The sequence below is a fragment of the Cygnus olor genome, chromosome 13 (assembly GCF_009769625.2).
Source record: "Cygnus olor isolate bCygOlo1 chromosome 13, bCygOlo1.pri.v2, whole genome shotgun sequence".
In the NCBI taxonomy this organism is placed as follows: domain Eukaryota; kingdom Metazoa; phylum Chordata; class Aves; order Anseriformes; family Anatidae; genus Cygnus; species Cygnus olor.
The window spans coordinates 19,621,204-20,588,309 of record NC_049181.1 but is presented as its reverse complement, the minus strand read 5'-3'; the positions used below and the strand labels follow the sequence as shown (position 1 = coordinate 20,588,309).

Genomic DNA, 967,106 nt, shown 5'->3' with positions numbered 1-967,106 from the left:
AAGACCTCTAAGATCATCTGGTCCAACTATCCCCCTACCACAAATGCTACCCACTAAATCATGTCTGTAAAGCACCATGTCCAACTTTTCCTTAAACACCCCAAGGGATGGTAACTCTACTATCTCCCTGGGCAACCCATTCCAATGCCTGACTACTCTTTCTGAGAAGAAATGTCTCCTAATTTGCAACCTAAATCTTCCCTAGTGCAACCTGAGGCCATTCCCTCTAGTCCTATCGCTAGTTATCTGCAAGAAGAGGCTGACCCCCAGCTCCCCACAGCTTCCTTTCAGGTAGTTGTAGAAAGCAATAAAGTCTCCCCTGAGCCTCCTCTTCTCCAGATTAAACAAACCCAGTTCCCTCAGCTGGTCCTCATAGGACTTGTGTTCCAGGCCCTTCACCAGCTTCATAGCCCTTCTCTGGACACAATCCAGCCAGAGCCTTGATGTCCTTCTTGTAGTGAGGGGCCCAAAACTGAACCCAGCACTCCAGGTGCAGCCTCACCAGAGCAGGGTATAGGGGGACGATCACCTCCCTGGTCCTGCTGGCTACACTATTTCTGATACAAGCCAGGATGCCGTCGGCCTTCTTGGCCACCTGGGCACACTGCCTGTTCGTGTTCAGGCAAGCATCAACCAGCACCCCCAGATACTTTTCCTCTACGCAGCTTTTAAGCCACTCTTCCCCAAGCCTGTAGCACTGCATGGGGTTGTTGTGGCCAAATTGCAGGACCCGGCGCTGGGCCATGTTGAACCTCATCCCATTGGCCTCTGCCCATCAACCCATCCTGTCCAGGTCCCTCAGCAGGGCCTTCCTACCCTCTGGCAGATTGACACTTCCCCCCAACTTGGTGTCATCTCCAAACTTACTGAGGATGCACTCAATTCCTTCATCCAAGTCATCAATAAAGATATTAAAGAGGATGGGCCCCAACATCAGCCCCTGGGGAACACCACTGGTGACCAGTCGCCGTCTGGATTTCACACCATGCACCACCACGCTCTGGGCCCAGCTCTCCAGCCAGCTGTTAACCCAGCAAAAAGTGCACATGTCCAAGCCATGGGCTGCCAGCTTCTCCAGAATACAGTGTGAGACCGTGTCAAAGGCCTTGGTGAAGTTTAGGTAGACTACATCAACAGCCTTTCCCTCATCTACCAGGCAATATATCTATCTATACAGATATAACTTACATATAGTTATATGTCTATATAGATACATATATATGTAGAGAGAGAGATTTATAACTACACCATCAAGGAGTGAAAAGCATATATAAAAGTATACTTGTGTTTTAGAGAGATATTTGTTCTAGACTCAATCTGCTTTCCATTACTTCCATTAACTTTACGAAAGCTATTGTTTTTTTTTTTTCCAGTTTAAAATAGATATGAGGAAAAAATCAAACAAAAAAAGATCTAAGCTGTTTCACAGTTGGCTAAAATATATTTTAGATATATTTTAGAAATTCTCTTGTGAACAGGTTAGCTATTGCATATTTTCTAGTATCTATTATATATAAATACGTATACATTTATATCAGCCATTTACATTTTTACAGTTTTTATAGTCACAGAATCATTAAATACTTCATGCTGGAAGGGACATTTGATGGCAATCTGCTCCAAGGCCCTGCTCTAAGTTAGGCCTAAAAGTTCAAGCAGGGTGCTCAAAGCCTTATCTGACAGAGTTTTTAATTATTCCAAGGAGGTGATTTCACAGCTCTTCTGGGACCCCATCCCAGCTTTTGAGCATCAAAGAGTTTTTTCCTTCAGTCAAACTGGAATATCCCTTGCTGCAACTTGTGTCTGTTCCCTCCTGTCCTTTTGCAGTACCTCTCTGAGACTGGCCTGGTTCCATAGTATTTCTGAAGTACTAAAGAAAGCACCTTGTGATAGAATTTTATATAAAATATGTTCTACTTATCAAAGATGCATGACGTATAACCCCTAAAACATAATCATTCATACATTATAATAAGTTAATGGAGGCAAAGCAAGATACTTAGGAATACTAAGATGATTAGGGAACTGGAGCATCTGTCATACGAGGAGAGGCAGCGAGAGCTGGGCCTGTTTAGTCTGGAGAAGAGAAGACTAAGAGGGGATCTGATCAATCTGTATAAATATCTGAAGGGAGGGTGTCAAGAGGATGGGGCCAGACTCTTCTCAGTGGTGTCCAGCAACAGGACTAGAGGCAATGGGCACAAACTTAGATGCAATCCTGTGCAACATGCTCTGTGTGACCTTGCTCGGCAGGGGGAGTTGGAGCAGATGATCTCCAGGGGTCCCTTCCAATCCCAACCATTCTGTGATTCTGAGGTTTTAAAAATAAACATGCACATTTTCCTCTTCAGATTAATATATTATCAACAAAGAATAGTCCTCAATCATAGGCTATAAAGTCATATTTAATTTTGCCTTATCCTTGCTTATATGGTGCACACCTTTGTTTGTAATACCTGGTATTAGCTGAAGTGTGACCAATTCCTGGGCTGAAAAGTAATATCTATATTGCAGTCCTACACAACTTCTTTTAAAGTTTATTGTCCATCCTTTCATGAGGCTTTTGTGTGCTTGAAAAAGTGTCACGAGCATCCTACAATTCCTATAAATGAGTCAGAGACCCTTTTAAAAGCTAGGATGTTTCTCTCATTTCCAAAAATTACAGAGAGATTTCCATCTCAATCAGAATAGCTATATTCACAGAGTTTTCCTTTGGCATTTTGTTTCCTTCTGTTATTTTTAGAAGTTGGCATTTACCTTTCTAAGTATTCAAATAAAGTAAAATTAAAGGAAGAAAGGAAGAAAGGAAGAAAGGAAGAAAGGAAGAAAGGAAGAAAGGAAGAAAGGAAGAAAGGAAGAAAGGAAGAAGGAAAAATAATTATGACTGCAAAGCCGTGGTATGTCAAACTGCAGTCTTAAGTCACCTACTGCGCCTCGTGCCTGAATAAAGAAGCAATCAGAATGTTTTGTCCCAATTTCATTAAAGAAAATGCCTCAGCTGGGCACTATGGTAACAGCTGGATAGCAGTAGGTTATTATTTAGCTTAACTACAACTATAAGGTTTTCAAAGGTGTAGTGTATTATGCAGCAAATACATAGTTAGGAGAAAATTAGTGTTAATTTAATCTTATAAAAATGTGTATGTTCTTGGTTTTCTAAATAAATACTACAGATGCCAATTAGGAGAGCTGTAAAATGTACAAAAGCATAAGAAAGAAAATGTCTGAACAGCTTATTTCTTCTGTATGAACCTACTGCATGAATCTGTGTGACAAGGCACAACTTTATTAACTGCTCTAAGGGGTAAACAGCTGAATGTTTTACTTTTCTTGCACAGCCATTTAAGAGTGACTGGAATGAAATTGCCTTTAATGCTTGGGTTTTGTATCATGTACGTGTAAGAATTAATTACTCTAAATTCCTGAAATATATGCTTTTTTATTATTATTTATTTATCAGTCATAGTTCAATGATTGTTCCTGTTCTTTTTCTGAGAACATTTCCTAATTTCTCACACAGAAGAAAAAGGGTACAAAGAAGGCATGTTTCCACATTTTCCAGATGATTTCCATTCAGTAAACGCTGTTTAGACAAGATTCCTAAACATTATCTAGTACTGTCTGTTTCTATTCAGCTGGGCAATTGAAAGGAGAAACATTCTCACATAGGTGACTGCCAAATAGATGTTGTAACTTCTGGTTTTTTTCATAGCTAAACTCAGTATCAGTTAGCCATAGATTTGGGTTCGACATCCAAACCCTGTCAGCCTGGAAGCGTTCTGGTCCAGGTTTTGGAATGGTTTTGTTCCACTTAACTTTTTTGTTCATGCACCTGCTGATGGAGAATGGAGGGCAAAAATACTATTTAAGCTCTGTTCTACATAATGCCTGTGAAAAAGTGGTTTAGTTTATTAAAAAGGATGCTGTGCACAATCCCTAGAGCAATTAATCATCCAAACTGTGATTGAGACTGTGTTTGGTAGGCATTAGAACAGTTATTTACTTGACAATATACTTCACTCTACCTCAAAATGCATTTCTTTCTGATCAGAGTGCATAACTCTGCTTTGAAGAATGTTGCTTCTTGGGGCGTTGTTCTTTTTCTAATCAGCTGTTTCAGCATCGGCTTTGAACAGCTGAGAAATCTACAAATACAGGAAAAAAGAGAACTGTCCCTTTAATCACAGTCTCACCAAATGGTAAAATGTTAGTGGCAAAGTGGAGATCTGCAAGGCAGTAACTGCTGTGGTTTCTCTGAAGGATGGAGATGAGCTGTTCTGATGGGCTGTGCTCACAGCCTGTGCTGGAACAATTGAGAGAATAGATGCCTGCCTGCCTGCTTTGAGGAAAGAAGGCACAATGGAAAAATTGTAAATGCTTTAAGATACATTCTGTCTTCTAGTACATACATCTGCCTAGCAATGGCTGTATCTAAGTCTATTAATAGAGTCTCAGATATTAGTATTGGGAGTATGGAAATATGAAAAATCTGGGCGTTTTGCAAATTTAGTAAGCTGAGCAGTGACAGCATCAAGCAAGGCAGTTGAGGGTCTTGCAGCATTACCTAGCTCCACTGCGGCAGAAAGGCAGTGTAAACTTGCAGAACTGCTATTCCTGACCTTACAGCTCCTCATTACTCACTGGGTTGTCTCATAGCAGGGTATTCTTCGGGATGGCCCTGCATCATTACACTTTTTAGGTAACATACATCCCACAGAATATTGCATTTGATTTAATGCACTTTCGTTTACTGACAGTACCTGTTTGCTAACTTCAGCACATGATTAGCCTGCAATCCCATATGTGAGGCTTCTGGCATGGCAGTGGCTGTGCTGGTCTGAGCAAATCTGGGGCAGCAGTGCTTACAGCTTGTGCTCCTGTCCCTCATCTGGGATGTGTCCAGAGAAGACTCCAGATGACTGGAGCATCTGGGGAGGGTTGGCTGCGTGCTGCAGGAAGCGTGGGGGGCCAAAGACTGTAAACAACAGGCTCAGCTTGCCATTGGGTGGGCAGCAACTGCAGCTTGCAAGAGCTGATTGGCGTGGCTATTGCTGAAGTTCACAGGCACTTACGCCCTGGCATACTTGATTAGGTAAAAGTCTGAACACTGTAGTTACCTCATGCTGGTTTACTGTGAGAGCTAAGGGTCTTAGTGCATTGAGAGAATGTGAAGGTTTGAAGGTCAGCCCTAAATTTGGTAAGTCAAACTCTTATCAACGTGGTCCACACACTCATTTGGGTTGTGTACCCCAGATATCAGGTATGTTAAAATGGAAGTGTGTCTGTGCCTAATGATAATCATGTAAGAGAGAACCTGAATTTCTAAACGTGGTGTTTGCAGACTGTTAGGCAAAGAAGCTATTTCTGAAACTGTCGGTCCTGATTCCTTTTTCTCAGTCCCACACTGGAAAACAGTTTCCATTGCTTCTCTGTTCTGCTCCACTACTTCTTTTCCTTCTGCTGCTTTGATTCTGACCAGAGTCCAAAGGCAGCATATACTTATTAAATACCACTGCCTTTGATATGTGAATAATATATTTTTAACTACCTACTTAAGCAGCAATATAAAGCATTTAAGGACTAGAAAAAAAAATTGCTCTGCTAAGATCTGGACAGTCATCTTGAGTTTCCCTCATATACAAAAATTATCAGACATCCACAATAGGATGTGGGGAAAACTGAATGACCAGACTGATAACTGAAAGGGACATGTTTGTTAACTGTAGCATTCCTCTTCACTCCTCTCTCCCTCTTTTCTCCCATCAGGATAGTACGTGCTGCCTTGAATGTGTCAATTTTCTAGGTATTGTAGCACTGAATTATACAGTACCCGTAAGCCAGCACTAATATTCCAGCATGAAGGAATTATGAGTAGAAAACCAAGTATGTGGCCATGTACCACATGCTTGCTAAGTCCAAAGTCCCAGCTCTAGATAATTATTTCTTGCATTAATCAGTTCAAACAGAACTAAAATAAATCACTAGTTGCATGTTTACCATTTTTTCCTCTCTGCTTGGCATTTATCTGTGCTCACCTGCTCAGTGAATTGTGAAAGAAAGTAAATACTCTGTGTTTCTTCCTGAGTTGACACCAGATGCAAGTGAATTTGAAAGTAGTTCCAGCTAGCAGTATATCAAAACATTAAAAGATGTTTGTTTGTTTTTCCTTGCTTAAATGCTAGCTTTTCCATAGAGCATATATTAACAGATTAAGTACCACCACCTTTATTTCATACTTTTAATTTTAATTAGAAGGACATTTTATTGCACTGTGTGATCAGCAGTGGGTTTGGGAGTTACAGGAAAGTTTGTCTAGCTTAAGACTTTATTCCTGAAATTGAAAAGGCTCATCATGTTTTTCAATTTTTCCTACTTTAGTATGATGATACCCCTGATTACCTCTAGTCCTTTGGACTTTTCTACTACCTTAATTAAAATGTAATGAGAATGATGTTTATCATTTGCTGATGAAAGGAAATAAAGAAGTGCTGTGGATGTTACACACTTCTGGAAGAGAGAAGCAGATTTCATTTTCTGTGGACCAACAAAAAAAAGCGTAAGACTTTCATATTCCCATCAAATGACCGTATCTCCTCCTCCAAGGGCTGCAAGCACATTGGATGAATTTCAGAGGAAAAACATAGCTTTCAGGCATCTGTTATTTATCAGTTATTCAATTTATTATTGCCATATTCATGAAAAAAAACATTCCTTGTTAGGCCACTGTTCTGTCATATTTTTGCATTTGATTTTCTTTCTCTGCTGCATCTCTGAAATTTCAGCTCTGCAGTGCATAGCTTTTTTCACTCTATTCATTAACCTGATAATAATGGGCCAATTAATGCTAGCATTTGAAGGTAATGAATGAGTTTTAAAATTCCTATGTAAATGAGATTAGTAGGAAATAGGAAGTTACCTTAATTTATTAGAGAATATATCAACAAGAATGGATTCCCATATTAACCTCTGTGACTCGTGACCCATTATTGATTAAACAGTTCATGTCAGTGAACTGTTTGCTAAGGCCAGTTTATATTTATCTGACTCAAACAGCCTGAATCTGATTGAAATATGTAATATGATTGTGTAAAAAAAAAAAAAAAAAAAATGTTTCAAAGAGGTTAGCATTTTTTATGATCTGATTTTTCAGTTTGATATAATTTATTATGTTTTTGAGTCATAGTCTCATAGAATAATTCAGGTTGGAGGAGATCTCAGGAGCCAATCTAATCCAACCTCCTGCAGGGTCAGCCATGAGATCAGATCAGGTTGCCCAGGGCTTTACCCAGTTTGGTCATGAAACCCTCCAAGGGTAGAGACCGCTTGACTGTCTTCATGGTTGAAAAGTCTTTGCTTACACCCAGTCAGAACCTCTTGTTTCTGTTTATGTACATTGTCCCTTGCCCTTCCAGCATGTCCCACTGTGAAGAGCCTGCCTCCATCTCCTTGGTAGCTCCCTTGCAAGCAGTGGAAGGCTGCTGTTAGTTCACCCAAAACCATATTTTGTCCACACTGAACAGGTCCTCTCTGTTCCTTTGCCCAATCTTGACTATCCTGGTGGTTGCGGAGTGATGACCTCTACCTGGTTGATCAGGTTTGATTTTTTTTTAGATATTTTTTTTCAGGGGTCCCTAGTACTGGATGGAGCATTCTAGACTTGGTCTAATGAGCACTGAGTGGAGGGGAATAATGACTCCCCTCAATGAGTAGATCCTGCACTGTTGTTTATACCTTCTATGATACTTTTTATCTGCTTTTCAACATGACTTGTTTCTTAACTTACCCATAGTATAAATTACATGATCTGAAAAAAATACTACACAGTAGTACAGAAGATTCAAACTGGGGGAAATGCCAACCCCCTGAGAAATTAGCCCACACATTACCAATAAGGACTGGAAAAAATATTTATTTTCATGAAGGAGTGAGGGCCATAGTAGCCTCACCAGATGCCACAAGTATAGAAACATGTTGAATTATACCAGTTTTCAGAGTCGCTGTAAAACATTTTTTTATTTTTGCAGAACAAGAGGTTCTTCAATATTAGAACCACAGGACTTTAATTAGATTGTAAGGCAAGTAGATGACTTTGCCTAAAGTTAATCATCTGCATAATCACATACTTGCAGTAATGAATTACAAAATGTTTATAATACTGCAGTCAAATCTGTACTAACAGCCTATCTGATTTTTTTTTTCATGAGAACAGTCTCAGACCATTTGAGCCATTTTTTCCTTTATTTCAGGGAAATCTTTTGTTTCTTGTAGGCTTAGCATCACCATTAGGCTGCCATCACTAAATGTAAAATTTTAGGTTTCAGGGCACTCTCTTTTTTTGGACCAGAAGTCCTATCAGAGCAAATATGATGTGTGGTAGCATCCTAAATACTGAGTATTGTTGCTGACTGCTGTTGCTGATTTCATTATGACTTTTTTCTAACTGGCCAAAGGGCACCTGTTATTTTTTCATTACTTATAGTAATGGAAGTTAATATAGTTATTTATAGTGACTAGAAGCTTTGAACCAAGTTGGGGTCTCTGTAAATTCTGGACAACAGAAATTGAGAGATAATCCCTATCCAAAGGGCTTTCAATCTAAGCCCTGGAATCTGCAGACATTCTGGCATGTCATATAATTAGGTTGCTTCTCTTGAATTTGTCCCAGATTCTCTGCGATAAGCTTTGGTAATTGGCCTATTACTCTGGGTTTGTTACTTCTGGAGTAGGCCCCGGGGAGGCCTCATGGTGGCCTTCCAGTACCCACAGGGGGTCTACTGGAAAGCTGGGGAGGGAGTCTGTCAGGGGTTGTAGTGACAGGACAAGGGGGAATGGTTTTACACTAGAAGAGGGGAGATTTAGATGAGATGTTAGGAGGGAATTCTTCACTCAGAGGGTGGTGAGACACTGGACAGGCTGCCCAGAGAAGCTGTGGATGCCCCAGCCCTGGAGGCCAGGTTGGACGAGGCCCTGGGCAACCTGATCTAGTGGGTGGCATCCCTGCCCATGGCAGGGTTTGGAGCTGGATGGGCTTTAAGGTCCCTGCCAACCCAAACCATTCTGTGATTCTATCATTGGCTACTTTAAAATTTGTTGGATTAATCATAAGGGCACCTGAGTTTCTATAAAAAAAGAAAGGTTAATGAAATATTTTAATATTGCAAAAGAACTGTCTTAGTCATGAAACTGGACAAATGATTTTGGCTACAACTACCAAAGAAAATAGCTTGAGGCTTCTGTCTGACTTGGGATATTTGAGTCCAAACGTGTGAAATTTAACAGGTTTAATAGCTAGTGAAAACACAGTCTGAAGGGGGGGGGAGGGGGGTGAAGGCATACTCCTGGCAAACTTAGTAAGGACTTTTTAAATAGCGAAGATTAAGATGCAGTTGTAACACAGTGCACTCTGCAGTGTGAAGTATGGTCAGCAGGCACCTCTCATCTTCAGTGGATACCAAAACGACCAGCATCTGGCAGATGATTTCTCAGCGCCCTTACGCAGCTGGTTGAGAAAGGCCTACGGATTGCGGGGTGAATAACCGGTACTTTGAGCCGAGGTCTGTGCAGAACCATGTCAGCACCTCACCGCAAAGTCCTGCTGCCCGTCCTGCGGGCTGGCGACCCCCGCCCGCTTCGCTCCCGTGTGTTTAAAGGCTGTAGCTCGAGCAGGGAGTGAAGAGAGCCGGGGGAACCGCTGAGGAGCGGGGTTCATGCGCTGCCCGCCCACCTGCCACCACTGGGTGCCGCCATCCGCCGGCGGGCGCCGCTCCCCTCCGGCCCCGAGCTGCTGAGCGGAGCCCGGGGGCTGCTGGGAGCCGCCATTTTGTCGGCGTGCGCCGGGCGCTTGCCGCAGCCGGGGCGGGCGAGGAGGGGCCGGGGCTCGGTGAGTCGGCGGCGGTGGTACCCCCGCGGCGCTGGGGCGGGGGCGCTCGGTCCCCGGGTGGCCGGGGGGCTTGAGGGGTTAGCGGGGGCGGCTGCCGGGCCGGGGAGGCGTTGCCACGGGAACGGGCGCGCCCCCATCGCCCTGAGCACGGAGCCGAGCCGGGCCGGGAGCTCCCGTCCCTGGTGCCGCCGGCCTCCGCGCGGGGCTCCCTGCGGAGGTTCCGTGGTAGAGTCGCAGCGGGTGCCTAGGGGGCATCGCCTTTGCAGTGGTGTTTGGTGGAAATTCAGTGTTAGCAGCGCCCGAGGGGACTGTACCCGAGGCTGTTCCCTTTGTGCTGGAAGCTCTGGGTTTGTCAGAGTGCTCAGCCGCCGGGACCTTGTGGGCACACGGAGCCTGCTGGCCCCGGGTTGTGTTTTCGCAGAAATAAGGGAGCCCTTGTGTTAACAGAGCAGGGGCAGGGCAGCCTGTCACACCGCTGCCTGATCCTAGTACCTCTTGGCCAGAATGAATGATAAGGTGCGATGTCCGCAAGTGACTTCTCTCTGGATAGAACAGAATACTGTGTTTTCTTCACATAATTAACTAAAATAAACATTTCTTATGCTAGCATACACTTCCAAACTTTATGGGTTCTTTTGAACTTTGTCTCTCCTTCCCTATTTTTTTTTTTTTTTAATATCCATTTCAAGAACGTTCTTTCTGCTTCTTGTAAATAAAAATGCAGCCTTATTAAAGGTTTCTACAGTAAGAGTATTTGTTCTCTCAGGTCACTTTTTTCAGCTGTAATTCAAACCACTTCAAGCAGTTCTCTTTTGCCTAATAGTTATGTATTTATGCTGATAAATTTCTTTTTAATATTTGGTGTACTTCTGTTTCTGTACTGTTGTCTATCTGAGGCTCCTGTCTTCCTGATAGGAGCTGCATCATTGGGTGTAAGACCTAATTTTGGTCTTGATAATTTCTGTACTTTTAAACTATATTGTTAGGCTGCATTTGCTAAAAGCTGCATTTGCTCTTGAAGCTGCTTTTAGATAATTTTGCAGATCCGCATTGATGAGGTTTTCATTATTGCAATCTCACATGATTTTTGTACTTCATACAGTTACATGAAAGTGTTATTTCTTAAGTGAACAACCAGAAACTATAAGATCTTACACTAAGCCAGTTTGGAATGAAAAGCAGACAACCAAAGGAAAAAAAAATCGATTTTTTTTAATCAAACAAAATGTTAAATCCTTTTTATCTAAAACCTTAACGAAGTCATGTAGGATATACATTAACTTAATGACTCTGTATAATGAAGTCACTGCATAACAGAGAAGACAAACTCAGTTTTCAAAAGGTGAGTTTTCATGTGGTGGATTTGTTAATTAAGTTCTTATTTGGATATTTTTCATTTTCTTAAGCCCTTTTGCTACCTTGCAGTTTTCTTTGGGGCCCTTTAAAGAACACCTGACTTCTTTTGTCCTTAGAAAACTGGGCAGCTACTTGTTGGCCAAGAAGGGCCAGGAAATGAGTTAATGATAATCCTGTACCTCCTCTGACCTTGCCCTTTGTAACCAGCAGCAAAAGTGAAAGAATTCCGATGTGGGCGTAGGGTTTTCTTGGTTTCTTTTTGGCTGCTCCAGCTGATATGAGGCAGACTTATGTTTGTTATCAGAACAGTTAGAAAATGCATGTTCATATCTAAGTTTCTGAATTACAAAGACGGATTTTGTTGCAGGCCTCTTTGTACCCATGATAGCAATTCTACACCTGAAGCAGTCCTGCCTGGGTGGGAGAGGCAGCTGCAGGGAGCTGAAGAGTTTCAGAAAATCCAGTTTATAGTCTGATGCAGAACTCTCTGAGGGAGAAGAGAAGGCTGGATCATTGGATCTTTTTCTGCCTGCTTACAGGCTTTCTTCTTTTTGCTATCCTCTAATTTTTATTTCCAGGATTTTGTTTTATCCTCTTTGCATCTTTTGGAGTTTCCCCAGTCTTAAAACCCTCGAACTTTCAACAAAAACATCTGAATTTCAGACTTTCCCTGACCTTTGATTTTTCTCAAATTTAAAACATATTTTAGCTTGGATTTCTTGTCCAAAAGATGTAATTGTGAAATGCTTTATTTGAATCGTAGCCTTCTTAAACTATGCTGAAGGTTATATAGAAAGGAAATTTTTAACCTTTGTATTTCTAGCAGCAAGAATGTAAATATTGGAATTTGTTGTAGAGATTGGTACATAGTACAGGTGCAACTAGTATCTGCTTTGATTAATGTATTGCTAAACTTGGTTGATGATTGGGTACTAATTTCATAGGGGGAAGCTATTGTAAATACCCTTTTCATTTTACTTTTTGTATCAGGAGTTAACAGTCTCTCACAGCTTTTTATTTTGTCTAACAAGTGGTCTGTCCTGGAGAGGTCTAAGCCAAAATACTCCAAACGTGACTGTTGAAAGTCAGGCTCTGGAAGCAGATTTTTGAACCAGAGGGGGAGAAATATGTGGTTGTGCAGGAAGGTTGAAGGTATGTGAAGACTGAAGGAGACATCACAAAGCCTGAACTTGGTTGTCCTTCAGGACTAGGAATCCTTAGGACTAGTTGCTGATGATTCCGAACAACCCAAACTATGCTACAGAATATTTATTATTGCCTTTTCTATCCTTGATTGGTTATCGAGTTGATACCAGCAATCAGAAGTTTGCCCCCATCCATGTGCTGCTGTGCTTTTGAGTGGGAGAGGAAGGGAGAGAAGCTCAGTTCATGGGATGAGTTTCTGCACAGCTAATTTTGGGAGCACTTCCTTTTATAGAAATGGGAATTGTAATACTGTACGAGTACAAGTGAAAATTGTTACAAGAGAACTTGTGTGCCTCCTGTGTTAATTTTGGACTTGATGACTATCCAAAAATCTTCTTTACTAGAGAGCAGGTTCTATTTTAAAACTTGCTTGATGGGATCTTCCCAAAGTTGAGAAGCCATCCTCAGTGAGCGGCATTACTTCTGTTACATAAAGCGTAAAATGAAGCGGCATGTATCTTGTAGTCCACAGTCCTTCCCCCTGTGTGTTATGAACAGTTTCTTGTTAAATACAATGGTAAGCTGAGTGTTTTCAACAGGTGCAATTTTCATATTTCACTTTTGGTATGGTATTAGAATGAATCCCCAAGTCATCCCACTTTCCTAACAAACCTCACATGAAAGTACAGAGGATAGTCCGAGAGAGATTCCAACTTACACGATGAGGGCTGTGTGAGTGTATGCACATGTGCATGTACGGCCCCGCATGCAATAATGGTGAAGCGTTCCCACTGGTGATGCCAGGAAGAACTGTGTTGCTGTCGGTCCGTGAGCCTAAGCCCGAGCTGCCTGCCCTCCTGTGCTGTAGGAGGTCCCAGGCTCACTGCACTTCCCTCCTACTACACTTTCTTTCCTTACGATCTGGAAGATTCAGCAGGTTTGCTGTGGCATTAATCACTTTATTGTAGCTAAAGTCACATCTTAATACGTCTCCTTGATGAAAGCTGCTCTCTTTTTTCAGTCTTTTCCTTCAATTATGAGTTTAAATGATTTGTAGCGAAGCAGTAAAAGCTTGTGATGCTGCAACCTGGAGCACAGCTCACGCTCAAGAAGGGAGCTGCATCCATCCCAGGGCACTGCGGTTTTTGCTTAGCAGTTTATGCTCTTCCATATTTATTTAATGTATTTCTGTTGACTGGATAATTTGGTTTCTTAACCAAAAGAGCAGTAGCTCAGCTTTCAGAGGTTACATTTCTATAGTAGCACACTTCATAATCCCAGATTAATATTTTTTTTTTGTATTTAACTCAGCTGCTTTAAAGTTGACAAAAGCAGCTCGTCATTTCCAGTCTTAAGAAGGCTGGAACTGCATGGGGATGAAACTGCACAGCTTGCTTATTTGCTTCCTAAAGTTGCTCTGTTGTGGCTCAGGTATGTGTATCCTTTTCCTTGAGGACTCTTAGGGTAGCTTTGAAAAGGACTGCGCCTTTTCTGACGCAACTTGGAGGCTGCTAATGGTCATTGGATTGATTTAGGGAAGATTCATTAAAAAAACAAGCCAGCCCCCAAATTGTTGGTGTTGGTTTCATGGATTAAAGTATGTTTCAGTTTGTATCAAATACAACTGCCAAGCTCTTTGCTATTAAAGGGGAAGATTCTGGAAGTTTAGTTGCAATTTCCTGGTGTAGAACTTGTAGCTAAATCAAATTTCTATGAATAATACAGCAGTGAATGAGTTAAATGTTCTGAAATTAAAAAAAAAAAAATTATATAAAATGTAGATTTTCTATCCCATCAACTTTACTTCCAAAGTGTATGTACAATATAAAAAGTAATATTTTGGAAAAAAAAATTTTTTTTGTTTTCTCTATGTAACAGTTTTGTCCTATTACAAAATCTGAAATTGTTGTCACGTTGATTTGTGGAAGAAGCCTTTTATAAGAGGGGGAATGGTAAAATATTTAGGAAAATGAAGTTGTCAGTAGGGTTTGTGGAAACAAGATAGAAAGACTAATAGACTAGTTTTCCAGTAGGGATAAAAAAAAAAATCCGAAAATGCTGACTTTATTATTTCCCTGTGGTTTGTCTGTAAAGAACACTTACAGAATATCATTAAGCTGAAATGGTACAATTCTAAGTGACCTTGTAATTAAAATTGATAGCTGAATCATGTATAGACTTTGGTAGGATTTACAAGAGCCTTTCTTGAACAGTATTTCATAATGTTCCTGCTTATGCCACGTATAAAATGTTCATCCAACTGGAATTGCCAGAGAAATTTGAGGCTGCCAGGATTGCTGCTTCCTTTTTAATGTTCTTTTGTTTTGCTGGGGGGTTATATGGAGTTTTTTGCTCTTGGTGTTAGCGCTTCTCTTCTTATACCCATAGTCTCTTTGTCTCACTCTCAGTATGCTTGAGGTTTGGGTTTTGGTGGGAGGTTTTTTCCTGTGAATTTTTTCCCTTCTCCTAACCTATCTTATTTTTAGGTACTGTCATCTGTAGGCAATGCATTTCAGGGGCAGCAAATGTCAGATCTAAATTTCTGCTTTGGATAGGTTTCCCAAACTAAAGATGCCAGCATCTCTCTTGCACTTTACTGTGTAGTAAGCACTAGTAAGGTGTGGCACAGCTAAAATAGTTTTCTCCAGACCTTCATTCCTTCCTCTTCCTTGGTACAATCATTAACAGCTCTAGGTGGTTATGTTTGACTGATGCCTCTGTAGGACCTCATACTTAGGCTGCAACATGCCAGTATTTTCTACAGCGGCTGATATTTATTCTTTTCTTATACATAGAGCTAAAACTCTTCTCAAGACGTTATTTTGCAAGTTGGCAGACGTGATTTTTTTCTGTGCCCTTGGCAGATACAAATTTGTCTCACTCATCTACTGAAAGTACTGCCATGAATCCATTCTTCTTGTTTATTGTACTGCTCTGTACCCATGCGACTTCTTCATGAAGAAAAATACCTGGTAAAAATCCTTCTCGGAACGGTGTGCTTCTATTGGCCTGGTTATATTTGTTTCTAAGATTGATGGAGAGCATAAAAATCCTCGTGACTGAAGTCCAGACTTAGGAGGATCTAATCGCCTCCTGTAATCTTGAGCGGCTGACTGACTTCTTACGGTGTTAAACCTTGACAGGAAGCTAAGTAGGACCAGTTTGAAAAACAGACACAGTAAGCTGAGCTGATGCATTTACGTAGGATTTGGTGCCAGATCAAAGAGCATAGTGTAGATATATGCCCTCTTTATTTAAAAACAAAAAAACCCACAACCTTCTCCAGGCAATATTTTTTTTTAATGGTTATTGATACTTAGATATAAATGTGCTGAGGTTTGTAAACGCTTTTAAAATTTCTGTTGTTATTAGTCCTTGTAGGTATAAGTAAGTTAGTAGCATGTGTCTTCCTTGATCTAATTGCAGCTGAGCAGGCACAAAATGAAATTCAGTGAAGTGACACATGGACAGTCTGTGTGTCAGCTGGGACGGCGTGTCCTGTCTGGTATTTACTTGGTGCACCACTCTCACATTTCAGCTTTCAGTCAACAATAAACACTAACATTGCTGTCATAGTGAGCGTGTCAAGTAGTAGGAGCTGGGTGTTGAATGTACCCTCTGGTCAGGAGCACCAGGCTGTGCAAGTGTATTTCTGACCTGAAGGTTACAGCCACGCTTGCCATGTGGAAGGAGAGGACTTAAAAATAACTCCTTGTAATGTCAATCTGTTGCAGGATTAAGGGTGGAAGTCATGGCTGGTAAAACACAGTGAAAGAGAAAAGCAGGTTCTGTGCTTCCCTGAAGTATTGCAGTCCTGGGTGGTGTGGTGGTGTCATATTGTTGCATAAAATCATACCTGTTCATGTTCTTAAACTTGAATTGAAAATCTTTGACTTGCAAAGCCCAAGTGTGCAGTTTTTATTTTGAATAAGGTAATATCTTCGTTTTAAACTTTTGTCTGCGTTTTTTCATCTGAAGCTTAATCAATGGACTGTATTAATTGGTACTTTAGCTTGAAAGTGGGAGGTGTCTTGTGACGAATACCTGCAGATATTAAACTTGGCTCAGCTACTTGAAGGCTTTCAGGCTAAAATAGGCTTTGTTTACACACTGCACATGTAAGATACTTAATGCTTCAATAATAGTTTATATATATATATATATAAATAAAATCTCCTGGGCTTTGTAAGTGAAAACTAAGTTTAAAACTTCTGGACCTTCTACTTACGATTAATATGTGATAAATTAAATATGTGTCAAAAGGCTTAAATAACTTCCTCTTTGAACTTCAATCTACAGCTGGTATATGTTGTAAAGTTTTATGTATGCATGGTAGTTGGCTGCTTGTTATTAATCTACGTTTCTCAGCCATAAACTGTTTGAAAACTTTTTTTTTCCTTTTGCAGTTAATAATTTTGAGTTGTATGTAGCAAGTTATTGTTTATAATCATTGTTCCATGTAATATGTAAGGCAGCTGTTACAAGACCTGTGTAGAAATATTATTCTTAAGCAACAGTCTAGTTGTAACTTTACACTTTGAGCAGTTGATTTTAACAGCTGTCTGAAATAGAAGTAATTAAACTCAATGTTGTATTTCAAGTAGTACTGATGTATTTAAAGCAGTACATCCACAGAATAATATGTTAATGTAGTTTTCTGTTAGTTAAAACTGTCCTGAGAGATGTCAAATGGTGATGTTTAGAGGGGATGTCAAATGGAAAGGGCTCCATGATGTGGATGGAGCACTGTTCAGGCTAGCCGATACCTGCAGAGGGCTTGTCCTGCTTCTGGCCTTGCTGAGTTGAGATGCCCTTTGGGAGGCTTTGAGCACGGTGGCTGCCTCTTTTTACTCCAGGAGCTCAAAATGGTGCAATGCGGCTGATAGGATTTGAAGCAACTGTTTTATATATGACAACTGGACCTTATCTGAGTGCTAACTGTTCTTTCAGCATGTGCTTTTCACACTATTTGGGTCATGGGGATCAAGAGAGGTTGCTTATCCCTAGAGAACCCAAATGTGGTGGACAAATATTTTGATTCTCCCCATGTTGAGGACATGACTTTACTTCTTTCCTTAAAAAAAGTAAATAAATATTGAAGTACTCACAGCACTCTGGAAAACAGTGTTTGAAAGAATAAAGTCATTAATTTCAACATTCTAAATAATGAATTAATTATATATACGTTTATTGGTTTTGCCCTAATGTTTATTTCCAGTCATTTTCCCTTGATTGTTATAACCTTCAGCACAGTACATAGAGGGGTTTTTCTGCTTCAGATGGTGGTGTTACCAGCCTGAAAGGCATTGTCCTGTGATTTCCACGGCGGTAGAGGGTGGTGCAGAATTTGAGGTAGTTCTGTTTGTTTGGTTTTGCTTAGCATTCACAGTTAATTAAATGTAATCACAGCTGAAGTGATAAAGCTGGAAAAGAACATCTCAGTTAAGTGAATATAATCTCCATCATAACATCTACTATTTCAGTTTAGTCTTTGATCTTCTTGCTCCTCTCTTTGCATGTTTCCTTCTCAATTCCTTAAGTATAATTCAAACACACAGCTTTCCAGGAAGCACCAAGAGGATCAACAGAGTAAGTGAAATAAAACAAATAGAAGCCAATTTATATAATAGTTCAAAGCTCATGCTGTTATTTCTGCAAGGAGAGTCCGTCACATATGAGATGTACCACCTACGTGATGTTTCAAGTTCTGTAGCCCATATTTTTTGAAGGTGGTAAGTTATTTCAGGAGAAGAGGAGAAAATGTACAATTGAACTTGATATGCCTATAAGCACCCTGAAAAAGAAATCTTCCTTAAAAGAAGTTCTCTAAAACATAAATGTTTGCCAATTACTTGAAATCAAAATTTTCAGAACTTCCGTCTTATTAAATATATATATATATATATAAAATATAAGAAAATGAGGTGTCTTTAATTTTCCGTTGGGGTTGAGGGCAGGGGGTTGAGGTTCATTGAAAGAGTCCAGAGATGGACTGCAGGACCCGGGCTCGCCCATGAAGCATAAGCATGAATCAGAGGGTACTGGAGAAGTCGGGCCTCACTCAAGATACAGTGTTTGCTCTGATTGCTTTGGTAAAGTACCACATTTAGCTAATGAAAAATAATAACTTAGTGTGAGCAGTGTATGCATGTTATAATAAAGTTCAAACCTAGCGCACGTTGATGTATTTTTTTTATTTTTATCCATGCATATGAATAATACTGCTATATTAGACTTTTTTATTTTTTTAAGAATGGAAAATTTTCAGATGAGTTGTGATAAAGCATCAGTTCTTCAAGTTCTGCCTGTTCAAGTTCTGCTTCTTGAAGTGCTGCTTAAAACATGTTGGTAGCTTAAGAGAAATGGAGGCATAGGAAATTGTGTCTCTTAACTATTTTTTGACTTCCCACGTCCTACTCATCATTGCAGTGTGAGGTCACCCATCTGACATAAGGAACAAAGAAGGAGGAACCAAGAGGGATCTTTGTTTCTCTAGTAAATTCTTCGGATGTCAGACTTGAGCCTCTGTCTGTTTCCTCCCGTTTTGCTGAAGTGAGGGAGGGCGAATGACAGAGGGTGGCTGAGCACATTGTGATTTGCCTCAGTTAGTTTGTATCAACAGATCCAAAAGGGATGGAGAAGCTCTGTTCTGGTTTTAAAGTATATATACAATTTATTATGTAAAAATTTTTATAGGGTAAGAGTCGTGTTTTATGTTTTACATTGTTTCTGAGCTGGTTTCTATGTAAGTAAAGTAAAAAGAAAGATACTCTGCTATTCATACATTGAAAGCATGTGTATTTGTTTTTTCAAGATTGATTTTGAGAAGGAATCTCTGAAGGGTGTGAGTAAGCTTTGTTTGCTGCCTTCTGGGAAGTCTTGTAGACATGAAGATAAGAAAAAGAGTGTGCAGCTCAGGCTATTTGGGTACTACAAATCGTTATATGAACACAGCGTAGTAATAACGATGAGAGTCCATTAAGGTCATTTGAGATCTTTACAGAAACAGTCCTGGAAGATTTCAAAATAAGGCTTTTAAAAGGAAATAAACATGAACCTTTAAACTTGTTGTTATAAAAGCGGGTTTCTTTATTAGTAGTATGTATCATGACAGTTCTTGTATTACTACATGTAATTACTGTTTTTTGCCCTTTGAAAGTCCAAACAAACATATAGGTCAGATTTCTAGGTCAGTCAATGCAATTTGTTCAGTACCTACTTCTGAATTTGCTAAGCTAAAGCAGAGAAGCACAGTATGATTCAGTGTAACATCAGGTGTTACTACACTAGTTACAAACTGCCTTACAGAAATAATTTGGGTCGGTGCTCAGAACTAGTCACGTCTCTGTGGCTGCACGAAGTGAGCATGCCGGCTCTCCAACGTCATGTTTTCTCACCCTGCTTAGTGGTTAATGAGCTTTGTCATTTTGGCAAGCGAGGCGGTGATCCTGCAATGCACAGTAATTTTCCCCACCCGTGTCAGAAATTTGAATAAGTTTTTGCCTCTTCTTGCTAAATCTGGTATTATACAAACAGATATAATTGCAACATCTGCACTGACCGTACAGCAAGTATAGTCGGTGTTACTGCAGGTGTTGGGGAATGAGAACTGAGAACAAAGCTTTTGGGCAGATAAAGGCCTCCTGGTTTTTAGATGTTTTCAGCATTGTTCTAGTTCAAGTTTCTCTTTTTTTAGACTGTCTCAAGCAAATGCTTTTCTTTGAGCAAATGTAGCTCTCAAGAAGGGTGTCGCATTGAACTAAAGTCTTTGATGGCAGTAACTGCTGACAGCACAGAGGGTCTTCCTGGCAAATTTTTCTAAGGACAGATAATAACTGCTTGCCCGTTTCTGATTTGCTTTACATACCTTACTGGTGTAAAGCATGTTCTTGCCTAACACAAGGAGCAGAGAGCTGTGGAGGTACTGCGGGCAAGGGGCAGTCTGGACCTGCTGTGGGCTGGTCCCAGCTTATCCCAGGCAGCCCTGGAACTGATGGAAATAATGGGGAACCCCGGTGCTTTATGTCAGGCTGCAGAACAACGTTCAGACCAAGAGACGTAGCACCCTTTCCTAAACTTGGCTACCTGGGGCTGGATTCACCTGCCTGGGGGTAGGCTGCTCCCTGCCAGTAGGGGCACGGGTACCCATAGGCGGCTGTCACCTGCAGGCAAGCCACACCAGAGAAGGAACCCCTAATTTTGCAACACCAACTCATCCTATTGCTTTGTATTAATGAAGTCCTACCAGTAATGAGTTAGGTGGGTGCTTACTTGGAGTAGTTTGTCTCGAATGGAGGGAGTGGAGTGCACCAGGTGTGCAAGAGGAACTGATTCAGGGACAGGACCACTTCTAGTGCGAATTGCCAGGGCTGGACGCTAGCTTGGCTTTTGCTCCTGTGCTCACATGTGAGCTCTCAGTGCTGTTTCAAATCACAGGTGGCTTTTTGGCCATTTGAGGAAGAGAAGTGTCCTTTGACCACTGAATGTGACTTGGTGTGTCCTGTGTTTATTTTTGTGGAACTGCTAAAAGAGGAATTGGCCTCAGAATTTGTGGTTGGTTTATTGCAAAGATTATTGGTAGGAAATTTTTGGAATATTTAAAATAAATGTGGTACTATTTTATCCATAATATGTGTCATTTTTTGTTGTAGAGTAATGAGAGGTTTTTTTCCTCGTGGAGTTCAATGGATGCTGCTAGCAAAGCAGTGTGTTTGTTTGGCAGTACAAATATTAGTACATCCTCTGAGAGAGGAACTAAAGCTGTGACTTGTTTCCTGGCCGTGCTGTAAGTCCAGGAATAAAAATAAGCATAGATAGAAGGCATCTCTTGGCTTTGGCATGGCTGGTAGTAAATAAACATATCCTTAAGCATTTTTAGGATTAGCATCTAGCTTTGTAAAATTATATTTTTCCTAAATATTTTGCAGACTTCATATTGTGTAAGTTGAGGGACTACAACTCACCAAGTTTGCATCTGACTTGGACTGAAAAGGGTTGTTCTGTCTTGCTCTGCTCTGCACCTGGCAGCACTCATTGAAATGAGGATAAAACCGCTTACATGACCTTGAAGATTTACCACTTCCTTGAACTTAAGGGTCTTACAGAGGAAAACCAGCTAAATTAATGTAGTACCTGAATTTTTCATTACAGTTGGTAGGTTTCGGAGTCCTCTACAGAGTAAGTGGTATCTTTCCCTGTGGAAGATGAAGCTGTTTGGCAGCGCGTACCAGGAAACTTCTAACGTGGAATGCTTACGTGGAATGCCTCCCTGTACTCGTGTAATGCTTACCTGTACTCTAACTTCTTTGTCTCTCTGGGGAATGTACTTGTGTCCTCTGGAGTGTGGTTGGGCTGGCTGGTTTCTTTCTCAAGTCCTTGTCATCTGTTCTTAAGGTCTACCCAGTTCTGCGAACTAGGCCTTTGGTGTGGCGGGTCGCATGCTCTCTCTCTGTAACCTCAGAGTAGTATTTTCTCTCATCCCCTTACTACTTTATTGATCCCCTATGCAATCACTTTGGCATGAGTAAGGTTGAACAAGCCTCTTCCATCTACTCCACCTTTTCTTTTGTGCTTCTCCCTGAGCAGGATTGACCAGTCAAGCACATGCTGAAGTGTCTCTGTCTAAAGGATTTACATCCTGTCAAAATTTGATAGATATTTTGTTCTGTTACGTGGCTTTCGCAGTGAAGCTCATTATTATTTGAAGTAATAGACTTAAGTAATAGTTCTCAAACAGAATGTGATTTTCTATATATTGGCTTTGTCTTGCTGCTGATGGTATCTTTTCCCTTTCCTGGTCACCAGTTTTCATGATGCTGAACTTTAAGGACTTCATCGCAATACCAAAATGGGTATCAGCTTGTCCAACACACATGAGCTCAAATATTCCCAGCAGAATAGAAAAGGGCAGCACAGATGACCTGGCTGTTAGATACATCTTGTATCTTTTTACCTACAAGATAATGTCATGAACTTAGCTATGTTATTGCTATGAATGGTGTAGTTAATTAAGAACCATGGAAAATGTATGCTTTTTTTTGTATGTGAGCTGTTTACATTAGTGCAAGCTCTTAGCCTTGAGGCTCAGACAGAAGAGGCTTTTTTGCCCACAAGCCTAAAGATCCCAAATCCAGAAGGTTTTATGTAATTTTTTCCTCATGATTTACACTTTTTGAGTTCTTTATATGAGCAGTACTGCTTCTAATTGCCATATATACGTTTTTTTTATCAGAAATAAGTGAAATTTCCTTCCATTCAATGAAACATCTTTTCAGAATAATAAATGCAGTCTAGTTCTGTTTTCCAAGCACTGCTGATGAACTGATTGAGATTGACCATGAAAATAAGAACATACCTGTGCTCCATAGCCAGCACTATGAGTGCTAAATTCTTGCCTGATGGCCTGCCTTGTAAAGTTGCAGGTGGGAAATAGGATATATTACAGGACTCTTATGTAGAGAATGGCACTTGTTTAAATAAATACATTTTGTTCTTCCATTTCTTTTTGCTAATCGCTGAATTACTGCCTTGTGCTATGAAGTTTGTTCGAGCACTCTTGTAGTAATTCAATTTACCGCTTAGCGAAGGAGTAAACTTGAGAAGTCTGTCAACAGTAGCCTGTGTTTTACATGAGGTTTTCTAAATAATCATATCACTGCACTTTTTAGGACAAGGGATGCATTTTTACTGTACTCCTACTTAATCTGTTTTGGGATGAAGGTTGTGATTGCTTGGGCTTTGTACACCAAGTTGCTTTCTCTCATCCTTATGGCAGAAGGGGCTCGTTTGAGCGCTTTTAGCAGCCACCTGCTACAGAGGGGCCCAGGGTGCTCACACAGGAAAAGCATAGGCAGAGGTAGGAGTGGGACCGGTGGTAGGGAGAGAGGCTGGCTCCCTTGGGGAGGGCAGGGAAGGCAAAAGCTGGGGTGGTGGCAGAAATACAGGAACCTCTTGTGCTTCTGCTGGCCAGGCACGAAAAGAAGCAGTGTGCTGGGCACCAGCACTAATCCTGTGTAGGGCAAGAAACTGAGCTGAAAGGAGAGCACAGCATCTTAATAAATGGACAGTGAAACATCTGAATTAATTTACTCAGATATTTTGCTAAAAGGAAAACTGAGAAGTATGTCTTGAAAATATAAACACAAATCCGAAGGCTATTTTTTTCTTTCTGATGATGGATTTACCAGTTGATGCCAATCTGTAATGGACAGGTGGTTGTGGCATTAGTACGGGGGAAACAAAGATAGTTGTGCTGCGAAACTGGACTGTAAAATCTTGCACATGTAAATCAAAGCCAGACTACATCACATTCAGTAACTTCATATTTTGGGTTTGGAAGTTTTTTGGCAGAGTTTTTGCCCAGAGCTTTTGTTAAATACTTAATTTCATTCTTGAAATTTTTTTCTTTTTTTTTTTAAAAAGAACATTGTTTTAAATTTATAAATGCATAAACTTGTATACATTCCAGACAAATTTTTATTGGTCAGGTTTTATGATTCGTTGCTGTAAAACATTATGATCTTCCAGGCTTTATTTTATTTTTGGTTTAGCAGGCGAGGGTGAGATGGGAGGAACAGGAGGAGGCATTCTTTGTATATTTAAAGGATAGCTAGTTTAGTTTAGCCTCTTTCCAGGCTTGCAAATGTGTACCATGGATTCTTCTGTCTGAAATTAACATCTATGTGCTTCATTTAGGAAATCTGAAAGAAGAGCCCTGCACATGAAGAGATGACGTGTAATGGCCCAGGTAAATTTGAGCCTCGTGCCACTCCAGGCACTGACTGCGACCAGGACTGGGCCCAAGAACACCACCGACTAGGAAGCTTTGTTGAATTTCCACTTGATTGTCCGGTTTCAGCATCAGCTCTGGCACAAGCTGGCTTTGTTTATACCGGCGAAGGCGATAAAGTGAAGTGCTTCAGTTGCCACGTGACTATTGAAGGATGGCAGCCTGGGGATTCTGCAGTTGAGAGACACAAAAACCTTTCCCCAAACTGCAAATTTATTACCGAGTCTACTTTTTTGGAGAACGATCTGCATCCTCTTGCCCAGAGCTACCAGCATAGAGCTGAAAATGGCAGCAGCAATTCGGCGTTCTCGCCTGCTCTGGATGACTTGCCTGAACTGGAGGCAGACTACCTGTTGAGAACTAGGCAGGTTGTGGATATGTCAGATATTTTGTATCCTAAAAACCCTGCTATGTGCAGTGAAGAAGCAAGGTTAAAGTCTTTTCACAACTGGCCCTCCTATGGTCTGTTGACGCCAAAGGAATTGGCTAGTGCTGGACTCTATTACACGGGTGTTGGTGATCAAGTGGCATGTTTTTGTTGCGGTGGAAAACTGAAAAACTGGGAACCTAGTGACAGAGCGTGGTCAGAACACAAGAGGCACTATCCCAGATGCTTTTTCGTCCTGGGCCGGGATGTTGGAAATGTTCCAAGTGAATCTATTCCTGCTGAGCTTGGAAGAAATGGCCTAAACAATGAACAGCATCCGAGGAATCCGTCCATGGCAGAATATGAAAGACGGATACAAACCTTTTTAAATTGGATATACCCTGTTAACAAGGAACAACTTGCTGAAGCTGGGTTCTATAGCATAGGTAAGACGGACCTTAAAATGGCTAATATCTCTTACAAATACATTTTAATTGAAAAAGTACTTTATCATGAAAAAATAACCATTTTGTTATTCTAATATAGAATGATTTGCTGGAATTTTAGTTGAGTTTTTAATTCATTCCACTCTGCTCTGTAAACTAATTTTTGTAGTTCTTATATAAAATATCCATAACATCAAGTTTTTTTTTGTTTGTTTTTTTTAGCAAAATATAAACTTATCATAACTTTATTTTTCTAGCAGTAAAATGCCAAAATGAATTCTCCTTGCTGGCTAAAACTTTGTTAATCTATCTTTCACAATGACAATTATTGAAGTTAATATTTTTTTTAAAATACGAAGTGCTGTCTTTCAGGTAGTGACCTCAGGTTTAACGAGTAGGCTTGTGGCTCATACACAAGCCTATGAACAAGGCAATCCAAGTTGTCTGCCATTTTAATTAGGTAATGTGTTCCCATTATCATAGCATCTGGACACCCAAAACAAGCCAATGCCATTATGACCTACAGTAAAAGCTTTTTGAAGACAATGACTCTACTGGCAGAGTTTTTACTCTTAGAAATGTAGTGTATAACTTGGATAAGGCTCTGATATCTTTGTGCATTGGTTTCCCAAGTTGGAGAAGGCAAATAATTCCTTATTAGATTGAATTCCACAGTGCAGATAAAGCTCTTTGAAATTCTTCACTGAGAGATGCTGTGCAAAGTATGGCTATTATTAGGTCACAAAGAAAAGGGGGATTATCCAGGATAACTTCATCTGATCTTAATTGGCTTCTATCTTGGTAGCTCCCGGAAGAGCTGTTTAATCTGATACCATTTGTTTTACTTGTGGCCATAAATGAAACTGTTGATATATTCTTATATGGGTGATACATGGGCAATATTTGTACCCATTAGAATTGTTTTATTAATTTCATCTTGAATTCCTAAATATAACTAGCTTACCACAGCCAAGAGAAATATGTACTGCGGAGGTACGCTAAAAGGGCAGTTTGGCAGACCAGAGAGCTTTTAAAGTGACTTCCCTGGAAACTGTTTCTGGGGGGCTGAGAAGGGTTTAATGCTGCAGAAAACAAGTATCCCTACTTTCTCTCATTTCAATCACCACACTACCTAAGCAGTTTCTGTTGCAGTCTTTAATTGTAGCAGGCCCAATGCTAGAACTGAGAGATGCAATTTCTTCTAACACCTGAGCCAGTTATGCTACAGCTGTGTAGAGCCCATTAATTTTAATGGTGAAGTGGAGGAGCAAAAAGGCACATAAGCATCCTTTTGAATTAAGTTTCTATTAATAATTTTCACTCTTGCTTGCTTAGCTGTGACTTAAATAGAAAACAGATCTCTGGTCATGAGGACAGATAAAGTTGTGTCAATTACTTTCCAAATAAATTCTTTGTGGTAGTCACATAATGGTGTGCTTATCAGTGGAATGTGCTATCTGATAATAGATTATTTTTAGCATTTGCTTTTTATCTGTATAATTACATGCTAAAACGGAATTCAGAAACATTTTATATGACTCATGTTTTGTATTTTTTTTTAAGCTCAAGTTTTTTCCTGAATGTTTGTTTCAGATCATATTTACTATGTCCTCCTTTAAATTTGATTTTTTTCTTCCAGTTGCAATTGCTAATCAGTATTACAAATACTTTTTTTTTGTTTCTGGTTTTTCTTCCTTAATAACAGAGTTTTATTTGAGAACTCACTTTTTTTGTAAGCCTAATACTGACTTTATCCTCATGCGTTTCCTAAGGTAACGGTGATCATGTTGTGTGCTTCCACTGTGGTGGAGGATTGCAAGAATGGAAGGAAAATGAAGACCCATGGGATCAACATGCCAAATGGTTTCCTGGGTAAGTTATATTTTGCTGTTTTCTTGTGGCATGTCTAAGTCTTATTTATAGTATATTATGTCTTTATGACAGAGCATATGAATAAATATTTCAGAAATTTGGCTATGGCTTGACGTATTTATGAAAGTAATTTCATTTTCTAGTTGCTCTCCTCCTCTTCCTTCATTTCTGTCATGTAGGCACCAACGTATTGTTATCTTCCATGTTTTATACTTTGTGGTCGTCATTTTTGTTATTCCATCTGTTTTATCTTCTATAATCTTGCTGTTATGTGTATAATGATCCAGATATACTTTAATGTTGTATTGCAGGCCTCAGAAGAGGATATTAACACAATGTCGTCATTGAGAGGTAGAAGGGACTTATTCTAAAGCGGGTGGGGAAAGAACTAAATTCAAGAGGTTGAGGGCACAGCTAAGTCATTAGAAGTGATCAGACTGAAAGTCTGCCATGAAATTTTACTTTCTGAAACTAAGTCAGTATTATATGTATGTCAGCTTGATTGTAGGGATTATTAAAGGGAAGAGAAGACTTGTGTCTGGAGTTACTGACATCTCAGCTAGCATAATTGTGAAGTTTTGTGAATACATATCTGATTATTTCCTCATTATTCAAGCAGTATATTCTAATTGTTATTTTAAGAGCTTGATACCTGCCAAAGTTTTTAATTTAAGTCAGGATACAAAATGGCTAGTTTACTCATGGTGCAAACAAACCTGAAGAAATCAGTTATGGTGTTGAATTCAAAATAGACTTCTGCATAATTTTCAAGGATTGAGGATTCTAAACCTGTAAGTGGTTTTTAGAAGGTTGCCTATTTTCTAAAATCCCTTTTGAGTCATTCCTTCTTTCCTCATTGTCTCTTACAGGTGGGTAAAACCTGTCTAAGTACAAAGTGTAAGCTACTTGTATAAAAAGGTGAAAGATATCTATCTTTTGTGTGTTAGCTGCCAAAGTCGTCATCTGCAGTGAAAGATTCTCTGGAAAGTTTAAGTTAATGTTTATGCATTAGCTGATCTTTTTTTTTCCAGTAGTGATACAAGCATCTCTTAAATATTAGTCTCTCCCAGTTAAAAGCATACAATTCCTAGTTTTGGGCTTGCTGTAGTAAATGATTAAAAGATATATTTTCTTGCTGCTACATTTCACTCCTCATATGGGTTTGTCTTTGTTTTAATTTTCTTTGTTGTGAAAATTGTTTCCTTAAATTATACCTAATCTGATTACCTTCTCTCAGATAACAAAAACTCCATATATAACTTTTAATTTACACATCCACTTCAGTGGCAGTGTTTGAGTCTCACAACATGCTATGTATGTCTGTGAACTGCTGAAGGTAGAGAACTACTAGGGAGAAGTTACAGCGTTCCCTACATCTTCTCATAAATAAAAGCCGTGCCCAGTGGCTAGGACTGGTTGGAAAACACAAGGCACCTGCCTTACCAGGCAGGTTACGTGGGCTTTTCTTTGCTTACTAAAGACCAAAAGAAACAGCATTTTAATATAATGTTAGTTACTCATTGGAGTCCTATCTTTTATAAATTTGTGGTGTCGGATGGCCTGGCCAACAACTCTTTAGCTTTCTGTTTCACCAAAAACATGCAACAGTAAGTATTGCTGAAATGATTAAGATGTTTTTAGAAATGCTAAGGTGCTACTGATGTTGATTAAACATTTAGAGATTCAAGAAGCAAGCATTCTGTATGATGTAGGAATTCTGTTGAACCTTTCCAATGCCACATAATCAACTGTTGTTTGCTGCTTGTGTAGTTATATTAAAACAAAATATTTTTGTTTATAGATGCAGGTTCGTGAGAGAGGAAAAGGGACTAGAATTTATAAATAATGTTCACTTAGGAGGTGGATGTAGGGATTCAACAGTAAGTGCCTTGCTTATTAATCAAATACCATTTTGTTAAAATAAAAAAAGAATATTAACATAATTTTCTTATGGTTGCTCTTCTCATCTGTGTAATTTATAGTCTTCCTGCTGCTTCATTCATTAGCAAAAAAGTGAAAAACATTGAGGTATATTTTGGGTTCTGTTATTTGGGGTTTATAGATCTCACAGTTCTTCCTAATTACGTTATGGATCAGAGGTAGGGTACCTTTTATGTGTTGTATATTTGATACTAAACTAATGCTATTTTTTTGTAGCCTAGGAATCAATGGTTTATGAATAATTTCATTATTGAAGTGTAGTAGATATCTTTTTTTCTTGTTAGTAGGGCATTGGTAAATTGTATAGTTACCAAAAAGTAAATCTGATGTTATTTTAGAATTCTTTGGTAGACTAAGAACTATATAAATCTTATCATTGCAAAGAAGTGTTAAAATGAAAATTTAAAACAATATAAAAAGCATAACAAAATAAGGATCCCTTTTTAATCTGTTCTCAACAATGACAATAAAATAACCAAGATCAAATAGATATTTCATGTCTTGTAACTATGTAGGTTTCCCTCTGCCAATTTCAGAAGTGTAATTTTGTCATCTTTATATTACTTTTTTTAGATAGAAGCTGCTGAAGTGACAGTACTTCCTAAAGGTATCTATTTATTAAAACAATCATTTTATGATTAGGTATAAAAATAATAAAAACTATTTTGGACTATCCATATTTTCAGGGATAGTAAAGGAAATGGTTAATTTCAAAGTTGATTATTATATTTTTCAATAACAAATGGCAGGCAAAATGTTGGGTGATATTCTTCCACTGCTCCATTGCTTCTAAGCAACTGCACAGTGAGGTTTATTTTCCCTGGAAGAATTTGAATCATGATAGGATAAATATTGTAAAGAAGAGGTAGTAAACCATGAAAGTACTGATAGGGTGCAGTCTTATTTTTGTATCTAGGAAGTATGCGTCAAGTATTTAATTAGTAGTGTTATGGGATAAATTAAAGAATACTGAAATGAAACAGTTGTTGCTTTTCAGTGAGGCAGGGAGAGTTCGACTGTTGAATGGCAAGGAATAGGAAGCTAAGAAAGCTTAAATAGCTTGTTACATTTTCGATTATTAGACATTCCTGCAATGTTTCTCACAAATATGAAGGAATAAAAACACAAGATAGTTAAAGGAATAGTAGGAAGACAGCATCGTGACAGGGAATGATAGCTGTTGCTATTAAGAGTGTTTACACAAAACCTATTTTAGAAATCTCTCAAATGCTGCTCTTTTATGAGAGGAAATTAAGAATTTTGCTCTTTGAATAATCTTGTGAAGTAAAGAAGAAATTAGTCTTACATTTAAAAGAGGAGTTGGAAATAAGTTACACTGCTAACAAACCTATTCAAACAGTAACATTGAAAAAGAGGAAGGAGGAGGTCCAATAGACTGAAGTCTGGTTTCCTACAGCTGTATTTTTATTTTTTTTTTTACTGTGGAGAGGCTTACTTCAGAAATAGGACAAAAATCATGCTTGTGTTTTGGTTTTGTAAATTCATATTTTTTGGTTTCTATCACCGCATACATGATTTTTTTTCTTCCCCGAACTGAATTACAATTAATGTAATGTTAACAAATACTTATGTGTTTATTGTGCCTTGGGATTTCTGATGAATTTCAGCTAACGTTCAGTTATGGAATTTGTGATATTAATTATATAAGACATTTGATTTTAGAAATTACATTGACACTGTTGAAGTAGTAGATTTGAATAGTAAACCCAGGAGTAATGTTGTTATAAGTAGATGAAGAGAGTCTAGGAAGTCTAGGAAAGCTAGGGTTGAAGAACTCAACTCTGAAATTTTCAGTGTTTTACAAAGCAATTCCTAGAACTAGCAAAATTTCCTAGTTGTTTTTTTTTGCTAAGTATTTGCAAAGGTGTCTTAGAGAACTATTGTGAATACTGTCAGAAACTCAGTCTCACTCTTGTTATTTTTTTTTCCTTGTTTTAGATGATGACTTACAGAATCATTTGGTACAAAATGCCATACACATGGGTTTCAGTTTGTCTGAGATTAAAAGCATTATGCAAAAGAAATTGCAGATGTCTGGAGCAAGCTATACATCTGTTGAGGATCTGGTAGCAGACTTAATAAGTGCTCAAAAAGAAAATCTAAAGGAAGAAACACCAAATGAAAACCCACTTGAGCAAGGTGAACTTATTAAATTGTAAAACCTATGTGTGTATTTTCATATCAGCTCTTTAGCCTATGAAATAGATCCTATTATTATCTATCTATCCTCAGACCTAAGTCTTACTTAATTTAAAGATAGAGTATTATAACTTAAAATTCAAGACATTATTTTTGGACATTAAAAAAGATGAACAAGGGGGTAATAAAAATATTTGAGGTTAGTAGCATTTAGAAATATCATCTACAAAATAAATAGTGTTGTATTAATACCACAAAGCTGTATAATATTGAAATAGTCTAGCGTCCTGCTGGAAAAATTGATACGTTAACTAAAAAGACAAAATTACTGTGACCAAAAAAAAAAAGGCAAGGATAACTATAGATGCGGGGACTCTAGTGGCAAACTGAAATAGACACAACAATGTTCTGTCAAATATTAGGTATACACAAAATTAAAATAAATACTCCACTGTTAAGACTTTTCAAATATAAAGTTAGCATTAGTACTAACAGCACTGGATAGAAGCATTTTCCTTCTTGGCAAGTAAGAAAAAGTGTACTTCTAGGTGGTGTTTCTTTTCAATTATTTGTGTTCCAGCTGTGCTGGGACGTGCAGGTCATGGTCAGAAAGCCGTTGTGGTACATTCCACAAATAGACCAGAAATGAGATTTCTGACTCAAGAGACTTGTAGTTTGAAGACAAGCATATGGGTGAATTCACAGGGAGGGAAAAGACCATCTGGTTGGCATGATAGGCAGGGATGTTATTAGCCCACTCTTTTTGATAAGATTTTTCGTAGATATTATTTGGATAAAGAATTTGCAATGAAGATAGGCATAATTTTTTTTGTGACTGATTGTGGGGAATTTTTACCAAGTGGTAGGGGAAGGCCTTTGAATTGTGCATTTTCAAATGGGGCATTCTATAAAATCCAGAGCTAATGGAAAATGGATTCATTCTAGATTACAATTCTTTAAGCTTTTGAAGTATAGGCATTTTTGTAAACAGAGATAGGGAAGGAAATTATATCCTCATTCTTCTAATTGAGGAAACTTGCTAAGAAAAGAAAATCCAAATTACGTAACCAGTATCAGTGAACCTTTCTTTCACATTCTTTATAGATTTTGAGAAAGCTATTCATGGGAAATCTTTGGAAAGAAAAGTTCCTAATTGAAATATGCATAGTCTAGATTCCATGTATATTTCAAACTCAAAATATAGCAAATATAGATACTTTCCCTGCATTGGCCCTGGAGGTGGTGTGTGTGTGTGTGTGTGTGTGTGTGTGTGAGTGACAGGAGGATTCCATGTTACAGTGTGGCTTCCTGTCATGTGTAAATTTATTTTTTGCTTTTTAAAGGTGTGACCTTTAAATCATATGAAGAGAACCTTGTCCCTCTGTGAAGAGCGGAAAAATTAGATGTAGATGCTATTAAAGTATGTTAACTTTTTTTCTATGTGTTTATTTTCCTTAGATCTCAGTATGGAAGAGAAGTTAAGGCGCTTGCAGGAAGAAAAGCTTTGTAAAATCTGTATGGCTAAAAACATATCAGTAGTCCTCATTCCCTGTGGCCACCTAGTTGCTTGTAAGGAATGTGCTGAAGCAGTTAACGTATGTCCTTTGTGTTGTACAAATATTCTAAAAAGACAGAAAATTTTTATGTATTAGCATACAGTACTGTAGATGCAACTGTTTCCTGCTTTATTTCTTTAAATGTGTATAATGTGCTAACAGACGGTTGGTTTTTCAGCAGTCTAGCACACCTATTTATGGAGCATCTCACTTTAGGGATAATGTAAACAATAAAGCTTTAATCAACACTCAGAAATAGGAGTTGACTGTCAGAAGCTGCTAATTTTTGTTTATAACACTCATGTTCAACTGCCTCCTCATTGCACTACTTACTTCTTTTGTTTTTACTTCAAAGTCGTAACCTCAGATAACTTCCTGTATTTTCAGATCTTCTATTTGAGTGTTCACACTTCTATTAATGTAACAAATACATGAGTTAAATATACATATTCTTTCATGAAATGGAATAGGAAAACTGAGTGTTCTGATGGAGCAGTAGTGATGCTGCATTTTCCCCCACTAACAAATCAGCCAAGTCATACTGAGTGAAAAGTGTATATATATATTTTTTTGCTATTTATTTGTAGTCTGTTTCTGCTAATTGTCATTTGCTCAGCTCTCATTTATCAAAAATAGAGCTGGTTAACTTCTTCGGAATCAAGGATAAAAACAGTCTAATCAGAGGAAACAAATTGCTTTAGAATAGTTTTTATGTTGTTACTTTGAATATTCAAATGTCTGAATTTATTTTCTGGGGGTTACAATACTTTCTGATTCGTTAGATGCTACCATATATCTTATACCCTACTAATCCAGTGTTACTGGTTTTAAAAAAATATCAGCTAAAATATCATGTCTGCTAATTTTATTCTTGTCACTTGCTCATCTAAAGAGTTAGATTCCCATAACATCAGTAAGAACAGGTTTGCTATACTGAATTGTCATTTTTTTTTCTAGCTACAATTGCCTCTGAAGGATGTCTGTCTTCTTGTCATTCATGTTTATGCTTCTAAGCTTCTGTAACCAGCCTCCAAATAATCATTAACAGGCTAAACAAACATATGCAACACATACAAAGAAATAGCTCTGAATATTTCTGATTTTCTTCTCTTTTCTTTCTTGATTGACAAGTTAGCAGCATCCTCACAATTAATGGACCCTTTTGAAACTACTTTAAACTTTAAAAATATCGTAATTGCCTCTGTATAGCTGTGACTAACAAAAGACAAATTTTAACTGATGTTAATCATGATGTTAATCAGAACATTCATTCTTAAGTTCATTTTATATGCTACTTACAAACATAAAAAAGTGCAATTAATCCCAGGATGTAATCATATGGCAGTATTTAGATTTTTCTGCTGACAAACTACGTGTATTTAAAATTTTTTAAAATTATTTTCTTAATTGATTTTTTTTCTGTAAACTCCAATACTGAAAGGTAAATAAATCTTCTGTAAGTTCAGTTCATAGACCTAGCTTGGCAAAGCCTAAGGAACACAAAGCTTTATTTATGTGATCATTCCTTTGCTTCATTTTGGTAGGACTCTGTAACTGAAGTTTATGCCAATACAGCTGTATGAAGAATCAGGCATTTGATAAAAATTGGTGTATACTAATTTTTGAAATTCAGATATTATGTGTATCATCTCAGGTTTTAGCTTCTTGAAAACATAACGTGTGATTGAAAATATTGTCTTATTTCTGTAAGTATGGTTGTGACATAATTCAGAGACTGTAAACCAGCTGCTCAAAGATTTCACCTTATGTTTGGTACTGCTACTCTGTAACTTTGTCTGTTCTGATAAAACAGTTCCTGTCTCCCCATTTATTTTTTCTGTTTTAGCTGTATATAAGTGGCCTCAGTAAACTGCTGGTAGCCTTCTGTTTTTCTCAAAAATTCTTCTGTATACCGAGTTCATTCCTCACAAGAGATCTCAACAGAAATGAAGGAGATTTTATATACCTCAAGCCCTTCATTATGACAGTAGCTGTCTTACTGTAAAATTGCCCCATGTACACAAAGATGTTCAATGTTCTTTTTTCTCATATTTGTAATATTTAGCATTATCCTAACTCACTTTACTGCTGATACTTTAAGTACAGCTGGCTTACAGTCACTCCAGTTATGTGACTTCCTTATTTTGTGGATGTACTAATATGTTCTGTGTACATAGAAATTTTATCTTGGAGTTGTACGCACTGAGTAATATATTCAATTAATGATACTTTATACAGAATATAGTTTTTTAAATATGATACAAGTTTTAAATCCAAGACACAGAAACATAATGTCTCTATTTTTTGTTAGATATTTGTTATGATTATATGAGATTTCACAGAACTGACATGTTGTTCTGGTGCAATTTTGTGAATATTTTAAATAAAGTGCAATCCAGTTGTTCCCGGAGTAGCATATTTGATTCTTACATCAAAAGATGTCATAATAGAAGGTTGCTTTCTGCTGCATTTTTGGTTTGTAACTCAACTGTTCCTAATTAACATGTGTTAGTAAGGATGATATTTTGAGAGGAAATAATCCATGTTTTGTATGAGTTAAAAACTGTTGATTTTAAAACAAGTTCAATTAGCTAATTTTTGCAATAAATTAGAATTTAATTCTTAGGAATATACGACTAGAACTTAATAAAGAATTCAGCACTTGGATTCATATTCCTCTTCTGGGAAAAAATAGATATGTCGTTCTGGTAAGAAAGGTTTTATTTTTGCTTTGTGTCTTTTTTGAAGAGCTTAGCGTTTGAGAACTCATACGTACAGGGCTTTCTGAGGCAAATAAAGGTTGGCTGTTCTGGCAGGCTTGTTTATAGCTCCCATATTCACTTACAGGGAAGGTTTTTTTTAACTTGTATAGGAAACTAAAGAGAGGTAAGTGCATGTGAGCTGGTGTATCTTGCCTGAAATAGCTTGTTTAGTTAATGTTGCAAACTATGTTAGGTTTGTTACTTAACCTTGACCTAAGTCATGTGAGAGAGACTATCTGGATGAGCCGGATCTAGCTTACGGGCTGCAAAATTTGGCATGAAGACTAGCCAAAACCATACCTGGGAAAGAGATTGACCAAATGTTATTTAGAATCCTCATAAATTTTTATCATAATAAGGAGGTGAATTGGGATGTTAGTATGTAAACTGTTCAAGAAAAAAATAGAAATAAGGCACAATATCTTCAAAAGTGAAATGGATATTGCTTAATTTGTTTGCTTTCGTAGTAAATAATACAAAATGCTCGATATTAAAACTTAATACTAATCTTTAAAAGATATACTGTACCATTTCCTTTTTTTAATAAATATTATAAAAGATACAGTACTATAGTAATACTTCAAATTTTAATCATTTGGGAACATTAAAGGGTTAAGATCCTGTTAGCAAGATGACAAAACTGCTCTGTAGGTTTAGTTTTTTTATTAAAAAAAAAAAAAAAAAATTATAATTAGAGTTCTATTCAGACTAAATGTGAGAAAATAATTAGCATACTCATCAAATTTTGACAGCTTGAATTGGGAAGATTTTTTTTTTCAAATTACTTTTATTTTCAGTATCTTAAAGAAACAGAAGAAATTACATGGACACTGATAAGGAGTATTTAAAGTGAGAGAAATGAAAGATGCAAATAAATGCAATAGAAGCACAGGTCCTTTGAAAAGGAGGTTAGTAGCAGGATAAAGATGCCTGGAATTTGGCTTTTACAAAAGATTTTTTGGAATGAAGAGCTATGGAGTAAAATAAAGTATCGTTTATTTGGTAGCTGTTTTTCTGCTGATTACTAAGTAAAATCTTTCTTATTTCCATTTAACAGACAGTGGTAGAACTATTTGCTGCTCTAGGTATGTGGGAGATTTACATGGGTTTTTAATAATGTATTCAGGATTTTTTTGTTTAGAAAATGTGGAAATTACATGCCTAGTTTAGCATGCAAAGTAAGGAAAAAACAGATTAAATTCTTACATGTTTAGCTGTTTCTCAGTGTTTTGAAACATGATACTGATTTATTCTACAGGTTGCTGTAACTTTTATCTCCACAGATACTTAGCTGTCCATACTTTTTTTCTTGTTTTGTTTTTGGCTTGTTCTAAAGCCCATAGCACAATAAAAAGATTTTCGCTGATTATGGAATTTTTTGGATCATCTTTCCTTTTCAAGTAGAGTATATTAAAACTTCTTTTAGTGTTGCATGGTTAATTTTGACCACAATGAATGCCCAAATATTTATTTTGGTTAGTGGTACGTGCTGCCTGAAGCTGCAGGACAAATAGTTTGAAGTTTTCAAAGTTTTCATTTTTGTTAACCTAAGACATGTTAATTTTACTATAAAAGCTAACTTTAAAAATGTATAAAGATAATGGGCCATTAGAAATAAAAATATAACTGGGTGAGAAGTTAATGCAAGCACTTGATTACCGTATTCATAGTAAACTTCAGGCTTAAGTGTTGTATACTAGGATTAAACTTCAGAAGGTGTAGTAAATTTTGCTGCCATGATACTTAGTGGCAGAAGAGAATCTGTCCTGCCTTTCAAAGCATGCAAGTTCTAGTGTACTGTGTGTAAGGCCTACCCAAAAATGTCATAGACTGAAGAAGGATTTGGAGGTATTTCTGGCCTTTGCAATATTCTGTGGAGGTAAGTATATGAAGGAGTTGTTGAGCAGTGTTCTTTTTTACCCTCCATTTTGTGTGAGATTTACTCCTACCAGCAAGAGGGCTGGTTGCCAAAGAGGGGGAAGAAGCACTTCCATTCATTGCAAGTCTCATGCAGGATGGCTGTGTTGGTCTTACCTCCTGAACCTGCTTTGTGAAGGGTGATGACAGTCTTCTCCAGTGAGATCACCTTCATTCCTCCTGCAATTGAGCTATGAGTGAATACTCACCCTGTCCCCATACTGTTTGTGTTTCATGTGAGTAAATTTTGCTGAGTAGCTTGGAAATTTGATCAAGAATATTTTTCCTTTGCTGTGACCCTGCCCTGCCTTTGCACTGATTCAGGTTGTTGAAAGTATGTCACCAGCTTCGTGAGTCACTGTATTACATTGCTTCAAGAGACGTGCTGATGCTGCTGTACAGAAATTATTGTGCCATAATTGTAAAATGGCTTTTTGTGGGGAGGCCAAAGAGCTGTGATAATAAATAAAAACTGGATTCCAGCAGTTTATCTTCAATTTGTTTAACCAGGGTTAAAGTAAGCTTACTTAAGCAATACTGACATCAATGTTACGGTAAAATTATTAATGTTAATTCAGAGAATACAGCTCTGTGACTGACATAGCAGACGAATTTGCTTTTTCCTATGATAGGGGAGACGACAGTACACTTTCAGTTATAAATTGCTTGGATAAACAAAATTCTCTGGAAAATCTGGGAGAAAAGTGTGTTAATTTTACTGTAAATGTGTGATGTTGCATGATAGGTGAAAACTATTTAGTTGCCTTTGGATAATTACTAATTTACAATTTTATAGCGTGGGCAGCTATTGACGGCAGCAAAGTTAAATGCTTGATAATTGAAAAATGGAGTTTACTATCAAATGAAAAAGTCCTTTGCAGAGTGCCTTTGTGAAAACTACTAGGAAAATCATTATAGTAAGTACTGAAAAGCCAAGTTTAGTAAAAATGCATGAACATCTTGGGGAATGAATTACTCTAACTTTGAGAAATTACCAAGGCAGAGAGCACTTACATTTATTTACTCATAATATGTCTTTTTAACCTTATGAAGTTGGATCTTGCTGCAGAACTCTGACACGATTTCTCTTACCTTTCAACAGTGTGATGAGGTTTGTCACTTAAAGCAAATGGTTAATCTTCAAAATGCATGCTTCTCAAAAGTGGGTATCAAGATGTAGTGAGTCTCTTCCTTTTAAGTCTTGCCTAAGAGAACTAAATTTCTGAATCTAAGATTGACTTTGCTTCCTTTTTCTGTATACCCAACCCTTGCGGAGTTACTGGAGTCAGTAGGGGAGCTATTTGTAGGGTACAGGCCACCAAAAAAAAGTAAGAATCGATGCAAATGTCTAACGGCATTTTGCAAAATACAGTGTACCAAAAGTAACATTAATTCAACATCTATTCCTATGTCATAATTTAGCCCTTTTATATAGCACTGTTAGAATTTGCTTAGTAAATGCTTTATCAGCAATGGCAAGTCTTTGTAACAAAGACCTGTGCTTGGGGTTGGAAGCTTCGCTTCTGCAAATGGCGATTCAAGAGGATGGGAGAGGCGCACTGGGAACCGCTGTCCTCGGTGCTTAGAGCGAGCTCCTGGGAGCGCCTTCTGCCCTGGAGCACACAGGGAAAAGTGCTTTGGTTGCAGTTGCTGTTGCTGAGGCTTTGCAGTACTTCTAAAAGCATGCTGAAGGAAGTTAGGTTATAAAAATGGTATTTTTATCTTAACGGTTTTCAACATCTGTGCAAACCGCCAAGATGTCATAATCTGTTGTATTACTTGCCACTTGTTATGCTTTGCTTCATTAAGAGAAAATGTCAATCACAGCTTAATGACAAGATCACGCTTTGCTTTGCTTTCATGTTACACTGTGTTAGAGAGTTCAGGCAGCAGGAATGGCCTTGGGCCCCCCCATGCATGATTGGAGGGAGGGGACTTTCTGAGAAGCACTGCCTGAACGAAACCTTGAAGCTGGTTGATGAAGAAAACTAAATCCAAGGAAACAGCAATGAAGATACAGGTAGGATCTTGGGAATGTGATAAGTCAGCCACATAAAACCTTGCAGGCTTATTATCTGAAAGAGCAATCAGTTCTGTAGCCAATAACTTAGGCTCAGGCGAGGATCTCAGTGAAGTAGTAATTTATTCGCGATTGCAATGGCGGGCACCCCACAAGCAGGTGCGCACCTACTAGTCACACAGTACTGTTTATATACTTTATTTCTCGATGACCAGGACCCTCCCCTGTTTCCCCATTGACTGGGTAATCCAGGTTCACAACCTATCTGATGCTTCACAGACAATACATGGCCTTCAGTTGCCAGCCTGTTAAATTTCAAACTTCTTTTGACTTTTTTACTGTTTGAAGTGGTAATGTTTCTTCACTTACCTGACTTGACTTGACACCGTGATTTTCACCTAATTGTTCTAAGGAGTCTGGTTGTCTGCATTTTACAAGGTCACCTGCTGAGTTTTCTCATCACTGCAAGTATATCTCAATACCCCATTCCTTACCTTTAAACAATGCAACTCTGCAAAAACAACATTTTTATTCCCACAATTCCCCCCTTTTCTTTTTTTATAAATTGTTGATTTTTGCAAAACTTTTCTGTAAGGTGTAATTTGGTAGATATCTTCCTCTTCTTCACCTTCTTTGCTTTCCATCTCCTCTAATATCATCACCTTATCTGAGTTAGGTGGTGGCTCCATGGTCATTTGTTTCAATAGTGCAGTTTCAGTTAACCACTGTACTAGTCCCTTTTACACAGGGGATAATGCAACAACCAATGGCTGTCAAAACTCCTGCAACTACGATCAAGGATGTAAATATGCCTAATTTTTCTGCCAATTCACTGGCAAGGGTGGTAAACCCTTGCAATGCTCTAGTTACTATGCCATCCGGGGCAGTATTGTTGGGTATAAAAGTGCAACAATGGTTGCTCAGTATCACACACACACACACCTCCTTTCTCTGCAAGCATCATATCTAATGCTATTCTGTTTTCCTGAGCCATTTTGCTGGTGGCATCTAGTTGTTCAACGATTCCTCTTATCGGATCCCTGGTATAATTTGTGAATCTCTGCTGATTATAATAAATATAATTAATCCGATCCACATTCTTATTGATTGTTACCCACCGGAACAGTGACTCAAACCCTGCAGCAATTTGATTCCTGGCTTTGTGTTCATTGGGAACTCCTCTAGGCACCCCAATAGAATCTATGTACACTCTGTCATCAAATGATACTTCTAAGCTTCTTTTACTACTTCTGGGTATTTGTGATGTTTCTCTTTCAAATGCCAGGGTGAAGGGTATAGCTAATTGAACAAGTGCACAAGTGCCTCCCCAGTTAGATGGTAGTGTGGACCGTAAGATCTTCCCTCCACAGTACCACCAGAGATCTGCCCTGGGGATCTCAAGTCTTGAGCAGTTTCCCATCAAGTCGTTGGTAGCATTCAAGGTCCTCGTGCACAAGGCAAATTCTCCCAGATGCCGGGTAGCACTCACACCCTGATGTGAGAGGCAAGCTGTATGGTTACCTATAGCTGTAGAGAATGCAGGGGGAACCCTGATATTGCTATCACGCAAGGAAGGGAACAGCAAAGAGAGAATTACAGGCCTCATTGCCCCAGGCAGTCTTTTCTTGGTACAATGCAATCATACATCACATCCCCTTGGAATTATTGGTCCACCCCAATGGACAGGGCACTATCTGGGCAATCGGTCATCCCGAGGCACAAGCATAGCAATTGCTATGGTTGAGATTCTGGACAGTATATTTGACCCATTCTATCCAGGCATTCACATCCCCATACCCTGTTTCAATCTCAAATGTTTGAACTGCCGCATTTCAGAGGGCCTCCTGTTTTCTCTCCTGTTTTCTCCTTGAGTTTCTCCCTTTCTCTGATGGCAATAGAGGATCGTTTCCATACAGCTATTCTCAATCTGGCTGTTGGGTCTCTCCCAGTTATTTGTTCTCTCTGCTCAATTGTCCTTGGGCATTTAAATCTCCACAAGCTAACACCTCACAAGCATCAAACATGACAGACTGTGGTACATACCCCTCTGTCACATTCACCCATATTTTTACGTGGTATCCCGTCTTACTATTATCTGGTCATGCCTTTTCCAAGTTGCCAATTGACCAAGGCCTTCTCTGAGGCCTACAATCGCTAGAAACAAAATTAATAATTGATTTTTCCCTGTCATTATTTTTAACCCTTAGGTTTCCAAATAATTATCAATACAAAGAATAAGATGAACACTACTACTACAACACACCCCCCTTGGGAGCACTTCAATTCGCTATAGGTCTGTCCTTTCTCTCAATCACAAGTCACACTCATTAGTTACCTGTGAAAATAAAAGGTTAGTTTACAATTGCAAGCTTTTATCCTGCTCAGATTCTATTATGCGATTTTTCTCTTCGATTTCAACTTCCAACCAGTCTTCTGTAGGAACAGCTTCCCAGGTACTAGGGTCGACGGATGCCTTCACTCGAGTATAGTGAGTCCAACCTTTTTCCACAGTCCTTACGGCTGTTTCTGAGGTTAGTAATGGTCCTTCCCATTCAGGCCAGAGTTGATTCTTTCCAGGTCTGAATCAGGACCCAATTTCCTGGGTGATGGTGGTGAATGGGGAATTCCAAAGGTGGGGTTTGAGCCAACAACCCACGGGTCCTGAGAGATGACAAAGAAGAGGACAACCCCAGAATACAGTTCTTAAGAAACCACAATTCGGAACAAGAGAGTTATCTCATCCCTTCTGCCCAGATAGGGTAATCCGAACAGCATCTCATATGGTGAAATTCCTATATCCTTTCTTGGTGCTGTTTGAACCTGTAGGAGTAAGCATTTTACCCAAGGAAGTTGGGTTTCTAACACTAATTTAGTTAATTGCTTCTTTAATGTCTGGTTCATTTGCTCCACCTTCCCAGAAGAGGAGGGGTGCCAGGGGGTGTGAAAATCCCACTCAATCTCTAAGGCCTGCATTAACCCTTGCAGTACTTGTGAAGTGAAATGACTTCCTTGATCTGAATCAATGTTTTCAGCTATCCCCTTTCTAGGGACTATTTGCTCCAGTGACACCTTAGCCACCGTGTTCGCAGTGGCAGATATGGAGGGGAAGGCTTACACCCATCCAGTCACGTGGTCAATTAGGACAAACAAGTACTTAAGCCTCCCTGCTTTAGGTAACTCAGTAAAGTCTACCTGTATGCTTTGGAAAGGTTGAATCTCTGGCTCCCGTCCCCCTCTAGGTGGGTTACGGATGACCTTTTTATTTATCTTTTGACATATGGTACATCCTCTGCATATTTGCTTCACTAAAGTGTATATTCCTACACAGACATACTTTTTTTAGCACAACATCACACATTGCTTGCGCCTCCCAATGACTGTCTTGATGTAAAACATCATATTTGCCTCATTGGTGCTTTATTCAGTATTTCTCTCCCATCAGGGAGTATCTATTTTCCCTCAGACTTTGTGGCTCCTGATTCCTTAAAAAAAAAAGAAATCTTAAAACTTTTTAGTTCTTTCTTAGTTTTCAACAATTCCCTGAATCCTCTCTGGATTTATTCTCCGTTTTCCCTCAGACATTAGATGCCTTAAATACCTGACTTCTCTTTCTACATATTGTAATTTATTTTTCAATACTCCCAAGCCCTGCTTTCCCAGAAAGTTGAATAGCTTGTTAGTAGCTTCCTTCACAACTGTTCTCCTGTCCTGACAATAAATGATCATCCACATTTTTGTAACAGTAATACTTCCTCAGGAGGTTGGAATTGCTCCAAAATTTGTTCCAGAACTTGCCCAAATACATTGGTGGCCCGGTAAAACTGTCCATCTGTATTGTTGCTTCTGCCCCCATTTCAGGGTCTTTCCAGTCAGAGGTGAATATATCTTTGCTCTCAGGGCCTGAGAGCACTCCGTTAATAACACTGTTATTCCAGTCTAATGATTTACTATTTGAATGCCCAATTTCATCATCAAACCCCTTCCCAACAAGTTAGTCCCTGCGTTGGGCACATACAATAATTGCCCAGTGATCATTTCATCCCCTAGTCTCAGCTTGGTATCCCCCAAAGGTGGCACTGTTATCCCGACCCCTTCTACCCCCATCACTTTTTAGGGTTTCATTAGTTAATTTAATCCCTGATACTTTACAGGCCAGTAACGACCTAGCTGCCCCAGTGTATTGGGTTCGATGGCAAGGTTCGGGGGCTGCAGTGGCAGCCCCCGCGAGAAGAATCCAGAAGCCTCCCCGTGGCAGATAAGGGACAATTTCATCCGGCCCCAAAGGGGCCCACCGCTGCCCAGAGCCAAGCCATGAGCAACACAGTCCGTACCTCTGTGAGAGCACATCCACGAAAACAAACAAACAAACAAAAACCTGCTGCTCAACAGCAGCTGGGAGAGCGAGGAGCAAGAAACCTCCCCGCAGACACCAAAGTCAGCGCAGAAGGACGGGGAGGAGGCGCTCCAGGCGCCGGAGCAGAACCCCCCTGCGGCCTGTGGAGAGGCCCCTGGTGGAGCAGGCTGCCCCCCCGTCCCTCCCCCTTCCCGATACTTGGGAAACTGACCAAACACCACAGCAAATATACCAAAACTTCTAGATTGTTACTTAGATAATGCCTACATCCTCTTTCCCTGCTCATTCAACTTTCCCAACTCATTCAAAAAAACAGCTCTGTCAAACATTACATACCACACCTTTAACACCTTCAATAACCCTTTTTAACACTTCTTTTTATGTTTCTCCAGCCTGTACTTTCCCATTTTCCTTCTCTCCTCCTGTTCCTACTTGAAGTGGCCAGCCTGGCCACGCTTCAAAGCCTGTCCCTGAGCTTTCCTTGCCTGCCGTTCCTCCACCTCTCTTCCTCTCCTTTCCATCCTGGCCCTGACTCTTCCTGAAAATTTTCTTCCTCTTTCTCCAACTCTCTGCCTCACTACCTGCTACGCTGTCAATACCATTAGTTTCTCTCTCTGCTTTTCCTTCTCACCTCCCCTCCTGACATACGCCTCCAGGGCCTCCTGCAGGAGGGCCCCCCACAGTGACTGTTCACTACATCCCCCCACCTTCTGGAGCTTTTTCTGTGTATCTTGCTCAGGCTTTAATCACAAAATGAACTTTCAAGAGCCCCCAGGACACCGGACCCCTGGGACTCACCCCGAGCACTCCCCCACCCCGACCCCAAGTCTCCCACATGACCCCTGTGCTGCGCACTATCACCACTCCAGCCAGGATCGGCAAGTGGGCACCCCTGCTCTGCAGGTATTACCCCCGGTCCCGGAGGATGAGCTCCTTCCCATTCTTGTATAGCAGCTCTCCTCCTGATCATTCTCATTTCTTTCCCTGTAAACAGCATACTTAGTATAGACATCATTTCCCCCTAAGAGTATAAGTTAGGTCCTAGGATCTGGTCTAATTGTTCAGCTAGCCTGGTGGGGTCCTCAATTAAAAAGACTTCATCTCCTTCTTAAAACTCCTAACCTCTCTGCCGGTAAGGAGAGGGGGGAGGATACACAGAGAACCTAAGAGGATACACAGTTAGTGTTAGTACTGTTAGTATCAGGGAAGGCAAAATTCTCAGTATATTTTCTACCTTGTTCCAGTTCTTGCCAGAGCCTAGAGTACGCTCTTCTCTAGGGACAGTGTTAATTGCAGTCCCTGTCTCCCTTCCTGGAGTGACTGCTGCTGCCACCGGTGCAATATTAGGATTATAGGGACCATAACTTGGCTCCTTCTCCAAAAAAGGAATCTTACTGTTTACATATAAATTTAAAGCCTGAATTTTCATCAGACCCGTATTTTGGCCAAAATACTGCTGTTTCCTTAATTGGTTCTTTTGTCCAGACTAATACACAATATTTAACCTTTTTTTTTCTTTTATAATCTCCTCTAATTTTGAGATTATTTTTCCAATTTCTTATCATTCTTCAGGAAGAACTGTCGGTAGGCACTCCCCCAGGGATATCTCCCTGTGCCCTGGAACTCACATTTCCCATTTTTCCTAGCCCTTGTTAGTGTGCTGCTACAGAAATTTCCCTCCTGCAGGGTACCACACACTAACGTTCCGATTCTGGAAAATGGGGGTGTACTGCCAAGCACTTCCCCGTGCAAGGGCTACCACACACCTATGAGTTTACCAGATTCCCTGGTGTACTGCCAAGCACTTCCCCGTGCAAGGACTACCGTACACCAAGTGTACTGCCAAGCACTTCCCCATGCAAGGGCTCACTGTACACCAAATTTCCCGAGACGCTTCCTTTCTCTCCCTTATCTCACGCTTCATCCGTCTCCGCCTGCGCCCCTCGCGGAGCTACGGATCCGCGGATCAGGACTCCACACTCACTTCGTACAAAAGTACGTCTCAATCACACGTCACACAGAGTCTCACCCGGCCCCCAAGGCAATACTTAATATTTCTTACCTTGGTATGTGCACAGAGTTACCAGATCAATTCTTAAACCTGGAGTGCCTACCTTCTTCCCTTCCCCACTACTTCATGGATCCTGCCTCTTTAATCAGTCTCGGGCCCTCTGTCAGCTCTCCGCAGAACCGCCACCGTCGATGCACAGGACCGCTGAAATCAGTGGGGCATGCCTTCCTGCTGCTGCGGCGGTGGGGCTCCCCGGTAGGTGACTGGATCCTGGACGAGCCCCCAAATTGTGAGAAACACTCCGTAGCCAATAACTTAGGTTCAGGCGAGGATCTCAGTGAAGTAGTAATTTATTCGCGATTGCAATGGCGGGCACCCCACAAGCAGGTGCGCACCTACTAGTCACACAGTACTGTTTATATACTTTATTTCTCGATGACCAGGACCCTCCCCTGTTTCCCCATTGACTGGGTAATCCAGGTTCACAACCTATCTGATGCTTCACAGACAATACATGGCCTTCAGTTGCCAGCCTGTTAAATTTCAAACTTCTTTTGACTTTTTTACTGTTTGAAGTGGTAATGTTTCTTCACTTACCTGACTTGACTTGACACCGTGATTTTCACCTAATTGTTCTAAGGAGTCTGGTTGTCTGCATTTTACAAGGTCACCTGCTGAGTTTTCTCATCACTGCAAGTATATCTCAATACCCCATTCCTTACCTTTAAACAATGCAACTCTGCAAAAACAACATTTTTATTCCCACAGTTCCTTATCCTTAGCTGTTGTGTCAGCAACAAGCCTTCATTGCACCTACTGCCACTCCAACCTCCTAAGCTCCAGCCTCGGTAGTTTCTGAGGAAAAGACCAAGATAAACCAATCCACTGTCAACATCCCTAACTGGTGTTTGCCTGAAAATGCAGGAGTGAGCTGACTCATTTGTTTGATGGATCATTTTCTTCAAAGCTCATTGATGACAATTTAAACAAATACATTTGACTTGTTTGTAATCTTTTTGCTCTACGATCTTGGGCAGTTTAAGCTGACTAACAGCGTTTCTGTACCAGTTCCACTCTAATCTCATCTAACCACAAGCCAGCCTTCTTCCCCCCATTTTCAGGCAAGAAGCTGGCTCCGTGTCAGTCTTTGAGGGACTTGGGGCTTGGGGAAGCCCGACCAGCTGAGAACTGCATGCTCCTCACAGGTGAGCAGCCCTGGGCATCCGGGGCATGGTGTAGTCTCAGTATCTTTTTTTTTTTTTCAAAGCTGTTTCTTAGCTAAAGCTGCTTCCCTGTTCACGACCAGAAGATGCCTCATTGCAGCTTGTCTGCTTCTTGACCCAGCCCTATTTTTGTTGTTTTAACACCTGTTGTTTCCTGCCTCTGACTGTGCCCTTTGACTGAACCAACTCACCCGATTTGAAACATGCTTCTCTCGTACCTGTGCTTCATCCACAGACTTCATCACAGGTGCTACCATGACTCATAAAAAGGTCCGTGATGCACTGCCCCTCTGCCTGGATGGATGTCTTGGCCGTGTCCTCTGAAACCTCCCTATGTCTGGGAGCTGGAACAGATCCTGTGCTCGATTCAGGAGAGGCAGCCTGAACGGTAATGCTTCCTCCTTCCTGTCTGTAAGGCTGAGGTCGTGCCTCAACTGAAAGCAACTACTCCTGACTGAACCTAGGAGAAGGGCTTTTTGTTATTTCCTACTAATAACAGGCATGGCTTTTACACAGTTCAGTGATGAAAGCTCTAAAATGTGGCTACGGGATTTTTACCTTGAACTAGGGATAGCAAGAGCCCCTCACCTCAAATATGGGAATGAGGGTGGGGGCTTTGGGGAGCAAGCAGCAAGCAGATGGCTGAGGGAAGCTGCTGATAAATGCCTTCCTGCTATGTCCTTTTAATTCATTTCTAGAGCCATCACTGAAGCAGAGTTAAAACTTCCTTCTTTTTTAGTAATAAGGGTATGTACGGGCTGTGACTCTGTACTCCTTTGCAGGTCTGAGAGCATGGTAGGCAGAAACTTACTGAATCCACGAAAAATCAGACTTGAGTGAGGTGTTCTGGAACGGACTGGTGAGAAATAGGGGCATGCAAGGGTGATTTATGTAAACCACAAAAGGAAGAAATTATTCACAGAACAGGGAAAGGCCTAAGGAGCTACTGATGTGAAATCTCCTGTGGATTATGGGAAAGTAACCCATTTTTGGGTCTTTATTTTTGTTTCTTATGTAATATCTCATCTCCAGAAGGACTTAGAGCAAATTTCCCTAGAGTGACTAAGCCAGTATCAGAAATTTGGGAAACAAAATTGGACTGGGAAGACTGCTTTTCCCCTCTGTCCCCAACTAGACAGATAAAAGTGGCTTACTTAATACAGGTGATTCAAGGTCATCACCTCACCTTGGAGTGAATCCAGTGTGCAAATTTTCTTTTGTTCCAACTCCTATAAGCAAATAAAATATAATGAAGTAAAAGGTTTTGTCTTTTTTCTTTTTAATAGAAAACAAGAAATAGAATTGCAGGGGGAGTTCCTATTCTACTGTCCTAAAAGAAAAGGAAGCAGCATGAGCATGAGCCTCCTGCCTGGAAGAATGAATCAGCCATCTGGCAGCTTGAGGGTATTCTTTTCTAGTGATGAACCTTTAGCCATTGATTGAGGCGTGGAATTGGTTTGGTATCTCTTCACTCTGAACACTGTTTCTTAAATGTGTGACTCTCTGATCAAGACTGACTCTAATCTCTGACTCTTTGGATCAAACATCATAAAAAATCCCTGTTGTAAAAGCCATTGTTAAACAATCTCTGAAGTGGGCTCACTATCAGTAACAGTGGACTTTGAAGTCTTAAGAGTAGCTATTGTAAGAAAGTTGATGTAGTCCTGTAAAGTACTTTCTCCTACCATTTTTTCTCACAACTTCTTTTCTATCAGGTACAGATCCTTTCTAGAAAGCTGAGAGTTTTAAAATGTCTCTATTTCCTTATTGTCTTATTTCCTTCCCTGTTGTAGCTACTGGAAGGTTCAGTCTCAGAAGCATGATCAGTTTTGGGAGAAAATGCAGAAGTTAGGCTCTTCATAGAGCCATTTTTATCTTCCACAAGACAACAAATGTAGCGGTTGAGGACTTACTCAGCTTTTCTATCTCCTGTATTCCTATCCACAGGTTGAGAGATTGTTATGGTTGCATCTTAGATGTGTGCTATAAATAACCATCAGAAACCAGTTTATGTATCTTCTGAGTGTCGTTCTGCATTGTGGAAATGGGCTGAACTATCTGCCACGGCATTGTCAGTGCTTGTACACCCATTCCTTCAAAGGGCACTGCTGGGTTAAGAAACCCTGTCTTCTGTTCCCTGGAACAGAGCAGGCACATTCCAGACCTCTAGGAGTTCCCCGCACCTTCTGTTGTGCTGTGTGAATTGTTTATGTAGTTGTACTCTAAATAGCATCTGAGAAGGGATATGTTGGGGGGAAAAAAAAATCGTAGGAAAGAAATGGCCCTCCCTCTTCTCTGACGATGCAAGTTTTGAAGTTTTGCTTAGACAGCATTTACAGATGAATGGAACAAGTGGGAGGGAGGAAGTGAACCAGAGTGCAAAATCCTCTTAAACAGCCTCTGTGCCCAGTGATTCTTGATGGCTGCTGCACCTGGAGTCTGGTCTCTAGAGGGCTTCCATGATTTGTTGTCACAAGCTTAGAAAACAAACTCTGTCACGTGAATCAGGACGTACAGAAGTTTTATAAATCTTGGCTTTTAAGGTCTGAGCCAGCTTTGGAAATGGGCTGAACTATCTGCCACGGCATTGTCAGTGCTTGTACACCCATTCCTTCAAAACCACACCCTAAAAACTGTGTCATGTTTTCTTTGTTAAACACATTTTTCTTGTTAAACACATTTACCAAAAAAAACCCTCCCTCAGCTATGAGGTCAAGTGTGTTGAGAAAACACTGTGGTTCAATATAGCAAATATTGGATACACATCTTCATGCCTGACTCCGAGGCAGCTTGGTGCTTCTCCCAGCTGTTGCAGTAGATTATAACAATCTTAAAAAGTTTGGGATTTGAGTTTTAGTATGAGTAGCCCTACTGTACCTCAAGTAGAGGATATGTTACTGAAATTCTGTGTGCAGGCAAAATATTAGTTTTGGAAGTGTGCAGTTTATTTTCATGGAAAAGCTATCCGGCAGCTGTCAGAAGCTGACTGTACAGGGAAGACACAAATAGATCCAGTTCTTTTTGATCTTTTTCTGTGTGTAATTTAGCATCCATATATATCACAGCAAGTTTAAAACTTTTTTTTTTTTTTTTTTTTTTGAACAGACTATGTTTTATTCACAGTTCTTTTGCAATTTCCAGATAGTCATTAGCAGGTTCCCGTTAAAGATCAGCAACTGCCCCTGTAGCTGTGACTGAAACCTTGAACACAGATTTATGACTAGGCACTCAAGATGCTATTTTCAAGCGTTGCCTAAAAGGGAATCTTTCTCTTGATTTTCTTCCCTTATGTTTTCTTTCCAGCCTTTTCTACAGAAGTAACACAATGAATGTGTGGTTTACACACAACTATCCAGCATGAGTAATGTGCTTAGCATATAACTAGACAGGAAAAAAAAAATTAAAACTTTTTATTTCTAAATGTCTAAACCTGCTCTCCCTTGAGTCCTTGGTGTTGACAGGAAGTGAAAAAATGTTCTTAAAGTTGAATATAATTTATTTCAGGTCTGCCACACGTACCCAGCACCATTACGTCTAGCATTGTCACGTGCCATCAACCCATCTTTACTAGTTTATTTCAGCCACTCCTCATCTGATCACAATTTCCATTGTAGGTGTCGTTTGCGCTGTGAGGCCTCACCTTAGCTTTGAAAAGACAGGAACTGCTGGCTGCTCTTCCCTTAAGTGTCCCGCCTTTGTTAGGCGGGTGCACAGAGCTCCTCAGCTGAGCGCCGGCTTAGTTATGCTAACACTCCCCCGAAAATTAAAAGTAGATAAACACAAGAGGACGATGAGAGGCTAATTACCAGGACAAAAAAATGTTCCTGTGCTGACTAATCTAACTATAAGCTTACGTGCAACTATCCAGCATGAGTAATGTGCTTAGCATTACACAAGAGAGGGGAAGGAAAAAAAAAAAGCACACCACCCTGCTGCGTTGTGAAATGGAATAACCACACACAAGTTCTACGTTCATCTCCGCGAGGTGAAAACTCTGCTTATGGGCGACCCTCGGAAGTTTGTACGAGGCTTCGTGGGGGGGGACACAGAGGGACGGAGGCCCGAGGCGGCGGGGAAGGGCTGGGCTTGAGGCTGAGGCGGCCACGGTGCTGCTGCCGCCGCCGCCGCCGCTCTCCTCGCCTCCGCTACCGACACGGGGCTTATCGGGTGGGAAGACCGAGCACCCTCCGTTCCGCCCTCCTCCTCTTCCTCCGTGCAGGGGCGCCGTTCCCGTCTGCGCAGGGGGAGGAACGGAGCAGGGAGCGGCGCGGACATGCGCGGGGCCTTGTTTACCCCGCTCGGCGCGGCCCGGCCCCGCGGCCGGCCGCCGGCAGATGTCGCCCCACGCCCAGGAGAGCGACCCGCGCCCGGTGGCCGCCAGGTGGCGCCTGCGCCCTCCATTCGCTCGCCAGCCGCCGAGCAGCGAACACCCCAAACAATCCCCAGCGCCGCCGCCAAATTAAATAACCTGCCCGCTCCCAGCGCCCTGCCCCGAGCCCCCCGCCGAGCCCCCCCTCCCCGCGGCCGAGTCTTCGGGGCCGGGCCGGGGACAGAGGAGCGGAGCTCCGGGCCCGGGCCTTCCTCGCCGCCTCCGCTGACGGCTCGGGCAAGGTAAGTTAGAAAATGGCGGCGAAGCTTCTGGAAGTTTGGAGGGGGGGATCGGGGAGCGCGGCGGCCGAGCGGGGCCGGCCGGGGGCCCGCGGTCCCCGGGGAACTGCGGGGTCGGCGCGGGGCGGCAGGCCGGCCGGCCGCGGGGCCTTGGCGCAGCCAAGATGGAGGACGGCGGGGCCGAGCCGCGAAAACACTCCCGGCCCCCCGCTTCCCCACCCCCGCTTCCCTCGGCGGGGAGCGGGGGGGACGCGGGCGGGCGGCGGCGGCGGCGCTGTTTGGGAGCCCCGGAGGGTCCCGAAAGCGCCCCCCTCCCCCCCCCCTCCGCTGCCCCCTTTCCTCCCGCCGCGAACAGGCCCGGCGCTCGGCGAGCTAAAATGGAGAACCTCCTTCTCCGCCTCCTCCTCCCCCTTCTCCCGAGCCGAGCAGGGGCTGCTGGCAAGATGGAGGACCGGGGCATTGTGTCTGCGCGTGTGGCGGCGGCGGGTCGGGGCCCGGAGGGAAGGTGGCGGGGCCGGAGGAGCCGCGGCTCGGCGAGGAGGGCGCTGGGCCGCGCGGCCCAAAATGGTGGGCCCCGGGCTGGGCGGCCGGGGGAGGCCGGCCCGGGGGGGCTCCGGCCCCGGGTAGCGCCCGCTCTCCGTCCCGCTGTGGACTCCGGCTTCTCGCTCCCGTGCCTCGGTTCTCCGGCCGTCGAGCCGGGACAGCTCCGGCCGCCCCTTCCCGGGCGCTCCAGCGGGGCTGTGGCGGCAGCGGCTACCCCCGGCCGCAGCCAGGACGCGGTCCCGCCGCGCCTCCGCTCGCCGCCCCGTCCCGAAGAGTTGTGTCCCCCTTCCCCGAATTAAAAACAAAAAATAAAAATCGATGGGGAAGCCTTTGTGGGACTCGCTTTTCCCCTCCGAGCGACTCTTTTCGGCGGCTGCCCGCTGCGGGAAGGAGTTGTGGCGGCTTCCCTTTGGGCGCGATTTATCACTAATCCTTATTATCACCATTTGTCGGGACTTTTCTTAGCCCCGCGCAGGGCAGCGGGCGGCTGGCGCCGGGGGCCGCGTGTTGCAGGGACCCCGCTGGGCGGCCGGGGGGGAGGGAAGGGGAGGAGGAGGAGGAAGGAGCCGCTCCGTGCCGGGGGGTTTTGGCGCCACTTTTGTTTTCGATAGCGCTCCTCGGGCCCGGGCCGGGCCGTGCCAGGTAGGCGGCCGGGGCTCGCCGCCCGCTCCCCCCACGGGAAGGGGCTGGGGGGACGCGGCCGCCCCCCCTCTCACTACCCTCTCTCTTTTTCTCTGCACTTTTTGTTTTTATTATTTACGCGCGTTTGAGTGTTTTTCGTCTTCCCCATGAACGCGGGGTGCCCCCTGGGTCAACCGGCCGTGCTTCGCCCCTCAATTCCTCCTTTTATTTATCGCTCCGAGCGAACACCGCGGGCAGCGCCGGGCTTTTACCTCGGGGCACCCCGGCGGAACCCCCCCCCCGCTCCCCCTGCGCCCCACACCCGGCACCCCCATAACAGCCCCCGAGCCCTTCCCCGGCCCCTCGGCCCCTTCCCGGGCCGGCCGGAGCCGCGGAGGGCTGGGCCCAGCGCCGGGGCGGGCTCCGGGCCTCCCGAAGTGCGTCACGGCGGGGCCCGCGCCGCCGCCTCCGCCCGCCGCTCGTTGGCCGGCCCCGGGCGGGAGGCGGCGGCTCCGTGCCCTCAGGGGCTTCGGGGTCGGGCGCTGAGCGGGGCTGGGGGCTCCGGGGGGAGCTCTGCCCCACTCCTGACTCGTTCATACCAGAAATAGGCCCTTGGGAACAACTTTTCCCCCTTTTCGTACTCTTCCCCCGCCCCCCCCCAATCCCTTTTCCAGTCACTTAGTGCGCCTCCCGGAGTATTTGTCTGCTGTTGAGCTGCCTGGGACTCAACCAGCCAGCCTGCACGTGGATATTTTGCTCTCCACAGGTAAATAAATACCAGGAGTGGTTGTGCAATTGGTGGACCTTAATCTTTGCCTTCCTGGCCTTGCCTGCTCATTAGCCCCAACTCTCATCAGCTTTGCGGTGATGAGTCACGGAATCGCAATGCCCACCGCGGCTGGGTACCCCTGCCCCGTTCCCCTACAGCCCCAAAAGCCCTTCCCATAAAAGCAGGGCCAGGAGGCAGCCACCATGTTGGTGGCGTCAGCTGCCTTCTTGCCTTGGAGCTAGATGGGCTGGAATCCCCACACTGTTCTGAGGAATTAAAAAGTAAGAAAGCTTCAAAACTACAGGAGAAAAATAAGAATTATTTCCCATTTCTAACAGATCCTGTTTTCTGACCAGGGAGGTTCTTGTGGGTGATTTTTAGCAAAACCAATCATGTTTTGCTTTATTACCTACAGGTGGTCTTTAAGCAATCTGTGAGGGAAACCTATGCCCTTATATTACTTTTTTTTTGCTGTTGTTTGAATTAAGATAACTGTGGTGAACTTATCGTTGGGTAAACAAACAAAAAGTAGCCATGGAGATGGGGGATGGGAGATTCTGTAATTTTCCCGTGAAATTTCCTAGCACTCAGGTATCTCTCATGTTACATGCTTGTGCCAAAGTTGTGTATTTGGAGTTTTTTCGTCCATTTACAGTTTCTGGAATATGATGTGAAGTCAAGTCAGTAAGCAACATTAGGGCTCAGTAGTCTTGTATTTAGAAGACTAGTTAAAATTTATCTAGAGGTCTTTTCTTTTAGACATAAAGTCTTGATGTTTCACAACTGAAAGTGGAAATTATTGGTTTGAATAAGTTGGTTCAAATTAATATTTGGATATTTTAATATATAGAAAATATTTATTTGAGATCTGCGTAGTGACAAAAAGTTGGTTGCTTCCTAGCTTATTAAAATACCTTGTTTAAAGCAGTTGCTGTGTTACTTGATTAAAGAGAATTCCATTTTAAATATAGAAGTATTCAATTAGCTGGCCATTAATCTAACTCAAATTCCTTAAATATGTCACATTCCTGCGTTACATCTTAAAGTATTTAAATCATAAATGTAAGGAATGAAATAATTTCCACTTGGAAGCAGTGTAAATAATGAGCAGTCTCCTTAGGTTTACCTTGTTTCAGTCCAATATATCAGTGGCAACTAAATTCTTTTGTTTTGTTTTTAAAGTAATCTAGACATATTCTCTTGAATGTTACATGCTCTTGCAGTCTTGTGGAAAATAGCTGCAGGCTACAAACCACTTGAAAGTGAGTGCTCTTGTTGGTGGAAGCAACTACATTAGACTTAGTCAAATCATGGAATGATGTTAGCAAGTCAGAGTGTTACGAACTTTATTAGATTGCTCTTTGTCATTCAGAGTTGAAATTTAGGATGATTTGTCATTTGTCATTTTCATTTGTGGTGATGTTGTCTCAGTTGTGTTGCTGCAGGCAAATATAAGAGAGATTAGGGTGTTTTTTTCTTTTTTGGCATTTGTGTGCCAGCATAAGCAGGCTGGATGTTTTACAGAAACCCTAAACACTTCAGTTGCTCGTTCTTGTCAAGCGAATCCCCAAAAGTAAGCAAATATTTGTGCTGGTTACTTTTGTTTCTTGGTTGTGTTCCTGGAGTGTTGCGTGTTGTCAAATGAGATGAGGTTTGTAACTCGGCATGATCTCTGCCTACGGTGTGACCATTTCTCCCCTGAGTAATTTTAAAACCTTGGAGTATATTGTAGGTGTGAATTTCCAGAATGGTACCGTCCGTCTATTTTTGGGTGAGGAATCAAGAAAACATATTGGGAAAGGGATGTGTTGTGGATTGTGTCTCTGTCAGCTAGATGCTGTTATTTCTAAGAGCTTCATCTGCTTCAGTAATTGTCTTGTAATGGGAAGAAGTGATTGATGGCAGCCATCAATGTAACAGCTTAATATTCTTAAATAAGCCCTGCTCATTTTCCCAGTATCACTTAATGTATCTATGTTCTGAAAACTTCAGCTTCCTTATTTGAGGGTCATTGACAAAGGAGGGGAGAATTTATTCATAACCTAGCCCTTGGGAAACTGGTAACTGGAGCTTTGGCTTGGGAAATGGGAAGCTTCTGGAGCAAGCCCTGGAGTGCCGCAGGGCTGCGCTTTGGCCGCAGCACTTGCCGTGGTCTGGGAAGGGTCTCCGGGGGGGAGGCCGTGCTGGGGGGGCTCTCTGAAGGTAGGCAGTCCTGAGCTTTTGCTTTGGCCAAGTACATTTGGGAGGGAGGACCTTCGGTAAGCTTTGCGGTATTACATCAGTGTAGCTGAAGCTCTTGTGCTAGCGTGTTTTTTTTTTTTTTCTATAAAGGTTCTTTCCGGAGCAAACTGGTTGGGCTCTTCCACCATTCTTTGAGCAGTTTTTGTGTTTGAAGACCAGTCCAGTGACTTCGATTGGGTTTCTTTTTGAGAAAAATCTGTTTTCAACAAGGCTGGTGTCTGTGGTTTCAGGGTGAGCCTTGAAATCTGACGTGACTTTTAAGAAGGTCAGATTCCTACTTCAGAGTGGAACAGGGAGATCTGTTTTGAGAGTTGGAGATTCAAAATGTGCTTTTAGTCGTATGTTATTTTAATTAGGAGTTGTTTCCTTTCAATTCAGTTTTCTCATGTTGCAGTTCATGAGAGTCTGGTGAAGGTGGATTTTTTGGAGAGTAAATATGAAGCTTCTGAAGAAGGAAGGCCCTCATGTAACATGGACTGATTTAGGTTTGATGCCGACATGGGCAAGCTGGGAAGCTTGAGGGGCTCTTGTGTGACTGGGGTCTGTCTTGTGGAAAATGTTCTACTATTTGGGTATCAATGCAAAAACTGTGTTGTCCTTCTGTGTTTCTTTTAGTTTGATGTCCAGGATCACTAAGACTAAATCCAAGCCTCTAAGTTTAATGGGTTATGCCGTTGAAGTGTTTCACAGTATATACTCTGTCCCTTTTTAGTATTTGTGCGTCTCCAAGTTGCAACACTTTCTATTAAGAAAATCACATACTAGTGACATATTGGGTAGAAAAACAGACAAAGTGAAAAAGTTCTCTTCTTTCATCTTACTAACTTATTTCCTTGAACTGATCAGAGCTGAGGAGAGATCTGGCACCCAGTTTTTGAAAAGGGGATGCAAAAAATTTGATCCTACGTTTTTCACAGGTAACCCCTTGGCTTTCATGTGGCCATTAGCTCTTTTCTAATCCTTACTGGCTACAGAGCTGCATGGAGGAGCGTGGTCTATTTTTAAACTTATTTATCCCAATCTGAGTCAGAACCAAAGTGCGTATAGAACTGCATTTGTATGCAGTTACTTCTCCTCTTATTATGACTTCAGAGGGAAATCAAAAGTTAGCTGCCGTGTAGCTGCTTTATCCGTGTATGTATTTTATTGTCTACTTGGTACGTTTTTTATTCTTTGACTGTGTAGTTAGCTATAACTTTTCCTGTGGGAGGTGTGTGTTTTTTTTGTTTTTTTTTTTTTAAGAATATGATTACAGTAAGTAGACGTGAGAAAACTGGCATATATCAGAGGGTTGGTTGTGGTCTGTGAGAAATTAACCACAATACCCACCCAAAACCAAGTATGTAGAGGAGAGCATGCCTGGTTTTGGTGGATTGGTCCTGTGTGTTCTTACAGCTTTGATTCTGATGGTTTATCTGTCCTGCACTTACACACCCTCGTTCATTTCACTTTCCTATGCATCTGTTTCACTAAAGGTTAGTTACTGGGTAGGAGAAGGGAGCTGTGTATGACAGGAGAAGTTCGGTGGAAGATCTGTTCCTTACAGCAGCTTTTCGTAAGCGCTTCTGTGCGGCTTCTGACAATGGGAGTATTTTTGTGTTGGCTCCCATTGTTTCAGGGTTGATAGGGCAAGCAAAATTTCACACGCTTGCTTATGATGACTCTTGCTCGTATTGTGAAGTCTCAACTGATGTATTTTACCATGTAATATGTACCTCTGCAGTGGTTTAGATTGACGCGAACAATTAGAGCCGGAGTCCGAACTTCGGGGTTTTTTATTGGCAAATCATGAAAAGAGATCAAACATGCATTTCAAAAAAGCCCTAAACCTTTCCAAAAGTAGTGGCTACTTTAAAAAAGAAACAACAGACCTTAGGAATGTGTGCTTTGTACTGCTGGGATTGTACTCCAGAGCAGGCTTGGAGGTTTTGCCAAGGTTTGGGGAGATGTTGCTCAGCCTGCGGGCAGTGAGGGAGCTGCTGCGGGGTGGGCGTCCTTCCCGGGTGTGCCTGTCCCTGCTGTGCCCCTTTTCAAGGGGTGCTGATCTACCTGTCATCACACAGCAGACAGGCCTTTATATGGTTGTTTTCCTACTGCTTAACAGGAGCCATATGCCTGGAAAGACGTGTGGATCTTGGGTTTGGAGGTAACATTACAGCTCTTGGTTATGGCTGAATTGCATTTTTTTTTTTTTTTTTTTTGTGTAACGTAGGATTTCAGCCTGAGCTTTATGAGACAACACCTCTCATTCAGCATCTCATCTGGGAAAAAAGGCTGACTTTTGCTCTGTTTGCAAATAAGAATAAGAGGTTTAAGATGAAGCTTTTCATTCGTGCGGTTACCTGTAGGTAAAAATCCCAGTTTATCCCTTAAGAAAGATGAACTCTGGAAGTTTGGACCCGTATCAAGTCTTAGTAAGCAGATAATGTGCAAGTAATATAATTGGCTTGTTTTTATTTGGGAGAGTGTTCAGCATGAGGGGAGCTTACGTGGAGTAGGGGTGTGATTTGAGAGGGAATATTCAATATCCATATTTTTATGCTATTTTTATTACCTTACTATGGGCAGTTAAGTATATAGATAGCCAAAGGGTCCTAAAAAATTGTGTGAGTAGTAAATGTCAGAAAAGCAGTTTTCTAGTTCGTGCAGCATGTGTCTGAGGTGTATAGTTTTTAATTTTAAGGTGATTTTATGTGACATGAGTCCTGGAACAAGGTATTTTGGATAGTTATGGATACAGTGGCCAAATAATTTAATTTGTTTGAGTAATAAGACTCTACATCCTGACCCCTGGCAGTAATTTTCATTTCACTTTTGATCTTCCTAGAAGCAGGCAGCCAAGTAATTATGATGTTTTCTCCAAGGAAAAAAAAAAATGGAGAAACTTGATAAAAACTCTAAAGCAAGGATGACAAGTGGCTGCAGCCTAAATATGGCCGTGCTATGCTCATGACAGGCAAATGGGAAGGAAAGTTGATACCGAGTGGCTGCTTCCATTTAAGTCAAGTTGAAAAGGAAGGAGTATGATCTTCGTAAGTTAAGATCAGCAACGTAAGTCATTTAAAATTTTGTTATTTTGAACTCTTTAGGTATGAGAACCACATTCTTGCAGGAAAGTTCCAGTCTGGCACGCTGCCACGCGCTTTTCTATTTTTATCATTGCTCTAGGTACCTTTCTGAAAACTAGATCCAAAATACTGTACTTTTATCCCCCCATAAAACCAAGCTTTGCATTGCGAATCGGCAGTCGCTTTCTGGAAGCATTGGCACAGTGGAATACTGATGTGTTTTAGGTGAGGGGACACAGGCTGAGGGAAGGGCCCTGTGGAGGGCTTGGCCAGCCTCCTGCTTAAACCTGTCCTCCTCATGTGGGACTTGGGCTGCTTGGGTTCTGAGCTCCTCAGAAAGTAAAGCTTCCCCTGTCTCTTACAAATCATACTATTCTTATTTGGAAAGCCCAAAGTTGTCTTGCAATACCTGCAAGATTAATTCCCTGCCTATGCTCTATTCCCTGCTGTATGTTTGGCGAGTATTCCGTGATGATGGAGGCTTGGGGAGCTAACAACTTTTTTTAGAGCCGATTGTGTTTTTTATTGGTGATTATTTAGAGAAAAGGAGAGAAATAACTTCCAGTGCCCATCTTCCTCTTCCCTTTGGTCGCTTTTTCTATCTTTATTTTTTCCCCTGCTGTCCACCCTTAGGCTTCAGTACTGTGCTGTGACAAGGTCTTGCAAATAAAACTTCCTCTAACCGAGTTGCCCGTTCACTAAAGCATCATTCATACACCAATCAAAATGATTCTTTAATACTGTTTATTGCAGTTTTAATATTTACGCAGTGATATTTTTATTCCTTCTTGTAAGTATTATTTCTAGAAATCTACAGTTCATTGGAAACTATGGTAACCAGAAAGGAAAGCTACACAAGTAGCTGTTGCATCTGTGGTATAGGTCTGTCATTACTTCCCTAATAAACTAATGGCCAAAAAAGGTGAAACTGGGTTTTTGCATATTGATTTACCAAACATGGAAAGGGTTTATTAAAGCAAGTGCTTCAATGATGGAGGGAAAAAATGCTTTTTTTTTTCTTTCCCCCTAGTATGGGCTGCTGGTTTACATTTGTCTTCAATGTTGCATGTTTAAACTACTCTTGTTTTATTAATTGGGCTTCCATTCAGCATTGATAAACATTATTTCTGGACTGATGTGTTTATATCAGAACTTGTAACTGATAAACTTTTTTAAAATTAAACAATGTACTGCTGATGTAGCGACATGCATGTGCCATATTACTGCGCTACTATGAAATAGAACAGATTTTGTAAACTAGAAACCTGTGGCTTGACAGTTTGAAAATAATCAGAAAAAATCAGCCTTTAGGCATTTTATTCCTCTCGCTGCACTGCATCGTCTTTCTGGTTATACTGCTCACTTTCTACTCACCAATGTGATAGTTTTATGAAAGTTAATAAAGCTCTGTACTTAGAAGAGAGTCTGTGCCTCAGAGCAGTATTGTTGCTGCAAAGCAAAAATTTACTAATCTGGCAAGACAGACAAAAAAAATGACAAAATGACAAAAACATTAAAAATTTTCAGTTCAGTAACAGTGGATGGAAGAGAATACAGTAAGTCATTCTGTTCCTATACAGTAGGTCAGACATTAAGATTCTTCAAATACAATAACAATCTCTGCGAAACTTAATTCTTGGTTTTTCTTCACTTTGTGCCAAGGGGATGCAAACTACATTAAGCATACCTTGATTTCAGAACTGGTTGGGGAAGTTCTGTTTACAGAGTGGATTAATGTGTTCTTGCATAATCCTGCAAGTGGGCTTAGTCTTCCTCAGTCTCCACTGAAGAGGAGTGTGGAAAACGATTTTTTTTTTTCTGGGTGCAAGATTGCATCTGTGTTCTTAGTAGTTTGGAGATCTAGGAGATTTAATGGAGTTTATTAGTTCTTTTTCAGTAAGCATAATTTGAGAATATGTAAGGAATTAACATGTAAGCATCCTAGAAGGTGAAATAGGATTACCAGGTCAATACCAAGGAAATGGGGAAGATAGAAAAGTGTAGAAATGTGTTGATGCTTGCTGTAGGACCATTTGATAAGTGTGTTCTGTGTCCAGATGCATCACCTTCACCCTTCTGTTTCTGTTGTGGCATATGTTGGCATTGAGCTACTAGCTTCATCGAGTATAACTAACTGCTTTTACGTAAAGACTGAACCATGTCCTATCAGGTGTGGAAGGTGCAAATGTTCATCTTAAATGTGTAAGAAAGTTAAGATTTGAAAAATTAAAACCTTCTGGTGGGATCTGGTGGAGGAGAGAGAAACCAAGCTAGCAATCGGTTGAAAGCAGAGCTGTTCTTTAATGTAAGGAGGGTGTTGATGGGTGGTTGCTGGAACTGACGTGGTAAGTGGGAGCCATTTCAGAAGAGAGCCCCGCCTGCGGAGTTTCCTCCCTCCTCTTCCCCTCGAGTAGAGCTTCCCCTCCAGCAGTAGAAGATGCAGGCAGGTCAGTTTGGTGGCCAGGTGCCACTAGCACAGTGATCCCAGTCCTGTGCTGTGGCCACGTGTGTCTGTGCTTCCTGCGTGAGCCCATCAGGCGTGCTGGCTAAAGGAGCTCCGCTGAACAACAAGAGAGGAGTTTCCTGCCTGATTAAATCCCTCTGGAGTTGCGAGGTGCTGCCCCTGTGTGAAAGGGCACGGTAACTTGGGCCAGCAGGAGTAGGGATTGAGCGGGGCCGTCCCTTTCAGCACCTGGAAGCGGTGTCTCGGCTCTCTGCTCAAACCGTAGTGGGAATGCTTTCAGTAACTGTAGGGCTGCACAAATAAAACTTGGCTCCTACTGTCATCTACTTTTCTACCTGCTCATACTCTTGAAAACCATTTGGGCTGTATGCCAGTTGCAAAAGTAATCCTATAATCTTTGCTGTGATCTTCCTTTTATCTTTTTTTGTCTGAAATGTTACACAGTCTTTAATAGATCAGTTAGAGCTCTGCAAGGATATTCAGGACCACTGTTGATTTGCATTAATTTATGCAGGCAGGAAGATCACGTACGTTTTACTTTGCTTTCAGTCTGCACACTGATGAGAAGTTGTGCAGGTGCTGCTTGGAATGAGGCAGAGGGGAGAAGAGAAGATGATTTAGGAACATGGAGGCATTGGGAACATGGAGGCAGGAACCTCCTCTCTACAAGGTTTTCTTCCGGCCTTGGCGTGGTTAATCAGATGCAGTTGTGAGAACCCTGTTAGACCTCCTGCTTCAGTTGGATGCTTACCAGCCTCTTGTGGTTAGATCTTATTAGGAGCGTTTGCACTCTTGAGTTTTCTGTGGTTTATGGAAGCTGCGGTGCCAGCTCTGTACTTGAGGTCTGTCGTAGGTCCACGTTTTGTAAAGAGGCCATAAGGGATCACCCTTTGTGGACTGTCCTGTGCATTGATCTTACGTCCTGTTCCTCCCAGATCATCTTCCCAGCTTCGGAGTTTTGGGGGCATGCTGAGGCTACATGTGTCGTCTCCAGGAACATCTGACAATTAAACCAGATATGTTTTTATAAAAAAAAATAAAAAAATCTTGTTTGTCAGAGATGCTGAGAAGTAGGCAAAATAATGCCTGAACATACTTCCTTGTCTCTCCTCTACCCCTCTTTAGGTTCAGTTCAGAGCAACTTGTTCTCTTCCTGCTGTTGGAAGAAAATTTGCAGAGCATTTTTTTTTTTTTGACTAGGTGGGATCATACTAGCTAGAATATTATGCTTTTCTTTATGTGTCCAGGAAGAGCTTCACTGTTAATTGATCAAGAGCTATTGCACAGCAATTGCTTAATTCCTCAGCACTTCAGATACGAGGAAACTGGTCTGCTTTAGGCAGGAGCTGTGATTTGTTGAAAATAAGCTTCTTTATGAATAATCAAACTGACAGCTACGCTGTAGGCGGTGTGTTTTGCTTGGTGAAGTTGTAGTCTGGTCAGAAATAGACAATAGAAAAACCACATGTACAAACTATTGGGAGTTTTGTAGGTCATTTTAGATTGTACAGAGGGTTATCAAGGTTCAGGTGGTTCACTACCTGTTAAAATCGTGTAACCGGTTGGAGTAGGAGTTCCTTTTTTGGTGTTGAATCTGTAGAAGCAAGTGAGCATGGCTGGTGGGCACCGGTTTCCCCCAGTTCTGTAGGTGCTCCTTGGGAAGACGGCTGTGAATATAGCTGCGATTGCCTGATCTATGTCAGGTTCTCTTTATTGCTTTTAAAATGTTTCTGTGGGACTTCCCTGCTTGGAGGCATGCCAAAGTGAGTGTGTGGGAAGACTTAATACTTGCTGCTTACATAGCATTTTGTATGTTCAAAGTCATCTGCAAATATTAACTGATCTTCATTTAACACTTGAGCCCAATTCCTGTCACTATAAATCAGTAGCAGCCAGTTATGACCCCTGTTTTTTATGTCAAAAGAACGAAATGCCGTAACCAGGGCAGTTAAGAATAATCTCTGCCATCTTATTAACATACTGTTTTTGTCACTACTGTTCTGGCGTAGTGTGATGGAGAAAAAAGTTATGAATAGGATGTAGTGCTACTCCTCGGGAGGTCCGTGCCTTTAGGATGCTGGCTGCTGCAAAGGATGGCGTTGTGTTCGTGTAGTGTGTGCAATTTCAATCTTTCAGGGCTAGTTTTTGTTTCTGCTCTATTAAGGTTTATTTTTTTTTTTCCAGTGTGAGGAGCCATAGCATATTCAAAACAAATAATGCTGGGAGAATATTGCTCTTTCTGTGCTTGCTTCTTAAGAGCTGTCATTCATTCGTCTTGAAGCATAGTCTTAAGTTGTAATTGATTTTAGTTATTTACTTTATACTTACTGAAAAGTCACTAAGGTTTTCTCTATCGGTGTTGTGGCATCGGATAACTGATACACATTATATGGAACCAGTAGGACAAATTCATTAAGCTGCTAGTGTTTAGATCACAGTCAAGTGCTCACAACACCGGAAGCAAAGTGGCTGCAGACATCCTCACTAGGATCTTGTACTCTACTTTGAACATTACTAGTAAGTTGGCTTTTTGTTTATGCTGTTTACCATCTGTTAATAACTAATGTTTTCAGTTGTATTTGTGGAAGTAGTTTGCAGCACCAGGGTTTGAAAAAAACAGCATATGTATTTAAAGCAAGCAGATTTATAGCTCATAAAAGTGCCCCTTTCAAGTGGCAGTCTTTACAGGAAGTTAGGCAGTTCTAGCTTCTATTAGCTAGATTTCCTACTGCTGCTTTTTCTCATAAAGAAGTTTAAAAATACATTTTTTTTTTCAAGTTGTTTACAACTGTACGATGTGTTTACAAATGTGTGTCTTCGCATGGCAGTTGGATTGGCCGTATTGAGCATCGTTTTAGAGAGGCTTCAGCAGTTCTCATTCAAGCTTCAAGATGTTGTCGTTCCAACTTCTCCATGGAGAGATAAAAGGGAAAAATTGCAGGAACGTGTCTACGCAGTAACCTGCCTGTCCAAAGCAGTGTGAGGAAGGAATCCTGAGATGGGGGCAGTCCCGGGGCAGTCAGGGCGCTGTGCTGAAGCAGCCTTTGCTATCCACGTCAGGACTGGTGCTGCCTTGGGTCTTGGAGACACCTGCAGAGTGCCTGGGGAAACGGAGCGGAGCGAAATCAGCCTGGCAGAGATGTATGGTCTCTGGGGACGTAGAGAAGAGTTGGCTGTATTTTGAGAACAAACTACTAGTCTCTAAGCAAGTTTGAATTGTAAAGCAAGTTTGAATTGTAACTTTAAAAGTCAACTGCAAATTTCAGGGGGAAAAGTCTATAGAAGCAGGTCAAATCCTTTACTTCCTGTAACTTTTCGTCTTTGGCCAAGTAGTTCATTAGTGTCAGTTGTTAGGTACTAATTTGTTGTAGGGTTTTGGTTCGTGAGTGTTTTTTTTTTTTTTGTTGGTTGTAAGACTCAGTACCTTCAGAAATTGAATGACTCAGAACTTTTGACCTTCGCTAAATGTCTAAAATATAGGTATCCTTTTAAGAAAAATAGCGTTGAGTACAAAAATAATAATAAGAATACATAAGTAAACCATACGGAAGCCTGGTACCGTTTGAAGAGTTTTAATCTTCTGATCTTAGGTAAAACAAACAATAAATGTGTATTTCTATTTGGTTATTGTCTGACAAAATGTTAGTCAAAACAGCTCAGGTATGAGCACAGTCTATAAAAATTTTCTTTGTTTTCTGGTAATAATGTGATTTTTAGAAGATGCACAGATCAATGAAGAAAATCATTAGAAATAGAACTAGTTCTCATTACTTACTTGTACGGTTTTAAACTACTCGGGGTGGGTGCTGCCTGTAATTGAATAAAGCTGGTCCCAGCTTTCTGTGGAGTAATGGCAGATTCTAATCGTGTCTGATACGCTGCAGAAACATTGTAAATAGTAATGGATTGGAGAACCTGAGTGAGACCAATCTTAGCTGTACTTGGTAAAATGAGCTAGAGCTTCTTTGTTCAGCAGGGATGTAACATGTTTCTATTTCTGTCACATCTCTGCTGCTTCCCTTGCCATTTTATATAGGGTTTAGGTAAAGGTGAATACCTGTTGGTTGTCACAATGCTTGTTCAGAGACCACAAAACAAGCCCGTTAAGAGGTTTTGTTATTGTAGGAAAAGCAGCACTGGGGCCAGGTTGCTCTGATAACTGGCGGGATAACACTTGGTATTTGGGTGCTGTACTGACTGCATCCCAGTGCCCTAGCTGGGGGGGTAAGCTAGGTTTGGGGCACCCTATGGCAACATTTAAAGCAGCTATAGTCTACCAAAACGATATGGACAACTCTTTTTCTTCTACATCATTTGACAGTCAATTGCGCCTGCTGCAGTGTCTCACTGATTTGAAAAGAGGGGGTCCTTGCACCAGCCACAGGACTCTTGTTGAGCCAGCTCGACTTGCTGATCTGCTAGAAAGCAAATTAATTGCAAAAGATTAATAGGCTGTTGCTCAGCAGGCACAAGGAAGGGTCTGACAAGTGCCCTTAACCATGAGGTTTTGGCCAGAAGTAATGCAGGGCAAAAGAAGGGGCCATGGAACTGTTCCTTTTACCCGTAGCAGCTCATCTGTTTTGTTTTATTATCAAACTACTGTTTGTGTTTGGTTATTGTTTCTAGTGTCATTCATGATTTAGGAAAAAAGAAAAGGATAGATATATTTAATGCAATTCATTCAAATTGGTATAAAATGCGCTTTGAGTTGATAATCGAAAGAAATATTGGAAAAAAATAAATAGAAATCACTGGTACTTGGCCAGGTTGTTTATACTGAACAGCTCCTTTTTCTAAAGGTGAAAGGCATTTTGAGGAGACAGAGATAAGCAGACAGAAATAGGGAAGTAAGTGGAACTAATGGAAACGCTTAAGTTTTAAAATGGTGTTTTGTGCAATGTATGTGTATTCTAACCAAGCTTTCAATAATAACGTGAGGGTAAAACGTGCAAGTTCTGGGGAGAGTGTGATGATTTCCAATATCCACTGCGCTTTCAGGATTAGGGAGCTCATACACAAATGACTTTACACGTTTAGAGTTGGACGGGGCATGTTGCGGGCTGTACGGTGGCACTTGTGTATTGTGATATTGTAGAATTTTTGTCTAGAGTGATAGAAATGGGGGATATCTGTATTCTCAGACAGGTAAAATATCACCACGTTGCTGGATCTATTTAAGTGGTTCTCTGGAGACACTAATCTGGGAGGAGATTATACTCCAAATAAAATGGAGGATGGCTATGCAGTTTATTCAGAGAAACTCATAGGTGAAGGAGTTAATCAGTTGAGTAGACTTCAAACAGCATAGCTGGCGTTTTGCTGCAAAAAATATTGCTATTTTGGGCACTGTACAAAAGCTCAGCTATTGCAATTGTTATGCTCACAATCGATATTTTATAGCAAATGAGTTAGAGCAATTAATATATTTTTATGATTGTGAAGAACAAGCAAAAAATGTTCTTAATTGTACGCAAAAAAACGTTACTTGAAAAACATTTTGCAGGTGTTGAACTAGGTCTTTAAATATTGAGAAAACAATGCTAGGAAATGGCTCGGTATGGAATACGTATGTGGAATGAGATTGAAAGGAGGGGAAAATAAGGGATTTATTTCGAGGGGAACAAATCACCAGGAAGCAGAGTTGTCAAAAAATGGTAAATTTAGATAAGAAAATATTTGTTAAGAATATTTTCATGATACAGGATGAAGGCATATCAGCATTGAAGGAAAAGCCAAGTTAAGATAGTAAGCAGTCTTTTAAGAAAAGGGGGTAGGAGGTTTTAGGTAACATGATTGCAAATGCTATCTTTCCTTGCTGTTGGGTATATGCTGTGGCGTTTCAGTTTGTTACTTGAAACATGTTGCATTTACTGGACAAATAACATCTTTATTTTTATTCTTGGGGATACTTTGTCCTGCTACATTGGCTAGGCTTGACATTCTTTCAAGAATTCTACTGTATTTAGCTTTGCTACCTTTGAGTAGCGGTGCCATTTGAAGTTGTCTATGTGCTCTGTGCCTTCTTTTTCCATTCCCCCCTTCCTTTTTCTCCCTTCTTGGCTTTTTTTCCTCCCGCAGTTCAGGTATTCTTTCAAAGAGCACTAAATTCAACAGATGAATCATAGAGGGTGGCCTTGTTTGTCTGTAATAGTGGTTTTAATATTATGTCAGTTAGTTCGTGTTGTTATAATTCACAAAACGATCGTGTTTTGGTGCCCATCCTTTGTGAAAAAAGCCTGGCAGCATTCCAGTTGTCAATAAATCAGAAACGCCGCGGCTACGTGTTAGAAAGGTGCTAACCTATTTTGCCTGCTTGAGAATTTCTAGGTTAAAACCGGATTTAATGTTGAATGATGTATCTCCTGTGTCTGGGCCAGGCCTGGGGTTGTGTATTCCTGCCTGGCTACCAGAAACACAGCTGTGTGCCTCAGTCTAAGCTGCATCAGGTTTTTGTGACTGCGTGACCGGGTGCTGCTTTGTCCAAGGGGTTAACAATCGGTGTGCCAGCATTTGTGCCCTCTTGGCACTGAAGGCAGGTTATGGAGAAACCTGAAACTGTGATTTGAGCATGTTGCTGCAGTTTTTGACTGTCTGTAAATTAGATGTTCCTGTGCTTAGACTGTTCATCTGGTGACTTAGTTCCAGAATTAGACGGTTATTTATTCTGGAAAACCTACACAGTGATTTGGAAGACACTGGATTATTCTTGCCCTGAGCATTGTTCCTTGAGGGCTGCATGTGATGACAGTACAGATGCAAGGCTGTTGCTGTGTTACCTACCTGTATTGCCTTATGGGCTACAAAATGAAATTTCATGTGTTTTATTTTTTGTTGAAGTTTCTACTAAATGTGAATCATTACTAAAAGACTAAATTCTTCTTCGTTAAGAACCTGATTAAAATAAGGGCGGATAATGCAGAAGAGTCAGTGCTACTAATTTTGCTTAATAAAGACCAAATGATTTGATAGGTAAATACTGTCCATTTAATTCGGGCTGAATATTAATCTTCTTATTCTAATTTGGTAGCACTTACCTTCCTGAAGTAATTCTTTATCCATGCCGTTTCCATTTGTCTCCTCCCTAACCCTTGTTCCTGCCCTCACATGTTTAGATTTATGAGCAGCATCTGTCTTAACACTGTTAATTCCTCTGTCCTTAGGAATTCTCCGAGAGGCACAGTGGAACCTTTTAACATTTAATAATGTTAAAAAGTCTCTTTCTGGCCTTGATGTTTTCTAATTCTTCTCGTGCGGTAAGCTGACTGCAGTGTGGCAAGCAGAAACGGGGCAGTTGACAATAACGGAGATGTGGGCTAATTGGGTCTACATTAGCAGCTACCACTGACAAGGTATAGGGACCTTAGTCCAGACCTCTTCAAAAAATCCGTTAAGATGAAGAAGGAGAAAGCTCAGGGCTTACACTGTTTCTTAAGGATGGTTCATATCTGTGGAAGTAGACTTGGTCTCCTAGTACGAGTTTGGGAAACAAGGCTACAATGGGAAAAATATTTTCTCCCTTGTTTCTGTCAATCCCTGTTGTTTGGTTAGAGGTGCAATTTTGTGTTTATTAATGTAAAGGTTGTATTTATTTGGGATACATTGTTATCCTTAGCCCTCTGTTTCTCTCCCTACAGAAATATGAAGTCAGAAAATGAACTTTGTCCTAAATTCAGGCTTTGGAAGCAGTTGTTGGACCAAAATTTCATTTCGCTCATGTATATATTGATAGAGCGGGGGAAAAACCACAAACAAATGTTATTCACTATCTCAGGAAAGGTTTTCACAGTAGACCAGTCAACTTTAATTGAACTAATTAATTACTTTGGAGAGCAAAACAGTATTGCACTCAAAGTTTCTAAGAAATCTTCTGTTAACACAATTCTATGGCTGGTCTATTTTGAAACTAATATCCATACAAGAAGTTCTATAATTTGTTGTCATTAGCATTGCTGGCATTTTTCTGAAGAGTATGCTAGTGTCCAGTCCTGGTGGGGAGAAGAGTATAAATTTGGATCCTTGATGGTTTTTTACGTGACCAAAACACATGAGATTCAGGTAGATAGCCTCTAGGAAAAAAAAAAAATGTGGGTTCCATGGTATTCTTAGTGACAGTGGCGTAAACTTCAAAACTCATTTTTCTTGTCTGGTACCATTGATTGAGAACAGGATGGCTTTTTCAGGGAACAGGACAAAGCTTGCCTTGTCTGGAGGGTAACTGGTAGGTTAATAGCCTATTTTCAGGCATAAGTTTGGTATAATTAAAGTGCTGTGATTTGTAATGAATAATGGCTTAATATTTGCATCTGATAGTTTTTTGAACATATACACTGTACATGAGATACTGTATATGTATACACAAGTATACGTGTGTTCTGCAGATGGATTTCTCTGAATATCATTTTGCCTGTAGCATTAGAACTACAGCAGAGCTTTTCTTACTAACCATTGATAATTCAGCTGATGAGTTATTGCCTGGATTTGTCCTCTGACTGCCCCTACTTCATGCGCTTGTATGATTTAGGGTTCATTGGAGAAGGGTTGTGGAAGCCTTCCAGAAGCTCCAAACAATTGTCATGCATTACAGTGAGATTTCCAGAATGTAGAAATGGGTAGCTCGTGCCTTTCTTCGGATCAGTAGGGGATCCTAAAGGGTGCCAGGAGCCTGTGCTACAAGGGCAGCCAAGAGATTGGAGAGAAGCAGGTGTGAGCGCCATGTGTACATTAATACTCAAGCAGTTTGGGGAGCTAATGCCTGTTACCGTGCATTGTCCTCACTTTTTCTCCCCAAATGTGACAGTACAGGCACCACTGGGGCTGACACACTGGAAATTTTGTCTTCTGTAAAACGTCTGGGGGGAGTCCAGGAAGGTGACCGCTTTCTCTTCCAGCTCTGCAGTTTTCTTTGGGGTTTGGGTCATGGGTGGTCATTATTCGTTCTGTTTTCAAGCCGTTTTATTGGCAAATAGGTAACTTGTATCCACTGTGTGAGAAATTATTTCATGTTTAAAAGTTTGTGGAAAATTTGTTTCAAATGGCTAGAAATTAGGATGAGAAATTATATTTTCAATATTTCTTAGGGTGCTGCTCATTCTGAGGGATTTTTTCATTATTAAAAATACTGAAATACCAATATTTCCTGTGTAAGAAGGGAGACCTGCTAATTGTGGATTAACAACTGTTTTTCATGTTGGGTTCTCTTCACTCTTTACAAAATGCACGTGCACCCCTTCTCTGACATGGCGGTGGGACTGCAATATTGCCATATCACTGCTTTGGTTTTTGTTGTTGTTTCCTTTGAGCTGCAGAGATTAACACAAGTCGTGTTGTCTTCCACTTCTTTCCTCTCTCATGAGAAGTGTGGGGTGTTCGTTAGCTACCTATGCATAGCTGGATGTGTGTTATTGATGCTGCTTTAATCAACCATAAGCAGTTTCCAGAGAACATCTTGGAGGCATATTGTTTCCTTGGGGATTTATTGCATTTGCAACATCACACCTCTGTTCCTGCTGCTTACAGAATATGATTATCAGCCATTAGTACTGAATACTTAAACGTGGTCACTACATAGTGTTTCCTCTCTCATCTGTGATTTCTATCGTGCTCGCTATTATGGATCCCTCTCTAGTGTGTTTGTTTTTTGCTCACCCCTTTCATGCTCTTTGTTTATCCCTGTGCTCACTGTTCCGATATAAATCCTTCCTAGTCAATCTTGCTGAGAGAACTGTAGGTAGGTTGTTGGGTTTATTTTCTCCTACCAAGTGATGTTGTCTTCATTTTCCTATGTAAGATAAAAATTCCTTCCATTTTACTAGTGGTCAGTCAGTGTCTTGGAAAAGATGCTAGATATTTAGGATATTATATCATTTGATTTCTCACCCCCACCGCACCCCCATTTAATCTTGAATGCGTGCTCTAGAAAACTGAAAAATCACATGCAGAGTTTTGGGCTTTTGCCTTCATGTTGTTTAGATTAGCGCCGTTAACAAGTAATACGTCATGTTGCACATTCGTATGTGATATATGAGCACACAAAACGGTATTTCAACCACGATGGTTTAAATCTTTTTTGTACATATAGTCATCCGTGTTTTGCATTTTCCTGCCTTACTGGAGGTGGACATGTTTTAAACCATTGCTTCTTATGCAAAATGAGATTGTGAAATCAGAATTGCGATGCTTTAATAACCATGTGTAGTCTGTTAGTTTAATTGAAATTTTGGTAATGGTAAGTACCAAAACGAAAAAAATTGTTCTTTCCATTTCAGTGTAGGGGTTCATGGCGGTGCATGAACCTTGATGTGTTTGTTGGTAAGAGATTTGGTTTAAGTAGGCAGCCATGGTGCTCCTTTGTCTTCTCTCCCTTGAAATACTAGCTTCCATTCCGAACGAGAATATTGTTTTGGTAAAGGGGAACCAACTAATGGCATTGTTTTATGCTAACACTGGAAGACTTAGAAGTATTTTGATCTAGCACATACCTGGAGATGTCTTGAGCTAGAAATGGTTGCTTGTGTTGCTCCAAGGAATCACCCCACATGTGAAGTGAATTGCTCTATGAGTTACTTCACTTTCCTCAGGGTTACTGGAGGAAGAAAAAATGTTTTGATATCTGCTTCTACAAATAATGCTGGACGATTGTCTTCCTTTTCTCTGCAAAATTATTTTTACCTTCCATTTAAACTTAAGGAAACTGATTTTTGGGGAACTCAGATGCTGACATCATTAAATTATGTCAGGGTCAAGACAACTTTAATTTTCTCCCTGATGTGTGCTTTTGGAGTATGCTTAGTTGTGCTGTAATACAGAAATACTGTAATGTGAAGAATGATTAATCACCATACACTTACCATGTCATTATATGGTCTAGTAGAGAATGGTATAAAATGATTTTGCTTGGGAAGAAGAGATCAGTATTCGTATGTGCTACAGAGGGACCTGATGACATTCTCTTAGGGCTGGGCTGGTAACGTGTCCTGTCTGGATTGGCTTTTCTGTCGACACTGCTTTGAATTATTTTCTTAACCACATCTCAGGTGGTCAGACTGTTATGCATTTATTTGTGAGGAAGCTGTGAACGGCAGTTTTGATGGAGTACTTCCTCAGTATCACTACTACAGGTAGTGGTAAAGGCTGTTTTAGAGCTTGTTGCTGGCTGTATGTGTTTACTGTGTGTAAATTGAATGCTAAGGTTTGATACCCAATTTTTAACACTTGGTGTGCTTTCTTATTCTTACTAATATATGTGGAAGTTAATTGGAATCAGTTCCCTGGGGGACTGTAAAGCAAGCACTGTCCTCGGTTCTTGTTGGAGCTCTTTACTCTCGCAGAAGGTGTTTGTATTTCTGCCATTTCATTCTGCTGTTGAACAGCTGTCTTCGCCGGTCTTGTGCTGTAGTCCTTCAACTGCTCCAGCTGCATTGGTGGAGCATCGCTTGCCACGTAAGCGAATTTGCTGGTGGCTGCTGGTTCTGTGGTCAGCATCAGGCTTCTCCGACCTTCCCAAGGGCTCCTTCCATAGTGCTGCTCACCCCAGTTCTTCCCTGTCCCTGCAGAAGAAGAATGTCACTTGTAGCTCCACATCGGGTCTTGCTAGCATCAGCCGCAGGAAGAGCTGGTACACCTCCCTGGGTTTTATTCTGCCTTGTTTTCTTCATGGGCTGTGTATTATACAATATTCTGCGGTTCTAGAGTAGTTCTTGCACTTAGCATATAAAGTCTTAAGTTAATTCACATAGTAATAAAATTTATGTTCTGTAATTAATTTTTTTGGCAGGCATCTCTTTCACAGTAATGAATTGGTAGCAGTTCCTAAAATGTCTGTTGACTGTCTAGAGAATTGTAGGAAAGCTGGCATTTTAGAAATGTTTCTTATAACAGAAAGAAGTGGGCCGCTTCATATTAGTTCATCTTTTCTCAGAACTTCCAACTGAACTGAAAATAATTTTATTTTGGTGGATTGTTTTTCCCTTTACCCCTGAACTTAAGGGGTAATTGCTCTCTCTTCTTCTCAAATACATCTTTGAATTAGACAATAGTATTCTAAAGGTGCAGATAGTAGTTACGGTTCTTTAAAACACAAAATCAAAAAAAAAAAATTGGCATGGTGTTACCTATTATCACAATTGTCTGTTCAGCTCTTTTAACAGCAGTTAAAAACCATGGCTCTGGTTGCAGGTTCATTTTAGGTTGCTTGCAAGACTAAATTCGTAGCATTTAATGATCTAGGATTTTCATACCCTAGGGCAAGATTACAGTAAGTGGAGGTCAAGCTGAACAACTGCCAGACCTAATTTACACTAGGATAAAAATGTTCTTGTCTAACAATTAGATTGAATGCTATTACCTCTTTCCCTAACTTCTGCTAAAATTTGGTTTATATTGTTTAAAGACTAAGGCAGTCTGATGCTAAGGAAGTATCCTCTGAGTGGAATATTAGTTTATGAAATTGCCCAGGATCAGGTATCCATGTTAATGGCCCCTTGTGTGCTTGTTCTGGAGGGGATGGGAGACTTAATCCAAATAGGATGTTTTCTTAACATAAACTCTTCCTAATATGCCATCTTCAAGCAAGTAGCAATGAATGATGTTGAAACAAGGGAAGAAAAAATCTGGAGAAGATGTAGCCCCTTGAATGTAAATATTTGAACCTTCCCTGCGAGATCTGAATCATTTGTTTCAATAGAATTATTATAGTTCCTTCCCCCTATCAATTGATTTACGAGTAACCTGTGTTTTGCCACCAATGTCACAGGTCCTGACCAAACTCCTAAAGAGGTTTTCCCATATAGATTACCTGAAGAGTGAAATCTGGTGGGTTACCCTGAAACGGTGAAACTGATTCCGCTCAAAGTTGTGTTTGGGCTAACTAAAGTAAAGGTGGTAAATATATTTTAGTCAAAGTACTGCATTATAGTAACTAAACGTTAAGTTCAGCTATACAGTCAGCTGACATTAACTTCTGGTGACATGTATATAGAAATTTAAACAAAATTCTAGAAAACTTGAAGAGCAAACCTATTTGAAACAAGATATTCGACTTGTAATCCTGATTAGTGCTACCACAGGATGATAATTCTATACTGTTGATTTATTGTAAGAGCAATAGTAAAAAATAAATGGCTTTTTGAGTAAGCAAAACACAAAGGCAGCAGTTTGCATGACTAACATACAGAGATCAGCGTAATGTAAGTGCACCAAACGGGCAGTAAGCTCTGAAATCTGTGTCTGGGGCATTAAAATCGTGCTGTGGGGAAAAAAAAAAAAAAATGCTACTTCATGATACTTCAGTACGCTAGTTTCATTTTTGTACGAAGGTATCTTAAACATTCATGAATCTTAATCATTTTTACTTTATTTTTATCCCTTTCCATTTTCCTGTGATGAATAGTTAGCTCCTTGATAACAAACTATGTCATCTTTTTAAATATCTTTTTAAAGTAGATCTTGGTTTCAGGAGCTGGGAAGTTGCTATAAGTAGCAAATAATTTGGCAGAATCCCAACCAGGTTAAAGCCTTTTATTTGCATTAAATGTTATGATTTGATGTTAGAGTCTGAGCAGTGATCACAAGCTATTATTGGTAGAAATACATCGCCAAGAACATCTGTTAGCCATAAGTAGGAGCAAAGTCTGCTGAGTTCAACACAGGACTAACAAATATATAATTGATGGCTAATTAATTAAGTTAAACAATACTCTTGAATAAGTCGCTAGAACACTATGGGGAATTCAACTAGATAAATTTTGTAGTTCAGAAACTTAAATATGTGGTTTGGAGAAAGTGTATTGACTCTTATTTAAGCATTGCGTAATTTTAAGTGTTCAACGTAAAAAAAAAAAGAGATCAAAGCAATTGAAAAGAAGTATTGTCTGTACAACTGTTTTAAATACTTGGAATTATTATTTACTGAAAAAAGTTAGAGAAACCAAAGTAGAACTGAAAAAGTCCTGTATGCTTAATGGCATGTTGGGTTTTCAGCTGCTGGGTTACCCATTTCAGAGCTGAGTGTGAGGGGATGGAGAGAAGTATTTCAGACAAAACAGGAAGAGAAATGTGTGCTAAGGGTAGGAATGCAGTTAATTAGAAAAAAAAATGGTTGGCAAAGATGAGGTGACTGATACAGCACTTGAAATCTAACAAATTCTTCTGACAATAATTACAAATAATTTCAAACTTGTAAGTCAAACATGGTCACCAGCTGAAAACCACAAGCTGATGATACATTCCAGATAATAAACAATAATGAGCTCTGGTGTGTGATGGAAGCATTTTGTCATGCCATTGCTAGGCAGCTCTAGGTTTTGACAGTTGTCCTCTGGTGACTCCTGCCATGGCGGCTGTGTTTTCCATCCATCTCTTAGAGGTTACTGCGTTTGGGATGAAAGTTGGCAAAATGGGATTTGTCAGCTCTTTAGCTCTCCGTATTTGTGGTTCAGCATGTTAGCTTTAATTGTCAATGGAGATGGTCTGTCGTTGATAGATCTGACTGTAAACAAACCAGAGCATATGAAATGTGCAACCTTGTTCTCTTTTTTTAATGGTATGTTAAAATTTGGTCTAGTTGTTTTTTCCCCAGGGTGATAAAAACGACAGTTCAAATTCTTTGCTTACACCAAAACTGCATTCTTGTTATAGCTGTAAGACAGGAAAAACAAACAAAAAACTCCAACAACCCAAGCTTTTGCATTTGAGACTTCTGTCATCAGTGGAGGTGAGGGGTTAGTTTGCACGGGACCAGTACCTGTGAGTCCTCCCTGGGAAGTCGCTGCAGGTGCTGCACCATTCCCAGAGCATGGGGCAGTTCCCTCATACTACGGGGTACTGTGTTGCTGGGGGAGAGGGGGAATCACAGCACACGTAGCTTGTTTAAGAGATATCTAGCACTACTGCTCCTTTTTTTATTCCCTTTTTAAAAGCAAAAAGCAGGGAGAAAGAGGGCATAGCCACCTTATCTCAATAGCTTCTACTATGTTGCTGAGCTAGTAAGTGCAACAGTTGTGGCTTTAAAAACATTTTCTATGTATTTAACATTGCTCAAGTAAAATACTTGCTACAGAACATGATTCTTTCATAATGTAACCAGTAAATTTTCAACGAAATGTAAATCTGTAGGCTATAACTGCCTTTTGGAGGAGGAGGGAGCTACTGCCTTTATTTACATATTGAATTTACTAGAGAACAGATGTGTAAGGATATAGCTTTTTGAAGAAACCTGAGGTTTAATTTTGGTTGATTTAACAAGCTGTATGTTTTTGTATTTTAGATCTGTGTGAAATGGATGTCCCTGTATCCCTAAGGTGCCTAATGCACAGTATTTGAGAGATTTATGGGAAGATAATTTCAAAAGGACAAGTCTCACTGACCTTTGCTTGAGATTATTTTATACACATCAAGAGTTTCTCATTATTTGTCAGCTTACTTATTAAAATGAGTTTAGTCTGTAAGAAATGTTTCTGATATTTCTTCATTTTAGCTTTTATAATGCAGGCGTAGTATGTTATAGCTCTCCTAGTTAGTGTAATTTGTTACCTGCCACAAGTAAGCAATTACAGAGTTGAAAGAACTTATTGATTTGAATAATGCCAATATTTTTGCAATGTTTTTAGGATAGAGGCAAGTGGCCAAGCTGGTTTCCGATGGATGTTTAATGGATTTCAATAGCGAATGGATTTCAATAGCGAATAGGTCTCCATAAATGAGATTTCAGCACCAGACATCTCTCTTTCAGGATTCTTTTAAGAGGGCTTTGGTTTTAGGATAAATAAAGGAAGAGAGGGTGCTTTTTAGGCCAGGCAATAATAGGTATTTTTTCATCTAGTAATGACTTTGTTAATGGATTATTGTCTTTCTGCATTGTGGATATATTCAGTTGTCTAAGTTGTGTGGGGGAAAGCCATGAATATCACAACTGCTGTTTCATATAAAATTAGTATTCAGTGCTGCAAATCTCCAAACAAACCAATTGGGATTTTAGCTCAGATGTTGCAAAGGAGAACAGGAACAAAATATTGGGTATTAAAAATCTTCAAGTTATGACTGGGGATGTATGGAGCACAGATGTTCTGAGGCTGGCAGACTGCAGGGATAAGTATCTAATGGAAGTTACAAGATTTTTATCTTTATTTCTTCTGTTTTAGAGGTGAAATCAACTTCTGCATACTTGAATGGTTGTTTGAATTTTTATTTTTACTTTTTAAAGGATGATTACTTAGATTGATCCTTGAAAGAGCCATAATCCACTTAAGAAAGGCTTAGGTTTTAGCTGTCGTGCTGCCTGGTTTGGATATGGCACAATATTTATTCCTTGTTTGCTAAATACTTCTTTTTCCTTTCTTATGGCATAGATTTAATTGTGCCACTTAGTTGTCTTCTGCACTAGTTGGCTTGTCACTTGAGCTAGGGAGGGATGGGACACTGCTCGTTTGTTCACATTGGTGTTTGTGTAATGGCAGTTTTCAGAGCTTTACTATAAACAGTTTTATACTACCGTTGTGAGACTGATGATGCCAGTAGTGACCAGTGGAGACGGCAGCAGGAGAACAAGCACGTGGGCTTTTAGAGCAAGTAGAGACCTGTAAAACTATGGGATCTGCTACTGGTGAATATTGGTGGTGAAAAAGAGCTACAACTACACCTGAATAGGGTGCAGATTAGCTCACCTATAGACCCAGAAATATCAGTTCGTTCTGCACAGATGGTTCTTTTTCCTTTTTTTTCCCTCATATTTTTTTTATTTAGATCCAGTCAGCCAAATGCAGTTTGACTTCTGCTTACTCTTTTGTGTTTGCTTCTGTGCTGGACTTGATCTTTTTAGTTATCATCTGGAAACAGTTCAACCATTTTTATGTAGTGTTGAAGCTTCAGTTAATAAACTCTGGTGGATTTGAGTTGACAAAACACAGAACCAAACTGCTCTTTCCTTCTCTCTTATTTCAGAAGGCTTGGGATTGCAGCGCAGAGAAATACAGTGGGCTCTTCAAAGGGCTAGCCAAAGTGCGTTGTGACCTGGGCTGGTAGGAGCTCACTCTGAGATGTGCTTGAGAGGTTTTACTTTCTGCTCTTCAGTAGTTTTATTTTAAGGGGTTTTCCCATATTTGAGTTATCTAATATCGAGTGTGTTATAGCAGCAGCTGATGCTATGTAGTGTGTACCATATGGTCCCCTGCCAGAGTTTATAATCGAATGCAGTTGCTCATAGAAAGGCCCAAACAAAGTCGTGGGCGCAAAGCCCCAGTGACCTGGACTTCTCAAAGAGGAAAACCTGTGTGGTAGGAGGGGAAGCTGAGGCTGCTACAAAGTGAGGCAACTTGCAGGCTCGCATCGATCAGTGGGAGAACAAAAAATAGAACTTGCCAGATGGAATATCTTGTCTGTTGGAAAACCCTACCTCTGCAGAGGGTACTGAAGTTGTTCATCACTGTGGGCTGCTTGTTTGAACAATGCTAGTTCTGTTCTCATCTTTTCTTACGTAGCTGGTTACCTGCTTGCTGTGGACAGTAACTTTTGCAAGAGCCAAGGTTTTGAAGGGTTATGCGATTTGGAAAAGTCAGTGTGTGAGGGGGCATGTGTTCTATAGTTCAGTTTGGAAACTTGGGGCATTTAGGCAGATGAGGTGTGCTGGCCTTGTATCATAAATCAACTAGTACTTCTTTTGGCTTTTTTAAAGTAGGCGTGTGTGGCTTTTTTTTTGAATTTTGGTTGTCATCCGACTTGGCTTTTATTCATCCTAAGAGCCTCATTTTCGACGCAGTCAGACTACAACATCTGGAAGCCATTTCTTCTTTGGCAGGGGAAGATGTGACAGACAAAACGAGGTGTAACTTTTACTTTTGTTATCTTACCTTTTACCTTTTTGTAAAAGACATCTGAAATCAAAACGTTTTAAAGACGTCTGGGATTTTCAGATGTGTTTTAGAGATGCTCAGGAATACTGTTGGGCGGAATAATTAAAAAGTATTACAGGTACATTTTTTTTTCCTATAATAGTAACAGTTGCTCTTGTTGTACAGTTAACTCATTTTACAGTATTTTGTGTAATGCCTATATCTTTTGTTTCAAACAATTTACTTGACAGTATAAATTACTAAGTACAGATATAGAAACTTCATGTGGTTCAAACCGAACTATATTTACACCATGAAATAGTATTTCACTTAGTGTATTAAGGATATTGATGTTATTAATGGTATTTCCATGAGTAATCGTATGACCCATGAAGCACCATGGCAAACTCTCTTCCTTCCAGAATAGATGATCCACCAACTTATGTAATAAAACAAGCAGAAGTCCAAAAAAAATCACTTGTAATGAGGGGGGTGGACTATTTGATGGTGAAGCTGGGGTTGGCAGTTATTAGGATGGTATGGAGGTCGTGGTCTGTAATTCTCTTTTAAATTTCTAGACTTATGGTAAAGTCTAAACCTTTATTTTAAGTTTTAGCCTTTTTCATGTCTTTTATATTCCCACCCCCCCAAATAAAACCTGTTTAAAGACGTTAAGCTGTGAAAAAAACTTGCTCTAGTGTTTAGTGGTGTGCACATTGTCTCTGGGGACTGGTGTTCTCCCAGCGCCTGGCTTTCTCCTGGCCAGCAGCAGGCCTGGCAGCTGCCTTCACCTCATGGCTGCGCTCCTCTGCCGCAGGAGCGAGGTGCCCCGCAGTCGCAGCACGGCCTGCTGCCGATAGAAATGCAGGAACCGTGTGTGGAAAAAGGCAGGGAGAACGCCTTGAGAAGGTGTCATGGGTATGGGTGGGCCCCAGAGCATGGTGGCTAGCGGGTGGGTGCCGCCTGGCGGGGACCTGGCCCTTCCTGCAGGCTTTGGCACCCAGAGCTGCAAGCAGGCGGCTTGCCGTGGGCCCTCCCGGGGTTAGGTAGGAGAATTAGCAGTAGCTGTCGCAAGGACTTCAGCTAGGCATTACTCCTCTTGGTGCTGCCGCTGCAAGGGAGGCAGTGAGGGAGCTCTGTCAGGTGGGTCTGAGCTGCTACTGGTACATGGCTGGTGAGTGCCTCATGTGGCTGCAGGGTGGCTTGGTTCTGTTGTCCAGTCCAGTGGAGAGCTGACCATGCCAAGAAGAAAAGACAGTTTTGTTTTCAGACCTTTCTTGCTGCTGCCTCAGTTGAGTGCTAGAAGAGAGGAGGGAGCGGGAACTTGCTGTGTTTGGTGAGTGGAGTGGGAAGGAAGGCTACTGCTTCCAGCAGCAGCCCATGGTTACAATATCATAGGTGTGTCACAAAAGCATCTTCTGGGATGGCAATTTATCACTTTACCAGCGAACCATTTGCATCAGCTAAAGAGCAAATATTATAAAAATTGAATAAACAGCAGGCCGGGGAATAAAAGTGGTAGTGTGACAGCATAATGTAAGTGGCCACTGTAAGATCGCTTCTTCGGTTTTTGAAAGATGAAGAGGAACTGAGAGATGTTGACAAAGTGGTGTAGAGGCGGTGTAGGAGCTGGAAGATCAGAAAAAAAAAGTGAAGAAATAGGTTGAAAATACTAGACTAGTACAAATGAGGTCGTTTAGGTTCTTTGTTGGCTTGTTAACTGTTCACTGCCTTTGGCACCATGGGCAGTTTCTGTGTAGGTACACCATGTCTGCTGGTGAGCATGGAGGAGCATAGATTGATGATGGCTATTCCAGGTGGTCTTGTAAAGGAAGCTTGAGACTTACTTGTTAAGCAAAAAGTACAAAAATAACCACACATCTAAAGGTTTTAATTGCATTATTGTTCAGTTTAGTCTTGATTATGTTATGATAATATGATCAAACTGCTGATACAGTTATAACTAAATCATGTTGAAGTACAGTTTTTACAATATAGAATGCTACTTGAAGTATGTTTTCTGTATTTTACTCAAATTACAGGATTGCTTTAAAGCTTGTTGGCCGTTGAAATACTAGGTTGTGTAACATTAGTACAAATAGCACTCTTGCAAGCCTGTAGGGAATGTCATGGAGTTGCTTAAAATCCACTGTTTAGTCTTGCTTGTGGAGATGACTGCAACAGCAGTATGGAGAAGCATACTTATTTGGAAATAAACAAACTGTATTTTATAAAAGCAAAAGTTGAAGCATATTCTGATTTCTCAGAAAAAGAGTGAGGGGAACACTAATTTATACCAGCTTTCTCTTCTGAAATAGTTGAAGGAAAATATTGGGAATACTTTTGGTCCTTGATTTAAACTTTGATCTGACTAGCATTTTAACTGTTGCTGCTGCATAATTGGTTCTGAAGCATCAGCACCTCTCATTCATGGGTAAATAAATAATTCAGGGATGAACTTCTTCAACCATTATCATTTCTACAGCTGAGTGCATTGCAGTTTTACAAGTTCTAATTTTCTGAATAAAGAAAGTGGTTTTTTTTACAGATGATTAACTGAATTACAGTGAAAAATCAATACACCTCTGAACAGTCATTCTGCATTTACTAAATCTTTGTCCCGTTCAAGTAGCTGTTTTCCTCTGGGGATCCAGGAGTTGGACTCAATCCTTGTGGGTCCCTTCCAATTTGGGATATACTGCGATTCTATGATCTCTGTGTTCACCCCAAAAAAGAAAGCCTCCAAATAATAGACTGGGGGAGGGGGGTGGGAATCATGTGTGTGTATTTTTGGGGAATCCATCTCAAACCAAAAACCACCTACCTGAACTGTTCTGCCATGAGTTCGTGCAATAACACTCAAGTTAGTGCTTTTACACAAGAGCATGAAACACAGGTTTCATGGACAGGTCTTGTAATTTTTTGTTTGTGTATATACACATACACTTAACAAAGGCTTCTGGCTGGGTTATGTTCGTGTTTGTTTAGCCTGTGCATGTAATGAAGTTGTTTTTCAGTAAAGACACATTCTAATTGTAGTTGTTCACACTTAGTTCTTTTAAGAGTAAAATTAATTTAAATGGAAACTATTACATTTAGAGTTAGCAACGTTATATATGATTAGTGTTCCTGGACTCCTTTTCTTGTTCCAATGTTTTTTAGTTTGTTGACATTCTGTTAGCAAAAATCTAAGTAGCAAGATACAGTAAGGGCTTACGTTATTTCTGCTATTAAAGTGTATTTTGAAATTGCTCTGCTTGCTTTCGAAAGCTACTTATGGAGACTGGTTGTACTACAGCAGCGAGATGCATTTCCGTCTTTGGAAGAGTCACTGAATCAAACATGTTATGTGCATTAATTTCAGGAAAGATGTGGGAGTCTTCCAGTGTCCTTATGCAATTTAAATATAAATCTTAAGGAAATGTGCTACAATATTACTGCTGTTTTAGCAATCTATTATAAAGTTTATTGCACAGAAATAACTAGGTCAACCTCTGGATGACCTGTCTTTTGGAGTTTCTTCAGTTAGCTTTAGGCTAGAGCTCCACCTTGTGATCTTTCAGCAGGATACATTTTCTTTTTATAGTTAATAATTTAATTATGACTTCACAAAGTTGAGTGACTTTTGAAACTTCTCATAGAGTGAGAGATTTCAGTATATGCTTAAGAAAATTAAAGTTAGAATGCTGTGAACATGCAAATATGCAAAACAAACAAAAAAAAGTCCAAAGAACTGCATTTTATGATGCACTTAAGTTTAGGTGTATTGAAAATACTGAAAAAATATGCTTATTAGAGCACATTAACAGCTAATGTAGACTTGCACTGCTTGGAATGGCACCTGCATGAATTTTACTTTCCTCCTTTCAGACTGCACTATGAAGAATTTGATGTTTTAAAAGTTCTGACAGAATGCTTATATGGACAGTTTTCCTCTTTCTCATCAACTTCCCAAACAGCGTGCTTTGAATGAGTCATCAGATCCGTGTGTAAAGAAGACATGTTGGCAGGCATCCTGAATTTCCAAAAGGCATTTGCTGAGATCAAGCATAATGGGGGAATGGCCAATACCAGTCTTTCCCAATACTAAAACCCATGGACACCAAATAAAATGGGAAAATGTTGAGCTCAAGGATAAGAACATGCCTCTTTATACTATACAGTTCGGTTTTGGAAGCTCTTGTGTGAATATCATGACAGCTAAATATTGGGTTAAAAAAGTAATGGAATATTCATGGAAAAATGCTGATTACGTGCTATGAAATGCAGAAATAATATGTTTGGCTGAAAAAATTCCTGACTTATTTGTGGATGTTGGGGGGAGAAGTCAAGGAGAACATCACCAGTAAGAACAAAGCAAATGGATTCTTCCCTGGGCAGCTTCTGCCGGCATCTGCCCATGAGGAAGTGCTGGGTTAGCTTGACCCTACTTGGCAAGACTCATAGGTCCTTCTTGTAATCTTTATGTATGTAAAACTTTAAAAATGAGCCCTTACTGGAACTAATGCAAGGGTTTTTTTTTTTTAATCATTCCTGGGGCCTGAGCTTGATACTGGAGATCCCTTACAGCCTTAGCTCTTGTGTTCTTGCAGGGCAGTCACCTGAAACTACTGTCTTCCATTAATACCAGTATGTAGTTGTGCTCATGAGGGCCAAGTTTCTTCTACTTCCTTCAAGAAAAACAATTCTTGAAACTTAAATCTTAGTAGCTAAACTCTACAGCATCTTGAATTACTAGATATTTATTTCCTATATTCATGAAGTGATTATGCCCAAACAATGACACACTTTTTTTCTTCATCTGTTGCTTGGCCTAAGATGAGTGTTTTTTCCAAGTGCAAGTGGATATAAACTCCAGCCAGCTGTTTTTATCAGGTGATTTAAATTTTTCATTCAGAAAATATATATTTAATCATTTTCCTGTCATTTTACATGGTTTTTATCTTTTTTCTTCAAAATATTCTTGTGTGATTGTATTATACTGCTTTTTGAGAAATACTTTGCGAGAATTGGTAGGAGGGTAATTTCCTTTTTATATAGGAGACTGAAAAAGTTTTAATTGTGTAAACAAATGGTTAACTTGCTTTCTGTCTCAGTACCATCAAATTTTATGGAATAGGTAACTATTACTGTAAATAGGTAGTATTAATGAGACATAATATGAAATTTGCATCTGAGCTTCTTGATCATGTCTTCAGTACTCGTGGTGCTTCTCACCATTGAAAAACTCAAACTAGAAAAGTCAAATAACACGTTGATGGACAGGTTGAACTTGAAACAGAACCGTGTGCCTTTTGAAGTTTGTGCCTTTACTTTGTGCTGGCTTAGAATCACATGTGTGCCTGGAATGGGACTTGGGTGGCTGGCTGGCTGCTCGCCTCTCGCTTCCCCTTGCCCCGCTCCTCGCTGAGGTACATTCCCAGCGGGCACCGGCCTGATTCTCCAAGTTACAATTGCTGACAGGAATCAGAGCAAATCTTTGTATTTTTTTAGATTATTGTTATTTTTTATACCTGATACACTTGGAATGATGATATTGCAGCACAGCACGAGTGGAGCCGGTAGCCATGCAGGCCGCCTGGCCGTTGTCATAGCTCTGCGCTGCCAAGGTAGGAGCACTGCTCGGCCCTCCCCTGCGCCTGGCTGCGCCGTCACATGTTCCCAATGCGTTGGCTCTGGGTACCCACTGGTGAACCAGTTTAACTTGATAACCCAGGAATAAAGTTCTTGAGGTATATTTTTGCCCATTTTATTGGGGAATTAAATTGGGTGATTCTGAATGGCAGAGCCTACAAAAGATGAATGGATGTTGCACTGCCTGCAAGTAGCTATTTGCAAAAAATTCCATATAAACCAAGCAGGGGAGGCTGTGATGCACCAGTAATGTGCCTTTGTGGTTTTAAGGAAGGGAGAAACGAGTGACGAAGGTTTTCGCTGTTCTGCAGCGACAAAGTTTGTGAAGCTTTTGATCTTATACTGTGCTCTGGATGGCGCATACAGTAGTAGATGTGGACTGTCTTGAGATGCACCTACCTATCTTGAACCTCTCTTTTCGGCACTGCTTATTTCCACTCTGGTTTCTCTGCGTTTACATAATTGTGTGAAATGTGAAGAAACAGCAACTTAAGTTCAGGGTTTGTGGTTTTTCTCAGCTCACCAAATTCTGGAAGCTACAGTGGCCCCTAGCATTCAGAAGAAGCACTTGCAGGAAAGAAATGTACAGCCTGTATGTGCTCAATTGAAATGCAGGCTCTGAAGCGTTGCTACCAGACATTGGCATGCTAAGCACATGGAGCTTAAAATTGTATCTTTTGCTCAAATACTTAATTACTCTGACAAGCCTTAGAGTCAGCAGAGTTCCCAGTTCTGAAGGTTCTTCTCTGTGCTATTACATCTTTAAAATACCCGAACCTCATGCTTTCTTAATTTCTTCACTGTGTAAAATTTAGTTTGAGACAGAAAATTGACACAGAAAGCTTTAGCATGCATGGTCGAATTTCACATTTGAAGCATTCATTGTCTGCCCTGCCCCCAAACATAGGAAAATTTTATATGTAATTAACTTGAAAAGAAAATATTTTGCAATCTTACATTTTCTTGATAAGATGCTAACACTGTTTCTGATACTTTTCTTTATAATACATAGATAATACTATCTTCATTGATATTCCTAGAGACATGTTGAGTGCTTTAAACGTTAAAACTTGTAAGCCTTGTGCTAAGTATCAGCAGCATTTACGCATCAGATTCAAAATTGGTATACATAATGTTCTTAAATGGGCACACACTATGCGTTAAGTTTAACATCAAATCTGTTTTTTGGTTTGGTTAACCACAATATCATAGTGTTGGTAGTAGAGTCTGGACTTTACAGTACAAGGTCTTACAGTTCAAATTTTAGTCTAGTATAGATTTAGAAGAAGAAAATTATTTGCAAGGTGTTTATGAAAACCATTCAATTTCCTCATGCTATTCAGAAGAGCATTTATTTTCCAAGCACTTTTTTATTTCCTTTTATTTCGATGCTTTTAACATTTGTGGAGATACTTTTTTTCATAAGATAATGGGAGGAGTCAAAGATACAAAGTCTTTATTTAAACAGGAAAAAGCTTGGCTGGAAACAGAAGGTGGTGTGATCTAACATTTTCTATGTTTCCAACTTTTTTTATCCCTTATGTGGAAATGTTTCTAATGTGGTTTTTTTATTATTATTTCAGAAGCTGTCCACTACAAAGGAAGAAAGGAAAGTAAGCTCGTACTTCAGACTGGTTTTTGAATATCTTTCTAATACAGTGGTGTTCCAGAAGATGATAAAGAAATGATAGCAGCTCCAGAAATACCAACTGATTTTACTCTCCTTCAGTAAGTGCTTTAAGAATTTCTGGTTTCATTTAAATGTACTGGTGATTCGTAGTGGTAATAGATGTGGTTGGTTTTTCTCTTGGAAACAAGGAAACAAAATGATTAAATACGGTTATAGATTGTTTTTCCAGTTTAAAATAAAGCACTGCTTGAATTCTTTCTTGAGTATTCAGTGATAATTAAATATTTTAAAAGTCCTTTTTATAAAGTATTTTTAAATCAATTTTTAAGCTTTGCTAATAGGAAGCCATCATGAGACTTCTTTGTTTACATGGTGTATTTGTCAAGGTTTTATGTCTTTCAGAATCAAAGTATTGAAAAAGAAGCTTTGGTTAGAAATACAGAAATTCTAAGTTTCCTTCCTTCCTTTATAGAGAGAGGTGAAGTTGTTGAGGTATTTACTCTTAATAACTGGGGCAGGTTGCCTAATGTCTGAAACACCCAATGCCAAATGCTTTAGTTAAAGCTGAAGTCTTAGCTTCCCTTCAGGTGTTGTTTCCTGGGGTGTTTATTTGACTAGACTGCTGATCTAGTTTTAAGAATAGGTATCTGAATTTTGAAAATTTAAATTTAGCAATAGCTTACATTTTGAACAGAGAAATGAAATGATTAGTTAAAGTAGACCAGAAGAATGCAGTTCCTCACCTTTTAGTTGCCAAGAAATCAGCACGAATCCATTTCAATGGTCTGGAGTATATTAAGCTGGTCCAAAATAATCCAAAAAGATGCAAAGATACAGTTTTGTGTTAAGGAGGTTGGTGGTGGTGATGGTGGGGTGGCTTTTAATGAGAAATAAAGTTGTTTATAATGTGTTTTTTTTTGTTGATACAGTTATTTATCAAAATATTTGGAATTTTGTATTCCGTTCTGTAAAATTAAGAACACCTAAGTAATATTGAAGAGTAAAGATTTCTCAAAGTTTTTTGCAAGGTTGGAGACTTGTTCAACCTATAGCAGAATACATGGATGGCAAAATACATGTTACAAGGCAGAAACTTCCTTTCAGACAGTTCCACAACAGTGAGAAACCTTAAGTTTCTAGATTGTTTTAGAAGGTTATGAATAAATAAATTGGAATGGCTCCTTCTCCCCCCTGTTCAGGTCATCTTTATGATTACATTGTTAAATTGAATCAGGAAATGTGTATCAGAAATTTGTGATAGCAGCTGGAATTCTGGAATTCATAGTACTGCCTCTATGTGTTAAAATAAGCTCTAATAGCATCATTTAAGATGTCTTCTATAGGAAATGTAGAAATAAAAAATTTAAACTAAGGATTACTTAGTAATAATTTAGGCGAATTTTTTTCCCCTGACTTTGTCATAGGCAATAAAGGGTTTGTATTTTGATGCAGCATGTATTAATAACGTAGGAAAACAAATTTGAAAATCTTTTATTTTACTTATCTTTTTACCTTACATAAGCCTCCAGGTTATCTTTTTGGTGGAGAAATCTTGCTTAAAATATCTTTTCTCCCTATACGTTTCAACATAACTACTTGGTTCTTTGACAGCAGGAAGACATCTGCTGAGACACTTTGGTTGTGAGGGAAGGTAGTGGCATTGTTGTACACTGCCATATTTGTGGCAGACATTTACAGTGTTTGATGGTTGAAATTTTGTAATGTTTGTCACATGCCAAAAATGAAGTTCCCAACCTGTTGCTATTTCTGCTGACCTTCATGCTTTTTAGTCCCACTATATGGCTTTCACAGGTAAAAAGGAAATTTTTTTCTTTGGCTGAGGCAAGGTGTGAGCATGGGGATTTGCTCCGATATGTTCCTTGACAGTAGACTTAAACAGGAGATAAAAACAATTTTTCTGTTGGAGTTGACTTACTGGACTGAGGACATAATGTGGCTTTATGTAGTTTAGTTACGAATGTTTCTGGTGAGATGTATAAATGGTTTGTCTTTTATCCTTACAGGGAGTCTGAAACACACTTCTCTTCTGATACAGACTTTGAGGATATTGAAGGAAAAAACCAAAAACAAGGCAAAGGAAAAGTACGTTCAGTTTATAGGGACAGTGAAATACTTGTACTGTTAAAGCATGAAGAGTTGAGCACTTGTTTTGGAGCTGAATTGTCTTATTCTTATTTCCTTATTATACTTTTTTTTTTTTAAATGCAACTGTTCTGTGAATAGAGTTTATATTTGTATTTTTATTGAAATACTTAGTCTTGAGTATTTACGTGATATTTCCTTTGTGTTGTGAAGGCACAAGGGAGGGCTTTGATTTGACTAGTCTGCATGTGTGCCCTCTTATACTTAAACCTGGTATTAATACAGTCTCTTTTGGTTGATGTCATTAATTCCGGCTCTTTTCATTTGAAAAGTGAATAGAAACCAACATTTCAATTAAAAATTCATTATTTTGTTTTACAGTTTAAACGCAAGGAAAACCTTTTGTGTCATTGTCACTAATCACATTTTTAATTGCCAAAAGATTTTAAACCAGAGAAGGAAATACAAAACCTGTAGAGTTTGTTAGTCTTCTCTATCAGTGAGAATCAGCTATTCTGCCCTATCTAATTTTATCTCACCTTCTGATTTTAAGTTTGGTTCTTGGAAACATAAGGTCCTGTGTATAGTTTTTGTGGTATGAATAATAATTTATTCTAATTACTATGTAATAACTATTTAAAACTTGTGTGTGTGTATGATTACAGACCTGTAAAAAAGGTAAAAAAGGACCAGCAGAAAAAGGGAAAAGTGGAAACGGAGGAGGGAAACCTGGTGGTCCAAATCGGATGAATGGACATCACCAACAGAATGGTGTGGAAAACATGATGCTGTTTGAGGTAGTTAAAATGGGCAAGAGTGCTATGCAGGTAAGACTTGAGATGTCTTTCAGACTTGGATGAATATACAAGTTAAATATAACAATATTGTACATATAGTTTAAGAAAATAAAGCCTAGAGTAATTTTTCATTGTAGCTTTTAGTTATGGATTAGAATAAGAATTCTTGCGTTGTTAAGATTTGAATTTGAAATAATTGACTTCTTATTGCTAAATGCAAGGCATGAATAATCAGGTATATAATAAAGAAATACAAAATACTATTCAAAGTGAATCCCAGTATTCTGAATGAAGAAAGATTGGAGTTTAGGCTAGGAAATTTCAACCTGGTAGAAATTACTGCATTAGGCACTGCGTTTACTAATCGGACTGAAGTCAGCCTATTAAGAGCATTAGCTTTTTATATGGAAAATTATCTTAAATCACCAGATTTTGTTTGACTCTGTGAATCTTCAGTGAAGAGAGGGTTAAAATGTAAGCCTGCCAGCCATGAAGAGTTCATGCTGACTCACTCGTGACTCCTCAGCAGCCTAGCAGAAAGACTATCTTTGGGATTAAAAATCTGGAGTTTACAGCTTCTCTGATATGTGTGCAGGAAGCTGGGTCTATGTGCAGTCCTCTTGAGATTTGCAGGCTCCTGCTTCAAGCTGGGAACCTTGAAGCCTGAATTCCTTGGGAGAAATTTAGTTCAGATTTATACATACTACTTATACTACTTCAGTACTTACTACTTATACATACTGCTTTAATATATTTACTCAGAGAAATTCTGATATTCTGTTTTATTCTGACATATTTCAATGTAAGTGAAAAACTATACTGTTCTAACTGCTGCTCTGATTGCTACATTTCCAGCCAATTACCATGGGTTATATTTTCATGACGTTAACTCTATAAACAGTCAAATCTTTGGCTTTCCAAGAGAAAAATAGACCTTTGCCTGCAATGCCTCTGTTTAGTGGGGAAATTGATACCTAGGTAACAGCATGAATCTTAGTCCATATTTTAATTATCAAGAAGTATCTATAAAGTAAAATAAAGTCTTTAGTTCAGCACTTGGTGTAAAAATTTTTCTCTGTAGCCATCAGCACTTGCTTACCTCAAAAGATTTTGATAATCAAAATCTTTAATTCTGTTCCATACCTTCTTCCAAGTTTGTGTCAGTTCTCCCTGGGAGAAAGATTGTTCATCCACAGAGACAAAAAGTTTCAGGACACTTACTTTTCTGCTGGAGGTTCTTTAAAATAAATGAATTCTGAAAACAAGGCTGCCTGACTGAAATATTTGTCCCCTTCCTAGAGTTATCCTGGTTTTGCACAGTGACCTTTGTAAGCCTAATTTAAGACTTTTCCTAGGTTTCTTTTCCTTTCTTCCCCCATGATTAATCAAATCAGTACTAGTTTGTAGGTTCTGCTCCTACCGGGAAGACAACGACAGTTTCACTTGCATTTTTAATTCTTCTCATCTTGCTGACAAAAGTTGTATCATACTATAAACAGTCTTTCATTGAGGGAAGAGGGATTTAGCTGTATTTCTGTTCAGATTTTTTTTCTTATGGTAGTATATTTTATTTGTCCTTGCACCATTATTGCTTTTAAGAGTAAGCACTGAGAAGAGTTGACAGGAAACACGGGATGCTGTGGAGTCTGATTTTCTTATGGAAGTCCTGAACTATTTCGTCATCTCTTGTTATTGAAAATTACCCTACTTTTTAGGGCAGGATACCAACATAATAAACTACTCAAAACTGAGAGCTTGACACTAAAGCGATTCTCTTGTGCTTGTGTTAAATGTATGCTTTCATATGATTTCTGCAGTAGACAGTTTGTGCTATACACATGGATGGTTTGTAGATAATCGCATGTGAATTCTTTCTTAAAACCACAGTCACAGATTTCCTGTTAATTTGCTACCCTTTAACATTCTGTAGTAAAATTGTCTTATTGCTATTCCATTTTACTAGCCATTATGTTTTAGTTTAGTTAACACAGCAATTAATGTCAATACAGTGTAGGGCAATGCTGTTCATCCTGTTATAGCTCATGTACATGCAACACAGTTCATCATAAGGGCAGAATTTAGGAAGAGTATACGGAGTTGCAGCTGTTGGAACTAAAAGCCTAAATAGTATTTTTGAGAAGTTTCACTAGTTAAAAACAAACAAAGCCCCCTGCTGTTATAAAATCTGCTAATTGTGTTTTGTACTCTTCCTCAAAAAATGTTACTGTGTGACTCTATGGTATTCCTGTGCTTCATGTCTAAGCATCTGTTTTGTGCCTGTATATGTTTATAGAATGGAAATGAGTTCTTTTCCTGAAAATGCTATTATGACAGTAAAGGATCATTCAAACGTTTTGTTCTGTATCAGTCAAAACATCCAGAGTTCCAGTTACTTACAGAAAGAGCAAGAATCACTTACTAGAAAGCAGTTTAAATAACACTAATTCTTCAGTTTATTAAAAACTAAAAATTGCCTTTATATTGTTTCTTTTCAGTCTGTGGTGGATGACTGGATAGAGTCATACAAACATGACAGAGATATAGCACTTCTTGATCTCATTAACTTCTTTATTCAGTGTTCAGGCTGCAAAGGTAAGATACGGAAATATTTGCTCATCTCTTCATATAATTTTACAGCATGTTTCTCATTCTTTGCTTTTATACTGCATATGCTGAAGGACTGCTCCGTCCCTGGGGTTAGTCTGTATTATAAGGTTCTTGTAGTCAAACAAGTATTTTTGAAGATGGGAGCAAGAGGTTTAGAAATTTTACAGAAACACTTCAAAATGTACGTTAAGCCTTTTGCATTCACACTGAAGAAAATGCAGTACTGGTACTTAATTACTTCTCATATCTTCCTCAGTTGCCAATATTATGTTAGAAAAACATCTGTCTTCAGTATTGATAGCTTAACTTGCTTGGTCTTGGAATCAAAGTTTGGATTTATCTACTTCACATCAGTGAGTGTTCCATGGTCATTTAATAGCCTTCTAGAGTTGTTTCATGTAAAAGAAATGGGCAGTTCCATGGTAGCCTGTCTACAGTAAGACTGTATTTCTATATTTTATGTTCTATTTTGGGGAGCTTCTGGTTTTCCAGAATCTTTTCTCTAATCCACATCCTCCATTCTTTTTCCTCTCATCTTGTTTTGAAGAGGAGGAGAAGGTAGCTTACTCTACAGTATCAGTGCATTTGATAGTGTCTCTCATTCCAGATAAATTTTTAACATGTATAAATCTTCAGAAAGCTAATAGCATTCCCCAGTAGATGTTAGTCATGCTTTCAAGAGCAGTGACCTTTTCATTATTGTTACCAGACAAAATCTTTTAATGCTTTCTGAGATGATGCTTGTCATGAATTTTCCAGTGCAGTTGTAGTAAGCTTTAGGAGGTCTCTTTTATTTTTATATCACCCTTTGCACACGAAAAATTTGAGGCTAAGAGAAATAGAAATTGCATGAAATCATTGAGTTTTATCATAGCGAAGTAGATGATAAATAGCAATAGAACTGTTCAAAATAGTCTTACACCATTTAGTATCTTGAATACTAGAAGGTCACTTCAGATTAGTATGGTCTCTCAGCTGATGACGTCTGGAACAAATATCATTGACTTCTGGATTTGAACGAATGAGTAAATTTTAGATGGTGTGAGCACACGCTTTATATAATAGGAAAAACTGTAGTGCCCCACACTTGTTAAAAAGGGTAAAATGAAGAGTATAACAACTTGAAAAATAAGCAAACAACAACAGAGCCACCCAGCACCACCAAAAAAACCCATGTATAATCTGTAGGTTAGGTGTAAATTGACCATTTTTACATGGTAGCAGGAGATACGACATCTGCCTTCCACCTCTCTCATTTGAGTGTTAATAATAATTTAATCTAAATTGTAGGAGTTGTCACAGCAGAGATGTTCCGACACATGCAGAACTCTGAAATAATCCGAAAAATGACTGAAGAATTCGATGAGGTAATTTAATGAAAGTGCTGAGAATGTATTGATATTAGAATGTTTTTCCATTTTACCTGTCCTAATCCTACTGCAGATATCTTCAAGTGTAAGAACAACTGTAAAAATGACAAGACTTTGATGAATGAAAACCTTAAACTCTCTAATTTTGAACTTATAAGACTAGTAAATAAAATTCTGTGTGTATGTAAGTGATTTCTTAAATTATTAATAAAACAAATGTCCGCTTTCAGTTTTTGAACAGTGGGAACTTCTACTGCAGGGCCTATGTGGCATACTTCCTCCAATGTCCCCCACACCCCTCCGTGTACATGAGGTCCTTAAGTCTTTTTTGAGAAACGTGTGAAATGTTTGTTGAATTTATTTCAACATGTCCATTAATCTACAAACTGTGGAGATTTGAATTTGATTATTCTTTAGTTGAAGACTAATGCTTTCCATTTCATTGGAAATGTAGTCTTTCTGCCTTCAAGTTGTCATTTATTCTCGTTCCATTGAGTGTGGGGTAAACGAGGTGGACTCTTATTTGTTCATTTTTTTTGGTATTGTTTTCCTTTCACCCTATGTTCCGAAGAATGTGAAGATAACTAGATCTTCCTCCCCAAATTTGTCTAGTAAGGATTTTTTTCCTCTTAAGTTAAAATCCAAAGAAAATTAGTAACTTTAACAGATAAAGGTTTAAAGGTATTTTATTATTCTTTAGCTTTAATTCATAAATGGATTTGATTACTGTCATGTCACCTGAAATTTAAAAAGCTTCAGTTAGGATTATTTGTTCAGATTTGTTTATCACTGTGTTACGCTTACTCTTTCTTGTAACAATTCTAATGAACATCTCAGCTCCTAGATTTCTAATCCCTTTTCATGGATATGTTTTTTGTTTCTGAGTTGTAATGTAATTTGGCATCTTATTTGATCGCAGCTGATCGCTTATCTGATTGCTGCTGATCGCAGAAACACTAAGAGAAATGATCATCAATTGTTTTTGTCATTTTATCATTATTTATAAGGGTACCCAGAGCAGGAGAGGAGTACACATTTCTTATTTTCACAGTGTAATTTCTTATTTTCAAGAAGTAGTTTGTCATTTGACTTAAGGAATTTTCAGTCTAACATGTAAGCATCTCCCTAGAAACTTCATTAAGGTCCTGATCTGAGTGTTCGTGAATGTTAACTAACGCTGCATGTGATGTTTTTTTGTTCTAGTGTAACCTGAAGCAGATTTTAGGCAGTAGAAATTAATTGCTAATTTGGTATATCTGATTTTGTGCAGCTTCTGTTGTAGGACTTTTGTAGTATGTTGTGTCTGCATATAACAAACCTGAGCTGTAAATTAGAGTAGATGTGTATTTGTGCAATAAGGTTATTCTGATGGATTGTTTTTTGAGATCTTTTTGGTTCTGAGGTCTTATTCCTCTTTTTATTCTTAACTTAAATAATTCTAAAGACATTTGAAAGAGTTTCCTGTTTGTATCTCTCTCTCTCTTTCTCTTTTTTAAAATAGGATAGTGGAGATTATCCGCTAACTATGGCTGGTCCCCAGTGGAAGAAGTTCAAATCCAGTTTTTGTGAGTTCATTGGAGTACTCGTCCGACAATGTCAATATAGCATCATATATGATGAATATATGATGGATACTGTCATTTCACTGCTTACGGGATTGTCAGACTCACAAGTCAGAGCATTTCGGCACACTAGCACGCTGGCAGGTCAGTGAATTTTTCTTTACCTGTTTATTGCTTCTGTGTTATGTTTTGTGTTGCACAGCAAGTAGTTGTTCTGACAGAATGGCTTGATGTTGATTGTTTAGCTCATGTTTCTTTGTGTGATATGCTTTTCTAATGCAGCTAGTTTTGGTCCAGCTTACAGTACGTTACTCAGAGTTACTTTAAAGCTTTCCTTACCAGCTGTCTAGTACTTCATTTGTTAGCTTTAAGCCTACTAAGAAAAGCAAATAGAAAAAAACTTTACAAAAATAGAGTCAAACTTCTGTATGCTCTGTATTAAGTCAAACCAGAGTCATATTTTAAATTGGATGCAATTTTTACTACACATTTAAACTGTGCTTTATATAGAGGCCATGGCATAATGTAATTGAAAGTAGCATATCTATTCATTGCATTAGAAATAATTTTAAAGAAATCATCGGTGATACAGTCACTAAATTACTGTATGGTTTTAAATTTTCATTTTACTCGATATTTTCAAGTCTGTCAAGCTATCTAGATATCCGTTATGAGCTAAATATGACATTTATTTAAAACTCCTTGTGATAATGGACAACGATTAGGCTTACTGGATAAGCAACCTGTTAGTCTGCAGAGGTTAATGAAGAAGGGTCTTGGATGGCATCGGGCAGCAGTCCACTTATGTCAGGCTTATTGTAGCAATTTTAATCTGAGCAAGGTGAATTTAAACTGCACATGAAACTGAGTTTATGCCACACTAGAAATAGTTCTTGTTAGTTCACTGGAGCTGTCAGATTTACAGCAAATTTCAGCTCTGGGTGTCTGGTCAGCTGCTAAATTTCAATGGCCATTTTCTTTGAATATACATTAAAACATTACAAATTAGGCTGCTGCTCTGAGATTCCCACTAGTCAAAGCATTTACTGTGGAGGGAGGAACAAAATTGCTTTTTATTTCAAGTGAATATACTGATTCTGCTGTATCATCAACTTGATTGTTGCACAGTACTGCAAATATAAACTTCAGCTCTTCAAAACCACAGTTTGAGTACCTTTTTAAATTTGAGTTGTGCCTGAATGGAAGTTGCTGAAATTGCTCTGTTGCATGTTAATTTCTGTCACACAACGTTTTTTTTAGTAGTCTTGTTTGCATTTGTTCACATCAGTAGTCAATTCTGTTGATTCTGTGTAGTTATTTCTGCATTTCACATGATCACAGCTTGTATTCTTGATGATTGGGTTTTATATAGGATAGAAAAAGCCAACAAAATCCTTGTATTCCTATTTACTGTTATTTGCAGTAATTTGGCTTCTAAGATTAGCTCAGACTACTTCTTTTCATCTTGATATCCTTAGAGATCACAGCATGTGACAATATTTAGATATATCTGCATGTCTTTATGCCTTACTCATCAACTTTATGCTAGTGATACACACTTAACAGTGTTCTGCATATGTCCTGTTGGCCGCCTCCTTGTTTACGGGGTAGGCATATTTGTCTGTGCCCTTTTTAAAAGGGGTGATTAAAAAGTAAAGTCACACACAAAGAAACAAAACCAAGTATTTTTACATTTCGGTTGGTTGTCTTTTAGTTGGCTAATATTGCTTTTCTGCTTTTGCATGTAAAGGAGTAGTTAAGTTGCCTAATTAAAATGAAATTGATGGGCAAAGAGTGGTTCAGTATGGTGGGCGGTAGTTGTCTAAAACATTTCCTTTTGAAGAAAAAAAAGCTTGTGTGTTTTAGGTTGAATGATTGGGCAATATGACTCTTAACTGATTCTCATAATGGAATCCTTTCAATGTTTCCTGGGCTACATTTATAAATCTTACATTCCACATATTTTTGGGGGGGGAAGCATGTCCTATATATCCATTCAACAATAATGTTGATAGTATTAAAAAATAACAAAGAAACAAAAGGTCAGTGTGTTATCTACTGTGTTGTTAAGTAATCGCGCAGAACAATTTCAGTAAAGGAGTAGCACTACATAAAACAGTGCTGAAGACCTGAAGCTTGCGAATCAAGAAATCTACAGTGAATATATTTTCATAAATACAAAAAATGGTGACAGGAGGGGAAGTATCAGGATGTTTATCTATCATCCTTCTTCATATATAGGTAACTGATAAATAATCTTTACTATTTTTACTGTTTTGTAGCCATGAAGCTGATGACTGCTTTAGTGAATGTGGCATTAAATCTTAGTATTAACATGGACAATACGCAACGGCAGTATGAAGCAGAAAGAAATAAAATAATTGGGAAACGGGCTAATGATAGGCTGGAACTCTTACTACAGAAAAGAAAGGAGGTTAGTGCTTTTGTCTTCTCGTGTGCTTTATGACTGCTGGAGGATGAACGTTGATATATGACAAACAATAATTATTTTTGCCCTGTAAGGTTTTTTTTGTTGTCCTTTTTGTAAAGGTAGTTAAAAGTCCCTCTGTTTCATTCTTTAATTTCTTCATATTTTTAATGTTTGAAAAACTTAATCACTTTGAAAGTGTTTCTTTCTGTTTTTCTGTAAAAAGAGTTAAATTTCAGATAGTGCCATTAAAATTAAGAGAGACTGGAATTGGTAATAGATAACATTTTGTTGTATTTCCTGACTAGTTTTCTGAACAGCTGAAATATTCAACAACAATTTCCATGCCTTGACTGTTTTTGGCTTCTAGAGAACCTGTCAATCGTGGTGCAAAATGCTGCTGTTACGATGTCAGTATCAATCTCAGAATAAACTGTTTTAGGGCTTCTGATAGGGTCCTTTTTTCTACAGAAATCACTAAACAAATTGAAAATGCTATCTGCTTCTATTTTCTTTATTTCTGTGTGTAAGGGATTTGCTGATTCATTGCTGACAGTGCGGTCTTGTTGAAAGCTCTAGCTCATTCAGGTTTTGGTTTTTATTTTCTGGGGAACGGGAGAGTTTTTTGCTTTTTAGACATGAGAAATAACTTTCTGATGATTAAAGGGGGAACATCTCTCCTTTGGTATTCAACTTTTTGCATTGTTACTTGTTGCATTTTTACTGCCTCGAAAATTTAGTTTTTTATGTCCCAAAGATCTTGCGGTTTGAGACTGATCTCTTAAATACCCAAGCAGTACCATTAAATGCAATTGTGCTAGATGTGTGTGCAGGACTAGTTCTGTTATAGGTAATACATGAATACAGAGAGAAATGCAGTGATGTTAAAGTGGAGACTTATTCCCAATCTCAATTGTTCATACGTATATTGGCCTTTAGGATTTCTTACAAGCTTTTCTAGCTTTGGTTGTGATTTTCAGTTTTTCTTGTACTAAGTGAAAGTAAGCTTCAAAGTAACATTCAATCAAATGTTTAATTTCAGGGTTTGTTTCATTTATAACAGCCTTCTCTAGTACAGAAATTTATTCTATTTGTTGATTATTTTTTTTGCAAGTCTCTCATTTTAATATTTTTTTTTCCCTCTCACTCCACTTCAGAAGACAGGTCTTGTTAGATTAGATAAGTGTTAGATATTTTGTCTTGTTAGTCTTTTTATTCTTGCTGTATTTCTTTATACTTTTTCTTTTGCTTCTAATTCCAAGATCTTGTGATGCTATGGAAACTGTTGGTTCTTATTCTTTGTTTAAAATTGTGTAGGGAGAGGTCTCTATCTTTTGTAACACACACCCACTCCAGTATTCTGTCTGAATAATGTCTCTTTAGGGTTTATTTGGTTGTTGTTTTTTGTCTGATTTTTGTTTTTTATATATATGTTAATTTGGTTTACTGGAAAGCCTATATTTGCGGTCATTGGCTATTCTCATTAACATTGGCTTATTCTGTCCCACCTTAATAGTTCAAATTGCAAAAAGAATGTGCTTCTCTTCTGACAATATTTACTTAACTTCAGATCTTTCAACTGATTTTCTTGCACTTTCAAAGCAAATGCAACTTTCTGTGTTTTAAAAGATTATGGATCATTTTTCAAATCCTTCGCGTGTTGTCTCCTACGTTACTTTTCAGTTCCATATTCATAAATTCTTTTTTCCTGCCATTACTTTGTTTCTGGATTTTTTTTTTCCTCTCTGATGTTATGGCCGAGGTGGAAAGAAGCGTGCAAAATGGTATATACTCTGCTCATGCAGCCACTTGCAAAGTGCTTGATCTATATTTTCTCTATATAGATCCTATACTTTTTAGGACAAAGAACAGTCTGTCTCTGTTATTTCACGTTTTTCATATGTTATTTCACATGATTTAGATATTGACCTAGTGTAATACAGGTTCATAAAGAACATAGCATATATATTAAAAATTGGGCTAAACGTTAGGCTTAATAAGTCACTCACTAGAAAATTAAATCAAGTTTCCTTACAAATAATTTCTGAAGGGGCCTGCAGAAACCTTAGCTATCTTTGCCACAGTTGAAGAATTTCAGTGGTCAGAATTACCAAAACTTACATGCTGTAGTAGATGAAATTTATTATAGTGTATTGTACTGAGAAACACATTTGTAGATATTTCAGGAAGGGATTTAACACCCATACTTGTGAAGTAAACGTTCATTTAGTTTAGTTTCTCTAGCATCAACACCATGTGATCTGACTGCAGAAGTGGTGATGCGTATTTATGTACTCTGTTCATTCTTTCAGCTCCAGGAAAATCAAGATGAAATAGAAAACATGATGAATGCAATATTCAAAGGTGTTTTTGTGCATAGATACCGGTAAGCTTTATTTATTAATTTATTTTGGAAGCTTGTGACTTGTTACTTGTAATTATTCATCTCCTTGCTCCTATTGTTCTGCTTCTCTCCACAGAGATGCAATTGCTGAAATAAGAGCTATCTGTATTGAAGAAATTGGAATATGGATGAAGATGTACAGTGATGCCTTTCTCAATGACAGCTACTTAAAATATGTAGGGTGGACTATGCATGATAAGGTAAGCTGCGCTGAAGGTAAGGAATGGAATATCAAGCATAAGTCCACGTTTTTGGATGTTGATCTTGCCAAATCGGGTTCTGACCTCTTAGCTGTTCTAATCAGTCACTACTTTTCTTATCACTTACAAGCACTAGTGTTTAACATATGTATAAAATACTGATAAGGTTTGAATGGTTTTAGAGAGCATGTACAGATTTTTAAGGAAATGTTACTTGTAAGGAAATGGCCTTTTCTGTTTATCTAGTTACTTATTTTTTGTTGATGCAGATTTTTATTCTGTAATACTTAACTATTTAAATTGAATGCATTTCATATGGAATAATCCAATCATGTGTAGCTAGACAGTTTCTCTGTTTTGCCAAGTTAAGAATCTATTCTAATATTACCAGGTAACTTAAAAAGCACGTGAAAAGAAATCCCCTTTGGTGATGAGTGCCCCGAGCTGTTACTTAAAAGCTAAAGATTCCTATCTGCTTGGAGTGGTCAAAAGACAGATTATGAATGATCCTTGATTCATTGTAGACTCAGCAGATTGTCTCAGCTCTTGTGTTGGAGATTTCTTTCAAGCTACTGAACTTTAAGTAAAAACAAATAAGGGATTTTTGCTCATGCTTTTTATGGGTTTGGCATCACAAAACAATAACCACTGGCAGTGGTGTGATAAGAAACTGTGAAGTCTAAACACTAAACTTCTGCAAAGTGTTTGTATCTGTATCTTACAACATGTTCTCTGCTACAGGAAAAAAACGTATTTCAGAAGGAATACTTATTTGTCCCTGTATCTACTTGGTAATTCTGATCCAATAAGAGATAGTTATTAATGATATACGTGTTGCCAGCTTTAATTAAGTGAAAGGAAATATGTTGAATTCTACTTCAAAAATGTCTTGAGATTTAAAATACACTTGTTTCAGTCTTTAAAGATGTATCTTGACCTAGAGATACTAACTGCAGTAAGACAGATTTTTCTTCACTTGTTACAAATGGACATATTCTTATGTCATTAACATGATATTGATAGTATATCTTGACATTTCATCTTTGAATTAATTCAGACTGCAAAAGAATCTTGTCATGTCTGATTTGAAGATAACATCTATATTCTATACTTGACTTTTAATCCAGTTCTTAATTTTATTTTAGCAAGGGGAAGTAAGGCTGAAATGCCTAACTGCTCTGCAAGGGCTTTACTATAATAAAGAGCTTAATTCCAAATTGGAACTCTTCACTAGTCGGTTCAAGGTTAGTGTGGCTTCATATTTTTAAGAACATTAAAAATATATGTATTTTTATTTATATTTCCTTTCTTTGCTCTTTGAAAATAATCGTCTTTTGTGTTCTTAGGATAGAATTGTGTCTATGACTCTTGACAAAGAATATGATGTTGCAGTCCAAGCAATAAAATTACTCACTCTTGTTTTACAGTAAGTATATCTCCTTACATGACCTATAACAAACACTAAAACACAGAAGTATTTCTGACATGTGTGGGCATGGACAGTAGCCTGACAGAATTCAGATAATCTGTAGTCTAGAGAAGTGTCTCTGTTTCTTACACTAGAATAAACTAGAATTGTGGAAGTAATCTGGCTAAAACAGTGTTGTTACTTACCCACCACAGTTAAATAAAGAGATGTAGAATTGAGTCGCTCAAATCTGAAGCTATTGTGGAAGATTTGAACTAGAGAAAATAAATATGGGGTCTCCTGAGCAGTAGTTGAACTTCTGAGCCTAACCTTTTACCAAATGCTCATGCTGTATAGGTAACTGCTGTTCAGCAAGATTTTGGAACCAAGATACTTTGGTTTTATTTTTAGGATGCACATTTTGAAGGAAAAGCTTTAGCTTCTCCTTCATTTCTATCTCCCATCACTGGAGTTCATGTTTCTTTTTTGAGTCAGCCTCTTTTTCTTTCCTTCATCCCATCCCCACCCCTAGGAGTAGTGAAGAAGTTCTGACTGCAGAAGACTGTGAAAACGTCTACCATCTGGTTTATTCAGCTCATCGGCCAGTAGCAGTTGCCGCAGGGGAATTTCTTTATAAAAAGTAAGAGGGGAAATTAGTTTTTTACTTTTCTTGTAGATTTTAATGTATGCATTAATACTATGATTCTGATCAGCTTTAATTAAGAAAAATTGAATAATGAAGTGGCCTTAAGAAATAACTTCTAGAAAATACTAATGTAGTTTTTCTGAATAGAAAATCAGAAGTAATTTTGAAGCCTACATTTTAAAAGCTTCTATGTACAGAATAGATAGTACAAGCATTCATCTGTCGTCTTCTTCCCCTTCCTTACTATGTTTTTTGAGACATTTAAAAATGCTCATGTAGTAGATAAAGTTTGTACTTCTGTCATAATAAGTATTTTTTTCCCCAAAAAAGTTGGATCAGATGACCATTTCATGAAGTATTTTTCTGTAAAACAAACAAAATTTGTTCAACACCCATCAAATGTTTAGGAAAACAAGATAGTTTCCATCTAATACTTTTTAGACCTTTTCTTAGTATTTCTTTGCTGCTTTAAAGTCTCATATGGGGATGTTCAATAAATGCTAGTATTTGCAATTATTGCTGATTTTGTACAGTATTTTTTTTTATAATTACATGTTCCACTGGATGCTGTCAGTAAACGACCAACTCAGCAAATACAAAATTGTTCAAATAACATTTGTTCCAAATTACTTCAATTCAAAATAAAACGTAGAGCTGTGCACTAAGATATTAAGTGTCCATCTGTAAAAACAGTACATAGATATAAAATGACTGTGGCAAAAGCAATGAAGAAGAAATTTGTCCTGAAATTTTTCTTCGTTTAGACTTTTTAGCCGCAGAGATCCTGAAGATGATGGAATACTTAAAAGGAGGGGAAGACAAAGTCCGAATGCTAATCTTGTGAAGACATTAGTGTTTTTCTTCTTGGAAAGTGAAGTAAGTTGGTTTCATGGGTGTTTTTTCAGTTTGCTTTTTGTTTTTATTCCCCCCACCAATCTGTTAATAACTATGAACCTGTCCTAGTTTTTCTCCATTACTTGAACAGTCCAGAGGACATAAGGGACAGTTTTGTGTGGTTGTATTTATTTGTAGGACCTGTTTTGGTAGGTACATAATGTTGAGACAGGCTGTAAGCTCTCTGACAAATATTTTTCCCCCATTCTTCATGGTAACATACAGGTGAAAAGAGATTCTGATTTAGGAACTCTGTAAGGAGGTTAAAAAAAAAAAAAAGCATACGAAAATAAGAAGTTACCAAATATGCTCAAGATCCTATCAAGTGCTGAGAACCTCCTTTAGGTGAAAGAATTTAGGATTTTTGCTATTTCTTAGGATCACTGTTAGGGCTAGGCTTGCAGTTTTTGAAAGTTGGTCACATAACTAATGGTGTTAACCCTGTTCCAGAAACTACAGACAGGTGTTTTTGTATTCTACTGTTTCATGCTCCTAGAAACTAAAAGTAACTCTGTAAAGGTCAAATAGGGGAAGAAAACACAACCAGACAAGGAAGCAAAACAAAACAGTGAAACAAACAAAGAAACACGCACAAAGCCCCTCCAGATTCTGATGGATCTTGCAGCACTTAATACTCTGTAATAGTTGAGATGGATTTATCTGTTACATTACTTGGGGAAGAGGGATTTCTGTTGAATCAGAGAGCTCACAGCGTTTCTATGTTGTGTTTTTTTTCTTTTTTTGCCATGGACAAGAGCCAGCAAGGAAAATGCCCTGTATTGTAGCAACTTCTGGAATGAACTTTATTACTAATGAAGAAGAATACTTATTTTCTTACTTATGTTCTTATTTTAGTTGCACGAACATGCTGCTTATCTTGTGGACAGCATGTGGGACTGTGCAACAGATCTCTTGAAGGACTGGGAATGTATGAACAGTCTTCTGTTGGAGGAACCTCTCAATGGAGAAGAGCGTAAGAGATTTCAGTAGCTCTTCTGTATATTGCTAAGCAGCTTCTATTGGGTGTGACTTATAAGGAAGCAAGATGCTTACATTTATGAGTACCTGTACATTCTCTATTTTTGAATGACTATAATCACTAATTATGAAACGTGAGGAAGAGAAGAAAGAGATCACTTCTGGTATGGAAGCGAGGTGCTGAAGAAGAGAGGCAGGGAGTATGGGAGAAAAAAGAGGGAATAACCATGCAGTGTCCAATTGTCTTGTTGTTCAACAGGTTCTGGCTGCACTTTTGGGCTTAAAGAAACTAATTGCTTGTGAAACTGGTTCTTTTACTCAATGTTAAAACTATCATATGGAAAAACACTGTCATTTTCTTAACTGTAAAAACAAAAAAAGCTGAGATAATTCTGTAATTTATGGGTACTAGTAAATGGACCTCAGAATAATGAGAAAGATCTAAAATGATTATAAAACTTGATAGTCTTTTCATCTTGCCCCATGACTCGTCCATTGATATCCCCTCAATTGTAAACATTTTCCTGTGCTGTTTTAAAAGGTGCTTGTATTCTCCATCTCCTCACCCCGTTATTTATTTACTTACTTATCATTCAAAAAAAAACGTTTTGCTTCTTGGTTATTTGTATTTGTGGAAACTCACAAATAAATTCAGCTGTATTATAACATCTGTTTCTTGAAATTTCAGCTCTAACAGATAGACAGGAAAGCGCACTGATTGAAATAATGCTTTGTACAATTCGGCAAGCAGCTGAATGTCATCCTCCAGTGGGAAGAGGAACAGGGAAAAGGGTAGGAACCAAAAACCTGCTTATGTAGACATGTGGAAGTGGCTTTGTGGGGACAGTGTGGGGAGAAGGAGACAGTCATAGGCTGTTGCTGCTGAAGGGACTGAGTTCAGAAATTGTGTGTTACCACAGCCTCCAGTGTCTGACAGCCTTGGTTTGTTCACTTGTTCATGACTTTGGCACATAATTAATATTGTTTGGTCTACTGTCTTCGGTTTTGCTATTAAAAGTACTACAAAATTGATTTTAAAAGAAGGTTGGAAAGAAGACCAAATTCAGTATGTGAAAAAACTATAAGGCTATTTTCAATTTTAAAGAGCACAATAAGAGAGAATTAGGTATATTCCATAGGCTCTTTGGAAGGACCACAGTCCAACCAATTGGCTTTTTTTCTGATTATATGAAGTTTAGGCAGCCTTCTTTTACTGAGACATTAAGCTGGGAAGGGAACTGCTTTCAAGACTTGTGCAGCTGTTGGTGGAAAACCTATGTAGGTACAGACTGAACATTTACTCAGATATGAAGATCAGATTGGCATATGAATTGAATAAATATTAATCATTAAAATTGTAAGCAAGTTGGAAAAATTGCTGTTCTTTCATTATCAAGAAAAACATTCTGATCACAGTGTTTTGTTGCAAGGAAGGTAAACTTTTTGTCTAGATTGTCAGTTCTGTTTTGAGCATAATCTCAGTAGTTTTAGGTGCAACTCTTAATTGCATTTTCTGAGTGCTGAAAATTTTTATATTGACTTTTTTCATTGATATTTTATAGTGATGCTAGAAGGTTGTAGTTGTAAAATTCTTGCAATACCAATGATTTAGGTGCTGACAGCGAAGGAAAAGAAAACCCAGTTGGATGACAGGACAAAAATTACAGAACTTTTTGCAGTGGCACTTCCACAGTTGTTAGCAAAGGTAAGTTTAATTCCGTTTCTTGCTGATGAGATGCTGTTAAAATGTTCAACGAGAAGTATAATTTCTGTAATTAACTGTATGGCTTACACAAGTTTTCATTTTTTCTTACGAGTCTTTATTAATGTTTGATTGTTCTGTGATGAATTGTGTGATATCATATCCAAGATTATTTTCATTTGAACTCTTTATTTTTTCCTTGTCAATTTTACAGTATTCTGTAGATGCTGAAAAAGTCACCAACTTGTTGCAGTTGCCACAGTACTTTGATCTGGAAATTTATACAACAGGGCGACTAGAAAAGGTAAGGTAACATCCCTTAACACTTAACAGAAAAGGCGGGGTGGGGTGGATGGGGAAAGGGACACATGACAACAGAATTTAGACTTCCTCATTGGAATTTCAGTCACCATTGTAAGTGCCATGTTTTTCATTAAGTGTGACTTGCTCTATCAAAACCCTCGTTGAGGATAAGACCTGAACATAGGTGTCCGGCTGCTGTTCTTAGCTTTAGAAGGCCTGTTTTGGCCAGTTGTAACAGAGAATCTCGTCAGGTAGATTAACTTAATGTAGAAGCGTTTATTGTTGTGTTAGGGTCGTGTTTGAGGTATGCTGTTTGAGAGAGAAAGCTTATAGAAATGGCTTGCTAAATTTTCTTTTTCTGATCACTGAAGCTAGTAAACCACAATCTTCATTGCATGAGAAAGTGGAAAACTACCAGATCGCAAATTACGTAGTTACTGCTCTGTTTATTAGCTGTGGTAATGAAGCTGGTGTAAGCTGTTCTTGTCTGTTTTCTCCTTCTAAGACGCACCAACTTGCTGCATTGTGAAACAAGTAGCTGGAAACGATTAGGGTCAAATAGTAATAAAATATTTAGTTGACAGCATAGCCTAGAGGGCAGTGAGTGACTTGGGGTGAGGAGAGGCAACAACTGAAGTTGGTTTCAGTGCTAACACTTCACATGAAACTAATTCTCCATTTACGCAGCTTTTAATACCATGTATAAATGTTTTCGTGGGTGGGAGATAAATGCTTCTGTGTCATTTATCTGTCATTTCAAATTTAAGTGTTAGATAAACCCATGCCGACAACTGCGAATTTTTAATAACTTTTTAAAAAAAATAGATTGAATTTTCAGTCTTTGACAAGCTCCTACTTAATTTTAACTCACTGTTAATTTACCCCAAAGTATCACCTGTTTCCTAGAACTGTTTTGTATTCTGTATCAAGCTTTAAAAAAAAAAAAGTAACAAATTGAATTTTAAAACTCTAAGTTTTATCAATTAAGTTGTTTTTTTTTTGCCTTGTTGTTCTTGTAGCATTTGGATGCCTTACTGCGACAAATCCGGGATATTGTGGAGAAGCACACAGACATAGATGTTTTGGAAGCCTGTTCAAAAACATACCATGCTCTCTGTAACGAAGAATTCACAATCTTTAACAGGGTTGATATTGCAAGAAGTCAGTTAATAGATGAATTGGCAGACAAGTTTAATCGACTTCTTGAAGACTTCCTGCAAGAGGTATTTTAATGTGCAAGATCAACTTTTCCTGCCCTTGTAAATATTTCCAGCATGTTTTTCTGACTTGCGAAATTTTGAGGTCAAGCATAATAATACAGCAGTATCATTGCTGTGATTATGTGACTGTTTCTTTACATCAGGACAGTGATTCTTTAGCCTCTTTTTGGACAAGTATTTTTGGGGAATTTGAGATAAATTTCAGATAAACTATGAAATTGTTTGAATTTTCCACCTTTGCTATAAAGATTGTAATTTTGAGAGATGTAGCATTGTAGTTCTGCTAGGATTCTCAGATGTACTAGTGTTGCCAGTCTTGCCTGTGATTGATCTTTTATCAACAACAATGTGCAAAATTTCTGGAAAACGCTTTCCATCCTTGAATCTATTTAGTAGGTTAAAAATAATTTTATTCCTATTCTTTGCTGCTTAAGAGAGAGAACTTCCTAGTATGTTATTTAACGTCATTAAGTTCCTCTGATATTGAGACATTCATACGGGACATTTAGACAAAACTTGTTTCTCTTCCTCCTTATCTGTGAAAAGGAGCACGGGAAGCATCTTGTTGATAACTTCTTTGTTCACACCTCTCGGCAGCAGACTTATTTGGTCATGCTTTGCTCCTCTTCCTCTTGCTCATTGGCCTGAAATCACTAGATGTATGTGGGCCAAGTAGGAAACGTGCCTAGTAATCATTTAGTTCCCTGTTCGTGAGGAAGAAGAAGAAAAAAGAATGAGGGGTAAAGCAAGGAAATGAAATGTCAAACAGCTGACTAGAAGGAAAATGACAAATAACTCTGGTAGAATTGTTGAAATCCATAGTGCTTTGGTCATGTGCCACCACAGAACAGGAAAATACGCAGCAGTTGCAGTGTGACTGATACACCAATACTTGCGTTATAGCTGGTGTACTGAGGGGGGTTTTCTGTGACCTCAGATGGCTTATCCTGTGTACCTAAATAGATACCGTTTTGCACCTTTTCTTTGTACTGCTTTTCTCTTTCCAAGTACAAATTTGTCAGGCCTTGTGGGACCATCAGAACTTCCTTTACCCCTCTTAGAGGCTTAGTTCTGCGATTAAAGATTGAGGTACTGACCCGTGGCCCGTCTAGTCCAGTATCTATTGTCTGACAGTGGCCTCTGCTGGATTCTTCAGAGAAAATTGAAATACCTACATAATACACAGAAATCTAGGCTGCCTGAATACGTTCTTCCTTCCCCCTGCACTCCTCACCATATTTTTCCTTGTGCTGCTGTGTTACTTCTAAACATGAAAGCTGATTGCCTTTTCAGCAGTTTGGGGCATGCAATGCATTACTTTCTCCCCCAACCCTTTCAAATCTTCTAAAAACGAGTATGTCATTGATAAATAATTTAGATAAAGTTATTTTTGCCTTTTTTCGCCCCTCTTCTTTGTGACCTATTACAATGTGGTTTTTAAATAGGGGGAGGAACCTGATGAAGATGATGCTTATCAGGTCTTGTCAACATTGAAGAGAATCACTGCTTTCCACAAGTAAGTAGGCTTCTGCACATAACTGTCAGGGTTTGTGTTGTATGATTTGTTTTTGTAGTAGTTTGTGTTTTGTTTTTAAAATTCTAGACCTATAAAATTTTATGGAACTTTTTGTTTGTTTTAGTGTGAATGGTGGAGTGTTGTGCAGAACATGGCACATCTCTTGAATATATAAGGAGAGAGAGACGCAAAACTGAAATCTTCTGTTTTGGTTTGGGGGAGGTTGTATATGTGTATATACATATACGAATGTATTTTTTTTTTAAGTGAAGCTTTTAGTGGTGTTTCTTTTACATCTCTGTTTCATTTCTAATGCTTCTAGTGCTCACGACCTATCAAGATGGGACTTGTTTGGCTGCAACTACAAGTTATTGAAAACTGGCATTGAAAATGGAGACATGCCAGAACAGGTTTGTAGCTAAAATGTGTTCTTTAGGTACAACAGTAAATTGAGAGTAAAATAAGACTTCTATTGGCCTCTTTTTAAATTAATTTTTTTTTTCTTTTTGATTTCAGATTGTTATTCATGCACTGCAGTGCACTCATTATGTAATCCTTTGGCAGCTAGCAAAAATTACTGAAAGCAGTTCCACAAAGGTATGCCTTGTTCCAGTTGTGTTAGTAAACAAATGTTTGTACGTACCTGCAGTGTCATCAAACAGGAAATGTGATGGAATCAATTAAAACTCAGAATTTTTTTATACATACACCTGTTGAAAGCTGCATTCCTAAGAAATTCTTCAGAATTCATCATTTTAACAATGAAATACTTGGCTTTTAAATCATATTTCTCTAAATTGTTATGTTTATTATTGACACACAAACACTAAGTTGAAAGAATCTTAAGTAACTGAATATATCTATTGTAATCATGGAAGACAAACCTCTGGCAAATGTCATTTTTCTAGTTTTACTTCTTTAAAAATCTCAGAGAAGGGATTGCAGTTTCTTGTGTCCATGGAATTAACATGTTGTAGGCGTCTGTCATAGTTTACTGGAGGGAAAAGGACTCAATTTGCAATCAACGAATTGTATTATTTTTTTAAATTAATATATTAGCAATTAATTATTACAATGAGTTTGTTTTAATGTGAGGATATATACATTTTTGCCTTTTTTCTTTTGTTTCTGGGTATGGTAGTGTGGGTATCCAATATATCATAGGAGTAGAGAAGCATGATATGTAACTTGAGCTATTTTTTTTAATAACAGAGAACACCTATGTGAGACCATAGTGTCTTCTCTTTATATTTTTAATCGTTATGACTTCATTAATCCATTGAGTAATTGCGGCCTTTCTGACTCAGTCATTAGAGTCTGAAGTTCTGCTAAATGCAGAATTCTTCAACACGTGCTGGCCAACTAGTTCATCATCTTGCTTTTAACAATTACTAAAAACAGAATATCAGATACAAATTCATACATAGATTGTTGAGAACTATTTATGTGAGTGAAGGATTTGGAAAATTTATTAGCTTATTCTTTTAAGGGGAAGCAGCAGTCTGAGTTTTTGGTAGCAATGATTAAGACTTTATCACAAACCTCACTGCAGAAGCTGAACTAAATATTGAAAAGTTAGGTTAGAAATGAAGATTAACTTAGCTATTGTGCAGTAAAATGTAATTTGTAATACTTTTCAGCAGGAATGAAAAGAACTTACTTGGAAAAAAAATAGTCCTTTATTAAGACTATTTCTGCTCCAATATAATAAGATTTGGTAAATTAAAGCTTTTACAGTTGTGGTTGAGAAGTTAAACCTGTTTTATTATATTTAACTGTTTGACTGCTGCCAAATATATACCAGGTATGTACAGAAGTTCCATTGACTTAGGTTCAATGTCAATGGAACATAACAGCAAAGAATTTGACACGCAGAACCAGAAGTGACAGGAATGTACTGTGCCTAAAGATTTTTGTTCCATAACAAAATTTAAATTCTCGCCCTGTGCTGTCTGTGAACAGGTTGACTAAGTATGAGAAGTAGCTTCATGATGCAGGCTGTTGAAAATAATAAATATCAAATTAATTATATATTTTTTTTAAATTTAAAAGAATAATTCTCTATAAAAGGAAGAATATATTCTTGTGTGTAATTCTCTTAAGATTGGTATAGCAATCTGAATGGTAAATGTTGAGAGAGAACCTTGTATGTAGTGAAAGCGTTCTAAAAACTTAACTATATTTAAACTCTTTACGGTCATAGTCAATAAGTGGAGGTTGCTTTTGTGACTCCTGTTGAGATTCAATGACACATTGTACCAATGTGCTACCTGTTTCCTTGAAGGGAGAGACTTGTTTTGTTTTAGATTGCTTGGATAGCTTTTAAATTTCTCAGGGGTATTTCTTCTTTGTCTGGCCTGACGATAACTTGTAATTGGACTTCCCCAGTTCTACACGAGCTAGAATCTTTGCATGTTTAATTGAGTAACTAGAAGTTAGGACACCAAATATGCTATGCAGATGGTATTTGTATCAGTTTGGTAATTTATTTGCTCAGTAATCTACTTTTCTGGAAGTCATCGCAAATTTTTGAAGCTACTTTTAAAATCACTTATTTTTTAGAGAAGAGGGAAAGAAAACCCCAACTCCTATCTGACACTTAGCTTTATCCCCAAGCAGTGAAATAAAAGTATACTATGTAGCTGTGTCTGGTTTAGCTGCACAGCTACCTAAAATCTGTACTTAGGGCTGAAAATACAGATATTTTAAAAAGAAAATGCTTTGTGAACTGTTTTTTGTTGTTAGTATTTATTTTTTAAATAGTTTTGCCAATTTCATCCCAACTTCCATTTCTATTGTAGTACACAGGATGACAAAATTGAGGAAATTGCTCCTTGCTAATTTTGTTTGTAATAGTGAATTTAACTTATGCAGTGGACTTTGATTCGCATCTACGTATGAGGTCCGTGGTGGATAGCTCTGAAAATGCATGCACTATATATGAATATGAAATTGAAAAAGCTGAACAGTTACATGAAATCTTTCTCTTTAAAGGAGGATCTTCTACGTCTGAAGAAGCAGATGAGAGTGTTCTGTCAAATCTGTCAACACTACCTGACCAATGTAAACACTGCAGTTAAGGAACAGGTTAGTGATTGTTGTTTATCCTGATAGTCTTCTAATATTATACTTCTAAAGAAGTGTCAAATACTAGCAAAAGGAACTATTCAAGTTTATGTGAGGATGTGGGATAAGTGTCTTGGATGCTTAGGCTTAATGCCCTTTGAGTCTTCTGTGTACACTGCACTTTTGTATATTTGCCCTCTTTTAAGTAATTTAGGTGGGATTTCAAAACCAATTTAAACTTGATTCTTTCTAGTAACTTTAGGCAGCATAAACTTTATTTGAAGGGTGTTTTTTTTAATTGTTCTTGTTATTTTATATAAACAATGGGCAGGTGCACTGTAGAAGCATTACAGCTTGTGTTTTAGGTGGGATAGTTCAATCTCAATCTCTTGGTTGTCATGTCACACACCTCCAGCGGAGGTGCTTGTGGATTTGTAGACAGAGTTGGAAGGGATGGGAACAGCTATATAGAAGATGCAAGTTATTTATTTCTTAGAGTGCTTTTACATTGCCATGTTTCCACTATTATATATATGTAAGGAAGCACTCAAGACCCATGAAGAAAACAACCTTCCTCTCCCCTTCTTGTAAACACATGGGAACATACACGGTCAATTTCGCTCTTTCTCTTCAGTATGTTGCTGCATACAGAGTATATTCCTCACTTCAGAACCCTAGGATTTTGTGCATCTATGAATCAAGAGAAAAAGGATGAGTAGTTTGTGTGTTAATGAAAACACATATATGCACTGTAACCTGAGGGATTTCATTGTTGAGAAGAGGCATTCATTTTTCTTGGTCGCCCTTCAGTACACATACACACTGGTGAATTGTTAACAGCATTGGTTCGAGGTGCTTGGAGACCATTCCAGCAAGTGCTTAAAAGCCTCAGCAGTGATGTACTGCTCAGGCTGTGATGATAGGAGCTTCAGATCTAAGGAGTTAGGGCACTGAGAAAAGCTTCAGATTTTGCTTGAGTTCCAGGGAGCTGCATTCTGATGATTTGTCTTACCAATTTTGTAGTCAGTCCCTCATGTAGTTGTTCCCTGTGGCCGAGAGTTTTAGCTGAAACCAAGTCCTTAGATAATTGAGACGTAAAATATGTAGGTATTTAGTCCACGTCAGGAGTGCCTGGTATCTCAGGTAGGAGACGCAAGTCCTGGCTTTTTGAAGCATACAGGCATGAAGGTTTGGGGATTTTTTTTCTTCAGTTTTGAACTGAGATATCTTGGGAAATGCTTGCCTTGAGTTCTGAGGGTAACTGGGTCAGCTGTAGGGGCTGGGTCTCTTCCAGTCTGTGTTCAAATAGTCCTTCAGCCAGGACATTTGTATGGATTTCAGGATCCACTGAAGAGCACAGGTAACTGATAGCAGGATTAATTCGAAGTAAATGCCATAACAACCTTTAGAAAGCTAAAACAAGAGTAAAAAAAAAAAAAAAACTATCTTCTATAGATGTACTTTTAATTTAAACAAATAGGAAGCCCAGGAGCGTTTTGCTATAAAAGGTGATTTTAAAAAAAAAAATATATCCTTGTGCTTGTATTTGAATATCTAGTCCACTTAGTCGTACAATTGCAGTTTTTGCAACTCTTGCTATAACAAGAATCTTGTTATAAGTTCTTCCTGGAACTGCTTAGGCATGTTTTAAGTCTGAGAGTTAACTAGTATCAAAGTCATAAGGTGTAGGGTGTGAAAGTATGACAAAAATCACTGAAGCTCTGAGTAGGTTTCTTTAAAAATCTACTCTTATTTTAGGGCGCATGCCCTAGAAACAAATTGCCTCAGTCACGTAGGGCATGTAGGTGTTTTCCCTTTCTAATCTTCTGGAAGGGAACTTCAAGAGGAGCGTATATATTTCCATGACCACGAAAATGATAGCATTTCCTTTGAGGAGTTTGAGAACTGATCTTTACGCTAAAATGGTAGTATTTAAGAGATTATGGTGAAAACGATGAGGTGCAGCATTAAGCAACGTATTGTCCAGTTAGTTTAAAGAATGTCAGTCTAGGTACTGATGTATTCAGACTTCGTGGGGTTGTAGTACAGACGTTGAAATCTGATGTCAGGTGGACAAGTTTGCCAGCAAAATGAAGAGGCGGTTGGTTTTTTGGGAGCAAGACAGACCTTAGGATCTGAAGGGATTGAATGTCCTCAGCCATGCTATGTGTTTTCCAGATGTGATCAAAACAATTAGAAAAGTGGAATGTTTTATGGTTGGTGACTGCAGAGTTCTCTAGTATCCTCATGTGGCATCCTTCAAGCAGAATTTGAGAGTTTCAGGCTCTTCATATTTCATTCTTAAAATATTTTGATATTTAGTTGGATACGTTTGTGCAGCATTTTTATTTAGAGAGAGTCATACAGCAACTTCATGTAGCAAGCTATTCACATTTTAAGTTCCAGTTGGCCTGTTGAGTTGATTAGGACTTGAGGCACCATCATATACCATTGGGCTTTAAATACTTAGCTCAGTGAAAATATGTTATTCTGTATTTAAATAAATTAAAATCCAGTTTCCAAGCAAATATTTATTAAGGCTTCTTTTTAATAGGCTTTCACAATTCTGTGTGACGTGTTGATGATCTTCAGCCATCAGATTATGACAGGAGGACGTGATATGTTGGAACCACTTGTTTACACTCCTGATTCTTCATTACAATCTGAACTACTCAGTTTTATTTTAGATCATGTCTTCATTGATCAGGATGATGATAATAATAGTGCAGGTTGGTGCAAAACTTATGTTTCTTTTATGTTGTTTGCCTTCTAACTAATACATTTGTTTGCCTGTGGTATTTTGTGCCTTTATTTTTTTCCCCTTCTAGCAATGAGAAATGTGCATGAGCAAAGAGGTAGGTTTGTGTTTTTTTTTTTTTTTTTTTAATGTCAGCAGCCGTTTAAAGCCCTTTATGTTTTGGGGACATGTAGGGTAATCATGATGGTTTGTTTTCATAGGCACAAATATTATATATCTCAGGAAGAGACTTGTCAGTGGGCAATGAAGTGCATTGCTGTCAGAATTGAGATTTGATTTTCCTAAACCCTGACCACTAGTCCGCATCATTGTATACAATACTTAAACTTGAAGTGTTTAAACCCGACAGTTTTCATCTTCCAAACTCTTTGCAGATGGACAGCAGGATGATGAAGCTAGCAAAATTGAAGCATTGCACAAAAGAAGAAATCTGCTTGCAGCTTTCTGTAAACTCATTGTATATACTGTGGTGGAAATGAATACTGCTGCAGACATTTTCAAGCAATATATGAAGGTAAATCGGAAGGCTAGTGGTTATACTTAGTAGAAGCATTAGAATACAGTAGCTGTGGATTTTTTATTGTTATTTAATTTGTTCCTTGTGAGATAACTGATTTGAAATACGAAGCCTACAAAACCCTGTATCAGTAGCAGGCCTGTTGAAGTTCTCGCTCCATAAGAGGGGGGAAAATAGCTGAGATGGTTTCATAGTTCCTATATAGTGGGGGAGCAGGAAGAAAACCTGATAATTGTTTTTACTTTGTTTCTAATAAATTTATTTTCTTAAGGATATCTGGTTGATGGTGTATTTTTACCTCAGCTTTAAGTTTATCAGTCTTTTTAAGAATCTTCTCACACAGGTTGACTGGATATCTAGCCTTATCAAATAATTTCAGCTTAAATTTTGTAGAAGAGAAGAAGATTGTTTTGCAAGTTTCCTTACATGTTCCTTGTATCTGCTGCTATTTTTGTTAAATATGAAATCCCTTCTTGCCACCTGGGATTCACAGCTGCACAGTAATAGGAGTTCATTTTGTGAACATGTTAAAAACTTGCTTCTTGATGATTACATTTTAAAAACAAAAATAAAAATTCAGGCAGCCAGCTTATGTATGATTGCCCTTTATTTATATTCTGAATCGCAAAATAACTACTTGGGACTGTATTAAACTTCAAATACTTTAGAAACTGAACTGGCAGCTGTCTCTATTGGAAAAATTATGATTATGAAGTTGTCCATAAGAGCCTAGTTTAAACAGAGAAAATAGAAAACTCCCCATCAGAGTTATAGTAGTTCCAAAAAAGATTAGATTCTAATCTTGTACCCGGAAGGGGTGAATATGTGCTATTAATAAGTGTGTCATGGCCTTCAAGATAAATAGCTCATTCTGCCTCTAAAGTAATATTGATGAAATTAAACAAGAATGAAAATAAATGTAAATACTGTTTGATTTTTTGTGAGGTATTTTAGGATACAATTTTGATGGTGTAAGCATAAACATGTCAGTTTTTTTTTCTTTTCAGAGTGTCTGAATTTTTCTTTTAAATAGCGTAACATATGTCATTTTCTGAAGAATTCGGTAGTTATGTTTTCAACTAAAATGGAAAGTTAACCTATTTTGTTTGGATTTTTCCTAGTACTACAATGACTATGGTGATATTATTAAAGAAACAATGAGTAAAACAAGACAGATAGACAAAATCCAGTGTGCTAAAACACTTATTCTTAGCTTGCAACAGGTAAGAATGATTTACAATCTTCTAAGCGTGAAATTCCATGCAGTATATCATGTGCTGTTGTTTAATAGCTAGTGTGAGGTATTAATGAAGAAGCTCTTATGGAAGGTAGATTTGAAAACAAACAAACAACTATTAAGACCAGTTGTGAGTTTGTTTTTTCAGTATTTCTGAATGTTTGGTAGGTGCCTAACATTAACTAGCTGATGGAACTGCAGCACAAAATATGCAGCTGAAGGCTAGGGTCTCCTTTTACCGATTTTGCTTACTTTTCACCAGAGTTTGCAAGTATTTGTGATGTCAGGAAAATTCTGTCCTTGTTAATCTTTTCTGTCTCATGAACAGCCTGCCCCATATATTTTAAAGGGCAGACAGAAAATGGGTGTAATATGTGAAATTGCGCACATAATAGGAAGGCAGTTACATAAGCCTAATACAACTACAAGAATAGTAACACAAGGGGACCCGAATATTGTTAAATATCCAAAAACAAACAAACCACAACCAATGGGGGGAGAGGGGGACACATGAAAACACAATCTCCTTAAATTTAAACATGTGAACTAGCATGTTTCTATGAAAACTCAAAACAGAAACCAAGCAGAGAAGGAATACTAGAAGTGACGAGAGATGAAGGGAATAACTAAGTTGGAGTAAGCTGCACCAGCTTAAAAGGAAGCATGCAGCTGTGGGCCAGAGTGTGTCTATAAATGCAAGTTAATGTGCATAGCCTGACTAAACCTGGTTTTGGTTTATTCTCTGTTACATAGGTGGGGAAAGGATGCGTGTATTGCACAAAATTAGAAGATAATAGAAAAATCATCTGTTGAAGAGAATTACAGAGAAATTCAGTAGGGTGTTGAAATAACTGATCTAAAAAAAAAAGATTATAAAGTTCAGAGCATTCAAGTTTGCTGGCTGTTGATGAAGAGTTGAGTTTGATCCTCAGTGGCAGAGCTTCTGGTGGCTTTGGCAACTTCCCTGAAGACATGTTTCCATTTTAGAATTTCTTTGCTGTATTTGTATTTGGAAAATACACAAAAATGAGTTATATAGGAGTAGTAGTTTACTGCATTTATTTTTTCTCTGTTAGTGTACACATCAGGGAATCTTACTAATTTTCAGTATTCTCAACTCTGGGATGTCCCACTTAAGGAAGTGCTGAAATCTGTAGTCCAACATAGTTTGTTTGATGCATTCCTTGAAGTGCTCATACTGTCCAAGCTTAACTCAAACTTACAAACTCTTCAAGAGTAGCTTTGACTTACTGATCATAAACTTGTATCTTTACAGATTGTTGATTTAAGAAATAAAGCTGTAAGACACATTTTACTGAAACAGAACTCTGTGCTGTTTGGTCCAAAATTTGTCGTGATCTTTTAATAAATGAAAATCTCCTTTTTCATTTCATACAGCTTTTCAATGAAATGATTCAAGAAAATGGTTATAATTTTGACAGATCATCGCCGACATTCAGTGGCATAAAGGAACTTGCTCGACGTTTTGCTTTAACGTTTGGACTGGATCAGTTGAAAACAAGAGAAGCTATTGCTATGTTACACAAGTAATTGTGTGCTTTGTATTACTGCCGTTTTTGTAGCACTTCTCGACTAACATCATTAAAGTGTCTTTTCAGTCTTTCAAAACTAGTTTAATATAAACTGCATCAGCACTAAAGAAATTCATTTTAGTTATAACCCTTTTATAAGTTAGGAGGTGACTGTGTCTTTGTTCCTGAATTAAACCCAAATGTTAAATCATGTTTTTCTTTAGCATCATTGTATAAGCCTGTAAATGATAAGCAGTGTTGATGCTGTCACAAAAAAAGCATTTTAATGTACGTAACAGTAAGAACAGATCCATTTAATTATCAGTGGTGATGATCTTTGCCACCTGCAGAAAACTTGAAACGTGAGTTAGAAACATTAGGACAAAAAGTGTGTCCGTGTTCAAATTACGAATTGTGTTCACTTTTTTGCTAGAACATGGAAACACTGAATGGTTGCTCCCTTGAAATAGTGGAAGGTGTTTAGTTTTGATAGCTCCCAGTGCTGATAACTTTTTCTTTAGTTTATGCCTTATGTAAATAAATTTTTAACTTTTTCTTAGGGATGGCATAGAATTTGCCTTTAAGGAGCCTAATCCACAAGGTGAGAGCCACCCACCATTGAATTTGGCATTTCTTGATATTCTGAGTGAGTTTTCCTCCAAACTTCTCAGACAAGACAAAAGAACAGTGTAAGTATTTTCTTAATATCATTAATATTTGTAATGATAACAATAAGATATCTATTTGAATATGTATGTATGTGTATTGCATTCACCTAGAAAGGAATCTCTGGCACTAAAATACAACTTTACAGTGATGCAGGCAAGCGTAGTCATAAAGGGTAAACTGTATTCACCCTTGTTTTCTCATTCTGTGGTGGATGAACAGAAATCATATTCTGAATTTATTATTGGTTGGTTTTGTTAACTAGGTGGGGAGCCTTGGGTGTTAAATTGAGTAGTTACTTATCTTGACATGTTAACATCATGTTACAGATGTCTTGCATCTTTCTAATTTTTTTCTTCCATTTAAAGGTATGTTTACTTGGAGAAGTTTATGACCTTTCAGATGTCTCTACGAAGAGAAGATGTGTGGCTTCCTCTCATGTCCTACCGAAACTCTTTATTAGCTGGTGGGGATGATGATACAATGTCAGTAATTAGTGGAATCAGCAGTCGAGGATCTACAGTAAGAAATAAGAAAACAAAGCCAGCAACAGGGAAACGGAAAGTACCTGAAGGTAGAACTTCTCTCATTTTAAAACTTACTAGAGTAGATACTCAGAAGCTACATTTGTTGATCCCTGTTTCTTAGCTTGAGAGAATTTGCATGCTTTAATGTATATCTTTGGATAGGATAACTTTGTGTGCATGCCTGCGTTTAGTGGAAAAACTGTTCATCCGAGGAGTCTGAATAACGTAACACTGAGGCACAAAAGGAAGTAATGGGCACTACACTGTGCTAACTTACAGAAAATAAAAGCATTTTAAATAGTATAGCCAGTAGTTATGAATTAAGGCTTTTTGGGGTCACATGTAAGAATTTGTGGTGAAAAGTAAAGAAACTGATTCTCAGGAAGTACATTTGTTTAAACTGTTTAAACATTCAATTTTAGACTAGCTTGAAAAAGTTTCTTAATACCCGGTGTTTTCTTCTAGCTGAAGAAAGCAGCAGTAGTGACAGTATGTGGATGAACAGGGAGCAGACAATGCACACACCAGTCATGATGCAGACACCTCAACTTACTTCCACAATAATGAGGGAGCCCAAGAGATTGCGACCTGAAGAGAGTTATATGGGTGTCTATCCTATGCAGCCTGAACACCACCAAGCTCCACTCGATTACAAGTACGTAAATGAGTAGGTCTGCATTGTGCTAGTTCATACACAAAAACAGTTCATGTTTAAAATAGAATAATGGTCTTTTTAAGCACGCAAGTAACGTGGATGTTGGCTCAAAGGCAACAGGAAGAAGCCGCACGACAACAACAGGAGAGGGCAGCGATGAACTACGTCAAGCTGAGAACCAACTTGCAACATGCTATGTGAGTGAGAGTGAAATGTTACTACGGGGGGTTGGGAAGCGTATATTAAATGCAATATTATTCCTGTATTTTTTAAGAGGGATACATGTTCTAATTCTTCAGTAGTATTTTTTTGTCAAAGTGCATGGTGATGCATTTAGCATAATATATTCATCTGATCTGATTTCTGTCTTATTTTTTAACTTAAGAAAAATTAACAGTAGTGAACTTTGTAATAAAGGGAACTGGGTGTGTTGTTGAACTGACTGCTGTCTGTGGCAGATACATATAATCAGTGCAACATGCAAAGCACCTTCATTATGTATTCTCAACTGCAGAATCCTTTTTAGAAAAGAACAATAAAAATTACTTTTAAAAGTAGGTTTTCAATGTGTGAAGCGAAGTTTAAGCTCAGAAGTTTATTTCTACTGTTTCATTCTCCTTTTACTTCTGAGTTTAGAGTTCAGGATCTTTTTTATTTAAAAAAATATATATTTCTTTTAAAGAAACTGCTGTCTTCAGCATTTTTGTGATCAATAAGGGTTTTGTCTGACCCAAAATTAACATGAAAATTGAGAGGAATCCTGTAGTACTAGATGTCTAGTTGTGTATGTTGATTGTCATCAAAATCTTATGTAGAACTTCCCAACCCAAACAGACGTTCCTATTTGCCTTGTCATAAGGCAGGGAAGAAAAAATAAAAAACATATTTTATTTAGGTGGCAAATCTATGACCTTTCTATGTAGGGCATTAATATATTCGTGGAAATCTTTGAATTGGGTGTAGTTTTGATCTGCGTATCAGTTCCTACAGCACCTCAGAATACCAATTAGAAGTCCCACAAAGTTCCTTAAGTTGATTAAGTCATTCTCACCTACTCTCTTAGAGTCTTCTAGCTCATCGAATACTTCTTTTAATAGTAGTTAACACATTTATTGAATTATTTAATTTCTGTGTAATGGAAGTATCATTTGTTGACAGTTCATTAGTGAACATAAACTTGTTAAATATTCAGATAAAATGCAACTTGATCTAGTGCTAAATAATACGCTGCTTTTTTTCAAATTCAGTCGGCGTGGCACAAGTCTAATGGAAGATGATGAAGAGCCAATCGTTGAAGACGTGATGATGTCATCAGAAGGGCGAATTGAAGATCTCAATGAAGGCATGGATTTTGACACCATGGACATAGACCTAGTAAGAAACTTCCTTGTCCTTGTAGTCAATTTTGGGTTTGTATTGCTGCTTTCAAGTAAGATATTTGAATCAATTTGTCCTTTCGGTGAAACAGAAAACGATTCATGTTGATCTCTACATTCTTAAATGGCTGTGCCACTACCTATATACATATACCTTTTTTTTTTCCAAACTGACATACTAAAGGCAAACACGCTTCTTCAATGAGGATGTATGAAAATCTGTGTCCCATAAATTCTTATCCCTTGAGACTTCAGCTTCACTTATTACAGTTTAAAAACTCTATGTTCTGAAATTACTATTAATGTGTTTATTTGATTGCTTTTTGTAGCCACCATCAAAGAACAGGAGAGAAAGAACAGAACTAAAACCAGATTTCTTTGACCCCGCTTCAATCATGGATGAATCGGTAGGTTAACGTACGTAAGAGGAAAATAGTGTAAAATCAGTCTTAAGATTACAATACTCTCTTACTTCAAATTTTAAATGGAAAGAATGCAATCTTTAGGCTGTCTTGAGTAGCTCATTTTGGCAGACTGAGTCAATGAAATGCTTTACGCTGTAATTCAGCTTTATAAATTCTAAGATAGTTAATATTCTTTGCAAATTTACAGGGTTTTTGTTCTTAATACTTTACATGTAGCTATGTAAAAATCAAAAGCCTTTAAATCTGAGAAGGTACACTTCTAGTATGGAAAAGAGCATCGCAGAGGTTGGTAGCAAAGAACATAAAAATAAAATAAAAATCTGTGCATACGCTATTTTAAATCAAGTTTCCTGTTGTGATGAACTCAGTTGATTCTAGTGACATTGCCAATTGTCAGTGTTGGATGATATGTTTTTTTTAATAAATTGCCATATTAACTTTTATTCATAAGTAAGATAATAGAGAATATAGATCATAGAGACAATACAGATATGTTTATAGAGATGAGAGGTATTTTTTCTTTCCATATATAGTTTTAGGTCCAAAACATCCGAAGTCTGTAGTTTCTGCTTGCAGTTGCCCTTTTTTCCGACTTCATAAATCTGCAGTCTCTATTCTCTTTTAAAAAACTGCATGAGGGATTCCTTCTGTCTTGAACCACTTGTAATGTATGCAGCCATTTTTGACCTTGTGTAGCTGGTACAAAATAACACTGGAAATAACAAGTTGCAGCAACCCAGCAGAGGACAGTACAACAAGGCTTCCTGGGAATCTTGGACAGCTTGGTGGAATTTGGAAGACTATTACATATTTTTACAGTATTGTTGCAGCGTGAATCTGTTCTTGTTACGAGAGAGAAAAAGTCTTAATACTGTTTTAAATGCAAATCCATATATTTTGTGCCAGTAGGCCTTTGTTTCTAGTACTAATGAATCAGATTAGGTTGTGCATCTGGCTGTTGTGTGTTCTGTTCTTGAAGTAACACCTAGAAAGTATATCACCAGTTTTCTGACTTTGTTTTAAAATAGTTTTTCCCTTCCTCTTCTTGATTTTAGTTAATTGATCTGTGAAATACCAGTCATTTTTATTCTGACAGCACTGAAAATTTGGTTCTGTACAGGTGCATCTCACAGATTTTCAGAAACCTTTCAGCTTTTCAGTTTCAAAAAGTTAGTTATGAATCGTTTCACTCTGTTTACTGTTAGCTAGTTTTCTTTCCTATTACTTTATTTCTCATTCTTTTTACCATCCTTGCCACGTGAGCCCAGGATTTGCTAGGCACTCCTTAGCTGCAGTTTGGGAGTATCACCACATGATGGCAGCTGGTTACAGTCGCGGTGCTCTGCAAGATTTTGGAGCCAATTCTGAGAGACTATCAGTATCCTGCCTCCATGTGCCAGGAGAAGAAGCTATAGTCTGTTTCTCTGCAAGGAGGGAGCAGTGGCACACTTTAAATAAGTTGGTATGGTGAAGGGGGCGTTATCTAGCAAACCTTTCTCCCAGTAAGGACACAGCAAGGGTGATTTCTGCAGGAATACAGAAAACAGCTGCATCACAGAGAGCTGCTCCTTAGCGTAAACTCCACCTAAATGAATTTAACTGTCTAAGTGGGAAAGTTCTATTAATAATTTAAGAGACAGCATTAAATTGTCTTAAAGCAGAGCTAAGGATCACTGGGTATTTAAAATGTTTATAAACCAACCAACCAAAAACACACAAAAAAACCATAAATGCAAAAAAAACCTCCTCTGAGTAAAGTTACTTTATTTTATTCATATAATTTGTTCGAGGTCCATCATTCTTGGAGTTGTGGCACTTGTTTCTAATACACCTAGACAAAATGCATTGAATTTATTCAGATGCACATAGTTTATGGTCAGAATTTTAGCCCACCCTTTATTTTGGTGTGTCCGTTACTGGTGCCAGAGGCAGCTGTGCTGGGCACAACTTTGTAGTGCACTAACTGTCAGAGGCAGGCAGTGCACTACATTTGTATGATGCATCTGAAGTGAATTTAATGCCAAGAGCAGTAAAAATTGGTTTGGAAACAAACAAATGTGAACAGTAGTGTTAAGATTCAGGAGAATTAAGTCTCTCATGTCTCTATGGCTCTTTCTGATTTAGGGAGTACTATAAAAGGTAGGACAGTCACAAGATCTGGAATCTTCCTTTTTGGCCTGTCAGTGATGATACATGCTTTCATTGGCATAGAAAATCATATGGCTTGTCCCCACATGGGAATGGAAACTGATTCTTCATTTCAGGAAAGCTTTTTCTTCACTTAATCACATAGTCTCCTGAAGGACAGTACTTTATTTTTTTTCTGCTTACTGTTTGATTTGTTTTCTATTCTCTTTCTGATAGAAATTATGTATTCTATACAAAATATTAAGTTTGTGTCCTGGCTTGCTGCTGCAAGATGACCTGTTGTTTTTATGAGCACAGGCATGGCAGCAGCCAGTCTACGTATAGAGTATTTTATCTCAGGCTTAGTTGCTAGAAACTGCCCGCTTGATTACAGGTTAAGGCCTATAGAATCATCATTGTCAAAGAATTCTAGGTTAGGCAACTAATTTTAAATGATTTTGCAATTATTGTCTAAAATAATTAAAGCACAGTCTTTAACACATTCCTTTTGGATCTAGTTAATTTCAAGTGTGGAAAAACATTTTCTAATGAATGAGGAGCCCTTTTCATATTATTACGTGAATCAGAAGTGTGGTGAATTTGGTTTGGAGGAAAAATAAACTTACAATGCCTTAACATATTTTGAAGTGTCTTAATCTTAAATCATATATTAATTGCTTTGTTTTTGTTAAATGTGTAGTAGACTACAAATTGACACCATTTCTAACTTTTTTTTTAGGTTCTTGGGGTGTCAATGTTTTAATACCAGAGCAGCAAATAAATCAGTGGTGAAGTCATTTTCTAAGTGGAAGAGGAAGTTTTTCAATACAAAATTGTGGTAGATACAGTGAAATTCTGAACAGATTTTTCTCTAAGGAGAATGAAATGCTTTCAAGATCAAGTGCATTGAAGGGGCAGTTTTGTTTGCCTAAAAAAAAAAAGAAATGTAAAGGACAAGTAAACAATTTGAGGATAAGCTACACTTTTTGTTGGAAAAATCAATATTTTATTTATGTGCTATCAGTTTATTTCCAGATCATAAGAAGTATTCCCTCTTAGTTTTAATCTAACAGTCTGAGAGGTGTTTGGTACAGATTTGGGCCCCTCTCTTTACACATTTGCTGGCTATACTAAATAATCATGAGCTCTGCTGGATTGCTGTGTACATCCATGAAGTGAATTGATAGATGGATTGATTTTCTTACAGTGATAGAACCAGAAGAGTGTCAGTATTTTCAATTAAATGCAAACTTCAGCAACAGAAGGTTTGTATTAATTAATCATGAAAAAAATATGTAAAGCAGAATTATAACAGCTTTTTTAACTAAAACACTTTTATTCCAAAAGCTTCATGCTAGACGTGTCAGAAAGGTTCAGAAACTATGAAGTACCAGAAAGTAACAGATCTCAGTCATGCTTGCCCATTTCCAACCCTGAAAGTTTGCTTGTCCTTTAAGAAAAATGTAATGTTGTGAAATTCCTTCCAGTAGTGCCACTGTATTTTGTCTCCAAATAAAAGAAGCTTATTGTAGTATGTTTGCAGAAAAATTCTAAACAAAAATTATACAGCTTATTAGAGTGTGGGAATAGGGATCTAAATTTTAAATAAAATTATATATATATATAAATTGGTGCTGATTTTATAATTGCGCAGTTTGTTTAGTTTTTTCTTACTTTTAAATTCCAACTTAAAATTATGAGGTTTCAGAAATATATTGAAAGTTTAACAATGTTTAAAAATAGAAGAGCATGAGAATTCATGCTTTAAAAATGATTTTTAAATTTGTATTTTATATTGTTTTATCTATCTGTCTTTGCAAGCAGTCTTCAGGTTAAAGATACTTCTAACAGGTTACAGTACATTTCCTCTGTATGTAAATTAGATTGGATAATAGAAATTCATAAACAACCCATAATATTCTTTGAAAGCTAAGCTTTAAACTTCATTTTGTGTCCATTCACAAATAAATTTGGTCTAAAACAGAAAGTGGATCTATGCCATTTTGACATCGACTCATTTTGCAAGGCTTAGGCAGCTAGACATCATTTTAAAGGAAATATTAACTTATATTACATATGTATATTTTTTGTCAGTTGTCTCTCAGTTCTTGAGGTATATTATTTTAATCATTCCATGCCTTAATATGCTTGCAATACAAGAATCTCCCCAAATGGGTGACAAAAAGGCTTCCTGTTTTTAGACTCAGAAATTAAACATTCGGCTGTGGTAGCCAAAAACCATAGATTATCTAAAGGATCATGATAAAATATAATTATTTTACTAAGTCATGGGGTAACAACAAACTCAAAACTAGATCTGCCTAACTCATTTTACATAAATAAATACTCATGTCTAAAAGTACTGCCTATATTGTTTTTCACACCACTGCATTTAATAGAACTGCTGAGAGGACTGTATATATGATTTTAAACTTAAGTTGATTTTCTTACTCTTGAAGGAGTGTTTCTTTGTGAAAGCAGTTCTTACAGCTTTGTTTTCAACCAGCTAAAAATGTTTTATATATTTACCTTAACCTGTTGTCCTCCACATTCTATTGTCCTAATTGTACTGTTTTCTGATTTGTATTTATGTCTTGAGACAGTAACTTTTTGAATAAAAATAAACCTACAGTATGTTGTATGTTTGATCTTTTTAAATCGGGGATGGGGAGGACAGTGAAGAAAGGGGTATGAGTAATGCAAATGTTATGTTTATAGAAATCAAAATCTTTTTCCATGTCTTTTAAGTGTTTGTCTCAGAGTTGGGATAATGTATGGAAAACTGCACTGTTTTATATTTGTAATAAATTGTACAAGTTTTTAAAATGTGAATAAAGCACTAATTGGGTTAATAATTTAAAGTAGAAAAGTTATGCAATCATGATTGTTTTAAATATGCTTTGAGTTAAACCTGTTAAAAGAATTAGCAGTGTAAATACAGAGTGAGCTTTTCAAGAGGTTAGTACCTGCAAATAAAATTTTTAAAATTTGTATAGAACTTTTACATGCCAAGAAATCAATGGTTAATTATTTTTGTGTTACATTTTTTAAAGGTGTATCAATAGCCCTTCTGCTTGTTTCTTTTTCCTCTTAACTTTTATCAGAAATTATGCAGACTGCTTTTGATTCTGATATTGGAGGTATTGTATGTAGTCAAATCAGGCTGTTTGGTAACATCAGTTGCAATCATTGAATGTGTACACTACTTTCCATTCCTTTATCGTACATCTGATAAGCATTCTAAGCTTAATTGGCAAAACAGCAAAGTAATGGGGGGGGGGGGTCTTGACATGTTTCTTTGCCTCCCACCCTACATCCCCACAGCTGCTGTGCAGCTCTGGCTGTATGTTGAAAACTCCTTTCTGTTACAAGCCTTTAAAGGAGTCATGTAAAAATCTTACAGGTAGTTTTTCTAATTCTTGCTAGTGTAAATCTGGATGGGGTTTTCCATTTCCTCACTACAAATGTTCATTCCTGTCTCTAAATTTTGTTGTAAGATCAATAATATAGTGTGGAAAATGGTTTTAGTATGTCTAATTTTTATCACAAGAAAAATACCTTCACTATTCAATGTAAAATCTGTTCTAGTTGGACCCCTTGGTACAGATTGCCTGTAAATGAAAGAAATATGATTTTTGAAAGGATATGTGAGAAAAATGTAAAAAACAAAACCACTTAAACAGAAATAAAGGCTGTCCTCTAGTTTACCAGAGAGGCCACAGAGAAGGTATTGACACAATGAAATTCAAAGGAATAGTCTTCAGATGTTCTGTTAAAAAAATAAAAATAAAGTATTTCCTGATATTAAACAACCAAAGACAATATGTAAGAGGCTAATGATTGCAGCTGTTCTTTTTTTTTTCCCCCTTTGAATGGTGTGTTGCTGATTCATACAGCTTGTTAGAGCCGGTAAATCCCTTTCTTCTCTAAGCTCTGTTTAACTAGATAATAGCCAATTTAAATATATACTCTTCTCTGTTTTCCAGATTGCTTACATGTATATTCATCCTAGCACAAAACTTCAGGGTACCAGTACTGTTAACTTCCCACTCATAAAATATTTACTGCTGTTTTTGAGATGGTTCAATTGATGATAGTTTTTTTGCTGCTTTTCAACCTATAGCTACTTGACTTCTTTTTTTTGGGCCTGCATAATGTCATGGGCTACTTTCTTTGAAGCATTTGTCAAGCCTGTCATTTTTTCAGAATTATTTGGCTAAAATACAAATTGGTTGGTTCCTTAAAAAATATACTAATTCCTGCTTAAATGTTTTGACTGCTTTAGTTTAACTTTCTTTAATCAATTTATGATACTGAAATACAACTTACACTATTCCCTCATTGTATGTAACTGTAAGTGGTCTATAGTACTGAGATTGTTTAATTTCTGGTATTTATTGGCATTTGAAAGGGGTCCTATCTTTAGAGGAGAAAGATGATACATTCTTGGAAAACAAGGTAATGTAGGACAATATCAATAACGAATTTTCTATTAAAAAAAAACAACACACACACACACAAAACAATACAAGTCAATAGTGTCTGTCATTTTCCTTGCCTGTCTTTTGTACTGCTCGGCTTTCCTGAATTTCTTAGAGTAATCAATAAATAAAAATAAATAAGATTTATTTTTTTTAACAGTTGGACTGTTTGCCATACCAAAATTGTAGGTGCGTGCCTTCCAATTAGAGATTCAACTGCTTTATTGTTCTGGTTTTTGTTGCTACTGCCAGATTTTATAGATGGAAATCATAGTAGCAATACAGTGATAAGTTATAAACTGTGCACCCAAAATGATCCGAAGCTTGTTAAAGAGTTTTGGTAGTTGTCTGACAGAACCCCACATTAAAGCTTTTTTATTATTTTAGAGAATATGTACACTTCTTTATAATATAATCATGCTTCCCAAAAGTGTGTAGTTCCTACTAAAGAATTTCAGAGTGTATTTTATCTGGAAAAGAAGAGGAAAGCCCGTGATATTTTGCTAATATTAATTATTTCTGTCTTTACAAAAAAAAAAAAAAAAGCACTTGAAATTTTAAGAGTGAAATAATAAATCCTCTGAGGGTACCCTCAAATACAGAAGGGGATGTGATGTCAGTAGTAGCTTCATTAAAGCATTCAAGTTACAAAACAAGAGTTTGGAGGAAATGCTTACTTAGCCAGATGAAATTGTTTTCTGGCAGGGCTGTCCTGTCAGCAGCCGCTTGTTTCAAGTTTGATAGACACACGTGGAGTGCTCTTGAAGAAGCAGCAAATGTCCCACTTCCATTCTGTAAGAGTGTCTCTGAGAAAGCTTTGTGCTAGGTGCTGTTAGCGTTACAATGCCTTTGTCAGAATTTTAGCTGGGATGATGTGCTTGTGCTTAGCCCTTCTCTAGACTGCTCATTCAATCCCTTTGACCTCAACATCAGCGCCTTTCCTTGTGCCTTTCTCTGTGTTGCGTGCAACGGCTGCCAGCGGTGTGGACTCTGTATCATCATTACTGCAGCTTCTGGCTGGGTCGGTTGGCTCAGAGCTGTGGTACGGGTGCTGGGGCTCCATCTCAGCTTTCTGATCTTGCTGCTCAGCCCGAGTATTCGATAGAGCACCTTAGAGTTCGAGGATGATGTCAGCAACTCCATGTGAAAGCTCTTGTTATTTTACTACACCATATGGCCATTCCAGGAAGCCATGCAATTTGCTGCTGCTTTTTAAATAGCAGTTAAACCACAGTTCTTGAGTGACTTACAGATCTCTTATTTTAACACGCTCTTCACAGGTTTATATTCATTTTTCTTCTTAGACTGTTGAGCTCCACCGAAAGGGAAAAAAAAAAAAAACCACATCCACTTGTTTTTCATATCACGAACAAAAGCACATAAAGATGTGGCACATCTTATATTTAGTCTGCTCTTTGTATTTTTCATCTTAAAATACTGAACTTTTACACAACTGTTCTTACATACCAACTGACAAAGCCTGTCTATTCATTATTTCTGTTGCTGGCTTAAAATCTTCTGCATCTTGAAAAGCAGATTCTCTTTTCTTCCTTTTTTTTTTTCCCCCTGATCTGTTCCATTACAGCCAGGAATTGCAGTACTTTATGAAGGCCAGTATGGATTAGGGCAGTGGCTTTGACGCTGAAACACCGTCTTGTCATTTTCATCTTGTTGGAGGTACTGATGGGGTTACAGTTGGAGGGCGTACTATGTAAATACTCATAGCTGGAGACTACATAAATACTCATAGCTGGAGAAGCCTACATGCATGTTTGGACTATCAGTAGCTTTCCTTGTTTAGGATTTTTTTTTTCTTGCTCATTTCAATAGTGTGTACTTGGTGAAAGCAGCTTGTTTGAAGTGCCACGAAGCTAAAAGGAACAGATGTTCTATTTAAAGTTGCTTTCATTACAGATTCTTTTTTTCTTCTACCCTTGCAACACTTCATCTCCCACTTCAGAATGACTTTTAACTTGCATAGCTCCCTAGTTCACCTTGGCTGGATTTGTAGATCTGACAAGCAGCGGCACTGTGTAGAACAGTGAGACTCCTGAGGAGAGAATTTCAGCAGTTTGCGTTGCCTTCCTTTTTCTGGGTTTTGTGCTGCATTTACCAAAGAGAACATCTTGTTAATGTTTGCTGTGGTGCGATACTCTTTTGTCACAGATTGTGACAGATCCACAGGTACTGTGGATTTACAGTTCAGATGCATCATTTCTTCATATGCTGTTCTTTTTGTCTGCAGTATTAGGTTTTTAGGTTAAAATCTATTATTAAAGTTCAAAAGACATCATTTAGACATTCGTTAAATCCCTGCCTACAGGGAAAGTTAGATTTTATATTATTTTTTAAAATTAATTAGATTGCTGTTCATCTCTTATTCATTAACAAAGGGGTGGTGTGTGGAGTGATCGATATAACGAAACCACACCACTCAATAGTGTATAATCAAAAATGTGTTGGCAGGATGGATCTTGCAGGTGGGTAATGATTCCTGTTCTACAAAACACAAACATATGTATGCACAAATCCCAGCATCACATCTAGCTTAACCAGCGCTATGTGGATCCAGAGAACAAAATACTCTGAGCAGCCACCATGCTGGGGCCTGGCTGACAGTGTAGTGATTTCTACTCAGGCTCTGCCTTGTACATGGTATCAGATGTGTGTGTGGTGCCCACCCCCTCTCTGAAGGGGCAATTAATTTATTATTCCTACATTAGTTTGGCACCAAGATGCCAGTGGCCTTGCCAATCACATTACCCTGGGTCAGCCACCTTCTGACTCCCAGCGAAATGATTACCGATAAAGTTGCCTCTGCTGTCCAGCTCATTCTAAATTGATACGGGTGGTCAGCTTAGGTGGGCAAATGCAGGCAGGTCTTACGTGCCTGCACAGTGAGAGAATTCATTTTTCATCATGAAAGTGTATTATGGAGAAATAACGCTGGTTCTGGGCCAAGACTTTCAGAGTATTATATTTGAGGAATAAAAAGACAAAGTTTGCTGCATCAGCACAAGATCCACCTCTTACCCATGCAGAGGGAGAGGAGTGAGGACACTTCCAGTAGCGACATTTTACTTGAGGTATGTTTTCCAAAAAGCTCATAAGAGTAAAGTCGCCCTAGCTCATTCCAACTTAATTTTTAAAGAGGTCCTCCAGCTTTAAGTGTCACTGCTTTCATTCTACCCTCCCAGCGTGAATTTAGAAGGGCCCTCTTACTCCACTTGTAAGGCGGTGCTGTAGGTAATGGAAAGTGCACAAAAGTGTTTGTCCTGGGGTATTCAAGAGAGGCATTCAGGGGAATCTGCTTTACCAAGTCACCCTCTTTAACCTGCATACATTCTACAAAATGATTATTTTCTGAATTTAAGAACAGTGATGCTTTTAATGATAGGCTTTTTCCTTACAATTTTAAGGTACAAAGGAGAGTGCACCAGGAATGTGGACTGAATAATTTTGGGATTTGGACAGAATAATTTGGAGAACTCAGCCTTTCAAGGCAGATGTGTGTTATTAGGTAAACTGATGTTCATGGTACAGCTGATTACAAAGAATTCTGCTTTCAAAAGATGATGCTGAAAATATTTGAGGAAGTCAAATGGAAGTCTTAATTCTGTTTCCATTCTAGTACGGTTTAAGGGTGAGATTCACATGGCTCTGAGCATCGGATATGGATCAATAATTTGTGATAACTTATTCATTGAACTTGGCCTCTTTAGACTTTTTCAAACATTGGGTGGTTTTCCAATTATTTTATTTCCAGTGCATCTGTCCCTTGCTGAGCTTAAGGAGTTTTTGCCACTCTTCTGAAATTCAGGGAGTTATTTATATATATATCTCCTGTTTGGAGAGTCGAGGCTTTCTAATGATGTTTTGGTATAGCTTGTAATACCTAACACAGTAATGAGTGAAGATAACCTTCATATTAGCATCTCCAACCAGACTCAGTAAAGCTGCAAGTATTTGTTTACAACATCCACAGTGTTGTTGCAACAAAATGTTATACAATAACAAGATTTTTTTGTTACAACATCCAGCCTGCTTATAATTTTTAATAAGATCATAGAAACATTGGTTTGAAAGGATCTCTAGAAGTCATCTTGTCCAGCACCCCTCTGAAAGTTGGGCTGTCACATGCACCAGTTTAAGCTAGCCTACATGTAGTGACTTTTTCATAGCTGAGCCTTAAAAACTGCCAAGGTTGGCAGCTGCACCTGCTCTCTAAGCGCAGGGCCATGCTGTTCTCCTGGTTGTCTTCTAATATCCTTGCTGAGCCTCCTCAGCCTCAGCTTGTCTCTCTAGCCCTGTTGATATTGCTTGCCACAGCTGGGAGGAACTTGACTGCATTGTGTTTGGCTAGCTGAGCTGCTGTAGGCTTGACCAGTGTGCTGGGCCCAGTTATGTTCATCCTCCCCCCATGGCGCCCTCCCCATGCCCTGCATGTGCCCTTGGTCTGCTCCGATGAGAGCCCAGAATCTGATGCTCCCTTCTAGGCTCATGAGACCTCACCAGAGCAGGCAGGCCACTGCGAAGAAATGGAGGATCATATTTAATCTACTCAAACCAGGATCAAGCAATTTTTATATCCAGCTGACTCTCAGCAGGCACTTCCAGAATTATGAGGCAAATATGCCTTATTGTATGTCGTGTTAATACATGACTGCTTTAGGGAGTATTTAATATGCCGTCTGTGCTTGTTTAGTCACTTAAGAGTAGTCACTTAGAGAGTTGCTGTGGTGGGATGAGAGGCTCTCCCCAGGAGCTGGAGCAGAAAGGCGTGCTGCTTCCCCAGCCTGCCAGCCCTCAGAGGGAGCTTCTGTCAGGCTGACAAGTGCGTGGAGGCTTATATACCCAAATTGCCTTCCAAATATTTCCTGTTAATTCTGGTACTTACGCGTAAACTCCAAGTATAGCACCTTAAGATAGCGGAGTGTAAAAGATGTGGTGTATTCCCTTAAAACAAGCTGATAGTTGGAAAAGGAGAACTGAAATCAGGAGATTTTCCAGCACAAAAGTGGCACGCAGCACAGGAACTTCACTGGGAATTCCCTAGTAAGTAAACTAAGGTATAGATGTAATCCTGCTGCAACTTTATCATGGTGGGGCAACTGTTTTTTCAGTGGTAGTGGTGGTTTTAACTTTTGGTTTCATGTGGGAAGAACGTACTCATGGTAAAGGTATATCTGAGACCGGGTATGGAGTCAAGATGCAGAATGCATTTCTTCTGTCTCTACTGTTGTGGGGTTCTCACTGTTGCTGTTCCTCACTTCATGTCCTTCTCAGCCTTTTCTTAATGTGCTGCTTCCCGCAAGCTACACCTGGTGATCGATCCCATGCAGTTGTTGTGGGCTGGTAAACCCAGGCAGCTAGTGCAGAGCCCCTACACCTCCACGCAGGTGGTTCGGGTCTCTGGGCAAGAATTGCTCCAGTCCTCCTGGAGCAACTATTGCTGCTGCATGTGGTTCATAGCTATCATAGCCTCGGGCAAGCTCTCCTTCTCTGTCACGTTGTGCCTGCAAGTCTCCACAAATCTCCACAAGAACATACAAATAAGCAGAGCTTTCCATGTTGCTTTCTGGTTAAAAATAATAATAATAATATTTTTTTGAAGAAAGGTCATCATAAGCCACTTCAGGGTGAAGGTAAAATTGATTAACATGGCTCTTTATATAGAAGAGTAATAGAGATGAAGAACATACCCTTCTCAAGGTATACGTCAGGGTCTGCACAGTGAGAGCAGAGCTGAGGCTTTTCATCTGTTTTGCAGACTGTGTGCATGGACTTTCAGTCCAGGGAATTGTCCTGGCCAGAGGACAACAGGAGGATGTGTGTGTAGGTTTCTGCCCAGTTCTGGAAGGGCTGGTTTCAGCACAGTGCTCGATGCCCTTCTCCTCCCAGAACAGAGCTGTGGTGTGCTGCAGCAGCCTGAACCTCTGCCAGAGGCTCTTGCCCTTCAGCTAGTGGAGGATTACTTCTGTGTTAGTGAACAAAACGGCAAGTGCTTGCAGAGCCAAAAGGAATTAATCGGTCAATTAAAGTGGGCCAAATTCTGTGTATTAGGAAAATATTAAATTACAGAGCCTCTAATGGAAATAAAGAGTGAGCAGAGTATAAAGATAAATGTTTACATAATTCTAGTGGCTAAGAAATTTCAGAACAGGTTGTACTTTTCAATACTGTCAGGATGTGATTTACAGATGTTCTGGTTTAGATGTGTAATGGAAAATGTTTTAAGTGCTGGACTGTCACTGAGGTGAAGGCTTACTTACAGCTGGAGATAAGGCCAGGTAAGTGATGTTTGGTTTCTGGGAAGACAGGACTTCAAAGTTCTCACATTTAGCCAGAAGTCTGGGGAAGAGAGAAGTTTTTTGTTCAGGCAGAAGTGCAACATAAGTGCAGCTTAATTTATTCTAGGGCCAACAATAGCACAGAAGTGTGAGTGGTGATGCATTACACTGTGCAGATATTCTTTATCTCCCCTTGTAGATCCTCCAATTGCCTGATAGACAGACGCCTGTGCTCCTGCAACATAAAATGATCTACTTCAGTATTGTGGTCATCTTGCTGGCTTTCAAGAGACCCATGGGCACCAGAATGATTCCTTTAAGAGACCTGAACCAAACTATTAATTCCGTGCTCTTACTGTAATGCCTTCTGGGGAAGTATTTGGACTCATTTCAGTTCCTTATGAACACACATTGTTATGGATCAGTGGGTTTTGAATGCTTCCACTTCCATCATAGGGAGCACTCTCACTGTTTCTTCTACATGTTCAGCAGGAATTTAGGACAAAAGTTCTCCAGAAGCCAGCCAAATCCAACTTCTAATGTCTTACTCAAATTTCCTTCTTTCTGAGGTGTCTCATCATGGCTGTGTAATTTTTCAACCTGGAAGATACTGATTTTTTTATTATTATTATTATTTTTCCTTCTGTGTCACTGACTGGGACATCTCTGGGCAGCAGGCACTGCAAGGTGGGGAGCATTTTGGTAAGAAAGAACCTGCAAACCATAAAAGCAATAACATGAGAAACCAGGTGGCTAGTGCTATATATTAGATGATGAAATAAGATATACAGGTGTATTGTTTCATTAATAACAGTCACTCAGTTCTTTTGAGCATGTGGATGAAATTAGCAACCTATCCAAAGAAGTGTTCTCCACTCTTACTGCCTTACTTGGACATTTCTTTCCTTAAAACTGTTATAATTTCTTAACTCATTGGCATGTTGTCAAAAATGTTCTTGTGTTCATAATTTGAATACTTTTAAGCTGGAATTCGGCTTAACATTCAGCTCCTGTGCTGTTGTCAGGATCTACCTGATGCCACCTCCTGCCCCAACTCCCAACTAGTCACAATTGATCAGTAGCATATAAAAGAAGCATTTGGCTTCTATCAAATTTGGTATGCTTTGCACTAAATAATAAATGTTTCTGTCTCCATCCCCTCTCAACTGTAGTTAAAGTCTATTTGGTGCTATAGGTGGATTTGTTCTAAGCCAGAAAAAAACTAGGCTGCTCTTCCTATCAGTGAGGCATTGTTGCAGCAATTAAAAGAAATGTTAGGGGAAGCCAGAGCAAAACCATTTCTTTCTGGGCTGGCAGCATCCCTGTGTACACAGGGAAGTGCTGAGGAGGTGGGTTTGGGCTGAGGAGACAGAGATCACTGTGCTGGATGTGGACCAGGAGCAGCTGATGAGCCGTGATGGGGCAGAAGTGGGCATCCTCAGGGGCAGCAGGGAGCCTGAGGCCCAGGAGAGCCCTGGGAGGACATCTCTGGTGGAGGTTGTCACTCTTGGGGTGTGTTCAAAGAGCTCCTCTTGGTGTCCATCCTATGCAAGATGGTGGGGAGTGCGCTAGGAAAGGCTCCTACTAATAGTTCACTAAGGATGAGCTTTCAACCACCCCACTACAAGGAAGAATTTTATCAAAAATGGGCTCCTCTGTGGTTGAAGTTGCTTAACAGAAGGCTGAGCTGTGAGAAGCACAGGGCAGATGTCCGACTTCCAGGCATCTCTGGTGACAGGATGGTGTCTGAGCAGTTTGACAGATTTGCCTGAATTGTTACAGTGTGCTGCAGTGTTAGTCAAGTCTGTGATTCTCAGCAAGGCTGATGGAAACCACATGAAGCATCTCACCTAAATTGTGGTTTCCTAATCACCTCTTTCAGTGTATCACAAAAGACCACTTTCTGCAGCTTTTAAAAGTTTACGTGTAAATTAAAGTCAAACTTCATCTTTAACAAGTGCCACATGTGTGCATCTGAGTAACAACACCATGTCTCACAGCCAAGCTCTAAATTTGGGTTTTGCTTCCCAACATATGGGCACATGCTTATAAAAGCAGTGAGTGGGCGGGCTTGGAGTAGATGGTTTTTAGAGGTTCCTTCCCACCCAAACCATTCTGTGATGCTGTGGTGCCTGTGGTCCCCCAGCCACTGCTGGCATTGCCCCAGCCTCCAGCAGCCCCCCTGGCTGGAGATGTACAACCTGAGGACAGAGGGGCTGAGGGCAGAGGGAAAGCAGAAAGTTCACCTGGCAAGCTTCATTTATGAGCCTTTGGAATCCTCATTGCTGTTTTCCAGTGGGGCTCTGTGAATAGCCTCCATAAATAAAAGAAGGGGGTAGCCTCATGGGTTGTAGACCTGTACAACCAACAGGTTGTACGCCTGTAGACAACATGGTGTGAAGTGCGGGACTGCAGGGTGAGCTGTGGCCTCGGCTGTGTGTGCGAAGGTCTGGTGTGGGCTGGGGTCTTCTGCAGGGTGTCTGGGGGGAGCTGGAAGTGGAGAAAAGGAGAGATGGGAGCCAATCAGGGGGAGACAGTAAGGTATGGCTTAGAAAATAACATCATGGAGCAGAGGGAGACAAGGGGGATGTGTCAGTGCCAGTCAAGCTGTTTGTCTGGCCATGGGGTGGAGCTGCACAGGTCCGGGGACAAGAAGCTGTAAGAAAAATGAACCTGCCAGCAAGCGGAGAGAAGCGACTGAGGCAGAAGCCGCTGATGCCGCTTATAGTCTGGGCTTTGGAGGAAGCTGCAGTGCCAGGTAGAGAACCTGAGGTGGTGAGGAGGAGGAAGTGGCAGAGCTCCATGGACACCTGTGCCATGAGGCAGCGGGAGCTGCAGGTGGGACCTGCAGCTCCTGCCAGCGCCAGAGGGTCCGCACTTGTCACGGTGTTGTGGTTTAGCCCGGCTGGCAGTCAAACACCACACAGCCGTTCGCTCACCCTCCCCCCTCCCTCTCCGGGATGGGGGAGAGAAACGGGAAAGTGAAGTCTGTGAGTTGAGATAAAGACAGTTTATTAAGACAGGGAAAAGAATAACAATAGTAATAATAATAATAATAGTATTAATAGTAATAATGTGTACGAAATAAGTGATGCACAATGCAATTGCTCACCACCCGTTGACCGATGCCCAGCCTATCCCCGAGCAGCCGCCCCCCCCCCTCCACCCCGGCTAGCCACCCCTATATATTGTTCAGCATGACGTCAGATGGTATGGAATACCCCTTTGGCCAGTTTGGGTCAGCTGTCCTGGGTCTGTCCCCTCCCAGCTCCTGCTGCACCCCTAGCCTGCTCGATAGCAGGACAGAGAGAAGCTGAAAAGTCCTTGGCTTGGTGTAAGCACTGCTCTACAACAATTAAAACATCAGCATGTTATCAGCGCTCTTCTCATTCTAATCCAAAACATAGCACCCTGCCAGCTACTAGGAGGAAAATTAACTCTGTCCTAACTGAAACCAGGACAGATATCCACCCCTTATTCCATACCATTTATGTCATGCTCAGGTTACACTCTTTCCAATACCTTCTAATTAATCACCATTTTCATCTATGATATATAGCAACCATGGTAGCGATGACATAAAGTGTTATATGATAATTAACATACTATAATTCAACTCATGGGCTATTCTCACCCAGTATTAGATCCCCTTGAGGTACACACCGGACCTCCCCATTCTCTTGCATTACCCACCAAGTGCATCCAGGTCCCTGAGCAAAAGCAATCCCACGAATGGGCTTGCCTTTTCCTGAGGCAGGAGTAGCCCAGACTGTCTTACCCAGCATGTTTCTTACGTGCACTACAGGAACTTTATCCCCTTCTACAGTGCGTAACAGGTTTGATTGGGCAGGTCCAGCTCGGTTGGCAGATCCTCTAGTATTGACTAACCAGGTGGCCTTTGCCAAATGTGTTTCCCAATTTTTGAATTTCCCAGCACCCATTGCTTTCAGTGTAGTCTTTAACAGTCCATTGTATCGTTCAACTTTCCCGGAGGCTGGTGCATGATAAGGAATGTGATACACCCACTCAATACCATGTTCTTTGGCCCAAGTGTCTATAAGGTTGTTTCGGAAATGAGTCCCATTGTCTGACTCAATTCTTTCTGGGGTGCAATGTCGCCATAGGACTTGCTTTTCAAGGCCCAGGATAGTGTTCCGGGCGGTGGCATGGGGCACAGGATATGTTTCCAGCCATCTGGTGGTTGCTTCCACCATTGTAAGTACGTGGCGCTTGCCGTTGCGGGTTTGGGGGAGTGTGATGTAATCAATCTGCCAGGCCTCTCCATATTTGTATTTCAGCCATCGTCCTCCATACCAGAGAGGCTTTGACCGTTTGGCTTGTTTAATTGCAGCACATGTTTCACAATCATGAATAACCTGTGCTATAGTGTCCATGGTCAGGTCCACCCCTCGGTCACGAGCCCATCTGTATGTTGCATCTCTACCTTGATGGCCTGAGGTGTCATGGGCTCATCGGGCTATAAATAATTCACCTTTATGTTGCCAGTCCAGGTCCACCTGAGCCACTTCAATCTTAGCAGCCTGATCCACCTGCTGGTTGTTTTGATGTTCTTCAGTAGCCCGATTCTTGGGCACATGAGCATCTACATGGCATATCTTTACAACCAGGTTCTCTACCCGGGCAGCAATATCTTGCCACAATGCAGCAGCCCAGATGGGTTTGCCCCGGCGTTCCCAATTGTTCTGCTTCCATTGCTGTAGCCACCCCCACAGGGCATTTGCTACCATCCATGAATCAGTATAGAGATAGAGAACTGGCCACTTTTCTCATTCAGCAATATCTAAGGCCAGCTGAACGGCTTTCACTTCTGCAAACTGACTCGATTCACTTTCTCCCTCAGCAGCTTCTGCAACTCGTCGTGTAGGACTCCATACAGCAGCTTTCCATCTCCGATGCTTTCCCACAATACGACAGGACCCATCAGTGAACAGGGCATATTTCTTCTCATTTTCTGGTAGCTTGTTGTACAGTGGGGCTTCTTCAGCACGGACCACCTCCTCCTCTGATGATATCCCAAAGTACTTGCCTTCTGGCCAGTCCATAATCACTTCCAGGATTCCTGGGCGACTGGGGTTTCCTATTCGAGCCCGCTGAGTAATCAGTGCAACCCACTTGCTCCATGTAGCATCAGTTGCATGATGTGTAGAGGGGACCCTTCCTTTGAACATCCAACCCAGTACTGGCAGTCGGGGTGCCAGGAGGAGCTACGCTTCAGTACCGACCACTTCCGAAGCAGATCGAACTCCCTCATATGCTGCCAATATCTCCTTTTCGGTTGGAGTATAGCGGGCCTCAGATCCTCTGTATCCCCAACTCCAAAACCCCAGGGGTCGACCTCGAGTTTCCCCAGGTTCTTTCTGGCAGAGGCTCCAGGTGGGACCATTCTCCCCGGCTGCGGTGTAGAGCACATTCTTTACATCTGGTCCTGTTCGGACTGGCCCAAGGGCTACTGCATGAACTATTTCCTGTTTAATTTGTTCAAAGGCTTGTCGTTGCTCAGGGCCCCATTCAAAAGCATTCTTCTTACGAGTTACTTGGTAGAGCGGGTTTACAATCAGACTGTAATTTGGAATATGCATTCTCCAAAACCCCACGACACCTAGGAAAGTTTGTGTTTCCTTCTTGCTAGTTGGCGGAGACATAGCTGTTATTTTGTTGATCACATCCATTGGGATTTGACGACGTCCATCTTGCCATTTTATTCCTAAAAACTGGATCTCTCGTGCAGGTCCTTTAACTTTATTTTGTTTTATGGCAAAACCGGCCTTCAGAAGGATTTGGACTATTTTCTTCCCTTTCTCGAAAACTTCCTCTGCAGTGTCACCCCACACAATGATGTCATCGATGTACTGCAGGTGTTCAGGAGCCTCCCCCTGCTCCAGCGCAGACTGGATCAGTCCATGGCAAATGGTAGGGCTATGTTTCCACCCCTGGGGCAGCCGATTCCAAGTATATTGGACTCCCCTCCAAGTGAAAACAAACTGTGGCCTGCACTCTGCTGCTAGAGGGATGGAGAAAAATGCATTAGCAATATCAATTGTGGCATACCACTTGGCTGCCTTTGATTCCAGTTCGTACTGGAGTTCTAGCATGTCCGGCACTGCAGCACTCAGTGGTGGCGTGACTTCGTTCAGGCCACGATAGTCCACTGTTAGTCTCCACTCACCATTACACTTTCGCACTGGCCATATGGGACTATTAAAAGGTGAATGGGTCTTGCTGATCACTCCTTGGCTCTCCAGTTGACGAATTAGCTCGTGGATGGGAATCAGGGAGTCTCGGTTGGTGCGATATTGCTGCCGGTGCACAGTTGTGGTAGCGATTGGCACTTGCTGTTCTTCAACCCTCAGCAACCCCACAACAGAAGGGTCCTCTGAGAGACCGGGCAAGGTAGACAACTGTTTAATGTCCTCTGTCTCTAAGGCAGCTATGCCAAAAGCCCAGCGGAACCCTTTTGGGTCCTTGAAATATCCTCTTCTAAGATAGTCTATGCCAAGGATGCACGGAGCATCCGTGCCAGTCACAATACGGTGCTTTTGCCACTCATTTCCGGTTAGACTCACTTCAGCTTCCAATACAGTTAACTGCTGGGATCCCCCTGTCACGCCATAAATACAGATGGGCTCTGGCCCTTTACAGCTTGATGGCATTAGAGTACATTGTGCACCGCTGTCTACTAGAGCCTTATACTTCTGTGCGTCAGACGTGCCAGGCCATCGAATCCACACAGTCCAATAAACTCGGTTGTCCCTTTCCTCCCCCTGGCTGGAGGCAGGGCCCCTCTAGTCCTGGTCAGAATCTTCATTTCTGTGTTTAAAAGACTGCCTGCTAGAAGTTGGAGCAGCAAACTTTTCAGAGAACCCCTTTCTCCCGATTGTTTTCTTTTGCAACTCACGTACCCGTGCCTCTAGGGTCTCAGTAGATTTTCCATCCCATTTTCTCATGTCCTCTCCATGGTCACGTAGGTAAAACCACAGGGTGGTGCGGGGTGTGTACCCACCATATTGTCTTCTTTGCACGGATGCACGTTTACCCCTAATAGCCGAGACGCTGGTTTGTACAGGTGGGGAAGAAAATACACTCTCTTTAAGTTGGTGGACCTCTTCAAAAAGTTTCTCCAAAGTATTCTCTTTTAGTTGGTGGCCACTGGTTCGTTCAGGTGGGGGGGAACATAAATTCTCTTTAAGTTGGTGGACCTCTTCAAAAAGTTTCTCCAAAGTATTCTCTTTTAGTTGGTGGCCACTGGTTTGTTCAGGTGGGGGGGAAGATAAATTCTCTTTAAATTGGTGGAACTCTTCAGAGAGTTTCTCCACAGCCGAGACACAGGCCTGTAGGGAAGAGGAGAGATTTCCTTCGTACTCCCGGAGTTGTTTAGCCATGTCACCCACTGTGGGATCTTCACCGTTTTTCCAGGTTATTATTGCCAATGTGCTGGCCCATGTTGATGGTGCATTCCGTACAAACTTCCGCCATATGGGTCGAGTACACTGGACTTCATCTGGATCTGTGGATGTTTGTGCATCGTCTAAGTCCTTATAAATTACTTCCCGTACGGCTAATTCCCTCAGGTACTGAATTCCCTTCTCCATGGTGGTCCACTTGACTGGTAGACATACAAGTTCTTCCTTGTAGGGATACCTTCCCTTCACAGCTAACAGGAGACGCCTCCAGAGGCTGTGAGATCGTGCTCCATCTCCAATTGCTTTGTCAATGCTTGCATCTCTAGCAAGGGATCCCAACCGCTTGGCTTCCCTGCCCTCTAATTTCACACCATTGGCTCCAGTGTCCCAGCACCGGAGCAGCCAGGTGACAAGCTGTTCACCTATACAGCGACCAAAATCTTTTCGCACATCTCGTAGCTCACGCTGGTATAGGGTTCGGGTAGTTACTGTTGATTTTTCGACATCCTCATCCTCATCTTCATCCTCCTGCACACTTGATGGCCCAGCCTCGTCTTCTCCACACCCAGACTTAGCAGAAGACTTTCTGCGTTCTAAACGACCTGAGTCTCTATACCATTTTTTCACCTTTTCTACAGAGGCAACTTGCACTGCTACAGCTCGCCTCTCCAACCCAGCCACAGGGTCTGCCACAGGGGTTGGAATACCCTCTGCAGGGGCAACTTGCACTGCTACAGTTCGTTTCTCCGACCCAGCCACAGGGTCTGCCACAGGGGTTGGAGTACCCTCTGCAGGGGCAACTTGCACTGCTACAGTTCGTTTCTCCAACCCAGCCACAGGGTCTGCCACAGGGGTTGGAGTACCCTCTGCAGGGGCAACTTGCACTGCTACAGTTCGTTTCTCTGACCCAGCCACAGGAGTGGGAACGGCTGCGGGAGCTGGAACGGCTGCGGGAGCTGGAACGGTTGCGGGAGCTGGAGCCGGGACGGCTGCAGGAGCTGGAACGGCTGTGGGAGCCGGAACGGCTGCGGGAGCTGGAACGGCTGCGGGAGCTGGAGCCGGGACGGCTGCGGGAGCCGGGACTGGAACGGCCGCAGGAGCTGGAACGGCTGTGGGAGCTGGAGCCGGAACGGCTGCGGGAGCTGGAGCCGGAATGGCTGCGGGAGCTGGAGCCGGGACGGCTGCGGGAGCTGGAACGGCTGCGGGAGCTGGAGCCGGGACAGCTGCGGGAGCTGGAGCTGGAACGGCTGCGGGAGCTGGAGCCAGAACGGCTGCAGGAGCCGGGACTGGAACGGCCGCAGGGTCTGTCACTAGGTTGATAGTAGCATCAATTGCAGCTCGATAGGCACAAGCCAGACCCCAGCACGCCACAGTGATTTGTGTCACTTTGGAACTGCCAGAGTCATGACACCTTTTTTTCAAGCATTCTACCAGTTTTTTAGGATTTTGCAGTTGTTCAGGGGTGAATGTCCAAAACACTGGAGGTGCCCACTGCCCTAGAAACCTGCCCATATCCTCCCACACTCCCTGCCACTCGCAAATATCCCGCCTCAAGACAGATCTCCGGATGAGATTCCTAAGTAGTTGTTTAACCTTAAACAAAACCTGAAGCGCATTCAGGAGACATAACAACAAGAACATGCTGGTCTGAGTATCCCAAGGATATTCAACATCTTGGAGAGCTACCGTAACTAGCTCGGGGGATAAGAGGGTGGTGAAGGAGGAGGGAGAGTGAACAGGTAGGAAAAAATATCTTCCCCTGTCCCCTCCAGAGACTGACTCCCTGATGAAAAAAGGCAATAGGTGTAATTGCTAATAGTTTCTGAGATATGGTTTCCGAAGTATAGAGTCGACGACAGTGCTGAGTACAAATACCAGGTTAGAGTCATGACCAGATACCTCATCATTTCATAAGCCATCGTTACACCACACAGTACCATAACAATCTTAAACCAGGGCCCGGAAAGGATAAACAGCACGACAGGGAGCACATACAGAAAGTAACTTGCTATAAAACTCAATTTGGGAAACAGGCACAGCAGACTTGAGATTAAGGCAATCAACATTGTGACTAGCAACTATTAAGCAGGTCGAATACTTATACCAATTTTAGTTTAACACACTCTGGTCAAATCTGTCGATATCTCAACCCTTCGTGCCCCACGTTGGGCGCCAAATGGACTGTTGTGGTTTAGCCCGGCTGGCAGTCAAACACCACACAGCCGTTCGCTCACCCTCCCCCCTCCCTCTCCGGGATGGGGGAGAGAAACGGGAAAGTGAAGTCTGTGAGTTGAGATAAAGACAGTTTATTAAGACAGGGAAAAGAATAACAATAGTAATAATAATAATAATAGTATTAATAGTAATAATGTGTACGAAATAAGTGATGCACAATGCAATTGCTCACCACCCGTTGACCGATGCCCAGCCTATCCCCGAGCAGCCGCCCCCCCCCCCCTCCACCCCGGCTAGCCACCCCTATATATTGTTCAGCATGACGTCAGATGGTATGGAATACCCCTTTGGCCAGTTTGGGTCAGCTGTCCTGGGTCTGTCCCCTCCCAGCTCCTGCTGCACCCCTAGCCTGCTCGATAGCAGGACAGAGAGAGGCTGAAAAGTCCTTGGCTTGGTGTAAGCACTGCTCTACAACAATTAAAACATCAGCATGTTATCAGCGCTCTTCTCATTCTAATCCAAAACATAGCACCCTGCCAGCTACTAGGAGGAAAATTAACTCTGTCCTAACTGAAACCAGGACACACGGCCCATCAAATGCAGCTTTTGGAAGCTGCCCCGCCACAAAATGCTGGCTCTGCAGGGCCCTTGGTGTCGGCATGGTGGTGGCTGAAGGCCCTGATCCTTCCAGCAGCAGGCAAATGTGGGGGGGTGGCCTAGGGTCATGGACAGCTGAGGAGGCTGTGTTGTTGTGGGCCTGGCAGGGCCTTATCAGTCTGCGCGTGGCAGTGAGGCGGTGGTGGGAGCCCCTTGGTAGGGTGGAGGTGGACAGGTCAGCCCCTGCCTACTACCAAGCAGGCCAGTACACCACCCTTCACCCCACAGGTGTCCATCTGTCCATCCCATGTGATCCTCTGCAGGCGTCTGTCCTGCTTCTTGTGCCCCAGTGTGTGAGAACATATAGCCTTCTCAGCGCAGGGTCCTACTCACCTCTGTGGGCACTGCCCCGGGAGGAAAACCGCTGTCCTCTTGGGCTGTCACAGAAATCTGCTCAAGGGCTTCATGGCCCTTCCAGATGGGGCTGGGAGGAGGGGGAAAAAAAAAAAAGCTTTAGGGGAAAAGCATTTCCTTCTTGGTACGGAATACTCCATCCTTCTCAGGTGCTTGCATAAATGACATTTTTTCTGTTGCAATAAACCTGCTGTATCTCTGAGATCTAACTGAAGTGGTCTGAGCTGGGTCACTCATTTAAAATATATATGTATATATATATGTATTTATATATGTATATATATGTTTGAACTTCTGTTTCAAACTGTGTTCAAAGCAGCAGGCTATAGTGATGGTAATTTGTGTGCGATTACTGTTTCATCACTCAGAGCTGTCTTGTGCTTTTATACCAGGTTTTCAAAAGGACCCAGAACCCACCTGAGGATGGGTTTTTAGAAGTGTATCCTCTAATTCAAGTAAAAAGCAGAGGAGCCGTTGTATAAAGATTATCAGTTCAGTCATGTGCTTACGCCAAAGAACCATCTCTTTGAAAACCCAAATACCTGTTCATCTTCAGTCAAAGCTGGTACTTGCTGATTTTTTTAACTTTTAATTATTTTAGTATCTAGATGAATATTTTAATAATTATTTCCTGCCTTTAAATGCTGGGAGAGAAAACACGCACAACACTGCTGGTGGGAACATATTGGGAAAGAAATGTGACTTGTGTCTGTGTGCATGGAGAGGCCAAATTGCAGTGTGAGTAAGGGTTTGGGGCATGTGAACCTGTCCCTACACTCAGGGCTCTTCCTGGTGGGTCTGAATTTCTGCCTCCAAGGTGGGCCACGGTGAGGCTACATGCATGGGGGCCTTTCTCTAGTTTAACCAGTTTCTCCTTGCAGTAATGCCCCACGCTGCTATTCTGGAAGGAGCAGAGGTGTCCTTAACGGGCACTCACCTTGATGAGTATGACCATCACTCCAAGATCTGGTGTCACAGGGGTTTTGCCCCATTGTGCTTGTGGTGGTGTTTCTCTTTTCATGCTCTTGGGAGAGGCAAATGCTAAAAGTAGGAAACAAACCTTAAAGCTAATCTTTAAAAATGAAGTGAAGAATAGATGGTCCTGACCCAAAGGAGTGCTGCACAATGTCACCCTGGGCACATCCCTCAGTCCGAGCCAGGCCTCTGGCAGCTGACCTCTCTGCCCCTTTACTCCACAGACAGCAACAAATGAGAACCCAAATGTGGGGACCACTGCTTCAGCCCCTTTCACCCTGACCGATGCCCTGGGGGTTACCACCCCTGGTCTCGGTGCTGTTGTGATGCCACAGTCACAGAGTGAGCAGTGCTGGGCTCCACAGGAGTGCTGAGCACGAGCCACTCCCTGCCGCCAGCACCCATCGTGGGGCTGGAGCACGCAGCGGGACGCAGGGTGTTTCACAGCACTCCTGCTCTGACTGATGGCTGCTGATGTGCGCAAGGGTAAGATCAGCAGCTCAGCTGTCTGATTAATATGTAAATGTACCCAGCTATGTGTGAGTGCTCTTAATGAAGTAACTCACGCTTCTGCCTCCATATATCAAAGGTGATTGATGGAAAAAGCACTTTAGGTGCCTGCTGGAAAGCATGAAAGTTGGTTTTGTCGACATCTTTCCTTTAGAAAAAAAAATCTGTAGACCTAAGGCTGAGATTTCCTTAGGGAGAAAAAACAACCCAGCCTGGGTTTAATCTAAACTAATCCAAATTGTTGGCCGCGCTCCTGCCGTATCTGTAAATTCTCAGATAGGGATAATCCATCAGGATCTCATACAACAATCCACATGGTATCTTAAATAAACCTTCTCTTTGGCTGTGGCTTGCAGCTGACACCTCCCGTAAGTTACGTGGTGGTGTTTTATGAGGAGGGCTGCAGGCTGAGGCAGGTGCAGTGGGGAGGATGGGAGGCCCAAGCCTCGCGGAGGACATTTTTTCTGCATGGCTTTCCCAACCCATTGCACATTGCACGGCAGTTGCTTGCAGCAGGCCAGCCTTGCATCCTGCTGGGCAGTGCAAGGGCTCTGTGAAGTCCAAACCTAGCAGCAGCGAGGGGTTTAGAGCAAAGAGCCTCCAGGCAGGGGGGGAAATGCTACCGCAAGGATGTCACCTCAATGTGTGCCCTGTTCCTGGCCAAGAAGGTGCTGCTGGAGCGCAGGGCAGCAGGGCTCTCCTGCGGCAGCCCCAGTGACAACATGTCCTGGTGAGGACACCCCAGGGACATCCTGCCAGCAGCACTCTGAGACAGAACACCCTTTCGTCCTGCCCCTAAAAAATGCTGCCTGCATTTCACAATCGCTTTCTGCAAAATAGAGACCATTAGGCTGGAACTAGCTGCAGGGCCAGGGGGAGACTTTGCAGTGGCAGTAAAATTTGGCGAGATGCTGCAAGCTGAGAACTGCATAACATCTGCTCCCCAGGACAGAGCTGTAGAGCTCTCGATTGCTGCAAGATCTCACAAAGATAAAATGCACTATGTTGTGCTGCCATCAAAGGAATTTCAAATGCACTCATCGTGCTGTAGCTCTGCGTGGCTTCCTCCCTGCCGCCGTGGCAGGGGCTGGGGGCTGGAGCTGCTATGCTGCACCCTTGGCTGGGCGGGGCTGGAGCCCTGCTGGTGGTGCTGGGTAACTGAGCACCATCGCTCGCTCAGGTCTCAGTCCTATGACTATCTGTGCTGGTCGTTTTACCTCTGTCCAAAAGCAGCAGCCTAGATGCACGCTCCAGCATTTCAGGTATTTCTGTTTTGTTTTCTTCCAGTTCCTCCGACATGGGAGAGTCAGCTCCTCGTGAGCTGACAAATAATAGTTTATTGTATTCTGGATGACAAATTAGTTTAAGATAACTATTAGGCAGATGTTTAAAACTTTCAATGCAAATCAGTGCAACTAAACATGAAATAACACTTCATAATTCACACAGAGAAATATCTTCTTGTGAGGCTAATGTTTTTGAACAAAGCTCCCCGTGAGGATCACTTACTCCATGCTACAGCAGTGCACGGTGGTTGTGTGCTGTCCTGGGACTGCTTGGGCTGGTTTCTCTCCCTCAAAGCCTGGAGGGTTTTCCTGGTCTTTCCCCTGTGCTTTCCCTGATTTTTCATGCAGTGCTTCCCCAGGCCTTCCTCCTCTCTGTCAGCTTTTCAGCACTTGCCACTGGTGCCATTCATGTTGTGTCCGGAGGGCATCTTGGACCAGGCTGCCCCAGGGGAGACGCTGGTGGTACAGCCACTGTGTGAGCGGGTCCCCGACACTGAGACAAGGGGTCAGGATCCTTCTTCTGCTTCTCTGTAACAGCAGGAGGAGCTGGCAGCTTCAGTGCCTTGATCCAGACCTGCATCCTCCCTCTGCATGGTCCCGTACTGCCTGCTCCCTCCCAGGACAGGTGAGCAGAAAAACCAGCCTGTGCTCCTTTGGGCTGCGTTTCCTGCATGCAGGGCTGCTCTTCAGTTTGGAGAGGAAAAAAGGCGGGGAAAAAAAGTCAAAAATCATTCATCTCCCAGACAAATTGGTTAAAATACAGTGAAGGATACAGCTTGTGCTGGACAGACGGAGGAGGCTGGCCCACCACAACATGCTTTTGTCTGCCCCAGCTGGGAGACACCTGCATGCAGTGCCCCCATCCTGCCCAAGGAGTAGGAAGGCTGGTGAGGTGGGAAGGAAGGCTCATGGGGTCAGGAGGGAACGGCCACAGCTGGGGGGCTCGGGCTGGCCTGGAGGAAAGGCAGGCTGGGCCCCAGCCTCTGTGTCAGAGCTCCTCACTCATTTTCTTCCAGTGGCTATTCAGTGTTTCTGTGCAGACTGAACTTGAAGAATTTCAGAAAAAATGCTGTTATTTAAGGTTATTGTAGCTCTCAGACCTAAAAATATATATATATGCATATAAATATATACATGTATATGTATTCACTTTGCTGTCATGTAACAGGCTATTTGTGTAATAATAATAATTAACCAAATTTAGACTCTCTCTGCCATTGGCATTCAGCCTTTTACAGCCATACCCAGATCTTTTATGGTGTGTTTTGTTTTTTTTTTTTTCATTTTCCAACCTTAACCAATTTTAAAGCCTTTTAATGGCAGCAAACATGCACCTCATGTGCTGTTTTCAAGCTGCAATTTATGTTGTCTCTCAGCAGCATTAATTCCAGCACCCGAGGTGGGAGAAGGGCTTACTGCTGCCAGGCTGATGAGCAGGATGGATCCGCGCTGTTTAATTAGGAGCAGCAGCTGCTCCCCACAGAGCCACTCGCGCAGCGCCGGGAGGCAGCCTGAGTATTTTCCTTTTCCACTCTCTCCATCCCTGGTATTGGGGGTGGGACAAACACTTCTCATTGGTTTCTGGTAGACTCCCGAGGAAGGGGAAAAGAAGACAAGGAAGAAGATGGATGGAGCTCGAAACAGGAGGACGTGGCAGATAATTTGCATATCATTTAGCATTTGTGAGAGCAATCATAAACCACTTACAGGAAGATGACATGCAAGGTCTGCCTTGTCAGCACAGCACTTTTAAAACACTTCTCTCCCTTCCAAAATAAGTTCTCCACAGTTATTTTCCTTTGTAATCTAGGCACATCCAATCTCCTTCCTAGGCTTTATGAACTAGAATTTGGCATAGCTCTGTTTCATCTGTTCTGCTAAAAGACGGATAAATAAATACAGCCTTATGAGGTGGGACTGGAAACTCTGGAGTAACAGGCTGCTGATGAGAAATGAGTCTAAATGGGGATGGAGGCAGCAGTCAGGTGTGGGCTGGATCCAGCTCGCCTGCCTGCAGAGACTGCTGCTGGCAGAAATCCACCTAGCCCTCCTCTTGGACATCTCCATATCCCAAACTCTCCTATATTTGAGAAACCAAGTTTTTCTTTCTTATAGAGAGGAAAAGGATGCAAGCAGAGCTTAGTGCTTTTCAGAATGTATTGGGAAGAAAAGACATTTTTGGCCAATTACCAGCTAAGCACTGCAGAAAAGCCGTTGTTAATGCAGGAAAAGTATTCAATAAATGCAGAAATATGCCATAGACGTGTCGTGTTTGGGGAAATGTGTTTTGGCCATGGTCATACCATGGGATGGAGATTCCCACAGTGACTCCAGGCATATGGCATGGCACAGTGTGGCCACCACTGCCCCCTGTATGGGGCACCAGCACCGGGACTGGTGCAGCTGCTCCCCAAACCAGTCCTGCTGATTGTCAGTGGTGCTTGGGTCATGGCTGGGTGGCGAGGAAAGCACACTGCTGCTGTGCTGGGATCTGGAAATCGGCTGGGGACATCCCAGCTTGACACCACTGCTAGACAAATGTGCGGCAGCGCGTGCCAGGGTATGGCTAATGAAGGATGGAGAGTTATTCCATCACTGTAGAGTTACAGAAAAGAGCTTGATATCTTTTTAATGAGATTGCAAATTAGACTGCTAAAGGTAATAATGTTGTTGTAATTTACAGAGATATTTGGTTCTTCGAAGTTATTGATTAAGGATTTAGAATTATATGAAATTAATACAGTATGGGCTGAGCAGATTTCAAGGTGGCTGGCTTACAATCCTCGCAACACAGCTGCAAACAGGGGAGCAGGAGGGCTTGTTTCCTCCTGGTCCTGAGGGGGCTCAGGCCTTGCTCTTTCATGATTTAACATGTCTGTTGGTGGTTTGGGGGAGAAAATGGAACGTTCACAGATGTCATTAAGCCAGAAGAAAGGTGGAGAACGAGGTAGTAAGTCACCAAGGCTGAGCATCAACGGGTTGCATCTTGGCACAAATAAACAAGGTTTGTTTTTTAATAAGGTCAAACATCAAGTCCCTCATCCTGGAAAGCAGCCGCAGGCTGGTTTGCAGGGCAGGGATTTCTGCCCAGACAAGCAGGGATCAAGGGAACAACTGAGAGATTATGGAGAATTAAAGCTCTTCGTCCAATGTCGTAGCCTAAAGGTATACGAATAATTTTGTCTGGATAAAGAGGGTAATTGCCACGTTAGGAAAGAAACACAGTGAAAACATGACATGTGAACATTCCTGGAACACGTCCACTGCTGGATGTGCTTCAGCCTCGCAGGGGAGGCAGTGCTGGGAGCAGGGGAAATCACAGACACCCAGGGGCTGTGCCCCTCTGTCCCAGCCTTTTCCTCTTCTGTGGTTGCTCTGTGAGAGCCTGCTGCAACTTTCAAGCATCAGAAATATTTTAAAACCATCCCCTTTCCTTGGGGGAAAGGGGGCATCGCAAACAGCCACCACGTTCCCTGTGAGATCAATAACGCCCTGCAGGAAGCTAAATCGTCCTTTATTAATCTGATGAATTAGCCTGATACAGGGAGGAACAGACCAACAGCATGGAAAATAAATGCATGCCCTGCAGCAAAGCTTGTCAGCTACAGAAATGGAAGCATCTTTCCTTTTATCCATAACAAATAATCTTGAAAGTTGGGCTGGGAGACCAGAGTGACTACTGAGGTTTATCAGTGCTACGTGGACAGAGAAACTTGCTTCTCTTCAAAAAGCAATTACACAATCATGCAGAGACAAGCAGTTCCCCACTGTGCTGCTGGATTAGGGAGCTTGAATGTCTTCCTCCTCTTGTTTTAAGAGGGCCTGATTCAGCAAAGTACTTAATACTTGTTTTAGTATCAGAGTCCAAGGGAGCTTGGCTTTAGCCTTGCAGAATCAGGATCCTGGAAAAAGAGGAAATGAAGCGGCACCCCCTTTCCATCTGGGATTGAAGAAAGCACAAGCAAGGAGCAACCAGCAGCAGCTCTGAGCAGGGGGGTGCAGCCTTGGCTTTCTGTGAACATGCTGCACACCAACACAAATTACTGTGTCTCTCTCTGAAAACGGCATGATTGAGCTGTCCCTTGCAACATGTGGACAGCTGTGAGAAAGTCTCTGCCTTGCTTTCAGTTGCATCGATTTAGCCAAATCAGGGCTGGCTATTCTGCAAGCACAGGCTTAGTCTAGAGTTTAGGAAGGTATTTTTGAAGGAAAATATTCAGTTTGCCAATGTGGAGAGACTCTCACTGTGAATCGTGCCCCAGTTTTCTTTTTCTTTTGGGAAGGACAGAAGGCTTCTCCACCCAGCTTATTTTGGCTGCTTCCTCACTTACTGCTTTTAACACCTCACATTGATGTGCTGGCTATAATCTCCGTAGCCCCTAAAAACAGACCAGGTCTGCAGCCAGCATCAGGGCAGGTTTGTGCGGACAAAGGGGAGTTTTGCTCCTGCCACCGTGTCGCCTCTGCGGTGCTCACGTTTGCACACCTATGGTTCCCTGGTAAAATAAGGATCAGCTCTCGTGCCAGAGCCAGGACTGCTGAGATGGCAATTCTTCCATCATTTACTGTTTTCTTAGAAATAAGAATTTCAGATTTTATTTAAAATGACAAAATTTCTCAGTTAAAATTTCAGAAAATACTTCAAAATTTTGATTAGGGTTGGAGGGTGTGTCCAAATTTGGAAATGGTTGGACATGGCAGCCTGGATTGATGGATTTGTATTTAAAACTGCCACCAAGGGTGTGTGTTTGAATGCCTAAAGGTGCCCTGGGAGATTTCCAGGCAGGGAGAAGTGCCTGGATCATGGTGCATTTCCTCAGGAGAGCTAGGGGCTTCATTTGGCCCACTGAGTTTCAGAGCCCGAGTCACGGACTGAAATACCAGGGTCTCTATTTCAGCCTTTCCAACTCGCTTTTAACTTCTGTTTGGTAGAAGATACAAATACACAAATGGTCCCCTACAGTCACTGGGTCTGCAGATGCCCATAGATGTTACTGCATTGGAGGAAGGCACTTTTGCATGTTCAAAACCCAATTCAAATGATTAACCTCCTGCAAGGGTGATGCTTTGTTCATTTCCCAACCCTGTGGGCAAATATGACTTTTTTCAAACCTTTAATCCAAACTGCCTGATAAAATTATGTAAATCTGGTGCGATTAGGGAGGTTTTTAAGCTGTGATGGGGATATCACGGTCCTCTCCCATTCTGTGAAATTGCTTTACAGCCAGGCCATAATAGCAATGACAGACATGCTTGATTGAGATTTGTCTCTCAGTTAATATATGGAGTCATTTGCAGGTGAAAATGAAGAGCTGTGTGTATCTGTTAAACTTGGGGTGCACTGAAAAATTATCCTTTTAATACTGAGCGTGGAGATCCCAAGATGTTGCTATAGGAGTGTACTTCAGGGTTAGAGTCTCTGGAAGATTCTCATTATAACTGTGATTTATTTTTTATTCCCCACCCCCGAAGTAATATTAGAGATTTAGGAGCATTTATTTCAGGTGATAGTGAAAAATGGAAGATTAAGGCAGGGTACTGAGAAGGGGAGTGCATCAGAGATGGGGAAGATGACTCATTTCTCTGATGCACGGGGTGAAAGCTTAACTGAAATGGTGAAGCTGGAGTTTTATTGTCCGATCCTGAAAAATGACATTTCAGCCTCTCAGGGGAATTCTGCCTGGGCTCTGCCATGCCAAGAACCATCTGCATGTGCAAGAGCAGTGAGGCAGGGATGGTGGCCCCCACAACGGGACGGGGAGGAAAGCAGTACGATGCATGTCCTAGAGGAGCTGGATGTTCCCTCACAGGTGGGGATGAGCCAAGAAGTGGTGTGGAAGCACAGGGAAGGGTTGTTGTGCCTCCCTGCCAGGTCCCAGTGCCATGTGTGAGGCCAGATCCATCGCTGCAGTGCTGTCGGGGATTTTCTCCATGCAGGCTGCGTGTGAGGGCTCACAAGGCCTCGGTGCAGCAGGGGGAGCAGCCCTCCTGCCTGCCAGGCCACTCACAGGCAGCGCGGTGCTTACGTGGGCCCCAGCACCGCTCGATATCGATGACGACAACTGGGGGTGATGACTCAAAGCGGAATATCACAACATGAGGCGAGGCTGTGACTCCACCACCAACCTTGCTGCCCCTGCCAGGAGCGCGGATCTTGCCCGTGGGTGCTGGGGATGCCTGGTGGGCAGGCCGTGCCTTGTCACGGGGCGATGAGGGCTCACTGTGGGGCCTGCCCTCTCAGGGCACACCCAGCCTGACTTCGTCTTGAGAAAGAAGAGGAAGAGGAGGCCAAGTAAAAGAAGATGCATCGTGATATATCGACTCATTTTCATGCCCAAAGCCCGTGTCCTCAGGCTCCTCGCTCTCTCTCCTCATACTGTACTCAGTTACGTGCTGAGTGAGACAGTGACTAATGGAAGATCTGATCACTGCTCTGTGAAAATCAATGGTGAGCCCTCCCCGGTGCAGGACCAAGCTTTCATGAGGAAACAGCTGCTTGTGAACTAGCAAAGTGCATGGGAGAAAAAAGAAAAAAAAAAAAGCTTCTTAAAAGTACTTTGCGGTAATCATTTTTTAAATTCAGAGGCTTGTGATCCAATCGAAGTGGAAAACCATAACCTTTGCTGAGGAGCAGGCGGTGGAGGGTGCTCGGTCCCGGGTGAAGGTTTGTGAGGTCTAGTGCTGGCCACGTTCCCCTCATGAAGGGAGAGCGGCGCTCCTGTGAGGGATGGTCTTTGGATGATTGCTGCCTGGGGCTCTTCAGAAAATCACCACATTCTGCATTAAGGGCAGCCTTCCTCATATAGTACATTGCTGCAATTAATTGCCTTGACACATGATTAGTACCTGGGGGCAAGGACAGATCGCTCTGTTGATGGGGCTGGGATGCGTTATTAATTGCATAAACTGGCTTGGCATCAAAGGACACGAAGCAGCGGCTGTGGTGGGTGCTGTGGTATTTGTGACAGCTCACGAGATTTGTGGCTGTGCCGTGCTCCTTTGCCATCCCAGCATTATTAAGATTCCCTCACTTCAACTGTTAAGAAATTACTCTTTAAACCTGCCCCCCAGCATGTCAAGTCGCTATGTTTCTGTGCAGTAGGTCTTTGATCTGTTCTCCTTTGCACAGAGAAGGTATTCAGCAGCAGGCACAGCATGGGGAGCATCTCCCGGGTAAGCAGGTAGCAGAGGAGGGGTTAGGACATGAAACCTGAACTGGCTGACCCGGGCTCGTGCTGACGGGACCTGATGTCCTGCTTTGAGGCTTGGTTCTATTTTCTGCTGAGAAGTCATTCTGAAATGAACTAAGTTTGTGAAGGGTGTTACAGGATTTAGCAGAGGAAAAGTTAAAAATAATAATAATAATAATGCTCATATGGTATCATTTATTCTCTCCGCATTCCATGTAGATGAAACAATTTTATAGCTATTGTTACACTATGCTGGATCCCTTTGTAGTATTAATTACCAGACAATATAATACAATTCAAGCCTCACATCCTTCACTAAAATGAATCCTAAAGTATTTCACTGCTGATTATCACCCGTACATACCAATAAGGCTGCTCTGGAGGGCACTCAGGAGGCAGCCGTAGGCGGGGAGGGACGGCAGCATTACGGGGAGGGATCACAGCACCTGTAGGATCCTGATCTCCTGTGGGTGGGGGCCAAAGAAAAGTCAAAAGAGGCAGGTGGGTATGTGCACTGTAATACAGCGTGAAGATGGGGCCAAATCTTAAAGTTTTTTTCAGACAGCTGTTATTTGTGCTATGGGGCACCTGCAGCATCTCTGCTAACCAGGAGGCAGCCCCATGACCTGCAATTTATTAATGACTTCTCCTTTTGTCTCCAGACTGCACCAGCTCTGTTGGCAGCGGTTGAGGCTTGCACACCTGTCTTGTGTGAGTAGCTTACCCACCCTTTCCTAACCCCGTCTCGCACATCTCAGCTGCTGGTGGTGGGGTCCAGCACTGCCCTTGGCCTCAACACAGTGATGGGAGGCTGGCCTCACCCCTGGCCAAGCGGCACAGCCTGCTAAAATTCCAATTCCTCATTTTGACAGCATCGCCCTCTGCTCTTATTACATTAGCACTAAAGATTGTGCGTACAACTTTTTAGAGTGACACCTAAAGGGAAACATGGGTTATGCTACACACTGTTATTAAGTGCCTGAGGCTCCAGCAATCTTTTTTCCTGTCAGAATTGATTCATTAAGCAGCATATGGAAGTATAGAAGTGGCTTGTATTAGGTTATATTCCCCTTGCTAACTAGATTCTAATTTTTCTTCTTTGTTTTTACTTCCAGTGTTTTGCATTGTCATAATAAAGAACAAATTGTACAGGAGAAAAAACACCAACTGAATTTTAGCTTCTTGGCTCATGCATTTCTAGGGACCTGTGCATTACACTGGACTGACTTCTATATATTTGAAATTTAACAAGAAAAACTTCTGTCTGAAATTTATCTTGAGTTATTCCAAATTTCAAATGGAGAACAAGCACCACAAATTTAAGCACATTAAAGAGGGGCAGGCCAGTGTATTGTGGAAGGTGTACAGATGTCCAGAGACTAGAAAACTTGCATGGAAGATTAGGAAGGAAAAGTAGAAAGATAAGCCAGATATAGAAAGAAAATGGAAGGAAAAAAAGCATCATAGGAAATACTGAACCATTTACTCCCTCCCTGCTCCAGCGAAACCGTGCTGCAAATGTCCAGAGCAGCCCTGCGTTGGTTTAGCTGGTTTAGTTGGTTTATGCTGGGTGTGTTTGGAGGTGTTCACATGTTCTCTTCCACCCAAAGTGCTAAAAGGTTGCAACACCCTGGTTTTCACGGGGCCAAGCTCTGCGTGCTGTCATGTGGATGTGCAGAACTCTGTTTTTTCGGTTGAACATCTCCATGTTTGTGTCAAACCTCATAGCACCAGAATTAAAAACAAACCAATATAAACCACACCACATAAGAACAAGGTGTGCGAGCTGCTGCTGCGGGTGGCCAGGGGCATGCAGTGAGAGGAGTGCACGGGTGGTCACAGCACGTAGCCAGAATGTCATCTGGCCCTGTGGTCTTGGGGTTTTTACATCTCACTGAGTTTCACTCAGCAGAATTTTGTGCAAAATTCACTAGGTTTCTCATTTCTGCTCTCCATTGTACCCTTGGTGACAGTGCAAGGGGAGAAATGACCAAAAACCTCATCCTACCAAGCAGTTCCTTGGGGCCCCACCGCATGAGCTCTATCATGAAAGTCTTTTTTTGTTATTTTGTTTTAAAGCCAGGGCTCGGGGAGCTCTGCATAGTTGGGGTTTGGCTGGTCACTGTGGGCAGGTCATTGCTCCGGCTGCTTGAGGTGCTGCAGGTGTGCCGTGCTGCATGCAGCAAAGGGTGGCCTGCTGGTGGTGATGGTCCCTCTGCTCTCAGGTGCCTGTGTGAGGCCATCTGTGTGCAGGTGGGTGCCTCGGCCTCCCGTGGCAGTGTGGGGGCTCCAGGTTTGGGACTCAGTGGGGAGGGAGGGCAGCAAGGCCGGAGGGAAGGAGCCAGGTGGGGTTCTCCTGCCCACATTGACTACGTGTGGTCTTCCTTCCAGCAGAAGACTTGCTCTACAGCTATCGCAGATGAGTTCTTCCTTCAGCTGAAGCCCCACGTCAGACCATGCGGTGCATCTTGCTGGAGCGGTGAGTGGCTCAGAGGGAAAGGCACGCACAGTGTGTGCCAGAGCCTCGCTAGTGAAAAACAGCAGCCCCAGGGGGGGTCACTGGTGCAGGGCACCCCATGACACTTCATCACCTCCCCCTGCTTTTACTCACATCCTGAATTTTAAACACCCCCAAGTACTAACGACTTCAGGTCTGCTCCTAAAAGAAACCTGAGAAGATTAAAACTGCAATAGCAATGATAGACTCATCTGTAATAAAAGTCAAGAGCCCTGTTAACCAAATACTTCATTTCTTAATTCAATTTAAACCCTGCTATGACAAATTCAGTCTTTTGAAGCGGACAAAAAATATTTTCAACTGATGATGTATATTTTAATTTCATTTTAAAAATATTATGTAAAGATACAGTAATGACAAAGAAAAGACGTGTGTGGGTGCTTGGGGCAAGCCTAGTGCAGGCACATTCTTCAAAGCGAATTTATTACCATTTTCACCTGTTATGTTAATCATCAGTCATGTATTTTATTCTTGTTAATAGTTAATTTGCATATTAATATTTATAGTTGCTCTGGCCCTCAGAAGCGTGCTGGGGCTCTGGAGAGCAGAGGAAGCTGCCCGCACACCCACTGCAGCCACGATGTTCCTGGCTCCATGCGGGCAGGGGTGAGCTCTGTATGCGGGTGGCAAATTCTGCTGACATCAAAACGGGAGAGTCCTGAGGGCTGGCAGAATTCCCTGTGTCAGAATTTCCTGTACCATTGCTGGTGCTCTGGGTGCAGATGACCCCTACTTTATTAACTTGTTGTAGGCATTAATTGGTGAGCAGTTTTCTGGTTAAAATAGAGGTTGAACCTTTGAAGCAAATGTATGGGACGTGACCTTTATATCTCCTAGTCACTGTCAGGATGTGCTGAGTGCTCTGCACCTTGACATTCAATAAAGTAATAAAGAAATGAAATGTACTAATGTAACCTTTACAAAATAGTTAAAATGATAGTTTAATATTTAATCTCCCAATATAGTGTTAAAGTAAGCTCAATAAACCTTGGCAGTAAATTACATTCAGAAGGAACTCAATTTAAATAACATTATGGTTATGATAGTTGGCAAATTATGTCCTAAACTGCTGCTTCAGGGAAAAAAAAAAATCCAACCAGGTTTAGGGTGGGGCTGTTGACTTTATTCAGTTTTTGTATAATAATGGAGTCACTAATCAACATTTGATAGTTGATCTGGAACCTTAGGTCCTTTCTCCCCATATCTCCTGCCTGGACAATCAAGAGGATGTTGTAGACGAACATCTCTTAGCAGCCAGAGCAGATGAATCTTCCGTATTTGAGGCAAAATTTGGGTTTCAATTTGTCTTTACAAAAGATGTGCACACAAAAAGGACCAAAAAACCACTGTATTAGGGGAAGGTGAACAAATGAAACAAATGAATGGGTTCAGCAAGATCATACGTTTGCTTGAGAGTTGAAATAATTTCTTGTTCTTCATGTAAAACAGCACGGGTTACTGGATGGGCATCATGGCTCGGGCTGTAAAATCAGGCTAAGCTTGTACTTGTTGCAAACTGAAAGTGCTGCAGACTCACATGTATAAGTGCATGCTAGGTGCTGGAAATATGGAGTGACAGTGCTATGGGATGATTGAAATCTGTATATGAGCTTTAAGTTCTTTAGAAATGTATATACAAGGCTACATGTTGCATCTCACATGGAGGGATCTTAAACTATTTCACAACACATTTTTTAGAATTGTTTTACCGGAAGTGTGTTTCTTCTGCATTTAGTGGTGATATAGCAGTCTTTATCCATTGGGCTGGATGCAGTTTTGATCTTGGTTTTACCTAACTAGACAAAACGTGCTCATGAAAGTGAGGGACAAGCCCCCAGCATTGACTGGGCTGGTTGCTTCAGTCCATGGATGATATCAGCTTTCTACTCGTTCTCCTGCAAAATTAAACCCTTCTCTGCTTGAGCTAGCCTTTGATTGCTTGTAGTGCTGAGATAGTGTTTGGACAGGGACCATAAAAGTACTCTGATAAACAGGCAGGGGTAGAGAAAACACTCGTGCCTCCGCTCTACTCATCTGGCTGCAGGGTGTCGTGGTGGAAAGGGACGTGTTGTTTGTGGCAGGGAAGTGCCAGGGTTGCTAAACATCAGGAAAAGATGCACTGGTGCCATCATCTCAGGTATTGCCGGAGGACTGGCGTTGTTTCTTACAGCTGTCTGGAGGTTTCTGTTTCTTTGAAGCTGAGGACAGCACAGCGAAGGCGTGGGAGGTAATGTTCAGTGAGGGGAAGAGACAGAGGAAAATCAGGGCTGATGCTGAAAGGGAAAATGGGCTGAAGGGAAGGAAACAGATCTTAACTTTGGGCAATGAAAAGTGGATGCACATTGCATACTGGTGGGTGCCATTTTCCAGAGAAATGGTGCTCGCTACGAGCAGTTGATCTGGATTGCACTACTAAAGGTTCGTTGTGTTGTTCCTGATGCTGCGCTAGGCTTAGGTAGTTTTGTATTTTCTATGGAAAGAAATAGCCTGCTGAATGAGTTTTACTGTATAATTTTCACTGAATGTAATTTAAAAAGGTTTCAGTATAACAGCTTTTTATGCCTTAAAGCGAACTGAGAACCAAGACGTCAACAATTAGTGGTCTAGTTTCATGTTATTAGATATCCACCCATCAAGGCAGCAGCGGTTATACTGCACTAACAGAGCACCAACTGTATAGAACAAAGCAAAGATAATACCTTTTTTATGGTGGTACCATAAATGCTTTGTCTCTGCATACCTTTACCATTGGAAGTGAAGAATGACATTTAAACACGTGTGAAGAGAGCATAATCTTACCTCCACAAGAGTTAATTTCACCTCCTCGTGACTGAATAGGAAGATGGAGACTTTTGTCAAGCATCTGTACTTTCTTCTTGATTAAGGCAGATTACAGACGCTTAATTGGAAGGGGTTTCACACCTATGGTGATACTGTTATTACTGTAAAATTAGCCAAGTGTAAGGCATGCCTGCATTCCTACAGAAGTAAGACAAACTTGCTCTTTCAAGGGGGCACAACTAATAAGAAAGGGGTGGGCTAAAAATGTGATTTACCAGGAAACTCTCTGGCCCCAAATTCCTAGAGGTTCACTGGTTTGTAATCCAGACACGGCTCAATCAAGGGACAAGTACAAATCTTGATTTTCTTTTCTTTTCCATGGGCTTGCCCCTTTTTCTGTTAAGTGAAACATGCTGAGTGGTATCTAGAGTTATCTAATTTCTGTTACTTTTATTTGCTTTTCCTTTTTTCACTCAGTAATTTTTCAGCTTTTCAGTTAAAGTATATACATGCTATCACAGAGTAAAGAAGTTAGTTTGACATCTCTGTAATTTTAGTAAAAAATGGCGACAATTTGAAAAATGCATTAAAAAAATATGATGACCTAAAATCTGCCAGGAACATCCCAGTGTTTTTTAGAACTGCTGGGTGAAAATATTGCAGCAAGAATGGTGAAGAATGAGTTTCAGCAAAAGAAAAGGCAAATATTTAATGAAATATTTATGCAAAAATAAACTACATGAAGATAAAATCAGAATATATTTTGCTTAAAAATTTGCTCTAAAACACCTTGGTGGGGGAAAAAAAATCTTATTTGATGAAGAGCTCTCTAGGGTTGGAAAAAAATAATAAAAAAAAAAAAACGGGAGTTTTCTGCTGGTTTTAGCTGTCAGATAAGAGCAGGAAATTGAAGTCAAACACCTACATTTAGCAGCAAAAGAACAATGTGCTGAGTCCATCTGTAAAGGACCACCTGACACGGTCTGAGCGACAAAGGACTGGCACCCTGTCCTCACCATGTGCCAGCATAGGTTCTGGCTGCCCTGCTGCTGCTGCGTTGCTCCTCCCGGTGGGCCGGGGTCTCTCTGGTGGGCTGAGGTCTCTTCAGCAGGCAGGTGACTGCAGCCTGATGCCTGAAAATATTCCAGAACACATTCCTCTGTAAGCAAGGCCCTAAGGTGTTTTTTCAGACAGCCCTAAGTGTGCTTATGAATAGTTCGTAGTAAAAGCTTCCATGGAGAAAAAGCAATTAAATCTTACTGGCCCGGTGTTTACATTTTTTGGACTACAGGTTGGAAAGCCTGAGTGCAAATCATTCAGACACAGCTAACATCCTTGCAATAAGGGAATTTTTGATAAGCACTGGGCAAAAAAAAACATTTTTTTTCCTGTACTGCCAGAAGTGAGGGGATTCAATTGTGTTTTAGAGGGCAGTTCCCTTGGAAAAAGGCATGAGGTCCCAGGGAGCAGGGAGTCCGACCTCATCCAAGTGAGGAGCTCAGGATGAGGCTGATGCCCCCAAACACCATCAGGGTGCGTGGCCACCATCCCCACGGGAGTCATGATGACTACACACAAGTGAAACAGGACTCAGGTGTAAGGTACTTCATACCTTGCTTTTAGGAGCCGGTCCCACAGGGACAGTGGCCTTGCAGGTGCTCTTTACCTCAGTGGGAACTTGGTACCTATGTCAGGTAGGCCTGCTAGCAACTTCTCATGGGTGTTATGCCAAGTCAGGCAGCAGGTTTCATCTCCAGGTTCCACTTCTGCTTTGACACTAAGGAGGATGACACCTTTGGTGCCTTGAGCCTTTTCCTACTCCTCCTGGCCATTGCCACTCCAGCTTGGGTGTGAGCTGTGGGCCACGAGACCCGTAAGAGAGGCAAAGGCTTTCCTTTCAGACTCTGCATCTTGGTGCCAGAGGCATTTTTATTTATCTTAAAATAGAGTAGCAACCCACCACACGCAATCTTCTGCATCTTGTCCTGCTTGTTTACCTCAGCCCTGGCATGGGGGGGGTTCAGCCATGCTTTTCGGCCACAGCTTCCCAACCAACGAGGCTGCCAAAGCATGCCAGTCAAGGGGGAGCAGCTTTCTGCGTGTGTGTCTTTCTACACTTGTGTGACAGTGCTGGCTCTCATCTGGTACTGATCGAACGCAGTGACCTGGATGTATGTGCCTCCTCTGCATCATCTGGCCTCCATCCTGTTAGTGTCCAGCCTTTGGAAAACCCACTTGTGCCTTAGAGAAAGGCCTTAAAGAAAGGCCTTAAATGCACAGAGCCATGATAGGAGGAGGAAGAGCCTCTCTTGGCTTGGCCAGCTCAATTCCATTTGCTCTTTTCTCTCGCTGTATTTGATTTAGCCTGCAATCAATAGAGAAATGAAAAGGACGTGGGTTTAGTCCACCCACAGACTTTCACTGTGCCTCTTGGAGCCGCTGGCTCTGCAGGGCTCTGCTAACCTTCGCCACAGCATGCAGCATGGGACGGGGCTAACCAGCAGGCAAATGCTGGGTAGTCCTTGCCTAAAGATCGCTGTTCTCCAAAAACACTCGCTTCCTGTTATCTGCCGAGAAAAGTTTCACCTGCACAAGCTCTCACTACGAGCAGGACAGTTCTGTTGGTTTCAGTCAGAATGGGATTAGCCCTACAAATCATTTCACTAACAGTGTGGCTTGTGATATGATGATGCAACCTGGCAGTGAGTCCAAGACAGGTTTTCTTTCCTGGGCTGAAGTAAAGTAACTCTACTGCAGTCCTTCATTGGTGTGAAAAGATACAGATTAATGAGGGAGTTTTTCAGTATCTGTTAGAAAAAAGAAATTTTATACATGCAGGTATTTTAAAATACATAAGCACCATGTATGTGTGTATATACTCATGCCATCAGTTCTGTTTTTTTAAAAGTAATTTTTTTTTTTAGGACAGAAATGTTGTTGTTAATTGTTCTTGTTGCTGCAGTCAGTGATGTAGGCCAGAAAAGCAATCTGTGCCCAAAATACTAAGGTAAAACTTTCAAAGAGTAGTTAGTATAACCAGAATTTGTTTTTTTTTTTTTTTTTTCTTTTCGTTGAGATTGTGTCTGCTTTGCTGTCAGCCTGGCTCGTACCATAAGCATGCAGTGAGATGCACGGCTCGTGTGCTCTATGCAAAGTGCTTGGAGTGGACGTGTGCATGTGTTTTTCTGTACTGAGAGCAATACAACATCACTGCTATGGATTCTGAATGATTTATGAAATGAAAAATCTCTCAGTGCAAGGGGGAACAAATGCAGGGTTGAACTGGACTATTTGCTTTAACATTTAGTTTAAAACTGGTTAATAAAGCACCTAGAACCAAAAAATTTAAGAGAAAAATATCTATTTGTATATTTTCCCTTTGTGCTGTTATAAGTGGACTTATCACTTGAATTTCGAAATACTATACACTCCAGCTAGAAACAGGAATGTGCACACAGCAGTTTTATTTTGCCATGAGCAATGTTTGGTTTCAGGTGAAACAGTTTGCAAGTCACCAAAATTGGTACTAGCGTATGAGGAGGTGAGCACAGTCGTAAAAGAAATGTGGATTATACAATAAACCGGCCCCACTGGGATCAAAGGCTATGTCCTGAATTCTGTATTTATGAAACTTCAGCACGGTGTCATTTCCCTCACCCTGTGCGTGGGGAGTGGTGCACTGGAAAGCAGAGGCTTCATTATAGACCAGAGGTTTATCCAAGGAGAGCAATTCAGTGTGTGCCTGCAGCTCCCATGTTCCTCGTTGGCATCACGAGAAGCGGCTGGGCACTGCTGAAACAGATACCAGACAAAATAAAAATACACAGACAAGATGGGCAGAAGACTCTTTACCCTGTGACTTTTAAGAGTTCAGCAAAGCCTATCAAAAAAAAAAAAAAAGTGAATATTTGGGAAGTGACGTGACTCCAGAGAATAAACACTTACAGAGGGGAAAGAATTATGGGTACCAAAGGGCTTTTTAACTTAACTCTGAAAAGTATAATGAGAACCAGCGGATAGAATCTGGAGCCAGACAAATTCAAATTGGAAACATGACCTACATTTTTAATAGTGAGTGTGATTAACCATTGGAACAAAGTACCCACAAAGTAGTGGATTTGCTCCTCCTGATGGCTTCAAATCAAGACTAGATGCCTTTTTGGGAGATAAGCTTTAGTCAAAAATAGTTATGCTTTAGTCAAACACATGTTAGGGGGCTCAGTATAGAAGTAATTGGAGAAATGTAATGGCCTGTGATATCCAGGAGGTCAGGCCAGATGGTATAATGATCCCTTCTGGTCTCAAACTCAGTGAATCTCAGAATGAATATAAATGCTATCATCTGGATGTGCATTTGAAATAATTGCAGGGAGAGATTAGACACGCAATTGCATATGGTTTGGAATTGATAAACTTTCCTCCCCTCCAGAACAAAAGCCCTTATTTATGCCTAATTACATGGTGCTGTTGTAATTCAGATAAATATCCATTAGGAACTAGGGTAGGATGTCAGCAAATCAATTTTAACTACTGTGCATGTGTGTCATGTGGAAATTTAGTTTTTAAAGCTTATATTCAACTCCAGACTTGCTCGCATAGGAATATATCCAGGAAGAGCTCCAGAGTGGACATTTAGTCCACCCAGAGAGTGTCATTATGTGATTTAGCCCTGTCGACTTTGAAGTTGGTTCAGCTAAATCATAAAGACGTGGAGGTCCTGGTCCCCAAAGCAGCTGGGTGCCTCATCCTCATGACTACCCGTGCATTGCCGAATTTTACGGGAAAGGGTTGTTGATAGAGTAATAGCGGAAAATAAAAAAGTGCAAGCTTCTATGAGTAGTGCTGTTCATGCTGACATTATCGTAAATGGCATCTCTGCTTGGGTAAGGCACATGCACCTGCAAAATAGCCAGCTGTTTCACTGCTTCTGGAGAAAGAAGTACAAAATAGTGACTGGTAAGAGAAACCGCATTAAAACACAGATAACTTTTAATATGAATTTCATCATGTTATGTAGCTTTCAATTTTAGTGTTATCTTGCTCAAAAAACATTCAGAACAACTTCACAGGTAAGCTGTGAGGCCATGCAGAGGAAATAGCATTGTTAAAGTTCACTGAAATGTCATCATTTATGGTATGTGTGTGTTTACCTGTGCTCAGAGGACAAAAATTGATGAGTATAAAGAATTTCATTCATAAAGGTCCATAATCTTTCGGATTCTCAGTCTCCCCCATAACCAACTCCCACCAACAGCACCAAACATGCACTTCCCAAGTGATGAGAAAAATCATTTTTTCAAATTCTGAGCCCTGTACAGAACTCTACACAGCACCTAATGTTCCACTGCAGGAATTAATATTGCCAGGTGAGGAATACTCCCCTGGGCTATCTATTTATTTTGAAGGGGTCAAAAGCCTGGATCTGCAACCTCCCTCACACTTACCCAAACATTTGGGTAGTTCTGTGACAATTCAGTTTTATAGGCTGGCCTTCCTCTAAAGTGAGTGAGATGTGTCCAATTTATGCATCCTGGAGTATAAAGCTTGGAACCTGCACCTGAATCCAAACTTTATTTATTATAACTCTCTAACTTTTTTGTTTGTTTGTTTGTATGTTTTTGTTTTGTTTTTTGTCCTCCAAGCAACACATATAGAATATCACAAGTAACATGAAGGCTGCAGAAATGTATGCTAATGTGTAAACCTTAAGTCAAACTTTCCTTGGATTCTCCTTCTGTATCGATGCTCAGAGACCTGCAACACATTAGTTAACTGTAGCCTGCTTTTTTCAATCTCTCTTATTTCAGCTCAAAAAGGTAACATGATAATGGTGACTCTGCAGGTACTCTGTAGTATAACCTATGTTTTACTGAATCTCAGTATTACTTTCTTATTTGAATAGCAAGACTGCCTGCAAGTGCTATTCTATACAGTCGTTCTGAATATTTTGTTAGATTACACTAAAAATGAAAGTGACACGAAATAATGAAAATCATATTTAAAGTTAGATGTGTTTTAATGTGGCTTTTTGCCAGTTAATTCTTTTTAAAAAAACATTGCAATAGCTAGTGATTCTGCAGGTGCTTTTTCAGTACTTCTACAGAGATGGCATTTATGATAATACTGCTGTATCAGCAAAACTACCAATATAGATATTTTACTTTTTAATCTTGATTTAAAGGTCTTTATACAAGGCTTTCCTATGACAGTACTGCAGCAGCATTAATTTTGTAAAGGTCCTGAAGGTCATTCTTATTTTCAGGCAATTAACAACATCCAAGAATTTTAATGATGCTTTGCATTAGTGTTATTATATCCAGAACTGTTACAAAATTCAACAATCTATGAAAATGTCACTGCTAGGTATAAAAGAAGCAGCTCATCTGAAAATGAAAACCAGCTCCAGTCTTTGCAGGTGTTCAACAAACTTGAAGTGATTTAATTTTGTCTTCTCTACCTCCACTTCTCAGGCACTTCTACAAGTTCCAGCACCTGAAATACCATCATATTTGATTTTTCTAGACAAAAGAAGTGGTTAGATCTAATTATTTAAACTTAAGTACAGCATTTGGTACTGTGCCATACGGAAAATTATTAGCTAAAATAGGAGATGAGTACAAAAATTGAAAAGTGGATAACAAAGTGAGTAGTAGGAGGAGAAGATCAGTTCTGAGGGAAGTAGTGAGTTTCCCAATCATCAGTCTTGGGACTGATACTATTTAACATTTTTTTATTAATGATGATGGCATAAAAAATAAGTGTGTGCTACTGGAATTTACTGATGGCATAAGGAAGGGAGGTACTGTCACTGCAGAGACAAATAAATCTCTCATTTAGGAAGAACTGAGTGACCTTGAGGACTGGGATAAGATAAATTGGATGAGATTCAGAAGGATTGAGTGCAGGATCATGCAGCTGGATCTTATTAACCAGGTTTCTACTACACCTGGGTGCTCAGGGGAAAGAAATGACTAAGGTGGGGAAAGACACAGACCACACAAAGCAAAGGATTTTCCCTGGGGTAATGAAATGCACCAGTAACACTGTATTAAGCACAGGTTAGATTGCAGCCTGGATAGTGTACACTGTTCGCAAATGATTCACTTCACACCTGGGAAGCTACCAGAAAAGACGATTAGAGTGCCCACAGGAAGGGAGAGCCTTAAGTGTGAGAGGAGGTTGGCAAAATGAAGTCTGATGGAGGCCACTCTAAATACTGCATAGGCATAAGCTCCAGGCAGAGAAAACATCTATTTAAACTAAAGGACAACATTGGCACAAGAACAAATGAGTATAAATTGGTCATGAATAAATTTAGGATGGAAATTGGAAGCAGGTTTCCAAACAACAGAATAGTGATGTTCTGCAATTGCTTTCCAATGAGAACAGTGGGAAAAACAACAACAAAAAACCCTGAACTACTTTTAAGACAGAGTATAATGAATTTCTGAAAGGGATTATATGATGTGTTTGGCTAAGATAGCAGGGAACTGGACTTGATGGCCCTAGAGGTCTGTTGCAGTCCTGTCTTTCTAAGCCTGTTTTTCATGGCCAAGTAATTCAGAGCACTGTTAAGTGCTTCCTTTCCTTCATGTATTTTTTAGATAATTTTTCACAGTATGCTGCAAGCACTGCTGGACTTATTTAGTCAAGGACCAAAACTCTGTTGTCCAGCATATGCTGAATACTCTACAAACCAAGCAAGAAAAGGGAGTGTCCAGCATCCTACAGGGCCAGGCCTGGGGTGCTTAAAGAAATCATCAGTACCTTGTCCCAGAATCCAGCATTTCATTACATCTTAAAGCTGCATATCCCCGTAGACAATATAGCTATAAATGGATTTGTACAGAAACCCTGGCTTCAGGGTTTGGCCCGTGGACTTCTGTGGGTTCCTTACCCACAAAAGCAAAGTTGGGTGTTTACAGCTCTTTATTTTCAGTAATAGCTTCATCAAGCAGCTGGGAGGATGTAAGCTGGCCTGGTAGTACAGTGACTCCCTTATTAAGAGAGTTTCTCGTAGTCAAAAGTTTTATGATTTTCTACATATGCTTCAGTTGAAATCTCATGAGTGGGAAAATGAGACCTGCAGCACTGGGTGACTCTGGCTGTTTTTCCTTTCCAGCTAACTACACACAAACTTTTTATGAAATCAGCAATTAATAACAAAAATAGGTTAAGAAATTGAAAAGTTATATGAAATCCCCAAGAGTACAGGTAACTTAGAAAATGAGAAAAAATAGGCAGTAGATTCACAAGGGAACAAGTTCTTTGCTTACACCTTGTCACTATCCACGTTAATCACATTTGCAGTAGGCAGCAGCTCTACTTTGTTGTGCAAATACTTTAACAACAGATTTTAAAAAATGAGCAGGATAGCTGAATCCCTAGGTTCACATCAATGGGGTAATGAGCACTTGTGTTACCAGCCCAAAGAGCCATAAACATGGCAGTGGAAGTTTTCAGTCCCTCTTAAGCTGGGTTTTTCCAAAGCTGTCTCAGTCCTTTGGTATCAGGCAGGGAGGCTCACTGGGGTGTCCCTGCAGGGGACACGGTGACACTGGAGCTTGGCTGTAGGTGACTGGGGTGCAGCACCCACCCACAAGCTGCCCAGTGACACAATGGCTGCAAATGCCCATCCCTCGGGGGGGGAAAGCTAAAAGTAATTTGAAAAAGGTATTTTTAAGGGAAAACAGTATCAAAGGTCAGAAATGAAAGACATGAACTTCGAAATGGTCAAAGAGAAAATATTTAGATTGATTCAAACTTAAAAGGAGCAACCCTTATTTTATTCTTTAACTATTGTTTCTTGTTCCTGAAGTGTGTGCGGCTACAGAGAGTTTTTTTTTTACCTATCCTAAACTTCAACCAGTACACACTGTTTGGTGAACACCTCAGTAAGATGATCTTATTTTACCCGGTCCCGTCAGCAAGCTCAATTCAGAATGAATCAGTCACAAGCAGCAATCACTAAATCATTGTATTTTTAGTTTGGTCATCCTCATATGCCCAGCTGTGAGGACATGGCCAAACCAGGGATGAATTCAGCCCTAAGTATGTGGCAGCCTGGTGGGGCTGGCCTGGTGCAGGGGCAGGGCCACCTCAGCACTGCTCAGCTCCAGCAACACACTCAGTTGGGTGGAAATTGCTTTGGAATAAAAACTCACGTTTTCAGCCTGTTTGCAAACAGACCTGTGTGCAAGCCCAAGAGTACAGGGGCTCTCAGGTGACAAGCACGCTGAGGAATATATGTGTGACCACAGCAACTGAGATAAATAGCTTTTGCTCAGAGGTGTCTGGATTTCGGCTGCCTGCATGTGCAGGTGACAGCAGTGCCGATGGCATCAGGAAGGATGTGTGGGGCCTCCCTGCCCACGCTCAGGCTGCCTGCCTCCGAGCAAAACCAATGAGCATTAGCAGTGGTTAAACACCACCAAAGCCTACGAAAATAACTCTTCATTAGGTAAATCAGTCAGGGTCAGCCTTTCTGGACACCAGGCCGGCCGCTGTGGAGCAGCGTACCTGAGGACTGAGGTGAGTGGCCTGGTGGGGCTGTGAGGCCAGCTTGCCGTCTTTGGTTTCTTACCCCTGTGGATTTCACAAATAAGAGGTTAAAAAACACATCCCTGGTTTGCAGAGGGCCTTCAGGGTCCTGCCTCACTCCTCTTTGCCCCTGCTTTTGTTCATGCTGGTCACTGCATCCCATCTTGGCTGAGCAGGGAGCCGCCTGGGGAGAGCAGGCCTTGAGATGGTCCCTCAGCATGTGGGCTGCGATGCTGCAAGGATGTCACAGCCTGTGAAACAGCAAAATAAAATAGGGGCAAAGGAAAGAAAAAAAAAAAGCCATACAACAACACGCCGACAGAAAGCAAAGACAATGTGTTCGTTCCTCACTCTTCCCTCAGAGCTATCTCGCCCTGTGCAGAGGCTGCAGAAGTGTGAACACATCCTGTTTACATCTGCCGCCCGGCTGGCGCGACGGAGGGGAGCGTGCGGCGGAGGAGCCAGCTGAGGTGCAGGGAGAGCCGGCCCTGCCATGGAGGCACTGCCCATCTACCACGGGAGCATCAGCCGTGAGGCCGGGGAGAAGCTGCTTCTGGCGGCGGGCACTGACGGCAGCTACCTGCTGCGGGACAGTGAGAGCATCCCGGGGGTCTACTGCCTCTGCGTGCTGTGAGTGCGGGTGGACGGGCAGCGGTAGGGGTGCTGGGGACACTGCGGATCCCAACCTGGGCATCCTTGGCATGGCGTGGTCCCGTGTAGTGAGTCAGAACAGTGTCTGAACATGGAAGGGCGGGTGAGGTGCCATGAACGGCTGAGCAGCTCGCCTTTGTGCCTGCTACCTTCTGCTCCTCCAGTGCGCTCATGGGTGCACCCACAGCATCGCCAGCATCACCACTTATCGGGGAGGGCAGCGCAAAGCATTTTGTCACACAGAGTGTGCCTTTGCTTTGGGATCCTCTTGGTCAGGTTGGGTGTCCCGTGAGCCATTGGGCTTGGAGTGAACTACCTTTAAAGTACGCAAAATACGAAGTGGTAATGTTTCATCATATAGGGTGAAAGGTAAAATATTTAATGGGATAGTCTGTCAGAGTGGGGATAGAGAGGTTTGCTCAAGAGAACTGGGGTCTGTAAAGTCATAGAACCTCATTTTAATGAGGCATTTTAATTACCCTACTTTTGGCATAGGCAGAGGAATGAGAAGTCCTGAGAGAGACCACTGTAAAACAAAGTACCATAGCACCAACAGAACAAAGATGTGTCTGCCAGGGCTGCGCGGACTGATGAGTGTCGCGTTAGTAGGAGAAGAAAAGCAAGAGAAAACTGTGTTAAGGCCAGAAAGAAAATAGCTAATGGCGAGCAAAGAGAGAGGGCGCTTTGGTACTTCGAGAAAAAAAAAAAAGGCAGAGGAAGAGTCCTAAGTCAGGTTTTCCCCAAAGGTCTTGAATACATTTCCAACAATATGCAATTAAGCCCTGGGTGAGCATTATTATTCCCCTGTTGTAGAGCAGTAAATGGAGAGATGCAAGAAGGTAATAGGCAATCCAAAAATACACCACCTTCTTTTAGTGAAAAGTCTTCACGGCAGAAGATGTATTCTTTCTTCTCTCATGAAATCAGGTGAACCAAGAGAGGTGCCTCTGCTAACAAATACCTCAGCCCTTAACAGCTAGCTGAAAAATGGGACATAAGAAGCATCTTGAGTTAAATGAAAATGCAATAGACATAGCAACAGGTAAGGAGTGCTATGATTCCAGTGATGGCAATAGGCAATAAAAGCAGAATCTGTTTTAAATAACCATCAGAGGAAATGGTGATATATCTCCTTTAACACTCAGAAGTCAGTCAGCGCAGGTAAAACACCAAGGCATTAGTGAAAGGGTCAGGCAGAATGTTACAATGCTGCATAAAATAGAGAATCCTAAAATTAAATCCACCATTAGTCTAAATCAGGCTGTAAGTATATAACAAGGTTTTTCATTTGTGTGCAACAGTTAGGATTTTTTGCCATGTTAATGGTAATTTATATCTTTAGGAAGAAATTTCATGAATGAAATAATATATATATATATAATGAAAATAGGAAGAACAGAAAGGATTGCTAACTACAGCAAGCTTTGGAGAAAAAGAAAAAAGACCAACCTAACTGTTTCTGGAAATTATGGACCACTCATGTCTTCATGTTATGTCACATTCAAACATATATATGCTAAGCAAAGGGGAAAAGCAAAAAATATTACTGATGAATGCTATGCAGGTTTCTTCTGGAATGTAAAGCTTTTTAATTTTTTTTATATAAGCCACAACATATGAGGGAAATTGTCAATATCATCTTGGACAAATCCAGATTAAAAAAGAATAAATGAAAAATATTACAATGAATATGGTCCAATATAGACAGTAAGGTGGCTGAAAAATGGTAGAGTTAAGCCTTGGCTTGAACGCTTCCTAGTGTTTCAGTTTAGAGTATTATGTAAGAAATAGCGGATACAGTAAGCAACGTATCACACAATAACTTTGAAGACAGGTATCATAAAAATATCAGGAAATGGTCTCACACTGGAGATAGCAATGACATCTTAGAGAAATGTGTGCCATATACTACAGAAGTGCTTTAACAGGCAAATTTACTAAAGCAAAGCACTTTGGTAGAGAGTCTGGAGGAGCAAGTACGGAAGGCATTAGAGATGTAGATACGTATTCAGTGGAGGATGCTAAGCCTGGTGTTGGCAATGGACCAAATCCTCCAAATTCAAGTCTGAACAGCATGCACAGAGATGAAACAGGTGACGAGCACATATGTGCATGAGAGCTTTGGTAAAAACCAAGAAGGAAACGAGCAGCTGCTGTATTCGCTCTTTATTAAAAAGAAAAGAAAACAGAAGAAAGCGTAAGTACCTCTCTGCTTTTTCATACTTCCTAATAGATAACAGAAATTACAAGGAATAACAAAATTGTTCAGCAATTTACATTTCTGTTCAGAATCTATGCTGATGATCACTCTAGAAATACCTAGGTATATCAAGTCTTGGCAAAATGTGTTTACTGGAAGTACTGAAGCAATTTTTGAAACCTGAGAAACAAACCTGGTGAACCACTAGATGTATTGCAAAAAGTATCACAGCTAAACAAAAAAAATATCTTCCCAGTGAAAATTTCTAACAGCAGTGAAAATGTTTCATACTGACGGTGATGTTTCTATTGTTCGTAGAACAGAAAAAGAGAAAACTGTTCCCACTTTCCAAAACCAAAATGCTTTCAGTCTGTCTTCTTTCACCTCTCCCTGCACTTCCCTGGAGAAGTAAGACAAAACAAATCTAAGAAGCCCCAGCTCCCCAGACCCCAACCATCTTAGGGATTTTATTTTATTTTATTTTATTTTATTTTATTTTATTTTACTTATTTATTTTTTATTTTATTTATTATTTGATTTTTACCATGGGGAAGGGAGAAGGGACTTGAGAAAACTGAAATCACAGTTCCAATAATGAGAAAAGAAATTTTGGATGACAATACTTGATCAGCTTGAACGACACAGGTGGTTGCCCTGCATGTCCAGCTCCAGGTACAGCATTTAGAAAGTCCTGTGATTGCCTCTACATTGCTGTGGCTCAAGCAATGCCTCCCCTTTCCGAAAGATGGTGTAAGTTTGTGATGCCAGCCCCCACTGGGCACTCCCAGAAAGCCCTAATGTATTTTGGAGTCTTTGAGCCTCCTAACACATGTAATAAGGGCAGCGGTGTTCACAGTCAGGTTCACTCGCCTTTTGCTTTTTCAATTAAAAAGTGGAGCCCTGACCTTTAAAAGGGAGAAGAGTCAAAGACTTCAGGAATGCCTTGCGACTGACACTGATTTTACAGGGCAAGCATAAAAGGGACAGGTGGTAGCATAAAACCTGACCTATAGAGATGGGTAACTGCAGCAGCCAGGCCCCTGTTGTCAGCGCATTTATCTAGAAAACTCTGCTTTCTCTCTTCTTTGTTTCTCCTGAAGTATTCTTTATCTTCCTTGAGTGCTGCTTTCTGCTGCCCCAAGTCACGGTGTGCCTGATAGTCTTCAAAGAGAGAACAGTTTTTGGTGTGGCTGTGGCAAAACACAAAGAACCCACTTTCAGAAATATTTTAAGACCACAGTTAAACTATGCATGGAAGAACAGAAGGGTTTTGATTTGGACTAGGGTCCCCTGGGGCTCTTGCAAACAAAAATGCTGCCTGCAGCCTTTGGCAATGCTTTTTTGGCAAGACGCTTCCAAGATCTTTGTGGTATGGATACCATTATTAAATTGATAATACATACTTTAAGGATGTCATTCATTAGTGTTTGAAAGTGTCAACAGAGGAGCAGGATCATTTCCTGAAATTTGTTTAGAGTTGAATAGAAAGAAGATTTTTGCTGTTCCTGACAACAGGGATAGAAGAAATGTGTATTCTTTAAAAAAACAATGTACACATTTTACCTGTAAACATGCTATATTCAGCACTCTGAGGTTTTAATAACAGCATACAATTGTTACGGGAAGCTTTCTTTACTGGTACAGTTTCCTTGTTGCTCAATATCCCCCTTGATGTTTTCAGCACCCTCAGAAATCCCCTGTGCATGTTGCTCCTAATGAAGTCAATGGGGGACACAGGACACGATAACAGGGGCTAGGTTGGGAAGCAGCCTCTTAAGCTGTGCCTGAAAAATGCATGAATAAAATGCCTGAGAGTGCCAAAAGCGCCACTTTCCTTTACAGATATATGAGAGCACATGCAGAAACAAGCAGCTCATGCCTGAATTGGCAAAGATAAAGCAGTTGTAGTTTGGGTCTTAAGATTCATATACTTGAGCACGCTTAGCATGTTAGTAGTTGTTTCAGACCCTTAAATATTTCTCAGTGAACGTTCAGCTAAACATGACATACTTGTCAAACTGTATGTTCAGATCGTTTGTTTGAAATCAGCCATTCATGTGCTGTGCTGCATTCAATTTGCAGGGAATAATCAAAAGCTGGAATTGAAAACTGTTTAGAGCTCTTGAAGCAACGGTAATGGCAGTGGGGATAGGCTGCAGTCCCATCAGACTTTTACATAAGCTATTTTTTCTGTCACCATAACCACAGTGCACAAGTTCAGGCAACGTGCTGAAACTTTCTGATGCGGCAGATGTATCAGGTGTACAGCACGAAGGTGTGATACAGGATCACGAGTCAGCTTCGGCTTAGCATTTCTTTTGTTTCCCATGTAATATGTTTGATAGAAATGGCAGAATAATTGCATTTATTATAACACTGCACATAATAATCATCATCATTTAAAATGTAATTTGGAACAAAAGCTTCTATCCAAGGAGGAGCCTCTCAATTCAAGGTTGCTGGTGTAAATACCATGCACTATTTTCAGCTTTGAAAAAAAATCTTTTACAGCACAGTGGAGGTATTTCAGCTCCCTGCTCATCAGAGTGAGCATCATCTTTGCTGAGAAAAACCTGTCTAATGGCCTTCAGGTATTCCACTGATTTTCCTGGAAAGATTTTAGAAAGGTAGACAGCCTGAAGGGTGGGTAGTCACTATGCTAACCAATCAGTAAATGACAGAGTGAGTTAAATTGTTAGACGACAAAACCTAGATTAGCTCTACCTTGATTTTCCAGGCCTGAGTTTTGAAGATTTAGTTCAAGCAGTGATTTCAGGTCCAGGGATTTTATGGTCAGAACTGTGCCTACCTTGCTCGGAGAGAAACAGGAAATCTAATAATGAGCTACACTGAATCACTCCCAAGCAAACCCAGAAATGTTTTGTAGAAATATGAAACCGTCATTTGCAGTGCTATCGACAGTGTTTTATCTATTGCAGTTCTTGTGAGTTTGGTCTAAAATGAAAGAATTTTCACCAGATAACCTTTTATCATAATTTTTTTTTTTTTTGCCTTGTGAGGTACTGTTCTGGAGGACATAATTATTCACGAAGCTTAGCTACTGGCTCACCATAAAATAAGCTCCTTCCTTTTACTGTCTCAGATTTGAATCAATTCTTATTTTATTTCCAAATTTCAAGAAGCTCCTGTTTGAGGCATTGCTTTTGGCTGGACCACCTTCTACCAGAGCATCATACCTGCTCAGCAAGGCTGCACACTCTCCCAGTAGGTAAATCAGCAGCTCTTCTGCCGATTGTCAGGAGTGCTCGAAAGGTGAGGATGCAGACAATCTTCCACAGGAAACTGCGTATACATAAACTCGCAGGCATTTCACAAGACTTGACATGTCCGTTCAGGCTGTTAATTTCAGAAGAGAAAATCAAAAGAATGTGTTTCTTTATCATGCCCTAGCATCATGGTAGCTCACCCTAGTAGCAGATTCAGTATCATGGGTAAATACCAGAAAAGCATTGGTAGGGGAATCAGAAGTGTAAACTTAGGGGTGTGTGTATAGAGTGCTACTGTGAGTTAAGCTACAGTAACTCTGTCAGACTTTTTGGACCGTGTAAACACTGATTTAAGCTATTTCATTCACTCTTGCTGACATAGAGCTTGTGTCTTGCATATCAGCTCAATGCGAGTGCTATTTCTTCAGCTTGGGTTAGCTGATGGGTGGTAATTGCTAAGTTGCTGTACCTTGATTGTGTGTCTGAAACCTAAATAAGGCAGGAACCAGGCCGCTTGTCAACCAGAAAATTCAAATTCCAGGACAGACTGAGGAGCTACAAGTTTAAACAGGATTTTCCCCTACATTAACTAACAAGACTCTTTGGCCTTTCCATGATTCATAAACCAAGCAGAAACATAACAATTAAAAGAGGAAAAAGAAAGCACTTTAAGCGGACGGCTGGCTTCAACTGTTTTGTCTTCTCAGTGGCTGCCGCCACCACCACAGCAGGGAGGCCGTGCAGCTCGGGGGGAGCATGGGCTGGGGGTCCCCAATGAGTACATGGGGGATACGCACAGGCTCCTGACACTGACGCAGGGCTCCCCTGCTCTCAGAGGTTGGGTGCTCTGGCAGCCATCTCCCACCTCCGCAGCTACTCCCATCGCCCATGTGCCCACACCAGGGTCACCCCCTGGGATGGGGCCACCTGCCTGGGCTTGGTCCCTCCAAGCAGGAATTCAGGAGCAGATCTGCAGCCCAAATACTCTGGGTGAGGCAGAAGCAGCCGTAGCCAGACCCTCTCAGGCTCTTGCATGCTGTTTGCTATGTGCCGCTGAAATCCTGCTCTGAATTACAGGAGTAGTGATTTCCCCATGGGCTTTCTTGCAGCACTCATCTCCATAGTATGATGTGGTGTGTAAATATTATCTCAATTTGTGAAATGAAGAGTTTGTTAACTCTGTTTCACACATGAGAAACTGTGACACAGGATGCTAAGGGCTGCAGTACCCTTTGGGTTCTCAGTGCGAAGGTGACAGGAAAGCATTTTGATAATACCAGGAGTTCAGCTGTATGGCCTGCAGACTTTGCTTGCATTGCTGAGGGCTGTTCCCTTGTTTCTTCTTTTGCTTCCAAATCACCCATCTTCACCCCTCCTCACCTCTGGCTTTTCATGCGGCTCCCAGTTGAAGTCCCCTGAGGCTTCACCTCCCTTCACCCTCTTCCTTACTCAGACCGACTCACCCATGACTTCAGTTTTCATTGCTGTTTCCCTGTCCAGCTTGCACAGAGGCAGCTCCCCATCTTTCCTTCCATAAAGCATTGCTTCTCCTACCATGTCGCCTTTCCTGGCACTTCCCCATTCTCCATACCTTAGAGAAGTCTGAGGCAAACACCCCAGAGACAAAATTTCAGCCTGAAGGGCTGAGATGTGACAAAGTTATAAGCTGAGTTTGGGCAGTATGTAATGCTCTGGACCTCTGTTCATAAACCACACCACTGGCTTGTCCCTAACCAATTTCATAAGGGGAAATTCTCAGGTAAGTCCAAGACGCAAATGCGCCAGGTAAGAGGAGTTGACTAGTACAGTGCAAAGACATCAGAATAAGTTATGTGAAGAGGAAGAAATTGATGCCATTTATTGCTGACATGGCTTTCCCCCTGTCTCTCTGTCTTTCTCCCTTTATATTTGTTCCATTTTGGAACCAGAAATGAATACAAATTAGTTTAATAAAATTTCCCAACTGAGATACAAAACATTTGGAAATGATTTTAAAATACACGATGCAGCTCAAATGTCATGGTTAATTTTAAGCTGCAGCATGCAGCTAATAACCTCTGGCTATTTCAATGGTGCAGAAAATTGTAATTATTCACCTGTTAAAGCAAATGCTGCTTTAACAAGTCTGATCACAGTTGAAAAGGAGGAGTGGAGAGGACAGTTAGACAGATGCTGTCTCAGTATGTCATCTGTGAATGATGCCTTTGTAGCTCTTTGGGAGGAATTATCTAGCTATGAAGAAAAAAGCTATCATACAAAATGGACTGTTTCCTGTAATAGCAACTTTTTTGAGAATTTCCTTTGACAAAGTTTTCCCAGTTATGGTATTGCAATGGGGACAGTGCTAGAAGAGTTCCCAGGTGGTATAACACATCCTTTCACATGGGGAAAGAAAAAAAATGTTAAACGAGGTCAAAAAAGTCATTAATGGTAACCAAAGCACTGTTTCCTCAGTGCTATCCAATATTATTTTCATAGCAATGGATGTTTTCTTCTTGCCCTCATCACCATTTTGGCATTTTTTGCCTTTGATCAAGAATCTATGGGGCACCATTCATCATGCTGTTAATTCATGATTGCTTCCATCCCTTGTGCTTCACTGGCGCATAGGAGGAGCTTTGCAATTGTGAGTGAGGCTTGTGGCAGTCCTTGGGCGGAGTGAAGGGATGTGGGGAGCCTTCTGCTGGATCTTTCCTGGCTGTAAGGAGATGCTCATCGTCCAAGAAATGCCGGGAAGCAAGTGTCACTGTGAGAGTGCTCTCTGAAATCCTTTTCTCAATTACATCTGTCCACCTCCTGTTGATTTTCTCCAGCAAGGAGACAAGTTTAGGTCACTAAACTCAGGTTGAGGTGGACCTGGCCTGCATCTGACCAGGCAATGACCTCAAAGCAGGTCTGTGTGAGAGGCTCCAGGTGACTAGTGCCACCCAATGCCTGGCTTTTGGTTATAGCTATGTCCCCACACCACATACAGGAATATTGTGTCACACTAGAAGCCTTTATTTCTGTCATGAATTGACTGAAATAAAGAAAACAGAGCTGTCCCCTAATGGTGGCTGGGGATTTTCTTGTGTCTAAGCTCCAGTAAATGCTTTTTCCTGATGTATTTTGCTATTTGGAGGCAGTGTTCTACACAACCTCAATTTTAATATTTAATTTTTGTTTTTAAGAAAAACAGCTTGATCTGCCTTCATCCCACACTGATCTCAGTAAATGTTGGGTAATTTAAATCATAAAAAGCTTTCTTGCAGGAGGCTGTGCCCATGTAGCACTGAAAAGAACTTGGTATACCAAAATCATGACGCTCGAGCGTGGAAGGTAGAAAGCACCTTGAAGTGGTAATGAAGTAAGTTCCTGCTGTTTAACAGAAAGTTTTGATAAGATCACATTCGTTAGGAGAGTACTTACCAGAAGAGCTGCAACTTATTTTGTGGAAAGAAAGACACCAATAGAAAGTAGCAAAATGGGAAAATCTAGCTGTTCATGTTCTTTACAAAACGCATCCTTTGTGCATTTCCTTAGAGAAAGCAGGCGTGGTGGGTGGTGGGCCTGGGCCATCACTGTCCTATTCTGTTCTGGCTTTGTTTGCTGATGGCTTCAGAGCCAACAGATGATACCATTGTGTTTTTCAGCTTAAGTGCAGTAAACCCCCTTCATGCCTCACATTCTTTCCTCTTCTGGGAAAAAATGTAGATTTGTCAGATGAGTGCAGAGCTCCCACTTGTGCTTGCAAGCCTGTGATAGGAATGTCATACCCCTCCCATACTCCATGCGGTGCTCAATAATTCCATGTTCCCAAAGTCTTGCTCCTTTCTCTGTATCTAAGGGGCTTTTATCTGAGATATCCTTTGAGTTTTCTCTAGGCTTAGTTGAGTTATTTTATAGTTGGAACTCTTTTTATATGTGATAGGTATCTACTGCATATCTCACCTGTCTTTGTCCTGAATATTACTTAATCTGGCCTTTATTTTTCAGCTTGTCTGGCTTACTAAACCCATTTGGCAGAGTGCTAAAAGCCATCAGACATTTCAGAGTCAGGGCAGCACCCCAACCCCTCAACCAATTCAAGTTATGCAATCTCGTAGAAAGAGAAAATAATGAAAGAAACAACAGATGGCAGCTTTCTGGACAACTGAGCCATTTCTGGAAAAAAACGGATTTTAAAGAGATTGAAGCAGTTAGCAGGCTTCAGGACAACCAAGAACAAGGCCTGGTAATATGCAGGGTATTATCAAAAACAGGAGGCAAGAGAGTGAGGTTTAGATTTTTTACAAACTGATCCTGTTTGTTTTGAGGCTTGAAAGAAAATGATTGTGGAGCTGGTCAGATAGCTGCTTCAGAGAGAAGGGACAAAATGCCAAGGTGCCTCTGGTATTTCCCAGCACACTGTGGGCTGTAAAATCCTAGTTCCAGTAACCACGGCTTAGCTGGTGATCTACGTGCCCAGATGAAGGAAAGACCCTTGTCATTTTCAGATAGATAGGGCTGCTCTTGAAACACTGACTACATAGGCTCCCAGAGGTTTTAAGAAAGGACATGATAGTACAAGGTTGTCTAAAATGGGAGACTGAAATCCCAGAATTGTAGGGGTTGGAAGGGACCTCAAGAGATCATCGTGTCCAACCCCCCTGCCAAAGCAGGTTCCTTAGAGCAGGTTGCCCAGGTAGGCGTCCAGACAGGCCTTGAATATCTCCAGAGAAGGAGACTCCACAACCTGCCTGGGCAGCCTGTTCCAGTGCTCCGTCACCCTCACATGAATTTCTTTCTCATGTTGGTGCGGAACTTCCTGTGCTCCATTTTGTGGCCATTGCCCCTTGTCCTGTCCGCACAAACCACCGAAATGAGGTTGACCATATCCTTTTGTCTCCCACACTTCAGGTATTTATAAACATTGATAAGATCCCCCCTCAGTCTTCTTTTCTCAAGGCTGAACAGACCCAGGTCTCTCAGCCTCTCCTCATAGCAGAGATGCTCCAGGCCCCGTATCATCTTCGTTGCCCTCCACTGGACTCTCCAGGAGATCCCTGTCTTTTTTGTGCTGGGAAGCCCAGAACTGGACACATTACTTCAGGTGAGGCCTGACCAGGGTGGCTGCAGTGCCATGGGACAGATGGGAGAGCAGTGCCGTCCTTCTGTATCCTTCCCTCATTCTGCAACCCCAGTGGGTTTTTCACACCAAGGGCTCTTTTTGGGCCCCTCCAAAAGTCCCCAAAGGGCTGCAGCAGCTGGGCTTGCTGGGGGAAGCAGAGGCAGCTGCTTTCTTCTATAGGTTCCCAACAGGTGAGCACAGCCAGCCAACTTTCAGGTCCACATGGCAGCAGGCAGAAAGCCATGTCTGTGGGGACACAAGATGATTTGGTGCGTGAGGTGGTGATGTGGTTGCACCCAGAGGAGGCCGGCGCCTCCGCTGCTGCACGGGGAGCTTGCCCCCGCAGCAGCCCCGACGGGAGGGAGAGGTGGCACGTCGCATGCCTCTGAATGTCATCATGCTGGGAGTTGAGCGGTGGTGGGGAGAGCTCACAGATCATGACAGGGATTTTCGCTCCTGCTTTGTGGGGTTATAGCAGTGTGACAACTGTTAACAGCTTCCTGCTCAGGTAAATTATACCAGAGACCGCTTTGCAGAGGTTGCTTTAATGACTTTTTAACAAGAATTTATCCAGGAGCCGTGACATGGAGCATAAGTAATTACAATCATACAGTATCTGTGTCATTGATGGTTTCTGCTATTTTGTAATAACTACTACAATACTGTGTATAATTGGAAAGAAATGTATTTTTTTTGTTGTTGTTTTGTTTGTTTGTTTGTTTGTTTTCTAAAGAATAAGAATTGATCCTGAAATAGTGAACGGTCCCTAAAATCCTGCTGTGTATTCATGTAAATCTATGTAGAATAATACATGGTCTTTTTTATCTGATACCATCTAAACTAATGTTGCACCCATGGAACTACCGTCAGTTCTCTCTGCTTCTGAGTTAAAATTTGGATATTGGTATAATAATCTACCATGTAAATTATTCACTGTATTGGGTTCTTAAAAGAAGCAGGACTGAGTCTGGATGTCGGTATGCCTTATGCTGTTAATGTACGACTCCTTATTCTTGAAGGAGTCAAATTAGATTTGAAAAGATAGAAGATTTCACACTCTTATAAAACTCTTTTGTCAGTGTTTGAGAATTAGGAATGTACTCATAAGGCAAAAAGTAATTTACCTGGATTTTGTGGTTCTAGCCTTCCAAATAAGTTACAGTCATGTTATTGCTTCTGGGAACATCTGCATTTAAATAAATCATAGACCAGCAAGATTATATGCCAATAATTCACATTTTCTTTTTCCAGGCAAAGTATGCCTGGTGTTTGTCCGTAAAAGGAGGTCACTGAAAAAAATAAAATAAATAAAAACACTGAGGCAGGAATCAGAGCATTGTCACTTAACCTGCAATAACTGAATATTGCTAAAATAGATCTGAGTCAGACCAATTCCCTGATCCAAAAACCAAAAAAAAACAAAAAACACCAAAACCCACCAGTGCGCTGAAGGTCGCTTGTGGTCTGTGTCTCAGTTTTCTATTGGCCTAGAATGTTTATGGGCGAGTTTATTGTTAAGGAAAGGTTAGCAGATGAACCGATTCCCCCTAACAGAGTGAAACCTAGCAGTAGAAACGAGTAATAAATATCTGTTTTTTGTTTGTTTTCCACAGGCATCAGGGTTACGTTTATACCTACAGAGTGTCCAAGACAGAAACTGGGTCCTGGAGTGCTGAGGTGTGTACTTCTCTTTTTCTCTTCCAAAAACTTCTCTATCCTGTTTAGTATTAGTATTGATTGAATGAAATATATTCAAATTATTCATGTTTCTGCAAAGTCTGATTTTCATTGAAGGTAATGATCTTGAATGAGCCCATCACTAAGATGTCTTGGTGCCGCTTCTGACAATTTTGAACTCATAAATTAATTCCCTGTTACATTTCAGCTATTGCATAATGCATTAGTGCATTATTTTGCATCATTTTAAATTACAAAAATATTGTGTTTTTATAATTTGACAAGCACAATCAGTATTCAATTCCCTTCTATCTCACATACCATGAACACCAGCATATTTAAAGAAATATTTTTCAATGTACAGTGTTTTAAACTTAATTTCTCTTCAGATTAATTTATCAAAGGCGCAATATGGTATATATGGTAGCCAAAACTTGTTACAAAAATCTATTTTCACACATATGATAAGAAACTGGTAGTGCAGGTGCAGCGTGACACTATTTGCGATAGAGAGAACAATTGAGGTTGTTGGAATCTAGATGCTGGCCTTATTTCTTTTATGAAAGTCTTGTTCTTTGTATGTAGTCAGCGTATTACTCCATAATTATATTTCTGTTTGCACCTTAATGAACACCAATATACAAACATAAAAAGTTGCTAGACAGGCATAATGCCTTGGCCATTGTGATAACAGAAATGGCTGTAGTGCTCTGGTGTTACACAGAATCAGGTCAGGGAATAAAACCAACTCACATTACTGCAGAGTACCTAATGATCCGCTTTGCCCTTGGGAGCGGCGAGGAAGATTTCACTCATTTATTCCTGTAAGGCCTTGGGAGCAAACCCTGAGGGTTTGTGCTGCCCAGGAGGGCTGGGACAAGCAGTGGTGTGCAGACAGGTGCTGGGACCCCCAGGGCCCTCTGACTGCCCAGGGAGTTCCGTGAGCAGGGCTGTGGCCTGGCCCTGTCACTGCAGTGTCTGGTGTTAGGCCTGCTACAGCTCCTCCCATGACCTCTACTGGCTTTCTGCACATGAGTCTTAGGCTTTTCCTCGATGTGTTGAGGAGAACTTTATCTGTGTTTCACAACACAGGTGTCCAGAAATGTGCCTAACAAGCACCACGGGCTCTGGGTTTCTCTTGTTGTGGTGATTAGAAAATTATCCCTCTTCCAGCCTCCTACCTCCATGGCGTGAAACCTCTCCTGGTGTGGGGAGGCCGCTGTGCACTGGGGTGGGAGGAGAGCACCCATTGCTCATTAGCTTGCTTTAAGCTGGCAGGCAGAGGGGGCTGAGGGAAGGGCTGGCTCCGTCCCTGGATGTAGTTGCATTTCTGAGGACAAAGCTTCTGCATCAGGACCCTGAGCACCGCCGTCCCCTCATCTCTTGCCTTTGGCTTCACAGACGGCGCCTGGGGTCCACCGGCGGCTCTTTCGGAAAGTGCACAACCTCATTTCAGCCTTCCAGAAGCCTGACCAAGGCATCATCACACCCCTGCAGCACCCAGTCGTCAACCACGCAAAAGTTGCGTGTCCCCCAGGTACCCACAGGGAGACTCAGCTGAGCAGGGCCCTCTATGGTGGGGATGGAGGTCTTGGGCCTGTTTGCATCATTGGCCTAAACGGGCCAGCACCAGGGCACTGACAAAAATGTGACTTATTAGGGGCTGTCAGTGTGATGAGAAAATTGTTTTTGAATTCATATTCCTGAGTGATACTCTGGCGTATGTATTCCTGAGTGATACTGAGGAGGTGGCTACCTGCCCTCCCCACCACTGTGGCTCTTGTAGGGGTGGTTCATCTGATCTGTCCTTTCTCTTGCAGTGTTCATCCTTCTGTATTTTTGTGATTATTTTTCTTTAGGGAGAAATGACAGCCGTGACTTCTACCTGCAGCCAGCACGAAGCCATTTCCCAGAGTGACATGACTGTACCTTCCAGTACTGCCTCTAGTCTACGCTCTAGAACAGAACAAGCTATACGATAGTAAATACAACTCCGTGAGTTTTCCTGTAACATTTGCAGAAATGTGTTTCATAGTTTTTCTATCTCAAGGTTTAGAAGTTTTTAGTTTCAGAATGTTTTGATTTTTTTTTTTTATGAGCGAGAAGACAAAAAAATCAACTACTAAATGGTGTCATATCTTTTTTTTTTTTTCTCTTTGTAATCCTAAGTGCAAAATATTTTCTCACCTCAAGACTATTTCCTATGTTTTACATGACTTGACTTTGGACTCTTCTGTGCTTTGTTCTGGTTGAAATTTATGCAAAACTGGGCAACGCCCCTTCTGTAGTCTTAGAAAAATGGCTTATATTGAGGTGTCCTTGCCTTGAACACAGACTTGCTGTCTGTGTGACTATCATTCATACAGGGCCAAAAATATTCTGGATGTGGCCCCAGGAGGATCCCCACTTCTCCCATCATACCGGGCATTCTGTAACTCACCAGAACCAGCCAGCACTGCCTCCATATACAAAATTTATAGTTTGTGCAGACACTTGAAAGCTTTAGCAATGTGCTGAGTAGATGAGAACAAGTAGTGAAGGACATAATTCTTTGGTTTTTAGATATTCTCTGTACTTGAAAAAAAAACACCCACTGCATATAATTTTTAAAAAATAAATTATTTTTGCATGATATTTTCTTTTCTTTCCATATTGTGTGTGTTTGTATGCTGCTGCTGCTGAACTCCTGTGGGAAAGGTTTACATCCATAGCACTTGTCAGCTTGCAGAATTGGAGCACTTGCCTTTTAAACTCAGTGTCCTGCCTGAACTGTCAGACAGTAGGCAACATTTGTGAACAGACTTGATGTGCTACAACCCTCTTGGTTTGTGTCATTGTTAGTCATGCTTTAACTAGCTCAAATGGTCCTAACTATCAAAAAGTGTGATTCTCCTGCACTTCTTTCCAAAGCACAAGACTACAGTGAATGCAAATGGATGACAAAAATATATACTAAAAAAAAAAAAAAAAAGAACCACAACCAAACAACATCTGTAAACATTGTATAACCACTCATAGGGTGCTTTGGATAAATGTTTCATGCGTATACTTCCAAGTTCTTCTGTGCAGCTTAGAAGACTGGAACCTTGTGCTAATAGGTAAAAACCTTTAAAAAGAGCTAAACGGGCTACCGGCATGGGCATTCAGCAAGGTTTGGCTGCTCCATGCAGCATTTATGTTTGGATTTGAGAAGGTTGGAAGTTTTTTTTGTTTGTTTGTTTTTTCTTTTTATTTTCCCCTTCCTATAAGTGGCTGCGTATGAGAGAGAGAGAGAAGTGCAAGCAATAGAACATTCATTTGAAGGACAAAATGCTCCTTGTAAACCCTCAATGGGAATAAATGCAATAAATAAACAGTCCTGTGATAACAGGAAGCAGTGGACAATGCTGTTGCAAATTTGTGATGCTTGTAGTTCATTACTCAATGTCTGTCTAAATTAAGGCCACATTTCGTTTGTAGTGAAATGTCCTGCCTCCCCTCCCCTTCAAATCATATTTTACAGTGTGTGTATATGTTTTGCACTGTGCCTCCTTCTTACATATGCTGGCTGGTTGAAGCAAGGGCTTTGTCTTAATACAGGGGCAGATCCAGAATTCCAGAATGATTTACTCTTTAATAAAATATTTAAAAGCTTTTTTTTTTTTTTTTTTTTAATTTGTTACATAATTCAGCAGATGTCAGCCATGGAGATTCTGAACTGAACATTACTAGCACTGAGCGCAACATCCAGCACCAGCTGGTTTTCTGTCGGGTGTGCTGATTGAATGTTTTACTCCTTTTCTGTGCCTTGAAGGTTTCCGGGCTTGCTGTACACCTGCGGCGGATGGTCTGTGGCTGCTCCTGGTTCTGTGCTCCTGCAAACCTGGTGCAAACTGACCTGCTGGTGTGTAAGCAGAGTGCGTGCCCCTTGGGCTTCCTGGCAGAGCCCCTTTGCTTTCCAAGTGCTGTGTCTGGACACAACCTAGTTTAGGCTGGCCTCTCTTGGGACAGAGGAGCCAAGAAAAGTGTGCTTGGAAGTGGCAGATGATTGTGCCATGGTGATAAATGCGGTGGGGAGCACCATGCCCAAGGGCTGTTTCCTGTAGAAATGTCACAAGCCAAGACTGTCAGTGCTGTGTGGTGCAAATCCTGCAGTGCAACAGCAGCTCTGTGGTGCAGTGAGCTAAGGCTAACTGGCTTGACTATGGGTGAATCCAGAAGTGCATTGTTATTTTTAAAAAACTACATAAAATAGGCCAGAAGATGCCATTTTTTTCTTTAAAGCTGAGAATGATGTTTCAGTTTCTGATGTGAATTATTAAGACAGAGGCTTGTTTGTATTGTTTCTTTTGGGTTTCCAGGAGTCTGGAATTGCTGTAGGCTTAATCAAGGTGCAAACAGTCAGAGAAGTTCATGCTACCCATGGGACAAGGAGTTGGCATTTGGTTATAGGAACAGTAATATGGAAATTACTGAGATTTCATGCACTGACTTTAGTATGAAAATCTACAGGTCCTTTAAAAAGCAGTGCCCCATTTTGTGGACATGATTTAGTCGGGAAACATCTGTAGCACCTTTTTGCTTCCTGCCAGCCCCTCTGGGCTCCGCGACACTGGGACGTGGCCTCCTTGCTCTGCCCTGTCCTCCTCCAGCCCTTGTGCTCCTGCCTCTGCCACTGGTTTGGTGGCTTCAGTGGGGGCTCTGTGTCCTGGCCTGCCCTGGCACAGGTGATGCTGCTGCTACCTGCAGGTTGCTGCTGATCCTCCTGCTTCAGCCTCTACCAGAACCTCCCCTGCTCCCTGGCTGGGGCAGGGACAGGCTGCCTGCAGCACTAAACCAATACCATTACCCAGGGTATTATTTTTTTTTTCCATTTCTACTACAGCAGCCCTTCAGCCTTGCTTCTTCCCCATCCAACACTGCCCTCACACTGGGTTAGCGCCCAGGCCAGCTGCTCCATTCTGATTTTCACCATGTACCTTTTCCTTTAGCCTTAAACACTCCTCCTGCCCCTCCAGTTCGATCTCTCCTCCTCTGGGCTGCATGTGTTATTTAATTTTTAATTTATTTTTTTCTTATGTGCATACACACAGTCATTCATCACCACCTATTTGAAGGAGGCCAGGAAATCAGAGCTACTGAATTTGCAGATGCTTCAACTGTGCTGCTCGTCCCCTACCACCACTGCCACCTTCACCCACGCAGTTCTGGGGAGCGCAGAGGCATTGAGCAGCATTTTTTCAATGCTCACATTTACTCTGATCAAGTTTAGGAACCTGTATGCAGAAACAGGCTGTGATTCTGCAGGCAGTGCTATCAGAGTTATATGCATGAACTTTGGTGAATCAGAAGTATAATTAGATATTGCTGGCAACACCCTTGCAGCTTTTACATCAAGCAATGCTGTTTGAAGCCCTTATTTTACTGTATGCTTTTTAATGACACACTCAGAATATCCCAAATACACAGTGTCAACAGAGACAATGTCACACGTTATCAGTTTGCACCTTTATTTTTTAAAAATGAAATAGTCAAAGTACTTTCTTTTTCAAATATCGACACATAATATATTAACTTTCAATATTTACAGCGTGTTGCTGGGATGTTCTTGTAGAAAATGCATGCTTCTGGCCTGAAACCCAGAGCAAAATGCATCAGACCATTTAACTGCAGCCATGTAACATAAACCTGTACAGTATCCAGTCACTATTCGGCACAGGAGTTAGAGCAGGAATAAAAAAATTGGGACCTATTGTTTCCTAGCAACAAGGCTGAGGCTGTTATAACACAATTTCTGTAAGATTAGAACCTCTAACTGGTGTCAGACAGAAACTGAAGATCTTGGCATACATTGTAAACATTTTACTGTTCATGAGAAAGCGAAAAAGGAACATTACTTTGACATATATCGTATGCTATGCTTCTCTTTCTCTTTTATTGACACTTCTGCCTGAAGAATATGAAGACTTTAATGTGTTATCATGGTTCATACAAGTAAAATACTGTCAAGGACACAATCTGATATACTAACATTTATTAAAAGGCTAAAGTCCACCACGAGATCTAAGGAAAAACCAGTAACTGTCGAACACGTTTCCTTAGACAAAGAATGGCAGGCGATGAATGCCCGGACACATCCACATGCGTCGGACGCCACCGTTCCCCGTTTCTGCTGAGAAGCGATTCTCCTTACGGTTGGGACGCGTCTGACCTGGTAATGGTTTGTGTCAAGGACAGGTTTGAGTAACAGTCAGCATTTGCCGGGGAAACCCTTACGGCCGGCTGCGGCAGCCCGAGCCGAGCACCACTGCCTTGGGCAGCTCCCCAGAGCAAACTAATGCCTCGACAGGACTCTGCCCATCTTGTTTTCCTTCCGCTGAAATAGCGGCTCCTTTGCCTAAATGCTTTTCGCCTTGGGATCTGTGCCTTGGCTTCCAACACCACCAACCACCCGAGACAGGGTGGGACTGCAGGGCAGAGAGCAGCCGCCACTGAGAGGACCTTGAGGAGCCCAAACTAAACGGCTAGAATGGGTATACCCAGTTGCACATTGACCAGTTCATATACAGTTATTTGGCTATGCTCTACATATATATCTATATATATATTTATACCTTTGAAATGTTATAGACTTGCTAAATAAATATGAAAGCAAAGGAAACATTACTTGTACACACAGTTTGGCTGTCATAAAAAATATAGCATGTATTTCTCATGGTAGGTACTTTGCTACAGGATAGTGTGCAATAGTGGTTATTTTATTATTTTAATTTAATTTAATTTTATTTATTTCGTTTCATTATTTTATTTTTTTCCACTTTCAGAACCTTGTTTGCAGTGCAGAATGCTAGCATCAAATTATCTGATCTAAAGAACAATACAAATTTGCATGCCATTATTTTTCTTTTTTGCTTTTTCTCACTTGGGTCTCTAGGCTATAGTGCAAAATAATAATAATAAAAAATGCAAACAAAAAAGGAAAACAACAAAAAAGGGAAACTACAAAACAACAACACAGAAATTATTCTAACTACTAGAAAAAGAAAATGGAGACTGAAATATTGCCTGCCTCCATCTGAGGTTGTTCATGAACAAGATGGTCCAAAGCTGTTTGCTATAGTTACAGTTCTCACAACTCACTGCTGGCTGGCCCACGTGGAGCTACAACTTCAGTCTCCAGTGCTCGTTTATCAATATAATTTCTTTAGCACTGTCATCTCAACACAACATTATTTTTAGCTTCCTAAATTACTGACACTGTTATGATGAAAGCCCTTTTTTCTTTTGTAACAGGGCCACGTAATATCATGTAATTCTTTAGACATCCATATTCTTGTAAGAAATATTGTTCAAAAATGTCCACCCAGGAACTGGAAAAATGCCAAATTGACTTTCAGAGACAAACACGTTTCACTCTTTGACCTTTTGGCATAATATGAGAACAACAGTAATCAAGGCAGTATTAAAAAACACAGCTGTAGGTAATACAAAGTGCATTTCCTGCATATAATACAAATATAACTTTAAGAAACTAAAGGCACAAGCTAACTAAATATGTATTACATACTAGAAATGCACAGTTCAAGGTAAATCTAATAGCTTCAAATATTTGTTTATAATGGATATTTAAAGCAGTTTGAAAATGATACGTCATTAGTGAATTGCAAAAAAGTATAATTGCTTAAAATATAAGTAAAATAGACTCTAATATTTGACATCTTGGATCAGTGATAAAATACATCATCACATTTATGAATGCACTCTCTATATACAATTCATAAATTATTCTTCCATTGATTAAAAGCATATTAGAGGCTCAAGGATTTGAAGGTCCATTTTTAGGCTGGTGTGGAGGTATTCAAATTCTCCATGATTTTTATGGAAAATTGTGGCAATCAGAGCTGTCAAAACTGGATGTCATCAGCTCCAAATTCTGTACAATAGTTAATGATGAGCCTGAGCAAGGTGTGTACGTGCAGGTTTTGGTCCGCAGGCCCCCCTGGCTGGGGGCAGAAGGTGGTTTTGGGTCTGGCTCTCGCCCAGCCGCATCCTGCACCCCCCAAAGCTGCTCTGGCTCCCCAGGGGAACAGAGGGAGTCGGGGAAGAGATGCTGGAGGCACAAGGCTGAGACCTGAGGCCAAGCCCTGGAGGATCCAGGTCTCAGGTTCCAGTTCAGGCTCATCCCTAACTTTGGTACAGTCTGCTCCACCTGCCCAAAAACAAGGAAAAAAAAAAAAAAGAAAAGAGGAAAGAAAGGAGGAGAGAGAAAGAAAGCACTTTGTTGGCTTCAGGAAATCTGAGCAGAAATTGTTTCAATATATTTACTATGTCTGTTTTGATAGAAATGTGCAATAACATCACTGTTACGGATACACAGGCTCTATAACAAGACTTCTAGCTTCCTTGGAAAGTCAGTAAAGGGAATGTGGTTACCCATCCCTCCCGTGTGCCCACCCCCCACCCAAGCTAATCAGGTCTTTTAAAAATGACAAGCGAAAAGAAGGATCACCTACTCTGCTATGAAATAACTGTGCCAGCAGCACATGATACCTTGGGAAATAAAAATTTCTGCCCATGCAATATAATGCTTTTCTATGTGCTCTAGATATTGAGCTGAAAAGTGAAGAGTTATCCCCGAAATGTTCTACGTTTATCAACATATGTACTATCCACACTTAGGTTCATCAACTCCCAACCCACCAATCTTCTTCAGACTCCGAAAAATGAGTAATACAACGGGATTATCAATTTGAGATGAAAATAACATGATGCCTAAACCCAACACCACTACAACTTCCAAGTGATCTGTGAGAAGAAGAGTCCTGGCCCAATGACTACAGGCAGGACTGATCCTGCACGGCTGCATATTGCTGCACCACGCGGACCCTCCCAGCTGAATAACAGAGGTTGTCCCAAAAGCACCGAGATGAAGCCCAATCCAGAGCATGCTGACATCAGGAGGGAGACCCCTGTTGACTACAGTGCTCTCAGGGCTGTTTTGGCCATCTCTGGTACCTGGCTGAATCCCAGCAGTGCAGTGTGACCCCACACCCCTCCGCCAGGAGGATCTGCAGCTCCACTGTGTTGCTGGACTCCAGCACAACCCCCACACCAAGGGAACCAGGAGAGAAGCCCCCGCGTGTGAATGGAGACGCAATGTGGTGTTCTTCACTGACTGAATGAGAGGTGGCCATGGCCCAGCAAAGGCAAAGCTCATATGGTACTGCCTTTATGTTCTGTATCCATAAAAATACTTACAAACTGTCTAATAAAAGTTGGGTTTTCCAGGTTAGAAAATCCCTTAGATCACAGCTGTGACAAATGACATGCGCAGGGTTGGTGAGCAATCACAAAGTTTCCGTACACAGTCTGGGTTTTGTACGCAATCCCTTGAACCTATGGGAGATCTCAATGGGATAAAACTACCCAGTAAATACAGGCTGCAGAATCGGGCTCTGTAACCTTTTAAATAATTGGTGAGTTACTAAATCAACAACAACGGAAAAGAAGTGGTGTTTCTTTAGAAGAAGGCAGAGCACGCTGCGCTCTCACCTGCCCCGCTTGGATGCGTGCTCTCACCCCGGGCTGTTCGTGCTCTCATGCAGCTATTAGCTCTGCTTCTGAAAAGTTTGAATACTGCCACACAAGAACTAAAAATCTCCACTGTCATCTCTCAAATAGTTAAACGAACAATATTAAAATACCATCTTCTGTCACATTTAAAGGCAGTTGGATATGTTTTTTTCCTCTATATTTATATATACAGAGTTCTGATCTAGAAAAACCAATACAATAAACCATTTTACGTTTAAAAACAGGCAGTCTTTGGTGACGCAAAGGCAGAGATTTTCTTTGTTACCTTCTGCCTATTTCACTCTGTCTCATAAAGTGAATATTATTGGCACTGTCAGAAAGTTCAAGATACTGCTCCACTGACAAAACAAAATATCCATCGTAGCCTTGTACCCGCCCAGTGCTTAGAAGCTGCTGTTTCTCTCCGTCTGTCCATGCTCTAATCCCTTCTTCCCCTTCCTGTAGCCGTCTCTGCTCCTTAGTCCAGGCCTGAGCCACGGCTCTCTGCCTGGCTATCTCTAAGACATGGTTCTTTTCTTCTTCTACGGTTGTTCCATACCGAACGTTAAAGCACAGCGCACCATGCTGGAGCTGTATGTCAGCGAAGCGTCTAGTCCTCCCATTGATCACAGAAGTCATCTGCGACACTGTGACATTGACGCCGTTCTCCAGGATGCGTCGTCCTCCGGTGTTGCCAATTAGGGCCAAATCTTCCTCCAGAGACCCCAGCTTGATGAAGTAGTGTGTGTCTCGGCCCTCTATGGTGAAGTGCAGGTTCTCCAGATAGTGAGCGTTGTTGAGGATGGCAGCGATGCGCCGGCTGTCCTCGTTAGCCACACCGATAATGTCCGCTGTCACTATACCATCCTTGATAGCAAATTTGATGCCTTTTCCAAACACTGAAGGAATAGCTGCAAACCTCAGTTGCTTCATGCTCTCATAGCACTTGCCATCACCATACCTGGGTGTCATAGGAAGTTGATCCAAGGATATAAAGTTTCGGAGTTGCTTTTGTAGCTCACACTGAATACCAAGGATAGTCTGGAAAAGAAAATACAAACAAAGTTTGCAGGAGAGGAATCTTGTAGTTCTTCATGGTGTGTCACAGTTCCTACCAATATCTTAGCTGCTTAAAATGGATCTCCAATTATTTCACAGAACATCTTGCGCATCTACAGAGCCTGGGTATTTGCACAGGCTTTCTAATCACCTATGGTACCACTTTCTGTCTCTTGGACTCTTTAGTTTCTCGAAAACAAGTGGAAAACGTGTTTATCACAAATGCTGTTCTCACACTTATCCTTCCTTTTTTCTTCCTCCCCTTCTTGAATTGTCACTCTAATGGCTGGTCTTTCAACTTATAGGCAAGGGGAAACCTGAATTCAAATCTGTACTCTTACATGATTCTAGGCAAATCACTAGGTCTCTGTGTGTTTCATTATGTCTTCTGTAAAACAGCAGTAACAGTTTTATAGCCCATTCTTTAAGGAAAGCAAGCTGTGAAGGTCTCAAGACACTAGAACAACAGGAACAAGGGAAGTTCATCAGATCTGTACATCTTCCTCTCCACTGTGGCTAAAAAAAATCTCCCTCCAACTGTCTATTTGTCTTTTAACACTATACCTATCACAATAATCTTCCTGTGTCTTTGTAATAGCTCCTTTAATATCTCAGTGATAATTTTGCCTGGACATGCTCCTAAATCTGGAACCAGCTCTGACTCCCCAACCTTCTGCACACTGCGCAGTCATCTCTGCATGGGAAAAGAAGCGCACTATATGCTGCTGATGTGACTCACAACTCTTTATACTTCCTTTTCCTGACTACATTAGAAGAAGGCATCTTTTCTCTCTCTCTGTAAAATTATAGTTCTTTGTTAACAGATGTTCTTATGGTTAAATGCAAAACACGAACACCTGCTCAGAACATCCGTAGTTGGTCCTGTTGCAGTTACATTGATTGCTAGACCCTGTGAGCTGCTGCATGTCTCGTCTTAGTGAAAACAAGCTCTGGGGTTTGAGTTTTACAGACTCCTCCACAAATCCACAGCAAGGTTTCTGTTTTCCTGCAAAGACTATGCAGAGAAACAGGCTTGTGAAGCTGTTTCTACTCTTGGTGATTTTGGCTTCTTTGCTATCTACGGCTTCTTTGCTATCAAAGACAAAAACCTGGTGTTTTAATTCTTTAATTCCATAAAATTTTTGCAGTTCAATTTGTGCACAAATGTTTTATCATTTTGCTGTGAAGTTTCTTCACTGTGTTCCTAAAAGCTTCTCTTTAAAACTCTAATCTGATGCCAGTAAATAATGCTTAGTTAGACTATTATTTGCCTTGTCTATCATGTTGAAAATAGTCACATTGTTTCCTTGTTAATCAGCATTTTCTACTCAAATTGCTTACTTCAGAAATAGAAGCAGTTGAACAGAGTTTATGCTAACCTTTCCAGGATCCCACTCTTGGGTTTTTGTTTGAAGCTGCAGAAGTTCATATGTTGTCCCCAAAGCTTCTATCTCTGGTTTTGGGAACCCAGGTAGTACATTGTGCAACTGGAAACCGAACAGCTCTAGCCAACTTCCAATGTCTACAAAATAAATAAATAAATAAATAAATAAATAAAGATTCAGGCAATGAGACATGTAAATCCTAGAAAAAGTGAATGTAGTCTACAGAAATTCAAGCTATGCAGAAATAATGATTTCACATCAATTTATGTTTTTAGTACTGGTTACAGCATTTATTTCAGAAAACAAATTATCCGATTACAAAGCATAGCAATACTCTAATCGATTGTGTACCCACTTTCTACTTATAATGGAAAAAAAAAATAGAATTATGCTGCCTCCATTCTTCCCCTAATTTTAGCATCTAGAGAAGAAGCAGATGCAGCTATTAATTATTTTATTGATTACTAAAAGACTATAAAAACAGACGAAGCTCTGTAAGTTGTTAGCTACCAAAGAAATAACTTTAATATATCTAAGACTAGAGCCAAATACTAACTTTGGATGTATATAAAGGATTTCTGGAGTATTAAATCCATACCAGAATCTGACCAAAACCTGTATTTTTGTAAGAAATGTGTTACTTTTACCTGTTGTATACTTAGCGACATCTTGGATCCTGCCAACTGGGTAGTTATTTTCAAATGAGTAGAGGTTAAATGGTTGTGGGACAGCATTCAGGTGTTTCCATATGTGATGGTTTGGAGTTGTCCACCGACCAGCAATGACATCATAGTCCCGCTGGCCCAGATGAACCAATTTAGTGAGTGAATCATAGAGCCCTCCATGAAAACCAATGATAACCTGGAAATCTGGATTAGTGTCCTGGTAGATCTCTCCATATGGCGTGTACAGAATTTCTTTTATAACTTGGCCCCGACTGCTAAACACTGCTAGAGGTGTTCCAGTGTTATCACAAGCAACATAATATTCTTCCCCACTGCTTAATTCCATTGCAATGAGATGACCTTGAAGATCATAATATAGGGATGTTATTTCTGAGCTAGTATGATTGTACAAGTGAGTAACTCTTATTGGGTTGGAGAGATCAGCATAAAAGAACTGTAGGTGTTGTCCCAGGCTTGATTTGCTTGCAACTCGTCTTCCAAGACCATCATAGCAGTACTGCACAGTCCAGCCAGACACTTTGTTGTATGCTTTGTTCAACAGACCATTAGAGTTGTACTCAAAGATCTCATTGCCTCTTTGCCTGAGAAAACCATCTTCATCCATTTTATATTGAATTTCTCCAAGTCTGGTAATGCGATCTCTAAGATCATATCTCAGAGGAGTGAGGCGTGCGCTGTTTCCATGGCTCAGCAAGTTGATGTTGCCGTTAAGGTCATAGCTGTAGCGCCACTGGGTTTTATCATTCACAGACACAGTCTGAAGTTGACCATCAGCATCATACTCGTAAAAATATCTTGTTATATTGGCATCCACACCTACGCGTATATCGCAGATCACCATACGACCCATATTATCATACTGAATGGTCATCCAGTAGGCAATAGACTTGAGAATTTCATATTGTACTTCAATCACCTGACCGTTGGCACTAAAAATTTTGGTATGCTTCATCACAGTGGTGGTTATAACTTGGTTTAAATCATAATTAATCACACTGAATTTCCCAAATTGTTCTGTCCTGCCAGAGACATCAACATAACGGTACAGATCAATGGGCAGAGGCGTCTCGTTTATCATGGCCTGCATACTTGTGACACGGAAATTGTTGTAGCTGTAGTCAAATCTGGCATTTACAAGCCCTTCTTCACTAAACCTGAAGATCTGTCGACTGATAAGTGGACCTGTCCACAAGAAACAGAGGAAAGAGGAAAAGCAAGAAAAGAAATGAACTATGTCCATAGTACACTTTACAGAACTAGCATAGAGAAGCTATGAACTTAAATATACCCTTCTCTTATTGCTACTTGACCATCTCAGACAGTACATTAACTAAGAGTATGTTAGATTATTCTCTCACAAACGTTTATTAATATTTGCTCTACAAAATATTTGTATTTTATTAACATTTGTTTAAATGAATGCTATTTTATTCATAATTATGATTCCTTTTTACTTACAAGATAATTCTAAACTGAATTTATTTTACATGGTGATTTCCTTCCTCATATAAATAGTCCTTTTGAATTTATGTTACATTATGGTATAAACAGGGAAACTTGCAAACATAAACAATAAACCAACTTGATTTAGTATTTAGCAAATATCCACACAGTGGAATAAAAACAATCAAACATTGTAAGCGCTATTCCAAACCAAGCAATAAAAAGAAAACTGTATTTCAAATGGGACAGCTATATATGCCTGTGGACACAGACACAGACATATACACACATTTTTTTCTATTGAAACATAAAAAATAAGAACTTGTAGACATAAAAATAATGGAATTTCATGCCAGGTAAGTGCAGGATCAGGACCAAAAATTTTAGCAAAGTAGTTACAGTTACACAAACCTGTTTGCCTGTATCTGATGGTACAGATGAACCCATCATGCATTAAGTGTATGGTTTTAATAACCCCAGAAGATTCCTCATAGGTAAATGTGACTTGAGTAGTATCATAAAGGATCTCGGAAAGCCGGGACTGCTTGGTGTACTTGTAAAGGACTCTGCGACCTGTCCCGGGATACAATGTTTGCAGGAGCTGTCCGTCTCTGGTGATATCCTGGATGAAAGCCGCGGTGCTGTCCGGCGGGGTGTAGATGTTGCGGTAGTACCCAACAGACAGCATGGTCTGCAAGGTATGGCGCACCATGCTAGGCATGGTGACCGAGAGCAGGTAGTCTGACTGGTCGTACTCGAAGATGTAGCGGCGCTGGCTGTGCAACAGGAGCATCACAGACTGCAATCAAACAGGAAGGGCAGTGTAAGTGGCTGATCAAGCAAATTATTATTCATTCATCTGGTGAGTGCCTGAAGATTAAGGAAATGCTGAAACAACCATCCGCTCTTGTAGGTTGCTCTTACTGTCTGTGTAGCTCTGGGTAAAGCTTTCAGCTTCAGCAGACCTGGCCAGCAAGGTGGCATAAAGCAGAAGGAGAATGATAATAAGGCTAGAGGTAAGGACCCCCAAACTGGAAGGCAGATGTGGCTCTCAGTGCCATTTCAGCCTCATGCTGACTTGCCATGTTGCTTTGAAATATTTAGGTCATCCTCCCAGGAAGCTAAAACAGAGGGAACCTCTTCTTCAATCACAGGTAGAGCATCTGTACCAACAGATGTTTCTACAGGAGGTGGAAAGGCGAACCATTCAGTGGTGTGTACATGGTGTTTAGCTTTTATTGGTATTCTGCATAGCTCTAGCACAGACCTACCCCTTCTTCTGTATGTCTTCTATGAAATGTACACCACCCCAGAGGCCCCAGTATCCCTGTGCTTACAGAAGGATGAAAATGGTCTGCAGGTTCTTTGGTGTGACTACTTCTCTCTCTGTTTTTGAATGTTTAAAAAGAATAAAATTTCTACACAGGTACTTGATATTTTGCCCTGGGTTGGTTAATTGTGGCTGGTCAATGAAATATGTTTTTCTTTCCTTTTTTTTTTTTTTTTTTTTTTGGCAGATGAGTATGCAAGCATGGCAGATATTTTTCTTTGCAAATGTTTCTGTTTGGGTTCTGTAAACCTCTCCACCACTCCCGTGCAAGGTCACAGCATGCAGCATACAACCCTGCTGGTGAACAGTCACTGTTGAAGCAAGCATAATGAGAGCACAGAGTGAAAATGTATGGGAGAGCTTTGTGGCCTTCCTGCAGCCCTGGTGAGTGGCCTGGATGTTTCAGAGCGCTGTGCATCCTTACCCCAGTGCCTGAGCTCAAATGGAGAGTACATCCTGAGCAGTTCTGAGCTCACGGCCCTGTAAGCAAATTTGTTGGGCTTTTCTAAACTGAGACACCATGCAAAACAAAGTTTTACAAGGAATGTGTGATTGTGCTTTTTCATAGAGCATTGGGAAAAGAAATCAGGAAAAAGGCTTTTTTTAAATTTTATTTTTATTTTTTACTTTTACCTCCAAACTCCTCTGCGGGAAGAAAATACCGAGAGCTCAGCCCTGTGATGTGTTAAGCAACTTTGTTTGTAAGGCACTGTGCTCTGACAAATAACCAGAATGCTCATTCAGAGGAGAGAAGACAGGCTAAGCCCGGACCAGCCTCTCTTGCCCCCTGACCTGTAAGGTGTGTGCCCTCCTGCCCTTGCTGATGGGCACCCACCACCTGCACGCCAGCCCAGGAGCCCCAACACATCCCAATGTGTGCCAACAGACCTAGACACCAAGCTTTTTTCTGATCACTTTACTGCTGGTCTGCCAAGCACTTCTAACACACATGGAGTTTATTTTAGCTTCACTTTCAGTCTACAGTCCCCAGCCTGCAGTAAACCACGGGCTGAACTCTCTCCTAGCACTGATGTGACGCTGCTCTCTATATACTGCTCCCGGGCCTATTTTTAAACTGTCTGCCATTGACAGAGTATGAATAACAAGATCAGAAACATCTCTATTATAATTTTAGTGCCCCTGTGTGCCATTTTACAGCACTTTGTGGCTTTTCCACTTTTGTCCAGGATAGTAAAAGGCTAGACAGTAGAAGGGTTGGAGACTTACTGTCCTATCTAGCCTATTAGGGACACTATAGAGAGAAAACAAAATTAATTCCCTATTCATCCTAATAATATTACGATAGGTTTTTGCACTATCTGCACAAATTGGATCCTAATCGTTTTAAAGGATTTCAGATGGGAGCTGGTAAAACATCCAAAGAGCTGTCATGTTATAAGAGCAGCCAAAGCCTGGTCAGCCACGTAATGACTGATGCAACGACACCAAAGCCAGTGGCAAGAACTGGGGGCTCTGCTGGAAACAGGCAAGTGCTGGGCACGGCCACTAGATGTCATTTCTGTCCAACACACGCACACAGCTGCTCAGCGAGTTTGTCTGGAGGTAGACAGCGGGATTTGGGATGTAAACTGGAAGTATTCAGGTTTTATAATGCCATCAGCTAATTGAGGAGAGCGACCAAATCAAGAGAAGCCCAATGTCATCAGTGAGAATTAATTCCAGTACTACCATCACAGGGCTCTTGAAAACTTACTGGGACTAACCCTGGAAGGAGGAGAGCTTTTAGAAGACATACAATTAACTCATCAAGTGGTAATAAATGGAAAAGTAAATAACTAGGAGTTGGAAGTGAACTATATAATTGATTTTTTGATAAAAGGAATTATTGAGTCTTATGAGGTTTCAGACAACATTTAGCAATCATTACATACTTAACACAACGAGCTATTGACTTTAATGGGCCACAAAATGATATCTCAATGTCTAATTTGGACAGTGAATTTATCTTTCTTTGGCACAAGTAACAAATTGTGAGGAAAGCACATTAAATAGCTGGGAGATTATGTCCACGGTGTGTATGGCTTTCAATAATTTAGTGACAAGTTACAGTATAAATCAAGCCTGACTCTACCTGAGTCAGTAGGCTTTTGTCATTTGCTCCTACAAGATCAGGATTTGTCCACTTGTGCAGAATTCCAGAACGACAGGTTCAAATCATATGGCTTTATTTATAAGCTCATCATAAGCTATGAGCAAACAAAGTGGTTGGAAAGATAAAAAGCATACATCTTTCCAAAATTACGGTCCATTAGGCCCAAAGAAAAAAATAAAAGATTCCAAAAGGCTCGTTGCCCAAATATTTGAAAGCTGTACTAAATGCCTGTTTACTTGCAATTTGAAGAAGAGCATACAGACAAAAGGAGCCCTGACAAATTTATCTGAACCAAACTTCTGAAGCTTTCAGGGTTTGCCAATCTTGTTAACAAGTGCAAGAACCATACTGCATGCAGACAAGGAAGGAATCACATTTTTATGCATCTTTTTTTTTTTTCCTCTGGGTTAGATTTAAGTTGTTTTGAGGATCAGGCTTACAAACATTCAAAATAAGTATAGCAAAGTTTATCTTAAAAGTACACATTTGGAACTTTTAAATATATAACTAACTTCAAAGTCACTGAATTTCTTGTGTGTAACACCCCCTATCAGTTTTACCTCACCTGCCCCCTCCTATCCTTTCCCTGTGGTTAACAGGTTTAGAAAAATGTTCTGCAAACTCAGGGTATAATGGATAGTCACAGATGTTGCTATTTAAAAAAAAAAAAAGTTTTGAAGGACACTGTTTGAATATAATTTCACACTGAGTTCTGGAAGCTTTAAAAATACAGATTGGCTTTTTGGATTTGAGAGACGAAATAACAAATGAGATGCTTGCACAGACAAATGAGATGCTGTTCCTGAGACAGTACAGCATTTATGCCATCATTTCATGACCACACACATGAATGAAAATTAGAACGCTCAGGTAATTTAGACATGAAGTCACTATAAAAGCAGGGCAATAACTCATTTCATATTACTTTATGGTTTTTCCCCTAAATGGGCATCATAAATACTAAAGTAATCTGTCTCCTCAAAGGATCAGTTCATTTTTTACAGCACAGCACCAAACAGGTGCTAGCTTGCACTCACTGGTGCATAATTTTGGCTTAAAAGAAGTGTGTTGTCGGGAATGAAACAGTTCCGTTTTGATGACTTATTTCTTTGACTACTTTATACAGAATGGCAAAACGTTTTTCAGTAGTTGGGAGTGTCCTTTGTTTACTTGCACTTGGAGTGAGATGAAGTCATTTTACCTACCGATTAAACAGATCTGAGCTGCTAATAACTTTCTTCAGAATTAAATTATGACAGGTTTGAAGTGATGACTATAGGTCTAAGCACCTCCAGACACATTTTTCTCTGGTTATTGTAATTGCATGCATTTTTCTATAAATCTTATATACTATTGCATAAGATAGCATCATAACATAGCTCACAATATAGTATCTCTTAGTAATTGCATAAAGAACAAATATTCTTGCCTTGGTAAAATGATCCACTTCTAAAATGACTTACCTTTTCTAAATACGTGTAACTCCATATTTTGCCATCTGCCCATGTTCTGGAAATTATGTTCCCACTTGGATCATACTCCATTTTCTCAGTCCAGGTTCCTCTTTGGATAAAGGTCACTAATCCAGAGTGTGAATAAGTGATATTGACCTCATTGTATTTGCTGATGGGCGACCACAAAACTGGGCGGCCTGTCTGGTCATACATAATCCGAAGAGTGAATTTTCGATGATCATCATAAATCTTTCCTGTTCTGGTTACATGATCGAAATCAATGGAGAGCAGATTTCTATTGTGGGCCTAAACACAAAGATACAGGAAGGTAAGAAGACAACGTACCTTAATTACATATGACAGAAACATTTCTGTGTCAGCTCTAATCAAGATGTGCAATGGCTTAACAGTAGGACTGAGAATTTAGGGCATACTAAAGGCAGAAAAATAGAAAAACATTCAGATGAGAAACAAGACCAAGAAACAAAATGCTGTTTGCGTTCAGTGTTACATCATATAGCTGGATGCTCTCTATATCCACACACTAAACTTTCATCGCCACTCCTCTTTTCCTAAGCTTTTCTTCTTTTTTCTCAAAATTCATCTATAGACAGACTTTGATTCCAGCCAAAGACGTGTAGTTAAACCCCAAAATTAACAAAATTAATCCTAACTCACCTTCTCTCTCTTAAGCTCCATTAATATCAATAGGTCAGCTGCTGCTGTGGGATAGCCCATGCTAGGTCGCATACTGATGCCGAAGAGGGAAGAGCTGTGCTTGCAGCTCCCCAAACCCCTACTCACCAGTGTCCTCACACTTCTTCCCAAAAGCAGCCTACTCCCAGAGCTTGTGAAAGGCAGTGGCAGAAGTGCCTGCTGCCAGCTGTACTCCTTGCTGCAGCTCTCGGAGCACATTTGGGACCTGCAACATTTGCTAACCTTATTGTGTCCTCTGGCAGGGGAACAGGCTGACTGTTTGACCTGCTAGTGCTTGTGGTCCAAAATTCTCGATTAGAAATGAAGCTCAAAGCTGAGCCATATTTCTGAAGACAAAATATGTTTATCCAGTGCTTTCATCATTCAGTCACTGGGCAGTCACTCTTAAACTCCATCTAAATCCAAGTTATAATTTAGAAAACCATATAACATTGTTCACTGACTTGTCATTTTCAGATCAATGCCCAATGTGCTCATTGTATTAATGGACTGCATTTTATCTAATCACTTGTATTAGTCTATTCCAATTAATACATTCCTTACAGCAGAGATGATGTTAGTTCAGGTGTTAGCACTGCACAGCACAGCGCTTGCTCCTTCCTGAGACCTGGAGGCATAGCAGTAAAATAAATGGTTAAGAATACCTGTTTAATAATTCAAGCTGTGATCATATGGTGGTTGTGATTAGAAAGAACTTTTTTTTTCTTTCCTCTTTCTGTTTTTAGATACAAAATAATTTGAAAATCTAGAAGAAGCAGGTGTTCTTTCTTCAACTACCATTCCTGTGGTTTTATATACATACATGTCTAACTCTAATACTGTTCATTTACAATAGCTGTAAAATACCTATATACCCCTGTAGACTGCTGTAACTATTACAATTTATGCTCTAATGATAGCTAAGGAGCCCAAGTAAAATGTGATGTTCAGCTCAACTATATTTGCTTGTATACAGTCTGATGGATTAGTTTATGATAATGTATTTCTTTGCAAACTTATTGCAATTTCTGAAAAAAAAACAACAACAAACCATCAGCCCTCTTGGTGGTAAAATAACTGAGAAGCAAGCAGAAGATATACCCTGGCTCATATTCATTTACTGTCTATGTACATATTTAATGTTCTTATTGCTATTATTATTATTGCCATAGTATGCAGCTAGGGGAAAGGAAAGTCTTGAATACAAATTGCTTGCAATCTAATTTTCAGGAATGATATAACGAATATGAATGAAAATCACACAGAGGCAGAATTAGCAGTAAAGAGGATAGCAGCAGTATTTAAAGGCTCACACAGTTAAAATAAGGTTTTTGGGGACACCATTACTTCCTTTATATTCCATATTTTATGTCTCATTTGTTTACTTTCTTATATTAGATTTAAGTTCAATTTAACACCCTTCTCAAGGCAAGATGCAATGACACATGGGTAGCAGGCTGCATTTCAATGCTGTCATTGAAATGCTGATTTCAAATCCCAGTGGCTTCCTAGAGATGGCTCCTCCAATGTACATGCAAGTCAGTAAGGAGCCCCTGTGACAGACTGGAGCTCGTGCTCAGTTACAAGCCAGCAAAAACTGGTTCTGAAAGCAATATTGGGTCAAAATTTCAGCTGACAAAAATAGGGAGAAAATTCAGCTGAATTCAATAATAATGTTAGTAGTTCATAAAAATATATATCTATTATTTATTTTTAAACATCCTTTGGCTCTACTTCCATTGATTTTATGGCCAGAAATTTTGCAGATGTAAATAAACACATAAATGTGCACTTCTCTTGACTTTCATTCTCAAACGTAAACTGTCTAAAATGTGAAATCAGACGATCTGATTGTATATTTCCGTCTGTGTTTTCACTTGAGTCAACGTAAACTGATACATAGTGGCTGAGGATTTGACCCTATCATTAGAACTTGCTGCAAGGCTGGTAAATAAAGGGAGATAATTTACTAAATATGATAATAAACAAAGCTGTCAAAGCCTATATCTACAGGACTTCTGACTTGAATTGAGGCCAATGAGTTACTTCCATTTTTGTTATTAAAAAAAAAAAAAAGGTAAAAACAAGTAAGACTGGCCAAGCATTCAAGCTTTCAATTTTGTAGATACTCAGTTATGAAACCTGGATGGCATCCAACACCAAGTTCCTCTAAGTTATGCAAAAGACAGGAGGGAGCAGAGCTGAATTCCAATCAGTATATTACTATGCATCATGCTCATTGATTTTAACAACAGCTTTGCTTCATTTTTAGAATTCAATTAAAATAGCAGTTCAATTGATAAAAAAGAAGTCTTGCTAGATTAAGATTGATGTTAAAATGCCTGATTGTACATAGATTTATTATTAATATAAAATGCATACATGCCTACAGACTGTTTTATGTACTTTCAGGAAGCGCCAGGGCTGGCAGTTCTGCACTTCAAGGAAAACTCTGATTAATTCCTGTTTCCCACATTGATTTAGATACTGAGATAAAGTTAGATGTCTTTTCTAGCATTTCCGTTAACTTACTCATTTCTGTTCTATTTAAAGAGTAGGGAATTCACACCATGCAAAATTTCCACTCTTTAAAACACAACATTTACAGCACTATTCAGAACACGCTACCAGTGGCTTCTGTCCAAAAATTTTATACATTTTATACTAATACAGTGACATGACTTTAAAATGGTTGTTAATTGCAATTAAGAATTAAAAATGTTAGGAACTGGCAGAGAAAGAAAAGCTTTCATCTTTTCAACTAGGTCATCCTTCATCTCATCCCCAGTTACCTGCCTTCTAATTTATACCTCTTAGCATTCAAAGCCATTTTATTTCAGTGACGGTATCAGGACTGATCTTTAAGCGACATCTTTAAACTAGATTTCTATTTTTTTCCCCAGAAAACTCTTCCATTGTGATTTTTTTTCCTTTTTTTTTTTTTCCCTTTAACTAAGGGCTCCTAAAAGTCTGCTCATTTCCACTGAGAACTGGTCCAATCCCCGGAGCTTTCCTTTACATACATTTTCAAAGTTCAGCATAATTCTTTTTGCTCTACATTGCAAGCTTTCTAACACACATCCTATTGGGCCAATCATGGCATATTAAGTGCTTAACAATTTTATTTCTAAAATATAACTCGCTAGAAGTTTTCAGAAGGTATCACCAGAACCTTATCCAGGATAAGGGCTGCTATTGACGCTTCATTTTTTTTTCCAGCAGTACTCAAGGATTTGTCAACAGCAAGCATTAAATCCCCTTCACTATTGGCTTACTAATTCAAACAGAGTATAAGATGGTATTTTTGCTCCTGATGCCCTGCATATTTATTTTAATAACCAAGTCACCAAGGAAAGACGGTGTCTCTGGGTACATCCTGCTGCTCCTTTGTCTTCCTCCCCAGCTACACTGCCACAGCTCCTTACACCTCCACCAGCTCCCCACTCCATTAGCATCCCATGCAAACATCTCATTCCTAAAGCTGAACTCCAGGACCCACATATCTCACCTATCCTCCAAGGTCCTTTTTATTGGCAACAGCAGCCTCAAAAGTCCATTTGTCCCTTTCTCTTGTGCTTATTTGCATGGTGTATCCCATGCACAGAATACTTATCCTCCTTTCCACTCTGAAATCCTCACATAATGTTATCCCACCAGGTTCCCTCCATCCTTTGTCCCGGGGATTTGAAAACACTGTAATGTGGGCAAGCTGACATCCTTCTGGGTAGGCTGGTACACTCCATAAAGCTCCTTTGATCGTGGTAGGCATGAAAGTTGGTTTCTTTCTGGTAGGTACCAAAAGAAACTTATACAGAGAATATAGGACAAAGGCACACCAAAGTCATTCCTACACTGCATACCCTCACTGGATGGAAGGTGAAGAGGGAGGAGGAGGAGTACACAAGTGCTTTTATGCACCAGCAGGCTGACCCAGAGGCAGGTCAATCAGCAGAGCTCTGCATAGCTTCAGGTTTGCAATATTTCACTGAACATTTTATGCCTTCAGACAGAGTCCATCTAATCCTGACCAACTTGTGAATTTCCTCCCTATTTTTTTTTTGGCAGGCAATATTAAGGATCGTGCAGAAGCAAGTGAAAATGAGTTAAAAGATCTGGCAATCAATTTCAACAACAGAAAATATAAAGTGCATAACAGGAAAACTGCAGGATGAAGTACTTTAAAATGTAACTGTGATGAACAACTTGGCCCTGGCAAGGTAAGCAGAATAGATGACTGACTATGACCTTTCCGTTTAAGACTTTTATTCTGCAAAACCCTTAAAAAAGTATGCACCGTACAGTTACTTAACCATAAAATCATACAGAAGTCAATCGATTAGGTAAAGTGAACCATGGAGGTCACAGCTTGAATCCTGCCATTTTAACAGCACATCTTTGCCATTGTAATAAGTTCAGCAACCTCTCTGGACAGGGCTAAATGTGTGTGAACTAGGATAGAAAGGAGGCAGTCAGAGGATGGGAAAGAAAAAACACACAGAGCTTTTTCGCACTTGCAAGATCCTCGTAAAGTAATTGTGACTGCCAAGTCTGAAAGATGTCCTTTCAAATGGTTTCTTTACACACGGTAATCAGTCTGGCCATATCATCCAAGCCTTGGGTTTCTGATTGATAAGCACAGTTGAAAACCAAACCGACACACTTTTAAAATAAAAAATACATGAGATATGATAACCAAAAAGAAATCCAGAGATTTAAATAAGTATCTCTGTATTTTCACAGCTAACAGATGTACCTTCATAGATAATACTTATCCAGACCTGCTGTAGTTAATAATGCAATATTTTAAAGGCCAAAATTCGCATCTGTACTACTGGTACAGACATTTTATGGAGTATTCATGTGAAAAACAGAATGGATTTCATAAAAAACTGTTCTGCAAGGTAGCAGTCTCTTTGAGACTTAGTGTTACCTAATTAAATGCTGAATGTTGACCATCTGTCATTGTAATCTGTGAGTTCTCCTGAAAATAAATATACACCACGTATGCACTGTTAAAATCATTCTTATTAGAGCCATACGGTAACCCAGCCAGAGGGAGTGAGGGTGTCTGAACATGTGCGGTGCAGGGCAGAATCCACAGCCTGTCTGGATACATGCAGAGGCTCTAAAATACCATGGCTTGCAGGAGATGCCCTGGCCCAACCACCCAAGGTGTGCCCCAAGAGATCCTCTGCACTGGGCAGAGGCTGGCACCTGTTATTTTCCCCAGTGCAAAGAGGGTAGTTAGATCTGAGAGGCAGAACCCGGCTGTGCTGCAGTAACTACGCACTGTCCTTTGCTCACAGCTTCTTCCAAAGACATAATTAAGTTCTTAGTTGAAAAAGAAGAGGAAGAAAAAAAGTAATTATGTCTTGAGGTCAAGTCTAACAACCAAAATCAAACAGAGATCAAACATCCTGTCAAGTGTTGGAGGGGTTTGGTTTTGAAATTCATGGCTGGGGCCCACCATTGATACAAACTTTCCATCACACTTCTTACAAAGTAGAACATTTCAACCCAATTTTAGTTCAATGGCTTTCAAAGAGAACACTGCACTTTACACAAGAGGAAGCCTTACCCTTAGCCTTCTCTCAAACGTGGAGATATTGCCTTTGGTCTGCTCCCTCCTTTGCCTCCATTCAATGAGGTTTGAGTTATGCTCTCCAGGAAGGGAGATATTGCACTTCCCCAGAGTGGGGCTGACGACTCCTGCTAGGATATGAGGCTCCGTGTTAAGTGTGATTTCCATTCCGCTGGCAAAGGTGACTCTCAGAGACCCATCTGGGCTGACCCGGTAGATATTCTGCGTGTTATCTGTCAGAAAAACAACAACCCGAAACAGGGAACAGAAAATTTCAGATCTCCAGCTTTATGAAGCAAACGTCAGGTGCAATGTCAAGCCTTGTTTGCCCCGAGTATACAGATCACTGACCAAACACCAACAGCGGTGTGATTTTTGGAACCTGGAGGTCTTCACGTGTCTTAAGAGCTTTTTATTACATTTGTCCTGATGATTTCCATTGTGAAAGTTCCCTGCAGGAGGAATGAAGAGTTTTTGCTTTTAGCCTAACAGTACATAAACTCACGGGCTGGGTTTTGATCACCAATATTCTGATGATTTTAACATGTTAGGATCTGTTAACAGAATAGCTCACTGCTTGAATGAACGTAAGGGGTATCTTGAGATCAAACAGGAAAGCTGTTTTCAAAATGTCTTAAGATGATGGCCAGGCTGCTGTTCTGCCCCTTTTCCCTGTATCACTGTACTAAAACCTTCTCCCATTCCCTGTTAGCAGCAAGACCCTGAGGCAGAGGCTCAGTGACAGCCAGCCACGAGCCCGTGGGCTGGTGTGAGAGACCCTCTGGGAGAGACCCAGTTGTTGGCAGAAAATTGAATGGCCCAGCAAGGGTGGCACAGCAGGCAGCTCCAGAGGCTCAGCACTGTGCTGCAGAGGGCAGCTGGGATGACAGCTTATTCCTCCTCCAAACACTGCCAGAATCACACTGAGGGTCCACAGCAGGTCTCCAGTGAAATGATGCAAAGCCACACAGCCACCATACGCTTCCTGTCTCTTGCCTGTGCACTGTAATGCCTTCACTGCAGGCACAGCTCTGCCACACCACCTTGCATTTGGCACAGGGAAGGGACATGCACACAGGAGGCTACTGTGGCTCAGCTGCCAGGGGGGCACTTTTTTATGAATATGTATGTTTAGGGTTAAGGGACAAAGCCAGTCTCACCTTTAAAATGTAACTGAACACCTACCAGCTAGCGACTTTTTTTTAGTGATGCTAAGAAAAAGCATCTTTTTCTTAGCTGTTGCACACCAGCTGAAGTAATTGAGCCAGACCTTCAGGCGCGAATATATGGACAACAGTTGGGTATGTCAGAAAGTGAAGATAATAGATATTGCATTAAAAGAGACTTTTTGACTCAGAGGTAAGGATACAATGCCTGTTGTTTATTCACAGATTGCTTCACAGTAGTTTTACAGAGATATGGAAATATGCAAACTATATGAATTCATAAATAGGATAGGTATAATAACAACTATAGCTGTTCATTTCTTGTGCTGCTGGTAGTGTGCTAGCTCACTGTTCTGAGACACAAAGCAGTAATATACCCTTCTTTGAGAAGCTTCGCATTTAAGACAAACACAATTGGGCAGTCAGCAGATGATGCAGAGAGCAGGTGGGATCACTTGGACAAAGACTAACAAGTGATGCTGCAATATAATATAACATAATTCTTTCCATATATTAAGTGTTGTCTCTGCAATGCAGTAGTGAAGAGGGATGAGTGAGTATCTTGTGAGTTCTTCCTATTTTTTCCTCATACAACTAAAGCTGAGAATGAAAAACATTCGTAAATTGCTCCGAATTACAAAGCAGACATTCTCTATAACAGGCCTGCAAGAAATGCAGACCTATTTCCCAGCACCAGCTCCCAAAGCTTCTCCCCTTCTTGCTGAACAACCCACTTGCTACAGAAAAATTAACACAGAGGAAAAAACAGATCGATTAAACTATGTAAACCCAAAACTTAGGGGATGAATCTGCACAATCTGAAGGAGGACACCGTGGCACTTCCATTAGGCAGAGAGCAAGTTCTTCTCAAAAGATCCAATATACCAGCAGACTGAAGCTGCCAGGGAAATACATGTGCACAGGGGTTGAGTTAAAATCTCAGTGCCGAGGCAGCCACCAGCGGACATGGGTCATGCCTTCCTCCTTCCTAAGAGCACTGCCACCAGGTCACAGCACTACCAGAAAGAATGGGAGAGGGTGCATAGTGAGGGAGGAAGGCAGGCCAGTTTCTTCTGTGCTGGGAACAATAAGAAGCAGCTGTCTGCTGAAACAAGAATGGTGTCCACCTGCTGCAGCTGCCTGGCTGAGGCTGAAACCCAGACAGAGGGGCAACAACCTCCCCACGCAGACACCTACACCCAGAAAGACCTCCTGAGGACTGAAAGAGCTGCCCAGACCTTCAGTTGCAGGGAACTCCAGAATCTGGAAGTTCCTCTAGGGCCTGAAGACAGAGGTGGGTGTCATGGGTGACAGTGTGCCCAGCTGGACAAATTTTTTGAGCAAGTTCCCATGCTGCAAGAGGAACTCACCAGGCAGCATAGGATCCAGGAATCCAGGTGACAGACTGATGCATGGCATTGTACTAAAAGAGGGGAGATTTACATTAGATGTTTGGAGGAAAGTCTTTAGTCAGAGGGTGGTGAGGCACTGGAACAGGCTGCCCAGGGAAGCTGTGGATGCCCCATCCCTGGAGGTGTTCAAGGCCAGGCTGGATGGGGCTCCGGGCAGCCTGGGCTGGTGGGAAGTGTCCCTGCCCATGGCAGGGGGTTGGAGCTGGATGGGCTTTAAGGTCCCTGCCAACCCAAACCATTCTGTGATTCTGTGAATTCATGGCATTGGCCAAACAAAGCATTTCAGTGCTAAAACAACAGCGGAGCAGGGCACTTTTTGGTCAGTATTTCTCAGAATAACAAAGCTCAGTGTATTACGGGTCGGTCCAATTCCCCTGAATACTGATGTGGGAAATAGCACATAAAGCATGGAGCCTTCAGTGATTTTAGTAACTGGAATCTACCAACGGGACTTTTCTAGGAGGAAAAGCATTCACTGGTGGTTTGTTCCTAAAAGGAACCCCAGGAGAAATGTAAGCAGTATCAAGCTATTTGAACTGAAGCAAGGAAGAAACAAATGAACTAATTTTAGTGTCTTTTTGTCAAACAATTAAGAATGCAATAATGTTCAGAGTTTTAAATGTAATTGTAAGGGAAGAAATAACAGAAACGCCTTAATTACCTTGTTTTAAGGTATATATTGTAGAGGTAGCTGAGAAGTTTGTGGCTGTGATCACGTTCTCTCGGTTTGAAGTATCAAGTTCCACTCTTGTCAGTTTTTCAACATCACTGTGGAAACTGCTGACTTCCCCAGTTGGGAATGTCGCATTGGTCAGGTGTCCATCGGAGTCGTACCTGCAACACATGATGTTAAAGTGAGCCACGAAAATACATCACTGTTGTCTTGTATATGCTACTACAATTAAAAAAAGAAAAAGAAAAAAAAAGGTGGGGGGGAAAGTATCGTCAACACGTTATGAAAAGGTCAGTAAGTAATTCAAAACCTCTGGAGCACTGTTTCTAACGTGTCTCTTCAGTTCCACAGATAAACAGTTCGTTCTTTCTGATGGTTCACAGAGAAAACAATGCAGAACAATGGTTGGTGCTTGATACTGTTCCATATTAATGCCTCCCATCTTCAAAATCTTATTGATCCAAACACATCTTTACTCATCCAAGAGAGCTCACTGATACTGCAGACGTATTTGCATGAGTAAAACCAATCCATGTTCATAAAATATAAGCCTACTCATGCAGGTAGGAAAGCATAATTAAGTTTTCAGGTTTTATTAACTGTCTCCCCTCACTCACAAAGCATTCCTCAGCTGGTGTATCAACTGGCAAAGCCCCACTGCCTCCAATGGGGAGCTCTTCCAATTCACATCAGCAGATGAGCTGGCCATGTCTTTCACTTTCATGTGCTGGCATCCTTTCTTTAGGACCCTTATTTACCCCTAATTACTCATACAAAATCTGTATGTCACAAAAAGTATTGGTGAACAAAATCAGGAATTTTCTTTTCCACCCGATATAAAAAAGAAAAATAGAGCAGCTGTTCTTTTCAAATGAAACACTGGAGAATGAACGTATCGAACATCTTGCATTTTTTTTTGACAAATAAATTCATTAAATGTTAAATACAATATAATTCCTCTCTCTTTCACCTCTTCCTGCCCTCATATATCACACGATTTCCTTGCATTCCTCCCTCGTGCCACTCTGTGCCAATTGACTGGGTGCCACACCCAGTGATTAAAACTGATTCAGAGCACTACTTTTCATCGTTAGAAAACTCTGTGAATGTTGGGCAATTATATTTCATTTACAGCTTGATCAAACAGATATGACAGCTTGCTAAGTTATGTGAGTTTTCTACCATAGCACAGAAAAATCCTCAAATCATGCATTTTTAAGGTGTAAGTGCAGACAGTTTATTGGGATGTAGCTGTGCTTATGAGTCAGGATGCACCTCTGCTAAGGACCCACTTTTGCTGCTGGATGCTGCTAATAATGAGATACACAACTCCCCATGTAGCTGAAAATGGGAATCATAAGAATCACACAATATCCTGAGTTGGAACAGACCCACAAGGATCATCGAGTCCAACTCCTGGCTCTGCACAGGAGCACCTAGAAATACAGAATCATAGACTAGATAAGGTGCTGAACAATTAAAATGAGGCTGCAGAGCACATGCCAAGATGGTCCCACTAACTTCAGGGAGAACACTCAGCTAAGTGTCTCAGTAACAGTGTGACCATCTAAAGGGCTTTTTTATTCCAGATTGCTCCAAGAAACCAGCCCTCTGAGGACAGAGTCTGCCACCTTTCACATGATGAATAGTAGCACACTTGGACTCTGTTCTTGTAGGGAAATGTCCTACCCATACTAATAGGGGCAGGATCACGACATATTTCTTAATGTTAATTTGGTGCCCAGTTATGCCACTGTTAATCATGCCGGTGACTGTTTAATCATGCAAATAATTGCATTGATTTCAGTACTCACATGAGGAAGTGCTCACCAATATCAGAAATGCACGTTTGGGGATAGAGCTTCACAATCTATTTGCATTTCTGTGTGTAGAACAGTTAAGAGTTGTATCATTTCAAAGGGAAAGCGGTCTAATTAATTTTTTCAGAGAGGGTTGTTTCTTGCAGGTGTTTTCTTGTCCTTGATTTAATAGAGGCCCTGTGCCCCCCCTCCCCTTTTATGGCTTTAATGATATAATATTAAAAAAAAAACAACCTAGATGACCGAAATTGTACATTAGCTATAATTTTATGCAAGAGCTCTTTCAGTACTTCCATTCCATCAGATTAGAGTAGATGGATGACAAGTACTTTTGTAGGTGATTTTCTACCTCTTAATAATCTCCCTCTGTGAGTGAATCTGACATCTAGGTAGATGTTCTGAACAATTCATTATCTTTGCTCATATTCCCAAGTACATGTGATATGTGTTGTTAAACAAACTCATCCCTATTTCAGCTTGACAGTGCTATGGGTTGAACTTTTGGATGTGAATGCAAAACTTGTTTAAACAGAAAAGGTGATTCTAAGCAATCGGAAAGTTGCTCATACGTTAATCCTCTTGGCTCCAATACTATGTTTATACATGACTTGAAGCAATTCACATCTAAGTTACCCTTACCAAAAAAATCTAATTTTTAAAGTGAAATCAGGTGTCAGTTCAGAATGCAACCTGTCTGGAAAGAAATGTTTGCTTAAAGGATGACTAAGAACCATCATCCCCTATGACCTATTAATAGCAAAAAGGGAAAACCAAGTCCTGAAAACCCATCTATTCAGCACAGCATTTGTTATAGTCAATTGTCCCTCTGACTGCAGCAGCTTGGGTGACACCGGTATCTCAACCACTCAGGAAGTTGTAATATATTATGAAGATGACTTGAAATATCGGCCTGAACAATAAATATTAATAATATGACTTCACTATTTAATCTTGCTGTTATTTTTGTAATGTTAACAGCTGTAATTCTGTTAATTCTACCGACTGATCTAGATTGGTAGAAGTACACGGTCACGCAGTCGGTACAACTGAAAGGACAGTGTCTTTCCAAGTATCTCTGCATGAAAAAATCAGTATTACATACAATGGCGGGCACCTGCAAGCAGGCAAAATCCTTTAAAAGAAAATCTCACTAAGCATGAGTCCTACTTTAACAAACTACTTGCCAGAAGACAACAGACATGAGCAATAATTGTCTGAAAAGGTCTACACTCAGGGTCTGTTGGACAGAGTAAGAGTACTGATATTAAACCCACTGAGAAGCACATGACTGCACATAATCTGCTCTAACATGCTCAAACAATCAAGGCCCTGCAACGATGCATGTTGTTCAGCATTTTAAGAAGTAATAGATGTGACTTGGAGCTACTGTGAAAGCTTTTTGAAAGTGTCATTGGTCCATGGTCGGGATTGATCCCATCCTCAGGTAGGGATTTAAATGGATCAGTCCTGGTGCTGTAGTTATTCCAAGGAAGCACATATTTGAATTAAGTTCTGCATGTAATAGGTACCACTCTTCAGTCAATGTTTAAACAGCACCAGCACAACAGTGAGCTTTGTATTTTTGCACAATGCTTTTAACTTCTAACAGTAGGTGCCTGATAATGAGAACGGAACCAGGAAGGCCCTGTATGGTTTTGTTTTCCTGCTTATTGTCAAAAATGGCCCTAATTGCTTATACTTAGATCAACTCTGTCAATTCAGCCTGGTTTCGGCAGAATAATGGAAGGCAGAATAGAAAAACATCCCCTTGAATAACAAATCCCATACTCTAGGCAGCAGTTTTCTCTGCTTTTATCCTACTTGCAGTTTAATAAAAAGTAATTCTAAAATAAATGTAATGATGGTGACTCAACTGCCTCTCCAGGTGACTTATTCAGTAACTTAATTCTCCTCAATGTGTGTTCTGTTCATATCTCACCTGGACATCTTTTCACTTTTGTTTTTGACCATAAACTCCCATGCCCTACAGAAAGCAAGCATAATTCTCCTGGAACTGTGATCTGATGTGCAATGTGCAATGTTAACATATGACTTCCATCAATCACTTGTCACATCCTCTAACAGGGATTATGACAATTAATTATAAATAATGAGAAATCCTGATACTTCACACCTCTTTACGAATCAAACATGAATTTTCTCTTGGGTTGCTCTCTCTCTGGGACCAGTCTGTGATGTTCTGACTGTATCTTTACTGTCTTGTCTTGCTCTTAAGGAGTCCTGTCAAATGTCTCAACCTCTTGCTTGTAAGGCCACTCCTGATACATATCCTTTTGCTATTACATACTTTTTTTTTTTTCTTTTCATTATATATTCTCTTCCCCTGCTGACAGGACAAGTCCACTCTTGTGTTTGAACATTCCTTCCACTGAGATTCTAAGTTTCTTTTGTAACACTCCCTTCTCCTATGAGTATAGTAATTTTCCCTTTTTTGCCTTCCTCAAGAATTTTGCAAATCTGTGATTCATATCACAACTTGCCTCTACTTCTTTAGATACCAAAAATTCCAAAACCACATTTGCATTTAGAGAAACAGAGATTCACAGTAATGAAATATGAATGACGTATAATTTCAGGCAGTTTTTTGCTACTTATAATGGGCACTATGCACAGAGCTTTTACATATGACAAGCACTTAAGAAATGATAGTGTTTCATATTGTAAAAGCTTGTAGAACAGCACTGCTTGTCCTTTCTCGTACAGTGTTAGTAGCAGGGTGTCTTCTGAAATTACTAGAACTGACTCAAAAAAATTCAATGTTTGTTTAAAACAGTGTTCCTTACACCAGGCACTTAACGTCATGGACTTACTCATACACAGTTGTCCATCCATTTTCATTGCTTTTGGTTGCTAGAAGTCCTGTGTTTCCGGGATATGTCATCAGAGCCAGGTTGTAGCCTTGGGCATAAACCCTTTTCAGAACCCCATTGCTGCTTATGGTCAGCCAGTACACCTGGCCGCCTGGCACCACGACCCACAGGGGTAAGCCGCTCGTGTCTCTGCGGATGTGCACTGAATTCCCATTGCTGCTGGTGATCGTGCCAATATCCCCTTCACTGCTGTAGGTGAAATTGTAAATATAGTCCCTCGTGATGAGGTTCAGTGTGTGCAGGTGGGTGCCGTTGATGGTGAACTGATACAGTTCTTGATCTGCCGGTGAGGCAATCTCGTACATGTTTGTGTCACTGAGGTGAGCCTTGTTCCGGCTGACTGTGCGGATGCGAACATTTCCAAGGTCTGCTACATACAGCGTGTCATCAGGAGAGACTGCTAGGGAAGAAGGTGCTTTCAGCTTTGCATCTTTGGCATATCCACCATCACCTGTGGGAAAAAAATGGCAGTTTTAGTAATCTGTAATGTCTGTATTTAAGCTGAACCTTGAAGCCTGCCACACTGCTTCTTCTCAGGATCATTTACTTGTCAATAAAATAGTATCTTCTTCCCATTAACTAAACCCCCATTATCTAAAGTTGGTACAATTCTAGATCAGTCTCAATAAAGACAAACAAACTATAAATTATCTAATTTACATCATTTCTGCTAACTCCAAAACCCTGTTGCTCAGGGAAGTATTGCATGGCAAAATGTGAAGGAAAAAAAATTATGACAGGTAAGTTTTGCTTCCTGTTTCTTGTCTGCTGGTATGTAGTCCGAATAGAATTGTGATATAAATAAAACAGAAAATAAAAATCAGTAATTCAGTTAAAATGACAGTGAACCAAAGATTAGTTTGTACTTATTAAAAGCTCACACTACAGGAAAATAAATTATAATAGCCAAAAAGGGCCTTCAAAATCACCCCTTCTGATATTACTCGATAATTTACTTGGTATATATAAATACTGTGTATTTCAAGGTTCAGGGAGGATATTTGCATGATTGTGGGCTGTATATGCATATCTAAATGACTTTACATGGCCAGGATTTTGTGTAACTAACAAGAAAGCATATTAAGCCTCACTCTTGGAGAACAACATGTTACTGTTTCTATTGCTCCCCTTCTCCTGACTGAAAAATGCAATTTGATGGAGATTTTCAGCATACCCTTTGCTGCCTTAGAAACAGACAAATTAGCTGGTCTCTCTGCCAGCCTGACCCTGCCTTTCACCAACCCAACACTGGCACAATCATTAGATTTGCCACAGGTTTTATTTTTTGAACTGAGGGGAGATTCCCTCAATAGGAGCCCTGGACAGCATCCTATTCAGCCCCGGTCAAACAGAGCCATAACTGAAGCTGGCAGCATGTGGCAAAGCTCATGAGACTGATTAGCAACTCTGGGTCAGGAACTCACCTCCCGTGGAAGACCACTGACATTTTTTTTCTCTCATTTCTTGACATACTTAATGTTTTCTTGTCAGTAATTAACCTTTTGCTTGAAACAGGAGGCTTAAGAATTATGACGGTATTACGAAACTGAACAAAGTGGTTCTTGGAGATGACAAGATGACAACATACCGCATTCCTCTGTAGATGGGAACACTCTCCTTTGTTCCATCATTAAATAGGTTTGTATGAAAAAAAAGTCAAAATTAGTTTTCTTGCATTTAGGGGAGAGCTGTGCTGCTGAGAACGCCCAGGGGCGTGGTGTGTCTGAGACTGGTGGGCCCAGTTTGAAAAGCACAAGGAAGCAGACATTTTGAATAACATGTGTTTGTATCATTTAGCTAGGTGTGCCGTGGGACATGAACAATGGGAAGGTGTGAGCCAGTGCTTTTCACTGGATGTGGAACATTCTGGTACTCTCTGTGGTGAAGAAGGCTGCCTGATCCAGTAGCATTTAGGTGCGATCTGCACTGGGGCTCATACCATCTTCAGCATGAGTAAAGCTGACACAAAAAAACATACTTGGAGATCATTTTGAATTGTGTGTAATCTCTGTATTCAAACAGGAAAATCTAAACCCACCCAGAGGTTCCAGTGCCAACTGAAAGACTCACATCTCTGCACCCAATGGATTAAACAAAGAGCTGCTGATAAGCTTTTCAGTTTTCCAAGAAAACCGAACTATTGCTCAGTTCTTCTTCCTTCTGTCACTTTGCTGGTCTGCAGCTGTGCTGGAAGGTCTCAACAGACCAGGGACAGGAAAAAAAAAAAAAAGTGTTGTCTTACCTGAAAAACAGTCACAATTAGGATCAATCTTGCAGTCACAATCTGATGGGGCTCCAGCGATTATGGAGATCTCACCGTTGGTTGTGACCTGTTGTATACGGTTGATCTTTCTTTCATCTGTCTCTGCAATGTAGAGGATCCCACTGTGAGACACAGCGATGGCTCTGGCTGACTCCAGGGTGGAATGGATGGCCACCTTGTTGACGATGAAGTGGTCGATGCCCGGCACCTGGCAGTGAATGGGGCGCCCTGCAATGATGCGCACGCGCCTGTTCTCAGAGATCTGCAGGACGATGTTGTTGTCCAGGACATACAGTGAGTTGTCTAGGGGGTTCACTGTGAGGTCTGTTGGCCACTCTAGCCGCACCTGGGAAAACAAATCGAGGGGAAGGCAGGGAAAAGAAGACAAGAAAAAAAATGATTACAACAATAAGACAATTGTGTTCAACCATCTCTGATGACCATGTCATCAAGGCACTCAGTGGATTTGCCCACTGCTGCTATGCTACTATGGGCTACTAATTGTGTTTGGCAGAAGTTTCTACAAGTATACTCTTTTCTGAGATCCAGCACCAATATGGAACTAAACTTGATTTCAAAAGTAATTTTGCACCCTCTGAAACGTATTTGCACAAGTCCATTAAGGACGGAACTTTATTATACCTTGTGCACTCAAGCAAATAAAAGCATACACTTCATGTCACGCCATATCAGCCAGAAAATTCTCCAGGTCTGAGTGTTATTGTTCCAAGGCTGCAGTCAACACTGGCAGAGTGGAAAACAGTTAGAGGTTGTCAATGCCCTAACACTTTAATTGACCGTTAGCACAAAAGGAAAATGACATAGTAAGAGAGTACGACACATTGCCACAATTTAGTTACCAGGCCAGAAATGTTAATAAGACTGATGTGCCATAAGAAATACAAGCTCATTAATTCTTTGTAACACAGTAATACACCAATACATCAGACTTCACATAATACAGTAGCTGAGCCATAATTACTTATAAATGGTTTTGGTTTGTCAATTCAATATTTCAGTCATGGATTAAGGAAATTCTTCATACTTAAGGTGAGCTTTTTGCCTTTTTCCATGCAAGTGAGAGTACCAACCAAGCAAAGTTTCCAAACCGCGTTGGACGAGATGCTAGAAGAATGACCTCACTCGCCTGATGCTTGTTGCACCAGGATCTGGAGGAATATAGCATGTTCCCAGTTAGAGGTGGGGCAGTCTGTCACCCTGAAAGACAACTGGTATGGAGGCTGCTGTCTGCAGTGCATGCTTGCCACAGCTTCAAACTCCTCCTATTGAGAAAGCTCAGTAAGTGGTGGACTGGGAAACAGCAACGGAGGACACTGGTCCCGCTCCCCAGCTAATGGCTGATGGAGGATTTGGGTTGCAGCTTGTCTGCGGAAAGGTCAGAGAATAAGTGAGTTGCAGAGATTGCAAGACAGTCTATTTTTGTCTGTCTTAGGGTGCTTTGCTTGTTATCCTTTGTGAAGAGATGGCTGCTTTTATCTGAGTGGAATTTTTCTGGACTAAATATTTCAGCTATCAGAAGAGAATAAATGCCAGGCTAAAATGCAATGGATTTATATGCAGTTGTCACAGACGCTTCCACTATTTCATTTACTGATTTGGTTGCTTTTTTTTGTTAATTTTTCCACTGCACTAATTAAAAGATCTATGAACATAGAGACCGCAGATGCTAATACAATGCTCAGTGCTGCGGAATAACGTATGGTGGAGTGTGTGGCCACTGCAAGCCACCTGCTCGCCTGGGGTCAGCTCAAGCACCAGGCTGAAGGCCAAGTCTTTGCCTTTCGCGAGCATTGGTATTTCCTGAACAACCTCATTTCCACGAGTACATTGCTGGTTTGATAATTGATGCTTTAATAAAGCGAGGGCACTGTGGCTACTGTGTCTCGCCCTGCGTGGTTACATGGTGCACCACATAATTACGAAGGCTCACAGAGTAATCGAACTCCTCCTCGTGCCCAGTCCATTTTACTAGACAGCATAATAACTGGCATTAAGACTAATGCTGTTGAGTTCAAGATCTCTTCTGAACCAGGTGGTAGAGTCATTCCAAATGATGATAAATGTGGTGAAACGGTTGGAAACAGATTCCTCCCATAAAGGTGCTGAATTCTGGGCATGTGAGATTGCCTGGATTTCACCCAGTGTGTTAAGGCTGCTGTACACAGAGCTGCTAGTTAGTGTTTTCCTCACTTCAGCTGAGAGCTCACTAGGAAGCTGAACCCTCTGCAAGGCTATTTGCAGGAAATTTGGAAGAAACGTATCTGCAATGTACCTTTAATGCTGAACATTTGATTGCTCTATCAAAGCAAATGGATTATTTTTAATAGCAAACAGACATCCTTAACCAGTGCAACCTTAAGCAGTGCCTCCTTCACAGATCACTTTGCTGTAAAAATAATCTTTGATTAACCATAACTAGATTAGTAGTGAGAAAAACTTCGGGCTGAAACTACCTATTTTTACCATAATGACTCCGCATAACACCTGCCATGTCTTAATACCCGGTTTTCCTTCATGGACCAGGCACGTTGTCTTTGCCCCAGTGACTAAATTGAATTCCTCCCACTGTGAAGGTATGTCTGGTGTCTTGCAGATAAACAGAGACTGATTTGGACCAAAACAACTTTTTCTCTGGTTGATTTGAGGCTGGTTTTGTTTATTGAGGTAGAATAAGCTTTTATGGAAATGTCCATTTCACCTGCAGCGCGGTGCCTACAACCCACGAAGAGGTTGAGCCTTAACAGCTGTCATTATCTGCAAGCACATTTGCTTTCATACTGATCACTTCTGTAAATCTAGCTGCATTATGATAAAAATAGATAAAATTTGAGCTGGGGACATGTAAATAATTCTGGTTACTACACCTGACCTGTCACCTAGCTTTTTGCAAAGCTTGCAGAAGGATGGCTACAGCTTCTCATTCCTAGGTTTAAAGCAGTCATGGATGTATTAATGGTCTAATCCCAGGTGAAATATTAAAGCTAGCGTGTACCCGTCTGGAGGCTGCAGCATAAAAACAGCTGCTGCTCACTGCAAGCTCATGCTAGTGCAACCGGAGGGAAAAAGAGGCCAAGTAAAACAATCAAACATAGAAACAAATACAAAATGCTGAGCATTCTCAATCTGAGAAAGAATTTCAAAGATTTAGAAAACCATCTGTATTGCTTTTGTCGGGATGTAGCTTCATGGCATCTTAAGCCTGTGTGAGCTGGGGCTGCTGCCATCCCACCTAGCCCTTCTCCCCCTGCAGCCCCCGCAGCAGGACTGCTCTTTAAGTGCTCCTGCCGTCTGTGGTCACAAGTTGCTGGCTAAAAACTAATCACCTCAATCAGCTTAAGCTGAAGTGTAAGTGCACCCTTAGGTTCACTGTTACCTTAGAAAGTCACTGGTTGTTTCTTTTCTTTGCAAGCAAACTGCCCTCTGGCAGATTTCTGTGACCAAACCATCAGTTGTATTTCATTCAAAGCCAATAAACATATTACAGAGGAGCACTTAAATTCTCATCTGATATGACTGTGCCTATTAAAAAGTTTTTCCAGACAAAAAACTCAGTTAGGGTTAGAATATTAAATCAGTTAATATACGTTTAATCTGAAGCAGAACTTCACAAGCACCCGCAGAGAGCCGTCTCCCATATATGTATATTTTTTTATAACTAAAAATTGTGCCAACCACGAGTGTTTTTTCTGATACATGATGGCTTCTTTTTTTAAGCAGTGTACAGAAATGGCATTGCGGATTACCCCGTTATAAACAAAGAGACAAGATTTGTTCAGTAGCAGTCAGCACGTTACTTCACAGATCGAAATTTTCAGGTGACAATCCCATTTTAGTTCACCGGAGATTGAGCATATGCAATGGAAATCACTGCGGAAACAAGTAAACCCTTGAGCAATGAGACCTTTTGCATATAAGTATTAACATGTCAACTTTTCTGGGAATTCAGCATTTAACTGTCAACATAAAGGTTCCCGCTATATCTAATAATCAATGTCTGGTTTGAGAAGTGCAAAATTAACACCTACTGGTCTGGCTTTCTAATACATTTTTTCATGTCAAGTGTTCTGGAAAACACAAAGTGCACTAAGATGATTTCAATTTAAATGAATTCCCTCTGGGAGATCTACATTTAGGGAGATAAATAGCTCTCAGACCTGATTGATATTTTTTCCTTTCTTGCAAATACATACATGTGTTTGTATAACTATCTACCTACCTATCTATCTGGTTTTGAAAACTTGAAATATTCCTCCCATAGTAAAGGATTAAAATTAAATAAATAATGTGAGTTTTTTTTGCAAAGCAGCATTCACTAATATACTTCTTGTACATACACAAACGGGCAAACATTTCAGTGTTAGTTCGTGAAGAATACCATTTTGCTTTTGGTTTTGACCATATGGCTAAAACTTGTGCACGTTTTTCACAATAATTTACAACTGTGGCATTTTTGGTGTTATTTGAAAGAAATCAGACCAAACACACTCTACAGTTCATATCAAAGTAAGAAAAGTAATGAGGGAAAAATTTATCCTTGTACACAGATGCAGATTTCAAGAGTTTAACTGTTTGAGGTGCTGGGGTAAATTTCACTAGGATAAACTTCATTTATCGTGGATTAAAAGAAGCTGCACAAATCCATAAAAAGGCTCCACCATTGCTTTGATTTCTTGCCATGCATTGCTTGTATGTTTTGATTCAACGTCATGTAGTAGCATGAAATTCATGCCAAAATTTTTCTGATAGTCCTGACTGATGGATTACTTCCTATCTGTACTGCTCAGCATCAAGCACTTTTATTTATGCTAACTTTGTGTGCGTTCAGCTGTACGATATGCATTCACAGACCTGATCACCACCTCCTCCATATTTCTCTGTTGCTGCTAAATTCGTTTTCTCATCTCCTCCTATGTATACTCACTTCAGCTGCTGTTTCCAGTCCTACCCGTGTTTCACACCACAATGTTATTCTAAATGGTGTTTTACTGTTTTTCACTTTTCTGTCTAACCCCTTCACTTTTCTTCTCCTTCCCTACGTGAGAAAAGGCTTGGAGGAAGGACTTGCCCAGGTGGTCCATCAGGGATGAGCATGTAGTTTGCAAGGCTGAAGGAGACTGGTTCTGCTTCCCTGAATGTTTTACAGGATGTCTCACTACATATATTTCTCTCTATTTTCTCACAGTTGACAACCACAGATATTTTTTCATCATCTTCTGTCAGTTTGATCTCACTTCTGGGCTCTTCCTTTTGTTGACACTGACACTGTCAGCTCCTCTCAGCAGCTTAGCTTCTTCCTTAATGGCACACAGAGCCACAATTCAGCTCATGCAGTCTGACACGGGGGAACACTTCCCCGTGGTGGGATTACAGCTTCCTCCCACGCTGAATGAGCCTTTGTTTCTCATGCTCCTGATGCTGCATATTATAAAATTTGGAATTATACAGTTCAGTTGTAGCAGCCCCTGCTCTAAACTTTACAAATGTTGCTTTCTCTGCGTTCATCGTTCCCCAGTGCAAAACCCAAATAAATGAGTTTTGCAGCCCAACGACCGCTTTTTTCTACCCTAGGCTGGGAAAGCAGCTGTGGCACATTTACAGATGCAGCTCAGAGGTTTAAGGCCACCAACGCCCCGGGATCATGGCCTGGGTACTCTGCCTGCCAGCCTACCTCTGCCGTTAATTATTTCCAGTGGATGAGGGAGCAGCGGAGGAGCGCAAAGGCAAGGACCACACCACCGGTTTTCACTGCTCGTCTTCCTTTGCTTGCTGCAAGCTTCGCTGTGCTCTCTGTTTCCAGCTCTCTTGTTGTTTCATAATTTCTTTTTTTATGATTTTTTTTTCTGTTTCACAACTTCAAAGACTGTATGAGGAATCTTGGGTCTACTAAATTGATAGAAGAGTTGATTTCTATGGGGACAGGTTTCACGCTGCCTTTATTTAGTAATAGAAGATTATCCAGAAACACATAAGCCCATTGACTATGAAAATCAATGGGACTTAGATTCCTAAGCCATTTAAGTCTGTTTAAACATGGTATCCATAGTTTATACAGGTTATGAAAAAAATACTTTCTTAAACACCCAGAAGGAATTTAAGAAGTATTTCTAGCAGGCTGGTACCTCTGAGAGGAGGAATCTGAGACTCTTCAATTAAAATGTCTGAAAATAGACCATGAATTTGAATCTAACCCAAATGTGTCCTCAGTGCTGGAGTGGGAATAGATGTCCTCCAAGCATACCTCTACAGTTAATTTGCATGACCAAAAGGAGGGAGGGGGAGTAGCTGGAAATCCAGCTAACAGGACTATCGCTGGTGTCCCTCACTTTCTAACTTGCACTACTAGGTACTGTGCTGGGAAGATGAGATGGCACAGAAGTAAGATTGCATAAATCTCAATACATCTCTCACTAGTTTTGGCCTCATCTTTCCATTCTGGGTCCAGAATTTATGGATGCAGAAAGCCATTGTGCTGCCAATACAGAAAAGGTGGGAGAAAGATCTTGAAAAGCTTAAATTGAGACAGTAATTAAAAGCTGTTTGAGAATAGTGAGAGGTGGGAGCTAGTATATTGCAATGTCTTTTGCTTTCAATAACTCCTGAGGTTTATGAAAGCATCTAGCCTGAAAACTGAGAGGAAGAGAGGATACACCGAAATGAAATTTCCAAAACTGAAAAAAACTCCAGCTCACAAAGAAAGCAAAAACCCTCCCTGAGAGCAAAACCAGCTGCTGTGAACACATCGCCCAAATATTCTGGCTCTGCCCTGAACACTCAGTCAAACTCAAGACTTTTTTTTTTTTAAATTAAACCTTCCTACAGGCTTGTGCCCAGAATTCTGTGATTCTGTCTCTGCAGAATCGTGAGCTGTGACGGTGGTGCTACTCCTTGGGCAGCTCTCCCCTGGCCCTGGGCTGGGCAGGAGGTGACACCGATGGAAGAACAAACTAGTTCTTCACCAAACTGGAGCAGAGAGTTAATGCAAAACCAATACAGACAAGTTTTGATTTTTTTTCCCTGCAAATTATACAGATTTTTTTTTCATGGATAAAAAAATTCTAGGCATGAAAAGCAATTGAAATAATTTGAGTCCTTACTTTTTCAGAAATTATCACCAAGATTAATTGTTATCATAACATGATTTTCTGCCATCGATTTTTCACAAGTACTTACACAATAGATACTGAAACTGAGCAGAATCAGTGTAATCCAACTAGCTGTCATCTTGCGTTGAAAGCAAATGCATACTGCTCTTAGGCTTCAAACAGCTAATAAAAGTACTTAGGCACCCTGCATTTTGCAGAACAAACAAGAAAACTGTACGCCTTGCAGAAATTCTACGTAACTATCATTTATATCGAGTAGATACTTGCATGAAAACTCTCTGGAGAGTATTTGATCCTTGTCTGAGACTATAAGCAGGCACTCTGTTTTAAATTTTTGTCAGCTAAGGGCATTGGTTATTGCTGTGATGCATATTTGGATTTGCATTATCAGATTGTGCCAGAAAAGCATACAACGATAAAGTTTAGGACTAATGTTCTCAAGAAAAATTCAAGATGTATTCAGAAAGGCTCTCAACTTCTCTAGCAGATCCTGGATCTCAGGTTCTCAGTATTTTCTAGATCTAGAAAGCAACAGGAGTCTCTCTACACAGTGCTAGATTTAGATATTTCTAGAAACTGTTTTATAAAACTTCTATTTTCCTTTATTCCTTAAAACCCCAAAACAGTGAAACAAATAGTATATGTTATGAATCCTCCTGGATGGAAGCATGCAAAAATCATTTCACAATGAAATGACTGGCTTACGACTAGGCTACTTATACCAAGTTTCAATCATTTGACCTCTCCTGATTCCCTGAATTTTTGACGTACCCTTCATGAACCATTCAACGTGCTTATTATAGTTCATACTAGGAGCAGCAAAAAACGTTGGCTTTGTTGTTACCGTTGATATGGACACAGAAATCTAACTCTGAACTGGCAAGAAAAATTTAAGAAGAAACACATATGGATGGAGGACGTAGGGGGTTTTACATCATATCGTGACTTTCTCCAGTTTTCACCAGAGATATCTACATGCTGTTCAGTTTTCCATTTTGCTTTGAGCAGTTGATTGAATGGCTATTGAGTGATATTCAGATGCTTATGATTTTCCTGCAGTGTGACCTACATTGCTAAACTTCATGAATTTATCCTCCAAGGCAGTGCATCATTTTGCATGCGGTTCCCGTCCCAGTGGAATCTATCAGCAGGAGATGAGGCCCAGTTTGTAAAAGCTGCATGTCCTTCAGACAGTTTTAGCTAATTTTTTTGCAAATATGAGCGCTATTGTCAGAGTAACATACTGCATAAAGTGCTGCTCTCTATCATTCTGTTTGCGTCTCTCTGTGCCCAAACTTGAGAATGCACAGCTATAAATGCAACCTCTGTATGGCATGCTACAAATGGATACAACCAATTTCTGTCTTGACATTTGCTTTTTTTTCACCCTCCACTAACACAGTGCCTATTCATTCATTTTTACTTGGCAGAAACAATGGTAGAAAAGATGCTGAAGCCAAGCCAGCATCATGAAGAGGAGAAATCAGGCGTTCCTCACTGCCATCTCCCAGGCACAGCCCCTTACTTCTGTGGTTGCCACAGCTTGCTTATGTTTGACTTCAGCAGCTTGTAAGGATAAATCAGTCCTAACAGTAATACTGGAGATATCGCTAATACCTCCAAAGCAACACTTCCCGGTACTAAAACCTTTTTAGCCTTTGTTTATAACTAGCTTTGAGACCCAACAAGTACCCAGACAGCAAGGGAACACCACCCTCTAGAGTTCCCTCATGCTGCCATGCTTCAATTTCCTGCCCTTTGTAAGCAGTTATTATTACAGGGTTGTTTTGACAGGATCTACAGACTTTCAGGTTCCCCTTAGCACCTGGAGCAATTTGCAGGCCAGACTGATCGCCATGCTGGCTTTTCTGAACCCCCTCCCAGCAGCTGCTGTGGTGCAATGCTTTCAGTCATGCAACCATTCCCACACTTGCTTTTATAGTTTCAAATGCAGCAGTTTGCAGCTATGTAAAATTTCAATGACCTGACAATAGAATTAAATGCCTACGTGTTTTTATTTTTCACTTACACTGGTTTTATGTGTTTAATTTCAGTAAGCTTTCACCTGACCTGCCATGGAGAGACCAAGAGTACAAAGACCAGCTCTTACTCTGGTAGGACAATCTAACTCTGACTTAGTGCAATAATTTCTTTCCCTGCAGCACAAAACATCTCTGAAGGAAACACACCATCACCTTTGGTGACTGTGGGCCTCAAAGCTCTCCTGTATTCAAGCTCCAGACTTATTTGGTCTCCCTCACTCTAGTTCTGTGCAACATCTCCAAATGCCCAAAGCAGAACACACTGGGCAACCTGAAAGATTTGGAATAGAGGCAATAAAGCCAGCTCCAAGTGAAGTTATTCACTTTATAACACACAAAACCTGCTGCATCTGTGCCTTTTACTCCACAGATTGTGTTGGGTTGATTGGTGAGAGGACGAGAGATACACACACTCAGTACCAGCCCTGACAATCTTAGAAAAATGGCTTAAGTAGTAATCACCTTCATCAAAGCACATATTTCTTAAATTACAGGTAGGCATTATTACTAGTGGATGTGGATGAACAACTGGATTGAAAGAAAAGGAGGGACACTGCCTACTTGGCTTGCCCCCACATGCTTCCATTGATACCTACATTCCCTTCTCATCAGTGGGCTTAGAATCCTGGAAGACAGGGACTGGGCTTTCATTATCTGACTACTTATGGTAGCTCTGCAGGACATGTAAAAACACATATACATACATGTATGTATATAGACAGTTATATGTGCATATATAGGTATCTATTAAGTATAAATATATTCTTCATGCATACATTTTGTCCACTACGTCTCCTCAACAGATGAAAAAATCAGATATAGTCATGGATGTATCTCAACCTACTGCAGATTCTCACCAGCCTGGCAAAAATTTACAGCAGTGTAATTCAGCAATGCAGATACAGGACATCTGCCATAAATAACTCATCACCAGACTCCATCATGCTGAAACCATATTTAACCAGAAGATATAATCAAAGGCTACTTGTGCATACAAACTAAAATGTGAAGCAGCCAGAGGAACTGGGTGCATGAGAAAGTGACGGGAGAACCTCAGAACTAGCCAGCCCTGGTTGCACCCAAGAACACTGACACAGGGCTGAGCTGTTACCTTCTTGCCAGTCATCTACTTCTTGCAGGCATTTCTTCTTGCAGTTTGTCATTAGAAAAAAAATCAACAAAAAAACCCGTCTGTGAATAGCAAAAAGTCAGATAAAAATCATGAGCAGCAGTCTGTCAGGTCTCCTCTTCACCTTGGATCACATGAAGTGTACAATGCTCCATTTCTCAACAGTCAAGAAAAAGAATGCGATTGCTGCAAGAGCTGATTAAAATGTACATAGTATTTTTACTCAGTAGTAATGCATTATTTATGGCAGATAATTGAAATAAATTGCTGTTCTACAGGTGACCAATAGAAGAACAGCACTTGGGACTTTAAGGAAGAAATTGCAGCATGACTTCATCGCATGGTATCTCGCTTCTATAACTAACATTTCAAATTCAGTGATAGAATAATTTGATTAGAATATAAATTAGCCGTGATGAAACCATCCTGCTTTCTGTTTGATATTCTAAAAATCACATTATACACCTACAAGTTTGATTCACGAGCTCTCGCAGGTTCTTTTCCACCTTAGGTCCTAATCCTATGAGCCTCCTTTCTCTCAGTTCCTGTTAAAGGGAGGGTACTTAACCTCTCCTCCATCCCTGGGAAAAGATTATTTCATCTTCTACCTGAAGATCCTTTTTTAAAAAGGTTTTCAGCTTGTTTTTTTCTTCAAAGTATGGATACTAGTGACTGCTTTTTCCTGCATATGCTATTATCACTGGAATTATTTTGTACAGGTTTCTGGTTACCAAAGACTAACTTCAATTATTCAAGGGGGGCTCATTTCAGAAAAGGTTTGAAAATGCCTCCATAGAGGCTCTGGCCCTGACCTGCTTTGGTCTGTCCTTCAGAAGCACATACATCCTCTTAGGATAGTTGCTCCTTGCTACTCACTTGCCACCCACTACCCTTTCAATTAAGCTTGGCAAAGCACCCAAAGAGAAGCCCTGGTTCCACTGAAGTCAGTGGCAAAACAGCTGCTGATTTTGCTGGGGCCACGACTTCCACTCTTGTTAGTTCCTTTGGTACTCCAGCAAGGGCAGAGAAGAAAGGACAAGAAATCAAGCAGCGGAGTAAAAAGAACCAGAGGATAGGACAACTTTATACTGGAAAAAAAATAACAGCTTTTCTGGACTACTTGATACATCAAGAATTAGAAAAAATAACAATAAAGCTCTGGAAGTCTCCTGTGAGGAAGACCACAAATAAAGGGCTAATAAATCATCGTTTGTGCTTTGTGTACTTTCTGTTTGGTGATTTCAAGCATACATATAAAACATGCTTCTGGAAAGCACTGAGATACACAGCGCAAGGATTCTGAATATTTGAGATGCATTAATTATGCTTAACTAGAAGAGCGTGGCAAAAAGCCTCACCCAGGTAGAGGACTAAAAGCAAATGAAGAGCAGTAGTTTTGCAATGCTTTGGTACAGTGAGAACCAAGCTGCTGCTTTTTGATGGCATGTACCTCTCTAACACAATGACAATACTAAATACCTGGTGTTAAAACAAGACAAGAAGAAAGCGTTTTTTGCTTTCCACTTTTACAAGAATGCAGTTTAAACTGTCAAGTTTGTAGAGAAACACCTAAAAAGACAGTGTGTGGTCCTCCAGCCTGTAATACTAATGAATTAATTGGCTCTCTGTAATCCTGCAGTTGCTTTGTGCTATCCTGCTCTCACCCTGGCTTGAAAGTACTTCAGCCTAGAATCATTTGGGTTTTCTGCCGGCAGCTCACTCCCCCTTCTTCTACCCACTCATCAAATCATGTTTTTGTCTTCACATTTACCTTTCCTGTCTTCAAACGCATCCAGGGAAAGTCCTGTTCAGGCTGCTTGCTCCAATGAGCAGCCCCTCATCACTGCTCTCAAGTGAGGTCACCGTGTCCTGGCAGCTTTTTGTTCTGCTCAAAAGGCTTCCACAATGCCACTGAAGCATATTGTGCCCGTGCAGACGCTGGTGGGTAATGCCTGCAGCTCTTGTGACTGCGGAAGCAATGTCAGTGTTTGCTTTGTTGAGAAATAAACTACATTTTAAAGCGATTCTGCTCATCTTAACTCCCATTTTGCAGCATTCTGTTCCTCACTTCACTATTTCATGGAGGTCTTCGACAGAACTACTTACTGCTCTCTCCTCCGCACCAGTCATTCAAGGCAGGCTGCCCAGGACATGGCATTCTTGCCATGGGTAGGTCCCTGTCCAGTCACTCCCCTTAAACCCTACTCTAGAAATGTGCCTTTTAATTTGACCTATGTAAGCAAATTGCCCACATAAGTAACGCTGTCACATTTTTACGAGGGAGCAAAACATTTTGCAGTGTCACTGAAGTTTATGTGAAGCAACACGATATAGATGGTTCCCTCACATGGCGAACTGCTGAACAAAGGCTGATGAAGTGCAAATGTCAAGAAAAAGTCTTCAAACCAGACCTTTCATTTTGGAACACAGCAGTGACAGTTATTAACACCATCAATCAGGCTGGAGCTATTGCTTTGGCACAGACTCATGCCTAGTGGGACTGACATCAGCTTGAGAACAAGGCTGTGGTTACAGGCTAAGAGAAAGCTCTTGGGATTCATTTTCTGTTGCCTTGCAAATGTTTAGTCTCTCCATTTGCAGGGAATGTGCTCGAGATTGGTTTAAACTATTCCCAAACACTAACTGCGCAGATATAAATGACTTGAGGTTCACAGTGGTGGAAATTCAGCCCACATATTTCTCAGGGGAGGAAAGATAGGGGACGAAATTGCAAGATGGTCGAAATAGCTCCTGATTCCCTCCTCAGCTCTCACCACAGCAATGGAGGCAGAAGAGAAACGAAGCTTATCGCTCAAGCTGAGGTGAAGTGTTTTTTCCTTTCACACAAAGACTCCCACAATGTCAATATAACTTCTATGATCACTGGATCTAATGAAGTCCGTTTTCCTAAGGACTTCTGTCTCATGGCTGACTGACTTGGGAGTTTAATAAGATCCAAGCACCAAATGAAGCTTCTCCTCTGAATGGGGCATTTATTAGATCCCGAGTGGAATCTCTGGAGTTTAATAAAAGAAAGCTCATGCTGCAATATTTCCTTTTGAAAGGGCAGTTTAGGTCTTTCTCCTGCAACTGGCTAATATTTTTTATGGAACTTGTAGGAATGTAATTGCTGTGAAGGCTGGTATTCCTCTACAAATTTGTTGGAAATCAGCCAAAGATTTTGATTTACTGGGAGGAAAAGAATACTGAGAGATGGACAGACAGACATTCCCACACAAGCAATGCATTCTCATTTGCTATCAATAACTAGGCTAAAAATCGTTATACACCCTAGGGATGCAGCAAACACTATGAGAGTGGGCACATCTGTGGAAAAAAGCAACCCCTTTGCCTTTGATCTAGACCAGAACTGAATCCAGATTCATCAGGCAGTGAAACAGACTGAGGATCCCCTCTCTTCTCCTTCTTTCACTCTCCACCCCAGTCTCCTCCCTTAGTACGTCTGTCATGGCTCGCGCCCAGGAGGCCCCAGCACAGGTCCTGCTGTGGGGTGACCACCCCCAGCCTGCCCATCGCTGGTGCATGTTCAGAGACCAGCCAGCAGGGCAGCAATGTGAGAAGTCAGTACGAGTATTTCAGACCAAAACTTATGTCTGCGATTTAGAGTACCTCTAATAGTCGTTCTATCCAAAGGGAAGTGGTAAATTAGGTGCTGTAGCAGGTAACTTTGTTCTCTTTGGTTGGGCTTCTCAAGGAAATTTTTGGTAGAACATAAAGCTATGAGATGAATCAATCCATGGAACCTCCAGATTAGATGTAAATATATAAGGTTCAACATGGGCTTACTGTTCACTTAACTATTCACTTAACCTACAACAAAACAGCTTTCAAAGAACTTAATTTGTTCTTTGGGAGAATGGGAGCCAGTCCTAGAAGAAGCCAAGGACCAAGCTGCAGAGGCACTCATGTGAAAAGTCCAGCATTCAGATTCTGGGTATAGATAAGTGAGGTGAATATTTAAATTCACAAATCAAATGAATACCAACATCCCCTTTTGATATTCTTGAAAAATGTTTTGCCTTTAAAGTTTAGCTCTTGCTCATGTGATGGTATTCAGGGTTTTGTGGACAGCATTTACACATAATATGACCAGCTCTACCACAAAGGAAGCTACTGGATAGCTGATCCTAATGTAAGTGACTGCCAAAATCCTGGCACCTATGGTGAGTGCTTACACGTGTAAGGCATATTCACAGATCTGGTTCTGAAAAGCCATATTCTTTCCATTTTCTCCTTATTAACTAACTGAAGAACACTAAAATAATTGGACTTGCATGGCGCTGAGAAGAAAAGTCATCCAAGTTTTGTACATGCAGAAATAGCACTGAGAACACTAGCATGCCATATAAATACCTCAACCTAATGTCCTTTTCCTTCTAAATTCAGATTAACACCCTCACAGTGAAGTATGAGATCAAAGTAATTAGTCAGAGTTTGGTGCTTTATTTGCCACAACACATAATCTTTTCAACCCCAGCTGTCCTTACCCCCACCCCTCTCCTTTATGAATGCAGAATACTATGCTTAAGAATGAGAAGGCAGTGAATAACAAACACAGAATGATTAATAATAAGTGTTTCTGTCAAAACTGATATTGGAATAAATGATTAAACCCGTCATAATCAACTCATATATTAAACTGAATGCCTTAAAGTGAAAGCTTGTCATTTATAGTAGTTTTCGCAATGGGCAGTTATTCTATGTGTTTACTTCAAGAGTACATTTTTGTATTTCAGTAAATCAAGAAATATTGATTTTGAGCAAGTCATTGATTTTATTGTCAGAGCAAATTTAGCTTTGAGAATTGATTTTATTAACCTATTTCATAAGTCCCTCTCAACACACAATTTGTGAGCAACCCACATTCTCTTGATGTAAATGCCACTTGTAATTTAGCCAAAAAACAATTTAAGTGGAGATGGCCAAATTCATTTTTCATTTATGTTTATGCCATTCTGGAAGAAACTCAGCAGTCTTGCAAGGATATACAATTGTTTCTAAGTGAAAATATCATTCCCTTATTTTCAATGATATAATTTCAGATTAACAAACTTGACTTCAATGGGATGTGGTTATTTCATAGAGTTTTCTGGTTATCAGCAACAATTTTGGAAAAAAACACTACCAAGTGAATTTGATATACCTACTTTTCAGAACATGCATTCTGGACATTTATTTAGAATCTGTGTTTTACTGGGTACGTGTAAGTAGTCAAAATTCTGTATTTTGTGAAAAATTTCAATACAAAGAATCACTAAAGAACCCACAAAAGACCCTATCCCAGCTGAATGCTGATGTCCTAAGAGCAATATGAAGAATTTGTTTTATGACATGCTTTTTCTTATCTATGATTTTGCAAAAGTTCTTTCTCCATGGCATTGGAACTATGTTGTAGAGTAAGGTAAACTAAATCTTTTTCTGGCAAGTAGCCAGCCCACCATAAAACAGGATTTTAGGGGACAGAGAGATTTAAAACTTTGGTATGTTTGATTTCAGCCCCAAAAGTTTACCTTTTTAATTTCATTTTCATTTTAAAAATAAAACCATTTTATTTCCACATTTGCCAGACCCCCTGTTGTAAGTTATTTGCTAAAGGGTGTTTGCATTTTTTAAAAGGCATTGAAAACCATCAAAATGAAGCATCACATTTGAGATTTAGTGAGACATTTTGTTGCTGCACAAAATGAGGAAAATGAGCAACATTTGCACATAAATAGAGAGTCACACGTTATATGACCAGGAAAAAAATTACATGTACAACCCTAGATACAGATCACAAGGAGAAGGCAGGGAGCAGACATTGCACCTGGCACTACTTCTTGCACCTCAGAGATCTCTCATCTGGTTACTGATGCCCCTGGCAGATGTTATGTGTATCCAAGAAGCGAGTAAATACGCTTCAGGCATCTCTAAGTTCCATGAAGCATCACTCCTGCCAGCAGGTCTGTAGCAATGGAGCTGAGAGTCGCAGTGCCTCCAGCTGCGGAGCACGAGTTGCTTCACTGGGTTCCTGCTTATGATCTGCAGGACTGACTATCCTGCAAGAAGAGGTGCCAGAGCAGAAGCCAAGGTGCCCAGAAACAATATCACCTTAAGACAATTAGTAGGCTAGTGTGAGATTGGGTTTAGCACAGCTAATCCACTTGACCCTGTTCTGCTTTACATGGAAAAATTATATATCTACTGGACCAGAGAGAATAAGGAGGCCTGTGTATCAGTTCCACTCCCTGCATTTCCAAATACTTAGTGACATGTGAAGTGGAACAAGGACATGATTTTCAATTTTGACTCTAGCAATACAATCTCCAAGTGCTGCTGTGATGGTAGCATCATATTCCATTGTTTGTCCCTGTGAAATTTGATAAAAACTACTCAAAACATTGACCCTGTATTCCACATGTATGTGATTACATGATCACAGTAAGCTGCTATTATTCAAACACTACTCAGAAACTAGGAACAAGATCTTGCAATTGTTATACAGCATATTTTAAGTGATTTTGCAATTGTGAAGGATTGAAAAAAGGGCAGGGAGAAAATGAAATGTAAAATAACTGGATCCTGGTTATTAGCTTACACAGTCCATAATATATCTTTTGTATGCTACATGAATGCTTAAAGTTTTCTTCAAGTACAGCTTTTCCCTTATTTTGAGTCTGATCGTTATTGGCAAAGGCCAATCCCTTCCTTGTGCTATCTACAAGCATGGCTCACTGACTAGTCAGGAGTTCCATTTATGTTTCTTCATGTTTATCTATATATCTTTTTTAGTATAAACTAGAGAGGTGGTAAGTGTGTTTTAGTCCAATTTCTTTTACACTGCTTTTGAAATAAGAACTGAAAAGCACTTTGAGAAATGTATTGAAATGCAGTAGCTTCAGTACAGTACTGCTATTTTGTAATTACTTACTGTAATGCTCTTCCATGATTTAGAATAGACTTAGATGTCAACAGAATATATATTTTTTCCATTTAGTAGTTCAAGCAAATAAGTCTGAATGCTGGACTAAAGGAAAGCACTCTAAACTTCTCATAAACTCCTTGGAAGCTGTATCTCAAAGTAGCAAGCAACTTTCTAAAGCAGTATATATTCATTATATAAGCACCTCTACAAATTCACATGCAACCTCCTGGATAAAATCAAGTGTGTAGTTTTGCATTTATATAATACACCTTATAATAATAGTGTGAATGGAAGATCCACTCCATACTCCGCGGTTCAGAATAATCTGATTCATCTGGCATATTCTGATATATAACTGTTGTATGAGAAACCAATCCATCTGTCTCCACAATGCAGAAAAGTGACAACACATGAAAACCAGGTGTCTACCTGAGTGATGTCCATTCCAGAGTCACAGCTCAATGGCTGGGTTGATGTGAGGCCGTTCGAACCTATTATTGTTGTGATCACACCGTTCTCATCAATTTTCCGAATCATGGTACCGTCAACGAAATAAATAAATCCATGCTTATCTACAGTGATACCTGGATGAAAGGAAAGGGTAAAAAAAAAAAAAAAGCGTGTTAACATCGACATTTGCTGGATTAAAAAAAATGTTTCTTCTCCTCTTAAGTCTCTGAAAATGTGATGATTAAAAAAGTATAAGTCAATTTTTTTCTACCTATTACTTATCTGAGGCTTATACAAATTGTATATGGGAAGATCCTATCTTTCCAAAGATCAGACTCTCTGACTCACGTAGAAAGAGTGAAGATGCAAGGAAGAAACAGAACAAAGCAGCAGATGCTTTTCTTGTAATGTATATACATAAAATTATGCTCTTCAACAACTTCATGGCCATCATCACAGAGTGGGAAAAGATTAGCTTTTCTAAAAGCTTATCTTCCACTTGATTTTTCTTCATTTTAACTTTCTTTGTTCTCAAGCAGAAGCAATTTTTTCGTATTACTGTATTGTGTGACTTACCGGAGCATCTGAGCAAGCAGGAAGCACCCACAGAAAGCGAGAACAACTTTTGCAGTCTGGGGGTTATACATACCAGTGGTACAAAACAGGCTCTGCTTACCAGGCGGAAGGAGTACCTGTGCTGCAGAATGAATTGCAGTGCAGTGTTGCCCAAGACACAGTCACGTACTGGAAACAGTCTCATGGCAACACCAGGCTTCAGCAGGAGCTAGTGCTGCTCTGCCACTGCTGGGTCTGCTATAGCTTTAGCACCACTGCATGGCAAAGGAGAGGTGGCCCCTGAAACAAACATGAGGGCTCTGCAAGGGAAAGTTATTGGTCTTCTGTATTTCAGTGGGGAAACTAAGGCACAGAGTGCTTGCTGTCTCCCACTGGCAGTGCATGGTACCCGCTGTGTCACAACCTGTGCCTGACCCTGGTCTGTCCTAGTCTAGCACTTTCTCCCTGGTTCTTCCTGCATTCAATATTTGTCAGACTTTTCTATATTGCATGAAATGTAAGATCTTTTTTCCCTGAAACATTGAAAATAGCTAGAAAAGCACTTCTATTCATGTTAGGTTTGTGAAATCTTTTCTACTGAACCCGTTCCATTTCTTGCTTTAAACTACTTCATAATTTCCCATTTAAAGTTGCATAACTTTGCAATTATAGCAGCTGCTGTGCACAGCCAAGCTATTTTAATAATAAATTTATGTTCTGCTACACAGAAATGAAAGGCAAAGGACTTGAACAGATGGTTTGGACAGTGGCTTATACGGTTCTTGATTTTTGTCCCCTGCATTTACCACAACTGAAGGCTGCATGTTCTCTGAATTTACAAAACACTTGTCTGCACGCCAGTTTAGGATATCACACAGCAATTCCATATGACATTATATAAGAGAAGAAAAATAAATAAATAAATAAAAAAGAATTCCCCCACCTCCCAGTCCCATTTCCTTATATTTAATTTAATTTCTTTAAATACATAGGAGCAGCTGTACCTCAGGATGAGGGGGAATAAGCAGTGCAGGGGACAGGGGCAGGACCAGGTAGCCCTGATGGGCAATACATATCCTCTTGGGGCTGAGAGGGGGACAGTGCCCCCAGACCCTTGTGTACATCTATACCCAGCAGCTGGAAATGCGTTTGAGTCTATGGGCTGTCTCTTAGAGTGTTAACACCCAGTGGCAGGGCCCCAAAATAAATTGCCCATGGCCACTTTTCTAACAGAGTGGGAATAATGTCAACACCAGGTTCTACAGAGAGGCCAGTAGGATAGCGAGGGCTTGCCTCTCCCCCATGACAGACGGTTTCCCTCCCTTGCTCTGGACGAGGGGGCTGAAGGTCTTGTGGGGCAAGGCCTCAGGTGCTCCCCACCACAGCACCCCGCTCAGGCCCTGCTGTGCTTGGCATGATGTTGAGGCAGCATGCAAAGGCCTCCTCACGAAAATATCCAAAGGCGACTGCTGTTAAGTTTTTAGTGCCTAGCACTCCTACTAGGTCCAGTTTTCAGGCTATCAGCCTAGCGCTGGTAGTTGAAAGTAATTGTTTGAAACTGGGGATACAGTGTATTCATCTGGCTGCAAACTGCTGTGAGAAGACAGATACTCATTGCCCTATCTCCTTCTCCTCCCTGGACAAAAAACACCTATGGACTGCTGAAGCGCCACAGGATACAGAGTAAGGCTACATCGGTCTGTTATGTTAAACTGCTGATCAGTGAAACATCAAATTCTTCAGGAACAGAGATCACCTGGGGGACTGAAATCACCTGGGGCCATTCAGTTGGAAGGTTATAAAAAGGAGGAAGCAAGCCCTCCCATTTTAGGGGCTGGTTTCCTGTGAGCTTCTGAAGTGTGTCTCTCTGGTGGTGGTGCCCTCAGAGGATTTTTGCTTTTTCATCAGAAAACTAGGGTGTGTTTAGAAACTTCTGGGTGACCGGCAAACTTGTCTGCCATGTGTTTCTAAAAAGTTAAATCATAGCCTAAAAGGCTGAAGGTTTGAAGGTGAGTTGAGGGAAAGGGTGTGTCTGAAAACCAAAGGGGTTTGTTCTTGTGTGTGGGATGCACCATGTGTCCTAGTTGCTGGGAAGGGCTGCACCCCATCTGTCTCTCCCTTGTGCTTAAGAGACCCATGTATACAAAAGGCCAGGCTATGAGGTGCCAGTGGGTCGGGGCCTAGGAGCCAGGTCAGACACAAAGTCTAGATATGCAAAATAAACTGTAAAATCTCTTGATGCAAATGAGTTGCAAAAACTTCCAAGCTAAAACTCCGACTGAAGCAAGAAGAAATCCAGTCTGGTTATTAATGACTGTGTAAATAAGGAATTGGTTTTACAAATCAACCACGCTAAAGTGACTGTAACTTCAGAGGTGGTCTGTAGAGGTTTTCCTGATGATAATTCCTGAGGGCTCAAATTATGACTTGCAGTTTAGCTTGTACATGTGTAAATTTTCTCTTTAAAAAATGGGAAGGGTTATGTTGACACCCCCAATGCAGCGTGGGGTCACAGAACAAGCAGAGCCGGGGCTCTTGGGCACCTTCTGTGGGGACACTACAGGTCCTTGCCATCCTGCCTGGACTCTGCACTGCTCTCAGCAGCTCTAAATGGTGAGGCTAAAGCACGCTAACGGATGAAATGAAAGAAAATGCAAAAGGTGCTAGTAAGCCATGCTAGGGCTTCTTGGATGTGAGGAGGTTGGTGACAAAAATCTCTTCAGATTCAGCCTCCTAACTCTTAGTACTTTCTTGGTAGTCTCTTTAAGGCTCCTTCTGAGGGAAGAAAGAAGTAGTCATGCTGGATTACTGTGATGTGGATGGTGCAAGGAGCAAGGAATGCCTTATGTGAATGGAGCTATGATTGTTGGGGGTGTTTTTAACCTTAGCGATAATGCATTGTGGAGCTATATCAGATGGGGTATATCAGACATAGCAATACTAGATGGGATTTGATTTGCTTCCCAGTGTAGCTCACAAGTTCAAGTGAGAAAGCTGATGTGTGTGGGACCTACAGCACAGGTGTTGTCTTGGGGCCTTCCCATGCAAGGGGAGGGAGCTGCATGGGCAACAAGGAGCTATGCTTCTCACCTGGGCAGCACAGCCAGATCCATGCCACACATAACACAAGGCAAGTGCATCTTGTTGTATGCAACTTCCCTGTGAACAGATGGCTATATTGGCTTCAGACCAGCCATTATATAAAAGTCAAAAATTAAGCAGCACTGAAAGATGCTTGGTTGTGTTGCTGAATGGATTTCAAATACTGACTGTATAAGAAAACCACAGATCTAGCAATAAGAGTATGTATTTGCCTCTCCAGCCATGGCAGAAAGGCAATCTATCTGCAGGGGAAGTATATATGCCAGTGGGGCATTAAACAACTCCAGGTCTTTAGTGTTTGAACTAAAGGCAATAAATATCTGGTACTTCCTAATTAGCTAAGTTTCTTCAAGTACCAGAGTATATATGTTCAGCAATGAACTAGTGCTTTCTCCTGTATACTAAAATAATTTCACCCATTTGAAAAAAATTACTTATGTATTTAAGTCCTGTTGACAAATGCCAAATATGTCATCTGTTAGAAAACAAAACAGATTAGTGGCTGAACTGTCCCAATTTATTCATTATTACAGCTGGGTACATTAATGTTCCTGTCACATCTTGCATGATGCCTCATATAATCTGTACTCCAAGAGCTTATTTTAATCCTTTTCTGATGTACAGTGTAATACAGAATTGAATCACATGCAGCACTTCATTGTGTTTAATCACTGAGGAACTTGGAGAGGAATCATGCACATGCCAAGTGTAATGAATAGCTCTGAGTGCAAGTTTCAACACTGCTCACTCACTGAGTGGAAATGGTCTTTTTTTAGTTATTGCTTTTGTTTGCACTGAGAATGAAATGTAGTTTATATTAGGTTCTCAGTCTGGGTTCAGTTTTCTAAGGAACTGTAGCACCAAACTATGTCCACCTGCCACTGTCTCTGGGCACAGATGTGGCCTACTGCACAAATGATAATTAGGTTGCTTGGATGTAAGATTCCTCCTCAAACACTGATACCTGAGTCATGGCAAAGTTAACAGGTGCAAATATTTAGTCTTGCTCTTTGATTCAGAGCTGAGCACAACCTGTTTTTGAGTAATGTGCTTGTACTGAAGTACAAGTTTTAGTTGTGTTTAGTCACTGGGACTGTATTACATTGGACCATAATTTGTCCGTGAATTTAAAACAGTAGCTCTTATGATTGTTATAATCATTGATTACAAATCATAGCTCATTGTAGATTTGTAATTAAATTAGAAAATATGGATTAAAATTAATACAGCAAGTTCCCCATTAAAACAGATTATTTTTGCCCCACATTATAGCCCACACTTGCATTTTAAGAGACTTTTTGGGAACAAATCCTTTTTTTGAACATGTTAATGAATAGCAGAGCTATATGATGCCCACTTGTGAAAATTTACACTTTCTTCTCAGATAAAAACTGCAAATGAGTATTTTACATTAAATTCTTCAGAAGTTTATTTAGAAGTTTTCATATATGAACATCTAAAACTACTGTTGAAGATGGATAAAAGAGAATGCCACCTTCTGCTGAAGAAAGACTGTATTAAGAAAAGTTGTGATTCTCATAAAACTTTTAATAGGAAGAAGTGAATCAAATTGGTTAATTACCATTTTATGGTTGGTAAAAGGGCAAATTACATGACATCTATTTCTAAACTTCTAAATGTCTCCGGTGCTTTTAATTAAAGCTGCCATCTAGAAACTACTAAAGCAATTTTATGCAATTAGTTATTTATAGGTTACCATAATACACCACTCAAAATATGATTCAAGTGATTTGCAGTCTGGTGCTTTGTGATCTTTGTCATCTTTACTTCGTTACTGTCTCAGTACTAGCAGCAAAATGTTTAACAATTCTTTGTCGGCTGGAACATGATTTCAGTACTAGTGCTTCAGTGTTGTTCTGTTTGGAGATGCCTAACAGCAGAGCTGGAGCAAACAGCATTTTAACTACTGACTGAAAACATCCTGCTTCTGGTCTGAGATGTGATGACTAGGGTCATACTTATTGCTGACAACAGTTAGCAGAAAAGCAAATAATGTATGCATTCAGATGAAGGTTGGAGGATGTTTAGGAAAACCTACTTTCCAAAGAAAGTTCACTTACGTTTTACAGGCCTCTGAAATCACAGGTAACTAAGGCAACTGGGGAAAAAAAAAAGGGGAATATATTTTGCTGAATCCAAAATCACGAGATGAATTTTTTGTTGCTTCTGATGCACAAATGACAATCATTTGAGGCTGAAAGTTGGTTTATTCTTTTTACTTTACATGGTACTACTGAAACATCTCACCACATTCTGCTTTCCTTTTTGAATTGTATAGGAGGATTCAAAAGCTCATGAATTTGTAAAATGGCAAAGATTGCTGAGTGAATAGTGGTTTCATTACATGTGGCAAGGGTGTCTTGTTTTCATGAAAGGCTATATTAAGAATTTGGTGTGCATCCTATTGAAGCCAACAGGAATCTTTTAGCTGAGTAGGATCAGGCTGTAAGTGGCCTACTGTCATTTGAAAAATGTAAAGGTTTAGTCTGAGCAGTTGTTCTTGCAGCTTTATTTACTTTAGCAAGAAGCGTTGCAGATGGTGAACAAGAAGACTGATTATTTCAGGATGTAAGCTGCTTGGGTGAACGTGTTTTTAAAACCATGATTTTTTTGTAGTAGTGTTTCTTTAGTAGAATAATTTCAAGCAAAATGAATAAAGCTATGTTGCAGAACTGATTTTTAGTTTAAGCTTGTATTTGTGTTGCTAGTTCATGGTCATACATCTGAGTGGAAAAAGCATTTTATGCATGGGATTTAGAACTTACTCCAGCCTTTTACATTTCCCTTGTGCTTGCTTAAAGGTCACTGCAACTATAGTGAGGTCACTGCACTGTATTCAGGTAGTCTGTACTCAGTGTGCAGTTCTTAATTTCTTCTGCAGCAGTGGCTCTCCACATAGCTTGCACATATGTGTGAGCATCTATCTTCCATGTCTAGAGTCTGGTTTGGACCCAGGAGTCAAAAAGCAGACACTGCAGGGCTTTAGATGTTTAAATCTTCAGATTTAGTGCTTGGGCTTCCAAATGTTCTAAGTCACTTCTGTACCTTGAGGTTCAATCATTGGAGGGACTTGGTGGTTTAAGAAAAGTTACTTAGCTTGTTCTTCCACACTAGCTTTCCTGTGTGCATGTTCTAAGGCTGCCTCAAAATAGAGTAATTTAAATCAGATGTTAATCTAAGTCACTTTTCTTGGTGTACTGACTCGGAAATACTATCTCAGCAAAAATCTGGTAACTTGTCTGTCTCAGCCTCTCTCTGCCTCTGTCAGTTAAGCCTGGAAAGTTACAACTATTTACATGTCTAAAAGCCCACTGGTTTCAGAAAGGCAGGGTAAGTGTTTAATGCCTTTGATCCAGGTATTGGCTTTTCATTGTTAAGCAGAACAACTCCCAGGTATTTCTATTAATTGTAGTGCTTAATGCTCCAATATTCAGTGACTAATCTAGTAAAATCAGGACACTATCCCTTAGTGCCTTATTATAAATATTAACGCAGACTGTTCAAATGATAATGTTGGTGACTAGATATGCCACAAATACTTTTTAATCAAAAAAATTCCCCTACCCACCATAATTCCCCACCCCAAAATTAAAATCTGTTGCTTAGTAAAGTTCAAGATATTAGAATTCAGTCAGTGATTAATATCTTGTGTAGTTACTTCTTCATTTTCAATATCTTCTTGTGTAATAAATGTGTTCAGCTTGTCACAGTTCTTATTTTATGTTCCCACCTTGTACCATTTCACATTTTGCTTAAGTACTTGGTCATCTATTACATGACTCATTAGTCTGAGTTCTATACAGAATTAAAGGAAGTTGCAGTAAAAATAATATATTGAAGTTCAAGTTTCAACTACATCACCCATGCAAGTTTAAAAGCATCTTTCAAAGTCAGCTCAAACACACAATTGTGCAAGATGGATGCTCGCGAAGCCCCACCTCTAGTCCTTCACAGAGAAGTGGGAACAGACCGAACAAAGCCCCACACATTTGTTAACTGCAAAATGAAAACTGGGGTAAGATCAAATCTTAATTGACCAGTGTGACTTCACGATGTTTTACTGTCTGACGTTCAATTCCTGGTCACTTGGCAAAGACAGTCTTCTCAAATAATGAGAGATGAAAGCAGCTGAAAGCCTTAAATAGTCAAAAATCTATGAGACACTAAAAACAATACTCCAAATAACAAAAAAACTACCTACCTACCAAAATAGAAAAATCCAAGTTCAAAAAAGTTAAAACAGTATTTGAAGCAACTTTCATTCAGAAAAATAAATATATGAATTTCCAGTTGCAGACTTCTGAGGACTTTACCAAACAGGATTAAGTTTCACAACAGTGTTACACAGTAGGTATTTCTTATCGATTTTACAAATGGATAAACCGAGTCATATAGATAAGCCTCCATTCAAAGTCACAAGCAGCCAGGAGCAAAAGTAAGAATACAACTTCTCAGGAGTAACTAACCAAGGTGAGACAGCCACTAAGCAGTTCCTTCTCAGATACCAACATTTCTACCACATAACACAATTGTTATTTATTGCAGAAAAAGGGAACGTTTGGAAAAAAAATGAGGCAGATGGAAAAAATGGAGCCAAAAGTAAGTTCTACATCAGCTTAAAAATAAATGTTAATGTTGCATGGTCGCTGAAGAATGCATTTGAATATATTAAATATTTTGACAATTACTTTGTCTTTATCTGCATTATGAGGTATACACTTTTGGATCATAAAAATCTCAGATGAAAAGTTACATTAATTCATTTAGACCTGTGATCAAATACTACATAACACTGTGTTGCTTTGTGTTCAAATATCTTTAGATGTGGATAAGATGTTGCTGAATCTCTGGACTCACCAGGGATTCTTTGTCAGTTTTTCCTGTCTTCTAGAAAAAAATATTTGCATGTACATTTTGAATGCATTTTCAGTAGAAGTGTGACATCTTCTAAATTAATAATTACTCCATTAACAAACAAAAGTGATGCAAAATAATCACCAAATTATATTTAAGTATATATGAGTTTTTATTTTTTTAATAAATACCTAAATCGATAGGTAGCAGGCAAGTACTTCCTACTGCTTTCAAGGTTATCCAGTGTTTTAGTGTATAGGCAAACAAGGATGTGCATTTGTAAGGCCATCATGATAATGCACAATTAATAGTTTGTGCTCTGCTGGTGGCAGAGTTGGTGTTGCATTATGCTAGGCCCTGCACAAAAAGGGAATGTGCCAGTCCACAATTCCTTGAAATTAAGATCTAAAACCCAGAGCACAGAAAATGACAAACAATTTCAATTTAAACTGATATAATTTAGATTCTTAAATCAGCTGGGAGCCATTACCCGAATTTGCCAATGTATGAGCCATTGTCAGCTTACAGTTAATTTTTTAATTTTTGCTGGCTGCCCCAGCACTCATGAATTGTACTTTTTATTCCTATTAATGTCTCTATGATTAGCACCTGTTGAAGAAGCCAGCTATGCATGAATATTTTAAAAGTAGATAGCATATTACAAATTTTCAAAGATATTTCCCCAGTAAGAAAGATGAAACCACTGATTATATTGTAATTTGATATGATCAATTGTAATAATACATTGATTATTTTCCTGATAAAGGATCTGAAAATCTTTTTCATCTATTTTTATAATTGATTCATAACATTAATAAGCTTCCTGAAGATCAACATTTATTTGCACTTACCTCACACATAACTTCCATCATTAAAGACATGTTGAGGTCGCTCTACCAATAATTGTGTCACTTGCTAAGCCTTAAAACAGTATTATTTGCTTGTCCTAGAAATGTTTGTTTGTATATATACATTCGAACTTCCTACTGCTACACAGCCTTTCTTCATTAGCTCAGGAGAAACAATCAAAACTTCCTTAGAGCCAGTCTTTAGGAGTGAGCAGTGTGCTAGAGGGGGGACATGTTAAAAGCCCACTTAGGCCTCTGCCACTGGAGCTGTTGTTTACCCTTTGTTCCAGGGATATTACTGGGAGCTGATCAGCTGCTTTAGAGGACCAAATCCAGACATTTTATCTCAGTTCTAATTCAAACTGCAGTTCTAATGCACACTGCAAGGAGATTAATTGTGCTGCTAGTGAGGATTCAGGCTTCACGTGCATTTTGCATGTGACAATATAGGATGTACTCAAAGGCTTCAGCAAAATGCTTACTTCAAATGGAGCAGGTGAGATGCTCGTATTTTAGAAAGCGAACTTAATGAGGAAGGACAAACGAGATTTCTCAATATACTTGATCTTACTAGCTGTTTGATTTGAAGAGCCCTGACTTAAAATGTGTAAGCCCCACTAACATTACCACAGTCATCCAAATACAGAAATATAAAACGGACTTTACAACAACACTATTTGCTTAGAAGTTAAATATAATTAAATGCTGACACCTTGCAACAGAAAGCTAATTAAATAGGAGTGCTGCCATACAAGAAAAGAATATTTATAATCACAGAACGGTGTGGGTTGGAAGGGACCTTAAAAACCATCTAGTTCCAACCCCCTGCTATGGGCAGGGACATCCTCCACTAGATCAGGTGGCCCAAAGCCCATTCAACCTAGTCTTGAACACTTTTAGGGATGGGGAAACAAAAATATCTGGAAAATCTGTTCCGCTGCCTACCACCCCATAGCAAGGAATATCGTTCAGTTAGAATCCCACCTAGCCCTCCCAGAAAAAGGGGCCAGGACAGAATCGTTTGGGCAGCCCTAACCTTATTTTGGCAGCATCTTTGCGGCATCACTCAGGCTGGGTGTCTGTGCTTTTTCTTGCTCTGAACCCTAACCTTACACACTGCCCAGGTCCAACACAATCCCACGTAGGGCTCCCAAAAAATTGGCCAGGACTGAAAGGTTTGGGCAGCCCTAACCTCGTTTCAGCAGCCCCTGTCACACTGGTGCTCTGCTCTTTTCCTCTTTCCAAAACCTAACTGCAGCTCTAAACCGAACCCTAGACGGTACTCAGGTCGAACTCAAACTCCACTTAGGACTCTCACAAAAAGGGAGTGAAAGAATTTGCATCTCACTTCAGCCAATTATAGTCAGAGTGTTCTTCATATTCAAAAGACGAATGAGCTTTATAATATTATTTAGCTTTACTATGGTTAATCACATCATATCACCTGAGACCAGTTTTTGCATATCCAGTTGCATCTGAATTTCTAAGTAATGTAGGAGGATGAAAGTTGATTCCCCAAGTAGTTCAAATACTTTTCTTACCTCTTGGACTGTTGAGAGATGCCTCTGATGCCTTCCCACCATCTCCACAGTGACTCTGGTCAAACGGAAGGCACTGATCACCTGTTCCTGCCACCACTTCAGCATTTTTGGCCAGATCTTTCGTTTCAACGAGTGATTTTGCTTTGTAAACTTTTCTGGTGTTGGTATCTGACAAGTAAAGGGATTCTGACACTGGGTCAACAGCCAAGTAATATTTATGTGCAGGACTCGTACTAAAAGAGAACAGAAGAACATCAAAGTTAAATTGTTTTTCTTACTCATCTTTGGTCATGCTAGCCTGGCACTTGTATTCTCCTACTTATCTCCAGGTGTCTTTTCAATGATTTGGGGATGGGAAGGTGTAAGTGACACCAGCTATCACGGTGCTCATCCACGCACCACTGTTGAGGAAGAAGGAATCAGCAGTGGCTGTAGGGCTTGCTCAGCCAGCTTGGTGTCAGGTAGAGAGTTTATGCAGGGAGTGGTATTGTTGGTGTTGGTCTGGCCAGTATAAAGCTAACTGGATTGACTTCAGCATATTTAATAATTACTACTTCCAAAAGCAATGTCATTTTTTCTATATTAAGTCTTAGTAGTCTTGGCACTGAAAACAAATCTATGACTTGCAGCAAAGTGAATCACTGACTGTTCTGCATGGGTACTAATACCCACTCTTGGTTATTTTTATCTGTTTCTAAACCTTAGGAAATATGAAGGTATGAAATATGGTGCCTTAATTCATGCCGACTGTATTGTCAGGAGCGAGGCAGAAGGCCAAGCACTGTCAGTGCAACTAGGCATGAATTAATGCACCATAATTCATGCACTGAAGTGCCTTATTGAGCTTATAAAATGTTATTTAAAAAAATATTTACATACGTTAATTAAATGGTGAGGATCATAAATTCTAATCAGAGCACTGGGCTGCATCTTATTAGCAAGTAAGACTTCTTGTTTCTTTTAGAGTACAGAGTTAATTTCCATTTTGAGGAAATCACCTAGGCATGTGGCACACCATACCAGTGCCCCAAAACTGATGAGCCTGTGCTGCAGTCCTGGTTATAAAATAGAATCAAACCCTATCCAGGTGTAGATCCTTCAAATCACTCAGTCTCTTACTGAAAATGGAGGAGATGGGCAGAGGTAGAGATGTGCTCGCTGCTTGGCAGAGCATCCAGGTCTCAGGCAGTACTTTTACCACTGCCGAGTTTCTTCTGGGGAAGGAGATGATTTCTGACTGTTGGCTGTGTGTGATGACCTTCCTGTAACTCAATACTCAGGTATTGCTATGCAGATTTGTAAGACTGATAAATTGCTATCTTTTTGTTACTGAATTGTGCAAATGTTAATACCTTAACACTTAAGATTGCTGCAACAAAGTTAAGAAATTAGATTTACTTCTCTCAGATTTGTCAGTCTTGTTGTATGCTAGGTTTGGCAATGATCTTCTGCAGACCCAGGTTTTTGTGCCACCACAAATCAAGAAAGGAAGAATTCAGACAGTACAGTGCTGAAGAACTGGTAGAGGCTCCAGGACAGATGTGTAATGCCTGAAGTGACACTGACTTATTCTGCTGACTAGATTCCAGGTTGATGTAGTCTCATTAAATATGAAGCTTTTGCTCGTTTGAAGCAGATACTAAGCTTTATTAATCATCTATTAGACAGCTCTACCTTGCTAAGCAATGTTGCAAGCAAATGTAAAATACTCAACATATCTTTTTATTTCATCAATCTGAGTACTCTCTCTACATAGCTAAGAAACCTCTAACAGACAATCAGTTGAAATCTTTATTTGATTTCTTAGCAATCAGGCCAATGTTGTACCATGGTAAATGTGACAGAGCTTGGGCCTATTTCATTGGTCATTCTCCATTCAAAAATGGACAAACTACTCAGCACTTCTGAGGAGTGGGTCACAAGCTAGACTAGCTTAAAACTGACCTTAGTCATAAGCTTCTACAAAAGATGGGGATATATAAGCAATGAGATATTTCTACACTTGGGGAACAGATGTGAAACCCAGTCCAAGGAAATTCAGGGAATGAGAGAGGACCACAGTATGATGCAAAATGAATAAGTGGATGAGCTAAAGGCAATTGATGCTGAATTGCGTATTGTTAAAAACATTGAAAATCATTTATTCTCTCTGGAGTGATCTCTGAAGAGACTGACCAGCTAAAAGATTACTCTTTAATAAAATACTCCCATGGAAAAGGTTGCAAGGAGAATTCACAATGTTAAACATTTTCTCTGTCATGCAGAAACTGTAGAGAAGCAGGGGTCATTATATACCCTCCTTGTAGACACATTTTCTGTCACACTTGTCATTACATTTAATAGACTGTTAAAAAAACCTGTTATCTATGCTTAAAAGCCTTGAATACTGAAATGTTTACAGAATTTTAGTAAAAACGGAAAAAAATCAAATGCTCCTCATCTTTGCAGAAGTTTGCAATCAAATCTAAATCAGAGCCTATTTAAATTATCCTATTAAAAACTACAGGAAGTAGCCTAGGATTTATGATGAATCTTTCCAGAAAAAATGGTAACAGGCCTGTAGTACAATTTATCCCTGTAACCTCAAAGTCTAGTTTCTATTTGACCAGTTATCAGATGCCTTTCAATGCCCCTAGATCTTATTAAATTCTTGAAGGTAATAAAATTTAGAAAACCACATAGGATGAGTTGTTTTTTAAACAGTCAAAAAACCAAGATCAGTGTCTTCTGTATCCCACTCTCCAAACTACACTTTTTTTTTTTTTACAATGTTTTCTTTTTCCTGGCAAAACCTTTTTTCCTGCTGTTTTGGAGACTAAAGATTGTGTTGAGGATTTGGATTTTGAGCCTTTTCTTTCTTGGCCTGTTACATGACAACATCCAGTTGTTGCTTCCATGTGTTTATGTGAGCACCCTAGAAATCTCCAAGACATGCATAACCCAGTATTTATCCTTGCTGTGGCCTTTACAGAACAGCACAGATTGGGACTAATGAGTGCTCCTCCGTACCCTCAAAGACTGCAATAACTTCAAGTTATTTCCTCAGGTCTTCCATGGATTTCACTTGGGTAGGATATGGATAGAGGCAACGATGATTTTCTGGTAAATAGGACTGGGACACTTGTATATTTTCACAAATAGAATTAACTAAGGCTTAAGTTTAACTCAAAAAAAACCCCTACAATTATAATGAGTAGTTATTTAAAAAAAAATCTACTTTACAAAAGAAACGCCCAAATTAAAAACCTGACTGAAGTTCTGAATGCATTACAGAGTAAGTACATTCAATTTGCTTCTTTTCATTAGTGTACAAAGATACTGATCAGGTTAGTATAAAGGCAAAAGGAAATGATCCTTCAGTTAAAATATAAAACCTTGCACTAGGAATTATTCCATTTTTATTAACCTTTCATTGTAAAACATATGAAATACATCTTCTATAAGAAGGCTGGCAAATAACCTATAGTATTCAATAGCATTCTAGTGGTTACACCAAGTAATTCTGACCAGTAATCTCAGCCTGCAGAACGCATGCTCAGTCCGTGCAGCACTTCCTGCTATGCCATGCAGTCATTAGCTTAGCTCATGTATCTCATTTATGTACTTAGATGCCAAGAAGTTTGTTGCTAAGGGTACACAGTGTCTTGGTGCCTCGCTGTCTCTTCCTAGCCAGCAACGTCATTTCTGCAGGTGGACTGTTACAAATCCCACAGTCTATTGCAGAAGCCTCATGTCCAACACTAATTCTTACTTTTTTTTTTTTAACAGCTTGCATTGTAATGTCAAAATGTTTAATAGAAATGGGAAAAGTAACTTGCTTATGCTGTAGCTGGAGGAAGCAAGGACCAAGCTGCGATGTGCTGCCCTCAGCTTTGGGACTGTTGTACTCTTAGTGCACCCCCCCATAATTAAGGCAGATTTTAAAGTTCAAGTATGCTAGAACCACTAAAGCACAGGCTCTTGGGGGATTCAGAAGCCTTTTTCTTATTCCTTAGTTGCCAGACCCCAGTTTGCTTGGCTGGCTATATCTATGATCATATGAGCATAACATGAAAAGCATAGGACAGCTATGAATAGCATTCTCAGCTTGCAGGTTCAAACCTCTCCATTGCTGCTTGGTGATCAGCAAACAGGTTTTTAGATCAATCAGTTGATCAACTGATTTGATTCCTTCAAAGGGAACAAACCAGATCACCTTAAAGGTGAATTTGATTTACATTTTTATTTATGAAATTCAAAGTGTTTTCCTAAATAAGAACTTCTACTAGTCAGGTCTTTTGTAAGACATGTTCAACATGTTTCACTTATTACTGTTAGCGTTTTTTACTCACCTGTGTCTTGTGTCTCTATTCCTAGTAAGACAGACCGGTTCAGGTTTAAAAAAAAAAAAAAGACAAGAAATATTAGTACTCCACAACACTATGTTCTTTGTCTAACTGCTGTATACAAATAAAACATTGTTTTTCCTGGCATTTGCTTCTTTCTCTCAAAATCTGTTTCCTTTTCACCACCCACCACCTTCACATTTTCAAGTTCATTCTGAACAATCAACCCACAATTTCATTGCCTGCAATGTTAGCTAGTTAGAAATTCATGGGTGCTAAGTAAAAGAAATTTAGTGCATTGGTGTCCAAAATCTTTCCTGCCTTTCCCTATGCCCTGAAAGGGAATCCAAAGCAGGAGTCAGTTGCAGGGGAGTTGTTAAGAGTGGCACTGGCCCAGTCTGGGACACATCAGTCTGCAATGCCAGGTTTGCTCATCTGCTTAAACCCAGCCAGATCCTGTTACAGATAAAGAACAATTTAATTGTATTAATTTCAAACACGGTAAGTCTGTCTGCAGCCGCAGTGCTGTGATCTGATGTGACACTGTGAATATTTGCTATTGAATAGGGGTGGGGTGTTTTTCTAAAAGCTTCATGGAATTTGAAACCTTTTTGGGGAAAATTGCATGAAAAGCCCATATGAGAAGGGGATTTTCAACTTTTTTGGGGGATTGCATGAAAATCCCAACAAGAAGAATAATTAGCTCTATTAATTCTGTATTCTGTAGAAATTCATTATGCAAAATCTGTTCTAAGCGCCTCTTAGGATGCCTTTTTAAACTGATGACTTGAAACAATGCATATGTTTTCTGATGACCAGGTTTGACAGTCAGTGAGACACGTGTTCAGGAGGCAACCAAATGTGGATGCCTCTTTAAAGCACAAAGAAAAAATGTAGTTTTCATAGGTGTATCACAGCCAGGATAGGGAACACTAGCCAAAGCTAACCATATTTTTTTACCTTAATTCTAATATGCCAATAGAGTTTCCAGAGGGAAAGATCCGTCTGACAAAATTGAAGTCTCCAATGTACAAACTCCCGTCAGGCCCAGAAGCAAGAGCAACTGGGGCAAAGAGTTTATTGTTGAGTGCAAGACCGTTGCAGTTGGAGCAGGAGACACTCCTCTGGTGCCCATTGCCCATCACAGTGGAGATGACTGGTGGCTGCTGGGAAATGAACATGTTTTCACCATTTCCTTTGTGTACAATTCCTAAGGGGGAGGAAGGGGGAGAAAACAGGAGACAAAAAAAAAAAGCAGATGTATAGTGCTTAAACTATTCTGCAATTTGGGCTTTTGAAATCCTACAGAACAGCAGATTGGCAAAATAGCAACGGCCATCAGATCTGTTGAAGGCTGCGTCACAGGGCTCCACTAATCTCTTCCGATTTTGTTCAGTCCCAAGTTTCACCATCGCTGCTTTGTCGATTAGTGGTGAGTGGCTATTTTAAAAGCCAACATCATGAGAACTCATGGTTACTTAATGCTCTAACAAATTGACTGTTAATTGCAGTGCTGTCTGATTTCTCAGGGATTACTACTTTAATATTCATTTTATTCATAAATTTTTATTAGTTAGCAGAGGAATTTCTGAGGCAGTTTGAATATTTAATTAAAGGAGATTAATAGCAGGACTACTATGCATTTTTCACAAAGAGCACTGAGTGGCAGTACAAAATCAATATTCAAATGTAAATGTGAGTCCTTCATGATACATAAAAATGGTGCAGACTGCAGCAAAGCCAAGCTAGAAGTAACTCTGAGGTACAAGCGAATTTCTTACCAATAGGAATATATTATGTGCTGCCATAAAGTTTAAAACAACTTTCCAACATGTCAGTTATTTCAGTACTGCTCTGGGGCATACATTATTGACTCTTCCCAGCTATTAGGTTGTTAGCACCAGACCCAGTGCAAACATGCATTTTCTCAGGTAGATATCTGCAGTGTTTATTTTAAACAGCAATGTAATAATATGTTTAAGAAGTACCTTTTCAATGGCATATTATTGTAAAATTTTGACTTTTTCTGAGTGAAAGTTGAGCATTAAAATTTTCATATTTCCCTTAGAAATCCCAGCATTTCATCAGGAAAAAAGTGGCATAATTAAAGGAATAAACACAAGGGAATGTACTTGGAGGACTCTTCCTGATACTCTGAGAATTGGGGTGCTGCAGTAAGGATACATTGAGACACTTCAGTGTTTTCCTGAAGTACAGTGGATGTATGTGTGTGTGTGCTGTCTCTCTCCACTTATGTAAAACTCTTTTTGTGGCTCTCAGGTAAGCCAAATTAAAATTCTCAGTGGAATTATTTAAGTGTTGCCACAGCTGTTTTCAAGAGAATTCTATTAAAAAAAAATCTGAACAATAAAGGACAGAATACTTGTATTTGGTTGAACATTGGCTTAAAAAAAAGGGCATCTTAGAAATATGCCAGCAAAATTAATGGCAATATCCTCCCTTACGCGCCAGATAAAAAATACAGCTAAATGAAGATGCTGCCCTTTGTCTGAGATTAACAATGTAAAGGTAATCGTTCAACTGCCTCATACAAATGCCAGTAAATAATTAGGGCTCTGGAGAGTATCTTTTGCTGTCAATAAATGTAAGCATGTACTTAATTTCAGGCTCTCGAGCTGCTGCTTTAATTTTAGCCAGTGCTGTGTTGCACTGGGGCTAGAATTACTGTAAAGCATAAAGTCCCTTTAAAAGTACTCCTCCTTCCTCCAGATAAATAAAAATGAAATCAATACACTTGCCCATCAGAAGAAAAATTTAATTCAGAGAATACTCTGAAAAATCGGTTAATAGTGCATTTGCTTGTATTCAGCTGCGTTTTTACAAGGACTTCATACAGGAACTAGCATTTATGGTATGTGTTCTCCTCTGGATTATGAGAAATACCCTGAAGATCTTCCAAACTGACTGACGCCTTTCTGTTAGAAAACATTCAACTCAGATCATGTCATGAATTGTAAGGGATCGACCCTCTGGACTGAAGGAAAAGTAGAAAAGGAGTTCAGTATAGCTGATCCTCTGTCAATGTGAGCTTCATATTGATGCAAAAAAGTATACATTTAAAATCTTTAGCTTGTGGTGACAGCCATGCATCGGAATACATATTTTTCACATCTAAACTGCAAGAATCAGATTTTTTTTTAGATAATTAACATGTGGCACCAGAGCATTGTTTTTAATTGGTACGGTTTCTGCACGTCAGTTCTTGTCCCTCTAAAGCTTAGACTGTGCTATGAAGTCCAACTCTGTATAATTGTTATCTATTTATTCCACAACTTTTCTATTCTATTTATTTTGTAACCTCTCTAAGAGGAATAGCTGTTATGGAGAGGGAGATAAACATAGCCACCTCGTCCCTGAGCAGGAACAGCGCGCACATCAGCAGAGCTGCTGGAAGCAAGGCTTAGTGGCTGAAGTTAAATATAAGTTCTTCAGGACTAGTTAACTCAGCAAGCAAAGTGGTTTTAGTCTGAAAACAAAATAGCAATTTGCAACAGAGAATTTTTAGAAAGACATTTATGTTATCGTCCGATGCTATTTCTGTAGTTAATCCAGTGACAGTGTTTCAAAACTGGATAAATTTCATGCTTCTCAGAAGTGCAGCCCTCCATATGTACAGAGAAATGCTTTAATTAAAAATGAAAATCTCAATATATTCATACTTGAGAAGGCTCTTCACGCTTTTCATTTCACTCACAGCTGTATGGAGATAAGTCTGAATTGTATAATTCTAGGTTTGAATCATATTCTTCTCCTCATTATAAGTATGGTTTATTTATCTGAAATCAACAAGCAGTTCACTAGTTTCAAGATCAAAAGTGCACTAGTTATTTTTATCTTTTTTTGGTGATAAAGTTGACTATTTAGTTTTGCTGATTTACTATGGGCCTGCAGGCTGCTCTGTTAGGTGTGTACTAGCTATGATACAGTCGTCATTTGTCTGTTCCTAACTGCTTTTCTAATTCATATATGTCTGAGCGAGGTGTGCACTATTATGCATAATAAAGTCTATTATGGTCATGAGAAACAGGCAAGACACTGCTCTGCTTTGTGCTCCTCGCTGGAGATGTCTTCACACGCAACCTGCGCACAAAGGAGACTCGCTGACTGCAAATCAAGCGTGTGCTTACACCCTGCCCGGCTGCGTCTCTGTGCATAATGGATGAAGATCTGAACACCTTCCCTCCGATTTCAGCCTTGACCGTGCCCAGCGCACTGGGAACACATGAGGAAGAGGAGCGTGTATGAGAGGCCGCACGTTCGCCATTCTCGCTGTTGGGCTGGGGAAGAGGGCACAGGCTGCAGATTTTAGAGGAGGCGCTGTGTGGCTGACAGGTCACTGCTCGCCAGATTTCCTGAGAGGCTGTGCCACACAGCTGCGATGGGCCAGTAAGCAATTTGTCACCACACACCCCGTACTCTGGAAGGCAATGGTTTAGCCTCACTCGCATTATAATTGTCCGTTTTACAGCATCTGAGAACATGCTAGTGCCTATAGGGTGAATGATATAGTAACCACTGCAGTTAGCAGATAGTCATATAAACTGGACTTAGTGCCAGCAATTTAGACTTGAAATTAAACTATGCAAGTGGTAAATTGGCACTAAGGAGGAGGCTATAGGGCACACAGTTGGGGGCTGAGCTGACTGAGGTCAGATTTCTCTTTGTGTTAAATGTCAATAGCTGGCATTTAAAAGAGACAATCTATACAAACCAATAAGACAGAGCATGAAAGAACTGCTATTTAAAATGTCAAACTATTTTAAATCAAAACAGAAATCCAGATAATTTACAAACTAAATCTGACCTTTTGTATTTGGAATATTTATACTGTAGCTGTGCATTCAACAACAGAACTTGTAAAAACCTGGCAGACATACATCTGTACATGAATCTTCATTACAGAAGTTTGTAGATGGAAACAGATTTCAGTGGACAGACTCCCAGTAGGAAAAAATTGAGAGAACTTCACTGAATCCAGCACTAAAATGATTTCTGTGATCTGAAGTCTGACCCCAAGTATCACAAGCAAAGTGAGTTACCTGTTTATCTGCAAAAATCATATTTTTTTTCTAGTTAGCATCATTTATAAGTATTGTTTTAATAGTTTAATCTCACTAAGACTTAATTCCTGATTAAAGAAGTTAGGGGAAGAAAAAAAAAAAACACAACAAACAAACCAGGAATAAAACAAAAGCAATGAAAAAACAGATTCAAGTCTCCATGCTTGAAGAATCTGTATGCAGCGTTAATGGTGTGACGTAAAAAGCATTTGCAGTTTTTTTTCTAATGCTTTGATTGGATTTGAATGGATTGCTTGTCCCAAAGAGTAACTGTGCTTCTCCGAAAAGTGGGCAGCAACGAAAGCTTCTGCACAGTGGACTGGCAAGGTGGTTTTAGAAGTGCCACCTCTCACTCAGCTGTTCCATTTCCATGCATGTTTTGTCTCCCTAGAGCTGTGACCACCAACACTGCTACTAACCAAGGTTAGTCATAGGATGAATTAGGAATGTAGGCACTTCACTGAGAATATAACACACCATAAACTGACCTAAAATGTAGTACTTCCATACCAGCAGTGTGAAAACAAACCTAAACGAGCATGCCCTTTTTCCATCCAAATGACCAAACTGTGCTAGCGATCACAACAGTTAGGGATATTAGTGTTTAATACCTGGGAGCCAGAACATTAAAAATATGCTTTCAGATGGCATTTACAGTTCATTTCTCAATAAAGGATGGTGCACATTCAAAGAAAGAGGATTAAACGTTAGAAATAGTAATACTGAAAATCTGAACAATTAATTCCTTTAAAATTTGTATTCTTCTTCTGCATGGCCAGTTAATAAAGGAAGGACTTACCACTTTGTGGATTTAATACATGATGTTTGTTTATGGACCAGCCTCCCAGATTTGAAGCATCCATTTCAAAGCCTTGAAGGATTACTGTTCTTTTCTCCCACAGAATAAAATCAGGACATGTTTCATATTCATAACCCACGGACACTGTAAACAAATAATTAAAGATCTATCAGTTTAGTTTTTTCTCTGTGAACTACTAGGTAATTTTCATTCTAGGTTTTGATATTCACCTTTCAAGTAATGATGTCATTAATTACCTCTGCCTGATTGCTACTGTCAAATGGTTATTACAGCTATGGTTACTACAGTTTCTAAGCAGAGAACTTTGTGTTATCAGTTATAGATTGTCTTAAGAACATAAATCTCCTCCAATGACTTCTGATTCGATAGTTTATTGTATTTCTGTGAATTATCTGAGCAGTAGCCTAAATAGAAAAACAAAATCCAGGTTAAAACAATCTGGCTTTCTTTTTTGCTAAGTGTGAGCATATTGATATTAAATTTTCATAAAATGGATATTTTTGAAATGTAGCAATCCTACAAAAACCTAAAGATCGTGCTGTAATTATAAGGGCTGTAGTTGGGCAGAAGTGGATTGCCAAATTGAAAGTTATGTTTTGACATCAGATCCCAGAAGTTTGATCTAGGAAATATTAACACATTTTAGCCTTTCCAAAATAAAAATACCTTCAAAAATATTTTAAGATGAAATACAAAAATATTTTAAGAAACACTCTTTTCCAACATTTTCAATATTTTCATCTCATTTTTTCTACCTAGCAGTTCTAGGTATGTTTTACCTGAACCACAAATAGTTTTAATATCATCAAAATTCTCTTACTGGATTCAATCAAAATATTTTGACCAGCTCAATAGTAGGGAGCATTTTTTTTTTTAAGATAAATCTTTTACGCAAAACTGAAAGCTGTTCCTTACATCAATTTTACTAGCAGAGCTGCTTCATCAATTCAGCAGAAAGAACCTGCTTTTGCAGCTAAACTTTGATGTGTAACAATCATATCTCAAGTACTGTACATACTGTACATTTAAAACTTATAGGTTTCAGTCTGGATGCTCTGTTCAACTTTTCACTTACAGGAGCGCTTTTGACTAAAATCTGCAATCTTTCTAGGTGACTCCCTGGTCTGAGTGCCCAGCTGCGGGCATGGAGCCTCCTCCAGAACAGCCACTGACCTCCTGTGCTGGGATGAGCCATCAAGGTTCAGTAACTGAACATGCTATTTTCTAGGTGTTAATGCAGGGAGAAGATAAAGGGCAGATTTTTCCTACGAAGCAACCTCATGCTCACCTACACGTTAGCATCTTTACTCCATTCACGCACTTAACACGTTCAATCCTGGGTCAGATGTATATACTTGAGTAGAGTAAAGACCTATAATACAGTGTCACTCAGCCTTGCTAAGTGAACCATCACAGACCCACGGGACAGACCTTCAGCTGCTGTAAGGTACCATGCTGATATCTAGGTCAAGGTAGGCATAACAATTTTCACCAACTGAGAATCTGTGCCAATGGATCCACAGTGGCACACTTACCAGCACTGTAGCTAACGCAGTAAAGTGCCTGCTATTCCCTGCCTATAGCTGCTGTTTCTGAGCTGACAAATACCCTCTAGAGATTAAAGTCCCCTTTCTTAAAAGTTCCTTCTTCCATGCTCGCAGTTAGTGTAGCTGCCTTTTTGTCCCTTCCCATCAGTAAGTGACACTTAGACAAACATTCACTTCGTATTTACAAATATGTTTCTACACATACTTATATTTAAGAACAAAATCTATTCTGCACACTAAGAATTTTTGACAATTTAGGCTCCAAAAAGGAATTTTTGAGTAATTTTAACACCGGATGTCCCAAACCATCTAAAGGGAGGCACTGGTCTGCCATCCATGAAAATTTCCTATCAATTGTTTTGCATGCAAAATAGTCAAGGTGAAGTGTAACAATTATAAAGTCAGCTAAGCAACTACAATGCTACTTGAAAAATAAATATTTTGTGTCTGGCAGGTTTTGAAAAACACTGTGATTTTGTAAGTGAAACGACAATCTTTACTTAACCTCATTGTGTGGTGTTACTTTCTGGTTAAATTCATTTATAGCCCTTTTTTTAGTTGACTGAGATTTCACTGCATGAAGGAGAAGAACTGTACTAGTTATCTCTTTGGACGTTAACAGCCAACAAGTGCAGTTGCAGCCTTAAAATGGATTTCAGAAGATTTACTGAAATCATCTATACCAAAAATCTACACTTTTCACACAATTTTTAGAAGAATTAAGAATAATCTGTTAGTAGAGCCAGCATATCATGGTTTAAGGGCTGTTGCTGGTTCTCCTGCTGCTCTTCCAAAATACAGGTTAAAAATAAAAGACACGATTAAACACGACAGTGACCTCTACTTCAACTTCTCCTGAAGTATTTGTACTTATCAGCATCTTACTCTGAACAATGAATATAAGGAACTCATCTAAAGTAATAAGTAGAATAATAAACTGAGAGGACCTAAGACTATTCTTCTCAAGAGTTTATATTTGCATCCGGAAGGGGAAATCCTTGCATTCCACTTCCTCCTGCTGTGGGGAATTCAAGGACTTTCAGGAGAAAGATTGAACATGTAGGGAGTTATACAGGAGCATTTACTGAGGTTTCTATTGAAATCTCTCCTTTTTCTACGTTAGGTTACAACAGCATGCAAACTATACCATGAAGATTTTGTGGCAACATTCACATGGCCTTATTTTTACTTAGAACAAAAAATTGCTACTTTATCATTTCTGCTGTTACTTTGAGAAAAGAAAATGGCCATGTGTTACACTTCTGGAATAGATTAAACACCGGCTAACATTTTCTATACAAATTTAAACAAAACCATTTTTGTGTTGAAATATGCTCAAAGTCTCCTTTTCTGTAACTGGTTACACGATCATTTCTGTCAATAATCCTGAAGAAGAATAAGGATGTTTATAGTTATAAAACCAGAGGCAGATGGTTGTATTCCTGAGTTCCAAGACTTCAACCTGCTGCTATTTAATTTAATTAAAATGAAAATTTGAACAGAATGCATTATTAAATATTGGTAATATACTGGAAGAGAAAATTATTTTGACAAAATTTATATAATGGATGCCAATAAAGGTCTCTGAGTACTACAGTGTGTCTAATTAAAGCTTTATTAGAATCTAACAAAGCATGCTAAAAATGCACTTAAAATATAATGATTTTTGTCTCTATTTTGCAAGAAGCGTGGTTAAACTAAACTAAGCAAAAGAAAAAAAAAAGCACCAATTAAATAATTAAAAAGTTGTTACCCAGCACCATTGTGTAAGCTTTATTCATATTTAAACATATAACTCATCTGCTTCTAATTTGGGAATCTACAAACATCTACAGTCTACTATAACTACAGTATCATTTAGAAGATGTTATGTATTTGATTTGAGTTGTTTTGAATTCCAGGCACATACTGGACCTGATGATCATAAGAAGACTCTTAAATGATGGAGAGGGAGCTGGCACACCTAATTTTTCCATCTCAAACAGGTTAGTGTTAACATGTGTTGACAGACCCTGAATACAGGGCTTGTGTAAATGAGACAAAGAAAGCTGCAAGTGGCTCCTGTGACATCGCTGGTCCTGCCTGATCACCAGTGGGTGTCCCAAAAGGCATGCTGGAATTTTGCTGTATTTCTGGATTTGCAGAAATATGTGTATGTGAAGGCAACAACTCATTTAATACCTTCCGTCACTGCAAAGTACAAGCAGGAAGCTGTATCTGTAATGAGCTAGGGCTGGATTTGCCCCCGAACAATGAGGTTCCATGAGATGAGCTGAAAAGGATGCTCCTGTTCCCTGCCACATACCAAACCCAGGGGTCCAGAGCGCTGTGTCAGTGCCAGCACCTACTGTCCCCTTCGTAAAGCTGTCCACCCTTCCGCAGATGTGAACTGGATGTGGTAGATTGGAAGCAGGTGGGATAATGCAGCAACTCAGGATGCCTCATGCTAAAGGTGGATTTGATCTCTCTAGGCCAATTGTAATGTGTGAGCTACAGCTGAAATGAGAAGACCCATGCTGCTCTGCTAGCATTCAAAGCAGATCAGGAAACTAAAGAAGCTGAAAATTTATCAATTATTTTCTGTTTGCTTCAGTTTTCAGCTGAATTTGTTCCTGATCTGGCTCATTTCATGATCAAATGTATGTGAATGGTGGCCCATGGGAGAAGGAGGGAACACAGGAACATCCCCTCTGGCAGCAGCCTGCGCTTCTGTCTATTTAAATAGGCTGTGGGACCACAGCCCTAAATTAAGCTCCTTGTTTTCTGGTATATTCCTGTGTGCAACTCATGATGTAAATCATACTCTATTTTTGATTCTAACATTATCCTTTGCTGACAGCAATGGCTACATCTGCACCATTCTCTAGGTAGGAAAGAAAGTACTATCCTCCTCCTTTCTCCCATCTCCTCTACGCACAGCTGCTTCACAGCCTACCTGTCTGGGAGCACATGATAACAGGCAAGTACAGATGTGCTGGGAGCTGCCAGAGCTAGCACAGCCTGGATGGCACCTTTTGTCTTTGCATGGGCCAATTTGTAGGCACACTAACTGCAAGGATGACACAACAGGTCCTTAACAAAGCTTCTGGCTGCCCCTCAGCACTTAGATCTCTCGAATGAGGTGCATTCCTTGTGAGGATGGTTGGCTTCATGTAGCCCTTGCTATTCTTATTTTACAGCCTGATCCTGCCAATGCTTCTTGCTATAATCCCTCTGATTTAAAAAGTAAACCAGAACTGCTAAAGAAGTGGATAAGGCTTATTCACAGTACTAAGCTCCACTGATAAAATAAGTAACCTTGATAGAAAGTATCTGTAGAATTAGTCCATTAAGGAACATAACCCCAGAATCAATTAAAAGAAATAGCAGGTCTTTTAGAAACCAAATAATGAAATTCATGACAACAATGGCTGGCTAAATCGTATTTTCACAGACAGCTTTTCTGTTGCAATTCTCAAAATTGCTGCTTGTGCTGCTTGCTAAAAAAGATGATGAAACGTGGTATTTTTCTTAGAAATACTTTTAAACAACAAATCAAGAAGTCTTAACTGTTGGGGATATGAAATGTAGAAAGAAAGGATGCCTAAAAGTTAGAATTTTGTAAACCCTAAGTGGAAATGACATTTTAAATGTCACAGCCAAAAAATGACAGAACCAATGACACACCAAAGGTCATATTCAAAGTAACATTCAAAAACAAAGACAGCTGAATATAATGCTGTTAGTACATAACCATTCTCAGAGGGAAATGGGGATTTTCAAATTGATTAAATTGGAAAGACGACATCAGAGGAACAAGAAAATAAATGTTCCTAGGAAATCACATGGGTCACCTTAGCTAAACAGGCATTCGATGTAAAAACAATGCAAGTGTGGTAACAAAATTTATAAGCTCTATTTTCCTGGCTTCGTGCATGTTAGTGCTTCTGCTTATATTAAGGTAATTCTACATACCCATAGCTTCTGCCAGACCAGAAACCTTCTGTCCATATATATCTGTCTTATTCCAGGCAAATGTGTATACCAAATTGGCTGCAGCAGGAAACCATTTCTGAAGCAGACGTCCTTCAACAGCAACTATCAGATGTACTTTTGTCATTCCAGAAGGGATGGTTGCATGTGTCAGAATAATGCGCAGCAAAGTTTTATATCCCGGTGTTCGACTGCTCAGATAACTCAGCTTCACAAAACTCGAAGGGATTGGGATTTCCTCCTGGACCACCTTGGGAAAAAAAACAACAACAACAGGAAAACATCATTATATCTATAGCCAGGAAAAAAGCACAATTATGTTTATTTGTAATAACAACAGATGCTTACTTTAGTTTTCACAATCACGATGTGAACACAGTACCACTTACAATGCTGATCTCTTTTGTGTTTATTTGAGCAATGCAGTAGCCAGGCATATTACAAAATGTCCAACAATGAAAACTTACTGGATGGCAGTCCATCTATTTCAATAAAGAACCTCTTCCTCTAATTCTTTATGTTTATCTACTGAGGAACAAATACTACCTCTGTGGTCATATAAGCATTACAGCTCTTAATGCTCTCTATTATTTGGTTTATTTGATGAGCGTTGTAAACCCAAATGCAATCAAAAACAATTATATATATATATATTTTAAATATGCACACACTTCATACGTTACTTTGTGATTTGAAGACACTATCCTGCTTTGGAAGCAATAACTCTAACCTGGGGAGAGCTAAGAAAGAAAACAAACCTTCCTGCTACAGCAGTTTCTGCACAGAAGTGCTGGCAATAAGGCTAAACTCCAGCCAGAAGGGGCATGGCCTAAGAAGGCACAGCATTGGAAACCTAACGAGATAACTGATGACGCACAGCAGCGAAGATGAAGCAGCATGGGCATCTGTCATCTCGCTAACAGGTGAGTGCCCAGGGTGTGCAACGGAGTTCACATCCCACAGCACTGCTGTCAGTGCCATTGTCTGAATCACTTGGATTCAAGCTGGCGTGGCTCAGCCCACGGTGGGGTAGTATCAGTTCCTGGCTGCAATGAAGATAAGCCCTTGGCAATGAAAGGCACTGCAAGACTGTGAACTTGTGTGGGAAAAAGAGAAGCTCGGCCTTGACCTTTTGAATGATGGACCTCGGAGCTACAAAAAGGGAGCTAGCTCTTGCGATCTCGAGAGAAAGGAGCTTTTATGGGGATGACTGTGATGTGGAACAGACAGGAGAAGAGAGCGGCTTCTTGGAGGATGCCAGCACAGTCACTCAAAACCCACTGAAAACCTTAATAAGGTTAATGATTTTAGTCTATTTCAGTAATAACAAGCCAACCTGTCACAATGTTACATTAGTCAAGCTTGGAAAAACACGAACTGTTTTGTTTATATTCCCGTTTTCCTATCATTCTTGTTTAACAATATATTTCTTCACTTTCCAAACACTCTTATTTACATACTGCAACAGTATCACTGTCATAGGATTGCTGCAGTACAGCTGGAGGCCTGCCAGCGCTTGTCGTTTCAACATATGAAATGTAGTGTTGCCAGGGAAATCCTGCTCCCTTTATTGTTCCTGATTTGCAGTGTTCCCCTTCTTTCCTGCTGACATCCCAGCTGCCCCCTCTGTCATGCATTTGACATCTCTTCTCATTTTTAATAGAAAAGCAGGAAGAAATATTCATGCATTAATACATGTTAATATGTCTCCTTCTCCTATTATTCTGGGTTATTTTTCATTCTTTTCCCAGTACTGTACAACACGAGCTGACACTCTAAGGACCCTCCAAAGCCAAAAAAAGGACTGGGATCAATTTCTCTCTGAGTAGACTGCATCTCTGGGTACCTCACTTTTCAAAAAAACAACAACCAACCAACCAAAAAAAAACCACAAGATGACCTCATGTGAAGGAATGTAACCCAGTTTTTTCTTACTGATGCACATCAGTTATTCTTAACTAACATTCTTAGTGCCACTCAGTATGTTCTGTGAAGCAACCCTGTGGCCATCAGCTGGCTGAACCATGATAATGTTTTTACAGGTACACAGATGTTTAAACATCATGGAGTTCAATCAGAGGTCTCTTACATGTAGAATAAAGACCGTTCATTGTTTTCTCTTCAACACTTTGAAGAGAAAAAAGTAACAAGGATGGAAATATTCATATCTGTAGATAGCCTAAAAAATACTCTCCATACTTGCTTAGTGAAATTAAAAGAGAAATCAAAAGAGGTCTTATTGCTTGAACTCTAACTGTTCAAACAACATATAAAAAACTGTTGGGACTCACATGATCTGAAACAGGTATAGTTGTATTGTGTTGGGCATACCACTTACATAACCTCTTTTAAGTCCCATATAAAAGACCAGTTAAATGCAAGGTTAATTACAAAGTGGTTCTAAACACTCAAGGGAGTCTCAAGAAAAAAAAGACATTTAAATATATACAACCCAAAAGATCATGTTCAAATTGCTTTGTGTTGGTGTGTAGAAAGTAGTAAAGACAAGCAGCTAACATGTAGCTGGAGATGCTGTTGTAAAGAACTAGCTGTGAATGGATGAAAAATCTCTTGGAGTCTTCACAGGATATTGGGTCATGTCTCACACTGATGTATGGTGAAGTTGCACTGTTTATCTATAACTTAGGAATGGTTTTGTGCACCACTATAAATGAATCATGATTTCAATAATAAATCATGATAGGATTCCCCACCTCCTCCTTCTATTTCGAGGTAAGGTATAACGTATCTTAAAATATTAACAAAATATAAACTAAGTGAAAAACGTCTTGCGTAACAGTACTAAAGAGATCTACATTGGTGTCATTGTGATAAGTGAGTAACATCACAGCAGTTAATTGCTCAGTATTTGCTACCATCTTTTTCACAGCAGCGCTTTCAGAACTTTCTAGGAACAAGGGGAAGACAAAGGGATACATCACATCTACAGTGAATACTCATCATACACCAACTCTACAATTTAAAGTCTGAGACTGCAAATTTTGAATTCAAATTGTAACCACTGATTTCAGTGATTTTTTTTTATTTTTTAGCATGTGTGCATTTGGTGTCTACGTGTTTTTGTGTTCACGCGTATGGAATAGAAGTCTACATGCCTTGGGCAGAAATGATGAGCAAAACTGTAATGATACCACAAGGATATGAATAATTGGGGGATATGAATAATGGGGGGCAAATTTAACATAAATGCATTTGTTTGACTTTCAGTGTCAAAATTCATTGTTACTTGCATTATAACCAAATGTTTCCATGCTAGAGATGTTTTGTCACCATTACCAAATAATTTTGTAGGTTTCATTAATTAAGTCAATGGTAACTTTTAACATTGTCTAGAACTTGTTCAGCAAACAAACAAATTGTTAATTTGAAAGTAATTTCATTACCTGTAGCTCTGGAATAACGGTTCCTCTTTCTGGACAGGATCCTCCAAATGCTGTCAAGGGTGAAGGGAGTACAATCGGATTTGGGCTGATAAAACCACTGATGTCACAAGATGGTATGTCTGACTCTGTTCTTTGCATCACAACTTTGTCTACAATGATAAATCTATTCCAAGGCAACCAAAGTGTCCTTTTTTCAGATATGAAAGGAGATCTGTCAAAAACTAGAGTGACAGAGATGCCTCCAACAGCCACAAGGTCAAAACTGGAAAAGACAAAACAAAATGCTTTGTTTCTTCTTGTTTTATCATCACATTTCCACAACTTTCAGTGCATCACAAACAAAAACATTATATTGCTCATTATGGCCCTTAATTTACCATGTAAAATCATTCAAGTATATCTTCCTGATGTCCCCTTAGTATTCAATGAAGAAGATTTACCTCTCTGTGCTTTCTCCCTGTATGCATCAATAGCAAGGTATAGTACTTCACTGTTATTTTTCCCCTCTCTCCTCTATTTATGAACCAGAACTGATATTAACAAGTCATCTGTAACAAAAAAAGTGTGGACCCAGTCACTTTGGATTATACAAAAAATTCCTGGCCAGGAAAGAGATGTTTATAATCTATGAAGGTACAATACACAGGATAAGTCTAACATCCTGGTAGGACTTTTCTTTCTTAACATATTCTTTTTCCTTTTTCTAAAAGTTGCAGGAGAAAAAGGTTGAGTACACCGAGCAGGTGACCCCTCTGTGCAGGACATGAAGATTTTGGGAAAGATGCCGATTAACTGCAGTGAGCACTGAATCACCTCTTGTGAGTAAGGCAGGTGATCTGGGAGCTACCATGAAGAACCTTTGGCAAATATGGGCTGCAAAGCAGTGAGACATAGAAGGCAAGATATACATGGTCTCAATTTTCTGAGCTTCTGACATCCACAGTCAAGCAACAGAAGGTAATATGTAAATAGATACTTCACCGTCTGTATTATTGAATGCATCTATTATGGAGACTTTTGACGGTAACAATCTGTGATAAGAAGTCAGACCTAATTATGCATATCTCATCGCATTTCCCAAATGACGCCGATTATATTCACAGCAAAATACAGGTAGCATATTTTAATGGAACAACTATTTCCAGACTAGAGTAAATAGGAAATGGTAATTATTAACTTTCAGTAGTGCGATTTGAAAGACAAGAAACTAAGGTAAAATAAATATGCATGCTCTTTACGATTATAAACTAAGGCAAACTAATAAACAACAACAACAAAAAAGCCTGTAGAAACAGTGACAAATTATACTCTTTCCCTGCTGGAAGATAGCTTCTGACTTCTTGTCATTCACAACACAGCCAAGAGAGATGAAGTCTTATGCAGCCTTTAGCAGCTTAATCCAACTGAAGTTCAGGAGCAAATCATGACCCTACTGCCAATGGATGATGAACCCTGGAGTGCAGTACAGAACATATAGGAACTTCTCTCTCTGAGAACTCATCTCAGTCCTGCAAGGTTGGGGAAGAGAAAGGAAGATGGAATTGTGCAGGACTAGCTGCAGAGCAGCAATTTAACCATTCTGGCTCTGGGAGGAGTCTGTTCCCACTTTTACTTGTATGGCTTGGGTGATCAGCTAAAGGAGTTAACTTTGTTGACACCTCAATAAACTACTTGCAAGATTTACATCTGAAGACAGAAAAAAAGAGGGAAGACAGGGAGTTCTCTGGAAAACTCAACTACTGAAAATGTCAAGGAAGTGCTGGTACAGCAGTACTGTCGGAATTTGACTCCAGGTGTTTGAATGTCACTAATCTTGTTGCTGTACATTTTTTTCTCTCTTCCCTTTCTTCTGTGGTTCCTTTACCACACCAAGCTCTAAATAAGTGTGCTCCCAGAGCAGAGGGTCAGATGCCATCCTGAGTCCATGCTATGAACAGTGATCTCCATGAGAATTTGGCACATGCACATGTGGTGGTAGATGGCCCTAACTATAAAAACATTACACAGTGACAAAAACAGCTCACCTTCCATCTTGTCGACTGATGGTGTATCCATACTCATTGTGGTGTAGGAAACTGACATTCACTCCAACCAAAGGTGTTCCATCTATTGCTACCACCTGGCCTCGAATGACGCATGCACGCCTGTAACAAAAAGAGTAGGGGGCAACATGTTAGACACATCAAGAGGGTGAGAAGGGTACTGGCTTCAAAAACAGTGCTACACTTTCCCAAACAGACAGAACTACTGTGATTTCATCATGACTTGATTTTGAAAGAAAATTCAAACAAGCCCAAAAGATTGATTTGGAAAACCATTATCTCATGAAGAAGACACACAGGCTGTCCTATGAATCGCTGGTGTATCAAGAATATATTTCCATTTCTAGCCATATTTCAGGACACCATTTGTTCTGCCATTGAATACCAATGCAAAGGTTTCGCTGATAGCATGATTTAGCTTGCTGCAGCTCTAGTGGTGATGATTTGTGAAAGAAGAGAATAAAACCTCATTCTCTGCTGCTAAGAATAGGGCATTGCTGTCTGTTAGAAAAAAAGCTGAACTAATGAGATAAGGCAGCAGTGAGACACATGGTCTTTGTTGAACTTCAGAAAGTTATATAGGTAAATCTAAAGAGCGCCTAAACAGGCGTAGCATATTTTCTGAATCCCCCATCACAGGTTGTGTCCTTTTAAACTTCCTCTAGGACATATCAGACTTGTACACGCTTTCCAGCATAAAAATCTTCCCATTCTAGTATAGAGGTTGGAACATGGCAGCACAACAGAATGCATCAAAATCAAGAGGCAGGAAAGTGAACTCATTACTAAGTGGGTCTAATTGAAGGCTGACAGAATCATAGAAAATAAGAGCTGAAAGGAAGTACAGGACTTTATCTTGTCCATTCCTTTGCCTCAGGTAAGATCAGCTATACCTACATAACTCCAGACAGATGCTCGTCTAACTCTGTATCTTCACCAAGTAACCCATTCCAACGCTTTTGTGTGAGTGCTTTACTCATGGCAACTTTTTCATACTGTCTAAATCTGAACTGTTGTCCTTCAAAACTGTTACTTTCACCCTAGAATGGACGTGGTGAAGAAATTACTCTCTCTTTCGCAGCTTTGGCCTTTTATGTATTTGAAGACTGAAACATAAAGGAGACAAATCTCACCAAGGATGAAGAATAATAAGTGAAATACTCTCATGGTGCAGATTAGGACCTAGGGGGATTTTCTAAGGGCTTACTTACACAGCTACATTCCACTAAAATACCTTTCAGCATTTTGCCCCATGCCCTCAGGTACTCTACATTAGTACACTTCTGCTGGCTGCAAGGATTCAGGTTTTGGGAACTAATGATACAATCGTATCATTTCCTGGAAATATGGTTTCAAATAATGAAGTGAGCAATGTAGTCAGAAGCCTTTTGATAATGTTAAGATGTGTAGGGTCGAAAACATTAGGATGCCTATAGCAGCAACTGTTATTAGTTACTATAAACAACACATTTAAACATTGTTATGTTGCCCTCTCAAGTTGAAAGTTCACATTAGACCTCCATAGACACACCCTACCTTTGTGGAGTGAATATGTATCCTAAAGAAAAAACTTAACAGCTCCTCAAATGAAAATTATTTAAGAGTCTGTATGTAAACTTAAGAAATATCCCTTGAGAGACTAACTGATCATGAAATCATGTACACAAGTTGGAGACCATAAATTTCTGAAAGTTTTGACTTGTTTCCTAAGATCCAGACCCACTTGACAGAACATTAATTTATCACTATGATATCACCAAACGCAACTGATGGTGACAAATTGTAACCAGTACAAATTAACCCCTTTGTGAGTACATCATTCACCACAGTCGCTAGTAGGAATTCCGTGCTCCCAAGACATCAGCAAAGGTGCTGAGAATTCCCAGAGGAATGGGAGAAGCTGCATGAACACAAATATGCAAAACAGAGCTCCGATGTACCACCTTTTCGTCTTCCGCATTAACTAAGTTGGTTGTGGCTCTCTTTGTGGGCAAAACTTGCTGCTCCAGTGGAGGCAATCAAGCTCTTGTGCGTCTCAACAGACTCACAAGACTCACTGAAACAGAACAGCCAGGTTCAATTACTCCTTGATTTATTAGAATAGAAACTACTGATTTCTATTTTTTTCTCATGCTTCTGTCATCAACAGACCTGCCTTTCCCTTTCTAATCCCTTTAATTAGTGCACTCCATTTGTTTAAAAAGCATATTGGTCTGAGAGAGCCCTTAGAGTCATAATTATTTAGTATATTATTCTAGAACTCCTGTTTGTTCATTCACTGATTCTTATTCCACACAAACCTGTCTTCTGGCTCTACTCCTTCCTCATATTTTATCAAGCACACAGATTTGTGTGGTAACAACTCATCAAAGTCTTCATTATTTCATACACAGTCTCTTTTCTCTACTTACTCACTTCTTGTTATTCATAAATAATATTAAGAGACTTATCTTTCAACTTTCTTGCTCTTTTTTTTATTCGTCATATTTTACAAGCCACACATATTTACAACATGTGATAAAGACTCATAAACCTCATTATTCTACATTTATCTGTATAGAATTCTTTCAAATCATTTAGATTTCAAATGTTCCAAGCCTTCCTATGTGTTGCTACATTTGTCCTCATTATTTACTGTCTTTTTACTACCCACTCAAGTCGAAGAGTCTTTACTCTTTGGCCTCTTCTTGAATTACCAGCACCTACTAAGTCTCCAGCTAGGCATTTGATCAGAATTACTTTTATTTTTTGCATTTACTGCAGGCATTAAAACCTTTTTCGGTTACTTTATGGCTGGCACTAAGCCCAAGGGCTCTGGGAAGTAACAAACCACCCGCAGGTTGCAGCAGGCTGCCTCTCCTTTCCCACTGCCCTGACAGCTCACAGAGTGGACAGCCGGGCTCTGAAGGGGAGGCACACTGGCTTGCGGAGTCCCTGCAGCTTTGCTGCTTGCAGAAGACTTCACTTCATTCCTTTTCTTGCTAGAGCTTTTAGAGCCCTTTCCCTGCAGTGATGTCACTTTCAACTCAACCTCCATTTTACAGTTTCCTTGCTACATCTTTCACCCATTTTCTAGATGAGCCTTGGACCTTTGCTACTGCTCACTGCTTTTCTTAATTTTAACAGAGAAACCTCTAAAGATCATTATGTCTCCTTGATGTGCTGTTTTTTCCTCTTTTATTCTCAGCCTCTAGGACTTACTCTACACACTTGTGACTGGCCTGCTTTTACTTCTCATGTGTGATAACAGCTCATGCTATCTGTCCAACAGTCACTTAACTTGCATAGATAGCATAATCTTGGACTAAGGCTGCCCAAATGTTTTAACTTTATAGTGAGTGCAAAAATGTCTTTTCCAATTTAGAGCATCTGGGAAGGAATATGTCGCTTATAAACTGCCTTGGTGTTTTCAAATGTATTAAAAATGTTTCTAGTCCCCTGGTACATTGTACTAAGCCTGCAGCTCCAGAGGGAGCAGTCAGCTTTTTGAGAGAAAGCAGAAATTCCTCTGGGTTGCAGGTGGCCTAAAAAAAGTAGGATTTCTCTGTAAACACTTCATGGGTCATTCCACGTGTAACTGAGGAGCTCAGCTCTGTGAATGTCTGATCTCTGCCATCAGGCAGTTTGTTTGACATCTCTAATTTAAAACATAAATAGGAGTTTAAAATTCTAGATGCATTCTTTCACTGCTTGTAAAGCATTTTATTATTCCGCCACCATCCTGTCTTGCTCTACTACTTCTTATTTGTTATTTTTCTGCTTTTGTTTTGTGTTCTGAGTTTCTAATATTCTCTGAACACCTCAGGCTGACACATTAGGCTCAGATGTGGAACTCTGTCAAGCAACTTGTGAATTCGCAAGTGTCACATTACCAGAAGATGTCATTTACTGTATTACATTTCTGATTAAAACCTTCAATCAGAGAAATTAAGCTAAAGGCTAGTAAGGTACATTCATTTCTTCCTGCTGACAATGTTGCTGAAAGCAGCCTTTGAAGGGTAATTAATTCAGTACCATGCACTGGACCCCTTTTGTAGGCAATTTGCAGTGAGTCAAATAGCTTGCCAGCAGCATGCATTAAAAACACTTGGCAAAGAAACAAGCTGAAAACCTTCCTGAGAAGGGAAGTTGATAAAAACATTTTAATCCGCTACACTGTGCTACATGCAGTGGGTCAAAATTATTCCTAATAATTCCTAACAATTAACAATATTAACAATTCCTAACAATATTAAATGTTTCCATTTATTCAGAATTTGTCTAATCTGCCTTTAAGCATGTTACTGTTTAGGTTGGGAGCAAGTCAAAAACCCTGTACAAATGACAGTTTTGACATAAAAAAAAGCAAAATACATTTTGAAAACATTCAGTTCCTTAACATTAATTTTGGTCTATGCATTGAGCCAACACACTGACTCTGTTGTAGAAGCCAAGTGTTTAAAAATTATATCTAATCTAAAGTCTAAGATGCAAATGCAAAAGGATAGATATCCCAGCAGTTGTCAGAACAACTGATTTCAGTATGTCAGGTGATGTTGAAAATGCCAGCATATGGCAGAGACCAAACATGGTCTGTCTGAAGGACAGAGATAATCTTCAGTGTTTTTTTGATAGCTTTCCCAAAGCCATTCAATATCAAATTGGCTTTATCTACAGTGAGATTCATGCAAACATCACCCATATTGGAGTTCTACTGACATACGCTACAGTAAAACGCTGCACAATGTCATTTGAGTCAGAAGACTGAAAACATCAGATAGATGTTTCTTCTTTAATCCTCCTAATGATCTCAGAGACTTGCAAAGGAGCTTTGCAAAATTCTGTAATTGAGCACCAGTGGGAATGGATGCCAATGCTCCAAAATAAATGAATGGTACTATTTCATCTGATTTTTCCAGTGCTTCTTGTTGAATCACCAGTGTTATAAGTGGCATTGCAGGCAGCCAAGAGTTAATATTATCTGCATGGAGATGACTTCTTCAGCAGTAGCCAAAAGGAGATTAAAAAACCCAAGCATTCTTTGGTCTTTACCAGATCAGCGGGATCACAGATTTCTGATGTATTTACTGTAGTAACTGTTGTCTTCCTATGTTTTTTTTTTTCAATAATCTTAATTCCCAGGAGATGAACAGACACTAGATGACAGCCAGATTGACTATGTCAGAGTAAGATTTCTGAACAGAGACAGCGCAGCTAAGCATTGCCTCCTTCTGAGACTCTGCCTATCTGTCATCCTTAAGGAAAATTCTGGCAGTTTTTAATAATGTTTGACTTATGGATGAGCAATTTTTCAACACCCTGGAAGGCTTGAGGATCAAGCGAAGTGTGGACCAATGAACTCCTTAGGGTGCCCAGTACATTGCAGATTACTGTTGACAAAACCCAGGAGACATGGCACAGTGCGAGTCTCAAGGCACTGTCCTCATTCTGAAGATACAGACAGCCTCATGTGAATCACAAGGATCTTTTCAGCAAACCAACTAATTTCTTTACTGTGGGAGGAAATAATACCTGGGGTGTGAACAATGCACCAACCCAACTATAAATTGTATTCCTTTGTATTATAAAGTCTGAAGTATCAAACCATGGCGAAGATGGGCTGCTGCTCACACCCAAGCCTTCAATGCTCTTGATTCTCCAAAAGCATGCTGCTCACACCCAAGCCTTCAATGCTCTTGATTCTCAAAAAGCATGCCAGACATAAGGGTAAAGAAACGAAATACTCAGAAAAAGCTTTTAAATCCAAGTTAAATCCCATCAATGATAGCTTTAAAAGATCAGTTCCTTATATCTATAAAAGCACGCTGATGGGATTACTTGCAATCTGGCTGCTAACATTTGCAGTGTCACAGAACACTGTACAGGTGACTTGAGTGCTCACCTCCTTTGCGAAAACACCTCACTGGAAGGCATTTTGATGAGGGAAATCTTTCACTGGTGACTTGTATTTTAAACTGCAGTCTGCCATGCAGCGTGTACAGCCAACCAAGGATCTTGTACCAGGTGCAGTGGCACCATTCCATTAGCAATGTACACTCCGAGAGACCCAGCATTGTCAGGTGGGTGCTTTTTGTGTAGTTCATTTTCATGCCCTATTGTTCTACATATTTATAATATCCTGTTCCATTTTTAATAGTGATTAAATGGTTAGGTATTTTAGATCAATAAGGACTGTTTACATATTTACTTTATTAAAAATGAATAAGTTACGAAGACAGAGTGCACTGAATTTGTGCACAGCTATGGAATGAAGTCGAGGTTGCAACCTAAGTGCTATCTACTGTGCTGTGAAAAAAAAAATCTTATGCTCTTATTACTGGAACATGGTTTATCTAATGTATAGGCCTAGTTGACAGGGTAATAGGTGATGTGGATGATTTGTAGATCTCTTTGTCAGCATGTAAGTTATAGCTTCCCAGGTGAACTACAGCATAAAAACTTATATGTCCCTATATTTCAAATGTTCAAGAAAATAGGTGTTTCCAGGTTTTCGAGCAAGTAAATGCTCCTTTCCTATTGCAGTCTTTTCCTGTTAAAGGGCACGCCAATTACACACTCAACAATCACACACTACTGTTTGCATGACAGTTTAAGAATAATTTGCAGCACAAAATGGTAAACTTCACACTGTTCTATCCATATACAGTTAAAAAAAAAAGTTTGTTAATTAGATAACCAGATTATATGTAAATAACACGTTAAATAACACAAACTCTGTTGGGCAGAAAGGTGACTAAATACAGCACGTATGAATCTAACTCATCTTTCTGCTTCCTGCCCTTACACACATCTACAGCACAAATACCTGAACTTCCCCCCACTTATTTTTCAAGTACAAGATGGATTACCTTCCACAGCAGTCAAAGTCTTGTTAATGAGTAGTAGTGTTTGTTACTGTGACACTTTTATAAACTAGATAGGTGATAATGGGAATATGATATGTAAGACTCTCAGTAGTTGACTTCAATATTTCATTGCTTTTATGTCTAGAACAAACCTTACCTGCTCTCAAATGAGACATCTCCTGGGATCACATGAGTGCTTTCCTTCCCAATAAGGAATCTGATTCGATCATAAAAGAGCCTTGGAGGATGCTGAGAGAAAGGCGGTTGGCTGTGTTGTATAAGGTCAAGGGGATCAGGCGAACCCTGGCAGAGAGGACTTGCATAACAATTGTTTTGCTGACAACAGTCAGGGTCTACACAGTCTGTCAAGCCATCTAAAACAGAGAGAATAGAAACTTCAGGAAATTGAGTGATTCTGAGAACAAAGCACAGTGTTTGCTACTGGAAAGCACAGGAAGTATTTAATCAATTGGAAGGCATGCTGATTATGACACATTCAAATTCAATAAGGCATGTATGTACATGCTTAATTCTGGGTGGGTGTTTCTCTCTAGTCATTAACACTGTATCACCTCATAAAGTCCCCACAGAACAATGCCAAAACAGAAGCTCCGAACTAAGAGACTATGGAAGAGCAGGACTGCACTACACACTTGTTAGTCCACCAAGTGCATGACCCACCCTGTGCAGCTGATCTCTCTAATAGACCTTCACTACCCCTACTGTCTGTTCACACCTGTGAAGAATATTCGCTAACCAGTCTGCAATAACACAGTCTGAAATGTTATCCAAGTCTCACAAGCATCCTTACTGTAGTAATAATGATAATAAAAAAGATCCTTGTTGCAGTTTTCTGACTTTTATTTTAAGAACTACAATAGTTTTATATGTGCTTTAAGATGTTTATTTTCATTTATTGGTCGCGATACTAGAATGATCCAAAAAGGCAGAATCATGACTATAGTCCTTTTGCAGCTGGTGATAAACAAATCCCCACCCTGATGCAGGCTTTGTCCCAGTGACCTGACAGGTACAGTCTTCTCCATGGATGTTTGCCCAAGGAAAACAAATATGAGAAATGAAAACAAACCTATTCCTCCTCCCTCCATTCTTCAAGCATGAAAAACAGGAGAAATAATTGATTTTTCAAAAATCTACATTTCTTCAGGGACAAACTTACAGCTCTGTTTGGGGGTGAAAGTAATTTACTTAAACATCCAAATTTTGTGATTAGAAGAACAGTGAAGCACTGAAGTAAATCTAAATTAAGCACCTAAATAAAACTTAAAATTGGACTATCGGCATTTAATTCCATCTATCGGCAGCTTAGATGTCCAAATTGCCTAAATTACACACTCTACCAGAAACAGTCAGACTTAATAAGGTACGTTGAAATGCCCAACTGTCTCCTTAAACATCCATTTTATGACTTACCAGTTGCTAACTTCCTTGGACTGACAAGCACACTAATGCATATAAAGCAAGATTAAGGCATCATATCCTTTAACCTTCAAAAAAAGACATCTCTTCTTCGTATTTTTAACAAGGTCAGTCTGTATTAATGTGGAGTCATCATATCACTGTATGGATTTCCCTTGTGTTAAAATTGGAATGCTACAGCATCAACATACTGTCAGACATTTTCACTTCAAACTTTTGACTTTTCCTGCTCTGTTCATACCAATGCTTTGTGTCTATAAAACCCTACCTCCTCAGGGCAAACTGCATTATCAAAGAAGCTTCTGTAGCTTTGTCATTGACTTTTATGGGTGCAAGACCAACCCTCAGACAGCTCTGCTCTTTTCTCAACATGTGCACACTGCACTGTGTGAGTACTCAGTAAATAACAGCATAAAATATTCACTTCGAAAGGAAAGAAAAAGCCCTTCAACTGAACAAACAAGTATAATGAAATGGGCTTTCCTGGAATCTGAAAATCCTTGCCTGACCTTGAACAAGGTGATTGTTTGGATAAGCAAAAAATATTAACAGATCTGTCCTACTGCAGCTGGGAAATCAGATAGAGCAGGCTAGTTTGTGTAATGATGAGCCAAGGCAACCGTAGATAGCTAACAGCAATAATCTGAGCCCCTCAGGTCTAGCAAAGCTGGCATAGCTACAGGTCAGTGCTTCTGCATTCCCCCAGTCCTGGAAGACAAAAGGCATATGCCAGCACTGGGAGAAGAGCTTCACAGGGCAATGTTGAGTTTATTGACTTTGAGTGTAGTAGTCACTTTATATTCAAGAAAACCTAAAATGCTATTGAAATCTGTATGAAATCAGGAAGCTGAAACAATAAGGGACCTCCCATTTAAACAAAGCCATCCATGAAGCAGATGGAGGACTTAGCAATATAAACCAGGGGGCTTTCATTGTGTCCTGACAGGAAAAAAAAAGTAAAAAAAAAATTTTGGGGGGGTTGAAACCTCAAAAGCAAGCTTGGAACTGCAAGGAAAAAAAAAGTCCTCTTATTGTTTTCTCCTTTTTTTTTTTTTTATCCAAGGAATGAGACACAATATTCTTAACAAGTGAACTGAAAAACATCAAATTACTACTATGTTCTCCAAGTCTGTAAATATTAAAGATTTCTACCAGACTTGAAAAGACAATGAAGGAAATAAAATCCTTTGCTTTTACTCTGTACTGACGAAGATCCCCGTGGAGGCTCTGATGTGGTTAGGTGTAGCCACTCAGGATAGATCTCTGCTGGTGGAATGGCTACAGCAGTGGCAAGTCTTCTTCAAGGAGCCCAGGTACTTTCTGGAAGGAACTAACTTCTAAAAGCTGACTGCTGTCTACCTGGGAAATTTGAAAAACATTGGTCGGGCAGAATAAGTACTAATCATGAAAAAGACATACTTATTCCAGAATAACAGCATCCGTGGGGAAGCTATTTTGGAGTAATTTATTCTGCTGTAGCTACTCTGATTAATTTTTTCCTTGTCAACAAGCTATTAGATGTGGGAACTTAGCTGACCTGATTCTCTCATTTATGTAAGAAGCAGAAGTGAAAATTCACAGAAGTATTAGAATCTGAAGATTTCCTTAGAAAAGAAATAGATATTGAAATGACAATTAAATACTTTACAATAGCTTCCTCTAATGGAATCCTCATTGTCTTTTGCATTGGTCAACAGCTTACATGCTTGGCAACAAGCACTGCATACATGCTGTATACATAAAGAAACCAGGCAAAGGGGAAGCAGTTTTCCATTTTCCAGCCAGGCTCTATTTTCATCTTTTCTTTGCAAAATGACTATCTTACAAACTCATACAGATTCTGCTAATGGAGTTATTTTGGCTTCAATTACTTGCACCTGGTTTCATCTGCCTCTCCAGGCTCTCAGGGCTATGAAAGGGTGTTTCCCTCTAGTGAGGGTGTGAAGTCCCAGAAGCCTTTCTGAATAACCCACGGTGGTATTTGTCCTAACAGCACCATGAATTTATGTACTTCAGCTATTTAAGAATTTTTAACTAGAATTGTCACAATAGCGCAACTTTAGCTTTTTTCCCAACAATCAAACAGAATTCAGAAAAAGAAAACAGGTCACGTAAAACTGAAAAATATTTTTCACACTTTGCTGAAGTAAAAGAATAAAACACCTACTTTGGGGCCAACGTGGAACCCTTAATCCAATATAAATTGTTTGTTCCACTTTAGGCTCATTGAAGCCCTGTTTTAACTTAGAGGAATTAAAAAAATCTAAACACCCCAAACAAACATTTCACCTTGAACACATACACATGAACTGTTCTGAGATTTCTGAACAGAACTATTCCAATACAAATTATTGAGGGCATCTTGTTCCAGCCTTCACACATACATAGCTTGTCTTATTTGGATTGAGTAACACAGAAAAGTGAAGATATACAGGTTTAAGCCTCCAGTTGCAGAATATTTCCTAAATCAGATATTCCTGCCTCCTATAAATGTTTTCTTTAGCCATTATTGGGCTGTTTACTACCATAATTCAGCATGATGCCCACTAAAAGAAACTTGGTAAACAAACTGGTACAGAATCACAAGTTACATATGGAGGCAGTTTATGACAACACAAATCATGCTAATAAGTGCACGTGAGGATACCATTTCCAACAAGCCAATCATATTTAAAATGAGATTTTTAATCCAGTAGAATAACCCAGAAAAAAAAAATCTTGTTTATAAGCTATAGAATCAAACTCATTCACTTGAAAATGCTACAAATGCCTTATTTTCAATTCTCAACCAATGGTCACATTTTCTTTTAGTTAAGTTTTCATATCAGGAACCAACTATTAAAAGCTCAGTGTGTTAAGAAAACAGAAGGGTTTCTATTAAATCTCAGGAGACAACAGTGAGGAGTATGAACAAACCACTACAAACAGCAAAAACTGTAATTCATACAGCAGGGGAGCCTGCATGCTGAAGTTTTTACTGACAATTACAGACAGTGCATCACAGCATAGGTGTAGGCTAAAATGCATTACAGGGGTGTAAATGACTTAGGTTTGTTATTACTGTTTTTAAAATTTATTTTATATAAAAGGCAGTCAGGGACCTTCACAGTGATTATATAATAAAGTGATTCAGATTTTGGTGAGAAAAATTTCAATTCATGGGACAGCAAGTGTTACAGTTTCACAACTTCCAGGTACCTTGTTCTGTATGCAAGAGGTAATGACAGACCTTTTTCTTTTTTTTTTTTTTTTTTTAAAGTAAACTAGACAATCAAAATATTTTTAATATTACTGCTAAAATCAAATCCACAAAGACCAACTTGAGGATAAAAAGCACTTCATAGAACTCTTAAATGATTTAAACAACTTCAAAGAGAAGGCAGAGCATGCCAAAACAAGCTGCTCTCTTTTCAGTCACAGCACTCCTCCCTGCACTGCTGTAGCAGTGTTAGGAAAAGATTTTCCCATTTCCTTGCTGGTGAAGAGATCCTTTTGGGAAACTTTCAATAAGGAATTATATTATTTACCGTGTCAGGAATTTGTGTCAATGTAATCACACAATGTTATTCAACAAACAATATAAACTTTCTTGGTTACACAGGTTTTTTGGTATTTAATGTGGTGGGAAGAAGACACAAATGTGATGAAATGAACTGTATGGAGTTCTATGGATCCACTTCTTCCTTGGTTACTCTCCAAGAGCCTAACTATTTGCTGACCAGATTTGGGCAAATCACAGAGTCACAGAGTCACAGAATCACCTAGGTTGGAAGAGACCTCCAAGATCACCCATTCCAACCTCTGACCTAACACTAACAAGTCCTCCACTAAACCATATCGCTAAGCTCTAAATCTAAATGTCTTTTAAAGACCTCCAGGGATGGTGATTCAACCACTTCCCTGGGCAGCCCATTCCAATGCCTAACAACCCTTTCGGTAAAGAAGTTCTTAATATCCAACCTCAACCTCCCCTGGTGCAACTTTAGCCCATCCCCCCCTGAAAAAGAAGCACTCACACAACCCCTGAGAATTGGCAAGAGCTGTTTATTGCCGGGACATCTTGCAGGCAAGCCTGCGGGATGTCCGTGGTGTTTGGTGGCTCCAAGCTAATGTTTGTGATGGAGCCTGAGCAGCGAGTAGGGGGCTCGCTGGGCACTCCTGCGATGCTGTTGGTGCTCTTGGATGGCAGTGCACAAAGACATGCCGCAGTAGTCCCAGGTCTCTTCTGGCCAAGGTGGATCCAATTCCATCCGTTCCTCCACATCTGGTGGATCCAGCTCCATGGGCTCCACGGTGTTGGGCAGAAGGCTAAGCCAGTCCTTGCCCGGGACTGCCCAAATGGGATGTCTTCCATCAGGAATGTTCTCAAGCCAGGGTGCCGAACCAGGGGGTCATCCAGTTCCACGCCTCGGTCCCATGCCACTGTCGGCTTGACAGTGCTGCCATTTGGCTTATGGCCATTACTGGGTCCTGCACTGTGTCCTGGACTATAGGCACGCCTCTGCTCCCTGCAGCTGTCTGCCTGATGTTCCTGACTTCGCCCCACATCACCGGTGCTCCTATGGTAAGGCCCAGGCTCCCCAGGCTCCCCCAGGCCATTTGGCTTGCCAGGGAGAAAGGCTGCCCCTCGGCCACAGAGACTGCCCTGCACCTCCCATCCTGTTCCCTGGGTTTATTTTTAACACTGTTTTTTAGGTAATTTCATTCTATTCTTTACGGAAAAGAACAGAAGCAAGGTGCATCACAGTAACAGTATTTCGTATTAGAGCTTTCCATGCACTGCACAATACTTATATTAAGTCCTCAAGAAATTAAAATAACAGTTGGAAAAGGAAAAGGTATTTTGTTAGCTGTGGAGTCATCCTATTTGCTAACAAAAAAAACACACTAAGAGAAAGACCATGGAACAAGTCAAATATTTGGGGCCTGGTATGAATATCTCTATGCCACCTACTTCTCAAATCCTGGCTTTCCTAGTCTGCTCATCTACCCTTGAATTACTTGCAATTCAGGGCTGCAAATACAGGGAATGTCACAGTAACGCACTGCTGAAAACAAGTCGGTGTTCACAGTCAGTACAGGTTTTCTAGGTGGTGGAACACCATAAGGACATTGGAGAGGCACCAGGGAGATCACCAAGAAGGAAGCAAAGAACAAAGCAGTTCCCATTGCAGCAGCATTACCTCCCCCAGCTCACCAGTGCAGCCTGCAGCAACTTTCACCACAGCTTTTCTACTAAACCACTGAGAAGCTTTATTGACTGGATAAGGAAATGATAAATTCAATTGAACTCTACTTCCCACATTACTGGCTTACTTCATTTAATAAACTACCCCTATCATCAAATGCTGGCGAGCAAAACGTACATAGGAGTAATATTTAAAATTGCCATTTTTCTACTGTAAAGTTCAAAGAACACAGTTCTCATCTCTTCAGGCTTTGTCATATGTGGAGAAGGCACTGCTAACTAACCTACTATTAACTACAGTAGGTTTGAAGTTCTGTGGTTAACACCAAACCCAGAATGCTACAAGTAGCAGCCTATATGCTTATGCTTTACTTGCATATACATGTATGCAGACATACAAACACACGTTACTAAGAAACACACATGCTCACTCACATGATAATTAGGACCATCCCCAAGCAATATATTGTATTTAGTATTAATAATACCAATGCCCTTCGCTTTCACTGCTTCAGAGCGACCCAGCAGTGCCTGTGTCAGTGCTGTATCTCTCCATACAGATCCCAATGAATGCAAGGTAGGGATGGAGCTGTGAGAATGAATATCTAGAACATTTTCACAGAAAGCAAAATGAGCTGTAAGTTTCTCCCTTTGGTAAGCAGATTTTTTTCTCTGAACTCCTTATGCAGGACAACATAAAAAACTCAATACCAGAACTCTGAGCTCTTGAGGGATTTGGGCTTTTCAGTAGTTATACTCACACAGTCAATTGCTGAACACTACTGTGATTTGTGAAAAAAAAATCCACAGGAATCTTCAACTTATATTTGCTTGCTTGCTTTTACAGTTTTCAAATAAGCATTAAACAATGCCTGTGCCAACTTGTTTCACTGCAGGCTCAGTTAAGCCCAATTAGGGTTGCCAGGAATCTGAGCAAACTGAATCAAAGAGGAACTTCGGAAGAGACTAAGCAACGGCAACATTAATGAGACTCTACTGCTTATTTGTATGCATTAATCCAAGCGGCTTCTCAAATTTTAGCCATAATACACAACATGCACCAAACAGTGAAGCTGTTAGTGGAGAACGCTGGTGTTGTCTAAGGACAAACCCACTGTTGGGTCTGTGGAAAGGCTGCACAGTTTTTTGTTCAATGGGCACTGGTGGTGTTTGGCCTTCCATACACAGGAGACTGCAAATATATCAGGGTATGATTTTCAGAAACTAAGCATCCCTGGGGAGCTCTCGCTGCTCAGCAACAATGAAAACCATTCCCATCAGTATTATTTATATTGTGTAATAATAGCATATTACTTATATATGGACTCAATATCCCTGTGATGGATAGGTTATTAAAATGCCAATGGATAGGTCAGAAATACATCAATATTTTAGCAGCGCTGGCTATCTACCAAGGCTATGCTGAATCATATGTTTTCTTGTGCTTGGAAAAGCCTGGAGAAAGCTGCAATAACTGTCTGAAGTGACTGAAGGGATATTTGGAAGGGAATTGAAAGCCTGCAGTAAATAGTATTTTCCTTAAAAACAAACAGTCAATATTGATTCATGAAAGAAAAAGAAGATGAAAAGTGATCCAAGTAAACTTAAAACAGAGACCAATACCAAAGAAATTAAAGGGAATGACAGGCTGCACCTTTGAGCTTAAGACAACAACCTGTACGTGCAAGAACAATGTAGGAAGAGTATCTGCAGGGGGGTTGACAGGGTGGTGGGCTCAGCTGCACGCTGGTGCCCAGCACCCTGCATGTCCCAGTGCTCAGCCTCTGCAGCCATGGGACATGGATGCTCACGTGCACAGAGCTCAGCAGAGCATTTCCAAAAAGTCTCCTGCAGCTACTGAAGCTTCCGAAGAGAGTCTAAATAATGGCAGGACAGGAGAAATGAGCTGCTCAAATGAGCTGAATGCTCATCTTATAAACTGAAAATGAAATCATGTCAGTCATGACAATGAAAGACTGAGAATAAGAAATGGGGAATCCTGCAAAGCTGAGGAAAGCCATGGCAAGGGAAACGCATACCCCACTGCAAAGGACATCTGCTCGACATCATGGCATTATTTAATGGACATCACCCTGCTAACAGACTGCAGATGTACTCCACAAGAGCAAGTACAAACCATGTCGTCGTACATCTGTTATAATGCTAAGACCTTTCCAATGATATTTGTAGTGATATTTGAGCAGGTAAACATGCCCTTAAGTCTGCAAGAAGGAAAAAGCTAACAGAGAGTTATGAGAGGGAATGGCAAAGACAGCTCTGGTACAGTCAGGGCACGAGTACTGTGCATACTAACAGGGCTCTGAAAGAAACAGTGCTCTCTCTCCCTGCTCAGGAAGGTGTTTCTGCATGTGTTTAACCTCACCACCACGGATAACTCAGTGCTTCAGCGTCTGCAGAGCTGGGACCCGTGAATACGCTTGTGGCTGATCTTTATAGTAGTGCAGCAGTCCTTGAAAGAAGACATCAAGACTTCCTCCTTCCCAGAGCTTTTGTGCTGTTGCTACAGACCACACAGTAATGCTAACACTTCCTCATGCCAAATAAACGACACTAGTTGATCCCTGCAGTTGGAACTGCTAGAACGAGTGTTCTTCTGTGTTTCTATATTAAAGTTACACATTTTTTTCTACCATGTATTTGAATGTATTTTTAAATAGTAAAAATGTTAGGGTTCCAGTCTCTGAAAGTAGCATAAAGTAAATCAACTGGAAGCAACAGAAAATTATCATGCTGCCTAACTCCTGGAAGTATAGTTTGTTTGAAGTTATATTTGTTCAACATTACCACAACTTTGTTCTTTGGTTATGACTTCCTCCAAACGAACTCAAAGCACAAAACACCTCCTAAGGACTGATACACAAAAGCTTGATTTAAACATGATTGGAATAAATAAGACCTTTCCTAGGCAAGAATACCACGAGATGGACTGTACGTGGTGCTGAATTAGGTCTGGAGCATGACCTTTCGGGCTACATGCTGCTGACTGACTGTGATCACATCGTAACAGCTTCAGCAGCGACTACCTGTCAGCGGAGTTTCGGTAACTCAGCTAAGTGCATGCTGTTAGTTCACCACAACTGCAGGCAAAAACTTAATAGCTTCCATCTTTATAAGCCTAAATGAGTTATGGAGCTTGATGGATGGGAACTCGTTATGCCCCCATAATATTCTCCTAGTCTAAGGCACAACCTCCCGGCAAGTAGGGCTTAACAGATAATGTCATGTCTCCTTCCTAATTTCTGTTTTTATGTATGTATACAAACTCTGAAACACTAGGAATCAGCTTCTGATTTCACATTAACTTAAAACTGGTATAACTCCAATGACTTTAGGGGAATTTTTCTAATTTACACTTATGCCAAATCAGGTCCTATGAACTTCATATATAAAGAGAAGTGGTTTTAATATGTAGATATAATTTCCTTTTCTTACATAAAATTGATTGCGACGGAAACTTAATTACATTTAGCCCATCTGTAGTTGTCAGATTAATTAAATATTTCTCTCTGCACTTATATCTAATTGTAATGTCAACAGAGCTGTCCTAGTACGTTATGTTGCCATTAAAAAAGAAAAAGAATATTACTTTAAAAACCTGCAGTGAAATGATGTTGTGTCTGCCTTAAACTGACAAATTCAAGGAGATTCAGAGTTAAGACTGCCAGCTCTTTCAGTAACTCACTGTTACTGAAGAATATAAAGCATAGAAAATCACAATACAGAGCTGTTTATATACAGCCGGTTCAGAGAGTGTATCAGAAAATGGTTTACACACATTACAGAGAAAACAGAATTTTTGTGGGCAGGTTTAAGAACGTACGCAATTGAGTCACTGGCTCAGACAGCAGGGGAGAGCACGAGACAGATGGAAAAGCAGGCAGGGGGGCAGCAATCCCAGCTGTGGGACCTTGTGTGAAAGGGATACACAGCGGCGTAGAGGAGCCGGGAGAGTGGGCAGAGACATGGCTGTCAGCGGCCTTGGAAATAAGGTGAAAAAGGAAGGATGAGAGAGGAATAAGGCAATTTTGAATGGGATTCAGAAAAGAGGACGCTTTTGCCAAAGGACAGCGTGGTATTAGAGCCCACAGGATACAAAATCACAAGGTCTCAAAATATATCTGTAAATGAGGAATCATCACTGAGTCAGAGTGTTTCTATTGAGGTCCCATAGTGACCTCAGCTCTTGGCCCTCAATCAAGCTTAGTTTATCAATGACCTAGAAGAAAATAGACAATCATTGTATTAACTTTTGACACGATGTTGGGGCATGAGATCTCACCCAAGACACTGAGATGGTCTGTAAGCATGACATAGTAAAATAGCATACATTTCAACACATTCCAGTGTACAGTCTAAGGAAAAAAAACATAAGCATGTTTGGGGCAGATGCATTTATACACTGAATGAGAAACCTGCACAGCTCCAGGTAAGGGGGCAAAAGCCCGCTGTAAAGGATGGTAACAAGTAAAGGACAGGAAAGCAATAGCCCTTCTTGACTGTCCAGTAAGTCAAGTGTTCTTAAAAAAGATTGGAAGACTACTTAATCTAAGAAGATCCAGCGAGGAATATTGTGGCTTTTCTGCCACTGGAAAGTTTGAAATAAAGACTGGATGTTTCTCCTGAAAAAACGCATTAGAATGTACTAGAATGAACTGCTGGAAACGAGGCAGAAACTAATTCATGAATGAAATGTGTTTTTCCCACTAATCCTAAAATTTACACAGCTCTGGAATGAATCAAGGCTACAGAGATCTGAGGTAGGGAGCACCTAGCAGCAAATGACCTGGTTCAATTGGTGGAAAAGAGTGAGCGATTATTTTAGCACAGGGCTCTCTTTATAGTGCTTTCAAAAAATTACTTTGCATTATCTTCTGCACTAGCTTATTCATTGGTCATTCAAATATAGGTCCGGATAATTGCAAGAACTGTGCTGTGTCTCAAAGGTAACATTAAGAAACAGATTAACAATAACAAAAATAATCTCTGAATGTATGCTTTATGTTTGCAAATATATTCACTTATATTAACATAAGAGTAAATTGCGGATGCATTTTGACAGGCATGGAGTATTAAGATAGAGTGTTTTACATTTGTGTATCCACTGGATATCTCTGTACATGAGGTATAGTGGGTATAGTGGAAAGGAGGTGAAAGAAATGACTTGTTAAAAGGGGTGTTTTTTGTTTGTTTGTTTGGTTTTTTTTTTTCCCCCAGAAAACATTCAAGTGCTAGAATGATGGGTATGGCATATACATAAATTCTGCCTTGAAGAACACCTAACACACAGGTATATTCCCTCACTGCACTGGTTCAGATCAAGTCAGTGGAGCAACCGTCTTGTGTAAACAAACACAACATTGTTATTCTGTGATAAAAAGGAAAACATACACCAAAACTACAGATTCAGGTGGGAATTGAGGATGTGACAAATAAACAGAGACATGAATTATGTATCATACCTCCATCATTGTCCAGGTTATCTCCACACACCATTTCCATGACAACGTTACATCCTGAGCCACTCCAGCCCACTTGACAAACACAGTGCCATCCGTTCTGATCAAGAGTGCACCTGCCATTTCCATAACAGAGACCTGGGCAGCCATCTATAAGAAGTAAAAAAAGCAAAAAGCAAAAAGCAAAAAAAAAGCTCCTTCATCATGGAGGAGTTTTCTTCTCATTTTCTTCTCTTCTTTTAAAGTTGCAATTATTCAGTAACACTCTTTAATGTAGGATTACACTTGCTGCCTTCCAACAACAGCAACACAGATCCTTTGCAAGCCATTCATACTCTTGGCTAAATATGGAAAAATCCCCATCCTGGTTGCTCTTTTTGTTTGCCCAGAAATCACTTCTCATTGAGAAATGAGGATTTTTTTTAGCATGTGCACATGAAAAAAAGTATGTAAATGGCTAAGAAGTTACTTAACAGCCTGCTGTGTCCATCCCTTTCTCTGTGTATGGAAAGATGTTGTATAACACAAGAGAATGTATATACATACTATACTCAATGTTGCTATCAAAGGTATACATGGAAAATATTATTTAAATGACAAACTGGTATTTTGGAACATAAACCTATACACTGCACGGAGTGGAGGTGATCTTTTTATTCTCATCATAAAGACTGAGCTGAATGAGAAAAAGGCAACTAGATTTATTCTACAATGCAGTAACTCTTCCTACAGAAGGAAAACAAGGGAGCATTTCCTTTCAAAGTCCATTTCTACCTCCTTCACGTTACAGCTGATTCAAATATGACAAACACTTGCCCTTTAGTGGCTCTGGTTCTAGATCAAAACTGGAGCAGCGACTGCAGCATCCCCTGGATTGTATGCCTTTAAACTCTGAATTAATAGTAATTTGGATGTTTTCAGCTAGATCTCTTGCCTTCTCACTGAGGAATTGTCTCTTGGATGTGTACACTCATGTCCTGCTTTCATAGATTAATGCCAACACAGACATTTGTCAAATCCTCGCCATATCACACATGGAGCCAAAGGACAATGGATAAAGCCCAGAAATAAGCTTAACAATGCAAGCAGCATCCCTCCTAAGTGTCCTCCTCTCTCTTTGGTAGCATGGATTTACAGGACTCGAATGCTCTCCTGTACTTGAGAATGAATATTGACACTTCGGTGTTACCAGAGGGAATTTGTTTTGAGGAAGAAAGAAAAGGCCTCAGAGATGCTCCCACAGGACTTGGAAGAAGCTGACCGGAGAGTCAGAAAATATCTGCAAGTGATCTGGTGGGTTGCAGCTTAAACACCAGAATGTAGCACATTTCTTAGCAACTTCACACCAGACACATCATCTCTCTCCTCCTCTGGACAGTTTATCTACCACATCTGCAAAGAAGGAGAGAGGGGAGTCTGAGCCTCCTGCTAGGAGGAGCTGGAGACAGGTGGCATCATTTTGTCACGCTGGAACTCTGGAACTCACTGCTTTAAAACAGCATGAGGTCGGCAACCACCTGATATACCATAAAACCCTATTATTTGCCTCTTTTGCGGAGCTGGGAGAAAGGATGGGATTTGAAAACTGTTCTGGGTAAAGAGGATGTTTTTCCACTTCAGTTTACTGTCCTGCTGAGTTAATTCATTTCTTGTACACAACTATATTTTGCTGCTGTGTGGTTGTCATCTAAGCCTATAAATGTAATCAAATGAATGCCTACATGATTTTATTATCATCCTCTAATTCTGAAGAAATGAATTAATAAATACATAACAAACACTCAGCTCTTTTTGGAATATTGGCTAGTTTGATATTTCAGCTCGGAGCACTTTGGTAAGGGGTCAGTGTGCATCATTGCTCTGCACAGCATGGCTAGGACGGAGGGATTGCTGCCAGGCTTGGGGAAGGTACTCGCACTGACATGACCAAGCAGGACCTGAGGCAAGGCACAGAAATCAAATGAACATCACCAGGCACAAAACAACATAAAATTTAACTCTTGTATCAAATGATTCGAAGAGAACTATATCACATCTAGCCCAGATAGCTTTAAAAAATGTGTCCTTCTCTATCTGTGGAAACTTCAAACACCACTGACAAAAAATATATATTTTTTTTCTTCTCACAGAAGACAGAATCAACATATTTTTTTCTAGCAAGTCCTCAGCTCTGTCATTACTTTGGAATGGCAAGTAAGAGCAAAAACCTGATTTACCTACCATCAGATGGCCACATGAAACATGCTTATATTGCAAATATGAGTGTGCTTATACTTTGCAAATGAGTTGAGCACTTTATTTGTTAAAAACTACACATTTTTCTGTAAGTCTCTCTCTGTATATACACATATATATCTCCATGGACAAACATTTGATCTATTTTGGCAAGTTAATAGTACAGAAGCTTGGACAAAACAGATAACACAAAACACTCCATTCCCAACACTTTTGTAGCTTTTCATTATTCTTTTGCAATGCTGATACGAAAAACTTACCTCGAACAGCATCTAAGTAGTGAGCTTAAAAAAGAAAAGAACAGAACTGAGATGGATTGAACTTCTGTATCAAAATGAAAATACAGAAACTGTTTGCTTATGGCTTGCCACCTGTTGGTTAGACATAAAGTGTCTCCCTCGTACTGCAGTCATACCTATTCCTACTACTGTGATCAAAACACACTGCGTGCAATGTGATTGTTCTCCATTTGATGACAAGCACGCAGAGGACAGCTTGGGCCCCTCATGGCAGAGCCTACAATGTGAGTAATAGGGACAGAGCTCTTTTTCTCTTATTATAGATTTGTTCTTTCTGGATCTGCTCTACACAACCTCTACAAAATTATGCCGTTTCTTCTTCACAGATCTAAATCTAGATTTAGCAAATCTGATTTTGTTAATTCTAGAGCCTGAATGGCAAATTAATTATCTTAATTATTAATTATCTTAAAATGATAAAGATTAAACAATCTACTTTATTCAAGAAGCAAGCCTGAAAGCTTACGCTGCTTATTTCTGAAAATTATATACCCTATGCGTAGAAACGTTTAAAATATTAACAAATAATATTGCTGTGGGTCACTTTAGAGAGGAACACTGTTAGATTTTTGCAAAAAAAAACCTGTTGCATTTCATTAGAAATATAACTATTACATTTGTACAGTAGAGAAATTACTTTTGAAAAGATTTGAAAGTTTTACCTTATTAAGAGTATTGTTAGAAGCCAGCTATAGAAAAACCACCTCTAGTAATATGCAAAATATGTAAATCCTCAGACATGAAGGCAAGAGATTTAATGCAAGACTTACTTAAGCTGAATAACAGCTTCATCCCCTCACACCTTCTATTTCTTAAACATTTTTCCCTTTTTCATCCATGACTCAAGCTTCCTATATGAGCACAACCCAGTGATAGGTTACACACCTAAACTTTGAGTGCTTTAAAAAAAAATATTAATTCTTCAATGTTAACTCCTCTAAATAGAATGCTGCACTGAGTTGCCACTCCGTTCCCGATTCTGGCTCTCTGTTTTTGCAGAATGTGACTTAAATCACACTGGTGGCTCTTGCAGATCTTTGTATAACTGGTTAAGGCTTTATTAATTTTATTTCTAGAGGTAAAAGGAAACCCTTACCGATGGTGCAGTGGTCCCCTTCCCATCCAGGGCTGCACTCACACTTCCCGTCTTTGCACTGGCCGTGCTCAGCACAGTGTGAGTGGCAGGTACGCTCCTCGCAGGTGGGTCCCACCCAGCCCTCTTCACACTGGCATATCCCTCTTGAGCAGACCCCATGGCTGCCACAGTCCAGGGTACACAGCTCTGCAGAGGATTACAAAATACATAATGTGAAACAAGCAATTTCATACTGCAAATATGCTTTGCACCGACACAAAATACAATCACTTCTATATTAACACCAATCATCAGCTGGATCAAACAGGGGATTTTGTTACCTGGTAGAGACCTTACACAATCTGGCTGCATCCTTCTTTAGCAGTTACTTGTCAGGCCATTTATTTGCTTGGGCTGGGGACTGCAAATGATGGTTTTGCACATAGGAGGGCAGTGGTTCTCAAACGGACCATCAGTGACACATTCCCAGGACCCACTGGCTCATTTCTGAAATCTCTTATAAACTCAAACACCGCCAGTAGGATGAGTTAAAGGACAGAGTGGCCTGCTAAATACATAAAAGCAAAACAGTCTTTGAGATATTCAAATGTCTATAATGATGGTAAAATGGAGTTCTCTTTCAGTAGAAAGAGCTACCAGGAAGGTGCCAGCACCCACAACCACGGCAGCATACAGCATCACATGACTTGCAGGCCACCCACAGCTCTGCCTAGTTCTGAGACAGCTCTCAAGGTCTTTTTCTGTCTTTTTTTTCCTTCCTGACTGTCACCAGTCACCTGCTAGGAAGGCCGAGAGGCTGTTTCAGGGAGCCAGGAGCACCTCCTGCACTGTGCTCTGAGCAATTCCCCTACCTGGGCAGAGCGGAACGGCGCCTACAGTGAAGTGGAAAAAAGTCCTGAATTGTTTCAATACATCACCATATGCCAATTGCGATTCTACTTCCACTTAGACTAACGTTGTTCTGCAAAAAGAATGGCTTCATTATAAAAGGGTTCTGTGCAGTTTGAATTTATTTAGAATAATTAGTGTCAGGAGACAGAATTTGCTTGTTATTCTGCAATTAACCTGCCACAGAAACGTTTCCTCCTTCTTCCTCTTGCAGAGCAGCTGATAGTACAACAAGTGTGAGCCAAATAACTGTGTCTGCTCTGATTTCAAATGTCAGCATTACATATTTAGTTGTGGAAAGATTTTTCCCTTGACAGATCTTAAACAATGATCATTTATATCCTGGAACTATTGTATATAAACATTCTTAAAAGCATTTGTAGTGACAAATGCTGTCACTGAACATACCAAGCCAAGTTTTTAAAGTTGAAATTGAAATCCGATCAATTCTAATCATTTCAACATAAAGAGGAAAGCAGCACAGAAACTGAACCACACCATGACAGCGCAAATGTGCCTGGGCTCTGTCTCGAGTTAGGTCCTGGCCCCTCTTTTTGTTACCAGCCTGGGCGATGCACGGAGTGCAATTGAAAGATTTGTGAGGGACAAACTGGCAGAGCGAGGTCAAACTCAAAATCACTTTCAGAAGCTCCAGACGTGGTAAAGAACCTGAGATAAAATACAATGAAAGCAATTGCAAAGTAGTGTGCCTGAGGAAGTCATAATCAACTACATAAAAATAATTAATTTTACTATTCAGACAGGGACCTGAGTTATATGGGAGTGCCAGATAAACACAATTATCTGTTGCTATTCCCACAAAAGAGTAAATTATATGCCCTTTTGTATGTAAGACAAGGAAAGAGACTGCTCTGCTACACTCCGCTACAAAGATGCCTCAAACGAAAAATCTCTGCCGAGGCTGGGGAATTATACTCTAGAAAGACTTGATTGCTACCTGCTGATCATGTATTAATCTAATCCTTCCTGTCTTGGGCCATGTGCCTTCAGGTACTGGGCAGGATTTCTTACCCCTTGCTGCATAATTTGGCTTGATTTTTTTATTTTGTTACTTGTTTGGTCCGTGGAAAGCTGGGAACGTGCTCAGAGGGCAAAGGACTGCAGAGGAGGACTTGCTTTGGTACTTTCTTGGTATTAAATTCACTCAAACACTTCTTGGTCCTAGGATCAGGAAATAAACTGATCCCATGAGATCTGGGATCACAAAAACATCTGCCCCTCGATCCCTGCCCCTTGGCTAGCCTGGCAGAGGACCACTGGCATTACTTCGACTTACCTTTACAGCACAGGGCAGAGGCAAACTCCTGAGAATTAAATCTAACAAATTACCAGCTGCATCAAGGATTTAGACTGCTAGAGGGATGCCTTTGATCTCTCCTCATCTCCCTGTAGTTCATTATAATTATAGCTTTTGGTATTTTACTCTAAGTGGCATAGATTGTTAAGAGGATTTTAAGATATGTTCTGTGGCTTACACTGTAAGTGGAGTAGTGGGGTTTTTTCTGACCCTTCTGGATTGAGTGCCTACTAGTGTTGTGCAGTTGTGGGACTGGCTTAGTTCAACCAATGCCAAAACTCCAGGGAACACTCTAGGCATCAGCGCACACACGTGTATTCATGGCAGTGTAGGCTGGAAAGGTTGAAGTGGAGCAACTAAGTGATACACAGAGCTTCTGATCTTGTCAGCAGCTCGAGCAGCTACCTCCACTTCTCTAACTGTACATAAATCAAAGAACCAGCTGCAGAAAACCCTGAACACGTTCCCATACCTGGCACGCACACCTGCCTTCCCTTTGTCTGTCTACCCAGCAGTCTGATCATGACATCTGCATCGTCCAAAGGAACCAAAGAAATAGCAGCGGGAGGAGATGAAGGCACATCCCTACTATGGGGATGTAGACCTTGAGCACATTTCCATTTTATAATCCAAGGAAATGGACTTTACATTTTCTTTACACTTTTCCATTGTTTTCCCCATGTTTTCAGCCTAATTTATCTACTTCACACAAGGAATAAAATGTTTACACACTACTTAAGCCCATGAATTCAATTAGATTAATAAAGTGGAGATGAAAGACTTCCTCTCTCTTCAAAGAACATCCTAGACCACTCAGTACATACTGTAAGCACCAGATTAGAAAAAAAAAAAAAAAGAAGAAAAGAAGTGTTTAGTTTCTTAGTTTGGAGCAGACACTTTTCTCAGTCCCCCTAGTCATCCAGCTGCTCAGCCCACTCATCCTTTATGGTCACCGAGGCCAATTTTGAGACTTGTTTCAATGATTTAATACAAGGTTTTAGAAATGCTGTTTACTGTGATAATGCTGTCTTCTGCCAAGCAAATCCCAGATTCTCCCCAGACTTCCCATGCAAAGCAAGGAAACCAAGCCTAACATCATTCTATTTATGCCATGGTAGTACACACAGCTTTAATTCACAACTGATACAAATAACTAAGATTAAAAAAAAAAAAGCGTTATTAGTTCAGGTTGTCCTGTTTTTAAATGCAAAAGAATTCCTGTAGATAAACAAGTACAAAAATATCTGCATAGTAGGGAGTCACGTTAGCATCTGTGTTTGTACCGAGAGACTGGGTTTCCACAGTAAACTAGACACAATGAGACACTGAGTGGATGTTTACCATGTAGGAAACAAAACAACAACTTGAAATAGGTACATGGCTTCAACACAAGCTGATGAGGTAAAAATTCAGACAGCATTGAAATCAGACAGTAAGTCAGACATCATGCAGCTGCTCTGCTTGTTGGAGCATCTTCCTCTTTGCGTAGCAGTTGGCCCTATAGGATTCAGAAGCACCCCAAAATGCAGTGGGTGCTCAGCAAGGAGTCAGATCAGCAAGGCAATGGCTTTGAGCTATGGGTAGGTGCAGCAGCTGAGCCACTCAAAGATTTTACCTCTGCTGGAAACAGTCATTGCACTCCCCCTCCTCTCCACCCATCTTCTGGCTCCGTGGGCTCTGTCTGGAACTTATTATCTGAAACTGTGGTGAGCTGATTCATATCATCGTACTGGCAGATAATTATTCACTTTATTTTTATGGGTTAATACCTGACAGCTTGCTGAGCTGAATCAGCCCACTGAGGGATCAGAGGAGCAGCACAGGTAGGGGAAGGGAAGAGATGCAGATCCCAGCCTGGATGGGGACTGCCCTGCTGAGAGCCACAGCTATGCCCCCAGACAAGACTGCAACGGACAAGAGCAAGGGGGAGGTGACTTATTTAAGGTAATGAAGGAGGCAGATGACAAGAGATTACAATTCGGATTAGTAAAGGGGACTCCGGGGAATATTGTATCGCAAGCCTTTACTTACGCTTTTAGATCAATTGTCAATCATTCTCACAGTGCATGGTGCAACACACAATTCGCAAGTCCCTCAATTGATGGTCAGGTTTGTGGACTTGTGTAAAAGCCTTCTCTCTTCTCTCCTGCTCTTTACCACAGTTAGTGGGACATACTCCTGCCCGATGCCTGCCTGAGCTCCAGGCAGATCTTGAGCGCTTGCAGAGAGCTGGAGGCTGCTCTGTGGCCTGGAGACCAGCTCCGCCGTAGCTGTGAATTTTCTCTGCTCTCATGAAACCAACAGAGTCACCCTAATTCACACTAATTAAGGGCCATGTTTCAGTTTTTGTACCTGTACACTTGGCAATCAAACCCAGGTTCTCTAAGTGTAGAGCTGGAAAGTTAATTTCCTTATTTAAATAAACCTCAGCTGTGCAGACTGACTGCGAGCAACGTGCTGGCAAATTGCTGGAAGCTGGCCTCAGCTGACCCCTGCAGTTTCTTATAGACTTTCATGAAATACAGTATTTATCAAATCTAAAATTCAGATTCCTCAGACTTAAACCAATTAATGAATAAGACACTTTAAAAATGTTCAACTCAAGCAGTCTGGAATCTTTACTGACATGTCCCTAATTCTGAACGTTCATTAATTTTCTCGGAAGAAGGCAAATGTGAGCTGTGAAGCATTATTTGTACATAGTCTTGAGAATGAGACAAATATGTTGATCATTCCTGAGCTAATCGAAAAAGCATTAAAAATTCACTCCACACTCATCATTTTAATTATGTAAGTCAACAATGAGTTCTTTTAAATGTGTTTTATAATAAGTTTCTACTTATGTGATATGAAAAGGGAAATTAAAGCTAAATATTTTATAATTTGCAATGATAAGGGAAGATTTTAATGTTAATTCAACATGTTTCAGGAATAACTCAGAAAATCATGCTACAAATACCAAAATATATGTAAACAAAAGGGGTCAAATAATATGAAAACACTTTCATTTTACTTTTTTTCACATTCAATAGTGAGTCCTGTCTAAACCCTTAAGTATCATATTCATAACCTTGCTATCCATTTTTTAATAAGTGGATTTCCATAAAGATTAGAAATTAATCTAACATGACTTTCACCCAATATGCTTGGCTGCTGGAGGCAGCAAAAATCACCTATCCAGACCTAATAAAGAAAGTTTTTTCAATTTAAATATACATTGCATTTAATAAGCTTGCATGATAATTTCAACAATGATCCTGAGCTTTTTAAATTACCTTCCCACTGTGTCCTGGAGACAACTCTGTTCCAGCTTTCATTTTCAGCAACTGACTTTATTAATATAAATTTTTACACCATAAAAAAGTCCCAAATTTTCAAGTTTTGAAAGTTTCAGAAGCACTCGAGCTATTTTTTTCCAGTGAAACCTAATGGAAAGCTGTCCCCACTGGTTACCTGGCGGAGTGCAGTACAGAGGTTTAATGTGGATACCAAGTTTCACAAACCTGTGATACGAAAACATGCTATTTTTATGGCACAGAAGGTGCTTCCTCCAGCGAACAGAAATGGGGTTTCTGCGTGCAGGAGGCAGCAAACATGCATTCCTGAGCAACTTCTGCTACATGTTCTCCCTGTCCTTCACACTGCCGATCAACACTTCACAGGAACTCGTGTGAAATTTGGTATAATCGAAAAAAATCAGCATGACAGGTCATCGCTGAATGATGGACAACTGTTTGTAACAAAAAATAAAGCCTCTACTGTCAGAATACTAAACTAACACGCACAGTCCCGACTTGTATCTATGCACGCAGCACAGTTTACCTATTTTAATGTAAATTTAAAGATGATAGTGCTGCAAAGGACTTCATGTGATAATCTCTAGCCCATCCTTTTTCCAAATTCAGTCATAACTGGCATCCCTTAAAAAGCTCCCATCAACAGAGGACCTACAACAGCACCGAGTAATCCATACCACCACCAGACTGCCCTGACAAATATTTTCTCTATCTAAATTTCACTTTTTTGCTGCAATACTTCTTGTCCTTTTGTCCATGGATCATATGCTTACTTCTGATAATGGAATTAAATATTAAAGGTCATCTCATAATATCCCAGCAATTTGTCCATTTTGAATTTATTTTATTTGAATGACTTCAAAGCAATACATTAATATTAATTATAAGAACACTAAAACTATTGCATGGAATTTATTTTCACACACACCTCCAAAAGCATTTCCACAACCATTTCCAAGGATTCTGCTCTTGGGCTAAGTTGGACATGTGCCCACCCCAGTAAAAGGCACAAAGATGCAGATTCACCTTACCCAACTTGCGACATCTGTATCTGAAATAGTTTTCTATGGAAAATCCAGATCAAGTTCAAAACAGCAAAAATATATCTTGCCGGTAGTTTTATTAACACATTAACACACAACAATGACATATTTCTACCAAAGGTTAAACTTCTCCACACATTGTTTCATCTTAAACCTTTTTACTTTAAGCTTTATGCAGTGAACCTTTTTGGCATGTTGCTTCACAGATATCCAACTCCCCTTCTTATCTTCTTAGCACAGCCCACAACACACAAAATTAAACCACTGGAACTAAAATGCCATACCCTCGCTGTTTGTTACTCAGGATGTTTTGCCATCAATCTAGTGCTGGTTTTAATTGCTTTCTGGAAATAATCCTACTATCATCTCACTGAACTTGGGTCTAATGCATTAAGTACTCTATAAATAGCGATTCTGGCTTTGAGTATGAATGTTGCCATTAACATTATTGTGTACCTCCAAATATATGAATGTAATTTGATTAAAAAAAGCCCCGTAATGTAACTTCTGATAATACTACACCTATTCTGAAAGTATCTTTTCCGCACTGGGGATCCTCAATGTGCTTGAAAATTTACTTCTGCAAAAAGTAATCAGCGAGCAGATAGAAAGGTCCAAGAGGCAGATACAGCAGAGGCAGGGGGGAAATGGCAGAAAACCTTTTTCCCTTTCTTGGATCTCTTATCACACTTCTTTTTTTCAGCTTTATTTTTCATCTGATGAAGAATATTTTCTTCCTGATCCAAATCCAATTTGTATATATAAAAAACCTCACCCTTTATCGATTTCACTGTGGTTAAAAATGGTATTTTTACAGTGCAAAAATCTAATCAATACAATCTTATGAATCTGGATTGGTAATGGTAAACACACTAACAGATATTTCATTTCAGGGAGCCAAAGCTCTGCAAATTGATACCACTGAAAAGAATTACTCATTTGCCACTGGGTATATCTCTGTTTACCCAGCCATAGTATTGGTGTAAAGCAGAATACAATTACGCTGTGCTTGACACACAGGGGACTTGAGCTGCAGAACCTGTCTGCTCCTTAGAGATGACACAGGTTGGCAGGTCAGATAAGGCCTTTGTGGGAAATGTTTAAAATAAATGAAGAGAAGTGCAACTTAATAGCAAGGCAGATTAGACTGACACAAGGGTGAGGAGAACCACACAGCACTCTGACCAGCGCTCTTTTTTTTTAATACCCTGTTTCCCAAGTAAATGTTTCCTTGTCAATTTTGGTCCTGTTTTATAATTTGTCTCCACTATTTGACGTCAACTTGTACATGTTGTAAAGCAGCGAAATTACAGTCATCACTGGAGAATCATACTCTGACTAATAAGCTCTGAGATCCTTTGCAACATACTCAGAACCACAAAAGGAAATGCCTCGCAACATCACCTTGTCTGATATTTTATTTGTAAGAAAAAGCAGTCCAGAACAATCTATCCTGAGCAATAATGAATGAGATGAAGGCTATGAAAGCTGTGCCTTTGTGTCCACTCACAGAGGAAAATGCAATCCCCAGTTCCTTGGGCTATAAAGCAGTTGTACAGGGAAATGGGAAACCTGTAGAGTAAGTAACAGACTGACAAGAAACAGGATGGGCACAAGGCAATATATGATAATGATGAGAAATATGGAGAGCAACCAAATGGTTTTGTAGGGAAAAAGGAAATGAGCGAAGAGATGGCTCAGTAGGTACACTTAATAAAGCTTCTTCATAGGCACAGCCTGAACTAGTACAGCACCAAATGAAAACACAGATTTGGAGACAGCTATTTTCAGCAAAGGTTTGTAAGATTGCGCGCGTGGATCAGGGTACATCTTTATACAAGCACCAAGTCTTTCATGATACACAGAAGTATTAACACAAAATATGGCTCTGCTCATGGCATAAAGTTTTCACAATTATTTAATTAGTAAATTTGATTAGTAATATTCGGTGAAGTAGTAATGATTTATTTAAGCACTGTTTGCAAAGAGAAGGCACCATCTTTAATTCACTGGCTTACAGGCCGACCTTTGAATATGAGTCAACTCACAAAAATTGCCCCAGTGAGTGCTTGCCTCGCCCAGGCCATGTGTTCTGTATGGTAGATGTATCTGCTGACTTCAGTAATGAAGATATATTTTACTTATAATACCTCCAAAAGGTTTAAAACACTGAAAAGTTGGGCACTGATCCTATTTCTCAATATATTGCAGGAACATCTATCTTGATACACCTGTGTAAAGGCAATGGCAGCTCAAGAGCAGCACAGATGCCCTTGTTGACCAAACCAGACACAGAGCTGGCCACATGAAGGAAAGGGGACAATGATTTGCAGAACTGAAATCAACATGTCAGAATGGGTGCTTTCAAAAGGACATGCATTCATTTTTACAACTTTTTTTGCAGTGAAGAGCCAGATTTTATCAACAGACAGAAATAATAGATTGAGTAAAATAAGCCTTAGGAATATTGTGTTCCCAACAAACAATTTGTACCACAGTAAAAGATTAAGAGGAGAAATCAAAGGCCATTACCAGCTTCTGAGCAGCACCTCAGTTTCACAATCACAAATAAAAATCAGCTGAAGAGGCTGGAATTGCCTCCTCTCTTTTTAGCACAAATGAAGAGTTTCTTGGGCATATTCAACAGCCAAGTGTACCAAGTCCTTCCAACAGAAGCCAGGAATGCAGCATCGATTAGCACAAGTCATACAGTGCTCGACAACTTACTATGAACCCTGCTTACATGGGCAAAGAGGAGACAATTCTACGTTCATTGCCGTGTTTGTGAAGATGAGTACAGAGATGAAGCAGCTCCCAGCAAATAAACCGTAACTTTCTCTGTGTCAGCAGCACAAACAGAAATAGCAACATGCATCTGGCAGCTGCTGTTCTGCTTTGTTGCTGCTAAAGCGAAGATGCAGCTCATGACTTGCATTTTTCTGGCACCAGGGAGAAGCAGCACGCTGTGCGTGCAACCCTGGATTTTAAGGGAGAGCTGCCATCCTACTCAGCATCCCTGGCACAACTGCAGTAGTGCTTTGTAGATTTTAAGAAGTGAAAGAGTGGCCTCCATTATTTAGCTCTCCCCTCTGTGCTGCACGTAATTTTCACTAACTCATCACTTCTCCCCCTTTCCTCTTCGCCCATGCAAACACAGCTTTGCTGAGGCAGCCCCGTCATCCCCAGGCACGAGGAGCTCCAAGGGAAGCGGCCCCTCCACTGCTGCTCCTCGCTCAGCGCAGCTGCCGGCCGCACAGCCCGGCTGTTTGGTAGTGAGGAGCACAGGTGACCAGAGATGGAGCTGAAAATAAAATGTGTCCTGTTAACAATCTGCTTTCTGCAGTCCATCAGAAAATGATTTTGGATCACAAGGTCACAGATAACATTTTAATAATCTGTTTGTAAAATGGCCAGAGCTTCCTAAATTGAAGAGCAACGTACCTGAAGGTATGCTGCAGCTACAATACACAAGGATTTTTTGCTCTATCAGCCCTAAAAGGATCTTGCATAATTACAGCAAGCCTAATTTTATTTAAAAAGTGTTACTCGAGCCTAAACATTTAAGCAAAAATCCTTGCTTAAAGAGGGCAGAGACCAGGAATTCCTTAGACGTCTACATATATTAACCTTGCAACAACCTACACAATCAGAAAGTTTAAAAATGCAACATGCAGGAGAAAAGGTTTCCATGATTTTGACTTTTATCAATAGCAATTTCTTATTTTCAAAGGTAAGTTAAACTTACAGAAAGACTGCTGGATAAGTGTATTGAAATGCAGCATCTATTTTTGTAGAACTCTTACCATGACAATAAAAAAACATTTTAAATATCTGCTTTTCAGGGACCTATGCAATACATTTTGCATAATAAACGTTCTGAAATTCACTGAAGGACAAATCTCTAGCTGTCCTAGTGCATTTTTGTGCTCTCACTCTAGTAAATCCCATCTGTGCTTTTCCAGCTGTGAGGAAGAGAAGCTGTCTCCTGCTATGAGCTCCTTTCTTTCAATGCTAGTGGCATGGCTAACTTGTCAGAGTTTAATCACTGGACTTAGCTTAGCAAGTTGAAGATTTTGTAAGAGATTAGTGCTCTCTTGTCCACCTAGGCCTTTTTTATTTTCCCTCCGCTATAGCATCTACAGCACCAGCAGAAGCTTCCCACAACTTCCCTACTTTATAAAAGGGTTTTTGTGGAGCATGATTCTTTCATATTCATAATCTCCATCTTGATATTTTCTTGCATAAAGTGTTCTCATAAGTCCTTCCCATATGATATCCTGTTAGTTGTTTTACCACAAAATAGATTTTTGTATTAGATGGACTACCATGTAGGTGATAAAGGTGAGATGCACAAAAGGATGCAGGCACCTAACTACAACTTTAAGTGTCTAAATCCAAAATTTAGATTATTAAACCCCTTGCTCAGTTTACCTCAATCTGGATGTGCTTAAAACACTTTGGCACTTGAACTGCTACTAAAATCCCACATATTTTCCATGTTTTCCTACTAGATGAACACCTAACTGAGATCATACAGCCTTGTTTCAATCTCTCTAGTTTCACAGTCCACAAGATCCTTACAAAGTTGTTGTCTGTATCTCCTAATCAGCGTTACCCTCAAAACAGATCTACTGGATTAGGCCTAGCACAAAACATACTGAGGTTGAAATTTCCTGCACACAATGGACTCCCTATACAGATGCTATGTTAAACACAGAGAGGAAAAGCTCTGCCAACTACCTAAAAGGGAGGACAGACAGGGCCATATTGTTGTTGCCACAACTGTTCACGTACCTTGCTCCTGGATAAGGGAAGAGCTCCTGGGATAAGAGAATCCAGACTAAGGTCTGGGGATGCTACCCAGGGGAATAAGTAATACCTGCCTGTGGACAGACCAGGATTCACAAACCTGATTTAAGTAAATTATGTTTACATTTGAATGAGGAATATTTCTAGTAATTGCTGTACAAGGTGCAGACAGCAATAGATTAAGGATCTTAATTTTCAAGAAGGAAAAGGGAAGGAAAGAGCCATTATTTCTGGCATATCCGCAAAATAAGCAGCAATCAGTTGAAAAACAACCCAGGCTTCCTCACTGTATCTCTCATACCCTTGACTTATCCTATTTCTTAAATCAATACATGACTACATCAGGTCTTTCTGGTTCCCACTGGACTGATTTCAACATGTAGGAGAATTAATTTTTATTGGAGTGCTTCTTCACTGCCTTAAATTTCTCATGTTTTAAATTCTCCAGTAACACATATTAGATGTTCCAATCACTAACTACTAAGTTTTTAATAGAAATCTTGCTCACCAGACATCTTTTTGCAAACTCTTGCAACTCTACAGGAGATACAAATCAAACTAGTCACACATTGCTTTTTTTGTTTTAAATGAAATATACAGTAGTAAGAAGAGTCTTTCTACAATGTCAGACAACATACAGCAGAGGAAACTTCAATCATCCTTTTAATTCGCTGAGCAGTAATAATCAAAGCTCCTCACAAAGAAAGAGGACAGTTAGATGAAATCAAGTAAGTCCATCATTTCTTCAGAACACAACAACAAAGGATGGTTATAGCGTAATTTAAAAGTTCTTGAGATTTGTCAGAAATAAGGAGTAAAAGTGCCAAGATGGAAAAAAACAGTCTACAGAAAATGTAGGATAGGTTACCTCACATATGGAAGAAATTTCAAGGATACTTTCACTACTGTGAGTTGTTTGTAGTGAATACCCTTGTCCTTGGCAAATCAGAATGACTGACACCCATAATTTGCAATTTCCTAAACCTGAAGAGCTTTCTGATTGCGAAGAAATGGTTTTACCTAATTATTTTTTCAAGTTGCAGTTTTTGATGTTTAATTTTGAAATCAATTTGAGATGTCTTGAACTATATTAATACACTGTATTATGCCTTCATTTCTTTTTGAAGCACTTCACTTTCAAAAATGCATACTTCTAATGATTTTTAAATTACTCTACTCTGCACATATCAATTTACAACAATTACAACATTTTGCATTTTTCAAAGCACTTTAAAACTTCAGTTTTAAAGAGGTTTTATGCTTTGCAAGACACTGAGGGAAGAGGCTGCTGATCCATTTTTACCCTTTGTAAAATTACCACCAATCTTGCTAGAGAGCTTAACCAAAAATAGATATGCTAAATATATACCATCTACATATAATCATTTTAATGTTTTTGTGACTAAGAACTGCCAGTATTCTTTTCCTGATCATAATTAGGTTGCTTCAGCGGTATAAATGGATTCAGTGGAATTATGACAAATGTCCTAGAGTAACGAGGACAGAAACTGGCCTACTTTGGCTGAAGAGTCCAGAGAAATGAATACAGGATAGGATGTCAGAGGCATCAGCTCTGTCACAGATCTGAGAACAGAGGGTGAGTTTTTTCCTTCCGTTTGTTGATGATGCTCCTTCAGTTTGCCAGTCTCCCCCTTCCACCTGACAATGAGTAGTCAGTATTCACAAGCTTAATTTTGTCTTTCTGAAACATACTGCCTATTTTCCTCAAAGGGAAATGACTCATTAACATCAAGGGATTTTGGATGACAGTCTATAAATAAAGCAACAAAGACCCACAGACAGTAAGTAGTAAGTTGACTATACTGATATGCTGGTGAGATTAAAATCGTGTACTATCAGTCTTCCATCCTACTATATTATTTTGCCCTGAAGTCTCTTTTGATCACCCTCTGACTTCTTGTCCCAGCTTCATCACTGCCTACATGAAAAAACAATAATGGGTAAGAATGTGGGGGCAGTACCAGGCTAGGAAGTTTTCTTGTAACATTTTTTATCAGGGTCCCAAGGAGGCAGCAAAATTCCCTATACAAGGTGGGTCTGGTTGGCATATCAGGCCCTCTGCTTCCCTCAGAAGAGTCACTGATTACAGTAACTCACCTTTTTTTTCTCAACAGAAGTGGTTGTGATGTGAGGGTTAGGCCGACCACACTTTTTTGATGCCTCCAACATAGATAGATCATCATCTACGTCACTGTTTGACTGTCCACAGTCACGTATCTATTGTATAAAGGCACCTGGGAAGGTGAGGTAAGCTGGGAGGTGTTAGGCCTGCTGCTCTGAGCACAAACCTGTCTCCATTTCCCACCAACTCTTCAGTCACTGCCTTCTGCCTGGTGGCGAGAGGGCAGGGGACCCTCTGTGTTGTGTGTCGTGACTGGCTGACACCCTGTCCCAGGGATGGCAGAGTACAACTCCACCAGCTCATCTTCTCAGGTTCCCTGACACACCTGAACCAACTCGCATCTGCATGGAGCTCTGCCACGAGGCTGAACAGCTCTTTTGCCTGGGTGCACCTTCTCCAGGTGTGTTCACTGCTGCCCTCAGACACTGACAGAAAACTCGGGCACGCCCTGACCCGAGGCCTAGATGGCCACCTGTCCCCTCAGGAACTCTGTCTGGGCAGCTGCATTGGCTCCTGTGGGCACCGGGGACGCAGAGGACACTTTCTGCTGGGTGGACACCATGACTGGAGCTCCTTGAGAGCATATGGCAATGGCTGTCTGAATTGGCCATGCGAGGCTGCCCTGCTCTGCACCTCCTGGACTGACACCCCACGGTCCCTAGGGCTGCCTGTGGAGGTGCAGGGGTGGCTGCGTGTCCCCCAGAGGGGCTCTGTGCTCCCCAGGGGCTCCTGACTCCAGAAGTCCTGGTAGGCTGTGATCCCCACGTGAACATGCCCGCCCCAGGGCTTGTTGTGTGAGTTGCCATAGGACACCTAAAGTAGGAATAAACTAAAACTGTGTGAGGAAACTGATGAACAAGATAGTATGAGAGACATCAACATGCCTGCCAGTGGTCACGAAACCCCACTTCTCTGATAACGCAGAAGACAGTAGGCATGCAGAGGGGTATTTTCCCCACTGGTTGATGCAGGTAAGAAAAAATAAGTCACTTTTCTTCAAGGACTTCATCAAAACAGGTTTGAAAGTAAGACAAACATGAGAACTGTGATCCCAGCACACAAGATAAAAGCTTCTTTACCACAGTTATTTATTTTAGCTTTGTTCCCTTACTTAGTATATAATTGCCCCACGCAGCTGACTCGACAGAACTGTTGGAGTTTAACAGCTCTCTTTGAGCTACAGTAACTTCATACTAGAACAGAATTAATTTCCATATTTTTTGAGGGAAAAACAACTAGTAAATTGCTATTACCTTTCCTAATTATTTGCTTCATCAATGGAAGTACTACAGTACTACTGTCCTTTAGGGAATATTTTTAACAAATGATAAAATACACGATAAAAATGCAAGTGAGGTTCTGCTGAAAGCCAGTACAAAGTCAGTTCTTATTAGAGCAGTACCATATCTAACAGTTGCAGACTGAAATTACAGGTTTTAATTTTGGAGTAGGGAATGAATGCAGGGTCTTTGTAATAAACACTCAAAATTATCAGCAGGTCAATATTTTGTTGCTTAAAATGTTGTCATGAGGTGATTATAATTATGGATTTTAAATATCTGAAAGGAAATTTATACTGGTACAAGTGTTGCTTTGAATGATGATTTCTGAGAAAAACTGGTGACTTGGACCACTAATTGTATTTCACAGTATTCAGCAAATCTGTCACTCGGATCTACTCTGTACTGGGATGCGTTACTCATCATCTGAGATTCTCATTTTGTGAGCTTCAGAAGAAAAAAAGTAGTACGTACTTTAGTAATGATATGCTCCATTACAGAGTAAAATGTCCTGAGTGCACTCATTTTAAGAAAACAAAATGTAAACGTACAAAGCACATAAAAAATCCATTTCAACTCTTAATCAAATTCAGTGGGATTAAACTTTGATGGTCCTCTAAGAAACAACAGAGTTTTTATCTCAGCATGAGAGAATGGTTGGCCATTCCTGTTTAAATATTTTTGACACAGGTTTCTTACTCATGAGTCACTGGATTTTTTTATATCCTCCCAGTCTCTCTCAGAGTTGTGGACTCCCTCAATGCATGATCCTGATAAATGCTCAACATCTCATGAGAGAATCCTGCTTAACTCCAATCGAAGCTAGGAGATACTTGCACACTTGCAGGACTACCATTCTTGCTGTCACACATCAGGCAGTCGGCATTCTTGTCGCAAAGAAAAAGCCATTTTACCCTTGTCAACAGAAAACCAGTTGCTGCCAAACCCATAGGTATACCTCTGAAGAAATGGGAGTGCAATGCCATAGCACCCCTGCTTCATCCCTGTGTTGTTTTTCAAATTAACACCAGCACAGCAATAGTAACTACTTTCACAAGCCAAACAGAATGCCTAAGCTTTTAATAGGCTTTATTGAAAAAGGAAAATCTCCAGCATACCTGTTGAGCAGTCTGAACCCGTCCACTGCGGCTCACAGCTGCAGAGTCCTGCATCCAGGAGGAAGGTGCCGTGCCCTGAGCACTGCTCCTGGCAGACTGGCAGTGACGTCTCGCAGTTCACACCACCCCAGCCCGCGGAGCAGTGGCATTCCCCTTGAACACAGACACCGTGGCCCGAGCACATTGGATCCAAGCAGTCCTCTGGAAAGCAGTGAATACACAGTTTAGAGCATTAAAATTGCACCCTTACAGGGGTTTCCTAGTGACATACAGCATCAGGGATTCAGATTAATTTGCTGATTTTTGTGCAAATACTCCAATTGAAATGATGTTAACAAATGCACATGGAAAAATAGTCCATGCTAACATCTCTGCAAAATTATAAGCTAAAATCAAGACAAAAAGCAAGTGCATAGACTGGTGGAGATCATATGATTCTACTTATCTTGGATATTGTCTAACTGTTAAAAAGCAGATTCCCTGGACAGGTCTATTGATCTTAGTCAGGGAAGTTTGTGTTTCAGTAGCAGAGCTGGGAAAGAACTGGAGCAATTAACTATTAAATTTCTACAACTGTACATTGTGTTTCAATTCAGGTATTTGTGCTCTATGTTTTATTCACATCTGGGAAAAGATTTATTCTTTCATGTTTCTCTGCAAAACTCACTACAGCTGGGAATCTAATACAAAAAAAAAAAAATGGTCATCCACTAAGCCCTGAATCGTGAGTCCCTGAATACTCACTGTAAAAAAATCTCATACACTCATAAAAAGTATGTGCTGGGCAATTGCAGATAATGAACAGATTCATAAAAGTCATAACGTACTGATGAACAATTTGCAAACAGACAAAGAGCTAAATTTGTTCTCAATTTGGATTAAACTATTCTTAGTGAAAAATTCAGGAGCTCTGTAGAAGAATTTAAATCAGATGGTTAGTCCTGCATAATCAGTATATTCCTTCATCAAGATCCAGCATTTCTTTAACAAGACAGACTTTGAGGAGAACACAGCCTGCCTTCTCTGGGGGCTTCAGTAAGACTGCAGAGGTGGAGAGGAATTTGTGGGGTGTTTGAGAATGCAAAACAATTAGCCAAAAGCCTATTCGTGTTAGATCATGCTTCAAACTAATGTTAAAGATGCACTTTGGAAGTTCTTGTATGATTTTTTTTAAGTATTAGCCCAAGTACTGTGTTAATAATTAAATTGTAAACTTAACAAAGTGTTCTATGTTACACAAACGAAGAGATGTTCTCTGTTTCAGTAACAGAAGGCTAAATACTTCAGACTTAGAGATTAAGAGCATCCAGTTTACAGCACCTTTTGACCTAAGAATAAAGAAGAGATGCTTTATCTTTGAGCTGCTAAGCCACTAGTTCAAGATCTTATTTCAAGATTTATTTTGTATCTTTTTCAGCCTTCCAGGCTTGTGCACAGCACAATGTAATTCTGAAAAAGAGGAATCAGTGTTTCTGGACAAAGTATTATCTTGCTAAGCACAGGACAAAAATATTTGGCAATTTCCTCTTATCCTGAAAGACAGCTCTTGATTTTGGCGATCTTTGAAAACTGAGTGACTCTACAAACAGGTTAAAAAGCATCACTTCTTTTACTAATGATAATCTGACAGGATGAATTCAAAGGATGCCCATAGCAGCGAATACCTATAGCTACTGGTGTTCCCTGGATAGTGCATCTGTTACTGTCTGCTGTGTTAACAATATGGCTATAATATTAAACTTATATTTACACACAATAATGTAATTCCAATCCCTGACAGAATTACTTCCAGTAGTGTACAAGTTACATTGCACAATACAGTAAACTAAGCATTCGTGTCATTGCACACACTATTACAATAAAAATCCTCTGTACAGGTTTGTTTCATTCACCCTATTTCTACATGATTCCACTTCTATTTTTAAAGTTTAAATACTACTTTTTTAAAAAACAATGTTTTCATGCTCTTAGCTTCAATAGCTGTCCGAGTACATTTATCTCAATTATTTTTTCAACCATTTTGCAGGACCACATTATCCCAACAAGCAAAGTAACTGTAAATGGCAGTCAGCTTCTCACCAGCTCCAGGCTTGTTCAGTATCATGGCCTCAGTGAGTAAATCTGTGTATTACTTGCTTTTTCTCATTTGGGTTTTCTTGGTTTTGTCCATTTCTGAAACTACCAACAGCTGAGAATATAAGAAACATTCTCTTGATCCTCCCTTTAAAAAACATATCAGGTATGTCAAATCCATCAAATCCATCCTGGGCATTTTTCTGATTAGGGAATTCAGGCCACATAAGAGCTTCCTTTGTGTGCTACTCAGAATTACCTAAAATCTATATACCACGAAGCACAAAGTATGCTGGCACTAGCTTCAGGCTAAGGGGACTACTGAAAAATCATCAAATCAGGGCAAGCATGAAGAACCGCTCTGCTTTCCGAGGCTATGCACAGGGGAAGAAAGCCGTAGCTGATGAGCTACCTCAGAAATGCTAGCAGCCAAATAACAACTGTTTCTTTCTGTAGATGAGGGCAGAGACACATCGGTACTATAAGCAGCTGAAGTACAATTACTTGTTCTCATAATTTCCCACTTTTTATTAGCCAAGCTTTAAAGGACACTGGTTTAGTACCCTGAATATAGGCTCACAGTAAAAATGACATATGACAACAGAATTACACAGCATGCTCTGCTAAATTGAAACTGTTTGCTGCTCTCGTGGCTTCATATACTCTGTACATTCTTCGCAGAAAAATCTAAGATGCAACAGAATGAAGAAAGGGAAGAGATGATTACGGAAGAGATGATTACGGTCTGCTAATTACTTCAGAGAAATCCTAGATCTTACTTTGTTTAGATGATCTTCTGACTGTCTTACCCTTAGCTTTTGGCCAAGTGAAAGAGTCTTTGACGGTGCACACTTAAATGACTGAGGTTTCTGGCACCATGAAACTGGTGATGTCAGCCACCCCTCCTGAAAAATGTGTCTGGGGTCTGAGAGACGAAAAGTGGAGAAGAATCAGGATGGTCTCCCCCCAGACAGGGAATCCTTGCATGCTGATAAATTTTTCCTTGGAGGACTGAGAAGCCACTGTGTGCTGAAAGGCAAAAAATTCCTCCTGGTTCTTGCCATTGAGATTCAGTGGAGGGAGGAAACTGAAAGCCTCCTGGACTGCACAAGAAACTCAGCATTTCAAAGGACTGCCCCACTGATATTACTAGATATTCTTATTAGCCAATGTTAAATACTTCTAATCTTTTAGAATAAAAATGTGAATCTTGGAAATTATGTGATCAACTCCCACTGACTGTCACTGAGATCTGAACGCCCTTATCTTTGAATATTTTCTATCTTAACATTCCTTTCCATGACGCTTTAAAAGGTGCTTGAAAAGCAGTATTGCTTCACGGTAAGTTTCTCACATCCATGTGAGCTCTTAACTACCTTAAAAAAGGTTAGGAGATTAAAGGCTAAAATCAACCCCCCCCAACCATAAAGAGGGAAACGTCACAAACCTTCCTCACAGATCTCTCCTTTGTATCCAGGCACACAGATGCAGACTCCCGTGATACAGGTGCCATGGCCAAAGCAGGTTGGATCAATACACTGTTCTTCGGGAACATCACACTCTGGTCCTTTCCACCCATTTCGACACACACAGTGACCTTTCTCATATTCTCCATTTCCACTGCAGAGCACTGGACAGGAATCTGAAGAAGGTAGATTGACCTTTTTAATGTACTTACATACTTATATAGATTAACATTTATTGCATTTATCATTCTGTAAAATCACTTTTCCACTCCAGCCCTCCCAATCCTTCACTTGAAGGTTGTGACAGGCTGAAGTCTTTGAACCAGATAGCACAACAGTAATACAGGCATCCTAGTGTCCTCAGCCTGCTTTATTAACATACCTTAATTTTGACCTGAAATGGGACATCTTGGAAGACAAAAATTCCTCTCCTTGATGGGCCTTGGGAGAGTTTGCAGAGTGATGCCTGCTTATCATTTTCTGTAACATTAATATTTGTTCTCTGTAATCTGAAGCAAGATACTGCCCTTTTCTTTTTCTAAGCAGACCTATCACTACTGAAGTTTTAGCCATTACTGATCTAACCCAGTGATGCAGAAGGTTAGTTTTACAATCCAGTACCAATTTCTGAGCTAATCGATCTTAAAATATAGACAATCCAAAATCTGAGGAAACACCAGAAAAGAATGAGAACCTCCATATATAATATTCAGTGGATGATGGATAATACTAATAAAAATAAGCTTGCTTATAATCTTTTTAGCAAGATTTTGCCCCAAATGCTGGAAAACTCTAGTTTTCTCTAGAAAAAACACTAGTTTTCATTAGAAAAACTCTAGTTTTCTCTAGGAAAAAAAAAAAAATCTAGTCTCTAGTTTCTCTAGTTTTTGCTAGTCTCTAAGTTGCTTTAGTTTTCTTTTCTAACCCTTTTCAATTTAAATCACATTTTACTGACATTTACTGAGATGTGATGTATTCTGAAGTGAAACAGATTGTCAGTTTTAAATAACTGTAAACACTACACTCAACTGACACTTATTAAAAAAATATTTTAAAATCACAGAATGGGTGCAAAGAGGGATGGAGAAATCTCTTGACTGAAAGTCAGGGAGAGAGAAGTAGTTGAGGCATCTTAACTAAGTACAGCATAAAAAAAACTTTTTATGCCTGCACTTGTACTGTATTTGCCATCTGTCTGGAAAAAGGAATTTAATCTCCTTTAATCACTTCAAATCTTTGTAAGCCCAGCAGTCACACACCATAATCACGAACCCTGTCCTGTACATTAGGTTGGCTGTTATGAGATTACCTTTTGCACAATCGGGACCAAGGAATCCTGGGAAACAGTGGCAGTGCCCTGAGATGCATTCTCCATTCCCATTGCAATTAGTAGAGCAGTCATCCAAAACTTCTATTTATTCAGAGAGTTGTGCACAAAGAAAAACACAAATTGGTTGAATTTGAAATGAATGGCATCTTCACCCCGCTCTGCAGGACAAACCTCAACATACAAATAGATGCGGAAGCAGAAAAAGGCCCATTTCCATTCATAGGGAGAATAAAACAAAATTCCTGTTCAAGCAGCTTACAAATATTAGATTTTGTCTTGACAGCTTTGAGATAACAAGTGCATCATTTATATTACACCAGAAAGCTTTTAAAGTAAGTGTTCATGTAAAATTTACCACCATTAAAAGCACTGCAAGAACCAAAGTATTTGCTGAGAAATGTCCACCTTAAACACTTTCTTTTATTGTTGAAGCAATTTGTTGGAAACCTATTTATAGAGTAAATTGTCTTCCATGGTATTTGTTTGAACCATGTGAATTGAATTCTTTGGGGGAGGGTAGGATTTCCACTTCTGTAAAATAAGATGAAAAAAAGTCTTTCATAAAGTGATGAAACTCAATGCAATAATGGCCTAAGAACAAGATTTGAAGAAAAAAAGAACATCTTCGATTCTGATCTTCAACTTCTGCATGTTTCATCGTACAGCTTTGGATAGCAAACCACTTAACCTTACATGTTGTGGGGCCGGCTCATGTCTGTACATTTGTTAGCTGTTCTAAATCTACATGCATAATTCCTACAGGAATTCAGTGGATTCACTGATTTAGATGGATTTCATGTAAAAAATGTGACGTAAATTCAATGCTAGGATGCTCCCATGCAGAGTAGGTCAATGCCATGGCAGCACTTGGACTGAAGATGCCACAGCACCAGCAGGTTCTTTGCAGGGTAGGAGCAGGGCTGAAGAGCAGTGGGAATTGAGCAGCCTATTTTATGGGCATAAACACAAATAGGCATGTACAAGTACCTTTGCCTACCAGAAGATGGGAAACAGCTCATTTTCCACAAAATAAAAATTTTGGGGAAAAAAAGAAAACCCAGGTCCTTGTCCATGGCAAGTGATTTGGGAGGCAAAACTTTTCTCAGGGAAGTGCATACCACTGGACTATTTAATCTAATCAAATCTGATATACTTTTAAACTCAAACTTTTCAAAGGATGGGTTATAAGCTTATCCTACAACTAATATGAATAACCGAAGTAAGTTTATTTTAAACTTATTTATGGGCACTTGGACAGATAAGGACTGGTTCCTCTTGAAAACCTCTACTGATAATTAAAAACATTCATTTCCTTTCAGACTATCAGTTTATACCGAAGAACAGGCATTTGATATGTATCTGTTCATCAGATATTTACAACCTAGACATGGATGTTTGTTTCAAGGTCAAATAATCTTTTTTTTTAATTTTTTTCCCAGAAGTAAGTTTTTTCACAGATATGCTGCTCATTATTAACTTTTACATATTACTGTTCATTATCAGCTCTTCTCTTGTTCTATGTGTACACTTGCCTGTCTTCTCAGTTTTCTAGAATCACATGATAAATGATCCCTACACTGACTTGAAATGGAGAATTAACGGTTTGAACAATTCCCCCGGATGCAATGTCCAGTTTGGGCCAGCCTTTATTCAGGCTCTAGACATACTAGAAAATACCCTAGACATGTTAGATTTTGCAGGCAAATAACCCCCCATCAGGGAAAGTGTGATCAGAGGTTTAGTTAACAGGTCAGCAAAATCAAACTAGTATGCCACTGACATCCAGAAACTGAACAGACTACCTAAGAGGTGCTCATGAGGTGCTCATCACACAGCCCACACTGACATACAGCAGAGACGCATGCAATCTTTTGCTATATGCTGACTACTTCAGTCTGTGTTCCTGGTTGATTCCTTTGTCAGCAGGGAAATAAAATACGACTCCAGCCCTAGACACTCCCCAAAGTCTGAGGTAAGGAGCATTGCTCAAGGATCAGAAAATGATCAGTTTTTGTTTTTGTTTTTAAATTTTTGTAGCCCCGCCCGATAAAAACAAGAACCAGTGTGCAAAGAAAAGTATAAGAAAATATACAGGCCATGAAAACACAATAGCTAGCAGTATTTTCAAATCCACCAGCAGTAGATTGTTGCAGTATGAAACCTCTTTTTGCTCAATATGTCTTCTCATGGACATTTCTCAGATTAAATGTAAGGATTCGTGCCTGCCCTGTGGCCCTCACTGCTTCCCTCCATAAGACCCAGCTTGTTCTGCTTATTGGCCGGAGAAGGGATAAACACCTTCTTCTTCACCAAATTTAACAGGAACCTAACTGAAACATTCAATTGCATTTATATATATATATTTTTTTTAAGATGGTGTGCTACTTAATGATGAAATACTGTTTATACTCCCTTGTATAAATACCGCTACAGTAGAAAAAAAATCTGCTGTTACAGTAGAAATAAACAAGGGGGCAGATCTTTGGATTCTGATCTGGACTGGAGTTTGGCCAGGTTTTATGCTCCTCATAGAGCATCTGTGAAGATGCTCCATAAATTGCTTGAATATTATTTTCTCACATGACGTTGAATAATGGTATTTCTCCCACTTGTAAAAGATTTACTTTTCTACACAAAGCAAATACGAACTTTTAAACAAAATATTCTAATTGCAATTCTACCTCATTTAAAAATATCTTTCCTGCAAATCCTGCACCAATGTTGGTATTTGAATCACTGTCCTGCTCTGCAAGGTGTTTTTACCATCAAGTAAAAATAGCATTCAATTGTTCTCAAGAGCAGATGGCATGTCCATTACTAGTAAAGACATCTTGCTAAACATATGGCAGAACAGGTTAACTAAAGGGCAAAGTGGTTAAAGTCTTGCAGCAAACCAAGACTGTCATAAATACAACACTTCACCTGAAATGAAATTCCAAACAAACCCTATGTGTGAGCACTTCTCCGTAACAACACCTAGAGTTGCAAACATTTGTCCACCTTCATTTATTAACGAGGCAACAGGGAATTGATATCCCACCAGGGCAGCGTCCCCTGTATTTGCCTTCTGAGTTCCAAACAGAATGGTGCAGTTGAACAAGTGTATAAAACAACAGCAAATACCCATCAAACAACAACAACCAAACCCACAAAAGCAGCCTTTTAGATTTTCTAACTGATTAAAATACTGAAATATGGACCAAAAGCATGGATAATTTTTGTAGGATCTATGGTTCCTGTGCAAATAGAGAGGGCAGACATATTCTCTTTTGCTTTGAGCGAAATAACACCAGAAATTACTCAGGCATTTAAACTATCACATAAAGATTTTAAAACACATGACAACTTCACACTTAATTAATTTTTTAACACCCATCTTTAATATATGAATGTTGCTATTTGCCTAATATTGGCATAAACATGAAGTTACTCCACTGAGGTTAATTAAACTAAACTGAAATAAAACATATTTAAGAGAATATTTAAGAGACACTGTAATCAACATCGGTATCTTTCCAAACGCAGCTTTCCAATGCAGTAATCAGAATAACAGTTTTACTGTAATTGTTCTTACCAATCGCTGTGGTTAGTACAAACACTTGCTCCATTTTCTTTCCATCGTTGTAAAATGCCATATGCCAAGCTCCTTGATCCATGTACTCGATGAAGCCTGTCTCTTGCAGTGAAGTTAAGATCAGATTCCTGGGAGCTTGCTGTGGCTCCTCTGAGTTTTTTGGTTCCTGTTTAATTAACTGCTTTCCATCCATCAATTTTACAAAATCAAACTGAAATAATAATGAGCAACAATTAACCACCTAGTAAATTTTTATGGAATCTACACTGCATGTCTCATTCAAACAGCAAAAAGCAGCTGAAATCTTGAGAGGAATTGCCTGTCTGACTAAGAATGCATCAACATGGATAGCAGTTGCATATAACCTGGTCCATGTAGCTTCAGTTCCTTATTCCATATAGAAAGCATTATGGTAGGTCAGAAATCTGGCATCAAAACTTGCTTTTTGCTATGGCAGGTTAAATTCAGGCTTGCTTCACTAAATGCAGCAGGTGTACTTCGACATTATATCTCTTTAATGGGAATAATTCCAAAATTCCCAAGCTGTAGTGCCTTGCTTTATGCAGTGATTCATCTCAAATGCCAAAAACAGATTAAATAAGCTATTGTTTCATACCAGAATTTTCAGTGTTTGTTCCTTAGTATCACTGTCACATATCAAAACCTACTTACACTTTTTATTTATATTTAATTTTATTAATGCGATTAAGTGACTACTTTGTGACATGGAAACAAGTAAGACTTAATCAAGTCGATGCCAACAACTTTAAGAACAGTTAACTTGAAAGCATCAGAGAAGACGTAAACCTTTCTAAAATTTCTGTTTAAGAAATGTATATATTTCTCTCTTTTTTTTTTTCCCCAGGCATTCTCCAGACTGATTTTCAGTAAAGTTCAAGTTCAGCTTGACTGAATACCCAATCAAAGCCAACGACAGCTAGAATCGCCTATTTCTAAGATCAAACCTCTAGTAAATCATTGTTGAGATTAGACTAGATGACCTCCACAGGTCCCTTCTAAACAATCTTTCCATGATTCTGTATACAAGTTTATCACATATGTTGTAATCCTGCTATAAGACAGCATTTCAATCCATTGAAATGATAGCTTCATATGCCAACCACAGCAAGCAAAAAAAAAAAAAAAAAAAGGTTGAATGTGACCAGCAATACTGCATATTCTTAACGCCTAGCTAGGTTTTCTCCTGCAATATCCCCAGCAGTAAATGCTCTGAAATAATCTTTGTATCAGAAACTAACAGTTTTTTTTCCTATTATCTCTTTATACTGACTGTAGTCTGTAATCTGTTTGTTTTGATGAAGTCCTAGAAAGACTAAAGCATTTTCAAATGATCTAGTATTTCACCCCACTGCCCCCCAAAAGACAGCGTGCAGTTGTCCTGCCTCCCACAGCCACGTGGCAGTGGGCAGAATGGCTGATCTTGCTGGTACGACACTGCCCCTCCACTGGGGAGGGCATGGTTTGGGGGTGTAGCTAGACCTCAGTATAAGAACGGGATAAACAGACTGCTTTCTGTGGTTACAGCCAGTTCCTTCCTTCCTCCCTGCTTTAAAAGTGTGTTGTGAACATTAGCATCCACTGCTGTTTGAAACTGTAAAGCATGATGCAATTAGCATTATTACTAATTACCTGAGTGTGAGTAGGTGGAATGTTTCTTCTGCCATAAATTCCCAGCAGAGAATCCTTCGCCAGTGAAATGTTGAATTTCAGGTACATGGGGTGATGTATGGTGATCTGAAAGCGCCAGAATAAACCGGGCGGGATCATTTGCATAACTTGTGCTCCGATCTCAACTTCTCCTGTGTCTATGGCCCGTCCCTTCTGAAACACTGATTTTCCAGAAACAAAGGAAACAATAAGATGCATAATCCCAGTTGGCGAAGATACCAGGTCATGTACAATAAATAACCTCTAAACTGAGGACATTTCACTGAAATCACTGTATTTTTTTATTCAACTAATTGAAAAATATAAATAAACTATGTGCAATATTTACCAAAATAGGCGTCACAGAGCTTTTTTTCCCCCTGGAAATCTTGGAATGCTTTACTGACTGCAAAAAGGTATTGGTGCTGCTGTGGAAACCACAGACTTTACATCTACACCTATCAGCTGTTAAAACAAACCCCATTCGACTGCGAGTGCAGAGAATGCACAGCGGGACAGCTTCCTCTGGCACGGGTCCCCGGCCACCGCCGAGCAGGCATTGCATAAGCTACACAAATGGACACCGGTGAAGACAGAAAATCCATCAAACCTGGTAGGTCAGAGCCCGTGTCCATGCCTGAATTTCTATTAATCACCATTCCCAACAATCATATTGTGGCAATGAAAATCTAGTCCTAGAGAAATAAAGAACATCTGTTTTTGCTTGGACTTTCTGCATAAAAGCCTAACAGGGGCATAAGGATAGGGAGAGGCAATCTAAAGAGAAAACTGGCATCGTTTTGTAGTGCCTAACAATACATCTGCAGACATCTACAGCATATAACTTCAACCATGGCTATGAGAAAGCTGAAATAGAAAGGGAAATGGAATGTGTAAAGAAGCCATTGCCAAACTAAATCAGAGCTGGCTTGCTTTGCTGGCATGTATCACCATCTTTATCTATTTTAATGCCTGTCTGTGATCAGCATCCTGACATGCTGCAAGCCACAGACCCAATCCTGCTAACGTCTGACGTAATTCCACCCTAAGTTCTGCAAAACCCTCAAGCCCATTTGCAAACTTCCTCTCAACTAGAAAAAAGAAGGAGAGCATGCTACAAAGGAGGAGGAACCAAGAGAAGAAGACTGAATTCAGCAGCCATAGCCATTTATGTGTCATTTCATTCCAATATTGTGGTGAAGGATAAAGAGGAGCAATCAAAGTGACTGGAGCCTCACCTTTCACAATAATGCATAAAAATATCCAATGCAACATAATGCCCAGGAAATTTTATAAATTGCCTTTGGAAATGAAAACAGCAGTAGCAAAGCTAGGGCCAGATTTTTCCTAAACATATTAATAACAGAGATCCTCAGTGGGATCCTTCATTGGCTTTAACTAGTGTAGGGAGTACTTAGCATTCTTAATGAATAGAGATTTCGTTTACGAGGCAGGAGCAATTCTCAGGGTACTGGATCTTCCAGCTTTACAGCTGCTTTGTGTCACCAGAAACAAAGCTACAGCAAGAACCAGGAGCTGACTTTTAACACCTTACCACATAAAAGCATACGTTTTTAGAGCACACAACTTGTTTTCTTAAACTCTAAAAAAACACCTTGAACCTTAGCACATAAACTATCTCCAAATCCCTGCTTTAGCAATGTTCAAGGTGAGACTACTTTTGTCCGATTTTCTTTGTGAATCAAGTCTTCCATGTGGAGTTTTGAGTAGAAATTTAAACTTCTAATGTAGTTGGGCAAAGAAAGTGGATCCCTCCCACCCCATGCCACGCATCAGATCCCGTTGGCTGATGTAAATTTAAAAACCTTTTCCCCTATTTCCAGTACTCCAGAGATATTAAATCTTAATGATTCTTTGCAAGCAATTACCCTGGGTTAAGTAAAACACTAAGGAACTTTTTGGTGATATTGACACATGGTAATTAATGTGATTCAATTACAAGATGGTAGAGCACTAAGTAAAAAGTCAAGGATACGGTATCATTTTGGAAGTTAATGGCATTTTTGGTCTGCGTTCAAGGTCCTTTAAAATGCACTAACTGCTTTTGAGTTTGTTGAAGTGAGAAGGCCTTGTTCTTATTTGAAAAGAAAAAGCATCAGGACTTTAGTCGGGGCATACGCGTCCTTTGAGGAAGTATTTTCACTAATTGATGTTATCGGATTATGCTGAATAGCACGTTACTGTTGCTAGGCTCAATACAACGTATCTCTGAGAAGTTTTTCCACATAGGGATGAAAATTTTGTCTTAGTAATAATTTTATGTAATCTTAAAAAAACATACATATACTTAAGATTTCCTATTATCTCATTATATCTGAAAGAAGTGCATGCTGCTGTTCACAATGTTGACATGAAAAAACATGTATTATCTACCACCTACTGAAAGTAGTACTCGCAGCACCCTTACCTTTCAAATACTATTTTTTTCAGGTAACCATACAGCATGAAAAGCTGACTGTAAGCACTGTGTCTGAAGTGCATGCTTTCATATTCAGTGAGCCATTGTGACTCCTTTATAGAAAAAAATAATTTAGCTCTGTTTCTTTGCTTAATTGAATGAAGCAGATATTTGGCCATACAGGTAAGTCATCTGAGGATATGCTATTCACAGACTATCTCATATACTTTCTTACTCTTTCTTGGAAAAGTCTTAGATAAGCTTTTAAAATTACAGTGTTGCAATACAATTTCTGTACTTGCTCTAAAAACCTTTTTCCTATAACAACATTTTTCCTATGACAAAGTCTCATTTAATTACCTACATTCAATTCCTAGTACAGCTCCCAGTCTTACCAACTGGTATTAATTTCTCCCCATTCTTTCTAAGCACACTTTCTCTGTGGTTCTAAAACAGAAGATAGATTCCTAATCACAGGTTTCTTTTGGCTTCAAGAAAGTAAAACTCTGAACAGCATGGTGCCAATTATCTTCACAAGGAAGTACCCATATGCTGATTATTACTGATCCTGAAACAATCAATCTCCTTGTACTCCCCTGGTAAATACCAGCATCAATAGGACGTCTGAGTTTTTAATCACATTGCTACATATTAAAATGTTAACTCATAGCCATGGGTCACTGTGTCATAAAATGACTTAAAGAAATCTGACTTGCTGGTTTATAAACTTGATTTCCATTAAAAGATTAGTTAAAATACATGCTTTCAAAGTCTGGGAAAGCATCTTGTGCTGCTGCATAGAGTTGGGAAAATGGGAGGTTACAATATCTGACAGTACTTATTTATCCCTGTGAAATCACATTAGAGGCTTCAAGTTTACAGGCGAAGTATCAACTTTCCATGGTACGCTGCTGAAGTGCCATTTCCAAGTCCTCCTTCCCAGCACATTAACATGGAATATTTGGTACAAACACGGGGGGAAAAATGACTTATGTATATTAAAAGGGATGGGAAGGAAGCAAGGAAACAAGGGAGGGAGGGAGAGAGACATCAGAAGTTAGTCAGATCCAGACAATGCACATACCAATGCCTGATCCTAAGTCCACATTGCTTTTCTTGTGTTTTCTCAAGTGTATAATTCTTATTAGCATACCCTGGATTAGCATACCCCAGAAGGTGGAAAATGACAAGTCAGACAACAGGCTAGATATATTCAAGACTGATCTCTGAAACTGCTGGATAAGCCCTCAGTGAAGGAGCTCTGGTGTCACAGCTCTCCTTGCTTTAGTGCTTTGGGGGAATCCTGTGGCTACGCATGACATTAGGATTGCTTGGGGTGAGGGAACTGTTTTTTTCTGTTGGTGGTGGTGGTGGTGGAGGTTTTTACCTGCTACATTGAGTTCTCTATTGACTCACATATGCTCTTCTCTGTTCTCGAAAATCTAATTTTTAGGATCATGTTTTGATGTTTTTCCTGTACTTCCTCCTTTGGAAGCCAAATGCTTTGGATGAGCTTTTATTAAATCTGTAATATATTGACAAAATGATTTAATGCAGTTTAGAAGAACTACTTGATAGTTTAGACGTTTTCCACGGTGTACCAGGACAGAAATACAAAAGTGTGTAAAACATTTACTGTAATTCACTATCAATCCATTCTAAGAGAAGAAATAATGGATAACAATATCATTGCCTCCTCACATATATTTCTGTTGCTCATTTATCTAATATGATCTCTATCCAGCTGTGCCACATTGATTTGTAAGACTATTGACTGAGATGCAATTTTCCTTCTGGAGGGACTGGTACAACCACGTCCCACCTTGTCTCATATTTAGAGTCATAGATCTTACCTGGCAGACACAGAATCATCACTGCTCTGCTACAAAAGTTGAAAACTCTGGAAATCTCCCATCATTGCAGAACTCAGTAAAATTTTACCTTCCTCCTAATAGCTGAAAGAGTAGAGTTCATGTTCTATTCCCATTCACTTTTCTCTGATCTAATCCATTTGATTTATCCACTTTTTCTGTGTACCATAAAAAGAAATGGGATGGCTATCTGCTTTTTAGGGTCAAAAATCATCGTTGTGGTGTTATGTGGTGGTCAATGGGAAATAGGTGTTAGGTCTTCTAGCTAGTATTGGGGTAGGTGAGCTAACAGCATTGAACAATGGGACTTGAGAGAAAGGAATTGTGAGTCCTCTCAGCAGCCCTGCTCTGTTTCATGCTGCTGGCTGTACCACTCCTTTCCTTTGCCAGCTCTGGCATGTCTCTGCCCCTTCAGAACAGCTGGTTCATCAACTAAGCAGAAAACTATTCACCATTTCACCAAAGCCATTTCCTGCCACCAGTAAGCTGAGGTGCTTTGCTCACTCCTGAGACAATTCCTGAAGCAGGCACGGGGCCACAGGGAGAGGTGCTGTGGGCTGTCCCCCACTGCCGGACTGGCTCAGACATTTTCTGAAACCCCAGGTGGTTCCTGCAAGCTGATTCAGTACGACTGGTTATGGCAGGATGTGACAGGATGCTGTATCTTATCTTACGTCTTCAAGAACTGGATGTCTTTAAGAGCATTAGGATTTCTGCCCTTCTGCATATTCTGACCTGTCAGCACAAAGATTTTCACTTTGCTAAGAGTGACTCTGGTCTGCAAGACACAGGCACAGCAACGAGCCCTTAGCACAACCAGGGGACATGGCAAATATGCTCTCATCTCTCCTGTCTTAAGACAAGAGGCAAGCTCTCTGATCTCTCTTCTCTCACAAAGGAAAGGCAGTTATTTTGCTATTGAACATTACCTCTTCAATGGCTTGGGCCGGTTGCTCATTTCAGTGAGACTTCTGCTAAACGACACGATCTGGATATGGGATTTTAATACCTATTTTCATTTTTTTTCTAGAGAAAATAGATCTTGAATTCAAAATACTGCCAAACTTTAGCAAATACAGAATCTGATCTGTAGAAATGTTTAAATATTCCTGCTTTGTCTGTCTGCATCTTCACACATACCTTTTTTTTCTGTTTTATCAGAAACTTTTCCTCCAATCGGCGAGTAAGTAGTATCCACGGATTCTGTTCCTCTGTTTCCTTTGCTAACTCCATTTTCGTACAGCTGCCCTTCAACAGGCTGTAGTTGCCAGGTTAGACCAAACAAGTGTACTGCTGCAAAAAATGAAGACCAATTAATTGACGTCTAAGCTACAGCACCTTCAGTTACACTAAGAAAAAATGCTACGACCCAGTTTCTGCAAAGTCAAGTATTATTTAGTTCTGTTAGCAATAAATCAGAATTTCAAGCATTCTAATGAGCAATTTACTATTTTACCTTAAAACTCAATGTTTAATTAGTTTCCACACTTTCTTTTGGAGCTCAGCCAGGTCATGGTGATGAATTTCTACAGCAATTAATGGAAATACTTGCAATTAAAAGGGTAACAGTTGACTGCCTTAAATATTGTGTGACAGACTCTTATGCTGCATCAACCTCCCTCAATTTTCAGCTGTCACGGAGCTCAGAGTTTGTTGGATTAAAGCACAGCCACCATGTAAAACTTCCACCTTTCTAACCCAGTTCTAAGTGAAATTGTGCCCACTGCATTCCCAAACGTTATCACTTAGATCAGTTTGAACATTAGTAAAAACACTGACTTCATAGATTTGCCCTAGAATTTCGTTGCAGACTAAAAAACCAAAAACAAAACACCTGGCTTCAGATCTAAAATATATGCAATTAGTTTGTAACACGTTATTGGAAATATAGTTTTTATTTATGTATGCATTGGCAAATCTAATAAATTAATTCTTTTACAAATTTATCTCCATACATGGGGGCTGCCGACTCCATTTTGGCTATACAGCCATTCACTTCTTCTGCTTGCCTTTCTGTTCTTTCTAATTTGAGGCATCGAAACCTTGTAGGAGAAAGACAGCAACAGAGGATCTTATTTTAAGCATACTGTGATAGTACTGCAGTCATTCTAGACAATTAGACATTCTAGAGGAAGGCTTATTCTTCCAAGGAAGACATTGCCTTAGCACTGAAGTAACTCAGCGGGGAGGACTGATGACCCATTAAAATATGGATTGAGGATACTCCCCACAGAGGAGCTGAAATCATCACAAAAAGAGCAAAAATTGAGTAACAGACTCTTTAGCCACACACAGCATTTTGCACTGAGTAGGATCTGCCCACAGTGGGAGCCTCAAAGGCAATAAATCTGCTCTTCCTGAATTGGGTATGAACCTCAGAGACTTTCAAGAGAAGTAAGTGGGATCTAGAATGAGGTCTTGCATTGAGAAAGTACATTCTTTTCCTTTGTACTATTTTAAGAAAAAATTATCTTGATATAAATAGGAAACCTACAGTTTATTATCTATTTTATATGTTTGCTCCCAAGTCTTGCTTGCACACTTAAAAGATAAAACTATAATGCAAAAAATCATGCCTTCAATGGGTTCCTGCAAGGCCTTGCCAAACTACTACAGGAATGCAAAGCTGCCAATCTACAATCATTATATTCAGACCTGTGCACTCCTGGATCACTCAGCATAGATACATGATCCAAATCAAGCAAATTACAGCATTTCTATTGCATTAGTGAGGCGACACTGTCAGAATTTGTGCCACATTTATATTTGCATTTAGCACTGCCCCAGCACCAGGTCTGGAAGACGCACCCCGGGGCTGTAAATTCCCAGTCCCCAGAAAAGATGCTAGAGGCTTACTCCAGTGTTAGTGGAGACTTCTCAAGCTGGACACTTGCTGGATTGCTTCATATTCCATGGACTTGAAACGATCAAGGGACTGTGCTTATACTTTGAAAAGGGGCTTGCAGCCAAATCACACAGACCTAAGCTCTGATAGTCAAGCTTATTAATGCAAGACAGATTACTTCTCCTTACAGAAGGTACAACAAAAATCTGTATGCCTTGACATCTCTAGAGGAGGCAGCTCTTACTCCTGGCTTGAGCTTCTGGGCATTATTATGATATAAAGAGTTAATAACAACAGAAAGGAACAAAGTGCAATGGGACTGATAATTAATGAATGTACATTTCTTTATACTAATGAAAATAATTATATGAGCACTTGAAACAGATCAACACCAGGTGCAAAACATAACATAAATAAGCTTTTAGTGGTTATACAATCATGAGCATGGTCTAGCTGCTTTCATATGTTATTTCCATTATCACTATTATTCATTTCCTAAGACAGTATTTGCATGTGTTGCAGAGGGTACGTCACCAAAGGAAGGGCTGAATATGTAATGCACATTTTTCCTTACTATATGTATTTTCCAGATTACACACACTATGCATTTTGTCATCCATTCGCACCAATTCGAAGAGTTCCTTGCTTTGCCTTCCCTTCAGGCAGGGGAAGCGCTGTTGTTTTTATAGCTCATGCCAAAGCTTGGCAAGCTAGCAAAGCTGTTTGTATGCATGTTTGACAGTCTGCTTTCTCCCTGAGAAACACCAACTACATTGCGGAGATGGTGGTCTCTGCCAGCCTCGGACTCTTAACTTCCAGTCTGCGGGAGATTACACGTGATATTGGTAGTCATGCTTCACATTAAATTACGTTCAAGACTGAGTATTTGAACAACACAGCACATGGCTGTGAAAGTAAGATCTACCTGAATTAAACTAAATAACTACTACCACTGCAGAAACCTGGTCATCTTGCAAAGTTAAAATAAATCTGACTTTCATTACATCAGCTATCAAGTTGGTATGTATGCAAACTGTAGCTCTTGACAAATTACCTTTGGATCCAAGTATAACTCCAGCAGTAAAAAGACCAGGTACCACAGTAAAGCCATTAATTCTTAGAGTTACCTTCTTCAGAAGTTAACTACAGGGAGTGATACATTTTTATTTAGCAGACACAGAGGCTTAGCTTGCCTCTTCTTTTTCTGTGATACTTTTCTTTTATATAAGGTAAATATTATTTATACAAAGCCTCTGTTTCCTACAACATACATACATCATACTTTAAATATATAGATATTTCACCAAATAAGATTAAGGAAAATTTTCAAATCTCTCTCTCTCCCCCAAATCTCTTAAGAAGTAAGTAGGCATGTACTGAATTCCATTAAAACCTCAAAAGATTTCTTTTGAGTCATTCTTTCTGATTTTTCTAGTACATTTCTGGCTTTTGCTGTTTTCCCTTCACACAAAGGGGCACAGATAGAGCTGTGGAATTGAACAGTGGGCCACCGCATTATTTACCACAGCATAAATCCATCTGTAAGATGCTCAGCTCTAGTTCCCACGTGTAGCACACAGGTACAAGACCCTACTCCATAGACCAATTAGAAGATGACACCAGACCTCTGTCTGAGATTTGGTTTCTGATCAAGGTATCAGTCCCTTCTTCAAAGTTTAGTCTTCTGGACTGATGTTTATATAAAAAGAACATAACCACAGTATTTTTAAGGGTTGGTTGCTGACTAAGAGCATCAAAATCCATCTTTACAATTAAAGATGCATTACTGGATGCAGCTCAATCTCCCATAAAAACCAAAAACAACCCTCAAGGTATGATGAAGACACTGATACTACAGAAAAAGCAACAATTACTTTGACTGTGGCCACCTGGCATTCCAGAAAAATTCTACCATCAGATACCCTGTATTGTGCATCACCTGAAATACCTCAACTACTGGTGGGGTGCCTAAGACCACTGGTGAACTGCTACAGTTTCAAGCAAAACCAAAGACTACCAGGTAAGTGGAGATTTAACCAGCTTGTTACCAGCATCAGTATGCTTCACAACTGCAAAATTCCTACTTAAAGCTAGGAAGGGCTTCAGTGAGTCACCAGGAGAATCAAACCATAATGTCCCCTCATCCGGACCTAACACAAGCCTCTCGTCTGGAAACTGAGTGCCAACACTGTCACTGCTGGTAGCAACCACACTTCTTTACCTGGCATTCCTGAACATCCCACTTGACTTCTGTTTCCTTGATTCTTCCATCTTACTGCAAATCTCATCTGAAAAGATATTCTTTCCTGGTTGCTTGAACCTCCAGCATATTCACCCCTCTGCCATGACTTGATCCCTTTGGTATTTATGAGTTGCATTCTGCCACAAGCAGAGTTGTACACTGCTCTCACTGAGGTGATTTGGAGGCAGGCAAATATATCTGAAGGCAAAATCTGACCCTCTTTACATAATGTTTGGAGACAGAGCTTATACAATGGATGTCACCATACCTGTGTTTTATTGGATAGTCCTGTTTAATTCAAGGTTTCAGATGAAATTGTAACATAAGAGTGGACATATACTTTTTTGTTTACAGCATGCATTATGGATGTTAGTCTAGATGATAAATTTGGAGGAGTCTGTATTCAGTGGAGCTAAAGAGAATGGAGGATACCACATGAACAGGATGAAACTAAGCTTCTCCCTCAGTCAGCCAGCTGCAAGGGGGAGATGCTCAGGGCAGCTTGAAATGGCCGATCTCAAATACAGAAGACTCTACCTGCAGTGCAGAGCTTTTCTTGGCTAACTTATTATGCTTCTCAGGTAAAAAGTAATTATTAGGTATAAAACAGATCTCTTGCAGAAGAAGATAAATTAAAGACCTGTATCTTCCATCCTACCTATAATTTTCCTTCATAGAACAAAGACAAGAAAGGCTAATATGGCTTTATGCTGTCTAAGGGATTTTCTCTGTCCAGGGGCAGTTTCTGGTTACTTCAGGTTGCTACTGTAATTGGAACCAGTTGGGCTCTGTTTGGAACCAAAGCTTGGGGCTTTACCTCTGAAGTAAATGAGCAGGTTGCTTATTTTGTTCATCATCTAAATAAAACCAACTGACGCTTCCAGATAAAGCAACTCAGTCCCTGCAACTCCGCCGCATACTAAAGTAAATATTCACAAATTTATAAGCATTTCTTTTTCTTCAGAACTCACTTTGTAAACTGGATTAACCCACCATCTGCTATGAAGCCAATGATCTAATTTAATTTATTCTTATCTACCTTCTGTGTAAGCACAGCTTGTCAACTCCTGTGCTACAAGTTTGGCAGAATATGAATAAGAGGCTTGGCTCCAGTGCAAAACAGACTCTCAGTAGTGAGATGTTAGAAAAGTCCTGTGCAGTAAGTACTTATCAACCCCCAAGACGAACTTCAGAGAACAAAAATCCTACAAATGTGAAGTCTCTCCAAATTGCTGACCTCTACTAAAGACTTCTGTTTAGCTTTCCGTGCTGTTTCCAGTTATTTTGGAAAATCTCAGTAGATCATCCCCCTGAAGCCTACCCTGCAGAAGAGCTGTAGTACAAACTATCTCAGCAGCTGACTACTCTTTCTGCACCTGCTATGTCGAAGTGCCAGAGAAATATTTATTTTCTCTAGCTGCTAGCAGGTTCAGTTTATAAAACTGGATTTCGCTGTGGCATGAAGCCCACGGTGCACAAAGTTCTTCAATTGCAGCTGGGTACTGTAAAGGTGAATTGGTATAAAAATACCTGAATACAACTAGAGTCAGAATTGAGGTTCTGATCTTGACCTACAAAAAGGGAGTTCTTTTGCAAGTTCATTTTGTAAATAAAATCTAACGTCATTCTGCTCTAAGCAAATCTGAAATTTTGAGACTGTTAACATTTAATTCAGCATAAGAATCCTTGTTTTATTTTTATTTTTTTATTTGTGTTGAGGCACTACATTATTCTGGACCATCTACATATCCTTTCACAAGGTAAGGATTTTTCCACATAGCTGTTATATCTGTCTCAGCTCAAGCATTCTCCTCTATCTCAAGCAGTCTTCTCTTTATACACAACATATTTTTATACCTGAGAGCAAAAATAACCACCCTGCCTCTCCTGCAGTCCTCCTACTCAGACATATAATGACCAGCCTGGTTTCACTTTTCATTACTAAGCCATCCGCTAGCCTTAGGAACAAACAAAACCTAATCTCAGACAATAGTACAATGCTGTCAGACTTCCTCCTCAGCGTACTTAAAGACCTGCGACAATATCAAGCTCATCAAAAGGACCCAGGCTCCCAGAGAACAGAGGCCATGGTTTCCAGCTGTGTAACCCTGATGGACCTGTCTCACCGAGAGCAATCTCAGTGACGAGCTCAGCAGCATTACAAAGAGTTGCACATCTGCGTCATGGCTTTTACTTAGACCTGAACCATTTAGCAATGTGTACCATACCATGATACTCTTCAGTGTGAAATCACCATATTAACCCCTTCAGCCTTTCCCACATAATTTCTAGTTCTCAGAGTTAAGGATTTATATTTTTCCTACTGTTTTATATTGTATAAAGCTATGTAACCGATATTATAAATCTATGCTGTGAGATACATACATCCCCTAAATTTGGCCTAGCCTTTCCCAGTGCTGAAGCCATCACTCTTCTGCCTTGGACAGTGCAAGAAATGGTAGGTCAGAATGGCAAACAGCAGTGAGGTTTTAATTTCTTCACCCTCAGTATGAATATAATTTAAAACCCAACACCCATCTCCAGTGCATACTCAGAAATAGAGATAATATCACAAAGGATAGGGACAACTTCATTTTCATACTTGAGAATTCATTTGTGTATAAAATAGTCATTTTGTAGTCAGGCATGGTTACACCTAAGAACATGGCATCCGATTTTCAGAGGCACAGAACATTTGCATGTCCCGCTGAAATCAATAAGAACCATAGGAGTTCAGCACCTTTAATCAATAGGACCAGTGATTTGCAAGTCCAAATGAGCAGCTGATAAAAAGGTAAGCTATCATGGAGAAAAATCCTACTTACTAATGAGCTAAAAATGACTGACTAGATGAGCAGTCACATCATCAAACACTGTGTTGTTTTTTTTAAAGAAAATGGCATGGTATGAAAACTGCAAAAAAATATTGTATTTCTTATTTTATCTCTTGTATTTGCCTTGTATACTCTGAAATTTTGGTTGAATTTCTTCTTTAATTATTGATACCTTCCTAGGCTTTTATTACAATGAGATTAAAAAAAAAGAGAATATTTAGTACACCACTCCACAACGGTAACCTATTTTATACTGTTTATACTAACACAGACCAATAGATGAACAGAGAGACAGAAGTATTGACTGCATTGAATCAAACAGATATGGTCTCATATTTTGTGGGATAATTAGGAATCTACGTTACAGACTTGACTATAGCCTACAGTTTGCTAGTCCTCATTTTACTTACCAGATTTGAACGCTATTTCAAAAGTACTTCCCAGTACTGTTAAAGAAATTTCACTTTTTGTTTCCACACTGCCCTTTTGCAAGGTGTCATCTCCATAAATATATCTGAGCCTAGACTAGGGACACGTATCCATCTCAGCCCTTTGAAATGCCTCATGCCAGAGAAACACACATCAACAAACAGCCAGAATTTATCTGCTTCTGTTTTATAATCCAAAATAGAAAACCTTTAAGGCAGCTTATGTAATTTGAATATGAAATACTTATGTATTTCAATAATTTTCCCTATAGTAGTCAGATTTTTTTCCCAATATGAGCATTGATTTGCAGATTTGCATAAATCTTTAAAACACACACAGCTTGTATGCCCTCCAGACACAGCGAGTGCTAGCAGGCAGACTGCCCATTCCACATTTCCATTGCACGAGTAGATAACTTGTTTTCCCTAGTCAGTCTTTCACTCCAGTGGCAATTTCACTCTGCCTTAATCCAGTGCTCTGCTGGCTTTGGAAAGCCCTGGATGGGCTTCTGGGAGCCACAGGTGAAGCTGCCACAGTGCCTGGACACACCGAGGATGTGCCCCAGCATCCCCCTCCTGCTGGGTGACACAGCCCTCACCTGCCTTACTGACCTCTTTGTGGAAAAAGTTGAGCAATGGGCCCCAGGTTGGCATGAATGCATTAAAGTTGTCAACATATATGAAAGTATAGAAGAAATATAAAAGCATATATGCTTTTATTCAATAGAAGATAATTCAAGACATTTATGGTGAGGAGACCAAGCACACGCACTATGAAATGAGCATTTCTTGTAGTAACTACTATGACTCTAAAACCTATTCACAGAAATTACTCTTACTGAAGTGAAAATGTGTTTTACTTGATAAACTAAATATTATGACTACAGATTTTCAATAAATCAGCTGTTATACAACCATTTATGAAGTTCTGTAATTTCCTTACTGTCCATGTAGTAGTCAGATTTATTTCAGCATGTAGCAAATAATAAACATGCTGATTATAGAACAAAAATGGAAACAGATTTTTCTTAAACTGACTAATACTTCAAAGGAGAGAAAATACAGAAGTATGTGTTCTCAAGTAAAAGCTTCTCTACTGAGTCTTGCTGATAACAGGGAAAGGCTAAAAAATAAAATAACAAAAATATTTTGATACTTCACCTTTTGACTGAAAAGAAATCACAGCTTGGAGCACTATGGTGCAGGTTTCAGTTCATCACAAATACAAGACTACTTGCAAATTTTTGATCTGGAATAAGGACTGGATTTCCAGGACTTTGTGAATGTTCTAACTTGAGGCTGAGATCTGGATTTATTTTTGACAGTCTCAAGTTATCTGTTGCATCTAGCAGCAGTGCGAGATATTTTAGAAAGTGCATTTAACTTACCAGATAAGGGGAAGAAAAATCTTAAATTTTGATCTATGTTCAGTTGGCCAAAAATCACAGATCATTATTGTTTAATGCAGACTATAACATAAAATGTAACGTTGAAAACAACTCTGCCTTTACAAACTCTCCCTTATTCTTCCAGTAACAATGATGGAGTTGATCCCAGGTAAGTCTTCCCCTGGGAGTATTATGAGTTGTTTTACAACTTAGACCCAAGTCTGTAGTATTGCTCAGACCTAACTCCCTTTGTCATTAAGGAAGCCCTCCTGGAGGGAGGAATGAGGTGTCAGACCCAGTGGAAGCATGGTGAGCAAAGTAATTGCTGGAGTGAATTTTAACCTCGGTGTTACATATAGTTTGATTTTGTATATTCAGCTACTCTCATTTGAAACATTCACATTTAAATTCTGGACATGGAAAAATATGCAAAATATGAAACCCTACAGAGCAACCAAACTTTGAAAATAGTTTATATGCTGTTCTTCATACCTAACAAAATTGAAGGAATTAAGGTACCTGACTCATAAGAATGGACCATGAACACAATTAAGTATTTCACCAATCAGAAATGGACAGCAGATATTTAATTTGCGAGAAGCCAGCTAATACTTGCATTTGCAGAAAAACTTAGTAAACTGAATAATTTCTGGGGCAAATAAGGGCAAATAACTGCATCTTAGAAAATCTTTTAAATTAGAATTTCCAGTTCACATATTTAGATTATGCTATTAAAAACCCCAAACACTAGAACTACCAATAATTTGTAAAATTCAAATTACATTAATTTTACCTAGTTCTGCCTAAATCAAGAAAATACATGTTATACTTTTATGTTACCAAGTTAAGAGAAATACAGACGTGTCTACAAGAAGTTCATATAGAGCTTTTTAAATTAGTGATATGGAGCACTTGCAGCTTTCTCAGCCTGATGACATACAGCAGAACATCTCAAAAAGTTAAAATTTTTTCAGTGGCAGACTGAAATCTAAGCAGGCAATGCTTCATCCAGATAAAATTGAAACGGCGTGGGTGGGACATATATGTACCAAACAGATGAGGCTGCAAAAATTATACAGCCAGTCCTAACTGAGGGCATATGCTCACCAGCTGTTATGTAAATCTGCAATTAATGTAGTTTAATAGATCCTCAGGTGCTATCTAATAATCATACACCAGAAATGATCAAATCTGCTTTCCCATCTGCATTAGATCACGAAGTCAGGAAAAAAAACCCTCCTGATGAGCATCTCACTGAGAATAACAAGAACTTTGTCACTATGGGACAAAAAGTACAGTGGGAAATATAAGTGACTGAAATTTTCATAATTTTAATCATAAAGATGTTTATTCAGGGAATACAGAATATCAATGGTTGCTTTTCTGTTTGGAGGTATACCTCAGTATCTCCATACCAGTTTTACCAAGTATGACCTTCCATGTAAGCCCAGAGTTATTCCCACCCAAGTTATAAGATGTTGGACAGATACTCTGGCTCCTGCTCATATGAAAATTGGCAACTAAATCAACAGAGTGTGTGTGTGAAAAAATGCATCACATTAGCAAAAATTCATTAGATTTTCACGTTTATAGAAGCCACAGCCACACTCTAAGATTCAACAAAATTAATGTTCCATAATATTTTCAATTCAGATAGAAAATGTGTGATAATTAATGTTCAGCCAAAATGCCATATAGTAAGTCAAAAAGATTTGCTCTTCCACGTACAATTTTAATCACAGTGACTGCAAACCCACCTTCAATATATCTATCTTCCAAAAAAAGAAAAGGAAGGAGTTTCTAGCTATTGTGATAAATCCTGGCAACCTATCATGATAACAAAATTGCAAATTTACTTACCAAAAATGAGCTTGAAATTAAGTTAATGCACTTCAATCTATGTAACATTTTTCTGAAACATAAATTCAATACAGGGACAGCAAAATATATCGTAGAAAATGTGGCTTAAAATGCTAGATGATTTTAGAGCTATTTGCAAGTCTATCCAATGAAATACATATTAAAGGGAAAACAGGAAAGATTTAAACTGTGACCAGATTGAAGAAATGAAATAAGGTAGCCAAACAAAAGACAACGTAGAGTTACCAATATTTTTTCAGCATAATTATATAAGAGCAACAATGTTGTAAGCCTTGATATGAAAATCAGATGTTTAATTTAAGAAAAATATCACAGCAATTAAAATCAGTAGGAGTCCTCTATTAGTATAAACATGTCATCTTGAATAATATTTCTTTCTCTAGTAGACAGTAGTGAGGTTAACACAGTAGAAAGTTAATGAGAGCTCCACATTGTATTCAACCTCTGGCCAACATAGCATTTCGCTTGCCAGAATTTACAAAGGACCCACTGGCAAACACCACTGGTAAATCACAACGTGTGTTAGTGTAAAAGCAAGCATGACAGCAGAGCAGAAAAGATAACAAATAATTCAGCATAGAAAAGAAACAGAGGCTTACCGATAACATAGGCTAGCAACAACGCCAGCGTAACTGTAATGGCAGTAGCACTCAAAGCAGTGCACTTCCAGTTGCAACACCTGTAAGGTTTGTTAAAAGTGAAGGCAGGTCTAGAAAATGTACTTCTAGGAAGAGGCCTAGGAGGTGGAGAGTAAACAGTATTGGATGTTAAAGGGTAGTTCTGACTGGCTGCACTGAAGATAGCTGAAGACCCCGATCCATGTTTAAATAGGAAATGCCTACGAAAAGAAGACAAAGAACCACATTGTAAAAACCAGTTTGCACTGTAAGAAGTGAAAGGAACTATTAAGCATTGCATGATAAATATTGCATGCAGCGTATGGAAAATATAAAAGACAGGAGAAGGTATATTTGAACATCCTCTGTCCTAGAAGTTTGTTTCAGAAGTTCACTGAAAAAACACAAACGCATCCTAACGTCCTGCCCAGGATGTCCGAGCAGCATGGAGGACTTGGCTTTTGGCAGCACCGTGCCCAGGGCTCCTCCAGGACCCGCAGCCCTGTGCACCTCGTCAAGGCTGTGAGAGATAGGGGGACTTTGGCCAGCAGCACCCACCCTGCCCACAAACACAGCCAGGGGTGTTCGTCTCACCAGGAGGACACAAAACATGCAATGCCACCACCTCTTTGAGTATTTGTTTTTACTGCAGAATCTCTCCAGAGAACAGTGATTCAAAAAAAAAAAAAAAAAAAAAAAAAGGAGACTACTTGGTAGAATAGTAGAAAATCAAAGCTAAATTTGAAGGATTTTAGTTAATGTATAGGCAAGTACAATTTCTTTAGTATTCTTAATTGAGCTATTTTGTGAGCAGTTTTTCTTCAAATATTTTTGCTTACTATGGTAACTCTCATCATACCAAGAAAGAATTCATTTGGGGAGCTATTTCAGCATGGGCTGGAGAACTGATTGACTTCAAGAAAAAATAGCGAACATCTCCATTAGCACAAAAATAAGGCACAGAACGTGCCTTGCAGTACAGGCACTGGTGCAGAAACACAGAGTAGTTAACTGTAGGAAGATGGACGATATTTAGGACTGACAAGTGCTCCCCAAGAGGATTAGGGAAAAATATTTAACTTTAAACAATAATTTACGACATCGTGTGCTCAGAAATTGTGGCAGAAAGAGACACATCCAGGACTGATCACACCAAATATTCTTTTGAAAACCAGTATTTTTTTGGCTCCTCTTTCTTTTATGTAAGTGGTCAAACTTCTTGAGCATGCTCTTTTCTGACAGATGTGCATCTAGATCTCCTGCCGTCTAGATCTAAGCCTCTCTGGGAGCCTGTTAGCTCACTTCTCTGCCTCAACCCATGAGGTCGGAGGTGAGAAGTGAAGGGGCAGAGGCTCTACACAGCTGGCAAGAACAAGGACTGCCCTGGCCATAGAGCTGCCACTGGAGTATTGCTTCCGCCTGAATCTCCCCAGCCTTTCTGTTTAACCAAGTAGCTCTGACTCAGAAAGGCATTTCCTAGAGAACAGAATTCAGCTCCTTGGAGCTTTGCTGTGGAAGCGAGACGCTGCTGTGAAACGGCGACCCATTTGCAGGTCAGGTGCTTTGAGCTGAGCCCTGTTCTTGCGAGCTCCAGGCTGCGTAAGAGCATCTGGGGCTGCTGCTGCTGGTTCCTGTACAAACCATATCTCCATTCCTCCATCAGCAGAGGAACGTGGAGGTGCTCTGTGGTCCTGGGCAAGCACCACCATGCCATGTGTGCTGGGGCTGCCAGGAAACATATGTGGATCAATCAATCCACGCTGGTCGAATTTCTCTGCTGCATTCACAGTGGGATGTACACAGGATCAAACACTTAAGAGTATGAAACGTGATTACACTGTGACATTTGACTTTAAGAATATTGTAAATACATGTTCCTGGAAAGGTAATTGCCAAAAAGGTGTAATGAGTATGATATTATGTATTTCCATTAGAATATTTTAAAAGAAAGGTTACGGTTCTCCAAAATGCCAGATTATAGAAAATAAAAAGGTATTACAGGGCAGTTTTATCTTTTAAAAGGCCTTTTATTCAGGCAGTTGCATAAAAAAGAAAGTAAATGAGAACAGTGGTAAGCTTGCTGTTCACAGTGCCTACATATCAGGATTGTTCTGATGAACCACGAGAAGGAAATTTTGCGTTACCTGTGCTGAGTATACTAGTTATTCCTGCTTCATACTTCTTGCACAAGGAAACAGCATTCAGCCAAAAAAAAGAGGACAACTGCACTTGGCTGAGTACAGCACCCTGCAGTTATATTAGGCTCATTCTAATTTCCTCTCCTTTTTCTATAGCTGTAGATACATATATCATGACCCTTATTTAATAGACGGCAATGCTCTGAACAAAGTAATGTTACCTATAACCATTTGAGTTCAAAAATGCTAAATTCAAATACAGGAACATAATAAACTCCAGTGAAATACCCTGTCTACAGGACTGTATAATTCTGTTTCACTCCTATCAGGCCATCAGAATACAGTTGGCTATTTTGGTTTCAATGCTTCATTGTCACACATGAAGGCTTTTGCAAGTACATGAGGTCTTTTTAGTCAGCAGTTACAAAATATGTAGTCACTTAGACGTTCAGTAGAAAAGAACATCACAGCAAAATTCCTACTGATATTTGAGGGAGCAGACTCATCATATAAAGTAGAAAATGTATTATTATGCATATACATATAAAATATATATACATATATACATACACAAATGCACACACATACAGATTAAAAAAATCATATATTAAACAGTCAATAGTTCTTTAATTGCCTTCTGAAGATGTAATGTAAAAATCCCTACTTATTTGATAATTTTTCCTTTAATTTTTTTTGAAATTACTGCAATATGGTCTGATATTGGCAGCACTGATTGTCCTTTATGGTGCATAGCTGAAAGGTATGAGAGTAAAGGCAAGGAAATGCTGAACTGAAAGTTACCAAGTTATTATTAAGGCTCTAATAGACTTGCAATCAATAGCCAGGAATATTTTCATTCTCTTGCACAAGGATTTATAAATGTGGCTTCATAGCCTGATGGTAAAATACTACGGTGCAGATGGATTACTTTAATAGCAGAAGAGTACAAACAAGCTGGATCCAGCTCATAGCCTTGTAGATAGATGACTACGCTGACACAGAGGAGAATTTACACTGCTCAAACTTGTTCTAATAAAACTAAGATTATGGTGCAATGCTACACTGATAGTGAGCTACCAGTGAAATAATGTTGAGAAAATGTTAAAAATCACAGTTGTTTATGCATTTCATTTTTTTTCTAGGGGAGAGTATATCGAGTACCCAAAGACATTTCTATAGAATTTGAAAAACACTCGTGGCACAAAGACAAATTTCCAAAGCTAGACTACGACTATGTTCTCATAAACACAGACGACTACTCATCTGTCTAAGCACACCACTGTTCCCAAAGGACATTAGGACATGCTAAACTGTTGCTATCAATTCTATAGAATCAGGCTCTCTAAAGAGGAAAATAATAAAAATCGCAGTTCAAAAGTTTATATGTGACTGATATGTGCTTTAATACTCGACCTAAGAGAAAAGCTAAGGCTTTTTTTTTAAACTGAAATACAAAAAAATCATAGAATTTTTAAGAATGATTGATAAGACTATTCATTTTAAGTGAGGAAGTTCTAAAATATTCACAAAAACATCAAAACCATTCATAAAGATGAAGACAATATTCTTTTAAAAAGAGAAGTACAAGACATAATCTGCAAAGCATCTGTTCGTGAAATAAAAAGTCACTTATTACACCGATAATTCCAAGACATTAAAATATTCAAGGCTCAGTAATAATTTCACCATCTAAAAAACACAGTTGGAAAATACTAATTCTTTTTAAAAGTAACCACAATGTCTATCTACCTATCTGTCCATTTGTTCATCTTGACAAAAATTCCAAACTTTGAACTCTTTCAAAAGCAAAACTGACAGAAAGGAAAAAACTCTCCCAGACTCATAAAAATCATCAACTTGATCTGGAACCAAAGCCTTAATGAGCTGCTTGCAAACTTGGGTCATGCTCCCTAAGACACTACAGCAGCCATCCAGCCCCCTGTGCAGAAGAGGCATCGACTGATCAATAGCGAGGTGTAAATCTGCTACGTTGACATGCCCAGTAGAGAGATAGGGACCAAGGGAAGGGAGCTGCTGGGTAGTTCAGGTGACATAAGGCATGAAATCAGACCTCTTAGTCCTGCTGATCACAGAATAGCTTGCTTTCTGTAAAGATGAATGTTCATGGGGCTCATCTAAGTGCTCTTTTTCAGCAATAAGAGGAATGGCATATAACTCCAAGAGTGAAACTCATAGAAAAATGATGAATTCTCACTTAGGAGAAGGTGAGAGAATGGGAGTTCATTTCTTTCTTTACATCCTTCTCTATCTGGATGTTTTGTTATATACTTCTGGCTTCTTCTCTGGAGTGGTAATGCAAGTCCTGTAAAAGCTACACATGAAGCAGCATCCCAAACAAATTTACGTAAATAAATAATTCTATTACAGAAACTAGATTAACCCCACACAGAATTCCTTAATTAAATTCTGAGAAAATATTTTGATATCCCAGCACTGTAGTAATGTCCCTCAGCTTTGTTGAGGGCTTGATACCGCTTCTCTAAGTTCTATGCATTTGCCCTGTGCCTGGCACCTGTAGGCCTAGAAATCCACTTTCATTTGTACCTACAACACGTTTTCCTTCATTTTCATTAAAAGTTACAGATTTGTAAGAGGAAAAATGAAGAACAAAATAAGATTTGAAAAGCAATCCACTGCAGGAGTTAGGAAAAACACAAATGCCAGAAATCTTGCAATACCAAAAAATTAGTCTGCATTTCTCCTGGGTAAACCAAGTAGATACACATTTGTACCTGTATCACATTAAAGAAATAGTTACTAAAACATAGTAAATTACTACTTAGCTAAGTGATAGGAAAGCTAAGAAGCCTCCAGTTTGATCATGTAAATTTTTCAACTTCTTTTCAAACAGTTCTGTAACTGTGTGTGTGTATATATATTTAACTGTATCTCTATACCAATGCTTAAGTAGGCAATTGAAATAAAATTTGATTTAGATGTCAAAAGAAGTGCAAAGGGATTTTTTCAGAGGCATAGCTGTTGAAACATAAGAACAACTCTGATTTTTGTGAAATCCAGAAAATATGTAAAGATGGCAGCCAAAAGGGATTTGGAACTGAAACAGTTGTCCTACTTGGGCAAATATCAAACAAGCCCACTGTTAGCTGACTCTTCTAAAACAGTTAATACTTCCTGTGACACTGGCAAGAAGCAGAAACTTGCTCTTTACTGATTTTTTATCTATTCTATTACATACAAGAAATGGGAGAGGGAGAAAAATAAAACACAAAAAACACATGAACATCTAAACTTAGATAATAATCAGATAGTAATAGTTAGTAATCAGATAATTAGATAATAAACATCTGTTTATAAACTATTCCTTTACCTCCCATACTCAGCAAACCATTTAGCATAAAAACAAGGCAGCTATGCTAAGGGAAAACAACACACCTATTTGGCAAAAGAAGATATATGAACCATACTGTCTTCTTTAAAATCTACCCAGCAAAACTGTATGGAAATTATAAGACATGACTTATAATTATAGTTAAAATCAGACCCATAATTTTATCTGGTGCAATGCTATGCCCTGTTTTATCCTTCTGCTTACAAGAACAGTAGGAAAAACAAAGTTCAAGTGTGAAAGAAGAGGGAAATGGCCGTGAACAATATTTATCTAACTTATTTTATCATTCTATTTTTATGTGTGTAATTGAAATACATTTAAATCCCACCAGGGCATTGTATTTGGGAACACAACCGCTTTGTTAAAATTTCCTCTTTTGAGCAGGACTTGTCTTTTGAATCATTCACATAGAGTTGTTTCCCTTTATTCATTCTTAGTTACTTTACATAGTGTTTGAAAACCTAGCCCCGTGACTCTGGACGTGAAAGGATGTACAGAGAACCTGTATCCCTTACTTAGTATTTCAGTACAGCGCAACAACAGTGACACGATGATGACTCACTGGTCTGTCGTTGCTGTAGGCAAGCTAAGTCTGCTAACCAGGCGACTAAAGCTCCTGGCAGAAATCTGGAACAATAATTCTATAAATACAGGATGGTGCCAAAATCAATCAAGAACAGCTTCTAATATGGAACAGTCGTCTAAAGTACAATTGTCTTCTGGTTTCATTGACTGTTTAACAAAAAAAGATAAAAACTACCACACTGAAGGCAGAAATCACTCTTGTATAGATCAGTATGTGCTGTATTAGTATGATACACTTTGACGCTGCTACATTAATCTAGTATTTTTAAAAAATGCTTTTCTGTGCCTTAGGACTTTCCTTTTCGCTACAATTCAAGTGACCTCTGAGTGAAACTGATCTAAATACACAGATGTTAGTGGGGCAAGGAAGGAATAAGGGAGCTCGTGGTTTCATCTATATTTTCAGTAGTATATTAATTTTTGTCTTGGAAAATCAAAATAGTACTTACAGTAATATTTACATAGTTTCTATAAAGAATAGTATGTAATATTTGCAGAATACTGTAAAACCATGAAACAAGAAAGAAAAATTACTAATATTGTGATTTTTTTGCTTATATTCTGTGGTTAGAAGCATGGCTTAAAACAGATAAATAAACATGAGATAACTAAAGTAGACAGAGTTGCCCATAGTTCTCTTCGCCATGAATTTCATCCTGTGGGTATTCATGCATATTCCAACTGAATTTATTACCAGAATTTGAGTCTATGTCCAAATACCTGCACTCCCATGCACATGGTCAAAAGCCAAGGTGTAAAGCGACAAATGCCACTCACTCAACAAATTTTACTGGATGACAGGAGCATATTTCCTATGGAAAATACTATCTGGTCATCCAAAACAGATTTCCTAGAAATAGCTATCCAGGGAACAGATACACATTTTCAGGCAATAACATTTCACATATACTTTTTTATCTTAAAAATAAAAAGATAAGGTACTCTGCAGATCTATGACCCTTTCTACTACTACAGTCTCTGTTTTCCAAATCAGCCTAGACCTGTTGTATTAATATGTAATTATTTTTCTCTTTCCAAATTTATACTCATTCTCTTTCAGTTTTTGTAAATGAAAATACTGGTCTTTACAGAAAGCTAACAGGCCTGCTTGCTTATTGCTGGCCATAAAATAACAATATGTCTTTACTTTTATTTATTACTTTCTATACTATTCCATTACTCAAAATAATGAGCAAAGACTATCTGCAGCATTATGACCCAGGTTACTATAAGGCTGCACAAAGACATTTATACATACAAAAACATTTATACATACAAATACTATCACACTGTTCCAGGGAAAGCCAAACCAGAGCTTTTCCCAAAGAAAAGTAACAGTTATACACGAACAATTTAAGTCGCCTCATTGGCCAAAGTGACTGGATCTCAAATTATTCAAAAGAAGGACCCTCAAGTACCATAGCTGCCGACATTAAAATTGTAATTCATTGTAGCTGACAAATGTTTACATTTTTATTTCCATACAGGATGGTATCTTTCCTGCATTATTAAAGTTAAGGTCATATTTACAGCTTTTATTTTAAGTTCATTGTCATATTTACCGTTTTCAATTCATCTTTTACAGTTCAGAAGTCTTAATTTATTTTTTATTTTTTTCTGTGTAGTGGAAACACATGGGACTTGGACTGGATTTAAGCCCCTTGCCACATGTTTGTTTTTTAATATGATCAGCTTCTCTACAGGCTGGATTTATTGTTTAATTAGGTAGAAAATGACAAAATACAAGAGAAATGTCAAAACAGCAAATACTGAACAAGACTGTTGGAAGGAAGGATCATAAATGAAGCTCCCCCTGCATTTATATTTTTGGAATAACCACAAGTGTGGTTATTCAACACAGGAGAAGGCTCCATTTACAAACAAGTTCCTAATGAATTGCATTGCTCAAATAGTAATTGTCTCCTTGCTTGGTGGTTTATGATCATCAACACCTGTGTGCCTCGGGATCTATAAAAGCCATTCTGTTTGCTATGGAAACCTTGAACTGGGAAAAAAAGGAAGGCACAAAAGTGCTTTCTGTATCTCTGCACTGGGGTAAGATTCACAGGATGCTCAAATAAGAGTGCAAGGAGAAAGAATAAATCTTCAAGAGCTCATTCTCAACTGCTTTTGTGCGTGCACATTTATATATATGTATTTTCTGTGATTATTTCTGCTTTTAGCACTACTTCAGCTTAAATGGAGAGTCAATATGCACAGGTTTTTGTAGTTTGAAAGCCCATCAATGTTCATTTTGAAGGGCACAAATAATTATGAGCTTGATTAAAAAAGAACAAGGGAAAACCATACTACTGAATGTATCTCTTGCTAAGTGATAGTTGCTAAGATCTCCCCGGTTCTAAAAAGTATCATAAACAAGATGATATTTTTAGGAAAACAGAAACCCAGAGCCTTAAATAGGCACCTTAAATAACTATATAATACAAAAAGGAAGGACCTCATCTATATGAGGAGCTAAATACACTTCTTAACTCCAAAACTGTCTAAGTCTTTAAGTATTTAAAGACATAATCAAACTTTAGGGCTCTGAAATATTGCTGAAGAGTAACTAAAAATCACAACTGCCTTGAACCCCAAATACTTCTCCTATTAATCTAGTATTTTAGTACTTCAAAGTTTTATAGAAATTAATGATAATTGAATCTCAGGTTCATGGTCTGGTACCTTACTGTCCCTTTAGAGGAGCTATTACCATGGTGATAAGATTGCCTAAATTAAGCTGTCTTCTTCACAGTATTTGGCTCATCGCCAGTGCACTGAAGGGAGATTTCTGTCCATTCAGCACAGCATTAACCTTACTGCCAACACTGCTAAATGGGTTAGGGGAACTAGAAAGAAATTTGATTTAAAAAAGGAAGGAACAAGCAAATATGTAAAACACTGAAGCACAAAACAGGACTAAAAATGAACATATTGATATAAAATCAACATGAGGGAAATTTTGATATTTAGAAAGAAAAAATAAAAGATCTAATGGTTGGGTGATCTAAACGCAAAACTTAACTTTCCTCAAAATAAGCACATCCAATGGTTTATCCATGAGGGGACTGTAACATACCGTAAGGAGCATCAGGAGTAATGCCAGATAATAATCCATATTTGATATTTTTTTTTCCTAATTTGGGAATTAGATTTAAGTGAAAACAAACAAATAGCAAGCACCAGAGTAGACAAATGCAAAAATGCGAGATATATGGAAACAAGCACTGAGTCAACTAACAGGGCACGGAGAAAATGAAAAACACTCCTTTGAATTGTCAGGATTTAATACATACTGCATAAAATGCAGTAAGCTACGTTCAGATGGGGCTGTCAGAGATAATGACAATGTATTACACTGTAAATCACAAGATTTGAAACATTAGAGCAAAGTATCTATGAAACCTGAAAAAACAATTATTTTAGTGGAAATAGAGAGAATAAGCAATAGGTTGCGAGTACTTTATTCTGAGGGTGTAGAAAAAAATCAATTTATGTAAGAGCCCAATAGCATTATCCTAAAAAAAGAGAATTGATGTTTCCTGTGTTTTTATGTAGTGCGAGAGATCCTTGCAGTCTTTTTCCAGCCATACTTACAAATTAGTTTTCTGTGTGACACAATGAAATTACTGCATTCTCATAAGTCATTTTAATAATGAATAAGTTGTTTTCAAAACTGCGTGCATGGATACAGACAGAGCCTGCATCTGCATTTGTGGGCACGTTGCAGCGCCCAAGGCTTCAGCACCGGCAGCCGGCAGCATGAGCTGGGACATATCCTGCAGATCCAGTTTTTCTCCAATTTCTAGAGGTACTCTACGACTTGTATTCTGAAGTTTTAAGGTGTTCCTAATTCCTGTGTTCATTTAGGTTGTTTACAATTACCACCAGGCCGAGAACTGGCCTTGGCAATGACAGAGCTCAAGACTGGGCTTGGCTTTACCAAAGGCTTGTGTGAACTCGAACAAGCCATCGCCACTTTCCAAGTCGGTGTCCTCAGTGAACAGTTGGGCCAGAAAGTCGAGTCCTGACATGACTGGTTTGTGGATCAGTCCATGCATATAACACCTCTAGATGAAGCACTGAACTGAGCTCCTGATTTGCCCTTTTCAATTAAAATATAACCAGGTTTTACTCTACAAAAAACCTCTCAGAACACAGACCTCATTAAATGTCTCTACTACAGCCCCTTTCACCTAATGTAGGTTTCAAAAACCAATTGTGCACAAATACATCTCTAATCAGAATATGTTAAACATTTTCAGAACTATAGAATTTTCTTTTACATAAATATGATGCATTATCTTCATAAGCAGCCTCATAAACTTGCTTCACTTCTCATTATCTGGGGTGAACAGGATTTACAGTCACACGATTAGTTCTAGGGAATCTGTTCCTGCCTGGAAAGTGTCTCGTACTACGTGGCTGGAGCTAAACCATGCAAACACATGTGTTGTTTGTGGATTAACAGGAGACACAGTTGGATAGAAAAGCTGAACATGTGCATTCTGATTTTTGCCCAGTTATTACAGTAGGGAATAAATTACTGTCTCTAAATCTTCTTTTTGATTGCAAATGTTCCAAATTAAAAAAAAAAAATCTGCTTGGACATATTAGTATGCACATATTAGGTAGATTTTGTGCTATTAAAGATTTAGCACAGAAATACAGCTGCCATTGACATGTTTCCCTTTATTTTGCAGGATTATTTTTAATGGACAGCTAAACATTAATGCAGGAGGAAGGCACGAGAATCCAGATATTAGGCCAAAGTATTTGTTCGATTCTGGCTGAATCACTCCCTGTTAAAGGCAGAAAAAACAAACAGTGAGCCCTGCTTTTTCTCTAAGGCTATGCCATGTACTAGAGACTTCTGAGAAGTGGTAATCACAAATGTTCTTTATTACAAAGTTCCCCTGCTGTATCACTTGTCTCCACATATACTGCAGGTACATCTTGGGAACAGTCTTGCAGATTCTACTTGCAGATTATGCAGCCTTTCAGCCAGCTTCAGGGGAGACTGCAGCGAGCTGCTGGAGGGTGCATGAAATCAGCTGAAACAACCACTGAAGGTTAGGAATGTGGAAAATTCCCAGTTAGTGAATTGCCAAAGGGTTGCCCCTAGTATGGTTTCCAGTCTGAAAAACGAATCCACTGCACAGCCCTTTCATCAGTATCCAATTATACAGATTATAGAATCAAGTAGATATACAGATATTACACTAGAAAATGTACTTTATGAGAAGTTTCAAATCTGTAAAAATAATAACAAAGAAAACAGAAAAAAAACCCACAAACGCAGAAGTGAACACTTAAAATTGCAAAGTATTTTTCCCAGCAAGGAGGTTTGAAAATAAAATAGTGAATAGGGATGCAGAAGGGCTAAATAAGATCTATTTTAGTGGTGTCTGAAGACAATCAAAAGGTACTTAGTGGGTACAGAATGCCTAAGGAGCAGTCTTCTGTGTAGCAGACAGTATAGATAGATAAGCTTGTGACATCATGAATGGCAGACATTTATCTTTATAAAGATTATGTAAATAGAAGCTCTGATTCCAACCATCTATTCACTATTGATTTTTTTTAAAGTGCATTTAATAAGAAATAGAATTTCAGTGATACTTCTTGAGTATTTGCATTTGAATTTTGTACTTTTTAGTATTTTCAATGAATATTATTTCACCATTATTCTGTTATCTGACTTTTGTTCTTTTTGTCCTTAACTTCTCAGTTTAAATAAGTTAAATATATTCTCCTTTGACTCAATTTTAAATGACAAATTTCTGTTCTGAAATCTGGACAAACGTAATTAAGAATGAATGTAATACAAGTATTTGCAAAATTACTTTCAGTTTGTCTCTCTGATTTTATTCTGAATAAACACAATAAGATGAGGAACTAGCTGAACTACAATTTTGTTCATGTTCACTTTTGGAGGAAAAGTTTCCATCCTCCTTCATTCTTTTTGTGATTTGTCCTTAGGACAAATAAAGAAAGTTTTATTGCAGAATGAATCAGCTTATTCTTGAATCCCAACTTAACAGCCTTTCAGAGAAGAAATACTTAATTTGACACTTCTAATTAGCAGCAGTTAAGTGTTTAAAGATGTATATTAAAATTAAATTATGTAATAAAATAAAAACAAACTTCCCATAAAAGAAAAAAAATGAGGTCCCAGTGATTAATTGTGATAAATGGCCACTGGACGTGTGCATTAACAACAAAACACTTCTATGCATATTGCCTTACATTCTCTAGTTCAGATTAGTTGAATGTCAGACATTCATCTGTGTGTCACCAACCACCACCTTAACCGACAGTTATGCACTTCCTATGTTTGACAGTGCTAAAAGCTAAAGGAAACCCTAGTCCAAACTTGAAACTCTGCTCACAATAAAGAGGAAGAAGGTTGTTCAAGGGCTTGTTTTAGGGATAAAGTCAGCAAACACAGCTGTAGTTAAAAGCCATCAAATTAGCTAATACTTCACAGGAATGAAAAAGCTTATGGTCAAAGACTCAGAGGAAGCTGTGCATGTACCTCTGCAGGCAGAATTTTGGGTTCTGAATCACAGGTTTGCTGAATACATAGTGTATTTGCTTTCCATTATTTTTCAGAACAGAGTATTAGTGTAAACTGTGGCTGATCCTGCAGTTGAACCCTTCCTCCCTAGTTCCCAAATGTAAGGCTCTTCATGCTCCATACATCTCTTGGACCTGTATCACTTCTCTATTATCAAATGATCATCAAATGATGTTCTTTGTGTACACGTGCAATAACATGTTTAAATATGCCTTGAGGGAAATATTATTTTAGTATTATTTAGTATTATCTTAGTATTATTTTTATTACATCATTTCTTATCAACAGGAAGCCAAATCCTGAACACTGACCTACTCCAGGAGTGTCAGAACAAACCACCTGTTTGTTGATTACAAAACGTCCCTGGGAGAATGTGGGATGGTCATACAAGTAGAGGAGTACAAATCTTTGCTGCACACACCTCTAACATACTTATGTAACCTATGCACCTTAAGGAAATCAATCTCTTCCCAAACTTTGCAAAACACATGCTTTTACAAGTGTTGACAATCTAGATGAATCAATTAAGAACAATCTCGCATGGCTACACTATATGCCTCAAATCTAAATGCTTTGGCATGTCCCGAATGACGACCTTGCATTCCCCACCATCTTCACATACCAACATCAGGCCTCCAACCCTTTTTTTTTTTAAACATTTTTTAACCTGTATAGAGCAGGTTGGTACATACCTGGTTTCCAGCGGTATGTTGCTGTTCAAGACCCAGCTGTTATGGAGATGCACCGAATCTTGTGTACTGGTGGGGGGAGTGGGGGCAGCAGGGCTGGGCTGGCTGCGGGTCGTCATCGACCTCCTCTGGAGTGTGTCGGCTGCTGGCAGTGGTTTCCTGGTGCAGGTGCACGCGTGCGGTGGCGGAGGCGGTGGCGGCAGGGGTCTGAACGTGAACTGGTTGTGTGGGCTCCCTGGCATGTCTGAAACGACACAGAAGGGAGACCCATAGGCTTATTGTTTTTAAAGGACGGGAAGAGCATGAGGATGACATAGCATTTGATGGGATTAGAGCATTGTGCAACTGATCATGTTATTAACTCAGGTGTCTGTAAAATGTTGGTGCAGTGTGAAATAATTTAAGGTGCAATACTTTACTGAAATGATGAGTATTAGACACAGATGTACCCTCCAGCACTGAAGTTAGAGCAACAACAACAAAAAAGTAGAAGATATAACCTTCACTCAGTTTGTCATAGGATTTTTTGGGGAGGAGGTTAAAGAACAAATAAATCAAGTTGACATTGAATTGCTGCACAGATACCAACTGATTTTATCAGGTATAAATCTCATTTAAGAAGAGCTGCAAAAGAAATAGACACAGTACAAGAATTATTCTCTCACTTAAAATCAAGAAAGAAAATAACTGAATAATTCCTACCGCCTAATAAATACCTTCCATAAAATAAGATCAATGCATTTCTGCTACTCTGGTACTGCATTTGTTAACTGAGTGCTGGGAAAAGGCTCTCTGAATGACTAACTGAATGATCCAGATACCTGGAGAAAAGGGCTCATGGCAGCGTGTGGGCTGGCAAAGAGCTCCAGCCACAGGAGAGGCTGGGATGGGTGATGGGTATGTGATGAGCAGTGCATGGGGGGCACCCATGGGCCTGCCCCATGCAAATACAGAAGATGCACATACTGTGCAGCGGAACTTGGAAGGGACGATGAAACCGTGTTCGTTTCCCACAGGAGTGTCCAAGACCTCTTGGTGCAGCATGAGATGCAGCTATGGAGAATAGAGGCAAGAAATCCCTTTCTAAATGAACAATAACAAATAATTTGCAAAGAAGATGCTGATAAACATTACTGCCGGATTGGGTAAGCTGTGAAACTATTAACCTGAAACTCCTCCAGCTAATTTCCTCCAGCCTAGTATGTCTTAATCCCATTCCTACACTCACCCTCGCTCTCCCTGTCCCCTCAGCCAACATCCAGCTGCATTTGCACAAAACCAGCTGGAGCAGAGCTCTGATGAACCTGAAAAAATTCCCTGCAAGGAACTACTGCCGCCCTCCATTACAACATGTGCTTTCTTCAAATTATGACATGGTTTGTCTTCAAGGTGAAAGATGAAAGCGTGCCCTTTCCCTTCTTGGAATGGCTGGCAGGAAAAAAAAAAAAAAGCACTTTTTTCTCTGTGACAGCCACAATTTGCCCCAGCTGGAGAAACAAGGTTGTTTAGTGCTCCACATAAGCTCTTCTGTGCTGCGGTAAGCAAAGCTGTCACGGATTTGGCCCAAGCTTAATCCTTTTAATTTCATTGATCTTTTATCAAGGCAGCATTCTTACAGTTGCATTAAGGTTTACACTGCAATATTAGTTTGCATATACCAGAAAAGCATTTCTAAGCATATTAGAAAATTGGAGACCTCAGTAAATTAAATCACTGGAGTCAACAGTCCAGAGCTCTGAAATAATCTGCTAAGGCACTTTCATATAATAATCTCAGTAAATCCTGTATCCTGCTATTTTAGAAGGGAAATCTACCAAAATTTTGGACATATTATTTGACGTCCAGCATCCTCTAGTACGTGATCAGTGACTTTCCCTTACTTAGCGGCATCGATCTTAAATGCACTCTACAGAAGACTTGCAGGATTACCACACATCCTATCATTTGCATGACAAACCATTTTAATGGTTGTACCACTGTCACATCAGTTAGAAAATGACTGATCTTTGCCAGGAACACAGTCAGGCACTGCAAGGTACTTCAAAAGCTCTGCAGTAAATGTTGAGCAGCTAAGGTGGCTGCTTCTCTAGGTAAATGGGAAAATCTCTAGGATCTGTATGGCAACACACCTCTTGAGTTCCTTTCTTCTCCTTTTACTGTCCCTATCCTGCCAATAGCATGCAATTATCTGACAAATAGTCTAGTTTGTTCCATGCGATAGACTGGTTCTGCTTTGTGAACCATGAAGCATTTCCGGTCAGTAGGGTACCTTGTATCTCTCAGTGCTACTTCTCACAATACTTTAATGCACCAGATTTCCTGGGGAATTCCTTTTTAATTATCACACTTGTCACCCCTTCCTGCAGCTCTTGGCATCGCAGAAAACCTCACATCACATTCTGAGGTATTTTGGTGATTTAAAGACAGGTCTTCTGCATCAGCCCTTCACTTCAACGAAGCGTAGCAAAGTCATCCAGCAGAGAATCTGGCCTGAGTTTCCAATTAGTTCTTACGGACTTTCTAATTTAGTAAACTTACTTTTATTTTGCTCGAAACTAAGTCTACATCCCATTAACTTTATTTTTATACCACAAAAAAATGTTGCTTGGGATATAAAACAGCATTGTATCTAAATCTGCATGCTCACGATTCTTCAGGGCTCCGAGTAAACAGCAGACTGTAAAATAACTTCATGCAAAATCATTCAAATACCAAAAAAGAAAGAAAAGAAGAAAAGAATTACACAAATTTGTCTAAAATTTCCAAATTTCCAAAGTGCACAGGAGTGCTACAGAAGTTAACTTAGCTGTGAATTTTTACCCCACTGCAGCATAACGCTACCTACCCATGACAACACCTGCTTTTACGTGGAAAAGCTGCTTACAATGTTCAGATTTTATTTTTTTAGACAAAAAAGCTTATGTATGTTTGGCAAATATAACATTATTTATTTTCAAAGTGTTTATTGACATGTTAGAAGTTTCCATTAATCTAAAATTGTAGCTACTAACAGGATTTCAGCTCAGAGTTTACATTTACAATAATTTGCTACAGATCAGCTTCTTGGCTGAGCAACATGCAAAGCCAGAAGAAATGCTCCTGGGCCTCACTGTTGGTCTTCTCATGTGGAAGGGGCACTGTCCCCACCCACACTTGCATTTAGCCCTCAGCCCCCCCTTTTTTTTTTTTTTTTTTTTTACAGTCAGGAGGGGCAGTTTAGAAAATGTTTAAATTCATTCCCCTAAAAGTTGATTGTTTTTAGAGTTCTCCCATCTCCACAGAGCACATCCAGAACTGTTAATGCTTCCTGAAGGGATAAATAGGACATTTCTGCTTTCTTTGCATTTCTTTATTGTATATCAGATCGCACATTCCCCGTCCACTCCATAAACTCCACTTAAACTTCTTTCAATTCCTTTTTCTAAGGGTTTTATTTCATTCTTTGGTAACGGTGTTAATTTGTTCATCTTTTTTTCTTCCGAGACATCTCTCAAACACAAGGCACTCACCCCAAAGGAGACAATGCTGTACTGGTGCTAGCTATAAAAGACGAAAACATTTCTGGTAATTCTGCTCATTTGAAGGGTTTCTACTTGCTCTTCTTTCTTTGAAGCTTGAAAGGGGGAGTTCTAGTTTTGTCCTAAATGTTCATCTTTGGTTCTGCCTCATTCTCTTGGAAGGCCCTTGATCGATATTGAACACAGGCTGCTCCATGGCAGTGGAATACTGCTTGGTACCTCCAGCTACAGGGCGCAGACCTGAACAGCCCCTTTTCAGCTGTCAAGTTCTGCTCTTGCTTTTTCCTTCAGGGGAACACAACTACTCAGATCTTTCTTTTCTCCTAGACACCCGCTTCTTATTGAGCACAAAGGTCACTGACTTGGAAGCTTCCCCTCCTCGACCACATTTGGTTGAGCACTGCCATTCCCATCAAGAGCTCCTGGAGGCACAAACCAGTGGACAACATGAGCATTAACTTCTCATTCTCCTTAAGAGTCATGCTAAAATGCCTTCATAAAGATGCAGCGGAATTGCTTTATAGCCTGACAAAAATGAAGTAAGAAGCTTTATCAACTAGTTAGCTCCCAATAAAATTATTTTTGAAAATAAGCCAGGACTTTTGCTAAACCTTTCTCCTAGCAGTTCTGAAGCACACTTTACTATACTTTTCGGATCCACAAAGAAAGGGTAATTGAACTGTTTTATCATTCACTGACAAGACTACAACAGCCTGCATCAGTACTAAGTGAAGTATATCAGAGAGAATATATTAAAAAGTAATGAACCTTAAAAGGTTTGCATCTAACCTATAGTGCTTTTGAGATATTTTAATTTTTTCAGTTCCTAAATTCATTATTTATTGGTACGTTTTTTTACCAGACTTGTCTCAGCTGAGTATGAATTAGCTTGCAAGCTGTTATTTAATGAACTAAATAGCAGCACATGTTCAGAGATTTTCATTTAGGTTACTATTCTATGGGCATACTACTACTCAGTTACAAACCAAGAGGAGAAGGATCAAGCCAAGAGCACTGTGCAAAATTTACATAAATGGGCACTGAAGAAGTGGAAAACATTCAGTGCAGGGAAGACAAAGGATCTCAATGCTTAAGACTACAGCTAAAAAGCACAGAATAAAAAAAAAATATATCAAATTTACAATGAGATTTATGCACTGGGTTTGGGCAGACAAACTAAGACTTACATGCAGGTCCCACTGTTGCAGAGTGCTGGCTCTGCTACATGTTAATACACTTATTGATCTTTACACCCTTTCCTTCCATTCTCAATTTGATTCTATGAGACTACATCTTTAGACTTATTTTTTTTTCTATGTATGCCCCAATGACCTTTCCAAACCATAATTAGTTGTTGTCTGTCTCTGAATTCCTTTTATTTTTGCTGTGATATATTTTGAGAAAAGGTAAATATGAAAAATATTTGTATATGGGACTGCTCTGTTGATGTATAAATTTTTGTTCCATTCAATAATCTGTTTTGCACTTGCTCTTTCTGACATAGCTCAGTATTTAGCTGGCTTACCTTACGTGTAAAATACTTTGCTTCTAGCACTTTGCCAGACCACTGGGATATGAAAGTATCCAACCAGTACCTTTAATACCAATTTACCATTACATTATAGTTTTGCTACGTATAATTTCTTTTTTTTCCCCCTCAGTCTTTTGCAGAGTAAATCTTCCAGAACATAAAATATCAAACATCCCTAAAGAATTCTACAAACCATATGGTTTTGTGCAAAATAAAGATTACAATTCAATGAACGCTTGCAAACTAAAGGTCACACGGACTCAAAGTTCACATACTAAGGAGATGTAGAGACCTTCAGAGACCAGCCCTACTGCTCACCACAGGCTGCTGCCTTGCACCCACGCGCCCTGAGCTCACCCCCATCAAAGCCAGTTTGCCTGGGTGAGATGGCTGGGACGGTGCCGGAGAGCCTGATGGAAGGAGGGAACAATTAAGCAATGTGGATAACCAAGGGGCTCTGGGCCCCTATCAGTACAGATGCAACTTGAAATAGCCAAGTATACAATTTTATACCACACCACCACTGTAAGAGTAGAATGAACGCTACATATCGTTATTTAGGGGCTGTGCTGAAAATACAGCATTTCACTTCCAAGGAGAAATTAATGGAGGTCTTAGACCATGTATTTTGAACAGCATCAATGAGCATAAAATACAGCTGGATTTACATTTTATGATATCAAACAACTTTATAATACTATAACACTCAGTCCAATGTGTTCATATGGATCCCATTAAATGTTTCCGTGATGTTCTTAGTACTACATATGTTCAATTCACTTGAATCCCTTACAGTTATACAACACACATTAACAGCTTCCAGCTTATCATTTGTGGATCATTTTAACACAAAAATCTGGTAAAATAAGAATTCTAACAGTTTCCTAATGCTAATTCACTTCTGCTACTTTTCTTCAGGATATTCAAGTTGAGCCACATTTAGAAATGAAATACAATGGCAATTCAACACTTTACACATGCAAGTAACATTTATGTTGAATGATGTATGGTTTAACTATACAGCAAAAAAAAAAAATCTGTATATAGGCTATGAGGAGGATAAGGACTTCTTATGAACTATTTGCAGCACATCTTCTTCTATTTTTACATGAATACAATAGTCAAAACTTCTGTAAGACCTAAGTGGCTATATTTTATAAACACTCATAATGAACTTAATTCTAGCAAACTTTATGAAAACATAATTAACCAGTTTTGAACACCATGGGAGCATTAGCAGCAGATCTCTATTTAAAACTTTTTTGCCTTACAGAAGTATTTCCTGTTTCTTTAATTCTGTTTAATATACTCTCTTGTGAAAACAGTGGTATATTCAACTAAAATTCTTTCTGAAGTCCATATGTATTTAGGAAGATCAATATAAGCCTGATATTTTCCCATTATTATAATTTTCATTTTTGGGCTACTTCAAATAAACAAATGCTGCATTACTTAAAGTTTACTAGGAAATCTTTGCAAGCCAAACAGTATAAATGACTTTCTTATCTGCATATAATATTGATATTTAATATCAATAACTTAAAACATGTAGCAAAAGAGAGTGTAAGGAATTTTCATTAGCAGGTCTTCTGTATTTGGGCAATTGCTGTTGCACATCAGGATGGTAATGCTGCTGGGCTCCTTTTCTGGTAAGACATCAATTAGTAACATGACAAAAGCAGGAAAAAAGATACTGGAGACTTCACAGTGTTTTGGAAAATAAAAAACAGCTTCCTCAGAAGTGTTTCTGCAAACAAACTGTTCCTTTGCATAGCTGCAGAAAGATGTAGGAGAATTTTTCAGGCAAAAGAATGGAGGTTTGAACTCATTAGGGAAGGAAAGGCAGTGATATATCTCTAGGGAACTATCACATGGCAGCCCTTCCTAACTTTGCTGATAGGATGCATTTAATAATATTCTGCCTTTCAAGATTCAAAAGATTCTGGCATCTGTCTTTTTGTCTACCATATGCTTAGCTTGTCAATTTTTACTGTGTAAAATTCTTGAAATAAAAATAAGACTTATACAATTTTTTTTTTTAGGTGTGAGGAATTTTCTTTTCTTTTTTTTTTTTTTCTCTGATGATAGAAGTGTTAATATACTCAAACCAAAAAGAAGGGTTTGTGGGCCCAAAGCAATCTTCTTTTTTTTTTTTTTTTTTTTCCAGCTGTATCAGCTGGTGCAATAAAAGACATTACCTTTCCTAACAAACTTTCCCTCACCTAGAGGCACTTATATCAGTAGACCATTAGGGCTCTAACAGCACTACTCCTCCTTAATTAACTCCATCACTCAGTGTTTTAAGTTGGGAGTCTGACTGCTGAAGTAGAATAATTTTGGACATAAACACGGCGCTTTAAGATGCCATCTCGGTTCTGTAGTTTGTAACCAGCAATGAGCTCCATGTTAAAACGCTGTGTACTGTGGATAATATGCAAGTTTTAAATGTTTTCATGCAGAAGCACCTGACAATATAATCATGCTGATGTGTGTTCATAAAAAACATAAACACACACAAAAAAAAAACATTGCCAAAGGGAAGAGTAGAACCAGAGCTCCTGAGGTGCTTTTATTCTGCTGAATTGCCTGAATTACAGCTTTGCTCTCTAGTACTTCATATATCTATAAATACCAGCGTACTCTGTAATATTTATGTGAAAAACATTATCACATTTATGTGAAATGCTCGCATATACATCAATTAATATGACAAGCTAGGAATGAAAATCTCTTACTCAGTCCCTTCATCTCCTCCGTTGCAGGTGGAACAAGAGCGCACCAGAATGGATCCATCAGAGTCTCTCAAATCCACGTCCAGTTCAGACAGGATTTCTTTTAAATCACTACCGCAATTTCTGACACAAGATAGGCCCATTGGTGGGGGAGTCACAGAGGTCAAGGGAAAAACGTGGAGGGAGAAGAAGCGAAGCGCTGCGATTATGATGGAGACCAACCAAGAGAACAACTTAAACAACTAGCTAGGGCTTCCTGTGGTTTGTTTGGCAGATGAAGCAGCTACTGGTACAATTAACATCACACAGCGTTCATAGCAGTGCAGACTGACAGCTCCCAGCCAGCTTAAAGGCGGTATTTCAGGAGAATGCATAATTCCTGCCTTTACTTAAAAGTGGTGGGTTCAGTCAATATCCCGAGTTGTAACTTCCATCAGTGGCAACTCACGGGGGACAGTACAATCACTATACTAAAACTCTGAACAAAGTGAAGGAGATTATAGCTTACACAGTAAGCCTATCATCCAGGTTTACAAAAGCCAGACAATTACAAGTAGCCTGGCAGCAGATTTTGATGACCTTAGAGGTGAACAGATTTTGATTAAAGAGCAGTTTATGATTGGTAAAATAGGCTGCAAGCAACCACGGCTGTAAAAATTAATGTTTCCCCAGTTATTGATGGTTTTCGGCAGTGATATATATTCAAGTTTTGGCCTTTGTATCATTAAATTCATTAGCTGTGAGGGCTTTTTAAAAGGGATCTATGGGTAATGGAATTAGGGAATATAAATCATACCGAATACACAATGTATTTAGCCGAGTAGTTCAGTGGAAATATCATAAATACAGACGTATTAAGCCACTTTGTTAACAACCTCTCCACAAGAGATGATAACCTTGCCCGCCTACCTCTTTCCTGCTCCGTATGTGTTTCTGCTACTTTGCAGCATTTTCAGCAAACTCGACTGCTTGTGGTCAAGCCACATTACAGGCCCCAAAAATGTACAAATCCCTGCACCATTTGAGCTCATCGCACAGGGCTGGCCAAGGTGAGGACTCCTATTTGACTACTTGCCTCCTAAAGCCTGAAGTACCTGAAGACTCTGGATGCATGGACAAATCCCAGCTTCAGCTTCTTCCACCTCGATATACAAAGGCCATGAGACACCTGATGCCCTGCACTCCAGATTACCGCATCAAATCCAGATACCCAGCATGTCTCCTGCCATTATTTTGCAGAGCATAATTGAAAATACTCAATCTGTTTTTATTATCAACAACACGTTCAGAAACAGAGGCTTGAAGCTCTTCTGGCTCACTCAGTAATTGTGCTTCTATCCCCATGTATTTACCTCATTTTAAAGACAATCCTTTTAGAAATATATTAATAAGGGAGCATTGGGAGAGATACAGACTAGTTTCCACATTCATAATATTCTGAAGAACACGTTTATATCTTATACAAGAAAATGAACTTGTCTTGTTCTATCCAATAAAACAGTACCCCCATATGTTTTTGTTATGGAGTTCACACTGACACCAAATTGCTTGATATGAACATCTTCACAAATATGTTCAGTGACTATTTTATTGGGAGTATTAAAAAAAATTATTTATCTGTGGTTATATAGCACCCCGTGGAAGGGGGGAAAGAGCTGTCAAATGTATAGCATGTAAATATGCTTAATGTAACTGTGGCTTTATATGCCAACGTGCATATATCTTAAATTCAACTTCATCAAAATAATATTTAGTAATATTTTTATAAATAAATGCTTTTATCTCTCTTCCTGAATACATCCATATACATTCAAACTAGTCAGATAAATTAGGAATATGATCCATTACTCTTCCTGAAGGTAAGAAGAGACTTTGTCTTAGTAGAGGTTAGTTTTAAACATAGTTGAAGAATTTACAAGCATCAAATATGTGTGCTTATAATCAGATAAGGGATATTGATGGCAGGTTTTTTTTTTTTTTTTTATTGCAAGTACATGTGGCTCCTTCCATCCTACCCTATGAGCAGTATAATCGATAAAATAATTTGCAACTAATATACAAGTTGTAGTAGGACATCTTTTGGTCAACAACATTATCAGTTCCCTGTTGGTCAGAGCAGAGGGCTCACAGGAAACCCGACTGTTTCCTTCAGCTTCACTTTTATTCTCCTTCACATATAATGTCTGTCAATGATCAGTTGACAGCTTTCTTAAAGAAGAGTTAAGACAAATCACAGTTTTAGAATATATATATACTCCTTTGAAGTTTCATGACTGAAGATGAAGAATTTTTTAAACATAGAATAATTTTAAATTTTCTTTTACTTCTTAATTAAATAGAGAATTATTGTTCCAAATAAGAGAAACTTTTTTTTTTCAATACAAGAAACTTGAAAAGCTTAGCTGTAGGATAGTTATCGATGTCTTCTTAGTTACCCTTAGAAGCATGTGGAAGTACATTTAAGTAGGAAGTTGCATGTAATTGCCAGATAGCACAACAGAAAGGTATTTGTCACTCACCTAATGATTTTACATGGCATCCAGATTACAATAAATTAGTTAAAGAATATACTTCTGTGCAGAATGACCTGACTGACTACTTCCGCCTTTTATCCCTAGAGGTAGCTCACAAGGTCCTGTCCCTCTCAGCTTAATCCACAAATAAAAGAATTACTTTTACAAAAAGATCTATTCCTGCCATTGATGTTTGCTAACATTTTATTTAGGAATGTTGACACTTCTACAGTACTAAGCATGCTTGGAGGAAAGACAATGTTACATGTGTAACTGATGGTAAACAAAAAATCGATTTTTTTTTTTAAAGAAAAGAAAAACTCCTGTAGGGAAAGACCAAATTGCAACATACAAACAGTGAATGTAATGCCTGAAAATGAATGTAGTGGCCCAGGCACAAAACTACAGCTTTCAAGTCAGTCTCTCTAATGTATATTTAGGCTTTTGCAAGCAAGCACGTAGGTTTTCAGAAACACCAACAGGCTGACGCCGCTCCACTGAAGCAGAGGCTGTGCCCTACTTCTCCAGAATGGTTTAGGACTTTTAACGCCCCCCCGCGCTCTTAAACACCTTGGAAGGTCTGAGGTGAGCATCCATCAAGTACCATTCAGGCCACTTCTGTATAAACTAATTTAGACAGATAACTTCAGGAAATGAGCTTTGACAAGCTTCTCCCGTTACTCGTGCTCAACTTCAAAAGGAAATCTGGTGCGATTCAAAATTAATAAAGATGACATTATTTACTGCATTAATAGGTTATAGAAGTTCTCTGTGGCCATTTTCTTGGTTAACCTCGATGCATTTCTAAGGTGCTTTTCATTCAAAGCTTATCTATATGCAGTTCTTTAAACTCTTTGTAAATAAGACACGCATTTTTGAATATTACTAGAAATTACACCTATAAAATATCGAATAAAACCTTCAAAACAAAAGCATAAAGAAGTATCAAGGGTAACATACTTTTTCATATGAATCTAACCAACAAAGTATTTTAATGAGTGCACATCTATTAAGAGAATTCTCAGGATGCTGTAATTATTATTCATTTTCTAGAATTGTTTCACCATGAAGCTTTATGCTACTATGGGGACTTTAATGTTTATGTTTTGTGACGGCTGCATTGACTATTAAAAAGCAATTTGGCTGACATTTTAAGTCTTTTGTTGCCAGTTTTAATTGGATTGTTCACCAAGCATCAACTCCCCCGTTAACTGCAAAAATTACAGGCCGACGTCAGTTTATAGTAATGACTGTTTAATGATTTTATCCTGTCAGTATGCCAGCTTCATATGGATGCATGCATGATTAGTTTCATATCAGGACCTGTAATTAAATAATTGAAACCTAAACAAAACAGAATACCAAAGAGGAACACATATTTAATAAAGACTCAAAGAGTTTTCAAGACACTTGTTATTAATTAAAAAATAATGTTTTGAGGGCTAACAGTGCAGAAGTTGGTGGTAAGGGAAGAAGTTTTCTGCATCTTTTCCAAATCCAGGGCTACAGAAGAAATTTCCCTTTCCGTGATGCAAAGTTTGAAAGCTCACTGCAGTAAGTCTTATGGTTTTTAAAATTGACTCAAAATTGTTCAGTATTCATTACTAGCGATTTGTATTTGCTTTCCAGACCACGCAAAGCTGCTTTTATAATAATAATAATCCTAAAATACAACACTAATTATACTTCCACTGAAACTTACAGTGCTTACAATCAAAGAAAAACAAGCCCCAAAACTTCGCAGAAACGCAGATTCTTGAAAGAAAAACAATGATTATTTTTCATTCAGTTCTGAATCCCATGCCAAACTCCTACATATTTCAGAATTTCTGAGAGTTAGAGCCCCAAATAGCTTTACAAAGATAACTCTTTGAAAAGGCGAAATATCCATGGAAGTGAAGCCAGACTCGACGACTCACAGAGCAGGGCTGTGCCTCCTCATTCTGCTGAAACAGAGTTCAAGAGGCTAGGGGCTTTCTGGAGAACTCCACCGCTTACGGTTTTGGCCATCTGACATGGATAGTAATTTTCTGAAGGCATTTAAACTTTTCAATGTTGAAAAGAAGTAGGTATTTCACATGTTTTGACACCTATAAAGTTGAGGGAAAAACCACCATCCAAGGAATAGATTTTCAAAGGGTTTTCACTGTCTAACTAATAAGCACATCTCCGGTATAAAATTTGGGATAGGGTGCCTACGAAACAGTGGCTCCATAAACTGAGCTGGTATGTTTATGGATTCCAATTAAACTTAGACCTCAAAGGTCAAATACCAGACTTTATCGTGTTATGCATTTGGTAAGTATTCAGGAAAATTTCAGCAATTTATAGCAACTTAGAAGAACTTGCGTTCATCTGTTTTCAGGCTTGACTTTTATAGGCTATAGCCACCTACTAGAAAATATTAACCTACTGGAAAGTCAATAGATTTTCAAGATTGCTTCATTTTTATGTACAAAAAGCTGTATTCCTCGCAGAATCATTCATTTTCCTTTTATTGCCATGATGATGGCCTAAAACCTGTTCTGACCAAACTTTTGAGCAGATGGCTTTATTTGAAAGATTTAGGGGTAAATTGAGGACCCATCTCTTTTCCCAGTTACAACAGCAAGATATGGGATTAACTCCATTGATTTCAATTATGCTATTGTGCCTTGGGTTTGCTAGCTGTAACCAGAGAAGCTAACAGCCCAACTCTGATAGGGCATATCCATTTTTTATATAAATATATATTTCATATATATTTAGAAACAGGAAATTTGCCACTTCAAACCCCCAGCTGTGGAGCACCACAAGACTCTATTCCATGAATGGGGCTATTGCATTTGTGATTCAGAAAGAGATGACCACTGAACCACTACAGGATGGATTAGCACAAACTTTTTAAATCTATAAGTATCAGGAGGGCCAGGAGAGGTCTGAGAATGGACCATGCATCAGCAGATGAAAATTTACACTGACAAATGCAACGTACCTCAAACTGATTGCTGAGGTCTACAATAACTCCACGTACTCAGAAAATGGACCTGTGTTACGTCTGTGAGCAGCTCTGTGACAACCTCTTTGCTGTTTACAGCTTTACTAATAGAATGTAACAGCATGGAAATTAAAGCAAATTGGACAGAAAATAAAAAGGCAAATAATGCTAAATTATTACATATACATGAGGCAGAGTGTGTTGTTCTATTCCTGACACTTTTTTCAGAATACTTTGGTAAAAATAGAAGGGATTTTACAAACAGGTGACTGGATTAATGATGTGGAAAACCCACTACGTCAGGAGACACTAAACTGACTGTGTAGTTTAGAGACAAGCAAGATGCAAATGATGGAGAAACAAGACAATTAGAACTCAATAGGTAACCAATTATTCACACTCACAAATAAAATACGGTGGGTAACTAAAGGAAACTGTTAGGAGACATTTAAAACTGATAAAAGGAAATACTCTTTTTTTTAAAAAAAAAAACAGACACATTTAATCTAGGAACTTGTTGCTACAAGCTATCACTGAGACAAAGAGGTTGTGAGTATTTTATGATTTTACGTGTAAAATTTTATACAGATAATTATTCATCCACACAGATTAAGCAGGCAATATACACACAAACCTAAGTATACCTAAGAATAAAACATAAGTATAAAGAGGAAGCAGTTTTACGTGTATATTATATATATGTACCCTTTGTGCATACGAAAAAATTCCACTGAATTCAAATAACAATGGAAAGAATAAAATTTAGACTGATATTTGCTCAGTTTCTTTACAAGGCTAACTTTTTATCACCTTGAAGGATTTCATTTCATAGACCTTAATATAACAACACGGAGCAAAACTGCACTCACTGCTTGCTTCCCATACCAGCCAGAGAACAAGAACCAAATTCCAGCCATTGGTGATTTTTCTTTCTATCTGATCAGGTCAACCCTGTTCTAGTCAAAAGACATTTGGGGAGAACAAGAAGAGTATGTCATTTACTCAGCCAACTGATGAAAAAAGTTTAAGGCAATCCATTCTCATGGCTGAAAAAAAAACAGTCTTAAGTCTTCTACCACCAATAATGCAAATCCTAGGGATGCAATACTTGATTTGCAGTTCTCAGAGTGAGCTAGGTATCGACACTTACAGTAGCACTTTGAAATTCACCATACATAAGGAACCTACAAAACCACTTCTATAGGATTTATTGTCCAGAACAGAGAAGCAATTCCAGCCTCGTTCTGTTCCTCATCCTGATGTTTCAATTCTGATTTTGATGCTTACTTGCAGCCTTCTGAAATATATGACTCTTAGCAAATACTGTAAAGAACCTAGCTCAGATTTTGTGAATGGTACCAATGGGAATACTGCACTCATACCCGAATGATGCAATAACCATGTAACAAAGTACTCTATGACAAACTCATCTCCCAGTACTGAACAACAGGATAACCAAGGAAACTAGGACAGAACAAATAGTTTTTTATATACATTTTCAGTGTGCTCTGTCCACCTGCCTTTCGCTGTTACAGAATACGCAGGCTGAATGCAAACAAGCAAATGTATCACGGGGGTGGAGGAAGGCCTTAGCAATAACATGCTATAGTTCCCTTTTGCTAAGGAGGGTGGACAGAATGGGTGAAGATCAGAAGGCAGTTTCAGCTTATGCAATTTCAAAATGACCTTTTAAATGTAATTATTAGAGCAGAGTTGTAGCATTCAGCTGAAATTGAACTCTTTGGAATTCCACACACTTATGAAGTAGAAATAACGAAGAAAACTGCATTATATATATCAAAAAGCAAGAATCAGTCAGATACAGTTTTCTTCCTCCTCCTCCTGTCTGGTTTTTACGATCTCGCACTGACAAAAAAGCAACACACCATATATCCATCAAAATAAAGCATATCCTATTGCAGGAAAAAATACCCTGCTGAAAAATGTACGAGTAAACATGTCAGTAAATCGGTTCCAAATGAAGAAAGAAGTACTGAGTACAGAGATATAGGATAAGACATCTGTATAGTACTTCATAGTCCAAATTGAGATCCTTGGGATGAAAATTTTGCTTGTTGTAGGAGGGAACACCAGATGGCTTGCAGAGACACTCCAAGGCTAGTTTACAGCCTATAGTGATCTCCAAAGCCCTAATTCTGTCCTTTCGGTTAAACAGCAAAAAGGAGAGAAGGGGAACGGCAAAGATCTGCCACCAGCTCAGTTCTGCAGCGCATGTGCCAGCACCCATCCCGGCCCTGCTTTCTGCAAAGGAACAACACTGGTGTCAAAGAGGCTGTGAAAACAGAATAGGGACCATTGGCTGGCACCATTTTGTTCTGCCAAGCCAAAATTCACCTCATCCTTGAAAACTGATAGCACAAATATGATTATATTGCTATGTCATTTACACTAAAAACATTGCTATATGCTACACGTGACAACAGAGCTAATGCAAAAACAACTTTTATTTCATGAGACTGAACTAAATGACCAAACCTGTAGTTGACATTTATTGATCAGACTCCAATGTTAATACAAAGTAAAAAGGCTTGGGAAGTTTATCCATTTACTGATCAGTGATTCATCTCCTTCCAGATGATCTCTGAGTGTGGCAGCACTGTGTATGTTTGCTTTCCTTACCTTTCACCGTGAAGTATTAGCTCCATTTAACATGCCATGAAGGCAGCACTGAAATTACTGTGCTTTACCTGTACAAAATTACTTTCTGCCGCTTTCAAAATGACTCTACTGCCCTGAAAATGAAACAGAACAAAAAAGCAACAAACCAACAAGAAACACTACCACCAAAAAAAAAACAGACCCCATAACAACAGCCACAAACTTCATGTCTTTTAATTGGGATGAGACCTCCTAAGGCTTTAGTCAAAGAAGAATCTGTTCTATTAGGTTGAATTAGCAGAGAATCCTTGAATGGCCAACATTAAATTTTGTCCATTAAATCACTGAATACATAAAATCACCTGGAAGATTTCTGGCACAGACTCTGTGAATGACGAGAAAATTCTGCACTCAGCTACACCACAAACTGCAGGCAGAGCAGAACCGCATACAGCTGCTCTGTGGAGTATACAGCGAGCACAAGCACATGAGGTGCCACAAACAGGGTCAAGCTCTTGTCCCTGGGGCACAGCCAACTCTCTGAGATGCTCCCTTCCCAAAAGTGAGATGCATGGATGAAGTGAGACAGTGCCTTATTTTGCTTTCATATAAGGCAGCTGAACACAAGGGAACTGCAAAGTGCATTCTTGCTGGGCACAGCAACACCATCATTCTCCCCCAGTCTCTCCCGGTGCTTCCACTGGCGCAATGAAGCTCTTGATTTTCTGTCCTGAGTTCTTATTGTCAAGCAAAACTGAGCAATGAATGAGGACGCACTTCAGCTGAGAGGAGAATTTGATTTAATATTCCTGTGACACTTTGAACATAAGAATGCACTATAGAAGTCCCAAGTCTTATTAGGCTTGGCAATAGCGAATGCAAGGTGACAGCTTTCCTAGACTTGATAGTATTGCTCACCAGAAGACTCCAATGCATATAAGCATAACCAGGCACTGCAGATAATACTTAGGGGTAGAAAACAATGGAAGTGCTCAGCCTTACAAAGCTAGAAATCCCGTTCTTACGGCTTTCATCTGAGCACGGGAGGCTCAGCTTCATTTGCTCGGCCTGACACAGAAATGGGACTTGGATCCAAGGCGCTCATATCAGCCACCTACTGCTGAGATGCGCCAGCCCGCATCCTTAAAATTTAGTTAGCAGAGGGATTTGAACTTGTGTCAGTCACATAACATAGGAGTCCCTGGCCACTGCGCTACTGAGCAAGTCAGTGTCTGTCTCACCGGTCCAATAAATATTTGATTATTTATATGCCCTGAAGTAGCTCCAAAGAGATCAGGAGAGAAAATGAGAAAGACAGATGACTAATTGCGTACCAGGTGCTGGGATATCATTTTCAATCATCTTCTTCCCCATTATTTGACTTTCCAGGTGAGTACCTTGACAAGTGCCTTGCCTCTGTGAACCTTGTGCTCTGATGAGGAATTTCATTTCGAAACAGAGAGCACTTCTTTGGGGAAATGTCGTTGGAATTGACACATTTCCTGAAATGTTTGGGTTTCAGCACACTTGCAAGGATATCTGATTTTGGATTTTAAAGCTCTGCCATAGAGATACAGGCAACCCTTTGAGGCGAGCCTTAAGTCACAGTGGAAGTCTTCTTTTTCACAGGCAGCAGCCGGAGTCACAAGCAGAGAAGACTTCTATGGTGAGATGAAGCTGGCCTCATGCCTGCCCATCTGAGAAGGTCACCAGCTCTTCCTCTTGTCATGTCTTTACCTACTAAAACCAATGCAAATGAAACGTAGCCTTAAGATAGCCAACAGGAGCTTCTTGTTGATTTCAGTGGAAATTGAGGAAAACTTGGAGTGTGTAATCTCAAATCCATTTAGAACAGTGAATAACTAATTTACCAGTTTTTCTTCATATATAAGAGAAAGACTCCATGAATTCTGAATGTATCCACACACTGCTGATGCTAAAAGAGACTAATCTACTACAGAGCCCAATAAGTCAGATACCCGGTAATCTGTCTCTTTGTCAAGCAGTGCTCCCTCTAATCTCATACAGGAGAGATAAGAGAGAGCATGGAAAACTAAAAGGAGAGCACTTTAGCCCTTTGTTTGAAAATTTCAATAGAGAGCATTTTCAAAAAAATTAAATGGTTTCTATTCAAATGCAGCACGAAAGAAAATGGTGTCTAGTTCAGGCTGGGCACGGTGACCTGCCCCAGTTTGTAGCTGAACAAAAGCATAAAAGCAAATGATACAAGTTCCATTTTGTTATCCAATATTTCATTAGGGAACTAATTAAACAGGCTGCATTCAAACGCAGCATATAAACAATATTACACATAAAGGGGAGCATTTCTGGGAAGATATTAGCTGATAGCACTAACATAATTTTTTTTTTCTTTTTTTTTTTTTTCAACAGTTAGGAACAAAAAACTTTTCCCCGTTACCTCATCCTAAGTAGTTTTTCAAATCAAGCCCATGTTCACACTCACGCTGTCACTGATAATGGATCTTGTGTCAAATAAGAAGAGAGTAAAGGACCTGATAATAAGTGCAATTATAAAACATCAAAAATGGTAGATCAAAGTGGATTTCGTTTATTCCACTATGTACAGTCACTTCACAGCTTTTCTGTGTTCCTGTCATGTGGTCCTGACAGTACGTATTAATTTGCTCCATTATCATAGCAGCAAGAACGGCACACCTCAGAAAGCAGCTGACAAATGCAGCTCCTCATTATTACTCTGTCTTACTTTTATTTATTTTGTTTATAAAAACACTTTTTAAATCTCCTTCTCCTGAGAGTCTCAGGCATGACGATAGCCTTCAAATGGTTGATAACCTTGTGATAAACAAAACTCAGGAACGGTCTCAAGCCTTCTAAGTACTGCCACTCTCCAAAAAAACAACTGACATTTACAGCCTGCAACAACTGTCAAACCCAGTAGTGAGTTAATATTAGAAGAAATTGAAAAATTCACCTAAATATTCCCACTCTAATTCATTTTAGAAGAGTATCCATTTTCTGAATATTTACTAAATTCTGTGTGGGAATTACAGCATAGATTGGTCATTTAACATACAAATTGCGTTTGAAGGAGTAATAAAGCACAGGAGAGAAGCAAAGCTCAGTTTCATTCTTCCTGTCTTGCCCCCACGGGTACCATGACTCAACTCCTGGTGTGGCTGCTCAGGTTGATCATGGCCTTGATACTTAGAGGCTTCTCAAGTGAAATGTGCACGATAAGAAAAAGGTTTTACAGCACTTTTCCACGGGGAAAGATATGGATAGAGGCTTTGAGCTGGTGCTCTCCTCAATAAATTATGCTTAACTTCCCAGATATTAAAGCTCGCAGGAATGTTTGCTTTTGAGCCGATCACAAAATGTTGCAGCTGCTATTGCTAACGTGCAAAGGAATACACAATTGAGCCAAAGGAAAGCAGAACAAGAATCAAGCAAATTGCATAATATAAACAAGCTTATGCAAAATTAAGTCCTGAAGCAATACACTGTCATACAAAATTGCACACCTCTGCTGAAGTGGGTAAATGATAACAATCTGCACTAAGTGAAAACCTAATATTTACACTAAAAAAGGAAAGCTATTATATTCAACGTGTACAATTTCATAAGATAAATTCTATGTTACCTTGCATTTAAAGTACACTCGCAAAGTATTGACTTTCATGACTAGTTTGAAAGGGTAACTCGAAATTCACTAATGCAGTTGGCTACAACGTGGCTCTACACAGTTGAAAATAAACCGAAGTATTACACCATGCCGCCGTCACAAAGAATAACTACCTTGAATATTAGTATAAAAGTGGATGCAGCAGTTTCATATCCTATCATGAATATTATGGCAATGATGCGTAGAAGTGATTTACATCTTCATTATTTCTAGACTGTAAGAATCGCTACTGTGAGCACTTTGTAGAGTCATTTGCTAACATTTAAGCAAGTTATGATTAATACAATTTGAGTAGAACGCATATTGGACAGATAGATTATATACCTGCTGATATTGTATGTGCAATAATTAGTACTGTGACAACAGCTAATTATTTTTAATTTTAAAGCTGAAGGATTTTATCTGCAAATATTGCGCCTGTAGTTAATAGATCAGTCCTTTCCACACCCAAAACAAGGTGACAGAAATTATGCATTAAGTAAATGAGTAATTTCTTATCAATATTTAAAAATAATGGAGTGCCAATCAATAACAGCACTAGACATTTAAAGCACTGCTGCTAAGTATTACTGAAAAAATTAGTATATAAAGTACCCACATCATCAGCTCACCCAGGGTGCTGCTCAACACAATGAAACTCATTAAAAGACAACTGAAAACATAAAAACTACAAAACTACCTCCTTTAAATTCCAGAGAACTAAGATACTAGCATGAAACACTGATCCAGCTATATGGAAGACCATCTGTCTGCATAAGAACTGAAGAAAAAGATTCTCAGATGGACTCAAACGGAATTACCTCATTGATTTTCATAGTGGTACTCAAGAACAGCATGTCTAAATGGTATGGCCTGCAGTTAGCATCGGGACCTTACTTCCCTCCTAATAGCCAAAGTAATGTTCTGTATAGCATGAACATATACATCTAAGAATTTAGATAGCAGAACACCAAGGTAACTGTGACAAGTCCATTTAAGAATGAGCACCTGGTTTGTTTCAGACTGGAAGTTCTCAGTATAAAATATTTGAACAACTTTGTGACTTTAGGAAAGGTGATTTGGAAGCCTCCAAGAGAAAATTCCTAGAAACTGAAAAAGAAAAAAAAAGGTGTTTCAGTGGCACATGCAGATGCTGCACAACATGCAGCAATCCATAATGGGCAATGAAGTACCTATTCCAATACACCGCACCTTTCAGCTGCTGGTATAATACGGGAGAGGCCAATAGCACTGGGGAGACTGCTTCAAGCATTAATACCTGCTTTTTCTGCCGCTGGAGAGTCCATCAATCACCAAGCAACTGATTTGTGCACAAACTATAGCTACCGGCGATAGTGCTGCTTAGCAAAATCTAAGGCAGCTTGCCTCTGCACTAAAAGACTCCAAGGTGTGGGCCTGAGGTGCTGCCAAACTGGTCAAACCCAACATTTTGATAGCTTAAATCAATACAACACGGAATGCAGTAATGCAAAAAGTATTTTTGACCCAACTGTTCAGAAATAATGAAAAAAGCCCCAGTAAACACGTGGTAAATCTAAATTATAAGATATTCTCAAACCCATTTATCCATTTCCCTGGAAGCTCTTTGAGAACCAAAGAGAACCATTTCATGCTTTTGCACAACTGAGATGAACACTATTTTACTTGAGAAGAAAGCCGAAATCCTCACATCATCATGAGTGTCACCTCCACGTGTTCCTAGGGGAGCAGGCAAAGATGGGGAAGGCTCTGCTTGCAGACTGGTCCAAATTTTAAAAGAATCTTGGGCATACTCTACCTATATCATTCTCTGGGATTGGAGCAGCATACTGATTTTCTTTTAGCCTTTCCAGCTTTCTGGCAATACAGAACATTAATAATTGATGTTCCATTGATTTGGTTATTTTCTTTAGGAAGTTGTACAGTTCTTCCACAGCTAAGAGTTGCAGAATGCTCCTCAAAGCATTCATTTTTATCATTACTCCTCTGACTCACTTCAGATCAGTTTATTAGTCTTAATTTGCACCCTTGTGTTTAACATCAAGGAAGTTACTTTTTGATTGATTCTGAAGAAACAACCCTTAAAAACAGAAACTAGCAAATCAAAGCTTTCCCAATAGAACAATATTTAAAACTTAGTGATACTAGAACAAACTTCTTGGTTTCATTTACTTGGGTGGTAATTGCTTAGTGCAACAAAGAAGGCATTTCTAATAGAAGACTCACAACCCCAGATCCTTTAAGTGCTTTTGGTATCAGATTAAATATTAATACAAAATAAACTGTACTACTATTCAACTACTTACTGCATTACTTTCCTATAAGGGATCACAGTATGAAACAGACGTAAGACTGATGTCAATATTAAATGTACTCAGCTTTTCTGTAAGTTAGTGTCTTTACACAAACAGAAAGGGACTCATCTTTTGGCCTCTCAGATTTTTTGGAACACCTACATCTCAGAATCTTCTGAAGGTGGAAGAACTGGTCAGAAATGAAAATATTGTGTTTTATTAGATGGAAGTTCCATTACATTAAGAAGAGAAGAACTTAAGAAAGCAGATAACTGCACCTGAACATCAGTCTATTGAGAGATCTGAAAAGCCAGCAGAAGCAGGCTTAATTTCAAGGTGCGCTGTACAAGTGAGAATACAACTCTTATAAAAGATGCACATCTTAATTGTATTCCTGCCACAAACATGTATAAACTCGAACATCACAGCAAGTACCTTCATCTGTTTTAGTCAGAATCCACTGTCTTTTGCCTCACGGGGTATAGAATGAAGAAACTCCAAGATTTCAGATACTTGAAATGAGTTCTTGAGAGCACATACCCAAAGAAGTAGCAAAACTTCCTGTCACAAGTAGAAAGTGAGACCTGATATGTGAGATCAACAGCAGATGGAGAGGTCCCAGGGTCAAAGATTCTGAAGCTGTAGAAACAGGCGGGACAATACTGGCGCATCACTGCCCAGAAGTGGCATCCGGCTGCTCAAAACTGCATGTACCAGTGCTTGCACTGCGTTACATACTGTTTTTTCTCTGAGAAGTGGTACCTGATAAAAAGTATCTTCCTTCAGCAGATTGTGCACAATTTGGCAAACACCTTGCATGCAATGTTTAGACAGCATGCTACAAAATGCGCTTACACCTCAACCCCAACTACTGCTGGGCAGGGAAGAGCTCTCTGGCAATGGAAGAAGGTTCCTGGAGGACCTATGAGGGACACCAAGACCATTGCAGAGGTTTCTGTGATGTAGTCCAAGCAGAGTCCTATATAGTTTAAGAGTGCTAATCAGGATAAAATCAATATTAACTTGTCTTAACCTCAAACGTGCATACTAAATTAACGGGACAAAACCAAGGTATTGCAAACTGACAGGACAGCCTTAGCATGAAGTACATTGTCAATGAATAAATCTAGTGAAGCTTTGTTTTGAAGACTAAAATGGACTTATCAGAAGACTTACCAGGCTTCTAAATAATCTCACCACAGTAATCTAATTCCCTAACTGATAAATATGTATACGCATATTATCAACTGCAGAAGAGAGGATCCCAGTTTCCCTGTGATCAGTGAGTTTTGGAGCATGCCTCGTGTCCTTTAGATATACAACATACAGACCTGAGTCACACAAGGTGATTAAATGCAATCTGACCAGAGTTCCTGTTCCTGCATTATGATCCAGTCTCTTCTCCACACATCTGAGTATTCGGAAGCAAACATCAGCTTGAAGCCCTGTAGTAATCAAGCCTGAAAGTGGTAACAGATGCCTAAAAAAAGAAGCTAAAGTAGTAAAACTCACAAAAAAAGTATGGGTGGCACAACTGTATTCCCTTAGATTTTAACGTTTCTTTTTAAATCATAACTGGCACTAATTACACTATTTACATGTTAATGAACAACACCTGGCCTCAGCTGGATATAAAGAGGTTCATAACATTTTCCTCTCACCTCAGCAACAAGGAATCGAACATGTACATTTTTGCAGAGATAGGCTTGCCAAATTTAAGGCACCAATAATTAGGGCAATGTAAAAGCAATTTCACTTATTCACATACTCCAACCAAGTGCAAAGTTACATTCATTCTGAATTATTAATGAACTGGGCTGAAACTAAGTACGAAACACACAGGTATAGGATGGAAATAAAATCAAGAGACAAAGCTTGATTAGAGCACCTGTTTTTCAACCTTTAAAGAAAAGGACAGACTTATCTTGTAGATAGGATAAAAAAAAATATTAAAACAAACAAACAAACCCAATTCTGGCTGAATAGATAATCTCCTATATTATCCTTATAATAAAAGGCAGTATACTGCAGGATTTACAACGGCAAGCACCCTCAGACAACTTCAACAGTGAGAATAACAGAGTAGTGATGAAGCTCAAAACTTCTGTCTACCTTGTTTTTAACCGAAGAATCATCTTCATACAGAGTTGACCTGGACCAACTGAAAACCACATTGCTTCTTACTTTTGTTTAATCAGCAAGCCACTTCCGAAACAGCTACTCTAAAAAATATCCAACTTAATTTGCTTTCTCTCTTCTAAACATGCGCTTTTTCAACAAAATTACAGATGCTATACAAGCACTGCTCCTGAAAATGCTCATTTATTCTTGCTAACGACCACATCTCTGGAATTTATTTCACAACACCAGTTTTCAGCATCTGACAACTTGAAAGCACACCAAAAGCCAGACAACTAAATGTTAACGTATGCCTTATCCAACTCCAATGAATCCACCCTTTTCCAACTAACATTCACATTATAGGACAGCCTGAAGGATTCTACCTGGCTTCTGTAGATCAGAGAAAATACAGTCACTTGGATGTGATGTAGGGAGCTGTTTGTCCTGACTGATTCCTTAACCATTCTAACAGCATTTATACAGTAAATACATTCGGAAAGTATTTAGTTGAGGTTTAATTTTTAATTCTGTTTTACTTCAAAAACATAGACATATCCTCTTGAACAGAAATATAAGTAACATATAATTAGCTACATGTTGTTAATTTCATGTTGTTTTAAAAATACTGCTTTAATTGTTGATTTTTCTTAATGTTCTACTTAGTAAAACTCTAAGCATTATTATAGCTCAAATAACTATTGTTCTATATGGTATTTGTCAGAAAAAAAATGCAGAAAAGCTAAATCCCTTCAATACCAGTATTTGGTATAAACAACCCAAACCAATCTGCTATTACAGACACGCAGATAGCATTTATATGTTAGAAAAATATTTGCATATAATAAAAGTTAGCTTACGTCAATTTTATTCAGAATAACTAAATATAACTTTATTTAACAGTATTGTATGCCACAGAATAAAAGCAAATTCTGCAAGGCATAAGTCTCACAAATGGAACATAACCTAAAGGACTTGCTCTGATCACGCTTCAAACGAAGGACAGGAAAAGAAGAAACAGTTAAAAGAAAGGGCCAAGCCCTGATGGAAGAAGAATTGCCATGTTTAATTTAGAAAAGATGTGTCGCAAGTCCAAAGTTACATTTTAATAGATATACTTCAATTGGGGTTTACTGATAAGTTTTAAGGACCACAAATCATGATGCATATAAAAGAAAGATAGACAATACGGGAAAAACCATGGCTCACTCGCTCTTTCTACCAAACTACTAGGAAATAGTACGACCTGTAGACAGGGCTTATGATACAATAATTAATAAATACACAAAATGACATAGATGTTGGAGGGAAAATAAAGACTGCAGGAGCAAATGGAGAAGGCATAGGAAGAATTTCTACAGTACCAGCTTTGGAAGAAGAAGATGGAACGAAGATGGCTTTGGTAGACGAAGAAAAAAAGAAGAAAGAATGAAGAAAGAAGAAGAAAGAACGAAGATGGATGAAATAGATAACCAAATGGTAGATACACCACTCACAAGGAACATGAAGGAAAGTTGCTCAGCTCTTACGAGCCAGAGAGATCAGCTTTCCTGGATGCATCTCCAAGGGAGATGCTTTTAATGCCACAGGTAAGTTTGGCTTTAGGTTGTACCTGGGACACTGAGAGTTGAGTGTGCCTCTTAGTTTTCATCCTAAGAAGCTGTCAGTAGCCTTTTATTGTCTCTGCAGATGATGAGGTGAAAGCAAGGAGAAAACCGAGGCCACTTGTGCAATTAATGTAATACCTAATGAAAGGTCGCTGCAAAGTCATCATTACAGGGACAAAAATACACATTAGCAAGTGAAGACCTACAGTTGAAAAAAAAAAAGAAAAAAAAAGAAAAACTATGAAAAAAACACAAGCAGTTCTGACAGTCAAAATTATCTAAATTTAGCCTTTTAACAACGAAAAAGGCCACTGATTCCCTATGTACATCCTTCCCAAAGACACTTAAGACTTCAAATTTTGCAGCTCCATCTCTCTCCAATGATGAGATAAAGAAATTGTGCTCCCACATGAACACCTGAGTGAGACCTTTGTGCATACACAGAGTGACAACATCACCGACTCTTCTGCATCAGTGTTTCATTCATCCTCTGGCGTGCACTGGCTTTCACATCAGCTGTTTCCTCTCTCAAGTAACAAACACATCCCAGCCCAGCTCATGCTGATCAAAGCTTTCCTCTTAAACATGATATAACCTTTACACCAATAATTTTTCCAATAATTTCATATGATAGGGAAGTTATTTCAATCCTGTTGCCATCTAACACAATAAAACATAATATTGGCTGTGAATGTTCATTTACAGAAATACAGACATATTTCATAGAAAACAAACACAAAAAACCCACTTAATTTGCAAGTAGCCTGTTCTCCAGTTGTCTGTTACATGATTTGTTGGATATTACTGGGTACTTGCTAGAAAAGCAACTTAATGGGCCTGATTCCTCCACACAGGTAAACATACAGACAGTTCTAGAAAGTACCGGTAGAAGAGAGGTGTGGAAACACTAGACTAAGGCAGGGAACAATACAAATTATATACCGTGCTGCTGGAAAAGGAAAGGACTAAAGTCATTTCTCAGTCAAAGGCTAATTTTAAATTTTGTATAGATATATCATAAATACATGTACTTGATACACGTGCACCCATACCCTCTATAAAATAACACTGTAGAAACTTATGCATTGTATGCGTGGGATAATTAAATTGTTGACAAAAAAACCTTTCATTCTTACTCTGATTTTTAGTAACAGGATTTGGCAACAACAGCAAAAAATATGAAATGCAATCTTCATGAAACTCAGAGCCCCATCAATCAACCAGGAAAAAAAGCCCCACAACTTTATGAGAGTTCAGGAAGAAAAATCTAAGGCTGCAGCAGAACATCAGAGGCATCCTAAAAGGTGTGCGGTTCCCCCAGGTTTGGGGGGAGAAAAGATTGAATGTGAGATGAGAGGCAACATTTCATATAATATATAATGACACAAAAAATAGTAGTTATGTTTGTGAGAAATCAATAGGGAAAAATAAATTTGAAGATAAATAGCAACTTAAGCATTCATGACAGTGAAACGGAATGACAGAAATTAATTACAGTTAAGGGTAACATTCTAAAACGAATGCCTTTGTAACTCACATCTGAATCTACCACATTTTATAGGAGAGAATTTTTTTATCGGGACAAATAGGTACAGATTTAGCATTTGAACTTAATTTCTCACTTTTTGTCAATTTAAGTTATTGCTCTTTTATTTATTTGAATTTTAAAATCACGACTCATTTTGAAAATTTCTCTTTTTTTGAAAGCTAAAATTGTATTGTACTTATGGTTACTGAAATATTGATTTGTAACATAGATCAGTAAACGCAAGTGCTGATGCAGCTTCTTTCCCAAAGGAAACCAGAGCCAACAGTGGTCATTACATACACTTAAATCTGACAATGGGAGAAGTGCAATTTTAATATTGAACCAAGTTTCAGACTAACTGGGGATAGCTGGAAGCCATCAATTTTTCTTCACTGTGAAGAGAACTGTCTTTGTTAGAAATTCTCTTCAACTTCTTCCTCTTCATAAACAACAGACCTTGCTGGATGTTGTTTTACGCCCTAAAGCACCTCCACTTATTTTTCCAATTGATACTTTACAGAGTACAGCATTTCTTTTTCTTTGATTACTCAAGTTATTTTTTCTTGCTTATGTTGTTTAAAGTAGATTTACATTTGGAAGAGAAAACTATGTTCCTCGCTTCTGTACATTACAATCTTCTTATATCAGAAGGAAAATACAACTCAAAACCACGAAATATGTATGCTCAACTACACAAGAACTGATGGAATAAGGAAAAAGATCCTATGCAGCAGGAGTTAAATGTATATATTCAATTTAAAAACCAAAAACAACAACAACAAAAAAACACACAATAGGATCTTGCTTTGGCTCTTTAGAAAATTATTATTATCTTAGAAGTCTAGATTTTGTAGCAAATCACATTCAATTAATACCACCAAGGTGATTTAACTGTTCGCATTATCTTGCTCAAGTCTACCATTTCCTAAGAATGCAAATCTTTAAGAAATTAGGTTAGCATTTTGAAATAGGGGCCCAGAGCAGCCTGACAACCTGTATACCTAATAGATTACCAACTGTAAATCAGATTAGATGGGTAATATTTTCCATCTTGAAACCCCAATTTTCCTCTTATGATGTTAGTCATGATGTTTTTACAGCTGTACCTTTAATTACCCTTTCTATCACTTTACCTAGTCATGAAATAAAGCTTGCATCAGTAAATATCAAGAAAAATCCTTGTCTGACATTTTAAACTGACTTTTGAATTTAATATGCATTTTTTTCCATTTTGTTTATTAATAAGGCTTGAGGTAACTTTCCTGTTATTAATACGATTTGCTTTGCCATAGCATAAAATTGCATATGAGGTACCTATGTACAAGACAAATGTGAATCAGAGATGGTTTCATGTCCCGGAGCTGCCATGTTCCACAGAGGTAAGGGACAAGCCGGCAGTACTCCAAACACCGTTATATCTGCTTTTCCCAACTGACCTTTTAAAAAAACCACATCGGAATAGAGGCCTCATAATAGTTAATCTTGAAGACCTCTCATGGCAGCGGCAGAGACAGTTCCCACCTTCCCAAGACTTATTTATATTACATAGCATCTCTTCCCGAGTCAGTCAGGTGCACTTGCATTCTGTTCACTATGAAGAAAATATAAAAGTTTCTTTGACTTGGGTGATTTTAGTGGGACAAATATTGGATAAACTATGGCCAGAACTTAGTTCCATGGATGTTACCCATGTCCTGTCATACACTGAAGGCAGCACTATTGATTTCAGATGTATAAAACTTTATGCAAGCTTATCTCGCTTGCAAAAATAAAGGCTTGAATCTAGAACAAGACATCAGAGAGGAATTATCCAGCAAAACTAAAATGTATGTGTGCAGTAAGTGCCAGTGAGGCAATGACAGCCAATTACAGAAAGTGTCCAGAAACTATCTGAGCAGTATCAGGGAGCTGGAACTCTGCACTCAGTCTCCAGAAGCCACTTCCAAACCTTCGGCCCTAACGTGGTTCTGGGGGAGGAGAAAGGCAGAGTGCATCAACAAATGTAACTGTTGAATATAAGACAAAAAAAAAGTTAGGTTGATCTCTTCCTTTCTGTTTCAATCGTGAAAAATAACCTTAATGAAAATAATTATGACAAATGTTGAACTTACAGGGGCAAAGCCCAACTTGCATCAAAAGCCAAAGATAGGGCTAGATTCCTCCATGGTCCACCTCTCAAAAAACAAAGGGAATCCAAAGTAATAAGCTGATCTTAAAAATGGTAACACGGCAGTATTAAGAGTAAGCTTTGTTAGGGTAAACTGTATTTAAAAAAGAAACTTAATTGTATGCAACTTACTAGTAAGGAACACAGTCAAGCCTGAAGGTGCTGCATGAGCTTCAGATGCCCCAAGAGAACCCGCGTCTTACTGAGAACAGAGCTGCCTGCACAGGCAAAGTGCAGTCAGGACTAATGCTGCAAAACTGAGCCTGTAATGTTTTACACCTTGAGGATCTATTAGGCGAGTCAAACCTTCCTGCAAGTGTTTACAATTTTATTAGCTGTGCTAGAATAAAAATAAATTGAAATATTCAGCAAAACAATTAAATGCAAATCAAACCCTGTTGAAAACAAAATCTGCTCTGCCTTCCAAATGCAACTTTGTCAGTACATGTTGCTACAACTCATTTTTTTTGTTTATATAATGCCTGCCAACTTTTCAGGATCCATCAGCAGGTCTTCAATGTGCTATCAGCTATCACACGACAATTAATAAGCCTGCAAACAAGCTGGATGCTGTAAATTAATTTAGCATGAATAAGAGAAGTTGGTGACACTGCTTTAAGCTCTTACACCATTCGCCCACCTTAATAGTGAAGGTTTAGCTGCCTGGCAATTTAAGCAAAAGCGACTCAGAGAAGCCATAATTCTTGCTTTCCCCTCTCTGCTTACTCCGCTGGTCCTGGCCCCGCTGTGCAGTTGCATTGCAAACGGGTTCAGGATGCTGCATGGAGAATCAAGCTAGAAAAAACACTGATTATTTTTGTGTAAGATGGGGACACTGGGCTAGCATCAAGGAGATGGCAGGACTAGAGCAGTCAGCTTTATCTATGGTGTAACTGCATTTCAAGAGCAACGAAAGAACAGCCTCAGGGAAACGTAAGAGCATCCTTCCCACCCCAAACCACCACCACCCAGTCGTGTCAGTCAGAAGCCTGCAAACACCTAAGAACTGACTTCTAATCATGTCACAGTAATTGAAAATGTATTTAAGAACTAAAATTGAAGAAAAAGCATCAAAGTCAGCTGGCACATACGTGTGTATTATTCAGCTTCATGATGTTTACCAAAGGAAAAAAAATAAATTAACTGAACCACAGACTATCTGCGGAATAAAGGCTGATGGAACCTGAACCACAATTAATTACTATGTGAGGTTGTACCTTTTCCTTTCCCTTTCCTCCTGAGCCTTCTCTGCTATCCCATTCACTATGCAAATACAGACGGAAATAGGTGGCCTCATCCTGTAAGTGTTTTACATCAGCAGAACACGTGCTGAAGTCAATCGCAGCTTTCTGTGCGTGAGCTGGTGAGACAGGGACCCTTTGGTAGAAATAGTTTCATAAAAATGCATTTTAAAGGAAGATGATTTCTCTTTATTTAATCATCTCACTACGTATTCTTGTCATCCTGGGCAAACAGCCAGGAGTAGATTAGGGAAAAAAAATTCTGCAATAGTAATAAAACACATAAAATTGGTAATACTATGATTCAGCCATTTTTCCTACATTCCCCAAATACGAAACAACACATTTTTAGTCTGAAATGGGCTCTGTTTTGTGCTAAACGCAGGGAAAGCACTTAAGACTTCTCTCTTAAACAAAGACTAAAAGTTGCAGCTATCATTCCTATTAATACGCTGTAATTAAACTCCAGTTTTGCAGACCTGTTTGAGAAGCCTGCAGTGCTTAGGGGCCAGATCCGGCTGCCAGCCCTGGAGCCACAGCTGTGCCCCTGGCCGAGCACCTCTGCACGCACACAGCGAATCCTCCCTGCTCCCCGCTCACGCCTGGCCTGGGGCTGACACTGCCAGCCAGGGCACCCATTAGTGCCAACTGTGGTTTTCTGATAGGGAGCCCAGATGGCTAATTATGAGCACTTAAACGCCAAGATCCCTTATTAACCAATTCACTTCAGAACTGCATAACAGCAAAATTAAGGTAATGTATTTCTAATGCAACGAAGTCTTCCTCTCATGTCCCGACCTTTCATTCATTTGGGAGGATGTTCTGTGAGACCCAAGTTCATACCGTATGTCTTCTTGGCAGCATCTCTAAGTATGCTTGTGAATATTCAGACAGGTGTCAGCTCAGGGAAGCTGCTGCTTGAGCAATGTTTGGTGGTTGAGCAACGTTGTTTGGTAAATGCTGGGTGGAACAAAAACATTTCCTATACACTTCATAAATGAGAAAAGAGTGGATCACTTTAATAGCTCATCTAGGATCAAAAGTGCACAGCATAAGAGAGTGTCTTGTTTCCTACAACATTTTCAGCAGCAGCAGCAGCACTAGTTTCTTTTAAGGCTGGCTTCCAGAAGCTCCATGCTCTTCATACTAGTGTCTCATAGCAACCGCTTTCCACAATTATAGATTGCATCTACTTAATCATTTAAACATTAAAAATTTGGGGCATCAAAAATACCCCTGCTCCCTCTGCCATGTGCCCACAACACATCTTCACTGCCGTTCATGCTGCGTGTGGCCACTCACTCTAGCACGGCATTGAAAAGCATCTCTCTGCTGCAGGGAGGGCAGGCACACACGGCTGCATGGCTCAGGAGCTGACCACCCAATGCAGTGCTGAGCTGCTCCTACATACCTGTGTTATCAGTATGAGGCAGCAACATGCGGAAACTGTGTAATCTGTGGGTCACCTACAAGATTTCGGTGGATCACTGCAAAAAATTGCCGCCAACCTTTGTTAATTCTTATTTTAAAGCTCGCATTACAACTTTGAAAATGTACCACCTCCAAGTACGGAACTTTATTAAAAGTTATTTTTGGTATAAAACTACGATGCTAGTTCCTAACTATTTTACCTTTGCACACATACATACATCTAAAAGTGTACTCCAGTAACTCACTACAATGCTTGTACAGCTCCTCAGACAAAGACAGAATTCAGGGTACTATCACAATTATTTGAAGCTGGCTTTTAAATAACAAATACATTTAAACTACAGCTTAACCAAACAGAATAGTTTGTGCATGATGAATGCACTCTACTTGTGATGGAAACTGTGTGGTAAGGGAAAACAATTGCGTTGTCTGGTGACAACAATTTTTGAAATGACAACTTAGTAAGAAAAAAATTTCTCATATTCTAAAGGCAGCTTCTCCATGACTGCAGAAGTTTTTCCTATTCACAAATATAGAGTAGTAGTATTTAAAGTTAGTCTCCAAGTGTATACAGGAAGAATTTTCCATTTCTTAATTAAAATAACACCAATATATGGACATTCACATACTTGATTCAACGGTTTTGAATCTAATAAGAAGTCTTTTCAATTATTAACTTAATCTCGTTGAACTACTTTAAAATATGTTAATTTGGTTTATAATCATAATGCATAGCTCTTGGTGAAGACCATCAGACTGTCTCAAGTCTGGTATCTTCTTATCTACCCAGCTGGAAGCCAGTATGCCCTCCAAGTCAAGAAGTGCTCATTTTCCCCTGCAGGCACTAAAAAGACAAGCATTTCTAACTCCAGTGGATCATAACAGATTACAAATCTATCACTATGCCACTGGAGTACTGTGTCTCTTGTACTTAAATGGCATGGGAGAAAAATCCTCAGGCAGAGGAAGAAGTTTTGCTTGTATTTATAGATCTTTTTCTGTTAGTTTTACAAGAGCATTAACTAATAAAATTAAGAGAAGTGGTGTAGATAGACTTGGTGGTAGCCCCATCTGTTCTTCCCTGATATTATTAATGCATCACATCTAACCTTTAGGAAGACCTCAAAGTTATCTGAAGCCCCTGGAGTTCTGTGAGAACTGTATATTGAAAACCTCTTACAGGACACCTTTTAAAATTATTTCAGCAGTTAAAAATTATTTAAGCAGTTTAAAATTATTTCAGTCTGGAAAACATAGCAAAAATTACAAACTGAAAAGATTTAAGCACTACCATGAAACTGTTAAGTTGGAAAGCTGCAAAGCAGGTTGGATGGAAGGAAGCATTATAGCTGACAAATTTCAATTCCATATTCTAGAGGAACATAAAGACGCCACAGGCCACTTTGAGCATGTGTTCAGAAACTGTATTCCTCTTGAAGGAAAGTATCACAAAACAAAGTTTAAAATCACAGACCAGCAAAACAGAGGTGTCAAATAGGAGAACCTCTCTTTTCTTAAATAAACTGTGCAGGAGAGGAAGGAAAGAGCCTCAAGGCTGAAGGAAGGCCGAAGACAGAAATACAAAGACTGGTTACTTCCTTCCTGAAACCTGGAGACTGGGGAGAAAACAAACCAGTAAGAGAACAAATCTCCCCAGACCTCTTTTCAAAGGTGGAGAGATGTCAGTGGGTCTCTGCTCTTCCCTCCAGGACCATGGCTGCGTGCCAAATAATGGTGGAACAGTTGTTGTGAACCCTAAGTCAGCCCCTTGGATGTATGCTAAAACCTGCAGGAGGAGTATGCGTTTGTTCACTAGGGTATTAATTTGTAGCTTTTAGTAACCACACAACGTAGTGAATGAAAGATTTTCAATTTCTAAGAGCATAACAACCAATAAAACTGAAGATCAAAGATGTTTTCTCCATTTGTCTGGTCACTAAGTGGTAGCACATGTTTATTTTCATTAATAATTCAAGCTAATGGAAGTATTAACTTTAAAGAAATTATTAGCAAAAACGGTGCTTTCTATAGGAAGCACAGCCAGCAGTATAAAATATTAGTACTCTTGGGAATAATTACACTGATATTCATTAAATGCATCTTTTCTTAGGGCACCACTGTAGATAAAACGGGTTATTACATAGCATTCTTTGCAATTTAAGTGTGACACTGCATGGAAAGATAACATTTAGCTGAATCACAATTTCAGAATGGGAGCAGGGTAGGACGGGCTGCAGCTGAACTACAGGTAAGTTCACATGTCTTGGAAATACAAATTAAAAGACAGACGGTTGTTTTCTTTCATTTGATATCACTCTCCTTCATACACCTATAGAAATTTGATTACACCAAGAATGAACTGTTTGTTTTTTTTTTTCCCAAAAAATGTTAAGACAGGTTCTACAGGATACTGTATTTCTCTAGCCATCAAACACATATTGAAACAAATTAAGATAATGCAAAAGAAGGATTCATAATCCCAAAATTAGATTGTGTGTGCCATCCACACTCACTAATAAAAGAGATCTCCTCGGTGCACTTTGGATAATGTCCAATTCAGAAGGAAGGAAATGCCGGGCAGGATTTCATGTAATGCTCCAGCAGAGCAGCTGAGTTATTTGGTGTGCAATCAAAGTGACTGTTTGGTGAATGTTTTTAGGCTAGCAGAATATTTCAAGTAGCAGACACTAATGAAATACATTGTAATATGACCGTTAGTTCACTGACTGTTATTTAAAATTGAAATTATGGCAAACAATAACCACTGTGAAGCTGAAAACAGACAAACAACAATCACATTACCTGTAAATTAAATATGCCTCAGGCTACATATCACATCTTTTACTGAATCAAGATCTATATGTACACACACATTCTTAACACTGTCAATCAATTATTACGTACTGCATGCAGAAATTACATCAACCAATGCAAGAATTTACAAGGCAAGTCAAAACGAGCTTCTGAATGCAGTACTGCCCAACTGCTATGGCACAGGCTAAATTACTCCAGAACTAATCAAGCATATCCCTCCAAATCCAAACCAGACAAGGAGGACAAAACACCAACCAGCAAAACCTGCATCACTCCCAGAGGGAACATCCACCTGTAAATCCCGCAAGGGGAGCCGCTGTCCAGCTGCTCCTACAAACACATCCTCAAGCTGAGCACCCGGGGACCGTAACCCACAAGCACATTTCCATTGCTGAAGCAAGCAGAATGGGAAAAGAAAGAAAAGCTTGCTAACTTTCCAGAGAAATACCACGGTGGCATGGTAATTGCACATATATAGCAGTAGGAATGACAATGCTATCTTAGGAAACCCTAAAAAACTCACAAAAGAAGCTATCCTAAAGAAGTTTCAATTTTATAATGGACAACTCTAAATATTTGCTGACAAAAAAAAATAAAAATTCAAACTTACAAAGTTTACATTTGTTAATATATTATTTTAAATTTGATATATAGTGAAAATTTAAATCCATCCTCCTATAACAGGAAAAAAGAAATCCAGAAAATACTCCAGGGTCTTCCTTCATAACTTCCTTCACACTTCATTTACAACATTAACTGACTGTCTTTGAAAAATGTTTTCAGCAGGTCAAGCATAAAATCTTTGTACAACTCAAGGCTCTATTATCGTGTAGAGACAGATACCCATCTTTTGCATACATGGTGATCCCATGTAGTCATATCCCATGACTGGAAATGCCAAAACTCATGAGCTGACATACATATGCATTCAGCATATGCCCAGGTGTGCACAAATGACAGGGCATGAAACCATCATTTTGATCAAATCACAAATGTCACTCAAATCAGGACCATGTAACAGTGATTAAGCTGGAAGTTTTGGGCCAAAAGGGTTGCAGAATAAATTACTTATTGAGGGTGGTACGGTGCAGACCACAAATTTAATGTTATGGAATGTAAAATATCTTGGATTGTTTTTGAATGCTTTATTTCCAGTGAAAAATTTTAGGAAGCTGGTTTATTAGGCTCTTATTCTAACCTTCTTGAAACATTTCTTATTGCAATATGACATTTGTTTTTGTTTTTTCCCCCCCTGAAATTTCAGCCATTCAGAATTAACCTCTCCCACGAGGTATCTACCCCAGGGTGTTCAGGGAAGTGGGGAGGGTTATTCAGATTCACCCACCCATCTCTGAGAACGATGTTAGGGACAATGTGTTTTACATATGTTGCTGGATCCTTTTCCTCCACTATGTTCCAAGGCTCCTAAGCTGTTGTTAGAACAACAGCTTTGCAAATTGTCATAGCATTAGCCTTTCTGTCAGTCTTGCATCCAAACCAAGCGCACAGAAGCCCTCAGAGGCCTCTGGGTGACCAGAAAGTGTTGGAACCACATTGTAGAGAGGCTGAGAATTCATCAGCCCAGGGCGACAGCAGTCAGACAGGGGTCTCTGCTCTCACTGCTACATCTCCTTATCCAGCAGGGACAGCGCTGGGGAATGAGTCTGAGAGCCAGAGGTTTCCTCCTCCTACACTTTTAAAGACCTCGGCTAAATGGTGCTTAAGCATGATGGAGAAGACAGGCAGCTGAGGCAGCTGATGTGAACTCCTGCAGAAGACAGAGGATGTGATGAAACCATCTGGACAGGGATGGATGGGAACCAAACCAGGGAAAGGAAATGGTTAGAAACAAGAAGCTTTGGTAATTTTTTTTTAAAGTAGACAAATGCAAAAGGAGAGAAGGTGGGAGAATACGAGAATTATTTTAGCAAGAATAATGAGATCAGGCCTCTTGATTACTGCTATGGTTAAGAGGACTAGAATCTGAATGCAAAGCCCAGAAAGAAGAAACTAAAATTAAGTGGGAGAAAAAGCCTGGGGTAAAGCTCAGGCTTCGGAAGAAAGTGATTGGGACCAGACCAGGGAAAGAAGCTTCAAAGAAGGGGGAAAAAAGCAATATATCGATTTCTTTTCCTCTCAGTGTTGGTTTCAAAGAGATGACAGCTTGCTACTGCTATCAATAGTTCTTCAGCTCAGGTAGTGTAAATCTTTACATTGAACCTAAATGTTAGAAACTGCTTAAAAACCAACTGATGCCACACAATAATTTCTTATTTTGCCTTTTTATAAACATAACCAGCTGTAACAATTCAATATGAATTTTTAGTATTATATTGTACTAGTGTTTGAAATATTCTGAAAAAAGTCAAGTGTTGAGCATTTCTAATTAGATGTCCAAGTTTAGCAGGTATTTTTTTTTTACTTTTATTTGTATGTATGTGAATTCACCATCCACAAAATGGAGGTAATACCCTCATCATTTCCCAGTATCATTACAAATAGAAATACATTAGCATTTGTGAAGTACTTAAATACTACAGTGATAAGCACCACAGAATTGCCAACAGGAAATTAATATTGTTGTAAGAACAAGGTCTGAATAGTGGTAATAAATAAGGCAACTCTATACATTGAACAATGAAAATACACTAAAATATTGAATGGCTTGTCATCACATTGCCATAGTCTATTCTGTACACTCAATATGTGAAGGATGCTGAGGGAGAGGGCAGGAACAGAAAAGACAAGCAGTGCCTGAAACACATACACATACAGTGCATACACACCTTTAATTCTGACACTAGAATGTTGTTGACAAGTAGACTTGCTATTCATAGAATAATGATCAATATCATCACTGAAAGAGAGCATAAATACAGAAAGGCAGCACTGTTCACAAGAAAAGGTAAACAACACCAAAAATGTACCTTTGGGCAGTGAGCAATATTCAGTACTGCTGTGAAGATTAAGGTTTAACAAAGCTGATGACACATGGTAAAATTTTTCTTGCTTGAATCTCTTAATTTACATATGAACATTTCTTATAACTGATGAACACGGGAACACATGAGTTTCCTCTATTCCAGATCCTTTTCTCTCTGCACGTACATCTCCACACAACTACAGAAGATCATTCCTCCAGCTTCTTCAGGAACATATTTTGTTTAATTTCATAGCATAATAAATTGCACAATAATGCACACTCCTGCTCATTCACCTATTCACTCCTCTGTGATCTTTGTCTATATGAAGAATAAAGATAATTAAGTATAGATTTCAGTATTTGCTTTAACAACATGATGAAACAAATTCTGCTCTCAAATAATTAGGATTTATAGAGCAGGACTGAAACCTTCTCATTCATAAAATGTACGGATTACCTAGCATACAAGCAAAAGCAATAATAAATTAATTTAGTCATGTATTTACAAAGAATGAGTGCCTTCACCATGATCTATTAGTAGCACATTTAAGCTAATTCATAACAAGGCAGCCACACTAAGGACGACGATGCTAGCAAAGTGCTTGCCCTCTGGAAGTAACTTCTAGAAAACTGCAAGATCACCTTGGTTCCTATTTTGGCTGCTCACTCACTACATGCTCAATCACATAGGCATTCCTCGGGTGAAAACTCCAGGTCAAACAAATGTTTTCTCCCAAGGAAAAAGCCAGAAACCAAATGAAAGTAAGGCTAGTTTCCAAACAACAAGTCTCCATTGGCTCTGCCACTAGCTCAGAGCTGGACGGAGCTGCTCAGCAGGCTGCTGCTTCCAGCTCGCGGCGTGCACTGCCTGTCCCTGATCGCTGTGCTCCGCAGACAAAACCAGACTGACTTCTGACTCGAATTGTGGACCTCATTAAAAAAATTCTAGGCCAAGGGTCATTATTTCATATGATTTAACGTTGATAGGGCAGTCATGACATATAACGCTCCTGCGTTGGGTAACAAAATGCCCTCGGCGCATTCTTCTGCCTCACTGGATGCAGCTATGACAAAAGAAAAGCCGCCTATGAGGGCGATGGATAATAAAAGGAAGGTAGCCAGTTACATACTCCAAATGCTTGTGTAAACTCATTTAAAACACTGACCCGTTGCAGTAAAGTTAACGTACTGTTTAATACTCACATTTCAGTCCAGTCCCTCTAGCTCTCAATTAGCAGTGACAGCACCTGATTTACAACATTTGTTTCACAGCGATTTAATTTTGTTTTTCACTGCGATCAAACTAGTCACATATCAGGTCACGGATAAGAAACATTACTGTTAGTTTCCTTCTAATGAAATACTCTGTAAGGCTTAGATAAGCAGAACTATTTCTTCACATTGGTTTTAGGTTCAAGGTTTTCTGTTATGGGGAGGTTGGTGCCAAATTTCTGAAGTAAAGACGGAAAGGATAACAGAAAACATTCATTGTCTGTATCAAATGTTTGGCAAGAAACAGAGAAATGCCCAAGATATTTACAAAATCCCCAGTTCAGATTTTTCCAAAGCTAGTATTGGGCAGAGCCTGATTCTGACAAAGGAGGTGAAAAGTAATCACAGGTGCGACAAACCGCACTGACAGACATGCTGGGGATCAGCCACTCAAAATGCAAAGTGGGTTAATTAGCAGTGTCCACTCTTAATCAAGAGCTCTGGGGACAGAAAAATTAAATCTGCTTGTATCCACCAGACTACAAACTCCAACTGAGCTAGAAGAGCCAGCGTGGTTGAGGAGATGGAAAACTTTAATAGGAGACAGAGCCTGCCAAATATGAGAAAAGGAAACCGTGATTAGTAGTACCTCGTCAGGGGAGGGCAGCGATGCAGTTGGATAATGGCAGGAAGAATTTGATTTGGTCTTGGTACAATTCAATTAGATTTGTTTTTCTTTGATTTCTTCACTTACACCTGTAATAAACATTTGTCTACTTGGGATATCCCAAACACCTTGACCCGCATTCTGCCTGAACTCCCCTTCCCTTACAACTGACTACTGCACAAGTACTTCTCCGCTGTTTTGGCATTATCATTTTACAAATGGATCCTACCAGCTCATTCCCAGATGTACAGTCTTCAGATTCAATAAGCTTTATGTGTAAACAACAAACTGAATGGCCTTTATCCTTCTTTGCCGATAGAAAATTAATGTCTTAGTGTTAATTTTTGGGGTTTGGGCCAGTTGCCAAATGTATAGGGCAGCAGCTAGAACTATAGACAGTATCACACAAGTCAGAGATGGAAAGATCTATTAGGTTATTTTCTTCGACTACAAACTGATGAAGAACTACAATCAATGAATCACATGCCTGTCATGTCCTCTATCGTATATACTCAGTTGTGTTGGCTTGTTTTAAACAGCTGCAGCCACAAAACCTCCACCACTTCATTTATTGCTTCATACTACTCTAAACAGACATGTTTGAAAAATGTAACAGTCGGTAAAAACATAATAGCTTTGACAGAGCATGAAGCAAAGGAAGAGCCGATGTGCCCATCCGATCTCATCACCTTCACTATCAGAACCACAGTTTCACATAGTGACCCCCACATTAGCCCTAACGATGCAAGGTTTAGCTTATGCATGTTTTGAAAAACATTCAGTCCCTAAGGGCTCCAAGTGTTCTGCTTGGCAAATTATCCCCATGCTAAATGACTAAATCATTCTAAAACTGTATTTTATTTCTTATTTAAATATCTCAGCCTGCAGATTACAGTTACCAAGACCACATTGCTGGTCTTTGCCTGCTAGCAGATACATTCTCCCATTTATTCCGTACCATACTCTACGTGTACCTGACACCATTTGCCTCTTATAGACCTTCAATATTCTCCTCCCTCACAGTCCATACCTGTTTCAAAGTTATCACTGCCCCTCTTAGGTGTCACTTGGCCATTCTTGACATGTTCAGAGCTGTTAAAGATGACTAACAAGTCCCGAAGATGTAATGATATTTTGCACTCCTCTGAAAATGGGAAAAAAAAAAAAAAAAAAAAAAAAAAAAAAACAAAAAAAAAACTCCTCAGCACTGACTGCTCACAGGAGTCTTAGCAGCATCTGCCGTATTTCACAGACCCCAGACAAGACTGACATACACAGGCAGCCCAAGGTAGCACTTGACTTGTTGGCTCCAGTTGTTTCATTTACTGCCCCTTAAGGTCCCTTTCAGCATTACAGCTTTTGAAACGAGATCCTATTCGATGTTTTATTTTTGGTTACTCTCCCCAGCACTGAATCCCATTCAATCTGTCTGTCCTTCTGGATCTTTGAAGTCTTCTGCATCTACTTCTGTGTCAGCAATGATGTTTATAATATCTTCAGTTTAAATATCACGTAAAACGCACATTTCTGACATCTTTCACTATAATTTTTCATAGAGATCGACATCCCTAATATAGATACTGTGGCATGCTACAGTTTTTTGCCCAATTCCAATATTAAAGAAGCAGCCAACTAAAATAATAGTATTGTAAGAAATATCTGTATTATCTATGCCATGATTGAAAAAATAAAATAATTTCAAAAGTCAAAGTATTATATTTAAATATTTGCAGTAATTAATATTTCTAAACACAGACAACAGCAATACAAAGAACAAACATCACTTTTAAAGCCCTGCTCCACTTTCCCATTTTAACTGCTATAGCTTCTAGGCTGCAAAAGACTACATGGGAAACAAAGATATAAAAAAAATAAAAACTTAAAAAAAATCAATTATCCTTTACATAATAAAAGTTTTCTTATACAGAAACTAAACTTTTGTGCAAATTCTGACTTGTTACCATCTTAGTAACAGATAAGGAAAGGATAATAATGAAGTTCACAGTTAATAACCAAGTCCTGTATCTAGGAGCTTTATGCATATTATATGAGGCCCAGAATGAACCTGTGCAAGATAACAGAGATAAAATAATCAATATATGTATACTGCTTGGGTTCTTCAGAGGACTGTCTCATATTTTAACTACGTCTGTGTAACGTGAAGCCAAATAAGCCTTGATTTTGATGAGAATCTATTAGCATTCTTGTAATACAAGGAATAAACATTGGTGCCTGGAAGCAGTGTTTAAGAGATTAGCGAACTGCCAAATGATAAGGTCATCACTGCTAACTAAAACCTTTTCTCATGATCTGTCTCTATGACAGTCTCCTATTATAATTAGGATTTTGTACTTTTTGTATTTTTTCCTACTATTCCATTAACTGATAAACTTCATTGTGTATACTGAACACAGGTAAACATTTCCAAGTAATACTGTACAAGCTAAAAAGAAGAGGAAATCCTGTGTTATGAGGACAAATACAGTATTTCCAAATGCTTTAAATTCCATCCAGCAGAATGGAAGTAAATATAGCTCTGTCATCACTACAGTTTGTCATGTTTCATCCTCCAAAATGACAGCTCAGTGAGACTGGGCATTCTACTACTACTCTATTTTTTTTAGGATGACTATAAATTTCAGTCACACCAGCTTATCACAAAACTGAGGTGACCCAGAAGCACGTCACTAACCAATCCCCCAGGTTCCCCTAAATCTGCAGAAGCAAGCAACATTCAAGAGGAAAGTCCAGGAATTAATTCAAAGATGTGAAGTTAAGAAATGTCATTGTATTTGATAGGCATTAAAAAAACCAATCAGGTTAAATTAGTAGAATGTTGTTCCTTGTTATACTTAAGGAAATAAAATGACGGATCAGGAAAAAAAAATGCACAGAAGTATTTGTCATCTGTTTTCAGGTCACTATCTCCATTTAAAGCAAAGCTAAAGAAAGTATTTGTAGAAGTGATTTGATCAGCTGAATAGTGAGTCTGTAAGAAAGACTTACTTGTAGCAGAGAATTTCTAGGTAAATTTATCTTCTTACTGTTTTAGTCACTCATTTGGAAGCATCTAAAGAAGGATCCAAATCTGAAATTACAAACACACAGGCTGCTTGACCTCAGTCAGCTAGAGAACTCCTCCAAATACAACTATTCTTCATATGAACTGGAACAAATGTTCAATCACCCAGCCAGCTGCTCTTTGGGGTGTTTGCTTTTCTTGTATCTCCACAAGGATCAATATATATGTTGTTGGGATTCATCCCAGGGTGCTTAAAGAGCTGGCTGACGTCATTGCGGGACCTCTCTCAATTATTTTTCAACTATCTTGGGAATCTGGAGAGGTCCCAGTAGACTGGAAGCTGACAAACGTTGTGCCAATTTTCAAGAAGGGTAAGAAAGAAGACCCTAGCAATTACAGGCCTGTCAGTCTCATGTCAGTGCCTGGTAAAATTATGGAGAGGATGATCCTTGAAGTTATTGAAGTGCAGCTGGGGGACAATGCAGTCATTGGTCCCAGCCAGCATTGGTTCATGAGGAGTAGGGCCTGCCTAACAAATTTGATTTCCTTTTATGATAAGATCACCCATCTAGTCGATCAAGGGAAACCAGCTGATGTGATCTTTTTGGACTTCAGCAAAGCCTTTGACACGGTTTCCCATAGGATCCTACTGGACAAAATGTCCAGCATACAACTTAACAAAAACATCATACGATGGGTGAGCAATTGGCTGACGGGCAGGGCTCAAAGGGTTGTGGTAAATGGGGCCACATCCGGCTGGCGGATGGTCACTAGTGGGGTCCGTCAAGGCTCCATTTTAGGGCCAGTCCTCTTCAATGTTTTTATAAATGATTTGGATGTAGGACTAGAAGGTGTTTTGAGCAAATTTGCTGATGACACCAAACTTGGAGGAGTTGTGGACTCGGATGAGGGTGGAAAGGCCTTGCAGAGAGATCTGGACAGACTGGAGAGCTGGGTGATCACCAACCACATGAAGTTTAACAAAAGCAAGTGCCAGGTCCTGCACCTGGGATGGGGCAACCCTGGCTATACATACAGACTGGGCGACGAGATGCTGGAGAGCAGCCCCGCAGAGAGGGATCTGGGGGTTGTGGTTGACAGCAAGTTGAATATGAGCCAGCAGTGTGCCCTGGCAGCCAGGAGGGCCAACTGTATCCTGGGGTGCATCAAGCACGGCATCGTGAGTCGGTCGAGGGAAGTGATTGTCCCGCTCTACTCTGCGCTGGTGCGGCCTCACCTCGAGTACTGTGTGCAGTTCTGGGCACCACAGTACAAAAAGGACATTAAACTGTTGGAGAGTGTCCAGAGGAGGGCAACGAAGATGGTGAAGGACCTAGAGGGGAAGACATACGAGGAGCGGCTGAGGTCACTGGGCCTGTTCAGCCTGGAGAAGAAGAGGCTGAGGGGGGACCTCATCGCAGTCCTTGCGATGGGGACTTCCTTGCGAGGGGGAGTGGAGGGGCAGGTGACCTCTTCTCCATTATCACCAGTGATAGGACCCGCGGGAACGGTGTTAAGCTGAGGCAGGGGAGGTTTAGGCTGGACATCAGGAAGAGGTTCTTCACCGAGAGGGTGGTCGCACACTGGAACAAGCTCCCCAGGGAAGTAGTCACTGCACCAAGCCTGTCTGAATTTAAGAAGCAATTGGACTGTGCACTTAGTCACATGGTCTAAACTTTTGGGTACACCTGTGTGGTGCCAGGAGTTGGACTTGATGATCCTTATGGGTCCCTTCCAACTTGGGATATTCTATGATTCTATGATTCTATGATATGCAGATAAGGGAAGAAGGGAAGTATCTGAGCAAGTCTGATTTTTGAAACACCCACTTTTCAAATTAATTGAAATTTTGATGTAACAGTTGTGCAAGTCAAGCAAAAAAACAACAACAAATCTATCAACTGAGATGCACAAACTCCATGCTTTTCATCTACTTACCTTTTCCTTTGAGTAGCAATTGATTTCAGTGCAACCACTCACGTTTGTCAGGCATATAAATGTTTCCAGGACTCCAACTTTTTAAGCTGCTACAAATGGCAGATGTACTGAGCTAGAGCACATGTATTTGCCACCTACCAAAACCAGCAACACAACCAGTCCCAAAACTCTCTTCCTAGAAGGCCATGCAGGAAAAGTTTGACAAAACCTTCAGGAGATCTCTCTCTACAGGTCCTCTAGTTCTCCAGGGATGATTGCTTCAGAAAATTGATATATACTTTTTAAGAACTAATTTAACACCTCATGCTCCCACTTCTTGACTTGCATCAGCTTTTTTTTTTTTTTTTTTCCAGCTTTACTGGCACACTGGTACTAATGTTAGGATTCAAGCTTGAGAATATTTTCAATCATAGACTTTACCAAAACCATCACAGGAATGCATTTTCCTTACAGGACATAAGAAGACTTCTAAGAAAGGCGAGGAACATGAGGAGTGAAAGCAGCAGGATGAGAAGCTCCTGCCATGTATTTTTGGCAGCTCTGCTCTACATCTGAACTAACCAACTACTCTTCAAAGAGCATTCAACTATTTTTTTCCTATGGGCATAGAAAACTGCAAATTACATCATTATATAGCGAAAGGACAATAATGACAGGGATAGCAATACAAGAGACTATAGATTTTGGTGATGGGGATTTCTACAGGGAACTGCTGTCAAAGACTATCATCAAAACATGATCTGAGCTGGCAAAGCTAGCAGCCAAACATCTCCGCTTCATGGAATGGCCTTGCTGGCTTCCAAGCTGGCTGCAGGTTCTTCATGTTTTCATATTCTGACTCCTAGTGCACATTTTCCCAGTGGGAACCTACAACCTGCGCCTGGCCAGATATCTTGAGCCTGGATCAATTTACCTGAGTTCACAGTCAGGAATTAGGTTTTGTTTCATGGCTGCACAGACCTAAAGCCTTGGAAAAAAATGATCTGAAGCCATTTGAAAGTAGCAATTCACTGCCATTTTTTCTTAACAGAGGCTTCTTACCACTGATTTGAGCATGATTCAGTACCTCAACAATTCCTACCAAGCCTGACAGAGAAACCTAACTCAAACCACAGGTTTCTGCAATGTGAAGGGATATGTAGTTTTTTTCTTCTTTCTTTCTACCAAACAGAAGATAATCAGTCTTTCTAATCTATTATAGAAGCTAGGAATGAACAAATAATTCAACAAAGACTTACACAAAAACAAAACAAAACCGACACAAAAAAGCAGTTGATTTGGACTATTTACTTATTGTGGCTCTTTATTTAACATAAGTAAACATTGCTTAAATTCTAATGTAATTGCATATACAAGTTTTATTGTATTTATAACTGTTATTTTTTTAAAAAAAGCATTCAGCATAAAACAGTCTTCCTACTTCTTTTTCCAGATCTTTCTACTTTAGCTTTTTTGATGGTATTAGTCACCAACCAATTTATAAGTTACCTATGAGAGAGCTCAAAAAATTCAGCTAGCGTTGACTGGTAAAGTAGCGAAAATGCATTTTGATTCTGTATTAAAAGGAAATTGGGTATCACAAGAGTAAAATGGTGATGCCAGCCAGGAAGATATTTTGAGACAAAATGCAGGAGACTGTCTGCAGAGGAAAGATGTAAACAAAAATAAGTGACTGAAATAATGTGAATCACTTCAGACATGGACGAGAGGTACTAGGGATCAGAAATGAATTATTATGCTCTAAAATGATCCAATAAAAATCGAACTGTAGTGTAGTAATCAGAAAATGTATTGGAAAAAATATAGGTTATAAAAAGAAAAAGGAGCTTTCAAGTACTGCAGGTTATTAGCTACTATAGCAAAATCTGTATCCAGGCGATTATAGTCCTAGCAAAATATGCACGCAATCAAACACAACTGAATTTGCTGCTCAGAAGGAAGTGAACTATAAAAATCATAAAGCTAGAATGGAGACAGAATCACAGGCTAGAAGAAAAATAATCAATGCAATCATCAGTAGGACTTTTGGGATAACCATTGAACTGACTGAACATGCAGCCACACAGGCTTGAGGAAGAAGGACTCAATTATATTTTTCCCCACGGGCAAAGACAAAAAGATAGTTGTAGCCATACTGTACACATGACAACAAAGCACTTGGGCAGTGCCCCCTTTTAGAAAGGATAAGCTGCAATTCTAAACGTGAATAATTACAGACACAGGCAGAAACATTTGGGCTCTGCTGCCTTCAGCACCGTGCCACAGGCAGGCTGCAGCCGTGATGCCAACCTTCACACGGGGTCACCTGCGCTTACTGCCTGCACCTGCTGGTCCAGACACTTGTACAAAATGGGAAGCAAGGTCTTCCTCTACTGACGTAGTGAAGAAGCACTGGAACAGCCCTGTTCTTACCGATTTCTGAGCTGGGGATGAGATGTACTGCGGATTTTTGAAAAAGGCACAATCCCCCTTCTAAAATATTTTGATGCTTAACCGGTGCACAGAAGAGATGGGATGCAAGGGCTTCCCCATGGAAGATCATCTCTCATATTCTCCTCATATCAAAGCAGATCTCAGAGGGCTGCAGCATCCTTTACTGCACTGGCAGAGACACAACAAGAAAATGCAGCAGGGAGTTGGCAGAACACCAACAGCTAACTCCAAATGCACTGACTACATACAAGTAAACACACGCTGCTTCCAGTGGGGGGGGCATCTTCTGCAGACCTGCAGCTTCCAGCTCCTCTCTCACTGCACTGGAAAAGGCTGGCTTTTTCAGTCACATTTAGGCTATGAAGATAAGAATGTTTCTTAAGAGTCAAAATAGCACATGAAACCCTGAATAAGTTGACCATTCCCCTAAAGGGAAACGTGTATTTTAACACAAAGGCATAGCTTTTCATTTCTGCTGAACCACTTTGAATGAACTGCTACAAGCTGTACATCACCTTATCAAGATATGACCCCTGGCTGGGCCTAAATTAAGCCTTTTACAATTATACGAGGAAGGCAACCATCATTGTAAGCTGGGTGTGTATTCTCCACCTCTATCGCAACCTTTCAAAAGAAGTCTCTCTGACTATAAATCACTACTACTTCATCACTTCATCACCACCACTTTTCTCACAAAAGTGAATTAGGTAATATTCTGGCCTGTTTTTTTTTTAGACTTCACAGCAAGCATCCCACCCCTACCTGGGATTAGCAGCACAACCTAAACCAGTAGCCGTTTCTGGCAATGGGACAAGAGAATGTGATCCATTGCCACTCCCGCGATGTGGTGGTGCTGCGATCAGTAAGATCTGGCTTGTCCAGACCAGCAGCCAGAAAAAACACTAAACACACCACTAACTTGTGAAGGAGTTTGAGAGTCTGCAATTGCAGCTGTCACTTAGATACAATCTGCTTCTAAATTTTTGTGGTTAAAATTTTGTGGTAATCAAAAGTGCGAGCATCCATAATTTGTTTTATCATAAATATAAAGAAAGCAAATTAAAAGCCTCTACTGCTGAGCTATAAATACTGTATAAATACAGATCCCATTAACTACTAGAGGTCCACTACCAGCAAGCAGCTCTGTTGTGTGATCCAAGTATCCTAAGTTCAAGCAGATTCAAATCACATAAAATTCAAATAAATTACATCAGATACTGACTGTGCAGCTGGATTTATCTGTTTATACTAAATATAAAGAAAAAGCATAAATTCAAAGCATGCATTATGATTCCCCCATTTCAACAAACAGTAAAATACTCGCTCTAAAAGAGTTTAACACAACTGGGCAATAATAGAAAGTTTACTGTCTCAAAAGCACTGTTTGGGGAAATGTTAGTAAGGGCGATGTTCTCAAACCAGAAAGGCCACTTGAAATTGATGTTGGACAGAGCAATGAGAAGGACACTTAAGTCTAAACAACACTCACCATGTCACTCGCAGCAGAGTGACAGTGTGGTGGAGATGAAATCATACAGTCATAGAATCATCCAGGTTGGAAAAGACTTCTAAAATCAACTAGTCCAACCTTTCGATCCTATGAGCAAACACACCACACCGCAAGGAAACAATCTCTTTTAACGTTTGTTTCATTAAAGAAATAGCTTCACCCACTCCTACATGAAGCATACCTTCAATTCTACCTTGGCCATGGTATGTGTTCAACAGGAAGTGTAACGCTATTTTGGAAAATATAAAAATAAATCACAACAAAATATTTCAAGCCCATTTACAAATGTGATTTCATTCCAGCTTCAAAACAAGTGGCATGCTTACTAAATCGATGTAAACAAGCCCAAAGCAACATTCAGTAATGCTCATTATGATGACTGGATTCAAAAGCCAAAACAAAATTAACAATTCATCAATAACATTCAGCTGTTTCAAAATATAGCCCTAAAATGAAACCACATCGGCTGCATGAAACTAGAATCATACTCTGCAGTATTATTGGACAACCAACACTAAAACTGTATGGCATTTTCAGTGAAAGATAAACAGAGAAAAAGCCCGGTGGCTGGAGTCACAGAAATTCAAAATCATTGATATTCATGTGTTCAAATTTGTATAATGTGCTTATCATTTGGGGATAGGAGGACGTTTAACAGATACAAACATTTCTCTCTTTTAACTTGGCTTTTGTTAAAATAGTGATATTTTCTCTTCTTTTAGATCTAGTACACCACGCCCTCTTGATTACTTTTCTAATGGTGCCAAAGGAGATATAACCGTAGGGCATATAAAACTGAAGACAAACCACACTAAACACTATATACAGCTTAGGAGCAGCCTGAACTTTTGTCCCTTGGGTTTCTTACATTCTTTTGGTAGCTTTTATAAAGGATTCCAGTGGATAAAGCTGAGCAACTCTGACCTGATGTCCTAAGCCATCCTCACTTGCAGTCATCTCCTCCAGTATACAGGTCTTTTAGCAAACTCGGTATCACAGTACATGAGAACCTCAGGATCACTGACTTCCCCCAGCTCCTTTTCTGGAAACCACCCAAGGTGAAGGAACACAGTTACTTTAAAACATTTGGCTTCTGCTGCCAAAGGGCTGCTCCTCTGTACAGCCACCACATCTGTTGAATAGTTATTCAACAATCAGATGCAGACACGTGCTGCTCAATTCGGTGTCAGCGCTGGGAAGCACTATGTAAAATCTCCATTGCAAATCATTTGGAGTAGAAACTTAAGATAAAGAAACAACACTGGCAACATAATTAGTCATCGGAATATGTGAATCTAATTAAAATATTACTCAAAAACATCTGTTAGGGAGAGGAAGCAGCCTGCAGGAATTATTCAGTGCTCCTAGACCTATATTCTAGAAGAGCTAATTATTCACTTTCTCTTGTGCTCATATTACAAAATAAAAAATGGGGGAATAGAGCTAGGTACGCTTGAAGAAAACAAAATTAATATCTACTATACTTCATTTCATTTCCTATGAGCTACATACAAAAGCAAGCTGAAACAAGCAGTATTCAAATCTGCATTATTCTGTATAAACTAACCGTAATTTCATATACAACTTCCCATTCTTATCTTATTCTCTACTGCAGAAAGACAAAATAGTCTAATACGTTTGTTTTATCTTTCATTTTTAGAAGACTGTGGAGGTTACAACCATGGAAAGCAGCCACTTTTTCCATTTTCTATGTTTCTTCTAGATGGTCTGACCAAAGCTATTTGCTGGTATTAATAATTCCCATTTGTAAGATGAGATATGCTAGTATTTTTGATTTTGAATAATACAGATTTATGCTGATCTGCATCATACTCCCCAACAGGAGATGAAATACTAGCAAATTTGAAAATTGAAGATAAGAGTTTCCTATGTAATTTAATACACAACGAATTAAATGAGTAAATACATTTAAAAAAAAAAAAAGCCTGAATAGGAAGAATGAGCAATCTTTGTCATCCATGGTAGGACAAAATAATAAATTCTTAGAAGTTCTCCTATTATCAAGAAAAAAATTCTATTTAGATTAAACCTTGCTAAACCCTAAAATGATAATTTGTCAGTATTCCACTGTTCTACCAATGCTGTACTCATTTTCTAGATCCCTTACTTTTATCTGATGGTATTACAATGTGAAATTGCTGAAAAGCATCTTGCTAGGGGAAATAGAAGCTCTAGATATCTCCGTATTGAAATCCATGTTGGTTGAGGGTGTAAAGAACCACACAGAAGTAAATTCATCTTGTTTATCTAGTAGCCTTAACTATAATCTCCTCTGATCGGAGTTCCCAAGTTTTCTTGTTAGCCTTGTTTTGAACTATTGATGTACAACTTGCAGCTTTCAGCACAACATCCTAAACCTTGATTAAAACCAGGTTTCAACCGTAAGGAACACTTGCATGTTAAGACATATAAGCAAGAATTGCTTATATTTCCAAATAAGTACATAAAAGTGAAAGTGCCAGCACTAAACTGTAATAAATATTTTACTCCAAATGAAATACAGATAAAATGACTGCAGGTTGTTTCTGCAAAGCAGCCTTCTGATCTTCAAACACATTTTAAACTTTAACCAAAAAAGATGAGAAATAAAACATTATAAATTTATTAATAAAACAACATGAATAAACCATTGGGATAGACGTATCTATTGTGTAGAATGGAACTGTTCCCAGCCCAGAGCTGTCCTCATGTAGAATTCATGAGAGATGTTCCAAACCAGAAGTATTTGGTTCTAGGTCCCCTTGTTCTCACTCAGGGTGCCTAAAGGAGGGGTCAGATCCTCATGCTTCCGCACTGCAGCTCCCCGACAGCAGGCAGGGGCAGGATGCCTCTCCCATCTCCCCGCTTCCCTTGGTGGCAGCCTGGATAACTGGGTTCCCAAAGAGCAACATCATTTTGCATTGTAAAATATTTGTGGAAATACTTCCCATGCACTCTCATTTCCATCTGAGAAAGTCAAAAGGATTTAAAAGAAACAAGGAGCAATAATTTATATTGCTACAGGCTCTTTAAGCCACATTCACTGTCCCTTCTGCATAACACAGGAGGAAAGCCAAGCTTTTTTTTTTTTTTTTTTTTTTTTTTTTTTTTTTTTTTTGAGCTCTGCAGCCAAGTTACTCATCTCTGGGATAAAAATTAGACCTGACTGCTCTCCTCAAGCTTCCCTCCCTCCCTGGTTTGAGCTACCATTGAAAGAGAACAAAACTGCAGGGCTAAAAATATTACACAATCTTGTGCAAATGCACAGCTACATTTTGCTATACTGTGGGCAAAGTTCATCTGGATTACAGAATATCAAAAACACATCTGCTACATTCTATACATTGTTTCATTATCTTTAATGTAAAATCATTATCTTTAATGCAAAATACTAAATACTGTTTGATATTTGTCTTTAAATTAGTTCATTTTGCTTACAAGACAAATACAATAAAGGGAATGTTTTAACAACACTGTGTCCTGATTTTAAAATACCATATGTGTAAAGATTAAAACAACAGATAGGCAGATGCAATACCCATGTCAGTCAGCAAAAGCAATGAAGACAGTCATTTTAAAAGGCAGAATTTTCCCCACAACACTGACAAACAACAACTCATCATTAGCTAAGTTTCAATACACAAGCAACTTCATAACGGGCTTAAATACCAGGGGCACAAACGCAAGAATTCCACGATAGTGCTTACAGAAGCACCTCACATTATACAAAACAATTCAGATGACTTACACGCTTCCTCTGAGACAGGAACATTTCCAAAGGAGCCACTCTGAGGTCAACAAAAGCATCTTACACTCTTAACAAGCCCAGCAAAGTAGTTGCAATGTCAGAGTATACTGACTCCAAAACTCCTGCAAAAAGCATCGCTGTGCTACTGCAGAGATTTATGCACTGCCTTTGACACTGAGGAGGCTTCTTTGAAACAATAGTAGAAGCAAGCAATATAAATACTATTTAAACGCTAAGAGAGAAAAAACATGACAGAAGCAAAAGAAATCTTTTATTAAGGGAGGATCACTGGCCTGTTTCTGTCAAACATCCAAGAGCATCATATATCAAATACCTCACAAGCTACAGCAAACTCTGAAAACTCAAGGAATTTCACAATGGGGCTTTGTATTTTGTGCAAGTTCTGTGGTTGCACAAATCCAGTAGGTGACTAAAACGATCCAACAGTCATCTACAGCCATGATTTCACAGGCAATCCTTGCCACAATAGAAAGGCAAAGTAAAGCACACTAGGAGTGGAGAGGAAAATATTAAATGACACACACATAGTGGGATTAAGACTGATGTTTACCTTTATATTTTCAAGGCTACATGCACGTATTTGACCTAACTCTTCTACCTGCAAATTAGTAACTCCATTTCCTAATTGCACCATTGTAAATAGAGAGTGACAGGACAGCAGCTAATAGAAATACTTCAGACAGCCTTTGTTATTACAAGCAAAATTCCTGCACAGAGAATCACATGGATACCTCTTCTCAGAGCAGGCATTGTTATTATAATGTAGCTGTTGGTAGTAATTTCCCGGAGAAATGAGAAGGTGAGCGATCAGCCTAATGACTAGCTTGTTTACAAAATACCAGTAAATAACGGCAACATTAATCCCTATGATCTCCATTTCTTGCATTAAAGTACGGGACTTTTATGAAGAGCTAAATTCAGGTTTAATTTAAACAGGTGTGAATTCACAGTAGGTCTTTTGACACACGCTATAAATTAAATCAGAACCTTGTCCTTAGTTAAATCCTCCCCATGTCTGAGTAACTACAGTAATCACAGAGCTGCTCTTCTCACACAGCAGCAGCAATTCCAGTATTACTTTTAGTAATTGAGCATCTTTACCCCTTTAACAGACACAGGTAAGATACTGAGCCTGAAGTGCAAAGAGGTGACTTGCCCAAAAGTCAGGCATCTACCCAGCCATCAAAGTGAAAGACCCACAAAGATTTAGGCAGAGGCAAAAGCTCTATTAAATGGGCCACTGCTCCCAAGGTATAAAACAAACACTTGGCTGACTTACAAAAAATTAATCTTACATGTTTCTATGCCATTAAACTCAGCTTTGATCTGTAGCCTTGTATGGATTTGTAAAGGAAAGCGCGTGTTATCCAGCAAGAATAGAGGAAACGAATTCTGATCTCATCAGAATTGATCTGTATTGACGCCAGTGAAGCTGTGCACGATTTAAACTGGCATATTTCAAATCAAAACTTAGTCCCAGGACTGAGAATTAGGGACCATCTGACACTTACTGATTCGCTGGGTGAACACGGGCAAATACCTCATCATCAGTGTTCCTCATTTCCCTTCTACTTATACATGGCTAATCTTACTTTGTCTTTGCAGTCAGGTGTTTAAAATTATTGATATCATTAAAGTTTATCACACCAACTAGAATCTGATCCTGGACACTGACGTTGAGAAAGAGCCTTCCCAATAATTTCTGTGGGAAAAAGGAAACAATTTTTTTTCTTGCTTTGTTTTTAAAAAGACAAGTATGTTATTAAAAAAAATATCCCCTGGCCTCAAGCACTCTAAAGCTATATCCCATGATCAATCCAGTGGTATTTCAGCATGTAGTAACACCTTAATTTCTAGCCTGTAAATCTGAAAGACGCTATCGTGAACTATAGACAAAGTCAAGGTGTCATAAAATAATGCATCCACAGGAATTGAACACGAACCCAGCTCCAAGTCAGAGGGTGCTTTTCACACTACATGGGACTCCAGCACTCTGCTGCTGGTTCTCTCTACTTTAGAGAGAAAGTCTATCTAATTGCATAAACACATCTAAGTCTGTTCCAGGAGTAAGCAAAACCGAGCATGTTATAGCAATCTGACAACCTGAAATAGGCTAAAACTTGTGGTGTTGGAGAAATGGCTTGAGTTTCTTACTAGAGTTCAACTGAGATGTGGTAAAACAAAAACAAAAAAAACACTTCTTTACATCTGCACAGACATCCTGTAAAGCAAAACCCAAGAACTGCACGAGCAATTCAGTGGGGAAGAGGATAGAAAATGGACTTGAGTCTTCTTTTCAGCTCACGAGCTAGAGAGGGATGCAGTTCCCTGTCATACCATGTAGTTTCAGCTGTATGTTCCAAGACCATCCTTTTTGTAGATCAGGGTTGTGTCCTCTCCTGGACCTTCTACACCAGAAAAAGGAAATAAAAAAAAAGAAATATGCCAGCTCAGTATTCCGGCAGACTAAACCACTGAACTAAATGTTCTGATATTCTGCAATGACAGATACCTTTGTTTTAGTGAATTGAAGGTAAATGCACTCTTCTTCAATGGAAGAAAATAACTGTTTTTAATATTGTTATTTTGAAGCATTTCTGTCCAGAATTTACATTCATGTACCATAGAGTAGCACTTTTCTGGTTAAAATAGAAATATTTATACTATACCACAGATAAGCAATGATCCCCATGAAATTGGTCATTCATTACTTGCCGTTAATATATATTTTGCTTAGCCTCAGGCAAAGCCTCAGGCAGTTTGTGCACTAATAAGCTATTATTAGTTGCCATTAACGTTGACAACACTAATTTAAATGGGAATGTTGGTTTTTCACACAATCTGTTCAATGCTTTCAAAACAACCAGAATATGTTTAAACAGTGATAATGACAAGAGTCAGTATGACTATGAAGGAAAATAATCCTCAAATAAATTCTCTTATTTGAGTAGTCAGAAAACATGATAAAGCACACCGATTATGATCAAAGTGCATTCAAGGGAAAAGTGACAACCTCTATTAGCTACTTGGGGTAAGAAGGCACTGTGAACTATATAGGCCAAAGACTGAAAACCGGAATTTTTTGACCCAGTACCTCAAATTTCCTAATGGCACTAACTATTGGCATAGTATGCTTAACTTTTTCCACTAGATTTGGGTTCAAGTTTACCACATATAACATTTTTAAGTAACCTGGCCACTGTTCATCTTTCTACGTTAGAGATATCTCAGAGTAACAGGCTTCATGGAGGAGGCACATACCCTGATTACTGACACGTGGGGCGTGACAAAGATTTAAAAAAAATGCATCAAGTCATTTTTATACCTATAGGGATAAAGTTCCTAGTTACACTCACTCACACCACTGGTCTCACAAAGACCAAGGATTTGAAGTAAGGGTTGTGTTTTGTCTGTTCACCTGTTCTTTAGAACACAATTGTTCTGCAGAACTACAAGTATTTTCATCCGGAATGATGTAAGTACAAACCTACTGGCATTCTGCACCTCCGGAATAAAAAAAAAATCTGTCTTTGATGACCTCAGGTAGATTAAAAAAAGAAAAAAGACAAGCTCAAGGCAGCGCAGGTCAGCTTTTGTCTCGTCTGGAATAATTTCTATTTATTCAATCTTCCGATTATGTCTGCACAGTAGTAACAGCAATATAGAGCAGATCTATGCAAATAACCATTCAATTATCTTATTATACTACTTTTGGCTCTCAAACCACACAAGAATTTTGGTCAGTCCATGCTACCTCCTTATATCCTGATTAGCTTAGTCCTTTTAAGTTAGTTCAGCTTGTCCCTTTTAAGTGAGTTTGACCTTTGCTCTAAACAGTACTGCAGGTACAGATACATCTTTTGTCGGGTAATGTGGGAATAAAAATGTTGTTTTCGCAGAGTTACATTGTTACAATTCCTTACAAGGTAAGGAATGGGGTATTGAGATACGCTTGCAGTGATAAGAAAACTTAGCAGGTGACCTTGTAAAATGCAGACACCCAGACTCCTTAGAACAATTAGGTGAAAATCACCTTGTTAAGTCGAGTCAGATAAGTGAAGAAACATTACCACTTCAAACAGTAAAAAAAGTCAAAAGAAATTTGAAATTTAACAGGCCGGCAACTGAAGGCCATGCATTGTCTGTGAAGCATCAGATAGGTTGTGAACCTGGATTACCCACTCAGTAGGGAAACAGGGGAGGGTCTTGTCATCAAAAAGTATAAACTGTGTTTTGGAACCAGTAGGTGCGCTCCTGCTTGTGGGGCGCCCGCCATTGCAATGGCGAGTAAATTACTACTTCACTGAGATCCTCGCCTGAGCCTAAGTTATTGGCTACGGAGTGTTTCTCACAATTTGGGGGCTCGTCCAGGATCCAGTCACCTACCGGGGAGCCCCACCGCCGCAGCAGCAGGAAGGCATGCCCCACTGATTTCAGCGGTCCTGTGCATCGACGGTGGCGGTTCTGCGGAGAGCTGACAGAGGGCCCGAGACTGATTAAAGAGGCAGGATCCATGAAGTAGTGGGGAAGGGAAGAAGGTAGGCACTCCAGGTTTAAGAATTGATCTGGTAACTCTGTGCACAGACCAAGGTAAGAAATATTAAGTATTGCCTTGGGGGCCGGGTGAGACTCTGTGTGACGTGTGATTGAGACGTACTTTTGTACGAAGTGAGTGTGGAGTCCTGATCCGCGGTTCCGTAGCTCCGCGAGGGGCGCAGGCGGAGACGGACGAAGTGTGAGATAAGGGAGAGAAAGGAAGCGTCTCGGGAAATTTGGTGTACGGTGAGCCCTTGCACGGGGAAGTGCTCGGCAGTACACCAGGGAAATTTGGTGTACGGTAGTCCTTGCACGGGGAAGTGCTTGGCAGTACACCCCCATTTTCCAGAATCGGAACGTTAGTGTGGTACCCTGCAGGAGGGAAATTTCTGTAGCAGCACACTAACAAGGGCTAGGAAAAATGGAAAATATGAGTTCCAGGGGACAGGGAAATATCCCTGGGGGAGTGCCTACCGACAGTTCTTCCTGAAGAATGATAAGAAATTGGAAAAATAATCTCAAAATTAGAGGAGATGATAAAAGAAAAAAAAAAGGTTAAATATTGTGTATTAGTCTGGACAAAAGAACCAATTAAGGAAACAGCAGTATTTTGGCCAAAATACGGGTCTGATGAAAATTCAGGCTTTAAATTTATATGTAAACAATAAGATTCCTTTTTTTTTTTTTTCGGAGAAGGAGCCAAGGTATGGTCCCTATAATCCTAATATTGCACCGGTGGCAGCAGCAGTCGCTCCAGGAAGGGAGACAGGGACTGCAATTAACACTGTCCCTAGAGAAGAGCGTACTCTAGGCTCTGGCAAGAATTGGAACAAGGTAGAAGAGATATTGAGAATTTTGCCTTCCCTGATACTAACAGTACTAACACTAACTGTGTATCCTCTTAGGTGAACTCCTCCCCGCCACCCTTACCGGCAGAGAGGTTAGGAGTTTTAAGAAGGAGATGAAGTCTTTAACTGAGGACCCCACCAGGCTAGCTGAACTATTAGACTAGTTCCTAGGACGTAACTTATACTCTTGGGGAGGAATTATGTCTATAAGTATGTTGTTTACAGGGAAAGAAATAGGAATGATCAGGAGAGCTGCTATACAAAAATGGGAGAGAGCTCATCCTCCAGGACCAGGGGTAATACCGGCAGGGCAGAAATATACCCACTTGCCGATCCTGGCTGGAATAATAATAATGCGCAACACAGAAATCATATGAGAGATTTGGCGTCAGAATGAGAAAGTACTCGTGGATGAATCCCAAGGACCCGGTATCCCAAGGGCTCTTGAAAGTTCATTTTGTGATTAAAGCCTGGAAAGATACACAGAAAAAGCTCCAGAAGGTGGGGGGATGTAGTGAACAGTCACTGTGGGGGGCCCTCCTGCAGGAGGCCCTGGAGGTGTATGTCAGGAGGGGAGGTGAGAAGGAAAAGCAGAGAGAGAAACTAATGGTATTGACAGTGTAGCAGGTAGTGAGGCAGAGGGTTGGAGAAAGAGGAAGAAAATTTTCAGGAGGAGTCAGGGCCAGGATGGAAAGGAGAGGAAGAGAGATGGAGGAACGGCAGGCAAGGAAAGCTCAGGGACAGGCTTTGAAGCGTGGCCAGGCTGGCCACTTCAAGTAGGAACAGGAGGAGAGAAGGAAAATGGGAAAGTACAGGCTGGAGAAACATAAAAAGAAGTGTTAAAAAGGGTTATTGAAGGTGTTAAAGGTGTGGTATGTAATGTTTGACAGAGCTGTTTTTTTGAATGAGTTGGGAAAGTTGAATGAGCAGGGAAAGAGGATGTACGCATTATCTAAGTAACAATCTAGAAGTTTTGGTATATTTGCTGTGGTGTTTGGTCAGTTTCCCAAGTATCGGGAAGGGGGAGGGACGGGGGGGCAGCCTGCTCCACCAGGGGCCTCTCCACAGGCCGCAGGGGGGTTCTGCTCCGGCGCCTGGAGCGCCTCCTCCCCGTCCTTCTGCGCTGACTTTGGTGTCTGCGGGGAGGTTTCTTGCTCCTCGCTCTCCCAGCTGCTGTTGAGCAGCAGGTTTTTGTTTGTTTGTTTGTTTTCGTGGATGTGCTCTCACAGAGGTACGGACTGTGTTGCTCATGGCTTGGCTCTGGGCAGCGGTGGGCCCCTTTGGGGCCGGATGAAATTGTCCCTTATCTGCCACGGGGAGGCTTCTGGATTCTTCTCGCGGGGGCTGCCACTGCAGCCCCCGAACCTTGCCATCGAACCCAATACACTGGGGCAGCTAGGTCGTTACTGGCCTGTAAAGTATCAGGGATTAAATTAACTAATGAAACCCTAAAAAGTGATGGGGGTAGAAGGGGCTGGGATAACAGTGCCACCTTTGGGGGATACCAAGCTGAGACTAGGGGATGAAATGATCACTGGGCAATTATTGTATGTGCCCAACGCAGGGACTAACTTGTTGGGAAGGGGTTTGATGATGAAATTGGGCATTCAAATAGTAAATCATTAGACTGGAATAACAGTGTTATTAACGGAGTGCTCTCAGGCCCTGAGAGCAAAGATATATTCACCTCTGACTGGAAAGACCCTGAAATGGGGGCAGAAGCAACAATACAGATGGACAGTTTTACCGGGCCACCAATGTATTTGGGCAAGTTCTGGAACAAATTTTGGAGCAATTCCAACCTCCCGAGGAGGTATTACTGTTACAAAAATGTGGATGATCATTTATTGTCAGGACAGGAGAAAACAGTTGTGAAGGAAGCTACTAACAAGCTATTCAACTTTCTGGGAAAGCAGGGCTTGGGAGTATTGAAAAATAAATTACAATATGTAGAAAGAGAAGTCAGGTATTTAAGGCATCTAATGTCTGAGGGAAAACGGAGAATAAATCCAGAGAGGATTCAGGGAATTGTTGAAAACTAAGAAAGAACTAAAAAGTTTTAAGATTTTTTTTTTTTTTAAGGAATCAGGAGCCACGAAGTCTGAGGGAAAATAGATACTCCCTGATGGGAGAGAAATGTTGAATAAAGCACCAATGAGGCAAATATTAATCGTTTTACAACAAGAGAGTCACTGGGAGGCGCAAGCAATGTGTGACGTTGTGCTAAGAAAGTATGTCTGTGTAGGAATATACACTTTAGTGAAGCAAATATGCAGAGGATGTACCATATGTCAAAGGGTAAATAAAAAGGTCATCCGTAACCCACCTAGAGGGGGACAGGAGCCAGAGATTCAACCTTTCCAAAGCATACAGGTAGACTTTACTGAGTTACCTAAAGCAGGGAGGCTTAAGTACTTGTTTGTCCTAATTGACCACGTGACTGGATGGGTGTAAGCCTTCCCCTCCATATCTGCCACTGCGAACACGGTGGCTAAGGTGTCACTGGAGCAAATAGTCCCTAGAAAGGGGATAGCTGAAAACGTTGATTCAGATCAAGGAAGTCATTTCACTTCACAAGTACTGCAAGGGTTAATGCAGGCCTTAGAGACTGAATGGGATTTTTACACCCCCTGGCACCCCTCCTCTTCTGGGAAGGTAAAGTGAATGAACCAGACATTAAAGAAGCAATTAACTAAATTAGTGTTAGAAACCCAACTTCCTTGAGTAAAATGCTTACCTTTAGCACTCCTACAGGTACAAACAGCACCAAGAAAGGATATAGGAACTTCACCATATGAGACGCTGTTCAGATTACCCTATCTGGGCAGAAGGGATGAGATACCACAATTCGAAACAAGAGAGTTTTCTTAAGAACTGTATTCTGGGGTTGTCCTCTTCTTTGTCATCTCTCAGGACCTGTGGGAAATTGGGTCCTGATTCAGACCTGGAAAGGATCAACTCCAGCCTGAATGGGAAGGACACTTCCAAGTACTACTAACCACTGAAACAGCCGTAGGAACTGTGGAAGAAGGTTGGACTCACTATACTCGAGTGAAGGCATCCGTCGACCCTAGTACCTGGGAAGCTGTTCCTACAGAAGACTGGTTGGAAGTTGAAATCGAAGAGAAAAATCTCATAGTGGACTCTGAGCAGGATAAAAGCTTGCAATTGTAAACTAACCTTTTATTTTCACAGGTAACTAATGAGTGTGACCTGTGATTGAGAGAAAGGACAGATCTATAGCGAATTGAAGTGCTCCCAAGGGGGGTTTGTTATAGTAGTAGTGTACATCTTATTCTTTGTATTGATAATTATTTGGGAACCTAAGGGTTAAAAATAATGACAGGGAAAAATCAATTATTAATTTTGTTTCTAGTGATTGTAGGCCTCAGAGAAGGCCTTGGTCAATTGGCAACTTGGAAAAGGCATGACCAGATAATAGTAAGACGGGATACCACGTAAAAATATGGGTGAATGTGACAGAGGGGTATGTACCACAGTCTGTCATGTTTGATGCTTGTGAGGTGTTAGCTTGTGGAGATTTAAATGCCCAAGGACAATTGAGCAGAGAGAACAAATAACTGGGAGAGACCCAACAGCCAGATTGAGAATAGCTGTATGGAAACGATCCTCTATTGCCATCAGAGAAAGGGAGAAACTCAAGGAGAAAACAGGAGAGAAAACAGGAGGCCCTCTGAAATGCGGCAGTTCAAACATTTGAGATTGAAACAGGGTATGGGGATGTGAATGCCTGGATAGAATGGGTCAAATATACTGTCCAGAGTCTCAACCATAGCAATTGCTATGCTTGTGCCTCGGGATGACCGATTGCCCAGATAGTGCCCTGCCCATTGGGGTGGACCAAGGATTCCAAGGGGATGCGATGTATGATTGCATTGTACCAAGAAAAGACTGCCTGGGGCAATGAGGCCTGTAATTCTCTCTTTGCTGTTCCCTTCCTTGCGTGATAGCAATATCAGGGTTCCCCCTGCATTCTCTACAGCTATAGGTAACCATACGTCTTGCCTCTCACGTCAGGGTGTGAGTGCTACCTGGCATCTGGGAGAATTTGCCTTGTGCACGAGGACCTTGAATGCTACCAATGACTTGATGGGAAACTGCTCAAGACTTGAGATCTCCAGGGCAGATCTCTGGTGGTACTGTGGAGGGAAGATCTTACGGTCCACACTACCATCTAACTGGGGAGGCACTTGTGCACTTGTTCAATTAGCTATACCCTTCACCCTGGCATTTGAAAGAGAAACATCACAAATACCCAGAAGAAGTAAAAGAAGCTTAGGAGTATCATCTGATGACAGAGTGTACATAGATTCTATTGGGGTGCCTAGAGGAGTTCCCAATGAACACAAAGCCAGGAATCAAATTGCTGCAGGGTTTGAGTCACTGTTCCGGTGGGTAACAATCAATAAGAATGTGGATCGGATTAATTATATTTATTATAATCAGCAGAGATTCACAAATTATACCAGGGATCCGATAAGAGGAATCGTTGAACAACTAGATGCCACCAGCAAAATGGCTCGGGAAAACAGAATAGCATTAGATATGATGCTTGCGGAGAAAGGAGGTGTGTGTGTGTGTGTGATACTGAGCAACCATTGTTGCACTTTTATACCCAACAATACTGCCCCGGATGACATAGTAACTAGAGCATTGCAAGGGTTTACCACCCTTGCCAGTGAATTGGCAGAAAAATTAGGCATATTTACATCCTTGATCGTAGTTGCAGGAGTTTTGACAGCCATTGGTTGTTGCATTATCCCCTGTGTAAAAGGACTAGTACAGTGGTTAACTGAAACTGCACTATTGAAACAAATGACCATGGAGCCACCACCTAACTCAGATAAGGTGATGATATTAGAGGAGATGGAAAGCAAAGAAGGTGAAGAAGAGGAAGATATCTACCAAATTACACCTTACAGAAAAGTTTTGCAAAAATCAACAATTCATAAAAAAAAAAAAGAAAAGGGGGGAATTGTGGGAATAAAAATGTTTTTGCAGAGTTACATTGTTTAAAGGTAAGGAATGGGGTATTGAGATATACTTGCAGTGATAAGAAAACTTAGCAGGTGACCTTGTAAAATGCAGACACCCAGACTCCTTAGAACAATTAGGTGAAAATCACCTTGTTAAGTCGAGTCAGATAAGTGAAGAAACATTACCACTTCAAACAGTAAAAAAAAGTCAAAAGAAATTTGAAATTTAACAGGCCGGCAACTGAAGGCCATGCATTGTCTGTGAAGCATCAGATAGATTGTGAACCTGGATTACCCACTCAGTAGGGAAACAGGGGAGGGTCCTGTCATCAAAAAGTATAAACTGTGTTTTGGAACCAGTAGGTGCGCTCCTGCTTGTGGGGCGCCCACCATTGCAATGGCGAATAAATTACTACTTCACTGAGATCCTCACCTGAGCCTAAGTTATTGGCTACGGAGTGTTTCCCACAGTAACATCTGCTAGAGCTTTGAATGAGTAAGAAAAACTCAAGGAATATCTTAACAGAATAAAATTTGAGAAAGTATATTTGTAGATCAATGTAAAGCAAAAAAAAATCCTGAGAACAGGTTTACCAGAGTCTACACATTTGGCTGCCCTAATGTCATCACAGAGAAGCTATTCTGCATGTGTACCAGACACGTGCTCACAGAGCAAAAAAATAACACGGCAAAAATCAACAGACCTTTTCAAAATATAGACAGTAGTAACAATTAGTTTTCTCAAACAATGCAACAACTGTATCTTCCTCATTAATTTTACTCCCGTTTCAAGTTAACTGTCTTCACACGCCATTTGGATAACTGTTCTAAAGCCAGAATTTCTGAACATCTATTTTTACAGCAATGGCATGGTATCACGGAAACCAGCATTTTGTGAGTTTCCAGCAACTGCTCTTATGTGCTCAATGATTTTCACACCACAGAAGTTGCTGGTTGGCATAAAGAAAGTCTACTTTCATGGCAGTAGCTGACAGGGATAAATGTAGCACTTGTGGCTCTCTGCTAAAGCACTTTGTACAAATGACTGCGTAAAAAGAGAAAGATTTGTCATTTATTACTTCATTTAAGTAGAGATTTAAGAACGTCTGTGCTCAAAGAATGCTTTGTTATTGAGTGCCAATCCAGATGGAAAATGCTGCTCTCTGGATCAGAATTCTTGACTGTGAACTTACCTGTGAAGGTCTACACAATATAAATGGATAGAGCTTGAAACACTGTCTTCAAATTTACCCACATTAACTTTTAAGACTATAAATATAATTACTCAACTCCATAAGAAGCACTGATGCCCACTCTGTTTTTATCCTGCCCCAAGACAACTAAGATTTCAAATAAGCTTGTGGTCACAGTTTCTCTCTCTTCCAGCTTAATTTTGCATTCACTTTTCTCTCCCAACTGCTTTGTTAAAAATTATATTCAAATACCTAACCCATAGAATCATTTTAATTAAAAACTTGTTATAAAGCTTACAAAGATCCAAACAGTAAAGCTACATGCAGAAACACTACTCTGTTCTATTCTAGGTCATGTAAGAAATGAGTTTAAATTGATTAAATTCATTCTGTAAGAAAAGCATTTAGAAGAAACCACTCCATTCTTTGTTGATGAAACCTAATGCTTATGTCTCCATCTTAACAACCCTTAACCCACGGATCCTGCAATGCAGGATGAGGAAGGTAACAAAAGCATTTCCGTTGCTACCTACAATAATTTTCATCTACAGCAAGATTGACATACTTAGTGCAACTTGTATGGCTAGCAAAACATCATGAATACCCAGCTGCACCACTGTATTCAATACTGAAATACATAACTTGGTTGTGTGCTTAATCCTGATTCAGTATGTCAAATTCCCAGCCACCTGAAACATAAATGACCATGTGCATTTCTTAGTCTGAAGAGTAAAAGCATGCACATTCCTTTCTGAGATAACATTCCCTTTAACCATTTCCATAGTCCAACTGATTCTAGACAAGCCAGATTCAATTCCTTCAACCGTCATCTAAAAATTAAATGCCTTAGGAAAACACAAAAATAAAAGTAAAACAAACAACCCCCCCACACAACAACACTTTACAGAGGATGACTCCTACACAAAATTTTACAGAAGCAAATGGGGGGTGCCATCTGAAGATTAACTGGTTCTTGCAACATGATGCAATGTGATAGCACAGAAAACTTAATCCTCAAATGAGTATTTCATTAAAAAGGAGTTGTGCCCTATAACCTTTTTTTTTTTTTTTTTTTTATAAACTCATGCTGATAATCTACTGTCTTTGAAACTCTATTGGACATTATCATTGGTATTGATATATAAATGAAATTATATTTCCAGGTTCATATTTAACAAATGAAAACCCCATATTGTAACTACAGAATGGACATTCATGAGTGAACTCTTTCATGTTATTACTACAAACTTACTAAAATATATCACTGTCAACACTGAAGTGTCATCTGCCACTTTCACTGTTTCTCTGATCTCTTAACCAGTAAAAAAAAAAAACACCAAACATACAAACCAAACCACACTTATTTAACTACATTTAACTATTAACATGGTTAACCACTTAGTTAACTACATTAACTACACAGAACCATAGAATATCCTGAGTTGGAAGAGACCCACAAGGATCCTTACATCCAGTTCCTTATCATCGAGTCCAACTCTGACATGTAGCTATTAAACAGAAATTGAGAGATGAGCTAAGCTTGTTGATATCAAGATGATAAAATTGTTTACATATTCTTACTATTACAGTTAAGGAAACATTGAGAGCAGATTTTCATTGATTATGATGCATTGAGATAAATAATTCGACTCTTTTCCCCTTGTTACTCAATTTAATAATATTTTGCCCTCCTAAAACATAAGACAAACAAACAAAAAAATCCCGAAAGAGAATGAATACTTGAAACAAACAAACAAAAACTAAAAAGTACTACTGACCCAGAAATCCCCCCTCCATATCCAGAGGAACATAGAACTGAGATTTGACAGAGATATGCTCAGCCTGCCCTGTTGATTAAGGCATCTTAGGGCTTAGCCTAACTCTTGAGACTTCAAGCTACAACCAGAAGCCAGCACATGCAGGATGGATTGCACACAAAATGTGTGATTTAAGCATACACACAAAGATTTATTTTAGAACCTAATGCATAGGCCACTAAAATAAAGTGATAATCTCCCTGTTGCATAAAAACAGAGAATATAGGAAAGTAATTGCTCTTCAGAATAATGCATTTTAAAAAAAATTTGGTCCCATTTTTTGTCTTATTTTCCATCTACACTATAAACACAATCCAAATACTAAACAGTCTTTTCAACTTTCATATAATATATAAACCTAAGGAGGAAGGAGGGAAAAAAAAAGAAAAGAAAGGAGAATAAGAAAGTTTCAATGAATTACTACTTCTAATCAGTACATTCAATGCATTTCTTTATTACCATTCTCCCCATCAGACTTCCTTTCGTGGTCAGTGTCAGTCAGGGACAATGCTGAGTTTGCCCGGCTTGACAAACAGGAGCTGTGCTCTGATTTCACCCCCCTCATCCACATTCTCAGGGCATGATCTGGCGATGCTCCACCTTCGGTTTCAGTATCCACATCTGAACCCACCTCTACTGGGTAGCTGTGCTCAGATACACCATGTAAATCTGTTTGGTAGCCAGAGCACAGAATATGGGGAGTCTCACAGAATTCCATGTCTGGAAAAAAAAAACAACAACAACACAGAAGTGTTTAGGAAAAAAAAAAAAGTGAAAAACAATGTACGTTTGGTGTTCTTTAGGAGAATCTGTTTTGAGAATTAATATTGTTAACACTATTAGAACCCTTTTTTGGTCAATGACTCACTCTACTATCTAATCTACTACAACATAATTCTTTAAGAGTGCAATTCTAAAGTATATAATACTGTACTGCAATTGTGTCTTTGTCAGATAGAAATATGTAACTCAAATGTGTACACACCCACACACGGATAGCAACATATCAATTTACAACTGAAGTGAGTTAATACCAAAACCTTAAAAATACAGATACTTTTGTTTTTTGTCAGAAAGGTAACAGTTTTAAAATTAATCTCACAAATCAGAAAGCTATCTAACAGGATTTTATCATAAGGAAAGCACAGAGAATTTACAAATATAGAATTTACAAAATAATGTCAGAAATATTTGGTTAATCACAGAAAACAAAGAAAGGCTACTTACCATTGACTTGCTCTTTGAGAGTGCTGTCCTTGCATATTCACACCAGTGGGTTTTGGTTCTCCAGTGCTGCTGAACTACAGGAACTTCCTAGAAGAGCAGTGACTACTAGGACTGTACAAGTGCCATCTCACGACACCAAGTGATCAGAGATTTGGGAGAGTTGTACAGTGCTCAATACTTCAGTTATTCTTATTAAACACCACAACTATAGGGCAATCCAAGGAAAAACAGAAGGTGGACAGGAACCATAATGTGAATATGCAGAGGAAACATTCTCGAAGAACTACAGGTGAGTAAGATACATTAGCAAATTATAACTTTCCTTTGAGGTGGCCTCTGCATATTCTCACTTGTGAGAATCCAATTACCAATGCAACTCCCAGGGAGTCAGACGAGGAGTTCTAATTAAATAAGGATTACAGAACTGCACTCCCTAATTGAACATCAGACCTGGGATGCCATCTTGAGAGACTAAATACAATATCAGACACACATACAGTATTCTTTCAATTTCTAGAGAAGAAACGTCAGAGACAAGGGTCATTGAGAGAGACTGAGGACAAATATTTGCTTCTACTGTCATCCTAACTAAAGCCTCAATTTGCCAAACTAATCCACTTACCAGCCAGTGAAAGGAACGGTTATTATTTTAAGCATGCTCTCAGAAATAACTAAAAGCCCTGGTATTTTCTTGAAGGCGTTGACCAAAACCTACAAACCAAATGCTAAGATATAACAGACTGAAGTGGCTCAGTTTTCAAGTCATCTACCTCTGTAAACCAAATCTCTTTGCCATATAAATGTTCCTGAAGTTCTCTGTTGTGGCAAGAGCCTACGTGGGCTGGCTTTGAGCTTGGGCAATTGCAATGTGTTTCCTAGAGAGCAGGGAAAGGGCGGACAGCAAATAGAAAGAAGTAGCCATGGCCTCACTTTCCTGTGCAAGAGCCCTGAAGGTCATCCCGGCTCCCTGGTGTTGCTACTGCAGGGGCCAGCCCATTGCAGCAGCACCGACCATCACCGCTCCTGCTCCTCTCACGCCCCAGGGCAGCCACGGCACCCTCCACAGTACCCTCATCTCTTCTCCAGGCTCACAGGAGGAGGACTTGATCTCAGATCTCCACTTGGGAAGCTGCAAAATCCTTCACTAGCTCTGTCTCCAAGTCTTTCAAACGCCTTGAGGCGGGCTCTGAGGTTTGATGGAGATGGTTAGGAGAGAGCAGCTGAGATGCCGGGAGGTGGCTGCATAGTTTCTGCACTAGAGGGAATAGCTGGCATTTGAGCAAGTATCTCTTGACCTACGTCTCCAATGCCATCCTTCTTCATGCTCTCTGGGACCTGTCAAAACTGTCCCCGGGCTGCCTGGCAGAAGGAAGGAAGAAGAGTGTTTCAAGGCAGAACTTGGGGATGCAAATGCAAACTGAGCAGTTGGGATGAGACTCTATGCTGGATGCTGGTTCTCGATCCTATCCAGATGCCTGCAAGAGAGATTTGAACCCCACTGAGACCCTCTCCTTCCCCTGTGGCTACGACAGTAAACACAAAACATTCAGTCTCCAGAAAAGCCTTGCTTTTCTGAGATTTTTGAAGCTCATTGGGAATTGGAGACATATACACAGAGGCCATCTCAGAGCAAGTTACTGGATATAACTAAATGCAGCATTGTTCATATAATTACTTATTTGTAACTCTCATTTTAATTATGTATTATATACACAATGAACTAGCTCCACTTGGTTTAATTAGACAGCATGGACCAATTTTTTGTATGACACGAACAGTGCAGATATTGATGCTGGACACAACCATCGCAGCTGAATTACACTCCTAGCTTTTGCTTTCCTTCTGAGAACATAAATGAATAAAGCCACCTTTATACCAAGGACAGTTCCAAATGGTATGTGGTCACTCTTATTTTTCTTGACCAAATCCAAAAAAGGACATGTATATAACCCAAATAAAAACTGACAAAGGTGCTAGGTGACTAACCCAGCGCCTAGCACCAATGCAATAAAGAGTGAATCCCATAAACAGGCTGGTGCTGTTCCACCCTGACAGGACTGAATTGTTTTTTTAAGAGGAGATTGTGGATGCCACTAGTTCACAAACATTTTCCATTAACAAAAAGTGAGTGAATGCTCCCTTGTAAAATAACTGATTTAAAGTTCTGCTTAAATGAGCTGAGCTACTATAAAAAAGTGACAAGAGCGTCACTCCACATGCTGCCCTCTAAATCGTGCTGGCCAGTGGCTGGCACCAGCTTGTCACACGTAGGGGTCACGTCCACATCGTCCACTCCAACAGAAAATTCTGATGGTTAGCACGCGCTTTAGCAAATAACATAAAAAGGAGGAATAAATCGATACTGCCATTTAAAGAAGTATATTATCAAAAAAAAAAAAAGGTAAGATTTATCTGCTGAAGTCATATAAAATTCAAAGAAAGTAAATTAGACTAATGCATTTGGACAAGTGTGTTTAAGAAGACTAGCAGGTCTGCAGTGCTTCTCACAAGAACTGAAGGGAAAGTATTCCCAAAGAATTATGGTTTATTGATGTACCTCAAGAAATATTTATATTGAAAAACACACTTATTTATAACCTCATGGATGGAATAAGAACCAAAAGAATTAATTACCAGACTTAATATTCACTTACATTTTGGTCAAGGCCCATACTGCAGAAATAACCTCCACTGGAACAATTCCCTAATACTTATTTAATTCTCTCAAAAAGCAGTCTTATTTTCATTTTCAAACTTAGATTTCTGTGAAGCACTACAGCAAAGCAGCTTTCTCAGGTTATGTCTCTCCTTGTCAACTAAATAACAATACGTGATCTCATGAAGCACCTTCTGAACCTCCGTCCCCTTCAAAGCTAATTTTTACTTAGTTTCAGCAGCAAAGAAACTTTCATGTAATTGCAAATACTCTGGAAACTTCATGAGCCATGTCAGCTGATTCCAGGCCCTCAGGGAGCAAGGATGCAGGCACTTCCCTCCGCGGACGTCCACCAGAGGCAGCCTGCCTGCCCCCAGCAGCCTGCAGCACACAGTCTTGCCATTCGCAATTGCATATGCCAGTGGGAAAATTCATCCCAGTGAATCTCACAAATGCTAATTAGATCACACATGTTTAAGAAACACAGAATTTACCCTTCAGTCTATACATTAATTCAAAATGTAGCAGTTAGCATTTTCAATATTTAGCTATTTTTTTGGCAAAGAAAAATAAAGTGACTTTTTTATGCTACAACTCATAGCCAACCACAGTCCAATCAATATACTGCCTTAATAGCCTATTCCTTGAGTATACAAGCCTTTGCAGTATTTTAACTCCCATGGGCTGCATTTTCTGAAAAGCACTTAGTGTGCCAGGAGTGTCTGGTTTAGCCTGCATATCTAACCTTGTTACCTAAAATACTACACATTTCCACAAGGAGATAAAGTTCAAGTGGATTTATGATAGATTTAGTCTTACCAAAAAGACAGTCACAAGAGAAATGAAGGAACATTAATACGAAATTCAAATTTTTGCATGAACTGTGGAAAGAGGAAAAAAAGGCTTCTGTTACGAATGTATATGGAAGATCACAGCAGAATATTCAACTCTTGAACTTTGTAGCCATTGTAGCTGAACTGTTAAACGCAGGTATTTTATCCCTTACTTTCATTAAGAGAAATTGATATAAAAAAATAAAAGAAATATAAAAGAAAACAAAGAAAATATAAAGAAATGTCAAATATTTTATGAACAGAAAATGGAAAGAAGGGGTACATTACAAAACCCATTAATGTACCCATTACTGGGTACATTACAAAAACTCATCAGCGTTTCAATTAACAGATCCCTTTTTTTCTACTTTTCTACTTTTACAGAACTTAGTTTTCCTGGGGAAAAAAAAATAATCTTCAGAGAGGAGCAGTTAAAGAGAAGTTTGACTGCATTGGACAACGGGGCCTTTGCTCTTCTTTAAGAAGTTCAAGTTGAAACAAGAATGATGTAGCTGAACAGGCAGCCAGCTCTAACACTGCTCCTACCAACCAAGAGCTACTGAAAACTTCTGCCTTCTCTCTCCAGATACACCCACCCACTATTTGGGATCTTACTACAGCATTAATTTAACTTCCAGTAGAGTTAACATCTTAATTGGATTTTCATGTGTGTACAAAGCACTTATCCCAGGGCGCCTTCAGGACAACCTCACTGTCCTTCATACCTGCCAGGTGCACATACCAACAACGTGGGGCTCCACTCTTCAGTTGAGGATTTCTGCAGACCTTAGTGGACTTGCAGGACTTGTGGAATTTCCACATTGCTTCCGTTTGCCAAGAATTTTATTAATTTCAAAAAACTAACTAAGGGAGTAGTTATTTTTTTTAATAAATAAATATTTAAAATGATAATTAAAAAAAAAACAACTGTTCAAAAAGAGATGAGCACAAAGAACCATCCTTTCAAATTTCCACGCTCCCTTATGGAAAAATATAATTTAGTATAAATAACAAAATGACAAATAATAATACCTATTTAAAATATTTAATTGATTTATCTGTTTAACTAGAGAAAGAACTTACAGAAAAATGGACAATTATTATAAACTGAAATATTTTGACCAGTTGCTATTGCATGCCTTGTATGAACCCTAATAAAGCCATTTGGATTTATATATTTTAAAAGTCTCCCTGAATATCATTGATTCAGAAATTTATTTTATCCTTAAGTCTTGGTATAGGGTTCTTCTTATTCTGAGAAATCTCCCCACCCAAATGCACACAAAATCAGTTCTCCACGTAGAAATGTACAAATTGCTCTATGTTTGCTAATGCAAAACTATAAAGGAAATTTTGTGCATTAACTTGGGGGGAGCCTGAGTAGCTCTGAGGGAGGGAGAAAATGTCAAAAATGTCAGTGTATTGGAAATTTATACTATATATACTAGTTATATAATACTCATCTGATGCCAGTCTGCTTTTTTTTTTTTTTTTTTTTTTTTTTAAACACTAGAGGTTATTTGAGAATACTGGGAATGTCACTCTAGGGAGCAGATCCCATGGGAATAATCTGAACCAATTTGGAAGCAATTCCACACAGGCAAATAATATACATTAACACAAATAGCATCACAGTCACAGAAGTTACCAAGCTAGTGTCTGAAGGAGTGATAATATGAATGCAGGGGAAAAAATACCCCAAACATGCAGTAATTGAGGTTGCTGTACGGCATGGGATTTTCCAGTACTACGCGGTGAATTTCACACTTTGAACTACCACCAACAGTTTAATCAGCGAGTGCATTTCATATACTTCAAAATGAGAAGGCAAGGCCAGCTACTCGTGGCAAAAGATACTCAGATAGGAGGAGGAAGGAGAGAGGGGAGGAGAAAGTAAATCAAATGGGGAAAGAAATTCACGTCCAGTTTTTGAAGCAATACATATGCACCCTCCTAAATGAGAAATTTTGAGGGCTATTGAGCACTCTGCTAAATTCAGTGTGTTCAACAGCCCTGAAAATTTCTCATTTCTCACTTCAGCACCATGGTTTACTGGCTGTACACTGGACTTGAGAAGTAAATGTGCAGACATTTTAAGTCTGTTTTATAAAGTCATTCATGTGACATAACCTGCTAGATAACTCAGTGAATGTTTTTTTCTGTGTGTGTTCACATTTGATTTAGTCGAAGTTTCATTTTATTATTATTCTTTCTTGTTTCCATGTTGAGAACACACTACTTCTTTCCTGGGACAATATTATTTAAGGACATTAAACTTCAGTAACCTTTCATATGAAAATCATTGAGGAAGAAGTAAAAAAATCAAATAATTTGCAAAAGCACTTTACACTGATTTTTAATTTTTTTTTAAACCACTTATCACTTGCTACACTATTATCACAGTCCAAAACATTCAGCTGCATTTATTTCAGAAAAAAATAATCACATAAATAACCTGCATATAGAAGATATCATTTGCGTTTTTATACGTATATCAAAGGTACAGTATTGCACATTTTATTTTACTGTATTTCAACTTTTCCTTACATTCCAAGATCAGGTTAGATGAGGCCCTGAGCAACCTGATCTAGTGGGTGGCGTCCTTGCCTATGGCAGTGGGGTTGGAACTAAATGATCTTTACGGTCGCTTCCAACCCGAGCCATTCTATGATTTTATGATTCCCTTATCTCCATGGTTTATTTTCTTATATAAATCTCCAGTTACTGCCAGAGATGGTAGAAAGTTAAAAATAAAAGTAATAACAAATAAGGAAGAATTAAAATGGGAATCAGAGTCTGCTATAACACTGAGAAATTTCATGAAATTTGCAGATTAGGCAACTAAGGGATTACAAAAGAAGTTTGCACTTTCACAAAACTCTTAGGCTTGTAAAATTTACGAGAAGGAAAGAAACTATTTCTCAGGTCTTTCCCCAGAGGAAGCAGAGGATGAGGTTCCAAGCCATGCCTCATAGCAAACACCCTTCAAAGTCTCTTCAAACTAATTCTTCAAACATAGAAATAGGGCAGAAGCAGACTGGCAGGAGTAGACTGCACCAATTTTAAAAATGTGCCTGGAGTTCTCAGAGTGGATTGTTTTTTTTTAATTACTATTAAAATCAACATGTATAAGGAAATGTAGTTCTCAAATTTTGCATAGTAATCATCCTAATTTTAGGAAGACATAGACAAACTTTCTTTCTTCCAAGAAGTGGAAAATCCTTTTTGTAGACCACTGGAAATCTACAACGTTGGAGATCGCGTTTTCAAGAGTAACTAGCAAAATGTCAGAGATAAGGCTTCTAGAGATACAATGTGGATGCAGTAGGTCTCAGTTTAATTTAGAAACATTATCATTATCAGACAGACCAGGAATTTAATCCTTCAAGTTCAAATACATCTTAAGTATTGCTGGCTAATGCCTTCCCTGTTCTTAAAGTGCAGCTTTATGATGTAAAATACTTCCCTTTACACAGACTCTGTTAAAGAGAAATTTCTATTGCAGGCACTCATAAATATATCTCCTTTAATGAATTTTGGAGTTATAAAACCATAGCAAATGCCAGGAGTTAGCATTTAACCTAAATTTCTGATAAAAGAAACGTACTTAGTCTCAAATAATGACCACTCTAACTCTACCCTATTAAAGGCAAGAGGGAAAAAATCTAATTATCACAGACAAGAAAGAACCTCAGTATCATTTGTGAGAATAAATGACGTTCTTATAATGCTAGAGTTGAAATAGATTTTGGAAAAGTTGCCTTACAATACATTCAATTACAATTTCATTTTCCATATGCAAAAATATATTACAAAAGAAAGAATTTTCAAGAAAAAAGATCTGTTGTTTCCAAAAGGTGCATTATAAGAGATGCATTTCTGTTTTCTTCCACGAATTTTAAATAGTCTCCTCGGTTCTAAAATCATTGGTCACTTACAAGTTCTGGCATTTGTGTATGTGTTTAAGGGAAGCAATTCATAACAGATCTTTTCTTCTTGTCATTAAATTTTCAAAATTAAAGCTGGTTATAGTCTTAGCCTGTAGTTTTATTTATTTATTTATTTTACTAAAAAAAAAGAAAAAAGACAAGACTTTTATGAAGTACAACAAAACTATGAATCAAGTAATCTAAAAAAAATAACTACTGTTTCTCTTCAAAAGTTTCGTATAAATTAATATTCTTCCTCAAGATTAACAACAGAAAGCGAAACAGTGGAGTACTGATAGCTTTAGTCCTGTCTACGTATAACTTAACAGGCATAGATAAGGCAGCGGTTCCAGCTTGGAAGCCTCCTTCTCATTTAAGAGAAGAAAGACTGACAACTTTTTTAACAGAGTATAAATTGTATACTACCAATTTTTAATGTGAAATTATCCTCAGATTGTTGCTACATATCTACAAACTTCTGGAAGTAATTTCTAAACACAATTACATTTAAAGCAGAATCACTTTCATTCAAACATCAATCTTAGAGATTTCATGACAGGTATTGCTTTCTAATAGAACTCAGGATGGAAATATGAAATTAATTTCTACCAACAGTTTTGATTCTGGTTTGTAAAACATTTTAAAAATACAAGCTTTGTTTCTAAAAGTACTGAATTTGTTTCCTTTTAAAATTTGAGAAGAACCATTGATATGCTCTGTGAGCATCAAAGCCTTTTTTGAATAAAAAAGTGTAGATATCTGAACAATTTTAATTGGCTTAGAAAGTGTTAGAAGACAATATATTAAAAATGAACAAAGCAAATCATAACTAATTTCCTTTACATTACTGTAAATCCAGAAAAAATGTCTATGATGCCAGTGGGTCACATAAAGAAGATAGTATGTGGGCTTCAGGTCAGCACAACTGTCTCACCTTGACTTTCACCAAAAGGTACAGAGGTCTACTGTCACTTAAAATTTGCTTAAAAGAGAATCTATCACCCATTTTCCTTTTAAGTTAGAGGTCTGACAGTGCCCAGAGGCAGGCTGGAGTGGAGGAAGGTGCTTTGTGTCACCCTGGGTCACCCAGCAAACACACTTAAGAGTTATTTCAGGTCTGAAACAACACAAACGGGAGCAAGGGCTCTGTAGGACTTTCATCTGCTGACAAAGTTCACGTTCCAACTGACGAATCTTAAAAAAAACCCTGAAAATTAGGAAGAAGTATTTGCAATAGAGGGGGGTATTACAGTAAGCATCTGGAGGTAGAATCCCTTGAAAGGAACGGGTGAGGCGTAAGGCTCTCCCCAGCACCGGGCTCTGTGTTCAGCAGACAAAAAACAGGAGATCGGTCACTGCTGTCACAGTCCTGCCACCACAGGAACAGGAGAAACAGAGGAGCAATAGCTCCTATCACCCTCACCCAAACGAACAAACCTCTGACAGGATTAGCTTATGTATCCGTTCCTTCTTGTTGTGAATCTGCTGGAAATTCAGGGCAGAGAATTTACCAACAAATCAGAAATGAAAAAGCTGCTAGTGAGAGAGAAAAGACAGCAGCATCAGGACAGCTTTGTAAATCTTGACAGACACTTGCTGGCTCTGAAGGGTGAACTATTTGTTGTGATTTTTGAGAAGTCAAGAAACATAACAAACCAGAACAAGTATTACATAGCTCTTTAGAGACATAAATATTTGTCTCTTTCTGATTACATTGGTAAAAGCTTGACAAACTCCAGCCTGCAAGCTTCCAGCATCACCAAGTGCGCTGGTCTGAGGACTTGCTGACAACCAGCCCCTTTGTACCTTAGGAATCAGCAGCGTAAATGCTGTAAGCTGAAAGTACATCTGATTCCTCTCTCAAGCACCCACAGCTGAAAAGACTGTCAAATGGTGACAAAATTTGAAATTTTCATCCACCCTTTTCTTGGTGGAATGTCAAAGATTGGCAGAAAAATATACCTAATTTTGTACTTCTTTATCTTTATATTTTTAAATACACGAGTGTGAAATATTACATATACATAAATACTGACACAGAACTGTATAAATATAGAATTGTACAACCTTAAAATAACTAAACTTGAAAGGATTTTTGGCAGCCTGTTCCCATTCTCAGAGCTAGGCCAAGTTAGATCAGGTTGCTCGGTGCCTTCAATGAAGAGTATCAGAGCATAACAAAGCATTTTAAAACCATCTCCTAGGTGAGGTTTTCAAGAGACACCAGGTTATGCTCTAACAATAAAGCTAGAAATCCAACTTTCTTTTCATGATTTTGAAAATCCAATCCACACTGATTCATTTTTCACTGTTAAAATATCCCATTTCCCTGCACATTCACTAACAGTTTTTAACGTGTGATCAGTAAAAATCAACTCAAACTGTGAGACACTTCCTACTTCTGAGTTTAGGACAGCGAAACTTTGAACTATTTAGGATTGTGAGTGCACACATTTGCACTTTCCCCTCCTTTTTTCCAGATCTTTGAAAAATTTACTTGTGGTGTACATGATCTCACAGAATCACAGAATCGTCTAGGTTGGAAGAGACCTCCAAGATCATCTAGTCCAACCTCTGTCCTAACACAAACAAGACCTCCACTAAACCATATCACTAAGGGCTACATCTAAACGTCTTTTAAAGACCTCCAGGGATGGCGACTCAACCACTTCCCTGGGCAGCCCATTCCAATGCCTAACAACCCTTTCCGTAAAGAAGTTCTTCCTAATATCCAACCTAAACCTCCCCTGGCGCAACTTTAGCCCATTCCCCCTCGTCCTGTCACTGGGCACGTGGGAGAATAGACCAACCCACACCTCTCTACAGCCTCCTTTAAGGTACCTATAGAGAGCGATGAGGTCGCCCCTGAGCCTCCTCTTCTCCAGGCTGAGCAATCCCAGCTCCCTCAGCCACTCCTCCTAAAACTTGTTCTCCAGACCCCTCACCAGCTTCGTTGCCCTTCTCTGGACTCTCTCGAGCACCTCCATGTCCTTCTTGTAGAGAGGGGCCCAAAACTGAACCCAGTACTCGAGGTGCGGCCTCACCAGAGCCGAGTACAGGGGGACAATCACTTCCCTAGACCTGCTGGCCACACTGTTTCTTATACAAGCCAGGATGCTGTTGGCCTTCTTGGCCACCTGAGCACACTGCTGGCTCATATTCAGCCGACTATCAACCAATACTCCCAGGTCCTTCTCGGCCAGGCAGCTTTCCAACCACTCATCTCCCAGCCTGTAGCGCTGCTTGGGGTTGTTGTGCCCCAGGTGCAGGACCCGGCACTTGGCCTTGTTGAACTTCATGCAGTTGACCTCAGCCCATCGGTCCAGCCTATCCAAATCCTCCTGCAGAGCCTTCCTACTCTCGAGCAGATCGACACACGCACCTAACTTGGTGTCGTCTGCAAACTTACTGAGGGTGCACTCGATCCCCTCATCCAGGTCATCGATAAAGATATTAAAGAGAACTGGCCCCAGTACTGAGCCCTGGGGGACTCCACTAGTAACCGGCCTCCAACTGGATGTGGCTCCATTCACCACAACTCTTTGGGCCCGGCCATCCAGCCAGTTTTTAACCCAACAAAGCGTACGCCAGTCCAAGCCACGAGCAGCCAGTTTCTTGAGGAGAATGTTGTGGGAAACGGTGTCAAAAGCCTTACTGAAGTCAAGGTAGATCACATCCACAGCCTTTCCCTCATCCACCAAGCGCGTCACTTGGTCATAGAAGGAGATCAGGTTCGTCAAGGAGGACCTACCTTTCATAAATCCATGCTGACTGGGCCTGATCGCCTGCTTGCCCTGCAAGTGCCGCGTGATGATATTCAAGATAATCTGCTCCATGAGCTTCCCTGGCACTGAGGTCAAACTAACAGGCCTATAGTTCCCTGGGTCTACCCTCCAGCCCTTCTTGTAGATGGGCGTCACATTTGCTAGCCGCCAGTCGACTGGGACCTCTCCTGATAGCCAGGACTGCTGATAAATGATGGAAAGCGGCTTGGCCAGCTCCTCCGCCAGTTCGCTCAGTACCCTCAGGTGGATCCCATCCAGCCCCATCGACTTGCATACATCCAAGTGCTGTAGCAGGTCGCCAACCATTTCCTCGTGGATAGTGAGGGCCACATCCTGCTCCCCATCCCCTTCCACCAGCTCAGGGTACTGGGTATCCAGAGAACAACTGGTCTTGCCGCTAAAGACTGAGGCAAAGAAGGCATTGAGTACCTCAGCCTTTTCCTCATCTTTTGTAACTAAGTTTCCCCCTGCATCCAGTAAAGGATGGAGATTCTCCTTAGTCCTCCTTTTTGTGTTGATGTATTTGTAAAAACTTTTTTTGTTATCTTTAACGGCAGTAGCCAGATTGAGCTCCAGATGAGCTTTGGCCTTTCTAATTTTGTCCCTGCACAGCCTCGCAACATCCTTATAGTCCTCTTGAGTAGCCCGCCCTCTTTTCCAAAGATTATAAACCCTCTTTTTTCTCCTAAGCTCGAGCCACAACTCTCTGTTCAGCCAGGCCGGTCTAGTTCCACGCCGGCTCGTCTTTGGGCACGTGGGGACAGACTGCTCCTGAGCCATTAAGATTTCCTTCTTGAAGAGTGCCCAGCCTTCCTGGACTCCTCTGCCCTTCAGAACCTCCTCCCAAGGGACTCTGCCAACCAGTGTCCTGAACAGCTCAAAGTCAGCCCTCCGGAAGTCCACGACAGCGGTTTTACTGGTCCCCTTCCTGACTTCGCCAAGAATAGAAAACTGAACCATTTCGTGGTCACTCTGCCCAAGACAGTTCCCGACCACCACATCTCCCACCAGTCCGTCACTGTTTGTGAACAGAAGGTCTAGCGGGGCACCTCCCCTGGTAGGCTCTCTAACCAGCTGCATCTCAACACATGAACATCTACTAGGAATGCAGTATATACCTTAATTTAGATTAAACACTTAAGGAACATTTAGACCAAAAAACACACTCTTCTGATTAATCCTGGAACAAGAAAGGGAGAAAGCGTGCATGCAAGCTCTTCAGTACTTCCATTCACGTCCAATTACATCCAGCTGCCAACCTGACATTGATGAGAACATATGAAAGACAACTTGGCACATCCGTTGCATTTGATTAGCCAACTGGGGATACAGATTGTAAGTCAAATAACCCCTCTTTCCCCAAAAAGCTCTTGAAGGGTTTGTCATCAAATGTTCCGTCTGATCAAGAAATGGGAGATTAAACTCCCTTCAAAAAAAATTCTGACCATTTCTGCTCCCTTCTTTTTTTGAGCGTTCGGTTTACCATAGGGATTTCAATAACAGCAGTTCAGATGTGAAGTTCAGCTACGCTGCAGTTTAAGTAATATTAAAACAATTTAATGGAAATAATTGTTTTTGCGTATCTCATTTTAACAGGCATGATCACAGAAACCATTTTCCAACTGTTTAACTCATATCCCTCCAAGATCTTTATTAGATTTTTCTAATATTTCCAGATATTATTTCTTTACACTACATTCCATTAATAAGTTACTTAACTTAAAAAGACTCATATTCTCATATTAAGATGAAATAAGGTATCTCAGCTAAAAATGGTGAAGTTATTGCAGGTGTGCACGCCCAGAAAATACACTGTGGTAATCCTGCTTAAATATCACCCAGCATCATTACTATTTAAGTTAAATAAGCTGTTCTTAAAACATATTTCACCCTAAAACGCACATCGTGGTTACGAAGAAAAGATGAAAATCTCAGCCATTTATGTCAACATAATAAAGCTCCTAAGCATATAACACCAGATCTACAAAATTCAGGGTCGTTAAAGTAGAGAAATTGATCCCAGAAGGGAACAGCGTACCCCCAATAACATTTTTCAAAATTATTCCAATAGCATTTGTCTTTATGCTGTTAAGCTATTTAAATAGGTACTACAACATGCCCAATTCCCTGTATGTTAGCAGGGATATTTGTTTAGAATACCAAGATCTGTTTTCATCTCATTTTTCCCCTCAAGATTTGTAGAGCTCCAAAAGAGGGAATAAGTACCATCATTCCTGTACTGTACCAAAGGGAATAAAGAATGAGAAGAATTCCAAAGCACACCAAATCAAAAGACCTCGGTACATTTTCACAAAGTTTGAAGAAGTGCTGCTAGTCTCTGCCATCTGTTGCCAAAAACATATCCAAGCTTTGGGAACAATGCCACTGCACTGAGAAATACCTCCAGTGTTTTTATGGGGGTAGGAGCACTTGGCTGCATTTTTCCTAGCTCTAGACCTCTTCAATTCCCTTGCCCTTTCTTAACATAAGTTCTAATTGTTTTGATATACTAAACGGTTTATTTGGGTATATAACACTCGTTTTAGCAGCTATTCTAATCGCTGACTTTGAAAACACCAGCCCGGGGTTTAAACACATAGCATCTTTACCTTTCACAGAGACACAGCCATCTAATTGATACCTAGCAAATAACAAGCCACTGACAGGTAAGCATTAAAATGTGATTGCTCTCCTTTGAAAATGAGCAGGCAAGCACCTGCTCTTTCTAATGCAAATCGCAGATAATATTGCCTATCCAGGAGTAAAACAAAGTCCCCGTTATCAGCAAATAAATGGGCACATTTGCATTGCTAATGTCTATGAATGGCTGGGAGGCTGGCTCCCTAACATGGGAGAGCTAGAAGCTGGTGACTAAACAACCTTGTTGGACAAATTTCCCAAAAAAGGAAATTAGCAAATGAAATAATTTGTTTGGGTCTTAACAGGCTGAAAAGTACAGGAGGAACAACCCACAGTATTGGCGTTCTGCATAGACAGAGCTTCTAAAGCTTCCCGGCATCTGCCTTTGAGACGTTTTTTGGGTGGAACACAAAATGCACACCAGTGGCCTCCATCCCTTGTGCTCTGCTCTCCATGGCCCACAGCTCAGCAGGGGGAAGCAAAGTCTGTCTGTGCACCACAGCTCCTGGTTCTGCAAAGCTGCTGCCTGATCGATGAGCTTGGGAGAGCTAAAGGTAGGAGCCTCCCCAGCAGCTGACAGTACTCTAACCCAGGGAAAGTGAATGAAACCAAAAGAGCAAGATAGCTCACTACCAGATTAGCCTACAGCAGCCCTGGAAAGTCTTCCATGCCCTGAAGGTAGGCTTGCCACAGGCAGATAAGCAAAGCTCAAGTTCAGTACTGCTGGAAATGCTTTGTGCCTCCTTATTAAAAAATTCACACAATTGGAGGTGAACTAATTGAGGTGGTGGAGACAGTAACACAGAAGGCATTTAAAATGTAATTAAGCCATGATCAGAAAAGGGACACAGAAGGGAGAAAGCACTCAAAATAGATACTCCAGGGAAATACCAGATTCAAGCACAAATGAGAGCAACTGTGTATTGGACCACAAAGACATTTCCATATACAGAGAAGAAAAAAAAAAAAAGGAAGTGTGCAGTCATTTTAGATAACTTTCATTAGCTTTAATGTGCCCCATAGAGACAGGTGTTCTGACTCGAAAAGTACCCTATCCTGCACCTGAGGGATTCTGAACCACACAAGGGATCGCAGAAGAACACTGCAGGATCAGTGTCTTGATTCCTTTGGCTTCATTCTGTAGAAGCGCGCTTTGCTTTAGCTCTGCTTTTTGCTGCTCTGGAAGGATTGCAGCAGCCACTGTTTCATGTAGTGAAAAGCACAGCTCACGCATATACCCTACTATATAAAGGAGGGGAAAACAAACAAAAAGAAGAGTAAAAATGTGTAATTATAAATATTACAATTTTGACCTCAGACATACAACAAACATTCCTTTTATGACAAAATCTGCAGAATAGAGAGGCTTAAAGTGAAAGCCTACAGAATTTAGTCCCTATTTCCCTTCAGCTTTAGCTGTTTTACAGAAATAAATGCATCAGAAAAAACACAAGCTACTACCTAGCCTTGTAACAAAAAAAGAAATGCTTAAACATCCTTTTGTACAAAGCTTTCTGTTATCTAACAGTTTTACATTTAAATAGACCTTAAAGCTCTTTTCCATTGCTTTTTCCTAATAAATTTGTTTCATGCAAACCTGCTGAGTTCAGTCTTCATGAGTAACAGTGACCCTATAGGGTACAAGTCCCGTGTGGGTTTTGCCTTTCTTGGTGTTAACTACCATTCAGTATGGTCTCATTTCCCTGCCAGCTGCTTCACTATTTCCCAAGCTGTATCACCTCGTACTGTGCCCGATATGAGACATGGCAGTGACAGCACAAATAGGAAACAACCAGCACAGCCAAGCAGGACGACCGGCAAAGGCTGCAAGCAGTATATCGAGAAGTGGCTGTGAGGAAAAAAAACACCACACATTTGTTTGTAGAAGCTTAAATCACTTCTCTCTAAAAACATAGCAAGATCCTCTCTGACTGTACTGGTCTTGCAAAGCAGTCTGACTTATTTTGGTCAATACACGAAGAACTGATCAATGAGTTAGGATGAGATGCCCTTTAATGGCAGAACTTACAGTGGAGAGGGGAAGAAGGAAGAAAAGGCTTGGACTTGGTGGCTTTGAACAGGAGGAAGACTCAATACCACCAATGATGAACAGGGAGTTGCAGTGCTGTAATGAAGAAAGCGAGCACAGTACAAAGAACCTTTTTCTCCGTGCTAATAAAAGATACTCCTCTTAACCATCTTTTCAACAAGTACATTCAGAAGAGCATGTACATCATGCATCAACGAAATCTTCCCTCATCTCTCTGGTTTATTTCACTTGAAAATGGGCAATGCACAAACAGCAAGGAACAAATGGGTGGACTCCATGACAGAAATTAGAACATCAAGTGAAAAGCAACCTGATGATGCACTGCTACAGAAAAAATTAAGAGATACTGGCCAGAAAACTTCACAAATCAGTGTTTTTCTGTTTTACAGACCTGCCTTCTTGCTTAGGCTAGTTTGCTAAAATTACAGTAGGCAGATTTGTTAAACAAGTTTAAGGATTTTTTTTTTCAAAATGATACAAACACTGTAAAATTATCTTGCATGTTGCCAAAGACACCAAGTCAGTAAATACATCACTTGCAAAGCACCTATTACTGAAGTCTGACCATTTCAGACACTGACTGATCTCTTGCCTCTGCTGCTGCAGCTACTTTAAGTGTAATGTATAACTACACAAAAGAAAGACAACAACCTTTATATTCCTTTTTTTTTTTTTCCCTCCTTGAGCAGGACTTATTAGCCATTAAAATATATTTTATGTATATAATTCATTTAAAGAGACCATAAAATTAAACTGAAACATAGGTACTTGCCAGCAACATTATTCCAACTGGAAGTCCAGACCAATCCATTCCTATAGCCAGTTTAAAGACTGACTTTTCTTTTAGTACCTATAATCATTGAGAAAAACTTGAAAATATTGGAATATTATGTCTGAACACTCTATTGCAATACACATTCTAAATTGGAGCACCAAGTTCCAGCAAAGCATCACCTTGTTTCTGCCCACTGCACTCTTTCTCCCCATTCCGGTGTGCAGTTTAAGGTAGCACGTGTAAACATGAGTGGCAGATGCCTCTTCTTCCTTTTCCTAAAACATCCACAAGTGTATAAAGGCAGTGTTTTTTAATCCTCATCATGGTCATCTGACCCCATCTGATACCCTGGTGCTGGAGCATTAGTAAAGCATGAGGAACCATAAGCTTCACGCTGCCAGAACAGTGCCAGAAATGACTGGTGGTGTGAGAAGTTTGGTTTGAGTGGAGCTGTTCGGGGATGATGATAATTATCTGTCAAATGAATATTCATCACACAGGCGAATCCAAGGCTGAGTAATACTTCACTGCAGAACAGGAACAATGCTATGGAGAAGTTGGCCAAAGCAGACATGGCTCGCTTTGCACTGAGCTCTGGTGCAGCTGTAGGATATACAGATGGGTGCCAGGAATTCATGAACTGGAGAAACAGCCTGCAGTAAGCAGACCTGTCCCCTATGTTAGTCTTACCAACAAAGCAGAAAATACAAAGCAGAAAATTAGCTAAATAAGCTTTTATATCCCTGAAGGCATGCTCAGCCCTACTGCAATAAATATATTGCTTCTGTTGTTTCTGGAAGAAGTAAATAGCATGGAGGTGTCCAATGTCACCCTCTCCTTTTCTCCCCAACTCCAACATCTCCTGTCACAGACCATCTTGTTTATTTAGAGTAACAAAAATTTTCAGAGGCAGCCATTTCAAATGTACAGCCTGTCTGCTGATGTCTTTGCTAGTGGCACTACCCTCCAGCTAGCTGAGGCAAACACCTGGCAACTGACTCAGAGGAACAATAGCCACCACAGTGTGACTGAAGGAGGAGAGTTTATTTTTATTTATGAGCATAAAAAAAAAAAAGATGTTATCAGATTCAAAAAAGCTAGAAAAGGTTTGTGTGCCAAAAATCCACTACTCTTTTTTAAAAGAAATTGCATTGTGCTATGCCACTACTACACACATATCCTTCTGTATTTACACACATTTGTAGTAAAGTATTTGAAAACTACCACAGAAGTGAATAATAGGACATTATTGACAAAAATTAAAATTAATTCCTGCCTCCACCACCCGAACAGAATAATTCAATGCATGTAGGGCAATATATGATCCTTTGATTTCTACTAGAAATAATTACATAAACATGAACTTCTTTAATTTCTTTACTAGGTGAGTTAAATGTCTGTACCAAAATTACATTCCAGAAGATCAGATTACCAGTGTCCTGATCTAATTTTTATTTTTTAAAAAGTTCTATTGTTTTGAATACAGCAGCATAAAAAGTTAAATTTTTCTTTTTCTTCACGCCAATGGATGGTGAAATAAAGAGGTCAAGCCAGCAAACATCGTTAATTTTATGCAAGTGTTTGAAAGGAAGGAAAAAATATGTTCAAATCTAATCAAATGTAAATATTTTAAACAACATTTGGAGATTCTCTTCGATCAGAATTCAAGAATTCTCATCCCTTAGAAAACTGAATGCATCTTTCACAGGCCATAAAAAGATGTCTGAAGAAAGAAAACTACATTATTTCCTGAACTTCTATTGTTAATTATATTTCTAGTTATGAATGCTTACCTGTATTATTTACCTCTTTCAAACAATATTGAAACAATTGTGCAAGCCCCTTGATCAAATGCCAGAGGTACAGAATTCTAAAGTTAATCAGTGTAAGTGCAAGTAAGCTTCTATTTTTTTGGAATCAGAAAAAGAAAACAAGAAACTACTAATAAATCAAATTAATTAAGAAATGAACATAACAGTGAATGATCATTCACTATTGATATGAATTTCCATTTCTTTTATATGTAAAAAAATCTACTTCTTGGCTACATTTTATTAAATTATGCTATGTAGAAAATCTCACATGAATTTTTTTTTCTGTAATTTCAAATGAACAGGAATTCATATTTTTACACAGTTCTAAACACCAACTGCTTTCATCCTTTTAAAATATTTGGAAGTGAGGGAGCCTTAAGCATTTCTGGCAATTATTCTGCTGCTTATGTTGCTGTCCATACGAACTGTAAGCAATGAAAGCCAAAACCATCAATAATGGAGAAAAGCTAGAAAGCTTAAATAAAACTCTCCCATAAATCATGTAGTTTAAGCACACTGGGCCATATTATTCTCTTATTTTGGTCACTTTTAGACAAGTGCATCTTCATTTGTATAATAAAAGTAATCGTAAATTCTGTCTGATCAAGTGAGAAAGAGTGCAGCAAATCCAGAGAATAAAGAATTCTCCATTCAGTGGGAGAATTAAAATAAATTTAAAAATCAGATGAAAATAAGAATAGATTAACCTCAGGGAGCTCAGCTAAACCCAACCTTGTCAACAGAAGTTTTGCAGACTATTTCATGATCTACAGCATTTTTTTCTCAGTGTTTGAGAAGACTACATTAATTTTTCATTTTGTGGTAGCCTTCTAAAAGAAAAGGCTACATATTTTTTGCAAGTGCAAGGATTCAAGCAGGGCACCTCTACTGCCTGGCTACTTGTCCAAGAGGCAGCAGCATGTCCTTGGGGGCATATCATGCATACATACTTCGTGATGCATAGGGATGGCATCTACAGGAAAGTGTAATGACCTTGAACATCTCTAGGATTTTAAAGGTGATTCATTGTTCTTTATTATTTGATTTCTATTATTTTAATTCTACTGTTAGGAAGCATTCTAAAAATTCCAGGAAAGGCACTTTATTAAGTAAAGTACTTTAAAGACCGTTTGATCATGAAATATAGCACTCCCATTTATCTGCTTTGCAAGGAAAGCTCTGCAGAGTTTGTACCACACTTCTGTGTTAAGAAAGTGCTCACAGAAGGGAGGTACAGAGTCTTCTCCACTGCCAGGCATGCAGGAAGGATGTTTTTGGCACTTTGGACTCAGAGACAGATTTGCCCCACTTCCAGGGACCATGGGCAGCACAAGCTGGTGCTGCTTTTCTGCTCTCAGACAGGCTACAGCTGGAATTGTCAGTACTCGCTGTTTTATTGTGTAACTGATGCTTGGGGTGGTGAAAGAATCGATCTGTGGTGTTCAACATTACCTTATTCTTTTCATGCTGTTTTTTCCATCTGAGCTAAAGACGCTTCATCCACTTGCGGAACATTCCTAATGAGTGGCAGTCAGCAGGAAACTGATTTTTGAGCAGCTTCCAATAAAACTGAAGCTTTGAAAGAAGAACCTTAGATTTTAAATCACATCCACAATTTATTTCACATATAATGCCTTTAGAACAAAGTTCAAAAGTATTTGAGTCTAATTCTCAAAAGAAAAACTAATTCAAGCTCTAAAGGAGTTAGAATACACCCATCCTGCTGCTTAACCACATTCCCAGCAATGTTATCAACTCGCTGAGCTACTTCTTGACAGTCCTTTATTTCGCAAAATCTTCTGACAGATATGTAATTGAGAAACCCTAGGAAGAAATGTTATTTTGTTTCAGCATCTGCTCTATAAAAGAACATAAGCAAACTAGACTTCTCATTCCAGAAAATAAAATGGTTCTTCTTTGTTTCAAGAGTGACATAAAAGACATAGCAAGAGTACCTACAATAAAATGGCTTACAGGACAAATGCAGAGCTGTTGGCTTGCTCCCATGTTCTGTAATACTTGCTTAGCCATAAACTCCTTATGTTTGTTCATATCTTTTTTTTTTTTTTTAACCTTACAACAGGTCATGGACACTTTTAAGTGTTACAGGAAGAGGCACTATTAATATAGCAAGAGCATTTTGCAGGTATCATTTCAGGCTCTGAGAAGCAGAACCCCAAGCCAGAGTATGCAACATATTAACTCAAAAGCTTAAGCCTCTACTGTAGGTATTCCAGTAGTATTAGGTACAGGTTACTGTAAGGATTGCTATATCTTGGTTTCTCTTACAGTTACTCTCCCCTTCTGAGTTTTATTTCTATGATTCCTGGCATTTTACACCATGGAAAATTGGTGATTCAGAGAAGAGAACGGGAATTAGGATTGTCTTTTGTATCTGTACACTGACAAATGGATTGTTAAGCTTGTGTAATGTCCAGAGAATGCTTTTTTATTCCTTAAATGAGATTTGTTATCAGGGGATTGGAAACGCGCTGTGATCCTTCTCTCATTTATTTCCTTTCTCAGTAGTTTTCTCTCGTTTTTCCCCTTTGTCAGATATCCACTTTTAAAATCAAAAGAATTACTGATGAGAATGAAGCTACTTTTGATACTACGAGGCATTTTTTAACTAAAATGATGGTACACACTGTAAGGTTGGAAGCAGCACTACAGAAATGGTGCCAGCAGGTTACAAGGTTTTGTAACACATTTGAGATCCCGTAAGGGAGCACCCACTCCAGTCTTGGGGGAAAACTCTCTTTGTACATTGAGTTTTGCTTGTGTACTTTGATTTGATGAGGGGAAGGAAAAGTATTCCCTCCATAAGGTTTTAAATGAAGCCTCAAAATGCAGTTTCCTCACCCCAGTTATTCCAAGGAGAGAAATTTCCAATTGGCAAATCAAGAAAGACCGTCCTGAGGAGGCCTGAAACTAAGTGCTTCTTTTCCTTTCCTTAGAGTCTGCAGATACTCCCCATGCAGAAGAGACGGCTCAAGTCCAGGCAGCTGCAGGGAAGTGCTCGTCATGCTGTTTTTCTCTGGGAGACAGTATCATCATCATTAGACCACAACGAGCCAAAGAAAGCACAGCGCAGCACAACAGGAATCCGTATTTTTGGGAGGGAATACAGGAGGAGACAACGGGCTAAAGCTTTAGGAGTGTGGATTCTTTTACTCTGCCTCACATGCAACCTTTTTTGGGGGAGCATGAAGCTCGTGAACACTCAGACCAGATGGTGTAACACAGCAGCACGAGATGGAGCTTATTAGCTATCACTTCTGTCCATTAGTGAACAGGCCAGAAACCCGCAGGACCTCTAAACCACGCTCTGCTTACAGCTGAGTCCCTTTCACAAGGAGAGTGCACGGTACAGGCTGCATGTGCATCATCACAGACACCGCTCCTGTGCTGTGCTTCAGGTTGCTGCTCTAAAGCGCGCAGGTACAAAAGCTGCTTCAATTAACTTCCCAGGAGACTTTCTAAATTAGTGAAATAACATTGTAGACAACATTGAAAGGCTAAAAGTTATATGTCTGGCATTTACAAACAAGAGAGACCAGAACCTGATGATACGAAGTACCTAGACGTTTTTGATACAAGACCTATCTAATAATAATGTATTACCAAACAAAATCTTCTCTATTTTCTTAAACGATGGAGTTTCCAGGAGATTGCTCACAAAAATAATTGGTTTCCTTTGTAGTTAACCTGTTCCTTCCTTCTCCTTCCAAACCTTGGGAATGCTTCGTTCCACGATAACACAATCACCTCCCACAACATGTCAATATGCAGCTCTAAACAAATAAATAAATAATTATAAATCCCGCCCTTCAATAACCCACAATTCTCATCATACAGAAATCACTGGGAGCAGAAGTAAACTACCACCCAAGGTGTTCAAAACTACCTCACTTCTACAAGATTGCATAGCAGTGATTCTTCTAAGGGAGATTTTTCCTTTCCATTTTACATTTTCCTTCTCCTTTTCAAAACTACTGATCTCCCCTCCAGGTGCAAACATTAGAAATGCACTTTTCCATGTCCTGTCTACATGTCAATAACCATTATGATGCTCTATATTTTGACAGTCTTTATTCACTGAATAATACTGTCAAGGGCTCCAAAACATGCAACTAGCAGGTAGGAGCTTTACTGAACTCTTCTACCCTGCTCTGTCCAACACCAGCTCAGCATCGACAATACTTGTGTGCTGCCTTCTTAATACCAACCAGAGTTTGGGAATGCCCCCGACACAACATTTTCCCTTCTTACACTGCCTTCGCGGAAGTTTCAAAGCACCAAGTCCCGTATTCATGCGGATAAGACTCAGCTTTCCAAGTTTCAGTAAAGTTATGCCAAATTGCACACGCTGTAAATATGAGTGTCAAGTAATCAGCTGTTCCAAATGTCTACTAGAAATGCCAAACCTCACAGCCATTCTGCTGGCATCCATCTTGTCCCAGAGGGCTCCTGAGACCATGAACTTAAGCTATGCTTAACTATTACTCTGGTGTTTTATAGAAGGGAAAAAGCTGATAAAAATTGGCTTCTTTACCTTTATAGGTCATTTAAAAATAAAGTAATTGAAACAAAGAGCAAGTGCTATATACAGCCCAAATTCTACTCTCCATGGCTCTGGTACAAACACAAAACAGATCTGCAGGCCCAAATGGATTTACATAATTCTTAAATAAGAGAATAATATGGGTATTATGTAAAAAGCTTTTGCTACTTTGCAGATGAATAGAAAACACCATGACATTTTCCTGACAGGACAATTTCTACCCATCCTTGTCAGCATGCCTTATATTTATGTCTCTGATGATAAATAAAAGTGTTTTGACTGGTCACATGAAGTTAGAAGTAGCATGCGTTTAAATCTTCCTTCCTGGTAAGCTTAAATTTGCTGAACTGTGAAGCATAACAAAGCAGACCACCTGTTCCTGCACTCCACATGTAGTTTCTCCCTCCTAGGGAAAGAAATTGCTATTCAGCACCAGGACGTGTCTGTTGCCTACATATCCGCATCTGAGCTGCAATGCTACGAAGTGCAGGAATGAGAATCTGATGGCAACAGCAGTGAGCTAAAAAAAATAAATCAGGGATGAAGCAGAATTGGGCTCATGCTGAAGAGACATTTGTAACCTACACCTCTTTATGAAGCCCATAGGCTTCGTTCAAGGAAGATTTTGAACATCAGCTTGACCTATTTACCTCTTGCTCCTTAAGACAGTTTCATATAACTTCTCCAAAACATCTACCAATCTTCATCTCTTGTCCTACAAAGATGAGTTTTCCTCAGTTCTTGAACTAAAAGCAGAAAACGTAATTTTTTGTGAAGCACTCTAAAATGTCCTTTCCCAGAATACTAGCAATGCTGACTTTTTCCAGACAGATTTACCGGAAAATGTTCGCTGTTGGATTCTCTTCCTAGGAATAAATCCAGTTTGCCTTGCCCATAATGCAGTTCAATGTATCTTGCCAGGAAATACACGTTTGCCTAACCAGAAATTTACTGCCGTATGCTCATTTTGTTAACGATCAATAAACTTGATCATGCCAATGACTCAATCCCAGATGCTTATCCTATCAGGGATTCATTCCTCTAAACCAGTGTTTTCTACAAACCTATAATTAGCCTAAAAGCAATAAAGCCTTTGTAGGGCCAATATTTGTGGAATACAACTCCTTTCATATTTACTTTGATGGAAACACAGAAAGCTGTAGAAGAAAACAGAGTTTTAATGATGTAAACGTGTCACAAATAAGCTCAATGTGAAAATGTGTTTGGTACATTTGTGAGAACTTTTTTCCTCGCAGCCAGGTCCATCAATGAGTTTTCTAGCAAGAACAACATTTCTGGTGTTTTTTGCCAACTCTACCCCATCTCTTTCAAGTACAAAACACTGTGTTACCAATTCTTCCAAGAGTTAATTTACTATGTTTGCCAATAACCACAAGCTATATGATACTGGGTCTGCCAGGAAATCACTTCATAACATCATCTTGCCAGGATGAGATACTGTAGATTTACATATCTTCAGATAAACAGGAGTTTGAACATTCCAGTGATTAAAAAAACGTATTTTAAGATGCTCTCATTATACAATTAGCACTGACTCTTCAGGAGAGAATAACACTGTCAGGAGAGTTTTGTACCTGTTCATACCGAGTTCTTAGGCCAGCAAATCTTAACTCATCTTGGAACAGTCTGTGGTGTCATTTGTTAGGTCTAAATTGTCTGCTAACTACAAGGTTCTGACACAAATAAACCCAGAGATGCAACTGATCTTGTAATGCATGCTTCAGGATGGACATCAATAGTAGACCTCAGGAATACCATATAGAAATCATTGCTTAAATGATTCATAGATTAGATTAAGATCTAGATTAAGCTTGTGATAGATTAATTCCATATTGGCTGCTGAGTTTTTCTTTCATATTGCTATCTATTAGATTTGTGAAGAATGACTAAGAAATCTTTGAGGAGTTAAGATTTGAGATAAAACTTCAGGAATTGCAAGGAATATAAGAATAGTGCAAAAGTTAAGTATTTTGTATTTGGGTATTGTTTGCAATGTTTAAAACCAGGAAACTTAAAATTTCCAAGATCACATGGCTTTTCAGACAAAGCTTTGACATGAAAAGATGTTTTCAAAAATACTAACAATGTTAGTCAATACTGCAGGATGTATCTGAGACCTCTGTAAACATTTCCTTTGAGTTCACACTATGCAGAGTTCTGGTTTATACAGATTGTCTATATATGCAAACACAAATACCCACGCATCATAAATTTACATAACCTCAGATTACAATCAAAAGTTTTCATAGAAATAAGTCCTGAATATTGACAGTAACAATGAAATAAATAGTCAAACTGCTCGTAAATGAAACGAAACAAACAAAAACCTTCAAGAAATTGCTGAGCTGTATCAATATTTTGAGCTACAAATCAATGTAATTCTGAAGCTATTTACTACATTCAGAAGTGCCCAGTCTCTTCTATATAAGCTACTGTGGTTAGGTAGCAGAATACAATGTCTTTATGGACATTAATGCAGATACAAATTCTTCCAGTTTCCATAAACATTTAAATTAATGATTCTTTTCACAAAAACAAAATCAGCACAAACATGTACACCTATGTTTGTTCCTGGTACAAGCTTCTCTCTATTAATTTTTTATTCTGAAGTGTTCTTCTCACATTCCATCATTAGAATTCATGTTTGACTGCTGTCTCACTCATCACCTTTATCACTTTATTCATGACTGTTACTATGTGCCTGTTTTCTCAACTATTCCCACACCTTTCATGCATGAAGTTCATGGATTTTACCCTAATTTTGCAATCCATTAGTTCATCAGTTACTGGGTACTATTTCAACTGCAGCTTGCAGCTACAGAAGAATACCTGCAGATAAATTGGGGATGCCCCTTTAACTTAAAAAAAAAAAATAGAATTTTTAATATTTAGAATTTTCTCAGCCTTAAGTCTTTCTTCAGACAATGATAGTCTGAAGCAATTGCACGCTATAGCTTTCTCCTTGCAGAACAATCCTTCTTGAAAAGAGGGACCATGGGTTTTCTGGTTTTGTTTTACATTCCAAGGATGTGCCAACCATGAGAAAAAGTTTGCTAATGATTCTGAGGAGGAATTTTAGAAAACAATGCATAGAAAACAAATTCCATATACAGGTTAATGGATTTGTGCGAGCTGCATAGTCCAAAACTTTTTTTTTTTTAAAAAACCTCTCAATACTGACTGAGCAAATATCAAGAATCACCAGAAACTCTGGCTGTCCTTTTGGAAACAGCACATTAGAACTGCAATCAAATCAAACTCTGGCTGCAGTCTGAAATTTTACACTCAGCTTTACAACCTTCTTTGCTCTTGCCTGAATTTTGAACTCAACACATTTTACATTTCAAAGCAATGATGCTTGCCAGGCCAAACATTTGGGTTCAATTTGTGGCAGGAGAAATCTATATGATTTAAATCAACACAGAGATACAGAGATGAATTTGTGGGAAGCTGAACAGATATATCTAGCAGTGCAGTTAGTAACTCGGTTGCAACAAGCTGAATTTGTCAGAGGACAAAACCATGACTTCTAGCACAGCAACGTTTGACTGCATCCTCACAAACCAATATACAGGTGTATGTTTTAAAAAAGATCTTTTGTGCTCAATAAATATTACTTAATAACATACAGACCTAGACTTAATTAAGGTAAGATGCCTCAAGGTAAGCAAGTATTTAAGCACTGCCCTATGTATTGACAAACTACTGCACTCAAGAGCTTTGCTGCAAAAGTAGGCATCAAGCCTCATACTCTAGTTTGAACCAGTACAAGACTGCATTGCTTCTAAGAAGGAAAATACAAATGCTTGTAAAATAGAAGACCTGAAAATTCGTGTGATATCTCCTAAAAATAAATTTGCCTGGAAAAATCTTGGCCCATATATTTCCAATAAAATCATTTTACAACGTGAGTGTAAAATACTTGGTATGCTAAAGCATCCATCTGGTTCCTAACACACCAGTCCCGAATAAGTGAGGTAAGTTCATGCCTGACAATTTCTTGCAGAAATGCACGCTAATTTGTCCATTTCTCCAAAATTATTAACATGATTGCTTTCAGAGGCACTGTTCTGGAAGAATAAATTCAGCATAGGCCGCACAGACTGGTTTCCTATGCCTGAGCAGAGAGATCACGACCCTTACATACTTGTCCGAGCTGGTGGAGCTACAGCTAGCACGGGTCCCAGCAGCAGTAAAGCTCTGTCCTCAAGGAGCTCTTCAGAGGCCTGACAATGCAGAGGCAATGCTTTCAGTGCTCGAGTTGTCAGGAACAAGGTAGTTGCTTTAAGTAGGTCTACAAGTACATTTGCATCATCTCCAGCACAGCAGCACAGACACATCTTAGTTAACCGAACTCTCCTGACAAGTGCAAGATCATTTGTCATGAGCCAAACATGATGGTGAAGTTTTCTACAGAATACTTTGTTGAGATTTGTATTCGTGACTTTTTCTTTCTCAATACTGCAGTTTTGTAACTCTCTGGAGGGACCATATATACATGTATGGAGGCTATCTCTAGCAGCGAGCTATCATTTCTTTCATGAATTACACGTACCTTCAGACAACATCAGCACTACAAATGTAGCTTGATTCAGAATATCTGCCATAAAACCAGAAAGGCTATAAGAGCTATGTAGCACAACTATTCTCATTTTTTGCATTAATTTACACATCACAGAGGAAACAATTTTTTCCATCTTCAAAAGCGTATTTGTGATTTGCTTGTCAAAATAAAAAAAATTTAATACCCAGAAAATTTGGGAGAGACTTGGCTGCCCGAGGAGTGGAAGACTTTTTTTTTTTTTTTTTTTTTAAGTAAGTACAGAAATTATTAGCTGAGAAATAGTGGCCACACTAAAATTTAACCACTTCCTTGAAGAGCAGGCAGGGGTTGCTCAGAGATCTTTTATCTTTAAGGGGACAGACTCTCTGCTTCTGACAAGTACACCAATTCCTAAAAACACTCTTCTTGCACCACCACCCTGCCTGAATTTGTGATGGAGCTAAAGGCAACAGATAAGCCACTTGTCTGTACGAAGTGTGTTAAATGCAGCGTATGGGTTACCACAAGAAGCAGTCTATCAGGGAGTGCTGCAGTAAATTCTTCCCATTTCCTTCCACTTTAGTCAGTTTTCAGCCTATATCTGTATCTAAATGGTAGCTTTTCCTAACCTTGGCTGCAACATCAGAAGCGATCAAATGTTTATTCTAGACTTCTGTACATACCATGCAAAAGGCTAAAACCAACCAACCAAAAAGAACTCAACCACCTGCTTGTTTCTTACAGTACACAATAATTATTTTCAGTTTTACTCATAAAGCTTTATATATTTCAGGTTACTTATAAGATTACAGATTTTGTTAAGAGGATTGTTGCATTTGAATTCATTGCAGACATAACGCAGAGATAACCTACAAAATCAAAGTTGATTTTGTACCCAAATCCACACAACACATGCAAGGGTAGTAAATAATTGACCAGGCAATGCTAGTGATAAGAGTAGCCACTCCTAAAGAAAAATTTATCTGTAGCTATCACGTGATGGTCTGCTGAATGCCACTTGGTCCATACTGCCACAAAAGCACTTCTACTTGAAAAAAAACTCCTATACTTCTAACATTGCAGTACGGTTAAAAAAAATACAGTAAGAAGTGTGTTATCGCCACATGCCTTTGAAAACAAAATGGCTGCTTGCCTGCTGACATCATTATATTGTTTCATAGCGAGTAATCAAAAAGCCATTATTGTAATTAGTAGATAAAATAAATGATTTACCTTCCGTGGATTGGTCAATGGTTTTTCTTTTTCTGCTCTGACTGTTATAATTAAGTCTTAGCTCTTGGCTATATTCATTCAGAGTTTCTCTTGAGTCGTAAGATTGTCTTTGCTTTCTGCCATCTTCGCTTTCATCTGAAGAACTTGTGTAAGTTAAATCCACTTCATGTTTAACTTTTGACAGTGGCTGGTAGGGTTTGCAGTCCATCTGCTCCATCTCTTATTAAATAGGCTCAAAGTCATGAAAACGAACAACTGGAAATCCTTAAGGAAATAGTCCTGGGGAAAAAATACAAACAATAATCAGTTTCAGATATCACATATAAATATTTAGCTCTCAAAGACCCAATTTTATTTTTAGTAGATATGAACCAATTAAATTGTATTTATATCACCACAACCAAGGAAAGAATCTGAATATGTCTAATTTTACTGTCTTACTCTTTAAAAATGATATTAAAATAACAATAACTTGAGAAACAAACAAAACCCCCATATCTTAAGTACTATCGCACTACACCAAGCAGTAAGTGTGCACAGTTATTGCACAGAGTATGTTACAAAACCACCTATTAGGTATTAAAGCTCGGATGGAACAGTTACTACTTCTCTAAAGAGGTGGATGTTTCATCAAGTGAAAATAACATCTTAACGTCTTTTAAAATATGAAGTATAGAAAACCAAGAAGTTCATTGTTTTGAAGTACTCTCCTGTAAATAAAATGACATTTAGTGAAGAATAATAGGCTTCACAGTTTAGAAAACCATCAAGACTTAGTAAAAACAAGTATATGCCCCTCTGCTACTCTGCGAGAGCACACAGTAGTTCAGAAGGAGGACATTGCCTTTGCAGATTGCGTGGACATTTCAAGAAGAAGCTTCCGCCCTGCAGCACAACCCACTTTTTCCTCCACATACCGTCTGAACCCTTACTGACGTGGGGGCCACACTGATCCTCAGTGAAACCTTCCAAGATGCAGCTTGCAGTTGTGAATGTCATTGAAATGATATTCAAATCCAACATCATTACAAACAAGTGGGCTGCAGATGCACATGCAACCTGTGCACTTGCTCTGCAACCTTGCTTTCATGCAGCTGTTCCTATCTCGCATTTTAATGCCAACTCTGCGATGAGATGACAGGGGTGCATGGAACACCTTTTACAGCAGAAGTACAGTTCACAGACAGTTAGCTCCAGTAAAGCAAGCTTGTATTTTTTTTTTTTTATTTTAACTGATGCTATTAACTTAGAAAACTAAACATAACAAGAAAGGCAGCTGTAAATATCAATGCTGGAGGACCAAAACCATAGAAGTTTGGAGATTTTGCTTAACGAAAAAGCAATTGCTGACAGCTTTGTAATGATTATAAGATCAGCGGCAGAGAGAGGTAATTTAATGCCTGATCCGGTACCAGCCCAACTGCCCCCAGGTGCACCAGGGACCTGTAACCCCACAAGTCCCCAGCTGCGAGCGTGCTACCTGAAACTCCAAAAGTGACCACAGAAAAAGATAAAAGAGACAAAAGAGAAACAAAAACATTACAGAAAGCACGTTTTGTCAGAGGACTACAGAGATGAATTTAACTTCTGAAATTGACTGAAGTCTTGGAAAACCACTGATGGCAGCTGTTACTGTGTTCGAGCACAGCAAAAGTTCATCTCCTGCTTGCGTGGGCTCCCAGTGCTTGTGAAAGGATTGGCATCCTGAGCAGGAGTGGCAAAAACACAGTGCATGGAGCAAGGAGGGAATACATAAGGCTTCTGACACAGCAACAGGAGCACAAAAGCCAGGCGTGCTGATCCTGGTGGCATGGCAGAAGGGGAGAGCTCTGCAGTGGGGGCAGTGTGGTGAGCCTGCCCTGCCCTGCTCTTCCACCTGCCATGTGCAGAAAGAGGTTAAAGACGTGGCTTTGCTCAAAACAGACTCTCGGGGAGGTTTATCCAGTTGTTTAACCTGAGATGGAATAGCTCTCCAGAAACAAATGCAACACAGCATCTGAATAAAGAGCTTTAGCATGTATATATTGTACGGATATACGTGTATATATAAAGTTCAGATCTCTTACACAGCAAAGTCGGTTTCAAAGCACCCAAGCCAATTAAAGCTCCTCAAGAGAGAAAAGGAGAACTAAAGAGCCAAGCTGAGCAAGCTGCCTGACTGCCAGAGACAAGCTGGCGGGCAAACGTGCTGGGGTTTCAACAACAAGCTCAAGGTTTTGTGCTCAGGATTGATCACACTGTATCAAGTTGGTGTTAAGATGCTTTTGTAGACAAGTTCCTACTAAGTGCTATTTGCTTTTCAAAAGCTATTTGCCTAAATAATTCACTGTTATTTGCCAACATTTCCCAAAGAAGTACTTACTTTATGAGTTGCTTTAATACTCTCACCTGCGATAGAAGAGCGCAAAGGTGCCGTGACTTAGAGGCACAGGGTTGGCTTAAAAGATTACCTGATGGCTCTGTAGAGATGATTACTGACAGGGAAAAGCCTCCCCATACATCCTGTCTGACACAACACATGGAAAAGATGCTGGAGAAATCAGGGAAAAATGAGGAGGAATTATAAGGGCCTCTACCAAGAAGATGCAGGAGACGAGAAATTTTGCCACGGAGCAGCAAGCGCGAGGTGCCTCAGACACATGCAGTGCATCCCTTTTCGGAAAGCACAGCAAACCTGACAAACTGAGCTCATCAGGGGAGTTTTAGAGCACACTGGTGTAAAATAACAACAATACAAAAAAAAAAAAAAGTCAGAAGGAAGACCAACTGCAGCCTGTCCAGCCAACTTTCCCCTTCCCACCCCACACCAGTGCTACAGGCACCAACAGCCCGGAGCCTCGGGTGTCACAGGAAGCTCTGGCCTCCTTCCACATGACGACTGTGCTTGTGCTTCTTTTAGTTTTCTTTAGGGCATTAATGTGCCATAAAGCCACAACTACCTGGCCTGATGTGAAAGGAGGTGATAAATCATTTGCAAGAGCTGGAAAAATACTTCATAAAATTTTTCAACACAAAATGCTTTTACAAACCAGGAACACGCAGCAAAATACTGACCACGTCTTCAAGCTTTTCCACAGCAAGAGATTCCTTTAAATTTAATGAATGACGGTGAGTTATGGTAAGTTGAATTTAAACACTGGCAATCAAATACTTGACCTTATTCCGTATTTTGTTTGGAGAAAGACAACTCAATAAACAACAACCCAAAATGCTGGAGTAAACCAGGAATTTAAAGAATATTGCCTGGATGTTTACAAGGGTTTCTTCAAATAACTGGCCTTCAAGTAACTAAACAAAACACCCAGCTGATCAATGTCAAGTTGACCTTGTCAGCAAAATAATAAAGTCTCATCAAAGCTTACAGTTCCTCTAAGTGACCTTTGTATGAGCGTCTTAATGCTCTCCTCCTCACAGACCACTTTTTTGATCTTTTCATTAGTGTTCTTTCATTGAAATGCTTAACAGAATATTTAACAAAATATAGTTTTTATAAAGATACGTAAACATGTTACACTTAATACATAAAATATAGAAATAATGCATTTATTTAGGCGCTAAAATGCAGATAATATTCAACCATACTTTAAAACAGATCACACAGTTTACAATTAGATTTACGGAATACATAACTGATTTTAATTCCCAATGAAACACTGTTTCCAAAACCATCAAAAAGCTCTATTAGATGGGAGAACACCACATTAAGTCATGGAACTAATACAGGTGTGTATATGGATTTACAGTTTTAATGTATGTTTTATGCGTATGTTGTTTTAAACACATGTTGTACGTCTGTTCAGAAATGATTTTCACATTCCACTTGCATTAAAACCCTCTTACATCACCCACCCATTTTCACGTTCTCCGTAGATCAGGATCACAGAATCACAGAATGGTTTGGGTTTGAAGGGACCTTAAAGACCATATAATTCCAGATCCTACTTGCTTAGAAACACAACAAAATCAGGACAGCTGTGGCTTACCAGACAGCCTATGCCGAGGCTGTTTGCACATACTGATCAATAGGTATTTTATGAGAAAACTCAGGGTGTGCAGCTATACTGCACAGAAGCTCTGCACTCAAGCACAGCAACGCCACAGAGATCACATCACTTTAACAGGGCTTTGTATAAAATCCCATCAGGATGCTCTGATCGGGTGCCCATTTCATAAGATCTCCATACTGACTACCCACGATCAACCCCGTCAGATCACCAGTGGTATATCCAGATGGCTACCAGTAAAGCCAGACTTATTTAGAGGTCAGGAACAAGAATATGAAGCACTGTAACCTGTTTTGGCCTCAACTGAGCATTAGGTCCAATACTCACATACTCCAAAATACATAGAATTAAAATGTAGTTGCAGTTATGATGCTGACATATAACCAGGAAAGAGTCATTGTTTGCAACCTAAATTCAGAAGACAGCCTCATGTAATTCCATTTCGCACTCTCAGAGGGCTGTTCTATCAACCCTACCTGCATATTTGCTCAATTCCCTCACACATTTCTTTCCATTCAACATATACTGTTATCTGAAAGTTAGCATTTGCTTATTACATCTTCAGACCACTGATTTCTGAAAATGAACAACTAAGCAGAAATTGCATCGCTGTATCGCTGAAGGCAAAAACAATAGTGCTGTTATTCAGCAAGTCTATTCTGATATATAAAACTATAAAATACAAAAGGCAAAACAAAAGCAAACACTCCTGATATAAATCTTTGAGAAATGCAATACCAAGAAGAAAAACAAACAAACAAACAAACAGCAAAACAACAAAGCAAAACAATCTTGTGACCTTGTGCAGACCATCAATACTATATCCCTCAAATACTTGTTTGGGTATTACAAACAAAGGAAGTCCTTTCATCCTTCAAGTTCTACATTTTACAGAACAGTTATACACATAGAGAAGGATACCAGTCAAAATGGCTGAGCAGCAATAGAGTAGGAACAAATCGGTATCTAGATGGTGTATGAAATTAGACAGCAATAGGAAGACATCTAGAAAGACTATTTAAGTTTGCAGAATGGAAGCAGATATCACTTTTCACTGGAAGAAAAAAAGTCATACACTAACCAAGAAAAAGCAATTGAAGCAACCCGCAAAAAACTGAAGAAAGACTCAGAGGAACTTAAAAAACAAACAAAACAAAACAAGAAGCAAACAAAATTTACGCAAACGTTCTTAGTGGATTGTAAAATAGAAGCACATCAAAAGATACTTGAAGGCAATGTAATGACATACGAATCACTGAGTATGATGTGGCCAGTATTTCTCTGTGTATAAGAATTGGAAATATTGAGACAATGAAATATTCCTGCCTTAAAGTGGACTACATCAGACACGGAAGTTCAAAAAGCATCTTTCAGGGAAATACCACAGGTTAAAAACGCTCCCTAGAGGGCATGTAGTTTTAATGTATGGGTGGATTACACTTCTCCATACATTTTTATGTCGTGACAGACACAAGAGGGATAAGGTTCATTTTCACATCTAATGGTCTTCATTTAAAATTAGTCAAAGTCTAATTTAATTCTAGTTAACAAGGTGGTTCAGAGAGTTGTTCATTTTATCAAAAATTTCACAGAGAAACCACTAGAGAATAAAATCATAAAGAAGGTAAGTCAAGTTGTGGCAGAATGTGACATACAGCAAGCCTGACAGTGAACTGAGAAGCATACGTTATGGCAGCTACTAAAGTGCAATACCCAACTCTTGGCCAAGACGCGCCCTTCACTTTACTTGGAGAATCACCACTGACTGCAAAATGATACAACTCCCTCATGCTTGCTTTCAGAAACCAGCCCTTTGATGTTAGCAAGCTTAGGTCAATGGGGGTTCAAGCACAAAAGATCAGGCTCTGCTGCCGAGGGATGAAGCACATCCATGACTCAGGGCAATACATCCTGGCCGGGTTCAGAATATCCTCTGAACTCTAAGTCTTTCTGGAAAACTGTGCTTTAGGTAATACAATTCCTGGTCTTACTGCAGGATAACTCCTGGTGAGAACTTTTAATTTCAAATAATGAAATCACCATGAGAAGTGTTGTAAAGTATCTCTGCATCTCGAAGCTTCAGATATCTGGGAATGCTGCAGAATGTGAAGAAAGCCTGTGTTTAAGTAAAACTAACCGAGTGCCTGATGTCTACTGATGCAGTACAGAACACACAGGAACATCACCTAATGCCTTTGCAACTTTCTAACTACTTCCTAACTGCAAAGCAGGGATGATACAGGGAAAGAGGTAAAGGAAGTTTACCCTGTATGAGAGTGTAGGTTGAGTTTATGGCATCAGTATTTCTATATGGATTCTGCAAAAGTCATTTTTCACTCCAGGGAGTAAAAAACATATGTATGGTCAAGGTTGTATTTTCTTAGTAAAAGATGTTTTAAAATGAGACTAGAATTGAAGAAAGGGTCATTGCCTTTCACATTCAAGTATGCTTGGGACAGCTAAGCTTTCTGCCACCACACCAGGATATTTCCAACATACACCAGACACTTGTTTGTACTGAACGTATCCAGATGAAGTAATAAAATTCTCCTCAGTGGAAGCTCTGGTTGCTCTCCACTGCCATGGTTACTGTTTTGCAGTCAAGGGCAAAATTTTGCATTTTTAAAACATGAAATTAGGAGACTCCTTTTAATAACTGAGTTCTATGAAAATATAGTTTCACTTGGATTTATTCTGAACTAGAGGTTAAAAAAAATAATATTTTTTAGTGTGTATAAATATAATCTATATACATTATATACACATGCACATACTATGCAAGTGCTATAATTTCTCTAACAACAGAACACAATAAACTGCAGTGTACATGTACTTATGTGTATGCCAGTAGAAGAAATGGCATCTTAACTTAGTAAACAAGTATTGTCTTTTGTGAGGCATGCTGTTTTAAAATACACAGACATAGAGGAAATATTGTATTCATTTACATGTGACAAGAAAAACGGAATTGTTTTTTGGCTATTTGATGATAACGAAAATTGTATGGCCATCAAATTGAGATAATTATTGCTGTGTCTCTTTTCCAACTGTGTGCTTAATTAAGAAGACCCAGTAAGCCCTAATTAGCAACAATGTAATTTTTAAAACCCAATTTAGTATCTGTGAGATTACAAAAACTGAAAATAACATGTTCCATTCAGATATTATTAATTTCTTGAGATACCAATTTAAATTTTGTAGTATAATAAGGTCAGCGCATGAGAATAATTTACAATGCATCAATACCATGGACCATCTAAGAAAACAATTAAAGCATTAGATTGTTTGTCACCGATACTAGTTGCCTTGGCAATGGTGTTTGAAATATCAAGCTGAGAATTTTGTCTCCATTCCCATTTTTCCTGTTTTAAATTAGAATAAGGAAAGAAGCCTTCATTGAACAAACAGACATATTCACCAGAGTACTTATGAACATATCAAAGCACAAGGCCATGTTTAAGCATCATCATACCTGATGAAACAAAAGCTTTGATCAGTTGACATCACAGTGAACAAAAGCACAAAAAGGGAATTTTACTGGTAGAGGTTATTTCTTTCTGGCACTGTTCTTATGTTTTCTTTCTCCTGTCTAAGAAAGATCCTACAAGACGTCATGGAACATTCCAGGGGGCCTCAGCAATTTTCTTTCCCGCTTAAAGAACCGAAAAAACCTACCAAACAAAAATCTCTGAAACAAAATGCTGAAGGCTCCCAACTCAATTTTGCCAATGGGACACAGTATCTTAAATATTATCAGAATCTCTGTAGTCTTGCTTACTCCTCAGCTTTGTTGTGGCTTGCTCATATCATTGACAGTGTTTTGGGGAAGGAACTGCTTCTTCATTTATTTTTGCTGCATTAGGACTTCAAGGATTTCTAGAAGCAGCACTGATTTAGTGTCAGGTTTGTTTCCAGTATAGCCTAAAATGTCAGAGCACTTAAATTAGGCATGTGATCTATGCTTTAATGTCTAGCAAGTATACAAATATTCAAACAAGTTATCACAGCAGCTGTGTAAGAATAGTGGTAGCTTCATAAGTAGTTCACTACACACACAAAATTAATTTTTCACTCTTTTCCTAAATACTTGGTTTTCTTAACTTTTGCTCTTCTAACTTTAGGAAGAAATGCCATGAATTATTGTGCAGTTCTGACATCATCTAAGTTAAAGCTTAAAAAGCTATTCAGGCATTTGAAGTGTATATTTATATATATATACATCCGCACCACCTTCATTTGAAGTATCACTCTGGTTGCTATTTGCATGCCTGACACCATCATGCCTGTGAACTCATCTTACTGCTCCTTTTCTTCTTGCTTTGATGTCTGCCAAAGTATTCAGTGTCTTCAAGTGCCACGGTTCTGACAAGCAGACCCTCCCAATGGACTTGTACAATATAGTGTGACTTCCAGAAGTGCTATTATTTGAGCTGGTGTCAGATCGATTTTCCTCCTGTTCATGATAATGCTATGATCTTGCAGGGTTGAAATTACTGCTGATTTATGCCTTGACGCAACCTCTCGAGAACTGGCTTGTATCAGCATGTCACCTATGAAAAGGTACATTTGAATCCTCTGAGATCTTTTGAGTGGAACCTTTGTTCTCATTTCAATAGAGAATCTTTTGTAATGGATGTTTGCTAGAAATTTCTCCTGCAAGTACCGAGAATCTTCTGTAGTGCAAACTGGAAATATATTATGCTTCTATCCATTTTTACCACTTGTAAGTGTTGGAGTCTTCTTGGCAGAGACAAATTTAAGATAAGTTCTCCATCCACAACCTTATGCTTTTTGCAAATTGATTATACTATTTTCTTCAGCACTTCACGAAGCGCAGTAAAATGTTCTGCTGGCCCTGGAGAGTAGGAACATTCCCCATCTTTGTGTCTAAAGGTTCACCTCCACAAGGAAATGTCACAGACTAAAACCATACAATCATGCCTCCTGTATTCTTGTGCAATTCAATCCCTTTATGTCACGGCATTCTTTTATTTGGACTTAAGAATAGGAAATAATTTCCTCTGTTACTTGAACATTATTCACATTTTTACATATTCTGCCTTTTAACATTATGGACATTTTTAGCTTTCTCACTACAAGTAGCCCCTTACCTGCATCTTAGTAAGCATTGTTTTCCATAAAATGTAGCATCTTTTCAGGAAAAAATCATTAACAGATATACAATGATTTCATTTTTAAACAACTAACCTTGCAAATTGCAATTGAAATCTTCTCACCTGTTTTTAAAATCAGTTTCTGAAATCTTATTTTTATTTTTTTTTCTTTCCTGTTGGTAGAGCTAATTTAGCTAAACTGATTTTTTTCTTTTTGTGTTCAACTTTACCTCCATGATGGAAGACAGAAGACAGACATGGGGATGCAGCCATTTTTCTTATGGCTTTATGAACATCTTCGCCATTTATTTCCATACTAAAGTACAATAACGCACTAGGGAAAACATTTTAGGTATATAAAGATACAATGCTTATTCAGACAGAAGTTTAATGTTGAACATGAATTTGCTCAACTATCTGTGAAAAATACACTGCAACTGCATTAAAGCACAAGCAAGTTAAAAAAAAAATTCCTCAGCCTCACTAGAAACTGGTCATTTCCACTCAGAAATACTTCTTCAAACCAGGTGGCTGTTGTATTTACTAAACCATCACTACATAAAGCACCTTCTCAGTGGGGCCTCTTAACACTTCTAGACAGGATAAAAAGCTTTTCAGTGAGGAGTTACTGGCCAATTCCTGTTTGCCATGTCTTTTTTTCAGTGTAGGTGCTGCTCATATGGATATTGCCCTTTCTCCGAATTTAGGCACCACTATCAACAATAGGCTTTTCAAGAACACTAGAGGAGGGACTGAGGGCCACAAACTGTTTGGAAACTGGTATTCTGCAACAACTAATTTTGATGAACCTCCAAAAACACAGTTAATAGCCTCTGTGTCCCCAGGGACAACCCCAGGAGAGCAGGATGACCACAACCACCTAGGTCCACCAGCTAGGAGGAATGAATCTGTGCCACTCTTCGCTTGTTGGAATGAGCTCTCAAAAATCTGAGCTACTTAAGGCCGTGTATCATATACCTGATACACGAGTATCTCCGGTGATTACCCTGCCACAGCACTTGCAAGAACACATTCTCCTCAGCCCTCACGTAACCACTCCATTTAGCTCAGCTTGCTTTCTTCAGTTGAAGAATTATATGAAGAAAAAGGAAAAAAGGAAGAAACAGACTTATGTGGCTTTTATCTGTTGCCTTTACACATATCTATGCATATACACATACATACACACACACAGATGTGTGTGTATATATATATATATATATATATATGTACACACGCCAGCAGCCTTTAAAAAAAAATCAGAACCATTATCCCTGCCTTAATATTAGGATCTGCTGTTGTCTTGGTGAATCATTTTTCCTTGGGGACGTTGTATGGATAACAATTCAGCTCCTGTTAATTTTATTTACATTGGGAAAAGTAGGAGGACTGTAATAGACGTTTAATGTGAAGCTCTGTTTCTTTCATGAGCAAGTAAAATGTCACTTCCCTTTCCCAAAGCACCAAGAGGCTCCTTTTACTGTCACAGAACACAATTATATGTTAGGGCTCTGCTGTCTCTTTCCAGCCAACAAGGCAAGAAAATGACCTTTCTTTAACCTATGGCTGAATTGCATTATATTCAGTTCAGTGAACATCCTTTTTTATATTCTCCCGTATCAAGTGCCTTCTTACTGAGGTTAGGAGATGGGCACCTGCCTTTCACAACTGCCAGTGATCTCATGCTTTCCAAAAAAACCCTTTCCTTTCAGGAGGGATGTTTACTCTCATCCCACCCTTCATTCCCTGTTTTGCAGTGTTTGTAAATACCTGAAAATGTTCAGAGCTGGTAAGAAGCCTCTGCCAGCAGGATGTGGTTACTGGCTGCTGCTCTAAAAGGTCAGGAAGAAACAGCCCATGTACACTTACTCCACATCTTGCAGTGGTCTTGTGCAGGATAATGGTGCTCTGAGAGTCCCCACGTTCCTCCTCCACTCTGCAAACTGCACGTCTTATCCGCCCTGTTTTATGGGTAGCTCGGTAGGGAAAGGAAAGAGATGGTCCCCACTACACAGGTATCTCAGCTGCGCTTGGGTTTACGTGCACAAAATGCTTGGGGAAGCAGAAGAAAGTAACTGTGACATTAATGAAGTAAGCCACTGCTGATCTGCACAAGAGAGCAAGTCAACAGCAAAGGATTTGTGAACATGATGCTGAATGACAAATATCATTGCTGAAGAAAATTGCACTGTACAGCTGTAATGGAGTGTGCTGCTAGAAAATTAAGAAAGTTCAGAGACAAAAGAACACCGCAGAAATTATTATATATACACAGAGCTCGAGTCACAAGTAGCCACAGAAATAAGTTGCCCTAGAAAAGCACTCAGCATCAGTAGATCTGCAGAGAATTCCCTGCCTCACATGTTGTAAATATTCATGTTAATGCTTCTAGGCGAACAGGAGCTCGAAGGTTCGGCAATTTGGCATGTGACAAGAAGTTTTCTGTCAACTGTTATTAAGGATGACTCAGATTAATCTCCCCTCTGCCTAAGAAGGAAGGTTGTGTAGCTTAAGGACACCTTCCTAAACGTTACCATTTTACCAACACGCTGTTTGTTATGTTAACACTGCAGGCACTATTAACACGGAGGTAAAATGTGACTGCAGATGCCAAAGGAGACAGGCCAGTGACACGCATTGCATCAATCTTGGGAAGAACTCTGGCCTCTTACAAGCTGAGCCCTCAGTTACTGTGATTGCACTGCACTGAAAACAAACGGGAGGAAGCAAATCATCAAAGTAAGATGAAATGGTCATTTCTTGTTCCCTAGCAAAAGACATCTCGGTATATAGTAGAAAGACCAAACGAAGTCCTGTGCCTAAATCTGAAATCACTCCATGCCCAAGTAATGCTGCTTTGTGAAATGCCTGGGGCTACACATAGCTAGGGCATTCCCAGAATCCCATGAATAGGAACATCGGTCTACATCAGCAATACAAGGAATACTTGCATGTGAAATGGATGTCCTATGCCAACCTTTAAAAGGACAAAACTTTTTTTTTTTTTTAAGTGAAAATACAACGCAGAATTGTCTAAACATTTGCCTACATCAACATCTTTACCTGTCAAGCTGATTTTCTTTGAAAATTGATACTGGCTTTGGAATTTGATGTAAATTAAGGTTAAAGATCTCCATTATCAAAAACAGGGAAAAAAAGAGAGAAATAACTGCATTAATTCCTTTTAAGATGACCTAATAAAATACAGGCTTTATGGCCACCTACAGTACACTGTATAATTATGGAATAAAGATGCACTGTCCATAATAAACAAAACAACCAAACAAAAAACCCACCAAACCCCACCACTGTAGATGCAATCTGTTTCCTAAAAGCACAGGTCTGAATATGCTCCTAGAGCGCGAGTCCTGTCACTGCATTCCCTTAGTAAACATCTGGCTCTCAAAGGGTATGTTTTGTTAATGGTTTTTACAAACACACGTATATTTTTGGCTTCAAGAATAGTACAAGTAGAATTGTTTTAATCTATGCAAATTTTTACTTTCTAGGGAAAAAAAATGCAGAAATTCCTCCCACACATAGAATCTAGTTATATTTTTATATCTCGGCTTTATAGAATTACATGGAACACAAACCTGCAGGCTGAACACTAAACATTAGCATGAAATTTGCTACTAAAGCAATCATTAAAGGGTCTATTTCTCATTTCAGCTCCAACAATTCCCAACCCCATTATTAACAGACTTCTAGCTAAGCTTTGATCAGGACTGGAGACCTAATCATAGTTAAGATACACACAAAAGAAACCCTTATTCTTTGCTGGTACATACAGCTCTTACAACAGCTGACTTTGAACTACATGTGGTGAAGACGTCTCCAGAAATAAACAAGGATAGAAACGAAGAGGCTCTGATTCTGCGCTGCTCTGTGGTGCTCTTCTGAGAACAGCAGGATCCGGTCCCTGGGTGGACATCCCAGCCAGAGCACTCTGAAGGAACAGCAGTTATCTTTCCAGTGGCTTCAGCTGATCTGTATTTAGGGAATGAGAGCATTCCCTAAAAGAACGTGATAGAGTGAGTATCATATCTACAAAAAGAATGCAATAGTCAACTTATTACTGGAAACAGCTGAATAGCTGGAGGAAGGAAACCTTGTTTAGCACGGAGAACTGCTGAGAATGAATAACCATTTCCATCCAGCTCTTGTCAAACAGCACAGCACAGCACCAACCTAATTCTGCCCATCTCTCACTCAAAGTCCTGCTAGTAAGTGAAACGCATTGGGATTTTTTCTTGCCTGAAACGAACTCGGGTATAAAGTCTAAGTATTTAAAACAACTTTGCAGAATTCATCTTCTTTTGCTATGTCAGCATTCTCAGCCCAATAATCATTATTAAGTATGTGCTATGCTTGTCAGCAAAAAATGTCTACGGGAAAGAACAAAGTAGAAACTTTATACTTTTCTTTCCTCTTGTGTTTCAGTTTTATTACTTTTTTTAAAAAAAACACAATAAAAAGCAAACAAATGAGTTCAGTTAGTGTTATTGCTAACCACTGAACATTTGGTAAGCAGACAATTATTATACTCCATGTGACATACTGAAAAATACTGCTCTTTGGTTAGACTTGTTTAAATACAATGTATGCTTTAATAAAAACAGAAACAACAACTCCTGTTCCAGACTACATTGTAAACTACATATTTGTAACCTCCTCACATCCACTGGTTTATTACTTGATAGTTTTACAATTTATGATTGGAAAAACGAGCTCACTAAAATTACAAACGTATACTGTACAGTAAAGGTCATCCTCACCATTACCGTCTTAATATTGAAAAATTAAGTCTGAGCAAATGCAGAGAAACTCCTGGAGCTGCAATATTCACCACCTTACTGACTTTGGAAGTTAGAGACACGTTTCCTTTTGCTGGGAGCCTGTGCCAGTATGGAGTGTGCGTGCTCTGAACTCTGTCGGGAACTGCGCTGACGCACAGCAGCATAATTGAGCTCAGCCTCCAACTGCACGCGTTTAGCAATGTAATGTGATTTCTTCTGTTCAAGTTAGAGGGCTAAGATAACCATTACAAAAGCACTGAAACACTGACAAAACCTGTCTTATTAGCAGTTTGAGCGGGTCCATTTTACAACCACAGATGTTTGCAGGCTGAACTACTTCAATAGCTTGACTTCAAACCATCTTAAGCTGTATTTCAGCTCAAAAGTAATTTGGATAACAAACAGCATTAGTTGAGTTTGGAATTAAAAATCCTCCTTAATCTATTTGTGACAAGGGAAGGAAAAGAGAAGTTCATATTCTAGTGAAGGTGTGGGGCACACAAGATGTTAAAAAGTGAATTCGGAATTTATACATTATTAGGATAACATCCAAATGCTGGAGATCTCAAATTAATCAGCTGACCAAAACACCGAGTAAATTTATCTCCCTGATGAGTTTAAACAAAAAAGTAAACAGGAGAAATTGAATACTTATAGCATAAATAGCCAGGGTGAAATGTGGAAGGTAATCAACATTATCATATTTACTGAAAGTTAAAGACTTAAATTAGTGAGTACCATGTGTTTATCTACCTAATTTCAGCTTGCTAACAATCTAGCCCAATCATCATTTTCCACATCAAATGGTTATGAGAAGTAGTCAATAAATGTTTAATAATGAACAGACACCTTTTTACATCAGACAAGCAACAAAAACATCACCTTTTTACATCAACAAAACCAAACCAAAACCAAAACAAACACCTTTTTACATCAGAACAAACAACCAAGACATAACACAACATACAGTTTCATTAGCTTCACACACAAAAAAGGAAAACGGGTCTGCGTGGGATACTGCTGCTTATAATAATGAATAATATTTTATCATAAAATTGTGTTGTTTGCATGGAAATGATAAGAAAGCAACGGTAATGGCCATTTAGTGATCTCTGAGTGGCTGATTTTAATAGTATTAGTTTGGATTTTAGCTAATGAATATTAATTTTATTATCACAAATGTAACTGATAAACTGAGAAAAAACATTTGTAAAAGTTATCTTACGCATTTAAGCATCATGCAAATATTGAAGCACTCTGAGAAGTATCCTGCTCAGAAAGCACGAACCAATAGAGAAAAAGCATAAGAAATGATGACAAAATCTGGAGAAATCTGTCACTGCCACACACACGCAGCTGACTCCCACTGCCAGGGCCTTTTCCATCGGGACACCGGTACTGCACAGCCTGTATCGTGGTCCCTTTTACCAGGTCTCTATTATTCCAAAAACATCATTAAAGAAATAAAGAACAGTTCTCCCAACTGCCAGTTTTTCAGTTCAGCACCCACTCCTCTCAATTCCCAACCGGTGTAAGACTATTTCTGATTGAGTCACATTAAGCGCTGAACTCCACGGTTGGTTTAGATTGTGTAATTCAGAGCTCTGTCAGCAGGATTAGGCTGATCTCAGCACAGATGCACAAATTCCTAAGAAGTTAAGGTCTCCTAGATTTAAAATAAATAAATAAGGAAGCCCAAGTTAATCATCAGAAACAGCCTAACCAGATTAAGGTTGTGAACTCTGGACGACCACAGTGTTTTCCAGCAGCTCAGCAAGCTTAATCCACAAGTGGATAATACGATACAAAGCATTGCTATTAAATATTCCCTTGGAAGACACTTAACCTATCATTTCGGTAGCGGAAACAAATATCTTTGTGAAATCTAATAAGAGATTTAACCACGATCTTTAAGCAAGCTATCAAGGGCTACAACTGTTGCCATGTTAATCCTTTTTCATTCCGCAAACATATTTCTTTGGGTATTCAAGCTCAGTGTCACTTGAAATAAGGTAACTAAATATTTCACTGGGAATATATTAAAGTCTTCCCTTCTTACAGCAACTTGAACTAACAATTAATTTAAGAAACTACATTTCAGCACCCACATTTCCAAGACAGGCCAATTATCAAGGGCACAAAACTGTTCCTCCTCTGCCATGGACAGTTTGTGATTCACGCAAATTTCTCCAGAATTTCATGCTCCATTCTGCATCTCTCCTTTCATCCCAAAGATACCATAACTCCTTTCCTCCCACTTCACAGAAGGGTGCTCTGCCTTTGAGACTGCTGATACGACACCGAGGTCTGACCACAGGTCTGTTCAAGGTCTGACAATTCGCAACTATACAACAGATTTTTCAAAAGTATGTGCATGAAATGTCACCTGTCACATATTACCAAGGAATGCTAAATTTTTCCACTTATTTTTATGGGTAACAGTAAATTATAATGCTGTATATTCCTAATAAACAAAATCAATTCCCTGAACAAGCTGTGTTAGAAGCCTAACAACTTCGGGGCATACAAGTAGCAAGGTTTCCCACTACCGCATCCACAAACCATAAGACAAGACTCAATGTAAAAATATCGTTAGTGCCCAACAAAAGAATTCTTTCCATGTTAACTCTTCCTTGAGTCACTTTCTGTGAAACGTAACGTTACTTTAAAAAAAATATCCTTACTCATCTTTATCCATACTGATTAATACTGGGATGAAATAGTACAGAATCATTTCAAAATACCATTTCATTACAAGTGGCTTAGTGTACACCAAGTGTGATGTAACTTAGATTGCCTAATCAGCAAAGGTCATCCCCATAGTCTAATCTTACTGGGTACGTTCTACTTGTCAGTTAAGCTTGGATGAACACACACAGTTAACAGATTGAGCAAGGCCTGCAGATGTTTCCTATCAACTCTTGACAAATGAGAGATAGATAAGGCCATACAGTTCTCATGAGCTGTGGATTTGGACATGCTGGTACCTGTACAACAAACTGTTCACATCGTCATGCAGAAATTAAACCTCTGCCATATGATTCAACTCAGTCTGCAGCTAAAAAGCTGCAAATTACAAATAATCACAAATGCAAGGCCATTCTAATACGTGACATTTGCCATACAAATAAAGATTTAGGGCCACCTAAGTAGTCCAAAGCTACCTACCCATCTATTTTACAATGAATACACAAAATCATACTTCCCTGAACTGAATGTCTTTCACCCACAGGTTTATTTTTTGTAGCTCTTTACCTAAAAACCTAGAAGTGTTCTTCCCAGTGCTGCTCTCGTGTTCCTCATTTGGCTTTCTATGCCAATGCATGCTGTAAGTGCCTTCCTGTTCGCGCTCAGCCCAACTGCTGGTACAGTGCCTGTAGATAGCTCAAACAGCTGCATGCTGCTACACAATGTGTTCAGAACAAGTGCTAACGTTCCACATTTTAGCTACCATACTCTATAATAGAGGTTAATTTTTGCTTATGCTTCACCTGAAAGAGTGACAGGAACTCTTGTCTACCAGCCCTGAGATTTACCTCAGCCCCCTGCAGAAAAGCATTAAAATTTCATGGCACTGAAAAAAGCTAATCAGACCATTCATGCATAATCCTGCTCAATTTACAATGAAATAAACTCTGTCTTGAGAACATGCAATTTTGGAATAGAAACGGATAATCTTTGAAGGCTTCAGAGTTTGCATTTTGGTATTTGGATATTGCAAAATACGCGGTAGTCGTTGTTCCTAAAGTACTCTTAGAAACAATGCAGTCCTCCCACCACAAAGTTCAGGGGAAGGAGAACACTCACATGTGGCTGTGTTTTCCTACCCCATAACCTGGAGACATCCTTAAACACAGAGCCCCAGGTGACAGGAAGAAGAAAGTAAGGCAGTAACAGAGAGGTATCATGGTCGCTGTTTCCCCAGGGGGCTTTTTAGAGAGGAATTGTCAAATAAAAGTAGTATTTAATATAAAGTTGAAAAGGTTTACGATGCTACTATCCGAGAACTGTTCTGGGACAGACTTCTCCCAGGACTGATCCCTTGGCAAGCAGAGATCTTTATGGACAGCAGGACAAGGGCTGCTGCTTTTCTGTCTGCACCTCCCCGAGCAGAAATACCATGCTTATGCCACACTCAAACAGTGAGCCTGAAGCTTCTGGAAACATTAGACCTATCGTACCCACACCACACAGTCAATCCATGCACATGCCATGAATCCAGCATCTTCAGACGTGTCAGGCTTGCCCGCTGCACAAACCCCCTGCCTGGGACATGTGCTGGAGGCTTGTACATGCACAGCAGAAGCATCAAGGATTCCCTAGTGAAACCAAACAAAATTTCTGCAAAGAAACAGGAACATGGCAGGGACGTAGCCCCAGCTGCAGTGTGTCTCCTGAAGTGGCCAGATCTGCTCCGGGGTTTTCAGACTGACCCCTGCAGGGGAAGAAGCTCGCTCATACCTGAGACATCACAGGCTGGATTAGTCATACGTTTCACTGCACACCTCCAAAATCTGAGGGCATATCCAAGAGGCGAATGATAAACAATGAAAAGAGCCCTAATAAAGAATAAATGTGGATAGCAGATTGCTTAAAAGAATGACACATAATTGCCCATGTGTATTTGGAGGTAAGGGCTATGCAAACAATACTGCATCGGTCATTTTTTTTTTCTGACTGTAAGAGAGTACTCACATTCTCCCATTCATTTTTCACAGAAATGCTCTGAGTATTGGACAACTTCTGATTAATTTTCCTTTGCTTTCCAAAAAAAAAAAAACCAAAAAAAAACACATTTTTCTTTTGAACAAAACAATCCTCTCAAACAGGAATGTAAATTAACCAACTTCTTATTCTCCAACACTACTCCATAGACCAATGCAAGTATCAGATTTAATGCCAATGGGTATTTATTATCCAAATAAATTTGTATCAATTAATGGAGAACAACTTGACTCTGCACACATTTTCGAAGTACAGCTCAAGCAGTCATACATTTATAAATCTTGTCTCAATTTATTTAACTTATTTCACTGTTCAAATCGTCCCTATGAAAATTACATAGATAAGCTTGAGATGTGCACACCAGACACATTCACTCCTTCGTTCATCAAAGAGATGCCACTGACAATGGGCTCATACATCTAAGTTATGTAAAAGCATCAGCAGCTTTAGATTTCTTTGATAATGTTTATCCACTCTTGATTTCTGAAGAGCGCCCATCACTTTATAGCCCCGTGCCATTACCAGAGCCTCTAAGAGCTACTCTTCTTCTTAACAGTACTCTCAGTTCCTTTGCCAGTCTCACCAGTAGGAGGAGACCTGAGTTATATTGGAAAAAAAAACATACCCTGAACATCTGTGTGAAGTCTGAATTTCCAACAATAGGTGGCAATACTGTTGTGTGACATATGAAGCATACATGTTTACGTGCATGCACACGTCCAGACATTTTCTACCCCACTATGCCATTTTTTTGATACCGTGCTTCATTTTTTTTCTTTCAAATGTTACCCAATGCCATTTTTCAACACCATACAAGTAAAAACTGTCTGGTTTGTGTGCTTTTTACAGAACAGATGGATCATCATGACACTTTATTTTAGTAATTCTCCCTGACAAACAGCAAACCACACCACTCGGGCTAGGAGGCAACACGTGAATTGGTATATGGTCAGCTGGGTAATGTGTAGCACGACTGCTCCATGGGAATCTGAAGATTTTTCAGGCAGACTGAAGAGTTCTTCCTGGCCCTGGTGGAGCCGACCTGGCTGTGGGGGCACTGGTGGGATTTCAGGGGTCCAAATATATCTCAAATTGCAGTGGGATGCAGAAAAAGTCCAATTTCTGAACAGAAAACTTTAAACACGGCTCTTCTTTTAGTGCTTCTCAGGTTGAATCTCAAATCCAAAAGTGCACTGGAGGGGCACCGTGCCAGTTGGGGGTGTAAAATTGCTGCTTTATGGAAAAAGCCCCTAAGGTAGCATCAGGGCATGGGATTTACTGGAGATCAGAGACCAGCTGTGGGAAACCAGAAAGGGAACCTGTCCCCTGACCCTGCTCCTGCCTTGCCAGAGCTCCCAGGAACACGCAGGGGCCACCTCGCCCCTCACACCTTGCTCTCCAGCCAGTAAACTGCACCCTCTGCTTGTGCCCTGACACCTTCACAGCAGCTCACCATCCCTCAGCACAATGTGCTAATTAATTCTCTTTCCAAATGATATATATATTTTTTTAATTTTATCAGACCAAACATGAACAGCACTTTAAAGCCTAGTGCTGCTAAACCTACATTTCTGTATATGCTGTTGGTCTATAGACTAAAGCTAAAGCTTCAAAGAGACAGGATTATACAATGAGATAGCAGCTCAACACACATAGATATTCTTTTGTTATTTTCTGAACTACATTCATCTTCTTTTTCAGCAGGAACTTTTTTTTTTTTTAACTAAAGAAAAATCCAACGGTGTATTCCCAACTGATAAGAAATGAATTTGGGTGTCAGTGCAACAGGAAAGCTGTAGAAATTTTGATAAAAGCTCTTTCTGGGCAAAAAAAAAAGAAAAGGCATCAAAGAGGTTATGTGGGACAGTGTTTCAGATACCATGGTTACAGCTGACCAGAGAAGGAGGCTTTCTGTACTACTTACTGATACTGATACTCCATTAATTTTCAGTTTAACAGCAATGTCACATGCTGGCTAAGGTTCAAATATGATAAAAGAGTCATATAAATGAAAGAGAGGTACAGATTACTTAGATAACATTAAAAGCGGTATCATAATTTAAACTACTTCTAATATTATGAGGACAGTTAAAATCCATCAGGACTAACATCTGAATATTGTAAAACTCATGCATTCACGCCCATACATACAGGTATACCTCGACACACACATGCCTAGACCCACAACCCAATTTTTGTCTCAAGTGCTGTTTCTGCAGTGCTGCAAAACTCTCATATGGGAGAAATGCTTTTGTTCTAAGACAATGCAATAAGACTGAATAAACGTTTTAACTGATACCATAATGCAAACATCTTCAGACTAAATCACTAAACCTCAAAACACACATATGTGCATACAGCAGCAATATTGCTGGTCAGCTTTAAAATCGGGGTGAAGGAGGGTGTTATTTCTAACTGTCAGTGATCTGCTCAACCCCATTTCCATCTGGTGAGAAATATTTTGTTTGTTCATTTAAAAAATGCCACCAAATTTAAGTCTTTCCTCTGTCGTTTCTCCTTTTTCACTTGTTTTGTAAACGCAGATACGTATGATACACATGCTGAGATGGCAGCATTAGCTGGCCATCGGGCCGCCGTCTTTATTGAAGTTATTTCCGTGTTTGCAAATAATGAAAAATGATGGCTCTAGGACAGCAATCGTGATACTTTGTGAAAACAAAGCTTTGGTAAAACACATCTGTCACAGGGAAGCCATAGGGGTTTTTTGCAGTCAGTTTGCAAAGTTCTCGTATTCCTTGCAGAATCTATTCAGATTTATTCAGTTTTAGTATGGCCATTTGCTTTTTTTTTTTTTTTGCCTCCTAGGCAAAACAGCCAGCCAAAAACCAGCCTGTAGAATAAAAAACACATCTACATTTTCCCCACAGGACTTATTTGTGTTCTCGTGCACCCCACCTTCCAGCATAGGCAGACTGACCTATCTAGTTATTCCTGACCAGAAAGCTATCAGTGGTAACTTATCAACAACACCTAGTAACAACCTATTAAAGTGACCCTACCGGATTATCATTCATGAAGGGCTAGTAAATTCACCATAAACTTACAAATATTTTCCCCATCTTATTTCTTGACTGCAGAGTGAGAATTATGCATTATCCAGTTATGAAAAACATCATTAGTACCCATTCAGCAACTCTCAAAGAACTACACGTAGTTCAGAGGTGTCACGGTAAAAATAAAAATATTCCTCTATACAAAACATTTACAGAGGTGAACCACATCCACGAGGTGACTGCAAACTAGTCACTATTTTACAAAAGAATCCAAAGTTTTCTAAGTGTGCCATAAATCTACATAATGTCTTAACTGCTAGACTTTCCTTTTTATCTTTGATTTACCTGAAAATGCATAAAATAATGTATCACTAGACAGCTCTTTATTGGCTATCCACCTGAAGGTGCTCAGGAGAGTTAGCCTAGCAAAAAGATAGCAGTAATTTACAGTCAATAAAAAGACTCAATAAATTGATCATCTTTTTTCAGAGTGATCCAGGAACTAATCAGATGTGCTAAGCCTCCATTTCTGCAGGTCTGCTAACACACATTTCAGGATGGGATGAAGATGGGCAAAACAATTCTGCAGAAAATCTGCTATTAAGACCAGGCTTGTGTAAAATATACAGAAGCACTAAAAATACAGGTGAAACACTCACATACATACAACCGAAGGCAGGCACAGAGAACAGCTCTAGAAATAAAACAGTGATTAGAATATCTTGACATAAACAGAAGTGTAAAGAATAATCACCTTAAAATACCACATGCTCATATTTACTCTTACAAAATGAAGTCTCAAGCTCTTGGAACAGAAGACAATATTCACAGTCCTAACTCCAGTAAAATTTCTTACAGAAATGCCATCAACGATCCTGCTATATAAACTCAGATTTTGCAAACAAAGACAAGTCTCTTGGAAAAAAAAAACAGATATGAAACATGACAACATTTCTATGCAGATTCTAATATACTGATTTGATTTTATCCTGACATAACTGAGCTGCCCTCTTGTTCCTTTTCAATTTGATTAATCTAGCAAGATCTGCCTGTTTAGAAATAATCACAGCTAGATTTCAATTGATGCACCTTGCATGCCAGATTGTCAGAGCACTAAAAATTTAATTGATAATAAAGATAATATCATTGCCTTGCATTTATATAGCACCTTTCATGGTGAAAGATCCCAGAGGCACTGTTGACTTACAGGTACCACCAGGGTGGAAATGTGATTGCTGTTTGCTGCCACGCAGCAAATGTGCTACAAGATGGAACACAAAATGAAATCACCCCCCAAAGTCCAGGATTCTCCTCTACTCCCTGCCCTGAGAGCTTTGATCCCACTTCATAACTGGCATTAGACAAGCAAAAATAAAATTTAGCATTCATCCCTTTTTTCTGTCAAGTTATTTTGATTGAGAGCTGGAAAAAAGTGCAAAAGGGAAAGATACTTGACTTTTTCTTCACAGTAGTTTGATCACAAAGATCTTCCAAAGCACAAGATACCAAGATGAGGAAATTTTCAGGGCAGTGTGCCCACCTGGCCTGGGTTTCCGAGGGCCTGGGTGAACGGCTGCACCTGAGTCTTCACCATTACAGCTTCTGGAGGTGGTGGCAGGACCAGAGCCTCTCAGTTCCCTCCCAGCTCAACCCTGTCCATGTGCAGGTGAGAAATGCAGCTGAGCTGTGCTTGTCACAAAAACTTTGAAACAGCTCCTCAAAAGCAGGGATCCTTTCCACATTCAAAGAAAAACACAAAATCTTCTGAACCCGTTCAATGTGTTTTCTAGTTGATGGAAGAAGCACATTCATCTTGTCTCTCGTGGCTGAAATACTCGCTGCCTCAAACAGGGTGGAAGAACAAGCAGCCCTTTTCCCGTGTTCTTCGGGCACACCTTAGTCCACCAATACTGAAAGCAGTATCAATGTCTCCTGGAGGTTTCTAACTACTATCGGACAGCAACCTGCTACTCAGAAAGCAGAAGCGTCAGCCAAAGCCTGATGACCAGCTGCTCTCCCAGACAGAAACAAAGTCAAGATTCTGCTAAAGTCATGAGGGAAGAAATGAGCCTCAGCAACACTGACGCACAAATCTCTCTCCAGCGATGAATGGTAAACAGGCATCTGTTCTCGTGCTCCTAGACCTCCCTACAGCATTTAGCATTGTGGATCTGAGAGATGGCAAGGATCCAAAGAACTGCACTGAAGTTATTTAAGTCCTTTCTGAAGGCACATACAGAAAGTAAGGATGCAAGAAAGCAATCTCAGCAATGCAAACCTCTCCTCAGAGGAATGACAGAGATACAGTCTCTCCATTTGTATTCAGGACAATACGAACTCATGCAGCAGCAACAGACAAATGGCACCGAAGCCCAGGTTGTATTTATCTCATGTAAGCACACAGACATCCCCCAAACCAGAATTCTGTAATGTTCAGCTGCAATCAGAACTAGAGATTGAATCTGAACCCAGATTCTTTCCAAGATGAAACACCGAACAATATGCAAACCTCCGTCCTACAACTGATAGCAAATGTCAACCACAGGCATCATTGCTTGGCCAGTACAGTTCACAGCTTCTGCACTCCTCACGATCTTCTTGTTCCCAGAGTGAGCTACTGAGAAGTGATGCTTCTAGTTCACTTACTCTCACCACTTAGCAATAAAGTATTTGGTATAAATAACTTAAATCCAGTCTGATTTCAGACAGGGTGGGAAACCTTCCAGGAAGAGCACAAGTAGCTGAAAAGTCAGCACCTACTGAATCTGGCATCAAATAATTTAATTTTACCTCTCAATTTCCTAAGTATGATGAAGAAGATACTTTTCTAAGCTCATGACCTTGGTCTACACACATATGCGTACATAAATTGTTCTTTGGATTACAAGGAGAGCAAAAGGCAGACATCGCATTTCTTGTCACCTTGGAGCATAACATTACAGAATACTTCAGAATATTTTTGTAGTTTAAGAAATTGTTAATTAAGCGACCATGATTGAATTTCTCTCATATCTGTCTGTCCAGTCAGCTTGTTTTGCCAAATGAAAGAAAAAAGAAAAAACTATTTTTTTTTATTTGCAGTTAAAATATCAAATTGTGTATTTCAAAGGAAGGAACTTGTTCCTCTTTAATTTTTTGTAGGTTTTAATGTATGAAGGCTACAGCAGACACTGTTTTTTTTTTTTTTTTTTTTTAATATCCAAATTGGATAATTGGATCCACTGGATCCATTTCATTCACAGAATTAGCTTCCACCTATATCAAAACTTAGCAGACATGCTAGTGCTCTCATCTTCACTTTCTACATTGATACAGTCTATTTCAACTGAGTTATTGTGGATGCTAAACATGAGCCCCAGAGTGGATCCACTCTGTTTTCAATGGAGACAAGCAACCGTTCAAATTTACATCTTTGTTGCTGAGAACACATCTTCATTTTCTATTTTCTGTTTTGATATTTTTCCATTTATTTGTTACCACCATGTATGTCATGGGGAAAAAAATAAAAGAAGAAAAAAATACACAAAAACTTTGTTATTCAGATAAAAGCAACATATGGATATATTTTCTCATTTATGCTTACAAGAGCAGATGTGTCTGGCAACAGAAATACTTTTATGGACGAGCTGGATATTAAATTTGGAGGAGAGGGAAGCTATTAGTAGATTCAGATTAATTTTATTATTGACAAATGCCAGGCAATGCATTTATACAACTGGGCTCTAAATAACATGCATTTACTCAGGAGAAAGACCTTACTATTACCACAGACAATTTAATGAACGTTGCCGCTTTCATATCCTGACAATGAAAAATAACACAAAAATACTAGGGTGCACTAAAAAGTGAAAGCACAAAGTAAATGACTAAATATTCTGAGTGACATGAAGCATTCAGCTCATGCTATGCCTTTTCCTGCAATACTATCTTACTTTTTCTATAGCAAAAGGGAGACAGATTCAGAAACAGGTAATGAAAATTATGATTACAATAAATATCCTTCAGGTTTTGAACCTGTGTGGGTGTCTTAACTGCAGCTATCAAGTGAGGATTCTGGATTTGTGGGACTGTGCAGTATTGATCACAAGCTAGTTCACTTTTCTGTTCAGCCATAAACCAGACCTATGGCCCAAAAAAACAAATAAAAACTGAAATGGAAGTCTAGAACGTCACTGAAAGACGATGGCAAATTTCCATCCAGATCAGTGTCTCACGGTTCAGAAATATCTCTTTTGCAAAGCGAGCCCGAGAACTCATATCGCTTACCTATTCTCATTTAGATATCTAGAAAGGACAAAGTCATTGAAATATCTCTTGGGATATTCTGAAAAAAGTAAAAGGCTCAGCTTCCTCTTGGAAGCCTGTTATTGCACGTGCTGTGTTGTAGAAGACACTGGAGGCTTCAGCAGACCCATTTTTCTGGAGCTGCCTGGAAAATTTGCATCTTTTGTCTCTCCTTTCTGGGTGTATTTCCACAAGGGAAGCTCTAAGGCCTACTTCATCGTGCCAGCCCTGAGGCCTGATCGCGGCCTGTACCTCAGTGCGCCACAGGCTTCTGGCTCCACAGCAACGAACCGCCCCTACAAACCTATGGCTTTTTCCTCACAACAGCCACTTTCATAGGCATTTCACTCAGCTTGAGTTCTTTTAAACATGTCTGAACTCACCAAAGTTTCCCAAACTATAACTGAAAAGGTTTTCTTTGTACACTTTAGGCTTACAATTTCCTCTCTGAAACGCTCTTTCCAAGAGATCAGTCCTCACCTGTATTTGGCCCAAACGTGCACATACAAAAGCAGGCAGAGTGCACCTCAGGCACCTCGTGCTGAGCACAAGTTCTCTGGGATTAAACAGAATGAGCACAAGTGTTCCAGAACAACCAAAATAAAAGCATCTCTAAACTAGTTTGCTTCCAAATATTCAATACGCAGAAAGTAAACACATGCACGAAAACAGGAAAACCAAACCGAACAAAAACATTCAGAATTTCGCTCTGTGTGCACATATGAATGGAAAATGTATATGAAGTTTTCCTCCTAGACCAGATATACCTGAAACATCCACCTAAGAGCATTGCAGTATATGAACTTTTACTGACAAAATCAGAAAAAATGAGTTTGCCTTAAAATTGCTATGTCAAAGACTCACTGCATAAAATCCAGCGGTGGTGTCTTCTTTCCTTTATTAGCTCAGGAGCACTAACAAGTCTACACACACAAATAAACCTAAATGTGTGAACAATAACTTAAGATAGTGTATGTACAAATATGAAAGACTGGCTTCCATAGTTGCTGGCATTTCCAGTGAGAGGAACCATTGCTTCCGTACCAATAAGTGCCAAGAAATGAGAAAGAGCAATACATTATTTATAGGTAAAGATATAGAAACCATGGAGATACCTGGCCAAATAGTTCCAGTCATTTGGAGGGAAGCAAGAAGGTTGCAAAAATTAAACAGCTGCACAAACAAAATTCACTCAGGTGACCAATAAGGGCACACAGAAACATTCACCTAAAAACCTGAAGATATTTTCACAGATTCTGGTAAAATGCTGATCCCATTTCAGCTCCAAGAGACTATAGTGTCTACGTTGACTAAAGAAAACTGCCTACCACGACCACAGGACTTGTTTGACTTCAAACACTGATACAAATATCTCTAAAACAGTAATGCAGCATTACTTTCATTTTTATAGGAATTACTAAAAGGAATTATTTACAGATCAAAAATGATTAAAAATAAATCCTTAAATAACTGCATGCTAACAAAAAAGTTAATGTTTTGCTTTATTATTTTTTTTTATTTATTTAGAAAATGTTTTAATATGCCCCAACTTGCAACTTCTGTGAAACATGGATTTATCAAACACTTGGGCAAGTAGGAAAAGCTCAGCTCTAGGGTTCAAATAAGAATACATTTTGGTGCTTGTTGTAGAGTCTGACTGAGAATGGACTGGCAAGGATGCTTCCCAAACATAATAAGCCTCCAGCAGAAAATACTGTATTACACTGTTTTATGCCTATTACACATTTCCTTTAAGTCATGAGATATATTATAGACCAAAGACTCTACAATAACATGTAGGCAAAAACCAGCTCCTCTTCTAAAGCTGCACTGTTAGAAACTTTGAGCAACAAAAGCTATAAATTTGAAAAATCAGCAAAAAGAATGTTCTGAAGTTAAAACCTGAAGATGAGAAATGACAATACCCAACTATCAAAAGCTCCGAAAAAAAGATCAATGGCCAACCTCAGGAGCTATATTTAGCTCCACATCAAACCTTGCTTAGTCTCTCAATCCAAGAACTCTTTTGCAAAGAAGAGTAACAAGAAACTGAAATCTTCCCCTCTTATACTACACCGGTAAGCAAAGACATATGCCAGGTATAGGTGCACCGTGCATGCATCTGCAGCATTTAGAGATGTATAAGATTAAAGGACGCATAAATAATGTATTCAAGAGGCAAGACAGACTGAAATCAATGGGCTAGATGTGATTCTGGGAGTAGAATGCAATACCCTTGCTCCATATTTGAGTAACAGAGGGGGTGTTGTATAAAACATTGGCAAAATGTAACATCTTGATACTATGGACTTTGAAACCTTGCTAAAATGCCAAGGAAAATTCTACTTTGTAAGCACTATAGGGAGTCTGAGTAGACTTTCTGTGAGGTGGCATCTAGGTCTATATCTCAACATTTTATGGAGAGATACCTGAAAACCTGGTATTTTAGAACAGGGAAACCTACAAGTGCACAACCTGAACAATTTTAGCGTATTCTGCAGTCCCTGTCAAGTTTGCAGAAAAAAATGGTTTCAGTCTAAAAGCATTTATCATTATTTCAAAATAATGTCAAGAAGTTCTCTAAAACTCCTCAGTCATACATCATTCTGTGTCCTACAGAGGATTCAGGTGGCAAAAATTGAACAAAACAAAAAACCAAATCCACTTTTTCTGATCTGAAAGATTCTAGAAATAACACTATATATCAACAAATGGAAACTTTAGAGATGGTATCATAAACAAACAAACAAACAAAACAAAACCTTTATTCACCAAAAGTGAATACCTTAAAACATGATGTATTTCACGTTGCTTCATCTGGGAGTGCATTTTGCTCTGGGATTTTCAGTTCTTTCTGTGTATTTTCACTGCCAGAACTCAAATCCTGACTGAGCTAACAATAATTAGTGTGGAATAGTTTCTGTTTAGCTGTTTTGCTCTCCTTCGGAGGCAGGGCCTCTGCCCAGCCCTTTGCTCCAGTTTCACCCCAGTCTTTCCATATTGCTCACTGGACACTTACAGGCATCAACTCAGACCTCTGCAATCCAACAGCCTCCAATTTCTTAACCATGGAGTACAGATTAGCCGTGATGGCTCTAGCCCTTCAGTTACGCTTCTCTTTCATTCTCCATGTGTGGCACTAGATACTCACATTTGAGCGTAAAGCGAAGCTGGGAGATGCATATCCTGAAAATACTGATATACTTTACCTTCTCACTGCACATAACAAATGCATATATACATAGGTACTTATATAGTAGCAATGTCTATGCATGCTTCAGCATGAAGTACTCCTTTTGTCTACTCCATAAACTTCCAGCTCTATTCCACACAGATTTCTATCCAAACAAGAAAATGATGGTCTGAAAGACATCATGGACTTCTATGTTTCCTCAGCTGCCATATTATCTTGTTTTTGAACCATAACTTGAAAATCAAAATGATGGTACATAACTAGTATGCACTTTAGTTTTCTCCTTATAATGTCACCAATCACCGTCCAAAAAATAAACCTAATCAGAAAACTGATCTCAAAATCAATACAAGATTAATCTACTAAAAGTCTTTAACCTTAATTTTTCAGAGAAATCAGAGGCAGACCATCGAAGTCATAATGTTACTGAAAGTCACATGTTATTTGGCTCTCTTGGAAAAATCTTTCCTTCTTCCTTTATTTCTTAAAAAGTAACATATTTTTAAAAGATTGCAGCCCCTTTGTTATACATAGCATCTAATACTGAAGCCTGTGTTTCACAAAGACAATAATGCATTAAGGATAACATCCATTCAAATCTGTTGCAGAAATCTCAAAAGCTTTCCATTAGGAGAACCACAGAGGTGTCAGAGCTCCTGCAGCTGTCGTGGTATCATTTCCTGCTGAGTGCTCACCAGTCTTCTGCCTGCTTTTTCTGATGATTTCCCTTCTGCCCAGGTTAGCTGTTAGGGCTGATAAATCAGATCACAGTGCTCAGCTACTTTCTTACAGCTTTAGTATTGCCTGCAAGGCTATGAGACTGGAAATTAGGTTCATATTTTTATCTTTGCAATAAGGCCATAATATTGCATGCATTATAGGATTCTCTTTCACAATTACAACCCCATTAATGTTGTGCTAAACTGAAAACCAAACAGGAACCCCTTCACCCAAAACCCATAGCTTGATCTCTTCCAGAATAACTTCAGAATTCTGTTATTGGGCATGACTACAGAAGAAGTTTTTCATGATCAGGCAAAGGACAGGGGATTCTGCTCTTTGTACCAGGATAATTCTCCTATATAAGCCTTGAAAAGATCTTTTATATTTCCACCAATAAAACAAGAAAATATTTTTCCTGATCCTCCAGAGTGGCTCCATCCCTTCAACCACTATTTACAGCTCCTGGATGCTACAGTTGTAAGCTTCATACAGGTGCCCATTAAAGAAACCCAAATGCAGGTTTTGGAATAGACAGGTGCAATGCAACACAAAACTCATCAAATCACTTGCTCTTGGGAAAGTTCACACATATGGTATTTCAGGATGTTCAAACTGCACCAAGAACTCAGCAAGTATCCTGAGCTATCTGCAAACCTACGGAGTAAATACTGCCCCCATATAAACAGTAAATATTGTATATTTATTAGTGACATCTTGATTTTAGTTTAAGAATCACCTTGATATCCAGTTGCTAAATGCATTTGTTGTTCTGAAAACATTTATCTAATTAATATTTTTCCGACTCCTGTCTGAAAAGGATTTAAAAAAAAGATTTGAGATAAAGCTCTAGAAAAGAGAGTAACTCTTTGAGAGAATTTCAATACAAAGCATCACAAACAATTCTCTGGTAATTCACATGTGCACAAGAGGAGAGAACTTCTCAATTTTCTTTTTAGCCAGCTGTACTAAACCTTACACAGACAAACAGAAAACTCCAACTCCATTGCCTCCGGCAGAAATAATGCCTCAGCTCTCTTAGCACCATCATCCCTTTGGTGTCTGGATTCTAACACGGCTCCCAAAAGCTGATCTCCTCCCCGCACATTAGAGGCTTATAATAACAGACAACCACAGCGTGACAATGGTGGAGGGAAGTGTGTTAGATGGGGCAGAAAAGAAAGACTTCATCGAATAACATGGATAAAAAGCACCTCTCATACAATGAAGTAATTTTTCTTAATGTTTTAAATAAATGCCGCTTTTCATTCCTCCCAAATTGCATTTATAATATAATTAGATGATTGCTGGGGGCTTCATATAGCTGAGTTATAGGGTGTCTCTTCCACATGAAGGTTTGTGAAAGAGTCTCTGCGCTTCCCTTTATATTTTTCTAACCACTGACAGGGATACTCACAAGGCATTCTATAATTCAATTACAACTATCCTCTGAGAAACATATAATTTTATAGAAAGAAGATTTAAGCCATCATGTATCCATTTTTTTCCTGTTATGAAAGCATTTGTCTAAAGTCTGGTATTAAATTTAAATAGGTCTGAAACAATCTTAACCCAATAGTTTTCAACTGTGTCATTTGACAGCTGTCAGACTGGCACAGCCACCCCGGGCTCACTCTTAACTGAACTTCTGTATGGGCTACGTCCACATAGAGCATTCCTGTATGGAAAACATCACTTGTGGAGTTAATGACGGGTTGTGTGTGCATGTAAATATAAATATAAGCGCTCATTTCAACTGCTGTGAAACTAAATTTTACATAAATACACACACTGAACTGATGCAATGCAATTCAACTATAACATCTCGTTCTTAGCTGCTGTGCTAAATACGATACCCTAATTATAATAATAAAGTCTGAGCCAGCAAGAAAATATCATTACATTATCAAAATGCTTCCACATCATGTGCATTTTTCCAGGCACAGAAGTATCAGCTTATAACAAACCAGGAAGTACTTCACACATTTTTTTTTTCTTTAAGGAAGGATACAAATGTTGATTTTAGCCTAAAACTAAAAAAGTACTAAAAGGACAATGCCCACTCAGTTTTCATATGCTTAGCAGCAAAGGAAAGCCTAACTAGTGCAAGTAACTAGCTCAAATAAGGTCTACATGCCCTGATATACTAACAAAATATCCAAAAACTTGCAAATCATGGGGTATTTACAATGACTGCATAGCCTATAGCTATGCTAAAATTCAAGACGCAGAAGGAAAATAGGTTTAGATTTGCAAATCATACCCAAAGTTACTATCCATTATTTTTACTCACTATCAGCTAAATGCTAGGACTAAGTTTCTCACGTCTTTTATTTGAAACCCATAGCAAGCATTTAAAAATAAATCATATCAATGTACTTTATATTACTGTTTAAAAACCTTAATCCAGAATTATTTTCATATCTTAAACTATTGATTTTTTAGGACTTATATTTCATAGTACAAATATTCTATGCATCACAAAGCTATTACAAAATTATTAGAAGAATACATTTTAAACTTGATCTTCAGCTTGATCAAATAAAAGAGGATGGAAAAATGAGTAAACTGTGAAGTAAAAATAATGCAAGTATTCATAAATACACAATTCTGAGAAGAGCAAAAGAGAGCAAGAAATCTGCTCCCAGGTCTGTAATGCTTTGACACTGATAAATCTCATCCCTTTAGTAGGGACGGGACAGTTTGCTCACCCCAGAGTAACCAGGGCTCTCTAACATCAGGGACTCCTTGTGGCAGCCATTTGAATTTTTTCCAAGTTAGAAGGGAAACTACGCTCACCTGGCGCTTATTATAAAAACCACAGATCTGGAAGGAAGGATGCTCACTGTTGCTCAGCTTGTGCAGTATACCGATGGACTTAGAGCCAAATTCCAGAAACAGGTAAATAACATTCAGTGTTCTTGACAACGTGCCCTTGGTAAAGTCTTTTCTGATCTGGTATCTTGCAGTTACTTTAACCATCAAGCCAGAGAGCAAGAATTTTCACCATTAATACAGACTGTTTTGTTTAGACATAACAAAAAATACCTTTGTGTATTTAAGCAATCACTTGTGGTTTCTCAGATGCCACCTGAAATGGATTCTGAAAGCCTCCCTGGGGCACAGTACCCCAGCTGTACCATGCAGGGAAAACAGACCCCATGCATTTTCAAGTCATCTTTGCTTTAAGTTTGTTTTAGCGCTTCTGAAATCTGCAGCCTCAAAGCAATCTCTGACTCATCTCTTTCTCCAGCAAATTCAAAACAAGCCATCAGAATAATTCAGCTGCACCACGGCAGTTATTTTCTATTTCCTAGAATTTCAAGCATGACCGGATGGCAGCCAATGCCAAATGCTGATTTTTGTAAGGGTAACCACTAGCTACCTAGGGAAGGGAAGAAAGTTGCCAGTTGACATATCATATTTCATCTATCATAATTTGTCAGCTAAAGCCAGGAAGAGTTTCTAAAAAGACAATCTAGACAGTGCTTCAAGAGCTTCAGTTTCAGCTAACTCTCACAGTTGACAAAAAATAGGTCTTTAAAGCTCTTTCAGACTTCTGATTAAATTGAGCAGATACAGTGAGCCAGCCCACAATTATTTCTCCATGAGGATGTTTTCTGGATCAAGCCGTCTACAATGGTGTTACAAATGGCACTGCAGTAACATTGGATTGATACTTAGAATTAGAGGTGAATTTATTTACTGTCATTTTGCAAAAGAGACTGCATTACCATAACTTTCAGCACACAATACAATTGTTCTGTTGTAACAATCTCAGCAATAAACATACTTCTTGTATGTTTTGTGCAATTCAGCAATGAAAACATCCAGAGTTTTGTGCAAATTCAACAATCATAATATCCACAATAACTAAAATATTGTGACCTAAATCAAAATAATTCCAACAGAAACGCATTTGAAATCTACGATGCAAGCATAAAGAGAATTAAAACCTCTGCCAACCAATCCACATCTGCATATTCCAATTTACACTGAACAACAAATATCTCATGAACTTCACATGAGTAAACAGAGTATAAACCATTGCACAGGTTCTGCAGTGTGTAGCTACTGTTGCACTGATTCTCAAACAGAGATCAAAAAGCTTTATAGAGAAATAAGAAAAAGTCAATATTCTAGTTAGAATATTAACTCTGTACCTGCAGATGCAGACAGCTGTCGATATTTTACATTCTCTTTAATTTGGATGATTGCTGTTCATTAGCAAATTTGGGTGGTATGCAGTAATACTCAGTTTTGGTATTGCTTTCCACTTTTTTTTTTGCATTGTAAACCAGTACAAAATATCACATTGTATAACAATCTGAGTTGTAGTTTGAGCTGTACATAGAAATAATGTTTATTTCTGCAATGAAGGCAGTCCTACGTAGTTTAGCTGCAAATACACTTTCATCTGAATTTTGTCATTTAAGGAAAGCTGTCCAGGACGCACCCCTCTAGCTTCTGGCTCAAGCAGCACGTTCAGCTCTCCGTTCTGTCACACGCTGCCCATGCGACCTTGCGCAAATCACTTTTCAATGTGCGAGACAGAGATAACAGCCCTTCTCTACATCATAAGAGTATTTGGTGGATAAATATGTTAAGGAGTACAAATTGCAGGGAAGCTACAATCAGAAAAACTTTGCATAGAGAGATTAGTCTCCATTTACACCACAACCCATTGTCAAATTCAGGTATAGCAGGAACAGGCAGACAACAAGGAAGAATTACTTCTTTTCTTGGATTTCCAGGTGCCTCATAGCAACAGCGACTAGTTTAATTTTGTGAAGATAGATATTGTTTTGACACTTGTGTACAAATCAATTTGTTGATGCCTTGAAACCTGACAAGGCCAAGCAGTAAAAAGGGAGGCAGACTGTCCCAGGTGGACCTCCGCTTCCCCCTCCCCTTTGCTCAAGGACTGACCAGGCTATCAACTTTAGCAAGTGCCTTTATTGGCCTCGATTTATCTGGGACTCACTTATTTCGAATAGGTCCAACCTCCCTGCACTTGCAGCTGGGACTGCACAGAGGAAACACAAACACACACACAAACCAAACAACAACAAAAAGATATTTTCTCTGGATTCAAAAGGTAACATCATTAACCCAGGAATGATGGATTTATGATGAATCCTTGGATTTATCTTTGCAACTGGTTAGAGCTTGGCAGCCATGTCAGGCCTAATGATAACCCAGGTCCAGTTTTGAATAATTAACATAAATAAATTTATCTGAAGAGCTCTAGTTAGAGCTCATGGCCTACCAACAGAAAATAAGCAGGAGCATCCCAGATTTTTCTGGGGCGTGGATGTATCTCTAGATCCATGGAGAACAGGTCTTCACCACCTCCAGTTTGTGATGACGATAACAGACACAAATGGATTCTGTCAGCATCCTGCCTCCGGCTGCGGTCCAGAGGGCACTTGACACATGTAACAAACCTTAGTATTTCACTTCTTTTGCTGACATGACAGGGTCACAGATATGCTGGGCATTTTCCCTCTGTGTCAGTACTACAGCATATGAATGCCTCCTTAACAGGTGACTGCTTACCCCAAGATATCTTACAGGCCATCCAAGTCATCTGTGTGAACACCAAAGCAGTCCATTACAAAGACTGAAATGTCTTTAAAGATAAAAATGCATTTGAGAAAGATGTAAAAGACGTCAAAATCATGCTCCAGATTTGCTACCAAATGCCCTCCCGTGGTTCCGCATTTCCTCTGTGCCGGGCCCCATGACATGGAGAAGCATTAGTTTGGATGTTGTTGGCGAGCTGCCTGGAAATCCGCTGCTAAGCATAAGGACTTGATCGTTAGATGCTGCCAGAAAGAACCATGGGCTAACATAGGGAGCCAACTTGGATGGAGGGAAAAGATTAGTACGAGGGAAAAAAAATAATGGGATAACTAAACATGCTGCAGGCCTTTAAAGAGAAACTTGCTGGAAAGAAAATACCACATCAGGTTTGTTTCTAATAAGAAAGTGAGATTATGCTGGGGAGCCCTGAAGAGGAAAAACACTAAATCTTTGTAACACTGATCCTTGGAACACAGCAGAATAATACATTTTAATACGGTGTTGAATTTTAACGAACTGCAAAGGCCTTGTTAAATGTTAAGTGAAGAAACAAAAAATTATCATTATTTTCCAGTTCGTGAATTCCTCATAACTGATTTTTAAGAGGGAAATAAAATACACTGATAAAAATGTAGTAGGCAAGTGTATCAGCAAGTATCCTGACAGTTAATGAATAACCAACAAAAAGGCATAGGCATGCTCAGATCGCTGTTGTGACAAGTCATATCTACGACCAAGCCAAACTAAACAGAATTCCTCTACTTTCTATGTATAAGATGTCTTAAAGAGATAAGAAGTTTTATTTCTGTGTAAATTAAAACTATTTTCAAGGGAAAATCTCTTATATGCTGTAATACTTCTATGAATATCACATTGGCTATGTTTGCAGCAAAAAAAAAAAAAAAAGGAGTATACAGCATTTCTTTTAAAATTCCTCATTTACAATTTTCCTACAGCTTCCAAGAATGGTCAAAGAGTAAGTAAAAAATAAGTGCTCTTCTATAGCAAGCATACAATTAAGGCAGTATTTGTAACTCCAAGGATGTCAGTGTCTGCTGTGCTGAGTCTCATTTACAAGCCTTTCCCTTCCCAGAACACAACAGCCCATTCTGATTGCGTAGTATCCACAAAAATGACTAAATATTTAACCAAATTAAAGCAGATTATTGACAGAACAGATTTTACGGGGCTTGACACAGTCGGCCTTAAAGGGCACTTAGCTTATCAGGAACCAGTAAGAGCGGGAGATTGATGCTAGGAGAGCAGCGTTAAATGTGGTTAGAAGTGAAAAAGCTGTGTGGATGCTGTAGGCTTCCTGGACACCTCGGTGGAGAAGGCACTAGGTGGTGACACCACACCTACCTGCCCAGGGACACGCTCTTCCCATGGGAGCCCACCAGACCCATGGTGCTGACATCTTGGGGTTCTCCCTGCTCCCCCAAAGCTCTGCCGAGCACAAGCACCACCATCGAACCCACTCTCACAGCCATCCCTGCCCTGCTCCTTCCCCACCACCTGCTTGGCCACCCAGGAAATAAAAATCATTAAGATACCTGAACTGAGCTTTTACTCAATGATAATCAGAAATCTCAGTACTGCTGTACGTGGTTCGTAACAACCACATACATTTTTATTTTGCTGCCAGTGTAAAAATGAAATAAACTTTGCAATCTACCTGATGACAAGAAGGAGGAGGTCTTTGAACAGGACTACAAAGTAATCTTCAAATAAAACGAACAACAAGGAAGCATGCCTCAAAACAGGTAGATCAAATGCTTTCATTAAACTCACACTAGTATTCTTTCATAGATTCATTTGGTTTTGACAATTAGTTGATGATAAAAGCATCTTCCAAATCTTTGAAGGAGTAAACATAAGAATAAAAAACTCAAATGAAATTCAGTAAACTTCCCTGCCCCACCATCCACATATGGTTGAATCTATGGCAAGCACCATGGCACCTGGTCTGCGGCAGTATGGGCTCACGCTACACAAACAAAACAAAATGCTTTGAATCCAGCAAGCCTCCCAATCACTTGTCTCCTTTTCAGTCCCACAGGTTCATTAAATCAGCCTACGACAGATAAGTGAATCTAGGTAGGAGGAAATCAGGGCCTGTTTTCATACAATGAGACCAAATAAACACAGGACTGGCCGGCTAAGAATCCGGGGGCAAAAACTACGATGAAACCATAGAAGTCAGTCAAACAAGGACTTCAGCCAAGCTGTTAAGATGTTGTTATCAGCATTCAAGAAAATATTTGTGGAAGTCCAAGGCAAGGCTGCATTTACAAGGAACTAAAAATTATGTTTTTGTAAGAATGGAACAAAATACTTTATTCTGTCTCTATTCCCAAATTTACCAACTGTATCTAACAATTTGACATGTAAAACTAATAAAATACATGCCATTTAACATATGTCTATCATCAGGTATAAAAGCCCATGAAGTTAACATCCCACAAATTTGACTTTGTTCCCAAAGACAATTTCCTTAGCAAATATTAATAACTTTGCCATCATGAATGTCATGATTATCACACTCACAAATTCTCTTGGAGAAGATGCTGGAAAGCATTGCTATAACTGGAAACACATTGACAAATACACATTACATTTTGGAATGGAGATTTTTTTCTGTTTGTTTTACATTAAGCAACAACCTTTGTAGTCTGCCCAGAAAAGCAAGCCTATAAAGATAAGAGCAAATAAGCTGCATGCTCCTTGCTTGCCACCTCATGCCATCTTTTTGACTATTTAAAGTCCTTGAAATGCATGGCCAGACTGAAGAAAATGACTTCTTTGTATTTTTCTGAAGATTTAAAATAAAACCAGGAAGTCTAGAGAAAACGTGGGGGAAAAAGTCAAAACAACTACTGACTACTACTGCTACAACCAGCCATTTTAATGATTTCTTCCCAGCAGCAGTTAGATAAGCAACAATTTGAAGAGTTTGTTGAAAACTCAGAAGACGTAATAGGGAACAGAAATGTTTAGGGGGTTAGATCTATCATACTTTCAGAGTGCTTATACTCCTTCAATACAAAACCTGACTGGGAACATAAGCAGGAAGGAAGATATCAGCCATGAACATCCAGCGCTCTCCTCTCAGAAGCTTGGACTGGAGCCCCAGTCCTAAGCCTAAGATTCTAGGGGAGGGAGGATGGATAGGCAGAGGGAAGAGGTTTCATCCAACTCATAATGAAACCAACTGGAGTGCTGATTGTTGAGTAGAGGGTGAGTAATTTCATACATACGTAGCACAAAAGTAACACATTAACATTACAAGGCACTTCTGGGTGCCGTGAGCTCCGCAGAATCCATCCCTAGTAAGAACTGAGCTTATCTGTAAACACTTACGGGAATATTCTGGGACTTGTGCTCCTCTGAGTTAGAGAAAAAGCACCCAAAATGTGGGAGAAAGACCATGTGCCTATTGCACGAACAGTAAAGCAAGGCACAGGCCTATTAATGACAGATAAAATAAAACACAACATCATTGTTTAGGATGGCCATTTTCCCAGAAATATGATTGTGAAGGGAAAATCAAGTGTTCTGTTTCATGTTCATTGTCACTGTAATATATTGTAATCACATATATATATATATTTATCACTGAAGCTTAAATGGAAAGGAGACAAGGAAGAACTTGGTAGAATTTTCGTTTCAAAACTATTCTTCTTGGCTTTCAATTACTCTGGAAATATTCCGCTGTTTAATAAAAGAAGTAAAATAAATACTGATACATTATTCTTTAATAGCAGAAAAAGAATTGGTTAACCAGCCTGAACCCCAGCTGGCTGGATTTTTTATGTATTAATGAATTTCAGCTAGTAACACATGAACACGGTTGTAAACTTCCCTTCAACCCTCTTCTGACTCTTACCCAACTCAGACTCATGCATTTATCACAGGATTCCTTGAAACTATAATCACAGCCTTCACTGTTGTCCAAATTTACCTCCCCTTCTCATTGTTATCAGCCTTTTCCCATTCTTTGCAAGTTTTTGAACAAACTTTGACATTCACAGACTGCACAGCCTTATAATATTAGTACGAAGATGAATAATCCCTAGTTCTTTTATTCTTTAGTCCTCTGCCCCACTGAGGGGCAAAGAGAGCAAGGCTGAGGCACACCCTTACCAACAGATGCTGTCTCCCATCTTCATTCTCACTCCACAGTTACAACACGTAAATTCCTAAGGCATGAAAGCACCTCAGACCTCTGATCTCTTTGCCCTACGTACCAAAGAGCAACATTGCATTTTCTAATTCAGTGTTTCGATTAAGGTATTCACAACGTTAATTACTTAAAATAAGCACAACTAATTCAGTGCACTCAATAAACACACACTTTTCTAACTGTTAAGGCCAACTAGAAAAAGACAACTGGGCCTTTCAGCTGTATCCCAACAACTCAAATTTAACTCAAGCATCCAGTGCAAGCTAACACATAAAACAGCAGCGATACTGGGATTTAGATGACCTTTCTTTCATTCACAGCACTGCTGTTTAATCAGAACATGACAAGGATCAAGGCACTGATTGAATGGTTTTATCCAAAAGCCTTAACTACCAGCGAACAAAGGGACACAGACACCTGCATTAGCAGTCATCTCTGATTTAAGCATACACATGGGGGGGGGTCAATAGACAGGCGTTAGCACTGCTAATCTGGTTCTTCTTCCAGATGCAGCAAGTCTACAGGTGGGCCGAGGTGACTCAGTGATGTGCCTGCAGAGCACACAGGCTGGGCCCATGTGAGGCTCCTCACCTCTGTGCTCCACCTCCTATGCATGCCAAGGTGGAGCTCTGGATTTAGGTACTTGCAAGAAATGCCCCAACTCAAAATGCTGCTGGAAAGATAACTAATATTTATGGTTTTGCTTAGAAAAATTATTAGCTGCAGCTGGGTATTCTGGAGGGAGAAAGAATCCTATGAGCACTGAATGTGGGTTTAAAGTCTAATGAAAACACCTACTTTCGATGTTAAGCTGGCTGGTCACTAATTTAAAAAACAAAAAAAACAACCAACCGAACAAAAAAAAACCACAACTCCCTACAGGAAAAAGCTTGACATAAAACATGTTGAAAACTGACAGGGCTATTCCCAGAACAATTATATATATACATAAAGCATTAAAGAAAAATATAAACGAAATAAAAAAAACAATGACAACTACGTAATATAAAAGCTATAACATTTTTTTTGTTTGGAAGGGGCCTCTGCAGATCCAGCATCCTACTCAAAGCTGGCCCAACTTCAAAGTTTGATAAGGTTCCCCCCAGCCTTATTCAGTCCAGTTCTGAGACTCTCCAAGGATCCTACAGCTTCTCCAGGCCGTGGGTCCCCAGCTCCTTCACTGCCCTCAGGAGGCCTGTTATGCCCATGTTCCTTGTGGCCATCAGCCCTTATCCCGGGTCCGTGCACCTGAGAGCCACCATGGACAAGTGGGAGGCTGCAGGTGACAGCCGAAGGCAGCCTTCCCTCTGTCCTTCCTCACCTGCTTCACACTGCTCCCACTCCTGAGCTACCACCGGATGCTTATGGAAGTTCCTGCCTACCAGTCTGCTAGCTGAAAATACTATTGAACGGATCAAAAATGTCTTCTTTTGCTGCTTCATATATTGCAGGCCCAATCTGTTGTCCAAAAACTTATTAGTTATAAGAAAAAAGGATGAAGCCTTCCTTGTTCTGTGATTCCTGGCAGACTGATTATTTTTGTCCACCTGAATGATTTTCTTTCATTTTTTAAGTAGGAGTGGATGAAGGTCTGTAAAGTATTTTTATTTCTTCATAACACTCTGTGTTGTCAAAATGTCTCTTCTGATGAAAAGGACAAAATCAGGTATATATCACCAGATCTTGCACCTAACAGATTCGGCCTAATAATAATTAGACACAAGTGTGTGTTTATAGGTGTATATATAAGTACAAACATGACTCATTGCATATGGGTGAGATATCTGTTATCTCCTCTCTGACTATCAATCTTTTTCCACAGAAATACAATAGAAGAGTGAAAAGAATAATCTAGATCCAACTCTGTAAAATAGGAACTTATTCCTAAAAAAGACTGACTATTGCAGTCAAACCTGATAAAATATCTCAGCCCACCTCCTCCCGAAGCAGAACCAGCACTGCAATTAGATCATCATTTCCAGCAGCCAGTAACCGCACTGGCATTAGACCTCCTGTTTACAGAGTAACCTGCCTGGGGAGCAGCTCTGGGAGGGCTCCCAGTGGATCCACAGTGAATCCTACGTGTGCACCAACTTGAATCACTGTACGACTTCACCAGTGAAGTCTAGAGCGTACAGTAAAAGCAGCTTTTCCTTAGTGACTGAGAATTACTGTAATATTTTAGCTACATTTCAAGACACACACAGAAATTTACTGGTCAAAACCATAATTAATTCTAATAAAATGATTATCTAACAACTGTAAGGTTAGGAAAATGCTGAAATAATGTTTGCAAATAACAAAGCAAAATGTAAGTAATATGTTAGAAAGAGTATTCAGTAATATAACAGCAACTGGGACAATCAGTAGGAAGCCCTGAAAAACTTATTTCAGTGTCTACAACCAACTAGCTGTGGTGTAAGCGTACAGTGCAAAGAGCTGTTGACAAAGAATAGCTTTTTTATTTTAAATTTACAGTAAGGTAAGCATTCAGCCAGCAATGAAATCCCATTACCAGCAGAGTTACAGAAACAGAGCTTGTTGCCACAGTGAAGGGCCAGAGGTGCCACGGGGCAGCCCTGTGCCCTGCTGCTCCCCTCCCCAGGATGTGGCCCCTGGTGACGCTGCTGCCACAGCATCTCCGAATGCTTTAAAGGTGACTGGATTCCAGCAGGTTTGGAAACATAACATCACACTGCTAGGAATGTTTATCAACCTCAATGAGAAAAATTATTCTGGCTTGTAAAAATAGTTAATCTTTCTTTTTCAATTCACTAGAGCAGAGTATGGCAGAAGATTTTGCATGAGATACTAATGACAGACTAAGAAAACTAAATGAAAAACTTTCTACCTCATCTCCTCAAAGTACCTCCCTGTATTTCCCTTCATTTTTTCCAAGGAAAAAATAGGCATCTGAACACAAAAATTGTTTTCAAGCCACTATTTATATTATCTTGTTGTTGTAGAGAGAATGCCTTTCATGCGTTTTATATTCCATATCCTTTGGACAGATGGCTGCAGCCCCGACTGCAGGGCCATGAGGATAACAGGGGGCCAGGAAGACTGTACAGGTGCAAACAGAGCACACAAAACACAAATTTAGCCTGTGCTAACAGGGATGTTATTGTGTCTTTCACAAGCCTGGAACAAGGTCAACCCACTTCAAATCCCTAAGAGCACATTAATAGCTGTACGTATGCAATTTACAAATAGAATTAATAACATGTGCACTACAGAAAACGCAGTGTTTATAGGAAATGTAATGCATTGCACAGGCTTTTCACACACCGAATGCAAACACTGCCTTACCAACCAGCAAAGTGCTCTTTCCCCTTCTTGCATTTAGATGAGCAACCTGTTAACGGTGCAGTGAAGCTCTAGGACTTTCAGCAGTGCTGGAGGAGGAAGAGGCTTAACGCTCCCTTCTAATTAAATTAATTAGTAAAACCTGGAGAAGGGGAGAGGACAAAATTTTAATCTCTATAAAAACCTAAGCAGGGTTTAGGCATAAGAGAAGTTGATATATCCAAATCAACAACCCCTTCCCAGGACAGCAAACCTGACAGGCAGGGCTCCAGTTTTCACAAGGTTATGTGGCTACTAACTCATCAGCTGGGCAACATCAGGAGAACGAATTCTCTTCCCACAGGAGGCCTGGTTTTCTGTATTCGTGTTCACCCTTCCATAACAACTCTCTATTTCTGTTAGTATTATTGGTGGTTCTAGCAGAGATTTCAACAGAACCAGTCCAAAAAAAAATGGTAACCTACCACTACAAATGCAACATTGCTTAAATGCAACATACTTAGCAACTGACATTGATCAATGTTCTGAAGGATCCTGCTGGGATTTAGATATGGAACAGAATGCTTCTCTGCAAAGTCACCCTGACTGATGAAGGAGTCAGAAAAATATGGCGTGTTAAGGGGATGTTTCTTTGACATCCGGCAGAAGAGGAGTTCCCTTTCACATCTTAGCCCCTTCTCTCCTGCACCGAAATATATTCAAACAATTCCTGCGCTCCATTTCTCACTATCGATCTGGCAAGTTGAGTAGTAAATGCCATGGTACCATATGGTAGAAGACAGCTGAGATATAAACGTGTTGTGTAATGTCGGTTCTAATGAGTGATAGAAATAAAACTCAAAGAGCTAAATATCTGGCTGAAGCATCAAAAAGCATCGAAAATTCACAGTTAAAGATAAAAGCCTATTTTGTAGCTAATGCCAAATACTTCCGAACTGTAATACTGTACCTTACAGACATGTGGTACCACTTTTGCTCCCTGAAGCAGCCTGACTAAAACAAAAGACATATTCTCCAAAACTCCCAGTGATGAGCCCAGTAATGCTCTCAGCTGTGCCTAATTGCTCAGTGCTGCTAGAAGAGAAAAGGAATATAAACACATACATTTATCTTTCTCCATGTGAGCACAGAGATGAATGGAAGAGAGAAGAGCTAGACGTTATTTTCAGGCTCTTCAGTGCAGTTTATCACATATATAAAAATTCAGCTTGAAAAAAACAGATAAAGAGAAACAGAGAAACACTTAGCATTTGAGAAAGTGTAGGTTTTAAGACATCTCAAACATTGTAATTGTACTTTTGTTCAACATCAAATATATCACTGACAGTCCAGGCCAGAGTTTCTTCCAGTGCTAAAAACACAGCAAGGAAAGTTCTGTTCCCTCTCTACATTTTTTTTTTTCCTATAGCTCCAGCTTTCTAGGCTGGTGCATTATATGCAGTCCTGAAAGAAATCACTCTTGGCCATCGTGTGCATTTAGCTGGTAACAGCAACTCGGGCTTTCAAGCCAGCTCCCTGGCATGGCCCCCTCACTGTGCTCCGTGCTGCAGCTGGGCACAGCATGGCACAGCCCAGGCTGCTTCTGCACGAAGCTAAGCCAGCAGCTAACCTGAACGTACCTCCATGCCAACATGGGCACAGCCATCATGAGCTCTGACACCATACACTACTTCAGTGGTTGGATCTGACTTCTTAGGAAATACAAATATTTAAGACTGGAATACATTAGATTTCACCCACTGGATTACTGAACGACACTTTATACAAAATTTTTGCAACTTAAAATCATAGTTTCAGTCCCAAATGTGTGCATTTACCGTTCCTGGTTAGAACAAAGTCATAAAGCTTATGTAAAGAGAGAGTTCCTGTGTCAGAAACACTACCATGGACAGCAATCCTGACCTCATGTTCTGGTACCCAGAATTTGGCCATTCGTTATTTCATTATAAATGACACCAAACACAATTAGCCACACTTTAAAATTCAGTAAATTTCAGTGAAATATCTGAACTATTACAGTTTGGCTCAGAAACACTAAATAAATACTGCTGAGGAGACGTATCCCTGCAGTTTTGCTGCCAGGTAAAAAGTAGAAACAAGTTTGGAGGATCCTGTGCCACTGGGAGAAGAGCTTTATGCTCTGGCCCTAAGCTCCAAAGAATGTATCAAGCATAACTGCAGAGTGAAGGGGCAACAAGGAGAAGGCAAAAGAGTAAAAGCAACAGCTTCTCCACAACATGTTCTCTTTAAACACCCCGTATGCCTAGATTAATGATGCACCAAACAGCAATAGCTTTCCCTTAGAGCCATCACTTGAGAAGAATTTGCAGACTCCTCTCCTAGCAGACACTGCACATATAAAGTATAAGCGATCTGAGTCAAACAGTTTACAAATCAAGGATGAGGCAAGAGACAACAGATGAATATGGCAAACAGATGGGAAAAGAAAAAGGAAACAAATAATGAGACAATACTGGTTAAAGGCAGCCTCGGAACATAATCTGAAGTGACTGGGGTTAAACATTTTGTAGATATTTTGAGTGCAGAGCTCTACAAAGGCATTTGAGGATGATGAACTAACTTGGCAGACATTCGTGGGCAAAGTTTTTTGTTGAATAAAAGTGACAGAGGTGATTTTCTAAACACTTTACTAGACGGAAACAAAGCTTTGCACAGGTTGATTTGGGTATGAGTTGTCTCCTGTTCTAGGCTACAGAGACTGAAAAAAGAGAAAAGTCAACCAACTTACATGTGATGAGGCAGAACAAGTGACTCAGAGTAGATGCTGGAATGACAAGCCAGAAACCTAGTTTTTGTGGAACAGCTTTCAATGGCCATAAAGGGAATGTGATAAGGGAAGCCTAGAGAAAATGGCCACAGCAGTCAAGAACGACAGAACAAGGTTGAGATTTTCCCTTTCAGATGAGTGATTTTATCTCAGAATGCAACTACAACAGCACACTCACTTTGCCAGTGTGGGCCAACCAGAAGTAATAAAAAAGGGCCTGCTGCAGTGCTGAGCCTGAGCTAGTAAACTCTGCCAGATGCCTTTAGGCAGAATGCAATAGCAGATAGGAAGAAACAACTGCTGAACTTGTATTGTCAAGACTGCCCGGATAGAAGTTGTATGAAGAGAAACAACAATAACAGAAGATAGGGAAGACAGTGAAAACCCAGCTGTAAAGGTAAGAGGAGGAGGGATATCAACGAAAGGATTAGAGACAAGCAGATGATCAGGAAAGGGCTGAGCCATGAAAATCCAAGGAGGAAAAGGATTTCAGGAATGAAATGTGGTATGAAATGTTAAGGGCATGCAATGGCTTTCAGAGGATAAATGGGTTTTGTTCTGACCTTTTCTTTGGTATTACTGCCTAAGCAAAATAAAAGTCATTCAGCATACCACCACCCCCAACTACCTTCATAGGACTCCTAACGAACTACCAAAACACTCAGTCACTTTAAGTCCTCCCAGTGAGGTTTCTCCCAGTAGCTCCCTACTTCCAAAAAATGTTATTAATTATTAGACTTCACAAAAACAAGCTTGAGAATGTATTTGTATTCGTACTTACAGCTCCTAGGAGCACTAACGTGGAAAAACAGCAACTGACAGGACATAAAGGCTCCCACCCCATTCAGCTTCCAGTGACCTCAAATACTACAGAACGACTCCGCTGGTTCTCTGCCATGGGAGGATTCAGCAGGAATTCCACACAACACCGACAACTATATTCTGTCACCTGTATTGGCTATTTATACCCAAGAAGGAGTAAAATAAGTGAAGGCCAATGATGTTGCTACATAAAAACTGAGGAGCAGTATCAGCCCATGTTTTAATGTTTTAAGATATCTTTTTTTTTTTTTTCCTCTCCATACTGTGAATAGTGGGAAATAGACTTTGAATTAAGGGAGTGGAGAGCAAGACTCAAACTATGAGATGCTTTTGTTGCTTGAGCTGAATTTTATTTATATATATATATATATACATACAGATATGCACACACACACACACACAAATAGATGAAGACAAGTTTCTTTTCTTTTTTTTTTATTTTATAAAAATATAATTAATATTTTATTTTTCACCCACTTACTCTCCTATAGGGTAGGAGTGCAATGAAAACAAAAACACCTAACCCAATACTGGCCTCAATATCTAATTGTTCAACCAATTTGTCAGGAGTGACTTGACTTTTAAAGGCAAGAAGACGCAGAACCTTATCCAACTTTGTTAATTAATAGCCTCCCTAGATAAATTCCTTCTTACTGTTGTACTTGATTACTAAATCTCTCTGCTTCAAGGCAACAGATGGCTTGACTACTTACAAAATTAAAAAGTCCAGGACTCTCTGCGTTATGACAATCTAAATTTAGTCAGATTCTTAAGTATCAATATTATTTTTTAATTGAGAAACGAAAAAGCCATGGATACCTGGAAAATTTACTCTTGCAAATTTCTGAACAGTTACAAATTCAGAAAATTATTTTTATTTTTAAAATTATTTTATTTTTATTATTATTTATATCAGAAAGTTTCAGGATAGTAATTTGTAGACCAGCACTCAGAATGTAAACAAAAGCACCAGATCCTTGGCACCAAATCTGAAACCGCTAAGAAAAAAAGGGGTCAATCACAGCCTTCTGTTAAAATTGTTCATCACACATTCTCCATCATAAGAATGAAAACACTACAAACTATCAAGTTTTCAGTTCGGTATCTTCAGTTGCACGTCCCACTTTTAACTGCTTCGCAACAGAAGGAGACAGCCCTTCTGAACTGGCCTAGATTAATTGTATGGTTTAAACGAAGGCTACAGTGACCATTTTCTTTAGGTGACTGTATCCTGGAAGACTGTAAACACACACCGCTTATTTTCTCCTATTTCAATGGCATCGTGACCTAAGGGTCACCAAAGTCAGCACAAATCTTTTAATTGATTTGAAAGTATGTCTTCTGACCCTCGTGTTGCAAAGATGCGCACAGACAGATCCTTGCTTCAATGACTACACATTTTTTTTTTTGCAGAAGCAGGGCTACTAAATACAGTGGCTGATTCTTTGCAGCAATTTTGTATTTCATTGCATAAAGTAAAAGGTTTCTTTATCAAATTACACTAACCCCATAAAAGAAAAAATCGAAGTTTCACAGGAATTAGCGTTTCAGAAGCCAAGTGCTAAACAAACAGGTTGGGTATGAGAACTCCTGGCACAGAACGAAGGTCAAGACTGCTCACGATAGCAGTTCCAAATATATCACCTCGACTCATTTATTAATGATTTTATAATAAACTTTAAAGCAATATTCTTATAATGACTGTTTTTAACTATGTTCAATTTTCCTCTAGTGTTTCTCATATCCCATGCTTTGTATCACGTTTTAAAATGTTTTCAAATCTTTGAAATCATTGGGCTTGAGACTTCCGATCACTTCATTTTTCACTACAGTGTTGCTTCTGACTGCATTGTGCTTTCTCCAAGATTAAGGCACAGCAAAGAATTCATCAACATTTCTATTACACTAACTTTTAAAAAAAAATTTCAATTAATTAAATCAAATTAATCAAATTAAAAAAAATCAAATTAATTAATCAATTTAATTTCAATTTCCAATCCAAAAAAAAAAAAGGTAAAATATTTGCCTAAAACATTATCAAATTCTTCACATGCAGTTATTTCCTTCCCAGAAGGTGCAGCTGTAGAGTTGCCCTCGACACGCAGGGTGCCCTGCCAGCCACGTGTAAACGCAGACGCTGGAGTCCCACAGGCACCTCGGGTTTCACCGTGCTCCTACGAGCATGGGCAGCATTGAGACACTTGGTTTTCAAGAAAAGCTTGAGTGCTGCAATAAGCGATCCCGATGGGATAGTACACTCCTGCTTCCCTTAAACTCAACTGTCTACTGAAAGCGAGTCTAACATTAAAGGTACTCTGGCACTCTGCAGGAGAGCAGGGATTACTTTTCTTGTAGGAAAAAACATCCCAGCGCTGGGCAGGAACCCCCCTAAGTCCTGCAGCTCCTATTTATAGGAGCAGCTCCCCTGAAATGTGGGAAATCACAAGAGACAAAAACACAGGCTCCCTCCCACAGCTATGATCAGAGACTGATCCGTTAAGTTTGCATGCATGAAGTTACCCACATGCGCTGAAGATTTGCCCTTCACTTAGAAGAGTGTATGAACCCTTTTGGGCTAAGTTTACTACTTACAACTCTTGTTTTGATTCAGAAGTCAGTAAGCCAACAAAATTACTTGATTATTTGATAACGATGTAGCTGTGAATTAGAGTAATAGCAGCTCTAGATAGTTTGCTATAAAATAGATGCTCAGAAGCCCTGACATGATTTATTTAAACATAAATTCCTAAGTGCATGCATATGACAAAGTATGTAATTCAGAAGGACACTAGATATACTCAGTGAAATTATTTCTCATTTCAATTCACTTTCTGCTGTCCACATATTTAAACATATTAAAACTTATTTCATTTTATGTCTGCATGCTTAATTTTCAGAGATAATTACTGCACACAAAACTAGTTTAAGTATAATAACAATAGACTATCATAGTTATCTTGCCATTTATTTGAAAATACATTATTCCAGGAAGACTCCTCCTGTGTCACATTTAATTGCCTTTGAAGATCCTGCCATTTGAATCTGTCTTCTGGAACATGCATTTCATCATTACTTTTTAGCCTTGTTACATCAATCACCACAACTGCTACAGAAGATTTCTGGACTGTGAAGTGATAATTTGTTCCAGCGATATTAATGAGGCAAGCAGTGGTCTTGAGGGAGGTGACAGCCCATTGCTTTACCGACAGCAGCAGATTAAGGTGTTGCACTATACGTGGTTTCAAACATACACCGGAGCCTTCCAAACATCAGGCATTATGTCTCATGGTACTTTTGCCACCCTAAGTACCAACTACCCAGGGGGTGCCGGGGCGCTCCAGCTCAAGGAAGCCGCGCCAAGGGTTGGTGGCGCGGGGCTGGGAGCGCCACCACTGAGCCAGAGGGACATGGGCTGTTGGTGCTGCGATGGCATTCCCAGCATGCTGCTGCAGGAAGCAGTGCATCTGGAAACAACAGATGGTCTGTGTTTAAATGGGAGCGAATCGAGTATTTTAATACATCTCTAATTCAGTTCTACGAGTTTGATTTCTGTGTTTTCTCTGATTACGGAGTGTTACAGGACCTGTATGACAGGCTTTATCCATATTACTGTTACTATCAACATTGCCAGCTAAAACCCTAATGTTGTACTATCTTTATCTGTGAACTCTGACTTAGCCATATGTGCACTTTCAGAAAAGCAGACTTGCTCTTTAAAACAAAGCTTCAACCAGAAATTTATATGAAATAAAATGCTACTCATTACAGGCCAGATGCTCTATCACCCTGACTCATTCATGATCACCTATATAGCCTTTTGCACTTACTTTATGGTATACTTCCGCAGGTCCACACGGTTCTACAAATACAGTTTTAATAAAAGAAAAAAAAGGAGAGAGAGAGAACGACTCAGGAATCCTTTACATATATCCTTTTCATATAAATGCCTCAAGCTCTTAACTGATTTTTACATGAGAGCTACTTACAGGCTTTCTAAAGAATAATCCTAACCGTGCATGATTTACATTTACACATTTTGACTCAAAGGAGGAAAGAGGATATGGCCATCTGTGTACCTTCAAAGCCTTCTGTGGATAACAGCTAGAGCTACCAGCTCTCCCAGTTACTAATGCCAGATTGAACCATTTGTAACTGGTGCATAGGGAATGGCTCGCTAACAGCTGGAAGATAAGCTTCTAGAAATAAGACTGCATACAATTTTTAAGCAGAAAGCACAATTATCTTCTTGATTATTAACCTCCAGCAGATTCAAGACATGGTAAAGATGAATGAAGTGCAAACCTTTTACAAATGCTTGACTTCTCAATTCTATGCATTCAAGGTGACTTTTGAGCATGACACAACCTGAGACAGATTTAACAGGTATGTTATACTGCAAATACTGCTATGCATACTATACAGATCTAACAAAATATGTATTCCCTTGGAAATGCAAAGACCAGCTTCTTACAAATGGCTGAAATTGGAAATTTGTTCAAGCATAATTAGCCCTTATGCCTTGGTAATATAGAGGTCAGCATCTGTTTAAAGTAGGATTTGACATCAGCTAAAGCATATGGATAGGAATCCAAACTATTTTTCTCGTTAAAAATACACCATTTAATTTGGCTCAACTCGGGACGATTAGCAATATGTGCTCAAAGAAAAGCTTACAACTGGAGCAGGCAGTGTTGGCTTGGGCAGAAGTGCATGCACAGAAGAGAACCCAGAAGCTCATAAAGATGGCCTCTGTACACCATGCCAGACTCCTGCTAATGCTATTAGCTCTTCATTTTCGTAAGCACTCAGGTATATTAAGTAAAACCATTCTGCCAATAAGAAACATTTAACAACAACTGCATATAAATAAATGAAACATCTTATCCCTCTAAAATACCCAGAGCCCTATTCTTCAAGCTTTCTAGACATAACCGATCTCCCCAAAATAAAACCTCTGTAATGTTATTTACACCTAAACATTACCAAAAGCAGTTAGATAAAATACTCAATTGAAGATGAAAGACATACTGCTCTGATTTGTGGTTTAGAAGAATATGCAATCAAATGCATTGCCAAATCTAAGGTTTATACAGATACTGAACTGTAAGGTTCAAAGAATGCTGCAGAGTTCAAGAAGGATGTTAGAGAAGAGATTTTAACATTAAGTCATAGCCTTTTCCAGCAGCAGTCTTAATAGAAATTAAAACAGACCCCAAACCCCAAGCTCTGTTACCTTAACATTCACCTCTCTAAAGAGAAAGGGTGTATGCACAGAAGTTACTGCACAGAACGATAATTCATCGGTTTGTACTGATGTACAGAAGGTGCCGCAACCAACATTTTAAAAATAACTTTTTTAATTTTTTTATATTTTTTTTTACATTTGAAGTATTTTCAAAATTTTTCTGAAACCTAGTAAGATACCGAAAACAAACTGAAAACTCATCTGGTAGCCAACTATTACCATCAGAAGGAACGTTAAAATAGCATACATTTATTTAAGTATCTTTTCCCATAAAATTGGGAAAAGGATATCAAAGGAACCAAATACAGCACATTTTTCCCATAGTAATATACAATTTAAAACTTGCAGGAAATCAGGAAATACACTGCTGTAACTTCACGTTTCAACAGGACTCCAGTGAAGTCATTTGGAAAACAGGAATGCAGCGGCTTGAACTTTAAGACTTCCAAGATTGGATTTAGCATGAACCTTTGAACAACAAGCAAAAACCTCCTTTCATCTAACTGCCTTGCATATCCTCATTTTTTGTGCTTAATATTTTATGTATGATCTCGCTACAAAACAAACAGAAACCTCATATCCAAACAGAGCGCATCAGTGCCTCCTGCTAGCACACAAGTACCTTCTGTCCAGTGAATATGACCTGGATGCTCTGATAACATCAGACAGCCAAACATCTTCCAGAGTACTGTTACTCTGTCATGATACAATAGCACATTTGCTCACAGCTTTCCCTGCTTCTACAGAAAACAACCAAGAAATTAATTCTCCGTGCTGGTGCTGGTACAACGGAGCGCACAGAATCCCTCCCAGTGGTCACAAGAGTACAAGTTCACATGTGCTTCAGTTTTAGGTTTGATTTAGCAGGACCTCTATCAAAAACCTTGCCTTGGGGCTCTTGATAAAAAAAAACCCTTTCATGCTTCCAGGGCACAGTGTTATGATACAAAAATGCAAACATCACCAGTTCTACAGAGCCTTCCTCTTCCCAAGAAACCAGTAGAAACAAGGTGGACTTTAGTACATCTTCTCTTCTACTATTAACATATTCATATAACGCACATAAAATTTACCTTGTTTTCTAACATGCTTTTCATTAAGAGGCTCACAAGATTTTGTTTAATTACAGACTCTTCTTTGTCTATTCAAATAATGATTCAAATTTTGGAAGAACTACTTTGCACTGTAGCTTGCTTCTGGTTAATTTAAAACCCCATGATACTCTATTTCTTTGACTGTCAGTTTGAAAAGCAGCATAAGCTAGCCAGATCTTTCTTCTTTCTTAATAGGACTGTTTGCATGAAATATGTAGAAGAAGAAAGGAAAACAGGTGCTTATTTTTTCCCCTTTGGATTTTTCATCTGGGAAGAATACACTTACCAAAAGGTTTGAAGAATATCAAAGTAAAACTTAGATCTTCAGCTGCATAATATAGTCGTTTTCAGAGGCTATTGTTTCATGGCGTGCTGAATATAACAATATTAAAATATACTTAGAGTGGCACTGCAATTCACCACTGGTTTGAAGGCACAGTAAAGCAACAGACGTGGTCACACAACGCGGAATTGTAATCTGCCTAATTCTGAGAATTTGCCAGCACAACTTCACCTCAAAATTCAGGAATCAGCATAGCTTCTAGGAAAATTATTATTATTATTTTAATTAAAAAAAGGGGAGGGGAGCAAAACAACTCCTACTCCCCTATATTAGACCTATTATTCTACAAGACACCTTTGAATCAGAGCCATTGCTTCCCAAATTCAATATAAACAGAATTTTGATATATGGAAATTTGTAAGGATTCAAGTGACTTAATGTGATGTAAAAAGACATACATGATTTCTAAAGAAGTGCTGTATTACAAAGAGACAAACAAAAATAACAATCTATTGCATTAGGAGACATTCCACATACATTCACTACTTAGTGTGCTGGGACTGGCTTCCTAAGACATGAAAGGGACATTTAGAAATTCGCACAATGATGATTACAACTCTCCCGTTATTTTTCAAAATGGTGTATTTGTAAAACTACCATTAAGTAGTAGTGTACTACTTAGAGGAAGTGTCTAACTTTTCAATCTCTCACAAAGCCGAACTAGAACACTGAATTAACCAAGACACGGTCACTGAATTTAGGATTGTTTCACCTGCTAGATCTGTACAGAACAACAACAACAACAATAATAATAATAATAATAATAATAATAATAAATAAACATTTGAAAATAATCAGTATGGTCACCACAAGAGGAAAAAAAAAAGGGGGGGAATTTGACCAGCTCATAAAAAGGCTGTTCGCCTGACAACTCCTAATGGAGAGAACTTAGTATGTGTGGATCCTTCTGAAACTGAAAAAAGGAGTGTTTTTCTGGCTAACTACAGTATGCTTGTCCATTAGCAAATAAGATTAGCCTCCAAATCAGAAACACAGCCATTCCCAGCAGAACGTTACACGACTGCATACTGGAGTTTTCCAGTATTTCTTTTGTTCAGGCTGGAGCAGGGTTCTCATCACAAGTGAAGGTTAACAGTAGTATTTGAATATGCTAATTAAATCTTCTCAGAGTGGTGATTTTATGTTAATTATTTCACATTAGAGTTAAATATTTGGGGAAATAAAGTTTTTATTTTTACTGCTCTGCTGTAGTAACCTACCGTAACTTAGCATGGTGGTATAGATATGAGGACTTCATACACAGCTAACCAAAATAATAAAACTGAAGTTTTAAAGAATTTTTTTTTTGACTCTTGCAAGTTTCAAAATATTCCTCAAAACTAACACAAACGTATGTGCAAAATTATGACAGCTCTTCATGCTGAACAAAAAAAGGCCAAATGCTAAGTACAACTAGCAAATCAGTCCCATTCCTTAGCATTCTTCTAAAGAAGCTACTTACATACTGACTAATGTTTTTTTTACAGATAAGCAGACTCAAGTGTTTGTTTCCTTTGTGCAATATTTAAGGTTTGTTTAGTCTAAACAAAACCCGATGTTGTTACAATACACCAGTTTCTAATGCATATGTATGGTTTGCCTCCCCTAAGCACTCTATAATATTTGACTATAATGCATTGCACAAACTCATATTCACCCTATGCTATTTCATTATATGCAATATTAATACAACTCATCTTTTCATTAACAGGACTGGTAAACTGATGCAATGTCAAGTATTTTTATATATGAAAAGAGAAAGGAATTAAAATCTGCCATCCATTTTATTACAAAAGCAAATAAACATGTAGAAGCCATGCATGCCTTCACAAGACAGAGTATTTGTCCAGCTTAAATTATGTATGGTTCAGTAACTGAAGTAACCTTGCACTGTATCTTGAATCTTATCTTAAAGGGGGCTTGAAAGGAAGCTGCAGCACTTCCCTCTGTGAAAAAATCACTGTGGCTACTACAGAAGTCTGAGAAGATCTTTAAAACTTCACGCTGGAGCCGCAGCACTGGGTAGCAATTGCAACCAGAAAGAGCACTGCTAGAAGAGCGAAAATACCGTTACATTTTGCCTCATAGTCTTCAATTGCTGTTTAAAGTCTGGGTTACAGTAGTTCCACTTACTTTAATCTATAAATAAAAAATAAATACAAAAAGATTCCAGTAGTCAGTTACAAAACAAACCACATTTTTAATAAGAAGAGCCATTGACAAAGTTATTCTCAATTCATGTCTTGGGGAATAATTCCATTTTAACTTTGAAAGCTTGGATACTTTTGGACTAACTGAGAGCATCTGAAACGCTGGGTGTGTTCATCAGAACTTCCAGCAAACAGTGCCTGGAGTGAGACAGAGCAAAGGGCTGTGGGGGCACCACCTAGAAGCACCGCAGCACCGCACCTGCCCCTCGTGCCTCCTGCAGAGTGAGGGCAGCTTTTCATGCCCTGACACTGCACACACAGTCCTCCCCGGGTTTCAGCCAATTCTCAAAGGTCTGCTTTAATATCTCTTCTCTTCAGAGGAGACAGCAGTAATTTAACAGGTATGGGAGGTTTACAAACTGGAAAGCAAAACATCAGCAAATCCTAACACCCTTCAAATCCTAAAACAAGCTTCACCTCTTTAATAACAAAGCAATTGAAGTACCCAATGCATAACAACAACAAAACATTACTTCTTTTTCAATGCAAAAAGTTTCTTAATCCGAATACTACAGGAAAATAGATTTCCTTTGAACAATTCTTTCTTTTTGTATACTCATTACAATAGAAAGGCAATAAAGAAGATTTCACACATCCTCTTATAATCACCACGAGAAGATTAACAGCAATGTTCTTTTCCTCGAGACAAACAATTCACCTGCAGAAGTTTGTTTAAGGAAATACTCTTTATGAGAAACCATAGTTTGAAATATATGAATTAAAAAGTCCTAATTTTCTTCTGCTGGAGTAAATACGTATTTTATATGCTATATTTGCTCAAAAGAAAACAGTCATACCCCCTCATTACAGAATGAGAGATTTTGCTAAAATGTGTCTACAAAAAATCAGATAAAAAATACTGCTGTACATTGCCTTCAGTCAACAGGGATGGTTAATCTAGCAGCTGTTGGTTTTTACCAAAAACTAAGCTAGGAACATATTTCAAAGACAAAAACTTCCACTAAAGCACAGCATGCACATGGAAAGCATTCGAACCCAGCTCCCATCCTCATTTGCAGCCATTTCCTGTGTCACTGATAAAACTGGTGAGGTTTCCATAAGAAATGAAGATGAACATTACAACAGCTAACAATAACAAGTCATTCTCTGCATCCCACTCAACTGACAGCGATCTGCTTGGCTATATAGTAAAGCTACATATAGTAAATAAAGCTGGACTTTAAGCATCACCTATAAGAAGACCGCAACATTTTCCACTCCCTGAAGTTAAAGCTAATAGAGAGGCATGACCACTTTTCCTTTGCCATTTTAGAGCAGACTCAAAAGAGGCCAACGCAGCAGCGACAGGAGAGGGAGGCCGGGAGGTCCTACAGGTCCTCTTCTAACCGGCACTTCAGCTGCAAGGTCCGAACTATGAGTCAATCAAATATCTAACCTAAAAGAAATAAACAAATTATTACTAGAGATGATTTCAGGTCTCATTGTTACTGTATTAATTGAAATATTTAAATACATAAATACTTGGACTTCCAGATATGGCAGACTTGCTTAAAAGAATGGAAGATTATTGTGATTTCTTTCTTAGTTTTTTCTTAGTCTCTTAGCTAGCATATGTACAACCAGTATAAATAGTTTTGCAAGCAGGTTTCTTCTCAAATCTCAGTGAGATCACTATTTCTGAAAAACTAATTAACTTCATTCTCTGCACAAGGTCTATAAGGTACTACTCTTTATTAATAAACATCTTAATCATGGACTAGCACAATGATAAGAAACAAGAAGAACATTGCCACCTAGCTGTTTCTACAGTGACCATGTAAGATGGCATGTTCAGCTCAAGTCCCTCAAATACTCCAGAGAAAAAATGCTCTGAATCAGCCATGTGTGAAGGGCTACCTAAAAACAGGGGCAGGAGTAAGGCTCTGTCACTTTTATCTTACCAACTCTGGAAGCAGCTGGTAACAAAATATGTGCAACAAAAGCCTTTAAAAAAAGAAAATATTCAGTACAATCACGATTTGGTGTCCAACACCATTATTTTTTATCAGTTTTCAGCACAAAGTCAACCAGACAAACGTACAGGTATGTACAGTGGCATTTGTAACTTAAACAGCACTGGGAAGTTCATGCAAAGCCTGGAATATCCATCTGTCTGTAAATAGCTCAATAGCGCCAATGGCCAGATGTGTTTCTCCAAAATATATTTCCTGGCTATTTGTTTTAAGTACATTTAATTAAGGTTACATTCGAAAAGAAGTCCCTGCACAACTTACCGAGCGCAGCTGGCTCCACACCTGCAGTGTAGTGGCTTCCCAGGCCGTTCAGAATAAAGCAAGCCAGCCGTAACCAGCATCCCAGGTGCCCATGCCGTTATTTTCTGGGTACGCTGGTGTAAGAAGTGACACAGCAGGAGGGCATCCGTGGTGAGGTGGGAAGGCAGCAGCGCAGAGCTGGCAGACCCTGCACACTTCCACGGCCTCAGCGGGTCTGCAAGAAGGAGCTGGTGCTTTCGGATCGCACGCAGTAGCTTCTCTGAAGCTCTTCAACCTCATACACTAATTTTGGGGAGCTGTGGCTCTGAGTAAACAGTCAGAGAAGTGGGTGAAGCTTCTGGACAGCTGCAAGGCTTCAGACTGTGATTAGACCCCCCCTCCTATGCACATGTCCATCATCTTTCATCTAGAATTATGCCATTCTCCAAGGGATGGGCCTAGGCTGGACCTTGTTAGGAAATGAGATGCGGCAGCACAAAATGTAGAATTTTACAAAGTTTGCCATCAGAACCTGACAAGTGAACCTCTACCAGCTAGCTGCTGGTTACCCCTAGAGCTGCTCCCCAGCCATGCCAACCACCCAACCCCCTCTTGCCTGACCTCCCTGGGGCAGACCTTGAGGCAAACAACTGCAGATTTCGGGGTGTGCTCCCCCCTGGCCGATCCTCCTGTTCTCCCAGAGGGGCCCCAGGCACACAGCCTCCAAAGGAACCCACCGGCTCGGTGACTCCGGTGGAGCACCTTCATTTCCAAGGTCTACCCTGCCCAGCGGCACCACAGCACAGCGAAGTAGGACGCAAGAGGCTCGCATCCCCTCACCAAGTATCAGTTAAATGTGAGCTCTTTAATACCAGTATTTTCATTATAATCTAGGAGGAAATAACCATTTCACAAAGAAGGAGGGTGGGGGAGGACATTTAATACTTTGCACTTCATTTGAAACACCGGAAAATAGAATATTTACTGGGATTACATACATTTATTACAGGCCCAGCTAATTACCAACTCTTGCTAAGCTAGCACACTAAAGACCTCTCACTGTAACTGCTTCATTAGCCTGGCACTGCAGTATGACTTGGGGTCGCTACAAGGATGCATGTGTCTATACTACGTTCAAAAGTACATGTAAACTTGGCCAAACCTTATTATTACATGCCAGTGGAAGAAATAACTATTCAACATAAAGATCACATCGCCACAATAAATATTTGAATATGAAAACAATCAATCCACCTGGAATTAGTAAAAATGGGAAATTAACTCAGCTGCTGTATAGCTATGCCACATATCTAGTGATATACAGCAACTGATAATCATCCTGATACACTTACAGAGATAAACCCAGAAATTATATAGAAATTAATATAAGGTTCTCAGAATACGTATCTTTTTACAACAACCTGTACAAATGGATAACAATATTCTACCAAATAAGGTGAATATGTACGAAAATCAAATAATATACAAAAATATTGATACTTTATCCAGTGGATGGATACTTTTTCCTAAACAGGAAGGAAGCACCCACAAAAAGACCAAATGGCCTAGGCAGACAAAGCCAAAAGCTTTGCTTTGAGCTGCCCGAAGGACAACACTAATTTGGAAAAAAAAAAAAGCATGTCCCAGTAATCCGCGTGGACACTGTTTTGGGATGTTTTGGGATGGAACACGTATGAAGAACTTGAACACCTTAAACAAATAAAAGTTAAAGCACTCGGTATAACTATCGCATGCACAAAATTCTTAAAAGGAAAACTGCACTGTTTTCTCCTCAGTGTCACTTGACTGAGAATTTATACCTTCATCATGAGAATATATATATAGTGCCATTATTACGTAGTAGAATTAGCGGCAATTATTATTTGTTTGATGATGGCTCAAGCCCTGCAGAGCTTAGCCTGCAATGCACACAACCCTCCACCCCAAATTTTGGTTAATGTTTTCCCACCAGTATTTACACTTTTTATTTAGAAGTTTATCATTCACATTAGCCATCAGATATTTCTTTCTTTCTTTATCAGACATGAAATCAAGGTAATAACTTACCCAAAAAAAGGAGATTTGCATGACTTCATTGGACTATCAGTCCCAGTCTTCCTTTATCATACTTATGAGTTTATTGAGTTAAATTTGGTTGAAATTACTCAAAGGTTTCAACCTGAAATTATTCCATCAGGTGCACAGAACTTCCATGAAAAAACTCCCACCTGAATGTAAGACAAGTCTAACCAGTGCTCCCACACCAAACGCTTCTCTCTAGCCAGCTTGACAAACCCACACATTCAGAGCAGCCACTAAAACCACAGTCACATCTGGCAAGTCCGGACCAAGAGAGGTAAAGGAACAACAGAAGAGCAAGGATTCCCTGGAGACCACAGGAAAAACTCAGCCTGCTCTTGGGTATTTTTATGATGAAAAAAAAGATCATAGAATATCCGTCAGTATCAGCCGTAACAGAATAAGACACAGTTTTCAGGAAATCACTCCTATTTCTTTTGTCTTCACAGAGAACAAGTTTTAAGAATTTATTAAGCTGTATTTAGTTTTTCTGCTTCAAGACACGAACCTACAAATAGCTGAGCAAGTGTCTCACTTAGCCCAGCACACAGCCTTTCCCCCTCACAAGTACCTACCTATTTCAAAAGGACACAGGAAAAAAATACACATATCAAAGTTCATGTCTTTCAAACAAACGTGTATATACTTGAATATACACACACACACATATATTATCAACCAAAACAATGCAAAGAACATTGTGGTTTAAACTTCTTTCCCAACATGACAGAAAAAATGGGCACTAAAAACCTGACACACTACTCACATAATTGCCACTGGATAACTACTTATATTTATTAAATCTTTAAGACCACCCATGCAGTATTGTTACTGATTCGTAGTTTCTCTAGGCCACATGGCCTTATTTCTTACAATCATGTCAAGTTGGTTGAGTCTAAAAGTAAGGAAAAAATACCAGACCTTAAAAAAAGCAAATAATCTGAATTTCTAAAACTGCTAGAGTATTACAGGCTCACGCAAAACCATGTTTAAAACTTTTCAGTAAGCTCAACCCTAAAGACAATAATTAAACACAATACAATGTAAGGTAACTCTGCCATTCAGGACTGAATTTCGATATTAAAGTGTTTCATTTAACCAGAGTCCTGAGACCCAGCTGGAAGCACCCCAGGAACTGTCACACTCCTGCTTTCAGGTTTCCAGTCCTTCTCAAGAGCTCTACACAAACAGCAAGAAACAGCACAGGGGGTTAGTGGAGTTATCTGTTGATACTTCAGTCATTCTGTGGGATTATTACAGTAATAGTTTAGTGGTTTGTTTGTTTTTAAGACGTTGTTCTATGATGTTTTCTTCATCAGTTTTGACTTAAAATAGCTAAATGCAGATAGAATTAAAAAAAAAATACTTGCGTGTGCTGCTATGTTTGTGGATGACTGTGCATCTCTATCTGTTTATTTGTGAATATGAACATATGGGTAATCCAGTGCCATGAAGGAAAAAAATTCTTGAAAGATAGAAGGGAAGCAGCTGCTTGCAGTATCTACGGTACTAAGATGCATTTTGGAGAAGCTGCTTTCCATCAGACCGAAGTACCCAAATATTTTCCCAGAGTCCAAGACTAAAATTCAAGACATAATTGTCACTGCAGTCCGCTACAGCAGGAATCTTAGCAGCCAGACATCTAACATGGGTGTATCCAGAAAACAGGAGTCACTGTATAAATCCTAATTCTTCCATCCATGAAGCACAGCATAAAACTTTGCTGAAATTTTACTATGAGTTGGAAAAAAAAAGCAGATAAAAAGGGAGGCTCTTGCATTTAACTCAATTTATGAAACAAAAAAGGAAACAAACATCAGGTATAAAAAACTACCAGTAATCTCCTTCTATAAAAACAATATTATTGCTGACACAAAATGGAGAGGAATAGGAGCTGAGAGATGCTCGTAAGCAAACAGAAGGCTAATGAGAACGTGGGCCATTGTCACTTGTATAACGTACATTTAAAAGCTGAAAAAGACTGAGAATACCTTTTACAGTTCTGTAGGAGGGCTTTTTCTAATTAGAAGTGAGCCAATGTCCTTCCCACCAAAGTCTGCCAGAAATCAGAACTAAATATTTGCTTATTTACCAAATATTTATTTAGTAACATTAAAAAGAAAAGGAATTTCAATCTAGAGGAAGACAACGGCTTTGCATTTGTGTTCATAAATTTCAGTCCTAATGTGCAAGTGGTAACACAAGTGTAATAAGTAAATTCTCTCTCCTTTTTTAAACCACATTTAACTCCATGTAAATGAATCTTTTCTTCAGTTCAGGAAAAAGTAATACTTTATTGAAGACGTACACAAAACTTCATTTTCCTTTTACCTTAAAAAAGGCTGTTATATTCTTTTTCCTCTAAAACCAAGAAATAGGAATGAAACCCCATTTGAAGAACACTGCTTTCCTAAAATTTAAGCCTTTGGAGTTGTAAAGAGAGGGTCAGAATGGACTATAGACAGATTATTTCTACAGAAACAGAAAAATGAGGTGTAGGTGAATGAGATGGAAAAGTATGAACTCTTTCCTTCCATGTCACCCAAATTTCTAGTACATAATCACTACAATTTATACAGCAAAGACAGTAGGGGAAAAGAAAGTCATAGGAACCACATACACTTTGTGGGAAAAGGACATTTCAGTCTTTTTGAAAACAAGACCCAATGAGATGACACAGAAAAGAGAAGAGCCAGACGGAGCTCTGGCAAGAGTTCCTCCTGACCAATTCCTCCTGACCAACAATCCCAGGTGCCACGTCCAGTACTGGGCTAACAGCAGAACCAGCCTTGCTGCAGTCTGAAGGAAGAGGTACGAAAGCATCACTAAAAGACTGTCACTGTACATAACCTGGAATGAAAAAACTGATTGTCGGACTTCTGATGATCCCTGTTAGTCCAAAGTACCTTTTGTGTTAGTCTGCCTGTGCCCAAGTTTAAAAAGATGCCAGGCAAATGCCTTGGGTAGTGTTCCAGACAATTACAGAGTCCAAAACTTCTGGGTTTCTTTTAACATCTACTGATTTAAAAATAATGGTTCTTTGTGACACTGTCACTAAATAAAACACAAAACACACTACTGAAAATCAGGCACCCGATATTATTTGTGTTAGTTATTCCTACATACTCTACCTAGCCACCAACAAACTGTACTGTTCAACACTCAGCACAAAGGTTTCCCCAAATTAAAAGGCAAAGCATAAAGCAAGGAAAAGTTTGCCTTTAAGATGGGGCTTAAAGCACAAGTGATATATGAAAATAATACCAGGATGACTCAAAATGAGAGTATGAGAGTACAAATGACATTTATCATTGCCGGGTGGTATATTTATTTTAAATTGGAATATTATGACAACTGAAAATAAAGTCTGTATCTATTTCCAAATTATGCTGAAAAATGATTTCAGCTCTTATGTTGTTATAAAATCAACATATCAATCATTTCACAGTAATTCTGAACTCAGTTCAGCACCAATGCCAGCTATATTATTGATGGTAAGTATATCAAAGTGCACACACTTTCACTTTGTGATCACAAATCTTCGCTATTTAGCAGAAGTGTATCCAGTGCCCACAGGATATGCTGTTTGAATACCAAACTACAAAGTTCATTACAGCCTAGGAAAAAACAAGGAAGCAGTTTGCCAGACTGGTCTTCCTCTGTGAAACCGTCTGGTGAACAGGAGTTAGCCCATGATGAAAAATCTAAGAGCTATATTCAGAGCCTTCCCCTAACTTCTCAGAAATTCTTGAACAAAATATTTAAAGACAGATTATTTTTACGGCATGTAAGTGCCTAATTCCCATTAACCTCTGGGTTCCTTAGACTCTCCAGAACAACTTGCACGTAATAACATGACTGGCATCCAATTCAAATTCTGAGCACTCCAACAGCTCATTAGCATTTGTAAAGAACACTAAGCTTGTCAAAGAAAAGTTGCCACAGATGGAAATGCAAAATATTACTGTTAATAAAGCAACACAGCTCTCTAATAAATAGCAATGAAAATAAAGAATAAAAAGGAATCCCGTCTACAAGATTTGCAAATACTAACACAACTGCCAGAAAAGGCAAATCACAAATAATATGGTATTTATTGTTTTTCCACAAATATTCAAAACAGGATTCCAAGGATGTTTGTTGTATTCCATTGCAAAGTGTCAATAACCTTCCTTCCTGTTGAAGAGAGCCTCTTGCTCAAACTGATCCATACAGTGACTAGAACATCATGGGGGGAAGCATACAAGATACCCCAAAAGTCCAGCTTTGCAAAGCTGCAAAGACAGCTATAATAGCATAAGTCAAAAATGCTAGTGAAATTTTAGGAGTAACAATATAGTAATACAGAGAATTCAATTAGGTGGACAACTATGGAAAGAAGTATAGAAATTAAAGGAAAAAAAACTGACTAACAAGATGGCGGAGGACAAACCCTGAGCAAGACCTGCTCCTCACAATCACTAGCGTGGGACTGAAATTGTTCCTTCCACATGCCTTCCTGTGTTCATGAGTATAACGGCATAAGAATCATTTAGAGTATTCCTCCATACAAGTTGAAGCTATTTAGTGGTTGTCTTAAATAATTACTAACCTCGTTTCAAATGCTAATGCATGAGTAAGTAGTTACCACACAATCCCTAACGGGAGTTTTGCAGTTCCAGCAGAAAGACCACGAGACCAGCCCTAAACTGCCTTCGTGACACCCATACAGTCCCTTTTGTTTTAAGATGAGAAATAACAGCACCAGACCCTGCAACACAACAAAGCCTATCTGCAGTCTTAGAGTACGCTGCTATCAAAACAGCAAAAAGGAGGAAAAATAAATAGCCATATGTATACTCAGTAGGATTTCCTCCCATGTCCCCCCCACCCCCAGATAAAATTGAGGTTGGCCATCGAAATTGGCTTCAAGAACCATAACGCAGCCATTACAAAGTAGATTAGAAACAGAAATCCTAAATGCAGTGGCTTTGGAGAGGTGATGCTTCAGAGACGGGCCTTACGACAGTGCACTGCTTACCGCCCCTGCTCCATGCCCCACGAGTGTTAAGAGGCACTTGCCACATGAGAGGGCTCACACTGAAGTTGAACAGAAGGGCTTGAAGATGAAACAGGACAGAGCAAATGAGCAGACAGGTTGAGGAAAGGCTTGCAAAACCTAGAGGCAGAGGTAGCTGGGCAACCCTCAGGGCTGCTAATCCTAGGAATGCACAAAGCAAGGAATCAGCGATACATGCTTTTAAAATTAACTGCATGAATAATTGCGAAACAGTCTAGATATCGTGTGCTGAAACAGCAGCAAATTCTGGTGATGATGGCACAGGTACGCAACAGCACTTCCTGCTGGATAGTTCCTCTGCTGAACAAGATGTTTGGTAACGTAAGCCTAAGTTTCTGGCATAAAAGTATTTTCTGTGTTGCATGCTAAATACTAGGTGCTCAAGAATAATAATGGGAGTAGTGTCAGTGACCCTCAAAACAAAGAGCAGAAGTTCTCTGGCATTTTTTAAAATATATATTTTTTTAATTTACATAGATGAGGCCTGTGAGCTGCAGTATGTTGCACATCATGTAAAATCAAAAGCCCGCAGAAGTTAGGGCTATTTGCCTGGTGTACCTCCCAAACAAGTTACTACTCTGTTCCTGAAGGCTCAATACATATTTTTTCCTCTTATCCAAACGAGAAAAATATATTGACATTCTTTTATGTTAGAATAAAAAGTTGAAAGTCTACTGCCTCAAGAACTACACAGATAAGTCTTACCTTTAAAATTCCCTTAGAAAAGGGGCTTTAAATGCCAGTCAGTCACCTTATCATTACCAACTGCAGCTTCAGTTCTATCAGGCAACTTGAAGAAAAGATGAAATTGTACTGCAGCAACCAACCTCCCCACGTCTTTCTTATTTATTTGTTTTATAAATGTTCAGAACCACTTGTTGCTAAGTCCCCTTCACTCATCCTACAAACAGCTTTCAACCTTTTACTATGGAAACATTTTTTATCTGACATCCACTGAAATTCTTTTATCTATACAAAGGGGAATGAACTGCTTTTAATTAATTTTTCAGTGAGATAAAATTCCGGGCAAATATCTACAGTATCTGGAATTCAAACTGACAATTGTCATCTCAAACACCATTTGTTAAAAAAATAATCTCTGGGGGAATTATAGTCTTTAGCCAATGATATCTATCCTTGGATTTATCATTTAAATACATGGTTGTTTATTTAGGGGTATGTTCTCTAAATGCATGTATTTATATTTTATAAATACGTGCTTGTTCAGAGCAGAGGTGTATTAACAACAGGGCACCCGCATTAAACAGAGCCCTGGTGTGTCTGCCATCACCTCTGCAGTCAACCCAGCAGTAGGTAAACCAACCCCCTCTGCCCCGATCCTGATTTACGAAAACAATTGCCTGAGGACCTATAGGAACTTGGAAGAGATCCACTGTAACGTGTTACCATCACACACAAATACAGATTCATATACCTTAAAGGACTTTAGAGTTCATATAGACATATAGAGTCCAGAGCCTGACCCTACAAGCAGCATTGTTAAGATTTTCATTTCCACAGAGCAGCATACTCCATCTGCTTTTCCAGCCATTTCTTGTGTTTCAGTTTCAGTGACCATGTCAGATAACTGCAGCCAGGAAGCACCACACTGAACTAGATCATCTACTTTTTTGATCTGGTATGGCAAACACTACATCTGACCCTAATTTTATCCCCCTACCTATGTAAAACTGTTTGTTTCCCTGGAGCAAATAATTTCATCTAATAGTTCAAAGCTATTTGAGAAATTGTCAGGGTTAAAATTGTCAGAATTAAAACGGATCTCTTCAGTCTTTCAGTTACGACTACAAAAGCAGAACTGGACGCCTGTTCGGTACTGCAGGTTTCTGGCCCTAAAACTACTCCCACCGCCCCAATCTCCTTGCAAAGGTTCACAAGTTGTCCCAAGAGCTTCAGGCTTCAACAAAGCATTTACATGTTTCTTTTGTTCTGTTTATAAGCAAAGACTCCATGTGATAGCAAAATCATGCACTGAGTAGATCTTTTAAGTAAGCCTTACTTCCTTGGAAGCCTAGTAGGGTAAAAACCTTCATAGTAGCAGGGTAAAAAACAGTTGCCCATATACCAGCGTGCAACAGACCCTCGATGATGCTTTACAATCCCACCACCTCAGAATCCGTTCCTACCCTGTATTTTTACTCAAATGTACCAGCATGTTCAGCTCCCAGGATAACAATGAGGAGCAGAGCTCCTGCTTTGTTCTGCAGACAAAGCAGACACCATATTTAAGTTTCTTTTCCTTAGGAGCTGAAACTGTAACAGAAGACAAGCTTTGTTAACAGTTTATGGAAATAACCTTTTAAAAGTTTGCATGCTATACAATTATGTCCTAAAGCATTTTGATTTGAATTTCCTGTAGTCATAGTCTTCTTCATGGTACTTAGAGCCAGCTTCTCCTCTATTAACAGCCTTCTCATTCCACAGCCCTTTTATGCTGCAACACTAATCACTTGTGCTTTGGAAGGGCATTTTGCTCAAATGCGAACAAACAACTTCTGTTAATAGGAGTGATTCCACTTAAGTCTTCTAGTGCCACGATCTGAAGGCAGCAAAAACATTTCTGCCCCCAGGCGAGGCAACAGAGACGAACTGAGAGAAGAACTTCAACGTTTACTTCTTAATTATGATGAGCTGCCTGTAAATTCAAGGCATGATAGTCTTGAATTGATCCCATTCTTTGTCACTGTAGGAAATGAGTACTGAAGTGGTTTCTGGGTATCAGTTTATAGTATGAACAGACTTACCGGACTATAGCACTCTCTCTATTTGTAAAATCCCATTTCCACTTTTAATTATTTCCAACTTTGCCACTTATAAGATTCCCATTAGTATATATATATATTTTCTGAGGAATATCATCATTTAGTCTTGAACTCATGCTCCAACTAACAATGCAGAACATTGGTAAGAGATTTGCTCTCCTCCTTCAGACTCCCTCATACTCTTCATATGAAATCTGTGAAGCAGGTCACACTTCGTTTAAAACAAACAGAACTCCTGCACTTACCAAAATGTAGTTTTTCCCTTAAAAATCACAGCAATCTCAGCTGATGATGGATAGATTGTCCAACATACCTTTGTAGTTTTCACTCTAACAGAAGACAACAGTTGCAACGAGACTCGGGAAATCTCAAGCCCTCTACGACAGAAAACAACCCTCACCAGAACACACAGGTGAGCCATCAGCTCAAGGAAATTGCTCTCATTTGTTGTGAAAAACTGGAATTACTTTCCTACCTACCTAGCTACTAGACTGGAAGTTACTAGCAGTCCTCTTACAAAATACGCACGTGTGTACCCATAAGTAATGATGTTCCAGTAAACAAAACAGAAAAATGCCTTCCACTTCCCCTTTCGTCTTCAAGTTTCATAGCACTTCTAAGAGCAAAAAAAAGTTGTTTAAAATGGTGAGAATTTGTGACACTGAAACTCAAATGCAGAATCCAAGACAAAATGAAGCCACCTAAAGAAGAGAACAAAGACCAGCACAACTCCAGCTGGAGCAATTCACAGTTGATTTATCAATGCATATCACAATTTAATGCTAGTTCCAAAAAAAGCTGTCAAGTTTGTGGATGTCACTGACACTGTTGCCACGAATCTTTCCATTAGCTTTCACAGACACAGAAAATACACAAAAAATTATAGATCACACTGTTACCCAAACTTAGAGCTAGTGGAAGAGCACATACATGTCACTACAAACAAGCACTTCAGCGTTTGATTACATCAGTCAAGGCAAATTTGGCATTGTTCACATCTGCCAAAAGCACTTTTCTATCAAGTGACATCAGGAAACAGGCAGCACGGATCTGCCTGTTGCAGCCCATCTGGAACACAGCAGCAAAGGCCACCCGCCCTTTCTACTGTTCCAGCTCTGCTGCCACGCTCCACAGCTCCACCTCACCTCTCCTCTTCCTTCTGCGCTGTTTTCAGATCACCTTCAGCATCTTTGCTTTTGCACAAGCCTACAAATGCAGCTGTTTTCCTTCCCTTCCAGTCTGTTTCTCACCGCTCCTTTCTCCCCCAGGCTCCTCTAACTGATGCCCAACCTGAGCCCTCAGCTCTTCTCACAAATAAAAACAGGAGGTGGTTTCAGAGGACAGACAGCAAGCAATACCACTCTTCTACGAGCATTCTCCCTTTGTGTCCCATGATTTTCACTCCTTAAATCTCACCTGTTATTTCCCTTGCTTTTTTTTTTTTTTTGACCTTACAAACACTTAGGAGAAAGGGCCACTGTAGATTTTTCATAAAGTACTATCACATGCAGAAGAGGAGTGTTATTTCATTGAGGCTTTTCATTTTGAATATGTATCCGTTTGTGGTACACAGTGCCCAAAAAAAGCATTCAGCCCTGATTTAAAACTTTTCCTGAAAGGTACCATCTTCGTTTTCACATGTAGGAAGTACAAATATACAATAAAAATAATAACAAAAAAGAGAGATCTAGAGAATTTTTTGTTCACTTTTATTTGGAACAAAAGACAGCTACTAGGGGTACCCTGGCAGCACTGCTGTGCCCCTTCGTATAGAACATTAGGTCCTCAGTGACTTCATTTGGGAGTACAAGCCAGATCCCTAATATTCTTCTAATGCAATATTTTTAACCGATATGGTGCTTATGCTTGCAGAATGTTTTGATGCATTTACATTACATTTCTGATTTAATCTGCAGCTCTACACTTATCCCTTACGTGTGTGGTAATCCCCACTGTTAAAAAGGCAAAGCAAAACAAAAAAGCTGAACACACACTATTTAAGCAATCTATTTTAAACAGATGTCAGAGACATATTTTATTATTCCTAAATTAGGCCATTGATCAGCAAGATGATGAGCAAAGAAGAAGATCTGCTAACCTAAAATGTGTGACTCTTATTTACACCGCATTTCCAATCAATAAGGTAAAAACATTACTAAAATATGAAGTCATGGTTTAGATTTACTGCTCCTTTCCATGTTCTGATGTGGAGTCCACCATCATTTCGCACTACAATTGTTTATACTTCATAATGTCCTGCCTTTTTACGGTAACAGATTAGTACTACATTACATATGCAGAAAGGGTTCCTGTACGGTCCGAATTAACAAGGTTCAACATTTTAAGCTCTAATAAAGGCTTCTCTGGCTGGCTGACAGCTGTATTCTTGGTCATTACCCCAATACTAGTTCACCCTGTATTCAGGCAGCTGTTGTTATGATGAAATAAAAGCTTGCAAACACTTGCTCACAGTTTTTTCCTTTTTTTTTTTTTTTTTTAAGAATAGGTCTGCAACAGAAACATTTAAAGTCCTTTACTTACCCACAAAAAAGCACATGTGGAGGAGGAGTGGGCAATACCCATTTCTCTTGCATCATTCCTGCATTTGACCTCGAGTAATTTCTTTTAAACATGAGAACATAACTTGTCTCCATCTGATAACAATAGAGACAGTACATCTAGCATCCAGCATGATGATGTTCACTGAAATGTCAACAGTTACTCATGAAGAATGGGACTGGAATGACTAACACTTCAAGGCCCCTGTTTGTACTGCCTTGACGACTTAGAGCACTGGAGGAACAACTAATGATAAAACACAACGCAACCAGAAGTCTGAAAAATTCTGGGTGCTGAAAACTTCAAGCAAATTTTAACATCAGTGACACAGATGTCTATCCTGTAGTACTTGCCTTCTGAGAATTCCGATATAAAATAGCTTTTGTATTTGATTATTCTCATCAATTTGAGCTTAAGGCCTCAGATTAGTGTAACAGCACGTGTACATACATACAATATTACCACTACTGCTGAATATCCAAACATCAGGCTATAGGTAAAGCTATACAGCTAAAAGCCCAAAGTGCTACATGGGGAACATGTGATGGGGCTTGAGAAGCTGCTCCTTTCACTACTCACTCAAACTCCAGAAATCCAACATTTAAATAATTCAGAACACAGAAACTGTCTTCTACATCTCAGTTCCCCTCCATAACGCCCCAACCTCATTCCCAGCCGTTGAATCTAACCATCCCATTCGTTCTGATTTTGTTCTGCTCAAGAGAAAATGGAAACAAGTTCAGTTCAATCTAGAAGCTTCAAAATCAAGAACAGACAAGGCTTTAGTGCTATTGGTCAGGAAATTTGGCAGAAAACAATTTCTTCTTTCAGTCTAACTGGAGCTTTAGCAGGGAAACACTGAAAACACTGGTAACATACTGACATGCAGTCAGGATCTAGCAAGGCTGGAAAGAACAGCACCCAACTAACAAGCCCATTCTGTGCAGAAGGGCAAACTTCCTTGGCTCAAGAAAAGAAGGAAAATGAAAACTTACTTCAGACAAGAAAATAAGGACTGCTCAGCAACATGAAGACGAGAAATGTCGTGTCTTCTCGCACAGCAAAACGCTCGTCACAAAGTCGTCTGTCATTTCTTCCCCCGGGGAACTTTTTATGGAGATTAATTTCTATGCCTCATTTCATTATTATTCACGAAAGTGCTTTATATTTCCTACTCAAATATAACGCTAACAGTTAAGTTACAAACTGCATTCTAGGATGCATATCCCCCACCACTTTAGAACTCATTTCAGCTTTTTAAACACCTTGAAATTGCTCTCAACACACAAGTTACAATAAAGGAGTTAGCATTTTTCATCCTTTGGATGGTATTTTTTCCTGACATTTAATTAACCTTGTATCATTGATATTAATATTTCAATTTCCACTAAAGTTACATTTCTGCTGTTTTTTTGTTTCTCAAACAGGTTTTTAAATTTATTAAAGGTACATTAAGGTAAAACCAATGGCATTTAATGCAGTGAATTAACTGAACATGTAACACCTACAAGCTATTTCAAAAGCAGAGAAGCATCTAAATTACCTCTTCTGTCAAGTGTAAATACCGGTAACATTACTGAGCTACAGAATGCCAACTGCAGCCATAATTTATACACAAAGATTTCCACATTATATTAAACCAAATTTTAAGTTGGATAAGAGCTTTCAAGCAAATACCTTTCAATAAACAGAGGCCAAAACATCAAGAAATAAAAATACAGAGTTTTTCCAAAGTTCGACAGTGATAGCAGACATTAGTTCCATCCACGTGAACTAGCTTTGTAAGCCTACCAGTAGAGATGTATATATATTTTAAAAGGACTAATATTTATGTAGTATTGAAATGTCTTAATTAAAGCATACACTCTCTCATCATAAAATGCAATGGAAAATTCTCAAGAACAGACTTAGCCAAGATGCCAAGATTGGAACATGACTAGGACCTTAAAAAGCCTCTCTGTTTTACTTAAGCAACGTGAAAATCTTATTTTCCTTCCAGTAGAAGAACCATTTAACATAATTTCCCTCTTATTTTATTCATGGAGACCCATTTACACTTTGCACTTTTATGTCCCTGTCTTAGCTAATTGTTTGACTCATGCAAAGCAGAACCACGGTGCGATGCAGTGAGGCTGGTGCGCAGGTTGCAGAAGGAGGCATCGCAACATCTCCAGCACAGCGGCTGAAACACGCTACAGCAGTACTGTGGAATAATTGCACAAATATTACTACACTGTACCCTCGGCCAAGAAATAATAGAAGTAGTTGGTACACTGGGGGGGGGGCAAAGTCCATCTCTAACTGATTTTAATAACTTTGAACGTGCCACTTACCAGTGCTTCAATGAGACTTTTGACCATTCAGAATAGCTCTCTACCTAGGAAAACCAAGACGGAGCTCTTGGTGTGCGGTATCCCAGCACGGTGAAGGTGCAAAGGCACTCAATAACCCTGCTCTGGTCTGGTGGAGCTACCAGGGAGGCTGACATGCCAGTGGCTGGCTGATCCCATGGCACTGCAGAATCACTGACATGCCTTTGGCTCAAGTACTGCTGAGACTGAAGCTAGAGTCCCACCAACCTGTTCTCCAGAGGGATCTCCATTTAGTCAACCACAAACTCGCATCATACCCAACATAAGCACAGCACTGGTAATGAGTGATGGACTTCATAATCAGCTACATCGTTTTGAGATGGGTGTACTACAAATCAACCTCTGTAAGGGAACAGCAGTGTTAATTTAAGGTGAGCACACCTAGGATTCTAATTGGCCCTACACAATAAAAATCCCCCCAAATTCAAAATGTAATATTCTATTCCTTAGCCAAAGCCATCACAAGTCTCATCTTCAACACGATTTCTCAAGCGCAGCAAACATTCCAGTTTTTCAGACAACAACCTTTCTTCTTGTTCTCGCTCAGTAGAGCGGGGCTGTAGTCAAACACTGGAATCAACACAAAGGGCTCAAATTGACTCTACAGTTTTTACATCGTGGCCTGTACTGGTAACCCCTGCATGGCTTTTGCACGTGCAGCGTGTAATAGAGCAAGGCCAGGACTTGCTAAGAGAGGAGCACGCAAATGCCAGGAATGGGAAGCTGCCGACTGGTCTCGGAGGTGAGGCAAAGCCTGGCTGCACCTCCCCTCTCAGCCCCCCTGGAGCTGCAAAAGTGTTTCCATGCCCCGTGCGTTTGCCACCTGGTGACGGTGACTACTATGTGTAAAATTGCTTACGCCAGGCTTTCCTGAACCGCAGTCTGTCTTTATCCCATTTTCACTAATTTCAAAAGCAGAAAACCCTGTAATTCAAATCAGTGGGACTGTGATTCTGGCTTTAGCAAGAAAGCAAAACTGTATTAAAAGTCTGTTTGGCTTCATGAAAACAAACTTGGTTTTCACTACTTGTCCTGCACAAGTCAATATCGCAAATGGAAACAAGTAAACATAAAACATGAAACAAAACTCTCTCAATGATTCAGTAGTACAGTGAAAATAAATAATATCACATACAGAAGCACTTTTTTTTTTAAAATATTATGACCAACAATTTCACAGCAATAACTAAGCCATTAAAAATATTTTTAGGATTACAATATATCCGCTTCCCAAGTCTTCTATGATTGGCTTCAGTTACTGAGGTCCCAAGAAGCCCAGAACCATTCACTTGAGGGCAGTGGTTGGGATGCTGATTTACAAGCTACCGCTTGCTGCAGTTCCATTAGATTACCACACCGGGCTACCATGCATTAGGCGTGGTGATGGCTCCTGTACACACAGCTAAAGGCAGTAAATACAGTTTGTACTAAGAATAAGTTTGTACTAAGAATAAAACACGCTTCCTAATACCTACGAGATTCATTCTGAAGCTGTATCGTGTTCCATCACAACATCGGGCTGGCTGGCTGAGTCTGGCAGCTGCGTCACTGAATGGTCCCAGCACTGAATTCTGCAGTTTGGTACTGATAAAAACCTCTTGGTAAATTCTGACATAATTTGGATTTTTTTAATTTTATTACATATATATATATTTACAAAAAGATATTACTTCTTTAGATATTGGCCAAGAAAAAATGCTTTTGAAACTTTTCTAGTTTTTCATTTTACATCACCACCAAACGTAGTGTTTCTCAGTCCCAATTTTTTTATTTTCTTAATTTGTTCATGAAATAAACTTCAAATCATTCCTGGTTTTGGTTCTATTCTCAATTTTCAGGTAAAGAACTGGCATTGGACACAGGATGCCAGATCCTCCTCCACACAAAAACAACAACAGAAACACAGGAAGAAGAGGAGAAGGAAGAAAAGAGAGGAAAAAAGGAGAAAACAGAACCTTTTCCCTTAGTTTTACCATATGCGCTGGACAGTTATTTCTCTGACCTGGAGTTAAGTGCTTAAGATAAGTCTTGTTTTATACCACTTGTTTTTATTAAGAAAAAAGACAACCAAAACAAACAAAAAAACCCCCAACCTATAGCTTCTATGCTTACCATAAAAAAAGCAAATTGCCAAGCAAAGTAAGAAAACAACAAACGAACAACAAATAAATAAAAAATAAGAAACCCAACATAACTCAATTGCTAACAGCACTGACCTTGTTGATATATTATCTAAACGAAGGCTCAAAATAGCAGTACAGTAATTTACGGTCAACTCTTGCATACTTTACAGGCTTGCATTCAGGAATGGAAACATCGACATATAAAACAATTTCTCCTAGTCTGTAGCTGATACTCTAGAAAGCTTAGTATGAATTGCTCAGAGCAGCTCAATACAGCTCACATATGCTTTGTGACTCCAAAATTCAATTTTCTAACTCGCAATCAACTACAAAAATATTACAAACTGAATATGAGCAACATTAAAAGGCAATTTCTTCTTACTATTGACTACTTATCAACTGACAACTTAGTCTGTTGAAATTAAAACAATTGGTATATTTTATGGTGATTGCTAAAGCTGCTGACCATAAGTAGAATTATTGTGCTTTATAGACTTAAAAGTCACTTAATCTAAGCAGCCAATTTAATCCAACAGTTCCAAAGAAAGACGGCGTAACTTTAAATAAAGTGTGCTAATGAAACGCTAAAAGGTTGCGCAATTGAATTATGGTTGAATTATGTCCACATTAACTCTTCCCTCCAGTATGTCTGCAGAGATAAGAATCCGCTCTGGATCCCCAATGAAACGGCACAGCACGTCACAGAAATGACGGCTATCCGTCTGCATTTACAGAAGCTCCGATGAAAGCCATCTCATCCCTTTCCTCTTGCTCCCTGCTCAAGCTATTAATTAGGCAAGCACATCGGGATCAGATCCTCATCTGCACACTTGGTACGACCTCACCAGTACTCTGTGGACATGTGCCTCTTTACACCTCTCACCTAATGCTTTAGATAATAAGCACCACCAAACTATTATTGCTCCAAGCAGTGTGCAAGGTTCAAACAGCAGCCAGTGGTAAAGGTAAAGCTCCCACCCTCATCTGCATGTGCTGCATCTTTGGGCATTTTTAATAACCAAAATAGCTGCTTACTACTAACCTTTACTCTTTTACACATCAAAGATGTTAGGTCCATGCTGACTCCGATTTATTGAAATCTGTGAAATTTATGGAGATCTGGAGTACAGCTAATGGGCTGACACAAGCCCAAGTGTTATAATGCAGTAATTACACTGTAATAGAGGTTGGCTCTCCCACGCTAGCAAGCGTGCATGAAAACGCACTGCGCAGGTAAGGAACCCTTCACAGACACCACATTATTAGACAAATGCTAGAGGCGTCTTTTACAACAATACGCTGAATAACTTGAGAAGATTTGCTGTATCCCAGAGAGTTCCCATGTACCTAAAAATTTCAATAATGACAAAAATTCTGTTCCGTGCAAAAACCAAAAAGGTCATCTTTGCTGAGAATAGCAGCTAGCCTATATGCTCTAAAATCCATCTTGTCCTAGAAGAGGAAAGATCCAGGATTTGACTATTACTTTGACTACAGCGCTTTTGTTCTGTAACTAATTGGTCACTTCCATTAAAGGGGGAATGAAGAAGAAACAATACCAGGCTGGCCACGGGTAAGATCAAAGTTGTGAAGAAAACAGCTGGAAGTGGAACTGCGTGGATTTCAATTTGCTGAAATTCATGAAAGACCAGCGGGGCTAGACAAGATGATACAGAGCTCTGCAGAAGAGCTAACGAGATTTTGGATAAAGTGGGAGCTGTGAGAAAAGAGCTGGAGAAGCAATTGAGCAAAATGAAAAGAAATTAAAGTAAGGTCATAGGTGCCTCTGTAGCACGGGCGTACAGGTGAGGGATATTCAGTGGTTATGGTTTAGAAAGCACGTCAGGTAGTTATGGAAGAACTAGAGCTGTGAGCATGGTTCTGAGATGGAAGGGATGAGAATTTTGTGATGATAAAATACATTGAACAAAACAAATGCGAACAGGAACAGATAAGCACTGTGCAGAAGTGGGAGTAGGAGGAACCTGAAAAGGATCAGGAAAATGCCTCCGGTGTGTTTTCTGATTTGTGCTTCCCCCTACTCAGCACTGGTTGGGAGCAAGGAAGCAGCTGGTGAAAAAGAAGCACCAGGAGCACCTATCTACAGGAAGGCAGCATGATCTGCAGGAGGTAGGAAAGGCCCTGCAGCTGGTGCTGCATGGGTGTAGGACAGACTGAAAGAAGCAACATGTGTATGAGGAGTAAGATATTACTGCTGGGGACGGCTCCAGGAAGCAGCAGGAAGGCTTCTACCTGGCCACTGGGAAGCCCACGATGAGCAACGCCTCCTCTACCCCGTGCCTTCCCAGGACAGTCCCTGCTCCAGCTGCTGCCTGACGCCGTCCGTGCAAAACAAGCCCCCAACCAGGCATGGGCCCACAGCTCAGTTTGGATCCCACAACTGCCCACCCATCACCTGTTACCACGGAAATGAGAGAAACTTGGGAAGTTGGGTTTACAATAATTAATATCTTGATTTAGCAGAAGAAAAACTAAAGTAATGGTAGCATTTAATTGCAGCACCCTTAGAAGGAGTGGTCAAGTTACCGACACATTACTCAAAGTGAAGTCAACGCTCATGGATGCCAACAAAAGGATCTTCACCACCCAGAGCGTCTGCAGTTAAGGTGACCCAACTCCGAAGTCTTTGGCAGACCAGGCACATGCACAGGCTGCAGTCAGTAGTCCATTAAGGGCTACTTAAGCCACAGGAGACCTCTCTTTCAATAGATGTTTCTTTAGAGGTCACTTTGATGCGCAACAGCCTCCACTGCAACCCAAGCATCGTCTCGCAGCCTGTGGGCATTCACACGAATTATGCTTCAACCAAACAGCGCTTAGAGAGCAAAGTGATGCAGGAGTGACTGCATGGAAACGTCATCCAAAATTGCATTCCAAAAACTGTTCCTCTACCTACAGTCCTGAAACCGAGCTACAGAAAGGACTATTTGCTCACCATCCATTTCAGATTTAAAAACTAACATTTCCATAACAGAACCATGAACTCTTCAAAACATGTCAAAACACTGCCGATTGTTGAAGACGGAGATCCACTCAGACACCACAGGAGAATGTCACACCTAAGACCCCAAATGCCTTTGCTACACCTCAAAAAAAAAAAAAAAAGAAAAAAAAAACTAGTAAAAAGATGAGTTTATGGACTCTTCATAACCCTTGGCAAACATCTGTGTGCACTCAGTGAAATAGATACACCCAGTGCCCCACCAATCTATGGGAAAACCAGAAAAATACATCTACAGTTTGGAACAAGCAGCAATATCTACTTAACAGAGGCTCTGAACTGGAAGGGTGCAGTAATTGCTCATCAAGGTTACAGAAAACAAGAACTGCTGGCTGAAGGCTTCCAAAGCAAGAAGCCAATACCAAGCCCAACTCAAAATGGTCACTTTGATTTCAGCATGCTTCAGACAACGTTTAACCAGAAGGGATCTTTTCCCTCCAATCTCACACATTACTCACTTTCTAAAACTCAGAAACAAGGAGAATTTTGTACTGGAAAGTAGAAAACAACACAATAGCTTTGCACGGTAGCTTCAGCCAAAGAGATCAATACTCAACATATATCTTTGCTTTTTCTAAAACATAAAAATAAAAAATAAAAAAAAATCACTGCAACAGAAGGAATGCTTGTTGTCAATAATACACGGGCTGAAGTCCAAATTTGTAGCGTAGAAAAAGTATTAAAAAAAATACAAAGCCGCAGCTTAGAACCCTTTAAACGCTGTTCATAGTATAAATAAAAAGCGGTAACAGAAGCACAATAGAAACTGACTTGTTTTCCCAGCACTGAGTATTTAGTAAACTTTTCTGCAGTTGAGTTTTTGTGTATCCTCAGTATTTTACTGAAAAGTTTAATGAAAGACGGGTTCTCATTAAAAAAAAAACAAAACTACTTGTATTCAAGTTTTTATAGGAATATATATGCATATGTGTATTTCTCTAAGTCATAAAGAGTAGTTGCAACAGATCTTGTTCTTAAGACCTGTGAACTTCAGGTGAACACCACTGCAGATTCTCAGCCTTCCTCAACCCCAAATGCTCTGTGAAGTGCTTTGGACACGGGACCACCCGGGCAGGAGGAGGCGACCAGCAGGATGCGGCCCCTGCAGCGGGACTCGCCCTGACTTGGTGCTTTCTGCAGTTGTGCGGTGCCGAACATCAGCTCTATTCTGCTGAAACTGCGAAACACAGCCAGCAGACAACAGACTCCAGATGAGCAGGTGGCAGACGAGAAAGCAGAAACGCCTCAAGCTCCGGCACAGGCCATCGCCTGTTTCTTATTCAGTCGCTAAAGCATTTAAAGCCCCGCTAGAACCATAGTGAGGTGTTGGCAGACACACTGAGGGCTGCCAAGACAGGGCATGCTGTTCCCCAGTCTGTAAAATGGGAACGGGAAATATTACTAACCACATGGAGATGACTGCTTTTCCATAATCAAAGCCCTGAGCAAACAATTAGGTAGGTGACATTATTGCTTCTGCATTTTTCAAGTAGTGTTTTCAGATTACAGTCATTTAAAAATCAAATTTGTACCATTTGGACCTGACGAGTGATGCTGAGCTAACGTCCTGCGTGCTGCAATCAGCATCGATGCCAAGGCTCAGCATTTCCTACCTCCGTAAGAAGAAAGTAGGCACTTACCTGGTCCAGAGACCACAAGGCACAGCAAAGACGCTGCGTGTCTCCGCACACGCGTGATGGCGGGCACACGTGTGTGCAGCCAAGCCGTGCCTGTTTTTAAAACCAAGCCCTCTCTGTTTTTAAAAACTACCATTCCAAATTATAACACCACATCGGACGAGCAATAATACATTTCCTTTGCTGCATCTCTTCTAATGTGACGCTGCCTTTATAGGGCTCTGAATACATTTCAATAGCTTTTTTATATATAGCCATCAACACAATGCATTCATTTGCTTCCACACCTGACTGCTCCGAAGAGGAAAGAGCAGTAATTGGCATTCCCACGTTCCTAAGAGAAGTTTTCTTTTTTTCCTTTTTTTTTTTTGATTTATACGTGTCATTTACATGTTCTCAAACGTTGCAAGTGGAACGCACATCTCTCTTTAAAAGGAAAGATCTGTACTTAAGCGCATCAATTGTAGTTATCTTCCTCTTTTGAAAGACCAGCCATTCACAGTCCCAAACCCCTCGGGAACACGTTATTCGGAAAACTTTTAATCATTCCCTGAAACACACCCGTGCCACAACACACGCAAGATAACACCCACGGCGATTCTTGTATCCCCAAGCCGTTACGAGCTCCTTGCAGCAAGCTGGATCGCAAATACATCAACCCCTGTGGACGATTTGCTCGATACGTGCCGGAGAGAGGGGAAAAATTGATTAAGTTATTAAGGAGCCGCCGCTTTCTCTGAGGAGGGGCGCTCCGGGGTCAGCCCACGGCTCTGCCTGGCTCCGTCCTCGCAGCACGGGGAGGCCGCGCTCGGCATCCCCGTTCCCCTGCTCACAGCCGGAATACGGCCACGGGGGTTCGTCACGGTCAGAAATACTCGGAGGGAGGGCGGCTGGGTCGCCCAACCCCGCCGGCATCGCCCTCAGGCACCGTCCCCGCGCTCCGAGCCCGGAGCGGAGCCGCCCCGCGGTCCCCGCCCGCCGCTGCAGCACCGGCCGGGGGCGGACAGCAGCTGCCGCCCGCACCGCGCCCCAACCCCAAAACAACCCCAAACCCACATCGACCCCAACCGGCACCCCCAAAACTCTCCCCCTTACCCCCTGAGGCTCCCCGCTCCGCCGCCGTGAGGCGAAGTTGGGGAGCCCGCGGCGCCGCTCCCGCCTCTCGCCTGAAACTTACCGAGCGCGGCCACCGGGCTCAACTTTCAGCGGCGCCCCCGGCTCAGCCCCGCCGACGGCTTCTCGTCCCCCATCGCCTCTAGGCGCGGTGCCCGCGTCCCGCTCCCCGGCGGTAAATCCTCATCGCCATCGCCCCCCACCCGGAGCCCGCTGAGGGGGCAGCGCCGGGTCCCCCCCGCCGCGGCTCTGCCCGAGGTGCGAGGGGAAGCGGGGCCGGGCGCAGCCCCGCTGCCGGAGCCGCTCCTCTCAGTGTCAGTGGCACCGCCGCTCGCTGTCAGGGTGATGGATTTTTTTTTGCCTTTTTTTTTTTTGCCTTCCCCTTTTTTTTTTTTTTTTTTTTTTTTTTTCCGGCTCCTTCGCCGTTAATGAGCATGCCCGGGGAGATCCGCGCAGGCGCCTTCACAGCCGCCGCGCCTCGAGTCGCCTCGAGTCGCCTCGCGCCGACCGCAGCCGCGGGCTGTGAGGGGAGGCGGTGGGGCCCAGTGCGGGGAACCGCCAGCGCCTCCTTACAGCCCCTCACATCTCCTCACAGCCCCCTCAGAGCCTCCTCTCATCCCCTCGCAGCCCCCTCACAGCCCACCACAGCCCCCTTACAGCCCGGGAAGGAGGTCGAGGGGCTTCCCCCGCCTGAGGGAGCGGAGCAGGGCAGCGGAGCACCCCCCCCCGGCGGCTCTCCCCGCCTTCGGCAGGACGGCGGCACGCCTCCCGTTGAGGTGATTTACCTTGCGAGGCCGACAGCGGCATCAGAGGTCGGCGCGGAAGGAGAGCTGTCGGCTCGTCAGTGCTGCTGCCGTTTCTTGAGCTGAGCTGGTGAACGCGGGGGTCCCTGGCGGCCGCCGCCGGTCCCGGAGCAGAGGAACATCTCCGTGCTGTCACCATTTAGACGCTGGGTATCCTCAGGAGGATACACACAGGCGTTAACGTGATTACCAGCTGCTTTTTTTTACATATAACAGTCAAATCTGCATCTGCAGTTACTGTAAATTTTTTTTTTTTTTTCCAGAAGAATCCAAGGGACTGGGAATAGCGCGCTTCCCAGCCTGGACCCTGCCTGTCAGGCGGTCTCCAGCCTGAGCCCATGTTGCTTCCACACACGTGTCAAACCCTTAAAAAACCACTGTGTTCACCTATGTTGCTTAGCCTGTGTATTCAGCAACAGGGGACACACGAATAAATCTGCAACTCCTGTTATTTCTTTGCATATAAAGAAGGCATAGGATGTCCGCATAGATAACCTAAAGTCCAGTTCCTCTTCCTACTCTGGTCCAGGGATATATTTCACTTAGGAAGTTGGCTTATGTTGTTTACATAAATGTTTGTAGGAAAAAAATTATAAAGGGAACTTAAAAACTGTTTTTTAAGTAAAAAGAAATTACAATTTTGCCAACAGAATGTGTTGCAGTGCATACATAAAATAGAATTAGCCAGGTAAGGCCATCCATGATTCCAACATACTGCTAGTATGGAAATTTTCTGTCATTTTTAATCTTTGCTCTTGGACACAACCCTGCTCTGAGTTTGCTCCATCAGAGAAATAACATTCAGGTGCCTACAAGAAATCTTACTGAGTCATTAATGTCTTGGTCCAACAGGTAAAACACCTCCAAGATAGGGTTTTCATATACAAAACAACTTTCTGCTAATGTAATTAGTTTCCAGGGCACACTGAACAGCATTAAAAAGATGATGAAGAAAGTAGCTCAAAATACAACCCCCTTTCCAAAATGTGTATATTGGAATTTGCATAAATATGAAATGTAGATGCGGTTTGTAGGCTGTAACCCAATTCTGAGAAATCTTGTGAGGTTATTATAGTAATTCCAAAGATAGCCTCCTTGAAAAACAAAGGATGGAAAAGATGGGAAGAAGGATCAAGTCTTCAAATCTAGCATCAAAAAATGTTGTTTGCATGAATAACAAGGTTAAATACTGACTTTGTACCTTCCTTTCTAGAAGATAAATATTCACTTTTATTCTACAGATTTCTAAAGATGCAAATGCAAACTATGTAAAATGAAGAAGTTGGTCTAGTCCTTCAGAAGGAAGTCTCCTTTGAAAAACATTTCAGAAATCTAAATCTGCCTCTCCCTAAAGAAAGCACAGCTGTAAAGATCCTGAGGTAAATATAGCGTACTTTAGGAAGTACATTTTCTCTTTCTTGGATTAAAAGTATCCTACGCAGCAGAAAGGAAGTCTTGGACTACTGCCTATACATTACTTCCTTAGAAAGGCCAAAAGTAACAAACGAAATGCATTTCTTGTGAAACCTGAAGCCCTTAAACAAACGTCATTATGAACTGAATCTGAAAATCATCCATTTCAAGTCAGAACAGTCATCTGTCAAAAGTCTGTCTCAAATGTCTGTGACTTAGTTCCAGTAGGTGGAATAATTCTTCAGCAATACAGAAGAGTCAAGAACAATTCTGAGTATAGAGGAAAGAGTAAATTTTCCTTCCTAGGAGACGTGGTTGTTTTGGTTTCTTCTCTCTTTGGATAGACTTTAACATTTGCTTTTCATTAACACAAAAATGAGATGGTACAGCTTGAACACAGAAATAGTTCAAATCCAAAACCAGAAGGTGGTTTAGAATGAAATTGATGTATTAGTCAAAGAAACAAAGCAAGGCAGCTGACCAGTCCAGGAATTTTTTATTTTTATTTTTAGGTTCTATCTTATTCAGCTAAATATTGCCTCGCTATCAGTGGACATAAAGATCACAAATTACTATTAGGGCTTCTGCTTGCAGTGCTTTGAAGTTGCCCATTGTACTCATTAACACATGGTAGCCATAAAAAGATTGTAGCTTCATCAAGAAAAGATATAAAAAGACTAACAGTGAAGGTGGACAATCAGCCATACCTTTGTCTCCTTAAACCACTACTGAGATAAATGAGCCAAAGTTGATAGTCTTGATAGTGGAAAATCATTGCCAGATATCAACTGGAAGATCTGGCATATACAGTAATTTCAGATACACATGGGATGCTCCCTAGTGAGTTAGATGTTGGGAAAGCAAAAAGGTCTACTTTGAGGACCATGCAGGTATTGCATGTTAGTTCATGAGAAAGATATATTGGAAGGTGTGATGGTTCAGGTTTGCTATATGCATACTCCAACAGAACTGGGCACAGATTCCAAAGAGAGATGAGACCAACTGGATGATGAGAGACTTTCTTGTGGAGGAATTATCCCTGAACAGTCACAGATTGTTCCAAGAATCAGAACACTGATATTTGTAACTGGAAACAAGGGCCCTTAAGCACATCACACTTTAATATATCAGAAGTGCATTGAGGGGAAAAAAAAAAAAAAAAAAGTATTCTAAGATGGCTGAGAAGAAGATGATAGATAAAAAGTGGTTAGATACATTGGTGCCGAATGGAACTCCCTTGAGTGAAAATGCATGCAGGTTTTTTAGTATTGCAGCTCCCTGCACTAAAAGTTTTCTTGGAGTGGCAAAGGATAGTATCTCTAGTGCACAGCTGCAATAATATTCAGTGCTCTACAGATGCCTAGGACTGGCTTTACACCTTCTGGCTAGTTACAGTTCAGAAAAGCTTCTAGTGACTCAATGTCTTTTGCTTTATTGGTAACAGAGTTATGCTGAAGCACTGGTTTTAAAGTATCATTGTGCCTCCTGTGGGAATAGAGATTGTTGCCTGCATTACAACAATCCCTGGTGAGACCTGAGACCCAGATGCTGGTCCCACTGCTGAGCAGGACCTTTTCAACCCCCCCAGGATAGGGTGTCACCACGCTTAGAGGGGTTCTGTAATGTGATTCTGAGAACAATGTTGACAAACTTCCTATTTTTGGCATCTTATTACAATCAGATGAAGTCCTCAAAAACTTATCTGGGAACTTTTGGGGAATTTTCCTAGTCTACGTGTCTGTTTTCTGGACACAGTAGACAGAAAGGATAAGTAAAAGCTTAAGAAAGGATGAGATACTTCCCCATACAATTGAAGTGGTTGGCTGGTGTGCCATTTATGGAAATCACTCCTTCACACAGCTAACAGGTTTTAAAAAACAGAGGTGTGAAGTCAGCCGGATTCCTGTACTGTTTATGCTATATAACACAGTTTGTTTGCAATACAAGGATTGACTTGTTTTGGTCTTTTCAACTAAGAGTAAACTACTCAGAAAAGGAGACAAAACATTTACAATAAGTCCCTTCATACTGGTAATATACTGGTAGAAAACTATGCTAATATGAAAGGCATTGAGATGCAAACTATCTGCCAGAAAGCGACAGAAGGAGCTGAGTAGTACTAACGTTATCCTGCCTTTATGTAACAGGCAAAACCAAAACAAAACCAAAAAAGAAAAAGTTATTTGAGACTGACTCTGAAAGGACACCATTGAGGAACTTCTTCTTTCTTGCATACATCAATGTGGGATCCCAAGCATATGGTAAAAGCTTAAATTATTTTTAAAATCCTGTTGTTTACACCTGATAAAGCTAATGAGGTTGATTCATCATTTGTAGTTGTGCACGGTGGTTTTAGAACATTGCCATTTTTTTAAATGATACCTTACATCTGTCTGATGTAGATGCTTATGAAATGTGGATAAAAGCATGATCAAAACTACAAAATTCTAGCTGCACCTCGTGCTCATTCACTGTGACAAGGCACAGATCATTACAGAAACTGAAATGTAAAGGAAAATCAGGATCACTTTTTAATAGTTTTGAATATATGATTATATATTTTTATAGTTATGTTCCTATTGAACAGGAAAAGGATCCATTCCACTGAAGTGACACACATGCACAGTCTTGCCCTTAGTCTGGGAGTAGTCAAATTTGTAAAAGATTAAGAAGGAGAAAGTGATGTAGGAAACAGCTGAAGTTTTTACTTTCTGGACCAAAAGAAGGGTCCAGAAAGGGGAATTTGTTCTGCTATTTCCCTTTCACTGAGAAGAATTGAATATTTTAAGCCAGGCTAAATAACATAGACAGAGAAAAATATATATGAATTGCAATCCTGTATTATTACCAGCTCCAGGCAAGAACAATTTTTGCCCCAGACTGTCCACCAGAAACAGTGTGTCACAGTAGAGCTAAGAAAGAAGTAATTGCAATTTTTGATGGAATACTGTTCTTCAGAAATGTTACCCCAAGAGACAAGAAAATGACTAAAGAGACATAGGTATTTTGAAAAAGAAATGTAAAGTAATGTATTTTGGAAGTCATCTTCATGAAAAGTGTACCAGAACAGATTTGTTTACAAAACATTTTCTACCACGCAAAAGACTGAAGAAAGAAAAGCTGCCTTGTGCCATGTTTACAGGCTTTGGAAAAATAATGCATACCTATGATATTGACTACCTCTCTAAGGCTTTCCATCATTGCATGATGCCTGTCTCCTTTGCTCACTTTTTAAATTTTCAAAGAAAACACCTTCATAGTTTTCACAACCTTGTCTCTCACATTCAGAAAGAACTCCTGTACACAAGTGCAAACCTTTTTTCCAAATTCACCTCTAAACAAGCTTGTTCAAAAGATGCCTACCAAAAACCTGGCAATAATTAAGCTGTTTGTGTGCTATGTCCACTGCCTAGCATGTTGACCAAAACTGCAAACTTGTTTCTCAGTAATTTCCCATCTATATGGATGTATTGATTTTTGGTGGTTCTAAACTTATGACGTCCAAAAATATGCACCTTTTCCACAAATATGGCTCCCTCGTTAATATGCACTAGAGAGAACAAAAGTGTTGCGATTTTAATGGCTGAAGAGGGGTGTTACTTATTATTTTCCTATCACATGAACACAAGGTGGTGCTACTGCTCCTGTCACCAGTACTGATTCTCCTCTTGCCCACTAAGACTTACCTGAGTGATGGTAGCTGGTGCACAGCAGGTCTACCTGATATTTTCTTTAAATGAATTAGAAGTAGTAACGGCCAATAAAATAAAATAACTCGTTTAAAATTAGTATAAACACTTGTTTTTGCAAACTGAAAAAAAAATCAATTTCCAAGTGAAATAGAGAAATATTTTCTTTGTTGATTTGGCTTGAACTGGACAAACGGACTGGTTGTTTGTCCTGTTTCACTTCACAGACCTTAATGAAAATGAATTCTAGGTCAAGAAAGAAAGAAGAAATCTTAAGAGCATCAGTATTTTTTCAGTTCTTAAGAAAGGATTAAAAAAATATACATGAAACTAACAAATATATAAACAAGTATTTTCCCAGATCATTGAAAAGAGCTATAGATGGGAAAAGATCAGTTTAAATGCCTTCCTGCTTTTAGGGGGAAATCCTTTGGTACTGCAGAAAGGTGCATCTAAAGTAGAAATTTAAACAAAACAAATGATGAAAACTATTCAATAAAATTTTTTATCCCTGAATATGAGTACATGCTAAAAGAGGTTTGAGTCTATCAGCCTACCTGTTAGAGTGGAACTAAGGTAAAGCACTTTTCAAGAAAGATTAAACTTCCAAAAAGCAGACATCATTTCCTTCCTAAATAAAATAATAATAAAACTTCTCATTGCATTGAAAGCTGACACTGAAGAAGATAAGGAACATAAAAAACAAAGTCATGTTTCACAGAGGATTTTGGATTGATTGTTTCAAACTCATGGTTAGTCTACAGTGTAATTCATTTCATAGGAACGAAATCATAGGAGGAGATTTTTCAGATACAGTGTACAAAGACAAAGTCCCTTCTTCCACATTTCTTGTCAGGTTCATCTGATAATTACCTAATTAACGTGTTTTACATAATTATCATGTTAGAGAGCAATTCTGACTGAGCATTGTGCAGTATTTTTAAGGCATTTGAAAGTGAACATACTTTATGAAATATCATCTACCCAATCTGCTGCTTCCTTTTCCCATTCCTTTTTATTACATGATACTCCCCAGTGTTCCTTCTGCTTTTATTTTTTTCTTGTATTTTTTGTGCTGATCTCTGTTGCTCATGTATTTACTTTTCCCTTAGGAAAATATACAAAAAACAAGACCTCGATATCTTAATCTTTTCAGCTTAATTAGACATGAAAGTAACTCTGGCCTCATTAAGAAATGTCCTAAAGCAACAGGTAAAATAGAATCAGTTGAGTTTGAAATCGTATCCAGAGATCGGCTTGTCAGGCAGTCCTAGTTGTTAAAGAAGCCTGGGACATAGCTAACGCAGAGAAGAGAAAACTAAATGCTTAGTAGAAATCTCAGCGGAAGAGACGACTAATTAGAGATAATTATACACAGATTTCTTGCATTAAAAGTGCTTTGAAACATAAACATTCAAATTTTACTTAGACTCCCCAAGTGCTTCCCAGGAGGCAAGCTTGCAAAAAATACCTTTAAATGATGTCAAGCACTTTTAAACTAAATGACTAATTTTTAAGGGCCATCTCACTGAAAATTCTTATGCCTTGAATTTTCTTGTTTGCCTCCAGTTTAGCAAGAAACAGTAATAAAGTTTATGGTCTAAGTTAGTATCCTACGTGCCCTGTAATGAAAGTAATCAAGCATCGCAGTCCTGATTTGCTACCATTCACAACATCGATTGCCTGACCCCCACAAAATCCTTGGGTCAATAATATACCTGTGAGACTGGTTAGTATACCTTCTTTGAGATAGTATCTTAAGATACCATAATTCACAGCAAAAACTTGTTTGATATTTTGCTTAGTTATCATTCAGGTGCCTAGGAACTTCTGCATCTACTGATTTATTCAAGATTCATTGAGAAGTTCCAGTTTTTCATCTTTTTAAATATCGACAATTTATACAGTTCATTTTGGAGATACAGAAAAACACAGCATTCCACAGTCGCCTGTCAGATTCTTTACCTGATTACTGAATATTCACGGCAGAAGAACATTTAATGTCTATTAACAAACCACAAAACGGCCAAGAGCATGCACTCGGCAAGTTTGCAGATAGTACCAAGCTATGGTGAGTGGTCCTTACATGTACCAGGGCTTGCAGGGACCTTGTCAAGTTCAATAAAGGAAAAAGCTCCCCAGTACAAGAAAGACATGGATTTACTGAAGTGAGCTTAGAAAGATGGGAGCAGACAAGAGGGAATAGACTCATGTTGGGATGTGAGAAATTCGAATGACATATTAGGAGGAATTTTTTCACCATGGGATCATCAAATATGGGAACAGGCTACCTGAAGAGACTATGGGTTCTCCATCTTTGGAAATATTCAAACTTAATAGGACCAGGCTCCAGTGGGGGTTGGACCAAAGATCTTCAGAGATGCCTTCCAATTTAAGTTATTTTATGATTCTAAAATTGATCACTTTTTTCATTACACCAAAAAATAAAATAAAATTGCAAAAACACCTGCATATAAAATCTTCCACAACTTCTATATTTACAACAAACTATTCTAGACAAATTTAAAACAAAACCAAACCTATCATTTCAACCCATTCTTCTGGTGAGATAATCGTCCTGAATATCCACAAAAACAACAATAACAAAAATTCATCCGGAAACCTGAACTTCAGCACTTCACTTGAACTTCAAAGGGTACAGTTTACATCACCACCACCCTTTCAGTGAATTACTGTCTTCCAATAAGGGTCATTATTATCAGTGTACATTTAAAGAGGTGAACCACTCTAAATCAGTACGAATTAAAACATATAACTGGCCATAACAATAATGCATGTCATGGCTTAAAGCTTTAAAAGGAACAGTTCTTTTGGAATACAAATCTAAATTGTTATAACTAGAACTGACAGCTTGGTACTACTCATGACAATAGTTTGAAGCTAATAATAGCACCTGTAACAGGTTCACTGTTTATTCTCACTGTTTATCTTATTCTCACTTGCTAACCATCAGAACACACTAGCTGCAATGATGGGGTAGAGTCAAGCAAAGAGTAAAGTGAAGCACGGACACCCAATCATAGAAATCGTACTACAATGAAAATTAACATTGCAGTGGCTATAGGAGTGTCAAGAAGCAGCAACGAATTTTTAGGATTTGTAGTGCCAGTCAAAAACAAAATAGGAAGAATATTGTGGCCACCTCTGTTCTGACACTGCTTTTAGAGCAGAGAATATATATATATATATATATCTAAGAGGCAAACTTCAAGACAGAACTGAACTGGAGAGCTATTATTTATTAGACAGCAAATACTAATTGGTCATCGGAAGCTGCTTGGGTCTTAAAGCGTTATAACATATAGATGATAACTGATTGCAATATTTAAGCTGTTTGGGGGTGCCAGGTGCACAACACTAGTTTCCACAGTTTTCAGTACTTTTTTAACTAAAGGTAACGTGATGAAAGGGTTAGTATTCAAGACTGCTAGTTCTTCTCTGCTAATTTACATTTATATTCTTAATGTCTAGGCTGAGCCTAGGGAAATTTAATACGTTATTTCATTAATGCTAACTTCTACAGAAATCCCAATATGCACAGAAGTTCCTAGATTGCAAGGCTAGTTAGACAAGAATGCAGAAGGAAAACATAATTGCTGGGTGGTTATGATAGTTAAATATGTACTGTCAGTTTTGACTTCTGAAATCCCTATAGACATAAACCTACTATTCTAAGAGTTAAAAATATAAAATAACAATAATGAATTAAAATATCTTTCCAACATGTTTTAGATTCTAACGCTTGTTTGCAAGTATGTTTTAAATTGTTAGTGCATAACAATATCATGTGGCTTTTTCAGGCAAAGTTTCTGTAAAATGTTAGATAATTTAATCTCTCTTCTTGGCTTGTGAGTGGATGGCAAATTACCAATGTGCATTTTAACAGTTCAATTGGGTTATGTTCTGGCAGGCTTTTGTGAAGTGCTGCAGTTTTACAATGCTAATGCGGCATTAACATGCACCCATTTACTGGCTGTCATCAGCACTGTGCAGAAGGTTCTGATACAACTGCTTTAAAAACAATCCATTTAGAGATCTGCATGCAGAAATCTTGGTCATAGGCAGAAATCCCAGCATGTGTGTAAACACAGAACTGGAGTCACCAAGGTCTGTCTAAATTGGCTATGTAACTCTTTTCCTGCAAAGCTGAACACAACCTGTTTTTAGAAAACAGAGTGAAGTCATACCAAATCTACACACCTGGATAGGCACTAATTAGCTCGGGATGAATGAGATTTACTGCTTTTGTTATACAATGATGTAGCGCTATTAGGTTTGCAATTTATGACAATACATTACCCCAAACTTAAGTTTTGCCTCAACCCTATGGAACCTACCTAAAGCAAATCTATTCAAAAATACATAAAGCATGTTTGTTATAAGTGATCAGAAAGTTCTGTTTTGGTCCAGTTCATATTCATCTTGCACAGATAAGACTGCACCAGTACAAGACTGTAGAGAACCAGACCTAGAATAAATTAATTAAAAATGATTATAAAATATGCATGGGGCATTTATATAAAACCATATTTTCTGCAAGGTAATCTCTTATGAAATTTATAGTACAGTATATCACCAAAGAGAGAAACTGAAGAAAAGGTTAATCGCTGAACTAATTATAAATCCAGATATATATAATTTAGTCTCCTAAACAGCATCATGCCCTTGCGGTTTAAGTAAGAAGTTACAAGGGAAATACTCTTTTGGAACCTATTGGTCTTTTTTGTAATATTTATGAGTATACTAGTATTTAATTCATTATTTATAGGTTTCTGACATGCATCTCATTTGTTTGATATATAATTTTTATCAGTAGTACTTTGCAGACACACAAGTACTTCAAGAAAGCAGACCATAATGTAAATCTGCAATAGCCTTTGGGAAAATATGTTAAGTATGTAAACCTGACTAAATAATGTGCAGAGATATGGGACACTATGTTAAACTTACAATTTTGCTGTAGCTGAGGTAAAGTTTAACCTTTGTGTTATTCATCCTAACTGCAAAATCTTTAATTGTAATTTTCACTCTACAGCAATGGTTAAGAAACACAGCCTCTTGAGAAATAGAACTGAAATACTCTAGAGCTCCTCATGCTCCTTTAACCTAAGGCTTCATTACATTGTTTGCAAACTGTTTCACACCGATTCTACTGTTCCTAACCAATCCAGCTTAATATGTGGTATAAAAACTAATGACTGGCTGAGAGGTCAGTTTGGGTGAATTACATTCAATTTACCTGTTCGTACATTGATATGTATATACATAACAGGTAGCTGTAAGGTAGCGTAGAATTATTACTGCACATCTTATGGTCTACAACTAGAATATACATAAAGAAGCTCTAATAGCTTTGAATTATAGAATTTGGGATGACAGGACCTTAAATTAAACCTATATACTATTTAAAAGAGACTAATATCTGTCTGTGGAAGTGCATAGGAACTGTTTTTGGTGTGAGCATAAATCAGATATATCAATTTAAGTAGAAAAATATAGAAATACTATGACTCATGAGGAGAAATAATAGTGAGATATAGTCCTAGCTGAAAGATAAATGAAAAAGCACAGTAATACTCTTTGAAATTGTGCTTTGCAATACAACATAGCTAAGCAGTATGCGTCTGACCAAATTTTTACAACTGAAGATTATACCTTCTGGTTTTAAATGCATTTTCTTTCTCCTTCACATATCTTGCATTACTCTGTCATGCTTCTCCATTATTTAATAACTTCACAAAAGTTGTTGCAAAAAGGGAATAAATATTTTTTAAGACCTCATCAAAGATAATTATCCTCTTGCTAGATAACCTATCATATGCAAAAAGAGTTTCTCTTCCATGAATCTCTCAGTGATCATGGAGAACAAAGAATTACAGGCATTTATGTACTCTCAAAACTAGTAAAAGTGACAACTAGTCAAGCTTTTCAGTAACTGCAATGGTTTTCAACCTTTTTGGAGCAAGATTCACTGCTGACAATCTTCCTGAATCCTATTCCCTCAGTCCTTGATGGAGGTAAGAAGCAGCAACACCAGGACTGCTTGGGATGCAACCTGCAAGGGTCAAGGGAGTTACTGCACTGAGTTGTGCTGGAATCAATCCTGGCAAGAACAGAAAATAGGAAAAAAGAAAAGAAAAGAAAAGAAAAGAAAAGAAAAGAAAAGAAAAGAAAAGAAAAGAAAAGAAAAGAAAAGAAAAGAAAAGAAAAGAAAAGAAAAGAAAAGAAAAGAAAAGAAAAGAAAAGAAAAGAAAAGAAAAGAAAAGAAAAGAAAAGAAAAGAGAAAAGAAAAAGTCTGACCTGCCCTGTAGCTACTTGCTTTCTTCCTGACTGATGATGTGGGAATAATGCAAAAAATAAGTAAAGTCACTATGTCACTGGGACGCACTGACTTGGGAACAAGCACTAAATTAGGTCTCTGCAAATTAGGTTCTACTCCGACTTTGAAAACCAGACCACATTCCGGACCTCATTTTTTCATTTTTGAGAACAACACTGACCTTTACAAAGAGCATTAGTCTCTGGTAATGAAATGTACGTAGTATGACTGGGAAAAGGCTCTATTGGTATTGTGTGGAAGAACAGTGGAGAAAAATGTAATTATCAATCATTCTAGAAATTTAGAAAAAACATTTGGGGTATTTAGCTCTATGGATATAGATATATATATATATATATGGAGATATATATATAAAATGTTTGCTGGATTCTTTTGAACCAAGAAAGTAAACAAAAAGCAATTGACAGCAAGCTATTTCTGATACATTCAGGTTTTTACTTTCCAACATGACTTTAAGAAACCGTCAGACAAAACCAAACTTTGCCCCTGTTGATAATCTCACACAGGCCTCTCATAAACACGAGCATTAAATCTTTAACTCATTACCTCTTTCCTTGTTAGAGGCTAAATGATACTTTCCATTGTAAGAGGAATGAAGAGTATGCATTTTCTGAGCTGCTGAAGCTTGTTATTGAAATTAAGCTTTATGACACTGCTGTTTTCCATACTTGGCCCCAATCTATTGGATTTGTGTGGGTGCTTCCAGAAATAAGAAGGGCAAATATCAATGCATTTTCAAAAGCAAAGGGAAGGAACTGGTTGTTAAATGGGCTGAGTGAAGCAATCTTCTAGAAAGGACACCTACTAAAAGCGATATGGAGAGGAGCTTGTCCTAATGTGCTCCTCTGCTTCTGTTACAATGCAGTCCAAGCTCAACCATGTCCTTTGCTCAAACATTTAATACCTTTGCATCTCTGTGGTTTTCATTAAGATTGATTCCTTTGAAAAGACTGGGTGGCAGGGAAAGTACCAGCCCCTTCAGTGTTTATGAAGTAGCAAGGAAGTACTGCCTCTATTTTCCAAAGAATTCTTGTCAATTTTCCTTTCCACATGTAATAAACCATATTGATGTGAATGCCTTCTGAAGTTACTCAGTCAAAAAAAGTAATTCATTTCAGTAGAATGATTTCTGAGGCACATCAGTGCCCTGTAGACTTTCATCAGATTCCTTTCTTCACATGAAAAATGAGTACATTTCTAAACTGCAATTCTAAATATTGAATAAGGCTACTGATATCAATAAATTTGATTATTCAAGACGTGAGCTTACAAAGTGTTGAACACTTCCTCTGTTGTCATCAAGGTACAAAGTGAGAGTGTGTAACCCTTTCTATGTAGCATGCAGCACTTTGGAAGATTGGACCCTAAAGAAAGTGGACTGACTGTTCACGGGAATTAATGTAGAGACATAGAAGCCAAGATGTTACATAAACCCACTATCTGACCTTTTAGATTATTTAGATATATTAACTTAGAAAGATATATTTAATTTATATGAAAAGCACTTTCAAGCCTACATCAACAGACATTTTTTAATTTAGTTATTGTTGTGGTTTAACCCAGTTGGCAGCTAAACACCACACAGCCATTCGCTCACCCTCCCCCCTCCCTCTCTGGGATCGGGGATAGAAACAGGAAAGTGAAGTCTGTGAGTTGAGATAAAGACAGTTTATTAAGACAGGATAATAATAATAATAATAATAATAATAATAATAATAATAATTAATAATAATAATAATAATAATAGTACTACTACTACTAATGTGTACGAAACAAGTGATGCACCATGCAATTGCTCACCACCCGCTGACCGATGCCCAGCCTATCCCCGAGCAGCCGGCCCCCCACCCTGGCTAGCCACCCCTATATATTGTTCAGCATGACGTCAGATGGTATGGAATACCCTTTGGCCAGTTTGGGTCAGCTGTCCTGGGTCTGTCCCCTCCCAGCTCCTGCTGCACCCCTGGCCCGCCCGCTGGCAGGACAGAGCGAGAAGCTGAAAAGTCCTTGGCTTGGTGTAAGCACTGCTCTGCAACAATTAAAACATCAGCATGTTATCAGCGCTCTTCTCATCCTAATCCAAAACATAGCACCCTAGCAGCTACTAGGAGGAAAATTAACTCTGTCCTAACTGAAACCAGGACAGTTATGTATCACATCTGTTTTATAGTGTTCATATTCCCTTAGATCAAGGAGTTTGCAGCTCTGGGTATTTAACACTTCATTAACACGCAGTATTAACATATAATATAATAACCACAGACTATATTAACAACAATGTATACTTTATAATTTGTCAAAATTCATTTAGAATTAGCAACAGAGGATGAGCTAGGAAGTAATTATATTAATTATGGCATGGCAGTGAAAAGCAGACAATTTTTAGTTTATATACTTTGAAGTCCTGAAGAACTAGTACATTAGCTTCATATTTTCACATGACTACGATGGAAATATAAGAAAGCTGAAATCAGGTGTATCATTACAACCCTAGGTAGCTCTGAAGTTTCTCAATATTTTACTGTGTGCTAATTCTAGAGTAAGAAAGAAAAAACAAAACAAAAACAAGCAAACAATCAAAAATCAAAAACCTAATTTAGTTTTGAATCCAATCAAGTTTTGTTATTTAAAAGCCAAGTGAAATTCTGATGGGGATTGGCCATATATTTATCTATCTGCCATAAATCTATCATCTTGGAGCATTAATAATTCCATTAAGAAATACTCCATATTTGTTGAGCACTTTGATAAATGACAAGCGCACATGTTTGTGAATTAGGAACTTTCTTCTGTAAGTTGATTTTAACGTACATAATAAGTACTTTGATTCCTACAATTATTTATCTCGCTTCTTGATTTTGTAGAGTTTTCTTCTTCAAGAAGTACATGCTTTCAGATGGACGTTTTGCTGTTTTGCCTAGGGTGTTCTGATTCATCTTATTCTAGTGTGTTTTCTGTTCAGATGGTTGTCATGAATCAAAAATTTATTTTCTTTTTATCAAGAGCTTTCTCTTTCCATAAGGTATAATTTTATTTACTTTTCCCCCTTTCTTTTGCCCGTTCTTTCTGGTTCTTTCTGATAATTCATTTAAAGGAAGCAACATTTTATTTAATGACATTGTAAACCATCACTGAATATATTATTTCAGTGTAAACTATTTCTCTTGAAATAGAAGGAGAATTGTAATCCTAAAAATTCTGTAAAGTCAATGGAATAATTTGATTGATTGAGAAAAAAGAATATCCTCTCATTTCACTAACCTAGATCGTACAAATCAGATAACAACACATCAGCAAACATTGATGAGCCTATTTTGCAGGTGCATAATTAAGGGCCCATAGAGAGCTAAATCTCCAAAAATCTCATCTTAAATCATTTGCCTGGGTTGCCTGTTCTTGCTGGACAGCATTTGAAACCACATGTTCCACAGATTACAGTAGCATTGGCTGTGCAAAAACCCTCTTCCTCTCTGCTGTCCTTCAGAATCTTCTACATTACAATTTCCAGATACTTAGCAGAAATCAGTAATCACTTTGCTCATCTTCAATGCCTGAGATTTCAAATGTAAGATCAAAGTACATTTTAGGACACAATGGACTTTTCTTCTGAGGTGGTGTTAGCACTGCAGCCTTTAATCAACAGCATCTCAAGCTGTTATTGTCTTCTACAATTTATATTATAAAATGTATTATACATACAGATGGTATGAGTATATTTTCCACAATGAAAGCATAAAAAGAAGGAAATATTCTACAAATGTGATAAAATTCCCAATTTACATTAGAAAACATACCATTTCAAAATCTAGCGTGTAGAGTAGCAGTAAAAGATTGGAGTTATCTTTTCCAATCCCAGGTGGAAAAAATCTTATTTTCCCATGCTGCACAGGCAAGCTAAAGGGAGTCATTCATAACTGCTTTATAAAGAAAAAAAATTGATGAAGTTGGGAAAAGGTGAAAAACTCTATGGTTAAGTAAAGGACTAATGTATTTGCATGACAACTATAAGATTTTAAAATGCAAACATAAAACCCTAATTTCCATTTCAGATCAGTAACGTCAGGTGCAGCTTTTAAAATAAACTGATGTTATGTATGTATTTTTAATGCAAGAGTGTTACAAAAAGATGGAGGAAAAAGATGAATGAGTAGAATAACAGAAAAGATAAAGTTCAAGCAAAATCCCCTTTGGCCCCTTTTCCCTGTACTTTACCCCCAAGCACACAAACAGAGATGAAAATTCCAAGAAATTCTATATAAAAATGGCAGGAATATCTCTTGTAAAATTAATATATTGTAAAAAGGTAACAGGAAAGAAGGCTATTCACAGAATCATAGAATATCTGAGTTGGAAGGGATCCACGTCGAGTCCAACTCTTGGGTCCCCAAAAGAACCCACCCCCCCAAAAAAAAAATAAAAATCAGACCATGTGTCTAAGAGTGTTGTCCAAATGCTTCTTGAACTCCAGCAGGCTCAGTGCTGTGACCACTGCCCTCAGGAGCCTGTTCCAGTGCCTGACCACCAGAAAACACAAAGAATGAAATAGAAAAGTAACAGAAAATATAGTTTTAATAAGTGTTTTTAAAACAGACAGGGTCTGTAAAGGGAAAGCAAGATAACTGTTCCTGTAAAAATAGCTGTCTTTCTTAAGGGACTGTGATGGAAGAGTAGTTACAGACACACTTTTCTATGAGCATCCAACTTTCACGAGCCTTCTGAGCTATGACCTTTAAAAATGTGACAGTTACTACACTTTCTACTATATTAAGAATACGGAATTTAAAGAAAAAAAATACGTCCATTGTTTCCTTATGTATTGTTAGAAGTCAAAAGGGTGTATTTGTGCATGACAAAGGCCCCAAATAAGAATTTTATTACTTACATAATAATATTATGTCCCAAAGTATTATCAATTTCATTCTCACTTTAGCAATACTGAGCTTTATAATTTCACCAAATTCCAAACCTTCATACAAAGGAATTCTTTGGTACTACTATGCGTTATGTGGAATTGATTTAATTTGGGCATCTCAGAAAGCAAGCAACTCTGAAAAATGGTTCCTTAAATAACATTGTGGTATTTTTATATTTCCACAATGATTCCAGATTATATTCCTTTATTGTAAGTAAAATGGTGTATGTTTATCAGGAACAAAATTAATTTTGTGGTCCAAAGATCAACCTCTCAAAACATCATATCATAATCTACCTAGAAATTGTAGAGGAAGAAAATGACACATCATTTATTATTTTATAATCCCACTGTTTTAAAATTATATCACCAATTTTATCTACCCTTATGGAACGCTATTAGGAAGGAAATATTTTAAAATGAAAATGTTTAATGTAGTGCATGTATTTCTGTTACTAATGTGTGAAGTACCAAGGCTTCTATTTCAGCAGGAAATTGCAGAGCTGCACATGACGGCCTACGTTTTGAGAAGAGATTTCAGAAACATCTTTATATCTTGGATTTTCATTCTGTGAGTTTCTGTGTTTTACACAGAACTCTGGCCTTTGCATAACTTTTCAGCTATGAATTATCTGGAAAGAATTAAGCAAGAATCAGCAACTACATTTCTAATCCAATACCCAGAATAAAATTCAGTTCAATCTTTGAGCTTTTGTTGTTCTCTTAACTAGGAGAAACATGGCAAGAAAATTATTTTTGTCACTGAGATATGCACAGAAAGCAGTACTGCTGAGTAAGCAAACATCACATTTGTAATGACCTGGATATGCTCCTGGATTCATAAGTGGCGCATAATATAATGTATAGCTCACCAAAACAATGGTTACTTTTAAAGTGACATTCTTGCACATACCACAGTTTCCCTTTAGTTTCTGAACAGTGCTTTGTCTTGCAGTTTGTGTTCCTCTTGGAAAACCCTGTTGATTTGCAGTACCTCTGCAAGTTCTATATATAACCCATGTATTGTTCACACTGTTTGCAATTCTACTGCCATGGAAGATCTACAATATGCAGATCTCTGTCAAGTTCTCTACTACTTACTCCACTTTTTTTTTTTTCAAAGTGTTTCTCTTATCTGATAGGATGTACAAAAGAAAAGGCATAGCAGACAAGGAAAGGTTTATCCTGGCATCCCTTTACAACACATGTGAAAATATATGCTCTTTGATTATTTAATTTGATACGGAAGCTGATCTGCTTATTACAGAATTTTCTACTACCATTCTCTGCTTGCTGTCTACTGAAGATATCCAATAAACTGTTATAATTCATTTCCATGTAGAAAGATACTCTTTGTAGTGTGGCTTTAGGTATGTAGACTACATCAAGAATAGGAATTTATCAGTGTAAAAAAGGAGCCCCTTTCTTCCTAAGAACTGGTGAACCTCATCTCTGATAACATCTTTCAGTTTATGGCTGGGATACAGGCTCAGTTTCTTCTAGTGCTGAAAGGAGCCATCCATCTCGGCTCTGGGAGCTGCACATCTGCACCCTCAGGTGGAACATTCTGTCAACTGGCTGAGGCAGCTGTGATGGAAATTTTTATACAGAGGACATTTCAAATACAGAGAAGCAGCACCATGCTAATATCAGGCATAAGCATGACTAAAGCCACATGGCTGGCAAAAACATGCCTTGCTTCTACGTCTAACAATGGTGTGCCACCACCTCAGATAACAAGAGCCCTGCACATACAGGTTCTTTCTGTAGGTTGAAATGTACTGTATTCCTTTTAGGCTGCACAGCAGAAGAATAACTGAGAAAAAAACAAAATAGCTGTTACTGTAACATGCAACTAAAGTTAGGAATTCAGCAATAGTCCAAAGCTCCATCATTCTCACTGCAACTATGCCAGTTGACCATGAGCTGCCCATATCACAGCAATGCTTGGAGATGTAGATATCCACATCATTAACAGTACAGTAACTACTATTAAAGAGGCAAGGATTCAAAAGGAGATAATGTGAAACTTTATCCTGATTTGTAAATAATGACACTTCAAGGTCCTGGCATACTGGTGTTGAGAAAGCTCCACTGCTGCAACCTGTGCTATGTCAGCTCTTCAGAAAACATGCCTTTCAGTGCTGCAAATATAGACTTCTCACAGCATTAAAGTTTACTTTTAGAAGATAACTATACCATCTGAAATATGCTTAAATCTATAAATATAAATAAGTCTTTTAGCTTTATATGGTGCCAATGAATACTGAGGAGTGAATATCATTTCATTACTCTACTCAGCTTATTCCTTTTTGTTATCTAAGAATTCTGATCTGTATTCCTTTACCCTTACTGAATGGATGTTCCAGGATTCACAGCATTTTGATAACTCCTGCTTTAAAATCTATTTGTTATATCTATTGCTTCCCCCCCTAAATTTGTCATCCATGTCATATCATGGAAGATATTACACTGCAGCCCCGAGGTAAAAAAAGAGGACGAACAATACTGAATTGTTTTGCAGCAATATATTTACATAGCTTTTTCTCCAGTTGGCCAATGAATCACCCAAAATTAAGTCCCTATTTTGCTGCATGCTGAGCACAGGAGAATAGTATCTTGGGCCTAGGACAACCTCAGGCAAACCCTTCATACAGGTATGAGATGAACAACTAATAAGGCATTTTCTGCCTTTTATTATTATTATTATTATTATTATTATTATTATTATTATTTACTGGTTTGGAGGCATGGATCTCTATGTGTAGACATGAAAAACACAACTGAGATGCTCAGCATAGCATCTCCCCTTCCTCCATTTCTAGCACTCCACCTACATCTCCAGGCTCCCTCTCATGGCGCTTTCTCACCTCTTGCCTATCCCAGCATCCCATAAGTAACATAAAGTTAACTGACAAATTAGCTACATGCCAGAAAGCTGAAGATGTCTTCACACACAACGAAACCTTGTCTGCAACACTCTTTGAGAATAACCCTGTCTGCAGCACATACTTCAGACTTTCTCCCAGTCACCTCAGCAATGTCTCTCCATCCATCGAAAAATAAGGCATTTCTGAAACTGTACCTCTGTGTATACCTCAACTGCTAGCATGCTTCTGATTGATTCAGTGATTTTGTAAGGTGGAAGATTTGGTCACAACTGTTTGTAGTCCAACATTACAATACTAAAAGTGTCAGCTGTATAAAAATGGATATAGAAAAACAACGAATGAATTCACTACTTTTCGAAGTATTTGAAATATGATTACACTTCTTAATCAGCATTATTTTTTCTAGAAGCTTTCAGATTTTGGTGATATCAGGAGATGATCATAAAATGAAGAGCATCCAATATGAGGAAAACTGCTGCAAAATAGACTTCTCCAAAAGGATATTTCACAAAGAAAGAAAAACCATTTCTTTTTGTCTATACTTTTCCGATATTTTTTTTTTTTAAAGATTCCAGCACACTGACAATATCTAAGATGGATGATAGTGACTTAAATTTTGATTTTTTTTATTAAACTACAACTCAACATTAATTTATTTTGTCCTTAGCTTACTGCAAGCTTTGTGGATTCCTTTTAACTCCATCTGTATACTAATGGTGTCACATCTGTTTTCAGGTTTTCAAGCTTGCTGTTAATGGAGAATTTTTCTGACAGTTTTGTACAGCATTTTCCATTTTAGTTGTAATGCTACTGACCTAAGACTTTCCATCATGCACTAAAAAGGTATTACTAGTATAGATCTCTGTTTCTTTAGAAAGATTCATAATATTCCATGCCAAAAAATTCTCACAGCCATGGAAAAATTACAGTTCCTATCACAAAAGACAAAATCATTCGAGAACTGCTAAAATTAACATGGGTTAACTGAACTCTTACTAAAATATTACTGGAGTATTAGTACTAGCATTTAAATAGACTGAGTTTTATGGAATAACTAAGGGGTACTTTTAGATAGCCAGCCTTCTAAGCTGGAGCTTTAATAACTCGCAACAGAAAATTCATGTTCTTGTACTATAAAAGCTGTTTTTAATAGTGAGAAACAGGGATTCAGGAAGGACTTCTTCCATTTAATCCAAATACTCCAAAAGGTGATTTTAGATTAATTGTGACAAAACTTTTGGCATTTAATCTAAATGCAAAATTACCAATGAAAACTTTTATGCCACTGCAGACTGAATATAAGATGTATATATGCATCGTTTGAATCAAGTTACAGGGGACATACAGCAGTAATACCTATTAACACTAACATTTGGATTACATGAATTCTCATGAATTGTCTTAATGGGGACAAAGCTAAAATGTGCCTTCTGTTTCACATTCTACCGTAAAGATACATAGGGTCAAGACCTCCAGTTGAAATAAAGTGTTGTGCCTATTCTTAACCTCTAAGGAATCCACTGAGGCTTGGTCACTGAATATCTGGAAAACATACAGAAATAAGCAGATGCCAAAGATTCATAGGAATAAACTCACTACCCTGTCTACAAATCCTAAAGAATATGAAAGAAAAATCAGTGAGTAGAAACAGATTTTCAAACTTTTTATGTTGGAAAACCACACGCAAAGATCTAATTCAGCTCCAAGTGTCAGGCTTAACTTTGAATGACCTGATTTTGGCCAAATGTGTCATAGCTTTAATGTTATTTAAATGTACGGTTTCTTTGTCTGTGAATATTAGCAAAGTCCTTGCTGCTTTAGATAAGCAGATGACATTCCATTCCTCTTCGTTTCTCTCATTAAAGCAAAGAAGTTGAATATTAATGAGTGTGGAGAATTATGTTGTCATGCATGTTAGTCTAGAAAATATAAATTCATCTCATAAAAAAGTCAAAGGATCAAAGAAGGTTTTTACTGTTAATTGGAAACAAAGTGTCAATGGTGTCCTGATTTAAAGGGTGTTCAAGGATGATAAAGTAGTTTTTGTTGTTGGTTGTTTGTTTTTCAAAAAGAAAATATAATTAAGGTAAGAGTTATTATTAGTACTTCTTTACTAAAATCCTTTACATTGCCTGTGGCATTCAATGTGGCATTCCCAATGTTCAAGCTAATTTCAAAAAAAAAAAAAACATTTGCAAACTTCCTTCAAAATTACTAAAAGTAGTATTTTTATAGCCAAAAGCACTTTAAACAGTGTGGCTGAAAGCATTTTAAATATGGTAGTTTTATATACTTCTTTTAAATCTACACATTTAATGCAACTACAACATTTTCATTTTTCTGTTGGTAAGTAAATTTAAACTTAGTGCATTTCCCTCATAGGCGAACTAATTGTTAGACAGAAAATAAGAAATATCCCCATTTTGGATCCTATGCTCAGCCCTAATTGCAGCAGTAAAAATTAAACCTGGGATGTGAAACAAGCACAGAAACACTGTATTTCTTGCACACACTAAACATACCAGCATAACAGACTGAACTTATACTAGCATGGAATATAATGTTAGTATTTCCTCCAGTTATAAGCAATATTACAGTGAACACACTCAGCACTAGTACAAGCATATCTTGACTGTTTATACTTCACTAAGTAACTTATATAAAAGAGCAAAAGTCTTTTACAGGTCAGAGAACAGACTATCACAGGAGTATAGACAGAATAATTTTATGTTAATGTTCTCTCTAATTAAATGCAAAAACTGTAAACTCTATGGGACAGATCTCTAGCTTTTCTAACTATGCCTTTATACAATGTAAGGTCATTTGTGTGCCTTTCCTTTAACATTGTTTAATTGCAGCAGTCTTCAGCTATGTCTTGCAAAAGACTTCTATTTATTGTAGCATCTGTAACTACATGCTAATTCTTATTTCCATATAAACAGAAATTTGCTAAAGAAACTGAAAACCTGTTATTTAAACTAACACTGAAAGACAATGATAAAGTCAAGTGAATATTGATAGTACTATCTGAAACTCTTCTGGTCATTTTATATGATCTCTAAAGTTACACTTAAAAGGTTACAGAGTCAAATACTTTGGACAACCAATTAAAATGATTTTTTTTTCAGTGATCAAGCTATAAAATTTATTATCATCAAGACAAAGTCCAAATAAAAGTAGTCCATATGTCCCTCCACATGCATCAACTGAAGTACTGAAATACCACTATTCCATATTACTATAGTATATATTACTATATATTAGCATGCTAGTTACTAATACCAACAAATAAGAACTGAAATATAAGTGAGAGGTGATATTACAAAACATTGCTGCTCAGAACAGACTTGAGTTTTTTTCCCAGTATTAATAGAATTTACATGATTACAAGTATAGTGGGTACCATTAAAATTTTAACATTTGCCACGCTCTTGTCATTGTAATTCTGTATATATCCAAGGGCAGTGAATTTGGAGGTCTTTAAGCACCTGCTGCATCAATATAAATCGTACATTATATTTCATCATAAAATAATTTGAATGTTCTGCTGATAGGATTATTCAGCTGGCTGAATGTGCTGCCATTATTATTCTTTGAACACAGATCTTCTAGGGCTATGTCAACCCAATGGACGTCTGCATCACTATCGTTAAAACACAGGAATTTGTTTCCAATTTTAAAATGATTCAAGTCTACTCCTTCCATTTGAGACCCCAGCAGGAATCCTTCCCTTCATTGGTAGCCAGACTAAAAATGTTTTCTAACCAGCCTTCAAGTCCTTAATTTGCAGCGTATATTTATTATCATAGTTTGCAGGTGCATGAACAATTCTTAATGGTATCTTCTACATTTTACCCATCTATATCTTCTTTCCCAGCTGCTGCTATGCTGCATACCACATCCTCCAGGAACTCTCCCCAACAGAGGCACATATCTCTGTCACCAAAGCCAGAGGGGAATCTCATTATGTCTTACAGGAGAGGAGACACTGCCTGCCAGGGAAGGACAGTGGCATACACACATACTTGCCAGTTCCTTGCAGTATGAAGTCACATTTCTTGTTTGCCGATTGAGCAATTCCAGGAGACATTAATGTTTGGCACTACAGTTTCCACAGAATCACTGTAGATTATCAAAGCCAGAAAAGACCTCAAAGCTACAGAAAATCTTACTCTTATTTAAAGCTGTCAAGACTGGCCAAGTCTTCTGGTCCTCCAGTTCTGGCATTATGACCTGCCTGTTTGCCTATCCTGTAGCCTGGTGAGCAAGACATCATCCCTGCAGAGTGGATCCCCTTAGATTGCGTAGAAAATGTAGTCTAGTCTCCTATTATTTCTAAGTGTAACAGCCTCACCATGGTAAGAGAGAGCCAAGGAATCTTACCAGGTAGAAGCTGTGAAAGCAGCTCGTCAGAGGTTTCTCAGACACTTCACCCTGCAGTTGCAGCTTTGGGGTGCTGGCTCAAGGCTGACCCATGCTCTGGCTGTGCTGGCAGCTCTGCCAAATCGCTTGAAGCCAGCACCGCAGCGTGCTCCCAGAAGCAGGGCCTGAAGTTTGCAGAATGACAACTCAGTCAAGAAAGTCTCCCCTTAAAAACATTCATATGTAGAGGATATTTTAGGGTATATATATATGAGCAATCCTCCCTTCATCTTATAGGAAACTAGACATGAGCTACTCACTCAGCTCTCAGAAAGAGGACTTCTGTGTGCGTGCTTGGGTGGGGAATACCCTTGTGCCTATAAAGCAATTCAGCAATGGTCATTAATTCCAGCATGACATGAAGTAATATCTAATACGGTTTCAGACTGGTGAAAAATTAATCATTTTTTCTCCTCCCCATTTGAGACATGAAGGGCAAATCCAAATTGGAGAGCTTGGGGAATGCATGCTGGGGAGCAGAAGCTTTTAGGTTTCTCTTTCAGTATGAAGAGCACTGTTGGAGTAAGTCAGGGTTGTAGAGGGGGCAGGGATGCTCACCTGGCTCAGGCTGGGTGAGGGCAAAGCCAGTGAGATGTTGTAGCTCAAACATGATCATTCTGCCCAAACAACCCACTTTGTCATGTAAGAAATGAGGCAGAAACACCAGCTTTCTGCATAGTTGCCACGTGTGCTGCAGTTACATCTAGATTTGTTAGGATCCCTGTAGGTCTACCTACCCAAGTAGTAACAAAGGTTTCAGCACTGATGTCTAATCCTGCTAGGACGTGCAAATTTTCTGACTTCTCCAGGAGGGCACTGCTACCTCCTTCTAAAAGGACCAGCCTAGCTGCAGTCCTTTGCTGGAAATGCTTTAAAAGTTTTGACCTCAAAACGACGTAAATATACTTTTCTATTAAGCTCCAGTGAAAAGAGTAACAAAAGATAGCCATTACCTGAACAAGAATATTACATTAACTTCTTCAATTACTTCCTTTCATATGCTTGCTTAGATTTAAATATATAATTCATAGGACAGTGCAGTTAGAAATGTAAAAGACCTATTTAGGTCATCTAGTCCATCTTTGCCAGCACTGCATTATTTTCATCACTATTCTCAATCTTCTCTTTAAACCTCGATAATCTGTAAGTTACGTAGGATTTTATAAACAGGGTGCTTAGCAGAAACGTTATTTGCAGATGATAATCACAAGCCAAGGAAAAACAACACTGCAATGCACACAGAATTTATTGATTTGCTTTTGTCCGGTGCAAAATGGCTGTAGCTACCGGTACCAAGCTATCAGCAAAGTCAAGTACAACACAAGTATACAATTCATGGGTTTTATGCATTTTGACTACAACATGCTACACAGAATTGCGATTACTATTTGAACTGGGCCTAGGAGAACTAATTCATGCCGGTACACTGAACAGCAGAATCATGCTGTTGTGAAATTCATTTTACAAATGTATCTTAGAACTCCCCAGCACAGATACTTTGCTATAGAAATGTGATTCGGGATGCGTGAGTGCATGAGCACACAAAGGAAGGCTATTTTTGGAGATACTTATTAACAACAGAGGGAGCCTCTGCAGCCTAGTAAGACTGTCTGTCTGTTATGTTAAACTCACTTAAGGTGAATTCAGTGCTCACTTTCATATTTTTTAAAGTGAACATAAATGTAAGAGGCCCCAGACCTGCAACTGAATGACAGAAAAGCAACTTCTTTCCCGCCCCCACCCCCCCCCCCCCCCCCCAAAAAAAAAAAAAGGAATACAACAACACAGGAAATATGCTGAGAACTGCTACTTAGACTGAAGTGAAACAAAACTATTCCCCGTGACTTGCAGAAAACCAAAACCACCTCTAAAAAACTCTCATGGATACCACAGGCTTAAAGTGGTGAAGCAGGACTCGGAAAAACCTAAATCAGTTGTTTTATATTCTTACATGTGTATATATATGGGCATATACACATATATATGTATATTTAAGTGGCTTGTCTTATTATGAAAGAAATGTTCGACCTGGACCCTAACATTGGTAGACTCTTTTGTTCAGTCTGAAAAGTCTGAAACAAATGCCTCAGAGCTTTCCACACTTCCTCAGCGTAGCAAAGACTGGAACTGAATGAGAACATTTAAAACATCGACATTGTCAACTGCTGTACCTCAGAGCATTTTCAGAGACCTGTGACTATGGAGTTTGCCTGCAGTCAGACAGAGTGACAAGTCCTACAGTGAGGAAAAGCGAAAAAAGCGCTGTCTGGAAAAGACTGCCTGGACAACATAGGCTGTGTAGAATATAGATTTAATGTTCAGTTATTTTGGTTACTAAAACCTCTACCTTTAAGAAAACAAAGAAAAAAAGACATTTTCCTACTTGTTTTGAATACTCTAAAAACCTCCTTTGCCTTTTTCTCCAAGCCATAATAGTCTCTAGCCAGCTGTCAAAGACTCTAGCTACAAATTTCCAGCTTTTATCTATCTTTTCGGAAACAAACACCTCTCCAGTTCTCTGTGGAGTACTCTAATTAATGAAAGCTCATGCATTTTTATTCTGCATAGTATATAAACCTACTTACAAAACAAAGCACAAGAAAGTTCATCACTTCACTCGCAGACTGAATTTTCCAGTTCTGGAAAGCAGAAAGGGTAAGATCAGTCGGCAGATTCAGGGCACGGGTTGACAGTCAAGGAGGGGAAGAGGGGCCCAAACTGACTGTGCGGTTTCTGTCTCGGAGGTTTTCGAGACCCAGTGATAAAGCTCTGAGCTGCCTGGCTGGTCCTCATAACCGACCCTACTTTGGTGGGAAGCTGGACTCCGTGACCTCCCAAGCTCCCTTCCAACCTTGCCTGTCGTATGATCCTTTGATTTTTTTGCTTCCATGTTCAAACATGCTTTAAAACAAGAACCACCAAACCCAAGAAAAACAGAATAATTAAAAAGAGTGATAAGCAGACTCAGTTATTGAGGGTTAATAGAACTCAGAGATTACCTGAATACCCTCTTGAACAGCTTTGATCACCCATACCATTTCTAGGTCTTTTCACTTTGTGATTACAAAGTCCTTCAAGATGTAAAGCACTCCATTAATTGAATGTATATTTGTTTTTCCTGTATTTATAACCTACTGGAGGAATCAACATAGACACAGTTTACTTTCATGACAGTTACCTGTTAATTTTGTTCTGCTTTATGGAGACATGCAACTAATTTGAATGTTCTGGGGTGATTCATTTCCTTATTCTATCACCTCAGGCAAGTCCCTCCTATTAATTCAGGACATTGAAATCCCAGCATGCAAGGGATTCAGAAATGCTCCACTATATATTTTGTGTGCAAGTCTACAATCTGAAGTTAAACTAAACAACCAGAGTGTAAAGATACAGAGTTAGTGTGCAGCAGTAATCAGGCTTGTAACTGGGATTCTAAACAGACATGAGAATTTTCAAAATATACAAAAATGTAGAATTCCCTCCAGTGTATCTTTTATAACTTATGGTACAATCTCATTTATTTTAAGTTTATTCTATCATTTCAGTTCTGGTTCAGGAAGAAGAAAATACTTAGAAAGATGTATTCTCTTCTCTAGTCTTTAATTTCATTTATTAACATATGTTCATCAACATCAGTTGGTATGCTTCCTGAAAAGTGCAAAATTTCCCAACTGAACACATGCCTCATTCCCACTGCGGAACTGTATCTACACTTGGGTATGGATATCCTGGCAAAAAAAAAAAAAAAGCTGAATTTGTAAACGCAGTAGCATTGTTTTTCCCCCACTTTCTCCAATACTACTACTACCTATGAGATGAAATGCATCCAACAGTATCGAAGTCCATGACAACAGTTCTGGGAAAAAGTAAAGCAGAATACTACATTTGATGGAAGAGCAAGAAAATCTAAACTGTATATTGGAATGTGATGAACATACCTAGCTTGACGTAGCTTTAGTAGTGAAAAGTTTCAGTGGTGCTTTACTGACTGCAGTTGTTGAGAATCTCAGCTCTTCCACCGCCCAAGCCCTCTTCCCCAAAGGCAAGACAGAATTCTTACAGAAATTTTTTTTCTCCTTAGTCTGTTTCTTGTAAAATTACATTTTGCAGCCTGTCTATCTGAAGTGAGAAAAAGGAAACTGTAACAGAGGGAAAGAAGGGAGAAGATTGCCTACATGTAAACTGATTTTTCTCCCAAGATTCTTGCAGTAACTGAAATAATTGCTTAGTTTTATGAAATCCAGAAAATCCTCCAAGTAACAGTTTATCCCTAGCCTCAAAGCAATACTTGAGAAGCACTGGTGGAGGCTGAGCCAACTCCCTTGTAACTTCTCCTGATGTTACAGCCCTGAATCTTGCACGCTACCTCAAATGAGTTTCTCTTCAATCAAATACTAAACTGACTCACATTTACACTGTGAAATCACACGAGACTTGCAGGTCAGGATGGCAAGTCATATACTCTGATATGCTCTTCTACATTTATTGTTTCAGAAGCAGACCTTCTGACACTCGTCCCAGAACTAAAACCTGTTTTATAGAGAGTGAAATTCTACTAAAGACTGAAAAAAAAAAACATTTTTATTTCTAATGACCTCACCCATAAGGTTTCAGATGAGAGGCAAGAAGCAGCTACAGTTTTTACTAATTAGTTAACAATTTTTCAATTTGCTTGTTACAGTCGGACTATGACTTACTACCTCTGGGCAGCTACCAGATTAAACTAGATGATACATTTGAAAAAAAAAGTTTTAACAAAGGTAATTTTATCTGATAATTTTATGCTTCATGAAAATATATAGATATGTTAATGCACATAGATTGATTTAGGCAGAAATGTTGTAACATTCAATGTATAGTAGATACCTAACAAAGTGCAATGTGTTGCACTTCCATCTCACAAGTATAAGAGAGTTAGTGTCTTAAAAGCATGTTTCTCTCATAAAAAAATGATCCAGCTTAACTTGGGATGCTGATGTTCTTGTGGCAGATAATATCAAAACACCTTCTTGGAAAGACTTCCAGACCTTATGACGTTGACTTGAGGACAGAAGAGATACCTGAAAACAGCAAAGCCAGGTACAAGACCACCAGACTGTAAGTATGCCCTTAAATCTTTTCTCAAAGAGAGGTTGCACCCAAGTTTTCTCTTGGAACGCACCAGGAGAGCTGACTTACAGAGCACAGGATATTAATGACTCAGTAAAGAACATGAACGGTGGGATGAACATGGTCTTGAGCGCAGGCTCAAACCAGGTCCTCTATCACTTTGAAAAATTTAGCTCCTGAACTGCTTCCTAAAGAAATATTGTGCATGCTATCCATGTGCTGATGTGCTTATTACTGATGTGCCTGGGATTCATATAAGCAGAACTAATGTAGACTGTGTCCCTTGGATTTGACAATCTATATAAGAAAAATAAGGTTTAACTAAAAACGTATCTGTTTCTGACAAGAGAATGATGGATAGAGCCACTTTATTTACCTCAACAGAAATATCTCTGTTGATTAGCTTTGTGTTCGCAAAAGAAAAGGAGCAGTGCACATCTAGATTTATAAATGTGAGGTGAAATATTGGATTTTACACTGGAATGTATAATTTCATAGATTATGAGTTTTGTTTAATGACTGACTGCAAAACTGATATTTTGGTGTTTAGCATTTCAGTGATTTATGGTCTTGTCAGCAAATTTTTAATATGCTTTATGTGCACAGATGTTTCAGCAATTGTGACATGCTATAAAAATTCACAGTGGTCAAAGGCCCTCTGGTGCTTTTCATGTCAGGTCTGTGGCAGAAAAGTCGGAGGACTGTGTAGCTGAGCTGCAATGAATAGCAGGTAGGGATTGTTGGTCATTAACTCACAAAGTTTCTTATTGTTAATCACTACTAGCAAAGTCATCTGACAACAAAAACAAACAAACAAACAAACAACAGCAAAAAACCCACCTGTACAAAAAAAGAAAAAAGGTACAGACCTTGCTTTCTCATACCTAATTTCAGGTTAAATTGCTCTAGATAAATGGAAACAGTCTTAATTAGAGGGAAAAAAACAATCACTCAATGTCTCCTTGTAATTATTTTCTCAATAGAAAAAATCTCTGATTCCACAAAACAAAAAGGCAGAATTGATTGGAATAAGTGGATTTTATGGGATTCACGAAGATTTCATAAGGTACTGGCAGTGTTGCTCTCCACCTGGTTTGGGGTCCATCAGGATGGTGTGGATGAACCCACATCCACAGCAATGTTGTATAATACGGAAATATCTGTACAATCTCTTGACACACATTTCTGTAAGATCTGAATAAAATTAAACATCAAAGCACCCTTAGCTCTCAAAAGCAGCGTTCACTAGATCCCAAGACTCCTATTCTAAAAGCAAAATATCCAGTCCTTATTTTTTGTTTGTTTGTTTTTAGGTTTATTTTTATCCTTCTATTCCATTCCGTTCATATAATTTTCAAAGTTGTCTTCACTACCTATAACTCTGTTTGTGTTTAAGTAGTTTTGCCTCATCCTAGGCCTAAAAAAGCAGCAGAGAATTGTGATATTACGTTGTAATGTGGCAAACTAGGGACAATATAGTTAGCTTAGGTACTTGATTGGGAATTTATATCTTTCCTCTGCCTTCCTTTAAACTGTTTTTCAATCATCAGTTTCATGTTTTGTTTGACAGACCTATTTTCAGTCTAACTGAGCTCATTGAATTGCAAAGGAAACTAATGAGTATGAGCACTGCATTGCAACACTCCCACAGATAGGCTCTTCCAACTGGATGCCTAGCTGCCACACAAAACCCTGGCAAAACTCTACCAGATTTCTTGAATAACAGCAGTGTATCAGAACAACAATAAACTGAATTAAAAAAGCTCTTCCTTCACATATATAGGTGAGAAGACAAACGAAGCTACATTTAAAAAGTTGAGAATTATTCTTGCAGAATGTTTGGGAAACAAAGCCAATATACATCTAAAATCAGCATGTCTGTTATAATCTGTTGTTAGTGTAGCTGCTAGGAAGCAAACAAAACAAAACAAGAATCGCATCATTTTTCCCCCCTACTGAATTTTTTGATTTATCTAACACAGTAATATCAAAAGAACATTTACAAAAGAAAACACTGGTGAATTTCATCATGATCCTACTTACTGCACAGCATCAGTGGGTGTGACCACTGCATCTCTGTCCATTCCCTGCACTTCCACACTCCTCCCTGGAATGTGGACCACACACAACTCTGAAGCTCAGCCAGGTCTAAGGATACGTGAAAAATCAGCTGTTAATCTCAAGAATATAAGAAGTCAATGGCTCTGGGATATTGCAAGTATGGCCACATCCAGCCATGCCTGCTTTGTAATTAGCTGAGTGCATTAACAGTGGATTTCAGAAAAAGTAATCATTCCTGCTTCTGAAATAGTTTTTGAAACTGGTTATATAAGAATATTAGAGAGAAGCAATACTGTGAAGTAAAGAACTTTTATTTTTACTGTCCTATCATTACATCTGACTTCATCACTTATCTTTTATAAAAAGAAAAAAAAGCAAGAAATTAAGCCCAAATTTAGCTGTGAAAAACAGACAAGCCTTAAAAAAATACTATGAGTAGTCAAACACATGGCAATAGATTTTAGCTCAACTAGAACATGAACAAACTCCCATATGGTAGCATGAGCAATCATGACCAAAACAAGACTATACATCTTGTACATGGAATAACAAACAACTATGTTTTAACAAAAAAAAAAAGTCACTGTTTTATTTGCATTGAAAAAATAACTGTTTTGCTAGAAGTTTAGCTACAGGAATTGCTGGATTACTAAACATAAAATGGCCTTAACCAGGCTGATTCCAGGAGCAAGAGATGATTGCAAAAAGCTTATGTTCTTACTTTCTGTAGAAAGCTATTAATTGAAATGATGTAAGAGAAAATGTTTTCTGTGCATTTCACTCAATACAGATACAAGAATATTGCTAAATTGGAATTTGGAGAAAATAAGCCAGACTGTAGGTGAAAAAGGGTATAAATCAACACAAATTCTGACATTTTCCCTGAGTATATTAAATATTCCTCCAGAAGTCCAGGCAGTGAATGATATATGCTGCTTCTACAGAGTTTAATACTCTGGGTCCTCTGATAGCTGTCCAACCACAGCAGGGTTGCGAAGCAGAGAGGTCCAGTGGAATAAGCTCAGAGCATAATACCTGCTTGCTTGCTGAAGATCTAATTTGCTGGACAGCCCTAGAGAATATATCTTTATTTCTTATATGCAAAAGAGGAACGGGATGGCTATCTGACCACTACCAAAAAGCTCCCTTACTTAGCATGTCTTTACAAGTTTCAATACAAATGCATTTATACTCTAACACTATGCTTAGTGCACAGAACTTGAGATGAAAATATTTTTTTTTATTTTTTTACAAATGCTAACTTTTCTGATTTTAATGTTATGGCAAATAAACACTAACAACAAAAAAAAAAAAGCAAGAGCACTTATGTGATATTCTGTCCCCACAAAAGAATCCTCTGCAATTTTGGTGTATTTTCCCAACTAACTTCTACACTGCTAGCCAGGTGGCGTATCTGACCTTAAAGTCTCTTTCCAAACAGCCTGCTGTTGCTAGTGCAGTAGAAATTCAAATTATTCCTTATAGAGAAATAGGTTGAATCAACATTCAGACAAGGTACTACACCTGTATTTGTTCAATATTAATGACAGTTCTGCCTAGTTCAGTACTTTACATCTGGCTCAAAGCCATTAAAAGGTAAGTCAACCATACAGAGTATCACCATGCTAACTAAAGATGTATGCAGACCAATAGGGCTCAGCCACGGTGTCAAGCTCCTACCTGTCAAGCAGCATGCATAATCCATCTCCCTTTATAAGGGCGTAAGATGAGTTCACGTAATTCTGTAGTCAAAAACGTAAGTTTCCTTAAAAATTATCTCACTGTATGCTCATACATTCATCAATGTATTAAAAATACATAACTCAATATTTTTCCTATGTTCTGCATTATTCTTACACTGTATGAAACATCACAGAGAATTTCTGAAGTGCACATAAATAGAAAACTGCATTCTTAATTTGCACTGTAATCTGCTACATACTTCTTAATTCAATAACCAGAACTGCATCTTCTCACTGAATAATGGTAATACCATCCACTAGCTAGCATTTGGAGGTTTTCATTTCCCCCATCTCAAAGAACTTTGCAAAGAGATGAGTATCAGTGTCCTCACTTTTGAGGCAGGCACAGAGACGTCTCAAGTCCTGGTTCAGTGTTCTGTCCATTACATGAACACTACTAAAAGTAGCTGGGTGCCAAACAACAGCACTTATCTTCCAAGGAAACATATACAATGCCTCTTATGTACAAGAAAGGACAGCTTCAATCAAGCCAGAGATCTCACAATGTGTGTTGTTCCCAATATAGAGCTCTAGGTAAGAGCTGCATGAATTTGAGTAGCCTTTGCACAGGCAGTGCATGTTTGTAGGCTCACAAGGTATTGGTGCATTTCCAGTGGAGCTCTTATACTGTACAGTCAGGAGATGGTTATGGCATTGACAATTATACCAGGAAGGGAACTAAAATACCATAAGACTGCTGGTCAAACTCACTCTTCATCCTACACATTGCATTTCAACTGTTGGCAATGACTATTAAAATCAAAAAGTGACCCTTGCTGACAACTCATGCCAGCCATAAAGAATACATTGAATAAGTGGATTCATAATAACCATAGAATCTCCTCCTTTAATTTCTCTGACCAGTATCTTTCGAAGTTGAGCACAGGAAAACTGCATGCAATAGGTTATGAATTTGTTAATAATCGCTTACAATCAATTTAATTCTTCCTCTCCCGCCCTTTTTTTAATGCTCTAAAGGTCATTCTAAATGACAATCACAATTAGAGAGATTCCTATGGGAGCTTTACAAAATATGTATTTTTCTTTCTACTTGCCACAAGCTGCTGTATATTAGATGTGATTTAGAGAAATTGGGCTGTTTGCCAATAACAAACTGGAAAGAACATCTGGACATGTGCAACACATGCAAATTCACTTCTAGCAAATCAGTCTGGTGGTGGTGAATCTTAGTTCGCTTCTAGCTAGTTTTTGATTTGTGGCCAATCACTCTTGACCTCTGCAAAAAGCCAGAACATTCCTCTACTTGTAACTTTTTCAGCGTACACTTCTTGTTTACCCAGTCATATCAGATTTTAACACAGTTTAAGTTCCACTATAAATAAGATATATAGTTATTTACACTAGTTAAATATAGTTTTTCTATGGATACATATATATATATATATATATATGACTCACAATATTAACATCTACGTGACCACAAATCAAAATAGATAGTTAATGTAAAGTATGGCACTTTGTAAATAAAATAGCTCAGCCTCTGGAATTCATTGTTCCTTTTTGGAAATCACGCAACACATCTGAAGGGGCTAAATTCATCCCCACTGTCAGTGTCCTGAGGTCAATTGTGTTAAAAGTGCACTGAAGTATAAAGTTGTACCTGGGAGGCTGTGAACTCCATTTGGATTTCACATTAAAGACCTAATCTTTCATGGTTTTTGAGGAGTCCCATACCATGAGCCCTAATGAAAGTGCTCAGCACCCAACAGAAGCACTCAGCCTGCTACAGCACTGAACCCTATAGGCAGAAAAAATGCTTGTTTTACTGGAAGTGAACTTCTAATCCACAATATACTTTTGACAGATACTATGTTTATGTATGCTTAGATCCTTTCATAAATTTTGAAACAAAACCATAAAAGAACCAAGTCTACGTGTATGATTTTGGGGGTTGTGCCTGTGTATCTTCCACATCATTTAGTCATCATGGGTAAATGGACAAAGAAGAGCCATGCTATCTTAGGTTAAAATATACGCTAATACACATAAATATTTCTGAGGCAGAAGTATAAAATACAAGGATTTGAACATAGCTAATATCCATGGATATGAGCATATCCATGGATATGAGCTCACTGAGCAGTATTTTTCTTATGGGATATTTTGAGTAACAGCAATAAAATGCAAAAAAAAAAGCAAAAAAACCATGAAAATACAGTATCTTAATCTATAAAATTAGCACAGCTAAAACTGATAATTTTTTTTTTTTCAAGCCGTAACATTATACAAGACTGGCAATTCTAGAAAATATAAAAGGAAGTAAGAGAGACTTTGATCAAATTTAAGAGTTTCTATTTTTATATTTAAGAGACAGCACTTGTGATACTGCCCATAGTTTATACAGAGCACTATGCTGAGAAGTATTGGGCAACTGCTCTCCAGACTCTTTCCATTTCTTTGAAAGGCAGAACATCCTAGTTGTCAGAGACAGAAGAAGGTCTGCCACCTGAAATCTGTTCCAAACAACAGATACAGTGATGCCCTCCTGGATTTGCCTTCATTTCAACAATGCTTAAAGCAGATGCTAAAGATAATTTAAATGTGAACATTGTCATCCATTTTGCTAAAATTACACAATTCTTAAGGCTAAAGAGTGGCTGGGCATTTTTGTTTCTTGAAATAGGATATCTATTTATAAATTTCAGAAATTCTACAGCCTAGCAAAGTAAGAACATCTAAAGCAATGTGAACATCTTAAATATGTCCACGGTTCTCTCCGCTATAGGTTTAATTCTGCAGGAAGCACACAAGATTGTTATACTCTCCCAGATGTGCACAACATTACCCTGAAATTCCAATAACACATCAGAGATGGTAGCATCAAATCAGTGTTCACTAGCTCCATTTCTTCGTGAACACTTTCTAATTAGTAAGAAAATAATGCAGGCACGTGCCTTTGATGTGTCAACACAGCTGACTCTGAGATCAGGGAGAGCTGAGATTATTCCCTACTTTTGATTTTCAGCATGACTGCAAATTTTCCATGTCAAAATTGGAAAAGCTCCTTCTGTGTTGCACCAGAGCAGAAATAAATTTGCCCTTCTGGTTCTATATAAGCATCAGGGCAAATCATCAAATTTGTAAGATGTTAAAAATCAAGTGCAATCTTTATACCAGCAATATTTTTCTCATGACAGAGAATCGTAATGCTGCTAGTGGAAAATATACCATTGAAAGTCACGGTAACGATTACTGTCTGATGCTGGAGAAGCTCAGATCTGTTCTTATGGTCTTTATATTAGGTCTAAACACTCAGCTAAAACTTTTTTCCTTTCCTTTCCTTTCCTTTCCTTTCCTTTCCTTTCCTTTCCTTTCCTTTCCTTTCCTTTCCTTTCCTTTCCTTTCCTTTCCTTTCCTTTCCTTTCCTTTCCTTTCCTTTCCTTTCCTTTCCTTTCCTTTCCTTTCCTTTCCTTTCCTTTCCTTTCCTTTCCTTTCCTTTCCTTTCCTTTCCTTTCCTTTCCTTTCCTTTCCTTTCCTTTCCTTTCCTTTCCTCTCCTCTCCTCTCCTCTCCTCTCCTCTCCTCTCCTCTCCTCTCCTCTCCTCTCCTCTCCTCTCCTCTCCTCTCCTCTCCTCTCCTCTCCTCTCCTCTCCTCTCCTCTCCTCTCCTCTCCTCTCCTCTCCTCTCCTCTCCTCTCCTCTCCTCTCCTCTCCTCTCCTCTCCTCTCCTCTCCTCTCCTTTCCTCTCTCCTCTCCTTTCCTCTCCTCTCCTCTCCTTTCCTTTCCTTTCCTTTTTTTTTAAAGCACATCAAGTGAGAAAATGCAAAAATAGTTTTGTTTGTCTATATAAGTGACTTTGAAAATGCACATTTTTCTGCCTTACACAGTATAAGTAACTAGATAGATGAAATAAGAGGTTAGCAAAAAACAAGCTTTGAAGAGCTTCTCACAATACGCAATAGGCTGCAAAATTGTATTCTTGATAACAGTAAAGTGTATCAGCTTGAGCTCATTTTTTTTTCCTGTTCATTATCTGTCTACTTCCCAAGAGAATATTTCAGAGATTAGTGTATAATTATAATCAACAGTTATTTTATGAGGCCTACAAGACCTCCCTGAACTAAATGACTTTTCCCTTTTAGTTGCAAGCCTTTCCATAGCACTAGCAATTTCTCTAAGCGGTCAATCATACAAATTCAGATAATGAATAGCAATCTCTATTAATACTGGGTTCAGCTGCTTTATCAAGTGATGAACATATCTTATGTAATACATTTTTCCATGTGCTGTTACTTCTATTTTTGATATTTTGTTCTTTTTTATCTGAAGTGAGAAGTTTGTCTCTGATGGTAATAGATTTTGACCAGTACTGTAGCTGTACTTTCTAAAAAACACAAACACACTCACATGGAAACAAACAAAAAAACAAACTCTCCCCAAAACAGAACAAGAAAAAGTCCTGAAACATTTTGTTACTTCTGTGAGCATTGTATCTTCCTTTTCATTATTTTCCTCATTATTTGAAGGCTGCATGCAATTCACTATTACGTAATGGCAAAGTGGAAGGAATATTTTCAAAGGAATTTTCAAAGTTATTTATAGCTGCAACAAATCAGAGTACTTTTAAAGGAAGTGCTAGCAGGGGACAACTCCACTCACAGCCTCAATTTCTTTTTACAATAGTTCACATTTTACTGCCTTAACCCTCTGACAAAATATAATAAAGATTACTCTAAAATAAAACAAAGAAGTGATACTTCAAGCTTTGCAATGAAAGACATCAGTTACAATGCTAAATGCAATTGTATATTATATAACTACTGGACATCCCTGCTTTTCCTTGTGAATATATAGTTCACAAATTTCGCTGATACCGATTACACTTCATAAACCAGACAAGTTAATAATTCCCAATTTAAAGCTGGGAAGCATGTCACAGCCTTGTTTTTTTAATTTCCACTTGGAGGAAGATATGCAAAGAGCTAGCACTCTGAATATTAGACAAAATACAACAGATGGACACAGAAAAAAAAATGAGGTCAGAATAGTAGTAGGTGGTGGATTTAGAATACCAGGAGCCAAAGCACTCCAAGGTTTTTGTTGTTGTTGTTGTGACTGCACAATACAGAGCAGTAAGGATCTGAGGCAGAATTACAATGTGGCTTCACAGATGTTTACCAAAAAAAAAAAAAGCTCCGCCCCAAATTCAATAGTGAGCATGACAGAGAGCACATAGCGCGGAGCATCCCTTAGCAATCAGAGGCAGAAGCTGGCATCCCAGTAACTGAAGAAAGATTATAAGCACAGCTCTGGATCAGCCATCGCTCTACCTATCACGCTTGAACAAAAGCACTGTGCAGCTGCAAGGTGGGAAATGAGATGCTGAACCTGAAGGTGTTACTTGGAGCAGAAGGGGCAGTTAAGTAGAAGGTGGATGGAGAAACAAAAGTTCTCCGAGCATTTCTAGAGCTGAAATGGATCAGAGCAAGTGAAGACTAATCATGGCGTAAAGTTGTACTAGCTTCCCAGCAGCACAGCGCTTGGGGCTTTTTTTCTTTTTTTTAAATACTTAGATATATATTTTATCTTTTTTTCCTCTCTCAACTTCAATTCCCTGAGGAGAGGAGATTTTCTTTAACTGCTATGTCTACACTTAGATATATTTATTTAACATAAATATTAATGAAGTTTGTGCAAGTATAGACTTAAAAAATACAGTATGGAAAAGGTAGTAAGAAGAAATCACTAGAAAAAAAAAAAAGTGAGCTATGTAAAAGTAGTGTATTATAAATAGTACTTGCTCCATATAGGCACAATGCAGCTGGTGAGATTTGCTCATACAGTGAGCATTCTTGCCAAGCTTCTGTGATAATCTCTAATTAAGAAACATTTCTTTTTAAATTAAAAGATTCCCATGATCACATTATTCACCTTCTTTAGTTTGCTCTGTACACAAAAAAACTGTTGGACTGGAAACATCCATCATTTACTTAAACAAAAAACCCACAAGGTGTGTGTTAAAATGAGATAACACATGCCCCACTAGCCTTAAATGATCCAATAAAAGGACTATCTCACAATACCACACTCTTGGAAATGTCTTATTGTGATAATGAAACGGCACCAAAGTTCATTTTGTTAAAGAAAAGCTGTTTTCATCTACATACTCTATTTCTGCATGACTGTAAGTGAAAAATATCCAACATTCCTATTATTCTGAGGTGCAAGCAGAGAAACACCCACTGAATTATTTAATATGAATATTAACTGTGTAATGTAATAATATCTGATAGTTATAAAATGCATTTTATATATATATTGACTACATTGCTGTGTACCAGAAAGACATTCATTGCTCTGTCAGTTTCCAGTAAAATTCTGGACAGGAGACTGACACTCTTTCTGTATTAGTAAAATTGGTAATACCATGGAAGGAGGAAAAGAAATCACATTTATTTGTATGTCTGTAAACTTTTTTCCAGAGATCCTTTCTACTGTTATTACCAAATTCTTTCTACTGGACAATTACCAATATTAGTGATACTAAGTTTTCTTATTGTGCATAGTGTTCTAAAATTAATACTTGGAGACAGCAAAAATATATTCCCTGTCTAGACTATTGTAACTAAGAAGCTCGGAAAGTAATGAATCACTGCAAGACAGGAAGAAGTTTTGACATTTATGATCCTGCATATTTTAGCCATACATCAGAGTACATATCAAGGGCATGTGCCTGTACAGCAGTGGTGGAACCAGACATGAAAGACTTGACTCCTTCCAGCAGAAGGCCAACCACATTATTCCCTCCTCTTCCTTTCTTCTCTGACAGGTGGCTAAAACTGAGAAACTGATGTTCTAGTCCAGCTCTATTGCCACTGCCAAAGATTACTTCTTAAATCTTTGTTTCAGCTTCACAATTAAATAGGAACAAGTAATTTTTCATTTTTGTAAATTATTTTCCTTCCAATAAAATTCCAGAAATTAAAGTGCTTAAATTGCCTACACTTCTACCTAGGGAGTAGAAAAAATATTAAGTACTTTGGAGACTCAGTAAAGGCCACCTTCAGCTTCTGTCCTTCAAAAAGTAAAAAGGCTGAGAGGAACACCAGAAAAAAATAGACTGGAGGAAATTTTAAAAAAAATCTCAACCCACTTCAGTGCTATATCTGAAACCAAAGTAAGAAACAGTGACCAATAGCTACAAATTTTCTTTACCAAGTTTTATTTTTTCCCCTCACTGTCTTCATATCTGACAAAGATAGTCATTAGGGATACCATTAGTTCTTTATTTTGTCTGTGAATATTAAGATAATGGAAGAAATTGGCTAGTCAGTTGTGAAATATTATAGCAATAAAAGTCTTTGGTGGAATATGAATCTTCTTCAAAATAGTACAAGAGTGTCAATAAATGAAGAGTAATGTGAAGATCGCTTATATATTTATTCAGATTGCAACATTTATCAAAGTTGTCAACATTTAATTGGAGTTAATATACTTGCCAGCTCTTCTTTCTACTGTACAAGTATGTTCATATATTTAGGGACAAAGTTCTAGACTTACTGGTTTATATTTTAACTCTTTTTGGCTTTTATCCGCCATCTTTAAATGTATACTTGGACTATACCTGTAGCACTCCTGTGGTGGGCCAGCTGAGCTGCTTCGTTAATGCACTGACACTTGCCATAGTGGGCCTGCATTTTAACAAAACCTCTCTTACATCTTAGAAGCAATGCAAGTAAAAAAACCTAGAATTTTGGAATTTTAAGTCAGTAAAAACACTTCATCTACATATGTTTATGGACCATTGCTTTATGTTTATGCAATAGTTAGACAATTAGCGTACTGGCTTGAGATACAACTCCACTCAGAGTCTGTCATCGAGGCATGAATTTGAGGGTTGTTTGAATTCGGGAATAAATCTAAGTGTCTCAGTTATCCCAAGCACCACGTTAACTGATGTTGGGACACATCCAGCCACTCTGCGGGGAAGGGACTGAGGAAACGAGGCTCCCCCAGAAAATTTGGGAACAGTGTTTGGTGATTGCTCTGGCTGTTGCAACTAACCTCCTCAGAGCTCCTCTGGATACTAGGTGAGCCAGACTGCATCGAGGAAGTGTGGCACCTGGATATAGGTGATAGAAATGTACACACGTAGCAAAGCCAGGGACTTAAACAGGTACAGCAGGGCTGCAGGCAGACCAGGAACTGTCTGGAGCTGCTCTTCAGGCAGTGCTGCTGTGCTGTACGAGGGGAGCCTGGTGTGCAAAAGCTGTGGGGCCCACAGCTGGCATGGCACAGTTGCCAATGGACACCAAATATATGAACAAATTATTTCTGGAAAGACATTACAGAAAGATGACTTGGTGACTGTATTTTACGGGAATTCACAGACCTACTGGGACACTTACATTATTGATTTTTTTCCGTGGATAGATTCCTTTTAGAATGGTAAAGCGAGTGATTGGGCATTAATGTATGCATGCAGATTTCATGAGGCTCCCTAACCAGCTGTCATGAAATAGTAATGCCATTTTTGAATAAGGGAAATGGTGAACCTAGTGGTCATTTTAACTGCTGTCAAATTGCTTGACAAAAAGTACCTACATGGTACAACATAAGATGACTTTTTACAGCAGTTCATATTTCAAGCCTGAATTTGTAGTAGTGGGAGGAGGATTCCTAAAAAATCCTCAAATACACTGTAAGTTGTAAATTCCTACTACACTGTAAACAGGATGTGTAGTTTACAGCTGTTTAGATACACTAAATATCTGTGGATTTGCTTCCTCAGCTCTAGCAGGAACTTACTGGTCATAACTCCCTGCCTTGTTCAATAACTTCCAGTAATTATCATGAAGAAAATGCAATAAATTTATGTAATAGACTGCCCCTTTGCTATAATATACAATGAGAAGCAATCAATGCTCCTTACAATAAGGAGAAGAAGTACAACTGTGCTTTGTTTTTATAGCTTTGGTAATGCAGCTTTGGAAACCACCAGAGGGAGTCAAGTGAAAATCCCGTGGTCAGAGTCCAGCCTGGCAAAGACTCACTCAGGGCTGACGTTTTACAAACTGGCAACAGCATTGGTTGCACGCTTCTTAGTAGACTCCTTTATTTGTTCACCCATCCAGCAAATGCAACGCCCCCATGACTTGCTGCTCTTATCTCATACGCTTGGAAACAAGGAAGCTATAGGAATCTTTAAAGTAATCAAACTTAACCATTGGAAAGCGCTTACAAATAAAAGATGTAGGAAGATGATAGCAAAATACCTACTTTTGCAGTTACCAACAATAATCTTGGAAAACAAGATAGCTATATTTAATCATGGTTTTAATATATAGCTTTACTGTAACTTAAATCAAAGGGCATTTCTGAGGCTTTTCTAGTTATGCTTAAAGTATAATTACACGCTACATATCTCAGAAAGTAAATGAAAGCCATTTCTTGGTGATTTGTTATACATTTCTCTTTTTTTTGCCTCTGGCTAAGTGAAGGCCAGGCCTCTAAAGAGTTTCAAGTATAATGCACAGTGAATATAAAACAGTCCATTAATTGGGATAATAGGTCCCGGCATGTAATTGCATTGCTAAGGTACTATGGATAGCTGCTGAGTGAAATGGTATTTATTCAAGGTTGTTAGTCACCCGTGGATAACTTTATTTGTCCACTGATGCTTAAATAAATGCATCATCCATCAGTAAGAATTCTTAGGAAAAAAAATTATAACAAAAATCATTATCATGTCTCAAATTATAAAAAGAAACTATATAAAAATTGTTGAACAGTACTAAAATAAAGCTATGTTATGCTGCAATTCACTTGTTTTTCTGCCAGTGGACAGTAAAACGTCAAAGAATCAAAGTTGAATGGTGAGTTTGCATGCTTACAATATTTTTCCTAGCCACTGAACACATTAATGATACCTTAAAAATATTTTTTCTAATAAGTAATACTAAATATGTTGTAGATTGTTACTATCTAAATAGAAGAAATACATTCAAATAGTACGTGCAGCACTAACAGAAAAAAAAAGTAGATATTTAACAGTGCTGCATATATAAGTAAGGCAGCACATTTTGTTCATGCTATCATTTTGTAATGATCACTAATCCCTGAGAAAAATCAGGAAAACCAGATCAGACATACAAAATAGTAAAACATAGGCATTGCTTGATCGCAGACCATCCTCAATAAAGCTTAAATAAGACAGAAAAGACCTACAAAGAATTCACATTGATACTGCCAACAGCTTAGCTCAAAACACCTTCGTATTTCATGTAGTCAAAGGAAGAAATTATTATTTAGCATTTGATTTTATCTTGAGCTACATAGGCAAACATTCATTTTGAAAATCCTATCCTCAAGATCTTATCTTGTCATACATTCGTTCTGAACAGAACTAAATTTCTAATATACAAGGGATACAAGTTTCCAAACAAGGTATAGAAGGAGACAAATAGATCAACTGAAATAACACTGCATGTAGCTGCAACAAGTGTTTCATTAGTCATACTAATTTTTTCTAAGTAATTGTCAGCATAGTTTGACTGGGATCATGATGCTTGATCTCTTGGGTCCACAACGATATCCTTTTTAAAAGAGTCATTCTCAGCTTTTTAGATAGCTACAAAGAGAAAACCTCTTTTGAGTTCAGAAGCATAGCATAAGCCTACTTTGCTGTTCACATCACGAGACAGCTTTGGCCATGTCTGATCTCTGTAGCTCCCACCGACTGCAGGACACCGGCCTCGCTGCCTCCCCGCCTGCATGGAGAGGATGGTCTCCCTCTGCGGGAGACCATCCCATCTGTCATGTGGCTAACCCTGCCAGGTTCACCCATCTCCCAGGGAATTAAAGTCAGAGAACGGAGCAGTTTGATAAGGAAGAAGCCCATTTTAAAACTAGTTTACGTTTTTAATTGTCTGCCTTCCTGATAGATACATCAAATTCCACAGGCAGCAGGAAAAAGTCCTCCCAACTCACAGAAAGGATTAGTGGTTACATCTAAATACAATGCTCATCAGTGACACCTGATCCTGCCAACACATAGGCATGCCAGGAACTTTAGATATACAAGTTGTGGCAGTAATCTTAGAGAGGTAACTCATGCATTAAATTAAACACACACATAGTAAGGGGATTAAAATGTAGCAGCACTGTCTTTTCCTTGAGATTCACATTCGAGGACTTCAGGAAGGTGTGAAGTTTTGTCATAGAATATAATACGACAGAACAATAAGTAGAAAAAAAAAATCCAGTCCTCTCTCAAAGACTCTGTCCTCAAAGCAGGATTTACAATTGTTCCTATTAATTCCACAGTCCACATGGGACCTCACTCAACCTCACTGAATATTAGTTTACTTCCACCTCCTAGACCAAATATTCCCAGGTTTATCAACTGCACTTCTGAATATACTTCTATGTTATTTCCTGATATTTCAGCTTTTGTTAGATGACCAAATTTGGAATTTAGGAAAATTTGGCCTAATGATTATTCTATATGAACTGGTTTATAAATTTCTATTTCATATTAAATGTCCATTTGGACACTTTAGCCTTTATTGCTGCTACACAATGAAGTAAGCATTTAACACTGAATCTGTCAATAAGCATGTATTGACCATAACTTCCTAGCTATCACCTAACTCAATATCTAGTTCAACTACACTTAACTTGTGTAATACTCCAACCCAGGAGCACCACTTACCAGTTAGATGTATTGCATTTAATTTTCCACCTCCTGGTCCGTTCATTTAATTTATCAAAATTATACTGTAAAGCAACTACAACCATCTGCCATTTAAACAATCTATTTACTTTTGTATCGCTTGAAATATTTATTGTCTTACATGTTTTGACTTCAACTAATAATTGAAATACTAAACTGAACAATTCCAACAAAGAACGCAGCTTTCTGTGCCATGCTATATGGTTACTTATCACTATTCCGTATCATAAGCATCAATCCCATGTTCAGACAGGTTATACAAAAAATCTGTTGTATGAAACTTCAGAGAAAGAAAGCTTTCTCAAAATTGAGAAATATCAAATCTTGCATTTTCTCTTTTTCTATTCACTTTTAAAGAAGTAATTTACTTGCTTAATATGATTCACCTTTCAGAAATCCTTGCTGACTCATGCCCTTTAAGATGTAATTTTCTAAATGTATCCTTTTGGCATCCATAAAATAATAATTTTTTTTTTTTTTTTTTTTTTTTTTTGCTAGCATACTAAACGTATCACACTTAACAGGGCTCTAATTTTCAACCCGTTGATGGATGCTCTCATTTTAAGAACAGTAAGTAAATTGACAGTTTTTAACCTCCTGGAGCCTTTGGTATCAAAGATGCATTAGAACAGTAAAAATTGCATCAACAATTTACTTTTACTATAAAGTATAAAGGATAGGTATAGTCTGTTTCTATACTATACTTAATTTTAGGTTGCCTTAATATATATATGTATTTTTTTTTCTAACACTTCTTCAAATATTTGACGTAATACTTTTCTACGTTAGCAATGTTACACAAAACATTAAAAATTAAACTAAAAAAGCACACCGTCACCCCCAACCACCTGAGAGAATACCATAAAGAGAACACTTATTAACACAACTATCCTTATTAAAATTTTTGGTAGTCCCTCCGTTGTCACACAGTTTTCTGGCTTACACTTACTGTACTAAGTTAGATGGAGCCCTGACTTGGGCTTCTGCCTGGAAATGAGGTGAAGAACAGGTGGTAACACCTGTTTCTTTCCAGGATACTTTGGAAATGCATGGTGCTCTTCCAGCATCCAAAATATGTTTCTGAAGGACTTCTGACACTTCCATTTTACAATCATTCCTGCCAGTATTTAAGTATGTATTCAAGTGCCAGCAGTATCCTCCTCTCCTTCCTTGTGTTTAACCCTTGATTCTATTTACAAAGATGGATTGCGTAATTCTGCCTTCATTTTACTAGGCTAAACAAGTACATACTATTATATAAAACGCTTTAACTTCTTTTTATAAGATAGATTCAGTTTGCTTAATCATTGTAATTGTGCTTCTTTCCATCTTTTCTCATTTAAATCCATTTCTCTTGAACAAGGATGACTAGATTGTACTCACTATTCTAAATAAGATTAATGCCCTCAGCAGCCCTCATTTCTCTGTATCTTTTGGAAAGACTTCACATGATCTTAATGGACTGCATTTATTTATTAATATCTATCACACAGCTACAGAAGAACTGAATTACCAGAGCAGTCTAGATTAGCTACCACTTGCAACTGAAAAATCTCCCAGCATTCTAATGTCAAATTCTACTCAATAAAAATTGTTACTTTGGCGTTTTGAATTTAATCAGGTATCCTCTATTATAATCACACAAAGTTACACTAGGCATCAGTTTACACCTAATTTTTTAATCTTCAGTAATTCAAACTGTACAGTATTCTACAAAAAATAATCTCCTTTCAGAATTAATTTCACTTTTTTTTTTTTTTTTAAGTCTTTGTGTACAAGTTTGAAATTCGCTATGAATGAAAGGGGGAAAATGGCCATCATCGCAGAATTTGGTATCATTTCATTCTCTGTTTTTCTCTTTCATTTCCACTCATTTTTTTCTCCATTTTTTCCCAAATATCTTGCAGCAATACTAGCTGTTAGAAAACTAAAGACAAAGCAATAAGGCTGTGTTACTGTTACACAGAGAGAAATTTCAAGTCAAAGGTAGTTAAATAAATCCCTTTTTTCTCTCCTTTTAATTTTTTTTTCCCCCCAAATGAATTTCTAACACAGCTAGTACTATCAAGTTTAGAGTGAGAGGAATGAAGAATTGTTATTGAAAACCATATATATTTAATACGTGACATATACACAGGAGAAAGAAAAATTATAGGTTAAAAGGTTTAATTTATTTGCCTAATTCAATGAGAAACTTATTTATTCTTTATTTTGGGTAAAAATATTTATTTAAAACATAAAAAAGGTCTTAAAATGGTGAAATTCAGAAATAAAAAGCTGTGTATGTTCATTATGAAAGCCAACAGTATTTAGCAAAGAAGCAAAACATTTGTTCTAAACACCACTGAATAAATTAGGTTTTTAAAGGAATCTTCAGAACAGAATCCACATCATAAAAGAACCATTCTCTCTATAGAACGCTACACCCTTATCTTAAAATCTCAGCACTTTTAATTATTTGCCATTTATATTTATACCAAGAAATACTAGGGGAAAACAAACACATTACAGGTCCTATTGTATGAAATTATAGTCCATTATGGTCCACTCCTTCTGAAGAATTTCCTGTTTAGCATACGATATAGCAAGCAAAAAATGCAAATGGAAAAGGCAGGGTTGTAAAAGAACCCAACTATACTATTGCATAGTGCTGCTAAGTTATTCAATGAAGTTAACTATTTCTGGAATAGAACAACATAAAGCAATTAAGATTTTTTTACACCCCTCTATTTTATTGCAACAAAGAACATACTGAACATATTACTAAAAACTGCTAGACTACTTCATGTTATAAGAAACCTTTATCACAAAATAAGATTAGAAGTGTCCAATCAAAAAAAATATCACCCAGAAATCATCCTATCCTAGAAAAGCCTGGCTCACAATTCCAGGACTGCACTGTATTCTGGCTATTCTGTAATTTGCATGAACACAAAACACATAAAATCATTCCTCTACTTTTCCAAATACACATTTGAACAATTGACATCAGTAATCACAAAAGAAGAAAAGGGTAAAGTAAAAGCAAGTGATATGTTCAATCAGGAAGAGAATTTTCATTCATTTGCATATAATTTTCACATTTAATGCTCTCTAAAACAGAGTTTATCCTTTGACAGGGTAAAATCACTTCATATTTTTTGAAACCTGGCAAGGAAATAACTCAAAGGAAGTCTTTTCCTATAGCATTGCTTTTAAGAAGTCATCCATACAGTTTTAGAATTCAAATGTATAACACAACATGCCTCCAGCTGCTGATTTGGGGGTTTGCTACTTTTGGTGGGGTTTTCCATATCCTCACAGGAGAAGCATGTAGCCCAGAATTTCTAGGCACCCTATGAGATATTAAAATTCAGCTAAAGACTGCAATAAAAGCTAATCTTACACCTTAGGCTAACACTTAAAAGATAATGCCTTTCATATCTCTATCCTGCTCCAACTTTCATATCACAGTTCATTTAATATAAAGAGAATAATTCAACTTAGAATTCTTGAGCATCAAGCTTAAGTCCAGCTATTAGCAAAGGAAAGCACTTGCATAACACACTTATGAACATTAATATATATATTTGTATGTCTGTAGAAACCACATCTTTAAGATGATTCTCATGATCATGGCCAACCAGGATGCTGTCTACACCTAGTAGTAGAGGAAGCAAAAGATAGAGCTTCCTCAGGAAGAGGACATCTATATGAATGTTCAGGCACCTCTGTTGACTTCACTCAGGCACTTCTCATCACTTAATGATGGTGTGTACAGTCATTCAACACAGTTGTTTTTCTTTCTTTCTTTCCTTTTTTTTTTTTTTTTTTTTTTTTTTAGTTATTTAAGGGATTCAGCTGCATCTCTTCCAGAAAATACTGTTCACAAAATACAAAATAATATTTGAGACCTTGGGATTTGCTTGTAAAATGTAGTAACATTTTTTTTTTCTATGAAAATGTGTTGGATACACAATAAATAATGGACTTAAATTGTTTGGGTAGATGTGAAATACTAACATGCAGGATCTCTCGTTTCAAACAAAATTTCCTCTACTTGACAAGACAGGAGAATAATTACACTGAAAAAACCTCGTGTATGGAACCATTTTAGTTTAATAAACCCATCACATATCAATAGAATTAGCATACACATCATCCTGTATAAAAATCACTATCAAGTGACACATTACAGACTTCTAACCACAGTTTTTGAGTTTAACATCAGTGCAGCTGAATGCCAGCTTCCAGTTTCAGATGCGCACATACACACACACGAGGCACAAACCCAGCACCCTGCACACAACGCACCCTTGTCCCTGCTATCAGACGTGTGCAGGAGGCACAAGCAGCCTTTGGGGATGCACGCTGCCTCTAGCCTTTTCTTAGCTGATGAAAAGTGACACCCCACTCACCCCTAAAATTGTCCAAAAACCCCCGAGAATGTAAACTGCCTGCAAGCCACCTTTGCCCGTACTTCCCTCTGTTTCTTCAGCAAACAATGACATGAGACAATAGAGAGACTTGATCCAATAGTACGACCTAAGTAGAAATCTCTCCAAAGGCAGGAAATGAACATAAATGCACAGATGTCTTAGATACCTGAGAAAACATGTCCCTTAGTTCTTTCTTATTTTTTTTTTATATAACTGATTTCTAATCTTTCATGGTGCAAGCATACCTATTTTCTCAGCATAAGTAATTATAATAGCATCAAGAAATAATGAAGGGAGTACTGTATTCCTCTGTGCTGCTTTGAGCATATTGAGAAACCTATTTTAAACAGTGCAGGAACCCGTAAAAAAATTACTGGTAAACTTATTTGTGGTAGGAATGTTAGAAGTTACTGGGATTCATAATGGTTTGCTTTTGTTTCAACAGTTAACTAAAACTGATAAACATTCTAAAAATCAGAAATACAGTTTATTCAGTTGAAGACTGGACATAAAAAAAATACCCATCAGGTGTCAAAAGCATGAATTTAGACTGGAAGAAAAAAAAATCTGGAGTCTTCCAGATGCTAGCGAGCAATTTTATGTATACATGAGGGCAAGCAGCACACTAAAGGGCATTTCAATTTTAGCTCCTAGATTTGAGTGAAGTAGTTGGGAGCATCCATTACACTTGAATGGGCCCATTGCAGCTAAGGAGAAGCCAGTGACACATGTAATCCCCAGAGTAACTTTGACGAGGACAGATTACACGAAGGTTGGTTTCTATGTAGGAAACTGAACTGGGATACAGTCCTGTCCTCTGATACAAGGAGACATAAGCACAGTACAGGTTTTTAGTTTATGAGAAACAAACGTAAATCTTGTTTTGTTTCTACAAATTTTTGCACTGTATTAAAAAAAAAAAAAGAGGTTTAAGGTTGAACTCTGCAATGCAAGCTAGAAATTCACAAGCTCAAAGTATGTGGGCATGTATTTATAAGATTTCATAATTAGGTCTATGAACTGTACGTGCAAGGTCTTTCCATCAAGTTACTGCCTCCCTCTCTTTACTTAACAAGTGTTAGAGCAGAGATGAACAAACTACAAAGGGTAGTAAGATTAAGTATCAGACAACTACTGGAAAAAGCTGTATTTCATCTTTGTTACATATAATGAACAACAACTGAAAGTGAACACAGGGTTTGTTATTCTTTTTTTCTTTTAATGACAGAGAAAAAACAGACATGACCCTGACATAAAAGCACATTGCATTTTTTTTTTTTCACTTGTCACAGCGAACAGTGTGGGAATGAAACCTCTGCTCATCTGCAGCACTCCAGCTTTCCCATTGGCAACCCACTGGATCCTCTCAGGCCTTTTCTGGTTTACACCAGAATGCACAGCTTGCTCTGAATCCTTGATAATGCATACGCTAGCTTTCTTCAGTGCTAGTTAGCTACGGGTTAGCTAATAAATTCACATGCTGATTAAATGTGGATTTAGATAAATCTGTTAAGTACTGTTTAGATGATTCAGGAGCTGCCTAGATGACCCAAATGGATTTTGGTCTCAGCACAGTACTAGTAGCTAACCACATTTTACAAGGAGTATAAGGTATAGGCTATGCTTGAAGAAAAAAGCTATTCCTCACAATTTTTCCTTCAAACCGGATGGAAAAGAAATCACAGGGGAGGTCTTTGGCACATCACATGCTTTTGATGTAATTTTTCAAGGATTTATTATCACAAAAAGCTGGAAGCTGTATCTCCTTCCCTAAAACACTTGGACTGTTTATACTAACATTAGTAAGTCACCAGCAACTTTGTTCTTTCTCTCTGTATGTCTGTAGAAACTTCTTGAAAAGTCTGAGTAGCAATACTAGCCCAGCAATACAATTGTATTGTTCCTTGACATGATATATTCTATGTTTTCTTAATAGTAGAACTACAATATGCACTTAAACAAGTTGTTTGTAAAAACTGATGTCAGTTTTACTACAGAATCTCTTTCACATGATTACAAAAGCATTGATTATTTCTGCTTTTTATCCAAAGACCTGCCTGGTGCCTTTTATGTAAGAATATAAATATATTTAATGTATTTAATGTCATAGTAGTCCTCAAGGTAACAGCTCTATTTTATCGGTGGAAACTAAAATACAGAAGGAATAATTGATTTGGTCAAGGTTCCCACAGAAAACCAATGGCAGTGTATGGACCTGAACTCAGTCTCGCAAAGTTGTAGCCTAATGCACCGACCGCAGTTACGAATGGCAGCATAAGAAAATGGCATTAGAAAGAATGCAACATAAAATACATTTTAAGGTTCTCTCAGGAAAAGTACATTACATTTTGAAAAAGGTTGTTTTACTCCTTGTAAGGGTAACATATAAATTCTCATTGGTTGTAGATATTTAAAAAATGTGTTGTTATCAGTTGAAGGGCATGTCACTTTTGGCCAGACTGACTTCACCACAGAAAAATCGCTAGGAAGCCCTCGGAAAGCTTCAAGATTGCCTTCTTTAATTTTCCCTGTTAAAAAGACTTCACCCCGACCACCAATACAGCCTACTGAAGTATGTGTGCTATAAGTTATATGGAGAACCATCTTCCCTCCCTGCCTCTGCATTGCAAGTGCATCCGTAGCTCAGCATGAAGCCTGAGAAGAAGAGAATCCCCAAACCAATGTTATGGAACATGAAAAAGAACTGTTTTCCTCACTTTTTGAGCATCTCTTTGGAAAACATGACCAGCTCAACAGCATGTTGCAGTTAGGAGCAACAGATTGGAGGTGAAATATGGCCAATCGCTTGATGGAAACTGGAGCTGGGCAGTGTTAGGTAGCAGGAGTTGCCCATGGCAGTCAAAGGGGAAGCTTCAGAGCCCTGTGTTTCCTTTTCACATCTAACAAATCTCTTCTGAGCATGCGCAGAAACTTTTCAAAGCATTAGTATTTCACCAGCTATGGATGGATTTTCACAGAAATAGCAAAACTTATTTCTAACACAAAGATTTCCCTCCTCCTGCCAAATTTCAAGCCTCTGCTTTGTAAAATGTAAATCAAAGTGGAGTCAGACCTTCCATTTTCAGAATCTCTTTGAATTTGCCTTGACAGTTTCCTGCTCTTTAGTGAAATAAAAATGAATCATCTGAGAACTCCTGACCTACGCTGCAAGTTTGTTTTGGTTATTAGCTGTTTTTAAGATACCAGTTTTTTGTTTTCCATATGCAGTCAGTCTATCAAAATTAAGAAACTATTTTTTCCAGCTGTATTAATGCAAATATTTGTTGGAGAAGAACATTTAGAAACAGGAAAAAAGAAACCTTTCTACAGCATTTCTGACAAGATGCTTTCACAGTAAAGTTTTTGAGCAAATTTAAAGTCAAATCTTTCAGAAAAAAATCCTTCATTTACAAAAAGGCAGATTTATGAAAAGCAGAGACGTTCAAAGAAGATTAAATCAAGTGTACATTCATTATGGATAAAGAAAATATGCCCATAAAGACATTGATGAATGAATTCAGAAGGCAGGAGAAAAGGACAGGATACAAAGTCTTTCTGGCTTTGAGGTCAAACACTTGGCATAAATGGGATTAAAACAGAAAAGGGATGTAGGGGAAAAACATAGAATCAGAATATTACATGTAGGAACGGGTATTTACTCCCTTGATAAGGATCATTGAGTCCACCTCCATGGTCAGGTCATGTGTCTTAATACACTCCTTGAGCTCTGTCAGGCTTGGCGCTGTGACCACTGCCCTGGGGAGCCTGTCCCAGTGCCCATCCACCCCTCTGTGAACAATCTTCTCCTAACACCCAGCCTGACTCTCCCCTGTCCCAGCTCCATGCTGTTCCCTTGGGTCCTGTCGCAGTCCCCAGAGAGCAGAGCTCAGAGCCTGCCCCACCGCTCCCCTTGTGAGGGAGCTGCAGGCCGCCATGAGGTCGCAGCAGGGCTGAGCGGAGCGGTATGATCACTTCTGGCTAGCCAGGCATGGTTGGCCCTCCTGGCTCGTGTTCAGCTCACCTTCAACCAGAACCCCCAGGCCCCTTTCTGTGGTGCTGCTCTCCAGCCTCTCACCCCCCCCAGTCTGTACGTATGGCCAGGGTTGCCCTGTCCCAGGTGCAGAATCCAGCACTCGCTCTTGTTAAGCTTTATGCATTTGGTGATGGCCCAGCCCTCTAATTTGTCAAGACCTCTCTGCAAGGCCTCTCTACCCACAACAGATCCTCGCAATTAAGTGTCATCTGCAAACTTAGCATACTTTCAAGTCCTGCATCCCAGGCAAGTATGAAAACATTGAAGAGAACTGGCCCTAAATTGGAACCCCACTTGTGACTGGCCGCCAGCCTGATGTAACGCATTTACAGCTGCCCTTTAAGCCCGACCCGTTAGCCAATTGTTCACCCATTGTGTTATCTATTTGCCCAGCTCTCTGCTGGACATTTTCTCAAGAAGGATTACTGTGAGAAACAGTATTGAAAGCTTTGCTGAAATTCAAAAACATTCAAGAAATATTACGAAGTAGATGCATACAAATAGATATAGATAACCAAAACATTTAGTGAGAATTTCTGTAAGGGAGATTTTTTTTTTTTTGATTTGTCATATAAAACAGCAAAATATTTTCCTGTGTTTTTATTCTGCATTAACTCACATGAATTAAAAACACTAATAAAAGGGAACAGTTAATTGAATAAAATAATGCTGTTTATTTCCACTTCACATTATAGCAGCATGCTCTCTTTTGCTGTAGGAAAAATATGGAAAAAAGTCTAACTTTTTTCTAGGTTTGGGAATACAATCAAACAATAAACAAGCATTCTTCTAGCAGTTTATGCTTTTCAAACCACTGAACAACATTAATATTTAATGTATGAAACAGCCAAATATTGTTAGAGATCCAAGACAGGAGAGGTTATTTTGTTTGCTAAAGACCACATAGCAATTTGGAAAGCTAAGCTGCAACTTTGGATATTTTTGTGCCTTTTTTTTCTTTGTGTGTGTGTATAATTTAACATCTCAGTTTTTGAGGTTGGTCCACTAATTTTCCCATGGTCCTCAATGTAAATTGAGGTATTTGTTGAGAAATTTTCTCAGCCATCAACCTGAGACTGTTGAATCTTACTCCTTCCTGCCTTGCTTCAACCCGAAGTGTACACCTCAACCTCCCCGCCCTTCTCCTGTCTTTTCTTCCATTTCCCTCTCTTCCATTTCAAAACCAGGAATGATATTTGAAAATACTTTATATTTTTTCTCTCCTTCTTTTCATACTAACATATCTGCACTGTCATTATCCTTCCAGTCCACTGTCTTTTCTTCCACAATCACCGTATTTTCCTCTCTTTCCTGCTATTGTTATTTAACTACTTCTGAGGCTAATCTAGCTCCTATTAAAGTTAATGGATGCCTCACCATTAACATCAGTGGAAGAAAGATTAGCATCTAACCTCTCTACTCTGTTTAGTTCTTTCAGAAGAGAATTCAACTCTTATGGCTCTTTATTCCTTATTTATATAGCTGTCAAATATATGCAGTATATTCCCCCCATTTCCTTCATTTCCTTTCCAAGCTTTCTTCTAGTTTCTTTCTCCATATTAAAAGTCTTTTTTTTTTTTTTTTTTTTTTTTTTTTTTTTTTTTTTTTTAAATAATATTTGGAAATGATTATCTGGAAACACCTAAACATGTTCTTGCCACAGTTGTTCACTTCTCAGTGCTCGTATATGATATATGATATTATAGAAACTTCTCAAGGAATATAGGAGAACTCTATTAACTTCTAGGGAATTGCACAGGTACAACTAAAGGCAAAATTTTGGGCTTTAACAGAGCTGGAAGCCACAGCAGAATACTTTATGGCAAATACAGCATAGTCACAGATAGCATTACAGTACAGCTTCAGTATCTCTCATTGTATGTATCCATAGCAATTAATACCACAGCTGTCAGATAAAATTGGCCTGGATTTTTCCCCTATCAATAACCACAGTGGCATGCTCATGCTGCTTCATTCTGTCAGTATATCTTACCTAAACTTTTTACCAGGTACTTTAGGGACAGTCTTAGCAATGTGCCAAAGGCATCAGAGCTAATCTTGCTGATGTGTAGCACTGTCTACAGTGGGCTGAATTCACATAATAAGTAAAGTCACTCGAGTGTGTGCTTGGAAGAGCTGGCACTAAATTTTACTTTCATAATAGCAGAGCAAAAACAAAAATAAAAACATTAAAACAATAATAGATTACAATAGGATTAATCATGAATGTAAATACATTTTTGCAGCTTTAGGGTTTATTATTTAGTCTTGATTACAGTTCATTCTTAGCTCTGTTTCTGAATTTTAAAACATAAAAGAGAGATTGACATCAAAGTCAAATATATTTTCATAACAAAGTAAGGATTTCTGAGTGTAAAGAAGCAAATCTGACCATTGAGCATAACTGGGCACATTTGCAGCAAAGTAAGATGGTCTGGTTGAGGTTTTTTTTTTTTTTTCCCTTAATGCACTTTAGGGATTTCAGAGAACTTACACAACAGTTTCCATTATACAGATCATGTTGTGTGTGCTGCAATACCTATTCTAGAGATAGCAGCAGAATTTCTAAATGAACACTCAGGTTTCTTAGCACGTTCATCCTTAAATGGTATTTAAGAAACCACAGTTATTCAACAAGTTAAAATTAATTTTACTTTGCTTTAAGTAACAAGTAACAATCAGGAAAATCTTTCCCATATATCTACAAGCATTATATTTTTAAAGTATTGAAATAATTGATACAGAGATTAGAGTTAGGTAGGTAAAGCAAATTGGGCTGGTGAATAAAATAAGGCTTGAGGATGAAGTAGGCCTGGCATTACCTCCTTGATGAGCCAGTACTTTTGCAAAAACAGCTGGAGAAGCCAAGACACCAAAATTTGAGCACCACAACCAACCCCCAGAAACCCTCTGTGAGAACTAGCTACAGCTCTATAATATTGTTTAAAGCTATCCGCAAATGTCCCTTTGCAGTTGGAAATCTCTGCCTCTGGTTTTCAGTTGGCTATCATTTCCTTGTAGCTATGGAATCATCCATCTCTTTCTGTTGAGCAGGTCTATTTATAATTACAAACTCATGGCCTTTTCTGGATGAAATATTCATGTAAACTCCAGTGCCAAGCTGCACTTATAGCATAGTAAACTGCAAACATTATCATATTAAAAGCAATTCAGCAACATGCTTCATGCCAACTTAATAAAAATGTCATTTTAAATATTGTTTAGGAGGACTAGTCTAAAAAATTTTACAATGCAGGATCCCAAAATGTATTCAGGAGACAGTATATCTTGAGAAAATGAAATCAAAGTAAAAGGCAAAGAATTGAGTCCAGATAAATAATTTCCAGGTACTGGCAAGGTATTGTATTTGGTGAAAAATATCTGTTGTTCTCAATTGCTAACAAAGACCTAGTACAGGTAATCTACACTTCTGTATGTTTGGCAGACTTCTAACTAGTCATTAGATATACAAAGTAAATAAAGGTAATTTAGGATTATTTAGATGGCACTTGAAAAGAAACATCTATAAACATATTTGCTAATTTGTATGTATACCGATTTGAAAGATTTGTAAAGATTGTAGAAATCTTTTAAGTCTGGTTGTTACTCAAACTGAAAAGCATCAAGTATTTTTAATTAAGTAATATGTAAAATTAATTAAAGAAGTACATATGCAAAAATAAAAATCACTTACATAGTGCAGAGGGATTCTAAGATTTATACGGTCACATATCTAGCTTCATTAATGAAATGTTCAGAAGTAGCATCTTATTTTTATTCCTATTCTGAGCAGAAGTGTTTAATGGCAGTAAAACGTAAAGTGTTAATGGCACTAACATGCAAACAGAAATTCTAAAAATGAGGACTAAACCATTAGATTGGCCAAAGGGGGGAAAAGGCACTTGGAAATTGTATTTCTAAATAATAAAGGGTCGTCCTCTCACTGTGAAAAATAGGGTAAATTTGAGGCAAACCAGAATGATTTTTCCTCCTGACAAAATAATAAAAAAATAGATTAAATGAAATATGTCATTTTTGACACTATTAACAAAACTAAAAGTAGTTCAAATGAATCTAAAACACCATTTACAACATGAAAGTAAAAATGGTGGCCCTGGGACTTAGTTTTACTTAGTACCTAGTGGATATGGTCCTGGTTTCTGCTTTATTAAATATTTAAGTATTTTATACAACATAGCAGAGTATCAACAGTAGAGACTGAAAACAACTTGATGTGAATCACTCCACATATTCTCAACGAGCATTCTATATTCAGATTTTCCTGTGAGATTACTGCTGAAAACTTGAATGCTGTTTGGCAGAAGAGGAAACTGAATCTGCCTTTCCCCTCCAGGCCAAGTAAACCCCATGTTGTTCTGCAGAGTACCTGGGGATATCTCCAGTTCTTTATTCTTGTTCACCCTGCTCACACCACACAGTACACCTAAATAATCTCTTCAACCACAGGTACTATTTTGCGCTATTTTGCCTTTCCTTGTTATCCTCACTCAGCATCTGTCCCCAGTATCAAAATTTGCTTTCTTTTTTATCACTGTAACACAAGTGACATCCATAGAGCTTCCACAGATCTATGCAGGTGTTAACAAAACTGGAAATAATCTTTGTCTATCTTGATAAATTCTTTTCTCCTCTTGGAAAGTGAAATTAGAGGACAGTCAAAGTAAGGAGGAAAAGAAGAAAAAAATTATTTTCCTCAATTATCCCTGTATTCTTCCAATGGGAAGAATGTAAATAAACTCATGTCCAGGGGGAAATAAAGCCAGGAAATTAAAGGAAACAGATTACTGGCAGTGAGGTCCAATAAGCTTACTATAGGGCAGTGTTCTGTTCACATACTCCAGCAATTCTGTGCTTATTTTTGAAAACATTTTCTTTTGAAGCAAGCAAGAGCTGTACACATATAACCCCTAATTATTTGTTGGCAGGGCAATTATTTGTCCACGGGGAATCCTTTCCTGCTCAAGGTGGTGCAGAAAGCCTGCAATGTGTGCTGACATATATTTGCCAATATTCTAAAATTATTTTCATAATTGCTATGTTCCAACAGGTTTTACCTGTAGGAATTTTATTTTCAAAATGTTTAGGCTATTCAGGCTTAGTGGATACCTTCTGTATGGAAGAACTTTAGACGGATGATAGAAACTCCTTTTTACTAGTCAGCACACTTTCCTAATTTATGATTAAAAATTAATAACTCCATCTTTTCTCTCCTTTCTTCCTAAGAAAAACATACAAATTACTGAGGCTTTGCTACTGAAATTTTATTATATAACAAAACAAAAAAAAACATAGACTAATATTTTGTAAATATAACACTTTCCACTTAATTTCTTTAAACTATATACTACCGTTGCAACATTCAGTAATGCTCAACATAGCTTTCTCTGCATCAGTCACTGAAATCACTGTATAGAAATTCCTTGACAGCAGAAAGGGTTTACTACAATTATAAAGTAGCTCCAACGATTTCCACATATTGCAGAGTGCTGTAGAGTTTTGTTGAGACAAATGCAATGCAAAAGGTTTATAGTTCTGGGGTATTGACTGAATGTCTTTTCAGATCCTCAGAAGACATTACAGCACTTAATCAATAGAGAGAGATTATATTGGCTATAAAATCCAAACAGCGTGGTCTTCTAACTACTGCCACATGCTATGTTTATTACTAAAAAGGCAAAATATATTTATTGGTACTGCACATTATATAGAGAAAGAATGATTCACAATTACTGTAAGACATTTGGACCATTTCATTTAATCTGGAATACCCTAACTGGGTAACAGTATCAGTATATGTACTATAAGGGGAGGGGGGCATAAACAGGCTAGGTTAATTCATACTGCAAGGTATTTATGTACGTGTATGTGTGTGCAGGTGTGTTTGTCAGCATTAATCTAAAAAATCTGTGGACAACTATAATTCCACATACTTCTAAATTTTTCAAAATAATTTTCACCCTATATTCACAAGCAGCCCTCTGTTACATGCCATTATCAGTGCAGCTAACAGTTATTACGCTGTGGATAGATTACAAGCAAAGCAACAGAAGATTGAGACTGAAATCTACACAAGTTTTTACAGGTTGTCCAACATACTGCATACATTTGAACCAAGAAATGCAACAGCATTTATTTAGACCAAGATCATGGTGTCTAAATACAGAACTGAAAAATAGATTACTGCCCATACCTGCCACCCTGATGCTATACCATTTTCCTCTTTGCATCCTTTGCTCTGGGTGCTTGGTAGAGGAGCTGGCTCTGCTGTGAACAATTGCTTGCGATACTAATAGTCAGCGTCAGCAGGCATTGACTCAAGCTGCTCTGATTCAATCCCAGGTCTTATAAAAAAAAAAAGTATGTGATTTTCACAGTCATCCAAAAATCAGCTTCAATCCTCATTAACTTGTTAAATAAATAAAGTGACAAATACGCATCAGTTTTACTTGGGCCATAATGAATAAAGCTGTTCATACTGAGCTCTGGAAAGGCAACTTTGGAGGCAATATACTTTCACTTGGAAGGACTCAGAAGCGTTTAGGGGGAAATTATTGCAGAGTGCTCAAGCTTCACATCATTTTCAAAAATACTAAAGGAGCAATGCCCAATGAGGTCAACGTAAAAATTGTTTACTTCATTGGGTTTTGAACTAGGCTTCAATAAATTCTTTTTATAAAAAGTCTTATCACAGTGAATGTGTAAGTCGGTAACAAGACAAGGGAAAATTTTATTATTAAAATTATGATCTTTCAAATAAAGCGATGAATTTTTTTATTTATTTTTTATTAATCTCTACAGTTTATTTTAGATGGCTTGGCAGCTTCTTTGAGTTTATCAACATTATGACTCCAAGGAGCTGAGTATACTTTGAACACAAATTGATCTGTGTATATTCACTACAGGTTCTTGACTGTTGTATTAATAAAAAGTGTTAGCTAACATAGTTTAAAAATCAACTCACCTGCTTGCTGTAGGCAAGACCCAAATGAAATGCATACAACTTTGTATAAAATGCTTGGTGGTGAATACTGAATTTCTGTATTGTTTTATGAACAAATCTGTGTGTGGTGAAAAAAAAACAAAACACCACAAACAACACCATACCTCCCTTCTCACTGAATTTGGCTTCAGAATGGTAAAAAGAAATACAAACTGCAGGTCTGCAAACCCTGCTGGGTTCCACACTGAGAGCAAATGGAGACAAAGCCAATGGCTGGTACCTTCTGGGGACTTTAATGTGCATTTTATTGCTTTTCTTGTTTTCTTCTTTTTTTGACAATACAAAAATAAAATACTGCAGCTCTAGAGGTCTATTCACCAGAGAAGTGAATTTCGGCAAATAAGCTCCTGAAACTCGTCAGCCTCCTGACTTTCCCACAGAAAGCTCACATTTTACCTGGGGCCTGTCTGCATGATGCAGACTAAGTCTAACATAATGATAAGAATAAATCTAAATAGCGCCTTCCAAATCACCAGGCCTTTGGGAAATTCACACTTCTTGTATGAAAAAGCCAACAGACCTACTCAATAAAGTGCTACTTTACTGACAATACCAGTAAGTTGTTAAGTTCTCTTCCCAGGCATGATTCACAGAGAAAGTCACTTTTCTACATACAGATAAAACATCTTCTCTTCTCTTCTCTTGTTACTGCTCGACTGTAACAGAGTCATAAGAGAATAATTGGGATCTTCCTGCTCAAATTTGACCTGTTTCCCATTTTAGATTTTTTTTTCCCCTTGACTGAGAAGAAAAACTGGTGGTGGTGATGATGTCAAAGTTGCTACACCATCTAGTAAGGTCTTTAGGACTTGCATGTCCATATCATCTCCCAATAAAATTGTTCTCTAGAGTCTTAAAAGATTTGCTTCCATAGGTGATAAAAGTAACAGCTCAAATAATAAGTAATAGATATATTTCAAAGCATATAAAACGATTGCATGCTCTACAAGGTCAGATGAACAAAAGGTATTCCTCTTCTAGAAATAAATTATGTGCAAACAAACACACATTACTAAAGTTTCAGAATCAAGCACTCAAAAATTAGGAAGCATCATGATTTGGATAGGCAACTTTCATATATCCTACGCAGCTCATAGTCTTCTTGTGATAAACCTCCAAATCAATTTTCCTGCAGAAATAAATGCCCTCAATCGGTGCACAAGATGGGAATAAATCACCTTGTGATACTTGTTCAATATTCTGTTTTTATTCCCACTGTTTACTGTATGGTGTCATGCCTTGTTTATTGTATACTATTCAAACCCCGTAGACTAAATGATTAATTTCTTCACAGCCTTTCTGTGACACTCATCAATTCAGTATTTAGGTCCTTCGCAGCACATTCATAACAATCATCTAAGATAAGTGCATATTCTTATTCTAAAGAGACGTAATGCCAGAAATCTAAAATCTGATTTAGTGTTATATTGTACATTATATATCTGAGGCAGAGCAATTTACTTCACTTGTAGACATGAGGTCTCAGCAGCGGTATATATTACAGTCCCAAGTCAGATGTCCAGAAAATACACAGCTAAGGTAAACTCCTTATCAAGCATTGGTTTAGTAACCAGCATAGCATTACTGTGTGTCAGGAGCACAAAGAAAACGAATTCTCCAGGTCACTAACCATGAGGCCATCTTTTTTCTTCCTGTAACACCCTGCCTCATTCACTGAAACCTATTCAACTGCTGAAATAAATGATACAAGGGAACCAAACAGTTTTTACTTCTGCAGAAATCACTGGGCCACAAAACGCTACAGAATTGGAGTTTTCTAGAGGAGCATCACTGCATACTCCTGCTCAGCTCTTCCCTAAACACCCCTTTGCAGAGGATATTGGCCAAGATCAGCCCCTTCCTTGACTCAGAAAGTACTTCTTATGTTTTCTTAAAAAACAATCAAACAAACAAACAAAACTTCCTTATTGGGCCAAAACTCCCTTAAATTCCCTTATTACAGGCCATCATCTTTGCAACCATATAATATCCCAGTACTTGTAAGGAAGTATGTCCACCACATAAGTCCAAGAGCTGTCATGTTCTTTGTGGACCAGTTCTGGAAAACGATCCAAAACTACCACGCTGGGTTTCAGGCATTTGCTGACAGCTGAAGAATGGGAAAATTCAGCTATTTCATCCACTCTGCTTAGGTGCTACTGAGGACACAGGAGGGAGAGTTTTCCTTACATGCTCTAACTCTCTCCTGGCAAGACCTACACAATCAAAAGCTGCAGTTGTGAAAAAAGTCTTGTTTGGCTCCAGGGCTGGATCATACCCACTGTGAATAAAACTTCTACAAAGTTAGCTGCAAAAATGAAGTCTGAGAAAACAGAATTTACCAGAAAGTTTTAAAGTTGATTTAATTTTCAGAGTTTCATATTAAATATTCAACAACGACACCCTGGATATAACAGCCACTCTTCCTCCTGCCTACTTCTAGGAATATTTGAGGATGGCATTTATGAGATGTCAGATTATCTTTTAGTTGAGCAAACCAATATATTTTCCCCTTGTCTCATTCTAGACATGTATAGTATTTTTTTCTGACATTTTTTAAAGCAATTTCAGATGGAGGCAGACAGTTTCTATGTACAAATTCAGTGTGAGTAGTTTAAGAGTGATACAGATGCAAAAACTAGGTCTGATTGTGGAGCTGGGTAACACTGAGTTGGGGGGTGCTTTCTGACCCACTAACAATAGAAAAAGGATGCCTGTACATTTGTCCACACACTTGGCTTCTCTTTAGATTGTCACTAAATTATACTAAAATTGACATTTAAGCTCTTGTTTATCAATATTTAAATCGTTTTATGGAAATTTGCAGAAAAATATATGTAGCGAGTTGTGTTTGAAAATTCAACTACAGAAAAAGTCCTGGAATACAAAGAATTCTGAAAAGTAGTAATATTTACTTAAAATGATGAATATTTCAGATTAATTAGTGCAACAGATGAAAAATGTATAGAAACTATTTGAACATCACCAGGGAACATTTATAGAAATACAATTTGTGAAATCTGACTGAAAAAAAAACACAGGGGCAAGAAGAGGGAGAAAGAGGAAAGGAAAAATTTGCAGTTTAGCTTGTTATTTAAAAATGTCAGTTATTTTTCCTTGTCTTGTTCATTATATAATTAATAAACTATTCCCCCCCCCCCCCCCAATAAATAAGTTAATAGACTCCACATTTCTTTCTCCCCCCCCCCCCCCCGTTTTTCTTTTACTCAGGGTGTAAAGTTAGGCAAATATTATTCAGGAATAAATGTGGCACAGTTGTTCTTAGGATACCAGAATCAACTAGAGGATCTCTTGAGACCACTTTCAGGTCTAACCTTCTATGATGAGCACTCGGAGACATCTGTAATGTGATGCATCTTATCAATCATAAAACAAATGTGCAGACTGCATAGCAATCATTATAGCACTATTTCTCGGCACATAGTCACTCTAGTACTGGTATGTTATTTAATTGTAATGTGATTGTCACTCTAAAAGAAAAAATGACACACTGATGCATGAACCTTTTAAAATAAAGTGCAGGAACACAGTCTAGGAATCCCTTACCCCTCAAGCCTACTGCTTGCTATTGCCAGTATTGCCAAAGCAGACATCATTATCGTGTTACAAAGCACTAAATGTTTGAAGGACTTAGATTTAAATATATGCCCAAAGAGAGCATAAAAGAAAGAGGTAAGGAAAACAATATATGAAAAGTCTTGCATCAAGCAGTAAACAACAGAATTTGTATAGACTAGCATGCTAAAGAGAAAATTCTTTTTTTTAATTTTTTTTTAAAAATAATTCCAAGTATTTCCTCACACGTTTCACAGTTCTTGTTGACACAAAGCACAGTATTGTTTTATCTCCTTACCTACCCATTCGTTCATGATATAAAGCTTTCCCTACCTCAGTTACACCAGCTCAATCCATCACTTTGCCCTAATGCTATCATCAGAGCCATGCAGTCTCACTCCATTTCTACTTTATGGTACGGCACTGATTCACACATCTTAACCAGGCACTTTCCTCCAGAGCTTGGGGAGTGTTGCTGGATCCGAGTCCAATGATTTCAGTCATTACACAGGAAAACAATGCATGCTATGCAGATGCCACAAAAGAGATGCCAAACTGATCTGGCACTGACCTAATTTGCTTACACTTACCTTATGATTCTTTACTGACTGTGAAGTTGTCTGTCTGTAGCATATTCTATATTAATCAGCCTATTCATTAAGGCCAGCCCAACTTTAATTACCCACTATATACCCAGAACCAATACAAGGCATGTGTGGAGTCTGAAAAGAAAAATCTAAGGAATATATTTCAATAAAACCCAGAAATTAACATGGATAGCAAACTTTCTCTCATCTATCTGCACTTTTGGGAAATGACAATGAATTTTCATGAACACGCAGTTTACAGAGCAAGAAAGAACAGCTCGTAAGAAATGCGTGGCTAATTAACATCAATGAACAGCTAATTATGAACAATAAACATCAGATGAAGAGAATCAGACTGCAAAAAGAAGTGGAGGATGCAATCTGATCACATAAATCTTTGAACAAATATTTTAGGGCAGCAAACACTAACAGAAGCAATTAACTATACGCTGCAAATTTTTCTCAGGTCTGTAAACATTTCTTTCCTACAGCAGCATCTCACCCCAACCCTGCATCTTCAGCAGAGTAGAACATTTTTTTTTTTGGAATGATCTTTCAAAATAACTTCTAGCAGACCTAATGAGTGTTGAATTATATCAATGGGTTTCAGTTTCTACATCATTAGTCTGGGACTATCGGTGGAATACTAAGCTGTACGCTCACTGACTTATTTTTAATTCAGAGAGTTAAAAATAAAAATAAAGTTTTATTCAGGAGAGTGTCCCTGTCAACCAAAAGCATCTTTCAGCTCAAAAATTTATGCTTTTCTCTTCTGGTGAAACTGCACATTCATGTGCAGTTTGATTAGGTGGTTAATCTCAACGTATGGCTCATGAAGTAAAATAAATATATTATGAAGCTAGTAATGGCTTAATACTCAGGGACTCAATGATACAAGACACAATCAAAAGACAGAAGAAAAGCTGCATCTATTTTTCACTAAGAATCTAAGAAAACAGTGTAAATGGCTTTGTTGTGACCCAGTGAGCCAGACACTGTCATAGTAGGATGCTTTGGTAGCTTGATGTGCTGGCAATGAAAATGCTTCACTGCAAACTGTCTGGATACCCACAGTAACTTGAAAAATATGCAATCTAAATGCTGTTTGCTGAGCTATACAATGAGTTTAGCACCTTTTTTTTTTTTCTTTTTAAGAATACATGCATTAATGAAATAAAAACATAACTGATTTGTGTTTTCATCGAGATTTCCAAAGACCAATGAATATAGACACTAAATATGTACTTTTAGATATGCAAAAAGATACATTGAAAATAGGTTGTTATTATACTTATCCATATTGTATGAGCCTAGAGAAAATTCACTTTTACACTTCAATAAATATCTTTCATGGGAGCACTGAGTATGCTAGTGCTAATTAAACTGTTTTGATATAGTTTGTGGTAAGACCAGTAGTGGTAAAATTAGCATCATCTTCCAGCAACCACCAAAGACAGGCTGAAGAGGTAAAGAATTTTTTTTTCTGCCTTGTTTTCTTTTCTTTTTATAATTTGAACTGCTATAGTTTTACCAGTAAAGCATACTTGTTACATAAGGTCAAAATGACTTATTTATTTGACTTTGGTTTTGAAGTCAGACGTGAAATACGTATCTACTGAAATAAAACCAAAACTAATTGCACAAGGGAATTACTAAAATATTCTGTAGTTTTCATCTCTGTATGGTGCTGACCCTACTGAAATCGTAAGCTAATAATATCATTTGGGGCAGGCACAAGTGACACCAACAGAGTTTATCACTTCTATAAACTGTGGGCCCATTACCTGAACAATCCCTGTTATCCCTGGAGAAGACACCTCACTTGCTGTCAGGTGAGGACATGAAAGCCATTTCCTACCCTTAAAATTCTCATTATTCCAGACATATCTCACCTTGTCTAGTTAGCTGATGACTAAAGATGTCATTACATTTTCTGTTACAGGGACTAAATATTTCTGTTCAGGCCCATAGTAACAGCACTACTCGTGTGCACATTGACATCTGAGTTTCTCTCTCGTGACTTAAAAAATTCTTTACAACGTTAAGTATTTTCTGCATACAGATGGGAAATCAGAAGTGAACAACAACTTCCTCCAGATCATCCGTAACTTAACAAGAAAAAGTAACACCAAGACTTGACCAATTTGTGCCTCATCCAGTGTACTAACACAAACTAATTGCTGTTATACAGAAATGCTTAGAAACTATCCAAAAACTAAAAAAAGTGGAAAATAAAAAAGAAAGGATTTGGGCAGAAATAATGATAAAAATAACTGAAATTAAATGGATTTCAACTTATTTTTTGTAGTTTACATCATTTTGTAAGAAAGAAAGAGCATGGGCATATAATACTGCCTTGTATTGTCTCTTTTAGCATTGAATGGCACTGAGAATAATTTAACAATTATAGGGATTTTCATTCAGTTGTTTATACATCCAGTTTTTGTGATGCTTTAATCAGTTCCATAGTAGCTATTTTTACTGAAAGAAGGTATCAAACATGACACTGCAAAGTGAGCAGACACAGCAAAAAAGGTCAGTCATTTAGGAGGAAAGGTTATGTTTATATCAAAATATTGAAATTACAAACATAAAAGACCAAATTAAAAGAACACCTGAAACTGCTAAAAAACTAATATTGCTATGGATCTTACTATGGTGTGCTGAGGTCTCTCCAGGTGTTGTCTTATATCCTTGCCCAAACCCTCTGAAAATGTTTTCTCCTTTATGGGCGTGTGCGCACACACATGCATTTCAGTGTGTTAAGAAGCTCCCTTTCTTAGTATTTCCCCAAATACTCTAGAGATATTCTCCAGACTACCTTTCTTTCAGGGTATTTGAAAACTGCCTCTTTTCCCTTAAGGCAGCTGTAAAACAGAACACTTTAAACCTTATCCAAAAGTTTTGGAGGACTGAGCAGATCAGAAAGCAATGTTTCATTTTCATTTTGTCTTAGTCCATTAAGAGATTGCTAAGGCAGTAAGCTACATGTAGCCAAATTGCTGATGTTTTTCCGAATTAAATTCTTTTTTTTTTTAATCTCTTATTATTACTTCTTTTAAATGTCCTAACATGTAACAGTTAAGAAGAATCTTAGACAAAGAAAATGAAGAATAAAAGAAATGATCAACACTTTGCTTGACTCAAGAACAGCAAAACCCTTGAGTCAAAATGGCCTTTAATGCAATATTTGCAAGTCATGACCATGTACTACTCCATTATTTCTGTATTTCTACCATGAGATAAATACTTCATATCTATGAGCATGTTAGCTAATGTACTTACTTGAAACATTAAAATACTGTGGTCACTTGAAAGAGAAAGAAAGCTACTTTTTCAGGTGTTAACTTGTAGTAAAATACCGATAATATTTATTTATAATTTAATCAAAGCACAGACATTTGTGGTGTGTAAATGCTGATGCTAGTTACTAAATACGTAACAGTAGGGTTGATGCCCACAGCAATTCAGATATTTATAGAAAAAATGCAAGCCAGCTTGGCACATATAAATGGACACACTTTCAGCAGCTGAAAACCATAAATATTGCTGGAAGTAGCATTCCACGGGATTCTAAATAGCTGCTAAGCCATTACTACAGGTCAAACACGAATGCAATCAGTTTGAAAGCTTTTCTGGTAGAATTGTTCTGTGCAATGATTGGGATCTGAAATAAGGATCCCCCAAATTTTAATTTGTTTTAACAATTTAAAAAAAAGTGTCAAAGTCCCAGTTACCAATTATAATAAATAGTCATCACTGTTCCTGGACGTTTGCAGGTTATTCTAATGCAAATCTTTCTTACCTCATACAGTCTTACACCCTTCCAGCATTATGATATGTTCTTTTTCACTTTTTTAAGTAAAGATTTGAAAATTTTGTCGGACATTTTTTTAGCTGTACATACCACTTCTTTAAAGATGTGGAACCTATTTAATGGTGTGTGCAATTGTTTAGTGTTACACTGAAGGAGATGGATTAATTGACAGATTGAATGCAAGACTGTCAATACTGCAGTTAGTGGATTGATATCACTCCTGCATGCCAAAGACAGGAAAACAGGAAAAATTTGGAAGTGTAAATTTCTAGTTGTAAACACCATTAGCGTCTGAAGGCACAACTGCACACTGCACTCCTATCCCCAGGATCTCCTCACATCCTGCTCCATTTCAGCAACAAACTGAAAGTTAACTGCAAACAGAAACCAGATCAAAGTTGCATGCTAAATGTAACTGCTTAGCATTCAGCTGAAATACACAATAACTCAAAAGATAATCGAACTGCACAATATTGAGAATAATTTTATCTCCAGCTTTTGTCTCTTTATGTGGATGCTTAAGAATGTGTGTAAATATGCAGAAGGTGCACAGAAAACTTATCTATGAACATCAGAATGCTCATGCATTAATTATAGATGTATATGTGCTTAATCCCTTCTTGGTAAATAAGAAACTTGACAAGAAGCATCAGAAAAAATCATAGCACCCTCGATGTGTTAGACTGCTGTTTTGTTGCAGGGTACTGCAGAAATATGTACCACAGGAATTATAAATGATATGTGCAGTGCCATAAGGCAACTGTCAATCAATTTCAGGGACTTGTGAAAATCTTGCCTTTCTTATGCTATTGATAAACCCTGACCTTCATATTGACTCTTAAGCTACTGTAAAAGCTCTCGGTAAAGAATTGGCACACGCTCTAGAGAGTGGGTAGATGACAAGCTATTCAAGCAAACTGATAGCGTGGGAGCTAATACACAGAGGTTAAACCATAAACTATTTCTTCGAAAGTAGCTACTCATTTGCTCATGTTAAATACAAGCTTAAAGGCCTTCTTAAGAAAGCACAATAAAGAATATTTTAACTCATAATGCAAAACTGGTGAAGTTCTGTATTCTAGTGTTTTTGCTTAATCAAAGGTTGTGCTTATGCTATTGTTACCGGCAGCATTACTGCTTCTCACATGCAGTATTTAGTGGAAAAAAAAAAAAAGAAAAAATCTTCACAACAGCCAGAAGCAACTAACAATATGTGAAGCATTACTGAATGGCATAGCTCTCTAATTCATTTTCAAATGGAGACAAACTTAAATAAGCTTGCTGCTGATCCTAGGGAGTATTGCATAGTAATCCTCAAGCAAGCACAGCCAAGTCAATCCACAGCAATACCCCGCACAATGCAGAGCTTTTACCTCCCTGAGCAGCAAAATAGGTAGGCAGCCTGTGTGGCACGGGGTGCTACAGCTCTCCGGGAAATTCTCGTCTGCGGTTTAATACTCTAAATACCTTGGGAACCTCTATGGCATCAGACAATAAATACTTTATGTCTAAATTCATAAAGCAATGCAAGTTCCTGCAAATGTAAACATATGTGTGTGGACAGCGTTTAGATGAATGAGTCCCATATCTGCCCACAACACCACTCTGAATATCAAATAGGTTACAGAGAGGCACACATTAAAACACAAATGGCTTACCCACTGCCTCCAGTGCAACACTACAACATTTCACCTTCCCGCTCCTCCACCTGCTCTAGTGCTCTAAAAGACATTTCCTGGCAGTCAGCAGCCACAAACAAGCCCCGAACGCTGTGCCATTTTCTTAATAACAAGCCCTATTCCTGCCTGGCAGCCTCTGATAAATAAATTGTTAGAAGCCATTGGAAGTTGGACCAATACAAAGAAACATCACCCCAAAGACATATGCACATTAAATTTTGCAGAGCAGGAAACTGCTGAGAGAGAAATGGCATTGTTAGCATGGCACAGCATCCAAGCAGCTGCGCCTGGGCCTTGGCAGTAGCAGTGAAATGTCAATAGAGTTACTCAAAATGTTTCAAAGACTCAGTATTGCAAAAATAACTATGAATACTACCATCTAAATATACAGATGTAATTCCTGCTTGTTCCCTTCACCCTCACCCTCAGCTCCTTAAGTTGCATTTACATTTTCCGTTTGTATTTTATAACTTATGGTGCCAGCAGAACCTTTGCTGTGAACCATAACCACCCTGTGTTCACAGGTCAGATTTACCTGTCCTCGTATAATTAATTGTATAGTGCAATTAATTTAAAAACATGCAAATTAGTAGACTCTTATTTGGAGTATATAGCAGATAACATGTACAAGCCCTACAGATTTGTCTTCCAGTGTGCAGTCACTGGATCATATCAGAAAGCACATGTGCCACATTGTTATCTTAAATTTGCTGATTTTGTGCTAGGGGTGTGTGGAATCAAAACCGTTCAGATCAAGGTATATGTTCCCTTGAAATACTGTGAACTGAAGCACAGGACTCTGTCTGTTTAAAATTAGAAAAAGTCATGGTCAAGCGATCATATAAATGAACTAAAAGTTGAATGATGTGAAAATCACTCAGATCTTATTTCACTCCAAGCTTCCAAATTCTGCTTTAGGAATAAAATACCAGGAAGAGAAAAAAAAATGAAGAAAGGTAAAAAGTGAGATCAAAGTTTTTGCACCAAAACATGAATATTTTCTTAAGATGTCACACATTCTTTTACTAAGATAGACTTCAAAATCCATCTACTTTCAGGTCTTTGGTTGATAACTGGAACATTTTAAAGAATTCTGAATTACCCTGCAAATATTGCATGCAGCTCTAACCAGAATACTCACCAGTTCTGATTCTCTCTATGGCAGATAGCTACATAGCTTTTGACAAGTGACTGAGGATGAAACTTTGTCTACTAACATCAAAGGGTATTTCAGGGCTACTTTAAATGTGTGTAGTACTTCCTAATCTGATTCTTTTTTTTTATCTACAGAAACACAATCAGAAATGTCTCAAGTGTAAGGTTTTGTAACATCATTTGTAATTGACATATAAAATCATGTTATAAAATGCCATCTTTTCAGCCCCAAATTCTAGTTGCTCTAGTAAATATGTACTTCGTGAGCATTAGAGATCACTAGATTTTTTTCTAATTACATTTGCAAATAATTAATGCCATTGCTGCATTCCTGGATTTGTAGTATTCCCTAGATGTCCCTATACTGAGTAAGTGGGAAATGCTGTAATAACATAATCTAATTGCAAAGTCAAATTGTAAAGATTTTTAATAGCAACCACTCTATAGCACTTTTAATTTTCTGTCTGCTTCATGAACATTAAATAATTATTTCTCACATCACCCATGTGAGTAGATTACACCACTTCTGTCTCTAAGCTTGGTACATTCTCATTCTACCATAATGTCGAACACGTTACGCTTGAGAGGCATGTATTGCAGAAGCAGAGGCTGACTACCAGAGTTTCAAATGAGTCTTGTTATTGAGTTGTATACCTTCCTAGCATCATCCACGGAAATTTATGTTACAAGATCTAACTGCAGTACCAAATCTGATTTCTGTATGCAGAGAAGGTTTGAATGAAGATCTTTTCAAATTAGCAGATGAAGACTGAGTGGCAATCTGAAGCCATCTGCTATACTCTCTTTAAATGTTAGCTGTTCCTATTCTAAATACCTGCTATATATTTTATAGTGTTATCACTAGGAGCCAAATTAGGGTCAAACCTGATGGCACAAGAAGAAAGGAACGTTGTAGGACATACATGAAATAGTCACCATATGAAACCCTCTCACCCTCAACTTAAAATATATTCCTAATAGGAGAAATACGGTGGTCTTCTCGAAACCAAGTAAAGGATGGATCTTTAATCTTTCACAAGTCAATGACAATTTTATCAGCAAAGGGAGCTATGCAAGACCACCCACTTTTTCATGGAGCAAAACCTTTTTAAAGCAAACTTCATAACAATTTGCTGTGAGAAGGGTGGATAACGACTACCACTGGTTGCCCAGGATCTCAAAAGAAATGTGGGCCATAGCATCCCAATTTGTGTGGGAAGAGGGAGGAGACGCACAATGGATTATCTCCAGGAACTCTGAAAGCTTTCCTTCAACACAGCTCATTTTTTTTCCTGACAAATGTCTCACAAGCAAGTAAAATTTCCTTTGCAATTCTACCTGTTTCACTTCCTATATAACTATCATCGATGTAATTCTTTGATTGCAAAATCATTGATATATTTTCTAAAATGACAAATTATAAATAAAGGGAGCCAGTGTAATAATTTTCTTTGATTTCCTGAATGAAACATTGGATTCCTTGAAGTATTCTTTTTGTGAATACAGTGAGCTTTACAAAAAATCTTCCAGTCTTGATTTAAAGATACCGTGAGTTTTGGAAAGCTCTTCCAGTGCTTAATTCTTTTACTGGTACCATTTTTTTTTTTGCCTGTTTTCTCCACTTTTCAGTTCAGCTAAATTCTGTTCCCCAAAGTTCTTACTCTTGCTGTTCTTCTGTGAATGCTGAAGGGGACAGAACTGGACCCCTTTGGAGCCATGTGAATGAAGTAACTGATTTGTTAAGAATTTCCAAAGGAATATATTAAACTTTCACAATGAAACTAATAAAGAGGATGGAAGATGTGTCACACACATGCAAGTTAGGGTTACATATGACTTCATAAATTGCTTATAATTTAATGATAAAATCCATATCAAGATGGAAGTTAATGGTATAAGAGAAAGTTCTGGTTAAGGTTAGTACACTTTTCTCTGAGATCTTACAATATTTAAGTCAAGTATATCTTATGGTATGGATAGTTTGCTTTATATAAAATGCTGCAAGCACTCAGTCTTTAACATTGGCTTAGGAGTCTTTTGTTTCTGTCCATCAAAGGAAATTTTCTTTCTGAAAATTACCTGGACAGAAGCCTAGTGAGCCTTGTCTGGTGAAACATGAAAGATTCTCTGTCCATTTAGGTAACCACCTCTTGTTGTCTTTCAAGAGTTCAGACAAACATAAATGTATCACGTTAGGAGGGAGAATAAAGTGAAGTCATAATGAAACTAGATTTATAATGTGTTCTAGTCCTTTCAAAAAGAAACGCTTGAAAAGGGAACTTGAGGAAATTTTTATTAAGAGGTTAATGGGTTTGTCAGACTCTTAAACCACTTTGCCAGTAGATGCAATGAAATGACAAATTGAACTATAAAGAAACATGCAAGAAATCATTCTTCACGCTAAGTAGTGAATCAACAGTTCTCATCAGTTTTTGCAGTGTTTTGTAGACTTGGAATGTTCCAGTATATGTTCTGGACCACCTTTATCCTATGAGAGTTTAATAAAATAAAGGATTTTCTTCACTTTTTAATGCTTATCTGAGATGACTTTCTGTGCTGACCAGCCATTTTATCTATCCATCGCATTTTTCCAACAATGATCCATATTAAAGATGTGGGAGACCTCTTCAACAAAATTAAATCAGAACAGGAGGAATGCAAGGGCGGGGGAGGGGGGGGCATGGAGTGCTGGGAGTAAAGCTCCAAACTGAGTCATTGTAGGTTTAAGCAAATACATAGAATTTGTGTATCTCATATATGTGAGATACATGGGGACTGCCTGTATGCAAGTTATACAATAGGAAGATTTAAAATATATTATACTTTTATGTCTGCTATTTCATTTTTCTACAATTATTTTAGAACAGAATACTTCAACACATCAATACAGCAAAATTAAGCAAACTAACCTTATTGCTCAAAACTGTCTGACAAAGAATAACAATAATCTATTCAAACTTTAATGCTTAATGCAATCGAAATCTTCTGAGCTCATTCAGGCCATCTGTATAACACCACCTCTTCCCTCATTCATGTTCAATGATTAAGTCTTTATTTGTAAAACAAGCTCTTCAGGTCTCTCATTCAACTTCTGCTATACTTACACTGCCCTCTGCCCTTTGGTTGTCCTTTCTCTTTGGATTCTCTCCTGTTTCATTTCTGTCCCATTTCTTCTGTGCTCTTTTTCCTGCTCCCAATTCTGTTCATTTTTCTGTATGTTTTCCTCCTCTCCATTGCCAAGTCCTTTCTGATTCCACAATTTTTGCTAATTACCCATCACAAAATTCCTATGAGACTCACACTGAATGACAGTGTCTGATAGATAGGTAAAATTAAAGGAAGAAAGTCTAATTAGTTTGACCAGGCCCCTGGAGGATTCAAAACCTGAGGTGCTATCAGGGCATAGATATCCCTTAACAGTGTTCCTCATTCCGTAAGTAGAACAGTCACACAAGTATATACAGCTGCTGCTCTGGGACTCTGCTATTCTTGGTGGCAGCTTGACAACCATCTTCTACAAAACTACCATTACTCTGTGGTTCTCTCAAGCCTGTACAAAGCCATAGCGTGGGGAATTTATGATTTTTTACAAGGAAATCAATATGAAAACATCTTGTGTGATTATATTCCATACTTAGGGTTTTCAATGGAAGGACTGATAAATTACTTCTAAAAATGGAATTTCAGTGCCAGGATCTGACTACTAAAAACCACAGCAGCAGAAAGGAGGTCGAGTTAAAATAGACATAGACTGTGTGCAGGCCAACTTCGCTTACACATCTGCTATCAGAATAAGCTTTTAACGAACTTTCTCTTGCATGGGAATGTCATAGGTTTGATAAGGATAAGCAACAGAGAAGCCAAGCAAGAATAATTTCATGGAGGAAAGACCCAAAGCTTACCAAGTATTATTCACATATCCACCATTTATTCACATACCCACCCAACATGCCCATGTAAACATTTCTGCAAATTCTGCTTTGTCACTTTCCCTGACTGCAGGGAATATGATATATAACAAAGGGACTGATTTCACTCAGCAAATCCAAAAGATTATGGGATGGAATGAAACACATTGTATAGCAGGCATCATCTTGTCTGGCAAGGTTAATTTTTAATGACAGTATAGCAGATACAGGGAAAAAAAATACTAATTTTTATCTGCGGTGTAATGTTTGTCAAGTTATGATACTTATTGCCTGTTTTCCTCATACTTTGGGGACATAGGAAAACAAAATAGACTGAACCTTTAATTCTCTCAAGAGTATGAGAAAGATAGCCAGTGCTTGTACCTTCATTTCAAATACCCCATCAAATGGCTGGTTAGGGAGCAAAACTCATAATTTCATAAGGGTAATTGGATACATTTTCTTCTGTTGCAAGCAAATTGCCCCCTGGCACAAGAATTTTAAAATCTTTTGGCAGCCGACCTCCTGAAACCCATCTGTGTTGGAAATTAATTTTTTGCTTTGGGGTATACTATATTTACATATTTTGTTTTTATTTCTCAATATTTAATCTAGTGAGAAAAGAGACTCTTCAGGCAAGCACTAAAACTTCTCAACTGATTTTTTTTTTTTTAAAGGTACTTCTCCAGAAGAAGTTGACCATACTCATACTATACAGCCAATAGGCAAAACTGGAACAGGCTTTACTTTTATTTATTAGGTAGGCAAATACTAATTTTAAGACCACCTATTTTTAAACATCTATTATTTATGACATTAAGCTGCAGAATATCTGATAGTATTTGCTACAAGCGCAAACTGATGACTGTTATATGCTTGTAATTTGCGCCGGAGGGAAATTTGGGAAATCTGCATGCATGGTCTCCTAGCAACATTGAATTCCTGTTGTTTTCACCTATTTTGTTTATTTAATATAAGCAAATTATAAAAGTGATCTCAGCTACCATAGCACTGGACAGGCGCACATACTTATTCTGCCTAATTTCATAATTTGGTTCCCCTGGCTCCCTCTCTAGCAATGGCATGAGGGACACTCCAGATTGTAAACCCTCAGGTAAAGCTGTAGTTAAATTCAGTTGCGCTGATTCAGCTTTCTTGGGTTGCTTCTGGTCAACGTTCATCTTGCAGTTGCAGGAATATAATGGAATATAAGGAACAAGTTTTACTTTTGTACTGGTGAAATTAACTTTTAAAATTGCATTTAGTGCTAAAAAAAAGTTTGTTTTTTTTTTTTTTTTAAAGCAAGAAGTGCAAATTCTTTGAAAGTAAAAGCATGGTTGTCTAAATCAATAGTGTGCTTGAAAGGATTTGCTACCATGAAATGTCTTAGGCCCCCCCACACTTCTTAACATAGAGGTATGTCAGCATGCAGAGAAACTTCTTCATATTAAGTGCTACATGCACAAGAGAGAAACACTCACTGTAAAAGCTTGACCTGTGTTGTAGGAAAATTGCACTTTAACTATTACGGCTAAGACAATAACCACTTTAAAAACTAACAAAAAGTACTCAAGGTTATCAAGGGCGCAAACTACGAAAAACAAAGGGTATTAAAAAAACTGAAACTCAGACAAGCAAAGATGATTTACAGAGCTGACACAACTCTAAAACCATAAGTAGAGAAAGCAAATGCGACATTTCAAAGGACACATGTTGTGAAAATGATGAACTTCAGGGCATAAGCTTGTTCCCAGATGAGGTTTGGAACAAATTATTTTCTTCTGCAGCATCTGGTACTGTCTACTGCCAAAGAAAAGGATACCCAAGAAGCTGAGCCACTGTTCTGCTTGGCAACTTCTATATTCTGACTTATTTGAGGAGGTGATACCTGCATACCCTGTATGAAGCATACGTGACCAAGGACAAAAGGAAATTCCGCCGAAGGATGCACATCAGAAATTACCCATTATTACAGACACAAAAGGACAGAATAATTCAAAGTGTTAAAAATAAAACATGCCTGAAAAATAAATTCCAGCTGTGAAATACATGAGCACTGTGAAGTTGCCTATGCATATGTGCATTGGCTGTCTAAATGATACTTATCAGCCAAATCTTGCATCAGCCTCCCCAGGCAGACACAGATGGACGTAACAGCCAACGCTCATGCGGACAGGAAAGCGCGTTAGCAATGTCTGAAGTGCATTTCCTGCAGTGTGCCGTCACTGAAGTGTGGTACGGTTCCACTCCAAAACTCCAATCAAAAAGTGTGAGAGGCGTTAAAACAACTGTCCCCCAGAGAAGACAAGGGGCAGTGTCCACAGATGATAACGCAGTCTTGACAAGCTCAACAGAAGGACCAGGAGGTAGGAATCAAAACCTCCACATGATGGCCAGACCTGGTGAGAAGTGACGATGCTCCTTTTGTGAGCTTTAATCCTTTCTCCATCACCTCATTATTTCCCAAAGGGTTAACAATTAGTTTCAGCTCAGCCATTTCCTTCCCCAGTCCTACAGAACAGGAGGTAGAGGGGACGTTGATGCCTCGTTTCAGAGGTGTCAGGGCTCAGAAGAAGGGTGGCTGCTGCCAGGGCCGGGCAGGGCTGGGCTCGGCACCGCCAACCTGTGCCCGCAGCAGTGTCACAGGCGCAGCTTGCCCTTGGAGGCACAGCTCCGGCATGTGAAAAGCATCAGATGGTAAAATGAATGTTCCCCACCAATTTCTCTTTCTATTTTTGTTTGCATTGGATATATTTTAATTTCCCTCATTCTCCACATTCTGGGTAGCGTGCCAATACTTCACTCTTTGTACGTCATGTTTCTGGCAGTCCTCATCCAAACTTTAACCCCTGTTAGGCCAACAGTGAGCCTTTAAAAGTGGATCAGTGAATTTGCAGGAGACAGCCATACTAAAGGGTCTTTTTCAGCCTTCTTCCACAAAGCCCTGAGCATGTAGGGGGATAAGATAAATTACTGCTACATGTCACGTGTGTGAAATGTAAGGGTATATCAGTAACTCTTTGCTGGAGTCATTGAAGGTTGAGCAATAACAGAATGGAAGCAAACTTCAGGCTGTTTGGACTGGTACTCACCAGCACCTAAGAACACAAGGTAAGCAAACAGGGAGAGGATCCTTCTCTCCTGTCAAAACACAGCCCTGAAGGAGTTGAAAAGGAAAACCAGTTCCAGTGTCGGTATCTAGAACACAGCTGGAATATGACGCAGAGCAGGAAGTAGTCTGCTAAGCTCTATGATGAAAGTACATTCTCTGCCACACAGCGAGAGCAGATGTGCTCATTTTTGGATGAAGAAGAGAAGAACAGTTTCAGGATAGCCAGAGCAAAGCATTCCAAAGGTTTTCTGGTCAAAAAGGTTCATTACAATTATCTGCTGTTTTGCATAAGACAGGCCATAGCATTTTTTTGGGTAATTTCCACATCAGCCCCTGAAACATGAAAACTAAACAGAACAGAAAAAACATGACCTAAAGAGAAATTTATAGTCATACACTGGAAAAACTCATTTTATGACATATACAATTGTATGACTGCACCATATTAGTATTTTTAATGAAGTAACGAGGCTGGAATTCCTGCTTCTCATGATAAGGGAAGCAGAAAGAAATTAAAAAGTAAATACACCTTCCTATGTAGCCAAACCAAAGAAATATTCTTTGTAATATTTTCCCATGCTGGCATTATGCTAGGACTACTAAAAGAGGGTAGGAAAATTCCTATTTTCCAAAAGATGAACTTCAACAATTTCAGAACTGTAGATGCGTTTGGTTTACGAATGCGATGTTCAAAATCCAAAAGTCATTTTATACAAATCTGAAACAAAACTGTGTAGAACAAAAAACAGATGTGTGATGGGGAAGGAAAGCAAATTTCCCTCTGAAAGAATAGCTGTATGCTATGCCTAACTTAAGTACTCTAGTAATTCATTTGCATTTTCATAGCATTTATACCCATAGCATAAGCCCCCAAAATAATACAGAAGGAAATTACCATACCTGCTGCTTTTTGCAACATTTGTTCATGAAAAAGATTAGGCTTTTACTAATTCTTCAATATTTTAACAGTCCCAACACCCTGCTTCTTTCAAGTAGGAGAAAACCATTTATTTGGTTTTGCTGTATTGAGTATTTTTTTAAAGAGGAGCAGTATACGCTGCCTGTCAGTAACATAATTATTAGATAATATTCCTGAATTTTAAAGTTATGAAAAAGATTGATTTTTTGACCAATCTTCACTGAAAGAGATAGAACAGCTTCTTTGAAATAAGCCACATAATCAGATTTGCTTTAGAGCACCGATTACTGTACTTCACACTCAAATAAAAGCCAAAGAATAATTTATCTGATGTACTTGTTAAGCTAAAAATGCAGAATTGACAGAATATGGAAGTTCTTTGATCTTTTGAAGGTGTTCAATATAATCTCAATGCTTCCTGATGAGTGACAATTCATAATGTTCTAAAAATAAACCTCTATGCAAAGATTTTTATTATTTTTTTTTAGCTTTAAGCTTATGCTTTCATTATGTAACTGCTGCTTTGAAGATTTTTTTTTTCTTATTTAAACAACATACTTTATTCTGATCTCGGAATGCAGAACTAGGAGCTGAAATAGGTTTGTGAAAGGGGAACAAAGTTGACTCAGATCCTTCTTACAGAAGATAACATTCAAAATATGACTAGCAGGGTAAAGTTCTCATTTACTTTCCTTTTCAAAGATGACAAAAAGTGACAAGAGTCAATTTGGGTTCATTGTTGTAGTGTCTAGGTACATCTTTCTGAATGTCAGGTTCAGAGTCAGGCCTGCCTTCTAATTTGTCTCCCATTTCCTATCCTCTTTCACCACAGAAGCAAAATTGTGTGGAATGTGAAGAGAAATTACAAATGGCACATGAGCTTCCCCCTCACTCATTTCCCAACACATACACCGCTAGTTCTTGGCACCTCCTAAAAACAAGTCAAGATTTTCTTAAAAGTAAGGATACTCCAGCGTCAAAACTGACAGGAAGATTCACCCTCACAAAATTTTAACAAAACAGTAAATTATTTTTGCCAACTAGAAGAATTTTTAACTAAGAGACAAGCTGCTCCTATCACTTTCTGTATGTATAGAATTGAATCAAGTTTACGGTGTCTCTTTAAACTGCAAGACCATTGCTGACTTCTAATCTGCAGTAGACAAAAAGATTGCTTATTTCAGGTTGCCCCTAAAAAAATCAGCAGTAGAAAAGAGGAATCTCCAGTTGGTATGCAGGCTATACTTTTTATCTCACCAAAGTCTGCATCAGAACAATTTGTATAGAGCACCCGGGTTAGCAAGATAATGGGGGCAAGACATTCAGCCTAGCTGAAAATCCATTTTCATGTTGGTAAGATAATGGAGAGAGATTGTATTTCACGAACTATTCTTTATTTCTTTAACTACACTTTGAATTTATCCCCATAGGAGTCCCTGATATGAAACAATTCTGTTGGTGCTGCATGGTTGGAATATGAAGATTAACTCAAATAGAGTGGAGAGGACCAGGCCATTCACATTCAACAGTGAAAAAGGTTTTAATGAAATGATCTGAACATAATTTATGGTAGGGGAGAGAGATTTCCCTGCCTATAGCAGGGGGATTGGAACTAGATGACCTTTAAGGTCACTTCCAACCCAAGCCATTCTATGATTCTGTGATTTTCATTTTCAGGACACAAGATTTTCTTACTCTTATTTACATAATTCCTAATGTTGTTTCCCAGAAGAAAAGAAAGGAGGCAAAAAGCTTTTACAAAAATTGAGGTTTTAGTTATATTGTAGAGAAAAAAAAACACAAAACAAAAAAAAAAAAACCTGATCAACCATGTCTACACAAGCATTTGATTCCAGACATATTTTACATGCATGTAAACAATTCTCTCAACATCTAAGCTCACGATATGATGTTGGTATTTAAAAACAAGTCAGCGTATCTGTTTTTCCCCTATCTTCTTGGATGTCTCAACTCATATATAAAGACCTTTAAAATATTTTCATTACAGATTTTTTTAAATCAACACTAAAAGTGGCTTTAAGCAAATCATATTTCTGGTTGGTATTATCATTTAAGCATCAAGAGATCAGAAGATACTTTCAATCTACGATTGCAGCAAAACACTGAGTTAATTAGGGTAGGGAAAAATAAGTGATCTGGTATGTTTACTGCTTCTGACTTTGCACGATTTTATTCTGCAATTCCTACATCTCATGGAAGAGGTAAAGAGGTAACTGGGATATGGTTTACTTAAAAGAAGGTGCCTCAAGAAGCAAGTAGTTCTGTGCACAGTTGCGCTAATGAAACCCATTTTCCTCAGCCTATTGTACACCTAGCAGCTGAGCAGCAGCTCTCAGCTTCTCTTCTTTTCCTTGCCCCTATTGCATTATGCTCCAGCCATCCCTGCTCCATCCCTGCCTTCCTCCAACAGGTCACCATCCCCAGAACCATGATACCTGCAAGCCCCACTCACTCTGAAACCCCTTCACAGTGTCTTCGGGCAAGCCCCTCTCCGAGATGTGCATCCCAATGGAAATACACCCTAGAGATTCTTCCTGGCTCAGGCACAAGCGTGTCCCAGGATCACTCCCACAGGCTGGGGGACAGGAGGGCTGCCCCAGTAAATGGGAGTCAAGTCAACACTTTACCTCGCCATCTCCTCGGGACGCGTTTCTCTCGGACACCCCAAGCTGAGTGATCGGCTTGTAGCAGCATCACACAGCGGCTGGCCCCCGGTACCCGCATGTCCTGTAATTCGTTTCATTCTGACTTCTGTTGACACATAGCTTTCAGAAGCTGCTTCAACTGCACCATGAAAGGACACATTAATTAGATTCCTAATGTAGTGTCATGCCATATTATATATAAGCTTGACTGTGCTTTCTATTCAGATAATCTTTGTATTTGTATTCTTTATGCTTTTTGCTCTTTGGCCTCCTTGGCATTCATGCCAGAGCACCAAAACAAATGTCTTTTTCAAGTTCATACTGAAACAAAAACTCAGTCTTTAAGTAAACTGTAAAAGGGGCACTGGTGGCTTAAAGACTCAGCTGCACGTCTCTGCATCAAATGTTAGCATCAGAAACAATCTCTTCCCATGATTAAGTGCTCTCACATGACCTTGCAAGCTGAGCTCATGAGGGATTTTGTGAAAAACTGTAGTCTTGAGCATGCAACAGTGACTAAATTCCTCACAAATCACATATGATTTACATAAATGAGTGTCTCAGCTCTCACACAGCCAGCACTAGACCTAGTTACTAACACATGAAAAATGCACTCCCAGACTTGGCACACAGCTTCTGCAGCTGCCAAATATACCCCCTGTGAGATGAGAGCAGGTTGATGAGGAGGGCAACACAAACATTTTCAACACTGCTAGCGACAGGAAGAAGAATGAGAATTCTGTTTATGTTGTTAGAGATTTTCTGATCATATTAGTGATTTCATTATGCTGTTCCTAGAGACCAAACCTTTTAGAATGGTATGGAGCTCAAAAATGCCCGATGAAAATTGCTGCTATAAATCAGACTCACATCATGTTAACAGCACAGGAATTATACGATGTCACAAGAATACAGGCACACCCTGTAGTTAGCGTTTGAACACTCTTTTGGACTCCAATTCACACAGGTGAACCTGTTCATATCCCATGATTTTATTCTAGAACCTGTTCTGGTGTCTGACTTTTCCAGGACACCAGCACCCCATGGGTGCGCTGTGCTTGTGCTTCAGGCACACGCTGAAACAGGGTGATGGAGCAGTGGTGGACAACAAGGACATCAGAGCGAACAGCACAGCTCAGTCACAACTGGGAAAGGCCCAGACTCTTTGAAAGCTCAGAAAGTTTCCAACTAGATAAAGGAATATCCAAAAGGGAACCTTGAAAATCCCAGTGGAATAAGAAAAATCTAGGACAAATATGCTTTGACTATTCAGACGCAAAAAGTCATGTGCAGCCCAACATTCATGATGATGTCTTTCCATAGTCAGGTTGAGAGAGGGCTGCAGCAAGGTTAGAGGAATGTTAACAACTAATCAGAATATGTTTCTAAGACTTTCTTGTGCCTTTTTTTTTTCCACTTGTCCGTAATAATTTTTAATTTCTTTATTTGGATTCATTGACATTCTCCTCTTTCCCTCTCTTTAATATAATTATTTTTTTTCTGCTATGCTTGTACATAGTCTCTGTGCCTAGCTTCAACTGCCAGATGATCTCATCTCCTGTTTACCAAATCCTTCACAAATAAAAAAATCACCTTTTGGAGGCATCCCAAACCACTTTTCCTTAAATGACTTTCTTTAACAGGAGAGAGCTATTGTGACTTCCCTACATCTATGGGCAAATATAAATCCAATCTGAGTAGCAAAAATGACTACAAAAAACTACATACCATTAGTAAGCCTAAATAAATTCTGAGAGATGCATATACATTTAGAAAATTACGTGCTTGAGCTCTTTCAAAATGACTTCTCTTGTGAAGATGTGAACTAAGAGCAGCTTAATCATTAATGAAACAAAACAAAACAAAACAAAACTCTACCACCATTTGCACCATTTGTAGCAGAGTAATCCAATAACTTGAGTAAAACTATGATAAGAAAAAGTGTGATGACAAATACGCATGTATTGTTTACATACTTGGACACTGAATCTTCAATAAAAGTATAAGAAGTACTTCTACCAATTATCACTGTACCTATATTTTTCTTGTCCTTACCACAATCTTTGTTTCTACTTCAGTTATAAGAAAATGAAAAAATGTGGGTTATTATGGCTATTACGAAGTCTTATTTGACACTTGTGCACTCAACTTCAGACTTCCAGTTGTAAAAGCTGAGAGAAAAGCTCTAAGATAGTAAATAATTTTGATGACACTGTTTGTTGTGAATGGATTGTGAGAAATAGATGGTGTTTGTTTCACTTTTGTATGTTTATCCACTAAAGGGTAGAGAAGAGAATAGTAGGATATCAACAAAACAGCATAAGGAAAAATAATGTTTAGTTTTACAAACGTATCTTAGATTTTACTTGGAAAACACACACATGCACACAAAAGTAATGAGGCTTGGCATCCAGGCAGAAGTCAGACTTGGGAGGGTAAGTCTGAGTCTTTTCCTTTGTTTTAAATGGAGTCTCACAACCAGACTTCAGGGATTTCAGTCTATGTCCCAAATGCAATTACGAAACCAAGGGACTGTGTCCAGTGCCTTTAACAGAAATTGGAGCAGACCCTCTGTGAAGTGAAATACAAACTGTTTGCTGACCTCTCTCTTTTAAACCTTAATGTTTTCACTCAGACACATTTTTAAAAGGGAAGACAAAGTGAGGTTCTACTTTATCTGACTAAACTGTGCTGTCTCCTCCATAATGGAGGAGAGATGTCAGAACTCTGTATGAGAAAAGGAAATCTCAGTCATCAATACTAACTCACAAGGCACGGGAAGATTCCATTTGGGATTTTCTTTGTATTGGTTGTCCTAAGAAAAAGCATCCAATCATCCCAAGGGAGAATGAATTGATTTCTTTTTGAGATATCCAGAATTCCTTTGTGGTACAAGATGGGCAAAGATAGAAACAGACATTTGGCTTAATCTTTCCTGTATTTTGACAGTCTACAGCAAAAGTGGCAGACAGGATTTATCTGGAATACAAAATTCTCTCATCCTGGACAGATCAGAAGTACCACTCTGTTAGTTTTCTAACTAAAGCCTGTTTTGTGGATGCTATTAAAAGAGAATATCTACAGCAGGAGGGTAAGGAATAACTGCATCACTCAACACAGGAAGGGAAAATACAGACTAGCTGATACACTGAATATTATTGCACAGAGAACATTAATTAGATTTGTTATGATACACAGGAGCTGTTCAGTAGTCTTCTCTCCTTGAATTAATGAACTGGGACATCATTGCTGAACTGCAAAACAGTCCCCGGCATTGCTGAACTGCAAAACAGTCCCCAGCATCTCTCTGATAAAAATTGCTATAGCACGTCCCAGAAACTGAACATTTTAGCATGGCACCTAAGCAAAATGCATTTGAGTGTGCTTCAGTTGGCATGCCCAGATGAATCCAGGTAAGCTTCCCGCAAAATACAGAGAAGTATTTAAAAGATTACAAGAATTTTGTAGAGGAGGAAAATAAAGAATTTACTCAGTAGTCTGTAGAAAGTCTCAGTAGTCTTACATACGGCCCTCCTATCAAAACTTTTTATTTATTCATTTTACCTGTAGTATTTCCTAATTACTAGGTGCCTGAAAATTCACTTGGCCAAGGACCATAAATGTACTGTAGGTGTACTTCAAACTGCTTTGGAACAGTCTGAGCAACATCTCTGTTATAAGTTGCAGTAAATACAGCAGGGATGCATCCACTGTTTGTCATCCATTACCTTATTTTGGTGTAACGACGACTCTGGTTTCTGCTACTTCTTCAATATCTCTCTCTGTGGCTAGCACTGGTATAATTTTTCATGGTATTGTCTCATTTTACTTTCCTCCTTTTCTTCAAAATCATGAAAATTAAAGGTCTTACCAGGATATTTGTACCTTGGTTTTATTCTCAGAGCCACTCTCATAAGCATGGCATACTGTCTCTTCTCTGTGCTGTGCCTTAACCTTACTTCTTGACAGCAACAGATTTCTCAGTACAGTGCTGTATCACAATCAGCAAATCCTTGATTCTGGTATGATGCAAATCACTCCGCACTTGCAACACAAAAGGTGCCCTTGCAGGTTTTCTTGTCCAAGCAATTAACATCCCATGATACTGCCAAATTATCTTGGAACTCAACTTTTCATGTGCAAACAGAACAAGCAGATTGTCTGACGTGCTCTTGGTTCAATTCCTTATAATAAACTCCCTCCCCCTGCCTCTCTCTTTCAAAAAAAGGTTAAGATAAATGAAACATCATAGAGAGAGAAGTGAAAGAAAAATATAAAGAAGAGATACTGCAAATATTCTGATGTCATGGATTATTATGGTATTTTGAAACTATTATTATTCATCCTAATATAAAAACAAAATACATGGTGGATAAAATGTCCCAATGTTATCGACTGTTGCATGGTTTATCCTTGTCCTGGAATGATTCTACGACTTTGCAAATATCATCATAGCTATATCCTAAAATCATACACAGAACTATTTGATCCAACGTTTAATGGATAAAAAACAGCTTACTGAAGTGAAACGTTTTTACTTGTCAGCTTGTGTGAATAATACACAACCCATAAAGACTGTAACACTGGTGAAGTAATCCATTGAAATAAATGCCTTTAAAGGTATAGATCAGGTAAACAGCTATTCCTTTGGCAACAAATATAGGACCAGACCTTGGCAATTTGTATCATGTAATTTACAAAACAGATTCTTCTCCTTGTTACATTTCAGTCTTCTGTTGCTCAATATGAACAGTTTCTCCTCCCAGCCCATAAAAATTCATCTGGACTTTTCAGAGAAATACATCCTTGACGCTCTTCAAAAAAGAAGAGTTGCTTTTCAGGCAGAACTACATATACCCTTGGTTCAGTTACTACAGGAGATATCACTACAACAGGTCCTTCATAATACCGGTTACTTATTTTGATTGTCAGACTGTCATATTTGTCTTATGTTCATAATCTAATTGTGTATATACCCCATTTTATAGAGAGGCTACAAAGTAGCCAAGCAGCTATTTAGGACTATGCAAATATATTCTTTATCAGTTTTACAAAAATGTTAAGGATACATAAAATCATGGAAACAGTTGACATGTAAGATGAAGTAAAAATAGGGACACCATATGTCAGCATGATATTGAAAAAGTATTCCAACACACAAGAAAGTACTGATACGTAAATATCAGAATACAATAATATCTGAGCACGCAAGACTGGAAACACTAACTGCAACTGCTAAGCTAAAGACTGGGTTTAAAAATCCAGGTTTGTACATGTATTTGGCCATCAAGTACCCTTCACAGAAAGTACACTGGATCTGTCAGCCTCACAAATCCTCCACTTCTACCCTGTGGAAAACTGATTGTCATTCTTTTGACTATTTACAGTCCAAAAACATGCGGAAAGCTTCATTACTGCCTTTCAATGACACTTTAGCAATAAGGAGCAGTGAAGAGACAGTAGATTGCTCCAGCTTGAAGAGAAAAGATAAGTAGATTTATGTCACACTTTGTTTTTGCAGCTTGCAAAGAGTTATATAGCCATATAGAGTTATATAGCCAATCATTAAAGAAAGAAAGAAAGAAAGAAAGAAAGAAAGAAAGAAAAAACACCCTTAATTTTATTACAGAGGCCTCGATCGAGATAATTTCTTTCAAACACAATGAGGATGTTGCAGGGTCTTGAAATGCCTCCTTTTTCTCCATTATTTTTTTTTAAGCTTCTTTCTTTCATCATGTCAGTTTGTCCTTTATATCATGTATAGCAAGCAAATATAATAAGCTTCTTTTGGAAAATCAGGCTGCTATAAAATCAAGCATTCTTTATATAATTTTAGGAGGAAAATGGTTAACATGTTTGCCTCATGACTTGCAAATGAAAGAAAATAATAATGCTTAGCAAAAGACATTAGAAGAACACATTCACCATGAATCATACTGCCCTTGAAGGTGCAGCTTAAAAAAGCAGAGAAATAGATTTGACACCACTTGGACTTGCAGCTCGGACATGCTGCATTAAACTGTTCAAAATTAATTTAATCTGAGCATGGAGAATAATAGCCTCTCAGTTCAAGGCTTCTGATAGCAGTAATTTGCACTCGAAAGTACTTCCAAAGGGAAAGAATAAATGAAGGGCGACTCTCCAAAACTGAGTGAGCAAATGTATTCACTAAATGAAAGCCTCTTGATCACCCTGTAAAAGAGCATTCAGGAAAACGACACATTCTATATCATTCTGTGGGTTAGGAATCTTTTCTTCAAACTGCTCAGCTGCTACAAGGATAGACACTGCTCTCCCTGGGCTAATGGTGGGATAGGAACCTACTTTCTTAGGATTCTTGCATTTTAACTCAAAAGCCAAAAGATCCATTTGCCTAAGAGACAAGCAAGTAATAGTGGTGTAATCTAAAATCCTCATTTCACATTTGTAGTAAAGCACAGGCTACCTGCATATAGGACATTGGCAGTTCACCTTGCTTTTCCAGCAGAGGATTAAGAGCTTACTAACAAAGTGTTAACACTCCAGCCCTTTGAAACTTATTTATCAACCCAAAACATTGTTTACGTTTCAGAAAAGCCATATTCTCCACGTTTGTATGTTCATAGCTTTCATTTCCATTCACCATGCCTGTTACTGAAACCTCTTGGTACCTGCTTCATTTCACACTCAGTTCCCAGGAGGCAGTGTGATCTGATGGAAGAGGGACAAGAAGTGGTGGTTCTCTGCTCTGACAAAAATGTAATTGGTGTTTTATAACAGCATCAACACAACAAAAACTGCTCAGGTCATATGCGGTAACACACCAGACAACAAAATGGGGAGAACTCATTGCTTTCATAAATATACCCATGCTGATGGATACCCACCCAATACAAGAGACGAGGCAGGCAGGTAAGACACACACACAGACACAGATTTCTAGGTTGGAAGAGACCTCAAGATCATCAAGTCCAACCTCCGACCTAACACTAAGTACTCCACTAAACCATATCACTAAGCTCTACATCTAAACGTCTTTTAAAGACCTCCAGGGATGGTGACTCCACCACCTCCCTGGGCAGCCCGTTCCAATGCTTAATAACCCTTTCGGTAAAGAAGTTCTTCCTAACATCCAACCTAAAACTCCCCTGTCACAACTTTAGCCCATTCCCCCTCGTCCTGTCACCAGGCACGTGGGAGAACAGACCAACCCACACCTCTCTACAGCCTCCTTTAAGGTAACTGTAGAGAGCGATAAGGTCGCCCCTGAGCCTCCTCTTCTCCAGGCTGAACAAGCCCAGCTCCCTCAGCCGCTCCTCGTAAGACTTGTTCTCCAGACCCCACACCAGCTTGGTCGCCCTTCTCTGGACTCGCTCGAGCACCTCCATGTCCTTCCTGTAGTGAGGGGCCCAAAACTGAACCCAGTACTCAAGGTGCGGCCTCACCAGAGCCGAGTACAGGGGCACAATCACTTCCCTAGACCTGCTGGCCATGCTGCTTCTTATACAGGCTAGGATGCTGTTGTCCTTCTTGGCCACCTGAGCACACTGCTGGCTCATATTCAGCCGACTATCAACCAATACTCCCAGGTCTTTCTCGGCCAGGCAGCTTTCTAACCACTCATCTCCCAGCCTGTAGCTCTGTTTGGGGTTGTTGTGCCCCAGGTGCAGGACCCGGCACTTGGCCTTGTTGAACTTCATACAGTTGACCTCAGCCAAGACAGTACCTCGCTGTTAGCTTCTGGCCTTTGTTATGACTTCTCCAGCCTAAAATGACTGTTCCAACATGCTCCTTAAGTACACGAGCAAACTCTGACCTCTCTCAACTCTGAGATTGCTGGGGGAAACTGCGGGGGTAATCACTGGGGTCAGAAGTTGACAAGCAACCTTATAAAGATAGTGCTATAGTGGAAACAGAGGTGAGGGAAGGAGAGGAAACTGATATTGCCAAAAGATGTAGAGTTGGCCCAAGCAAAAGATTTTACAGCTTTCAAATGTTTTAGCTTTAATTTATGGGGGGAGAAGAGGAATAAAAGAAAAAAAGAAAAAAAAACAAACACTAAAAATAAAAAAAAATTCAGCTTTTCATTCAAACTTCTGATTCTTTCTAATTTAATGTTCCCACCCCATTTAATAATTAAAAAGAGAGAAAAAAAAAGTATTCAACTGCTGGTGCCTGTTATCTCTATACATTAGTGAAGCAGACAACCCAAATTCTCTAACCCCAGTAGTTCATTATGGAGTTCTAGCAAGAAAGCAGTGAAATACATGTGAGAGCCTTGGCAGGCCTGGGAGCAGGTAGCAATGAGGAGATGACTCAAAGCCCTAAGCCATGTGTTAGGGTCACCGTTATTCTGCTGCCTTTCACTCTCATGTGTTTTACCTTTTCAGCTACGTTTCTGAATGAAAAAGACAAAAATATGCTTAGGTCTTCACGCGCATGCACCAACATCTTGGTTTTCCTCCAAATCTAGCACTCCTAGGAGCCATATCCTATGTATGAAAAGCATAAAGCAAACCCTGGGCTTAAGCAATAGTCAGTAATAATAATTAATGACATCCTGGCTAGGCAGAGAAGCAAGGACAATGGTTTGCAATACTGTGCACTGACAGCTTGAAAGACAAACTACAGTCAAAGAAAAAAAATCACCAAACAAGATGAGTTCTTGAGTATCTTTCCATTCATTTAATTTCCCCCCTCTCTCTTTTTCCTTTTTATTTTGTAAGAATCCACTTTTCTGCATGGGCTTAGCAACTGTAAGAAACTCTTAGGAAGAGACACAAAGAAAAAGTTTCATCAAACACTGGGAGAGTAAATAATGCATTAGTATTCAAGTTTCATTTCCAGTCCCACAGTTGCATTACTTTTGCAAATTTACAACAAAGAAAGCCAAAAGGTCTTTTTAAATTCTCTGGTACCGCTTAATTTCTTCTGAATAATTTACCTGCCACTAGCTGTTTGTTCTATAATAATTCAAAGAAAACTGGTTATGCCAAAAGTCTAAAAAAATGAAATGGGCTTCTATAATATATTTAAAAAGTTAAAATAAATTGAAAGCCTTCAGGATATTACAACTCATACACAGCTGGCATGAACAGCATTGCCTTTAGAAGGCCAGAACTAGTCTAAGTATGATGTTTCTGTTATCTCTTATTGGATCAAAACTGGGAGCTAGACTGTGAACTTGCATTATCTTTATGAAAATTATTCTTTGAAGAAAAAGGAAGGATGCATTTTCAAGTTATTCAAGTCTTGGAGGGCTCATACCATCCAACAACTTTCTTCAAGTGTCTTATTTTCTAATTCTCCAGGATACTTAACACCGAAAGCTCAATGATTACAAAAGGGAAGAATATCTCAAGTTTTAAAATTTTGCTCTTTTGAGCACACAGCCCATTTTGTTGGCTAAGTCAATTTTATCAAACTCCATTTGAAGTACAATAGTATTTAACTCTTGACTTTGCAATGAATAGCATACCAATAGTTAAATGTGTTATGGAAAAAATACCTTGCAAGTTAACAACTAATTGATGTTAGGAAAATAATGAAGTATATTATCCCATAGTTTAGTTCCTTAATATTGATAGCAGAGCACATGGAGAGAACAACAGATCAACAACTCAACTCATACCTGTCTTACAAAACTCAAGTTGGGTCGTTCAGACACTACATTTAACAAGGGAGAAGCACTTTACCACTAACTTCAAATGGCTTTCCGAAAATAAAAAGGCTTGCCTATGATAAGAATTAGTGCATAAAAGAATGTGGGTTGAGGTCAGGAATACACCTTTCAAGAAAAGAAGAATGGAACAATAGCAATCTACAATTTTAAATTCAATTTAAGAAAATATCATGAGTTACAAGAGGAAGGCCAATTTACACCAATCCCATCTTCATTTTGACACAATGAATGAGTTTGTAGAGTTTGGAATATCTCTAGGGCAAAAAAATAAAATTGTTTGGTTTTATAACATTTTATAATATAAATGGATTTTTAATATTTACAGTTTGCAGAGGTAAAAAAAAAAATCAGACAATTACTAGATACGACACTTTAATTTTGTTAGGCCATAAAGTTTCATGGCACTAGTACATTTGGAAACTAAAAGCTCTAACACCTTTGTGAAGAACTGAATTTTATAAAAGAGTTTAGTCTAAACATTATGTCTCTGCTTTAAAAGGTAAATGCAGGCAATTAACCCGTTCAATGACCTCTGACTGCACATCCAGCTAAGGAGCTCCCTCATGGCCCTGTACGATTACATCACATTTTTTAAAGATGAACAAAGCAACCTGGACACAGGGTTCACACAAGGTTTATGCAATCAGGAGATTAACAATTTTTGCTTCTAGAAGAAAATCTTTCCATGGGAAAGCAAGATTATATATAAAATTTCTGTGCGTTTAGTTCTGAGTCATCAGCTTTTTCAAAACAGTGGTGCAAGAGGCTGCGTTCCTTATGCTAGGCAGGGGTGAGCTGCTGCCCAATCTCTGCCCCACATCCCTCCCATTGCACCGGCGTAAGTACTTCTCATAAACCAAAATCAGAAGCCCCAATATGCAAACCTCTAACAAAATCCTTTTCTTAAAATGAAGAGATGTTAACTGATTTTTAGACAGCAGCTATCAACCACAGCATTTGAGGAAGCCGAACTATCAACCCTTAAAATGTTGGTGTTCTTTTTTTTTATTTTTTTCCCCAGTAGAAAAATGTTCTGGGGGCTGAAAAAATGTATAGACATTTACTTTCTGAAGTATAAGATGGAGAAAATTAAAATTCCTATCATGATAATAGTTCACAATGGGATAAACGTCTTTGTGGAATAGCACATCAAGCTTTCCGTGTTCATAAGCTTACTAACAAGCAAGTTGATATAAATTTTAAAAGTTCATGATCCGTTAAAAAGTAGGCATCTGTGCAGAATGAAACCTGGGTGTGGGAACTTGCCCAGGGAACTTGAAGAGTTATATCCCTCTGTTGAGAGAAATATCAGATCACCAGTTACCTACTCAACCAAGACCAGACAGAACTGCTCCAATTTCTGGTGATTCCACCCAATCTATAGACCACTAAGTATTTCCATGAATGAGCAGTGAAAAACAGTTTGTTGATATGGTAATAAAGTCACAGAGACTAATGCATGCAGGAGAAAATAGAGAAGCTGAGGTGAGAATGAAAATTTACTTCTGGCACGGCGTTATGCGGAGAACTGAACAATCCACAAACCTCTAAAGCCCAGTCAGGCTTGTACCCATATATCTTACTATGCCAAAATTTTCACAGTTAACAGAAAATTGATTTTTTTTTTTTTAACGCACTGCAAGTATTTCTCTTATATGAACTGCTAGTGAGCACAAATTACAAAGTTAGAAATAATTGAAAATAATATAAAATTCTGTTATCAAGTGACAAACTATTATTCTTCAACTTGGCAAAATTAACATCTCTATCTACTGAAAGCCAATTGACCACTTCCCAGTATGACTCCAACAGCAGTGAAGCCCCTATTTTTTAAAATAGTACTTGGGGTCTCAGGAGCTTTGGGGCATCTCCAGGCTCGTTTCTGAATCACAGAATCACAGAATCATCTAGGTTGGAAGAGACCTCCAAGATCATCTAGTCCAACCTCTGACCTAACACTAACAAGTCCTCCAATAAACCATATCACTAAGATCTGAATCTAAATGTCTTTTAAAGACCTCCAGGGATGGTGACTCAACCACTTCCCTGGGCAGCCCATTCCAATGCCTCACAACCCTTTCAGTAAAGAAGTTCTTCCTAATATCCAACCTAAACCTCCCCGGTGCAACTTTAGCCCATTCCCCCTCGTCCTGTCACTGGGCACGTGGGAGAATAGACCAACCCCCACCTCGCTACAGCCTCCTTTAAGGTACCTATAGAGAGCGATAAGGTCGCCCCTGAGCCTCCTCTTCTCCAGGCTGAACAAGCCCAGCTCCCTCAGCCGCTCCTCGTAAGACTTGTTCTCCAGACCCCTCACCAGCTTTGTTGCCCTCCTCTGGACTTTCTTGAGCACCTCGACGTCCTTCTTGTAGCGAGGGGCCCAAAACTGAACCCAGTACTCGAGGTGCGGCCTCACCAGAGCCGAGTACAGGGGCACAATCACTTCCCTAGAGACCTGCTGGCCATGCTGCTTCTTATGCAAGCCAGGATGCTGTTGGCCTTCTTGGCCACCTGAGCACACTGCTGGCTCATATTCAGCCGACTATCAACCAATACTCCCAGGTCCTTCTCGGCCAGGCAGCTTTCTAACCACTCATCTCCCAGCCTGTGGCTCTGCTTGGGGTTGTTGTGCCCCAGGTGCAGGACCCGGCACTTGGCCTTGTTGAACTTCATACAGTTGGCCTCGGCCCATCGGTCCAGCCTATCCAGATCCTCCTGCAGAGCCTTCCTACCCTCGAGCAGATCGACACACGCACCTAACTTGGTGTTGTCTGCAAACTTACTGAGGGTGCACTCGATCCCCTCATCCAGAACATCGATAAAGATATTAAAGAGAACTGGCCCCAGTACTGAGCCCTGGGGAACTCCACTAGTGACTGGCCTCCAACTGGATTTGACTCCATTCACCACAACTCTTTGGTCCGGCCATCCAGCCAGTTTCTAACCCAACGAAGCGTACGCCAGTCCAAGCCAAGAGCAGCCAGTTTCTTGAGGAGAATGCTGGGGAAAACGGTGTCAAAAGCCTTACTGAAGTCAAGGTAGACCACATCCACAGCCTTTCCCTCATCCACCAAGCGTGTCACTTTGTCACAGAAGGAGATCTGTTTAGTCAAGCAGGACCTGCCCTTCGTAAACCCATGCTGACTGGGCCTGATCGCCTGCTTGCCCTGCAAGTGCCGCGTGATGACACTCAAGATAATCTGCTCCATGAGCTTCCCTGGCACTGAGGTCAAACTAACAGGCCTATAGTTCCCCGGGTCTGCCTTCCGGCCCTTCTTGTAGATGGGCATCACATTTGCTAGCTGCCAGTCAACTGGGACCTCCCCTGATAGCCAGGACTGCTGATAAATGATGGAAAATGGCTTGGCCAATTCTTCCGCCAGTTCTCTCAGCACCCTTGGGTGGATCCCATCTGGCCCCATCGACTTGCGTACATCCAAGTGCTGTAGCAGGTTGCCAGCCATTTCCTTGTGGATTGTGAGGGCCACATCCTGTTCCCTATCCCCTTCCACCAGCTCAGGGTACTGGGTATCCAGAGAACAACTGGTCTTGCTGCTAAAGACTGAGGCAAAGAAGGCATTAAGCACCTCAGCCTTTTCCTCATCTCTCGTCACTAAGTTTCCCCCTGCATCCAGTAAAGGATGGAGATTCTCCTTAGTCCTCCTTTTCGTGTTAATGTATTTATAAAAACATTTTGTTATCTTTAACAGCAGTAGCCAGATTGAGCTCCAGATGAGCTTTGGACTTTCTAATTTTGTCCCTACACATTGTTACAACATCCTTATAATCCTTCTGAGTGGCCTGCCCTCTTTTCCATAGATCATAAACCCTCTTTTTTTCCCTAATCTCTAGCCACAACTCTCTGTTCAGCCAGGCCAGTCTTCTTCCATGCCGGCTGGTCTGTGGGCATGTGGGGACAGACCGCTCCTGAGCCTTCAAGATCTCCTTCTTGAGGAGTGCCCAGCCTTCCTGGACTCCTCTGCCCTTCAGAACCACCTCCCAAGGGACTCTGCCAACCAGTGTCCTGAACTGCTCAAAGTCTGCCCTCCGGAAGTCTAAGACAGCAGTTTTACTGGTCCCCCTCCTGACTTCACCAAGAATAGATAACTCTACCGTTTTGTGGTCACTCTGCCCAAGACAGCTCCTGACCACCACATCTCCCACCAGTCCTTCTCTGTTTGTGAACAGAAGGTCCAGCAGGGCACCTCCCCTGGTAGGCTCACTAACCAGCTGCGTCAGGAAACTGTCTTCCACGCTCTCCAGAAACCTCCTAGACTGCTTCCTCTGAGCTGTATTGCATTTCCAGGATATGTCTGGGAAGTTGAAGTCCCCCACGAGGGCAAGAGCTGACAATTTCGCAAATTTTGCCAGCTGCCTGTAGAACTCCTCATACGTCTCCTCGCACTAGTTTGGCGGTCTGTAACAGACCCCCACGAGGATGCTTGCCTTGTTGGCCTTCCTGCCAATCCTAACCCATAGGGACTCAACCTTATCATTCCCAGACTCAGTCTCGAGTTCCACATCAAAACACTCTCTGATATAGAGAGCCACACCACCACCCCTTCTGTGCTGCCTGTCCCTTCTGAAGAGCCTATAGCCAGTCATTGCAGCACTCCAGTCATGGGAGTGGTCCCACCACATTTCAGTGATGGCAACCAAGTCATAGCTAGCCTGCTGCACGATGGCTTCCAGCTCCTCCTGTTTGTTGCCCATGCTGCGCACATAGGTGTAGATGCACTTTCAGCTGGGCCATTGCCTGCTCCCCTGGCCCTGACATTGTTCTCCCTGGCACACCTCTAACAAGCCTTATTCCCTCCCCATCCCCCTTCCTACGTAGTTTAAAGCCCTCTCAATGAGCCCTGCCAGCTCCCGCGGTAGTGTCTGTTTTCCCCTTTGAGACAGATCTATCTCCTGCTCGCACTCCCTGATGGCCCTCAACCTCTCCACCCCCTCCTTGAGCTCTGCCACCAGGCTGAGCAGGTTGTCCACCTGCTCCTCCTCACAAACCCATAGATGCTGAGACAATATTGTTGATAGTGTAGTGTACGTGGATTCCTTACACAGATGAAATTATTTTAGAGGGAGAGAGAAACAAGAAGGTCATTTTTCTATTTCAGGAATATCATCAATAATATAAGAAATAGAGGAAATATACCTACTTTTATCTCCACCTACAGATAGTGTAAGAGTTGGGTTAAAATCTGCAGATTAAATCAATGAAATAAAAAAGCAGATAGTACATGTTTATGCCTTCAGATAGTGTTTGGCCTTTCTACCAAAACCAAGCAAATTTTGTTCTCTGAAAATGACATAGCTGATACGGACTACTTGGCCAGACCAAGAGTTGTAGAGTGTCAGTACTGTGGACTACTTAAGAAACTAAAAGGTAGTGGAAAAAAATATAAAAAATAATCAACTCTCTGGTAATATCATAGCAAAACAGTAATGTTACTTTTGCAGAACCTCTCAGTTTAAAGAAAAACTGAATGAAACCAAAAACATGAACTATGAAAACTATTAAACAAGCAGATGGTGTGAGAATAATTTGAGAAGCTGATATCCAATTAAAAACACTGCCTAATGACTGACAATGCAAGGGATTGGTGGCATTTGTTATGTAAGTGGATACACTGTGTGTTATGCTAGCTGAAGACCAGCTGCAATGTAAAATTGCAGAAAGGAAGCAAAAGGAAAAGAAGCAGAAGCAATTATTGCAGAGAAGAAATAGAGCAGAAAAGTGGAAACATGGAATTGAAATGAAAACATGGCAATCAAGCAAAAGTAGTAGGAAGCAAAATGAAAATATTTTGTTTCCAAACAATTAATTAGAAAACTAATTTAGGATCTTTATCAACCATATCTGAAGTCTACTGGGTACGGATCACAAACTCATATCGCTATTATTGTGTTAGTCACCACTCTTTTATTAACTCTATTACTTTACATCATCCTTTGTTCATGCGCTTACCTATAATTAAGGACCTCTCTTAAGCTGCATCTTTTTAACAGTCCAAATCACCTTGAAAAGGCTGCAGGCTGAAATACTGACATGGCTCTAAGCACAGGTATCAGAAAAAGGTTTAAGAACATCAAATTAACTGTGACTGATTTCAGGAAGGGTCTTTAGAGAGCACATCTGTACTTGACATCATTCCAAGCCTGGTTAAGATCTGACAACGTACGTTTACCTTGCAGCAGATCTGGCAACCCTTGTTAATCTTCCCAGGGCATGTATGTCACCACATTGGTGATAACACATGAACTGCATTTTAAGAAGCCAAATGTCATCTCTCTAGAGGCCTTTTAGCTCTTTTGAGAATGCTGATGGACAATCCAGCCCTCTCGCTCTGCCCCTGTCTTACCCTCTCAAAGTCATTAGCACCTAGAAAGCTCGGAGAACTGCAACTCACAGTTTTCTATTCAGAAACTCTCCCAGTTGACCAAATATTGGTGCATCTTTTGTCAGGGCTTCTGCAGAAAAGCAATCTTTCAAAATCTTTCACCTTCCTACTATCTCAAAGGAAATATGCTATAACATATATGCCACAGTAATGGCCAGTAATTACTTGTATAAAACATTGGCTTTCACTAGAGTTGCTATCTGTTTTTTTGGATTTACTTCCATCTTTATTTAGTCAACATTTACATAGTAAATATCACTCCTGCACATTCAGATTTATTACCATCATTTTTCCTTGCAACTATAACAAAGATTGATTTAATCTCAACAGCATTAGCCCCTTGCTAACTGAATACTGTGCTGTTTTCATAAGTCAGTAACAAAATTCTTTATGATAGCACTGTTTACCATTCTGCTTTCTAAAATATTGACTTTCATAAAACATAGCTCATTCACTTATAGTTAACACATCTCTTACACTAAAGGATCAAAGATGATGGGAAAAAAAAACAAAACAAAAACAACAACAACAACAAAATATTTTTGCCGCTTCTTTGAAGGATCATCTAGTGAGTTATGAGCATCCCTCTGCTAAGAACTCTAAGGAGTTAAATAATTTATCTTTTCAAGTGCACCTGAATTAAATGTCACTTTTCTCATTCAGGTCATGCAGTATCAATTTTATCAAAATTAGAGCATGCACTCAACAGTGTGTTGCTAATGACTGCAATCATTATGATCCTTTCATGGAGCATCGTGTATAGGAGAAGTGGCTTTAGACTGCAGCTCTCAGAATGAACAGGAGGTCCCTTTTCTGTCTCTCTTTTAAATTTCTGTCCATCTGAAAGACACAAATCCAGCTATTAGGGTACTTAAGGAGAGAGTCAATTTTTTGTTTCAAACATGTTTCTCACTGCAGGGATCATTAAATGCTTGGATTCATTGATAAGATGGAAGGATTTATCAAGTTTTCCCTCCTGAACTTAGATCATCATTGAAATTCTTTTCAACTGTTTTAATTACGCTTTCCTAGCTGTAACTTAACCACAGGACTAAATCACCATCCATTTTCATCTAACCTGCTTTCTCAGGACTTGGAGAGCAAATGCCAACCCACGTATTCATATTTGACAGAACAGGGTGAATACAAACACATCCTAAGATAAAGACAGGAAGACGGTAATGGTGTGGAGGTTTGACTCCACTAATACAAGTGTTCCCAGAGTATCTTTAGATCTTCACTGAAATCCCAGATAACAAGAATTAAATAATTCTGACAAAGCTGGCATATGATTTATGGCATATGCATGATATGGCATATGCAAAATACTATCATATGCAAGGGTAGGCATATGGCAGTATTTTGAGATCACTAACTGAAAAAAGATTGGAGAAGCACGGTGAAAGAATGAGAAAGAAAATTGTGTTTGGTTCATATTACTGTAGCATATTAGACTATGGTGACTTCTCAAACTATTAAGAGCTGATTGAGTTGTCATACTGCGTCCTCCACGAAAAACCTAACTGTAAAATTGCATGGTATTTATTTTTATTTATATAATTGACATTTTTCAAGCAGTGTAAAATCATGTGTTGGGCAGAGGTTTACACCCCAGCAAAGAACTGAATTTCCTGGTGTCTGTCAGGTGATTCACAGCATATACATTCAGTTCCTCAAAAAAGGAAAAATGCATGTCAAGGAGTATGACAAGATGATATTGTTCTAGTTTGGAATTGTCATTATGGATCCCTGTTTAGCTCAGCTACCTTCTTCTACCCAAGTTACTTCTACCCTATTCTTCAAGATACAACAAATAATATATCCTATTAAATACTGCCATAAAGTGCATTGGAATCTACTAATACAACTGTCCTGTCCTGTCAGTAGATTAGTGAGCAGTGAGGACAAATCGCTAGTCTGTGGGAAACAGTTTCTGTGCCTTTTAGAAAAAGATTGGGCCTAAAAGTGGACAAAATCTTTAAATAATTGACTGAAAATAAAAAGCAGTTGAGGTCCAGGTTTAAATTTTGTGGTGTTCCCGATAGCCTAGAAACCCTCAATTTCAAGTTAAAACACCTCTTGCATCTCCATTTCATTTTGAAAGTCAAAAATGAAAATATTTCTCATCTTGATTCTCTGTATTTTTAACCTTTTCTAAATCTACAATTTTATAGATCACCAGAAACACCCATCAATATATTCCTGCTTCAAATATACATTGCATTTGACACACGGTCTCTGCCTGAGGAAGGAAAGTCAAAGCTACACAGTGAAAGTGAATTATGGAAGCTTAATTTTAAAGACTAATTTTTCATTTGCTAGCTCGAGATTATTTTAAGTTCACTTTGCATCTTGGTATGATTCCAATACATTCAGGAGACTTGTCAACAGGATGGTTAGACATATGCAACTTAGATTAGATAACGAGAGCGGTGAAGATATAGCAAGAGCAACCCTTGAGCATACCAAGAACCTAAAGTACTTACTGAAACAGCCTGGGCTGATGTTCGCACTGTCATTTCTTCACCGTTACCAAAATAGATGAGATTATGGCTTGGTTATGTAAATTTACTCATGCAACAAGAACTTTGTATAGAGATGGAGCTTAACAAAACACGGAGAGTTTTTCTGAATTTTAAAGCATTTTTTTTCCTGTTCAATATATTTGGTTAAGTCCTTAACAATTCAGAAGTGTTTAAATTGGCTAAATTTGAGTGTGTATAGAGAAAGTTTCACATAATAAATAATGCAGTATTCCAGCTGTTGATGCACCAAAACAGTAGTCTTTGACTGGGGTGAGGCAAGGCACAAATCACTGCTGGATTCACCAGCTGGGCTGAGAGGTCCCCACGCATTAGCTCTGCGTGGTGCAAAGCATACGGCTCGCCCCATGACAAGGCAGTGGCTGAACTTTTGTGCACTCCTGTCCATCCCTGCACTGGTTACACCCAACTGTATTATAATGCACACCAGAAAAAGAAGTATTTTGCCATTACAGTCATTATCTTTCCTAGGATGGGTTGCAAGTGCTGCTATATTGGTAAACATACTAGAGGTCTCTCTATAGGTAAATATAAAACCTCAGATGTAAGAGATGCATCTGTAATGCTTCTGTGATCTAGCAGGTACGCACCAATATAGCTTGAAATAACTGGCTGCAAAACAATACTGATGGATTGCCACCATATTTGCCAGCTTCTGTGGATTTTGCAGCCAAGTGACTTAATTGCAAGCATAACCAATACCTGTTATTATTAATGTTGCATGTGGATAGAGAATTGTATTAAGATGAAGAGACTTAGCTTCTATGTACTGGACTCAGCATCCTTTAGTAGCATAGTTTCTGGTATTTATGATGAAATCATGTTTAGTATACATCCTGAGTAATATATTTGGTTTACAAGCTTAAAGCTTGGAACAAAACACTCAGATATTTATCGTCTCATATTAAAACTATGCCAAATCTTCTGTTTCAGCTGAACATTCAGCAGCAACTGTGATAATAATCAGCAAAAATAAAATAGTCTGTAGTATGATTTTTGTTGACTAGATAGCTGTCTTGGTCTGACTATTCTTTATTTTGAGATGTCTAGATTTCAAACATCTCTATTTGTCTTCTCAAATCAAACATTTCTCTGATCTTTGGGATGTTTCTAAACTCCTTGGTCTGTTCGCAAGTAGGTGGTATGCAAACCTTTAGTCATTTTTGCAGGCTATCTCCAGCTTAATATGAATCGATTTTCTTCCAACTCTTTTTCCATTTAAATAGTATATTAAAAAAAAAAAAAAAAAGAACATTACTAGTCAGACCAAAACTTTGGAAACGGACTTGTTTCAAAAATCAAAATATTATATTAACTCTCCAAGATCCTAAAATTAGGTATTTCCTCATCTTAAGGGGCAAGTGGGTCCACACTGAAGTCAATGAGACATCACGCATTTAAGAAAGGCACATAAAGAAGAGCTTGCAGGAAGGTGGTGAAGGCGTACCCAGAAATACTGTTTTAATGCTATTAAAATTCTACAGCCAACCATTCTCTGTTGTCTTCAGTTAATCATTGATTTTCACTCACTCAAACTAGAATTAATGTTTAATTGTACTGTTCCTTTCTCCACAGCTTTTTAACCTGTTAATATTTCATACTTTTTTTTTTTAATTTCTAGGCAGATATTTTTCATAACATTTTCTTATCAGCCTACTCATGCTTATATTTAATATAGGCATATTCTCTCTGTGAATGTACAGTACCTGATCTGAAAAGTGGCGCCCATGAGCAAAAGTTCTTGCACTGATCCAGTCAATAAACAGAATTCAGAGCAAACACCAGATTATCTGTCTTATCATGCTCAGAAAGCTGTGATTTTAAACAATATTGTATTGATTTACTTCTGTCTCTTTGTTCTTTAAAAACTATTGGCTGAATTCACACAATACGAATATGAAATAAATAAATTTCAATAAACCGATCTACTTATGCATACTTTAAATAAAAAAATAAATAATACATTCTTTTTTTTTTTTTCTAGACGCAGCTCATATTTCCAGGGGCCATATTGTTTCAAAGTGTGCTCCCAGATCTCAGACATTTCTGTGCCTGTTATTGTGCTCAAGTTATTCCTACTTATTACTGACCTAATGCTATTAATATAACTATTGCTATTGATGTTCTCACTAGAACATCATTTTGATCACGACCTGCTGCTATATAGGCTGTTAACAAATGCCTGCCTCAGGAAAGCAGTTTCAGGGACAAAAATACAGCTCGTGCTTCCTTTATCTGCTCTGTCAAGGGAAGCAAACTAAAAGTTAGCCCAGCATTCAGTAGGTCAGCTCTGGGACTGACCTTCTTCTATTTTCTTGTGTAGCTACTGCTTGCATGGTTAAGAAATCCCCCAAAATCTGAAAATGATCACATACACAGCTCAAGAGGCACACAGAGCAGGAAGAATACAATCAGTACAGCCCTCAGCTTTACCAATGGAAATTCCTGTTGTATTTGCAATAATTATCTCTGGATTAACCCGTTAATAAGTTTGTGAAGAAATATTGAAATAGAAGATGGCCACTGCTTGTGGAACTAATAAAATTATTGACTGTGTTCTATTCCAATAGAAGCTAAGTGCTTCAAGACTTTCCAAAAGAATCTCACTTTACAGAGCAATTTGAACTGCCTAGAGACCAGTTTCCATACTTTTTGTTTTTGTTTTTGTTTTTTAAGTTATTTCCCCTGCCACAATGGAACTGTCAGCTGTCAATCCATGCTGTAAAAATGTTCCTTGGGGAAACAAAATATGCCCAGAAATCATCTTTAGATTCTATCTACTGGTGTATAAAAATATTTTTAGAAGCTAAATGAAGCACATTTTTATTCCCGGAAGCACTGGCACCTTCTTGACCTTTATGATGCTAATTGGGTCCAAACTCTGCAAAGCAGCTACAGGTACGCACCTTGACTTTTGAACAGACACGTTCCAGTTCCAGCTGAATCCACCTAATTATCCTCCAAATTAGTCAATCATTTAGCATTCAGCCAGCCATACTCTATGAAGTCCTGACTATTTAATAAAAAATTAAATGTGCATGCAAATATGAAGTGTACTAAAAAGCCATAAGTAAATGTCGATCTGGTAAGAAAAGCTCCAGGAAAACATAAATCGTGAAGACTGATACAAGAGAAGGCAATAGATCACATCCTCAGTAAATGTCATCTAACTTTACTCCAGCTTGCCTTCAGCAAACCAAAGGTTGAAGCAGTTCAGGAACTGCTTGATTTTATTGACCAACTAATACATAAATTCTAATATTTACTACATCTTAACAAAGCACTGACATTCATAAACTTTGCAATAAATGCATATCTTATGTATAACACATTATTAATTTAGAAAAAATGTAAGTATTGAAGTACTGCAATTTTTACGAAGAAAGCTCTGTCTGTTGAAGTACTTTATTGCATGCAGACTGTATTTAGAATAGGATGTTTAATGCAAAAGCTATGGATTAGATAAGAACACGATATGGAAAACCCTGTTTTCATGTAAGAAATGTCTAAAAAATCTAAAAAATGCATGCCTACAGACTCGTTCAATTTCTGGAGAAGATGTATGTCCTCTTTTAAAAAGGGGGAAAACGTATGGGAGGGAAATTTGAGAACTTTACCCTGAAACTGAAAAGAAACTGAAAATTGGTGGACATCTAGGGGGACATCATATATATGTAGCTCATGGAGAACAGCATCTAGAAAAAGCTCCAGTGAGGAGCATCTTCACTGTAATTTTGGTCTCCTGTGGGTCTCACTCATGACCTCAGGTTATGTTTCCTGGGATTGTTGATCCTAGGAATATAAAACAATTGCTGGCATCTTGTATTTCATCAGGACTCTCTTAAATGCCTACCAGGATAGGTGGACATATTCCTCAGCAGTATTGCTGCCTGTCATTTCCAAAGTAGAAATAAACAGAACTACTGGAGCTGCAGGTATAGTGTGAAGCAATGAAAGGGTTTCTAGGACCAGGTGAAATAAAACTTGCATATGCAGCCTCACCTTAGCTATTTCAGAACTTGTGTGCATAATTTTTGCAAATTAAATAGCTGTTTTATGTCAGTTCTCTCTAAGAATCCTTAATTTCTACTCCCATGTTTTAACTAGTAGTCTAAAATGCAACAGCTTGCTGGATAATGTTATATGGAGTTCAAGAGCTACTTGATGTTTAATCAGACTGGGTTAAATTCTTTTCTTTTAAAGCACCTAGCAAATCTGCTGCTGAATTTGCTATCCTTGCTATTCATGGTATTTATAAATATTTGTTGAAGGCAGATAAACTTATCCCTTTCTTCATCCTCATAAAGCACTCCAAGAAAATCCTAGGTTTTAATGATTTCTTGAGCAGAGCAACAAATAGTCTGTGACTAGACTTCTGTATACAAAAGTTCTTTTTGAAACTGTGCTGACATGAAGTGAATGTAAACTAGATATAACAAATTTTAAGACCTCCGCTGAGATTTGTTCTTTGACAATTGACAGAAAGACTCAGAAATTAGCATTTTGGTAAAACCTTTATTTGTTTAAGATGCCTCTTAGCCAAAGAGACTGTCTGTACAAAAGGATTAACCTATTGACAATGACTTTCCAAATCCAAACTCATTGAATAACAAGTACTGAATGTGTATACCTTCCTAATGCACCCACAATTCACAATGAAGCAGGCTTTCTTGAAAAGGTCAAAATGCACAAAGAGCTGAATTTCAACAGGAAAACATACAAAAATTTAGAGCTGAATAGAATGGAATATATTTTATGGAAAAAAATGGAATTGAGTGCATTTTGAATATCTAAATGAATAAAAACCTTTTTAAAAAGATTTTGAAAGACTACCTTTGCAGGCCTGTTCAGTTTACCTGTTCTGCCTTCAATTGCCTGTGCCTTAAATACCACATCCAAACTTTTCTCAATTAATCTACTATATATGAACTTGCTTATTAGTTTAATTATTTGAAAAGATCAGGAAGTAAAGTAAATAGCGCAGTATCCTAATTACATAGACAAGCGCATACATGCATTTATATTTTCATGTTCACCATAGGTAGATGTCCCCTCTGGACAGGCAGGTTTAAAAATGTGAAATGAACCATTAGACTTTATTTCAGCTTTCTCCTGAGGAACCATTTTCACCATATGAGGCAGGTACACTTGAAGGGTCATTTTCTGAACTGATTTATAAAGTTTTATATAAAACTCTTTTATATATTTTATGGAGTAAATTGATACAAGTTGCCTATTCACCATAATAATTACCTTCTCAGAATGCCTTAAGATCAGTTGTAAAACACTTTTTTTTTTTTTTTTAAGATAATAAATGCAAATTAAGCAGTTGAGACTAGGCATCTGTCAGTAGGCTGCAAATATCATAATCCAAGCAGTATGTATATGAAAGTTTTTATAGAGCAAGGTGAAAAATGCAACAGAATCAAAACAGAACATTGTGCTCGTAAGAATAAAGTCTTGACATTACAGAAACATAAGTTTCCCTTGAGTACTTCTAGCTAAATTTTCTAAAGCTGCTAAATTATGCATGGAGCTTAAAAGTCATTTTTGAAATGTTACTCAGGCACCTAGTTCAGGTTTGGTTTCTGAAAAGTGGATAAATCATGGCTGAAAGCAATACTTGAGCACTTTAGTCAGTTTGAGGCTTATGAAAACTTTTCCTCGTAAGTGTAATCCTACAGTTTTTAGCCATCCTTGTTTCTCAAAATTGCAGATCTTTTGCTACCTCCAACCTACATGTGTCAGGACAGTTAGATCTTGTCCCTCACCACCATAGCTGTATCACTAATTCTGAACTGCTCTGAATTAGTCCAACCTGTTCGGTATTTTATGGTGCTAACAGTGATGAGACATCTTAAGCATACAAAAGTGGAAAGGACATGAGCCCCTAAATGGAAATGCTTTGAGGTTTGTCAATCTTGGAAAGATTTCATGACCTGCCCTGTTGATAAAACAGGCTTCCATCTGCAGAACAGTTCCTTACTTGCTCTCCTGATCAAAGAGTAATGCCAGCATTTCACATAGTATTATGAATATGAATAACTCTGAATCTCATTTTGGCCAGAAGATTCTTATTCTGGTGGATGAAGCCATAACCTCAGCTGTTCAATCTTTCTCACTTCTGTGTCAAACAGCAGCAATAAAATCAGTTTTGAGTTTTCTGCTATCAGGAAACCCCAAATAGGATAGCACGCAGCATGACATTGCATTCTCTTGATTAAGACAGGCTATTGTAAAGAGAGCAAATTTGTCCTATACCTTGTCTTTTAAGAATTTTAGAATCCACTTCTTCCCCTAAACTCCTAAATTAAAGGAAGAAACAAGCAATCTGCAAACTTCAGCTTGCCGTCAGTTACAGGACTTTCTACAGGACAAATAAAATTCACTCATATTTTAGGCTTTCTCAAAGATATCCTAAAATGACAGTGCACTGAAGAACCAATGGTCATCGCATCAGTTGAGCCTCATCACCACTTACTGAAAATGGAACTAAAACTTTAATCATGCTTTGTACCACTTTCCTATGTATGAGCTACCAAAAGACTGCATTCCACTGCAAGCATCTATATTGCTGGGCAGGGGGGAGATGATGGAGTAAATGCGACAGAATCACTTATTATTGTGTTACTGAAGGTTTTGAAAATTGAAAAAGATATGCATGATTGATAAAAGAACATCTACAGAAAAATATAATTACTAAATATATGCCACAGTGTCCACCAAAAACAGAATGCTAATGTTAAAAAATAAAAAAAGAAGCAGCACCTATCAAAATACAGCATTGAAATATGATATAGCAGATGACCTCATTAAAATGAGGCAGCATTCTATTGAAATCATAATTCAATATTCTTAGAGAGGAGCTTGAAATGATGCGTCTGTGTGTTTGTATATATAACTACATTTATAGGTGCGCATATACTTTTATATATGCATATTTAATCACAAGTTTGCCCTTCAGAATATGGAATGTTAAATATGTGGGGAAGAAGAGGAGCTAAAATGATAGCATTATGCAGTAACTCATATTTTCTTGTTTTGTAACACAGAAACCTAGATCTTTATATGCAAAAGGGGTATCGTGTAGCACAAGCTCTGAAACGTAAACTGCTCAAATAATCAGACTGAAGCGGTCTGATTTTAGAAATGTGATTTGGAACACAAAAGCTGAAGATTTAGAAGATGATTATTGCAGTGTTAATATATATAAGTGTCTGTAGATCATTCAGAATATTTCATCCAAAGAATGACTTTCCATTAATACCAGCTAAGACAAAGAGAGAAATTTAATATATGGTAATGACAACAGAATGAACAGACATAAAACCCATTCTTAGCCATGAAGCACAAGGAAATAACAATGTAATAAACCTATGCAATACATGTTTGAGAACACCATATTATTTCCTCTGTTATTTGAATGGCATCCACCATAGAAGCTCCAAAGACCTTTCCAAAGTTCTGAGAATCAGAAAGATGAGTATTGGCAGGGAGAAATGCTTATGATAATTTTTGATGTATTACCATGTAGGGTATCTTCTTTTTTCATTCTTCAAAATTGATCACAATTGTCAGATGCAATTGTGATGAAGTCAGTTCTAAAATTAACTGGAATTACCAGACAAAATGGAAATATCCATAGATTTTTTTAACTATGTATTAATTGACTTCTGCCTAACAGTGTATAGCAGGAAAAAGACCACAAATTCCTTTATTTAAGGGCAACTGCATTCACACACTGTCTTACTGATATCAGCAAATGCCCATCTAATTCATGAGGACCTGTGCCCCAAATTCACAACTAAGTTACAAGTTAAATCTCTTTAGGCTGTTATTTTCTTCCTGACAGCTCACTTTAAAAATGCAGTCTACAAACAACAGATATTAAAAACAGAGAGTTCAGTAATGCAGCTTTGGAAAAAATCTTTGTTTTCTTAACAGATGTTTAAAAAGTAATTAATCAAATCTTTTGATTGAAAAATGAACGATAAAGCTGTAAAACTCCATGGCATTAAAAAAAAAAAGTCAGTAAATAAGCTGGAAAATGAGCTGGAAATTAAACACATGGATAATATTTTAATTGTTAAAGGCTAAATACCTTTAGAATAAGGCCCTTTTAACTTAAAGAACGTGTTCATGTGCATGTCTAATTGACCTCTTCTTATTGCAATCATTGCCTACTCAAGGTAAGTTGGCATGGTTTTTGATCCTAGATTTGTTTTCATGTTTTGTTACCACATGAAAAAAAAATGTTTTCCTTTATTTTAAAACCAGTGGAATTGATTAAAAATTATCTTCTATTCTTGCCAATTAATAAATGCTTTTCAGTAGTTATAGGGGTAGTCAGTAGGATTAGAATCATTTAATGAAATTATGAAAAAAGGGTTCTGTCCTACTGGGCAGAAATTTTTATTTTCTGTGTGTATTTAAAACATGTACATACAACTCCTGTCATATGACACTCTGTTTTACTATTTCTATTTTAACAAGATCTTCCTCTGTCAGACTTTTGTTTATTTATGATAAATCAAAGATTTATATGGACTGAACATGCAGTGTTTCTGACCCTTTGAGAGCTGTAACTGCAAATACTAGAGAGCTGTTGCAACACTGCATTTAGAGCAGGTCAAAATTGTGACACAGTTGAACGTGTTAACTTTTTCATTGCTTTCCTGATGTGGCTCAATGTGATTTTCCCTTTATTTTGCTTTTCTATTATGGTAGAACAGTTAAAACAATGTTGAAGTTGAGTGTCAGTGCTGAAGGTCATCCTAGCTATTAACAGTCAAATCACAACCAACTGTTCACCAGATGAGGACACATTATTTTCTTCTGTGTGAATCTCACTGTGTCCTCTCTTTATGGATTCCTAACTCTGATGAGTCCAAAAGCAAACCAAAAAAATACAAAATACTTCAGCTGCAAAGACTTCCGTTAACATCTATAAGCACACAGGTTTAATCCCTATGCTAAAAATAAGCACAATTTATTGTAAGAGGGCTTTTTGTTTTATACAGGTAGGACATGGGTAAGTTCATTGTGCATGTCTACAACAACGCAAGAAGTATAAAAAAGATTCAGAATACCTGGTTTTATTTGCGGGTATTAACATAATAGGCATGTCAGAAACTTGGTAGAAGGAAAACAATGAGTTGAAAACTCTAACATCAACAAACAATATATAGAAACAATTGAGTAGATCACTCTGCTGGAGGACAGCTGCTCTATGTTAAAAAAAACTTAGGACCAAACAAAGTAAATAATTTACCTGAAACAAAGATTCAAATTCCAAGCTTAAATAGAAAGAAGATTAGCATTAGACCTATAATAGTGACAACCGAGTCTGTGAAATCCTAAGGCAGATTAAACTGCAAGGGCAGAAAACAGAGCAGAACTGAGAAACTTCAATTTTTTTGAGGCGGACAAGGTAAATGTCACAAATGGTTGTTGGTTCTCACAACAATTTTACTTTTATAGAGAACAACTTTCCCCAGAGACAAGTATTGGGATTTTTCTATGCAAAACAATGCATATGTTTGTCGTTCTCCTGCACCTCTGTGTCCCTTTTCCCATCTTTGGAGCTCAGGAAACTCAACTTGTTCAGGCATATAACTGAATACTGCTACAAGAGGTAAGGCACACCACGTAGACGACTAGTAAAATTAACAAGAAAAAAACCTGCTCCAATTGCACTCTGACATAGGAAAACCAAGATGACATCTAAAGAAAGTTTGTGCACAAAGACATGGAAATAGTAATAGTTCTTTCTTTGGGTGGGATTTAGAACTAGTGAGTCACTGAAATTTGGTTTCAAGCCAAAGCTGTAGCCTTATGGTGGCATACTGGATATTGTTATCTTCTCCAGTTCTTAGTTAACATACAGAAGGGAGCTCAGCAGCATACAAATTGGCTAGAAAGAGAATAAAATACATAACAAGATGATCTTAGTTCCCAAGGAGGCTAGGGGAATATTTTGCTGTAGAAGAGGTACACCTTGATGCACTCCACTGAAAATTAGCTACATTGTTTTACATTCATGATAGTGCTTCAAGTACAAAGAGTGAGTTAGAAGTAAGGTGTAAATCATAGGCTACTTTGGATTGTTTTATCTAATCCTTTACATATATATTAGTCACACAGTAAAACAGAGATGTGATTTTCCTTTGTCAACTCTAACTAAATTTTAACATTATGTAAATAGACATCTGTTCTTTAAAATAAAGCTAAAAAAAACAAGCTTCGTTTACTACAGGATCACATAAGATTAAAGGATATTGTTATAATTTTGCTTTTACTTTATTTGCTTCAGCATCATCAAGGTCTAAAAGTAGAGAATTTCACTATGACTAATGTGGCAATTAATATGTTTCTTCAAAGCATAGATACCATAGCAAGAACCAACGCACAGCAAATCACCACTGTTTATATGTAGCGTGTTTAAGGTAGCTACTCCCTTTACAAGAATTGCCTCCAATGCGGTCTGATTACATTGTTTTAAAATACCAGAAGCATAATGGCACAAGAAAAATATGGTTGAACAAGAACACTTGACTGCAAGCCACATATCAAAATCAGGTACTGAGAAAATATCTCTCTGTTGTCCACAGGAATGTGTTTTTTGTTTTGTTTTTCTCCCCAGTGGAATTATTTTATTTTATTTTATTGGTGCGTTTTATTTTTACTAGGAGTTTGCTAAAATTAGGAGCTGCATTTATCTACTTCAGTAATATCAAGAAAAAGACGGGGGAAAACTGGAAATGTCCAAGCACATCAGACTGTTTCTGAAGACTTAATGAAACTTCACTCAGTAAATATAGAAATTTCCCAAACAAAATAAGTAGGAATACATCAGCTATAAGATCTGAAATACTTGACTGGCCAATAAGTATATATTAATTTATAGGAATATGGTACAATGCATGTTGGTACACTTCCATTGAAAGTCAGACTCCAAGGCTATACTTTCAAATATATAGCCACTATACCATGAGATTTTATGTTCCACACACTGTAATTGAAGACATCAAATACCTTAAACTGCTCATGTGGGTGGTATTTACTTCAGGCATAAGGCACCGAAATTTGTACAAGGTTACATTATAAAAAATGATACTCAAAAGCTCTGAACCTCTGAACAAAATCCTTAGATATGCTGGTGTTGTTTCACAAATAACTAATAACAGAAGCAGTCTTTTTGAGATTATGACAACAGACAGAAATACAAAGTTCCCGAAAGAGAACAAAAGAGGCCTTCAATCAGATTTGAAGTTCTTAACTTTACATAGACAAAGTCCAAGCTTGTACTCCTGTCTGGATGAAGATGATTTTAAATCGGTGTAAAAATCTAAAGATGGGGTCTAATAGTTATACTTCAAAATGCTACAGAAATGCTATCAGGGCTTCTAAACCCATTATCAAGAAAAATATTATCATGGTTTGAAGGTTCCACGCAACAACAGAAAACAACACTGCTTGTTTAGTTACCATGTAGTTTTCTGATACATTTGGGATAGTAGAGAACATAAAGGAAAAATAGAAACTGCTCATAATTCTTGTCAGTGTTATGCATATGCAGCAAAACAGCTCTCTGGTTTAATCTTTATTTTGCTTTTCCCTGGACAGAATGCAGACCATGCAGCTTTCTACACACAGCAATATTGCATGATAGACAGAAAAAAAAATCATTTTTACCTTCTAGGATTCTTAGCAGTGGCTGTTTTGAAGAGATGGGACTTTAACCTAATATGCAAGGGGTTGATTCAACTGAATATTAGATTTGCTTTATTGTATCCAGAAAAGCTACGTGCTTATTTTGAGGATAGGTCAAAATTGTTTGAATTCCCTCAAGGGGCTTTGGATTTTTGAATGCCATGTCCAAGAATACAAATGAAGACAGAACTTGAAATAATTGTTTTTTTTTTTCCCTTGCATTTCCAATGGTAAGAATAAGCATCAGAAGGCCATGCATTAGACATATTTTATAAAAGGTATGTCAATAATAGAGCGTACCTTTTACAGTCTGCTTATTTCTGATGAGAAACAACATGAGAAGCCACATCATTAGCCAAAAAACCTCCCTTCTTAAGTAGAACGCAAGAAAGACAGATGAAGGACCAACTTTTAGAACAGTATGTCAGTTATCTCTCTAAAACAGTCCTGAATGATTTATCTTGGGCTTCAGTGCATTTAGAATGTCTCCAAGTTCTAGAGCGGTTTCTATGATTTATAAACCCGAAACTTTTCATGAGGAAAGGTAGAGCCCTTGCTCATCTTGTAACCGAACATATACACTCTAAAAATAGCTCTGCCTTTCTTACCTACTATAGACCCCACAAATTAATTCTGTGACCCTCAAGAGGTTTGGGGAGCATGGCTCAAGGACTATTTTTCCAGAGGTGTCTATTTCAGTTTTTCAGTATGCTTTTCTAGTTATCATTTAACATCATTTCACATTCACAAGAAAAGAAGGTCAGTCTTTGGTTAGATTATAGCCCATGCCCAACCAAAAAGTGGTTGTAGAGGCTGGGCACCTCCATCCATTGTCTCACAGAGGGGAGGTGGGATAATTTCAGGGGCTACTTTGGACCTATTCCCCTGCAACCTTTTGGGGACAAGCCATTCACTCACCTTGGCATGTGCATTTCAATTATCACAGTACAAAAGTTGGGGGTATTTCACACCATCTGGTACAGAGAAAAAAAAAAGTTTGTCCACTTTTGTTTCATCGAATATTAGGTTTGGGGGGATACTGATTATTGGCAAGCTTTAACATAGATAAAATTATACTTTTGTTCTTTTCGTGACAAAGCTGTTGTAAAATCTAGTGGAGCTATAGTGATGAGGGTTTCTGTCCCGTTACATGACAAGTATCTCTATGAGGTGACAGCCTCATTTGGCTGAAACAAAACTCTGTATAAGCCAATTACATGTGGTAATTTGGTCTGGGGGAAGATCAACTTGAAAGTAAATCATCTTTAATGGTGAGAAGACTTCTAGATGAAACATTTCGTTGAACACTAGGAAATTCTTGTAAAAAACTAGTACTATTCTTTCACTTCAGTAACAAGAATGCTTTAACTATATTTTAAAAACTCCTTAATTTTTGCTAGATAATATTGACAATTAAAAAACAGAAAGCAAATTGTACGTTTTCACATTACAGAACAATTTAAGGTGTTGAGTAATTAGTGTCATACCTTCCGTATATTAAAAATAGTCTGCTTTAACTGTGTCAATTGTTTTCATAAAAAATCAATTGAAATGCATTAATACTACTACTGACAGTAAATCTAAAGGGTTTCTTTATGTTTAATATGCATAGTCCATCAAAGGTTGGAGATAATTTTCTAAGTGCATTTTTCAAACTACAATGAATAAAATTTAGTAACCTACCCAAATTTTCTTTAGAGTTCTAGCAATTTAAATATAAAACAACACAGACAAAAATGCTTCTAGTGCATTTTCCTAAAAACAAAGATCTATCACCTTTTCTGCAAGATTGCAAGAGCTTTGAGAGAGAGAGGCAGGTGAGTGTTGTTATTATCAGAAGTTTCTTTCCATGAAAGGCAGAAAGTCTTTGAACATCTATTTATGTATGGATAACTTGGCCAATCAGATCAGTGAAACCAATACTTTTTAGAGCCTCTAGTAAGAAACAAGTGCTTACTGCTTAGAGATGTCTGACAGTCACTGAGAATGAAATTAAAATGAATCAGGCTTTATTAGAAGCTTATTTAAGTGACTTTCTTCTTATGGATTACCACCTAATGGATTCTGGATTAACACTATATATTTAGTGAACTCTCTCAATAAGCAATTTCAAATTCATACTCTTAGCCTTTGCAACAAATTTATTCTTGCATGAGTTAAGGATATAATTTCTACCTATGGCCTTAAGTTTTAAGTATGAAGATCTTGTGCTTCTTTGTGTGCTAAAATACCTGAAATTATGTGCCCTCATTAGAAATACTGCATTCGTTGTGACATATATTCATGGCATCTTCTGATATTCTTGCCCAGCCCTTGTTCTTTCATAGAGCCTTTATTTCTAACATACGTAACAAAAACCTAAACCAGAATGCTGTAAATCTATACCACCTACACACTATCTCCATAAGGGAAAAAATGGGCATACATTTTCTCTTTTTCCCTCTAAGTATGGTAGCATCAGTGTATTTCATGAACGGTTTTTGATTCTAGCTCTGAGTGGAATAAATGCTAAGTTCCACAATTACTAAAAGCATTCCTTTGGTGAGTAGTAGGAGGAGAAGCACATGCTCTGGGAACTTTCACTTACTGACGATAGGATTTTAGGGAGCTGAGAACAATTGCTGCATGAAAGCATTGTTGGCCTTAGCTGTATCTTGAAAAATAAAATCTACAAAACAAACCACTCCAACACCTCAACATTAAAGATCTGTCAGAAGGAAAAATAAATCACATCAGAAGCCAAAAGTGGAGCTGTACTCAGTGCTGCTCGCTAGCAACATACAGCTGGCCCCAGGGTGGGAAGTGCAAGCGCATTCTTAATGGCAAGGCTGAAAACTTCTCATTCCACAATCATGTAATTCTTACCACCAGCCAGTTACTCTAACTGTGACACTATACCAAAAATGACATGCAAAAAGATGTTAAATTCTGATACAAATAACAAAATACAAAATAATTTCATGTGGATGCTGATAGGAGTTTCTTCATGGCTGTACAGCAGGCAGGAATTCACAGGTACCAAATTAAAACAGCAAACTAACTGCTATGAACCACCATTCAGTCATCACTGGGAAAACAATGTCTTGCAATATGTCCAGTGACTGAAGCAGTTATAGGTCATAATCCAGTATATAACTAACAATCATGCCTGTGATAGCCTGGAACCTACACAATTAAATACTCTTAGTTCAACAGTATGGACCTGCCTTTCTTCACAGGCTATTTTGAAGAACTTCTGGTGACACGTTTCTGAAATCAGTTCACTTTTTCTCTTTCCAAACTGATCTCCTACACAGCAGAATACAACATACCCACCGGGCTTAGCTAATAGGGACTAGCCACTCAAGCACAACATGCAGTTGCTCACAGCTCCTTCACATGCTTTTTTTCTCCACCCACAAACCATTTAGACAATAGTCTGCTGGCAGAGATTGGACCACGTGATACGAGACCATGTTGTGGTTTAACCTGGCCGGCAGCTGAACACCACACAGCTGTTCGCTCACCGTCCCCCCTCCCTCTCTGGGATGGGGGAGAGAAATGGGAAAGTGAAGCCTGTGAGTTGACATAAAGACAGTTTATTAAGACAGGAAAATAATAACAACAACAACAACAATAATAATAATGATAATAGTATTAATAATAATAATGTGTACAAAACAAGTGATGCACAATGCAATTGCTCACCACCCGTTGACCGATGCCCAACCCATCCCCGAGCAGCCGGCGCCCCCCTCCACCCCGGCTAGCCACCCCTATATATTGTTCAGCATGACGTCAGATGGTATGGAATATCCCTTTGGCCACTTTGGGTCAGCTGTCCTGGGTCTGTCCCCTCCCAGCTCCTGCTGCACCCCTGGCCTGCCCGCTGGCAGGACAGAGCGAGAAGCTGAAAAGTCCTTGGCTTGGTGTAAGCACTGCTCTGCAACAATTAAAACATCAGCATGTTATCAGCGCTCTTCTCATCCTAATCCAAAACATAGCACCCTAGCAGCTACTAGGAGGAAAATTAACTCTGTCCTAACTGAAACTAGGACAGACCAGAACTTCAGGCTCAGCAGATTAGACAAATACTAAAAATTATCAAATCTTTACCCATCATAACAGCTCTCCCATCTCCATTTCTTTTCTTCCTTTCCTCCCCCCAATCAAATTCCAGACCAAGCAAAGCTGTTTTTATTTGAAACTCTGTTTAGTTATTTTTCTCGCAGTGATCTACTCCAAGCCTAAAAATCCAGGGGAATAGCATTTCTGTCTACAACATGCTAATGCTTAACAGTGTACCCACACAAGCTTGAAATAGTAATTACTGGATAGAACCCTATTAAATTTTATGAAAATTGCAAATTCTTAAGGGAAATATATAGATCTCTCAAAACATGTTAGAGAAGCCAATATTTCAAAGGTCAAAAAACATCCTGATGGCAGCCACAAAGCTGTTCCAGCATCACAATACACTGGCGCTGGTACCCTGTGTGATTTGTCAGGCAGAAATAAGAGATTTTGATAGGAGGTACAGGAGACGTAAGAGACAGAGAAACACTCGAGCTACAGAAGGATACAGGAAAGGCTCCACTAGAAAGCTCATAATTCTTCATAATTCTTTTAATTATGAAGAACTTGTATTAGACTTTTAAGATAAGAGCTTTTAAGCTAGGATCAAAATCATTTAAAAGTGCTATAAAAAGACACAAGGGATTCATGTCCAAGTTTCCGAACAGGAGGATTATGCACATGCCAGTAAAAGGACTTAATATAGGGATATCACTTTGATGGATGTAAGGTTGTTTCATATTTTGTAACAGACACTGCTGTACTAGGTAACAAATATTAAACTGTTTTCTGTATGCCATTCACTGCATTTGCCTGGAGTTTTCCTTATTTACTGCATTGGTTATATTTTAACAGCTTATAGAAAGGTAGAACAGCAGAAAATACAACCTCAGATTTTCGATGGCTTCCTCATCGCTTCCAAATACATTTAAGCACTGGATTTCAATCCCTAAAGTGTTAAATAGTTTGTACTCCTTGGACCTCTGTGACCACCAGTTCCCTCATGTTTGCAGAACTGCTTTCACATAATGACATAATGCTTAAAGCAGAGATTGCCTAAAGCAGAGTATTTTGGGGAAAGGGCTTTTGACTTTGTAATTTACTTTGCTTTCTCCAAAGGTTTGCCAGAGCTTGTTTCTGCTTTTCTTCCAAAATGCAGCTCTGAAGGTAAGCATGAAAATAAGCAAACATAGTGCTAGTTTGGTAGGGATACTAGAAATGTTTGTTTCTATATAGGCCCAATTTATTTATTATGCAGGTCTTTACTGTATGCTGAACTTTGTAAAAAGGATGCATTTTAAAGTAATCAAGTACTTGATTTTTCTATAAATGTTTTAGCTGCAAAAAATGAAGTCTAAAATACATTTTAAATATTTTATAATTGACATATAGGATTAGCAAGTGTGAAACCCTGATATTTCAAACTTCATTTATGTGCAATAGAATAGCAAGGATTGCAGCTGCCGAGCTATTTAGGTACCGAGAAACTGAGGTCCTGGCCTCCAGGCAGGAAACTAAATGAGCCCCTGGACGCTTCACAATTCACTAAAACAGAGTTCCTCTAAGGACTTATTCTTACGAAGCCAACGCTCTGCTGATCATTCCCTTTCACCAATTAAATCAATAGAACCACTTAGAAATACACACAAAAAAAGATTTCTGTGAGAGGTAAATGGAATTTATATTTCACAGCATGAGCAGTAAATCTGAGGAAACAATAAAGACAGCACGACTGCTAGGAGCAGACTATTCTTTCACAGCCACGGTGTACACAGTTCAGGAACCTGCAGGATAATGTATTATTTTCTATAGTTTAACAGAAAGGCAAAGGCAATGAAACAGGCACTTATAGCCTTCGCTTTCTGGTACCGCCTTTTTGTGGAGAAAACACTCACTGCACTGTGCAATACAGCGTGCATCCCTCTCATCGTTAGATTCCAGGTTTCAGATGCTTTTATTTCAGCTGTTGAAACAAAGATTAAAGGGTAGGATATCAACACATCTTAATTTGATAGACTGGGGGGAGGGGGGGGGGTGGAATAAGTTTTGGTTTAGCTTTTGCAACAGTATTTACAGCTAAGATTTACATGAAAGAGGACACCAAACACTGAAATAAATAGAACCATTTTAGTTAAAAGGAAGTTTAAATTTCAAACTTTCCAAACCACTGTGAGAGCCAGAAAAAATGAATTACAAATGAATATATTCATTTTGAGTACTATCTTTTGCATATGAAGTATCTAGAAAGATTAAACACAATAAATTTGAGGAAAATATAAACCTTTTCTGACATTTATCTCAACATAAAAAGGCATTAGTATGGTGGCAGACAAAACATTTTTTCCTTTGACAAAAAATTCCATTAAATAGATTTTTTTTATATACATGGTCTAATTCCTTTAGCATGGCAATATGATGTCCTATATGCTTTGGCAAGCTATTATATTATTTATTATTGCATTTGCAAAGGCTATTTTTGAAAAAAAAAAAAAAAAAGGTGTTTAAATTCACAGCTTCTGGTAAATAGAAAATAAACTCAATATGGAAATTCAGCAAGTCTGTGAATTACGCACAGAGCCTTTCGAAGCATTGCTCAGTAATTGTAAAAACTGTAGAACTGACCATAAATAAGTAAACTCTGTAGTTCTCCTACTCCCTTGCCTGCAGTGCACAAATAACAACCTCCCTCTTATCTGCTCAGAGTAGGAATCAAAGCCTACTGTAGGAGCACCATGCACTGAATCATGGTTCTAAGGGCTTCCTTATTGCAGACATTTATCAATACCTGTTTGGTGATTAAATAATTTAGCTGTAGCATACTAACAAAATCTATGAATAAAAGAAGTGAGATGAAGAAGCCGATATTCACATTTTCTGATGCTTTCTTCCAGAATTTTGCACAGAACTGAGGCAATCATGCTAGATTTACTCTCTAAAACTGGGAAGCTCATTCCACAAGTCGGTCTTGTCGAAACGCTGCAAGTTTGCCAGAACCCCTGACCTCACGGGCTTTCAATCAGGCAGTGATTAAAGAACCCATCTGTTTATTCACAACCTGTTCGAAGTCTCTGAAACATCTGAGACATGACAGTATGGGAGTCCAGGATTAGGTTCCTTACTGTACCACCTTACACATAATATCTTGCCTACCCAATCTTTTCTTTATTTCTTAAAATATTTACCCCAGGACTGATGCTCATCTGAGAAAGATTTTGTGTGAGCAAAGCGTAAGACCTGCATTAGAGGAGACCATGACAGCTTCTCTGCTATTTCACATTTTATTTTAGCTAATAAGAGAAATAGTGACTAGGTAGGGAGTGAGGACAAGCTGCTGACTTAACCAACATAATGGTCACTACCTGAAAAAACGTGCAGGCTGCACTATCTGTGGCACAGTTATGGAACACTTTGTTTAGAAACTGAGTGATAGAAGCAATTCCAACATAGAAAAAAAATTCAGAATTTACAGAACACATAGAAAGTGGTAATAAAGTGACCTCATAGATATAGGTTCTAGGTAGTATTGTTTCTAGGTTATATATATAAAGAACAATTTTCTGAGCATGGGACACTGCAGTAAAGACTGCCCAGTGATGTGTCCATATTGGAAATATGAAGGTCGTTCACATTTTCATTCAGATAAAACTCTACATTTATGAAGTATTATCTGCATCTTTTCCCCTTGTTCTTTAAAGAGATTAGATGAACATAATCCATTTTGTCTAGGACTTTTGTAGAGCTACTGCATTTATTCAGAGCAAACAAGGAGTCAGGTTTGCAAACAATCTCGGTTCTCTGAAGGCACGTTTCAAAGTTTTAAGTGCTATGTGGATATCCAGGAATGGGGTTTGCACTATGAGGAATCTGGAGGCTTAGGCTATAAGAAACATAGAAATGGTTCTTGACTTATGCGAAAGCTGGAATTCACTTTGGGCAAAAATCTTACAACTATTCCTATTATTGCTTCATTAGAAGACAATATGTAAGACAGGAGCAGGAGAGCAGGAAGATCGAACTCATCAAGCTAACCACAGAGCAAGCTGGAAGGCAGAGGAATGGAAGTCATGGACAAATCGAAGAGTTCATCAGAAAGCTCAGCACTGCTTTTAGGTCCCATGACAAAAAAGAAAAAAAAGAACTCTTATATGGGGTCATACAGGGGACACACGGTGAAAGACTGCATTAAGTGGGGATGTGAACAAATCTGTTTCCTTTAATGCATCACCTACAGTAATGGTAGAAATGTTTGCAACCTAAAGTACTCTCAGTTTCTTTCAGAACCTGCGAAGTGTAATACAGCGGAAACTAAGTGCGTCTTTGCGTAATCTTCTGTGCCGCTTCCAGTGAGAGCTTTTAAAAGGAGTATACGGAACTTTTTTTTTTTTTTAATACATGTGGGAAATAGGAAGCAAACCCTACATGAACATAGCTGAGTATGCATTGTGCCTTACTTTGAAAATCTGGAAAGGTTTTCAGCATGGTGTCTTCACAGAATGCTCACTGAGACTACCAAAGGTGGTTTCTGATACTGCCAGGACGTGTAGGACTGTCAGGGATCTAAGCTGGTTATACTCAGAGATGGGTACTAAACTGCACATCCAGTGGTTTCTAATCCACACAAACAAAATAGTTATCCATAAATCCACCCAAATGTCACGCAAGTTACCAACATTATTACGCATTCCCAAACAGACCATTTTAGTATCTTTTTCTTAGCACCTTAATAACTTTATGAATGACACAGAAAATACATTAGCATTTTCCTCTCTTCATCTGGAAAGACATAATTTAAAACCCAGTATTTTTAAAGCTGAAGATTATTTAAATTGAAAAGATTTCTTCAAATATAGCCTAAATTTTAAGCAACTTCATTACATAACAATTTACCACAAAACTCATACAGGAAGATTTTCAAGCAATTTAGCCATAAATACAAAACAATATGGATCTAAAATGATCTTAATCCATGTATGACACAGATGTGAAAAAGAGAAGAAGTGTGTATTGATTTATGGACATTTCCTTGGCCAGGGAAAAGTTGCGAATCCATCAGTCTCGACTTTCAGTTAGTTTCCTTAAAGATTAGGAATAAAAAATAAACTCAATATTTTATGCATCAGTAATCTCAATAGAGTTAAAATGGTGAAATGACAGGGATATAACAAGGGGAGAGCACATTTCGAAGAACAAAAGTATTTTCAAATGAAGATGTCTAGAGCTAATCTATGGTACTGCAAAATATGCCCCAATGGATAAAAATAGTATAGCACGTGTCACCACCTTGGCTTTCAAACATAGGGCAGTCTGGTAAAATGAGTTGATGCAGCAGCGTTCTCTGCAAAATTGGATTCAAATTCTGCACTACAACACAAAAAAAAAAAAGATTTTTTTTTCTAGTTACTATTTTTTGCTATACTTATTACAAATGACTGCATAAATAATCCTTGGTTTATGCTCACAAGAACCATAAGAATAGATTTATAGATACGCTATAAATGAACTTTAACTCGTGAAAACTGAATAGAAAACAAAAGAATGCTACTCTTACAAACAATCCCAACTAATGTAGCTCTCTATCCCATCTAAACAGCATTTTCAGAAACTCCTTTAAGAAAATAACACATCTTTAAAAATACATTGCAAAGCTCCTGCCACTGAAACATACGAATTATACTCTATTACTGTCAGCATTAGGACAAGCATGCTATTTGTTGATATGGATAGGTTTTTTTTTGAACAGCTAGGAAATGACACATTCCAAGAAATATTGTGATTTTTAAGATTCAGTAATTTTACTGTGGCCACTGCTGCTGTGGTGATCAAACGCACCACATTCTAGCCAATGAGAACTGCTTTTAATGAGGCAAAGAATACTATTTCTGTGGGGAAAAAAAAAACACAAAAAAACAAAAAAACATCTTAAAGATAAAATTCTCATTCTATTCTAAGGCTTTTTTCATGAAGCTGTGAAAATAGAAGCCTAATATATGCAAAATTCTTTTCTGAAAACTGACACAAAAGCTATCAACCTTAGTTGACAGCTCTCAACAAAGGTTACAGCTTGAATAACTGGTAAAGAAATTCACAAATATGACTTAATATACAGTCAAAAATAAGGAAGTCACTTTAAGAAAATTATAAGTTGATCACAGATTGTTCACAAAAATAATTAAGATATATATTATTTACTATTTTTCTGTGGGACATTGGATAAAATGGTATCTGTATGTACTGAATAAGCACCTACGCTGCACTCCTGCCATTATTTAATTGATAAATTGTGCACTCAGGAAATGATCACTTTTTATGTCAGAGTGCTACGAGTAAGTGAAGGCGGTGATGACAAAGGAGACAGATATTTTTCTCCCTTTGTAATTTTGGTTTGCTAATACCAGCGTTCACTAGATTTATGAAATCTGACATCATTAAAAGCTCAACATTCCCCATAAATCCCCCAATTTAGAATAGATTCAAAAATTGTTTATGGCTTTCTACTGAGAGGCTTAGATATAAATGACTCTGAAATTAATATATGAACTTTACCAGAGACTTACACTCCAAAGTCAATGAAGCAATGCCTGAAGCATTAATAGCAGATGTTCTTTCAAAACCCTACTTTATTCAACTGCTCATGGTCCCTGGTATCCTGAACCCATGCTGTTGACCCTGTTGACCCATGTTGACCCATGATCCAGTCAAAATGAAGCATGTTGCTAAAGCATAGCTCATTTCTAAGGAGCCAGTGAAGGGATGAATGGAGAATATTTCCTGTGGTTCAGTAGTTCTTCTGAGAAGATAGAGAGATGGGTTTGTACTCTCAGGCAGGGAAAAGAGAGAACATCTTTGATTCTTCGGAAGATCTCCTAAATACGAAGGTGTGTAAAATAGGGCACTGCCACCATCGGTTTTAAACAACAACAAGAAGCAAAAGTGCCTTGCTCAGCTCTTTAAATCAAAGGACAACATCTCCACCTGTAGGATTGCATGCTTCTGGTCCTAATGGGACATAGATCGCCCTATGGGGAGTGGAATTAAAAACTTGTCTGTTTTCAGCATTTCCACATAAATCAAACACTGCACAACTGCAAATACTACTTTGATGTTATCTAGGTCCTGCTCATATCAAAAGATGCCCGTACTTGTGTGCAGTGTACCAGGTAGTTAAATACACAGGTTACACAGCCAGACTCCTGCATTTTACTTGATAAAGATTGATCCTGGATCCATCCTTCCGTGAGCAGCCGAGACAAAACAGACCTATGCTATGCCATACAGTCAAGGTTTAACTAAAGATTTTTGGTGTGACTCTGAATAAAACAATCTTTAAAACTCATTTGAAGCCAGCAAAAACTGTGCATTTTAGCATCTATCAGAGTCAGGACCATAGGTCAAAGGGTGAAGAACTACTCTGGACACAATACAGCTGAAAAGGTAGAGAACAAAGTGCCAGAGACCTCCTCAGCTTAATACTTAATAGTAAATATTAAACTAAACATTTTTCAGAGAAAGGTTGATCAACAAGTTAAATAGGCCTGTAGACAAGTTACTCAAGTAACTTTGGAGTGGTAGCACCTGAAAGTTAACAAAAATATACAGTTTACAAAACATTTGATTAGGTGATCAAATGCACTTTTTCATTGCCAGCTACTCTGGGCACTAGCACAAACTGAATCTCCTTTTTATTTTTATTAGCAAAACCAACCAGAGCTATCCAATCCAGATCAATACCTCTGAATCTACACTCACAAAACTTGCATTACTGAAGCACTGGAGACTGTATGAGATTTCCATACGTACTTCTCTGGTCCACAGACTGGTTTCCATGCTTACTCAAGCATAAAACTTTTGTTTTGCATACCAGTTTTCCATGAATTTGAGCAGGTGGATAATATTGGCCGGACTGTTCTACATTCCTTCTGCTGACAACCCAATGGACTGGTGAAGTCACACCTGATGAAGAAGTTGCTTAAGAAACCTTTAAAACATTTCTCTAAGATGTGTGCTGATATTTGAGTTGGCCAGCCTGTGCACAAGGACAAACTTTGCAGGCCTTCTCTGCTAAAATTGAGCTAAAATTCCCCCTCTCAGATGGGAAATGGCCAAGGGCCCGAGATTACAGCAATGACGCTTGTTACGGCACCCGCTGGAGCGCTCCTTTTCCCTAAGCTGCGGGCTGATGAGTTATCAGCCTCAGATGGACAATGACTGGGGTGAAAAAGACTTGTTCCTAAGTCAATTATTTGAAAATAGAACCCGTAATGTGAGATTTACTGTGATACTGTTAACTTTGAAGTGAATTGAAGTGTTTGTAGCATCTGTAAAATTGACAGATTGTTTCTCATAGAGCTGCAAATACGGCTTTTATGTGCAGGAAAGCAGCAAGGTCAAACAGCTGCAAAGGGTATACTAGAAACACAGCTGATTTCTGGGGGAATAATGCATGCAGTGGAACTTACTATTTGTTTCTTTGAAAAGAGCAGATGTGAAAATATCGACAAATGTCATCCATTCTTTTTTTTTGGAGAGCTTTATGTACCTAATATCAACAGAATGGCTAGAAAAAAAAAAAAATAGGTTTTGGGTTTATTTTCTACTTTTACCAGGTTCAACAGAGACAAATCCTTTTCAAGAGGATTTCACAACCTAAAATATATGCTCAGTTCCTCCCAAATGTAGAAATAGCATTTGGTTGTTCTGCGTACCACAGTGAGAGCTCAGCAATGACCCAAACAGGAGAGGCAACTGTTCTTCTGTTTTTCTACTCAAGCATAAGATAATTTCAAGCTGGGAGAAAGAAATGGCCATTAGAATTTAACTTTCACTCCTTTCCCTCTATGTCTTCAGTTCGTGCTTCTATCTTATACTGGGAGAGAAGGCAAATATAACTCTTTGGAGAACACATTTCTCTATTGTATCTGAAAGTACTGTAAGTTACTCAATGTACATCTCCATTGAAAAATTCACTGGAAAAAATGCATCACAAAATATAATTAATTGTTGATTTTGAAATTACAACAAATAGCATTTGATCAGCTCCTGTAAAGAACCAAGAAAAGAATGCAAGTTCATGATACACGATAATTTAATGATAGCTCTGACTGTGGCTTCTCATCACTGAAGAAATATTAACTGTTAATGTTAACTGTAAAACACAGGTAGCTTGTCAAGCCAAGAAAGCTGGCCTGACTTCAGCTAGTGCCCAATCAAACACCCCTAACTGAAATGCTAAGAAGCTGCTAAATAAATAAGAAATCAATTATTACAGATCCATTTAATTCCTGGCTTTGTTAGTGTTCCTGTGACCTTCAATGAGGCATTTAATCTCCTTCTGTATCAGACCTTAAATACTTTTCTGAGAGTGACTATGGGATACTAAAAGGCATAAATAGCAAAATAAGAGCAACATAAATTATTCATGTTTTATCAAAAGTTTGCCTCCAGTTGAGTGAGTAAATAGAGCTTTTCAGTTGGAATTACAATGGATGTTTAATATTTTCTTTACAATAAATTCGTTTTATTTGCTAACTGCTTTATGTTCCTCAAACACCAGAGTGGTCTCAACCATTCTCTTCCAGGTCATTTATGATGAAATTACAGTCCCACGTATCAAACTCAGAACTTAAATACCATTCCCTAATGCCTCCTCAATGCAAACTGCTCTCTTCAAGGTAGAGAGGTTTGTCTTTTTTTTTTTCTTTTTCTTCCCTAAATCCAGAAAGTAATCAAAATTTGAGTCTGGGAATGCGGTGCAAATGATACCATCCTGAGGAGTAGGCCTCAAAGGATGATTTTTGCAGAAACGTAAATTAGAAAGACAAGAGGGACAGCTCTCAACTAACAGTTTCTCATCCCTTCCCACACAAGAACCCAGTGAGCAGCCGCCCTTCCAGCCTTAACCACTGCCTGCAGCAGTAACCACTGCACCACATGAAGACAGGCAGAGGAAGCTCCAGAAAGCAGGCAAGCCTGCTGCTGGTTCACAATTTTGCCAATTTGACTGCTTCTCCCTCCCATTTCTCTATACCTTCACCTAAGTTTCAGCCTCAGGAAAGGGGGTCACAAGCAGAACTTTGAAAACCCTTAGAATACTGCTTTGCCTTTTTTTTTTTTCCTTCCCCTTTGCTCAACTTTAAAGACGTTAAGACAAAAAAATGTGCTAACAAGTAAAGAGCAATAAATCTCTTTTATTATGTAATTATGTATTTTTAAAAAAATTGTGTAAAACCATTTGGCAGTCAACTTGAAACCAAGTTTCACAGATTTATCCCCTTACTTAAATAACACTAAAGTGTCATTGCTCCAGTTAGTTCATAATGACAGGTCAGCCGAGCCCCCTCTCGGTGAAAATGAAGCTATGAGTTCCTACAGCAATGTGCGGGCTGTAAGCACTCAGGATTGCTTGGTGCAGAAAGCACAAATTAAAAAGCTGATTATACTCACACCCAGTAACCGAGCTGCAGTGCAATGACAGTAAAGTATTCCCCCTCATTAAAATGCATATAATTAATTTCAAAATTGTGCATGTCTAATAGGATGCCTTGCTATTTAAAGAACCTTAACTCTGCCATGATGTCTCAAAAATAAATTCATGGAACTTCTTTCCTATCTCATTTAACAACAAGATGCAAATGTAACTAATGTTTCCCTGGAAATTGAGAAAAATACCAGCACAGCGCCTAATCAACTTTGGTAATGTTATGCCATTTATCACCAACTGTAAGGGTAAAATAATTTCTGCAAAATAAATAAGTACTTCTTGTGGCTTGCACTGCACTTTAAGATAACTCTCAAACTGAGAAACATTTTTAGCTAGAGGATGAACAGATTCAGATTTCACTTTAATCTTCCCGTAGGTATTACTAGGCCTGATCCTTACACATGGTTCAGCAGAGGAAATGTATGAAAGTAGCTTCAGTGATTGAAGCGCATGTATCAAATATATATGATTAAATAACATAATCATATTTTTCTATTATATATGAGATTAAATGCTTCTGAATCTAAAACAGTTGCAGAAAGTTGAAGTAGGATATCTAGTATTAACAGTACAAGCTCTACCTTACTGCTTGATTTTAGCAAAATAAGATATCAATTGCTTCAATGAGCATCTTACATGCCTAATATATCACAGACAAAAATTCCCACTGCTAACATTTCTATTACAGACAGCCCAGATAGCCTTACTGAAATAATTTCATATCTGATAAGAAATTCCCCTGGTCCAAGTTAAAAGGAATTCTGCACAGCAATAATTATTAGTATGCAATAAATGAGGAACAAAAAAAAAACCACACAACATATAAAGTACTATTTATCTCACTGTGTATCTGACACCAACCATCAGCAGACCATTCTAATTATCACTTCATAGAATAAATTATTGATATAATTATTCATATCCATAACTTATGACATCTGTTTAAAAACAAAACAAGCGAAAAACAAAAAAGCAAACAAAACAAAAAGCATTGGAAGATATGGATGTATTTTTCAGATGTTCTATGAGGAAATTAAGCCAATTGTTTATCATAAAGAAAAGGAGCGACAAGTTAAAACAATTGGGATATGAAAGTTTTTAGGACTACTATATGCTTGAAAAAGGTGGAGAATGTAAATATTAACTCTATCATTCAAGTCCTTGGCACTGTGGGATCATGCAGTGTGTTTCTGTAGTTTGCTAGTTTTTTGTTTTATTTTACTTTTTATTGGGTTGTTTAGCACTTGTCAAGGTCCCCCCCACCCCATTCTCAAACACCCATCCCACTGATGTGTGAGTGGTCTGAGCATCATCATGATTCAGTATGTGGTAGTTCTTGATGATATGGCACACATTTAACAATGAGTTTCACTCAAAATCTGTTGTAGAACAAAGAGGCTGGGTATCCAGCTCCCCTGCATTTCCAGACAACTACTGTACAAGCAGGCAGAACCTGCTCAAGAGAGTCACTTCTGGCCAGGAATTGCTGTAGGGTTCTAGACAGGGTGGACAGTGCAGCTCTTCCTAAAAGAAGTAAGATTTTATTTCTGGACCTCAATCCTAAAAGGAGCCTCCAGCCCTCATTTTCATCCAGGAACAAACAACATCAATATATTCATCAACTAACATATATTAACATTAATAGGTTTAAAAGAATTCAGAAGTTTAGCTCCTTGTTTCTACCAGATACAAGTCTTTCTACAATTAAAGAAGATTCTGTACAAAGCATGAAACAGTTTGAAAAATACAAGCCATGGCACTCAAAGCAGCCTCAAAGAATTCTGAAGTAACCTACAAGACCTTTTTTTATGAGATCCTGAAATGAGGTGAGAGTCATTACCGAAAAGCTGGGATCACTACTTTGCTTGATTGAAAAAGAACTTTTGGATGGATATAAAACTCAAAGCCATGAATCTTTAGCATGAATTTTCAATCAAAAATAAAAAGCCATAGTGCATAATGGTATTATTTCAAATAAATAACTTTAACAGAATAATCTCTTTCTATTGAGATGCTAGTTGAACGTGTCATTTAGCACTGAAACCTTAAATACCCAAAAACAATTGCTTGAAAGTTACAGATAGATCGATGTTTTTAAAAACTCTTGTAGTTGCACACTTGAACAGGAAGCCATGAAACAGTTCACCACTTCTTAGCCACAAAGAAATGTTCCTTCCCTTGTTCTGCTACAGCTTTTGTCACTCTGATTTCACCCAAATTCATCATTCCTTGTAGTTAAGTCTTGACAATTACTGCACACCAGCTTCAAGTCTCAAAGAGTGAATGATCCCAATGTTCTCTATAGAATTTTTAACTTCAATGAAACATTGAAGTTAACATAATTTCAAAACAATCCTCTCTAAGTTGATTAATTTTATCAAACAAGTTTCAGTCTGCTTGCTACTTTCCTGACTTTTCAGCTCAACATTACTCAATAAACTACCTTGTCATATTCTTATTACTCTGATTAATTCATCAAAGACAATGACAGCCTTAAATGTGCAAATGGAATGAACTCTGGTGCCCTCATATTTCTTTGCAACCCCTATTTGCTTGGGCTACTGAACATATGTGAGGTAATAAATCTGAAAAAATTGTTTATCAGGAGGTGTTGTACAGATCAACCTGGAAGTTAAGCAAGCATATTCATCTTGAGATAGAAAATCACCACTAAGCTCTTAATAAAGGATGGCTTGCTGAAGGGATGCAAGACACGGACTCCTCATGGCCCTTGAACAGGAGACATTTATTGCCCTTTTTCACTACTACATATACTTTCCCCGTAGCCCCACGCGCTGTCCACACGCCCAAATCTGTCTTACAATTGGTTAGAGACCCTCAGACACAGGCCTTGAGCCAGCCAGCAATTGGCCACTGCCCAAAGCTCATCTTTAACACTGCAGCCAATTTACTTTATCTCGACCTTGCTCAAGTTTTTGGTTCTAGGGCTGTTTTCCTCATTATCTCTAACTCAGGGACGTGTGAAACAGCACAAAGCTCCCTGCAAATTCCTTTCCCACAGCTTGCATCCTTTGCTCCTGTATCTTAGTGAGTTTACCAATGTGAACAAATGCTCTGGGGGAAAAAAAAAAGTTCCTACTCTAAAATGATCCTCCCTTCCCACCCCTAAATCTAAAATGAAAAAGATTTTTATTAGTTTAACAGAAAATAAGGATGAAGGCTTTAGAAGTCTATTTCATTATCAATGAATAGTATGTCACTTCAACTTTATCATCATGTTAACATGATAACACTGTTACTAAAAGTATTTATCCAGCCAAAATATTTTTGTGTGTTCTTTGCACAACAGGAACACATAGCATATGACTCTGCAATGGAACAAGAGTAAGAACCAAGCTTGGGTCAACAAAATTATATACCCAGCTGGTTTTTGTTTGTTTGCTTTTGAAAACAAAAAAAAAGAGACGAAAGAGAAGGGAAAAAAAGGGGGAGAGAGAGAGGAAAAAATAGAAGTAGAAAAGAAGGAAAAAAAGAAAAGAAAAAAGAGATGGGAAAAAAAGAGAGAAAATATAGCTAAGAAGGAAGGCCTTGTATTCAGTACAAGCAGAAATATGTTGATACCTGATGGTTTGCCAGATATAACACAGACTCCAAAGCTGAAAAGCAATTTAAGTTTCCCAATTAAGTTCCCTTCTCTGTTATTTTAGGTAGATTGAACTACATCAGTTCAGGCTGCCTAGAAATCCCTATGTGTTTGCAGCAGACAACATAACGGTTCTTCCAGGAAAGAGTCTAGACTGTCACCTGCCCAGTATTGCTCATATGAACACCATAAAGACAGCATTTAGAAGAGATAATTAACACAAATTTAAACAAGTTCCAGTAGGCACACAAATGTCTTCTCAAGTAATATAGAACTACAGTAACACACGACAAGTCAAAATCACACTGCTTCTTTCTTATTATTTTCAAAGACTTGCTCAGCTGTGTCCTTTGTCCCCTGAAGGCTAAATCTTACTCAACTATTGAAAATTCAGTGTCAGGGAACTTGATTGTTCCCCTCTGTCTGTAGCTCTCTGGTTTCTGGGTTTATCCTGAGAAACACATTCTCCAAAGACTGAGTTTCTGGAGTCTAGTAGTTAGCCTACTGGAATCAGTGCTTAGGTTGCTATTGACTTCAAAGGACTTCAGATCACATCTTTGCTTAGCCTGCAACTCATCAATACAGAGATGTCAAATTTTATGAAGTCTGTGATTTAAGTTACCTAGTTTTGAAAAGCACTCTATTATTTGGCGGTCTGAGATAATGGAAATAGCTATACCAACCACAGAAAATTTCAGTTTGAATCAGATAGCTTCAAAGTGTTATCATTTAACCTGAATTCCATTTATTTATTAAACATCTACTAGTCTGCAATTAAAAAGATTCAGACTTTTCAATTTATGGCACTATTTTCCAGGCAGGCAAATAAGAAAATGAAGAAGAGGTTGCATTTATGCATGGTCTGAGACTACAAAGAGTTAAAATAATTCGAATGGTGAGAAACATCTGAGTTATACTGGCTAGAGACAACAATTCACACTGCCAAACTCAGGCTACAATCCATCAAGATAAGGAAGGAGCTCATCAATTTTGGTGTTTGTCATCACAAGCTGGTTAGGCTATACAGCTCCAATGTGTTGCATCATCTTCTGACAGGATGGAGAAAGAGTAAAAAGGCTTTATATATATATTCATAATGTGCACATAACTGAAATATATATACAGAAATTTGAAAGTAATTGTCCCTAAGCAGCTGGTGTGAAGGCAACCCAAGGAAAAAAATAGGAGAATCACTATCTAATCTATCATTTCCATTTCTATTTTCACAAATGCTATCACATGGATTTGGTTAGAATAGATGTATGTTGTCAGAGCACACAAACAAAACAGAGGGGCAGAGACATGCAGAAAAAGGCTAATGTGCCTTTCTGCATTTAATGGTATTTAGGATATATGACACTTTGAATGTCAGATATATAAATATATAAATCATAAATTTTATCTTCCTTTATAACAAGTCTGTCCAATCATAGAGATGGTTAGGAAGTTCCTAAACAAGACACTCTCCCCATGAGTTTCTATCACTGATGCAGTGCTATGAAGTAGTACTGGAACGCTGAGAGATCGTAATAAAACTACTGATTGAGGAGCTGTCTCTGCTTGCAAATATTTTTGAGTATATCTATTCAAACAACTTTAAACAGATACCATATTTTAAAAAATCAGCATAAATTCTGGTGGAAGCTTTTCTTCAAGTAAGCAATTTAAGAACACTGGAAAAAGTTTGAAGAGTTTTCACCAGTGGCAAAGAACTATGTAATTAATGCCTGACAAATCCTACACTGCAAGAACACAGTTGATGAAACCACAGAATACCCAATACTACCATATGGGGAGTGTGGAATTCCTTCTGTCTCCTTTGCTGGGTCTCTGTTGGCTTAAACAAAAATTAAAACAAAACAAAATATGAAAAACAACCAAGTCCTCATGATACAAGGTTAATTTAATTATTCATGTGCATCAAGAGTTTACCCATATTTTGGCTAAAGAGGGAAGATTTAATACTTTGAGTGAGGAGAGAGACAGGGAAAAAAAAAACTGTTTTTATTTTTCAGTTTAATAGAACTATAACATAAGAAATTAAAAATGTGTCATAAAAGTAGCTGCTCTTATCTTTGTGACAGATCATTTCAAACATACTATAGTAATATCTGTGTCCTTATTCCCTGAATTAGGATCATCACTTCCTTAGCAATTTCCTAGAGTTCTTTGGAAAGTAGAGGACTATTTTCTCATTACAATTTTATAACAACTTTTATGGATTGCTAGAAAATATTTTTAAACCTAGTATATCTGTCTCAGATTCAGCTTCAGAATTGTTAAAAAATGCTGAGCGTCCCATCACAAAGATTACACTTTAATGTAAATTGGAAATTGCCAGGCAGTAGACTCTGAAAAGAGGTCTTTTTGAGAAATGTGTGAGCACATCATTTAATATTAAATTATTTTATTTGAATTCTCTTTTAAGAGATCATCCTATAGAAGTTTCAAATTTCTGTAGACCAATACACAGTACAGGGCACAACGATATTACAAGAGGGTACAAGAGTTCGATCAGCTTCATTAGAGCCAAAATCTGACAGTACATTCACTTTTGTGGGTGGGTGGGAACACTGTGAAGAAACACTTCATAAACTTGATCCAACTCAGCTAAAAAAAAATGTACAACCTTTCCTTTTTTCCCCTGTTATTTCTTTGTCAAGCACATTTTGTTCTCAGATTTGCTCTCTAATGAAGATGAATATGAAAGCCAAATTAATCATCCACATTATATGGTATCTCAGTCTATTTCTGCAACTGGCATCTTAAGCTTGCACTAATTTGAGATATAGACTAACTTGTTTGGAATACTCTAATAACCTGTTTTTTTTTTTTTTTTCCCAGACACCTGTTTTGTTGGATCACACTGTCTGATCTGTGAATTAAATAATTCTGCCTATCAGCTTACTACAAAGATCCAGCAGAAATGTTAAATAGCAGAAGACGAGATCAAACACTGATCATTAATAATTTGTTAATTTTCATGCCATATTCGGGCTACATCCTAGTGTTTTTCTTCTTCTCATCCTTCACTTTCTGGTTATTTTTCACTTGAAGGGTTTTCAGGGCATCAGTGCACAATGCAGTTGTACCAACCCAGGCTGAATCACAGTCATATTCATTCTCTTTTCATTATTATTTTTTTTAATTATTTTTTGCTATAGAAGGATTCTCATTTGGAAGGACTGCAGACCATACTTTTTTTTTTTTTTTTTTTTCCCTGAGAATTCTTTGCATTCCCTAGGAAGGAATTCACTCATGTATTTCTCACCAATAAGATTTCTAATGAAGGCAGAATTACTGTCTCCAATGAAGTTATGATATGGCTGTAACACTTAAACAACCTATGTCCAAAGGTCATGGCAAAGCTAACAGTTTTAAAATAAGATGACATAGTGCTTTCTGGATTAGGTACCCAATTTTCCCCATTTATCTAATGGATAATCTGGAGTAGAGATGATATAAAAAAAAATGAAGGAAAAGGAAGGAAAAGTTTCCAAGAAACCACTGAGAATGTCAACATATTTTCAAACAGAAGAGTGCATAGGAAAAAAAAAAAGATTCATAGAGCTAAAAATACTGCGGCTTCTTTGAAGAAAGACACAGAAAATGAAAGAACTTGAGGTAGCTGTAAGTAACATATGTAACTGCAGTTAAAGCAATAAAAAGGATGTGTACTTAATTTTAGTCTGCATATTTGTTAGTCATCCACTCAAGCATAAAAGTGGATTTTCTGCTGTAGCAACAGTTTTAGTTTCAGTTTTTCATCATAAAACTAATTAAAAGTAGAGATGGGTTGAACTGCTAAGGAAAAAATATATATGTGGGTATATTTCAATTCTGGATTATCCATTAAGACATATAGGACCTACCAAATACGGTTTGTTTCTACCAAGTTCAGGCCTTTCAACACAAAAAGCTCCAGAGTTTGCCTGAAGCAGACTTCTGCAGAGGTAAAATCCCTGAAATTACCCAAAATATACTTGCTTTTCTTTTCATCATGACTTTCTAAAAATATATATTTCCTTTTTCTCTGAGAGTTCATGAAAGACAACATTCTAATGTAGATTTGCCAGGAGGAAGCGACTACTAAGAAAAGATCTATAAAATATTTGAGACAATTTTATTAAATGCATACAACCCCCCTTTGCAACTCTTAAAGGCTTGCTCTTAAACCCCATTGCCACATTCCTATTTAAGCACGTGTAAAATTAATGGAAACATTTCCTGATGTAGAACTGTGTGCAGCCAAAATGTTTTAAGATCTAATCCAGCAAACCTTCTATTTTTTTACTCAGGCATACAGGTGTAATTTGAAGCATTTTCAGGAAGAAGAGTAAATGGGAGAGAACTGGTGTAGTAGATAAGCCATATCAAAAGTCAAGAGAGATTTTAAAAATGAAGATAATGGATGTGTGTAAAGAACAGTTGCCAAAGACTTGATAGAACATAGACCTGGAGGCCAGAAGATGGGTTAGTGAACCATAACTGTCCATGTTGCATTTTATATTTAAAGGGCATATGGCACGTGGGTATTCTCACCCCCCGGCTCCTGCCATGGTGTGCTGCTGGGGACAGGGAACCCCAAGGTAGCCAAACCTGGGATGTGCTCCACAGACCAGCACCAGCCATGTGTGTATTCTGGGTGTTCTAACACCTCTGAGTTGCAAGTACTTGAAATGTTCATTTCAAGAATACTAAAGCCGTGTTTTACTCAAAACAGATGGAATTATTTTCAGGTTGTATAATTGGATAGCGCACACACCTGATCCTCACCTTTTAGGAAACAAATGATTTGAGTGAGCTCTCTCCTCCTGAATGTTACAGCTGTCATGGTAAGCTAGGTTTTCAAAGTCCTGCCCAATTTTTAATTAAAAGATGTGAATGAAAAGCCGACACTCAGTTGTGCCTGAGAAGATTCTTTTACAGAAGATGTTGTGTTATAGAAGTTGGGTGTTAACTTGACAATTTAAATATATTTCTGGTGTTCAAGTCATGCAGACAGTTTGTAATATTCAGACAAATATTTTGTTACCTACCATAGCATTTAAAGTTCAAGGACGTTTCTCTTGCAGCCTGCAGCCTAATAAAGTTATTTAAATTTTGAAGAAACATGCATCATAATCTAAATCTAAACATTATGAATAAATAGTTCCCTAACTAGAAGTGCTTACAAAGTAGGATTTTTTTACTTTTTTATATTTTTTTATAAACCTGTAGTTCTCTATAGGTATGTTTGCTTATATATGCAAAACTTCTTGATATGTTAATTGCTTTATTTGTCATTGTTATAGATTGTTACTATAACAATTACTATGAAGATGAATGCTTTTTGTCATAGTTTGACAAAAAAAGCTACGCAGATTAAGGCAACATAGCAATTAAAATTGTGGAATAAAACAATAATTTCTTCCACAAAGCATGTTGTTTTAGTTATACGTAGGATCAGCTACAAACTTATAAATGCACATTTTAATGAGCAATTATCATACGCCAAAGAGATTAAGAGAAGGATCATGTACTGACTATATCTGAGGAATATAAACATGCACAGAAAGAAAAAGCTGGAATTCTGAACCCCTGAAAAGGAAGCGAAACCAACTTCAAGAGACATGGTGAACTGGACATGACTGATGAGAATCAAATTGATTTCCCCAATTTCATTTACATAAAATTCTCTTTTCAGTACAGGGTATGCCCATTAATATCTACTAATGAAATGAAATCTTCTCAATTATCTATATTTATACAACTGTTACACTTGCTGCTGATCAATAATGGTCACACAGCAGTTAACATTATTAATGGCCTAGGGTAACTGTCCAAAGCTTAGCTGTAAATCTGCAGTAAGTCCAAGTAGGAAAGGATAATCGATGGAAATATAAACTGAAAGCAAAGGAAATTAAATGTTCTTTTGTTTTAACATAACACTAACTCAGAGTGGTTACATGACACTATGTGCAAAGTTTTAAGAAGGCTAGATAAACAAACAACATTTATTGTTATGCAATATTGAGACAGATCAGCCTTTAAACCTCCAGCAAGATTATGCTTCCCTTCTAGGGGTGGGATCACCCAATATGTTTAAGCCCATGAGTCTTTCACCTGGATCAGCACCACGACTTATGCTTGAAAGGAAGATGACAGAGCAGATACATTCATGGTCTGATTCAGAGCAACAAAATCCTCTGCTCTTTCTTAAAGCCTAAACATCAAAATTTTTATGGGAAATGAAATTCAGAGCTTACTCTTAATTTTTGTAGTTCAACTATGTATCCCAAAATAGATTTAGAGAAAGGTGTACAGCTTTATTTAATTTCCATATTTATCATAGTCATGACAGTGATTTCTTCAGCTATATGCCCAAGGAAGGAGTGTCATACACATCATTAAATAAACAGACACTCATGCCCAGCAATATTTTGTGTGGCAGATACAAATTGAGGGCCAGATTAGAACCTTCAGGGAAACAGTATGCCAGGTTAACACAAATGCAACTTTATTAACTCAAGCTAGGAAATAACTGTCTAACACAGCACATTCCTTCCAGCAGAATTCAGATTTACAGTCCTAGGAGGATGAAAGCTGGGGCCACGCACAGACTAGTGCCCATAGGCACTACTAACAGCTACCAGGTCCCCTCACTAAAGTAGTGCCACATGTCAACTAATAAAAGAAATATCTTTGGCGCATCTAATAATTAAATTCAAGGGACTTTCAAACAAGTGCTCTATTAGCTAAAAAGTTGTATTTTTAATTCCTCTAGCAGAGGCTGAATTGAATGTATATTTTAATTTAACCTGTGATCCAATTCTAGCAAGTAATCACTTGATACATTCTTCTAGCCATTTAGGGCTACCACTTGGTACAGAAATAGTTTTAACCTAAAGCCTTATGGATTTTTTTTCAAACCTTTTTCAGCTTCTTAACTTAAATTAAGCTAAAGGCTTGTAGACACAGAGTAGTGCAGCCTGATTGCATGTAGCATGTACAATCTATGAAACAATCCCTTGAAACAATTTCAAGAGACTTGTTCAGGTGGAGTCAGGTCATTAGAGGTCTGACTACACTGCAAAATGCTTCAGTGTGTTGCCCATCAACACTTAACTCCATACAGTGTTTGCAGTTCTCTCTGAACTTTGCTTTACTTTCACTCCCCAGCTCCACTCAAGCAACAGCAGCTAAACTGAAGGTTGACTTGAACACAAGGATTCAAGTGACCTTGATCCATCACCACACAGAGTTTGGGATGCACTTTCAGGGGCAATTAGACTGTTTCTATTTGGAGAAGAGATTTGAGTCTTGATTCAGGCATCCCTTGCACATAATTAGCAACGTATTAGAAACCTAATATTGTGACACTTTCCGGTTCCCTGCCTCCTTCCAGCTGGCGCATCATTCAAAAGAGCTCCCTTGTCCTGCAGTTGTCAAGGTCATATTACAAGTTCTTGGTCTGGCTGCCAAGCTTCCTCACTACATCTTTCTGTATTCACCCTTTCCTTAGCTTAAAGTCTTTTGTACAGACTTCTTGATGCCACTTTTTGCATTCAGGTCCTACACTTTCTTGGTTTGCATGGATCAATTTCTCCTGTAGTCTAAATATCACACCTGATTCAGGTGGTGATTCCCACTGCTCTGCTGAGTGTCAGTAAATGAGCTTACTCCTTACTCACAAACATACGTGCTTGTGTGTGTATACATACCAACTCCTTCACAGGAAAGATATAACATTTGCTGTTGGTGTCCAGCACCTTCGCTATTCTCAGCCTTACAAATACCTGACAATTAACTGCTGTGAAATTGTTTCCAAGAAAATACAAATTTGCATGGCTCCTCTGTGATTTCCCAGCTTGCACGGTGACCGCCAGCCAACTGAGGAGAGACAGAATGTCTCCAGACAACCTATGAATGCTGGAATAACAACTCTGTCAAGTGAACAAGGGATGAGAGAATCCCATTAGGTTACCAATGACTATTTATTTTCCCTAGTGGCACGAGGGAAGGGTGGGAGCTTCCTCTCATCCTTTATGACCAGCACACAGCTCAGACTGAAGTACTGTGAATTAGTTTCCAGCCTGCCTTCACATGGCAGGCACAGAGACTACTAGTCCTAATGATCAAGTACATTTTACACCTTTTAAGTACCAAGTGGTAGTCAAGGATGGGAGATTTAGATTTACATGAGATAATTCAAGCAAGATTCTTTTTCATCTATTCTTACCCTAGGGAAAGGTGGAAATTGACTTTCACACCCTTTAGCCTTTCTTCCAACTTCCTGAACATCTATTTTACTAGCTACACAAACTAGGATCTGGTACTTGTTCCGGGCCAGTATTACTTTTTTTTTGTTTTGTTTTTGCTTTTGTTTTTGGAACAATTTATTTTCAGGTACGTATTTCAGCTTTAATATTTGGTGTGATTTGTTGATGAGCTCCTAGGCTCTTTTAAAAAACATTTTTTGTTCAACTATGTAGATTATCACTGCAATTGGTAATCAAACAAATAAATTTTTTTTTTTCCAGTTTTGGGGGTGTTCAGATGCCTGTGTATATCTGCAGTGGACTTCCACTACCAGTTCAAGTGGAACTTTTTTATTAAATATGGCACTCAGTGCTAAGCTTCATGGTTTATTTCTAATGAAATACCGCAGTGAAACCACAATTTCCGAAGCATTTATCAATAGTTAGTGACGTGAAATATGAATAGGGCTTCTTGTGATGATATTTAATGAGGGTGTCACTCTTGCTGTGTGACAACTGCTAAGTCAGCTCCCTTTCCAGTCCCAGTTCTGTAAAGCAGAAATAACTGCTTAAACAACCTCATGAAGGACTTTGAAGTGTGTGGACAACCCATGCTACAAGAAACAAATGCTAAGAGAGACAAAGTATTATTTCATGATTTAAAAAAAAAAAAAGTCATTATGCTAGTAACCATCTCTCCCAAGGAGCTTTTTTTTTTTTTTTTCCCCTCTTATTGAATGCTGAAGATGAAGACCAGGCCCTCTACATTAGAGAACGAAAAGGCCCTCTTCGACCTCACTGCAGATACCTCCCTCTATGTGAGACAGATGCAGATTAGCACTGAATGTATAAGGCTGACTTATTTCCAAATGTAAAAACAAAAAACAAACACACCAATTGATAAATAATTCTGTCTTCAAGAAAAAAAAGTTAAAAGATAGGGTGCTGTAACAAAGTATTCAAATTTTAGGAAATGAAGCAAGTTACAAAGCTTCAAAACTTCTTTGGGGGTTGGAAATTCAACCACTCTACTTTCACAGTTCTCTGTATTTAAACCAGAAAGATCAATATGCACACTGGGAAGAGCAGGAGGAATGATGTTTTCATTTAAGTCATGGCAAGTGGTGTCTCCACAGTGAAAACAGAAATAGTTCCCACACAAACTACCTAGTAACTACATGGAACTACACTCACATGCTTTTCATGGGTACTATACTGCAGCTATGTCCTTTTCTTTATGGAATGAGATGAATGGTTTATTGAGCTTTGTCTCCTCTTCCCTTCCTATTGCTCCTCCTCTCTTCCACAAACACTTGCACATTCCTCCATACCTTCTGGACAGTCTAGTCCAAGCTAGGTTTTAATCTACAGGACTACTCCCATAGCCCTCAAATCATCTTGAATGACCCTGCAAAACTCCAGCTGTACATCACATCAAACCACGCAAAACCCCAAGTCATCTCTACAAAACTTCTGATGAGCTCAAGAAGATCCAATAAACTGAGTCTTTGGGATTCCAATATAACAACTCCTTTTACTGAAAATATTTTGGAAATTAAATTCAAGCTGGCAAGCTTTGTGAAACCCAAACAGCTAAAATGGGCCAATCTACTATTTAGATGAAAGTGAAATATATGCACTTTTGTTGTTACTGTTCCAGCAGAGATTAAGCAATTTTCTATTGAACTGTTTATTGTTCAGTATTATGATTTACAATATGAGCTGTACCAACATTCTGAAAGAAGCACCAGAAGAATCTTCCTTTCTGTGCCTTTTTCAATGAAATAAAACTTTCCCATAAACACTGAAAAATATAGGAACTGAGAAAGCTCCACTGAACTCAGCATCTGCAATGCCTACTGGAGAAGACAAAACAACCTACACAGTCCTCACTCACAATGAAATTCAAATTTATTCTTTATACTGGAAACCAACCCCTCACCCCCAGTTTAAAAATATTTGCATACCATTTTGTCATTAAAATCTTTCTGTGCTACAGGACCATTACTTGTCACTAGCTGTGAAAGAAATGACCGCTGCTGAGTTGCATAGTCCATTATATTTTTACATATAAAAGAGAAATACAACTGGAAAACACAGGACTGCATTTAAATGTGTGTAGCAGGTACAACATCCCAGCAGGAAACTGGATTTGATGGTGAGTACCAGTGATAGACTATTTCCTGGGGAGGATATCACAACATAATAGAGTAGCAGTTGAAACAACACTTTCGGTAACACATTATACTGGCTTCATTTATCTGTTCAATGAATAGGAAATCTACTTAAGCCCCAGTGCCAAGATATGCTATTTCTTCTTCTTTCAAATGCATTTTTCACGTTGCCGTACTACTAATGGAAAATGTGTTACAAACAACAAAAAATGTATTTTATCTCACAGAACACTTAATTCATGCAGTGAAGATTTTAACTGAAGTTTCTATCATTTGAGATATGAAGGACTTTTTTTTTTTTCTCTCTGAAATTTCATGACCACTTTCAAATGATGTATTCAGCACAAGTTTAAAATACCTATATGCATCATGGCTGTCTGTCAGCAGCACATAAAACATATAAAAAATGCCTTTTATGTCACCAGTTCTGAAAATGGTGGCCAGTAGTGGCGGACTACTCCATGCATCACTTCATTTGTATTCTCAAATTTCAGTAGAGACCAAGAATGCGTATTTCCAAACTCGATTGGCAAGAAAATTGTTCCCAATTTACTGTGCTGTGACCGTTAATCATGGTGAAACATGACTTCATCATTTCTGTGCTTGACCCAAGCAGCACAATCTAGCTGGGAGCTGGCTGCCGACTCACAGGGTACACCTCAACACGCTCCACTCACAGCTGTCTGCTGCCAAACATAGCCAGAAGGAAGAGCACACCAGGTGTCTTTAGTGTAAGGTGGCTTCCAAGGCCTTGTTAGATACACATAACAGCATTTCTGCAAATAAAAGGAAACTAAATTATAGTTTCCCAAACTATACAATGAAACCTATCATTTTTTCGTGTTAGTACAGTCCCATGCATAAATGACAGAACTGGCTTTGACTCGGTACCACCCACAACTGTAGGAATGCCCTCTGAAGTGACATAAAACACAGGATGTGAAAAACTGTCTAATGTTATCCTGTACAAACATTAAATTGCATTAACATAACAAGAATATTGAGCAGAACAAGCAATGATTTCCTAATTTGTAATCACTGAATCATGTCAGGTCAGAGGCACATTATGTGGTGCTATATATCACCATCAAGAGTTACACAGCTTTAGTTTAATTGAAACAACAAAGGCAGATGAACAAGATTTGCATTTCTGAATTTGCTATTTTCTATATATTCAAATTCAAATTACAAAACCTCATGCAACAAACAATTTATGTGATAGAAGAGAATCAATGATAAAATCAGAATTGATGGATATTTATAGGAGATAAAACATTTTGAAATTTCCTGTGAGGGAAAGGTGTGGAAGGCAAGACCACTACTATATTTATTTCCCAGATTTACTATCTATTGAATAGACTCTCTCTTAAAAGACACACAGCTATAAAAGGCCACTCTTCTGCTATGACAGCACTCTCTACGTTATACTCATTGATGATTTCGCTGGAACAAGAAAACATTCCTGGTACTATTATAGTAAGAAAATGATGGAAAATAGCATTGTATTTTGTTGTTTACGTTCATTGTTGATATCAAGCAATATTCAGAAATCTTTGTGGCTTTCCAAGTTTACTTGTTCTTCAGATTTCCTTCTGATCAACAGGTTCAGGTGATCCAAGTAGCAGCAATCAAGCTTTTTAGTGTAAAGATTTTAGGCATGCTGCCCCAATTCACATAAAATTGTTTTATTTTCAGTGCTGCATGGCTGCATTTTTTGATAGCATAGAGTGCTATGAAATAAGTTTTTGTGATTTGTGAAGGGCACAGGCAATCAAACACAACTTTTATGTCATTACCACTGCATAAAAGTGTATGTTCACTATAACGTGCCAGAGCTATATGAAATGCCAAGTAAAAGAAAAACAATGTTTGATTGTTTACTCACTCCATTTATCCCACATTTATGTGAAATAAATAAAGGAGCTATAACAGGCCTCCAATGGCACACCACATTTAACTCTTGCTGTTGAAAAGCTGAAACATAATAGACGATTACCAGAACATTTTGGATTAGTATATGCTATTTTCTTTCCAGTACAGCCTCTATCCCCAAACACTGCAAAAACATACAGAGGAAGATATTTAAGAACATGTACTAAGCTCATATGTGTTTTTTAGTATGCGTTCTATTGCAGTCAAAAATATGTTTTCACTTAGGCAAATAACCATTGCTACATTAATGTTCTGACAAATAACATCAATTTGTTCTTTAGAGCAACAACAGTTTGTTCTTTGGCCTATTGCAATGGGAGATGGGATTGTTTAGTATCCACAGTGGTAACTATCACAACCTGCCTGGAATCCTGCAGGTTCCACTTCAGTTAAACATATACTTAATTGCACTTAAGTAATTGCACTTGATTTTAGACAGCAGAGGAAAATGCAGAATTTCTGGATAGGTTTGTCATATATTTTGATATTAGTCATACAGAAGATCTTACACAACACAACTCAATGTGATTGTTAACGTGAGCAAGGGATATAATTTTTGACACATGTATCTTGCCTCGAGACGCAAGGATTTTCTGAGAAGGATTAGTAGGTTAAGAATCTACAACACACCAGCTAATGCACTGTGACTGCCTATGTTTGAGCTCTTACCTGTAGCAAATGTGAGGGATGTTCCTCCTGGAGGAAAGGAGCAGCTACCTAATCACATTATCCCCCACACTGCTAAACAGAGGAGACTTCATAACTTAAGACCTTAGCTTATTGCAGTGTAATTCTTTTGGATGACTTTATGCTTTTATTCAGAATTTTGTCTCCTTTAAAGAAATCTTTACACACTGTAATTGCTTTCTTATTGTTAACTATAGTGCTGCTCTCTCTGGAACCTTGAGTCTCTAGATTTCTCATTCAATCCAGTTTCTTGAGTTTAGAGTACACCTTCCTTCCTTAAATGTTTAATTTTCTACTTTTTAACTTAATTCAAATTTCTCTTGGTGTATCATTAGACAGAAAGAACAGAAACGTACAATATTCTTCGCTCTGCTGTTCAGTAATTTCTACATAACTCTATCGTGTTCCAAAGATTAGATTATCTAATATTTAAAAACAGTTCCATCTTTTCTCTCCTTTCAGAGGTGTGCCATAGATCTTAATAATTTTCTTTCTTGGTTATATTTATTTTAATATATATTTATATATATCAAAGAAACCCAGACCAGAAGAGGACATAATAGCACAAGACAAGAGTTACTGTATAACATTTTTTTTTCCAGTGGTTCTGATTACTTTATACTAGGTTTACTGAAAAAAAAGCACCATCAAAATCAGCTTAAGCATGTGGACTACTACCTCACTAATGTTACCTAGGCCTTTTTTCCAAGGCAAAGCCTTGTTATGGTTTTAAGTGGGCGATCTGTTTCTCCACCATGCAACCCATGTTTAATTCACCAAAATGGGAATTTGTTGTCCACATACAGCTTATTCACCAAGTTCGTCAAAAATTTCAGTGGAACCTATCAATCTTCAACAGCACTGAAACAAAAGCTGCTTTCTGCCAAGTCTGACACCTCACCATGTTCAGATGAGAAGTAAACCTATCAGGCAATGTTGCTTCTACAATATACTTCAGGTCTCTTGACATTAACTTTTTGGCACGCTGAAAACTGTCATTCCATTTTTTGTTTTCAGTTTTAGCCATTTTCTAATTCAATACCATACTTTACCTTTCATCCAAAATCATTTAAAAGCTTTGGCAAGGGACCTCTTCAAATTGTGTCTTCACTCTCTATTATCCACTATTTGACAGATAAGATAGGCATGCCTTTTTCTTAAAAAAAGGCGTACTAGTTTCTTCCATCAAATATAGATATTTGCAAAACACATTTTTAATTAAAGCTTGCCATGTGTAATTTAATAAAAATTCCTCAATCAAGTTATTATCATAATCGACAAGAATTAAGTTTCAAAAAGATAAGCACAAAACTGAGATAATTGAGATGGACACAGCTTAAAAATATAGATGTAAAAAATCACCACAAAATATGAGGACAGTATAAATCAAGTTCCTACAGTGATTGAGGTTCACCTGAACAAAACTGTATGTGCCTTGAGAATTTGGTTCAGATGTTTGGAGATAACATAACCATGTTGCTACGGTAACAAGTGTTTTTTTTTTTTTTTTTTTTTTTTTTTTTTTTTTTTTTGCTTGGAAGAATAAACAGGCATGTAAAACCAGTACAAAATTGACAAGTAGCATCTTGATGCCCTAGGGCTTTTCTAGTTTATATATCGCACTTTGCGTAGACGCTTGATATTCATCTTTCACAGCTGATTACCTCTTTCCACATTTAAGGATTCCTTTAGAAAGCCATTGTGCAAAATGGAGAAATACCTAAGGATTCGGAAGGAAGAGCAACTTTGGTAGGGAAGGCAGTGCTACACAGTCCTACTCAGCTGCTGCATCTATGAGAGAAATGCTGAGTGTTTTTGTCTAAAGCACAACAGAGAAAATGTCAAAGCAAAGCAGCCTGTGCATAAGAGAATGCTAAGTCATTACACAAATAAAATAGGTTATTGTTAGAACTGCGAATATTACTACAACAACAAAAAAAAACCAACAACAAAAGGATAAGATTCCATCTTTAAAGTGAATTGCCCTAGAATCTTTACCCCTTTTATGTTCATTCTCTGTGAACTGTGATATTTTATTTGCATGAGTCTTCTTGAAAAGTATATTAAAATTACACTATAATGGGAAATTTCAGGGTCCAGAGAAAAGTTAGTTACCATCAGCAATCATTATCCCAACATTTTGTCAATTAAAGGAATTAGATGAGTTTCAGTATAAACACCTCACTCCACATGCTTAGGCAATACAAGTTTGGGATCAGACGACGTTATACTACAGCAGCACTTTTCACTGATGTCTCACTGTCAGGATTTATTCAGAGAAGGCAGAAACTGAAGAACTAGAGGTTTCCATTTTATTTAAGTCAGCTGCCCTTTTCCACTACAACCTTTTCCTCCCATGTTTCTTTCCTCCCATCCAAATGTCTTCCTCCTCCCAGGGAAACAAGCACTGAATAAGGATTCATAAAAATTTGAACACATTACAGATTTGAATCAGACATTTATAATGTGCTACTTAGTTATAGGTCTGAGGTTTTTATTCCCCATGAATCCACCACTTGCACTTCTGGGAAATTACTGTCTTTCCATTTACTTTCAGGCAATTCAAAGCTGCTTTTGGGGAGTGAGGTCAAAGGCAGAAATATAATTCTCAGTACTTCCAACCTGTCCACATGCATCATCACTGTGAAAAGAAGAGTTGCTTGTGGTTTAATGAATAGTGTTCAGTGCTTTCCCAAGCTAATGAGCACTGCTAGGTCATACTTTAACACATCATTTGCTGTCAGAGACGTCTAATTTGGCCACGACAGTCGTTAATAATATGGTGACAGCATGAAATGGGAGTGAAGTAGCGAGGCATGTTGGCAATTGCAGCATGTCATAGAGCAGGAGTTGTGTGAAGGGCTGAGCACGGACATGAAGAGCAGATGACTGAATTGATAAGAAGAGCTGGGAAATTAGGATGGGAATTGGAGAGAGGAATGGGGACCTCTAAGATGGGAGGATGATTACATTTAAGAAGAAGGGACAGGGGCTCTCCTACAGCTGGAGAAGGCTGGAACACTAGATAGAACCAGGAATTTTATGTCAGGAGGAAGAGAAACAGGAAGTCGATAGGAAGTGGGTGTGGAAGCCCCATCCATGTCTGCAGAAGTGAGGGGCTGCCCTTTTGTATGTGAGATGTGGTGACATCAGAGATTTCAGGACTTCACTGGGGTAAGTCCAGGGCAATGCTACTTGTCATCCAGTTTGGCAGTGGGTATCACACACAAAAATACCAGGACACTCTCACCATCCTCTCTCATTTAAGTCAAATACTCTCCTATTTTGCTTTCTAAAGCATGGCCTTGACTGAAATTCTCTCTAACCACAAAATTTTGGGGGAAAGCAGAATGACAACAAATCACTGGGAAGGTAATTGAGACTGCAGTCCGAACCAATCTGCACAACTGCAGCACACTAGTTTGTAAGCTTTCCATATTCAAGGAACAATAACATCCGGAACTAAAACCAACATTTTAAAACATTAAAATAATGCAATACAAAAATAATTTTTCTGAATACATAATATGTTTAAAAAGACAGAGTAGTTTGAAAGCGGTCCTAACACAGCTCACATTGTCTTACAGTGGAATTGTACCATACTTCTTCACCTGACAAATAAGCCTTAAATTAGACATAATTAATGCAAAACAACGTATTTATGTAATAAATATTTGCATGAATACTCAAGATTAAAGTTCAAGTTTTTGCATTCTCACTAGATATACAATAATTTTCAACAAAGCTTGACCTGTTTTATCATCAGCCACTTGACATCTGCCACATGCACATGTATGACGTGGAGCTGTACAATGCAGCATTTGAAGCTGTTGCAGTCATTCTGGCAGCTGAACAAATGCTGTACAAAACTCTGAGGTAACACAGAAGAAAACAAAAATATTTAACAATATGCAAAACAACTGGCCACCAAACGTTACTTGTGTAGAGAGCTACAGGTATTGTATCATAATCCTGACAATTACTGTTATCATTTGTCACATTCAATTATCTTGCATTCAATAACTGTTCTCAAGAAAACAGACAGCAAACAAAACATATCTACAATAGTTTAAATTAAGTAGCAAATTTTTGCATATCACAGAGCTTCAACAAGCTCTCAGAAAAACAGTGCCCAATATTGGAATCACAGTGCTAACACAGCCAAGCTTTTATCCTCAGATACTAACAAAAAGGGGCTTCTTAAAGCTCTTCAAATGCCTTTTCCCCTTGCACATCAACATTATTTCCTCCATGTCTCAGAAATAATCCTTCCACAAAACAGTTCATCTAGCTCATTGATTCCTTTGATACTATCTGCATAACTCATTTTTACTGTTTTTGAAAGAGAAAAATATTTTAAGAAAAATGAACCTAATTAATAATATTAGTAACAAAGATTTTGCTTCATATTCAGAGGTTGGAATAACCCAAGATATCCTGTTTGATCTCTAAGAGGATTTTGTTGTTTTATAAACTCTAATTAACTCCAAACCTTCACAACCAAGCAGAAACACCAATAGGAAGAACTTGTCCCTGCATGACATACACCAGCTTACTTGGAAGCTGGGAATTAACCACAGTCTTGGGAAGCTAATGGAAGCAGTCGTTAGCAAAAACAAAACACAGTTCTGTACGTTTGCTCTCCAGTTTCTTCCCTTTTTTGCTGTTACATGGAACACTTACACTGCAAGTGCCCTTGCTACTAACTTCCCATCTGAAACCTTAATTATCATTAGCAACCATTTATGATATCAAAATATTATATTATATTTAAAGCTAGTACAGTGTTGCAGAAATAAATGTAAGCTTATGAAATACGGTTACTTTTTAATACAACAATTTCCACAGCTTTTCAACAGCCGCTGAAAATAAAGAATGCCCTAATTAGAACATTGTAGATTCTTTTTAATAACCTTTGGAAGAATCAAAATAAAATCTTTTTCTTAGGCTGATACTGTGTGGTATGTTGCATATCATACTTAAGGTGCTGGTCATTAGAGAAATATTTTTCATACATTATGTCTACTCTCCAGTTAAATAATGTCATAAGTTGATTTGGAGTGCAATAACTGAATTGAACACAAAGAACCGTTTCTAAGTAATTACTACTTTTTTCCTCTAGTTGAGTGTAAACTATACAGGCACTTGCACGTTAGAAACTATACCCGAGTTTCTACAGATCGTGCTCACTGATCCTTGCCTTGTGGAGCCCTGCTCCTTCTAGTAGCAGGAAGCATCGGGGCAGCCACATCTGACCTGGTACCGACAGATCCTTGTGAAAGGTCAGGCTCCTGCAGTTTATTAAAAAATGGAGCAACTGACAGCATTAGGAAGCAGAAAAACCAGGATGAGCTGAACTTGTTGATTTGCTTACATTTTATCTAAAAAAAAATCTTGTGTCACAAAGACATGTTTGTATCTTGGAGACCTACACGGAATGAAAAAGCAGACCTCCTGAGTAGGTGAGCAGCTCACTAGTGTGGCAAGCTATCAGCAGAGTGCAGGATCAGCCAGGCTCTAATCATTCTTAGCACCTTGTGCCTGGGCTTTGGATAAAGATACCACTGCAAATAAATGAGTCTTCTCCTACAAAATGAAGCAGACTGCCTTGGAACAGTCCCAATTTTCCAGAATGTCTTAGCTTCCATTATATGCATCTGATCACAGAAATTTAAAAACAGTGAAATGCCATTTCCTTCAGTCTTAAGGTTTAGGAAAAAAAAAATCTAAATGTCCCATCTATCAAAATAGTAGGAGGATTCTATATTTCAAATAACCTTGATACAGATGGAAAGCAGCAAAACAGCTATATCTCAGGTTTGAGAAGAAGCATCACATTACCATCACAGAGCTGACAAGAAGTGACAAACGTTTGCTTCATCCTATAAGCTTGTTTAACAACCAGAAGGGGACAAAATGTAATGTGTCTATCACAGGCATGCTGTTCGAGATTCATGTGGTAACTCACAATCTCAAATACAGAATTTTAAAATGAAAAAAATGTGTGTCCATTTCTATTAAACTACTGCAAGATGCAAACTCATTGTGATAGCCCTGTCATCCAGCCTTATCCCCAGCTCCCAAAACTTGCACAAAGGATGTTGCAATCAACTTCAGGATGACACAGAATCTCCCAGGCCCTGACAACCATAATCCTTTGGTAAGATAGGCTTCTTTATCTGCAATGCTATCATCTGTTGACAGAATTGATGTGATGCCACATCAAGGACGGCATATAATGTGAGCCAGATATAGATTTTTAAAAAGTTTTCTGCGCGTGAAATAATCTGGTTTAGATATTTCTGACTAGTGCTGTAATTATTTGAAGCACTTATGACAAAACGGCATAATTTTTCAATATAGCAACCATAATTGCAAGGTGGCTAGTCAAAATAATTGTGATTAAACCACTTTCTAGAATCCATTTAGATGATGATAATGAGAATAACACAGTCCAGCTACTGACATTTAGAACTCCTGGAAACATTTCAAATGCCTCAGGAATTATGTAGATAGAGAAATGTTTTCTGTTTTGATTTTGATGTTACAAAAGTGTTTAGTACTGCTTTTTCCTCTAGACCTGTCAGTGAGAGACTCCAGCTTTGCACAAGATGTCCCATCTGTCTAATATTACCGTTCTGCCCTGTATATTCTGGAAGATACACACCATTCCTGCTGTCATTTTATAGCAACCCGGTCCCTGCACAGTGTCTTGGATGTTTGCAAGATAGTATTATCTAATGTGCTTTACAATATTTTTCTTTTAGGATTTCTCACATCTCACCACATTTAACCATTTATTCATATATGCATCGCTGTTAAGGACAAAGAGGCCCCCTTTATGGTCACCCACTTCAGCCTCCTGCATAATGCAGAACCAATAATTCAGGCTGCTGGATTAAAAATAGTATTATAACTACAGTTTATCTTTTAAAAAGACATCTAGCTTTGATTTAATGACTTAATGCATCAGCAACTCCAGCACGTTTCCATAAAAAGATCTTTCTTCTTCTTTACCAAGGGGCGTGGTTGACTTCCTAGGATCAATTTATTATTATTATTTTTTATCATGCCTTTATCTGCTAGTTTAGAGATTCACTTATGTCAAGATCTTCTCTCATGCATACATATCTCTCTGTATTTTTGTTTACAAGAAGGTATCCTTTCTCTTCAAAAAACTAGAGGCAGACTTAGCTTCTTATTTTAAGATAGATCATTCTTTTATTTTTTTGAATCCTTTCAAATTTCAACTTTGTTTTGAAAATATGGCCTCTTTATGATTTATTTCATGTTGTACACACATAGTAAGTGCAAAGATATTAGGTCAAAGTAGGTGCTTTAAAGATGACCACTAAAACTACCTCTCATAGCTATCCTCTCACACAGGGATAAGCCACTTCAGTTATCTAGAATTATATTTTTCCAAGAGTACATTGTCACCCTTCCCCTCACACCAACTTCCCTCTCTGAAGTACGTCAAAGCTTTTTATGCCTTGAAGCATGATCTTTCATTTCAATACAGAAAAAAAGCTGTGTTCTATGTGCCCAACTTGCAAAGTGATCTAAACTTTTCTATTGAGTTATGCCTTTATGACATTATTTTCTCATTCCCTCTTTGAGAAGGGCTTTATCCTCTGACCCAGCAGTCAAAACACGTACAAAATTAAAATAGTTCTTTCACTTCCTCCCTCTTCAACGACTAAGCAAAACTAATGTTTCCACAACGCTATAATTAGTTCTCTATTTTCAAATCAATCTTGAGCCCATATTTCTTTTCTACAGCTTTTAAATAGATATTAGTAAAGTTCTAATACCTGGGGTGATATACCTGTCTGCTTCTGAGGAGCAGTAAAGATTATGGCTGGAAATCCTTGTGTTAGGTCTGTATGCAACCAGTATATCAATGAAAAACAAAATATACATATGCATAGGGATCTGACTCACAAATTCATCTTCGGCATGGACTGTTTATATTGGACACACTGATCCAAGTGCAACGTTGTTTTATGGAGCTTCAGCATGTTCAGATTATCTATCCAACGTACTTACTGAACTCTCATGCTCCTGACAGACTTATAAGGCTGCAAAAGAAATATGTCCACCAAAATGCACCCTTGAACGTGGTAGGGTAACGTGCAGTAGATCATTTTAATAGCGATTTGGGACTCAATGTCTTCTTGTATTTAATAATGCCAGCTAGTGTTATAGAAGAAATAATGTGTTTGAACTTTGGAAAATGCAGTTAAACGTGTGTGGCACCTCCAGAATTTCTTCTCTTCTACCTAAAGCCTATTATATGAGAAGGCTGGGTTGATTGGGTTTTATAAAGCTACGACAATTATTTGCAGAGAAGGATGAAAACACTTATCCCTGGAGCTTTCATAATCCAGTTAAAAAATAATAATAAATTCTAGTTTCTCTTTAATTTGAAAATACTTAAGAGCCTTATAGACCTGACATTTCTTAATCAGAGCAGAACTACCCTTTCAAGCCTGACCCTTCAACTAACTCCTATTCTTGCTTTCCAAATCAACTCTGTCTTGTAAGGAAAGAAAACAAACAAACACAACAGCAGAAACATTTCACAGCAGTAAGCCAGCAGAACAGTATATAGACAGAACAGACATGAGGGAACAACTTCTGAGACCATATTTCCTACACTTGTATTCTCAGTCCTCTGAGGGTAGGTCCCTCTGGCATCTCCTGTGAGACCACTGCCAGAAGATTATGCTGTAGCTACTCGTTAGCTATTCAGGCATGACTGGGTGACCACCCAGAGCAATGCTGAAGGTGGTTGTATACTCCAGGCACTGAGCTGAGATTCTCTCTTCCAGACAGCTGCTGATTGCCACAAGATTTCTCAGAATTTGTATATCTTGAGTTCAGTTGAAATTGGGCACTTGAGCAGAGTAACATGCCTGCACCCTGAAAATGTTACCCAAAGTACTGAACATCTGCAGGAGTGAACACCTTCTGCAGCTGAGAATCTTTCCTATAATATTTACTATTTAAAAGAAAGCCTAAGAGACGTCTGACCTAAGAGGCAGCTATAGATCTGACCAGCATAGCTAACTCAGGGAAGGTTGCCCTGTGTCTTTACACTCCCAGATCAGTATCCAAAAGCAACTGAAAAACTGAAACACTTTTCTGAAGTGAACAACCACTTGCATTCTGCAAAAGTCCAAGTTGCCAAATGACATCACAATTTGGATACTTTAACATAGATTGTGCTGGAGGTGAACGCACACAATTATGGCACAGTCCGCATTAGAAAAGAACAGACATTCCTTTCACCCACATTACTTCCGTTAGTTCTGCTCTTGTAACCAAGAACAGTGATCCAAAGACAACTGAAGGCAGTTTTTTGTTTTGTTTGCTTTTCAAAGCAGTACAAAGTAATTTCAACAACACACACACAAAAAAACAAACAAACAACAAAAAAAACCCAAACAGTGGCAGCTTGTGTGAATCTCCCTGGTTGATTCACATTACCTATTAGTGCCACTTCTATGTTGCCTGAGCAAATACCTACACAAGTGGGACAACATAACAGCAGACTAAAAATATATTAAAAAGTGTCCAGTGTAACCATAAGATAAATTCTATGTAGAAACACTGATAAACAGTCTTCAGGAAGAATATGAAGGGAAAAAGCAGAAGAAACTCAATCATCCAGAAATATGTATATGGTTGCTTTCAAATTCAAGAATGAGACCGACGTATATTAAATGTCTTGGGATAGCAGTGTGTCACACCAGGGACTTATTTCTGACAATCTGTTCAGAGGAAGTAATCAAATAAGGTTTTATTCTTAAAAACAATCGAAAATAAACAAATAAAAGCAACAAAAAACAAACAAAAAAACCCACAACTAAACCAAACTAACAGAAGGTGCATGCCAAGACAGTGAGCTTGTAAAAACAGTTGTCTTTCCCATGTTATCCTCCTGGAAAGACACATCACTGAGATGCATTTGCTTTGCTTTATTTCAAAAACAACTTTTAGAGGTATACGGAGGAAATTGCTCTGGGAAGGGCTACTGTAGATTTGATTAGTGAGCAGGACCAAATTTCAGAGTAAACAGCCAATGTGGCTGCCTCAGGAGCACTTTTGTGATCTAAAAATCATAACAGCATCCTTAAAGTGGAGTTGCAAACAATTACTGTGATCAGGCAGCTTATTTGGTTGTTTTTGTGTGCCAACATAACAGATCCAAAAATGCTTGAATAATTTAGAAGTATTCAAGTTGGCAGATCAAATGTAGCCTACTCTAGGAAAGCCAGTCTTGGAACTTGCAACACCTGAAAACCTACTGAAGACAGGTAAAGGGCTACAGAAACTGAACAGGAAGCACCTGGAAAATTGCTGGGCTTCCTTTCTAACTTTTAAATCCATGAAGAGCAAACAATGAAACAATCACTTGGTCAAATAACTAACTAGTCTTTCTGAAGCTAATTATTCATGTATAAACATGAAGTGTTCATTTGACAAGGAAAGTTGTGTCAAACTTTCTTGATATTAATAATAAATTTCCATTTCCAAAGATCTTTTCTGATAGGAAATGTTACAAACCTGATTAAAAGTTCCTGTTTGTCATTTTTTTTTCCTAATGGCTACCTCATTATCATTGATATCTCTGCCCTAAATTTGTTGATCTTCAGCTTCCAGTTATAAGATTTCTCTTAGCATATATATTCAAACCCTTCTCTGCTAGATTGAAGGCACATCTGTTCGGCATTTTCTACTACGCTGACATTTAGTAAAAACCGATCAACATCTTGTATTTGATAAAAACTTCAAGACTTAGCTTCTTGAATGTTTTCTCTATGAATTGCATTTTCTCCTTAATCTTTACTCCTTCTCTTTAATCATTCAACTCTCTGAGAGTTTCTATATTTTTTAACATTCATCTTGAATTACAGACACTGGAGATGTCTGTACAACACTGCTGAGAGCAGTATTGACATAGAAAGTCTGAACAGGATTAAAAAATTATTATGAGTCTGAAAGAGAAGGTGCTTCTTTTTAAGAATCACCATCATTAGAAACTCAAAGACAAATAAGAAAAGCTCCGTCCAGCTATTTATTCCATATGTAAATATACGTGTATCTTGTTATCAGCAGCATCCTACACTTTTGAGATATTTAACAATATTTCCTTTAAAACCTCTAACCAATAACACTAATTCAGAGTGTGATCCTATAGCAAAGGGTAAAACCCCAAACTAGGTGAATATGGATATTAAAGTCTTCCTAATACTCACTGTTAATTCATCACTACCATTTCAAGGACACGATTTAGGATTACATCTAATTAAATCCTTATTAGTTCAGTTTAAATCACATGGCATACACTAAATTCAAAATTCAATTATTTTAAGGGAAGGTACCTTCCTAGCAGTGCTTTTTAGGTTTTGATCTCTCATCTTGTTTCAATTCTATAGAGGAAGTTCAGAATTTCAGATGAGCCTCTTAAGATGAAAGATGTGCTATTAGGATTGTGTCCAGCTCTGGACCAATGAAAGAGGAAAACATGAAACAATAATCTGCAAATTTCTTTCTTTTTATTTTTATTTTATTTTATTTTATTTTAGCAAGGAAGAATCATTTTCTAGCTTTTTTCAAGCACTTTGGCTTCTCATTAAAAGATGTTTTGCTGCTTCTCCCCCCCACCCCCAATATAGGTACTCTGCTCATTTCTTCCTCTCGTACACATTTAAAAACAACATGCAAATCTATCAAAGTTCAAGATAAAGCTTGCTTTATCTGGGGTTGGAGTACTAGGGTAGATCAGCTGAAATAAATTTGTTTAGTCTCAAATGGAATAAATTGGCTGGCCATGGCTTTTAGTTCACTATCCTGGTCAACTAAGTAATGCAGTGGACTATTTTATACACAGAACCAATCCAGCACAAAGTGCTTTGAAGTCAGTTACTTACAGCACCTGAAGAGGAATGCACTTAAAGTCTATTTATTTATTTATTAAGCAGATGTACAAATGTACAGACGATGTACAAGAGAAAGTAAATGAAGAATCAGTGAATAAAGAAAGCTAGCATTTAGATTTAAGAGGTCACTTTTTGTCTGCAGAAAGTGTGTGCACAAAACACGGGAGGAACGTAATTCATTGTCCTAAACAGAATTGTCACCATTTTATTGTTATCTTTCAATCTTTCATAAACTCTCTGGGAACCTGTAAATAACAGCAAACCATATTCTGTTAGTGTCATTTCAGAGAAAGATTGATGTATACTCTCCTGCACTAAATACATAGCAGAGATGTCACAAACCTTTGTGAGGCCACGATTTTTTAAAAGTAGTCTAGAAAAAGTGGTGTAATCATTCAGAATTACACTGAACTCTATAGTCTTCTATTACAGTAATTTTTCAATACAACATCCCATCCCTACTTTTAAAGCACAGTTGCACTCAGAAGATCATAACAGGCCTCAGATAATAGAAATAATACTGGTTATTGTAATCCCTCTGACATGAGCTTGCCTAGCAGTAGCCAGAGTATCCTCCCATTAACTTTCCATTATACTTAGCGTCATTTTTGCTACAGCTGTGCTATTACTCTCAATATGCCTCACTGCAAAAAATAGCATCTATATCTTACAGTAACGGATCAGCTACACATCCAAGGAAAAAAGAATGTCGTGGTCAAATTTACCTTGTAAACAGAAAAGGGACTACGCAGGGAACATAAGAAATGTATGGTCCTGCATTAAATTAAATGACTTGAGCCCTCTAATTAAGTAGAAGGCAGGCAAGGTATGGAAAGACACAGAAATGAATCATCTGCATACAAGTGAATCATATGGCTGATCTCTTGGATTTCTATCAGCCAGCAGAGTGATGAAGCCAAATAAAAAAATATTTCCTCAAATACAGACACTGAATGAATTTTCTTGTTGTTTTATTTTCATCCCTTAGTAACTGATTAAGTAAATTCTTATGTGCTTTCACTATGATAAGTTATAATCAGTAGTAGTACTGACTCAATTGAAAGCACTCATCAGTAGAGTGAATTAGGTCATCACTCCCTGTGCCTGTTACTCTCACCTACCATTAAAAAATAAGGCCTTTTTTTCTGGTGATGATTTAATGAGTGGAGCTCCGAAATGCACTATATGTTTTTCATTTTCAAATTCACTTCCTCCAACCCCAAATATTTTTGGAATAGGTGCTTGTTGATTGGTATGTTTCTTAAAAGTTTATATGCTCTGTGTAATAACACAATGACAGAAATGAAATGGAGACTAAATTGAATTTTGAAACAAACACTACTTTTTACCACTCTGCATGGGACTTTGTGTTGCCAGCTTCTTGCTTCTTTTTCCTCACATTGCAAGTTCCTTCCATATATCTTATTCACGTGAAATGGTTGCATTTTTGCTGGTAATAGCAAGAAAACATAGACTAGGAATGCAAACTTGTTTTGTAGCATGAGAGGTCCATTCAAAAATATTTGGCCAGGACTCATGCAACTTAATTTTTACAATTTCCCTGTATGGCTCCTCCAAACTCCTCGCCCTTTATTCAAGCACATGCACACCTGATGCAAACATTTATGGGTTCATAGGGAACAATCACAATTTACACTACCTGACAAGCAGTCAGACATATGCATATATTCATATCAGACTAAACTACTTAAAAACTATTTCTGTAATTAAAGAAAATATGATTTGAAAATGTAATCTTGCTGAAGGAATAAGATGTATTTATTCTGTCTGTCTCATACTCCTAGGAGAGACTGAGCTCATCTATTTAAAATGGTGTGTTTAACTTCCAGATTTAAGATGAACACAATGTTAAGAACACACATTTTGTTCTCATTTCTAAGATTTCATTCTTTGGATCAAACCTGTGTCCTCCTCCCTTTTGTACAAGACACTGCATATCATAGTTGCTACTAGAAATATATAGTAACAAATAAATAATTTTTCTTGAAAGACTTCAGGAAGAATGAATTGAGAAATCTAATATACAAAAAGGAGTGTTGTACTAAATGCCTAAATAAAAAAGTACTTCTATTTCTTCTCCTACAGCTTGACTCATACAGGCGAAACACATCTGAAAGAAAAAAATACAGATCCTGTATACACTCAAATTTCAACTCTCCCTTTTGTAACGACATAGATGCTAAATTTATACTTCATAACATGTAGGCAACTACAATGATAAATAAATTGTCTAAATCTTAAGAAAAAATGTTATTTAAAAAAAAATAATTCTGAAAAATTAGACCTCAAAAAATTAAGCTGGCCAACTGCAGTCTTCATGAATGTAAGTTGATCTATTTGCACACAAATCACTTAGATACACAGGAGCAAACTGTTTGCAGTAGTACCTGTTTGGATATGCAAAAGATACCTATGTCTACACAGATTACAGTCATTATTAAGATACCCACATGTTTGGCCACGATTTAGGTAAATGTTGAGCAGCAACCATAACTTCAGTTGTTTTCTCTTGTTTTGATAAAAATTCAGGATGTATCAAAACCTTAAAATACATTCAAAACCACTGAATTTTATTTGAAGACAGGTTAAGTATATGGGTAAGGACTGGCTAAGTATTTCCTTAAAGATCTCACAGGTAGGCTGAAAGAGAGCGTATGCTATCCATTATCTACTTGCATTATGGCAACTCATTTCACATTTGCATATTCTGTTTGTCAAACAAGTATCCAAAAGTTCTCCCTTCCCCCCAAGTATGTATTACGTGATAGCATACAGTCACTTCAGTATGCAGCTATGAAAACTAGGAACTTAAACTGGAAATAGAATGTTAAAAACCTGGCTCATATTAAATTCTATCATTAAGTATAATAGTTTGCTTCAGTCCATTCATCTTGCATGTGCCACCCATTTCTCTCCCACCTTAATGACCTTCACTATTTTTTGCACACAAGACATTTCTATTACAAATCCACACTATTGCCACACAAGACAAAAGAAATACAGTAGATGCTACTGATCTCAGTAAATCATCTGATATGAAAGAGAAAATATTAGTAAAATATTGTAATGGAGATAAGGAATGATTACAAGTACAAATGGAGTTGCAAAATAATAATAATAATAATAAAAAAACTGTGTTGAGAAAAGGGTAAGATTTTATTCCTCAAGGATCAGTTTTGGACCCATTCTGTAAAGCATTCTCACTAATAAAATTATTTTTCGATAAAAATAGTGTACTGACTGAATTTTCTGATGAAATAAAGTTGGAAGAATTTTTTAATGCAGAAAAAGTTCAGGATATCATACAGAAGGAACTACACGTCCTTAAACACTTCTGTAATGCAGACAAAACAAAGTTCAGTAGCGTAAGAAAGGCAAGGCTAGAGAATTGGAAACTGTTAGCAAAAACGTCTGCAAGAGTTGAAAGATCATGAAATAGAAAATATGAATGAATAAAAATCTTCAGGTGCTACATGATTAAGAATGAGATGACCAAATGTAGAGCCACAACACATCAGTCAGTGAGAGATGACTGAAGAAAGCTCAGTAGACACACACAAGTACTAGTTTACGCAAACTGTACTCCTGTGTCTAATTCATCATACATATTCAAGGGATAGTGCTGCAAACTGAAACTAGCTTCAGAGGTAAATTCCCCATATGATCAAGAGAAGGGATTCTTAGCTTGAGCAAAGATGACCGGACTCTCTCATTATCGCTCTAGCAAAACCAAAGTCAAGAGTGAAAGGCAAAGATTCACTTCGAAGGCAACCTGAAATCCCATAGTAGAAACTCAAAGCACAACTAGGTTTCAGATGACTTCAGAAGACACCTTTTTAAATGGTTTCAGTTCTTGTAACAGAAATTTTCTGTCTCTGCTTATAGGAGTGAAAAATAATTGCCTTTGAGGTACATACTTGAAGATCCAGAGTATATAACTGCAGAGTTTTGTTAGCCGTTTACATCAGCGGGAGTATGAAACAATTTCTATCTCCAAGCCAGGAGATTAGGAGACCTTATTTTTCTTTACACTTCTTACTGTGTTGTTTTTATAACACTTCAAAGTCCTGAATTACAATTATATCAACAAAGAAGCCCATCACCATATCTGCTTATTACACCCAATTATAGAACCTGAGCTGCCTTGTTAAGGTATTCATTAACCTTTTCAGAACTTATAATAAGAAATCTAATCAAATAGAGGTGGTAGGGTGCATTCTGAAATGAGAACAGTTGTCATGTACAGTAAATTTTAATACCCTGACTTTTCTTAAATTAGCTAGTTTTATTAAATTGAATGAGGTGAATTTCTTTTAATCAGCACTAGCTCTACAAAACAGGAATTATTTTGCACTGTAAAAATAATATATATGTCTGGAATGCACGTTACAGACTATTTTGACTTTTACTCAAATTAAAGGTGCAGCATTTATTAATTTTGTGCCAGATAAATTTGCATTCTTAAGGGAATTGCACAAGCGATTATAAATAGACCTAATTCATTTCTTTAGTATTTATTGTTCCAGAAGTACATTACATGCTTAAAAATAAGTAGAAATTGAAATGGCAGACAGTTTATAAAGTCATTTTACCAAAATAATTAGTAGTTACCTTGCAATATTATTTTAGTAAATAGTCCCCGTGAGATTAGACCAGGTGTGAGCTGAAGCCAACCGGTAGGGGAATATGTTGCACTGTGGCCTGTTAACCTAGACCTACTCTCCCATGAAAGACAGTCTGGTTAAGAAAGCTGAAGGAACAGCTCTTTGAGAGGGATGGGTGAATACACCAGCTAATCACATCAGTCTCCTGAAAGCTAGGACATCTGGGATCTAGTCTCTGTTCTAATGAAAACTTAAATATTCTGTCTGAAATGGTGCAGCTTCAGGAGGGAAAACTAAGAGAGACCTCTGAATACTTTACAGACTGACACATTAGCAAAATACTTGGGATAATAAAGGAATTATTTTGAACTTTTGTTCTGAAGGAAGTAGGGTGGATTTGGGCCTATGTCTTGTGTTTACCAGAGGTGTATTGTAATTGCCAGAAAGTATTTTGTGAACATAAATCCTCATTGCGATTCTAGCCTTTGGCTTTTACTTACAAAGCTTAAAAATCAGCATAGTTTCCTTTCGTCTTTCTCTCTCTCTCTTTTTTTAATCCTGTCATTTGCCCAAATATTGTGTTGAACACCTGAGATTTTTCTTTCCTAAAGTTCTTTCAACTACTCCAGAGAATTTTTATTTTTAGACATCACTGAAATTTTAATAATCTATTCAAGAGTACTTGTATCTCCTCCTTCCACAACTCTTATATCTCCAGTATGTCATTCCTGGATGTGGGAGGACTCACCTGAAGCAGTTTTAGGATGTGTACCTTGGGCTCTATCAGAAATAAACTATATTTCTCCCAAGATTTTGTTCTGTCTGGTTTCTTCACATGCCTTTCGTAGTTAGCACCTTTCGGGGGTTATTGATTTCAGTCTTACGGAATTTGGTTGCTGTTCACACAAGTCTCAATCCTATTTGGAAGTTGTATGGCAATACTCATAAACCTTATGCAAATCTGATCTGTTCCATAGTATCAAGCCAGTTTGAAAAGAACTGTAATTGCGCATAAAATACCAGATAATTTTAAAGCACTGCTAACACTCATGTAATTGTGTACACTGACAATGAACTCACTAGTTTTTGAAGCTCATTCATATACTGTCAGCAACACTCAGTGTAAAGATGCAATTTTATAGATAATCCAATTGATAAAAATCACAATTAGAGCTGTACTTGCCCTGTTGTTTGGATACGCAGAAGTAAATAGAAAGCTTTATCAAATATGTAACATTTACCATAGGTTTGACGAGTTGATTTCTACCTCCTCATATCAAATCCTCATAACCTGTCTCAATGATAACAGCCAGTTAATCATCAGTAATTATTCAAGGGATTATTTCCCATGCATAATTACAGTTTTTGGTTCACCGATTCTCTGTAAAATATTGGCCTATAAAAGCCCCTGTTAACCTGACCTTGCTGTAAAATACGTTATTAAATGACTAAAGCTATTAGCGAAGAGAACTAAAGGCCAATGTGTGAAGGACAGAGACAACTACCTCCATGTTTAAATATCTCTATTACTAGATGAGAGTGTATAAGAAGCCAAGGTCAGTTAACTGATTGAATTCTGAGTCTTATCAGCAGTTTTCTTGGTTAACCAGGTATCAGCAATTCTGGAGCTGAACAAACAAAAAGTTGCATAAAATTTTAAAATTTAATTCAAAATAAAAGATTTGTGGAAACAAGCAATACGCTGTAAATTGTATTTGTATGATATGATTGATTCCAGTGCTGAAGTTAAAAAAAAAGATCACCTGAATTAACAGTCTACTGAACAATTCCAAAATACAGGAAACTGTTTAATGGCTAGGAAGTGAAAGAGTGCAATAGAAAGTAAAGGGAAATATCTCTGTAATAACTGTAAATATATCTTTTAGACACTGTAACATAAAAGTCTCCATTCTAGCTCGGTTACTTCCATTGGATATGCTCTCACTATGAGATGAATAAACCTACTACACTAAGACCTGAAAATGGAGCAGCATGGCAGGATCTCAGGAAGTCTTGGATTTCATATCTATTCTCTGATCCTCATATAAGTCAGCTAGTGCTAGGTTCCAAAGGTTTTCAGAAAGAAAAAGTTTTGTTTATTTTTTTCCCCTTTCCCAGAGGATATATTCTTGACCCTGGTGCAGAGAAGTACATGTTTCCTGGACATAACCGCATGCTATAACAAAACATACAACCTGGAGGAAGAGAATGTTTTTGAAGCATTACTACGGAATAACCGCATGATCCCTTAAAATCCTCCCTCCAGGTCAAGATTAATACAGAAATCTTACTTTTTGTCTTCTCCAAACATTTTATTTGTGTAAATACATTTAGCATCAACATCTGATAATAGTCCCATACAAGGTACTTTAAATAATTAACAAAAAATACTGCTTCTGCATGCAAAGTCTTGAAGGTGCAAAATAACCTGGATAACAGGATAGAACACACTCAGTGACTTTGCAGGAAACACCAATTTGGGGAAAAATGGTCAATATGCAGAGCTGCTATTCAAACAGACATTGACAGCCTGGAGGATGGGGCTGATGAGGACCTCATGAAGTTCAGCAGAGGAAAATATCAAGTCCTGTGTTTTGGATGGAACGATCCCCCCCAAGTTATACAGGTGTGTGGCCAGGTGGAGAGAAAGCAGCTTTACAGAAACGTCATGAGGGTACACTGGTGGGCAACTTGAACCAGAGCCGTCAGCGTGCCCTTGCAGCAAAAAGGCCAACTGCATCCTGGGCTGAATTAGCAAGAGTGTAGCCAGAAGGCTGACAGAAGTCACCCTTGGAGCATGGGAAACTCCCACTGGGTGTAAGAAATACATCTTTTCACTATGGAGGTGGCCAGGTACTTGAACAGTCTGGAGATGTGGAAACTCCCTCGCTGGAGTTACTCAAAACACCTGTACAAGGCCTTGAGCCAACACAGGCAATAAGCCCTGCCTTGAGCAGGTGTAGCACCAGAGATAACAAAGGGTCTTCCCCAAACTAAACGCGTCTGTTGGGGAATATTGTAATAATCTATGGCAAATGAGTAGATCTTATCACCCTGAAGGCTGCTGTTCTGCTCATTTACTAGCATGCAGTGTTTGCATTAATGACTTTTTTTGCTAACAGTAAGTTCCAGGAGTGCTACTGGGCTGGTAACAAGTCTGTATTAATAATTTTCTAAACTCGGCTACTAAAACATAACAACTTTTTTAATAATAATTTCTCAAACTTACACCAGATGGTCACTTCATTTGTTTTCAACAATGTGGCTGTTATTCCTCTGCAATCAAGAACACTTCAAAAAGAGCTATTGTGGGCCCATGTAAGGATAGAATATAAAAACCTAGGAAAGTCTACCATGACATTTCTACCACCAAACTCTCACAATGGATCTCACTGCATGCAATTCTTTTTCTGGTGCTGTATTATTATTTATTAGGAATCAGATTGTGGTGCAGGTTTAAGCCCTCTTTGAGTTAAAAAAAAAAAAAAAAACAAAACAAAACAATATATATATATTTTTTGAAGGAAATTAAAATAGAAAGAGTACAAAAAATAAAACAACATCTGGAATGTAGCCCTAATACATGACCCTGAAATGCATCAAAGACAGATGCATTCTCCGGAAGCAAAAGAAAAGCATTGTTTACATTGGTATGGCTTGTAATCATTTTCATTTTATGGGTAGTTCTGCTACTTCAAATATAGAGCCTCTGGGCAAAGAAAAAGCCTTCCTCAAAGCATCCTTTTCTTCCCTTGTGCTCTCAATGAAGAGACAACAAACTCTTTTGACTACATCCTCCACTGAACAAATGTTCTGCAGTGTTCATCACCATCAAAAAGAAAATGAAAGACAAAGGTGAAATCCTTCCCTTTCGATGCATTTGAGCAGTAGCTTTGCTTGTAGAAGTTGTCAGTTTTCCTCCATCTCAGCGCTGTCTGCCTACCTCTGACCTATCACTCCCTCACATCCAAAAGCTGAGTTTCCAGTCCCTGGTGTTTTACAGTACTCCTCACCAGCTTGTGCTCTTCTGTGAAAGGAAGACAGACTAAACTCTAAATTCAGAGTGAGCTCATGTGGAAACAGTTCGGTGCCATCTTGAGTCTTTTTACATGAAAAATTGCTAATTTTTTTTTGACTCAGAAAGTTGCAAATCTGAAAGGAGAAATATTTCTACATAGATCAAGTTGTTTCTTAAAGAAATGTTTCAAATTGAATTAAAAAATGCTAAATAATGCAAAGCCTGTCTTTGGTGACAGCTCAAGGGATAAGAAATGGTTTTAAAACAGCAAAGTTTTTTTTTTTTTTTTCCTTTTTAAGTAGAAAAGCAGTACACACTTGGAGAGACTTGGGATGGTCTTTCACAACAGAAAAGTCGCAAAAAAACAATGCCAGTCTCTAGTTTTGCTACTAATCATGATGTATAGTGGATGAAAAACACACTGAGGGGTGTGTGGAGTGTCCAAAGAACCACATTTGAATATGTTTTTGACACTGATATCTGGAAATGAATGCTGACTGTACATCTTGGAGGAACTTGTACGCAGCATTATAATCCAAGTTAAGCTTGGAGACTGTCATGAAAATTAATTTGTATTCAAGAGGTAATTCAGAGTTAAAAGCATCTTATCAAAAACCTATGTAATAAGTTCATTCCATATGTCTAGTAAACGGTCATCTGTTCAACTCAGAGGTACAATACAAACGTTCTTGGCATCACAAATGATCTCCAAGCAGAAATGTTGTGCCCTGTATAACAACTGCGCTCCAGAAAAGCAAGCAGCTTATAAAAAATATCTATCCGTACCTCCTTCTGCCCCAACACCTTCCCCAGAAAAAAAGTTAAATTATTTGCAATAATTTGTTCATTTCTGCTTTGCTAATCATACAGCTCTGAACACATCAGAATTTAGTCCAGCTAATATCCATCTGCATGAAATGCATGCTACTAACAGCACTGAAAAGGCAAGCTTTATGGACAGACGTATGTGAAAGGTGTTTTTTTTTCACTCAGCAAATCAGGTATTTGCAAGTCAGCAACAGCAGTAGGGGAACTGTCAACAAAATTATTTAGTAGATGGCTAAAGTTAGAGCCAGCAGCGCACAGTGATGGTTTTTACGTTTGTGATAACTGACAAACGTTAACCAGAAGCTGAAGAGGTACACCTGGAGCACAGTATGAGCATAAATGAGTACACCATTAGGTTTATTTTTTTTTAAAAATGATATTCACCTGAAATTGAATTGACATATCAAATGTGCTACCTTAAGAGCCTATGGAAGTGAGTAGCTGAAGAGACAACTACTCTGACACTTAAAAATTAAGCAGAATTGCTTGTAAAACCAAGGCTGCAGAGCAGTCATATGGTTTGCCTGGCATCTTCCGAAGGGGATGGCTGATCACCAGCAGCAACTATCTCGGCGGAGAGAGACTGGGACTTTCTTTTGACAACCGCCAGGATATTATGCTGCACTGCATATGGATGCATGACTGGATGAATAACTCTGCTTTCTGGCAACAGGCAGCAAACACCTGTTCAATGCAATATGCTCAATGAGTGGATTTAAAATCTCCGCTTCCCAATTTCTGGTAAAGATTCCAAACACCTATCAGGCTCTTCTGGGACTGAAGAATTCAACCCACGTAACAGATCACTGCTGCTTTTGGGGAAAAAAAGAAAAGTACAAAAAACAAAAAACCTTTGAGTACACAGCTACTCACTTAGTTTCAACAGTTATCTATTACATGTTAAAAAAGAAAAAAGCAGAATGCAAAATTATTAGAACGGATTTTTTCGTATTTTCATATATTTTGTTCAGCGACTGATATGAAAGAAAAGGCACCAACTAGTTTGATCTATATGACTTAGTTTTCTGAAAATTGGAAGACTGAAAACTGCAGAAGAATCGAATAAACTGAATGACTTACAAGGCCCTGTCTATGTGATCTGCAGTCAGCAGACATTTTACATCCACCTTTTAAGGTTCGCATATACACATTTTATATGTCCTCTCCAGCAGAATTTCACACAACTATAGAAATGCTGGCAGGTGTAGGAGAGAAAAAGACATTGTTCTGTCCTCAGCTGTTCTTACTCCCTTCCTTCTGGAGAAGATAAGAAATTCATCATCACTATCTAGGGGAATCACTTGTCCACAGGGATGGCCATGGAAGTTACTTTATGCAGGAATAAAAAGATAAGAAGTTCTTTTAATTCCATCCATGAATGAGTGAGGCATGGCTGAGTACTGTCATATTAAATATTGCCCTTTGGAAATTAAACAAAATGATTATTTCATCACCGTGTGAATTTGTTTCTTATGGTCATATTATAGAGAACTAAATCGTAATCTTCCCTGTTTTTGAGCTGAACTTATTTTGAAAAAAGTCATAGTACAATAATCTACTGGATAATCTTAATGCTGATATATAGGTACAGCAGATGGGTTAGAGTGTTCCTAAGTAAATTAAGCTTTATTACTTTTTCTTTGTATTTGCTTAAAGCGTATTTGCAAATTCATAAAAATAATTCCTCTGGCTAAATGCACTTTTTAATTAGCTGATGCTCAGTGATACAGAGAAATGTAATATCTGTGACAAGACTGGTATGCAATTGCTCTTGTAACTCAGTATCTGCATTGTTGCTAGGGGATATGTTCACATCTTATCTGGTTTTCACCATACTAAGGCCATTTCTAATGTTAATATTAACGTTACCATGTACTTCAGGTGAAAACAGGTTTATTTGCAGTTTAGTTATTTATAGAAAAAACAAATTCTAACCAAGCTTAAAACCATGATAAGTTATGAAAGCAGACTGTGCTGAAGTTTAGAGTGCTCCATAGATATAACTGTCTCCTTTCCACACTTCCAGATAATAGGTAATAGACACACTTCTTATGAAAGCATCTTCTAATAAGACGTCAGATTGTACAATGAAAGCATTCAAGAACTCTTATCCATCTCCTATAAGATTTTCACTTAGAATTTGGAGGTTTTTAGTTTCATTTTGCAAAATGGTTGCTTGCTTTGTACTGTTAACCTGTCTCTGCAGCTTCAGAACAGAGACTTTATGCATGCTCATAACCCAAATGTTATGAGAGTGAGAATAACTGCAGTTGTGCAGCATTTAAGTAAATTTAGACAGATTTTCAAAAAGTATCTAAATAGAATAATGTATGTGAGCTGGACTCTTCAGAACGGTGGGCATCCTGGTGGGCCTCCTCTGAAAACACATACCAAGAATCACATACGAGGGTAGAATTTTTAGTCGAGAAAGAAAATTGCTGTTCACAGATGTTTATTTTTTATTTTTAAGGAAAAGTTCTAGAAGTGAGAACTTACAAAATGAGTTATTTTTATTCTTACTGAGTTTCTTCTAATTCTTATAGTTATACCTTTTTGCAAAAGCTATGCAGATTGCCAGTGACATTTTGTTTATGAGTAATAGAAACCAAAACTGCAAAACAATTTAAAATTGAAGAAGCCTCCATGGAAGTAAGTAGTTATCTCAAAAGAATTATTTCATGCAAAAGTAATAAATCTATTCAGTAAGCAAACAGAGAAGAAAAATAAAACAATAAATGAGCCGTGAGCACATGAAGCAATAAAAATTTAGCACAACTGCCATCTAAGGCAGAAAAATAACTAATCACAGTGCATGAGAAAAAAACATTATTAGGAGAGTTTCAGCTGTTAATGGATGTAAAGAAACATTTTTAGGCTTGCTATGGAGAGAATCACTTTGCTGGTGATGCACAACAAAGTTGGAATTCTGTATGAAGTTTTCAGGTGCTATTTGAGAGGTGCTACTCTACACTTTCAGTTTCGGACTTTGCCCTGTATTACAAATGCATGAACAATTGTATATGCAGCTTCTATATACAGTTGGTACTAGTGGCACCTATCTGCAACATGTTACAGAAAGCAAACTAGAAAAGGAAGTTTAATGATCAACAATATGTTCTAGCAACAAGAGAAAGGAAACAGCAACTAAAGCTATCAGTTGTAAGTAGCGGAAAAACTGAAGTCTGTACCTCAGACAGTGAAACAGCAGCAACTTCACTTATGCTCCAAAACAATGCAAACAGCATGAAAAAGTACTTGCTGAAATATTTAAAGGAGATAGCACAGAGCTAAAGATAAGCATTAGTCTTGACTGAAATTCATGTTGATCATTAACATAAGTCAAATTCCAATTCTTATTCTTTAAATGGTGCTTTAAAATGCGATAATACATAACGGTCATTGAGATTTGTGTAGACATGATCTAAATTCCTCACCCGCTTTCTAAAAATCATTTTGTATATAGCTTCTGAAATGTACTAGATGCTTGTAATCTGTATGATGCACTGAAAATCAAGTTAATAATGGCTGTAGTAGAATATTTCTTAGGAATATGTTTCATTAATCTGAGAATAAAAGGTTTTCCTTCTTCCATTTTATAGAAGGCTTGCTGTAGGGACTGAGAGACTTCCCAGTGAAAGTAAGAGATACTGTGTATTTTTGGCAATAGACCAAGGTCACTAAAAGCAAAACCAATAACGTGATGACTAGATGACAAGGGTAGTTTTCCTGCTAAAAAAATTAACAGCAGGATTTCCTATTTTCTGCAAGAAAAGCCATAATGACTTCCCTTATTCCACTATATGAAATGGGGTGAGACAGAAACCAAACAAACAAACCTGCTCCTAACATTCACTTTTAATGAAACAAACAGATAATTTGACATTAGGAAAATGTGAAACCCTGAACATTTGATAAGGAGATGATTGGCCTGAGCATAGGCGTCCATCTAAGGAGAACCAAAAAGATTAAATAGGATGTAAATCTGGCAGCAAAGCAAAACCTAGCAAGAGACTCAAGAAGGACAAACGTGACCCACAAATAAGGCAAATATTTTAAGGAAAATTACCCTCCGGTACACATTCCACCTGCTCCCTCCTGCCCACACCACCACTTTCTTTTTTTCCCTTCCCCTCTTGATTTCTTCAAACCAGAATCAGATGCTTATGTGGAGGATGAGCTAAGTAATATCAGTGTGAACAAAATAAAATACAAGGGTACACAGTGTAAAATACAATAGCCTCTGATATACAGGAAGCTAAATTAGATTATCTCATGATGCTATTGTGCTTCAGACCAGGAAAGCTGACACTTAAATCAACAGGAGCTCTTTTTCTGAGCTCAAACAGTATTAACATGTTCTGCTATTGCACTCAGCAGAATTCGGTTATGTGGATGTTAAATAACAATCTCCTATGATATCAGATTTATAGTCAACATTTAAGATAATGAAAGGGCAAATGTTATATTCAAGGCAGAGCTTTTCTGATCCCAGTGCTTCTGTTGTCACGTGAGCCAGAACCAGAAAGAAAATGCCCGGTATTGATAGGGTTGTGCTATGAAGTAATACGGCACCTAAAATCATATAGATGCTAAACTCTGACTGTATTCTACTGCATGCTAGGTAAGAACATCTCACAGCTAAATTAAGTAACTGACAAATCTTTAAATGCTTCAAAAATCCATTTGATTTTAAATCTGTTTTGTGTCTCAAGGCAGCTCCTTTGCTGTATTTGTTTTGGGCCGTGGGTTGGGGATTTTTAGCGGTGGTTTAAGATTTGGTTCTGTTTGTTTTCAAAGATGTGTGTTGAAAATGCTCTATTGTTGCCATTGATGAAGCATCCTCTCTATTTCATTAAAAATTAAATAAAGACCCAGGGGGGTTGAAAGAAAATGGATTTTTCATTTTTCTCCCTTTTGCTCTTGAGAATGATTTATGAAGTACAAGTGCATTCATAAACTAGATACTGTACCCTGGAGAAAATAAACCAGATATTATTCAATTGTTAGTGGTTCACATTATAAATGGCCACCACCAATTTTACATTGTTTGTTGAAATCATTTTTAACCACGTAACTCTCACTCAAACCATGAAAAATTGGATTGAAAATGCCCCATTTATCATCCAGATCAAAACTTAAACTCGCGTCTCTTCCACAGTTACACCCCAAATTATACTGTCACGTTTTATTCTGTTCATTAAAAATTATGAACATATTGAAATACTACGTTGTTACCAACGCTGGTCTTTTGCTTGCCTGTCAGACTGAAGAAGCACACGGATTCCAGATTGCACCTGCCTTGCACCACTTTCCTCTCCCCTGCCAGGAAATTTTTACCTGTGTGGGACACTGCTACACCAAGGAGTGGGATGAGAGTGGGAATTTCATACCTCTTTGGGATCTCTCCCTGGTGGGGGCAGGATCACAGCATCACTAGTTTCAAACAAGTTTCTGGATGAGAGAAAGCCTTGTAAAATTAGCTGTGCTGCTGTCTCAGTTACATGTGCTTCTCCAGTTGTCCTCCAAAAATCTGTAATACCTACGTTATTTTAAACAACCCATGAACCATCTATGAACGAAATGCGAGGGAAAGCATAAGGATGGATCCTTAGACTAACAACAGCATTTGTCAGCAGAGCTGATGCCAGCAGAATAACAATTTGGCTGTACCCACAGGGAGGGAGCAGGACTGCCCTGTCTGATGCTAAGGCAGACATGAGCTGGTGTAACATGAACATGCACCCCTGAAAGATCCTCTGGGTCTTTGGAGTAGTTGAAAAAAGACCAGCTCTCCCTTATACCCTTTCTCAGCATATAATTTCAGTGGTGATCTCTGCATTAGTTATTATTCATAAGCTATCCCAAAAGAAGCTAATAGATACTGCCACCTCGTAACTGCAGCAATTTAAACAGAGATTGAACGGGGATTTTGTTGTTGCTGTTGCCAAATGCACAGTCAGGAGAAATTGGTTGGGTTTCTTTAATGGATCGGAGATTAATAAACACAGGTAAAAACAAAGTTTTAGTAATTTTAGAAAAATGGTTTAAATCTTAATGAGAGCCTATATTACCTTACAGTGCTTGTCTTGTACTCTTACTGTTTCAAATAACACCACAGACAGACAGCAGCTACACGTACATTTGAAGTTTAATAAATAGCCACTGGCAGTAAAACTGCAAGGAACTGCACGCACACAGCCTGCGTGCTACCTTTTCACTCGTTCCCAACTTCAGAGCTGCAGCCACTGCAGAAAAGCTTTCAGTCCACGTTCATTGCATAGCCCTATAGAAGAGCATCTCTGAAGTTTAACTGATGATGAGACAAAGAGTGCATTAAGCACTCCATTTTTTGGTGACAAAGCAAGCCAGCCCGTTGTGTAAATATTTGCTAGTTCCAGAAAAACATGCAAGGAGCGTGGAAGGGAAAAGTGATGAGACTTATCAAAGCTGCCTGACCTGGACCAAATTAGAGGCGTTCCCAGCTTCACGACACAGGGTTTCACTGAGCAAAAGGAAGGTGACAGCTCTTCGAGACCACAGCTCAGGCGTGTTTGGTAAACTGTGGAAGCACTGTCACATATGAGAAGCAGGCATTTATTTAAGGTAAAGGTCTAAAGACACCCACTTTGTCACACCAGGGAGGCTGTTCAAATGCAACACAATTAGCTGTCTAGAGGAGTCACGCTCCAGATGGGAGCAGAAATACCAGCAAGAGCCTCTTTTCTCCTATTAACAAGACAAGTCCACTGAGAACCAATCAACCCTGCCACTGCAGAGCCTGCGTGAGGATTGTTCTGCACTAATAGACTAGAACAAAGTAAATAATGACTTTTTAGTATTCTGGAAGCTCTCTCTAAGTCACAGAAGGCTCTAACAGCATTGTTACACATTTAAAAATAATATTCACGTTTCAGTAACACAAAATGTTGGGAATGATTCATAGCGTAGGTTTCAAAGCCTTCCCATCCCCCTGGCATCAGAAAATAGCAAGAAGCTGTTATAGCGAATACTTTTTGCTTTACAAACACGATAGCTTTTGTTTAGTGCCTCACCAGTTGGCCTTTAAACAATTACTGAAATAGCATTTTTAAACTGAGCACTAAATTCAGCTCAGTATTTTAAGAAAAGCAATGAATTTGGGAAGGATGCAAATCCTTCAGTGTGCTTGTATTTCTTCCTCAGCAGAAGCCTAGACCAACACTAGGCAAAAGCGACGTGGCTGTTTGCACATGGATGGAGCAAGGATGCACCTTCTGCCATGTCTGCCTTATTTACATCTCTCTAGAGCTTCAGACAAGCATCAGTTTGCCACCACTCAATCTGCTGAACTTCTCTGGCATGCCAGCCACAGAAAAAGGGCACACACTTTTCTAGAAAGAGAGGAATAATTCGCATTTAAATTACATTATGTGTTGCATATATGACATATGTGACATATGACATGACATATATGACAATATGACAAATTTGGTAGCATTTCATGAATTAAAACTGGGCCCAAGAATACTGTGGTACAGGAGATTACGCTGAACACAGCATACGAGAAAAGACTAAGAAAGTCTGCTGTATTACAACAAAAAGACAAAGAAATACTTGAAAACTGGCTAAAATCAACTGCTATCAAACTCAGAGGATTCTTAAAGCAATGCCTGAGCATGTCCCAGGTGAAACACTGCCAATGCACACTAAGGTATGAGACAGGCTGGTTTCAACAGAAGACTCGTGGTATTTATAATGGACATTATTTGTAAATACTTAATAGCAACTGCTGTATACCTACGCTGCTATCCGTGTATATTATAACTGTCTATCATTTAATAATGATACCATCTGTCTTTTCATACTGTGTGACTATTTCACATGTCCTTCCTCCAACTGTGATCACCTTTTTTTCCACTTAATACCAGAAGTCTTGGCTTAACTGATCTTCTAAAATAAGCAGCCAAACAGTCATCCGTTATACTAGGTGAAACAATTAAGTTTATCAAGATGGCATATTTGAACTGTAACTGTGCACCGATGTAGTTTTTTAGAACAGGAATGCTAGAGTTTCTTCTTTAAAAATCCTATCCAACCCAATTCGCCTGTGCTTACTTCTATTGCAAGCATGCCATTAACAGATTCTTCCTCCAAGCTTTGTTAGAATAATATTGACTAGAAAAAAATATGAAAATAAAATAAAAACAGTCTAGAAAATACAGCCTTCCTCAGATTTTCCCCGTTAAAGCATGATGTTCCAACAGACAGACACAGACCACAGTAATTTATAGCCACAGCCCGTACACTCTTCCCTGCACCCTCCTCTCCTCCCACCAGATCCAGACACTACATTACCAATACTCCTTAAAAGCTGGCTTTCAGCCTGGATTCCACTGGCAATTAAACTACTACATTGTGCAGATTTATATAAGCCAAACTAGACATAAATGAAAGCAAATACAAGAAAACCAATAAATCCCATTAGCGGGGTAACTCAAAATATAATTGCACAATGGCTATTAAATTTTTCCACACCTCTTCTGTAAGAGATAGCATCTAATATATCAACACCTGCTTCATATATACAGGAAACCGACAAAGCTGCAAGGGATGGGGTTTAATTACTCTATAACTTCATTAACTTAGAAACTACACAGAGATAAATTATACAGTGCAGAACATCATGTAGCTCAAAAAAAGGTTCTTCCCTCACAACATTATTAAAAGCTTTAAATTACTATTATTAAAAGATAACTGTCTCAGACTCAGCAGTAATTCGAGGCCTGGGCCCTTTGTGTCACCCCGCTAAACACACAGTGCAGATAACGAACAGGGCCTGCAGGAAGGCTTGTCTGGGTCTTCTGACATCACCGTCCTCCTCCCTAAACCAAGGAAATCCCTACAGGAGGAAAACTCTGTTCCTCATTAAGAACACCTTCATTAAAAACCGCATGAGTCAGGAGCTAAAGCAGCGTTTGCAGCTGTTTTTACCCAGGCAGCAGAGTACCGTCCTAACACACTGGAGTGCCCCTCTAATTAGCCCAGCCTCGTAACTCAGCTGCAAAGTTTTGTTTCCCAGGTTCTCTCGGAATCTAATTAGGGTTGTCATCACCCTGCTAATCAACACTAATCACACACTAACAAGGAGGCTCCTTGGTGCCGGCCTCTCCCCCGGGGAGGTGCAGGTTGCGCTCAGTTCTCTGAGCCCCGAGCAGAGGCGAGCTGCCCCGCATGAGCAAGTGAGCCTCCAAAGGGAAAAAACGGTTTCATAAGCCTTCCAAGGCAAAAACCCATCAGGCTCCATATAATAACCATTTCCTAAATGGTGGTTGCACAGCGTAATGATCCATGCTGCACCAAAATTAAATGTATACTCAAAGACTTCATTTGATTTTCTTTCTTTCTTTTCTAAAAGGAATATAAAAGACTAGATATGGGATTTGATGAGCCACAATGCTCGAACAGAGCAGCCTCAGAATTAAGAAATGATATCCTAACAGTCTCAATAGCGATCATAGTACTAAATCACCATGATCAGAATACTGCAGACAGCACAAGCAGCAGTTACTATCTGAGCAGTAGCATAAAATCGTTTGTGTGCGGACCAGGAGGCAGCTGGTCTGTGGTGATGGGAGAAGAAAAGCCCTCAACAACAGCTTCACATCCTCCTGCACGCGGCTGCCTCAGGTACTCTCTCCTTACCATGCTCACAACATGCAAGCGATGAGGAGGAGAAGCAGGGCCACCCCCCAGCACCTGCTCTTCACTCGGGGTTTGCTGTCATGCCTGCAGAAATCCAAGCAAAGATTGCATTGTTCCTGTGATATTCACTGCAATGCTGCGTGGGGGAGCATTGCTAACACAGTAAACGCAGGGGCACAAATCCCCTTTCTGAATTATGCTGGCTCCAAAACGGCTGGATCCGACCCTAAATCTCCCCATTAGAAGGATTCACAATAGGAAAAAGGGATTTTCCTGTGTTTTCAAGACAGATGTGTATGCCCAGGATAAACAGAACTATCCAAATGATTCTGAGAATTACAGTATCATTTTGTTTATAGTAATAATTTTGAAATCTTTCCTAGTTTCAAGACATAGGATACAAAATTCGGTGATGATGCAGGCCCACACCATTTTTATGTTTTAAGTACTTGAGTAAATGCACATGAGGTATAAAACCATATAGCAGATCTCTTTCACAAACAGCTTATCATCCAACAAGTTAGGATAGAGATTCAGCGAGAGCATGTGAATGTGTAAGGGAGATTATGATGGCTCTGGGAAATATCCCAGAGTGTAGGGACATAAAATGGTAAAGAGAAAGCTGTTAGAGAAGTATGGGATTATATGAGAAAAGAGGCAAATCTTAAAAGATGAAAACCTAATTGGTGAAAATAGGCAAAAGGTAAGTAGGGTAGATTAAATGAGCTAAGAGAGAAAGACAATTTATGTCAGGACTTTGGAAGATGCTTTAACTGCTGGAATCTGATGCAGTCAAATTCAGCAATGGTGCAGAACTCCTTACAAAGAAAAACTAATCATGTCTGGAGTTGTGGGAATGGAAGATTTCTCATCAGATCTCTACAAAACAATTGTCAAGCAAGGTGAAAGACGGGGAAAGAATAAAGAAGAGGCAGAATTTACCTGTATTAGAGAATGAAAACCATAAGGTTCATGTAAAAACGGGCAGGAAGAAAAAGCAGGTAGTATGTAAAGCCTGGAAGGGGAATAAAAAGTGCAGTCATCAGTGGAAATCAAGAAAGAGGTAATTGAAAAATCCAGAGAAAACTTAATGAGAAGTCCCATTTACAATGAGAAGTCCCAAACATAGCTATGTAGTCACACATTTACTTTTGAACTGTTTCTTTTCTTCATTGTTTCTTTCTTTTATCTTGGTTTTAAAGTAGCCTGTCAGTATGGTCTCCAAGTGTTAAAGAAAAAGCATCACTTGTACGAAAGAACTGAGTCTCTCATTTCTGGAGTCTCTCAGGTTTATTATTATTATTATTATTTCAACAGATACCTTCCTGCATTAAAATATATCATCAATATCTAATTGATAATGTATTACATCTCATCTGTCTTTTATCTCTATTTGTTCCAGGCAGAAACAGAGAAAACAATACCATACCTATAAAGAATGTTTTATCTACATGCACCCTCCCTCTCCTCCTCCATTTCATTTGTTAGAGTGAAAATTTTCATGCTATACTCCGCAAATACACGCTGTATTGTACAAAATTGATACTTTAGCCTTTTTCATATTCTCTTTAGGATAACGTGAGTCTAGTGTCTCTGCAGATATATTATGATTGATTGATTCTGCAAGAACATTCTTTCATACTTTTGAATGTTTTAATGATACAAAAATTAATTGAGTTTGGAAATTTCCATCCTTTTCTCTCTCCTCTCTCTGTGGGGAACTATTTTTTTTTTATTAAAAAAAAAGCAATCACATTTCAGCCATTAGTATTCTCACTGAAATTGCAAAGCATCACACTAAATGTGCCAGCACCCCTTTGACAGACATATAAGAGCACCTACTCACTAGTGCAATGCAAAATGTTAGTGATTATATATACTGAAGTGATTGAGACAACGACTCTAATGGAGGAAAGAAACCTTGATTAATAACAAATGCCACTAAGAGAACAGATTGTTTTATGAGGAATGATTCACAACGAAAGTAGCAATAGGATATGTCCTTCTCTACTGGCTGAGAAGTGGCAAGAATAAAAACGCAGATGCCTGAATATCAGTAACAATTTTTCTAGAAAGATTTCTAAAATAAGTTTCTAGAATACAATTTCTCCTCTCTTTAATTTACAGGCTGCAGATGTATCAGAACATGTATTACTTGCTTATATGTTTCCGGAACTATATGCAGCTCTGTGCTGCTGCTTTCATGGTTTGTACTTAATGCATGTGAAACTAAAAAACATGCAAGGTGATTTACCAGAAATCACTGCACCTGTATTTTAAGTTAGCATACTGTCTCCATAAATTAAGTATCACACAATCTCTGAATTATGGAGGTTGGCAGGGACCTCTGGGTCCCTCTGGTCCAACCCCTGCTCCAACAGGGCCACCCAAAGCAGGGTGCCCAGGACCACAGCCAGACACCTTTTGAAGATCTCCAAGGAGGAGACCTCACAGCATCTCTGGGCCACCTGTGCCAGGGCTCCGTCACTCATAGAATAAAGAATCACTTCCTGATGTCCAGGGGGAACCACCTGTTTCATTTTGTGCCCATTGCCTCCTGTGCTGTCACTGCGACCCACTGAAAAGAGCCTCGCTCTGTCCTCTTTGCACCTTCCTTCAAGTGTTTGTATGCAACAGAAGCATCCCAACTACTTTTCCAAAACGTAATGGAGCAGGTGGGCTGTACACGTGTGCACACAGCGTAAGCTGTGACAACCACCAGTAGGTCTGGCATCACCAACAACAGACAATGAAAAAACATCTGAGCTGCTACAGTGTGCAGTTCTGGATATAGACCTAATCAACCCATTCCATTGCTTCTACTTACTTATTTTATATACATTTATACTTATTAGAGTGGAATCATCATAGGCAGAATTACTTATTTGGTGCATATTTTTTTTCTAATAATCTCTGGGGAATGAACAGATCTGCTTTCTTAAGAATTACAGTCCCAGCCTCTGTAGTAATAAAACTGACCAAATATATACATACATTTTTTTTTCTGAAAAGATCATTTGCTCCACAGCAAATTGTTTCAGATATAATATTAGCATACAGAAGCTTGAGAAACTTATTTTGTGGGGAAAAAAATCTGAATGCAAATAAATAATTAGCCCCACCCTACTGATTGATAGTGTTAAGAGAGCATCATTTGCAGACCAATACCTTGTAGGGACAGCACTAGTTTATGTTAAGAGCACAGTAAACAGCTGAAGTTAATGATGGAATATTAAAGAATTTGGTAAACAGACTGCAATTAGCACATTTCTGATGCATTAGGCTTTGCTCTGCAGAGCACTCGAACACTCTGGCTCTGAATCAGCAGAACACTTAAGTGTCTTAACAGTATAATTATACCAATAAGTATAAAAGTCATTCCTCCATTGATTTTAGTGGTGTGACTCAAATCTAAGCACATGCTTTAAGTATTTTCCTGCATAGTGACCTTTACTGTCCATCTAAGCAGGAGTGTACTTTTAATTCTGTTTGTAGCTACTCCTGACTTCAAACTGGAGCTGTACACATCCCGCCGACATCTCTACACTTTATTTTGAAAACAAGGTAATAGGAGTCTTTCCACCACTCTTTAAAACAGAGCTTCCTGCTGCTGTAATAAAACAGACCAGTAAGCTCAATAGAATGGAAATAGGAATTGGGCACAATCCATATTGATGACACTGTATTATTAATAAATTACCTTCTGTGAACTTTCCATGAATTATTAAAGCAAATAAATCCTATTTTCAAGTGTTATAGATACTAGATAATTTATAAATATGGGATCACTGAATTATAATTCAACCTTTTCCCCAATCTCTGTATTTCCATTTCCAAATTGCTTTTAAAATGTCCATGTGGTATTATTGGCTATAGCTGTTTATATATGAATTGGATTTCTCCTGCTTCAATGCACTGTCGCCAAGCCCAACACAAACCTGATGCACTGCAGGCACCACAAATGGCTAGTTACTTATCCTGAATCCGTGCTCTACAATGAAGTGTTTCTTTGCACCACTCTTTCCAAGAGGACAAACACATCCCCTTCTACACCAACACTTCGAGTAATTCCTGTCCCCCACACCTGGGAGGGCAATGAGAGGGGAAGGGCAGGTGAAATGTGAATGTGTCTGTCAAGTACTCAAAGCACAACTTTCACTGGTAAGTAACCTTTCTTTCTTCTACAAGTTCACTCCTGCACTCTAACAGCTGACAGCTCCCAGCAGCTCTCCTGCCATCAGAGGTCTGGAAGAGGATCTCAGAGTGCTCAGAGTACGCAATGATTACAGCAGCACCCTGCCTAAGTGAAGCTGGGGGTGGCACAGCACTGAGCAAAGGCACGGCTAAGTGTCCAGCATGCTGGTGTCCAGGAGCTGTTGCCTGAACTCTGGTAAAAGGCACTGAGGGAGGCTTGAAACTCTCTGTTCCTGCTTGTACAGCCTGCCCGCACGTACACAGAAATCTACTGGACAGATGCTGTGCGGAAACCGCGAATTTTGTACATCCCACTAATGGAAACGAAGAGCCTGGGTGACTGTAGTGGGTCCGGACCTGCGCAGCTGAAAGCCCTGCTGACACCAGGGATGTAAGATAAAACATCTCCCCAAGGGGGTTCTGGAGATGTCAGGGAGACCAATCACCTGACATCTCAGATTTACCCAAGTCACTGGCCCTAGCTTTCTTGATACTGTAAGGAAGGAGCCACTCTGCTAAAACAGTATCAAAATTTCCAGTATTACTACCTTGAAATGTGTTTTATGTTGAAAACATAATGTAAAACCTCCTTAAATGAAGGAATAGAAAACACAGGAGCTCTTTGGCTTCTAAGCCTACAGCGAGCTTAATGGAAAATACTGTGCATTGGAATGATCTATTTTTATTCCAGCAAACACAATTTCTCTTTTCTGCCTGCTGTGTTTCAGATACAAATCAAAATAAATCTGCAGTAATTAAATTAAGAGCTTACACATGCTGTTTTGGTTTGTTTTTGTAAAGTTTTTTTCCGTACTTGATACCTCTTTATATTTTTCAGCTGAATTTAACATGCATACCACAAAGGACAGTACCACCAAGACAGAGGTATGTTAGCACTGTTCATATTTTCCCACCTACACACATCCTGACCTGTAGCAGCTATTCTTTTAAGTAGTGAGCTTCTGGAGTTCAAAAACAAAAGGAAAACACATACAAAACCACCACAATATTGTGAGATTACTGCAGCTCTAGATTTAAAATTTGGAAGAATGCCTAACAAGGATTAGGATGAGATCAGTCTACTTAAATAGTTTTATCTAAATCTCTGGAGGCAGAACTTGAGAATATCATGACAACACAAAGCTAAATAAGTTACTATCCAAGAGAATCTCCAAATAATTTTCCTGAGAACAGAGAAGAGTTGTAGTAGAGGTTGCTGCAACCACAGAGAAATGATCAGAACATTAATTCTGACGTTATCTTTTTTTTTTCCCTTAGCTCTTAACAAAATCAAATGATCACTAAAAGACATTAAACTCTTATGTGTAGTCTCAAGTGAAGTTGAACTCGGACTGCAATCTTTTAGTGAGCGCATGCTGTCGAGGAACAGAGCAAACGCTGCCCTCCTCTGCCTCACTGCCCCGACCCCAGAGTGCAGCGAGGCTCGGGTGTGCACAAAGGCTCAGAGCAGCAGACCTTGAAACAACCATCCTGCGGCAAGCCCGTGCTAGGACTGCACCAGTGTTAAGAAGAGGCATCTTTGAGCTCTCGTGCCTAAAATGTTCCGAGTTCCTCTAGCAGTGTGTTATTTCTAGCCTTGCTGAGCACTGACAGCCTAAGAGAAGGACAATTCAGTGCTGGTTCCCTTTTAAGCAAGGCAGCATTCAACAACCACAGTAATGTTCAAATAGTCTGGGGGACTACTGTTTGGTGCCACAGGCCCCGCTTGTGCTGGAAAACATTAACCAACCAGCCAGAAGATGAAAAGAACAGGATGTGAACACTTTTGTGGAAGTCTAAGTAAGACATGCTAAGCAGAAGGCATATATTCAATCGCTTATTGACTTTTGATGTCTACGAAATACATCACAGAATCACAAAACGTACTCACATGATCCTTCTAATACTAATAGAAGCACACACTATTTATTATATGTATAGAAATGGTAAATAGTGATCAGCTTTATCTATTCCAAGACACTTTATCTGTAAAATTATGGCATACAGGCAAGAAAAAAATATATGAAAACCCTAAGCATCTCTGGTCCTTGGTCAGCATTGATATCTTCTGAATTATTCATTTTATCTTTCCTGTTACTGATTCACTGGTTTATAAAACATGTTGGAAGAAGTAAGAAACATCTCTACCACATATGTGCTTTTCCTAGCCTAAACCTAAACTCAGATAGATGATTAAGCTAAGTTAATACATCAGTGATTTCTAAAATGAGACTTCAAAGATAGTAAAATAATTTGAATTGCATAAGGATACATTTTTCTTAAAGGACAGAACTCTGGATGATTGCAAGCAACTGTCTCCATGGTGAATTACTGAGAAATTGCACTGCTGGAATTCTATAGCAACTTCCATTTCTTTTAAAATTTTTTTAAATGTACGTAATTAAAGGAGTAATGGCATTTCACTGCTTGATAGTTCCAGTTCTAAGAACCATTTTAATTCTGTCCTTAGTGTTTTGTTATTATAAGTAACAACAAGGAGGATATGAGATCACAATTCAAAAGACAGGGTAGACGTGCATGTGATTTACAGTGCCAGGCAAGGTGAAACATGTCGCCTTGGCATTATGGATTGCCATTGATAACAAATGGAGTTTTTGTTGTACACAAGAATAAAGGATAAAGCATACAACTGTCTACTTTGCTACCTCGAAAACTTACACCAACTATACACATATCCTGGAATTACTATGACACATATTGCTAGAACATCTGTAGCCTGTGAAAGGTGGAATGAGGTTCCAGTAAGACAAGTTAATGAGACTCGCCAAGCACTTTCGGAAAATGGGTAATTCAGCAGCTCTGTCCTATATTAAGCCATCTTGGCTAGGAGCGGTAAATACAGATTAACAGTTTTATATTAATAGACAGAGGTCACTGTAAAATTTGAAAAAAATACATAATGCAGCAAGGAACACTGCACTTAATATATTTTACTCAGAATGGGGAAAAAGAAACTAAGAAAGAAAGAAACAGCCTGTCAAACACATCTAAGGCTTTGCCATTTGTAGTTTGAGCAGCTGTTTATTCCTCCTTTTCTTTAATTCAGTTATTTGTCTAGGCTTTCTATAGTGTAAAACAGATTGAACATCAAACACAATCATTGCAAGAAAGTTTCTATATATAGGCAAGGTGACTACTGTCATTAGAAAAATGATTTTATTCTCAGGAAGTTGAACGAACTTTTATTTCCTCTCCAGTTAGTGGCTTTGTTTCCTTTTCTTCAGATTCTGTTAAAATTTACATGAAGTTAATAAAAAGCTCAAGATGGACCAGAGCCCTGATTGAAGAATCAAAACTTTGTCTCAAAAAGAAGACTCCAGACCTGGGAAGCTGCAACTCATGAACATTTTTGGAAACAAAACTTCTCAGGTGTCCAAGAAGGTCCACAGAAAACAGCCCAGCACAGGGTTGGTTAGTTTCCAATGCCATAGTGTAGCTGTTATCCATTTTTATCTCAGTTTACAGGTTTCTAGGACTGATTGCTCAGGAGCTTACTGTAACACTTTATTAATGTTTGTAAATTGCTTTCACAACCTTAAACGAAAGTGAATAGAACAGTATTGTTGCAAAGTATTTTTCATTGATTGCCTAGAGATTCCCAGCAGTCTCCTATTTCACTACAGCAATATTAATAGAGAGTCTCTGATATAAGAACCAGTAGAAACGAACGTTTAAGATCCTCAGAGTGAACCATCCACTATATGGAAGAGAACCCTCTAGCATTTCAAACAGCATTATATCTGAAATAGAAAGTGCGAAGCATGCTTTATCTTTTATAGCTTGTAAATCCAAATGCATCTTGAAAATTTGAATACTTTAAAGATGCATTATACAAATTATCCAGGAAATCGCATTTCATCTTGAAGGCCTGTAATACTATCAAGACTTGGCAATGGCTAGGAGCCGTGCGTAGACATATATTGCACCCTCTTAAGGACTTTGCTGGAACCCTTCCCTGATTGTACAAGCTAACAGGAATTAATAAAAATAGCAATGTAAGACATGGCTTGTAAGAGTGATGTCTAATCATATACCTAGTATAGCTAATAACAGAGATTTCGTCCATGGTATAATGTTTGTTACTGTTCAATAAGAACAATAAGCTGTCCCGTAAGTAAAATATTTTTTTTTCTATTTACAGTTGAAACTGCAAATGTAATAAATCATAAAGTATACAATGCCTAGCAACCATACATACAACAATGCTTTTTGGGCTTAAACATAAAAGCTATAAACTGAAGATAAATGTTCCTATTGCTGCAAGATTGATCCCCTGGTTTTGATATCAAATATTAGCATCTTACAAAGAAACAGGCACACCAGCAGGAAGGCAGTCTGATTTCCAGAGTGGAACCCTGCATTCACAAGTTTTCTCCTTTGTGGATCTTCCCATCTTTAAAACACTTCTCTAAGCTTGCCACATTAATTAGGTCTCTTTCATAGACTGTCTTGGAGGAGCTTACTAAGTGGCCTTCCCCCAGGGCATATTAAAAATCTTCTTTTTTTTCCCCTCCGCACAGCCATGTATTTTCACTAGAATCTCAGGAAAGTAATTTTCTTTCAAAACTTCCAATTAATAACAGTCATTGGACTTTAAAAAAAAAAAAAAAATCAGTCAAAAAATTATCAGGTAAGGGATAGAAGCGCCCAGCCATCTCACTCAAATATATGTTACTGTAATCATATAAGCCTTTTTTTCACTAGAAACCACAACAAAAATTTGACCATTTTCAGTACTGATAGGAGCACCAATTAAAAAGCATACACAGATAGCACATAACTCATTTCAGGTGCCAGTTCAGCATACCATCTTTTTAAAACATCATCCACACTCATCATCGTAAGGCTTTTAAGTTGTTAACATACCTCAGTAGCAGGGCTCTGAAGAAGCAGGAAGGTTCTCAATATGTAAAAGTTAGTTTATTAAACAAGAAAGTATTGAAGAATCTCTAAGGTATTAAATTTGAGATATCTATCTACTGAAAGAATAGCTCTGAAATACAAATATAAGACACCAAAAAGAAAGGTGAAGACCTACAGATGGATTAAGAGAACTTTTTTCAAATTCCATCAACAATGGTTTAAGTTTGATTTTTTTTTTTAAATGGACCCTGTCTGTAACTAGTTCTATATATGGACCCCATTTTCCTTCCATGAACAGTGCTAAAAATTCGTTTTTTAATTATATAAACGCTTTTGTTTCATAATATTTTCCAGTCTTAGAGACCAATACTATGAGAGCTGTTTTGTAGCTACTCAGCAAATGGATTACTCAGATTCTGTAAGATCAAATATTAGTCAAAATGGGTTTCTGCGACTGTCCCCAGCTTTTAGCAGAAATGATATCCAAGATGCACAATGCAGAATGCAATTGTGCTGTAAGGCACAGCTGCAGTAAGATGGGATTCAGAAACCATTAGATTATTTGGCAAACCTACAAAGATTTACACACAGCATGTCCAATAATCTACATATGTCAGAGTAGTTTCTAATAACAATTGCACAGAAAATATTTTAGGAATGCTTGTAACAGCCAGTTATGTATATTATCAACTCTATGTCTGGAAGTACAACTGTCCCTCAGTGAACATGCTTTAAAAACTACACCTACTAAAACCAACTTTACTTATGGCTGACAGCACGCTCTGACGATGCCAGTGAGATTTTTCCAAGCTAATGATATCCTTTATACAGCTGGAAAAGAAACATTATAAATGTTTTTCCTGAGAGAGACTGTAGGTAACACACATGCTCAACAATCCCAAACCAAGTGCATGATATTGTATTTTGAAAAGCAGAGAAGCCAACAGGCTTTCTAGACTACTGGTTTTCATATGAGGCGGTTGAGTAGCCACCGAGCCCAAACTGTACCAGCTAGGATGACTTTTAACCTGGCCTATGGCAGAAATCTGAGAATGCAGAAAGGACTGAATGGGGAAAATGGGAGTGAGATCCTGATATTCTCTTTTGTTAAACATCAGCAGTGACTGCAGAGGTGGCCACTGCAGGCTATGCTTTCCACACTCAAAAAAGGCTCATGTTTTTCAGACCATGTCTCCCTTACATCATTATCCCATCACAGCTAATTAAATCGTTGTACTACTCCTCTCTGTGTCGTGCCACCTCTAGTTCTGCCTGTCTTGTTGTATATTACTGCAATCCTAATGACATAGCACAAGTAGTCAGTTCCAGGTACTTCAGAAAGATCCATTATCAACAACAAAGGACATCGTAGCTCTAGGTGCTGAAATGGGAAAGTCTTTTAATACAGCACCCAATACCTATGCATATCTGGAGAACATAAATCTGTACTGACCTCAAACTGAATTTTAAATAACTTCAGAAATGTTAATTATATTCATAAGTTTAGCATCAAGATGTCAAAAAATCTTTTAAAGGACTCCACAGTGCAGAGGGTTGCATTCAGCAATTCCAGAGCTCCTGTTCCTATCAGTCACGTGTATCCTGTGGCCACATCAAGAGTAAACCTCTCAAACAAACCACCTAACCTTCAGCACATGCAAGAACATAATGGTAGTTACAGACCCTTAGTATTAAGATGCTTAACGTGAACCTATTTAGCTCTTAACAAAATTTTTTAATGTCATTGATCCTGGATTTTTTTAAAGCTACTTTCTGTTCCTTTGACAGATGTGCTATGCTGCATTTCATTACTTTCTCTCCTTACCTCGTTCTTCTTTTGTTTTAGATAAGTGATGAGGCTTTCGGAGAAGATTAAGCACTGGCAGGCAAAGCAATGGCCCAAACACGGTTTTAATTGGAACCTCAAATCCTGCGGAAAAAATAAGAAATTAAACCATTAATAATTTAACTTTACTAGCAGAGTGAGTCCATGTATCCTGTTTTAGGCAGTTTTTAAAGTATTTCTTCGTATTTGATTTCAACAGGTACAAAATGTATTAGTCAAATCACATTAGAAATAAAATCAAGATCTCAGTGAGGTACGCACAGCTGCTTAGAAGTGCTACCCCAAGTAGTTCTCACCTAGGCATGTAGTCTACCGAGTACTAGTAATATGTCAGAATTTACTTAAGCCTCGAGTCTGTAAAGAAAGCTTTCTTCTCTAACATCTAAAAATCTTCCCATTATTGTATAACATGTATAGTATTTTCCTATGCTGCTACAATACACTCTTTGCCCCGTGAATGCTTGACAGAGTGCAACCATTATACAGCAATATGACTCAAATGCAACCAAGACATAATGCTAAACAATTCAAGCTTTAAGACAAAAGGTAGTGAAAGAAATTTCATTTCTGTTGAGATTGGCAAAGGCTCTAAACATAAATACCTCCATAAAAGTAAACCATAAAAGCAATTTTTTTACAGAGTCAGAGGTTATGTGTTGCAGTATTGGGCAAGCGGCAACCAAATAGCCAACAAAATGAAACAACTTGGCATATGAGCAGCTTATTTCTGAAAATGAGACGTTCTTGCATTAATAATTTTTCTTCAGGTATATGTTAGAAAAAAGTCACACATACTTCACAAAATACCTTTAAACTTTTTTTCTGAGAAATTCATTTTGTATTTTAAAAGACCCTAGGCCAGGTTCTTATAGAGAGTAACTGGCATTGATCCAATGATTTCAGTGGATCAGCAGTAATTTGTACAAGTAGCTAATCCAACCAACAGAGTTGAAATTGTCTACATTTTCAAAGGCACGTCAAGGGAGGAGGTGGCGTTTCATTTTCTTACTTGGCTGTTATGGACAGCAAGCATAAATAAACTTAATTTGGGATTAAAATTGAATTTATGGACCATGAACCTCAGCCACACCAGGCCGCTGGAATTCAAAAGGCATTTTGTAATAGGCAACTGGTTATCATTAAGTGTGTTCAATTACATTATTACCATTATTCAGTGCAGTAAATATATCTAAAGCCTGTGTAGAAAGTGGCATTTGGAGCTGCTGTAAGAGCATGTACTCACAAAAGCACCTTTCAAAATGATAGTTTGGATGAGTAGTGCTTTTATATTTTATTGTTTGTTAAGCGAGGGCTGCAGGCTCTCAGGGTGGGGTGTGTGTGTTGAAGTCTAAATTGATGCTTATAACTAGAACAGCTGGCAATTTAACAGTTTTATTATTTTTGTAATTAAAATTTCTTTTCTGGACAACTAATTTGCTCAAACATTTCTCTGAATACTCATCAGTAGAGTTTCTTCAAGCACAGAGGGAATTTCTGGTCAAGATGAGGGTAAGAGAAATAGAAAACCACAGTTCAAGTCTCTAGCCTGACCAGTTTTGGAGAAACCTTAAAATCTTTCCCTAAATAACGTTCTTCTTTCTGAATTCTACTCAGGATCCAAGTCCACATAAGTCCAAAGCTTTGGTCCACAGTCTGACTACGTAGTCTACAGTTTCCTTTCAAAAGAGTGTCTACCCAAAGACAACACCATGTGTACGTGATAATCTGCTTGCAACGCTCCTTGGGATTGAAAGCAGCTGCAGTTGCCTTGCACGGCGCAGAGATTAGGTTTTGTCCTAACAGGACCTGCAAGGACAAGGCTACATCTCCCTGCATCATACTCATCTGCCCATTATGTCCTCCCAGAAAGCAGAAGCAGGAGATCACAGCACCGATGCACCACAGAGGCCGTGCAAGAGCCAGTGCAGACCAAGCACAGCTGACGAAGCATGATTAATAACGTTGGCACTCAAGCAAATCTGAACACAGTGGTTCAGATGAGTCTGCATCATGTCCTCCAGTATTTCTGGTCGCTCCTGAGTTATCAAGGCCTTTTCCACCACCCAGGTTTGTCAACCTTTCCTCACCCGGCTACATAACAAAGAACAGATGGATGTTATCGCATGATTAGGTGCAAAGTCAGATGAAACTGACTCAGTGAAAGTTGCCATGGGTGCTGGGAATGAATTTTAACCTAAAGAAATAGAACCAAAGCAGAGGCAGCCTACACCATCAGCTTCACACCAAAAGTCCTGCTATTCATATAATGACAGACTTGCAGATTTCTAATGTTCCACAGCTGGGAAGCAACTGATGTTCAACACCAGCAATTTAGCCCTAGAAATTTTTAGAGGTTTATAAAACCGCTTTTTCTCCAGAAATTCAGAAATGAGTTTGAGGGGAAAACAGGACATTTCTTCCTGAAAACAATTTTAAGTTTAAATATCACTCCTTCACTTCCTTCTCTATCAATAAATAATTTTCAACACAACTACTGGGCTTTTCTACATACATTTCAAAAATATCTTAAACTGCAAGCTCTCCAAGCAGCATAGCTCCTTTTAGCAAAAAAGGACATTTAAGTCAGTCATTCAATAAATAGCCGTTCAAAGGCATTACTAATGTTTCACAGGAGGCAATTTTAGAGCCTGGTGTTCTAAATGAGGCCCAGGTACTAAGTCTCTGCCTAATTTAAAGAATGAATTTATTTGTCTACCGAGCTATAAAAATAACAGATACAAAAATAACAACCACAATAGCCGTCATTACAGTTTTGTAGCCAAGCCTGCCAGAAACAAGAAAGGACAATATCTTATCTCGAGCAGTAAAAAACAGGACAGCATGGCAGTTTGTCCCCCTCTGGAAATGTGAGAGCCCCCAGGGCACACAGATTGTGTGCTGCACGTGAGGCTCAAGAACGCTTTGGCTGGGATCCATGAGAAGGATAATTGAACAAAAAAATAATCAAAATTGTTGAATAGTTTGACTATAAACATACTAATTGATGCTTCAGGCACAGGAAATTCAATAAAGTGGTGAAGCATACAGTAAAACAAATCTCACAGCGGTCTTCAACTTAATTCACATTCACAGAAATATCATAAAGATAACTTTAAGAGAGGGGAATTAACTCCATCTGACTAACAAACTCCATTTATTTAGAGAATAACCACGTTGCTTGATTTACTGCCAGCATGTCCTTTACTGTTCCACCAGTTGTACATGTCCACTTGCTCTTATTTTACATCAACCAGATTTTTCAGTATTTGGAAGAGGGCCACGCTTCACTAAATCATGATGTACTATAATATTAAATTTCTTCTAAGTTTGCTTTACCATGATGAATATGTGCTTGGAATGTAACAAGAGAAGAAATGTCAGCATCTCCTCCACACCATGTGTTTGTGTAAGAATATACTTGAAAGAAGTATGTGAGAGCCTGACATGTCCTTGGGGTATGATTAAAAGCTTGTAAAAGAAAATATTTCAAAAAAGACAGCTCTGACTTTAGCCACCACCGGGGACAAGGGATCTTTCACCTAAAACATGTCAGTCATTCATAGGTACAGCTGAAATCATACAGAGGACATATTTTAAAACCTGGTGATTTACATAGAAACCCCAAGTCAGAGACACCCTGTGGGTGACAAAAACGACAAACTTTAACTGTAGTTTCATTTTTCATAGTAATAGTGAGCCAAACTTGCTCACTTCAAATTGATAAAACTAAATGATAAAGAAAACTACTATTTTTGGGGAAAAAAAGTCCAGAATAAGAGAGGGAAAACTCCATGTAGAACATGATTCCTTAGCAGAGAAGACATTTCCCTAGGTTGTGCTCTATCTAATGCCACATGTGGGCCGCACTAACTCAGTTCTGTAGGAAAGGACTGAATTTATTCAAAGCTATTGAGATTTGTAACATATATTATATGTTTTAAGTAAAGCTGACTTTTAATTGGGTCTATTTCATTAAAGATATTATTTCCTACGCTTCAGAGTCTGTTCCACTTTTGTGAATCCCCTTATTTCCTTTCTGACAGCGAGACAATTAACCGAGTACAGAGACAAATCCAGCTGTAACTCGCAGTATTCCTTCTATGTAATACAGAAACAATTTACACGAGCTCTCATCTCATCCAAAGTTATCATCAACAATTTCTTAAAGAAATAATAATAATAGATTGATCAAAGTGTGAAATCCTAATATCTGAAACATGAAATATCTCTCTGTGTTGATCAAGTCCAGTTCCAGAGTCTAATTTTTTCTTCTGCATGGATGATTCAGTATCCTAGAAGTTCAGGACTGAAGTTAACATTTTCCAATTCTGCACACTGATCCTGTTTCTCTCCTATGCGTAATAGCTGGTGTCTAACAAAGAGCATACGCTACAGCCTCAGTAGGAGCATGGGGTGCTGGCAGGGGCTGAGACCCTGAACCCCTAACCACTGCCAACCAACTATGTTGAGGATTGTCAGCTTGCAAGAATTAAGTGTCTTTGAGACCTCTATCTTTCCATGAAATTCACTCCAAAATAGTGTCAGAAGTAAACAGGCAAAAACAGATGGGTATAAAGCATAAACCCGGTCTCCTTAGTAAAAGGGACCAGAACTACATTGCATAAGAGACATTTTCCAACTGGAGTGAGTAAACTACAAGACCGACCAGAAAACTGCATTGAACTGTGTACTGAGATACTGGGAATGGATGATTCCTGATGCTCCCCAACAGTAATAGTGTAAAAAGGTTTAAATTTGAATCAAAGGTCCCAGATGCTTTAACTTAACATTGAACAGTCATCTCCTTGTATAACTAATTCTACAACAGGAAACTTGGTATTTATTCTCAGAGTGATGCTTGCTGTTCCTATAAACCAACTCCTAGCTTCCATTTAGCGCTAGCTGGGGTTTTGTTTTGGTGTTCTGTGTGTTTTGTTTTTCTCTTTTTGAATGTTGAATTGTGTAAATAGATACAAAAGAAAACAGGAGATTTGTTTTATGCTTCCTTTTGTATGTTTATCTTTTGAAATTAGCTATAATAGTGCCTTTGTATTAATAACAAGCCCATTAGTGACAGACAACAGCAATTAGGAGATAGTCTCTTTGTCTTTATCAAGCATGGATGTCAGCTGAGAATATGCAGAGTGGTTCAAATTGCATTCTCTAGTGTGGAGGGTGTCATAATTTTGACAAGGCAAAATATGCAGGGTTTCCTGACAGAAATGAAAGCTCCAAATACTGTCTTTCTCCAGCTGAGGGAAGATGTTTACAGACAACAAATTTAACATTAATAAAGCAGTTAAACCTCTGAAGGCATTTTTCTAACCCATGAATTCCTGATTTGCTACACTCAGACATCCTCTCTCTTTAAGCATCTTCTTTAATTTGTACTGAAATCTTCTGTGCCCTATTCTAGCCCATAAGAGGTCTGTCTGTGGACTCTCTTTAAGGCCTACAAGGTCACTGTGCTTGAGGATCTTTCTTCTCTGCACCACACTATTAAGATTTTCTATTGGTTTTCCAGCCTAGACGGAAAATCAGCCTCTTGGAACAGACCATGTTCTGGATGCTTATTCCTGAAAAAACATCATTTTTGGTTTTTGAACACCAAAACCTTTTTTATTAACATGTGAAGGGCTGACTGAAAGCAGACTTTCTGCACCGAGAGACATGAAAAGGGCTGCTATTTTCTCTTTCCCATTCAAAGTGCTTATGTCCTTCTTTCTTAGAAATATTTTCAATCTTACTACTATCAGTAAAACACCTGCTTTCAATAATAACCATTTAATTCAAATTTTAATTTTGCTTAGGCTGCTTCCAGAAAATAATTTTCCAACAAATAAATTGATTTTATTAGTTACTTATCCCACTCTGTTATTTGCTGTTATGACAATCTAAACACACAGTTATGCTGGTTCCCTACCCAAAAGGTCTCAGCACTAGCATGTAATTACTTAGTTAAGCTTCAAATTCATTTGTTGTTAGTTTTGTTCCTTCGAATAGTTCCTCATTAAGTTATTGCAGGGAGCTGTGTTTGCAGAGCAAAACAGAAAAATACAAGCTCTTTATTGAATTCTTTCAATACCCCCTTTTTATCTTTAAACTAGCCAATTAGCATATTAATTAGATGTAGTACTCACAATTCTACAATTAACTGTGGCATCACATTCTACTGATTTCGAGTAATGCCAGCTGTACTTATATCCTAACATCTTCACTTAACTTTGCTCAGATGACATGCTACAATACTAGATGTTTTTATTTTGAAATACATCTTATTAACGGTAAGTATCCAAGTGGATTGTTTTTGGACTTTGTCAAAATTTTCCGGTCCTAACAAATAAACATCAGGCTCATTAATTAGTTGAGAAATGAAACCCAACTGACCTCAAAGCTTACTCCTTTTCTATTTTTACTAGCTTCTACTTTTTATTTCTATTATATCTTTTATTTTGACTTCTCAGGCTCAACTGCTTCTCCTCACAACTTCCACAATTCCAACAGAACTAAAACCTTCACAGACCAGCAACACCTTTGAATGAGAATAACTATTTGTGAACCAAATCCAAAATATTTTCTACTCTGATGCAGACTGCTGCTGAGGGACATTTGGGCACTACCAAAATCTCACTGAGAGCACCCACCACCACTGCCAAGGCTGGTTTCTCTCTCCCACTTCGGTTATTAACATTATACCCAGCATAGCTGGAATTACTCCAAGAAATGTAACAAAATTGAAGTTTTTACCTTTCTAAGCCACGACTTAATAGCTGAAAATGGAGAAAGCATGTCAACAGCTATTCTGCACCTCCTGCAACTAAGCACACTTGAGATACTGGATATCAGCGTGTAGATGTGGGTGCAAGAGAACCGAGGAGCACATACCCTCTCCTGGCACTACCCTGCAATTGAATTGTGTCCACTATGTTGTCTGAGAGCAGCTCCAGGCCTGCCTGAGTGGTAAATAAACAAACGAGTAAATAAGCCCCCCCCAAAACAGCCAGTGCAGACGCACAACATTTCTGGTCTGTTAATCGTGCCTTGTCCTGCAGTGCTTTTTGGAAATTAGTCTTCCATAAATGGCTGCAAAGTTGCTGCCTCATGACAATCTTGCTGATCAGGAGAAAGGACAGCTGCTGTATGGCACCAAATAGGGCAACTGCAGTCCTGGTTAGCCCCTTCAGGAGCTGTACAAAACAGAAGGGGGGAAGAGCAACTACATCCCTCATCCCAAACTGTGTCTTCCAAATGAGGCTCAGCTGGGAAGGGATGCTCCATCTGGGGCTATTTTTGAATATAAAAGAGCTCAGTAATAAATTCATAATGGAAAAAATTCTCATTTACAGCAAAATACAAATATTCTGTGTTTGCGGGGTGAGTACACCACGGGTTGGTCCACAATGGTCAAAATACTTCTGACAACCAATAAACATCTGATGACAATTTCAGTGTAAGTGTTTACATTTGCCAAGTAAAATTCATCTACTAGACCCGCAAGGTCACACTTGCTGTAGCTAAACATTTTACAATACAAAGAATTCATTTAAAGGCAACATTCTGGTAATGCCCTCATAAAACTACAGTAGCTGAGATCTGTCTTTTCACATGAACTCAAAGGGACACAAACATTTATGGCCCAAGTCTGATAGCCTGAATACAAAACGCCTATCTAAATAGTTATAAACAGACTCCAGCTAGAATATTACAAGATTGAGGACTATATGGGTGACTGCCCTGTAGAGACAGAGCTGCTGGATTGCAATTATTCATGAGAGTTTCCCAAACATAAAAAGCCCTGTTCCTGTATGGTGTGATAAACGCCAGCCTCGTCTGCAGCACTCCCTTCCTTCCCCTGTCCTCTGGACTTGGGCAAAAATCCAAAGCAATTAAAAAAAATGAAAAGATAAATTACAAGCTGCCCACTTATCAGATTTCTATCTTTGCAAAAGCCTATTGATATTAACAGGTGTTTATGAAGTCACATATACACTAAGACAGTATTTCAAGCTGGCTGCGGCCTTGCAGGAATGTACATAATGCACATTATATTTTTGAGAAACCTGGCAGACCTGGTCATTTCATATTCAGTTTCATATAGACATTGATGTATTGGGTGATATTGCGTATGCTTTGCATTTGTTTGAAATATCTCTGACAAGTAGATATTTTTGAATTACTGATCTAAAGATTTTTTTGATATAATTATGAGCTTGAGGCTGAATTTTCAGAAGTGAATTTGGTGGTAGATTTGCAATTCAAAGAAGTTACTTAAATTAACAAAAATGCCCTAAAAGAACAGCTGTCTACCTGACTGATCCAAGAAAATGAACACTGAAAATAAACAGCTGCCCTGTAGAAGACTATGTGATAAAACTAATCACCCTTCGCATAATGTATTTATTTTCCCCTGTGCTTATTACAGACTCAGTGAACCTTCAAAGCTATAAATATTTAAATGTAACAGACATCCCAGGCATGTGAGTTCAAATGACAGTAGCCTGACTACAGCAAATCCAATTCAGAAATCACTAGGTGTGGTAATTATATAACACTCCACCTTTTTTTTTATACATTTTTTTTTTTGTTATACCCATAAAACCTATTTAAAAGACCTTTCTGGTTAAATCTGAATGTTCTCCAAACAAGAAAAGGCTCAAAGGCTACAGCTCTCCATATCATCACAACAACATAATAGACGTTGTAGAGATCAGAAGGATGTATTGAAAGTCACTAGGATAAATATCCCCAGGTGCTGTACTTCATCCTACATCCACCAAAATCAAGTCACTGAGGTAGCCAAGAAATGACAATATCCACTAGCTGAGAAGTCTGAGCTACATTTTTTCCACTTCCAAAAAGCCAGATGAAAGCGTTGACAAAAGCAAGGATGCCTAGTAATAATTTTGGAGTGCAAGCTAGGGGATTAGCTTTAGATACAGGTATTTTCATAGCTGTGAGGACTTTGCAGTCGCAACCCGGATTAAGACAGTTCACAGAGTCCCAATTGGCAGAAACCGCTGTGCCACAAATGAAATAAACTGTTTGAAAACGAATCAATTTTCTTCTTACTGTGTCCATGTAGGGAAGGAAGGCGGGACGTCCTTTCCTTCAGACTTTTTTTCCACTCCAGCAATTTGCAGAGGCTTCTACCATTAGAATACTCCCCACGGCACCTGCTCTTCCCTCCTCATTCCCCGAGCAGCAGGCCCTACCGGGATAATCCAAAAACAGCGCCAGCAAGTTCAGTTATGGCAAAGGGCACGAGAGACAGCATCTAAGCAAAGCTAATCCAACTATCCATCACTTGCCTTGCTTTATGGGCATGAAACATAGCTTGGTCTGATTTATGAGGGAATCTGTGGTGTCCAGAAAGCCTCTTTTGGAAAGTGGGATTTGGGATGCTGCCTCTGACACTGAAGCAAGCAGAAAGCTATGATGGCTACGGAGGCAGTCCCTGAACTAAGGCACCATGGATGTACCCTTACAGTTTCACCCATCCCCACACCATCTAACTGCATGCAGGACTTTCTCCTTAAAGCACCTGGCTTCCAGGCCTCCCAAGCCTGCCAACCCTGCTGTACAATGAGCAGAACGAGCATTTTTTTGTTCTCAAGGAGGGAAGAAGCTCTTCTCTCTCCAGGGTCTCAAACTCAGCAGAAGAGATGAGGGAACCAGGCTGACAACCAGACATACCCTCTTAGGTGTAACATGCAGACGCCCCTCAGAGACAGCTGAACAGCCGTGTGGTTTGTCACACTTGGCATTTTCCTTGTATCTCTGTACAGACTTTATCAGAACCTCTCACAAACAGCTGTGGGATTCTTTTTGAGGCGTGTATGCTTCTACTAACCCTTCAAAATCACGCCTGAGAGAAGCTCCAGTCCCCAGCCAAGTCAACAGGAGGCTTTCCACTGATTTTAATGAGAGCTGGAGGTTGCGGTGTCGGCCCTCAATGAGGCTGTTTCTTCCTTTTCTAATTCCAAAATTGCCTTGCACAGACTGTCTGGAAGGATGTAAAGAAGATTATCAACAATATTCTGAACTAGCTTAACCTAAAAAAAAGTATTTATTCTAAAAGGTCTCAGTGCACTCAGATGTATGACATGCTATGAATATTCAGTACAGCCTCCCCCCAGTAGCCATTCTTTGCAACGCTACTTTTACTAAAAGCCATTTTGATGGAACGTATAGAAAAGATAAGACTTCTTACACAAAATAGGATTCACTGGAAATGCTTTCTAATGCCATTTTTATACTAGGTAAACTATCCTGCCTGCATTCTTTGGCTCATCCTATATTTGCTGCTACAATACGCTCTGCCGTGCTGCAAGTTAAAGAAGGACAAATGTAGCCATCCTCAAGCCTGCATATAGAAATATACTTTTGCAATCAGGAGATGACCCAAGTGCCTCTCAATCCTGCCATATTTAACTTGCATACCCTCACTGTGCTATCAAAATCATTACACATTCTTTAAAATTAATAAAAAAAAATAAATCTTAAAAGACCATTAATAAACAGGCACGAGAGAAAAGAATTTTTAATAGCTCCTGTTAATTGTGTTTATCTCAGTGTGAAACCATGTCAAAAAGCCTGCAACAAATGTATTTTGTTAAAAGTACCACTTGCGCAGCAGGCGCTAAATATTAGAAAGCAAGCTTGTCATTAGTGGGCTACAACTGAAAAGGCTACTAAGGCTCGTGTAAGTTATTAATACATCTTAAAAATGCAAGACAGAGATTAAACTCCTTTTACACCATACAAGATTTTAATTCTACTTTTTCTTCGTGTTATTTAGCTCATAATGCCCTGGCTAACATCACCGGTAGAGACCCCTGGTCTGCCTTCTTCCCCATGTGAAATCTCCACTGCTCTGCCCCCAGCCTGCTTCTGGGGCTCCCGGATTTTACTTGTGTGTTTATGCAAATTGAATTGGTAATTTTGCTTGTTTTCTCAGATTATTTATATGGTCAATAGAGTATAAGAGATGAGAATTTTTTACTTAAATCCACTGTGGTATTTGTGACTCCTGGGATTTCTGCAGATGTGGCTTCAGGCTGCACTGAGCCAGTTTAATGCTGAGCTGACACTGCAAGTGGCAACTCTGCTCGTCTCCAATTTCCCAATCTAATTCATGTCCAACCAAGAGCTGGAGTCAGTCGGCTTATCACATGAAATGTTGTACTCTTTCAGGGTTATTTTTCCATTGGATCAGCCACACTACCAGTACAGAAAAAACGGGAAAGCATCAGGAGCACCAAGGCACAGCGGAGGAAGTAGGCTTCTATTTTAGGCAGTAAAATGCCAGTAAATCAGTTTCCTTTAACATGGAGCACGAATCACCAAATCTGCCTGTTTATAGAGAAGGGCTGAAATCTAAAAGAGACCGGTGTCAACTAATAAGTGCATGTACAGAATCCCAGTGGAGGAAATGAGCTACCTATTGTATAGCCTATTTAAAGCCTTGCTTGAATTTGTAATTCATTCATTCGCAGCTCTCCACCACGAACAGGCAATACACAGACACAATGCAACATTTTTTTCCTGTAGGTCTTTGAAATCTGACAGAGAATAAGAAAGAAGAAAGATGAGAGATCCCTTGGCAACAGAGCTATGATCAGAAATTGTGTTACTTTAAAACATGAGCAGGCTCTCACCTCAGCAGGCTATAGACTCTCAACCACCAGCTGCATGGGTCAGCGCACATGTTCATCTACCAAGCTGAGAAAAGAACTTCTGGGGGTTAGAAGCCGATTTTGTTTGCTTTATTTTCCTTACAGAAGATTACTCTTATTCTGCAGATGACTTTTAATCACAAAAATGTACTGAAAAGACAATGGAAGGCCCAAAACACAATTTCATCCAATTTTTACAGTTGAAAATAAATTGATACTCTCCAGTATCATCAAGGGTTGCAGAACAAAAGCTGCATGAAAAATATTTTATTCTGAAGTATCCACAACATTGGTGCCGTTTCCCAAACTGCAGCACCTTACAGACCGGAACGGTGCTCGGGCTGTTTGAGCATTGACAGCTGCCTCCTTAACGTGTTTGTCACTTGAGATTTAGTGAAGCATAGTAGACACCTAAACATAAGCCAAAATTACGAACTTAAGTTTTTTCTAAATAAGCCTTAGGAAAGGCAACCTCTGGGAATGGCAGAGTCTCCCTGCCAGCTGGCCCTGCAGGAGATGCTCAAAGAAGGACAACACACGTGCACCACGGCATGCCAGGTCACAGCCCTCCTGTGGCACTCTCACTGCTGCCCTCTAAATGAAGCTTAAGGTCTTTCATTTTACTTATAAAATCTTAATGCCCAGGTTCCTGCCTATTTGAGGGATCGTATTTTCCATAAAATATGGTATTACAGAGAGCTTTCAAGCCTGAAAGCCCTTTCATTTTAAGAGACTAGTGTCAAGATATTATCCGTCATACAACAGAAGAAGGAGACCACAAGGTGCTCCTCTATTTCAGTGGAAAATGCAAGTTTCCGGCAATAAGAAAACATTGTTTTCTTCAGAAGAATAGGGAGTGAGAGTCAGCAAAGAGGATGGACAGGAAGTAGAAGAGCCAATAGAAAGAGTAGGACAGAACTGCAAAAAAGTGTGTAATTTGATATTTTAGTCCAAAATAGAACATTTCTTACCCATCTCCAGCCAGCAGATCACTTTGCTTTGATTGCTTAGGTTGAATTTCTTATTTTTAATAACTGATATAACAAGATCTCTTTTTGCCTTAATTAATTCATTATCTTTGGGAAGGTGTGGATATATATATATATTTAATATTGTAAAACAATTCCAAACGATTATAGTAAGTCAAAATGAGGGAGAGGCAGCAGAATGCACAATGCTGTCAGACAGAATTGCAGAATACAGGAGACAAGTTCTTACTTAGGGCTTTCTTGAAGGATATTAACCACAAACACCAGTTACCATTTGAATACTTCTCCCCTCCTACTTTCAGAGTTTAGTCAGCTACAAAGAATGAAGAAACTCTCTCGTTCCAGTTATTCTACCCCAGTTTCATTAAAAAAAAACCAACAAACAAAAAACCCTCCCCCACATATCAAAATAGATTCCTCATATCTGTCCCTCTGCAATCCCTCCACCCAGCTTTACATGTGAATATCAGTGTTCTCGACTACATTAAACTCTTTAAGTACTTCAGTCTTTCAACCTTCATGAGAGAGTTTATCAATCACTGAATTTTATAGGGAGGATCCCAAATTTTGATACAAATGTTAAGGTTGACAGATTAAGGCAAGAATAAATAAAACCAGTACATTATTGCATCAAGGATGCAGTCAATGTTGTGTGAAATGAGGTGGTCTGTCTATTTTGAATTGCTTTAGGATCCTGGGAAACACGGAGCCATCCTTCCGAGCACGGTCAAGGCCCACTTAACATCAATATTTATGTATTTCTAAATAAATCCCAATAAGACCAAGACTTTGTTGAAGTTACGGGTTAATTGCCTGTGAATTTAGGGTCTATGCTTTTATCTTTAAAATGATTTGCAGAAGTGCTTGGGTGAAAATGGAACAATATTTTCATGTTATCTCAGAAAAGCACATATCACACTAAGGCTGTTCCACATGTGAGTTGTTTGAATCTTAAATTTGACAGAAGCGTGAATACCAAGTGCTCAACACCTATGGAAACCTCACCTGTGTTTCCCTCCTTCTAGATAACCAAGGTAAACCCCATTGCAGCAGAGAGATGGGGGCTCTTCGGTAGCTGACAATGGCCACATCTCGCGGACGACACGTGAGCAAGAGACGAAATTTCACGACAGAGGTTCAGCAGTCAGACAATTTATTCTCACTTCATGGAGCCCAATTTTCTTTCTTATTGTGCTAAATCAATGGCTCGTATTACGATGCTTTATGCCATCTCGCACCGTCAGATGTCCCTGTGCTTGTGTGGGAATTGGTTGCAATGGGATAAAGTCTAAGTCTCCTTCATTAACAGTTAAGCACAAAGAAGAAAATCGCTACAGGTATTAGCTCTTTAAATACAGGCATTCTTTTGCGCTAATCAGCTTCTTCTTTTTCATTTTATTCATGATTAATATGGAGGTAGGGACTTTGTGTGTCACATCTGTCAAATAGCAAGGTTCTGACCTACTTTGCTGCTATAATAAGGACAATATTCCCTCTACAGAGCAGTGCAATAAAAATCTTCCCTTCACTGCAGGTTTTTGGAGGGAATAGTGATAGTCTTAAGTAAAAGGAAACACTACTTGGGGAGAGAAATGGATGGATATTTAAAAAAATCTCAACTTTGAAAAAATATCCCAAAGAAACATTATGAAAGCTAGAATAAATCACCATCATAACTCTCCCAAATACTTATTTACCTAAAACAGGTAGAGAACCTAAAACTAGACAGATGCATTGACATTTTTCTTGACAGATTCATAACCTTATGGCTCTCAAAACTTTAATGTTCAATAACATTTCATTAGTATGCTCCAGTGTATTTATTACTATGCATTATTAATACAGATATGTGCCTAGGAGATGTACAGTTTGTAATTATTTTTCCTTTCAAAACATAATAGCTTCACACTGGGCTTGTTGCAGCTACAATATTTCATCTCTGAATGCTCCTTCAAACATTCCGGGGCTGTGACAGAAATTTGTATTTGAACAGAAAAGCTGTCACGAAGGTGCTATTGTGCTATCCATCACATTTTTAATCCTGACCATACTTAGATGTTAGTGAAGCTATCTGTCCAGGACACTAAACATAGATTGAAATTATGCCTTCCGTTCTTACACATCAAAGCCGCAAAGTTAGACCTGTATTCAGTAGGCCTGTATTACACTCTATTAATTTCCTATTAGTTCTCAGCTATGCAAATTCCAGCCATGGTGTCACTGTGGTTTAGACATGCAACCTTGATTTCGGCATCAAAAAATGGAGCCTGTCACTTTTCATAATTTTACAGGAGATTCTACAAATGTAAATCCTTTTTCATCCTGTCATCCTTTTATGTCTTTAATGAGTTTTCTAACAGTGCAGAATCTTAATTTCAACATTCAGAAATACTGTTACTATAACTTTCAGCATCTGAAGTAGCTGCTTAATTGAAGTGTAATTTATACCTATTTTTAGAAAAAGCAATGACGTTTAGATTTTCGATTTTCTTTTTCCTTCCCTCCCGTTTACATTTCACATTCCTGAAGAAAAAAAGTTGCAGCTTAAAACTGAACTGAAGCTGCTAAAACAAAGTCTTTAATCAGGAGCACATTATGTAGTATAATATGATTCCTTAGCAGTTAAAATCTAACATTTGTAAAAACAAATGGCACGCACTTGACAGGCAAATTACACATGGATTACCATTTGTTAAAATTTCATCACAGAAAATAGTTTAACTGTTGGGGATATGAGCCAAGATCAGCCTGACAAGTACTCTACATGAAAGATTAGCATATTCTCTTCCAGAGGTTTATGCTTAATTTAGATGCATCGACTTTTTGCCACCATTGCTGACCTTTATGTCTAATCAAAGTCCCTTTGAATCCAAATCCCCAACCTTTTATCTCTCCTGACAGCTTCTAATTTGAAGCCTTGTAATAAAGTCTATTAAAATTCAAAATGTATCTGTGTTTAAAGCTTGGTTCGCTTTGCTTGATTTTCAAATGGGCTGATTACAGAGACACCAAACTTTTCACTTTAAGATTTAGACCATGCTGAAAGAGCCCTTTGGAAGAAGAATCAACCTAAATTTTTAGTTATAATGCACAAAGACTGTGTATATATCACAACTCAAAATAAAAATGTCTGTAAGTAGCACTGAACACAGACATAGCGCGAGTCGGGACATGCAACTGCATTCGTGTTAGCGGGCACGGGCAGCTCGGGTTCAGTGCATCAGCCTGGGGCAGGACAGGCAGTGCTGTTCTGATATAAGTTATTACAAACTCATTTACACAAAAAACACATGCCCGATATCTACAATGAAACATGAACACAAGTTAGATTTCATATCTTTGCATGGGTACTGGTTATAGAATTAAACAAACAAATCCAAAAACCAACTCTGAATAACTGCTGTCCCCAGAAAAAGGGCATGAAAGCTCAGTGTTTGCCAATAAGGGCTCAGAGGTCCCTCCATAAAGATGTCACACCAAAATAAGGAGTCTTGTAGCTCTGAGAAGAAAAAAAAAAAAAAAAAAAAAAACCAAACAAAAAAACAACAACAAAAGAAACACAACAACAAAACAAACACCCATCTTTTGGGAGCATCTTATTTCCTTTACTATACACTATTTAAAGCTCTTGAATTTGTTGCAGAACTTCTGTTCTAAACACAATATTCCTTAACTGCCACAGACCACAAATGGATTTAAACCTTGATGTTTTGTTTAAAAAAACATTAATACTTCACAGCTGCTTAAAAGGCACAACTTCTCACATCTAATTAACTTATTCTGTAATCCCAGCCCGGCAAATTATGCCTCACCCTCATCGGATGCAAGTGAAATGCTAGATGAGGCAAGGAACTTCTGAAATACAAAGAAATACAAATTGATGACACCAGCTCCACAGCTGCACTGGAGAACCCAGAGAGGGTATTTGCGAAGTTAGCCTAGCTAAATACACATGGAAGAGAAATGACTGCCTTCCTCTCAGCGCTGAAAGCACCAGGAGGTTGCAGGTGCAAGTGTAGCTAGGCTACACTTTTATTTTCTCCTGTTGTTATTCTTCCTCTTTATGGTCTCTTTAGAGCATCCTCCTTTCCAGAGGCTGATAACTAAAAATAAGCTGAACATCTTCCATTGCTTCAGCTGCTTTCAAAATATTATCAAAAGCTTTCCAAGCAGTGCCTCCAGACAGATGCTCCTCATGTCCCAGTGCCACTTTCTGGCACTCTAACTGAGCATGTGTTGCAGATATACTCAATGTCACCCCAAGTTCAGAAGCAGCTGAGCTGTTTCTGCCTAAAATGGCTGCTGCATCATCCACAGATTTTTATTTTTTAATATAGATTGGCTTATATAATTTATATACTTGTTTGTTGAAAGCAACTGTTTTGACATCATTTAAAACTTACTTGTACCCACACTGTGTCATTAGGCAAAAACGTATGCACTTTGCCCTATGTCCTTGACCATCGACATGAAAGTGAAAATTTCTCTGATCCTGAAATAAGCTATAAAGACTTGTTAAATGAAATTCATATTTTAAACTTACTTTTCCTTGCACTTTTGTTTTTTTTTTACACAACTATTACCACGTTATTTTCTTTTCCCTGATAATAATAGCTAGGTTAACAACGATAATTAACAATTACTAGATAGGAGGCTTCTTATGTTTTAAACTTGGAGTTAAATATTTTACTTTAAAATAGAGTTAAACATAACTTTATCTACAAATGAGTAAGAAGATAACTAAAAGCTAAACTTCAAATTTCAAAGATTTGTCCCCATAAAAATCATCAAGTATGATTACCCTAACCAAAGAAAAGAGGTAAAAGTACATTAATAATAAACAATGCACTTATAGACTTAGATTCTGTGGTGATATAAAATCTCTCAAATCTACCAGAAGTTGAGATGTCTACAGAAATGTAGAATTCCTCAGATCTTAACAAAGAGAAAACAACGCAAAACCACTCACTTCTACAGCTGCAGAGTAAGGCTTTGCAACACTTTAAGATGTTCAAACCACCACCAACATAAGCAAAGCAATGTTTGCCAAACACTGTTTGGGTTTTACAAATGACTAGTCAGTCTATTTGACCTGAATTCCCTGGGTTATTTACAAGCATTTATGCAAAACTCACTGCATGCTGTAGCCAGAAATAAGCAAAATCGGACAAGAAGATGAGACAAGCTGGACATCATCATCATTTTAGGAATACATCATTCCTCTGACACATTGCACTGAATTGCATGTTCACTTTTTTTTTTTAACATTGTTTGTAGGTTAGCATTATTAAGAAAGCCCTACTGCTGATTTTCACTGTGATTTTAAATTGGTTTGCATAATGCCCGTTTACACAGATACACATGCAAAACAATGCTGCCTGGGTTTTAGCCATCCTGCCTATGATTCCCATCAAAGTACCCATATCCTGCCACTGAAGAAAAAAAAAAAAAAAAAAAAAGGAAGAAACAAAAAGAGCTCTCATACTAGATGGTCATTAATTTGATTCTGTTCTCTACAGGATGCCAGAAATAATAAGTTTATAAACGTAAATAAAGTGAAAGTTACGATACTGAAAGTACCACCACTAATTTCAAACATGCTTCAGAATAAAACTTAAAGATCTGCAATATGCCACAACTCCAAGCAAAAAATTACATTAATATAATTATCCATACTTTAGGGAGATGATATCATTTTAGCTAAGTCAAAATGTCAATGAAAACAAAAGAAATTGAACTTTTTCTCCTGCAAGGTTTCCAGTATCTCAGGGGATAATTTCAAAAACTCAAATGCAATATCCAGTGGTATATTCAGCATGGTTAGGGACAGAATATTTAGTATTCAAAGTGGACAGATAATTTTCCAAAAAGCTGGTTTATGTACAAGACTAATCAAGATATTCATTTCCCGTGTAACTTAACTTGAGCCCACATCACTTAAACTATGAAACAATAAAAGAAGTCTAATGGTTAAGCAGCAATAAAAAGCTTAATGAGCCAAATGATACTTTCTAATGCCACTGATTTGCATTATGGAGGGGAAAAAAAATTTTAAAAATCCCACCAACTTGGATTTAATTCTCGGTTGAAATCTAGCTTCTCTGCCAGGAGAAAGAAGCTGTGGGGTTAGCTTATATTATATAGCCTTCCAGGTCTTCAGGAAGAAGACAGAGGGAATACACAAAGCTGATCCTTCGTCTTCCCAGGTGGGGCTGCAGCCAGTGAGCACGTGCTCGTAACAGCAGCTGGGGCAAGCATTAGAAAATTACTTTTTGAATCTCACACCTGTAAAGCTGAGATGCAGGACTGAGCCTGGTAAATCTAAATCAGAAAAAAACAAATGCCAACTACCTGATGTCCAGAGCCATGTCTCACCGTCAGTGGTGGATCCACCTGTGCAGAGCACCGATATACTAGGAAAGGTTTTCCAGGACCACTGCCCTTCACGTAACGTTTCTTATTTGCGAGCAATCTGATAACAAACTAATGCCAGAACAAGAAGTGACCTTCCTCTATCCCCAGTTTAGCTCTCCATACTAAGAGGTTTAGAAGGTACCTAAAAACAGTCTATCTGCCACTCTTTAATTAACAGCCAAAAAGCATACTAAAAAAAAAAAAGCCCTTGAAACATACATGCAGGAGGCACAATGTGCTATATCTGAGAGGCTATTCAAATAATGAAAAGAAAACCTGATGAGATTTTCTATATATTGTCAGAGACGTCTTTTGTCAGTATTAGAGTCTATTTAAAAGAAAAGAGCTTTTCATGACTGGCTTGAGGCTTTGCCAACTCAAGAGTCCGCACCATCTCATTTTTGAAAAAGGACCTGGAATGACCATTGGGAGTAAGGTCTGCAAAAAGAGCTAATCGTCTAATTTATCTGTAGAAGCCTTTCAGGAGATGAAAAAATAATAATGGTTCCACGTATTTAAATACCTCATTTGGTGATCTCCAGTGCACACGTTTTTAAAGAGGGGAATGCTCTCCCAGGTAACAGAAGGACCTGGAGCAACGACTTTAAACTAAAAACCTAAAAAGCTAAATTTCCGAGAATAATTAAATTCCACTGAAAACTGAAATCAAGTTAGTGGCTTGGCCTTCTTATGCAAAACCTTTGAGCAAATAAATAAATAAAGAATAACACTTTTTGAAAAGCAGTCTTTACTTCCACTGCATTATTTTATTTTCACTTTATTTTTTTAAATGATCATTTACTAAGAGATTCCCTTATTATTCTGATTAGGATTCCGAGTGAGCTAATTCCACAGTCATCTGGCTAAAGAGCACACTGCAGAGACGCCCATGGGATTTTACTGGTTCAAGCTGCTCTGAGCTAAGGGGTTACCAGCTTGCATTTCATTACAATGGACAGTTATGCCAGAGGATATCTTTGTAGAGAATGTATGTTGATGATTTTCCCAAGCTGATCGTGAGGAAGAGGTCAAATCATTCTCCTTCAACATTTACACTGCATTTGTCACCATCCAATTTCAGCTCTCGCACAAACACAAGCCTATTTCTTAGCACAACCTCCAGGAGCAAGAAAAGCTCTCTGCTCCTTCTGCATGACTCTGGAAACGAGAAGGGAAGTTTTCTCAGAGGATGTAGGTCATAACTGTACGTCCCCTACCATCTGGTCCTTGAAATCCAGAAAAGGAAGCTGAGTATATTGCATTACAGCCATCTCCACTGACAGACAGTCCCTCCAGGACCGTAACTAACTGGTCAAGTTTCGAACAACCTCCAAACTTCTCTAAGCATGACTGGAGCCACAGATGCCTTATACTGTCTGGCTCAAATAGGAAACCCTAACCATCTCCTTCATCTGCTTCCCCTATTACTACAGCTAACCTAATGCAAGCATTTGCGTTCAGAAATCATTCCTACCTGAAACTCAACTATTTTTTTCATGTAATCCTCTTAATCAGCCACAGAGCATTTATATATTTAATTCTAGACTACATTTGATGATGGTTAATACTTTAATTAGCTATTTACACATGGTAAAAATTACAGAAGTAATTAAGGATATTCAGATTAATTAAAAGCATTAGGTAGTATTAAATGTGAGAGAACAGATTTTAATTAAATCTTCCAAGCATTTTTTTTAATCTCTTCTGTTGATAAATAAACTGTAGTAACACAATTGTATCTCAATCAGATAGCTTTGTGCCATCCTCACCCATAATTTTTTTTTTTTTCTTTTTTAAAGCCAGGGGTATTGCCTTGTTCTTTGCTGTTCATTAAAAGCTATCTATACAGACCAACTTTCTTCTCCCTCCATGCATTTGCTTTACCAGTACTGATACGGGATGACTGGTACTAAACTGACCCATTGAAATGCTGCCTTAGTTTCACTGTGGCTTATTTGCACTCTTCTAAAACAGCTGAGATGAATACCTTTTAGCCTGCTATTCAGAGAAAGAACCCTCCTTTATCTACTTAAAACTCAGAAGAACCCAGAGGACTGTAGATACCCCGTGGATTCTAGCATCGTTCTTCAGGCAGTCTGCAGGCAAATCACGGAGTCAGGGATGTGCTACCAGAGAGGGGGTCCCAAGCATGTGCTTGTGCCCAGGGCAGTACCAAAGATGTACGGTGCAGCAAAGGCTCCACCAGCAGCTGGTTGAGCAAGCTGTAGCAGGGTGTCACAGTGCACAGCACAGGGAAAGGCTGGCAGCCTTGGTAGGTGTATGCTGAATCATCACTTGTGGGCTGAAAAATCACATGGAACACGAAAACACTAGGATGAAATATCAGTTTTGAGATTACCTTCACGCACAGACTGTGTCCCAAAACATGAAAGCTACTTAGCAATGGTGGGCTGAAAGATCTGGACAGCCAAAAGGAAAAAATCAGCAGCTAAGACTGGAATCCCAGAAGAAAAGCAAGAGACTTGCAGATACTATAGTATTGTCTGGCATCGTGTCTGGTGAACGCCACCTCCACCCACAGAGCTGCCCTGCAGTTTGCCAGGTTAAGTCACCAGGAATAAAGGCTGTGATACTATAAAGCAAGCATCATCACAAGGTTACTTAGATCAAGGAGTCTGGGATGTTGGAGTGTAAAGAGCAACAAATGGCGCAATTATTTACATTCAGACTACTAATAAGATATGTGCTATTAAATCATGCAGCTCTTTTCAAAATATCACCATGAAAGCCAGATGACTTTTACATTCATTCAGCATTCCTGCTGTACATATGCAAGCCAGAATAGGATACCCAAGATCTTCACTCTCGCTCACAAATGAATCATCCACTTGAATGCCAGTGATGTTTGTTCCATTCCCATACGTTCCAGAACAGTTTTGTCCTACTTTTGTGTGTATACAGAATTAGAATTGTAAGACGCATTAAGTTTAATCTTTAAATTGGTTTTATTTACAACCTCTAAAGTTCCTTGATTATTTCTAGTAAGGTTTGCATCAATGTTTGCTTAAATTATTCATGACATTTCAGTTGCATCACTGGGTGCTTCAAAGTAAAACTCAAAGTAACTTTTCTTTCCTGAGAACAAAGATATACGCTCCTTGCTCTCAAGCAGGAACTCACACAAAGATGAAAGAAATGTCAAGAATTGTTAATAAACAAATTTGTGGAGTAAATTATAAACAGAAATATGTTTTCTATTTCTAGTGGGAATATATTCTGTCTCTAAAAATGCCTCCAAACCCCAATTAAGTGTATCCAATTAGGGTAATACTTGATTTATCTGGGTCAGAGCTCAAAATTTTTGCCGCCTAAGTAGCATCTGAATTATGTGCTCTCCCTGCAGCTGGAGCAAGTCGCGCTGCCATCAGGCAGGCCCAGAGGAGCAAAGTGCCACTTGGAGACCTGCTGCACGCTGCGCGGAAGATGCTGGTGCCAGACAGCGCCTGTCCCCAAGACGTGCAGGGACCCTGCTTTGGGCTGCCCTGCTCTCCTCGCCCTCTCCAGCCCGAGGCTTGTGGGGCCAACAAAGGAGATGGGAGACAGCAGGGACTGCCACCTCCATCATGTCCCCATGCTCTTCCTCCCCCTAACACATAGATTCACTCTTTTTCAATTTTCATAAAGCATTAAAACAAATGAATCTACATAAAAGCACGTAACAACAGTATTTCAACATTTGCATGCATCTACCCCCCCTCCCCCCTCCCCCCTTTTTTTTTTTTTTTTTAATAAAAAACATATTAGAACCTGGAATTCCTGGAATTTGTCACCCTAAACTCCTGGTCTTATTTTCGTTTTCTGGCAGCAAGACAAATATCACATTTGTGCATCACAATGGAAGAGTGGGACATTATCAAACTTCTGATTTAAAGCCTTGAATTAAGACATTAAATCAAAAGCTTTTATTCTTTCAGTAAATACACATAATGACAATTTTTGGTGAACGTAAGCAATGACATTTATGAATGAAATGCAGCTTCACAGTAAACAGATTAACTATTAAATTTCACATTACAAAATCAGTGGTAACATTTATTTATTTTCAAAAATGCCCTGCAAAACAATGTAAGAAAAGCATAGATTTATTTTCACTAGAAATTTAGCTTCCTCAACAGGCTTCCTCAAGTGCATGATTAAGCATATTTATGTTATCACAACACATTTCTGATTTCACAGCAAATCATCTGAAATGTGAAGTTTCATATGGCTTAGAATCACAACCAACTGGAAGTGTATAAAAGGCTGCCAATATTTGCCTGAAACACCGCACTGTGACAATAGCAGTTGATCCTGATATGCAAGTGAAACAGAGCACGACTCACTCAGATAGGTGATTTCTTATTTCACCAGGAAGAATGTGTTTTTTTTTTAAAAAAAAAAAAAAAAGTTTGGACTGAGTACCTTCCTTGAAGGAGGATTTCATTGAAGGGCAGAAAAAAGGCAGTGTTAAGCTGCATTTCCCTTATCATCAGCTTCCACATTAGAAAGCTAAGCAGCTGCAGTTTAAAATGAAAATTCTGATAAGAAAACAGATCACTTTCAGGACGCCTTGTATCCCTGTTGAGTGCCCCTACCAGGTAGCCACTCATCAGTGCAGAAGAGCAGAAGTGAAGGATACACCAACGCTCTGGCACTGCGACCCCAGACGCACTGACTACAGCACTGACAAAAGAGCCCTGGGCCAAGTGCAAACCAATGTTTTGCACTTCAGCTCAGCCAACGGCTTCAGCAGTTCTGCAAGAGGACAACTTAAAGGAAGAGAGGGCAACACAGATAACGGGTTACAGCAAGACATTTCTACTTTTCCATTTCTTGTTCGCCTTCCTTAAATTTACCAAGGGAAGAGAAGAATCATCGCAGGGGGGCTATTATTTTTAGCATTTTTTCCATTAGCTCAAGTGTGAATCATGTTATCATCTATCACATCGATAAGAGTGGGTGAAAACCTTAGAAATAATATTCACATTTTAAATCTACAAATATTTACTTTCGTTATGGCAATGGAAACAAGGAAGAGATGCAGTGAAAACATATGTTAAGTTGTTAAAACTGTTCAGGCTTAAAGAGATATCAAATCTTGGCAAGTGCACATAGATATCTTAAAAAATAACTATCATTCTATGTTAAAGACCTAGAAGAAATGGTCTGAAAAGAGAAAGACATCTGCTAGGAATTATCTGAATAGAAATAAATGACTAATGATGTAAAGCTAAGGAGACAGATGGTCCACACTTCACAAGCTTGCTTGAGATGCAGAATGAGCTCTAGTCGTTCTTCAGGGCTTGACTGGTAGAACGGCACGCTAAGAAGCTATTCACATTTGCTTGAAATGTTTTGGTAATATTTTCTTTCTAAATCTCTTTTTTTAGAGTACTGTAATCCTAACACTTATTTGCTTCTAATATAATCAGAAGATACCAAAAAAAGTATTAAAAGGTTACAAGATAGCCAAAGAAAAAAGGTGAGGCTGGAAACAAATTTGGTTCTTAAACTACACATAGTGGGAGTGAAAACATCCAATAAATTAAGACTTTCAAATGTAGAGATTGAAGAATTTTACAAGGCAGTATATTAACATTTCTTTAAGATGCTGCTCAAAGATACTCTTACTATCTTAAAGATCAGTAAATTTATATTGGAATAAGCATGCTCTTTTAGCTATGTTTTAGACTTGCTCACAGTGACATACAACTTCAGAGATGAAAACCACCAACCTAGTTAAATTTTATTACAGCAGCCACATTCTCTAGACACAGTCACACTGCAAACATTGCCAATTAAAATTAGATCATTTGACCTTCATCTAGCTTAGAAAAAAATAAAAATTATTAAGAGCTCTGCACACAGAAGGAAGACAAAGTTTTATTTATCCTTCATAGTTCAAAAAGCCATGATTCTTTGTGCTCTTCAAGATCTTGAACCAACACAAAATTCAGGAATGCCCGTTAAAGCAAGTCATGGGAAGGGATGCACTATCTTTTCTAAAACCAGAGACTTTCTCAGGGCCTGCAAGTATGGCAGAGCTGAGGTTCCACCAACAAAAAGTTAAATTGTTTTTATGTTAGTGTTTCGGATATCAAATTTATTTTCCTGTTTTAGCTTTTTCAGCAAATCGATTGCAAATAGTACTGTGCAGCAACCACTAGAGCAGGCTCCTCAGAAATAAACATCTTATATCAGATCTTTTGTTCCTGAACTCTGCCTTGTGTGAAAAGGATAAACGTGTCCAAGAAAAAAATAAATAAAAGAAGACATAAGAAAATTCTGCAAAGCCTAGGTTGTCATAATCTCAGAGATAAAGCTAAATAACATTTTACAACAATCTTTTATGACAAGAGATACATTAAGTGGAATATTTTTCCGGAACATGCAGTGCTTAATGTTAGCGCTGTTTCTTGATACATGGGTAGGGTGGAGACCTCACAGTCACTCATATTGAAAAAGCATTGGGGATATATATTGAATGACTAGTTCTGCTCCACTAAAAGGAGCTTATTATAAAGCTGAGGAACCATTTCTTTTGTTGCCAAGGCAAATATTGACCAAATCAGCAGATTAAAAGCCTTGAATTTTCAGACATATCAGCTTGACTCCAGCTATACTGTATTAGGCACTCTATGAACATATGTATTAGGATACATCATCTTCTCATATATTCACAAACTCAGTAGGCATTTGCCACAATCTGTACTAATAACATCATTATTTAACTGTTTTTAAGGATGCTTCCCAAAGAAAAAGTAGAATACCATTTGCTGTTGCTGCTTGACCTTTGAAATGCAAGCATATGCATTTACATATGACTAGCTGTCAAGGTAAGAAAGTTGATCTCATATCAAAAGCATTCCCAGACAAACTAGCTTGAGTTTCTGGCCGGGGAACGACAACGATGCACACAAACCTAAACCCAACACCATCCTTACCCCTTCACTGCTCCCTTTTCCCGGCTATAAATAAATAAGTGGGGCAAAGCAGCAAGTGAGTTAGCAGCCATTTACCTGAACAAGGAAGAAAAAAAGTCTCTCCCTCTCATGATTTACATGCTTGGCTTTACAAATTTGGCTCTGCTTCTGATGACACATGACGCAGCTGTAAATAGCAGTCCTTGTTATCCGAACAGGTCCATATCAGCTCCATTTAATAAAGCAGGAGTTGCGGTTACTTTGTCTCAGATTTGTACATTTTCTTTCTCCCCAGAGAGCTCTTGGGTGTGATGCTTTCTTTACCTGGAATCACTCCAGAGCAGTCACCTACCATTTGTTCAGCTTCTGGTTCTGAGCTGGCCCCAAGGTGGTTAGGTGGTAGGACTAAAAAAGTACCTCCAAGCTCCAATAACTCCACTCTAATTAATTAGGGATTTTGAGGCACAAAAGGGATGCTTTACTTTTAACATTTTTATTGAAACAGCTGCCCTCTCAGATAGTTGTCTTAGAGGAAATCCTGGGCAAACTGTATGCTTTCAGCTGCCAGATCTGACATTTCAGCTTCTCTTCTACTCTGCAAAGTGAATCTCATTAGGGACTGCTAAGGGTCTGTTCTTGTGCCATGGTTTTGAGGGAGTTTTTACTGCACTTTCCGTGATTTGACAGTGCTAAGGAACATTGAAGTTATGATCCAAATAGGGACCTTCATCTAAACTGCTAGAAACCTTATAAACTGCTTATGAATAAACGTGGTAATAAAGTGATGCGTACAAGAAACAAGTAAAGCCCTGGTTTGTGAATCATAAATGATGAAAAATCAGAGGGATGCAGCCCCCCAAGTCACAGTAGCCAATGCTGTACACTTCCATTTTTCAGGTAAATAACTACGACCTCATTGATTTCCTGCCAGGAAGGCATTATCTTTGACCACATGATCAAACACAAACAGAAGAGAAAAAATTTTTTCAGTAGGAAAAAAAACCCTGCTAATCCTAAAGTTTCTAAAAGAGATGGAGAACGAAACTCCTCTGGAAATCCTTAAATTGTTTTTATGCCCTTACTCACCCCCCATGCAGTAAAGAAAGGGAAGTATATTGTGCTAAACCTTAATTGGTTGTGCTTTTTATTCTATCTAGTGTAGACTAAAACTTGAAACAGAATCAAAACCTGCACAGTTGTTGCTGTTTCGGTAGCGGAAACCCAACCACAAAACGCTCTCTCAAGCCTCCTGTGCATACCCCAAAGCCCATCTTGGTGCAGCCCTGCTCCTCAGCCCCTTTGCCTTCCTGTCAGAAACCTTTAACTCAAAGGCTCTTTCTAAATAAAAAGCCCTCCTCTATTGGTCTGGACAAAGGTCCCTTTCAGTCCCTGGTAAGATGCACTTGAGATGCTGACAGGCTTTTCCTGCACCTGGAAGGCTTTATATCCCCGCTGCCTCTTTTGCTTTCATCTCTTGCATGACAGCAGCTTCCCTGGACTGAAGCAACAGAGCACTGATATGATTTTGCTCTCCTCACAATATTCATAATACAAGGATGATGCCTGCGTACACACAGCTTCTCAAAATTAATGTCTAAAGGCCTGCATTGTAAACAACTGCCCCTGTTCCCACAAGGAACAAATTTCTAGGGCTACAGGGCTGGAAAGCCCTTTAGAGGTTCTCATGCACTGTCTGAAGAAAACTACACAGTTTTTAAAGACTGTACATTTCCAGAAGTATCACTGCTTCTTAGCCATCAGAAACACCTGTGCCATTTTTAAGTGATTCTATCGAAAGAGTTTGGACTACAGGGAAGGGACTGCACTTGGGCACCTTTGGATGCAGTTGGGGAACTTGCTCTTGATCCATGACAACCTTCCCAACCCTAAGGTAACTCCTACAAACTGCCTTAATGTAGCAAAGTATTAATGCAAAAGTGTTCTACCTACAAAGCTAATGTTATTTAATTAAAAACATCCCCCCCCTCAAACAAACAAAAAAAAGACAACTTGTCTAGTAACAAATGGAAAACAATCAGCATTAATAACTTCAATTTGTCAATGGTTTTTCACTGTCTATTATTACCATGATACAATCCAGTGATTAAAAATCTGGGGGAAAAAAAGCATACCTTAGAAACACTCCTTCTTACAAACAGTTACAGGTTGTTAATAGGGAGTCTGTCATTTCTAAGCTGTTTAGCCCGTCTCTTTCCACGCTCCCCATTCAATGAGATCTGACAATGCAGAATTCAGCTGCAAACCCGTGTATAATGTGAGTGGGCTGTAACATTGCACTATCTTCCTTGAGGCTAATCACTTTATAATGAGTTTAGTGAAAAGTACCTATGCAATAAGTTGTAGCTGACAGCAGCCCAAGGGAACCTCTAAGTGCTAAAAATTAGCTGCTGAGGGATGTTGGATCTCATCTTTTTGAAGACAGAAAACAGATTTCTTTCTAAAATACACGCAGTTTAAAGTAGACATAAATCAAACAGATGGTAAAGAATTTGTTTTGCTATGGGCTTTATCCTGTTTTTATTCTTTCATCCTTATGAGGTAACATACTTTAAAAAACGAGAGTAAGATTAGTCATCCTGCTAGAGATCCAATTATACCCATTTGTGACACTACGTATTTGGGACTGAAAACAGACGTGCTTGTGAATCAACTTGCAGTGGTGAACTAGACAGCTAAAGTAAAAACCTCTGCTCACTTCTCCAAGGACAGACACTCTGGGGACGCAACTTGTCCCAGGCAGAACCAAACAGGGCAGAATTATGCCTTTCCCCCACCCCTCTGCAGCCACAGCTCTTTATGTTGTTATATACTGCCAAAACATTGTTTTGCCACCCAGAAAAAATAGTAGTTATCATTATTTAGCATTTTACACAAAGCTAATTTAGCTGGGTGATCTGAGATTCTAAAAATAAAAACACTTTAATGTTACAGGGCATGAAGCTAGGGAGAAATTCAGCCCTTTGGAAACCTGGGCTATGAACCATGGGAATCTCAGAATAAAATCACTCTGAGATGAAAAACTGGTAATACACAGAGATACAGAATTTCTGAATTATAAAAATACTCATTCTTGCATTAAAATATCACTTTTGCTACTGAGATCACCAAAGTGAAGGACATTGCATCTATCTTTGCCAATATCTTTTCTGGGTGATATGATAATATATGTAACAACTACTAGGGAAAAGTCCAGATCTTACAATATCTGTTCAGGAGATTTGACTAATGTAAATCAAGGATCATAGAATCAAGGATATTGAATAAATCAGTTTACAGACTATTCCAACACGGTTAAATGAATAAAACCATAGGAAACTAATTCCTTGCCTATTAGAACATCAGAATTAGAACATAGAGAAATACTGTAATTCCACCCCAGCCTTTGTAGAATGAATGCATTTATCAGCTGTGTGAGGTTTGCTTTCTCTAATCTATCATCTACAAGCAAACACTTATTAATCACATCTGCTTAGGAAATAACAGATTGTTATATAAATCTAACCCAAAGTGTACAATATATGTAATTTAACAAAACCAGATAGCCCACTACTCAGGTGTTAATTGTCAGATACATACAACAAAACATAAATGTAGAAAACATTGTGAATGCATGTAAAATAATCATTCCAAGCTCTCTACTAACTGGTATAAAACTGTTGTGCTTTGACATGCTGACATACTGTAATTATACTTGATTTACAGCGATATAGTTAACCTAATTTGCATATCTACCTGCATTCATAAAACACTTACCTGCTTATTATACATTACTCCAGGTTGCCCTTTTATCAAAACATTTACAGAAAATAAGCCCACAACTATTAGAACAATTTATTCTTCCTTAGTGTATTACAATGGTCAGACAGTAAATAAAAACACTTCCCTTTTGCACGATGTATGTTATCTTTTACAACTGTTGAGAACACAAGTAACTCAACCTGAATTTTAACACTTACGAATGAGTGACTTGGAATTTAATCAAGATTAGTCTTATGTCATCAAACCCTGCTGAGATAATGAGAAAAAACAAAATGATTTAAGAATTTACCCCCATTAATTTTTCTTTTTTTTTTTTTCCCCATTTATGGTTTTCAATGAGATCTGAAGACACATTTTCAGAGGCACAGGAAACCTTTAAAAAGCCTGACAACAGCTTACTTTTCCAGACCCAGAGCATTCAAGATAAGCTTCAAATATGAAATGCTGGCTGTTTATCTGAATTGGAATCCACATCCAAACCATTTCAAGTGAGTCATTATATCTCGCAGTCTTTAGGTTGCTTTAGTAATTGGCAACACAGACTTCATTTGGAGATGGGATGAAAGTCATAATTCAATTACAAGGATGACTGCCTAATCCACTAAATAAAATGGACATAAAAGGTAAAATAAACAAAATTCCCACCTTATTTTAATGAGATTCTCTGTCATAAAAGAGGTGAATTTAGTCAGTTCACCCACAAATAGCTGTGGAAAATGTAGATACTCATTGCCCAAATCCAAATTTAATTGTAGCATAAATTTAAATAGAACGTACTGTGTTACAACTATGTTGTAGTAACTGAAAATGTCACTCATTGGTGCTTAGTTAATTCTAGCACAGGGAGAAATCATATTTGAATAATGACTATTACTCAAACTCATAAGTACTCTAGGTAAAATACTGCCATCAAATAGCGTAGTATGAAAACTGAAAAAAAAAGCACATCCTATATTATTACAACTTAAGGCAATAATTGGTGCTGGAAATATTTACTGCCAGAATTGATACTGTATTTAAAATCTAGCAAGACACACTATTGCTAGTTAAATCAACATAAATTAAATCTCAAAAGTAGAAAGATAATAGTTATTAATTTAACATTTGAACAAAGGGTAAAAAGTGGGAAAATAAACAATAATGAAACTAATTTGGTAATGAAGAACCTAATATACAGGGAAACTGCTGTGATCTGATTGCAGATACAAGTAAAACAGTTTATTTTCCTTTCAGTACTTTTAGATTCTATTCAACAAGCTGGATAATTGTTTGACAAGATAGCTAAGCTTCAGTCTGAGGAAAGCAAGTATATACACCCATAGTAACTTAAGCTGACTTCTTTGAGGTTCTCAACCTGTCAAAGTCTAGTAGCACATCTCAGAGCATGGCTCATGCCCCTGTATTCGATATTTGTTTCTGACCTATTGAAATGGGAGACACTTTGGAATCTAAATACTGCTTCAGATCTGCAAGCAGAATCACAGAGACTACCAAACTGGGCACTGTTTCCAATAGCATTCTGATAAACTGTTCCAAAGCTTGGTGAAACCTGCCTTCGTGGAACAACTTAGAAAAGAAGAACTGACCCCAAACTTTTGCATCGAAACCCTCTCATTTCATCAGATTTCATCAAGAGCTTCGATATGTATATTTGTCTAAATAGCTTTTGTTCAGAAAATGCATGTTTTAAGTTACTGTCGAAAACTAAAACCTTCTCCCTAGCTGAATGAGACTTTTTGCCAAGCGGAGCAAAAAAAAGTGACCCCCCCTCCTACAGCTCCTCTGGGTGCTCTGTACTCTTCCCTTCTTTCTCTTTCCCAAGTCTATTTTTTTTGGCCCTAGATAGCTTCTAGACTCAGCACCTTATAGCAATGACATCTTTTCCTAGGTTGCACCGGCACCAGGTAGAAAGACTCAGTTTTGCTCCAATCCATTTCTTGTATTCTTCTCACAGCTCTATCAGAAAATTACTTTTGTAAAACAGAGGCTAGTCACAGTGTATATGTGGTCCTTGACCTTATAGGTATAAATCTCCTCGACAGGAATAAAAAGAAACCCCTACCTTATAGCTTTAGAGGAAACAATTCTTCTCCTTGGACATCAGTTCTCAGTCTCAAATTAAATACATCATTAAAGTTGATGAGAGAATGTGCCAGCTGGACAAACTGACTTTTGCTAATTAAAAGCATTACCATAAACCTGTATCATTTACTCTCATACAGGATGAAGATGACTAAAGAACTACATCAGAGTCTTTATTTAGGTTTCTTACTGCAAATACAACCATCAATACCATAATTTATTTTACAGTCTGCATACACTTAGACTGAAATGGGTCTAAACAAAAGCAACCAATTTGTCACAGTCCTGGAAGTAAGCAGATGCCTAGATGTTCAAAAAGATATCGGACAAGTAGTTCCTTCAGGAGATACACAGGGATTTCCTGGAAATGCATGCACTTTTTACAGGGAAAACATTTCTATAATCTGCTTTAAGATGGAAACTAAACCTAGAATGTGGAAAAGAGCAACAAAAATAAAAACACTAAAGCCAACCAACACAAACAAAAAACACATGACAAAACCACAAAACAGTTTGACTTTCTGCTGTGATGAAATGTCTTCCAAAAAAAAAAAAAAAGAAAAGACTTTATGCACAAGCTAAAGAATTTGGAGAAATATCCAAACATTTGAATATATGCTTTAACTAAACCAAAAGCATGCATTTAGAGGGATGTGCACCATTAACCAGTCAGGGGAAATAGAAACCCAACATTACATTAGAGTTCCAGCAATCATCACTCACTTTGACATGAGCTGTGGTTTCAGGGAGCATATTTTTTGTTTATTTGCTTTTCGTTGTTATTTTTTGCTATGTGGGGATGCAAAGTACTCTGACAGCCTGTTGCAAAAACATTACAAAAGTCTGTTTATGCTATCACCTCAGTAAGCGAAGTTTTCCTTTATTGCAGTTGCTTCTGCTTCACTGTTATATAAACAGACTTCAATAAGTTCTTACTGCAGTCACGAAAAATGCCCTTCGAGTACAGTAGCTATCACAAAGGTGCCAAAGGGGTGGAAGCAGGTTGGGGATAAAAAACAAAACAAACCAGTTAATTGACAAAAAACATTAGCATTCTCTATTGCTGTTTGCAACTGAAAGAGACTGAACAAATGAATGCTTTATGTGACACAGAATAGGTGGATTTATTGACTAGTAAATACAACACCCCATAAAAGGCCAACTCTTCAAAGAGCATTTCCTAGTGTCTGTCACTAAATAAATAAAATCTATAAATTCCTCCAGGTTTAAATAGAAGGGACAAAACCCACTGTTATAATTACAAGACAAAAAATATTAAAATACACTGTTCATCTCATGAATAAATACATATGGAGAATCTCACACTTGTATTTGTTGCTGGTACAGCTGTTCCCAGGGGTGAGATAATAACTAGGAAGAAACTGAGACTTGCGCTCTCAGCAAAAATGGAAAAGTTTATGTACTGAAAATCAGTTAGATAGTTGCATATCTTTTTTACAGGAAAGCAATACACAAACAGGTCAACGTGTTTCGCCATCTAAGCACCTCCCTCAGGACCCAGCGAGGAAGGCATTGCTGGCAATGCAACCATTTTTATTTATTTATTTATTTATTTTGCAATGGCACACTAATTTTGGCATATAGCTGAAATACTGCAAGCATTCGTATGTTAAAAGGTCAAGAGAAGACCTGCTTTTATATGGGGCCATTTCTGCATTGCATCAAGTCCCCTCTGAAGGAGGCTATAAAGATAGAGATTTCCTAATCTGAGAACACTCCTTGCGAAGGTGAAGTGCCAATACACCCAGCTCCGTGGTGCAGTGCTCGAAAAGTCTGCAAAATAAGAGGTGTGCTCACACAGATATTGGCATAAGACAAGTTCCTGGGGCTTCAATTTTGGTAAAAAGTCAGATGCTATCACTCAAATTAGAATTTGTGAAGCTGGCTTATTAGATATCTGCATACAAATACTAGGTCCCTTATCGAGTTCCTAGCATCAAAATGCCCTCTGTTGGTGTGTGAATGAGATAGTCTGTTGAACTTTTCACCTATTATTTATAGGTTATAACAACTTTTAATACATTTCCATCTTTAGAGCAATGTAACTTATGGACACTACTGGACACATGAGTACTTATCTCTCCATCTTGAGTAAGTACAAAAATGACAGTATGAACCCATTCTTAGAGGCAATTTCTCAAAGGATGGGCAAATAAATTGAAATTCAGTTTCACAGAAAAACTAACAGCGGAAAGTTACATGAGCTCAAATCCTATTATTGTACCACTGAAACTAAAATTTAATTCTTTTGGCAATACCTTACCGAAAGAGACCTCAAACTCATGATGTAATATCCTTGTAGAGATCATGTTCTCAATACCTGAACTGACACAATTCACCCAAGTTAAGTCTTGTTACATTAAAAAGCTGTTCTGTAACTGAAAAAAAAAAACCACTTCTTTTAATCCAAGCAAGAACACACTTTGTTACTGAATAAAGACTATTTTAATATCTAAAATGCCTACAACACACTGCTTTGTTAATTTCTGAAAAAACCTCCTCTACACCATCCTCTTTCTTAATGCCTACTTGTCCAACACGAAACATGCTTATTTTTTCATCACTAAAAAAAAATGTAATACTAGCTTTTGTGCCTTTTCTTCATTGCTGTAAGCTCTGTGTTAAAAAACAAGGTGTTCAAAATAAATAAAACAATTACCCTGTTCTCTGTTTGTGTCTCTTCCAAGCCACAGAATCACTCATTAACAAACTGAAGGACTTACAAACAAACCAGTAGCCTTCTCTTGACCTCCAGCTCCAGGAGACACAGATTTCACCTAGCCTTCCTCGATCACACTTCTCTGCAATATGCTCGGAGTCAATCTTTCCTCGCACTGTTTTTTCCACAAGGCCACTGCATCTTTCCATCACCTTCTCTAGAGCTAGGAGTAAGTAGAAACTCTGCTTTGCGTAATTACTGAATGAGGTGAGAACACAGGTTATGTGCTGCAGAAGTGGAATCCTTTGTTTACAGTATTTAATGTTATTGAAGCCACATCAGCTGAGCTTATGCATTCAAATTCTTGTTAACCACTCCTGACAGTCTCGCACATGATTTACTTATTACCATCTATTCTATGCTCCATGCAAATGCAGAATCAAAACACAAAAAACTGTTATTTTAACATCAATAAGACTGGTTTCACACTCTTTCTAAAATAAAGAAACAAATGAACATACCTGAAAACTGTTTAAGAGATGTTAAAAACAGAATGAATGCTTCATTCAATCCTTTACTTAATAAAGGTTAAAATCTGTGACTTCAGTTTGGATCATACCCTTAAAGTGTTTAACATAAGAAGGAGTATATTTGTTTGGCAAAACAAAAAAAAAAAACAAACATTTCTTCTTGAAAAAGAAATGTGTTTACATCTGAGCTTTTCAAGAAAAATCAGAAGAAACAGATCTCAAAATGCATATGGTCCAAGAACACCAATCTACAAGCACATTTGTGCTGATGTCATTTATTTTTGTTGCATCTGTTATAAAACATACTTATGCATGCAAAAAATATAAATTACTTCTAAGAGTTTGGACCTGAAGTTACTATACTGTGAAAAGATAATACCAAAAACCAGACCTATTTTAATGTAAAATTTCAAAGACGCACAATATTAAAGTGGTATTGGTATGTATTATTATTGTTCCACTCTTATTATCATTATTTTGCAATATTCCAAGAGCCAAATTGAAGGTTATCCTAGCTGCTTTGTCATCATTTAGACCTGGCAGCTCCTTTTTGGCCACACTCAGTGCCCAAGTGACAGCGAGAGGGGCCAGCTGCAGCTATGCTTTAGTTGTGGAAATCATCTCACGGTCTCAAAACTCAAGCATTCACCAGCATAGTCGTGGAGTAACAGCACTGAAGTAATACAGCTCTGCCTCAGTGCATCTCAGGCCTAACAGCGTACAGAGCTATCATGGACTATTTCAATTTATGAAGAATCATAGAATCATAGAATATCCCGAGCTGGAAGGGACCCATAAGGATCATCTAGTCCAACTCCTTGCACCACACAGGTCTACCCAAAATTTTAGACCATGAAGACCAGAAGAAAGAGTCAGGCAAACGTGTTGTGAAAAAAACAAGAATGGGCAACTCTGGTACTCACAACTGTTTTGCTATTTATTGATTGTATTTTATTTAGGTAAAGTAGTTTATCGACCACTTCTGAGTCATCCCATACCTAAACTCCATTTTCAGGAAAAAGAAAAAAATAAATGCTTGAAAAAAATCCCTGAGAGCAAATTATAATCTCTTCCATGTTACCCTGTGACAGAGTCACTTGGTCACCGAAGCTCGTCACCCAAGCTACAGATTTGTGGGAAAGGCTGCCTGCATCTCAACTGTCTGAATATTCTACTCTTCTTTTCTCTCCTGATGATAAGCAGGAAGATTTTGCTCGACTGTCTGTATGATAACAAAATGCCACTGGAAAGTCTAAGGCAGTTTTATACTTACGCTTTTACAACAAATTAGACAAAGTGTTGTTGAGGCCAGGCCCCTGTGAGGCACTGGCTTGGAGGGATGATGTGCTCTCACTCACGTTTACTTCCACTGCTCCGAGTAAGTTAACAGCTTTAAGAAAGCTTTAAGAAAGTTAGCTGGAATCAGCTTTAATTTTTAGCTGTAGCAACAATGGAAGTCAATATACCACAAAAAAAAAAAAAAAAAAAAAAAAAGATTAAAACCAACCAAACAAAAAAACAATGAAACTTGGAAGGAAGCTCCTGTTTTCACAAACATGCAGTCTATCGACCTTAAACAGATTTTTAAAAGGTTGTCCCTTCACCCTTAAAACTGATTAGCGTTCATTGGTAAGACAGGTCAATACAACAATTGCTTCAAGTTATGTTCTTAGTGTAACCCTTGCTTGTGTTAAAAAAAAAAATAGCAAGGGTTTATTTTAAATTACATTATTTATTTAAGAAAACAATCATCTCTGAGATGATACAATAGATAATCTTCTATTTATAGCAATTAGAGGTGGAAAAAACTCAACTTCAAGGCACGTACTTAGAAATTCTGGATTGACACTACACATTTATTGACAAGCATTTCATTGGAGCTCAAAGAAGCGGCAGGATTTCATGCTGCTGATCTCAAGTTTTTTAATGCGTATTAGCTAATCGGTTTGTAAAATTATGCATGCCTTGTCACAGAAAAATGCCTCATTAAAAGTCCTTCAGAAAAATCTTATCTCTGGATCATTCCTGAAAAAAAGAGGCTAACAAAGACATGAACGCAACTTCATGTACAGTCAGACTGTTCGTGTCATCACGCAATCCTTTGAGCTTGTTCAGTAGAAAAGCTCTTGTAGTAGATTGCTGATGTAAATGAAGTTTTCCTATGTGTTTTGCAGAAAATCTACGTGGGTTACTGAAGGTTTGTGTCAGATTTTTGTCCCTCTGGCCCCCAAATCAAAGCTTTGGTTTTGCACAGCTCTGTGGAAGAAGTTAAATCACTTTTTCAATTACAGTCTAAAATTCTTTTCAGAGAATCAGCCAAGGGTCTACAACATTCGCATCCATACTTCACAAGTGATACAACTCAGGTAGCCTCCTCCATTCATATCCACTGAAATCCAAAATGAATTTGAGTACTATGGTTTATTTGTGCAAGACAGCTGAATAATCAGGCCATGTAATCTCAAAATAGAATTTAAGAGCCTTTAACGTATTATTCTTTTTGAGACAGTTTTCTACGCTAATTTGGATTTTCCCTATTAGAAGGAGCTTAATTAACATCAAGAATTAAGAAACCAATAATACATAGAATACACTGGCATTTCATCTTGAAATCCCTTTATTAACGTCTGATAAGTTTATTCTGAGGACAGTACTTCTTGAGTATTTTATGCTTTTTCAAATAATATTACTCAAGAGAATACTACCCCATGTCAGGCTATAACAGAGTATCACTCTACCAGCAGCAGCAAAGCAGTTTTCAAAAGGAAATGTCCATAAAAAATGTATCTGATAACAGTATTCTGCAACTTTTTATTCATCAATGTGAATAACATAAGTTGCATTTTTAATATAACTGGAAATTAGAAATACACTATTTCTGTATGCATGTCTATTTGACTGCAATGATCTGCACAAATCTGAGGCAATCCACTTACAAAGCTGTTGTCAGATTCTGCTTTTATATTTGTTACAGTGAGTCAAGACTCCAGAGATGTCATGTTTACTCCCAACAGATACACTTAAAATGAAAAGCTTTTCTCAAAAATTCTGTTTCATGAGGATTTTTTCACTAATCTTTATCATTAAAAATTGTTTAAGAAGGCTATTACATTAAAAACTTTTTACAGAGGTTAGAAAAGAAGAATCTTACTTCCATCCTTTTACCGCTGCCCACTTAAAAACATACAGTGGGAACAGAACAATAAGGAAGAGGTTCATTTCACACTTAGCAGGATTCAAAATGAATAAATATTTACCACGGTTTCATTTTAAAAATGCAAAGGACACAATAGACAGACATTCTCTGGGTTGACACGTCACAGAAGATGAAAAACTGAGGGAAGAACCAGAACGTCAACTGCAACTTGGGACAGGTTCCATGTTAACACAGATCGATTCAGTAATAACGTCTCTTTTCACGTCTTTAAAAGGAAAACACATTAATGTTCCTGAAACAAGTCCCTCTGCTCTAAGGAATGCTGGTAAATTAACAGTCATCCCAAAGTACATAACAAATACCTTATTTAGGTCAAAAGGTCTCATTACTTCCCAAACCTTGTTTGAAAATCCAAATCTAGCTAGATTATTCTCCCAAGAATTCAGCAGAACAAACGTGTCTTTCCATGATGAAGTTCTACCACCTCTAGATACTGTCTTGCAGGAAACATTATGATGAAGGTACATGCGTCCTATATCCAAACATAAACATTGATCTCAAGCAATATCAAGAATCAAGAACTGAGCACTCAGGTCCCATTTTCTATTGCTAGTTTTTTGTTGTTGTTGTTGTTGTTTTTTTCTCCCCGTATTCCCTAATTAGTCCCTCTTAACAAACCAACAACAAATCTTCTTAACTAGTCATGTATCTTACATTCATGATTTAAACAGAATCATGCAAATACATTTGCAGAGATGAAAGACTCACTGAGCACAAAAAAAAAAAGAAAAAAAATCTTTAACCCTGCCTACAGTAGCAGCACCCCACCTGATCTGTAGGTACCAACATCACCTATGGTATCCCATATTTCCTGCAGCTTAAGACATGCCTTCATCTCTCATCACTGACTTCCCGACGACGCTTAATTTAACACATTAAAGTCCTGCTTCCGGCATTCTTGTTACTTTTGTTTTGCACAATGGAAAATATTTAGCTCAGGATGCTGCTGAATGCTGGATTAAGCTTACAGAAATCCAAATGTTATCCTTCACATTTTATTGCTGTCAGGCAACACAACAACAAACCGTGGCAGAAAACCAGAATGTACTGGAAGAAGCTCAGACCTGCCCCAGCCACCAGCACTGCCATACAGAGGAGCTGCCAGACAGCTCCACGTTTCCTCGAGGACACTAGTGGCGGTTTTTTGGCTCTTAATTTTTCCACCTGATTGCATCTCCATAAAACATGGCATTTATGAGGAAATGTCCCTCTCCTCCCCTACCTGCCTCTTTCTCCCAGCCGTCATGACAAGAGGTTATTCCAAGCTTGTGTTGAGCTAATACAACTCTTAGATGCAGGCAAGCACCAAGTATGCATTAGACTACATATGTTATATAATCACATTTTAGCAGAAATTAAACAAACTGCATTATTACTACCAAAGTCCTCAGCCTGCCAGTTTTGCCTTCACAATGCTATCCTTCAAGGAGATTTTAAAGAGATGTTTGCTGAGCTCCCCAACGCCTTGGTAAGGTTAGGCTTTCAGAAAAAATTAGCATAAAATCTGTACAAAGTATCACTTGTGCCTAACCTCCCACCCTACCCCAGCATCTATTACTAATTACATGCCTTCTCCTATAGCTTTTCCCTTTCCCTTTTTTCATTACACCAAAGCAGGATGAAGGCCAAGAGGCTGGCCCAGATAAGCCTCTGGTCCTGTACAGGCAGAAAAAGCCAGACACCCATGAAATCCTGTCTTTTGTTTCACGCACGTATCAAATGGCTGCAGAGCCAATGATTTGGCTAAGGAAAAGTCCCACAGGCCCCTTTGCTTTCTGAAGTTTTCTTCCGCATTTACTTTTAAATGACATGGGAAATTTCACAAGGACTTTCTGTGGCATTGCTGCAGAGTTGAACAGAATCACAGAACGTTTCCTTTCTTGATCTCATCTCTTAGGCCGCAAGAATCATGCATGAGAAGCACCAACTACACACTGGAAAATAAACCACACCCGATACAGACAAAAGCTGGACGGATGAACTGAAGCTCACCAAGTCTCCAGGTGGGGGTCTGGCACTGAAACCTGCCCTCACCCATATGCAATCCTTTAAGCCACCAACCTGATCCAACCCCAGCACCGCTCACAAGGTGGAGGCACAGCAATAAAACTCATCAGAGCACATCCAATGAGTTTGGATCTCAGAATCAATCTGGTCTAAGAGTTGTGTTAATGGGATTTTGACCGCTGTCATATTTTTGTCTTGGGATGAAAAGCAGCTCTACTCTTTGTGGACAAGCCTGCAAATACGCAAAGAAGCTGTTTCACTGGATTCTAGGAGATTATCTATGCCAATATGATCTATGTCAACACAAATAACTCACACATTAAATATTTACAGGAAATGAGCTTGTAACTCCAATTAAACTGTGTTTTTTGACATTTGTACACTTTCTCCACATACAAGCCAGCAGAGATACCTGAGGCTTGTCTCTACAGGGACTCAGATACTTTAATAACCTAGGCATAATTTTCTGAAATCAAAAGATAAAAATTGGTGTTTAATGCACCTTGCGGTGTTTAAATACAATGAAACTAGTTCCTGAAGAAGAGGAAGTCTTGATGAAGACCAAGGGTACAGGTAGATGCCTGAAAGGATGCTGCAGCCTGTAGTCATAATCTCTTGTGTGGTTTGTACATCCATAAATGAGTTGTATAATCACTCCTCTATTTGAATAATCCCTCCTTAAAAAAATATATAATCTTTTTATTGTGATCACAAAGCACAGAAGAAAATGTGGTAATAAGCTGAGACTATTACTTATCTATTGCAATTCACAAAACAAGAAATTAGGTAATTATGTTAATGAGATAATATTTGCAGCCCAGAATTTAAAGAATTATTATGCAAATCACATCATGAATAGGGAAAGGAAGCAAAAGAAAGGTTTATGCACCAAACAATTGTGTCAGAACGCACACACCCTATTGAACTTTAATTTGAATGAATGCAATTAAATCATGTATTTTCATACCTCTCTAAACATGAGATACAGCATGCTCGAATCATCCCACTACAGCTAGTAGCCATGTAAGCCTGCAAAAATGCAGGCTGCACTAAATTAATTTCAAGTTCTTTTTAAAAACTGACCTGAGTGGCTAAGCAATATTGCTTTTTGTACACTCTACCCAAACCCTCCATTTTTTTCAATTCAAATTTATACCAAGATGTTGATGCTTTATCACCACAACACCTCCTCCCTTCAGATTCTGCAATCAGAATGCAGAGCAGATGGGCAGCAATGTCCAATGAATAAAAAGTCACAGGTAAGAGTAGGCGCACGGATGTTCAAATGATCCTGTGATAGAGGGATACGTGTTAACTGCATTGAGAAAGAAGAACGCATGCCTAGGATCTGAGCCCAGGGCCGAGGGATGAGAACAGAAGGTTTTATTTGAAGTTACTTTGCTGTCTCCCCCGGTGAGCTGGAGCACGTTCCCCCCCCTCCCCTTACAGCTCTCCCTCCTGCAGCCAGCGAAGCTCCTTGTGCAACAGTGCTCGAGTGCCGCGTCAGAAAATGAGAGGTGAGGAGTTGTGAAATCCTCAGATTTAGGTAATATTCAAATACAAATATTTTAATAATCTTTCACTGTGGGATTCTAACACGCTGACTTTTACACAGCTTAGAAGTTCAATGACCTGACAAGAAATCTCCAATAAATTACAGCACTCGGCTAACCTAGTGTAAGATGGCTGAGCTCTAAAAAGAGAATACTTCAGCTAATGGAAAAATATCCTTACGCTCTGGGAGTGCAGCTGTGGAAACTACATTTACTTGAAGGTGTTATTCCACAGTGAGACCAATGAGGCCATGAACAAAACCATACCGCAGTCCTCTTTAAAACTGTAAGGTCAACACATTCATTTCTCAGTTCGTTACACCATGATCTCTGTGGCACTTTTTTTTAAAAGCTATGCTGATGAGCTAAGGCTAATTCAAATGACAACGGGAGAAGAGCCAAAGAAAAGTTTGAAACCAAGGAACTGCCTGACCTTGAACAGCGTCAGCAGCAGGCCAGGCTACCAACAGAGTAAAGGTGATGGAAAATGCGTAATGTGCCCAAATGGACTTAAGTATCTACCCCAAACAATGCTTATTGATTATCTCATTACTTCAGCACTTGTCCTCCTCATCCAGCAAAAAAGTTACACCTGGGGCATCTCAGCCTTTCACAAAAAGGAAATCAAACAGGATTTACCGTTTCTTTAATGTACGACTGACTCTCGTAATGAGGAGGAGGGGACTGTGATCTTGGGAAAGCTTTTCTCATTAAACTGTCAATTTTGTGTTTCTAAAAAGTTGATTAAGCGAGCTACGTTGATGATCCTGTGAATTTTAACAACTTTAAGTCAATTACACCAACATCCCAGCACAGTTTCAATACCAATGCTGGGATGTTATCTTTTACATCGGAATGAAATAGTCTCGAAAAGCCAGGGCCAGGAAGGAAAGATGTGCAGGTACAGAGGTCAGCTCTCTTTACGCAACCGTCATAAAACACATAATTGTTTAAAAATTTTACAGTAAATGCAACAAGATCACTTAGAACACACAACAAAGCATCACTTTTCAGAGCCTACAATTATTGTGATGCAGACAGCATTTCTTCCTGCTTCGACTGCGAATCAGATTACATAATGGGAAGGTAAAATGGAAGTCAGCAGCACAAAGTCCAGAGCTATGTGCTATTTTTATCTTCTTAAGCTGCAAATGATGCAGACTACCACCACCATGATCAGGAGTCACACACATCCCCCTAAGTCCCTGGTTGAGGAGTGCAATATCCATATGCCCTAGGAAAACCTAACCATGGGAAATATGGAAATAAAACCAACAAAACAAGAAGAAAAAAAAGCAAAACACCTCAAAACAGTTAAAACGTCAGAATTAGTCCATGAAGACAGGCTGAAATGGATTATCAGGGAGCCCTTGACTTATGGTCAGTCACTTATTACCTTTTGCAAAAAAAAAAAGAATATATTTTCTCTTTTATCCCTGCATGAAACTTCTACCTGTTGAATTTGCAAAGCTGTAATTACAAGAGATCCATGTTCTGTTTATGCATTTGATGTTTCCAAGACTGTAGGCAGAGTGAGATCTATTTTAGAGTTAACATTTTCATTAGTTTAGAGACCATGTTGCTGTTACAATGACAAAACATCTATTTTCATGGACCACAGCCTTTTATGCAACAATTGTGTCAAATCAATGTCATAAAAGTTTTTGTTAGTTGGGTTTAGTTATTTTTGGCCATTTTAATGCTCAGGAAATTATTCTTAGGGACTGAGCATATAAATTTCCATCTTGTTTCAATAGTTTTGATAAACATGAAAGCTTCATGCTGTACTTGACTTTTGGAGAGAGGAGCAATATGCTGGGTAAGGTACAGAGCTTTTAAAAATAAACAAACAGTTCTCTGCATTGATTTATGAAGTTTCAGTGAATAGTATCTATAAAAGCATATTTTCTACACCCAGTAAAGACAATCAGAGTTCAAACCCCAGCCTTATGTTCTAGACTGGCTACTGCCCCAGCATTACTTCATACAATAGATGTCTATACAAGTGATATTTTGCAGAAAATAATAGACTTGTATGCCAAATACAAAGCAAGATTTCCTTGATATATATGGTTTTACTACACCTGCCTTACAAATAATGGCTATGTTATACTTTTTGCACAAAGGCATTCAATACTTCCTACTTAGAGGCCAAAACAAAAAGGGATCAACACTTTAAGACTTCATTCTCTGCAGAAGTATTACTTCTAGGCTAGACCTTTGTGAGGACTGAAAAAATGCCATTCTGTGAGCATGACTTCAATGAAATTATTTCATTATCTTCAGATTTTAATTACAAACGTCACTTTTGGAGAAACATGAGAGCACAAAAGGGATTAACAACAGCACGGAAGAGTGCCCGGTGCATTAGATGTGGACAGGCTCTGCCTCCCTGCCATAGAACCAAGCCCAGCTAGCGCTGACCTAGTTTGATGACTTTTCTTCAGCATGTATTTAACCTTAAGCACTGCTGGGCTCTGTGCAGTCACTAGTCATCAATGGACACTGCACCAGCTTTCAAGCACTCGCTAAAGTAAGACCAAAGTATTATTTTTGCCTATTCTCAAAATTGTGCAAGGATTTTACACTATTAGTAGTACTTAAGCAGCTATTGCTAGGGATAACGCAAGGAAAGAAAAAGTATCATCGCAGGTATTAATTGCATTCCTATATATAAATATATGTTAGAAAACAAAGCTTTTTATTATTCTTCGATTAAAAATAAGGATGACCAATATAAGTAGCGTCTGCCTTGAAAGTATTCTTATACTAATCAACTTTAGTCTTAAAACAAGGTACATATCGCCAAGTAGTTTACTGCCTCAAGTTAGTAATACATAGACAAAACCTGTATGAATCAAAGTATAAAAATGAAGAGTATACCTAAGAATAATAATTATTTTTTTTTACACATGGACATTTTCATGGACATCTGACATTTTATTTTAAAAGAAATTAAAGCACTTGGCGCAAAAGCTCTTGTGAATGGTTACTCTGCTCTTCTATTAACAACTTTCCATGTCTCAGTGGGAAGGATTTTTTTTTAATTTACCAGAACACGAAAGATAAACTAGCATACACTGTATATTAATCACAGCTAACCCTAAGTCAACCTTATGAGAAGTAAATTGATATTCCAAAGTTGCTACTTACTATGCTCACATTTCTGCCTTTCCCCCTAGTGAGATACTAAATTTTCATCATTTTATTTTAAGTTTAGTCCAAACACTTTAAACTTTCCACAATAAACCCCATTCACCAAATCAATTAACTTGTTCAATTTTTAATAGGTTAGGTCAGTGGTATTCTGTAGTTTTAAAGCAGTTCTAGAGGCAAATTCTATGAAGGCCTACATTTTTAAGCCCCTTTTATTGGATTGTTTCATTTCACTGTTGACCTCAGGGACTTTAAAACATCAGATTAGAGCTTGTGAATTCCAGACTTCTGTTGATAAAATTGGATTCCTCAAAGTTTGACATGTGGCAACAGTTTTGTTTTGCTTTGCTCTCTTCCCCAGCGGCAGCAGTTTTCAGAACAAATGAAACACACACCAGTCAGTGAATGACTGAACAGATGCTGCACCAAATATTGTCACAACAACACTCACATGGTAGGAAAAGGATATGATGACAGTTAAAGGGGAGCAAAAAATGATTTAATGGCATTCATTTTCTCCCTCACCGGGTTGTCCATTGGTTCAACGCCAGATGTGAGGCACGTTCTGCTGATAAATCAAACTCACCTACATTAATCTCTAAAATAAGAGCTGTTCAAGCCCTTGTATACTCAATAAGGTTTCTTTTTCCTGCTGTGAAATCTTAGGGACCTTTCAAACATTTCTGAGTGTGGGCTAGGCAGGGAGCAATTCACTAGGGGTTAGACTTAGTTCACCTGTGAATCCCAGCAAATCTGCTGGGGACATAAAACTTGGACAATGCGGCATCTGCACTGCCGCTCTGTGCAGGAAACATAGTTTCTCACCGACATGCTAAGGCTGCCCATCTCCTTGATGGCACTGGGAATTATGCATTTCACACAAGGCTGAATTCCGTCTTCCCATTATTCAGTATCATTAGCAAATTATATTTTAGCCTTAAATCACGGGCTTAGACTAGCAGAGAGGGAAAGGTGATTTTCCCTCCCTACTTTCCCCCGTATGGTTTTAGGCAGCCACAATGCATTTCACATTTATAATTGCTCACCACAGATTCTTTTCAACCTTTTGAAATCCTTCCCCCAAGAAGCTGTATCTTTTCTCTCAGAAATCTTTCTCCTCACTCCATGTAAATTTAGGATATTTTTTCCTGAATAGCTTTTTTTAATCACTGCTGAATTCCCAACATCTAATACCCTAACATCTAATGCTTCTGCTTCCAGCTGAAGATGAATTGATTTAGATTACAAATAAAGCACACAATTTTACCATGTGGATAATCAAAGCTTAGAAGAATTTACCTACAGGCGTACTGAATTCTCTATCGCTCAAAGTCTCCAAACCAGCATTCAATATATTTTTATAATATAAGCTCTAAATCAACCAGGGACTATTGTACCTTATGTAAGAGTTACTGTAGGAATTTCTGCATTACACAGAAGAACAGACCAAATGATCATTATAGGCTATTTAACCTTAAAATCTGTTAATAATTTATTAGAAAACTCACACAAGAGCCCCATAAGCCCACATAGTTATCATGTGGAAGGATGAGGAGGCAAACCTAAAGCAGTAAAACCCTTATAAGTGAGAGCAGAACAGGGAGGCATAATCTGGATAAAGCAAGTTTCAGTTAAGAATGGCAACTCAGTTAAAAAAAATTCCTTGAAAATAGATTACTATTTTTTACAGGTGAAAGCTAAAGAAACCAAAACAATAACCCTAAAGTAGAAAAACCCTCATTGGTCTTGAGAAACTGGGGGGAAGTCGGTTGAGCACACCCATTGAGATTGGCCTTTGTAGCTCTCACATTGTTAATAAAGCAAAATTTATTAAACAGGATTATTGACAGTGATTTATTAGTAGTGACATTTTAAAAAAATCAAAAAGCAGCCAAATGAATATCTGCATATTAAGCAGGTTGAGAAAAAAGAGCTTTTATGAAGAAACAAAACAAGGTAAACCCAAGTTTTGCAATGTTGTCCGTGGATATCAATTTTCATTAGCATTTTATGGAAAGTCACCTTAAGAAGGCAATAGCACTGCTGATAATTCTGATTTTTTCCTGCTTCTTAGCTTCCCTTCTGAAGAGTCCTCACAGACTAAGAGAACTAGTGACTTAGGAAACGTGCATGAATCTTCAGCTCTCAAACACAATAGATGCATTTACTTATGTGGGGTACATTCTTTAACCCACTGACAACCGACTCTGAAGCACCTAGAGTCCTTTTTTTCAAGTGATGCTTGTCTGATAAACAAGAAAGCGATATAGAGAAAAGCAGCTGACCTGCTGAGTGAGGTGTTCCGGAACACGGTGGCACAAAGTCTGGTAAAACATGTCAGCATAAATACTTCTCTGAAAAAGTTAATGGACAAAAAGTCTGGAATCTGGGTGCATTTCACTGATCTCTCCTCTTTCCTTTATTAAGCCCCTATTATAGAGCCAACATGACACTGATTCTGTTACAGAACCACCAATAGCAAACTTCTCGATAGCACCATCAGATTAAATGGATTGCTGATTTCTCTAGAACACAGATCTGCTTTCCTATAGTTGGAAAGTATTATATATTATTAGCCCTCTAGCCTACAATATCTTTGAAGTAGATATTCCTTAAATCTATAAATTGATCTTTGTGCTTTACGGTCCTGCTTTTACTGCTAGCCTACAAATATTTCTACACAACCATGGTTTTGAACCATCTAGATCCCCTTCTCCACCCCCCCACCCCCCTTTTTTTCTTTTTTAATTGAAACAAATAAATAACAGCAAGCCTGCTGCACGGCAATTTTAAAGCACAAAGTTAAATTCCAACTCAGAATGGAGGTCAGATAGGCTGTGAAGTTTTAAAGTGACACCTGCCACCCTGGTAATACACCTTCAGCCACAGGGCAACATGTAGGAATAATTCAGTTTCCACTTTTGAACTCTGGTTACCACACCTAAGGGAAAGAGGTGGTTATATTAGGGCGGATGCTCCCAAATGTCATTTAACATTAAACAAAGTTAATGAAAAGCTCTCAGAAGGTCATTATCGGTATGCATTTACGCTTTGAGAGAAGGAAGCAGATGACACTTCATAGCGAGTCCATTTAGAGGCATCAGACTGTTGAAAGCTCTACTTTCAAAAATCATGGCCAGCACAGCTAACACTGGTCACATACAGACTGCATTTAATATCATGCAGTGGCTGAGTCCCTTCACCATTCTTGCTACTCTGATTAGAAAGCCAAAATTAGATACTGTAGAGATATACCCAGTATCCTGTACTTTAACGTTCCTCACAGTACTTGAATTCGAGGCAGGGTTTAGTGCAAGAGCAGAAAAATAGTTCACCAGAGGGTGAGAGAGTTCTTCAGTTATGATGTAACACCCACCCCCAGAGCTCTCCTGCATCATATATATTACATAGTGCTGAAGAATTTCGTTTTATAATACTAACAATTTATTTTTTATTAATAAAAGTAACATATGGGTCTCTTGCCAAGTTCTCTAAGCAAAAAAAATGTGTCCTGCATTGTTAATAGTTTTTTCTGAGGATGTTGTAGTCTTGAGAATACACAACCAGATACTACCAATTTGGAGGCTGCCACCTAATTATCAAAATGTAAGGGCATAATCCTACGAGAAAAACTGTTCTTGCAAGCAAGTGCCAAAGCAGAGAGTATTTCTGCTGTAACTAAGAATATTTCTATTAGGCCACCTGATCCCTCTAAAAGATTATCCTCTTAGCCGGATCTTGCCTGAGTTCAGGTAAGACTGGCCTCTCTCCCAACTCTTCAGGGGAAGTTTTGTCAGCTCTATTCCTCCCTTTCAGAGAAAAAAATATTACATGCTACTAATATTAGCTTTCACAGTTTGGGAATATGCAAAGTTTGGAGAACACGAATGTGGCTTTTTCTTCTCATATCAGCTAAATGGCAAATAGAGGTTAGTATCTGCCAGAAGTAATGTATTATTCTGTATTGAACTAAAACCTTCATTTATTATTTTTCAGGCTGTAACTACTGTATTCTGCAAGTAGCGTTCAATTCAGCAAGTCACTTGAATATATGCTTACAGTTAAACTAGGTTTCATAAGGCTCTATTTGATATTAGGTATGTACATCACTGAGTATGGAAAATGCCACTATATTACTTGGCTGGCCCATCTTCTGTACCCCCTAGGCTTCTTAAGATCAGTTATATTTAGGTGGACATATACTAGTAATGCAGCACTCAATACATAAGATATTATAACTTGTCTTTATTGAACATATCATCATCGAAAATTCTTTCTATTAGACAGTTTCTGCAGAGATGCATACTAGGACCAACCCAACATTCAACCCTTCATTCTCAAGAAATCAAGGGCATAAATTTATTCTGGGCTACACAAAAATTCAAGTGACTGGGGACTCCTGAGCGTCAAGCTTCCTTTGTAAGACACACCACACTATGGAGTCATCTTATGGCAAAAAGACTTAAGGGCAAAGTAATTTCTATTAATACAGATGCCAAAAGGATCAACAACAAAAAAACCTTCAGATATCAGGTGTCCAGGTTCAGATGTTGTAAATTGGATGGTAATTCCAAGAAGGCATTCTGAAAATAATCAACCAGGGTGCTTAACTCGCAACAAGTACTGTTTGTTTTAAAAACCTGAATATTGGAGAAAATAGTTTTTACTTTTTTTTTTCCCCAGATGAACTCAGTATTCTGCTCATTATACCTAGTATTTCACTTTCATTTTCTTAAAGCATACTTCTGTGTTATACAGAGCTGCACTATTAAATTTTCATATTCAGTGGCCTTGTAAAAGCGTAAGAAGCACACAGGAAGACAGTCTGCCTTTGAGTGCCTCTTCTGAATTAATCAGTCAACTGGTTTCTGCTCAAGTTTCAGCTCACAATTCTAGCAGGTTGATTATGGCAGGTTTGGGTTTGCCTCACTCTGCTCCTGCCACATGATAGTAACAAAGTAAGCCCTGCAAATTAGTAAAAGTCGAAATGGAAAAACAGTACTTCTAAGAAAAAAAACAGCTCACATGGATCCTCCTCATTATCTTTACTTACAGAACCTATCCTAATGGTTTTCCCAAGGTTCATATTATTAAGATTTCAGTGTGCCAAGCTCTAACTCCTTTCTTTTTCTATTACTTAAAGGGTGGAAAAAAAAAGGGGACAATCAAGGCTCAAAGAAAATATGTCAAGTCTCCCACCTGACATGGCCATTTCATCTTGTGTGTAGGAAGGATGGAGCTTCAGATGCACTGTCTTTAGGGAAATGGGATGTTACAGATGGAAGAAAGGCTATCCAGTGCATGGGGAATTGAAAAACTAAATAAGGCTGGATTGAAACCTTAGCCTGAATAAATAATCACGGGCTCTTATCTTTTGCATGGGTTAAAAAACTTTTTCCTGAACATAGAGAAAGGGTCCCCTGGGATGCTCCTGAGCCCCATGCAATAAAAGATGGTCTCTGTGAAGACAGAGTGACAGGAGGTGGAGACAGGCCTATGGAGCTGTTTCTGTTGCATACTACCACAATAGACAGCACTTGCAGGCAGGCTTTTTGTTGTTTTTTCTTCTCCTGTCAGTGAAATCGCATATCCAAACTAGAAATATTTAGAGAAAACCAATTATCTCTTTTCTTTAATCTTTGCTGTACTTTTTTTTTTCCCAAATGAACACAACATGCACCTGATGATCACATTATTACAATACTTTTGAACGTCCAGATACTTTATGGTCACTGTTGTAGTTTCCAAAAGATTTAAGGTTCCCTTTAATCAGAGGAATATCTCATTACTTTTAAAGACCTGATAAGGAAGACTACCACTCTCATTTATCTCCTAGCTATCAAAAATCGTCCTATAAGGCAGAAGAGCAGATTAAATTGGGTACAGAGGCAGGAGCATCCTGAAACGTATCCCTACTACTCAGGCAATGAAGAAATCTTCGACTTTCAGTCTAGAGGCCACACAAGGTTCCCGTAAGGCTTATTTTGTCCCTTACCAACTGTGAAACACTTTAAGATCCTTGAGGAGCAATCACAACAGTAAATATTTTTTCATTACCAAATCCGTAGTGTATATGATTAGACACTGGGGTTGTCTGCTGAATTGTAGGTAACTAATCTTTATAGAAAGGGTGCCTAAACTGTTACTTGTTGATACCAGTCACATTCACATCACCTAAATTTGATATTCCCTCTATTTTGGTTGCATTTCTATCATGGCACCAGCTTTAAAAGATGAATATATAAAACACTGACAACTTGCTATGTTAAAATGTGGAATAACTAACAGCTTGATTTTAGTTAAATCTATTTTATTTAGGCTTCAGCATATTCTGTAGATTAATCTATGAACTTAACCCTAGTAAAAGAGGTGGCTAAGACCTTCCTGATGATTACAATAACCCAATACCCAGCTGTTTAACTATTAAATTCTCAGTTCATTCTTTTTTCTTAGCATACTTATTAAAAATTGAAACCTCTAAAGCAAGCTGTCAAATTTCTCACTGAAAACTCCAGAAATATATTTACTTTTAACAGGAAGGAGGAGTACGTTGGTCAATCTTGCAAATACATATCGATCTGATCAGAAAGCCAGTGCTGAAACTGATTTTAAGCGTGATGAAGTCCAAACTCGTAAAATTGGGGTTAAAGAGTGCTACCAAAAATTATTTTGCATATAAAATATAGTTTCAAAGAGAAAATAAAATGAGGTATAATTTAATTGAAGCCACTAGACTATTCTCTGCAGTATTGCTAATGTTCATACAATCAGTTGGGCAAATAAGGAAAACTCACTAAAAATGGATGAAGTTTTCCAAGAAGTTTTAAAACATTTATCTCTTTTACTATGAATCATGTGCAGAAGTTGCGCAGGTCTCCAAAGTACCACATTTCCAAAAGCTAATTACATCCATGCCAGATAAAGGAATGAATTAAACACCAGTTGGTTCATCCATTCATTTACAGAAAGTTTATTAGGGAAAAAGGCAAAGCAACTGGATTACGAGCCAAATCCTATTTCGTTTCTTTCTGCAGCAAAATTCCTGTTTATTGGGACTGGTTTGTCTTCAGTATTTCATTTCCAACAAAGTCATTGTTAAAAAATAAAAGGCCCCAACTTAAGCCAGACAACATTCGGGTCTTTATTGCAGCAACCATATTCTCTGAAAAGATAGTATTTTCTTCTTCCATAATATTATTTATCCTGTAGCACACAAAAATAATCAAGACATATATATACGAGAAATATGGATCAGATGTACAAAGATATGAGGATCAAATTTCCACATGCATTCTTTCCACATGCATGTTCGCAAGCTACTGTCAAGGAAGAATAAATATGAGAAAATACACCTAAATAATTATGCCAAGCCAGTTGGTCACAAGTTACCCCTACCCCTATCCATTACAAAGTGAATGTATACACCAATGGCTATTGTATACTGAAAAAAGATGCTTTAATGCATTTAAAATGCATCATTTTAAAATTGTCAGCCCACACCTCCAGTTTTGCCTGACCAACAAAAGATAAATGCCAGTGACACAGTACTGTGCAAATTAAAAATAAAACTGTAAAAAAAAAAGATTAAAACATTTCCATTGAGAAACCACACAAATAGCAATACACAGTACAAGAATCGTGGTATTTTTAAGGGAAATATGTACGTGCCCCTATGGCATAATGTTGTTAGAAAGATTTGTTTTTGAATTTAGTGCTGGAATGGACAAAGAAAACCATTATTGGGCAATACTGCCAGCAGATTACATTTGAATTGTAAATGGCATCAGCCCAATTATAAAAGGAAACTACTGGAAATGTTCTGTTGTTGATACGGCACAGAAAAACAATGTTTTCTGACATTAAAAGGAATATCACAGATTTTATGCAGATTCTCTGCTGTGCACATAGCACGGGCACATCAGGGTTGCATCTAATAGGGTCTTGTATAAAAAGCCTTCATAATTACTTTTATATGGAAACCATTTTTTACTTCTCCTATGCAGCAAACTTCCCTTTTCACCTCTCAGTACACTGTACTGATTTGTACCCTGCATTTCCAAAGCCACAGCACCTACCATAGGTCATGGAGGCAGCGAATCAAAGACAACATGGGGCTTCCAACTGAGGAATTGTTTTTCAGTGGAGACCAAACTCATCTGCATGAATTAAGTACTAATGAGCTAAACAGGACTGAGAGACTAGGGAAAAGCAAAGTGGGATGATTTCATAATACCATCTACATGCACTGCAGAGCAAAACAAAGGAAATCATTTATTAATATTTTATCGATTGTTACATAAATAGTAAAGAAAAACATCAAGTCCAGTGGACAGAGTTGGTGTAATAAACCACACTACACAAGCCACATACTGCCTTAGCAAAAAATGAGCAGAAGTGAATCTGTAAGTAGTGAAAGACTCACTTTGAAGAGTCAGCTCTTTTTTAAGATGCCTATCGTTAATTTAGGTAGTCACGTGTCACTTTTCACTGGACTGAAAAAAAAATACAGCTTCTGTGAGCAGCAGGACACAGCGGCTGCACCCACTTCCAGCGGGGGTTCTCAGCCCCCAGCTGTCAGAGCAGCATTGACACAGTGCTGTGTAACCGCAGCTTGCACGCAAGTTCAAGATTTAGTTTTAGCTCTTTTTCCAGAGCTGCCCATTTAGTTATTACCTCAGCAACATGCAAAATGACTACAAATCCTTATACGCAGCAGCTTCACATAGAAGAGCCTTCAGGCTTGTCTTCTGGCCACTCTGCAGACATCAAGGCCTGGTCCCACTGCCTTTATTGTCTGACACAACGACAAATCTCGGTGTGTCCAACTGTCCTTGAGGTTTGAGTGAGCCAAGCATCTAAGCAAGTGGCCTCATTTTTCAAAATCTCAAATTGCCTTTTTCACCTTTAAGAACCCCCCTGCTATTACCACAGAGCAGATCCTGACAGACTCTTTGCTGATGCACAGGAGGCAGCATTTTAGAAAACCTTTCATGCTCCATGTTTGGACGTGTCAGAATTGCAGTTCCAGGAGGGAAAGAATATGTCACAGCGGGAGAGGGAGGCATTTTGAACCACCACAAAGGACTACATCAAAGCACATCCTTTTCCCAGGCGCTAGGTTGTGCTGTGGCAGGAACGGGAGGAAGGAGACTCTGCTTCTCTGAGCAGACGGAGGATTAATGGAGGGCTGTGGCAACAGATCATAATTTCGTTGCATGCAAACCCTTGGAGAGAAAACACTGATCATGGATCGAATAACAGAAGCATTAATAAAGCATAGAAGCCGATCGCAAAAGTGTACAAACATTGCCCAGATGAATCATTCACTAGCTTGCTGCACAATCAGCATGCTGGGGCCTGGCGTGCCCCTTGCATTGCTCCTGGAACTGCCCCTCGGCATCCGCCCGCAATTACAGCCAGCCACTGCTTGCCAGGAGACTGCAGTACAAGCACACCAGAACCTCAAAGCGCACCCCAGCGCCTCACTATGCTGGCAAACCAACTTTAGAAGAAACCATGGCAATTTCTGCATGCTGAAAATGTAGTGAGGATGCACAGCTAGGGACATATCTGCTAGTTAGAAAAAGAAGTTTATAGAAATTTTTTACTTAACGTTCATCTTGAATTACTTTACAACAAATGAATAAAAACAACAATGAAAAAGGAGAACTACTCACTAAACTTACAGTGTTTAAAACTGGAGACGGAAGTTGATTCCAGACTCAGGCCTACTTTTAAGTGATTTCTGTGTAAGAGCATCTGCCTAACACAGATGAAATATAAACTTTATGTTGTACTATTGCTAATTAGCAAAACAACACCTTCCAATTCGGTATCATTTTTTTTGCAGAGTTCTAGTTATCTACGACAGGATCTTTCTACTAACTGAGGACAGACGGAGATGACTACCACTTCTTCCTTTCTGTGCAGTGGGGAACCTCTAGGATCAGAGGCTTCGTGTGGACGAACACTGCCAGCCACCTGGCACACGCCTTTGCACACACAAATCCTCAGTGCGTCCGATCCTGGTTTCGCTAGAAAGTCTATTACAGTTCAAGGGGTGGGAAGAATTTGTCTTCTGCTTTCAGAATACATCATTGTTTGGCACTGATGCTGTAGGATTTTTTTTTTTTTACTTATTGTAATGCTTTCAGGCATAGATAAATTACTTTCAAGGTAAACATTGATCATAGAATAACAGAGAAAATACATAGCACTAAACTAAGCCAATGTAAATCTTAAACCTGTGTTTCTGCCAAACCATTAGTTAAATGTGCTTCTCACATCTAAGTTGCTCTTCAACAGCTTGCAACAGCTATCTTCTCATGGGAACATCTCTCTTGTTACCAACGGAAACGCCTGGAGAACTGGTATTTCACCATTGCACTAACAAAAGAGAGATGACATCAAGTAGGGGAAGAAGTTACTGTTCCTCTCTGCTACCGATATCAGATGGTGGATGGAAAGAAAGCTTTTGTTACCTTGAGAAGGCACCTGAGCTGAAACAGATAGAAGATCCTGTCGCCACTCCCTGCACCACTGGGTATGAATTGGCAAGAGAAGAGTATGTGGCAGCAAGCAAGGAAAATGAATTAGTAATACCCAATCTTTTTGTGGGAAGAACGAGAAGCATTCCCAGAAGTAAGACAGAGATTTTCAAGGCCCTCAGCACTGGGGTGTTGAATCAAACCAGAAAGTTATGCGAACAGGCACCCCAGTTTGCTCTGAAACTTTCAAAGTGCAAAGCCAGGTCTCAAGTTCTGTTCACAAAGCAAATAAAACCGAACTTCAAGTGGAGGATTTATGATGTAGAATGACACCATACTGACTTGCTGAGTTTTAACATAACTTTTTTCTTTAACTGCACTTCCCACGTTAAGCCTGTACATGTAACCCAGACAGCCTATGCTCCTGAGAGGCTCAGCAGCACATCCTGCTGACGCAGAGCACATGCAGGGCAGGCACTTGGCTTAAGCACTTGCCCATGTAGACACGCACTCTTACAGCAACCTTTATAAAGAACTAATAATATATTCCTCTCTCTCTCACACACACAGTTACATAACGCCACTTTTGGTCTAGTGGACACCAGAAATAAATAGAGCAAAGCAATAACAAATGCAGACTTTCTCCTGAAAATACCTATTTCAAATCCCAAGTTACCTAATGTTTACTTTTAAAAAGTAAAAAAGAAACGCAGAAGCCATAGAAATCATTTAAAAATTAGTTATATAATTCTTTTACAGAAACAGATATTTTTTAACTTTAGTTATGGCTGTTAAAATGGGCAGTCAGCTGCAGTAAAACTCTGCCACAGATATTGGATCATAGGATTTAAGCCCTTCCTACCACACCTCTTTTGAAAAATGCAACTGTAATGGAAGAAACACCAAAGGCTTCTGAGAGGATTTTGCCTTTGCTGAGCTGTCAGAAAAATTGTGCCTTAATTAGTTTTTGCATCCATGATAGTCCCCAACACCTGCTCCAGCAACACCTTTGACAATGGCGTGTAAAGTCCTCTCATGAACTATAGCTGGGGATTTCACAGTTTAAAATTGTGAGGACACAAGGCACCTATTGTCAGGTCTGGCCTGCATTTCAAGGGTCAAAACAGAGGATAGAAATCCCAACAAGATCTACTTCCAAACAGAAGCCAGGAAGGACAGTGAGAAAAATCCACTTTAACATCGCCTGTGTTCTCATTCTACACAGGACACAGTACTAGATTTAGTTCTTTCCTAACAAAGAATACACTATCTAGATAAATCAAAAAATGGGTACATAAGCTCAACGTATCAAGCTTCACATATTATATAACTGACGGTACAATAGATATAAAAAATACCGTAATTTGTCAGAAGAATGAAAAAATACATCTAAGTCTCTATTTGCTGAGCTCTAAGTCCATTCTCTCACTAAATCACATGCTTGCCATTCATGCTTCTATCCACAATGCCTCTCATTTTATTTTGTTATTAAAAATAATAGCTAAAGAAAGAAGAACAAACAGGATATATCTGGCTAGACAACAGACATAAGTTTCTAAGAAATGTGAGTAGAGAAAAAATGAGACAAAATAAAATTTAGATTTCACAATCTTGACAGCATGACTTTAAGCTTCCTGTTACAAAGGCATTCGAGATCACACGCACACTGTTGGAACAAAATAAATTCAAGATTTGCTATATCCAGACATTCATGTGGAACACAGCCTTCTGATCTACTGGGTGTCTTTGAAATCTGCCCGTAAAGGTAAAGAAACAGCCCAAGCTATCGAAATATTTCACATAAACCAATTTAAATATAGATGGTGAAATACACTCTTGTTATTACAAAATTAGTTTTGGAATAGCAAAAATAACAAAAGCTCCAATGCTCCCTACAACCAAAGAAAGAAATGCTTGAATAGAAGAGTTGTAAAGAGCATTTCTTAAGTAACAGGCTGGTCTAATCCACTTAAATTTCACAAGAGTTATCGTCTAGAATCTCTTTGCAATGCTAATATACAAACTAAATAAAGAATACAGTATTATCAGGGCCAATATGCATGTGTTATATGCAAATTACTTTGAAAACTCCTAAAAAGTACTCGTATAGTTCATGCAAGATGAACAGACTCCTCAAAATAAGGTGAAATAGGGCTGTTGATGAGATTTCCAGGAGGTGCAGTGTGTTAGACCGATAACTGCTAATTTCTGAAAAGGCTTCAGAATACTCCAGGAAGAGTACTTTTGGAAAATTAATGTCTTCATAAAAACGTGTAAAAGCAATAAACCCCTGAGATTAGCAATAGAGCATCTGTTAAGTAGTTTATTTTTTTATGTTAGTAGAAAGTCTGACAAAGAGGTCATGCCAAGTTAGTATGTATGTCACAAGTTACACTACGTTTATTTCTCTGTGAAGCATAAAATATTTACTATACTGTAATATGCTGCTGATATTAAATAATTCCATCAAAGCCAAGACACACAAAGGGGGATTTGCTGATTTCCTATGAAAATACCAGCATAAATCGTAGCTTTCTGTATAATTAGCTAAACCAGCCAAAAGACCTCATATGGTTTCTTCAGGCCTCTGTTTCTCAAGGCAAAAATAGAAATGGTGCTTCTTCAGGGAGAAATTGCTCAAATACATAGACATTAACACTGGCTTTCAGCTCCACATAACCTCATTAACTCTATTGCTACCCTGAACAAGGACCAAATGTTTTCTCAATTACATCAACCCAAACTGACTCACAGGTAATAATGGCAGTGTAAATATAAGAAAAGAGCCCCATTGCACTAACTGAGCACAAGCATATGACTTCCTTATTTTACCAGTCATTAAACAAACCCTTTCATGTCAGGATGCAGCAGGAGCTATGGAAGAACCATCACTTGGACAGAGGCAGTCATCTGCCAGAGCTGTCTAAATAATACAGGAGGAAAGCAGTCATGCTTGTATATCCCAAGGAATTTGTAAACTAAGGCACGCACCATACTTTTCAACACCCTCATGCTACTTTGAACACAGTTCTTTGCTAACCATAAAAAAAAAATAAAAAAAATTTTGCTTAGATCTAAGTACTCATGTTTGTCTTCAAACACCAATGATTTGTGGTATGAGCCTCTCACACTGCCAATGCAGTAGCTGTTTACAGCTACTTACTGTTGATAAACAAATAAGTAATACAGTCAACACCAAACAGATTAGAAATTGTTTCAGCTACAGTTTTCTGCAAATGGTCACTTTCAGCATAAAAAAAATGACATTGAGGAAGAAAGTAACATTTTACTTCATAAAATTATCAGCCCGATATTCATTGTGAAAGCACAACAGTGGGGGACATTGAAATTTAATGTAATTATAGTGGTTATATTATGAAAAACCTACCACTCCATTTTATTCATTTCATTCGTACTCCCATGAACTCCTTTTTCAAAAGGAAATGGAATTTTTCATTTCTGTGTACTTGTGGCTGATTGTGTTAATGTAAAGGCTAGTATATAATCAATACCACTTAACATTCTTTTCAATTTACTACTTTATTACTACTGTTCTAATTTAAGGTACCTTAATAGCTAGGATAGACTGTTTTACAACCAACATATTCTGTTAAGGATCAGATAAACCTGGTTCAATTTAAAAAAAAAAGTTATGGCTGCATCAGACTTACCTGTTAAGAGCATACATGAGCATTGCCTAACAAAGTTGCCAGGTCTCAAATTTTATCAGTTCAGACTTTCTGCTGCCTTTACCACTAAAGAGAGACGTGGCCTCTCCTAACACATCAGTCATCTGCCATATAGCACATTTCCGGTCCATGTTGTAGATTAAATGACTGTGAGCCTCAGTCAAGCTCAGAAGTTCTTTTTCAGAGCTGTGAAAGCAAGGAGCTTCCAAAGCATGAAACAGAAAGAAAATCCTAAAGTAATCATGAAAAATATTACCAAAATTCAGAGTAATGCTGCTGCTACACAAAACTGTGCAGACCATTACCTGCTCCTTCTGAACTGGTCTTCTCCTTTAACAGCTCCTGTTTGCCCTCCAACAGGGCTAGGGACAAGTTGTCCTTGCTCTCTGTGGTACATTAAATCTTCCTGGAAGGAAGTTAAAACAATTTAGACAAGAGAGATGGCACAAAATACTCCATTCTTTTCATATTCACACATTCAAGCTATGGATTGACTGATCAGGAGGATTCATAGAAATAGTTTCCTAATTTTCAATATCAATGCCAGCTTTTCCTTCCTACTTTCACATGCTCAAAAACTTTTAAAGGGCAAGAAAATAACCACTTTTTCTTTTTTTTAAGTGAATTTGAAATGCCCTAAATGCATTTTAACTGACATGGTTAAACACGTACTGCTACAGCACACAGTTTATTTTGATAATGGTAAAGAACCATAGAAAATACTGCATTAGTCTTTGTCAGATATAGGAGATCTTTACCAAGTTGATCAGGCCTTAAGTGGTTAGCAGGAAGACAAGAAATGCAATAAACAAGCACAGATTGAGGGATTGTTCACAAGGACTATGATCAATCCCTTCAGCTGCATGAATGATCAAACCATATCCTTAGGCAGTGTGAGACAACTTACCAAAATAATTGTTTCAGCATGAACTAGTCTATTCAATGATAGCAGGAGACAACACAGGAATTTCATTAAAGGCTACTTGCAATATTCTGTTATAATTCAGATTACAAGTGAAAACAAAGAGCTCCCAGAGAGCCTAATGCCACTGTGTTCAATGTAACCTATACATATTACGTCTCTAATATCTAACAAAGTTGTAATTAATTACAGTCTAACTATAAGACAAAATAACAAGGAGATGAAAGGAATGAAGAGACCAGGCATCAGAGAAAAAAGCTGGTGAAGTTTTGTGACCTGTCTTTCATTATTGCTCATTCAAAGCATCTCTCTCTTGCCCCAAACATTTAAGCACCTTTTGCTCTCCAGCAAGACAGGCATATTAGGTACATGTGTCCTAGATTGAGAAGCCACTACAGAAAAAAATAAATCTTATAATGAGAACTTCACCTTCAATTCTAGCTACTTTGTCTGCTATAAAGGGACACAAAACCTCTGATTCAGGTTCATTTGAAGTCTTCAATGCGGTCACCATTAAAGACTGTCAGCAAGCTTCCTTTTGAGCATCTCATTACAAGCTCCAACAAAGAGATGAAACCCAGAACTCAGCAGTATAAAGTTTCTGAATAAGGCTGCAGTTACCTGACCACATAGAGAAACGTCTTAACTCAGAGAACTCCTGTCTTCATCTCTTCCCAACACTCCCTCAAGCTTTTCTAGGAATGATTTTACAGGGGCAGGTGCAAACAGTAAGCAACTCCACAGAACCAGGTACACCCCAGAAGTACCGTAAACCCCACATTGGTCTGCAAGCTTTATGCTGCTCCTCTAAGCAGATAGTCACAGAGATCGAGACCCTGCATTAGAGGGACCACAAATACCTAGGTAGCCCAAACACAAAACATGGAATTGGGAGCTTTACAGCAATTCTGCTGTGCACCTCAACCATCTCCACTCACCATACGCTGGCTAAGTTTGCAGAGTGGTTTGCCATATGCAAGCTGTTCTTAAGGAAAATGAACTGGAAGTGCCATGCAAGGATGAATCAATTTGCTTCAATCCCCAAGGAAGACATGTGGGTCCAAAGCAATGAGCACAGCTTCAAAAACACATGCTGAAAAGAATACTGGGGACCAGACCAAATCCAGTTCAAAGTAACAGAGTGGAGGCAAAATATAGCACAGTTATAGGGATCTCAACATCAGCTGTTGTGATCTAGTGAACTTTACAGATCACAATGAATGACTTGCTAATGCAGGCTGTTATCCTGTCTCCTTTGTTCCAAAGACTCGTACCTTGGAATAATAAAACAAGCAATGAGGTAAGAAGTCAAACACGAGACACAAAATTTATTACTTTTTCCCTTCGTGATTTTTCTTCACAAGTCTGTCGAACAAAAAAATCAAGGTATGTCTTAAAATCTTGGTCCAGCACCTGCATTTAAAAAGCATGCTCAGCCCTGAAGAGACGGTATTTCACAGCTAGTCTACATTTTACTGAAGGACAAAGTTTACTAAATATAAATATTATATGTCCTATAGTGGCTACAGTTTTGTATCTACAGACAGCTCAAGTCTGAACAAACTCACTAGGGGTCTCAAAATTCACAGCTTATCAGATTTAAAGGCACGGCAAGGAACTTTATTGTACAATTTAATAACTTGGAATGCTGAGACCAAACGCGAACGTAGTTTGTATGGAGTAAAAAATAGAAACAGTTAGCCCTTAATTATGAATGGCCTACAGAAAAGACCTGTCAAAAATTTCTAACAGCTGTTGAAGAAAGAAATGATTTTTACAGGTCAAAATCAAAGGTCCATTGAATGGAAAGCCCTGCATGTCATGGGGCTGTACTGATTTGCGGATTTGCAATGAATTGTTGTTCCCCACATGACCCGAGGAAATGGGCTGCTCCCCGCACGGCCCCTGAGGCAATGTGGGGTTTGCTGCAGTGGGCAGAGCCAGGGAATGCCCACAGTGCATGCCTGGATTTTAAGTTTCTGTCATTAACACTTGGGATCTATTCATGTCCAGCAACTGCAGGTAGAAAAGGGTTAGGGCCTTTGGTCACATGAGGAGAGATACATTGGAAGGGGGCAGAGTTAAAACACTTTAAAAGTACAAGGAAGGAATAGGCGAACACATGGTTTATAAACGGTAGTCCTACATTAAAATAAAGCTATTTATCAAAACCAAACTAAAGTTCATTTGTTTTGTATCCCACAAATAGCTACCATACAACGCTGTCATTTTAATTATGCATCTGCGATAACAACCACCCATGAGAAGTCTGTTTCTTACATGTAGCTGTTTACGCTTAAATCTAAAAGTGCAAGTCTGATGCAGCTACAGGCTAATACTCTATATTTAAAAAAAATAGCATTAAGATTGCAGATGAAGCAAATTTTTTCTGTAACAAAGCACAAGTTTTTATCTTAAACTTTTGTGATCAAAATTGGTACCTGTTTCACCACGGTATTTGGGGTGCTGACTGTGGCCTGCAGGGTGCTGTGAGGACAGGCCGGCAGCTGCCCCAGGCCTGTCACAGCAGGTGCCAGCAGCCCCACCTCAGGCCATGACTGGGCCCATCTGGTTTTAATTGGCAATAAACTAATTGTCCCCAAGCTGAGTCTATCTGCACATGTCAGTAACTGCTAAGCCATCTTCCTGTCTTTCTCTCTACCACAGACTTTTCCACTTTGGTTTCTGCCCAACCTGCTGAGGAGGGGAGGGTGCGGCCAAGCAGCACCTGCCAGCCGGCCGTGGCCACCACACACCAACATGGAAGACACAGGCTGGTGCCCCCCTCATTAGAGCCTTCTCTTTGCAGGGCAATTCGTGATCCATGTACCTAACCTCAATACCAAGCCCTGGTTTTGTTTCTTTCCAAGGTCAATATCTACATAAAACTATTGCTGTGCTGTATGAAATCATTCATATGGGGATGACTCCAAGAGAAACTTTGCAGACAAGCCTACAGTACAGTGCTTCATCAGCATCCTTTCATTTGGTCAATAGTAACTGATAAAACAGTAAAATCAATTTAAGCAATCATAAGAGTTAATGCACTCCACTGGGTATTAGCAAGCATACTGGAATATTGTACACTAGAAATTAAACTAGGCTTGCTGCCTAGGACAGAGGGACAAACAATATTTTAAAAATCCCATACTCCCCAGCTAATAAGCTTTTAAAATTTAATTTATAGCAATTCTATTTTTCCAAAGGTGTCCATGTTTAATTTTTTTCTAATTTATATTAATATGATCATTAACCTAGAAATGATTTACTTTTATCTGCCTTCTTATTGCCAGTAGAAATGACTTTGATTGGGACATGAAACCACAATAATGCCATAATGAAAAATATGAACCTATTTTCAAAGTCTCTTCACACCTGTTTCCTAACATTTTAATTTATTTTCATACTTTGTTCATAATGCTTTTATCTTCACCTTCACAGCGCTGTTTATTTATTACAGTTAAGTAGTCAGTGTTGTTATTTTCTAATCCACTGGGTTGTAGTATTTTAGTCTCCATATAAAGTGAAAGACTAAAGACTAGTGAGTTAAGATCAGAGTACATTAGATATTCTGCATAATTATGGGTACAGTGGAAGGCTAAAAAGGATAATGCATTATAAGTCTCATTTACCGGGGGTTATTTTTTATTACATAAATGAAGCTTTCCTTATCTTAAATTGTATCTCACTAGAATTCTTGCTGAGCTTGAGAACTGTCAGCCCCTTTGTTTACAATGAATGTTGTTGCACTTCACTGTGTCAGCAAAAGGGTTCTGAAACATAAGGACTCTCCGGAAAAAAATAGCAAGACCTTCGCAACTAAGGATCCAATGCTTTATTACTTCTCAAGAAACATCAAAGCAAAATAAATAAATTAAAACGATGCACCACTTTAGTGAGAATGGCAACCTGTCATATAAATTTAATCCCAAGGATTTAAATTGGTGTTCCACAGTAGCATTAGAAAAAGAGAATCCAATTAAAATCATGCTGGATTCCAAGGACATTGCAGTATTCACTCTGCTTCTGTCACGTAAAATAAATTTAGACCTGATTCAGTGCTGAGTGCAAGAAATTAGATTCTGTAATGATCTATTTCCTCAGGTATTCTGCAATATTACCTTAAAAAATACTGTAAAACAGACAAAGTTAGCTGAGCCAGGAGGTGAAGGCCTATTTATAAAGTATCTCTCATTATTAGGTAAATCGTCTTCAGACCCAGACATCAATCCCTAAATCCATATGCAAAATTGAGCCTTAAGTAGCTTTCAATGAGTGGGACACAAAGAAGGAATTAAAAACTACAGGGCATGAACAAAGTGTAGCTGATGTTTTGTTTTTAAAACACATCTGGGCAACAGGAGGAAAAAGTGCCTATTTACTTTGTCCTGGCTTCTACAGTTTGGAACAGAGTGAACTGGAACACGGAGGAGAGCAGAGCAGACTTCTCCCGCCCTGAGCCCAGATGGGCACACAGGGACAGGATCCAGTCCCAGCACAGCAGCACTGGGCTGAGGGAAGGAAGAAACGGGGCAGAAACAGTTGTTTGCAGCATGAGCACACTCAGGGAGAAGGGCAAAACCAGCAGGGAGCAAGTCCAGTGCTAACCTTGGGAAGAGATGAAGTGGAGCAAAGCCAAGGAAGTCCCTCAGAGTTGCTACGCCAGTGGAAAGGCCATCTGGACCTAATCTGTGACTACACGGTAGATAGAACAGATTTGTTGACAAGCTTTGTTATTCCATTTTACTCAGGCTCTTCTATTTACAGAATTATCTTGTCTTAATTTCTAATTTGGTGTTCCAGCAAAGGACAACCCTGAACATTGGAAGCTTTGCATAGTTTAGCATGTTCTTGTCAAGAAAATTGTCATCCTGAAGTTTTATAGTTCAGTTTACACCCATTGGTCAACTCATTTCACAACCCAGAAACACCATCACAGGGAGTGAAGTTCACCTAAAGCATTACTCTACATTGACTTTGTTTCTTCCTCTTTAGCTCCTTCTTCACACTGCTAATATAGCTCTAAGCTAGTTGGGTGTTGAAGCAACACCCAAAGACACTGCACGTGTTATTGTGACTAACTGACAGCTGAAGGTATCCAGGAACAAATTACCAGCTCTACCTTCTGCACCTCCAAAATGAGCAGCATTGGAAACTAGAGCACCACTCTTCTGCACTCACAGTATTCCAAGTGGAAACAGTGACCCCTCCCCTCCAAAAGTATAAAACTGTAAAATGGCCATGGGTGAAGACAGGCACACACAAGCACTTCTTAAGGCTGACACAATGTCAGACTTACAATTTTTGCAGCAGCTTCCTCCTTCTGTAAGGGGACAGGCCATGGGGCAAGTCTAATTGCTCAGAGCCCACCAGCAAAAAAACAAAAAACAAAAAAAAACCACGCTGTGACACCACTGCATGAACAGTTTAACAAGACAACAGCATGCAGCATAGGATCAAGAACCCAATGTCTATATGGATGTAGGTGTACCAAAACGGGAGGCTGTATAGCAGGATCTCATGTTATGGGGTACAGGAGAGCAGACTTGTCACTAAAAGCTGGAGACAATACCAGAGACATAACCTTTTTTCTTTCTGTAGGATTTGAGCAAACCTATACTCACTTTAGTTTGCTTAAGGGTTCAGTCACACAAGCTGGCTCTGAGAGTTATCGTGAGCCTGGAAACTATCTAGTTGCATTTGAATAGAACGATACACTGCTTTTGAGTCTAATCTGAAATATGCCTGGATGAGCATGAGGTAGACTTAACGACCTTACTTTGGGGAATTTCTGGTACTGGCATCGTTACTGCTGTCAGTTTTCCTTTTTGCCCTATAAGACGTAGTTCTAAGCTTTACAAATCTCTCCATGATTTATGCTTTTGTTTTATTCTCCTTGAACACCAATTGCTTCCAATGTAGCTAATGTGACTAAAGGCCCTAGCTAACGATTTGATATAAGTATACATTTCCCCATAGAATCTCTCAATGTCAACTCATATTTTAAAAAAGTAAAATAAAATCACTTAAAATACAAGCATAACTTCAATTACAGGAAAAAAATTGTCCTAATAATTTGTAGAAACTTCACTTAAGAAAGCAGGTTGCTTTCATTGTGTGTATCAACTAACAAGTATAAAATATGTAAAGCACCAAGTACAAGTAAAGTTCTTCAATGCCTATATGCTTTGCTTAATAAGTAAGAGTATTGATCTTTTCTAACAGTTTTTACCAACAGCCACAATATTTTGCTTCTTTGTATAAAAATAATTCAATAGCCTTGTGCCACATGGAAAAAAATCTGTACCTTGTGCACCTTTTAGAAGCAATGAAATATACTTGAATTGTTTCCTATACATAGTTCTTCTAACAATTCTATTTTTGCAGATTGCAGTATCTGTCTAGCTCTATAGTATTTTAATGAGGTCACAAAAGCAGAAAAATCCAGAGACTTTTTTTTAATCACAGGTAATGTGAAAAGCATGTTTTTGATAGAAATTCTAATTTCAGATATGACTGCGTTTTTTTTTTTTTTTTTGGCATCTGAGAGTAAGTATAGTACTCTTGCATTCCATGCACGTTTCCTTAATAAATTGGATTATGTATAGTAACAAACAGTGCTGAAAATATTTTACCACAACCACCAGCAGAACATGTCTCTCAAAAAATAAATCAGGACACAACATATATGAAAAATGTATTTTAGCGCATTTTCATTACCAAATTTTTTTTTTCCTAATAGGTGATTAATTTAGTCATTGTTGAAAAGTTAATTTCTAATAACTGTTTTTCAATACAAATATTTTGCAGTCAGTTCTGAAGAAGTCCTTAAGTAGAACTCTGGCTCCTGATGAATTGAAACACAGCATGATTTCTTTGATTTATTAACACTACTGTGATGACAAAAATCCATTATAAGAATGCTACTAATGCAGCAACTTTGAGGGAAATTATATGTTCTATAACTCCATTTCAGCATAAGGAAGATTCTAGTTTTTATTGTGCCAATCTATTACTGCTGAAGTGAAAAACCTCTATTCTTTAAGTGAGTCTCTGCCTTTTATCTGCACTAACCTTTTTGGGAGTCTCAGGTCACAAATGATATAGCCTAGTGACCCAAGATTAGTGATCAGTGAAAAAGAGGCTGCATCTCTCTTCTGCCTCCACCGAGTAGAAATTCGACAAAGAAGCGCTTAGCAGAATCTGCAGGTGAAACAACAAAGTCTCCTTTTCTGTGTGGGGAGGGGAGTAAAGCCCACCTTGCAGGGCTTAGCATTGGGCAGTCTCTGAGCTGAAGTCTCTCAAGATCATGGAAATTGAGTCTTTGTTCAATTTTAGTATCACCATGAAAAAATGCACATCCTAATAAACATATATTTACATAACTTCTTAAAGCAAGGGTGCATGTGTAGAGACAGTGAACAAAAAAAAAAGAAAATAGTTGCGTACATCACCTTACTAAAACCTTGTCAGATGTACACCAGTTTATACTATCTGATGAAATGGTGTTTGTAAAGACCTGAATACAAACCCAATGACAGAAAATCTACAGTGATGCCAGATTTGAAACGTGATTAATTTGATGGTGACTTCTGAAGAAATAACCAATGTTATTTAAGATAAAATACCAAACTGCATGAATAGTTCTGAAAGCTTGGTTTATCTCAAACAATTGATCTGGATATCCTCTCTAAATGTACACATAGTTAATTGCTTTGCCATTGTACTTTATGCTAGAACCACAGCAAAATGGAATAAAAGAAAACTGTACTCCTATAATTTACTTATAATCATTCTCGAATCCATTCGGACTCAAATTTGAAGGTTAAGTAGCTCCAGAAACTTGAGCACTTTTAGCAAAATACTTCAGAATAAGTTGGAATATGTGCTTTCAGTACTTTTCTAATAATTTCTTCTGTTTACTCCTTTTGCATTGTATGAATAAGACAGGAATACAGAGAGTAAGTCAGGTGATTTACTCATATTCCCCATTGTCTACACCAAAAACAATTTTAGCAAAGCATGGCAGACAGCATGTTGGTATTGATTTCCTTTTCCTGGTTACTGTTGTGAAATATTCAGTGTGTTCTACAGTGATTTAAAGGTTGGAAAAATCTTAGGGATCACATTTAATAAATATGACTTCTAGTTAGGTGTGAAGAAAGATGAGACACTTGTTACACCAGTCTCAGGCTTTTGTAAAACTTTCTTTGGCATAGTTTGTACTATGATCGCAGTTCACACAAATACCAAATATCCTTCTCTCCTGGAAAGAGAAAAATTACTTCATCTAAGAGTTTTTGTTTGCTTTTTTTTTTTCATTTTATAATCTTATGAAACTTGTCAGTGCGCATCTCAAACCACTTTAGTATTAGGTCCCTGTGTTAGATCAAAGCTGCTAACAAGAAGCAAATGGCAGAGGGAAACATTCTGAAGCACCAGGAGGTCAGGTGAATTGACTCTAACCAGAAACCATATATTGCTCTACAATCTTGGAGTTAGATAAAGCTGTAATTTTATAAGTACTTAAAGACATCTGGAATTTGCCATTATACATATTCATGTACTTGAAAGACCATTATAAAGAGCATAACACTACTCCCCTCACATGGTCAGGATATATGGAAAATATCTGAGGGCCATTTATATTTATTTCCAATACCAAATAGCTTCCTTTCCACATACCTGTCCAAGTAAATTATAAAGGATGAATGAAAAATGAAATCAATCAAGTGAAACCCCATACGGTCAACAACAGTATAAGAAAAAGATACAGTTTTGCATCTGTTGAGCTGTTCCTTAAAAAACGTGTTATTTTTTGCTTAAGAGAAAAACATGATTTCCAACTTTACAGGTTGGAAATTTGAAGACACTTCTTCTCAGAAAGAGCAGTCAGGCATTGGAACAAGTTGTCCAGGGAGGTGGTAGAGTCACCGTCCCTGGGGGTCTTTAAGGAAAGGTTGGGCCTGGTGCTTAGGGACATGGTTTAGTGGGTTTAGTGGGTAGTGTTTGTGGTAGGGGGATGGTTGGACCAGATGATCTTGGGGGTCTTTTCTAACCTTAATGATTCTATGAGGAATGCTTAAACATCTCAATGCTTATCACATAAGCCATGTTGTTAATTGCCTCCCCTATTTGTGGATGTAAATCGGATTCCAGAATGATTATTAGCACTATGTTACATCTCCTTTCAAGAATTTCTATTGCTTGCTCTCCTGCAGAAAGTTATCCAGTTATATCTAATAAATCACATCAATGACCTCATATGCAAATCAAAATAGTATGAACATTTTACCTATGGGCTGGCAAATACCGCAAAGTTCATTGCTACATCAGTTTCTGTTGAACCATAAAACACATCAACATTTACTACATGGATTCCAATTTTTAAACCTTTAATAATATATTAGTCATGTCCATTCAGAGGAAACCAAATGAATATAAATGTAAAGACCTGAAAGAGAATTTCAAATAATGATTGCACGGCTAAGCACTGTAACATGCAAGATTCGTATTTTATACTTAGTCACTTCTTCCATCAGAAAATATGATTTATAATTTAGAAGTTGAGTCCTATTCTCAAAATATTGGGGTCTTGCATTATAAATCTGATGCACAAAAAATTTCTTTTTAAAACAAGTTCGTATAGACAATGGTCAGATAAAGTCTGACTTCAGTGTGCACAATGGATAATTCTGAAAATATAATTATGAAAGTACGCTGTAATAATGTAGAAGGAAAAACCAAAATTAAGGACGCTTGCAAACACAGATACTTCAATCAAGTTACAGTATTCCACCGCAATAGATTCTTTATGACAATATTTAGCTAGAGGATTATTCTTGCATTGCATAAACAAATGTAAAATGGGTCTGCCAGGCTACCACACATGAAAAAGGGAGTGCTCCTGTCCCGTTCCTAGACTGAGTGCTTTAGTCCGTAGGGATACAGCAGAGCTACTTTTCATCTGAAATTATGAGCAGTCCTTTCATGGTACATCTCATATTTGAAGACATTGCCAGATGATAATTCTGATGAGCTACCTTGGTGCTGCTTCCTCCTTTATAATGCATAGAACACCTATGATTCTCCACCTAAGAACACCTATGGTTCTCCAGAGCTGCCTTCCACCTCAGCGTCAAGTGCTAGAAAACTACCCCAAACTCAGCTCAACTCTCCAGACTCAGCACAACTTCACTCGCCAGCATCTTACTCTTTCCTACTCCTGTTTTTCATGTTCCTGTTGGGCTGTGCCAGGTGGACCACACCAGAGCTGGAGATCACAGTGCTGCAGACCAGCCAGGGGATGTGCATCTATCTGCCAGCAGGTACAGAGGAAAGCTTAACGACTTCAGCCGCAGCCTAATCCCATGGCCTGAGGAGCAAGATACAGAAATGGCACTGACCTTCACATGTCCAGCCAGGAGAAAGCCAAGAGACTGCTTTTGTCAGCAGTAATGTACATTTATGTATAAGTTACTGCAAAATATAATGGGGAAAGAAGAGATCCTATAGAGAGCTAAGGAACTTGGAAGAGGTACTACAAAAAGCTAAGTCATTCTTCCTCCAAATATTTGGACCACATGGACCCAAAATCACTTCTGAAAGATACAAGCAACACTCTCCATATTTCCAGAATTAGTTGGTTTCTACATAAAGAACAAAAAGCACCTTTCATGAAGAAAAAGGGAAACAGGCCCTGGCCTGGCCATTGTCTTCCCAGGATAAGAACTTCAATTGCAGACGCTGCTGCTTCAAGGACAAAACAAGCTGTCACTGAGCCTCACAGAAATTATCTCTTTCTTGCTTTCTCCTCTTTTGGGGGTTCATTATCCAGTGACCAGACAATGAAAGTAAAGCAAGGCATTAAAAGCCTTAAAGCAAGTAAAGCTAATCCCAATAACATCCTTTGGGTGTTAGCTCTGCTAACATAAGTTAGGGAAGAGGTCAAAAGGAAACACACTATTTATCTATTAGCTTCGTTTCCTAAACATAAAAGAAACAGGCTTCTCACATTTCCACAGTGATCAAGAGGGTAGTCGTATTCATAAAATTTTTGCTGGTTTTAGTTTTTTGTCTGTGATGATAGTAGCCTGATAAACTCTTAACTTACTCTGTGCCTCTGAAGCCTTATGACAGGAAACACGTTTTCAGAAAAGTGTGCATTTTAGCAACGTTAATAGATTTGAAGACAACTTATTTTTCAAAGCACCCAAGACAGCTCAGCAATTATCTTGTTGAAAACTGAAGTCTGATGACAATTAAACAGAACACCAGATGTATAAAGTGACATTCTACTCTGAAAATCATTCAGCAGCACAGTCAGATTTAAGTACTTTCCATAAGGAAACCACACAAGTACTACGAAGAACTTGCAGAACTTTGACATTTAGGGGTACAAAACTCCTGAATGACTTGCGCCATGTGGAGGATCAAATTTTAAAATACAGAGTAACCGAACACCAGGGCAGAATCCATTAACACCACAAACATCAAGAGGCTTTCCAAGCGTGTTTCGGCAACTGTTCAAAGCTATAAATTCCACATCACATTGAAGTGTTCATCAAAGGGAGAACAGAACAGCCTTTAAGATGCGATCACTTCTAGTTCTTTAGAGTTCACAATGTAAGCTCATAGCACTGCTCTATTTAAACAGCTGCAATTTTGTCTTTGCAGACCTCAGTAGTATTTATATGACGATACCAGACTTCCAACTCAGTAAACAAAGGCTGCATTGAATGCTAAATTGCAAGCCAGAAACCAGTCTCCCCCTCAGGCACACATGCTCCCTGCCACGCCAACCCCAAACTGTAGGGGCAAACTGAGGAGCAAAATGGGTATCTCCAGTTCCACGACGAGTGGTGCACCTTGAGTGCTCCTGCTAAATGAGGAATCGGACTTAGGTATGAACAGTCAACCAACCACATTGGATTATTATTGAAAGAAATGAAAGATACTTTCTGCCTTTTGTGCTGCTGCAAAAATAAACTTATTTCTATTCTAGCAGAAGTACCATGATATTGTGTTCTGGAGTGTAGCTCTGCCAGTATTGCCCAGTTATGAGGTCAGGTCACAAAGACAGGAAGATAGGCTTACCAGAACTGAGAACTTAAAAATTCAAGACTTTAGAAGAAGCCAAACTTCTTTAGTATTTTGTATATACCACATTTTCAAAAAGGCATTTAGCATAAACAGGCAGATTAGATTCTCTTAGCAGTGTTTATTGCTTTTTTTCTGCCCTCCTTTTTTTTTTTTTTTTTTTAAGTCGGAAAATGTACCTGTGCGGTCAGAGTACTCCAAAAGATTAGCCTTTAATGAAAAATAAATAAATCAAATGATGCCACAAATTGCTAGTACAACTGGGAGCTAGAAAAATGTTTTCTGGCACAAAACAACAGGGTACTTTGGTGACTGCAGCTCTCTTCAAAATTCTGATGTTGTTGAATCTGTTTGTTACAACACCCCACAACACAACCTAGAGCAATTAGGTGCTATTCTAGTTTCCTTTGTCTAGTTTTCTTTGGACCACTTTCCCCTGAAGTGATTCCTAGTGCTTCTGCCATCACTCTTACTGTGATTCTCACACTCAATGAATTTGCAAAACACTAATTCTCTGGAAAATTGTTGCATTTGGGCTTAGGGTGGCCCCATACCTGTTCTTACTGTTGTTTTTTTTCATGAATTCCACTTAATAACAGTTCTTTTCTTAAGGAAGTCTTGAAAAATTATAATACTACCTCTTGGATGGAGCAGGAGATTATTCATACCTAGTTTTCTTGTGTATATAAGAATTTACCTTTCCTTCTTAGTCTCAAATATTTTCAAGACCATCTTTTTCCTTCAGTCCTAATTTTCACCTGTGGAACAACTCCATAAAAATAAGGCAAGAAAATATACTAACAGGAATACCAAAAAACTCTCACTGAACAGTGTGAGTGCTCAAAAAATTTCTGGGAGCCCAACTCTGTCTATTTGTCTGCTGCAGTCGCTCATTTGGAATGAGTCGGTAAACACTGATAATTCATCCTAGAGGCAGAATTGTAATAAGGCTATTACAACTTCACTACTTCTCAGCCATAAGTAAATAAAACACTTCTCCTCCATGAAATATCCTTATCTGAGGAAGTACAGAGAACTAATCCTCTTTGATCTTTGGCAGATGCCAATAACAGCAGAAAATCTGCAGTGGGATGTACATGAAAGAAAAAGCCTCTTAGGAAAAATATATAACTAGCCCAGACAAGTGTTCCAGGTGCAGAAGCCCATTGCAGAGACAGGAAGAATTAAATGAATATTAAGAAATGGATGCAAAGAAAGCATCCATAAAGCATCTTAACATGGATGACCCCTTCAAGAAATTAAAGAAAACAGCCTTTTTTCCCACCCTAACAGAAAAGGGAAGACACTTCCAGTAACTGAAGAAGGATGCATATACTCAGGCTTATCTCCAGAAGTGAGTGCATCAAAATGTGCTCTTCCTTCTCAGATCAGCAACTAAAGGTTACTCTCATTATTTTTAATAGATAGTTTCACTATGTTTATATCTCTAAGAAACATAACCTAAGATGCAGGAAGGCTGATTATAGGATTCAATAAATATATGAAGAATATATATGAAATGGGAAGTAAACAACACACAAGGAAATAAGATTTTTTTTTTTTTTTTAGAACAAAATTTGGACAAGAACTCATTCCTGAATTGTACTTCCCTGTTGGAAATGCAGTTTAATTTTACAAAAATCTTGAAATAAGCAACTATTAAACATTAATTTGAGTATTCTCATTCAAAACATTATGCTGAGAATACTTTTGCAAATAGATGCACCAAAATAGAACATTAAATACAGAAGAGCAGTAGCCCACATTAGTTATAATTCTTTCAAATGATGAAAAGTAATTTTTTTTTGCCATTAAAATGTTAGATCTGATATGAATTACAGTGATGATCAGCCCTGAGACAGCTGAAAAGCTAAAAAAAAGCACTGCTAAAACAAATTATGAGTCCTGAGAACACTGACCAACCGAAATTTGCTGTGATTATGACTTCAGAAATAACTCAGTCTTTAGGTCATTTTAGAGTGCAGTATTTCTCAACTGCAAACCTCTGCTGGCTCCTAGGAGTGGAAGATGCTACAAGAAGGAACAGGAAAGGTGATGAGCATATCTAGAGGAAGCTCAACACCCTCTGACAACCCATTGCAATTGTTTAGTGGATTTCATCCATGACATTATCTTTTGGTACAACTCTTAAGTCATTCCGTATAAGAACAGAGATTCATGGAAACATTCTCATTACAGAACATCTAGTCTATTACTAGGAAGACTTTTGTGAATGTTAAATTCATCTGAAATAGCCAACATACACACACACCTCTTATTCTCCAAGATGACCTTATTCTGGATTTAAAAAAATACTGAAGAGGTCATGTAGTGTACCACATTTTTATTCAAGCAACCAGTTCAAAGATCAGGCTTTTGTGGATTTTCTTCTGTTAAGGGGATTTTTTTTTTAATCACAGATATATATATAATAAAAAATAAAAATATATAAAAAATAAAAAAATATAAAAATAAAAATAATAAAAAATAAAATATATTGCAGTGACACTTTGTTTTCATGAGCTCAAGCACAGATTCATATGGGGTTGAGAGGTTTATTTTTATTCATAGCTCTCTTTTACACAGCATCCAATCCAGAGTCTACTCTAGATCTTTCCTGGAACTAAATTTTTCAGAACTCATTCAGACTTGGTCTGGCTTACGTGCATCTGCAATAAGTTCTCACATTCAGCCTCTTCCACCTGCACATCTAGTCAATCTTCTTTCTCAGTTTATTACTATTAAAAAGTATGCTTTTATTTTGAATTGTGAGATGCACCTGAGCTCAGGAGTAAAACCAACGTCAATTCATAAAAACACGCCTGTCTTTTGCATATCTTCAGAAAAAAACAGTAGTTACGTTAACTTCAATAGTTTTTTTTTTTTTTTTTTTTAAATCAAAACCACACTAGCACAAGTGAAATAAAATATTCCTAGATTTTAAGTCCACAGAAAACTTCTGTGAAGCTGAGAGATTAGTATATTAGCATGGTTATGAAGCACATACCTAAACATTACAATTAGTAAGTGTTGAATTATTTAACATACTATAACTTCCAGCAAGTATTACTTTGCCTTTAATACCTAAAACAACCTGTTATAGCAAAATTTCATACACTTATAATTACTGTGGAAACATGCATACATTACATATTGAGGATTTGATCCTTTCTAACTTTTCTCAGCCCACATACTTCTACTTTATTCATAATTACACGGTACTTAAACTGAACGTATTTGGAAATAAATATTTAGATGATTATGAGTGACCATTCTGAGACAGACCAAAGTGCATCCAGTCCAATATTTCAAATTCAACAGCACCCAACAAGCTACATCTGGAAAACAAGATGAGAATAAGGACACTATATAATGACTTTTCAGGTTTAGTCTCCCAGGCTCCACTGTAGCTCAGAAACTTCCTAAGCCAGAGGTAGCATTTTATCACTGTGTTGCAGTGAAACTAAATGTGCCAGAATCCAGCCCAGAGCTAAATCCTGCAGTTATTAGCCCAACATTCACAGCCACTCCATACAGACAAAAATATATTTGTACATGTGTTAGATAATGGAATAAAAATCAGCAGTTGGACTTTTTTTTTTAATCTTCCATTGAAATATTTTAATAAAGTATTTGGAGAGTTTCAAGGTAAACATTGTTACTTTTCTTAACCTGAAAGTGAAAAACCACAACGCAGTCCTATTGCTAAGTAGGTGTGTGCACACATTTCCCCAACTCCACTGGTATTCATACATGTTTTATCCATATATAAGTATATTGAGTCCCCCTCTAAAAGAAATGCGTATAGGTAGTTTACTTCTCCACATGCACTGTTACCCTTTGTAAAGAGTTATTTTCAAATTTGCAGCTCATAAGAAAAATAATCCTAGATGATTAAACATTTGTTTAACATTAAACATGATGTTAAACATGTTCTAAGCTATGTTACAGAATTAACATTATCCAAGTTGGTTCAATGCATAATTCCTTATCAATGATTATAGCTACAGAAGTGCTAAGTCAGGACCCCATATTTTACTTCATTTCAGCCGATACTGTACTTCAGGATTTGTGCACTTCAAAACCATCAGCTGCTCCTAGATTGCCATCTTCTCAACTATTATTTCTCAATTCTTGCTTTCAGTGTTGCAAATTCTTTACTGCTGCTTTTCCTTGAGCATTCGTAGATAACACCCCGTCTTGAATTACATGGGTGAAAGACAGGATTGGTAACAGATTATTTTAATGCTGTTACGTTAACAACAGTTTGTTGAGATTAAGGGGCTGTCAAAGTTATCTGGTAAGAGTTTAATCAGGGATTGCATTCAGAGGTTATTCTGATTTAACAACTACTGGAAATCTTTGACAACTCCTTTAATGCTTAGTTTAGCAATAGAAAAGGAACTGAGGGGAACTCAATTTTTATTTATCATTAGAACTTGGACAGTTGATATTGTGCTTTCACTGTTGTCAACTCAATTCATTACTTTGTTTTGAGCACCAGGTATCTCCAATTAACAATATTTTTTTCATATACTCGGAATCACTCCAGAGTTAACTGAAATCAGTGAAACCTGCAGGATGTTTCCCAGTAGATTGTGAAATGCTCAGATATGAACACTGCAAAAGCGTAAGCGCAGTTGTTGACAGCATCGTGGTTATTTAAGGACATCACAGGGTTACTTAAGGACACCCATCAGAGGAACAGGATGAATGCACAGCACTCATCTAGAAAGACCTGGGGAAGAACAAAAGTAGATTGGTGTTAAAAGTTAAAAAAAACAAACCAAAAGACCAAAACATTTTTCAAGGCTGAAGCCGTGAAAACACAGACAGAATCAAACTCTGTCAGGTTCACTATGAACGTATAGACAGGCCAAAAATGTTTAACCCCAAGTCTGTGGGTCCAGTAGATGATCAGGAATAAAAAAAAAAGCCCTTGAAGACAAGGCAGTATCACAAAAAGCTAAGAGTCTGGTAAGATTCAAGAAAGGACAAGGAGGATGATCACAAAGGAATGGAGTAGCTTCTATGCAAGGCATGATTATGTAGCTAGGAGCCCTAAGAGTCTAAATAAGAGAAGTAAATGGTGATATGACAGACAACATTAGACCCAAGAGATATGAATAGGAACTCTGCTCCCCTAAGCTGCTTAGCAATGAAGGGGCATCAAATGGGGGCAAAGAGGCAGACCACAAGTTCAAAACAAGCAGGAGATGATTCTTCACACTGCATATACCAACGATGTGGAACAGCTTGCCACAGGACACTGAACCGACAGACTGAAAAGCAAACTGCACACTTTATAGAATAAAAATCTGTTTAAGTTTAACTGTGTAGAGACCACTTGCAGCTCAAAGTTCCTGGGACAATTTGTTGAAGAAGAGAAGAGTAGCTTGGGGAAACATCACTGGCTGCTCAGTCCATCTTCTTAAACTTTCTTGATCATTTGCTTCAGGCAACCATCACAGACAGGACACTGGGTCAAATGGGCTGCTTCTTATGGTCTTGTTTTTACATGCCAGACAAGTGTAAGAGTAACAATGACATTTGTGTTAAAGAACACAAGTTCATATACAAATATTTTATATGCTTCTTCAAAGCATGGAGGACATAGATAACATAGGAGAAAATTGTCCTACTTGCCTTCAGTGAATTCATCTCCTGGTTGTGTTATCTGACAGAAAGCAGATGCCCTAGCAGAACTAGGGCAGCTGGGAGGAGGAAGAAGGAAGAGATGTACATTTTCCTTAACTCACAGGGCTGACCTATACCATACTGCAAGTTCCAACACTTTACGAAGACAAAAACTTAAGACTGGAGCTCTCAGAATACTTGCAGCCTGTTTTGAACCCATTTTTTTCCAGCAAGTCTGAAGATACTACCTCGGGCAGCTGATCCTATGATTCTGAGTGTTTCCTAGGCTCAGGTCACAACAGTGAGGCATGAGCTCAAGTTGTCAGATGCTTCAGCACAGAGAATTCCGTGTTTGCACCTCATCAGTAATTATAATGTCTATATGCATATTCAGGACTCATTAGCTATCAGTAGAGATTTAAAATACTGTTTTTAGCAGTTAACCTTCAGTAAAATTCCATCTTTTCTTTCACATTTTTTTTTAATTTACTCTGAAGGAAAAACAAAAGAGGCTCAAATATTTTACTGAAGTTTTTCTTGCCTTCCAAAATAATGGAAGGAAAGACATGAGAAGCCCAGAGAATCTGACAATACTGGAACTTTCTGAAATGAGGTTTTGCATATCTCACTTGGCAGCTGGCAACAGAATGTGACAAATGAGAATTCTCACTCCAAGCCGCTGGCTGCCAGTCATGAGTTATCTTATTCCTTGCAGTGAGAGTGGGCCACAGGAAGACAAAAACAACAACAAAAAAAACACAAGCAAATAGGCCAGACATACAGGGAAGAGACTGGAAAAAGTTAAAAAAAAAAAAAAAGGAAGATTTGGAAAAGAATCAGATGATGAATGCAGTGGCACTTCCACTCTTGGTGCTTTATGTAGCATTGAGAACTCTTGTGTCACATTATCACAGACACTGATGAAGGTTACACAAAGTTAAAAAAGCGGTCTTTGCTATAGGCATGCTTTAATTTGTTCTTCAGTTCATTTGAAGTGTGTCAACTTTTAATTGTTCACTGAGAGGAACTCCTGACTAACTCCTCATTGTAATGCAAGGCCTATAGCTAAGCCCGAATGGCAGCTATCAGACAGTCTCCTGGTTGTGACACTACTGACTTCAGAACATGCTCTGAACAAAAACACTTTAAGCCAAACCAAGCTCCCTCAAAGGGAGAGTTCAGGAGAAAAAGACAGAGACATTGTTTCTCGCTTGTGTTCAGTGTCACGTATGCTTTTATTCCATTTTTTTTTTAACTGGATTTTAACTACCTACTGTCAAGTTGGCACTTCTCCCAAAGAGCCACCTCTTTTCCAGTCTCTTAAACATCCACAGACTATTGATTTGCTCTTGGAATTTAAACAAAAAATCCTACTAGCTCCACATCCTGAACTAGAAATCAGGAACCAACAAAGAGGCCAGAGCACATGGCAGCAATTTCAGAACATCGTTTCCTTAAAAGACGATATTGCAAGAACAGAGGGAAATGCTTTCTACATCTGGAGAGCTGGTATGAACATTACTTTCCCCACCTTCCTCCAGCACTGTGATGCTGCTCATCCTTTCACATGGCCTGCATCTCCTCTTGACTGTGATGCTGCTCATCCTTTCACACGGCCTGCATCTCCTCTTGCAGGAAAGCAGGCTGCCAGGGGCAATGCCTCTCACTTGCTGCAGCCTTGAAGCCATCAGGGTTAACGCTCAAAAGGAGGGGTGCCAAAACACAGCAGACCCTTTGTGGCTTTTGGTGGGTGCATGCATTCCCCTGCCTCCCTCTTAGCTTAGGCAGAGAGTCAGTCTGGCTCCAAGCATCTCCAATCACCTGTGCTTAAATTTTCATGCTATAAACGTGTAGATATTTTTATGGTTAGTTCCACTGAAGTCTGAAGAAGCAACAGATAAAGAAACAGCTAGCACCACCACCTATTGGTGAAAACGGGTAATTATAAAAGTTATTAATTCATGTTAAATCATGTAAATTTAGATTTGTTACTATTTCGTACCTTACAGCAGACACTGTTTATTCAGTAAGCTGGGTGAGTATGCTTAAGATTAAATAAAGCCATGAAAAAGAAAGGTGGCTTGTAAAAAAAACACCACTTAGGGAAGTAAGTACTTAAGCTTTCTATAATCTTTCTGAGCAACAGTAATGAAAGCTGGAAGCAAGATACTATATACACATACAGTTTCTTAGGCTGTTTTTCAATTTTATTATTTGGCTTTACTTAAAATTTAGCAAGACTTGAAAAAGGTTACTTATTATCAGAAACTACTACAATTACAATTCCTGAATAGGATTTATGACTTTTCAGGCAATTTATGACAATAAAAAGGAACTTTTTAGAACATGAGATTTTAGAAAGAAAAACAATAATGACATCCAGTATCTTCTTAGTATCTTGCAGTTGTGAGGATTTTATTTTTTAAATTATATTCGAGTAAATTTTAGTAAACTTAGATTATAGAGCTAGGATAGTCTTACTGAGTCAACGATTCCACATGTGATACAGTACTAGCCCTCATCATACATAAACATTTTTTTCTGGATTAAAAGAGCATGACTTTTTTTTCTCCAGTTACACTATTATCTCCCGCTTATCTTTCTGCTCTTAAAGACTGTAAGGAGAAACTCCACAGATGAAGAGACACCCCAGGACAGGGCTGATCATTTCAGACAATACATACCACAGGTTACTATGCTGTTTACTTAAACACTAAATTTTGCAAAATGCCATTCATTGAAAATAGGGATTCCTCTGGTATTTCTTAACAACGTGAGTTATAAATAATGAACCTAAGCATTTCACATAGCAAAGTGAAAAGCTGTTTGACTGACATCTGAGGTATAATACTTGAAGATCTCCTTAAATAAGATGGAACAAGAGGTCTTGGAAATGGATCCTTCCAGTAAGAGGAATAATAAAACCTGAGACAGTGCACTTACCTAGACACGCACCAATTCACCACTGCAGTGAGGGAAGAGATGCTTGTAAGCACTGTTTTGAAAAATTAGTTCATTAATAAATAACTTTAGAAGCACTTCAATAAAGAAATTCTAACTGACAACATTTGCCTAGGATCTAACTGCTTAGAACAAGATGCTGCTGTGTGTTAAAGCCTTGCTGATGTCTAGTGACAGTTCTGTACTTTTTCCCACATAATATCTGAGAACACCTTGGGTAAAGGAACAGAACAAATACTGGAGCTGCTTGTGTTCACAGGCAGTAAAATAGAGGAAGCTTTAAGGCATATTCCTTGGATAACTGCTTCCACAGTAAATCAGTTTCCCTTAGAAGAAAACTATTTCAAAGAGACAGGACAAGACATCAGATAAGAAAATTTTCAAGAAGTTATCAAAATGAATCAGTGCATTAAAGACAGGCAAGAGCCTTTAAACGAAGGGAGATCTTGCTTGGTCCTTGAAAGACCAAGGAACTTAACCCTCTACCTTCAGGGCATGATGGAAATCCCTGGGACCCCTCCCAATCACTTTCTTTTTCATCGCAGATTTGAATACAGACAACTGTATCCAGCTGAAGAACGTCAAGATTCTAGGGTTAAGCGAACATATGGTTGTATCTATTAACTGTCGTATTGGCACAGTTTAAAAATGCCATTACAGAAGTGTTCAGATTTTCTTGAATGAATCTTAAAAAAAATCAAAAATGAAAAAAACAGAAGACAAGAACAGTCCAGTGATCATTTTACATGCAGAAATGGATTTCTGATGACAAATTAGCCACCTACCTTGGGTGTTTGAATGCATCTCCCTACAGTTTCATCTGACAGCCTACAACTCCTGTACTGTAAGAGGTGGCAAGTAATGGATTTTTATTATGCTACAAAGTACAGTGTTTGATTCTGTATTTGTCTTCTAGTAAACTCCAGCATTAAGTTTTGCCAAGCCACTGCTGAGTAAGGGTGACCATTTACATTAAAATGCCCTGGGTCTTTGGTCCTGAGTGACCATAGTCAGATCACACTATTTTATATGCAAAGTTGGGATTCCACACACATCCCCAGCCCCATATCATCTCACATATCTACAGTGAAATTTATTTGCTGCTTTATTTTTCAGTCTCATGTCCCATCAATCCTAAGAGGGATGTGCAGGAAACAGCCAATTTCACTGACGTGGTATCACCGCTAACAAAGCCCACCAACACCCCCAAAGCAACCTGCTTTTGCAGTGGCATACAGATGTTTTTAGAAATGCAGACCTCAGCATCCACTGCCTCCCCTTTTCGGTCTGAATAAACACAACCACACAACTGTGTCTTGCATGCAGGTTTATATATACTAATCAATCAGGCTGATTTTAATTAATCCTAATTGTCCTATTAAGGTTCCTGGCTAACAGCAACACAGCAAAAAGGATTCCCTAAGCAGCCTAATTGACTTAATCAGCTCCTTAATAATCCTTCTTCAGGCCTTTAAAATGAACTAACCTCTACTTCATTTTAATAAGCATACTGAAGAGGAGGATAAAACTTCTTGATTCTTGGAGCCAGCTTTCATCACAGCAATGAAGAGCATGGCAGGCAACAGATATGTCAGGATCCATAGACAGAGAAGGATTACATTAGAAAGATGGCACCAGATTTCCTCCAGGCATGTATAAGCAATGGAGAAAGTTTAAAGAGCTCCAGCTGCATTTTCCCAAAGGAATACCTGGGTTTGTAATCTTCGATTACAATTGCACTTGTTCAAGTATCTTCAAAGTGTGATTGAAGGTAGAAGTAGGTATTAATATAGTCATGAATTAGAAGCCCAGTAAATCAAAAATTCCCAAGTTGAAGCAGTGTGTGAAAAATAGCAAGCAACTTTTAGAATATTTTTAGCACTAGTTTTCTGGCAGTTTATACATTTAGCTGTGGGTAGACATTTACAAGTTTGGGGGGAGATAAAGCAGGTAAGTGCATGTGATTTGGTTCTGGCAACAATTTGTATCCTACTTTGTAAGAACGAAAAAAGCTCACTTCTTCAAGTAGTTTTGCATGTGCTAAAGTCACATCAGCTTTCAAGAACTGTGTGGCATACTCATTGTGCATTTCCCCCCATTGCTCTTATTTGTAAAGCAGTAGGAGTATTTCTGGCACTTGACAGACAAATGAAGTGAAAGGTTACTGATCTCAGAAGTTTATCAGATTGGGTTTTAGGTCAAGATTTTTCACAATCATTACGTATTTAAAAATGCAGATGAGCCTCAGCAGGTTTTCAGAATCACCTCTTATTTTTGTGCACATTTTATAAAGCATTGTATAGAGCGTGTAAGTACATGAGATACATGCCCTTCACTGGCTCTATGTTTGCATATCATACACACAAATAGGACTTGATATTCTCTCATTATTTCACTGAAGATAGCAAGATCAGTACAGGGATACTAAGAACCTTCATTTTGATTCATACATAATCTGGTGTATTGTAGCCTAAAGTTTTGCTTCTGAACCTAGTAAACATTCATTTAAGTAACCATTACTCCCTCAAGGACTTGCACATTACCCGTACGTTGCAGGTCGACAAAGTAATGAGAGGTCAACTGCAAAAAGCACATGTATAGTTTTTCTTTCACCCTTCTGATTTAATGTTTTAAAGTATATTAACTAGGGTTATCTGGATTTAATTGCTCACTAATGAGGAAAAAAGCAAAAGCAAAACCAAAACCACAATAAAATCCCTATTTCAATTATTTGCCAAAATGACAAGCTTCTTTTTGGCCTTTCAAAGAGGAAGACAATTTTCTTTCTGTCTACCATCAGTTAGATTCAAAAATCTACTTTTTCAGTAAAACCAACATAATAGAAAAAACACAAAAGCAGAGCACAGTCCCTGAGCAGTCTGTTCTAGCAGACTGCATGAGGCCGCGCCAGTCAGAATTCAAACTGCATCCACAAACAGCGCGGCATGTAGATTAAATATTACAGTGCTCCTCTTGTTGCAAGGGTGTTTCTTCAGAGGAGAACCTAACTTAGTATGCTTTTAATCCAACAGTCAAGACTACGCAGTGAAGGACCAGGTGAAATTCAAATATTTTTTGTCTTTCAGCTATAAATTTGAAAAAAACATTTCTGTTTAGGCATTTTAAAAGTACTTAGTCTTTCAAGCTCAGTTTGATAATTACTTCAAAATGATATGACAGTATAATTCCTTTTTAAGTCGCACAAAAAAGATATAGCATGTTTAGACTTTGCATACACATGCATATTATCCAACTGCTGATTAACGTTAAGATTTTATATGTGGTCACAGACAATTTGTGCATGCACCCCTTCTAATATATTTTTTAAAAAGTTTAGATGTAAAATGTCTCATTAGGAAGATCATTAAAATAGAATTAATAAATTTGAAGTTGATTGCTTTTTAAACCCTCTATTCTCTAGTTTTGCTGGACGTAATGGAAATAATACATTTCCAAGCTCAGTATGCTTACTGTACATTAAAAGCCTAAAGAAATTCAACATTACATTGCCATTGAAATGAAACTCCTGTAAGTGTGCTACCATTCTTCCATTCAATAAAGGTCAAGCTGTTAGTTGACTGTCATTAGGCATAGTCTCTTGACTGCTTAAAGGTTATATAAATATTAAACTTTATGAAGTCTGCTAGGAAACTTTCTTTTCAAATATCTTGCCACATCATTTTTTTAAAATCTTTTCCCAGAAACAATTATACAACATAAGAGAAAAGCACCTCAACCTCTTGTGAGACAAGCACCTGCTTTTCCATAAATAATAGCTTTTTCCAAGATCCTATTAAGCAAATAAAAGGATAGAAATCTTAACTAAAGGTGATTATTTGTACACTTATTAAAAACAAACAAAAAATGCTATGGCTTGATTCATTTATTCAGACTCTGAGAAGTATGGCTTTCATTATTAAGTTACAATAGATCAAGATTTACGTTCACACTAATATCGCCCTCATTTCCATTTATATTAAACTGGTATTTGGTGTTTTTTTTCTTTAAAGGAGAAACATGAATGAACAGAAACTTGCCCAATCTGTGTTTGTTCAGCTTGTAACTTGCACAATAGCAAATTCAATCTTGTTAAGAAGCTTCTTCTTCCACTGTAGAACTTACTTGAATTGCAAGAAACTTTGAATCTGCATAGGCTACGCATTTATGTAAAAGAAAAAAGAAATTAGGAAAAGGGAGCTTTGACTTGCACTAATAAATTGCATATAACTGGCTCATTTCAAATATCCTAACAGCAAATGGAAGTTCCTCTGACAACACCAGAGGAATAATAGTGAAATCACACTTCCCCCTCACACACACACACACACACAATTGCTAAGGCAATTTGTCACCTGAACATCTGTCCTTGATCAGGGAAAGAAGTGGGAGCCAGCACTCCTGGTATGATGCCATGGCCACAAGCAATTACTGGGAAGGCTATTCATTGATCCTTAATTGTTCACCTGACTTCTACTCCTAGCCTGGCTACTCACTTGCTCCATATGGTCTTCAGCAAGCTGCTTATAGTCTTTCTGTTTTCAACTTCCCAGTTTGCAAAACAAGTGAAATAAAGTAGATTCTCATTTCCACAAGATTCCTAAACCTCAACATAACCTTAATAGTAAAAAACCTGCTGAAACAAGTTGGGTGTCTTGTAAACCACACTGATCTTGAACTAAGATGCTGGCAGGCAGAAGCCACCCTGTTCTGCTACCCTCAGTAACAAAAAAAATTGTTCTTCAGTGAGGCTCACCTGTATGTGACTAATTAGCATGTGCTATTATTGACTGGATCAGATAACATTTATCTTGTTTATCAACTCATTAAAATATTTAATAAAAGCATTGTTCAAGATTCTGGTTACTTCTTATTTTCTATGGTTTTGGCTGAAATTAAGTCTGTTTATCGTTTTTGCTATTGACTGTTATTCTTGCAAATAAGAAATCTCTTAAATTCCTCACAATTTCGTCTACTTTATAATCACAAGGGAGGGGGGGGGGGGGGAGAGGAAGAGAGCGTTTAGAAATTTGTCAGAACTTCAGATAGGGAAGGACTGGCTTACCAAATCAAATATGATTTCAAGCAACATGACTTTTTTTTTTAAATAATATGCTTTTTAATTATGGTTGCTATGCTGTCTCTGAAGGGGATATATGTCATCTATAACCATCAGTTACAAAATTCCTCAGCATGTGCAGAAGAGTCATTTTCTAATGAAATAAGGAGTATTTAGACAGGCCCAGTCAGGCTAGAAATGAGTTATCTTAAGTTAAAGCAAAAGTAAATACATAAATTCTTTCCTGTGCCCAGGAGCACCATTGAGAATTGGAGTGCTAGATCATTAATTTCTGTGAATAAAGTATGTTTTAAGTGTTTCTCCAAAGGAGTTTTATAAAGATTCAGGGGTCATTAACATAGAAAGTTATATTTTCCTCCTGGAAAGGTGGCACTTTGGAACTTGCTTCTATGGAAATAGCTATATGAAGAAAGATATGACCAAGCGTTTAAATAAATAAATAAATAAATAACATTTGCTTAACCATCAACTTCATGTTGTAAGCAACACAGCAGGACAATGAAACTCACTTTTTCTCTGATGCAAATATTCCAATATAAATCCACAGGAATTACAATTCATTAACTGCGATATAAATTCCCAGGTCCCATCAGCTCACATCTCTGCTGTTTAACCCTCTAAGCTGGCGTTAAACAATGCATGAAGTAAAACATCCAGCTGAAGCCCTGATCTAAAAGGTGTTGCAGGGGACATTTGCCTCCTAACTTATTTTTTTGAGATGATTGTCAACCTACGATTACTTCCCTCAGCAATGAGTTCGTATTACAGAAATCAGGAAGAACACTGGCTTAGGTACATTCTGCATCCTCTGCCTCAGAGCAATTACCAGTGGCCTTCCCTGAGAGTTTGCAGTTACAGAAAGAGACAGAAAACTATATGGTAAAGCCCAAATTGGATCAACTGCCAAGAAGCTTAACAATATATTGAAAGACACTTTCCAGCAAGTGAGATACTACTAATAGTTATTTTGTATAATTAAGCTTTTAAAATCCATGAATAGAAATAAATTGTAGTTCAAAAGCACTACAATTTCTTTTTAAACTTCTGAAAAGAGAGGAGAAGAGAGCACACTTGTGCTTAAGACCAAGAGGGAAAACACCTTTCTTGAGAAAACTAAGGTGGCATCAACACAGTAGAGCTCATTTTCCTTAACAGAAAAGAACGGCTACAATAATTAGGCAGTGTTGCTGCTGGAAGGGCATTCACTGTTTTACATTATAACTGTAAGACATCTTAAATACCTGACGACTGTTTTTTACCAGGACTTTACTATTTTACATCCTACAGAAATATTGTTCCCTACTCAGATGAAAGGGCCTCTAGATTTTTCCTGATTTCAGCAGTACAGAGTGTGTCATTAGGAAATATGTCAATTGCTCAGGTGAATTTTATTCCATTTTCTTGTATCTTAAGATCTTAACCCCAGCTCCCCAAGTATATTTCTACTCTGGACACAGTGATATCAGAGACAGCAGCTGCTTCTAACACTTCTGCTCCCTCATAATAGTTTTAAAAAATTAATATATCCTTCATTGCAGTGTTTAATCATCTTTGCTCCTACATCTAGCAAATAACCACATGGAAACAGTATATAGCACTATAGCAAGTGCTAAGTATTTCGTAGTAGTAGTAAGCCATTTACACTACCCACATTCAACAGTTATGTGAGCATAAGCAGGAATACACCAAAGCCATGTTGTTCAGCCACAGAAAACTGGCCTCATATTTAAGATCCTTCAGGACCTGTAGCTACAACCCCAGCCAGTCAGCTGTAAGACTGCAAACAGACTGCAATAAAACCAACTATACCATACACAGCTTACCTAAAACAAACATAATCCTTAATCACTTGATATACTCTTCCAAACATTGGGTCAATTATCAAAGTTGTTACGCACCACATCTGTCAGAGCTACAGAAATAACTGAGTTTTCCTGTGGAAATATCAGCTCCAAACTTTAATCATTAGATCTCGAAAAAATAAATTTAAGTTTTTAAATGCACAACACCAACAGATGATCAGACAACAAAAGAGTTTAGTGAAAAAACAATTACAGCATTATGTTTATTTTTAAGACTAAAGAAAAATCCATTGCAAGATGAAGACTGGGAAGCAACATAATAAATTGGTGGAGTAATAAATGGGCCTGGAGTGGGAAACAGAAGTGGTAACAACATTTTAGGCAGCAGCAAATCTGCAAGAGACCCTTCCTAAACACATGAGCTCTCTGCAAGGAAATAAAGTGTATTATACAGTCCAGTTCATTTTGCATCTCAAGTGATCATGGTTAAACAACTAAAATTAGATTTTGCAGTACTTGTTTAATTTTTCAGTCTAATTTTTCCTAACAACAATAATTATTTTGTTTCCTTCCAAATTTCCATGCTAGAAGGCAAAATTATTTCTAACAATGAAGAATCCTTTCGAGGTAAAAGTCTCATTATGGAGAAATCAGAACTAAGCATGGTTAGCGTTAACAATTTCTAAGTCTGGAAGGGCTCGTTGACTCCTTGTGACATTTAATGACAACAGGCAAAGTGAAATCCCTCCACCTGAAAACTGTTTAAAAAAAATACTGCAGACTGACAAGATCAAGATCTATTATCTCTTCCAAATGAATTACCTTTGTATGAACGTAATATTTAAAGAGCAGAGAGACTTCAATATTGAAGTTTCTGTAGCTACACCACCGTATCTTAAAGGATGCAACCTTTACACAAACATTCAGACCAAAGAGACACTGGACATTCTGTCTCAGAGGAGAGAGAAGAGCTCAGCAAAAATCTGTTGGGATTGCTGGGAGCTCACGGGGACAATTGATGGACTAAGCAGTAGTACCAAACACACTATAGGTGCACACTGAGTTCCCACATGAACACTCCTAAGTCCTAGAAGGAAGGTATTGTAGGAGATAACTCATCAACTTCAGACATTTTCACATAGCAAGTTTATGTTGGTGGTTAGCACACTAAACTCAACGTTGCTTATTAATCCCAATTATAAATAAACTCTAATTAAATGCTGCCACTGCAATTACATTTTACCATGAGGCAGCTAGCATGTTGGAATGGGTACAAAAATTACTATTCATGTTTGTTGCCTCTCAAGAACATTTGGACTGTGGTTACTTAGTTTGTAGTAGACGGAATTTTATTCTCATAGTTGTCAGAGCTACACATTCAAGTAAAAACGTGAAAGTTAATCTCACCAGTTTATTGCTTGTTTTTACTTGTCCAACATGAAAGTAACATCAATTCTTTAACTGGAATCTTTGTTAGAGTAAGTATCCAAAGAGATCCCAGCTGAAGCGCACAGCACTCTTGTCCCTGCTGTGGGACTATCACAATTAAAATCTTGCAGCTACTTGCTTTCTAACCAAAGCACACATTTAGAGCAACTATATGCAGACAACAGTAAAAAGTTGCCAGTTTTAAGTGCAATTTTTCTCCTAAAAGCAAAGTTAATAACTTTTTCCTACCATATTTTCAAAAGCATAACTCTAATGGAAGAATATTACACTTGCTATTGTAACATTCTTGATTAAAAGAGAACTGCTGCAGTCAGTGATTTGCAGTGATTTATTCGGTGATATGGAGAATTAAAAACTTTTAAAACTCATTTAGTGTACTGCAGCTGACACATGATTGAATATTACTGTAGAACCCCAGCTCCCAGAAGGCTTACTCCATACATTTTTATGTTTTCCTATCATATCTTAACCACAGGTCTACCTTGTTTTATTTTCCCTAAGCATGCTCTGAACATTACAGGTAGATGTTTTATATTCAAGCAAAAATGGAGAAGAGGCGAACCCAATTACTCTGATCCTCATCGTTTAGTTTGTCATCTATGATGCAAAGCACATAGTAACAAATTATGTTAAGGAAACTTAGCAATAGTCCCTTGTATTCCCTTCCAAAAGGTGTGTGTGTGTTTTGCTTTACCCTACACCAAAAGCCTGGAATATTTTCCTGTGTTACAGAATTGCAAAAGCCTATCTGAAAGGCTTACTTGTGAGAAGGAACTGACATGGAAAAAAAAGTCTTGCCTCATAACATCATATTTTATTTTTGCCACCTTTTAAAATATCTATTAGTTTTGATTAAATACACTGAAACGTCATTTAAATTATATACACAGCTTAACTAAAAATTAACAAAGATTTTGAAGATCAGTTGGGAACAATGCATTGATATAAAAATCATTAAGAATTTATGACAAGCAAATATTTATTGCAAGTTATCTTGTCTCGCTTTGTGAAATAATGTATACTTGTATGACATTTACTTGTGATGTGTTTTTTATTTTCATGTATTTTCACTATTAATTTTTATTTATAAAAAAATGTGATTAAAATTTTTTATAGCAGCCTTTGAATTTTATTTGTATTGAAGAATAGTAATAATACAGGCAAAGCTACATTCTTAAGTTGTAAGGTTGGTGGTAGAATGGAATTGTTTACCAAACTGACAAACTTAAGGCTGACCTTGAAAATATAAAATTAGGCGCAAAATTGCATTAACCTCTGAAACACTAAGACTTAGCACGACACTGTTGTGGACAATACCAAAAAGTTACAAGAGCCAATTGCAATACAACTAAGAGGCAACTAATTGCAATACAACTAAGAGACCAGTGTTACAGAACTCCTTTAAGCTGCAAGTGAATTTGGAGGGTAGTTATGGTGAATGAGCACTTTTGCCTTCTATGCAAGTGAAGAATGTACCAACCACTCATCTTCTCCTCCGTCTTCCAATTCCCCCATTTGTTTTTTTATTTGATTGTTTTTTCCCCAGAAATAACAGTTATCATAATTGATAATAAGTAAGGATCAAATTCATAAGAACACCTCATTTTGACATCTGGAATTTCTCTACAGCTGAAGTTCACCTAAGTATCTCACTCTGATCAGAAGCCCTATATTTCTGCAAAAAAGGTTTGCAAGAATATTTATACCTAAGGGTTTTTCCCTTATATAGGAGCTAAAGAAGACAGCTGGATTTGTTTCTTATAATTCTGTACCGTTGTAGTTACACATCCTAGTTTCCTAATTTACACATATTGCCACACAACTTCACTGTAACATCTTGCCTGTAAGCCACTAGAAAGTATTTTCTTAAAAAAAAAAAATTAAATTAAAAACCAGTACCAATATTGCTGCTCTGACCGCCCCCAACTCCTCAGATAAATTCCTTAGTTATTGCCATATCAATGAATTAATGCTTACTAATTCATGCTTAAATGCTTTCGCTGAAAACAAAACCACACTATTACCATGTCATTATTTTCTGTATAACAAAGAGCTTCACACTTGTAGAACGCAACAGTTTATGAGAAAACGGCATCCTCAAAGAAAATGAAGCCAGGAGAAAAATGAAGGAGTTTTATTATTAGAGTACCTACTACATACTGCAGGTTTCAGCAATCCCTGAATGTGACTATAGATTTAAAGAACACAACTACATAAACTAAGGGTTAGTTAACAAAATAAACATTTCATGAGAAATACTTTTTTACTTTTTTAAATCACTAGCTGTATGACCTGACCACTTGCATTGCTTTAGCATCAAGACAGACTATCTTATTTAAAATCCTCCTGAATAGACCTGTAAATATTTCATGATTAAATTTCGGTGAACTGCAAGAGAGAAACCTGTTAACATCTTGCAGAAAAAGACTAAAATACATATGCACAAATATCAGGAAACGAGAAGGATGCATAAGGAAACAAAAGAATATGGAGAAGCCATAAATTAAAAGACAAGGGATTTTTGTTGTTGCTGTTTACAGTCACTTTGGTAACTACTTCTGCATATAGTAAAAGCATAAGTGTATTAAGGCTGTTTGCAGCACAGAAAATTGAAATGTTTTAGTTCCCTCCACACAAAATAAATAGCACCAAACTTCTATGAGCCAAAGTCTTCTCCTACTCAGATATTTTGATATCAACTTTTTATTATGTTTTAATCCTGATTCTACTGATCATCTTGCATTACCACTTTGTAGTCAAACATGCGTAAACATAGGGTGCCAAGCTCTTTTACTGTACTGAAACTGAAGCAAAAAAGGACCCAAAAAGTTCGTTTGTCATACACAGTAAGGAAGTGAGCAATATAACCTTATTGCTCTCGATATACAACCAGCACTGCAAGTCCCTATACTGCCAGCAAGCTGTCAACAGGTGCAAACCTTAGTTAGGAGACACACATTACAGCTTTTCAGTTTATTTCCACCAGATGGCAGGTGAAAGTTTGATTTCCATATACAAAACTCCTCTAACAAATTATAATAGCAATACAGCTCTTGAAAGTGGCATCTTGATTTGTTTTTACTGAATGTTTTGATTCACTCAGAATCAGGCAGGTCGCTGCAAGGTTTTGGTTTCTGGATTAGCAGTAACTTAAACTTCAAATTTAAAAATGCATCAGTTATTAGCTTAAATAAACCAAATCATTCAGATTACACTCTCTTGGAAAAAGTAAGACAGATGAAGAAAGCTAGTATATACCAGCAAATAGCACATTTCTCTACTGAACAATTTTAAACACAACCAAGACAGTAAGAACACAGTACAGTTCTCCTCCTCCACCATATTTGCACACTTCTGACACTGAATCAACTCTCCCAGTCTCATTCTCCTTTGTTTTTTTCCAGTTGTTCTACATCTCTAATTCAATCATTATTCTTAAGAACAAAGCCATCACAGAAATACTCTGACAGTACCTATCTTCCTGGTTTGGGTAGACTTCAGAATTCAGTAGGATGAACCAGAAAGCTTGGTTGGTAAGACCTTGGGTCCAAGGCCTCAACCCTGTAAAAAATTAGTTTTCTCTGTCCATACAAAACATCACTGAAGAGAAAGTGATTCAGACTTGCTCTTTTAAGAGCATGAAAGCCTTCCAGCTGGTGTAGGATCAAACAACTCAAATAGTTTTCTTACACACATCAGCATTTCGGATCTCCCAATCACCTCCACTTACACACTACAGTTCATCCCGAGGAGCAGTCCTAAGGGCATGAGAGCTGTACTATTCTCAGATGAAACCATGCCAGGAGAGCATCCGATGTGCTGCAGCCCTCAACGGGCACTCAGCCTGCACAGCCAGCCAAGAACCAAGCTGAAGGAAAATCCCTGCACCACTCATATGGGGATGGTGACTTGCCAGTACCAGCTGCTTCACCCAACAGCTCCACCTCACCTGTGCTACCTTACTTGCAAACTTATGCAGAGCCCTCAGCAATTAGCTGCTGGATATTAAAGTGAGCCACAGGTTTTGTGGTTTAGCAAATTTTGTGATTTAGCAATCCTTACTAATTGTGCTGCCCACATTTAAGTGGCCTGGAAAAAATACAAATAAAAAGTGATATACTTAGCCTTCTCCGAAAAGGAAAGTGTTTGTAACAAAAATGCCAGGGTTATCCAGAAATAAAGAGCATTTCTCTTGGTAGTGGAGCATCTGAAATATAGTAGTTCAGTCACTTTTACTGAATTTTATCTCAATTCTCTACAGCTTTTCAAGATTTGGCCTTTATCTCCTCTCTTCTAATACTAAGATAATTCAGAAAGAGAATTTACAAAACCCAGGACATAGAATGGACAGTTACCAAGCTGCTAAAGCCTCAACCAAGCTCAGCAATCTGGATTTATTAGCTTCTGGACACAAAACATTAATAAATGTCACCATTTAATTTCCAGATAAAATTAAGCATATCTGTAAAATAGGTCTATGTCACATCTAATACAGTTTAATTATAGTAATCTACACAGAATAGTATATTTTTAATCTCAATGAGAAAGAAGGGAATTACATTCAGAAATCCCTGAGCAACAGGATTCAAAAACATCCCTTAGTTTTTTACAATGTGAACTATGCATTCGATAGTTATATATGTGTTTTTATATTTCTTACAACTCTCATGCTAGAGCTGTCCTGGACTTCACAGAAGTGTAGCATACCTTAAAGGTGGTCTACATCTGGCTGAGTTTACTAAACTATTAATGTTTATCATTGAAATATTTTATCATTGCATGGTATTTATGTGATCTGTATAAAGCACCTTTGCAAAAATGCAAAAAACACATAACTACATACTTCATAATTTGAAAACAGATAATGTTTTGACTTATAATTTTTGAATTGCAATGAAATATTTTTATATTTCCTCTCATAAAAAAAGGTAGAACCTGACTATGCTATTTAAAGGTTGCCCTTTCAGCTAGAGCTTGAACTGAATTAGTCTGATTAAACCCCTATGCAACAGACATCAGTTTCTACATATATTTATATAAAACAAGGCAATCGTAGTTGTTTTTTTTTATCATCACTGCTCGTGTTTAAAAAAAACAAAAAAAATATTATTATAGGTCAGATTCTGTAGAAAAAAATTAAAATCATGAAAACAAACAGAAATCCAATGTACTGTTTTCTATTTACATGTGCCTACATACAGGCCTGCTATTACAATGGTGAACGCACATATAACAGAGAGCTCCATTTCTGATTGTAAGCAGAGAAGAATAGGCACATCAAGTGGCACAGCTAAGCAGAGACCAAATTAGGAAATACGCAATGTAGCACTGCATATCACCAGTTGGTGAACTGGTCAAAACTTCTGTTATCAGTTTTTAAACTTCAGCTGGTCCATAATACCTAACTAACACCAACTGAGAGAAACATACACAACTTTTCCATCTAAACTGGTTTCTCACAGAATATCCAGCTAACCTTGAGTCTCAGGCCCAGCAGCAGTACCTGTAGCTGGGCTCAGGGCATCTGATAACGAACAGAATGAAGACTAGTGACAGACTTGCTCTGCTTACACACCAGGATTCCCTATAGAGTTGAACATCTCTATGCAGGAGACAAAGTACTCCTGGGGTGCTCCAGGACTGAAGAATTCAATCTTGGCCTAGGGAAACAGAACTGATTATCTTTTGTTCCAAGAACACAGCACATCCTCTCATACTGACTTCCATAACGAACATGGAGAGACAATGTCATCTAGAAACCAATCAATTCTGCTGTAGTCATTATACCTCTTAGAGAAAGGAGGACAAAACAAAGTTCTGCCTGATAGTCACTTTGCTTAATGCACTGTTACCAGGTGCTCAGATAAAGTAGTGATGTGCAGAGCAAAAAAAAAAGAAGGTACACAACAAAATACAGCACGCCCTCTGTATTATATAATTAAATTATAGGGGACTAGTGGAAAAAACAACAACAACAAAACCAACCGCTGCTTTACACTCCCAAATTCACCTTTGCTCATGTCCTCCCTCTCCCCTTCTGTCTGCACACCCAGGCTATCCTACAAAATAGCTTAACATTTAAGGCAGCTGTTTCACAGAGCCTAAAGAGGCCCACTCAATTATCCACTTTGCCAAACATTTCAAGCACCTGCCTGCCTATCTCACATTTGGTCAACTAGCTGAAAAAATAGCTGAAAGCTATCTGCACCAGGGGTGCTGATCCCTGAATTTGAATTTGAAATTTGAAGCACAAAATTACTGAGAGGCAAGGGGGTGTTTTTCCTAAAACACCACAGTTGTGTACCTCTGCAGCCAAATGGACGGTTCCGTGCCTGTTAAGTATGTGAGTTAAACCGCTGCTGTGACAGCTCTTGTTGCCAAATCAGGATGCTTAAGGACGCCGTATCACTGAGCATTAATGCTCTGTAAACAATGGTAGTCATAATCCCTCCTGTCTCCATGTAGGACGAAAAAGAAAAGAGTCATGTTATTTCAATATTAAACAAATAGAGGAATTACCCCATCTGCCACTCCTTTTCTAACACAAGCCTCAATCATCCTACAAAAAGTTTATCATATGAGCCAGCAACAAGCTTCAAAATGTGCCAAATGAGATGGTCCAATCTCAAAATGAAGAAAATGTATCAACATTTGCACTTACAATCACACTTATGTCTGACTCCTGTGGAATAGCGGTGAAGAAGAAACTGGCGGAAAGACGCAGCTGGTCTTTTGCCAGGCCATATTCCAAGCAAAGTCAACAGTGAGAGAAGATGGGAAGGAAGATGGACAAATGCAATGAAATACAGGTGGCAAGAATACACGGGAGCTGAGGAGACAAGCAAGGCAGAATTTTTCATTTTTTAGAAAAGGACAAAAATATTGGTTTCAAACCAAAACAGAAGAACCATCAAGGTCTGAAAGGTTTAATTAGAGCACTGCAGCTCCCTTGAATTGCCATTTTCATGCTTTACACCTGCAACCTAATGTCTGCTATTTCTGCGCAGCTGTGCAGTGCAAAAGGTGAATGAAATAAACTTTCCTGGTAATGCAGACAGAATGAAGATCCTTCTGCTACTCTCAGCCCCAGAATACGGTGATAGCTCTAGCTGAGAGGAATAGAGAAGTATGGATGCAGCCCCCAAGGGAAACCCCACACATGGCTGTGAGTGGTTCAGGTACCTGAATCCCAGCTCTCCAGCTGTTATTTGGTGCTCAGTTATGCAGCTGGCTATTGAGCAAGTGTGCACCAAACTTAAAAATTACAGTTCAGCATTTTTAAGAGAAAGACGCATTCCTAATAAAGGAATCAGTCACATAGGAAGTTCCGATTAGACTTGAGATTATAGTGAAAAAGGAATTAAAAACTGTAGTATTACAGTGATAGTTTTGTTAAATAGAAAATGCCTTTTTGAATCAAAGAGTAAGTGGCTTGTTTAAACAAATGTTCTTCAGGTGTTTTCAAATGAACAGAAAACTTTTCTTTCAGCTGTAAATAATGTAGTTTAGGAGATAAGCATTTTTTTAATCAAAAAGATTAAAAAAAATGTTTTTTTATCAAAAAAAAGAGAAACATTTAAAAATTTTTTGTGTAAACATGCCTCACTACAGATTGAAACCAAATCTGATGAGAATCCTTCTCAGGCCCAGCAACAGCAGGATGATTTTTTGTACTGATCAGAGCTGGAATTTAGTGCTTTTAATCACTGTTCAAGAAAAAGGTGTCTGCACAAAAAATACCTGCACAATTTCCAGCTATTAGCCAACTTCCTACTCTTTAGGATTACTTCCTACTCTATTTGATTACAGCAAACGCAATGCTTGCACCATTTGTTCTGGCTAAAGACAAGCTTTTGCCTGGTTGCAATGCAAAGTGTCAAGGAAGGTAAGGACATTTACAACTGCTTGCATGGTCCATGTGTTAAGCCATGCAGATTGCAGTCTGGACATTTGGATATGAAATCACTGTTCTGTCTGCCAAAAAGAAACCAACCTCATTCGGTGCAAGTGAGCACAAAGATTGCAACCTCAAAATGACACAGGAGGGGAGGTTCACCAGCATGCTGAATAGCTACTGTGAGTTACACCCCAAAAATTCAGCTAGCAGACAATAATATACGGAATCAGCTGCGTTAAGAAAAACGAACACATATACCTACTGGTGAAACTGCCTGCTTTTTCAAACTAGATATCTTGCATTTCTGAGCAGTACCTGATGAGACAATGAAACACCGGAAAGTGCAATTCAACAGAGATGGGTGACTCCTTCAGCTGGATCTAGAGAAGACACACAGTTATTTAGCAATCAGCAAGTTACGTTGTGCACTGGTTTGAAATTTGCTGATGTAGCAGAGAAAATGCAAGAGTTAGATTTATTTTTGAAGTGTGGTCAAAGATGAAAACAAAGAATTTATTTGAGTGGAGAATTAAACATTGCTGAATAAGTTAAAGACAGAAAAACCTATTTTTCCAAGTTTTCTTCTAAACTGTCTGAAGTAGAAGACCGTATTGCTTAATTTCTGTATCAATCACACTTATAATTATTTATGACACTTTCAGCCCATTCATATTAGAAAGATATTCTTGTAAATTAATATTAGAGGGCAAAAAGAAAATCTGAATTGGAAGAGCCAAAATATTTCCTCAGCTATACTGATGGCAAGCAACATATTCTCTGGGATATGCAGTACATACATACTACAGAAAGTCATAGTGCCTCTCTTCTGTCAGTATAATACAGAAGCATTACTCTGGTAGTAACCCATAAAAATAAAGCCACCATAGTTAGTCGATCACTAAAGTTATCTTAGTCTAATCATAGTATTGTAAATCTTTAGGAACAGAATGACCACACACAACTAGACCATCTCTCTTAAATGCTACAAGAACAGTTCAGAAGAGGAAGAAGAAAACAAAACCAAAGCATGCGAAGCGTGTTCTTTTACAGGCTTTTGTTTCATTTTTGATCCAAAATGAGCATTTGGACACCTCTTGACTGAATAACAACCAAATCATAATGATCATAAATCAAAGAGAGGAACTACTTTGAAAGAAACTGCCTCATGGTAAGATTTTATATTTGAAAAATAACAATCTGTACTCTCCTTCATACAACCAGAGCCATTTTCATTGAGTTTCACTAGACTAAAACTTGACTTTACATGGATCGAAACAAAACCCGTAACATTAAATTGTATTTTGGAATACAGAAAAATACTAAAGAAAATTCATGAGTAATCAGAAAGCCAAAGGGATAATATTAATAAGAAAAATGTGAAAAATCCCATAATTTATCTCAAAACAGTTGAATGCATTCTTAATCAGTGACTTTTGTTATAAGGACAAAGGAAAATGAGAGCATCTTCCCAAACGAAGATCTCTATTCAGACTGCAGACAACTCAGTTCTTAAAGGCTGTGAATATGATTTCAGTAGTCTCTACAAAAGCACATCGTACAATCTGTTATGCATCACAATCCTGGCAAATATAGAATATTTATGTCTACGCTGTGGAAAATTAGGCCAGAAAGATATCAGAGAAGATTGTTAAATACATAGATATACTTTAAAATATTCGTAGGGCTAGCTTAGACTAACATTTGTTCTTTAGGCTGCTCACTATTCCCTGCATCCTAAAAGGGTATGTTGCCTTTACCAAATGAAAGGAGCTCATTTCTGTGGTCAGTTTTAGAGGTCTGTTTTCTTGTCTTACACAATGGATCAGAAATTCTTCCCATATTCTGTTTCTGCTCCCCCAGTATACAGCTGATAACTTAGAAACAGTTGGAGGGACATGAAAATTGTCCGCAGTAAATACAGAAGTCAGTGCAATTTCAGCTGCTTATGCCAACACTTAATGTGCTCTACAGTCTTGGGCAATAAAATCTCTGGGTGAGGCACCAAAAAAAGCTGGCTAGAAGATCAGTTCCCTGTGAACTACTTTTCATTAATGCATCTGCTACCATATTGCAGTTACACATTAAAACCACTGTATTTGTTTTAGAAAGGAAAAAACGAAAGACAAAATGTATATGAAAACTCACTTTTTTATTGTTTTCCCATTCTCGTATCCTTTATTAGCATTCCTCCTTCAAGCGACTAGGGTGTAATTTAATATGAATGGAGCAGTACTTGGTTCAAAACTGAGGTTTTGTTGCAACGTAATTAGACCCCAAATGCACCCAAACAGTTTCCAGGCTACCAGCTAGATAAAATGCTTGGTAGCAATTTGGACTCTGATTGAACTATTTTCTCACTTAAAATTCAAAATAGGAAACGTATTAGCAGAGGAGTAGAGAGGAAGAGACCAAGTAATTCACTGTGATATAGGCCTTATGGTAACTGAAACTTATAATTATATATGAAATGGAAGAGTTAGTACAGCATAACTGTCAGGCTCTGTAACACAGGTGGGTTTGCTTCTTCAAGATTTCTCTCACTTTTTTTTTTTTTCCCCCTCTTCATCAGCATATTAATGCTCTTCATCATCATTCTTTGGCAGTGTGACACATATCACATTCCCCATCCTTCTGAGCATATGGTCTGGAACTATTCAATAGCTGCAATATGATGATTCTGGGCTGCTGAGCGCAACTGATTGGCACATTAAACTGCTGGGAGACTCTTATCTGGGGCAGACAGGATTCTTTCCAGTGTAGTCCTAAGGGGCCCTCAGTAATGAAAAATAGTAATTCTAAGTCTTTTCCACCTGTCTGTTGCCAGGCATTTTAAAATGGAGTTTCAATAGTTTTTCTTTCCCCATAACCCTTATTAAAGCAAATCAAGTGCAAACCAGAAGAACTTGGAGAGCTTCACTAGAGACCCTGCAGTTATCGATTTAAGAATAGGCATTTCAAAGCTTATTTAGCCTTGCTTTTAACACTGTAAGGCAGCCTAGTGTCAAAAGATGTTAATACAAAATGGGTATCAAATTAACCAAATAAATACAGTAGCAGAATTTTTGGTTTATATTCAAATATAAATTTGAATCAATTTTACTTTTAAATCAATAAAGGATAAAGAAAATAATTATTTGTTTTGCATATAAACAAGAATAACGAAGTTGAAATCTAACTGAAGATATAAAATTTACCAGATATAAAGAGATTCCTTCAGCTACTGCAGCCTGCTCTTAACTGCGATAGTAGTGGTAAGCATGCCTGCTCTTGCTAGGAATGACACTGAATCAAGCATTTCCTTCTGATCCCCATTTCATCATCCAAAGGAAAAAAATCCGCTTCTGGATTCATGACTCTTTGCAAAACAAGGGAAAGATTTACTGCGAATAGTGATTGCCTGAAGAATTACTATAGGAATTGGATAACGGTACTATGATCTAAGGACAGAGTTTTTGTGGCTGACATAGTGGCAATTTAAATGGTTTACATGTATTGCTTTTTAACTCAATAAGATAATACTTCACTTTCTTTCATCTACAAAACTAGAAAGACTGATTTTTTTTCCCATCTGTGTATGTTTTATTATGTTTAGACCCTTAAACAGTGGCTACATTGTTCCCTTCCAGGAAATAATGTTGAGTTCCAAATAGATATAAATATGTACAGGACTAGCAAATACACCTTCTGCAGTAGTGCCCCAAACTAGATAAATGGAGCATCACTAAGAAGTCTTGCAAATATTCTCTATTGCTTCACAAATTTTATGCATGCAGTTTTCTTATTTATGTTTCAAACTTTGCTACCATTTCTTGCAGTGGAGGCTTCACACCTCTAAACTCTAAATAATGGTTTCTGGAAGTTTATGAATTTGCTGCTCTCTGTCATGGCCTTGCAGCTTACACAATACAGATACAGAAAGGATTTTATTCTGTCAGATTCAGCCATTAATACTACACAAAGTGTTGGAAATTACAGTTCTTTCTTTTGAGGTTGCAAAAAGATTCCAGAGAGGCTTCATCATACACAGGTCCTCTATACAAGCGTTGTTAAAATTTGCAATTATTCCCCCCTTGCAGGGATTAGCTATTACCATTTGGGTTTGAAAAACTTCATCTCAGAGGAGAAGCAATCACTTCGTTTTAAGGCTGCTACAAAAAAATCTCAGGCAAACCTGCTGTTTTCACATAAGGGGTAATATTTCAATGAAATGCTTGTCTTTATGCCTCACATAAGAACTGCGTTAACATTTGCATTCTTCATGGACCAACATTTTTTTGGACATAGTTTCCCACGTTGATGTTTTAGAAGTCCTATTTTCTCCAGCAGCACTGTACGGTGAGGTTCCTGCAATGTGATTTGCATTCACATTGGTAAAACTGAATTCTATTCAGTGGTGATATATTAAAGCAGTTGGATGCATTAACGTTCATACAGCTCTCCTGCTGAATGTTTGCAAGACCCATTCATTTCACATTTTTCTGTAAAAGATAAAAACACTTCTTTGGAGAACTTGAACAGTGGATTCTTGCAGCGTAATCTGCTGTCAGAGACAGAGCTGCAGCAGCAGCCTGCCACAGGATATCTCAGATATACAGCTGAACGTAAAACTTTTTGTACCCCTTTCACATTCGTTCGTGCTTCTTCTACATGCTTTTCTATGCAATGTAAGAAGAGACAAGGAGTTACTATCAGTGTAGAAACCAATGTGATGATAATTTGAAGTGGACTGATGATAATTTGAATTGGACTTCCTATTTCACGTAGTGGGCACAAACTATAATTTTTTGTGCTCATAGGGAAGAAACAGGAGGTAAGTCATTTCATTAGATATACTAGGACAGAGTACTGCTGTAACTAGATAGGTGAGCCTTATAGGTGAGCTGTCTATACATTAAAGTAGTAGTTTACTGAATTTATACCATGCTTCACATGTCTAATCAGCTATCATGTCCTAGTCTACATTTGGAGAGAGCAGTAGTACGGGTCAGAATTCTGCAGTAGTTCATGTTCTTCTACACAAAGGCATATTTCACATCACTTGTATGATGTAGTTTTTCAAAAAAAGTAATAAAAATTAGGAGTGGCTACAGTAATCCCAAGCATTCAAGACTTGGAATATCTGTGGTATGTACTAAATTTTTCAAGCAATATATACTGAGTGCTTTCTCTCCTAAATGCCTATTAAGGGTTGCTGTATCACATATAAAAGTGAATAGAAGACCTGTTTTATCAAAAAGTTTTGCTGACAGAGTTGTAAAATTATCATTATTGATCTTAATACAGTTAATAAAACGATGTCTCTGAAAACCAGAAGCAAAACACAAAACATTATCTTTCATTCCAAGTGTTGAGGAATGCACTTTCCTGAAGAAAGTTCTACATTATGAACATCCTTATTTATAAGGAATCAATTTTTTTAATAATTACAGAAGATACTGCAATTTGAGGAGGAGGTATCACAGTTAAATGAAAGCAGAATGCGATGAAGGAAAAAGTCTTCATCTTTATGGCTTCTTCCCACTTAAATCTCAGAGATGTGCTCCTCCTCCCACCTTGACTAGGTATGATGTTCCCTGAAAGACTTCAGAAGGTATTCCTCCTCAAGTCAAACAGTCTGTCATTAGCACAAAGTAATCTTTACTGTAATGGTCTTTAATTGCCTTTAATTATTTTATATCTGAATTACTGTACACTGCAGAACATTTAAAGCCATAATAATAAAATACCTTATTATAGTGGCTTATTGAAGTACTACTGGGCTTTGACTTCTGGGAATCATTCTCAAGTCCAACAGTGATTGTAAATCATTCTGATCTCCACCATGTAAGTCAATGGGGATATCGCATAAAAAACTGAACTTGTAAACTTTAAAACATTAATTCCTACTGGAACCAAAGGCGATAAATTCCATCCCTCATCCTACTTGGGTTAGGATAAAGCTCCAAAAGCAAGGCAAACATCAACTATGGCACAAAATCAATGCTTGCTTTTCTCCTTTTTTCTCACAAATACAGTATTTGTGACCCATAAAATCCCTGGAGCTAGCCCAGTAAGATAAGCACTGCTGCATAGTTATTAATGTTGCTTATACACATGCCATATCCAGAAATCACAACCTGAAATTCATGCTTTCAAATCTGGAAATGTTTTAGGATGAGGTTATTTCTTGAAAGCCAAGAATAAAGTGGCATCCTAACCTCAGTGAGATCTGAAATAGTAGACTGGTCATTAGAAAAAAATGTTTAACATGTTTGCTAAAAGCAAATGAGTTTAAAAAAATAAAGTCAACATATTAGGGAGATTATGGGGATTTTAAAAGTATCCAGTACTAACATTAGTTAAGAAGTTAAACTCTGAACAATGACGGTATTTTCTGAGGGACTGTGAGCAAGGTGCAGAGGAGATGCAGAACTGTCATCATGCAGGTACGGTTTTGCTATACAGTTGGCACATCATCAATATATTCTTGATATTCCTATTAGTCTGCTCTATGACCTTCTGCAGGCCTCCTTGCTGCACCAAAATGTCTGCACCTGAAAAATACAGGCAGCAGGGCTCCAGCTGTACACTGGTATGAGCGACCTATGGTTGTTTGGTGCATTGACTCAGAAACATGGATTATCGTCAAAGGACACAGAATAGTGCATATTAAGCATTTTTATTATTTGTTGTGCTGTACATATAGCACCTCCTGTTCCCAAGGTCTGGGTGTTTAATGCCATGTAAATGCATACAGGAGAAAGCCACAGCCCAGACCTTGGACTGCCCCAGTCTAGCTGCAGTACAGCAGCAGAGGTGGGGAAAGAGTTGGGATTCCCACAGCTGAGGTTCATGCTCTGCTTTGACAAGCCATCATTAGAGCTTTAATTTTTTACCAGCATAAGCAATCCACCTATACCATGGCAGTAGGACTAGGAAATAGCCAGCACTATCATGTCACAAAGCTAAAGCCAACCCCCTTTCCCTCTCCCCCTATCTCAGGGGGGGGCATCTTACGTGTTGCAAGACACGTAGCACTTTCAAAGGGCACATCATGACTACTTCTAATCTGATGATAGTCCAAGTCATCTCCCATGAGGTAACAAATTTAAATAAAGTACAGCAAAAACTAAAGACAGTGCTTTACAGGAACTTCACTGGAAAACAAGACAGACATGGGAACCTGCGGACAGACTAGGGAACTTCAAGACAGACTACTAGACATAGCATCAAATAATTAGCCAGTGGCCTCACAACTTCAGCTGGTATTTGTAGTGACATGACAGAATATAAATCACTAGAACATTTGATTCCAAGGCCTTTTTATGCCATATAATGCCATATTTTATCCATTTACTAAACTTTCACGTTCCTCATCCTTGTGATCATCATCATTCTTTTCCCACCATCAGGCACCTAAGGCAGATGTCAAACAACTGCAATCCTCACTACCACAGGCTGGTTTTACCATCAAATCTCTTCTGTTCAGATATAACACAGGCATTCTGTTAATACTGTGTAACGAACTGTGCCCTCAGCAAGCCCAATTATTTTATTTTATTACATTTTATCTTTCATTAATAGCTTGTATTAAAAATTACTTATGGAGAAGCCAAGTAAACATAGACTTTGCTCTTTGGAAGAAGAAATGTTTGTTAAATTTGTTGGCATATGCCTACCAAACCAGCACAGCTGAGACTGATAAATAAGAATTTGATTAGCATTCAGATTATAACATGTCCATTCCTCTTCATAATGACAGTTCAACTGAGACTGTGTTTGTCCATTTTCAGAGATGAATAACTGTGGCATTTAGTAAAGAAGTGAGGAAACCATGTTTGGTTTTTAATTTGCTTTAATGACTTTCTTGGCCATGGTTATTTGAAGAAGAGCCTAGCCAGCTGCCTTTATTTCCCTTTCTGTCAGATTATGATCTCTTTAAAAACAATATTTGAAAATGGCTTTTCAGAACAAAATTCAGAAAGTGCTACAGAGCAGCTGACTAGCAAGACAAAAAAATTGTGCCAGTATCACTGAGATAAATTCAAGGTATGTAAGCAAAGTAGTTTCAGCAAAATGATTTATGGTAAAAACCTGGAGAAAATAATTTGTCCTCAATCTTCTTTATAAATAATTTGATTTATTTTAGTATGCATTATAGCACTAGGCTCTTCTTTTTCTCCCTGTCCTGAGGCATGTAGTGTTGTTAGACATATTTTCAAGAATATGTTGCCTTATGCATACACAAACCACAAGTAAAGATAAGGAACTGCTTTTTGCTGTAACAGGCTCTGCATACCTGTACTTGTGTACCCGTGAGGCGGACGTGAACTTGACTGCTATCAGCACTGTAATGCACATTAGACAGAAAGTAAGTTTCTTAAAAGTGGGCTTGTATTAAACAACCATAATGAACATATTTTTCTTTGGAGCTCTGCAGGATGGTGATATGCCATGATGGTTTACTTAAACCATTCTGTCTCTGTTCCTCTTCATCACTATGAAGCAGTATTTCCACAGGTACCGTTTCTCTCACTTTCCACAGGAGATCTAACAGTTATTCCCATATTCTTATTCAATTTAGTAAGGAAGTAGTAGGGGGAAGGTTAGCAATAATTTTATGAATAGATAACATTATCACATAGTAAGGTACACGAAGTTGAATTTGGTCTTTCTGTGACCAAAGAATGAGCAAGAGAATGTGCAAGAAATCTTAGATTGTATATGCTGAGCAGAATGAAAATCGTCAGTTCCTAATTTCATTACTGTATTCATATGAAATGTTTGAGATTACCTACTGTTATCACCAAAATCACTGATCAGAGGATATTTCAACACTGTTCTTCAGTCTCCTTCTCCCTTCCACAAACTTCTGGTTTTTATTGATTTAATTGTACAATATGGATTTTAACTCATCTATACTACATATTCAAGTACTACATACTAACATAATTCAAGCTGAATTTCTCAAATGCGCCTAAAAGCTATCCCATTAATAGATATTTTACTAGTGTGTCAGAAAAAAGGAAGCAAGTTTTACTGAGAAGCTGAGCTTATACATTCAATTTAATCATTTCTTTTGCATTGCAAGTGTCCTCAGTTTTAGGGGTGGCAAGTTTATATGGGAATGGACTTTCAGCTGAATGGGAAACTGCCCAAACTGCATACTACCAACAAGCTACCTGAACATTCTAAACAACAGTTTGATGTTTGACAAGAAGACAATCTAAGTTCTAGAAATGTTGAGGAATGTGTGTGGCTTGGTAAAAGTCACAAATCAGAAACTTAAGAACTGTATCTGACAACATTAAAGCAGCACAGGTAAGAGAAGTCATAACCGCACACAGGAACAGCTGGAGTCTACTCTATTTCAGCACTATGGGATGAAAAGCAAATAATGCCAAAAATCATTCTTTGGTAAACTATTTAAGGATTCACATTTTAAAGTAACTCAATGGGTAGTCACACCTACTAACTGAGCTATAGACATAGCCTGATACCCATGACTGATGAATAGAAAAACCTTAGCTGAATGTACTGGCAAAATTATTCCCTGCAGCTTCGAACCCTCTTTCTGCTGCACAAATGGCTAACTTGAAGGGCTGCAGAATACGGTATGGTATTTAAATGTGTACTGAAACTGTGCAATGAGGGCAGGGCAAAGAGCTGAGGCCAAAAAGTTCATCAAGTATCTCAAGCTGGTATCTCTGTCATACAGAGTAGCAAGTAACTGCATCATGTAAATTAGTTTGTATAAATATTACACTATCCAAAGATCATACTTTGTGGCATAAGACAGTGGCCATCTAATTGATTGCAATAGTACTCTTGTGCAGTCATATAAGATCCTATTTCAGCAAAACTTCCAAGATTTAGCAAAATATTTGAGTTTCTTGACTATTTTTTCCTAGTGAACATGTGTAATGCATCTCTGTGCTGAGTTTCAAAAGGTTCCCAAATATGATAATTGTAGTGGAGAATTCCCAAATGGCACTAGATTCACATTGGATAAGAATGGGCAAACAACCTTCCTAGTCAATGAAGTATTTGTTTTACATTCATGTAAGATGTATTCATAACAAAGTTGTTCAGATGGTTCAAAAAAGTACCCACTTTACACAATTTTAACCTTTGTAATGGAAATCAAAATATCCTGCATATTAACAATACAAACCCAAGAACTTCTACTATTTTCAGACTAAAAGCTAGGAGAGTAGCAGAGGATTCCGCTTAGGTTTTACACAAATTCTTGTGTTAGTAGGTGCTCCTAATGTTAGAGTACATCTGGTGTGATTGCTATTAATGGGCTAAAATTCGGACAATGTTCAGAAGCACATTCATTGTGTGGCTTTGCAACTTGTACAGAGTATCATATCCACAAGCAAGCATCCTATATGCATATTGTGCAACCTCATAGACAGGCTTCTGGACAGACTTTAAAAATTACATTTATTTAATGAAGGTAAAAGCTTTATAATCAATATGTTGTGGAGATTTTGAGGGGATGGGTGATCTCAAAAGAACTTGTTTCCAGATCTTATCTTACTATTGAATTGCATATGTCCACGTGTTTTATGGCTGTGCAACATTCGACTGTATCATCCCAGAATAATTGTTGCCTGGATATTTAATGTGTTCAAGTGATTTGACCGTTCCTTTTTACATGTTTTTGACATATTCACCCTTCATTAGTATTTTCTTTTTTTTTTTTTTTTTTTTTTTTGCCACAGTCATGACAGGCTTGACTGTAAATTAACACTCTAAATAGTTTCCTGAATTCTCTTTCCTTCTGTGAGCTACAACTAATTTTGCATGCGTTTCGTTAAAGCCTTCGTAATTATCTTATCTCCCCAACAGCTGTAACACAGTAATAATGGCTTACAGCTACTGGTAAGGATGAGGCATTTTTTTCCCCCATGAAAAGCAGAAAATATGGAATACTTGCTGCTCCCAGCAGGCTTCCTGGGTACGGTACATATCCCTTGCGTGTCTGCACATGCTCTCCTATGGCAGAGACTTTTCTACAAACTGTTACAAATCTGTAAGTGATGAATGCATGATGAGAATATCATGGTGGTAGATAAGAGTTACAGTGAAGACATTAAAATAACAGCTGTCAACTGCTCTCTTATCCTTGCTCTCCTGACTTGAAATTTCACAACAGGAGAGAGGGGCAGGCTCTACCAGTGCAACCCAAAGCACAAGCAACGATAGCCCCTGGTGCTCTGAGGAAGCATCAGCATTCAGACCATCAGCATTCAGACACACAGTGCAACGCCTACAATCCTGCTCAGGCAGCTGTACGGGACGTGTGGCACAGGGAGCAGGCATCGTGTGCAGTACCAGCCTGCCTCTTCTGCCATGCCTGGGTCCGGGGACTCCTGCAGCAGCCTCTCTGCTGGAGCTGAAGTTCCAACAGCTCAGCTCAGTTGATGTGATGCTTTTACTGCAGGTGCTCTGCTTGTAATCACACTTTGCCCATTCAGATGGAAAATCTCTATATGCTTGATGATTTTTTTGGTGTTTTTGCCCATGTTTCAAAGAAATACTGCAGCAAGCTCTAATGAAAGACACTTAAACAGTGTCCCTGGGACAGACTCAGAAAACATCGGTCTTTCTTAATAAAAACATATCTGCAAAGTATACTTATGTCTATAGCATTACACATTAGAAGGATGACTTCTTGAGCTTATATTTGCAATAATGCATATACCTCTATAACTCAACATATATTCCCAGCTGTCCTGTGTTCCTGAGTTTAATATCACTTGGGTTACTAATCAGATCCTCAGCTGATAAAAATCCTGATAGTTGTGTTGACTTTCTAGAGCTATATTTATTCAAACCAGTCCACAAATATAGTTCTATAGATATCACTGAAAACTCATCTGTGTGGGCTTAAATGTGCAGCAATACAAAAATCACTAGTACATATCCTCTGTTTTTACATATTTCCTCTTGCCTTGGAGAACTTGAGAAACAGAAGCTGCAGTTTCACATGTCATACTTTGAAACAGAACATCCGAGTCAGTCAAGAAAAAGCATTTTTCTGATCTGGATCCTGACACTTCACAATCGCAGCATGTAAAGATGCCCTAGTATTACTGCTGAGCTGTCTGCACTCATCAGACACATTGAATTGACTTGTCCCCTCTTCTGCAGATTCAGTTTGCCAAGTGAAGTCAAAATGAGAGAGAGAGAAAGGAGGAAAAAAGGGGGAGGAGGAGATTGCAGCACAGCTTCATACCATCTCTGTCATTAAAATGGCACAGTAACTCCAATATTCTTAAAACAGGAATGTGGAGCAGCAAGCAGTGATACAGAATTCCGATCCAAGACCCAGCACTGCCATGGCAGTATGTCCACGTGGCTCACCCAGTACATCACAACTTGGATGTCAGGTATATAGTATCAAAAAACATCACTTGCTGAAAACTGTTACCTTTCCTTTCTACTTTCTTTAACATTCACCCTTCTTTGCTCTCTCCTTGCAAACACTTGTTAAAATTTTCTTCCACTTTTGAGAAAGATGAATTGTATCTGAAGCAACTAATAAATAAAAATATGCATATAAATTGCATCAGATAGTCAGAGACAAGTGCACCTGGACATGGATTTATTAGTAATACAGGACTCTCATCACACCACTTACAATTCCATTTTCACCTACCTAAGGGGGTATTGACATGAATATTACTTACTGCTTATAAACACCCCCAGGCTGTACGCAATTTTTATTATTATTATTATTTCAACTCTTTGGATCTAATCCTGTTTCATAACAAGAGTTTCTGAAAGGTGTTGTGTTTTAACTCACATGGAACTTGACAGAAACTGGGGATATCTGAAATAGGGTCACTTTTTAAGCCCCTACATATTTTTTAACCCATATTAACATTTTCAACGTACATTTTATGTATTTGCTTGTATAGTTGGCCAAGGAGAAGAAAGGATAGTACGGACACGTCATAATAATCTCTGAAATGGCCGTGTCTGTTTAAAAACAGCAACCAAACAAAAGCAAAGAAACAAAACAACCAAAGAAAGGCCTTTGTAAAGGCCTTTTACAAAAGCCTAACCATCCAAATTTCACATGGACAAAGCGAAGAAGTGGTGGTAAAGACAGGCTAACTTGCTGTTAAGTACATAGAATAGTTGAGATTAAACACTTCAATTTTTCATTATTCTGGAAGATCAGAATGACCTTCAGAATGATGTTCTAGAAGTAGTCCTCCATGTACTATTTTTTTTTTTTTTTGGCAGAGATGATTTCAAATAACACATCCTGAAGAAGCAGTATTCATCTGGCACCACTAAAATCTTTATTGTCTTCTTTTATCTTAGGTCAGACAGGCATCAACATTCCTTTTATTTTACTTTTACTTACATTTATTATTATTATTTTTTGCCCTGGTTCTGGCTTAGTTACACTTAAATCCTTACGACTCCCAGTGGCAGGGATGGGACTGTTGAATTACACCACAGCTTGTTGGGTTTTACATTTAAATGTTATCCAGCTACCTCAAAGTTTGCTTCCACTGCAGTGAGATAATGAATTTCAACACCTGGAAAGTAATTTTCATTTAGAAATGAGCTCACAGCAGTTGATGATCCAGTTCAAAAAAGTGTTTGTTGAGGGGTTGGAGAGCCACAACAGAATGTGTCATTATCTTATTAATGAGAAAGAAACTAAGCAGGTGTTGAATACTTACTGGCCCTAAAAAGGAAAATGTAATAAGCAGCTACCAGGCATAAAATACCTACTTTGTAGTGCCAAGTTATCTATCCCAAAAGGTAAAAGACAAAATCCATGAAGATATCATTAGAAACCAATATTTTAAAGGTACACGACTGATGAGGAGGAAAGGTGGCTGAATATTAAAGCCTAATTCAAATGGGTTAGAGTGATAACTGTTGACTTCTAAAGGATACCAACCTTCTACCTAGTTTTTACTAATTCCAGTTCTCAGTATGGATTTTGAGTGATAGAAAAATAAAGACACATAACCCTCTCCTCTACACCTCCAAAGAGGAAAACAATGACGAGTTGTTACTGGGAATCTTATGCTAATTATATATCGAGTTCAGACACTGCTATCTTTGAAACAGTCATTAAGGCACAGTTAAGTGAAGTGACCACATTTCCACATGCCTTCCCCTTCAACTCTATTTGCAAAAAATTGCAGGAGAGAAGGAGGCTCTTAACAACAGATTCTATTTGTGTGCACTTTGCATTTCAGTACAAAACAAAAGGGCACAAAAGTACACGAAACTTTAGCAGTGACACCTCTGTCCTGATAGCCCATAATATAGTGTCACAGACCTACCTGGCCACAGATCTTCAGATTCAGGAGCAGCCTTGTTAGTAAGGCAGAAGACCAGGAGATGACTGTTAGGTTTACTCCGCTCACCAAGGATCTTTTTTTTTTTTTTTTCAAGCCTAGTTGTTCTTTGTGCAAGTAATTATGCAATCCATCAAGAGAATTAAAACATTTTTTATTTACCTTGTCAGGTCACCCCTTCTCTTGATTATAGGAAGGATAATCCAGTAGCATCAGTCTGCTGCCTTTCCAGTAGAATAAAGGTTGACTTATTTTCATCAAGTTAGAGAGAGACAATGTTTCCTCATATAGCAATTTTCTTAACGGTACCTATATCATATTCCCCTGAGCACTTTATGTCTGCTATTTCCTTTTGCCTCCCTGCTCCCTTTCCAGCTGTGGCTGATGGGGATTTGCTCTTGGAAACAGCTGTGAGTTTAGGACAACAGAAGCCCCTTGCGTATACAAGTGATAGTCTAATGGGAAACATGACATAATTTTTCTGGAGTAAGGTAAGGCAATGGGAAGGCTGCCAGGTGTCTGCATGAGGAGACATGCAGGGATGTGTTGGGGAGGAGGACTGTCCTTTTCCTGAGAAAGGAACTGTAGGGTTTTCTTCATTACGGAGAGTGAGGCCTCAGCTGCCATTCCTTCTGCCTTCCAAGGACTGGAATTTAATTTTAAAAAGAAAAGAAAGCCACAGATCCTTCCCAGTGATAAGACATTAAGACAGTCTGTATGCAATGTCTTTGCCTTAGTGTGTTTAGAGAGCTGGAGCCCTCAGCTTCCATCTGTCGGGAATGAGGGGCCCGTATAGGTGCCCATTTCAGGGGAATTCAGCATTCAGCAGAATTCATCTTAAAAACAGGTGGCATTGTTAGGCTGCAGGACTGTCTGCTGATTTAAGAGACCCATAACATAGCTACAGCTCACTAGATTCCAACAGCAATGATCAGGGTCCTCTGCGCTCACATTTGGGCTTAGCCTTCCAAATGGACTAAAGGAAAAACTAAGCCCAGAGCTTGCACTGGAGCTAGAGTTATCTAATACCATCAGTAGCATTTATAGGGGAAGGGGAGCAGCAGTGATAATATGGAGTCATAAAATATGATTTCAATTTGAATGTTTGCCATGTTTGAGTGAAATTTTCACTCTTCCTTTTAGTATGTAAAAACAATTTATTTTGTTGTGATGAAACTAACAATGTTGCTCCAAGTAAAAAAGGATTTAACAACAAAAGGATTAGCAAGTAGTCTTTGTTCTATTTGTGAAAGTGTTGGAGCTTTCTCCCTGTATTTAACAAAATATGTGCGTAGCACCACAAATGTTGTTTGTCAGTTGTCAATAAAATGCAGTAATAGACCAAACAATAAAAAGGAATAATGACCCAAAAGCATCATAGTTTTGCGAGCTAATCATTGGTGACAAGCATAATACATTGATCAGAATAATGCCCCAAGGTTTCAGGTTCATTCCAATGTCTAATACATTTATGAATGGCAGTGGGGATAAGCAGTGAGGGAGCAGTAGTTGCAAATAGCAGAACCAATTCAGGAAAGGTGGTGAAGAAATCAGGGGGAATTTTTCCTTGCTGGGTGAATGGCCAATGGATAAAGAAGTTCAATGGGAAGGAAAGAATTTAAACTATTTTCACTCCTTATATGTTTGGACCCGTTTTATGTATCAGGAAGCTCAGAGAGAGCCTCTGTTCAGGCTGTTATCACATTAAGATGCATTAGGAATGAGCAGAAAATGATGTGCAATACATTCTAATTCAGCCTCCTCTGGAATGCTATAAGCTGTACAGAAGAAGGACAATAAAAACAATACAAGCATAGAGAAACTCTCACACAAAGAGAGACTGCAAGATTTAGACAGTTTATCTTGGAAAAGAGACAAATAACGAAGGATGTGAAAAGGGCATATTCAAAAACAAAATGACAGAGAAGATAGATCTGACATTACAATTCCACACACATCATAAAGCAAGAGCAAAAGGAAAGTTAATGAAAATAAAAGATGGTCAAACTGAAATCACTGAATAAATGTTTTCACTGTGCACAATTAGACTGTGTAACTCCTGGCCGCTAGGTGCTTTAGATGCCAGAATCTGCATATAGGTTCTAACCTGTTCCAGTTGGGACTGGGCATTTGCATAGAAAAGAATACTGAATAGGAAATTAAACTTCGTTCTGTAGGGTTAAATGGATATCTAAGTAGGGCAGTTCAAAATCTGACCTCAGGGATATGAAAATATTATTCTACATGCACCTGCTTTGCAGTTTCCAAAGTATCTGCTGTAAGCCTCTACCAGAAGGCAAATTGTGAGCAAGATGGACCGCATTGGTATAGCACTTCATGTCTGTTAATGATTAACTTTCCCAAACAATTATGGTTTTATACATTTTTAAACACCGTGTTGTTCAGTCTCCCCTCCAGCAGACACTTTCTGTACCAGAAATGACTCCAGAGGAGAGCCAGAATATCTGCCTCCTCAGACACAGGGACCTGCCAGCCTCAGAAGCAAACACAGGGGGACTTTGCTGCTGATGGCTTGGCATCCCTTTTTAGGCCTGCTTATGAATGTTTATCCTTCCATCTATATGGGCTGTCTAAAACCTGTCTTAACATACATTCTGATCCTTCTGCAAATAGGTACATAGTATAACACTTGCAGGCAGAGGTCTGAAACTAGAAAACAGAAAGACACCAAACTGTGAGGAGTTGCACTATAATTACAAATTACACATGCCCCAAACCATACTCATATGCATCAAAGAACATTAAAGCTCCTCATTAAAAACAAACAAATAAAACAAGTATTTCCACTGACTGCTTCTGATTGTTTGCCTTGGCTACCAGGTTTAAATCAACAGGACTGAAGGGAATTGGTAGCTGCCGTTTTGATCCATTAAAATACACAAAAGCCCCTCTCCCTGTAAGCAAACTCAAAAAGAAAAGGATACAACCTTCCAGTATTTTTATGCTTCCAGTTTGTTTGCTATGGTGCCAGAGCTCCTCTTTTTTTTTTTTTTTTTTAAACATGTTGTTTCCACTGTAGTATAATACAGAGAAAAATGCGATTTCAGAAATATGTCTAATGATCCCGCTGCCTGATGCCTGAAATTACTCTCCAAGAGAAAAGGCTTTCACTGGAAACACATCATTTCAAATTTCTTCTCCAATGACTTTGAGAACACCTCTTTCTCAAAGGAACTGTGGCTAAGACGTACACAATAATAATGTTATCCTGTATATTCGTACGTTGGTGACTACTTTCCACTGCATCAAAAGGCAGAACATTAGTATAACAAACCAAACCACCAAACAAACAAACAAACAAACAAAAACCACCAAACAAGCAAAACCAACCCTGAACTGCTCAATCTTTTTTGCCAAATTAGAAGATGACCCCATCTACCTGTGACTTCTGCAAAGATGTTGTGTAGTGTTTGGGGAACAGTGAGACTGATTCTCTCTTCTTCTACAGAGCCCAGACAGCCATCAGAAATGGGGGGGCCCAACTTTTTCATTCTTGCACCAACCAGCACAAAGTACTGCTTTCAGAGAATAGCTAAACCCAATTCTGTTGCTTCAACAGAGGTCCAAAATGAATCCTGCCTACTCAAATGAAAAAAGCAGCCTCCTGCTTTGCCAGCACAATATGACTTAGCTCTCAGCTTGTCCTTGCAGGAAGGTTTAATCAGGAAAAAAGCAGCTCCCCAGTGAAAGACATATTTTGAAATGGTCCACTGGTTCATTCTGAATTAAGGCTTTCATGCTGGAAAAACTGAATTCATCATTTTCAATTAATTCTACTTTCATAAAAATGAAAGTGACTACAAAGGTGAATTATCACACAGCATAATCAAAATATGGCTTGGCATCTTAGTTGATACAGCTTCAGTTTACTGTGTAGCAACTAAACTTTAAACAGCAGCACATTTGAGATGGATTGTCATCATTATCTATTCAACTGGACACAAAATAATTTGTTACAGTCACTTGGTTTTATCATTACTTGATATTGAAAACTGACAAGTATCATAACTCACCGGCATTTTAAAATCTCTTCATATTTTGATCCTTCAAAAATTTGTTTTCACTAGGTAATCTAGGTCTGGTCTGCTAGGCTAGCAGTAATTAGTTTCATAAGTGTATTACTATCTCAATGTCTCATATGGCAAGAATGAAAATGATGAAGGGGACCTGTCATGGTTCAAACTAATAGTTTATCTAACCTCTTTGTGAATTCTCCGAGCATATCCTCCTCAGCTGCTACACTTCAAGTCTTTTATCTCAGGTAAATCACATGAAGCTTTCAGACCAGAAAGTGCCCTCCTGATTAACTGTTCTTATCAGGAGGGCAATTCTCAAACCTTATTTATTTTTTCTGCCATCTAGAGCCTCCTCTGCATGATATATTCCACCCTCCTTCATTACTGGTGCGGGACTCCTCAAACCGTGAGTTCCCAATTCTCTCTGTGCCTGGGTCTGTGCTGCCAAGGCCCTCTCTGCACTCCAGCCCCCTCTCCACCTCTCTTGGTCTGCCTCCTCTTTCTCTGCTGTGAGCTGGTCCATTTTGATGTCTCTCCTTTAGTGTATCTGCAGGCTTAAACACTTCTACCCCTCATTGCTCAATCCTGTCCTGGTACTGTTATACTCTGCTGGGTCCAAACGAGGCGGCTGGATTTGCAGACTGTTCCAGCAGGAAACTGGAAATGCTTTTTTTTCCCAAGCGGGATCTGTTCCTTGATCCTAAACACCAGACAGTTACATAAACAAGGAAGCTGATGGCAAATGCAGGTGCTACTTTGGGTGGATGGAAGGCTTGTTGTTGCCACCACTCGCCTTTTATCTCAGCATTCAAAACAAGAGAGCCCTGGAGACACCTGACAAACCTGCATTAGTCCTGATCCCTGGAAGACCTTATTTTTAAGTCACACAATGTGCTTTGGTCTTTGTATCTACTTACTTGGGCTGACAAATTGCCAAATTTATATATAAAAGCACAAAAACCTAAAGAAAGCATTATTTTGTGAATGCTGATAAGTTGACAGCTACCTGCCTCCCTTTTTCCTCCTAGAGTCACTAAAAGGACTCCTGAATCACTTCATATTCAGTAAACACCTTCTGATTATTCAGATAAATGTATAAAGTATATAGTATTCATAACTTCAACATATACAGATTAACATTTGAAGAAATCATAGAATACATCGTCACTTTAGAACCTGTATTTTCCTTCTGTTTTTCATTCATGCAGCTGTGGAAATCCAAAGTTCACTTGCCATACTGCCAGGAAAACCCCCAAAAGTTTGTGATACATTCTGCATTGGATGATACTTCCCTCTAGTGTGCAGTCCTTGTAAAACCCCTGCGATACCAAACTCCATTATTCTTAAAGTTTACTCCAAAACGAACAAACAAAATATAACAACAAGAAAAGTTGCAAAGCCGTCAAGTCTTTAAAGTAGGACACCTTGTGAAATCATCTCATTTGTCTTCAGAGTGCAAACAGAATTTGGTTCTAGCATCTTTTCCATCTTCTGAATAAAGCCAACATACCCAAATACGATAGAGCAGCTACGAAGTTTAGGCAGAAACTTAACAGTGCAGGTTATTTTCACGATGCTACAGAAAACACATAGTAATTATCATCTAGGACTCGTACGAGAAGGTGATCAGTAATACGCATCTGATTACTCCTTTGATCCAGTAATCTGACATTTGTAATACAGTACTTTGTCAAAGGATGTCAGAATTTGTTGTAGTCTCACTGAATAGGGGTGATGATTTCAAGTGAATTTTCCACCAACGTATAATTAATTTACAAATCTGCAGTGAAGTAGCACAATTGTTTTGAGCATTATTTGAGTCAACGTACCATATATATCTTGCTGACAATCTGACTTTTGCCAAAGTTGCAGATAACTGTGAGAATAAGCATTCAAGGAGAGATCTATTTTTGTCAGTTTAAAGAATAATTGGGCTTCTCACTTCCTCTGAGTATTATGGGGCACATTTTCAGAACTAGCTACTTAAGCTGAGCATTCAAACCTCACATTCACATGCAAATAAATAAATAAATAAATGTTTCCTCTTGGACAATCTTTCAAAATTGTCTTAGACAAAAAAGATAATTTTTTTCTCCCAAGGTTCTATCTAAATCAAGTGTGAATGCACTACGGCCACCTGCCTTTGGGCTATGAGGGAGGGCAGAGACATGAAATTCTTGATGACAGAGCGTCATTAATGGCCCCTGCCTTTCCCTATCCTCACGTAAGCAGAGGACTCATTCTCTTAAAATAAGGATGTTATTAATTATGTGTAAAGGCTGCCTGTCTAGAAGCTAAACAGATTGAGGTTTGTTCCTCCTTCTCAGTCTGCTTCTATGGGCAACTTGCACATTCCTGAAGAGAAGTCATGGGACTTCTCTTAGCTCCTTTTCCACGAAACACGCCTGTCAACATCTGCAGCAGCTCTTGGAGCAGGAGAGGAGCCGTGCAGCTGCACAGTTTTGTTGCTTGGAGAGAGTCAGATTTAAGTAAACAGCTTTGGTAAGTACCATCAACACTGGTCTACCTAGAAAAATGCCAAAGTGTTAACAGCAAGTATGTGGAAAATAACTGTACATAGACACATATGTATTCTTTTATTATTGTTATGCAACTTGAATTTCCAGGATCCCCAAGAAATCTGGGAACCCTAAAACATAAATGTATACATTACTAGGAATGCCTTAAGGCCATCTTGAATCATATTTTGGAAAATATCAGTAAGATACTGTACCTTAAATGAACAATAATATGTATCTGAAAATATATGCCTGTATATATAATGTATCTGAAAATATATGTATTTGAAAAAATATACCCTGATGGTATCCTCAGAACCTGATCTCCTTCTACGACAAAGTGACGTGCTTGGTGGATGAGGGAAAGGCTGTGGATGTGATCTACCTTGACTTCAGTAAGGCTTTTGACACCGTTTCCCACAGTGTTCTCCGCAAGAAACTGGCTGCTCGTGGCTTGGACTGGTGTACGCTTCATTGGGTTAGAAACTGGCTGGCTAGCTGGGCCCAAAGAGTTGTGGAGAATGGAGTTAAATCCAGTTGGAGGCCAGTCACTAGTGGAGTCCTCCAGGGCTCAGTACTGGGGCCAGTCCTCTTTAATATCTTTATCGATGATCTGGATGAGGGGATCGAGTGCACCCTCAGTAAGTTTGCAGACAACACCAAGTTAGGTGCGTGTGTCGATCTGCTCGAGGGTAGGAAGGCTCTGCAGGAGGATCTGGATAGGCTGGACCGATGGGCCGAGGCCAACTGTATGAAGTTCAACAAGGCCAAGTGCCGGGTCCTGCACCTGGGGCGCTACAACCCCGAGCAGCGCTACAGGCTGGGAGATGAGTGGTTGGAAAGCTGCCTGGCGAGAAGGACCTGGGAGTATTGGTTGATAGTCAGCTGAATATGAGCCAGCAGTGTGCTCAGGTGGCCAAGAAGGCCAACAGCATCCTGGCTTGCATAAGAAACAGTGTGGCCAGCAGGTCTAGGGAAGTGATTGTCCCCCTGTACTCGGCTCTGGTGAGGCTGCACCTCGAGTACTGTGTTCAGTTTTGGGCCCCTCGCTACAAGAAGGACATGGAGGTGCTCGAGTGAGTCCAGAGAAGGGCAACGAAGCTGGTGAGGGGTCTGGAGAACAAGTCTTACGAGGAGCGGCTGAGGGAGCTGGGATTGCTCAGCCTGGAGAAGAGGAGGCTCAGGGGCGACCTTATCGCTTTCTATAGGTACCTTAATGGAGGCTGTAGCGAGGTGTGGGTTGGTCTGTTCTCCCACGTGCCTGGTGACAGGACGAGGGGGAATGGGCTAAAGTTGCGCCAGGGAGGTTTAGGTTGGATATTAGGAAGAACTTCTTTACTGAAAGGGTTGTGAGGCATTGGAATAGGTTGTCCAGGGAAGTGGTTGAGTCACCATCCCTGGAGGTCTTTAAAAGACGTTTAGATGTTGAACTTAGAGATATAGTTTAGTGAAGGACTTGTTAGTGTTAGGTCAGAGGTTGGACTAGGTGATCTTGGAGGTCTCTTCCAACCTAGATGATTCTGTGATTCTGTGAATGGAAACTAACACCAGTCTAGTACGTGGAGGTTAACAACCCTATTTCTAGATTCATCACTACTACAGCCTTCTGTGTAACAGAGATGGGTGTAATTTTATCTTTTCAGACCACTTTTTACTACTCACACTTGGGTGTAGTTAGGCCAGCTAATCATGTAAATTCAGCTCCCACTCCCTTCCATTTTTGCCAGTTATTCTCATTTCTGAGATGAATTTCACTGCCCCTACATTTACTGAAATAGTCCGGGTTAAAAAGAATCCTTTAGAAACAACAGCTGAAAAAAAGATAAATGAAAAAAAAGAATGCATGGCTACTTGGCGAGCATTCAGGGAGAAGGGTGAGAAAATATTCAGGCAATTTTGTTGCTAAAGAATTCACATTTACCACAGTCATGTGTATAATAGTTCTTTCAGGTAGTGGCAACACTTGTTTAAACAATGCCTGGTGTAATATGGCCTCAGCTACCCACGGGAGTGCAAGGTATTGTAATACAAATGATTATGAACTAAAAGCAAATATACTATTTCAATCCATAGGGTTTCTTTCCCGTTCCTTTTACTTTGGTGGTATTATTTCACCACCAAGAAGCTAGGACTATTGAGTCCCTAAGTTATATTTTAACAAAGTACCAGAAATGTTAAACACTTATCTACACATTAAATACTGAAAATACTGGTTTAATATAACATAAGCTATAACATGATAGACTACATTTGAACAGGTATATCAAATTCATCGTCGATTTTTAAACAAAATCAAATATATATATATATTTGAAGCACGGAAGTCTGTTAGGGTCATGCCTGCAGACAGGTAGTACAGAATTACTAACTCTACAGTGACAAACTGTTTAAAAATCATTATACCCTACTTCACATGCTTACATTTAAAATCCTATGGTATCATTAATGTATTTTTCAAATCAGTTTCTTAAAAAGAACCATGCTCAAACTTGTAATTGTAATAAACTTATAGATGCCCATCTGTCTTGTTTTCGATCCACTCACAGTGTTTTCAGCCTGTGGCTGTGCCTGAGGCAAAGTCATATCGTCTTGACACAAAGAAATACAAAGTCTTGCCTTGGAGATTTCCTTTGCTTGCAAGCAGCAGCACTGTAAAAGCCCCAAGCTGTTGTAATTAAAAATGTATCAATTAGTTACACAGTTAACGAAAGGAGAATGACCGTTAAGAATTCTTGTCATCGATACAGCAGGCCTTTCATTGTTTACCTGGGCTTGTACTTTACAATTACTGATTAACATGCTACGCTCCTTGCAGAAAAAGCATACCAAGTGGTCTTAAACGCCCCCCAGGATTATTGGTCTATGAACCCTACAAACTCCTCGTTACGTATATATTTAACATGCATCTCAACAGCCATCAATTAACATGCAGATTTATCTGACCACTGCTTTGGGCAGCTGAATACAATGTCTGTCTAGAAATGCTAATGTCAATTTAATAACAGACATGAAATCGAAATTTTAATTAAAGAATGTTATTAGTATTATTATTTGATCCTTTTTGGTATGCATACAGATGTGGAATATAATTAGAAACATTGTAATTAAAGAAACAATTAGGCACAGCAGGCTGGTATCACAAACATTTAGGGCAATTTCAAGCTTTTACCACCGTGCCACATTAGCAAATTCCCTCCCTCATGCAAAGTTTACTCCACAAAATCACCAACTCTAGCCATTTAAAATGAATAAGACACATTAACCACAGCATGAAATTTTATCTCGTTGGGAAGGGGAATACAATAATTCCTACATAAATGAAAACCCAAAAAACCAGTTCTGCTTGACTGTAAGCAAACAAGTTCCTTTTTTATGGACAGTTTTCTTTCATTATAATTAAACAATAGACTCTACTCACTGCAAATAATTACAGTGTTAATTTCACTACATCGCCTTGAATAGAAACTGAGGTGAAACTGGTCAATGTTAATCAATCGCCCTGGAGGAAGAAAGTGCTTTTTGACAGACTTGCATAATGGATGAAACACAAAATGAGATCACTGGGAGATGTTTGTCCTAGTGGTGCAAAGTTTGTAACAAAAACTAAAAAGTTTTTTTATAATCCTACCTTCTTTGCATTCACGAGCAACGTACGCTCATAGAAAAACTCAACAAAGGAGAGTTTTGGTGGTTGTCAGCTATTTAAACCTGTGCTTACTTTATTATGCTAATGAAGGCCTTAGTCAACAGACTTTCACCTTAGGCAATCTTCTGTAAACTAAATTAATAAAACATTAGAAGAATGTGTAAAATTTGCCATTTGTTTATAATATACATACAAAGTACATAAACCGAAGTAATAATTGTTTAAACTTAAATTAGAAAACTCTAAATCTCAAAACTTATTTTTTCTTTTATTATGACTATATAATTACTGCCAAAATTATATAATAAAAAAATCAGAGCTGTAGAAAACTGTAGAAAGCAAGAACGTAGAGACCTTGTCACAGTGAAGAAAGAAATTTGGATTATCTGGCAGGTAATACAACCTGGCGTTATCAGAAGCAAGGTAGTAGAAAATCTAGAGATGGTCTAAAGACCCAGCTTTGGAAGTAAAATTTTCACCAGAGGGAGAGTAGGAGAGTCTTCCTGCTGTCATTAAGAGGTTCTGATCAGATTCCTCACAGCTTTTGAGAGACACTGGGGTGTTTGCCCTATTTTCACGTTTCATTAATAGGAACGAAAAGGAACTCAAAACATTAAAATGTTCTTTTATTTCACATATAATTATAAAACAGATTCAGAACAAATTTCCTAATACAAAATCAGAATGTGTTATTCCTTCTAATTAGAATATTTTGTTTTCCAATATCTTACGTTTAAGGTTAAGATCTTTTAGAAAATTGATACTGAAATAATAACAAGCATTCTAGGGGAACCTGGCCTTTCTCGCCAAGCACTGGAATGTGAGCCCCAGCTATATATATATATGAAACTGGAATTAAAGTAGAGAAAGAAACATGTTGAAGTGCAGCTCTTGTCCCAACCATAAATTTGATTCAGTAAATTGAATTAGTCTGCAGAAGTTGCACAGCACCTGGTGAAATTTTTTAATCCAGCTTTAAATAAATAAATAAACAGAAGGAAAACAAAAGAATTTGGAGATATTTATCTCCATGCCTGCTGAACATTTTTTTCAAGGCTTCAGCAAAGATTTGGATAACATTTTAATACTTTTAACTGATGTAAATTCACCCCTTGCTCATCAGGTAGCAAGTTTATCAGGCAAGACTGCAACATCTGAGAGATTCACCAAGAGCTGCACAGGCAGAATTTCACAAATTTTGTAAAAATTTTGCAAATATCAAATCTATGGCATGTTATGAGGAACATAATAAACTAATAACTTTCTACGAATGACATGTTTATCCGTGAGGAGCAATAGGATTTACTAATTTGTAGCTGGCATTTAAGCACAGGCAAGTAGGCCACATACTACATCCTGTGCCATACTCTTTCCACTTTTGGTTTCTTTTTCCACCCTTTTGCATGGTTTTCTACCTGTCTACAAAGGTATGCATCTGTTACCATCAACACCTAAATTGCACATCAGTGTTTCTGATGAAAAAAAAAAATGTCATGGCAATAAGAGAATGTTTTGAAAGCAAGCCAGTTTGTCAGTAAATTATAAGCTTCATTATCATAAAACTCTAACAAATTGAACCCACATCTCATTAACTGAAAGCACAATATGACTGCAGCAATATTCATCTCCCAGAAGAGTGCTTATCTATAGGAAAAAAAACATAAAAGTTTTGCTGAGAGCTGCCACTAATGATAGCATTAACTTTATTTATTAAAGAATGCCTGAACATTTCTGAAAATACATTCTTCCACCTTCAACTATACTGTTCTGATTAAGTAAAATACTGTATTAATAAATTATATGAATTTTAACTTTTCTCTATCACAGGACTGCACTTTAATTTAAAGACGGAAATAGGCTTTATCTTAGGTTTTATTTTCAGTGGCTTGCCACTTTCCAAAAGAATAATCTGTAAATTAAACTCTCTCATGACCTGTTGTACTCTTTGGGCATATTCATAAGGAATATCAAAAAAAAAAATCACTAGGCTTGGTTTTTATTTCTAAAGATATTTCTTGTGCTTCTATAGATTGTTGGAAACTTAATTATAGAAACCACTGAGAAATGTCTGCTCTGCAATACTTGAACAAAGCATTACAAAGCTAGCATTAATTAATGAAGGCAAATATTATATTAAAATTTCCAATTAACTTCACACTTCTTATGAAAGAAATCATTTGATGTTCTCAACTGACACACTCATACTGCTATCAAGTGAGTTCCCTTAATTGTTCAATAAAAAATATGCTGCCCCATGTGAAAGGACACAACCACAGATTTCAACAGATTTTGAAATCCCATGTCCTGCCACAGCACATCTGTATGCATGCTGCTCTAAGACAGCACTAGAAAAAATTATCTTAAGTCTATGACAGCCTTCCTCCTGGTCCCTCAACTATATATCTTGAGGTTTTTACGAAATGTGTATTGCCAAAAGTCCAAGTTATTTGCTTTGATCTGGGTATCACATGCAGAATCTCCAGTTCTGATACATACAAAACTCCTCAGAAAAACTGTCTTCAACCATCAACAACTTGTGATGGGCCATGCAAACATATATCCCTGGAATCTCAAAAATCACACTTTTACCAGTAGATTTTTTTTTTTTTTGGTACAAGAACTGCCTATCATTGAAAGAAATTCATCTTGAAGAATACAGAGTATGTGGAAGATGGAATTCTTAGGTGATATTATGTTGAAATTTGTTTTTGAAAACATGCATATAATAGAAAAGTTTACAGACAAAACATTAATATGAATACATATTGCAGAAAATGACTAGCTTTGAAACTCAAATAGTTGTTCTTCCTTTACTCAGTAATGAGGTCAGCTTGCTTGATTTTCTCCTGTGATGACAATATATTAAATTGACAATATATTAAATTAAAAAAAAAAAAAGCAATTCTGTTTAAGTATCATGCAAGTCAGTGAAATCCTATTTTAAAGTTGTTTACTTTCCAAAAGTACTTCAGGCCTCAGTATTGGACTCCAGCTTACAAAAACAACAATAAAAAGACAATTATGAAACTCCGATACCAAAGTGAATGTTATATAACTGATTATTTATTCTGAAATTAAAATATCAACTCCACGTAGTGAAATCAACTATGTCTTATTTAGAAATGACATTGGGGAGCTTGAACTGGCAAATATATATGCAGTCTTTGAAATCCTTGACCTCTGAAATTATTTCAAATCAGACGTTGTTTACCAACTACACAAAACTAGGGAGACAGCAAAAATATTTTATGAATGCATTTATGGTCAAAGAGGGAAATAAGAAATACAACTGAAGCAAAATACTCTGTCTGCAAAAGGTTAATGAACCTACCACTGATGTAAATCAGGGCAAAATTAAATCCCTGCACTAACAGATTCCTTCTTATTTGGTGCTTTTCTTCAGCCCCTGTGGAGTTCTCTCTACACCTGATGCTGTGGCTGTTATTTATGCCAAGTCACACACACCATGCAGCTGCTTGCCAAAAAAGCTTGGTTAGATGAACAGATTAAAAAAAAAAAAAAACACGATGGACTACTGTCTTATTTTGAAAAGTCTCTCTGAAAGTGTAAAACTAACAGAAATCAGGAAATTTTAAGCCATGTGAAAGCCACGGATGCTGCTAGGACTGATGCACTAAGCCTCTTGGGAGGCTCTGGACAAATCAGTCCATCTAGCATCCCTGCTTCTTTCCCTACAGTTTGTCTCTTGCTGTTATTACTCCACATGTACTACTGCCAAGATAAAAACCCTTGCTTCTGCTTCTGCTATTATCGTTACCTGTAGATGCATAAGTGGAGAATGTAGAAAGATTATATTCAAATGTACTTTCTAGATCTAAATTTTACTAAACTTTAACCTCAAGAATCAAGAGAGCCCCCTATACTAACAGTGTTTAAAAGCTCTTCTTTTTCCATTTTATTTTTAACTCAGAATTCTCCTTCATTCAAAATATTTTTAGTAATATTAATATAGTTTATATTAATCATAACACATGATAAATAAAAATCACAATTTCCCTAACACAATGGAAATTTAAGGAAAAAGTCTAGTTTTGCTCAGTTTCAGAGAATTATGTGTTTTTTGTTTTCTTGTAGGTACTTAAAACCACAGCTATTAAAGAAAAAATCTCTTTGTAGATCTTCCCTTTCTCTATTTCCAAATTATCCAAATATTTGGACAGCACACTGGGAAACACCAAGAAAATCAAAGTGATAAAATTTGCTTCATGATGCACAACACAATTTGCATCATTTTTGTAGCTCTTATATAGACAGATCCACCCCAAGGAAGGACCGAGCTGTAAGAGAGGCTGGGACTTTGACTTGCACTCAGTGGAAGGACTGGGGTCAGCACGTACACCTAAACAAAACCTCTCCCAAACCAGTTGTTTACTATTCTGTAATCAACGCAAAATTAGTTTGAACTCGTATTACTTTGAGGGGAAGCCCTTACCTATGCCATTCCTGGCTTATCAGCATGATAATGTTTTGACAATACTGATAATGAAAGGTAATTTAGGGTGTTTTTTGAGGCTCTGATTGTATAACATTGCAAATAATTTCAAATACTGTGCTTAGTAAAAAGATTAGAGCTAGAAGATGAGCTGAGGCAAAGGTATTTAAAAGATTATTTTTTAAAAAGCTAATAAAAATGAAGGGCAATCCACAGCACTTATATTTACTAAAAAACCCACCAAATAACATTTTTGTTCTTGTACCTATGATATATCAAATATTTAATTCTTATATTTACTAAATAAACATTCGGATAACTTTTTCATTCTTGCTACTTTTTCACAACACCTTGAACACCTAGCACACATGGACGAGGACGTTAAAGGATCCGTGGCAGCAAACCCTTCCTATTCGTACATAAGGATACTTTCCCAGCAACACAACTATGTGCACAGCTCAGCTATACACAAGCAGAAAGACCCAGGATCACACTCCACTCGGTCTTTTGTTTTGGATCCCGCCTGCCCCTGAGATACTATCCCAAATAAGTGTTCATCACACTTCTAATACTTCATAATCTGTTACATGGGTAATTGTTTTCAGGATAATTTTAATTAAATATCAGGATAATAATAATAATAATAATAATAATAATAATAATAAATAAAATATAAAAAAATCATAAATATAAAATATAAAAATAATCATAATAACAATCAAATAATAATCAGGGTAATTTTAATTAAATACCTGAAGTGTGGGAGACAGAGGGATTTGGCCAACCTCTTTTCAGTGGTTTGTGGGGACAGAACAAGGGGTAATGGCCACAAGATGGAGCACAGGAAGTTCCGCACCAACATGCAAAAGAACTTCTTCATGTGAGGGTGACGGAGCACTGGAACAGGCTGCCCAGGCAGGTTGTGGAGTCTCCTTCTCTGGAGATATTCAAGGCCCGTCTGGATGCCTAACTGGGCAGCCTGCTCTAAGGAACGTGCTTTGGCAGGGGGGTTGGACTCGATGATCTCTCAAGGTCCCTTCCAACCCCTTCAATTCTGTGATTCTGTGATAACATGTCAAACTTAGATCCCATTAAGTTATTGTATCAAACCTGAACAACGTTTATAAACAAACCCTCATGTTTCTATGATGAAAAGGGATCAGTTTGTACCAAAAGATCTCACCAAGTAACCCAGAGTATTTTTATTTGACTTCATAAGACTTTACAAGTTAAAATCCAGCCCATAGCCCAGAGAAGCTGTGTGTATATTACAATGAATAATAAATACATTACATTGGCACTTCTAAACTTTCCTGTGAATAAGCCAAAACACATAACTGTATTTTAGCTAGGCTAAACAAATATAATTAGTTTTTGTTGTAGAAAGTTAGTTTGTTTAAATGTTGTAATCCTTATGCTAAATGTAAGAGAATTTAATTTGATGGCACCAGTAAATATTTCAAAGCTGCTTCATCAAAGCTACCTAACATAGTTTTCCTTTTTCTCTCCTGATGACTATTTTACTTTTACACAATTAGAACCCTTTACAATTTTTCCTGCTCTTTCCTCCAGCTTGGTAAACAGACCCTCATGGAGGAGAAAAAAAAATACTAAGAAAGAAAGAAAGAGAGAGAGAGAGAGAAAGGAGCGAGACTTCTACTGGTCTGTGTGATCTATTTCTTGGTGTGTATACATTAGATTTATATGCAGATATGACATACAGAAGAGGAAAACTTAGTCATGCACCTGAGCTTTTGGTTCATATATTTTAAACACCCATGTAGCTCCTGGTAGATGGTTTAGCCACAACCTCATTGATTGAGGTCTACTCTGTGCTTAAATCCTCAGCATTTTTAAATTCAACATGTGATCTATGATGGTAATAGCTTTAGTACTTAACAGATGCAGAAACAGGGTTTGATTCAACACACGCATTGGAAACCCCACGGTCTTGAGTATTATTTGATAGCTGCTATGCCACTAAGTGGCAGCCTCCTTACCTTCTTAGTGTGTTTAAGCACATCGGTTACAAGTAGTGAATACACTAGTTATCTTTAATATTTCAGGGCTGAAGTGCCTCAACTTTAAGCATCTCTGCTACACACAAATCACACCATTGGATGGGGGAGAGAGTGAAAAGACACAGATGTGTCTGAATGGGCGAAAGCAATTCACTTTCAGAACTTCTGCACACCTTGGACACTTTACACAGGGATGACAGACATGAATCATGACCAATCCAGTATCAGCTGTAGGTAAACCATGCCAGATCTTCTGCTAGCTTTGGATACTGCTCATTAACATCTGTAACAGACAATTCTTTTTAGCTTTTACTAACTACACAGGGAAAAGAAAAGAAATATCCTTAGCTTGGGAGAAATTAAAATTTATGCAGCGTCACTGAGGATACAAGAACGACGCTTAAATGCCAGTCAACATGTCCCCAGGCTAGATGATCTGACTGGCACCTGGTGTCTCTATATGCACCCAGGTACATTTATCTGTCCTGAAAGTTTTGTGGAAGGAGTGAAAAGCAGAAGCTCCTAATTCTGCTTGGCTCTTTACAAACAACTGATTTTGGAAGTGCTTGTATTCAGACCTTGCTAGCTGAAGTGACATCTCACTGTTGAGCTTTTATGGAACAGTCCCTGTCCCAAACAGTTAGGCAGTAACTAAAAAATGTAATCAGTTGGGAAAGGTATGACTAAAATAAAGAGAAATTCACTTTTTCTGTACCTCTGCCTACCAGTGCATCTTCTGGGACATGCTGCTTTTTCATCCTTTCTGAGATCTTTTTCACTGAGCCATAGGTTGATTTTGAATAAGCACTTCCAAACTTTTCTGCTTGGAAGGGATGAAGAGTGTCATCTTTAAGCCTTCTCCTTACAATTCTGCCCATATTTTCCATGGATCAGCAATCCCATCTCAGGAGTGCAGAACACAGACCTTTTCGTTGATTTAGTTATTAAGGTATGGTTCTCAGCTCATTGGAATCCATCTTACACTTATTTGCTTTAATCGTTTTCAGTGTTAAGAGCAAGACCACATTTATGTTTCTATTATGCTGTAATTTACTTATTAACTTTGAATAACATAGTAAAGTACTGAGCACTGGTTGGCAAGAGGCATTTATGAAATATAAAGGGAAATTATTGTTCCTTCAGAAGAACATAATGTCCCTCATCAAAGGCCTCGAAGTCAGAGCCTAAGCACTAATTCTTGTCTAATTTCTTTAAATAAGATCTGATGAATCTCAATCCCTTCAAATTAAAAAACATTTAGAAAATGGGCTGGAGCTGACTGTAGCAAGGTGAAAAACAATTAAATCTGCCACTACATTCTTAACTCATTAATATGAATTTACACAGTACTGCTAATGTGGGAGGGAAATGGTCTTCTTTTTCAAAAAGATCCATCAATGTGCCAGTTCCAAGTATCTGCAACCCTTAGTTCCAGACACACACAAACAGTTCTGCCATTAAAGAGGGTTTTCATGCTTTTCAGTTGGCAGTCAGGCATGTAATTAATCAATTTCTAAATGTTGATGTAAATGCTGGGTTTTGCATGTGCATATTTAACATCTTCAAACACTATTTCAAAAATTGGACAACTCAAGTAAATCATCTCTAAACTGCTTCTGGTTTGTTGGTTTGTCTCCTACACAGCAGTTTTAATTTTAGATGCTGATTTGCACTGAATGCTTTGTTTCTGTGCATAAATAAATAAAATGCACAAAAGTAAGAACAATCTATTTCCATATAATGGCAAACAATTTCAACACAAAACAGTTGCCTTCAACTGACATTGGACCTACGCTTGCACTTCAGAACACAGGAAACATTTTTGTGTTGTCCAGCTAAAAGCATATCTAATAAACGTGTTTTCTTCAGTTCTCTAAAAAAAAAACAATATGAAGAAATCAATTTGTAACCAAAAGACAAGATAAACACACATGGAGGGGCAGCATGACATGCCCTCTAATCCCTCATAAATAAGGAAATAGATCTTTTGTCAGCAGTGATTAGAAGGCAGTTTTACCAAACACAAATGACAGCAACATAACAACACTGTGTAATTTAACAAAGAATTAGGGCTGCTCCTTCAGGGTGGACTTCCATCATTATTTCAATTTTGGGCCTCATCAGCATATTTTCTTGCATCATGAATTATAGGCAGTTTATTATGCTTCATCAAGCAAGCTGTTTATTTGAGCATGTAAGGAAAAAATATTACTGAAATTCTTTAATGTATTAAAACCACTTGGTCAAATAAACGTTCTCTAAAGCAACAGGAAACAGCCATCACGTTTCCCTGACTTACCTAACTAATCACCTGAACACTCAGTTTTTCCCTTCAGTGAAACTCCATATCTAAGTCAGTTTGTGAAAGATGTAATGTTGATTACAACTTGTGGTCACAAAAAGGGGAGTGCCGTGCTATAGAAAAGGAGACAAATGCTTCCAGCCTCCTGTCTGTGTGCTAGGTACACATGTTGCTGTAAATTGTAGACACTAAATGCAAGGAAAGGAAACAGCTCCTATGTCTAGGTAACATGATTTACTGCTTTCTTAAACTCTGACAAGGAAAATGACATCATCCAGTTATACAGGGCTTGAGACTTTAAAAAAAAAAAAAAATAGGTTAAGAATATTAAGCGTCAGAGATGTCAACTCTTTAGACAGAAAAATATGTCTTGGCAAGACTACCTTATACTTAATGTAGTGAACAATGAACAAATGAACCTCTGTAAGCATTTTCTCTTTAATTTTCATTTCAATATGGTTTTGTTTGCCTTTATTTTGAAGTGAAATTCTATCCAGGCATTTCACGCAAGCCAGAATGGCAAGATTCTATTGTGCAACATAACCTGTATTCATTTAAGATGCTAGAAAAAGTCCTGTGTAATGCTTGAAAACCAAATCCCTATTACTGTGAGCCCCAACACTCTTAATAGTGTGGCAGGACATCATTCCAACCCTACTGCTCCGTGTTGTCATGTAAATAACTTTTCTCCTTCTCTTGAAGGTTTCTCCGCCTGCTATGTGGATATAATAATTACCCTTTGTTGTGATCTTATACATCTACTTTAGACAGTGGATATATAACAATGGATATGTTATGTATTAAATGCTCTCTCTAAATCTTTACATGCTACCTCTCTCCAATCTGTACCCTTCCAGTTCCAAACAAACCATACATATCACAGTAAGAGCAAGAAAGAAGCAGCTAACAAATACAATTAGCAATTTAAAGGGATGCCTGGAGCTATCTTGCTGCTGAAGTAGTTGGTATTGATTTAACTAGAAACTTCTTATCCTTGACTCAGCCAGCTCAGTATAACAGAGTTCAACCTTTCTCTTCTTTGACCTTCTTGGCCTAATTACAGCAAGGTTTCATGTGAGCACAGGGTAGCTGCTGACTGACAGCAGCAGCCTTTTACTCGATCACATTCCCAGCAAAACTCTAACATGGACATTTCAACTTTTAAAAATCATTTATTATTTACTAATTAGAAAATTCCAATCTTGTTTCTTAGCAACAATGACAAAACGAAGCATGTGCACTGTCCCAAAGTAGCATACACACACGTGGCATTAAGCCACATCTGTTTTTCAGACTTTGCTTACAGGAAGAACAATATTTTAGGCTTAAATAAATACAAAAAGCATTCTGGGATCTGCATTGTATATAAAGTAAAAATGACAAATATTAAATGGCACGCTTTTTGTTCCACATAAAGCTCATTGCAAGAAAAATGTACTGTTTTGGCAGTAATGCAAATTTTTAATTGCTTCACTATTATTAAGAAAGAGTAAAAATGTACATGTAAGATGTACATGTAAGATTCCCAGCTGGAATGTCAACAAAAGCCTCAAAATAGTTCAGCAATGCTGGAATAATTTCTGAAGTCATCTTGAGAGGACATAAAGACTCATTACAGACTAAATTCTCAGCTGTTTTTTCTGGCAAGTCCTCAATTTGTTACCTACCCAGCACTCACAAAGTCAGATATTTTGCTCCCTAACTGTCCATATTTCTCTCCCTTCATCAGGAAGGATTTAGAAATTACACCAAACTACTCACATTTTACTTCCTTCCCTTCCCACACCAACATGACCAAAGTTTTGACAAAGTAGATTCTGGTTTCTTAGGGACTGAGATGGAGAAGTGAGTCCAACTTGCTGCCAGACTGCTTGCAGGAGGGAGATTTAAATGACATCAAAGTACATAACAAAAAGGAGCTCACAATAAGGACAATGGAAACCTGAAATAATTAAGAAAGATTTTAAAGATCCATGAAAAGAACACCAAGTGATAACAACAATCCTTTCTAATGCCAATTTGAGGCTGTAGGGAAAATCCAATATACAAAATCAATCTGCCAGAGCATCAAAGATGTAGGTAGAATAGATAGAGAATAGCATGGTTTTGAGTTTTTTAAAATTCTCTGGTAAGTCTATGAGGAAAGTAGAGTTATAATCCTGTTACAGAAAGGTAAGCATGGTCTCAGGTACATCTAAATTGCAATTGGAGATGTGAAGAAGGTACCGGTAGCGTAAAGCTGATTTGCGTCTCATGATCCTCGACATATACACTGCTAAAATCTTTAAATGAAAGGGGGCTTCTGATTTTTCATCTTCAAATACGAGGGCAGCACTACGATAACTTCACAACTCAGTACTTAAGTATGTGAAGTTATTTTTAAAATCTTTGGCGTTTACACATATAAAAAGTATTTTGTTAGTGCCTCTTACATTTGCTTCAATCTGTAGGAATTCACAGAATCACAGAATCATCTAGGTTGGAAGAGACCCCAAGATCATCTAGTCCAACCTCTGACCTAACACTAACAAGTCCTCCACTAAACCATATCGCTAATTTAAACATCTAAACATCTTTTAAAGATCTCCAGGGATGGTGACTCAACCACTTCCCTGGACAACCTATTCCAATGCCTCACAACCCTTTCAGTAAAGAAGTTCTTCCTAATATCCAACCTAAACCTCCCTGGCGCAACTTTAGCCCATTCCCCCTCGTCCTGTCACCAGGCACGTGGGAGAATAGACCAACCCACACCTCTCTACAGCCTCCAGTAAGGTACCTATAGAGAGCGATAAGGTCGCCCCTGAGCCTCCTCTTCTCCAGGCTGAGCAATCCCAGCTCCCTCAGCCGTTTCTCGTAAGACTTGTTCTCCAGACCCCTCACCAGCTTCGTTGCCCTTCTCTGGACTCACTCGAGCACCTCCATGTCCTTCTTGTAGCGAGGGGCCCAAAACTGAACACAGTACTTGAGGTGCGGCCTCACCAGAGCTGAGTACAGGGGGACAATCACTTCCCTAGACCTGCTGGCCACGCTGCTTCTTATGCAAGCCAGGATGCTGTTGGCCTTCTTGGCCACCTGAGCACACTGCTGGCTCATATTCAGCTGACTATCAACCAATACTCCCAGGTCCTTCTCGGCCAGGCAGCTTTCCAACCACTCATCTCCCAGCCTGTAGCGCTGCTTGGGGTTGTAGCGCCCCAGGTGCAGGACCCGGCACTTGGCCTTGTTGAACTTCATACAGTTGGCCTCGGCCCATCGGTCCAGCCTATCCAGATCCTCCTGCAGAGCCTTCCTACCCTCGAGCAGATCGACACACGCACCTAACTTGGTGTTGTCTGCAAACTTACTGAGGGTGCACTCGATCCCCTCATCCAGATCATCGATAAAGATATTAAAGAGAACTGGCCCCAGTACTGAGCCCTGGAGGACTCCACTAGTGACCGGCCTCCAACTGGATTTGACTCCATTCTCCACAACTCTTTGGGCCCAGCTAGCCAGCCAGTTTTTAACCCAGCAAAGAGTATGCCAGTCAAATACCATTCCCTCTGGTATAACATCATTATATTTCAGTTTCACTCATTTCATATATATAATTCACCAAAATATCCAAAACTCAACATTTTATACTGAATGGAATACTTAAATGTTAATCTCAGTCTTGGTTACAACCTGATGAAAATAAGTAGGCTTTCTTGGGAGACCTAACAGACAAATCAATGGTTAATGGCTGGTGAGCTGAAGTTTTGACAATTTATCATCATTTCCTGACAGACCCAAGGTTAGTTTTCCTCAATTCAGTCAGAAAATTCCCCAAGATTAATAATTTTTTTTCTTTAACAAGCTGTTCCTTCTTAATTATACCAATCTCCTAAATACCAGAAAGATTTAGAAAAGGTATCTGGATATTGCAAAGGAATATCCTATTGTACTATGCACATTGTGAAGTTGGAAGTTACTCCAAAAAGTGGCAGTGGTTAGGAATGATATATTCAGCAAATCAGTTCTCAGCTCCTTGCTGTCAGGAGACAGTCCCAGCGTGATAAACACTTCTGTATTTTCAGACCTCAGAGCAAATGAGCTGGGAATCATTATGAACATCAACATTATTTTTTCTATTACCTGCAGTTTTAAAACCTGAGCCAGCCACAGACAGTGTGTCAATAACATCTTTCTAACTATCTGGGTCTGCAGATATTTTATACAGGGCTAGTAATGACTTTATTTCAGGTCTACAAGCCTGATCTCATGATCTTATTTTTACTCATGTTATCCATAACACTTATTCACATTTATCCACAAATGCCTCTCATGTGACAAATGTTACATTCTAGAAGACAGAATCCAGCAAAACTAGCACATTTAATTCTCCAGCTCCCTTGCTGGATCTTGTTATAGTTTAAAATCTTTTTTTTTTCTTTTCGTTTTTAGAATCATAGACACTTACAACACACATATCCAAAGGAGAGGTCTTATTGGTGTAGTGAGAATAGGTTAAGGATTTTCTCTCTTATGCTTGTTACAATCATTATCACACAAAGAGATTCATGTTGTGCTGTTTATTATTTATAGTTCTCATTATATTCTTTGTCACAAGACTGCAGCATCAGAATTTTAATGCCTCATATATTTTGTGGAAGATAATACTAAAGTGTACTACTTTGACCTTTTCAGCGTCCCATAGTTTGATTCATTAGCCATTCCTATTCTCTCCTATTAACAGCATCAGTAACCTGGGAAGAAGAGGTAGGTCGAGTACCCAATCAAGAACCAGAATATTGAAAAGGTTAAAATCTAGATTTATAAATCTATTCAATGTTTATAATCCTTTTGAAACGATGGTTGGTATTAAAATTATGTCTCAGTCTTCTGGCAAAGATTGCAGCTGGAATACAACCAATGTAAATAAGCTACTTATGTTAAATTTTAAGATTGCAGTCCTTAGCTCTTTAGCAGAAGCCAAAGGTCAATGAGCTCATTACGTTGTCTATTTGTCATCCACCACATCTGCCAATTTCTGTCCAGGTTATTGGTACAGTTAGAGGAAACACGGTAACCATTGCATTGCATTGCATAATGATGAGTGCCACTTACTGCTTGTAAGGCATTTCAAGAAAAATATATTGAGTAACATACTTCCATTTCATTTTGCAATAAAGAAGATTTTCAAAGAAAGCCAAAGTGGCTTATACACAATTATTTCATGATCAGCAAGTATCCTCAGATGATTTCTTAGACAGTGTTTACTGCACAATAAGACTAGACTCTTGAGTACAATAGGAAGACATTCCTATTATAACAGAGATAATGATGCTAATAGCAAATGAAAAAAATATGGGAGTATAGAGACAAAAAAGTCATTCACATCACTTCCATTTTACTACTGCACGCTCACAATTTAAAAGCAAGATTATTTTGAATTTCTTTAAAAGTTAAACAAATGATAAGATGGAAATAAAGCTGTATCCTTTATGTGCACTTGCTTAACTTTAAATATATCACACTATGTACTATTGTACTGTTGACTGTAGCATACAGGAGATTCTACAGTTCAATAATTCCCTAAACTAATAAGAATGTTATAAAAATTAGGTTATTCTAAAACTCCCATAACTGCTGTATTTCTTAGTACAATATAGCATTCTAAATGGAAGATATAAATAAAAAATATGAAGTAAACAAATTCTATAAGCTCAGAATTTCTTAACTTGACTCACATTAAAATTGGGTTTTACTATGCATGCAGTGATAACTGAAAAGAAATATTGGACATTATCATTGAAATTAGCTTTGTTAGAGCAATAGAGCCATGGAGGATTTACTTTCTGCTTCAAAGACTTTGCCATAACAGACATTGATGAGTTTAGAAAAAAAAAAAAAAAAAAAAAAAATGTTTTTTTTTCTCTCTTTTTGGTTATCTGAGAACGTATTGTATCCCTTTTTCCACATTCTCAGCATTCTGTAGTTTAACAATTCACAGAGGTGAAGCTAGGAGGGATATACCTATTTTTATTCAATGCAATCTTCATCAAGCAGCCAATAAATGTGTTTTATTGCTCTTCCCATAGTATGCATTATCACCTCCCCTATGTAAAAAAGGCCATGTATTTTGATCTCTTATAGTCACTCAATAGCTAATCAGGAACACATACCATTATAAATGTGCTGAAGACAATGCATAATGTCACAGCCTAAGTGTTGATTATTCCTTAAAAAAGAAACTTCTATTAGTAATAGGTCACTCATGCAGTATAATGGTTAACTCTAGGCATAAATTATTTTTAAAGCCAAATATTTCTATATAGTAGATATTTTTTGAGGATGATCAATAGAACATAACACATTTACACTAATTACAGGATAAAAATGGTTTCCTGGTGCTACCCTCATTCCCTCCTTTTTCATGAAGTGTACAATCTCAACACAAACTCCTTTTATGTTTGCAAATGTTTCTGTACTATTTTTTTTTATTAATAAGTTATAATACTTTCACATAATGCATTAAACACCTGTATTACTGTGCAGAACACTGCAAAAATATTTTAGTCATTTAATGATGGCACTAGTATTTTATTTTGTGTAAGTCTTCTTCACAATGCTTGCACTGCATTTGGCATCCCCAAATGCCAAGGAATTTGCCGCCTCTCTTGGGACACTGGGGCCCCAGCAGGTGCCCCTCAGAGGGAGCCCTCACTAGGAATTGGCCCAAGACATCGTGCAGAAATTTCCATGCTCCGCTTTCAAGCACTACAATAATTTCTGAATAGTTTAGTAACTAGCTAGAGATGAAACTATCTAAACGACAATCTTACCTGGCAAACTAGCCTAATTAACACAGTATTTAAACTGAAAAAAAAAAAATGAACAATGCATCTGTTTTCTAGAGATGCTAAATTCTTCCTGCCTGCCCACAAGGTTTGAGTTGAAGGAGGTTTCAAGGGCTTTTACTCTCCAGTTCCTCCATAGTACACAGGCTCCATAAAGATGTTCCCACTCTTCCAAAAGATGTGGGGGAAATACATGGCAAAGTTTTCAACCAACCTCACTCCTAGAGCTTCTAAAGAAAGGCAGAATCAGAAATGTGTGTGCCCAAACTCTCATATATTTATGTACATCCCTGTATTTTCTGTTACTTTCCTTCCTCAGTACTACAGAGATCTTCCTCCAATGTTTAATCAAGAGAATGTTTTAAACAAAATCACAGAAAAGATGAGCCATTTTACTGTATCTCTTACAGCAGTTTACTCAGATTTTCTCCTCATCACAACAATCATGTAACTCGTTTAGAAAAGAATCTGGAGATAACAGTGTTCAGTTTATATTGTATCTTTGAGAAAAGATAAAATTAACTTGCTTTTAAGTTATTACAGAATTGCGGTCTAACTGTTAATACTAATTTTTCAACTGCACGTATTTTCCATTTTCAGAAAAATAACAAATATTATTAAATATATGTATTTTAGAATATGGACTAAGTCCAACAGCATTGTTAAATTTCACATTTTATACTACAAAGAAGAAAGATGGTAGATTTATACAAAAACAGAAAAATGTTACTTAATTTTTCCCCAGGGCTTCAATTATCCTCATGACATTTCTGCAGAATCTTTCAGGTACCTGTCCCTAAGACACTACACAGATGTCAGTAGAGATGCAAATACTTCAGAAATATTCACAGGCAGTGTGACGTAAGGGGGTATATTTCAAGCATACTTTATGGAGGGAAAATATACCATCATCATGCTGTTAAAGAAATTAGAAGCCCTAATATAACAATTAACATATAATTGCAGTATCATACTATGCTGCATACTAAAATTGCAGGGAAACTGGAATTACGGATGAGGCCCTTTCCTCTTCGGAAATAGGTATCACATACGTTAATAATATACTTTCTGTGCACTAAACTTCCTTTGTTTGCCACACTTTCAAAGGCATTATGTGGCACACAACTCCTTAAATGTAAATCCATCAAGCACTGCAGATCTATTCACATTTCAAGTGAAGCAACTTATTTAACAGTTTCTCAGGCAATGTCTCTTGGGTTTAGCTGCAGGCAGGAAATGAAGTATAATTAGCACTTTTATGTGGCATTAACAAACAATCTTGTTAGTTCATTACTTTTTAATATTTGCATCAGTCTTCTGAAAGCAGATTAAGACCAACTGTAATTTCCATATGTGAGATTCAGTGACTATAAAGCTCAAAGAATGTTCACTTTAATCAAAACCACTATGATGTCTTCAATTAATTTTTTCCCAAGATCTTTTTGCACACTTGTTTTTATGTGAGTGAAGCTAATCTGAAATGTTCGTTCACTTGATTCTGTTTTTTCAGTTCACAGATATGCCCAAGGTCATAGGGAAAGGCTGTGAATAACAGTACAAAGCTGAATCCACTTTTTAAAGGAAAAAAAAATGTAATAATGGTAACTAAAGTGCTCAAATGTAAAAAGAGCATAGACATTCTGAATTAAAGATAGGTCTGACCAGTCAAGTGATCAATACAGGCTTCTCAATCCTCTATCTATAGGAATACACAAATCCTTAGGCTTTATTTGTCGTTACAGTAACTGATGCTGTTGACATTTGAGATCTTTTTACATGGATTCTGAGGACCACAATCCCAAAATGTCTGGCATATGTGCCTTTGTGGTGTTAGGTAAAAAAACAACTCTAATTAGGCTTACTATGCATGCTAGAAATGAAAACGTAGTGAATCAAGTCATCTAACGCTCAGATTACACAAATATGCATGGTTCCCTACAACATGCAATAGAGAGAAAGAATATCAAAGACAAAAATTCTTCAAAAATTTAACCCTACATTAATGCTAAATAAGAGCTTTATCCTTTTTAATTGCAAATCTTTTAATTGCAATCTTGCAAAACAAGATTGGTAACACTTGCATTAGAATTGAAAGTGGCAAAATGCTATTACAGCCTCTGTAATCCATGGTTTCTGTTTGCTTGTGATATCTCATCAGCTTTGATCATAACCTCATATTATAGAAGATGTGCTTTTAGGACACACTATATGCCTGTAGTGACAGAGAACCCCAAAAGGATCCATTTTAAGATTTTCAGGTTCAGGCTTTACACTGAATCAAGGACTTTCTGTTCATGATGTTTATTAATTAAGGGCAATATGTCATTACAAGAAACTTACTTTTTATGGCCAAAATCTACATCTTCGGTTAGTTCCTTTTTATTCTGAGTTGCTTTGCCCCCTGCTGTACAGACAGTTAAATACTACAACTACATTCAGATATATCATCCTATTTTCAGGAGCTAGCAGTTTCAGCTTCACAATCATTAAAATTCATGTTGTAAACTTTTCATTCCAGTTTTAGTCATAACCTTGGACTTCACTGTGCTACACGCTGTACACAAGAAAACAGAAACATGGGCTAACAAAAGATGGAAAGGAAACAATAGGTCACAACATCTTCATCAGCAGGACTGGAAATAACCCTCGTGAGTAAGGAATTTAATGACTGTCACAAGTTTGTAATTCTCCTGGCAACGTTGTCAAGGAGAAAGTGAAGGTGCATGAAGAATTATCTTAACTGATATTTACTGGATTTTTTTTCAGGCTGTAAGCAGTATTGAGGAAGACAAGTACTTGTTTTTAAGTTTAGCAGGAGAGAAAAGTAGCCTTAGTAATACCTAATCACAGTTGAAAGTCAATTTACCATTCCTGTATGAGAAACATGAGGTAGAACATGGTAAGACTTCGAAACAAAGATTTTTATCCTTTGTCCTATGCACTAGAACCAAATAAGCCAATGTTTGGCATGGCCTGATCATAGGATATTTTCTAAATAAATTTGGGTTGTTTTCATTTAAAGGGGGCACTTCTGTTGATCCAGACATTTCTTTGTCCAAAATACTGGGTTCGGTTTACTTTCATCTCATCCCAGGAATACTTATATCCTTTTATACATTCTTAGCAGGTTTCATCTGTGACCAGAGAGAAATTTTCTCAAGTTAGCTACGAGGTCTGCTCCTGAAAACTACTTGGAAAAATGTGGTACCTACCAAACCAAAAAAGCAGCATGCTTCAGACGGGTTCTATGTATACACACCTATACACATATATATATACTTTCAAACTTAAATTAAAAAAGGATGAAAAATAAAAACAGAATAAAATTAAAAGCAAGACCAAACCAACTCCTATATCCTGAAGTGTAGCTCCCCAAACACTTCTAGTGGCTCAACTAAATCAGTGTGCAACAAAAACTTGAGGCATTAGTCTGAAGGGTGGAATGGGGAGGAATCTTATTTATCAACCAGAAGACACAGCAATCAAGATGTGATGAGAAAAGCCTGTGTAACAGATTCAGTTATTCAACAATTCAAACACCAATGCACTGCTGTTTTTTTTAATTTTTATTTTATTTTTATTTTTATTTTTTTATACAGACAAGGCCGTATCTGAGCAATCACAACTGCATGCAAAATTCAGTAACTGGGCTATAATGAGAACCCACCAGATTCTGTTTTGGGTGAGCTTTCTGTCTCTACAAACGCTGGTTATGAATGGTGCCACAACACAAAGGTAAATTGTGGCGAGCTACAGTTACAGCATTGGCTTGAAACAGTTAAAGTTGGTCAGGCAGCTTCAGAGTTCCCTGTACTATGGATTTTAGCCAGATCCTTAATGGTACTTGAACATTTTTATTGTGTTAGCATTATGTACTAGCATATTAAACATTTACTACAGGAGCTTTCTGGACATGAGGTGAAAGACTTGAAATACTACTGAACATCTCTGAAGTATTCTGGAAAGAAATACATAGAGACTGGATATATCGTGACATTTCTAACTTCAACCTAGGTGTCAAATGAAAGTAAATTGTGTTACAAAAATATTTTCTTACTTTCATTTAAAACACACCACCCTGTTTGAATGTCGTATTTTGTTTTACAGCTTAAATTTTCTATCGAGGGTGGCAAAACAATGACTTTCACAATGTCTGCAATGAATACAGTAGCAATTTGCTTGATTAGTTAGACTATGGTCTCTAGATTTTCAAAACATTTTGAACAGCATATGTTGAACTCCTGACAATTTGGCAAGCTGTGTTATAACGGGAGGTGCTGTTGGCACTCTCCAAAGTCTAGCTGCTACTCAGGCACTTAGATGTAAGCTGAACTCTCTTAGTCCTAGCTGCAGATGGTGAACTTTTGAAAATCTGGCATTACATTAACTTTCTGAGCACTGGTTTCATTTTTATACTTACAAATGCAAAGTTATTGCAGTGGGAGAGGACTCACACATGTTTCAGAGCCTACTGTATATTATAAGAACAAATAATAATACATTACAGTCTTCAAACAAAGTGAAAACACAAGGTAAATGAAAGCCACGTACTCTACGCCCTTTCTTCTTAAAATATTTGAAATGTGCATACTTCGGAGTACAGTATGTTCTATTTAAAAACTATTTCGTACATCATCTTGCTCTTTCCTAATATCAGCAGATGAGCTGATTTTATAATCAGAGGCACTGTCAGCTTGTCACATTCTGCAGTTCAAAATGTCAGATGCACTGTAAACAGGCTCAGAGTAAGCCAGACACTTCAGAACAGAGAGACTGCATGCTGAGTTCGGATGTAGAGGATAGATGAAGCCTCTTTATATTACACAGAATAATACATGAGCCAATAGTTGTTATTAGGGCAAATTTCCTTTGAGGGATTATGATGAACAGGATAACTGTGGGCGCTGGAGCACCTATCAACAGAGCTCTAGCAATTTCATTCCTTTCCTCCCTGAATTACCCTCTTAGAAGCATGTATGCTGTACCACGATAAAGAATCTAAAATATCTGTATATTTCAATTTCTTATATATCAATTTGGTTAGTTCCCCACCCCCATACAGTTTAATGGTAGAGTTGGCTATTGGTAACCATTTGAAGGAGATTAAATTCTATGCTGCCATGAGTGCAAAGAGCTATGAACAGTCTTGTCTATTTGGGGAGGAATCAGGAAGAACTTAAGTCCAAAGAGAATGCCATTTGTTGAAACGCAGTACTCATTTCCATGTTTTCAATTTCTGCTTAGGTAGGAAGGGTAGCTTACTTTTTTCTTTTTTTTTTCCCTCATGATATTTCTGCCTAAAAGTTCCCTAAAAATGTGGATTTCACTTTAAAAACGAACAAACAAACAAACAAAAAACAACATTTAATTTAGAGGTCAATGAGAATACATTAGTGGAAAAGCTTTTCCTAGAGCAGAAAAGTGAACTAGACAAAACCTGTTAGAATAACACCAGCAGCAGTGCACTATTTCAATGATTACAGTGCTGACAGATACATATTACTTTAAAAGTTTTTATCATAACTGTAATATGCCCAAAACATTTTAATGATACTTTCCTCTGGAATCAAACAATGAAGTAATGAAAGAACTGCAACTTTACTTTTGGTGTGTGAAAGAACACCTCTAAATCAATCCTTATATATTTGTTAGTGATGTTTTGAACAGACCATGGACACCACATTCACATACAGTAAGTCTGCTAATTCTCCCACAGGAGTGCTCCAGGAACAATGATGAATTGATGAATAATTATATCCTAGACAAAAGCCAGACCGCCAAAGACTGGAAAACAAACAAGCTGAGGTACCACTCCTTCAAGTACCTTTTCATTTACACCAGGCATTGTGAAGAACATAGGATGGAGTTCATGAAGGACATATACCAAAAACTCTCCCTCTGAACTCTGCAACCCTCTTCATTAGCTGAAATGGTGGGGAAGGCTGGAAGGACACACAGACACACATGAGGAGGTCATAAATTCAAGACACATTTCATTTGCATTACACAGGCCAACCCACACTTCATGCAGAGGCCAACATATATGAAAACATACAATGCTCAAGTCATTGCTCAAACCACTTGCTGTAAGCAATCTCAGCAGTCAATCTGTATCAAGACCTCTTTTAACAGAGAAAAATAAATTTTAAGTAGGAAAATGTTATTGATCCCTTCTGTCACTGTGGTCACTTTGTCGTGTACTTTTCAGTGCCTGTAGCCTTACTCTGAAAACAATAGCATCAATATAATTGCTTTATTCTACTGGTCAAATCTATTGGTGTCAATGCCAGCAGGTGTTGCCGACTAAGGCTGCATTAACTAAGCATCTCTCACGTCTTTTTCCAGGCCCTGAAGGATTTCCGTCAAATGTTTTCTCCCCAGAAAGGATTTACACAAAAGACTATTCTCACTGTTTTTGTTGACCCCTGACTTAAAGCCAAAGATTTTTCAAGATTCTGGTCAGTATTTTAATCGTGGGAAGGCAGGGAGAGAAAGAGAGATCAAAAGACAAGAGAAGTGTGAGTATCAGGAAGCGCTTGTTCACTGTGAAGGAGACTGAACACTGGCAGAGGTTGCCCAGAGCAGTTACAGAGTCTCCCTCTTTGGGGAAATTCAGAAGGTGTCTGGACACCATCCAGGGCAATCAACTCTGGGTGACCCTACTTGAGCCAGGGTTTGGATCAGATGATCCCCAGAGGTCCCTTCCAACCTCAGCCATTCTGTGATTCTGTGCAAGTGCTACATAATCTGACTACATATTTCTTTTCATTACAAATATATATTATTTATAAAACCCCCATATCATTTTGCCTAATTTAAAAATAACTTTTAGTTATTTAAGTTCTGTTTTATAAAACATTTGTAGTCATCATGACAGACACCCTGATTATTTCCATTCTCAAAACACTAAACTGTAGTTCACTTATCAGATCTTCTTCCTGGAGGCAGTATATGTATATGTGCTAAAAAAATGATAATTTAAAATTAATTTAGAAAACCTTTCAGTCAACCTATGCTTAGTAGCTATACACACCTAAACTAATCTCTAAATCACTGTTATCTACAAAGCTCTCTAAGCTTGAGACAACTTGTTATACTGTGAAGGTAAAACATCAGATTTCCATTGCTTATCTTATTTCAGTGTATGCAGTCTCACATTCTTGTTTTGGAGGATTTTTAGAGGAATTTAGAGGAATTCAAGATGGAAGATGACTGATACCACTAGATCATACAAAAAAAGCAACAGAGTGGGTTGGGGGTGGATCTCAGGCACACAAGGATCTGCCATTAAGAAAACAGAGAGTATAAGATGAAGGTGGTTTTAGTCAATGAGATTTAATGCACATAATAAATACCCGAAGATGAAGGCTGCTCCATTCAGCCAAGCAGCTAGCTACGCAGAATGGTTCAGGACCATTAATGGTGATGACATACAGTAACAATTCTGACAGACAGGCTACATGTTGAAAAACTGCAATGGAAAATACAGGCAGAGGGAAACTATAATGCTTGAATCAGGCTTGCACCTGGACAGTATCCAATTGTAAAAAGAGGCAAAGAGACATTTAGTATGTGGCTACAGACAGAGAGATATCTAAAAAAGAAAAAAAAAAAAAGAGGAAAAAAAAAAGAGAAATATAGAAGGAAAGATTTCTAAATGTAATAATCAATTTTTTGTATTCATTTATTCATTTTCTTAAGGTACTTCACAGAATCACAGAATCGTCTAGGTTGGAAGAGACCTCCAAGATCATCTAGTCCAACCTCTGACCTAACACTAACAAAACCTCCACTAAACCATATCACTAAGGACTACATCTAAACGTCTTTTAAAGACCTCCAGGGATGGTGACTCAACCACTTCCCTGGGCAGCCCATTCCAATGCCTCACAACCCTTTCAGTAAAGAAGTTCTTCCTAATATCCAACCTAAACCACCCCTGGCACAACTTTAGCCCATTCCCCCTCGTCCTGTCACCAGGCACGTGGGAGAATAGACCAACCCACACCTCTCTACAGCCTCCATTAAGGTACCTATAGAGAGCGATGAGGTCTCCCCTGAGCCTCCTCTTCTCCAGGCCGAACAACCCCAGCTCCCTCAGCCGCTCCTCGTAAGACTTGTTCTCCAGACCCCTCACCAGCTTCGTTGCCCTTCTCTGGACTCACTCGAGCACCTCCATGTCCTTCTTGTAGCGAGGGGCCCAAAACTGAACCCAGTACTCGAGGTGCGGCCTCACCAGAGCCGAGTACAGGGAGACAATCACCTCCCTAGACCTGCTGGCCACACTGCTTCTTATACAAGCCAGGATGCTGTTGGCCTTCTTGGCCACCTGAGCACACTGCTGGCTCATATTCAGCTGACTATCAACCAATACTCCCAGGTCCTTCTCTGCCAGGCAGCTTTCCAACCGCTCATCTCCCAGCCTGTAGCGCTGCTTGGGGTTGTAGCGCCCCAGGTGCCGGACCCGGCACTTGGCCTTGTTGAACTTCATACAGTTGGCCTCAGCCCATTGGTCCAGCCTATCCAGATCCTCCTGCAGAGCCTTCCTTCCCTCGGGCAGATCGACACATGCACCTAACTTGGTGTCATCTGCAAACTTACTGAGGGTGCACTCGATCCCCTCATCCAGGTCATCGATAAAGATATTAAAGAGGACCGGCCCCAGCACTGAGCCCTGGGGACTCCACTAGTGACTGGCCTCCAACTGGATTTTACTCCATTCACCACAACTCTTTGGGCCCGGCCATCCAGCCAGTTTTTAACCCAATGAAGCGTACGCCAGTCCAAGCCACGAGCAGCCAGTTTCTTGAGGAGAATGTTGTGGGAAACAGTGTCAAAAGCCTTACTGAAGTCAAGGTAGATCACATCCACAGCCTTCCCCTCATCCACCAGGCGCGTCACTTGGTCATAGAAGGAGATCAGGTTCGTCAAGCATGTACTTGATAAATTCTCTATAAGTGCAATAATGTCTGCAGGCTAGGAAGACTAGCTGCACTTAAATGCTTACTTTTGCACTGGTTCAAAGCTGGTGGGTGGGGGATAACAATAAAACCTCTTTTACTTTCTACCTATAAACCTATACCACTCTCTTTTAATGTTAATACTAAAAATGTTACTGATACTTACATTGGATTTTTTGTTCTGTTTGAAAATGTTGCGATATCCAATTGGGCTGCCATGATTAATTAACCCATCAGCTGTGTAACAAAGATTGGTAGATGTATGTTACAATTTCAAGGATAACTTCGACCTCTCAAGGATTTCAAGCTGATTTTTTTTTTTTCTGCAGACAAGTGGTCTAACTGAATTTCAATGAGCTGAAAATCACGTCTTTTAGACTTCATAATTTTTGTAAGTAGTTTTCTTTGTGACAATCCTATCATAATTACACATTGTTCAAAAAGTTTTACTTCACATCTGCCCAAAATACAAGTAATCTTTTCAAATCCAATACGTTAACTTTGAAAGCTTATGGCTATTTTTGATTGACTCCTTTTTGCTTTAACTACACTGACAATGGAAGACTTGGAAGCACTTCCGAGAGTCTATGTCTTTGTTTGCATCTGAGCCATTTTTAACCCCACACGTGGGGTCAGGATTGAGAGTAGCCAGGGTTGCCCCATCCCAGGTGCAGGACCCGGCACTTGCTTTTTTTTAAACTTCATGTGGTTGGTGATTGCCCAGCTCTCCGATCTGTCCAGATCTCTCTGCAAGGCCTTTCCACCCTCAGCTGAGTCCACAACTCCTCCAAGTTTGGTGTCATCAGCAAATTTGCTCAAAACACCTTCTAGTCCTACATCCAAATCATTTATAAAAACATTGAAGAGGACTGGCCCTAAAATGGAGCCTTGAGGGACCCCACTAGTGACCATCCGCCAGCCGGATGTGGCCCCATTTACCACAACCCTTTGAGCCCTGCCCGTCAGCCAATTGCTCACCCATTGTATGATGTTTTTGTTAAGTTGTATGCTGGACATTTTGTCCAGTAGGATCCTATGGGAAACCGTGACAAAAGCTTTGCTGAAGTCCAAAAAGATCACATCAGCTGGTTTCCCTTGATCAACTAGGTGATCTTATCAAAAAAGGAAATCAAATTTGTTAGGCAGGCCCTACTCCTCATGAACCCATGTTGGCTGGGACCAATGACTGCATTGTCCCTCAGGTGTGCTTCAATAACTTCAAGGATCATCCTCTCCATAATTTTACCAGGCACTGACGTGAGACTGACAGGCCTGTAGTTGCTAGGGTCTTCTTTCTTACCCTTCTTGAAAATTGGCACAACATTTGTCAGCTTCCAGTCTACTGGAACCTCTCCAGATTCCCAAGATAGTTGAAAAATAATTGAGAGAGGTCCCGCGATGACGTCAGCCAGCTCTTTAAGCACCCTGGGATGAATCCCATCCGGACCCGTGAACTTGTATGGATCCAGGTGCAGCAGCAAATCCCGCACACGTTCAGGGTCGGTTGGAAGTTTGTCATTCCCACCGTCATGGTCCTCCAGCTCAGGGCACCCTGGGTCCCAGAGCCCATCATCAGTGTTGAAGACAGAGGTGAAGAAGGCGTTAGACGTCTCTGCTTTGCCTATGTCATTGTCTGTGAGGAGACCCGCCCCATCTAGTAGCGGACCTATGTTTTCTTTGGTTCTCCTTTTTCTGTTCACATATCCAAAAAAAACTTTTTTATTGTCTCCCACAGACATGGCCAGCTTCAACTCTAGTTGGGCTTTGGCCACACGAATTTTCTCCCTACAAACACGAACAGCATCCCTGTATTCCTTCCTCGTCCCCTGACCCTCCTTCCAGCAGCCGTACACTTCTTTTTTTCGCCTAAGCTCCAGTAGAAGATCCCTGGTCAGCCAGGCTGGCCTTCTGCCCCGCCTGCCTGACTTCCAATATTTTGGAATTGCCTGATCTTGTGCTTTTAGGAGGCAGTGCTTAAAGATTGATCAGCACTGGTGGACGCCAATGCCTTCAAAAGCAGTTTCCCAGGAGACCTTGCTGACTAGTTCCCTGAGCAGCCTGAAGTCTGCTTTCCCCATATCCAGGGCTGAAGTTTCGGTGGCAGTTTTCCTTCTGTCACCATAAATTCTAAACTCAACCACTTCATGGTCACTATGACTGAGACGGCCTCCAGTTGCCACGTCTCCCACAAGACCCTCTCTGTTCTCCAGCAACAGATCTAGGAGGGCACCTTTCCTAGTTGGCCCCCTTAGCACCTGCACCAAGAAGTTATCCTCTAGGTGCTTTATGAACCTCCTGGACCAGCCGTGTGGTGATCCCAGTTGACATCTGGCAGATTGAAGTCCCCCATAAGGACAAGGGGAGTTGATCTTGAGGCACCTCTTAGTTCTGCAAAGAATAATTCATTGGCGTTGTCATCCTGGCCAGGTGGTCTGTAATAGACTCCCACAACAACATCCCCTGTATTTGTTCGTCCCTTAATCCTTACCCAGAGGCTCTCAACTTTGCCATCACCAACTTGAAGTTCCACACAGTCCAGCCCATGCTTCACATACATTGCCATCCTGCCACCTCGCCTACCCTGCCTGTCCCTCCTGAAGAGCTTGTAACCATCTATTGCAACACACCAGCCACAGGATTCATCCCACCAGGTTTCACTTATGCCGATGATGTCGTAGCTGTGGGACTGTGCCAAGACTTCTAGCTCATCCATTTTATTCCTCATACTGCCTGCATTTGTGTAGAAGCACTTCAAATGTGCCTCCTTACACGCAGCATCTTGTGGAGCCGACCGAAGGACCTCACTAGGACACAGTCCCTCTGATTCTAGTGCACCATCCCTTAGCTCATCACCAGCGTGCCTGGTTTTATCCCCTTCCCCCTTTGACTCTAGTTTAAAGCCCTATCTATCAGCCCTGCCAACTCCTGAGCAAAAATCCTTACCCCTCTCTGAGAGAGGCGCATCCCATCTGGTGCCAGCAGGTCCGGTGTCGCGTAGACATTCCCGTGATCGAAAAACCCGAAGTTTTGCCAGTTGCACCAGTCCTGAAGCCGCGTGTTAATGTGATGAGTCTGTTTGTCAGCATCGATCCCCCCTATCAGAAGGCAGAGGCAAATACAACCTGTGCCCCTGATCCTTTAAGTAGTCGCCCCAAAGCCCTAAAGTCCCTTTTGATCGCTCTCAGACTTCTCATTGCTACCTCATCATTACCAGCCTGAAAGACCAGTAGCGGGTAGTAGTCGGTGGGCCGTACCAGGCGCTTGACTTTCCTAGCGAAGTCTCTCACCCAAGCGTGAAACTTGATGCTTTCCATGATGATAGTAGCAATATATGTAACTAATGGTAGTTGTTAACATTGCAGTTTACTTTTAAGCATGCTTTCTTCTAAGCAAAGAGCTTACTTTTCTGTACCTACTAAGTCAGTAATACCAAGGCTTATTCTCCAAGATATCATATGTACAGAAGTACGTTGCAGTGTATTCAGAGGTGCAAGCTACAGTCTGTAATCCAGTCAAATAAAAGCTTTGTGATGCTGCATCAGATCAAATATTCCCTAGGGCTACATGCTGCTATGTGGGGAGAAGAAAAAAAATGTTTTTCCTACATTTCTATGTTCCTTACACATCTCTCCAATTGTAGGTAATACAGTTTTGCCACATAACTACAAGTTGAGTGGGAGCAACTTTCTTGATGGAGCGATGCATTATTCACGAGGAGAGAAACAGAGTGAGCCAGCTCTGAGCTGCTAAGTTGTTTTGTTCCCTTTCTGAGAACAGTGCTTCAGTTTAACAGCTCCCTTGCTTGAAGATTTATCTCCTGGGCCTTCTAACTGGCTCTGTCCAGTCTCTTTAAAAAACAAAACCAAAACAAACAAAAAACAAATACCACAAGGCAGTATATAGTAGGAAGAATCTTGGCTAAGCACATCCATCCTGGAAAGGATGAACTATCTTAGACACCTTTTCAGGATCATTTCTCTATTTTTTTCAATGATTTCAAAGGTAACTTATATTTGGTATGGGCAGCTTGACAAACACAAAGATTCAAAGCAGAGGCAAATGCTAAGATTCAGCTTAGTATTTTTTCATGGAGTTTAGTTACAACCACTAAAAATTATTTATCTATTCCTGAATCTACTGAAACAAATCAAATTCCTAGTCAACTAAAAAAGCCTGCTTACTTGCAAAAACCATCACTCCTGAATAAAGTTGCATGAAAAGTAGCCTCATCATTGGCCTAGCCAGGGTGCAAAGAATATGTGCAGTCATATTCAAAACCTGGGGCTTTATGCCAACTATTTTGCTTCTTTCTCTATACAAAATCAGCCATGCATTGTAGGGAAATAAGATTCAAAGCTAAATCCACATTTTGTAAACTGCATTCTCTGCAGTGTGTAAGCCAGAATTTAGGATCTTCAGGATCTGAAAATGGAGAAGAAAGTTTGATTTTTGTAATAGTATTCACACTTTGCATGTCAAGTCCAAAGCAGACTTTTTTATTTTTTATTTTTTTTGACTGGGGTGGAATGTGGTGTAAAATGTATGAGAAATGCTTTTTATTCCTGCACATCCATCACAACTATTTAATCATCATAAAGTCTCTATCTGCTTGTGAAAACAATTCCACTATAACTGAAAGTGAAGTATATGCACAGAAGCTAAAGAATAATTGTAAATATGCATACACAACCAAAATATAAGGTTTTCATGAACGATTTAAGACGGAAGTAAGCTTAAGCAAAGTTGCAAACAAAACTTTCTGGAATTCAAATCTTTAAGTAACCATCCAGCTCTGCTCTGTATTTCTAAAGCTTTGTGTCTTACGATTCCTTATGCTAAGAAGAAGACAGCCGTGCCTAGTGACTGCAGATGCTGGCTTGTGGAACCCCAAACCCTGCCACTTCTGGTAGTAATTTGGCTTATTATTTCGGCAAGTTGTTAAACCTACTGTACTTCAGTTACCTGATGAAAATGATGGTTTGTGATTATACTGAAATCCATGCATGAAAAGAATTTTACCAGAGTAAGGAATCATCTAAAAAGGATGAAAAGGAAAAAAAAAAAATCATTTTTCTAATATATCTTTTACAAGCATAAAGCAAGAATAATAGAGAAAAAGAAAAAATTATCTCTGAACACTATCCTTCATATTGCAGTGAACTATTGTGATTATCTGTCTGGTAAGTATTTGCAAGGCTGGGATCCAATTTAACAAACCAAAATAGCACAGGTGAAAATGATAAAAGTTCATTACCTCACAACTACTACAAGATCCAGACAGCTGTTGTCTTGAACTCTATGCAAGTTTGCAAAATCTTAGAGAAAAAGCATGTGGTAATGCCATTGCACCTAATATACTGGCAGACAAAAAAAATATTTAAAAATAGGTATGGAGTTACAATCTAGTATGGCAAGATAAAAATAATAATTAAAAATTGCAAGCTCCAGGTGGCATCATGAATACAGCAAATGTGAATGCTTCCCTCTATCTCGTAACACATGAGTTGTGGAAAGGATAGAGAAGGGAAGGAAGGGGCAGGACTGAGACTGGTATGCAAGTTCCCCATCCTGCTTCACAGTGATTACTCAGGACAGATAAATTTGTCCGGCATCCTTCTGGTTGTAGGTAGCATTCAAGACAAATGCCTCTTGCTATATACAGCACTCTTGCAGCTTTACCAGATTTGGGGAGATGGTCATTTTGGTTAGGGAACAGGAACTGCTATGCTCCAGTGAAAAATTAATACAGAGTATCCTGAAAAGACACCTTTGCAGTTTCTCTATGTTTCTTCTTTTGGATTTTTTTCTGCACTTTCACTTTATATAAAGTGCATGGCAGACAACTACTAGTACTTAATCTAACATAAAAGCTGAAAGACAGAATCTTATAAAATGGATGCACTTATTTAATAAGTATTTTTTCTAGAAAATACTATTTACCAATTGAGAGAGTGATCTGTACCTAATGCCATGATTCTAACCTTGTTTTTTTTTTCTTTTTTTTTTTTCTCTTTTCCCATCAAAAATTTATTTCTTTATAAAAGAAAATAGATGGAGTTACTTCCCAGAGGATCTTTTTACTCTTGAGAATAGATATTGGTAGTTAACGGACCACTGGATGCAATCTTTTCTTTATATACATGAAGCCAATAGAGCTCCTATCAGAAAGAAAAGACTTCTAAAGGAACATAATACAAAAATGACATCTGCAAGTAGATTTTGACTGCCTGCATTGCTGGTAGAATTGAATACATTTAAATCCTCAAAAATCAACAGCTTCCCATAATCAAAAATCAAATAATCATTGAAAATATCATTAAAAATTAGAACAGATACCAGAGAAGCCAAATGGGTATGCCCCAGTGTATCACAGTTCATTTACTGAAATTTAGTTCTGAAGACATGAAAGAAAAGGCAGGTTAAAAAACCTAAGACTTGCAAAAAAGAAAAATATATACATATATAAAATGTTGAGTATGACTTTCTGGGAATTGAGTATGGCACATCAGGCATTCTCTGGTTCTGTTTGTGTCAATTTTTTTTTTAAGCTTCCAATATTTAGGTGTTCCTTTCTGTATTTTCTGAAATGTAAAATTAGAGGAAAAGTAATGCAATGCCCATTTATGTCTCACATTACTATTGATTTAATGATGTTCATAGTAATTACCAGGAATTTCAGAGGCAATTATGAGACTTGAAAGGTTTCATAATGTTGAATCTATTTAGATTTTGTAAAGCCACAAGTCAGTATTTTATTATGCAATAAAAAATAAATAATTATTTGGTATCCAAGTTGACAGGGTATGGACACAGACACACATACCAACACACCATAAAATATCTATGTACAAATTTCATTTTTATGCCGCAGTACATGTAATGAAAACTAACACTGTGGTAATCGCTTGAATAATAAAGGGAAAGTCACTTTCACTCTCTTTAACTAAATACATACATGGTTTTCCTTACATTTGCTAACAAGCAGAAATCTGGGAAGAGCCAGCAGATCGCCAAAGCAGAAAGAAAATGAGGGCAAACATTTGTTATTGATGTAGTGATATGCTTTAAAACAATATGGGGAAATCCTTGACAAAAATGAAAGCAACGAAACCAATCCCAATACAGAGGAGCAGCAAAGTCTATATAGGGTTTACCACAAGGGTTGAATATCTGCCTGCAACTTTTGTAACTGCAAACATAGAATACTGAACATACAAAATTGACAAAATACAGGAGTCACATATCTAATGCATCCTAATGCTTCATTGGTAACAGGGCTGTCACAGACCACGGCCATGAGAAACATAATTTCTTTTGGAATCATGAGAATGTATTTTACTTTGGTAAAACATATCAATTATGTTCTCTTGGCACATAATGTCACAATTAACATATGTTGCCACCATAGACAGCTACTTGAAACACATTCAAGTAGCTGTACCATCTTTTCTTTCAGAGTGGAAAACGAGATTACCACGAAGTACAGAAAATGCGTCTTCAATCCATTCGCTTCCTTTTTTCTTTAAAGCCAAGTTTTACTCATCTACCTTGTCCTCAGGAAGTACCACGTTTCTTTGTTTTTAAGGTAGGACTGCTCAGTCCCCTGGCAGGCTGTGGGGAATGCAGACAGGTTTGGTTGGTTGGTTCTGTTTGATGATCAGCAGCTACTACATTTATTATCATCGCATTGCAGATGGAAATCATTCTCCTACAACCAGACCTTGCAACTTTAACAGGAAACTTCACCCCATAAGCCATTTTTAAGGAGTACTCGCAGACTGGGACAAGACCACAGACGACAAAATATGTCTCTCAGGTTACATTTAACCTGATTAAATAAGAACTGTTTGTCTTTACCCACTCCCAAAAGTGTTTTTGGAGCTAAGACAACAGATGTTTGTTACTACTGCTAGTCACCTGCTGTAATTTCACTCTGGTGAACATATTTTGGAAACAAGCTAGTGAGGCGACCTGCAAGAAACGTTTGGTCCTCTTTAGCTAATACATCCTTACCAATGTCATTTATCCTTCATCATTAGGCAAAAACAACCTATAATGGCTTTATCCTCTACAAAAATATCACAAAAATATAACATAATGTTTTATGAAATATTTCTAGAAAGTCATATTGCACAAGGAAATACATCCTCACAATTGTAAACATTATCATTGATATAAATTATGGCAAATCTGAACAATTTTGTGTTCCAAATAGTTCTCGGTCTATGCCTGTGTACACAGCATACATACTATTAGATCATAAACTGAATCAAAACAAAACCATGCACACCAATGACTAAAATTTCTCCCTCTGTAAGTAATTTTTTTCTTCAAGCTTCTGATATGATTTTTCTACTTCTTCCAAATTATCAACCAGACAAAGCAAAAACTATTATTAAACTGCACAACCCAGTAAGGCATACACTGAGATGTTAATGATAATCTATATCTTAAAAAATATTAACCAAAAGTTGGGCTCAAATTAGTACTTAATTGTTAGATTCAACATCTGAGCATACCAAGTGACTGGTGAGGTTGATATGAGCTTCTATTATCTTACTCATTAACACTAAATTTTACAGGAAGATTTCTTAATCAGAATGAAAAAAAAAATTAAAAAAATCTGATTTGAAATATTGAGGTGTCTGCCTCTTAAAGCTCTTATTTCTTTTATTTTTCTTCTCTTCTCTTCTCTTCTCTTCACTTCTCTTCTCTTCTCTTCTCTTCTCTTCTCTTTCCTTTCCTTTTTTTTTTTTTTTTTTTTTTTTTAAACGCCTCAGGAACATTTTCCTATAACAACCTCAGGACAAAACAAAACGTACATATTTTCTAAAACAAGTACACTACGATCTTATCCTTTTGCATTGCTTTTAATTGTGCTAATTTGGTAACTAAGTAGTACTGAGAAACAGTTTTCCTGGTTTTCAGTTTTGTGTTGCTCCCATCCCACTCCTCACACCCTTGGTATTTTGTTTAATAATTATATTTTTATTCACGTATTTCTAAATTTGTGCATTATCTGAAGAAATTTTAAAATACATAATTTTTTTTAAGACTCAGGGGAAATATGATAGTATATCACTACTATTGGGTATACCCATTCTGCAACAAGAAGAAAGTGGATCTCTTTCATTAAAAGTATCTCTCTTTCATTAAAAAGTATCTCTGTTTTTCCATAAGGAAAAAAAAAAAAAACAAAACAGATTTCAGAAATTGAATTTTCCCATAAAAAATTGAAATACTTTTATTTGTATATTTTGCTCCATTATAATCTGGTTTATTCCCATCTCAATTCTCTCATCACCACTATTCTTTCTAGAGTGTACCTTTCACCAAGTTTCTTTATCAGTCTCTGTCAAAATTACTGCAATAGTTCCAAAGTTTTGTGCCAGAAGAATTTTTGACAAATTTGGACTTTTCATTGAGAAGTTGAAATCTTCCATGGATAAAGACTCATTTTCCAATCAATTTCTAGTTATTATATAAAAAAATGAATTATTTCATTGGGATGTTTGCTGTCTTCAGGATCCAAAATAAATTTTACTTGCACCATTTAAGACATACACCATTTTGCATTTACTGGCCAAAAGTAGATTCTTTCCCTTCTCCATAAGCCACAAACCTAAAAAATGACCTGAAATTTCTGAGAGTTTACCAGTCCAAGTTACTAAGCAAAACAATCCTGGCAAAACTGAGTCCTTCAGGCTTTAGGAAGCACAGCACTACATGCAACCTTAAGCTCACATTAGTTACGATAAGATCCTGTTACAAAACAAAACCAAAATATCCTTCATCAGACATAAATATTATTACATTATCTAAGAGGGTTCTGACAATATTATAGATTGTGCGGAAACATATTCCTAGAAACTTCATAGAGATTCAGCTTTAATTAGTCAGTTCACTTCTGTGCTCATCATGACAGGGAAGAAAGGGAAAAAAAAAGAATATAAGAAACAAAGACAAATCCATAGGAGCAGCAAGTGAATCTGGATCCTGATGCTTTTTTCCCTGACAACTTGTTGTGCATTTCTTTAATGAGACATTTTTGCATTTACATCTAATCAGATAAAAAGAGAATTAAAAGTTGTTTCAAGCACTACATCTGCCCTTGAATCATTCTGACAAATTCTGTGATTTTACAAACACATTTCTTTCCAAACATCTTTCTCTCTTTAGCTGTTGTGCGAAGCAATCAGACGTAGACCAAACAAACTGAAGAAATGATTTTCATTTATAATGGTGTCTTTTGTAACAACGATAGGTTACAGAGTTATTGGACAGAAATATGATGCTTATGTAGAGCATTAGCTTGAAGTTGGATATCAGTTCATTTTCCATTTATCTGCAAGGGGGCTGGAGAATACCCTTGAAAGCAGCATAAAAAATTAATCTTACTGGGACAGTGGCTATGCCACTGTTGAGTATGATGAATGGAGCTACAGTTTTAAAAGAGATCAAATGAGTGGATTAGCATTCAGTTAGCTTCACGTATATTCTGTTCACCTTGTGTCTACTGAGATCAGACTAAGTGGACTTGCCAGGTCTGAAGGACAAGACACAAGAGAGAAGTGATGGCAATGCTACTGCATCCAGAGACCATATCAGGTACGTGGTCAATTGAACACTTTCTGGGGTGTTTCTGCAGAGCATCAGCCTTTCAGAGAAAGCTGAGATGGCTGAGCGAAGAGGCAAAGCAACAGTCACCACTGGAAAAATAAGCCTTTCAGTATTTCTCATTAGTCATATTTTTCCTCAACATTTTTAAGTTTTTACTTGAGTTTTGAGTTTAATAGGATATAAAAGCAATACTTTTAAGAATGGGATAGTCAAAAGGTTTCTGTGTTTGGAACCAGCTGCTCTACTGATAAGTGAAGAAACAAAACATCACATCATCAGTTGTGTTTTTTATATATGGAGTATGTAAAAGTCACTCTCAGTCACACTCCCATGACAAAATCCAAAGGTGAAAATCTGAAATTCCACAGTCATGACTCAGCAAGCTCCAGTTTGTGACACAATTTTGTAAAGTCACATCTCTGGAATTCACAAGTTTCTAGGTCACTCTCAGATTCTTAAAAACTAACCTGAACTAAGAAGTCATGAAAGGAAATAAAGATTAATCATTAGGTTTTTTTGTCTGTTTGTTTGTTTTTCTGAGATCCTCACAGTCTAGCAGCACTTGCTTTATGGAGTTATCAATAACTTTATTGAGTTTAGTTACTGGGGATCTTATTAATGTTTAGGGGATCTTATTAATGTTTACAAATACCTTAAGTGTGGGAGACAGAGGGATTTGGCCAACCTCTTTTCAGTGGTTTGTAGGGACAGGACAAGGGGCAATGGCCAAAATGGATCACAGGAAGTTCCGCACCAACATGAGAAAGAACTTCTTCATGGTAAGGGTGAGGGAGCACTGGAACAGGCTGCCCAGGGAGGTTGTGGAGTCTCCTTCTCTGGAGATATTCAAGGCCCGTCTGGATGCCTACCTGGGCAACCTGGTCTAGGGAACCTGCTTTGGTATGGGGGTTGGACCCAATGATCTCTTGAGGTCCCTTCCAACCCCTACAATTCTGTGATTCTGTGATCAAGTACTGAGATTCTCACTTACCTCTTCTGCACTGTACACTTTGACGTATTTATCTATCCTGTGCCTTGGCTTCATTTTGTGCTATGCAGCAGTAAGAAATGTATGAACCAATGGCTTCCAGGTAATTCAATTAGTTGTTTAAACTAATGCAAATGACTATGTAATACAAAATACATGGGAGAGACGGTTTGATTGATTTATTGAGGAAAATGAGAGGTATTAGCTACTTATAAAATGAAGACAGTTTAAAATGGTTGATAAGATTGCAAATTAAAAATACATTTGCAAAGAAAAAGAAAGGGGAAAAGAACAGAGCATCCACTGAAAAATGAAATCAATCAAGCAAAATCTAAATTGATTAACAATTAGTAATACTCTCAGGACTTAATAAACTTCTTTTTAGGGTGGTGGAAAGAGTAAACATGGTTTCCATGAATTTAAGATCAGGACTTGGTCAGACATCTTAAAGTGAATGAGATTTTAAGTCACCTAATCATATCATGCCTACAACTACACCGGTACTATCCAAATAGCTAAGAAACTAATGTGTGAATTAATAATAAGTAGTTTAAATCAATTTAGATACCTGTAACAGATAGGAATTAAAATAATCTCTAAGTTGTTTAATCTATGAAGTCCTAAATAGTAGTACTAGACTACTACCACTACTAGTACTAGTACTACTACTACTAAATAGTAGTCCTAAATAGTCCTTTCAGTGCCAGGGAAGTTCATGGAGCAGATTATCTTGAGTGTCATCACACGGCACTTGCAGGGCAACCAGGCTATCAGGCCCAGTCAGCATGGGTTTATGAAAGGCAGGTCCTGCTTGACGAACCTGATCTCCTTCTATGACAAAGTGACACGCTTAGTGGATGAGGGAAAGGCTGTGGATGTGGTCTACCTTGACTTCAGTAAGGCTTTTGACACCGTTTCCCACAACATTCTCCTCAAGAAACTGGCTGCTCGTGGCTTGGACTGGCGTACGCTTCGTTGGGTTAGAAACTGGCTGGGTAGCCAGCCCAAAGAGTTGTGGTGAATGGAGTCAAACCCAGTTGGAGGCCGGTCACTAGCGGACTTCCCCAGGGCTCAGTACTGGGGCCAGTTCTCTTTAATATCTTTATCGATGTTCTGGATGAGGGGATGGAGTGCACCCTCAGTAAGCTTGCAGACAACACCAAGTTAGGTGCGTGTGTCGATCTGCTCGAGGGTAGGAAGGCTCTGCAGGAGGATCTGGATAGGCTGGATCAATGGGCCGAGGCCAACTGTATGAAGTTCAACAAGGCCAAGTACCGGGTCCTGCACCTGGGGCACAACAACCCCAAGCAGCGCTACAGGCTGGGAGATGAGTGGTTGGAAAGCTGCCTGGCAGAGAAGGACCTGGGAGTATTGGTTGATAGTCAGCTGAATATGAGCCAGCAGTGTGCTCAGGTGGCCTAGAAGGCCAACAGCATCCTGGCTTGTATAAGAAGCAGTGTGGCCAGCAGGTCTAGGGAAGTGATTGTCCCCCTGTACTCGGCTCTGGTGAGGCCGCACCTCGAGTACTGTGTTCAGTTTTGGGCCCCTCGCTACAAGAAGGACATGGAGGTGCTCGAGTGAGTCCAGAGAAGGGCAACGAAGCTGGTGAGGGGTCTGGAGAACAAGTCTTACGAGAAACGGCTGAGGGAGCTGGGATTGCTCAGCCTGGAGAAGAGGAGGCTCAGGGGCGACCTTGTCGCACTCTACAGGTACCTCAAAAAAGGCTGTAGCGAGGTGTGGGTTGGTCTGTTCTCCCACGTGCCTGGTGACAGGACGAGGGGGAATGGGCTCAAGTTGTGCCAGGGGAGGTTTAGGTTGGATATTAGGAAGAACTTCTTTACTGAAAGGGTTGTGAGGCATTGGAATGGGCTGCCCAGAGAAGTGGTTGAGTCACCATTCCTGGAGGTCTTTAAGAGATGTTTAGATGTTGAACTTAGCAATATAGTTTAGTGAAGGACTTGTTAGTGTTAGGTCAGAGGTTGAACTAGATGATCTTGGAGGTCTCTTCCAACCTAGATGGTTCTGTGATTCTGTAAATATATATTTAGACCTTTCTAAGCTTACATCATTTAAAGTTAAATAAAAAGCACTGAGTTCTTCCTGATGTTACTTTTAGTTCAGCTTCTAATATCATCATTAAAAACTATATATTTAAAAATATTTCTAGTTTGAAAAATTCATACTGTTTAATATCTAATGAAATAAGCTCTTCAAATTTATTAATGGCAGAAAGGGTTTTACAAATTATTTTTCAGTGTTTTTTCTTTTTTTTCTACGTCTTTTTCTACCTCAAATCTTTTCATGTAGCTATATTTCTCTCTTCTTCACTTACTCCTACATGCACATGAAACTCGTATTTCTTTTGAACATTACTATCGTTATATATAAAATAAACTAAATGACATCCAAACTCTTAACTACAGAGATGGCTGTTTTTTTCCAACACAATATGAATTCTAAGAACTATTTCCTACATCCATTTCATACTTTGGGCCAGGTCTAAAGAGAGCTAAGTCTTACTAACACAGCTGAGCAGACAAATGTATAGTAAAGACTTCTGCTGCCATGTAAGGTTGCCTTCTTGTTTTACAGGATACAGGATATCACAGGATATCATATGCCATTCTATTCTTTTTACAGTAGTTTTTTTGTTGTTGTTTTGTTTTGTTTTCTTTTGCTTTATTACAGTAAGACTGGACTGAGCAAGGTAAGCAACAAAACAAAAATGCTGCTTTAAATACCTCATAACATGTTGTTTTTTTTGTTTTGTTTTGTTTTTTTTTTCAAAGCAAGCAAGGGACAGGAACTGCAGATGTAGAAGGAGCACAATAAGTTATTATTAATAAGTTATTATGCAGAAAGATGGGAATTAAACATTCATTCTTAAGAGGGTGGCTTATATTAGATGCCTCACCATGGCAATGTTATTATTTATAGTGGCAAATAGTCACTATACAAATAGACAAATAGTTTACTAAATAGTCATTTTCCATTTGTAGAAGCAGTAGGACTAAGGAAGAGCTTCTGCTCTACTGGCCTAGGAATCAAGGAGTAAAGGCCTTTTTCCAATTGTTTCAGAAGTGTTTAACATCTTTCTGGAGAAAAATGGCAATTTTTTAGAGCAGATCTGCTATGGTTGCCAAAGGACACAGAGCTCCAGCCTTAGACAGTTGGCTGACAGGCAGAGTGCCACCTTCAGGTCTCTGGCAAGATGTATGGCAAGATATTTACACCCTCTGGCAACTCCCCTTTTATATATGTAATTATTCAAAAATCCAGCAACTAAATCATGCACTTATTTCTGTTTTCATGATAAAGTGTATATATATTTGTATTCAATGATATAGTGTGGAAGTAAGTCTTGAAATGATGATGCATGATGTTTTAAATTATTTCTTGCTTGTTTCCAAGATGCATGAGCTTGATAGAATCAGATGAATTGATATCATTTGATATATATTCAGAAATAATGATTTTTCAAGAAAATGCAAGCTGAAAAAATACTCCTACATAAATTATTCCAAAAGTATTCTTAATTAAATTTTTAAGTGCAAAAGATATAATAGTCAAATGAGCACAAGAATGTAAATTATATTTATTTCATCCTATATTGAAATATTTGGGATTATAACAACATCATTTCAGAAGACAGGAACAAAATATGTATTCCAGCAGTGTATCGATTTTCACAATAAATAAAAACATAAATTTAACTATGAAGGAGTTGATAGTTTTCATTTGCAGTATGAAATTCAGAAATAGGGTCATTTCTACCAAATGTCTTTATTAGGCTCAGTTAGGCAAGTTATGGAATAACCTTGATGATGGTTTCTGGATGATATTGGACATATTCAGTATTTTAAAGAATTGACCCTTCTACGATAAAAGTATTATTATATGTAATTTTCTGTATTTTCAATTTTAACCTACTATACTCAGAACTTCAAACAAGCAAACATCATTTAACTCACATTTAAAGAAAGCACCCTGCTCTCAGACATTTCATGCAATATGCAAGTCCTGGAAGTCAGCTGCTTTAAGTTTCTGGTGGAGGCCAATGCCAGGATTGAGAACTCAAGTATCGGTTTATATGAACATATCTGTAATGAACTTGATGGTGCAATGGTCCACTGCAAAACCCTAAGAACTTCCCTTTCTCTATTCTCTCCGAAGTGCATCACATGACAGGCCTTGGAGCTCTAGTCATTTGCTCACTAGACACAAATTTAAAATAATGTATGTATTTAACCTGTTTTATAAGCTAGAAAAACATTTGAAGAATAATTAATAAACTAATGTCATTCTTTCCAAATGCACAACAGAACTTACCAGTCTTCCATTCTGTGAGGTCAGAAATGCTTGATAAAATTGTGTGTCAAAATTATTTACATAGTAAAAACTGGTACTCTGAATTCTTACTGTGTTTTCTAAGTAAAACATAAAACACTAACGGCATGGAAGACTACAACTGAGGATTACATTTACATTCTTTCACGGTTATTTGCCAGAAGATTACTTAAAATTTTGAATATTTTGGAACTTTAAATTAGTTTGTTACAGTTGCTAAATTTGCAGCATCATAGTACTTTGAAATGCCTGTATGGAAGGTGGTGCATCAGCCTTATTTTTTGGAAAAAGTTTTTTGCTTTGTTTTGTTTTAATTTATGGAAAAGTACAGTGCTATTATGGCAACGGTAATAATAATGGAAAAAACCCTTGTTGAAATAAATGTTGATTTTTAAGGACTTCAGAGACTATACATAAAAAAATGTAATACATGTTCCTTATTACAAATGCCTCAGAAATAGAAGAGAAATCATAAGAGATTGTAATTTAAATTATAATTTCATTTTCTCAAAAATGTATTTGATTTTTTTTTTAATGTTTTTGTGAAGTATAGATTGCTAGTGCTTATCTGCTTTTAGGGAAGACTTGTAGAAAAACAGCAAAAAATGAGCTTATTCAGCTGGAAGAAAATAGCAGACAAACAAACAAATTCTAGTGCATGACTGTCAGCGTCAACTAGGTATTTAAAGACTACAAATTGGCATCTGCATCAAATGTTCTGCATAACTGTTTCCCCATCCTTACATTTACATAACCAAGGTGATAGAGACAGGTGACTACACAGCAATACTCAGTGTGGAATGGGACATGTCTCACTGTTCTCAACCAGTTTGCATACTGGCATTTACTCATCAATCATTATTAATCTAGGGGGGTTGTGTGAACAGAAAATGACAATTTCTAGTAGCAGGAAGAAAATAAAACCAACACACGTGTTCTCTAATGATTTATGTCAGTCGACTGAAAGTTATAGCTGTTCTGATGAGAGTGGGCTCCTGAATCCCAGGGATGTTAACCTCCAAGTAGGTAATGCATGACGCACCTAGCTAGAACTAGAGATGAGCAAATAGTGCTGAGATCAGGCAGGAAAAAGATAAACACAAAACAGAGTTTGAGTTAAATCCAAATAGTATACATTGATGTGGTTGGACATTTGAGAAAGAGAAGTGATTTGATTGACCAAAACTACAATACACTTCTCTCTAGCAAAAAGGTTTTGTTGCATCTTTCTGTAATCTAATGATATTTAAAATGCTTTTAATATAATTTTTAAATGCTACTTAAAACTAAAAATTTAAACATATCCATTTTAAAACGTTGAAAGAAAACACTGCATCCTTTCTGAAATAAAATGTTTCATTTTTAAGTTGAAAAAAATATTTTATATTTCACAATTTTTCCCCTTTCTTTTCAATTGAAACAGTTAATATGGATTTGAGAGTATTTTCAGTCTTTTTTCAGTCTTTTTTTTTTTTTTTTTTTTTAAATTCAATAGTTGAAACCACTTTTTCTATGTCTCTATAAGCCCACCACTGATACAGGCCAACCAGCCCTAGGTATGAGGCTGGGGCATCCTTCAAGGACTGCCCAAATCCTTGACTACTTTACTCAGACAATTAGATTGGATGACAGCAGGCCTAACCATAACATGTTGATACAAAGACAATCTAAAACAAATTAATCGAGCAGCTATTAATTGATATTTTCAGTCACTACATAGCTGGCTGATGTAAATTTCAGACTTAGGCAAGGGTTTCTTTTTTTTCCTCTTTTTTTTTTTGTTTCCTTTTTTATTTTTATTTTTTAACATTCATTATTGGGGTTAGAATAGGACAGAGGAACATTTTAGTAAAAGGAAAAAATATAACTTTTAATCACTGATCTCACCTATCATAAGCTAAATAATGCAGAAATGCTAATTTAAATATGCTTTCACTTCTGTGCAGATTGCATTGCAATGAGTGAGTAAGAGTATCCTCCAAAGAGCAATACACTCTATCACAAATCTCAAGCTATATTTCCTCCCTTATTTTTAGTCCAAAACGTGATTCCAAAAAGATATCATTAAGTTATAACACCTTAGTCATTTTCAAGCCCCAGGCACTTAAGGTGCTGAATTTTAGATTGTTTTTTTTATATTCTGCCTGTGCGTTGCTTCCTTACTGTATGTTATTAAAGCTGTCTGCTCCAATTTCCCCTCTGCTTAGGAAGATACGACAGAAAGATGAAAGAGACTAACTTTAATCTTGAAAAGCTAAACATACCATAAAAAAATGAAACAGTGGAAACTATAAGGAAACACTGGAAACTAATATTGCCTTACCAAGGTAGTTTACAGCATGTGGTCAACGAAATTATACTAAATTAGGAGCGTAACACAAGTCTGGCTCTGATTCTCCCAGAAATAAGAATGGTTAACCCTGGGGGAGACGGTTTCAATATAGTAATTAATCAATAAAAATGTAGTCTGAATCAATCTCTGTTCTCATAGCTTTTGGTGCTTATATTGAATTGTATCCTGGCAATATTTTTATGTACAACTCTTGCTGTCTTAGAAAAATAAGGAAGGTCTGGATCTCTATTAGTAAATCACCAGAGGGTACATTGCTATTTGGAGTTGGAAAGTGAGGTTGCAGTATGTAATCTTACAGACTGTTCCACAATAGATGGTGTAATTTAGAAGGTAAAATGAAAACAGCTTTTGCATATATTTGTTCAAGTAAGAGCCGTCAAGTGCCATTATGTTTTGTTTGTTCTGCATAAACATGTATCTAACATATACTAAATCTATGCAGCTAAATTTCAGCAGAAACAGGAAAAAAATCATCATCAGCAACAACAAAAGGATTTTAACCCAAGCTCATCTGAGGAGAAACCTGTGAACATTTATGTTCATGTATTTACAGCAGACTAGTTCGAAGCCACTTTGATATAAACGGCATTTGCTCAGCCCCAGGCCAGAAACAGTACTACATGTCTTAAGCCCTTTTGCTTAATTGGAAAATTGCAAACAAACCACGAAATCAAACTTCTCAGCCAAGAGTTTGTACATACTTCATAGGCTGATGTTTGCACTCCCATAATATTTCAAAAGAAATATTCTGAGCCATTAATAACACCAAAGGTAAATAAAATTGATGATTTTAGAACAGAAAAAATGCACTCAAGTGGCTCATTAAACTAAACACTCAGTGAGTTGGCGTACCAGCCTGTATCAGCTTGAATGGGCTCCACGCTGAAACAGCCCAAGGCCTGGGTACCACGGTGCCAATCAGTGTGATTGGTATCATGGAGTCAGGCCTCGCGTTGATACAATCACACACTGTGAGACACCGAGCTGCACTACCCAACAGTTCTACCAGACCAAGGTAAACACTGAGTTCTTCTGAAAGCTAAGAAAGCAGTTTTAAGGTTTTCCTTGGAGCATTTGTCATTAATGGTTAACTGAGCCTGTCCCCCTTTGGCTGCTCAGCAGAGCCTTTAAAAGGCATGATGGCAGCGGGTTGCTTAAGGCCAAGGTGAATCTCTGGCCATTTCTCGAGTGCTGGTGACAGAAGCATGGCTGATTTTATGAGAGATATTTGCATTAGTTTTATGCTAACAGCTTATTTTTTAATGTTAGGGGAATCAAGCTTTGCGAGACAGAATAATAAAGCCACATCTTCCTCAGTACGGGACTATGGCTAATTGCCCTTCTCCACAGGGGTGAAAACCGTGGTAGCTCAGATACCTCCATAAAACAAGAGGAGATAAGTAATAATTTGAAAGAGGTAACTATTTCAAACATATTTATATGTCCACTGGTGGTAAATTTACTATATAATTGGTGGGTGTTTCTTCAGACTGAGATGATTATTATTTAACAATTCTACCATACCATTCTCTTATTCTGATGATAATAATAATAAATAAATAAAAAGTTTTGCTTAGCAAACTCTCAGCATTTTCCTACAAGCCATCTTTGACCCCATGTCAGTGCTGATGGCAATATGTTCCAGAATTTTCTCTCCAATAACATGGAACAATCAAGACAAATTATTTTACTGCACTGCCAAAGCAAAATCGAAGATGTCAGCTCCTATTTGTATTCCACAAGCAGCTCATCTGGAAGATCTGATAGGAAGATTTCCCTTTTAATTAGTAACAGAAATGCTGATATGAATATGCTGTAATTACATAGGATAAAAATCTACCCATCTCATGCTGCACAATAATATATAATAAATTCAATCTACTCTGAAAGTCAGCTTAAAAGGCAAATAACTAATAAAGACTAATATGTTCTCTGTGTCATATAAAAGCCAGCATATAACAGAAGGTGGAGCAAAAAGGAGTACAGTAATCGATGTGATTACAAATACCTCGTCTTTGCAGTTAGCCTTTTTTCTGCCTTTGAATGCATCCACATGTTCACAGTGTCTTCCTATGTCTTCCTATTTCTCTACCCCTCTTCCAAAAATATAATAAAAGCAGTAAGAATAATAATTAAAAATATAACTTGCAGACATAGTACAAACCCTTGCCAAGCAAAGAGAAACTGATTGAATCCATGTATTGATAAAATAGGATTTTGCTAAGTGTCCCAAAAACAGGTTTTGGAAGGAATCAGATGCCTGTGTAATTCTCTTAACTGAGAATTAAGAAAGCATACTTACTTCAGAAAACTGAATATTCAGTATTATTCTGAAATAGACTCTTCAGTAAATAGTAAAGTAAGTTTAATAGAAAAATAGAGAAACGTGCTATGGAAGAGAAGTGTATCTAGTCTCAATGTTTCCATTTCAGTTTGACTGGTTTATTGAGTATTAGTTGCCTGTTACTTGTGTTAACTTAAAGGAGTTATTCTGGATGGAAACCCTTATGTACTTTCTGCCTCAGAGGAGATTTATTATTATTAATACAGCAGCATAGCTGAAAATGAAAAAGTTGATATTGAGTACATGCATGGTGGGAGACCATGGAATCCCTTAGGAGTACTCAACTTTTTTTTTTTTAAAGTAAATTCATGTTACTAAAAACAAACAAAAAATTGCTCCAGCAAAAACATATTCTGCTTACAATCTGTCTGGCTGCTGAAAGAGGACAGAGCAGTTGTGTTACCATCATTACAATTACATTTTTGCAGCAGTCTAATAAAGGACTTCTTCTACTGGGCTCAAAACTACAAACGTTGGTTTGAATTTCCAGTGTGCACAGACTTACCTCTCTAGATAGCAAGTGAAACACCCAGTGAAATAAGATAAGTCCTGTCTAGATACCGATAGAAATCACCAGCAAACTTAGCTGCATCTTACTTGTTGGTTTCTATTAAAACAGCTCAAAGCAAGGCTGGGTATTTTCCAGTCCACTTTACAGTGGTAATCAGAAGTGCATTATTTTGTTAGTTTAGTGTTTTGAAAATGTAGACAGAACAAGAGGGAATGTACAAAACCTCAGCTTTGATAATGTTCTTCAAATCTCACTTGCAAAAGAAAGTAAATTTTCACATAGCAAAATCCATCAAATAGTCAGATTGTGTCAACATCAACAAGTCATTAGCTCCTCTACACTGCTCTTGTAAAGATTTTACATCCATTCTCTGCTGAGCACTCGACAGACATAATATATACTTTGCTGATATGGTTAAAGGGAAAATTTCAAGCATCTCAAGTTAGGTAAATTTGGTGGAGCTTGCAAGGAATGGCATATGAAAATAATTAAATTATCATGATCATGAGCAGAGGATAAAAATGCTTAACGTGTGGATAGATGAAAAGAGAAAAGAAAAGCAAACAGTGACCTTATCTCATTTCTGCAGTACTTCTGAGGTGGAGTTAAATATAATCACGAGCCAAGCAGACATGGATTTGCAATAACAGCAAACAAACAAACAAACAATCTGTATCTGGAAAATAATAGTCCAGAGACAAACAGAAATTTGATTCTTGTTTTTATACAGCTTGACTACCCATTTTCAAGGTTACCTGATGAATTCCTGATCTCCAGCACATGGCATTCAGTATTTTGTGGTGCATGCCTGAATTTGGGTAAGCACATTATATATAAAATGATCTAAAGAGACAATGCAAATGCATTTGTGTTCCCTGTATGTAACTTCTTTCAGAAGTGGAAGCTCTCCACAGTATTTTCCATTAATCCTTTACAAAGAAGAGTTTCAGAAGACCTCCCCATTACAGTAACCTCATTCTTCTGGTTTCGCACTTTCTTAAGATTTTTGGAATATGTCAGCCTGAAGGATGTAGGAACTTCCTACAGGCAACAGGCCTAAGTATAGGGAGTTTATCAGCAGAAAAAGCAGAAGCAGAAACAATGGCTGACAGATTTTCATCAACTGTGTTGACCTTCAAAGACATTCTCATTGTGCACTGACAGGCAGCAAATACTACATAGAAATAAAAGCAAGAATCCAACCATGACAAGCAGCAAAATTCCTATGCAAATTATAAAACAAAGTTTGAAAACCATGAAGTGATGAAGAAAAACAAATCCTGTTTCCCATGTGACAGAGATGCATGAACACCGTTTTAAGTATGTTGCAGGAAGGAAGTAACACAGGAAAGGAAGAGAACGTGATGATGAGAAAAAGATTTCCACCTATATAGCACACTTTCACTGTCTCTGTAAACTAGTCTTTTGTCATCTGGTAGAAGTAAGGCATAATATACAGATGGATCACGCAGCTGTGTGTATTTGGCTCAAAGGTGTGTCAGCTTTTATTTGTTAGCAAGTCAGCCAGCAGGCACATGTCGGGAAGGCCTGGGATGGGATCGATACAGGCATATGTTAAAAAGAGCAAGTGAAGCTGCATGTGGGTTGTTTGCATCTACGTACTGCTCTGTGCATGCAGTGTACCTACTGTAACCATTGGCTGTGCACTGCTGTTTCTCTTGTTTACTGACTTATCTGGCTTGCTCTGAGAGTTGATGTGCCTATATAACAATTTTTAGAAATAATCCAGACCCCATTTTCATGTTAAGACTGGGTTCACTGAAACTCCAGGACAGTAGGACAAGATAAGAGAAAATGTCTCCTTTGGATAATTTCCCTTCAGCAAAGATAGCATATTATTTTTTAAAATATATATATATATTTACAATTAATTACTTTTTATCCATCATCTATGTAAAATATTAAATCACGTTTCAGCTTTTAGTTGTCCTGGTTATGCACATATAATGAGAAAAATAAACACGAAAAGCAAAAAAGAATAATCCAACTAGAGAGTTTATCGTTGTAGGATGTGAGAAGTGTGTATGTGATAAATGCTGTAGCACCAAAGACCAATAAAGGAATTTATTTGAATCTGCCTCGATATTTTCATTATGTATTTCAGTCATATTTCAGGTCCAAATATTTGAAAATGGTGCTGAAGTTACTCATTCATTTTTTGTCCTTTGATATTTCAGCAGGACATCAAATTTCAGTTTAAATTATTTTTGTACATTTGAGCACTTAATCTGCTTCAGTAACTGATCTTCCCTGAAATGTACCATAGTGAATACCAAAACTTTATTTATTTTTGGTGAAAGAAAGAGATTGGGAGCAATAATCCCCACATTTCCCCTCTAGAATAAGAGAAGCTTATTCCTCTTGCGAAGCTCCTCAACTGTGAAATTCAAGATTGTCTCAGGCTTATTTTTCAGTACCTATGTTACACAGTAAGGTGCCTCTGAAAGACTGTTGTCCTCACATATGTAAAGACGACAGCTCATCATCTTCTTTACAAGGCTCACAACATTGATCTTAAATTTCAGGCTCCTGGGATGACTACATGAGTGTCTCATATTTAATTTTAGATAGAAATTTCATGGTTGCAAAAATCTGGGAAACATCTGAAAATGCTAATCTGCATTTAGCCAAAATTTCAAGGAATATTAAAGTGCCCAGATTTAATATTTTGGAATAATTATTCTGTTTTGAAAGCCATCTCATAGCTTTTGAGATCTAATTCATGATTTTTGAATTCTTACAGTATAAAATATTTTATCTACATATAAATTATTATGGAAATCCCTGCCAGAAAAATACGGTCTGAATTTAGTTGTTTCACCTAAAACTACTTTTGTAGCTAAAATTACGAAAACAATATTATCTATTTATTTCACAAGAGAATTGTATAGAGATCAGAGCCCACATTTTACTAAGTTCCTTAACAGGTTACTATATATACACATTTTCTGTGTGCTCCCCTTTTGCCCCCCAAGCTCCTTCACTTCTCATCCACCTTCCTTCTGTACATTTCCTAACACACCTTGCATCTAGACTTCTCATTCTTCCTCAAAACATAATTGCAAATCTGAGGAAAAGAAATAAAAAATAATAGCAAAGCTCCATATGCAGCAATTCAATGCCTAGCAACCTGTGATAGACCAAAGGAAGAAATCACAAATTATCTGCAAGAGGCAGTTGGAACTAGGGCTTGGGGTAAACAGACACACAAACAACATGTCAGCCATGATAAAGAGTGTAAATTTGAACAGATGTCACTTCCAGAGCAGCAGCAGGCAGATTAAACAGAATTGGCTTTGGATGAAATCCAAGGAAGAGCAAGAAAATATGATGCTTTTGCCCTGAGCTCTCACAGAAATCGAATCACCAGAATCTCTTTTCTTTAGTAATCACAACTGAGCCAGGCTAAAAGAGGAAGAGACTTTAAGAAAGCCAGTTTAAAATTACATTGATTACACAAACATATCCATCTGTAAATATTTCCTTTACAGGCATAAAGAAGAAAAAACACCTGCTAAATAAGCAGTCTTCAAGTTATAATAATTTATGGTAGTATCAATTTCATCAACATGATACTAGTGCTTAATGAATCTAGGCCAAGTCTGAGGAAGAAAAAATAATGTTTAAACTTTCCAAAGTAGCAGCCATTACAAATATTTTGTCTGGTTACTACTGTTTTATGCATGTATGTTTTAAATCTCTGCTTCTTCTTACTTGCGTGTATCAGTTTAACAAGCATAAAGTACACCAATAGAAAGAGAGAGAATACATAAGAATTGAAACCCTGAGACAAGGAGTAAAAGACATATCTACTTAGATTTCCCCTAAAACTTTCTAAGTAATTTTTATTCTCTCTCTCTTCAGTTGCATCAATATTATACTTTACAAATCCTTAATGACCAGCCAAGTATATCCATGTCTGTAGCACATAAATTTATGTTTTTTGTTGGTGGTTTGGGGCTGTCTTTTTTTTTTTTTTTTTTACCAAGGATGTTAATGTCTACTTGGCATTGAATACCAGAGAATGAAAAAACACTTTATTTCAGGCCATAAGTTTCATGAAGTCATTACCAGAAGACTTCTGAAGTGTTTCCTTCGCAAGTGCATGTTTATTACATTAATTTTAAATTATCTTGACAAATACAGAAATAAATGCCAGTAGATTGTCAGCTGTCCATGTTCACAAACACTAGAATTAAGAAAATCATATCTAAAAACCAAGAACTAATCCTGAATTAATCTATCATAAACACCATTATTACTTTGGTTAGATACTAATGAAGAAAGAAAGAAAACAGAATTTTGCCAAATTGTAAAACAAAAAAAGAAATCACAGAGGTAGAATATCAAACCAGTTGAATTTTCGATTATTATTACTGAAATAAACTCCATCACGTGACCCAAGATTACTCCTCTGTTTTCTTAGAGACCTGCTTTCAGTATGGCCCATAGAACAGCATAGCTATTTGCATGAAAGCAAAATGAATGACAAGTTATTATTTCTATAATTAATTAATATCAACTTTCCTAGTTAATGTTAAACTCCATGTGGAAGAGATAAAAATCACACACTTTGTTTAACATGCACAACAGATGCCATTATATTTCCACACGTCTGAAAAGCATTTTCATATTTGTAAGTCAGTATTTCAAGCTGAAATGTTGCAGAGCTTTTCTAAGTCAATAACACAAGCCTACAAAATTAAAATGCACTACTTGTGTCAAACACAACAAAATCATTGTTTGTTTATTTTTAAGGTGATAATAAAAAAGATTAATGATACTTCTGGATAATGAAACAATCTGCCACAAGGCAAGCTGCCGAACATAGAGAGAGGCTCTAGCAACAATCCTAAGAAAAACTTCAGTTTTCTCCCTAACACATTAAGAAGTCCCTTTTATCACCGGGTGACATTTTTGCATTTAAAAGAGAGTTGATTTTCATGCAGTGCTTAAAGGCCAAACAGTTAATCTACCTCTGTAAGGAGAGCATTTTCCTCCAATAAGATTTCTAGAGGACATCAAATCAATAAGAGCCATCAGACTCTACAAGAATAAAACCCTTCAGTGTTCTCAAGACAAAAACTTATACCAGTCCCAAAGAAATTGGATCCAGCCCATGAAAAAAATTCAGACATCACACAGCATTAAAAAAAAGTAGCAATTTCTATAGTTTAACACAGATGTAAAATATCATTAATACAGACAAAAAATCTTAATGTGAAACCTGGAAAAGTATCAGTTTCATCATATGTATTCACTATGTCTTTTCATTTCTAAGTGGAAAAAAAATGATAAGTTGTTAAAACAACAAGAAGTTGAACTTACCACAGTATGATGTACTGAAATTTGGACTGGCGTGTTCTTCAGCTCTCCTTCAGTTCACAAGTCATGTGATACAAAACCCTCAAGTTTCAACTGAAAGGGAGAAAGAGAGAAAATGGGGTCCCCAATGAGAAAAGGGTCGATCTAGCTGTATGCATACATCTTTGTTCAGTTTATTCAACATAATAAACCCATTTCTTAGCTTCCTAAGAAAACCACCACTTGCCTTGCATACAGTGGCTTAAGAAAGTTCATTGAGGACACCTAAAATGGAAGTCAAATACTGAATTCTAGAAACTAAAGACAAGTAATCTCAAAAAGGTATTTGTGATTGAAATTGATTGGCTTGAAAGAAGGGTACTTCTGAGCCTACCATTTTAGAATGGGATTCAAAGAATTGCTCTTACATTGTTAGCTCTGACACAAACTTAGACAAGAGCTCAGGTTTCTCATTTTTAATGGAACTATTATGATGAGGGTAATAATATTTTTAAGCCTTTTCCATAACTGGGAACTCCTCAAGATAGTGACTGTGTCCAGATAGGAACCTCATATATAAATACATATTTTTATGTATACATATATATATTTTAATCTCACTTAAAGACATCAGACCCCTCTATAGAACAAATGGAGGGAGTAGAAAAAAATATAGAAATAAAAGGATAAGAACTGCTTTAAACTAAAAGAAGGGAGGTTTAGATTAAATGTTAGGGATAAATTCGTCCCTCAGAGGGTGGTGAGGCACTGAACAAGCTGCCCAGAGAAGCTGTGGATGTCCCAGCCCTGGAAGTATCCAACACCAAGGGGGATGGGGCTTTGGGCAGCCTGGGCTGGTGGGAGGTGTCCCTGCCCATGGCAGAGGGTTGGAACTGGATGGGCTTTAAGGTCCCTTCCAACCCAAACCATTCTGTGATTCTATGAACTCAAGTTTTGACCTTCGCTATATGTGCAAAACTCTTCTGTGCTTGAAAGGAAGAAGGGCTGGGGATTACGCAGAAGTACTGAATCTTCTGTGTGGACTGCTGTGCAGTATCTTTCTGCAAGCACAAAATAGCACCATTTATAGTTTTTGCTTCTGAAGGAAATTTAAAATATGAAAGTATAAAGAAAACAGAAGGAATGAAAAGGTTAGATAAAGGTAAGAGAAAATGAGAACAAAATAAAAATCTGGTGAAATACAGATGTAAAAGAGTACATTGTACGGAAAGTACAAGAAAATAATTTTTTGGAAAATAATTATGCAAGCCATAGAAAAACAATTAATCTGCCTGGTCTGTATTCTTTCTTGAGGAATTCACCTTGACAGTGACTTTGTGATTTTTATCTGAGCTTTGTATGCACTATAACTTCAATATATTTTTAATTTTCATTCCCCTTTCAGCTACTCTGGGATAAATTTCAATCCATCCTCTGCCTAGCTTGATTTCAACTCCAGGAATAAAAAAATCCATAGTGTATAGGCTTTGATGCTTTTTGTTTATATGATAACTCCTTTTAATTACCATTTTGTTTGCCAGGTCTCTTCAACGCAATTATTTTCCACTCAGTAATATGCACAGTAATTTGAATGATTTATATTTTGATATAATTAAGGTAAAGCTAATCATTATATATAAAACATTTTTGAACATCTCCTGACAAAATATTATTTATTCTTGAATTCTCGCTTCATTCATCATTCATTTCTAAACCATTCCCAGCGCTTTTATGGCACCTAATGATCGATTTTATGGTTATTAAATGTAAAATTGTTAGGTTTGTTTAGGAAACATTCTTCTATCTCTGCAATTATTTTAAAATACCTGAAGCAGATTTTTTTTTCGTCTTCTAATTAATGCCTTTTGCTTCTCTACACAGTATTCCTTGTCTTAAATTTTCACTTAAACAAATTTGACTGCATTGAAGGAGAACCAAAACTTCAGATCCAGGCCAGAGTGAGAACACGGACTGGAGGAAAATTGTGTTTTAGTTTCTACATCCTCATCATGCAGCCACCTGTCAACATACACACAGTTACATTGAAGTAACCACAGCACACCTCAGTCCTCTTGTAGAGCAACCCCCAAAGCAGCTACCAGGTTCATGGATGTCTGAGATCTGAGTTAAAAAAGGACTGTGAGAAAGACATGAAACAAATGAACATATCCCAGATTCCAGATGTTTCAGGAGACTGAAGTTTTGGATATGACTTTGTTCATAATGGAAGAGTGAATACATGCTTTTTACTAAATACAGCACAGTGAAAAAAAGTCCGTCATGCATATAATGCAGTCCTTTATTTCTAAAATCTTTCAGAAAATTATTTAATTTTCAGTCTTGCCAACTTACTTGCATTGTAACCTGTCTTCTTCACAAGTGCATTTTGCACTGCAAAAGACTAAAATATCTTGAAAGCTCATAGCACAAAAAAACGTTTTCTTTTCTGGAGCTTCATCAAGAGAGGTATTCCAATTCCACCCTTTGATCATTTTAAGCTCTGCCCTTTGGAAAATTTACAGAGCTAAAATTTGTAACTGAAAGCATTCATGGATTTAGACTAAATCAAGCTGACAGTATTCGCTCTTTCCTCAGATTTTCAGCAGTCCAGTCCCAGGGATTAGGGGTGCAATTCCATAGGATTGTAAATCTAAATTTTTGACTGTCTCAGTCCTCCCTTCCTCTCTATCCCTCATCTTCTCTCCATGATCTACTTTTGCTCAGTAAGCTTCCTGAACTGGCTTGCCACTGGATCGCCCATGTTCCTGATGGATTTAGATGCGTTTAAATTACTCTTCCCTCCCACCTGCCCATGCTCTAGGTTCCTCCTCCCTCCCTTTCAGCCAGCACAAGTAATTATCAGACCAGAAGACGGGCCAGACAGAGGAGCAGATTCAGCTGAAAGTGCCATTAAAGATATCCCAAAATCAAGATCAGTTTTCAGTCTTATGAACAATTAGGCATGGATAATGAAACAAGATAATCTAAAACCAAAACACTGAAACAGGAAAAAAATCCATCCTTTTTAAACACCATAAATTATAAAATATTAAACTGTAACAGAAGACTCATTACATAAATATATCTCTTTCCAGGTTTACAAAGAAAGTCAAAACAAATTTCTCAATTAACGGATTCTTCAGTGAATATCTAGGCTTTGTGAGCAACGTAATATAATCAATATCAAGTCATCTTTTCTTGTCAGGAAGTTAATAGGTATTATTAGCACAGTGTTTAGTGAAATTTTACTGATGGAAAATAGATACTACAAGGGCTAATTTACCTCTGATTACAATATTTTTCCTGATGAAAGTGCCAGAGAAAATCTGCAACACAGAAGTCTTTCTTCTGCAAGAGAAAACTTGGGTAGAATAATATAGAGACAATGCAGATGTTTGCTTTTGAATAAACAATGAATAGAAACAGAGACTGGTGGATGAAAGCACATAGAGGAAAAATGAGAGTATACCATGGTTTCCATGGTGGTTTACTCCCATAATGAAAAAAAGCTAAATCACCTACATCATCTGAAATGGAAACTGTTTTAAAGATGTTATGATCAGGTGTCCCAGAGGAAATAGTGGTCTCCTTGAAATCATTAGTGCCCTAGAAACATGAGATAAAGTGTTAAAGCTGTATACTGGAGGAATTATATTCTCCTGCTTCCTTATGTCCATACAGTCATAAAGCAGTTATGTCTTATGTAGTTACAATTTCACTAAATCCACAGCTCGGTTTTACCTGTCTCTTTCACTAAGAACTACTGAGTTGTGCAGCTAAAGGAATCAGTAAGACTGTCCTCTGCAGCACAGTCTCTTTGCATCTGTTAGCACAATTCAGCGGCACTAACATTTCCTTCAGTTTTGGAGGCCCTTGCTAGACCACCACGTAATCCAGCAGATCCCAGTCCCCCAGCCTGCCCATGTACAGGGCTGCAGGCAGACTCCATGTAGCCCATAAAGCCCATCGGTGACACCTTACTGGTGATGCCAGCTGGCAGAGGGCATGTGATGGTATGAACAATCCCTGTGAGATCTGCCTCCCTTCTGACCTGTAAGAGCCACATCAACAGCTGCAAATTCTATACAGTTACTCTGCTAAAGGCTGTGGTGCTGCCGAGGGTACATCAAAGCAGGGTGTCCTGGCATATATCCCTCCACCCCCAGCTCCTCTAGGTCAGTCCCAGCATGAAGGGGGTGGGACAACTGTGAGTCTAACAAAATAAAGAAAAACTCGGAAGCTGTGATGCCAACCGGCTGAGTAATCATGAACAAGTGCCTTCTCCTTACTTGGCTTTGGTTATGATTTGGGTGGCTCAAATATGACCTCTCATTTATGCTTACTTAGGGCTCGCACTGTAAAAGGAAAGCAACAGCAACAGATGATTGTGAGCTACTAGCAATATACTAGAATATACTAGCAATAATTTACAAAATGATTAGAGATGAGACATGACATGAGTTGCACACTATGAAAAGAGAATGAGATATCAGCCAACAAAGCCTGAAGGTTGGAATGCTTCCAGCAGGGATTTAAGTTGTGTCCATCACAGGGGGACCAACACATTATGGCAATTTCCTATTCAGTTTTGGATTATAAGAATTTTGCATGGAGCGTAGATTTTTCTGTAATGGTTCAGAAGGGCAAATGTGACTTGGCAAGAGAAAAAGGAAGGCAGCTCAATCACCCCATACATTTTTATAAGATAAATTTATTAATTATTTGAGCCTATTTGCAGATGAAACACAACTAGATATAAACAAGATGTAGGGAGACTTTTCCATCTTGCTGACTAGTCTGGACAACTGAAAGTAAGGTTTAAAAGGTCGTACTCTCCTAGACAATCTGCCTTAGATCATAAAGTTGCTTCCCAAACCGAAAAAGCAATGAGTAAGACATGCATAGTAACTGCCCAAACCTATCATTACTCTAACTTCAAGAGGAAATGGAAGAAACCCCTTTCCTGGTGCAGAAAAACATGTCATTTCCCATTGCAGGCAAACATACAAGTCATCCAATGGATGAGAAAAACCCAACAGACTTAAACTGAATGCTTCTCTCACCTCATCCATCTGCAACTCAGAATTCGCGGTTTCAGCCCTTAAACATGCAAGTGGTTCTTTCTTCTGTTAATCTGTCAAAGCTGGTTTTTGACATCAGACTCCAAACCTTCCAAATCAATAAAGGCCATGTTTTTGCATATTGTCCATAATAATAAGCATTTGTATTTAAATTAGTAAATGACAACAGAAGAATCAGGCTCTGAAATCAGACTACTCACACGGTATCAGTGGAACTGCCCTGCCCCTAAACCTACAGTCTGAATATTTACTTCTTTACTATTTAAAATACCATATGCCATGCCCTGCATCCAGCCTTCAAGACAACTTCACTAAGGAAGCAGAAAACTACCTTTTCACTGGAACAGATAGGGAATATCTGATTGAATCTTGCCCTGATGGCCCTAAAATCTCTTCTAGCACTTGCATAGAGTCATAATTGTTCCATTTTCACATGGAAAACCAGGTACAGTTAAAAGCATGTGCGCATAATGCACAGAGGAAATGGAACGAATGTTCTGTTCCTATGGCCCAAAAGGAGTCCTACAGCAAATGAGATTCGACCATTTCCTGAGAAATCTATTGCATTAAAAATAAATAAATAAATAAATAAATAATCCACAACTGCCTCAAAACCTTAAAGGTCTCATTTAAAAAAAAAAAAAAAAAACAACTTTAAAAACAGCTTGATGTTATTTTTTCCCCATATTTGAATGCACAAATTAGTATCAAATACATTTCAGCTATCACTGCATGCAATACCTCACAGCACTGACGTTAGTGTGCTCACTTAAAATGTTTCTTCTAGTTTTAAAGGTCATCAGGGTTTAAGAGGTATGTTCTATACTTAAAAAAAAGTTTCCTCACATTTTAGAGCTATTACTGGATCTCATTATATTTTTCCGAATATCAAGCACATCTCTTAAAGTTTATATTAAGTTTTAAATGAATAAAATTTTGAAAGGTCAAATAAATAATGAGGTATCTCACTGCCACAGGAAATATATTCACTATTTTGCCACAAGATTTTCTAATTCAGTTACTTCTGGAAGAAAATCCTTTGTTGTATTGACTTGTTGCATTAAATTCTGATCATGCTTAGCCTTACAGAATATACAATACAAAACCATGTTAGACAGAAGCATAACAATATCTGTAGCAATGCTTTGCCCTTGATAACCTCTTCTCAAAAATGAAAGTGTGCTGAAATATTTAAGACTACCACCAGCATGAATCCGATGCATCCTATAGAGTCCCCTTTATTGTTGCTTGTTCATTAGGTGACACGGTAGAGAGTGAAGTCTGTTTCTCGCCTAAACTTCCAGAGGATACTGAATTTTTCAGTGTGGGTCCACAGGTTAGTTACTTTATCTCAATATTGAAAAATATACTTGAGTAGCAGTTGTTATCAGTAGCATCTTTTTTTGTTTTGTTTTGTTTTTAGTAAACAGTAAGTTACCCAAACTTCTAGTTTCCATGCATGTCATCATTGTACAATACTGTTTCGTACCAGCTATTTCTAAGACCACAGATATATGGTCACGTTTGGACATTTGTTAGTCGATTGGCATATATTTTATTGACTTGCCTCTCTTGAGGAATCACCTCTCCCAGGTACGGACACATTCCTCTTACACAGTGAAGGAGTTGCTCCTCGTTTCATAGCTTGCATAGAGTTGGATTAGCTTGCAGTATCTTTTAGGATGCTATGAGTAGCATCCAGTTAGGATGCTATGAGTAGTTGAAGTGCTTTGACACTGAGGTCTCATAATTTAAATCAAGTTTGGAGAAGCCTAAGACCAAAGTTATTTATGATATATAAGAATAAACAGATGTGAAGGGACTTGAAGCTTCACTCCCTCACCCCACAGCCTAGAGGCTGGGCAGTTCATGGCCTGCGTATTCTGGGGGGAATTTTCTCAGACTCCCTTGTGAGCTGTTGTATTATACTGGAAAAGTAATCCAAATTCAGATCTGAGTAATTCTATATTAAAGACTCGAGTTTTTGCTGTTGTTCAGTGTAAGCCTCATTAAAAATAAAAATCACAAATCTCATCAGAATACTCTAATCACTGAGACAGTTAAATATTCTGAGGACAACTGCATCTTTGTTGTTGTTGTTGTTGTTGTTATACAAAAACTAGGCAAGTACCTAGACTCTTTGGTAAGTCAAATATTTGACTGCACAAACAGTTTCACTGTGCAAGGAGCTAAGTACCTGTTTGACCATGTTGGTGCATCTCATCCTTTCTCTTTTCCTTCTTTTTCCCCTTCTCCAGAAACAACTCCCTGCACATCTGAACCAGCACCTCTGGGTAATTGCTCAGTAAGAGACCAAGGATTGTGTTAGGCTGTAGGCAGTAAGCATTTCAATACTTATTTCTGAGAAACTACTGCTTTGAATATTAAAAACGTATATCCAGGGAAAAAAAAAAAAAAAAGTCTTGTGATTAACAAAATTGTCATGAGATAATACACTTACAAAGCACCATAACCAAAATCTTAATGTGGTTCTCAACTGAACTTCCAGAAAGAGGTTTGAGCATTAGAAACTGGAGACCAACCCCAAACTAAACCTTGTCCAAATCTGTGGTTTAGGATGAAAGACAGAAGGCCTGCGGTTAGAATTCTCACCTCTAAGAGTGTTTAGGTATCCTGAACTTGACAGCCTCATAAGCCAAATATGCTTTAGCTTTTACTATCTATAACTTTTACATTTTAATACTTCTAGTATAGCTATCTAAACAGCTTAACTTTCATAAAACTTTCTGCTTGCTAAAGCTTTCTGCTAGCTTTACAGCTGGGTAACAAATTTAATTCAGCTTTATGTTCTATTTCCCCCCCCCCCTTTTTCTTTCTGGAATAATTATCTGCAGGAAAATTCTTTTATGTTTTGTTTCTTTGCCATAATTGTGTAGAAGAGCCTTGAGGCAAATTAGAAATATGATAATCAATAACTGAGTTTTATTAAGAGATTGAATTTAGATAGACATGCAAAAATGAACAATAATGTAACAATTTATTCCGCTACATGGCTTTCTACATAAGATTTATTCAGAAAGATGCTGAGTGAGACAAAAAAGTTCATATTGGTGAACAACAGCTTTATTTATTTCTTTTTTTTTTTTTTGACTACGTTATCGCATACCAGAGATGACACTTTCAACCAATTACATAAGATTTTTTATAACCACAAGACTGACTATCCTAAAATCTTGTCATATAGCAACTTCTGAGAAGAATCAGAACTTATATGAATGACTATATGAGTATACACTGCCATTTACTAAATTATTTGGGGGATGGTACAGAAGGAAGAGCAGAAGAGAGATCCAGTGAAAAAACACCTACCTTTTTCTATATAATGAACTTTAATGAATTTGAAAGAGAAAAACAATCAAATTATTTAAGTGACTAAGCAGAAATAACAAATTGAACACTTCTGGCATTGTCATATCTACAATAAATATCAGTATACTTAAATATTTTGGTCCAAGTAGCTTGACAAAAAAGAGCACAACTGAAGGTTCAAGCTCTTCGCTGTTGTGAAATTACTACGGTACAGTCTAGATGCAGGAGGAGGGCTTCAACAATGCCACAGGAAGCTAAAAATCCCACACATTTTCAAAGCAGGCAGCTTGCACTCAGAGAAACTGCTTAAGGCTCAGTCCAGCACCACCTTTAGCTTCTAGTATAGCATGAAGAGTCCTTGGAAGAGGTACCAGATACCTGATGAGATCAGATGAGCTGGACTGATGTGAGGACATTAGGAAGAGGAGGAGATGTAGCGAAGGGCTTTACCCACCTCACCCAGAATACCGTGCCTTCAGAGGCACCCTGGCCTCCAGAAGACTTGCTGGTTCTTTTTTATCCCTCCAACCTCTCCAGAACCTGCTCTGCCACTACTATAAAACTATACTTTGCCTATGAATCGTTCTGCTTTGTTGTGGTTGCCCTTTTCTGCACTGAGACAGTACTATAGTAATTTCACAACAGCAAAGGGTTCAGCCTTCAGTCAGGCTCTCACTGACACAACACATTTAATCACAAGAAAGTTAAAAGAAAATATGCAAAGAGGTATTGCCTTTCCTCCTCTTTCAAGTCTGAAATAAACATGAACAAACTGTCTCACACTATGCCAGACCTGTCTAAATAGATCTGTATCTTTGGAAGAAAAGAGGTGATGCAAAATAGGAAAGACATAAATTGAATTAGATAAATAAGCCCCAGAGAATGTTGATTTTATTTTATAACCCAAGTGATCAAATATATCAAAGAAATTCAATCAAAAGAAAGGTGTGGTTTGAGCTAACATTTCTTTGACCTTTAAGAGTCTGTGATTAACAGAAACTTCATTAAAAAGTGCAATTAATGTCTGAATGCTTAAAGGAGTTTCTAGGTGATCACATTTTAAAAAGTTTTAACTAATGTCATACAAACCAGTGATGAATGTTTGCTACAGAGCTTTCTCTCTAAAGATGCTTAAAGCATAGACGACTTTCTTTTCATTCTAGGAGTCTCTGCCTCAGTCCTTTCATATTCTCACTGTGCCAGACATTATGGTAGCCACAAAAACGACAGACAGTATTATCCAGATAGTGGTGACAAGGGAAAGTTTCAAGAAAGAATATCATAGAATCATAGAATGCTCTGGGTTGGAAGGGACCTTAAAGATCATCTAATTCTAACTAATACATAGTTATTTTCTTAGGAAGATCTTAGAGCGATGTTTCTTTCTGCCATTGTTCCAACTGAGCTGTTTTACCTACAGAACATCATTGCATCAAGCAAATACATCCATCCACGTGCATCCACTGTGAATATTCTAAATCCTTTGTTTCAACTACGGGAAACCATTCAACTCCGTGTCAGCACAGAGCCTGCATTAGAATCATTGGAATTGTGAGGTAGAGCTATCTGAGATTAACTTCTTTAGCATATACTAATGTTAACTGCTTAATTGAATTTTCAGACGACATTCTATTAAATATTGAATAGTACCATTAGGTAATCATAAGAAAATGCTATTTTTTTGTGAGGGCTTGAATCTGGTACTTGAATATAAGAATTATTCATTGATTTTTTCTATTTCCTTTAGATACTTTTCAGAAATATCATTGCAGTTCCATCTGCAATGTTCCACATTTAAAACATCGTTATAGCATACAACCTGCTGTAAGCAATACATTTTGTCCAATTTTTCACTTCCAGCCTAGAAAACTCAAAGCCAGAGCTCTGACACATTAGTCACACAATCAGCTAAATTAGGCTACTCCAGTTGGTTTAACTGGCAACTTTCAAGCATGCAAAACAAAACAACAAAGGTTTTAATGGTTTAAAACCTCCAAAGTGGATCATAATACAAAATGTATTGCTCATCAGCTGGCATAGAAGGCAAGGAATGCCATATGCTTTCAGTTTCATTTGTGCTGTTTGTCTTTAATACTAAACCCTAATGCAATACACTTTCTATTACTCTGCCATGTCAACCTTTTTTTTATGTATAAGGGGGTCAGGAAAACAAGACAATACTGGTTTTGATAATCACAAGCCAATACAAGCTCTACTAATTCCAGGGCAGCTGAGAGCTATGGAGTAGTAAATTACATTTTTTTCCATGCATGAATTAGAAGGCCCGTATTTAACAATACAGTCAAAATAGTTGTTTGGATGGCTACCTATATGCTTGAAGTTACCTTTTAGACCAACTGGAAAACAAAGCAGCAGTAAGTCAAAAATACAGATGAGCAACTCAAGTTTTAAAGTGCCAATGCAATAGTTAAGTCCTCCATATGTAAGTAAGGTTAACTAGCAGGTGGAGAAGGGAGTTTTCTGCCAGAGAGCACAGCACTGATGGATACAGGAGAAACACTTTTTCACTTACAATAGGGCAAGTGCCTTGGTGACAGTGCCTCTCCACACTGCAAAGCAAGAAGTCAGTACTGTTTATGAAAACCAGGTCTCTATCTGACACTATTCCAAAGTTCCCATATCCCTACCAAGCCGCTGGTGTTTGTTTTCATCATGTTCAACACCCCTATAGACAAACAACAGTGTGGGGGAAAGCAACATTGAGCATCTGTGAGATTAAACTTAATAAGGCAAAATACTTCAGTCATAACCACATGATGGATTAACAACACAACTATTGTCTTTGAAGTCAAAAAAGAAGAGGAGACAAATAAAATCAAGTAAATTTCTGAGGATCCTTTGCCCTTATATTATCCTTTCAATCACCAAGTTATTTCCTCTTTATAAGGCAGTGGAGGTTCCTTTTTAATGACAAGGTATTTTCATAAGCACATAATGGTCTTGTCAATGGCAATAACAACCATCAAGTGACTTGAGCAACATTAGAATTTTTCCTGTATCATTGTCATGATCCTGTCAACTGTGTTTTGAATGACTGCTGATCAGGACACCCCCCCAAAAAAATGGAAGAGCTACAATACTGGCCATTCATTTAAAACCCTTCTTCTCTTCTCAACTTCTGGTTCCTTCAGAGAACTTATTTCTGCATGCAATTCTGTTAGTCACCTGATGGAAGGTATTATATTGCTTCCTTACTCCCCTTACAGTTTGCATAGAATTTTAAGTACTTTTCCGATTCTATTGCAATCTCTTTTGGTCCTCCATCTTCTCTCATTGTGGACAAGTAATATGCTGCAATATGACATGAAAAGAGCTCAGAGAAGGCAGCTTGCCAGCTGGCCACTGTCCTGGAAACTCTCTGGGACAACAACAGAAGGCAGCAAGCTGAATTACTAAAAAGAAACACGGGTGAAGACAGAAAATGCAGCTTCATAAGAGATGCTTTATAAACTAAAGCAGGAAAGAGAATGAATTGGATAAATCTGATGATCACTGAAGGAATGGTAATCTATAAGTGCACCTAAAACTCCAGACTATCAAACTCCAGAAATTCATTTTGAAACAGTAAAAGAGCAACTGCCTGGTGAGGAAACTGGAAGAGATTGATGATCACATTCAGTTCTGTCTGTTTGGATGATGGAAAACTTGAAGATATGCAGCTGAACGAGGAGAAAGAAGAGTTAAAAAGTCAAGCAAATTTTGCTGAAGAAGAGCACATTAATTATCTTCTAGAGAGAATTAAGTCCCTGCAGTCTTAAAACACTTTAAACACAGTTTCACTGGGAGAAGGTCAGAGAAGCAACTGCTTTGTTCTCAGTTAAGAAAAAACAAACCAACCCCAAACAAAAAAAATGGGAAAACCCCAGGGAACCATATATTTTCTAAATTGTCTGTTTTATTTTAGAAAAAGCAATTAGAAATAAAAATTAAAATGCAATTAAAATACAAATCCCAGCCCTCCTTCATGTATCTGTGAAGTATTCATCAATTCAATGACTATATCTGTCAAGTATTAATATTTTCTAAATAAAAAGCATACCATGAGCTAAAAGTTTCTTTTTGGGGCAGTGAATTTTATGATCTTAAATAAAACACTGGTCTTAATACTTACTCTTGAAGCTCATGACAGCATTTTCTGCAGGCTTTACAATCTTCTCTAGTGCCTGCTTTAAGACCACAATCTAAGAATGACTTCACTACATGTAAATGTGCTAAGGCATAGATTAAAGTTTAATTAACCAGATTAATGTTTTTCAGTGTCATCTTCGCAGGAAAAGCCTATCTAACTGTAGGGAGAAATATTTATATAATTTTAAAATTAAATTTCAAATAGTGAAATAGAAGTATAATTCTAAGTCATTTTATTCTTAGTCCTAAACTAACAACATTCAAGCCTACACAGATGAGAAGCCTTTAAAGGTTTTGATTTGCTTAAAATTAATCCAATATTTATGTTTAAACTAAAGTTTAAAACTTTTTTTTGGGAAAATAAATTAATTCTTGGTGTAAAGCCTTCACATCTGTAGAATTTATCAAGATCTTGGCAATTTTTCAACAATCTTCAATACCTTTAAGTGAACTGCTTTCACGTAAAAATTTACACTTGTGCTCTGAACTTACCTAAACTCAAACCCTGTCCAAGTGGACAGAAGTTGTTTGAGAAGCACTGAACATCCGAGGTCTGCAGGGACCTATGATGATCACAAGTTCATCTAGTCATCTACAGCAGACTGCTCAGGACCACGTCCCATCAGATTTTGAGTAACTCCAAAGATGGTGACTTGATAACCTCTGTAAAACCTATGCCAGTGCCTGACCACCCTCACAGTAAAAAAAATCTTCTGGTTTAAACGGCATTTCCTGTATTGCATTTTGTTCCCATTGCGTCTTGTCCTACCAAGGAGCACCAGTGAAAAGAGCCAGATTGATAAGATCTGCCCTGTGCCTTTCCTGCTTCAGGTTAAGCAAACCTAGCTCTCAGCCTCCTCCTGTATGGCAGATACTCCGCTCCTTCAGGCAGCTGGACCAGCTCAGTATGCCCACATCTTCCTTGAACTGGGGTGCACAGAACTGGGCATGTTGTTCTAGCTGTAGCCTCACCAGTGTATTCAAACAGTGCATATATGTTTTTATATGCCAGAACAATGAGCTTATGGATAATTTATTGAATAATATTCACAGTGGTTCAACTTACAATCACACTCTCCTGCATTTAACTAATGCAGTTACAAAAAAATCTTTTATCTCAACTACTTCTGACTGCAGAGGTGAGCTGAAACATTTTTTCTTTGCTTTTAGATGGCACATTTAGTTCTCTATTTCTGCTCCAAGACCCCTTTTTTACATCTTTGAGAGCTGAGTTTCTATTATGCATGAATTCTGCTTTGCTGACTAGCTTCAAGACTTACATTACATGAAGTGAGATTTTTAGCCCTGGAAGAGAACAAGCATCATCTCTATTGTTTTTGGCAAAGAGCACAAGCACTAGCAGGTGCTCCATTTGTTTGGCCTCCAAAGCGAAAGCCAAGAGGGATCAGCAGTGGAATCTCTAGGCATTTAAAACTTCCAAATTTACTAGCTCTTCAATAATCTGCCACTCTAGGAGTAACCCCAAAGTTTCAATTCTGCCACTGTTCTGAAGAGGAAAAGAGATTGGATAAAGAATTCACATACTTCCAAGGCCATTCCCTGATTTGCAAACCTTTACCCATTACCACATTTATATAACAGACTGAACATTCAGGAGCCATCTGTTCTTCAGTCTGCTCCCTGTATTTTGGGACCACGGACCTACCAGAGCAGCCATCACCCACCTCCTACCTGAATACGGGGGACTTGCACGCGCTACTCAGATCTCTGCAGCCAGATGCTGCCTCACCTGAAATGCTCTGGCAGTTAGAAACACAACTCATTTCTGGGAGCAGAAACTGATATGGGTTCAGAATTTCCTTCTCCAGGGAAGGGAAAGAAAAAAGTTTGACATTAAAGACGGTCTATAATTCAAGTTTTGATTATATATAATCACGCATCTGTGTCTGAGTGACCTGGATATCACTGTGAGCGAATTCTCAAGAGGAAGCTAAAGCAAGCTCTGGAAATTCCTTCTTTTATATCATCAAAGTACATGGAGTAAAACTAAAATTATGTCTATTTATTCACTGCCAGTTTCCAATTTCTGTAAACCCACAGAGGTTTTGTAGGTTACTGTTACTCTCATGAAAGTCCATTTCTCCTGCTAGTCTCTCAGAAAACATCTACTTATCTCCATCCAAATTTAATATCAGAGCAAATCTTCCCTAGTATTTCCATCATTTTATGATATTTTGACATTTTTCAGGATAGCTTAGGCTACCCCAGTCACAACTATTCTTGGATATGTTCAGTTACAGAATTAATATAGACAACACTTAGAACTTTTAGAAAGATTTCCTTCCCAGAACAGCCCTCTGAAACCACTGGGGAAACCTGTAGTTTTGGGGGTTTTGTTGTCTTTATTTTTTTAAACAACACTAATTAATTCCTGAGATCTTACTTCTTGTTAATCTAGTGCTTTTAAACATTCAATGGATATTTTAGCAAAAATATTTTTTCTAGTACTTGTAGATCTAAAACTGAGAGAAAATACTTCACTCAGGAAGAGACAGTAGCTTTTTGTTCATGCAACCTAATCCTTCTTTACTAATCACTGTGGCAGCCACTGAACAGATAAACTGAATCTCTCATGATAAATTAATATAAACATATTAACTCCTTTGATAAAAGATTTGTTCTTCAATCTCAGCAGAACTGGTAGTTTCTAGCATCCCTCAATGCTTCCGATGGAGTGGTTAATTTACTTGCCACAGGATTTTGGGGCACTTTGTATGCAAGCCACCAAGAGAAGGTCCTCTGACTGTTTGCATTTTTTCATGTCAGATCTCATCACTTGGACAAACACATCCCCTGAAGTGAGAAGCCAGGAAACTGTGAGACCACTCCAGTGCACCTTTGGATCCCGTGCTTCAGCACAGCAGCTCTCGACACCAAAGCAGCTTTCTAAGAACAAGCTAGAGCGGGGGATCCCCGACAGAAGGATCCTTCTTTTCCATTCACCTCACTAACTACTCCTGTTAACAGCTTTCTGAGAACAGAAATGATGAAATGCTTTACCAGGCTTTGCAATATATAATGTCTAATACATGGATTTCAGCTGTCGTCCCATCATGTTACCACCTCCTACCCTACTCTCTCTGTCCCTTTTCACAAACTTCAATTTGCTTTGCCAGGAGGAAAAAAAGATGTCAAAAAGAGAAAATGAAAATACTGTTATAATACCACATAAATATGTGATGAGCCTGCATCTCCAATACTGCATGCAGCTCTGCTCCCCTCCCCAACTCAGCAAAATAAATAATAATAATAAAAAAGTAATAAAGAAATCATCAAAAATGCTGATGAAAAATGTGGAACTGCTTCCAAACAAGGAGCAATTAAGCAGACTAGAATTCCTCAGCTTACAAATCAGATGCCTGAGATGTGCTCTCTATATGCTTACAATCCAGTTTATTGCCAGGCCACCAAAGGAATTCAGTAGAGATGGGCAAGAGTCCCCAAAAAGAACAAAGTTATTCAGCCATTCTAAATATGCACTTTGAAATCAGACTTTTTTTTTTTTAAATCATTTTTTACAGGTATTTTACATGCTATTTATTTATATTTTACATGCTATATTTTACATGCTATTTCATGACATTTTATTTCCTTAATCAAAATTATATGCAGTATGGTCAGTTGCTTTACAGCCAAGTCCATCAACATTATCATGTTTACTATTACAAACTGCCATTCAGGAAAAAAAAAAATCAAGTCAATTTTAGAAGAAAGACTCTCAGTCAGACAATGTTCAGTTTCATTCGTATTCATGTACTCGCTTCTTTACTGTTTGAACCAAGTATTGGAGTTACTTTTAAATGTTGGATACCTTGGCAATACCAGCAGTCCTATAAACACCCCAGTCAGCTCATGTCCATCACATTGGCATTGACTCAGTGTCCAATAAGTACTCTTAAACTATTTGATAGATAAAGTAGCACCTGATTATTTGAACAAAGTTGAACTTGTTACAGCTTCTTGGCAAGCTGTTGCAATGAACAATATTTAATCAAACATGTATTGTGTGTATATACTGTAAATATATACAGCACATATATTTTCCTCCAGTATGAATTCCAGAATTTTCATAATAAACTAGTACCTTCGTTAATATTCCTTTGTTCTGAGGATCTTAAAAAAATGTTACTATGTACAAACCTTAGATTTCTTTTCACTTTATCAATTTTTCTCCATAGTTCCTTGTCTGTACCATGCATTTATTTCTATCATCTTCCCACTCTTTACATTTGTTACAGCATTTTTAGTTTTTTTTTCTTACAAATGCTGTAGTTCCGTCTCTAAACCAGATTTTATAGTATAGCATATTAAATCTCTTAAAAATTACATTAACACACTCTGCAAGATATTTGCTAGAGGGACTTGAGTGCCACACAAAGCTCTGAAAACACTTTAATTAAAAGAAAAAACTTAGTGTTTTACATTTTAAAATATTACAGTAATAAGAACACAACTTTTAATGAGCACTAATTCATATTAACATTTTGTCATATAACCAACTCCTTTAATTTAATATTAATTTCAGTTTATTATAGGTTTTATAGATTTTCTTTGCTTTCTCAAGTCTGTTTATTCTCATCGGTTCATCTTTCTAATGAAGTCACTTTAAGAAAATCAACTTTTGTCCGATCTTAGTTTACAAACAGTAAACTATAGACAGAGTTACGGACTCACTGAATTAATGAAGCATTTAATAATCTACTGTGCTGCCTTTTATCTAGAATACAACTTTTAATGAATACAATCCCTAGATTGTTTTATTTCACATTACTATGGATGCGCATTGCTTTGTATACAAAATAGTTCAGAAAATTAAAAGGTGCTTACTGAGATGAATGAATAAACCTGAAAATAAAAACATACAATGAATTAATAAATTGAATGCTATGAATTAGTAAGAGTAGTATAAGATCTGGTGTAATGGATTTACCATTTCACCTCATCATTTATCATTTTTTTCCAATCTCATTTTGAAAAGAGTTCAGCAAAGTGCAAATGTCTGAAATTATTTTATTGGGCATTGACTAAGCTTAATAAATATTATTTGCTTTGAGATAGGACAAAGTATATAGGTATATACCTACAATGTAGGTATAATTACACATGCACCTCTCCCTGTTTTGGAGGAATGAAGCAGTGGCCTCATACAGTAACTAAATAGAGCAACCAACATAAATCATCATTATTATTTTCAGAAGGAAAGCATTTTCAGTCTAAATACCTTGAAATCACCGTAGAAAGCTAATAAATTACTAAACACTGTATTACCAGTTTACAAATACAGCTGCTGACTCAGATAGAGCAGGTGGCAATAAACAAACCCATCTGCCATCATATGCTATATGACTGCAGGTAAAATTCACTTATATTTGGGTCTGGAAATTATTAAAATCAATAGAAATATTTTTAAAGATTTTTTTTTTCCCCTAACAAAATATTTAATTTCTAAAACATAACCTTTTAAGAGACCAAAAGAAAGGTCAGGTGAAAAAGAAAACTATTTGATGCTGGAAGATCCTGAGTGGACTACGGGCAATCACGTGGTGAGGCCCACACAAATCACCTAACCACAACCTTTCCCCAGGGGCTAGACAAGCAAAGACGAGGGCCTGCCAGGAGCAGCAAGGGCACAACTTAATTTCACTCCTGGAGATTTCATTCTCATCATAGTCGCCTCAGGTAAGATGAATCCTTAGTTTCAGAACCACCACAAATGGACAGGTGATTTTTTTGCCTTCCTTTCACACCTACAAGCTCACTACTATGATCCCACTTAATTTTTACAGGTTTTTTCTTCCCAAAAAAGAGGCAGTTATGTGTAGCCCAAGTCAATTTTAATGCTCTTTTAGTAACTGTTTCTTATTCAAACTACACACAGGCCTGTGGTTTTGCAAATTAAATAATGGATTTGCCATATTATAAGCACAAAATACAATTTCTACTATTAGGAACAGAGACCCTTCTTCACCTTGAAGTGCTTAGCTACAGACACTAATCATTTTGTCTAGTTTTTCAAACAGAAGTATATATGTCTTTTCTCTACTTCAGTACCTTTGAGCTATGTAGTGTCTGAAGACTTACTACAGCAATCTGCTAATGTTGTATGAAATTAAAAATTCCTATTCAATGCATAGAGAGATTATTTTGTGCATTCACTATGGCAGTATTTGTTCCAAAACTCAACTGAAACATAAGCGAAAACTATGTAAGAAGTTTCTCTATGCCACTGTTAAAGGAGTCAAATGCTGGGAGAAGAGTTCATAAAATTAAGGAAAGCGTGCTGAAAAACAGACTACCATCTATTCCTGGTATTTCTTACTTTCAAGCAGAAACACTGACCAGGCAACAGAGTGCCTCAAAACAACATTAATTGATGCAAAAAAAAAGAATAATATTTAAAAAAATAAAATAATATTGGAAAATCATATTATACTGTTGCTCCATTCACTGCTGCAGGTATCTATTAACTATCTATATATTAAGTATTAATTATTAAATTTATTAATCACTAAATAGAAGAATTAATTTAGTAATGTGATCCAGATTGGCAGACTCCTGTACCCACTCCAATAGCTCTGTGTGTCTGGCTGTGTAACTTGTAACACTAAGAATCAAAGACTTTTAAGACACCTTATGCTTTGGTTATGTGTAACAACAACAATAAACAAACAAAAAACAAAAGCACATAAAAAAAAAGAGTGCAAAACAAATCAAAACACATGATGACAAGCGTTATTCTTTACCTCTAAAAGCACCATTAGCATGCCTGGATGGCACTTCTTCAAGCCCAGACGGTTGATCTACCAGAACAGGAGTTTAGTACAATCCGGCAGATTTTACTATGAACATGCTTACACTAAATGACTTAAATTTTCTTCAGTAATTAATGACTTGAATCATACCAAATGTTTTCATTATACTGTGTAGGTCTTTCACAAAGCTATCATAAAAATTTAAGTTACAAAATTGCATACAAACACTTTGGAAAAACGCTTTGATGTTCCAGTGCCTTTCTAATATAAAAATAACTTCATATGAAAGCTCTACAAATTTAAATATTTAATTTAACCATATTTAACATTTTCTAGGATTCAACTATTTCTTCCTTTATGTCAGAAGTGCTTTTTTCTTGAAATCTGACTCTGGTCACTAATCAGTTGTACATACTCAGCTGATGTGCAGAATTCCTTTCTATCCTGTTTCTTTTATCATCTATCAGAGTCAATATTTCTATTCAATCCTTACGACATAGCTGAGAATGTCCCACGTGAATATTACAGAGACCACAAGATCTGAACGCAGCTGATGAACAAGTACAGTTATCCCAGGTTATCAGTAAAGGAACTGTACATGGCACAGGCCACAGGATTTCAGGCATACCGTAGAACAGACCAGACATATTAATGATGTCTCCAAGACACTGTTTTTATGAAAAATTATCATCTTGAAAAAAAAAAAAAAGAAAAAAAAAGCAAGTTATTAAAAAAAATCCTAATTCAATTCTAAGTAGATTTAGCCTTTTCCAAAATAATTTTGTTAATAGCAAAGAGTTATTAATTAATATTAAAAGTTCCACAGTCTCATTATTATTATGCCATGGTTTGTTTTTTTGGTCTCTCACAAGCCAGAACTCAGGAGTCTGAGTTTTCCGAGCGGTACTCAAGAGGGCCTGTGCTCTTTCAACCTAACTGCATGCCCCAGCCACCAGTAATGGTGGAATCTCACTGCAGTTAACGCATTCACTTCTTCCCACAATCCTCTGTCAGATAATCCTCACTCATATCATGCCCTGCCAGTGCCTTATCATTGCCCCAGTACTTTATTTTCAAAGGTATTTTTCAAGATTTTTTCCTTCTAGCCCACGATTTTTTCCCACTAGTCTATTCCCAAAATATATAGCGTTTTTTAGATATCTAGAAAATAGCCATCACCTTTAGCTGTTCAGATCTGGATATCACGTGAAGGAGTCATGTATTATTTTTAATTTCCTCCTAGTGATTCTCAGAAACGAGTTTTTAGTTATTTAAACTCAAAACCCTGCTGACTGTTATATATGACAGTCCTATATATGATCTTCCCATTGTCTTAGCAACTGTTTTGTCTCAACTTATACAAGGATCTACTTTCCTTCTGCTTTCCTCTCCAATGACCCTTCATACAATATCTTACGCTCTTCCATGAAAGCCAACTCACCACCAAAGTTTACTGAAAGGAAATACTGGTATCAACCAAAGAAGCAACATTAAAATCTAAAAACTTTCCGTATCTGCTTTTTATGGACATTTCCATTGAGCTGACATTTGGTTGATACACAGAGCAAGCTGAATGCATCTCTAAATATGTGAAGACAGGAAAATAACACACAAATAGAAGATAAGGAATTACTATGGTGTTCTCAAAAAGGTAAGAGCACTCATCAGACTCATTTTAGTCCTCTGGAGAACCATTAGAACGGGTAGTAAGTAAAAATGAAGATGATAAAGGAAATAAAGAAATAGAATCATTTGGAAATAACCACAGCCTTACAAAACTATGCATTTTGAACACAGGCAGATGAAAATCACAGGCCTGACCTTAAATGTAACACCTTTCTTTACAGATTGTGTTATTTGTATTAGACATGTCAATCAAATATAGCATGAATTTATTTCAGTGGCTGTGAAATTTGATTAAAACTTAATACAGTCTTTCTTTTTCAAAGCCTGAATGCATTTAGATGGTCAACTACCTGTGAAATTGTGATTTTGCTTGTTAACTGTTCATGATTTTTACTTTTAGGAAACCAATTCTCCCCCCCTCCCTTTTTTTTTTTTTTTTTTTTCCTGAAGGGCAGATAAAACCAGCCCTTCAATATTAACAATTTCAAATCATGAGGCAATTTTAAGGCTTCTTTTACAGTAAGAACCTCAACTGGAAGCACTGACAAACTTTATGCTTAATTCTCCAAATAAAATTCTTAAAATACTGGCATTTTATTATGAGAAACTAATGCTGGAAATTATGAAATCCAGTTCTGTTCAACTGGATTTCTTCCTCAAGCAGTTTAAAAACCTGGGTTGCCAAACAAAAAATGGGAAGACAACAAATTATTTTGTCAATATGAATGATAAAAATCATGACAACTACTAATTATTATTACTGTCATATGGAAATGATGCACAGCCCTGAAAATGTTTATCAACCACTGTATAAATATTAGGTAAATTAGGTCAGAAAGACATGTTTTTTATTTATTTCCCACAGCTTAGGGAAAAAAAAAAAAAAGCTATAACTAAGATAATTCCATCGCTGTGCAGCAATAAGAAGGCTCCAGGTTTTAAGTCCTAATTTTCAGCTTTCCTTCAATCCCTACAATGAACAGTTTCAAAGGTACAAATAGGAGCGAAGGCATTTTATGATTAATTGCATTTTATGATTCTGATCTCAGCTAGATAGGTCTATCTCATTGTGGCCATGTTTCAGATGCAGTATTTTTATGATAAAACAACATCAATTGCACTCATATCTGCAGCTCCAAACTGGGAAGACTGGACTTAAAATTCTTTCACTACTCACACCTCTTTAAAGTAAGTAACTTCAATAATTATTATATTCTTTTTATCATAGTCTTCAGGGTGTAGAGGAAAAAAGATATCCAATCTTTCTTTCATGGGAGACTTTTAATAGCAGCATGTAATTATTTTACTGTATTTACTTATAGAGATGAATGGTACAGTTGGCTGAAAGAAATACCAACAATATACAGTATGCATACTAGGTGATATGCATGCATCGTCTCCACTCAGGTAACCAAATTCATTTGAAGCTGCAGGACCACTTGTCTCTTCCTCCTGAAGTCAGCAGTTTGAAAGGCTGCATTTCGTCATTTATCATAATTAAAACTATTGAAATCATAAGTGTAATTCCACTATTATCAACTAAATCAGTGATAATTTAGTACTTTTTAAGGTTGTCGTTACAACATACAGCTTAACCCCACCAAAATTAATGCTAAATGTTATACCTGCAATAGTCCATCCTGGTCTGAAAAATCTAGTCTAATTTTTATATCTTTACTTATCACTTTTAAGATGTTAGAATATTTTTAGAAATATTCCACATAAGGCTATGCAACCTCCCAGAACTAACGCAAAAAATTGTCTTTACTTTCCAGGAAACAATCTCTTTTGTGTTTAGAAACAAAAGTGGAAATATTCCCAGAACTCAGTTTTATGGTTTATTGTATCCTTTCTTCTGTCCTTTCAAAAGACAACAAATGTTTTTAGGAGCAGTCAGTTCTTTGGCAAATATTTGGCAAATAACTAGAAAAAAAATTATACTCCTGTGCAGTATCACAATTGATACTTTAACCTGTAGCTGGAGTTCTGCATAAACCGTATCATAAATCATTTTGGCCTCTGATTTCACATTTTGTCTTTTGGTGAATATGATGGGTTGCACCACCTTTTCTTCAGGGTTATCTGGAGACCCGCTCCTATAATAAGATCTTGTTTTCAGTTGCTTGTGACAAGACTGAATATTGGCTCTGAAAACCCTTGATTTCCAGACACCTGGGCACCTTGGAAGATGCATGGACAGCAAGGCCAAAACTGAGGTAGTGTCCCTGGAGAGCCAGGGGCGCCATGGTAGACTTGTACTACTCTATTTCTCTGTTATCACTATTAACCTGAAATGCACAGTCAAGGCTTCAACACTTTTCTCTGCCAAGGCAAAGATGATTTACTGCTGGCTAACAGTTACCTGATGAGGCATAGCAGCAGAGATGTGGTGCAGATGTAAAGATTCCTACCACACAACAGCGCTTTGTGACATGAAGCCTCAGCACGTGCAGTGGGCCTGCAAGTAAGGAGAGGCCTCTGCTGTAAGGACAGGCCACAGCTGCCTCAGGCCTGTCCCAGCGGGTTCCAGAGGCCCCACCTCAGGCTGTGACTGGGCCAATCTGGTTTTATTTGGCAATAAACTAGTTGTCCCCAAGCTGAGTCTATTTACACATGACAGTAACTGCTAAGCCATTTTCCTGTCTTTACTTCCACCACAGCTTTTCCATTTTGGTTTCTGCCCAACCTGTTGAGGAGGTGAGCAAGCAGCTGGGTGGTGTCTGCCAGCCAGCCAGAGATAACCCACAACACACACACAACTGTTTGATGGTTTCACAGTAGTTTCCTTCATCTAGGAAATGACTAAAGGCTGTGCTAGAGAAATAATGTGATCATAAAATGGTACTGACCCTGAAAAGCTTGAATCTAAAATAACTCTAACCAAACACTGCTTAAGGTAGAGCATCAGCTGTAACTACCTGAAAGCAGTGATGCACTCAAGGTTTTCTGTAGTGGCCTCTTCACTAGCAAAAGCCATCAATTCATATTACATTGGACTGAGTAATATCCAGAAAAACTTAATACAAATATATATATATATATAATATATATATATATATATATAAGTTCCGTAAAATTGTGATCAAGAACAACAGGCCTCAAATTTTCAGGCATGCTGACCAAATTAATTACAGAAATCAGTGTTAGCAAAATAAAAATTGGAAATGTGCTAATTTTCTTAATCCACTAGAATACACCTAGATCTGTAATCTATGCTAAAGTCATTCCTTTCTTAAAAATAAGAGATATATAGTTTGAAACGTTCAAGTGTTATATTGATAAGAAGTCAAAAAATAGTACATATGCACCATACTTTTTCAGATTACCTTCTGTATTAGGAACAAATTGGTCTACTCTCAATACCTGTGCACATGGCATCCAGCCCTCTAATGCCCTTACTAATGCCCAGCAGTAACAGTGGCAATGCTTACCTGTCCCCAGCCTCTTCCCCTTGCATCATGTTTCTCCCCATCAGTAGTCAATCAAGATCTTTTTGCTCATCAGCCTTGAGTTTCATCCACATTAGGTGCAGTAGAAAAATTGAACTAAATCAGGAGGCATTTTATTTCTTTTCTTTTAAACCAGACTCTCAAAGAGCTTCCATGTATAGAAATGGTAAACGACCTCACACAGAACTCTGCAGCACTGCATGAGTGCCCAGGCTAGCTCAGGTATTGCTCTTATGGCACTGAATTGTGCCATGCAGACCCAGCTTTAAAATAAATGGATGATATGACTCTCAAAGCCTGAACTCAACATGCATGATTCCCACACAAGATGCAATTCCCACTAAAATAATGTACGCAGTCAGTGAGTCGCTTAAGCTGTGAGCTTAAACTGGTAAAAGAGGAATCTTAAAAACAAACAACATAACACAACATACCCACCTTTCCAACTTTTAAAGTGAGGGATTTATGCATTAGTATAGAGGTCTGCCCAAAGGCAGGTAATTGCAGTTCCAAGGCCTCAGTCAGCAGCTTCTTTGCATTTGGGGGAGATCACAAACATACAGAATAATATATAGGTCAAAATACATTTTAATAGGCACGCGGTTCACAAACACTCCTGAAGTATGCATTAACCACAGATCAAGTGATACTCTGTATGCATTCATTGCTCTCTTGTTCCAAGTTACTTTTATAAAGCCAAATCAGACATGCCTTTTATGAACACAGCACTATTAGAAGGGCAAGCCCACCAAGTATCAGTACCAATTTTAATAAAAATATCATTCATTCAGTCAACAATTTATAAGAATAACTAGGCTATTATACGGACCATAAACATCATATTAGTTTAGCAGCTGACAGTTCATTTTAGTGCATTCCGTGTGCTCTCCATTTTCTTTTTATTGTTTAATGAATGAACATCATGGATTCAAACACTAAGAACTCTATTTTCTATTTCCCTTAGATTATCAAAGGCCAGATAATAACATATAAAAAATGTTAATATACTTATCCATTACTCATGACTTGATAGTGGAGGATGAATATCTTATCACACTTAAAATAGATGGCTCAGGTTGTCAGCGGGAACTTGATTAGTTTGCAAAAGAAACTTGCTCAATTTGTATGCTTGTGAGACACACTGTCAAAGTTCTGTAAGATTAAAGACAGATGCCCCACTGGAGTACATAGGCAAAGATAACGTACACATAAATGTACCATCAATCCAGACAGTTTCACATTTTTCAAAAACCACAGCCTAATTCAGAAAGGTCTGAATGCTCTTCACCAAAGAGCAGTACCAGTTCGAGTGTTGTGCTGAGTATTACCACCAGAGAGATTTCTCACATGAGATTTAGATTGACTGGCATCCTTAAATATTATTTTTACAGTTTGAGCTAAAGCAAGGTAAATTTTCTTATCATGATGTGATAAAAAGTACACAGAAGTTATTTGGGAAGATGAAATCTTTGTTCCAAAGGTTGAGAGGCAAAATGAGACTGCAATAAAGTATATTATTTCATACCCATGTTCTCACTTTCACTTACAACAGCATTCTAAGATAGCTATAATAATAATTCAAGCAAGGCTTATTATGGACAAGCCTCTACTCTTCACTGTGACCTCTACAGAGCCTGCTAAAGTCATGGCTGTGGTGACTTATGCATCAGACAAAATATTTCTGATTGATTCATTCTGATTAAGCACAGGGACAAATGCAGAGGTAACACGTATGATGGTGGAAAGTTACACATCAGTGAATGTAATGTCAGATGTCAGGCAGTCTTAATCTAAAGGCAACCATGCTAATATAATTTATGTGCCAAGATGCTGGAAGAAAGACTTCTATTTGAAGTAGGGATACTCACATTAGTACACTTCTAGGTTGGTATTCTTGCTAAGCCAGGATGCCTTGGCATGTAAATAAACACCAACCCAGACTTCTTACATATCTGTTAAGTCAGTAGTTATCTGTACAAATCAATAAGCCCTGCATCAGAATACATCTAAGCAAGTCCAAGCTCATCAATTAGAAAGTGTTGAAGGAAAAGTTCAAGTTACAAACAATTTCTCTTGAACCACCTTCGAAACTCAACTTGACTATACTGAATTGAATAAGTGCAGACAAGGTTTATAAAAACATGGCATTATTAAGTACTCAGTAAGGAAAAAGACACTTAGAAAAAGACACCTAGAAACTTCTTTGTGTCAATAAAACCTCTCTTATTCTAATCAACTAGTTTGATTGTATATACTTGCAGCTAATCTATACACATCCCCAGTTTCGTAAAAATCTTTGGAAAATGCGCTAGCAGTAATAACAAAAAATGCAGTAGAGATGTTTAAGAGCACAGCAAGTTATTCACTATCTTCCTACTGGAATACTTGCCAATTTCTAGAACAATTGTTCTAGTTTAATTACCAATAGGTTTAAGATATATATTTTTTTAATCAATTATCAGTATTATGCTTGCAGAACACTTTTCTAATATTTTACAGCAGTAAAACCTAGCTATTATTTTAAACAACACTGGGGAAGCTTCAGACTATTCAAGAGCAGAACAACCATTTTAGTTGTTCTTTATATGAATGAAGATAGAGATATTTGGTGGATTATTTATTGTCTATAAAAAGAGAATTGCTCCATTCATTTTTCCTAGCTATATATAGAGGAATTATCTCATCATGTATAAAATGTGTTAATCTCACGCAGCTATACAACAGATTTTGACTTGCTGCATGTGTCAAACACACAAGCTGTGATCACATGTTGCTCTATCACATACACTGTTCTGCCACCATGGTCCCTAAGTTACACATCATGCAGTATAGGTATTGCTCATTAATAAAACTACTGCTAACATTCAGACAACACCAGGGTAGTCAAGAATTTCCATTGTGGAGGATAATGAGCTTAGAAGTAAGCACTGCTACTTATTTGGCACCCAGAAGCAGATGGAACTGTCTTGCCATCTCATGAGATATTAGAATATCCACACCCCAAAGCCTGTTAATAACATCTGTTAATCTAATTACAAAGATTGTGCATCTGTATTAAATGAATTTCTAAGTCAACTAGCTTCCAGCACATCTATTAGGACTGTTATCTGAAAGGCTGACAAATTATTTTTTTCAATGAAGAAAAAGAACAACAAAAACAAACAACAAAGCACTGCACCTGCCAGATATTTAAAAGTCGTTATGGATCAAACTACTATCTTTTTATTAGGATACAAATGTTCAGCTTTTGTATATGACAACAAATATAAAGTTATCTAGAAAAGTCTTTAAAACTAGCATTCAGATTTAAAGGTATTTCAACACAGTTTCAGATCTTTCTTACTGATTTCTATATTTTCCTTTTTAAACTGGCTGTCAGTTGAGTTTTGCAGTTGTTACTAATGATTTGCATGTGTGTGAGAGGATAAATAGGCATGGTTAATTATCCAGTATCTGGTGAGAATAATGTTGTATCTGTTTCATCCACATGTATCATTAAGAAAGACAATTTCATACCTAAGTCTGGGCAGTTGATTAAGATGAATCATCAGATCACTGAAGCTCATTTTACCACAGTTATTTCAAAGGGCTCTGTCTGACAATTTCAATACTTTGGGTTAACATGAACTTATTTCAACAAGCTGTTATGAGGGGATAATTCAAGAGCAGAAAGCCTAGATTTTTTTTTACTATGAAATGGATGATGTTGGTGGAGAGAAACTATCTCCATATACTATCTGTAATATGCAAGTGTTAAATTTTATTTCACAGCATTTCTTTTTGAGAAAAGCAATTAAATGTCTCCACACTAAAGCCGGTAAGACTATCACCTCCTGGCTAAACACAGGCATGCTGTTAAATTAATCTACATTTATAGAGGATTCATCAATACATTGAAAAAGAGCTGGCAAACCTGCACTATTAAATTTACTACATCTGAGCCTACTACAGGTACTTTTGTTCTAAATGAATGGTTTAATTGTAGTCTCCAACACTGCCACCAAGCCATACAACGCCTTTTGAAACAAAGTCTCAGTGACATTCAGTGGTAATCACTTTGGAAGGAACAAATCCAGGACAGGTGGATTTTTGCCATTGCCCTAATACCTCTGGTGTTGTTGACAGTTCAGATTTGACCCAATTTTTGCTAACAGGAATAAAGAAACTTCCATTTTTTATTTACTTTTAGCAGAGTACAAGAATTTGAGAGTAACAGTAACTGCGATTATTACATTTGATGTGTGTTAAGAAATGATCACAATTGAAGGTCTTGAATGTCTTCCATAACTATAGCAGGCAAACTTAGTAGCATCTTTATTGCCCACAACACAATGTTTGTCTTAGAATTTTATTTCTAGATTAAAATTAATTAGCATACACTGTGCATTGAGTTTGCACTAAGAAAAAACAAGACTGAAGAAGTAAGTCTTGCATATGGAGTGGAAGGTTTGCAATAACACTCAGTTCTTGTGGGAACTGTCTAGCACTATTCCCAAGGAAGATGAGTTTGCTGACAAGATAGGTTTAACTTTTTCTGGGGAAAATTCCATGTGCTTCATCTTATAAATTGCTATCACCTAACTGATACTAGGGAATACTGAATGCCTGAAAAAGAGCCTGAGAGTTTAAATATGGTTAAGTACAATGGACACACAGCAAGAATTCAGCACAGAGAGGGAGCTTCAGGGAATAGCTACGATGGGGAGATCAACACAGTGACATTCTAAATGTCTATGTTTGTTTGAAGAAGCTTTCCAAAAAAGGGGGAGGAGGCAAAAAAAAAAAAAAAAAAAAAAAAGAGACATCCTTAGAAGTCCAGTATATCAAAAATTAGGCTACTGGCTACATCAAAGAAATTTGGAAGTGTTAATGCTTTTTATCTAGCAAACTGCATGCAATATTATAAAATCTTATGGTATATGAGGCACAATTTATAGTATCTCTTAAAGAGTAATATAATCAAATGGATAATGTTTTAGAGGCAATCTATTCTATGTGCATTTCCTATTAAATACAGAAATGAAATCGTTCCTGTGTTATGATGATACAGATAACTGAACTATGCTGTGGCATAGCCATTTAATAAAGCTTTCTATGAATCGTACTTTTAAAATTTAGAACACCACCTCCATCTGCTATTTAGGGAAATATTCACATTTCAGATAGCTAAAGCATAAGAGAGCGAAGCACTACTTGAAGATTGCTTTTTAAAACGTTTTCTCTTAGGTATTTTCATATAGATTCAAGAGAAAACACAAAGGAAAGATAATATCCAGAGGAAGCATAAGGAAATTCTGTTTTTCTGTGGAATATAGGGCAATCTGGAATTTGCCTATGATCACTCCATGATATTTCTCTCAAACCCTGGAGTGCTTCTTAGCACCTAAATGATTTCAGGCCATCACATCGCCTAGACCACAAGATGCCGTCACTTCTCCCAGTTCTCTGCTGCTCTTTTGACTGGCACGCATTTACTCTGCGTCAAAGAACAGCAAACCAAAATCCCAAACCCCAGGCACGAGCAGGACTTAAAGATGCAACAAGCTGCCAATCACTCTTTAGCCAATTCATCAACACACATTTAAGCCCAACATCAATATCCATTAAGATCACGTTTGCAGTATGAGTGGGTACTCAACAGCATCAGCCCAGACTGTAAAGCCTAGTGCCGGAGCAGGACTCCTGAAAACAAGGCACTACAATCCACTGCAATCTAGCAACCATGGATAGCTAGTTAGCCCTCTAAGCTTGTATTAAAACCAATCAACCAAACAATACAACTATACATTATTGGCATTAATAACATCAGAAGCAAACTCAAAGGTTGCTCATGATCTGAACATTTGAAGAAATGCCATACAGGTGGCAGTTCTGAGAAACTACTGCCTCCTTTTACTTCCCTCTTATGTTGCTTCCTATTAAATCACATAAGCTCCTGGGTTGTTTCATGTTAGAAGAAATAGTGGTCATCTGGCCTGATAATGCTCAGTGGCCTTCCAGGGCCCTGCAGATGACACTGGCTTACACAGGATTTACACAGCATAAAAAGGAAAAAATAAGATCACTGAAATACTTTTTAAATAGCATTTTTCCTTTTCTATAAATATAGTGCTTTGACTACATACATCCTACAATATTAAATACATTTGTCAAATCCAAATTAGTATTTTTTTAACAGAAAAATAAAGGAGAAAAGCAGAACACACACTTTGAATTGTCAGACATCACCAAAGATGGAAATATTTTTCACTCATTTTTAAAAGCACCAAACCAGGCTTCTATTTTTTCTTGCAAGGCTGATAAAATGCTAAGTGCTGCATTTCATATATCTCTCTGCATTTAGTTACAGAACAACTGTCAAAGGCTCTATGCACTTCTGAAAAGGTGATGAAATTCCACTTTTTGAAATGACCATTTGTTGAAAAAAACACTTCAACATTTTCTATCTCTTCCTCTATATAAAACTTATTGTTCAGATACCAGATATAAATAGACTTTGCTTTGTACACTAGATGCTTTTCTCTCATCCTTTCTTCCTCCCTGTGATTCTGCCCACTGAATAAGTACCTTGCTGAAACAATTCAAAAAGTGCAGTGAAATCAAACATTGTCCTCTCTCTCTACTTCTTTTAAAAATAATGAGGGCTGGCTATAGTCTTCTAATGATTCCATCTATTGTGGTTTGCCATAATTTTTTTTCCAATATTTTCATGTGTTATCGCTGATTACCAGCTGAAACCTGAGTTTGGGATTATTATTCTCTTCTAAAAGTCAATTAAAATTAATTTTTTATTAAAAAAGGAAAAATGAGTCCTCAGTATACATTCAGGTAGTCACATTTGTCAACCTAATATGTGAAGCCCCATTTGAATGGTTTTCCAGTTTAAAAAAAAAAAATCATAATCTCCTGAGGTTACATTTAACTATTACTTTTTCACCCAAATAAATAAATAAATAATCAGAATTCCACAGACCAGATAGTGTCAAAACAGAGAGGAAAGAAATTAGTCACATTAAAACGGTACAGGTAAGGAAAAGGTAAAGGCTTCCACTCACCCTGAAAACAATAGAAATCAATCTGAGTTAGAGATATGCTCTGCTACGTTAGCTTTCCATCAAAGAGGACTGAGGACAGCAAATCGCACATGCATTTATGTCCCTTAAAATTTTAAGAGCTCAAGCTAAATATCTGTATTGAGAGAACATCAGCATTTAGAATATTCATGGTTCTGATAATGTTATTTAAAGACCTTCTCCAGTAGGCAAGACATAAAAACACATGAAAGCTCCTGATACATTGCTGACTGTAAAACACCTTTGACTGCAACCCCTAGTATGCTTCCTACGTAATGTGATTTGGAAAACCGATATGCAAACATAACCTGGTACACATTTACATCACCAACATGACAGTTTTCAAATATTTAATGCCAAAAACTAGCAGAGGCAAATCTTAGGTAACAAGATTCACATATCATTTAGTAGTTTTAGACAAAATGTGAATATTGCACCAAAGGTAACTGTTTTTTTTCTAGTTCTGTTACTATAAACATTAAAGGCACACCACTGCAACATGAATACATATGAATTCAATGTAAGTGAAGTTTAAAGATCAGAGTACATACTGGAAGAATTTTTCTGAAAGTAACTATTTTTTTGAAAAAAAAAAAAAATTCCTCTTCTTTTCACATTTAACAGATTAGAATGCCCTTGCCTTCAGTGATTGAGACTTCCCTACCTCCGCAACTGGAACTTGGCAATTGATATCCATTCTCTTGCTCCCTAATATATGGGTGGTGGTGGTGGTGTAAAACTCACACATTTTGTTTTGGTGGTACAAGCTATGTTTTATGCACATGAAAAACAGAGATCTCTCACACTACTGTGGTTTCCATTAGGCTGCATCTTGCTAGCCAAATACCTACCTGCTGGACCTATTTCTAGCTGGGACACTGGGGGTGGTGATCTAAATCAACCAAAGCATCTAAATGCCTTTATGTGTCTCTCGCTACCTCTTGTAAATTCCTTTTCTCAATATTTGTATGCTCTGTGCTTTTCAGAATTTCCTTCTGTAGCCCACATAGTTTTCTTACTCATTACATTCTTATGCAAGTTCTACCTCCATTTAACCTGTACTTGCTAGCTGCCCATTTTTCATATTCCTCATCTTATGTCAGATGCACACAACTTTGTTCCCACTATGCTGAACAGAATTTTTATTGTAGTTTCAGTAATATCAGCCAAGTACTAGGAAAATCTTTTAGAAGAGAGATTCTGCTAGTTCCTAGAGTCTTTGCAGAAATGTGCATATTTTATGAATGCATACCAGTAAGAACACTTAAGACTTTTCTCTGCCTTCTGCAGAATTGTAGCTGTTACATTCTTATCTTTCTGGGATTTGTTTCCAGATTCTGAAAATTGTTGCATTTACTCCAGTAAATAATCCCTGCTGATTTATATAAACTGACAAATCAGCATATACTTCTTCAGTTGAGTCATCTCTGTTACAAAGATCTATTACTAATAGATCTTCCCATAAGCTTTTAGTTTGTTCTGATAAAAAAAAATGTTATTAATAATGCATTAATAATGCATTATGTTCAGTATGGGGGTATAAAACAAACTAATATTCTGCACTTCTTATTTTCTATATGGAGCTGGATGATGAGATTAATAAAGAACATGTTTTAAAAATTATATAAAATGCATCCTACATGTCAGATTTAAGCAAAGACTTAGAAGAGGGAGAATGGATTTGTTTCGATTTTTTTTCTTGATTTCTTTTGGATGCTGGCCAAGATACTGGGAGAACAACACTTGAGTCTCTCAGCCATGTTAAAAATTGTTCAGCATAAATTTCTGGGAATAGTATCAATGTTTGAAACAGCCAACACAGTTAGCAGCATTGTGAATAAGCTGAAAACATGACACTTGGTGTTTTGAAAATATATTTTTTTTCTATACTAGAGACATGTAATTTCTTGGTATTGTTCTTGCTTTGAGATCCCTAAATATAAATATTTTTACTGGAAAAATAACAAAATGAAACCCAGTGCATGATGTTTAGTGAATGCAGCTGTATTAGAAGAAACTCAAAGTTATGTTTCACTTGTTGAGACTGGAAACTAAGGGCCAGGCACTTATGTTCAGATGCTCATCTCCATGCTGAGCATAAGCATGAAGGTTTTTTTTTTTTTTTTTTAACAAATAAAGAAAACCAGTCACCAGGCTTATCTGTCTATGCTAACTGCTAGCCACTTGTGAAATGTGGTCGTTGCTGTTATTGAGAAATAATTGTGCTTGCTCTCTTCTGCCCCCATCACCCCATTCAACTCTGTCTCCTATGACCACTCAATCTGAAAATGCTACATTCTCGTACATTATCTGAGGAACAAAAATACTTTATCTGGGCTTACTGATTTTATTCAACACCCAGAACAATCTATGTCTATTCCTTTAAGCTCCTTGGGATGTGAAAAAATATGGTTACATAAATCTTTGTAATCCTGAGGGGCGGATAGCACATAAAGAGTTTACTGGTGTTAGGATTAAGTCTAGTGTATTACAGTGCAATCTTTAATCTGCTAAAATCTACCTTGGCGTTCCAAGCTGTTTTGTGCTAGCAGATGAAGCTTTGGAAATAGGACACAGCTGGCAACACTGATAGAGAGAAACACCTTAGAAAAGGAAAAAAGAAAAGAAAAAAAGATACAATTGGTGAAGCTGCTAATGAACCAATTTGCCACTGTGGCTTGCACAGTGTTTTTTTATGATGATGGAAGGTGATGGAAGAAATCCTTGCAACTGACACTAGGAAGAAACAAAATCACCAAAGTTGGACATGATAGCATAGTCAACACAGAAAACTGCAAATGTGGAGCAAAACCCATCTGAAAACGTTGTGCAAGACGTGCTAGAGTCTTGCTTGGTTTTGAGATTCATTGATCCAAACGAATGTAACAAATGTGTCTTAGGTAACCAAGAAAAATGAAAAACACCTCGTGCTGAAATAGAGTTTCTGTTCTATTTTGATAAAACTGTATGAAGTAATAACATTGTTGCAGCCATGTGCGACTTCAGAGGAAAACATAGAAAAAGGCTATTATTAGGCATATTTCCAAAGAATGCCACAGTTCTGCTACTTGGACCTGTCATTTCCCAATCAAATATTTTTCTGTTAAGCTACGTGTGACCTCTGCTGAGTTTAGAGATTCAACAGGCCAAAAGCACTGCTGCTCAGCAAAGGCCTGACTGGGACAGAGATGCTGGGCACAGATGTCTAGCTTGGCAGGCTTGGCTAAATCATTTCACCCGGATGAGTCTCAGTTTTCTCAGCACTGCTGTGTGTTCAGGAAAGCAAGCAAAATGTAAATATTTGTTTAAGTACTACTGTGACCCACAGCATTTAAATATGGGATTAAACAATAACGTAATTAGGGCCTTAGATAGTAAATACAGATTATATGCTTATGCTGTATCTGGCAAAGAGACTTCCTTGCTCCTTTTCTATAGTTGAACCCTCCTAAGCACAGGAACTTCACAGACTGTAGCAACAACAACAAAATTAGAAGTGTCCTTAGGCTCTGAAGTTATGCTTAAATTCTGAACTGGAAAGCCACCATTTTGAAAAATTTTAAGTTTGAGCGTAACAAATTATTAGACAACAGCACAAAATTCTGCATCTTCCTAGGACATTTCCATTAAACATAAATGAGATGCATATTTTTCTATATCTGGGATTGTTCCAGCTGTCCTTGTCAAGCTTTAAATATACTAGAGCTCAATAGAGCTCTATAAATATTAAATATAACCCTGGATACACAGAATTATGTTTATCTGATAAAATTATGTAAATAATTCTGCACATAACTGATATTGATCAGTATTAAATTAAATTAAATTTTAAGGCAAACATTTCCAGCATTGGAAGGAAGAACAGGCAGAAAGTAATCATGAGACTGCAGAATCCAGAAGATAGTGAAGTAATACAGCTTCCTTCTTATTTAGTAGTTTGCATAAAGCACTACATGATTGTGAACAAATTAATCTAAGGCATTACACTGAATTTTACAGATAAGGACATTAAAAGCCTTTAGGAAATGCTTAATTGAAATAACTGCCACGCTTTAATTCCAAGAAACTTGCTTCAGTATGATAGAGATTTAGCAAACACCTAATGAGAACAAACTCGATACGCCCCAGCGCAGAGAATCCCACGTGCACTCTTCCTCAGCTTCTGCTAGAAATAAACTGCTTTGAAATGACATCTTCGGTGTAAACAAGGGGCACATTAAGAAAGGAGAGAAATTAATGATACACTGTCCCATAGAATACACAGAGTACATGCAGAAACCATATTCTTTAAAGCTGCCTCTTAGCTAACGGCGCAGCTTTCCATGGCCAAAAAGACTTTCACTTTGTCCTTTCAGTAGTTCTGAATTTGATTTCCAAATCCAAAGGTTTGCTCTCTTTAAAGCACGAGTAACTGTCACCTATTTTTCCCCTCCAAGACAATAAGTTATTAAATAACTCAGGAAAACCTGGCACAGGATGCACTGTGATAAACTCAAAGGTTTTCTCCCAGAACTGTGTTTTAAGGAGAAGCATCACTGCTCCCTCTTCTGCATCCTGCCATCTGCCAACAGAAATCTGAATGCTTCAGGTTCCCTACTAAACACCACGATCATAAAAATTATTTCGATCTTCTGTTCTTGTGCGGTCATTTTTGAGCAAAGTGTCTGGCATTTAACCAATTGGTCTTTTCTGCAGTAAAGGTCATACAAGAAAGAAGGAGAGTGGGATTCTTCACCTCCAATTATCCACATCTCAAGATGTTTTTATATTGGAAGTATTTTGGCACATTTCAGCTATTAGGACATTCCTTTGCCCAGCACAATACAAAAATGATGTGTTTCTGGAATCAATATCCAGAAGTGATTTCACTAGAAAAGAGTGGATGGAAAAAATTTAAATATACCAGAAAAGATAGCCAGTAACATCCCTCTGTAACATGCATGTTGCGTATTAGGAGGCATCTAGGTCCTGTATGGTCACAGGGTTTGCAGTCCAGCTGTGTGACTGCCCAGCCAGATGCATGTCACCCAGTTGGCTGGACAGATGCAGAATGGTCTGCATTTTCCCTACCACATATCCAGCCTGGTGTGTTATCACAGATGACTTTTTAAGAGATCTGTCTTAACCCTGATGGTCTACCACCTTTGACTTCCTCTGTAAGACAGGGTTATGTCTCAGAAGCACATAAATATACCATGGTATTTTAGATTTCTTGCTTACCTAGTTTTGGAGGACAGAGGATCTGGGATATTTTTAGGATATTCTGTGAGGGGGGAAAAAATGAAGGCAGATGGCAGAGTAATGGCTAGGAAGTAAAGAGCAGAAGAATGAAGAATATCGTATTAACAGCAGATGATGTCCTGCTGTTATAAATTTGAAGTGTTTTTGACATCCACCCAATCTGAGCTGAGCCTACCCTGCACAATTTTGCTGAATCTCTGACATTCTCTGAGCTTTGTTTTTGCCTCCTTCTCCTCACAATAACATCTTCACTTTCAGATTAATAAATAAATAAATAAATAAATATTTAAACAAAGGATTGTTGTTTATGTAGATAACATGCAGAATTTCAATCTAACATCAGGTCTCCTTTAATAAGAGATGTTATTATATATTATTTTATGTCATTATTATGTCTCATTACTATATTTCTTATTAAATAAAATACAGAGATATAAATGAAATATATAACATATATCTTGAGTAATAATGAATACATTAACATATGCTATTATGAGTAATAAATGAGTATGCTAAGGTGATAAACAGTGCAACTGCTTAGGCGGTAAGTAGGTGGCAGTCCGTAAAGAAATAAAACTAGACATGGATTAGCTTCTTCTGATATATCTGCCTTTAATATTTGCTAATTTTTGTTGTAAATGAATTTAGTAAGTGTCATTCTATTTATTTACTAAACAAAGCTACATGCACTATGCATATCAGTTTGCACTCAGATAATGTGACAATGAAAATAATAGAAACATATAGCTAAATGCACTCACTTCAAAAGTCTATAGGAAAAAAAAAAAAGTATATAAAGTTCTGTTAAAGGTTAAAGTATGACTGGCTGGGTTTTGTGCAAGCCTTCCCAAAACCTCCCCTATTTCCACAAAATCTGAACATGAGTATTTTCTCTCATGTCTTAGCAAAATACAAACGATACCTGCCATAGCAGCAGAACCAACTATGCAGATGTAAAGTGATTGAATACCTCTCAGTAGATATACAAATGCAAACATTTGCCTTAGCCCTAGAGACGTGAACATTTAAGTTACGCTGCTTTGCATTATGTTAATAATTTCTATCCTAATTGAAGTCACAGAACATATTTGTCACCATCTCCAATGGAACTCAAATTTTTCTTTAATATATATTTAGTATGTATAAAGTTCACTGATTTCACTAAAGTGTTCTTAAATTCTTAATGGATACTTTTGTTTCCAAGGCTTTTATGAAAGGTGAAAAAATCACCTCTCTGAATATTCATAACAGGCTACCCCAGAAGAATTAGAACTGCATACATTTTGAAAGAGTGTTCAGTTGTGGGTGGGGTTAAAGCAACTTCGCATTAGTGAAATATGCTACGGTGGCTTTCATTATCGATTCTCTGTCAACATCATGTTAGTTCTTTTCTAAATTAGTTCTGTGGCTTGAACTTGAAAAAGCTCGTGATGTGGAGTCCACAGGTTCATTCTAATTGCTGTTTTTCCTGGTGGACTCCACCAGACCAACCTGTCACTCATCAAGACCGTTTGTCTGTGAACAGACTTAATTAAACACCTTAAATCCAATTTCTTTGATCCTTTCCACTATTAAAAAAAACACTCACTCCATCAGCTACGAAGAGTTTTCTAAAGAACCCCCCTCCCCTTTAATATGCTCATTGGTATTATTATTTTTTTTTTTTTTTTTTACTGATGAAGAAATAGAAAATTCAAAAACAAGGAAATTAATTAGGAAGGGAAAAACAAATAGTTCTAGACAACAACAACAAAAAAAACTGTTAAATTCTAAATATTTAGTAGATTAAAGAATGATCTACATCTGTTGTACATCTCTTCCATTTTCAATATCCAGTACAGGCTTGACTTGAATATTAATTTTTAGTTATCTTCCCTCAGATTTTAACAGGCTTTTTTTTTTTTTTTTTTTCTTTTTGTAAAAGAGGGAGGCATTTTCAGCATCCCTTTTCACATTTTAAATATATGGCTCACTGGTAGAAATGGTTCAAGTGGAAGCACTTCAGGTATAAATATGAAGATTTTCATAAGAATAATTCACAAGCTGCTTTTGCTTCCTTTTATTAACAAGCATTCTTGCAATTTAAACTTTATTTAAATTGTTTTCAAATTACATTCACTTGTGTCTATTATATCGTGTCTCACTTGTGTCTACTCTATTACTTTGCATTTAAAAACTAGATCAGATCTCGCAGCTTTGTAACAGATTATTCTGCATTTGATGGCTATTCACGCTGCACAATCAACAAGTACACAAACTTAGCGTGGATTGCTGAGAGTTATAATTTCAAAGGATTTCTTGATAATTAACTTATTAATAATGAATTAATCCTACATTGGGAAGTAAGTTAATTGTATTTCAGAAAATGCTGTTTCTATAAGCACTTTCATGAAAGATTACTAGTTATAGCTCTTTTTATTGTTGTAAGGTCTTTTATGCCTGGTAAGCTAGTTCTCTCTTCTTACTGACAGTTAAGTATTTTCCAGAGTTTTATGGCTGTGCAAAGGAGACCTGGTCTCTGCAGCCGTGTCTGAAAAGCAGCTCCTACATGACAGATACTTAGCTGCGTAAGTAGTATTTTACTACTCTAAGCAGGGCTGACTTACACTGGATAAATATTCAGCCCAATCTCCAAATTTGGGCTGTACTATGAAAACATGTGGATTCATAACCTTCCCCAAAACAGCAGAGAAACAATAGCTAATTTTGATTAGCTTGTTATTTTGTTGCTTTATCTGTTTGGAATTTGGGAATACAAAGTTTATATCATCAAGCCAACTGAAGAAGAAATGCACTGAATTTTCAGAAATATTTTGAGCTTCTAAAAGCAGTGTTCAAATATTGTCACAACGGTTTCTGCCATTAGAATTTAGATCGTTCATGCTGTAAAAGTCTAAAGACTTATTTTCATGCTTGGTGCAGCAAATAATATAAGCCTCTTAGAATACAATAGTAATCGATCTGGGAAAGAGAACAACATATCCAAAACAGTGCATACATCTGGTCTGTGTAATGCCACGTTCACCATTCCATTAAGTTTGTATCACTTTCAAGAAATATAAAGTAACATGACAGTGTCAAAATAAAATAAAAATAAAGGCAGCAAAATAACATAACATGACTGATCTCTGATGTCAGGACAGCCAAACTCAGCCCTGCGTCACTATAGCTGCCATAACATCTGCATCCTACAAACGCACACATTAGTTCTGTATAATATTAGTAAGTCTTTCTGTATACAAAATTTATTAACCATACATGCCACTGTGACTGAAAAAAAAAAGTAAACTGTTTCTCCTCAATACAATATTTTACATGAAAGAAAGATACTTTCCCTGAAATAAAGGAGCAGAAGTTCCCAAATTAGTCAGGATTCACAATTACCATTGAAGGTGATGGTTTTGATGCACACATAAAATACAGTTTGTCTGATATTTGGAGAGAGATTGGACTTTCTCATGTTTCAAATATGCTTGCTTGGCAGAAAGACAGAATTGTGGATTTGAAAACTAAAAATACCTACACTTACAGTATCAGTCTGCTCTGTAGAACCCTTGTGGTGACTATCACTCTTACTATTCATTGCTCCCATTCTTTAAATTCTGCTTTGCATCTCACCAATGTACTTCTGAGGGGCATCACTGATATAAATGCAGTTTCTCAGTATTCAGTAAGATATATTTGGCAGCAATACTTTATTTTTCTAACTGTTCTGGTTTATTAGGTTTCCAAATACCAGTTTTTATTTTGGGGAAAGTACAAGAAAGGGAAAGCAAAATCTTAAAAATTTACCTGCTTGATAAGAATGTAATTTAGATAACCAGATAAGGGAGCAATGTGTATGATGACAGTGCTGTCATACTGCATAATAATAATATTAAAAAAAAAAAAAAAAAAGCCCTACTGAGTCAGAGCAGATGTCCACCTGGCCCACTATTCAGGTTCAATGAGTGAAGCTACTTAGGGGCAGCACACAAGCCTGGCCACTTTCTGTGGTTCACTCCCTTATTCTTCCCCAGAATCACAGCTAATATTAAGGTGGCACAACCTGTCCCACTCCCTTTGGCATCCTTTCACAGACCTATCATTTGTGAATTTGTCCAAGCCCTTTCTTGACCTGCTGCTACTGTCTGCCTTCAAAATCTTCAGTGGCAGCAAACTGTAGAAGTTCCCTACCCTGTATACCTTGTGCTGAGAGATGCAGTGAACAGCTCTTCCACATTAAATTTATCTACCACCTTGATGATTTTGTGACCTTTATCTCATTACTTCCAGTCACCTTAGCAACCACTGAGTTTTTCAACCATCTGGCCCAATACACTCCTGCCTTCAAACACATGTTTAAGCCTGGGAGTTGGAGCACAGGATTGGAGCATTGAAAAAGTGTGATTATAAATATGAAGACCAATGACTAGATTTAAACCCTATGATGAATTATATTCAGGGAAAAAGAGAGAGAAGCAAGCTAGCCAGACAATGTGTTGGTCTATTATTTGCACTTGTTAAAACTCTGTCTATGCTAGTGTTAATGCTTTAGCGACATTCAGAGAGATGCCCTGCTTTGCAGAGGACACTTCCACACCCCAGGCCAAACGGTGCTACTATAGCTTCATTAGTGATGCCCAAACTCTGAAGTAGATCATTCAGACCAGGAAAGACGTGGGTGACAACCCACCTTGAGAACATTGTGAAAAGGCTCAGGTAATTAGCATGTGCTGAACTCCTGATGCTTGGCAGCACAAATGACAGCTAGTTTAGAGATAGCCAAAAATCTATGCTTTCAAGAGAAAATGTACCAATGTGATATTTTTTGTCCTTACACACTGCTGCCACAATTGGTACTCAGCAATTACCACCTTTACCTTATAATATGATACCTTTTAAGCTCATCCTGACTCAAAAGATTTATTATTCCTATTTCAGACTTGGAATTAGTAACAAAAAAGCAGTATAATTTCTGCAAATATCAAAACAGAAAAGACAGAAGGCAAAAATCAATCTATAGATAAATTAAGATCAATTCAGTACGTGGGTGGTCTCAAGACTGCCAATCCAGTAATAAGTTCCAGTTCAGGATCTTTTGTTCTGTAATTACGCTTGGAAACTTTTTCTGATTACCAAGGAGAGCAGAGATCAATGTGTAGAACAAGCAAGACAAATGACACAGTTTATGGTTTTAAAAGAAGCAATAATTCCCACTTTCATGCTTTTTTGCCTGCTAGAGTAAGGACTGAGAGGTCACATTTCCTAAATCCCTGTTTTGTTTTCTTTTTTTGCATGCTCCCCTTTGGTAAAACTACAGGGTTGGCTTTTTCTGTGCTGGTACAAAGTTGATTAGAAATAGATAAAAACCATTCATTAAAATTTCATGAAAATCTTTGCACATATATTTCTATATAAAATATTTAGTTCTCTTGAATTTGAGTCTGTTTCTCCTATTAACAATCCATTATGGAAACTATGTACAAATGTAATTGAAGTAGAAATCTCTTCAGAGTACATTATACTTTATTGTTTACTAAGCTTTTAAGTATCTTCAGACAATGAAATTTTTATGGGGGAATGTATTAATTTCCTATATTTTTTAGAAGCACTTCAAAAACAAAACAAAACAAAAAAACCCACCAGATTTGTTTTAGGGTTTACTTTTCCTAAATTCCTATTGCCTATGACAGAGGCTTCTAGATTAGAAAGTAGTACAGAGTTAGATTTCTGTTGCAGTCTCTGTTCTCCACTCTATTCCAGTTCTCTCTCAGAACACAAGGTACATTTGAAAGTTTGAAGAATTGTAACATCAAACTTATCATGATGAAAGCTGAAAACTGGCATTAGATTTGATTCAATAAACCAGAGTTACAAGAAGGTAGAAAGAGCCCTGAGCAATGCTGTAAATTCCATGTAGACTCAAACCATTCCCATTTCACTTTGCAGTAGTACTCATCTGTGTTACCAGTCTTACCTCCCAATCCACTCGAATTTTCTGACAAGAAATAAGCGGAAGGACACAGAGTGAGGACAGGGAGAGCTAGCTAACACAGCCAACTCTGATTTCCATTAGTATTCAGCGAGGTCCAATCACCGAAGGGTCTTAAATTTAGCTGACATGAGATAAGAGGGAAGATCCTCATAGGTATAACTAACTAAAAGATTGGAAACAAAGAGCTGCAATAAATGGTCAATTTTCTCAGTGAAGGAAAGGCACCAGTGGAATCCCACAGGGATCTTTGCTGGGGCCTCAGCTGCTCAGTACATTCAGGACTGATCAGAAGAAGAGAATGGAGAGGAGATTAAGTTTGCTGCTGCCACTAAGTTTTTCAGGGAAAGAAAAACAAAAGTTGACTGCAAAAAAAGAGATGCAGAAAGACTCTGTGGCACTGAGTGATTGGGGATAAAATGGCAGACGACATTCAAACTACACAAATATAAAGTAATGAATTTGGCAAAAAACAGCCCTGACTACATATCCAGTGATTGATTCTGAATCTACTACTACCCCAAACAAAAGAGATCTTGAGCTAAAATAATAGCCTTATGAAAATGTTAGTTCAATAGCTCAGGAATTAGTATTAAACAGAGGAAAACCTCAGAAAGTATAATGCTACCTGGCAAGTCAGTGTTGTGCTCACATCATGATTGTCATGATGTCATTTCGGCCCTTTCATCTAACAAAAGGATGTAGTAGAATTTGAAAAAAGGTGGACAAAGATGATCAAAGGTAACCAAATAACTTCCACAGAAGGAAGATCTGTATGAGCTAGGACTCTCGATCTAGAAAAGAGTTAACACAGAGGCAGCTAAAAATCACAGGAGGACTGGAGGAGGCAAAGGGAAAGTCAGTTAGCTGCCTCTTCCACCACCAGACAGCCTCAACTGAAAATGTGCAGGTGGAAACTCAAAATTAAAAACCAGGTGGGTAATTCTTCACATAATGCAAAAGTGAACTGTGGCATTCCCTGACACAAGATATTGTGAATGCTAAAAACAGAGTTCACAATTTTTGGGGGGAAGTATTTGCAAAAGAAAAACCTGTCAGGATATTAAAAACAAAGAGATTCAAGTAGCCCTTTTTCCTCACAAATCAGGAAAGCGTTCAATGGATTTATCTCCAAGGGTCTCCTTCTCCTGTGTGTTCACTGTTAGCCCACTTTTGACCTGGAATACAGACCTAGACGGGGCATTAATCTAACCCATTGCATGTATTTTCATGGGCTCTACAGAAAGGTAGTCACCATGTTCAAGAGCTTTGTAGCATCAGAATCCCAAAGGTACCAATTTGAAAATCCAGCAGGACTAATTCTGAGTATGCAGTGTTAACTATGCAGTCGTCTTCAGCAATTCTCCTTAGCTTTTATTTTAAAGAGACATTTCTAGAAACAAACACATCCATTTTGGAGGACAGATCTCCATTCGTGTGGCAGGTGGCAGGAAGCATTTAAAATGAGAAGAAAATAACAACATGTCCACTAATAATTTCACAGTCATCAATTAATTCAAAAGTCCTTTACAAGAGAAAGGAAGATTAATAATTCTGTCCTAGAGATGAGAGAAACAAATGGAGAAGCTCTATAGAAAATCAACCTAATTTAGTGTTTCAGTGTTCTATACATCGAACAATGATGTCTCTGAGGACATCAGGTAAACTTCAATGAAAGTTAGAATAGGGTTTTTACTCTATATATTATAATAAAATTGTGTTTTTCTCCTCTGTTCAAAATGGTTTGTTTCAGTCTTACTTACAGCTAGCCTGAACTGCGAGAATTGCAGCAAATGTGTCATGAAACTCTGAAATGTGTAAAACAAAAACAAACAAACAAAAAACAACAAACACTAAAATAGATGAAAAAGAAAATAAAGTTGCATCTTAGTTCACCTATGCTACTAACTAGAATGAATTCAAGCATTTATAAATGATCGTTTCTGGAAATCTGCAGATCCTGTTTACAAAGATGTGTTGGTGGTATTTTTTTCCTTCCTTCATGAATTGTACTTAAAACATTATTCACCTGTCTTCCAGTCCCAGGAAAAGAAAATGAAGGCTACAGTCCTATAAAATAAGTGTGAGTTTGAACTTGAAGACTGTTTGAGCTACGTGTTTTCTACACAGTTGTTAAAATCTTAGCAAATTTATTTTGTTTTCAGGAGTCCTGCTTTGAACCTTTGTGCATGACATTTTTTTCTAGTCAAGACAAAATCACGTAAATTCACTCAATGATTTTAGTTTTTTTTTAAAAATCTTCATGTTGGGAATTTGATGATGTCTCAAGCTCTATCTTATGCAGTCTGTTCTCTTCACTGAAAAATTTTGCTGTATATGATAAACAGAAAACAGTAAAAAATTTGGTCGCTCATCTGTATGCTGATCATCTAAAAGTCAGCTTCACAGCATATGCAATTTTTGGTAGCAAGAATCTAAAAGTAACATCTAAAGTTGAACACTGAGCAAGGGGCGAATTTAGCCCATTAAATATAGACAATTATTTCTCCTCTCCTCCAATTGTAAGATTAAAAATAAAACAAAACAAAAATGAAAAAAAAACACCCTACATGTTAGAATTTTGAGATGGCCTTTAAAGGTTATAGTTTGCCCCTCAAAAAGGCAAAAAGTCTGATAATGTTCTTCCTTTCCGACTTAATGTTTCTTTATTGTCGTTTGCCTTTTTTTTTTTTTTTTTAAACAGGCCAGAAAAAATCCAGCATAGTTTAGAATAGGTAAATCTCTCCATCAGTCTATGAATAATAACCTTCTCTGTTCAGCATGTCATCAAAAATTCAGAGTCTTGATTTTAGGCTCCAGGCAACAGCTATTCTATTTTCATAGTAACATTTCTACCTGCAGTTCCACTGACTTTACAACAGCCAAATGCAACAGCTAGTACACTAAAAGTGCTGAACAAAAACATTACAAAGTTTGCATCAATGTTATACAAGGGACAACATAAAAGTAATGGAATATATATTGAAATGAGCTGAATTTAAAATTATAATACCCAAAGGCCTTTGGCTACCCAATACACACCCCAATACAAGCCAGTAGGTTTAGTAGGGTAATAGGCAATCGAATTCTAATGTGGCAAGACTGATATCTCCAAAGCAATAGCAAGAAGCTAACTTTGGGAGGCAAGCACAAACACCGATAAACTAAGATGTTATAGCATTCCCTTAACTTTTTAAACAGCCTAAAAGGGCACTGTCAGGTAATCCTAACATAAAGGCTTATTATCATGCAGACAGTGCAGAGATCAGTCAAACCTCTCTAAGCCTCGGCCAGTGAACATCACTGAGTTTTGAAGATGATTCATTTTACAGATCAAAGTGAACAGCTGCTTGAAGGAGCTCCAACTAAGTCCATTAACATTCTTTTTCCTGGGAATCTCTTTTTGTACAAAGCTCAAAATACAGCCAAAGTCATCATGTATTCAGATGATCAATGGATTAGAAATATATATGGCACTGAGATAAGTGCTTGGGAGTGACAAGAGATGGGTAAATAAGGAAATTTATGCTGCTCTCCTATTAACACATTTCATGTTATATTCTAAAGATTCTAAGGAGCTTAAAGACAGATGGTTATGCCAGAATTTTGCAGAGTAAGAAGAATTTATTGCATTACTAAGAGGAGTTTAAATTTTGCATGCAAATCCTTATGACAATTGATTCACAAGCATACTTCACCTCTCTGTTGTGGTGCCCTCATTGGCATTAATTTGTGTTTTTCCCTTATATCTGAGTTAGGCTGGAAAAAAAAAAAAAAAACACGACTGCAGGTAAAAGATTAGAAAAGAAAGAATTAGAGTTCCTTTCCCAGCATTAACCCTGCCCTCATTAATTTATGGATAAGGTTGTGTGGCTCAACAAACAACATAGGCATTAGCAGTTTAATGAATAGATACTCAGTATTTTCTTGCACCCTCTGATACTTACTGTACAAAATGCAAACTGTAAACAGAAACGTAATAATTTTGTCTAGTTTTTTCTAGAGCACTCATCACTATAGTGCTTTTCAAGGTAAGGAACTCAGTACTTGTTGAAGAAGAATATGATATTAATGACAGTATTTTAATTTATCAAACTAGAGAAAAAATCTGTGGGATTTCAGTAATATAGCCAGCTGATTTCAGAGACCATACAACATCTGAATTAATACTGGTGATAAATTATTTCACAGTAGAATTATTCATACTTAGTAGAAAATTAAATTGTCATATTATGATAAAATGTTAAAGAAACAGTATCTCTTATCTACACCTATATATATTTAATGAAATCACAGAATAGTAGATTTTCATCGTGTTTTGTAGTGTCAAGAATTCTACTTTACATGTGGGATAAAGTCATGTTGATCATTTAGTACATTTACTACCTCTGTTAATGTTATACAAATACTACCACTGCTCAGTAAGAGAACTTTGAAGTGAAGGAGTGCTAGAATAGATGAATAGATAGAATAGATGGACAGTGTTATTACAGAACACACTTGATGCAACTCTTTTTACCCAAAAATTCTATATTCAAGTTTACAAATGTATAGATTGATTCATTTAAGACTTAAGTCATTGTATAGTACAAACTTTACTAGTAAATTAACTAAGCATAAATTATCAATTTTCTGGTTTAATCCAGATTTTTGTTAGCATATTACATAGTATAATTTGTTGGTCACAAAGGTCAAATTTAAGATTAGTCATAACTTGTCACAACAGGAAATGGCCAACATTAAATATAAATCCTTCACTTTCAGTTGTACATGCTTCCCCCCTGCTCCTGACTTGATAATATACTATGCAAATAACCAAAAAGGTTTAGATCCCAATACAGTTCTATCAAATAAACTCTCAGATTGCATGAAGTGAAGTGCTTACCTCTTATAATGGCATTGTGTTTTTAACCTCGAAGAAATGAACCACAGAGGATACATGCAAGGTGTTTAGATTTGTCATTGCAGATTTTCATATATAATGGTTGCATATCACCATTTACCACTTTATCACCAAAAGTATTTTCTTGTTGTTGTTTTCTTTATTCTTGCACAATAAAAATGGTTGATAAATATATCCAGTTATTAATACTGTGCCTGCTGAATAACATTTTATCTGCTAAGTTTGTGAAGAATTTTGCCTAAGTGGGAGACCAAATACAGTAAAAAGTACTTTAAAAAGTATTTTTAGTAGACTAAAAGTCTACTCTAAAAGTAAACTAAGTAACTGCAGTCCTTTAGTCTTAGCATGAAGCAAGAGCATAAAGGGAGACAAAAGCTCTTGATATTTCACAAACATGACCATCATCACTAACATACAGACAATCCTCCTCCTTTTGCAGGAATACAAAATAAACAAGCAGGTCTTAGAGACTTTTCGCCAGCACACAGGATACTGAGATAGACATTCGACAATGTTAATTCAGCAACATTCACTTGACCAAAATAAATTGCCTACTCCCCAAATTATCAGAACTTTAATCTGTATACAGAATTTATTGCTTTTCTTTTCAGACAAGTAAATAAGAGAGAGAAATCAAAGTCAGAACATTTTCTGCTCAACTTCAGGGAGACACAAATATGATTTTAATTAAATAGCAATTGATTTAAAAGATAATGTTTAGCATTCATAAATTACTAGGAAAAATAATGGCATATTCTGATCAGTGCAACTCTGTATATCTTAATTTAAAAATCTTGTCTCTGTACCTGAAATTATTGAACTTTTCTGTTCATAATAAAGTTGCCATTTACTGTACCTATAACTTTTTCTTAAGCATACTTTTTGCTAAAGAATGAAACCCATTGAAAAGAGCAAAGCTCACAAAGTACTGAAGACAATGTGGAACTTTTTCTTGGGTTTCATAATTAAGGTGTCTGGTTAATGGCATTTCCTTACTGAAGAAACAAGTAAAAATTGATTGGGATACGAAAAGTGTGGAATAAAATTTAGTTTAAATGGCTTGTTTTCTAGTCCTTGTAACGATTTAACATGGTTGTAATATTGTTATTTTTATTCTTCCTAATAACTAAACCACTCACTTGAAAATGTGAAAGATCATGAAGGACTTTTAGCTTAAGGTGTCTGTTAGTCGATCAGTTTTGCTTTACTAGGTAAAAAACATTCTCAGTTAAAAAGAAGTTTTCTTCTATGTTATAAACACCTCTTGAGAAAGCAAAGTCGTCACTACAATTACATTTGACCTTTGCTTCTTGAATTCCAGGGAAAATAATCACAATTCATAGAGTTAATTAAAAATACACAATGCTGCAGAAAAATGAAAACTGTTTGAAAATAAAGAGAGAAAATTTTATTCAGTAAGTAAAGCTCCAGGAGCAGCTATTTCTTAAATGATTAGAAAAAAATTAAATATCCCTGCTGTTATAATTATAGTAGTAATTATTATTCTGCAATTTTCCAAATTTTTCTCTTGAATGCCATGGTATAAGCCTTCTGTAAAAATCACATCTGTTGATAAATTAGATGTTCCATAGACTGGCCTGAAGTGGAAGTCGATATTTTCGAAATATGATCTTGAAGTGCTTGTGAACATACGTATATAGATAAACAGTTTGTCCATGCCCACCTTGAAATGTAACCGTTAGGTCTAATGTAGACCCCGATGTAATGAAACACTAAACCGTTTGCTTTCTCTTACAAGATTTAAAAATATATTAATATGAATTATCTATCTGCCCATTTGGGAAGGCTCCTAATTCTTTTATAATGTTATTATAAACAATGAATCCTAAACTAACAGACACAAGAGCTACAGCCAGAGGGCTCAGTCGGGACTGGGATCTTGATAATAGCATTCACTAGATAAACCAGAGACAGTGCCTGTCAAGGAAATTTATAACTGCATATTGTGTGCATTATATCAAAGTGCAGCATACTCATAGGGCTTTAATGAGGAAGTAAACAACAGTGAGGGTCAGATCAGGAGGATGTAACATTCTGCTCTCTAGAGGGAAAATAATGGTTGAATTAAATCCTCTATTTGGTAGCAGTGCCACATGAAGGGACATATTTTACTCTTTAGACATATAAGCTGTTCTGGAAAACCATTTCACAGCTTATTGTCACAGAGGTCTTCTATTGATCACAGCAAAAACAACATTGTGATTGATCCTCCTTGCCTGTAGTATTTCCAATATCCTCATAAACTAAAAGTCTAGGTACCTTTTATGTTGAAGTTAATGGGATGGTATGCTTGAGCCTAGGTTACTCAATATCTGTACAGTTTAATAGAACAGAGTCCAACCTCTTTATGTTTACTGGTTTTACTGTAAAGGATCAGCAGACTACTTAACTAGTATTGCACATAAAAATATTGCTTACTAATGCTCGTTAGATAAACCTATCACAATATATATACATCTCCACTGAATCATACTGATTTTATAAGTTTTTCCATCCTGGCCTTAGGAGTACGGTAGCCGTCATATTTATCACCTCAGTATTCAATGCCATCTTCTGTCATTTCACATCTTGCCTCCTTTTCTATCAGGCTGTGCTCCAGGTCCTGTGTTTACGCTTGCCCTTGAGCTTCGCTGTGATAACTGGGAGGCCATTATTCCTCTTAAGAGTTCAGCTCTCCTGTTGAGACATGTTCTCTGCAAACATACCATCTTTTCTCTAAATAAAAGAAGTCTTTGCCTGACGGAACTTATCCCATTAGCATGTAATCAAACCAGAAAGGGAAATTTAGAGAGGGGAAAAAAAAAAAGTATACTATGCAGTTAGCACTAAAGCAAATTTGCTCTTAGACATCTTGTGAAATTTGCAGTTCGTTCTCTGACCTGATGTACATACACACACTTCTTTCTGTTCCCATGAACCATTCTAGAGAGACACGAACTGCCTTTAGGTGTGCCACATCAAATGTTTCTAGAAGATAAGAAAAACCATCTCCATCAACAGTGTAAGGCTAACCTCTTTGTCAGGATCTCCACATTTTATGATACTTTGGGCAGCAAAACTGAGAAAATGAACTGCACATTGCAAAGCCACCATTTGTTAAGTCAAAGGAAGGAATATAAAAAATGGAAGAAAAAAACAGCTAACATTCCCCAACATAACGGATGAAGTGGACACAACATGAATTAGTTATTCCAGTAGCATTACCTAGAATTGGTTCTGAAGGGAAGACAATGCATTTGTGTATATGTTGCTGATGCCCCTCTCATTGTGTGTACTGTGCTCATGTATCTACCTGCATTAGTGCACCCTCAAAACATCAAAAAGCAGTACAAACACAAACAGTAGGTACAGCTCAGCCTTGATTGTAATAGGAAGGAGCAAGGCAGCCATAACTTCATTTAAGTTATGTGAAATTATATATGGCTTCAGTATCTACCATCTAACCAGTGAATGAGAGGCTCTTTAATTGCTTTCACTCTGTCCCTCAAAAATCCACCCCTGTACGTACACATCGAACAATGACAGTATAGATAATGAAACTAAAGAAAGCAAAGATGAGCTGTGCAGAGATAAAGAACACTGAAGTCAATATGGAGCAGAATTATCTGCAGTTTTACCATAAGTTAATGCCTTTTACTGAATGAAAGACTCCCTGTAATTTGAGGACTGTTATTCCAACAATATAACAACTCTTGAAGAAGTTACAGAAATGACAGGAATTAATTTTGCCCTGAAGCAAACTCCTTCACTTTCAAAATTTAAATCCAGAGGTGAAAAAAACACGGTTCTCCTCAGCACTAGCTCAATTTGTTTGTTCATTTATTTTACCGCTTCATTTATTTTTTTCCGTAAAATCTTGTTTCGTCTAAACCTTGCAATTTTTAAATAAAATTGAAACAATGTCCCAACCTGTTTTTCACAAACTAGGTATGACGAAGGCCCCAAATATTCCTGTTAACCAAGAATAAACTCTCAGAATTGGCAAACAGTCTTCATTACTAGTTTAATTTGCAGAAAAAGACAGCTGTAACAACTCACCCAAATATTCGTTGGCCCTCATGAACTTTTCGGGGAAGGTATTATGTAACTTTTCAGTTTTTCTTGTACCTTGTACAATGGAAACAGCAGACCCTTCACCAAGCACAAACTACAATTCTCAGGAAAGAGGGTTGTCCCCAGTCCCCACTGTTTGCAAGGATGGACAGATGGACAGTCATAAAGGATAAAGAATATCTACATGCAAAGAATGCACTCTTGAGCAGCAATAGACAATGCTAAATGTGCATATATTATTGCTAAAATGGCTGGAAAAATGGCTGTAGAACTGACTAACTTCAGGTCAGAAAACAATCCCTTTGATGTAACTTCATTGTTGGAAAAAAAAAACAGTATTTGGAATTTAGAATGAACTTAAAATATGTATACTTTATCCACAATTAAGCAAACTTTTCCAACCGGTGTACAGAAAGAAATCTTTCTGTGAACATTCAGTTAAATTCCTGATTTTTTTTTTCTGTTTGACTATTTTGTATGCATACTTGGAAAGTGAATCTTCAACTAATAATTTTGTTTATATTTTAAACTTGATTCTGAAAGCAACATCCATTTCTAGAAAAAAAAAGTAGACAAACTTGTTGACCTACAAGACCAATCCAGTTCACTCAACAAATTCTGAGCAGAGTCTTTGCTCATAACGAGCTGCATGCATACAAATAATCTGCATATTAAGTGTTATTTAGAGTAGAACTTTAAATAAATGCAAGGAAATTTTAAGTTCTATATAAATCAGCCTACAAGGAATAAAATATTTATGAAATGCTTCTCTCTAATAATTCACTGGTTTATTTATTTTTTTTTTATTAGTCATTACCCATATTTTTCCCAGACTTTAATCTGATACCATACCTCTGACAACCAGATTCATAGCAAAATGTTGCTGCAGACATGCCTTTTAAACTCACCTGATTATTAGTTCCACATGTCAGTTCCTTTCTGGAGACTCAAGGAAGCCTCTCCATCTCCTACATGCTTCACTGAAGAGTGTGACAGAGCTGTGGTGCTGGAAAGGAGACAGATGGATACAATTTTATTCAGATCTGAAAAACTATGTAGGACTTGCAATAGAGCTCCAATGCACAACTGAGAAGACATGCTTAAAGAAGCCATTTTAACAGTAAATGCAAGTCACTCTTCTAATGTAACTGCTTCAACATTAAACAGCTTTGCCTCATCAGAGAATTAATGATTTTTATGACCCTCTAGATTCTGCAGTAGCTTTCATTTCTGCATTTATTGTCTTTTACAAATACTTGTTTTTAATAACACTGGAATATAACATATATATATAACACTGGAATATAAGAAATATTTAATAGAGAACCAATGTATGAGGTGCTATAAATAAAGACTATAGTGGATTTTTTTTTTTCTTTCACTGAGCAAATATCAAGGAAAAAAATCATCTCTCTTCTATGTTCTAACAGGGTAAATCTAATATAACTTCTGATCTGCACAAGTGCAGCTGCAAAGTCTAGGTCCCTCTCTGCTACTTCATAACGTGGACTGTGACTCTTAATTAACAGATTTGGACTTGAGCTAAGGAATATCAATTTATACAAATTTTGTCTGAGAAAGGACTCTCCTGCATTAATAAATTCATATAGCACAGATTAACTAGGCTGCGAAATATTTTAAAATGGTTGAAGGTAGTCATTAACACAAACTGCTTGTCTAGGATCAGGCCACTTTGCAATTCCCTTCTACCTTCAAATGTAAACAAGATTCAGTTTTCCAACTTTGTACAATTTTTTGACTTTCTGTGTTTTTGTTTTGTTTCCACACGCATTAAAATACTGTATTTTTCATGCTGTGAATATAAATATACTCAGGACAGCTGCAAAACATTGCAAAGAATTACTGTCTTAAAGCAGGCACTGATTTCAAGCAGACGGAACACTCATTATTCCATCTAACAACCAGCAGAGCTAAGGGTCAGGGAAAAAAAATGCCTAGATAAAGATTCCAAATGCATTACTTTATTTCAGCATCCCACTTTAGTGGGAAAATAAAATGAATAAAATGTAGGTCCATCTACATCAGAAAGCATACATAGAGACAATATATAGGGAAAATGAATTCAATAAACAATGTGAGAAATGTATATTTTTGCCATCTTAACTTAGATAAGTTTATTTGGCATGCAAAAGGTAACACAGCTTTCACTAAGATGCCAAGTTGCAGCATATGCTTTGCTGGCAACCAGTGGAATACATCCAGTGTATGGACTGGCTTTTCCTCCCCTTCATTTTAGTCAGTCCCACAAAGACAAAAAAAATACAGTCTGTTGGGCCAAATGATACTTGTCTTCTTGCCATTGAACAATAAAAAAATTTCATTCACAGAAATAACATTTGGGTGACTGCCTAATATAGATTGCCCTTTCCTGGATACACTTTCATGAAACCATACAAAAAAAGCTCTGGGTCATCTATCAAGACTGTTCCCTGTTGAGTCTTGCAAGACTAGACAATACTGGAGATGCTAAAAGAAAGCAAAGACTGAAAGACCCCTACACTCACAATTGCCTTCGCAACCATAACCTTACTCATGTCTGAGTAGGTCTTATGCTCTTGCTTCCATTGCAGCTTCTAAGAGGTCCAGAAAACACAAAAATGTAAATTGCTTTTGCTCCAGCCAAGGAAATCTGTCAGCGTTTTCTCTCAGAAAAAGCTGGAACAGGGGTGGCAAAAGAACAACTTGATATTTTTTAAATGAAAGGCCTCTCTTCAAAACTATCATAGTATTTTGCTTAAGCTATTTCCAGAAAGCATTTTTGAATTTTAGCCTGAAATAGAATTTCACTTAAGAAATATTGGAAAAGGTCAAATAAATAAATAAATAAATAAAATTATTTCTAGGTCAAATTCCATAAATCTGAAGTGATACGTTATAGATTATTTGTTAAATTTTTCTGTTCCAAACATCCAAACACTTCCATTTAACCACCCACCCCACCCCCTAATCAATTTTTTCACTCAGCTCTATTTCCAAGGCAATTTCCTAGAGGTCAAGTCAGACATACATAGAATATACATCATTTTAATCTGAGCAACAAACTATAAGACATGAAACAGCTAGTGGAGATAGTAATTTCTCTCTACAATTGACCTTTCAGTCCTCCTTCTATTTCATATTTCTGTTTAATCACATAGCTAAGATTATCCCAACTCAGCTACTCTCTAGCTATTTTACAATTTTTTATCAGATTTTTACAATAGTTCCTTTCAAATCAAGCCTGACAAAGTTCAATTTCATTAAAAAAATCCTTGAATTTTTCATCAGATTTGAAAATAACAAGATCCCACCATGTTCAGAGGTCCTTTGCTATTCTATAATCACTTTTAAATTAGTCTAGTTATAATTTCAAAAACAACATAGAAATGTAAGAAATTAAATGGATCACTGCTGAGATGGCCATTATTTCTCCATAAATACAATAAAGGAGCGATTGTTGTTATAAACATGTTTTAAAAAATCCATTCAAAATAAAATTTGAAGCATTTTTGCTCCTATTAAGAGAAACCTTTTTGCCCCCATTATGAAGCATTTTCACAATTCACGTGGGAGGAGACACAATCCAAGAACAGCTTAACTTTACCCCCAAAAAGTTGACTAACACACTTTTTTTCTATCGTCCATCAGAAATTTTGTGTGTGAACAGCTGTGATCATAAATAGAAGACTGAGACTTAGAGAGCCTATAATAACAAATTTTGTAAATTTATTAAGAATTGATTACCATTGATTAAAGTGGTACCTTACACTAAACACAACATTGTATAATCACAGGTGCAGTTTTATAACTTTTCATAGACATAATTACACAACTTGATTTCATCATTTTGTCCTCAGTCAGGAGGTAAAAATATCTTTTTATGAAGGCAGAAGATCAAATTCAGGTTTTGCTGTGTAAAGATGAAGAAGAAATAATCAAGAAATACGTTAGCTGCTTTGCCTCTGGATTTTCCTTACCCTTCCACCTGTACAATTTGTACCACGGTATGAGATTTTATCAGTATTTGTCCCCTGTATTTCAAGACTGTCCATTGTGCCAGTATCCTCATTAAAAAATAATAAGTTATTAATAACTTATTTTATTATACTAAGTCTTTTCTTTACCCAACAGACTTGAACATACAAACTAGAAATGATCTGGTATCATGCAATCCCCCTGGGTGAACTGGCAGCAATTCATGGATCTGTGGTAGGAACGTAGTGCCCAGATATATTGAATATTACTTTATCTGTTAGACATCCTGCCCTGGGCTGTAATTAAGAAACCTAGTTCCTGGTTCCAACTCAAGACAAGATATGTTCATACATCAAGAAATCCTCTCTGTGTATTAAAAGGCTAGTCACAAGATTATTTTGAAGTTTGATAATCTCTTATTAGGAAAAATAACCTAAAAACCATCAGAAAATAGTTGTTTGGTACTACTGTTCTCTTTCCAGAAAATCATGTTTTCATTGAAACAGACCAGCAAAGTGACCAACTTGAAATCCCAATGGTCGAAAACTTCTTGCAAGTGATGAAAAGCAGTTATTTTCTACAGAAAATAAGTGTTTTCCCATTAAGTATTTACCATTCAAAGCTCAAATACCTTTCAAAACACTTCAGTGGGATAATTTAGCTACCACTGTTGTGAATGTTTTTTTTTTTTTTCAGATGCAAATGTAGGTTTACATCATCGAGAGAAGATAGCCAGCTTTGTGTCCACAAGTGACCCACAGGAGGACTTGTCCGTAACTTCTGAGTCTGGAAATGGAAAATGTATTCCCAAATGCTTCACTAGCCCACAGTATGGTAAAGTATTTAACCTGAAGTCCACACCATAAATAATTGCCCTTTTAAACTGCTAGCTTTAAACTAACAAGTCTTCACTTATAACCCTGGTAGTTTACTATGTCAGGTGTCTTATTTTTGCATTAACTTTCATGTTTTTCCAGTATATACCATGAACAAGTTTGTTTAACATTTTTGAGGGAGAAAAATCTGAGTTGAAGAGTCGTCGTTCCGAGTTACTGAGTTACAGGATGAGCAAAGAGCTGCCACACACATCGCTGTCCTCCGCGCAGGAGGCCTGCCATATATCACATCTCAGTTGTTTAAAAGAGGCATTTTGACTCTGCAGCCAAGTCATCTTGTTTGTAGTTATATCTACATAAAGGTCTGAAAAAGTCTTAGGAGCCAACTGTCATGATATTGCCCTGGTTGGTTAGATGTTTCTTCCTGACTGTATGTGCTCTGTAATATTCAGGGAAATGGGGTCCTATTCTGGGAGACGTGTTTGCTCTCTAGAGCAAATCTGATACTATTGGCTTCATGCTTTTATTTTCATTTTATTTTACTTCTGCAAGTCTCAGTTCAAAGGACAAAGCGCAGTCACAGGCTGGATGCTTTGGTATAAGGGGACTCATGTAGAAATTTCAGCAGCCTTACAGCTGATGGGGACCTGACAAACCAAGAAGAAACAGAGGTACACACACACAAGTCCCATCTGGCATTACCCAAGGATATTCCCACTTCATTCTCTAGGAAGGAGAAGGAATAAAGAAGTTCAGCAGACAAAACAGCCTAAGAAAGTCAAAATGATAAATAGATTAGTGTCTGCTCTTCTGAAATTTTCCATTCACCGCCCATGAAAATGAAAATATGCATCAGTTATCTCTGATGGGGCCTGTATCAAAGCACAACCCTGGCTGGACCCTCCTGGCCTTCAGAAACTGATCATGAGCCAAAGAGATCTGGTAAATCTTCAGCACCCGATTACATCGGCAGCTCTTCACTCCGAGTGCATAAAGAAGATGAATATGAAGAGAGTTTTTGAAGAAAACATGGCTTACACGGGATCGATGCCCCTCACCTCCTTGTAAAGCAAACATTCAGGAGCTGCAAGTTAGTCAGCTGGTTCATGGGTAGCCTGGTAATTGCCTTCCACCAGTGAATTCCCCAAGCAGGGCAAGTGTCAGGCTACCCTGACTGTTCAATCACATATGTGCTTGATAAAGCACACGAAAATACAAGAAATAAAACTAAGAAGAAAGATGGAAAATACCCTCCACCTGAGGGTGAATGTTCAGCTTTCTTTTGCTGTGTCAGGAAAGAAGTTCACTTTTCTGTTTCCAGGTTTCTTTTTAACATCTCTCAAGTCCTTTCTTCATTGTATTACCTTCATTTTATATATACTGCCCAATAACATATCACATATTAATATTAAGCTTCAGGGCAAAATCCTAACTTCTCTGAAGTTAATAAGTGTTCTATCACTCAGCTTCCTGGGGCCATAATTTAATTGCTGGATGAGATATGACCAGTCTAAAAAATATGCAGGTGTCATCTCTGTAACTAATATACTCCAAGGTAAACAAAATCATGAAAATAACTTAGTATTAACACTATTAACCTAGCATTCCTTTAGCTCAAAAAAGGGCTTGTCTTCATTAAAATTACATCCAAATATAACTTATCAAATTGGCAGATCTCATTAGTTAGATTTTGCCTTTAAAATCTAATCAGCATCATGGTCCCAAATCATTTTTATGCTCCTTCCTCACCTCACTACAAAAACTGCTATTCTCAACTTAATCAGTTTTACTACTTAGTTATATTTCATTAGACACAAAAAAGCTGCAAGAGTGGGGCAGTCTATTAAAGAAAACATTAAACCTAGAGCTTGCTTTCAGAGAAACAAAGTGTTCTGCCGGACCCCTAAGAGAAGGGACTGGACAAAACAGCACTCTAACAAATTTAGAAACTGTACCTTGCTATTTATCATTAGGCTTAAAATGCATTCTGTTTAAAGGAGCTCTCAAATTCATTTAAGTGGAAATATTGCCAGTGCTTAATTAGAGAGGCATGTTTATTTTTCCTGCTTGCAAACCTACTAATTCAACAGGAGTATCTCAGGTATGCATTCATACCAAAGATCATTTATCAACCTGACTGAAAAAAAATACCACTACTAGCAAACAAATGAAAAAAAAAAAAAGATTTTTTTTGGAGGCAACAACTACAACAGTGAGCAAAATCCAACGGTTCTCATCTTGGTTTGAAGGCTATGAGATTGCAGAGCCAACTTGGAATTCCCTCCCAACCCAATGAAATGAAATTCACAGGACCTTATAGGAGACACATGTAACTGTTTTACAAAGCAAATCTCTATTACTCTGTTTTGATGTTCCTCTGATTACATAATACATATGAAAAGCTGACCAAAATATTTTTGTCTCACAGCAAAAAGAAACTTCATTTTTTGTTCAGATCTACATCACAGTTCTGTCCAAATGCATCTTGTATAAGAAAACTTAAAGAAAACTATACAGGTGGTTAATGCAAAACCTGAAACCCCATAACAATACTGTGGCAAGACATTATTCCAATTCAAATTGGTCTGAACTAAGTGTGGTACTAGATCAGTAGCTTGAGCTCCATGAAGCTTGATACCAAGATTTTTTATAATAATAGTGAGAGCTGCCAAATGCTTAATTTGCACCTCCTTAAAAAGGCTGATTTTCTAAAAGCACCGAAGGTTAGATGAAAAATCAGGGTTCTACATGTTGATTTCAGCTCATCACCTGCAGACTGCATCATTTTGTGCCAGTTCTTTTGTTTAAATCCTTGCTTAAGTGTCCAGCTGTCTGAGCTAGACTATCAGTAACAGTGTTAGGAACACTGCATTTAAACTGAACATCAAAACTCAGTTCCTGGCTTCTCACATGTTAGGGGGAAAGTCACACATCATTAAATCTAAACTTTAACCAAAGCTGAGCCCTAAGGCACCTCCCATCCACACTGCGACCTCCTGGGTCCTATTTGAGTCTCTGACCATTTCCCAAAGCTCTTTCTCAGTGCTGGTGCAGCAGAAGCTAGGGTCTGACTGCTTAGAGCTTGTCCTAAGCAAAGATTAAAATGATGGGGCACTTCAGTTCATTTCAGTGTGGAGTCCATCTGATAGTTTAAAAGGTCACTGAGTACTAGTTTTGGTCAGCTTGTTTGATTTTGCTCTGAAATAGAGAAAAGCATTCAAAACTGTCCCTGGGTCACAGCTGAAGGCAGAGACCAATGGCCACATGCAAAGGAAACTGCCCAAGGCTACTCTTATACAGGTACCATCTCCAAAGCACAACACACAGAGAAAGAAATTTAGGAATCAAATTACCAGTGAGGCAGGGTATGTGGTCCCAAAGCCAAAGCTTAGCTACCACACCTGCTGAAGATCTGGGTCCCTTTGCTGCTTGTACTGTATCAGCATGTGTTACTGCTGTGGACACAGTGACAGCGACATTTGCCCAGCCCAAGCCCAATCTAAACTGTGTACCAGGAACAGATTTGCAAGTTCACATCAGTAAGACTGACCGTGTGTCATCTTTGGCATAAGTCTTCTCCATCCAATTCTTTTACTTGCTAGGAAGGAATACATTTTCCTCATCATCACCATACAGAAGTGAAGAAAACTACATTAAAATAGCTCTTACAAAGGGCAAAAGAGATCAGATCACGGTACTGCTTGAATACAGGAGAGACCGCATGCAATATAAACTTCAGACATGCGAGAGATACTGCTGATGTGCCTGCTGCCCAGGAAAAATTTACAGCACCAATGTTGTATGAATCAGTGTGATGGTTGCTGTCAGCTACAAATATCATCTGCATATTACGCACCTACCACATGCAAAATACTCCCTCAATGATCTTATTAAGGAGGCTGTGCCATACATCAAAACAATGTTATACCTACAGCAGCCTGTAGCTACTAAATTATGCCCTTCCTGCTTATTTTGTACACAGTGAAAAATGACACACTTGTGGGTAAACTTGTTCATTAATTCTGACAGATAATTCAGAATACATGCTCGATACCACAACTTAAGTATCTAAAAGCTGTAGAAATATAAATGTTTTAAATGTTAGAGAAAAAGAAAAAGAAAGAGGGAAAGGCAGGGGATAACAACATAATTATTTGAGCTACACAGAATTTTAGATGGGTAATAATTAACTGGGTGGTGAGCAGCTGAGATGAGCGATAGAAAAATCTCAAAAGTTTTTTTTAGTATCTAAAAATAAACGGGTCTGAAACAGAAGAGAGTTTTGCAACAATCACTCCTGAGTTTCCTTCTTCCATCCAGACTCTCCTATGTACTTCAGTATCTAAAAAGCAAAAGAAACTGGACACAAACGTGTAAGAATTGAGGACCAAGCTGTACTTGTTCACAGCCTTGAGATAAGCATTCATTAAGATTAACGTCAACCTGGGCAGGACAGCCTCCTCATTGCTTACTCCATGAAGAATGCCCAAGTCAGAGGCTGAATGGAGAAAGAAGCCCCCGTCCTGCCAAGCATGGACAATACAGGGCCCAAAAGAGATGACAGCAGCAGCAGAAAATCCACAAGATGAGTGTTCGCTTGCATGCCAGAAAGCAGCTGTGGTTTCACCAAGAGCTGGGATGTGACAGAACAAAAGCATTTCCTGGAAGAGCTTTGTGCCACGAACTGAACCTGCTCCTCAGGAACCAAGTTGGTTCCTCTCCTCCACATTTCTTTGCCTGTATAAAAGCTATGCATAACCCACCCTTTCCCATATTTTTCAAGCAGGGCCGACTACATTGTTCATCGAAAGGTCAGGCCAACACATATGGCATGCAATTCAGTGCAGTAAACATGAAAACGTTTATCATTAATTACTGTAACCCTCAAGTGAAAAAGTAAACGTAAATAGTTACCAACAAAAAATATTTCATTTTCTATAAAAGGAGTGGCAGTAGATGCTCACTAGCAACAAGTTTATGTACATGGTTGGTGCTCCAGCCAGCAAATAAAGTAGGCAATTACTGCTACTGTTAATGTGCCTGCCTAATTTCTGGAGCCACATGTCGAGTGCTTTGCCCTTAAGGTGGCTTGAGCAACTGGCCTGTGTTTTAACAGAGAGACCCATATGCAACCAAAGTGGATCTTTCAGGAGATGTGCCATGGTTTTAACTTGTTCTTGTTGCCAGAGTAGCGATTGCAGTGAAATGGAAGAAAAACAAGTACACACCTACTACAAGCAGATGGCTAATAAAAATTTGGGGAGCTCTTTCAATACAGAAATTTAATTTTAAAAGACACCTACATAACAAATGCTTGGACATGCGGTCTCCTTTTATAGAATGCTTAAAGATCTGCCCTTCAGTTCAGTAGTTCAACTGTTTGTTACTTTATTGCCTATTATAGGCAGAAGTTTCACAATACATGTACATCCAATACTTAACCTTTATTATAGGTTATCAGACACATTCACGCTATGCACGCAGTAGGTATTAACTACTAATGTGCCATCTGCAAATATCATAATGAATTTTTATGTTAAACATCACGGGTTTCTGACCCATCATCGTTAGGTATAGAGTAGTCCTGATGAAATTAGCAGGTTACAATATCCAGTAAAAACATATCTTGGTCTGCTGAGGTTTACTCATGCCTGCAAACGTCTGCTCTTGTTTTGTACTTCCATCTGAAGACAAGAACAAATATTTCCATTTCCTCTAAAATGTTGACAGGTGAATCAGTGTTTCAACATTAAAGTAGGTCAGCCCATGTTGCATTATTCAGTGTAGCAACATGACACTTCTAAATGATAAAATATGGTCTAATACAAATTTGAAGTGATACAAGCATATATCTGCTTTCTGCAGAAGAAAAGTTGCTTTAATTTGAAATTGTCCCTCCTCTATCTGGAAGAAAAATGTAAAGTTTTACAAATCAATTCTTTTTGCCTGCCTATCCTCTTCATCCTAGTCAATACCTGGACAAACAGTCGAAATGAGGACAAGCACGTCTGTTCCAAGAAAGCACAAGTGACAGCTGATTTAAAGGAACACCATCAGCTTCAAATATAGACAAGTAAAAGTAAAAAGAAGAATCAGGTACAACAAACTTCTTGGAGTCTCCCCTATCGATTTAGGGAGGCATAACCAAGTCATTTACTTTATTTTAAAATGCTTTCTCTCCCATTTCTGTCTGAAAACTCATACCCCTAGGGAAGTCTCAGTGCTCTACATCATCTATACACAGAAATAATAGTCAGCGAGAGAAGGAAACGAAGTAAAGCCTGCATGTCACCTGCCTAATTTGCAATAATTCTGCATAGCACTTTTAGTCACAGGAAGCTGGATATTTTCAGGAAGTGTTTATCAAACAACCACCTGCCTTTAAAAACAATACAGAGAAATCAAAATTGTATCTCTAACAAGAAATCAATAAAATTATTTAAACCAAGAAATGCTGTTACATTTTCTTATTTGAACACATTATTCTGTCACAGACTGGTGACACCATGCACCTACTCTAAAGTTTCCTGAATGGAAAGGAACGAGATTGTTAAGGATGCAGACACAGGCCTGGAGTGCTTAGCTCAAGGTGCACTTTTCAGAACAAGAACCAAATTCTTGTACACTTTCTTTTTCTTTTTTACTCATGTCCTCAGCACAATTTAGGAAATTATTTATGAATTAGAAAGATCACTGGGTATTTGAGCACAGGCTCAAACAATAAACTATGGAGTACCCAGCCTGAAATGTCATTTTTTTGGGCATTGTAGAAAATAGGCTCCACATGCTTGTTCATCTTTATGTTCAAGCAAATATACCAAAATATACAAGAAAACATCCTTGCAAATGGAACAGCCCATGATCAGAGCTGCAGCTGATAAGATGGAAGAAAAAGCCTAGAACTTCCTCAGCAATATTAGCAGAGCAAACATGTGGATTTATCCAAGGATAGAGAAGGAACAGCAAAGTCTGTTACAGCAAGGTCACCTCCCCACCAGCAGCGTGGTCTACTGTGGTGGCTTTATTTGCTTCTGACCTTGAACAGATACAACAGCAGACAACTCAGCCCTTCTCCACCACACTTCATAAAACCTCCGAAAAGACAAAGGGATCAGAAATGACTGGAGAGAGGGCACTTAGTCTCCAAATGTACAACAGTTAACTCACCGTAAAGGCCAAGCTGGTGTCAACTGACATTTCTCTACTAAATTAACTGATTACAAAAAGGCTGTTTTGTGTTTGTTTGTTTTTGTTGTTTGTTTTTTTTGTTTGTTTTGTTTTTGTTTGTTTGTTTTCCCCATTTTTTGGAACTTTTCAGATTATCAAAGGAACTCAGAAACCCTCCAAGCATGTGGCTGAAGGTAATACCCTCCAACAACTCCACTCTAGATATGTATACACACAGGAGCACACTTTCACATTTTCTGTACAAAAGGAAAAGACAAAAAGACTGCTGTTGGCAGCATTAAAAAATTTGGCCAAACATATGAGTGGGGAGGTTTGGTTCTGGCTACCAACACTAGTTTTCCAACTCGCAGAAATTAAGGGGAGAAAGGAATCTAGCTGAAACAATAATGAATAAAATCATTGATAGTCTTTCTCTCAGTCTTTCCCCAAATCACAAATACTTTCTTTTCCAAAAGCTCATTTACAGCACATGCCAAATAACCCAAAGCACAGTATGACAGCATGTGTGCTCCTACATGCTGTTGATATCACACTGGTAAAGACAATAGCCAACTATTTTGATGGCATGGATTTCTATGGGTCTGCCTTCTTGAACATGAATTCTCCATGCTTAGCTTAATGGCAAACAGGAAAATAAAGATCTCCTAAAACTTCAGAACCACGCCTCTGCATCATTTTCTTCCAACACTCCTATCAAATACCTACCTACTCGAAACCACAAAGATATTTTAACTCTGACCACGGTTGTTAGCTGCACTGAGATCATTCTTTTGTACTTTCTGATCAACCATAACTGAATACATTTAACATGTGAACAGGCTTCATTGCTCTGTCTGTTCCAGTCACTGTATTTATCACAGAATGGCTCTTATTCATTTTTTTAAAGCAGTTTCTTTCCTTTAGTACACTTATCACAGTAATTTAGAGACTCAAAACATCCTATTTGACCAGCACATTGTCACACGGCACCAGAGTGGGAGCATTTAAAATGCTCTTGACAGCTCTTGCTTCCATCCAGGTGATTCTAATTATGTTGCAGAGCCAGATTTCCTCAATATTTATGGACTGATATATACTATCATCAAAAAGCATGGATGAACAGGTTCAGGTTCTGTTTTTCCAAGCAGGAGTTGGCAGTGTCTGCACTGGAAAATGATAGTATTTGTTTGATTCCCCCCCCCCCACACACACACACTCTGGTTTTGTTAGTCTTTTTTTTTTTTTTTTAATATATATATATATATATATATATATATATATATATATATAAAAGAATATATATATTCTTCCTCCTCATTTTCCTTCACTAACAGTAGGGGAACGTATGGCACAGAACAATCACCTCCTCACTGAAAGAAAATTATGATAAGGTGACATATCAGTTACTAATTTTAATTCGTTTGTTTTTATTGTGTCTTGAGAACACCAAAACAAGATTGTTTTTCCAATTAAAGTGTGAATCTCCACAGAAAACTGACTAAACAGTGACACCATGGGGTGCCTCGCCTGTTCACGTTAATTAATTTTCACCTAAAATTACATTCCATGCTAAGCATTCCAACTGCTGCCCCTGTGTAATTAGTCAGGGGGAAAAAAAAAAGGGGTATTTTTCACTTGCCACATCACTAAACAGTAGGAATCAGGGAGCAGTCAGAGTGTAACGGTGATGGCAGCCGGACGACAAGGCCCAGCCCTGGGTGGATGGTGGGCTGAGGCAAGGTTTGGGAGCGCTGAGGAGATCTGGAGGCCCTGCCACAGTGCCACAGACCTCGGCCTGGCAGGCTGGTGCTGCTCCAGGCCAAGGACAGCTCTCATCCCCTCTGTGTGCAAACTGCTCCTTCACGTGCACTTTGAAACGTCCTTATTTTTCACTGCTGTTGATGCTAGGGGATGCTAACACATAAATAGGAACTTTTCCCTCAGGAGCTCACCTCATTTCTCAGAGTTGTAACCTCTGACTGTGCCATTACCGCCCGGGTGTGAGGTGACAAGGCTGGAGCACGGCTGGCATTAAGGCCAGGAATGAGGCTGCAGGAGGCCCCGGCCCTGCACTGCAGCTCTCCCTGCACGAGGGGCCTGCAGGCACATGGCTTGGGCACGTCCAAGTTCAAGTCACCACTGTCACACACGGGAGGGTCCCCTCCAGAAGGATTACACGGAAGCAGATTTTGTTATACATTATATTCTTTGTAGGTCCCCTCATTCTGAACTATTCCAACTACATGCTAGTCAGTGACGCTGCTGTAATGACTTATTATTTTCTGCTGAGGTATCAGTGGGTCCCCATGCTGAACAACTCTGTGGTCAGGTTCTTACATTTTACACAGACATTGAATAAAAACTGTTCAATTGCTTTCTAAACCGATCTAAACTAAAATAGCAAAATAATGCTGAGTGCATATCAAGGTGAGGATGCTGCAATGGATCTAACTTCAGAGACAGCAAAGCTGTTAAGAGTGATCATTAAAATGCTGGTGACAAACATACAAACAGCGATACATTTGTTTTCCCATATTTTTTTTTAAAGCACAAATTACTTGCATTCATTTTCACTAGGGAAAAAAAATCAAGTTAGAAATTCAGTTTTAAGAACATAAATTAAAAGATATTTCTGGAGATAAAAACTGAGGTACAGATGAAGTTCTGTTTTTTTAAAAACAATTTTGATATTCACATTCATATCTGACCCATTAATTTAAAGGTCTGTTATAATTATGGTTTTGCCTGTAAACTCGATGATATCTCTGATTCAACTAATTTACAAATCCAGAACTGAATTAATATTCATTATTCTAATTTTAGTCATGTGAATGAATCCCAAATCAAGACTTAGGGTCACACTAGATTTGGCATTTTACGCACTAACATGACCCCAAAATCTCTAACACATATCTTAATATGCTTAAACATAATTAAAACAATACAATTAATAAAAGATAAAGATAATTATAAAACAAAAGCAGACTGCAAGATTTTTTTTCCACTATAGCCAACTGTTTTTATCATTGTTCCTGATCTTTTTTTTCCCCCTCTTTCAATGGAATTTTCAGTTCTCACTTGCTTAGATGAGAAAAATGAGGTCGTTTTTCACAAGCTTCAGAGGCATTCCACGTAGTATGCCTAATCCAATCCTTACTTTAACAAGCTGGACAATTTTCTTCAAACAACTTCAGTCAGTATCAGAAGTTGCCCCCTGTGCCCGACCTTGCCCTGCTAAAGTAAGTGGGAAGCTTGGTACTGACCTCAGTGAACCTCAGATTTCATATACTGCTTGAGAGGTCATGGAAGTTAAAGCTGAACCTTGAATTTAGTGATCCAGTTAAACCCAGAAAATGATCAGATCCAGTTGAACAATTCAAATCTAGACCCTGCCTCTAATGATAAGAAAAAAACAACCTATCCTTGTTCTGACTTCACACCAAGAAATATGAATCCAAGCTTAGTTTGCAACTGACACCTTTCAATTAAAGCAGATAAACTGTGAGAATAGCACCCATACATCCAGAAATGCCATCAACCAACACACCTGAGGTGCCTATAAACCATGATGTTGATACTACACAGTACCTTTCAGATTTTCCTGCATTTAAGTTATAGTCCATGTGGCTAGCTGCTTTGAATATCTCAACTCTTGGGCACCAAATATGAGACATCTCATATCAGTTCCTTGAAGCTAGATGCATTCAAGAGGTCAAAAGCTGGGTATGCCAAAAAGGGAGGCACTCAAAGTCATTTTGGAAAGGTAGGCCAGTGTGCTTTAGATCAGGAACAGAAAGAGTAATATCGAAAAAAAGTTATGTTAAGTCTTTCATAAATGAGGTTCACTCAAGCGGGCTGAAAAAAATATCTGCCCCAAGGAAATGAAGTCAGCATGCTGGTCATGTTCTGCCCAGAGCTCACTTGTTTTGGGTGCACATCTCTAGACTCAATGCCCTGGGTTATTATTTGTTTTCTGAAACTATTCTCAAAGTGCTTTTCTGAAACCTGCGTCTCTGGCTTTCTCAGGATGACACAGTACTGTGTGAGACATCATGTCTGATTACATCAGTCAGGCTGCATTAGGCTGTGTCAGTAACGACTGCCAACGGGACTGATGTGACTGCGTGTGACACACCATCACACGGGTTCCTCATCCCTGCCATATGAGATGGATTTGGGGGAAAGGAGAACAGGAGAAAGGAAAATCTAATACAAAAAAGACAATGAAGTTAAAAAAAAACAACTGCTCCTGTACTCCCTTTCAAAACCAAAATTGACTGAAAAACTTTCATTACATTAGGGGCTAAAATAAGAATAATCAGGTGTAAAATATCCCTGCGGTCAGGTGTGCAGATGTCTGTGTTGTCCTGAGCGTATCTTTTTAAAGAAGAGTATGAAAACTGCAGGACAGAGCCATTTAGCGTGTAAGGAAGTAGTACTGATTTAAAAGCCTGCACCATCACCCATCCAACACTTCGAGAAGAATGCTCTCTTCTTTAAGAATTCTGTGTATGTGAGCACAGCAGGTAAAGCAAAACAGTCTAACACTTGGACACTTCTGGAAAACTGTAAAAATTAGGTGGATCCTTACGGTTCTGGTTACGATTGTACGATTATGACAGTATTATTAATCTGCCAGTCACTAACAAATTTCTGAGAACTCTTCCTGTGCCCTTCTGATTCTTTTGGCACTGGCACAGGACCAGCAAAAGCGTTTGCTTCCCTCGGTGACTGACAGGGGATTACGGTCCAAGTATGCCCAGACTGCAGAGCAAAAGCCAGGAAAGCTTGCAGTAAGAGATCTTTAAAAGCTTCAGTCTTTCAGTACTAATGTAGGCTTCACAGATGAGATTTAAGCTACCTTCAGCAATGCCAGCATTACAAAGCCAGCACATTATTTGCCAGGATACATCCTCCCCAACCCTCAAAAAAATGAGGCAGTCATGAGAATCCAAAACAAATCAAAACCTGGAAAGCAGCTAGGACTTTCATATGGTATACAGCAGGGAAACTGGAAAAAAAAAAAAAAAAAAAAGCTTATTTAAACTTCTTTCAAAGCAGACCCCCTTCTTAAATCCCACATGAAACTGAGACAAAAAAAAATCTGACTAGTAGCAAGCATAGAAGGGTCATTTATCCTTTTAACTTCCTACCATATCTTTTTTTTTTCACGGCCACTTGGAAAATTCTCATGGCCCAGCCCTGAGACAAGCTAGCTGTATGGGAGCTGTCACACTGCTATTTCCAATATTAAGCACTTTACTTGAATTGGCAGAGCCACATCTTGAGCAGCAAGATGAATCAGCGGCTCTTCATCTTCCAGCTTTGCCTCTCTGCTGAAATCACATGAGGCATGTTGACATCCTGTGTACCACCAGTGCTAGAAATTGGAGTTACCAAACAATTTGCGTGGGCTGACACTCACCTGGCCATAAGAGTTAACCAGCCTCGTAGTATTGTAGCAGAGGAAATCACACACAATCAAGTCACACTCACCAAACTAAATCTGAGTTTACCCTAGCGAAGGTTCATGGGAAGACGGTAGCCCCCCTGCCTTTTCTAAGGCAATAAAGCCTCAGCAAAGGACTTTGGGGTTTGACAGCACCCAGCGCATGGAAAGAGTGCAGCACTACCAGCTAAATTAACTCCTATTAATTAAATCCATTACAAATAGCAGGGATTACATCCCAGGTAATTCTGGGGAAAGACAGCCTGTTGTTGTTTGCTGGCCAGTTGCCTCAGCAGTTGAGAACATTGTGCCCTACCAAAACAACTGTCACGCTGTGCCTCGCAGTGGCCAGAGGAAAGTGAAGTCACACCCACAGAGAAATGCATGCCACGTTCCAAGCCAACATATTGACCCTCAGTAACCAATCCTCCATCCTGCTCTCTGCCAAGTGCTCAAGCCTGGATTAGTTTTAGCTAATGGCCCAGCTGCAGGGGTAGATGTGCCTGCCAGCAAGACCATACGCTCAGTCGGCAGTGTGATCCACAGGGAGGGGGAGAAGACTGCTGGAGTTAAACTCATCTTTGTTCTGGTTACAGCATTACAGCTGACAGGACTTCTACCCTGTCTATGAATGCCTGTGTGCAGGTCTTTAAGCCAGTCTTTTGGGTCAGCATGGACTCAACCATACATAAGTAACAGATATAAACTTTAAAGAGTGCTTACCATGGCGGTAAAATAGAGTGAAATATGTTTTTATATGTATGGACAAAAATGAATCCTTTAAAAAAAAAAAAAAGATTCACTTATATTAAAGCATTCACTTACAAAAAAGATTTCACGAACATGGAAACACCTATTACAGACTACAAACACAAAGGCATTTAAATAAATTGACCGTGCTGAGCTTTCACCTCAAAGGCAAGTATACAATGAGCAGAAGAAGAAATAATTGGCCAATGTCGAGTCACACAGGTACATTTGAAGGTCCGTCTCCATCCTCAAACTCCATTTCCAAACGCATCCAAGTGTTCTGATAAAAATCAGCCCTCAGTGTAAAAGAGGAAGTGAATGCATTTTTGCTTCATTTCAGCCTTATCTCCGAAGGTCATCTCTCCCCCCAACACATTTGGCTTGCAACAGAAAAGAGACAATATTTTCCATGATGTTGCCTCAGTAAATTGCGTGAGTCAAATTAATTTGCGTGTCCATTTTGCACAAAAAGTTTTCTGAAGCCTAGAGCTCTGTACAAGAGAGTGTGTATAAATTAACTGTCTTCAGAAGGATATTATGTGAATATTAAAACTGGGAACCCGGTATGCAAACTTTAGCATTAAAAAGCTGAACAGAATGCAGAGCATAAGCCCACAGATGGAAATACAATTTACTGCAAATGCCTTTATATCTCATGCAGAAAAGTTGCATTTGCCACTTCTCCAACTTACACTCTGCTGAATATAATTAGAATTACAGGATATCCCTTGCTGGACCTCCAGTAGGAAAGGAGCTAGTGATATTTCTAACTTAAATTGATCAAACTTCAATTCTAATTTCTGATTCAAATTCTGCTTTCCACTTTTACAACCAGTCTCAGAGAAACAGAGTTTTCAACAAGTCTAGTTGAGTACCTAGTTCCAGTGACTTTCATCAAATGCCTTCTCCAGGACACAGCAATTCTTCCTGCTTTCAAGAGCTTTCTCCTGCCCAGCACAGTCACAAGGGTATAGGCACAAGGATACTAGCATCTGATTTACTACCTTTTTTTCAGAAATTACTCTTCTGAAACACAGAGCATCAGCCTCACAAGCATCATCATCCAAATTTAGTAACTTCCAAACATTACCATTTCACAATTCTTCATGCAGCTCTTTCTGCAGAGAATGTACAGCAGGCTTAGTCCTTCTATGGCTGCCCCCATCTTTGTCAGCTTAGCAGCTGAGATTCATTGGGGAGTTTCCTAGTCCAGAATTTTAAAAGGAAGTTATCAACCCTGTCCAGAGCACATGATGATCTAAAGAGAGCATTAAACATGTTAAACAGTGGAGCAGAACTTATTCCCTAGAAAGGCTCATGCTAGAAAACAAATTCATTGCCACTGGTGCACATATTATAAATGAAATTGTGAAGAGTTAACCAGCCTGATGACACCTTGATCCTAGTCCTGCCCAACGATGAGCAATGAACACAGACGTCGCTGAGACATCTGCCTGGAAGCTATCCTCCAACCCAGATGACAGCAATAGAAAAAATATGTTCAAGAGCTTGGCATCTGAGTCTTGCAGCTGTCAGAGCAGAGTGGCCACAGGTGTTACTTCCAACCACGAAATCCACTTGGGAGGGAGAAGGCAAATTAGAGCACAAATGCTACCAGCAAAACAGGGAGAACAGGGCAGACAAAAAAAAAAAAAAAACCCACACCTTACAAGTGCTACCATAGCAGCTTAGATGTCTTCTGCCTATATGTATATTGTGACGTAGACACGGTGAAAAAATTGGTAACCTTAAACTTGAGCATGTAGCTTGAATACAGGTGAGTTGGCACCTGCCAAAAACAAAAAACACCACCACCTTAAAAATAAGGGGGGATTAATTTTTTTAAATATATATATATATATATATATATATATTTTCAGAACACTGAATGACTGCAAGGAAAAGATAGAGTGGTTTGCTTTTTTTCCCCCCTCGGTGATTGCTCAGTGATCTGGAGATGTACCCCCTTTTCTATTCATTTTTCTTCTTGCTCTGTTTAGGCCTTCTCCTTTCATCCCCATGGTCAGCTGTCATTTCTCATTATATGAGCCATCCATGCAAGATGCTGCTTCTAAAAGTGTCACCCTTACTCATGTCCTTTCTACTGCTATGTAAATATGTGCATGAAACCTAGTAATGTTAGAGGTGAGTCTGTAAAAATCTAGGTATAGGCTTTAAAGCTCTGCTACCAAATTTAATAAAATGAGGGAATTAAAAAAAAAAAACATTTAGGTCCAGTTTATAATTCTTTTTCTTTTTAAAAAAGTATGAGACTATGAAGAAGGAAAGCTGTAGAAGTAAGTCATCATAACAAATTTTGCGTTGGCTTATCTTTTAATAGCAGATTTAACAATTTAAGCCAGTGAGACACAGTGAAATTGGTCCAAATGCCAGCTCTTTATTTTATAAGCACTTGCAATCTTATGTTTAAGAGGTCATTTAACTCAAATTCCAGTGAATAGCTGCAGAGGGACAATGATATCATACAGTCTACAAACACCCTGCATTTTCCTCTTGCTTTTAAAACGAGACTATACAAGGCAATATCCAGAAAGATTATTTTTACCTTGAATTTTGTAAAAAACAAACAAAAAAACACTCTATTCAAGTTATAAAAGTAAACAATTTAACCATTTTTCTAATGAAATATGAATTTCTGAAATGCGCTTGCTCTCATTGTTACATGCAGCCTAATCCATCAGTAATTACCAGCAGCTGGAGCTGGCTTGCAGCAAAGTCGTGGTTCTAGACACACACAAGGGAAGATTCCCAATTGATCTTTCCACAGTTAACTCGCCTGAGCACAAAAATATTGCATTAAGACAGGAAGGCACAGAGTGCAAGGGTCTGTGAAAATAGAAAAACCTGCTATCTATAAAGGCCAAGGAACTCATATAAACTTCCTAAGGTTACAGAATGAGGGTAATGGATCACCAGCAGCATGCATAGCAGAAGAAAGGTCATTCCCAGTGAACCCCAGTAAAGTCATTCCCTCCTCTCTCTTTAATTCCCTCCAGAATACACCTGCGCATAAGGTGGAAAGCTTTAACAGCAGAATACTGGAGAAGTCATTGCAATGGCACAGTTCTGCAACACAGAAGTGAATTGAGGGGTTCTACTGCTGCAACCACAGGAAGATGCAGGTCTCAGCTATCTTCCTATAAACTGCTTACTCAGTCCAGGAGTGGATTTCACCAGTACCTCATTTTTGTGCAGATTTTAACACCTTTCCCCACACCCCTCCACATATATATATTTTTTTTTAACACAGAAATCCACACAGAAGATCAGTAAGAGAATTTTCCTTGCAAAAAATACCTTAATAGCAACAGAAAGCACTACTTCAATCAGGTGAAGTTTAAATAAAAAAATATCTGCTTTTCCAGCAACATAGTAAAGATTTTTTTTAAATGTTATCAAATCCAAATGTTTTAACATCTAGATTCATTTCCCTTTCCCTTTGTTCCCTTTATTTAGAAATAAATCTGTGATAATAAAACATATGCACAATACTAATTGACATGATTCCTTAATCCAAACAGATACTGAAAAATTAGCTAAATCCCTTCCTATCCAACATTAAAAAAAAAAAAAAGACAGCTTTGCCCCAGACAAAACAGCTGGACCTAATTCTTCCATGTAGCCTTCTGAAAATACAAGAAAATAGTTGCTGTGTAACCACATCACAACAACTTTTAGATCATAGTCCTATAAATATGTGGAATAGGACATGGTTTAAGTGCCTTAGTTTTTTAACTGTGGCGTGTTCAAAATATTAAGGCTAATGATATAGCTCTTAGAATTGTAAAAGTGGTATACATGGAGAACTTTCTACAGCTAAATAAAAGAAAAGGCTAATTCCCCTAGTAGCCTATACGATTGGTCTCAATATCTATTTATTCCAAAGCCTTTGCATTTAGGAATTGCACTTTGCAACTTGGAGTTGCAAAGTCTTGGAGCATGAGATGATTTACTCAAACTGAACAGCTGATGCTGATGTTTAGCAGTTATTGGCTAGTTATTGGCTAGTTAGTGGCTATTGTTTAGCCACTAGTTAAATTTCTTACCAGGGTGATGGTTACTTGATGTGGGGGGTCCACACTGGGACCACACTGACATACTTAGCAATAATGCAGAAGATCAGATAAACAAACACCATCCCAAGGACCATGGCTCATTTTGGGTTTTGGGACCCCCTACTCTGCTTATACATGGGAATTTCACTAGGCATCAAAAAGATGGATAGCAGCTAATGATTACAAATTTTTTTCAGTACACTGCTAGCACTTATGATTCTATATCTGTAGCAGAGCAAGTACCAGTGCTTCAGAAAATATAGAAGTTAGCGCACACAAGTTTTACAAACTCTATTTTTAAATACCGATGGAATCTTAGCATGCAACTCATTTAGGTGATTTGTTATCTAATATCACCAGTTTGCAGCTAATAGTGCCTAAATACATTAATTGTAAATACATTTTATCTACATGCATGACACAGCCCAATTTAACTTCAGTAATAATAATAATAATAATAATAAACTACTTTAATGGAACTGTTATTTATTATTAGATTTATTTTACATGGGTATGTGAAAGTATGATGAATTGTAAGAGACTTGCAATGTTGAAAACCATTTACAGCTTTCAAAACAGAAGGGAAAAAAACAGGTATTGTTGTTGTGTCCATTAATGCCCATCTTGGGATAAGAGACTGGCTTTCATTAAAGACACACAAAAAAAAAAAAGCTTTCATTAAAGCCACATAGTAAAGTCTATTACTGCTTTCCTGTCTTTGTTCTCTCCCGCTCCTCCACTCCAACTTCCCATTACAGACTGCAGCACAAGTTTTTCAGATCTGATGCCTGACAGTGAAATGGAGAGACTATTAAAGCATTGTATCCAATCATCGTCCCAACTCTCAATGTAAGTTAGATACAACCTACAACTTGCAAAGCCTCCTATTTCCAGTGACTATGAACAATGGACTAAATGGGGTACATTATACGAACTTACATCACCAGCCTTTTCCAAAACTCTAATGTATTCTGCCTTGTCCAATATCTTTTCAGTGAGATGAATAGAGAGATCTGAACTACAGAGGCATCAGTCTCTGCAAAAGCCAGATGGGCAATTTAGAAAAACGGGGAATGCAGGAAAATGTCAAGGTAGGGCTGTTGTTCTAGGAAGGACATGACTCATAAATCTCAGGATTTCCATACATTCGCTAGTGATATAAACAACCATCTGAAAATATAAATGGTAAATACAGAGGTCCCATCACAATGTACTAAGCTCCATCTTAGTGCAACAAGTATTTTTTCTGGAACAACATATTTTTAAAAGTAATGTCAGGTGTTTTTCTTCCTGCCCCAATGCATGTTTTTGCATTACAACATGAGTTTCTCAGCCCCAATGTGATGGGACCCCAACCTGACAATTAGCTTTAAAAAAAGAAAGACTGAAGCAGCCTCTGAGAGTGCATAGACCAAAAGACGGAAGGAAATACGGTATTTATGTTCTGTTACCCTCATCTCTGCCTTGTCTTCATCATGATGGGAAGGACTATTACCTGTCACTATTGGAGATAACCTAGGGATCTGAAACATCCATGTAAGATCACATATAGTTGTTATCATGAGAGTTAGTAACAATTCCCAAGAATGCATGGTTACCAAAACAAATACCAAACCACCATTATCTATATAATCCCCAGATAAAAGTAAAGTTTCTTCAATTCATAATTTCTGTGACTTATTTTTAATTGTAATTTCAAGATTGTTATGCTCGTGAATAATTACTAACCCAACATGGCTTTCTTATTATGTTTAAAAATATGTTGATTTTCTAGGAAATATACCTTCTGTTTCATAAAGCTAACTACTTCAGATATTTAGATACTTTAGCTCTATTAATTACATTAAAAGGTAACTAAGGCTTCAGTAAAACATTACTATGATAATTAAGGACTAGGTACTTCAAGGTGCCAACCATTTCTCTAACCAGAAAAAATGGTACGATGTTGATGTAATTTATAGGATACCTCACTGCCGCAATGTGGCAACACGTGACACTGCATATCTCAAAAACATTGTTAAAAATGTTAAAAACTTGTTAAAACTTGCTAAAAAAATCACAGTCAGTCTAGACGATATCATTAAAAAAGCACCCTCGATTTGTTTTCATGATGGGACATTCATATCACAAAATATCGAGTGAAATTCACAACTGAAGTTCATACAGCTGTTTGTTTTTACACCTGCCTGCAAAAGATCTTCCTCAAACCTTAAAAAATCACTTTAAGTAACAAACTATAATTTCCTTGATGACCTGTGCTCATTAAAATATATGTTATTAGGTAGGATTGCTGTCTTGATATCATTTATAAAGACATGTTATTAAGCCACTTTACACTAACAGCAACCGAATAATTTTTCCATATTGTGGAAGTGGATTAAATACCAATTATGGTCAGATACTGAATTTCCTGGAGTTGGATGGAAGATTTGTTGCTTGTGTTCAGGAGACCAGGACAACACCCTGCATGCTATTTGTGTTTTAAAGATCAAATTCCATGTTCATTTAAAAGGCCATTTACTGCTGTGCTGAAGATTTTTAGGAATCTGAAAATGTGCCCAGTGATTTGAAGCTGTACAGGAACCTCTGTTCACGTGAAGCTTGGGTAACTGCTTTAGATTTTGTGTATGCCTTCTGTATTTGCTGAAGATAAACAACTCTCTAGTCAGACTTTGTCTTTATGAACCATGACTAAACGCTATGCTCAGTTTCAATTTACCAGATGAAGGCCCTAAAAATGCGTGGTGTTTTTTTTTCAAATTAGTTTTTTTCCTTGTTAGCATTTCCATTTGTATTCTGGTGTAGGTGAAATTCATCAGCTAAAAGGCCTCTAAAGTACGCAGGCCCAGGTGATGAGGCAGATAGCATGGAAAGAAAGATAAGCTGTAGGCAAAGCACATCAGCTCCCAAACAGCATCTGCGAAAGCAGTCAGGTGCTCTCCATGTCCCCCTGGGATGCAGCAAAACTTCAGCATGACACAGTACAGTCAGACTGCGAAAGCTAGCCCATCTGACTGTCAGAAATCAAGACCACTGTAATTCTAAAAACAAAGACCAAAGACCGCCATAAGGTTGGTTAGCTCACAGATTAACCACCAGTTTCCAGCTAGCAAATCAAGAAATATTTCACAAGGTGAAATTCAAGCTCATCTGGCCTGGTTTAATTTGCTAAACTAATGATGCCCCTAGACTTTATTGCAAGACTAGCAATTAACTATTTTTTTTCTTATGTAAATGAAAAAAATTAGCTTGGAACAAACCAAACCTGTGATGTTTTGTTTTTTCCCCTCACACACAAGGAAAAACATATTTGACATGAAATGTTCCCTTTGTTCTAATGTAAAACCTAAGGACAGCTTTGAACGTAACCATCCAGATGAAGGAAAGTGTCATACATAATATTACACAAGTATATTGTTTCTGATCATCTCTCTAAATGGCTGGTAACCAAACTCCAAGCTGTTCAAAAGAATTACTAACTTTATGCATGTCCAAAATGTCAAAAATTTCTTTGCATGTGGTGGAAAGGGCAATAGAAAGGCACTTGTGTCTGAGGTGAGTCTCAATATCAGAGCTGCATAGAACAACTAGTGGAAAAAAAAAGTCTCGGGGGGAAAATCACGAGGGAAAGTTCTGTTATTTGTTTATTTGTTTGTTTATTTTGGCCAAATCCAGAAGCAGTACACCTGTACCTTTTCCTTAGGATCTCTTCTGAATCTCACACTGCATTTCCTCAGTCTTCTCCTTTGCCTTTCTTTCACTTCTTCAGATAAATGTTTACGATCTCATTGAAGTACACTCTTCCTTTACTCTCCCACTCTCTATCTTTGCTCCCAAGTGTCTGTTCTCTATTACCTCTGGGTCCTTACTCAATTTCTCACCATCTATCATCTCTGCAGAAGTCTTCCCATCACCACATGAGCTTTCCAATATGTAGTTCTAGAAACTGTGTTTCTCCAGTATCTCCTTAGGAAAGCCTGCCTCCATCTTATACTATACACAGCGAAGCTGAAATATTCTTGTTACCTACAATTGGGGTTATTATACCATCCCTCCTTATTACTTCTTAAAACTTAATTTCTTTTCCCTGGGTTTGTTTTGGTGGAACTAAGATTTTCCTATAAACTAGAGATTAAAAATGCAAGAAACATCCTTGTACAAATCATCCAGGAGAGTGAGTTTGCTTGGCTCAGATTCCCACGCCCCTTTCGGGGATTCCCATGAGTTTCATCAGCAGTCACTGCAGGCACAAAGGACACAGTGTGCTGGGCTCTTTGTAGGACCAGAGCCAAACTCCAGTATAAATGACTACACAGTTCTGCAACACAGAAAACATCTGTATGAAGATCTGAAACCCCCAGGACCTAGATAAATAATACATATAATTAATATTATGTTAACATAGGCATTTGCATGTTTTCTGAAGTATCATTTGTTTCTTTTTTATACTGATTTTCAAGGAGAGACTTAATATTTGATCGTTTACCCACAGAGGATTCTCTAACTATAGTATCTCCTATGTGCAAATTTGTTTACGATGAGGAACTCATTTGTTTTAGGGCAGAGTTGTTGATAGCCTCCAAAAACAAATACAATATCTGACTTAATAAAGAGATTATATATCTAATGGATTTATGAGGCTATAAAAAATATTAAACCCACGAGAACTCAGCTTACAGTGGCTCATAAGTGTTATTTCCAACTGCTAAGTTAACATTTTATGGTATCATTATGCAACTTTTTCAGTCCCATTGGAGAATTTTTTCTATTCTCACTTCTCGAATGAATAGGCTGAAACAATGTACTCCCAAACTGTTCCAGCTAAAAATCTTAAGACACCCTGTTGAGAATCATAGTTAGGTTATTATTTCTGGAAAATACAAACATTTGCTTCCCAAAACATCCAGGGATGCCATATTACTGAACAGTTATTTCTTATTCATCTTTCAGCTATTTTATTAAGCCTTTATAAAGTTATTTTCAAAACAGACAACTGAAAATGAAGCGTTACCATGTGTCTTATTGTTAAGATAAAGTTCATGAAAAGCACAGGGATGATTAATTGGTCTTTACTTAAAATGTGATTGAAAGGTTTTCTGCATCTCTATTGTGTCACGGGGAGTGAATGCAATGAGGATTTCCACATGTAGCAGGTGTCCACTCACGGCAGTGCCACTGGTCACTTCACTGATTTGTTATCCTGCTGCACTAGGAAATGCTCCATTTTGGAAAGATGCACACAAAAATAAAGAGGATATAACATAAAAAAACTACTAAAACCGGCTCAATTTGGAGACAGACCTTCAGCCAACAGGAGAGTTTTTTTTTTTTTTTTCTTTTTTTTGGACAGGATTTCTACCAGACTAGATGCTAAGAGATTAATGCAAAGTTATGCTTTCTTAAAAATTGGGTCATTCTTTCAGCTGGACCCTTCAAAATTTGAGGGCTTGTGTGACTTATTGCCAGCCTCAGTCTAGCTGCAGCCCAGGTGAATCCACACCTGGGAATCTCAGTATTTCAAGCCCCGTGGGGCTGAGAAATTATTACAAGAGAACTGAAAGTAAATTCAGCATCTTATCACAGAATTATGTAATAATGTATCAACAACATTAAATAACAGAAGGTTTAGGCACAAAAATCTTAGCTTCAGTGTCCGGCGATACAAAGAAATGTTGCTATTGAGGCATCTTTTTTGAGGAGTCAAGTTCCTAGTCAGAACAGAGTGATAATATTATCAGATGGCAGAATAATTTGGGTTGGACGGGACCTCAGGGGAAATATGTTTTAATAACCTGCATCACTGAGGTCAGGTTGCTCAGGGCCTTGTCCAGTCAAATTATGAGCATCTGTAAGGACAGAGATGGCACAGAAAGCTCTAGGCAGTCTGCTCTGGTGTTTGACCACCCTCACGGTTTTCCTTTCCAAGTGGAATCTCCCATGTTATGTTGTGAGTCTGACCGTCTTCACATTGGCTTCAGCCATGGTATTATTCAACTCTTCTGCATTTTAAAGTGTCAGATTTTGAACACAGATGTGTCTTCTTTGTAGCGTTGTACCACTCATATCAAGACCCTGCTGCCATTGCCACTACAGCCTTTGGCTTTTGTTGGAGCACAAATATTTAGAGGAGCACAATGTAACAGGTCCTTAGTGAGAAAGTTTTTTTCTGCTTTGGCACTGTCTCACCTGGTAAAGGCATGCACTGTGCTTCCCTCCCTAGCAAATTTTCCATATTGTGTGACAGTGTTAGACATGCACAGAGCACCACTTGTTAGTCCAAATCCAAAAACTAATTTTATGCATTAACCTGTGGAGCAATAAAATATCTATTGTCTACCTGGCAAATGAAATTTTAGTGCTACTAAGTCTATAGGGGTTGGACTTCTGATAAAGCCAAGGTCTCAGCCAGTGCCCTATCTGCTACCACTTACTCAGAAAGTTACCTGCAGCTCAATATCATCTCCCCACAAGAAAATTCAGTTCTGGTTGGGACAAAGATTACAAACTTTTATGGGAACTAACAGAAAAATCTTACAAAGAGCTCCACAAATTTCTCATTAAAGGTAATTAAGACAGACACAAAGACTGAGACAGAAATAACTTGATAAAGCTTACTAGTCTGAAGTTTGGAATGAATCACACTAGATGATTTTAGCAATCCTTGTTTATAAACAGAAAATTAAGAAAAAAAGAAAAAAAACAAAAAACATCAGTAAACAAACATGGGCAAGACCTAATGAGCTCCACCCCAGGGATGATAACTGTTGCAACAGTTTATTGTCAAATAGAAACCATGATGTTTCCCTTAAACACAATGCCCAGTCCTGCTGTGAGGGCAGTAAAGGGGATTTTGGTCATTGTTTTCAAAGAAAACAACTTCTGTTCACTTCTACAATTTATTTGAGTAATATTAACTGCAATCATTGGATTCTTATTGCAGCGACTAATAAGGAGAAGTACAAAACCAAATACATTCCAACATTGGCCACACCTTGAGTACTGTGTTCAGTTTTGGGCCCCTCGCTACAAGAAGGACATGGAGGTGCTTGAGAGAGTCCAGAGAAGGGCAACAAAGCTGGTGAGGGGTCTGGAGAACAAGTCTTACGAGGAGCGACTGAGGGAGCTGGGATTGCTCAGCCTGGAGAAGAGGAGGCTCAGGGGCGACCTTATCGCTCTCTACAGGTACCTCAAAAAAGGCTGTAGAGACGTGTGGGTTGGTCTATTCTCCCATGTGCCTGGTGACAGGACGAGGGGGAATGGGCTAAAGTTGCACCGGGGAGGTTTAGGTGGGATATTAGGAAGAACTTCTTTACTGAAAGGGTTGTGAGGCATTGGAATGGGCTGCCCAGGGAAGTGGTTGAGTCACCATCCCTGGAGGTCTTTAAGAGATGTTTAAATGTTGAGCTTAGTGATATGGTTTAGTGGAGGACTTGTTAGTGTTAGGTCAGAGGTTGGACTAGGTGATCTTGGAGGCGTTTTCCAACCTAGACGATTCTGTGATTAATTTGTTTTCCAAAAATATTATTCAAGTGTTTTTAAAAAAACAAAAACATTTCCTGAAATTAAGTATAATTGTTTATAAGCTACAATCGTTATTTCTACTAAAATTGATCTAGCCCTTATTTTTTAGTAATGCCATGAAAAGCCTCCATTGCAGGTGACTGTTTCAGGAATACAGTAATTTCCTTCTCTGAATCTAATAAGGTTACATGCCACTGTTACTTCAGGATGACATATAATAGTCCTTTTCTTTTTTTTTCCAAATTATTTTGCAATCAAAAGTTTCCTAATAATTCCTCCCAGACATGGAAAAATTACAGGTAGGAAGCCAACTTTCTATGCTAGTTTTTTTCACCCATATCCATACATCTGATTCAATCTTTTAAGATACCTAATTCCATTCCTAAGTTAACTTTGCATTTTAACAGATTGTGTTTTGCATGCAAGCAATGCAGTTTATGACCTGTTTACATTTTAAATCTTTTGCCCCTCTACGTTTTAAAAGAAGCTATAAAATTTGTTTTCTGTTACAATGCTGCAGGGGTCTTGACATTTGCTTTGTAATCTGCCTGTACACTAAAAAAAAAACTCACACATGCATCTTCTCAAAGCTTATTACATTACTTCAGCATTGAGCAAAGAGGGTATATTTTAAGTATAGCCACACATTCCACTGCCTTCAGTTTTGATTTACATTATTATTCTATACTTTAAAAGATTTTGAGCTTGTAAACATGGTGCCAAACTCTAGGGTATTATGCTGGTGCAAACAGATGATCAACAAAAAGAATCAACTTTAAAATACTCTGATTTGATGTAGAAATGACAGACTGAGGTAAATTGAGGGGGAAAAAAAAAAGTAGTTTGTATTAGGCTGCAAAGAAGCGATTACAACTCAATGGGGGAAAAAAGTACAATATGAGAAGCTTAAAAAAACCTGAAAATCACAGAAGTTGGTCTGCCAGAGGTCAAGTCAATAAGAAAGAGTCTAACTCCAGGCCCATACTCAATATGTCAACTTTTACAGAAAATTCAGAAACTGACTTTCTTCAGAAGAAACATATGTCATTCTAAATTTAATTTATTCACTTCTGATCATAAAACTGAAAAGTACAAAAACACCTGCAAAATGTGCAAGGAAACAGAGGTTTGAGCACAAAGTCAATAAAAATGTTCAAGAAGGCACATCTCTGCAATCACCAACAAGCTGCCCCACTAAAACCATACAGCTGACTACTGTCCCCCGCTGGTTTTACACACAACATGGGGCTTATCATAAGAAAACATTAGGACTGGGCATTAGTTTTATGTCTGTGATGCAGAAATAGCAGGGCTAATGCAAAGCAGTAGGGTACAGAGAAATAGTTATGCCTATACAGATCTACTGGAAAGGAAGAAAAGAAAACAATATTGCAGTCATTGATCCTCACTTGGCAGGACAGGGTCAGAGACTCAAATATTTTGTTTTATGAACTAATTACAACACTCGTGCTTTTAATTTTTTTGGCATTAAAATTTCATAAGAGCTTTAATGTTGACTTACTGCACATTTACAATAGCCACACTGATACCATCAACCACGATGACTCTAAAAGCTTTTTAACAAACTATATGGACTATAAACTAGCCTTGACAAAGTAGCCTTCAGAGGCTTTCAAATGCAGTAATGTATGCTTTATTAGGGCTTCTTGCTAATTCTTCATGTCAGTCTGAAACTTAGGTTTTCTTTTTGTTAAACTTCAAAGTTTCTAAAAAGCTGTGTAAATCGGGTGAGGTGAGGACTTTTGAGATTGGTTTACAAACTTCTCATAGTTGCTGTAGCTCATATTACCTCAGTTTTCAATGAATTTCCATCAGTATCTTTCAAGATGTACAACAATAACCTAGAACACAAAATGCTCCATCCACCCTCCTACGTACTACTGAATACACTATGTGTATTCTGTATTCAATTAAGTATTGTATTCAGGTTCCACCCCCCCCCCCCCAAATTTTGCCTCTATCCACATGCTACTGATTCATGAGCAGCTTCTGATTTTCTTGGAAGTATGATTTTTATCTCATCTTCCTTTACAGCTAATAACTTAACTGCAGGAAATTTGTAGTTTACCTACTCAAAATTCATACTAAGAAAGTTAATTCCATTTGGAGATTCAGTTCATGTGATATTATTTCTCCTCCCAAACTGGATTAATGTAATTATTTTATTCAGTATGCAAATATCCACATTTAACACAGACAATTTTGACTTTTTAAATGTTTATCTAAAATTTCCTCCAGTTTCTTCAACTTTTCTACTTGCTTTCCACTAACATGGTCTTATGTAGAGGAAAAGGTCTTTTTTCCTTATTTTACCATTTAAGTAATATTTGCTAATTAAAACTAACCATAATAATCACAATCATAATTTCTGTAATTTGCACCTTGACAAAAAGATTTCTTAAAAATACATCAAAAACCAGGAACAATATGTTTCAGATTTTATTATTAATATATATGGATAGCATAAGGCAATCCTCAAGGAAACTGAAAGGGAAGGATGAAAAAGATAAATGTATTTTAAAGCACCCTTAATATTTAGTACCCAATCAACTAATAAGAAGGCTGTCACATTAATCAGAACAGCTTGAAGCTGTCCCATGTAATCTGAATCTAATAAAAACGGACAATCCCACCACTTAATTCAGGGTGTACAGGCTTCATCACAACTCAAGCCATGATCCTTGATTTCTCCAATCCACTTCAGTCAGTCTACATCACCTTCATCAGTCTGAAGAAGGTTAAGACTACACCATCCCTGCCCATGGTAAATTACTGCCAAAGAAATGGTTTCACCCAGGGCACTTCATACCACATCAGGTAGTGCAAAATGCTGCCTCAGCAAAACCTTTGTTGGGAAGATAATTAATGGGCCAGAAACAAAGAGAACCCCCTTTATGTATGCTACTGCGCTACATATGACCACAGATCACAATTTCGTCATGTAGATATGTCACAGGTTTGAGCAGTATGAAAAATAAGTCAGCATACTTTAGCTTTCAGAAGAAAAAAAATTTAAATTAAATGATAGTTTACTATTGAGTTGACAGAGGATACTTCTCCCTCTAATCATAACCACTCTGTTTGTATATAAACTTTTTCTCCCCCTTCCCCCCCCCCCCCCCTTTTTTTTTTTTTTAAAAAGTATTTCTTGTTAATTATCCCACAGGGTAAGGAATGTACGAGCAACATTACAAGTAGGATATTTGTTTGTAAATGGGATTGGGAAAGGCAACTGAAAGACAAGTGGAAAGGTGAAGAGTTGAAATATCTGCTGGAGTCTTGTTTGTTTAGATTAGCAACTGATTACCACTTGCCCACATCAACTGCAATCAACAGTACTTATATTTATCCTTGGCATTTCCTTCTGAGCTATCAATCAAAACATTTCTTTCTGGTTTTCATGTTAATGTCCTCTTCTAATCTCCAATATATGTACACTTAGTCCCTAATTTGACAACACAAGTATTATTAAAAGTAAGAAACACTCAAATAATTTAGTGAATATGGGTGAATTTTTGTTCCTGATTCAAAGCTTGTGCTGTCCTTTGGAGTTTAGCTGAATTGAAGCTTCATTAAGGTCAAAATTGCTCCAAATACTTGAAAATTTACTTTTCTAATAAAAACTAATGGAGAGTAGTTAAAGACTATTATTCTGTGCGTAGCAATAAATTATCAAACCCCAGTTTGTTTCCTGAAAATAATGTTTTAACTGAAAATACACTTACAAAGCTTGAGCTGTAGATCCATCAGCTCTTCCTGACAACTTAAAGATGTTTCGTCTTTATGAGCATCCTCAAAATGTGAAAAAAAGCGTACAGATTATTAGTTTATATTCACCACAAAGATTTAAAATATACACTTGTGTGATTCATTTCTTGGGATTGTTTTTTTTCTTCCCCTATAAATTCCACTAACCTGTTTCAGCAACTATTTAATGCTGCTGTTCAAATACGAGTGTAGCAGAACCTACCATTCTCAAAGACTGCAAGCAATGCTAGCGTGTTTCCCAAGTACAGCAAGTACAAGACATTTCACTTCACAGGAGAGCTGCAGTGTTCTGCAGCTGCACATTTACATTGCATCTCTGGGTACACAGACATAACCTCTAGTTTGACCAGTTCTTCCAAATGAATTGCAACATACAAAGAAATTTTCAGTGAGGTCCTAGTATTGTCAGAATTGCCTTAGATCTCCTCATTAGTATGATAGTCAGCTCCTGAAAATGTACTGAATTACTATTTTAAATACAAGTATACCAAACTTTCAGACAGATAGAACCTTATGAATGACTTTTCAAAACCTAAAAGCCAGGCAAAGACTTTGCATTTAAATTGATTTATTTTTTTTTTTTAAGGGTTTCCTGATAAGCCCTATTTTCATGACCACACTTAGTGATATCTAGCAGGATACCATAAAATACAGGTAGCCTGGAATAGAATGGCATTCATTTACATACAGATGAGCTCATTACTATTGATTTTTTTTTTTTTTTATCAGCTTTGATTCAAAATTTGAAAGATGTTTTATGAAACTACATAAAATATTAAGCTACGGCCATTCTGTTATCAGTGTCCATTACTAATTCTTTGTACAAGTTTTTACCTGCATTTTAGTAATCATTATTTCATATGTTGATTTGAATCAAAATCATCCCCCCTCCAAATCTTAATCTCTGTTAGGAAGTATTTACAAGTATAAAGTGCATTGCATTGCCTTGTTGTGAGAAGTTTATGCTATAATATGACAAACTACCAAAATATAAGCTCATATTTTAATGGAACCAATATGCTACACTTTCTGTCAGGGAGATATGTCTTCTACCCATCACTCGAACCAACATCAAATTTATGGGCAATCTGCAGAAACTTCCTTGAATAAATGTTGACTTCAAAAGGATTGACAAACATCTTTTCAGAAGCCAGTTCTTAATGAATATTCTGTTTTTTTTTGTTTGTTTGTTTGTTTTTCCTTGAAACAGCAGGAACACTCTACGATCTACTGCATAGTGGGTGAAATGGTACACTCCCTTCCAAAATCCTCACCTAGGCAACTCCAGGAGATATTTAATTCCTCCCCCCCTCCATGTTTGGATACTCATTAAGATTTACTATTTACAGGATGACTGACTGGATTCATGTTATAGTTCATGCCTTCTTTTACATGGCAATAGCATGAGCAGGCCCAAGGGACATGCACTGGCTCAGGAGACAAACCATTAAGAAATATCAACCAGAAGGATGCTGCACACCTTCAGTGGTGTTGTCAACTCTTTCTTCTGCAGAAGACCACCACAATTAAATGACTGTTGATAATTTAATAATTTAATATGAAAAACTTAAAAGTTTTCCAGAAAAAAAGGGGGGAGGGGGGGGGGCGGAATTCTATCCTAATGCAGCAGTACAGACTCTGGAATGTGTGCAATAAACTCAACCACAATGTCAAAAATTATCCCTAAAGAAGTGGTG

At 38.5% G+C, this 967,106-nt stretch overlaps 4 protein-coding genes and 1 long non-coding RNA gene across 23 annotated transcripts; 3 read left to right on the top strand and 2 right to left on the bottom strand.

Moving 5' to 3' along the window:
- The first annotated feature begins 5,069 nt into the window (after positions 1–5,069).
- LOC121077292 (X-linked inhibitor of apoptosis) lies at positions 5,070–34,914 on the top strand. Of its 6 annotated transcripts, none has more exons than XM_040572416.1 (8): positions 9,315–9,880; positions 11,604–12,388; positions 24,077–24,983; positions 26,756–26,855; positions 28,657–28,735; positions 29,370–29,403; positions 30,756–30,956; positions 32,415–34,914. In XM_040572416.1, exons 3-8 carry the CDS (start codon positions 24,110–24,112, stop codon positions 32,606–32,608), a joined length of 1,482 nt encoding a protein of 493 aa, XP_040428350.1. In that variant the 5' UTR covers positions 9,315–9,880; positions 11,604–12,388; positions 24,077–24,109; the 3' UTR covers positions 32,609–34,914. The 6 variants fall into 6 exon arrangements, with proteins under 6 accessions (XP_040428354.1, XP_040428353.1, XP_040428350.1 ...); XM_040572415.1 differs by lacking the exon at positions 9,315–9,880 and adding an exon at positions 9,917–10,396; XM_040572420.1 differs by lacking the exons at positions 9,315–9,880; positions 11,604–12,388 and adding an exon at positions 5,070–5,092.
- A 16,271-nt stretch (positions 34,915–51,185) lies between these two features.
- STAG2 (stromal antigen 2) lies at positions 51,186–125,854 on the top strand. Of its 5 annotated transcripts, none has more exons than XM_040572158.1 (34): positions 51,186–51,410; positions 86,153–86,297; positions 88,224–88,302; positions 88,968–89,129; positions 91,595–91,691; positions 92,997–93,073; positions 94,578–94,782; positions 96,921–97,072; positions 99,379–99,452; positions 99,547–99,670; positions 100,816–100,914; positions 101,017–101,096; positions 101,611–101,718; positions 102,489–102,600; positions 103,474–103,591; positions 104,285–104,388; positions 105,209–105,301; positions 105,513–105,602; positions 106,621–106,824; positions 108,267–108,337; positions 108,660–108,747; positions 108,854–108,934; positions 111,332–111,424; positions 113,958–114,132; positions 114,536–114,675; positions 115,800–115,901; positions 117,314–117,462; positions 118,008–118,136; positions 118,482–118,687; positions 119,106–119,295; positions 119,379–119,492; positions 120,543–120,669; positions 121,001–121,078; positions 123,963–125,854. In XM_040572158.1, exons 2-34 carry the CDS (start codon positions 86,254–86,256, stop codon positions 123,984–123,986), a joined length of 3,789 nt encoding a protein of 1,262 aa, XP_040428092.1. In that variant the 5' UTR covers positions 51,186–51,410; positions 86,153–86,253; the 3' UTR covers positions 123,987–125,854. The 5 variants fall into 5 exon arrangements, with proteins under 5 accessions (XP_040428092.1, XP_040428096.1, XP_040428095.1 ...); XM_040572162.1 differs by lacking the exon at positions 123,963–125,854 and adding an exon at positions 121,630–123,936 and having other exon boundaries at positions 51,187–51,410; positions 119,409–119,492; XM_040572161.1 differs by having other exon boundaries at positions 51,188–51,410; positions 119,409–119,492.
- A 43,681-nt stretch (positions 125,855–169,535) lies between these two features.
- Positions 169,536–186,499, top strand: SH2D1A (SH2 domain containing 1A). The gene is made up of 4 exons (XM_040572088.1): positions 169,536–170,031; positions 182,182–182,245; positions 183,647–183,782; positions 184,105–186,499. The coding sequence occupies exons 1-4, from the start codon at positions 169,895–169,897 to the stop codon at positions 184,161–184,163; spliced, it is 396 nt and encodes a 131-aa protein (XP_040428022.1). The 5' UTR covers positions 169,536–169,894; the 3' UTR covers positions 184,164–186,499.
- A 544-nt stretch (positions 186,500–187,043) lies between these two features.
- Positions 187,044–802,759, bottom strand: TENM1 (teneurin transmembrane protein 1). 10 transcript variants are annotated; one of them, XM_040572077.1, is made up of 34 exons: positions 802,716–802,759; positions 802,209–802,365; positions 707,556–707,660; positions 441,693–441,971; positions 412,082–412,342; positions 346,028–346,268; positions 332,645–332,883; positions 321,568–321,720; positions 316,120–316,319; positions 314,470–314,680; positions 310,875–310,976; positions 309,547–309,741; positions 306,027–306,227; positions 290,132–290,317; positions 288,997–289,020; positions 286,505–286,651; positions 274,554–274,770; positions 267,534–267,653; positions 265,510–265,771; positions 262,088–262,355; positions 256,566–256,709; positions 251,646–251,895; positions 250,692–250,712; positions 246,361–246,593; positions 235,419–235,573; positions 217,749–218,115; positions 215,447–215,957; positions 210,784–210,956; positions 207,542–207,777; positions 201,277–201,573; positions 196,782–197,169; positions 194,889–196,109; positions 194,236–194,378; positions 187,044–192,838 (listed from the first exon to the last, which is right to left on the bottom strand). In XM_040572077.1, the coding sequence occupies exons 4-34, from the start codon at positions 441,907–441,909 to the stop codon at positions 192,080–192,082; spliced, it is 8,142 nt and encodes a 2,713-aa protein (XP_040428011.1). In that variant the 5' UTR covers positions 441,910–441,971; positions 707,556–707,660; positions 802,209–802,365; positions 802,716–802,759; the 3' UTR covers positions 187,044–192,079. The 10 variants fall into 10 exon arrangements, with proteins under 10 accessions (XP_040428011.1, XP_040428013.1, XP_040428012.1 ...); XM_040572079.1 differs by lacking the exons at positions 802,209–802,365; positions 802,716–802,759 and adding exons at positions 719,234–719,297; positions 726,309–726,323; XM_040572078.1 differs by lacking the exons at positions 802,209–802,365; positions 802,716–802,759 and adding an exon at positions 800,436–800,671.
- Positions 802,760–878,910: 76,151 nt separating this feature from the next.
- Positions 878,911–965,435, bottom strand: LOC121077338. The gene is made up of 4 exons (XR_005823987.1): positions 965,367–965,435; positions 932,755–932,852; positions 880,198–880,287; positions 878,911–879,058 (listed from the first exon to the last, which is right to left on the bottom strand). It is a non-coding gene; the product is annotated as an uncharacterized LOC121077338 (long non-coding RNA).
- Positions 965,436–967,106: the final 1,671 nt, after the last annotated feature.

Excerpts from the sequence above, each read along its gene's own strand:
- LOC121077292 (XM_040572420.1), top strand. The coding sequence starts at position 24,110 with ATGACGTGTAATGGCCCAGGTAAATTTGAGCCTCGTGCCACTCCAGGC. Across the intron at positions 24,984-26,755 it reads AGCTGGGTTCTATAGCATAG|GTAACGGTGATCATGTTGTG; the intron begins GTAAGACGGACC and ends GCGTTTCCTAAG. Across the intron at positions 29,404-30,755 it reads AGTGACAGTACTTCCTAAAG|ATGATGACTTACAGAATCAT; the intron begins GTATCTATTTAT and ends TCCTTGTTTTAG.
- STAG2 (XM_040572158.1), top strand. The coding sequence starts at position 86,254 with ATGATAGCAGCTCCAGAAATACCAACTGATTTTACTCTCCTTCA. Across the intron at positions 104,389-105,208 it reads GAAGAGGAACAGGGAAAAGG|GTGCTGACAGCGAAGGAAAA; the intron begins GTAGGAACCAAA and ends CCAATGATTTAG. Across the intron at positions 115,902-117,313 it reads TTATTCTTAGCTTGCAACAG|CTTTTCAATGAAATGATTCA; the intron begins GTAAGAATGATT and ends CATTTCATACAG.
- SH2D1A (XM_040572088.1), top strand. The coding sequence starts at position 169,895 with ATGGAGGCACTGCCCATCTACCACGGGAGCATCAGCCGTGAGGCCGGG. Across the intron at positions 170,032-182,181 it reads GTCTACTGCCTCTGCGTGCT|GCATCAGGGTTACGTTTATA; the intron begins GTGAGTGCGGGT and ends TGTTTTCCACAG. Across the intron at positions 183,783-184,104 it reads AAAAGTTGCGTGTCCCCCAG|GGAGAAATGACAGCCGTGAC; the intron begins GTACCCACAGGG and ends ATTTTTCTTTAG.
- TENM1 (XM_040572077.1), bottom strand. The coding sequence starts at position 441,909 with ATGGAGCAGATGGACTGCAAACCCTACCAGCCACTGTCAAAAGTTAAA. Across the intron at positions 289,021-290,131 it reads AGGGGACCACTGCACCATCG|CTCACTACTTAGATGCTGTT; the intron begins GTAAGGGTTTCC and ends TTCTTTTTTAAG. Across the intron at positions 194,379-194,888 it reads TGTCGCTAAGTATACAACAG|ACATTGGAAGTTGGCTAGAG; the intron begins GTAAAAGTAACA and ends TTTATTTTGTAG.